Source organism: Ochotona curzoniae, unplaced genomic scaffold (genome assembly GCF_017591425.1).
Source record: "Ochotona curzoniae isolate NIBS_2020 unplaced genomic scaffold, NIBS_Ocur_1.0 contig_2699, whole genome shotgun sequence".
NCBI lineage: Eukaryota > Metazoa > Chordata > Mammalia > Lagomorpha > Ochotonidae > Ochotona > Ochotona curzoniae.
Window position 1 is genome coordinate 4,269,626 of NW_024465561.1, and position 1,135,875 is coordinate 5,405,500.

Genomic DNA, 1,135,875 nt, shown 5'->3' on the forward strand with positions numbered 1-1,135,875 from the left:
ATATTTCTTCCTTTAATCTGTAATTATAGCACACTTTATACATATCTATTTATTGTTTTACTGCCTTCTTTAATCATGCTGTAATTTACACAGAATTTGGAAAAGGAGAGAGAATCCTCTGAAATAACTGAACTACTGCTTAGAAATTAGGCTAACAAGAAGGCCTGACGTCTGGCAAATGAACAGTTCATTCTATTTTTCTATTTTCATTTCCCTTCAAATGAGCACCGTAGCATTAACCCAATCTCTCTCTCCTGTATTTTTACTCTTCTGTATAGCGAGTGACATCTTCCTCCTGACATTTAAACACGCTTAATTGTCTTAGTCAAAAAAAAATCCTTCTTTACTGAAGCCTATCAGTTGGCCTTCCCATGCCACAAAATTGAAGTGAGGTGGTGACTCTTGCTAGATGGGAGAGAGGTGTTTGGAATTGATCAGACAGTTAGGAATCCCACAGGAGGTCCTCCCTAGCACACTGGCGCCAGCCAGAGTCTCCAACAAGGTAAGCACAGAAGTTCAGACTAGGTACTAAGGAATGTGGATGGGTGCTGCAGCTTCAGCCCTGCTCCATCCCCAGCTGCTACCGGCACTGCAGAGTGAACCAGCAGATGGGAGCTTTCTGTCTCCTATGTAAGTGAATGAAACTTTAAAAAAATAAGTCTGAGAAGAACTAATTATGAGAAATCACAACACAGAAAATACACATTAAGTATACACTTGGATATTTATCATCACAATAAAAATTAGAGTTAAATGAGTTATGCACTCAGTTTTAATGTTTAAAAAATTAGCAAAGGGAGAATCAAGACAGTCAAATAGGGTAAGAACACGTTTAAACAGACATAGAAATACTAGCCACTGTGAAGCAGAGAGGGCACATTCCAGGAAATAGGAGAGGACAAAACAACAGCAGAGGAGTAACCAGAGACAGACACAGGAAAGCAGTGGACACAATAGTGTGATGTTGCAGTGGCTGACACCCCAGCGGCATTCGGTGAGTGGCGATCTGAACTCCACCAGCAGCAGCTGGAACTCCACCAGCAACAAGGTGGGAAGGGACGTTCACTGGGAGCTCGGGAAGTGAACACAAAGAAGTGCCTGTCTTGCTGGTCTGTTTGATTTGACCAGAAGCAGAGATACAACAACATGTCGCAGTTAGCAGTGCAGGAACAGGGTGAGTTTCTCACCCAGTCTGCTCCCTAGAGCTATAACCAGTACCATTTTGCTTATGGAGGCAAGGGCTATGGGGCAGGACTGCGCTTGCAGGGAGCTGGGAGTGAATTAATTTCTGGCTCAGTAACCTGCAACAATGTGGCATCCTACAGGTTCCACACAAATAGGTCCTGGTAACCCTCAGACCTTACAGCCAGCACATCAACAACTCTAGAAGTGGCACATCAAGCACCACTTTGTACAGTGTGACAAATAATTTTTATTTTAAAGATTTATTTTTATTGGAAAGGAAGATATACAGAGGAAGAGAGACAGAGAGGAAGATCTTCTGTCCGATAATTCACTCCCCAAGTGGTTGCAATGGCCAGAGCTGAGCCAATCCGAAACCAGGAGCCAGGAGCCTCCTCCAGGTCTCCCACACAGGTGCAGGGTCCCAAAGCCTTGGGCTGTCCTTGACTGCTTTCCCAGGCCACAGCAGCAGCGGGATAGGAAGTGGCACCATATGGGATCCTGGCGCGTTCAAGGTGAGGATTTTAACTAGTACGCTATAATGCCAGGCCTTGGCAAAGAATTTAAGACTGCAGGGACAACAGTGACCTGTGCATGTGCTGAGCTTAGTGAGAACTCACTGTGCTCAGTACATTGCACTGGTCCCACAGGAAAATAATACTGACTATGGCATTGTACAGGTCAAAATAGGCTTGTGTGGTCTTCAGACCTAATGGTCAACAGGTTCCAGCAAGATCAGCACCAGCAGCAACCTAGCTTTATAGGAAACCTGGTGTCTCCCTAATCCTGGGACCTATTCCAACTGAAAGTGGGAGAAAAGTTGTACAGACAATGGTGCAGCCTCAGCATGGTATCACAGGAGGTGGAGATTGGTGAGCCAGGAGCTGGGGCTACAAGAGACCATGGTGGAAATCTAACATAAGAGCCCAGACCTAGAACTTGTTGGAGGGAGTGGCACAAGTGACTGCAAGCAAAAAGTTGTGTACCAACTGCAATAAGTAAAATCGAGCTGTAGACCTGTGGGTGACACAGCTTAGAAACCTGCCCCAAGGAGAAGAATCTGATAACCAGAAGTACAATGACCAAGAGCAAAAGAAGAGACAGAGGCACAATGAATGTTATGAAGACTCCCCTGCAAAAAAGCAAAACCCTTCGCCAACTTCAGAGCAAACTTAGGAAGACATGGAGAAAATGGAGGATACAGAATTCAAAACACTTGTTATAAAACTTCTTATCAAGAACGAGAAGCATGTAAAGCAGCCATTTAAGCAATTCAAGGAATATATCATACTGAAAATGAATCATATGAAAGCTGATATATTAGAAATGAAGAATACAGAGGAGCAAATTAAAAGTACAGAGGAGAGTCTCCAAAATAGAATGAAGGAGGCAGAAGAAAGAATCTCAGAATTGGAAGAAATTTCCTGTCACCAGGGGAAGACAAACAAAATGCTGGAAGAAGAAGAAAAAAAAAAAAGAGCTATATCAGGCTAAAAAAAAGTATTCAGGAATTGAAAGATACTATTAAAAGGCCAAATATTAGAGTTATGGGAGCACCAGAAGGTGTTGAAAGAGAAGCTGGGTTTAAAAATGGATTTAATTAAATAATAAGGGAAAATTTCCCTAATTTAGAGAAAGAATTGGGAAACAACATCCAGGAGGGGCATAGAACTCCCAACATGTTAGACCAAAAGCTATCTTCACCAAGATACATGATAATCAAATTCTCTTCAATCGAACATAAGGAAAAGATCCTCAAATGTGCCTGTTAAAAAAAAAAAAAAAATCAGGGCCCGGCGCGGTGGCGCAAGTGGTTAAGGTCCTTGCCTTGCACACACGGGATCCCATATGGGTGCCGGTTCTATCCCGGCAGCCCCACTTCCCTTCCAGCTCCCTGCCTGTGGCCCAGGAAAGTAGTCGAGGATGGCCCAAGGCTTTGCGACCCTGCACCCGCATGGGAGACCCAGAAGAGGCTCCTGGCTTTGGATCGGCATAGCATCGGCCGTTGCGCTCACTTGGGGAGTGAATCATCGGACAAAGGATCTTCCTCTCTGTCTCTCCTCTCTGTATATCCGCCTTTCCAGTAAGAAAATAATAAAAATAAATCTTAAAAAAAATTCAACTGATATATAAAGGAACGCCAATTAAACTCACAGGAGACGTCTCACAGGAAACTGACGTCTCACAGGCCAGAAGAGAATGGAGCGACATATTCCAGATTCTAAAAGCAAAAATCTGTCAGCCCAGAATAACGTACCCAGCAAAGCTTTCCTTGTCTTTGAAAATGACACTATCTGGGGCTAGACCAAGCCAAAGCCAGGAGCCTGGAGCTTTACCCACATCGCCCATGGAGGTGGTAGGAGCCCAAGTACTTGGGTTGTTTTACACAGCTTTCCCTGGCGCATGAGCAGGGAGCTGGATCGGAAGCAGAGCAGCTGGGGTTTGAACTGGTACTCAGACAGATGTATGCATTGCACATAGTTATTTGTCTTGTCACACCACAATGCCAACCCCAATGATGATTACTTTTTTTATGATTATATGGTTGATCAGGGTGGGAAGGACAGAGATTTAGGGAAAGCTGGGTGAACTAACTGGTTCAAAATTTGCTATTTCTTCTTATTTCTGGAGGAAGGAGAGAAATAAAGGGGGAAGCCATACCAACTTTTACAGTACGCAGGGATGGGGAACTGCCACCTGATATCAACCCAGGGTTCCAATGTGTACATATTCTGAGGCTGCTGCCCAAGTGGTTTGGATAGTTCTGAAATGCTGTCAATTTCACTGATCCAAGGATGATGCAGCCCTTCCAATGTCCATTGACTGACATAATTAACCTCAAGTCTCCATTCACTGAGATTTTTGTCATAATTTTGCTGGGGTAGTTGTCCAAATTGTTCTGTTCCTCTGCTGCAGTACCAAATGAGCTGCCATATACTCCATTTGCATCAGGGTCTGTGTCCACTGCCATTTTTACTGAGGAGGACATGTTCTTATTTTTTTCTTTTTTTTTTTAAGATTTATTTATTTATTTATTTATTTATTTTGGAAAGGCGGATATACAGAGAGGAGAGAGAGGAAGATCTTCCGTCCGATGATTCACTCCCCAGGTGAGCACACGGCTGATGCTATGCCAATCCGAAGCCAGGAGCCTCTTCTGGGTCTCCCACACAGGTGCAGGGTCCCAAAGCCTTGGGCCGTCCTCGACTGCTTTCCCGGGCCACAGGCAGGGAGCTGGATGGGAAGCGGGGCCACCGGGATTAGAACCGGCGCCCATATGAGATCCCGGGCGTGCAAGGCGAGGACCTTAACCACTGCGCCATCGTGCCAGGCCCAAGGAGGACATGTTCTTACAGGCGAGCCCAAGGCCCTGGGTCAGGCAACGCAAGCCCCACCAGATCCCTTATCCCTGGGGTTCATGAACCCAGCACCCACCTCACAGGTGGGCACAGGGACCCAGGCCAGGCAACCTGAGACCCAATGGATCCCCTGCCACAGGGGGTCATGAACACAGCACCCACCACACAGGTAGGCCGGATCAGGCAACCCAAGCCCCACCGGATCTCCCACCTCCAGGGTTCACGAACCTGGCACCCAATGACCCCAGGCTGGCATGCAGCCCCAGCATCCCATATGGGCATCAGTTTGGGTCCTGGCTGCTCCACTGTCTATTCAACTCCCTGTTAATGACATGGGAAAGTGTCAGAGGATGACCCAATTCCTTGAGCCCCTACACTTATGTGAGAGACCTGGAGAAGGCTCCTGGCTCCTGACTTCAGATTAGCTCAGCTGTGGCTTTTGCAGTCATTCGTGAAGTAAACCACTAGATGGAAGATCTGTCTTTCTCTTTGTAAATCTGTCTTTCCAATAAAAATAAATAAATCTTTAAGATACACAACATTATCAACACTACAAAAAGTTCTCCTTTTGCTGCTTCCCAGGAAACCCTCCAAAATCTTGGTCCCAGGTATCCACTGATCCTCTGTCCCTGTAGCTTAGATTACACTTCTGAACTGAATATAAATGGAATCATACAATATATGCTCCTTTCTGCCTTCTTTCTTACACTTGCCGTGACTGAGAGGTTCATCCATGCTGTTGGGAATATCAGTAATCTATTCTCACCTTTATTTGTTTCTAGTTTTGAGAGGTAGATAGACAGGTAGTGCTTCCCAATACCTCTAACAGCTGCTATTGGGCTAGGCTGAGGCTAGGAGCCAGGAACTAAATCTGGGTTTATCTCATAGGTAGCAAGAACCCTGTTATTAGATCCATCACTGCTGCTTCCCAGAGTCTACATTTGGAGGAAGTTGGACTCTTGAACCAGAGCCAGGACTAGAACCTAGGCACTGCACTATGGGATGCAGCCATCTTTTATGCTGATCATTTTTATATATTTGAAAGGCAGGGTGACTATAAAAGACAGAGTGATTCCATGTATAGGTTCACTCCTCCAGTGCCCACAACAGCTAGCACTGGGCGAGGCTGAAGCCATGAGCTCCATCTGAATGTCCCGCATGACTGGTAGGGACCCAGATATTTGAGTCATCATCTTCTGCTTCCTAGAGTGTACTTTAGCAGAAATCTGAGTCAGAAATGGAGTTGGGACACAATCCCAGGCACTCGGAGGTAGGCATCTTAACCAGTATCTTAACCATTGAACATCCACTCATCACCGTTACTTTTTAAAAAGGAACGTTTACATCTAGGGGTATGCTTCACTACTACCTCTTTCTCAGTTCCATTAATACCTTATCTTAAAAAAAAATCCAGTCTACGGGCTGGCACATTGACTCAACTGGCTAATCCTTTTCTTTCAAGTGCCAGGATCCTATATGGGTGTCAATTTGTGTTTCAGCTTCTCCACTTCCCATCCAACTCCCTGCTTATGGTCTGGGAAAGCAGTACAGGACAGCCCAAGACCTTGGGAGCCTGCACCCATGTGGCAGAGCCAGAAGAAGCTTCTGAATCTAGCTTCAGATTGGTTCAGTTCTAGCTGTTGCAGCACTTGGGAAATGAACCAGTGAATGGAAGACCTTTTTCTTTCTGTCTCTCCTTCTCTCTGTAAATCTACTTTTCCAATAAAAGAAAATAAATGCTTTTTTAAAAATACAGTCTAATATCAGATGTTGTAATTAAGTTGTTCTTTCCTTCCCCAGGCTCTGTGAATCAAGATGTGTTCAAACAGATGGAATAGCATTAAGAAATCATCTTCACCTAGACTTATTCCCGAATGGAAGAACTTGAAACTCCTCATAAGTAATATCTTGAAGGATACAGAGGTGATGTTATCAGAGCTATGTATGTGGTTATTGTTTCTGTTATAGCAGGCTATTGCATGGCAAAATGTGACCAGCTTTGGAAGGGCCCTCCAATATCCTTGGACAATCTCCCCCTTCCAGATTATGGTGATAACACTAGGTACAATTAGATTAATTTGTGCTGCCACTAACAGAAGATGGACTTAAATGGGTTTAAACAGGTAGGAGGTATCATTGTCTTATGTGCCATCAAGGGTTCAATTTCTTTCTTTCCCACCATGTCAGCCTATTGCTTTAAGGTTATAAGATAACCACAGGACCTCCAGGTATCAGCTTCAAGTTACAGGTAGACAGACAAGGGAAGATAAAGTCATGAAACTGTGCCAGCCTAAGAGGACTGCAGTAGTTCTCTATGTTGCAAGAAGTTCTGGATCTGTGATCACTCTAATTAATACTAGGGTTTTATGAGAAGAATTGACACCAAGTTGACAACGGCAATGTTAGATGTAGATGCATGGCTTGCTGCTTAGTTTTTTGAAGTGCTCTGTAGAACAACCTGGATATTACTGAATGAGTGAATGAATGGTGTGTACATGAACACAGCGTGTTAGAAGTAAAGCACACTTAATCCATATTGTGAATAATATATTCCACTTGGTTACACAGAGTAGTAAAGGAAGCACATGCCACAAGGTCAAGATGTTCTCTGTGGTGGGCATTCCATTCCATGTCTGTGAAATAGGACTTTCCAAAGTTAGTATATCATTCATATTGATTGTAACAGGTCTGTTGGGTGTAGGCAAGAACTTTAAAAAGTTGTTGCAACTGTGGCAGGTATAGTTATTTGCCCAGGTTTGGGTTCTTTGGTCAGATTCATATATTACTTTATTTCTGCATAATAATCTGATTTAGATATATACTCGTTATTTGTTTAACGTCTGTTTTCAATAAGTTATTGAAAATAACTAATATTGAAAATAACTAAGGCTGTCTGTTTTATCTCAATGTCTTATGAAGAACTCATCAGCTTTTCTCACTGTAGTTTCTGATTTTAAACATGAAAAACAGAAAGTTACCTGAGGAGCTATTTTCTTAATTTTCTAAAAGCTTAACTTTCTAATTGTGGTATTCTAGGTGACTGGAAGAGAAATTAATTTATTATGTAGAATGGTTACTTTAGAATATTAGGCTTACTTTTCCTATGGAATATTGATTGACAAAGTCTGAGGAACTTTCAACTAATAAGAATATTTTCTGTTGCCCTCCCACACCCCCTGCTAATAATACTCCCCAACAGTATTGTAAATGAGTGCTGATTAGTTAAAAAAAAAAAAAAAAAGCAAATGTTCGGGTTAGCAGTGTAGCGCAAGCTGTCACCACCCACAACACCAGCATCCCATACAGGCACCAGTTCATGTCCCAGCTGCCCCACTTCCACTCCAGCTCCCTGTTAATATGCCAGAGAAAGCAGCAGAAGATGTCCCATGCGCTTGGGCCCTGGTACCACTCTGCCTGAGTTACCGAGAGATAAAGAGAGAGAGAGAGAGAGATGGAGAGATGGAGATAGTGAGATAGAGAACTTTCATCTGGTGTTTCACTTCCTAAATGGCCATAAAGGCTGGAACTGGGCCAGTCTGAAGCCAGGTGCTAGGAGCTTCCTCCAGCTCTCTCACATATGTTCGAGGGCCATCCTTTGCTACATTTCCAGGCTCATTAGCAGGAGCAGGAATTCAAATCAATACCCGCATGGGATGTTGGTGGTGCGGGGTGGGGAGGGGGCGGTTACCCGCTACACCACAGCACCAACTCCATAAAATGAATCTTAAAAACAAACAAAACAAAAATAAAACCTACAACAAATATTCACCAATCCCTCAATAAGTGTTTATTAAATGAATAAGTGACGAGGGATTTGGGCGTCTTCACTCAGGTCATTTCTCTCTCTCAGACTGATGAAGAATCAAAGAATAATGCTGTTGTGCTGAGTGACTGGCCTGAGATTCTCTACCAGGAGTCTCAACATCCCAAGAACAAAGCTTTTATCTGTTTCTACTCCATTAATGACAATTATTTTGTTTCCTTGGACTGGGTGGAGCCATGTGAAAATCAAATGCAGGTAAAGCTTCTTCATTCCCCTCTCCTCCTTAATTTAGTTGCATCACACCTAATTTGCCCTCATTTCAGAATGGCCCTGAATTAGCTCATTTTACTACTCAACCCCACATCCTAATGGACTTAGACACAGTGATCCTGTACCTCTAGTTATCAGACCCTACATTATTCATATTCCAGAAACAGTAGACTGATGGCCAAGAAAAGCTCCTCAAGCATATTTCTATCACATACTCAACTCCTAATAGTAGGATTTTTCAAATTCAAACTGCACACTTTTTCCTTAGTTCCACGAGAGTGAACGGAAATCTAAATATTCAGTCCTTTCCTACCCTATACCCTTGGTATATGATCTGCTTTCCTTTCTCATCCACTTCTAGGCAGTACTTTGGATACTGAAAAAAGACACAGAAGATAAAGAAGTTTTAGAAAAGCTAAAGTTTCATGTGATGGTTCAAGTGCCACCCATCAAAGCAATGGTCCACACTGGTTCCTACCACACATTAATTGCTTACTGCGGTGACATGCATCTGTGGCTCTTTAGGGATCACCAGCAAGCCTTCACATTTCTAGGAACAGTTCCCTGTCGTTTCTCCATCAGCTGCCTCTGCTATAACTCGGAAATCAAGATGCTTCTGTGTGGCACCGCTGGTGCTGTCATAACCTGGTTTATCCTGCCAAATGGCAGGGAACTCCAGTTGGCTCAAACAGTGCCTCTCACTGGTCCTGAGCTGGTACAAAGCTTTTCCCTGAATGGCCCCCAGGGCTCCATGCTTGCTCTGTGTGAGAATACAGTAAGAGTCTTCACACACCAAGGGCAGGGCCAGCTGAAAGAAGTAAAGAAGTTCACCCTCGTAACCAGTGGCTCCTCCATCACTTGCTCCTTTACCTGTGTCTCTCAGGGCACTTTCTATGCTGGGACCAGGGCTGGAGAAGTCCATGCTTGGGCTTTAGAACGGGGTAACTTCCTCCACAGTTTCCAGGCCCATTTGTTATCAGTGATATGTGTCCACAGCCGGCCAGAGACTCACACATTACTAACGGCAGGTGGTGAAGGGGTCATGAGGGAATGGAATCTTGCATCTGGGAGCTTGCTGCGACAGCTGACTATTGACCAGGATCTGCAGCAACTGCAGTTTATTGATGAAATCACTGTTTTCTGCCAGAGTACCTCTGCTTTCTCATTGCATCGTCTACCCTACTTTTATAACCTCTTCCATGTATGTGGCTCTGCTCCCCAGCAGGTGCAGCGTGTCTGCTGTGGCCATAATTGGAATAGGATCTTCTGTGCCACTGAAGACGGTTTATTACGCTTCCTGTCTCCAGTAACAGGAGATCTTCTGGTTATCTCCTGGCCTCTCCTTGTCATGGATAAGGCTGTGGCTTGGGCCTATGACTCCGAAAGACAGGAACTCTTTGTGGCCACAGGTGGTTCAGAGGTGCTCGTATTTGATGCAACACGCTCTCCCTGCACAGCCAAGTATCTTGTGTGCCCCTCAGGAAACTCCACAGATAGAGTAAGATGCCTGGCCTATGGCAAGTCGCCTTTGGGTAAGAGGCTAGATGGACTAATGTTCTGTGGGCATGACAGTGGTATTGTGAGAATCCTCTCCCACCACAAGTTTGCCCGAACAGAGAAGACTGTTCACTCTGGGGCAGTGTTGACATTGTGTACCTTGGAAAACCCCCAGGAAAAGTCCTTACTCTGCTCCTATGGTAAGGATAACATTATACACCTGACAGAGGCTGTGTTTCAGGAGAACAAAGTAATCCTACAGCCTTTCAGCAAAATGATCTGTGTTTGCCCACTGAAACATGTGAAACTCTTGCCAGATTCTGTAGGTGCCATCACTGAGACCTGCTGCTGGCAACTCTGGCACTACCAAGACTTCCTGACATCACCAGAATCAAAACAAAGCTCTCTGTTTACACAGACAAAATGTCTCCATGAGTGTGCTGTCACATCATTTGATGCCTGTTATTCTCTGAAACTATTTGCTACTGGCGGTATTGATGGCTCAGTTCGGATATGGGACTTCCATGGTAGACTTGTAACTGAGTTGGACTCAGCATTTCATTTTGGTCCACTCTGCTTTGCCAATAACAGAGGTGACCTTCTTTTGACTTTCAACCAGAGTATTTACATTGTATCCTGCTTAAAATTGCTTCCCCCAACTCAACTGATTGACCTGGGTAACTTGAACATTGAAGATGAAGTACAAGAGGTCCCTAAACCTTTTCTGCCTAGCTTCTTCTTTTTGTTTGAGAAGGTACTTGTACCCAAATTTTGCTACCTTGGACAGGGGCTCCAGGAAATTCAGGGGCTGGAGATCCTTATCAACAAACGAGCTATCGCCTTTGACCATACTGTGCCGCACGTTGTAGAGGAAGAGCCACAAACGTCCCTTGTGAGTCAAGAGAGATCAAAATGGTCTTTCATGGAGGAGAAGGATATTGATATATGCACTCCAGATCGTCTCCCTTTTGTGGCCCCTGCTCAGTTACAGCTGGCTGGCTGGGAAGGATTCAATGCCTACCACATAGTTCGGCGCTTCTTTGGCAAAGGGCAGGCGTGGCCCTTTACTCCTGATGGCTACATCCCTAACTCAGTGATCCGTGCATGTCTTTGGCCTCAGGGTACTCTGGTTTTCCTAAGGTGTGATCTGTACTCACTCTACAAAGATAAGGACATGGACATGACAGAGCTCTTAAGGTTCCAGGCACTGCCACCTGAAACTCTGGAAGATGAGAAAGTGTCACTGAGTAAACAAAAGGCTAAATTCAAGGAGTGGCGAGGGTCTTCCTTTGAGCTTGAAAGTATGGCAAAACAAACTTGGATGGGAAGAAAATTCAGTGAAGGGATTATAGAAACTTTAATAGAGAAAATCCTCAACCTCACAATTTATTGTTCTGTAGAGGAATACAAAAAATATTTCAGTGTCCTGGCGCAAATATTTGCCACTTACCAAATACCTTCAAGGTTGTGTACTGACACAGCCTGTCAACTCCTGAAGGATACAATTCATTCCAATCCACATATCCGTGAGCTAGCCTGGGAGATGTTAGAGAGGCTAGGCATCATGAACCGTTGTTTTGTTATTCCACTCACTATGGGATTAATGGATGCTGATAAAAATGTGCGGACTAAGGTCTTACATCTTCTGAGAAGAGTCACAGGTATCCAAACCAAGACCATGCTGATACGTGTGCTGAAAAAATCAGAAACTCTCCAAGAAATGCAGTAAGTTAAGGGTGACTTCTCCACTTTTGGTTTCTTCTAGATCTTAGGTTCTACAGTTTGATTTTTGTTTTTGCTCTTTATCACAGTCATTTTTATTTATATCCCCCCACACCTTTTCTTTGTTTCCCTTTGTTCTTTTCCTAAGCATCCACCCTTTTTCTTTGACTCTTGAATAGCCTGTTTTCTATCATTTCTTTATTTCCTTAAGGTTCCTCAAAACTCTAACCCATAAATGCCCCAACCAAAGAATCCTGTGTCACCTTGACTACTTTATTTCTTGGTATCTTTTATTCATTATTCTTTATCCAGCCTCTACTTCAGTCACTTCTATTTTAAAGGGTTACCTTATGTTTGCCTCTTCCACTGCGATTTCTTTTTGCTTCCTTAAAATTGTTTCATACTAATGCAGTGTTGTCTTCCCTGCTTTAATTTTTGTAGGATGGAAATTATTGGGGATTCCTCTCTGGGCCAGCTGATAGACATTCAAGATAGTGATATACAACGCCTACATACTCAAGTGGAGCAACAGCTAAATGAAAACCTGACCATGTCACATAAAGACAGATCATTTTCTTTTTCTTTACACTTATCAACAGAGGACCAACTTGAGAGTTTTGATGAAGAAACAATCATACCTTTATCAGAAACTCTAAAGATCTCTAAATGGAGAGAAATGAAGAAACGTGTACAAGCAAAGAACAAAACACTTAGTATGCATGGGGTGATGTATGGGGTACCTTTGGGGTCAATCTTAGGCAACTTATGAAACATTCATTAAGGCCAAGCTGTATACAAGTATATTGGTGGGAAATGTTAAGTGGGAGGACCTTATTCACAAAATGTAAGTTTTCCAAGAAATACCTGCCTCAGAACAAATACCAAAGACTTATTTCTTTAGGATATGGAAGCTGAGACAAATAGTTCACATTTCTAAATCAAATTTTAGTCTGCTTGTCTTTATAACTGTTATTACAATTCACTGAACTAGACATCACAAAAGATCTCATTCAGGGTTTCTATGTTGTCCTTAACTATTATTCTCCCAATACCTTTGCAGTTAAAAAGGACTTGAGAGTTGCCAAGAAACCCAGAAAAAAAGAATTGAGAAAGATTGCTTCTGTGTTGGTGATTTCAGAGGATGTGGCTGAACAAAGAGAAGAAGCAGCTGAACAAAGAGAGGCCAAGAGATCAGAACAATTTGACACCCAGGATGTTGCCCTAGAGCCAAAGCTACCACTAAGTACTTTTATCCCAGTCAAACCCAAGATTGATGCTAAAGAAAAGGAGATGGTATTGGAAGTTATGGAAAGTACAGAATCCCTTGCGGTCATAGAGGATGTGGAGCCCACAGATCAACCTAGAATGGAAGATGAGACACAAGTTATCTCTAAAATAAAAAAACAAGACCGTGTGAAAGAGCTTTGGAAAAGGGCAATTAAGAAAGGCCATGCAATAGCAATTATGCTACGGAAAGAGAAAGAAGATACAAAGGATATTTCAGAGGCAATCACAAAAGAACCCATGGAAGAACTCATACAGGATTCTGAGCAACAAAAAGATAAAAGGAAGAAACCTGGAAAGAAGATCCATGGTGTAGCTGGGCCCCCTGGACGTATAGGTAAATTAGATACTAGTTCTTGGCGAAATGACATTAGCTATCTTGTCACTTCCAGGATAGCAAGTTCCAATCCAGACATGTTAAAAGATCTGAGTGAAGAATTGGTGGATCTGGCTCGGGTGATGCTTGCTGGCCGGCAGCCTAGCTGGGATCTCTTCCAAGAAATCTGTCCCCTTTTAGAGGCCTCAAAGTCACTGTCATCAAAGTTGGATGACAGAGTAGTGGAAGAAACAGAAACAGCAGTTATAGAAGACATCAAGGAAGAAGAGAAAGTCATGCCAAGAGGAAAAGGGGATAAACCATCAAAGACTCAAAAAGTTAAGAAAGTCTCTTTCTTGGAAGATCACCTTGTTTTAGAGAAAAGGAAGTTTAAAGCTGCAGTAAGGAAGCCAGCTAAGCAAGAAGGAGAACTAGTTAAGGAAGAAAGCGAACCGACAAAGTCAAAGAAAAAATTAATACAAGGAAAAGAGAAATTGACCAAAGATGAGAAGAACCTGATCCATCCAGAAGAGAAAATGGCTCCAGAAGAAGAAATACTTGCTTTTCCACAAAAGGAATTGACTACAGAAGAGCAGATGCTAGTTTTAGAAGAAAGGAGACTGACTGGAAAAGAGAGGGAGCCACTAGGAAAAGAAACAAAAGGGATCCAGGAAGAGGGGAAGCCCTTCTTGGAATGGGAAGAGACTATACAGGCTCAGGAGGAAAGTATACAAACCAAGGAAGAAAGGCAATTGTCCCAGAAAAAGAAGGAGCTGGGTAAGAAGGAGGAACTGATCAGCAAAGAAGACAAACTGTCCTGGGAAAAGGAAGAATTAGCAGAAGAACTGTCCTGGGAAAAGGAAGATCTAGCAGGAGAAGAACTGACCTGGGAAGAGGAAGAACTGTCTGGAGAAGAGGAGGAACTGACTTGGGAAGAGGAGGAAGTAACCCCGGGCATAGAGAAACAGGCTGGAGAAAAGAAGACACATGTCCCGAAAAAGGAGCAACCTGTTAAGGAACAGACCTGGAAACTGGAGAAATTAGCCCAAGAAGGACTGCTTGCAGATGAGAGAAAAAAGGTATTAGAAATGGGAAGTCTAGCAGGGCAAGATAGTAAAGTGATCCAAGAAGAGAAGAAACTGTTTGGAAAAGAGGCCCATAAAAAGAAACATATCCGAGAAAAGCATGTTGAGGAAGAGGATGAACAGGAGAGACAGACACAAAAAGAAAAGAAAGAAGCCAAGAAAACTAGACAGTTAGCTTTGAAGAGAGAGAAACTGGACTTAGAAGGGTATGGAAAGTTAGAACAAATGGAGGGATTGTCACAGCAAGATAAAGTGCCCTGGAAAAAAGCAAGAGAAACTAAGAAAAAGGAGAGGAGGACCCAGAAGAAAGAGAAAATAGGACCAGCAGCTTCAGGGAAGGAGAATGTGGGTCTAGAAAAGGAGAAACCAGCTGAGGAAATGGAGGAATGGTTAAAAGAAAAAGAGAAACCGGCCAGGAAAAGGAAAACACAGACCACGGAGGAAAAGAGACAGGTATGGGAGGAGGAGGAACTGGCTGAAGAAGTGGAGAAAGAGGCTGAGAAAATCAAAAAAAGAACAAAACCCAGAGAGAAAACAAAACAGTTCCCAGAAAGGGAGAAAATGATGGAAGAAATCGACACCCAGTATCAAAAAGAAGTGCAACAGGACATGAAAAAAGAGAGAGAAGCTAAGAAAGAAAAGAAATGGGCTAGGCAAGATGAGGACACCGCTGAGAAAAAAGCACAATGGATTCAAGAAGCAGAGAAGCTAACTGTACAAGAGGAAAGACTGCCCAAGAAAAAAAGAACATGGAGTCAGAAAAAGAAGGAACGGTTCCAGGAAGAGGAGAAAGAGGATGAACAAAAAAAGCAATGGGCCCATGAGAAAGAGAAATTATTGTTAGATAAGTCTAGGGAAATGGAGAAACAGTTCCAGGAAAAAGATAGTGAGGCTAAGGAAAAAGAGAAAATGATACTAGATGAGAGATTGATCATAAAACACAGTGAACTGGCCAAGAAGAAGAGACATGATACTAAGAAAGAAAGGCCAGTAGCCAAGGAAATAACTGTTTTAAGTAAGGGAAGGGGAACAATAACCCAAGAAGAGAAAGAAATCGTGAAAAAAGAAGATAGTTCGTTCCAGGAAAAGAGGAAGTCGATCTATGACATTAAGACCAAGGAGAGAGAGACTGACAAGGAAAGAAAGAAACTAACCAAACAGGAGAGAATACAGGCAACGAGGAAACTGGATACAGAAAGTATTAGTTTCAAAGAGAAAGAGAAGGAAAATCTAAAGATGAAAGAGAAGCTATTATTGAAGGTCTTGACTGGGGCAATTAGAAATGTGAGTACAGTGCCTTTGAGAGAGATGAAAACAATCGAGGAAGAGAGATCACCCATTACCAGGAGAAGTGAAACTGATGGCCACAGGTGGGGATATTTTAAAGGACAGAAAGAAAAAACTGAAGAAGAGGAGGAGCAGTTTCAGAAAGAGAGAAAGCTGGATGATGACAGAATGGCCACCAGAGAGGGAACATGGACTGAAAAAGAGAGCTTGGAGGAGGATAAAAGATTATTAGAGGAGGCTCAGGAAAACATAGTATGCAATAACATCCAGTTACAGACTATCTTAAAGGAGGTTGAGGAACACAACCTATTAGACAAACGTCAGCTAGAGGAGCTTGTGAAGAGAATTGAGGAGAATGAGCCAGAAAAGACCCAGGCCAAATGGTTACTAGAGAACATCAGAGACATACTCTTGGAGGACCTCCATGAGGACTTCACTGAAGAAACAGAGGAAGGTCCTGTTAAAGGGGGAAGAGAGGAGAAGAGCCCAATAGAGGAAGGGACAGAAAAAAAGGTTAAAGAGGAAAGGGAGATGCTGATTAAGAAGAAGAAGAAGGAGGTAGGCTTGAGTGAAGAGGAACTGGAGGAAATTTTGGCTAAGAAGCATGAGGAAAAGAATTTTGCTCGAAAAAGGAGACAGGAAAAGAGGTTGGCTAGGAAGAAAAGAAGGCTAAGTAGGAAGAAAAAAGAGAGTCCAACTGAGGAAGAGCAATACCTTAGCAAGGAGGATGGAGAGCACCCAAGTGAAGAGGAAAAGGAGGGCCCAATGGAGGAAGGGGAAGATGGGAAGATTCTGCCCAGGAAAGAGAAAAGGAAACATCTGATTAAACAGAAGGAAAAAAAGGTAAGCCTGAGTGAAGAGGAACCGGAGGAAGATTTGACTAAGAAGCATGAGAAAAAGAGTTTTGTTCAAGAAAGGAAAAGGGGAATGAGACTGACTGGAAAGGAAGAGAAGCTGAGAAAGAAGAAAAAAGAAGGACCAGTAACTGAGGAAAAGGAGCATCTTAGGATGAAGGAGGAAGAGCAGACAAGTGAGGAAGAGGAGCATTTTAGGATAGAGGAAGAGGAGTACCCAAGTGAGGAAGAGGAAAAGAAACTGATGGAGAAAAAGGAAGATACAAAGATTCTGCCCAAGAAAGAGAAAAGGAAATACCTATTTACAAAGAAGAAAAGGATAAGCCTGAGTGAAGAGGAACTGGAGGAAGACTTAACTAAGAAGCATGAGAAGAAGAGTTTTGTTCAAGAAAGGAAAAAGGAAATGAGACTGACTGGAAAGGAAGAGAAGCCGAGAGAGAAGAAAAGAGCAGGAACAATTAAGGAAGAGGAGTACCTTCGCAAAGAGCAAGAGGAACCCCCAAGTAAGGAAGAAGACAAAAGCCTGAGTGAGGAGGAGGGAAGTCCGCTGGAGAAAGGGGAAGATGCAAAGATTCTGCCCAAGAAAGAGAAAAGGAAGTACCTGATCAAAATAAAGGAAAAAAGGGGAAGCCCTAGTGGAGCGGAACTGGAGGAAGACTTAGCTAAGAAGCACAAGAGAAAGAGTTTGGCTCAGAAAAGGAAAAAGGAAAAGAGGTTGGTGGGGAAGGAAGAGAAGCTAAGTAGGAAGGAAAAAGCAGGTCCAACTGAAAAAGAGAAGCACTTCAGCATGGAGGAGGAAGAGTTTCTGAGTAAGGGGGAGGAAGAGAGCCTTAGTAAGAAAGAGGAGGAGGGTCTTAGCAAGGAAGAGGAGAGTCTTAGTGAGGAAGAGGAGAGTCTTAGCGAGGAAGAGGAGGAGAGCCTTAGCGAGAAAGAGGAAGAGAGCCTTAGCAAGGAAGAGGAGGAGAGCCTTAGCAAGGAAGAGGAGGAGAGCCTTAGTGAGAAGGAGGAGCAAAGTCTTAGCGAGGAAGAGGAGGAGAGTCTTAGCGAGGAAGAGGAGGAGAGTCTTAGTGAGGAAGAGGAGGAGAGCCTTAGTGAGGAAGAGGAGAGCCTTAGCGAGGAAGAGGAGGAGAGCCTTAGCGAGGAAGAGGAGGAGAGCTTTAGTGAGGAAGAGGAGGAGAGCCTTACTGAGGAAGAAGAGAGCCTTACTGAGGAAGAGGAAGAGAGCCTTACTGAGGAAGAAGAGAGCCTTACTGAGGAGGAAGAGGGTAGCCCTATCAAGGAGGAGCAAGAAAGGGAACAGATGGAGAGAAAGGAGAAGGCAAGAAGGCAGAAGCATGTAGATACCCTGAGTAAAGAGAAGCAAACGGAGCACCGCATTAGGGATGTGATGCACAGAGAAGAGGGAGCCCTGAAAACCAAAATCTCAAAGAAAAGAGTGGATTTACCTGAGCCAACCATAGAAGAGGAGGATCTTGGTGAGAAAGGAGAGGGTACACGTATAGGGGAAAAGCTTTTTAAGAAAGAGAGTTTATTTCATGGAAAGAGAAAACCTAGTCTTCTGGACAAAAGCTCTTTCAAAATACCAGTCCAAGTAGCCCTGGAGAAAAAAGAAAGAATACCCCTAAAGGCATTAAGGGATCATATGGATTTGGAAAAAATACAAGGGGGTCAGCTATTTGAAGAGTATCCTTTGACATATTCATTGAGAAGACAAAAGGATGTGCTCTTGGAGAAAGCCAAGCATCTATCTTTACAAACAACAGAAACAGGCTTAGAGACTCAGATCCCAGAGGCTCCCCACAAGCCAGAGTTCCAATTATCTGATATGATTCTGAAACCACGCAAAGCTGAACGTACACACAAAGCTGATAGATGCAAGTGGTTCCTACGGTATCATGACAAAACTGAGGGACAGGCCCAAGCCCCAGCCCCAGCCCCAACACCAACACCAATTCCAATCCTTGCCTCCTCACCGGAAAAGTCAGTCTATTCAGAAGTAAGCATGTCAGATGAGGACTGGATTCCCAATGCTTTATTAAGACTGGAAGCAGGAGAGCAACTCTCCAGGGACAGTTTCCATCGACTAAGCCAGTTCCTCAGAGACTTTCCAGCAAAGGAATACTTGAACTGGATGCACCTGTTGAACCTTAAGACCATTAGTAAACACTTCGGAAAAAAGCTAGAGTTAAGTCACCCTGATAAATTCCAACCCTACAAAGATGTTTTGAGTTCAATGCACTTAAAAGTGATCCCTCCAATTAGAAGAAAAGAAAAAGAAAGCATGCTGGAGCCATTGTCTGTCTCTGAACCAGTGGTACTAGCAGTAACCAAGAGGACTCAAACCCAACCAACTCCTGATTGGCATTTTATAGCTCAGCCCTACAGACAGAAGCAGGCTGTCAAGGAGATAAAACATCCTTCTCCAATCAGAAGGTATGTTCCTACAGCTGTTCATCCCCTTGAGGATAAAAAATTTTTACCTTTGAAATCCCAGAAAGGCTTCCCAGGTTTGAAGAACAGAGGTGAGCCCCTCCAATTCTCCAAGGCAAGGAATAAAGCGCTGCCCACTCCTGGGCAAGTATTACCACCAACCATCAAAAGAATTCAAGTTCCAAAGACTATGAATTGGCATATTCTAGGAGAGCCTTACAGGAGTGCTCGTGTACAACAGCTATCCGATGCTCTCAAACAGATGGAGACACAACATTTTTATCCGGCCACAAGAGACATTTTCACAGGTGCCCATACCTCTGTGGACAAACAAACACTAGCACTGATGTTTCAGAAGGACCTCAAGATGTTTAAGAGTAAGTGCAGGCCACATAAATTGTCCAAGTTGGAGAAGAAGCCACAGCCCATCTTACATAAAAAGGAAGAGCTGCCTCTCTGGGAGACATTTGTGGCACTGTACTACGTGTTGCGGATGCTGCAGCAGCGATATGCCCAGGACACTGCTGCCTGGATGGAACAGTTCAATCAACTCATGGACCTGTACCAACTCAAGTCTCCCCGAATCCGGAAGCTGTTACAGGACCTGCTACTGACAGAGGAACCTCAGACCCAAGAGATCACCTATAAAGAGGCACTAAACACCACGGATCTAGTTCCTGGGGAGCGGTTATTTTATCACCTTTTTTGTAGCAGCTCTCGTGTCCCTAGAAACCCTCCAGAGTTCCAGGATGTGATACCCCTCCCTGGACAAAACAAAGTACATACTGTCCAACCTGTGGGCATTGCCCAATATGGGTTCCTAGAACTTGCCTGGAAAAGCCTACCACAAGTCAATCCTTACTGTATTGAGAGGCCCCCCAGTGACCCCACCCCTAGTTTCTGAATTGTCTTAGCCTGAGCACTTTCAAATCCAACTGGTAAGTGATCCTGATTCACAAATTTTGAGCCTCCTAATTTGTTCTCCACTCCAAAGTGGGGTTGGAGGAGAACCTATCTTCAATCATTTCCAGAAATTTCCTATTGTATTTTAATAAAATTACATTTTTCAAATAAAAAATATTCTGGCTTCCTTAACCAAGCATAGAATTCCTTGGAAAGTGATTACTTAATCAGATTCCCCTTGTCCTAAGGAAGACACTAATTACATATATATATGCATATTATATATCATAAATGACATTATATGCAACATATTATATTATATTACATAGAAAATATATCTCATATATAATAAATGAAATATACAATATTATGTCATATTATATATTATAGTATATTACTTACATGTCAATGATTATATATTATAACATGATACATAATATATATGATAATTATATATCACACTATATACAATATACATATATTATACACTATATGTATATCATATATGTGTAATATATTATAGGCAATATTTAATATTATATGTTGCATATTACATAGATGTGTATATTATATTATATTATATTATATTATATTATATTATATATAATTACATGTATATAAACAGTCTCTGCGTATATTTGAAATTTATTTACTGAGGTGATTCTGGTAGAAGATTACAATTTTAAGTGTTGAGTGGGAGTTAAGTTTGGGTAGTTGTATACATCCATGTTACAATGATGCAAATCAAGATAAAACATTTGCATCATCCTATAAACTTATTTTGTACCCCTTTCCAGTCACCTCTCTACCCACTTCCCCCAAGGCAACCATTTTCTTTGTTTCCTGATACTAGTTTTATCTGTTCTTGGATTTCATATGAATGGAATCATGAAATACACAAAGCTTTATTTCTGGCTTGTTTAACATTTTTTGAGATTCATGCATATGTGCATATCAATAGTTTGTTTTTATCATGTTTATAATTTTAAAGATTATTTATTTGAAAAGCAAAGATATTGAGAAAGGGAGAGACAGATTTTCCATGCACTGCTATTGTAATTATAAAAACACAAAAGTAGTATTTTAACTGCTCTTGGGATGGGCAAAAATGAAAATGGGAAACAATTATTTGCTCAAAACAAGGATTACTGCCAAAATCCAAGGGAAAGGAATATGAGGTAAGGGCTGCTGCAATAGAACTGGGGAGAAGCAGTCAGATTCAGTTGTCATGTGATCATTCCCACAATGCAATAGTCTAATGACACATTTCTCAGAACACAGTCCTGAGGGGCCAGAGTTGTGGCTTAGCAAATTACAATTACCCCTGGGATGCTTGAGTTCCTGTCCTGGCTGCTCTACTTCAGATCCAGCTCCCTGACAATGTTTCTGGGAAAGCAGCAGAAGTGCCTGGATCCATGCTACCAACATGGAAGAGCTAGATGGAATTTTAAGCTCCTGCCTTCAGGCTGGCCCAGCCCTGGCCATTTTGGCTATTAGGGAAGAGTGAATCAGCAGATGGCAAGTTTGTGTTTCTCCCTCTCTGTAACTCTGCCTTTCAAATTAAAAAAAAAAAATCTTTTTTTTCTGGATTAAAGCTCAACCCATGACATATGAAGTGAGATTTTCTACTTATAGTGTCATGTTGGTGCTCAAAGTTTCAGATTTTAGATTTTTCAGATTAGAAAAGTTCAATCTGTACTGAGAAAATCCATGTGTCTTTCAATTTATATAACACTTAATAAATCAAGCCTCTGTGCAACTCAGATTTACTGAAACTGTTAGGAATAGAAAAGGCAAATGATCCATAAGAAATATTAAGGGGTAAAAAAACCCCAGAATATGGGGGTGGGTATATGATCTAGTGATTTAGATGTCAATTAGAATCCCCACATCCTACACGGGAGCACCTGGGTTTGGTCCTTGACTGCGGCTCCTGGCTCTTGCTTTCTGCTTAGTTGGAGCCTGGGAAGAAGTGATTCAACTCCCCCCAAATGAAACAGCTAGAGTTCAGTTGGGTTGAGATCAGCAGTTAGGAACTTAGGGCGGGTGGCAGGAATGCAGCTACCTAAGCCATCACTGTTGCCAGGGTTTGCATCATCAACAAACTGAGCTCAGGAGCTGGAGCTGGGAATGGAACCTCTGCACTGTGGGATGTCAGCATCATCACTACTAGGCTAGGCGCCTGGCCCTAAATCCTCTCCTTTCATGTGCATTCTACTATATTTGAATCAGAAGGAGTTCTTTAAAACTCGGAATCTCATGCGAGGCTTCCTTAAATTTATTATGCCTAACTGGGCTTTATTTCATAATAATTCACTAATAATAATATAAATAATAAAATAACATCTAAAATGTATTCAACATACTATGGATGAGACAGGTTTCCGTATTTTCTGTATTCCAATAACAGCATCATGATGTAGGAGCATTCACCATCTTTTGCAGACTTCCATGATAAATGTTTTATCCCAAATCATCCAGGTTGTCAGGGACAGAATGTAGCCTATAGATTTTTCACACTTGTGAGATGAACAGGCATTTTTTGTGGTGTGAGTTTTCTCAAATTTAACAAAAAGTAATTAAGACTGAAGGCTGTTAAAAGCATAAAAACAAGGTCATTTTTATAGTCTCTCAATTTCCCTCTAGGGTGAAAATATTAACAATCCATAAATAAGCATCAATAAAGGCTTTCTGTTGTAATATGAAAATGCACAAGACTCTCAGTATGAGCATTTAGATCCTAGGAAATCTTAACTATTTTTATATCCATATGAATTGAAGTCTTATAAAAACTGGAAAAAAAAAAAAACTGAACCATATCGAAAAGCCTTCCCACATTCTTTTCATTCAAATTGCTTCTCAAAGATGGCAGGTGAAGCTCCTGCTTGCAGTGCCAACATCCCATCTGAGCACCGATTCGAGCCTCTGCTGCTTCATTTCCCACTTAGTTCCAACTAATGCGCCTGGCAAAAGCATTAGAAGATAGCCCAAATGCTCAGACCCTGACACCCTCGAGGGTGACCTGACGGGAGCTCCTGACTCCTGGCCTCATCTGAGTGGCTGTTTAAGCAGTGAGTCACCAGATTCAAGATTTCTGTTTAGCCCTCACCGTCACTACCTTTCAAACAAATATTAAAAAACAAAACAAAAAACAAACTTCCTTAGTGTTATGAGCACTGATATAATATACACCGTCTACTGTATAACATGTCCTTTCACAGCCCTTATATTCAGAAGTTTCTCTCAGTATTTATTCTCTAATATACTTTAGTGCTTGAACTAAAGTGAACTTCTTGCCACTGCGAATTCTTTAATGCTGAGTAGTAGTCTATTCACACTAAAGGCTTTCTCACATTTCTTATATTCAAAGGTTTTCTCACCAGTATGAAATCTATAATGAATAAAAACTGAAGGCCGCTACTTCAAAGTCTTTCACGCTCTTTACATTTATAGTTTCTCACCAGTCTGAAGTCTGGTACATTCTAAGGCTTTCAATCTGAGGAAAGGCCCTCCAACATTACTTACGTTCAATTTCCCTCCGTTGTAAATTCTATCATTCCTGGTGACGTCTGAGGTCCAAGCTATTTCCACAACCTGTGGAAAACGTAGCTGAAGGCAGACAACTCAGTGAGAAATGCAGTCCAGGGTCCAAAATAAAACCATGCTGCCCGGGACGTCCAGGACAACTGGCGTGGAGCCCATTGCTCCCGTTCCGGACTCTTCCTGGAGCTGCCCCGGGCATCGGGAGTGCGCAAGCGCAGACCGCCCAAGCACCGGCGCCCTGAGGAGAATTCGCAGCCGTTCCAGAGCCTTCGCTCGGCGGAGAGGGGTCGCGTCTCAGGGGAACCGTGCCCTGGTCGTCTGACAGGGGAACCCTGGCGCTCTTCTGTTCCGAGGTTTCGGCCCTGAATGTGAAGGTCACCGTGTGGAACCGCTCTGGTAACCCCAGGGCACTGGCGGGCTTGTCGAGGCGGTAGGATGCGGCGACTGTCTTGGCTCCTGAGGTAGAGCCTGCATCTGGGATAACTGGTGTGTGATGGTGTTGGGGGTGAGGGGGGGTAAAGTATTCGAGTGATATTTATTCCAAGTTCTTATGTCCATGTGATAATTTTAAAGCAGAGACATACAGTCCAAGAATGAGCGAAGGATCTGTTGGAAGACTTTGAAGGGAAAGCAGTTGTACGTGAATGTGGGGGCCGCCTCTTACGCAGAATCGTGGCCGCTCCATCTCGTAGGCTGTTTTTTATTAGGTAGAGAATACTGTGCTAATTGAACATACAAATGCAGGGGGCAGGGGTGTGCATTTGGGTGGGGTTCAGTGTCCCTGCTTGTCAGGGGCAAAGTTTCTGATGAAAGTCTTCTAAGTGGAACTCAGAACGCAACGTGTTCAACGTAACATCTTCAAGGTAGGGGAGGCGTGGGTGCCTCCAGAACTCCCTGCCTAGCCCGTATCAGTGGTAATTTTTGATACTGTCAGGAATTTCGAGCTTGGCCCGTAAAGATGAGGCAAATTATACTGTATATCAGTGAACAAATTAAAACATACGATGAGAAACAAATGAAACATGCAATAAGGTCTTTGGGCACCTAAACAAAACAACAAAAAACAAACAAACAAAAAAACAGGGGCTGTTGTGGTAACGTAACAAGCTAAGCTTCTGCCTGCACCACCAGCATCCCACATGGATGCCTGTTTCTGTCCTGGCGGCTCCACTAAAGATGCAGCTCCCTGGTTATGGTCTAGGAAAGCAGCAGAAGATGGCTCAAGGGCCTGAGACCCTGCACCTACATGGGAAATCCAGAAGAAGCTCCTGGCTCCTGGCTTCAGATTGGCCCAACTCCAACTGTTGCAGTCATTTGGGGAGTAAACCAGCCAATGGATCTCTCTCTCTCTTTTCTGTCTCTCCTGCTTTCTCTTTCTGTTAAATGATTTTCAAGTGAAACAGATAAATGTTTACAAAAAAAGAAAAGAAAAAAAGCCAAAGCATGAAAAAGTGGAGTTATTACCCGAGGAAAAAGAATAATTTTTTAAAATCCAAATATAATTAACCTAGAGTTGATCCTAATTAGAAAATAATTATTTTTAGAAAATCCCATTGGGTGAATATTTGAGTACATTCGAGAAATTCTTAAAATTTTCCAATGTGATTTCTGTTATCTCAGTTATCCAGAAAATTTGTATGTATTTAAGGGTGAAGTTCCATATCTATGTTGCTCTCAAATAACATGAAATTAACTCATAAATAAACATGAAGCATTGCAATGAAAGAAAGCAAATATGAATGTAAGCATAAAAGAGTGGACTGCTAAATAGTTCTTTCAAATTATTTTGCATGTTAAATGAAAATGTACAAGCTTAGGAAAGTTTCCAAAAGAACAATTTACTTTTTTAAAAAATAATTTAAATTTTATTTGGATCAAACTGTATTTTCAGGCTATATACAGTGGTATTATATATTTTCAGTCATAGAACTTTGGCAGATCTGGATTTAATCCTAAACCCAGAAATTAATATATTTTTTAAAAATAGCATTCGATAAATGAAATTTAAAATAAAAATATTAATATCCATGAGATGTAGCAAAAACAGTATTGAAAGGGACATTTAAAACATCAGGTACTTACAAAAAATTGAAATTTCTCAAATAAATGAATTAATAGTGCATGTGCTTTTTAAATAATTTTTAAAATTTAAATAATTTAATTTAAATAATTTAATTTAATTTAAATAATTAAAAAAATTTTTAAGTATTTATTTATTTGAAACTCAGTTTTAGAGGAAGAGGGAGAGAGATCTGCCATCTGCTGGTTTACCTCCCAGATAACATCCCTGGCTGGAACAGGGCCAGGCTGAAGCCAGGAGCCAGGATCTTCATCCAAGTCTCCCAGGTGGGTGGTAGGGCCCCAAACACTTGAGTTACCTTCTGCTGCTTTTTCCAAGCCATTAGTAGGGAACTGGATAGGAAGTGAAACATCTGGAACGCAGATGGTGGCTTAACCCTCTATATCCAACGCTGTTTCTGTGCATGTGCTACTTTAATCTCTGTAACAGGACTATCCGTATAATGGTTTCTTCATTAGCATTTTACAAATGATGCCCATAGATGAGAAATATCTTGGCCAATGCCATACATGACAGAAAGACTATCGGGGGTCCTCCCGTCCCGCGGAAGAAATCACCCGACACTTGAGAGAGTCTCCAAGGCGCTTTTATTCTGCTCCTCCGTCCCGTCGTGACCCTTGTCCGTTGACCGTTATCACCGTTATATCCGTTACGCTCCAGCCCCTCCCCCGCCAAGCCCCCCGCTTAACTGTCAAACTTGACCAATCAACTTAAAGAGAACCAAGGCACACCAATCAGGGCAAAGGGCCAATCACAGGGCAGGAAATGGTCAGTGCCCCCAACAGCTCCCCCTTCTTGTTTTATTAAGCAAGGGACCGTGCCTGTCTTAGGTGTTCCGAGTTCAGGCTCCCCTTACCCATCATGGGCTAACCACGTGGCTAGGAACGTGGCACCTGTCTTAGGTTGGTGAAGCCATATCGGATACTTACCCGTCTCTGGCTACCGGTCCAGCATGCCTAGCCAGACTTTTAGGGATTATCTGCTGTGAAGGGCAAGCACAGCTTGCACTAGCAGCTGCTGTTACTGCTGCTGACGCTGTGCTCAAGGATGAAGCATCCACAGACCCCAAAGAATGATATAAGGCCCATGGCTACTATACCAGCCCATTGGTGTGCAAAGGAAAGATCCTTTAGTATGCAATTTGTCCATTGCTTTACTGTGGCAATCTCTACTTTTGTCGTATGGACCAGCTTCCACTAGGGGATAGCGTAGCGGATAATTCTCTGGACAAATTCAGTGCTCGGGAACCATTGGTGACAATAGAGGGAGTGACACACATTCCAGGTAGACTAAGCACACAAGAGATCCCCATATGATGGAAATAAGTTGTGGAATGCATACCAGCACCACAGTGCCAGAACCATTCCAACACTGGTTAAGGGCTCACTTAACTACAGAGCAATTCAAAAGGGTAACATTAGCACTCATGGAAACATTAAACATAAATGGAGCTTGTACACATACATAAATAGCATTATAGATAACATAACAACTGCAATTAACTTTAACATTTTCTTCCCATATTCTAGAACTATTACTACTATAATTACAATTTCTTATCACTACCTTATCAATAAATGCAAAAGCTGATATATCTGAACACCCACCCCTATTAGTGCAAAGTACCCAGACATTCCAAGACTGAGCAGAAACAGATTGAACAGGGTTACCATATGTTTAGTTATACCCCACAAAGGCACAATTTGATCAGGTAGGAAATAAATTGGTCACAGCAAGATCAGGTGCTACTCTTCTAGGAGTCACAGTACTTTGACAGCAGTCCATTCTGGGGGCCATTTCCAAGGCCCTAGACAGCGAGTCAATATTTGCTGCACCCCTTTTATGGTGCAGTTTTAGCTGGAGATTCTGGCTGTCTCGTCTCGGTATCTGAATGAACATCAGGCTGGTCAGCATCCACCACGTCCACAGGTTCATCTTGCTCCGGCTTTCTTATCACTCGCGTCAAACGTTCTGGCACCCACACCGGTCCATCAGAATCCTGTGGAAAAACACAAACCGCTCCTCGCGTCCGTCGTAAGACAGGATGCGGGCCCATCCATTGTTTTGTTAAAACATCCTTCCACATCACCCAATCTTTGCAGGGGCCTGCGCCAACAGTGTGGCGTTCGGCAGCAGAATGGCCATCCAAATCCAGAATCAAAAAGTTAAAAATATAAGTAACTAAAGCCAATTGATGTTTAGGACTTTTGGGATATAGGGTGGCTCCTACTCCCCCTTTTTGTTTTATTAATAATGCTTTGAGAGTTGCATGGGCACGCTCTACCACAGCCTGGCCTGTGGGATTATATGGGATGCCAGTAGAGTGTTTAATTGCAAATTCAGAACAAAACTTATCAAATGCTTTGGCTGCATAGGCAGGTCCATTATCAGTCTTATAACACTGGGGGACTCCCCAGGCTGCAAAAGCCTGAAGGCAGTGAGATATAACATCTTGAACCTTTTCCTCTGTATGAGCTGAGGCATAAAGAACCCCAGAGCAGGTATCGATAGAGACATGAACAAAAGAAAGGCGACCAAAACTGGGAACATGGGTAACATCCATCTGCCATATATGATTAGGCATAAGACCACGGGGATTAACCCCAAAGCAAGGCTGGGATAAAAATGGGACACAATTTTGGCATTGTCTAATAATACAAAAATATGGTTGGATCCAATTAGTATACCCCAATACCTGCTGGAAATCATTAAGGATCTTCAAACCATCCATTCTGATTTTTTTTTTTTTTTTTGCGTTTCCATAAGACTTTCTCACCTTCCTGTATACGTCCTCTGAATTTATCAGTGCCATCAGTCAGGCAAGACTTAATCAATGTCCAGAACCTGACCATTCCTGGAGGGATGGGCTCCTGCTGTTCTGCCCTAGCTAAGTCTCTGCCTAAGTGTTCCCATTGTGGCAGGATCAAAAGGCCCTCCTCCAGAAACCATACGGTCATCCTTTGCACCGTTTGCAAAAACAACAGTACCATCAGCAGTTTCTGTAATAAAGGCTGTATGTGCGCTGAAAAAGTTAAATTGGCCATATTTTTAACATCTCTGATTGCCACTAACCTGCAAACTTGACCGATTGTCAAATGGCGAAATTGATCGTTAACTGTGAACTTGAATGGGCGCTAGATCACAAACCTGAATGGCGGTAACCACGACTGAATGGCGGTAAACCCACGTGAATGGCGGTAAACCGCGATCGTGAATGGCGGTAAACTGCGACCGTGAATGGCGGTAAACCGCGATCGTGAATGGCGGTAAACCGACGATCGTGAATGGCGTAAACGCAATCGTGAATGGCGGTTAAACCACGATCGTGAATGGCGGTAAACCGCGATCGTGAATGGCGGCAAACCCAGCTTAATGGCGCAACCGCGATCTGAATGAATCGAATGTCGCTACCCGCGAACTTGACTAACTCGACTCGTCGCTACCCTGCGAACTTGGCTCGTCGCTAATCCGCGAACTTGACGTGCACGTCCCCGCTGCTATCAGCGTCTCCCTGAGGTAACCTGAAACCTCAGCTTAAATGGGCCCCCCGCTGCTGCGGCTTCCTGAGCAAAAAGCTCAGTTGTAACTAATTCCCCGCTCTAAGCGGCTCCCTGAGCGATCTGCTCAGCTTACCTTCCTGGTGTTCCCCAGCTGACTTCTATCGATTCACAGCGCCAGTTATCTTCTGTCCGAGTCACAGCACCAGTTATATTCTATCCGAGTCACGGTACCAAATATCGGGGGTCCTCCCGTCCCGCGGAAGAAATCACCCGACACTTGAGAGAGTCTCCAAGGCGCTTTTATTCTGCTCCTCCGTCCCGTCGTGACCCTTGTCCGTTGACCGTTATCACCGTTATATCCGTTACGCTCCAGCCCCTCCCCCGCCAAGCCCCCCGCTTAACTGTCAAACTTGACCAATCAACTTAAAGAGAACCAAGGCACACCAATCAGGGCAAAGGGCCAATCACAGGGCAGGAAATGGTCAGTGCCCCCAACAAAAGACATAAGAAAGACAATAGTGACAGTTAATGTATGTACTATGGCTACATGCATCACTCCATTTATGACACTAACAAGTTCATTTATTAGCATTAATTGTTAAGAACTTATCAATGACTGAATGGTGTTGAAAGGTGTGGCAATTTAAAATATTTCTGTGAAGTTTTTTAAAATTTAATTTTATATTAAGATTTAATTTTTTATATGCAGATTTTATTTTTTAATTTACAGAGTGAAGGAGAGGCAGAGACAGATTCCATCTGCTAAGTTCATTCCCCTAATGGCCACAATGGCTAGAGCTGAGCAGATCCAAGGACAGGAGTCAGGAACTTTTTCTGGGTCTCCCATGTGTGATGCAGGGGTCCAAGGACTTGAGGCAGCCTCCACTGCTTTCCCAGGCCATAAACAGAGAGCTAGATTGGAAGTGGAGTAGTCAGGACATGAACCAGCACCCATATGGAATCTCAGTGCCACAGGTGGAGGGCTCGCCTACCACACCAGGGGCGGGCCTCTCTGTAAATGTTTTGGTTCTTCTCTTCCAAAGGTGAAGCTGAATCCCTCTCCTACTGAACATGGTCTAGACTTGTGATGTGAGGCTAACGAATGGAATGTGGTCTAAATGATTTCCAAAGTGAGATTAAAAAAAGGCTCACGTCTGAGCAAAGCCAACTGTCACTTCGCAAGTATAGTCATGTAGCATATGGAAAGGCCCCCGTGGATCCTGCCAGTGAAAACTAGCCAAAGTTAACTAAGTCATCTTTGCAAGCAGATTCTCCAGCTCCAGGCAAACATTTAGGTAACTGTGATCTGGGACACCCAGAGTCACAACTGCCCAGCTTGACTGCTTTCAGATTCCTAACTTATAGGAATTACCAGAAAAGATGCACCTTTATTGGAGTTTTTGAATTGAAATTTTAAGCTACTGAATTTTCAGGAACTTTGGAAGGCAGCAGGAGGCCTTGAGACCACCAAGTAGGTAGAAACTAGAAGGGCCTTGGAAATATTTTTAAGCAGAAAACTGAGAGATTTTAAGGATGCTACAGGTAAGGATTTAAAAGCAAAAAGACAAAATATTACTGGAAAGTAGGGGAAACGGATTAGGGAGCAGTAGAAAGCTTAACAACGTATTTGGGTGTGAGAGCATGAAGAGCAGAAAATAATACCTTACAAACTGAGTGATTCAGCTGAGGAGCCTTGTAAACAGAATGCTGTTGAAGGTGTCACCTTCTTGCTGCTTAAAATGTAGGAAATGAGATAGCTGAAGACAGTTAAACAGAAATGAACCAGACCTTGGTTTTGGAAATTACCCGTCTCTCCAAAAGGCAAATAATGCTAATCTGCAGAGTTGGTCTCAGGACAAAGCTGATCCATGTACTGATAAACAACAACAAATGTAAAGCACAGTATATCAGGAAGCTAAACAAATGTTTTACTTTCGTCTTCTGAAAACAACGAGGCAGATCAGATGCGTAGAGAGTATAACGTAGGGCCAGTATGGTGGTATAGCAAGCTAACCTCTGTCTACGGTACCAACATCCCATGTGGGTAACGGTTCTAGTCCCAGCTGCTCCACTTCTCATCCAGCTCTCTGCTTATGTAGTGGGAAAGTAGCATAGGATGACCAAAGCCTGATGGCCCTGCACCAGCATGGGAAACTTGGAGGAAGCTCCTAGACCCTGGCTCAGTTCTAGTCACTATGGCCATTTGGGTAATGAGCCAGCAGATATTAGATCTCTCTGTCTCTCCTTCTTTTTGTAACTCTGCCTTTCCAATAAAAATAAATACGTTTTTAAGAGTACACCTGAAGTCCTTGCCTTGCACACACCAGGATCCCACATGGACATGGTTCATGTCCTGGTGGCCTGCTTCCCATCCAGCTCCCTGCTTGTGGCTTGGGAAAACAGTGGAAGATGTCCAAAGCCTTGGGACCCCACACCCATGTGGGAGACCCGGAAGAGGCTCCTGGCTTCAGATCGGATTGCAGCAGCTTGGGGCATGAATCATCAGACGGAAGATCTTCCTCTCTCTGTCTTTCCTCCTCTCTGTATATCTCACTTGCCAATTTAAAAAAAAATCTAAAAAATAAAAAAAGAGTGTAACACTGAAGAAAAAGAAGGACATAAGGTTAGGTAGTGAAAGTCTCCAGGTTTTTTAAGATGTATTTATTTTTATTGGAAAGGATGCTTAGATTTATGGAGAGAAGGAGAGACAGAAAAATCTTCCATCTGTTAGTCAACTCTCCAAATGGCCTCAATGGTTGGATCTCTGCTGATCTGAGAAACCAGGAACCAGGAGCTTCTTCCAGGTTTGCCACAGGGGTACTGGGTCCCAAGGCTTTGTGCCAGGTAACATGCAGGGAGTTCGAAGGAAAATGGAGCAAACGAGGACATGAACTGCCATCCATATGGAATGCTGGTGCTTGCAATGTGAGGGTTTAGCCACTGAGTCATCTCACTGGGCCCAGGTTTCCAGTTCTGAAGGAGCAAGGATGAAAGGAGACTTTACAAGAGCACCATTAAAACACAGGGCAATTTGAAGACACTTTAAGCTGATTAAAAGTTGCCAAGTTGAGAAATCCTGGCTTCGTAAGGACTGACCTGAAGCAGATGTTTATCCCAGGTGTTTACCACTTGGTGTGGTAACCTAGTGACTGAAGTCCACACCTTACATGCACCAAGGATCCCATACGGGCACCCGTTCAGATCCCAACTGCTCTACTTCCCTTCCAGATCTCTACTTGTGACCTGGAAAAGCAGTCAAGGACCTTGCCCCCACATGGGAGACCCAGAAGAAGTTCCTAACTTCAGATTGGCTCAGCTTGGGCAAGTGCAGCCACTTGGGTCCTTTTGTTTCCTCTGAGTGGACCAGTGGATGGAAGATCTTTCTCTGTCTCTCCTTCTGTCTGTAAACCTGACTTTCCAATAAAAAAAAAAATGGACACAAAAGGTCAAAATGAGGTAAACCAGAAGGTCTACACCTAGTGATTTTCCCCCAAATGTTTACATAATTGTCTTTGATGAGAGGAATGAACAGACCATTGTTAGGGGTGGACTCTGGTGATATTTCCCTGTGCTTTTTTTTTTTTTTTTTTCTGCTAAAGCCTTTGTTATCTTTGTCAAAACACTGATAAGCAGGTGTTATTGTCTTTGGCCCTACAGAATGTCAATAAGCAAAATGCTTTAGGAATTCCCCCAATAAAGTGTTGCTATGGCCCCTGCTGTTGACTTGTCCACTTCTACTTTTTTATTTTTTAAGATACACAGTGACAGAGGGTGAAATAGACTAAAAGAGATCCATGATTTGCTGGTTCATTCCCCAAATGCTGCAACAACAAGGACTGCACCAGCCTGAATCCAGGGTCAGAGGAACTCTGTGTTGCTCATACAGTGACTGTGTTCCAGGCATTTGGGCCATTTTTCACTGCTTTTTCAGGTGCATTTGCAGGGAAGCTGAATGGGAAGTAGGGTATCCAGGACTCAAACTAGCACTTCAGTATGGGATGCTGGCCTGTGAGGCAGCAATTTACTGGCCTGTGAGGCAGCAATTTAATCAAACTGTGCCACCATGCTGATTCCTGATCTGCTTTTAGTTTGACTATATTACTCCAACTTCTTGGTACCCATTGTCTTTCAGGGTTGCCCAGTTATGGCCACATCTCGTATCCCATTTCAATTCCTTAAAGACTTGCTTTGGGGCTGCCTGGCCTGCATTGGCACCCAAGGTGAGCCTGAGCCCCGCCCAGACACCCGTTTTGTTGGCTTGTCTTCGGGCTGTCACTACGGCAGCATGTGGTAATCTCTCACTAACCAGCATGTGGCCATCTCTCACTAACCTGATTACTGGAATCCCCAGTGCTAAAGTGAAGTACTTGCTATTCTCCAGCACAGATGATGGCTACATCAATCGTGCTGTTCCTGATTGGCGCCTTCCTCATCATCATTGGCTCACTCCTGCTGGTGCACTTCATCAGCAAGGGCGGGAACGCAGACTGAGCCGTTCCCATGCTGATCATTGGCATCCTGGTGCTCCTGCCAGGATTTTACCACCAGCGCATTGCTTATTATGCATCCAAAGACTACCGTGGCTAGTCCTGCGATGATATTCCAGACTTTGATGACTAGCACCCACCAGAGCCCTGAGGGGGAGTCACCAGTGGGACTGTACCACCAAGCCCTGAGACGCTGAGCTGAAATGATAGCAGACAGAGAAGGTGTTCTGAAACTTGCAGATGTTTAACAGCCAGTGTCCAGGTTCCACCAGTCTGTTCTATAAATGCCAGCGGGGCTCACAAGTAGCTAATTAGGACATGCTGTCTTTTATTTAATCTGGCCCTGAGAGAAGCTCTGACAAGTTTTTCCATGTGGATACATGTCATGGAAGAAGAGTGGTGTTAACCGGCAGTGAGGAGGCTGTTGTAGAGTGCAGAGGGCCGTCACCCCACTATTTCCTGAGCTTTATTTACAGTAGTCTTCACTGCCAGTTTGTCCTTGTAGCAAATAAAAGAATGAAGTAGGTCTTATTTCTTTTTTTTTTTTTTTCAGATTTATTTTTATTGGAAAGGCAGATATACAAATAGGAGGAGAGAGACAGGAAGATCTTCCATCCGATGATACACTCCCCAGGTGGCCGCAACAGCTGGAGCTGAGCCGATCCAAAGCCGATCCAAAGCCTCCTCTGGGTCTCCCACTAGGGTGCAGGGTCCCAAGGCTTTGGTCTGTCCTCGACTGCTTTGCCAGAGCACAAGCAGGGAGCTGGATGGGAAGTGGCGTTGCCGGGATTAGAACCAGCACACATATGGGATTCCAGTGCATAAGGCGAGGACTTAAACTGCTAGGCTGCTGTGCCAAGCCCTAGGTCTGATTTCTTATTACTACCTAATTTATTTTTTAAATATCTGAAGATCTTATCTCCTGTATTTATTTCTACTTTCAGTGTGGTTCCATTTGTAATAACTTCTGCTTGCTTTCTTAGAGACAGCAGTTAGCAGTGTTTTTAGATCACAGCAAGTTTTTAGAATGTAAGCATTTTATCTGTTTATCTGTTTACCCATTTTGACGAGCTCTGGTTTGGTTCCCCAGCATATAGTTTGGGTCATTATGTCCTTTACACATACATGTTTGTATAGCATGCCTTTTTTGGAGTGTGCTTTTGGTTATTAACTTAGGAGAACTAGGAATCAGTGGTTTTGGTTTAGGGCTGCTCCCTCTCACTCCTGCATGATGCCATTCTATGAACGCTGGCCAGGCTCAGTTAGCTTGAACAGTAGCTGAATTTCCTTGGCTTGATTCTGTTTTTAGCTTTCAAAATGTGATTTCAAAACAACAAATTAAAATGTAAGAATCTTAAAAACAAAACAAAATTAAAAAAAGAATCGCTTTGGAATCTTGTTAACACTTGTATAACATTTTCATTGAAAGCTCTGCTGTTGTCTACAGCTCCTCTGGCCACATAGTTTTGGTTCCCATTGTTCCGCTTTAGTTTTTTACTCAGAATCATGTAAGCTGAACTGAATTGATTGATATTGTCTGTGGTGCTGCCTGCTATTTCTGCTTTTAATCATTGTCCCTCTTCAACAAGGGCATGGCCAGGGTCACTTTTCCCTTGTAACTTTATCTGGATGGCGTAGTGCTGTGGACTGCATTATCTTTTCCTGTCTTCAAGGGAATTACCCATTTGTAAACTACTGATTTCTTTGAGGCATTCTTCTAGTAATCTTTGTAAAACATGATTGATTTTACTTTCTTTATTGTACCACACAACCTTCAGCATCAGCTTGATGATTTCTTTTTGATTCAGTTTTAACAGAATTCTGATTGTCCTGATGGGGGCTCTTTTCCAAGTGATGTGTTATTCTTAGTTCTTCAACCTTGGTGTTGCTCAGATATGCTTAACAAGTTGGTGTGAGTTCACTTTGGTGCAGAAAGCTTTTGGCAATCATGCAGACTCTTCATAATATGCATTTTCCATGAGTTTTTTTGGAAGGCCTGTCACATGGGACCAGTTATTTATTTCAAGATTCTCTTTTGTTTGACTTTCAAGTTTGATTCCCCTGTGTGTTTTCCTTTTGAGCACCCAAGACGTTAATTCTTGGCTTCTAAGGGGAGGAAAAGAAAAAAATTAAGGGAGAGAGAGGAAATTGATCTGTTCAGTTCCCTTAAAATTGTGATACCCAAAGAGGAATGCAACAACTGCTGCCTGTGTGTCTTCACTGTGGAGACTGCTAACAGTCTGCAGAAACCAGATGCTGTGTTTTGAAGAATAGAGTCTTTATTGTACACAATGGCTGTCATAAATTGCCTGCAGAAACGTATGCATAGCTCCCTGCCTGTGACTGCAGGATGAGTAACTGCTTTGAGGCCAAAAGTAGCCACTGCTTATCATCCATTCCTTCCCAAAGAGTTACAAGCCTTCAAACAGACTGCAGAATACCACAATGGTTACAAGAGATGGATTCTGACAGAGCAGCTGTTGTCTGTCTGGGTAGAGGGACGGATTCCTCTGCTTTCTCTTTTTGCTAGAATCCTGACACCCTTAGAGTTGTTCTTTGTAACATCTGTAATGGGTGAGATTTTCAACATTTTCTTTAATTACAGCATAGAGCTCTAGGGGTGGGGGAGGGATCAAAGAAATATTTTTTTTTCCCTTTGTTCTAGATTTGGGCTCAAGGTATGAAATAATAAGCTATGGAGAAATGCATGTTCAAAGAAAAGATTCATCTCTTCTCCTATCTCAGAGAATTCAGTATGAAGAGAAACTCTCTGAATATAAGGAATGTGCAAAGACCTTTGGTCATCTTACAGACCTTAAAATCCATAGACAGGGCCCAGCACAATGGCTCAATGGCTAAATCCTCACCTAGCAAGCTCCGGGATCCCATGTAGGCACTGGTTCATGTCCTGGCTGCTCCAGTTCCCATCCAGCTCCCTACTTGTGAGCTGAGAAAACAGCAGAGTATAGCCCAAAGCCTTGGGACCATGCACCCACATGGGAGTCCAGGAAGAACTTTCTGGCTCCTGGCTCCAGATCTGCTTTGCTCCAGCTGTTGCAGCCATTTGGGGAGTGAACCAACAGATGGAAGATCTTTCTCTTTGTTTCTCCTTCTGTCTGTAAATTTGCCTTTCCAATAAAAATAAATCTTTTTCAGAATTCCATAAACAGATCCATTCTGGTGAGAAGCACTATCAATGTGAAAAATGTGGGAATATCTTTAGTCATCTTACAGACCTAGGTACGTGAGAGAATCTTACGGACATAAGGCATGTAAGAAAGCCTTCAGTCAAGCCTCAAACCTTGTACCACATGACTGAATCTGTTCTGGTGAAAATCCTATGAATGCAGAGACTGTGGGCAGACCTTTAATCATGACTGATGTCTTGTTCGACATGGGAAAATTCATATTGATGAGAAACCCCATGAATATAAAGAAGAGCCATTACTATTTTCATATTGTTGAGTAACCCTGTAAGGAATGGGGAAGCCGTTAGTGTTTATGAACGACCCAATTGGCATCAGTTCTCACAGTGGTAGGAGACCCTTTTAGTGTAGGAAATGTGGGAAGTCCTTTAGGCTCAGTTCAAGCCTCTAAATTACATCAGAGAATTCCTACCAATGAGAGGTTTTAGGCATCTATGTATAAAATAGACAATGTATAGTATATCAATGCATTTACACTGCAGAATCAGTTTTAATGAAGAGACTATAAAGTCTTACACCTCAGTTTTGTTACAAGGTTGTTCAGAGACCACACGAGGCACAGAGATGTTAAAATTGAGAGCCTCTATTCGCCAGGCCTGGTGATGGCGGCCTCCAGTGGAACCTGGGAAAACTGTCACACCAGTGGGTAACATCCAAGTGTTTTAAAATCACATCCTCCTGGTTTACCATCATTCTGGTGTTGGTAGTCCTGCTGTTTTGGTGTGATTTTTTATCTAACAAAGAGAATGTGTAACATCACTTCCTTCTTTATGCCTTTGTGTGTGTGTGTGTTAAAATCTTCCCAGCAAAAAGCAATGACATAATTGAATAGATTTATGTTAGAGAAAACCTCAGTTAATTAAAAAATTGTGGGAGTGATTAGCATTTTTATCTATCTTCACTGTCATGATTGTCTTTCAATTTTTATGATTTGTTTATATATGGTGCTAATAGAAAACATCAGACTGTTCAGAATTAAGTGAGATCATTTACGTGAAAACATTGGGCAAATAGCTGGCATAGAGATCATGCTCTATAAAAATCAACTACAGTTTCTAATATTATTATTTGGTGTTAGTGGACTCTTATGAGATAGAAATGCTGTGGATTTAATGAATTTAGGAATGTTTCAGGAAGCCTCCTTAGAATTTGAATTATTTCTGAATAACTTTGGTAGAATAAGAAAAACATGAGTGAGTCCAATGCAGTGGCCTAGTGGCTGTAGTCCTCACCTTGCAACTGCCAGGATCCCATATGGACCCCAGTTCATGTCCTGGCTGCTCCACTTCCCACCCAGCTCCTGGCTTGTAGCCTGGGAAAGCAGTAGAGGATGGCCCAAAGCCTTATGACTCTGCACCTGTGTGCAAGACCCTGAGGAGGCTTCTGGCTCCTGGCTTGGGACCAGCCCAGCTGCAACCATTGTGGTTATTTGGGGACTGAACCAGAAAATGGAAGGTCTTTCCATTAAGGTCCCTACTCCAGTCCCAGTGGTCTGACTCTAACTCTGGGGATGCCTAGCGCTAACAGACATCTCACCATTTTAAGTAGAAAGAGCACTGAAAATTCTTATCTGTCGTCTAAGAAGAACTCTTTATCTGTCTCCTGATTTTTGACTCACCGGCCCTCCCCACCACCTTCTCCCCTGGCTTGCTTTCTGCATGTGAAACGTGCACTTAAAACCACCCAAGGATTCATTTCTTGGGTGTCTCCTCCACAATCTTATGACCCTATATTCAGGGATAGAAATTAGGGCAAAAGCACTCACATTGTGTGATTCATTTTGGTCATAATATCAAGTAGGTAATAAATGTCATTGGCTCAGAAAGCAGGGCCTTTGTCTCCCAGCTTCTCTGTTGGTAGACAACCTCATCATTCACGGGGGAACACAGTCTGAGGTTCCCCATGTACAGGCATTTCTCTTCCTCCACAATCCCCCTTCATTCTCCTCTAACCCATAAGCCTCTGGTGGGCGAGCCTGGCTGCTCCTGCACCCCACTCCACCTCTCCTCTGCACTTGGCACAAACCACACCCTCCTCCTTTGCCCTCGGCAAGAATTTCTTACCTTCCTAACCCACTTAGCCTCCTTTTCCTAAGTACTAGTTCATATTCCCACCAGACTTTCTGAAAAAAAAAAAAATCTTCCCTCCTTCCAAACCTTTGATATTGCTCTCGGCACTTAGCTGTGTCCTGAGATGCCTACTTAGCCTGTCTGCATGAAGCTATGCAAACTCAGTTGCCCCAGTCTAAATGACTGGGCTCTGCCTCTCTTCCTCTGACTCCAAATGGAAAAGATGCCTGTCAGCTCTGATGGGTGCCCAGTCACATTAAATCTTACTGCTTTGCTCATTGCTACTACTTGTGTGTGAAGTCTTTGTTGCATGAAGGCAAAAGCCCCCGTTTGGGCCATCTCCGATAATGTATTTGACAAGGTCAGTCCAGAGAGAACGAGAGCAGCGGTGGGTCCTGAGCAGCTGCTCCATGTCAAGCCTTCTGAGCTCCCCCGCCTTGTGTGGCAACAACCAGGCTCTGCTAATATGTCAGTGAGACTCAGGCTTATCCACTCTGCTTTAAACTAGCCACCCTAGTCTTTCTCTGTTGTGTCTTTCAGCTGGAGTCCCTTTGTTCCATCCCTACAGAGACACTCTCTCTTTTTCCTGGTTGGGGAGGAATCCCATCTCTATTGAACAGACCTGACATCTGGTCTCAGCCCCAAGGTTTTACTTATTCCCTGCTACACAATGTCAGGTGTCTCATTTTCCCAACCTGGCTCTCAATATCTGCCTTGTCCCACTGGAGAGCTCCCTGATGGCCGTAGGCTTAAGAGAATAAAGGTTCAAATAAACCATAGCATGCCGCATAAACTGCTGAGTGGTTATTGTGATCAAGGATGTTCTTAAGTCTTTTGTTATTCACAGCACCTGCATATTCACAATGTAGATCTTTAGAAATTAAATTCATGGAACTGTGTCTTGTCTTATAGGCTAAAGATTTTTCTGAGATTTCTAGGATTTTGCAGCGTCTTCATAAAGTAACTTATCTCCTTCAGTGTTCAGAAACTGTGGGTTCTTTAAAAGATATTTTTTCTTCTTAGAGGTGCCAGAGAACTGAAAAGTTATCTTAAAAGTCTAAACAAGCAAAATTACAAATTCTGTAACTTTGTTCCATATTGTATTTGTAAATCATATATTTATGTCACATGGTGTTCCTTGTTAGTCAAGGTTTTTCTGTGTTTTTATAACTGACCTAGGTAACAGAAATTTTATGCATCTTGTGAAAGTTTTATGTTTCCAAGTTGGCATTTGGGGGCTTGATTGCTTAAAAAAAGAAAAAAAAAAAGAGCCTTAAATGAGTTAACAACATGGAGCCACATGTCTCCTTTTCAGTAGCAGTAAGAAATTCACAAGGAACAGTCATCTGCCCCCCAAAAGCAGTAGGGCTACAGGAGACAAGCACCTTTGTGCCCTTGGTAGTGGTCAGACATACATTGTCACATCTGTGAGCAGCTGCTTCTAGCCTCGTCCCCATGGGCTTATACAGGCTCACAGACAATAGTGGCCCAGAGCCAAAGTGTTACATAGCAGACTTGTGGGCAGCCAGCTAAGCAGGTGCACCTGTCAGTTACCATGACACCAGTTACCATAGAGAGAGATAGGGACAAGAGTGCAAGCCTCAGGTCCCAATTCTACACATGCAAGGAGTATACATAGGGTGTGGAATATCACATCCAGTACAAGATACAGTAGCAAGCTGTAAGATGTAACAGAATACTACAACCCTGATTGGGCTTTATTGCATTGCTCATAGACTGAAGTCTCTACAAGGGTCCAAGTGTAGTTTAATAACCATGTCCAGTGTGGTCAGTGGCCATGATTACCTCCCAGGGCTGCCCAACTGCAAAGCTGACATACAACTGCACATTCGATAGGCTGACCAGTTGGTCCCTGTTGCACAGGTGTCCAGGCCCCCAAGGTGGTTGTATTTGCCATGCTGTTTCCATTTTGATTAGGGCGAAAGTCCAATAAAATCTATTTGCCAGCTCTCAAGGGCTCATCAAAATAAACATGGCTTTAAATCTGTAAGAGTTCATACCAAGTCATGTTAAATCATGATGTAAGGTGGTGCTAGGATGCAGCTGCGAGGCTGACTGCACGAAAACATTGATTGTCCAGGGTTTAGCCCCAAAAGCAGAACCCTGCCTACCCCTGTACATAATAAGTGGGTAAATTCAGAATCCCTCAATAACCCTGAAAGTTTATCATTGTCCTCTCCACCAGGGGAACCTTCCATTATAGTTGCCAGGTGGTGTCCTGTGTTAGATGTAGCCTAAGGGGTGGCAACATCTCCTTCCAGGGCCTGTGTGGTGGGTTTTTTTTCTTTCTTTTTTTCCTCTGTCTCCATCTCCTATCAGCTATGGCATCTGCTCTCTGCCTCTCACAGGCTGTTCTTGGGCTCCAGCAGTTGCAACATCACCACTAGGTTTTAGATCTCGTCTTTCGGGGGATCACGGTCCACTGCCCTATGAAGAACTGAAAGCCTGGGCACGCTTCACCATAGGTGTTGTGGTTGTGTGCCCAGTAGCTTTCCCCAGGAGAGTGCTTAGCCTTGCTGTACCCCTCAGCATTTGCCTGGGTCTGTCCATGTTATTGCCATTGCAGCTGCAGTCCACTCCCCACCATGGAAAGGCAGTGGTGTGGTGCTGGCTGAAGCTCACCTTTTCTGCAATCCTAGGTTTCCATCTGAAGCCATTGTTACAGCCTCCTGCAGATATGGCCATCACTGTGTTCATTGTCAAGGAGAGGCCAGCCAACAGCACCTGCATAGCTGACTGGCCTGGCCCTACTGGATAGAGATGATGCTGCAAGCCTGGGTGCTTGATTCCTGGAATCTAAAAGGGGCTATTGCCATGTGTCTCATGGCAGGGATGGGGTCATTTGGGATAGGATAGGATAGGACTTCCCTTCCTTCTGCCCACAAATGATCCCAAAGGCCTGCGGCTTCTAACTTAAAGGTGGCGGAACCAATCCCAGCAGGTGTCCTGACCCCAGGCTTTACATACCCTCACAAACTCCCAGCAGCTGTTTTGGTAGCAGGGTAATTTTCAGTGCTTTTGGTCTTTGGCTGCTTCCCCAGGAGCTGGAGTCCCTCTACCTACCACTCGATTTGGGCAGCCTCAGTCTAGGTCTCATTTCTGTGCCTGCACCACTGTGGCGGTCTCTCCAATCCTCCAGCCCTTCCTCAGATGGCCCAGGAGAGTGCATGGCCTTGCATTGGAGCTCTTCATGGCTGCTCTCAAGGTTGCCTTTTTCCATTTTCTTCCATGAGGTGTGAGATTTGCTTTTCAGGTATCTGCTTACAGCTCAGTAGTATCCTTGGGCCACAAAGCAGTGAGAAGGTCCCAACCCACATATGAGCCATCGTCTGGGTGTTCCTACTTTGCCTCCTCTTCAGCATTCAGCAGGCCCCGTTGGGTCTCAGCCTGTGCTGCAGCATTGCCTCCTGCCCATGAGGCACTTAGGAGAATGCACTTGAGACCCCTGCTGCTATCTGGGCGTTATCTTGCTTAGATGTCTTCCCAAGCCCACCCAGTGCTGTCTAGACAACTGGAGGAGTCGTCTTCTCCAGCCCACTCTTGTAGGGAGGGGGTTCCTTAGCCCTCAAGGTCAAAGCCACTGAGCTCCATGTAGTTGTGGCTGTCCACTTCCAAGTTCTACCCACTGACTCCATACTGCACTTGAAAGAATCTTAATGACTATGACAAGCTGTATGCTCAGGATATACAACTTAGTTGTAGATTTGTATCTTTTACTCATAGTGGTGGTGAGAAATATGCAACAACCACTTGCCCCCAACTGTAATGGAGTTATAGGAGCTCTCAGCCTTTGTGTCTGTGGCAGTGGTTGAACACATACACAGAGATAACTACATATATATGCAGCCACACATCCACAAGCAGCTGCATCTAGCATGCAACCCCCCTCCTGCCAGTTGCTTATATGAGCCCATAGACAACAGTTGCCCAGGGCCAAACTATTATATAACAGACTTGTGGGCAGCATGCCAAGTAGGTGGATATGTCGATTACCATGACACCAGTTACCAGAGAGAGAGAGAGAGAGAGATGGGAGCATAGATTGAAGGTGTGAAAACTTGATAACTTTGTTTTCCTAAGTTCATCTCAACATTCCCCATCAACTGGATGGAAATGTGAGCTATTATATTTCTGGCTCCCAATAGCAGTGGCTAGTTATGAAAACTACTTTGTTTCCTAGATCTTAGGCAATGAAATGATGACCAGAGTCTCAAAATTTGGGCAGATGCAGGTGTTATTGGAAAGGCGTGTCTATGTGAAGACTTCATGCAAATAGGAAATTCATGATTTCAAGTTTGAGATGTGTAATGCATACATACGGTAACCATTCAAAATGCGTAAAAAGGTTTTAGGCAAAAGATAAGCAACCTTTGCTTTGATGTTTACGTCACACAGTAGCTCACCTAGCTGTGTATCCTTCCAGAGAAGATACTGGTCATATGCAGATATGCATTTGGCACATACGCACCCATTCCCGGCACATTTGAACGCCCCAACTAGCTAATCACCAGATTTAGGCTCGTGGGTCAAAGCATAGACTTTTCAAGGTTGACGCTCACACACGGGACTTGGAGTAGAAGAACTCGACAGTTCTCCCCTGAGACCACGTGGTGCGGCTTCCCAATCCCCGTCTCTCCCCTAGTGGAGACTGTCCTGCAACCACTCTCAACCACGCGTCAAGACCGCCACCTTTGGGACAATTTGCGCGCCAACTGCGACTCCCAGAAGGCTCTGGGGCATGGGCGGGGCGTGCGGCAAAGAGCAGGGCTTTTCCTGGGCGTTTTACGACCCAGGACTACATTTCCCATAGGGTACTGCGATCCTAGCTCTTTTAGCTCGGGCTACACTGCCTAGAGGAAACTGTGAAAACCTCGCAGGGTCGGTTCCGTTTCCGTTCCCTCTAGTTGATCTTTTGGCTTGAATGAGTCTCCCTGGAGGCCGATTCGACGTCGCGGGTGGCGGAGAGAACTGAGGTGGCCCGGGACTGCAGCCCACGAGGGACCGTGCGTGGCGGTCAGAGGGGACATTGCGGGGACGCCGGGGTCCGAGCGCAGTCACGGCGTGTCTGCTCGCCCCCTACACCCCACGCACGGTGGGGCTGCCGAGGACGGTGTGTCTGAGGTGAGAGGCTGTGCTGAGGTGACAGCGTGACTGACATGAAGAGGTGCAGGCTAGTCCGATGTCACCGGGACGTGGTAACGCGTCCCTGGCGTGAGCGCGCGTGGCCGTGGCTCTGCCCAGCGTGCAAGGCTCGCTGCTGCTACTCTCGCCCTCCTTTCAGCCACCAAAGAAAATGTCGTTAACTGGGAAAAGTAGTTTAAGTATGATCGCTGTGTAGTGTTCTTGAGAGTCTGTTTCTGCACATTAGGAAAGTTGTTTTAAAACTCGGTGACCTGGAGACAAGCTTTCAGAAATGCGCATTTCGAGTTCTAAGGTTGCTCTCCGAGAAATGACAACCGTGTCTGATGCCCAGGTGTGTGGTGTATTTCTACCCACTTAGGTCCTCTTAGACCAAGATCCTCCATCTTACCACATTTTGTTCTTTGATCTATCATGCTAGCGAAGTTTTTCCTGGCTTTTGGCATTGCTGATGACTGAGGGAGGGGAGATTTATTCGTGCTGTGTTTCTCATCTTCTCCCAGATATACACTGGTGTTACCAGGAAGAAAAAAAAATCCAGGAAACTCAGATTTTATATTAAAGAAAAAAGAAAGCAGAATTAACTTCACTGTATGGTAGAGGATAAAGGAACATGGAATGATTTTCACCATTAATAATGATAATTGACAGTAATCAGCACATCACACTGCTCATATGGATGATTTTACTTGTGGAAACCACCATATGCTGTAGGTAATATTCTCCCGCCATTTAATTTGGATCATAGTTGTTATTAGTCCTGGCATTGTACATTATGATACAGCATGCTATAATGTTTAATATGTTGCTGTTGTAAGAGATTTATGTTTTTGATGATCAAAATTAAAAATAATGCTCATTCTAAAAGTATTGTACATACATCTTAAATTTTTTTTAAAGATTTACCTTTTTTTGCAAGAACCTCAGAGCATACCCTACATCTGGGACCTGGGGAGGGTGGGAAATTGGGTGGGCCTTCTCCCTTAATACTCCCCTTTAAACATGAAGGAAACAATATGGAAAAAATAATAGTTTTACCCACTTTCCTGTAGCCCTTGAACCTTTTTACCCTAATTAATTATATAAAGATTGTCAAAATATAATAAAAAATGTAAAAAAAAAAGTTTACAGAGAGAAGGAAAGGCAAAGATCTTCTGTCTGGTTCACTTCCTGGTCTGCAGGATCCCAAGGCTTTGAGCCATTCTCCACTGCTTTCTCAGGCCACAGGCAGGGAGCTGGATGGAAAGTGAAGCAGTCGAGGTTTGAACCGGCGTACATGTGGGATCCTGGTGCATGCAAGGTAAGGACTTCAGCCATTAAGCTACTGTACCAGGCCCTCTTTTTCCTTTTCTTTTTTTTTTTTTTTTCTTTTTAAAGATTTATTATTTTTTTATTGGAAAGGTGGATATACAGAGAGGAGAGACAGACAGGAAGATCTTCCATCTGATGATTCACTCCCCAAGTGAGCACAACGGCCAATGCTATGCCGATCCGAAGCCAGGAGCCTCTTCCGGGTCTCCCACGCGGGTGCAGGGTCCCAAAGCTTTGGGCCATCCTCGACTGCTCTCCCGGGCCACAGGCAGGGAGCTGGAAGGGAAGCAGGGCTGCCGGGATAGAACCGGCACCCATATGGGATCCCGGGCGTGCAAGGTGAGGACCTTAACCACTTGCGCCACCGTGCCGGGCCCTCTTTTTTTTTTTTTTAAGATCTGTTTACATTTAGTCGAAAGGTAGGTTTTACAGAGAGAGAGAAGGAGAAACTGAGAGAAGTCATACATCTGCTGCTTCACTCCCAAATGGCCACAATGGCTGGAGCTGAGCTGATCAGGAGCCAGGAACTTCTTTCTGGGTCTCCCAGGTGAGTGAAGGAGCCCAAGAACCTGGGCCATTCTTCATGGCTTTCCCAGGTCATTAGCAGGAAATGAGACCAGAAATGGAGCAGCCACGACTTAAAACTGTGCCCCTATGGAAGCTGGATCTGCAGTGGAGGGTTTGCCACTGGGATGGCTCCATATAGTTCTGAAAAATTCCTGGATATGGAATGTCGGTGCCAAGGCTAAGCCTCCTATATATCAAGGTAAAATATGAATAGGATTAAGTCTCAGACTGTATGATGAAGGCTACTGCAGAGGCTTGGGTAACTACCTTGTGAGTTTACTAGAAAGGTATATTAATTTTGCTCATAGCAATAGTGAGGTTATGAACAAATTATATCAATTCTGAGGAAATTATGGCAGTAAATGGATTCTGTACGATAACTTGTGCTTCAAGATTTGCCTTCTGGGCCTGAAGTGGTAGCCTAGTGGCTAAAGTGGTAGCCTTGTCTGTGCCAGGATCCCATATGGGCATCAGTTCATATCCTGACTGCTCCATTTCCCATCCAGCTCTCTGCCTGTGGCTTGGGAATGCAGTAAAGGACGGTCCATAGCTTTGGGACCCTGCATGCACATGGGAGACCTGGAAGAAGCTCCTGGCTTCAGATGGGTTCAGCTCTGGCCATTGAGGCCGCTTTGGGAGTGAACCAGCGGATGGAAGATGTTTCTGTCACTCCTTCTCTCTGTATGTCTGATTTTCCAATAGAAATAAATAAATTTAAAAAAGAAAAGATTTGCCTTCGATTGTCATGTAGCAAAATGAGCCTAATAGGATAATGTAATTCAGAATCTGAGGGAGGCTTAGCTGACTTGTTTAGAAACAAATCTTTCTGCCGAAAAAAAATCTTGGAATAAAATTGTATGGGATATCATCATGCATTTATGGAAGAGATGACTCAGATATGACCATGTTTTCTATTTTCTAGACAGAACTCTTTCCTACTGATAAGAAATCATTTAGTTCAGAAATAATAGCCAAAGAACAAATGATTCTCGGGAAGCACCCTTCTTTTTGGAGAACATCTTGTTAAAAACAACATATATTTCAATTTAATCTGTGGTCGTTATCATAACTCTTAAGAAAAAAAGAGTTTTTTTTCCCCAAACATTGACAGACTTTATTATGGGAGGTGGCCCACCTGGGACCCCACCCTCTTAAATAAAGAAGTGCATAGAAAAGAAGGGCTTTAGAAACCTTTGTACAATATGATGAAGGAAGGACTGAGAGAGAGAAAATTCTTATTTGCTGCTTTACTCCCCAAATGCCTACAATAGCTTGAATTGGGTCAGGCCAAAGGCAAAAGCCAGGAGCTTCATGTGTGTATTTGGGAACTCAAGTATTGGGGTAGTTATCTCCTGCCTCCCTGGCACATTAGCAGGAAGCTGGATTGGAAACTCAGTGTAATCCCGGCATGGTAACCTAGTGGCTAAAGTCCTAACCTTGCATGTACTGGGATCCCATATGGGCACCGGTTTGTATCCCAGCTGCTCCACTTCCATTCCAACTCTCTGCTTTTGGCTTGGGAAAGCAGTTGAGGTTGGCCCAAAGCCTTAGAACCCTTCGCTCGTGTGGGAGACCCAGAAGAAGTTCCTGGCTCCTGGCTTCAGATCTGCTCAGCTCTGGCCGTTGCAGCTACTTGGGGAGTCAATCAGCAGATGGAAGATCTTCCTCTCTGTCTCTCCTCCTCTCCATGTATCTGACTCTTCAATAACAAAACAAAACAAATCAAACAAAAAACCTCAGGGTGGCCAGCACTTGAACCAGGCACTGCACTATGGGATGTGAGCATCTCAAGTCATAACTTCATCTGTGGTTCCCTCCTATCACCTGTTTGGCTAGCAGGCTTAGCTAGACCAAAGCGATAAGCATTGCTTTTTCAGTGTCTTAACCAACTTCATGATTCCAGAATCATGTGATTCCAGAATCACAGCAAGCATTCTGATGAAATGCTGGAGCCTCTTTTCACGTCAGGTTAAAAGACCTGCTCAGGATAAGAGTCTAGTGCCCAATTTCAGGTGTCCACCAAAGTGACTCAGGGACCAGAGAACTTCCTGCCAGCAGATCTGTCTTTAATGCAGAAATGCCTCAGTCTAATGTAGGAATCCCTGCAAATTAGAGAAGCAGGTAGATTATTCTCGATCCTTAATCTATCCAAAGAGTGTATGTGATAAGAAGTATTTGGGAACCTGGAATGGAAGATTGTCACACCAATAGGTATAACTTAGTTTCTGTCCAGAACACTAAAGCAAAACTGGTCCTAAGGTCTTTTTCTTCTCCCAGCTCTGGCAGTCTGGATCTGTGCTTATCTGGAGAGGAACCCTGAGAACAGACTCTTCCATGTCTAAAACCATGGCTCTTGTAAGTTGATGTTTCTCTTCTTGTTGAAATATGTGCATGTGTTTAAGTCATGTAAGTATTCCTGTTAGGTTTCCTACCAAAAAGTATCCGTCCAATGAGCAGTTTCTACTGCTGCTGCTCCCAGTGAACTATAATGGCAAATGATCCAGCATCCTTCTGTGACCCTTTTGAAACATAGCAGTGTTCACACACTGATCAAATACTTCATGTGTTGCACGCTCATTCTATCAAGCACTGTGGTTAAGTTCTTTGAAATCAAGGTTGATGCCTTTAGTTTGGTGAGATTGAGGCACTGATTTTATTTGACCCTCTGTGATGAAACTTAAGTTTTCACACAGACTTGACATTTCCAGGTAAAGAAGATAAAAATTTAGTATTGGTTGAATGACCAAATCTCGTCATAGATTGGCATCTTGTGATTTGTATGAATTGGTGGGTGATTGGGACTTGCAAACTGAGAGGCTGTAAATCTTGGCAAGAAATCCCTGGGAGAGAAGTGACATGATAATTGTTGGTAAAAAGGGATATTTATGTAACTTGTCTTCCTTCCTCAGAATTCTTGTACGCAGTACATTTTTATCTTTTTATTGCATAATAAACTGCTTTAAAACCTAGTGATTTAAAACAGAAAATATTTGTCTCACATTTTTTTTCATTTTTTAATTATTATCATTTTATGATGTAGTTACATAGGCCCTGGGATTTTTCTTACCTCCTCCCCAATTAACCCCACCACCACTGAGTTCCCCTATATTATTACAGTGGTATCATTCTTCATAAACAGTCATAAGTCCATCATTGTGGGCATAGACAATGGCAGAGAGTCCAGCATCCCATTGTCAAGACAGAGCAAATAGTTTCATTGGGAGTCCATCTTTGATCTGGAAGTAGAGATGCATATAGCATTCTATCCTCACATCGGGATATGGTGTTCTCCATTACTGAGATATAGTTACTATACATCTTAAATGTAAAGCCAAAAAGCAAAATAAGCAACAGGAAGAAAAAAGGAATTTACAATGTCGTGAAATTAAATAATATGCTACTGAATTACTAATGTGTCACAGAAGAAATGAAAATCTGGCCTGGTGCAGTAGCACAGCAGCTAAAGTCGTGGCCTTGAACACGCTAGCATCCCATATGGGCGCTGGTTTTAATTCCGGCAGCCCTGCTTCCTATCCAACTCCCTGCCTGTGGCCTGGGAAAGCAGTAAAGGATGGCCCAAAGCCTTGGGACCCTGCACCTGCGTGGGATCCTTGAAGAAGTTCCTGGCTCCTGTCTTCGGATTGGCTCAGCTCCAGCTGTTGCGGCTGCTTGGGGAGTGAATCATTGGAAAGAAGATCTTCCTCTCTGTCTCTCCTCCTCTGGATATCTGCCTTTCCAATAAAAATAAATAGATCCTTAAAAAAAGAAAGAGAGAAGGAAAATCAAGAACATTCTTAAGAAAATGATGCCACTGTGTGACTATGAATCCGTGAAGAACTTGATATGAGAAAAAAAAACTTTTGAAGAAATTAAACTAAAAACAAAAATATCAAAATCCATAATGTAGTTTCTGCTGATCTTTGTTCGTGAGATGTGTCTCCCGTAGGCAACAAGTACATGAGTTTTCTTTTGTAAATCCAGTTTACTAACCTATGATATTTTATTGATGAGTTTAATCCATTTACATTCAAGGTAAATATAAATGGCTGATAATTTGGTCCTGTCATTTTAGCAATGGGTTCTTCATTGATTTAGTCTTCTGCTGTTATTTTGCTGGGATGTTCTTCACATTTGCCTTTGGTTTTGGTGGGCACTATTCCTTTTCTCTGTCAAGAGAACATCTTTAAGTATCATTTGTAGGACAAGTTTGGAAGAGGTATATTCTTTTAACTTTACTATGAAAGAATTTTATTTCATTTTCAAAGACAAGGAAAGCTTTGCTGGGTACTTTATTCTGGGCTGACAATTTTTTGCTAGAATCTGGAATATGTCGCTGCATTTCCTTCTGGTCTGTAGAATTTCCTGTGAGACGTCTCCTGTGAATTTAATTGGCATTCCTTTATATGTCAGTTGATTTTTTTTTTTTAAGATTTATTTTTTTATTGGAAAGGCGGATATACAGAGAAGAGAGACAGAGACAAAGATCTTCCATCCGATGATTCACTCCCCAAGTGAGCGCAACAGCCAATGCTATGCCAATCCGAAGCCAGGAGCCTCTTCCAGGTCTCCCACATGGGTGCAGGGTCCCAAGGCCTTGGGCTGTCCTCGACTGTTTTCCTGGGCCACAGGCAGGGAGCTGGATGGGAAGCGGGGCTGCCAGGATTAGAACCGGCGCCCATATGGGATCCCAGGCGTGCAAGGCGAGGACCTTAACCACTGTGCCATCACGCCGGGCCCTTGATTTTTTTTAACGGGCACATTTGAGGATCTTTCTTTATGTTTGATTGAAGAGAATTTGATTATCATGTATCTTGGCGAAGATTGCTTTTGGTCAACCCTTTTGGGAGGTTTGTGTTCCTCCTGGATGTTTTTTCCCAATTCTTTCTCTAGAATAGAGAAATTTACCTTTATTATTTCATTAAATACATTAAGTACATTTTGAAACCCAGCTTTTGTTTTGGCACCTTCTGGAGCTCCCATAGCTCTTATATTTGGCCTTTTAATAGTGTCTCTTAATTCTTGAATACTTTTTTTTAGCTTGACCCAGCTCTGCTTCCAGCTTTTTGATTGTTTCCCCATTGTCACAAGAAATATATTCGAATTCTGAGATTCTTTCTTCTGTGTCATTCATTCTATTATAAAGATTTTCCACTGTACTTTAAATTTGCTTTGTTGCATCCCTTATTCCCAAAAATTTGGCTTGATTTTGTTTCAATGTTACTCTTTCCTGTGTGACATATTCCTTAAATTCCTTGAATTCCTGTATGTGCTTCTCATTGTTGATAAGAAAACGTATAATGAGTTTTCTGAATTGTGTATACCCCATTTTCTCGATGTCTTCCTCAGTTAACTCTGAGGTTGGCAAAGGCTTTTGAACCTATGCAGGGGAGTCTTCAGAAATATTCATTGTGCCTCTGTCTCTTCTTTTGCTCTTGGTCATTGTACTTGTGGTTAGCAGATTCTTCTCCTTAGGGTAGATTTCTAAGCTATGGCCCACAGACATACAGTTCGATTCTACTGATTGCAGTTGGTCCCCAGTTCTTTGTTTGCAATCACTTGTGCCACTCCCTGCAGCGAGTTTCAGGTTTGGGCTCTCGTGTTAGACTTCCACCATAGTCTCCGTAGCCCCAGCTCTTGATTCACTGTTTTTCCCTCCTGTGATTTGTGCTGAAGCTGTACCATTGTATTGTTACTACAACCTTCTACCACTTCTGGTTCAAGCAGTTCCCAGGATTAGGGCGATGCCTGGTGTCCTAAATAACTAGGTTGTTGGTGGTACTGATCTTGCTGGAACCTGCTGGCCATTAGGTCTGAGTGCCTTCCAAACCTATTTTGACCAGTAGGATGCCAAAGTCAGTATTATTTTCCTTGTGGGACGAATACAATGCACTGAGCTGGAAGTTAGTGGGCTTCCAGCTCAGCACATGCGTAGCTCATTATTGTCCCTCCAGTCTCATTGCCTTTGCCAACTGTATAAAATAGCACCTGATGTGCCACTTGTTGAGTTCTTGATCTGCTGGCCGTTAAGTCTGGGGGCTACCTGGCCCTTTTAGGTGGAACCTGTAGGATGCCACATTGCCAGTGCAATGCATTCAGCCAGAAATGAGTTCTGTCCCAGCTTAGTACATACACAGTCCTGTCTCATGGCCTTTCCCTCGCTACGCAAAATGGCATCCATTGCGGCTCTTGTGGGAATCTGGTTGTGAAATCCATCCTGTTCCTGCACCACCTGCTTGGGATCTGCTCTCTCGCTGCTCCTGGTCAAATCAAACAAATCAGGACTAGCAGTTCTTTGCCTATGTTCACCTACTGAGCTTCTCATGAACTCCCCTTCCTACTTGGTTACTGGTGGAGCTCTGGCTGCTGGTGCAGATTGCTGCTGGCAGAATGATGCTGGGATATGTGGTCACTGCAACAGCACACCATTGTTTCCACTGCTTCCCTGTGTCTCAGTCTCCAGGTGCCTCTCCTGTTTCCTGGAATGTGCCCTCTCTGCTTCACCCTGGCTAATGTTTCGCTGTCTAAATGTGTCCTTACCCTATTCTGCCATCTTGATTCCTTATCTCACAATTTTTGTGGGTCAGAAATGCAGACACGGCCTCTCTTGTTTCTCTGGCTGTCGGTGTCCTGCACAGTGTTTGCTAAGGTCATTAATCATCGTAAGGCCTAGCTTTGAGTGGATCTGCTTTCAAGCTCACTCCCTGTAGTTAATAGAGTTCTTTTCCTCTCTGGCTTATTGGACAGAGAGTTCCTTGTTAGCTACTGATTGTAGAGCACTCTTGGCTTATGTTTATGTGGATCTGTCAGTAAAATAGCTTAAAACACAGTACCTACTGTCCTAAGACCCCAAGAGGGAAAGAAATATGGAAATAAGGAATTTCTAGACCTTTACATCCTTATATTGCAGGTAATATTTGCACACTTTAGCTGTTCTGCTTGTTGAAAGGAAAGAGTTCAACCTGAATGTAAGTGAAGGAGATCTCAGAAATGTATAATAAAAGAAGAGAAGAGGATCTTTGGTAATCTACCTTGAAGTTGCCTGTAACACTCAATTTATGCCTGTGTTCAGTGGAGATGGTGAATGTATATATATGTGTATATATATATATATATGTCATTTGTTGCAGTAGTTCGGGGTGGGGAATGTTTTTCTGCCACAGGCAATTTGGATATTTATGACATGATTCCTAGGTAATAGATAATCACCTACTTAACTAGACTGCCACAGAGTTTTTGAATTTTGAGTCTTGCCTGCTGTTGCCTTACTAGGATTTTGCCAGCCTTCTATGGCCACATGCCAGACACTCCTCACCTCTGCAGTAGATGGACATAGGATGCTGGGCTTGCAGGAGAACTTAGAAACATGCATCCTAACTGCATAAGTTATTCAATCTGGCACATCCATAAAATAGAATTTCATGTGCCAACAAATACATAAATTTGTAAAACACACAAAAAAAGCTGCTTATAGTGAAACAGTTAATGCTTGAGACAGTTATTTTATGCCAACAAAATAGTTTTAAAAATTGAGTTTATACCACATTGTGAAAAACATGTGATATATTTTTTTCTGTTCTAAAAACAAAAATTTTCAGCAGCAGTTCATATTCAGTGAAATTAATTTCCACAGTTTATTTGAGGTGTAGAAATAAAGAGCGACAGCGACAGAGCTTAACATCTCCCACCCAGTGACTCAGTGCCCAAATGCTGGCAAGGTAGAACAGGGTCGGGAGGAGCCAGGCCTAACCCTGCCTTTCCCAAGTGGGTGGCAGGGATCCCAACTACTTGAGGAGTCCCCTGCTGCTTCCCAGGGTGTGCATTAGCAGGAGGCTGAAATCAGGAGAGGACCTGGGACTGTCACCCAGGTACTCTGGCATGCGGTGTAGCCATCCCAAGCAGCATTTTAACTGTCAGGCTAGACACCCACCCCAGTAAAAAGAAAAAATCGTATGGTACGTACCAATTAGGCAGGATGCTTGCATTAACTGTTTAACATGTAAACATTGTCCTTTCTATCCCCAGATGGTTCAGACATTGAAGGATGTGCCATTCATTCCCCTTGCTCTCCCTCTGTGGCCTGTGCTGCCTTCCTGTGCACCCGTCTTGTAAACAGCCTTCTATTTCTCTAATCATTCCTGATTTTTTTTTTTTTAATTTCAGGGATCAGTGACGTTTAGGGATCTTGCCATAGACTTTTGTCAGCAAGAATGGGAATGTCTCGACCTTACTCAGAAAACCTTGTACCGGGATGTGATGATGGAGAACTATGCTAACTTGCTCTCCCTAGGTATGTTTTCTATCTCAAATAGTTTATGATACTTCAGAATCTTTTCTCTAAGGATTTGCATTTCATTCTGCTCTTTTTCAAGGCTGCCTTCTAGGAAGATAGATTTCTTTTCCATATTTTAATTAGTTGTCATTTACTTGGAGAACAAGGAGAAGATATTGTGTGCACTGCTTCGCTCCTCAGTGCACACAATAGCCAGGGCTGAGGCAGGCTGAGGGTTGGAGCCCAGAACCTGCTGGCTCCCCCATGTGAGTAGTAAGAGCCCAAGCACTTGCACCGTCATCTGCTGCCTCTTGGGATGCATTAACGGGAATTTGGATAAAAAGCAGTGTGTCTGGAACTTGATCTGGCACTCTGATAAATGGGATGCAGGTGCCCCAGGTGGCAGTTTAACATGCTGTACCACAATTTCCTCTTCCCTTTGTGCCAAAGTAATTTGAGTTTTATTACGTTAGAAATGCCAGCACCATTGAAGACATTCACCTCCCCTTTCAGTGTTGTTCATACCTAATCTGTTTCTCCTTGGAGTTGCCTGTCACATTTATGAAAAAGAGCTACATTAGGATACTGTGGTATTTACAAGGGTACTTAAAAGTTCATGATAGGAGTCGGCATTCTAGCACAATGGGATAAGCCATGTGAGTGCCAGTTCAAGTTCCTGCTGCCGAGCTTCTGGTCTCACTTCTTGCCAGCAAGCCTGGGAAAAGACCAGAATATCTGGGTTCTTGCCACACACATGAGAGAGCAGGAGGGACTTCCAGGAGCCTGGCTTCAGCTCGCTCCAGCGCCAGCTTGGGGAATGAACCAGTCGATGCAAGATCTCTCACGCTCGTTCTCCTTCCTCTCTCTCTCTTTCAGTAAATAAATAGTAAATCTTGTTAGAAACTAGATCATGAAAAATGTGTATTATGTGTGGATTTCAAGCCTCATTTTTTTTTAACCAAAACAAATTTCTAAGAGTTTGGTTTTCACATACTCTTCTTGAAGTACCATTATATTGTACAACTATTATCAAAGCATTCATGTTTCCTGTTTGTTGATAGTCAGAATTAGTGTGGCTGTTCTATTATATAATCTTATCCATTTGCAGGGAGAGCACCTTGACAGAGGAATTGCTGCAATTCCTGAATTACTCCAATTATGGCAAGAAGCTGCATTATTTATATGTTATGGTGGATTGGATTAAAGAAATTCATTTAAACACAAGACTAATTTATAAACATTACATTTAAAATGGACTGAATATTCTGTAGGGATTTTCCTTGTGTGCTGTTAGTCAAACAACAATATTAGTAATAGTGTTAATAATTAGCATTGTGTTACTATAGGTAAAGTTATATAGGTATGGTTTATTTCTTTTTTTAAAAAGATGTGTTTCTTTTTATTGGAAAGGCAGATTTGCAGAGAGGAGAGACAGAGAAAGATCTTCCATCCGCTGATTCAGTCCCCAGGTGGCTGCAGCAGTCAGAGCTGAGCTGATTACCCCACAACCTTATTGTTATCCCCATTTTCCAAGTGAGAACTGTGGAGCACAGTGAGCAGAAGTGGTGAAGGTGAAAACTGGTACCAGAAACTGCAGTCTGAAGTCCAGCATCATGGGGGCCAACAAGGAAAAGATGGAGACATAAACGCTTGCTTAAACAGTAATAATATCATAATAAAAACTTTACCATGCTTAACTGATTTCCTTTTCTTTAACTTCCTTTCTCCAAAATCTTAATTTATTGTCATTGTAACTAAAAGTGTCTTTCTGTGTCACGTTGCATAGCTTGTTTCTTTATAAACAGGATATCCCATTTCTAAGCCTGATGTAATCACATTGTTGGAGGAAGGAAAAGAGCCCTGGAAGATTGTGAAGGAAGAAACGAGAAGATGGTGTATTGGTAAGTAAGAGTAAATCCGACTGTGGTTAACCGTCTGTGAGGGTAAGAGCCCAGGTGGTGCAGGAAGGAGCACATCCTGGGAATATTATTGCCTGGGAATCTGCATTTGGAATACAGAAAATGCTTGTGATCCAGAGGAGATAAAGACACGAGCTACCCAGTCAGCTTCCTGCTCTTCTGAATGAATCACGCGAGTTTTCAGTCCCTGATTTCTCTTGCAGTTCAGTGGTGATCACTGTTCCTCGCAGCACCACGTTTTACCTGTATCTTAGACCCAGCTGATTTCCAGACTCTCTTCCTCACGTGCTTTCATATGTGTCTCTACATTGTCTAAAACTAAACTCATCCTTACATATGACAAAGTCGAAGGAACAGTATATTAGGGGAGACACTAAAGAAATATATGAATAAACACAGAAATGATATCAGGTAATGAAATATACTATGAAGCAAACTATAATCGGACAAGGCAGATACAGGTGAGGTGAGCTGATTGTGAGCCGTTTTCGAAGGCTATTTCAGCAGAAAGGTGAGGGCTGTTTCAATATACGAGGATGATAACGCCAACAAAGTGAAAACAAATAGAAGGGCCCTAATGAACTAATTAGCATATTTTTTAGGTTTTGAAAGTATATATATTTATTTGAAATGGTGAGTGAGAGAGTGAGACAGATAGGGAATAGAGAAATCTTCTACCTGCTGATCCACTCCTTAAATGACCACAGGAGCTGGGACTTGCCCAGGTGGAAGCCAAGAGCCAGGAACTTCATCTGGATCTCCCACATAAGTGGCAAGAACCCCAAATACTTAGGCCTTCGTCTGCTGTCTCTCAGGTGCTTCTAATACACGAGCTTTCCAGTAAAACTTCACTTGAATTAATTGCTCATATTTTCAATCTCATATTTCCATTCCAATTTCTTTCAGTCTTTTCTTTTTCTTCTTCTTTTTCTTTTTTTAATTAGAAAGCAGATCAGATTTATGGAGAGAGAGAGAAAGAGAAAGGTCTTCCATCTGCTGGTTTACTCCCCAAATAGCTGCAATGGTCAGAACTGAGCCAATGCAAAGCTAGGAGTCTGGAGCTTCTTATGAGTCTTCCATGTAGGAGCAGGGGCCCGAGGCTTTGTGCCATCCCCAACCGCTTTCTCAGGCCACAAAGCAGGGAGCTGGATGGGAAGTAGAGTAGCCAGGACACGAACCAGCACCCATATGGGATCCCAATGCTTGCAAGGTGAAGATTTAGCTATTGAGCCCTTCCAATTTCATTGACATGCATTATTGTTTGTAGTGCAACATCTTACTGATAATCCTGGACACAGCTCATTTCCAGATTCTGTTCTTCATGAGCACCAAGGAAGCTCATGTATTAGAAAGAAGTCAGGGGCCCGGCACGGTGGCGCAAGTGGTTAAGGTCCTCGCCTTGCACGCCCGGGATCCCATATGGGTGCCGGTTCTAATCCCGGTGGCCCTGCTTCCCTTCCAGCTCCCCACCTGTGGCCCAGGAAAGCAGTTGACGGCCCAAAGCTTTGGGACCCTGCACCCAAGTGGGAGACCCGGAAGAGGCTCCTGGCTTCGGATTGGCATAGTATCGACCCGTTGCGCTCACTTGGGGAGTGAATCATCGGACGGAAGATCTTCCTCTCAGTCTCTCCTCTCTGTATATCTGCCTTTCCAATAAAAATAATAAAATGAATATTAAAAAAATAAAAAAGAAAGAAGTCAGATTGAAAATAGAGACTCCATCCCAGGCACTTGGGTATAGGATGTGCGTGTCCCAAGCAGTTGCTTAACATGCTCATATACAGCAACTGCTCCAGGCAAGAATGTTGCATGTTTGAAGAAAGGAGGTAGGTTAGGGTTATTGAAGGATGAGTAACAGTATAGGAAATCAGTAAATTATGAGGGATCAGATCAAACAAAGTGTTGTCATTGATTAATAACTATGACTCTTCCGTGAGCTGATGTAATTTTTTATAGCCATTATCTTAAAAAATTAAGACTTTATTATAAGATATTAAATTCTATAATAGAGACTGATAAGCTATTTCACTTCATTATAGACATTAAGTATTTGCTTTTAAAAAAATTTTTTTGTCGAAATATTAATCTTTTGGATTTATCTTCTTTCTAGGCTAGCATTCTTAATTTTTTTTCTTATACCTATTGTAGTTCTGAGCTCTGTTACTTCCTTTATGAGTTTTATAATTATGATGTTTTTGTGGGTGTTCTTTTAAAAAATTAATTAATTTGAAAGCAGGAGTGACAGAGACCATGGGAGGAAGAGAGAGCAAGATCTTGCATCTACTACTTCACTTCCCAAATAGCAGTAGTCGCATCTGAGGCACAGTGAAGCAAGGAAGCCAGAATTCCATCTGGGTCTCCCATGTGGGAGGCAGGAGCTCAAGTGCTTGGATTATGTTCCACTGCTTTCCCAGGCACATTATCAGAGTTATGGACTGGAAGTAGCGCAGCTGGAACTTAACCAGGCCCTCATATGGGATGCTGGCATCACAGGTGGCAGCTCAACATACTTCATAACTATGTCAACCCCTGTTGTCTCATTTTTCATGGCACTTCTTAAAAATCTTTTTGTGTTGGTTTTATAGAGTATTATAATTTTGCTCTAGTTTGGAAACTGGAAGACTTTTTTCATTATCTGCTATTTTATTCTTATAAGGTCTATTTTATCAGTTGATGTTGGCCCTTTTGTTAGACCTTATAAATCAAATTATTTTACATTCTTTATAATGGAGTCATGGAGTAATATGCTAAATTCATGATTTTGTAGCTCATGTTAATTGTGTTTAAAAATGCTAAAAAGTACATGATATGGGAGAAGACATGGAACTAATAGTAGAAAATTTTGATATACTAGGCAGTTAAATTAGTCTAATCTGGATTATAAAAAATTTAAATGTTGAGTCTGGTGTGGTGGCCTAGCAGCTGAAGTCCTTGCATGTGCTGGAATCCATATGGGCACTGATTCTTTTTTTTTTTTTTTTTTAAGATTTATTTTATTTTTATTGTAAAGTCAGATATACAGAGAGGAGGGGAGACAGAGAGCAGGATATTCCATCTGATGATTCACTCCCCAAGTGACCATACTGGTTGAAGCTGAGCCAGTCCAAAGCCAGGAGCCAGGAGCTTCTTCTAGGTCTCCCACACAGGTGCAGGGTCCCAAGGCTTTGGGCCATCCTTGACTGCTTTCCCAGGATACAGGCAAGGAGCTGGATGGGAAGCAGGGCTGCCCGGATTAAAACCAGCGCCCATATGGGATGCTAGCATGTTCAAGGCCAGGACTTTGGCCGCTAGACCACCATGTCCGGCCCTGGGTTCCGGTTCTAATCCCGGCGGCCCTGGGTTCCGGTTCTAATCCCGGCAGCCCCGCTTCCCATACAGTTCCCTGCTTGTATCCTGGGAAAGCAGTCAAGGATGGCCCAAAGCCTTGGGACCTATATTGTCTATAAAGTCCAACTTGAATACTACCTCTGTGTCCATCAAGTACACTGCTCCCTCTGTGATTTCCCTCCTACTATAAACAATTACAGAAAATACAGTTTTTAGTTTCCGCTTTGTTCTTACGTGGCTTCCTTTTTCTTTAGTAATATTTTCTATTATTTCAGTCATTAAGAATACATGAATGCACACACCCTTCCCTCCATCCTTATTTGGTTCTTTGTAGATTGAATGATTTGGGTTTTGTCAGACATATTGTGTGTGTGTGTGTGTGTGTGTGTGTGTGTGTGTGTGTGTGTGTGTGTGTGATTTCTGCATTATATTCACTCCTCTTGAAAATATTGCTAGCTAGCTTTTACGTTAATACTTTTTGTTTTAAGAAGCAAAGCAGTCGGATTTTAAGATATATATTTCTTTGCAGGCAGTGGTTTAATTCTATGTTTGATTTTTGGTTAAGATTTATTTATTTTAATTGAAAAGGCAGCTTTACAGAGACAGGAGAGACAGAAAGATCTTCCATCCACTGGTTCACTCCTCAAGTGGCCGCAATGGCGGGAGATGAGCCGATCTGAAACCAGGAGCCAGGAGCTGTTTCTGGGTCTCCCATATGGGTGTAGGGTCCCAAGGCTTTGGTCCAGCCTTCACTGCTTTCCCGGGCCATCAGGCCACAAACAGGGATCTGGATAGGAAGTAAAGCAGCTGGGTCACAAATTGGCACCCATATGGAATCCCAGCACTTGCAAGGTGAGAATTTAGTGGTTGAACCATCGTGCTGTCCTCTCTCCTTCCCCTCAGTTTGTTTTTTTTCAATGCTTTGCTACTTTGGATTGTGTCTTTCCCATGCACATTAAATTTAGCATTAAACTAAGGCTTGTTTTTCATATTTCTTTTACAAGGTATGAGATGATTATATCTAAAACTAGGAAATCTTGAATGTTTTTCTCCATAATGCCACCTCACTTTCCAGTTGGATGGTGCTTCTTACCTTCATGTTTGTAGCAAGAAATGCATTGGAGCTTTTGCTGCCCGTTCTTCCTGCACAGCATTGCCCTTGGAACAAAGCCCTGAGTGTTATAAAAAACAGTAAGAGGCTAAGGCCAGATCACTTTTTAGGGTTTTGGCTTCTCTCTGTAGACCTCCTGTTTTGTTTACTCTTAATTGCTAATATCAGGTAGTTGATTTATCTCATCAAGCCTTTTTAGTTTATGTTATTCAGAGATGGATTTTAAAAAAAAAATTATTTTTACTTCTTTGAAAGGCAGGGTTGCAAAGAGAGGGAGAGACAGAGACCTTCAGCTGTTTCACTCCTTAAATAACCATAATAATTGGGTGTATGCCAGGCTAAAGCCTGGATCCTGGAACTCCATCGTGGTCTCCCGTATGGATGGCAGTCCCAGGAACTTGAGTCATCCTCAGTTGCTTTCCCAGATGCATTATCACAGTTGGATCAGTAATAGAGCAACAGGATTTAAACCTGGGCTCCCATGGAGTGTGGCAAGCAGCCTAACCTCTAGAAGATGGACTTTTAGAGGGCTAATGCTACCATGATGGAACTGTAACTTCCTCAGTTACGGAGTCATTTTTTTCTTTTTTATAAATATCATAATTGACTCATTGTTTATTTTATTTCTACCATAGTCATTTTTATGTTACTGTTTTCAGGTTTTGCCAAGCTTTTTTTTTTCACATTTTTGAAGTTTCCATCTCTTTACGACACGAGATTTCTAGGCTGGCCTAGCTTGCCACCATCTGAAATTGTCCCTTTGTCTAACTGTTTTGCATCTGCTTATTACAGATTGACATTTACAAGTTACAGTTCAGGAGTGAAAGGGTGCTCAGGGCGTGAATGCTTCCTGACAGCTTTTTCTATACCTGGACCTGTTTGGGCTTACTATTCTGTGGCTAATTTTGAAGATTTTTTCTTGAAGAGTACCCATTTCATTTTTCTGCCTTGAAAGTTATTAAAGAATTCATGATGTGTTTTAAAAGTGCATAGTACAAAATCCCTTTGATCTCATATTTTCCATTTGTCGTTTCCTTCTTGGTTGTTTTGTTCGCTTTCCACGGTTTTACCTATTGTACTGACTTTTTTCAGGCACCAGCTCTTTGACTTGTTTGTTAATACTGATTTGCAACCTGTTATATTTTTATCTTGTCACTTTCAGTTGTTTATTTCATAAATTTTTGATCAGATGCATACCTTACTTACTTTGTTCATTTTTATTGAGATGATTTGTCAAATTCTTGAGTTCTCTAACTGTTGAATGCTTCAGGTTCTGCCATATAATTTTCTGTTGTCCTTTGTAGTTAGTTTTTTTCTCATGTTTTTATTTAGAATGACTTAGCAGGTTTTTTTTTTTTTTTTTTTTGGAGATTGCATTTCCGTTTTCACATGGAAGTTTTTTAGTTTTATGTTATGAATTTCTGCAGATACTATAATTTGGAGAGTGTTCCTACAGTCACATTGAATTATTTATTGGTCCTAAGTCAGCCCACTCATTGAGCATTTTCAAATTTTCTCTAGCTATTTCTTGCAGTTTATTACCCTTCACAATAAATCCTTGCATTCTTTTTCATCTACTACCTGGAATTCTTCTACATTGCTTCACCATTTAGTTGAGTTCCCCAAGACAGCCAAAGATTTAAAATTCTTTCTCTCAGTACATGCAAGCTCAGTATATTTGTGAAAACTCATTGATATGTGCTTCTGGACATTATCAGCATAATCAACTTTGAGTAAAAAGTAAAATGAACAGGGACTTGAAAAAAGACACAAAGGAATAAAGCAGAGGGCACAGTTAGCAAAGAAATGAAAATCATTATTTTTGTTGGAGAATGACAAGAACTTCTTATTGATGCACATGAGAGGGAATGAAAAACAGTAATTGGATTTTGAAAGAGGATATAGTTTCTTTGAGACCATTTGTTTCCATTTTATGTGGGAACTCATACAAAGAATACATCTAAGCAATGTAGCACAGAGTGATACATTAGGGTTAAAAAGATATTATCAATAACTTTTACAAATTATGTAGGGGGCTTTCAAGTATTCTTTTGAAATTGGTGACCTTTTCAATCAAAAAAAGATATCTATAGAACATTTACTTTGGTCCAGAAAAATATGTTTTTCTTATTCCTTTTAGATTTGAAGCCAAAATGTGAAATAGTTAACCATGGAAAAGTACGTATCTATACAAAACATCCATCTGTTACTCTTTATGAAGAAATCCTTAATAGAGAGAAACTCTACCAATGTGAGAAATGTGGGAAGGGCTTTGCTCATCATACAGACCTTACAGAACATCACAAAGTTCACATTGGTGAGAAACTCTATGAATGTCAGCAGTGTGGAAAACTCTTCAATCGGGCCTCCAATCTTCTGCAGCATCAGAGAATTCATACTGGTGAAAAGCCGTACAAATGTGAAGAATGTGGAATGACCTTCAGTCGTAGCATAGACCTTAGAGTGCATCAAAGAATTCATACTGGTGAGAAGCCCTATGAATGTGAAGAGTGTGGGAAGGCCTTTAGTCGTGCCTCCTACCTGACTCAGCACCGTAGAGTTCACACTGGTGAAAAATCCTATGTGTGTCATGAATGTGGGAAGGCCTTTAGTCAACGTGGAGGACTTAAAATACATCAGAGAATTCATACTGGTGAGAAACCCTATGAATGTAAGGAATGTGGGAAAACCTTCAGTCAAGCCTCTTACCTTATGCAGCATGACAGAATTCATACTGGAGAACGACCCTATGAGTGCCATGAGTGTGGGATGACCTTCAGTCGGGTTATAGATCTTAGAGTGCATCATCGGATCCATACTGGTGAGAAACCCTACAGATGTAAAGAGTGCGGGAAAGCCTTCAGTCGTGCTTCAAATCTTGTTCAACATGAGAGAATTCATACTGGGGAGAAGCCTTATAAGTGTAAAGACTGTGGGATGACCTTTACTCACGTGTACCAACTTACCCCGCATCAGAGAACACACACAGGTGTGAAACCCTATGAGTGTAACAAGTGTGGGAAGGCCTTCAGTCATGCCTCTGTACTTATTCGCCATGAGAGAATTCATACTGGTGAGAAACCCTATAAATGTAAAGAATGTGGGAAGGCCTTTATTCATGATGGAAGTCTTAAGATGCACCAGAGAATTCATACGGGTGAGAAACCCTACGAATGTAAAGAATGTGGAAAGGCCTTGAGTTGTATCTCAAGCCTTGTTAAGCATCAACGCATCCATACCGGTGAGAAACCCTATGAGTGTAAGGTGTGTTGGAGGGCCTTCACTCATGTCGAAAGCCTTAAAGTACATCATAGACTCCATACAGGTGAGAAACCCTATGAATGTAAAGAGTGTGGGAAGACTTTCAGGAGTGGCCATCAACTTGTCATCCACCATAGACTTCATACAGGAGAGAAACCCTATGAGTGTAAGGAGTGTGGGAAGGCCTATAGTGTGTGTGGAAGACTTACTCGACATCAGAGCATTCACAGAGGTGAGAAGCCATTTGAATGTAAGAAATGTGGGAAGTCTTTCAGCTATAAATCAAGTCTTAAAGTACACCAGAGGATTCATACTCGAGAGATCCCTTAAGGATATAAAGGCCTTATGAAGGCACATATTCATGTATATGTACATATATGATGTGTGGTAAATTTATAATGGAGGAAATAGTTGAATGAATGTGGGAATGCTTTAGATGTCTTTTGGTGTATAAGACATTAAATAATTTGTACTGTGGGAACTCTTGGAAATATAAAAAAGTATGTCAATATTTTTACTTAGGACCTAAAATATTGTTCACATTCTAAGAGTTATGGTGTTTTTCATAACATGAAAAACCTTTATTGACATTTTCTATTTGTGGATTTTCGGTATATTCACATTAAAGGAATATTCAGAGAATGTAGAAATGCTGTGTGTTTTTATGCTTTATTTATAAAAGCTTTCCTAGTCCTAATGAGGAATTCATGTCAACTGACCAAATGCACAGAATCTTAGAGTGAAGGACATTTTAAAAGATTTCTGTGAAACTTATTTTTGGAAAGGGTGGCTGGCTCAAAGAGAGCATCCAGTTTAGTGGAATTTATATCAACATTTCACATTAATGAGTCTAATGTTTGCTTTTGGTTGTGAGCAAAAACTGTATTGTGTTTAAATACATTCCTATGTTAGAGGTTTATCACTTTTTCCAAATGCCACTCCATTTTATGCTGTTATTGTTGTCTTCTTTTCTGTCTCTCCCTTTTTAAAAAAGTATATTTATTTATTTGAAAAGCAGAGTTACAGAGAGTGCTGGTTCACTCCCCCAGTGGTCATAATGGCTGAGCTGAGCTGGTTTGAAGTCAAGAGCCAGGAGCTTCTCCTGGGTCCTGGATGTAGGTGCTCAAGCACTTATACCGTCCTCTGCTGTTTTCTCAGGTGTGTTAGCAGGGAGCTGGATCAGAAATGGAGCAGTGTGATGTGAAATGCCAGTGCTACAGACAGCAGCTTTACACACTAAGCCCTAGCACCAGCCCCTACTTTTCTCTTTGACTTATCACTATGTTAAGGTATACTTACAGTATGCTTACAGTTAATCTTAAGTATCCTTGGGGTAATAATCTTTTCTTTTGATGCCTATTGACTTTCATTACTTAATCTTTATTTTACCTGTAAAGTTATGTTCTGATTTCACTTTACATTCCAGTTTAATACTTCAGCAATCAATGTAAGAATGAGTTTAGACTTTGTTTTTGAAAACTTACGGTACATTTTTTTATCTGTTGAATTATTTTTTAATGTCTTATTTTTAAAATCTCCTTAAGAGAAGCATTTTTTTTAATCTGGTAAAATATACATACAATGTAACATTTTAACATTTTTGGGCACAGGGCGATAGCTTAATGGCTAAATCCTCACCTTACTGGTGCTGGGATTCATGTCCTGGCTGCTTCACCTTCCTTTCAGCTCCCTGCTTGTGGCCTGGGAAAGCAGTGGAGGACAGCAGTAGAAGAAAGCTTTGAGACCCTGTGCCTATGTGGGAGACCCGGAAGAAGCTTCTGGCTCCTGGCTTTGGATTGGTTCAGCTCTGGCTGTTGCTACCATTTGGGGAGTGAACCAGCAGATGGAAGATCTTTGTCTCTCCTTCTCTCCATAAATCTGATCTGCCTTTCTGATATAAATAAATAAATAAACAAATCTTTAGAAAAAACTTTTTAAACATTTTTGAATGTACTTAACATGAAGTATTAAGTGTACATGAAGGTACTCTTAAATTGGTCAGGAAAAATCAAAAGCTGTTTACTTTCTAGAAAAAAATAAGATTGAAATCCATGTGTAGTTTTTTGCACATATATTTTCCCTGAACTTTAAAAACTAAATACATTTTTAAAAATTTGTTTTTGTGGAACAGCTGCAGCAAACTAGGGAAAAGCAGAAAAGCGATAAATCTTCCAACTGCTGGTTCATTCCTCAAATGGCCACAAAAGTCAGATTTAGATCAAGCTAAAACCAGAAGCCAGGAACTCCATTCTGTATTTATTTTTATTGCAAAGTCAGATATACAGAGAAGAGGAGAGACAAAGAGGAAGATCTTCCATTTGATGATTCATTAGCCAAATGACCACAACGGCCGGTGCTGTGCCAAACCAAAGCCAGGAGCCAGGAACTTCCCCCAGGTCTCCCATACAGGTGCAGGGTCCCAAAGCTTTGGGTCGTCCTCGACTGCTTTCCCAGGACACAAGCAGGGAGCTGGATGAGAAGCACGGCTGCCGGGATTAGAACCAGCACCCATATGGGATCCTGGCGTGTTCAAGGTCAGGACTTTGGCCACTAGGCCACAGTGCCGGGCCCCATGTAATCATTGTTTAAAAAATAATAAAATATAAATTTTTTTAAAAAGCTGGAGTCCAGTTCCAGAGCTGGGCCATCTAGTGTGAGTCACACACATCTTAACTGTTAGGCTAAATGTCTGCCTGAGCAAGATACTTTTTAATGAAAAGGAATGTATTCAGCATTCTGGAGATTGAAAGATGTGTTGCTGCCATAGCTTAGCTCTTGGAAAGGCATGGTGGCAGATGGCATCACAATGGTGGAAGTGTATGCAAGATGGACATGGCAAGACAGGAATCTGAAGAGTAATCCAGCCACCTGGCTTCTCTTGAGAACCAACTAGGGACCAGGAGAAGTGCGTTAGCTGCTGCTGAGGGAAGGCCCTCAGTGACATACAAACCTCCCACTAGACCTTGAGGAACAGGCACATATGTAAAACCTAGCCTTAAGCTCATGATCCATGTTTGTCTCACAGGGTAAATTGCATTGATACCAGCCCAATAGTCCCGAACCTCTATTATCATCCAGAAGTCCACATTCAAGTACGTCCCAATGTTTGCAAAGGGGGATATTCATGTTTTGTTTTGCTGTCATAATGTGTTTGGATTTTGTGCCAGTATGGCTTTTTCCATAGACTAGGTGTGCAAGTATTTCTTCCTCTTCAGTTTCTGGTAAGACATTGGAAGAATTGGTGTTAGTTATTTTTAAAATATTTATTTGCTAACTTAGTTGAAAGTTTGAAAAAAACAGGAACACAGAGAGGACAGAAGGGAGAGAAGGAGGCAGAGAGAGAGACAAAAACTCCTCCATCTACTTCAGTTCACAAACGATTTGGCCAAGTCAAATCCAAGAGCCAGGAACTCCATCCAGGTTTCCCAGTGGTTTGCAGGGGATGAAGTCTTTGGGTTATGCTCAGCTGCCTTCCTAGACCTGTTAGCAGGAAATGGAGTCAGAAGTGGAACAGACAGGGCTGAACCGGCCCTCTGATCCTGGGGTGCTGGCACTGTCACTGGTTGGTTCAGCCCATTGTATCACACGCTGGCCCTGGCGTTAGTGCTTCAAAGGTAGGATTTTTTTTTCTTTTTTCAAGGAAGTCTTCCAGTCCTGGGCTTGTTGTTCTATTTCTTCATGATTCAGTCCTGGAAAGGCATTTCTGTCTAACACTTCATCCATTTCATCTGGGTTTCTAGTCTAGTTGTTGATTCAGTTTCTTTTCTAGGTTTGGGCCTATTCATACTATCGACCTCCTTCTTTGAGTTTCAGTAAATTGTGTCTTTAAAGGGGAGGGTCCAGTTCTTACATGTTCCTGTGTTCTTAAGCAGAATGTTGTTCATAGTACTAGTGATGCCAGCGACAATCCCCGCTTCCAGTTCTGACACCAACTTGTATCTTCTCTTTTCGACTCCTCTGATAGAGGTTTGTCTTTTTTTTTTTTTAAGAACTACCTTTTTTTATCCCTGTCTTTATTCTCTATATTTTTGTTCGGATTTTATCAGTTCTTCTGCTTGCTTTAGATTTATATTACTCTTATTTCTTTAGTTCTGATATGGAAACTAGATTACTGACTTTCCATATCCTGTTTTTTTTTCCTATATACACATATTCAAATATTTAAAAAAACACCTTAACTGAAAGGCAGTTACAGAGAGAGGGAGAGAGAGATCTTCCATTTGCTGAATCATTCCCCAAATGGCCACAGTGCCCAGGCTAGCCAGCCCAAAGCCAGGTGTCTGGAAATCCATTCAACTCTTCCTTGTGGGAGGCAGGGGTCCAAACACTTGGACCCCCTTCCCACTGCCTTCTCAGGGGTATTAGCAGGGAACTGGATCAGAAACAGAGCAACTGAGACACAAAATCAGATGTTTAGATTCCCCTGTTGCCAATTGCAAAAGGTCAATTCGAAATCACCATGGGCTTGAGGAGGAGAATAAAGATTTACTGCTTATTGCTTCATTGGCACAGTTTGTGAATGATGAAAAGTTATGTAGTAGTGATGACTGCACAAAATTGTGAAGACAATTAGCTACTGAATTGCACACTTATGGTTTACAAGGCAGATTTTGCTGTCTATATTTTACTGCAGCAATAAATGGAAAACAAGCATTCGCCTAGTATGCAGAAACAGGAAAATACATTCAGAACAGTTGGACCTTACCACATACCATATGTAAAAACTAATTCAATATGAACATAAGACCCAGAGTGTGGGGCCTGTATTGTGGCATATATATGTGTGTGTGTATATCTCTATATGTATGTATGTATGTATCTATCTATCTATCTATAATAAGCTGGGGGCTGGCATGATAGCCCAGTTGGCTAATACTCCACCTTTGAGTCCTGGGATCCCATATGGGTGCTGGTTTGTGTTGTGGCTGCTCTGCTCCCCATTCAGATCCCTGCTTGTGGACTGGGAAAGCAGTGCAAGATGGTCAAGTCCTTGGGATTGTGCACTCGCATTGGAGAACCAGAAGCTCCTGGCTCTTGGCTTTAGATCAGCGTAGCTCCTGCCGTTGTGGCCATGCGGGGAGTGAACCAGTGAATGCATGATCTCTCTCTCCCTCTTTCTTTCTCTTTCCCTCTAAATCTGCCTTTCAAGTAAAAAGTAAAGCAAATTTTTATTTTTTAAAAAGTATCCACTTTCTGTTACTAAAGCAAAAAAGCAGAGGCAAGCCATTTTCATAAATAGGAAGGATATTATTCTGGCTTAGAATTACAGTGGTTTAAGTTCAAGATTGGGCTGCCTCATTGGTTTGATGAATGCAGTAAATTAGAGGCCTGATGCTGTGGCCTAGTGGCTGAAGTCCTCGCCTTGCATGTGCCAGGATCCCATAGGGCCACTGATTCTAATCCCAACAGCCCTGCTCCCCATCCAGCTCCCTGCTTGTGGCTTGGGAAAGCAGTCGAGAACGGCTCAAAGCCTTGGGACCCTGCATGTACGTGGGAGACTTGGAAGAAGCTCCTGGCTCCTGGCGGCTTCGGATTGGCTCAGCTCCAGCCATTGTGGTCACTTGGGGAATGAATCATCTGATGGAAGATCTTCCTCTCTGTCTCTCCTCTCTGTATATCTGACTTTATAATTTTTTAAAAATGTAAATTAGTTCAGACATAAGAAATAGTGTGGATGTTCCTGAAAAAGTCAGAAATGGAACTATCAGGTGTACAATCCGGTGGAAACTGGATCAGTGTCAAAGAGATATTTGCACATTTACTGAAGGAGTTCTTGCACTAACCAACATATAGAATCAGCTCAGTTATCCACTGATACATTAACCAATAAAGATGTGATGTGTGACTATACAGAGATCCATTAAAATAATGAAATATGAAATGATGGGGCAGATATTTGGCACAGCAGCTTCCTTTGCCACCTCGAATGCCTGCATCCCCCGTTGGCGTCTGTGGCTATTCCACTTCTCATCCAGCTTTCTGCTGGCATGGGAGGCACCAGTGAACGGCTCAAGCACATGGGTTGAGTTCTGGCTTCTGACTTTGGCCTGGCGATTGTGTGGACATTTGTGGAGTGAACCAGCAGATAGAAGATACCTCTCTATGTTTGTTGACTCTTTCTCTCTCAAATTAAACAATAAAGTAAGCTTTTTTTTTTTAAATAGAATGAAATTCTGTCACTTAGAATTACTTGGGCAGAACTGGAGGACATTTGTTAACTGAAATAAGTCGGACACAGAAAGTCATACTGTATACTGCATACTGACATGTGAAAGTCACAAAATTGATCTCCCAGAAGTAGAGATCAGAGCACTTGGTTATGCTGGGGGTAGGGGAAGGCAGGGGAGCTAAGATAGAGAGAGGCTGATTAATAGGTACATAATACAGCTGGGTGGGGGGGATAGCCGCCAATGCTCAACACATAATAGAATTACTATGGCTGGAAACAACTGAATATTTCAAAATAGCTACTAGAGAGGATTTTAAATTTCTGAACACAATATGCTAATTGGATGACTATACATTGTATACATCTACTGAAATGTCACAACATACCCTATGATGAAACATGCATTATAACTAGAAATACACTTATTTTAAAAGTCATACCTTTGCATCTGAAGGCAGACCCCAGAGTGTCACACAGAACAGAAAAAAAGTCATAACTGGTGAAGAGACCAGGGATTGTCCTTCCTCTCATCATCCCTCCCTTCCTTTCTGGGGTTCCTCCACATCCTACCCCAAATGGAGATCATGTCTGGCTTAGTGATGGAAAGCTCTTTTTATGAGGCAGGAAATGATCATGGTTAAAATACTCTAGAATTCAAATCCAGGCCGTCACCAGGGAAGCCATTATGGGGAAGACAAATGCCGGAATGTTCTGAAGAACAGGGAAGATAACAAGAAGTAGAAATGAAACAACAGAAGCATATATGGGAGAAGGCAACGGTTTCAGAAGGGAAGATGCTACATGATTTGCAGGTTAAGATCAAGTTGCTGATCTTTCATCACCTCTGTCTAAATAGTTCTGTTTGTATAAAAGTCCTGTTTATTACAGAGTAACAGATTCTCAATGAGTAATTATACCCCATTCTAGGGAGCTGTGGAAATGTGTGGTATCAAGTTGTAGGTTGTTACAGTGACAGAAGCTTGCCAGTAGGCTTTCTTGTCTAAGAGCCAGCCATGCTGGCTTGTAACCTTGTAATGCCAAGACAATGTCACATAACAAAGAATACCTTGTTGAAAACTGTTGCTCTCTAAAATAGATCAGTGAATGTCACGGATACTTTCCCTTACCAGGAGCAATGCCTTAGCTAATTAATATAAAGATCAAAACAACTGCAATAACTCTTGGCCCAAATGACACTATCCAAAGCATGCAAGAAGAGCCTAAAGCTGGAGCGGGTGTCCTGGCACAGGGGTAAAAGCCATAGGCCACAATGCCCGAAGGACACGGGTTTGAGGCCAGCTCTGAGCTAATGGCCTGGGAAAGCAGAGAAATTAGACTCAAGTACTCAGGTGATCCCTGCCACCCACATGAAGTCCCAAAGAAGCAGGGTCAGTGTGGCCATCTGGGGAGTGATTCAGCATACGGAAGATCTCTTTGTGTTACTTTTTAAAATAAATTAATAAACGTTTGAGAGAGAGACTTGACCAAACTGTAACAAGACTTCTTAAGGCTTTGTCCCTGGGCTGGCCCTAACCCCCTTTGAAACCTGTGAAAAATGCGTATTTGCCATGAGAACATACTTTTGTCAGAACCTGAAGATGAGCTGTCTTCGAACACTTATTTCAGGAGGTTTACAACTTTTAAGCCTGCCTTTGCCCCTAAGATGTAAAAATCGACTACCCAGAACTCTTAAGGACCCGGAATCCACCTGTTTAAATACCGAAGCGCAGTCACCCCCTCCAGCGTCCAGGTAGCGCAGCCCCCTGCATCCTGAGGGTGCGATCTGGGTTCCTGTCATCACGTGGGAGAACTGGTTTGAGTTCCCAGTCCGACTAACACCTGCCCACGTAAATGCTTTTGCGTGATGAGCGGTTGGGTAGTAGTTAAAAGCCACAAGCGCACTCCATCTTCTCCGCGCCCCATGGAGTCGCTCCCCGCCGCACAGGCCGCAGCCTGGAGCGCTCGAATCCTCCAACCCTCGGGGCCCACGAGAACTGGGAACGGCGCCCGGAGAAGCTGCAGGAGCTCCAGGAGCCCGATCTCCGGGCCGGAGACCAGCCACCGAAGGCCTGCGCGCAGCACGCAGGCCGCGAAGGCCTCTGGGACATGTAGTCCAGCACGGGACACGGGCAGGAAGGACGGCAGCTGGGTCACCGAGCACCTCTCGGTCCACATCTAAGCCAGAAGGAAGGTCCTCCACCCGGTCCCGAACTGAAAACGCTCCAGAAAGGGCCCAGGTAGGTGTTCTTAGAGATCTCCAACCGGGAGAGCGCATCCTAATCCTCTCTAGGATGACCGTGCTCCCAAAGGGCCTACTCGTGCTCACAAAAGCCACCGCGTCTGGCCATGGCAAATCTCGCGGGGTGTCGATGAGAGCAGCGCAGCCTTCTGGGACATGTAGTCCAGGCTAGCGCCCACAAACATGGCGGAACGGCCTGGAGGGAGGTTGTTCTGAATCATCTCCGCACCCTACCTGACTTTAACCAGTGCTTGCCCAGGCGGTGCCCGAGACCTGGGAGCGCTCCTTCGTGCTCCGAGTACGCAGACACACCGGGCCGCACTTGGTGCTGTTGTGCAGAGGTGGGTTTGGCCGCCGGTTCCGAAGCAGTTTGGGGGTGGGGGAGACGGGGCCTGCGTCCTGGGCGCTGGCCTGCCTGGTGGCCGCGGGTGGAGTCCAGGGATCCCGGGCCCGGGCTGGAGGTGCGGACCGACGCCCTCCGAGGGGATTCCGGCCCGGTGGCCGAGTGCGGGCTTTGCCGCATGGGCGATGGGGTTTGTGTGAGCGAGCCGAAGCGCGCGGTCATCCTCTGAGAGGGGGCGGCCTGGGTTCCAACGACGATCCAATATTGAAAATGGGGGTGCTTGTGCCCGGACCCCAAAATACTCGACGATGGGGGTGGGGAATTTTCAAAAATCGCTGTGATAAAGACTGAAAAAGAGGTTTTCTGTGCAAAACGTGCATTGACTATTGTATAGGATTCCAGACCAGTGGGACTTTTAAGTATGTACACAAAGGAATAGTTTAAAGCAACTTGTTTTCGTGGGACTGCGGGCCCCCTCCTTATTTTTTTTTTTTTCCGGTCAGACCTTTAGACACAAATAGGAGACTTGAGAAGCCAAGGATTAAGGAATAATTTATGAGGCAATGCTGCCTACCGTACAGCGAGATCAGGATTCGGGGTTCAGGATTGTGGGTGAGGCTCTGTAACTGCGGATTTTGAAGAGCCTGTTGTTGGCCCAGGAAAGTCCTGGCGGCTCTTCCGATCTGGCTGCACCTGGGGACCCACAGGCTGCCGGTTTATTGCCATTTTCTCAGGGAGCCACGATGTCTTTGTGATACAATAAAAGCTTTTGGCTTTTTCTCAAAGATCCTTCCTCTGTTATTTCACAAAATTGACTTTGCACATCTAGGTAAGTGATGAAATTGTGAAGCAGCTGACTATAAAATTAAGATTCATATTCTTTGGTGTGAAAAACCAGCCACGAAAAGATATAATGAAAAAAAAAATGTAGGTATTTACCATAGCAACAAGAGCTGGAACACTGGCTTAAAGTAGAGTTAAGAAAATGTGCAAAAACCTGTTATTTATGAACTAGAACTCTAAACTGTTTTAAATAACTAACAAAACCTTCATGAGAATATTGCTAGTACAGGAAGGAACAGAAAACTTCAACAAATGGAAACAATGCTATAATCTTAGAAATGAAAGGGAAGTCAGCAACTGTAATAACGAGATTTTGATAAAAACAGCAACATCTTGTTTTTTAATTGTGTAAGATGACTTTAAAATTCATATTTAAAAATATTGCACTCTGAAAAAATAATTTCAGTGAGGGTGTACTAACCCCAATTCAAAGAATAGGAATCTGTCACATGAACACATCGGTGGATCAAAATGAATGACAGGGTATGAAATAGGGCCAAAACTGTAAGGAAACGTGCTGCATTTTGAATCTGGCCTCAACTGGATTAACAGTCTCATTGATGACTATGGAACATCTAGGTAACCATTGTTGTTTCAGAGAAGGGCTCCTTCCCTCCCCCCCCCAAAAAATGAATAGAAAATATGTATTATGAAGAGCTATGTGTGGGTTTCCAACTTTTCTGGCATCAAAATAAACTTACCTTTTAATTCCATTTTCCATGAACTGTTTGAGGTGGACCTATTTCTGGCCTCCGGTTTGTCCTGTTGATCTGATTTTCAGGGGTTGGAGGACCTGGAATAAACTGGGAGATCAAGGTCTTTGTTACTCCAATGAAATGGCAAATTTACGGAGAAGTGGCTGAAAGGTGTTGGGTGAGGGTAGTGCTGGGCTTGGATTGATTGGAGATGGGCTGATAGGGTGGGGTAGGGGATCCTTGGCCCACCTGATGGAGAAAAAAAGCTGTAACACTGCTTAAACCCTGAGCTGCAGCCTGGTCCTGGTTCTTGGCCACAGCCCAGAAAGAATCCCCAGGATCAGGCATTTCCTTGCAGTGGAGCCTTCTGTGTGCTCCCAGGCAGAAGTACATCCCGCCAAGCCCCGTGAGCCTGGACTGGCTCACACAGGAGGAATTCTCAGAAAGTTCATGTACATGAACCTGAAGGATACCATCCATGGGTTGCTAGACAGTTTCACGCTGTCATAAATTTAGCTTGTAACTCCGTCTTTTGAAATCCCCCGGGGAAGGTACTCCGGCGCTGTGAGAAGTTGCAGCCCCAGAAGCTTCGACCTTGAGATTTCCCTCTGGGTTGTGGATGGTGGGAGCTGCTCTGCTCCGTCTGACTTTGAGGTGTGCACCTGCACCGAGGAGTGGTGGGGCAGGTCTTGGTGTGTGCTGAGACAGAGCTGCTTTCTCCTAATTCCATTCTCCTTCTCCAGTTCTATGATTTTCCAGAATTGACCGGAGGAGCAGAAAGCATGGATATTGTGGAGCTAAAAACCCCGTTTGAGGTGAGGTGAAATTTTCTTCTGCGAATTACTTTCTGGTTTATTTTCCCCTGAATTGGTGCTTTCTACTTTGTATTGGTAACCAAGTCTGGTTTGAGATTTACCGGCGTGAACTGTTAAACTCTCCTTTTACAATCAGGCATCCCATCCCATGGGCTCTGGGTGGGTTTTAGTATCTGCGTATTTGTGAAATTTATTTAAAATTTCTGCATCTTAATTTCTTCATTTATAAAATGGAGAGCCTGATAGCACTCACTGAGAGGTTTGTAAAAATGACTAAATTAATGCATGGAACACTCTTAGAATACTGGCACTTAACAATATATTCCATTTACATAAGATGTTACAATCATGTGTACAAAGTTGGCTGTGGATTAAGAAAAATGAAAATATAAAATTGTGTTGGATATTTGCAAATAAGAAGTAACACTAGACATTCAAATAATACAGGAGTTTTTAAACCTGCAGGTCATTTATTTGTTTGGTTACAAATCCTGTGAAAGAACTATAATTTATTGTGACTTAAGGTGAACGTGTATGACTTAAAAGAATTCAGTTCTACAATTCTAGAATCAGAGTATAAAAAGGATGTGACAGCCATAGAGGCAACCTTAGATAAAATTAGTGTCCCTAAAGAATTAAGGAAATTCTTTTCCATCCATCTGGTGGAATATTTAACCAAAAAAAAAAAAAAAAAAAAAACCCAACCCAGCATCAAGCTGGTGCGCAGCGGATCTGGAACGCCAGCCCAGGCAGCGTGCCCTCATTGTTCCTGCTCTTCCCATCTGCTTTCCCTGTCTCCATCTTGTACAAATTTCACAGTACATGAGAAGAGCCACATCACGAGCCTCTAAGCACGGAGCTGCCTTTCTCATTATTTCCCCAAACCCTCTCCTAAAAGTAATAGGTCCTTAAAAAAAAAACCTGCTCCCTTATGTAATAATTCATCTTGCCTTCATTATGCATCCTTTCTCTCTCTTTGCTAATTAAAACACTTGCTTATAATTATTAATGGTAGAGGAGTCATCTGTCGCATAACTTCCCAATTGTAGATGCCTGTGGTGGCTGCTCTGCCCTTTCACAGGTCTCTCCTATGGATAACTTTTCCAGCGTGGAATTTTTAGGTCAAACACAGTTCAGTAATGCCAGGAATATCGCGGATACCAGGGAGAAATGCAATGATAAGAATAATTCAGTGGCCATCCTGAAATTCTCTCTAGAAAAGCCAGGCAGGTAGAGATAACCTTGCTTGCATTATTGGGGGGCCTGGGTTCAGGACCCGAGTCTGGCTTCCCTCCTGGGGGGACTTTGAAGGTTCCTGTAATGGGATTTCTGCCACACACCGTGGGAAGACTTAATTGACTGCCCCGCCTGGGCCTTCACAGGGGACGGGATGGATGGACCAGGGAACAGGGCTGGCTGTTTCTCAGGTTGGAAAAAAAAAAGAAGAAAACAATTTCCTGTTGAATCAAGTAAGGGAGACATGAAGCTATTTCAAAAAGGTTGTGGGAAATGGAGTTAAAAGCTTATATTTTATGGTATAAAAATTTTTGAAATCCAGTCATATGAAGATTTCTTTAAAAAAAAAAAACTCATGGAAAAATCTATGTTGTGAAAAAAGCTATGCATGGATTTCAAAATTTCCTACACCAAAAATAAATTTCTCTTTTAAAGTGTACTTTTCTATGGACTTTCTAAAAATACCCTCGTGCAGCATAAACAGAAATCAGTTGAGATGTGGGCTGCTACTCCTTGGGAGTTCAAAGGAATGAGGCCTCTGCCAGCCATGGTCATGGCGACTGTTTTGCGACACCACCTTGGGTACAGAGACTCTGGAAGCCAAGGAGCTCTCCGTGATCAGCTTTGCACCTGGTGCCTTGCAGGAATGATTTTCTGCCGAATGAGATTGACACAAGATGAGTCAGTAACTTTGTGGAGGGCATCACAGCAGTGTACGAAGCTCGTTGGGAAGTGGAAATAAAATGTTAGTGTAATTTTACAGAAAATGCATATTATGAAAACAAAGGCATGGTTTAAATTTTGTGTTTAAATATTCATTTATTGGAAAGGCAGAGTGACAGGGAGGGAGAGACAGAGAGATCTTTTATCTGCTGCTGGTTCAATCCCCAAATGGCTGCAACAGCTGGAGTTGTGCCAGGCCAAAGCCCCGAGCCAGGAATTCCGTCTGGGTCTGCCACGCGGGTGACAGGGGCCCGAGTACTTGAGCCATCTCCTGCTGCCTTCCCAGGCACATTAGAACAGAGCCCAGCAGGAAGCAGAACAGCCAGGACTTGAACCATCACACCTGTGTGGGAGGCAGGCGTCATAAGCCACTGCTTAACTCAATGCATGCAGCATGACAGAGTATACTTAATTTTTTAATTCGTTTTCCACAAACTTTCTTTAAGCTTTGTTTTTTTTTCTCCCCACATACTTTTTGAAGTTCTGTCATACTGAAAAGTATTGGCTAAAAAAAGATTCATCCATCCTGATAAAAATTAAAAAACATACTTAGAACTGTCTTCAATGCGTACAAGACATATAGCTCTTATATCTGTTAAGACTGCTACACATTTTGATAAAACTTCTTTATGTCAGTTACATAGGAAAATTAAGAATATAATAGTGTACCTCAAACTGTTTCCCCAGCTATTAACATCTTGCATTAGCATGATACATTTGTCATAGTCAATATTGATACATTACTATTAAGTGAAGTTCAGATTTTATCCAGATTTCTCCATTTTTTTTTTTAAGTCTATTTCATTTATTTGAAGGGCAGAGTGCCAGAAAGAAAGAGATCCTCTATCTTGGTTCACTCTGCCAAATGGCCACAGCTGCAAATGCTGAGCCTGGCCGAAGCCGGGAGTCTGGGAACTCTGTCCTCATCTCCCAAGTGGGTGGCAGAGGCCCAAGCACTTAAATATATTAGGAAACTGGATCGGGGGCAGAGCAGCCGGGACATGAATCAGCACTCCCATATGAGATGGCGGCATTGCAAGCTGTGTCTTAATGTGCTGTGCTACAACTTCAGCACAATAATTCCTCTTTTTTTTTCCCCAAATATTAGCCCATGACAACTACAGTATTATCATTTCAGTCTATACTCCCTATAAACGTTGAGATATCTTGCATTCCTCCTTTTCATGTCAAATCTTGGAAAGCTGAGAAGATTTCTTCATTTTTAACCAAAAGCCAATTCCAGGATAGCCTGCTTTCCCAGTTTCCTTCTTTTTGATGACTTTGTAGAATGTCCCTTACTCAGAATTTGTTTGGTGTTTTCCTCATCATCGGAGGGATGTTGGATTTGGGACTGAAGACAGCGGTCCTGGGTTGCCAGTCTCAGCACAACTGCAGGACTCGGAACATTTCTTCACTGTTCATCTTACCTTGGCTTTCTGGCAGAGGACGTGCGTGGCAGTTTTCTCCACTGCTCAATTGCGTGCCCGCCCCAACTTTTCAACTATACTTTAAAAAAAAAGTGATGATTTTATTTGTGTGAGTCTCCCACATGGGTGCAGGGTCCAGCATCTGCTACTTTCCCAGGCACGTGAGCAAGATGTTGGAAAAAGTGGAGCAGCGAGGACTCAAACCTGTACTCATAACGGAAGAGCAGCTTAACCCACTGCGTCACAGCACCAGCCCCTCTACTATTTGTAAGAAATCATATGTACAGGCCACACTTAGGAATGTAGAGTTATGTTGTAATGAGCTCTTGACACAAATTTTTTGGAATTCTATATAAGTTGGCTATTCCTCCCTACCTTTTTTTAAACATTTATTTATTTTTATTGGATAGACAGATATACAGAGAGGAGGAGAGACAGAGAGGAAGATCTTCCATCTGATGGTTCACTCCCCAGGTGACCGCAATGGCTGGAGCCAACCCAGCCAGGAGCCAGGAGCTTCTTCCAGGTCTCCCACGCGGGTGCAGGGTCCCAAGGCTTTGGGCCGTCTTCCACTGCTTTCCCAGGCCATAAGCAGGGAGCTGGATGGGAAGCAGGGCTGACTGGGATTAGAACTGGTGCGTTCAAGGTGATGGTTTTAGCCACTAGGCTATTGTGCCAGACCTTCCTCCACACTTTTGAAGTATGTTCACGTCCCTGTAGATTCATGGCTACTATATGCTTTTGATTATAGCATAAGCATTACTGCATTTTGAGCCTTTTCATATGATTTGACATTTGTTTTTAAGATTTATTTATTTTTATTACAAAGCCAGATGTACAGAGAGAGGGAGAGACAGAGAGGAAGATCTTCCATCCAGGTATTCACTCCCCAAGCGAATGCAGCGGCCAGTGCCGAGCCAATCCAAAGCTAGGAGCCAGGAACCCCCTTCAGGTCTCCCATGTGGGTGCAGGGTCCCAAGTCTCTGGGCCATCCCCAACTGCCCACCCAGGCCACAAGCAGGGAGCCGGATAGGAAATGGGGCTGCCGGGACCAGAACCAGTGCCCATATGGGATTCCGGTGCGTTCAAGGCGAGGACCCCAGCCGCTAGGCCACTGCGACAGGCCCAGTTTGACATATTTTTAAAATTTCCTGCAAGTCATGTTCTGAAATATTTTGAAGTTTCCCACAAACTCTTTTATATTCTCCCACCACGCGCATGTGCACACACAGAGCCATTCTTCCTCCTTCCTCCTCCCATAGGACTAGGACTGATTTCTGGATGGGTTTAGGATGTCTGCAGCTCCTTCCTCCCCTTAGAGGCAGATCTCACCATTTGGATGCAAAGTGTAGGAGGATAGTGCTGGGTAATGAAGTGGTGCGTGGGGACCTGGAAGGAAGCAGGCAGTGCTTTCAAACCATAGGCAGTTAGTGAAGACTCTGGTAGCCCTGTTCTGTACTGCAGCCTTGGAGTGGCTTCGGGCCCTTCAGAGGGACCTCCTGGCGCCGTCGCAATACATACAGCTGCACCATTCACGTCCAACATCAGGGATGCTAAAAGATAGTAATAAAAGAATGGTGAAAATTACCTGTGGTTCTGTAACAGTGACAGTGTTTTCTGCAAATCCTTCTACTTTTCCCTAACATAGAGTCATGTAGATGTGGATTTTCTCTCAAAAATAGATTAATCTTTGCTTTAAAAAAATGAATACTCTTTGCTAATCCTCCTTACTTGGCACAAGACATCACACATAGGGAGAAAAGTCATTGCTACGGCTCTCTGGTGTTCCATTATTGGAGTGTAATAGAAGTTGCCAGTGTTGTCTCCTTGTCCGTGTTCCGGTCTGTTCGGAAGCTCTGGGACATGCCTGTATCTGCGAAGGAGCTGCACCTGCATGCGTATGCTTCAGAATTGGATCTGTGTGCGGGGTGTACTGAGATTATGCCCCAACACCACTGGTGGATTTAACCAGCTTTCTTGTTTTGGCAATTTCAACTGAAAAATGGAATTATTTACTTTGCCATGTAAAGACTTGATTATAAGTAGTATGGTTCCTCTCCATTGAAATTTCCTCAGTAATCTGTTACTAGAGTTCTTTAAATGTACTTGTATTCTCTGCAAGGAAGTTTTCAAATTTATTCATATTCTCTTCAAAAAGATTGGGGTCTCTCCTCCCCTCATATTTACTGAGATGTAGTTTATTACAAAATCTTTGTGCAGGGCCTGGCATGGTAGCCTAGTGGCTAAAGTCCTTGCCTTGAACGTGCCAGAATCCCATATGGGCGCCAGTTCTAATCCCGGCATCCCTGCTTCCCATCCTGCTCCCTGCTTGTGGCCCGGGAAAGCAGTCGACAGACCAAAGCCTTGGGATCCTGCACCCATGTGGGAGACCTGGAGGGGGTTCCTGGCTCCTAGCTTCGGATCAGCTCGGCACTGGCCACTGCGGCCACTTGGGGAGTGAATCATTGGACGGAAGATCTTTCTCTCCTCTCTGTATATCTGGCTTTGCAATAAAAATAAATAAATCTTTTAAAAAATTTAATTTGAGAAGCAGAGAGACCAAAAGAGCTCACGCTGTATTGGTTCACTCATGAAATACTTTCCTGGCCAGGAACTGAAGCCAGATGTCCCCTGGGCGTGGCAGCAGCTCAGCTGCGTGAGCCATCCCCACTGCCTCCCAACCTGGCCGTTAGCAAGAAACAAACTAGGAGTTGGGGTTGAGCCTGAACTCCAGTCTGGGGTGTGGCCTCCCTGCTGCTTTCTAAACCTCGAGGCCAAATGCTGCTTTTTTTTTTTTTTTTTTGAGAGAAGTTGACAGTACACTTCATCCTTTTGATGTTGGATATTGTGGGTGTAAAGTGTGTCCATTGGTATGAGAAAATGGAACACACCTGTGTAGGATGTCCATTCGCTTCCGTTCCAAGTCCTTTTATAGTATTTGAGCATTATAGCGTCCATCGAGTGTGCCCCAGACCAGGGTCAGTGTCAGCTCCTGTCAGGATCCAGTTACAGCATCCAGAAGCCCCAACAGCTGTGTGTGTGAGGACTTCCCCAGGGAATCGGGCCCGACTTGGTCTTGAGTTTCTGACGTTGTGTCATCAGTATTGTTACACCCACAGCCTGCATGAAATCCAGTCTATCCTGGCCAGATTATAACAGTACACTGAAGAGTTCGAATTATACTGTGGCAATATGGAAAAGTTAAATTGGAAACTTCCATTCACATGAAGGCAATCTATGGTTGGTTCCTTCCTAAGATCAAGGAAAAAACATTTGTAATATCAGTCACTGAGGGCCTGGCGCAGTAGCCTTGCTTTGCATGTGCCAGGATCCCATAAGGGCACCGGTTCGTATCCCGATAGCCCCACTTCCCATCCAACTTCCTGCTTGTGGCCTGGGAAGGCAGTGAAGGATGGCCTAAAGCCTTGGGACCCTGCACTCGTGTGGGAGACCTGGAAGAGCTCCTGGCTCCTGGCTTCGGATCAGCACAGCACCAGTCATTGCGGTCACTTGCGGAGTGAATCATTGAATGAAAGATTTTCCTCTCTGTATATATCTGACTTTGCAATAAAAGTAAACAAATCTTTTAAAAAAAGAAGAAAGATCAGTCACTGAGTGCTGGTGTCCTTTAGCTTCCCGTGGCATTTGTTCTGTTGAAACCCTATCAGTGTCTGCTCGTGCTGCAGGTGGTGCTACTGCATTCAAGCTTTAGTATTTCCATGAGTATTTTCATTTGCAGAAAATTAGTTGGCAACACCATTACAGTACGTACTAGGTATTCTGTAGTGTTTCAGATTAGCCAACTAAATGGGTTGAGCAATTCTATGGGCTTGTGTTTATCATTTCTGTTTAACTTTGATTTAGGGGCAAATTCTCATGCCTTCAGTTATGCAGTCCTAGGTAGAGGCAGGCAGCATCCCTAATCAGACTCAGCATCCTTCACAGTTGTACGTTCAGATAAGTAAATGTAACCAGTTCACCGGAAGTCCAGCCAAACATTTCCTTCATCCCAGCCCCCACCTGAATCCCGATGTGCCGCCCTTGTTAGGATGTCACCGACATATTTTGGAGTCTCATGGCGAGGAATCCAGAAAAGTTTGTTCTCCGCTCTTGGCCTTTCCCCATGTGTGTGCAAGTAGCTTTAGTGTCTCAGCCAGGTTCCTCCTCCTGATTAATTTATCAAAGGTTTGCCCCCAAGGTTGGGAGATCAGGTATCTCACTCACTGTCACTTTTGCCTTTCAGCCATTTAAGTTTTCAAACTAGAATAGATTTTGCTTACGGCCCTTGAAGGTCAGATCACCAAGGGTACCTCCTGGCCAGCCAGAATCTGATAGTGTTGCTAGAATCTTTCTTTTGACCTTGTCAGTGTTCACTGTTTTCATTCCATTTAGACACACAGTCACACACCATATCAACTTGTACAATAAAGAGTAAACATGGTATTTGTCTGAGTCTGACTTATTCACTTAGCATAATGATTTTCATTTTTGTCCATTTTATTGCAACTGTTAGGTTTTCATTCTTTTTGATGGCCGGATAATATCAAGTGTGTGTGTATGTGTATACATCCTGTTTTCTTTTTCCAGACCTAAGCTGATGGACATCTAGGTTGTTTCCATATCTTCGCTGTATGAATTGAGCTGCTGTCAGCATGGGAACACAACTGCCTCTTTTGTATGCTGATTTCACTTCCTTTAGATAGATTCCCAGGAGTGCAGTAGCTGGACTAGGTGGTAGAGCCAGTTTTCAGTTTCTCAGGCATCTGTATTGAGTTGCGTGTTGGCTGTAGCAGTTGGTATTCCCAACATTGGGGTGCTCTTTCCTCCCCCTCCTCACCAGCAGGTGTGATTTTTTATTTGGGTATCATAGCCACTTTAATTGTGAGTTGATAGCTAACTGTAGATTTTATTTGCATTTTTCTGATGGCCAGTTTTACTGAGACTCTTTCATGTGTCTGTTGTCTATTTGAATTTCTGCCTTTGAAAATGTCTCTACAAATCCTTTGGACATTTCTTCACTGGACATTTCTGTTGTTGAGTTCCTTGAATTCCTTGTATATTCTGGGTATTAATCTTTCATCAGAGGTATTGTTTTTTAAATATTTTGTACTTTTCTGTTTCTCCTTACTTTTTTCTCTGCTGTGCAGAAGCTTCTTAGCTTGAGGTAAGCCCACTTGTTTACTTTTGCTTTTGGGGTCTTATCCAAAATCTTTGCCAAGAGCAGTGAATGTTTCCTCCATGTTTCCCTAAGTAATTTCAGGTCTTAAGTTTAGACTCTTGGTCCCCTCTGAGTTGATGTTTATAGGGTACGAGGTAGGGGGTCTGTGCATGTGGAAATCCAGTTTCCCAGCACCATTTGTTGAAGCTGCTGTCCTTTGTCCAGGGAAAGACTCTGAATAGCTCTTAAAATATTAGTTGGTTGTAGACATTTATTTATTTCCAGGAATTCTGTTCCATCAATCTATATGTCTTTTTACACTTCTGTCATGCTGTTTTGATGTAGTTGCTCTGTAGTATTTCTTCAAATCTAGCACGGTTATCTCCTTGTTTTATATTACCTGGCTATTTGAGTATTGATTTTAAGATTTTTTGTTTCTGATTCTATGAAGGATTTTGATGGGATTGTACTGAATCTGTAAATTGTCTGGGGCACTTTGGATGTTTTGAAACATTAATTCTAGTCCATGAACATGGAGGATTTTTCGATTTCCTGCGTGTGTCTGTGTTGGGTCAGAAGTCAGCAGCTGTGACAGGGTGCTCAGGACCAGGGCTGGGAGAACACTCAAGGAGCCGTAGGTACATGAGACATACTTTCCTCGGCCAGCCCCCGGACAGCCAAAAGACAATGTCCGGGCCTTTGGAGGAGTAAGAGTCCTTCCTTCTCGCAGCAGTGGATGAGAACAGACAGGACACATACAAGCTTGCTTGTGACAGAGGAGCTAAGGTAAACGGGTTCACTGACTAGCAGGAAAAGGTCTCGGCTCCCCCATCTGCCCAGTTGCCATCACACCGTTGCCACAGAAGCAGATGGGAGCGTAACAGCATGGAAACCTGCTAACTTGCACGTCACTGCAGAAAGAGGCAAGTGCTTGGCTGTGACAGCATTTCCTTGCTGGCTCCACAGCCTCCTGTTTCATTCATTGGCGTTTTACAATTTTTATTGTAGAGGTCTTATTTCATCCTGGGTTAATTTTATCCTGGTAAAATTGTTTGGTAGTTATTAGGATTGAGAGTGTTCTTAGAAGTTGTTTCTCAAACAGGTCATTGGTGGCAGATAAAAATGCTATTGACTTTTGTGGGTTGATTTTGTATCCTGCAACTTTGCTGAATTCTGTCAGTTCTAGTAAGACTCCTAGTGGAGTCTTTTGTTTCCCCTAAATAATCCATCTTGTCATCTGCAAGCAGGAATGTTTTCTTGCCTTCCTGTTTGTCTCCCTTTGATTTATTTTAATCACCTCATGTGGTCAGAGGGGACATCTTTGCTTCCAGATCTTAGCAGAAACACTTCTGGCATTTACCCGTTCAGTATGACGCAGGTTGTGAGGCTGTCATATGTTGCCTTTATTGGGTCGAAGTAGCACCTTTCATATCTAATTTTTAAACTTTTTTTTGAAAGGATATGGATATTTATCGAATGCTTTGTCAGCATCTATTGGAACAGTCATCTTTGTGTTGAAACGCCCTTGCATCCCTGGAGTAAATCCCACGTGGTCAGGGTGGATGATCTTTGCGATGTGCTGTTGAACTCGGTGTGCTTATTTTTGCATGTACACTCATCAGGAATGTGCAGACTTGTTTTTTGTTACATATTTGTCCAGTTATAGAATTAAGGTAATGCTGACCTCATAAAAGGAGTTTTAAAGAGTTCCTTTCCGTTTCAATTGTTTCAACTAGTTTGAGAAAAATTAGTGTGTGTTCTTTAAAAGTTTGGTAGAGGCCTGGCAGGATGGCTCAATGACGAAATTTTCACCTTTCAAACACTGGGATCCCATATGAGCGCCAGTTCTAATTCCGGCAGCTCCACTTCCCATCCTGCTCCCTGCTTGTGGCCTGGAAAAGCAGTCGAGGACAGCCCAAAGCCTTAGGACCCTGCACCCATGTGGGAGACCCAGAAGCCTTGGATTGCCTCAGCTCTGGCCATGGCAGCCACTTGGGGAGTGGATGGAAGATCTTTCTTTCTCTCTGTCTCTCCTCTCTGTAAATCTGACTTTCCAATAAAATTAAATCTTTTTTTTAAAAAAAAGTTTAGTAGCAGTGAATCCATTCTGTTCTAGGCTTGCTTTTTTTTTTTTTTGGTATGGGAGGCTCTTCATTACTGATTAAATCTTAGTTTTTGTTATTGATTTATTTAGTTTTTTCCTATCTTCATGCCCCAAATTATGTGTGTCCAGAAATTATGCACTTCTTAACAGATTTTTCAGTTTCCTGGCATATCGTTGTCTATAATAGTTTCTGATAATTATTTATATTTCTGTTAGTTTTAGTATCTTCTTTCTCATCTCTAATTTTATTAATTTGAGCCTTTTTTCCCTTGGTTAGTTGGACCAGTCGTTTATTTACTTATTCATTTTTTTTAAAGCAGTTCTTCATTTCACTGTTTTTTAAATTTAATTTATTTCAAAGGCAGAGCTATTACATCCACTGGTCCACCCTGAAGTGGCTGCACTGAAGCCAGGAACTTGGAATGCTGTCCAGATCTCCCATGTGGCCATCTGTCGCTGCTGCTTTCCTGTTCTCATTTGCAGGAACCGGACTGGAAGTAGAGTAGCCAGGACTTGAACCAGTGCCCCAATGGGATGTTGGTGTCACAATGTCTTAACACAGTATTTCACAAAGCCAGCCCACATCTTTTGTGGGAGTTTTCATTTAAAAATATCTATTTTATTTCCTTTATTTATTTTTAAATTTCTATTTTATTTTTAATTTTCAATTTTATATTCTTTTATTTTATTACTTCTTTTCTTTTACTAATATTGGGTTCAGTTTGGTTTTTGTTTTTCTAGGTCCTTAGTATACACTGTTAGATTGTTTGAACTATTTCCAAAGTTTTAATGTAGGCACTTAAAAACTGCTACATAGTTTCCTCTTAACATTGTTTTGACTTTGTCGCATACATTTTGATATGTTGTATTTTCATTTTTAACATTTTTTTTTAATAAGAATTTGAGAAATCCTTTTTGATTTCTTCCATGACCCACATTTCATTCAGGAGGATGTTTTTCAGTCCCCGTGCGTTGTGTAATTTCTAGAATTTCAATCTGTTGAGACTTGTCTTATGGCCTAATGTGTTGTCTGTCCTAGAGAATGTTCCATGCACTGATGTATCCTGAAGCTGTGGAGCGGGATGGTTTCAGTCATTTGGTCCATTGTATAGATTAGCTCGGATTTGTCTGGTTGATTCGTGCCTTGATGGAAGTGAGACATTAATGTCCCCATTATCATGAAATTGGCATTTTTCCCCTAATTTAAATGTGTCACTGTATTCTCTTGTATTTTTTGAGTGATTTTTTTTTTTCACAGTCATTCTTTTTAATTCTTTCTTGGGCATTTTCTCAAGTTTCCTTTTGTCACAATCCAGTATTTATGCCTTGTAATGTTCCTTTGAGAGAGTTAGACTGCCTTGTTCATATGGCTTGTGTCCCTGTGCTTTTTGTGCGTCTGGGCCTCCAGCCATTACCCGAGGGAGGGATAGGTGTGATGGGTTTCTCAGGTGTAGGAAGCAGGCCTTGCTGGTCTTACAGGTGTGCCCAGCACACACAGCCAAGTCAGGAACTGGGGTTGTGACATCAGTGCTGGATCTGGGGCTGGGTGGACTCAGAGACTCCTGGCTGCTACCCAACTGCAGAGCCCCACAGGTGCACTAATGCTGGGTGTAGAACGTGGCCCCCTCAGATGCCATCTGAGGGTGACTGGATCTGTGAGTGACCTAGGCAGCCTGACATGCTGTCTGGGATCACTGTCCATGGGCTGCTTGCTGGGTTGGATTGGGAGTAGCTACCTTGGGTTCAAGCAGCAAGTGGGCAACTTCTGTCTGGAGCCTGGGGTGCCATGCTGGGCCTGGGGAGAGTGTAGGACCTCCAGGCCATGGATCGTAGCAAGCTGTACTGTACCACATTAGGCATAGCACACACAGCCGAGCTCCAAGTCCCACCAAGTCGGATGGTATTAGGCTAGGAAGAACACATGGGCACACATACCAAAACCCAAAACTCTAGAGGCACTGTGTTGGGCCAAGGAGCCCTGGTCGCTGCTGGCACAAGAGGTAAGAGTCCAACAAGACACCCAAGATGGACGTAGTACAGCTGGGACTCAAATACACCTTTGTAGAATGGCAACATCGCAGGCTGTGGCTAAACCTAGTGCACCACAATGCCAGCTCATCCATTTCTTTTCTTTTCTTTTTTATGTGAAAGGCACTGAGACAGGAGGGACAGAAAGATTTTCCATCGCTGGTTCACTCCCCATATGGCCATATCAGCCATAGTTGAGCCAATCCAAAGCCAGAAGCTAGGAGCTTCTGGGTCTCTCATAAGGGTGCAAGGTTCAAAGGACTTTAGGCTGCTTTTCTAAACCATAAGCAGGAAGCTGGGTCAGAAGTGGGGCAGCTGGGCCTGGAACCAGCACCCAGAAGGGCCCTGGTGCCACAGATAGAGGCTTAGCCTACAATGCTGTGGCACCGGTCCCACTTCCATGTCTTAGTCATTTGAAGAATTACTATGAGAATGAACCTGTTGACTTTCCTTTATCTTTCCTCATTCTGTTGTAAGTCATTCTAACATTCTTGGCCTCTGTATGCGACATAAGGAGCACCTTTGCGACATGTCATGCAGCTTCTTGAACCACTGCTTGATTTTACAGTTAGTGAGGTTATGAAGGTGTCCATTCCAAAAGACGTTCCTCAGCCGTAGTGTTTGGCATGAGCTGGGCAAGCACTTGCACATCTGGGCATCAGAAAGCCAACTCAGGGTGTGCAGCCGGCATGTCCACACTTCATCTGGGAGGTTCCACTTGGCGTTTAAAGGAGGTGACAGACAGATTTCCATCTCAGAGTAAATTTATCTCATGGCGGCTTATTTGCAGCCACCAGCCTGTCACATCAGGAATGCTTTGCATTGAATAAGAATCTGCTGGGAAGCACACGATCTAAGACTGAGGAATTCTAAGACCACTCGTCCCCGCCCACCACACCCCTGGGTCTCCTCAGTTTCTTGGTTTGGGACTCTCCTTTTTCCCCCTTGGACTGGGTTTTGGTGCTCATAGGTTGTGGCGGTGCCATTGTTCCCTGTGGTGGCAGCTCTGAGCTGCTAGTCGGGCCACACTTCAGGCCAGACACATCTAACCTTGGTGCAGGGCAGGACTTTTCCCCACAATCCCCTTGGATTTTAGCCACTGTAGGTAACAACCAAGGGATTGTGTTTTTTGGCTTCTCATTATTTCACATTATTTTCTTCATGTATCTGTCTAATGAAACACTACCTTGGATCTACCATTTCTGATAGATCATGGCTAACTACACAGATTTATTTGACAAACAATGCTAGAAAAAGGGTGGAGAGGAAACCCCTCCCCAGTGATTCACTCTGCAGATATCTGCAGGAGCTCCAGCCAGGTCTCCCATGAGGGTAGCAGGGCCCTGAGTCCTTGCACTATCTTCCGTTCCTTCCTCAGACTTAACAGTAGGAAGCTGGACTGGAAGTAGCCAGGACCCAAACTGGACTTCCAGTGTGGAATGCTGGCACAAGTGACAGCTCCATCCACTGCACAGTGCTGCTGTCTCATGCCGTCCTTGAGTTAGGATTCACCCAGTACAAAAGTTCGTGAACCTCCACTCACATTCCTGTTTTCCCAGCAGTGCTTTTGCTTTGTTCCAATAAGTCGTGATTATTCTAGCAAGTCCCACTGGTGATGCCAGTCATGTCCCCGAGACCACCCACTGCTCCTCTGGCTGCTTTTGCTGGGCTCAGAATTTGGTGATATTCACACTTGTGGTTTATTGCATTGGAAGGATACAGATTAAAATCAGGAAAGGGTTAAGAGGCTTGGGTCAAAGTCCAAGAGAAATCATTGTAAACTGGAGAGTTGCAGGAGCATGTGTTTAATTGTGTGACACCCAGGGAAAGATCCCAGCCTGGAGAGCCAGCGTGAGGGTACATGCAGTGTCCACATGGCTGGCCTCAGCTACTTAGTCTCAGGTTGCTTCTGAGGTCAAGCCGATAGTGCCCAAAGGCTCAGGCATCTAAAAACACTTAAATCAGCAAGATATTGAAGGGCTCAGAAATGATTTCCCAGCAGCCAGAGGCCCGTTCTTTGGCATGTATAGGGTCTGAACTCCAAGCTACCAGCCTTCCCTGCAGTCACAGCATGTTTATAGAAATGCTCGGTTTGTGTGCGCATTGTTTGCATTCTTTGCCTTCTATCGCCCCTATCATGTTTGGATTACTCCGAGTTTCCCACACTAGCAGGAGGTTGTTTCCGTTCCCCAGCCCAGGACTGTTCACCAGCATGTGAATATTAATTTCTTCTCTCATCTCCCATCCCCCACGGTCCAAGGTCCCAGTTCTAATCTATTGCTTTTCTAGAATGTCTTCCAGAAAAATCTTTTTAAAATTCTTACTCATGTGGAATATATACAGCTTATTACATTTGTTACATGGAGTTCTCCTTTCAGGAGTTGGTGTTGTTCAGCGATGTCGCTATAGACTTCTCGGAGGAGGAGTGGGAGTACCTGGGCCCCGCTCAGAGGGACTTATACAGAGATGTGATGTTGGAGAACTACGGCAACTTGGCATCACTGGGTAAGTGCACCTGCTCCCTGCAATTCAGGAAATGCTCTCTCCACTGGAATTCTAGGGCCGCATTAAATATGTGAGTGTCTGTTCCCTCTTCTAAAACCCTGGTTTGAACTTTGTTTTGTTGGAGTAGTGTGCCTCTCTCAGGCACTTTCATATTTCCTGTTCTTCACCAACCTTGACAGCTTCCCCTGGCTCTTTATGCAATGGACTTTTCTTCTTGGTGTTTAAGGAGATGGATTATGATGGAGAGATGTTTGTGGAACAAGCTATAGAATTTAGGAGTAGAACTTCATTGAAAATGTAGGATGATTCATCTCCTGGCATTTTTTTTTGAAAGCTACAATCTACGAATTTTAAGATTAAAGGACTTTGAAAAGAAGAATCACTGATTATGTCTCGAAGTGGCTTGTTTTTCTTACCAAACTAACTAGAGATAGATCCCTCGTATAAATTTAGATAAAACTTACCCTGCTCGTTTGTCGTCTGATTCCTTCGGTCAGCCTAATGTGAACGTTTTCCACCTCTTCATTCTTCTGCCCAGAAGTTTTTCTGAGGCCTGTTTTTAAAGCATTTTTAAAACGAGTTTTAAGAATTAGACTGAACAATACGTGCCCACATACTCTTCAGCCAGTTCCCCCAGCATTAACAATTTATGTGCGCATCATACAATGAGTAAGCCAGAAAATGAACAAACAATACAATATTGGCAAAATATCGACATATTCAAGTCATTAACCGTCCTGGTAGTGGTTTTTGTACTGATCCAGGATCACACGTTGCATTTAGTCGTCACATCTGCATAGTCCCCTCTGGTCTTGGAAGTTTTTTCTTTCACGAACCATACTGGCCTGTTATTGCATAGAATATCCCTGGATTGGTGTGTCTGGTACTTTATGATTGGATTGAGCATATGTGTTTTTGGCAAGAATACCACAGAAATGATGTTATCCCTTTTTCAGTGCATCATATCAGGAGATAAATGATGTCCACATGTCTTGTTACTGGTGATGCTAACTTTGATCTGTTTGTTAAAGTGGCGTCCTCTAGGTTCCGCATTGTAAAGCCACTACTTTTACTTTTGCAAACAGTAAGTAGCTTGTTGTGAAGTACTTTGAAACTCTACAAATATTCTCTTTCTTGTGATACTTTTCCTCACTTATTTTAGTTTTCATTGATGATTCCTGCATGCAATAATCATTTACGCTGGTGTTTGCCAAATGGTGATTTTCTGTTTCCATCATTCTTCTGAGGAAACTGAATTTGCTTTAGGTTCAACCAGCTCTAAGTCACAGTAGGTTTTGGTCTACATATTTTTAATATCCTGTTTCTTTGAGCAGGACTTGCCATTTCTAAGCCAGCAGTGATTTCCCTGTTGGAGCAAGGGAAAGAGCCCTGGGTGGAGAAGGCCGAGTGGTATCCAGGTGAGTGCGGCTTAGGGGCACGGGGTGCACTTTGGGAAGCCCGCACGGGGCAGAGCGGTGATGTACTTGTCCTAAAGTGCTGTAGGATAGGTTCTCTCAGAGGCTTAAGAAAAACTGAAAAATGGGGACAAATAGCAGTTTGGCTTCCCTCCCCGCCCCCCCACACAGAACTGAATGTATTAAAGTATACAAGCTGATAGACTTGAGTGTATGACTGTACTTGTACAATCATCACCAAATTAGGATAATAGCCACTATTGATCACACATATTGTCTCTGATCTAACAGGAAAAATTTCAGTATTTCATTATTGAAGATGTTTCAAAGTATGTTGAGTTACATTCATTGGTACTTGCGTTTTAAGCCCACATGTATTCGTGAAGCAAACGCTACTGAGTCTTGTTTATTGTATATATGGGAATGTATTTGCTAGTAAAAACTTTTTGCACTAGTATTGATGCTGAAAATGTGTTCTAACTGCTTTAGGAGTAAAAACTTGCCCTTCTGCCATGAGTTGATAGTGACTTCTTTATTCTGAAAGACTTTGAGTAGAATTAGTATTTTTCCTTGACAACTTGGTAGAATTCACCAGTTCAAGCCCTGTCTGCCAGGAGAGTGATATCTTTACTATGAATAAAGCTTCTGTAATTGGTATACAATTTGTTTATTATTTGTTTCTTGTGTGATCTATAGTTTGTATATAGTTAGGAATTTTACATATTTTTATAGATATAAGATGGCTCATCTTTCATTTTTACTACTTATGTAGGATTAATGACACTTTTGTCCCTGACATTTGTGTTCTCTTATGCTCCTGATCAGGTTGGCCAAGGGATTTATCAAGCTTGAAGATCTCAGCAACCTAGCTTTTGATTATGTTTGTGGGTTCTAGTAGTCAGTTCTTCAAGTGATTTCTATGTTACGTGGTTTTTTTTTCAAGATTTATTTATTTTTATTGGAAAGTCAGATTTACAGAGAGAAGGAGAGACAGAAAGATCTTCCATCTGCTGGTTCACTCCTCAAGTAGCTCCAACAGTTGGTGCTGAGCCAATCCAAAGCCAGGAGCCAGGAACTTCTTCTGGGTCTCCCATGTGGGTGCATGGAGAGCCATCTTTGAGCCATCTTTGACTGCTTTCTCAGGCCACAAGCAGGGAGCTAGATGGGAAGTGGAGCAGCCGGGATATGAACTGGTGCTCATATGGGATCCCAGTGTGTGCAAGGCAAGCACTTTAGCCACTAGGCTACTGGGCCGAGCCCACACTTATACATTTCCAATTGCTATACCTTCCTTATAAGATGCCCCTTTATGGTTATATCATCTTTGGCAATATAAGTAAGTTTGAAGTCTGTCTTCATCTGATTAAGGATTCCAATTATGCATGCTGTGTCTAGGCTGTTTCATTTCGTCTAAAAGAGGAAAATGTGAGTTTATTTATTTATTTTGTTTTTAGAATTGCCCTCTAGGTATGAGACTGAGGAGGTATCGCTAAACAATGACGCTTTTGAAAAAACACCATTAAAGTGGAAAGTAATGGAAAGTTCTTGCCTTGAGGAATCTTGCTTTGAAAATGTTTGGGAATACGACGAAAACGCTGAGACACAACCGGAAATTAAGGAAGAAATTTTGGAGCACGTGATTGAACCATTTGAAGATACATCAGCTGAGGAGACATCATCTGACTTTATCCCACCTGCACCATACGGTCTAAGTCAGATCCTTCAGAGTGGAGAGAAGCTCTATGAATGTAAACTCTGTGAAAACCTGACTCAGTATGTAAGAATCTATAACAATGACAAACTTAACCCAAGGTGTGAGAATAACTTTATGTTTTACACAGATCACATGAAACATGAGCAAAGTGTTCCTGGAGTAAAATATGAGGAGTTTCAGGATAACAATGACTTTGCTTATGACTTTCCACTTAGTCAATATCAACTCCTATCAAATTATAATAATGAGTATCAGTTATGTGGAGATACCTTTAGAGGTCATAGCTACCTTGCCCAACATAATGGAATTCATATTGGTGAGAAACCCTATGAATGTGAAGAATGTGGGAAATCGTTTATCTGCTTCTCAACCTTGATTCAGCACAAGAGAATCCATACTAATGAGAGACCCTATGAATGTATGGAATGTAGGAAGACTTTCAGGCAGAGTGCAAATTTAACCAGACATCAAAGAGTTCACAGTGGTGAGAAACCCTATGAGTGTAATGAATGTGGGAAGGCCTTTACTTGGCTTTCAAACTTGAACAAACATCAGAGAATTCACAAAGGTGAGAAACCCTTTGAGTGCAAAGATTGTGAAAAGGCTTTTCTCTGTTACTCAACCTATATTCAACACCAGAGAACTCATACTGATGAGAAACCCTATGAATGTCAGGAGTGTAGGAAAGCCTTTAGGCAGAGAGGACACCTTACCCAACATCAGAGAATCCACACTGGCGAGAAGCCATATGAATGCAAGGAGTGTGGGAAGGCTTTTGCTTGTGTTTCCTACGTTAATAGACATCAGAGAATTCACACTGGGGAGAAACCATACGAGTGTAAAGAATGTAAGAAGTCCTTTATTGATTGCTCAACTCTTATTCAACATCAGAGAATTCACACTGGGGAGAAGCCCTTTGAGTGCCAGGCATGTAGGAAGGCCTTTAGGCAGAGGGCCCATCTCACTCAGCATCAAAGAATTCATACTGGTGAGAGACCCTATAAGTGTAAGGATTGTGGGAAGGCCTTTACTTCTGTTTCACAAGTGAAAAAGCATCAGAGAATACACATTCTGAGGTAGGCATCCTAGCGTGCTCACATTTGAGTGAATCCTTACTCAGCACCACCAAATTCGTATTGGAAAGAAACCTTAGAAATTAAGAAATGATCGAAACACTTTCATCGGTCTTTCAGCTATCCTTTTAAATAATGAATTTGTGCTGATAAGCCTTACAAAAGTGAGGTATGTATAAAGACCTACCCTTATACCACAGTGAATATATAGAATTTATGATACGCTTAACGTAGGAAACCCTTGAATTTAACTAGCTATTATAGAACAGCAGACTTATAAAAGAAAATCCAGTGACTATAAATTTCTTCTGCTTTATAACTTATAATTCATTATCAGAAATTCTACAGGAAAGAAATAAAACACTAAATATTCTGTTACCACTAAAACAATAATGATGATTAATATCATAACTAGAGAATAACCATGCTGACTTTCTGAATGTAGAAAAACTTACCTGTAACACGAGTCTTTTGCAACACCTTTGTAGCTTTGCCATTTGCCACCTGTATTTTATTGCCAAGTACTTAAAAAAAAAAACTGTCAGGTTACTGATTTCAACTTAGTGGCAAGAAGAAACTATAGTATCATCTCTTTGTTACTGCTTTTGGAACATTCATGTAAGATTTAAGCCTGTGAATAATACAGGGAACTCTACTACCATCCCAGCTTATCCAATATCAAAGCTAGGATGTTTTATTCTGGAACAAAATTAGCATGTAGCAAGTATGAGGCAATACTTATTTAAGCTTATGTAAGTTGAAGTCATAAGATTCATTCTGAAAAGACTGAATTTTTTTAATAGCGCTGATACAAAAAAGTAACGTCTATAGATTTCAAAAAGCAATGTACATTTTCTTACAATAATGCAAGACAGTTAGACACAATTGAAAGTTTTAAAGAAACTTTGTACTTTAAAAACACTACTCTCGCTATGTAACTCCTGGACCACGTGACAAATGCAGCCTAAAATGAAAGGCTGTTTATTTATGAAAGATGATGAGCAGTCTACAAAATGAAACCCAAGCTCTCTAGATGTTTTGGATAAGCTTTCAAGCAGAAAAGCAATAAACCCAGAATGAACACTGGAACTGTAGCATGTAAATCAGTTTATTCAGTGGGTTGAAATGAGTGCTTAGAGGAAATTAAATGAGTAAACAGTGGACTTAATATAAAAGCTGTTTCGGACGAGCTGATTTATAGACTAGGTCTTGCCTACCATGAATAGGAAAAATGAGACAAATGCAACAATGCAAATGGAAAGGTAGACTATTCAGGCAGTCCATTTTTTAATATCGTGAAGTGTTTTGTAATATTTCAATTTAGTTTGAAATATCTAAACTTTATTTTATGAGAATATATGTTTGTGATTCATGAACCTGTAGAAAGTTGAATAAACTTTCTTCAAGGGAATGACCTTTAGAAAATAGGAGATTGCATTTTTCAAGGAAATTTTGAAGGAAAAGTTACAAAAAGCTTGTTAGTTCCTTCGACAAGGTTAAGTGACCTTTGCAAAAAAGTGAAAAAGGGGATAGGACAATGATAGCATTGCAAGAAGGAAGGGAAATGAGAATACAAGTAAAGGCAGAAAAAATAGAGAATAGGCATGTTGGAAGGATCATATAGTGAGGTAACTTTGTTAGTAATTAAAAAAACTCGTAACCTATATGGACTGGTTATTATAGTTGATTTTTTTTTACTTAAAATAATATGCTATTTACAAGTCACTTAGAACATAATTTCACAAAAGGATTGAGATTAAAAGGATAAAAAAAGTTACACTGATGAGATGCTAGACAAGGAAATATACCCTCAAGAAAAGATTTTAAGGACAAACAATAGTTGCCATGTTTGCAAATATGCTTTTAGATAACACCTCTGAGTAACCATTGCTAGATGAAAATATCTCCGTGGAAGTGCATGCGCACGATTGGTAACTTCTGGAATGCAGTTGTAGTGTCTGGTAGGAAGTGTTCCCAGGAAGCTGAAATCAATCACCTATCCTCAGACGATAGCAGAGGAATTTTACAGAATCAAAGGGAGAATCGATTAGCAAAAACCAAGTTGCAAGTGGAATTTTAATATAGCCTTTTAAAGTAACAGTTGACAGATAGTGGGGTAATTTTTTGGTGAATAAATGCTACACATTCTTAAAAAAAAAAAAAATGTGATTCCCAAGAGGGCATGACAGGATAGAAAGCGAGGTGTGTAAAGAATGTACAGCTTCCGCATTTGTATTCTGCCTGCATAGTGTTATCTTGGAGTCCTGTACCACAGTTAACGGAATCGGACCCTTACTGAGGTACCTGTTTTTTTATCCTTTGAAATAAACACGAGATGACTATCCTTGTATATATTACCTAGTGTCTGTATGCAAATAACGTATCAAAGGTGTATCTGCCGTGAGTTTGCTGGGTCAGTGCCTCTGTGCATTTTTAGTAAGGCCAAATTGCCTTTGTTTAGTTCTACTAATTTACATTCCTTCCTACAATGTAGTAGTAGAATGCCCATCTCTCTATATAAGGGGTTTTCAGAAAGTTTGTGGAAAATGTGTATTATGAAAAGAAACTATGCAAGGATTTCAAAAATAACTTTTTTTTGCACCAAAATAAACTTTAATTCCATTTTTCCACAAACTTTTTGAATTACCCTTATACTTAACGCTGAAACGGTTTTGTAAACTCTAAATTCTTGCTGGTCTGTTAGTGGGAAGTGTTACTATACTTTTAATTTGCATTTTTATAACATGTAGTTTGCATTTTCCCTACTATGCATTTTCTTATTTGTAAATACTATTTAAATTTTCTGTGAAATGTGTTTTAATGCCATTTTTTGTTGAGTGGTATTTTTCTAATTGCCTTTTCAGACCTCCACATATGAGATACTAACTTTTCCTTCCCAAGAGTTCGTTATTTTTTTCCACTTAGAAGTTTCAGTTGGTAAATTTACCCATCTGGATTTGTTTGGCTTCTGTTTTTGGTGTTATGTTTATGAATCTTCTTTTTCCACTCCACTATATTTTTTAAAATCCCTAACGTTTGTTTTTTTATGGTTATGTTTTATTTAAGTATTGGGCTTACTCAGAGTTTGGGGGTCTCACACTGAGTTAGGCAGGGACACGGTGTTATTCACAGATGGTCACACACTTGTCTTGTACCAGATACGTAATAACCTACCTTTGTCGTATCACTTTTAAATGTAAACTTTACAATAAGCTAAGTTCCAGTAGGTATTTGGATTTGTTTTTGCCTCTTTATCCTGTTAATCTGCCAGTCTCTTCTTGTATCATAATCCAATTTATTTTGATGTCATGCTTTCTAAAATGTTTTGATAGCTGGGGAGCCTTGAGTCGAGTCCGCTCCCCTCATTACCCTTACTTTTTGCTTGTCTATACTGTTCCACCGTAACTTCTAAGATGCCTTTGTGACTTGTAAATTCCTGCTGGAATCTTTTTTACTTTCAAATTAAAACCTGAAATGACTAAAATTAGAAATGAGTAAACATCATTCTGTCTAGAAACTTGCTTATGCGGGTACAGTATAAATACATGTACTTGAAAACATTGTATGTCCCTGTGTTGTATCCTTTTTATATACATACATCTGCTAATTAGAGCATTTCTGTAGATTGTTCTGATTTCCCCTTAGCATCTCTGATTTCATATGCGAGTCTTTTTCTGTGTATTTTGTGCCCAGTTCACTGAAGTGTGTCTACTTATTATTTTTAAGGGAATCTTTTGGGTTATTATTATATGCAGTTACATCGCATGCAGAAAATAACTTCCTTTTCCTAGTGTGTCACACCTTTGCCTTTAGTAGAAATTATGCAAAATAAAGAGTAGCTAAGAGAAAAATCAAAGCAGTCAAGACATGAAGTTTTCTGAAACCCCGAATGCTCATTCTCATCAACACTAATATTAACAAGTGAATACCTTTAGGCCAAGACACCTCAAAATTGTTACAGTAGAACAAGGTAAGGTTATCAAAATCTGACAAGTGTAGTCATTCCCAAATAAATCTGATACATGTATAGATGCAGAAAATTCAGTGTTAGCATCAGGCGACAGATATGGTTATCAGCAGAGAAAAATTTGATCAGTATGTTTTCATTGGGTTATATAAAGCAAAAATAAGGAAAGTCAGTAATTCACATCTACAGAAATGCACTTTATACATGTCTACACTCATTACATTTAAAAAAAATAATTGCAAATTTACACAGTTGGCAATAAACTAGTCATTTCTCAGAAGTCCACACAGGAGATGAAGGGGACCAAGCCCGATCACAGTAACCAGTGCAATTAGCAGTCACCTCACTGTCATCCTGAAGCCACCTAGATACCACAGGCGGGGGCCCCAATGCAGATTGGGGTGCTTTCCTGTGAAGGAAAGAAAAGATAGAAAGGGATAGAACAAGGGAATTCAAAACTAAATACCTGAAAGGGGCAATATGGGTAGGTGGTTCCAGGAGTGCTGAGGCCAGGAATCGCCACAGAATGAATGTAATTTGGAAGACTTCCCCAGGAGCAGAGATCCAACAGCACCGGTGGGATCTAGCTACTTACTGAGCCAAATGTTCTTTGGGGGGCTTGATATTTACATAGTTTTGGGGGGGTTGATGTTTACATAGTTGTTCAGGGTGGAAAGGATCTAGGATCAGAAGCTGGGTGAGTCAATTGTTTACACATTTTCTTTTCCTGTATCTGGGGGAAGGGGTGGGAGATACAAGGGTAGAATCCACGCCAAGTCTCCCAAGCACCTTAGTACCTAGGGATGGGGAACAGCCACCCGATGTCATCCCAGGGTCCCCATTGTGGAACATGTTCTGAGGGTTCTGGTCAAGTGGTTTTCATAGTTCTGAGATGCTGTTGATTATAGCCACTCTGAGGAAATCCTTCCAAGGTCAGTCAGCTGACAGTCTGCCTCAGTCTCGATTGGCCCAGAAATTCACTGTCAAGCTTTGCTGAGGTAGTTGGTCAATTTGTTCTGCCCTCCTTCCCCTGCAAACCAGTGAGTGCTACAGCCCAGCCCAACCCTGCCCAGCACACACTCAGCCCTCATGTTCACCACTGGGCCAGACCACAGCTCTCGTTCCTATTCCTGCCAGCTTGTGCAGTGGAGTGGTCCTGTCTGTCTCACATCCATTCAGATCTTATATACATCATTGGGCATTAAAACCTAACAACCCAACCAATTCCACCCTCCAGCCCACACATATGCACACATACACACAGACCCAGCCCACACAGATAAACACACACAGAGACCCAGGCTCCACCCACAGACACTGTGGTCAGGGCCGCTCCTCCAGGGGGCAGGCTTGGTACCAGATGCTGGAGACTGTCAGAGCAAAAGCCCCTCTCTGAGACGTCAAGCACCAGGCAGAAAGATGGCCTTCTGTGTCCTGTCCACTTGCTACACAAGGAATGGACCACCCTCACCCCTTGAGAACACACAGGAGGGGCAGGTGGTACTCTCCATGGCACAGGGCAAATGCCTTCGCTGACATTCACAGGTGCCTCCTCCATCGAGGCCTGTGCCTGGGAGACTGAGGCTGTGTGGAGATGCTGCCTCCAGATTTCCTTCAGCCCCAGCTTGGACCATGTTCTATATGGACTTGTGGGAGCTGCCATCTTTTCCTGCTGCCCCAGTAGCTCACAGTCATATCTGGCAGTAAGGAAACAAAGGCCGTGGCATGTGGAGGGAGGGCTTGTTGCCCTCCAATCTTAGGGAACATGTTGCTTAGCAACTGTGGTGGTCATTGTGACATGAGCTCAGGCCAGTTGCACTTAACATGGGGTGGGCTTGAACTCCAGGGACATGAGCTAGGGAATCAGGACAGGCTGGTCTCATCCTGCCATGAGTCACCAGACCTCAGGATCACCGTGCTTCCCACGCTGCGACAACAGAAGGTGAAGAGGCAGCCAAGTCAGCTGAACGGAAAGAAGCTTCCCAGACCTCAGCCCCAGGAACACAGAACAAATCAAGACCACACACCTAGGGAACTAGCAGAAGAGAAAGTTCCATTCAGAAATGATGGAAACAGCAAACCAGATTCTGAAAGGCAGTAGAGAGAGAGAGCGACAAAGCATACCCCAGCTTCTGTCTACATCAGATCCCAACCAGGGTGGGAGGATGCCAGCTTGTTGGGCAAAGGTAAGCAGAAAGCACCATGGCCTCTGGCCAGCAGCACAAACTGGCAGCCCTAACTGTAGGAAAATTCCACAGGACTCACTGACTTTAAATCTAGCCTAGAAAGTTGGTTGGGGTCCAAGTGAATACTTCATTCCAAAAAAATAGAAAAGATCCCATATCGCCTCTGCTGCTCCAGGGCTGGGCCTTGCTGCTGCACTATGCTTTATTCTGATCTACAGGATGGCAAGCAGCCCAGTGGCTACCAGAAGCCACCAGAGCCAGAAAGAGGACCCCAACTGGGGCAAGTACCCCAAACCCTGTGGCTGTGGGGATGGTGGGCACATGCCCAGGGCCATGTTCGCTTATTCTTTGTAACCCAGGGACATTTGCTGCCAACTTCGTGGGGCTCCACACCAGTAGCTACCCCTAGGAAGGCTGAGAGGATCAGCTCTAAGGCAGGTGGCTCTACATGTCACACCACAGCGTCCTGAAGCCAGAGATCCAGCCCTACGGTGGTCTTCCATGCCAGAACTGGGGGCTGTCTCCTCGGCTCTGTGGGCCTGAGCCTGTCCGGTCGCTGCTCTGCTCCCTGGTATAACTAGCCTTCACCTCGGCAGAGCCCTCTCTGTGGCCCCTACCTCACTCCCACCAGACCACACTCCCCCAGCACGAGAGCCAGGTAATAACAGCCTGCATTCTCCAGTTCCTGGCTTGTGACTGTCAGGACAGGACACCCAGAGCCACCCAAATCCACGCGGAGCTGGATGGGAAGTGGAGCTGCTGAGATTAGAACCTGTGTCCATATGGGATCCTGGCACATTCAAGACTTTAACTGCTACGCTATCATGCCAGGCCCAGGAAGATCTTTTTCTCTGTCTCTCCTTCTATCTGTAAATCTGCTTTTCAATCAAAACAAATAAATTTTAAATAACAGTATAAAGAAGGAACTATGGCATCAAATTTGCAGACACCAGGATAGGGACACAGGAAACATGAAAGGAGCCTGACAGCTCCTGAAAGACACGGTAACTCTCCGGAAGTGGATCCTGAAGGGAATCCAGGAAACGCCCGAGAAAGTTCAACATAATCACCCTAACGAACGAACGCAATGCAAAAGAACAGACAGTTTCATGAATGAGAAACATAACGGATACAAAAGATAAATTCAATAAAGGTTAGAAATCATTATAAAGAACCAACCATTTTAGAGCTGAAGTTTCAATCAGTGAAAAAAAAAAATACAACGAAGGGCTTCAACAACAGAATAGACCAAAGAATTTCTGATCTGGAAGACAAGCCTTCTGAAATAACCCAATAAAACAAAAATAAAGAGCAAAAATATTTAAAAGATTGAGGAGATACTATATAACATGGGGTATCATATGGACTCCTATAGGAGAAGGGAAGGGACTCCATTAAGAATCTACTAAACGGGACCAGTGTGATGACTCAGCTGGCTAATCCTCCATATCCAAGTGCCAGCATCCATCCCATATAGGCACCAGTTTGTGCGCCGGCTGTTTTCATTTCCCATTCAGCTCCTTGCTTGTGGCCTGGGAAAGCAGTAAAGGGCACTGGGTTGTGTGAAGGATGGCCCAAAGCCTCGGGACCCTGCACCCATGTGGAAGACCCAAAAGAGGCTCCTAGCTCCTGGGAGACACAAGAGTTCGTGTCCTTTTACATTATGAGGGTTCATTTTCACATGTACTCATAAGACCCAGAATAACCACAGTGATCCTGTAGGGAAAAAATTGGCAAAGATAAAGACATCACAACATCTTATTTCAAAGCACCCTACAAAGCCACAGTTACCATGTTAATATGGTATTGGCATTAAAAACTGACATAGAGATCAATTCAATAGAATATAAATCCCAGAAATTAATCCAGGTACATGGATTAAAAGTTAGTTAACTAACTTTTATTTCTCATTTTATTTTTATTGGAAAGGTAGAGTTACAGGGAAGGAGAGACAAAAAGACCTTTTATCTGTTGGTTCACTGCCCAAATGGCTGCAATGCCTGGACCTGAGTCAATCTGAAGCCAGAAGCCAGAAGCTTCTTCTGGGTGCAGGGTTCCATGCTTTGAGCCATCCTCTGCTGCTTTCCCAAGCCACAGACAGAGAGCTGAATGTAAAGTGAAGCAGCCAGGACACAAACTGGTGCCATGTAGGATCCTGGCTCTTGCAAGAGGAGAGTTTAATGAACTGAGCCATTGCACTGGGCCCATCCAATTGATTTTTGAGACAAGTTTCCAGAACATTCATTGGAGAAAAGATAGTTTTCAGTAAGTGGTGCTGATAAAGTTGGACATTAAATGTAGAAGAGTGAAATTGGACCCCTACCTCTCAGCCATACACAGAAATCAAGATGAATCGAAGGCCTGAATATATACAAGATCTTAAAATTTCTAGGTGATGGAAAGGATACACCTCAAGACCTTGGTATATTTGATGACTTCTTGGATAAGATCCCTACTGTGCAGGCAACCAAAGCTAGACACATGGGATCATATCAAACTCACAACCTTCTGCACAGCGAAGTGATCAATACGATGAAGAGATATCCAACAGAATGGGAGATAATATATGCAAGTCCTTCATCCATCAAAGGATAAATATTCATAATGTTGAAGCAGTCACTCAACCTCAAAACAAAAAGTCACCAAGACCATTTAGTTCTGTCAAGGCACAGGGCCTGGAATGGATAATTCCAAAAGAAATACAAACGGCCAACAAACGTGAGAAGGTGCTCAATCCACCTAGCCATCAAGGAAATGAAAATGTCAACCCTTTCAGAATGGCTGCTACCCAAAAGAGAATGAATGCTGGTGAGGATGTGGAGAAAGGGGAACATGCATACACTGTTGGAGGGAATATAAATTAGTTCATAAAAAGATTAACTCATGTACGTGGTGTATTGCTTTTGTAAGATAAACTCAGACACATGATGTATTGCTTTTGTAAGCAGACAAAAGATACTATCATTGGGAAATAAAATCCGTAAAATCACACTGAAGCCATATCAAGTAGTTTAAGAAAAAAACAAGCATAGCCAGGCATAGCTGGCCAGTCCTGCACGCTGGCATCCCATATGGGCACTGGCTCATGTCCTGGCTGTTCCCGTCCCAATCCAGCTCCCTGCCTATGGCCTGGGAAAGCCATGAGGAGGGTCCAAATCCTTGGGCCCTTTCACCCATGTGGGAGACCTGGAAGAAATTCTTTCAAATCAAAATAGATAATTTTTTAAAAAGTAAACAGGAAAAAATACTTTAATTGCATATTTAATAAGTTTGATTGAATATAGACACTGAACCTTCACCTCCTGCCCCAAAGAACACACTTCTTCATAACCACCTGTCAGCAGAAAGAGAAAATGTGGGTGTCCGGGATAGCAGGTAGGCAGCTCAAATGACACCTCCACTCCTCCGCTGTGTTTGTCTAAAAGAAACTTGAAACAAGTTTTACAAAATATTTAAGCACAACATTGCTTCCTTAATATATTTCATAAGTCCAAAATATTTTTTAAAAATATTTGTACGTATTTTACAATGCTAATGAAACATTATTAAATCAACAAGGTCTCAAACCTCATTTCTAAAATATGAACATAAGAAAAAAATGAAAATAAGATATGTTCTATACAGATCTATATTAAAAAAAGAAAATTCACATTTAAGAAAAACAAAACATTTTCTAAGATCTGTGCTGAGTCATAGTATGATTAGTGTCCACCTGCAGCTCTGGCATCCCATATGGGCACTGGTTTCTGTGCCAGCTGCTCCACTTCCCATCCAGGTCCTTGCTAGTGGCCTGGGAAAACAGTAGAAGATGGTTTAAGACCTTGGGCCCCTGCACCCATGTGGGAGACCCCAAAAAAGCTCCTGCCTCTGGCTTTGGATCCACCCAGCTGTGGCTGAGGCAACCATTTGTGGAATGAACCAGTGGATGGAAGTGCTTGCTCTCGCTTACTATTTCTCTCTGTAATTTTGCCTTTCAAATATATCTTTTTTAAAAAGTATTTTCTAAGTACAATACAGGGGCCTGCACTGTAGCATAGCAGGCTAAGCTGCCGCTTGTGAAGACAGCATCCCATATGAGAGTCCCAACTTGAGTCCCAGGTATTCTGCTTCTAATCCATTTTCTTGCTAATGTCCCTGGAAAGGTGGACTGCCATCCACTCAGGAGACCAGCCTGGACTTTCAGTCAACTGATTTTTAACAAAATGTGCCAAGAACATACGATGGAGAGGGGGAAAAAAAAACTTTTCCATAGATGGTGCTGGCAAAAATTGGACATACATATACAGAAGAATGAAATTATATCCCCACCTTTCACCAAATGCATGAATCAACCCAAGATGAATCAAAAAGGTGAAGACTTGAAATCACTAGAAGAAAACAGGGAATATCCTTCCGGACACCAGAATAGGCGATGATGTTTTGAATGAAAATCCAAGAGCACAGACAACAGAAGCCAAACTGGACATATGGCATTCCATCAAACTCAGAAGCCATCGTCCAGCAAAGGGAACAATCAATGGAGTGAAAGCCAACCAGGAACTGGTTCTCTTGAGGTTATTTATCTGACAAAGGATTAATATTCAGAATAAAAAAACTCAAACTGTACAAAGAAAAACACCAGTGTCCAGCAAATACATGAAAAACGTTCAACACCATTAGTCATCACCTCACCCCTGGTAGCATGGCTGTTCAAACAAGAAAGTAGCATGTTGGGGTGAAGAAAGGAGGACCCTTTGATACGCTCCATAGGAATGCAAATTAGCACAACCATTACAGAGAGCAGCATGAAGAGTTTTCTAGAAATGAGAAATAAAACTGCCATACTAGCCAACATTCCCATGGAACACGAAATCATTGCTTCTAGGAGTCGTCCCACTGTGTGTACTGCCACCATTCGCAGTAGCCAAGATGCAGCACTGACTAAGGTACACATCAGCAAATGCATGGATAAAGAAAATGTGGTGTACACACACAAAATCGGGCAATATTTAACCACAAACAGAATGAAATCCTCCCATTTGAAGTAAAATTATGGAGCTAGAAGAGAAGTCAAGTGCAATGAACGTAGACACAAAAACACCCATTTCATATTCTCCCTCATACATTGGAGTTAAAAATAAAGAACCTCAACATAAAGAAGACTGGGCCTGGCACAGTAGCCTACTAGCTAAAGTCCTCGCCTTGCATGCACCAGGATCCCATATGGGTGAGGTTCTAGTCCCAGCGGTCCTGCTTCCCATCCAGCTCCCTGCTTGTAGCCTGAGAAAGCAGTCAAGGACGGCCCAAAGCCTTGGGACCTGTACATGTGTGGGAGACCTGTAAAGAAGCTCTAGGCTCCTGTTGTGGCCAGTCGAGGAGTGAACCAGCAGATGGAAGATCTTCCTCTCAGTCTTTCCTCCTCTCTGTAGATCTGAAGATAAACTCTTTGAAAAAAAGAAGAAGACTGCTTACTATAGGAGGGTGAAGGATAGAGAAGTTCATATAACATATATGTTAATAATAGGGAAAGCTGGGTGTTGGGCATAGGAGAACTCTGTACCACATTATAATTTTTGCTTTGTAAAATTAAAACTTCTGAAATAAAGCTTTGAAATAGAAGATAAGGTGTCATGCTGTTCCTGGAAACACAGAAAGGCCCCAATCCCCTCTGTCCGTTAGCCTCGCCCTGAACATACTGGCGCTTGACTGCAAGCCTGGCTCTCAGCAGCCTTGTTGGGTAAGGGCTCTGCCCTCATCACCCCGCTCCATCCAGGCTGTAAGGTTCCCAAGGGGTTGGGACAACCAGCCTCCCTTGTACAGCGGCAGGATGCATGCAGATTCTCTGCCTGTGTTCTGCCCTTGTGGCTTCAGGGTGAAGGCCCCAGGGTGGTTTGGTGCAGACCCTCCATGGTTACAGCCTCTGATGCAGGGCCTGTCTCCTCCACTCTCCTTGCATTTCGCCTCACCTTTTGTTTGGGACAGCCTGGAATCCACCCAACTGGGTTCCAGAATAAGCACTGGTAAATTTCTTCCTGTCTCGAGGTGGTGATGCAGGTGCTTTCCGAAGTCACCAGCATGTTTTCCACGGTAAGAGGTGTTTCCTTCCCACACACTCACTCTGCTCCTTGGAGTCTATAGCATGGGGTTGATGACCAAAGACATTGCCCCGTGTGCAGCTGAGGAGGCATCACTGTCTCATGGCAGGACGCAGTGACCATGTGGTAAATCTGAACATAAAGTCTGCAGTCGGGTCCAGAAGGCACATTCCTGCTTCCTTCCCACTGCTTTGAGGGATGCGGTGAACCTCTGCGGGATGCGGCATGCCCAGTGGGGCACCTCCCCTGCTCTGACACTTCTACTGTAAAGTTTTAAATGTTTGTTTTCATCTACTTGAAAGTCAGAGGAAGAGAGGGAGGATGAAAAAAGAGAGAGGAAGAAATCCATCATCCATCTCTTCCATTTGCTAGTTTACTCCCCAAATGACAACAACAGACAGGGAATTCAAACATAGGACTCCCATGTGACTGGCAAGGGCCCAAGCAGTTTAACTAAATCTGCTGCCACCAAGGATGCATTTGTAGGAAAGTAGATAAGGCGTGTTTGGGACTTGACCCAGTGCTCCAGCTTAGAATGTGGGCAATCCCACTGATGACTTAACTGGCCGAACCACCGTGCTTGCCCCTGCCCCTCCTATAACTTTAAAATGAATTTGTGAACTAATTTCTTTGCTTTCTGGTGTTTGGAAAGGTGTCTCAGGATACAGGACAGCTCCCGACACTGACAACCACACTATTCTCATGCATTTTTACAGAACACAAGGAAAGACGAGGAACTAACCACACTCAGTACTAGAGCCCAACACTGGCAACAGGAGGTCCAACAGATCCAGAGGAGGACTGTACGGGAAGGCTGAGAGCACGGTCCCACCTCCGTCCAGCCCTGAACACACTTGGATATGTGCTCAAATGCATCTCACAGGTGCTTGCCCTGGGAGTATCACATCCATGGAGAAGCAGGGGATGAAGAGTTCGGAGCCAGGAAAAGTGGTGACGGCGGTGGAAGATTCGTTAACGACCCAACACATGACTGGCACTGAGAGCGGAAAAAGAAGGCAGGCTCCTGGGAAGGCTGAGGCATAACCCAGCATAGGGCAGGGAATAGGAGAGGGGGATTCTATGCCTCTTCTTATGTCTTCCTGGAGATACAGAAATGCCCCATTCCTCTTGTCCCTCAGCCTGACACTGGTCAGACTGACCCTTGATGGGTTTCCTTAGCAAAATGACCCAGTCCTGGGCACAAGGATGTGTCCTGGGGAGGTGACAGGGTGCTTTCGCCTATTCCTGCCAAAGCCACCTAAGAGGATGCTTAGCTGGCCCCAATATCCACAAGAGCCACAAAGAACAAACTGGAATCTGTGCCCTGAGAGTCATGATAGGCAGGTAGACACTGGCCTACGTGTTAAGAGGAGACAGAGAAAGAAATGGGAAGTTCACATGGAAAGGAACTCAGCAGAGCTAGTAGTAGTCTGTTTTTTACACATCAAAAATCCCACCCAGGGCCCACTGCAATAACCTAATGGCTAAATCCTCACCTTGCATTCCCCTGCACTTCATATGGGTCCCAGTTGCTCCACTTCCATCTAGTTCCCTGCTTGTGGCCTGGGAGGGCAGCAAAGAATGGTCCAGAGCATTGGGACCCTGCATGTGTGTGTGAAGCTCCTGGCTTCAAATTGGCTCAGCTCTGGCCATTGTGGTCACTTGGAGAGTGAACCAGTGGATGGGAAGATCTTTCTACCTCTCCTTCTCTATGTAAAATCTGCCTTTCCAATAAAAATACATAAATCCTAGAAAAAGGAAAAGTCCTTCCCAACCTTCATGTAAAATACAATATCAATAGATATATAGTTAACGTGTGTGAGTACATGGGGGGGAAAGAGAGAAACTATATAATGGAGCCAAGTATACTGTGAAGTTAAGATACATTGCAGTATGCGTCTCTACTCCCAAATAAAAGATAGACTCCTAATGAAACTGTTAAATATATCTTGACAATTGGATGCTGGACTTTCCATCATTGTCTGTACCTACAATGTCAAGACACACATATATAGAAGAATGATGGACTTGAGACTGTTGTGGAAGGACTATTCTGTTATAACATGGGAGGCGGGGAACAGTCAGGGAAGAGGGCATGGAACCAGGGGGAAGGGAAAATCCCTGAGCCTGAGGAGCTGTATCATAAAAAAATGAAAAAGTCCTTCCCCAGTTTAATCACCATGGATACACGCACAGGATGGGGGAAGTTCGGGCTTCCTGATATAACCCCAGGGAAATTCTTCTGGCTCGTTGTTCTGACTGCACTGAGAGAATGCCCTGCAAGAAACTGCACACCCAGAAGTTTCTCTGCCCGGCAAAAATCCAGAAGAAAATGGAAGAGGAGGAGACAGGGTGGGAAGAAGGTCCACTCCAAATTCCACAGCCTTTGAATGCTCAGGTCCTGTCCTAGGTGCCAGTGCCGACCGACAAAAGGAAGACCTCAAATCTTGTAGGTTATACTTATCTTTTCTCACAATTGCCCACTCACCTTGGACTTTCAAGGAGTCTTACATTCCTGCTTCCTGTTGTCTATAACTCTTTTAAATTCTTCCGTGTGTGGAGGCAAAAAGCCTGGAACAAGCCCAGCAGCGGAGTCTCTCAAATTCGTAGCCATGAAGGCGCTGCATCACAGGTGTTAGCCATCTTCAGCGCCTGTTTGGTAATTCCTTCTTTCCTAAATCATTTCCCTCTCAGCGATTTTGTTCCTTAATCTTTGTGGGCAGTTGAAAGGGGAAGATCTGTCTTCTGCAACATTCTTACACTATGTCAGGGTGTCATCTCTGCTTAGCCAGAGAACAAAAGTCCCTTGTCATCTGATCTGGAGATTCACCACTGTGCAGGGTGGCCCTAGGGGAGAGCAAGCTCCAAGTGTGGCCCTGGGACCATCAGGGCAGTCCCAGGGCTGTGGGGCTGGACCCCTCCCCTAGTCCTGAGACCAAAGCCTGGAGGAAGAGATGTGATTGCTTGCTCTCTCACTCACACACCCACTACACCTTTAGCACATCCTACAATTTCAGTGAGTGCCTGGAAGGGGGTTCCCTCCAACTCCTGCACCTGTTCTGCTTTCCTCTTTGGGAGCTGGTTGGAATCTCTTCTATCCACAGCTGTTTCCAAAAGCCCAGGAGCACCAATTTAGGTTGTTTCTCTGCCTGCCTTTGAACACGCACGCACACCTGCAATCACCAACCCAGCTCCCCTCACAGTCTGTGTTATTCTCTCCTTTTGCACCAAGGGCTGTCCACCCAGGAGATCCATTTCTCCTAAATCAGACGCAGCTTGGGCAACCCCTTCAACTGTACCCGACTAGCACCATGGAACCCAAAGCAGGTACCAACGTCCCATATCATTAGTAGGGGCAGACTGGAATTCTTTGTCCTTCCTGCCAGCCACGCCATGTCCTACCACATCAGCTCTAAAAACCGTATGCCTTGGGGCCAGCATTGGGTCTTAGTGGGTTAAGCTGTACCCCCTGGGGCACCAGCATGCCATAGGAACATCAGCAATCCATTATGATATGCTTAGTTTCAAGTCCTGGCTGCTCCAATTGCAATCCAGCTCCCTGCTAATGCACCTGGGAGAGCAGCAGGGGGCGCCCCAAGTGCCTGGGTCCCTGCACCCATGTGGACAACCAGAGTTCCTGATTTTATTAAGATCATTTGGGGTGTGAACCAGCAGATAGAAGGCCTTGCCATTCCATTCTAATTCCTTTCAAATAAATCCTTATTTTAAAACCCGCAGGCCTGCTTTTCTGTTACTCCAACTTCATCCCTCTCCAATGTCCTCAGGACCTGTAGGATTTCCAGCAAGCCCATTCCACGTCCTGGAGCCCAGCGGGTTTAGGGGTGTCTCACTCATACCCTCGCAGCTGCTACTCACTTTCAGGGTCCAGGTAGCAACAGTTCCTAGTGCAGGGCCAGCCTCGGATAGCTCATGCGCTGTCCCCGAAGCGTGACTCGGGGGCATTTCCCTTTACCTCCTGGGTCTGTGGGTCTGGGTCGCGCCCCACGTGTAGCTGCATAGTCAGGAGAAGCCCGGAAGGAAGCATCATGTAGGGTCCAGGCTGGCCAAGGCGCCTTTGGGCCAGGTGGCCTGTCCCCTCCACCAGTTCTGCTTCCTGGGTTTCCCCAGGGGAGGGTGGGGGCAGAGCCCCGCGCCCAGGCCCTGCTTCTTCCTGGGGGGGTGGGAAAGGAGCACCATGAACCTTCCCACGTGGGGTCCCCTCCTCTAGCGCTGTGAGTTCAAGAAAGGAGGCTGCGTGTGGGTTCCCCAAGAGGTGTCTCAGGCCTTTGAGGGGCAGGAGGTGGCCCTAGTTCAGTCAGTCTGGCCCCAGCCTACCTCCACGCTGGGTCGCAGGAAGGGTGGGGTCAGCCCCTCCCACGGACCCTGTTCTTGCTCACACCGACACTGCTGCCCTCCCACGCGGGTCCTGCTCAGCAGAGGAGCAGAACGGCCAGGCCTTGGTGGCCAGGTGAACCACAATGGATTGTGGGTGGAGCTGGTTCTCTAACCCCATGGCCACCTGCCTGCTGTGCTGCCCTGGTCTCAGCAGTCCGGACCAGCCCTGATGGTCCTCCCCTGCGGCATAAAATGAAGTCTTGTTTTTCTGGCGGGAACAAGCACTGGCTGGTGGAATCTGAGGCACCTACTTGCTGCATAGTCATTAGCTTCCCGCCTGAGAGAAGCATGAAACGGCCGGGGCAGAGGGTAAGATGAAGTGCCACAGTAGGAGGGCCATGTGAGGAAATACAACAGGGAACAGAAACCGTGAGAATTTAAAAACAGAACCAAGCGTATTTCACAGTTTTCAATGCCGGAAGCAAAGGACTGGGATGGAGTCGGTTGTACCAGGCGTCCTCTGCACACTCCAATGTACTGCCATGTCCTCTATGTGCACCAGAATATTCTGTCCACTGCTCCGTCTAAGCCACTGAGGAGGCCCAGCTCTGATACATGCACTCCACTGGAACCTGCAATTCTCTCCATGGTTGGGGTTCTGAGTTCATTGAATCAGTTGGAGGGAATCCCCAAGGAAACTTCATCTGAGGTGATCCCAGATCTGATTATTGTGTGTCCTTGCTAATACAGGGTCTGGCACAGTCTGTCACCCCAGTTAGCTTGAAGACTCTCAGAATCAAAATCCCAACCATTTGTTCATTGCTCATTGCTAACTGCAGTATATTCAGCTTTTGTAACTCTTGGTTTGCTTGCTTAGCTAAGAAACTGTGCGAACTTACAGGCCTGATGCCTACATGACATATGTCCAGTCACGCTGACAGAGCATTCCTCTAGACAAGGACCCGTGGTGAGTCTTTTAGATAAGACTTGCCTGTTCAAAGTATGTCCCTATACCAACTCCGGCTCAAAGTGGAAGAGAGACTGTAAGAATAGGACCCAATAGGATTCAGTAGTTGACCAATACAGTGTGTCTTAAGAGGTTGGTTAACCAATAGTGTGTGCCTTAAGTTAGCCAATAGCATGTCCCTTGTTATAAGGAACAAATTTACCCTTCAGACAAATTTACCTTTAAATTGACCAGTAGTGTGTCTTAGAGATAAGATCCTCTGTAAACAATAGATTGTAAAACTATGATTCAGATTGGTTGTTTGACTACTGTCTCATGGCATAAAACCCCTGAAATTTGGAAGCTCTGGGGCTTCGTCTTCACTCTGAAGACCCGAGCATGCTCAAATAAAATGCTCTTATGTGTTTGTTTCTACGTTTGACTCCTGGTGATGCATCTGGGGGAGCCCAGAGCAGCGATGGTGAGGATGGTGGCAGAGACGATGACAGTGTTGCTGGCTGCAGAGCTGTACAGCTGTGTGCTGGTGCTGGCTGCAGAGCTGTACAGCTGTGTGCTGGTGCTGGCTGCAGAGCTGTACAGCTGTGTGCTGGTGCTGCCTGCAGAGCTGTACAGCTGTGTGCTGGTGCTGCCTGCAGAGCTGCAACACTGGCCTGGCACAGCAGTCCGCCATTGCCTGCTGCAGAGCTGTAACGCTGCCTGCCATTGCTGCCTGCAGAGCTGCAGCATGGACTTGGCACAGCGGCTGACGTGGCCCACTCGCTGAGTGCACAGCGGCCCTCAGCGTGCCTGAAGCCCTGCCTTACTGTCCTAGTGCCGGTCCAGGTACAACAAGCTTATGCACAGGCTGGTGGTTGCTTCACTTTCTCTCTGCTTCACCTTCTCACTGTAAATATTTCCAATAAAAATAAATATTTCTTTTTTTTTTTAAAGATTTATTTTTATTATTTTTTCATTGGAAAGGCGGATATACAGAGAGGAGAGACAGAGAGGAAGATCTTCCGTCCGATGATTCACTCCCCAAGTGAGCACAACGGGCCGATACTATGCCGATCCGAAGCCAGGAGCCTTTTCCGGGTCTCCCACGCGGGTACAGGCTCCCAAAGCCTTGGGCCGTCCTTGACTGCTTTCCCAGGCCACAGGCAGGGAGCTGGAAGGGAAGCGGGGCTGCCGGGATTAGAACCGGCGCCCATATGGGATCCCGGGCGTGCAAGGCGAGGACCTTTAACCACTTGCGCCACCGCGCCGGGCCCAAAATAAATATTTCTTAAAAAAAAGAAAGAGGGGCCAGAAATAGAATGATATCCTTGCGGTCCTAAAAGAAAATAACTGTCTGCATTAAAATCCTACCCAACAAAATATCCTTAAGGAATGAAAATGTAGAAGAGGAAAAGACTAACAGAATTCATTACAAGCCAACCTAGTCTTAAGATGGGAAAGTGGCCAGTGTTGTGGCACAGGGAGTTAAGCCTGCAGTGCCAGCATTCCATATGGGCACAGAGATCTGTCCCCAAAGGTTTAGAGATACATTGCTTGGCAACCAGGAGAGACAGAACCTTGGCATCAGACTCAGGAATTAACAAAAGGAGCGGGGGAGGGGTAACCAACCGCTGCACTTCCCATCCAGCTCCCTGCTCCTGGCCTAAGGAAATCCCCGGACCATGGCCCAAGTCCTGACAACACCCCTCCTCCCTGGGAAACCGGGAAGAAAGTCCAGGCTCCTGACTTCAGCCTGGCCCAGCTCTGGTCAACGTGGCCATTTGGAAAGTGAACCAGCAGAAGAAGATACTCTCTTTCTTTCTCTGCCTCTGCTTCTCTCTGTACTCTGCCTTTCAAATAAATAAAAACAAACCCCCAATGGGAGACTTGAGGTTCAACATGAAAAGCACGGGATAACAATGTAAAAAGTGAAAGGGACAAGGACCTGTATGGACTCAGGTGTCTGTACTTTACTGGAAACGATAACTGAAATATTAGTTGTAATGAGACTTGGGTGATGTCCCTAAAGCTTTATTGAAAGAACACGCAGACACGCGCCTATGTTCACTCAAGCAAAAACGCCTGAAGAGTCATTGAAGAGACACAAACGGAGCAGCCAAGACCGTCCATGTGCAGGTGTCAGCTGACCACAGCTTGCTGTTTCCCTTGCCTAAACAGCTCTTCAGGAGCTGCTGGGTCACATGGACAGCAGGGCTCACAGCAGCCCCCTCTGCCACCTGGCCCAACACGGCAGGAGGCCAGCAGCCCCTTTGTCTGCTCTGAGCAGCTTTCTCCTTCAGCCTGGGGGAAAGAGGGGTGGGACAAGGCAGCTGTTCACACACTGGCTGGCCTCACTCACAGCTGCCACCTGTGGCTTCTGCAAAGGAGTGCCTGGGGATCCCAGAGCCAAGCAGAGCAGAAGCCATGCACCTCCCCGTGAGCCCCCTTCTCTGCCCCTGCACCACTAGCAGCAGCAGCAGCAGGTGCAGGTCCTGAGCCAGGGGGGCAGAGGTAACAGAGTGCCTTGGGTGCCTGAGGTGACCCTGCCCATTTGCACCTGTGCACTTTGCCAACATGCACTCGGATCCCCTCCCGTCTTTGTTCACAGCATCCACGTGGGCTTCTTTAGCTGAAGCCCTGGGCATGCCTTTGTCATAGAAGTGAACTCTCCTTCGCCTGTGCTCTCCATCTCGCCCTGTCCTACCTTTACAGAGCTATCTGCCAGCTGACGCTTCTGGGCCGCCCCCTCTCACCCCTGCATGTTCTGTTGGGTGGGCACACCTGCCTGCCCCTGCAGCACTGCTGGGATCTAATAATTACACCCCACAGACCCAGTGTTCCTTTCGGGGTTCTTCACCTGCAGGCCCTGGCCTTAAAGAAATTCAGTGCAGTTTGCCCAAAGCGCTAGCTAGCACTTCCTGTGGTTCCAACCTCCAGCACCAGAGCCAGCAGTACCCTTGGTGCTGCCTGGGATGCCTGGTTGTCCCCAAGACTCTGGAGCAAGGGGGACTGGAGAGAGAGAATGCCCAAAGGAAGATCAGCCACCACTAGGAGCAGCATGACGATCAATGGACAGTGTGGGGGGACAGTCCACATTGTCATACGGTCATTTCACAGCCTCGTACCCCAACTCCATCCCAACCCCACACACCGAGTCCAATTTGTGCTGCACTTGTCATCCACCCAACCGGGGAGACAGGGCTGAACACTTGACCTATGAACCGCTTCCTTAATGGACTTCCTGCTTGGGGGGCCCGAAAGGGTGTGCTGACCTGTCCCCCATGTTAAATATTCGTTTTATTTTTATTGGAAAGTCAGTTTTACAGAGAAGAGACAAAGAACAAAGATCTTCCACCTGCTGGTTCACTCCTCATGTAGCTGCATCTGCTGGAGCTGAGTTAATCCTAAGCCAAGAGCCAAGAGCCTCCTCCTGGTCTCCCATGCGGGTGCAGGGTCCCAAGGCTTTGGGCCATTTTCTACTGCTTTCCCAGGTCTCAAGCATGGAGCTGGCAGGGAAATGGAACAGCCGGGACAAGAACCGGCACCAATATGGGATCCTGGCAGTTGCAAGACAAGGATTTTGATACTAGACTTTTACACCGGGCCCTAGATGTTTTCGTGCTAGCTTTATTCATGGCCCCCAAGGAAGGCCTCTCTAGAACCGGTTGTAGCCAGACATAACTGGCTTCTTCAAGAATATGGAGGTCAGTGTAGGCCTCTCTTGCTCTAAGCCCAAGTTCAGGGTCTCTAAAGACTATATTCCTAGCACATAGATGGCAGTTGTGCCAACAAACTGCTGATCTCTTTCTGGAGCTCCTGCATCTATGAAAGTCGAGTACAGGCTCACACAGTACCACCCCAGGATTCCCACAATGGCAGGAGACGGATGCCTCTCCCTCTACCATGCCCTGGCAGTCTGACAGTGTTACCAAGAAAGTGAACAAGGACAGGCCTCGTCCATCTCTCTAGCTCTGGGAGCCCTGTAGAAGCAGAACCCAAGTTCTCCCTCAGGACAGAGTGAAATTGCAGGGACTGCTCCCACACGGCAGTTCTGTGTTATCAGAGGTGGCAGCATCCTGTACCCCAAGCTCGACTTCTGAGTTACTCCTGGGCACCCAGACTTCAAAAAAGCATGGCAGCCAGGGCAGCACCCAGGACTCAGTGCCTCCTGGCCTTCTCACACTCCCCTGCCTGCCACTGGGCTCCTCCTCCAGCCCTTCCCTTCCAGCCCCCTCAGCAGAAGAAATGCAGGAAGCGACCAGACTTTGAAGACCTTGTGGCACCTGTGGAGCTGCCTGACTGGCCCCCTCCAGGAGCATCACCTCAGAGCTCAACTCACTAGGCCCTGCCTCTTCTCACCCTCTCTGGACCTGAAGCTCCCCACAACCAGCCCATATTCAGAGCTTTTGCCGGCTTGGAAATCTGGCAGCTCCAGCCCCAGCTTTTACACTAGGGCCATCCAGTTGGGGCAGAACCACGAAGCCATCTTGAGGGCTTCTTTTCCACAGCTTCTCCCTAGGGCACCCATGTGACCTCATGGCCACTGTGTGGTGACACCCAAACTGTCTTCCCCTCTGGCACAGCCACTGCTCCTGGTTTTGAGTCTGGCATTGTGCCCAAATGCTGACCCAACATTTGCCAGCATAGTTTCAGACACCTGTGTTTGAAGGGCTCAGCCACACCTGTCTACGGGCCTTGCAAGTGGAATTGTTTCTGAGTACTCAGCTTCAGCGTGGTGAGGAGCAAGGCCTCCTGCAGCACAACAATTAAGGGGGAAGCAGTGGAGACACGCACAGCTACCTACGGTTGCTTCTTCCCTTTTCCCACTTTCTTCCTGAAATTCTAGTCTGATGTCCACATGTTTTAGGACTCAAGTCTTGTCATTGTTTCTTTAGGACACTGTCACATGTCATTACCTATACAGCAAGTGTGGAGAAACCACTGATTTCTGTGAACGAGACCAGATGAAGAAACATTTACCTGTTTACGCCTGTTACTGTGCCTCAGTTGATGGCATGTGGAGGAAATTGGTCCAACTGGATGGCAACAGGGAATTTTCAAAATATACTCACAGCTTGAGGAAGGAGTGGCCCTGCAGTGCCAACAGCCCCTGAAAAGGGACTCATCTTACACCTTGCAATTGCTGCTTCTTACCCACATCTGTGACCTCAGATTTGGTCACATGCAATAGGAATCCATACGCTAAGGTTTAGTTAGTTTATGTTTTAATTACATTATTATTGTGGTTTAAGTTAGACCCAAACAACTCACTTGGTCGTACTCTCATCTCAGTAGGGAATCTGGCCTGCCATTGAGTGAGCTAGGGTGGCAGGGGCACGCAGGGAAGAAAGCAGAGTTCTATACATAAACTAGTAACAATCATAAGTGGAGGATGTGATGGAATTCAGTACAATTCTTGTCATTTTGGTTTAGAAAAAGCAGGACTGCTTAGTACATGCTTTTCTTTTTTGAGGAATAAGGACAGAGGGGGTACTATTTGAGTAGTAAAAGTCAAAATAGTTCATTATAAAAAAAAATTTTGACAACCACCATATAATTTGTATTTGCGATTAAGGACTAGGTACAAGGATCTCAACTAATTTGCATGAAGTCATGATACGAGGCACTGCCATGTCTCAGATATATTTAAGCCTTTCTCTACATTAAGTCACTGCAAATATCAAACCAGAAGACTTAGGTTCCCACCCATGTTGAGCTGGCCTGTGGATACTGCGCCCCTTCCACCCCCAAGCGACTGAAAATGCAGTCCTCTTGGAGCCTTTCATCAGTCAGAAGCGTCACTGTACCAGCGGAGGAATGAAAAACATTTAGTTCCGCAATGGCCCCATATCAGACTCCTTGCCAGGCATTTGGCATGTAGAGGCAAAAGACACCTCTTTCTTTTTTTTCTTTCTGAAAAAGCCCCTTATAGTACAGCAAGGGAGACAGATGCAGAAGCATCAACGATCAGTGAAGCAGAAAGTGTCAGGATGACACAGACGGCAAGAGGGGACATCTAAGTAAAGCTGCGGAGATGAGACGGGAGCCGAGCCTTAAAGCAGAAGGAGGCGGCAGCCAGGTGGCAAAGGGCTATTTTTAGGGCAAGAACATAGCGTGTGGCAGGCAGGTTAAGGGCAGATCTGCAGTCAGGAAATACTTCCAAGGGAATCAGGTGTGGTGAGGTTGAGGTATAACATCTATACGGAAGATAACGTTTGCATATTATCTTGAAAAGAATGCAGCGCGGTGGTATTAGAAGGACTGTTATGGCTGCTGCAGGAAGCAAGTAAGCAAAGCCCAGGACCATGAGGCACGAGGAAGCTGAGAGCCATTGGGAGGAACTGCAACTAAAGTAAGCTCCTCCTTACCTTCTGCCATAGAGGGAGGAATTTTTTTTTTTAATCCCTGGCGGGTAATGGGGTTAGGGGAAATGTTAAGTCCAAACAAGAACAGTGTAAGATGCCTGTGTAAGAGGAAGTTACCTCAGAATTATTCACCTAACATATTTAATGGTGCACCTGTCATATGCCAAAAACTGTTACATGTACAGAAACAAGAGGAAAAGTCAGACAATAAACAGATCATCAGACAAATTTCCAATCCTCATGGAGCATATATTCTTCGGGTGAGGCAGGGGGAAAGAAAAATCAATAATAAATACAATAAGTGAGCTTCCTAGTATGTTTGAAAAAAAAAAGCAGTATATGGAGGCTTGAGACTGAGGACGGAAAGCAAGCTCAGGGTGAGAGGAGTAGAAAGTGGTGTGTGAGTGAAAGCATGAAGGAGGCACTAAGGAAAGCCGAGTGGGAACCTGAGACAGGAGCATCCGGACAGGGGGAGTGGTGCTGGGATGCTGGAGTGCTTGAAAACACTTCTCACGCTAATGCCTTGTGGGAACTGCATCAGCACACGGGGCCAGAGTTTGGAAAGTAGATGCCCAAGGTGTGGAGACATCAAAGGTTGCTATGAAGAGCTTTTGGATTTTGCTGTGTGGGAGGAATAAATGGATTGGGAGGGGGTGGATTTTGAATATAGAAGAAAGTGAGAAATGCTCTGATTGGAGTCTGAGGATCGCTGTGACTGTTAGATGAGAATGGTCAGCAGCGGAGTGGGGAGACGAGTGAGTGAGCAGGTTATTGCAACGGTCCAGGCAAGGGTCTGGTGGCTGTGGCTGGCGGAGGTGAAATAAAGGCTTGGTTGTGCATGCAGAGCTGAATGAATGGCACACAGGTCGGAAAGAGGGGCAAGACTCAGTGGAGTTGTCAGTCAGGGCTATGGAAAAATTTGGCATCATCATTCAGACATATTTGAGTTTTGAAATCATGGAGACAGTGATAACCAACATAGGACAAAATTCCTAAAAATATTAATAAATTAAATTTCATCACAATTAAAATGTTTGATCTGTAAAAAAAAAAAAACATGAAAGGGATGGAAGGAGACTGAAGAAAGGACCTATCTGTAAACCTGTAATATAACTTAAAGCTTATGCTCTGAAAACAAACAAACAAACAAACAACACCGCCAAGAGAACAAAAAATCACAGAATGAGAGCAAATGTTTGCAAAATATATATCAGGTATAGGACTCCTCTGCAAAATATAAAAATAAAACTTAACACTCCAACAATAAGAAAACAGCTCAATTTTAAAAAGATGTGAACAGACATTTCAGCAAGGAACAAAGATGGTAAATAAGCCTATGCAATGATACTGAATACTATCTTTGCTTGAGAACTGCCCAAAATACAACCACGTCACACCTATTCAAACGGTAGCCTCAAAAACTCACTACACTGACAATTCCAATTATTGGTGAGGATGAAAAATAACACGAACTGTCATTTACTCTGTCAGGGATGGAAAATGGAACTAACATTTTGGAAGACAGTTGGGCAGTTTCACACAAAGCTAAACATAGTCTTACCATATGACCTAGCAGTTACACTCATATATTCAAGTAATTTAAAAACAGACCCCACAAAAGCCTGCAAACAAATGTCTGTAGCAGCTTTATTCATAATTCCAAACACGTGAACGTGTCCTTCAGCGGGTGAATGGGTAGGAAAACCACAGGACGTTCACATACTGGAACACTCATCAGCAATTGGCAGATAAAGTGATTAAGCCATGAATAGGCACGGATCACTATTAAATGCATGTTGTTGAATAAAACAGACTGTTCTGAAAAGGCTAACTATTATATAATTGCAATTATATGACAGTTTGGAAAGGCGAAAATGAAAAGAGAAAGAGTAAAAGAACAGTGGTTTCCCAGAGCTGGAACAGGAGAAGCATAGGAGAGACAACAGATTAGAGAAACATTTGGAGATGTGATCCTGTATATTTTTCAAAACCTACTGAACCGTACTGCACAAAGTGCAAACTTTTTTTAAACGTCATTTCTTTCTCTTTTTAAAGATTTATTTCTTTTTATTGGAAAGTCAGATATACAGAGAGGAGAAGAGACAGAGAGGAAGATCTTCCATCTGCTGATTCATTCCCCAGGCAGCCGCAAAGGCTGGAGTTGAGCCAATCCAAAGCCAGGAGCTTCTTCCGGGTCTCCCACGCAGGTGCAGGGTCCCAAGGCTTTGGACCGTCCTTGACTGCTTTCCCAGGCCTCAAGCAGGGAGCTGGATGGGAAGTGGAGCAGCCAGGATTAGAACAGGTGCCTATATGGGATCCTGGTGCATGCAAGGTGAGGACTTTAGGCACCAGGCTATTGCGTCGGTCCCAATGGGTCAGATTTGACCTCACTGTTGCTTCCTCATGACAGTATCAACTGCAAGCTCCTAGCTTTCAGGATGAGAGGGATAGCACCCAGAATTCCAAACATGGTCTGAGATTCCCCTTGGCCAGATCGGTTGCTTATAGGCCCAATCCTACATGGAGAACATCAGTCACAGACAGCTCTCCTTACACAGGAATGCACAATCCCATCGCCTTTTGAGCACCAGAGACTGGAGTTCTGAGTGTGGTTCACACCTTCCCTCTCGTCTCTCCAAGGGCCATTGCCTTGGACTCAGGTGACTTCAAGGCCTGGGCAGAGACTGGTAACTTATTAAGGCTGGCCTGCAGTTGGGTTGGAGGTTCTAGCTAGGGCTACTGTGTCCACATACAGCCTAAAGCCTAACTCCAGTCATACCGACTGCACTTGAATTCAATAGTCCTGATCAAATTAATTTTGGAAATGTGTGAAGTCCATACAACTGAAAGACACTGTACTCTAGTTGTACTCTCGTTGATAAGGCTGTTTCACAAGAGGTATGAGTTAACCACACTGATACTATAAACAGGTATCTCCCAGGATTACAAAGGAAGACGAATGGTGAATGGCATGAACCAAAGTTTTACTGCCGGAGAAATAGTTTACAGATAAGCAAAGGCGCTACTTCCATAGCACCTACAAGTCCTTGTACAGAAAGCACCTCCCACGGAGGAGTCTCCACCATCTAGTGTTGCAGTTCTTCCCCTCACCTTGAACATGACGGCTCCAGTCCATCAACTGCAAAATAGGCAGGGCCATCTAAGACCAGTTCTGGAGCCACTTGTAGGATCTAGTTTAAGAATTTGCCCACACACATGCAGGTCATACATAATGGCATTAAAAGACAAGTTGATAGTGGTACAAGTTTTTATTTATTTTTTTAATTCACAGAGGTTTTTCCATGATTGATATTTTCCATGAACTTTTTAAAGTACCCTCCTACTGACCTTACATGAAGTAAAGTTTCACCTCTTTGGGTTATCCAAAGTATGATAAGATCAGAGTGGTTCCCAGACTTATGTAAGCAGAAGAAGGATGGAATAGGATCACAAGGCACCCAGCAACAGCAGCTGGGTCCTACTCCACGGGCGTGACTATTTCTACAGTCCCAGGAATTCAGTCCAGTCTGCTCCTCAGAAAGACAATGTCTCACCAGCCCAGAATTTCACATCCTGCCCATCAGCTCTGACTCTGGTTCGAAGGCTGGACAATAAGTCACCATCCAGCCACCACCTGCAGACTGGCAACAGTCCAGTGACCAAGGAGCTGCTGGGAGGCAAAAGTCAAAGAGGAGGATATTACTCCCAATTCCTGTTAACACCTCTTTCCCTGGGCCCAGAGCGATAGCGTAGTGCCTAAACTTGCATGTCACCGGGTCTAATCCCGGCGGCCCTGCTTCCCACCCAGCTTCCTGCCTGTGGCCTGGGGAAGCAGTCAAGGACGGCCCAAAGCTTTGGGACCCTGCACCCATGTGGGAGACCTGGAAGAAGCTCCTGGCTCCTGGCTTCAGATTGGCTCAGCTCTGGCCTTTGCGGCTGCTTGGGGAATGAATCATCGGACGAAAGATCTTGTGAAAAGGTAACACATATTCATAGCTTTTTAAAAAAATCAAGCTAGTGAAGAGTATCAAAGCAAAGACAATGTTCCCTCCCATCCTAACTAGTCTCTCAGATCTACCCATTTCCAGAAATACTTTTTTATTTTCTTCCATCTGCTTCCACTGATGTCCCACTGTCACACGAGCGTGTGTATATCTATATCTTATTAGACTTTGTTTTTTTATGTACACTTTGTTTTTTACTTAAGCAAAAGGTTATTTGATTCTAACCCTAACCTTAACCCTAATGCTAACCCTAGCCCTAACTCCTCAGTGATGCCAGGCTACCCATGATCCTGTCTCTCTTTCCCGCCTCTGTGTTTACACACATCACTGTGATCTTTTCAAAGCATACCCCCTCCCCTGTTTAAAATCCAGCATTCATGATCCACAGAATGAAGTTTACGTTCCTGTGCTTGGCATTCATGGTCCTTGATGGTTTAGCCTTTTCCTCTCCTTCCTGTCTCCATTCTTTGTCCTCCAAACACACTCTGTACTCCATCCATACCCAAACACTTGTAGTTCTCCAGACACTGACTGCTGTGTCATGGTTCTATGAAACATTTTTTTTTCTTTCTGTGTTTTCATTTTTCAACACTTGTTGTGGGCTAAGGAGTTGGTTAGCACTCATTAAGCTGAGCAGTAACAGGAAATGGGCTTGTGGCTAAAAGCACCTGGTCTAATGGTACTCATTGGCATCCTATTGTTTGTTTAAAAGGCTAGGGGGAAAGAGTATAGAAGGAGTAATAAAGGGAGGTTTCGGAGAGACTTCCAACATCACTGGTCTCCTGTCAGTGCCTCATCCCCAGACCCTCGTTGTGTCCACATTACTGGCTCTGCTGGCTGGAGCAAACACTCAAAACTCAAATTAAATCACAGATTAAATTACAAGGTATGGCCTGTTGGGCCAGGAGAATCACATCAATTGTAAACATTTAAATATTTATTTTTATTACAAAGTCAGATATACAGAGAGGAGGAGAGACAGAGAGGAAGACAATTGCAAACATTTAGAAAAGAAATTTCTGGGGGCCCGGTGTGGTAGCCTAGTGCCTAAAGTCCTTGCCTTGTGCACGCTGGGATCCCATATGGGTGCTGGTTTTACTATTGGCAGCCCCACTTCCCATCCAGCTCCCTGCCTGTGGCCTGGGAAATCAGTTGAGGATGGCCCAAAGTCTTGGGACTCTGCACCTGTGTGGGAGACCTGAAAGAAGCTCCTGGTTCCTGGCTCTTGGCTTCGAATCAGTTCAGCTCCAGCTGTTGTGATCACTTGGGGAGTGAATCATCGGATGGAATATCTTCCTCTCTGTCTCTCCTCTCTGTATATCTGACTTTGCAATAAAAACAAATAAATCTTAAAAAAAAAATTCTAACTTTTATAGCAGATCTATTCCATCAAAGTCATTCCTAGGCCAGGCAATTTGTATTTGAGAATCTTCCAAATAACCATGGCTGGTTTCCTTTGTTGGATCACCTGTCTCTCTGGCTTAATGGTATCTTCTTCATTGTGTCTCCATGACCTGGAATCATGCCTGCCCAGAGGAAATACTTGGCATGTGCTTGTGAAATAAATCACCAAAGAATGGCTTTGAAACCTTGTCTATTGCCCCCTTGAAAGTCTCAGAAGAGGTCTTAGCATAATATCATTTTGGTATTCATGTGTCTCTCCCAGCTTATGTCTAATTCCTTTTCATTATCCATGCTCACTTGCCACACTACAGTGGGAGACCTGCTGGGCAACATTCCTACCCAATAAGTTCATCACTCCGTCCACAGGTGACCACAAGGCACAGGGTATTATCTGTTGGCAGGACTCAGGCGAGTAGATTCTAAGTGTTGAGTAGTGGGAATGAGAACAAGCACTCCTCACACAATTAAATGAGAGTCAACACTGAGACAGAAGGCAGGTGGGACAAAAAATTACGAATCACTAAGTTTTCAAGCCTTTGTTGTTATGCCAGGTGAAACTCATTTTTCTCCTAGTCATACTTGTCCAAGCATTCTTGCTAAGCAGGATGCAGTTTTCTCGGCCAGGTTACAGTCTAACAGGTTGGCGGGCAGTACCTCACCTAAGAGACAGCCCAGCTCAACATGGTGTCCCTCTTGACAAGCTCAACAGAAGCATCCTCCTAACCATGACTTGCTCCTTCCCATAGCTCTTCCTGGGCTAAGATGCAAACCATGTCACATTTCCCTCTTTGTGTAATTATTTTATATTGATAATCTTTACATGGTTGATCAGGGCACAAAGGGTCAAGGGCTGCAAGAAATTGGGTAAGACTATTGTTTCCACATAATTATTTTTTTTTCACGTCTCCTCTTTGAACTCCCAGGTAGGTGAAACAGACACAAGTTCCTAACAAATCGCATTACAAATAAAGTCTGATTCCCAACCTCTATTGACCATGCCACTCTACACTACACTGGAAAGGAACTGTCAAGGATGAATAAAAACAATCATTTAAAATGGGACCTTTTCTGACCAGTATTGTGGCACATCAGGTTAAGACACTACTGTGATGGTAGGTCTTATATCAAACTGTTAGTTCAACTCCTGGCTACTCAACTTTCAATACAGCTCCCTGTTAACGTGCCATTGAACTATGGTCCAGATACTTGAACTCCTGCCACCCATGTGGGAGACTCAGATGAAGTTCTTGGTTTTTGTCTTCAACCTGTATGAACATCTGGGGAATGGACCAGTAGATCGAATAGCTCTCTCTTTAGATCTCTCTGTATGTCATCTGCCATTCAAATACACAAATACTTTAAAAATTGGTTTGTTTTCTTTGTACCTTTACTTGATTGCAGTAGCCCTTTGACCTTTTCCCAGGATTTCAATAAAGCTATTTTAAGCCACTTGCTAGGTTGTTTTCCATGTTTTGTTGTGGTTCTAGGCAGCTAGTTCGGGGTCACAAGCTTGGAAGTCAATCCCCTGCCTCCCCCACCCCACCTATGTGGTCCCTTCTGCTTAGCTGTGATGCTCACGTATCATTATCTGGAATCTGAGAGAGGGCAGTATTGCATTGTTATGGGACCACTCCCCTCGCAAGCCCCCATAAAGGCTCATGATACCAAATAACAAAGTATTAAGTTATATATTGGTTGGGGGAAGAGTGTGGACAGTGGCCGTAGTGGTGAAGTTGTTTGCTTGGGATGTCTGTATCCTATACTGGAGTGCTTAAGCTCAAGTCTGGGTGCCATTCTTCATTGCAGCAACCTGCTAATGTGCACCCTTAGGAGGCAACCAGTGAAGGCTCAAGTAGCTGGGTCCCTGGCTCCCATGGAGAAAACCTAGTCTGGGTTCTGAGTGCTGAGTTCAGCGTTGGGCTGGCCCAGCACTAACCACTGTGGGCTTGAGGGGAGTGAACCAGTGGATAGAAGAATTCTCTCTCTCGCATTTGCTCTCACCCTTTCTTTCTTGCTACCATTTTCCTTTCAAATAAAAAAAAAATATGAACATTTTAAAAGGTCAGTTAGCTCTATAAGGCACACGTGTGGGTTTCTGGACAGCCTGGAAAGTGTTTCTATTATCCAGTACTCACGGATGCCCAGTGTAGGTAGTAATTAGTCAAGAAATGGCATCTTGGGGTAGGAGTTTGGCACAGCAGTTAAAGAGGCTGTTTGAGAAACCCACATGCCATATGTCTCTCTGATTTTGAAATAAAATGAAAGATAAATTTAAAAATGAAAAAAAAAGACATGGCATCTTAGGAAGGAAAAAGGCATGAGGCCTGACGCTTCAGGGCTTGCACAGCTGGTCTTCCCGGGGGCGCCTTGGGCACAGACCTGTCTGGAATGGTCAATGATCATTTTTTTCTTGGGCCCAGTAAAGATTCTTCATTTCCATTTATTATTAATCTTGTAAATCTTATGCTGAAATGTATTATTTCCCAGAGTTGATCAAAAGTTTGTATTTTTGGGGGGAGATTTTTCTTGGGTTCTTATACTATTTACTTCTCAGTAAATTTCAGTCCCCCTGTTGTCACAAAAAATAGGACATTACACTACAAATTTCTGTGAATTTTATAACATATAATTTAAACTGCATCACAAAAGAAAGACTTGTGTGAGATAAGCTGACTAACTCAATCATCAAATTCATTTGATTGCCAAAACTCATAGCATCACTATAAGAATCTTCTCAATTCACAGATGGCAGAGCCAGAAGAGAGTGCAGCATTTTATTAGGTTACTCTGTACTAAGAGAAAAACTTGTGTGCTGAATAAAGCATGCAAAACTCAACCTCAGTGAAATCCGAATCTAATGGCCCCAGCAAGCAAAAAAAAAATCTTCCATGAAAGACTCAGATGGAAAGTCAACATATTATAGAAAAATCGGTAGAGCCAGCAGGATGTCTCGTGGCACAGAGTTATTAACTACCTTGTGAAAAAAGTTAGTTTTTCAATGATTAAGTCCAAGAAATGTGAGGTTGACAAATCCAAATCACAGGAGAAATACAGGTATTATCCTAACACTGGGCCGTATTCACGGCTTGCCCACATGCATGCTGGAATTTGCTGCCTTAGGCCATCTGCCTCATCATATCTGCAGAAGAAAAGCCAGAATTATGCTAGAAATATTGCTGCTGAAGGCTTTATTTTCACACATGTATAAAGCTTCAGTATGCTGACCTTAAAAGCAGCTCATCTGCAAATCCTGTGTATTACTAGTAGAAAAAAATCTGCAAATATACATTGAAAAAAATTACAGCAAAACTTAAATTGCCTAATTCAGGATCCAAAAATAATACATCCGTTTTAATTTCAAGAGACAGATCAAAGAGAAGAATGAGGGCGTGGATGGGACTGTCGCGTTGGTAGGTGGGCGGGGATTATGGGGAGGGGCCACGAGGGATTTGTCGGCAACCAGAATGGCAGGAAATTTACAAGTTTTGGCAAATTGGGAGCAGATACCTAAAATAGTAGAGTCCAAATGACAAGGGCCTTCAGGGTCAATATTTGAGTCACTCCTCACAACCATTTGTCTAGTAAGTAAGGAGGTTTGGGGAGTGAGAGGCACCGGTTGGTCCTCTGGTGTCACTCAAGTTTCATCGGGTTGTCCAACATGCGTGTGCATCCAAGAGCTTAGCGCTGCTGGAAGATCGCAAGTCCCCACTGGATTAGCTTCCTAGACTCCTCATGGATTCATTCCCTCTCCGGTTTCCTGAGCTGAGATGCACTGTTTCAGACCCATCAGAAAGTGAGAAGCTGGGACCAGGACCAGCCTCCTTCCTGGGAGCTGCCTGACTTCAAACGCCTTGGTTGGTCTTTGCATCTTGCTATACTGACTGAATGGAAAAATTCAGAGGAAAAACTGTTTATCAATAAGAAACACTGTTTTTAAAAAAAATGTTAACAGTGTACTCCACAGGGCTACAATTAGACAGGAGGAAGAACTTCCATACACGTAGGATGACGATAAACGACAATTAACTGCATGTCTCAAAAACAACATAGAAAGATTCTTGAAATTCCCAACACAGAAACTTGATAAAGATTTGACATGATGGATAGCCGAATTACCCCATTGTGATCATTACAGATCCTACACATGTACTGAAATGTCTATCCCATAAATATAAGCAATAACTATGAGTCAACTAAAAACAAAAATATATTTTAAAAATGCTGTACCTCCAATATTGCTAAGGAGCGTGACTCAAACAACATGAAATTCTAGCACTCACTAACAGAGTTAGCCTAACATATATGCTGGTTAGCGACAACTTTCTTTATCCATTAACACATGAAGGGGAATTTTTAAAAATTTATTTATTGGAAAGGCAGATATAAAGAGAGGAGGAGCGACAGAGAGGAAGATCTTCTGTCTGTTGGTTTAATCCCCAAGCAGCTGCAGCTGAGTCGATCTGAAGCCAGGAGCCTGGAGCTTCTTCTGGGTCTCCCACGTGGGTGCAGGGTCCCAAGGCTCTGGGCCGTACTCCACTACTTTCCCAGAGCACAAGCAAGGAGCTGGATGGGAAGTGGAACTGCTGGGATTAGAACCAGCACCAATATGGGATCCCAGCACATGCAAGACAAGGATTTTAGCTGCTAGGCTACAGCACCGGGCCCTGGAGGGGAATTAATTTCAACCATTTGTTTTGCAATTAAATTGTAAAGGAAATAAAATCAACAATAGGATTGGAAGATGAAAAGACAACGAACCTGAAGCTCTTGAGTGGCCCAGAAGCCACTCTGATAGGAGTTCCCTGCACTCCAGTCTTCAGACAGGCACATACAGGGACGGAGGGGCGGGTACGGACAGCATGTCTCCCATTCCATGTGATCCCACTTACCAACAGCCAGAATTAGGCTGCCATCATTACCAGTCTAACAAACTCTGCTGTGACTTAAACAGCTCTGAGCAGACAAGGCGAAGAATTTACCTACCATTTATAATAAGCAAACCGAGCTCCAAATAACCAAGTTAAACTTTGGAACACAACCTGGTACTGAGTAGGGAACTGAATGTACCAACTGCCTCCAAAATAGAAATTGTGCTTCAATTTTCAAACATTCACATTTCCTAGGGAACCACATGGTTCAAAATTATCCTTTGCATGAAAGATGCATCGTTTCATTCTGCCTGAATAATAATCCAGCCTAGTGTTCTTTTTTTTTTTAAATGATTTTTAAACAGATTTATTATTTATTCTTATTGGAAAGTCAGATATACAGAGAGGAGGAGAAACAGATGGTTCACTCCCCAAGTGGCCACAACAGCCAGAGCTGAGCTCATCTGAAGCCAGGAGCCAGGAGCCTCTTCAGGGTCTCCCGTGCTGATGTAGGGACCCAAGGCTTTGGGCCATCATCTATATGGGATCCTGAATTTGCCCACAGCTTGGCAGCAGTGGCTGGAGCTAGGGATACAAGCATTGAGCCCAACCTGGCGCAGATGCGCCCAGCAACCACCACGTTGCCAGGAGGTCTATGCATCCAGGCCCCAAGGATGAACTCATCTGGCTCCCCAGCATAGTGTCCTTTCTTTATCTAAACATGTATTTTTTTTTTAAGATTTATTTTCTTTTTATTGGAAAGTCAGATACACAGAGAAGGAGGAGAGACAGAGAGGAAGAACTTCTGTCTGATGAGTCACTTCCCAAGTGGCCACAAAGACAGGAGCTGCGCTGACCTGAAACCGGGAGCCTCTTCCGGGTCTCCCACGAGGGTGCAGGGTCCCAAGGCTTTGGCCCACCCTCAACTGTTTTTCCCAGGTCACCAGCAGAGAGCTGGATGGGAAATGAGGATGCAGGAATCAGAACCAAGCCTATATGGGATCCCAGCACGTGCAAGGCAATGACTACAACTGCTAGGCCACCACACCAGGCCCAGCCTAATGTTCTTAAGACATCCCTATATAGTATAATAGCAAACTGGCTATCCTGGGAGATACAGGAGTGGGGGATGTTTGGGAGACATGATCAGTAGCTCAACAGGCTAACCCTCCACCTATAAGTGCCAACACCCTCTATGGGCACCAGTTTCTGTCCCAGTTGCTCCACATACCGTCCAGCTCCCTGCTTATGACCTGGGAAGGCAGCAGAGCATAGCCCAAAGCATTAGGACCATACACCTCTGTAGGATACCTGGAGGAAGCTCCTGGCTCCTGGCTTCAGATCAGCTCAGCTCGAGCCATTGCCGCCACTTGGGGAATAATGAGATGAAAGATCCCTGTCTCTCTTTTTCTCTGTAAATATGTCTGCCTTTCTGATTTAAAATGTATATATATTTAAATAGTGTTTTAGGGCCTGGCGTGATAGCCTAGCATCTAAAGTCCTCACCTTGAACGCATCGGGATCCCATATAGATGCTGGTTCTAATCTCAGTGGCCTCACTTCCCATCTACCTCCCTGCTTGTGGCCTGGGAAAGCAGTTGAGGACAGCCCAAAGCCTTGGGACCTGCACCCACGTGGGAGAATCAGAAGAAGCTCCTGGCTCCTGGCTTCAGATTGGCTCAGCTGCAGCCGTTGCGGCCGCTTGGGGAATGAACCATTGCACGGAAGATCTTCCTCCCTATCTCTCCTCCTCTATATATCTGACTTTGCAATAAAAATAACATAAATCTTTTTTTAAAAAGTATTTTAAAGCAAAATGCTCATGTGAAGAAGAGCCTGTGGAACAGCTTCTCTATTTCTAAAACAGCAAACATCTTATTAAATGTTACCACCAAAGAACAGTAGCCAGCACTGCTTGGGGCCTCTCACTTGCGTGCCAAGAAAAACTAGGCAGACTACATTAGGCTAGAAATACTACTGAAACTGAACCCCAATAAAGTAAAAACAAGACCCAGCCTCTTGTCTGTGCCCCTTAGATGTTCCTCTTTGTCCTTTATCAAAAGGGATTTACTGACTGAGACAATGATACAGCTGGCCCTCCAAGCACTGATTTGAGAAGTCATCTGCTTCTCCCATAGGTCAAGAGCCCTGGTGGCCAGTCCTGCCTTGGGTGTGGCCGGGGAGGCCGTTGCTTATGGGAATTCTAATCCAAGCAGAATGCAACCTGAACCCCACCCGAGCTGGAGCCCACCTGGCCATCACAAATTCCCTAAAATCATGGCATCGCTTTGACCAATCACAGGAAGGTCATGCGCACCGTGGACCAACATGAGCTGACTGCTGTTCTCAGCCCCAACTTCCATCTAAAAGAACCTTTCACCCATCTTCTCTGGGAGCCCAAGAATAAAGCAGTACCTGCCCAGCTCCTTCCTCTGTGCTTTGCAATAAATCCCTGGTTTCCTGCACCTTTGGCAAGTGGACCAGGTTTGGGGGTTCTTCAACAACACAACTAGTTTGGGGCATTGTTTAGCAAGACTACTAACTACAAAATGAATTTGTCACCCAGTGTGCAAAGTGAATTTTTCAAAAACTGCCTGACATCAACAGTGGAAAACACACCCAAAAGCTTCATTCTAGTGATGTTGGTCTAGCATGCTCTCTCCATGGACTTTTGTGAAACTTTTATTCACTTAGCATAAAAACTTCACCATTTTTTGGAACATGAGACCCATATCCAATTCCACAATGGAGCAAGAAAAGCTTGTGTCCAGGCACACATTTTGTTTGTTCCTCAGCAACAGAACAAATGACCGTACTGTGAAGCAATGCGTGATTCCTGCTAATCCTACGGGCTTTAATTATGCCATCCAGTTCCAGTACTGGATTTATGTGGTCCCTATCTGAACCAAGACTTTTATAGGCAGATGACCTAATTGTTCCAATGATCCTGGCAAGACACAGGATTGCTGTGTTATCTCATCTTTCAAATAACTGAAACCTTTCCAACCACTTGTTACTAGCGGTCATGTTCCAAGACTAAGGAAGTAAAATAGCAACAACTGAAATATTGGCAAGGAACTTTTCACAGAAATGAGAAAATCAAGTCTGTGAAAGGCTTATCTAAAGATTCTACTAAAAGTCTACTTCAAAGACTACACCTATTTCCTTCAAGAGCTGTCACTCTTTGAAATAAATCTTCAAAGTAATTAAAAATAAAAGCAGAAAAAAATTGCAACAACATCAACTACATGAAATAGTTTAGTTTGAAAAGATGTGCAATAATTGTATACAGAAAACTACAAAAAATGACTGACAAATTAAAGAAAACCTAAATATAAATTTATACCTCATACTTATGGCTCAGAGGATACAATGTTGTGAAGAAATCAGAGTCATTCCCCTTCAGTGATGATCTACCGCACATACAATCTCACTCATCTCGTCTCTCCTTCATCACACACACAACTAGAATGCTCCTGGTCCCCTATGAGCTCCAGGCAGGCCAACGTCCAAAACGGCCAGGTTGTATCTCCCTGCTCACACGTCTTGGAACCAAAGGTATGAGCCACACCCCACTAAAAACACATCTGCCCCCTCATACTTCCGAGCTCTCTGAGCTGTGGGTAGAACTCCAGGCAGCGCCTGGTAAGCGCTGGGCCTAAGTCAAGGAGAGTGATCAGATGACTCGAGACAAATTCCATCCAGATCGGCCTCTGTGGCCGCTAAACTACATTTCCCAGAAGGCTCTGCGACTGTAGTTAACCACCCACGTGAGTGCCAGGGTGCTTTCTCTTTTTTTAAGGATGAGGCCAGTAAAGACGAAGACAGGCTTACTAAGATGAGCTGTCGTAACATGGCTCTCTCAGCGCCGGACTACATTTCCCAGGGTGCTTCACGCCCGCGAGCTTCGCGAGAACAAAGCGGGTATCGGCCGGTGCAGGCTGATGGGGTTCCTGGCGCCCCCTTGCAGAGTTCTGGGCGGCCCCGGGCTATGGCCATGAAACAATGCGAATTGTGTATGTATGTGAGCAGAAAGGTTTAAATTGGTCGCACTAGTAATTTCATGTGTATTTTACCACAATAATATCTATGTATATATTTTATTTTTAACTAGTTTATATTTTGAGATAATTATGATCACTTTTTTCTTTTGTTTTGAAACTGAACCCCATAAATATGAAAGCAGAACCCGGCCTTCTGTCTCCCTTTGCGCAAGGTGTCCCTGTCTAACTTTTATCAAAAGGAATTGACTGACTTAAGGCAGTGAGTCAGCTGACTTTGCAGGCTTCTAATGAGGTGAGAACCTTGATGGCCAGTGTTGTCCGGGGGTGATTTGGGTAGGGAAACTCCAGCACCAGGCAGAGTGTAACTGCCACATTCACATAACCTCCAGACCAACTGGAGCCCACCTGGCCATCATAAATCCCCTAAAGAGCATGGCATCACCGACCAATCAAAGGAAGGTCACACACTCCAATGACCAACCAGGAACTTGGACATGAGCCAATCATGCACCTCTCAGCGCCAATTTCTGGCTATAAGAACCTTCACCCCTAACTCCTCAGGGAGCCCAGGAATGAAGCAACAGCTGCCTGGCTCCTTGTTCTCCATTTCACAATAAACACCTACTCTCTTCCTCCCTGCCTATGTCAGTGATTGGCTTCCTGTGCATTGGGCTGGTGGACCCAGTTTGGGGTTTTACAATAACTCCTCCTGTCAGTTTGGAATGTTTGTGCAGCAACAGTTTTGAAGATGTATTTACTTATTTAAAAGGCAAAGTAACAGAGAGAGGGAGTGACCGAGATCTTCCACCCACTGGATCACTCTCCCCTAATGCATGCGATGGCTGAGGCTGGGCGGATCTGAGTCCAGAAGCCAGAAGCTTCTTCCAGGTCTCCCATGTGGGGGTGCAGGGGCCCAAATGCTTGGGCCATCCTCTACTGCCTGCCAAGAGCATCACCTGGAAACTGGATCAGAAGTGGGGCAGCAAGGATGCAAACCAGCACCCATATAAGATGCGGGCACTGCAGGTGGCAGCTTTACTAGCTATGCCACAATGCCAGACCCAATCTTTAATTTTCATTTGTTGAACTCTAGTTAGTACAGCCATTAAGTATTTGATTATAACATAAATTAGAAATATAACAAGTGTATTCTTAAAATAAAAAAATTCTTGAGTTCACATTGGTAATGACCATCCACAGTAATCTGAACAAGAAATTGCTTGTTCACAAGCTCTTGTCACCTTATATATAAGAAAGAAAACTTAAAGCTACAAACTACAAAATTTGATCCATATGGTAAAAAATAAAACTGGAAGGAGTTAGAACAAACGTTTAAAAAGGATAGAGAAAAAAGGATTAAGCTATTAGAATATATGGAAAAGCTGACTAGTCACTGTTCAGTGTTTTATAAACAATTTAATCTTTTGTGAATGTTGTCTCTACTTCTATAGATTTTAAATGAGTTAAATTTTTATTTTACTTGAAAGGCACAGTGACAGAAATTAAGAAATAGAGAGACAGAGGCAGCTTTCACCAGCTGGTTTACTTCCTAAATGCCCACGTGCACCGTGCTGGTACTGTCAGACTGCATCACCTTGTTTTCTCACAGCTGTCTTGTGTAATCACACTATATGATCACACGATGATAAAATTGCTCAGGAACACATTTCTCACGAATATCCTTAAAGCTGAGAAACACACATCTTGTTTTTGTTTTTAAAGATCTTTTAAAATTTGAAATGTAGATTTACAAAGAGAGAAAGAGCAAAAGGGAGATTTTCCATCTACTGGTTCAAACACCAAATGGCTGCAATGGCTAGAACTGGGCCAGTCTGAAACCAGGAGCCAGGACCTTCTTCTGGGTCTCCCACAAGGCTGTAGGAGCGCAAGGACCTGGGTGATCATCCACTACTTTCCCAGGCATATCAGCAGTAAGCTGGATTGGAAGTGGCCAGCTGGGATTCAAACCAGCGCACATATGGAATGGTAGCACTTGAGGAGGAGGCTTGAGTGACCATGGCACCAGCCCCTTACACATCTGGATTTTCATTTCTCTAAATTTTGGTTTTCACATGAGGTCATGTGTGGCATCATGTGACACTCAGAAAGCCTCATCTTTTGGAGCTTTCCAGATTTTGGAATTTCAGATTACAAACATTCAACCAACCCTGGGAAAACGCAACATGCTAATTTTTTAAAAAAAAATTCCACAACAAATAACTGTCCAACTAAGAACTAGAACTAATAGAAGAAAACAGTGAATGATTTACTGGGGTCAGCACAGTGGTACAGAAGGAGGTCACCTGTGGCACTGGTCCCAAATGGACACCAGTTTGAGTCAAGGCTGCTCAACTTCGAGTCTAGCTCCCTGCTAATGGCCTGGGAAAAGCAAAGGATGACCCAAGTCCTTGGACCACTGTATCCATCTGAGAAACCCAGAAGAAGCTCCCAGCTCATGGCTTTGGATCAAGGTGTGGGATGGGCTGGGCTGCACAGTTCATGCAAAGGCCAGAATGGATGGAGCAGGCCATGCCAGATGAGGGCCAGCACCTGCTGGCATGCATGAGATCTAAGCCTAGCTCTGCCTGCTGTGTCCATTTGGGGAGTGAAACAGTAAACAGAAGATCTCTGCTTGTCTCTCTCCAAAATCCTACCTTTCAAGTAAATGCATCTTTAAAAATATTTCCAAATTATGGGCCCTGCACGGTGGCATAGCAGCTAAAATCTTCGTCTTGGACATGCCGGGATCCCACAAGGGTGCCGGTTCTGGTCCCGGCAGCTCCACTTCCCGTCAGACTCCCTGCTTAAGGCCTGGGAGGGCATCATAAAAAGTTGTGGAGATGTTCTTCTAAATCATAAATTGGCAATGTTTTAGACAATGCAGACTGCTAGGCAGGAGGAGGGTCCTGGGCTTGTAGGTGACCAGAGCACCAACTGGCGCCAGGCTTCACCTGCTGGTCACCCGGCGGCGAGCTCTGGGGTCTTAAGGGGGTGGAATTACTGTCTAGGGACATCCATGGTTAAGGTCACTGTACATGTAGGTAAGGAATGGAATCCTGAGGGACCCAACAAGAGGACCAATGTACTTACAAATAAGTGAGGGGACTAAGACCTGGTAGTTTGGAGGGGAGAGACCTGAAGATCTTTAATGGTCAGATTTGATACACCAGCCCACATGAAAGTCTTGGGTTGGACTTGTTAGCATGGAACATTGCTGATCACCACATGTCAGTCCATGTGAAAGCAGGTCTGGGGGCCTGTCTGGAAGGGTTGCATCTCAGTACCTGACAGTGAATGTCATATCAGGGGATGAGTCACATTAGACTGGGCTATGACAACAACGAGCACACAAGAGAACTCGGTCCGAGGGTGGATTCTGTGGGGGATATGTGAGCCCAACCCTATGCCAAGATGGGTCAGAGCAACCTCTGGCATGCATGAGATCTGTGGTTTGGATCAGGCCTGGTTAGGGAGCTAAGGAGATGCTGTGGCTGGGTTGTGGGTCCCACTGGTGAGCAGGGGGGCCGCTATCTGGTCTGGACATGGCTGCAGTGTCCCTTGGCATGGGTATGGATTGGAGGTAGGGTGTGCCAAACTGGGCTAGACTCCAGCATCCACTGGTGATCGTGAGAATGAGGATGAGTGTAGGAGAGGCTGAACTAGGTCTCTGCCCCTGCTGAGCCATGTATGAGCTGTGTCTTGGTAGGGACCAGGCTTGGCTGGGCAGTAGCACCCAACAGTAAGAACCAGAATGGGTGAAGGCCAATCAGGAAAGGCCACTATTCCTGCTAGGACAGGAGATGGACTAAGTAGGGCTGGCCCATGGACCCACTGGTGTGCGTGAAATCTGGCATTGGGAGAGGCTGTGCTGGAGGAGCTTGGGAAACTCCTGTGTCAGGACACAGTCCCTGCAGGTGAGCCCAAGAGCCAAGAAAGGAAGCAGCCCAGACCAGGCCAGGGAATGGCACCCATGGGCTTATCTTGGCTCAGAGTGGGTGTGGGCTGGTTGGGTTTTGCCACAGCATCAGCTGGCAGATGCTGGCATGGGGGTCAAATTCTGTCAAGGTAAACTGCAGAACCACCTGGAGAGTGCAAGATCCAGGAGTGGGAGTGAGCCTAGTAGGGAAACGGTGAGTACCTCTCTCTTGGGTTGCCACTCTGACTGGTGAGCATGAGAACAAGGACTGGGACAGGCATGGTTGGGCAGAGAGTGGCACCCGCTGGCACAAGTGTGGGCTGGATAGTGGGGCTGGTTGGGTTGAAGTAGGCTTCAATGGCCATTGACATGTAGGAGATTGAATGGGATGTGGGACAGATTGGACCAGTCTGCTGTACATAGTGGCAAGCTCGGGAACTAGGACAAGAGGTGAGCCTGGTGGGGGTTATTGCAGGTCTCTCTGACTAGGCTACAGCTCCCACTGGTTTGCGTGGGGGCCAAGTGTGCGGTAGACAGGATGGGGCTAGACTGCAGTACCGGTTCCTTTACATAGAAAAAAGGGCTGGAGGGCCCAGCTTGGTAGCCTAGAGGCTAAAGTCCTCTCCTTGTACACACCGGAATCCCATATGAATGCCAGTTCTAATCCCAGCATCCCACTTCCCACCCAGCTCCTTGTTTGGGTCCTGGGAAAGCATTCTAGGAGGGCTCAAAGCCTTGGGTTCCTGAACCCATGTGGCACACGCAGAAGAGGTACCATGCTCCTGACTTCAGATTTGCTCAACTCCTGCCTTTGCAGCCTCTTGGGGGAGTAAATCATGAGATGGTAGATCTTCCTCTGTGTCTTTCCTCCTTTCTGTATATCTGACTTTCCAATAAAAATAATATAAATCTAAAATTTTTTTTAAAAAAGGCTAGAGACAACTGGCCCAGCAATTGCAACCACCAGCATATGCAAAAGCTGATTGGGGTAACAGACTGTCTGACCCTGTATTGGCAGGCACACACGAGACTCAGTTCTGACTGTCAAGTGTGTGTGTCAGAGCTGAGTCTCCTTGGTGGCTTGAACGGAGCAGTGGACAGCATATCTAGATGCACACGGAGGACATGGCAGCACACTCGAGCCTGCAGAGGACACAACAGAGGACAGAGGACACAGAAAATTTCTCAATTATGCCAGACAAGAGTTGGCAGTGACTATGTGGGCAAACTGAGACTCTAAGGTGGACTATGTCAGCCAGTGGAGTCTGAGAGATTTCATCATGGAGTGACATGATTGGCAGTAATACAGAACTGTTAAACTATCAAAATGACCTGCACAGGACCTCAGAGCATGCCCCACATCGGGGACCCTGGGATAACGGGGAGGCTGGGTGTGGCTTCTCTCTTTAACTCTACCCTCCCCTCAGATACAGGAAGGAAAAAAAGAGAATGTTAAAACAATGATCTCACCCACTTTCCTCTAGCCCCTTGACTCTTTGTACCCTAATCAAATATGTAAAAATCATCAAAAAGATAATTTATTCAAATTAAAAAAAAAAGAAATTTGTTTTGGTGAAAAACAAGATTCAAAATCTATGCAGCTTTTTGTATTATGCTTTTTTCCATGAACTTCCTGAAGTATCCTTGCAAACATCACTAAATTCCATCTAGGCTGCCTCAAAAATGAAGAAAGGCAACTCTAAGTAACACGAGAGAAGGTTTATAAACATCACTGAGAGGCAAAGATCCATGTGGCAAATGGAGCTGAAATTTCTTTGGGGAAAAGAACAACAACAAAATTTTAGGGCTTCCTAAAACTAGCCCTAAAAATCAGGAAGCAAACATGTTACCTAGAGAGAAGATTCTACAGTATCTGAGATTGCTTGAGTCAGAAAACACACCCAATGAGACCAAGTTACCAGTACATCCCAGTATCCAGTTTTCTGAGAAGGGTTAAGACATTGCCATTTCGGCCAAGCGAAGTCCCTGAATGTCAATGGTGTCTGAAATGTAAAACCTACATAATATGGGGAAATGAAAGAAATGCAAACAGTGATGTCAGCGCTAGAGCACTGGTTCATGTCCCTGGCTACTCTTCTTCAAATCTAACTTCCTGCTATTACGCCTGGCAGTGATAGCAAAAATATTGTGAAACGCATGTAGGAGACCTGGCTGGAGTTTCTGGTTCCTGGCTTTGGCCTGGCCACCCCCCTGCTGTTGCAGTCATTTGGGGAGTAAATTAGCAGATGAAAGATCACTATTTCTCTGTCTCTTCCCTCTGGCTCTCTGCCCTTCAAATGAACAAATCATTAAAATACATACAGGCATACAACATAAAGTCTCGGTTTTAGAAAATGGGGTTAACCTAAGAACGAACTTGGGGCCAGCGTTGTGGTGTAGCGGGTAAAGCTGCCACCAGCATCACTGGCATTTCCTATGGTAATGTGACCCAGATGAAGCGACTAGCTCCCAGCTGTGACAGAGGTCAGCTTTGGATGCTGGAACCCTCTGGGAGATGTTCTGTCTTTCTCTCAATATTACAACCATCTGGGCAATGAAAACAGCAGATGGGAAATTTCTTTCTCTCACTCTCCTTCAAAATAAGTATTTTTTTTTAAAAATGAATAGCTTCAAGTTTTAAGTATCTTATTGTTTCTGTTTTGTTTTGACAGATCCGTTTATTATTGGCCTAAGAGTCTACTTTGCAGGTGTAGCAGACTGGATAATGCAGGCAGTCAAGAAGCACATTTGTCAGGTCTTCCCCAATCCTAGGACCCCGTGTTTATCCACTACGTAGACTAACATTCTTTTTTTTCTGATCCTGTACCCTCTCTCACTGAACACTGGGCTTACACTGCGCACAGGCGACAGCTTCCTTGCTGGTACCAGCGACTACAGTGCTACATCCTTGCGGAATCTCCTCTAAGCCATTTCCTTTTTTTTTTTTTTAAGATTTATTTTTATTATTATTTTTTTTATTGGAAAGGCGGATATACAGAGAGGAGAAGAGACAGAGAGGAAGATCTTCCGTCCGATGATTCACTCCCCAAGTGAGCGCAACGGCCGATGCTATGCCGATCCGAAGCCAGGAGCCTCTTCCGCGTCTCCCACATGGGTGCAGGGTCCCAAAGCCTTGGGCCGTCCTCAACTGTTTTCCCAGGCCACAGGCAGGGAGCTGGAAGGGAAGCGGGGCTGCCGGGATAGAACCGGCGCCCATATGGGATCCCGGGCGTGCAAGGCGAGGACCTTAACCACTTGCGCCACCGCGTCGAGCCCCTTACCAACATCTTTAATCACTGTTTAAAATACCCACCCACAGTCAGGGACATGACCTAAGCCATGCCTGGATTTCTAATCCCTAGAATTCTAAATTCCATACTGTTTTAAATAATTACATTTCAAGGTACTTTTTACTGTAATAACAGATCATCAGTACCCTGAATGAAAGAATGCTGAGGAAGGATGGTGAGTTACATTCATATCACCCACGTTCACTGTGTCCCACTGAACAGTCATCTTGGTGTCTGTCTCTCTTGTAAACTCTCACTTTACAAGTCCCAATCGCCTACTAACCCCAACAAACTGGTCATTTAACCAAAACCAAATTTCTGTCTTCTCCACTGGTTAATCTCAAGTCAGTGAAAGTTCAAGTTGCGCCACATGGTCAAATACAACCATTGTCTCTAGTCCACCAAACTAGGATTTACTCAAAACGTATCCTCCTTTGCTTTAAATGACTTAATTGCATCATTGCTCTTCAGAAACAAACAAACAAAAAAGGGTGGGGGGACATGGAAGACATGCTGAACTTATTGGGTCAGTAACTATGGGATTACTACTAAGTTTAGAAGGAGCCACGTAGGAAAGGTGCTGAGTAATTTGGCAACACAGTTCACTGGAAAACAAGAGCTGAAATAAGGTTATTTGAGAGGCCTTCCTGGGGGGAACCTTCAGATAAACTACCAAAAATACTTACATAATCTAAATAAACTAACATTTTAAAACATCAACTTACATGAACCACAGTTTTAGACCTGTAAAGAGAACAGATCACTTCAGGGTCATTCAGTCCAAAAAGCACAGATCTAGACTGTCCAGGCAGCAGCAGAGAAAAACCCTGACATTTTGTTCAATGTTCTTGACTGAATTTGATTTACCTAATATTGCTGTTACACTCTTCTATATCAGGCTCCAAACTCTTTCCCATTACACATAGTCTGTACATCTAAGGGTCTGGATAAATACATCTTATCTCCCGAACCATAAGTATTGCCACTGGACAAAATTATGGAATACAGGAACTTCTGCATTAAGGACAAACAGGTAAGTGTAGACCTGTGATTAAGCAGCAGAGTTTGACTATGAATGTTTCTTCCTTCTATTCCCACCTCCCAACAAAAGGACCCTCATCATCCAAAACACAGCTTCTTTAGGCTTGGGAACTGAGCAAAGTTGGTTAAGATGCTGGAGATAGAAAGGCAGTGTATGTTCACAGCTTTGAGTCTGGGAAGCTTACTAGTTAAACTTCTAAAAACATTATCATCCGAGAATATAGAGTAGACAACAAATGTGAAGTTGGGAAAAGTATTTACATTGTCAAATCAACCTAATTATAATTGTGAACTACACGAGCACATCAATCAAAAAACAAAGATTAGCAGATAGACTATTGAAATCAGTACGCAGGAAAGTTTGGAAGGTTTTATGAACACTTATGAACAATATTTTTCTTTTTCAATTTTTTTCCTAATTATAACAATGCCTGTAGGTTAGCTTGAAATCAATGTTTCTTTTGGCTTTATTGTTAACAGGGAGATATCCTCCAAAAAGAAAGAAAGACCTCCAGGAAATTCATTATTCTCTCAATATTGAAAACTTATTTGTTACTTTTGGATCCCCCTATCTGAACTTGATCATTTCTTCTTACAGTTGTCACAGAGCTGCATTTCAGGTCTTATCAATGGGCAGGTTTATTCTATTTCCAAATCTATCAGCTATGCTTTGATGCTCGCAGACCAATACTCGATTATATTACCAAATTACCAATTCTATCTGTTTCCTTAGAAGGAAAACTATAAGGTACCAAAGCTACAGCATACAGGGCCAGTGGTGAGGTTAAGCCACCAACTGTGATGCCACCACGCCACAGCAGCACCAGCTTCAGTCCTGGCTGCTCCACTTCGATCCAGCTCCCTGCTAATACACCTGGGAAAGCAATGGAAGATGGCCCAATTACTTGGGCCCTTGCATCCACCTGGGAGAATGGATGAATGAAGTTCACCTGGATGAATGAAGTTCTTGGATTCAGCCTGGCCACTGCAGCAACTTGGGAAGTTAAAAAGAGGATAAAAGATCTCTCTCTGCCTCTCCTCTTTGTAACTCTGTCTTTCAAATAAATATTTCTTAAAGTTACAGTATAAAATCCACATATCACCAAATTACTCAGAATTGGTATAATTATTCATATCCTGGCTACTGCTACAAACAGATTTGAGTTCACTTCCGGTGGATTCACAAGATAGGTCACCTAGAGCTTTCCAGTGGCCTTCATTGGACTTTGTCTTACAGACTTGCTCCTGTTCAGATTTTACCTTAATTGATGCATAACAGGCATTGTCAAGGAAATAGTTCTCCCTAGCGAATATACTGCGTCAAGTACTACAGATGTCAAGTCTACCATACTGAAGACACTTACCATCTCAATAGCAAAATTGCACATCCAGAAATTTTTCGGAAGAAGTTAACTATGGAAGAATACAAAATATATACAAGGATGTTCATGAGAACAATTTTTGATCATCAAAAATGTAATACAAGTATCTTAAAGTAGGAACAAGTTTAAACAAGTAGTGTGGTTTAAAGGAGCACGCAGCAGGGAACCCGGAGTCACGCACCTGTGACATCACAGAGCCACGGCAAGGGACCCTCGCGTAAAGGACACGTCACCCAGGGATAACGACGCACCTCGCGGACTTAACAATCGCACCCATGGTTACAGGGAACCCCGCGCACCCCCTCCCACGGCCACACAGCAACCTTGGTCGGTCCACAGAGTCTCCTCAGCCGACTCGCGTGGACTTCTGCTCAGGTGGCCACGAGTCACGGGCAGCGCGCGAGGAGAGAGACAAGGAAGCCACGTCCACTTACTCGCCTCTGGAAAGTGTCGTCCCGCACCGGACTGGATTCCGGACCGCATCCCTCGGAGGGGGTTGGAAACTGAGCCATGTGAGTGACAGCTCCGAAGGGGCGCCACCAGCGACTAGCTTCTCTCGCGGCGCCCACGGTTCAGGGCCCAGGGTCTTCTGGGGGTTGTAGTCCACAGCTGGGGTGCGCAGGGATAACGGCCCAGGTGCTGGCGACCCTGAGGTGAGGCGGGCGACCCTGAGGTGGCGCAGGTGCCCCCTCTAAAGTGACGCGGGTGCCCGGCTGAGGTGAGGTGAGGTGGGCGCCCGGCTGAGGTGAGGGGGGTGCCCGGCTGAGGTGAGGGGGGTGCCCGGCTGAGGTGAGGGGGGCGCCCGGCTGAGGTGAGGGGGGTGCCCGGCTGAGGTGAGGCGGACGCCCGGCTGAGGTGAGGCGGGCGCCCGGCTGAGGTGAGGCGGGCGCCCGGCTGAGGTGAGGGGGTTGCCTGGCTGAGGTGAGGCGGACGCCCGGCTGAGGTGAGGGGGGTGCCCGGCTGAGGTGAGGGGGGTGCCTGACTGAGGTGAGGGGGGCGCCCGGCTGAGGTGAAGTGAGGCCGGCGCCCGGCTGAGGTGAGGTGGGCGCCCGGCTGAGGTGAGGGGGGCGCCCGGCTGAGGTGAGGGGGGCGCCCGGCTGAGGTGAGGTGGCGGGCGGAGGGAGAAACCTGTTGCGGGGACCCGCACGCCAATGGCAGCTCGGGAGCTTGTGCGTCTCGAGGTCTCACGCCCAAACGCGAGGGTGCGCCGGCCAGGTCCGCGCGGTGCCTCGGTGGCGGTTGGCACACTTGATCGCTTACAAGCCGCCGAAAGTGAGCTCGGGCTTGAACTTGCTGTGTGTTTCTCTGCGTGTCTCTGTGTGCGTATATGCGTGCGTGCCTGTGGAGACCATGTGCCTGCCTGCATATGGAAGTGTATTCTCGGGAAGAAATCAAAATGTTCAGTCAACAAGAGGCTATAAATGACCCTGCTTTTCACAAACTGTTATACTTTTGGATTCTTATCCTATATATTCAGATATTGAATCCCATTTGCTCAACGCCCTCATCGATCTAAATACAGATTGTTGATAGCACCTTGGTCCCAGGTGTTTCCACTGGCTTCTCTTTGTTGCCCAAATGTGAAAAGTAAAGGATTTTTCAAAGGGATCTCTTGACTACACACTTTGATTGATGTTTCTCAATCTGCAAGCTTTTCAATGCAATGAATCTAGCCTAGGTAAAACACATCATAAATGGCTAGGAAATATTGCTGTTACAAGTCAAGTATTATCTGTGATGTGAAAAAATTTCAATTTTATGGTAAAGTTTGGGAAAAAATTGCAAGATGGTTATTCTTTGGTCGACTTTTTTTTGGTAAGATTTTATTTTTCTTCAAAAGGCAGATTTGCAGAGAGGAGGAGAGGCAAAGATCTTCCATCCACTGGTTCACTTCCCAAATGATCCTGGGCATGCAAGGCAAGGACTTGAGCCACTAGGCTACCGTGCCAGGACCCTTTGGTTAACTTATAATCAATTTTGTATTGTATTAATACAAAACGTACGTTATTGTCTACTTCAAATCTTTTTCACTTCGTAAGGCTATAAATCTAAATTCATTCAAGTTTTAAATATGTGATTCACCTTTAAGATGATCTTATAAAAAGATGCTCTTATTTTTTTGTGTTCTGCCGAAGTTATTCTGAAAGAATCGAGTATAGTTTCATGAAACCTTCCTAAATTAATTAAATCTATAGGATTTCTATTTGTATGAATCCATATATCATAACACAAATAATGGAATTAAATATTATAGGTAATGTATATTAAACAAGCATAAATATCAACCAGATACTCAACTTTTCACATTAATGAGCTGATTCAACACTGATAGCAGCAGCATGTATTTATATAAATATTAAATAGGCAACCGTGTGTCACATAAAGTTTTTTTATCAAAATGACAGGCTGTATACACAACAGTGGTTCCATAAGATTGTCTAGGGCTCGATGTGATAGCCTAGTGGCTAAAGTCCCCACTTTGCACATGCCAGGATCCCACTGGGCACTGGTTCATATCCCTGCTGTTCCACTTCCCATCCAGCTCCCTGCTTGTGGCCTGGGCGAGCAGTCAAGGACGGCCCAAAGCCTTGGAACCCTGTGGGAGAGCCAGAAGAAGCTCCTGGCTTTGGATCAGCTCAGCTTCGGCTGTTGCAACTACTTGGAGAGTGAACCAGGGGTTGGAAGATCTTTTGTTCTGTCTCTCCTTCTCTGTAAATCTGACTTTCCAATAAAAAATTTTTTTTTAATTTATTTTACTTCTTTTATTATTGTTATCATTTTAGGATACAGTTCCATATGCTCTGGGATTTCCCTTACCCCTTTCTCAAGTCCCCACCCCACCAAAACAATAAATCTGTGTTTAAAAAAGATTATGTTGTGTAGAGACATCAGGGCCACCTTTGCTCGTGTAAGCACACCCTGTGCGGTCCCAGCGGGGGCGACTTTGCCTACGTCCGCATTTCTCAGAATGTTTTTGTGTTACTAAGCAATACATGATTGGGCATCTGTAGACTTTAATGTGCACTGAGAGTCTTTCAGAAATGTTATCATCTTAAAATGGGTTTTCAGGAATTTCTTTTCAAGGCTAGCAGTCAATAGTATTAACTATTGAATAGTAGTAGTATTTATTATTATTATTATTTTGTTTATTGGAAAGGCAGATATACAGAGAGGAGAGACAGAGAGGAAGATCTTCCGTCCGATGATTCACTCCCCAAGTGAGCGCAACGGCCAATGTTATGCCAATCCGAAGCCAGGAGCCTCTTCCGGGTCTCCCACGCGGGTGCAGGCTCCCAAAAGCTTTGGGCCGTCCTCGACTGCTTTCCCAGGCCACAAGCAGGGAGCTGGAAGGGAAGTTGGGCTGCCGGGATTAGAACAGGCGCCCATATGGGATCCCGGGCGTGCAAGGCGAGGACCTTAACCACTTGCGCCACCGTGCCGGGCCCAAATAGTAGTAGTATTAACTATTGAATAGTATTAACTATTTCAGTGGTATTAACTATTGAAACCTTATAAGGCCTACCTATGGTTAGAATCTATGAGGGTGTGAAGTAAGTCAGACGTTGTTTCTGCCTTGAAGGACAGTAACAGGCACAAAAACATCCAAACAGCCACAGTGAAGAGGCCTGTTCTTGCTCATTTTCTGGGTAGCATAGTCAGGTTGCTAGGATGTGGTGGGTGGACTGTCCGTTTCCCACAGTCATGGGAAGCCTGGAGTGGGGCCACGTGAGCCTGTGCTGGACTTTCACAGGTGCGGGAGTTCCCTAAAAGAGATATGCAGCTTGTTGGCACAACTGCCATCTTGATGCTAGAAATACAGGCTTCTCTCCAGAGGCCCTGAACTTGGGCTCAGAGAAAGAGGGCCCACACTGATCACCACATTCTTTTTTTTTTTTATGATTTATTTATTTATTTATGTGTATTGGAAAGTCAGATTATACAGAAAGGAGGAGAGACAGAGAGGAAGATCGTCCATCCATTGAGTCACTCCCCAAGTAACCACAACGGCCAGAGCTGCACTGATCCAAAGTCAGGAGCCCAGAGCCTCTTCTGGGTCTCCCATGTGGGTGTAGGGTCCCAAGGCTTTGGGCTGTCCCCAATTGCTTTCCCAGGCCACAAGCAGGGAGCTGGATGGGAAGTAGGACCACTAGAATTAGAATTGGAGCCCATATGGGATCCCGGTGCGTTCAAGGCGAGGACTTTAGCCACTAGGCTACCACGCCGGGCCCTGATCAGCACATTCTTGAAGAAAGCAGTCAGTCTAGCTGTAACTGGCTTTAGTTCCTAACACAGGGGACAGGCTTGACCACCAAAGCAGAAAGTCTAATAGGGGAAGTAGGTCAAAGTTTAAGGGTTGGACACTGTCTCTCCGGGTTAATCGATGATGAACATAGCCAGACTAGAGCGCAATATGTGGCAGGAGTGGCAGAGCTGGGGTGTGGTGCATGTGAAGTGACCACATGACCGCTGTTCTTCCCACTGCCCAGGACCCCTTCTTCGTCCTGCCTCTCCTACTCAGCCAGGCACTCTTGCTATCCTGCCATGCTTTTCAGCTCTCTCTGGAGTCCTTCAGAGTCCCTTCTGCTCCACCGTCTGGGGGACAGCCGGATGTCCCATGCAGAATCAGGGTAGTTACAAGGTCCTGTGGCAGAAGCACAGTTTTCTGCCTATAAACTGAGCCACAGGACACCTTCCAATCATGAACAGAAAACACTCGGTTCTTTTGATTTTAAGTCCAAGAGCTTTCAGATAAAGTTGCCCAGGGACTGTGGGATATAATTACTAGCTCCTGTCCGAGAGCATGTTGTGTGGCAGGTGCAGCCAGACAAACTGAACCAGTAGCACTTGCGGCAAAGTAGGGACAGAGCTGAGGTGGCAGGCTTCCAGCAGAAGCTGGTTCAGGAATGCAAGACTGCGCAGGCGAAGGAGAGTTCACTTCTATGACAAAGGCATGCCCAGGGCTTCAGCTAAAGAAGCCCGCGTGGATGCTGTGAACAAAGACGGGAGGGGATCCGAGTGCATGTTGGCAAAGTGCACAGGTGCAAATGGGCAGGGTCACCTCAGGCACCCAAGGTGGCACTCGGTTACCTCTGCCTCCCTGGCTCAGGGCCTGCACCTGCTGCTGCTGCTGCTAGTGGTGCAGGGGCAGAGAAGGGGGCTCACGGGGAGGTGCATGGCTTCTGCTCTGCTTGGCTCTGGGATCCCCAGGCACTCCTTTGTGGAAGCCACAGGTGGCAGCTGTGAGTGAGGCCAGCCAGTGTGTGAACAGCTGCCTTGTCCCACCCACCCCCCCCTTTCCTCAGCCTGAAGGAGAAAGCTGCTCAGAGCAGACAAAGGGGCTGCTGGCCTCCTGCCGTGTTGGGCCAGGTGGCAGAGGGGGCTGCTGTGAGCCCTGCTGTCCATGTGACCCAGCAGCTCCTGAAGAGCTGTTTAGGCAAGGGAAACAGCAAGCTGTGGTCAGCTGACACCTGCACATGGACGGTCTTGGCTGCTCTGTTTGTGTCTCTTCAATGACTCTTCAGGTCTTGGATTTTTTATTTATCTATCTATCTATTTATTTATTTTTGAGTTTGTGCATGCTTATTTTAAAAGTAATGCTTTAGGAATAATATCAAGGTTTGAAAGTCTGGTTATAATAAGTATGTTTTCGCTTCCAGTAAAATGTAGAAGTTTAACTCGCATACAGGTTCCTTTTCCTGGTGTATTTGCTATTGTCCTTGTCTTAGGTTTTTACACTGACCGACACTGACTAAATAATAACTCCCCTCCCCAATAGTGTTGTGAATTTTCACTTTCCAAGTTATCATTTAAAGAATGAGAAAAATAGCTTGTTATGATTATACCAGCATTTAGCATTTCTATTTATTCATCAGCCTGAACTCAGCATCACTCGCCTTTTGAGGCTGACAGTTATGTCCTTTCGGACTGTAATGACGGTGATCCGCGTCGGGTCTCTATGATTTATGGGGAGAAATCTTCAGTTCTTCAAACTGTGATCAGTCTGTTCGTCTGTCTTTGTATGTAAAAAATAGACATCTTTTTCTCTGCTTCCCAGATTCTTTCTTTCATGTCGGGTTTCAGCAGTTTGAATTTAGAATATCAGGATGAGATTTTTCTGGTTTTTTTGAAATTTCCACCAAATGTAAGTTTTCAAACTATATTCTTAAGTTATTTTTTTCTGCACCCAAAAAAATTCTGCCTCCCCTCTTTTTGGAACGCCATTCATATGAATCTTAAAATTCCTGATATTATCCCACAAGTCTTAGAGACTTTTAAAGTTGTGTGTGTGTGTGTGTGTGTGTGTGTGTGTGTGTGTGTGTGATGAATAAACATTCTATTTCATATGTAATGAATTATGAAAATCATCCAAAGTTTCCATATAATTGATACCTCATTTCTCCTATCACTAATCTTATGTTACTTTGATATGTTTTTTCGCAAGTAGCCAATAATTGCATATTAACTAAGACCTGTGCCTTATGCCAGCCTCCTCATTTCCCCTGGTGTCCTTTTCGTGTGTGTAAATTCGCTGCAGACCTTTAGAAGTCTCCCACGCTGAGGCCTGTGTTCTCGGGATGCCTTAGCACACTTGTCCTGGTTTGGGAGGCTAAAAGACTTTAGAAGATGATTAGTCACGTGCTCTGCCATTTTTCCTCCAAAATGCCTATTGTCCGGGTATAGTAATGAGAAGAGCCTCAGGTACATTCCGGTAGAAAGACAAAGTCTCTCCCTCTCCTTCTTTTCTTTCCCTCTCCTTCTTTTCTTTTTTTCTTTTTTCTTTTCTTTTTTTTTTTTTTTGCCTATGTCAAGAAAAATTCTGTGAATATCATTTATCACTTTTTAAAAAAATATTTATTCCGTCTGATGATTCACTCCCCACGTGGCCGCGATGGCCGGAGCTGTGCCGATCCAAAGCAGGATCCCGGAGGGTCCTAAGGTCTTACGCCATCCTCAACTGCTTTCCGAGACCACAAACAGGGAGCTGGATGAGTAACGGGGCTGCCAGGATTAGAACCAGCACCCATATAGTATCCCTGTGCGTGCAAGGCAAAGGCTTTAGCTGCTAGGCTACCGCACAGGGACCTCTGAGCCCATTTTTTTTTTCCCCACTGAAGTTGCTTGAGGCTCCTCTTGTATGTAACCTCCTACCGTGTTGGAATATTCTGTTTCTTCAAGGAGCTCTATTTGCTTTTATTGGAAAATGAATAGAAATTTGTCTTCAACATAGGACTTAAGAAAAAGAAGTATACTAGCGTCTTTACTTTCTGAATCCACAATTAATTTACATGACCTGCTGAAATTTGAATGATAGGTTACTGTTTTCTCAGTGGACACCATACTATTACTAGATGTCAAATTCCATTGTCAGTTCTTAAAAACTCACTTAGCACATAAACTACCATCACATAGTCACAAATGTAGTTTCTAGCATAATCAGTAAGCACCATTTTAGAAGAAAATGCTATGCGTTTTTCACTTTGGAGGTAAAGAGTTTTATATATATGTGTGTGTGTGTGTATTTAAGCTTAATTTATTTTTAATTGAAAGACAACTTTACAGTGAGAGGAGAGACAGAAAGGCCCTTCAACTACTGATTCATTCTCCAAATGGCTGGAACAACCAGAACTGTGCTGGTTCCAAGCCAGGAGCTTCTTCCAGGTCTCCGCTTGGTTACAAGGGCCCCAAGGACCTGGGCCATCTTTCGCTGCCTGCCCAGGTGCTTTGTTACCAGGGGGCTGGATTAGGAGTGGAGCACCCAGGAGGAAACTGACACCTGCATGGGACAGTGGTACCACAGATGGGGGCTTAGCTTGCAATGCCGCTCGGCTAGCCCCAAGAACTCCTTCCTAAGCCCACACAAATCATCAAAAGATCGATGCACATTCCACCAGACTCCTCAGAACTCAGCGAGCTGAGACTGGGATACAAAACAGGTGACGATGATGCGACTGCCCTTCCTCCTACACATTGCAGTAAAAATGGTAAAAATTCTAAATTAGCACCCGGTGCAATAGCTCAATGGCAAAATTCTCACCTTGCAAGGACCAGCATATATATGGGCGCCAGTTTGTGCTCGGCTGCTTCGCTTTCTATCCAGCCTGCCTATGGCCTGGGAGAGCAGTGGAGAATGGCCCAAAGCCTTCAGACCCTGCAGCTGCGTGGATGATCCAGAAGGCGCTTCTGACTCCTGGCTCAGATCAACTCAGTTCTGGCCATTGTGGCCATTTGGGGAGTGAATCATCAGCAGAAGGAAGATTTTTCTTTCTTTCTTTTTGTCTCCCTTTTTCTCTGTAAATCTGCCTCTCCAATAAAAATAAATAAATCTTTTTTAAAAATGCTAAATGATATGTTTTCTAATAAGCAAAAAATACTGTAAGATAACAAAGAAAGATGTGTCCATTCATAGACACATCCATGTGAAGCACTGGCGTATGAAATTAGTGAGGTGGGCTTTTTTGGCGGAGCCAGTGGATGAGGTGTGATGAGGGGGCAGGATAACACAGGCCCTGGCTGCAAAGGATCACCCATGTTGCCGATGGTCTGAAGCCGGCACGATGAGGTCATAATACAACTTGGCAAGTGCTGAGTTCAATAAGAAAGTGCATCTTTTTAGTGAGCAAATAAGCTCTATCAATCTATCAAGAAGCCTGCAAAACAATGTCTCCAAAAATAAACATTACAAAATCCAGAACTTATTTTTAACTGCCTAGTATCAATATAGTATATGTTTCCTGTTTTCTATTTTTATTTTTCCTGCATGCATATTGATCATTCTGACATGATGACAGTTTTGTATTTTCTTATATCTAAAGAGTCAAATAAAGTTTCTACCTTTTCTGCAAATTTAAATTTAGTTTTTAAAGATTGATCTATTTTTATGGGCCCAGTGTGGTAGCCTAGTGGCTAAAATCCTTGCCTTGCAAGCACCAGGATCCCATATAGGCGCCACTTCCCATCCAGCTCCCTGCTTATGACTTGGGAAAGCAGTTGAAGACAGCCCAAAGCCTTGGGACCCTGCACCCACGTGGGAGACCCGGAAGAGGCTCTGGGCTCCTAGCTTTGGTTTGGCATAGCTCTGGCCGTTGCAGCCGCTTGGGCAATGAATCAGCAGATGGAAGATCTTCCTCTCTATATATCTTACTTTCCAGTTAAAATAAAATCAATATTTTAAAAAGTATCTTCTTTTATTTGAAAGGGTTTACAGAGAGTGAAGGAGAGGTAGAAGACCCTCCATCTGCTGGTTCATTCCCCAAATGGCTGTGAGGGGCCGAGCTGAGCTGATCCGAAGCTGGGAGCCAGGAGCTTTTGCTGCGTCTCCTACATGAGTGCAGGGTCCCAAGAATTTGGGTCATGTGTGGAGTGAAACAGCAGATGGAAAATCTCCCTCCCTCTGCCACTCCTTTGCTTTTCAAATCTGCTTTTCAAATAAAATTTTTAAAAAGTGCCATCTGTCATCAAGCCTTGAGCTGTATGTATGTCCTGGGAACAGAATAGTTCATTCTTATCCAGATGGCCAAATAATTTCCAAATTAAAACAGAAATTCCGGGCCCGGCGCGGTGGTGCAGTGGTTAAGGTCCTCGCCTTGCACGCCCGGGATCCCATATGGGCACTGGTTCTAATCCCGGCAGCCCCGCTTCCCTTCCAGCTCCCTGCCTGTGGCCTGGGAAAGCAGTCGAGGACGGCCCAAAGCTTTGGGACCCTGCACCTGCGTGGGAGACGCGGAAGAGGCTCCTGGCTTCGGATTGGCATAGCATCGGCCGTTGCGCTCACTTGGGGAGCGAATCATCGGATGGAAGATCTTCCTCTCTGTCTCTCCTCTCTGTATATCCGCCTTTCCAATAAAAATAAAATAAATCTTTAAAAAAAAAAAAAAAACAGAAATTCCGACACGGCAAGGAAGGGTTACAGACTGGGGCCTTTGATTGGGATCCCCACTATTCTTGCCCTACCCATTCACTTGAAAGCATGCAAAAAGAAGGAGGAAGGCTGGCCACATGTGCCTTGCCTATTTCCAAGAGACACTGACCATGCTTGCCTTCTGGGAGAGAAGTGGTATATTAGGGCAGAGCCTTGGTTCTAGGGAGGCTTCTAGGACTGGCACTGCCCCTGTAGGGAAAACCATCCCCTCCAGGACCAGGAGCATGGACACGAATTCTAAAGTCTCCATGAAGATATTGAAACAGGGACTTCTGATCCCTCATTGTGAAAAATGGCGCCATGGTGTATGTTCATGAAGACTTCACTTAGCTTTAGTGTGGCTGTGATACTAGGCCTCAGCAGCATATAGGAGAGAGAGACTTGCAAAAACCCCTAAGTAAGAAACTTGCTGAGTTTGGTTTGCAGACCTTGCATTACTTGTTACTTTTGTAACCTTAAGCCATTTTGTAGTCTGTAACCACTAAACCTCCTTACCAAATGTTCCTTGGTCCTTGTTCCTGGAATTGTGTAGACATTGCCATTACCACGATATAACTCTTCCCCCTTCCCTGTCCTACTCCACCCGGCAGCATTCATCCCCCTTAGCCTGTTTTAGGTGCCCTTTAGATTGTACCTCCCAAGATGCTCAACCAAGGAGAAATTTGGGGGAGGGACTTCTGCATAACAGGAATAAAAAGAGCTGTATTCTTGAGCGTGGTACCTGCTTCCACCTGGTGGTCATTGTAGGTATCAATAAATGTCTCACTTTCGGCTTTCTTTGTTTTCTTTGGTGGGTAGGTCTCTGGTGGGCTTATTTTCTACAGTAACCCCTCCCCAAATTATGCTTCTGCTGTAGGATATTTTTTCTACGCAAAAAAAAAAAAAAGAAAAAAAGGCAGCAGCCTCATGTCTTGTCTCACACGAAAGAATTTTGCTATGGACAGTTCCAGTTTGCAAAGTAGGATTTATTTGGGGGAGGGGTTGGGGAGAGAAAAAGGGCACCTGCCGTAATGACAGGAGGGAGGAAAAAAAAAAAACAGAGTTGATGGTGAAGATGGTGTCTTTTATGCACCATCTCAGGGGAGTTGCTCAAAGGACAGAGGAAAGAATTTGTTCTCAATAGCATCTGGCGCTAGAACAAAAAGACTCAGAAGGGCGGGATCGTGAACTTCATTCCCCCCCGCCTTTAAAGATTTGTTTAATTTTTATTGGAAAGGCAAATATACAGAGAGGAGGAGAGACAGAGAGGAAGATATTTCATCCGATGATTCACTCCCCAAATGGCTGCAATGGCCAGAGCTGAGCCGATCTTAAGCCAGGAACTAGGATCCTCCCCCGGGGTCTCCCATGTTGGTGTGGGTCCCAAGGCTTTGGGCCATCCTTGAATGCTTTCCCAGGCCACAAGCAGGGAGCTGGATGGGAAGTGGAGCTGCCAGGATTAGAACTGGTGCCCATATGGTGCCCATGTAGGATCGCAGCGTGTGTAACATGAGGACCTTAGCCACCAGGCCACAGCGCCATTCCCCTTCTAATAAGGCAATCACTATCTCCTTGAGAGTGGCCAGGAGATGAAATGAGGTAGGTCACTTCTAGATGGTGAATTGCTATGTTGATTCTGCCCCTCTGTCCTTCCTCAGGAAGAGAGGGTGCTCTTGGAAAGAAAAAATGGGGGAGAAATACGATTTTATATTAAAAAAATAACTTGGGGACCGGAAAAACCCTAGCTGCCTACCATCCCCTCTGACTCCTCACACTCTTCCACCTAGGCAGGGCTTACCTTCTCATCTTTTGTCCTCTAAGGGATGGGGGTCACAGCATCAATGACTTCTCTGTTGGCACTCCCCATGCAGACAATAGCTCTCCGAGGAGCCCAGAGCTCACTCTGAGTCTCCCACGTGGGTGTCAGAGAGCCAGCATCTTGAGGCATCAGCTGTTTCCTACCGGGATGCGGGATGCGCATCAGCAGGAAGCTGGAATGAGGAACAGAGCCAAGGCTCAAATCTAGGTACTTTGTTACAGAACGAAGGAGTATCAACACATATGTTACCATCCACTCCCACTAACCTACAACATTTGATGTCTTTCATTTAAAAATGTGATCAGCAAATTAAAGTTAGTTGAAATACTGATTTTGACACCAAGAGGGAAAAAAAATCATCATGCTACATAATTGTAGTATTTTAAGGTGTCATTTATACTTCACATTATTTTGAAATTCAGAATTTTTTTTTACTATAGTATTTTCTATATGTTGACACACAAGTTGCTGGTATATAAAATTTCTGAAATATTTTATTTTTAAAAATATTTATTTCCTTATTTGAAAGGTAGCATTACAGACAGGAAGAGACAAACAAAAACAGAGAGAATGTCTTCCATCTCCTGGCTTATTTCCCAAATAACCACAACAGCTGGAGCTGGGCTAGTCTAAAGCCAGGAGCCAGGAGCTTCTTCTAGGTCTCCCTGTGGCTGCCAAGGCCCAAGGACTTGGACCATCCTCTGCTGTTTTCCCAGGTACATTCTCAGAGTTGGTTAGGAAGTGAGCCGGCTGGGTCTTGAACCAGCTCCTATATAGGTTGTTGGTGCTGAGGTTGGAGGCTTGACTTGCTATATACCACAGCACTAACCCCCTGAAACATGCTTAAATATATATTGTTTAATATGCTTAATATACATTGTATTTATTGTATATACTTTAAAATACTCATCGAAGATGTTCTGGACTTCACCAGCCTGCCCAAATAGATATGTGCATGAACAAATTCCACAATGAATAAGTTGTACTTTTTACATGTCTTTCCTGAGGAATAGAAAGGCTTACATGAAATGGTAGAAGTTAATAATTTACACAGGTTATTTACAGCTTGTTATGAAAATATATAGTGGCAAAACATGCTATCAACTTGAGTGACATGTCCATGAGCAACTTATTTGTGGTGCCAGACTATGCTGTCCTAAGATTTTTCTTTTTTTAAGGAAATAAATTTAGTAATGTGCACATCATGAATATCACCCATCTCCCATCTGGGTGGCAGGGACCAAGTATGCCATTTGCTGCTCCACAAGGTGTGTATTAGCGGGGGGGGACTCTTTCTACTCTGAGTTGGGGGTTCCAATTGATGGCTTAGTTCACTGGGCCACAATGCCTGCCCCAGAATATTGATTGTCTTACAAGTCACATAGCTCAGGTTTTATGATCAAGACTTCTGCCTTTCCTTTCTAAATAGCCTGTCATTTTAGATCATAATTTTCATCAGTCCAAGAGTTATACATGATAGTGGTTATAAACTCCAACTTTAAGTGTCACAGTTGATTCAACAGACAAGAAGATGTTTAACGGATAAATGATTTCAATAATTTACACCGTGGCCATCATCCACAATTTCAGGATGACACTCTTTAAAAATATACTGTCCCCCCGCAAAGAATCAGGGTATCACACAAAAGCTTTCATTAATCCTTATGTTATGTGAAGCTAGCAGTTCTTAGTTTTTTTTTTTAACACTGAAAAAAAAAAGGAGAAGACATTAACACAGAGTCTTGTTATGCTTTGATCTGTTATTTACAAATGAAGGAAAGTAAAAGATAGTATTGAGGCCAGGGCACTCCCTACTACTTGTTTTTAAGCAGAGGAAGACAGCACCAGGAGTCAGTCTGCTGCTTGGTGTCCTAGCTTAGTCACAAACCTAGATGTTCCTGGCTTGTGAATAGCTCCCTTGTCCACCGATGCGCTCAGCAGCTTCATTTAAGATTTTTAAAATGTTTGTTGGAAAGGCAAATTTATAAGAGATCTTCCATCCATTGGTTCACTCTCCATATGTCTGCGATGACTAGAGCTGAGCAGATGTGAAGCCAGGAGCCAGGAGCTTTTCCCAGGACTCCCTTGTGCAGGGTACAAGGACTTGGGCCATCCTCTGCTGCTTTCCCAGGCCATAAGCAGGAAGCTAGACGGGAATTGGAGTAGCTGGGACACAAACCGGTGCCCATGTTGAATAATCTGCCCTTGTAAGGTGAGGATTTAGTCAGTGAGCCATGGCGCTGGCCCCTAAACTTCAACTTAGAAATTCGATCACATTTCATTAGCATGCAATTGTCATGAGCAAATGCTGCTGTAGGGTTTTTGATCCCGAGTACGGCAGCAACCTCAATGCTTGTCTCGCAGGAAAGAAGAATTTTCATGTGGACACAGTTTAGTTTTAAAGCAAGATTTATTAGAAAAGTTGAGAAAAGAGACTCCCGTCCTAGTGACGGGAGGGGGCTTTGAGATAGAAAGGACCCTTATCCCCTGCCATAGTGGCAGGAGGAAAAGTGAAAAAGACCCTAGTGCTCTGCCATAGTGGCAGGAGGACAAGAACCCGTATTAACGGCGGGGAAAAGCATCTTTTAAAGGTTTCCCTCAAAGATGTTTCTCCATAAACAAAGAAAATTCCTGGTTTCCATGGCACCTGGCCTTGGGACAGAAGGCCACAGAGGTGCCAGACATAGGACATTCCAGGCCTTAGGCAGATGTGTATTACTTCTTCCTGCTCTCAATGATAGAGAGACCAGCCTGAGCCCTCCCAGACAATGGCTGGAGGTGATGGCCAATACTCCAGGTGGGGAACTGATATGCTAATAGCACCCTTGTCCCTTGGAAGCAACGTGCTCTGGTGAATCTAAGACAAGCTGGGGAAAATACTCTTCTATATTTGAGAAAAAAATGACTTGGGGACCCAGCATGCCCTAACTGCCTACTGCCCAGTCTCACTCCTCTCCCAATGCCATTAATCGTGCAGTGCTGCATGAAATCTATTGTAGGGATACTGCTTTTACTCAAATCCTGTGATTCGGGGCTTTCAACTTAAAAAAAAGTTTGAAAGAACATTTCCTCACACTCCTCACGTTCCAATTCATTTTTATTCCAGAGCTCCATGATCACAGAATTGAGTACCAGGCAAGTTGTGAAGGTAGATTTTATTGCTAAACGCCTCCTCCGGGGACCGGTGAATTCCTCCTCAACTCCCCCAGACGTGTGCACAAACCACGCGGTGGTCTAGAAGGCGGCGGGCGCGCGCCGGTCTCCGTGCGCCTGCGCACAGCGGCCGGAAGGCGTCCTTTCTCGGCGCTGGGGGCGGGTCGCGCGCGGGGCCGCGACTCCGAATAAAGGCGGCATCCACGGCTTTGTGGTTCCGCGCCGTGGTGCCCACGGAACAGGCAGCCTCGCTTCTCTTCAACACTGTTACGCACGTGATTGGCGCCCCGGTGGGGAGAACCCGAGACATCCCAAAAGCCCGGCCCTTTCCCGCTCCCCCGTAGCTCGGGGAGCCTCGCGCGCCGAGGGACCCCGCCCCAGGAGCCCCCTCTCGCAGCCCTGAGGAGCGGTGGGATTCGATCCCCCTCCTCACCACTAAGCCCCGACCCCTGCTCCGGGCGCCTGCGCCGTCGCCAGCGAGCCGGGCCCTCGCCGAAATCCTGGCACAGCCGACCCGAGCGCGGGGCGGTCCTGGGAATCAGGTGAGGACTGTCCAGGTCCAACTTCAGGTCCTGGCCCCGCAGGGAAGCAAGCGAGCATGGGGCTGGCCGGACAGTGAGGAAAGGCCAGTGGGAGTGGGGAAGGGGGCGCGTGGAGCCGCCGTGCGTTTTCCGGGGGCGGCGCTGGCGGTGCCCTGGGCTGGGTGGGTGCGGCCGGGCGGGGAGTGTGCGCCAGGAGGGCGCGCCCCGCTCCGCCTCGCCCCTCACCGCCCGGCTGTGGAGAGAAGAGGCTGAGAGAAGGAAAACAGAGGTGGCGCCCCACCGCGGAAGTCCCCTGCAAAAATACAAAAAGCCAAGACTTAGATAGGGGGTGGATCTTTGAGGGCTGGGATAGCCAGAATTTCCTGAAGCCGGCATCTCGGGGAGGGAAAAAAAAAGCGCTTTCTCCCAAATGCATTCCTTCCGCCCAGTAAGTCAGCAGAGGGGTGTTTGCAGGGACAGGGAGAGTTGCGGGGTGAGGTTAGAAATAAAACAATGGGTTTGTTCCATGGACCGTTGCGCCCATGTGATCAGGCTTTGTCCCGCTGTGGATCCGGCCAGCTCATCCGGGGAAGTTCAGGGCGTCAGCCAGGTGGGGACCCCTGGACAGTAGGGCTCAGCCTGGGTTGGGTGGGGGGGCCTTTGTTAGCTGGGTCGGAGTCCACCATTCCAAATGTCTCCCCGGGAGGCTTGCCGTGCACCTGACTAGGTGGCGGTAATTCACGATATAGTAGCTGATACCCTAAAATATGAAGAGCAGGGAAAGGAAAGCAGTCTTTGTCACAGTTACTGGGGGACCCGCTGGATAGTTCCCAGCGTCCTCGCGGGGTGGAGTCCTAATTTACAGCCAAACTAGAATCGTTGTCACGTTGTTTCCGTTCGTGTCTGCCAGTGGGATGAGCTGGGGTCAGGGCAGCATGGCGAGCGTGTATGTGTGTGTGTGTGTGTGTGTGTGTGGTGTGTGTGGCACCCCGGTGGCTCTGACCAACTTCAGAAAAGCCCGAGTGTCCCCACCTGGCTCAGCTTCCCCCGCCCTGACCGTCCCCAGAGAAAGAAAGCGCTGCTGCTCCTTTCAAAAGCTCACTTCTGTGTGCGTTTGTGGTGTTTCTTTGTTTCTGTGGAATGCACTTGATTTTCAGGACACATTCATTTGGGTCCCTTCCCTTGAAAAGTCCCGCTTCAGAATGACTTAGTGATCTGAGCCTTGGCATTGCCCTGCCTAGTTCAATGTCCTGGGACCTCAATGAATAGATTTTTCTTTATAATGCCCACTTCACATAGTCTGGTTAACCATGTGCAGAGCTCAACTGCTCGGTGGGCACTCCCAAAATAAGCTGAAGGTTTAATGATTGTGTTTTGGCTTATTTTTTAGGGGTTAGATATCTTTCGTGATTGGGGGTAGGAGTGGAGTGGGGTTCCTTTGTCTAGGTAAATCATATTCTCATCGTATTATATTGCATAGACTGAGAGCTGTGGTGTAGTAGTGAGGAATGTTTAGCTTGAATTAAGAGTCCTGAGTCCTGGCTACTGCTTAACGCTGAGTGAATTTGGGCAGTCTTGTTGCTAGTTTACTTGTGCGTAAAATCAGGATTTCAGTAGAATATACTTCGCCGATCCTTTCTGAAGAGCTCTCACAGGAGTTGTGCACAGCACAGTGGTTGCTTAATTAATAGTAGGTGTTGCTGTGAAAGGGTAATGTTTATTTACACTCCCATGGGTGGTGGGAATGCCAAGTTGAGGATGGATGTTAGCAAGCAGGAAACAGCCAGATGCTCATGTGGATCACGAGTCAAGCACGGAGTCCTTGGACTCTGCTCCTCCACTTTAAGGGGCAAATATCTCTATTTGCCTAGAAATAAATCGTGCTGGAGTGGTAGAGACTGCCGCTGTGCATAGGCGGAGTGAGCGGGCGGATGAGTGATGGCTGAAACGAGGCTGCAGTAGCAGAAAGCGAACACACGATGATGAAAGCCGAAAATTAGAAAGTAGCAGCATTAGCATATTATTTAAATGTGTGGAGTTTAAATCCCTACCTAAAAGAGATAAAAACCATTGATTCTAGATTTGAAAGATGGGGGCCAGAGGATGATTTGGGGGAGATTTTGTAATATTCTTTGAACAGCTGTTTTTAGTTTATGTCAATGTATGATACAAGGGGAAATTTTTAATCAGAAAATCCAGAATAAAACAAAAGATCAACTAGGATACCATAAAGACAGCACAGAAATACAGTAAAATTTAATTCCAATTCGTAGATTATTTTGAGAACACATATTTCTGCAGGTTCTCTGCCAAAGCATCATCACTTTGTAGAAGCATTTTTAAAAATATTGATTTATTTGAAAAGCAGACCATCAGAGAGAGGTGAAAGGGGAGAGACAGAAATCTTTCATGTCCTGGTTCAGGCTGGTTTCCCACATAGGTGACGGATACCACAGGACCTGGGCCATTGCAGCCCCTTTCCCTGGCGCAGTCACAGGGAGCTGGTTTGGAAGTGGAACAGCCAGGACTCCACCTGATCCTGCAATGGGATGCTGGCACTGCAGGTAGTAAATTAGCTTGCTGCAGTATAACATCAGACCCTACAGTTCTGTTTTCTTTTCTTGTTTTTTATTTTTTTAAGATTTATTTATTTATTTTTTCATTGAAAAGGCTTGCAGATAATACAGAGAGAAGGAGAGACAGAAAAATCTTCTGTCCACTGGTTTACTCCCCAATCTGCCACAAAGCCTGGAGCCAGGAGTTTCTTCTGGTTTTCCCAGGCGGGCGCAGGGTCCAAGGGCTTTGGGCTGTCCTCCTGCTTTCCCAGGCCACAAGCAGGGAGCTGGATGGGAAATGGAGCAGCCAGGATACAAACTGGCATCCATATGGGATCCCGGTGTGTGCAAGATGAGGACTTTAACCAGTAGGCTACCATGCCAGCCCCTACAATTCTAACCTACTGGCTTACCCCATGAGATGTAATAACCATCTTTCCATGACATAAACTTAGAATTTTACTCATGCTTTTAAAATTTTTGTAACTTACTTTTTATTTCTTTTGTCCTCACTTTCTTTCAATGACTGTTTTGTTTTCCCTTGTATGAATACAGAGAATTTATTTAACAATGTTTAGAGCTAGGTAGGTGGTTTTTACATTTTTTTTGGTCCCATTATGAACACCTTCTGTCCTCACACCATTTATTTTTTCTACTTCATACCAGTGCATATCCGTTTCCCCAAAACCTTGTAAATACAAGGCACCAATTTTTCAAATATGGTGATCAGGTTCCTTTAATATGCATTTTATCAAACACATAGACAGGTTTTTTTTTTCCTTCTAGAGAATAATGTGTACTTGGATTTCACAAATTCACATCTTCCCAGTCTAAGTATCAAAGTTTGAGCAATAAATGAGATCGTACAGGCAGTGTTGGTGATCTCAACGAGGAAAAAGTGGACATTGAGCTCTGAGAGCCCTGAGGGTCCTAAGAGTGGAAGGTGAGCCTGGGAGAGGGGCGCCCACCATGCTGCCGCCGCTTTGCTATGGTCAAGGCTACTGGGCAGAGATACCCAGAGAGGTGTCTGACCCAGTTAGCATCGCCATCACCTTGCAGCTTCCTAGAAAGGTGGATTCTGAAGCTGAACCTCAGACCTACTGACACTGAACTCTAGGAGTGGATCCTAGCAATCTGTGGTTTATCAGGCCTTCCAGGGCATTCCGGTGCATACTGCAATTTGACTACCAAACTTTTCTGTCCTTTATAATCATCCGAGGGAGATTTTAATCTAGAAATCCCAGTGCTGAATTACTCTATGATAATTAAATCAGTATTTAGGGTTGGGAAGGCATCTGTGTATTTTTAAAAATCTTCCAATGACTCTGGGTTCTAGCAAAATCCGAGCAGTTCTTCCACATGCCATTTCTGTCCTCAAGTCTGGGTAGATACGAAGATCTGCCTGACTAGGTCTGTGGAACCTATTGTCAGTCCAGCCTCCCCAGGCGGAAGAGGGGGGTTAACTGGAAGTCCACCTGCCCGAGTGTCTGGGCATGTGCTTCGCTGTGGGGCGACTCTGCTGTTATGTCAGTCCTTTTGCATGGCAGACTTCCTTGTGATTACAGGGAGGGTAAATGTTTGTGTAAGTTACTTCTTACCTTTCATAACTTGTCTGTGTGCTGGTGGCAGGGTTTGTGGGTAGAAACAGAGAAGTAAAACAGGTTTTTAAAAATTGGAATCTCTGAGGCCATTCTTTTCTCATAGTTTCATTTTCTTCCACCAGCCCTGGTTTCTGTGGACTCTGCTTCTACAGTAAATGAGCCCTGAGGAAAACTGACCAGTTCCTGCCGTGCTAAAATAATGGCTCATGTAAGTTGGTGTCTGTATTTGGAACTCTCTTTTTTCCAGATTATTCTCACATGTTATTCTGAAATTTCCTTTTTTTAAACAAAGTTTGTGAGCCTGGTACAGTAGCCTACCAGCTAATGTCCTCACCTCGCATGTGCCAGAATCTCATATGGGTGCTGGTTATAATCCCTTATGGGTCTGGCTTCCCATCCAGCTCCTTGCTTGTGGCTTGGGAAAGCAATTGAGGACCCTGTACCTTCATGGGAGACCTGGAAGAAGCTCCTGGCTCCTGGCTCCAGATTGGCTCAGCTCCGACCATTGTGGCTGCTTGGGGAGTGAATCAACAGACAGAAGATCTTCCTCTGTGTCTCTCCTCCTTTTTGTATATCTGACTTTCCAATAAAAAATATAAATCTCTTTTTTTTTAATTTATTTTGTTTTTTATTGGAAAGGCAGATATACAGAGAGGAGAGACAGAGAGGAAGATCTTCCGTCCGATGATTCACTCCCCAAGTGAGCACAACGGCCAGTGCTGTGCTAATCCAGAACCAGGAGCCTCTTCCGGGTCTCCCAAGCGGGTGCAGGGTCCCAAAGCTTTGGGCCGTCCTCGACTGCCTTCCCGGGCCACAGGCAGGGAGCTGAATGGGAAGCAGGGCTGCCGGGATTAGAACTGGGGCCTATATGGGATCCCGGGCGTGCAAGGCGAGGACATTAACCACTGCGCCATCGCGCTGGGCCCAACAAATATAAATCTCTTTTAAAAAGCTTGTTTATTTTTATTGGAAAGATAGAATTATGGAGAGGAAAGATCTTCCATCTGCTGGGTCACTCCCCAGGTGGCCACAGTGGCTAGAGCTGATCCAATCTGAAGCCAGGAGCTCTTGCAGGGCTCCCAAGTGGGTGTGGGGTTCCAATGACTTGGGCCATCTTCTGCTGCTTTCTTGGGCCGTAAGCTGGGAGCTGGATGGAAATTTGCACAACTGGGACATGAACCATATGGGGTGCTGGCACTTGCCATTGTGTTGGCCCCTCCTTTTCAAAGTCTTTACTGTTTGTATTTCAGACAGTATTACAACTGTCTGTATTTTGTATTTACAACACATCTAAATTGAACTACCTACCATGTTTAATGTTTCAATTTTATAAGTTAGGTAATATAGGGCCAGACACAATAGTCTAGAGGCCAAAGTCCTTTCCTTGCCTGTGCCAGGATCCCATATGGGTACTAGTTTGTATCCCAGCTGCTCTACTTCCCTTCCAGCTCCCTTCTTGTGGCCTGGGAAAGCAGCAGAGGACAGCCCAAAAGCTTGGGACTCCGTACCCTCATGGGAGACCGTTAAGAAGCTCCTGGCTCCTGGGTTCAGATCGGCTCAGCTCTGGCCATTGTGGTCGTTTGGGGAGTGAACCAGCAGATCTTTCTGTCTCTCCTCTTAAGAAATCTGATGTGACTTCTCAATAAAAATAAATAAATCTTAGAAAAGAAAAAGAGAGAAGTTTTGGTTGTTGGAGAGGTAGGCAAACTTTAGATACCACGAACTTGGACTGTAAGCCAGATTAAATCCATGGCTTATTTTTGTACATCCTATAAGCCGGCTGCATTGTAAAAGAAGTGTTTGACCAAAAATGGAGAAGAATATCCAACAGGTACCATTTGTGGTATGCAAAGCCTAAGAGATTGCCCTTTACCAAAATAATTTCCCAAACCTTACTGTGCATTAAAGATTTATTATTTTTTTTAATTGTAAAGTCAGATATACAGAGAGATCTTTCATCCGCTGATTGACTCCCCAAGTGTCCACAATGGCCAGAGCTGAACCGATTCAAAAGCAGGAGATAGGAACTTCCTCCAGGTCTTCCACACGTCTGCAGGGTCCCAAGGCTTTGGGCCATCCTTGACAGCCTTTCCAGACCACAAGTAGGGAGCTGGATGGGAAGCAGGGCCACTGGGATTAGAACTGGCGCCCATATGGGATTCCGGCATGTGTAAGGTGAAGACTTTAGCTGATAGGTTACTGCTCCGGGCCCCTTACAGTACATTAATAGAAATATTCAAGAAAAAAGAGATAATAATTGTTTCAGGCACATTTTTTTCCTACTGCTACTTAGCCTCATCGTGGGCTGCTAAGCCTATTCATTGAAAAATCCTTCCACTTTAAAAACAGTTGATTGGGTCTTACCAACAATACATGGGTTTGTCGTTTCAGGATTTGGTGATGTTCAGAGATGTGACTGTGGACTTCTCTCAGGAAGAGTGGGAATGCTTAAACTCAAACCAGAGGAATCTGTACAGAGATGTAATATTAGAGAACTACAGCAACTTGGTCTCCCTGGGTAAGATTATGTGCATTAAGTAATTTAGAGACTTCACTGTACTGAATTCCTGATCTTCTTGTTTAAAACCCAGCTAAAAGGCCCAGTGTGATAGCAGTAGAGCATGTCCCAAAAGCCTTGGGATCCTCCACATGGGAGACACAGAGAAGCTCTTGGAGCAGGGAGCTGGATGGAAGTGCAATAGCCAGGACATGAACCAGCGCCCATATAGCGTCATACAAGCACATACAAGACAAGGATTTAGCCACTAGGCTATTCTGCCAGGCCCTATTTAATTTCTTATTACAAATATCTCTTCACTGCTCTGTGATTGAAAGTTTAAAATATGTGAACTTTGCATTAAACATTGAATGAATATCCTAGCAACAAGCTTATTATTTTCTCCGGAACAAAATATTTGTAAATAGCACCTAAAATACATAGTACTTACTTTGTCCTAAACACTTATATTAAATTAAACCATATAACAATCCTGTATATAATAACATGATACTATTATCCACTCTTTTACAATGAAGAAAATCGAAGCACAGGGAGATTAAATAATTTGCACTAGTGACTCAGTAGCAGGCAGAATTTGAAAGCACTGCCTTCAAATATCACTCTCAAAAGGCAGCCTGTATAAGTTTCAATTAAAATAAAAACCATGTCCCTACCGCCCTGATCTCATTTCTCATTGTGATCTTAAAGTGACTGTAGCGTTTTTCAATCCTGATAGCTATTTTTGTTCTAAACACATGATCAGGTACTTCCGTTTTTATGTTCTGTTATTTCCTTTCAAACAGGATGTTCCGTTTCTAAGCCAGAAGTGATTACTCTACTGGAACAGGGAAAGGAGCCCTGGCTGGTTGTGAGGGGTGAGAAAACAAGATGGCGCCTAGGTGAGTAAGTTGCCACCAAGCAGAGGCCAGCCAGTGGCAGGGCACTGACCTGCTTGTTGAGGAGGAACACACTTCTTAAGAGTTGGTTACGTAGAACAGTCCTGAAACTTGGTAAGAAAACAGAACTTGTCAGTGTGAGCCATCAGGGAGATTCCATCTAGATGAAAACCTAGTCGTGCTTCCATGGACCGCCTGTTTCTTCTCTCGCATGGGTAGCCTCATTCCATTTCCGCAGGGAAGAACTTTCTTCCTCAGTGATAACCGTTGCACCTGTAACTTTAATTTAGATGCTGAACTCCTCCTTTCTGTTTTGACTTTTATGGGTTTTGTCTTTATTGCTTCCCTGAGGTTTACATGGTAGAGAGACATACAGTAAAAACGTAAGCAAATAGATGGATTGCTAAACATCCTGAAGTGATTAAATGTTATGAAAAAAAGCAAATAAGGCAAGGATATGAAGAATGATACTGAGTGAGTGAGTGGGGGTAACTTTAGACAGGATGGTCAAGAAAGAGAGCCATGTGGGCCTCAATTCCTGCAACAGCTATAATGTATTGCCATGCGTAACATAAACTTAATTTTACAAATTTTTTTTTCTTTACCTGGGCCCCTGCAGATTGTTTTTTTATTCAAGGTTTTATTTGTTTTTGTTGGAAAGACAGATGTACAGTCAAAAGGAAGAGAAAGATCTTCTATCCGCTGTTTCACTCCGCCAGTGGCCACAATGGCCAAGGCTGAGTCCAGGAGCCAAGAGCTTCCTCTGGGTCGGCCATGTGGGTGCAGGGTCCCAAGGCTTTTTGTGGCATCCTTGACTGCTTTCCCAAGCCACAGGCAGGGAGCTGGATGGGAAATGTCGCATCCAGGACATGAACATGCCCATCTGGGATCCTAACACATATGAGGCTGATATTGCAGGCTGCAGCATAACTGACTAAACCGTTGTTCTGACTAATTCTATTCTCAAATAGAATTGCTCTTTACCTTGGTTTTGAAATGAGGCCGAGAGCAAAATTTGTGTTATGACAGTGCAAAGTAACAATTGAGCAAGAGGGGAGATACAGCGTGTGTAAATGAAGAAACAGTTGGAAGAATGGTTAACTGTAAATAAATTGCTTTCCATTTATATTCATATATGCCTCATAGCTGAGATGTGCTTGCTTTATATTTCTGTAGGGGGAAAAAAAAAGAATATTTAGTCACTGGAAGAAGATATACTTGGAGTCAGGGGAAAATATCCAATAATTGTTAATTAGTTATAGAAATTTAATTATTATTACTATTATTGATTTGTTACTAAGTGGTAAATGAAAATTTGTTTCTGCATTTGAGGAAGTTTTAGGGAAGTAAATAGAATAATGAGGGTCCAGTGTGATAGCCTAGTGACTAAATCCTCGCCTCGCATCAGCTGGGATTCCATCCAGCTCCCTGCTTGTGGACTGAGAAAGCAGTAGAGGATGGGGCAAAGCCTTGGGACCCTGTACCTCTTTGGGAGACCTGGAAGAAGTTCCTGGCTCCTGACTTCAGATCAGCCCAGTTCCAGCTCAGCTCTGCCTGTTACAGCCAGTTGGGAAGTGAACCAGCAGATGGAAGATCTTTCTCTCTATATTTGCCTTTCTCATAAATAAATAAAATCTTAAAACACAAACATTTAAAGAGAATAATAAATGAGGAAATTAGTGAGTACCAAGATTGGGGAAAGTGTTGGGTAGCCAAACATAAGCTATTGGTGTAGAAAATAAAGGACATAAATTAAAGTTAGCGCGGGCAGTTCTTCTTAATTGTACTATTACATGTGGGGCTGGCACTGTGGCCTAGTGGACTGAGTCACCACCTGCAGCATCATTCTGCATGAGCAGCGTTTGAGGCCCTGCTGCTCTGCTTCCAGTCCTGCTCCCTGATAATTAGCTGAAAAGACAAAAGAAGACGGCCGCAGTAGTTGGGCCTCTTCCATCATGTGGGAAGTTGGAATAGGGTTCCTGGATCCTGGCTTCTGCCTGGCCCGGCCCTAGCTGTTGTGGTCATTCGGAGAATGAACCAATAGATGGAAACTCTTCCTTTCTGTATAACTCTGCCTTTCAAATAAAAATTTTTTTTTATAAGTTGAAAGATGATGCGTAATGTGTGAAAGAAACCTAGCTACCATGTAAACCCAAGATAGAATTACTAGAGAATGTAATAGTGAATGGCTATAACAAGCATATGACGTGTAGTAGGAGCCCAGGGAAGGCAAATAGGAGGCAAATGGGGAACAAAGGAAAGAATGACTGGAGTTAATGGCTTATGGTAAATAGAAAGTGTGCAAAGCCATTTGCACTTTATTATAGTTAAAAACGTGAGTTGGGACTCTCAAACTTTTTTTGCATCCAGTAATTTGATTATCTTTCATCTTTTTTTTATTCCTCTTGTGATATCTATCATAAGTGTTTTAGATTTTTAAACTCACTGTGGCCTTTATTTTATGTTATGCTTTTTTTTTTCTATTAACAGATTTTCATTTGCTTCCTTGTGTTTTTAGAATAATAATATACCATGTGTTTCTTATTTTCTTTTAGATTTGGAATCCAGGTATGACACTAAAAAGTTATTTCAAGAAAAAGATAAATATGAAATGAGTTTATCTCAGTGGGAAATAATAGAAAAAATTAGAAGTCGTGGTCTTGATGACAGATTTCTTGGAAACGATGATGCATATAAAAAGTTTGAAGGACAAGATGGTCCTTACAAGGTACGTTTCAGGCAAGTGACAAAAACCACCCCTGAAAAAGTACCCACTTACAGAAAACTAGCTTCTCTCACTCTGTATCAGAAAAATCATAACAGAGAGAAACCTTATGAATGTGGGGTATGTGGAAAGGCTTTCAGAGTCCGCCAGCAACTTACTTTTCATCAGAGAATTCACACGGGTGAGAAACCTTATCAGTGTACAGAGTGCGGGAAGGCCTTCAGGCAGTGTGCCCACCTCAGCCGGCACAAGAGAATTCACGCTTCTGACAAACTCTATGAATGTAAGAAATGCGGAAAGATTTTTACATGTAGCTCAGACCTTCGAGTACACCAGAGAGTTCATACGGGTGAGAAACCTTATGGATGTAAGGAATGTGGGAAAGCCTTCAGAGTTCGAGGACAACTTAATCTTCATCAGAGGATTCACACTGGTGAGAAACCCTATGAATGCAAGGAATGTGGGAAGACCTTTCGGCAGTATGCACACCTGACCCGACATCAGAGACTCAACACAGCTGAAAGGCGCTATGAGTGTAAGGAATGTGGGCAGGCTTTTCTGTGTAGTACAGGCCTTCGAGTACATCACAAACTTCATACTGGTGAAAAACCGTTTGACTGTAAAGAGTGCGGAAAGGCCTTTAGAGTGCGGCAGCAGCTGACTCTCCATCAGAGAATTCACACTGGTGAGAAGCCCTATGATTGTAAGGAGTGTGGGAAGACCTTCAGTCGTGGCTATCATCTAACTCTCCATCAGAGAATTCACACTGGTGAGAAACCTTACGAATGTAAAGAGTGTCAGAAGTTCTTTCGTCGTTACTCAGAACTCATTTCCCACCAAGGCATTCATATTGGAGAGAAACCTTATAATTGTAAGGAGTGTGGGAAGGCATTTAGACTATTCTCACAACTTACTCAACATCAGAGCATTCATTTTGGTGAGAAACCCTATCAGTGTAAGGATTGCGAGAAGACTTTTAGGTTGCTCTCACAGCTTACTCAACATCAGAGTATTCATACCGGTGAAAAACCTTATGACTGTAAAGAATGTGGAAAGGCTTTCAGACTTCATTCTTCGCTTACTCAGCATCAGAGAATTCATTCTGGTGAGAAACCCTACAAATGTAAGGAATGTAAGAAGGCATTCAGACAACATTCACACCTTACGTATCATCAACGGATTCATAATGTAACTTAATTATAAGAATCTTGCTGTTAATTTTGTGTTAATGAACATTAGAAAATAAATTCCGAAGGGAAAGTTTAGAATGTGGGAATCTCTTACTTCATGCTCAAAACTAAGCGTAAGAGGTTTATTTAAAAGAAGAATATGCTGATGAATATTTGGAAGTCTGTCGCCAATACCATGTTGAACTTTAGGAAGTCATTCTAGAAGGCAAGTTTATTAAAGGAATGAATGTGGAAATTTTTTTTGTCTTACCTATTGTCATCATTATAATCTTCCATCCATTATATTTAATGGAGATTGCCAGGGTAAAACTCATCCTGAAAATTGATGAATAAAAGGAAAGAAAAGACATGTAGGCTGCATTTGCAATATATACTGTATTCCAGAACAACCAGAAGTTGGTGAGGTAAAATTTTTCTTTATTACAGGATTCTAGCTAATGAATGCAGAAGTAGAATTAGAGAATTCTATTAAGATCATTGTGTGTAGTGTAATAATAGATCTACACATGGTTCTCATAATGAATTATTGATCAGAGTCAAATCATCTGAACACTGATCCATCTTAACCTTGCAAAAAGTAGGACAGTAAAACGTTCCTGTGTGTTTCAGGATATACAGATCTTGCCAAAAATGTTGAACCAGAATTTAAGCCTCAGGACCTAATAGCAAGTTCAGAGAAAATTGGGGAATGGAAGAACTAATCATATGGCATAAAAGAAGCAATTACATCTAAACTGTAGATAATTCTACAAGAGGAATGACATGGTTTCTTAACCAATAAAATGACATTGAACAAGGGGAGTGGAACACTTAGCTATTGAAAAAGATTAAGAGACATCAATTGATTATAGTGAAAAGTCCAATTGATTATAGTGAAAAGTCTATTCTTAGATTATAAGTTGAACAAATTGTGAAGTAAGGTGTTTTTACAGTTGGAAAATTAGGAATGTTAATAGGGTTAGACAAAGTTTCTGTTGGGTCTGATAGTAGCATTATGGTATGCTTTTAAAATGTCTTTAGAAGAGATTCTGAATATTATACATGGGAGAGATGATGTCTAAATTATCCTTAAATGCTTATGCAAAAGCAAAGGGAAAGGTAAGTTTGGCAGAATTGTGGTAAACTGAGTATGGGTGCGTAGGTTTTATTTGTTTTACTTTGGCTATTCTCTTACGAGTTTTTTATGTTTAAGCATTTTCTATAATCTTTTAAGGATTAAATTAAACTTAAAAGTACAAGCAAGTTGAAGTGTGGCTTATTTGAAAGTGCCTATATATCAAACCTGTGGATGTTTCCAAAGCTCAACAGTTAGAATATGAAATAAACTGTAATGTATTCAGAAAGTTAAGATTGGGGTCCAGGCACCCTCCTACTTCATGTCTTATTTCTGTATCTAGTACAGCACCTTTCCGATAGTAATCTCTTCGTGTTCAAAGAATGAATAAAGAAAGCTTCCTATAACTAAATGTGGAAATTAATGGACAAGATTTGCAGTGTCAGAGATGGTACTCATGGTGACCACAAAGATTGAAGTAGGAGGGCTCAGCACAGTAGCTTAGCATCTAAAGTCCTCACCTTGAATATGCCGGGATCCCATATAGGCACCTGTTCTCATCCAAGTGGTGCCACTTCCCATCCAGCTCCCTGCTTGTGGCCAGGGAAAGCAGTTGAGGATGGCCCAAAGCCTTGGGACCCTGCACCTGTGTGGGAGACCTGGAAGGAGTTCCAGGCTCCTGATTGGCTCAGCACCGGCTGTTGTGGCCACTTGGGGTGTGAATCATTGGACAAAAGATCTTCCTCCCTGTCTCTCCTCCTATATATCTGCCTTTCCAATAAAAATAAATAGATCTTTTTTTAAAAATTGAGGTGGGAAACACTTCAAATGTGGTCAGTCCAAGTTAAATTAGTTAAATGTAAAACAAAACTCTCTTAGTTTGGCAGCTCAGTTTTTATAAAGGATATCAAGTCCTTTAGTTTCCCAAAGTGCATATTAAAATGTTTTAGAGATATTTATTCAATACATTGTGTTCTGATATATTTTGTATTTAAAATATAGTAAAATTAATTTCATTGTATTTTTGAATATGACTCCTAAAAAATTAAATGTCATCTGTAGCTTATGTATTTATGTTGTTAGCTCTGGTATAAACAACAAAATCGGACTAGTCAAATCAATACCCCCAAGACCAGAAAGCACCCAAGAATACAAGTCAGAAAGGCAATACAAGGGCAGGTGTGTGGTATCACTTGCGAGCCTAGCAGCTAAAGTCCTCACCTTGTAAGAGGACTGCTGGGATTTGAACCCACACCCATATGGAATCCTGGCACATTGCAAGACAAGGACTTTAACCACGAGGCTACTGCACTGGGTCCAGATTTGATTTTTTTTTTTAATGTAAAACACTTCTGTGATTCCAAAGCTAAAAACATAAAAGAGGGGACAATCTCACATCGGTGCGTCCCTTGCAACCTGTTCCATCGTTCCCGCTTTGAAAAGCATTTTCTTTTTAACTTCATGATAGTTCCTTTTAAGAAAAATTTCAGTGCTCTGATTATTACTGGTAATAACTACCTCCAAACAGTTTCTTTTTTTGAAGATTTGTTTTTTTTTTTATTTTTAGAAAGATTGATAGAAAGCGATCTTTTCCATTCACTGATTCTCAAGTGGCTGCAAGGGCTGGAGCTGACTTGATCTGAAGCCAGGAGCTTCTTCTGGGTCTCCCACTCGGGTGCAGGGTCCCAAAGCTTTGGGCCATCCTCGACTGCTTTCCCAGCCCACAAGCAGGGAGCTGGATGGGAAGCGGGGCAAATTTACAGAGATTGGTAGGGCCAGGGTGGAGAGCAGAGAGACAGAAAGAGCAGGAGATCTTCCACCTGCTGCCTTATTTCCCAAATGGCTACAGTGTACAGGGTTGGGCCCACCTAAAGGTACGAGTCAGGAGATTCATCTAGGTCTCCCACGTGAGTGCCCAAGCACTTGAGTGATTTTCTGCCACCTTTCCAGGCGCATTAGTAGGGAGCCAGATTGGCAGTGAAGGGCTGAAAGTCGAATCAGCTTCTATGATGGAATGCTGGAGTTGCAGGCAGCAGCTCAATCTGCTCTGTCGCAACTGCATCCCTGATTTTGCCCTGTTACAAGAATCTACTGTCATTGAAAGTAACTGGGATCCTGTGAGAACTGTTAATCCTTTTTGTGGGTGGCACCTCCAATGACCTAAGTAGTACCTAGCGCAATGTGTCTTCTACGCATTTCACCAGCTCTGGTCATTGTAAGACTGAGAATCATGCTTCCAACACATGAACCCTTGGAAGATATATTCTAACTGGAACCAAAAACCATTGCAAAAAGAGATTAAGAATTTCCATCCTATCAAATACTGCTGTCTGTAGAAGAACCCGAAGTTCTAATGCAGAAAACCAGAAATTGTGGTGAAACACTGAGAATGTCTAATCTGACCTCCTCCTACCCTTGGTTCCTGAACTAATCCATGTATAAGATTTTGGAGATGTAGCATCATGTGCTGATCTTTTGTTCAGAGCAAATATACAGAATAATCACCAATATCACATACTATTCCTCTTAGATAATCCTTATTGTGTCTGTTTCAGAACTTTTCATCTGCATATGATCAGTTGTCTTCTGGGAGTATACCCAAAACATGGTGAATTCATGGATATGATCCTATTGATTCACTTCTGTTATAAAATAAATTCCGTAGTCATAAGTAATGTCATATGGGATAATCTCAAAATAAACAGGACATTTAAAATTTTGGAGTTATGGTTGGATAGGGTAAACTCGTTTCAATAGTAGCTGGCTATTTTTTATCTAGTGTAAAATTGCAGTTTGATATTTTTTTCAGCACCTTGAAGATATTATGAGACTGTTGTAGCTTTAGTTGCACTGTTTCAGCGTCAGCTGTCAGTCTTATTGTTGATTCCTGTCACTTTTGGTAATGTTTGATTTCAGAAAAGTTTTCTTTATTCTTGAGATTTTGAGATCTCTTGTCACTGTGATTTTAGTTAAAGTTTTAGCTAATGTTTCTTTAAATATTCTTCTGTTTCATTCTCTTTGTTCTCCCCCTGGGTCTTCAGTTACGTGTGCTTGGTTGGAACCTATTCATTGATTCTACGCTGACACTTAACCACTTCCCCTCTTCCCCTGTAGAGCTGCTTACTCTTAGAGCCTTACAGCGAGAATGGGGCATGCAGCCTGAACACTTTTGTTTCCAGCTTTCAATTGCATTTTTCACAGGAAGCTTGCTAAATAGCTTAAACCTCAGGGCTTCCTTCCAGTGCCCCCCTGTATATTGAAGTAACTTTGTCCAGTTCACGATCAAAATCAGAGTAGAAGGTGTTGGATTTGTAAACAAGGCCAAAGCAGTCAGGCTCCGAGCTGTGCACCCTGTGCAGCAGTGTGGGGTGACTGTGCACGTGTGGGTTAGAAAGAATGGGAGTGTTTTCTGTATGGGTGTGTTTGGAGGGCTGTTACTGTGATTGTGATTGAGTGCAGGCTTTATGTGTGTGTAAAACCTGCTTTGGCTGTGCAGAATTTGGCACCTGGCTAGAATAGTGCTGATGTAAAGGACATTGAGTGTGTTCCTGTGTTTATAAGGTAGTTTTCTGAACCAAGCTCCTACTAGTTTTCAAGAGGTTATGTTGGATCCCATGCGAAAACCTAGTGGCTAAATCCTCACCTTGCAAAACCGCCAGGATCCCATGGATGCTGGTTCATGCCCCAGCTGCTTCACTTCCTCCGAGCTCCCTGCTTATGTCCTGGAGAAGCAGAAGAGGACGGCCCAAAGCCTTGGGACCCTGCACCTGTGTGGCAGATCTGGAAGAAGGTCCGGCTTTGGATCAGCTCAGTTCTGGCCATTGTGGCTACTTGGGGAATGAGCCAACGGACAGAAGACCTTTTTACCTCTCCTTCTTTTTGTAAATCTGCCTTTCCAATAAAAAAAAATCTTTAAAAAAGAGTTTATGTTAGGGACGAGTGTAGTGGTGTAGTAGGGAAAGCTGCAGCCTGTGATAGGGTACCAGTTCTTACCCCGGCTGCTCCACTACTAATCCAGCTCCCTGCTAATGGCCTGGGAAAAGCACTGGAAAATGGCCCAAGAATTTGGGTCCTACCACCCTTATGGGAAATCCAAATGAAGCTCCTGGCTCCAGGTCTCACCCTGCACTCACCCTTGTGCCATCTGGGAAGGTAACTAGTGGATGGAAGATCTTTTTGTGTCTTCCTTTCTCTCTATGTAACTCTGACTTTCAAAATGAATAAATTGCTTTTAAAAGACCTTATGTTAAATATTAGGAAATATTGGGACCCAATTATTAAGGCACTTGAAATTGGTCAAGAAGTAGTGCAGAGTTGGTCATGGTAGAATCTTTAAACCCCTGAAATCATAAAACACTACAAATCAGAGCTCTTTTCCAAAAAAATTAAGTTCCTTGCACACCACTGCCTGTTGGTAAACTTTCCTCCTCTGTGTCTAGGTTGAATAAAAGTGAGGCATCAATTAATATCAACTAAGACATAATTATCAGGACAGCAAATGATTTTTTAAAATCCATTGTTTCAGAATTGTGGAACTTTTGGCATCCTAAGCCTGTTTTCCCAGGATAAAGCAATAATGTTTGATAAGCTTGTGTCTTACAAACTCTTCATTATGCATGTAACACTCCCAAGAACAAGTTAATAGTTAAGGAGAATAAGGTATTAAAAGTTATAGGTAGTTACTTTAATGTTTGTGATGGACATGTTGAACTCATAATTTTTATAATTACATAGCTTATCACATAGAATTCTTTTATTTGTTTCCATGATTCAGGCAGGTTTTTGTTGCCCTGCAACTATTGGGAGGCAAGAGGTAGGAGCACTGGGAGATTTTTAAGAAATATTCTGGCCTTTGCTAATTCAATGGAGCTGCTTGATCAACATTACTAGGGGGGGGAAAGTTTGAAAAACTCGTTTTACTATATGAAAAAGGAAGAAAGATTTTTCCCTTAAAAATTTTTTTTGCATAAAATAACCATACTCATTTTGGGTTGTAACTCAAGATATGTGTATATAATGATCAAATAGTGCTAATCAGCATTTCTGTCACCTCAAGTACTATCGTTGCTGTATGCTGGGACCGTCACTCTTCCGCAGTTACTTCGCAGTATGTTCATTAGCTCTTGTAGACCGTCTTTACGCTATGGTGCTGTGCCCCATTGGGATTACTCCTCCCTCCAGCTGTGTCCTGGAACCCATTACCTAGCTTTACATTTTCTGCCCCACCTCCTCTGCTGACATCTAGTCTAATCTCAACTTTTGTGTTACCAGTTTTTTTTTTTTCAGTTTCCACAGATGAAAACACGCAGAATTGGTCTTTTCTGTTTCTGGCTTACTTCACTTAATATAGTGTTCTCCAGTGCTATCCATGTTACTAAACCTAACAGGTTTTCATCCTTTTTAGGGTTGAATAATATTCCATTGTACATGTGCCACGTTGAAAAATCCGTTTTTTTGTATATGGACAGCTTGGTTAATTCTGCATTTTGGCACTTAAGAATACCCAGACAGATATTTCTTTGGTATAATTGTTCCTTCATTTTGGAAACCCATCTAGTAGTGGGATTGCTAAATCATCTGATAGCTCCTTATTATATTTATTTTAAAGTCAGAGTGACAGATACAGAGAGAGGGATGGAAGTACCTTGCATCTCAGTGGTGCATTCCCAGGTAGCCAGAACAGCCGCATCTGTGCCATGTCAAAGCCAGAAGCCAGGAATTCCATCCTGGTCTCCCACATGGACTGCAAGGACCCATCTTCCACTGCCTTCCCAAGGTAGCATTAGCAGAAAGCTGGGTTAGAAACAAAGCAACTGAGATTAGAACTGGCACTATAACATTTGAATCAACCATCACCAGTAGCTGCCCAACCTGCTCTCCCATAACACTGACCCCTGTATGACAACTGTATTTTCAGTCTTTCTAAGGAAGCTTCGTACTGTTTTCTGTAATGGCTGTGTGAATTTACATTCCCACCAGTAGTGTATAAGGGTTCTTCTTTGTTTGCGTCCTCACCAGCATTTTCTGTTTTGGCTTTTTGGTAACAGGTAATGTAACTGGAGATACCTCATCTGAGGTGACCCCAGATCTGATTCTTGCATGTGCTTGCCCCGTTCTGGCTCTCACACTCACCAGTGGGAATCATAGCCCAGCTGGGCATTCCCTTAGCTCCTCAATCAGGCCTGTTCATAGCCACAGATCTTGCCACTGACCCAGCTTGGCATAACCCATTCCCTTTACTTGCCTTTGCCATCAGATGCTGCTGCCTGATCTGTCCCAGTCCTCCAAAACCAAGTCTCACTGGTGGGCACTGTAGTCTAGCTCTGGGAAGTCTCCCATCCCTGGCTCCCGTCCCTGGCTCATGCAAACCAGTAGGTGTGATAGCCTAGCCCAGCATGACCCGCATTCCAGCCTGGCTCTTGCACATGTCAGTGAGCTAAGGTTGGCCTGGCTCTGCCCAGTCCACCCCTTCCAGAACCAACCCACACACTTACCATCAGATAGAGCTACCTTGTCCATACTGACCAATACCCAGGCCTGATTCACAAGCTTATCAGCAAGCTTTGACCCACCATGGGAGTGTCCCAAGTACCTCCACCAGACTCATTCCCAGATTCAGCTCTCACAAGTGCCAACGAGTACTAGGCCCTTACCCAGGAGAGTCTGCCCCCTCTAACCTAAGCTTTGTATGAGCCTGGTGGATGTTGCAGGCCAGCCTGCCCCACACTCTCTTCTTGGGTAGCCCTGCCCAACCTGATCTGCACCCCGTCCTGGCTCTCATGCTCATCAGCAGGAGCAGAGGCCCACCAGGGAAGTCCTCACAATGTTATCCCTGGTCTCACGTGTGCTGGTGGGTGCTGCAGCCCAGTCTGGAATGCCCTACCTCACCTCAGCATTTGCCAGAAGATGCTAAGGTCTGGCCTGGCCTGATCTGTCCCCAGTTCCAACTCTTGCTGGTGAGTGCTTCAGCCCAGCCCAGCCCAGCCCAGCCCAGCCAGCCTCCAGTCCTGGCCCTAAGGTGAAATGACTGATATTGCTGTCAAACCTGGCTTCTCCTACCCCTTGTCCTGATTCTCACATCTGCCAGTGGATGCTATAAATTAGCCCAGTCTGGCCTACCCCCAACCTACATGTGTGCTGGCAGGTACTGCAACCTGGCCTGGTCTGGGCTGCTCCCAACCTTTGTTCTTGCACTAACCCTCAGGGACTGCATCGTGACAGAGGAGTTCCCCCAGGCTCCTTTATCAGGTCACCTCCCAATCACAGATCTCGTGCACACCGATGGGTCCTTGGCCCAGCCAGACTTGGCCCATCTCCTGTCCTGGCAGGCAAAATGGCTTTGCATGATCAACCCACATCCATTCTGGCTTAATTTTAGGTGCTACAGCCTAGCCACATCTGGTCCACCTCCAGACCCAGCTCTCATGTGGTTCAGCAGGTACTGAGACCTAGCCCAGCCTATTCTACACCCTGGCTGTTGCAAGCACAAGTGGGGCTTGAGCCTAGCCTCTACTGGCACACCCCAAGCCTAATCCACACCAGGGGATGCTACAGTCATGTTTAACCCAGATAACCAAGCCCCTTACAGATGTCACTCCCACTAGTAGGAGTTGCAGCCCAGTGGGACATCCCTGTAGCTCCCTGACCAGGCTCCTAGCCACAGATCTTGAGCAAGCTGGTGGTTTTTCTGACCCAGCCCAGCATAGCACATCCCCGGTCTTAGCCTTTGCCATCAATGCTGCAGTCTGATCTGGCCTGGCCCATCCCCAAAACCAACTCTTGCTGGTGGTTAATGCAGCTGAACCCTGCTCAGCCTGCCCCCTTCCCTGACTTTCATGCAAACCAGTAGGTGTGATAGCCTAGCCTAGCCCTGCATGGCCCGCATCCCATTCTGTCTCCTGCAGATGCCAGTGTGCTACAGTTTGGCCTAGTCCTGCCCAGTCCACTCCCCCTCTTCCTTCCCCCACCCCTCAATCCCTGAGCCAATCCACACACCCACTGACAAGTGAAGCAGCTCTGCCCAGACTGACCAATACTCAGCCAACTCACACGCTCCCCATTAGGAGCTACAGCCCACCAGGGGAGTTTCCCAAGTTCCCCCACCAGGCTCACTCCCAGACCCAAATCTCATGCGTGCTAGAAGGTGCTGAGCCCTTACCTGGCATGGTTTTCCTCCTAGTGTTGGCCTTTGTGTGTACTGGTAGATGTTACAGCCTGACCTGCCGCACACCCAGTTCTTAGGTGTGCCTGCAAGTGCTGCAACCTGTACTTGCCCTGCCTGTTGCCAGCCTTAGCACCCATGAGTGTTGGTGAGTTCCATGGTCGTGCCTAGCTCAGACCATTACCATACCCAGCCCTCGAGCAAACCAGCTGATAGGGCAGTTCCATAGGGGGTGAGTCCGTAAATTCCCCCTGCAGAATCTACTTCCATACCTGGCTTTCTCACATGCTAGCTACTGTCATGGCCCAGTCTAACATGGTCCACCCCCTGCCCTGATACTCATTGTCAGGTACTGTGATCGAGCCTGCCAGGCAGTCTGCCCAGCCCTAGCTTTTGTGTGCACTGGTAGATGGTAATTGATACTAAAAAGCCCAGTTCAGGACTGGACTCCCACGTGGGCAGGTGTATTGGTCTGGCCCAAAAGGTAGCCTGATTGGTGGAAGTCCCTCAGAAGACACTCCTCACCTGGCACATTTTCTCTCAGTGGTCCTCCCTCACACACATCTCCAGACCTCCTTCCCTGAGCAATCTGCTGCCCCTCTTGCTCACCAGCATACAGATCCCCAAGCCTGGTCTTCTGGCAGTGTGTTGTGCCATCCTGGGGCCCTGCCCACTTGCCAGGGTCCCACGCATGCACGAGTGCGGGTCCTTATACCCCTTTTCCTAGTGTGCTTGCATCTGTAAAAATATATGACTTTAAAAAAAAAAATTGAACTGGCAACTATGCTGACACACTGGTATAGCTAACACATATTTGGCATTAAGCAGGCCCAGAATGCCCACCAGCTATCATCTGCTTTTCTCCCAGCAGTGTAAAACAGTTGGCTAGGTACAATACAACCTAGTCAGCTGCATACAGCTGGGGTGTGGTGTAGTTTTAACTCGGATGTTTTTTTGTTGATTTTTTTAAAAATGTGTTTTTTATTTGAAAAGCAGTGTTACAGAAAAAGGAGAGAGAGAACTTCCATCTGCAGATGGTTACAACAGCTGGAGCTGAGCAGATATGAAGCCAGGAACCAGGACTTCTTCTGGGTTTCCCATGTCAGTGCACATGCTCAAGGACTTGAATCACCCTCTATTGCTTTCCCAGGTGATAAGCAGGGGGCTGAATCAAAAGTGAAGTGGGCAAAACATGAATGGGCACCCGCATGGGATGCTGGCAGTACAATGGAGGCTTGGCCTACTATCCATCCTCCCTCCCTCCCTCTTTTCTCTCTTGCTTCCTTCCTTTCTTGTTACCTTGACAGTGGTGAACAGAAGAAGGAGAACATGGTTGGAAGTACTCTCAGGCCCAGAGCTAGCAGGTATCTGCATCAATCGTGGAAGGAGGTAGAAGCAGGGGCTCACCCAGGATCCCCAAAAAGATCAAGTTAGTTTCTCACCCTGGCATCCCTCTGCATGCATAACTAGTTACTCCCAGTTGTGAAGGGTACTTCATGAGCTTGTGTGTTGGGGTCACCATTGCACTGTAAGACTGTGTGTGTGAGCCGACAGCCCCTCTAGGGTGTCTGTGGGGCCCCCAGGATCGTGACAGGTATAGGTTTCCGTTTGCTGGGGCTTTATGAATCTGACAGTGGCTCTGCTCTCAGGATAACAGAATGATGGAGCAGCCATGGCTCTGGGTGTTACAGGTAGACAGTGTGAGTTCCTTGTGTGAAGCAAAGCGATAGCACAGGCTTCAGGCAGATCCAGAGCGCCCAGCTCGGATTGCTGTCATCCGGTGTGAAGTAATCTTTTGGAACTCTCCTGTTTACCCTGTCCCTTGCAAAGGGGGGGCCTCCTGCCACCAGCTGGGGAGTCAGAGTTGTGGCTGCCAGTTTCTTTTTCTGCCTCTGACATCATTTCAGTTCTGTGTGTCTAACTAGGTTCTTGACTCTCCCTGTTGAGTTCTGGTGGTCTGCCTTGGTTACTCACCTCCAATGCAGTTATTCAATAGTTGCTTGGGTTATTTGTTGTGGAGAAGGAAGTGCTAGGCACCCTTATTCGGCCATCATGGAATTCTTTCATATTTTGGGAAGTGCTTTCTTAAATAATAAATACCAAGAATTTATTTTTCATAACAACAAATAACTTTATTAACTATTTGTTAAATGCTGTCTGATATGATTTGTGTTGATATACCAATTTTACAATAACAAATTATCTCTAATTTAAAGGTATATGATGAAGTTAGTTCTGCAACTGTGATAACTGTGATAGCCGTGACACTTGAAAGCAACATCTATATCAAAAATTATGACCAATATTTTCCATTGCCATGCTTTTTTTTTTCTACATGCTCTCAGTAGTTCTTGGTCATTCAGCAGTACTGAAAAAATATATCAATATTGAGAGAATAAATTTGTAATTCAGCATGAAATGTATAATCTGCATAGTAGTTAATCTGAAGTACTACAAAAAATCCGGATGGTAAATCCCTGAAGATATTGATGGAGGCATTCTGGAAAGCTACAGGATTTTTGAACCCATGGAATTTCTGGAGGTAAATGCATTCCTGAAGTATGCTACACATCTTTTCATTATACTGCCTTTTATCATGTTACATATTTCATTCCACTGGTAATGCAAAATGAGATTACTAGGATGAAATGTATTTTTGAAGAACAATATTTCTACAAGGTATTTCATGTGGACAGTTGACTTATTTCAGGAATATATTCACAAAAGCACTAATGAGATTCATCAAGTATGATATCACTTAATAACTGCTGCTTTTTGTGTAGGCTGTGATGCAACATGCACAGTTAAACATAGCAAGCAGTGTCATTCAGTAAAAACACTCTTTGAAGAGTGTCTGTATCCTCCGTGTCGATTCAAGGGAAGGACATATTATCCTGTGTCCCTCACTCACATTTCTAAGTATATACTCAAGGAAAATGAAATGAATGCATTTGTCCACAAAACGATTTGACCAAGGATGATAACAACAGTTTTGTATACTTTAGTCCAACATATGATACAATATTATTTTTCTAGCTGGATCGAATTTTTAACCTCTTATAACAATTATTATCTCAACCTTTTTTGCCTGATCTTTGTGGAGCCTCTTCAACAAACTATTTGAATTTAATCTCTATAAGAAACAGTATCGAGTTGAATCATTTAAAAATTCCTTTAAAATTCATTCTGTTAATTTCTTCTTTTTATTTAGGGCATTTAATTCACTCTCATGAAATATAATTACTGAGAGGAAAATATATTTTACCATTTGCTGCTTTTTTTTTAGACAGCCTGTCTTTTGCTACTTGTTTTTTATGTCATATTTCTTTTTATTCTCTATTTCTGCTTTGTTATATTTTGTTTAGACATATTTTCTGATGCATACTTTTATTTCCTTTTCACCCACTTTAATATTTAATTTAAATGCGTTTTAGTGGTTGCTGTGGAGAATCACATCTTTACAATTATTTCAGAGACACAAACATCTCATTTTCTTAACTACTCCCCGAATGTCCAGGTCAGTTGAGGCTAAAGTTGGAAGCCAAGAATGCTGTCCAAGGCTTCCACATGCATAGCTGGAATCCAGTTACTCTGGCCATCACTGGTGTCTTCCAGAGTCTGCAGTGAAAGCTGGGAGTGGAGCCCAGGTACTTGGATGAGGAGAATCAATGGTTTGACCACCATCTTGAATGGCAGACTAAATGTCTCTCCAACGCTATGTCTTCATAAATAACAACCTAGTTTGAATTAACACCTACTTGCTTCAGTAGTACACAATGTTGCTTGCATGATTCTGCCATCATGATTTATGTACGCATGTCATAAAACACATCTTTATGCATTGTATGTGCATCAGCATTGATTTACACATATTACTGTATATACTTCTTGAAACAGAAAAAGAGGAGTTGTGGTGCAACTGGGGAAGCCTCCACTTGGGATACTTATATCCCATATTGGAGTGCCTGGTTCAAGTCCCAGCCACTCCACATTGTGTAATATCCCAGGTTTTTAGCTTAGCTACCTATTGGGAGAAACCTACCGCATCTTTAGAGAAAGGAAATTCCCTCAGCTAAAGTTTTTATTGCACAAAGACAACTGAATAATTTGTATATACAAAGGTCTGGCATTATGGCATAATGGGTAAAGCTACCACCTGCAACACTTACATCCCATATGGGCTCCGGTTCAAATCCCAGCTGCTCTGCTTCTGATCCAGCTCCCTGCTAATGTTCCTGGGAAAGAGGTGGAAGGTGGCTCAGGTGCTTGGACCCCTTCACTCATGTGGGAGACTGGAAAAAGCTCCCGGCTTTGGCCTAGCCCCGACCAGGGTAGTTGTGGCCATCTGGTAAATGCACCATCAGATAGAAGATATCTCTTTCTCTGTCTCTCTCTCCTCTATAAAATAGATCTATGCTGTTGGAGATATGCCATCTTCCATCACATATCTTTCAGAATGTCATTCTCACATCTTCTAAATCCTATCTGTATATGGTTGCCTTGACCTCATTTTCTATCAGAATTATTTTTGTTATATGGGAGTCAGCTTTTTCCCCTCAAATGTTGTTAATTGTGATGAATGCTCAAGTTCTGCGGATGAGGCTCCTTCCGTGCAGAATAGGATATTCTGCTCTGATTTTTACTCTGACCTAATTTTCAGGAGAGAGAAGGAAGCAGCAGCTTTGTAATGCTGCGTGACATCTTGCTTGCTTCTCCTAGGGATGCTCCTGCTTAACCAGTGCAGGGACCACTCACTAGTCTCTCATATTCCTCCTGGAAGCCGAGGACAGTAACGACTAGCTGTTTTAAAGAAGAGGAGCACGCTAGTTATTTACTTCCCCCAAATAACCAATCTCATTACTCTCACTGTCTCCATATTATTCCTATGACAAACCCTAGGCAATCACCCTTGCTGTGTAATACTCATCTTTTAAAGTGGTACCTATTACCTTATTTTGGTTTCTGATTTATTTAAATGATCTAATAGCAGTTGCTTTCTGTATTTCAGATATCCTCCAGTATCTCTGATTCCTCAGCAGTTATTTATATTTTAATAAGCCATTTATATGCATGTGTGCCTGCATATATAAGCAATACTCCCAACAGTTTACTAAAATTTAATTGAAAATAATAAAATGTGTGTGGAAAGTTATTTTCAGAAAATCATCTTTATAAGGAATTAAATTTGTATGAATCCTTGCTTAGTTTGTGTTTGTGTATGTACATATATAAATTGTATCAAGTATAAAATACTTTCATATTGGCACAGTATTGACCTTACCACAAAATATAAACAAATCTTCACTGATATTTGGTCCAATGTAATTATAAGATAGTATTGACTGTGAAATGGCATCATTTTGAAAATGCTAAAATGGCAAGGGAAAGTGGTTTTTAGCATTGATGAAATTGAGGTATTGATGAAATAAGACTAAATATATCTAAGAGAATAAAATTAAAATATAACAATTATAAATTATTTTTAAAAGTTATGTGGGAACTGCCCAGATCCAGAAAATTCGAGTGCCTGGACATCATATATATATCATTTTGTTGACATTTTATTTAATATTTTGACTTTTCCTTTAATTAGAAATCATTTAAATTTTACTTTTTTACAGTTGGATGATGTCAACTATGCAGCATGAACTGCGAAAATTCTGGTAAGGATTCTTTCCTTGAACTTTTAAAATATCCATTTAATTGCTTCTTGAGCTTTTGATGTTAAAATCTAATTAAAACGTACTATGCTGGAAAACATATAAGAAATCATTTGAGTTAAGTTTAATTATCCTCTAAATTTACCAGTTTGTTTAGGCTTGGTTATATTTTTTTAATTCCAGTGTACTTTCTCAAAAATACTTCATTATATGTGGACTGTGTAGCAGCATTTTCTCATGATTTAACTAGGTGATATCTGTATCTGTGGTGAAGTCACTTTCTTTGTTCATGATGCTGTCACTGTGTGTGTGCCATTTTTTTTTCTTTTCATCAATATTTGGAAAAAATTAGGTAAGTCCATTTGTTTACTATCTCTCTTATTAATGTCCAAATTTAATTATATCAGCCTCATCTGACTTTAGCATTCACTTTATTTTCCCTAAGTTTTATCAAATGCTTATTAAGTGAAAGGTAATCCAGCAGGTGCTAAGGACAGAGAAAACAAAATATTCCCTACTTCAATTGTGGTTTTCTATGTGCATTAAGCAATATTAATATCCCAGAGACTAGAGCATTGATCACATCCCACATTTCATCGCGCTTAAACAATTGTTTAAATTGTGATTATCAGTTTAATCCATGCCTATCTGATACATGCAAGTATAAATTTCTAAGAGGAGATTCAAATTATCACCAATTACTTAACTTAAAATTAAGAAAGTAATGCACCTTTACAGTGGAAAGGTTTGGAAATTGCCAACTTAATGAGTGATCAGATTTAGTATCAATTATAATGGGAAAACTTGGCATTGTATGCCTTCTCTGTTTAAACTGTATTATACCTATGACTTGGCTTTGCTAAAAATGTTTAACCAATATGAAATCAAGTTTCCACTAAGATCCATCTTGAAGACAGAGGAACAAAATGAACACTATGAGGAAATGAATTAGACACATAAAAAAATTCAAGGCATCTAAAGACAACCATGATGGACTGTTCAAAAAACCAGTATCACAAAATGATGGTATCATTTAAAGTGACAGACCAAATGTAACAATGCACAAACCTGGAAAGTGACCCCTAATAGAGTATCTATGAAATATATTCTTACAGCAATTAGAGAAGTTTCAGTTTGAACCAGGTGTTGTAAGATTCCATTAAATTATTAATTTTAAGGTATGATTGTAGTAGTTCACTTACACGTAATACTTAAGGAGATACAAACTGATTTATTTAAGAATGAAGTGATATATTTTATAATGAGCTCACACATGGTACAGCAAAAATAACATACTTTATTTAAAAACAAAACAAATGTGAAAATTAAATGCTCAAATCAAGGTGGAAAGTAAAATGAGTGTCAGTATAGATTGCATTCTGTTTCTCTGTCAGAAAACTTTCAGAACAAATTTGTTTTTTAAAAAAATCACAAGGTAGATAGCTTTGTGTTGAATCCTTTTAATTTCTATAGTATTATACATACATTCCTCATACCTCTATCTGGTAGTTCAGATGGTATAATATTTTTTTTTTAATTCAGTGTTTGTTTATTTGAAAGGCAGGGAGACAAAGATTTCTTATCTACTAGTTCACTCCCCAAATGCTTGGAATAGCCAGGCCTGAGCCAGGCAACAGCCAGGAGCTGAGAGTTCAATCTGGGCCTACCCTGTAGACGCCTGCAGGGATCCAAGGGCTGCTCCTGGGGGTGTATCAGCAGGAAGCTGGAATTAACAGCAGAGTCAGCATTCATACGCAGGCTCTCTGGGATAAAGAAATCCCAGGCCATGTTCTCACTGCTGCACCAACTGCTGTGCCAGCAGCTTTATTATTTATTCTTAACATCTTCCTATTTGCTACATTCTTAAAGTTTCTTCGCAGTTTTAGATCTCTGATTGAACTGAAGCAATAAGGTCTGAATTCAGATCTCTGTATGTTCTGTATTGAAATGGGCCATCTTAGTTTGGACCGATATGCAAATCGTCAGGAATTCAGTGATGTATCAACAACAGAAATGTGCTTCTCCCTGTTCTGGAACCAAGATTAGGGTGCTGGTCTACTTGGGTTCCGGTGAGGACTTTCCTCTTTTTACACTGTTGCTTTCCCACTGTGTCCTCACATAGCTCAAAGAGAACTAGAGACAGAGCTGGAGCTCTGGAGAGCTTTTTTTGGGTTGCTCGTATAAGGGAATTGATCTCATTCGTGAGGGTTCCACCCTCATGACTCAGTTGTTTCCCAAAGGCTCCCACCTCCAAATAGCAGGATTAGGACTTCACCACAAAATTTCTGAACATTCAACTCCCAACATTCATTTTATCAAAGACAAATTTCGTGAACTATAATGCAGCTTTTTTCAGTGCATTTAAAAGATTCACTAACAGTAATATTGATGATAAAAGTAAAACTATCTAATGTTAATTCAAAATATTTGCAATAAAAGACACTTTTTACAGAAAAATGCATGTGATAAACCATTAACCACACTTTTAGTAGGATATCATTTCACAGTTTAGGCATCAAGAGGTAAATATTTTTACTCACATCACACAGGAAATAAGAGAAGCGCAAAGGCAGTGATAAGTACATGTTGCTGCTAAAAGTTTCCCATAACTTTACATTAATTTTTGTTTTTAGTATGAATTTCCTAAAATTTATCAAGAACCAGGAGGTATTGAAAACCTCTTACCCATTTATTGTCAATTTGTCTTAAAGAAAGGTTGACACATTGGCAGAATTATTATCTAGCATGATTATTCCATATTGTATTTTTATATTCTATAAATGTTAAGTCTTTAACCATCCGTGGAAAATTCGTATAATGAAGACCATGCATGGATTTCAACTTTTGCACAAAAATTAATTTATCTCTAATGTCATTTCCCGTGAACTTTTGGATGTAGAATAATAAGCATGGTTTCTTAGGTTACATTATGAATTTTCTGATGTTGATAAAGGTGTGAATGTTGTCTAAAGGCTTTATCACATACTTTACACTTATATGGTCTCTCACCAGTGTGAATTCTCTGATGTTCATTGAGGTGTGAATTAAGCCTAAAGGCCTTTCCACACTCTTTACACTTATAGGGCTTTTCACCCGTGTGAATTCTTTGATGTATTCTAAGGTCTCCACTACGACTAAAGGCCTTCCCACATTCCTTACATTTGTACGGCTTTACACCTGTATGAATTTTCTGATGTTGTGTAAACTGTCCACGCCAACTAAAGGTCTTCCCACATTCTTTACACTCATAGGGTTTTAGACCTGAATGAGTTTTTAGGTGCTCCTTAAGATTACCTCTACGAATAAAAGCCTTCCCACATTCCCTACATTCATAGGGCTTTTCGCCTGTGTGAATTCTCTGGTGCTCACTAAGGTAAAACCCAAATCTAAAGGTCTTCCTGCATCCTGTACATTTGTAGGGTTTTACATCAGTGTGAAATTTCTTGTGCAGACTCACTTGAGAGCGCCCCCTAAAGGTCTTCCCACATTCCTTACATTCATAGGGCTTTACTCCAGTATGAATTCTCTCGTGTTCAATAAGGGCTGAACGAAGTATAAAGGCTTTCCCACATTCTTCACATTCATACGGTTTCTCACCAGTATGAATTCTCTGATGTACTCTCAGGTCACCACTAAAATTAAAAGCTTTCCCACACACTTCACATTCAAAGTGTTTTACACCACTGTGAATCGTTTTATGCCGATTAAGCTGCCCATGCACATTAAAGGTTTTCCCACAGTCCTTACATTCGTAAGATTTCTTACCTGTATGTGTCCTTCTGTGTTCAGCAAGGTAAAAACCAAGTCTAAAGACCTTCCCACATTCTTACATTCATATAGTTTTGCACCAGTATGAATTTTCTGATGTCGGATAAGCTTTGCACAGGCACCAAAGGTTCTCCCACAGTCCTTACATTTATAGGGTTTCTCAACTGTGTGAATTTTCTCATGTACTGTGAGGTAGAAATTAAGTCGAAAAGCTTTCCCACATTCTTTACATTTATAAGGTTTCTCACCAGTGTGGATCCTCTCGTGCTGAGTAAGCTCTAAATGACTGAAAAAGCCCTTATCACATACCTTACACTTACAAGGTTTTTTGCCAGTATGAATTCTCTTATGTCTAGTAAGTTGTGAGTTGATGGTAAAGGCCTTCCCACATTCTTGACATTTATAGGGTTTCTCCCCAGTGTGACATCTCTGATGCAGAGTAAGTTGATAGCTTTGCCTAAAGCCCTTCCCACATTCCTTACATTTATAGGGCCTTTCACCAGTATGAATTTTCTGATGTAGAGTAAGTTGATAGCCACTACTAAAAGTATTCCCACATTCTTTACAAACATGTTTCTCATTAGAATGAATTTTCTCGTGTCGAACTAAATTGGAGTCACAACTAACGGGCTTCCCACTTTCCCTGTATTCAGGATTCTCGCTATCATGGATTTTCTGCTGGGGAGGATGAGATGTATGGTTTTGAGTTGATGGCCTTCTTTGATTCATAATTTTCTTTTGACTGAAATGTCCTTCTTGAGGTTCCTGTTGACCTTCAGTCTCACTTTTGCTTTCCTGATCATTTCTGACAATGGATCCTTCAAGGTCGGAAGTTGTATTTCTTTTTACCTTCTCCAAATTAGATGAACTGATTTCATGACTATGCTTTTCTGGAGATAACGTCTTGTTCTTACTCTTGGAGAACAAACCTGAAAGAAAAACAAGTACACAAAAATCATTTCCCCACAGCCATTCAAACCTAAAACATTCATCTTCAAAATAAGGGACAAGAACAATTTTTATTAGAAGTAAAAGGTTTGAGGAACTTCACAATATAGTCTTAAAATTTGAACTCAGGCAGTATGAGCTTAGAGAGTACAAGATAAGATTAGGATGGTGTGGGAAATAGTTTACATCTAGTGGTTCAGAAATGTTGGTGTGGATAAGAATCCTGTGGGGAATTCATTAGAAATACTGCTATTTTGGGCCCCGGCGAGGTGGCGCAAGTGGTTAAAGGTCCTCGCCTTGCATGCCCGGGATCCCATATGGGCGCCGGTTCTAATCCCGGCAGCCCTGCTTCCCTTCCAGCTCCCTTCCTGTGGCCCAGGAAAGCAGTCGAGGACAGCCCAAAGCTTTGGGAACCTGCACCCGCGTGGGAGACCCGGAAGAGGCTCCTGGCTTCGGATCGGTATCGGCCCGTTGCACTCACTTGGGGAGTGAATCATTGGACGGAAGATCTTCCTCTCTGTCTCTCCTCTCTGTACATCCGCCTTTCCAATAAAAAAATAATAAAAATAAATCTTTAAAAAAAATTAAAAAATAAAAAAAAAGAAATACTGCTATTTTGATAACATTCCAGATCAAACGAGAAGGAACTGAGTATCTTGACTTTTTAATTCCATTAGATTCTTCTGAAAAGCTTGAGACTCTCCAATTGATAATTTCAGTAGTTTTTCTTTATTCTTAGACTAAAATACAAACATGTCACCATAGATTGTAATATGGTCTTTGGTTTCTTAACCTCTTTCATAGGCACTGAGCATCTGATTTCCCACAACAGGGGTTTCTATTTAGATCCGGCTTGTGCTATGACCTTTCCGATACCACACAGATCTAAATATGCTGTTAAGTCTCTTAAAAATGACTCTGTGAAAAGCTGACTCCTTTTCATCCTTCAATCTCAGGTTATAAATTTCTTTCACAGAATGGGCTGCCCTACTGACTGTCAGTCAGTCTTACAGCCTTTATTTCTATTCCAGTGTCAGTTTCTTTCATTTTACAATTTTCAAATGCATGGCCATTGATTTTCTGCCCTTCTGCATATTTTCTTCTTTTTTAAAGATTTATTTATTTTTACTGGAAAGCTAGGTTTACAGAGAGGAGGACAGAGAGAAAGATTGCTCATCTGCTGGTTCATTCTGTAAGTGGTTGCAACAGCCAGAGCTGAGCTGATCCGAAGCCAGGAGCCAGAAGCTTCTTCTGGGTCTCCCACGCGGGGGCAGGGTCCCAAGGCTTTGGGCTGTCCTTGACTGCTTTCCCAGGCCACCAGCAGGGAGCTGGGCAGAAGTGGAGCTGCTGGGATTAGAACTGGCACCCACATGGGATCCCAGCGCATTCAAGGCAAAGACTTTAGCCCCTAGGCTGCCATGCCAGGCCCGAAAATCTCCTATCTTGAAACACACTGTTTTATCCTGTATCACTTCATAGCTATTAACCTCATCACTAGTTCTCTTCCTAACAAAATCCCCATAAAGACATGCTCTACTTCAGAACATCAGCGCTGCTTTGCCTCCAACTCTCTTTTGAGACATACCTAGTAAGCTTCCACCCCCAGAGTCCATGGACGCCTTGATCTCTTACACAAAGTCATAGCCAACTTCCTTCTGCTGTCCTGTGGACAATTCTCAGTGGACACTTCCTCCTGGCTGAAACCTTTCTTCATTTGTCTTGTTCCCCCTGGATTACTTGTTCTCAATCTACTTGCTGCCACCTCTTCCTTCTCTGTTTAGAAACAGAGTAACTCTTTTTCCACTCTTGAGATAGAGTGCCCCAGGCTCAGTTACTGTCGCCTTATCTGGCCCTCTTCGTTCTAACAGCATGTATTTATTCATTCCCTAGGGGAGGACTCTCTGTAAAGGGCCAGAGAGTCAAGATCAGAGGCTTGGTGGGTCCTGTTTTTTGTTTGTTTGTTTTTTCTGTTTCAGTTGAGCTATTCTACCAAACAAAATATGTATAAATAAACACAGGTGGCTATGTTCCAGCAAAACTTTACTTACCAAAACAGGCAGAGGCTTGGATCAGCACTGACAGATTTATCCAGTTGCTTTGAATTTCTTGCTGTCCCTCAAGTACACGAGGCCCTTCCTGCCTTCACACAGCACAGCCTTTCCCCCGGATGCTCATGTGGACTAAGTTCCTATTTCATGTCTCTGCATTGGCAGCACCTCCTTAGAAAAGCTTTCCTTGAGTACCCCACCCAAATTAATGCTACCCGACCTCTCTCCCCTTTGCCTGTCCTGCCTTCATAGCAAGCATCATTATTTAATGTTATATTATCTGCTCCCTTATTTACACTTCCCTGCATCTCTCACAGAACTGCAAAGCCAGCCTCAGGTTTGGGCTTCATCATCCAAGTATCGATAATATTTAAAACTGTGCCTGGCCTGGCTCAGAGTGGGCCCTCAATAAATATATGCTGAATAGGTGAAAGAATGAACTTTTAAGCATTGGAAACGAGTACATGAAAACATGAAAGTAAAGTGGAAGGCAAATGATTGCATTGAGAAAGAGAAGATAGTCTATTGAGATAAGAAATGAAGAGGAGGGGAAGGGGAGAGAAGAACAAGGACAGAGGTAGCTGGGACCTGAGCTGACATCCTTTTGGTAACTTACATCAGGAAAGCTTGTTTCCTTCCCAGCTTTGGCCTGTGGGCCTGAAGCCCCTGAAGGGGACCTTGCAGGGCTTCCTTGCAGACCAGCCGGGTTTTAGTGACAGTGATAACTTCCAGCTGCCTGAGGAGGCTTCACTCACCTGGGTACTTTCCTCCTGTCACATCCCTTCCCACCATACGAGGCTCTTTCCCTTGCTCCAACAAGGTAATCACATCTGGCTTCGAGACAGCATACCCTGCTTTCAGGAAGGAAATAAAAGATGTAGAAGTAAAACACGCAAATTCCAAAACACTCGGAGGCTTGGTTAAATTTAGTAATAACATCTGAATTAACATGATGTTGATACATACTTCCGAGAAAATGGATATCATGAAGGTAATATTTGACTTAGGGTGATCTAAGAATCCCAGAAATCATAAAACTTGATGAGCCAGAGAGATCTTTTTAGAATTAAAACACATATAGGCGCACTCTAGTAAGAGGTGGCAGTGATGAAGAGTATAAACTCTGGAGCCAGAAATCTGGGGGTTCAAATCCTGCTTGAGCCACCTACTCATTATAGCAAATTCACTGGGCCTCAGTTTCCTCATCTGTGAAATGAGAATGAAAGTCTCATAACTAATGCTGAGAATACTACCTCACAATCGTAAGGTTTTAATGAACTGTTTTCTTTTTTCTGATATTGAAAAAATAATACAAAAAGCTTTCTGAGTCATGGGTTCCTGCTATATTCTCTTAGAGCTAAATGCTAAGCTAATGAATTTTAACTTTTAATCAAAAGCAAGTTAAAAAATGTTGTAGGAAACAGAATATTTTTATCTAAAATATATTTTGTTCATCTACTAGGGATGGGGAGGGGGCCTTTTTTTCTGCCAGGAGTTATTTGGATATTTAGAACATCATTCTCAGGACATGCAATGTTACCAACTTAAAGATTAGCCTGCTGTAGATTGATTGACTTTCGAGTCTTGCCTGTGGTTGCTGTGACAGGGGTAATTTTGTAAGCTTTGTGTAACCTGTGGGCCAGACATTCTGCACCCCTGAATGACACAAAAACTATAGATCCAGCGTGGGCCAATAGCAGAGGTGGGGGGGGGGGAGGTGGGGAGGAGGAGGGCTGTTCTCCTGTATCCAAGACAGCAAGAACAGAACATCCGTAACAGTTCTCAACTCAGATATGATGTGAAACCTGGTTTGCTTGACCTTGGCTCTGCAATCAGTATCTCAGCATTCAAACCCAGTCTTGAAGTCACTAAGGAAGGGGCAATTTTAGGAGCAAATAGAGAAATGTTTCATGAGGATCGCTGAAGTATGATGAAAACAAAAAATATTTAGTCTGAGTGTCATTTACAAACCAACAAAGTTAACTCATCCCATAAGAAACAGAGAAAGAGTTCAGCTTGTTTTGTAGGAAAATATCCTGAATTCAAAGACATGAAATCTGTCATTGCAGAGAGGAGCTCGCATATTTGACGTGGAAGACCTCACCCACGGAGACAAGGTTTCTATAGTTCTCCAACATCACGTCTCTGTACAGGCTCCACAGGCTCCTCTGAGCAGGGTCCAGGCACTCCCATTCCTTCTGAGAGAATTCAATAGCCACATCTTGGAACATCACCACTGCCTGAAGATGTAGAATAACACGTCATGGGTGAAACCACAAAACAACAATTTAAGAAGGGCAGAGAGTAAGATTTATTTGTTTATTTGAAAGAACGAGTTGTAGAAAAGAGAGACGAGAGGGAGAGAATCTTTCATCCACCGGGTCACTCCCCAGATAGCTGCAGTGATCAGGCTTGAGATAGGTCAAAGTCAGACATGGGTCTCCCATGTGGCGGAAGGGGCCCAAGGGTGTGGGCCATCTTCTGATGCTCTCCCGGGTGCATTAGGGAGCTGCATCGGAAGAACAGCCAGTGTTCAGACTGGAACCTACATGCAATACGACACATTGCAGGTGGTGGCTGAATGTGCTACACCAAACTTGCAGCCCCATTACCTTATTTTCTTGAAGAATCAAGTTGGTGCATGCAAGATTCCCTAAAAATGGGAATACGTGATTAGCCAAAATTTTTAGGAACAAACAATTACGTTTTACAATTAATTGAAGTAGTGGGTATAAGCAAATAAGCTGATTCGCTCCTGCTTCAAAATTTTAAAGAAATAATTAATAATAAACAAATTTATAGATGAAATAATAAAAATTAATAAGATATTAACTAAAGGAAAAAGAGGAGCCCTGTATCTTTCATTTTCCTTAGGTAACTTTTCGAAAGGAGTTATTCATTTGGAAGGCAGAGTGACAGAGAACTGGAGAGGCAGAAATCTTCTCTCTTCTATCTGTTCACGCCTCCAGGTGACTGCCACAGCAGACACCGGTCAGGCCTAAGCCAGGAACTCCATTATGGTCCCCTATACGGGTCACAGGGAACTATTTACTTGGGCTATCTTCCACTGATTTCCCCATACACATGAGCAGGAAGTGAAATTCCAAACTTCATGTAACATTCTGATACATTACCAAGTGTCTCAAGCAGCAGCTTAAACTACTGCATCACAATGCAATGATTTTTAAAGTATGTTTAAAACATAAATCATGGGGGCTGGTGCTGTGGCTTAGTGGATTAATCTGTTAGCTGCAATACTCGTGTTCCATGTGGGCACAGGTTTGAGTCCCAGCTGTTCTACTTCCCATCTAGCTCTCTGCTAATGTGCCTGGGGAAACAGTGGAAGCCCCAGGTGCTGGCTGTCGCAGCCATTTGAGGAGTGAACCAGCAAGTAGAAGATCTCTTTCTCTGGTTATCTCTCTGTGTAACTCTGACTTTCCAAATAAAATAAATTTTAAAAAAATCATGGAGGCCACCTTGCATGCGCCAGGATCCCATAAGGGCGCTGGTTCATATCCCAGCTGTTCCACATCCCACCCAGCTCCTTGCTTGTGGCCTGGGAAAGCAGTTGAGAATGGACGAAAGCCTTAGAACTCTGCACCCATACAGGACCCTGCACCTTTGGGCTGTCCTCGACTGCTTTCCCAGGCCATAAGCAGGGAGCTGGATGGGAAGCAGAGCTGCTGGGATTAGAACCAGTGCCCATCTGGGATCCCAGCTCATGCAAGACAAGGACTTTAGCAGCTAGGCTACTGCGCTAGACCCCTCCTTGTCTGTTAAAAGCAAGCTCCAACCACACACTGAGACCATACTCAGTTAACTGGGCTGCAGCTTATCCGCAGGCACAGGTCTGTGGGAAAGCCCAGGTTTTTCCCATCTGAAGTCAAGTCCATCCATACTTTGTTCCATCCACACATCATATCTGACAGGGGATATTCAGAGACCTCCCTTCCTGTAGGGACCTGATTTCTCTTCTGTTTCTGCTAAGTACACAGGAAATGCTGAATGATTTGGTGGGTGTTTGGTGGGTACTGGTTAGGCGAAAGAGGAGAACAGAAGTAGAGCCTGGCAGGGGTGGAGATTAAGTTAAAAAAATTTTGGAAATTTTATGATAAAGAATGAAAAATCATGATTTTAAAAAATGTCCAGAAGGAACAAGCAATAGCAACTTACAAGGGCCATGACTTTAGAATCACAGGAATTGGTTGGTCTTCCTCAAGACTTCTCCCAGAGGAACACAGTTCTAGCAAGCCTGGATTGGGGGGAAAAAAAAAAAGAAACAATGATAGCAAAACATAGCTGAGTACTTTTTTCTTGTTAATTCTTGCTTGCTAATACCTCCTCCAAAAGGCTTACTTCTCTGTCACACACAGCCTCGCCACACCAAGGAAATGTGGCTATACAAGGATACAGAACAGTTTTTCTGAATTAGAACACCTGCCCAGCACTCTGGGTAGGCCTGTGAGCGGGGTTCAGAACTGCCTGGAATAGATTTTTCCTCCTTTGATTCTCACCATCCACAAAGGAGCCTTTGGTCCCAAGCAGGCCATCTCCATGGCCTCAGGCCTTTCTGACCTCCCCAGACTTAAAGACAGGAGACCAAGAGTCTGAAAACCAGGGTTCATGGGCCAAATTTGACCCACTTACATTGTTTTGTAAATAGAATTAAAATGAAACACAATCATACCCATTTATTTACTCTTGTCTGTGTCTACATTCAGAAAGTTATATAGCCAAGTTGAATAACTATTATGAGGGAGATTATATAGCCTTAAAGCCTAGAATATCTGCTGGTTGACCCTTTGTTTAAAACAAAATTTGGGGTCAGCATTGTGGCCTAGTGAGTAAAGCTGCCGTCTGCGATGCTGCCAAACCACACGATGCCAGTTTGTGTCCTGGTTGCTCCAACTCTGATCCGCTCTGTGATAATGACCTACGATAAACAGCAGAAGGTAATCTATGTACAGTGCGTGATTTGAGGACACCCAACAAGATGAACTCCTGAAAGCATTTCCCAGAAAACTACAAAAATGCCCCTTCCCATACTCTGTGCCCGGCTGATAGATTCTGTAACTACTTAGAGAACGAATGTGAATGTAGACATATGGCCGTCACTGCTTGCACATGTTGGTAGGAAGCATTGTGGCGCCATCTAACCTTGATAGCATTATAAGGCTACAAGGAGAGACAGCGTAAGCCTGAAATTGTGATTGTCTCCTTCCCAGCATCTAGCCACTTGCAATGGGTACCTTCCCCACTTTTACTTACCTGCCAATCAATGAACCCTCCTCAATTCTACATGACAGCTTAGGTCCACACATCATGATCTTGGCTAGAGTCACCAAGAAAGGCCCAATTCTATGCCAGGCTGGATCAGAACACCCACTGCGTATGCATAAAACCTGTGGCTTGGAGCTGACCTGGTCTGGGAGCTAAGGGGATGCCCCAGCTGGGTAGTGGTTCCCACTGGTGAGCGTGAGAGCCAGAATGGGGCTGGTGCCCTAGGCTGGGCATAACTGCAGTATCCCTCAGCATGGGTATGCACTGGGTCCAGGGTGTGTTGTGCCAGGCTGAACTTGACTCTAGCACCAGCTGGTGCTTGCGAGAGCCAGGAGTAGAACAGGTCTCAGCACCTGCTAAACCATGCAAGAGCTGGGTCTGGGGTGGACCAGGCTTGACTGGGCTATAGCACCCAAGAGTAAGAACCAGAATGGGTGTGGGCTGGTCAGGCAAAACTTGTTCCTGCCAGGACAGAACATGATCCAAGTCCAGCTGGGCCAAGGACCCAGAGGATGCGCAAGGTCTGTCACTGAGAGGTGACCTAATTATAGGAATTTGGAGAACTCTGTCAGGTTGCTATCCCTGGGGATGAGAACAAAAACCAAGTCTGGGAGCAACCCAGATCAGGCTAGTTACAGTACCAGCTGGCACACGTGCAAGTCAGGTCCTGGGGTGGGCCAGGTTGGGCCTATTTAAAACATTCACTGGCAGATCTGAGAACCAGGATGAGGGTAGGACAGGCCAGGTTGGACTGTAACACCAGCCAGTTCACATTAGGGCCAGTACTGGGGGCTGGCTGGGCAGGGCTGGGCTCAAGCACCCACTAGCAAGATCTGGAACTGGGGACAGATCAGACCAGGCCAGACTACAGTGCCTGCTGGCAAATGCTGAGGTGAGGTGGGCCATGGCAGACTGGGCTGCAGCAAGGGAGGCTGCGGGGACTCTTCTGCTGGACTACTGCTCTCACTAGCAAGTGTGAGAACTGGGACCAAGGGCAGACCTGGCTGGGTGGGGCTACAACACCTGTTGGCCTGCATCTGAGCTGTTTTAGGGGGAGAGCCAGGCTGAGCTAAGCAATTGTATCCACTGTTACATGCATGTCCAGAGTAAGTGCAGGCTGGTCAGGATTTGACAAGGGGCAGGAACATTGAGGGAAGAATTTGTCAGAGCTGAGCCTCACTCCTGAGCTTCCTGGCTACAGTTCCTGAGAGGCTAAGTGGGGGCAGAAAACCTTGAATATGCCATTGCTCGGCCAAAGGGAATCAGAGACAGGAAACGGGGCTCCAAGCAAATAAGAATGGAGCACTAGACCCCTGGGCCCACAGTGGACTTCTTCCAGGTTCAACAAATCATTACTGTTTCAACATCTGTCCATCATACCCTTACTCCCTCACCTTACTTGCCTTTTCCCCACTGCAGTTTGCAGTAGGAGGCCAACTGGTGGAGAAGGGGGATGGGGGTGAGAGATGATACTGCTGAGGTATGAAAATGACCTTCCCTCTAGCCCTATCACGTGTATTGTTCCCCACTTTAGAGCTTAAACAGGCAGGACCTGGGTCTTGCATACCCTTCCTTCCCTCTTGAAAATGTCTTGCTCATGGCTCAGCACAATGACTCAATTAACTAATCCTGCATCTTCAAGTGCCAGCATGTCCTGGCTGCTCCACTTCCCATCCAGATTCCTGTCCGTGGCCTAGGAAAGCAGTGGAGGATAACCCAAAGTCTTGCACCTGTGTCGGAGATCCAGAGGACACTCCTGGCTCCTGGATGTGGATCAGCTCAGCTCTGGCCATTTGTGGAGTGAACCAGAGGAGGGAAGTTTTTTTTTCTCCCTCTCTCACTAAATCTGCCTTTCCAATAAAAATAAAATCTTAAAATAAATAAAAATAAAGGGTGCAGGATGGTAGTCTGGTGGAAATTGTCCTTTCCTTGTACGTTTGGGGCTGTCATGTGGCCACCAGTTCTAATCCTGGCAGCCCCACTTCACATCTAGCTCCCTGCTTGTGGCCTGGGAAAGCAATCTAGGACAGCCCAAGGCCTCGGGACCCTGCACCTGCATGGGAGACCCAAAAGAGGATCCTGGCTTTGACTCCTAGATTCAGATCAGCTCAGCTCTTGCCATTGCGGCCACTTGGAGAGTGAATCATTGGACAGAAGATCTTCCTCCCTGTCTCTTCTCTCGGTATATCTGACTTTCCAATAAAAAGAAATAAAATCTAAAATCTTAAATAATGAAATGTCTAGATCAGTGCCAAGCACACAGAAGTTGCTGCTTAACAGGAGTGAACTCCAATAGCTGAGAGCCCCCAACTCAAGATACTTGTTTGACATTCAGCCAAGTGACAGGGAAAAGACCTAAGCAGGTACAAAGTTCCTCAGGGGCAGTTCTAATCATGTGTGTTCCCATCCACAAATACACCAGCCAAGCTCAAGACAGACACCTTGCCACTGCTGAGTTATGGCTAAGCTGGACAACAGGGGCTCTGCCCTGAGGACATGGCGCAAATAATTGGTAGTTTAGCTATGGGGAGTGCAGCTAAGGCACGTAACTGGCTGCTATCTTTAGATTCAGATGTGGGCCCCAGGAGGCCAGGGGTCGAGAAACTATAGGATACCCCAGAAAAAAGGGAAGGACACCCAAATTGGGATGGGGAACCCGCACCATTTCACACGCTTTTGGAGCTATGTCTTTTTGTACTCATGCGTCAGGAGCCCCTGGTGCAGAGAGCTCAGACTGTGTTCTGGTCAAGGTGGACTCATCTAGGGAAGGAAACTGGCCCATGTTCAGGGACACCTCAGCACCACCTGGGGCCTCTCCACCACCACCAGGTTGCCGTGTGAGAACATCTCCGTGTCCGAAAGGCCAGCCTCCTTGTCACACATTCTGGAGGATGAGCAACATGGTAGTCTGGGTGGTGGGTTAACACTTGAGAAGCATCTTCTTGGGCCTGTGCTCATCTCGTTTTCCAGGGGCCTCAACACAATCCTTCGCTCTTTAGTGTGATACCTCCCCCATGGACTAGACCACCAGGGGTCCTGGGGAAGTGGGGGGGGGCAACTGTCTTAAAGGGCCAGCCCAGATCTTGGTCCCACAATCCCCTCCCCACTCCTGCTCATCTTCATTGCCTTTTTCCCTGTCTGCCGTATATGTTGTTGTAGGTCTCCTCCATTTCAGACAGAAGGCTGAAGATAGGAACATCCTTGGCCTTGTGCTGCTGCTTTTTAATGGCTTTGTGGATTTCCACAAACATAACTTACCTTAAAGTTGACCAAGAGGGGTGGCAAATCCAGCCCCAAGTAGATAACAGAGCTCTACGCAGTAATAGCAGTAATATAACTGGTGCCAAGGTTCATATCAGCCACAAAGTCCCACAAGCTGATGTTGGAGATGGTGATGAAGGCGTGGTAGAGGCTGATGAGTAGGGACTGTCATATTTAGACACATGAACATGAAGGGCAGCATCAGCAAATGAACTAGGAACTGCACTAGGAAGATGGCTGTATACATACCTTTCACAGACTCACGTCTGCCTCAGTGAGGAACTGACCAGGCACATTCCTGGAAGAACTTGCCCTAGGCATTGCTGCACACGGGACAGAACAGTCCAAAAGACCACATTAAATGGAGACACACCCAGCAGTGGTCCTTGGTGCTATGAAAAAAAAAAATGACTCCTTAAATTTCCTTCTGATGGTATTAAAACTTAGTTTTTTGGGGGGGTGGGGTGGATAGCATTGTGGCATAACTAGTTAAGCCATTACCTGCACCTGTCAGCATCCTATATGGGTGCTATCTTGTGTCCTGTCTCTTACATTTCTGATTCAGCTCCCTGCTACTGTGCTTGGGAAAACAGCCAATTATGGCCCAAGTGCTTGGGCTGCTGCATCCATGTGAGGAACCCAGATAAGCATTCCATGCGGGTTTCGCCTCCTTCTTCACTCTGTAACTCTGCCTTTCAAATATGTAATCTTTTTGAAAAATAAAATGTGGCTTTCACATTTGCAACTGTGATTTGAGAAAACATTTGCGTATAGTGTGAGGTTAAAGAGCTCAAATATATTATTTACATTTATAAATGACATGCAAATGTATGTCTTGGCATGATTTGTTGAAGACTAGCTTTTCCTCATCAGATTTCCTGGTACCTTTGTCAAAAAAAGTTGATTGTAAATGAAAATATTTTTGAGCTTTCAATTCTGTTCTAGTAAATTATATCTTTATGCCAATTTAAGTTTTAAAATCAAGAGATATGTAACTTCCAACATTGTCCCTCTGAAGATTGTTTTGATTACCCACTGTATATTCGTATGAATTTTAGGGTCAGCTTGTCTCTTTCTTTTTTTAAGTTTTACTTAAGTTTACTTTTATTGGAAAGGCAGATTTACAGAGAGGAAGATCTTCCATCTGCTGGCTCTCTGCCCAAAGCCAGGAGCCAGGAGCTTCTTCTGGGGTCCCAAGGTCCCATTTTCTACTGCTTTCCCAGGCCACAAGCAGGGAGCTGGGTGGGAAGTGGAGCAGCCGGGATATGAACCACCACCCATATGGTATCCTAGCCTATGCAATGCAAGGACTTTAGCCACAAGGCTACTATGCCGGGCTCATTTGTCTGTTTCTGAAAAAAAAAAATATTCCATCAACGTTTGGATTGGAATGTCACTGAAACTACAGATCACTTTGCACAACCTTTATATTCTTAACTATGCTGGGTTTTAAAATTCAGAATATAGGATATCTACATTTATTTAGACCTCCCAGTTATTCCAGCAGTCTTTTGTAGTCTTTTATTCCTAGATATTTTATTCTTTTTGGCATTTAATTTCCAGATTATTAACTATAAATGTGTAAGAAACAGTTGGTGTTTATCTCTTAACCGCGACCTTAATGGACCTCTTTATCATTTCTAGTAGATGTTTCTCAGTTTTTCTACATACAGGATTATGAATACCTTTTTTTTTTCTTAGAACTTCCAGTAAAATATTGAACAAAAGTGATGAGAACAAACATTCTGATCTTGGTCTTCATCTTAAGGGGAAAGTATTCAGTCTTGCACCATTAGTGTGTTAGCTTTAGTTTTAATAAATGTGCTATCAAGTATTTTCTAAAGTCTCAAGCACCACAAAGGCAGACATTTTATCCCATTGTGGTGTTTAGAGGTGATTGGATTGGGATATTAGGGTGGAACTTCCCTGGTGGCTTTAAAGAGACCACCTCCAGACACATGTGTGCCCTCTGGTCATGTGGTATCTGCACTGACTCAGGGCTCTGCCAGCAAGAATGGCATGATCATAGGCTGAACCCAAGCTTGTACTGTGAACCTCCAACGGTTACCATCATCTAAAATAAATCTCTTTTTTAAAAGATGTATTTATTTTTATTGGAAAGTCAGATTTATAGACAGAGGGAGAGACAGAAAGATCCTCTCTCAGCTGACTCACCCCCTAAGTGGCCAGAGTGGAGCTGAGCTGATCCAAACCAACCCTCTTCCAGATCTCCCAGGCAAGTGCAGGGTCCAGGCTCCTTTTCTTTATGAAATTATTTTCCTCAGCTGCCTCACTATAGTAACAGCCAGCTAGTACAATGTTTTTAATGTTGGAGAGGCTCTCTTTGATTCATAGTTTGTTGAGCATTTTTTCCCCTCAGTGTGTTTTGGCACCTATTAATATGATAATGGTATTATTTATTGTATGAGTTTATGTGCTGAAAGAATTGACTTTTTGAGTGCTAAACTACGTTAGCCACAGGAGTAATTACCAAGACACATAATTCTTTTCCTGTGTTGCTACAATATTTTGAGGATTTTTGTGACTATATTCAAGTAGCTATTGGTCTGTTGTGCTCTCTTCCAATGTCTTTAAGTCTGTCATATCTGTATAAAATTGGATTCATAAGCTAATTGAGATATATTCTCTCCCATATTTTCTGGAAAAGTCTGCGAAGGATCAGTATAATTTCCTATTTAACAACACAAGTCTGAGGTTATCTCAGTGCACAAGATTTAAATTAAAAATTCTTATAATCAGTCTGTTCAAATTTTATATGAGAATTTCAAAAAGTTCATGTAAAATGCAAAAAAAAAAAAAGAGGCAGGTTTATTTTGGTACAAAAATGTTAAAAATCCATCCATGTACTTTTCATGAAACTTTTGAAGAGCTAATATATTTGTTATTTTAGTTATCTTGGTAATATCTGTACTCCTAAGAAGCTTATCTATTTCAGCTAGTACTTATATGATCTACTTGCATAAGTTGTCTGTAATAATTTCTTCCTGCATATGCAAGTTTCCTCTATATATTACTCTTCATCACTGCAATATAGCGTCACCTTTTTTTTTTGCCATTTTCATATCTATTTATATTGCATCTTTACATGAGAATCACAAAAATACAATTTTATTGTCTTATGCAATAATTTAAAAGAAATCAATCAGAAGAATGGTGAAAAAGATGTATTTTTCTTTCTTACCTACATAATTACTTTATAGGTACTCCCTGTTTGTGTTCATTGGAATTGCTATTTTCAATAGGTTTTCTATTGCTACTGTAATCAATTATTACATATGTAACATAAATACAATCGGAAGTGTCTGTAAAGTCCCAGGCATCAAATGTCTCACAGGAAAGCATCTGTTTGTTACAGTGCTAGTTCCTGCTAGAGGCAAACATTGCCTCATCTTTGCCAGGTTCCACCTCATTCACTGGCTCACTACTCAGTGGCCAGTTGTTCCCTCTTTCCTTCTTCATATGGCTTTTTTGCTTTCTTCTCAAAAGGCCTTATGATTACATGGAGAAACCCCCTACTCAACCAAGTAATTGTGCATAACCTCCCATCTCAAGAACCCTAATTTGTATCAACAAAACCTTTGGGGGTGGGGAGGAAGGGACACTTTAACAAACAGTAACATGTTCTCATAAGCAGAAGGTGGGTATTTGTGTGTGTGTGTTTTCGTCTACTACATTGTCTTAATTTCCTTTTACTGAAGAACTACTTTCAGTATTATTTGTTAGGAAGATATGCTAATAATTCATCCAGCTTTTTGTTTATCAGGAAAGGCATTTGTTGGATATAAGTCTCCCAGTTGAGTACTCTGTTGCTTGTTTTTATTCTTATATATTGGTCATGTCTTAAATGTTCTTGAAAACAGCGCATTTTAGATAATATATTGTAGTATTTCTAGAGTCCAATCTTGCTTGTCTTCCTCTGGGAATTTTTCAATTTTGCTTTTTCTTTTTTTTTCCCCATGAAAAACTAAATAGATGCTAGATAATCTGGTCCTACTAGTCTCATTGTATCTGCTGTTTTTCTGACAAAAAGCATGAATAATACTGTTCAAAATCTATTATATGTAATATACGTACATTGATGGCCAGAATGAAAATGTACAAACACTTAATAAAGAATACTTTGGTTGTTTCTTAAAAAGCTAAGCATATAATATAACCATATAACTTAGCAAACTACTCATACTATTCAGATGAATTGAAATTATTCACACAGAAATCTATAGTATGTATAGCAGCTTTATTCATAATCACAAAAAACTTGAAATATTCCGATGTCCTTCAACAGAGAAATGAATAAACAAACTATGAACAGAAAATGACTTAGTACCTAAAGGAATGAACTTTTGATTCATGCAAAAATAAGAATAAATTTGAATGCATTTTGCTAAGCAAAAAAGCCAGATCCTCAAATCTACATTTCACATAATTCCATTTACATGACACTGGGATAAAGAAAACTCCAGGAATAAAATGCAGATCAGTAATAGCCAGGGGTTAAGAACAATGGATTTGACTATGAAGAGCAGTATAAGTGAATTTTAGCAGTAATTAAAGTGTTCTGCTTTAGGTTGTGGTACTAAATATATAACTATGAATTTATCAAAAGCCACAAGCCTTTGCAATAGAAAGAATAAATTTTATTCTATATAATGATTTTTTTTACTTTATGTAAATTTTTAAAAATTAATGTCAGAGGCTCCAAAGCTGGCATGCAGATGGCAATGAACCAGACATACAGAATGACAATCACAGTGAAGGAGATGGGCAAGCAAAGACTTAACCTAGTAACTTTGGAAAACAATGTTTGTTTGGATACCTTAAGACTAAAGAGTAAATATATAATGTATCTATCTGATATTATTTGTTTCTTACAGAGTTAGTAGTTGTAAAACCAAATATATACTAGGATTGAAGCATTGCTCAATGAAGTGTGCTCACTGGGAAAAGAAATTACAAATAAGCTAAGAAGGAATACTAGAATGAACCCCACTGTGTTGGACTGAAGCAAGGGATATGAGAATAATTCACACTCTTTTACATAGCTGTAAAGATAGGTATGGATACAGAAATAAACATAATTATGCATCTACATGCAGTTTAATATACATATATATATTTCCTAGTTTACCTGCTGAGAGAGGCTGGAAACAGTGAGTGTATCTACAGCCCAGACCTTAGTTCTCAAATGCCATTCCCCCATAAAAGCAAAACAAGTTTCTTGGAGAAGTGGCTGATTCCACAAAATGCTGCTGATGATGATTAATGATGATGATGATGATGATGGCAGAGCATGTCAAAAGGACACTGGAGTGAATAAAAAAAAAAAAAAAAAAAAAACTCCCAAAGTAGCAAAAGCTTGAACAGTTTGACTAACAAATAAATGTTACCATAATATTGGGATAGCTAATATTTATTTGTAAGTCAGATATTATCATATCAGGAATAATAAATAGTTATATGCCCATACAGACATTAATTGTTGAGTAACAAATAAAGGACAACATTTCTTTACAAAAGAACTTCAATTAACAAGTCTACACTCAAATGTAGATGGAAAATAACCATTGTAATCACATTTAAATACTACTAATAACACTAATTTATAATGTTCAGAGCTGAGACTAGAGAATGTGATTGTTTTTAAGTAGCAATATTCTCAGGAGGAAAAAAAAAGGTCATAATGATTGGCCAATCTCAGCAGGTGCAATGAAAGAGGTCTCATTCTACATCATAAAACCAGTTCAAAAATTCTGCTGTGATAAAATGAGAAATAGAAAATGTTAACAAAGGCTCAGTCTTATTACCATACCCAATAAAAAACTTGTAAATGTTTATAGCTAATATCTTGGTTTTTTATTAGAAATCTATCCCTCACATTATTTTTTAATCTAGGGAGAAACCTTAACTTCCTATTTTACTGCCAACATCTGTATATTAATCTTAAACCTCCAAAAAAGTAATTCAAATGACTGCTTTACTTGCTGATGTGCTAGCTTGGTCCTTGTTATATTAGATACTATATGTACTTGAATAGTTTGCCGAGTCTAGTTAGAATTATGGGTACTTTAGTCTTATTTGCAGGAGTAAAATAAAGCCCATGATCATGTTTGAATCCTTTGGTTCCCTTAAATTATTTAAGATAATTCCTTCTGTATGTTGTCAGTTACGAGAACTAAGCACATTTGTAAATCCAGGAACTGAAATATATAATAATATCATTATATAATATTCATAATACACAATGCTCTTGAATATCCGTTTGCTGTATTATATCAGTTGCATGAGGCGTTTTTTGGTGAAAAAAATGCAGTGCAGGTATACAGCATTTCAACTCAGAGTTAGGGTATGCAAAAGAAAGAGCAATGTGGTACAAAACTGATGTTCAACAAATATGGCTCTACCCTTTTCCCTACCATCCAGCCAGTTTAGATAAAATCCTTTTTTACTTCCTTCAGATTAAAATATGAACGTGACATAATTTAACACTTCCAGAATTCTTGTTTGTCAGTATTAATACTGTCCTAATCATTTTCCGTTATGACTAACTTTTTCACTGAATATTATCCTATCACATCGTTTACTGGCTTACATGGTACTGAATGTAAATTTTGTACAGCTGAATACACAGTACATACATTCACCAATTCTGTAAACAAGTTAAATGGCCTGTTGCCTCTGGAAGCCTGTAAAATAAAGGGAAATGATCAAGGATTAAGAAATCCTTTTTCATATAACCTTAGCATTTGGCTTTCTTTCTTTGCTGCAAATGCAAACAAAATTAATTTCACATTGTCATTGTTCTGGATCTACAGGAAACGAGACAGAATGATCCAGAATTGCCACCTACCAGCAGGTAAGGTTTACTGGGCAGGCATTGTGATTTTACACTATTAATTCATCTAACCTTCCTAATAATGCTACAAGTATTACTAATCCTACTTTTTTTTTAAAAAAAAAAAAGATTTATTTTTATTATTCTTTTATTGGAAAGGCGGATATGCAGAGAGGAGAGACAGAGAGGAAGATCTTCCGTCTGATGATTCACTCCCCAAGTGAGCGCAATGGCCGATACTATGCCGATCTGAAGCCAGGAGCCTCTTCCGGGTCTCCCACGCGGGTGCAGGGTCCCAAAGCTTTGGGCCGTCCTCGACTGCCTTCACGGGCCACAAGCAGGGAGCTGGATGGGAAGCGGGGCTGCCGGGATTAGAACCGGCGCCCATATGGGATCCCGGGCGTGCAAGGCAAGGACCTTAACCACTGCGCCACCGCGCCGGGCCCACTAATCCTACTTTTTAAAGATTATTTATTTGAGAGACAGGGAATCAAACCAGTGACCGTGTCAGATGCCGGCACTGCAGCCAGTCACTTAACCTGCTATGCAACATCACTGGCCCCAATTCCCATTTCATGCTATGGCAAAAGGAGGTTCAACAAATTACCCAAGCTCACACACATAGCAAGTGTCAAGGCTAAGATTTTAAAACAAGATTTCAGTTTAGATTCTTAGCCATTATATCATATTGCTTCTCACATTCCAGAACAATGTAGCCTGAGAAAAAGTCATGCTAGAATTGAGGATGGATAGGTGGGCTAAGAGACACTCTGTCCTTGTTAGAAACAGAGTTCTCTGCTGGACTACTTCCCTACTCGTAAGACCCCCAAAAAGCAAATTCCTAGTGTCAGCATTGTGGTGAGTGGATAAAGTTGTTACCTGTGACTCTGGCATCCCAGATGGGTGCAGTCTGGAGTCCCAGCTGCTCCACTACTGATCCATTCCCTGCCAGTGTGCCCAGGAAAGCAGTGGAATGGCCCAACTGCTTGGGCCTCAGCATCCACGTGGGAGAACTAGAAGAAGCTCCTGGCTTTGGTCTGGCCCAGCCATGGCCATTGCATAACTGCCTTTCAAATAAAATTAAAAAATTTTTTTGTTTCTTTTTATTGCAAAGTCAGATATATAGAAGAGAGATAGAGAGGAATATCTTCCGTCCAATGATTCATTCCCCAAGCACCTGCAGTGGCCATAGTTGCATTGAACCAAAGCCAGAAGCCGGGAGCTTCTTCCGGGTCTCCCACGCAGGTGCAAGGTCCCAAGGTTTTGGGCCATCCTCGACTGCCTTCTCAGGCCACAGGCAGGGAGCTGGATGGATAGCAGGGCTGCTGGGACACGAACCGGCGCCCACATGGGATCCTGGCACATGCAAGGTATGTGCTAGACTACAGCACCGGGCTCAATTAAAACAATTTTTTAACTAAAGTTCTTTTTACGTATCTCCTGCTTTACCTTGCTTATTAACTCAAATCTGTGCAGAAGAGTAAAAAATATGTAGTGATTCCAAGTGGGTATATCAGTTTTTTTTTTTAATCACTGTCTAAAATCATGGGATAACACTATCCTGCAGATTTTTACAATATGAATGATTAGTAAAAAGAATTAACAGGAATAACTGAATGATTTCCAAAAATGCATACTTAATTAACTGGACAGCCATGGGGAGTTGGAGGAATGCCCTGGATTTGTACCATTCACATTGGGAGGGAAAAACGCGGGAATGCCTTCTTCTTGGGCATGGCAATCCAGAAAGTCATCGCACTTCTCCACCGTTCCACATCAGAAAGAGGAAGCACAAATTCACCTTTCATTGCATTTTCCTATGTGCAGCAATGAGCCTCTCCCTCCACAACAGCCTTCTTTGGAGAAAGGACGGACTGGTGGGGTGCGGGGAATGGATGCGTGAGACCCCCGGCCTTGTCTGAAAGCTGGTCAGAACTCGGCTGTCCCTGCTTCCCACACCCAAACGCAGAGAAAATGGAGGAAAGGACCAGAAACGTCTAGGTTGCAGCTCTTCCAATATTTCAGGGGCCGACCCTGACACGGTCCTCTAGGCTTCCATCCCTGACTTCCTTCCTGGGATTTTTCTTAGGGTACCACCCGAGAAGAAGACCGGAGATCGCGTGGGTTCAGGGTCTCTCAGAAACAAGCCCGGCCAAAAAACCAAGCCCCGCATCAAACCACACGACCTCCACCTTGCACCCATCTCTCCGACTAGGGGAAACGTAGAGGGCAGGACTCAGGCGGCCGCGTCTTCAGCGCTCCCGTTCCCATCACTATTCCTGTCACCCCACCACAGCCCGTTTCTCCCAGAAAAGCCGCGACCGCATGGATTCACGGCTCACCATCCTCAGGCAGCGCCGAACTTCAAGCATCATTATTCCCCAACGACAGCGGCACCCAGGACGCAAAGACGACGCCCTGCAGGGGCCGAGGGAGCCCTTAGCAGAGCCGAGGACGAGCCTAGACGAGCCCTTAGCAGAGCCAAGGGTGCGGGGGTGGGTGACGCGGTGTAGCCCAGTCCCTCGGGCCTGGTGGCCTCTGGGAAATGTAGCACAAGACCGGAAACGTAGAGAATTCGGGCTGTTGCTACTATCGGTGATAGGCGCCGCCTTGAGCGCGAAGGCTGCTGGGAGATGTAGTCTCCGCTAGGCGCTGACTGGTGACAGGGGATGCATGCCTTGCAGCTCTCAGGCGGCTGAGACGCTAAGTGGGTGTGGGTCCGGGTCCTGAGACTGACACACAAGAGAGGCGACTTAGGATTGTCTAGGATTGTCGCGGGTCTAAGTGTGCCTGATCCAGGCCGGGACCATGGACGCCTTTGTTGCATGGGACTGGATTTGCGTGTCATGATTCTAGAACCCTGCAGGTCTAAGTGTGCCTGACTCAGGCTTGGACCATGGACGCCTTTGTTGCATGGGACTGGATTTGCGTGTCATGATTCTAGAACCCTGCAGGTCTAAGTGTGTCTGACCCTGGCCGGGATCATGGACGCCTTTGGTTCGTGCGTGGGGGCTGGACCTGCGTGTCATTCTTGGGATGGTGTGTCGCACAGAGACCCCGGGGGAAGGTTAGGCTTAGTATACTAGCCCAACTCTGATACCTGATGGCGGTGACTGGGGAAGAGCCTGAGATATTTCTCCAAGGATGTGTCTGTTTTTCCGCAGGGCGTTGGGTGTATTTTTGAAGAACTACTGGTGGGTTAGGATTGTGACTGTGGCACAATTGGGCAAGGGAAAAGTAAATTTGCCATTACTTAGAGAAACTGAAATTATGTTTACCTAGAACCATTCCAACATTCCGTTTGCCGCTAATTCTTCAGTGTGTATCGTAAGAATAACACCTGAGTACACTTATGTGGTCATTTACATAGACACAGTTTAAGTATTAAATCAGCTTATTTAATATTGTTACAATTATATAATTACACCTTTTTTTTTAATATTTTTGCAATTTGTTTAATAATGCCTTAATAGTACTTTTTCCCCCTGGACCAACTTACATGTAGCATCTTTTTTGTCTATTAAGACTCCTTTAGATTTTTTTTAATGAAACTGACATTTTGAAGAGGACAGGCATTTATTTTCTACAGTATCTTTGATTTTGCTTGTTTCCTAATGACTAGGTTCAGATAATGCAGCTCTGAAAGTAAAGTACTTAAGCAATGCTGTGCCTTTTCAGTATGTTGCTTATGCAATGGACTGACGTTAGCATGCCCCATTAGTGGTGATGTTAACTTCGATTTCTTGGTTAACATATTTTACAGGTTTGGAATTAACACTTTTTAAGCTGATAAGATTCTTACAGAATATGTGAGTCTATATTATAATAAGGTTTTTTTTTTAAAATTATTTTCTGTGTGGCATTCATTGATGATTTCTGCTTGAATCACTTATTACTTGATAGTTAACAAAATAGTGATTTTTCTAGCCTTTAATCTTTTAAAATTTGTTAACATTTTCCTTGGAGAAAATTTTATGTTCATTTGTCAGTTATTAAATGAATGTCCATTACATTTACTTTATTTATTTATTTACATTACCCCAGATTTGGGTCATAGAAGCCTCTTCCAGTTAGCTATGATATCTTTAAAATAGTTTTATAAATGTTAAGTATTTCCTTATTTTTGGAATAAAAAGATGGTACAGATTCATTCTTTACTTATATTCTCTGGCCTTGGAATCAGCCATTCAATCTTTTGGTTCTATTTAATAGTTTGGCCTGGGTGGGCTGCTCCCTGACTTAGTTCTTGTGCCCACCTGCAGGAAGTGTGTCCCGACACAGGAGTTCCCCAAGCTCCTCCATCAAGATCTTTCTCAATGCCAGATCTCGTGCACACTGGTGGGTCCCTGGACCAGCCATAGTTAGTATACCTGCTGTCCCACAGGAACAGTGGCCTTTCCTGACCAGCCCTTACCCATTCCGGTTCTTAATGTTGGGTGCTACAGCCCAGCCAAGCCTGGTCCACACCCAGACACAATTCATGCATGGCTCAGTAGGGGCAGAGCTTCAGCTTAGCCAGTCCTACACCCACCCTGGTTCTCACAAATACCATTGGGTGCTGGAGTCTAGCCCAGTCTGGCGCATCCCAGACTCAGCCCATACACATGCCAAGGTACCCTGCAATCATATCCACACCAGACCACAAACCCCATTCTGGCCGTTGCGCTCTCCAATGGGAATCACACCCCAGCTAGGCACAGATTTTATGCGTGCCAGTGGTTGCTCTGACCCAGCCTGGCATAGCCCCTCATCTGTCTTAGCCTTTGCATTTGGATGCTGTGGCCTGGCCTGACCTAACCAGCTCCCAGTCTGAACTCTCACTGGTGGGTGCTGAAACCTGGCCCTGCCCAGTCTGCTCCCATCCCTGGCTCATGTAAACCAGTAGGTGTGATACCTTAGCCCAGCACGACCTGCACTCCAGCCTGGTTTCTGCACTTACCAGTGGGCTAAGATGTGCTCAGCCCTGCCTGGTCCTCCCCATTCCAAAACCAACCCACACACTTGCCAATGGATGTGGCTACCTTGCATAGCTTGCCCGACCCCTAAGTCTGGACCACATGTTCACCAGTGGTAGCTATGACCCAGTGGGGGGTTTCCCAGGTTCCCCCACTTGGCCCACTCTCAGACCCAGATCTTACATGCTCCAGCAGGTGCTAGGCGCTTGCCCAGCATAACCTGCCCCTTCACCTTGGTCTTTGTATGAGCTGATGGCCTGCCTCACACCCTATTTTAGAATGCACATGCAGGTGCTGCAGCATGGATCTGCCTACCCTATTTTCAGCCCTAGTACTCGTGAGTGTTGGCAGGGTCCATGTTCACACCTAGTTCAACCCATCACCCTCCCAACTCTCAAGCTAACCATATTGTTGGGCCCACTTATCCCCCTGCAAAATCTGCCCCTGGACGTGGTTCTATTGTGTGCTGGTTAGTGTCATGGCCCTGCCTGATGTGACCCATCTCCTGTTCCAACACTATCAGGTACTGGGATCTAGCTCTGCTAAACAGGTCCCTAGCCATAGTTTTTGTGTGAGGTGACGTGTAGCGGTCAGCAATGGTCTATACTTATAAGGCCATCTCAGGACTCCCGTGTGGGCTTTTGAATCAGTTCTACTCATACAGATTTTCCAGGCTCTCCACTCCAAACCACCAGGTCTCAGTTCCCTTGCCTACCTGCAAGTACAGCGGCTCTGTCGCTGGGTGTCCCTAAGGATTCATTCCTCACCTACGCACGTGGTGGCCTTATCCAAGGATGTCCCTAGGCGGCAATTCGTCACCCCCAAGTCCCCAAAGCCCATTGGTTGGCAGCCAGCGGGCAGAGTCCAGCGCCTGGTGAGCACTCTGGCTGCTCCCCCACAACCCCTGCTCCCACTCATCAGCCAAAAGTGGCCAATGAAGTGGAGGTTCCGCTTCGCATGACTGGCCCGCCCAACACTGTGCTTCGTAAAACACCAAGAAGGAAGCAGGAGCTATGTAGTTTCTTTTAGTGTTAAAGATTTATGGGACAGCTATCTGTGAAACATTCTGTATATAGTTGTTTGCATTGAAGTGAAAAGGTTAGAAACCTGTGCTTGTATAATGATAATCTTCACTGCCTGCTTTCTGCTTTGTGTCACATAGATGCTCACCGTCAGGTAGATACAGTCATGTTCACTGTCACGCGGACACCCATTGTCACGTAGATATTTACTATAAAAATCCCCACTTCCTGTCTTTCTTCTTTTCTGTATATCTGCTTTCTAATAAAAATAATCTTTTTAAAAAAATAAAACCACTTATTTTGTTTGCGGCGCTTCTTTGTTCATGGCAAGAAGTGGCTGCCTCACTGAAGAACAAAGACATTTCACTTGCCATGGAGTCTCACTCTTTCTTTGAACCCCAACAGCTGGTGCCCAATGTGTGGGACTCAGTGAAGGCAATGAAACTGAAAGGACTTGGGGACGCTCACAGTAAGTGAACTTTCGGCATTTCATTTAATATGGGAAATTCTGGTTCAGTCCGGGAACATTATGTGATCTTCTGCAGGGTTTATTACAGGGAACTGGAGTTAAGGTAAAAAAAAAAAAAAAAAAAAAAGTCAATGTGATGCTTTGTTTTCTTTTATTGCTAAGCATTGTTATTGGTTTCATCCTTCTGGAAGATGTGTGTTATAAAGTATGGAAAAAGGTATTAAAGCTCTCAGGAGAGCACAGCAGGAAGGAGAAATAATCCTTGTAAAATAACGACTCTGTGCTTCTCACTTCCTGAGCTTTACAGCCACTGCCGCCAGACACAGAGGATCCTGAGTTCTGTCAGAGATGGAGCTTGCTTCTCTTACGGAAGAGGGAACATTAAGGCCTTATTGATCAGCCGATCAGCTGGCTTCTTGACCTCTTGTGCCTTCACCCATCAATGTAGATTCAGCTGAAATCGATGAGGACAGAGGAGAGCCAAGCGCTCCTCACAGACGAGGGCTCCATCTACAGCCCCTCCTCACTCATCCTCCTCTTCCAACAAGGCAAAGGATTCTGAAAGTTCTGAGACTGATTCCAGTGCTTTTAAATGGATACTAACCAAAACCCAACATGGCCTCCTTCTAAAGGAGATTAGAAAAGGGGTTTCTGAACTTCAGACTATGGAGGTTGCACCTAAGAACAAAAGTTTACAAATATTCCTCCAACTTAAACCTACTCTGCTTCATCCCAGAGCAAGCATCATCCCCTCCTGCTTCAGGTTTGCAATCTGCGCCCTAGCCTTTTCCCTCGTAACGGCAGGGCATGTCCGGTTAATACTGATTTTATCCCACTTGAAGAGGCAGGATCTGAGAATCCTAGGGGACTTGATGTATTTGAGCATCAACATTTCAATATTAGATACCTTCAAAGAATTCAAAAAGGCCACAGCTTCATATGCAATGCATTCCACTTTTACCAGATTTTTGCTTCATGATTCCATATACAATTTCGCTAAAGTCGTTTTAGAAGGAAATTTGCTTTTACAATTCAGAAGTTGGTGGCAGGATGAGGCTCCACAACAAAAAAGGAGAAATCATAATACCGATGCGTGCACTGGTGTCTCCAGCGCCAGCTTGTAGGCCGGGGAGACCTCTTGGGAATCCAGGCTCGACTCCGAGAGAGTGATGAAGCAACCACTCAGGTTCGGAGACGCGCCTTGGGGGGGGGGGGGGGACGACAGGGTAGAGGACTCAGGGAAACGGCAGTCGTGAAACTTACACAGATTTTATAGCTCAACTAACTGAAGCTGTCTCATGCCATTTGACAGACATGCGAGAACTGCTTTTACAAACTCGGACTTATGAAAATGCTAACACAGACTGCCAAAAGGCTGTAAGCCTTAGCTGAGTGAAGGCAGCAGCCTTAATGATTATATTAAAACGATTGGGTCTGACACAGTAGCCTAGCAGCTAAAGTCCTTGCCTTGAACGTGCTGGGATCCCATATGGGTGCCGGTTCTAATCCTGGCAGCCCCTGCTTCTCAATCCTGGCAGTCCTGCTTTCCATCCAGCTCCCTGGGACGGCAGTCGAGGATGGCCCAAAGCAGTCGAGGATGTCCCAAAGCCTTGGGAGCCTGCACCCTGTGAGAGATCCAGAGGAGGCTCCTGGCTCCTGGCTTTGGACCAGCTCAGCTCTAGCTGTTGTGGACGCTTGGGGAGTGAGTCAACGGACAGAAGATCTATCTTTCTGTCTCTTCTCTCTGTATATCTGACTTTGCAATAAAAATACATCTTTTTAAAAAAGATTTAAAAATAACTCCTCTGCATGGTCCTTGCGCAAAAAGGAACTTCAAGTGGCTTCTTGGCACAATCTGTTCAGGGTTGCCAAACGCCTAGAGAATGTGGCTGCTGGCGGCCAGGCCCGCCCAGTACCTGCTGGGATCTTGAACTGTGCTTCCCAGTGGGACGCTGGAGAGCCACACTCTGGGGGCTGGGCTGTGAGAGAGACCACACTAGTGGGCTGTGAGAATGTTGTTACAAGTTCTTGTGACAGCGCAATAGTGGCTGCGTACTTAGAGCTAACGGGCAGAGTGAGGAAGAGAAAGGACTGCAAGTTACCATGGAGAATTCAAGTATCAAAGGTGTGGGGGTGGCTTGCTAAACTGGCTTGGCCGGATTCTGGCTGAAGGGGGTTCCTGGGGTCAAGGAGGAGTCCCGACTCTAGGTTCTCACCTCAGGAAAAGAAAAAAAAAAAAAAGTTTGGTCCAGGCAATCCTGGTCAGATGAGACAACCCCGACCCTCATCCCGAAGCCTCGGATAACGGCCCCCTACGGAGGAAGTTTTGTCTGGTTTCAGGGTTCCGGTCACCGGCTTTTGGTCGCCCGTCGCCTTGTGAACTACACTTCCCAGAAGCCTCTCGGTCCGGCGCTCCGTCCCGCGAGAACGAGACCCTCTTCTGTGGAAGGGGAGGGATCTTCAGGCTTGTTGGACGAATGGCCTTGGTGAGGGCCGAGTCGGGCTTGTGCCCGCCGGAGCTGAGGGAGCAGACCCGGCCGCGGGAGGCGCAGGTGAGGCGGCTGCGAGCCGGACGCCGCGGGAACCTGCGGTCTCGGGGTTGGAGGAGCGGGCCGAGGGGCGCGGGCTGAGTCCCTCGGGTGGGCGCGAGGACGACTTGGCTTGCGCGCCTGATGGGAGTTGGGCACCATGGGACCGGGTTTGGCGTTGCGCTTGCCAAGGTGAGACTCCGTAAGTGTGCGTGTTCACGGCTCTGCTACCCCGCGGGTGTAGGACGCCTGAACTGTGAGCCCGGTGGCTGTTGTCCCCGCGTGTTTGTGGTATTGTTGATGAAGGGCGCTTGTGAATTTATTCTCTGTGGCCCCGAAGTGCGTGTCCCCCGCAGTGTGAGAGGTGCCTTTGGGTCCCCAGTTGTCTGTCTCCATGGGGTGTGTAACTCTGGGCAGCCCCTTGGGTTTGGGTTTGGGATGCTTGTGACAGCCGTGTGGCTGAAGTCATGCGTGTAACTGGTTTTTTGTTTTTTGTTTTTTGTTTTTTTTGGCCAGTGTAGGTTTTTGGCATCTTTGTGTCTTTGGGACTTGGGGCGCAGGAGACCCTGGGGAGCCCAGGCGCAGAGTCTGCGCACAGCTGCAGGGGACGCTGCCTGGTTGGGGACGTGGGATCCAGGATAGACTTCTCTGGCCTCCTTCCGTAGGTGGCAGGCGGGCAAGCCTCAGACCCCGCAAGAGCCTGGTGTTTGCTATTTTCTGGGTTCCCAGCGCTGCGCCCCGCTTGCGTAGAAGTCTCCAGAAAGGTGTAAAGAATGGCTTTGGAAACCCCACAAGGCTCTTGCAAGGTAGTTGCTGTTTCCTCAAATTCGTTGTTGTCAAGACGTGACTTGCTTGCTTCTTGTGTCAATGCTTGCTCATCTGGTGACCCCGAGGTAACTTTCTCTTTGAGAAAATGTGATGGCTCCACACCCCAGCTTTCCCTCCTCCCACACACCTGATTTCCCCTTATTGTCAGGTGAGTTTAATTTTTAAATTTATGGTGTCTTTTACAAAAATACTGTTTCTAATTATAAAGCATGATTATTTTGAACTCAAATGTACTGAAATCTCCAATGAAGAAATTCCGATTTCCTGTTGAAACCAGTGCCAACTTTTGATGTTTCCTTTCTAGCAGTATGTTTTATGTGTCCGTGTAAGGTGGGAATTTTACAAATTAAATTCATATGTTTATACAGCATCTCTTTGGTGCATAATTATTTAGCTTATTTCTTTAAGATCATAGACAGAAATGGTATACAACGCCGTTTTGTGCAGTTTAACAAGTTGTATAAACCCGTGGAAGGAGGACACAGATGAAGAAATAGAACACAACCCTCATCACCGAGGGAGACCGGGGCCTCCCCCTCCACCGCGGCACACAGCACTCTAGTCCTTTGGTGCTAATCGCTGCAATCATTTCCTAGCCTCTCATCTAGATATTACTCCTCAGACCAAATAGGTTTAATTTTTGTCGTTTTCTAGCTCTGCTAATGAATAGCATTCGTACACTTTCAGTTTTTCTAGAAAATGCCAAACTGTTCTCAAGAGGCACCATGCAAATTTTGACTTGTAGTAACAGTTGACAGACATGGCCCCTGTCTTGTGTCTGAGCCAGGCTTCAGCATCTTCCTCCTTTTTAATTTTTGCTGATTTGCTAAACGTTGCCATGTTTAATTTACATTTCTTTTTTTTATTCATGAAATTGGTCAGCAACTCATGATCATTGTAAGATACTTATTTAAATACTTTTCCAATTTTGATTGGGTTTTCTCTGATACAAATATAGAGTATATATTAACTTATGTATCAGAGGAATCTAATGTGCCATAAATAAGATATATATACATGTATAAATATCTTTTGTATAAAATCTTTTCAGTTATGTGTATGACAAAAATATTTTCTCCTGGCTTGGATTTTCACTTTTTATGATAGCTTTTTGTTAGTGAGAGCTTCTAGCTTTCAGTGTAAGGAAATCTTTTCCTATGATTATTGTTTGCTCAATAATTTTCTGCTCTAAGAGAGAATGTTTTCTTCTCTGCTCTCTTCTAAAAGCTTTCTAGTTTTCAGTTATAACAGAGCTTATCACTAGGAATTAATTTCTGTAGCATAAGGATTTTTTTGCTAATGTGAGATCCAGTTATATCATTGGCATTTATTGAAAAGTTGGTGTATAGTCTCTTTTTGGTAAAAACCAAGGGACTATGTATAATGACTGTTTCTGGAGTCTATGTTCTGACCATTGGTTTGCTTGTCACTCCTTAAAGGAATGCCTCACCATCTTATTTATTGTAAGTTTACATGTGGAGGATGGCCTCCTGCCTTCCCACAATCCATGAATGCCTTGGCTGTGTTCCTTCACGTTTGCATGTAAATATATAAATCAACTTGGATTTTTGATTGAACTGTATTGTATTTATCTGAGTAGAAATTGGAGTTCTTTTCTGATAGACATGATATAGTTGTTCTTTATGTTTCCCAGTAAGGTCTTATTTATTTTTTGTAAGTAGTTCTTGACAGGAATTATACAGTATACAATATGTGATGTATATTTTCTTTCTTCATTGACTATCAGAAATCTGAATACTTCATATAATGAGCAATTGTAATCAAATTATTTAGCCTGGACTTTTCATGTTAAATACCTATAACGTTTACTCCTTTTCTTCTTTCTATTATACTTCCTCCGTTTATTATTTTAATAAAAAAAATCAGCTTGATTAGAATAAAGTGATTGCTCTATGCTAACTTGAATAGATATGTTGTGCCAGGAAGGATTTGTGTGGGCATTTGACGTAGCAGTTGAGATGCTTCTTGGGGTGCCAGTGTCCCAAGTCAGAGTGCCTGCATCTTCTTGCTGATGCACTCTTGGGGGGCTGCACGTGATGGCTCAAGTACTTAGATCATTCCCGTCCTTTTGGGAGACCTGGGTTGTGTTCCTGACTCCTGGCTTCAGCGTGGTGCAACCCTGGCTATGCAGGCGAAGGGGGGATGAAGCAGCAGAGGGAGGAGATCTCTGTCTTTCTCTCCGTCTCTATGTCTCTCAAAAGAGTTTGAAATGGGAGTGGGAGAGAATAGATTTGAAAATTCCCTCTAATGTCCTCTAAGCTTTGGACTCCTCCATTTAAATACACTTCTTCCTTCCTGTGGACCTCTAACTTCAGCTGGGAGTGGAACGGAAACATGGCTTACAATTTCTCCTTCAAATATTTCTTGGGATTTGGACAAGGTATTGACTTTCTGTGTTAACAGGTTACTGCTAACTACCTGGGGAAAGATAGAACTGGGCTAATGATTATTTTGTGTGGTATCCTTCCATTTTACTTTCTTCAGTTCCTTACTAATGTTGCTAAATTTTTTAAGTTCTTAGCCTCCTGAAATACTTCCTTAGATATGGACGGTAGGAAAATTGCATATTGATTTAGATATTTACTGTCTAATTTTTAAAAAAGATTTTTAACATTTATTGGAAAGTCAGATATACAGAGAAAAGGAGAGATAGGATAGATAGATAGAAGGAGAGAAGGATAGATCTTCCATCTGTTGATTTATTCCCCAAGCATCCTCAACGGCCAGAGCTGCACCAATCCAAAATCAGGAACCCGGAGCCTCTTCCAGGTCTCCCACGCGACTGCAGGGTCCCAAGGCTTTGTGCTGTCCTGTAATGCCTTCTCAGGCCACAGGCAGGGAGCTAGATGGGAAGTGGGGCCGCCTGGTTAGAACCGGCGACCATATGTTATCTGGCGCTTTCGAGGTGAGGACTTTAGCCGCTAAGCCACCACGCTGGGCCCAACTATCTAATATTTTTTGTAACATCTGCTCCAGTCAAGTCTGTTTCATTTTGTATCTTAGATTTTTCTCCCTGCCGCATTTAATTTTTAGCTCTGTCCTCTCCCTGCACCTGTTGGCCCCACAATGCTGTCTATCTCTACCATCCCTTCTCATCAATGCTTCAGTTCAAATCTTGGTTTTGTTGGAAAAGAAATTGTATTATCAGTTGTTTTACCTACTTTAATCCCTCTGTAATATGCTGTAAACTGTGTTCTCAGCTGCTTGACATTTGAATGAGCGATAATACCTCTCTGCCATTGGTACTATATGTGTGGAACACCTGATCTCATTATCTCTTAGATAAGTATTTGCTCTCTCTCTTTCTTTCCATTCTCAGGCCCTTGATGGGAATTGTTGTATAAACTGTTTACAGAAAGGTATAGGGTTTTTTCCTAAAGAATTCTGTATGTAAGTTTTGCTGCATAGCTACATTGTAAGCTCTCTAGAAACGGGATTTAATTCTCTTAAATACATAACTCTGCAATCCATTTTAAATTTGTTTTGCTATGAAATAAGGATCTAAATGCAGTTTTTAAAAAATTTCCCCAGTATCATCCCTGCAACCTATTTGATAAATTCTTTTCCCTGGACTTTGTATTGCCTTCTTCAGGCTGATGTATTATTTAAATTATATAATTAAATATTAATAGTATTAATGGATTGTATTAATATAATAAATAGTGTTTGCTACATATTTAAAATTTTCACATTATTGATATATGTCTTTATGCATCTACCTGTACAATCTTTAGATTTGGGGACCCGGCACAATAGCGTAGCGGCTAAAATTCTCGCCTTGAACGCGCCAGCATCCCATATGGGCACCGGTTCTAATCCCAGTAGCCCCACTTCCCATTCAGCTCCCTGCTTGTGGCTTGGGAAAGCAATCTAGGGTGGGCCAAAGCTTTGAGACCCTGCACTCATGTGGGAGACCCAGAAGAGGCTTCTGGCTTTGGATCGGCTCAACTCCAGCTGTTGCAGCTGCTTGGGGAGTGAACCATCGGAAGGAAGATCTTCCTCTCTGTCTCTACTCCTCTCTGTATATCTGACTTTGCAATAAAAATAAATAAATCTTTTTTAAAAAAAACTTTAGATTTTGAAAGAAAAATCTTTGAATACTTGATTAGATATAACCCTTCTTTTCTAGATTTTACTCAGTCTTTATTCTTTTCATTATGAAGAGAATTCCTTTTTATCGTATATTAAGGGTCATAGAGAAGTGTGGATCCCTTTGGATCTTACAACTTAGGACGCAGGAGCTCTGTCACATGAAAAAGACACATGGGACCAAGGATCAGGAGTCCAGAGGAAAAAGTTTAGTGTAAGCTTTCCTTCTACTCACGCTACCTGGCTCTCTGGACAGCCTTGAGAGCAGACAGTCCTAGGACTATTTTGACTACAAGGACACCTGGTCTTCTAGTTAGTGAGACACAGTTTACGCAATATGGTAGTTACAAACCTCCAAGGCATTACTGCTAAAGCACTGCCTAGTTCCCATGAACTTGGATTCTTTCTCTAGGTCATTAGGCTACAATTGTTTTCCGAATAGAAAAGCACACCTAGCAGGGAGTGGGCCGGGGAGTGCGGTGGCAGAGCCGGCACCTAGCCATGTCCCCAGGGAGCCATTCAGTGTAGCCACCTAAACATGCTTGTCTCAGGACCTTCCAGAAGACCGAAGGCACTCCAGGGTTCAGGGCCTGCTTCTCGGTCTCAGCAGGCACTCCTCCAAGCCCCTGGCAGTTACAGAAAACTTAAGGAAAAAATAAAAGTTACTGTAATTTTGTGATTTAAAGATAACTGCTGTCAAGTCATTAGCATAAATACAATTCTTTTTAATGAGATCATTCTGTGGCTACTATCCTATTACTAGGCTTTATCTTGCCAAAATATGATTCAACAACTGCCTTTGTCATTAACATGTATCTTTGTTTTGAGTTGTCATGGCTTTTTGGTATTACCATTTTATCAAACCCCTTATGTTGACTGTAGTTTAGTATAAATTATTGACATAAATAATATACATTCCTAGTGTGTTTTTATTTTTTTACCCAAATTATAATTAGATAGGTAATTCATGTTTTTTTTGTGTGTGAAAATGATTCATTTCTTCTACATAGGCTGAAGTCCATGTGACTACAGTCCCTCAGTCTTTTCAAGTTTAGCTGAAAATCAGTGCTTTTTCAGCTTTTGTTGTATGCATTTAAATATGTACACATGTAAGTGTGTGTTAGATCTTGTTTTATTGCTTAAAATATATCTATATAAAGAGGGTCACAACTGACAACCAAAAGATGGGATATATGATAGAAAGTGCTCATATAATAGGGTTGGTCCCAAGAGGGAGTTGGTTCATGTAAAATCCCTAGAACAAGAATTGATATGTTGAAATTATGTTTCAATGTAGTATTATTTTGTTACAATAATACAAAAAGTACAGCTACAGCAGTGACATTTTGTTCCTTGTTTGGTTAGTGTCAGGGTCTAAATTGTGTACTTTGAAATTTGTGTGTTGAAGAACATCAACCTCAGCACTTTAGAATGTGACTGTCTTTGGAAATAAGGCCTTTGAAGGGATGGTTAATGTAAAGTGAGCATATTTAAATGAGCTCTGACCCAATCTGACTAATATTCTTACAAGAAAAAAAAAAAATTAGGGTGCTGGCGCAGTGGTTCAACAAGTTAGTCCTCCACCTGCAACACCAGCTATCCATGTTAGCACCGGTTCAAGTGCCGGCTGCTGTACTTAATCTATCTCCTTGTGTGTGGCCTGGGAAAGCAATAGAGTATGGCTCAAGTCCTAGGGTCTTTAAAAGAAAAAGAAAAATTTGGACACATGAAAAAATATCAAGGTTGCTCACATGCAGGCAACAACAGGTGACCATCTGCCAACCAAGGAAGGAGGCCCCAGAAGAAACCAGATCTGTGGATATTTAGGATCTTGAGCGGACAAATGTCCATTGTATAAGCCTGTATAAGCCTACCTGTATATATGTTATTACAGAGCTAACAAATTAATACAGTAAGGAAGTTTTATCTTCATGGGTCACACAGTATGCGTGCCCCCTGTATCATGCTGAGATTGGATCTGCATAAATCTAGTGGCTACAGAAGGATTCTAATGGGTTGGGGGGGATGATCACCCCCTTTGAAGATGCTAGTCCTGGTGATGTTAGGGTTTTCACTCAGAAATTAGTCTGTTAAATACCACACTGCCAGTTATTCCTGGTAAGAGAATTCCAAGTGTCTTCTTTGTCAGTTTCATCTGGATCCCAACCAGATGTCCTAATTCATATTTCTTTTTTTTTTAAAGATTTATTTATTTATTGGAAAATCAGATATACAGAGAGGAGGAGAGACAGAGAGGAAGGTCTTTCGTCCGATTATTCACTCCCCAAGTGAGCACAACGGCTGATGTTATGCCGATTCGAAGCCAAAATCCAGGATCTTCTCCTGGGTCTCCCACACAGGTGCAGGGTCCAAAAGCTTTGGGCCGTCCTTGACTGTTTTCCCAGGCCACAAGCAGGGAGCTGGATGGGAAGTGGATCTGCCGGGATTAGAACCGGTGCCCATATGGGATACTGGCGCATTCAAGGTGAGGACTTTAGCCGCTAGGCAACACCTCCAGGCCCATATGAATATATTTATGGCTTTTTGTTATGTGCCATATTTTATTTTTCTATTGCTGTGCCAGTGCTTTAGTCAATTAATTATTTGTTTTATAATAAGTCATATCTGATCAAGCAAATCTCTTCAGTTTATTTTTAAGGAGTGTCTTGATCATTTAGTGTTGCATATTGAGTTGTAGAATCATCTTGTTGGAGTTCATGAAAAGCAGCCAGAGCTGAGCCAATCTGAATCCAAGAGCCAGAGCTTTTCCAGGTCTCCCACGCGGGTGCAGGGTCCCAAGGTTTTTTTTTTTAGTTGGATAAATTTTCTTTTTCATAATTTTTACATATTTGAGTAAGGTACAAATGGTCAAGGGCTAGAAGAAAGTGGGTGAAACCATTGTTTTGACATTCTCTTTTTTCCTTCCTGTATCTGGGGGGAAATTGGGAGACAAAAGGAGATACTACACCCAGCCTCCCGGCCACCCCAGGGTCCTTGATGTGTGGCATGCTCCGAGGGTACTGCTGAAGTGATTTTGAGTTCTGTATTGCTGCAAATCTTGCCACTCCAATCATGATGAAATCTCTCCAGATTCCACTGGCTGACGTAGTCCACCTTAGAGTCTCCGTTTGCCTAGGTGTTCACTGCCAGACAGGCCCACAGCCATAGCTTGCATGTGCACTGGCGTGTGGTAGTCAGCCATGCTCCATGCTAACAGGCCCAACCCAGGACTCGAATGTGAGCTGCTGCATCAGTCTGACCCAGAGAGATCTTCAGGCCTCTCCCTTCCAAACTACCAGGTCTCAGTCCCCTCATTTACCTGCAAGTACAGTGGCTCTGTCGTTGGGTGTCCCTCAGGATTCATTCCTCACCTACACATACAATGGCCTTATCCATGGAGATCTCTAGGCAGTAATTCTGTACCCCCACGACCCCCAGGCTTGCCACTGGGCAGCCAGCAGATGAAGCCTGACGCCAGTTGGCGCTCTGCCCCCCCATGAGCCCAGGACACTCCCTGTGCCTAGCAGCAGTGGATGGGAAGTTAGGATCCCATGCAGGAAGCCTGGGCCAACACGGGTACCCCCATGGCTTGGGGATCCAGACACCCGTGCCACTGCTCAGACTTACCCTGACTCCGCCCTAGTTCTATTTCATTGATGTATATTTCTGTTGTTAAAACAGTATCTCACTATTTTGATTACCTTAGATTTGTGTTAATAAGTTTGAGGTGGGAAAAGTGAGCTTACCTGGTTTTTCTTTTTCAATATTATTTTGGCTTTTGAGGACTCATTCCAGTCCCATATGAATTTGACAGTTGGCTTTGTCATTTCTCTGAAGGCCACTAAAGTCTTGATGCAAATTGGGGAACACTGCTGTTTTATTAATGTTGTTTTCCAGTCTGTGAAGATTGCATGCTATCTTAATCCCATCTGATGCATTCAAATCCCAGTCCAGCACCAAACTAGTGTCAGACCTCAGTTAGGAGCCCGCTGGTCCTCGGTAAACGTCCTGCTGCTTCAGACCAACTGGCTGTAAAACGAGGGCGTTCCGTGTTCACTTCCTTTTAGGATTAGTTACCTGCTACGATGCCCACAGACCTTGAAAATGCACTACCTTAAGATTACAATCCAGGGCCCGTCGGCGTGGCCTCATGACTAAAGTCGTCACCTTCAACGTGCCGGGATCCCATATGGGGTCCAAGGTTATCTTATATGAGATTTCAGAATCACTCTTTGATTACCAGAGCTGAAATTCGGTGTCTTCATTTGTTTTCATTCTTGCAATCTTTGATAATATTGAAGTAACCCCTTTATTCTCGTCACTTCTCTAGGATTTAAAGGTACATTGTTAATTATTCTACTACCCTTTTTTCTTTCCTGTGAGGTTAATTCAGATTTTATAAGAAAATCTAGCTTTTATTCAAATGATATAAACAAATTTTGTTTTTAATGCAGAATATTCCTTTCCCCATTATTCATTCTATACTCAACACATTAGTTTCTCATATGAAACCTGCTACATACCTTTCTGCCTCATGGAGGTTATATGCAAATTCTGTTATTTGACCATCTTTCCTGGCTTTTTTCCTCTAGAGTATATTTGTTTATTTTTCCAGTGAAACTTATGAAATTGTGATCCTGATAACACATAAGTGTATGTGAAACTGCATTCATCCTCTAAAAAAAAAATCAGGTGGGAAAAAGACATCTGTATATCTATGAAGCTCTCTAAATCTTCAGACGGGCGATGGCACAGTGGTTGAGGTCCTCGCCTTGCACGCCCGGGATCCCATATGGGCGCCGGTTCTAATCCCAGCAGCCCCGCTTCCCTTCCAGCTCCATGCTTGTGGCCTGGGAAAGCAGTCGAGGACGGCCCAAAGCTTTGGGACCCTGCACCTGTGTGGGAGACCCGGAGGAGGCTCCTGGCTTCGAATCGGCATAACATCAGCCGTTGTGCTCACTTGGGGAGTGAATCATGGGACGGAAGATCTTCCTCTCTGTCTCTCCTCTCTGTATATCTGCCTTTCCAATAAAAAAATAAAAAAATCTACAGACATTTTATCTAAATCATTGTTTAGGAATAATTGGCCTAATCTGTTTTCCTAAATATCTCCTTTTACAATGGGACATTTTCTTGTTCTGTTATCCTTATCGGCTTCTCAAATTGCCCAATCAAATTTGAGTCCTGTATAAGTCACTCACTTTTTATGAGAGTTAATTTCAATCACATCTTTCATATCTACGATAAAAGTTTCATTTCTTTCAGAACACAAAAAAAGTGAATGTTTGCTGTTATATTTTCTTTCAGACTATGAGTCAAGGTTGAGAACAAGAAATTATTTCTGAAAAGAAAGGATATTTATGGAATCATCCTGGAGGGAGATAATGGAAAGACTTACAAAACACAACATTGAGTGTTCAAGTTTCAGAGGCGATTGGGAATGTAAAAGCCAGTTTGAGAGAAAAGAGATACCTCAGGAAGGACATTTCAGTCAAATGATACTTACTGAAGACATGTCCACTTTCAGGACCCAGCATCAGACCGATCATAGTGAAGAGAAACTCCTTGAATGTAAAGAATGTGGGAAGGATTTTAGTTTTGTGTCAGTCCTTATTCGACATCAGCGAATTCATACTGGTGAGAAACCTTATAAGTGTAAAGAATGTGGCAAGGCTTTTGGTAGTGGTGCAAACCTTGCTTACCATCAGCGAATTCACACTGGTGAGAAGCCTTATGCATGTAAGGAGTGTGGCAAAGCCTTTGGTAGTGGCTCCAACCTTACCCATCATCAAAGAATTCATACTGGTGAGAAACCCTATGAATGTAAGGATTGTGGGAAAGCCTTTAGTTTTGGATCAGGCCTTATTCGACATCAGATCATTCACAGTGGTGAAAAGCCGTATGAATGTAAGGAGTGTGGGAAGTCATTCAATTTTGAATCAGCCCTCACCCGGCATCAAAGGATTCACACAGGTGAGAAACCTTATGAATGCAAAGATTGTGGGAAAGCTTTTGGCAGTGGTTCCAACCTTACTCAGCATCGGAGGATTCATACTGGTGAGAAACCTTATGTATGTAAATCATGCGGCATGGCATTTAGTAGTGGTTCAGCTCTCACTCGGCATCAGAGAATTCATACCGGAGAAAAACCATATATATGTAATGAATGTGGGAAGACCTTTAGTTTTGGATCAGCCCTGACTCGTCATCAAAGAATTCACACTGGTGAGAAACCTTACATGTGTAAGGAATGTGGGAAGGCTTTTAATAGTGGCTCAGACCTCACTCAGCATCAGAGAATTCACACTGGTGAGAAACCCTATGAGTGTAAGGAGTGTGAGAAAGCCTTTAGAAGTGGTTCAAAACTCATTCAGCACCAAAGAATGCACACTGGGGAAAAGCCTTATGAATGCAAGGAATGTGGCAAGACCTTTGGTGGTAGTTCAGATCTTATACAACATCAGAGAATTCATACTGGAGTGAAACCCTATGAATGTAAGGAATGTGGGAAGACTTTTGGTAGTGGCTCAAAACTTATCCAACATCAGCTAACTCATACAGGTGAAAAACCCTATGAATGTAAACAATGTGGAAAGTCTTTTAATAGTGGCTCAGCTCTTAACAGGCACCAGAGAATACATACTAGTGAGAAATCTTATGAATGTAAGGAATGTGGGAAGGCTTTTCATGGTATCTGGAGCCTTACTCAACACCGGACAGTTCACACTGGTGAGGAACTTTATGAATGCAAGGAATATGGAAAGACTTTTCAGAGATGTTCAGAAATTTCAGCAACATAAGAAAGCTCATTGTTCCGTGAATTTGAAACTTATGAACTGAAATTAGGTGATTAAGAAAGGACTTTCAACACATGACAGAAGAATCACACCAATGACAGTCTCTTCAAATGTAGTTCAGGGGCAAATGCTGTACTTATTTTTCATGTGTTAATCAGGCTAAGAAAGTTGTACAGGAAAAGAATCACTCCAACTAAAGTCTTTGAAGATCATTATCTACACTCCTTTGTTATTATTTTCAAAATAGTCTTACTTATAAACACTAAACATTCTTAAAAACATGTTAACTGTATTTTTCCTTTAAGCATTGAAAGCTAATTTTGTTAGTTTTTCTACTTTTATTTTTAAATTTTTTGTGTATGTATTATACAAAATTACTGATCCATTTTGAAATAAATTTAACTATTGAAAATCTGTTATTTCCTATCCCCAGTCCTCATCCGAACACCATTCACTGTTCAATAACTATCTACTTTCATGTTTTCTTTGGCTATTTGATGGTAAGTTATATTTTTGTTCATGACGCTTGAGTAGCAGTTCAATAGTTTTGAAATTGCACCCATTTGGTTACTGTGTTGCCCTGTTTATGGTAGATAGCTGTTGCTTTGAAGTATCTTTCATTATCTGATGGGTCTATACCTTTTGTTTTGAAAGATTGTTTTATTTTTCTTTTATAAATATATTCTTCATTTTACAAAACAACTTCCCATCCATAAAATGTAGATTAAAAACATAAAAATAGATATGCTTACATTAGTCTTGGCAATCATGGATAGTCACTGTCAAACTTGGAGCAAACCCTTTATGACTTATCTCATGTTGGAAAGAAAGTGTAATTATGATATTACTATAACCAGGCTTTAATATCTTTTTCTGTACAATACACTGTCAATATTTTATTGGCTTTAGATTATACACCTGTCTTTTTCAAACCTTTGTTTTGTCAAATGCTAGACATTTTGCCATTATAAATAGTCCTACTGATACCTTTTGTATGTGTGCACCTTGTTTATCCTTCAATTCAGAGATAATGTGGGGTTCTGTTACTTGCAGGTTTATACATTGTAGATTCAGCTGTGCTTCTTTTTGACCAACATGCTGACCTCAGTTTCTCTACTATGTGAACAAGTTGACTCTTCCCAGATCATTTATACACATATATGATACACATATGGTAATATGAGCACAATTAGGGTACTTGTATGGATTCTGTAACTTTCCTCATTAATATTAGCCATCAGAATTATTATTTTCTTCAGGTTCTTATTTATGGAAAAACTTAACCATGATAAGTACCTGCTTATCAGCAAATGGAGAAAGACAGTCTTATAAAGAATGTAGGAAATTTTGAATAAGATTGTCCATCCTAAACAAAAATACAAGACTATAAATTGTGAGAATTTAAATACACCATAATAGTACCAGGATAGAAGTGAAAAATGAAACCATGATAGCCCTTCCATGATTTGGATCACTACAGATCTGCATCAAATAAAATAAAAACTACTTTTAAATTTTTTGTTTCAGACTAGTTTTCTGAAGTAATAGTTTCCAAAGAGCCCACATTCAGCTTCCCCTAATGTAAACATCTTGTATTACTATGATAGATCTCCCATAATGTACAAACCACACCCAGCTTCCTTTATTAACACTACATTAATGTATGTATGTCACAATTATTGAACCAAAGCAGTTTCCCTTTTTAAAATTTATTTTTACTTTTTCTTTTGAAGATGTATTTTTTAATTGAAAACTCAGACTTACAGAGAGAAGGAGAGACAGAAAGATCATTCATCTACTGGTTCATTCCCCAAATAGCTGCAATGACTGAAGCTGAGCCCATTCAAAGCCAGAAGCTAAGAGCTTCTTCCGGGTCTCCCACCCAGTGCAGAGTCCCAAGGCTTTGGGCCTTCCTCTACTACTTTCTCAAGCCACAATCAGGGAGCTGGAAAGGGTAGTGGAGCAGCCAGGATATGTACCAGTGCCCATATGGGATCCTGGTGCATGAAAGGCGACGGCTTTAACCACTAGACTACCACGCTGGGTCCTATTTTATTTGTAATAATAGATGTTTAAATGATGTTTAGAGTTGAGAGGTACACATGCCCATGTGGACCACCAATTAGGATGAGGAGGGTCAAGGAATGGGAGAATGGATGAGATAGCTGCCTCAAATAATTTTCTTGTGGTATCTGAGGGAAATATAGAGAAAAGAGGAGAGGGCTGCTCCCAGCAACCCAACGACATTAGTACCCAGGAATGGGGGACAGCCACCCAATGTCATCCTAGGGTTCCTGATGTGGACTATGTTCTGAGGATACCGCTTAAGTGGTTTTGATAGTTCTGAGATGTTGTTGATTTAGTTGCTCCAAGGTTAGGAAATCTTTCCAAGGTCCATTGGCTGACATAATTCACCTTGAGTCTCAATTCACTTAGATACTTAGCCAGGAGAGTTGTCCAATTTGTTCTGCCCTCTGTGGTACTAAACATACTCTGCAGGCTTCAGACCCCAACCTGATTCCTGTGTGTGTCAGCCAGTTTGGGGTCTGGCTCAGTCCATCATACATCAGCCTACACATATACTGGTTGTTGCAGTCACCTGGTCAATTCTGTCACCAGCCCCGCCTCATACGCAAGCCAATAGATGTGGCACAGCACAACCCAGCCCACCAAATTCTCTGCCCTCACATTCACCAGAAGGAACTGCAGGCTAGTTGGAGTAACTCCTAATAGCCCCCACTAGGCCTGCCCCCAGTCCTGGTTCCTATGCATGCCAGTAAGTGCAGCAGACTGGTGCACTCTGTCCTACATCCTATTCAAATCTTGTTCACATCAATGAGCACTGGAGCCTAGCTCAGCCAAACTGATCCCTCTATCAGGCCGCGCTCATGCTGATGGGTCCCCTGCCTGTCTAGCCAAGCCCGCCCCCAGCCCTGGTTGTCATGCTCACTAGTGAGAGTTGCAGGCAATCAGAAAAGTGCCCCCTAAATTTTTAAAAGATTTATTTTATTTTTATTGGAAAGGCAGATTTACAGAAAGATCTTCCATCTGCTGGGTCACTCCCCAAGTGGCCACAATAGCCAAAGCTGACCTGATTAGGAGCCAGGACCTTCTGGGTCTCCCACATGGGTGTATGGTCCCAAGGCCCCAGAATATCCTCCCAGGCCACAAGCAGGGAGCTAGATGGGAAGAGGAGCTGCCGGGATTAGAACCGATGCTCATCAGTGCATGCAAGGCAAGGATTATGGCACTGGGCCACTGCGCCAGGCCCCAACTGAATGACTTTTTAGAAATTTAGAAAAATGACTCAGTTCTCAAATTATAAAATATAATAGCACTTTCTATTTTTACTTTTTGTTCTCCTTTCCTGTGAAAAATTGTTTTGAATACCAGAAAAGGCTCTCAAGGGATCTGACTGGGGAAGAGGTGCAGTCTTTCTCAATATGGCAGTTTTTGTCTTATTTTCCTTACGTATTAACATTGTATGTCCCTTTTGACTCAATTCTGAAGATCTGATTCCTTCTAAAGCTAAATATGTGTTTTACCTATGATGCAGCACTTGCTGTCTTGAGTATATATGCAAGCAAGATATGTACATGTAGAGTAAAAGACAGACGCAGGAACTTTCATGTAGCACTATTCTGAATAGACTGAGGCTGAAACAAACGTCCGTTAACAACACTGATACATAAGCTGCAAGTATGACATTGATTAATTTCAAAAAAGAAATTTTTGCCAAAAGAGGTCATACCAAGGTTACATACTATATGATTTATATTTATATAGAGTTCAAAACCAGGCCAAACTAAGTGACTTGGTGGCTATCTTTATATGACAGGGCAGTGTGGGGTCTTATGACTACATTAACAATTTATGAATGTATTACAAAGGTTTTCTCTAATAAGTTGTCTACTTGGTTTTTTTTTTTTTAAATTTCAACATTTATTTTAGAAAATCATAAAAATTATGAAGGGAATGTTAAAGTTGTTAGCATAAAAACCAGTCTGTGCCTACCTTACCATATATTTTGGCTCTGGATTGGCACAGCACCAGCCGTTGCGCTCACTTGGGGAGTGAATCATCAGATGGAAGATGTTTCTCACGGTCTCTCCTCTCTGTATATATCTGACTTTGTAATAAAAATAAATAAATCTCTTCAATTGTATTTTTAAAAGTCAGGAAGTTATGCAGAAAAGGTTCTTCTACTTAACTGCCTGATAGCAGATGTCAAGAGACCACCATAATCACATGACCAGATTGAAAAAACAACCTTCCAAAAAGTACTTCTGCAACAACTAACTGCCCAGGAACTGCCTGGGCCACCTTTGACTAATGTCACCATGGTCACTCACCATGGTTATTAATTAACGTGGCTAGACTTTAAACATATTTTATGTAATTCTCATTTCTACCTTCAGAATCCTTCCTTTGCCTCATCTCTTCAGTACTCGGTACAGCAAGCAACGCACTGCTCTTCTCAAGTCAGTCTTGGGCTTCATGAGTCTGTTTGGATTAGATTGACAGAGAAGCACAACCACACAGTGCTTGAACAGAAGCAAACACGCTCTTAGCAGCACTCAAGGGGAGGAGTAATGGGCCTCTTCCCCAGGCCCTCGTCCTCCTCCCCTTCAGCCTCCTAAACTCTGCTTTCTCACCCCCCCTCAGGCCCCCACTTTGGGCTGTGGACCCTCCCTACACATCCGGGCTCCAGGGCCACCCCAGAAATCCCCATGATGGAACCAGCCCTCCCTTAACCACCTGCACACCCCACTGCCACCCGCTTGGGACCTTTTCCACCAGGAGTGCCCCACACAGCAGGAACTCCCAAGAGGCTTCCTGTGGCCAAGGAGATTCGCCAGGCTCTGAGGGAAGCCTCAGGCCCTGGATGACGTTTCACAGAGGCCTGCGGTTGTGACGTCATTGCCTTCTGTGCAGTCATTGGCTAGTGGGCGTTTCCAGAAGGCTGAGGCTAGGCAGACTGAGCCCCACTCATTGTCATCACCGCTGGGAGCTTTCTGGAAGCCACACTGTATGATGTAAAAAGATAGGTGAGTCCCACTCAGAAGCTTCCAAGCGACGGACTTGCTCACAGAGTAAGACGGTTTGAGGCAGAAACCGGCTTAAACATTGGACTTGAGAAGGGGGTGGACTGCGGTATGTCCAGGCGGCCCATCAGGTGGGCAGCCGGCTCCACTGCTCCAGCCGCTCACCTGCCCACGGTGTGAATGCAGGACATTTGTTTCTGACAGGTCAGTTGGAGCCGAAGAAAGGTCTGCTGTCTCAAAACTTTGTCCCTTTCTAAGTTAATGGCCTGTTTTTACACTGGAGTCCCTAGAAAAAGAAGACTGTTTCATCTGAGAGTTTGTGGTTCCTGACATGTTTGATGGTTTTCTGAGATATGAAAACAAGTGCTTTCTTCCTCTTGAAACTCCGTGTCAAAAATTTTTTGACTGCTTTCCTGGACCACAAGCAGGGAGCTGGATGGGAAGTGGAGCAGCCAGGATATGAACTGGCACCCATATGGTATCACGCAAGGTGAGGACTTGAGCCATTAGGCTATGATATTGGGTCCTGTAATGTTTTTTCTAATAGAAAATAAAGGATGTTCACTTTTGTGATACTGTGGCAGAGAAAAAAAAAAGGCTGGTCTTTGAAATCATCTTTCTAAAAAGGAAACACCTCCCTCCCCCTCCAACACACACAGAGCTTGGTTTTGCACTGGTCCCCCTAAGATAGACATTAAAAAAAAAAAAAAGATTCCACGGCACTTGTCAGGTATACTGATTACCTTTTCCAAATCATCAACTAAACAAAGAAGAAATCGCTTGAGCATCACTTTTCCACTGATAGCCACGGTTACGTACAAGCTCACTTGGTGACTTAGGACTGTTGTTGAAGGACTGTGCTGTTGCAGAGTGCCAGAGAGATCGCACTGGACCCAAGTGTGGGATGTTAGGAGGAGTCCACTGCACTGAGAGGGAAAGTCAGGGGCTTTTAAGCTCTCATCCTCCAATCAGATTGAGAGCCTTGCAGTAGAAAGTTTGAGGCAGGCAGGGAGTTACCAGAGCCCAACATTTTGCTATAGTTACCCTAATCTAGCACACTAGGAAGCAGGAGGGGCCAGATGTGCAGAGCCTCCAGTGTCATTTTTGTGCTGTCAATTGTTCTGAATGGTGCAGAAGGCAGCCGGGGCAGAGTGTGCTTTTTGCACGTTTAGTTAACTTGAATGGCGGGAGGTAGGAAGGGCGGGGTGCGGAGGGAAACTCCGTTTCTGTGCTTTGTCCACTGCCAATCTGACACGCGGGTGTGAGCCATCAATGGCTGCATCCTGTTATAATACTATTGTAAAAATGTAGGGGAAATCGATCGGGGCAAGGGGCAACAGGAAAGGTCGAAGCGGAAATTCCTGGGCCTATGAAACTATCATGACATATAAAATTAAAAATATAAAGAAATGCCAGTTTATACAACACAAAAGCATCACTAGCTATTCCGCTATGGACACAAAACCAGAAATCCACAGATCCCTTGTAAATAAACCACAAAGCGGAGGTCTTTCACTTTCAATTTCACAACATTACAAAATCCCAAGACCGCTCAGCTTCGAGTGCAGCACCTGGAAGCTCACATGCAGGCAGAAACAGATCCATACACCAGAGGAAACCCACAGTCCGCCATCCGCCGGCGTCTGCCCCCACAAGGGCCCAGCCAGGCGGACACAGTGCCCAAGCTGCTCTGGCCTCGGCTCCTCGCCGGCCTGGCCGACTGGGAACCACGGACCGATGCCTTGTGGGCTGCTCACAGGGAGCGCCTGGCGTCTGAGTACAGAGCGCCGGCGGGCACTGCCCGAAACTCCCGCGGCGCGGTGGTTGAGCGACGAGCCGGGAATTGCCACCTAGTGCTGCCAAGCGACTTCTAGAGTACAATCCCGCCCACACGCCGCGGACTACATTTCCCACAACCGCCTGGTACGGAGCGCGGCTTCGTTTCCGGTTTTGCGTGTGGACGCCCTGGCGTCGTGAGAGGGCTTTGCGTCTGTGGAGGAGATTGGCACTGGTGGGGCGGGCGAACTCGAACCGGGCTTGGATTCTGGGCGTCGGATCCTGGGTCCTGAACTGCACTTCTGGGGAGGTGAGACTGTCCGGCGTTGGCGAGTCGGGGGGCGTCGCGGGCGTCACGCGGCGGGTGCGTGTGGTACCGCCTGCCTGGGATGGGTGCCCCTGTGGAGGACCGGGCATGTGCCACGGCCGTTTGTGGGAACGTGGGCTCTGCGAGTGTGAGGGCGTCGGAGGCTGCGGGCGCTCTGACAGCGTGGTTGTGTGTGTGTGGAGGTGCAGTGTGCGACACCGCAGCCGTGACAGGGTTTGGTTGTGTCACTTCGAGGTTAGGTGTGTGCGTGGTGTCTTATGTGTGACTGGGGTTTGCCTGTGAATGGGATGTGTGTGACAGTGTTTCCTTGACGTATTTCTCTCTCGGGGTGATGGATGGCGTGTGTGCTCTGCGTGTCACTGTGGGGTTTTATGTGCTGTTTTCGTGTTTGTATGAGACTGCTGTACTTTTTTTTTTTTACTAAGGGTGTTTTTACTAGCACGTGTCCCTGACAAAGTACTTGGATGTGTTTGCATGTATGATGGATTTTAGGGTTAGATGGTCTTGATAACACAATATTGCTGATTAGTGTGGTTTTGCCCGTGTGGCTGTGGAAATGTGATTGTGTGTAATGTCATGTGGTTTTCTTGTTTCATACTCTGATCCTCTGCTAAGTGTAGTGGCATACCAGGGTAAAATTTTATTTCAGTATTTCTGCCGATTCCCATGTGGCATTATGCTCCTCTGATCGGACTTCTCTTTGACCAAAGTGGCTGCGCATTCATGAAGGGGCTATATTTCCTCGTCGATGTGTCCTCCTTCAGGTCTTTGAAATTGTAGTTGTAAGTTTGCCGCAGCTTCCTGTTGATCTCTCACCCTATCGCCCTAAGGGAATTGGATATGGAAAAGTGGCAAAAGAAGACATAACATTTGAACCTCTGGGTGAAGAATAGGAGTGAATTCCAAGCCATAAGCTTGGTCCTTGAGATGTTTTAGGTAGTACTTTCAAGATAAGGCCACTTGAGAATATAATGGGGTTTCCCTGGAGGAAGTACTTCCCCCGGGAGTCCTGAAGGTGCCAGCCACACTCTAGAACTTGTAGGGAGGCTCCTCTTGATGGAGAGCTTTGAATCCAGAAATACATTCAATCCAAGGTAGCTGGAGTCTGGCTTTTGTGACGCAAAGGGTGACCTGTGTTAGTCTGTGTCTAACTCCCTTTGTGTTAAATTGGGGTAGATACTGGAGAGAAGAGTGTGTGTTCTTAGTGTGGCCCCAGATTGTTCTGGTAGCTCATCCCTGTTTTCTGAGAACAGATTCCAGAGAATGGCCCGTGTGCATACAAGCACAGAATTCCCCATAAGTAATTGTTTCCCAGCAGGGCTTTGTGTTTTCTTAGAGTAAAGGAATCTTTGTTTTCTCTTTTAAAATGTGTTACCCAAGCATTCTCAAATGATGGAGGCAAAAGAATTTGTGTATTTTTTTTTGGGGGGGGGGCTTGATTTTGTTTTTGTAGATTGAAAGCATGGAAAATGTAGTTGTCACTGATACTTCCCAATATTGTTTGAATTTAGGGAAACTAAAGGACTTAAAAATGAGAGCTTTCAACTACTTTGTTGTATTTTTGGCTTTTGATTGAGATTTCCAAATGTACACAAAAGGAAAATGAGCTGTCCTGCTTCCACTGTCGTCGCTTGCCGGTCTCGCTGCATTTGTTCTGCCTTCTTTAAAAATCCTTTCTGTATGTCATTCAGATTTTTCCCATTAGTTCGTCAGTTATTTTGTAGTAGATTATTTCATTTTCAAATATTTTGGGTATCTCTCAAGGATCTTTTACTTATTTCTAATTTAATTCCATTGTGTTAAAAAAAAAAAAACAACACTTTTTGTTTCTTGAATTCTTTTGCGATCTAGAATTTGTTGCATCTTAGTGTCCTGTGGGCAGGCGAGGGTCCTGGGTCCTGCTGTTGCTGGGTGGAGCACTCTGTAAGCACCTGCAAGGTTCCTAGATTGGTAGTGTCGTTAACATCTTTACTGATTTTTGGATTTATCTCATTTTCCTTATAGTTTCTCTCAGTTTCTGCTTCATGTGTTCTGCAGCCCTGTAATTAGGTATATTTATGTTTTAGATTTTATGTCATAATAGTGAACTTATCCCTTTATGGCCTTTATTCTTGTTGCTCTTTGTGCTGAACATTGGCTTTCTCTGATATTTAATGTGACCATTCTGATTTTCTTGTAACCAGCATTAGCAAAGTCTATATTTTCTATTCTATTAACCTGTTTGTATTTTCAAATTTCAAGCACATGTTTTTCTTGAGTTTTTTGTTTTTACTCAATTTGACAATGTGTTTTTATTTGTAATATTAGAAAATTTATTTTGTGTGTGATAGTGGGTTGGTTCAACTCATCATCTTGCTGTTTATTTTTATCCTAGTCTTTATTCCTTCTCCTCTTTCTCCCCCACCCCTTTTTTTGTTGTTTTTGTTGTTGTTGTTTTGGGTGGAGAAGGATCAAGAATTTGAAAATAACAGTATAGGTATTTTTTATTAACCATATGAATACACAATTATCATTAGTACCTCTTAGAGAATAGAATATGACCCATCAGGATGATTAATGAAAGCACAGTATTTTGTCTGTTTACTTTCATTTTAAAGAGAATGACACAGAGAGATCTTTCATTGGGTTCACTCCCCAAATACCTGCAACATACAAGGCTGGCAAGACTGAAGCCAGGAACACCTTTTGGGCCTCCCAAGTGCATAGCAGGAATTCAGATACTCGGGCCATTATTTGCTGCCTCCTAATTTCACTAGCAAGAAGCTAGGTCAGGAAGATCTTCCTCTCTGTCTCTCTTCCTCTCTGTAAATCTGACTTTGTAATAAAAATAAATAAATCTTTTTTAAAAAAATAAGCTAGATCAGAAGTGAGTAGTTGGGATTTGAACTGGCAGTTCAATATGGGATGCTGGTGTCCAGTGTGATGGTTTAACCTGTTATGCCCACTCCTCCATTTTAATTAAAAGAGCATTCGGTATATATATTCAATTCTATGCCTTCTTTTCTTCTGTTACACATTTGCTATATCCTGGAGGTCTCTAGCAGTCTGTAGAGATTTTCCTAATTTTTAAAAATAACTATACATTTTATTATATGTGTGTAATAAAATATTCAACCACTTTCCTGTAGGTAGGCATTTAATTTTTGCAGTGTTTTTCATTATATAACGTAGCAGTAAATAAGTGTAGGTTTGTATGTGGAGGTTTATCTTTAGAATAAATTTCTTAAAGTGGCCTGCTTTTGACTTAGTACTTTGGGCAGTAAGTTCTATCTGAACTGCAACTCTAAGCGCTGATGAAATTGGTACATTTCTTTTTTTTTTAAAGATTTATTTTATTTTTATTGGAAAGGTGGATATACAGAGAGGAGAGACAGAGAGGAAGATCTTCCGTCTAATGATTTACTCCCCAAGTGAGCACAATGGCCGATGCTATGCCGATCCGAAGCCAGGAGCCTCTTCCGGGTCTCCCACGCGGGTGCAGTATCCCAAGGCTTTGGGCTGTCCTCTGCTGCTTTCCCGGGCCACAGGCAGGGAGCTGGAAGGGAAGTGGAGCTGCCGGGATTAGAACCGGCGCCCATATGGGATCCTAGGGCGTTCAAGGCGAGGACTTAAGCCACTAGGCCACGCCGCCGGGCCCAGTAAATGCTATAGATTTTATGTTTTGTTGACTTTGCAGTGTAACTGTTTCACTGTCATCTTTCCTGGTGATTTAGCTGGGTATAAATTTCTATCCTGACATTTTTTTCTCGGCACCCTGAGGATATTCCACAGTCTTCTGGCTTCTATTTAGCTCTTGGGAAGTCTGCCATCTGGTTATTGTTGGTCCTTCTGTAAGTAATCTGTATTTTCTCTCTAGTGCTTTTTAAGGTTTTTGTCTTTATGACTTTAATATAATTTTGGACATTTCTTCATTTCTAGATACTTGATATTCACCCCTCTTCCCAGATATTTTAAACCTTGTTCCTTTCTTATGGTTTTTATTTGATATTGTGTATATTTTAAGCATTTATATTCAGCAGTTTCAGTTTCTAGGGAACTATGAGTAGGAATATTTTATATTATATTAATATTATATTTGTGTGTACAATTTATATATATATTTTTCTATTTATTTTTTATAAAACTATATTCGGTAGGCCATTTAGCAGAATTTGAAAATAAATTGTTTTTTAAATTTTTATTCATTTATTTGAATGAGTGACAGAAATATCTTTCACCCGCTAGTTTATCACCAGTTGGTGAAGGGCAGGCCCAGGCTGAAGCCGGGAAGCAGCCTTTGGGTCATCTGCGTCCCCTGCATGGCCGGCAGGAACTGAGTACTTGAGCAGCACTCGCTGTTTCCCAGGCACATTAGCCAGAAGCTGGGAAAGCACACTGGCTGGGACCTCTCTGTATATCCACCTTTCCAATAAAAACATAATAAAAATAAATCTTTAAAAAGCGGGAAGCTAGAGTCAGAAACCAGAACCAGGAACTGAATTCTAGGAATCTGATACGGGATGCAAGTGTTCAAACCTGCAGCTTGACCATCAGCCATATATACATCTGAAATCTTAGTTTTCAGCAATTGGTCTTAAAAGAATTAAAATATTTTTTTCTGGGGTAATGTTGTGGCATGGCAGTTGATGCAGGTATCCCATCTGGGTGCCAGTTTGTGCCCATCTGTTCTATGTCCGATCCATCTCCTTGGGGATGGCCCAAGTGGGTCATATCCTGCCACCCATAATGGGAGATGGGTGAAGTCCGTGGTTCCTGGTTTTGATCTGGCCCTGCTCTGGCCATTGCTGCCATCTGGGCGATAAGCAGGCAGATGCAGGATCTCGGTCTCCCTCTCTGAACTTTGGCTTTTGAAATGAATGAAAAAAAAAAAAGATTTTTCTTTTGCACTTCTTGAAATAATCCTCTGTATGTTATTCTTCAGATTATTCACATAGGAAAAACATATTTCATTATGTAAAACTATTCTTGCATTTGCAGAGTAAACTTCATTTGATCATGATAATCCTTAAATACACAGATAATTTCTTTATTGCTATAATTTTATTTAGAATTTAAGGGACCAATATTGTGGTCAAGAGGCTAAGCTTGTTTGAGTCATGGCTGCTTTACTACAGATCCAGCTCCCGGCTGACGTGCCTGGGAATACTACAGGGGGAGCAGGAGAAGGCTCCAGTGCCTGAGCCTGTCACCCGACAGTGTGGGAGACCCAGAAAGAGTACCAGGCTCCTGGCTTCAGCCTAGCTCAACCATGGCCACTGTAGTCATTTGGAGAGAGATTGTCATATACATCTTTCAAATAACTAAAAGTAAATACTAAAATTTTACCTGTGTTTGTTCCTGAGATTGACTTAGCTTTCCTGAGCTCCATGTCTAACTTTTAATATATGTGTGAATCTAATGTCAGAAAATACTTTGGCAAATTTCCAGAGTTTTTTGTATTCAACAACATTTGTGTAAGGTCTGAATTGTGCTCACAAGGTCTTTGAGGGTTTGGATGGTTTTGCCAGTAGTACCATCAGGCATCAAGTCTCAGGATGCAGTGACCATTAAATACAGTTGACCAGTGTATACAAATGATTATTATTCTTTAGAAATATTGATTTTTAAGAATATAGCTACTAAACTAAAATTTAAGATTCTTTTTGCTTATTTTTTAAAAATTCTAGGTTGATGGGTTGATGATTATAACTGTATTGTGTAGGGGACTGTTTGCTTCATGAACATAATATGGATTATTTAAATCAAGCTAAGTAGGAATGAGGACATTTGGCATTTAATTCTCAGATATTTTTGTCAGGTTCGTGACACTATTGTGCTGTGCAGCAAATGTCAAAAGGAAAAACCCGAGTGCTCCTGAGATTTTGTCCCTTTGGGTCGTAACCCCCCCACACACATTCACCTTTTATTTTCTGCTTCCACGACTTCTATCCTCTTAGAGTCCACATAATCAGACACGTGGTATTTGCCCTTCTGTGCCTGATTTATTTCAAAATGATGTTCTCCAACTCCACACGTGACAGAATTTCCTTCTCATCTTGCTCCACCTGTTCATGGGACCTTACGTTGATGCCACTCTCTTGGCACATGTGACTGTTGCTTCAGGGAAATGCAGACATCTCTTCAGCAAACATATTTCAAAATCTTTCAAGTAAATACCAAGAAGTGTGATTGGCAAATCATAGGGTAATTCTATTTTTAGTGTTTTGAAGTGCTTCTGCAGTTTTCCTCAATGGCTGTACAAATTTACACCTACAATGAACAAAGGTTCCCTCCTTTACATATCCTTGTTGACATGTACTCTTTTTCATCTTTTTTTAAGAAATTGATTTTATTTATTTATTTATTTTTTATAAAGTCAGATATATATAGAGAGGAGGAAAGACAGAGAGGAAAATCTTCCATCCAGTGATTCATTCCCCAAGTGACCGCAACGGCCAGAGCTGCACCGATCTGAAGCCAGGAGCCTGGAGCCTCTTCGGGTCTTCTTCGTGGGTGCAGGGTCCCAAGGCTTTGGGGCATCCTCAGCTGCTTGCCCAGGCCACAAGCAGGGAGCTGGATGGGAAGTGGAGCTGCCGGGATTAGAACCGGCGCCCATATGGGATCCTAGGGCGTTCAAGGCGAGGACTTTAGGTGTTTGGCCACAGCATCAAGCCCACTCTTTTTCATCTTTTTGAGAAAGCTATTCTGACAGATCAGAAGTGATATGTGATATGTGGTATTTCCCTAATGGTGGGCAGTATTAAACATTTTTTCACCTATTTGTTGGCTATTTGTATTACAGTCTTGTGAGAAATCTTCATGATATATTTCATTTGTAGACTTGTGTACATTGAACTGCACTTATACTCAGGTATAAATCATATTAATTCATAATCCTTTTCCTATGTTGGTGAATTTGCTTTGCTAGTGTTTTTGTTGATGATTTGTGCAACATCAAGGATGTTTTATATTGTCTTTGCCTGACCTTGGTACCAGGGTAATGCTGGCCTTGTAAGTTTGAAGTATCTGTAGTGCCTTCTCTTTGATTATTGGAAGAATTTGAGGATTGATATTGTAATTCGGTCTTGAAATTTTAGTGGAATTCAGGAGTAAGAGCCCAGTGAGATGGCTCAGTTGGCTAGTCCTTCCCCTTCCAAATGCTGGGTTGTTCATCTCCCGGCTGCTGTACTTCCCATCCAGTTCCCTGCTTGTGGCCAGGGACAGCCCAAAGCCTTGGGACCCCGCACCTGCATGGGAGACCTGGAGGAAGCTCCTGGCTTTGGATCAGCTTAGCTCCAGCCATTGTGGCCACTTGAGGGGTGAACCAAAAGATCTTTCTCTCTGTATCTCCTCTCTGTATATCTGCCTTTCCAATAAAAATAGATAATTTGTTTGTTTAAGAATTCAGTATTGAAACTATAAAATCCTGTTTTTTTTTTCCCTGATTTTTTTGTTATTTTTTATGATTCATTTGGTACTGCTTTCTTTTTTCCTTCATTATCCTACATATGTAGGAATTCATTTCTTCTGTTTATCCAGTTCATTAGGGTGTAGTTGGTCATAGTAGTTTCTTAGGATTGTATTTATGCAGTATAAGTTGTAACGTTTCGTTCTGAGTTTACTTACTTGAATCTTTTTCTTAATCTACCCAAAGGCCTGTCAATTTTATCTTTGAAACGAACCAGCTGTTTTGTCAAATTTTTTTTTTTGTATTATTTTTCTAATCTTTTTTTTCTTAGGTCCTTATCTTCCTTCTTTCTGCTGACTTTGTGTTTAGATTCTTCTTTTCCTAGTTCCTTAAGGAGAAGTGATTTAGGCATATACTGCTATAATCTTGGTGACTAGTATTTTATTTCAAGCTATTTTTAAATTTCCCTATTTCTTCGCTGGTCAGTTGGTTTTTTGAAAGTATATTGTTTTAAATTTTCATGTGCAAGTTTATGGGTTTCATGATATTCTGTTTCTAGTTTCATACTAGATATGATTGGAACTGTTGTCATGGTTTCCATCTTAAATTTATTAATACTTGTTTTTGGTGGCCTAACATGTGATCTCTCCAGAGAATGTCCTGTGTGTACACTTTGTTGCTTGTATATTTTGTTGCTGATGAGTGGGATTGGTATGCCTGTTAGATCCAGGGGTCTAAAGTGTTGTACAAATCCAGTGTTTGCTTATTAATCTTCTGCTGAATCACTGTCCACTTCTGACTGCATTATTTCAGAAGTCTTCTCTTCCATTTTGTCTTCCAGAATAAACATTCTCCTCAGGTGCTCTCTCCTGCTGTTGACACTCTCAACATCCTTTTGGCTCATCTCATCTGCTCTTTTTCCTCATCTCTTTAAACCATCTGTGTTATTTTGTTGCAGTGTGTTTCCTTCCTAGGTTCCTAGGCCTGATTTGCCAGGCCCTTCCTCTCCATGGAGTAGATTTTGTTAGAAGATTGTTTAGATGGAGTGCAGAGTAGCACTTGGACCATTCTTTGACTTGACTTCTCTATGAGCAAAACCCCGTACCCTCAGGGGTTTCCTTAGCTTTCATCAGGGCCTGCAAGTGTCACAGTCGCCTAATCTGCAGCTTTTGGTGGTGGTGGTGGGGGTGGGTAGAAAAATGAGTTTGAAGTGGATGCAGGCTTTGTAGGGAATGTGTCTTCAGTTCCCGGGGAACTGGGTGGCAGTCTTACTAGTGTTCCTGGTGGCTGCAACCTTGTTCTTCCTGAGGAACACAGGAGGGCCTGTCCCTTTGTCCCATTGGCAACAGTAACTGCAGCTTTAGAACTGTGTAACACTGATGGGATCTTGTCCACTTCCTGCTGACAGAGTGTGACTGGTGCTGGTGCTTGTAAAAACACCAATACCCTAATCCTGGAACTCGGGGAATGGAAGGGGATCCTGCTCCAGTTTTACAGGGTGATTGCAAGATACAGTGGACGTTTTGCACTGGCAGATATAGACACAGAGAAGTGGAATGCAGGCACGTTCTTCCCTGGGTCCTCTGAGGAACAGTACCAACAGTCACAGTGCTGGCGCTTTGGAATGCTGTCAGATCGCAACCCCATTCACAGTGGCCAGCCAGTTAGGCTGGCAATCATCAGAAGGTAGCTATCACCTGGACCACAGGCAAGATGCCACAGTGGAGTACTAGTTACTCTAGAGATTGTAACTTGACAGCCGCAGTCTGCCTTCAGGGCCCCCAGCATCCTGAGCTTGAAGGTGCAAAAAGGCCTTCCTCCTCAGGTCTGGTATTCTCAGATTTGTATGGGCTGCCGCTGGTGGTAGCTCCAGGAGGCCAAGGGTAACCCCACTGCTGTGTCACACAGAGTAAGCACAGCGATAAGAGCTTAAGCCCAGAACTTCACAGCTGCAGAGTACAAGGGTTCCACCACCTATTCTAGAAAAGTGAGCTGGTTCTGGCAGCTTCTCGTAGCAGTGCAGTTGCTAAATCAGAACAGAGTGAAGCAGTGGCTCTACCACAGTAAACTGGAGTCTGGCACTTTGAGACGGACAATATGAGTTACCTTTTTGGAGCAGAGTAGTTGCTCAGACCCCCAAGTCAGCTCTCTAGGCTGGACTTGACGTCACCGAGGACTGGGATTCTCTGCTGGGCCGTGCTACCAGCAAGGACTTCAGTGCGTTCTTACCTCTTCTGGCAGTGACGCAGTAGCCGCATGTCTCTCCTCTGCCCTGGTGTCAGAGTCTTTGTGATGTTGCATCACTCTTCACTAAAAATTTTCCTAAGTCTGGCTCCTGAAACAGCATTCTCCCTTTGTTGTTCTGGCAGTTCCCCGTGGCTGAGGCGAGTGTGTCTTCTCTGTATTCAGTTCTTATATTCTGCCTCTTATTTTCTAGTAAGTGCATTTGAGATTGTTTCCTCCAGGTACAACACATAGTTTCTTTTGGTGTAGTAATCATGACATCTTCTGGAAAATGCATCAGGCAATCTTATTGTTATACATCATAGAGCATATTTACACAAACTAAGGTGCTACATTTGTCACTAGGTCATGGAATACATGCTACAATTATAATATATGCACTCAGGGTTTTTTTTTTTAAGATCTATTTAGTTATCTGTATTGGAAAAGCAGATTTACAGAGAGAGAATGCTCTTCTGTCTGCAGGTTCACGTCCCAAGTGTCTGCAATGGCTGGAGCTGAGTCAATCTTTAGCCAGGAACCAGGAGCCTTTTCTGGGTCTCCCACGCAGGTGCAGGGTCATGAGGCTCTGGGCCATCCTTGAATGCTTCTCCAGGCCACAAGCAGGGAGCTGGATGGGAAGTGGAGCTGCCAGGACATGAACCAGCACCTATGTGGGATCCAAGTGCATGCAAAGCAAGGGATTTTAGCCACTCGGCCATCGCGCTGGGTCTAGTATAATATGAATATTTTTAAAGACCCTTTGGTAGCATTTACTAAAATGCCTACTTGTCTGTATCTGCTACGATAACATGCTAGAGTTTCTTCTAAAAAGGAAAAACTAAATCTTTTTACACGTTTTCCTTTTGAAATAGCCTCATTTCTGTGCTACATTTCACAAACAGCACACAGAATTTTGCATCCTATCTCCATCGCCTCTCCCATACTCATGAATCTGCTTTAATCCAAAATTACTCCACCAAAATTGTACTTGTATTATCATTAATTTACTTATTAGTCAGCCTTTTACCTCATCTCAGCATTTGACACCATTGGCAATTCCTCCTTAAAACACTTTACTTGCTTTCCGAGGTCGCCAGCCTCCAGTAGACGCTCGCTCTCAGCCTTCACGCTGGATTCTTTCTCATTTACCTGACCTCTGAATGTGGATGCGTCCTGGAGCTCAGGGCTCAAACCTCCCTTTTCTACATAAGATATTCTTGTATAATCGTACCAAATCCCCCAGGTTTAAATATTACCAACTCGGTGATGGCTCCTATTTCTACATGTAAATCCAAGTCTCTCCTTAGAACCACATATTTCTGTACACATAAATATGTATGCAATACTTTTATTGGTTTTTTTTTTAAGATTTAGTTTATTTTTTTTATTGCAAAGTCAGATACAAAGAGAGGACGAGAGATAGAGAAGATCTTCCATCTGATAATTCACTCCCCAAGTGGCCACAACGCCCAGAGCTGTGCCAATCCAAAGCCAGGAGCCAGGAGCTTCTTCCAGATACAGATGCAGATACAGGGTCCCAAGTGCTTGGGCCGTCCTCAACTGCTTTCCCAGGCCACAAACAGGGAACTGGATGGGAAGTGGAGCAGCCAAGATTAGAACCAGCACCTATAGGTGACCTGGCATGTGCAAGGCAAGGACTTTAGCTGTTAGGCTACCGAGCCAGGCCCATCTCTCAACTTCTGTACAGCTGGATTCAGTTCCTATTCTCTGCTCTCTGTGGGCCCAACAGCTTATCTCTTGATGTCTTTCAGTATGTTACCATACAGACTCTGGCAAGTAAAAACACTGAATGACCCAGGACTGGCTGTAACTAACTTCAGAGTACATTTCTGTCTCTACTTTCTGTTCTCATTTCAGTGTTCCACTCTCATCTTCTTTCCTAAGCTTGGCCACACTTTTAAAACGGTTTTATAAAATTATATTTTAAACACTTATTGCTATTCCTCAGTTAATCTAATATACAATTTGCACCTCAATTATGTCTATTATGGTCATAATTTGTAAGTTTTATCACCGACCCCCTGATTCCCTACACTTTCTGTATTCGTTTTTCATTATTGCATCAGAATACCTGAGGTATCTTAACTTTATATGGGGAAAAGGTTTATTCAGCTCACACTTTTGGAGTTGCGAGTCCAAGATTGGATGGCTCCATGTCAGTGGAGCACCTGGCAAAGCCGTGGATGGCAGTGGGCAGAAGGATTATTTGGTGAACTAGGATCAGAGCAAGTGGTAAGGCCCAAACACGGGCTTCTGTAATAACCCTCTCACTAGAAATGCCTTCTTTTTTTTTTTTTTTAAGATTTATTGGAAAGTCAGATATACAGAGAGGAGGAGAGACAGAGAGGGAGATCTTCCGTCCAATGATTCACTCCCCAAGTGAGCACAACGGGCCGATGCTATGCCGATCCGAAGCCAGGAGCCAGGAACTTCTGGGTCTCCCACACGGGTGCAGGGTTCCAAGACTTTGGGCCGTCCTCGGCTGCTTTCCCGGGCCACAGGCAGGGAGCTGGATGGGAAGTGGAGCTGCCAGGATAGAACCGGCGCCCATATGGGATCCTGGCATGTTCAAGGCGAGGACTTTAGCCGCTAGGCCACGCTGCCGGGCCCTAGAAATGCCTTCTGACAGTATGCCCCAGGAATCTCCCACTAGGCCTTCTTTGCAAACAACAAAATAAATTTTCACCTTCTTAGTACCACTAAGGCTTAAATGTCCTGCATCATGAGTTTAAGGACTAAGTCATATTCAAACTTCAGCTCTTTCCTTTTGTTTTAATGCCTGTCCTTTTCCCCCAAGCTATGAAAACTACTCATCTGTTTTCCATCCCGAGAGTTCTACCTTTACAAGAATGTCATTTGGAGTGGAGCGGGATTTTGATGGTTTAGATGCCTGCATCTCATATTAGAAAGCTAGTTTGAGTTCCAGCTTCTTGACTTCCAAACTTACTTCGTGCTAATGCATCCTCAGAAGCAGTACATCGTGGCCCAAGTACGTAGGTCCCTGCCACCCATGTGGGAAATCGAAGTGGAGTTGTGGCTCCTGGCTTTGGTCTAGCCCAGCCCTTCACTGCTGGGAGCATTTGAACAGCAAACAATGAATGTAAGAGAGGTTGCTTTTGGCACTGTTTCTTTCTACTTTTCCAATAAAATTTTAAAAATAAACATTTTTTAAAACAGAATGTCAGGCCTAGCCCAATAGCCTAGTGGCTAAATCCTGGCCTTACATTCCATATTGGTACCAGTTCATGTTCCAGTTGCTCCACTTCCCATCCAGCTCACTGTTTGTGGCCTGGGAAAGCAGCAGAAGATTGCCCAAGGCCTTGAGACCCTGCACCCATATGGGGCCCAGCAGAGGCTCCTGGCTTCAGGTCGGCTCAGCTTCAGCTGTTGTGGCCGCTTAGGGAGTAAACCAGCAGAAGGAAGATTCTTCTCTCTGAATCTGTTTATCTGCCTTTCCAATAAAAAGAAAAAAGTTATACAAATGGAATCAGAGTATATGCCTTTGGGGTCTGACTTGGTTCAACTAGCATATATTTAATGTTTCTACCAATCAATATTTCATTTTTGTTTCCTGCTGTATAAATTCCCATTGTAGGGAAGTACCAATATTTTTTTGCAGTGACTGGGTTGGTTCCAATTTGGAAAAATACGAATAAAGTTGCTGTAATATTTAGTATATAATCCTTTGTCTTTACATAAGTATAAATACCTACAAAGATGCTTCCACATCATATGCTAAGTATATTTGCATAAGAATCTACTCCCATTTTCCTGTGGATGTTCGATTTTGTATTCTCCGCAAGTATTCTAGTTTTTGATCTGTATGTCCATCTACAAGAAATCTGTCCTTTTATAGAATTTCTAGAACTGACTCTTTAGATAACTGCATTATTCCTTTCCAGGATTCTGTTACAACAACAAGATGCAAACCTTTTATTTTTTTATATTAATTTATTTTTTGATGATTTTTACGTAGTTATTTAGGGTGCTAAGGGTCAAAGGCTACAGGAAGGTGGGTGAGATCACCATTTCCACATTCTCTTTTTTTTCCTTCCTGTATCTGGGGATGGGGGGAAGTAGGGGAAGAAGCTATACCCAGCTTCCCAAATGCCTCCGCACCCTGGGATAGAGGACAGCCACCCACCGCACCCCAGGGTCCTCACTATGGGGCATGCGCCGAGAGTCCTGCTGAAGAGGTCTTGATAGTTCCAGAGTTCTGAATTACTGCTGATCTTGCCACTCTAAGCACAATGAAATCTTCCAGAATCTACTAGTTGATAAAGTCCACCTTAGAGTTTCTGACCAGATATTCACTCCCTGCACTTGGCTGGGGTAGCTGACTAATTTGTTCTGTCCTCCGTCTTCTAGTCTGGTACCAGGTGTCCTCTGCAGACTCCAATGTACTGTTATATCCTCCATGTGCACCTGGATGTGCTGTCCACTGCTCCGTCTAAGCCATTGAGGAGGCTCAGCTTTGACACATGCACTCCATGGTCAGACCATGGAACCTGCAATTCTCTCCATGGTTGGGGTTCTGTGTCCAGCAGTTCAGTTGAGGGGAATCCCCAAAGAAACGTCATCTGAGGTGATCCAGACCCGATTCTTGCATGTGCTTGCCAATACAGGGTCCGGCACAGTCTGTTGCCCCAGTCAGCTTATGTATATGCTGGTGGGGTAGCAATTGCTGTGTCAGTTCAGTCTCCAACCCTGTCTTCTACACAATCCAGTGGTTGTTGCAGCCCAGCCCACTCCTGCCCACCACACACTCAGCCCTCATGCAAATCAGTGGGAGCTGTAGCCTTGTCAAAGTGACCCACAATAACCCCCACCAGGCCAGTCCCCTGCACTGGTTGCCAGTATGTACAGCAGACTGGTCCAACCTGTCCCACATCCCATTCAGCTCTCATACATGTCATTGAGGCTTAAAGCCTAGTTCAACCCAACCAGCCCCACTATCCAGCCCCTACACATGCTGGTGGGTGCCACTCTCTGTCTAGCCTTGCCTGCCCCAGTCCTGGTTCTCATGCTTGTCAGCTGGGGTGGCAACCCAAGAGGGAGGTGCTCAGTCTTTCCCTACTGAGTCCACTCCCACTCCTGGATCCTGCACTCTCCAGATGGTTCTGCAGTTAAACAGAATTTGCGCCTCCTGCCAGCAGCTGATGCTGCAGCAAAGCCCAGCCAACCCACCCTCACTCTGACTTATGCATGAACCAGTAGGGACAGTCATCCCAGCCTGACTTTCTCCTGTCCCAACTCATATGAGTCCAACAGGTGTTGTAACCTTGCCTAGTCTGGTCTGTCCCCGTCCAAACTCACACTCTCAAGTGGGAGTTGTGGTCCAGCAGGGGAGCCTCATGCAGCGCCCCCTCTGGGTTCGCCCCTTCCCCACTGTGTCTCATGTGGTGATTGGATGAGCCTGACTGGGCCCATCCCAACCCCAGTTCCAGCTCATGCTGCTTGGGGCTACAGCCTAGCCAGCCCAGCTGGCCCCCAGTCCTGGCCCTCATATGAACTGGCTTGTGTTGTCACCCAACACTCCATTCTGGCATTTGGATTCACTAGTGGGTGATATGAACTGGCCCAGTCTAATTCATCCCTGATAGGCTCCAAATGTTTGCCAGTGGGCACCATTCCCTGGCTTGGTCTGGGCTGCTCCCTATCATGGTTCTTGCACTAACCTGCAGTGACTGTGTCCCGACACGGAAGTTCCCCAAAGCTAATCCATCACAACCTCTTCCAATGCCAGATCTCGCGCACACCACTGGGTCCATGGGCCAGCCCTACTTGGCCCACCTTCTGTCCTAGCAGGAACAGTGACCTTTCCTGACTGGACTTCACCCATTCCGGATCTTACTGTTGGGTGTTACAGTCCCTCCTGTCACAGTCCCTCCTGTCTTTGCCTTGGGACGCTCTAGCCTGGCCTGACCAGGCCAGCCCCCAGTCCCATCTCTTGCTGGTGGCTACTACAGCCTGGCCCTGCTCAGTCTGCTTATATCCCTGGCTCATGCAAACCATTAGATGTAACAGCGTAGTTTAGTATTACCTACATGCACTGCAGCCTGGTTTCTGCACTTGCTGGTGAGCTAAGGTTTAGTCAGCCCTACTTGGCCCACCCCTTCCAAAACCAACCCACACACTTGCCATCAGTTGGAGCTACCTTGCCCAGCTTGCCCGACCCCAGTCCTGGACCACATGCTCACCAGCAGGAGCTATGAACCACAAGAGGAATTTGCCAAGTTACCCTTACTCTGCCCCACTGCCAGATCCAGATCTTACACGTTGCAGCAGGTGCTAGGTCCTTGCCTAGCATAGCCAGGCCCTCCATCTTGGCCTTTGTATGGGCTGGTGAATGTTGCAGCCTGGCCTGCCTCACACCCTGTTTAGGATGCATGTAGGTGCTGCAGCCTGAACATGCCCAGACTATTCTTGGTCCCTGAACCCTTAAGTATTGGCAGGTTTCAAGGTTAGAGCTAGCTCAGCCCATCACCACCCCCAAACACTTGAGCTCACCAGCAGGACTTGTATTTCCATAGGGTTGGGCCTACATATTCCCCACAGAATCTCCCCCCAGACATGGTGCTCACATGTACTAGTTAGTGTCATGGCCCTGCTTAATGTGACCCGTTTCCTGTCCTGTTGCAACATTCAGTCAGGTACTAGGATCTAGTGCTGCTAGACAGGCACCACCCATGCTCTAGCTTTTGCGTAGCCTGGTGTGTGGTTGTCAGCCATGTTCCATGCTCAGGACTCTAATGTGGGTTGGTGCATGAGTCTGACCCTTACAGATCTTCTGGTCTCTCCCCTCTAAACCACCAGGTCTCAGTCACCTTGCTTAACTGCAAGAACAGTGGCCCTGTCATTGGGTGTCCCTCAGGATTCATTCCTCACCTACATGTACCATGGCCATATTCATGGATGTCCCTGGGCAGTAAGTCCACACCCCAAGACCCCAGAGCTTGTAGCTGTGCGATGAGTGGGGAGAGCCCAGTGCCAGTTTGCGCTCTGATGGGCCGCAAGCCCAGGATTTGCCCACCACTTGGTAGCGTTGCACAGAGAGCTAGGATTTCTAGCAGGGAGTCTGACCGGACATGGGTTCTCCCAGCCTCAAAGCCTGGGAGAATAAGGTACCCACACCTCTGAGCCGACTTACCTGGACTCCACCCACCAACGTGGCGGCAGTGGGCAGAGCCATGAGCCTGGGCACTCCCAGAGACCCGACAGGAAATTCTCAGACCTAGGGCCTGAACAAGCCCAGGATTTGCCTGTGGTGGACAGGGAGCTAGGAAGATATAGACCTTTTATTATGTTTTAGTGCCTTAGAAATGATAAAGATATTTTTCTATGATGATCATCTGTGGTTCAGTTTGGATATATTAGAGTGATGATGGGAGCTGAGAACTGAAGGATGAAGTAAAAAAAAAAAAAAGCAAACAACAGCAACTAGGTATTTTGTTTGAAAAAAATAAGGAGAATTAAAAATAATCTGGCTTCTACTGGGGAAGTAGTATTCATGTCAACAGGAGCGAGTTATATGACCCTAAATTTAGTGTGGATATGCCTTTGTTTCCATCTGTGAATAAATAATGGGGAAGGCACAAACAGGTGCTTTCTGCCCTCTGGTGGGAGGAAGAGCTGCTTGCAAAGGGACAGGACAGTGGAACTTAGTGATGCAGATTTGGTGGCTGGTACAGGACTTGCTGTTCAAGACTTAGGCTTTCGTCTGTTTGTTCTCCTGTTTTTCAGGAGAAATAAAATAATTCTAAGTCTTACATATTATATATTTCTAATAAGCATTTAAATGTACTTTAGCAAACAATCTTGAATTACCACACTCCATATTCTGAGTTTCAAATAATTCAAAGATGATTCAGGTATCAGACCTTACCCAGACTGACCTGCTTTTTCTGCTGTATTACTATAGGCCCCGGAGATCCCAACTTAATTATGGAGAAATTTCAACAGGCCTCATTTCTAGCTAGTCACTGAGACATTTGCAGGATTCCAAAGCACTGTTTTGATTCTATACCTCTTATTTGCCTTTTCCTGAAGCAGAAAAGTGGACTTCACTTAAACTTTAGCCCATAAGTTCGTTCTTTCAGTGTTGTCTCCTGTGCCTTCATTTGGGTGGCTTTTATATGTTGTCTAGTTTATGTAATTAATTGTAATTATCTAAAGTAACAGAAATGAATCCTTCAGATGGAAGAATTAGTAATTAAAGCAAACCCAGTTTCTATAGGCTTAGAACATCTCAAGAGATGGGACATGTTTTGGCCTTGTGAATTTTTCTAAGTTGAAAGGGAGCTTGTGTGTTTTGCTGAGAGTTATCAACGATGAGAATGCCAAGGGGGAAAAAGCAGATACAAAGGTACAGACCACACCATGAAGCAATTTCTCAGACTTATGAAAGAGTTTGGATGCCTTTTCAAATTTGACCATTAAAAAGTTTTAGGCAGTGATAGCAAATCACCAAGTATATCAAAATATGAATCAGTTAATAAAAATGGTAAAACGGGAGACCTCCAGGCTCATTTACAGATTCACTAGATTCAAATTCAGTTAGTCTCAGGTACTATCTGGACATCTTTAGTTTCATCAAACTCTACATGACTTTGATTCCCGCCAATGTTAGAGAACCATTGATGGTAGTTTCCTAGTTTCTTCTTCTAGTCTCCTGAGTGTTCGTTATTCCCTGACTTCTCAGCTGCCCTTTTAACATTCAAACTTTATTTTTTCAAGTTCTAGGTAGCAACATTACCATGAAATAAATTTACCTGATTTTGATGGTGTGAGAGAAATAGGAGTAAAATATTACAGAAAATAGGGAATTTCACATAGAAACTGTGTCTACATAGTTTTAATGTGAAATGTGGGCTTAACAATGGGTAGTAAACAATGTTTTAAAAACACATAAGCCTGTTATTTCAAACCAATACTGTTTTCTATGATTTGGCTTTTACTGAAGTCACATTTCTTCTAAATTATTTAATGTTTTATGTTTCTGACTTGCCTTCAAGGTATGTATATAAGGACCTACCTCCAAAAAGATACTTATGCAACAGCATTATATCTCAATGGGAAATAAGTGACAAGCTTGGCAATTGTGATCTTCAGGAATCTAATTCTATAGAGTATCTAAAAATCCAAGACAAGTTGGAAAAGCAACGAGAACATCAAGGAATTTATCAGGGAAGGAATGATTACATTTGAAAAAATGTCCATTTTCAATCAGCACACTTACTTATCTCAATATCCACGATGTCATTCTACTGAGAAGCCCTATAAATGTAAGGAATGTGGGAAAGCCTTTAGACGAGCTTCACACCTAACTCAACATCAGAGTATTCATACTGGGGAAAAGCCCTATGAATGCAAGCAATGTGGAAAGGCCTTTAGTCGTGACTCACAGCTCAGTCTTCATCAAAGACTTCATACTGGTGAGAAACCCTATGCATGCAAAGAATGTGGGAAGGCCTTTACTCAAAGCTCGCAACTTATTTTACACCACAGAATTCATACTGGTGAAAAACCATATAAATGTGAAGAATGTGGGAAAGCCTTTATTCGCAGTTCACAACTCACTCGACATCAGAAAGTCCATACTGGTGAGAAACCTTACGAATGTAAAGAATGTGGAAAGGCCTTTACTCAGAACTCACAACTAACTTTGCACCAGAGACTTCATACTGGTGAGAAGCTGTATGAATGTAAAGAATGTAGAAAGGTCTTCACTCAGCTCTCGCAACTTATTCTGCATAAGAGGATTCATACTGGTGAGAAACCCTATGAATGCAAGGAATGTGGGAAAGCTTTTATTTGTGGCTCACAGCTCTCTCAACATCAGAAAATTCATAATGGGGAAAAGCCATATGAATGTAAGGAATGTGGAAAGGCCTTTATCCGGGGCTCACTCCTTATGCAACATCAAAGGATTCACACTGGAGAAAAACCCTACAAATGTGAAGAATGTGGGAAAGCCTTTATCCGTGGCTCACAACTTACTCAACACCAGAGAATTCATACCAATGAAAAGCCATATGAGTGTAAGGAATGTGGGAAGACCTTCAGTCATGGCTCACAGCTTACTCAACATCAGAGAATTCACACTGGTGAGAAACCCTACAAATGTGAAGAATGTGGGAAAGCTTTTAACCGTGGCTCACTCCTTACTCGACATCAAAGGATTCATACTGGTGAGAAACCCTATGAGTGTAAAGAATGTGGAAAAAACTTTAGTCGTGGGTCAGAACTTACTCAACATGAGAGAATTCACACTGGTGAGAAACCCTATGAATGTAAGGAATGTGGGAAGTCTTTTATTCGTGGCTCACAGCTTACTCAGCATCAAAGAATTCATACTGGTGAAAAACCATACGAGTGTAAAGAATGTAGAATGGCCTTTACTCAAAGTTCACACCTTTCCCAACATCAAAGACTTCATACTGGTGAGAAACCGTATGTATGCAGTGAATGTGGAAAGGCATTTGCTCGTGGTTTACTACTTATACAACATCAAAGAATTCATACTGGTGAGAAACCATATCAGTGTAAGGAATGCGGGAAGGCCTTTATTCGTGGTTCTCAGCTTACTCAACATCAGCGAATTCATACTGGAGAAAAACCATATGAGTGCAAGGAATGTGGGAAGGCCTTCAGTCATGGCTCTCAACTTACTTTACATCAGAGAATCCATACTGGTGAGAAACCCTATGAATGCAAAGAATGTAGAAAGGCTTTTACCCAGAGTTCACATCTTTCCCGACATCAGAGGATACATACTGGTGAAAAACCATACCAATGTAAGGAGTGTGGGAAGTCCTTTACTCGTGGCTCACAATTAACTCAACACCAGAGAATTCACATCAGTGAAAAATCCTTTGAATATAAGGAATGTGGAATAGAATTTAATCATGGTGCACAAGTCTACATATGAATTATCTGATTCTTTGTTCACATTTTGTTCTTGTCATCCACTGAAAGCAAAGACTTCCTACAGATGTGAATATGGGCATGGGGCACATGTGAGAATTTTGATGGTATAATGAAAATATTAACTTAATTCAGATAGAAAAGCCTGTTGTTACTGGAAACCTACTACACTTTAGCAGATTTATAAAATAGAGAATTGCTAATGTAGTAAACACAGGAAGGCCTCTGGCCACAGCACAGGTCTTTTCCAAGACTATCTTGGCTCTGAGAATTCTGCTTTGATTTAACCGACTGTAAGCAGACCTAAGAATAAACAGCATCTTTCTCACTGTTCGTGGAAGTATTGTGTCTTATTATTTATAAGAACTCTTAGAATAGTGCATTGAAAGACTATCACAATCATGTATCAAAGCTATCATTTCTGTATTAGGAGGGTACACACTCAGAAAATATTTCATTAAATGTTTATCCCAGATTTGATTGTAGTGTACTGTGTGTTGTCATGAATATGAGAAAGCTTTAGTCAAATCTGATCCCTTATGTTGTCAGGAAATTCATACAGAACAAAAGCCCTATGTGTAAGTGGATTATTAAGCAGAACTGCTAAGGAAAAAATATATATATAAATGATATGTAACCTGTCAGAAAACCCCCAAATTTGTATTTTCCAACATCATTAACCACAATTCAATATTGTTTTGAATTGAAATTTTTAGCAAACATAGATATAGGAAGGACAGCATTATAGTACCAAAGCATGCACTGATACTTTAAATGCTGGCCTCCCCTAATGAAAAGCCAGTTCCACTTGTGATCCAGCTTCCTGCTTATGTCCTGGAAAGAAAGACAGTAAAAGATGGCCCACATTCTTGGGCCCCTGACATCCATGTAGGAAATCAGCATGGAGCTTCTCTGACTTAGGCTTGCTCCAGAACTGGCTGTGTGGCCACTTAGTGAATGAGTGGATGCAGGATTTTTTTTCTCTGAGTGAGAGGAAGAGAGAGTGTGTGTGTGTGTGTGTGTTTGTTGCCAATAAAGGAATAAATAAATGTACTTTTAAACTAGCCCTGGAAAGTATTTTTTTAAATGAGAATTGTTTCTATGAAAAAAAATTAACAGGTGCAGATTTTGAATTACACAGAAAATCTAACATTACAGACTATTTTGTAATGAAAAATTATGAGTATTAAATTGTGAGTTTTTGTCAGAGACTACTCTTTCTCTACCCAATATTCAAATTTCCTTTTTTAGTAACAAATCCTAGAAGGAAAAACCATCAATTCATCCTAAAGGGCAACAAACTTTAGTGGCATTTCTTTGCATTAAGAGGACAGTGAAGATTCCCTTGCATCCAAAGCGTGGACATGTATGCCAGAGTTTCAACAGTGTCAGGCAGACATTGAAAATGGCATCTGGGAGTATAGATGGTGGAGAAGAACAGAATGGTTTTCTGGCTCTGAGGGCTTTTGAAAAAATGATACCAACTCTGATCAGTCTGCCCCCCTATATTTTGCTGATATAGTTTTAGTTCTCTTATTAACAACAAAATTTCTAAAGAACAACAGAAATGTGCCTAGGCCTGGAGTGTGTGGCCATAAGAATTCAAACATAATATTGATGTAAGGCCATACACAAGATGATCTATCCCTTTCAGCCTGAAAAAGGAAACATCCCTATTTCTACTGGCAAGGCATTTGGTGAGGCTGCATCCACTACCTTACATAATAAATGCGTGCCAACTGAGGCTGTAAGGTTGGAGGAAATGGTAGGAGGGTTTCAGGATCTACTTAGTGGTTTTTGCTGCTTTCTGTAATTTCCAAAATACATGACAGTAGAGCTAGCCAGGTCACTAATAAAAGGGAAAATGTAACTGCTTTGTTAAGAGGTGCTACCTTTGTTGCAGGTAATTAATCCTCTATCCCATGAACTGAGACCATTAAAATTTAAATGGCCGGCCTGCAGAAGAAATGATCCATTGCCTATCAAAGGAAGCTAATATGACAGAGTTCATGCTTTTCCCACCCATGTCTAGCCTACATTTAGGGAGGGCTCACTATAATCCAGCCATTCTGTTTGTTGTTTGGAATATATAAATTAACAATTATATTATTTAAGAGAAAATAATTAATGTGAAATACTAGGACAATAATACAGGGTAAAAGAGTAATTAAAGGAAAGTTGGTGGTGATGGGAATATGACTGTCCAGGTTGACACATGAAATGCAATGACTCAGAACATTAAGGAAGACATATCAAAGTCAAGATTTGTTCAAGTAAAGGAAAAAAATATATGGAGGCACAACCCTAAAACAAAAATTTCATGGTGTGTTTAAGGAGGATCAGGGGGCTGGCTCTATGATGTATCGGCTAAGGTAGTGTAGTGTAGTCATCACATATTGGCAGTTTTGACTTCAGCTTCTCTTATGAACCAGCTCCTGTTAATGGCCTGGGAATGCAGTGGAGGATGGCACAAGTGCTTGGGCCCCTGCACGGACACAGGAGACCCAGGGTGGCTCCTGTCTCAACTGGTCCTGACTTACCTGTTGCAGCCACATGGAGAGTGAGCCAGTGGGTGGAAAATCCACTCTAACTCTGCCTATCAAACATATATTTTTTAATTATTAAGAAAGCTATGAACAAGGAGGAGTTGCTAGTACAGGAAGTTAGATGCAAGAGAGGGCCATATCTTGAAAGGCCTAGTAAGCATTTTGGCTGTTCTTTTGAGGGAAATGGAAAGCCACTGGTGAGTTCTGAGCAGAAGACATGGTGTGCCAAGTAGCATCTGTGCTCTGCTCAGGCCCTGCGTGGGGCTCAGGGCTTCTGAGCAGCCCCTCCCACCGAAGCTGCGAGCATTTGGTTGCTGCTGCTCACTTGATGCTGCAGCTTGAGGTAGCTGCACCCAACCCAGTAAGCAACACAGAATGGCCCAAAACAGGAAGCCCAAGTCCTGCTCAAAGATCCAACTACTACATCACACAGCATCTATGGGTCCTGCCTCCTCCACCCACCGTTAGTGCACCCACCATTAGTGGAGCTCTGAATCTGAGTGGTGACTCGGAGTCTCAAAGTCCACTCAGCAGTTATTTTGCTCATCCAGATTCCGAGTCCCATTTCTTCCATGAACAATCTGGAAGCTGAGACATTCACTGGAAGCAGAGAGAGAATCTTAGAGCAAAGCTAGATGCCACCCTGATTCAAGGGAAATAGTTGGGGACAGGTGCAGGCTGTTCAGGCCTGAGTATTCGGAACAAGAGCTAGCTGGTGAGCAGGAAGCAAGGACAGACATCCAGAACTCTGGTAAGATCCTACCTGCAGTCTCTAGAAAATGTGTACGAAATAGGAAAGCCTTGTGGACTGTATTCCCCAAGTGTTTGTTCTTGAAAACTGAGAAACCCACCTTGTTTACTCTGGAGGGGTGAAACTCCAATCCACAGAGCACCTGAGCCACGTGAGAGGCAGCCCAGGAGACGTCACAGCAGCCAGGTGAATGACATTAGCGGCCCACCACTGAACTGGCTACCGTGCTCCGCTCAGCTGGTCATCCTTTCAACCATGTTTCTCGCCGTGATTACCAAGCTACAGTGAGGATACTTGTTAAATTGAGAAGGAAAGGAGTGGTGGATTTGATTTCTCTAGGTCTAAACCAAATTCCCTGGTGATTGATGTGATTCTCCAGCCAGGTGGACTCTAAAGTCAGAGAAAACCATTCAATTAAAAACCACTAACAAAGCCAACAGACAAAATCCACATCTGGTCACAAAAGAAGAACACCGATGGGCGGCATCTCCAGGACTAACTAGGATCACTGGGCTGGTTCCTCACCCATTTCACAAGCTCCATTTACGGGAGCTTCATCAAAGCCACTTTCCAAGCTACAGGCTCCCCTGCTCCAGCACACCACCTCCACCCCACGGAGGACGCAGCCCACGAGCGCCTGCAGTACCTTTCCCGGATGAACGGCGGATTTCCCATGCTGGAGGGTTACACACTGGGATCCCACAATGGTCCACTTATGTGTGCCCTCCTGAATCCCTAGGAACACTGCACCTTCACCTTGCATCACACCAGGACCTCAGCCTAAAGTGCTGTTGGGACACACAGGCAAGTAAGGAATCCACCCTGAATGACACAGGCAACCAGCCACAGGTAAAGCTTGTCCCTGTGACGTCAGCACTAAGCCTGAAGCAACACATGCACCTGGAGGGCCTGCTGTGGTTGCCAGGCAGCAACGAGTGCTCCATCTACCACGGTGAGATGAGCCGGCCCCGGCCTCGTCCTTGCAGCCTGGGTCACCTAGTGTCTCGGGATGTGAACTGACCACAGTGATTCCTCTGTGGAAACGGGATGGGGAGTTGGGGGAGCAGGTTGAGTGGCTGCTCTAAGGAAATCCCAAAAGAGGGCATATAGCCCACCCAGGAAGCAGAAACTGTTGAGTCTACAAGTGAAGGGGTCAAGTCACTGACCTTGGACCCAGGAGGTCTGAGAGGCACATTCAATCCCCAGGGACCCTGCCAGGTGGGCGAGACTGATTTGGGATCCCAGGAGAGCAGCCAGAGCCAGACTGGAACTCAGGGCCAAGATACAGTAATTCCCAGCCAGCCAGTGACGCTGGGTAGCAGAGCCAAGCAATCACGCTGTGGGAAGTGCGAACCATTCCTGGGACCAGCAGAGCTCTGCCGGAGGCCAGGTCCAGTTCTTGGGAACAATACAGAGAAGACAGAGAGGCCTCTCAGAGGAGCCCAAGCCCCCTCAGCTCGCATGGCTACCCGCCCCGTCCATTCACCCAGCCTTACAGTCCTGTTCCTCACGAAACTCGACAGGTGAGAAAACTCAGTGTGGGTTGAAGTCATGAATAGTGAAGCAGGACACTGGATATCAGTCCCACATAAAGGAAGGAGAGAAAGTGAAAGCACTGCACGCACGGTGAAGGTTGGTCAGGGGCGCGGAGGCTGAGCCCCAGAGCCACAACACGTGCAAAAGGCAGAAATGGAACCTGGGAAGTCCCGGGCATCACCCCAGGCCAAGTCGTCAGGGAGGACCTGCTCGTGGACCCTCCCCACGCCAGGTGTTCCCAACAGCGAGGCAAAGCAAAACGGTGGCCAAATGAGCAGTGCAGGCTCGGGGTCACACGGGCAGTCACTATACCAGCTCTGAAGAAGAGGCAGAAAGCTAGAGAGGAGCAGAGCCTGGATGCCCCAGCAGCTCTCAGAAACTACACACTGACAAATGTCCCAGAAAAGGCATCCTACCATCGGCCACTGCATTACCCTAATTAGCCCTGGGTTCATTACATAAGCGCTGTACTTCCAGCAGTCCCTGCCTCCCAACTGCCCCAACGGCTCCAAAGGCAGCCCCTGGTGAGAGCGGGTGGCACTCGCATCAAGGGAAAGTTCCACTTCTCAGAACTCTCCCTCTCCTCCCAAGAACATTCGTCCTCTATCATGAGACGAAGGGAAACCTGCTCCATCTTCCAGCAGATGCTCTTCCCCAGCCTGCCCAGCCCCCTACTTGATGCGAGTGTACTTTCCAACGCCATAAACTCTCCTTGCTTGCTCAGTTAACTACTGATCCCCAGTGCATCCTAGAATTTTCAACCACAGCGTCAAGAAACCGAACCCACAATTTCTGTTACAGCTGCCAGGAGGATCTGTACCAACAGTGGAAAACTACAGGGAGTGGCCACAGCAGCACCCCCACTTCAGCTCACCAGCGTACCCGCCCAGTTCCTCTGGCCTCGTTCATCGCAGAGCTGCAGTCTGCCTTCCCGTTGCCTTCTGAAGAAAGGATAGGAACGGTGTCACCAGCACCTTGTTTTTTGGGTCTAAAACGCGGCTTCCTGAAAGATTAGTCTGGGCATCAGTACGGAGTTCCCTCTGTGATCTGTCTCTACTGTCGGGAACAACCACCACAACCCGCACCCAGTCACGCAAGAAACTCACACACCTGCAGCAGACCACGCACGGCCTACACCGCTCGTTCCAACTGAGCTGCTCTCCTAAGCTCCTGGGATTCCCACACCATTCCCCAGAACCCGCTAGGAGACCAGCTGGAAAGCTCAGCAGCGGCAAACAGACAGCAAGGGCGCAGACTCCGTCCCGTCACCAGGCAACAGCCAGTGGCCAGCGCAGAGCTCACTGTGACGTCACAGTGGGCTTGAGCACGCATGCGCAGCTACAGGCCGGCCAGTTCCTTTGCATGCAGGGCTGTTAACCTGAGTGAGGGCCGCCACATTCAAAGTTCATTGGAACTGCTGGCCCTGGACAATCCCTCACGGCCCAATCCACCAAGCACCTGCGTTGCTCCGCCTCGGGGGATGAGATGCCACAGTACAACTCCGGGTTTTGATCCAGACAAGACGAGGTAAGTGCAAGTGGGTACAATGATGGCTGCTGTGAAATCGTCTAAGGCGGGAATGGGCCTGCTCAACCCTCCAGATCCAATACACAGTGAAGATTCACTCACTGTGGGTCTGGGACCTCCTTTGACGTGGGCCTAGCCGGCGCCGGGTGTAATTCCAGAAGCCAGTCGCTCAGTGAAGCGCTCTGGGAGAATGCTGAGGCCAGTGCCATCAGAGTATAAAGCACTGTCATTGTCAGACAGGCCACATACAGAACTAAATTGGGGTGAGCAAACGGAGCAGGGGTGGGATCCAGTGACACTCAGTGGGACTTCCCAGGACCAGTGAGGATGACCCTTCCCACTGAAAGCCCAACACAACCCTGGAGCCACCCCTGGACATGTGCTGGGGGCCACACCAAGTCATTAGGATTCTGCTTGGGAGGGAGGCCAGGGAAAGGACAGCTGCACCTTCATGTGACATGGCCACCGCCCCACTTCCACTCACCCAGCCTCGCAGTGAAAACACTGGAAACCAGGACATTCAGCACAGGGATGCAGTCACACAGACTAGCAGGAAGTAGGAAATGAAAGACACCATTTCTGACCAGATGAAGGTTACAACATACTCCCAAACACTCCATCCTGCACCTAGTCCTAAGGGGCCTCGCTGTGATGGGGCACTGAGACCAAGAGCTGCCAGGGACCACAGCGTACACAAGGAGATCCAGCACCCCCAGGGCTCCCCTGCACAGCCATCAAGATGTATGAAGAAGACACAGGGACTGGAACTACCAAGCCGTTGGGTTCTTGAGCATTTGAGAAAGCCATCTTGTTCAAGAGTTACTAGTTCCACTGAGAAAAAACAATCTAATTTCAAATGGAAGAATGATGGAGCAGTCAGGAAATGCTGGTACTGGTAGTAAGAAGCCGCCCAGCCTAGCAGGGTGACCTGAGGGTCCATCTTCTCCCTCATCTCCTCTTGCTCATGCTGTTATGGTTACCTTGACAGAGGGGATGGAAATAGTATGCCGAGCACCTTCTTTGATCTGTATGTTCATCCTCTGTAGGTCTAAATGCAATCTCGACAAGGTTGTGTGGTTGGAGTTGGGATGCTGGTGCTGTGTTCTTTCAGCAACTTGACCCTGGGCCTCAGGCCCAACTCATAACCCCCAGCAGATACACAGAGACCCCAGACTTTATGAACATTCCACACCCTGGCACAGCATGCCCAGGAGTGAGGCAGACTAGGCACTGGGCTCACTCACCCTCACCCAAGCCACTCATGCTTGGGGCACAGTGCCAGCCTGAGCCCCTAGAACAAGGCTGAGTCCAAGCACATGGTGGAGGGATTCCCCTGCTGCCAATGACAAGGGCTCACTCTTCAGAGAAGGTCACAAGCCTTTTCATAAAGTAATTCTGACTCTAAGATCACAGTCGGCCGGACTCCACCAATGCTGCTGCCTCCCCACCTCCAGTAACCTCCTGTGCTCTCAGAAGACTATCACCGTCCCAGGTGAGGACACACACATACGCTCCACATTAGGACACAGTGGTCCCCAGGTCATGCAATCTGAGGATCACCGAGATGAAGCCAGGTAAGACCAGGATGTGGCCAGTGTACAACCTGGAGACCACTGCATCCGGCAACTGTGAACTCAGTGACCCTCAGACTCAGGGCCAGCAGGCACCAGGCCAGGACCTAATCCCCTGGTTAGTACAGGCACATTCAGGGCAGTGTTGACAGGAGTGCTATTAAAGTGTATACACATTAGTGTTCACAAGGATCCCACCTACACTGAGATTCCAGGAGGTGAGGTGGCAAAAAAGCAATTAAGGTCTAGAATATGAGGGTGAACACTATGGGAGAGTGAGTAAAGCCACCACCTGTCACACTGGCATCCTATATGGGTGCCCATCCAAATCCCAGCTGTTCCACTTCCAATCCAGCTCCATGCTAATACCATGGGAAAAGTAGTGAAGGATGGCCCAGGACCCTGCCGCCCAAGTGGGAGACTGGAGAAGCTTCTGGCTCCCGGCTTGAGCATGACCAAGCCCAAGTAAGCCAGCAGATGGAAGACCTTTTTCTCCTCTATTAACTCCTTCATATAAATAAATCTTTAACAAAAATAATTCCAGGCCCAGTGCAGTAGCCTAGTGGCTGAAGTCCTTGCCTTGCGTCCACTGGGATCCCATGTGGGCATGTTCATTTTCCAGCTGCCCTGCTTCCCATCCAGCTCTCTGCTTGTGGCCTGGGAAAGCAGTCAAGGAAGGCCCAAAGCCTTGGGACCCTGCACCCATGTGGGAGACCTGGAAAAGCTCCTGGCTCCAGATGGGTTCAGCTCTGGTCACTGTGGCGACTTGGGAAGTGAATCAGTGGACAGAGGATCTTCCTCTCTGTCTCTTCTCCTCTCTGAATCCAACTTTCCAATAAAAATAAACAAATCTTACTTAAAAAAAAAAAAAAGAAAATCCAGCATCAGTCAATTTCAAGACTGTCATGCCAGAGGGTGCTTCCAGGGGTCCTAAGTGTTGAGGTTTATTAATTGTGGAGATCCACTCCCTGACCCAGACCACCAAATACCCGAGGACACCGAGTTTCAGACACTCTCAGCAACCTGAGAATTATGCAGGAAGCAAACTTCCCGCTGAGACTGTGGACCACCGTGTCTGCACAGCGTGCCTGGGAAGGTGGGAGGCGTCTTCACTATCATTTCTTTCTTTAGCAATTATAGCCTGAATGTATCTCAACACAGAGAAAGCTCTGTTAGATTCTTTCCCTAGTTAGACCTGTTTGTTTACCGGTAACTCATGGTTACTTATCCTGTTGCCTGAGACCTGGTGATTATTCCCTTGAGCGCTTATGATCTGTCATTGGAGCAGCTTGGATGCTACTGTTTAGTTAACTAGTAACTTTTATCTAACTGCTTGCCCTGCAAAAAACTGGTATAAGTTGTTCCAAAAAAATTCAATAAAGTGTGCACTGGTTCATCTCACCTTTGCATCCTATGGCCCAAAGTTCTACTTGGTGTGGATGTCACACCTTGAGTCCCCCGGTCTCCACAAGAGGGACCCCCAAGACCTGAGGATCCCAAGTAGGTTCAAGAAAGCAGAAACTGCACCAGAGATCACTAAGGAGCTATGACAGAGGCCAAGCTTTTATTTACAGTGTTGTGCAGAAGGCAAGAGAGGCCTCTCAACGCAGCCTGGCCCCACACCTTGGGCAGCCACTACACTATCTCCACTCATCAAGCTCCTGGTCCTGTGGTGACACCCAGGACACCACATCATTAAACACCAGACAGTTCACATTAGAACTGGGACAGCAATTAGATTGGGCTGGGATAGGCTGCAGCTCCCACCAGAAGGAGCTGCAACAGGGGCAGACTGGACCAGGCCAGGCTGCGCAATAAGATTGCAGACACTGGGCCTGGCGTGGTGGCGCAAGTGGTTAAGGTCCTCGCTTTGCACGCCCGAGATCCCAAATGGGCACCGGTTCTATCCCGGCAGCCCCGCTTCCCTTCCAGCTCCCTGACTGTGGCCCGGGGAAAGCATTCAAGGATGGCCCAAAGCTTTGGGACCCTGCACCCGCGTGGGAGACCCGGAAGAGGCTCCTGGCTTCGGATTGGCATAGCATTGGCCGTTGCGCTCACTTGGGGAGTGAAGCATCAGATGGAAGATCTTCCTCTCTGTACATCCGCCTTTCCAATAAAAAAATAATAAAAATAAATCCTTTAAAAAAAAAAAAAGATTGCGGACACTGAGGTTAGGTGAGCCATGCCAGCCTGGGCCCAGTGGGGGCCGGGTTTGTGAGTCCCAGAAATGGGGGATCTGATAGGGTTCAGGTAGAAAGTTGTAATTTCCCCTCTTTTCTCTCCCTTTTCCCCAGAAACAAGAAGAAATCGCAAATTTGGAAGCAATGAGTTCACCCAATTTTCCCTAAACCTCAATCCTTCCCACCCTGATACACCATGTAATCATTATAAAAAATAAAATTTATAAAAAGAAAACAAAATAAATCTTTAAAAAATATGCATGGGAAACAAAATACTCTCAGGCAGGATTCCCCAAGCATTTGTCTAGGAGCCAATGATAAATGTGTCTTGTTCTTAAGAGTGACCGAGGAAAAAAGCAATTTCTATCTAGGCTGGACCAAACTCCCAGCTGCCAGGTCATCTGCTAAAGCTAATGAGAAATTGCTGAACTGGCCATAAGGGGCCACCATCTGAACACACCATCCTGTCCCCAAGTCCCTCTCCTCTTTGATCATGGAGCTAAGGCCAGGTTTGTTGTTCTCTTTCTATGGGATGCCCATGGAATCACCAGGACCTTCTTGAATCTGCATCCCTTTTTTTTGTCAGTCTAAACAGAGTTCCTAGGAGGTTTATGCAGTTAATGTTGGGACAGGACATGGGTACTCTGTTCTTTCAGTGAGCTATACCATAGGATATAAGGTCACCAGCCCTAAGAAACTCATACAGGAACTGCAAGAAACTACCCTTGGTTAATTATGCAAAACAGAAACACAGAACAAGCTCCATTCTCTCCCCCTTACACACACACAGGCATATACCCAGGCCATGAGGCTCAGCTCTGATGCCTCAACCCATGTGAGAATGCAGCAGCCCAGGAATAAGCACATCAACATTCCCATCCACAAGCTCACAGGGGACAGTTCCCTGAGAGTCCCATGCCCACCCACATGCAGGTACCCAGGCTCAAAGTGGTAAAGAATACTATGAAAATGATCTACTGTTAGAATACACAAACAAATGTACACATTATCCTTATGCTTACAGGTATGGAACATTATAGAAGAGGAAGGCAGAACAGCTATAATTTTGAAGCAGCCTGTTAGGGTCAGGTAGCAAAGTATTCCGAGGGTTTATCATTAGACACGAGGTAGAAAGCACACAGGTAGAATTATGACCTGTGCTCTTCCTGCGGGCATTACGGATGCAAAGACACTCACAGACACTAAACTCATGTGCTTCAGGCACTTGGCAAAACCGGTCCTGTAGAACGTTTGGCATGAAAATGGACCTCGCGCAGATAATCACAGTATGTTTGAGTCTGTTTTAATATTAGTTCTTATGAGACTCAAAGATACTCCCAGGGAGTAATAAAGGAAATTTTAAGTTTAACACATTCTCAGCTCCACATCTATATAAACAGGTTTTCCTTAAAAAAAAAAAAAGACACGTATTTCCTAAAAAGAATTATTCAATTATAGACTGAATATGTACAAATCTGTTAACAATGAAAAACAGTGACAACTGTAAAACAATGTGTTTTGAATCAACTCGCAGAACTTTGAATTTACCATAATATATATATGAGTTATTATTTTTTTAACTACTTCATTGGCACTATCCCTATTCCACAGAAAACAGGATTAAACAATTTAACGTAATCTTCCCTAAAAATTCTTCTAATAGCATTGCATTATATTTTGAACTGATAAGAAGAAACTTCATTTGATCTTAGCCAAAAGGCTGAGAAGCAATTTTCCATCACATTTTAGATAGCATTTCTCATTAAGGCATCAAACTGATTCAGCTCCTACTCAGTATGAAAGTCCCAAGGTTTAGTGAGCCTGGCGGCAGTGGGCTAGGAGTTCCATCTCTGCATCTTCCCAGTCGCCCTCCTCTTCAGTGTGACACTGATATAGATGTGTCTACTTAATAACATACAGTGGTCTGATGACTAGATTCACATTATACACACGTCCTCATTAACATTTTTCCCACTTTGTCTCAAATATGAATACTCTGATGCACACTGAGCACTGATTTCTGAACAAAGCCTTTTCCACACACTTCACACTTGTAAGGTTTGTCACCAGTGTGTGTTGTCTGGTGTTTATTCAAATTGGATCTGTCAGTAAATGCTTTCCCACACTCAGCACACACATAAGGTTTCTCTCCAGTGTGTATTCGCTGATGTACTTGGAGCTGTGATTTCTTAGTGAAAGATTTTGCACAATCAGTGCACTCATAAGGTTTCTCTCCAGTATGAATTCTATGATGTGTAATCAACTCTGATTTTTGTCTGAAGGTCTTCCCACATTCAGAACAGAAATAAGGCTTTTCTCCAGTGTGAGTTTTCTGATGTTTACTGAGATTTGACCTTCCACTAAAGGCCTTCCCACACTCGGCACACACATAGGGTTTCTCTCCTGTGTGAATTGGCTGATGTACCAGGAGCTGAGACTTGGACGTGAAGGATTTCCCACAATCACTACACTCATAAGGTTTCTCTCCAGTATGGATTCTCTGATGAGTGACAAAGTTGGACTTGCGAATGAAGGCCCTTCCACACTCGGTGCACACGTAGGGCTTCTCTCCCGTGTGAATCTTCTGATGCACAATGAGGATTGACTTCTGGTTGAAAGCTTTCCCACACTCATGGCATTCATACTGTCTCTCTCCAGTATGAATTTTCTGGTGAATGTTAAGGTGTGATTTCTGGGTGAAGGCTTTTCCACAGGTAACACATTCATAAGGCTTCTCTCCAGTGTGGATTCTGTGATGAGTTATCAAATCTGACCTCTGGGTGAAGGCCTTCCCACACTTAGGACATACATAGGATTTCTCTCCTGTATGAGTCTTCTGATGTGTCACGAGATTTGATCTGTTTGTGAAGGCCTTCCCACACTTACTGCACACATACGGCTTTTCTCCTGTATGGATTCGCTTATGCACATGAAGCTGTGACTTGGAAGTAAAGAATTTCCCACAGTAAGCACATTTATAAGGTTTTTCACCTGTATGAATTATTTTATGTGCCATCAGGTGTGTCCTCCGGATGAAGGCCAGGCCACACTGCATGCACACGTATGACTTTTCTCCCGTGTGAATTCTGTGATGCACTGTGAGTGCTGACTTCTGGGTAAAGGCTTTCCCACAGTCACTGCACGCATAAGGTTTCTCTCCAGTGTGAATTCTCTGATGTATAATTAGCTCTGACCTGTAGGCAAATGCCTTCCCACATTCAGTACATATTGAAGATTTCTCTTTACTTTGTACTTTCTTTGGTATAGTGAGGTTTGAACTATTGCTGAAGACTTTTCCATATTCAGTGCATATGTAAGACTTCCCTCTTGCGTGAATTCGTTGATGTGCCTGGAGTTGCGACTTGGAAATGAAAGCTTTTCCACAGTTGCACTCATATGGTTTTTCTCCCGTATGAATTCTCCTGTGTGCAACCAAGTGTGTTTTCTGGATGAAGGCCTGACCACATTCAATGCATATATAGGATCTCTCACCTGTGTGAATTTTCTGATGCATCTTGAGTGTGGACTTCTGTGTGAATGCTTTGCCACAGTCAGTGCATTCATGGTGTCTCTCTCCAGTGTGAATTTTCTGATGTATAATGAGATCTGAGTTGTAAGAAAAGCCTTTCCCACATTCACTGCATTCATAGAGTTTTTCCCCGGTATGAATTCTCTGATGCCTGAACAGAGAAGATACTTGGAAAAAAGATTTTGCACATTCATTACACTTGTAAGGTTTTTCTCTAGTGTGGTTTTTTTGATGGGTAATAAACTCTGGCTTCTGTACAAAAGCCTTCCCACATTCAATACACACATAGAGTTTTTTTCCTGTATGAGCTTTCAGATGTACTTTGAACAATGATTTCTCAGCGAAGACCTTTCCAAATTCGGCACAGTCATAGGGCTTCTCCCCTGTATGACTTTCCTGACATTGGGAGGATGCTGCTTTACAACTGAGACGTGTTGCATGTTTCTTATGGTTCCATAATTTCTCTCCTGTTGGAGTACACTCATGGTCAGTATAGGAAGAAATCTTGTTATATCTGGTTTTCTTTTTAATATTCTTTGATGCATTATTTCTATATTAACTGTATAACTCATTTCCAAGGGAGATGCACTGATGGGGTCTTTGAGGAAAAGGATAATGGCTGGGACTACATGGATTATTTTTCTATTATTATAGTCATAAGGAATTTTCATAGTATTTTTTTATGAAATCTCATCATGTAACTATTTGCTCTTTGCTAATAGCCCTCTTATGTGCTGACCAATCTACAACACTACTTCTAGAATGAAATATATGAAATACCACTTGTACATCACCTTTCCTGTCAATATAGAAAATTTTTATTGAAATTTCCTGCCTAAGGTTTGATACCCAAACTCTCCTTCTGGAGGAAAAACACATGATCTGACTTCAAGTAACAGCTAATAGAGGCTGGAGAGAAGGGTACATACAATTCACCTAGTTTCCTTTTCACAGAGAAAAGGAAAAAGAAGAGTAATTTATGAGATTGATAACAGTGTTGAGACATCCTGGGGTACAATTCAATAGTTTGAAGAAATAAACTAGATTAACAGACTGCTCTATGGTCAAATATAGGGAAAGTAAGGTAAAGAACAAGATATACCGCACTAGGCCATTTTTATAACCTAATGACACATATGCCTAATTCACTTTAAAATATGTATGAATTTAAGAAAAGTTTCCATCATACAAAACAATGACCTATAGTGGGAAAGGCAGATATGGGGGTAAGAAACTAAAGATAATAAATCCAATGATAAAAAAGAATCTATGTATACTCATGGTGATGAGTCCTAAACTAAGAATTATGATTAAACTTACACCTCATCAGATGAAGAAGATAAAGCAAAACAAAATGTACTAACCAGGCCTAGTCATAAACGCACTCAAACAACATTAGCAAAAAATTTCTGGAAACATGGCTGATATTGTCAAACACAGCAGAAAGATACCCAAAAAGGTTACATGCCAAGGATCAAGTCATCAGTTGGATGAAAGCATGCAGGAAACTGAGCTTTTAGGAATCTTATTCCTCTGGTGAAAACTGGAAGGCAGCCTGGTTAGACACAGAGTTGTGGGGCATCGCACAGAAAAGCAGGGAAATAAAAAGCGAGTCGCAGGAATTGGAGTGTGTGTCATGTAATAATTTTCTAAGAAAGCAGATTCGTGAACACCTGAATATAAACAGAAATGACTAGAATTATGAGGAAGATAGGGAAAAATAATATTTTGAAAAAAATATATATCGAAGAAGGATCTTTAATGAAACAAATTAGCATATGATCCAACATCTAAAGAGGACAGAAATGACCGAAGTCAAAAAAATATTTCTCTCTAACTCTGCTTTTTAAATAAATCTGTAAAAAAAAAAAAAAAAAAAAAAGGGAGGACAGCCTAGCGATGTAGCCAATAAAGCCACTACCTGTGATGAAGGGAGCCCATGTGGACACAGGTTCAAGTCCCAGCTGCTTTACTTCAGATCCAGCTCCCACTAGCATGCCTGGGCAAAGCGGCAGATGATGGGCCAGGCACTTGGTTTGGACCCCTGCACTCATCCACGTGGGATACCCAGAGAACGATCCTGCCTCCTGCACTCAGAGCAGCCCAGCTCCAGCAGATGCAGCTATTTTAGGGAGAGAACAGTAGCCAGAAGACTCCTTTCTCTGTCTCTGGTTGAAAACTCTGCCTTTCAAATTAAAAAAAAAAATTTTTTTAAAGACATTCAGTTGCCCAATAAATCATCAAGGTTTCCAAGCAGTAAGGTGCCAGTCATTGCAATGACAGCTGAGATTTACAGCCCTGCCTCCCTCGCTCACCTGAACAGAACTGACGTGTGCTCTGACTCTGCAATTCCTGTGGTTCCTTTCCTTGCTCCAACATGAAAACCCCTGGCTCGGGAACTTGAAACCCTGTTCATGGGAAATAATAAAAATATTGAGTCCAGCTAATCAGTTGAAGTCTAATTGTTCTTCAGAAAAGCAATTATTTCTGTCTGAATAGAATATTACTAAAAAATTCTCAAAGGACAAGAATCCTGCCAAATCAAGGACAGTTATCCCTCAGCGCGTTCATCAGATAAATACACCAGCAGTCAGTGAAGCCTCCTTCAGACGGATCCCCGGCTATCTTGCTTACCTACTGAGAGCAGGTGGCTGAAGGTTTCTTGCATCACATCCCAGTAGAGAGTCCTCTGAGCAGGTTCCAGGTGCTGCCATTCCTCCCTGCTGAAATCTATAGCCACATCCCTGAAGGTCACTGAACCCTGCAAGGGCAAATTCCTGGTCAACGTGAACAGCTAGCTTTGGAGCATACAGGAGCGATATTTAGGAGTATAGAACATGAATTCTGCTCTATTCTTGTAACTTTTTAAAAAATGATTTATTTATTTTCATTGGAAAAGCAGATTAATAGAGAGAGGGAGAGACAGAAAGATCTTCCATCCACTGGTTTGTTATCCAAGTGGCCACAATGGCCAGAGCTGAGCCGATCCAAAACCAGGAGCCAGGGACTTCTTTCTGGTCTCCCATGTGGGTGCAGCATTCCGAGGCTTGGGGCCATCCTCGACTGCTTTCCCAGGCCACAAGCAGGGAGCTGGATGGGAAGTGGAACATCCAGGATTAGAACCAGTGCTCACATGGGATTCTGGCATATGCAAGGCAAGGGCTTTAGCCACTAGGCTATCTCACCAGTCCTAGTTTGTTCAATGTTAAGTGGTAATTGTGGTTGCCTCAGTAGCATAGGCTATAGGAGTTTGTAGAAGTGGTGTTAGCAGTGTAAATTGTTGAGGTTCTAGCACTCCCGCTGGAGAGCATGAAAACCAGGACAGGGGCAGGGATGGCTAGACAGAAAGGCACCTGCCAGTATGTGTGTGGACTGGATAGTCGGGTTGGTTGAGTTGAACTAGGCTTCAGTGCCCATTGACATGCACAAGAGCTAAATGGGACGTGGGACAGACTGAGCAAGTCTGTGGTACATAGTGGCATGCATGAGAACTAGGGTAGGGGGCAGGCCTGGTGAGTGTTATGGGGAGTTGCCCTAACTAGGCTACAGCTCCCACTGGTTTGTGTGAGGACCGAGTATAAAGTGGACAGGATCGGGCTGGACTAAAACAACCATTGGTTTGTGTGGAAGACAGGGCTGGAGACAGAACTGATCCAGCAATTGCAACCACCAGCATGTGCATAAGCTGACTGGGGCGATGGACGGTGTCAGACCCTATACTGGCAAACACACACAAGAATCAGGTCTGGGATCACCTCAGACGAAGTTTCTCTGGGGATCCCTCCAACTGAACTGGTGATCTCAGAACCCCAACCATGAAGAAACTATGTCAGCCAGTGGATTCTGAAGAGAGTTTATCGTACTTGGAACGGCAAGACTGGCAGCAATTCAGAACTGTTGAACAATCAAAGCTGCTTGAGCAGGACCCTCAGAGCATGCCTCACATCAGGGATCTGTGATCGGTGGGAGGCTGGGTGGGGCTTTTCCCTTTGTTTCACCCCTTACCCCAGATACAGGAGAAAAAAAGTTATTGGTGTGGGAAAAAAAATTGTTGATGTTCTTCTCTCCGTTTTCTCATAATAGGGAGTTGTTGCTAAGGAAACCTATCATTTTCTTGTGACTGTCATAACTCACAAACAGCTAGGGCGGCACTGGGTTCCAGGGCCTGTGTGCTCACAGTGGCCGTGAAGCTGATGTCCTAGGCTTAGGTCCACTAAATTCACTGTGGCATGCAGGCTCACTTTCTCGGGCAGAACTGGATGCAGATCGCCCACACGACCAGATTCTCTGGCTCTGGTCCCCAGACCGGAAGCTGTCTCAGGACTGGGGTGTGTTTGTGATTTCTAACCTTGTGGAACAATGCAGCTCAGGTCCTGCTTTAGGGCTTAGGGTGCAATAAAAATAAAAATAAAATAAAATATAAAGAATAAAAACAATAAAATAAAGAGAGTCTACAGAACTTATGGGGGATACCAGTAAGCAAACTAACTTTCACATCATGGGAGTTCCAGAAGAAGAACAAAACAGGTGCAGACAGCCTGTTCATTGAGCTAACTGCTGAAAAGTTCCTAAGTCACAGAATGCTCATGAACATGTTCATGACCTTCCAGATTCAAGGCATACTTCAGCTGAATCAACAAAAGTCAAACAGAACTTCAAAAGCAGCAAAGAGAAGTATCAAACCACATGAAAAGGAATCTGTACTAGACTATCAGTAAATTTCTCATCTTTATCATCTGGGATGATGAAGCCAAGATAGTAACTGCCAACCAAGACTGCTGTACTCAGCAAAGCCACCCTTCAGAAATGAAGAATAAAGTCTTCTCCACACAAGAACTCACCGTCACTAATCGTGCATTACAGGAAATGCTCACAGGCATTCCTGACATATAAAGAAAGGATGTGAAAATTGGTGCAATAACCTTAAATAAAATATCAGCATGCCAAATCCAATGACACAAAAAACTATACACATGATCAACTGGACTGCATCTTGGCTATGCACATCTGACTTAAAATAGGCAAATCCACGTGATGCACCACAATGGTCTGAAAGGCAAAAACAACATGATAGATATCAAATGCAGAAAAAAAAGATGGTAAAGTTCAACAGAGAGAGACAGAGCAGCAGATACCCAGCTTGAGACAGGGTTCTAAATCAGGTTCCGCAAAAACCTGCAATGGCCAGGATCGAGACCTCGCATCTCAAGCCAGTCTGCCATGCGGGTGGGTAGGGACTCAGCTACCTGAGCCATCACCTGCCACCTCTCAGAATGTGCACTGGCCAGAAGCTAGAATCAGGAGCCAAAGGTGAGTATTAAAAACAGCTATTCTGGGCCATTTGGGTACCACATCGTATTCCAGCGGCTCTACTTCCTATTTAGCTCCATAATTGTGGACTAGGAAGAAGCTCCTGGCTCCTGATAAGCTCAGCTCCAGCTGTGGCGGCCAACTGGGAAGTAAACCAGCATATGGAAGATCTTATCTGTCTTTCCTTCTCTCTGTAAATCTGCCTTTCCAATAAAAATAAATAAATCTTAAAAGAAAAAAAAAGTTTCAGGACAAAGTTGCTTGGAGACACTCAGATGGTCCAGCATTTGATCCACTGCTGTAGGGTTTTCTGCAATACGGCCTCCAACAACACCAGAGTGTCCTGAACTCCCAGGAGTAGTATTGTCTCCCTTGACATCAAGAAGGCTGGGAAGGCACTGAAATCTGCATGTGGCGTGTGTCCAGGCTAACTGGAAGGGGTTCGTGCTGTGAGGCCTAAAGTCCTGATGAGGTTGTCTAACATGAAAAAACATGTCAGCGGGGCCTACAGTGGCTCCATGTGTGCTAAAAGTGTCCGTGACAGGATGAAGCAGGCTTTCCTTATTGAGGAGCAGACAGTCGTCATCAAAGTGCTGAAAGCACAGCACAGAGTCAGAAAGAGAAGGCATGACACTGTTTGAGTAATTCAAAATTTAAAAAAAAAAAAACAAAAAAACAATTCAGGTGTTTCAAAATGAGATGCTTCTTAATTGTCATCTTAACTTCTAAATCAAATGCCCACACCAGCAACCTCTTTTGATAAAAAATTTAAATACAGAGAGTAAGTTCCTTGACATTACAAAGCCTTTTACCTCTAGCAAAACTGATAGCTAAATCATAATCCTGCAAAGAAACTGAAAGCTCTTCCTCTAGGATCTCACACGAAGTGCTGATGTGTCCATTCATTCAACATATCCGCAAGCCATGAACCAGATAACTGACTAACATTCAAGGCTTACAGAGAACTCATACAAATGAACAGTGAGGAAACACATAAACCTACACACATCAAAGACTTGAATAGGCACTTCTCCAAAGAAAACATAATAGCCAAGAGTACATACATGAAAAGATGTTTTACCAATTATCAGAGAAATGAGATAAAAACTACAATGAGCCAAATGAGCCTATCTGGGCACTGGTTCCTGTCCCAGCTGCTCCACTTCCCTTCCAGCTCCCTGCTTGTGGCCTGGGAAAGCAGTCGAGGACAGCCCAAAGCCTTGGGAACCTGCACCCGCCTTGGAGACGGAAGAAGCTCCAGGCTCTTGGCTTCACATTGCCTTAGCTCCAGCAGTTGCAGCCACTTGGGGAGTAAACCAGCAGATAAAGGATGTTTCTGTCTCTCCTCTCCATAAATCTGACCTTTGAAGAAAAATAAATAAATCTTTAAAAAAAATTGCAAAACGATATTAGAGAATATATTTCCATTTGGAGAGACAGTTTAGAAAAAAAAGTAGAAATAACTTCAAAATCCTAAACAAAACAAATCTCTAGCTGGAGCGGTCAGCCCGCTTCCTACGCCCCGGGTGCCTTGAGGCTAGTGACGCAGCAGTTCTTTGTGATGAACCCCCAGCCCCTGGGACACCTGCTCACCTCACGTGAGCTTCCAGGATCCTCCAGAGCCACAGCTGAGGACTGCCGAGTTGAGATCCAATTCGCTGGCATGGCCACACCAGGCCTTAATCCTTGTACTCTCAGGAGATGCAAGCTTAGTGTTCATCTGCAAACTCAGGCAGAGCCACCGGGAAGAGGTCGGCTGGAGTTGGAAGAAGATACGGGGCTCACTAGAGATATCAAGAAATCTGAAAGGACAACAGTCATATAGTCAGTCAACAGGAACTACAAAAACACTAGCAAGTATATACAAGCCCCTGAGCTGGAAACCAGAGCAGTGGTTCTCATGCCCGACTATGCATTAAGTCCCGATAGGCTTGTTAAAATGACTAAAAATTCTGAGCCTCATCCCTTCAATTGCCCATTCACTAGGTCTAGGAAAAGACCCAACAATTCGCCTTTCTAAGGCCAAGGCGATACTGAAGCTGTTGGCTTGGTGATCATGTTTTGTAAAAGAGAACTGGGAGAATACAGATTATAGGAAAATCTGTGATAGTTATTATTCATGAGAAAATATACGAAAATAATGAAATGTCAAGTAACACTATATATAAATACAATTTTGCTACTTTTAAGCTAAGAAAATAGAAGCTATTTCACTTAGTTTTAGTTTCAAAAACGAGGTTGAAAAGACTTATGTAAAATTAAATGAGACTGGCCCAGCGCAGTAGCCTAGTGACTAAAGTCCTCATTCTCGGGGAATGGGAACACTGCCTCTTTCAATCATTTTGAAAATGAAGTAAATCAATAAATACGCAATATCTATATATGTGACCAAAGTGGCATTCAACTGAGTGTGCGCAATACACTCAATCTATAAATGGCAATAGGTAACTGGCATCCATCTGCAACAAGGCAAATTACACCTGTACCACAAACTTCAGTCAGAAGACAAATTCCAGCAGCACCAAACATTTAAATTTATGTACCTTTTGTATTAACATTAAAATCAATTTTAGGGTAGACATTTGTTTGACATTGTGGTGGACTGAAAGAGGTAAAGGAAAACACCATTCTAAATAAATAATTCATAATTATGTTAAAATACATCAAATTAATAAATTGTTGCAAGTCGACCAAATCTATCCCAGAAATGAGTCAGAGGCAGACTCTAAGCTCAGGAATCTTTATTCACCAGCCAGCGCCGACTGAGCAACTGTCCCGTCCCACCACGCGTGGAAGAGGCGAGCAGCCTGATCAGCCATGTTCAGCAGTTTTTAAGCACCGAACATCCAGTCAGCTAAGAGCACTGGCAAATGATGTGACTCATTCAATCAACCAAGCAGTCAGTGCAAAATACAAATGATCCCATCAACTGTAGTGGCATGGAACAGATACCCAGTGTAAGCATCACGCACTTCCCAACCATCCAGTCAGTAAGAGCTGCATCCCAGCCAGTAGCAGAACCATGCAAGCAGGACCTTCCCATTCCATTTACAGAAAACAATTTGGGGCAGTCAGCTTACTGCCCGAGCTGTAAAAGCAAAGCTAGGTTACCTCCTAGAATGAGACACCCTCTTGTGACAAGAACTCTCACTTCTCTTTCAGGACTTTCCAAGAACCCAAGGTTATGGCAAAGGTCAGGTTATGGGTGTGTCCCAGAAATGTTTCAGAAGACATTGCCTACTGTGACCATGTTCTATTGTCTGGACTGTCACAATTGAAAAGTTTTTCATGATGCTGTAACAGACTGCTTCTAGTGCTATATTTAATCCAATTGCTGATGCAAAGAAAAAGTCCAAGAAAAAAGCAAAGACAAAGAAACAAATGATATGAATATTCAAAAGAAAAGGAAACTTACAAGGCAAACTTACAAAAGAAACTTAAAAAGACTGGACTACTGCTACACATACTGGCAAACCAGGGTAGGGGGCAAGCCTAGTGCAGGTTATTGTGGGTCGCTCTGGCTAGGCTGCAGCTCCCACTGGTTTATGTGAGGGCCAAGTATGTGCTGGGCAGAACCAGGCTGGACTGCAACACCCATTGGTTCCAGTGGAAGGCAGGGCTAAAAACAGAACCCACCCAGCCATTGCAACCAACAGCTGATCGGGGTGATGGACTGTGCCAGGCCCTGTGCTTGCTAGAACACACAAGAATCTGGTCTGGGAACACCTCAGACAAAGTTTCTTTGGGGATCTCCCCAATCGAAATGCTGGACTCAGAGCCCTAACCAAGAAAAGACAGAAGACAGAACAAGTCAATCAACCACCTCAGCTATTTGTGGGCAGCGAAATACTGGGCAAATGGAGACTCTATAATGGGCTGTGTCAATCAGGGGATTCTTCAACGACCTCATCGTGCTTGGAGTGGTGAGACTGGCAGCGATTCATAAATGGTGAACTATCAAAATCACTTGAGCAAGAACCTCAGAGCATGCCCCACATCCGGGACCTGGGGAAGGTGGGAAACTGGGTGGGGCTTCTCCCTCAACATCCCTCTTTACTTCAGACACATGAAGGAAACAATATGGAAATAATAGTCTTACCCACTTCCCTATAGCCCTTGAACCTTTTTACCCTAATTAACTATGTGAAGATTGTCAAAAATATTATTAAAAAAATTATAAAAATTTCAACTTTGCTACAGGAAAATGAATTAAAATATTACATATAACTTTCCTCAGAATGATAGAATCATTAAAAAAAAAAAGGCAACAATATCCACTGTTCTTCAGCGTCTGGAAAAATGTTTTAAAAACTACTGGTGAGAGCTTAAAACGCTATAATATCTATTAACCTATCCAATCAGGACTATTATTTTCAAACACACAACACTGTTTATAACAATATACTTTCAGATGTACAAAAGGACGAGAACTAGCCAAATCACCCCATCACTGTTTCCTTTCTATAATTAAGCCGACAGAACAATTTTTAAGGAGTTACAAGTAGATGTGTATTAAACATATGCTCAAGATGTATAAAAACACAATCAGAAAACGTACAATTTTAGTAACGGACACATGTACGGAAATTAACCATGACATAGGCCATAAGGCAATGTTTCAGCTGTAGCATAACTCAACCTTATCTCAAGCAGAAAATGTACTTCTAACGAAATCAAGTTTAAAAAAAAAGTGAGAAAAACTGTTAGTAATCACATTCGAACAATAAAACCAAACGCTGCGTATCAAATCTGGTCAATCTTCACAATAAAGACTGGTGACTATTAACGAGCTCATCTTTCAATTCGGGTTAGGAAAGTGGTCACTGAAGCCCAGACTCCCGAAAGCCGACCCCACAGGACCCGGGTTCCTGGCCACTGACCCCCGAAGCCCAGGCACTCTCCACAACTCGCCCGCCGCCCACCAACCGCCGGCCACGCGCCTCCCAGCTCGGAAACCACCCACGCCAACTCCGCCTCGCCCCCACCACCCCCGTCACCAGCCACAAAATCCGTCACCCTAGCCACCTCTCGGCATTATCACAAGGAAACACGTACTTCTGTCAGCCGCGGCAGTCAACAATCCCTCGAAGGCCACTTCCGCTTGCGCTCCATTTCTAAGCCCGCCCCTACGTGTCGTGGGCACTGCGCATGCTCGGAGTTGCCCAAGAAGCTACAGTTCGCGCAACTGCGTCCTTGGAGACCTTGGCCGGGATTGTGAGGCAGACAAGATGGCCGCGGCCGCGGGGCAACGGCGCTCTCCAGGAAGAGTTTCCGAGGAGATCCTGTCGTGGAGAATGGGAGCGTGATACGGAGTTGCTGTTTACTGGGCTGCGGGAAGGAGCAGGGTGCTGGAGACTTAGAAAAGCCAGCTGCCTAGGGATCTAGGGAGCCGGGAAAGGGCAGCGGGCCGGAGGGAAAGGCCAGAAGGGAGTGTGCCCCTCCGCGACGGCGGGACGCAGCAGGAAGTGCGGTGCCACCGTTTCTGGAAGAAACTTCCCTGGGAAACAGGGTGGAAGTCAGGGTGGTACGTTCTGGCCAGCCTTCTGGGAAATTTAAATCGGAGTTAGGGGGAAAGAGTCAAGGTGTCCCTTACTGAAAGGCTGGTTGAGCGAATGGATGCTGGCGTCCCGGTTCATCTCCAGGAGCCTCTTCCCTAAGAAAAACTATAGCAGGTAATAGTAACAATAATAAAATAACAGCAGTCAATATGTAACTAGAAGCACCTAAAGAAAACGTTGCTCTTTTTATTTAATTGCGAATTACAATTATCATGAATACCATTGCCCTTACTGTGAAAATGTAAACCGTAAATCCACTGTTTCTTTAGCTTTTCCTAAGTGGAACTTCTGAAGCAGCCATCGCACACCTGTTTATGAGGGCGGGCGTGTGGAGTTGTAGACACAGTTCTTTTCATACTTACAATGCCTACATATTCTTGAAACCCTATCACATACTGTTTCTAGCAGGAAGTCCCACAGCGGCAGGAGGGTTCTGTGCAGTTCCCTTCAGTCACTACAGGTGGGGAAAACTTTGAGGAGGATTGGTCCTATGTTCTCATCAGGCATCCTGGGCACCCTCTCTAGGATGCACCTTAAAAAGAGATTCAGGTGGTTGGCACTGCAGTGAACAGGCCAAAGCCTTAGTTTGGGACACCCACATTCCCAAACCCAAGGGATTGTTGAGTCCCTGCTACTTTGCTTCAGGTCCAGTGTCCTGCTAATGTGCCTGGGAATGCAACCGATGATGGGGGCTTGGGTCCATGCCACCCCTGTGGGGAGACAGAGTTCCTGGTTACTGGCTTCTACTTGGCCCAGCTCCAGGTGTTGTGGATATTTGGGAAGTGAATCAAATCTGTGCCTCTCCCTCTCTTTCGCTAAATGCCTTCAAATAAATAACATTTACAGATAGTTTCAATAACAGTTATGTTTTCTTCTTGCTGCCTAATGATAAGACTGCCAAGTCCAGAGGACCAAGAATTAGTTCATATTATGGGTGCTATGGTTCTGTTAAAAAAATTATTTTCAGGAATGCACGTGCAAATATTTATGAACAGACTGTCATTAGCCTTTTAAAAATTACTTGAAGAGGGCCCAGCACAGTAACCTAGTGACTAAAGTCCTCACCTTTCACATACCAGGATCCCATGGGTGCCGGTTTGTATCCTAGCTACTCCTCTTCCCTTCCTGCTCCCTGCTTTTGATCTGGGAAAGGAATACAGGATGAACCAGAGCCGTGGAACCCTGAGTCCTCATGGGAGATCCAAAAAACTTCCTGACTCCTGGCCTCGGACTGGTTCAGCTCCGGCTGTTGCAGCCACTTGGGGAGTGAACAGTGGATGGAAGATCTTTCTGTCTCTCCTTCTGGCAGCGTATCTATCTGCCTTTCCAAAAAAAAAAAATCTTCTTTTGAAAAAAATCACTTGAAGGGCACTATATGTCAGTAAAACAAGAATAACAGACTTTTAATGAATGTGGAAGTAGAGTTATGGGTACATGGAGTTCCTTATGTTTATTATTGTGTGAAAATTTCATACAAAAGCAAAAATTAAAGAATTCTTAAAACATCCAAAAAGAAATATGAAGACAGCAGGTGTGGTGCAAGGACAGAATTTAAAGCAAAAAATATTTGCAGAGATAGTTAATTTTTTTAAATACTGCAGTTGCTGAAGCATACACTATTTCTAATGTATCATCCATCTATCAATATAGTCATGAAATAAATATACCAAAACTTGGGAATACAGGGGATATTTTGGAAATTGATCATCCAACTAACACATTTCTCAGATCAAGTAGAATAAAGGTAGATGTAAGGCTATATTGGAATAGCACAAATAATTTATGTATCAGATATCTATAGTTTTAAACCAGAAAATGAAATTTTTTATTGATAAATTCTTAACAAAGTCGTTTATAAAAGAATTATAAATCCCTCAAATCAACATCACAGAAATACTATTACCAGACTAACTTAAAATGCAATCAACAATAGGAAAACAACAAAATATTCCAAATACCTAGAAATTAAAATACACAAACAGAATAACCTGTGGGCTAAGGAGAGCATAACAAAAGACATTACAAGTTTGAAGAAGAAAATAATGATATCACAAATCAAAAAGCTAAGGGATAGGAAATTAATACCCAAAAGGAAATTTAAACCTAAAATGTATTTATTAGGAAACTAGGAAAGGCAAGATCAATCAAGTTTTAACACAATCACATTTTTACAAATCCATTTTGAGAACATCAAAAAACTAGAGAAGAATTAAACATGTATTAAAGAGGTATGTAGAGAAACAGTAATAAAACAATGAGCTGGTTCTCTTTAAGGAATGAAAATTTCAATATGAAAACCAAAACCTAGAGAAGACACAAGGAACAACACTATTAATTCTAGAACAGAATATTGCTCCCAAAAGAAAAATTTAAGATACAAGGTAATTCTGTGGCTATTTTGAATAAGCAATTTCAAAATTGAATGCAACATGAACTTTTCTAGGAAAACACAAATGAAAATTGTCACTTGAAGGATGGAAATCAGGTCAAAGATTATTTTAAAAGCAGAATTAGAGAAGGAGGAGGGGAGAGACAAGTTCTTTAATCTAGTGCTTCACTCCTCAAATGGCTGCAACAGCCAGGGCTGCTGCTTTTGGGTCTCCCACATGGGTGCAGGAGGCCAAGCCCTTGGGCCACCTTCAACTGCTTCCAAGACAGCTGGACTGGAAGTGGAACAGCTGGGATTCAAACCGGTGTCCTTATGGGAAGCTGCAGCATTGGCTCCAAAGTTTGATAAATTCGACCATATTAAACTACAGATATTTTGTTCATCAAATGACAGTAATGACAATAAAAACACACAGTATAAACTGGGCATATATACATAGGGCAAAAGCCTACCAGAAATTAGTAGCAGGAATAGCCTTTAAAAACAACAAACAAGAATTAACTCCAAATCAGTAAGTAAAGCCTAACAAATCCCATATAAATATATTAAGGACACCAAAAGGCATTTCATAAGAGTTAGTACAAGTACTCAGTTAACATTCGAAGAGAATTTTCAACATTGTTAATGAACCAGAAAAAATATAAAGCAGGCTTCTAATATTATAAGTTTACATTTGCATTAAAAATTTGTAAACTGATAATTCTGGGGACCATGTTTAAACTAGCAGTTGAAATGCCCTCATTCCATATCAGGCACCTGAATCCAATAATGGATTCTGTTACTACAAGCCCTGAGAGGCAGCAGAGCTGGCTCAACTACATGGGATTGAATTTCTGGTCCCTGACCAAGACAGGCCATGCCACTTTGGGAGAGAACCAGCAGATGGGAGCACTCTCTTCGCATTTATCCTGTCTCTCTGCCTCTTGAATCATTTTTCAGAAAAGTGATTTTGCTACATTTCAAATTTTAATATTGTTGTGTTCCATTTTCATTTGTCATGAGAGTTTTAAAATTCTTCCTCTCTCTGACCAAAAAAAAAAAAAAAAAAAAATCTTCCTAGCAAAGGAAATAGTATGGGAAGAAGCCCCTGGCTCCTTGACTTCAGATTGGCTCAGCTCTAGCCATTACAGCCATTTGGGGACGTTGGCCACCCTACGCTGCTTTCTCAGGCTGTAAGCAGATAGCCTGATTGGAAGTGAAGCAGCCAGGACCAAAGTGGTGTCCATATGGCTGATCCCAACGGGGATCAGCCTGTTTAGCCATGGCACTAGCTCTGTGATTGAGTGAACCAATGAAGTTTTCAGGTCTGTCGGCTCATATTGATATGAGTAAATACAGAATCAATGTCATCTAAGAATCTGCCGAAAAGAAGCAGATTCTCCTTTAAGATTTATTTATTTGAATATCAGAGTGAGAACGGGGTTAGGAGATGTGACAGAAAAGAGTTCTTCCATCCACTGGTTCATCCCCAGAAGGCTCCAACATCAGGGGTTAGGCCAATCTGAAACTAGGAGCCAGGAACTTCCTCCAGGTCACCCACATGGGTGCAGGGTCCCAAGGCTTTGGGGCATCTTCAACTGCTTTCCCAGGCCACAAGCAGGGAGCTGGATGGAAAGCGTGGCTGCCAGGATTAGAACCGGGGCTCATATGGGATCCTGGCACACACAAGGTAAAGGATTTTATCCACGAGGCTACCAAGCCGGGCCCACACAGACATCTTATAGTCTGTGGCCTATTTCCTTCTGATTTATTCATGAAAACAGAGGCCTTTTAACCTAAATAGCTCCTACAGAGCAGCCCCCCTTTCTAATGTTATCCCATTAGGGATTAGAATACAACATATGGTTTGGGGAGGATATAAACACTTATGTTGAAGCAGTAGTCAACACTAAACTAAGGAAGGAGCTGGATGGGAAGTGGGGCCGCCAGGATTAGAACCAGTGCCCATATGGGATCCCGGAGCATGCAAGGCAAAGACTAGCCAGTAGGCTATCATGCTTGGCCCTGGGTGCCGGTTCTAGCCATGGTTGGTCCACTTCCCATCCAGCTCCCAGCATATGGCCTGAGAAAGCAGTCAAGGATGGGCCAAAGCCTTGGGACCCTGCACCTGCATGGGAGACTGGGAAGAAGCTTCTGGCTTAGGCTCAGCTCCAGCCGTCATGGCCACTTGGAGAATGAACCAGCAGATGGAAGACATTTCTCTCTATAAATCTGACTTTCAAATAAAAATAAATCTTTAAAAAGAAACATTTAAACAAACCAACAAAAAAGAAAGACAAGGTGCTAAAGTGAATGCCACTGAAATAGGCTTGTCCATGAGTCCCCACTGACATGCCTCCCAACTTCTACAGGGCTGTGTCCAGGAAGAGGCTGGGTAAGGAGGTTTGGATAATACCAGGGAAGAATGTGGGTTGGATCCACTAGGGTAAGGAGTGGTTGGAGAGGGAAAAATTAGGGAGGGCTCTGCGTGCTGCAGCACGGGCAGGGGAACTCACTCTACTGAATTAGAGTAATTATAACCACCCTCCGCCCCGACTCCTTGCATTTCACTCCTTTTGTGTGGAGCATTTGGAAAACTAAGCTTGATTTACTTAGCAAGCTTGTACTGTCTGTTGTGCTGTTGCTCTCTTCAGTGCCTTAGACACAGCACAAAAAAAGGCGAAGTTTATGTCCTGTGAGGTTGACAGTCTAATGAAGAAATGGAAAAACAATAACAGCAACAACAACAAATTAATATCTGGTCAGATAATACTCTACTTGCAAAAGAAATAAGGTACAAAATCAGGTAGGAAAAAGTGACCCCAAGAATACATTATTCCAGATACAGTGGTAGGGTGGGGGCTCTAAAAAGAGAGCTGCATGGATACGAGGGAGGCAGAATATTCTCAGCACAGCTGATTAAAAGGCTCAGAGCCAGGGCAACAGAAACTGCTGACAAATAAGAGTGACCATCTAAAACTAGCAACACTCCGAATACTATGACCCTTTTCATTACAACTTTACAACCTTTACACATTACAATTTTTATTACAACTTTACAATGTTTAAACATTAACACAAATAACTGAAAACAGAAATAACAATACTATGTGAACTATGTTTGAAATAAAAATTATATAATCCATAGAACGTAAACACAATTTGGGGTTTGTTATACCATGAATACTGATTTGCCATGGTGAAAACTATGTCACTAAGAGAAATCAGTTGAAGGGACTGTGAGGGCAGGAGGGACAATTAACTAACACAGGTAACCTGGACAGTTAACTCAAAAGCTTTCCTGAGGATAATGGAGGCTCAAAGACATGACGTCTGTGGGTCAGAAGACAATATGCTGATGTTTTATGACGCTTAATGATGCTGCTGGTAGCTAACAAGAGAGATTAAAGTCACAGTGTCAAATGAAAATACACACTTGAAAGTGTCTTCTCTATATTAAAGGATTTTTTGTGATATCATTGACAGAAACATTCAGTGGACTTGATATGCACAAATGTGTTACATTCAAAAAAGAAGGAAAAATACAGATAACTATTAAACAGTGTTAAATGAAAAGTTTAAAAATGTTAAACAACTTGCAGATATTAAAATTAATCACTATGGTATAAGTGAGTATTGTGTTCTTCCATTATTCAATTCACTGCCATCGTATTTATTCCAGAGAGGACAGGATTATCATTGACATAATATCATCTTCCCCATAAAGAAATCAGAAACAGCATTCCATTGTATTTCATGAGAAGACTCCTTCTAAGGCAACAACACAACTCAAATTGTTAGTATGAAAGCCCCAAGGTTCAATGAGGCTGGTGAAAATGTAGGAGTGGATGTCCCCTCAAGTGCTACCCTAGAACTCTTTTTCTAAACTAAATGTGACATTCTGATGTGGGCAGTCCTACTCACAATACGTGAAGTATCCTGTTACAAGGATTCAGTAAGGTGCAAATCACAGAGGACCTCAATGAGATTTCTCAAGTTTCTGTTCAGTGTGAATATTCTGATGCACAATGAGCACCGACTTCTGAATGAATCCTTTCCCACAAAATGTACACTTGTAAGGTTTAATTCCAGTGTGCGTTGTCTGGTGTTTATTCAAATTGGATCTGCCAGTGAAGGCCTTTCCACACTCAGCACACACATAAGGTTTCTCTCCAGTGTGTATTCGCTGATGTACTTGGAGCTGTGATTTCTTAATGAAAGATTTTGCACATATATTACACTGGTAAGGTTTCTCTCCGGTATGAATTCTATGATGTGTAATCAACTCTGACTTCTCTCTGAAGGTCTTCCCACAATCAGAACAGAGATAAGGCTTTTCTCCAGTGTGAGTTTTCTGATGTTTACTGAGATTTGACCTTCCACTAAAGGCCTTCCCACACTCAGCACACACATAGGGTTTCTCTCCTGTGTGAATTGGCTGATGTACCAGGAGCTGAGACTTGGACGTGAAGGATTTCCCACAATCACTACACTCATAAGGTTTCTCTCCAGTATGGATTCTCTGGTGAGTGACAAAGTTGGACTTGCGAATGAAGGCCCTTCCACACTCGGTGCACACGTAGGGCTTCTCTCCCGTGTGAATCTTCTGATGCACAATGAGGATTGACTTCTGGTTGAAAGCTTTCCCACATTCATGGCATTCATACTGTCTCTCTCCAGTATGAATTTTCTGGTGAATGTTAAGGTGTGATTTCTGGGTGAAGGCTTTTCCACAGGTAACACATTCATAAGGCTTCTCTCCAGTGTGGATTCTGTGATGAGTAATCAAATCTGATCTCTGGGTGAAGGCCTTCCCACACTGAGAACATACATAGGATTTCTCTCCTGTATGAGTTTTCTGATGTGTCACGAGATTTGATCTGTTTGTGAAGGCCTTCCCACACTTACTGCACACATACGGCTTTTCTCCTGTATGGATTCGCTTATGCACATGAAGCTGTGACTTGGAAGTAAAAGATTTCCCACAGTAAGCACACTTATAAGGTTTTTCACCTGTATGAATTATTTGATGTGTAATCAGGTGTGTCTTCCGGATGAAGGCCAGGCCACACTGCATGCACACGTATGACTTTTCTCCCGTGTGAATTCTGTGATGCACTGTGAGTGCTGACTTCTGGGTAAAGGCTTTCCCACAGTCACTGCACGCATAAGGTTTCTCTCCAGTGTGAATTCTCTGATGTATAATTAGCTCTGACCTGTAAGCAAATGCTTTCCCACATTCAGTACATATTGAAGATTTCTCTTTACTTTGTACTTTCTTTTGTGTAGTGAGTTTGGAATTACTTAGGACTTTCCCATATTCAGCACTTACGTTATGCCTCACTGCTGTGTGCGTTTCTTGATGCGCCTGCAGCTGTGACTTGGAAATGAAGCATTTTCCACAGTTACTACATTCATATCGCTTTTCTCCAGTATGACTTCTTTGGTGTGCAATTAATTGTGCCTTCTGGGCAAAGGCCTGTCCACATTCAATACATAAATGGGATCCCTCTCCCATATGAATTTTCTGATGTGCCTCAAGTGTGGACACTTGTAAAAATATCTTACCACAAACACCACATTCATGATGTGTCTCTCCAGTATCACTTTCCTGATAAACACTGAGATTTGAGTTTGAGAAGTCTTTCTGACATTTACAGCATTCATGGAGTTTTTCTCGAGAATGAATTTTCTGAAGTCTAAAAAGAGAAGATACTTTGAAAAAAGTCTTTCCACATTGATTGCATTTACAGGGCTTCTCTTTGATATGGGATTTTTGATGCGTAATGAATTCTGGCTTCTGTAAAAACGTTTTCCCACATTCAATACACTCATAGAATTCTTCTCCTGTACGATCTTTGAGCTGTGGCTTCTGGGTAAAGATCTTCTCAAATTCAGCAAACTCATAGAATTTTCCACTAATATGAATTTTCTCTTTTACAGAAGATGCATGTTTATAACTGCTGAGTTTTCCATACTGATGATGTTCCCAAAATTTCTCTTCTGTTGGAGTATACTCATGGTCAGTATAGGAAAAAAAATCACTTGTTCATTTTTTACATTTTTTGATGGGTTGTATCTATGTATATGTTATAGCTATCTGTCTTTATATTTACAATGACTCTTTGTAGGCATTATTTTCTTGAAACAGCAGTATGAATTACTTTTTTTTCTCTCTTTACCAGTAGCTATCCATCTGATCACAAATTTGCTGTAATACTTGTAGAATGAGATATAAGAGGTGTTTAAAAATTTATAGAAAATATCTAATATGAAAAAAATTAACCAGGGATTGCAAAAATCTTTGTACCAAAATAATTTTTCCACAACATTTTTGAAATGCCCTTGTGTAACAACAGCATCAAATTTCTAATTACTTTTCCTGTCAATCTAAGAAAGAACTTTATGAGAAATGAACTACGGGAAGATCTGAAACCCAACTTTCTCTTCTGAAAGAAGAAACAGCTGATTGGAGCTCAAAGAACATCTAACACAGGCTGGGATGGAGGCTATGCATGCTTACAACAGGTTGAGCAGAGAAAACCTAAGGTAAGGAGTAAGGCAGTTATGGATAAGAATCATTCAGAGGAAGAATTTAACAATTAGAGGAAATAATGTAGATGAACAAATGATACTCTATGGGAAAAGTAAGGCAGAGAACACATATCGCATAGTAATTTTATATAAACTAAGGATACAGATATCTCTTCTTTGAATTTTATACCATGCATGAACTGGAAAATGGCTTATGATGGGGAAGGAGACAGATATGGACAAAAGAAAAAGAGGAATTAAATTAGAAAAAAAAAAACCAAGAGAGACTTCTCATCCAGATTCATACTGAAGGGTACTAAACTTCTGATTATTATTAAACTCAAATACACGACAAAAGCAAAATAAATGAATAAAGCAGTAACAAAAGACATCAAGCATCCAGGTAACATGATCCTAATCAATGTAGCACTCCCTAAGCAACAGTAAAAAGAAATATCAATAAGAGTGATTAGTAACGTAAAGCACAGCACAGTACTGGCGAAGGTTAAGAGACAGTGATTGTAAAGCCACCAGTTGGATGAAAGGCATGGAGAATTCGGAATAGAGAAAAGCCCCATAACAGTGCCAATGAAGAAAATAAGAAAAAAGCCTGGCTAGGAATAAAGTTTTGAGGCATTCCACTGTGGGGGGGAAAAAAAAAAGTAAATAAACTATAAAGAGTGCAAATGTGCCACATGGTCATTTTCCAGTAAAGCAGATCCTCTGAAGGTATACTCCAGAATGACTGAAAGGTAGAAAAACAAAACAAAAAAATGTACAAACTTGTAGAGAATCATATTAATACTATTTTAAAGTTGCCTGTTTCTATCATGTCTGCTGACATTCATTTCTTTATCTCCCATCTACCTGGTCGCACTCACCGGAGAGACTCTGATGTGCACGCTCCCTCCACACTGCCCAGAGCTCCTGCTCTTCCTCTAACATGAAAACCTCCGGCTCTGGAACTTGATAGCCTGTTCATGAAATGATAAAGGATTACGTCCAGTTAATTTTTTCAGAGCACAATTGACAGTCTCTATCATTAATAAGGATTTCATTTTCAAAAAAGTGACCATATCTCTGGAAATACAGTAGCATAACCAAAGGAACAGAGAACCCTGAACAAATGAATGACAAAAATTCACTTTTTGAAAATGTCTCAGGGCATTCATCAACTGAAAACAGTAACACTCTTAGAGAAGCCTCCGGATAAGCAGGTCACTTTGCTTACCCACTGAGAGCAGGTGGCTGAAGGTTTCTTGCATCACATCCCAGTAGAGATTCCTCTGAGCAGGTTCCAGGTGCTGCCATTCCTCCCTGCTGAAATCTATAGCCACATCCCTGAAGGTCACTGAACCCTGCAAGGGCAAATTCCTGGTCAACGTGAACAGCTAGCTTTGGAGCATACAGGAGCACAAACATGTCCTATTAACAGTAATTATGCATTTTTAAAGATTTATTTTATGTTTATTGGAAAGTCAGATGGACAGAGAGGAGGAGAGACAGAGAGGAAAATCTTCCACCTGATGATTCACTCCCCAAGTGACCACGATGGCCAGTGCTGCGCCAATCCAAAGCCAGGAGCCAGGAACTTCCTCCAGAAACCTTTGTTAAGAGACCGTGTTAGGTACAAGGTCCCAATAAAAATAAATCTTAAATTTTTTTTTTAATTTTGGCAAATGTGAATTACAAAATTTACTATTATAATTTTTAAGCATATAGTTGAGTAGTAGTAGTAGTCCCACTGTCATACAAAAGTCTGCTCTTCATTTTCTTTTTATTTTTTTTAAAAGAGTTATTTATTTTTATTACAAAGTCAGATATACAGAGAGGAGGAGAGACAGAGAGGAAGATCTTCTGTCCAATGATTCACTTCCTAAGATCCCTTGACAGCTGGAGCTAGGCCAATCCAAAGCCAGGAGGATTTTAGAGGTCTCCCATGTGGGTGCAGGGTCCCAAGGCTTTGGGCCATCCTCGACTGCTTTCCCAGGCCACAAACAGGGAGCTGGATGGAAGTAGAGCTGCCGGGATTAGAACCTGTGCCCATATGGGATCCCGGTGTGTTCAATGCGAGGACTTTAGCCGCTACTTTATCACACCAGGCCCTGCTCTTCATTTTTAATTTAATGCCTTTAATCAGGGAATAGAATCAGCATTATAATAATGTTATATGGAATACATTTTGTATGTTTCATATTATATAAATTATCAATAACGGGAATAACATGACTTAAGCCAATATCCATAAATAAATAAAAAAATAAAGGAATGGGAAAAGATCAATTCAGAAATTAAATACAAAACTTAGGGTTACAAATTTGGAACCAACTAAAAGAAATATAAGATGATAAATAAATCTTTTAAAGATAAAAGAATTTAAGGTGCAAAACAAAGGGATGAAGGACAGCCCATATTTAGAAAAGGAATAATAAACTGATAAAAACTGTCATTACTTAACTAATACTTTTTCTGAACTCCATTGAGCAAGTGTGAACACAAATGATTAACTATTCCATTGCAAAGTGATTATTTAGCCACTGAGCTAAATAGGGCGAAGGGCCCTATTTCCTTATTCTAACACAACTGCAGCTTTATTATTGTAGACACAAGCCCAAGTCCATTCTTCATCTTCTGCATAAAAAGTATGAAGATACCCAGTCATAAAACCACAAAACAGCAACTGAGGTGGAGGCGCACCAAGATTCAGCTGGGACCCCCACTACATTGACTAAAACGTTGAAATCAAATTCGACTACTTCTTACTCATTCAATAGAAAAGGAAGACGATAAGAATGTTCACTCTATTACTGTGCGTAAGATGCTTTGTATTTTACCACACGAATAGTGTAAAAAAAAAAAAAGCACAAAGAAGTATAAAGTGTGTCCAATACCTAAGTTTTTGTGAAATTAAAAGAAAAACAATTCAGTCATAATTTATCCATGAATACAGAACTTCACACTTAGAGAAAACAAAAAATTTCCATCTATACTGGGAGACATGGGTATACAGGTGGGTGAATCAGTTTCATTTTTACCCTGGATTTCTTTTTCCTTTTTTTAATAGATTTTTATTTTTTTATTTATTCTATTTTTATTGGAAAGGCAGATATACAAAGAAGAGGAGAGACAGAGAGATTCACTCCCCAAGTAGCTGTAATGGCTGCAGCTGTGCTGATCTGAAGCCAAGAGCCTGGAGCCTCTTCCAGGTCTCCCATGTGGGTGCAGGGTCCCAAGGCTTTGGGTTGTCCCCGACTGCCTTCCCCAGTCTGTGCCACCCCCAGTTCAGAAATTCCACAAATGTAAAAAGAAACTTGCAAGAATTATAGTGATAGAAATCCAGGGTTTGGGCACAGCATGATAGCCTAAGGGTTCCAGTCCTCGTCTTGCACATGCCAAGATCCCAAATGGGCACCAGTTATAAACCCTTAGGCTACCATGCTGTGCCCAAACCCTGGATTTCTATCACTATAATTCTTGCAAGTTTCTTTTTACATTTGTGGAATTTCTGAACTGGGGGTGGCATAGACTGGGGAAGGCAATCGGGGACAACTCAAGGCCCCATCCAGCTCCCTGCTTGTGGCCTGAGAAACCAGGAGAGGATGACCCAAAGCCTTGGGACTCTGAAGTCACGTGGGAGACATAAAGGGGGTTCCTGGCTTCAGACTGGTTCATCTCCGGCCTTGTGGTCATTTGGGGAATGAACCAGTAGATTGAGGATCTTTCTGTCTCTCCTCTCTGTAAGTCTGCCTTTCCAATAAAAATAAATTTTTTAAATTATTTTTAATAAATCATTATATCATCAGAAGAAAAAAGCCATGTATAGTAGCCATAACATAAGATCAGGACACTTACAAAAAAATACTTACGAGCTGTCATTGTGCCATAATGGGGTAAGTCTCTGCAAGGGACTCCCTTGGCAATCCCATGTCTGTGATTGGACTCTGCATCCACCTCAGATTCCGTATCACCCTAGTGTCCACCCTGGGAGGCAGGAAATGACAGCTCAACACTTACATTCCTGCCATTCCTCCGGGCAGGAGACTCGGTCAAAATTTCTGGCTCTTGGCTTTAATTTGGCCCAGCTTGAGCAGTTTTAGGCAGTTGGGAAGTGAACCAGCAGATGAAAATTCTCTCCCTCTATGTTGCTCTGCTTTTCAAATAAATGAATTAAACTTTAAAATTTTTAGATCACCAGATTTTTTAAAATAAAACACAGGGATTAAAATGTTGATAGCAGGGCCTGGCAGCATGGCCTAGCAGCTAAAGTCCTTGCCTTGAGCATGCCAGGATCCCATATGGGCACCAGCTCTAATCCTGGTGGCTCTGCTTCCCATCCAACTCCCTGCTTGTGGCCCGGGAAAGCAGTCGAGGACGGCCCAAGGCTTTGGGATCCTGCACCCACATGGGAGACCCAGAGGAAATTCCTCGCTCCTGGCTCCAGATCGGAACGGCACCAGCCATTGCGTTCCCTTGGGGAGTGAATCATCAGACAGAAGATCTTCCTCTTCTGTATATCTGACTCCTCTCTGTATATCTGACTTTGTAACAAAAATAAATAAATCTTTAAAAAAAAATTAAAAAATAAAACTTCAAAAAAAATGTTGATAGCAGCAATGAGAGGCTCAATATAAGAACTCAAAGAGAACACTAAGAAAGTTTCCCAGAGAAAGAGTAGCAAATAGAAAACAGCAGGGAAACATGGAGAACAACTATCTGATAAAAAAAAATTTTCAGGGCCCGGTGGCGTGGCCTAGCAGCTAAAGTCCTCGCCTTGAACGCGCCAAGATCCCATATGGTCGCCAGTTCTAATCCTGGCAGCTCCAATTCCCATCCAGCTCCCTGCTTGTGGCCTGGGAAAGCAGTCCTGGATGGCCTAAAGCCTTGGGACCCTGCACCCGAGTGGGAGACCTGGAAGAGATTCCTGGTTCCCGGCTTCGGATCGGCACAACACCATCCATTGCGCTCACTTGGGGAGTGAATCATCGGATGGAAGATTTTCCTCTCTGTCTCTTCTCCTCTCTGTTTATCTGACTTTGTAATAAAAACAAATAAATCTTTAAAAAATATTTTTGTTCAAAAAGAATGGAAACAGAAAATATTTTATTTTGAGGAGGAGGTTAGGAGAAAAATCAAGAAGTATTTTAAAATCCTATTAAAAGGTGATTTATGACCAGGAATCTTACCTTTAGCCAAAATATCAAGATAGTGTAACGAAAAATTTTCATTCACAGTCCACTGTTATATATCTGGTATCACAACTTCTCACCCCTGCATTGCACATTTTGACAAGATTAAATTTGTTTCAGGAACAGCAAGCCTCTGGTCCAGCTACTTCCTGGTCCATCTGGCGCTGCTCTGAGGTTCCACAGAGACATCTGATCCAGGATCAATTCCCACTCCCTGCGATTGCTCACCTCCTGCAAGCTGCCACCCTCCTTAGCCAGGCCTGAGGGTAGCTGAGACGAAGTCCAACTAGCTGGCATGGCCACACTGGGTCTTAATCTTTGTTCTCTCAGGAGCTGCAAGCTCAGCGGTCATCTAGAAATTCAAGCAAAACAGCTGGGAAGAGATAAGCTGGACTTGGAAGGACGATCTGCTTCAGGCCTCTCCAGAGACACCGAGACACCTGGAAAGATGAAGGCCACATGGTCAGTCACTCGACGTTACCAGCTAATCCCTGCCTGGGCACAGGAAGCTTCAAGAAAATGACAAAACAGTAGCTCTTAAATTTGATTATGCATTCAAATCACATGAAAGGAAAGTCAGTGTCATGGAGATCAGAGTTCGACAAAATCTGCCATAGCCACTGATCATGAAAACAACATGAGGTTTGGAGGCACATCGTGGCAGATCTGAATTGTAGCTCTGTCAATTTGCAGCTGTGAAAATATAAACAACCTTCTTCAGTATCAGTTTCAAAAATGAGGATAAAATATGTATCACATAGGTTAAAAGACGTATCAGCCTTTAACATGCATTTGAATTAAAGGTTATAAAAATTTTAAGTCATCACTCAAAACAAGAAAAATATGCCAAATAACAGTTATTGCCACATGTGGCAAATACGGTATTTGTACACAGAACATTGATACACAAACGGTGCCACGTACGTTTTTAAAAAGCCTCATCTCTGTCACTACTCAGTCAGCAGACACACACCTCCGCAGGACTGAACATTTAAATATATGTACACTACAAAGAATATGGAATTGCAGGAAGATATATTTGGTATGCCACTGTGGTGAGCTTGGAGGATTGTTACAATAAGAGAAAATTCAGCAACTATAAAAATAAAGAGCAGCTGTATGATAACACCTCCTAATAATATTACAACACACCAACAATCAACATGAAAGTAGAGATACAATTTTTTTTTTTTACCATGTAATAACAGGTTAGCTTTAATTTAAAAATTTAATCTAGCGGTGGGTGTTGATGCTGCCATAAGCTGCCAGCTGGGACACCTGCATCTCTTACGGTGTCTGAGCTGGAGTTGCGGCCCTGATGCCAGTTCCAGATTCAACCAGCGGGCACCCAGGGAAGTAGCAGCTGATGGCTCAAGGACTGCCACCCACCTCAGAGCTCTGGACTTCCAAGCTTCCAGCTGCAGGCATTTGGCTGGGGAGCAAGCAGATGGGAATTCTCTGCCTTCTCCTGTTATGCCTCTCAAAATTTATGAGCTAGAATTTAAAAATATATATATATATATAGCAATCACTAGGAAAAAGTAAAAAGAATAGGGAAAATAAGTAGGACAAGTATATAAAAATTCAGACTAGGAAGCAATTGATAAGGAACCTAAAATATGCCAACTTCGCTAACAGAAAAAATACATTAAAACAATTAAATCCTGATGCCAGCGCGGTGGTACAGCAAGCTAATCCTCCGCCTTGCAAGTGCTGGGATCCTATATAGGCATTGGTTCATGTCCTGGCTGTTCCACTTCCGATCCAGTTCCCTGCTTATGGCCTGGGAAAGCAGCAGAGGATGGCCCAAAACCCTGGCACCCTGCTCCCACATGGGAGACCTGGAAGAAGCTCTGGACTTCCAAGTACCTCAGCTCTGGCCCTTGCAGTCACGTGGGGAGTAACCCAGGGAAAAAAAGAACTCTCTGTTTCTCATCTCTCTGTATCTGTAAACAATCTGCCTTTCTTTTTTTTTTTTTTTTAAAGATTTATTTTTATTATTTTTTCATTGGAAAGGCGGATATACAGAGAGGAGATACAGAGAGGAAGATCTTCCATCCGATGATTCACTCCCCAAGTGAGCCGCAACGGGTCGATACTATGCCGATCCGAAGCCAGGAGCCTCTTCCGGGTCTCCCACGCGGGTGCAGGGTCCCAAAGCTTTGGGCCGTCCTCAACTGCCTTCCCAGGCCACAGGCAGGGAGCTGGAAGGGAAGCGGGGCTGCCGGGATTAGAACCGGCGCCCATATGGGATCCCGGGCGTGCAAGGCGAGGACTTAACCACTTGCGCCACCGCGCCGGGCCCAACAATCTGCCTTTCAAATAAAGTTTTTTAAAGATAAATCTTAACAAAGTAAACCTAAGGGGCCAGGTGCAATAGCCTAGTGGCTAAATTCCTTGCTTTGAACACACAAAATCCCATATGGGCGCCGATTCCAATCCCAGCAGCTCCTTTCTCATCCAGCTCCTTGCTTGTGGTCTGGGAGGGCAGTGGAGGACGGCCCAAAGCCTTGGGACCCTGCACCCGTGTGGGAGACCCTGAAGAAGCTCCTGGCTTTGATTCAGCACAGCTCTGGCCTTTTTAGCCACTTGGGGAATGAACCCAAGATCTTCTCTCTGTCTCTCCTCCTCCCTATAGATCTGACCTTTCAATACAAATAAATAAATCTTTTTTTTTTTTTTTAAAGTAAACCAAAGTGTCCTAAGAATTGTAAAAACTAAGAAGCGACTGGGAGCCAGGAACTCAAATATCCCAAAGCATTTGAGAAAATGAGTTGTTTTTTAATTTGTTGAAGGCAGCTTGAATTGTTATAATATCCTTTGAGCTATTTAGCCAGATCTTGATTGGACCTAATAAAATACTTTTAAAATTATAAAGCAGAAACTGATGGAACAATCGCTCACATTACTTTGCCAGTATCTGCAGCCTTGCCTTCAACAGACAAAATCACCCGCAAGAATCTAGATGTCCATTAAATAAGTGCTTGCCGTTAACAGTTACATTTACAACGGATAGTAATTTTAAATGTATTAATATATGCCTAATACATGACATAAAATAAGAACACATTGTTTCTTTGTAGCATGAAAGATTAACGAAAGCATAACATGACACAGGCTATAAGGTCATTTTTCGACCTGAGTATTAGCCAGACATTAGCCAAAACAGAAAACGCACTTTTAAGTAAAGCGTCAAAAAGAACCAAAAAACTACAATTTTTATAGAATTTCGATTTAGACAATAAAAAAAAATGCCACACACCAAAGCTTTTGAATCTTTATATTTAAAAAGAGCGAAAAACGAAAGAGCTTAACTTTCAGCTCAGAAAGCTGACTGATGACAAACCCCACCGACGCCCCACGGCTGAGCATCATCTAACCCCGGCCACCATCACCAACTTCACGAACCCATGACGGACTCCACAGAATCCCCGCTCACGACCAACCAAAATCACCTCGGAAACCGCTTGACACTAAAACATGCAAATACGTACTCCGCCGCAACGAGAACCACTTGCGGACCACTTCCGCTCAGGGTCCGCTTTCCAATATCGCCCCTTCCGGACAGTAACGTTCGGAACCGTTACAAACCTCGCCCCGTTTCCCGAGGGGGCGGTGTCGCGTAGAGAACGCGGCGGTGCCCCCACGCAGCTGCTACACGCGGGGGCCGCCATCTTGGCGTTGTACCGGTCCGCAGGACGGAAATATTGAATTCCTGTTTTCCCACGGAATGCATGCGTATGGCCCTCGTGTAAGTGGAATTCCCGGGCGTGCAAGGGACTCCGTTTTCTCCCTAGGAAGGTTAATAATCGCTTTGCATCCAGCCCTCTGTGGGACACGGTTACTTGCTGGGAGATACCACAGGGGAGCGGGCCGGGGGGGAAGGGGGTTGGAAGAAACCACCAGGAGACAAAGGGAGAAACCAGATCGGTGCAGAAACCGCTGGGGAAGCTACAAGGAGCCAGTGCACAAAACACCAGCAAAGACCAAGAGTCGCTGGATCGGGCTGTGCGCTGCAGAGTGAGAGCACCTCTATAGGGAGAATCTACCCTGGAAAACAGGGGAAACAGCCGGCTAACGCTTACTGTGCAGCCCCCTCCTGGGAGACACCTCAGGGTATCCCTGACTGAAGGCTTAGTGAAGGGAATGCCCATTTTTCTTCACACACGCCTCCTCCTCACCCAAGTAAAACTACATGGACCCCAATACGAAAACAAACAGGTTTATTGTAGGCAATGTGTGATTAAAAGCACCTAAAGTAAACTTGACTATTTTTATTCACTTTTAATTAAATTATAATGAACAAAAGTGTCCGTATGTAAATGGTTACCTCAGTCCATTCTTGTCTGTTCCTTAAGTTTCTCCAGTGTGGAAATTCTGAAGCAGCTAACGTTCCCATCCCCATAGTGGTGAAAAGCTCACCTTTCCTCAGCGTTCTTCCAAATCCAGCTTACAGACTGCTGGTGTCAGCCTCTCACCTGACTGTGCTGAGGGACCCCACGCTCTATGAAAATGTTCAGTTCCCAACAGGCTGGTTAAATCCCTCTATGGGACTCACCTCAAGACCTGGGCCAGTTGGGCGTGTTGTGGATTGGAGGGTGCTTATGATGCCAGTATATCCCATGTTCAGGACAGTTCCAGATCCACTTCTTGAACAATGCCAAACCATCCCACTCACAGCTCTGTGATCCTCCAAAGGATGCAGCTGAATGTTGTTTCAGTGTAAATCCAATGACTGGATTCACATCAAGCTGTACCAGATATTCACAGCTTGCATCTTGCAAAAACAAGCTTAATGTCTATTGATATGACATCAATTGAATAGGAATAGAATAGGAAGTCTCATATTCATGCCTGAGCAATTGAATAAATTCTTTTTTTAAAATTTTATTAGTGATGATGATTACATAGTTGATCAGAGTGCGAAGGGTGAAGGTTCATGGGTAGTGGGTGAGACCCTTGTCCACATTTTCTTCTTCCCATATACGGGGGACAAGTGGATACAAGAGGAGAAGCCACGCCCAGCTTCCCAACTGCCACATTATCTCAGGGACTGGGGAACTGCCACATGATGCCATCCCAAATTCCCCATTGTGGAGCATTCTTTGAGGCTTCTGTTCATGTATTTTTGATAGTTCTGAGATGCTGCTGATATTACTGCTCCATGGATGAGGAAATCTGAGTTCGGTTGGCTATCGTAGTCTGCCTCTGAGTCCCCTTTGGCCCAGTAATTAGCTATTAAGTTTCATTGAAGTAGTTGACCAATTTGTTCTGCCCTCCATCCTCAGCAAATCAATGGGTGCTGTGACCCAGCCCAGCCCTGTCCAACATTCACTTGGCCTGTATGTACTGTAGGGAGAGCTGATACCCAATCAGAGCGATCCACAATAACCCCCATTGGACTGGCCCCCCAGCTCTGGCTCCTGTGCCTGCCGATATGTACAGTGAGCTGGTCCAATCTGGCCCACATCCCATTGGGATCTCATTAACACCACTGGACATTGAAGCCTAACTCAACCCAACTGACTGTACCTTCCAGCACACACTCATGCCAGTGGGTGCCACCATCTGTCCAGTCAAGCTTGCCTCCATTTCTGGTTCTCATGCTGACCAGTTGTGGCCCATTAGAGAGGAGCCCACAACCCCTCCACTGGACCCACTCTCTGCCCCATATCTTGCACTCTCCAGATAGTTTAGAAGTCTAGCTTGACAGAACTTGCCCCAGTCCTAGCACTTGCCAGCTGATGCTGTGGCAAAGCCCAACCTACCTGCATGAGTGATAGCCCAGCATTGGGGCCCCTACTACTCCCCTACCAGGCTCAACACCCTTTCCTGCTCTCACTTGTGTGGGTGGGTGGCTGCGACCTAGTCTGGCATAACTCATGTCAATTTGGCATTTGCTAGCAGGTGCTGTAGTCTGGCCTAGCCCTGTCTCCTCCCATTTCAGCTCACGCTGGTTGCAGCTGCCACCAACCAGGCTTAGTCAGCCCCCTGTCCCGGTACTAATGTGAACTGGCTGGTGATGTAGCCAGACCCAGACCATCCTGGATCCCATCCCAGTTCTCAGATCTCCCAGTGGGTGCTATGAACTGGCCAGGCCTGTCTCACCCCAATACCAGAGCCACACATATGCTGGCAGGTACTGTAAGCTGGTCTGCTCTGGGATGCTTCTTGCTTTGGTTCCCATGTTCATCTGCAGGGACTGCGCCCCCAACACAAGAGTTCCCCAAGCTAGCCTGTTGGGTCTCCTCTCAGTGGCATATCTTGTACACATTGGTGGATCTCTGGTCTGAACTGAGTTAGTCTACCTCCTGAACTTGCAAGGAATAGTAGCCTCGCCCAACTGGCCCATACCCAATCCAGTTCTTATTGTTGGGTGTTACAGCCCAGCCACACCTTGTCCATGCCCTGACACAACTCTAATGTGGTCACAGTGGGAGCAAAAACCTAGCCCAACATGTCCCACACACACTCTGGCTCTCACGCACACCAAAGGATGCTGGAGTACAGCCGCTCTGGCATGCCCCAGAGCCTGTCCATGCCCATGCCGAGGGACACTGCAGCCATGTCCAGCCCAGAACACCCCCATCCTGGCTCTCACACTCACCAGTGGGAACCACAACCTAGCTTGGGTGTCCCCTAAGCTCCCTAACCAGGCGTGTTACCAATCCCAGATCTTGCACACACCAGTGGTTGCTCTGATCCAGCTCTGTATAGCTCAATCCCATTGAATAAATTATTGAATTAATCTTCTTTTAGATGCAGCATCCAGAATCAATTAACTCATTGGGGAGGTGATAAGTCGTGTCACTCAAAGCAGGAACTTCATCACATGTTGAGATTTCTTGACTTGCAATACACATTTTTTCTATTATTGCTTTTTTTTTAGGATTTTTTTTTTTTTACTACAAAGTCAGATATAGAGAAGAGGAGAGACAGAGACAAATATATTCTGTCCGATGATTCACTCCACAAGTGACCACAACAGCCGGTGATGCACTGATCTGCGCCAGGAGCCCAAATCCTCTTCCAGGTCTCCCACACAGGTGCAGGGTCCCAAGGCTTTAGGCCATCCTCAACTGCTTTCCCAGGCCACAAGTAGAGAGCCTCTATTTCCCAATATATATGAAGGCACATGCTTATAAAGAATTGTACACAAAGGCTTTTTATCAGCTTTATTCTTATCAGTCAATCTGGAAATAAGCCAAATATGCAAAATGACATGAATGGATGTGTTAAAACTTTAGATACATTTGTTAAAAAGTTATGCTAATCAGAGTCCGGGGGTGTGGCCTAGTGGCCAAAGTCCTCACCTTAACTGCCCCAGGATCACATATGGGCGCCGGTTCTGATCCCGGCGGCCCCGCTTCCCATCCAGCTCCCTGCTTGTGGCCTGGGAAAGCAGTCAAAGATGGCCAAAAGCCTTGGGACCCTGCACCCGCGTGGCAGCTTTCTGGTTCCTGGCTTTGGATCAGCACAGCATCAGCCGTTGCGCTCACTTGGGGAGTGAATCATCGGACGGAAGATCCTCTTCTCTGTCTCTTCTCCTCTCTTTATATCTGACTTGCCAATAAAAATGAATAAATCTCAAAAAAAATAGCTATGCTAATTGGCAATAAAAAGCAACAGTGAATCATAAGATAGCATAGATGAATCTGAAGAACATGCTGACAGAGCCCGAGGACTGACTACTTTGTGACTCCATTTATATGGGACTTCCACACACGTGTGCTTCATCCTCCGTGACAGCAAAGTGTGGGCACCCTCCCTTATCCCCTTTAGGACACCTGAGGGGAAAAAAAACAAACTGAAAGATTTGTCCCACCGCCCTTCCTCCATACCTCGGTCCTCCCCGCCCTATTCAGAGATCCACATGTGAACAATATTAAACAACAACAAAACTTTAGGGATAGGAGGTAAGTCAGTGAATGCGTTGGCTAGGTGTAGAATTGAAATCAAAATGGAGTAAACATGACTCATTGCAACTGTAATACTTCTCCCTTTTGTAACTCCTGCGTTGCTTGCTCAGCTATGAAATTGTATGAGACCATCTGTGCAAGTTCGCATGCCGAGTCTCCTGCGTGACCTTCAGCCCACCGGTTCCCAGTTGCCAGGAATTCAGGTTCAAGCCCGGTTATCTCACAGATGTTGCCAAGGCCTGAGCTTGGTTATCTGGACTGCCCGACTGGAAGGGAGACAGGCACAGGATGCCCAGCTAAGATAGGCAGGGAACGCACATCGCCTCCTCTCTGCTACACTGTGCAAGCCATTGTAAAGTGCTGCTATAAAACCTCTAAATGTGCTCACCTGGGTCATACTCTGGTAAGGGGTTTTGGTCCCGGTGGGTCGGTCGGTTGCCTTTCCTCTCACTGTAATAATAGCCTTGTTGTGACCGTCACTGGTGTAATATTGTTTTAGCTTGCCTATTTAGGTTGAGTAGATGCAACAGGTGGACAGATGGAGACCGACCAACAAGGTCACAAGACAATCGGCAGAGCAAAGGGTGATAGTCTGAAACCGCACACTTCCCAGTGAAGACCACTTCCCAAGAATTCCTCCAGCTCCCACCCACTTCCAGTGCAAGCCGACGACTCTTGCCCTTTTTCTCAGGGAACGCACACAGAGTGCAACATGGAGAAAGCTATTCCCCAGGGCGTGAAGGCGGCGTCACGTGGGAGTTTCAGTGAGAGCGTGCAGTGGGGAGCTCGAGTGCAACAGGACGTGCGGCGTGGCGAGGCGGGTGCGGTGCAGTGGGGGGCAGCTGTGCAGTCGGGGGCAGCCGCACCCTCGGCGGCCATTTTCTCCCTGCAGCCTCGCTCTGGACTACATTTCCCAGAGTTCCCGCGGGAGTGGGCCAGCCCTTTGGTTTGCCTGCGGGACTTTGGGCCTCCCGGGAGGGAAAAGTACTCGCCGAGAATGGCCTAGGTCTTGACGGGTTCCCCGAGGCTAGGCGAGTAAATCCCTCGTGGGCTCAGAAGGGGGGTGGGTCACACAGGTCCGGAGTGTCAGCCAGGTGCTGAGTGGTCGGGCTCGGGGAGCGGACGTGAGGGCGGCTTGTGTGTGCGAGTGAGTGTGACTTGATGTGATTGTGGGACACCGCGTGTGGGGGAAATGTGTCATTGTCCCCATGACCGCGCGTGGGGCTGGATGTGCGAGTTAACCGTGTATCTTCCTTGTCGATGTGTAGTTGTACCAACGTGCGGCCCTGTGTGTGTGTGTGTGTGTGTGTGTGTGTGTGCGTGTGTGTGTAGGTAGGACTGTGCAACTTTGTGGGATGTGCCGGGATGTGCCAGGGCGTGGGGGTAGGAGCTGAGGAGAATCTGGCTGTGTGGTGTGTGGCTGTGAGGTACGTGTGTGGGTCGTTGGTTTTTTGGGGGACGTTAGGACTAAGTTTGCCGCATGGCCATTACCGAGCGGACGTGGGAGAGTGATCACGTTACTTGATGTATGGCTGGAAGGCACGTCTCACAGTGCCTGGGTGACAGTCGTGTGCCCTGTGGCCACTGTGGCATTTTGAGTGTGCGATTATGTGGGGGTGTTCATGAAGGGTTTGAGGAGAACTGCAATTCTACGTGGCTCTGTACTGCCTGTGCTATTTGTAGCTGTCTACAGTGTTATATTGCTGTGGTGCTGTGTTTGAGGGGTCAGCGTATGCCTCACGGGGGACGTGGAACTGGAACTCTGAGCTTATTTAGTGTGATGGTTTGGGTGAGGTGTGTCTGCATGGTGAGTAGCTGTAACATTGAGTAACTGTAACTTGGAGTATACAGGTGGGTGTTAAATGTAACTGCCCATCCTGGACCGCTTTGGCCATAGTTCATCCTCTGTGTGGGCAGTAAAAGAGTCCAGAGATCCCTGTGCACGAAACAGCCTGGAATCTCACAATTCCTTTCTTTTTTTCTCACCCCATCTCTTCCAGAGGTACCCAGAGAAAGAGGAATGGCCATTGACCAGACCAAATTCCAGGTAACTCTGGGGTTCTATTTGCTTTTCTTTCCCAGGCTGATCATCTGTTTTTTAACGATTTATCTATTTTTATTGGAAAGTCAGATATACAGAGAGGAGGAGAAACAGAGAGGAAGCTCTTCCGTCCCATGATTCACTCCCCAAGTGACCGCAGCAGCCGGCCGGAACTGCGCTGATCTGAAGCCAGGAGCCAGGAGCTCTTCCGGGTCTCCCACGCAGGATCCTGAGACCTCGGGCAGTCCTCAGCTGCTTTCCCAGGCCACACAAGCAGGGAGCTGGATGGGAAGCCGGTTCACTGGGATTAGAACCAGTGACCATATGGGATCCCGGCACGTGCAAGGTGAGGACCTTAACCACTACGCTATCGTGCCGGACCCAGGATGATCATCCCATATGAGTGCTGGTTTGTGTCCCAGCTGCTCTACTTCCCATTCAGTGCCCCACTTGTGGCCTGGGAAAGCAGTTGAAGATGGCCCAAAACTTTGGGACCCTGCAACCCTGTGGGAAACGCAAAAGAGGCTTCTGGCTCCTGGCTTCAGATTGGCATAGCTCCAGCTCTGGAGCTTTTTTTTTAAGATTTATTTTATTATTTTTTTTATTGGAAAGGCGGATATACAGAGAGGAGAGACAGAGAGGAAGATCTTCCGTCTGATGATTCACTCCCCAAGTGAGCGCAAAGGCCAATGCTATGCCGATCCAAAGCCAGGAGCCTCTTCTGGGTCTCCCACGTGGGTACAGGGTCCCAAAGCTTTGGGCCGTCCTCGACTGCTTTCCCGGGCCACAGGCAGGGAACTGGAAAGGAAGCGGGGCTGCCGGGATAGAACCGGCGCCCATATGGGATCCCGGGCGTGCAAGGCGAGGACCTTAACCACTGTGCCACCGCACTGGGCCCAGCTCTGGAGCTTTTAAAAGCTCTGCCTGTTTTAAAAGATAGTTTTTTAAGAGATTTATTTTTTATTGGAAAGGCAGATTTATAGAGAGAGGAAGAAGCAGAAATCTTCCATTCACTGGCTCACTTCCCAAGTGGCCAAAATGGCCGAAACTGAGCTGATCCAAAGCCAGGAACCAGCAGCTTGTTCCATTCAGAGTGCCTGGGTAGGGGTCCCTGTTCCCTGCTGATGTTTTCTCTAGAAGGAAGCAGGTAATGGGGGCCCTGCCACTCATGTGTGAGACTCAGCTTGGGTTCCTGGCTCCCACTGCACCTGCCCAGCTCTGACCATTACAGGTGCTTCAGGGAGTGAAGCAGGAGATGTAAGCTCTGTGTAGACAGATAGATCTGTATTTTTCAAGGTGAAACAAGTAATAAATAAGGGTTAAAAAATAAAAGCCACAGGGCCTGATACAGTGGCTCAGTTGACTAATCCTCCCCCATTCAAGCATTGGGGCCCCATGCTGGTGCCAGTTTGTGTACCAGCTGCTCTTTTTTTTCATCCAGTTCCATGCCTGTGGCCTGGGAAGTCAGTAGAGGACCCTGAATCTGCACAGAAGACCGGAAGAAGCTCTTACCTTCTGCTTTTGCATCAGCTTGACTATAGCACTGCAGCCATTGGGGAGTGAACCAGCGGATGGAAGAGCAATAAATCTTAGAGAAAAACAAAACAAACAAACAAACAAAAACAAAGGCAAGCTTGGTGCAGTAGCCTAGTGGCTAAAGTCCTCAGCTTGCACATGCTGGGATCCCATATAGATGCCGCTTCTAATCCCTGCAGCCCTGCTTCCCATCCAGCTCCCTGCTTGTGGCCTGGGAAAGCAGTCGAGGAGGGCCCAAAGCCTTGGGACCCTGCACCCGTGTTGGAGACCCAGAAGAGGCTCTGGGATCCTGGATTTGGATTGGCGCAGCTCTTCGCCTGGGGAGTGAATCATCGGATGGAAGATCTTCCTTTCTGTCTCTCCTCCTCTCTGTGTATCTTTCTAACAAAAACAAATAAATCTTAAATAAAAAGTCATAAGGTTGAAACAGCTTTTAACCGAGAAGTATGAAAGGAAAGGTAGTAATCTGTTTTGCATGGCAGAAACATAAAAGAAGTTGAAGCAAAAACTAGAACATGGATTGAGGAGTCATGTATGTACATGCACAGCCCTGTGTCCTTGTCCACACATACCTGCATGCGGAGTAGTGAAAGGTGTCTGACTTGGGACTGGGAAGCAGCAAGTCTTCCTGAGGGCAGTCTGTCATTCTGGTCTGAGTGTACTAGGTTGCTAGCCAAAATCACCATTTGAATGCGCCCAGCTTGGATCCTTGTGGGCCGCAGAGAAGGGATCTGCACCGGCAGACAGTAGCAGCTCATCCTTCTATGCAGCATCGCTAAGATGGAGCAAGGTCTAGCCTGGGTCCTTTAGTTGAGACAGAAACCTGGATGGTTGCAGTGAGACTTGAGTCAATCTCGGGCTGCCTTTTCCCTGGGATTCAGCTACCAGCTTTCCTCTGGCTGCAGCTAAAGCCTGGGCTTTGTGTGGGCGAAGAAATCCAACCCATCCTCCACTAGTTAGACTTGTATCATAAGAGCAAGGGAAGTGAAGATAGCTCTGGCCGTTCTGAGAGATCTAAAGCCAATCTGTTTTCTAGATTTCTTTCTTTCCCCTTCTTATCAGAACAACTGTCTTTTTTTCAGAGTCCCCCTGAGCAGAAGTGACCATCTTCACCACTCACAGCCATGGCTGGGGTGAGTTATCTTATCCTGATAATCTCTCAGGTGTTCCCTATAGCATCCTGGCCGCTATTTCTGGCTAGATGTCCTAGACCATCCTTAGAGGCCCTCTTTTTCGTCTTGTTTTCTCATTCAGCTCTCAGGGACTATGTTCAAAAGGAAATGTATTCTCTTTAAGGACACAAGAAGAGATTTGTAGAATCAACCTGTTCTGTGTAGAATATGATTTGATGTCATGCTAAGCTGACAACAAACATGAAAAAGTCAATATTATCTGTGCAGACCAGCATTCTCTAGTAAAACTGGAAAGTGATGTTGGTAGTTTCCAATCAGAGAGTGTTACAAGAGCTCATGGTTTATGAAGATTTTAGAAATGGGCTCAGTTACCGACAGAGAACTTGATGACTTTTTTTCCCCCAAGTTTCTCATATTTACTAATCAATGTAATAAACTCCATTAAATCAACTTGATTGCATGCATTTAGAGAAGTACTTCCTGGTTAAGTGGAAAACTGTGCAGATGGTTGCTGCAAGACCTTCATTCTAAGCACCTGTGGAGTGACACATTTTCAGTTAGAAGTCTAGACATTTGTTCTTTATTTTGCTCTAATTCACATTCACCGATTAGAACTTGTGGGCCTGGTGGTGTGGCCTAGCGGCTAAAGTCCTCGCCTTGAACCCGCCCCGGGATCCCATATGGGCGCCGGTTCTAATCCCAGCCAACCTGCTTCCCATCAGGCTCCCTGCTTGTGGCCTGGGAAAGCAGTCGAGGACGACCCAAAGCTTTGGGACCCTGCACCCGTGTGGGAAACCTGGAAGAGGTTCCAGGTTCCTGGCTTCGGATTGGCACAGAACTGGCTGTTGCGCTCACTTGGGGAGTGAACCATTCGGACAGAAGATCTTCCTCTCTGTCTCTCCTTCTCTCTGTATATGTGACTTTGTAATAAAAAAAAAAATAAATCTTAAAAAAAAAAAAAGAACTTGTATTGATCATTGCGACCCAGTTCGTTCCAGGGTTCTGGGATATTCTTTCTGTCCCAACTGAGAACATCTGAATGCTAGGTACATGGCTTCTAGTTCAGCCCTAGTACCTCCCGCTCCAATAAATATGAAGAGGAATCCAGTGAAGGTGTTGCTGCCCTGGCCAAGAATCTGGTGGAGCATCGTGGCAGCAGAAGCCTTGGGTCAAAGCTGGAAGGCCCGGGACTACACAGTTTCCAACACCAAAGATAGTCCTCTTTTTATTTCATTAAGATTTATTCTTATTGGAAAGGAAGATCAAATTTACAGAAACATCTTCCATCTGCTTGTTTATTCTCCCAGTAACCACAATGCTGGAAATGAACTGAGCTGAAGCCAGAAACCAGGAACCTCTTCTGGGTCTCCCACACGGGTACAGGGTCCCAAGGCCTTGGGCCATCCTCGACTGCTTTTCCCAGGCCACAAGCAGGGAGCCGGATGGGAAGCAGGTTGGCCGGAATTAGAAGCGGCGCCCATATGTGACCTTGGTGTGTGCAAGGCGAGGACTTTAATTACTACGCCATTGTGCCGGGCCCATATTTATTTTTTTCTGTTCTTTTTTTTTTTTTTTTTGGAAAGTGAGATATACAGAGAGGAGGAGAGACACAGAGGAAGATCTTCTGTCCGATGATTCACTCACCAAGTGACTACAATGGCCAGAGCTGAGCTGATCTGAAGCCAGGAGCCAGAAACTTCTTCCAGGTCTCCCAAGGCTTTGGGCCATCCTCATCTGCTTTCTCAGGCCACAAGCAGGGAGCTGTATGGGAAATGGGGCCGCTGGGATATGAACCTGTGGCCATATGGAACCCTGGCGTGTGCAAGGCGAAGACCTTAGCCACTAGACTAAAGGCTTTCTAGAATCCTCCACAAGTAATGAATTGTTTACTTTTCAGAATTATGAGATCAGGATCCAAAGATTTTAATGTAATCAACCCATTACCTTATTGTCCTTTAAAATAAAAAGACTTATCTATTTTACTTGAAAGTCAGAATTATTGAGAGATAGCAAGAGAGATATAGATCTTCCATCTATTGGTTTACTTCCCAAATGGCCACACAGCCCGAGCTGGGTTAGTTTAAAGCCGACAGCCAGGAACTTCTGGGTCATGGGTGCCAGGACTCATAGATTTGAGGCATCCTTTGCTGCTCTCCCAGATCACAAGCAGGGAGCTGGATGGGAAGTGGAACAGCTGGGATTCAAACCATTCTTCATATTCAAACCAGCCACCACACCTGGCCCTAAATTTATCTTTTTTAAAATGGCAATTTGGGGCGTGGTGTGGTAGCATAGTGGCCGAAGTCCTTGCCTTGAATGCTCCAAGATCCCATATGGGTGCCAGTTCTCATCCAGGTTCCTGCCGTGACCTGGGAAGGCAGTTGAGGATGGCCCAAAGCCTTGGGACCCTGCAGCTGTGTGGCAGACCCAGAACAAGTTCCTGGCTCCTGGCTTCAGATTGGCTCAGCTCCGGCCATTGTGGTCACTTGGGGAGTGAATCATCGGATGGAAGATTTTCCTCTCTGTCTCTTCTCCTCTCTGTATATCTGACTTTGCAATAAAAATAAAATAAATCTTTTTTTAAAATGGCAATTTGAAAGTATAATTCGGGCACTAAGGGTACTTTTTGGCAGTTGGTAAATCATTATACTTAGGTTTTTTATCAATGCACATAGTAAGGACTTTGTTTATATAATTTAAATAAATGTATTGCTCTTGTATTGTTTCTGAGACGGATACAATGGTGTTATGTAAAATAACCTTTTTTTCTTTAAATCTCTAATCACATGCATTCAAGCATTTCTTAAAGTACATAGTTGGTGCTGTATGTTTTGTTTCAGGGATCGGTGACGTTCAGTGACGTGTCTGTAGACTTCTCTCAGGAGGAGTGGGAGTGCCTGGACCCCACTCAGAGGGACCTGTACAGGGATGTGATGCTGGAGAACTACAGCCATCTTGTTGCCATGGGTAAGGGCATCTATATCAAGAAACAGAGGTTACAGATTGAGATTCCACAGTGACTTTGTTACCTCTTTCAGGTTTCCAGCTGAATTTCTACTCCTTATTGCCACATAAATTATTTGAGCTAAAATGAAGAAAGGAGACAGCGATAGCTCCAGTGGGCTCTGGCTGATGCCTTTTCTGCATCTTTCTGTAGGGCTTTCTATAAAGGCATTTTTCCTTGCCCTGGATCTGATTTCCCCACAAGATAATCATATCCCCTCTCTTTTCTCATGAGCAGGACTTTACATTTCTAAGCCTCAAGTGATTTCGTTGTTGGAACAAGGGAAAGAACCGTGGATGATTGGCAAAGAGCTGACCAGAGGCCTGTGTTCAGGTAAGTGAGCAACGATTTCACAAGACTGGCAGTGCAGCTAACATCTCCAGCTGTTCAGTAAGGAAACAATACATTTTAGATATTTCTTGCAAGTTCTCATTAAGAGTCTAGACCCACTAGAGAAAATTTAAGTCCTTTTGGCTTGAGTTAACATCTAACCCTTCCTTCATCATTCCACTTCCACTCTCCTCCAGCCAACAATTTCAGGCAGAAGGTGTCCTTCACTTCTTAAGAAAAAAAACTACACTCAAATAAGTCCACAAAGGCCAGTGTCAAGCCAATCCGAAGCCAGGAGCCAGGAGCCTCTTTTTGGTCTCCCACGCAGGCGCAGGGTTCCAAGTCTTTGGCCCGTTCTCTACTGCTTTCCCAGGCACAGGCAGAGAGCTGGATGGGAAGTGAATCCGCCAGGATTAGAACCAGCACCCATATGGGGTCCTAGCATGTGCAAGCAAGGACTTTAGCCACTAGGCTACTGTGCCAGGCCTGCTTTATTTCCTTTGTACATTAGGCATTTTATGAAAATGTCCACCTTCAAAAGGATATAGCAATGTGTAACACATGCATGTGAATCAGCATCCCAGGTTGCTACCTGCCCAGTACTGGTAGTGTTTCATTATTAGCAACCTGTCAGTGACTTATTTTGTAAGTGTGTCTTGGAACTTTTTATTTCTCCAGCATTTTCTTCATTTGTGTAAAGAGGTCACCTAGGTGCTATAATTTATGTCATGCTTAGGAATTTAAAGACTAAAAGGGGTGCTAAATATGTCCATGAATATCAAGTCCCACAAAGTAAAGTAAAAATGCAGGGAGTTCAGCAGAAAATCTGGGTAACCAGAGAAGTAAATTAGGCCATGCTAACATAGTAATTAGAGCCTTCAAAGTAATTGAGGTCTGGGCCTGGCACTGTAGCCTAGCGGCCAAAGTCCTCATATTAAACATGCTGGGATCTCATATGGGCACCGATTCTAATCCCGGTAGCTCCACTTCCCATCCAGCTCCCTGCTTGTGGCCTGGGAAAGTAGTCAAGGACAGCCCAAAGCCTTGGGACCATGCAGACATGTGGGAAAATCTTCTTCTCTGTCTCTTCTGCTCTACATATCTGACATTCTGATAAAGTGATTGAGGTCACCATGTTTAAGGAGACATTATGGGAGGCATAAATACCTACATTGAAAAGGAAGAGTTGTCAGAGAGGAGAGATTTCGGATGAAGTAAGAGAACGGAAGAGTTCTTACTGAGCACTACCATAGACCAAGAATCGGTCCCAGTGCTAGGTTTATAGTATTAATTGTAACTTGTAATGTTATTTATATTTGCTAGAGAGAGAGGAAGTCCCCATTATCTGGTTCTCTTTACTATATGCCCACAGCAGCCCTGGCTAACCTGGGAGTGAAGGCAGATTGCAATCTAGACCTACCATATTGATACCAAGAGTCGTACCACTATGTCCCAGGGTGTGCTTTAGGAGGAAGGTGGAGTTAGGAGTTTGAGTCTGGAATTGAACCCAGGCACACCAGTGTGTTGAAGGTATCCTGTCCACTCGGCTAAATACCACATACAGCAACCCTGTTAGTAAAGGGCTTAACATTTTTTTATAAAGTTATGTGCAGAGTTTTATCTGCCCCAACAGAAGTATCCCAGACATCCATGTTCAAGTGTTGACTATTTATTTATTTATTTATTTATACCACATATTAAAAATATCTATATTATGTGCTCATATTATTTATCTAATATAATAATATTAACACACATGTATGTATTTTGTAACCACACAGATGCATATACACACCCCTGTACCACTCAGTAAATCTGAAGGTTTGTGCTAGGAACCAGGGATAAAGATCAAATTTATTCTTTATTATACCTCAAATAAGAATACCCCCAAATCATCCTCATTGTACTTATTTCTGTCAAATCCTTTAACAAAGGCTGGCAATTCCATTTTCATTGTAGTATAATACATGCTGTGTGTGCATATACAGACATGTTTATCTAGATATATGTGACTTGTCGCTTTTTAATATGGAAGATGTTTCAAGCATTGTATATTGTATATCCATCAATATTTCCAGATGTCTCTGACCCTCATCAATATTCAGGAATCATGATTGTGACTTACTTGTGTCATCCCTCTCTGTTGCCCATATTATATTTGGTTATTTTCTGTGCGTTTCTTATGCACTTTTCAGATTCAACAGATACCCTTGAAAACTGGATGTTTACCAACTAAATCTTATTTTTGCTTTACTTTTTATATTTCTGTTATAAAAGTCCCGCTTTTCTCAGGGAAGGAAAAGGAATATTTACTATTTAATTCTCTTCCAGATCTGGAGTCAATGTGTGAAAGCAAGTTGTTATCGCTAAAGAAAGAAGTTTATGAAATCGAGTCTTGTCAGAGGGAAATGATAGGCCTAACGAAGCCTGGCCTGGAGTACTCCACCTTTAGAGGTGTTTTAGACTATGGAACCCACTTTGCAAGTCAACTGGGATATCAAAATGGACATTTCAGCCAAGAAATATTCACTCATGAAAATATGCCCACATTTCTTCAGCAGACATTCCTTACTTTGCATCAAATAATTAATAATGGAGGGAAACCCTATGAATGCAAGAAATGTGGAAAGGCTTTTAGTCAGAGCTCACAATTTATTCAACACCAGAGAATTCATATCGGTGAAAAATCTTTTGAATGTAAGGAATGCGGGAAATTCTTTAGTTGTGGATCACATGTCACTCGGCATCTGAAAATTCATACTGGTGAAAAACCATTTGAATGTAAAGAATGTGGGAAGGCCTTCAGTTGTAGTTCATACCTTTCTCAGCATCAAAGAATTCATACTGGTAAGAAACCCTATGAATGCAAGGAATGTGGAAAGGCCTTTAGTTACTGTTCAAATCTTATTGATCATCAGCGAATTCACACTGGAGAAAAACCCTATGAATGTAAAGTATGTGGAAAAGCCTTCACCAAGAGCTCACAGCTTTTTCAACATGTAAGAATCCACACAGGTGAGAAACCGTATGCGTGTAAGCAGTGTGGCAAAGCCTTTACCCAGAGCTCCAAGCTTGTCCAGCATCAGAGAACTCACACCGGTGAGAAACCCTATGAGTGCACGCAGTGTGGCAAAGCTTTCAGTAGTGGGTCAGCACTTACGAATCACCAGAGGATTCACACCGGTGAGAAACCCTATGCGTGCAAGGAGTGTGGGAAGGCTTTTACTCAGAGCTCACAACTTCGTCAACATCAAAGGATTCATGCTGGTGAGAAACCCTTTGAATGTCTTGAATGTGGGAAGGCTTTTACCCAGAATTCACAACTCCTTCAACATCAAAAAATTCATACAGATGAGAAACCATATGAATGTAATGAATGTGGAAAGGCCTTTAATAAATGTTCCAATCTGACTCGACATACAAAGATTCACACTGCTCAGAAGCCCTAAAGCTGTAAGGGATGTGGGAAGGCATTTCATAGTGGCTCAGATCTCCTATGTCATCAGGGAGGTCATGCAAAAGAATAGCTTTAAAAAACTGTGTCACCTTCCTAGAATTTTAAATAGAACTTCATTTTTGCTAGTTATCTTCTTTAACCACTTTTCGTTTATTGATATTTAATTGACACTGATATTTAAGCTTTTACTCCATATGTATATCATTATAAATAACGGATTCACAGTCATTTGACATCCCCCACCATCCCCAACTTGTATTAGTATCAGTTGTTTAATAATTCTTTCTTTTCCCGTTGTGTGGTTCTAACTTGGTTACACATTGTATATTCTTCATATTGGCAAAGCAGTTTTTTCTGTTTTATGTATTTATAATTGCACCAATATCACAGTCTTTAAACTGGGTAGGTTTTAGTACTTCTCGTATATTATTGAATTAATGCTTTGCTTTTTTGAAGTTCATCTTTTTCATTGCAAAACTTTGTATCTTATTGTAAGAGAGAAGATAGGACATCAGAAACTAAAATTTCAAAATGAGTTTCCGTCACTCAACTGTGCTCATAATTGAGTTCTCTCAATTGGTAAATCTCATCCTGCCAGACTTTTCAAAGAATGTTCATTTGAATCTACCTGAAAGGCGAAGCCAGACAGTGGTTTCCATCTGTTGATTCCCTACATATTCAGCAATAGCCAGGAGCTTGGAATTCCATCCGAGTCTCACAGACTGGTGACAGGGGCCCTAAAGTACCCGGGCCATCACTGTCTGCCTCCTGGAGTGCATTAGCTGGATTGGAGTAGAATAGTGGGAACCAAATAGATACTTCAATATGGGATGCAGGCAGCCCAAGTGGTGGCTTCACCTACTACTCAACAGCACCTGCCCCTAGAACTTTTTCTTAAGTTGTAATCATGTACAAGCGGCATGTTCACTTTTATCATCTCAGAAACATCATTTCCATCCCCAACTTTTTATAATGACTAATATTCATATTATGGTTGACTTTGTATTTTTATGGTTATAAAACCGTCATCAGTTTGATGAACCAAAGTTTACCTCTGAGTGCTTAGTGTTAAAATGTTTAATGTTAGGGCCTGGTGCAGTGGCCTAGTGGCTGAAGTCCTCTTCTTGCACGTGCTGGAATCCCATAGGGGTGTTGGTTTTATTCCTGGCAGCCCTACTTCCCGTCCAGCTCCCTGCTTGTGGCCTGGGAAAGCAGTCGAGGACGGCCCAAAGCCTTGGGACCCTGCAGCCGAGTGTGAGACCTGGAGGAGGCTCCTGGCTCCTGGCTTCAGATCAGCTCAGCTCTGGCCATTGCTGCCACTTGGGGAGTGAATCAGTGGATGGAGGATCTTCCTCTGGGTCTCTCCTCCTTTCTGTATATCTGACTTTCCAATAAAAAAACAAAAATCTTAAAATGTTTATGTTAATTGTTGGAATTGTCCCTGTGTTTCCTTGCAAACACTAGGAACGCAATCATTGCTATGAAACTGTTGTTTATCTTTCCAGATATTTCAAGTTCTTATATATGTTACGCTTTCTTATATATAAATATTATAATTCATGCCGTATGTATTCATTTGCTGTGAGGAACCAATGACTTAATAAAGGTAAAGTACTTAGCACTATTCCTATTACAGAGTAATAAAAGGTTTCCACTATTGTGGATATATTCAGTATCATAATTATTTCATTATGACTGGTTGATTTTTTGTTATTGTTTTTATAGGTAATAGGACACGAACCTCAGGGTTCCAGGTGCCAGGTGCTCTTTAAACATTTTACAATTTGGGCCCACCGCGGTAGCCTAACGGCTGAAGTCCTCACCTCACACGTGACAGGATCCCATATGGGCACTAGTTTGTATCCGGGTGGCCCGCTTCCTATCAGCTCCCTGCTTGTGGCTGGGTTTCTCTCAACGATAGCGCTCGCAGGGGTGGAGACTTGGGTGGGTAAGCGTGTCCCCAGAGCCGCTGAAGGTCACCTGCCTCAGAAACACATCAGTTCAGAGTTGAGACTACACATTCTAGAATCCTCTGGCAATCCTATGACGTTCTCACTGGGAGCACATCTCGTTGGCCCTTGGGGCTTCCAAGGCTTTAACAAGGGAATCTTAGCTACCTTGGTTATAACAGCTGGATGGGTGTCACAGACACCCCACGAGAGCGAAGCCCACCCCAACGCCTCCGACTTTCTCCAAAACTACACTCCCCAGAGTCCTCGGCGGTCACTTTTGTTTTGCGTCACAATTGACGCATTAAGGATCAGGAGGTATCCATCAGGTTTGACTTTCTTTCTTTTTTTTTTTTTAACAGAATACTTTTTTTTTTAAAGATTTATTTTTTTATTGGAAAGGCGGATATACAGAGAGGAGAGACAGAGAGGAAGATCTTCCGTCCGATGATTCACTCCCCAAGTGAGCGCAACGGCCAGTGCTATGCCGATCCAAAGCCAGGAGCCTCTTCCGGGTCTCCCACGCGGGTGCAGGGGTCCCAAAGCTTTGGGCCATCCTTGACTGCTTTCCCGGGCCACAGGCAGGGAGCTGGGTGGGAAGCGGGGCTGCCGGGATAGAACCGGCGCCCATATGGGATCCCGGCGTGCAAGGCGAGGATGTTAACCTCTTGCGCCACTGCGCGGGGCCCAGGTTTGGCTTTCACTATTCGTGGTTTGGCCTCAGGATCCACAGTGTGGACACCCCGTGTTCTGTAGTGCCCGAGGGTCACCTTGACTCTAGCTTTGGGCCGTCCTCGACTGCTTTCCCAGGGCACAAGCAGGGAGCTGGATGGGAAGTGGAGCTGCCGGGATTAGAACCAGCGCCCATATGGGATCCTGAGATGTGTGAGGCAAGGTCTTTAGCCACTAGGTTATCACACCGGGCCCTACATTACAACTCGCAAAGTCCACTCAACTCCTGCCCAATACAGCCGCTACTTTGCACATGACTCCAGTGACTTTCCTGGCCCACTGTCTGTACTAGACCAGTGAACTTCACCCTGGAGCGTTCCCAGTAAGACTTGTTTTAAGCTGAACTTTATTCTGTGGATTTCTGGTTCTGAATATGAACTTCAGACTTACAGATTATACCCTGACAAACAGAATACTTCCATTATTTTAGCAGTGCAGTCACTTAACTCAGCGGGAAACAACTGAGGTCAAATTAGTATTGCAGTTGGTAACATAATTGCTGATACAGGAAGACGCAGTCTTTTTTTTTTTTTTTATGTGGGGTTTGAGTGCCCAGGTCTTTATTTTCCTTATATTTTCTTAAAAAAAAAAAAAAAGAAAAAAATTTTGAAAGGCAGAATCAGAGGGGTTGGGGTAGAGAGAGAGAACATGAGAAATCTTCCATCTATGCAGTTTTACATAAAGTTTTTTTTTCAAGAACAAGACTTGCTAGTTCAGAATGGAGTATGTTTAAGACTCTAGCAGCTCACTGTGAAACATCTAAAAATGAGTTCCTAACCTGCTTGCTAATCCAATCCAGGCAAGAAACTTTTTTTAAAGATTTATTTTCTTTTTACTGGAAAGGCAGATATACAGAGAAGAGAGAAAGACCTTCTATCTATTGGTTCACTCCCCAACTGGCTGCAACAGCTGAAGCTGAGCCGATCTGAAGCCGGGAGCCAGGAGCTTCTTCAGGGTCTCCTACACGGGTGCAGGGTCCCAAGATTTTGGGCTATGCTCCACTGCTTTCCCAGTCTACAAGCAGGGAGCTGGATGGGATGTAGATCAGCAGGGACATCATGGACCAGCACCTCTATGGGATCCTGGTGCTTGCAAGGTGAGGATATAGCTGCCAGGAAAGACCTTTTGAAATATAATTGTCAAGTAGTAAGCCATAATGACCATCCAAAGAATGTTTAACTTGTTTCATTAGAGCAACATTAGGGCAACCAAACTTACATGATTGTATAGGCTTAAAAGATACTTTTTTTTTTCTGAAAGTATAAAATACTGGGTTTCACAGAGTAAGCAGTGGTCATGTCAGCCTTAGGAGCTGGCTCCTTTTGCCCAGCAATCTCTGGCCTGAGTTATTAGAGGGTTCGTTGTGGCAGGGGATTCAGAGTCCTGCCAAGATCAGATTCTCACACGACTTCCTCTTACTTCCACAAGCTACACAGACTGGGGTCACACTCTGGTCTTTCATGGGGCAGGAGAGACTTTCACTTCAGCTGGAACTTTCAGTCAGGATATAAAAATAACACTGACTCCACCTATGACGAAGGGTGAGATGTAAGAACAGATCAGGAGACAGACTGACACAAAGACATAGAAAGACTCTGCTCTTAGACTAAAGGCAAGCCCAGAAGCAGCTCCGAAACCTTCCTCGGGTACTCCCCCTGTGACAGAACAGGCAGGTATAGGACAGGCCACCCCAAAGCTGAAAAGTCGCTCTGACAATCACGATGCTCCTCGCGTTCTCGACGTTCCTAAAATCTGTCACACAATGCACGATCACGGGATGAGATTTAAAACATGTAAGCAGCGCCACGCACGTCGCAATCAGTCGTCCCGTGTGCGTGCAAGCACAAAAGTGTATAGCAACACTCACACACAAACCTCCACACCTACGAATGCAGTCAGGCCTGCGTGCTGTTTCGCCGCCTTCTCCTCACTCACACTTGTGAAACCACGCTCACTTCAGTACACTGCTAGGGTCTCATAGGACGGTGTTGGTCAGCTCGCGCTGGTCGCAGACGCCTAGGACGCAGGCGCATGTTGGAGGCGGGTCTTGGAGCCCTCTGGGAAATGTAGTTCAGCAATAAAGGCTGCGGCGCAGAGCATTCTGGGACTCATGGTTCGCGGAGTCGGAGAGAAAGGCTGAGGTACTGGTTCACATCCTGCGGAGCTAAGTCCTGCACGGTATGGTCCTCATCCCGGCTCCGCCTCGCGCAGGATTCTGGGAGGTGACGTCTCTGCTTTCGGTCGCTCGTCCCGTTTTCAGAGCCTGCGGTCCCGGGAGGTGAGTTAGGCCCGACCCTGGGTGAGAGTGGGGGGTCGGGGCCGGCTGGGAATGAAGCAGCACGAAAGGGAATGAGGACTGGGCGGGTACCGCCAGGGACAATGTGAAGGACTGTGTCAGTCTGTTAGCGTGTGTAACGATGTGACTGGCTGCCGATGTGACAGAAGGTGGATATTGTGTGTCATCGTGTGTGGGGGGGTGCATGTATTTCTGCATAGCAGTGGCCATCCTTGGGGGAAGGGGGCTGTGAGCATGTGTGACTGTCTCAGCAGTTGTAACTATGTGTTACTGTGTATGGATCTGGGAGAGCCTGAGGTTTGACTCTGTGTGAATGTGTGTATGACTGTGTGACCACATGTGTGTGCGGATACAACTACCTTTGAATTTGTGTGACAGCAGATGTGATCCAACGACCATCTGTCTCTGCAGGTATAATTTTACATGAGTACTTGTGACAAAATGTGTGTGTGTGTGTGTGTGTGTCTTCCTGTTGCACTAATTGTGTATGACCATCTCTCTCCTAATTTGGCTCCGTATTTGTGTGGGTGTTCATTGTTAGGTTTATGTATATGTATGTAATTGGATGAGAATTCGTCATTGAGTGGTTGATCATGGCTTCATTGTGTGGGACCTAGTGTGTGATTGTGAGGCACAGAGATTAAAATAAATGACCCAAGTTCTTGTTATTAACCACAGAACCAGTGCTCAAACTCAAACAGTTTGGCTTGAGAGTTCTGGCTTTTAGTGACTAAATTTCCTTATTATTCCCACACAATAGGAGTGGAAAATGGAAACTTTGACTTCTGAAGGCGTGGGAGAGGTTTATCTCTGGTCTTGGATTCGGATGCTTTTGATTGTGGGAAGTTAGTCTGGTCTCTTCCTTCACTCCCCTCGTGATTCACAGGCCGCGCTGAAGGCATACTGTGTGACCGAAATGAGGGAGGAAGGCCCAAACTGAAAGTCCCATTTTTTTCCCTTAAGCCAGTAAATTTGAGGTTTTAGCTTTGTCCCTGCTCAGACTGTTCCATTTTGGTACTCAGAGAGGCTGGGTCCATGGCTTTTATTATTACTATTATTATTATTATTATTATTATTTTATTGGAAAGTCAGATTTATAGAGGAGAGACAGAAAAATCTTGTCTGCTGGCTCACCCCCAGTTAGCCACAACAGACGGAGCAGAGCCGATCCAAAGCCAGAAGCTTCTTCCAGGTCTCCCACACAGGTTCAGGGTCCCAAGGCTTTGGGCCATCCTCCACTGCTTTCCCAAGCCACAGGCAGGGAGCTGGAAGGGAAGTGGAGCAGCCAGGACACGAACTGGTGCCCATGTGAGATCCTGGCACATGGAAAGTGAGGATTTTAGTTGCTAGGCTACCATACTGGGCCCCATGGCTCATTTTCTGATGTATCACATGAGTTAAGGATTCAATTTTTACTTTCTCAGCTAATTAACTGTTTCTTTTCATTTCCGAAAAATGTTTCTCTGCTATCTTGGTTCATGCAGCCTTGACACTGGGAAAGAGAAGCCTCTTAACAGAGGTGTTGACTTGCCCAAAGTTACATAGTGAACGAGAGAAGGAACGAAGAGTCAGTTTATCTCTGAGACCTATATAAAATCAAATTTTTTTTCCATCACACTATTTTTTTTTTTCAAGTCAAGCTTAGCAACATTCTATCCAAGGATGTGCAGATACTGAATAAAACAAAGCAAACCCCAGCTGTAGGCAGCTGCCTAATTTACCTTGGACTAGGCAAATGTTACATTCCAGGGAGAAAATCACCCAGGAGCCAAGGCATTCTGTTCCTAGTTAATGCCAAATTTTGTTAACTCTACCACTATGCCAGCATAGTTGTTAATTCTGTTTAGTTATTTAGTTATTAAAGTGGGGAAGGCAGGGAACACCAGGCTGGGACATGCCACCCCAGTCCCAGGCAGGAGGATTGCAGATTGCCTAAGGAAAGGATCTGGGGGTATATCGGAGTGGGAGCAGCTGAGGGCATATTTGACAGGAAAGGAATGGTTTCTAGGGAATTCCATGGACTGGGCCACTGTACTCACAGGTGGGCAAGGGAGATGAGTTAGACCACAGTACTCACCCATGAGTGTTGGAGCAGAGGGTGGGTCACATCAGGCTGAGTCACAGCACCCACCAGAATGCAACAGAACCGGTTCTGGGAGAAGAATCTGTAGAGGAATCATGGGCTCGCCTGTGTGGGACTGTAGCTGGTTTATGCAGAGGGCAGGGGCTGGTGATGGGTGGAATCAGGCTGGACCAACCTGACAGAAACCACCTGATCCACCTGAGGGCGCTGGGGCGGGGAGGAGCTTGACCAGGGCCATGCTGCAGCACCCTGCTGGCACATGCAAGGGCCAAACATGAGGGCAGACCATGCCAAGCAGGACTACTACACCCAATGGCACATGTGCAACCCAGGGCAGGGTTGTGAGCAGACCTGGAAGGAGAATTTAGGGAACTCCTCTGGTAGACCTCAAATCCCATTGGGGAGCACAACATCCAGAGTTGGGGATGGGCTAGGCAAGGCAAGGCTGCAGGACTCTTCAGCATTTCTGTGGACTGGGTCTGGGGTCAGGCCAGGCTGGGCCATGCTATCGCACCTGCTGGTGTGCACAAGACCCAGGGCAAGGTGGTGTGGGCTGTGCCTGAATGGGCTAGGCTGCAATCCTGCCAGTGAGAGCTGAGATTGCAGAGAGGTCATAACAGGCTGAGTCAAAGCACCCACCAGCATGCACAAGACCTAGGGCTGCTTCAGACCAGGTTGGGAAACTCTGGGGACTCATCTGCTAAGCTGCAAGTCCCACTGGTGAGTGTGAGAGCCAAAGCTGTGGGCAGACCAATCTGGGCTAGGCTACAGCACCAGCAGCATGTGTATGGGCTGGAGCTCCAGCACATGCTGGTGCTCATGAGAGCGAGAATGGGCGTGGAATAGGGCAGGTTTGGATTGCAGCACCTGCTGAGTAACATGCAAGCCAGATCTGGGGCTAGGCTAGATTGGGATAGGTTACGGCATCCATTGGTGAGAACCAGAATGAGTATGGACCAGTTGGGCCAGGCTGCAGTAGCTGCCAGTTAGTGCTAGGACTAGGGGCCAGGCATGTCATTTTGGACAGCAGCACCCACTGGCACATGCAGGGTCTGTTACTGGGAGCGGGCCTCAGGGGAATTTGGGGAACTCCCATACAAGGTCAAAGCTCCCCATGGTGAATGCGAGAACCAGGGCTAGGGGCCAGCCAGATCAGGCTAGGCTACTATCTCCATCAGCATACTTGTGGGCTGGAGCTGGGTCTGGCCACTCAGGATTGATCCACAGCACGCACCAGCATGAGTGAGATCCAGGAGAAAGTGCAAGTAGGGCAGGGTTGGATTCACAATATTTGCCAGTTTATATGAGGGCTGGGGGTGGACCAGGCTGGGCTAGGCTGCTGCATCTGCTGGCAAGAGCTAGACTTGGGTCAGGCTGAGCTGAGCCAGACTGCAGCATCTGTTGCTGAATGCTGAGACTGGGTATGAGCCAATTCAGACTGGGCTGCAGAACCTGCTGTCACAGGCAAGACACAGCGCTAGGAAAGGCTTAGTAGGAGAACCTCCGAGGCTCCCCTGCTGGACTGCTGTTTCCACAGGTGAGTGTGAGAACTGGGACTGGGGGCAGGCCAACCTGGGCTAAGCTGCCATACCTGCTGGTTCACACAAGAGCCAGAATGGTTGGAGGCCAGCTGGCGAGTGCCTGAGCTGGGTGCAAGTCATGTAAGGCTTGACTGCAATATGCCTTGGCAGGCATAAGATCCATGACTGGGAGCATGCCTGGTAGGAGAACTATGGGCACTCCCCTGCCAGGCTGTACCTGGTGAGCCCAAGAACCAGGTATGGGGATGGGCCAGGCTAGATAACATGATGGCAGAGCAGATTGAGCCAAGCTGTAGCACCTATAGGTGTGCATGAGAACTGGATGGGATATGGCTTGGGATGGCATAGGCTGTAGCAGAAGCTGGCACACAATAAAACCAGGGCTGGGACTCTTGTGTGCTGACTAGGCCACAACACTTACTGGTATGTGTGAGGACCAGGTGTGTGGTGAGCTGGCTGGGCTGTGCTGCAGCATCTGTTGGTTCATGTGACGTATGGGGCTGGAGTGCAATGGATCAGATAACTGCATCCATTGCTATGTTCATTGGCTGAACATAGCAGATGACAGACTGCACTGGCTGGTACACACAAGAGTCAAGTCTAAGGTCACCCCAGGCAAGGATTCCTGGGGGATTCCGCATGTGGTCCTGCTAGACTCAGTCCCTGACCACAGGGAGAAATCACAGGATGTGTGGCCTGACCTTGGAGTGCATGTATTGGTTCTGGGCCTGTACAGTGTTGATGCCTGTACAGTGGACAGCAGGCCTGGATGCACACAGGGACATGACAGCCAGCTCATGCAGGCCAGCAGAGGACATCAGCTACCCTGTCAGAGGATGGAAAGCAGAACAGGTTAGACAATTATCCTGGTCAACCTTGGTAGCACCCAGGTCTGTGGATGTACTAAGGTTGATTTGGCCAACCAAAAGACCTTGGAAAGATTTTCTCAACCCTGGAGCAATGAAACTAACAACTTAGAACTTTCAAAACCACTCAAGGGCCTGGCATGGTAGCCTAGTGGCTAAAGTCCTCACCTTGCATGCTCCAGTATCCCATATAGATGCCAGTTCATATGCCAGCTGCCTCACTTCCCATCCAGCTCCCTGCTTGTGGCTTGGGAAAGCAGTCAAGGACGGGCCAAAGCCTTGGGACCCTGCACCTGCGTGGGAGACCTGGAGGAGGTTCCTGCCTCCTGGCTTCAGATCGGCTCAGCTACAGCTGCTACAGCCATTTGGGGAGTGAATCAGTGGACAGAAGATCTTTGTCTCTCCTTCTCTCTGTAAATCTCCTTTCTAATAAAAATAAATAAATCTTAAAAAACAAAAAATAAAACCACTCTTGGAAAACTCTTCTCCACAGCATGGTCTCTGAGGGGTGAGGAAACGACTGTCCCCTATCCATGGGTGCTAAGGTAGTGTAAGAGCAAGGAGCAGTCCCCTGTGGACACAGGAGAAAAAGAAATAGAAACGTGTCCCACCCACTTTCCTCCATACCTGATCTGCCCCACATGGGCATGCACGCCTCTCAATGATGTAAGCAATATGAAAAAAAAAAATGTAAAAACCAAAGTAGCACAAAACTTAGAGAAAAATTCCTTTTGTGAAGGTATTCCTGAACGCTTCTGCTTCCAGATGCCAGGAATGCATTGATTCCCAGGTTGCAAACACTTTTATGGACAGCTTCAACCTGCACTGAAGTGAGAAAATAACTTTCCTGGGGATTGAGTTGGCCAGGACAGAGTAGGTCAGAATTCGGAGGTTGTGCAGCTTGAATTTTTGATCAAGGACAACTGTTCCCATTTTCAAAATGAAAAAAACACCCCTGTGGTTTTGTTGAGCATTTTCCATTAGGATATCATGGCCTCTTCAAAACATGCTCGTTTTTAGTTCCACTTCTACTGGACCTCTTTGCTTCTACGCTTGGAATTTTGTTATCTACCCTTGGAGTTTTATGAGAATGAAGTTATATAATGGCATACATATCATGCAAGCATTGCTGTTTATATTATAAAAGGCACACTAAATATTTCTCAAGTATTTATCCAATATTTTTTGAGGACCTGCTGTAGTTCTGGCATTGTCTAATCACTATAATATACACGTAAACCAAATAAACCCTAGCTGTCTTTGAACTTAAATTTTAAGAAGGCAAGCAAGAAACAGAGTTTGCAATATGTCCAATGGTAATAAATGCTAAGACAATCAGAATCATGAAAACTGATTATGACGGTTACTGGGTTCTTCTGTGGTGTAGAAGTCCTTCTCACGTAGTGACAGCTGAGCACAGACAGGAATAGAAGGCGTGAACCATGCTGCTATCAAGGAGAGGAAGGTTCCATACTGAAAGAAAAGTTAGGGAGAATAATTACATTGTTGGGTAAACAGCGAAGAGTCCTGTGTGCCTGGAGTGGACAAGCAAGGGGGAGAAGGGTAGGAAATAAGGAAAAAGGAGTCGTCAGGCCAAATCATAAACCTTGCTGGCCATAGTCTAGACCTTAGATTTTGTTGACTTCTGCATTGATCCATTTCTGAGATGCTGAAAACTATGACGTTGGCCCATCTAAGAAGGATGTGGGGACCATATAAGGGCTTTGCTTTACCATTCTGAGCCTCCGGCTGAAAATATAAAGCTGGCGTGTAATTTTTTTCTTCTCATTTTTTCCTACTCAGGACTTTGTTCTTCTCCAAAAGAGAAAACTAAGTAAGGAAGCAGGGATGGCTGTTGGCCTTTGTAAAGCCATGTCCCAGGTAACTTAATGTTTTCACTGTTTCTACATGTTTTACTTCATTTGTTCTTTGGACTCCCTTCCGCTATAGGGGCGTCACTTCAAATCGTCCAATGAGCAACGGCTCTGCTTTTCCTCTGTTCTCTTTTGTTCACTCAGGCTTCTACGAAACAGTATCATTTTTACTCAGTGTTTTGGTCAAATAGGAAGAGCCTGAGAAATATTCTCTCTACATGCAGCTCACAGATCAGTGGTATAGCCTAAATTCAAGTTCTTTCCAAGTTTGTTGCTTAACTTCCTAATGAGAATTGTACATTAATCTCTTTATCTATACTTCATCACTTCCTCATCATATATTCCTGGAAGTTCCACATTACATACAGTTTAAGTTTCAGGTCATGCTTTTTGGTTAAAGGCCAGTTCACAGCCTCGCTGCACTGGTGTGATGGCAGTAACTCAGGTTTGGGGAATATGAGGACATTTTCTTTACAATATTTTCTTGATACTAAGTATATGTAAATACCATTTAGACTTTGCTCATGTATTTCTTCACATTATAAGTTAATTATTTTTGTGTACATATTTCTTTTTCATAATAAAATTTTTAAAAGAGGTGAGCCTGCCTCTAAAATTGCTCTCAAGCTATTTTACAAACCTAGGAATTGGATTGTTCTGCAATAGTTATTTTTACAGAACTTAAGAGTTTTAAACTCTGGCAGGATTCATCTCAGTTGCCGGGACCATATGGAGGTCTGAACACTTGGTGAACATTTTTGTGTGTTTTCGTTGCAGGGACTGATGACATTCAGAGATGTGGCTCTGGGCTTTACCCAGGAGGAGTGGGGGTGGCTGAACAGGTCTCAGAAGGATTTGTATAGAGAGGTCATGCTGGAGAACTACAGGAACTTGGTATGGCTTGGTAAGCATGTCCCTCCCTCATCACTCAAAGTCTTCCCTCCCGAGTATGTTTGTTTATTCTATTAGGAATATACATGGGATCTTGAAAGGGCTTAGTTGAATTTCTACTTCCTGTTTCCAGGAAATGATGCAAAGTAGTTTTATATGGTTGGAAATGAGTAAATTTCCTTTTGTTGTAGAATGATGGTTTTGAAGCAGGAATGTAAGTGTGATGCGGGAAAGTAAAAATTATGGGGTCCCGTTCTAGAACTCCAAAGTCAGAAATCTTCATAGGCCAGTAGTGTGGACGTTAGTAGCCTTTCAAATAATACTAATGTTCATTAAAGCTTTTTAAAAAAGATTTAATTTATTTTTATTGCAAAGTCAGATACACAGATAGGAGGAGAGACAGAGAGGAAGATCCTCCATCTGTTGGTTCACTCCCCAAGCAGTGGCAATGGCCAGAGCTGCGCCAATCTGAAGCCAGGAGCCTGGAGCCTCTTCCAGGTCTCCCATGAGGGTGCAGGGTTCCAAAGCTTTGAGCCACCCTTAACTGGTTTCCCAGGCCACAGCAGGAAGCTGAATGGGAAGCGGAGCTGAAATAGAACCGGCGTCCATATGGGATCCTGGCACGTGCAAGGCAAGGACTTCAACCACTAGGCTACCACACCGGGCCCATATCCATTAAAGTTTGAGAACCATTGTTTTTAATTCAGTTGTTCATGATTGGGGCCTAAGAATTTAGATTTCTGGGCCCAATGAGTTAGCCTACTGGCTAAAGTCCCCGCCATGCATGCACCAGGGTTCCATATGGGCGCCAGTTCATGTCCTGACAACCCCACTTCCCATTCAGTTTCCTGCTGTGGCCTGGGAAAGCAGTAGAGGATGGCCCAAAGCCTTGGGACCCTGCATCTGTGTGGGAGACCCGAAAGAGGTTCCTGGCTCCTGGTTTTGGATCAGCACAACTTTGGCCTTTGTGGCCATTTGGAGAGTGACTCAATGGACGGAAGATCTTCCTCTCTGTCTCTCCTCCTGTCTGCATATCTGACTTTGCAATAAAAATAAATTAAATCTTTTTTTAAAAAAAAGAATTTAGACTTCTTACTTTGTTCTTAAATGAAGATTGCTTTTGCTTTAGCACTTCAAATCATTACTTCTGTGAATTAAACCTCATCTTGCTCATTCTCCAACAAACATAATTCTTTTCTTTGGCCCTTCTTCTAATGACGTTTTCCTGCTCAATGACCAGGAGATTGGATTTGTGTTCTGGATTAGCTGTGGCATGTTGATCTGCCTCTTGTTTTTCTCCAAACAGGGCTCTCCATATCTAAACCCTATGTGATAGCCTTATTGGAGCAAGGCAAGGAACCTTGGGCCCCTGCGAGGAAGACGTCACGTGGGCACCACACAGGTGGGTGTCAGTAACTGGGTGAGGACTGGGCTAAGGGGTCCACCCGGCGCTCAGGAAGCGGCGTCCCTGGGGTCCACCCGGCGCTCAGGAAGCGGCGGCCCTGGATTTCAGTGGGACTGACAGCTCCTTGGCATGTACTTCCCTGAAAGTGTCGTCACCCTTCATGGTGTGTTTCTCCTTATTTCTATCAAAATATTTTCTCTAAACTTTGTACCCTGAGTCTCAGTCCTTCCCAGATCTCCTTCTTTGTAGACAAAATATACATTTTCAAGTTTTTTTTAGAGTTTTAAATTTAAATTTTTTAAAAATATCTATTCAGATTGCTGATAGAGTCAAATTATCTTACAAGGCTCTTTGCCTTAAAAAAGGCACTCTTTCACCCTGCTTCCCAGTCGCCTCCTTGCTAGCAGCCGTTTCTTTAGCAATTTCTTTTGCTATTTCCATCCTATTGCTAAAATATGTTTTCTGTTTATGTTATACTAATTGTCTTTTCATTTTGTTCCTTATCTAATGTCTTTTACTAACAAAGGATGTAGCACTTTCTTATCTTGAATTCAACCCAAATATATGCAACATACAAATATGTATATATTTCCTATCCTTTTTCTTCTTATTGCTGCAATGTTGATGAATCAGTTTTTGGTATTTAAGTTGTTATAGCTATGTAGTGCTGGTCACAGCCATGCTGTCCATATACCAAGGTTGTGTTCTATACAACTTTTTATTTTCTCCCTAAGGGTAATACAAATCTTTTTGGAGGGCATGTATTCTTTTTTGCATAATTTTCTGGAAAATACAGATTTAATTGAATGATCAGTTTCCTGTCAGTTGTCTAAATCTCTTAACTGGTTACACTCAGTTTGAGTTTGCCTGATATTTTCTCATGATGAGTCTGAGGTAACGCAATTTTGAAAAGAATATCACAGATAGAGTATTGTGTCTCTCAGTGCATGACGCTGTAGGATTCAAAATTTTGATAGGCTTTTATTACTGATGTTACTATTTACACTCAGTTGGGAAAGCTGATGTTTCCTTGTTTCTCCAGTAGAAGGTTCCTGCTTCTATTTTTAACTAATAAACATTTTAGAGGAGATACTCATGGACTATTCGTTTTCAGCTGAAACCATGCCCACTAGTTTTAGCATCTTCTGGTGGATCTTGTCTGCAATATTTCTTACTGTGATGTTGACCTAATGTTGATTTGTCCATTTCGCTCATTCCTTTTCATGCATTAAGATGGCTCTTTATAGAGAAAAGCTGTTCTTTCTCTCATATGCTTTTTCATTCAATGATATTTATGTATTTATGAATTGTTATTTTTTTTCTGTGAAATTAATCCAATGAATCATTCTTTTGCTGCTCATACTGTGCCAACTTTTCACAATTGGGAGTTTATTTTTATTGCTTCTTTTGACCTTTCCATATGCACTCTTCCACCTGCTGATTACTTCCTCTTGATAACAGTATGCTCCACATCTACCTTTCTTGTTCCAGTCTTGAATCAACTACTTAACTAATGAACCATAGTATCTTTTTTTTTTAATTCATTTTTATTGCAAAGTCAGATACGTAGACAGGAGGCGAGGGAGAGAAATATCTTCCATCCAATGATTCACTCCCCATGTGACCTCAACGGCCAGTGCTGAGCTTATCTGAAGCCAGGAGCCAGGAGCTTCTTCTGGGTCTCCCATGTGGGTGCAGGGTCCCAAAGCCGTCCTCAGCTGCTTTCTCAGGCCACAAGCAGGGAGCTGGATGGGACGTGGAACAGCTAGGACACAAACCAGTGCCCATATGGCTTGCTGGTGCTTGGAGGTAGAAGGTTCGCCAGTTGAGCCAATATGCCAGCCCTGTATGGGTACATCTAAACACAAATGCAAAGACACACAATTTATTTCTGCCTCTGTCTTTTTATATATTAAAATGTCAGTGTATGCTGTTAAGTTAATTGTAATCTTGCTCCACAGGGTTTATTGTAGCTTTTCTTCTTAATTGTAGTTTCTTTTTTCTAAGAATGAAAAAGCTTATTTCAATATTTGTAACTCTGTAACCTATTCCTCTGTGAGGAACACATTTTCTGACTAGATTCTTTAATCTTAGAATTTTCCCACCAAAGTGCTATTTTCAAAGTTACTTAGCATGGATTTTTTTTTTAGCTTATTTTGTTATTGTTTGTATTTGATTTTGGGCTCTCTCCACCTACAGATTGGTTTTAATTGTTTATATTTTGGATATCTGAAATATTTCTCCATCTCTGTGAGTCATAGTTACACAAAACATGTTAGAAAAATGTTGTTAGCTCCATGCACGAACAGTGCTATTCCTGCTCCCTGCTTATTCCGGCCCCATTCCCATCCACCCTTTGCAGTCTCCAGGTTTACTCTTTTTATGTTTCTTCTGCACTAATAAGCAGATATACATGTAATTTTTCGTGTCTTCTTATATATACGAAAGGTAGCCTAATATAGAAGCTCTGCATTTTTCACTTAATTATGTATATAGGAAATCACTCCATTAGTTCAGCGAGATTGTCCTCATTTTATTCATTCGTTTAAGAGAAAGAGACAGGCAGGCAGCTCCCATCTGCTGCTCACTCCCCAACTGCCAGCGAAGACTCCAGGTTGGCTAGGGCTGAGGCCAGAAGTCAGGAGTCTCCCACAAGGGCGGCGGGAACTTGGTTACTTGAGCTGTCATGTTCACCTCCCAGGATCTGTATGAGCAGGAGACAATCTGCAGGAGTCAGAGCTGACAACCAAGCTGTGAATCAAGCTCTCATGTGGGATACAAGAACCTTAGGCTCTGGACTGAACACTGCCTACACCCTGCTCCAGATTTTTATGTTTTTTTTTTTCCTATGGTTTTAAAAAAAATATTTTCACATTTCTGTTTTCATTACGCCCTATCTGATTTATTTATTTATTTTGTGATTGTTGTTCTTATCATTAAGGATATTTTCCTTGGCGCCCCCCATGGGAGTCGGTTCATGTCCCAGTTACTCCTCCGCATGTTTACCTTGCGGGTTCCTGGGGAGGAGATGCGAGTTAAAGAAATGGTGGGATAGTGTTCTCTTAGAACTGACCAAGTTTATTTCCAGGGTTTTAATTCTTATACATTTTGTAAAGCAATAATTCAGACATAACTCAGAATTCGGTCATGTCTGGGAACAGAGAGTACAAAGAAGCTACCAAGGTGACTTGGTCAAAGCATTATTGAAACAGGGAATAGATAAAGAGTACTGCCTGTCCTTGATTGACTGGACAGATGTTGGAGCAGAGCACGGAAGCACATCCGGGAATCGCTGGGGGCAGGAGCGCACTCTGGCCCTCGCCCTCCTCTGTCCTGGAGCCTCTTCTCAACAGGATCCCACAGGCCTCTGCCGTCCCAGCTATCAGGTGGTTGCATTCCCACATCCTCCTCTGACCCAGCTTCCTGCTTATGGTCTGGGAAAGCAGTGGAGGATGACTCAAGTCTTTGGGACCCTGGACCCACTTGAAAAACTGGGAATAACCTCCTGGCTCTTGGCTCAGCTCCAGCCATTGTAGCCATTTGGGGAGTGAACCAGTGAAAGGGAGACCTCTCTTTCTCTCTCCTCTCTGTAACTCTGCCTTTCATTAAAACCCCTAAAAATAATAAAATAAACCCTTTTAAAAAGAGTACTTTTCTTGTGTTTTAATGGTAGCCTTTATGCCTATAATGCTGTTTCTTTAGGTAGTATTCAGTTCTTCTTTTACTTGATCTGTCACCTTTAAAAGTATCCTTAAATCCTTATATGTCACAGATGGGTCAGTAAGCAGGTTTGTTTTACTCCCAATCCATTCTTTAATGTCTTCCCAAATTTTATTAGTTGTATGCTTTTTACATCATCAAGGCATATTACATTTATGTGTGATCCTGTTAGATCAACCCCAACCATTTATTTAGTCTTAGTTCTGTACTTAAATATACTTAATGCTTTTCACTAGTCATTTTCTGGAATTGCGATATCTTATAATTTGTTCTTTAGGAATCTTCACGATCTCATAAAACCGATCATCTTACCTAGTTCTGTTTTATTCAGGGTTGGCTGTTCTTTCCTTGTGTTTCTTAAGAGTGTAGCTTTGCTGTTTAATATTTCTATAAATAAAACCGTTTCCAGCTTGTTTATTTTTCCTTTAGGTATTAATAGATTTATATGTTGTTTAGTCTGACAGGAATTCTGTACCTTTCAAGCCATTTTCTTAGGACATGTCCCACTGTTGACCACTTTTGGTCTTTTCCTGTTCTCTTTCAGGAGGAGAAGTCGAGTTTTTATCTGAAATACTTCTGTACCTATGTTTTGCTAATGTTAAAATGCAGGAAAATATAGAGAATAATATGAGAAATGTTTTAGTATTGATCAAAAAGGCAGCATTTTAAAATTTTACTTTTTTGGTAAAAAAAGAAATATTTTCAGCACAAATTCTCTCTGTTGCCTATTCTCACTTTCCTTTTTTCTACTTCTTGGCCTCCAAAGCAACAATAGTAATGAATTCAGAATATGTCTTTCCAGTTCATTTAAAAAATAATTTTTGTAAGCATTTATGGAATCATTAAAAAAAAGTGTTTTTGTTTTCATAGGTGATATTCCTTTTTTTTTTTTAAGGTTTATTTATTTTTGGGCCCGGCAGTGTGGCCTAGCGGCTGTCATTCTCACCTTGAAAGCTCCAGGATCACATATGGGCGCTGGTTCTAATCCCAGCAGCTCCGCTTCCCATCCAGCTCCCTGCTTGTGGCCTGGGAAAGCAGTTGAGGACGGCCCAACACCTTGGGACCCTGCACCCGTGTGGGAGACCTGGATGAAGTTCCTGGCTCCTGGCTTTGGATCAGCGTAGCACCAGCCGTTGCGCTCACTTGGGGAGTGAATCATTGGATGGAAGGTCTTCCTCTCTGTCTCTTCTCCTCTCTAGATTTATTTATTCATTATTCTCTCCTCCTTTCTAGATTTATTTATCTTTATTACAAAGTCAGATATACAGAGAGGAGGAAAGACAGAGAGGAAGATCTTCTGTACACTGATTTACCCATCAAGCGGCCACAATGGACGGAGCTGTGCCAATCCAAAGACAGAAGCCAGGAGCCATTTCCGGGTCTCCCACAAGGGTGCAGGATCCTTGACTGCTTTGGGCTGTCCTCAACTGCTTTCCCAGGCCACAAGCAGGGAGTTGGATGGGAAGCAGGGCTGCTGGGATTAGAAATGGTTCCCATATGGCATCCTGGTGCATTCAAGGTGAGGACTGTAGCTGCTAGGCCACTGTGCCAGGCCCCAAGGATGATATTCTTTACATTTTATTCTGCAGTTTGCTCCTGCTAAAATTATTTTTGTGATGTATTCTTCATAAATCTGTATTGAGGTATTATAACACAAAAATATTTTTTAAAGTTCATGGCAGGTAAAATTAAAAGATATTTAATTTGTAGCAAAAAAATATTGTAAATCCATTCACAAGAAAGGTTTTCAAAATACCCATAGTGAAAACAGTATGCCTGAATTTCAAATTGTTTTGGCAGCAAAATTGGTGCATGTTTTGAATCTATTTTTTATGCATTAAAAAAAAATTGAAATCCGTGTTTTAAAAAAAGGTTTATTTACTTAAAAAAAGTTATTTCCTTTCATTGGAAAGGCAGATTTACAGAGACTAGGGGACAGATCTTGCTTCTGCTGGTTCACTTCCCAATGGGTTACAGCAACCAGAGGTGACCCATTTTGAAGCCAGAACTAAGAGTTTTCTGCAGAACTCCCACATAGGTACAACGAGGCTTTGGGCCGTCCTCTACTGCTTTTCCTGGCCATAAGTTGAGAGCTGGATAGGAAATAGAGCAGCCACTTATGGGCCCATGTGGGCATCCAGGACACGAACCGGTGTGCCTGTGGAGTGCCAACATTTGCACTCAGAGCATTACCCAGCTGAGTTATCATGCTAGCCCCAATCCCATTGCTTTTAAATTGTTAGAGAATTCTGTGTTTTGAATTTACTATGTTTTATTTAATGTTTCTGATAGTTAGATTGTTTCCATTTTTGGCTGTCTTTTATAGTGTAGAATACATTTTTACCTAGAATTATTGGAATGTAGACATATCTGCATTAATTTACTAAATACTGAAATTGTCATTGGAAATGATTCTATCAGTGTATACTTCTACCAACAGTGTCTGAAAGTTCTTTTTATGAACTCGTTTGATATTCTTCAGCCGACATTTCTAATGTTGCTGTTTATATCATCAATTCTGCCCATGTGATGGAAGGAAACACTTACGTGGTTGTCTTAGTTCACTAGTGAGATTTATCAACTTTCCAGGAATGAAGTCTCCATGATGTTTTTCTCTTTTGTAATTATTTGTGCATGTTTTCAACCCATTTTGGGACACTAAGATTATTTGCCTCTTTCTTGTTGAACTATCGAACTTATTCCATATTCTAAGACTATATTTAACTTTGTGGTTTCTTCCATATCAAGGTTTTTAATGTTAATATCCGATGCATTCCACTTTCTCCATTATCATTTGTGATTTATTATGGTCTTGATTTACTAAATCTTCCCCTGAATAGGGTCTTAAAAGCAGCCTCCCTTATATTTTAAAATTTCATTTACTTATTTTGAGAAGCAGAGAAACAGATATAAAGAAACACAAAGTTCTCAATTAGGTTCACTGCCAAAATGCCCACAATTTCTGGAGTTAGGCCCAGGCAAAGCCAAGAATCCAGAGCTCAATCCATACGAATTGTAGAAACCTAACAACCCGAACCATCGCCTGCCACCTGCTAGAGTGCATGTTAGCAGGAAGCCCGAATCAGGTGCAAAGCCAGGGCATCTTAACGGGTATCCTAGCTGCCCTGCTAAATTCCAACCCCTCTGTTGTTTTTATTAATTTAAGGTTTTTTTTTTTTTTTTTTTTTTTTTTTTCTTTGCTTAAGCCTGTAATACATGTGGACTTTAACTTTTTTAAGAGACTTTTTTTTTAAGGCTGGTTTTTGGAAAAATGGGTCGACAGAGAGATCTTCCATATACTGCTTCATTCCTAGAACTGAGCCGATTTTTATTAATTTCTTTTGCCTTTTTTGTGTTTCAGTTTTTTTTTTCCCATAATGTTTTGTGTGCCCTAGCAAAGAAAAAAAAAAAAAAAAAAAAAAAAAAAAAAAGATACATTTGCTTTCTTGGTATTTTTCAGACTTGGAGTCTTGGTGTAAAATCAAGCAGTTATCTCCAAAATGCTTCATTGATGAAGAGGAAATATCCCAGGGAATGGTAATGGGAAGACTTAGAAGAAATGGCCTTGAATGCTCCAGCTTCAAAGAACCCTGGAAATATGTGAGTGAATTTGAGCATGAAGGAGATCAGAAGAGACATTTCAAGCAAGTGACAACTCCTAAGGTGATCTCTAATGGGAAGAAAGACAATGAGTATTATAATTCTGATGAGACCATTTCTCTGAAATCACAATTTTTAGCACAACAGAGAGTTCCTGCATTACACCACATACATAAATTTCATATGTATGATAAAATATTTCCCCCAAGTTCACTCATAATTGACTGTAAAAGACTCCATGCTGAGCAGGGATCTTTGATAGGTAGTGAAAGTGACGAATTCATCCAGAGAACGCACTTCTGTAAAGCTACAGGAATTCCTTCTGGTGAGAAGCTATATGAAGGTAATGGTTTCTCAAATTTCTTTGGTTTCCACTCATTACTTTCTCAACATCCAACTTCTCATTTTGGAAGATTAACCCGTGATTATGATGCATGTGGTGGTGCTTTTAGCTGTTACCCATTCTTTACACAACCTCATAGAATTCACAATGGAGAGAAACCATATATATGCAATATCTGCGGAAAAGCCTTTAGCCATGTCTTCTTTCTTAGTAAACATCAGAGAATTCATAATGGAGAAAAACCTTATGAATGTAAGGAATGCCACAAAGCCTTCAGACAGAGTGCACACCTTGCTCAACATCAGAGAATCCACACAGGGGAGAAACCGTTCGTATGCAGTGACTGTGGAAAGGCATTTAGTCGTTATGCCTTCCTGGTTGAACATCAGAGAATTCACACAGGAGAAAAACCATATGAATGTAAGCACTGTAACAAAGCCTTCAGACAAAGTGCACACCTTAATCAACATCAGAGAATTCACACTGGAGAGAAACCTTATAAGTGTAATCATTGTGGAAAAGCCTTCAGCAGACGCATAGCTCTTACTCTGCATGTAAGAATTCATACAGGAGAGAAACCCTTCGAATGCAGTGAATGTGGGAAGACTTTTGGCTATCGCTCACACCTTAATCAACATCAGAGAATTCATACCGGAGAAAAGCCCTATGAATGCATTCAGTGTGGCAAGTGTTTTAGAACTGACTCACAACTTAACCGACACCACAGAATTCATACTGGAGAGAGACCATTTGAGTGCACTAAATGTGGGGAAGCCTTCAGTGATGCTTTAGTTCTAATTCACCATAAGAGAAGTCATGCAGGAGAGAAACCCTATGAATGCAATGAATGCGGGAAGGCCTTCAGCTGTGGCTCATACCTTAATCAGCATCAGAGAATTCATACTGGGGAGAAACCCTATGAGTGTAATGAATGTGGGAAAGCTTTCCATCAAATCTTGTCCCTTAGGCTACACCAGAGAATTCATTCCGGAGAAAAACCCTATGAATGTAATGAATGTGGGGATAATTTTACTTGTGCCTCAGCTCTTAGACGGCATCAGAGAATTCATAATAGAGAAACTCTCTGATTATAATGAGTGTAGGAAGGAAAATACGTAGTCACCCCTGCATCTTTATGTAGTATCAGTGAATTATTTCTAGGTAGTAGTTGTATGAATGTAGTACATATAGAAAAGCCCTCATTTCATAAACATCCCTTATTGGAATAGCCAGAATAGGACACATTTGTTACTTTTTTATCTGTTCTTTACCCATATCTGTGCCATCTTCGATATATATAATCCTAGTGAAACTTAAATAGGGAAAATAGTGGATTGGTCACCCAATGGCCAGTTATCCCATTGATAAATTGATAAGGGATTGGCAAATTGGCCTTATCAAGGCCCATAAAGCCCCTTGGGTGTATTGTTATGCATAGTAAGATATTTCCCTGGAATTGGAGGTTTCAGGGGTTCAACAAGTCCAATAATTTTTGCCACTTGCTGAGGAAAGCCTTCCTAAAGACAAACTGAATTATAAAAAAATGGACTTGAGAGACAGAAATCTGATAACACTAATCTCCTAAATTCTTGTGATCTAATACATTCCCTTTTGTTTTGGCACAAATTCATTTAAATTAGGTTTTGCCTCTTGGAATTGGTAACTTAGGGTAAGTGCCAGCTTCCCCTATGATCACTGTATCTGTGAGAAGGCCTTAATCTTTTATGCAACATATTTGGTTATGCTAAAGATAAAAATTATGATATTAGTAGTGAAAATTTAATATACAACTTTCATCAACTTGGCAAATGATTACATTTTATTTGTTGATGGAAATTGATGTTTATTAGTATGATTCACATCATGTATAAATATTTTAAAATTCACCCAGTAAAATTTCTTTAAAAACTTTTTCTTAAGGAGTTGAGGTTGTTTTTACATGACTTATTTTAGAGGAAATGGAAAGCTAAGAGAATAATGAATTCATCATTTAGTGAATGACTCTATTTTAAACTTTAAGCATTGGTTTAAATATACTACACAGCAGCATATAATATGACAGGATTCTAAATGAGATTTTTTTAAGATTTATTTATTTCTATTGGAAAGACAGATATACAGAGGAGGAGAGGCTGAGAGGAAGATCTTCTGTCTGCTGGTTTACTCCCCAAGCAGCCACAACGGCTGGAGCTGAGCCAACCTGAACCCGGGAGCCAGGAACTTCCTCTTCCTGGTCTCCCACGCAGGTGCAGGGTCCCAAGGCTTTAGGCCATCCTCAATGCTTTCCCAGGCCACAAGCAGGGAGCTGGATGGAAAGCAGGACTGCCAGGATTAGAACCAGCACCCATATGGGATCCCAGTGTGTGCAAGGCAAGGGCTTAACTACTATGCTATCACGCCGGGCCCTAAATGAGATCTTCGGTGGTTGGGTAAAAACATGGTTAAGAATTTTTTTGACAAATTCGTTGGATTAGATACCAGACAGAGATATTGGTATTAGAAAGAATGAGCCCTTCCCAATGAATGATAAAGAGTTGATGACTAAAATTTTTAGGTAATAAATCTTTATCACTATACAGTGTAATCAGAAAGAGGAGGATGTAAAACGAAATATTTCTATGAGTAGTAAATCTAAATGGGTGTTGAGAAGCAAAATCAGTTGATACACAAACAACCATGTTGAACAGAATCTTGGGCATTGTCTGAGACCATTTATGAAACAAATGGATTAAGAAATAGTGAAAGATTCAGTTCTATGCATAAAGCAGAATAATGGCTAATTGTATGATTTATTAGTGAATTTATACTTAGAACTAATAAACTCTAAAATTTTTTTCTTAAATGTTGACAATGTATCTTTAAAGAAATTAAGCTGCAAACTTACTATAAACAGAACTTCAAACCATGAGCAAAAACAAATTATTATAAAACATGGTCAAGCTTATTTAAAGCTAATATATATCTAATATAAAATGTTAACATAATAAGGTTAATTCATGTCATTTTTTAATTATTTTATTGGAAAGACAGATTTATAGAGAGGAGAGACAAAGATCTTCTGTCTGCTGTTTCACTCCCTAAATGGCCGCAACAGCCAGACCTGCGCTGATCTGAAGCCAGGAACCAGGAGCTAGAAGCTTCTGGGTCTGCTACGCAAGTGGATGCAGGGTCCCAAGGCCTTGGGCTGTCCTCTACTGCTTTCCCAGGCCACAAGCAGGGAGCTGGACAGGAAAATAGAGAAGCTGGGACTGGAACTGGGACCCATATGTGATGCTGGCACTTTCAAGGCAAGGATTTAGCCACTGAGCCATTGTACTGGGCCCCAGTTTATGTCATTTCTTTGTCTTTTACTTCTATGAAGTATAGGAATGTTTGTTTAAATAATTTCTCAGTATGGAGTAATAATTTGTTTTGATTATCAAACTTTGCAAGTAATTTGTCAAGAGTACGTTAAGCTTATCAGGCCTAACAGAAGAATAATAAGTTAGACCACTGAAGAGTTTGATTGATTCAACCATTGTTTTTGTTTTTGTTTTTGTTTTTGGTTGAGATGTTGCATCTGATTTTTTTCTCAATGATAGTATAAACCTAAGCTCCGAGTTGATTCTGTGTATTCACAGCTAAACTTCACATGCAATATTAGTCATCTTTTTAAACTAAGTCTTTAGTAGCTTGTGCTATTAGCTTGTTCCCTCCTATCATAGGTTTTCTTTATAGAAGCATTTTCAGATAGCTTTTCCTGAAAAAAAAAAACACAGTGTGAAACTTAATTATTTCCCCACAGGATACTTGGGCTGCACATGCATTTACGGCAGGATTACTGCCGTTTCAGTGGTGCTTTTTTAGATACAGCTGGAGAAAGTCTTCCTTGTAGACATGGGTTTCACATTGATTTCTAGTTTCTGCTTTGTATATTAATTTATCATGCTCGACTAATATTTTACTGGTTTACTTCGTAAAACTCAAGATAGCTATAAGGTCCTGGCATGATAGACTAGTGGATAAGTCCTTGCCTTAGACACTTTGGGATCCCATATGGACGCCAGTTCATATCCAGACTGCTCTACTTCCCTTCCAGCTCCCTGCCTGTGGCCTGCAACCTTGGGACCCCGCACCCATGTGGCAGACCCAGAAGAAACTCCTGGCCCCTGGCTTCTGGATTGGCTCAGCTCTGGCCATTGCAGCACTTTAGGAGTGAACTAGTAGATAGAAGATCTTTCTTTCGGTCTCTCCTCTGTATATCCGCCTTTCCAATAAAAAAAAATTTTCTTAAATCTTAAAAAAAAAAAAGATTTATTTGTTTGAAATTCAGAGTTAAGCAAAGAGGGAAAGAGAGAAAGCGAAAGAAAGATCATCCTCTTGCTCAGTCCCCAGATGGTTGCAGTCCAAGGCTGGGCAAAGCCAAAGCCAGGAGCTTCAGCCAGATGTCCCACGTTGGTGCAAGGTCCCGAGATTATTGAACAATCTTGTACTGCTTTTCGCACTCCTTAGCAGGGAGCTGGTTTGGAGGTGGAGTATGTATGATTCTAATCAGAGCCTGTTGGGTTGCTAACATCAGCTGCTTTATGTACTGTGCACAACCCATTGTCAGCGTAACGTATTCTGCCAGAAAAGGCAGTGGAATTTTTTTTTTTTGATTATTGGAACAAGTATGGATGTTGGAATTAAATCTATATATGGATATCAACTCTTCGGTTAGAAGAGCTTGAAAAGATGATATTAATCTGGAATGATGATTGCTACTTTCAAAGTTTCTCTGACAACTGCATGAAATAATATATGTAAACAGATAATATTATTTTTTTCAAAAGATTTATTTTTATTGGAAAGCCAGATCAGATTTACAGAGAGGAGAGACAGAAAGCTCTTCCATCCGCTGGTTCTGGATCTTCCATCTGCTTCGGGAACCAGAAGCTTTTTCCAGGTCTCCCATGTGGGTGCAGGGTTCCAAGGCTTTGGATTGTCCTCAACTGCTTTCACAGGCCTTAAGCAGGGAATTGGAGAGGAAGTGAGGCAGCTGGGCACAGACCAACACCCATATGGGATACTGGAGCTTGCAAGGTAAGGATTTAGTCTTTTAGCCATCACACCAAGCCTCATATAGCATCATTATTGATTAAATCCAACACAGAAAGTTTAAGTGAATGAGAGCCCGCTGCTCCTGGCAGACAGAACGTGCCCTGTGTCATATTTCCCATGAGTCCGAAATGGTGGCTGTCCTGGCCCTTCTTTGTGATGGTAAAGAGTGAACAAACCTCAGAGTCTCAAAATTCCCTCTTCCAGGATATTTGAAGCACTGTCTTTTATTAATTGGTGCTAGGAAGAGAAAAAGAACAAGGCTTTTTATTTTTTATCCTCTGGGAGACTGGGGGAGAAGCCTTAGTTTATATTACATTTTTTTATCCTTCTTTTATGGATATATGTATACTAGAAGGGCAGAATGACACAGGGAGAGGGAGAGGGAGGGGAGAAAGAGAAAGAAAGAGTTCCTATCTAAACTGCCCAGATGCCATAGTAGCCAGGTTACTGGCCAGGCTGAGTCTGGAAACCCGGAACTCCCTCGTCTCCCACCTGGGGCAGAGGCCCAAGCCCTTAGGTTGTCTTGTGCTGGCTTCCAAGACTCATGTGCACAGGGCAGAATCAGAAGTGGAGCAGCCAGGACTCAAATGCACTGGCCAGGTAGTACATTTTCAGAATAACTTAGGATGACACTCATATTTAAATACGTTCTCTTGCCTCAGATCATTCCTCACTTCTTTTCTTCCCCATCAGGGGTACTCCCAGCACTTTCTGTATCCTTACAACATTTTCTTTCTTTCCTTCTTTTTTTTTTTAATATATTTTGGTAGTCAAGATCTTCCAAAGACTTGGGAATTTAATTTCATTTTTTAAAAAAAGATTTATTTTTATTGGAAAGGCAGATGTACAGAGAGGAGTAGAGACAGAGAGGAAGATCTTCCGTCCGATGATTCACTCCCCAAGTGGCCGCAACGATCAGTGCTGCGTCAATCTGAAGCCAGGAGCCAGAACTTCTTTCCAGATCTCCCACTCGGGTGCAGGGTCCCAAAGCTTTGGGCCGTCCTCGACTGCTTTCCCAGGCCGCAAGCCGGGAGCTGGATGGGAAGTGGAGCTGCCGTGATTAGAAACCAGCGCCCATATGGGATCCTGGCGTGTTCAAGGCGAGGACTTTAACCAATACGCTATCGCGCCGGGCCCACAACATTTTCAATTATCCTTCTTGGATGTTTTACTTCACACTATTATTGACTGTTGGTGGATTGGAAAATATCTGCATATAATTCTCAATCATTTGAATTCTTTCATAGAGTGTTTTTTCTTATGCTGTTTATCCCTTATCAAATAGATCATTAAATCCATGCATAAGTTAGATTATAGTTTATGTGTAAATCCATCTTGGCTTGACATTATTTTTGCTTTCAAGAGGATGTGTCTGTGTATGTTTTCGGTTTGTTAAGTTTATTGAAATGTATTCATTTTGTGTGGGTTATCAAATTTGGTTGCAAATAGTTGCCCATAATAGTCTATTATGGTTATTCTAACTTTATACTTTGTTACTTATTTTTCTTGCATATTTCCTTCTTTTTGATTATCAGCTTTGACAGAAGCCTATGTAATCTACTTTTTTCTATTTCAAATTTCTATAAGGTAAGCGAATGCCATGTGAAATCTAGGTTGAGGAGCATCATAACTCCCGCCCGCCTGCATTCTCTACCCACCATCCTCCTCCTTATTAATATGTTTTGTAAAATTTTTACAGTGGCATGTTTTTATCTTACAATCACAAAGTTAACAGTACATAAGGTAAGAATTCCACATCTTGTCAAAACCTTAATTTTGTTACCCTCTTAAATTTCCTAATTTCCTATTTTATTGATTTCTGCCCTTTACATTCATTTTGTTTCTTTTGCTGTGCTCTGTCCTCTTCTTCTGTTTTTAAAGTATGAATTTGTGCTTTTTGTTTATTTTAATGTTTAAATCTAGAAATTTTCTTCTAAGTGCTACGTAAGTTTTGCCCCAAGATTTGGCATTTATTATTTCCGCTTCCACGCATTTTATGATTTACTCTAGGTGCCTTCTTTTCTTCCCATCTCCCGAGCTCCCTAAAGCAATCTGGTGGGCAGGAGGTTCTCAGAATCTTCCCTTCCCCCTACTCCTGACAGAGCTTGCTCCTCTCCATCTTTGACGTCAGTGCCTTCTGGTCCTTCTCTACCATTAAAGCTCCTTCCTGTACAGACATAGGACTCGGTACGCTTCCGTTAGCTCGCTGGCGGTTGGACAGCACAGCGCTGTGGTTCTGTCTGGCGTTTACGTCACTGCGAGCGCTAGCGTCTCTCGCCAAACTACGATTCCCAGAGGCCTTCGCGTCGAGCCTGGTTCAACCTCATACCGAACTACGTTTCCCAGAGGCCACTGCGGGCCAGTCCTGGTTTCAGAGGTAGCGCAGTTCTCACCTCGGCGGGCTGAGGGAAGGAGCCTGAGGCGGGATGCTTGTATCCGGTGGGCACCAGGTGAGGTGGCCGAACGCTGCCCGTGAGGGCCAGGGATCAGCCGGACGGCTTCGGAGCTACCTGCGTATTCTGACGCGTACGAGTGCCTGCGGGTGTTGGGTTTAGTGGGCGTGTGTGTGTGAGCTGCAGCAGTGCATGAGAGCATGTGGCTGTGTGTGGTGTCGCCGGCCGGGGGCTAGCCTGTGGGTGTGTTAACTTGAGGAGAGTGCTACGTGCACCTTAGTGTAACGAAGGTGCTGTGCTGGGTGACTGTGACGCTGCCACCCGGTTGGTGACCGTGTGTGGCCATGGGCATCTGCCCCTTAACCTTTCGTACCTCAGCGAGTCCGAGGTGTTTGGACATATCTCTGCCTCAGGTAGTGGGCGACTCTGGTAAAAAGGCGAAAATGCAAACCTCGGTATCCCCCGTTCCCCTGCAGTGTGACTTCTGTTTAGGGGGTACAGACAGGGAGAGCCATGCCTTGTGTGGGTGGCACCTCAGGGCCAGCGGTTTCGGTCGTCTGTGGTGTCTGCAACTACCAGTACCTGCTTGTTCTTCCTCTCAGGAAATCACTGGGGACATTACCTGTAGGAGAGAGGACAGGAGGGGTTGGGCACAGACACAGTCTACTGAGTTGCAAACTTGGGCTTCAGATGCAAAATGTGCCAGTGTGACTCCGTGTCACATACGTAGATCAGCCATTATTCTGAAAACTGCATTTTTCTTGTGGAATAAAGGCGAGTTTGGGGGATTAGAGGAATCTGAATTCTACTCTGAGCTTCTTCACTGTGTTGGGGTGCAACCAGGTGATAGCACCCCAGAGAACTGGGCAGGTTTGCTAGGATAATTGAATGTTTGCACTGCTTGGAAACTTTGTGCTCCAGCAGCTCCACGGCCCTGCCCTTCCTGCCACTTCCCACATGAACTGCCATGAGGAGACAGCTAGTCCTGTGGGCATTTGGGCCCAATGGAATGCAAGGGCCAGGCTGGCTGGTGGGAAGGTAGGGCAGTTGGTAAACAGGTCAATTAAACTGCTCTGAGTTCCAGAGAGTTTAAAAACCTATGACTTCAGCCAAGCAGTGTGCAGTGGCTCCTGGAGTGTAGCGGGAGCTGCCGTTGCCAAGCTTGAACAAGACAACCCCTTACACCCCTGCACTTGTGTCCGGCATGAGCTCTCTCGGTGTCTGCAACATTCACCTACAAACTATATAGCAGCCAGCAGACACTGTCTTTATCTGTGTGTATATGTCCTGTTGGTCCTCCTTCTCTGGAGAATCCAGGATAATGAGATCCACTTACTATGTTTACAGATCTGGAAACATATCAGTGGTATGATAGGCCAACCACCTTATGTATGTGTGCCATCATTGGCTGAGTCACTGACAGACATCAAGGTTTTAAGTAACTGGTGATATGTATTATATGTTCATATTTTTCCAGATAATCTGAGGATTTTTAGAGATCATGTGGTGTTGTGATTAAGTGTTGAGCAGAAAGTTTCAGGTACTGATCTTCAGGCGAGGATGCCCGCTGTGTGGGAGGTGCCCAGGAGCACAACAGTGCTAACCACAGAAGTAGGTACCTAGAGGGCTCAGCCCTCTGCGTCATCTATAGGTTGGTAATGGCCAAAGGATGACTAAACCACACAGGGGGCTGCCACTGTTTATCCATAGCAAGAAGACAAGAACCAGCACTGTTAGTACTGTTTGTCTGTGCTGGCCTCCCATGGTTAGCCAGACTCCCTCAATAGCCAGTGCACGGCAATGGACTGTAAGCACCTCTTCTGTGCTGCTGGCATACATCCTGTACTTGTGTGTTCCTGCTCCTGTGCTTGGAGCCAATATACTTACAGGTCTAGCCTGATGCTATAGGCTAACACGCACTTAAGTAATACAAGAAAGGAAATCTACTACTTACCCAGAATGAGAAAGATTTCCCTTAATAAGAAATCTGGTACCAAGTGGCATCTGGCCTTTCTATAAAAGAATGTCTCAAGCTCATGGCACTGAGCAATCATGATATTCTTAAGCTTTTTCTCTAACAGTGCACATCTGCTGACCTGGGGTGAAGAAACGAACGAACAAAGCATAACCAATAGGACCAACAGTTACCCCAAATATGGAAATTAAATTGTGCTCACTGTGGTCCCTGAATGACTGGAATGGACTCCCAAAGCAACCCTGCCCTACTGACATAGCATTAGATCAGAGCGACTAACAGTGTTGGTACCAGGAGGAAGGTCAGGCTTTCCTAGACTATGATTCTGGGCAGGAGCCCAAAGTCCTGAGGTTTAGCCAGGTAAAAAGGTGGAAGGATTAGTTTAATGGGAATGGCAGGTTTACAAAAGAAAACGTGTTGCTTGAATGTAAATTTTTCGCAGCTGGGTCTGAACCTTCCCGGGATTGTTGCATTTACAGGAAAAGATGGTAGGTAGTAACACCATCTTTCACCATCTATCCTTCTATCAGATAGTCAAGAGTTCTGAATGACTTGCCAGTAATATTACCTAAATAAGTAACTTTTTCTCATTGGAGTTCCGTAAGATACAAAACCATATGACAGTGATTTTTCTGCAGGGTGACCATGGTAGTACTGATATCACACATAACGTATGTGGGTGGCATTTCTGTACCAGAGTAAGTGTGAACTGCTATAACCAACAACAGAATCCATGGTTGGTTATTAAAGATCTAGTACAATCCATCTACCAAACCCAAGCTGAGTCAATATTCCCGTTTATGTCCTACTAATTCTATGTGTTGTTTCACTTGGGGCTTCTTGGCAACAATCAAGAGTTCCTCACATCTCTGGCTTCTGTGTCTCCTAGGATTACCCCCTCTCGGTTTAGACCATTCCTGCATTCCAGTCATTCATAGAAGTCCATCTCAAATGCAGCAAAGGTGTGTTATCATTTTCTTGGTAATAGTGATACTAGATTCCATAGGGGTGAAGGGTAGGATGTTGGCATCATTCTACAATAATCTGTAGTCAGACTGAATGCCAGAAGCTTTTTTTTTTTAATTCATTCTATTCATTCAAATATACTTGGGAATATTTGCTCCATCAGTCACTACACCCACACTGAAGATGTATTTCTACTCAAGTTCATAATAACTATCTCATTTTAATATCTGAATTCCATGCCAGGATTTTAGGGATGTAAAAAGTATATCATGGCAAGTGAAGTGGTGATACAGACTTTGCAAATTTAATGGAACAAAGTGTAATGCAGATCATTATTAGGGAACTTCTGATTGAATTTAATGTCAACAGATACATGCAATAGCTTTAGGACAAACTTATGCTTTGAAAAGGTAAGGTCCTGGGCCCGGCGCAGTGGCCTAGCGGCTAAAGTCCTCGCCTTGCACACACCAGGATCCCATATAGGCACCGGCTCTAATTCTGGCAGCCCTGCTTCCCACCCAGCTCCCTGTTTGTGGCCTGGGAAAGCAGTTGAGGATGGCCCAAAGCCTTGGGACCCTGCACCCGTGTGAGAGACCTGGAAGAGCTCCTGGCTCCTGGCTTTAGATCGGCTCAGCACCAGCTATTGCAGCCGCTTGGGGAGTGAGCCATTGGACAGAAGATCTTCCTCTGTCTCTCCTCCTCTCTATATATCTGACTTTCCAATAAAAAATAAATAAATCTTTTAAAAAAAGAAAGAAAAGGTAAGGTCCTGAGTGACTATGTATTTCATAACTTAGAACACTTTTGTCAAACTGCTAAGTATATTGAGATTTACTAGTTATTCCCAATTGTGCTTGAAGAAGCGGAAAAGAAAAACATCAATTCAGGACTTCAAATTCCCACCTCAAGTGTAGCATCAATGAAAAATTCTGTTTACCCTAAAAATACAAAAACAGAATCCTTATCTCATAGCTGTAGAACTGAGATTGATGAACACGAAACCCAGATTTTTATCCTACAGTGTCCAGATTAAACCAAATTAAAGGCCAGCCTGCTGCTAACATTTACAGAAACTTTCTACATGCCCTGGATCTTTACTTAGCACACAGAAAATCATTGAGACATAATAATTTTGGTCATGATCTAATGTATGTATGCTTGGCTTGACTTATTAGTACATTAGGTCACATTTTCTGTAGGCATGAATTGTCTCTCTCCCTCACTCCAAAACCAACCCAGATGTAGGTAGGTTTCTTCTTCCAAAAGGAAGTAATCATTTTCCTTTAGTACTTTCAGCTATGGGACAGACTTTTTAAAATTTAGGCATAGGTGTTGTGGCACAGCAAATTAAGGGTTACTCTGTGAAAAGTCACCACCATTCAGATAATTCAGTGTCTGGTTCGAGTCCTGCCTACCCAATGCATCTGACCCAGCTTCTTGCTCATGTACCTGGGAGGCAGCGGATGATGGCCCAGGAAGTTCAATTCCTTTCACCCATGTGGGAGATCTGGATGAAGTTCCTGGTTCCTGGCTTCAGCCTGATGTAGCTCTGGCTATCATGGGCATTTGGACAGTGAGTCAGCAGATGAAGATGCACCAGATGATGGGCTAAGTAGTGGGTTCTATGCCATTCTTGTGGTGAATGCAAATTGAACACCTTATCCTGGTTTTTGCTTGATCTAGCCTTGCCTGTTGAAAGCATTTAAAGAGTGAACAAATAAAAGCTCCCCATTTCTTTAACTTTCAAATAAACAAATAAATATTTAAAATTAGTGTTTCATCAAGAATAAGAACCCAGTTTAAAATGATTTCTGAAGATCCATGTTTCTTCTACCTGATTCTTGCTTAAAGGCATTAGGAAACTAAGAGCAGGAACTGAAACCCATAATTAATTTTGACAACCAGTTTTGTGACTATATTTCTTATTTTATTGAAGAAATGTTATAGACAAATGTGACAAGTTCTGTGAAAGCTTTCCACAAATGAAAATACAACCAATGTCATATATGGATACAAAATCAATACACAGTCATATTCTTTGTGCTATCTTATTATACAAATGTTATACCAGGTTTCATTGTGCATGTTGCTCTTTTCTCAAACTGTTATTACACCTACCATTTAACTTTGTGACTTTTGTAATCCAAATATTGTATAGCATTCACAGAAACAATCATATTGTGCTTATCTCCCCCATCTATTTATGGCAGCTTATGTTAGATCCAATTTAGACAATACAAACTATGATGTAGTAAACATAATGCAAGATATCTCTGTGCACATATATCGTTGCTTCCAAGCCAGTACTCCAAAATAGAGCTGATTATTCCATATTTTCAAGTAATTAAAGAAATCACATTACTTAAAGGTAGTAAATATATCCTATTATCAGCTTTAGGATTTTTATCTATATGCTCTGCTGTTTAATCTGTTTCAGTTTTATCAGTTTTTATATACTATTGTATAAGATAGAGCATTTTTGCTTATGCCTCCTCTACTTACTAGATAAGCAGTGCTTTTCCCATTGATGTCAACAGCACTGTCACCCACAGAATCCCCGTATTTTCTTGGATTTTTGTATTAATCTTCAGTTGTTGCATTGATCCATTTACCACTCACTCAATAACCCAGTTTAAATGACAATAGCTTTAAGTAAAGTATGTGATAATATGTAGTAAAGTATGCCTTCTGTATTTGCTTTTGCTTTGTCAAGTTTCAACTATTTAAGGGCCATTGTCTTATATAAACATTTTGAAATTCGTTTTGAAATTCTTTACAATATAACTGGCATAAGTACATTAAACTCAAGAAATTGGAAGACTCATTTTTATAATGTCTAATCTTTTCAGATATAACGCCATTTTCCCATTTTTCAAGTCTTCTTTTGTGCCTTTATATGTTTTATAACTGTATATATTGAAATCACATAATTCTGTTTATTATTATTTTTAGCAACACATTTCTATTTAACTATTTCTCTAATAAAAGGTCATTTTATGCTTTTTTCCCCCAGTCTTTTTCTTGCCTAATACATTGGCTAGGTATCTGGTTTCCAACTTTAATGAGAGTGCTGATTGTTTCTTATGTCTGCTGAAGGTTTTTGATCAGCTTTCTCATTGAACACTGTCATTTTGGCAAGATTTAGCTAGTGTGTCATAAATGTGTGACTTTTTCACAAGGCTTTCCCAAACTCCGTTTTCTACTTGAGAACCTGCTGTGTAATGTGCAATGAGATGTTAAATCCTTCTGAAGGCGTGCCCATTTTTACAGTACTCGCCGGGCTTCTAATGAGTATGAATTCTCTGGTGTCTCACAAGGTGTGACTTTTGACTAAAAGCTTTGCCACACTCAATACAATGATAGGGTTTCTCGCCTGTATGTTTTCTCATATGAAGAGTAAGGGATGAAATCTGAGAGAAGGCTTTTCCACATTTACTGCAGTCAAAGGGTTTCTCACCTGTGTGACCCCGTATGTGTATAGTAAGGGAAGAGCTCTGAGAGAAGGCTTTGCCACATTTATTACATTCATAGGGTTTCTCACCTGTATGGCCTCTCATATGCACAATGAGGGAAGTTCGTTGCGAGAAGGCTTTCCCACATTCCTTACATACATAAGGCTTCTCCCCTGTGTGACTTCTCATGTGCAAATTAAGCAGTGAGCACTGAGAGAAGGCTTTCCCACATTTATCACATTCATAAGGCTTTTCCCCTGTATGACTTCTCAAATGAAGTGTAAGGGATGCAATTTGGGAGAAGGCTTTACCACACTTATTACAGTCGTAAGGTTTCTCTCCAGTATGAACTTTCTGATGTGTGATAAAGTTTTGCTTTTGGCTGAAGGCTTTACCACATTCGTTACATTCATAGGGTTTCTCTCCAGAATGAATTTTTTCATGAGCAATGAGATTTGATTTCTGGCTAAATGCTTTGTTACATTCCTTACATGCATAGGGTTTTTCTCCAGTATGAATCCTATGGTGTCTAACAAGGTTTGACATCTGAATGAAAGCTTTCCCACATTCATTGCATTCATAAGGTTTCTCTCTAGTGTGAATTTTTTGATGTGTAATGAAGTTCTTCTTGTGGCTGAAAGATTTTTTGCATTCCTTGCATTCATAGGGTTTCTCACCAGTGTGACTTCTCATGTGTACTGTAAGGGCAGAACTTTGAGAGAAGGCTTTTCCGCATTCATTACATTCATAAGGTTTCTCACCTGTATGAATTCTTACATGTATAATAAGCATGGAAAACTGAGAGAAGGATTTCCCACATTTATCACATTTATAAGGTTTTTCTCCTGTGTGACTTCTCATATGGAGAGCAAGGGATGCGATTCGAGGGAAGGCTTTCCCGCAGTCAGGACACGCATACGGCTTCTCCCCAGTATGAACTTTCTGATGTGCAGTGAGGCTTTGCTTCTGGCTGAAAGCTCTTCCACACTCGTGACATTCATAAGGCTTCTCTCCAGTATGAATTTTTTCATGATCAATAAGGTTTGACTTCTGGCCGAAGGATTTTCCACATTCCTTACATCTGTAGGGTTTCTCTCCTGTATGAATTCTTTGATGTCTAATGAGATTTGACATTTTCATGAAAACTTTTCCGCATTCATTGCATTCATAAGAAAGCTCCCCCTTGTGGATTTTATGATGCGCAATGAGTTTTTCCTTGTGGCTGAAGGTTTTCCTACATTTATTACATTCATAAAGTTTCTCTCTATTATGAATTCTTAGGTGTCTGATGAGTTCCAATGTTTGATCGAAACCTTTTCCACAATGATTACATGTAAAGGGGGATATTACAAGATGCGATGAATTATAACCATATGTTTTCACAGCTTCATTATATTCACAATGTTCCTTTCTTAAAGGGCATTTCACATTATCATGACAATAAAAATTATGTTCTAAACACTTTCCAAATAAGTCATATTCGTAGAGTTTGTGTCTGGAAGAAATAAAATCTGAGTTCAGAGGAAATACATCTGCCAATTTCTTATGACATTCATCAGCTTTTTCTTCAGCCAGTGTTTTCTTCAAAACTTGTCTCAGAAGTTTGTCCTGGTTTTTCTGATGCTCACCAATTCCCCATATTTCTCCTAAAATAGATTATAAATCAGTGATACTTACGAACATTTTTCTAAAATGGTAGTATCAAGAAAAATTTTAACTATGCCATTATGCGAGTTTTAGTTTAATTCCTCATCTTCCATTATTAAGCAGATCTCAAAAGGTTATTCCCTAGCTCCTGAGAAGAAAATCACTGAAAAGAAAAGATACAAACAGCTTTGTTTTAACTAGTGTCTGGGGGCCTGGTGTCATAGCCTACTGACTAAAGTCCTAGCCTTGAACGTGCCAGGATCCCATATGGGTACCAGTTCACATCCTGGCAGCATCACTTTCCATCGAGCTCCCTGCTTGTGGCCTCAGAAAGCAGTGGAGGACGGCCCAAAGCCTTGGGACTCTGCACCCAAGTAGGAGACCAAGAAGAACCTCCTGGCTCCTAGTTTGGATTGGCTCATTTCTAGCTGTTGCCGCCACTTGGGGAGTGAATCAGTGGGCAGAAGATCTTTCCTCTCAATCGTTCCTCCTCTCTGTATATCTGACTTTCCAGTGAAAATAAAGAAATATTTATAAAAAAAAATAATGTCTGAAATAAGGCAACATAAAAGGTAAAAAAAAAGGTATAGAATGTAGAAATCTAGTAAGAAAAAAAGTGATACAGTAATAGACAAAAAAAAAACCATGAAACTAAAAACCTTCTTCCTTTCTGTCTCTCCTCCTCTCTGTATATCTGACTTTCCAATAAATAAATAAATCTTTAAAAAAAAAAAAAAGAAAGCAATTATAATTTAGAATAAACCTGCAGATTAGACATCTTCAAAAAGTTAATGAAAAGGGCCCGGCGTGGTGGCGCAAGTGGTTAAGTCCTCACCTTGCACGCCCGGGATCCCATATGGGCGCCGGTTCTATCCCGGCAGCCCCGCTTCCCTTCCAGCTCCCTGCCTGTGGCCCGGAAAAGCAGTCAAGGACGGCCCAAGGCTTTGGGACCCTGCACCCGCATGGGAGACCCAGAAGAGGCTCCTGGCTTAGGATCGGCATAGTATCGGCTGTTGTGCTCACTTGGGGAGTGAATCATCGGATGGAAGATCTTCCTCTCTGTCTCTCCTCTCTGTATATCCTCCTTTCCAATAAAAAAATAATAAAAATAAATCTTTAAAAAAGTTAATGAAAAATACATAAAATAAGTATTTCCAAATTTTTATTCAAGAAACTAAATCTTTTAATTCCACTCTCATGATTTTTTGAAGTATCCTCATAAGTATATATGTGTTTAAGCATATGTATATATATGTGTGTGCATCTGTATAATCATCTGTAATATATAGGCATTACAGACATAGACACATGCTTACACAGACAAAAACAGTACAAATGATGTTAACAAAGTCCACCAAACTTAAAACTTTTAAGTAAAAAAGCAGCACTAAAATATGTGAAGAAAAGCTAAAAATATAGTGGGAAACATAATAGGGAACATACATGATGTTAAGTGGTTTAGAATGGAATAAGATAAAGGACTATACATATCAGCAAGCCTATGAGTACAACTTCAAATCTTCATTTCTGTACACAGGAGAAAAAAATTCTGTATATCAAGGTCAGCAGAGAGACTGAAGATGCTAATAACAGAATGATAAAGTGTTGTTGAAAGTTAATTAGGAAAGGTTGGTACCCAGCACACAGGTAAAGAGACCAAACGGACCTGTACATTTTGAGAAGAATGGTATCTAGAAATCATACTTGAGGTTTATAAAGAATTCAATCAAATAGTCCATAGGATATTTGTAATGTGCTTTTGGAACATTTCATTGATTAACCACTTACTGTGGTCTGACCTGTCCTCACTAACCTGGACAGTGTCTACGTAGTGTTTCCTCCTCCACCACCCATGGCTCTTCTTCTTGCTCCAACTTGAAAATCACATCAGGTTTGATGAATGGACAGCCTGTCACAACAAAGTGACATTGATTTGGGCATATGTACAAAAAAAAAAAAAGAACTACCCAAGAAATGAAGTTGGTCCAGAAACTAGAAAATAGGCTTCTTGAAGGGCAGGAAGATATGGCTTTGGGGGATGCTGCTTTCTGAAATACAATCCAAGAATGGCCTTCTGCTTTGAAAGCCGCAACGTGGAAACTGATGCAAGCAAAGGCTTCAGTAGGACAAACTCACTCTAACAAAAGTTCCATGGGTTCCAGAAACACTGGGAGAGAGAGGAGGTAGTTTATGTACGGAATTTTAATTACATAGCAAGCCACTCTTACCCACTGTGATTAAGTTGTTATAGTTTTCCAGCATCACATTCCGGTACAGATTCCTCTGACTGGGATCCAGGTGCTTCCATTCCTCCTGGGTGAAGTCAATAGCCACATCTTTGAATGTCACTGATCCCTGAAACAACACATTCCTGCTCAGTCTGAAGCCATTCATCTTAGGTGATGTGGAAGCAATATATTGAATCTTGTCCCGATATTGCTTAGAAGAAGATATTAAAAATAACTTTACCTGGATTTATCACTTCCTTTTTTCCCTAAGATTTATTTATTTTATTTTTATTGGAAAAGCAGATATACAGAGAGACAGAGAGGAAGATATTTCATCCAATGATTCACTCTCTAAGTAGACTGCAATGGCCAGAACTGGGCCAATCCGAAATCAGGAGCCAGGAGCTCTTTTGGGTCTCCCACATGGGTACAGGGTCCCAAGGCTTTAGGCCATCCTCTACTGAATTCCCAGGCCACAAGCAGGGAGCTGGATGGGAAGCAGATGGGAAGCAGGGCTGCCAGGATTAGAACCAGTGCCTATATGGGATCCTGATGTGTTCAAGGCGAGGACTTTAGCCACTAGGCCAACGTACTGGGCTTTGGGTTTATGACTTTCTAAAAGAAGCTCACCATATTAGTAAGGTCTTATCATTCATTCACTAATTGATAAAGCACAGGACCTTAATAACTATCATGAATTAAAGAAAAACTGGGTGTCAGTTCATACTGAATGTAAGAGAAATAGAAAAAGAAAACCGGGCCCGCCAGCATGGCCTAGCAGCTAAAGTCCTTGCCTTGAACGCACCGAGATCCCATATGGGTGCCGGTTCTAATCCTGGCAGCTCCACTTCCCATCCAGCTCCCTGCTTGTGGCCTGGGAAAGCAGTCAAGGATGGTCCAAAGCTTTGGGACCCTGTACCCGTGTGGCAGACCTGGAGGAAGTTCCTGGATCCTGGCTTCAGATCAGTGCAGCACCAGCCGTTGCGCTCACTTGGGGAGTGAATCATCAGACTGAAGATCTTCCTCTGTGTCTCTCCTTCTCTCTGTATATCTGACTTTGTAATAAAAATAAATTAATTAAAAAAAACATATTGAAGTTAATTGATTTGGACTCTCTCTAGATATCCAAGGCAGGAAAAACTTGAGGGATTTGAATGGAAGCCAAAGAAGAGAAGATACGTAAGACTAGACGCTCAGTGGGGTGACCAGGTGGAGACAGTAACTGATTTAGCACTGGACACATCGTCCATGAGATCATGAGCAGTCTGCTCAAAATCAAGGTTTGCTGACCAGCTTATGTAATATGCATGTGTAGCCATGAAAATTGGGATCAGATTAGAGAGTTCACGTAGATCTAAAAATGAGAACTACAGACTGAAAAGAGGCCTTGATAAAAGATTTTTAACTGGTCAGAAACAGAATTGTAACTATGAAAAAACAGTATGAAGAAAGCTATAGAATGGGTTTCAGAAAGGCACAGTGTGAACTGAATACAACATAGTATACTCTAATTCAAAATTTGAATGACCCAAAGAATATGAGCACAGAAAAAAAAATTTTCAGCAGAACTGAAAAAGGGAGCCATTCATAATTCCTACACTTTTTGAAATTTCTTAAGATTGAAAGATAGAGGGAAAACTCGAAGAGCTAACAACTAATATTCTTATAAAGTTATTTCTAGGTCCTGAAACAGAAGGAGACCATCTGGCAGACCATATAAGGCCTGCAAAATCATTTGGTCTGACTCTGACAAGACAACCATGGGTGGGACTATAAATTCAGTAAATGTATTGCAGGCTATTGTGTCATAAATAGCCAAATTGCTCTGCTTCTTAAGAAAAAATAAAAGTTACCCCATCCCTGTCCTAAGATCACACATTAAGGATAAAGATAGAGCCATTACACTGATGGGGTCTCAGAATCATTTCCTGATGAAGACGATGGCATCTGAAACAAACATTCCAGAAGATGAAGGCCAACAGTCAGGGCCAGCGTTGTGGTGTAGTGGGTTAAGCCACCACCCATGGTAGCAGCATCCCACATAGTGCCATTCTGTGTTCTGGTTGTTCCACTCTCCAGCTCCCTGCTCATGTCCCTGGGACAGAAGAAACAGAAAGCCCAAGGCCCTTGCCACTCACAAAAGAGCTGATGGCTTCTGACTTTTGATTGTACCAACCATAACCTTATGGCCATTTAGGGGTGAAGCAATGGGCAGAAAATCTTGCTCTACCTCTCTGCTTCTTTGACTTTCAAAAACATAAATAAATCTTGTCTTTTTTTTTTTTAGTTAAAAATGTTGATTTTCTAATGATGTTAATTTACATTCTTTCTAATGTTAGGCCATTTTGATATATACTGCTTTATCTTAACAAATCAGACTGATGGAAAAGCCATGTTTACAATCCAAGGAGTTACACTGTTTTCATTGACACAGATGCCAATAAAAACCTTATTTCTGTTAGGAAATGTTTATTATGTTTTAAAGATTTATTTCTTTTTATTGGAAAGGCAGATTTTACAGAAAGAGAGAAAGATCTTCCATCCACTCATTCACTCCCCAAGTGGCCGCAATGGCTGGAGCTGAGCTGATCTGAAGCCAGGAGTCAGGTTTTTCTTCCGGGTCTCGCATGCAGGTGCAGGGTCCCAAGGCTTTGGGCCATCTTCCACTGCTTTCCCAGGCCACAAGCAGGGAGCTGGATGGGAAGTGGAGCAGCCAGGACATGAACTAATGCCTGTATGGGATCCCAATGTGTGCAAGGCGAGGATTTAGCCATGGAGAATGTTTATTTTAACATGAAGCACAATGAGAAGTATAAATTTCTAGTCTCCATTGTTCTACCTAAAAAAACGAAATGTAGATTTGAAGCCCAACTTTAGTTTCTCCAAATGAATGTATTTCATAAAACAATCAAATTTTAATTCTTCCAACTCTGTTTCCTTTACCTTTGTAATTATTGTATGGGTCACCGCAGTGCCCACCTTAAGGCACATTATAGAATAAAGAATTCCTTTCTCTGTCCAGCTGTTAATGCTGAGATCCATATTTAGTTTTATAAACTCCCCACCCTTTTTTTGGCTCATGAATTTTTCGGTCATGGAAATATAAGAGTGGAATATTAATACATTCCAGTTTAGTTCTGTAATGTCAGGAACTTTTCAAAAAAAAAATTAAAAGATGGACTGGAACTTTTCCTTTGTGAATAGAAACTGGATGCCACAGTGATTCATGTGGGTTTATTCCAGTTGTCCTGCTGTTATTTTTATACCTTTATGTCTTACAAGACCCTGTTCGAGTTCTGAACAGAAGCTTCTATATCCAGTGGGAAAAAAAAAGTAAAGAATTAAAGACAAGAAGACACCATTTCATATTTACCTGGGACTCAGTCATTTCCTCTTCTCTCCAGGAAGTTAGAAAGCCTGGGCAGGCGGAACAGGGGAACGGAATAAGTCATTAACAAGGTGGTTTAATAAACCTGTACACACAGATGATCAAAGACTATTTGTAGCAAAATTATACTTGCAATCAGCTGAAAGGCCAAAAATACTGCGTTCGTGTGAATTTTTGTCCCTTTGAATTCAAGAGTTTAGTCTCCAGAGTCTCGTGTTAATTGCTCGATAGGGAAAATTAGTCCAATTATACTAATCTTTTGTGGTGGGAATCTAACTCAGATTATGTTTAGGAAGTGATTAATTGGAAATAGTCATTAGGAATCCCTGGACTGGTGCAATGGCTAAATCCTTGCCTTGCAAGTGCCAGGTTCCCACATGGGCGCTGGTTCAGGCCCCAGCTTCCCCACTTCCCTTCCAACTCCCTGCTTGTGGCCTGGGAAAGCAGTGAAGAATGGCCCAAAGCACATTCAGCTGCCGCTTGGGGTACCCACATATTCCGTCAGAGGGCTAGGTTGAGTACTGGCTCCTTTCTTTCCAATTCAGCTCCCTGCTAATGTGCTTGGGAAGCGTGGTTGAAGGCTCATGAACTTGAATTCTTGTCAACCACTTGGGAGACCAAGATTAAGTTCAATCTACTAGCTTCGACCTGGCTCAGCCTTGGTTTATGTGGCCATTTTGAGGAATGAACAAATGAAAATCATCTTTCCTTCTCTCTGTCACTCTTTCTAAACAAATAAATAAAATATTTCAAAATTATATATAGTCAGAGACTGTGCTCCCTGTATCTTGCCATGTGTGTGATGCCGTGTGCCACCTAGGGATGCTGCCAGCAAGCATATCATTCCCACAGGCTAAACCAATACAGTCTGCTTCATCTTTGACTTCAGAAGGATGGGCCAAGATAAACCTGTTTGCTTCATAAACTAACTAGCCATCAGTATTTTGTTAAGATAAAAAGATGACTTACAAATATTTACACCACACAGAGGTGCTAATAAGTATAAGGAGGTGATGCAGAGCCTAAGCAATCGGTGGATATATTATATATGTACTTAAGTTGGAGATGCCCCCAAGAGCTTTTCAATACTACTCTATTGGAACACATGCATATTGCTTCATGAAAATGAATACCCAGCGGGCCCAGGGCTGTAGCGTAGCGGTTCAAGTCCTCGCCTTACACGTGCCAGGATCCCATATGGCACCGGTACATATCCCGGCACCTAATTTTCCATCAGGCTCCCTGCTTGTGGCCTGGGAAAGCAGTTGAGGACGGCCCAAAGCCTTGGGACCCTGCACCCACGTGGGAGACCTGGAAGAAGCCCCTGGCTCCTGGCTTCGGATTGGCTCAGCTCCAGCCATTATGGCCACTTGGGAGTGAATCAATAGACAGAAGATCTTCCTCTCTCTGTTCCTCTCTGTATATCTGCCTTTCCAATAAAAATATAATAAATCTTTTTTTTAAATGCATACACTTGTAATAGAGTCAAGTTAAACTACAAAGAGGAAAACAAAGCTGCCTCACCTTCAAGTGCGGCCTATTTCCCAGATTTCATTTCACTTGAGAAAGTCGGACTTTCATGTTAGTTCCTTTCGTTATTCTTGCTATTAGTTTATTTTCATCGATTTTTGTCACTCATTTCAAGTTTTCTCCTCACAGCTTTTTTTAAGAAACTGATCATGCCCAAATACATGTCTTCATCCTAGAATAGATTCCTATTTTTAGTTTCAGACTTGAATATTCAATTCTTGCCTTGATACATCCATCCATCTAAGAGGCATCTCATACTTGCACATTGCATTTCAAAAGTAAAATCTCACTGTCTTCCTAAACCTGAAGTTTTTATTTTTTACATTCTTCCCTTTATCGGTTTAAAGAAACCTCCATGCTTATATCACTGAGATAAACAGGGTGTCATCTTGACACAATGATACAACGCATCAATTTTGTCAGCCAACCATGGCAGCTCTGTCTTTGAATTACATCTGGGACACAAACACTTCTAACCACTTTTGCTACTCTGGCCTTAATCATCAATCTCATTTATACTGGGTTATGGCAAAGTCTCTGATTTGGTCCTTTACTTCCTGTTTACTTGACTTACCTTGTGCATCATCCGGCCCACGACAATGTAAGTACCATCATAGCAGGGGTTTTCGGTCTCTTGTTCACCACTATCTCCCAAGCACCTAGAATTGTGTCTGCTACACAGTGGTCAGTAAATGGTGAGTCTGTGAAGCAAAGAATCCATGATACATGAATACATCTGGAAAGAGATTTGAAAGCAGATAATAGTTTAGAAAACTTGTTTACAAGCACTATTTCATATATGTTTAACTTCTCTACTGAACAACTACAAATTAAACAGAAGATTAACAAAGATTTTGTTTTAAAGATTTATTTATTTTTATTGGAAAGGCAGATGTACAGAGGAAGAGATACAGAGAAGAAGATCCTCTATCCAAAGATTCACTCCCCAAGTGGCTGCAATGGCTGGTGCTGTACGGATCTGAAACCAGGAGCCAGGAACTTCTTTCCAGGTCTCCCAAGCAGGTACAGGGTCCCAATGCTCCGGGACCCTCCTTGCATTTTTTTTAAAAAGATTTATTTATTTATTTTTATTTGAAAGACAAGAGTTACAGAGAGAGAAAGAGAGACACAGAGAGGTCTTATATCCACTGGGTCACTCCATAAATGGCTGCAGTTGCTGAGCTGAGCTGATCAGTGGACTGGAACTGGAGCCATCAGGGACCCATGTGGGATGCTGGTGCCACAGACAGAGGCTAAACAGACCCCAATATCTTGCCTTAATACACTGTGGTTTTCAGCAACTATTTGGTGCATAATACATGTATTTTTAAACTTATTTAAGTGAACTTTAAAAGTTTATCTGACTAGGGTGTAGGGAGGGCAGAGAGAAAGATTTTTCATCTACTAATTCACTTCCCAAATGACTACTACAGTGGCGTAACTTGCTGTACCACACACTGGCCCTTACAATGAATTGAAATTGACAGGACAAAATGTATACCCTTATCAAAGGCAAAATTTTCCCCTGGCAAGTTTTTCCCTGTAAGATTGCAATAATCTGTAATACCATTAACATGATATTAGACTACATTTATCCATATATCATTGACAAAAATATATGCAATAAATCTTGGTAATCTTTTTTAATCTGGGCTTGGTGCAATAGCATAGTGGTTAAAGTCCTCACCTTGAATGCGCTGGGATCCCATATGGGCGCCGGTTCTAATCCCAGCTGCTCCACTTCCCATCTAGCTCTCTGCTTGTGGCCTGGGAAAGCAGTCTAGGACGGCCTTGGAACCTTGAACCCCTGTGGGAAATCCAGAAGAGGATCTGGGCTCCTGGTTTCGGATCAGTGCAGCACCGGCTGTTGTGTCCGCTTGGGGAGTGAATCATTGGACAGAAGATCTTCCTCTCTGTCTCTCCTCCTCTCTGCATATCTGACTTTGCAATAAAAATAAGTAAATTAAAAAAAAATTTTTTTTCTGTAATTTGCACTTTGCGTAATGGATTCTCTTTTGGGGCAAAAAAGCAGCAATTTAGTATGTACACAAAATGACACTGCTAATATAAGAATATAAAATTTAAACTAAGTATTACTGTTGGGCCTGCTGACGTTTCATATAAAAATACATTTCCTATTACTGGGGACTCAAGAAACGCCACAGTGATGTAAACAGTGTCACACATGCAGACGCACAACCAAACCCTACCTTCTGTTCAGGGAGTCTCTCCTTCACTCCCCATCCCCTTGACAGACTGGTCGCACCCACGTTCATATTTAAACACCGAAACGCACGTCCCCGAGACGCATTTGCAGGCACGATCATAAGGCCACACTCAGCCAGCCAAAGGTCCCGTAAATTCAGTCACATCACGCCTCGCGACTCGGTCCTTCCCATGCTACACCTCAGGCAAGCACCGGCACGGGATGCCCCCGCCCGGCGAGCGCCCCCGATGGCACCAGCAGCCGCGGCACAAAGAGCTCCGCGCGGCTCCCCGACAGCTCATCACCCACGCCCCGAATCCACGCCCCAACCCGCACTTTGAGGGGCGGCTGTGACAGAGCAACAAAGCAACACTTCCCAGAGGCCCCCCGGCTCGTCGGACGTGCCTCACCTCGTAGTTAGCGATTCAAAGGTGCCAAGCTCAACCCAAGAGTTTTTGCAAGAGTGGCCTTCCCTTGGAGCCCCGCACTCAGAGCAGGGGAGTGCAGCCCGGTACCTCTCAGAATAATTGGAATGGATCTGCGATTTGGCTGCCCAGAACTACACTTCCCAGAGTCCTTCACGGCCTAAGCCTAGTTTTCTCTCAAGAGGCACTTCCTCGTTAGGATTGGCTGGAGCTTTGGATGCGCAAAGAACGCACCATGGTCTTCAGTTTGATCTGGAATGGGATCCATCGAGTTGAAAACGGGAGATCAGGGGTTCCTGGTGTCAGCGGTCGGCCTCAGCCTTAAGCTCTCCTGGCAAGAGCTAGAAAAGGAAGGAGTGATGTTATGGGTAGTGTGTGTCTGCGTGTGTGAAAATTAAGCCATGGGTTTGGGATCCAGGGTTTATGGGACTGGGAGGTTCTAGGGGTCAGTAATGGTGCGTTGGTAGACTCCTTGAATGAATGACAGACACAATGTCAGTGTGCTGTGCTGGGGTCCATGAGGTAGGTGTGGATGTCACGAAGGTGTGCGGAGAAAGAAGCTTCCAGGTGTATGGCAATGCCCGGCGGATGTCTCTGACCACTTCACTGCAATTTCATCCCTTTTTTGCATGGACACTCAACCACCCCACTAATAATTCTGTAATCTATTCAGGCATTGTTTGCCCCTGTGAGATGGCTTTTTAACCGATGTGACCTTGAGTTAATGTTACTGATAATGTCTTGGTGGGTCGGCCTTTAACTACACACAGGAGTACAATTAAACCCATGCTGTTCCTGGACACCTTACTGTGTGCCTACCCATTGCCCTGGATCTGGCCCAGACATGTAGCATGCCTTCTGGGAAACGGCTTGATAAGAACCTTACAAACTATTGGAAATGATGGGAGTATGAGCTGAAACTGCTATGGCAAAAAATATAGTTTCTGTGACCTTAAAGGTTAGCCTGTCCTTGCAACTCTTTAGCAGCATAGAAAATGTGGCTGTTGTAGCCGCTTTTATAATTTTTAACTAGAGGAATTATAGAGTGATTTGATTAATATCATAGATACGCTTTTGATCATTGTTTGCTTGTGAGGTTGTAGAGCCTGCAGTTGTAAGGGGATTCAATGTTTGACACTTTCTGTCTTGGATCTCTATGTTTTTTCCCTTTTGACGTATTTCTCCCATTAAGTTGTAGATAAGTTGTGAAAATAAAATGTAGCGGGAAGGTATTAGTAATTAGTAGGTAACCACATGTGCCTTGGCCTTGGAGTCCTGGCTGTCACTTAATGGTTACTGCTGAAGCATGAATAACGGCTTGCTTTGAAGAAACTGATTGTAATAACTTACAGAATTATCTTTAAGAGCACCTGGTTGACCATGAAGTAAAAATTAATCGGACATCTGGGCATGTCGGCTTAGTTCTGAAGTTAAAGATAGTAAAATCAAACGTTTGTGCAGAGATTTGTGATGTGTCTGATAAAAAGGACAGCTTCTTGAGCTGTTACAGGAGGGCACCGAGTGGCAGTGTCCCCGTCTTTTCGCTGCTTTCAAGCTCTGCACTCAGCTGGGGCTGGCCTCCAGCAGTGCTAGATGACATGAGACTGCGAGTGCAACTGATGGGGAGTTGTGGGGGCTGTTTATGTGGAATTCTGAACAGATGTGGCCATCAAGTAACTTTGTGACCTCAAATTAACTGACTTCTCAGTGCCTTTGACCGTAACATCCTTAAGAAATAAAGAATGACTACTTCATAGGGGTTAGGTGGAGGTCTCACTTTGTGCTGTTGTGATGGTTTGCTTTCCATATTTTTTTTTATACTTGTTCAGAAGTTGAGATCCAATCAGAAGTTTAAGGTCAAAGGTGTCTCTTGAAAGGTGCTTCTTCTAGCTTATGGCAAGAGGTTGCCTCTTGGACTAGACATGAAAATCATCTCCCTCGCCTTGTAGTCTCGCTGATTCACTGAACCCCAACACAGGTGAACGGGGAGAAGATGGAATGGAAAAGCACCTCCTGAGGAAAAGCCAGGAAGTGGGGTGTCTCTTGAAAGGAGAGAATGGGTGGGCAATGCTTGTGCCACCCACTTGAAGGTGTGGCCAAGACTTCAGCAGGCGTGGACTGTCTCAGACCCCCTCTCTTGGAAAGCCACATCTTACCTCTTTCTTGCAAGGTTTCCTTCAGTCAGCCCACCGACTGCTTTGTGATGTTCACCAGGTCCTTAAGATTGTAATAATGACGCTTCGCAAAGGCTGGAAACAGCATACCAAGAACTTGCTGCTTGCCAGCCCAAGCTCATTTTAAATTGTCTTTTTTCTTTCACATTTAATACTGTATTCATGTTTAGCAACAGGTTGTTACAACTTTACCCAATTGTTGTGACAGCCTTAGAGGTTTGGAAGATTCCATTATCTGCATTCTCTTTAATGGTATGTAGTTGTCACTGGAAGACTCCGGAAAGGCAGAGTCCAGAGTGCTATAAGCAGAATCACTGGCGATTCTGGTAAGGGATTAGAAAACTGAAATGCAGGCAGAAAGGATGTAAAAGGCATGCCGATCATGGAAATGAAGGTTCTGTTGGGAACTGGATTAGAGGTCACCCAGTTGGGCCACGGGGTTGGAGAGCTCAAAGCGAAGCTGAGTGTGGAGCGGCAGAGGACACCCTGTTGAAGTACAAGCGCCAGCAACGTGAGGTACCCACCACGGAATATGGCGGCCATCCCGGGGATAGCTGCAGATGCCAGCGTGAGCCTGAGAGAGGCCTGGAGGGCGGACTCCACAGAGCTATGTCGACTTGGAGGTCTCCTAGAATTCCCACAATGCGTCAGACAGAAGCGGGGTCCAGATGGGCACCCATCACAAGGGCGGAGCCACGACAGAGCGCGCCCGCCCGTCTAGGGAAAAGCCAGGGGGCTTTGTGGAGTGGGAACGGCCACAGACAACGCTCCGGTCGTCCAGGTAACTGTCACTAGGGTGGGAGGGGGCGGGGTGGGGGAGGTGGGGCACGAGACCGGACGGAAGCAGCACGCGCTTGCGCACTCTGCGTTCCTGGCCCAGCTTTTTTTCTAGAACTCGGAACTCCGCTCCCTCTGTGAAGTAACGCACTGCGTGACACCTCCCCTCCTCCAACCTCTCCTCGGGCAGTCGTTGCGGCCTAGCGTTTCCGCCAGGGTTGCTGAGGGTGGTCGGCCGAGCCCATTGCCTGCACCTCAGTCTCAGACCATCCGCCGTGACACTCGGCACTGTGCCCGTGGCCACCTCAAGCTCAGCGCTGAGGGGAAAATGAACTTTCGCACTGGGTTCTGGATGGCCGGGGGACGGAGGGGGCGGTGCTCCCCATCCTGAGCGGGGGCCGAGCCCCAAGAGCCCGGCGCGGCGGTGGGAAGGACTTGCCAGCTGCGGACTGCGTTTCCCAGTGGCCCCCGCGGGAACCGGGCCGTCGGTCCCTTTGTGTCCTCCGGAGGCCCAGGCTGCCTGAGACGCTACTTTCCGGGCCTGCTAGGGTTGGGTTCCCCGTAAGTCTATAGAAGGGGCTTGAGGCCCCAGAGGAGGTTTCCGGAGCTTCCCGGGCAGAAACGGGTTCTTCCCGTAATTGAGTCCTGCAGGTAGGGAGCGGGCTCAGGACTGGCTCTTGGGTCACCGTGACGCCGTTGCCGAACCCGCTCAGTGCCGATCCCCCTCCTCACGGGATGTGCCTGTGGAGTCGTTTCTGTGTGACTGGGGGTGTGGGTCGACCATTGGTGCCACGGTGTGCGGCCGTGAGTGCGGGAAGTGGGGACTCCTTGCCTTCCCTACCCCCAGTTGTACTGGTACCCAGCGGCCTCTTTGTGAGGGGTGTGTGAGTGAGACTGTCGGTTGTGATACTGTAGTGTTTGAGGACCGGAGTATGGGAGGTGTCCATGCTGGTGGTGTCGGTGGCATGCGGTTGGCACTGTGTTGTTTAAGGCTGGATGTGAACGGGGGGCGGGGCTAGGGGGTGAGTGAAACTGGTTAGACACCCAGGATCTCCTGAAGCCACCAAGTGAAGTTGTCGTGCCACCAAGTTTCAGAATCATTGATGTATTGGAGAGTAACCCTGTGAAATCAGATCATCTTTATTCAATGTTTTAAAATGTAATTTGCTATTTTAATTTTATTTGGAAGGGGTGGGGAAGAGATCTGGAGAACTTCTAGCCAAAAGTGCATTTACGCAGATGCCTGAAACAACCAGACTAACTCAGGAGGAAACCAGGAGCTAAGAACTGAGTCTGGGTCTCCCACGTGGGTGCCAGGGACTCAAGTACTTAAGCCGTCACCTGCTGAATTCCATGGGTGTGCATTAGCCGGAAACTGGGATCAGGAAGTTGCAGCTGCCAATGCATTTTGACAAAGATAAATGGCCGGCCATTCCAGCCTATCTATGTCTCAGTCTCTGTGGCACCTGGGCACCTATTATCTTGATACTGTTATTTATTTATTTGGTGTCTTTAAGTAAATGATTAGGTTCCTCAGCATCTTTTATAAAATCTAAAGTACCTTTCACAGAGGTTAAGATTGAATACAAATTCCTATGGTCTCACTTATACTCTTTATTGGAGGAAAGATTACAGTAGGAGTATTGCATCCACTCAACTGCTAAAACAGAATGTCACATTCACCAGTGACTGTCACAACAAAATCTTACTACAATGAGAGGCAAGACTACCTGCTGACCTGCTGCCAGAGTGCAGGGCTCCCCCCCCACCAGCAGCACATTCACAGTGTTTTTATAGGGGCAGTTCACTACAGCCTGAAAGGGGCAATTTACAATAGCTTGTAAGGTTAGGGCAGAAAGGTCACACATTTCCTGCTTACCTTGGCTGGACAGCCCATGCCTGGCTCTTCTCTTGTCCAGTAATTAAGGTAACCAGACTCAGGCCTTGAAGCCATCCATGAGAAAACCAGGCTTGAACCTTAATGCATGGGAATTGATGCCCAGTGGTGCTAAATAGGCTGTTCAGCCTGTGAGCTCATGCAGATTCTTAGCCAAGCAAGCAAAGCAGAAGTTACAAAAGTGAAAAATATTGGGTTTGGTGCAGTAGTGTAGTGATTAAAGTTCTTGCCTTGAACGTGCCTGGATCCCAGATGGTCGCTGGTTCTTGTCCTGGTGGCCCTGCTTCCCATCCAACTCCCTGCTGGTGCCTGGGAAAGCAGTCGAGGATGGCCCAAAGGCTTGGGACCCTGCACCTACATGGGAGACCTTGAAGAAGCTCTTGACTCCTGGCTTTGGATTGGCTCAGCTCCAGCCATTGCCATTTGGGGAGTGAATCATCAGACAAAAGATCTTCCTCTCTGTCTCTGCTTCTCTCTGTATATCCACCTTTCCAATAAAAATAAATAAAATTTTTTAAGTGAAAAATATTGCAGTTAACAATGAGCCATGTTTACAACATTTTGATTTCAATTGTACAGGAGGAAAGAAAAGCACAGAGAATGTGACCCATGATTCTGGATGCTGCAACAGAACCCAGTTGCTCGTATTTTCTTTTTCATCTCAGTCATCTGAAGACACTGCTGTTTTCGCAAGAGAGGAGCCAGAAGAGAGGAAGGATGGCGGTGGGGCTACTTAAGGCCAGGGACCAGGTGAGCTAATGTCTGTCCCCTTTCTTGAAACACTTTCCAGTTTTTCAAATCAAGCAGACATTAACTTTGTGTTTGCTGAAACTCTTTTGAGTTAATCTTATCATTTCTCAAAACCCTCCAGAGGATTCCTAACTCAAATTAGGTAGGTGTGAGTGTCCTTGTCTTGACCTATGGGACGCTACATCATTCAGTCCCTTCCTCTCCCTCCTCACTGCAAAATTTCTCTCACTCTATCGTCAGGATTGATGGGCCAGACAAAGAGAAGATGCAAAATGTGGAGAAATGATTTTATTAAACTACGCTGTGGCCATCATTCCCACTTTTAGGAAGACACACCTTGTCTAAGAATATACAGACCTATATCCCAAAAAGCCAGAGTGTCACAGCTCTTGTCACAAAGGCCAGGACATGCAAGCTTTTTCAAGATTTTTATTTTTATTATTTTTTTCATTGGAAAGGCGGATATACAGAGAGGAGAGACAGAGAGGAAGATCTTCCGTCCGATGATTCACTCCCTAAGTGAGCGCAACGGCCGATGGGGGTCTTCTTCTGTCATTGACAACCCATTTACAACTGAAGGGAGAGATAGCATTGGGACTTGGGTGCTCCCAGATAAACCATCACACCAGGTGTTCTTGGCTGGTGACAAGCCACGGACACTCTCAGCTCCTTCGCCCTGTCTTCTACTTCTGCACTCAGTTCTAGCACTGGCTTCCTTCTGATTAGCTGAGTATGTTCTCATTGCAAGATCTTGCCCTTCCTGTCTTTTGAGGCAGAAGTATCCTTCAAATACAGACATAGATTAACTTCTTGATTTTAGTCTCAGCCCCTGTTAGCATTCCTCGAATAAATATTACTTAAGAACCTATTAACTTGGGGTGTCATAAAACCTAGTCCCTGGGCCTCGTCTCTGCTCACTACTTTAGTGGTCTCGTCTGTTTATGTGCCAAGAATTACTAGATGGCATAGAGCCTACATCTCTCTCCAGAATTCCCTGGTGATGGGACAAATTAGAGAGAGGGCACAGATGGGATAAGTGTGTAGACGCTGCGGTGAGAGTTTGAGGGCGTTCTCTGAGTGGCTTTGCTTTCTCGGGGAAACACAAAGATCATCAACTGAAAGTGACATAAAGGAAGGTAGATTGGAAGGTTTGACGAGAGAGACCAAAAACAACTGATTGTTTACCAGAGAGGGAACAAGTGCATTAGAGAGATGTTGGTAACATTTTGTTTTGGTTTATTTGTTTTTATTTCTTTTTTCTTTTTATTTTTTTATTTAAAAATTTCGTTTTAGATGTTGGTAACGTTTTGGCCCACTCATGGATAATGATCTTGAACTTAAAATGATACTAATTAGCATCATTGGTATGATTTTCTCTAGTAAAGTTCAACTTTGTATGATATAGGTGTAAAATAAACTAAGAAGGCTGAGGTGATTATAGTTAAGTGAGAGTAGACCTAGAGCAAATGGCTGTGCTAGGAAGTAAAACACGTTGTGCAGGAGCAGCAGTGAAATCCTGCAAGAATAAGAAATTGTAGGTTCTTGTCGGGTCCTCATAATAGTACTGATTGAGAATATGAAATATGAGAAGTGTAAATTAAAGTGGAGAAAAAAAGATGCTGGAGGATTCAGCACTTCCTGGTACTGGCAGGGTCTGGGTCCTACCCTTGGAAGTGACTGACAACAGACAAGAGAAGGACAAGATTGTTGGAGGAGAGGGGCATAGTCAGCTGAGAGTCCAGGTTGTTCGCAGTATAATTTGCATGGACATGGAAGTGCCCAGGCGGTGACAGGAATAGCCCTGGAGACAGTGGCTGTAGAATGGTGCTGAATTGTTCCAGAAATGATAGAATGCCTGTTTGTTTGGGTTTTTTTTTTAAGATTTATTTATTTTTATTACAAAGTCAGATACACAGAGAGGAAGAAAGACAGAGAAGAAGATCTTCAGTCCGATGATTCACTCCCCAAGTGGCCGCAACAGCCAATGCTGTGCTGATCTGGAGCCAGGAACCAGGAACTTCCTCCAGGTCTCCCAAACAGGTACAGGGTTCCAAAGCATTGGGCCGTCTGCTTTCCCAGGCCACAAGCAGGGAGTTGGATGAGAAGTGGAGCAGCCAGGAATTAGAAATGGTGTCCATATGGGATCCCAGCGCTTTCAAAGCGAGGACTTTAGCTGCTAGGCCACGCTGCTGGGCCCCAGAATGCCTGTTATTGAGTAATTGTAGATACCTAAACTAAGAACAGGTATAATCTGATATCATGATTTAAATGTGGTTATTTTTCGGTGCAGTTGGGAGAGGAGATGTTCTAGAAACAAATAAGAGGAGCAAAGAGATCAAAGAGATTGTGTGCCTCACTTCTCCACTCCACCTTCTGCCCATGACAGGGCTTCAGGAGAAGTAGTCCACTCAGCCAGAAGCTGTGCTTCTGTCAGGGATAAAAAAGATAAATGGGGGCCCGGCACGATAGCATAGTGCTTAAAGTCCTTGCCTTGAACACACCAGGATCCCATATGGTCGCTGTTTCTAATCCTGGCAGCCCTGCTTCCCATCCAACTGTGGCCTGGGAAAACAGTCAAGGATGACCCAAAACCTTGGGACCCTGCACCCGCATAGGAGACCTGGAAGAGCTGTGGGATCCTGGTTTCAGATTGGTGCAGCACTGGCCTTTGTGGCCGCTTGGGGAGTGAATCATCGGATGGAAGATCTTCCTCTCTGTCTCTCCTCCTCTGTATATCCGCTTTTGCAATAAAAATAAATAAATATTAAAAAAAATAAAGATAAAAGAAGGGCCTGGCACTGTGGCCTAGCGGCTAAAGTCTTCATCTTGCATGCAATGGGATCCCATATGAGTGCCAGTTCTAATCCTAGCAGCCCTACTCTATCTGTTGTGGCCACTTGGGGAATAAATCATCAGATTGAAGATCTTTCTGTCTCTCCTCCTCTATATATATCTGTCTGACTTTACAATAAGGATAAATAAATTTTTGTTTTAAAAGATAAAAGCAACTGTTAGGGGTCAAATATTTTAAGATTTGAATTTAAGCTCCTTGGGCCTGGCGCCATGGCCTAGAGGCTAAAGTCCTTGCCCTGAACGTGCCAGGATCCCATATGGGCACCAGTTCTAATCCCAGCAGCTCCGGTTCCCATCCAGCTCTCTGCTTGTGGCCTGGGAAAGCAGTTGAGGACGGCCCAAAACCTTGGGAACCTGCATCTGTGTGGGAGACCTGGAGGAGGTTCCTGGCTCCTGGCTTCGGATTGGCGTAGCACCGGCTATTGTGGCCCCTCAGGGAGTGAATCATCGGACAGAAGATCTTCCTTTCTGTCTCTCCTCCTCTATGTATATCTGACTTTCCAATAATAAAAATAAGTAAATCTTAAAAAATAAAAGAATTTAAGCTCCTCCGGAGGGAGGACACAAAGCTGGCAAGGGAATGTGGGCTCCTCTGCTGGACAACCACTTCCATTGGAAAGCATGAGTCAGGATTGGGGCAGACCAGACTAGGCAGGGCTGCAGCACCTGTGGGCCTCATGTGAGCTGGATAAGGGAAGGGCCACGGTGGGCTGACTGTTCTGACTGGTGCAAGCAACAATTAGAGTGGATGAGGGATGGTTGGACTTATTCGCAGCATCAGCTGGCAGAGGCTGGCACTAGGAGCTAATTCTGTCAAGTCAAATGCCAGAACCACCTGGAGAGTGCATAATCTGGGAATGGTTGTGGCCTAGAAGGGAGATAGTGGGCACCTCCCTCAGGGTTGCCACTCTCACTGGAGAGCATGAAAACCAGGACAGGGGCAGGGATGGCTAGACAGAAAGGCACCTGCCAGTATGTGTGTGGACTGGATAGTCGGGTTGGTTGAGTTGAACTAGGCTCCAGTGCCCATTGACATGCACAAGAGCTAAATGGGACGTGAGACAGACTGAGCAAGTCTGCGGTACATACTGGCAAGCATGGCAACCAGGGTAGGGTGCAAAACTGGTGAGTGTTATGGGGAGTCACCCCAACTAGGCTGCAGCTCCCACTGTTTGTGTGAGAACCGAGTATGAAGTGGGTAGGATCGAGCTGGACTACAACACCCGTTGGTTCAAGTGGAAGACAGGGCTGGAAACAGAACTGACCCAGCAATAGCAACGACCAGCATGTGCATAAGCTGATTGGGGCGATGGACGGTGTCGGACCCTGTACTGGCAAGCTCACTCAAGAATCAGGTTTGGGATCATCTCAGATGAAGTTTCTTTGGAGATCTCTCCAACTGAACTGCTGATCTCAGACCCCAACCATGAAGAGACTATGTCATCCAGTGGATTCTGAATAGGTTTCATCGCGATTGGAACAGCGAGATTGGCAGCAATCCAGAACTGTTGAACTATCAAAACTGCTTGAGCAGGACCCTCGGGGCGCGCCTCACATTGGGGATCGGGGATGGGTGGAAGGTTGGATGGGGCTTTTCCCTTTGTTTCTCCCCTGACCCTAGATACAGGGAAAAAAATGATATTAATGTGGAAACAATGGTATTACCCAATTTCATCCTGTAACCCTTCACCCTTTGTATCCTAATCAACTAAGTAAGATTATTAAGAAAATAAATAAAAGAAAAAAATTGCACATCCCTACAGATGCAGTGTTATGATTCTTAACAAACAAAAAGATTTAAGATTTTATTTATATATTTGAAAGGCTGAGTTAGATCAATAGACCATCCATCATCTGGTTCATTCTGCAAATAATCACAGTGGCTGGGGCTGGGCTGTTCAATAGCGCAAGTGAGGAGTTTCCTTTGGCTCCCCCTTGTGGCAGCAGGAGCCCAAGTTGCTGGGCCATTCTCTGCTATCCTCCCAGGCACATGAGCAGGGAGCTGACTCAGAGATGGGACAGCCCATTTTCAAACTGACGCTGGTACAGGACACTGACACCACAAGTGGCATATTTACCCACTATGCCATAATACTGGTCCTCTACAAGAAACTTTACGAATTCTGTGTTAAAATTTCTGATTTTTAATGGAGTTGAGGATTTGCTCTGCGTAGTTTAGCACAGTATTCAGATTTAATAACTAATTTCTGGTATTGATGGGGGAAGGGCACTTAGAATTATTAAGGGGTTATTGTTTGTAACATCTGTCAGGGGGCTGATAATCCTGATACACTTCTTTATATTGCTTATTCTTCTAAGAGGGGTGCTGTGTAATATTGATCCCTATATAAATGATTTCTTCGAATTTTCAAATTATTCATGCAATACTTCAATTTAATCAAAGAATATTTAGATACTTGGTCGTGCTAGATACTATTTAATTGGGTAACATAGCAGGGACCAAAGCAAAAAATATAGACTGGACTGCAATCTGCACAGCTTAACTAGGGTTGGAGAGGGAGATGACATGCAATTGAAAAAATAAAAAATGAGACAGACACAAGATGAAGCAGGCAGCCAGAAGCAAGCCTCCTTCTCTGAGGAAGGAGGTCTACCTAGAAAGCTTGCTGGCTGCCCCAATCTTTGATTGAACTGCTAGAGGGGTCAGATTACTAGAATTGATATGGTACAGACTTTAATAGCTACATCTCGTATTGATGTTAACCAATCAATGATTGGCGATCAGGAAACAACACTGTGGTGCAAGTATGGAAGTCAGTACATGACTGAAAGATTTATTTATTTTTATTGCAAAGTCAAATATACAGAGAGGAGGAGAGACAGAGAGGAAGATCTTCCATCCGATGATTCACTCCCCAGGTGACTGCAACAGCCTGTGCTACGCCAATCCGAAGCCAGGAGCCAGGAACTTCCTCCAGGTCTCCCATGCGGGTGCAGGTTCCCAAGGCTTTGGGCCGTCCTCCACTGCTTTCCCAGGGCACAAGCAGGGAACTGGATGGGAAATGGAGCTGCTGGGATTAGAACCGGTGTCCATAGGGGATCCTGGCATATTCAAAGCAAGGACTTTAACTGCTAGGCCATCAGCCACCGGTCCAGGATATCTTAAAGCCTGGATTTCTGTGGCCTTGGGCTGTTTGCTAACTGCAAACTGTCTCCCACAGGCTATGACCTTGGTCTTGGGCTTTTGCATACCAGTAGACTGTTGTCCATGGAGTTGGCCTTGGTCTCCAGCACCAGTATCCTGTGAACTCAAAATCTGGATCACAGTCTGTCCTGCTGTTTCTCATGAAGATATGGTGTTATTTATTTATTTTTTACAGACTAGCTGTAGCATTCTGTCCTTATGAATCCTACGTTTTCACTGGCGGTGGTGGAAACCAGACAATAAATAAGGAAACTAATCAAATGTTGTGGAGGGAAACAAACAAACAAACAAAAAGCATTAGAGGACTAGTGAAATGAGGCAGAGCACTGCTATTTTTATATGTGATCTGAGAAGTCCAAAGACGCTGAACAGGAAAATGATTGACCCATCCACTATTTTAACACTAGGGAGAATCCAGTGTAGTGTTAAGTGAGGAGACTATGGTAAGAAATGAAGTTATTTTGTTTCTTTTTGTTTCAGGAGTTGGTGACCTTCAGAGATGTGGCTGTAGACTTTTCCCAAGAGGAGTGGAATTGTCTAGATTCTTCTCAAAGGCATTTATACAGTAATGTGATGCTGGAGAACTACAGTATCTTGGTATCACTGGGTAAGGATATATTCCCAACACAAAACTGAATTTCTCTCGTAAGCGATTCCTTGTTACACTTCCTATGACTTTCTGGATGGTGTCTATATTGTCTTGGTGTACGTGTGCCGTCTGTAGATGGTTTGTTAATTCTGGCCATGGACAGGGTGATGTTCAACTATGCCTGAAGCTTTAGCTTTCATATCTTTCTAATCCCTTACGTATTTTTCCTTTGACTTTCTGTAAGCTGCCTCTTCTCTGATGTCCAAAAGATTGGATGTGAGTGCTAGGATATCCATAGCATGATCAAATTCTGTTTCTTTTCATATGTGCAGGACTTTGCTTTTCTAAGCCAAGTGTGATATTATTGTTGGAACAAGGAAAAGAGCCCTGGATGGTGAAGAGAGAGCTGACAAAAGGCTCGTGCCCAGGTGAGTGAAGAGGACCTAGGCAGGCAAAAACGTCTGCAGGTGACAGCTCAGCTTGACTCAAAGATATTGCCTCTTCACTCTAATTTATTGGAAATTCTGCTCAAATAGTCCAGGCTTTAAGAATAGTTCTACCTTTTAGGAGTTTTTCCCCCTCTTTTATTTGTTTATTTTTATTTCAAAGGCAAATTTACAGAGGGAAGGAGAGATAGAGGGAGAGAGAAGTTTTACGTCTGCTGGTTTACTCCTCAAATGGCCACAGTGGCCAGAGCTGGGCCCACCAGGAGTCAGGTGCTTTTTTTCAGGCATCCCAAGTGGGTTCAGGAGATCAAGGACTTGGGCCATCCCCCACTGCTTCCCCAGGCACATAAGCAGGGCCCTGGATCAGAAGTGAAGCGGATGGAACTAAAAGCAATGACCATATGGGATGCAGGCACCTTAGGCAGAGGCTTAGCCTACTATGTCTCGGCATGAGCCGCTCCCTGTTAGTTTTAATCATCTCTCTTTTAAATTTTCCCTCTCCATTCTAATATTTCATTTATTCTCTGGGTCGCATTTCTTCTACACTTCATAAGCCTCTTCCAATTGTAAAAATCTTTTTCCTAGTATGATAAACTTTTGAGCACTAGACGCAACTGTAAATGAAGTACCAGGTTCATATCTTGTCTGGTAGTTACATGCCATAAATTTGAGCAGAGTTACTGAACTCTGTACTTCTGTTTTGTCAGTGTAAAATGAGTTTATACTTCCATGTTTTAAGCAATTTAATCCATATCTTAGCTTGTATTTGTCTGTGCAATATACCCTCAATTTTCTGTGTATGAAAATATGGTATGCATTTAATTCTGTGACTTTCTTTCAACTCAGAATTACATTTGTGATTTTTCCTTGATGTTGACTTTTTTGTGGCTCTGGTTCATGGATGTTTGTACTAGTTCATTGGTGAAGTATAATATTTTCCGGGTATAAACTTCAGTATATCCTCTGGTGGCCATTTGAATTAAGTTTTATGCAGTTATAACTATTACTGTTATGAATCTTAACGATTTTCCCCTATGCCGTGGCTTTTCTTTGTTTAATTTTTTTTTTTACAAAGCTTTATTCATTTTTATTGGAATGTCACATTTAGAGAGAGGAAAGACAGAGAGAAAGATCTTTGGTTCATTGATTCACTCCCCTGGTGGCTGCAATGGCCAGAGCTGAGCCAGTCTGAAGCCAGGAGCGAGGTACTTCCTCAGGTCTCCCATGTGGGTGCAGGGTCCCAAGGCTTTGGGCCATTCTCAGCTGCTTTCCCAGGCCACAGGCAGAGCTGGATGGGAAGTGGAACAGCTAGGCTGTGAACTGGTACTGATATGGGATCCTGGTACATGCAAGGCGAAGACTTTAGCCACTAGGCTGCCGTGCTTTATTATTTTTTTTGAAAGAGTAATAAAGTCAAGGAAAGACACCATGTTAAAGACAGAGAGATCTTCTTCAGTTGTTGACTCCCCAGATGCCAGCAATAACCACGCGTGGGCCAGCCTGAAGAAAGATCCCCTGCTTGGGCAGAGTGGCAGGAACCCAAACCCTTGGGCCGTCGACTGTTGCCTCCCAGGTGTGTTAGCGTGAAGCTGGACTGGAAGCATGGAGGTGGGACTCACTCTAGGCACTCTGATATGGGATGCTGGCTTCCCGAGTGGTGGCATAACCTGTTAGACCTCATCCCTTTCCCCTCTGACACTGATTATAGATTAATGTCGGTTCACATATGCCAGGATTCACACAGGAAAATTACCAAGGTATTTACTAGATAAGATTATCTTAGCTTCCAAAGTGTCTGGACTGATTTATATTTCTGACCACTGTATGTGAGGGTCCACATTCCTCCACACATGGAATCAAAAAGTTATCAAGTATTTTTGTCAGCCTGGTGGTAAGAAATATCCTACGCATGTTCCTCATTATCTGAATCTTTTTGATGACTGTAGAGATTGAACACCTTTTCATATTTATAGTGACCATTGGTGGTCTTTCTTTTTGCAAAGACATACTTGCTCAAGTCTTTCTCATTTGAGGGCAAGTTGTCTTATATATGTATTTTTAAATTTATTTATTTAATTTTTTTTAAAGATTTATTTTTTTATTATTTTTTTATTGGAAAGGCAGATATACAGAGAGGAGAGACAGAGAGGAAGATCTTCCATCCGATGATTCACTCCCCAAGTGAGCGCAACGGCCTATGCTATGCCGATCCAAAGCCAGGAGCCTCTTGCGGGTCTCCCACGCGGGTGCAGGGTCCCAAGGCTTTGGGCCGTCCTCGACTGCTTTCCCGGGCCACAGGCAGGGAGCTGGAAGGGAAGCGGGGCTGCTGGGATTAGAACCGGCGCCCATATGGGATCCCGGGCGTGCAAGGCGAGGACCTTAACCACTTGTGCCACCGCGCCGGGTATTTTTTAATTTATATTTTTGATATTTTGAAAAACCTTGAGATCAAAAAGATGTAAAGTCTTCTAAATATTTCCCTTCTGTATTTGGATCCTTAATCCAATTAGAATTGATTTTTGAAGATTATTTTATGTAAGAATTTAGTTTGTGCTTTAGGGAAAGACAAAATGTCAAAGGTATTTCTTGATTAAATTACTTTGTTTCACGTTTTCTTTTTTAAGATTTATTTTAATTTTGTTGGAAAGGCAGATATACAGAGATGAGAGACAAAGATCTTCCATCTGCTGCTTTACTCCCCAAGCAGCTGCAACAGCCAGAGCTGAGCCAATCCGAAGCCAGGAGCCTGGAGCTTTCTCCAGGTCTCCCATGCGGGTGCAGGGTCCCAAGGCGTTGGGCCATCCTCTACTGCTACCCCAGGCTACAGGAAGGGAGTTGGATGGAAAGTAGAGTGGCCAGGACACAAACAAGTGCTCATATAGGATGCCAGAACTTGCAAGGTGAGGACTTTAGCCACTTAGGCTACCGCGCCAGGCCCCTCACCTATTGTTTTTAATATTACTTGTTCATATATCAAATTTTAGTCTGTCTATATGTCTGTTTTTGATCTTTATTTCAATCCATTCCACTGATTTCTATTTCCTTATTCTAGTACCACATTATCTTAATAAAAATAAGGAAATCCCTGCACTTGGTTTATGTCATTAAGACTTTCTTGTGTGCCTTTTGAGTATCTGTATAAACTGTAGGTGGCAAGATGTCAGTTTTCATTGGGAAACAAAAAGCTGTTGACTTTTGATTCAACCTTTTTTATAATACAATTAATTTTGGAATTTTTCTATTTTTAAGCATGATATAATTCTCCAGTTATTTAGATTTTTTTCATTTCTTTGAGTATTTTCAAATTTTTTCCATAAAGGTCATGCATGTTTTCTGTTAAATTAATTCCAAGCCATTTTCATTTTGCTGTTTTGCTGTTTTATTTACTGTTGCTTATGTTTTTTATTTGCTCAGTATATAGAAAGTAAGCAAATTTTATATATTGACCTTATGTCTAGCAGCCTTGTCTATCTCTTTGCAAATAATTTTTACAACTCTCTTAATTTCCTCTATGAGCAGCCTATCCAGGAGTGTACAAGTCCCTTCATTTAAAATTCGTCAATTTCTTTTTTCTATTGTCCTTTCTTGTATCTCAAATATCGTACAAATTAAAGTAATGATAGCAAGTTTTTGTGTCCAATTTTGGTCTCTAGGAGAGCACTTTACCATTTTACTATTAATATTTTTGATGTCTAGAACTTTTTGGTAACCATCCTGCATTCCTGTTTGCTAGAGTTTTGATCATAGGAAGATTTTGAATTTTACTGTTTTCTTGCATTTTGAGAGGAGTAAATGGTCTTTCTTCTGTTGGTGTGTGGAGTATCATGTTTTATATATATACACATACAAGCATACATATTTATTTACTTATTTATCGGAAAGTCAGAGCTACAGAGAGAAGGAAAGACAGAAAGATCTTTCATCCACTTGTTCACTCCCCACGTGACCGCAAAGGATGGAGCTGAGCCGATCTGAACCCACGAGCTACTTCTTCATGGTCTCCCGTGCAGGTGCAGGGTCTCAAGGCTCTGGGCCGTCCTCTGCTGCTTTCCCAGGCAGCAAGCAGGGAGCTGGATGGGAAGTGGAGCAGCCTGGATACGAAATGGCACCCATTTGGGATCACGGCATATTCAAGGCAAGGACTTTAGCTACTAGCCTACTGCGCCAGGCCCACATATTATATTTTTAATACTGAAGATTATTATTATCTCTAGTGTTACACTTCTGAGATCAACCCGTATTTATATATTTTTTCCATTTATTGTAGTTATTATTAGCACATATTTTGTTTAGATGTTTTCTACTTGTATTATTGAGACAAGTCTTCAATTTTCCCTTAAGCTACTTTTTATCAGATGTTGGAATCAAAGTTGTATTATTATATAAGTATTCCTTTTTCTTGTTTAGTAGAATTTGTGGAAAATCAAAATTACTTTTTTTTTTTAAGATTTATTCATTTATTATTTGGAAAGGCAGATATACAGAGAGAAGGAGATAGAGAGAGGAAGATCTTCTGTCTGCTAGTTCACTTTCCAAGCAGTCGCAATGGCCGGAGCTGAGCTGATACAAAGTCAGGAGCCAGGAGCTTCTCCTGAGTCTCCCATACTGGCACAGGGTCCCAAGGCTTTGGGCCATCTCCCAGGACTCAGGCAGGGACCTGGATGGCAAGTGGAGCAGCTGGGATTAGAACCGGCGCCCATGTGCGATCCCAGTGTATTCAAGGCGAGGGCTTAACCCACTGCACCGGCTCCCAAATTACTTGTTCTCACTTTTAGTAGAGCTTTGATTATCTTAGTCTAGTCTTTGTGAAAAAAAAAAAAAAAGCTGTGCTACAAGATCCTGGGTTTTGTATTTCCTCGGTAGTCAGTATGGCATGTTTTCTGAGAATTTATACTTCTTGCGGCAGCTTTTTGCACTGTGGCTATGGGGGTGCCTGCAATGCCTGCATCCCGTATCCGTGTGCCTGGTGTGAATCCTGGCTTTCCCTCTGGTTTCAGGTTCCTCCTGATGCCTACCCTGGCAGTTACTAAGATATGAGTTACGTACTTGAGTCTGCCACCCGCAGAAGAGAAACAGTATGAATTCTAGGCTCCTGGATTTAGGCTGAAGCGATTAAAAAATGGGGAGTAGACCAGCAGATGGAAGATAGCTCTTCTTTTGCTTTTCAAATAATGTGGAAAATAAAGATTTCATTATTTTCATTGAGTATTCAAATTTATTGAATTAAATTTTTCATCATTTTCTCTGGTATAAAGTCGATACGGGCCGAAATTTGGTCTAGAGATTAGGACATGGGGTTACGCTGCCTACATCCCATATTGGAGTGTGTGAGGTCAAGTCGGGACGGATGTGTCTAACTTTGCTATTTCTGTCAGTCATGTCATGTTATCCCTAAGTATTTAATAGTTTTCATGCAAGCATGTAAATATATTGGATGAAACTGGCCCTGTGTGTTTGTGTCTCAAGTTGGTAGGGGCTGGGCATGTTTTGATGAGAAGTTGGGATACCCCATTAAGATGCTTGTGTTCTGAACTGCAATGTCCGAGTTAAGTCTTGACTCTGCTTTCACTTCAAGCTTGCTGTCCCCTGGGAGATAGAAGGCAACGGTTAAAGCAACAGTTTTCCTGGCTCCCACTGAATAGGTCACTGTGCCGAGCCCTCAAATTTCTTAAGCTTTAATGATTTGTTTGTGCGGCTTGAAAAAAAAGTCTTGTTGTATGGCCTAAAAAATATATATGGAAACATCTATTTTTAATACACTTCAGGACTTAAAAAAATAACTTGCAATGAGTTTGGCAAATTGTTGAGTTTGAGAGAACAGTGCTCAACAAATCACTTTCTTGAGACATCGGCCACAGATCTGGTGGCCCACAGGCTGCTCCTCACTTCTCCGAACCTTTAGCTTTGATGATTCCCTAGAATGACAGGCTTCTAGAACTCAAGCAATAGCTGTATTACATTTATCGTATTTTGTATAGCAAAAGGTTACAAATCAAAACCATATAAAAAGAGAGACCAAGGCTAAGTTTGGGAGGATCACAGCCCTGGAGCTTGTTATCCTCAGGGCCTTCCAGTCATCAGAACGCATAAAGAATTATTAGCACCTGAAGAAATATGCATGCAGGGTCTTTCTCCTGAACTTCAGTGCCCAGAGGTTTTGTTGAGGTTCCTCTATGCAGTGATGGTCAGTTCCTTCTTGTACTTCTTCCCTTCTCAGGCACCACTCTGTTAGCATTAAGGCTCAAACACAGAACCCTGTCATCATGTGGTTGGTCCTTCCTAGCTTGTCTCGGTCATGTGGTTGGTCCTTCCTAGCTTGCCTCGGTCATGTGGTTGGTCCTTCCTAGCTTGCCTCGGTCATGTGGTTGGTCCTTCCTAGCTTGCCTCGGTCATGTGGTTGGTCCTTCCTAGCTTGCCTCGGTCATGTGGTTGGTCCTTCCTAGCTTGCCTCGGTCATGTGGTTGGTCCTTCCTAGCTTGCCTCGGTCATGTGGTTGGTCCTTCCTAGCTTGCCTCGGTCATGTGGTTGGTCCTTCCTAGCTTGCCTCGGTCATGTGGTTGGTCCTTCCTAGCTTGCCTCGGTCATGTGGTTGGTCCTTCCTAGCTTGCCTCGGTCATATCATTAGCAAAAACTATTTAGGGACCTATCGTTAGGCACCCCATTCATAAGTTACTGGATATGGTCTGTGTATAAAGGTTCCTTCTTGGGAGCTAGGGCCAACAGCTGCCTAATTCTTACGTAGTTCTTTTAAAAGTTATGAAACATGAACCTGGCACATTAGCCTAGCAGCTAAAAGTCCTCGCTTTACACGTGCCAGGGTCCCATATGGGCACCGGTTCTAATCCCAGTGGCCCCACTTCCCATCCAGCTCATTGTGTGTGGCCTGAGAGAGCAGTTGAGGACAGCCTTGGAACCCTACACCCTTGTGGAAGACATGAAAGAGGCTCTATGCTCCTGGCTTTGGATCATTGTAGCTCTGGTCGTTGTGGCCCTTTGGGGAGTGAATCATCGGATGGAAGATCTTCAGTTGTGTCTCCTCCTCTCTGTATATCTGACTTTCCAATAAAATGAAATAAATCTTTAAAAAAAAAAGTTATGGGCCTGGTACCATGGCCTAGTGGCTAAAGTCCTTACCTTGAATGCTCCCGGGATCGCAGATGGGCACCAGTTCTAATCACAGCAGCTCCACTTCCCATCCAGCTCCCTGCTTGTGGTCTGGGAAAGCAGTCAAGGACGGCCCAACACCTTGGGACCCTGCACCCACGTGGGAGACCTGGAAGAGTTCCTGACTCCTGGCTTCGGATTGATGCAGCACCGGCCATTGTGGTTTCTTGGGGAGTGAATCATCGGATGGAAGATCTTCCTCTCTGTCTCTCCTCCTCTCTGTATATCTGACTTTGCAATAAAAATAAATAAATCTTTAAAAAAGAAAAGTTATGAGGACCCGGCATGATGGTGTAACCACTGAGGTCCTCACCTTGAATGTGCCCAGATCCCATAAGGGCGCTGGTTCTAATCCCGTTGGCCCTGCTTCCCAGCTCTCTGCTAGTAGCTTGAGAAAGCAGTTGAGGAAGGCCCACATTTTGGACCCTGGATCTGTTTGGGAGACCTGGAAGAGGCTCCTGGCTCCTAGCTTCAGATTGGTTCAGCTCCAGCCATTGTGTCTGCTTAGGGAGTGAATCATCAGATGGAAGATCTTCCTCTTGGTCTTTTCTCTCTGTATATCTGCCTTTTCCAATAAAAAGAAATAAATCTTTTTTTAAAAAGTTATGAAACTAAAATTGTGACGGAGTGGCAATTGTAGATGAATTTAATAAAAAATTAGCCTCTTTATATCATTGAATATGTACAAAAATCCGATGTGCAACTTTATGCTTTAATCATATGTTTTTGGGGGAATCTTCATTAGAATTTAAAAGTTTTTGCTCACTTATAAAGTTTGCAAGGTTTTCTAGGGTACTGTCCCCCTTGATGGGGGTTACTGTCAATATAATTTTCTTTATGCTTTTTTTCTGGGGTTTTGTTCTGTTCCATGGTGTTCCCTCTCAACTGTTGATGGGTATTGCTCAGAACATAAACTTTGAAAGCACAGTTGCTTCATCTCTTCTTTAATATTCCATCTGTCTTGGGTCTAAGCTGTAAGTTCCACCTTGGACTAGAGCACTCCTCCGTACCTCCGTCGGTATCTCCCTGATCTAAACCACTGTTATGTCTCAGCTGGATTACTGTCATAACAGGTCTCCCTAGCAGGTCTCCTGCTTGCTTTCACCTTCTATATTTTCACCCAGGTATCTCTTCTCAGAACACTTCAGTAGTTTTCTGTCCTACCCAGAGTAAAAGTGAAATTACTTATAGGACCCACACATAATTTTAACTGCTGTAAACCTCTACTAGCTGTCTTCATCTCCTGCCACTCCGTGCTCTCCAGCCATGCTGTTCTTTATTGTTCCTTGAACACCTGACATGGCTCCTACTTTTAGACCTTTAAACCAACTCTCCTGTTCAGAGAGAGATGCCCTCTCCCCAGAAAGCTACGACACTTTCTTCAAATCTTCAGTTAAATATGAACTCATTAATGATTTTTATCTTGGATGTCACTAACACTCCTGATCTCACTTGCCTTGCTTTTCTTTTTTGTAACACTTAGTAATTGCTAGCATATAATAAAATTTATTTATTATTTGGTCTTTTCTAAGGAAAATAAGTTCCCTGGAGGTAAGAGTCTTTGTTTTAGGATATTGGAAGCAAATAGAGCAGTGACTAATACATGGAAGATATTTGTTCAGGGATTGTTATTGAGTGAAGTAGCTAGAAGAACGCAGGCATTTCAGTATGTATATAGTTAATACAGCCAAAATGTAGCCAAGCCTAATCACATAGATATTTTCTTCTTGACCTGATATTTCCATTACTGATTTTCTCGTAATTATAATCATTTCTCCTCAACTTTTTGTATGACCTACTTTAAATTTTTGTTTTAGCACATTCAGAACTACAAACACCCATTGTTTTTATTAGAGTTTTTTTCTAATAAATTCTCATACTGAAACAAAGTCACATACTTCACTTTACAAATGTGGTTTAATAAATGTGTTATATACAACAGAGGAGACCTTTTCTTATTATTACTTTTCAGGCTGGGAATCTGTGTGTGAGGCTGATGAATTAACCCAAAAGCAGGACCTTTTGGATGAACAGTACTACAAGAAGATAACAGAGAAAATGACAAGCTTTGGCTTTGAGTACTACAGTTTGAGAGAATTGAAACATGAGGACCATTTTGAGAGGCAATCAGGAAATCCAAAGGCACATTTAAAGGAAGAGACAATCACTTATGGAGAAGGTCTTGTTGATCAAAGACAGGAGTATAAAATATCTTGGGAAAGTTTCCGTCAAAAGGCAATACTTCATACACACCAGATAAGCCCCAAAGAAGAAAAAATACATAAGTATAAGATACATAGGAAAAACTTTAAAAAAAATGTAGCGACCATTAAGCCCAAGCCTGTTTATGCTGAGAAGAAACTTTTGAAGTGTAATGACTGTGAAAAAGTCTTCAGCCAGAGCTCATCCCTCACTCTTCATCAAAGAATTCATACTGGAGAAAAACCTTATAAATGTTTAGAATGTGGGAAAGCCTTCAGTCAGAGATCAAATCTTGTTCAGCATCACAGGATTCACACTGGAGAGAAACCCTATGAATGTAAGGAATGTAGGAAAGCCTTCAGTCAGAATGCACACCTAGTTCAACACCTGAGAGTTCATACTGGAGAAAAACCATACGAGTGTAAGGTATGTAGGAAAGCCTTTAGCCAGTTTGCCTACCTAGCTCAGCATCAGAGAGTTCACACCGGAGAGAAACCCTATGAATGTATTGAATGTGGGAAAGCATTTAGCAATAGATCTTCCATTGCTCAACACCAGCGAGTTCATACTGGCGAGAAACCTTATGAATGTAATGTCTGTGGGAAAGCATTTAGTCTTCGCGCATATCTTACTGTCCATCAGAGAATTCATACTGGAGAGAGACCCTATGAATGTAAGGAGTGTGGTAAAACCTTCAGCCAGAATTCACACCTCGCTCAACATCAAAGAATTCATACTGGAGAAAAACCTTACAAATGTCAGGAATGTAGGAAAGCATTCAGCCAGATTGCCTATCTTGCTCAACATCAAAGAGTTCATACTGGCGAGAAACCTTATGAATGTATAAAATGTGGGAAGGCTTTTAGCAATGACTCATCCCTTACTCAACATCAGAGAGTTCATACCGGAGAGAAACCTTATGAATGCAATGTTTGTGGAAAGGCTTTTAGTTACTGTGGATCTCTTGCCCAACATCAGAGAATTCATACTGGAGAGAGACCTTATGAATGTAAAGAGTGCAAGAAGACCTTCAGACAGCATGCACATCTAGCCCATCATCAGAGAATTCACACTGGTGAGTCACATTCACTCTCATCACCCAATCCAGTGAATCACAAAGTTCTGTAGCTCTAGTCCCTAAGCATTTTTTGGAATTTATACTTTTCTCTTTAATGTTGTCAACCTGGTCTAAGAGTCTCCCACCTGGGTAATTTTTATAGTTTCTTAAAAGATCACCGTGTCCATTTTTGCTATCCTTAAATCCATTTCTTATAGCACACCCAGGTTGATCTTTCAAAGTGTAAGAACACGCACATCACTCTTCCCAGTTAATTTTTTTTTTACTTGCTTCTCTTACACTAGTGTTGACAACCTTTAAAATTGTTTGTGAGGCTCTGTGTTATATGGATTTTGCAAAGCATTCAGCCTTATTTTATTCCAGACTGATTTTATGGGCACTAAGAACTTCCCAGGATTAAGGGCATAGATCTGGGGCATCACTACCACAATATGACATTATGTGACCTGTTTGATTTTTAAACCTCAGGGTTTTAATTCTTAAAATAGGAATAAGAAAAGACATATCACAGAAATGTATTAAGTGAAAAAGTGTCTGTTGTAAATTGATACATATTAAATGAAAATTTGCATGTAAACTATTTTATGTAGTATTTCAAATATAGCAGATATTCAATAAAGATGCACTTGACTGCATACTATGAGCCAAGCAATGTTCTGCATAACCAACGTTTGTTAACTCATTTACTCCTCACAAGTAAAACAAGATTCCTTTATGAATAAAGTAAAACAAGATTCCTTTATGAATAAAATGCAGAATCCCTGGGAAGCACAATTGGAAAAACCTAAAAATTTCAGAAATCTTTGCACTGTAGATGAATAATTGATATAGATCTAAATTGTAGAACTCTCAGGCTTAGAACCATTTTTTAGGAAATTTCTGAAGGGGATGAATAGTTAACCCACTTAAAAAGTTAGGGGATGAGCATTGAAGTGCTGGTTCAAGTACTTGATCTAGTACTGGTCTAGCTCCTTGCTAATGTACCTGAAAAGCAGAAGATAATGACTCACAGTTGAGATCCTGCCCACCATATTGGAGACCCCAATGGAGTTCCAGGCCCCTGGCTGAGGCCTCGTCTAGGTTCAGCCACTGTGGTCATTTGGGAAATGAACCAGCAAATGAATGATCTCGTCTCTGTCTCTGCCCCCTCGCTGTCATTTTGCCTTTCAAACAAACCAGCTATATATACACATATAAATATATATGTATGTGTAGATATATATATATAAGAAAATGGTAATCTTTGAGAAGAATGTGAACTTTTTATTTTAGATCAAAGAAAGAATAGCAATAATCACAAGACTAAAGGAAACAATAAACATAGAAATTGAAGAAAACCCATAAAGAGGCAGCAGACACAGGTATTTGTAGAAATGGTCCAAGTAATTTTGAAATCAAAATCATAAAAATGGTCTCATAATATAGAAAAAATATGCAATTTCTAGGATTTTTTTATTCAGTGGTTGCAGATTTGAAATCAAAAGGAGTTTGAGGGAGGAAAAGTTTTATAAGGTATTTTTATTTCTTTTTCCTTTTTTTAAAATTTATTTTATTGGAAAGGCAGATGTACAGAGAGGAGGAGAGACAGAGAGGAAGATCTTCCATCCGATGATTCACTCCCCAAGTGTCCACAACAGTTGGAACTCGTCTGATCTGATGCCAGGAGCCAGGAATTTCTTTCCGGGTCTCCTATGCAGTTGCAGGGTCCTGAGACTTTGGGCCGTCCTCGACTGCCTTCCCAGGCCACAAACAGGGAGCTGGATGGGAAGCAGCGCTTGTATGCGATCCCAGCACATTCAAGGACTTTAACCACTAGGCCACTGTGCTGGGCCCTACTGTTTCTTATCCAGATTTCTACTAAATACAGCTTGGGGGGCAACAGATGATGGTGCAGGTACTTGTGGTTCCTGCCATCCATGAGGGAGACCAGGACTGATCCCCGACTCCCAGCTCTGCTAGCTCTCGAACGGCCTAACCCTGACTTGTGAGCATTTGGGGAGTGAAAGAATGACTAAAGATGCTTGGGTATCTACCTCTCTGTCTCTTTCAAATGAAGCTGATTTTAAAGAGGTTTTATATATGCATATAATACAGAATCACTTATGAAATCGCAAAATATCTGTCACTGTCTATATTTCTAACTGTTAAATACTATGTAGGAACAATATAAACACATTCATAGAAATAATCTTCAAGTTTACAACAGTGTTGACCTCTTGGGGAGAAACAAAATGAGATCAGAGAACAAAAGCAAAGGGAAATACCTTTGTTTCTCTTAAAAATAAGGATATATGGAGCAGGTATTGTAACACAGTGGGATAAGCCACTTCTGGTATGTCTGCTTTTCATATATAAGAACACTTCCAATTCAACTTCCTGAACATGTAAGACATTCCTTCCACCCCTGTGAGAGCCCTGGGCAGAGTTCCTGGAGCCTGGTTTTGCCCTAGTCCAACCGCAAGCATTTGGGAGCAACTCAACAAATGAAATTCTCTCTTCCTTCTAAATATAACCTTTAGTAAATAAATATAACCACTTCCTATGGTTTGATGAGATTGATTGTGCTGATATGCGTTGGTCCTCATGCTTTGTACCTTTGTTTAAGCTATTTCATAATAAAAATGGAGAACATTAAAGTAATTGTTTTAGTGTTTTTTTTTTTTATTAAACCCAGCTTTTATGTTGGTATTTCCATTTTCATTCTATTTTGATTTGTAAAGATACTTGGAATGTTTTTTGAATGTTTTTATATATTGAGACTTTTTTTGTGGCCTGACCTGTAATCCGTGTATGCTGAGAGGAAAATGGGTATTCTCTTGTTTGCAGATAGTGTATTGTATATGCTTCTGTTAGCTTTCACCGGTCATCTATTTTATTATTGCTCTGCCTCATTATTCTGTCCATTATTCATAGTAATGAACTGAGACCTCCAGTTACTCTTTGAAAACTATTTCTCATTTGATCTTGTCATTTTTTGCTTCATATAAAGACTTTGCTGGCTCTGTCTGTTCTCTGTCACTCCCTTCCTTCTTGTCTCTCCCCAGCTCCTTGCTTAACACGAAGAAGGTATAGGAACACCTAGTTAGAAGATGGCCATTTGTAACATAAGCAGGAATCCCGAGTAACCAAGCATAGTGACATCCTGATGTAAGACTTCATTCAGCCTTCCAGAATTGTCAGAAAATAGATTTCAGTTGCTAAGCTACCCAATCTGTTGCATTTAGTCATTGCACCTAAAACTGGCTGTAGCAGTACTTATCCTTATAACTGTTACGTTTACTTCGTGAGTTGAAACCTTAAATATCTTTGTTCTCAGAGATACTGGACCAGAAACTTCAGTGACCACACACAAAACAAGAAATACACGTTTTGTGAACATAATTTGCAAAGTCAGTATGTAGCAAAATTCATTAAGCTTTTAATTCTCAATAAGGAACAATTAGCAATCCCTGATGAAGGGGGATTCTAATTTTTGGAATTACAACATAATATTTATTAAGAAGCCCACGTCATCATGAAAATTACAAAGCATACCAAAAAAAAAAAAAGTCCACAGGAAACCATGACTCATCTATATATAAAAAAATTTCTGAAAAAAAAAGCCCATCTTTGATATAATTCAAAAGGAAATTGTGGCGCTAAAACAATTCATTTAAAGGAGTTAAGTGGTGATTTTAAGCAGACAGAAAACTCAGTGAACCTGAAAATAAAGTTACTGAAATGGTCTAGCATAGAGAACAGAAAGTAAAAAGTTATTGTCGAAACTTCCCAAATTTGGGCCCAGCGTGGTGGTCTAGCAGCCAAAAGTCCTTGCCTTGTACACGCTGGGATCCCAGATGGGTGCTGTTTCTAACCCTGCCAGCTCCACTTCCCATCCAGCTCCCTGCTTGTGGCCTGGGAAAGCAGTCAAGGATGGCCCAAAGCCTTTGGACCCTGAACTTGTGTGGGAGACCTGAAAGAGTTCCTGGCTCCTGGCTTCGGATCAGACCAGTTTCTGCCATTGTGGTCACTTGGGGAGTAAATCACTGGACAGACAATCTTCCTCTTTCTCACCCCTCTCTGTATATCTGATTTTGCAATAAAAATAAATGAAATCTTAAGAAAAAACTTCCCAAATTTGATGAAGACATGAAATAACACATCAGATTGTCTACAAGCATCTATTGAGTGGTAGCTCAACAGGCTAATCTTGCACCTTGCAGAGCCAGCATCTCATATGGGTACCGGTTCATGTCCCAGCTGCTCTACTTCCTATCAAGCTCCTTGCTTATAAACTGGAAAGCAGCAGAGGACAGGTATGCACTCTTGTGGGAGATCCAGAAGAAGCTCCTGGTCTTGGATTGGCTCAGTTTATTTGTTTATTAAATTGTATAAAAAACTGTCTTGCATATATTTTGGTATCAGATACTATAGTAAGAGTTAAGGAATTGGATACAAAAAAAAAAATGTGGTTTAGTTCTAAAAGATATCATAGTTTATTTAGTGAGACCAGACAGATGTAAATTGAAATTTGGAAAATAGAATGTGAAGCAGTTTCTTGAATCCCTAGCAGTCACAGGTTTTCATTTGTTTTTCTGTTTATGTGAGAGAATAAGGCAGTGATATTATGATTTTCCAAAACAAAAGGGGCAGGTATTTCATGCAGTGATTTGGTTGGGATGCCCCACATTCCATATCCAAGTGCCTGGTTTGAGTCCCAGCTCCTTCATCTCCAATCTAGTTTCTTTTTGATTTGCATCCTTAGAGGCGGCAGATGATGGTTCAAAGACTTGGGTCCCTGCCACCCATCTGGAAGAATCAGACTGAGTTTCAGACTCTCGGCTTTGACCTGGCCAAACCATGGCTATTGTGGGCATTTGGAGAGAACGTTTGGATAAAGGAACTCTGTGTGTATGTGTATTTACCTTTCAAATAAAATGAAAGTAAGTTTTAAAAAGCTAAAAACACAGAGATAGAAAATTTTTAAAAAGCTGATGAAGTAATATGGGCCAAGGGTGTCCTATCCAGATTGTCTTGGTATAGAAAAGGTGTTCAGCCTACGTTATATCTATAGTCTTTTTTTTTTTTTTTTTAAGGAATCCGTTAGAGGATAACGTTCTTTCATTCCATGGTGAAACTACCAAAGGGCAGTATTTGACTTATGGAATTATGCAAATCCCTTGCACACTTTACCCAGTTTATCTCAAAAACGACATCATGCAAAATTAAAAATGCAGTATCGCAGCCAGAATATTCACGTTGATACAGCCTCCTGATGTTTAGATTTTTCTCAATTTTGACTTGCCTGTGTGTGTTTAGTGCTGTACAGTCGTGTGCCAACTTAGTCAAAGTGTGAAACAGTTCTGTTGTTACAAGAATCCCTTTTGTTGCCCTTCTATAACTACACGCAGCTCCCTCCTACCCTTCTATCCACTCATTCTTAGGCTCTAGTACCCATTCATGTCTTTTCCATATCTTTGATTTTAGCATTTCAAGTCTGTTATCTAATGAAATTAAGATACTGACTTATTGATCACCTGCTGCCTCCACGTCTGCATTAGCAGGGAGCTGGAATCGGGAACTGGCACCTAGGCCCTGAGCCCAGGAACTACTAGTCATCCCATTATTGGAAAGGCAATTTATAGAGAAAAGGAGAAGCAGAGAGAAAGATCTGTTTTCTGGTTCACTCCCCAAACAGCCGCCACAGCCAGACCTGAGCCAATCCAAAGCCAGGAGCTTCTGCCAGGTCTGCCAAGTGTATGCAGAGTCCCAAGGCTTTGGGCCATCCTCCACTACTTTACCCAGGTTACAGGAGCTGGATGGGAAATGGAGCAGCTGGGACACAAACTGGTGCCCGGGTGGGATCCCAGTGTATACAAGGCAAGGATTTAACCACTGAGCGAGCCATTGTACTAGGCCCATCCCAACTGACATCTTAACCATCAGACCAAACACCTGCCCAGTTTGGCAACAGTTGTTGTGAAGTTGTATCTCAGTATATTTCTGGGTTGCACTTCTGTGCATAATAATGAGGATAAGAAATTTTTCATACTTTTGTTATTACCTTTTTCTTTTATGAAATGCCTGACAGTGCTTTTCAGTTATCTCGCTTGACTTTTTCTGAAGGGAGTTTATACTTTCAAGATATTTACTCATTGTTGTGCCACTTACCAGTTTGCTGTTTCACAGAGCTAAATGCACCACCTGCTGGGCACTTACATTTTCTCCTTTGCAGTGAGTGTAACATTAAACATAAAACAGAAGGCAGTGGTAGGACACTAAGGGAGGAAGGAAGCTTCTCTCTTAAAGGTTCTAGTTTGTAGTGTTTTGCTTTTATTTGCTCTTTCTGCATGTTATATGTCTGTGCATGCACACACATGTGCATACATGTAATGTGGAAATCTAAGAACATTTTGTAGCGCTCTGACCCAGCTGTGTATTAAGACAGAGTCCCCTGGTGACTGTGCAGTTCAACCAAACCCATCTGACTTCTGATCCATGATGTTCTGGAGCCATGTTAACTATCACTCCTGGACCTACGGTTGCTCCTCATACATGTGCCATCCCTGCCCTAGTTGCCTGACTGCCAACCACAGTTCACCACATTGCTTATGGTTTATCCCAAGGGCTTCTCAATGCAGACATTGTGTTTTCCAAGGCTTGGGACCTCACTACTTCAACTCTATCATTGCTAATTTAACTCTATCCAAAAGGGTTATTGCTTGTTTGTTCAGTGACTTCAAAGTCAACTCTGTGCAGCCTAAGATAACCCTCAAATTTCCCAAAGCATCTAATGAAACTATTAGGTAGCCCTGCCTTCTATAATTCCTGAATCCCAGACTTCAAATGGACTTTACATCTCAAATAGACGGATTTTACATCCTTCCTTGAGTATTTTCCCTTAGCTTTGGTCGCTCTTCAGAGTCTCCCTGCATCTTACACTTTTTCATCATAATGGAATGCTTCTTTATCTACTACTTGGTCCAAAAATAGGAGTAAAGCATATTTAAGAGAGACATTGTTATACAAACTATAATTAATGATGCTGCTATTTTTCTACTTTTGTGGAAATTACTTTTTTTTTTAACAATTGAATAGATCACTTCTGATGGTTTATTTAGTCATAGGGCCATAAGTAGCTACAATAGCTTTGTTGTAATTTTGAAAGCAGGAATTGTGATACAACTTTGTTATTAATTCAAGATTTCTTTGGCTATTTGGAGTTTCATTTTATACAAATTTAAGAACTGATCATCTATTTCTGTGAAAAGTAACAATGGAACTTTTAAAGGGATCACATTGAACTTTTAAATTATTTTGGGTAGTATGTACATTTTGACAATATGAATTCTTCCAATTCATGAACAAATATGATGTTTCCACATGTGTTTTCTTCAATGTCATTCACCAATATTTTATGCTTTTCAGTATATAATTTTTTAACTGCCTTGAAAGTTTACCCACAAGTATTTTATTTTTTGAGACTATTGTAAATGGGTTGTTTTCTTAATTTTCTCTTCAGATCATTCACTAATAATATAAATAGTGTTGATAATTCCTATTGATACACAGCCCAATCAACATCTAGAAATTCCTTTGAATGTGGTATCAACCTTACCTCTTCTTTAAGATTTCTTTCTTGGGAGTTCATTATTTTTTAGTAATGATTTAGTAATGGTTGATCAGAGTGGGAAGGACCGAGGTTTAGGGAAAATTGGGTGAACTCATTGCTTCCAAATTTGCTATTTCTTCTTGTTCCTGGGGAAAGGGGAGAGACAAAGAGGGAAACCGTTTATGACTTTCCACACGTCCCAGTACCCAGGGATGGGGAACCACCACCTCATACCAACACAGAGTCTTGGGGGTTGATTTTAAAATTAATTTAATTAATGTGTTTATATCTGAGATGGAGGAAAGGAGAGAAGAGTGAGAGAAAGAGAGAGAATCCTACCTCCTGAGACACCCCCCAAATTCCTGGATGCAGAGTCTGCCAGACTGAAACCAAAGGTGGCAAGGATCCAACTATGTGACCACCACTTGCTGCCTCTCAGAGTCTGCACTAGCAGGAAGTGAAAATCATTCACCCTGAAGCATTCCAATATAGGATGTTGGTGTCCCAACCAGCATCTTAACCACTTCATCACATGGATGCCCCAAAGTCTTTGTTTTCTGACAGTTTGATTACAATGGTTATTGGTGAATCCCTCTTTGGGTGAATTTCACTGGAGATCTTTGAGCCTTCTATACATAGGTGTTGTTTTCTTGTTCCAGATTTAGAATTCTTTCAGCTAATTATTTCTTTAAATGTGCTTTATGGAGTGTTTTCACAATGTTCTCCCTTTTGAACCCCTATTAGGCAAATGTTAGGCCTATACATAGTACCGTATAATTCCCATAAGTCCTCTTCATTTTGTTCCTTGTTGCTTTTGCTTCTCTGTAAGCTCTGGTCACACTGACTCCTGCAATAGCGTAGAACTGTGTCCCTAAGGTTCTGAGGATAAGGATCTTTTGTGGCATTGTCAGATTTGGTCTGCTATTGTCCAGTATAGTGGATTCAAGGGATGGTTGCAATGCTGAGGAGTCCAGCACTGGGGACTAATATACAGAAATGGCTTCATGAGGCTGGAATGTTGCTTCAGGGTTCCCACCTAAGGGCTGTTTTGAGGGCTTTTTAGTGTTTCTCCCCCAAGAATTTGCTTTGTGATGAGGATAGGGCTGCTTGTTTCTTCTGGCTTCTGTGTTTGCTGAGGTTTTTTTATCTGCAGTTAAGAGCCAGAGTTGTTGTCTTTGTGCATGCTAGTAGGGAAGAATGGGGGGGTTTAACTCTAGATTGGGTCTTCCTTAACTCCTTATGCCTTTTGGTGACTGTCAGGAGTTGCCTAAGAAAAGCCAGGATGGGAAACTCTTCCCTAATTCTGAACTTGGCACACTAGAAGACAACACTATGTTTTCTGACAAGAAAAACCTTTGGAGGAACTCACTTGAGACTTAAGGAAGAGATACAAAGAGAAGATAACAAAATGCTCATGGCTCCTTTTGTTATTTCTTGTATCATGGAGAAGAAAGTATTCTGGGGACACTTTGTCAAGTAAAACTGCAGCTTTATAGATTTGCACATGAATTTATGGACCATGTTTGCACAAATGAATGTTCAGGAGCCATAATCCTATGAGGTTTCCGGCCTTTCCTTACCCTTTGCCTCTCCTTGTCTCCCATATCCTTAGAAAACATAGATTTGTAAGTGTGTGTAACTGTTATGAACCAACAAAGATTCCTAAATAATGACAAAATTGGGAGTGGGGAAAATTCTTTTCCCATGGCTGTATGGGAAGATTCTTTATCCAAGCTTGTATGTTTCCTTGTCTGCATATCTTTCCAAATGGCTTGGCAGGTGGGATAACCATCGTATTTGGAGTTCCCGCATCTTCTGTGTACAAAGTAACTTCTGATGTAAATGCCTAACCATGTGTCTAGAAAGTTCACACAGGATTCATTGTATCTACCTGTGGCCATCCTACACCTTCTAATAAACCTTGTCATATCCTTACATTTTCCATTCTTGAGTGAGAGTCTAACATCTAACTGCCTCAGATCTCTTGAGTCTTTGGGCTCCATTTTCACTGAGCAATTTGTCAGCTCTGTGGGAGCAGGTGGAAGAATATGTGGCATCCTTGAGAAGCCAGTGTTTTGTTCTTTGCCAGATTCAGAGTTACTAGCCTGATCTTTATTATAGCTCCTATTGTTTTGTCTTTCCCTCCCTCTATCTTCTCTCTTCTTCCTTCCCTTCCTTGTCTTATTATTTCAGTCAGATCTTCCATTCACTGGTTAGTTCCCCAAGTGCTTTGCAACAGCTGGGGTTATGGAAATTAGGGGCTGGAAATTCAGTCCAGGCTTGCTGTGGGGGGCACAGATGAAACTATGTAGCCATCACCTGCCGTATCCCAGGAGCAAATCTCTGGTTCCAGATACAGGTCTCTTGTTCTTTAGCCTTCTCCCAGGATGCTAACTGCTGCTGGGAAGCATGCTTTGATGTCACTGTCAGGCTTGAAATGTTTTCTCTGAAACGCACACCCTCTGTCTGGTCCTCCGTCTTCCCATCCCACATTATGGCCCTGCAGTTAATGTGTACTCCTTTCTCCTGATACCTTAACAAGGCAAAGGGCTCCTAGACCTAGCACTAAGGGAGGTAGGTGCAGGATTCAGCATCCGTGAGGTTTTTCTTTCTTTTTTTTTTTTTTAAGATTTACTTATTTTTATTGCAAATAAAATATCTATCTATACAGAGAGCTGGAGAGACACAGAGGAAGATCTTCTGTGCGTTGATTCCCTCCCCAAGTGGCCTCAATGGCCGAAGCTGCGCCGATCTGAAGCTAGGAGCCCAGAGCAACCTCTGGGTCTGCCATGCGGGTGCAGGGTCCTAAGGTCTTGGGCCGTCCTCCTCCCACCCCTCCCCAGCCGCATCTCATCCAGATTCATCCGCAACTCTCTCTTACTGCATTACAGTCCATTTCAGCTTCAAGAGCCACGGAAGGGTCTGGTGTACCTTCCTCACTCTGAGAAGTTGGGCCAAATCATAACAGAACTCACCGTGTCTTTAGGTTTCAGGCAGAGTCCAGGATACAATTCAAGTACAAAGGGGCGCAGGTGAGAAGCGGGCAAGTGCTAGATCATGTCTTCAGAGAAAGAAAGAACGCAGGGAGCGGGGGAGGTGGTGCGGCATTGCAGTCTGCTTGCGTCACAGACGCCGCCGTGGTCACCTGAGTGTGTTGCTAAGGTGATGAGGGGACAGGGACACATGGCACTACGTGGGAGTTGGCTTCTGACTTGTCCAGTCTAGCGGGGCTAGCAGAAGCTGGACTGGCGATCCCTGCCCATGGCCCCTGCCTTGAGGGTGTGCCACAGGTACGACCTGCCTCTGCCTTGAGACAAGGAGAGTGGGGCTGCCCGTGTTCGCCTGCGCAGCCCTGTCCGAAGGCTGAGGGGCTGAGCGATGCCCTCCACCCGGGGACTCTGACTTGGCAGATGACAATGATTTTTTTTTCCAGGTGACCGGGTGTGGGTGTGGTATCAAGGCCTGCGTGGTCTGCTGGCAGCCTAGGACAGGTCGGGTAGAGCACCTCTCCGTCATCAGGAGGGAGTCTCTCCAAAAAGAAGAGTAACAGCACCCTGACAAAAACCTCACAAGAGACTAATTTTTAGCACATTGTTCCCTAATGCCTGCCTCTGTTTTTTTACCTGCAGTTTCCGTTTAATGTGTGAGTGTTGTCCCGTTGCTTCTAAGTCACGTGTACTGATTATTATGGTTTCTTTATTTCTGGTAAGAAGTTCTTTATCTTTATGCAAAGTTTTAAGACCTTAATTTCTTTTAAAGATGTATTCTATTTCTATCTGATGTGCAGAACTAAGAGGGAAGAGAGATCCTCCAGTCTACTGGTTCATTCTGCAAACAGCCCAGAGGCCAGACCATAACTGATCCAAAGCCCCTGTCCAGGAGTCTTTTCTGGGTCTCCCATGTGAGTTCAGGGTCATGGGCTTGAGCCATCCTCCATAGCTCTCTCAGGTCCCAAGCAAGGAGCTGGATGGGAAGTGGGCAAAGGGGACATGAATCAGCACCTGTTTGAGATGCCAGCACTGTCAGTCACAGGATTAGCCTGTTAAGCTATCGCACAGTCCCAGGGCCTTAATTTTTAGCGCTCAGATGTTGTCTCACACTGCTAGTTATGGCTTTCCTTTCTTGTAGCCTTTTTATAATTTAAGTACTTCCTAAAATGTGCTCTTCTTAACTAAAATGTAGAAGGAGCAGACACAGTGGCTCAACAGGCTAATCCTCCACCTGGAGGCACTGGCATCCCACATGGGCATCTGTTCTAATCCTGGCTGTTTCATTTCCCACCCAGCTCCCTGCTTCTGTCCTGGAAGAGCAGCAGAGGATGGCCCGGGTCCTTGGGCTCCTGCATAGGCATGGGAGAACAGATGAGACTCCTGGCTCCTAACTTTGGAGCAGCTCAGCTCCAGCCATTGCAGCCATTTGGACAGTAGGCCAGCAGATGGAGGATCTCTCATTCTGTCCCTCCTCCTCTCTGTAAATGTCTTTCAAATAAAAACAAAAAAAAAAATCCATTTTTTAAAGTAAAAGCACAGAAATCTGAAGTGAGAATATTATGAAACATAAAAATGATGACATTCTTATGAAATTAAATCTGAAAATACAAATATATCACTTTTCCTTTGCAAACAAAGTTGTCATCCATTTCTGAATCTTCTGTTTTCTCTATACTTATTGCATCATTTTTTGTTTTGACTACCTCAATTATGTATGTGGTCATTTGTCTTGTGTTTGTACAGCTCTGCACTTTTTCCCTTCATATTACAAAATTTATGTCTCCTTTTCTATGTGGGCAACTCCTTGTCTCTTGTGGGTAATGTGGTCCTCCCATCTGTTGAGTCCTTTCAGTTCTTGGAGAGTAATGAAAACTATCATTTGGACATTTTTTCCCTTTAAAAATAAACGAAAGCTATGAATATCTGAGCTTCAGCGGCCGACAGGTGGCGTGACTTGGACAGTTTATTCGCCATTGTAGTTGAGTTCCCACACGACGAACCCCATTCCCCACTGGGTATTGGTTTCTGTCCCTTCCTTTCTCTCGTCCTCATCTACTATCTGCCAAAAAACCTGCTAGCAAAGACGTTGCTTTCAACATTATCTTTAAATAACTAGTTAATAAAAAATAATAATATATATATGACTCTCTTGCCTCAGGCGTCCCCGCCCTTTGCCATCGCTCCGCCCTCTTCGTAAAGTCACCGCAGGTGGCCCCGAAAGTTGGCGCGCCCCGCTTCCTTGTCTCAGGAAGTTTTACCAAGCCTCCTCGGAGAGGGCCGCACCCGCTCGAGGAACACTCGGGAAAAACGTACGCGGCCTTTCTACTTTACTCCGGGCTGCTGGAAACAAAAACATTCAGCGCGGAGGTGATCGCGCCTCGTGGGTGACAGGAGGCGTGGGCGTCTGAGATGAGCAGTTAGGAGCAGCGATGACGTCTATGCTCGGCGATCCGGGGAATTTGTTTCTCTTTGTCCTAGCTTGACGTCAGCTGTGGTGCTCGCTGTACGGCAAGGCTTGAAACATGGCCGCTCCAGGCCTGAAGTTGTCCAGCGGGCGCGGCCATTATGGAACTCTGAAACCCAGAAACCTGTTCGTCGAAAGGCTGGCAGGTGGCGACCCCCAGGCTCAAAGTCGTGACTGAGCATGCGCAGTGGGCACTCGTAATGGGGAGACCTTGCTCTGCCGTGAGGCGGCGTGACATAGCCATCAGTTTCGGGTGAACAACGTGGATCCACGACAAATGGGAACGGTTAGTGTAAAAAAAAAAAAAAAAAAAAAAAAAACCCGGTCTGAGTATGATGGTGACCAGGCGGCTACAATGGCCCAACGGGGTCAGTTATGGGTACCCGTAAGGGTCAGTCCAGGGGACCCGAAGGGTTAAGTGATTGGGCGTCTGAGTGTCCTGGAGCGATGCTGGTGGTAGGCGGAGGTTTGTTGGGAGTCTGGCAGTGTCTCTGTGAGGATGAGTTGGGAGTGTGTAGGAATTAATAAGTGGGCGTTCCGTGAAGCGTTTTGATGGGCAGGATGGGATCTTTTGATGGGATCTTCGAGATTGTGTGACCAATGGGTTTCTTGAAAGACATTGATTTGGGGAACATTAGGACTCTGGGACCAGAAGCCTGGGAGGATCAGTGGTTGGAAATTCTAAGTTCTGTGGGAAATAAAAGTTTGCGACTGGAATTAGTGGCTATGGAAACTTTGGGGTTCAGCAGTGAAAGGGGGGGGCTGTGGGGAATCGGTGTTTGATGAAACAGTGTGGGCCATGAGTGAATGAGATGATGAGTGAATGGACAATTGGACTTCACAGATGAAAGAATGTCGAATAGAGGGATCAGTGGTGCTCAGTGATGGGGACTGCCCTTGTGGTGAGGGATGCCACTGTGCCAGCTGGCAGCTGACTCCACATCCTTAGATTAACACTGGAAATCAGTATGAGTCTGTGAGCGGGATCTGGTTTGGTCGCTGCTGAGCAGTCTGATAGGATCTTTGAGCTCTGCCCTCACTCCGGAGAAGTCACATTTGGGCATAGGGGGCCTTCAGTGACTGAGAACGTGGGCGTTCGGGTGGGAGGCCTGAGGCTGGGGACATTCGGAGGTCTATGAGCAGCAGGCTTTGTGGGAGTTGGTGTTGGAGCCCTGTGAGATGGAGCGACTTGGGGCGTAACTGTCAAAGGGGGAACATTCCTTTATACAGCTCGCAAGCAGATGTTCAGTTCCGCTTGGTCAAGGCCTACCTCCAGACTTCTCTGAAATATCCATCTTCTTCATTTCTCCCACAACAATGAAAATACTTTCAAAGGCAAGTGATAAATGTATCTAACATTACACATTAAAGATGGTGCCCCGATGGCTCTTGTCAGGATGCTAATCCATGTTGCTCCTAATATTTTTCCTTAAGGTTCTTTTTGGCCAACTTGCTCATCTGTCACAGTTGTTCAGGAGTGAGCCTGGTTTGTGACTCGTTGGTAATTAGGATGGATGTGGCCTTGCCTGTGGTTGGAAAGCAAAGAATCTACTGAGTAAGTATCTACACTGATAATAGAAAAGCTTTTGCTGAAAGAGAATGCTGAGAATGTATGGAAACTATGCCTAGTCAGAGGTTCCAAACTGAAAACTTAAAACTCGTAACTAGGCTAACTCTAGTAACTCTTACTTTACCTTTCTGGGAAAACAATTAGAGTAGTTCTGAGGGCTGTGTGCGGGACTGCTCAAGTCAGCATGAACAGGTAGTTCAGCATTATGCCTAACTTGTGGTTGTCTTTCATGTGTGTTTCTGCCTTGTCAATTTTTCTATGATGTATCATGCTTTTATTGGTTGCCTTTTTCCATGAAAACCTGCTTGTTTTGATTTATCATTATTAGTTTTATTTTTACTGCTATTGCTGTTATTCAAGTAAACATGTAATTGTGAGAATATTAGAAAAGTTAGAAAATGGGCCCGGCACGGTGGCGCAAGTGGTTAAGTCCTCGCCTAGCACGCCCGGGATCCCATATGGGCGCCGGTTCTAATCCCGGCAGCCCCGCTTCCCTTCCAGCTCCCTGCCTGTGGCCTGGGAAAGCAGTGGAGGACGGCCCAAAAGCTTTGGGACCCTGCACCCGCGTGGGAGACCCGGAAGAGGCTCCTGGCTTCGGATCGGCATAGCATCGGCCCGTTGCGCTCACTTGGGGAGTGAATCATCGGACGGAAGATCTTCCTCTCTGTCTCTCCTCTCTGTATATCTGCCTTTCCAATATAAAATAATAAAAGTAAATCTTTAAAAAAAAAAAAAGAAAAGTTAGAAAATGAGAACATCACAAACTGTCTTCTAGATTTCTTTTTGGTTTATTCACTTATCTCTCCAATATTTTTCAAAGGATTATTATTATTTTTTTTTAAAGATTTATTTTTATTATTTTTTATTGGAAAGGCGGATATACAGAGAGGAGAGACAGAGAGGAAGATCTTCCATCCGATGATTCACTCCCCAAGTGAGCCGCAACGGGCCGATACTATGCCGATCCGAAGCCAGGAGCCTCTTCCGGGTCTCCCACGCGGGTGCAGGGTCCCAAAGCTTTGGGCCGTCCTCAACTGCTTTCCCAGGCCACAGGCAGGGAGCTGGAAGGGAAGCGGGGCTGCCGGGATTAGAACCGGCGCCCATATGGGATCCCGGGCGTGCAAGGCGAGGACTTAACCACTTGCGCCACCGCGCCGGGCCCCAAAGGATTATTTTTATTGCAAAGTCAGATATACAGAGAGGAGGAGAGACAGAGAGAAGATCTTCCGTCCAATGATTCGCTCCCCAAGTAGCCACAACAGCCGATCTGAAGCCAGGAGCCAGGAGCTCTTTCAGGTCTCCCATTCAGGTTGCAGGGTCCCAAGGCTTTGGGCCGTCCTCGACTTCTTTCCCAGGCCACAAGCAGAGAGCTGGATGGGCAGTGGGGCTACTGGGATTAGAACCGGCGCCCATATGGGATTCCAGCACTTTCAAGGCAAGGACTTTAGCGCTAGGATCCACTCCAAGCCCTCTCTTTTCACATATTTTAAAACCTACTCTCATTTTCATTTTGTTTGAAAGGAATTGAGAGGGAGAACCCATTCACTCTCCAAATACCTGTAAAAGTTAGTGGTAGGGGCCTGGCAGTGTGGCCTAGCGGCTAAAGTCCTCACCTTGAACACGCCAGGATCCCATATGGGCTCCAGTTCTAATCCCAGCAGTTCCATTTCCCATCCAGCTCCCTGCTTGTGGCCTAGGAAAGCAGTTGAGGACGGCCCAAAGCTTTGGGACCCTGCACCCGCGTGGGAGACCCGGAAGAAGTTCCTGGATCCTGGCTTTGGACTGGCATAGCATCTGCCGTTGTGGTCACTTGGGGAGTGAATCATCGGACAGAAGATCTTCCTCTCTGTCTCTCCTCCTCTCACTATATCTGACTTTCCAATAAATAAACAAATCTTAAAAAAAAAAAAAAGTTAGTGGTAGGTCAGGTAAAGGTCCAGAGCCCGGAACTCAATCTGAATCTCCCACATGCATGACAGGGACTCAAGTCTTTGAGCCATCATCTGCTGCCTCCTGATGTTCAGTAGCAGGGAGCTGGATCAGAAGCAGCACAGCAGGACTTGCATCTGGCACAGTGACACTGGATGCCAGTAGCTGAAGTGGCAGTTTAGCTACTGTGTCAGATAGCTGCCCTTATAAGTTGTAACATGTAATGATGCTCTCAAATTGCCAGAAAGAAAGATTTTTTTTAAAAGAAAGTTTACTTAAATTTTTTTTTTGTTTTTTTTAGAAAGATCTTTCATCCACTGGTCCACTTTTTTTTTTTAAAGATTTATTTTTTATTATTTTTTTATTGGAAAGGCGGATAGACAGAGAGGAGAGACAGAGAGGAAGATCTTCCGTCTGATGATTCACTCCCCAAGTGAGCGCAACAGGCCGATACTATGCCGATCCGAAGCCAGGAGCCTCTTCCGGGTCTCCCACGCGGGTGCAGGTTCCCAAAGCTTTGGGCTGTCCTCGACTGCTTTCCCGGGCCACAGGCAGGGAGCTGGAAGGGAAGCGGGGCTGCCGGGATAGAACCGGCGCCCATATGGGATCCCGGGCGTGCAAGGTGAGGACCTTTAACCACTGTACCACCGCGCCGGGCCCACTTAAATGTTTTGAAAATAAATGCTGCTTAAGGGCAAATGAGAAAGTAGGACAATTGGCAAACTGTGAAAATATATTTTATAACATAAATGATAAAGGGTTGATCACCTTAATGTTAAAGAACAAAAAGACTTTGGGGCTGATCAGGCAAATCCTCCACCCTGCGGTATAGCATCCCATGTGGGCACTGGTTCATTTCCTGGGTGTTCCACTTCCCATCCAGCTCCCTGCTTGCGGCCTGGGAAAGCAGCAGAGGTTGGCCCAAGTCCTTAGGCCCCTGCACCCACCTGGGAAGCCTAAAAGAGGCTCCCGGCTCCTGGCTTCAGACTGAGCCAATGCCTGCTGTCGTGACCATTTGGGGAGTGAACCAGCAGATGAAAAATCCCTCTCCCTCTCTCTTCTCTGTCTCTCCTTAGCTCTCTGTAAATCTACCTTTCAAATGAAACAAATAAAACTTAAAAAAAAACTCTCAATCTTTAAAAAAAAAAAGTTTTTTTTTTTTTAAAGATTTATTTTTATTATTTTTTTATTGGAAAGGCGGATATACAGAGAGGAGAGACAGAGAGGAAGATCTTCCGTCCGATGATTCACTCCCCAAGTGAGCGCAACGGTCGATGCTATGCCGATCCGAAGCCAGGAGCCTCTTCCGGGTCTTCCACGCGGGTGCAGGGTCCCAAAGCTTCGGGCTTTGGGCCGTCCTCGACTGCTTTCCCAGGCCACAGGCAGGGAGCTGGAAGGGAAGCGGGGCTGCCGGGATTAGAACCGGCGCCCATATGGGATCCCGGGCGTGCAAGGCGAGGACTTAACCACTTGCGCCACCGTGCCGGGCCCAGAAGTTTTTTTTTTTAAAAATATGTTATACCATTGATCATTATTAAAAAACATTTATTTATTTCTATTTGAAAGGCAGAGTCACAGAGTAAAAAGGGGAGAAAGAGGGAGAGAGAGAAAGAGATCTTTAATTTGCTAGTTCACTTCCCCAGTGGCTGCAGTGATGAGAGATGGTCCAGTTGAAGCCAGGAGCTTCTTCTGAGTCTCCCTGCAGGTGCAGGAGCCCAAGCACTAGGGCTATTCTTTGCTATCTTCTTGGACTGTTAGCAAGGAGCTGGATTGGAAGTAGAGCAGCCAGGAATCAAACCGCTGGCCACATGGGAAGCCAGTGTCACAGGCTGTAGTTTAGCCTTCTATACCATGCTGCCCCTGGCCCCAATAATATTAACATAATAAAATGTTCAATTTTTCGTAAAGTATCTATACTCTTGGTATATGATTGTCTTTTTCCTTTTAAAATTTGTTAAGCTGTATATAGTTGTTTGTTAAACATCATGAGAAAAGGTAGCATAGTCATTCTCACCTGTTCAAAATTATTTTTTAGTGGCAGCATACAATAATATACTCAATGGATAATAAAATTCAGATCTCAATTTATTATTTGTAACCATATTTTGGTATTTTTTTAATAAATGAAACACCATTATTTTACTTTGGATTGGATTCTTTCTAATGTTTTCATAACAGTTCTAGAATCCCTGTCTTCTTATGTACTTAGTTCTTTGTGCAAGATGCTTGCTTGGTGTAACTAATTCCTTGAGAGCAGTTCTGGCTTCCTAAATGTGTACACATCCATGCCCTGAGTTGACTGAAAGCATGGATTTGCATACAGATTTTACCCTCACAGCCTCTTCTGTTCTCTTTCCCTATCCTTTTCCCAGTATTGACCCTCACAGGTCCCAGCCGTTCTTCCAAGAACAGCAGAAAATGATCGAGAACCAGGTGAGTGGAGCATCAAGTGTTCCATTTTTGCCATGGGAAAATTTGGGGAAGCAGTCCTAGAAAAAGGTATGCAGTGTAAGCATAGATGCTTAGCACAGACTGGGTCCCTGTGGCCACAGATTCAGAATGAAGATTTTCACCCGGAGGTCAATCAGAGAAGGTTCAGTTAGCTGATCCCATAGGAGACGCAGCATCCCTGTGCAGCTGGATGGCTCCTGATGCTGTCCTGAATAGATCAAAGGGGATTTGGCCTCAGCAGTCAGCCAGTCATTGGGCATAGTCTATAATTTATTTATTTTTATTGGAAAGACAGATTTACAGAGAGAGAAGGAGAGACAAAGAATGACCCGCTATCCGCTGGCCCACTCCTCAAATAGCTGCAATGACCAGAGTCAAGTTGATCCGAAGCCAGGAGCTTGGAGCCTCTTCCAGGTCTCCCACACGGGTACAGGGTCCCAAGGCTTTGGGCCATTCTCAACTGTTTTCCCAGACCACAAGCTGGATGGGAAGTGGAGCAGCCGAGATATGAATTGGGACCCATATGGGATCCAGGAACATGCAAGGCAAAGACTTTAGCCATTAGGCTACTGCGCCAGGCCCTCAATATATTTTTTATGTTAATTCTTAATTTTTTTTGAAACCATATCAACAATTCCCTTCTAATCTCTGATAACCCAATCTTACACAAAATTCATCTTTCTTAAAGCTCTTATAACACTGTTTTATTTCCTCAGTTACTTCTTCCTTTTCCTTCTTGCAGAACATAAGGCATTTTACTTTAGGACAAAGATTTTTTTTAATGTAGTATTTTACCTTTATCTAAAAAGTTGCTTTTTAATTTTTAATTTTTAAAATTAAAAAAAATATATTCTTTATGTTTCTTAGCTTTCCCCACCAAGCATGTAATCTCATGCCTTTAGCTTTTCACATTTCTCTCTTTTCTGCCTACTGGTCCCTTTAATTCACATTTTGAAAGCACGCTTCACCACTGTAAATTAAAAATCAAGGCCATAACCTAGATGTCTTCCATTTCAACTCTGAGGAGCTTTTCACCAAGAAGGCTTTATGTGCTTTTTTTTAAAAAAAGGAAAAAAAAAAAAGATTTATTTCTTTTACTAGGCATTATGTGTTATTATCCCTGTGTTAGATAGGTCAAGAACCATCCCTTACCACGTCCCCAGTCACCGACAGTGACCCAGAGAAGGAATTAAATCATTGGCAGCCTTCACATGATTTTCCTGTTCCCCAGCGTGGAAAACACAGTGCGAGGAATGTGAAGTTTCTTGCTGAGTTAGCACAAAAACGCTCCGACTCGTGAACATCATAAAAATCAATCCCTTCCGTGCCTGCCCACGTCATCTGCTCGACTTATCCCCATTTCAGCTTCAACGAAGAGATGTGTCATTCAAAGATGTGGTCGTGGGCTTCACCCGAGAGGAGTGGCACCGGCTGAGTCCCAAGCAGAGGGCCCTGTACCGGGAAGTGATGCTGGAGACCTACAGCAACCTTGTCTCTGTGGGTAAGAACAGGATCGCACGCACTTCCCAGGCTGCCACGGAAGCGCCCGTGCTCTCTGAAGCTTGGATTGGTTTAATAATTATCTGACACTTTCTGTGTACCTAATTTAATTTAGCAGTTACAGCCACTTTTATCTTTATTTATTTATATACTTTGGTGTCAGGTGTTTTATTTATTTATTTATTTATTTTTAGATTTATTTATTTTATTGGAAAGCCAGATGTACAGAAAGATAGAGAGACAGAGAGGAAGATCTTCCGTCCAATGATTCACTCCCCAGGTGGCTGCAGCGGCTGGTGCTGCCTCGATCTAAAGCCAGGAGCCAGGAAATTCTTTCAGGGTCTCCCACACAGGTGCAGGGTCGCAAGGCTTTGGGCTGTCCTTGACTGCTTTCCTGGGCCACAAACAGGGAGCCAGATGAAAGTGGGACTGCCAAGATTAGAACCGGCGCCCTCATGGGATCCCGCACGTTTAAGGAGCTGGTTTCTGAGTTGCAAAAAATATATCAATTTATTAATAATAAGATGGCCAGTTACACTGTGATATGCTTTTCCTTTAAAAAAAAAATTTTATTTTTCATTAGGCAAATTTGCAGAGAGAAGGAGATACAGAGAGAAAAATCTTCCATCTGCTGGTTCATTCCAGAATTGTCTGCAACTTCCAGAGCTGAGCCAACCCTAAGACAGGGGCCGGGAGCCTCTTCCAGGTCTCTCATGTGAATGCAGGATCCCAAGGCTTTGGGCCGTCCTCAGCTGCTTTTCCAGGCCACAAGCAGAGGGTTGAATGGGAATTAAGGGCTCTGGGATGCAAGCCTGTGCCCATATGGGATCCTGGCACATGCAAAGTGAAGAGTTAGCCACTAGGCTACCATACTGGGCCCATTTTTTCTTTCTAAGTATCCATTTTGTTTTGTTTTGTTTTAGTATCCACTTTTTAAAAAAGTTTATTTTATTTTTATTGGAAAGGCGGATAGACAGAGAGGAGAGACAGAGAGGAAGATCTTCCATCCGATGATTCACTCCCTAAGTGAGCCACAACGCCCGATGCTATGCCGATCCGAAGCCAGGAGCCTCTTCCGGGTCTTCCATGTGGGCACAGGGTCCCAAAGCCTTGGGCCATCCTCAACTGCTTTCCTGGGCCACAGGCAGGGAGCTGGAAGGGAAGTGGGGCTGCCGGGGATAGAACCGGTGCCCATGTGGGATCCCGGGAGTGCAAGGCGAGGACCTTAACCACTGTGCCACAACACCGGGCCCGAGTATCCACTTTTAATGTCTGAACCTGTTTAGTTTTCATAAGAACTTTATGAGACACTTCCCATACTACTCTGTGTTAAGTAATTGAGGCACAAAGAGGTGAAGAAACCTGCCTAGAGTCAGCCTACCTGGTATGGCCAGGGTTTATAGCCCAGCACTCTGACTGCTTGGTATAGATTCTTAGCTTTGACCCTAGTTTGGCTGTCTTGAGTCGAGTTGGGTTGGGTCGACTGGGCAAGGAGTGCATCAATCTCCCTGGTACAACAAGCATTGTTCAGAATCTCTGTTGCCAGAGAGGCACTTGGTCCAAGGCCCCCATTGCTCATCCTGAACAGGTTATGGCGGCACCAAGCCAGATGTGATCCTCCTGCTGGAGCAGGAAGAGGCACCATGGATCAGCGAGGTGGCGTGCCCAGGCTGCCACTGTCAGGGTGAGTGTCCCAGATCGAGCCGAGCGGATATGTGGGAAGCTGACCACTTTCAAGTTTTGTTCAGGGTGTCATAAAAGCTTGGGCATTTCTCTGAGAGCTTCAGTCTTCTTGATGATGCTTTAGCCTTCACAGAGCCCTGACTCCACTCTCTGTCTGTACTTACCTCTGCCCAGAGCTGCTGCACCCATCATTCTGTTTTCCGAATCTGTCATGTACCACCTCTTCCACATTCAGGTATTCTTGCCAGACAAGCATCCGCAACCCTTCCATTCTTCCCTGCCTCTTCCTGCCTCCTGTTCCAGCACTGTCCAGGGCAGATGCTTCAGGCCTGTCTACCACTGCCACCGTCTCACTGCCTGTCATTTCCTCATTTCTTTTGCTTAAAGTTAAGTCACACCCATTGACAGAGAACTGGAATCTCAGAGGATGAACGGGTAGAGAGATGACCGGGGCAGCAGCTGAATGGTGAAGCAATGTGTCCGAGCTGGGCCCATTGTAACCACGTCTGGTGAACACTCAACAGAACTGTCAGCTTTGTAAAAATATCCCCACAATACTCCCAGCTTTCTTGAATGTTGGTGGCCTTGCTGCTTCTCCAACGTCATTGTGGGCTTAGTCAGAGCCAGTGCCTGCTATCCCTGCATCTCTTTAATACACTTATATTTTGGTGTTGTGAACACTCAGTTGAATTTGACGTTATGGGTTGAATTCGAGTTTATGGTAGGAAGCACGATGGTGCACTCATTGTGCACCCATTCTCTTGAGTAGTTGAGGTATAGCAGTTGATTTAACCCTTAAAACACCTGTGAGGTAGCCAGCTTTACTACTCCATCTTGAAATGAGGAAACGTCAGAAGAGTGTTGTTTAAGAACATTACAAAAACATAAGGGGAAATTTGAACTCAAATGTGCAGACTCCAGAACCAGTAGCGTTAACCACTGTTCCTTGATGCTGTTTATGGGGCTTTCGTACTTCATATATCTGTCGTCAGCTTTTCCCAAAACCATGGTAACCTTGATATCCATTGTTCTACTCCCTTTTCTGAGAATGTTATACCTGAAAACCCTACTGTGTGTATTTACTCAGCCCTCACTTCTAGGCCAGGCTAAAATCAGGAGCCAGGTACTTCATCTAGGTCTTCCCCACGGGTGGCAGGGGCCCAAGTACTTGAGCCATCTGCTGCTTTTGCAGGTGCGTCAGCAGAGCACTGCATTGCTTGGAGAATGCTGCTGCCGCAGATGGAGGCTTTAACCTGCTGTGCTCCAATGCTGGCCCTTCAGCTCCCCCTCCCCACTTTTCTAAGTTCTCCATATTCTCTGTTTTCCTGACCTAAGTGTGTCCTTTCCCTTCCAAGAAGTCATTGACATTTCTGTTTTCCATAATTTGTTTCTCAAATGCGATCAGTTTCTCAAAGAACTTACCCATTCTGACGCCACGTGATTCTCAACTTGGCCCCTTTGTCATTTTCTGCCCATTTATTCCCTTTGTAGCACCCAGTCCTTCCCCAGCCCTGTTTTACTAATGGATCATTTCTACAAGTGTGTCCTCTTACACTGTTCTTGCATGTCAGAAATCAAGGTGTTCGTTCCTCCTGGCTACCTGTCACCAGACACAAACCTCACCTGCTTCTTGTTACAGAGCTTTACTGCCAGTCATTTTGAACCTTTTACCTGCAGCATTTTCACTAACTGTTCTATGCTTATGTGCTGGTTTTATAGATTTCTTTCTTCTGAGAAACTGCTTTAAATCTTTCTCCTCAGTTTTTCCTTTAACCTAGACTATGTTATATCTGAATCTGTTTCGTCGGAGGGCTTGATTATTTTGTGCTGTGTTCTTAGATATTCTGTTGAAGGTTATGGAGCCCCTCTTTATAAAGTCAAAATAAAATCCATCAGATTATAAAAGAAACAAATGATGCAATACAGTTATCCAAATATTGTCAAAGTGTATCTTATGGTGCTAGATGTGGTTTCTTATTTATACATTAGATAATAACTGATCTCTAGCAGTGGATCTAATAACTATGATGATCTCAGAGTAGAATTATCCATGTCTTGAGTAATCTTCAACAACTGAACCATCACATCACAACTCCATGACCACAGAATAGTCCGTAGTCGTAGGATCTGCTAATATTGCTTGTTGTGCTGCTTATATTTATAATCAAAGGAAATGTTCAGTTATAATTCCAGCTTAGACAAAATAAGGATGCAATTTTTGTCTTAGCCAAATTCATGACTCCCCTGAATTCTACCCATCATGTTAAAAACCCCTATGGTTAATCCTTGTTAGCTCTCGTGGTTCCACTCTTTTGTTTAGGTCACCGAATAGTATTTGGTCATTTATATTGTAACTAAGTGGGCCAGCGTAGCAAACTCTGATAAATTCCATACAGTGTCACACTCTGACACCACCCAAACCTCTTAGGAAATACAGATTCGAATTCAGTAGGTCTGGGGTGACGCCTAAAATTCCGCCTTTTTAACAAGTTGCAGTGGGATTAAAGTTGTCCTCTGAATCGTTGCACGATGAATAGCAAGGTGCTGTGTGCAACATCTTTCTTGCATAACAGGATCAGCAAACTGTGGCCTACATCTTATCTGTTTTTTTAAACGAGGTATTTTTGTAATTAAGCCAAACCTAGTGTTCACATACTGTCTATGTGTTCATGCTGTAGTAGGAGTTAAAAAACAGTGACAGAGGCTGTATGGCCCACAAGACAGCTTCTCAGTGGCTGTTCTACAATATTCCATTTTCTTTGAAATCATTTCTCCCCATACTCTTTCCTATGTTGCATTCCTTTTGTGCCAGGATTCTGAATCTTCTTTATTCACAGAACATTTTTTGCTTACATTGGTATTTTTTGGCTATGACTCATGATCGATCTCAATATGTATATAGCAGATCTCTTCAATGTCATTTCTCAAGTAGTTTTATTCCAGATCATAATAGTAGAAAGTCATGAGGAATGATTCGTTACTTCCTCCAGAAGACATCTGCGAAGTGAAGGTTCCGAGGAAGAGACAGCAAGGCGTGCTTTGGCGGCAAGGTGCACTCACCAGCAAGAAAACATTGCCCAAGGAGAAAAGCCAGGAGTGTAAGAAGTTTGAAAAAGTATCAGTTCTGAATACTGGGCGTTTTCCTTCAACTCAAAGTCCCTGGGACTCCTGTGGGAAGAGTTTGAGCCGTAATTTAGAAGTGAGTGGTTTGAAGAGAAACTACCCCCAAAAGCAAGATGAGTGTTACGGATATGGGAAACTGCTGCAGCATACAAATCATGATAGAAGGCCAAATGGACAAAAACCCTGGGGATGCAGACACTGTGAGAAAGCTGTCAGCCATATCCCAGCACTTGCGTATAAACCAGCACTAACCACTTCTCTTTTGCACAAACGCAAGAGGGTGCCTCCTACAGAGAAACCTCATATATGCACTGAATGTGGGAAAGCCTTCTGCTATAAGTCTGAATTCATTAGGCATCAAAGAAGTCACACAGGGGAGAAGCCTTATGGATGCACTGACTGTGGGAAGGCCTTTTCCCATAAGTCAACCCTTATTAAACACCAGAGAATTCACACTGGGGTTAGACCCTTTGAATGTTTTTTCTGTGGAAAAGCCTTCACCCAGAAGTCACACCGCACAGAGCATCAGAGAACACATACGGGAGAAAGACCCTTTGTGTGCAGTGAATGTGGGAAATCATTTGGTGAGAAGTCATACCTCAATGTCCATAGAAAAATGCATACAGGAGAAAGACCGTATCGTTGCAAGGAATGTGGAAAGTCCTTCAGTCAAAAGTCATGTCTCAACAAACACTGGAGAACTCATACAGGAGAAAAGCCCTATGGATGCAGTGAATGTGGCAAAGCTTTCTACCAGAAACCAAACCTCAGCAGACATCAGAAGATTCATGCAAGAAAGGATGCCTACAGGCCTGAAAATGTAGTAATTGTGGGAACTCCTTGAGCAAGATGGCTTCAACCTATAGAAAGGTATTTATCCTCAGGAGAAATCAATGCATTTTTTTAAAGATTTATTTTATTTTTATTGGAAAGGTGGATATACAGAGAGGAGAGACAGAGAGGAAGATCTTCCATCCTATGATTCACTCCCCAAGTGAGCACAACGGCCAATGCTATGCTGATCCGAAGCCAGGAGCCTCCTCCGGGTCTCCCACTTGGGTGCAGGTTCCCAAAGCTTTGGGCCGTCAACTGCTTTCCGGGGCCACAAGCAGGGAGCTGGGTGGGAAGCGGGGCTGCCGGGATAGAACTGGTGCCCATATGGGATCCCGGGCATGCAAGGCTAGGACCTTAACCACTGTGTCACCGCGCCGGGCCTCGCAATTTTTTTAAAAACAAAAAGTAAAATAACTGTAATATTTAAACTGATAAACTGTACTCTCTACTTTATGAAATCAGCATTAAGTGTAACAGAAAAAGGGCAGGTTGAAAAAAATTTCAGGTCATAAATACCAAAATAATACCAAGCAGAATTGAGTAATATGCTTAAAGAATGATAAATTATAATAATTAATTATAGATTAATTATAAGATTATAGAATCAGTTTAGTAATGGGAAATATGTCAATAAAATTATCTTTAAGGAGAAGACTCATGTTATTAACAGATGCTTCCAACGTTATTTGATGGCACTTAAGCCATATGTATATATATATTTTTAAGATTTATTTATTTTTTATTGGAAAGGCGGATATACAGAGAAGAGAGACAGAGAGGAAGTTCGATGATTCACTCCCCAAGTGAGCGCAACAGCTGGAGCTGAGCGAATCCAAAGCCAGGAGCCTCCTCTGGGTCTCCCACACGGGTGCAGGGTCCCAAAGTCTTGGACTGGCCTTGACTGCTTTCCCAAGCCACAAGCAGGGAGCTGGATGGGAAGTGGGTCTGTCGGGAGTAGAGGGATTAGAACCGGTGCCCATATGGGATCCCAGCACGTTCAAGGCGAGGACCTTAACTGCTATGCTATTGTGCTGAGCCCCCATATATATTTTTAATGAATTCAATATTGCTTTGGAAAGTTCAGTGAAAGCAGTAGAAATTAGCATAAATAATTGGAATAAAAATTGGCATAAATGGGATAAAATGATTCCTTTTTTCTGATGGCATGTCAACTTACCATTAAATGAAGCCACTCAGATAATTTTTGCATTCACAAATTTTTCAGTAAAGATAAGGCGCAGAAATCAAGAGCTGTTAACTATACTAACAATAAAGACCTAATAATTTATTTGGAACTTCTGGAATTACTCTAAATCCTTTGGTTTTGTTTGCTCATGTGAAATGAGTTCAGTTTATATAGACAATTAAATGCCCGAGCATCTAAGAAAAAAAAATGAAAAAAGAAACACAAGAGATATAAGAATATAACATTTTGACATATTAATATGAACTAATACAATTTTGGAAAGGAGCCGATAAATGTGTCAATGAAACGATAGAAAATTCAGAAACAGACCTTGGTAGATATGAGTTTTTCATATATGAAAAGAGTTGAAGTCATAAGCTATAGTGGGAAACAGTGATTTTTATCTTAAAATAATTGTTATAATTGGCTTTTAATTAGAGACAGTGAAGTTGTATCTAAAAGGAAGTTTAAGGCTTAACATTTTAAAGTAACAGCATTCAAAAAATCCAAAGTGACTCTACCCACCATAGAGTAGCAGGAGAAGATGTCCAATATAGGGTACTCAAAAACTATTTAAAACTAAGTTGACTTCATAAAAAGCGTAGTTCTTTGAGCGGCAAAGGATGTCATTAACAAACACAGAGGGTGATAGCAGGGAGTTACACTCACAGGTGATCAGGAATCTTACTCTAAAAAGAAAAAAAGCAGCTAACCTAGTAGCAAAATAGGGCAAAGAACATACATAGAATATGAATAAACAGTTGTGAGGAAAGCAAAACTAACTGATGAACCTATCAAAAAATGCTAAACTTCAATACACGTTAAGGAATGTGAAGTTCAAGTGAGCTGACACTGTGATTCTCATCAACTGAGGGTGGAAACAGATTTTGAAAAAGCAATACCAATTACTCCGCAAAGCAATCCAGTAGAATCTATTAAATTCAATTCTTTATGCCTCTTTGGAGAATCTTCCCCTTAAAAGTAAAACTTTATCCTGGCATCTAAGGAGTAGAGAAATGAAGATAGTAACTGTAAAATTGTTCATAATGGCAAAAAAAAAAAAAAATGCCCTTCAGTACAGAAATTGGGAGAAGGAAAGAACTATAGTATATAAACTATAGTAAATAAATAAGAATGTTTATATAATCATGAATGTGGACAAATTAAAACTCTGCTAGTGGATAGAATGTAATTCCAGTGTTTTCTTGTGTGAAAAAAAGCATGATATGTACTGTGGTAAAATATTACATTTTGAGAAATCATCAACAAAATGTCTAAGTGTTTATGAGTGATAAATATGTATTAATATATGTCTATGTGATTTTGTGTCATGGAGAAAAGTAAAGAAGAGAATGTACTGGGTTGGGGGGAGGTGGGATTGGAGGTATGGGGGGGTCGGAGGGAGAAAGAGATGGAAAGACAAAAAAAAAAGAACATAATGACTGAACTAAGTATGTCTCCAATGAGTAATAAAAGATACTTGGGCAAGATGTGAGGGGAAGGGAGACAGAATTTTAATAAGCTGTGGGATGTTTGTTGCAAATTAATTGAAAAGGAAAATTTGCATATACGATCCTATTTTTTAGAAAATATCAAAGCTATGTGTTTATGCATGTTTCTATAAATGATAAAAATGTGAAAGAACACATACCAAGTTATTCACATTTATTATCTTGGAGGAACAGTGTGTAGGTAGTTATTTAATTTATGTATCTGTATTGTTTTTTTAACAGTGCTTTTGTACTTTGAAACATAAAATAAAGGAGAAGCTATTTCAAAATGCCCGAAGGCTTTAAGCTGTTTTTGATTTTCTGTTAAGATGACACCTTGTCCTGGTTTTCTGCCTTTCCCTCAGCGCACTCCTGGGCTTGTCATGAGACTGAGAGGAAATATGTAGATCTGAAGCACAAAAGGTTTCTCACAGGTACAGAGTTGTGTTTTATTTCGAAATAACTTTAGATATAAAGAAGTTACTTTTTCTTTTTTCAAAGATTTGTTTATTTTTATTGCAAAGTCAGATATACAGAGAAGAGACAGGAAGATCTTCTGTCCAATGATTCACTCCCCAAGTGACTGCAACGGCTGGTGCTATGCTGATCCAAAGCCAGGAACCAGGAACTTCTTCCGGGTCTCCCACAAGGGTGCAGGACCCCAAGGTCTTGGGCCATCCTCGACTGCTTTCCCAGGCCACAAGCAGGGAGCTGGATAGGAAGTGGAGCTGCCGGCGTCCATATGGGATCCTGGCACGTTCAAGGCGAGGACTTGAGCCACTAGGCCACCACGCTGGGCCCTGACATAAAGAAGTTACAACAGAGTTCTTTAGCCTTCTCTCGGCCTCTTCTAATGTTATTGAACCTCAGCACAATTATCAAAAGAGGAAATTAACAGAGATATAATTGTCATGATTAAGCTGCAGTCATTTAAATTTCAGCAGAGGTGGGCTTTGGGCATTGCACACAGGAACAGGGGTTAAATGCCCACCTGGGATTCCCATATTCTCTATCAGGGTACCTGTATTCAAGTACTGTTTGGTTCCCAAGTTCAGATCCCTGCAAAGCACTTCTTGGGAAGCAGCAGGTGTTAGCTCAAGTTGCCGGGACACTGTTACCCGTGTTGGAGACCCAGATGAGGTTCCCAGCTCCTGACTGCCTCCTGGTTTCAACTCTGGGCTTGCAAGCATTAGGGGAGTGAGCCAGTGCATGGGAGCTACTTCCCTCAGTGTCTTTCTCAGACTTTTGAAAATTTCAAGAGCTTTCTCACTAATATTCTTTGTCTGATCCAAGATTCCCATGGTGCACCTGCCATTTCTTTCCTTCAATCCATACTCTCTCTTGCCTTCCATGACTTGGACTCTTGGGGAGACTATTGGTCAGGATTTTTTTTTTTTCCTGTGGAGTATCCCTCAATTTGCATTTGGACTAAAGTTTTCTCTGATTACATAGAGGTTATGCATTCGTGCTTAATACCAAAGAAGTGACATACCCTCCTTGGTCCATCATGTCAGAATACATGTTATTGACAGGCCTTTTAACCTTCAGCTCAATAAATTGTTATGGGGTAGATTCTAGTAATTTACAGCAAATAATTGATGGTTTGATATATGTATACATTGTGAATTGATTAAACCAAGTGAATTACTGTACCTTTCCCTTCATATACTTTTTATATTGAGGTTAATATGCTTGTAATGTTCAAGTACATAGTATGTTGTCAATGATAGTCGCTAGATCTCCTGAGTTCCGTGGAATCATATCATTATACATTTTGTATGTTTCAACGAACATCTTCCCATTTTATCCACCCCCCAGCCCCTGACAATCATTGTTCTGCTCTGCTTCTCTGAGTTCAGCTTTGAATTACACCTGCAAGTGTAAGAGAGACAATGCGGTGATTGTTCTGTTGGTGTGACTTACTTCATGTGGATGTCCTCGGGGTGATCCATGTGGCCAGGAATAGCAGGATTTACTTTGTTTAAAGCCTGAATGCCGCTCCACTTTATCCCTCCCGTTTATCCTCTCATCCACTGATGGACACTTATGTTAATTCTACATCTTGGCAAGTCTGGAAAAAGCTGCAAAATGAACATAGGAGTCTAAATATCTCTCAATGCACTGATTTAATTTGGGTATACAAAAGAAGTGAGACTGCTGGATCTCGTGGCTATTCTATTTTGAGATTCTTGAGAAATTGCTACACTATTTTCCTTAATGGTTGTACTAATTTACATTCCCTCTAACAACGAAGCTATCTAGAAGGCCATTTGGCACACTCATTGAAGCCAAGACACTCTGTAATTGGCTATGCATAACATATGAATTCCCAGTAATTAAAAAGTTCAGGGAGGAATGCTGAACTTGTTAGGTAAAAAGCCCTAAGAAAAAATTATCCTAAGAAAAAATTGTCCTTGTTCAAAGTAAGGGAAAGAAACCCGGAAAAGACTAGCAAAGAACTTTTCCATCATTTCCAGAATAGCAGATTATGTTAGATTTCTGCTGGTTCTTTCCAACACATTTTTTCAGAGTGGATGGAAGCAGTTGCCACCCATTCTAAAATAACTCCCCAGGTCTCTAGGATATTGGTGGAGGATCAGTCTCTGATTTGAACTAGCTAAAGCCATACAGATCGACAATGGCCCAGATTTCACGTCGTTCATTATCAAGCATACTTCTAAGGACTTGAGGAGGCCCCTCCACTCAACTTGGAGACCACAACCATCTCAACAGGTGGAGGGAACAAATAAGACCCTACTGAAAACCCTGGCCAAACTAAGCCAGGAACTCCACTTCCCTTGGATATCATTGTTGCTGATTGATGACTTTGTTAAGAATTAGGATTGCTCCAAAAGAAAAACAGATTAAATCCTTTTAAACTAATATGTGGAAAACCTATTCCTCCATACCTGGTCGGGGCCAGAAAGAGAAGCAGACCCCAAACAAACAGAACAACTTCTATGGGATACTCAAATAGGCAAAACTGTGAAAGCCCTCATGGCCTATGGAAACCATGAGTCATCTGCCTCTCAGACTTACCTTTATATTGGCTCCAACCAGAAGATTGGATCTACTTAACTACTTAAAAGGGAAGTATGTATACATGAGTGTAAATGTAAAAGAATAAGTTGCAATTGTTTATACCACACTCAAAGTACACCAAAGCCTTATATGTTAACAGCCAGAAATCCAACAGTTTGATCCTGTCGTGCGGTAAGGGAGTATTCCATCAGTACACTTACCCATGTAGGGGAGGTAGTTCATGGGTTCAGTCTCAGAGGATCAACTCACTAATGTCCCTGCTGCTGTCTGGCTGCTGCTGTCATGGTCTGGCCTCCAGCCCCGAGGGGTGCACGAGATTCTATTCCAGGACACCAGTGTTTCACTCTTTCATGTTGTGAGGCCAGAATTATCCTGATGCAAGACCCGACAAGACAAAAGAAAAAAAAAGTTACTGGCCAATACCCTTAATGATCAAAAGAGTGGAAATCTTCACCACAACACCAGTAAACCGGACCCAACGGCATATTAGAAACACTTTCCAAAAAAAACTAGAAAGATCTATTTTTATAGAAACATCAGTGTGAACGCTCATTTCAACTAAATAGTGTGCCACCACTGACAGCACTCCTTACATTCGCAGTTTTTCAGCAGGATGAGTGGCTGATCCTGAATAAACTGAGTTCTGATTAAAGGTCTCTCCATGTATTCACAGGGTTTCTGTTCAACACTTTTTTGATGTGAAGTAAGAAATGAGGGTTAAAAGCTAAACATATTTAATTGGGTAAGTATGATTTGGCTGAAATGTCTCTTTATGGAGATAATATCTTGACCTCACACACTGATTATAGAACTGAAACAGTAAAAAGACAAATATTCATTTTTTTCATATCCCAGACAAGTTAAGCTTCTTAAAAGGAAGTAAGAGGACTAAGCTAAAAATACTATCTGGGAAAGGGCAAGTTTATATATTTCACAAATTCAGCTAAGCAAATACTGATAAAAAAGGACATCTATTAAGAAGAAGAAATAATAAGGGCCTGGCGCGGTGGCGCAAGTGGTTAAGGTCCTCACCTTGCACACCCGGGATCCCATATGGGCGCCGGTTCTATCCCAGCAGCCCTGCTTCCTATCCAGCTCCCTGCTTGTGGCCTGGGAAAGCAGTCGAGGACGGCCCAAGGCTTTGGGACCCTGCACCCGCGAGGGAGACCCGGAAGAGGCTCCTGGCTTCGGATCGGCATAGCATCGGCCGTTGCGCTCACTTAGGGAGTGAATCATCGGACGGAAGATCTTCCTCTCTGTCTCTCCTCTCTGTATATCCGCCTTTCCAATAAGAAAATAATAAAAATAAATCTTTAAAAATGCACTTATAAAAAATAAGAAGAAATAATAAAAGAAATAATATATATGTTGAAATGTACACATGGAAGAGTCGTCAGTATTCTGCATAGGGTTATTGTTGACAGATTCACACGGGGGCGGGTGGTACAGCTTGTCGTAGAAGTGGAAGATGAGTGAGTATCTTTTGTGGATAGATGTATGTTGAGGATTCACTGAAATTAATTCTGGAATGTTGGCCTTTGTTGAAGAACTCCTGGAAGTGACTGAGACGGGAGGCAGCTCAAGTTTGAGAGAGGAGGAAGATTGAAATGAGCCTTGTGAGAAGACAGAAACTGTGTCCACATGGAACAATGAGCGCCATTCTACATCCCAAGGTGATTAGTCTGAATTTGTTCCTCAATGTATTCAAATGGGTATAATGCTTAACTCATAAATGATGCTAGGTAACATGAAAAAAGGATCTAATATAAATAGGAACTTACCAATAACAGCAGCTATTATGGGAAATATAGTGAAAATTAGAATACTGGGCTGCCAAAATGACTTGCAGACATCAAAATGAAGCCAGTTATGCGCTCAACTGCCAAATCCTTTATTCTTTCCCTCTACACCCACATGGTCATTGATCTAATATGGTCTAGGCAAGCTGGCAAAAACCTCTTGAAACTGTCCTATTCTAATTTTTATATTCTTTATCAGCACCATCATGTCTTTCCTATACAACCATAACAACCTCCTAAATCTTCTCATTATGTTCTAGCAATTTCTAATCGATGCAGCAAATCAGAGTGATAGTTGTTCTAGGCTTATTCTACTAAAAATCTAAACTCTTTGGTATCAGTAAGACCAACAGAGGGCTCCTAAATATGTCTGCAACCTTGTCTCACATTCTATTTGTACTTCTCAGAAATCCCTAGTCCTTTAAGCATACCAAGTTCTCCCTGCCCTGAAGAACCTTTCTAGAAATGATCTCAATCTGACAGTACACCCCACTGCCTAGCAACAGTCCTGCTGATTGCTGCTCATCACGCCTCTCAAATAGCAACAGATCTTAAAAAGAACATTTAGTTAATACATAATGTTGATTTTAAAAAATAACTATCATACTCGCTTCAGCAGCACATATGCTAAAAATAAGTGCTATCTTTTAAAAATATTTATTTTTGAGAGTCAGATGATTGTGTGTGTGTGTGTGTGTGTGTGTGTGTGTGCGAGAGAGAGAGAGAAAGAGAGAGAGAGAGAGAGAGAGAGAGAGAGAGAGAGAGAGAGAGATAAAATCCAGCTATTGGTTTACTTTCCAAATGCATGCGAGCAAGAACTCCATCTGGGTTCCCTTTGTGGGTGGCAGGAACCATAACACTTGGGCCATCAGCTGCTGCCTCTCAGCCATATTAGAAAGAAGTTGAATTTGAAAGCATTGGGAACTCAGCACTTCAGTCAGCACTCTAATATGGGATACAGGATTCTCACACAGTGGCTTAATCTGCTTTGCCCCAGTGCCTCTCAGTATCCTTTACCCTAAATAGGTTTTTCTTTCACTTTATTAAACTGCCAGTATAATTTTAAGTCAAATGTCCATCATTGTGGGCATGGGCAATGGCAAAGAGTCCAGCATCCTATTGTCAAGATATAGTAAACAGTTTCATTGGGAGTCCATTTGTGATCTAGAAGTAGAGATGCCTATTGCATTGTATCCTCACATCTGGATAAGATAGTCTCCATTACACAGCTACTGTACATCCCCTTAAATGAAAAGACATAAAACAAAATCAACAACAGGAAGAAAAACAGAAATTTACAATGCCATGAAGTTAAATAACATGCTACTGAATAACTAATGTGTCACTGAAGAAATGACTTTAGCCACTAGGCCACGCCGCCGGGCCCCATCCCTGAAGAAATGATAAAGAAAATCAAGTACCTTCTTGAAGAAAATGACGCTACTGCATGATCTATGAATCACTGATGAATTTGATGAGGAAGAAAGTGTTTTGAGGAGATGACACTTAAAAAAAATCAAAATCTGTGATATATGCTTTTCGCTGATCTTTGTTGGTGAGATATGTCTGTTGTAAGTAACAAATAGATGGGTTTTCTTTAAGTCCAGTCTACTAATCTATGATGTTTGATTGATGAATTTAATCCACTTACCTTCTGGGTTAATATGAATGGGTGGTAATTTGGTCCTGTCATTTTAGCAATGGGTTGCTCATTGGCTTAGTCCTCTGCTGTCATTTTACTGGGATGTTCTTCACATTTGCCTTCAGTTTTGGTTTTTACTTTTCCTCTTCTCTGTCAAGAGAACATCTTGAAGTATCCCTTAGAGGGGAGGTTTGGAAGAGGCATATCTTTTAACTTTTCTTTACTGTGGAAGAATTTTATTTCATTTTCAAAGACAAAGGAAAGTTTTGCTGGGAATGTTATCCTGGGCCGACAAGTTTTTGCTTTGAAAATCTGGAATTTGTCACTCCATTCTCTTCTTGCCTGTAGAGTTTCCTGTGAGAGGTCTCCTGTGAGTTTAATTGGTATTCCTTTAAGTGTCAGTTAATTTTTTTTTTCACGTGCACTGTGAGTTCTGTGTCCCTCATGGATGTTATTTCCTAATTCTTTCTCTAGATTAGGAAAATTTTCCCTTATTTTTCATTAAGTCCATTTTTAAAACCAACTTCTATTTCTGCACCTTCTAGGGTCCCATAACTCTTATATTTGGCCTTTTAATAGTGTCAATTCTAGAATATGTTTTTTAGCTTGACCCAGCTCTGCTTCCAACTTTTTGTTTGTTTCCCCCTGGTGACAGGAAATATCTTCCAATTCTGATTCTTTTGCCTCCTTCATTCTATTTCAGAGATTCTCCGCAAAGTCAGATATACAGAGAGGAGGAGAGTCAGAGAGGAAGATCTTATGTCCGATGATTCATCCCCCAGGTGAGTGCAACAGGCGGTGCTGTGCCAATCCAAAGCCAGGAGCCAGGAACTTCCTCAAGGTCTCCCATGCGGGTGCAGGGTTCCAAGGCTTTGGGCTGTCTTCGACTGCTTTCCCGGGCCACAAGCAGGGAGCTGGATGGGAAGCAGGGACGCCAGGATTAGAACCAGTGCCCATATGGGACACTGGAGAGTTCAAGGTGAGGATTTGAGCCACTAGGCCATTGTGCTGGGCCCTACACTTTTGATTTCCTCCACTGTATTCTTCATTTCTGATATATAAGCTTTCATTTGATTCATTTCCTGTGTGACATATCTCTTAAATGCCTTGAATTCCGTATTACGTGCTTCTCATTGTTGATAAGAAGTTTTATAACAAGTGTTTTGAATTCTGTACCCACCATTTTCTCAATGTATTCGTCAGTTAACCCTGAGGTTGGCAAACTCTGTGGTTTACTCCTTTGCAGAGGATTCTTCAGTAATATTTATTGTGTCTTTGTCTTTTGCACTTGGTCATTGTACTTCTGGTTATCAGATTATTCTTCTTTAACTTCCCCTTAACTGGTGGGATCTGACACTGAGCAACAGAATTGAACTGAGATGTAAAGCACCCAGCAGGGACCATGAATACATAATGCTGATGAGACCCAATGTCTCACTCCAGTTTTAGAGATTATTCTCTGAGCAGTATTATGCTAGAAGATCAACAGTTACCGAAAGTGGGTTAAGTTCTCAATAGATTAGTCCCTAACGATCCTTAAGTAAATGAAACCCATTCCTGGCTACACAGGGGTTCCAAACATTTTTTTTTTTTTCCTGTGACACAGTTTGAAAAATATAGATAAAACATAACTGTTTTGGAGACTTGAAAAAATTACCAATAAGCAAAGTTTTATGAGCTATTTGAGGAAATTTCTAACATGAAAAGAAAAAGATCAAAAGACTAAGTTTCCATGTGGAATTAGTCAATGCAAGCAACAGAAGAAAACTGTCAAAGAAATACAATGAATAACTTGTTAGAGGATCTGGTATTCATTAAGAGGTAATAAAATGTGAAAAAAGAAACTGCAAAAATATTCATGTAATGTTCTTAGAAGATGAAAACATCTTTTGTTTTGTTTTGAAAAAAAAAAAGTGAAATTTCCTGTCTAGATCTCAAATGTGCACGAACTTCTGGTTTTCTTTCTTAAGGGACCGGAGAGAAATCACAGAAGAAGTTGGATTTGTGAAATTGACTCATGCTGTGGAAAAAAATTCCAGGAAAACTGGAGACAGTGCAAAAGTCCGTTCATGTTTCTGGGTGGAGGTCTTTAAGCTCTGATTTAGCCTTTCACTGACCTGCGTTGGGGAGCACCAGTGCTTGGGCCTTTACCACAGAAACGGGGAAAGTCCAGGCTGTGAGTCAGTAGGATATAAGGTCAGGGTAAAGAGGACAGAGCGACTGAAGTGGGTCAGCCATCAGGACTATGGCGGATCAGTTGTCTAGCTCTTGAACTTGTTGAGCTGGCAGATTGCAAAAAGGAGAGCTAGACTCGTCCTGCATACATTGCTCTGTTTAAAGGCCAAAAGGTGAAATCCCAGTGACAAGAGTTGCCCAGGGAGCAATAACAAACAACAGCTGTCAGGAGGGAGGCTGTAGGCCCCTGTTTCTTAATCTGTCTTAAAAGAGGCCCAGATGAGGGGCTGGCTCATAGTCCTTTCCCAGGCATGCTGCCAGACAACATGGTTAATACCCTACTAGGAACATGAGCTCACAGGCCAAAATAGCCTCTCCAAATAAGACCACATTCTGTGATGACCAACTTGACAAATACAGAAAAACTGCATAGCGTGGCGAACACCTATTTATAATTCTTAAAAAAAAAAAAGCATTGCAAAGCAACATATGTCGTCCAAAAAAAAAAAAAATAATAACTAGGAACCAGAATGCTACCCTTCATTATAGAAATTCCTCTTCTGAGACAGAAAAAGAAATGGATGTCCTTTAGCAGTGGTTGCTAATTAAGAGAGTTGGGGAGGACCTGGGTATAATTAAAATAAAAATAATAACAAGTAGAAGAATTAGAAGGAAAAAGTCTAAAGATACCCAGATAATAGGCAATCTTCCTAGAAAGATCAAGAAAATATTTAAAAACAAAAAGTTGGAAGCAGAGCAGGGTCAAGCTTGAATAGATATTCAAGTAAGACTGCAATGATAACAATGTAGTATGATTCACTAAAATCAAAAATAACTGGAATGAGGGGTCTGGTGCGGTGTCAGTGGCTATTCGCTCACCTTTCAAGCGCCGGGATCCCATAGGGGCGCAGGTTTGTGTCCCAGCTGCTCCACTTCCATCCAGCTCCCTGCTTGTGATCTGCCTTTGCAATAAAAATAAATAAACCTTTAAAAAAATAACTGGAATGGATCAATATTCCATGCTCCCAAGAAAACCCAATTAGAAACAAATCAGAATTCTCCAGATGTATGAATTTAAAATAATCCCAACAAAAATTCTAGTTGAATTTTTAATAACTCAAATTAGCTTCAAAATTTATATAAAGAAGCTAGATAAACATTATAATGAAAAAAGAATAAAAGAGTATTTTGTTTTTCCATTTTTTTAAAGATGTATTTTATTTTTATTAGAAAGGCAGATATACAGAGAGGAGGAGAGCCAGAATGATTCTCCGTCCAGTGATTCACTCCCCAATGCCAGGCCCGTGGCTCTACTTTAAAAGATGGAAAAGCTGGGCCTGGCGCGATAGCATAATGGTTAAGTCCTCACCTTACACACCCGAGATCCCATATGGGCGCCGGTTCTAATCCCCGCAGCCCCGCTTCCCATCCAGCTCCCTGCTATGGCCTGGGAAAGCAGTCTTGGGATCCTGCACCCACATGGGAGACCCAGAAGAAGCTCCTAGCTCCTGGCTCCTGATTGTCTCAGCTCCAGCTGCTGGGATGCTTGGGGAGTGAATCATTGGACAGAAGATCTTCCTCTCTGTCTCTCCTCCTCTCTGTATATGACTTTCCAATAAAATAAATAAATAAATCTTTAAAAAAAGTAGAGCAACAATAACTAATACACACCAGTATAGGCGTAATAAATACAGAGGAAGAGACCACAGAGTCAGACACATATATATTCTTAAGATTTATTTATTTTTATTACAAAGTCAGATATACAGAGAGGAGGAGAGCCAGGAAGATCCTCCGTCCCATGATTCACTCCCCAAGGTAGCGCAAATGCCGGTGCTGTGCCGATCTGAATCCGGGTACCAGGAACCTTTCCGGGTCTCCCACACGGGTGCAGGGTATACTCTAGTTTCTCTTCAGATGGTATACATCTTTTGCCTTTTACATGTTTTAACATTTGGTAACAAAGTAAGATGGCAGAAAAAAGCACAACATTCTGAATGGATGGTCGAGGAGAAATTATCCAAACTAACTGGTGGAAGGAGAAGCCTGGGTTGCTTGCCTAACATTACCTGATTGCATTATCCAAATGGATTTAATAAATAAATGTCGAAGATAAAACTATAGTTTTGGATAAACAGGAGAAAATCTTTGTGAAAACCAGACCAGAGGGTGGCACTGCTACCGTTTGCTACTCCAGCATCCTATGTGGTTTTTTTCCCACTTCCAATCCAGCTCCCTGCTAGTTGTATGGGAGAAGCAGTGGAAAATGACCCAAGAGTTCCGGCCCTTATCACCTGTGTCACAGGTCACAATCAAACTGCTAGCTCTTGGTCCAGTAATGGCCATTGTGGTTATCAGGAGTGACCTAATAGATGAAAGCGGGTTCGCTCTCTGTAACTATGTCAAGTAAATAAATTTTGAAAGAAGAGAGCTTCACAAGAAAGTTTTTTTTTTTTTTAAGATTTTATTTTTATTGGAAAGGCGGATATACAGAGAGGAGAGACAGAGAGGAAGATCTTTCGTCTGATGATTCACTCCCCAAGTGAGCGCAACGGTCGATGCTATGCCGATCCGAAGCCAGGAGCCTCTTCCGGGTCTCCCACGCGGGTGCAGGGTCCCAAGGCTTTGGGCCGTCCTCGACTGCTTTCCCAGGCCACAAGCAGGGAGCTGGATGGGAAGTGGGGCTGCCAGGATTAGAACCGGCGCCCATATGGGATCCTGGGCGTGCAAGGCGAGGACCCCAACCACTGTGCCACCGTGCCGGGCCCAAGATAGTTTTTTTTTTTTTAAGATTTATTTATTTATTGGAAAGGCAGATATACAGAGAGGAGGAGAAACAGAGAGGAAGATCTTCTGTCCTCGACTGCCTTCCCGGGCCACAAGCAGGGAGTTGGTTGAGAAGTGGAGCTGCCGGGATTAGAACCAGCACCCATATGGGATCCTGGTGGGTTCAAGGCAAGGACCTTAGGTGCTAGGCCATTGCCCAGGGCCCACAAGATAAAGTTTCATGAGGTAAAATAACATCAAATACCTCAACATTATAAGGATTTCTGTAAAACAAAGGACATCGCACGTAAATATAATGTAAGGAAGACTGAACAGAAAAAGATACTTGAAAGTCAACAGGAAGATGTTAGTGACTCCAATAAAAATACTGATTATGTTTATCAAAGACTAAAATAAAATGAATTATATATCTATACTTATTAGTACTTAGAAATGCAAGCTCAGGCAGTAGTGAAATATCACATTTCATCTGTTAGACCTGGAAAAGTAGAAACGTGGATAATGATGACCGTATGTGGAACACAGGGATTGTTACAGGCTGCTGGCGGAAGTATGAACTAGTGCTGTTGCTCTGTAGAGCCACAGTATATTACTGAGTCAAGCACCCTACTTTTGGATATATATGTTCCTGTTAAGCTAAGTTCCCTAAAGTGAAAAATAATGCAGAAGAATGTGCACTGGATGTCTTAGCAATGCCAGAACATTCTATATCATGAGGATTATTTAATTCTCAAAGGAAATGTCTTTATTTCAATTAATATTTATTATTTGATTAGCACCCAGGTTCTATTGAAGTTATTAATGTTAATTTGAAAAAAAGATTATTAATTTACAAAAGATTTGGCTGGTAGAAAAGAGAAACTCAATATTACATTTTTATTAGTCTAGTAGTTTTTATATCTCAGCAATATCATTTCTTTTTTTTCAGAAAGCATGAACTCAGTTTTTCTAAGTGAATTTGAACCAGCCTTGTCATCCTGTTTGTCTTCTTAGTGAGTTAAATAAATCGTTCAAATGTAATTATCATGTATTTATAAATCATATTGATTGTTGGAAATTATATTGTGACAACTTGGAAGGCCTCATAGAGATGCCCAAATGGGCTCATAGTAGGAGTTCATTACACTTTTTAAGTATTACTTGAAAAATATACCTCATGAATTATTTAAGCAACTAAAATACAAGCAAATGAAATTGTATTTTCTCAAAAACCATTTACTTATAAGGCTTGAATAACATGGAAGGAATCTTAACAGCTTGCTTGAGGGGTACCCACATATTGCTGTTGTTCTAGTTATTTTATGGGAAGGATAGCCAGAGTTCACTTTTGCAATGTCCTAGAAAGCCTTCACTAGTTTTAGGGCTAATAAAAAAAATCTATCTGTTATCACTAAAAGAGTATTGTTTTGCACAAGCATCCTATGTCAGCACAAAAAGCCACAGCACCACCAGATAGTCACAACCAGTGCCACAATCGTCCTGCCTTTAGCTCGCTTCCGTGGCACAGGCCTCCGCTATTCCGAGCTCCTTAAAACCTTTACAGACTTCCTAAATTGAAACCAGCAGACCTGAGCCTGGTCCACCTGTAACTACCATCTCATTAACTAATCTAACGGTCCTGCCAGGTGTGATCAAAGGTCCAGATCCAGGGAGCAGAGCGATACGCCCCTTAGGCCTTCTGGGAAATGTAGTCCGCAGCCAGAGCGATGCCGACTGCTCCGAGGGCATCGCCTGGAACCTCCAGAAACGACTAGTTCAGCTTTTTAAGTCGAGCCGGATCTACGCTGAGTGTACCGACGAATAGGCGAGCTGCAGCCGGGCCTCCAGGTGCCAACCTGGCTCGCTCACCCCCTGCTCGACACAGGAAGCACAGCCCGCGCTCCGGCCGGAAGTGGGGCAAACCGCGCGGCATTCTGGGGGCAGTTTGAGCGGTGGGGCGTCGCGGCGGCTGAGGGGGCGTTTTAACGCTAGTGAGGCGTGTCAGCAGCCCGTGGGCCGCTGGTGTTCCCTCCGACGGTCAGAACCTGCTGCGCTGGATGAGCGCGAGGGCCTTGCTGGCCGGCGGTGCCGCCGCGTCCCCTCAGAAGTTGTGGGCGCGGCGGGGGGCGGGGCGGGAGAGTGGAACATTCGAGCTGCACGCGCGGCTGACGGGGCGGAGCCTGCGGAGGCCCTGGGAGCAGCTGGACACGGCGTGCGCCGGGGAGAGCGCATGCTGCCGTGGAGAAGGCGTGCTCCGTGGAGAGCGCGTGCTCCGTGGCCTGCGGAGGCCCTGGCAGCAGCTGGGCACGGCGTGCTCCGTGGAGAGCGCGTGCTGCGGGGCAGGGGCGCTGCTGGTGAGTGGCCGCCCCTCCACGGTGGCGGGGAGCGTGTGCGACGTTTCGCGGGGTGTGATTGTGCCGGAGTGGGCGGCTGTGGGCACGAAGGCGCGGTTATCGGGGGCGGGGGGACTGTAAAACCTGCGTGTCCTGATGGTGGTACTAGGTAAATGTGTGCTGAGCGTGGACCGTGTTAACTGTGCCTGGTTGTGCTAGTTGGAGTTGGTTCTTGCCTTACTTGAGTTCTAGTTTGGTGCACTTAGGAACTGCTTGGGAAGCTTTTTTTTTTTTTTTTTTAGATAGTTCTGCATTTGTTTTGTAGTAGTTTGCCTTCCTCACTGGCCACTCCCCAGATCCCCCTTGCTGCCGCTCCATCTTCTCCCCGTAGTCCTAAGGACCTTTCGCTTGCTTTCCAGTTTTCCTTCGTGATTTTCCATGTTCATTGTCTTCACCTGTGGCTTGCTTCCTCTGCTGCGTCGGCCGGTTGGGTGTTAGCACCCTGCCCAGCGACCCTCTCCCTTGACCGTGGCCTCCCGGCGGAGTTTCACAGCAGGCGTTGTGTCCTTGGGCTTGCAGGCGCAGGGTTTTCATGTAACCCCAGGCTGGCCTTGGCCGAGCGAGGGGGCTGCCGGAAGAGTGCAGATAAGGCTCTGCGTTTGTTCTTTCTGGGCGCGGGGTAAAAGGCCAGTGGTTGCCAGGGGCTGCTCTTCTCGCGGTGGGTCCCTGGGGCACATGATAGCATCTGCAAACATTCCTCAAACCTGTACTCACAAGAAAGCTAATAATAGATGAGCCAAAGCGAATCACCTGGCTAAGCTTTTCCTTTACACCCTCCGATGAAAGACTTGGGAAATGAAGGGTTGGAGGCAAGGTTCCAGTCCACCGCATGAAGAAGCATGACTCTTAATTCTGGTGATTGTCTTTTAGCTCTTACTCTCTTTTTGTCTGACTGTTGCATTTCAGGTTTTGTTATTGCACAGTCGGTATTTCAGTATTCATTTTCCTTTCCTTTTGTTTTTAGGTTTCAAATGTTAATGACTTTGTTTCAGGTTTTTTTTTAAAGACTATATTTCTGGTCTTTTTACGCTTCTGCTAGTTCAATAAACAAATTTGTGTTTATCCCAGTAATAGAAAATTTATTTTCTATTTTGTATTTTACCTTTTTATTGTGCAGATTTGCCTTATTTTTCCCGCCTCTATGTTAGTTTGATTTCTACTGTTTTAAAATTTACAAATATGCTTTATTGGATTTAAATTCTAAAAAGGTTGGTTCATCCAAATTCAAGACATCCATGTTAATTTTAGTTTCTGTCTTATCTTTCCATTTTAATGTGCATAATTTACAAAATCCAAATTTAAATAAGATTTAAGTAAACTCAAACTCCAAACTGCCCACCTGTCTCTTTTTTTTCTTGTCTGATATGTTTTCTTCTGGCTTTGTTCCTTCTGAAATCAGTACTAAAAATTTGTTCTATGTACATTTATATGTATTTTTGAATTGTGTTAAAATACATAACCTCAAGTTTACCTTTTTTTAAAAAGGTTAATTTTACTTGGAAAGTAGATTTTAGAGGAGAGACAGATTTTCCACTCACTGGTTCACTGCCCAAATGGCTGCCAACAGGCAGGGCCAGCGCTGAGCTAATCTGAGCCATGAGCTTCTTTCTGGTTTCCCCAACTGGGTGCAGGCGCCCATGGAGTTGGGCCGTCCTCTGCTGCTTTCCCAGGTTAATATGCGGAGAGCTGGATGGGAAGTGGAGCATCCTGGAGTTGAACTGGCACTCGTATGGGATATTGGCATTAAAGGTGGAAGGTGTTAGTCTGTTGTGCCACCGTGACTGTCCCTGAAATTTAGCATTTAAAACATGCTTACACATGTGGCTCAGTGGCATTAAGTACATTCACGCTGTTTTGCTACAGTCAACACCACCCATCCATCTGCAGAACTCTTTGTATCTTGCAAACGAGAAACTCAGGTACCATTAAACCATTTCTGCTCACTCCCTCACTTCTCCAGTTCTTGGCAACCACTGTCTGCTTTTCATTAATTGGAGTATTTAGATGCATCATATATGTGGTGTTAAAATATTTGTCCCTTTCCGGTTGCTTAGCATAATGTCCTTGGCAGCCACCCTTGTAAGCCTGCATCAATGTCCTGTTTAAGGCTGAGTCATAACGCATAGGTTGTGTGTGGATAAGTGTTTTTTCTGTTCATGTATTACTGGATCCTTGCATTGTTTTCTACCTTTTGACTGGGCAGTAAGCAGTGCTGCTATAAATAAGGGATATGACTTCCCAAATCCTTGCTTTCAGTTCCTCTAGGTATAGACTCAGAGTAGAATTACTTGATCAGATATTAATTGTTTTTAAATTATTTGACTACAATACTATTTTCCATTTTTTTGAGCAAGTGTCAGTGGCAATAACTAAGAGAAATCTTTTTTCATGGAGTTTATGTAGGGGGTAAATGGGTAGAATACATGACAAATGAGGTTTGTAAGATTAAATTGTTATAAAGTAATCTGACTAGGTTATTAAAAATGTACCTCAAACATATCATTTTTTAAAATATATTGTAAAAATGAGTTTTTTATTCTATCACACATGGTATATTGTCATTTCCGTATGTCATTTTTGGTATTTATTTAGTATCATTTCACTTACTCGCTCAGTATCATTGTGGCGTGGGTATGATTCTCATTTAGCATGAAGAATCTTGGATTTCTAAATTGTACTATAGTCTCAACTGCTAAGGTAACTCAGAATAGCTAGAATTTGCTGTTTCATTTTTATTTGAAAGAGAGAGAAGCCGATCTGGTTCAGCTGGTTTACTCCCCACATGGCTGCAATGGCCAGAGTGAGTGCAAGTCCAAGGACTCTGCACGCTGCACCTCCCCCCGCCTTTGCTGCCTTCCTGTGCAGTCAACAGGGAGCTGGTTCAGAAATGAGCCTCGAGGACTTGAACCAGTACCCAGATGGGATGCTGGCACCATACCAGCTGTACCACAGCACTGGCCCGAAGAATAGCTAGACTTTGAATGCAATATTCTTACTCCAAATCTCAACAGGTGCAGATTTGAGTTGGTGGGTCAAATTTATATCTGTTACTGTATCAAGATTCTATCTTTATATACTTAGAGGATATTTGAGGTTATGTGTGGACATTATTTGGTTTCTAGACTCTTAGTATCTCTCGGCGGATTTCATTCAGGCTGAATTGCTGAGTCTAAATTCTCCAGACAGCGTCTCCAATGTAGTGTCCAAGGGGTGTGGGTAAGGAAGAGAAGTACTTGCAGCTTCATCGTATCTCAGATGACCGCGAAAGTTGATGGCTTAAACAGTGATAATTGTTTCTACAGAAGATGACTTCGCTGCCTGTTCTGACAGGTGCCTCATTAAGTTGCAGTCAAGATATTTGCAAGGGTGCAGTCGTTAGAAGACTGGTCCAAAGTTAGAGTCAGCTGTTGAAGCCTCTCAGTAGAGCTCTCTGAGTGTCTTCATGGGTTGGTGACTGAATCCCTTTAAAGTGCATGAGCCCCGCCCCCAAAAGAAATGTAAGACAGAACTCCATGTCTGCTAGGGCCTACCCTTGAAAGTTACACAGTGTCAGCTCTGCAACATCCTGTTGTACAGATCAGCCTTAGTGTGGGAGGGGTCCACAAAGATAAGAAAACGAGAAGACTGATTATTGGGGGACCATTTGGAGGGTGGTTAGCACAGGAATCCAGTGAAAAGGCATCAGGTAAATTGCATTTATGTCGTAAGCCCACAGGTCCAAGCTCTACAAGGATAAGACAGATTTGTGGATGTGAGTCAAAAGCCTGAGAAACAAGTATCTATCATGGAAGATCTGTGACGTCAAACGTGTCCCAGAGCCTGGAAGTTATCAGGAAAGAGCAGGCCCTGGAATTACTGGAGCTGGATTTTCTCTCAAGAATGAGCCAAGTCTGAATTACATTTCAGCCATCTGCAGTCAGAAGTAGCTGTGTGACAATGGAACAGTTGATCCAGATGATGGAGAAGCAAGGTAAGGCTCCTCAAATGGGCAAAATTTCAGAGAGCGAGAAGTCGTACATTCAGGGACAGTGTTAGTGTTGAAGAGTTAGAATTTGATTTCTTTGTAATAATTTTTAGGATATATTTTCATGGGTACGCTTAAATGTTAACATTAAGCACAGATTTCTATTCCATCTCTTCTAATCCACTCTTCCCATTCCTTACTTCAACTACTTTAAATATTTTTGGTTGGATATTCTGCCATGTATCTCATTTTCTTGAATTACATTTCTGTATTGCTATGCTTATTTTTTTTTCAGCTTTTGGTATTTTTATTGACTTTTTGAAACATTTATTTGAAGCACAAAATTCTTCCATCTGCTGGTTCATATCTTAAATGGCCCAAACAGCAAGAGTTTAGATACGCTGAAGCCAGGAGCCAGGAATTCAGATTTGGTCCCCTGCATTAGTGGCAGCCGGGGCCAAGCATTTGGGCCATATCTGCTGCTTTCCTGGGCTGAATATTAAGCAGAGCAGCCACAACTTGAACTGGGACCTCCAGTGTGGGATGCCATCATCTCAAGTGGCTGCCTAATTTGCAATACCACAACACTGGTCCTTCCTGTTGACTGACTTATTTAATTTATTTAGTGGCCCGCCATGATAGCCTAGTGGCTAAAGTTTTCGCCTTGCATGTACCAGGACCCCGTATTGGCACCAGGTTATTTGCTGAGCTGCTCCACTTCTCATCCAGCTCCCTGCTATGCCTTGGGAAAGCAGTGGAGGACGGCCCAAAGCCTTGGACCTTGCATCTGCAAGTGTGGGAGAGCTGATTCACTCCAGTGGCCACAATGGGCTCTCTTACTTTTTTTTTTTAAGATTTATTTTTATTGCAAAGTCAGATATACAGAGAAGAGGAGAGAGAGAAAAATCTTTCATCTGATGATTCACTCCCCAAGTGACTGCAGCAGCCAGTGCTGTGCCGATCTGAAGCCAGTAGCCAGGAGCTCTTCCAAGCCTCCCTCCCATGCAGGTGCAGGATCCCAGCCTCGACTGCTTTCCCAGGCCACAAAGAATAATCGAGATTATTTTTTTTAAGGATTTGTTTCATGGGCAAAGTTACAAAGAGAGAGAGATCTTCCATCTGTTGCTTCACTTCCCAAATGTTTGTAATAGCTGAGGCTTGGAGGCTGACGCCAGGAGTCCAGAAAGTCCTCCAGGTCTTTTGTGTGGAGTCCAGAGAATTGGCCCCTATTCTGCTACTTTCCCAGACACGTCAGCAGGGGGCGGGATCAGAAATAATGCAGCAGGACTGGAACCAGTACCCATGTGAAATACTGGCACTGCATCACTGTGCTGGCGCCCGCAAATTCTTGTAATAAAGTCAATCACCTTAAAAGCATCTTACTCATTAAATCTTTCTGGTACTTATTATATAAGACAAATAAAATTTCCTCTAAGGAATAAGATAATCAAATCCTATGGAAATACTATGTTAGATTTATTTTGCGTCATACGGTTTGCCCTCCAGAAATTCCCATCAGACCTATATAATCAGTCATCACTATACCTTTTAACGTGTATAACTTAATGGTGTTTAACATTTCTCATAAATCTTAGGGCCATTCTTTTAAATGACACCTTCTAGAGGAATTTCTGTTTCTTTGGGTAGAACTCTGAAGCAGATGTGTTTTTTCTTCCATCAGGTTGGTGTTCTCGGGACCCTGCCCTTCGTGCGAGAGGAGAGGACGCATCCAGATCTCTGGTAGGTTTTCAGCAATTGTTTGTTGTATTATTTTAGCGGTGTAGTTGCAGTGAATTGGTATAAACTACCGTAAATTTTTAAAAAATGGTGAAAAGATGAGGAAAAAGGTAAACAAAATCAGAACCCAGACCAATTTGAGACATGACTGCATTGAGTAAACACATACAAGATTAATAAAGCTGAGTTTAAATTTGAGTAAGATCTTGCAGTGTTTGTGAAGAAAAAACTTCAAATTTTCTAAAAAAAAAAAAAAAAACCTTTTCATTGGATATTACATAAAAAATATAGTTCTACAGATATTCCAGAATTCTTATAATTTGAAATTCAGTTTTTGAAGATTAATCATGGTCAAACATCAAAAGCCAAAATTATCTGAAGAATAAATGGAACATATGTCTTTCATATGATCCTGCATATGTTTTCTTGAGTTGAGCTTTTGATACAAGTTGCTGAATTATACTAATTTTATTCAGCGAAGTGTTATATAGTTTTCCACATTATATTATAGTCTTAGAAGATGTAGTATTCTGGAGCACGTTATAGAATGCAGAATAACTGATTTTTGGAATAGTAAAGAAAATTAAGACTTTAAGAAAATAAAATGTGTTCTTCATCAGCCTTACTACAGGATTCCCTTCTGCTCTTATTCTTTGTGTTTGTACCAGTAAGGTTATGCACATTCCTACAGTTTGAACTGAATCATATACCTTAGCTTACATTTTCCTTATCAGGAACATGGACACCCTTTTTCTGACCATATAGTCATATAGCTCATTCAGTTATTTTTCCTGCTAGCATGGTGGTTTTTTGGTCCTTGTCACACTTAGAACCAAATCTTACGTAGGTTCATGTTAATAGGCGCATGGCTTTTGTTATCTTATAAAGTATATGACACAGGTAAGTTTATTTCATGCCTTTGTTGCAACATTGGTAAAAGGGGATGATAATGGCACTTATCATATAGGAATATTAAAAGTTAAATGCATATAGCATGTGCCCCATAACTTTATTTTGCTTTGTGTTACTTTATTAATTTTTATTGGAAAGTCAATTGTACATAGAGGAGAGACAGAGAAAGATCTTCCATACAATGGTTCACTCCCCAAGTGACTGCAGTAGCCAGTGCTGCGCCGGTCTGAAGCCAGGAGCCAGGAGCTCTTCCAGGTCTCCTGTGTGGGTGCAGGGTCCCAAGGCTTTGAGCCGCCCTCCACTGCTTTCCCAGGCCGCAAGCAGAGAGCTGGATGGGAAGCAGGGCTGCCGGGATTAGAACCGGTGCCCATATGGGATCCTGGTGGGTGCAAGGTGAGGACTTTAACTGCTAGGCCACTGTGCTGGGCCCGTAACTCAGCATTGTATGATTTTCAGAATATGAACATTTGTCGTTCTTCCGTGCCTCAATATTTTGTTTTTATGCTGTTGTGAGTGGTACTGCTTCCTTAATTTCATTTATGAATTTGCTGTGTCTCACAATACAGTTGACTTTTCTTACTGATTTTAATATACCTCTCTGAATTTGTTTATTCAAGTAGAATTAGTGTTTTTTTTTCTGTATACAAAATTATATAAGAAAAGACAGTATTATTTTCTCGCAGCCTAGATGCTTGTTATTTTATCTTGCTTAATTTTCTGTAAGGTTTCTTTTACAGTGTTGAATAGAAAGGATGAGAGTAGGCCTCTGAACTTAGGGAAAAAACATATTTCACGATTTAAATTATTCCTTAATTAAAATATTCCTTTGAGGTTGCAGAAGATATCATATATCATGTTGAAGAAAGCACTTTGTTTAGACTGTTGTATATTGTTTTTAAATCATGAGAGGGTGCTGAAGATAATAGTTTGGCTTTGTCTTTTATAGTATTGCTGTTCTATATTCTATATTAGTGTTTTGGATGTTAATCCAGCATTTTAGTGGTATACATCTTCCTGTTGGGTCCATTTTTTTTTTTCTTGATCATTTTTATTGGAAAAGTAGAATTAGAAAAAGAGGATGGAGGGAGAGAATCTTTGATGTACTGGTTCACTCCCCCAGTGGCGACAGCAGCCACAGCTGAGCTGATCAGAAGCCAGGAGTTTGTTCCAGTTCTTCCAGTTGAGTGCTGGAGCCTAAGAACTTGCGCGAGCCTCTGCTCTTTCACAGGCCATAGCAGAGAGCTGGATGGGGAGGTGGAGCAGCCAGGACTGGAACTTCTGAGATGCCAGCAGTACATATAGAGACTTACCTGCTAAGCCCATGGACATGGCCCATGTCCATAATTCTTTCTTGTATTGGGTTCATTAGCATTGAGCATGTCTGTGTCTTATTAATAGTGATCTGTAGTGTTTGTGCATTTAATGTCTGATTTTAGTATTGGGGTAGGATTGGATTCAGAGTTAAGTTTTCTGTAATTTTTTCCTATATTTTGAAAGTACAGAAGTTAGTGTTAACCATTATTTCTTTATTATAATTTACCAGTGAAGTCATCTGGGTCTGGGCCTGAGGTTTTTTACATGTTTTTGTGGTGGGTAGATTTTGATACTGGTAGTTTAGTCACTCTTATACATTTTTTTCTTTTTGCTCATTTCATTAGTTTGTCTTTCTAGAATGCTTGGATTTCATTTATGTCATCTAATTCATCAGTGTATGATTGCTCATATTTTCTAATACCTCCTTATATGAGCTTAGTAGTCATTTTTTTTCATTCCTGATTTTACTATGTTTTTATAGACTCTCCACCCTCCTTCATCAGTTAAAAGTTTGTATATTTTTCTTTTTGAAGAATGAATTGCTGGTCTCAATGACTTGCTCTCTGGACTCCATTGAGTTTTCAGTACAATGTTTGTTATTTATTTCCATCGAGTTATATTGGGTTTATTTTCCTCCTTCCAGTATCTTAGGATGTGTGCAGTTAGCTATTGATTTCAAATCTTTTTTTACTGTGACTTTTCATTGTTGCTTTAAACTTAACTTTACTGGCATTGTATTTCAGTATGGCATGTCTTGATTTTTATCCATCTCAAAATGTTTTGTAATTCCCACTGCAATTTTTTGATCCTTTGAGTACTTATGAGTATTACTTCATTTTATAAAATTTTCTTTGCTGCTAATTTCTAATTTTTATCAGTTGTGAACAGAGAACATATGTTGTATAATTTTAGTCCTTTTAAATTTATTGAGACTTCTTTAAAGCACATATATATATATGTTATTGATCTGGGAGAATATTTTATATACATTTGTAATTGAAAAATTTTTCTCACACATTTAGAGTTTGTCCCTGAATCTGTATACTAAAGCATACTAACAGAAAAAGTGAGATCGTTAAGTATTAACAGGAAATTGTTCTGATGGATGCAGTAAAAAGGGAATTCAGAGAGCATTATCTCAAATCACTTCACCACAAGGATATGCCCAAATCTAAAGTCAACACATACTAATGGCTTCCTTATATAACACTGTCCTTTGCTTTATATTTGTTCCAGCTGGAGTTGGTGTTTTGAGTATACATGCCAAAAAATAGTACCAAATACAGGTTGGGGTCATTATAGTTGCTCACAGCTTATTAGAAACCAGGGAGAGACTGAATGTTCTATTCAACCCATGAATAAGAATGAATGATGAAGATGGAGTAACCCTTTGTGTCCCATTGTCCTATATAGGATACTCATTAAAATTAAACAGTAAATATACCATTTGTACAAAATTTGAAATACTGTGTTCTTAGTGTTATCTCTTGAAAAAATAATAGGTAAATGATTAAAATGTTTGAAAATATTTTCAGCTTCATTGTGAAATGGCATAAACTTAAATGTTTGGTAAAAGTAATTTTTACATTTAAGCACATAATGGATTTTAAAAAAATGAATTCATGAAAGTGTTTCCTAGAACTAGGTTGTCATTTTATTACAAATGCACTTATTCAAGAAATGAAGTTATCATTCAGGAAATGATAAATTATTTCAAGTTATCTAGTGTTTGAAAGTATCTGTCCACTAGACACTGGGACAATGGATTACATAGTATTATGGAATATTCCACTTATGTTAGAGATTATGGAAAATCATGTGGGCCTCTGTTCACTCAAATAAATGATATGTGTGTTGTAAATGTATGTTATTCACAAATTACTGAACAAAGAGAAGCATTTCTTGGGAGACTTGTGAACCTGGAGCATACATTGCAGGATTGGGCACAATGGAGAGCATACCCTGATGCAAGGAAAGCCAAAATACCCAGCTCATCTAAGTCAGCAGGAAACTTCTAGTACCTCCTCAAAAGAGGGGGGAAGCAGGACAGGTTGAATAACATTCCAAACCAGTTTCTACAATAGGCACCGAGGTCTGTGGGTACACTGAAGTACACAGGGTGAGCCAACAGAGTTTAGAGAGAATTTCTCATGGCTAGCGCAGTGGCTCTGTAGGCTACTCCCCTGCTTATAAGTGCCAGCATCCCATATTGGCAGCAGTTCATGGACCTGTTTCTCTACTTCCAGTCCGGCTCTCTGCTTCTGGCCTGGGAAAGCAGAGGGTGGCCCAAGCCTTTGGGAGCCTACCTTTATGTGAGAGATGGGAAGAAGCTTCCAGCTCCTGGCTTCAGATCAGCAACTGTGGCCATCTGGGGAGTGAACCAGTAGATGGAAGATCTTTCTGTGTTTCTGCTCTCTCTAAATATGCCTTTACAATAAAAATAAATGAGTCTTTAAACAATTAGGATCATTTAAGTCGTACTCTTAGGACATTCTTCTCCATATTGGGGTTTCTAAAGTGACAACAAATGACCATATCCATTCCTGATGCTGATGTATAAGTATCACTCTCTCCCCAGCCCCAACCTTGACACCCAACCTTCTCACCCTAATTGAAGGCCTACATGGGTATACAATCCACTTACTTATGTAATCGATATTACATAAGTGATATCAGTGAATGGAAGATCATTCCTCTATAAATCTGTCTCACAGATTAAAAAAAAGTTAAAAAAATGCAGGCCTGGTGTGATAGTCTAGTGGCTAAAGTCCTTGCCTTGAATGCGCTGGGATCCGATATGGGCGCCGAGTCTAGTCCCCGCAGCCCTGTTTCCCATCCAGCTCCCTGCTTGTGGCCTGGGAAAGCAGTTGAGGACGGCCCAAAGCCTTGGGACCCTGCACTCATGTGGGAGACCTGGCAGAGGCTCAGCTTTGGGGAGTGAATCAGCAGATGAAAGATCTGTCTCTCTTCCTCTCTATATATCTGACTTTCCAATAAAAATAAATCTTAAAATCTGCTTAGCATATGTAAACTAATGCAATGAGCAACAGTCGAGAAAATAGCTATAATACTTCCAAAGGTACTACTGTCTAAGATGGCAGATTTACATGAGAATCCATAGTGTGCAAAACAGCCAAGAACAGTTAATTCAAAACAAACTATGTTGCATAAAGCCAACAGAACAGTTAAAATGGTTTTTTTTGTTCTACCAAAGATGAGTTTGAGCAGATTATTAAAGTCACTTCTTTGAATATCTGTAATACATGCAAGGATATCATTTTCCCATGTTACACTATATTGTTCCAGCTTCCTATTAAGGCAGTGTGTATTTTTTTATGTTAATAAAGTATGTATATATATGTGTGTGTATATACACACACGTATAAACACACATATATGTTATGATTTCTCCCATATTTTAATGCACTTGTATCAATTCCAAACTCAGAGTTGGAAAGTTGTAAAATATGTACAGAATGGTCATGAACACTTATCCAATAACCAATAGCTAAGTTGTGAATAGTGCCTTCTTTCACCAGAAATTTGACAAACATGACAGACACAAATTGCTCAATTTAAGAACGCGGCTAAAGAATTTGGTCCATAGAGTCGAATTTATCATGATCCCCTTCTGTGAAGTATGTGTATTCTTTTTCCAAAAGACATTCTATAGATATTAGGTTGAGTTGAATAATGTTGCTTAGGTCTTCTGTTTTCTGGCTGATAATTTGCTTAATGGTTTTGTTTGTAGCACCCCAACTATTATTGTTGAATTGCCCAAGTCCCCTTTCCGTTCTATTAATTTATGCTTTATGTTGTAAAAGTTTAAGTGAATACATATACATATAATTGTTATACCTTTCAGATTTTTTCTTATCTCCTTATATTTTATTATTTATTTGAAGATTTATTTATTTTTATTGGAAGGTAGATATACAGTGAGAAGGAAATACAAAGATCTGTTTGCTGGTCCACTCCCGAAGCAGCCACAATGGCCAGAGCTGAGCTGATCTGAAGCCAGGAGCTTCTTCCAGGTCTCCAATGTGGGTGCAGGGTCCCAAGGCTTTGCTCTTCCAGGCCACAGGTAGGGAGCTACATGAGAAGCAGGGCAGTTGGTATACAAACCAGTGCCCATGTTGGATCCCAGTGCTAGCAAGGCAAGGACTTTAGCCACTAGGCTACCTTGCCTGGGTCATATTTATGTATTTATTTTTAAAGATTTATTTTTATTGAAAAGTCAATTATACAGAGAGGATGAGAGACAAAGAAAGATCTTCTGTTCACTGGTTCATTTCCCAGGTGACCACAACAGCCTGAGCTGTGCCAATCTGAAGCCAGGAGCCAAGGACCTCTTCTAGGTCTGCCATATGGGTGCAGGGTCCCAAGGTTTTGGGCCATCCTCAACAGCTTTCCCAGGCCACAAGCAGTAAAATGGATGGGAAGAAAGACCACCGGGATTAGAACCGGCGACCATATGGGATCCCGGATGCATTGAAGGAGAGGACTTTAACTGCTACACTATCGTGCTGGGCCCATATTTATTTATTTTTAAAATTTATTTTTCATTGGAAAGTCAATTATACAGAGAGGAGGAAAGACTTAGAGGAAGATCTTCCATCCGATGATTCACTCCACAAATGGCCACAATGGCCAAGGCTGCCCTGCCTCTTCTCCTCTCTGCATAATTGACTTTCCAATAAAAATGAATAAATCTTAAGAAAAAAGATTTTTTTTGATGACTGTAGAGCAATTCCTCTTTGGTAGTTTTCAGAAACATCACAATAAGTTTTCCCATTTAACCTGTAGTCTTCTGTAATGATTAGAAGTTACTTATATGAGACTGCAGTCAGACAAGTAAGACTGCATTTATATATGCATCATTTTCGGAATTGTTGGTAACATGGGCATATTTCCCCATAAAACCTTGCCTCCTTGTCACAAGGCCCAGCTCATTCACATTTCCCTCAGTGATAAAGCCTGTGGTAATTACACCCAAAGTTGTACATAATGGGGTTGATGGATTCTTTTTTATACCAAGTATTCGTGGACAAGGTCCTTTTAGTTCTGGATGTGTTATGTGGAGCCTCTTGAAATGTAAGGCCACTGGTCTAGTGAATCTTTAATATTTGGGTGGTTTTCTTGTAAAGCCATCTCCAGCAAGGCACACTTTAGTAACCATCCATGCCTTCGTTTTCCTTTTTCCTGTTTGAATAACCTTTAATACTTCTGTTTCTCCTAGGGCATGACCTTTAGGCAGAGGGACTTTCCATTTTCCCACTAATCTTTTCATTTTTTGTAATCCTATTAGACAGAACTTTAGCTCAGGCCTGACTGTCCCTCTCTGTCCAGCAGATGGGTCAGTACTGCTCCCTGGGGAGTCTCTTCATTGTTCTGTTCTTTTCTTTGGTATTTCTCTTTTAATGCATCTTGGCTCCAGACTGGCTCAGCTGGCCATTGCAGCCACTTGGGGAGTGAATCAGTAGATGAAAGATCTCCCTCTCTGTGTCTCCTTCTCCTTGTCACTCTACCTTGCCAATGAAAATAATTAATTTTTTAAGAATAAAAATATATCCTTCAGTTGATCTCAGTTTTAAGTGCTAACAAATCTCAGTGCTAACAAATTCTCACCTTCTGTCATACATCCAACTGCATGGTAGACATTTCTATCCAGAAGACCTGTATGTGTTTCAAGCATTGCATATTTAAATTTTGATGCCTCTCCTTGTTATTTTCTCTTACCTTTCTAGTTTCTACTAGATTGTCTTTCTCCCTAGATTACACAACCACCCAGTCAGCTTCTGAACTAGTTATTATCAGTCATTTCCGACTTGTGCATCTCTGCCACAGCTAAGTAAAAAGAAAATCAGCACTTTCTCCAGCTTCTTGCATAATAATGACAAATATGTTTGCTAACTTAATAATCAGGATGTTATTATGGGTCATCTCTGCTGTAGATTTTTATAATTCAAAATCAGGTAATAAGACCTAGTGTAAAATACTTAGAGCTGTTGATTCCTGGATTCTAGTGAGGCGAGTTTTTCCTTGTGTCGACTAATGAACATGGTGTTTCTTCAGGAAATGGTGACATTTAAGGATGTGGCTGTGGACGTCACTCAGGAGGAGTGGCAGCACATGAAACCTGCTCAGAGGACCCTGTACAGAGACGTGACGCTGGAGAACTACAGCAACCTAGTCATAGTGGGTAAGGACAGCTTTCCAACTTGAAACAGAAGTGCTTTCCATTTGGGGAATATGTAAAATGTCTAATCCTCCCTTTTTTACATGGTTTTACCCCATTTTTCCAAGTGAAGGGTAGTTATTTTGTGTCTTAGTGAATTGTCCTCCATCAGCAACTTTCACAAGCAATCAAGACCCTAAAACGCAGCCCAAGAATTACAATGGCCATATCCACTGTTAACCTCAAGCTCCTTTGCTCTTTCAAGGCTGTCAGCTTACCAAACCAGATGTGATCTTCAAGTTGGAGCGAGAAGAGGAGCCGTGGGTCACAGAGGAAGAAGTATTTGAGATGCAAAGTCCAGGTGAATAAGTGACATATCTTTAAATGAGAAGCCAGTTGGCATTTTTTCAGCGAAAGGTTGCTACCATATTACTTTTTCCAAGTTTTTTTTTTTTTTTTTTTGTGTAAAAGTCCTACTCTTGTAGAGTGGCAGGAATACTTTGAGATACAATGGCCAGGAATACTGTGAAATACTTTCTTTTTAAAGGACAGCAGCCTTGTCAAGTCTTAGGGTGCCAACCTACCATAATACACGTGTAACTTAACTTTCAGGATTGTTGTGCTAAGATCCTGGGGCTACCATTATGTTCATTTTATTTTCTTATGTGTTCAATCTTTTGTGGATGTGTAGTTTTTAAAAACACTTGTTTCACAGGTTAATTCATCTTAGTGTATTTCCTTCTTTCTATTTTGATTAGTTGAGATTTGTATTTTGTAACAATAGTTACACTTCTCATTATGCTTTAAAACCCACCGCACCCTGGATCAGAAATGTTTAAATTTCTGACTTAGAAATCCCGTGGTCTCTCCCCTATTTATTCCCATTTTCCCTTCATTTTGAAAATACATGATAAGTATACCTGGTTAAAAGTATAAATATTTCCAAAGATAACTACAAACAAATCCCCCTTCCTGTCCTTGGCATGCAGACCTCCCCTTTCTTTTGTTGCACAACTTTTTTTTCCCCCAAAGTTCCCGAATTCCTGACTGCTTATTTCACCATATAAGTTTTGGACTTAACTGTTTCCTTGGAATTTTAATTGATATTGTGCTAAGTATATAAAATATCTTTTCAGAGATTTGACATCCTTATAGTGCAAAAGCTTCTAGCTAACAGTGTCTCTGTTCACACTTGTTTTTTTAAAGATTCTGTTTTATTTGAAAGGCAGATTTTATACAAAGAGAAGAGAGAGGTCTTCCATCTGCTGGTTCATTCCCCAAATGTTTACAGATGGCCAGTTCTGAACTGGTCCAGAGTAAGCAGCCAGGAGTCTCCTGGATCTCCCAAGTGGGTGCAGGTTCCCAAGGCCATATTCCCAGACTGTAAGCAGGGAGTTGGATCAGAAGTGGAAAAAAAAACCAGGATACAAACTGGTGTTTGGTTCGTGCATGCTGATGGTAGCAGGTAGAGGATTAGCCTGTTGAACCATCAGCACCAGTCCTCACCTCTTTGCTTTTGTGTCCTGGACAAATGGAATTTTGTAAGGTTTTTTTGGTAGCTTCTATACGTTTATTGTTAAGTGTATACTGTGGACAAGAGGGAAAGTCAGTGGTATATCAGCATAAATTCAGTTTACTGATGATTGGATTATACCACTTGGAAAATGAGAGCTGCAAATGAAAAAGTAGGATATCAGATGAACAACGGACAATAAGTTTCATACATCAGCAACTAAGTAGAAGATATGCAATAAAGGGAAATTGCATCTATAGTCTTAATAGTAAACACAAAATTCTAGGGCCCAGCACAGTGGCTCAATTAGCTAATCCTCTGCCTTGCAAGTGCATGATCCTGTGGGATCCCATGCAAGTGCTGGTTCATGTCCTGGTTGCTCCACTTCTCATCCAGCTCCCTGCTTATGGCCTGGGAAAGCAGTCGGGAACGGCCCAGAGCTTGGGACCCTAAACATATGTGGGAGACCAGGAAGAAGCTCCTGGCTCCTGGCTTTGTTGGTCAGCTCCAGCTATTGCAGCCACTTAGGGAGCAAACTAGCGGGCAACATATCTATCTTTCTCTACTTCAAAAGTCTGCCTTTCTAAAAAAATAAATAAAATTCTATTATGGGTATAAATATGGATATGATACAAAACAGTGCTCTCTTCCATGTGCTTAAGAGATATGTTTTTGCTCATGAGAAAGCAGTCTTTATTTTAAGGGTTTACATAAAATTTTTGAGACAGGTTTCTCACCCATCCCCCCGCCACCCATGGTTTTTCAAAAAAATTCTGAGTGGTTAAAACAATTCTCTGTTTCTGAGCTGTATATGTTGCTTAAAGATGTCTTGGAACCTGCTGTTTTCTCCCATAGGTGACTTCATTTATTTGCCACTTTCACATAGATTGCTTTTGGTTTACAGACGGAATTTTATGAAACCAACCTGTAATTTAATTTAATTTGCTTCTTGGCAGTACTGTTGCATAGGTTTGAATGCCAATCCCCTTTATACTTATCTTTGAGTGGTGGAATTTCTTATTTTCCGAAGGATCAGATTAAAAACTATCCAGACACCTGCTCTGAGCTAGTAACGAGCCTCTGTAGTTCATATTGACCTCCCATATAAGGCAAGGTTTTGTGTTATAAGTTGTTTCATTGTTTATTTCTCAATTCAAAGATTATCAAAACACTCAGTATCTTATCCACCCTGCAATACCAATAGATTGTGTATGCAAATATCACAGCTGCCTGCATTTCCCACTGTTAGGGCTAGATTAAGTCCATGATGTTCCTTCCACCATCTCAGCACATCTGGATTGCACTGCTGGAAAAGCTGATTCCAACTTCCTGCCCACAAAGGTGGGCCTGTGTTCCCAAGAACTCTGTTCTCTCTAAGAAGCAGCAGCCACTCTCTATAGGGGTCTACCTTACCTCATATTCTTCCTCATGTTCTAGAATTGGAGTAGAGTTGCTTTTATTTTTATTGAAGGTATATGTTATGTTCATACAGTAGAGAGGAAACAGATGTTTCATTCTATCAGTATTAAAACTTTTTTTATCCTAGTATGAATCACCCTTAGCAATGTCTTCGTCCTTTGCTCTTCTCTAAAGGATTCCAATCTCCTTGCTTCTAAGACATTATTTTTTCTTCCTTGATGAAATTCTTTCACATTTCTTTCCTCAGCGGTCACCCCCAAAACTTCTGAATTACATACAAGATCCCTTTTCCTCCGTCTGTCTTCATGATTTATACATGTTCCTGGCATTTACTCCGTAGTTGACTCCAGAAATTATATTGTATGAATACATATTGTTAGTGTTTTCAGAAATTGTGAAATTCTTTACATCTTTCCCTTTGATTGAATATCCTAATTTATCGTTAGCAGTGATTGGCCATAATTCCCAAGAAACTGTCCTCCATATTTCCAGCTTATATATCAATCTCAGCCATTTCACAATTAACTTCTACTTCATCCTACTACAATGACTGCAATCTAAAACATACATATTATGTTTTCACACATCTGTGTCTGGAGTTTAAGCTACTAATCCACCAAGAGAAAGGCTTATGCTTTATTCTTCCTGTAAGTGAATCATATACAGCCTCTTTTGAAAAGTCTGTTGTTTTTGTTATGAAAATATCCACCTGTATTCTTTCAAAACAAATATTGAGGAATTCAGGACAGAGTTAGAAAGAGCATAATTTCATGAAGTATGGCTAGAATCATAAATTGAATGTTATTTTGGTAAAAGATGAGTTAATCAGAATACTTGAAAGTTTTAAGAGGAAAGATGTAGGTGAAGTTGCAAGATAAATTTTCTTTTTTAAAGCTGATTTTTTAAAATCAATATTTAATAATTTGTTTTACTTCTGATGATGTTTACATAGTTAAGAAGGATGCATGCCGTTGTGAGCCACCGGTTAAGGTGAGAAGGTTTGAGGAATGGGAGAACGTGGATGAGACCACTGTTTCAATCTCTTTTTTCCTCCTGTATCTTGGGCAGATTGGGAGAGAAGGGGTGAGGGTTCAGTACTGCTTCAGTATCTGGGGATAAGGGATTGCCATTGTATTCATTGTGAAATTCTGAATTAGAGAGTGGGGGAAAGAGTCTTCCATTCTTTTGGTTCAAGATGGTGGCAATGGCCAACACAGAGCCAAGCCTAAGTCAGGACCTTCAGCAGATCTCTCAAAGGGCTGGCAAAGGCCCAAGTGCTTGGGTCATTGATGCTTTTCCCAATTGTCAGTAAGGAGCTGGATCTCAATTGGAAAAGCCAGGATAGGAACAGGCACCCATGTGGATGCCGGCATCACAGCTGGCAGCTTTGCCCGCTATACCACCACACTGCAACATTTATTTATTTATTTATTTATTTATTTATTTATTTATTACTCGAGAGCTTGTATTCAAGTTCTCTTGAATCATCTTTGGCTCCTTAAGGTTTGTAAGAGTAAGAAAACAGAACAAAACACTTCCTTGTAGACTATAGGAGGGTGGATTTTAAGAGCTTAGTAAAATAGGATGAGATATCCAGTATTGGTTAAGAACTGGGGCCTGTGTGGTGGCATAGAATGCTAAGCCTCAGCTAGAGGCAGACATGTTCCATATAAGCACAGGTTCAAGTCCTCACTGCTCCACTTCTGATCCAGTTCCCCACTTATGGCCTGAGAAAAAAGACAAGGATGGCCCAAGTTCTTGGGCTCCTGTACCCACCTGGGAGATCCAGAAGAAGCCCTGGCTCCTGGCTTCAGACTGAGTCAGCTCTGGCTGTTGCAGCCATTTTGGAGAGAGAACCAGTAGTTGGAAAAGCTCTTGCTATCTCTCTCTGTAACTGTGATTTTCAAGTAAAAATAAATCTTTACCAAAAACCCAAAGTCCTAAATTATGTCGTCTTTGCCTTCGTTTTAAAATGTTGTCAGTCATGGGTTTTGTGTGTGTGTGTGTGTGTGTGATTTTTAATTGTGGAGGTTAGTTTTATCCTATATGTAGAAGATTACCAATAATCAACAACAAACAGACACACGAGATTACTGAGTAATGTAAAAAAAAAATACCTGCTCTGAGTTGTAATGGCCCACAGTTGATTAGTGCCCAAAGGAATGAAAAGCTAGTGCAGAATTAAATCATATAGGAAAGAATTGTAATTTGGGGTGATACTATAAACTAAAGCAAGACGTAGTGAGATTTGATGTTAAGGTCCGTCTAGAAATGAACACAGCGTAAGAAGCTGGGCCTGCTGCGGAACACTGCAGTGAACCACACACCACCTGCCTCCTGATCTCTTAAGATTCTCATTGGAAAAAAATTAATTTTCACATTTCTAAGTATGTCTTATGTTTAAGGTCAAATAAAAATGAATTATAGTGAGATGGAAAGTTGACATTTTTTCCATATTTGTTACTGGATTTTTTATTATTTTTTTAAGATTTATTTATTGGAAAGTCAGATATACAGAGAGGAGGGGAGAGAGAGGGGATCATTTTCTGTCTATGATTCACTCCCCAAGTGACAGCAATGGCCAGTGCTGCCCCAATCCGGAGCCAGGAGCCAGGAACTTTCCTCCAGTTCTCCCTGTGGGTGCAGGGTCCCAAGGCTTTGGGCCGTCCTCGACTGCTTTCTCAGGCCACAAGCAGAGAGCTGGATGGGAAGCAGGGTTGCCGGGATTAAACTGGCACTCATATGGCATGCTGGCGGATTCAAGGCGAGGACTTTAGCCACTGATGGTCTCAGCTCCAGCCGTTGGGACGCTTGGAGAGTGAATCACGGGACGGAAGATATTTCTGTCTCTCCTCTATATCTAACTTTACAATAAAAATAATACAAATCTAAAAAAAAACAGTTAAACTTCTGTCCTCTTACAGTGTCACAATGGGGATTAATGTCCAACAATAGTTTTGGAGGAGTCAGGCTGTATTCACATCTTTCTCACGTGTTATGTTAAGGTAATTACTTTAAAAAAATGTAATTCTCAGCCTTGGCACCATCAGTATTTTGGGCCGGGTAATTCTTTGCTGTGGCAGACTGTCTGTTGTATGTTGCAGGATGTTTAGGCTTGCTAGCCTCTGCTTGTTACTCAGGTTTTTCCATCCCTTTTATTCCTCCTTCCTGTCCCCATCATGAAACCCTGAATCGTCTGCAGACCTTCCACACATTACCGGATGACTCCAAGGGTGAAACTGATTCCTCTTTACTTGTCTACATTCCTCTTATTTATGTTAGTTTTGAATTAGTTGTAACACCCATATTATTAATAATGATTTCTTTATGCTCATTTTTTCCCACCAACGGTTCACATTCTACTAGAATATACAGTAAAATTGTTATGTTTAAAGTTGTCGAAAGTAATTCTTTTTTGTGTGAAAATGGTCCCAAGTTGATAAGTACATTTATATTTTTCCACTTTTTTTTTTTACTTTTAAGAGCTTGTATTTGCATTTTCTCCCACCATTTTCAATGTGGTATTCAATTTTTCATTGTACAGCATCTATATAATTCACTCAAAACTGTAAAAGAAGTTATACTCAGAGAAATCCTGCACCATACAATATATAGCAGCTCTTCCCACCCCTGAAAAGGGACATATATGTTCTAAAAACCTAATTACTGGAACTCATGGATAGTTCTGAAATATATACTTTGGGGTTTTTTTCCTATACATGTCAACCTATGTAGAGAGATTAAGAAACTAATAAAAGAAATAGAACAATATATATGTATTCTGTAACAAAAGAGCCATCATCACTACTCTTGAACCGTTAAGAGAATCCAGGCACTCAGGATGCCATTATAGAAGAGCTAGTAAACAGGTGACTGAATGACGAACTAGCAGGTAGCGTATGCAGTGTGGATGCCCTGAGAGGAGAATCGTTTATGTCCTGGGCAGGACAGGAGAGTTCAAGATTTCATCATGCTACTCAGCCATCTATATTAAAACATGAGCTGTTTATTTCTAGAACAAGTGTTTCAGACCACAGTTGACTGCTGGTGACTGAAACTGGGAAGGAAAACCACAGATGAGGACTATAGTATATGTGTGGGAAACATCAGCGTGCAGAGGTGTTTTCTCTCTCTTATGAAAAAGGGGTGGCAGATGCCTGTGTCTGAGTCTGCATAGGTATAAATAATGCTCGCATACACAAAAGCGAATATATATGTTATGCCCAAGGTTGGAATAATTAAAACTCCAAAGTTTTGTAAGTACAAATCAATGTTTTAGATACAGGGTGCAAGTTGGACTTGTGTGAATGTTTCTGTTCAGTACTTTTCTACTTGCTACAAAACCAATGTAAATAAAAGATGCAGTTCAGTATTACTACCACCACGATTCCATTTTCTGTAAATAGACACTCCTACAGTCAGTACTGCAGACATTTTCTCTTTGCTTTGTTTTCCATGTATTTTTTAGTTTAAAGAAGACAGTGTCATGAGTTCACTTGGTTTTGAGGTAAAATAAAGGGAGTTACAAAGATGTTACATACAGCAAACACTTTTAGATATGTGTGTGTATGTATAATTATTTATTTTTTTACTAAAACTCTGGAAAGTTGAATGGCTGGGTGAGAAGCTATGCCTTTTCTGTAGCCATTGTCTGTATGTCTTTTGTCCATGCTCTGCTCTGAGGCGCTCGTTAGTATTGATGAAGGCAGGCAGCACCAGGTAGCAGAGGTCTTTGTATTCAGCACATAAATATTCATGACTTCTACATTTTAGTGATTTAGTCAGGATGAGGCTCTTTCTCCTTGTTCCTTAAGTCTGTGAGGTTCATTTTCTCTACAAAAGCTGGTTTGTTTCATCATGAATAGTAGTGACATGGCTGCTTCCTCTTTGAATCAAGACGGTAAGACTGTGTTCATTCATTTACAAACAGAATGTATTCGCTTTTAATTAAGGAATTTTTATGTTACTATTAAATGATTTGCACAATCTTTGGGAGGATAGAGAACAGACAAAAATCAGCTTCTGAAAATAAGTCTTGGAAATATACAGAAATGAGTAGTGAAGACAGGATTTTCTTTCATTGTGGTCAGAAAGTTGCTTCTGGGGCCTGGTGTGGTAGCCTAGTGGCTAAAGTCCTTGCCTTGCAACCACCAGGATCCCGTATGTGCATCAGTTCTAATCCTGGTGGCTCTGCTTCCTATTCAGCTCCCTGCCTGTGGCCTGGGAAAGCAGTCAAGGGCGGCCCAATGCTTTGGGACCTTGCACTCGTGTGGAAGACCAGGAAGAGGCTCCTGGCTCCTGGTTTCAGATCCGCTCAGCTCCAGCTGTTGTGGCCACTTGGGGAGTTAATCTCTTCCTCTCTTTCGTCTCTGTATATTTGACTTTCCAATAAATAAAAAAGTTGCTTCTGGTTGAGCCAGGAAAACACACCTATGTCTGTGGCCTCCAGGGCCTTGCTTTATTTGTTATAATGTCAAGCAGAATACCCAGTCTTTCCTAAGTTAGTCAGTTTTGAATATAATGATATTTGACTATATGGTAAAACAAAATGTTGTGAGAACCCCACCTGCAGTTATGGGTAGGATATTAGTTTCAACTGTCTCAGACTTTGCAGATGAAAAATGCAATAGAAGCAAACACAAATTGAGAACACCAGCCCTAGCGAAACTACCTGCTCTTGTTTCGGTCCCATTTTCATCCTGACCCCTTTTTGTTTAGTAAATTTTGCATCTTGGGTTTTTAAACTCAGAGCAAAACTAAGCAGAAAGCTCAGTTCCCATTTACCCCCATTCTCCCACAGGTCTTTTCCACCATCAACATTTCATACCACAGTGGTGTACTTGTTACGGTGGATGAAGTTACATTGACACATCTTTAGCATGCAAAGTTCATTGCCTTAGGGGTTCACTCTTGCTGGAGCACATTCTGTGAGTTTTGATAAGTTTATAATAAAGACTATCATTTCACTCATCTAAAACACACTGTGTTTCTCCTTCTTCCCTTTGATTACTGCCATTTTTATGGCCTTTATGATATTGTGTCTTCTAGAATGTCATGTATTTGGAATCATATAATAAATGAGTAATTTTCAGGTTGGCTTTTCACATACAGTATGTGTTTAGGACCCCTCCATTCTTTTGATGACCTGCTAGCTCATTTCTCAGAATTGACTTCCATTGCATTGTCTGGAGGTAGTTTTTCTGTGGCAAAGAACATCTTCCAGCTGTGGCAGGGCAGCTGAATGAAGCTATTAATAACATCTGTGTACAGGTTTTTGTATGAAAAAGTTTTCAACTCATGATAAAATCCAAGGCTAGTGTTTGTTGAATCATATTGCAAGGGTATCTGTAATTGTTCAAAATGTTTCCAGACTGTCTTCCTAAGTAGCTGTACTGCTTCACAGTCCCAATGTACAGTAGCTGTCTGTTCCATATTTGTATTGAACCGTTAGTTTTGGCACTTGTTTGGGATTTGGGATTTTAAAGATGAGCAGTGGTATCACATTATTCTCAACTGTCTGATGGCAAATGACAATACATACGTTTTCATTTGCTTTCCTGCCAGCTCTATATCGTGTTTGATGAATGTCTAGTTATTTTGACTATTTTGTATCCAGGTGATCTGCCTTCTTCAGTTTGAATTTTCTGTATATGTTGGGCAGCAGTCCTTTCTCAGCTTTGTCTTTTACTTTCTCCCAGTATTTGGCTTGTCTTTTCATTCTCTTAAAAAGTGTCCTTTGCAGAATAGAAGCTTTTTAAATCTTAATGTCCAGCTTATAAGCTATTTTTCATGCAACATACTGTTAAATGTGTGTTGAACAAATTATCACTATATGCAAGATTACTTTGGTTTTCTTCTGTTATCATATAAAAGTTTTTTTAATTTTGTGCCTTACAATTAAGTCTATGGTTCATTTTCAATTTTTATGAAGGGAGTGAATTCTTTGTCTAGATTAATTTCTGTACATGCAGATGTCCTGTTATTCCAGCATTACTGAAAGACTATCCTGCTTCATTATATTTTTGCTGCCTTGTCAAAGATCAGTTGACTATATTTATAAGGTATATTTCTATTCCATTTATTTGTTTAACTAATAGCACACTATCTTGGTTATTGTAGATTTATCCTGAATTTGGAAAGTTTCGGTCATCCACTTTCATTGTTTCTAATATTATCTATTTTCGAGCTTTTGTATCTTCCTATAAACTTCAGAATCTATCTGTGTGTATCCACAAAATAAGCTGTAAGGTGGAATTGCACTAACAGTGATCAAATTGAGATGAATTGGTATATTGATGCTATTAATTTTCTAATCCAGGAGTATGCCAAATCTGTTTAGTACTTGTTAACTTCTCTCGTAAGAGTTTGATCATCTGCCTCATATTTATACCTAAGTATTTCAGTTTGGGGGTGCAAATATGTGATAGGTTTTACTTCAGATTAATAGCAGATTCTACCTCCACATTGCTGATACACAGACCTTTCATTTTTATAGAAACTTTGTATCCTGACAACCCTAATATAATTAATTATTCTAGTGGGTTTATTATTTTTTCTTTCTGATTTTTTAAAAAGAGATGATCATGTACTCTCCAAGAAAAGCCACTTTAGATTTTTCTTTCTAATTTGTGCTTTTTATTTGCTTAGTTTGTCATATGCCATTAAGTAAGACTAGTTGTGTAATGTTGAAAAACAGTAGTGAAAAGGAGCATCTCTCTCTGTCCCTGTTTGTCTCTACATTTTGAGTCCGTGAATTCTCCAGTTCTTGACATTTCCAGTATGTTCTTGATTATTGGAGTGAGCACCTTCTTGATACTTTTGATTGAACTTCTTAGATCCGCTCTTCAGTTCCATGTGCGTTTTGTGGCATAGTCTGTTGAAGTATCTTGTTTGCTTTACTTTATACATCTATGGACTGTATCTTATAGGTTTTTTGATGCTTTATTCTCCAACTGAAATTTTCATGGAGTTTCTTCCAAGAAGGAAAAATAAACATAGGCATTCAATCCAGCATGTTTAACCAGAAGTATTAACTATTCTCTTGCCATTTGATTCCCTATTTAAATATTTGTATGTTTATCTTTTCATTTTAATTATTTATTTTGCTGATTTCTGTAGTGTACATAACAGTTGCAAATCAGTTGGGTGTTTCAGCTGACAAATGCCTGTCTTCTTTCCACAAAGTCATTGATAGTAGTTCTCAAATTTTAGGAATGAGCAACATCTGCACCTTAGATTTATTTGTTGACAAAAGGCCAACCTCGAAAATGAAAACCCGCATTAAAAAAATTTCTAAAATGCTGATACTAGTGTAGTAGAGAAATTCACAAGTAATAATTTTTGATCCTCCATTTTAGAAGTTTGGGAAGTTGATGAACAGATCAAGAAACAACAGGAAACACTTTCGAGGAAAGTCACTTCAGTCTCCGAGAAAGCTCTGATTAAGGAAAAAGTCACTGAATATAAAAGAGTTGCAAAGATACTGCCTCAGAGTTCAGACATTGTTACTTCGAGACAAAACTTCTCTGGATATAACTCACTTGATAAGGGTTTGGAACATAATCTAGACTTACTTACTAATGAGAAAGGCTCTGTAAGAGAGAACAATTATGAATGTAATGAGTATGGGAAACCATTTCTCCACTGTTCCTCTTACGTTGTGATCCCCTTTAAGTGTAATCAGTGTGGAAAAGAATTCAGCCATAAATTTGACCTCATCAGACATGAGAGAATCCATGCTGGAGAGAAACCCTACGAATGTAAGCAGTGTGGAAAATCCTTCAGCAGGAAGGAGAATCTTACCACACATCAGAAAATTCACACTGGGGAAAAGCCATATAAGTGTAATGAATGTGGAAAAGCTTTCATTCAGATGTCAAACCTCATTAGACACCAGAGAATACATACTGGGGAAAAGCCTTACGCATGTAAGGATTGTTGGAAAGCCTTCAGTCAGAAATCAAATCTGATTGAACATAACCGAATTCACACTGGAGAAAAACCCTATGAATGTAAGGAATGTGGGAAATCTTTTAGCCAAAAGCAAAATCTGATTGAGCATGAGAAAATTCATACTGGGGAGAAACCTTACACATGTAACCAATGTGGTAGGGCTTTTTCTCGAATGTCATCTGTTACTCTGCATATGAGAAGTCACACGGGGGAGAAACCCTATAAGTGTAATAACTGTGGAAAAGCTTTTTCTCAGTGCTCAGTATTTATTATACATATGAGAAGCCATACAGGTGAGAAACCATATGTATGTACTGAGTGTGGGAAAGCTTTCTCTCAAAGTTCATCTCTTACTGTACATATGAGAAATCATACAGCTGAGAAACCCTACGAATGCCGTGAATGTGGAAAATCCTTCAGCCGGAAAGAAAATCTCATTACACATCAGAAAATTCATACTGGAGAGAAACCTCATGAATGCAATGAATGTGGAAAAGCTTTTATTCAGATGTCAAACCTCATTAGACACCAGAGGATTCATACTGGTGAGAAACCCTATGCATGTACAGTATGCGAGAAAGCCTTTAGTCAGAAATCAAATCTCACTGAACATGAGAAAATTCACACTGGAGAGAAACCCTATCATTGTAATCAATGTGGAAAAGCCTTCAGTCAGAGACAGAATCTCCTCGAGCATGAAAAAATCCATACTGGAGAGAAACCATTTAAATGTACTGACTGCGGTAAAGCCTTCTCTCGAATTTCATCCCTTACTCTTCACGTGAGAAGTCATACAGGGGAAAAACCTTATGAATGTAATAAGTGTGGAAAGGCTTTCTCTCAGTGTTCATTACTTATTGTACACATGAGGAGTCATACTGGTGAGAAACCCTTTGAGTGTAATGAATGTGGGAAAGCATTCTCTCAAAGAGCATCCCTTTCCATACATAAGAGAGGTCACACAGGTGAGAAACGCCAAGGGTACCAGATGAAGGAAGACCTGCTCATGAACTCAGCTCCACTAAAATCTGCTGTGTAAGCCTAAGAAAAGTGAACAAGATCTCGATGGGGGTGGGGGTAGAAGTTTTTTGACAAGTGTAAGACTTAAACAAACAATAGAAAAATACTATACACATAGATGGGAAAAAATGGTATCGTAAAGGTGTCAGTCCTGAACAGCTAGATTGACTACAGTTCCAAACAAAATAACAAGGATTATCTAAGATCTGTCCAAAATAATTTTTAAATTTATGTCACATAAAAGATTCATATTGCTGAGACAATTTTTATAAAAAGACAAGAGACCTTCACTATTTATTATATATAGTTATAACAATTGAAAAGATTTTGGCATTTGTGCATTAATAGGTAAATAAGCGAATTTTAAATAACACAGTGCCTAGAAACAGGCACAGTAACATACATGAGCTTTATTTATTTTAGAAATGACATTAAGAGTTATTAGTAAAAGGATAGTCTAGTTCAGAAAAATTATTGGAATATTTGATTCCCCTACTGTAGAAAGTAAAACTACATACAACCTTACAACATACAAAGAAACAGTATTCCAAAGGACCTGAGCATCATGTGGAAAAGCCAAACTCCAAGACCACGGAACATAAGACACTGTCTGTGGATTGGAGGAAAAGTAGCTTGCTTTAAACAAGACAGAAGAACACTGTAGTTTCACTCTTGGATCTAAGTTCTATAGGAATTAAAGGTACAACCATGTACAAATTAAAAACAGCCTAAATACTTGTGAGTAGGATAGTAGTAGTAGCTGAATACAATTTGATATATTCAATGATACAGCAGAATCCAGCAGATAGAAGGATGAACTAGGTCCATATTGTATAACATAGTTATTTAAAGCAATGTTGAATAAAAGAAGATACAGATAAAGTATGTTGTATCCTGATAATCATAAATTGTAATGAAATGATTTACAAAGAACAAAAAGTTAATATTGATGTATTTATGTATGTAAAGCATTTTTAAATGAACTGTTCATGATAGCATTTGGAAGAAAATGTGTATGTGGAGAACTTTAATGTCACTTGAAATTTTTATACTTAAGATCAGTTGCATATAAAATAAAATCTTAGTGAAATACAATGGTAATATGAACGACTTGTCATAATAGCTTTCTTTAAAAGACTTTCTTAGAATTAATAGGGACAGGAAAATTTGTCCCCATAGAAAGTAGTGTTATGATGCATTCATGTTCTCTATCTGATGCTAAAGTACTTCATCAAAAATTATCTCAGAAAATTCATAACTGAAGTCATCTTGTTTATAATATGAAATTAGCATGTTAACTTTGCCATTTTTATCACTTCTGAAATTGAGACTCATCTTTTAAATGATATTAGACTCAAAAGATTTAACTACTAAACAGAAATGTGTTTTTCTTAGTTTAGGGTATCACAATCTGTGGATGGTTCCTATCCTCTGAATTTGGCTAGCATTACTTGCAAACATTTGTTAGATTCATGGCTAACTAGGTGATATATGCTTAGACTCTGGAGAGAGAGTTTCCCGAGCAGTATGACTCTGCAATGTGGACCTTATAAGTTCTCATTCAACCAGCATGTTTTTGCATCATTGTCAGTTGTTATGTTTGGAAATGAACCTTTCTACTTAAGTTGGCTGTATGCAACTGTGTAAAACTGCTTCAGTTTCAACCTACAGATCATTTCATTCCTTTCACAGTAGTTGACTTATACAACCCAGCAAGTTCTAGTTGGAAGCAGTGGTGGTCCCATACCCTGGGCAGCGATAATAAGGGTGCTTTAACAATACTTAGGTAATCCTTATCTAAAGTGACTTTTTATTATGACTTTTCATCAATATTACTTGATATATGGAAAGACAGTCAATGTCTTATTTTAAAAGGAAGCAATGGAGTTGGTGTTGTGGTGCAATGGGTTAAGTTGCAATTTATGCCATCGGCATGCCATACAGGAGTGCTGGTTCGAGACCTGCCTACTCAGTTTCCCATCTAGTTTCCGGCTAATAATGTTCCTGGGAAGGCTGAGGAAGCGCTTGGTCCCCTGCTACTCGGTTAGGAGACTAGAAGAGTTCTGGGCTCCTGGCTTCCACCCGTGCACACCTGGCTGATGTGGCCATTTGGAGAACAGACCAGTGGAAGGAAGGTCTTTATTTTTCTGTCTCTATCCTTCTCTACCTTGCAACTGATTAAGCCTTTTAAAAAGAGGAAAAAAATGGAGGATTGGCAAAAAGGCTTATTGTGCTTGGCCATCTACTGCACGTATTTGAAGTTAATTTCAGAAAGTAAATCTTAAACCAAAGTTGTAAAGTATGAATATGACTATAAAATTTATTATTTGGTGTTTTTGAGTCTTTAAGTTATAACTAGCAGGTTTTATTTTAAAGCAATTATTTAAACTTAAATGTCAAAGTAAATATTGCTGTTTTAGTAACATGTTTAAAGGTTTTATATTAAATCCAGTTTTGGCAGTATATCCTTACAAGCCTTTTTATTAAAAGTAGTTTTCAAAGCTCAGGGTTAATCTATAGAGGAAACTTATATTCCTTTTGGGAAGATGATTTTATCCAAACATCATTTTTCTGATTTTCTTCCTTTATTTACTTGTCCCATACCTCATATGCCTTAAATCTGCTTCTCTTTTTTTGTGTGTGACTTGGTTTTTTTTTTTCAATATTTTATTTATTTTTATTGTAAAGTCAGATATACAGAGAGGAGGAGAGACAGAGAGGAAGATGTTTCTTCCGATGATTCACTCCCCAAGTGACAGTAATGGCCGGTGCTATGCTGATCTAAAGCCAGGAGCCAGGAGCTTCTTCTGGATCTCCCACATGGGTGCAGGGTCCCTAGGCTTTGGGCCGTCCTTGACTGCTTTCCCAGGCCACAAGCAGGGAGCTGGATGGGAAGTGGAGCTGCCGGGATTAGAACTGGCACCCATAAGGGGTCCTGGGGCCTTCAAGGGAAGGACTTTAGCTGCTAGACCATTGTGCCGGGCCAGTGACTGATTTTTTTGTTGTTGTTGGCAAGTCAGAGGAGAGACAGGAAGATATTCCATCTATTGATTGACTCCTCAAGTGGCCACAATGGCCGGAGTTGAGATGATCCAAAGCCAGGAGCCAGGAGCTTCTTCCAGGTTCCCAGATGGGTGTAGGATTCTAAGGCTTTGGGCCGTCCTTCACTGCTTTCCCAGGCCTCAGGCAGGGAGCTGGATGGGAATCGAAGCTGCCAGGATATGAACCTGTACCCATTTGGGATCCCATTGCATGCAGGGTGAGGACTTTAGCCACTAGGCTACTACTCTGGGCCCCTCTTCCCTTCCTTAACATAACTTTGGAGGGCCCGGCGCGGTGGCGCAAGTGGTTAAAAGGTCCTCGCCTTGCACCCCCGGGATCCCATATGGGCGCCGGTTCTAATCCCGGTAGCCCCGCTTCCCTTCCAGCTCCCTGCTTGTGGCCTGGGAAAGCAGTCGAGGACGGCCCAAAGCTTTGGGAACCTGCACCCGTGTGGGAGACCCGGAAGAGGCTCCTGGCTTCGGATCGGCATAGTATCGGCCCGTTGCGCTCACTTGGGGAGTGAATCATCGGACGGAAGATCTTCCTCTCTGTCTCTCCTCTCTGTATATCCGCCTTTCCAATGAAAAAATAATAAAAATAAATCTTTAAAAAAAAAAACATAACTTTGGAGACAGTGCTGTATTTTCAATTTAGATTCTCCAGTAAGATCCATAAGGCTCATGCTAGGTTCCTCTGTAATATTTACCTCTACCTCTATAATAGTGAATTTTTCAAGTATAATCAAGTCTGTGAGAGTAAACAGAAGTTGAGATCTAAGAAGGCTGTTTTAGCTATAGTATGTCAGCAGGTGGTCTGATTTCTGTAAATTCATTTTCTCACCCTAACAGAAACAAGATAGTACCTTAAAAATCAGAGCAAACCCCTGTTTGCCTGAACCCACATGAACCATCACCTGGAGAGTTGGCACTCTAGATGTCAGACTTTATGAGGACCAATTCCTGTAGAGTCCACAGAATAAAACATCAGTAGTGCCTCAGACTAGAGATGTGGCAGTAGAAATTGGTAGATGTGAAATATACTTCTGAGATAGTTCAGTGGAAACTGCTCATATGAAAAAACGAGGAAGGGAAAAGTCATGGTTGGCTGGCTGCTGGGCCATTCGCTGAACGCGCAGCAGGCTTGGGAGAAATGCTTCAGGGTGAAGGTGCGAGGCTGGCTTTGCTTCTGCGTTTCCTTGAAGCTGCCCTTCAGCCGAGAACTCTGCAAGTGATTATTCTTATTAAGAAAATGATCCTAGTAAGAATGGTCAGGGCTCGGAGGACACATGTCTGGGGAGAGAAGTCAGGTCCCTGGTCTGACCTCACTGCAGGCAGTCAAGGCTGATCTCGAGGGTGATCCAGGATTCCCTGTTGGAGATGCAGCCCAATACGGGAAGACAGCTAAGTCTAAATCGCCCGTCCCTGTGTCTCTCTTGACCTGGAGGAAAGGACTCTGGGGTTTTACTGTGTTGCTAGGTCCACGGCGAGCCTTTCTGCGGACATGCTGGGACTGTGTACAGTCCTGTGGTCTACCTGGAAATGCATGTAGATGACATTTCACGGGCTATACCCTGTTGCTCTGACTCGATGTTCATATCAAATTTTTTAAAGAGCTGAGTGAGTGATAGAGCTAGCCTGTATCTGTCAGTTTTGAATTTATATTGTTTCATCCAGTGTACAAAACTCTTTTTTTTCCTTACAAGTACTTTTTCTTTTATTTTGCTGTTTTGGGCTTGCAAGGGAAAAAATGTTCTTGCATGATTTTTGCTTCAGTATTAAAAGTCCTAAAGTCTGAAAAACAAAAGGCAGCCCTTGCGCTGCGAGCTGCCGAGGGCCTGGCCCTGCCAGCGGCGCTCAGCTGCATTCCTGCGCGGCCACTGCTCTGCATGAAGAAGGCTCCCTTATGTCGGGGCTCATTGTCTTCAATTGTTACACAATTTTGGCAAGTCTCTCCAGTGACTTGACAGCTGGGTTCTCATCTCTGCTTCTGTATTAAGGCTAGCGATGTCAATTCATGCGGGTGGGAAACCAGTCTGCACTCAGTCTAGAATGAGAGCTTATCAGTTTTAGCCTCCCCCGCCCAGGGGTCCTTAGGGAGTCACAGACCACACTTCCACACTTTAAGAACCGAAGTGTCCCGTAAAAGGGACTCGGAGGTATAGGCATGCCATTCATAATATGAAATCCCAGATGTATGACTTGGGGAAAAAACCCAGGAAATGCCAATTGTATGATTAGACAGAAACATTAATAGTGTAAAAAGCAAAATTGACTTAGAGGTTTAAAAAGAAACCAGTGCCGAATGATTTAGGTCACTTAAGTAGATTTGATTTAAATTACTTCAAATTCCTTTATTTTCATAGATAAGGCTAATGTTTCAAGCTATGAAAGAAACAAAATCACTGTCTTAAGGTAAAAACTAGTTTTTCTGTGCTATCATTACTGCAAGTAGTCAGGCCAGGACTGGCATAGAGCCTCCTTGTCTTCTAGCACCCCCAGTGCAGCTAATGTGAGCTGAGCTAGATAAATTTGAATGTGAGAGTCTAGGTTAATTGGTTGGTAGCTGGGCTGTTCAGCGTTCCAGCTGTGGTTACCAGAGGTTTGTTACCGCTTCCTCTAATACCCTTGGCATCACCCTCACCCAGACTCCATTGCTGTAATCCAGATGAACAAAAGTGACCTGCTGGACCTATCTGAAATGTACACGTGAAAAGTTCAAAATTGCATTTTCGCAGCAGAGATGAGACGCTTAGAGAAAGAGATGGTACAGAAGTCATCAGTATCGTAGGCTTGATATCACAAACCACACATGTATGTATCACAGCACAGCTGAACCACGTACCATTGGTGAGAGCCTGGCAGCTTTCTACGTCAGAAATCAAGAATGTAGACAAAGACTGCTGGGACAATTCTAAAGGACATGGGAGACAACTTGAAGGTTCTCTCATTGGCCAAAGATGATTTTTAAGAAGAAGGTTAATGACTATAGATTAATGTAAAATTAATGTGCATAAGTCTATATAATATGTAAAGATCCACATGGTCAAATGATGCAGGAAAAATAGAAAGATGATCTGTACTATTTTCACCTCTGGTGAGTGTATCAAGTCCTTGTTCTGAAAATGTGATTATTAGAAAGCGTTTACATATGTCCTGCCTTCTCTGCATGAACACTGTCTTATAGCACTCCATGTTAAAGGTTTCAAATAACCAAACTGTTTATAAATGAAAGTGCTGTACAAAATAATTCGTTATTAAATGTAAAAACAATGCTAAAATTAGAAAAACCTACATTTAATGATATGCTAAAATACTAAAATGAAAGACTGCTTATTTTGAAATGCCAAAGTGCAGCCTGACCCAAAATGAAACTTTTTTTGTTTGTTTGTTTTTAATTTTTTTTTATTGTTATTAACATTGTATTATGTGATACAGTTTTATAGGCACTGGGATTCCCTCCCACCCCTCCCACAACCCTCCCCCCATAGTGGATTCCTCCACCTTGCTGCATAGCCACAGTTCAAGTTCAGTTGAGATTCCTTCATTGCAAGCATATACCTAGCATAAAGTCCAGCATCTTATTGTCCAGATAAGTTCAGTGGCTTCTTGGGGAGACCTTTTCTGGTCTGAAGGTAGAGCTAACAGAGTAAAGTTCCGGTCAGTTAAAAGCCCCAACAAAACATCAGCATCAATATACAGTGTCATGGAATTAACTGACATAGTATTGAGTAAACAATATGTTAAAAATAATGCAAGTTCAATTCTTCAAAACACCTGGGTTGAGACAGTGTCAATGACAGGTTCAAAAAGTAACAAACAACCAAACAAAAATTACAGGTTAAATCAAGGCAAACATGTGGTATCTCACCTTTTGGGATTTGCTCATTTCCCTTAGCATCATAGTTTCCAGTTGGGCCCATTTAGCCACAAAGAACTGCATTTTGTTTTTTTAAATAGCTGAGTAGTATTCCATGGAGTAGATGAACCAAAGCTTTCTTATCCAATCTTCTGCTGATGGGCATTTCGGTTGCTTCCATGTTTTTGCAATTACTGATTGTGCTGCTATGAACATAGGGGTGCATGGTTTGTCATGAAACAGGTGTTTTGGATATATTCCTAGGAGTGCTATTGCTGGGTCATATGGTTTGCAGATTTTGAGTTGTTTGAGTGTTCTCCAGACTGATTTCCATAAAGGCTGTACCAACCTGCATTCCCACCAGCAGTGGAGTAGGGTTCCCTTTTCCCCACATCCTCGCCAACAAGCGTCGTTGGTGTTCTTGTTTATGTGGGCCAATTTTACTGGTATTAGGTGGTACCTCATCGATGTCTTAATTTGGATTTCCCTTATTGCCAGGGAACTGGAGCATTTTTTCATATGTTTGTTTGCCATTTGGGCTTGTTCCTTTGTGAAATGTTTGCCCATTTCCCGTGCCCATTTCTTGAGTAGTTTGTTTGTTTTGGTTTTTTGGTTGTCCAAAATGAAACTCTTAAAATTGAAAAAGAAGTATACCTAAAAGTAGTATGATTAAATTTATGTTTAAATTTTATACAATAGAGACAGAGCCAAAATTGTACACACAATTTCTCATTAACCAAAAGGGAAAAGAAGTTTAGAGATGCCAGTAAGGCACAGCCAGAGGAGCACTTAGCATAGCATTTCTGATGTCTCTGTGTCACATTGGAGTACCCGGCTTCAGTACCTACCTCTGACTCCTGACTAGCTTCCCACCAGTGTCGCCCTGGGAGGCAGTGGTCATGGTTCGAATCATTAGATTCCTGCCACCGACCTGGAAGCCTCAGGCTGTATTCCTACCTCGGGGATCAACCCCGCTCAGTAGGGGCAAGCAACTAGATGCCTAACGGTGTCCTGCCATACCTCACACCACTGCCCATTGTGAGCTAGAGCGCTGTGACGGTGGAAAGGGCTCTTGCTGCATGGAGCTTTTCCTCAGCATTTTTCTGCTGAAGTTTTGTCTCATTTTCTAAAAAAAAAAAAAAACTCTCCTAAAAGCAGGTGTTCTTTTCACCTTCTAGAAAGTCAACATGCAAAATGTCTGGAGCATCCTCCATCCGCTCCACCCAAAACCCCAAAACAAATTTTTTTCCGTGGAATTTGCTCTTAAGCAATCTACTTTTGCCACCTCTACATTTTGTGGCCCTGTCAAGGTTGTACTTTGTCTTCAGAATTACACTAGTAAAGCCATGTTTCATCTCCTGTTACAGTTCCTCAAGAAATGTTTCGGGATCTTGGTTCTACTATTAACATTTCCACTGAGAGCTCTGATCTGTCTCTAGCTGATCTGGGTCCAACAGTTTTTGAAGCAGCAAGTATGCTCCATGTTAATTTTCTGGACAGGATTGTGTAAGCTGAACAGACTGAGATGTTTCTGGTATTAGCTGTTCTATCTGCTGTTCATCATCAGTCCTCAATTATTGGAAGAGCAAGATAAAAATTTTGATTACAGTTTTATGCCAATAATTACCATGAGAGGCTTCCTCTTCAACCTTGTTTATACATTCTGAAAATGAACTATCCATTTGTAAACTTCAGATTTCTTTTGGGTATTGTCCTAAAGTTCTTAACTAAGTATCAGTCATTTTACCATTCTTCCAAGTTTCACAACCAATATGCTTTTTAATCTTCAATTTTTAAAAAATTTCATGTTGCTCTGATTAGAGCTCCATTCAAACTGTTGCTTTTATTCCTCTTAGCACCTCAAAGTCATCTACTTTGGTTATGTTAACATAAGTTGGTACAAGTTTCTTCTAGTGAAAAAAATTTTGAAATATATACTTTTTAAAATAGTATACATATTCCATAAACTTTTGAACACCCTTCATGGTTGTGTGTTCTTTAGACAGTGGGACAGGGAAATATGTTTGGCCACTTGAAGTGACTGTCAAAGACACCCCAGGCATATCTTTAGTCCAGCACCCAAGCTGAAGCAGCAGCACTTTATACAGAACACAGCACTCTGTGACAGAAGCAAACAGGTGTTTTAAAAAAAAAAACACGCAGCTGTTAAGTTTTTGTCCTGTATGAATACGTGCTGCTTTTGTATTTTACTGATAGGAACGAGTCAAATGAAGTGTGATCTTAATATGCAGAAGCACAATCTTCCCTAGAGTGGCCCTGAAGGGAAGGGTAAAAAGAGTGTTAGTGTCACAGTGCACACAACAAGCAATGGAATAACCCATGGGCCAGTGATGAGCATGTGCGTAACCCAAGGACTGAGTAGTGTGCACCTGAAGCAAAATTATAAAGCAAAGCCAAGGACAAAACTGGGAGGTCCTTTTCTACGTGTCTTCCCAGTACAATGTACAAACAATGTACAAACTCACGCCTTAAAAGTTGGATGTCTTCAAAAATTAGTTTTGAAAAACAAATCTATTTCCCAAACCATGATAGATATTTTTGGAAAAATGTCAAAAGTTTTGTGAAGAATTTCTGAAGTATACAGTATCTCAGTCTTTTTAAAGAGTAGCTGGAGGTCTCCATTCCCATACAAACTTTACCAAGGATTACTAGGAAAGGTGTGTGATGGTGTCACACTATAGGAAGGAGGAGTCCATGGCTTATTTAATCTTGCTGCATTCTTGTAGGATTTATTGTAGAAATTCTCAGTTTTTGCCTTAAATTCAGCCTGCATTTTTGTTACTTCTGTTTGTGTGAAAATATGATCATTATCATGTGAGAGTAATTTAGAGTTTTTAGAGATTGAGTCAAAATTATGAGTTTATTTGGGTACAGAAACTTCATACTTCATGAAAATGCGTTAGTGGCAAGCTGGGATTAAGTTTGTGTCTCAGTACTGACTGACACTCTTGAAAGTTTCTTCCCTGGTAAGTTGTGATTCTCATATCTGCCTGTCTGACTGTGGGTGTCACACACTGCCCTGTGACCTCGCTTTTCTGAGAGCTGTAAGATTCGTTGCTCTTTTAATTTGTTCAGCATTTTATTTGTTAGGACAGTGTGATGGCTTCCACGCTCTTAAGCTGGCTGGACTGGAAACTAGAATTCTTACTTTGGTCTAAAATGTAGTTGTGTTTCTGTGACTAGCCCAGAGGCTTCGTGGTGCTCTCTCCTCATTATTTCTTTCCTTTTCTACTCACATCTCTAAAACCTCCCAGTCACTTTATTATAAAAAATTATTTTGTTTGGGAGGCAGAGAGAGAGACCTTGCATCTGCTAGTTTACTTCCCAAATGCTGCAAGGCTGAGGCTGGGCCAGGCTGAAGCCAGGAGCTTCTTCCTGGTCTCCCCCATAGGCGCAGGGGCCCCAAGACCTTGATCGGCTTCTGCTGCTTTCTCGGGAACATTAGCAGGGAACTGGATCAGAAATAGAATAGCTGGGGCTCCAAGTGGCCCCCATTATGGGATACAAGCATTGCAGGCAGTAGTTTAATCCACAACACCAGCCCTTCTCTTTTCTTTCTCCGCGCCCCCCCAAACATTTATTTATTTATTTATTTACTTGAAAGAGTTACAGAGAGCAAGAATGAGAGTGCGATCCTCCGTCTGTTAGTTCTCTCCCCAAATGGCTGCAATGCCTTGAACTTGGCCCAGCCAAAGCCAGGGTCCTGAATTCTGTCTGGGTCTCCCTTGTGGGTAACAAGGCCCAAGAACTTGGGCCATTTTCACTGCTTTTCCAGACATAATAGGGAGGTGATCAGAAGTGAAGTAGCCAACACTCAAACTGTTGCTCATATGGGATGCTAGCATTACTGGTGATGGCTTAACCAGGCGTCCCATACTGCCAGTCCCCTTTTGTTTTTTAAGATGTACTTTGTTATTAAAAGCAAAAATAATTTTCATGAAGTATGCATTTTGCCTCCTAGAACAAAAAAAAATTTTTGTTTCCATTCCTTTGGCTCATTCCCAGATAGTATCTACATCACCATTTATACTTTTCTGCTTCTTATAGATTAGTTCTGCCTGTTCTAGAACTTCATAGTAACTGGAATTAGACAACCTCCTTGCTACCTGGCTTCATTTTCTGCTTGTCTTAGCCATGTTGTGTCCCTCAGTGGCTTAGGTCGTCTTAGTGTGCCGTGATTATTTCTTTACCCAGTCACCTGTTAATGAATAGTTGTGTGAATAGTTGTGTTGGTTGCATTTTGGAGGCTATTACAGATACAGCCATCATAATTGTGTTCAATTCTTGCACAGATATGTATTTTTCCATTTATCTTGGATCACTTAATTTATCCTATCCTAGGGTAGCTAAGACCAGTTAGGTAATAAGAGGTATGTCAATGAAAGCTCATGATTGTTAGTACAGTTAATGCAGCTTGTTTCGTTTTTCCTTAGCTTGGCAAACTATGGGAATGTCAGCTATGGGGGCAGTGTCAGCTGGCAACTTTGTGTACCAGTAAACAGACATGAATTTCAGCTGCTCCAGGCTTTAGGCAGAATGCCAGTGCAAAGCTGAGACAAACCCTCAGCAGCTGCTTCCAGGGCACACTTAATGACTAAAGTTTGAGCGTGCCTGCCCATATGACCAGCTGCTGTTTGTCTTTCAAATTCAGCGTCTGAGTGACAAATAAGTTATTTTATAAGATGATCCTGATGTAGTCTGTTAAGTGAACTTGACAGAGGACTATAATATTGTGCCTTGTTTCAAAACGGTTGTTTTCCATGAAATTTTACTTTCCTTTTGCATGCTGTACAATAACTTGCTAAGCTTTACTGTTCAGAGTGCAGCGATGTCTGCTGTGCCTGAGTGTTCCTTACAGGAACAGGTTCTGGAAGCAGAGAAGTGTTTCCTGCAGCGTGAGGCACCTGAGCCTCTGTAAATGTTTTGTAGTAGCATCACCATACACCCATCTACCTGCTACTCTCACCTCTGTGCACAGGTCCCATGCTCTTTCCTCCTCTGCCACTTCTAACCCTTACCCCACAGTTTCTTCTTGGAAGTGACTGCTGTTCATGAAGTTGTTCTTTCCAGGGAATCTGACTTGCAGTAAACTCCAAATCAACAGTCTGATTTTTTCCTATGTCTTAAGCTAAAAATATATTCTTTGTTTCTCTAAAGTCTCCACTCTGGGATTCAGATTCTTGTTTTTACTTTAAGAAGATAATTTTCTGGTGGTGCGGGCTTGTGTCAGACGCTGGTGTTTAAAAGATGCAACCGATGGCCCCAGATCCCCTTTGTTGATTTTTTTAATCACAGATGTGGGAAGCATTCTGTATTTCATTGCCTAGTCTGTCTTCACTAAGGGTAGCCACCGAAATGAGATATAAGCAATATTTTGGGATGAGGGGCGTTTGGAAGAATTTTCTTCCTTAATAAAAGGACCATAATCAAGTAGCCGTAGTCCTTCCCTTTAATTTCTGCAATAGCAGCCAACAGCAGTAAGTCCCTAACACAGCCCTGCTCCTGTGAGGACCACCTGACTACCAGCTCAAATGTCAGTTTTCCTGGAACTCCTCCATCATGGATGGGACAGCGATTCCTCCTCCTGAACACAGTCAGCCTTCTGTATATACAAGTTCCACATCCACAGATCAAAAATGTTTTTTAGGTGATACTACACTGAACATGTACACACTTTTTTTTCTTGTCGTTAATTACCTAAACAACACCCTTTAAACAAAATTTGCATATTTTCATTTCATTACATATTTAGGTACTGTAGAGAGTATTTAAAGTATGGGAGGAGGAAACAGCAGCCTAGCATTTCCTATAATGGCAGATGGAAAAATGGCAGTGATAAACAGAAGTTGTTTCAGGATTCAATGAATGGGTTATCCTAACAAGAACCCAGAGCATCTGAGGTTGTCAGCAAAGATGATGGAAGCATGGAATGTTCTGTTGAGAAAGGAGTGCATAAATATCAAGCATAACCTACCATCTAATTACAGACAAGAACTGTGGTAGCATTGTGCATTTTATCCTTTCTTGATTTGTATGTGTGCTTATTTTTATACCCAGCAATGTTTTCAAATACAGACTTTTAGAGGTTAACTTTCCAATGTATTCATTAAGTATCAAAATACGCAGTGAAAATGTGATTGAAGTTGCCAAGCAATTAATATAATGAGTGGTTATCCAGTTATTAACTAGTGTGGCCACTGTTGGGATTGTGCTGCTTTTCATCTGGATAGTTTCCTTGCTAGGTAGAAATATAGAGTTGTGTTGTTACTCCGGATAAGTTTAAATTTATGCCAAAGGGCATGGAAACTGAATTGCCAAAGGGTTAGGGATAGTTTGCCAGTTACCGATTTACTGCCTCTCAGCTTCCGACCCTTAAAACTTCCTCTGAAGATGGACTGCATCTTAATCATGTCCTTTACAGTGAGTGTTAGCATTAAGCCTTGTCAGCAAACATTTCTGCAGAGGTGTTGAAGGCTCTGGATGCTGATATAGTTACTCTCATCCTATTGCTCAGTGGGAAGGTATGCATGAGAACAGTCAGTGATGCCTGGCAACAGCTGTGCTCCAGAGCATGCAGAGCTGGCCAGGGCCCAGCCACCCTCTGCTGAGCAGTCCTTCGGGATGGGGTCTCCAGCTCCTCTGCAGACTGCCCATCAATCCTGGCTTGTGTGTCCTGCCACCCCGTTATTGGGAAATCACGTACCCCAGGTCTCATGCTTGCAGTGCCAACCACACTCTGATTAACCATACGCTGTAACCCAGGAAACTTCTCCACTGTCCTGAGGGCTTAAGCCATGTTTTCTCTAGCAGTGTCTGAAACGGGACCTCCTGCCAAGTTTGTCTTTCCTTGGGCACTCTGCCTTAGCTCTAAGGAGCTCTTGAGAACTCTCTAAGTCATACTCCTTTATATTAAACCTCCAGTGACATCACTGTGGTGTTGCCCCCTTCCCCGCGCATGCTGCAGCTTCCCTACCCAGCCTTGTCCTTTTTCCTGGCTTGCTCCCTGACCCTTCCCCGCAGCCCTTCCTGCCACCACAGCAGGAGATCTCCCTCTTTGCTCTCTTCTCCACCCTCACTCCAGTTCCTGTCTTTCTGGAATAAACAACAAACAAACAAACAAACAAAAAACACATTATTTTGGTGTTTCTGCTTTCTAACTGAAACCAAACCAATGCCAGTTGAACAGAAGAGTTGGCTACTGGTACAACATACCTTTCAGCTATTCTTGACAGACAGAAGCCCACCACTCTTCACTAAGACTTTTACACTAAGCTCTCCATGACACCCGATCCCTCCTCATAAGGCAGGAAGATTTGCCATCAACCAAAAGCATTCATGAGCTATTTCATCTCAGTGCCCCTGCCTTCTTGGCAGATTATAATCTCTACAATACAGACTCCTGTCTTTGTCTCCAAAATGTTTCCATGTACTCTGCATGATGGAGAATCTCAGCAACTTGCAAATTAATTTCTTTACAATGATACTGCATTTCCCTGAGGGTTAAATTCAGTAGGAACAAAACCAAAATTGTTTCTTATTTTAAAAAGCTGTGTCTTGCAACATTCCATTTAACATGGATCAATTATCCAACATTAAGGACAACTACAGGGGCTGGCTCTGTGGCTCACCAGGTTTCTGTGTTTATTTTTAAAATTACAAAAACAGTATTACACAGAAAATAGCGGTTTGCACAGTAAAGACAACGTAGTACATTTTTCTACTAAAAGTATTTCTCCACTCTATTTCTGTCTTTAAATCTACTACTTCTTAATATTACAATAGCGCTCACTACGGCCCGCATCCCCGGCCCTCGAGGCGGGACTGCGTTTCCCCAACCCCGCCAGGCTGGTCGCCCTGCCCGCCATCCCACCTGAGCCGACCGCGCCGCGTGGTCTCCATGTTCACACCCCTGCACCCCCATCCCGGAGGACCAGCGCCTCTAGGGATCGGTCCTGGACCTCCCAGATGAGAGGACGCCTTTCCCTGGCGTGATCATGATCGAGGAAACTTAACTCCCCTTGCGGCTAGAACTCCAGTTACACCTTTCTTTAAACTAAGGCGAGGACTTGAAAGAGTCCGGGCATCCAAGAAGTCCAAGAAGCCGCTTTGCTACTGCCCCCGCCTCATTTACCAGCAGCCGACACTGTCCCACGACTTTTTCTTACCTCTGGGCTGTGTCCGGTCGATTTGTCCAGGTCCTATGCGGTGCTTCCATGCAGCTGCAAGGTCCGGATGGCGCTTTGCCCAGCTTTGGACAGGAAGGACGGGGCGTAGCCAGTGCGCCTGCTCGGACGCTTCGGACATTTCCCGAAGGGCGCCGCGGCCTGCGCCACTTCCGGTGTCGTTGGCCGACGCTGATTGGATTTGTGGGAGACCAAACGAAAAGGCTCGGGGTCTCCTGAACACCTTAGCTTGCTGACGTGAGACGGACTCCGTCCACTCCGAGAACCGGGGTGCTTGAGGAGTGAAGCGGAGGAACCCCGGAGCGTGCTTGGGGCGGGAGGGGAGTGTGTCGTCTTCATCGTGAGCAGCTGCTGGCGATGTCCGGATTTCCAAAATGAAGGACATTGCCACGTGACGTGAGTGAAGGTGCAGGGCTGAACACGTGTAAAGAAGGCGCTCCCAGCCCTTGAAGGGAAGAGGGCACGCGGCGCCATTGCGGAGGGCTGTTGGCATGGGAGTGCTGTGAGCTGGAAGCCCAGAGTGCTGCGGGTGTTTTGCCGTGCCTAGACCGTGATCCATGGCATTTGTGTCCTGCTGCCTGAGAGGGAATCTGTGCCACACAGACGCAACAAGCTGTCCCAACTTCTTCCTGGGGCCGGATCGTTTTGGTTCTGCCTTTGGGAAGGGTCGGAGAGGTGGGCCCCCTTTGTGTGCTCTTGAGCTGCACTGGGAGAGGTTGGCCCACGCACGGTTCCTGGCGTGTGTCTGAAATCCCTGACTGCGTGCAAGCCCGTGTGGCCCGGTACTTGCAAAGGTAGCAGGCAGTGACAGTCCGTGCCGCTCAGTCCGCAGAGTCAGTTTGGGATTAGGGAGAGGGGCTGTAGACATTCCTGTCCTGCGTCACTTGCAGCCAGGGACCCAGGCCCTGGTTCCAGCCCTGGACAGGCGTGTGTCGTGGAGCTGCAAGTGTGGACTGCGTCAGATGGCGGGCTTGTGCTGCTCCCGGGGAGGAAGGCTGCGCCGAGGAGCGCCCGGCCGCCCTGTGGGCTGTGCGCCCCCAGCCGCTTTCCTTAGGAGTAGGGAGGGCCGTGAGAGTTTGGGCTTTGACTGCCTTGGTGAGGGACAGGGATTTTTCCCCGACGTCTTCCTCAGGGTTTGCATGAAGAACTGTTGTCTTAGTTTCTTAAGCCCCCTTTCCTCCTTTTTCTTTCAGTGCCCAGAAGAAGCGGGAACGGCTGTCCACCTGAAGTCACAGTGGGGGTAAGTTATGCTTGCCACTTTGTTTCTTGGTTGTCAAGATTAATTAAGACCTGTTAATTCCTTCCATCTAAAAACTTAAAATAATGGTTTAAAGAAAGGGGAGGAGAAGAGGAAACGGTGCTTGTATAAAGTTTTCCTAAGCCAGTCCCGAGGCAGTCTGCTCGACGTTCATGGACTCACCTGATCTAGAATTTACATTTCTCTGAGTTTTGTTCATTTTCAGAACAGTAAACATGCTTTTCTAAGACAATAGGGAAACTGAAGAACAGACTGAAATATTTACTTCAGTCTTACGCACTTCTGCTGTGTCTTCCCCAGGGTCTGATGCAGTAGCATTTTTATTTATAAATTCTTACAAATTCCTGATAACATGGAATCTGCTGTCTGTCCATCTCAGCTCTAAAGAAGTTTTCCCAAGGTAGAATGACCTAATAATCAGAGTAATAAAAGATTCTTGCAAAAATTTGAAAACTTTAGAAAGTTATATGAGTCACCCATGGTCCCATTCAGTTTGTTAATATTTTCAGCTTCTGCTGTGCTGTACATATATATGAATATGTGATATTTTTTTCAGAGTAGGGTCACACTTCCAGTGGAGGCAACTAATTGAACACTTCTTCTAGCTGCTTCTAGTTCAAAGACTTTTCCACTGTGCTCTTGTGTCATCTAAACCACCACCGTAGGAGGTGTGATTATAATTCATTAGTTCTGTCATGTACTTTGTGTTCGCATTTCAAACTCTTTATAATTCCTGGACCTCGGTTTCATTGGTGACCTTTTTCCTTATGTGTAAAGTTAGGATGTGTCATATCAGCTCATCTTAATAAGATATGAAGTTGACATTTGAGGATACAGATTCTGTCATTTGCCCCAAAATTACAGTTAATAAATGATAAAAATCAGAATTTCTAAATTACCTATTGATTTTCCTGACCCACTTGTAAGCGATTGCTTTTGGTTTATTTTAAACAATAGTTTTTGTATTAAACATTTTCCCTTTGTCTTAAATTATTTAACGAATGTTTTTCCATACTTAACTCTGAGTCTATAAACACATGCAAAATAGATTTTCAAAAACATATTCAGGTAATTCTCTACTTACCTGTTCTTCCCTTCCTTATATGTCATACCAGAAGATTCTCTACCACACAAGCACAGAAGTCACACAATCTTCTACAGTACTTTATCTAATCTGGACCATAACGTATCTGCTATCATATATGACCAGAAAGTACTGACTGTAAAATTCTTAATGCTGAGTACTTATTGAAACCTTTTTCTGTAACTTTGAAGTACCAATTTTGAAGCTTGCATGTTGTCTTTAGAATATAAAACTTGGAGTTTCCTTGATGTGTCTGGCCATGGCACTTGGCTAGCAGGGCAACTGTCAAAGACTCCTTTTCTCTAATGAATTAAGAAACATTATTTCTTTTCCTCTTTTCAACTGTTTCTTTCCCTTTGACTTCTCTTTATAATTCTGCGAGGCCTGGTTGGGCTTGTCCAGGTTAATGGAAGGCTCTCTACTGTAATGAAAGCTGTAGATGCTGTTTACTGCCTCTGCTTCCTCATAATTCCTCTGAATAATATGGTGTACAAAGTTGGGAAATATGGAAATTCACCAATCTGCAGGTTATGCTGGCAGGATGGGGATCAGCCAAATCTTTTTAAATGATGTTTACATAGTTGAGAAGGATGAATGATGAGGGTGGGAAGGGTCAAGGGATGAGAGGGCCATGGATGAGATTTTTTTAACCATTTATTGATTTATTGGAAAGTCAGATATACAGAGAGGAGAGACAGAGAGGAAGATCTTCCGTCCGATGTTTCACTCCCCAAGTGAGCGCAATGGCTGATGCTATGCCGATCCGAAGCCAGGATCCAGGAACTTCTTTGGGTCTCCCACACGGGTGCAGGGTCCCAAAGCTTTGGGCCTTCCTCGACTGCTTTCCCAGGCCACAGCAGGGAGCTGGAGGGGAAGTAGAGCTGCCGGGATTAGAACCGGCGCCCATATGGGATCCTGCTGTGTTCAAGGCGAGGACTTTAGCCACTAGGCCACTGTGCCGGGCCCGTGCCCCCGCGTATCTTAAAAAAAAAAAAAAAGAGGAGTTAACTTCTAAACAGAAGCACTGGCACTGGTCTAGTTAGTACAAATTGGACATCAAAGACCCAGAATGCCCTCCAGCTATTAGCTGCTTTTCTCCCAGTACTGTTAACAATGTGCTCGGTACAAGGCAACCTAGACATTTACCTACAGCTGGGGTTCACTCCTGATTTTTTTTTTATCATGAATGAATATTACATTTTGAAATGCTTTTTCTCTATCTTTAGGTGATTATAAATGTTTTGTTTTTGTTAATGTACATAATGACTTTAACTGATCTCTAATATCAAATGTAGCTTTCTTTTACATATTACCAGATCAATTATTAATTTTAATGTTACTCTTGTGGAGTGTATAAGATTGGCCCAGAATTTAACTTCTTCATAACATCTTAGTGTAAATTGCAGCTACCATATGTGGATTCCCTGAGACTGGGAATGCTGTGAAGCTAGCATTGTACTGAGTGCGTTGAAGCAGCGCCTAGAGCCCTGGTGACGCGGATGGAGTTCCAGGTTCACGGCCTCGAGCCTGACCATCCCCGGTTATTGTGGCCATTTGCAGGACAAACATGCATGGAAGATCTCTTTGTCACTTCTTCTCTCCCTCCCTCCCTCCCTGTCACTTTGCTTTCCAGATAAATATTTTTAAAAATAATTGGAATGTTCTACTTCCAGTTTTTCCAGTTCTCGAGGTCTTAGGTCTTTGCACAGCTGATTAGCCTCTCATCCTGGCTGCAGACTCGGCCTGCCTTTGCCTCTGCTTCTCAAGGGCAGGAATGGGGAATCATGGACTCTGGGCTCGGCGCATATTCCCTGGGCAGTACAAGCCTCAGTGACTCTGTATGCCTCTTTCAGTTCCCATTTGACTTAGTTCAACCTTTGAAAATTATTTTGATCTTGTTAATTTCACATTCAGCCCATTAATTTATTTTCATTAAAAAATATGTTTAAGGCCTAATGCGGTAGCCTGGGGGCTAAAGTTCTCACCTTGCATGCACCAGGATCCCAGTGGCTCTGCATGGAATGAGGCTTCAGTGGCTGTGGTGAGGACCCCTATTTTGGGAATGAAACCAAAGGATGGGCTTATGAGGTTAGCCCTCTTAGTTGTAGAACCCTTCATCCAGAGCTGGGCCTGTCTGCTGGTTGTGCTCCTGGGCCTCAAAGCTGTTCATCTTTGAGTTACCCCATTCGTGGGAGTAAACAAAGCATGTGCCCAGGGCGGGTCTCAGCAGCCTGAGGACTGGGACCAGCTGTGACAGTGTAGAGGCTGTTCCTTCTGAATTCATAATGGGAAAGAAATCGTGTGTGTGTGTGTGTGTGTGTGTGTGTGTGTGTCTCTCTCTCTCTCTCTCTCTCTCTCTCCAGTAGCAGCAAGGGCGGCAGAGGAAGGGAGGAGGACTCTCAGCCGGTGGCTCGCGCTTACTCTCTCTCGCCTTTCTCAGACTCCCTGTTTTTCCATTAAAAAAAAAAAAAACAAGGATATAATTTCAACAATCCTAAAAAGCCTCATATGAGTAAATATTTCTCTCAGCTGTCACTGAATGTATATTTAAGAAGGTTTTGAGTGTATTTCTTTGTCCGGAAGCGACCTGCTTCCCACACCCCCGCTGGAACTGGTCCCCAGTTTGTTCATTCCCCCAGCGGCGTTACAAAAAGCTGCTGCCCGCTGCATCTCTCTCCATCCGGCACGTGTCTCGGTGTTCATCTGCAAAACACATTTCTTAGTTGTTCACTCTTCCATCTAGACCATCGAAGGCAGGGCACCAAGGACTTGAGCCATCCTCTGCTGCTTTCCCAAGGCGTATGCAAGGAGCTGGATCAGAGGTGGAGCAGCTGGGTCTCGAACCAGTGCCCACATGGGATGCCAGCATGCAGGCGAGGATTAGCGTATTAAGCCCACATCAGCCCCAAAGCCTAGGTTTTTAATAAAACACTGTTACATAAATTATATGCAAAGGTTTTACTAAATCGTTGTTATATAATTTATATGCAACTCCTGTTCAGAGATTTTAGAATTTTTTTTTCCAAATGGGAGCATGGAAAGAGGCATTGAGAAGTGTTTACTATACAGTGTGCTGTATCCTTCATGTACAGTTTCTGTGTGGACTGTTTATTTCCAGAACTGGCTGGGTAATGTGAGTTCTGCGGGGTTAAATCTCCCGCAATGGCTGTGGTCAACAATCTTGTGGGCACTTGACTTTCATTTTTCTTTTGCACTGTCACATTCATGTTGAGTCAGCACAGCTTGTTTTCCCAGTGGAGGAACCCTACCGGATTGCTTTCTGTGTTGTTTTTTTTTTTAAAGATTTATTGGAAAGTTTTTTTTTTTAAAGATTTATTGGAAAGTCAGATATACAGAGAGGAGGAGAGACAGAGAGGAAGATCTTCCATCCGATGATTCACTCCCCAAGTGACCACAGCAACCACAGCTGAGCCGATCCAAAGCCAGGATCTCCTTCCAGGTATCCCACACGGCTGCAGGGTTCCAAGGCTTTGGGCCGTCCTCCACTGCTTTCCCAGGCCACAAGCAGGGAGCTGGATGGGAAGCAGGGCAGCTGGGATTAGAACCGGTGCCCATATGGGATCCCGGGCGTGCAAGGCGAGGACTTTAGCCGCTAGGCCACTGTGCCGGGTCCTCTCTGGTTTGTTTTGTACTTCTTGTTTTATATATCTTAATATGTTTGTCTATGGATAAATACAAGTTAATGTACTTATTTGTAGTTTCAGGGCTTGAAATTCAAAGATGTGGCCATTTACTTCTCTGAAAAAGAGTGGGAATGCTTGTATTCTGCTCAGAGGGATTTGTACCGCGATGTGATGTTGGAGAATTACAGCAACCTGATTTTAGTGGGTAAGTTTATCCCTGCCCCACCCCCAATACAGAATCGGCATTTTGGAATTTATTTTCTTTTTTGTTTCAAGTTTTTGATAAATGCTTTCCAAGTCTCCAGTCAGGGCTGGGGGAAGTTCAGCCCGTGCTCCATTCTAAGATCCCCCAGGTCCTTTGGTCCGGCCTTACCGAGGCCAGCAGGCCGACTTGGCATGTATAAATGTGTAGCAGGCTGATTTTTAAGCTGATGATTTTGTATGGCCTGTGAGTGATATTACACACATCCAAGTGGACCCTGGCAAGATAAAAGCATCTCCACCCCTAACTGAACTAATGGTTCTTGCTCACCAAAAACAAGTCTGTCCCTGAGGAACTGAGTGTTGATTGTTCCCTTTGGGCCCCCGGGGCCCCAGCCTTAATTTTTCTGTGCCTTTGTTGTCTGGCTTCTCCTTCTTGGTCATCATGCACTGACACCTACATTATGACGTGGTTTCTGTTTTCCTTGACCAGGACTTCACAACACTAAACCAAGTGTGATCTCCTTGTTGGAGAGGGGAAAAGAGCCCTGGATGAGTCAGAGGAAAGACCCGGAAGAGCCGTGTCCAGGTGAGTGCTTAAAGCCTTGCTTTGGGAAGGCGTGGCAGGTGGACGCTATTCTGAGGTCGGTAGGAGCACTCCGTCGGACATCATAGACGCATACCTGGGTTGCGCTTTTTGACTGTTCTGCCAACCTCAGCCACTTGTTTGTAGTGTTTATTATGTTTACCTGTAAGCTAATTCCTAGAGTACTATTTCAGTTACTTTATTGTTTTTTACTTTAGTTTTAGGACCTTTCTCTTAGTGGGTTTCCTAACATTTTACTTAAAGCACTTTGGTTTGGTTTGATAATGAACTTTAATCTTACATGAAAAGTCTGTTCTAAACCTCTTTTCTTCGTTGCTACCTGCTTTTTTTATACAGTTGTCGCATAAACTACATTTCTGAACACTAAAAGCCAATCTTAGGCAGAATGACTCCTTCTAATCCTAATCTCTGAAACCTCCTCATGTGTTAGTATAAAAGAACAAAAGGGGGGTAATCTTAGAAAAAGCTGTCACTAAATTAGTTTTATTCAGGTGGGCCCAGCGTGATCATGAGCATCTTTAAAGTGTCAGAGAAGAAATTCAGAGATGAATTCAGAGCTGCAGTGCTGCAGCTGTGAAAGACGGGCAGGCTCTAGGAGCTGACGCTCTAGGAGCTGACGGGGAAGCAGCAGGGTCTCCTTTGGCCTGTCAGGAGGGCAGGCAGTTTACAGGACACCTGCGTTTATCTAGTTTATACAGAGCCTCAGAGTTAGGCAATCAGGAAACCTGCGACCTGTGCTTCCCAAGGTCTCCCTTGGGCTAACAGCAGCACTTGACATCCACCGCCTTTTCTAGTCCCGCAAGCGTATTAGAGTTTTTCCTGGTTGTCTGTATCCGGTTTCCTTGTGGTGGCCCGTTTGCTATCCCAGCTGAGGTCAGTGTAATGCAGCCACAGTGTTGTCAGTGGTTGGCTGCCGTTTTCAGTGCTCCTCTACGATGTGCGTTCTCTGCCTCTTTGTTGCTGCTGCCTTTCCACCAGCTGACGTGAGCCCTGAGTCAATCAAACAGAACAGGTACTCCATGAAGAAATTTTCCGGGAGGCTAAAAGTCTGGGCACAATGCTGGGTTACAGTGGCCCTTTTGCCAAAGCTGCAAAAGAGATCAGAAAACTCTGTTGGTTGTAGCTCAGCTGACCGATGTAGGGCAGCTGAATGGAATGGGAACTAGTTAGGGGTGGATCCTGTATGTCTCACCAAAATTCAGTACTTTCTCTGGATAGGTGGTTTTCAGTTGACAGAGGAGGGAATGAGTGTACCAAGTTTCCCATTCTAAAGAAAAATTTTTTTTTTTTAACAAATTGGCCATGAATCAGCATTTAGGGTGTTTTGTTTTGTTTTGTTTTTGATTTATGAGAGCGAGCGCTTGTGTTTGCTGCTTCACTCCCCATGCCCACAGCAGCTCAGGCCTGGCCAGGCAGGATCCTGGCACTCAGTGTGGGTTTCCCTTGTGGGTGGCTGAGATGCAAGTACTTGATCCAGCTTGTGCACCTCCAGAATGGACATTAAGAGGAAGCTGGAATTTTAAACAGAGCCAAGACTCAAACCCAAGCACTCTTGTATGGGATGCAGCAGTCCCCAAGCAGCATCCTGTCTGCTGTGTCAAGTTCCATCCCTCACTTTGTAATCATTTTACATTTTGATTTGAAAGAAAAGCAGATCAACCCTTGTTTATTGTAGGTTCAGTAGTGAGCAAGTAGAAGACTGTCTCATGGTTTACTGCACATTATAAGGGGAGAGCTGGGCCCAAAATGGTGGCAGGCATAGTTAGGTACCAATAAAAAGTCACAAACCGGAACATTATGAAGTGTATTCTATAGACTTGTGTTGGGATGTTCCTCTGAGGAGGTGACATTAGAGTAAGGACAGCTGAAAGGAGGAGGAGGGGAATTTGATACAAAATACACAGCAGGGGAGGGGAGTGTCAACATAGAAAGAACAGCATGTGCAAAAGGGTCCAGGCAGGAAATGGGTGCAATGAACCGAATGTCAGCAAGCAAGTGGTACAGCAGTTAGCTGTAAGTTTACTTCTGTTACAATGAATACATAGATACCTGTATCTAATTTTATTTTCATGGCAGCAGTGGAGGAATCTAACCCAGGTGGCTCAGTTCTACCCAGTGCAGGCTGCACACCCTGGGATGGTGGGTGGTACATGAAGATCCCCAGTCACCTTTCAAGCAGCAGGAACAGTGAAGAGGAAAAGCAGCATACTCTTATTCCCATTCTAATCCTATTGGCTGGAATTAGTCTAATAATCCTAATTATAAGACTGGAAAACTGCTCACTATTCCTGGGTAATAAGCTTAAAGGCAGTCAGCACCTAGGGTAAGAACGAAGCTGGAGGGGAAGACTGTTAGAGGACTCAGCCCTTGGAGCACAGTATTGTTTAGTTGGGAAAAGGAGGACCCAGCAAAAGAAAACAAGAGCTGGGCAGCAATAAGGACCAAATCAGGAGAGAGAATAAACTATTAGAATTGACTGATCACACGTAGGTTTAGACCTTAAAGCAGAGAGGAGTGAAAGGACCCAAAATTGGACTGCAGAGATTCATAACTGGCAGAGTTCCCATGTACCATTTGCCCAGCTTTCCCTAATCTTAGTAGAGCATCCCAGCAAATGCATTGCTGTTAGCATAATAGTAGCAACTAAACCATAGACCTTTTATTTAGATTTTACGTAGATGTTACTCTAAGGGTAGTTAGAAAACACTGGAAGGAGGTTATAAAAGGAGTAAAAGGAGGCGTTTCATAACCTGAGCAGTAGCTAGAATCCAAAGGGGTGGTAGGACTGAAGTTAACTGATCCCGTAGATGACGAGGAATGTCTTTGTCAGAGAATCCTCCTGACGCTGGGCTGGAAGGGAACACAGATCTGGTGGTCATGCTTTCAGGGTGGGAGCTCTTTCCAGGCCCTGTCCTGAATTTTAATGGACAGCAAGACTTACCCGCCACCTGCAGAGGCCTTTGGGCCTGTTTAAGTTCCTAGTCAATGAGACCTCTGTAGGAACCATTTGATATCTGACCTGTGGTATGGCCAGAAGAGGACCATGGTCACTGTGAGGCAGAGGTATGAAAGAAATAGTATGAGACTGGGAAGATTCTTCAAAATATCTAATAAGGAGAGGCCAGACGGATGCACAGTAGGAAACAAGCAGGAAAATCCATATATTAAAGGAATTGGGGGACCTTAAAGACATAACAAAGGTCTCGATCACAGAGCTTTCTCACGAAATCTAAGAATTTGATATTTTGATATTTTCTTGAGAACACTACAGTCATTGAAAGATTTTTAGGCAAGGTAGGGGTGTGGTTGCATTGAATTTTTAAACCATTCCTCTGGTTGTCCTGTAATCAGAGACTTGAAAATTATATATAGTGTGTGTGTGTAGGAAAACAATAATGAAAGCTGGGGGGTTTAGAAATCTGTGTTGATCCTGAGGAGAGATGGACACAACGGTGGGAATACAGGGAAAGAGACGTCAAAATATGCTGGCTGTGTATTTAAGCTGAAGTTGAGGGTTTGATATTGGAATCATTTCTTGGGCTCATGTTTTGAACGTGTCTCCCCCAGTTCCCGCGTGCTGCGCCTTCCCCTCCCTTTTCTCACTCTCCTCATTTTCTCTATTCTTACTTCGCATCATCCCCTTTTTGGTCAAATTGCAGCTGTTAAAAATTGTTTAGGTTATTATTTCTATTATTCCTTCTGTAAGACTTTCCTTTCTCTTACAATGCGAAAATATCTCATGTTTTCTTTATCGTTTTACAGGTTTGGCATCCAAAAGGGCAATTAATTTCAATTCACATGTGAAAGAGAATGGTTATGAAATTAAGTTGTTGCATCTCAAGACAAAGAGATCCACACAGCCTAACCCTGAACGCGCCAAAGTCGGCGATAACAGAGGAACGAGAAGCCAGCCGGAGCAGCAGGGCCCCGCCAGGGCAGCCGCCACGGGCGCTGCGGCGCCATCCAGTTCTGCTCCACGCACAGCTGGGACAGCGCTTCCACCCACTCACACTGGAGAGAAAGACTGCAGATGTACAAAATGTAAGAAAGCTGCCAGGTCACATCCCGTTCAACAGGAGATGAGTCATAATAAGGAAAAAGATGTTAAATGTGGAGAATGTGGGAAAACCTTCACCAGTAGGTCAGACTTGATCAAGCATGAGAAACTGCATGAAAAAAATAATGAAAATAAGAAACGTGCCGATGCTCAGCCTCAGAGCAGTAATGGTGCTGAGAAACCTCACAAATGCAAGGAATGCGGGAAGGGCTTTCATTCCAGCTCCCAACTTAGTCAGCACCAAAAGATCCATGTAGGTGAGAAACCCTATAAATGCAAGGAGTGTGCAAAGGCCTTTCCATCTAACGCACAACTTAATCTCCATCGAAGAGTTCATACGGATGACGTATACTACGAGTGCAAGGAATGTGGGAAGGCCTTTACACGCCCCTCACACCTTTTTCGACATCAGAGAATCCATACTGGTGAGAAGCCCCACTTATGTCAGGAGTGTGGGAAGGCTTTTCGGTATGACACCCAGCTTAGGCTTCACCAGCTGACTCACACGGGCGAGAGGCAGTATGAATGTAAGGATTGTGGGAAAGTATACACTTGTGCCTCACAACTCAGTCTACATCAGAGGGTTCATACTGGTGAGAAACCCCATAAGTGTAAGGAATGCGGGAAAGCCTTCATCTCTGATTCACATCTTACTCGGCATCAGAGTGTTCACACTGGTGAGAAACCCTATAAGTGTAAGGAATGTGGGAAGGGCTTTCGTCGTGGCTCCGAACTTGTTCGGCATCAGAGAGCTCACGCTGGTGAGAAGCCCTATAAATGTAGTGAGTGTGGAAAGGGCTTTACTTGCAGCACAGAACTTGTTCGACACCAAAAGGTGCACACTGGTGACAGACCCCATAAGTGTAAGGAATGCGGAAAAGCTTTTATCCGAAGGTCGGAACTGACTCACCACGAGAGGAGCCACACTGGCGAGAAGCCCTATCAGTGTAAGCAGTGTGGGAAGGCCTTCGGCCGCGGCTCAGAACTTAGTAGACACCAGAAAATCCACACTGGCGAGAAGCCCTATGAGTGTAAGGAATGTGGGAAGGCCTTTATTCGTGGCTCACACCTTAGTCAACACCAAAGAATCCATTCAGGACAGAGGGGTGAATGAGGAAAGGTAGGAAGGCTCAGAATTTGACATCAAAAAAACTGATAGTTGTTTCAAGAAAACTTGTCATTGTAAGAATTATAAGAAATCACTGAGGTTAACTAATTAAATATCAGAATTCATATTGTAGATTTAAGACCTGCCAGACCATTAAGGACAAGAATTGATTTAACTCTTATTCATAAAATGAGAAATCTTAACGACAGAAACTGGAAGGAATTTAGCCTGTCACCGGTTCTGTGCATCTGTAGAGTCCAGCAACTGTGGATTGAAAATATTCAAGGAAAACAACTGTATGTATACCAAATAATCAGGCTTTTGTCATTGTTCCCTGGACAGTAATTTACATAGCTCTTCTATTAAGCTACTTGTTACAGTAGGTTGAAGTAAATGGGAGGATGCAGAATGCTTAGATGCAGACACTAGTGTATACAGGGCCTCGAACACCCACGAATTACCTGAGTGGGTCATTGTCCCTGCGTCGCAGCAGCCGTAGAGGGATGTCTGTGAGGATACGTAAGAAGAGTCCTGGAAAATGGAATTAAGAGAAAATGCTCATTTGCCACAAGCTTTAAGATTCCCCATATTTATGTTCTAAGTTCAATTCTCCCTATATTAGATGTCCAAGTTCAATTTGTAAAACATTAGAGAACTACATGAATGTAAAAGTGGGAAAGCCTTTTTGGTTCAGAAACAAGTCTACCTCAAGGAATTGACAATAGAAAGCTTAGGAAGACAGTGTGCGTGAGAGAGAAATCAGCCATTCAGACCTTTCAAGAGCGGAGCCAGCAGCCCCTCGGCACAAGTTTCAAAGTGGTTTGTAGGAAACCTTTGCTTTCACTATCAAGTCACCTAATAATCCATACATTACGGTGGCTACCTTAGTATAAAAAAATATCAAAAATTCTTCCATCCCATTCAGATTTTATTAACTATTTCATACTGAGTCTTTAAAATTAATAGACTGAACAAAATGGGGGAAAAAGTGAAACAAATGGTCCGTTTTTATGTACCCTCACAACTACAACTCATTTCTACAGGGGCAAATGATTTTGCTGCATCTACAATTCCTTATTTACACACTAGTATTACCAGCCCGTTTTTAGTTGCACTGTAGGTAGTAAATTTATGTTTTTAGGACAGTGTCTAGTAGCTTTAAAAATTGCTATTTTTGTTATATTCAGTAACTGTAGGAACATCATGCACTGTTTTTCTTTATTGAATGTCTAAATCCTTCCAGGGAAAAGCTCTCACTTACAGCCTTCCCTGTGGCTCAAGCAGGCACTTCCTGATGTAAAGGGGAGTTGCAAAGGGGGCGGGGGGGGAGGATTTACTGAAGCCCCCCCCCAAGCCAGGCATCTTTGATGTCTGTTCTAGAGTATTAGAAAATAAAATAGGCTCAGTCAAAATTTCTCCAGCAGGAACTTTTGGCTCATTTTAAAAAATAATTTTTACAAAAATTTCTATATTAATAAGAAAAGGAAGGAAAATGCCATTTGTAATGAATGACAGAACAGAACGTGTTCATCTTAAACGAGGATGCATGTGTAATATTTGGAATTGTGCCCATTTTGCAGAGTCTTAAGTTGGCACAGGAGGTTAGTTGAATTATGTGAACCTTTAATGTTATTGATGAAACAGTTCAGAAACGTCTTTGGACGTAAGTGAAATAAGGAAATCCATGTGTATGTTGTAAGTTTATATTCAACTTTGTACAACATCTGAGTTCTAGGAAATTATAGTTTCTAAATATTTTCATATATACACATTAATCATTACTAAGATGAGAAAATGCTTATACTCACCTTTTAATAGTATACCTGAAATAATAGAAGAGCATTATTAAACATATAGGAGAAATATATATATATACTCAATTTTGACTTAGTAAGATGTAGGAAATACATTTACTTTTAGTATCTTTTGTGTGTGTCTATATTCAGCTTCTATGTTATGTCTGAAGCCCTAAAATATGCTATTTTTCTGAGTAAAGTAAAAAGCCAAAAGAAATGATTGAAAGAGCCACACTATGTAATTCCCCAAGTACCAGGTTATTTTTAAATAAAAATCTTTGAGGGGCAGGCACCTGGTATAGGGGTTAAAACATCCACATCAATTCAAGTGCCTTGAGTCCTAGCTCCCCGCCAACGCACACACTAAGAGACAGCAGTCATGTCTCAAATGTGGGGTCCCTGACGCCCACACTGAGGGGCCTGGACTAGTTCCTGGCTCCCAACTTTGCCCAGCAGATGGTAGCTCCTTTGCTGTGTATCTACCTCATAGAAACTTATTTGCAGCTGTGAGTCTAGTATAACATTTTTACCAAATTTGGAAAATGACAGCATCCTAAATCAATGTTTAATAAACCTCTATTGTTACAGAAATATGAAAACAAATCTAACATTTTTTTTCAAGAACGTACCGATGCAGAATGGTACCTGACATGTTACATTAGTGAAGTGTGTGTTGTGTACTTACACATTAGAACCTAAACACTAAAAAAACAATGACAGAAGTCCTTCTGCATATTCTATTTAACTTCTGCGAAGCTGGTGCAGGCGAAGCTGGTGCAGGCGAAGCTGGTGCAGGCGAAGCTGGTGCAGGCGAAGCTGGTGCAGGCGAAGCTGGTGCAGGCCCGCCGGAGGGGCGGCTTCCTGGGCGCCAGCATTCCTCACATGTAGCAAACCAGTGGATTGCACTTTTGAGCTAAACAAAAATAACACATTTTGAATAAGTTAAAATGTAAATGTGTTACATGGTAATCAGTTCTAGATAAACATTAGCAGTACTGAAGGAAATCTTCTAAATGTGAGCTTTTTTAAAAGGGGAAATGATCTAATAGTGAGTTCTATATATCCTGGCAATATTTACCGGATAAGTCTTTAATTTTTTTTTTTAAAGAAAGTTTATACCTGCCCGAAGAATTGAATTAAGATTTTTAAAGGTGCTATCATACTGATCTTGTTCACACTTGCTAATATATTTTACCAAAAATCAGGAGAATACAGGGATTAAAACAACAAAAGCCTTACAGACGCCGCTTCTCCGAGGTGATATCCAACGCGGGCGTCTGCGCCAGCCCCGCCTCGGTGGGACGGGGCAGCGGGAACGGAGGGGCGGCGGGAACGGAGGGGCGGCGGGAACGGAGGGGCAGCGGGAACGGAGGGGCGGCAGGAACGGAGGGGCAGCGGGAACGGAGGGGCGGCGGGAACGGAGGGGCGGCAGGAACGGAGGGGCAGCGGGAACGGAGGGGCAGCGGGAACGGAGGGGCAGCGGGAACGGAGGGGCAGCGGGAACGGAAGGGCAGCGGGAACAGAAGCACGCGCTTCCGAGCGTTCTCTACGACACCTGCGACCTCCGTAACGTGGACGGGCCACAATATAGCCAGTTCTTTCATTAATTTGTTGTTTTTACCAATTATTATATAATTTTGCTATTCATATTATTGCATGTTGGTGCTTTTATTTCTATCGAATGAGTTGATTCCTATAATTTGATTCCTTGCCTTAACAACACAGTATGTTTAAAATATAGTTGATTGTGCCTTATTGTCTTGAACTTGCCATTAAACAGGAATGTGTGTATTTCCTGACCTTTTTAAGCAGGACTGGACTTTAAGGGGGGATGTTATGCCTCCTTTTTGCCCATGTTTTATTATACCTCAGTGTTTAAGGGTCAACTGAGCTTTTGTGAATTACTTGCCTATATTTGTTCCCGTTCTTTAGAGACTTTTAAGGAAATTGTTATATGCTTTGTGGCTTATTTTCTTAATATAGTATATATCTTTTGCCTTTGTTTATAACAAAAGGAGACCAGCATTTACCATAAAAAGCTAGATAGTAACTATTTTAGGCTTTTGAGCCACAGCCCGTGTTCCCCGACAGTGATGCTTCAGAGGCCTTTCCGGCCGACAGCACGGCAGGGGCCGCCGCTGCTTCATAGTGGACGAGCTCCCGAGCGCTGCGCAGTGCAGCCCCGAGGCAGGACCACCGGCCCTTGTCCGTAGGTCTCAGGAAACTCATCTGTAAGTCACTGGACGGTGACTGCTCCAAACACCTATCCGCTAGCTGGCCTACAGCTGCAGTAGCACATGTTTTAAATATCCTTTTGCTATATTGATAGTTTTTCTGATTTTGATCTTGAATTGCCTCAAATATCTTTCCATATTTTCTTGTCTTTGACGCCTTTAAGTCTTGAATAAGTAAAATAATAAGCAATGACAACTGTATCACTACCTCCTAGAAATTAAGCATGCTGTTGTTTTGAAACAAAGATTTGCAAAGGAAATAAATCATTTCAGAAAAAGGGACTTTCTCCCCCTTCTTGGATTATTTTAATTTGTATAAAGCCAATACTTGGGGCTTTTGGTGCCACTGATGCCACAGAGCATCACACAGGCTTGCCGAGGGACGCGGGGACCGCGCCTCCTGCCGGCCTCACAGCATCAGAAACGCAGTCACTGCCATGAATGCGTCTGACGGACACCCAACTCGGGAACTGCAGACGACTGCTGATCCTAACTGTTCCCTGGAGAAATTAGATTACATTTCTGGGCTCACCTAAAACCAAAGCACCAACTCAAGTGACAGCCAAATTTCAACTATCGAAAAGTCTTTTCCAACTAAACTTACTCCATAAAAAGAAGGTGCACAATCAAATAGGGACATAGGAAGCATGAAGAAGCACGGAAACCCGACACCTCCAAGTTAACACAATAGTTTACAAGAAATAGATCCTAAAGGAAATGTATGATAAGCTTGGAATGAATTCAAAATAATGGGGCCCAGCGCAGTAGCCTAGCAGCTAGAGTCCTCACCTGCATGCTCCAGGATCCTATATGCACACCACTTCTAATCCCTTCGGCTCCGCTTCCAATCCAGCTTCAAGGTTCAGCCTTTTGCTGCAGAGCCCATGGGCTTTTGAAGACAGAGCCCCAAAATACTCTAGGGCACAGCCCATCGCACCCGGCCACGGCACCTGGAGTACTGACTTCCTCACTGCCTGCTCGGGCCTTACTCACCAGGGCAGCAGTTTCTTCTCCCGTCCCTAACAGCCATTCCAGGTTCCTTTCCTTCGTCCAACAAAGTAATCAAATTTGGATTAGAAGCGAAAGGTCCGGCTGAAAAACCCGACATGAAATTATAAATTTAGATGAACTGAATCCTGATTTTACAATTCATACGTCAAGGGCCTGGCCCAGTGGCCTAGCAGCTAAAGTCCTCACCTTGAACATGCCAGGATCCCATATGGGCGCCGGTTCTAATCCCGGCAGCTCTACTTCCCATCCAGCTCCCTGTTTGTGGCCTGGGAAAGCAGTTGAGGACGGCCCAAAGCCTGGGGACCCTGCACCCGTGTGGGAGACCCAGAGGAGGTTCCTGGCTCCTGGCTTCGGATCGGCTCAGCTCTGGCCATTGCAGCCACTTAGGGAGTGAATCTGTGTATCTGCCTTTCCAATAAAACAAAAAATGTTTTTTTAAATGGGCTTAGAAACAGATGGGATATCTCTCCATTGTAAAAGGAACTGCCAGCTGAGAATGCTGTATCCAAAGCTCCCATTTGTTGAAGATGAAATAAAGTCCTTCCAAAACAGAAATGGAAGGAATCTGCCACCACCCGTCCAGTCTTAAATATGATGCCTGAGAACGCGCTGCACACAGAAATAGCGATGGTCACTGTAGTGAAAGAATGTGAAGGGAGAAAATACAAAGGCAGTTCAACCCAAACAGTGGGCTGTTCATGAACGAGCAGGATCAGCAGTAACCCTGCACGTGAGCGCCTCAGTGTCCGATCAAAAGACGCGCTCTTGCAAGTTGGATCTAAATGGACCCGAAAACAAAAACCATTTATTTGAGGCTTACAAGATAGACCACACTAACACAACACATGAAATGAAAGTGGAATTACAGGAAAGATATCCCAGAGCAACAGAATAAGGTCATTACCTAATGATTAAGGGATCAATTCAACAAAAGATGTGATTATAATAAATGTGTGTGCACCCAATGCCAGGTACACAAGGGAACCTTACTATTTAAAACAATTATTAATGGCGCTAAAGGGACACCCAGATGCCGATATAATGAGGCTTCAACACCTCACTTTTATCAGTGGACAGATCCACTAGATGGAAACAAACAACACAGCTCATCTATACTATGACCAAATAAACCTAACATCCCTACAGAACATTTCATCTTACAGTTGGACGATACATTATTTTCATTAATGCATGGAACTTACTCTAACACCCTATGCCAGACCATAAAGCAAGCAAGCCTCAGCAAATCGAAAAGAAAACTAAATTTGTACCATGTATCATTCCTGACCACTATGGAATGAACATGGAAATCAACAACAATCCCAACTGCAGCTCCCACTGGTGAGCATGAGAACCCGGGCAGGGCACGGGACGGCTGGGTAGGCAGTGGGACCGCAAAATGGAGCGTGGCCTGGATGGGGCTTGGGAAGTTGAGCTAGGTTCCAACACCAATTGATGTGCACTAAAGCCAAATGGGTCGCGGGACAAACTGGACCAGTCGGCTGCACACACTGGCAATGCATAGGAACTGGGGCTGGGGGCAAGCCTGGGGGGTTTGCTGGGGTTTCTCTGGGCTGCAGTTCCCGCAGGTGTGTGTCAGGCCAAGTGTGTGGTGGTGGCCAGGGGGGAGTTGGGTCTCAGCATCCACTGGTTTGCATGCGATGGAGCTGGAGACAGAGCTGATCCAACACAGGTGTGTAGGCTGCTACGGGTGACGGAGTGTGCCGGACCCCACTCTGGCTGGCACACAGGAGTCAGCTTAACGAGCTTTTCAGGGGACTCCCCTACTGATCACTATATTCAGAACTCCATCCACTTTGAAAATCACAGGATCGGGCCCAGCATAGTAACCTAGTGACTAATTCCTCACCTTGCATACACCGGGATCCCATACGGGTGCCAGTTCACATCCTGCTGCGGCCATCTCCTTGTCTCTCCGCCCTTTCCGCAGATACAGGAAGACAAAAGGAGATGGAAGAAAATTGTAGGAAGTAGGAAATAGCTAGAGAAGAAATAAAATTTCACCAAAAAGACGCAGTGAGCCGAAGAGCTGCTCTTCAGAAAGTATAACATGAATATACCACGAGTCCAACTAAGCCACCCCGAGAAGAGGAAGACCTGATCAGTAAGTCAGAGTTGAAAAAGGAGATCTATAACAACAGACAACCTAGATAAACAAAGACTCATGAGGACTTGGTATAAACAGGGATATGCCAAAAACCTGGGACACAGAGCACAGATTTTCAGACACAATCTACCAAAAGTGCATCATGGTGAAAAACAAAACCTCACTAGACCAAATATCTAAGATGGAGACTAAATCACTGTCAGCAGAAACGCCCGAGCCTGGTGGCTGCAGTGGTGAGTTACACCAAGCTTTTCAAGAACCAATTCCAAGGCCCAGCACAGAAGCCTAGTGGTTAAAGTCCTTGTCTTGCACGTGCTGGGATCCAGTATGAGCACCAGTTCTAATCCCAGCAGCCTCTTCCCCATCCAGCTCCCTGCTTTGGCCTGGGAAAGCAGTCGAGGACGGCCCAAAGCCCTGGGACTCTGCACTGGTACTGGAGACCCAGAAGAAGCTCCTGGCTCCTGACTTCAAATTGGCACAGCTCTAGCCATTGTGACCACTTGGGGAGTGAATCATAGAACGGAAGATCTTCCTCTCTGTGTCTCCTCCTCTCTGTATATTTGCCTTTCCAATAAAAATAAATAAATCTTTGGGAAAAAGAGGTGTCTCCCTGACTGGGCTGTAGAACCTGTCCGTCGCCATGGGAGCTGGGCCCGGTGGTGGGCTGAACCTGGGTGCAGCACGAGCACAGGCTTTGGCCCCCAATCAGGGGGCTGGACAAGCAGGGGCTCTGGGGAGTTTTCCTGAGCAGACCAGGGGAGTCCCCAATCCCTGGTGGGTACAGGAGGACCTGAGAGCTGCCTGGGTTGTGTGCAACAATTGGTGCTTGGGAATAGCCTAGTAAGGGCTCAAGGATCACCCCAGCGGAGCCTCTGTACCTGCTGGTTTGTGTGAGAACCAGAGCTGGGGATGGGCGAGGTCAGACTTCCATACCTGCCAGAGGTGTGGTAACGGGCGGGGGGCTATCTTGGTAGGGGTCAAGGAGGAGGGCCCCAACCATGCAGACACACCCGCAGATACACATGGAGACAGGGCAGTCAGCAGTCCTGACCAGGCTGCAGTACCCAGCAAGGAATGCGAGAACAGGGGCTGGAGGTGGGCCAAGTAGGCTGACCAGATCAGGAATGGGTCCCCTGAATTGCATAAATACTTTGGACAATGGAATACTTTCCTGATCTCTGAGAACATCGCAGGGACGTGTGGTCCAACTGCAGAGCGCGTGTTGTGGATCTGGCCACGCCATGGCTGACTCCACAGAGATGAAGAGCACACCGAGACACACGCAAGGAGAACACACCAGCTGCCCTAACCCGACGGAAGACCACAGCACCTCTGCACAGGGAGGAAAGAAGAGCAAGTGGCACAGCATTTGAGACCAAGTTCTCGGGAAGGAGTCTGGGCCTGCGGGCACTCTGAGAAACACGTGGCCCACCAGCAAGCCTCAGATCCTACACAGAACGAGAGCGCTGCTGTGAGAACTGATGGATCACTTCTCTCTTACACAATGACCACTCAAACACCCAGGGCACTTGCTCCCACCCAAAGCTCCCGAGGTGGCATTCCGAAACCTACAACACGCTCTGACCAGGGGGGCCACGCCCTCTTCCCCACTTCGTTTCAAACACTTCTCCCTCACAACTGCCCCCTCCCTGGCCCTTTCCATCTGTCCCTCCCAGAGGCCCACGTGGACCTGCAAACCCCCTCCCTCTTCCTTTGTAAGCATCATTAAAACATTACTCATTGGAAATAAGTTAAATTAAAATAAAACCATCATTATACTGACATTAAAAACTAAAACATAGACCAAAGGAACAACAAAACAACCCAGAAATTCAAACCACATACATACAGCCAGTTGAGTTTTAACAAACGTACCAAAAAAAAAAAAATACACTGGGGAAAGAATCATTATTTCAATAAATGATACTGGTAAAACTGGACAAACATACATGAGAATTAAAACTTAGTCCCTACTTATCACCATATCCAAAAAACTTACTCAAAATGGTTCAAAGCTTTAACTGTAAGATCAAAATTGAAACTGCTAGAAGAAAACGGAAGTACTAAAGACATTCGTCTTCTTTCCCAGGCCACAAGCAGGGAGCTGGATGGGAAGTGGAGCTGCCAGGATTAGAACCGGTGCCCACATGGGATCCCGGGGTGTTCAAGGTGAGGACTTTAGCCGCTAGGCCACAGTGCTGGGCCCACTAAAGACATTCGTGCCAGCAATGAGTTTTTGGACAAGACCCCAAAAAAGGCAGATAACAAGGCAGCATGAATAGACAGGTAGATCAGTGTGGTGGCATCAAACACATAAGCTTCAGCACAGCAAAAACAATCAACAGAACAAAAACCTAATGGAAGAAAATATCTGCAAGCAATCTACCTACAAAGGAATAACAGAATATACCAGGAACTGGAAACACTCAAAAACAGAAATAACCAATCCGCTTAAAAACCAGTCAAAGGGCACGGACAGGCAAAAGAGGAAATACAAATGGCAGAATCAAGATGGCAGCACAGGGCGCAGACACATTAGGGATGACGGAGTGTCGTGAGGGTGAAGCACAGGGAGATTACAGGAAAGGATAGGGGTCAGGTAGTCAACAGGGGGTACCTGGAGACCCCTGGACACAGGGAACAGGCGGTGATGGTGGAACAGTGTTACAGGGAACAGAAAACCCACCAGCCACTGGTGAGCAGTGATCCAGACCAGAGCGACAACCAGAGCTCCAGCGTTGGCCACAGATTGGCTCTTGCGGCAGCCAGGTGGGAGCTTGGGTTCACACGGGGAGCTCGGGGGGCGAAGGCAGGCTGGGGCCAGCCAATCCTGCCCAATAGTTGGTCCAGCAACGAACAGAGAGGGAGTGGCTGACTCCACAGGGCAGACCAGCGGCAGGACGGAGCTCACAGCACAGGGATCTATGCCGGGGTGGGCACATTTCTGGCTGGTCAGGCTGGGTTGATCCCACGGGGATGACAGCGCCAGCTTTGTGTCCTGCAGGATCTGTGTGGTCCCCGGATCTGAAGGCCAAAAGCCCGGCTCTCCAGCAGCGCCACACCAGGCATCAGCTTGTGTGTCAGATCAGCGCCACTGACAAACCAGTTATTTGGGACAGCTGGCGTCTTCCTAATCCGGGACACTGATTGAACATAAAAATCAACTTGCAGATCCTTAGGTAATACATCTTAGGAACATGTACTAATGAGAAGAATAATCCAAACAGGATTGAAACGTCAAAAGTTAAGAGACAGAGGCACAACGAATGTTACCAAAGATTTTCTGGTCATGGAAAAAAAGCATCTCCCACCCTCAGAGTTAACTGAGGAAGACCTCACCAAAAGTAATATACAGATTCACTGCAATCCCAATCAAAATCCCAACATTCTTCTCAAAAATAGAAAAGATGATACAAAAGTTCATCTGGAAACACAAAAGACCATGAATACATGAAGCTATCCTGAAGAATGAAAATCAAGCTAGAGGAATCACAATTCCAGACCTCAAACATACTACAGAGCAGTGGTCATCAAAACAGTGTGGTACTGGTACAGAAACAAAGATGATCAATGGAACAGAATAGAAACCCCAGAAGCGAGCGTACACATGTATGGTCAACCAATCCTTGACAAGAAAACTGAAAACAATCCAGGAGAAAGCCTGCTCTATTCAACTAATGCTGTTGGAACAACTGGATTTCAGCCTGTAGAATAAAGAAGCAAGATCCACGAGTCACAGTATACAGTAATCAGCTCTAAATGAATCAAGAACCTGAATTTGCACCCAGAAACCATCCAACTATTAAAGCAAAGCATAGGAAACACACTCCAAGGAAAGTCTTCATGGAAAAGACACCAAAAACACAGGCAGGCAAAGACAAAATAAGCAAACGGCACTACATCAAACTAGAAAGCTTCTGTACAGCCAACGTTTAACAAATTGAAGAAGCAATCAAGAGAATGGGAGAAAATTTTTACACACTACGCAACCGACAGGGGACTAATACCCAGGATTTACAAAGAGCTTCAGAAGCTGGAGGCCAGCTCCAGCCGCGTTTTGAGCTAGAAAAGGGTGTGTTAGGAGCCACGGACACTGTCAATTGGGGCCCCGAATTTCAGCTGGTTTTGGCAGCATGAGAATGCTGAAGGAAGCAAACTTCCCTCTGAGATTGGGGCCGCGTGTTGGCTTAGTGACTAAAGTCCTTGCCTTGTATGTGCCAGGTTCCCATATGGGCACCGGTTCTAATCCTGGCGGCCCCACTTCCCATCCAGCTCCCTGCTTGTGGCCTGGGAAAGCAGTCGAGGACGGCCCAAAGCCTTGGGACCCTGCACCCGTGTGGGAGACCTGGAGAAAGTTCCTGGCTCCTGGCTTCAGACAGGCACAGCACCAGCCATTGCGGTCACTTGGGGAGTGAATCATCGGACAGAAGATCTTCCTCTCTGTCTCTCCTCTTTGTATATCTGACTTTGCAATAAAAATAAATCAATCTTTTAATTTATTCCTATTCTTACATTTAAAAATTTTTTCTTGGAAAAGCAGATTTACAGAGGAGAGACAGAAAGTTCTTCCATCCTCTGGTTCATTTGCCCAAGTGTCCACAACAGCTGAGCCAGTCTGAAGCCAGGAGTTTCTTGGCCAGACCAGAATACTCTACCCAGCAAAGATCTCAAATTTATATGAATGCAAAATAAACACCCTCAAAAACAAACAGAAATCAAACGAATTTGTTGCCACCTGAAGCACCCTACCAATGATGTTTCAATATGTTAAAAATGGAGAATGAAAATCAAAATACTCAAAGAGGGCAAAGGCGGAGAATATTCTAATAAAGCAACAAAGAAATCTAAAGCAAATAATGAGAAAATCTATGTTAATAACAACTGTGCATGCCAGTGCATGAACTCCCCAGTCACAAAACACGGGCCAGGCACTCGCAGAGTGGAACAGCAGGCTAACTTTCCATCTGTGGTTCCAGCATCTCATTTGGGCACTGTTCAAGAGCTAGCTGCTCCCCTTCTGATCCAGTTTCCTGATACGGCCTGGAAACATGGTGTCCACAATGGCTAGCGCTGAGCTGATCCAAAGCCAGGAGCTTCTTCCAGGTGTCCCACAAGGCTGCAGTCTCAAGGCTTTGGGCCATTCCCTGTTGCTTTCTTGTCTCACAATAAGGGAGCTAGGGCCTGGCACAGTAGCCTAGTGGCTAAAGTCCTCACTTTGCCTGTGCCGGGTTCCGATATGGGCACAGGTTCATGTCCTGGCAGCTCTGCTTCGCATCCAGCTCCCTGCTTGTGGCCTGAGAAAGCAGTGGAGGACGGCCCAAAGCCTTGACCCTGCACCTGCGTGGGAGACCCAGAAGAAGCTCCATGTTCCTGGTTTCGGATTGGCTCAGCTCCAGCCGTCACAGCAGCCTGGGGAGCGAATCAGTGCACAGAAGATCTTCCTCTCTGTGTCTTCTACTCTCTCTATATCTGACTTTCTAATAAAAATAAATAAATTTGGGGGGGGGGGGAGCTGGATGGGATATGGAGCATCCAGGACACAATCTGTGGTCCATATGGAATTCCAGGGCTTTAAAGAGAAGGATTAGCCAATTCTGCCATTGCACCAGACCTTAAAGCCATCTTTAACAAACAAAAACAAGCAAAAACAAAGCTGGAGGTACCAGAATCCCAGACTGTAGTCAAGATAACGTACTAGTGGCACTGAAGCAGACACGAGTTCAACGGGAAGAATAGAAATCCCAGAACCAAACTCACAAATCTATGTCAAACTGGTTTAACAAGCAAACAAATTAATCCAGAGAGAACAGTCACTTCAGCAGATGGTATTGGGAAAATTGGATTTCCACACGCAAAAAACTATGAAAAATGACCCCTACATCACACCTTATGTAAAACTAAACTCTAAATGAATCAAGGATCGAATCCTGGACCTGACACCATTAAATTACCAGAGGAAAACACCAGAAACTGCGTACAAGACAGTCACAGGTGAAGACTGTGGGTAAGTCAGTGTGCGAGGCCACTGCTCCCGCCACGACAGGAGGTGCACTAGATCAGCCAGGAGCAAGGCCCTCAGGAGTGAGCAAGGTCAGCCGTGGGGAGATCTGCCAGGGAGCTCGGGGAACTCCTTTGTCAACACACAGGACCTGAAGGTGAGGGCAGGAACGAGGCAAAGAGCAGCTCCGGCAAGGCCAGGTTACAGACCACCAGCACACATGAAGCTCGGGTCTGGGGGCAGGCCAGGCTGGACCAGTTCGTAACAGCCACTGGCAGATCAGAAAACCAGGATGGGTCAGACTGCAGCACCAGCCAGTCCACATTAGGGCCAGGATGGAGGGTTGGCGGGGCCAGGTTGGGTGACAGCACTCACCAGTGTGGGCTGAAACTGTGGCACACCAGGCCAGGCTATAGTACCCGCTGGCAACTGCTGAGGTGAGATGGGCATGCCAGGCTGGGCTGTAGCATCCACCAGCACATGCGAACCCAGAAGAAGAGCCGTGGGGACACTCCTGCTGGGCCACTGCTCCTGCTGGTAAGTGAGAGAGCTAAGTCAGGGGACAGATCAGGCTGAGCAGGGATGTAACACCTGTTGGCCTGCATGTGAACTGGGTTAGGGGATGAGCCAGGCTGGGCTAAACGACTATCTACTGATGCAGACACGAGCCATAGTAAGGGCAGGCCGGTTAGGCTTTGCCACAGCATCAGCTGGTAAGGACTGGGACTGGGGACAAGTCCTGTCAAATTAGACTGCAGAACCACCTGGTGAGCGCAAGGTCTGGGACTGGGAGTGGGCCCAGTCAGGAAACTGGGCATCCCTCATCCCTCAGATGGACTGCAGCTCCCACTGTGAGCATGAGAACCAGGACTAGGGCAGGCCTGGCTAGACAGGCAGTGGTACCTGCTTGCATGAGTGCGGGCTGGATGTTGGAGTTGCTTGGAATGAGTTAGGTTTTAAGGCCCAATTATGTGTACAAGAACTGAGTGGGAGGTGGGACTGGACCAGTTCATTGCACATGCTGGCAGGAACAGAAACCAGGGCTGGGATCTGGTCACGTGGGGTTATTGGGGATTGTTCTGATGGGGCTGCAGCTCCCAACGTTGTATGTTAGGGCCAATTGTGTGGAGGGCAGGGTTGGGCTGGGCTGCAGCACCCATTGGGGTAAGAAATGGGACTAGAATTACATCTGACCCAACAACTGCAACTGCCAGTGTGGGCATAGGCTGATATGGGTGGCAGAATGACCTGGACCACATACAGGCAGGTGCACACAAAAGATACAGGTCACCTCAAACTAGATTTCTTTGAGGGGCCCCCCAACTGAACTGCAGGACTCATAACTCCAGCCATGGGGAGAGTGGTGGGACCTGTGGTCTGACCATGGAGTGCATGTGTCAAACCTGGGCCTGCTCAACGGCTCAGATGCAGTGGGTGGAATACCCAGACGCACAAGGTGGATATGCAAGACCACTGGAAACTGCAGAAGACATCTTGCACCACAGCAGAGGAAGGAGGGCAGAACCAATCCGTGAACTTCTCCCGAGAAGCGTCACAGCAAATTTCAGGGTAAATGGAGACACAGAGGTGGACTGTGTCGGCCCAAGGGCCTTGGAAAGCTGTCCTCATCCTTGCATCCGAGATCCACAGCATTTCAGAATGATCTAAATCGCTCAAGCAGAGCCCTTGGCGCATGCTCCACACTGCGGGCCTTGGGATGACTGGCTGCTCCCCATCGGTGGGAACTGAGGTGGCTGGGAGGCCGGGTGTGGCTTCTCCCCTTATCTCCTCCCTTCCCCTAGACACAGGAAGAAGAAAATGTGGAAACAAGAGTCTCACCCACTTTCCCCTGATCCCGGACCCTGCCCACCCTAATCAACTATGCAAACGTCTCTATGGTTGGGTTTCAATTTATTAGGCCTCCAACTACCCTGCTCTCCCGCTTTCCTCAGCCTTCGTATGGACTGTGTATTCCTAGGGATTAAAACTTATCTTTATTATTTTCTTTCTGCCTGAAAAATTTTCTTAAACATTTTTTGATCTGTTACTAATGCATTATTTGCATTTTCCTATGCTTTAAACAGTATTTGAGGTTCTATTTTGAAATGTATTTACTGGTATAAGAATCCTAGGCAACAAGTCAAGCACTTTTTTTCATCTCAGGAATTATGTAGTTCTAATGTTCATACATTGCCCTAAATAATTATTTTCATAATTTTATACATAATAAATTTATTTACTTATTTGCATTACAAAGTCAGATATACAGAGAAGAGGAGAGACAGAGAGGAAAATCTTCTTTCTGAAAATTCACTCCCCAAGTGACCACAACGGCCGATGCTGTGCCGATCTGGAGCTAGGAGCCAGGAACTTCTTCCAGGTCTCCCACACAGGTGCAGGGTCCCAAGGCTTTGGGCCATCCTCGACTGCTTTCTCAGGTCACAAACAGGGAGCTGAATGGAAAATGGAGCTGCCAGGATTAGAACCGGCGCCCATATGGGATCCTGGCATGTTTAAGGCGAGGACTTTAGCCGTTAGGCCACAGTGCCGGACCCTCTCCCTTACTTTCAATACTTTCTTTTACTAAGAATTTTAATATGCCCTACCTTGGTGTAGTGTTCTATTATTTTTTTTTTTTTAAAGATTTCTTTATTTTTGGGCCCAGGGCATGGTGGCATAGCAGCTAAAAAGTCCTTGCCTAAAATACACCAGGATCCCTTCTGGGCGCCGGTTCTAATCCCAGCAGCTCCACTTCCCATCCAGCTCCATTTATACGCTGGGAAAGCAGTCAAGGACCACCCAAAGTCTTGGGACCCTGCACCCGTGTGGGAGACTTAGAAGGGGCTCCAGCTCCTGGCTTCCGATAGGCACAGCTCTGGCAGTTGTGCCTCTTGGGGAGTGAATCAATGGGCAGAGGATCTTCCTATGTCTTTCCTCCGCTCTGACTTTCCAATTAAAAATAAGTAAAACTTTAAAACGAACAAAAGACAGTAGGAGAGTGAAGGGAGATCTCTCCTCCGCAGGCTCACTCCTGAAACGTCCACAGGAGCCGTGGATGAGCCAGACTGAGGGCAGGCCTACACTGTGGCCTCCCACCCGCGGGGACAGGCTTCAAGCACTTGCATCCTCTTCCTCGCCTCCCGTGTGTATCAGCAAGCAGCTGCATCGGAAGCGGAGCATTTGGGACTTGAACATCCCAGGCAGCGCCACCCCAGCAACTTATTTCCCAATTCCTGAAAATCACTGTCCTCAATGCTTTCTTTTCAACCTCTTGGGAATTAACCCAATTATTCTGTACAAAATCTTAATTGTTTCAAGTGAGAGGGGAAGTATGCTGTTACTGGGTATTGGTAGGGAAAAGGGTCCTATTTTTTAAAATTAGTTTTTATTGTATAAAATGCATTTTGATAATTTTCAGATTTTATAAAATTATTAATCTATAACCAACTTATAAAAATGTAAAAAAATTTCTTCCACATGAGCCATGCCAATACACAGTCCAGAGTCATATTCTGGAAAATCAAGGGATTCAATGATATCACCTGAATTTTCCTTGGGCTCACTGACTGATATATTATAAATGCAAACTTACCACTGACACGCACACATTTCAAATCTTGTCAGCATACTTCCTGAGTCACATGCCTGGAGTGCTAAGAGAGGAGTATAGTATCTTGAGAGAGAGAAATAAAAGACCCTTCATTTTCTCAAAAAGATTCTCACAATTTTAACAGCCATCTCTTGGAGTGGATTTCAAAATTTTCTCACATTTCTTACCATGTCAGGTGTCGTATGACTTGCTGTATATAGAGATGAAAATTTTTCTGTATCGATCTTATAAATTCCCTGCATAGTTTTCTACTATAGCTTTCAATCTTCGCAATTGTGTTGAAAAAGTACAACTAAAGGGGGACAACATCCAGCGTTCATTTTTAAAGAGTGATGGGGAGTCACCCCAAGACAGGACTCACCCTGCAAACGTTACACATCACCCTCAGGACCCGACACGAAGGAATGGTACGTGACTAAGGCTCCAGTTAACCTATCATTATCTAAGCACACAATTAAACTCACCAGGCCCGGCACAACGACTCAGTGGCTGAAATCCTCACCTTGTGTGCGCTGGGATCCCATGTGGGCACCAGTTTGTGTCCCAGCTGTTCCACTTCCCATCCAGCTCCCTGCTTGTGGCCTGGGAAAGCAGTGAAGGACGGCCCAAAGCCTTGAGATCCTGCATCCGCGTGGGAGACCCAGAAGCAGCTCCTGGCTCCTGGCTTCAGATGAGCTCAGCTCTTGCTGTTGTGATCCTTCGGGAATGAACCAGTGGACGGAAGATCTGTAAACTTGACTTTCCGATAAAAATAAATAAGTGTTTAAAAAAATTAGCAAAACTCACCAAGATGAATGTGGTATTTCAAATGAATGGAGGAAGAATAACTGTGAATGGATGTTCCCCTGGGAAGCGTGCCTGGACACCTGATCGCAGGCAGCAGTAGCCAGCCCCATCCTGGGCAGTCATCCGCATCTGCAGGGAGGCAGCTGTGCAACACAGCCCCAGCCTACACTGCCTCGGACTCACACACCAACACCGAGAGCAGCCAGAGAATCAGCATCAGTCGCTCTGGGCACCACTGGCATGGAGATGGCAGGAGGTGAGACAGGGCTGGTGCTGCAGAACTCATGCACTTTTTCAATAAGGTACTGATCTGAAGACTGATGGCTTTGGTACTGACACATTTCACAACCCGGTGGCAAGCTGGGCTTCAAGTTCAAAAATCTGCAGAACATCAAAAAGGGGCAAGCCAAGTACAGAGTTTGACATTGACCAATAGGTGGCAGCAAACCGAAGGGACCTGGGACGCAGCAAGGACCTACCTAAACAAGCATTTCTACAAGGTCATCATTTGACTATTCAGATGCAGGAGGAAACACCGATTTTAACAACTTTACCAGCTGTTTGGTCAGGATGGAAGCCATGGTCCCTTGCAACCTCTTGACAAAAACAGACAAATCCAGGTACTCCCAAACCTGCTCCCTTACCGCCTCACCGTATGGGCCATCCTGGACTCTTGGTCTCTCCCATTGGTTGATCCAGGCTGCAGTCACATCTTCAGGGGGCTTACCAACCCACAGGCATTTTTTTCTTAGTCAAGACCCAACACGCCCCTGTGTACCACAACCCTACAACACCCCTTGCTCTAAGACATTCTAGAACACTTGGCCAAGGGTCACCCCACTAATCCCACACCTGTTGTACCTTCTCCATGACCTCCGTCCTGTACTTGTGCAAGCCCAACACCTGTGTGACTTCCACGCACACAGCCCTAGAAGGATCATTCCAACCATCCGACACATCCTGACACGCACACTGAGTCATCCAGGCAGCCACGTGGGCCTGCACACCCCCGGGCCTTTGTCCTGCCCCCCAGCCTGCCAGGCCTAGTAGGAAATAAATGTACCCCCGTTAATGCTGTCAAAAGAAAAAAAAGCTTAAATACTTGAATTCTCTCAACACTTAAAATGCACATGAATAACTCAGGTTTTCCATTTGGCTTCTAAAATTTTATAGTTTGAAACTAAGAAGCAAACCAATAAATCTGACTAGACTGTTCAAATGCATGACTCAACCATAATGAATCCTATATAATTAACTTTATATACATGACACTGCACTGACTGCTCAAGAAACTCGTACAGCACCACCTGGAGCTGCAGCCCGGGGGACTGGACAGTGGGCAACAAAACTTCAGAAGTTCAGTTCAACAATGCTATTTATAAATTTGGCTTCCAACTAGAACACAGCAACAGATAATGATAGCTGAGTTGGAATACAATTGATTTCTCCCTTACCATTTTTTTAAAAAGTTTTATAGGGGCAAAACAAATTAGAAAAGACAAACTAAATTCCTCGAGAACAGAGATAAAATGGGTCCTCTCATTTTGCTTACTATGCAACAGCTGTATACGCAAGCATGTACACAAGACAAAAGGCTTCAGCAACCCAACAATGCTTTAAATTTAAAAAAATACCTGGGGCTTACCAAAGATGAATAAACCTATCATTTAGGAATGATTCATAAAAGAAGTCTGTATAATTCATCACAAAATCAAAGGAAAACATGTTCACAAACAGATGACTACACTTTTTGTAAAATCTACCGGTCATTAAGTAAGACTGAACGTAAAAGAACATTCAGATAAAAAAAACATTACACTGGGCGATTATGACTTACAATTAAAAGGAAAAAAAATCTGCTATTCCCATTATATTAGATGATAAACAGGAAATATAATTACAAAATAAATATTTCCCATTTGTGTATTCTTGACTGCATGACAGAAAACAAACTAAGAAAAAAGCTGGAATAAGGCTGAAAAATAAAGATGCTAGTAAAAACAGCTGTTAACACACTTAAGACACCTTAATAGTACCCAGAATATTTTAACAACCCTAAAAATCAAAAGTGAAACAAAATAAAAGCAAATGAGTGAGGGCCTGACATGGTAGCCTAGTGGCTAAATCCTTGCCTTGCATGTGCCGGGGTCCCATACGGGGCCACAAGCATTATGAAGAAATAAGTGTATGAATACTTGATGCTTTTGTTTCTTGGCATCAGTGCTTACTCATGCCTTCATCATATTCTGCATGATATGCTGGTTTCTGTGTACCAGTGAAGATGAATACTGGGCTTACAAACAAAACTTCTTTAATACATTACAGGACAATATTTTCCCAAAGAACACAGCTTAGGCAATGCTCCACAAGTTCAAGGTACACAGGCGTTTCATTATCATTCATGTCTAAACAGTTTGTAATTTGTTTTGATTTTAAATATTTTATTAAAATTTTATTCCACATATACAAAAGTGGAGATTTCAGAACAGCAACCCCCACGAGTACCTCTGTAGCAACAGCAACATTCTGCCAATGGAGTTCAGCTCTCTTTGCATTTTTTTCTTTTGCTAGAATGTGTTAATGGACATTGATCTTACAAACATCTCTACAACATTTTTAAATGACCACAGCCACTCGCTAGTTTTAAAAAAGAATTTTTACATCCACATTTGCCTCATCTCAAAAATATCTTTTGACATTTTGTTGCCATCAACTCTATGGCAACAAAATGCCACATATTTCAGTTGCTTTTAGTCTATTAATGGTAGCCTTTTCTTTTATTTCATGCCACTCATTTAAAAAATCAGAAAGCTTTCCACATTCTGGCTCTTCTGTTTCCACGTTAAGCCACTTGCGTTGTTCACCTAGGTCTCATTCTTGGTTTTAAACCACTTGGTTTAAAGGCAAGATGTCTTCAGTTGTTTATCTGGGTAGTAAGATTTCATAGGCAGTGGTTCATTATATTGCGTTATATCAGCAGATACTGTCTCAAAGGATTCAGATGGCCAACCTGATAAATCCACTATGCAATTTTTAATATAAAATCTCCATGTTCCTGTGCACTGAGTTGTTTTCTGGGCCCTTGGTTTCATTCTTTCTGCACTTGCTGGTTAGACTTCTTTTTTGAAAGAACTGAATTTGAATTAGATGAATTGGGAGTGACCCTCACGTTATGGTTCACACAGAAAAAGGAAAGTAAGTGTTCATTTTCTCCCGTGTTGACTGTAAGAACGAGGAGTTGCTGCCCCTTTACCTTCTAACCAAATTACGCTGCCGTAAAGAAGTGAATGAGCAAGCAACTAGTGGGGTCCTGTCAAAAGACCCAACTCAAGCAACCCCAACAGGTTAAAGGTCAGGCATTTAGTTCCACAAAGTACACTGATGGTAACGGAATGACTTATAGTCTTGAAACACACAAGTACACACATATGCACATGCTTGTATGCATACAAAGAAATTAATTTTCCAAATGCTTAGTTTATGTCATCATTTTGAAGTATGTTGTTTTAAATTAATCTTGAAATAAACAGGGATTGTAGTCATTTGCTTTTTATAAATTATGAAAATATTATTCCATACTTCTGAATCTTTAATATTTACAGTCAAGAACCTCATACTCATGAAACTTCATTTCTTCAGCATGAAATTTCTGATGCAAATAAAGAAATTCTTGTATTCACTATAATCTCTCATATCTTCTTACTTGGAATAAATTTGTTTAATAAGTGCTGAGGTAATAGGAGATATTTTTACATTTATTACTCCTATCTTTTATTTGAATACGGATTACATTAATTATGAATAATATTTACAGAATATATGCTTTGTGATTGTTATTCAATGGTGCTCCACGCTGACGCCACACTGACCCTCACGGTTCCTGTCTCCTGCTATTCACACTCTCGTGTAATGGGCTTGTTTAGGAATTTACTTCTAACCAGCAGAAACCAGCAAGGGTGACGTGACGATATTTCTATGAGAACCCAAGATCGCCGGCTTGTCTTGCTTGTTTTTTACGAAGCAAGCAGCCGTGTTGAACACGTCGTTGTGGCTAGAAACTAGTCAGTATTTAGCCAACAGCCAGACAGGAATGGGATCTCAGTGCAACAATTCTTAACGACACGGATTCAGGCTACGGGCGCATGGATCCTTCGCCAGCACGGCCATCAGGGCACATCCCTGAGCCAGTTAATTCTGGCACAGATTGGAATCCACAGTAACTCTGAGATAATGTGCATTATCCTAAACTACTAAGTTTGTGATGTTAATATAAATAAGTACTGTAATCACCATTTTACCAGTGAGCAAAATGAGGCATAAAAGTTTAATATCTTGTCCAAAACCTGGTAATGAAGCAGTAAAACGAAGATAATGACAGGTAAGGCTAACCATTTTCCCACATTCATTCTTCTCTTAAAAGGAATTTGCTGAAGATTAAAAAAAAAAAAAAAAAAACAAAGTAAAAGGTGACAGAAGTTTCCAAAGCAACAGATTCCAATATAAAACGACACTTGGTTGTGAGCACGGAATGTTTTCAAGAATGACTTTCCTGATGTTCCAGAACATAATGCGTGTCTGAAGGTTTTTTGTCTGCTAACTTCCGCTATGAATCTTCTGATGCTGAGTCAGGTGTGAGTGTTGTCTAAAGGCTTTCTTACACTCCTTACATTTGTAGGGCTTCTCACCAGTGTGAATCCTCTGATGCTGAGTAAGAAATGAGTAAAGCCTAAAGGCCTTCCCACACTCCTTACACGCGTAAGGTTTCTCACCAGTGTGGATACTCTGGTGCTGAGTGAGCTGAGAGAGCAATCTGAAGGGTTTTCTACAGTCCTTACATTCGTAAGGTTTCTCACCAGTGTGGATACTCTGATGCTGGGTCAGCTGGGACAGCAGTCTAAAAGCCTTCCCACATTCTTCGCACTCGTAAGGTCGCTCACCAATATGAATGCTCTGATGTGAAATAAGTTGGGAGTAACTACTAAATGTCTTCCAGCACTCCACACATTCGTAGGGTTTCTCACGAGTGTGTATTCTCTGATGCCGAACAAGTTGCTGTCTTAATCTGAAAGTCTTCCCACATTCCTTACACTCATAGGGTTTCTCTCCGGTGTGGATGCTCTGGTGGACACTGAGCTGCTGACATATTCTAAAAGCCTTCCCACATTCCTTACATGTGTAAGGTTTCTCGCCAAAATGAATTTTCTGATGCACTCTAAGGTCTGGACCACACACAAAGGCTTTCCCACACTCCTTACATTCGTAGAGCTTCTCGGCGGTGTGAAGCCTCTGGTGTCGAGTGAGGTGGGTGCACTGTCTGAAGGTCTTCCCACAGTCCTTGCACTCGTAGGGTTTCTCACCAGTGTGAATCCTCTGGTGTCGAGCCAGCTGCTGATGTACCCTGAATGCCTTCCCACACTCCTTGCATTCGTAAGGTTTTTCACCAGTATGAAGTCTCTGATGCTGAGTGAGTTCTTGGAGGACTGTGAAGGCCTTGCCACACTCCTTACACTCATAGGGTTTCTCCCCAGTGTGAAGTTTATGATGGCGAATGAGGTGTGCACGTTGCCTAAAGGCCTGCCCGCACTCCTTACACGCGTAAGGCTTCTCACCAGTGTGAATTCTCAAGTGCTGACTCAGAGTTGAACGACGAATAAAGGTTTTCCTACATTCCTTACATTCATATATTTTTTCTCCATTATGAATTACCTGGTAGTCAGCAAGAATATTTGGCTTTTTGTAAGAGGCCATTTGTTCAGAGAGAGCGTTTCCTTGCTCAAAACAAGTGTTCTTTGGCTCCTTTTCCTCTTCAATCTTGCTTTTGCATTTCCAATCATCTCTAAAAACCAAGCCCTGGAGGCCACAGCTTTTGATTTTTTCAATTACCTCCCACTGGAATGAATAAATTTCATAAATACCCCTTTCTGGTGATAAAGTGCTGGTCCCACATCTGGACTCCACATCTGAAACAAACAAACAAAAAACACAATGTTTTCCTACTCCAAAGAAAATTTCCAAGAAAAGACACTTGAAATAATGCCTATCAAGAGAACCATGGGCCTAGAGCTAACAGCTAAAGTTCTTGCTTTGCTTATGGCCAGGATCTCACATGGACACTCGTTCTAATCCCAGGGGCCTCGCTTTGCATCCAGTTCCCTGCTTGCTGTCTGGGAAAGCAGTCAAGGACAGCCCAAAGCCTTGGGATCCTGCACCCACATGGAGATCCGGAAGAGGCTCCAGGCTCCTGGCTTCGGACCAGTATAGCTCTGGCCATCACAGCCTCTTAGGGAATGAATAAGTGGATGGAAGATCTTCCTATCTGTTTCTCCTCTCTATATTTGACTTTCCAATAAAAATAAATCTTTAAAAAAAAAAAAACACAAGTGAATTATTAGCCCTCTGCAACACAGGCATCTCTGGTGAAACAATAATCTACAAAATTACAAGGCAGAAACAACAGAGCTCAAGGGAGAAACAGGGACGGGGCAAGCACACAACGTGGACAAGCTGACTTTCAGTGTGCTAATCAATGTAGTCGCTGCTAACCCAAGGGATAAACTGACAGGCAGCTCACTTCAATGAAGGCTGCTTTGCGGATATTTAAATGCACATAAATAAAGCAGAAACTATGGATCTCAGTGTAAACCCATTATAAATAAAAACAAGCCCCCAACAGGGAAAGGCGTGACGGCTCCACTGGCCAATCCTCTGCTGCTGGTGCCAGCATCCCATATGGGCACTGGTTCATATCCCACCTGCTCCACTTTCATCCAGATCACTGCTTACGGCCTGGGAAAGCAGCGGAAGATGGCCCATGTCCTTGAGCCCCTGCACCCATGCAGGAGACCAAGCAGCTGCTTAGGATTGCGATTGCACTGTACAGAATTTATAAAATTGGTATCTTTATACCACTAAGTCTTCCCCTCCTAAAAATCATCTCTCCATTTAGATTCTTCTTAGCAATATTTCATCACCTTCAGCATAATTTTATGTTTTTTTCAAACTTAGTCCTTAAAACTTCGTGTTAGAGGATCTTTTTTTTTTTTTCCCAAAGATTTATTTATTTCTACTGGAAAGTCAGATATACAGAGATACACGATGGATACGAATAAGTGTGTGTATACCTTCTTAGCCAATGTTGTAAGACCTACAGTTGAGAAGTGTTCCTTCCTTGTCTGAAAGAATATTGCACAATATTGTAGCTATCCTCTTAAATGTTTAACAGAACACATGAAACAAACTATACTTGACATTTTCTTTAGGAAGAGTTTTCTGATAAGGAGTACAGTTACTACATAATTCCTTTTCTTTTTTATATGGTGTTACCTGGTACACTGATGTTTTCAAGAAAATTTTCCATCTAATTTGTCAAATATACTGGCACAAAGTTATTTTTAGCACTCTTGTTCTTTTTTTTTTTTCCGTTTTATTTGAAAGGCAAATTCTTACAACCTCTGGTTTACTCCCCAAATGCCTGTAGCAAACAGATGTGAGCCACACCAAAACCAAGCTCCTGCCTCCTGGCTTTGGATCAGCTCAGCTCTGGCCAGTGCAGCCGCTTGGGGAGTGAACCAGCAGGTGGAGAATCTGTGTCTCTCCTCTCTGTATTTCTGACTTTCCAATAAAAATGAATGAATCCTTAAACACGCACACACACAACTTTTAGCTTTATCACCTTTTCCTATTGGTTTTTTTTTTTTTTGGTCTTCTACAGAAAACCATTCCTTTGGGCCCAGTGTGGTGGCCTAACGACTAAAGTCCTCGTCTTGAACGCGCCAGGATCCCATATAGTCACTGGTTCTAATCCAGGCGGCTCCACTTCCCATCCGGCTCCCTGCTTGTGGCCTGAGAAAGCAGTCGAGGATGGCCCAAAGCCTTGGAACCCTGCACCTGTGTGGGAGACCTGGAGAAAGTTCCTGGCTCCTGGCTTCAGATAGGCACAGCACCAGCCATTGCAGTTCACTTGGGGAGTGAATCATCAAACGGAAGATCTTTCTTTCTGTCTCTCCTCCTCTCTGTATATCTGACTTTGTAATAAAAATAAATAAATTTTTTTTAAAAAAATTCCTTTGTGTGAATCAGGAAACAGGATAAGAGAGTATGTAATAATAAAGTAATAATAAAAGTTAATAGGAAGCTTCCCTGCTAGTCCAAGCTTAAAAGTGTTTACTAAGCTTCAAGTTTCAGCCTTTTTGCTGCAGAGCCCATGGGCTTTTGAAGACAGAGCCCCAAAATACTCTAGGGCACAGCCCATCGCACCCGGCCACAGCACCTGGAGTACTGACTTCCTCACTGCCTGCTCGGGCCTTACTCACCAGGGCAGCAGTTTCTTCTCCCGTCCCTAACAGCCATTCCAGGTTCCTTTCCTTCGTCCAACAAAGTAATCAAATTTGGATTAGAAGCGAAAGGTCCAGCTGAAAAACACGACATGAAATTATAAATTTAGATGAACTGAATCCTGATTTTACAATTTATAGGTCAAGGGCCTGGCCCAGTGGCCTAGCAGCTAAAGTCCTCACCTTGAACATGCCAGGATCCCATATGGGCGCCGGTTCTAATCCCGGAGGCTCCACTTCCCATCCAGCTCCCTGCTTGTGTCCTGAGAAAGCAGTCGAGGACGGCCCAAAGCCTGGGGACCCTGCACCCGTGTGGGAGAATTTGAGGAGGTTCCTGGCTCCTGGCTTCGGATCGGCGCAGCACCAGCCGTTGCGCTCACTTGGAAAGTGAGTCATCGGATGGAAGATCTTCCCCTCTGTCTCTCCTCTCTGTATGTCTGACTTTGTAATAAAAAATAAATCTTTAAAAAAAAAATTTATAGGTCAAAACTGTCTACTGTAGAGCCTAAGGAAAAAACCTGAAGGGAAGTGAGGAACACGTGTATGAGGGCCAGGCCGCCAGGCATTCAGAACAGGCCTTCACTTACTCTAAACTCAGTGTTTCTGTTGAGAGGCAACACTAAAGAAGCTGAGCACACACTCTCTGACTGTCTGCCTTCCAATTACGCCTCTGTGGCTGCGCTCCCTAAGCACCTTCATGTAAGGGATTCTCCTGAAATCAGGAGAAGATAACTCTGTCAGAGTTGCTGTGAGAATTATATAACGTACAATGCTTAAAATAGTATTTCAATACAAACGACAGATCTATATACACAAAATAAGAGTGTTATCTTTTTCTTTTAGAGATTTGTTTTTATTACAAAGTCAGATATACAGAAAGGAGGAGAGACAGAGAGGAAGATCTTCCGTCCGATGATTCACTCCCCAAGTGACCACAACAGCCGGTGCTGAGCCAATCCGAAGCCAGGAGCCAGGAACCTCCTCAAATTCTCCCACGTGGGTGCAGGGTCCCAATGCTCTGGGCCATCCTCGACTGCTTTCCCAGGCCACAAGCAGGGAGCTGGATGGGAAGTCGAGCTGCCAAGATTAGAACCGGCGCCCATATGGGATCCTGGTGTGTTCAAGGTGAGAGCTTTAGCTGCTAGGCCGCCGTACCGGGCCCAAAAGAGTGATATCTTTAATAATGTTTTATTTTAATGTCCTTTTTGGGGGGGGAAGGTGAATAGTACGTTGTCTAATACAGCTCATATCCTTGCTAGGATATTCACTCAACGTCCAACGTAAGGTCCTTAGATTTTACCTGTCACAGACAGAAATGAATCTGTTTCTTACCACAGAGTGTTGTTGATTCAAGTTTTGATTTCAATGTTGCTGAATCAACAAACATTACACATGTTCTACAGGTCCCCTTGGTTGTTTTGTTTTATTGTTATTTTATTTTACAGAGAGAGCTCACCCATCCATTGGTCTACTGCTGATACGGTTAGAATAGTTAGGGCTGGGCTGGAGCCAGGAACTCCATCTATGCAGTCTACGTGGGTCGCAGGAACCAGCTGCTGGGGCCATCAGTGCTATCTCCGAAGGGCTGCATTGGTGGGAAGCGGGATGTCCCACATCTAAGCCCTCGATGTGCTGTGCCAAATGCCTTCTTTTCCCTAAGACCGGCTTTAAAGCAGCTCACAACCCGTCTCGGTTCAGGAAGACTCAGAAGGAGCATGAAGCAGCCCTGTCAGCTCTAAGCTCAAACATGATATGAAATCTAGTTCCTTGGACAATGCTTCTGCCATCTTCAAACACAGCAATTAAAACAGCGGGGAGGGCCGGCGCGGTGGCGCAAGTGGTTAGGTCCTCGCCTTGCACGCCCGGGATCCCATATGGGCGCCGGTTCTAATCCCGGCAGCCCCACTTCCCTTCCAGCTCCCTGCCTGTGGCCTGGGAAAGCAGCTGATGACGGCCCAAAGCTTTGGGACCCTGCACCCGCGTGGGAGACCCAGAAGAGGCTCCTGGCTTCGGATCGGCATAGTATCGGCCCGTTGCGGCTCACTTGGGGAGTGAATCATCGGACGGAAGATCTTCCTCTCTGTCTCTCCTCTCTGTATATCCGCCTTTCCAATAAAAAATAATAAAAATAAATCTTAAAAAAAAAAAAAAAAAACAGCGGGGAAATTGGCAGTTAAAGAGCCTGAAAGGGGCCCAGCGCAATATCACAGTGGTTAAACTCCTTGCCTTGCACACACCCGGGATCCCATATGGGTGCCGGTTCTAATCCCAGCTGCCTCACTTCCCATCCAGCTCCTACCTGTGGCCTGGGAAAGCAGTCGAGGACAGCCCAAAGCCTTGGGACCCTGTACCCATGTGGGAGACCCAGAAGAGCTCCAGTCTCCTGGCTTTGGATTGGCTCAGTTCCTGCCATTGCAGCCACTTGGGGAGTGAATCATCAGACAGAAGATCTACCTCTCTGTCTCTACTCATCTCTGTATATCTACTTTTCCAATAAGGTTTATCTCAAACCTAAGAAAGTTTAAACTATTCCTCAGGAAACACAGAGTAAAAGTTAACCTAGTTTTCAAAAAATATAGTCCTGAAACTGACAGAAATTTCGTCACCACTTAAGGCAAACCTTACCCAGTGAGAGGCAGTTGCTGTAGTTCTCCCACATCACATCCCTGTACAGGTCCCTCTGGGCCGAGTCCAGGAACTCCCATTCTTCTTGTGAGAAGTTTATGGCCACGTCCCTGAACGTCACTGGCCCCTAAAAAACAAACTCTGCATTAACGGGGAAGATGGAGAGACTGAGGATCGCAGAGCAGACACTGGGTCACAAAGCATGCCAATATTTCATAGCAGGGGACAGTAAGAAAATGAGTAACACTGCAGCAGACTGCCCAGGGGTACTGAAGAGTTGTATGTTGCAGAAAAGAGCAAACTTTTCTTCAAACATATCTGGAAACGAATAAAATTACCAAAAGCGGGGCTGGCACTGTGGCATAGTGGGTTAAGCCATCTTTGACTCAAGCAATCCACATGAGTATCATTTCAAGCCACAGCTGCTCCAATTCCAATGTAATTCCCTCTTGGTTCGCCTGGAAGAGCAGCGGAGGATTGCTGGCTACATGGGTCCCTGCTTCCCGTGTGGGAGACCCGAGGAAGCTCCAGGCGTCTGTCCTGTGCCTGGCACCCCCTCAGCCGTCATCACAGTCATCTGGGGAGGTGAAGCAGCAGATGCAAGATACATTTCTGTCTCTCCTCTCTGCAACTCTGCCTTTCAAATAAATAAAAAACAAATCTTTAAAACTTTTTTGAACGAAACACTGCACATAAGATATCTTCATATTAAGTGATCACATGATAAATTCTTTCACTCATCTTGTATTTGCTGGTTCATCCTCTCAACTGGCTGTGACAGCCAGGGCTGGGCGGGGCCCGAGGCAGGAGCCAGGAACTCATGTCAGGGACCCTGCCACTTTAGTCACCATCTGCAAAAAGCTCGAATCAGAAGTGGGACCAGGACACAGACCCAAGAACTCCAATATGAGAAGTGGCCCCCCAGGTGGCATCTTAATTATGCCAAATATGCCTAATAATACTAAACGCTTGCCCAATCCATCATAAAGTCTTAAGAAATTTGAGATCTCCTATCTCTTTTCCCTTTAATGATCATAACTAAAGGACTAATAAAAATTTCTCTAATGAAATAAAAATTTCATGTTATACAAGGCTACTCAGAATCACAGGGAACAAGCAGAGGCAAATTGTGTATTAATAAGACAGTGAGGCATTTCCTGTTTCTTTTTAGAATAATGTGGTTGCTTGAATAACTTCAAAGGTAAGAAAGGAGACAAATATCACTTCCTCCTGGGAGAGGCCAGGATGGAGCACACGGTTCAGCCGAGGGAGGGACGAGACAGGCAGACGCCTTTCCCTGGGGCGGAGAGGTGCGGGGTGTCTGCTGAGAACCGGGACCCAGGGCATACCAGACAAGGCCCAAGAACATCCCGATCTAATCCTTAAGTCCACTCACACAGACCAATTAATACTAAATGACATCTTACATATTTGAAAAAACTCCATCTGTCAAGAGCTTCAAGTTTTCCCTATAAACAAACAGGACCAAACTCTGTTTTGTCAAATCATAAATCCTCAAAGCTCAAAACAAGAGTTCAAAACTGACATCAATAACCCATTTCTGAAAATCATTTATCCTAACTGCATTATTTTCCCATTTTATCAAAGCTTTAGTTGTTTTTATTGGAAAGTCAAATATACACAGAGGAGGAGAGATAGGAAGATCTTTCATCCGATGATTCACTCCCCTAGTGGCCGCAATGGCCAGAGCTGCGCAGATCCAAAGCCAGGAGCCAGGAACTTCCTCCAGGTCTCCCACACGGGTGCAGGGTCCCAAGGCTTCAAGCCATCCTTGACTGCTTCCTAGGACACAAGCAGGGAGCTGGATGGGAAGTGGAGCTGCCAGGATTAGAACTGGTAACCCATATGGGATCCCAGTTGCATTCAAGGCGAAAACACTTCAGCTACTAGGCCGCTGTGCCGGGCCCTATTTTCCCATTATTTAAAAATCACAATGCTATGGGCTCGGCACGAGAGCATGATGGATAAGGTCCTCACCTTGAACGTGCCAGGATCCCATATGAGCCCCGGTTCTGATCCCGGCAGCCCCGCTTCCCTTCCAACTCCCTACCTGTGGCCTGGGAAAGCAGTCAAGGACGGCCCAAAGCCTTGGGACCCTAAACCCATGTGGGAGACCCGGACACAAGTTCCTGTCTTCTGGCTTCGGATTGGCACAGCACCGGCCGTTTCGGTTCACTTGGGAAGTGAATCATCAGATGGAAGATCTTCCTCTCCGTACATTTGCCTTTTCAATAAAATAAATAAATCTTTTTTTAAAAAAATCACAATGCTATAATGTAATATGTGTTCATTCTAAACCTCCAACTGGTTTAGAATGTTATAGGGCACAGTGGGTCTGTACACACATGACTTCAGCTGCATTTTTTTTTTTCCTTTTTCTAAATTCACTTTTCTTGCTTATTTGCTTCCTTCTCCACGCACAACTTTACTCAGGATTCCCACTTGAAGAAACTCATCTTTTCCACCTCTTAAAGGAAATTTTATTGGGCCTGGCACAGTAGCTTAGTAGCTAAAGTGTTTGCCTTGCATTCACCAGGATCCCATTATGGACACTGGTTCCTGTCCTGACTGCTCCACTTCCCATCCAGCTTCCTCCTGCCTGTGGCCCGGGAAAGCAGTCGAGGACGGCCCAAGGCTTGGGGACCCTGCACCGGTGTGGGAGACCTGGAGGTGGTTCCTGGCTCCTGGCTCTGGATCGGCTCAGCACAGGCTGTTGCGTTCAGTTGGGGAGTGAATCATCAGATGGAAGATATTTCCGTCTCTCCTTCTCTCTATACGTATCTCTGACTTTGGTTAAAAAAAAAAAAAAAAAGATATCCACTACAGAAGAGCCTTTCCAGCAGGAATGTAAGAGCAGGGGGCTCCCGTTCGGGGTGATGCTCTGGCACCCCCCTGAGCAGCAGGAGCAGGAGCAGAGACTGGCCCAACCCATGCAGACCTTTCTGACATTCTAACAGTCACATCTGAATTACACTGAGGCTCCCCCAGGAGGAAGGGTACTGAGCAGCATCAGTCCAAGAAAACAGATGTTCTAACAATACAAAAAATTGATTTAGGGTATGTAAAGTTTGAGCTGGGAAGCGACGAAAGGGGGAGGCAGGAGATGCTAGTAGCATTCCTTTTTCTTTTTTTCTTTTTTTTTTTTTTTAATTTATTTTTATTGCAAAGTCAGATACACAAAGAGGAGGAGAGAGAGAGAGGAAGATCTTCCATCTGATTCACTCTCCAAGTGAGCGCAATGGCTGGTGCTGTGCCGAACCAAAGCCAGGAACCAGGAACCTCTTCTGGGTATCCCACATGGGTGCAGGGTCCCAAGACTTTGGGCCATCCTTGACCGATTTCCCAGGCTACAAGCAGGTAGCTGGATGGGAAGCAGGGCCATCAGGATTAGAACAGGGGACCAGATGGGATCCCAGGTGTGTGCAAGGCAAGGACTTTAACCACTACGCTATTGCACCAGGCCCAGCATTCCTTTTTCTGAGCTAGAAGCAAAGATGTACTCAATTTTGAAAATGCATGTACATGTTCTACATGTATGGTTTTCAACATATAACACATCTTAGTAAATTATCCAAAACCTTTGCAAAACTATGATCCATATAATGAGAACATAAACATTTCCTATATAGACCAGAGGCTAGCAAAGTAGCCTAGTGGCTAAAAGTCCTCGCCTTGCACAAATCAGGATCCCATATGGGCGCCAGTTCTAATCCCAGCAGCCCCACTTTCCATTCAACTCTTTGCTGTGTCCTGGGAAAGCAGTCGAGAACGGTCCAAACCTGGGACCCTGCACCCGCGAAGGAAACCTGGAAGAAGCTCCTGGCTTCGGACGGACTCAGTGCCGGCCACCGCAGTCACTTGGGGAATGAATCAGCAGATGGAAGATCTTCCTGTCTCTCCTCCTCTCTGCATATCTGACTTTCCAATAGAAACAAATAAATATTTTTTAAAAGCAAAAAAAAAAATCACTGTATTGAAGGGAATATGCTTTGTTTGTTTGTTTAAAGATTTATTTATTTTTACTGCAAAGTCAGATATATGTATAGAGAGGAGGAGAGACAGGAAGATCTGTCTGATGGTTCACTCCCCAAGCAAGCAAAATGGCTGGACCTGAGCTGATCCAAAGCCAGGAACCTGGAGCTCTTCTGGGTCTCCCACGCCAGTGCAGGGTCCCAAGGCTTTGGGCCGTCCTCGACTGCTTTTCCAGGCCACAAGCAGGAAGCAGAGCTGCCAGGATTAGAACTGGCACATACATGGGATTCTGGCACATTCAAGGCGATGAGTTTAGCTGCTAGGCCACAGCACTGGGCCCATTTGTTTTTGTTTAAGGTTGTGCTTGCTTAATTTGAAAGGCAAAGAGACATAGGAAAAAAGAAGGAAATAGATGTTGCACATGCTGCTTCATTCTCCAAACGCCCGCAGCCGTCGGGGCTGAGCAAGGCGGGCGCCAGCAGCCTGAAGTGTCATCTCAGTCTCCCATTTAGGAAGCAGATACCCAACCACAGGAGCCATCTCCTCTGACTCCTAGGGCACACACACAGGAGGCTGGAATCAGGCCGGCAGGCTGCACTTGAACCCAGGCCCTTCCGTATGGGACACGAGCAACCCACATGCCACCCTAGCAGCTGAGCCAAACGCCCGCCCCAAGAGTAAGTATTATAATCAAAAGTTATCCCAACAGAAGACAGTTTCCATGGGGACACGACAAAATGTGAAGATTTCACAAGGCATTTCAATTCTGCCCAAAATAGAAGATTTGATCATGATGTTCCACATTATTGGAAGCATCAAAGCGCAGAGAGGGGGAACACGAGTCTGAGTCCCCACGTCTCCCCAGGAGAGAAATCACAGCAGGTTCCTGAACGGAGGCCCCCACGGAGCTCCAGGGCGCACACGTGCTTCTGCAGCCTGAGTCACAGGGACTTCACAACCAGAGACACACATTAACTTACATGCGCCATGGTTTCAGAGCAGCAACCACCAGTCGGTCCCTTTCAAGGTTTCTCTTCGCAATCTGCAGGGTCCAGACAAGCCAGACCTGGAAAAGGAACAGGAACCCATGAGCGCAGCTGTCCATCGGACCCACACCAACGGACGTCTGCAGTCACACTTTGTTCTTTTCCATTCCCGCTTCCCACCACTCCTCGCTACAACAGACATATTTTAACTTATTTAACCAACTGTAGGCATACATAGCACAGAAACCCAAACCCTGATGAAATCCACTTGAGCAACTACAACTTGGGAACAAAAGCCCAGATCCGCCTGCAGGATGATTTCTGACCAGATCTCCATCTGACCATGCCAATACCGGATTACTCCGATTCGTCTGGATATTTAATTAAACAGCACTGTCAACCTTCTCTTCCTTCTGACACAACTTCAAAGGGCTGAAGAAGGGCCAAAACCATCCTAACAGGGCCTCCTCTGCAGTGCTGGGATCCTGCTTGAACTTCTAAAACACAAAATCACAGGCCCGGTGCGGTGGCCTAGTGGCTAAAGTCCTTGCCTTGAACGCACTGGGATCCTACTGAAGCACCGGTTCTAACCCTGGTGGCTCCACTTCCCATCCAGCTCCCTGCTTGTGGCCTGGGAAAGCAGTCGAGGACGGCCCAAAGCCTTAGGACTCTGCACCCACATGGGGGACACCTAGAGAAGGTTCCTGGTTCCTGGCTTCAGATCGCCACAGCACCAGCCATTGCCGTCACTTGGGGAGTGAACCATCGGATTGAAGATCTTCCTGTCTCTCCTCCTCTCTGTATATCTGACTTTGCAATAAAATAAATCGGGCCTGGCGCAGTGGCACAGTGGTTAAGGTCCTCGCCTTGCACACCCGGGATCCCATATGGGCACCATTTCTAATCCCGGCAGCCCCACTTTCCTTCCAGCTCCCTGCCTGTGGCCTGGGAAAGCAGTCGAGGATGGCCCAAGGCTTTGGGACCCTGCACCCGCAGGGGAGACCAGGAAGAGGCTCCTGGCTTCGGATCGGCATAGCATCGGCCATTGCTTTCACTTGGGGAGTGAATCATCGGACGGAAGATCTTCCTCTCTGTATATCCGCCTTTCCAATAAAAATTTAAAAATAAATCTTTAAAAAAAAAAGAAAATCATTTATCCAACTCAAAAGTTAATCCCCTTTTATATTGGTTTTTGCTTTGAAATTTCAGATTTCTGCCTCACTTGAGGGAAACAAGAATGGAAGAATCACTAGAAAAGAAATAACCGGGCCCGGCGCTGCGGGCGCAGCATGTGACGCTACAGCCTGCAGCGCCAGCAACCTCGCAGACAGCAACCTGAGCGGCAGCTGCTCCACTCCTGATCCAGCTCCCTGCTTAAGCCCACAAAGTAAGGAAATGACGTAGGTGCCAGGCTCCCTGGAACCAGGTGGGAGACTTGGAAGAATCTCTGCGTTTTGGCCTGGCCCAGTCTAGGCATTTACAGCCAACTGGGGAATGGACCAGCAGTTGAAAAAGCTCTGTCTCTCCTAATTCTGAATTCTCTTCTTCAAATAAGTAAATAAATATTTTTTAAAAAGAAATAACCAATAACTTATCAAAAATAGCTCTCAGAGGGCAGAGAACTGAAGATGTTCTATCACACTGCAGGAATAATTTTAACATCTGTCTACAACTAAAAATGCCTTCAAAGAACTAAGGAAACGAGTGAGAGATCAACCATACCCAGCTGTAGCAAAACAAGACGCATGCAAGACGGTGAAAAATGTTTTGCATTACTTGCCTCACTGCTCCCCAAATCCCAAGGGAAGGGATCCCACAGTGTAAGGGCTATCATTCACGTGGGGAGAGAAACAAAGGACTTAGCCTTGGAACCCAAGCCAGCACTACCACAGGAAAATCCAGCACAAGGTTTATCTGAGACCAAAGTACATGCCCGTAACCACTTCCACCCCATCCTGCCCCAGAGCGTCACCACGCAGCTTCGAGTGACCGACACAGCAACCTGGACCCCTTCCCCTACACCACCTCAATGCTAATGTCAGCAGCCCCAGGCGAGTGGCTCAATCCCTGCTCTGCGTCCACTGGGATGCCATGTGGGTGCCAGTTTTCACCCTGACTGTTCCATTTCCCTTCCAGCTCCCTGCTTGTGGCCTGGGAAAGCAGTCGAGGACGGCCCAAAGCCTTGGGACCCTGCACCCACATAGGAGACCCAGAAGCAGCTCCTGGAGCCTGGTTTCAGATTGACTCAGCTCTGGCCAAGTGAACCAGCAAATGGAAGATCTTGCTGTCTCTCCTTCTCCGTGTATCTCTGCCTTTCCAATAAAAATAAGTCTAGGTGCCCGGCGGCATGGCCTACCGGCTAAAGTCCTTGCCTTGAACGTGCCAGGATCCCATATGGGCGCTGGTTCTAATCCCGACAGCTACACTTCCCATCCAGCTCCCTGCTTGTGGCCTGGGAAAGCAGTCGAGGACGGCCCAAAGCCTTGGGACTCTGCACCTGTGTGGGAGACCTGGAGGAAGTTCCTGGATCCTGGCTTCAGATCAGCATAGCATCAGCCGTCGCGCTCACTTGGGGAGTGAATCATCGGAAGGAAGATCTTCCTCTGTCTCTCCTCCTCTCTGTATATCTGACTTTGTAATAAAAAATAAATAAATCTTAAAAAAAAAAGTTTAAAAAGAAAGAGTAAACAAGCCCAAGGAGTGCGTGGTCATAAACACCACAGCGCTACACCACATGCAGGCTCTAGGACACGTCCTGCCCCACACCAGCCCCGGAGGCCCTGGAGCCCAGAGGGCACAGAGCCGCTCGCAGCAGGGAGCTTCCGCCTTCCAGTGTGCTCCCTCTTTTTTTAATTTTATTTTTGCTGATGTTTACTTAGTTGAGAAGGATGCATACCCATGTGGACCACTGATTAGGGTGGGAAGGGTGGAGTAATAGGGGAAAGTGGAAAAGACCATTTTTTTGATATTTTCTTCTTCTTGTATCTGGGAGAAGGGAAAAGAGAATGGGAGAAGCCACACATAGCATCTCAACCTAACTCAACCACCCCAGTACCCAGAGATGGGGAATGGCCACCCAGTGTCATCCCAGGGTCCCCAATATGGAGCATGCTCCAAGGGTTCTGCTTAAGTGCTTTCAATAGTTCTGAAATGCTGTCAATCTTGTTGATCCAAGGATGAGAAAATCCTTCCAAGGTCCATTGGCTGACAGTCCACCTTAGAGTCTCCATTCACCCAGAAATTTACTGTCCATGCTTGGCTGGAGTAATTGTTCAACTGGTTCTGCCCTCCTTCCTCTGTTATGGTATCAGACGAGCTCTGCAGGTCCCAACGGACTGTCATATTCTCCATGTGCATTTGGGCATGCTGTACACCGCTCTGTTTTTCCACTGAGGAGGTCCAGTTTTGACACATGCACTCTACAGTCAGTCCACCAATCCTATAATTCCCCCATGGTTGGAGTTCTCAGTCCAACAGTTCATTTGGAGAAATCCCCAAAAAAACCCCATCTGAGGTGATTGAAAACCCAATTCTAATGTATCCCCAAAGAAATTCCGTCTAAGATGATTCTAGACCCAACTCTTGCATGTGCTTGCTAATACAGGGTCCAGCTCAATCTGTCACTGACACCATCCCATACACACACCGGTGGCTGCAGTCACTGAGCCAGTGCTGTCTCCAGCCCCATCTCTTAGGCAAACCAATGGATGCTGCAGTCCAGCCAAACCCTGCCCACCAAACATTTGGCCTTCACGTATATCAGCAGGAGCCGTAGCCTAATGGGCGACTCTCAGTAACCCCCACAAGGCCCACCCCCAGCCCTGGTTCCTGCGCATGCCGGTATATGCCCCAGACTGTTCCACTTCCCATTCAGTTCCTATACACATCAATGGGCCTTGGAGCATATCTCAGCCCAACCAACCCCACTATCCAGCCCACTCATGTCAGCAGGTGCAACTGCCTGTCCAGCCAGATCCACTTCCAGCCCTGGTTCCCATCGCAGGCCATCAGAGAGGTGCCCACAGTTTCCTTGCTGGGCCCACCCAGCAGTCCCAGATCTTGCAATCTCCAGGTGGTTCTGCAGTCTAACTTGACAGTACTTGCTCACAGTTCCAGGCCTTGCCAGTTGATGCTGTGGCAAAGCCTAACTAGCCTGCCCTTACTATGGCTCATGCCTACACCAGTGAACATTTAGCCCAGCCTAGCTCAACCCTTAACCCAGTTCATGTGTAGGCCAACCTGTGTTATAACCATGCCCGACCTGGTCTGCCCCTGGTCCCAGTTCTCTCGCTCACCAGCAGCAGTAGCAGCCTAGCAGGGGAGCCCCCTGCATCCCCCTACCAAGCTCACACTCCGCCCTCCCCCCGCCTGCCCAGTCCAGGGTATCACATGTGCTGCTGGGTGCTGTGCCCAGTCTACCATGGTCCACCTCAACTCAGCAATTGCTGGCAGGTGCTGTAGCCTGGACAGACCCAGTCTATTCCCAGTTCCAGCTCCTGCTGGTGGGTGCCAAGCAGCCAATCCAAGCTCAGCAAGCCCCCAGTCCCAGCCTAATGTGAACTGGTTGGTATTGTGGCCCAATCTGTCCTGTTTTGTACCCTGTCCTGGTTCTCACATCTGCTGGTGGGTATAATGAACTGGCCTAGCCTGGCCCTCCCCTAGACCTGACCCACACATATGCTGGCACGTACTGTACCCTGGGCTGGTCTGGGCTGCTCCGTATCTTGATTCTTACACTCACCTGCAGGGACTGTCCTGAGAGGAGTTTCCCAAGCTGCTCTCTCAGCTCTCCTCCCAGTGGCAGATCTTGAACACAGAGAGCACAGAGCCACTGGCATAGCATGTGAGCACCAGTTCGAGTTTCAGCTGCTCCAGTTTTGATCCAGCTCCCTGTTAACGGCCTGGAAAACCAGCAGAAAACAGAGCAAAGACCTGAGTGCCTGTCACCACGAGAGAACCACATGAAATCCCTAGCTTAGCCTAGCCATTGTGACCAATGAGGAGTGAACCAACAGGTGCAGAATCTGTCACTCCCTAATTCTTTCAAATAAATAAGTCTTTAAAATATGATAATATTCTTGGGAGAATCAAGATGGCAGAGTAGGGTAAGGATGGAGAAACATCAGGCAGTGTGAGGCAGAGAGGGCACGTTCCAGGAAATAGGACAGAACGCGTGCAGAGGGGCACCAGGAGACTGACAGACACAGGAAAATGGTGAACACAACTGTGTGGTGCTGCAGTGACCGATACACCAATCGCATTCTGCAAGTAGCGATCTGACCCACACTGGCAGCCAGAACTTCACCAGCAATAAAGTGAGAAGGGACTTTTACCGGAGGAGCTCAGGAGGTTAACCCAAAGAACTGACCATCCTGGTGGGCAGCTTGATTTGACCAGGAACAGAGACAGAGCAGGTCCCAGATAGGCGTTGTGAGAACAGATGAATTACACAGCCCACTCTGCTCCCCAGAGCCAAATCAAGTGCCATCTTGTACAGGGAGGCAAAGGCTGTGGACAGTACTGTACATGCACTGGGCTCGGAGTGAACTCAGTTCTGGCTCAGAACTTAGCATCCTACAGGATCCACCCAAGACAGGTCCAGGGAGCCCTCAGACCTGACGGCCAGCAGATCAAGAATTCTAGTAGGGCCCGGCGCAGTGGCACAATGGTTAAGGTCCTCGCTTTGCACGCCCGGGATCCCATATGGGCGCCGGTTCTAACCCGGCAGCCCCGCTTCCCTTCCAGCTCCCTGCCTGTGGCCCGGGAAAGCAGTCGAGGACGGCCCAAAGTCTTGGGACCCTGCACCCGTGTGGGAGACCCGGAAGAGGCTCCTGGCTTCGGATCGGCATAGCATCGGCCGTTGCGCTCACTTGGGGAGTGAATCATCTGGTGGAAGATCTTCCTCTCTGTCTCTCCTCTCTGTATATATCCGCCTTTCCAATAAAAAAATAAAATAAATCTTTTAAAAAAAAAAAAGAATTCTAGTAGTGGTACAACATATTAACCCTGAATGTAAACGGATTACCTCAATCAAAAGTCATAGGTTGGATTAAAAAAAAAAAAAAACATCTATTTGTTGCCTACAGAAGATATATCTCACCAACAAAGATCAGAGGAAACTGTATCACATGGATTTTGATTTTTTACATTGAGTTTCATCTCTTCAAAACACTTCTGATTAAAATCTTCAATGATTCATAGATCATACAGCAGCATCGTTTTCTTCAAGAAGGCTCTTGATTTTCCTTTTCATCTCTTCACTGACACATTAATCATTCAGTAGCATGTTATTTAACTTCATGATACTTTTAATTTCTTATTTTACTCCTGTTGTTGATTCTGTTTTGTGGCTTTTCATTTAAGGGGATGTATGGCAACTGTGTAATGGAGACTATCATATCCAGATGTGAGGACACAATGCAGTAGACATCTGTACTTCCAGATCAAAGACGGACTCACAAAGAAACTGTTAACTGTATCTTGACATGAGGATGCTGGACTCTGCCACTGTTCATGCCAGCAAAGGTATAAAGATGACTATGTATGAAGAACTATACTATAGTAATAATATAGGAGGAATTACATAGGGAAATCTCAGGGCCTATGGAACTGTATCATAAAATGATAATAATAAACTAAAAGATAATAATATTAAATACAGATTATATTCTCCAATCAAAGGCAGACAGACTGAATGGATTTTAAAAAAAGGCTCATCTATATATTACCTAGTGGAGATTCATTCCGCTTATAAGGTTACACACAGACTGAAAAATGATAGAAATATTTCAATCAAATGAAGGCCAAATGAGAACAAGGATTGTTATACTTGTATCAGCCACAATAAACTTTAAATTAAAAAAATAAAAGGAAACAAAAGATTATATAACAAAATTACATGTTAATGGGATCAATTGAAGGTCATCACATCATGCACCCAACACTGTAGTACCTAAATCTACAAAGCAAATTTTAACTGCTCTAAAGAGACTAACTGTACCATAACAGTAAGAGACTTCAATATTCCACTTTCAGAAACAGATAATCAGTAATCAGGCCTGGCGCCGTGGCCTAGCAGCTACAGTCCTGGCCTTGAATGCCATAGGGGCGCCAGTTCTAATTCTGGTAGCTCCACTTCCCATCCAGCTCCCTGCTTGTGGCCTGAGAAAGCAGTCGAGGACGGCCCAAAGCCTTGGGATCCTGCACCCATGTGGGAGACCTGGAGGAGGTTCCTGGCTCCTGGCTTCAGATCGGCAAAGCACCGGCCATTGCAGTCACTTGGGGAGTGAATCATCGGACGGAAGATCTTCCTCTCTGGCTCTCCTCCTCTCTGTATATCTGACTTTGCAATAAAAATAAATCTTTAAAAAAAATAGATAATCCATACAGAAAATCAATTTAAAAGTAAGAGCTACACTATACTCTGGACAAATGACTAACAGGCTCCCATAGAACATACAGAGAAAACAAATATATAGAGAAAATTGTACATGAAACATTCTCTAAGTCAAGCCTTAACACATTAAGAAGACTGAAATCTTATCAAGCTTCTTGTTTCATAGCTTCTTCAGTAACAGAAGAAATTTTGCTTCTGAATAATAGAAGAATTGATGAAGAAATTAAACAATAAACTTAAAAACTTCATGATACAAAAAAGAATGAAAACACAACATACCAGAATCTGAAATATAAAAAAATCAGTTCTATATGACAATCTAAATCAATAAATACCTAAATGAAAATGACTTAAATTTAATAAACTAACATTACACCCCAAGGAAATAAAACAAGAACGAAACAATGAGAAAGAAGGAAATATAGTACAGAAAACAGAATACAGGCACATAAAAAGATGAATGGAATCAAATTCAGGTTCTTTGAAAACAAAATCACACACTTTTAGCTAGAATATGAGGAAAAAAGCAGCATAAGCAAAATTAGAAATGAAAATGGAGGTGTCAGCACTGTGGCTCAACAGGCTAATCCTCTACCTGCTACCACTGGTTCACGTCCCAGCTGCTCCACTTCCCATCCAGCTCCATGCTTATGGCCTGGGAAAGCAGGGGAGGACAGCTCAAGTCCTTAGGCCCCCACATCCATGTGCGGACAGAGAAGTAGCTCCTGGCTCCAGGCTTTGGCTCAGCTCAGCTCTGGCCATTGTGGCATTTGCAGAGTGAACAACAGATGGAAGATCTCTGTCTCTCGTCTATATACATCTGCCTTTCAAATAAAAATGATTATATTTTAAAAAATGAAAATGGAGACAAAACTGATACACAGAAATACAAAGGACGAGAAACTGATACACAACTATGTGCAAACATACTGGATAATCGAAAAGAAATGAATCACTGAATACAGAAAATAAAGAGGAAAAAAAAAACAGAAAACTTAAACAGATCAATAACAAATGATGAGAATCAGCAAATTAAAAGTTTCTAAGGGGGACCCGGCATGGTAGCCAACTGGCTAAAGTCCTCGCCTTGCACAAACCAGAATCACATATGGCTGCTTGCTCACATCCCAACGGCCCCGCTTCCCACCCAGCTCCCTGCTTGTGGCCTGGGAAAGGAGCCAAGGGTGACCCAAAGCCTTGGGACCCTGACCCAAGTAGGGGACCAGGAAGAAGCTCCTGGCTTCAGATCAGCTCAGCTCTGGCCGTTGCAGCCACTTGGTAAGTGAATCAGTGCATGGGGGATCTTCCTCTCTGTGTATCTGATTTTCCCATAAAAAAAGGGTCTTTTTTTAAGACCCTAAGGAAAACAAAGAAAAAAAATAAATCTATAGGCCAAAATCCCTGATAAACAAGTATATGAAAATCTTCAACAAAAGATTAGCATGTTGAATTCAACAGCACAGGAAGCAGATCACTCACAAGGGCAGGTAAGATCCATCTCAGGAAGGCATCAGGACACTTCCATCCTTGTTCCACACACGGGAGTTACTAAATGTGACACACCACAACATCAGACCGAAGCACAAAAAACCCATAAGATCACATCAACAGACACAGGCAGGGCTTGGGAAACAATTCATGCTTTCACGATAAACGTGTGATGTATTAGAGACCGAAGACATGTATCAACACACACACACAGTTAAATTTGACAAAAGCCATAGTTATACCATAACAGATACAAGCTTTTCCTTTAAGATCTGAAACAAGGGGGCAGCTGGTGGGTCTCAGGACAGGGTGTCTCACGCCTGGATCCCGGACGGCCGCCACGTGCACATGGTGAGCTGTTTTCCCCGGGCCTGCTGGGTTTCGGGGGCCGCTTCCTTTGGGGTGAGTAGACCGAGGGGGGGAGGCCTCCGGGACTGGGCAGGTCTGGGACCCACCCGCTGCCTTCATGGGGCGGTGAATGGGATTTGGGAGGGACGCGACCTTGGGCCTGGGTTATTTAAACCTCCAGCAGCCTCCTGGCAGCTGGTGGGTCTCAGGACGGGGCGTCTCATGCCTGGATCCAGGACAGCCGCCATGTGCACATGGTGAGCCGTTCCCTGGCGGCCAGTGCGCCATTGGTGCCAGGCTCCGCCTGCTGGCCACCCGGCCAGGGAGCTCTGGGGATTTGGTTCTTTGAGTTGCTGCTTAATTAGCTCCAGGTTGAACCCATTGTGCTTCTTGGACCTGAAACAGGCAGTAACTCTTCCTTAGCAAAATTTGTAATCACTAATAATGCTGAGCACCAAATACCAGTCATGCAGAAGCCATGGCTTGGGGCTTGTCCTGCAAAAGTAGCTCCAACAGCTGGCCAATGTGTCAACTGGTAATGGAACAGAGTAGATTAGGCACGACTGAGCAAACCTTAGCCCACAAGTAAAACTAGAAACCAGGAGGGAGCAGAGGTCATGCCGAGCTAGGCTCTTGTACCTGCTGGTCTGTGGGAGCCAGGGACGCTAAGCCACAGTGTCTAAGGCAGCGTTCGGGACAGGGGAGGGGCTGTGCCAAGCGGAGTCAGAGCATCCACTGGCAGGCATGTGATCTATGGCTGGGAACAGACCCGGTTGGGGAGCAAAGGGGACAACCCTAGCTGGGCTGAGGTTCCCACCAAGGGGCACGTGGCCTGGAAGGGGGGCTGCGTTCTGATTTGGAAACAGTTGTAGTCTCCCTTGGCACAAGTGTGGACTGGGATTGGATGCACCGAATTGGGCCGGACCCCGACTCCCCCTGGTGTTCTGGAGGACCAGGGCAGATGTGGGATGGACTAGGCAGGATCTCAAACCCCTACTGAGCCATGTGTGTGCCATACATGGGTATGGACAAACCATTGCTGGGCTGGAACATCCAACAGCAAGAACCAGATTGGGTGGAAGGCCAGTCAGGAAAAGCCACAGTTCCTGCTATGACAGGAGGTGGACTGAGTAGGGTTGGCTCATGGACCCACTGGTAAGCGTGAAACCTGGCATTGGGAGAGGTTCTGATGGAGGAGCCTGGGCAACTCCTCTGGCAGGACACAGACCCAGCAGGTAAACGCAAGAAACATGATAGGAAACAGCCCAGAAAAGGCCATGGAAAGCTACACACTGGCATACAATTGGCAGACGTGGGGGCAAGACCAGGCTGAATCTGTCCACATCATCCACTGGCAAATCCAGGCACCAGTGTGGGTCGATCCAGGTTCGGTCGCAAGAAAGACCAGTGCACATTATGGAATGCCGAGGTGAAGTTGCCTGTACCGGAAGGGACCGCAGCGCCCAACCAGCCTGAGAACAAGAAAGGAAGTGGGCAGAGCCGGCAGGGGAATAAGGGAGGGTTCCTTTGCTGGACAGCTACTTCCGCAGGAGAGCATGGGCTGGGATGGGGGCAGACCAGACTAGGCGAGCTACCACACCTGTGCGCCTCATGTGGACTAGATCAGGGAAAAGCCGGGCTTGGCGGATTATTCCTACTGGTGCAAACAAAATTAAAGTGGGAGAGGGTTGTTTGGGCAGCATCAACTGGAATCTGGGAGTGGGAGAGGCCTGGGAGGGAAATAGTGGGCTCATCCCTCTTGGGTTACCACTCCCACAGGAGGACATAAAACTAAGACAGCTGCTGGGGTGGAATGGGGTGTGGGACAGTCTGGATTACTGCTACACTTACTGGCAAACCAGGGTAGGGAGTGGGCCTGGTGGGGGTTATTGTGGGTCGCTCCAACCTAGGCTGCAGCTCCCACTGGTTTATGTGAGGGCCAAGTATGTGCTGGGCAGAACCAGGCTGGACTGCAACACCCATTGGTTCCAATGGAGGTTGGGAGTGAAAACAGAACCAACCCAGCAATTGCAACCACCAGCTGATTGGAGCGATGGACGGTGCCAGGCCCTGTACTTGTTAGCACATACAAGAAGTTTCTTTGGAGATCTTCCTAATCTAAATGCTGGACTCAGAACCCTAACAAAGAAAAGAGAGAAGACAGAACAGGTCAACCAACCATCTAAGCTATGATGGACTATGTCAATCAGTGGATTTTTCAAAGATCTCATAGTGCTTGGAGTGGCAAGATTGACAGCGATTCATAACTGTGGCAATATCAAAACCACTTGAGCAAGAACCTCAGAGCATGCCCTACATCCGGGACCTGGGGAGGGTGGGAAATTGGGTGGGCTTCTCCCTTAAATACCCCCCTTTAAATATGAAGCTAACAATATGGAAAACATACTAGTATTATCCACTTTCCTGTAGCCCTTGAACCTTCTTACCCTAATTAACTATGTAAAGAATGTCAAAATAAAATTTATTAATAAAAAAAAAAAAAAAGATCTGAAACAAGGCCCAGCATAAGGGTCTAGTGGCTAAAGTCCTCGCCTTGAACACACCGAGATCCCATATGGGCGCAGGTTCTAATCCCAGCGGCCCCGCATGCCACCCAGCTCCCTGCTTGCAGCCTGGGAAAGCAGTAGAGCATGGCCCAAAGCCTTGGGTTCCTGCTCCATGTGCGAGACCCGGAAGAAGCTACTAGCTCCAGGCTTTGAATCGGCTTGGAAATAGTATGTGTGTGGTGACAAGTTGAAGGGGAGGAGTGTTAACTAAGTAGGATGTTAAGAAATTAAAAACTGCTTGTGCTGAGGTAGTTAGGTTAATAAATATGCTTTTTGTTTTGTTTTATTTTATGGTATTGTCCTGGGCTCAAAATTTGAGAAAGGGCCCGGAGCAGTAGCATAGCAGCTAAAGTCCTTGCCTTGTAACTACCAGGATCCCATATGGGTGCCAGTTCTAATCCTAGCTGACCTGCTTCCCATCCAGCTCCCTGCCTGTGGCCTGGGAAAGCAGTCGAGGACGGCCCAAAGCCTTGGAATCCTGTACCCAGGTTGGGAACCCAGAAGAAGTTCCTGGCTCCTGGCTTCAGATTGGCTCAGCTCTAGCCACTGCAACTGCTTGGGGAGTTAATCGGATGGAAAATCTTCTTCTCTGTCTCTCCTCCTCTCTGTATATCTGACTTCACAATAACTACATAAATAAATCTTTAAAAAGAAAGAATTTGAAGAACTCCCCTGTTGAAAGGCTTAGTGTGTCTAACTCTGTCCCACTTTCCAACAATAATAGTACTGGAATCCCAAGCCAAAGCGATTAGCCCTAGCTACGGTGGGGTTTTGGGCAGCGAAGAAGCATTTGTAAAGACAAGCCCCACCCCTCTAAAATCAAACTGTTTAAGTGACAATAAAATTTTAAAACTCCATAGTAATGAAAATGGTATGATATTTACCAAAACAAGACAGGTTAACCAACATCACAGAACAGAAAGCCCAAGAATAAACTAGTGACTCTCTTCAATAAAAAATACTGTAAGGGGCCCAGTGCGATACAGTAAGTTAAAATCCTGGCCTTGAACCCACGGGGATCCCATGTGGGCACGGGTTCTAATCCCAGCAGCTCCACTTCCCATCCAGCTCCCTGCTTGCGGCCTGGGAAAGCAGTCGAGGACGGCCCAAAGCTTTGGGATCCTGCACCCGTGTGGGACACCTGCAGAGGACACTCCTGGCTCCCAGCTTCTGGCTTCAGACTGGCTTAGCTCCAGCTGTTGCAGCCTCTTGGGGAGTGGATCATTGGACAGAAGAGCTTTCTGTCTTTTCTCTTCTCTACAAATGTTTTTCCAATAAAAATTTAAAATTCTTAAAAAAAAAAGAATACTGTATGAATCGGATATCTAAATGCAGAAAAATGAAACTGGACCCTAATCTTGCACTAGATCAAAAAAATCAACTACAGCTCTATGAAGACAATCAAGAGAGAAGACAACCTACAAAACACGAGAAAGGATTTACAAACTATACATCTCGTATTAATCATGAAGGTATTAATGGCTTAAGTATATAAGGAATGAATTTTTTCCAAAAGACACACAGGGTAAATAGGTTTATGAAAAAATGCTCAGGGCTCGACAATAGCATAGTGGTTAAAGTCCTTGCCTTCCAAGTGCCGGGATCCATATGGGCGCCAGTTCTAATCCCGCAACCCCACTTCCCCTCCAGCTCCCTGCTTGTGGCCTGGGAAAGCAGTCGAGGATGGCCCAAAGCCTTGGGACCCTGCACCTGTTGTTGCATAGCAAGTAAAGCCACTGACTCCCCGAGCTCACACAACTCCTAGAGGCAAACTTGGGATGCAACCATGATAATTTAGCTCCAAAACCTATAGCCATTGGCTCCACGCAGCCTTCCCTAAGTGTGGTCTGAAATAAACTCCTGCTTTCAAACACTTCCAACCACCTGTCAAATTTCTACTAACCTGCTTCCCTTCTAGTAACCCATTTCCCTGTTCCCTCTGCACAGAAACCCTCATCACATTAGGGTGACTCAGGAGACCCTGGGCAGCAGAAGACCCTGTCTGTCACCCCTCGAACCGTTTCCTAAAGATCCCTGCGGCCGAACTCTGAGCACTGCAGAAAGGACCCCTCATGTACCACTCCATGCAAACTGCAAAACCGTCTACACTGCAACTCTACCATCAGCCGCTTCAGGAGGTCCGCAGGACTACAAAGAGGCAGTTCGCAGGAGTTAGTGTCGACTATTTCCATAACGACTAGGGAGGGTGGGTAGAATCTACCCTCATCATCCCAGGATTCACTGCGCGGCGGCGAGGAAAACGATGGTTACAGGGTCATTTCAGGTGTAAACCCTAATTGAACCAGCCTGTTCAGGGGAGAAAATGTCCTTTTAGAGGAATGGGCTCCAGGTGAAGGATCTGAACTCCCTGGAGCAGCAGGGATCTGCAATGGACCGTGATGAGCCCGAGGGCGGCTCAGTAACTGGTATCCTCAGTAATGACATGAAAACAGCAACGCGAAACCACTCGCAGCCCTGGTTAGGAAACCCTAACGCGCAAAGAGGCGCTCGAGGCATTTCACGACGGCTTGCGGAGCTCGCGCACGGACGCACTAATTACACTTAATGCTGCAGCTGGCTTTTCCTGTCTCTTCACTCCCGGTTTCTGATTTTTATCTCTTAACTCTCAAAAGTCCCCAGGCCAAGAAAAAAAAAAAAAAAATTGTATCTCATGGCACAAAGAGGAACCACAGGTTAAAGCTGACCTCCGGAACAGCAACCACGTCCCCGACTCCCCACGCCGGGAGCAGCACCGGGGAAAAGGAGCCCGACACGCGTGACTCGGGCACACCTCCACCACCACGCGGGCTCCCAACCAGCGGCCACCCACAGACCTCCATGGGAACAAGAAGGACGCCGGAGCAAGCTGGACCCTGCCCGGGGTCACGGAAGCCAGCGTCCACGAAGGCCGCGCGACACTCGGCTCCCACTTCACGCCGCTGCCCCGGGAAGGAGCTCTGTTAACGGGCGCCGCGGTTCTGGGTCGAGCGGCTGTTCTAGGGGCTGCGTCTTTTTGTTCAGAGGGTCCTGCGTCCTAGGACTCCTCCATCTAACCCGGAGCCGAGCCGTGCGGCTGCGGCCCCGTGACCGACACGCCAGGGCGCTCAAGGCCTGGATGGCGTCGCAAACCCCACAGTCATGGTAACCCGACTCACACAGAACACCGTTCCTTCAGTGCTCGTCGCCAACTCACCTCCCGGAGCCGACAGCCACAAGCGAGCCGGAAGGGAGTGCCGCGCGGAGGCTTCTGGAAAATGTAGTCCGCGGCCGGAAGGGGCCGGTTCCGTCCGGCCACCGGCTGCGCAGACTGTGCCGGAGCGCGCCTGAGTGCGCAGGCGCGTGAGCGTGGGTTTGCTCGGGAAGGGCTTGCAGCTGCAAATCCTCCACGGAGGCATTTTCCTCTCAAACTCTGGGGAAAAAGTCCTACCAAATTGAAAGTGAAGTCGTGCAGCCGGCGCGCTGTGGCAGGTGTTTAGCACACGTGGCCCGCGAGGTGTGAGTGTACACTCAAATCCCCCCAGAGCTCCAGCCGAGCCTGGAGCGGTACTTAGTCTCACAGAAAAGTTGCACGTTCCCCCTTTGTCGCTCTCTGCTGTCCCCTTTTCCTGCTTTAAGCCCTTTGTCCTGCAGTTGTGAATGCAGTTTTCTGTATACATATCTATGAGGTTAAGGTGGTTGACGTTCCCACTGGGCGTCCTCTATCTTTCCTCACTTAAAATTCTTTTTTTCTTTAACGAACTGAGAGGTGTCTGGCTCTCCTCAGCCTATACTGTCCGTGGCTGTGAAGTCTTCGTGGTGAAGAATGTTGAGAGGTGACCACTGGGATATCTTGAGGGGCCCTTCGCTCATGAGTTGCTGCTGAGTTTGTCTTCTTCCGGACTTCTGGAAAGAATCAGAAGCCAGCTGCAGGATGCACACTCCCCATTATCTAATATCTATTGGTTAATAGATTTTCATTTTTCCTTAAACGTCAATAGATATTGCAAGATGTGTAGCTGAATTGTAAGACTCATTTTGTAAATAAGGGATTATATATGAAGTTGGAAATAAAGAAACAGACTTGCAGCTTAGTCAAAATATTTTTTTAAATTGAAAGTCCTATTTACATAATTTCTGATTACATTTACTGAAGAAAGGCAAGCATTTGGCGTAGGCATTGGCTGCAATCCTTCTTTCAGCTTCCGGCTAATACACGCACTAAGAGACAATGGTGTTAGCTGGAGTGGTTAGGTCCTTTGCCACCTACAAGGATACCTGAAATGAGTTCCTGGGACCTGACTGCAACATGGCCCAGCCCCAGCTGTGGTGCACATTTGGAAAGGGAACCAGCAGTTGGAAAAACTGTCTTCCTCTCTCTGCCTTTTGCTCAAATAAATAAGTTTTTTAAAAATATTCAGCACATTTGGTTTTCCAAACAACTTATCATTCAATACTTGACTTTGATTTTTTAAGATTTATTTTATTGTTATTGCAAAGTCAGATATACAGAGAGGAGGAGGGACAGAGAGGAAGATCTTCCATCCAGTAATTCACTCCCCAAGTAACCACAACGGCCGGTGCTGCGCCTATCCTGAAGTCAAGAATTTGACTTTAGGACTTGGGTGAATAGAGCTCCTGGCAGCATGGTGGCTGCTGGTGGTACATGAGGCGAAGTTAATGCGTAGGACTCTAGCCCCAGCAACCACTACTAAGCCAGCCAGAGTGCCAACCAATGCCCACTGGCTCCCTGGCAGCAGGTTCTGGGGTCTTGGTGGTACAGAATTACTGCCTGGGGACATCTGTGGATAAGGTCACTGTGCATGTCAGTGAGGAATAAATCCTGAGGGACACAGGGACCGAGAATAGTCTGGGCAGGTCCAGGCTGCAGCGCCCATATGTGCATCCAGATCTCCCACACGGGTGCAGGGTCCCAAGGCTTTGGACTGTCCTCAACTGCTTCCCAAGGCCACAAGCAGGGAGCTGGATGGGAAGCAGGGAGTTGGATGGGATTAGATCTGGCACTCATGGAATTCTGGTGCGTTCAAGGTGAGGACTTTAGCTGCTAGGCCATTGTGCCGGGTCCAGTAGTCATTAATTCTTTAGGAAAAGGATACTTCATGGGAGGTGTCCAGAATATCCATTGCAACAGTACATGGTGGGGCAGGTGTAGTGTAATGGGTTAAGATGCTGTCTTCAATGATGGCATCCCATATGGGCAACAGTTCAAGTTCCAGCCGCTGCACTTCTGATCCAGCTCCCTGCTAATGCTCCCTGAAAACCAATAGATGACAAACTACTTAGGTCCCTTCATCCATGTTGGAGATGCTGAAGATGCTCCTGGCTTCTAGCTTTGGTCTGGTCCAGCTCCAATCTCTATGAACATTTGGGAATGAACCACTTGATAGAAGATTCTTGTCTCTTATTCTTTCTCCCCACCCCTGCCTGTAGGTCTTTTTTGCATGTGCAGTTTGGCTAATTTAGTCATTCAGAGTAGTTCTGCCCCACCCATGATGATTTCCTATCAATCTTCCACTTATGGTTTTGATATACATTCATATCACCATCAAAGTATATTTCACATTTAAAAAATAAACACAAACTTCAAATTCTGTCAGCCCTTAAACTTTTATGGGCAAATTCTCTAATTGATAATACTTTCTTCCATTTTTCATTGTTTTCAAAGATTTTTATTTGAAAGGCAGATTTACAGATAGAAGACACAAAGGGCCATCTTTCCTCTGCTTTCCTGGACCAAAAGTGGAGAGCTGGATTACAAGTGTAGCAGAACATGAACTGATGCCCATATGGGAATCTTCCAGCAGGTGGAAGATTAGCCTATTGAGCAACAGTGCTTACCCCTCCCCTCCCATTTTTCATTGTTTCAAAAAGAAAACCAAGATGTTACATCTTTCTTTGCATTTGTCAAGGAAACACTAGTATATTCCACATCTGATTAATATACTTGCTCAGAGAAAAAGGCTTATAAAAATTATAATGGTAATATATGACACAGCAATTAGATAGGATTTCTTAGTCAAAGATAATTTTGATTTCAAAGCCACAATGATCAATAAGGGAGTGGTATATTGTGGCATAATGGGTAAAGACCCCCCATTGGGATGCCCATATTCCATACTAGACTCCTACGATTTGAGTCCTGCCACCAGTTCTGTTTTCCCCAAAGAACCTGGGAGGCAGCAGGAAATGGTGTAAAATCTTGAGTTTCTGTCATTCATACGGGAATTCTGGATGCTGGAACTCTTGGCCTCCTAGCCATGGTTTGTTGCAGACATTTGGGAAATTAATCAGCATGTAAGTGTTCTCTCAACCTTTCTTTTTTATTCTGCCTTTCAAATAAAAAAACTTAGACAGCAGAGTATTTGTTTTTATGAGCTGAAGATATTTCTCACCACTAAATTTTAACAATAAGTAATCTGAAGTTCAGTAAGATAAATCTTGGTGGGAAGCATTTCTATTGCCACCATGAATAATACTGGAGTGGGTGTTGTGGTACAGCAGCTTCAACTTGGGATGCCTCCATCTCATACCACAGTGACAGAGTCTTTATCACTCTGCTTCTGATGTGCCTGAGAAGCAGCAGATTCTCAAAGTACTCGAGGCCCTGCCACCCACATACGAGATCTGCAGAGTTCCTCTGCGCTCCGGGCTTCAGTGTGGCCCAATCATGGCTACTGTGCACATTTGAAGGGTGAACCAACAAATGGAAGATATATCTCTCCCTGTCACTCTGCCTTCCAAATAATCAATTTTTAAAAACAGTAATATCAAAGATAATCATACAAACAATACTTAGTGGCTTAAAACAATAATCATTTTATTTTCTCATTTTGTGGGTCAAGAACTTGATCAAATCTACTGCTGTAAATGGTCACTTAGTGGTCAGTAAGTGACCTTCAGCTGGTGCCTGATGTGGAGGACCCAAACTTATTTCAGCTAACAGTCCATTGTTTGAGTGGGTATGTCTGAAGACTGGGTTCAACAGGATGCCTCTTGCTATGTAGTCTCAGCTCTTCATGATATATCTTCAGCAAAGTAGCCAGACTTTCTAACATGAAAATTCAGGGCTTGAGATGAAGTAACCTTACTGGTAAAGCATGGGTCCAGAAACCAGCACAGCAGTACTTCTATTATAATCTGCTGCACAAAGCAGTTGCAGAGTGTTCCTATATTCAAGGGTAAGAATGTAGATTTCACATCTTGATGAAAAGAGTCTAATAGTAGTTGCAGCATATTTACCACAGTTTTATAATATCACTTTCTAAGTGAAGAAATTATAGCACACAATTAAGTGACTTATTCAATATAACACAGTGGAAAAGTACTGGCATAGAGATTATGGTGTATTTTCCACATTTATTTTTATTGGAAAGGCAGATGTATAGACAGGAGGAAAGACAGAGAGGAAGATCTGTTCACTGGTCATTTTTCAAATGGCCTCAACAATTGGAACTGAGCCAATCTGAAGCCAGGAGCCAGCAATTTCTTCTGGGACTCCCATGTGGGTGCAGGGTCCCAAAGCTTTGGACCATCCTCTACTGCTTTCCAAGGTCACAAGCAGGAAGTTGGATGGGAAGTGAAGCAGCCGGGACACAAACCGGTGCCAAGATAGAATCTCAGTGCATGCAAGGGAAGGGCTTCTAAAACCAATATAGTAAAGTTTCAGGTTTGAGTTAAGTAGAATGCATTAAAGTTAGACGTTCCTTTTGTAGTACAAAATCTCTTATGCTGAGTCAGTTGTATAATGCAAAACAGGTTACTATACCCACAGGATATTCTATAACATAGGTCTGAAAAGAATTACATTTTTAGATTATGAATCCTCAGGTGATTGGTGAGGTGTGAATGTTGTCTAAAGGCCTTTTTACATTCCTTACATTCATAGGGTTTCTCACCTGAATGAATTCTCAAATGCTGAGTTAGGGAAGAATTAAGTCTAAAGGTCTTCCTACATTCCTTACACTCAAAAGGTTTCTCCCCAGTATGAATACTCTGGTGCAGAGTAAGTTTTTGGCGCAATCTAAAGGCCTTCCCGCATTCCTTACATTTGTAAGGTTTCTCACCAATATGAATGCTCTGATGTTGGGAAAGCTGTGACAGCAGCCTAAAGGCCTTCCCACATTCCTTACAGTCATAAGGTTTAATACCAATATGAATGCTCTGATGTGATATAAGTTGTGAGTAACGACTAAAGGCCTTCCAGCATTCCTTACATTCATAAGGTTTCTCCCCAGTATGAATTCTATGATGAAGAATAAGATGATAGCCACGGCTGAAGGTCTTCCCACACTCCTTGCACTCATAGGGTTTCTCACCCGTGTGGATCCTCTGATGCAGTGTTAGTTGTTGTCTCACTCTAAAAGCCTTCCCACAATATGTACATTCATAGGGTTTCTCACCAGTATGTAGTTTGTAATGCACTCGAAGACCAGGGCCACACAGAAAGTCCTTCCCACATTCTTTGCATTCATAGAGTCTGTCAGCAATATTAAGCTTTTGGTGTCGAGTAAGATGTGCATATTGTCTGAAGGCCTTCCCACATTCTTTACATATATAGGGTTTCTCACCAGTATGAATCCTCTGATGGAGAGTGAGTTGTCCTCGTACTCTAAAAGCCTTCCCACATTCATCACACTCATAGCGCTTCTCACTAAGATGAATTTTCTGATGAACTCTCAGGTCTGTACCACATACGAAAGCCTCTCCACATTCCTTACATTCAAAGAGCTTGTCACTAGAATGCAGTCTCCGATGGCGAGTTAAGTGCGCAGTCTGTCTAAAGGACATCCCACACTCCTTACATTTAAAGGGTTTCTCACCAGTATGAATTCTTTCATGAAAAGTAAGTTGTTGGCGTACTCTAAAACCCTTCCCACATTCTATACATTCATAGGGTTTTTCCACAAAGTGAACTCTCTCAGGCGCAGCAGCAGATGTACGATCTGGGGGAGATGATATGTTTTCAGATGTGGTGTTCATTTGATATCCCACTTGAGATCCCTCGTGTCCTTCAAACTTTCTTTTTGACTCCCAGTCATTTTCTGAAACAATGCTCTCAATGCCGTGGTTTGTAATTCTGTCCATTATCTTCCACTGGGTTAAGTTTATTTCATAAACACCACTTTCTGATGATAATTTCTTGGTCTCATACTTGGTCTCCAACTCTAAAATAAAACAAGAAAGCAAACACATGCTGTTTTCTGTAACTACAAGGAGAATGTCTACAGTGAAAACAAAACATCAAGTAAAATACTAAAATATGGAGCCTGGCATGGTAGCCTAGCTGCTAAAGTCCTCGCCTTATAGACACCAGGATCCCATATGGGCGCCAGTTCTAATCCAGGCGGCCCTGCTTATTGCCTGGGAAAGCAGTTGAGGATGGCCCAAAACCTTGGGACCCTGCACCTGCCTGGGAAATAAACAAATTTAAAAATATATAATAAAAATCAAATAAAATATTAAAATATACTTATTCAATTTGAGGGGAGAAAAGCTAAAGGGAATACTAGAAAATGAGAGTTTATATTAGAAAGTGAGATTAGTTTTTTTTAAAGATATATTTATTTTTATTGCAAAGTCAGATATACAAAAAGGAGGAGATACAGAAATGAAGATCATCCATCTGATAATCCACTCCCCAAGTGACTGCAACGATCGGTGCTGAGACGATCCAAAGCCAGGAGATAGGGAATTCCTCCAGGTCTCCCACACGGGTGCAGGGTCCCAAGGCTTTGGGCTGTCCTCAACTCTTTTCCCAGGCCACAAGCAGGCAGCTGGATGGAAAGTGAAGCTGCTGGGATTAGAACTGGTGCCCACATGGGATCCCGGCGCATTCAGGTGAGGACTTCAGCTGCTAGACCACAGTGCTGGGCCCAAGATTAGTGTTAAGAATATATTTTTAAGTCAGTGGTTCTCAAATTGATAACCAGAATCACTGAGACGATGATTAATAAACACCACCCAAACCACATTATTTCTGTCTCTCCAAACTTTTCACAGAGGTAGCATGGTGCAGCAGCTTAAACTAAACCCCCAATCCTGGCAAATTACATCGAAGCGCCAATTCAAATCCTGGCTGCTCTAATTCTTATCTGGCTTTCCGAGAATGCACCTGGGAAAGCCGTGGATGATGGCTCAAGCTCTTGGGTCTCTGCCGTGCACATGGAAGACCTGATGGGTGCTGGGCTGGGCTTGGCCCAGACTAGCCCAGATCACTGCAGCCATTTAGGGAGGGAATTAATAGATAGAAGATCTCCCTCTCTATCTCTCTCCCTGTAACCCTCGTGACCAAATAAATAAAATACATCCTATAAAAAAGAAGACTTTTCATAGAAAATAAAACTTGCACAAGTTCCCTGATTAATCTCTTATTCTGAGGTATAATAGCAAATATGCAAAATAATGGATTTCATTTGAGACTGACTCAACTGACAGTATGTGAATTTACGTTGTTATTCTTTATAATTTTCAAATTTTTTTAAAGAATTATTTTTATTGGAAAGGCAGATTTACAGAAAGGAGAGACAGAGAGAAAGATTTTCCATCTGTTCGTTCACTCCCCAAATGGCCGCAATGGCCGGAGCTGAGCTGATCTGAAGCCAGGAGACAGGAGATCTTCAGTGGGCACAAGGCTCCAAGGTTTTGGGACCTCCTTGACTGTTTGCCCAGTCTGTAAACAGAGAGCTGCATGGGAAGTAGAGCAGCACGGATATGAACAGGCACCCATATGGGATCCCAGCATATCCAACACGAGGACTGTAGCCACTAGGCTACTGTACCAGGCCCTCATTATTTGAAGTATTAACAATTTACTTACCTGAAGTCATCTGAGAAATGAACCAGTAGCTGGGAGATCTCTTTCTTTCTCACCCCAACTCCCTCTAACTCAAATAGTTACAATACATGAGAAAAGCAGTCTCTCTGATCATAATTGAATCCCAAATCAGTTTCATATCCATTTTCTCTGCTTTTCTTCACAGCAATGTCCTATTGCCTGAATCATAATTTTATTTATTTACAGCTACCATGTTCCTCTTAATACAAAGCAACTTCTCTGGGAATTGGGGACTTGGCAGTCTTTGCTTACCACTGTAATGATTTTATCCATAACAGTGCATGACATATAGATATTTATCTACGCAAAAGAGGAGCACAATGAAATGAAAATGTACAATGATTTCTGTGTGTCATCCTTGTGCAGGGGACATGCTAATCTTCTTTGTAGCGTTCCAATTTTAGTATATGTGCTGCCGAAGCGAGCATGAAAATGTACAATGATTTTTAACAATGAACAAAGATAGTTGCTCCCACCCTTAGTCCTTTCAAAGAAGAGAAAAATTGGAGAGAATAAAAAATGAGTTAATGGACTAGCACTTTGTGTTTTAAAAGGGTAATAGGGGATGAGCTGGCTGAGTGGTTAAGGCAATGGACTGCTACAGGGTATACATGGGCTAGTTTTTTCTATTACCTAGTAAATAAGATATTAATTTGCCCTCCAAAACTCAGATTTTTTTTACCCATCAGTAATGGATGTTTAAAGAGTTTTTAAACAACACCCCAAGGGTATGCCTCTTTTCCCACTGTTTGTATTCTGTGTTGTAGTGATGGCCTCTCCTGCCTGGTTGGCCCTCACTCACCTGCACAGCGCCTCCTGCCTCTCCTCGCAGCCTTCCAGGGCTCTTTTCCTTGCTCCAATAAGGAAATCACATCTGGTTTAGAAACAAAGCATCCTGTGTAGAAGAAAAGAAATTTAACATATTACAAAAATAAAAAAACATTTTCTAAATTACTTTCAGTATTGGTTAAACTTATAACAAACAGGTCAAGTTGGTAATTGATAAAGTGTTTAAAACCAAAGGAAAAATAGCTTTAAAACTATGGACCTTGAGGTTACATAATGAATAAGGACTAGAGAGGGAGGAAAATCAGTATTCGTGTAAGTGTTCCTTCTTCAAAGGCAGCAATGACTGAAAACTGTGTGGTTCAAATACTTCCTGTATTGTGTCTGGCACGGTGGCTTAGCAAGCTGAGCCATATGCTGGCATCCCATATGGGCACTAGTTTTGAATTCTGACTTCTCCATTTCCAATTTAGCTCCCTGCCTAAAGCCTGGGAAAGCAACAAAAGGTGGCTTCAAGTCCTTGGGCCCCTCAACTACATGGCAGATCTAGAAGAAGCTCCTGGCTTCAGATCGATGCGTATTAGCCATTGTGGCCTTTGGGGGAGTGAAATAGCAGATGGAAGATCTCTCTCTGATTCTCCTCCTCTCTGTAAATCTGACTCTCAAAATAAATAAACAAACAAATCTAAGAAGAAAAGATCCTGGGACCAGCACGGTAGCCTAATGGCTAGAGTCCTATCCTTGCACACTCCAGGATCCCGGCAGCTCCACTTCCCATCCAGCTCCATACTTGTGGCATGGGAAAGCAGTTGAGGATGGTCCAAAGCTTTGGGACCCTGCACCTGCGTGGGAGACCCAGAAGAGGCTCCAGGCTCCTGGCTTTGGATCGGCACAGCCCCAGCTATTGTGGCCATTTGGGAAGTGAATCAATGGACAGAAGATCTTCCTCTCTGTCTTTCCTCCTCTCTCTATATATGACTGCAATAAAAATAAATAAATCTTTTAAAAAAAGAGAGAAAATGGAATATACTTAGCAACCACAAGAATGAGTACTCTATTTATTTATTAAAATTTAGTTTATTTTTATTGGAAAGGCAAATTTACAGAGAGAAGAAAATACAGAGAAAAGGATCCTCCATCCACAGGTTTACTCCCCAAGTGACTGCAATGGCCGCCCAGAGCTGAGGCAATCCAAAGTCAGGAGCCAGGAGCTTCTTCCAGGTCTCCCATGAGGGCACAGGGACCCAAGGCTTTGGGATATCCTCCACTGCCTTCCCAGGCCACAAGCAGGGTAGTAGATGGGAAGTTGAGCACCCAGAATACGAACTAGCACTCATATGGAATTTGGACATGTAAGGGAAGGATTTAGCTACTGAGCCACTACACCAGGTCCCTGTTTATTTACTTTAGATTTATTTATTTACTTTAGATTTATTTTTCTGAAAGGTAGAGTTACAGGGAAACAAAGAGGGAGGGAGAGAGAGACCTTCCACCTTCTGGTTCATTACCCACATGGTTGTAACAGCCAGGACAGGGTCATACTGAAGCCAGGAGCTTCATCAGGTTTGTCCATGTGAGTGCACGGGCCCAAGTGACTGGGCCACCTCCTGCTGCTGTCCCAGGTACACCAGCATGAAGCTGGATGAGAGGCAGAGCATCCGAGGCTTGAATTCGTGTCCACATGAGATTCTGTCATTGTAGGGAGCAGCTTAACATACTATGCCACAGGGGGGAGGGCATGGGGAGGAGTTGGGGGAATCCCAGAGCCTATGAAACTGTGTCTTAAAACAAAACAAAACAAAAAATACTATGCCACAATGCCAGCCCAGGAAGCAAGTACTCTTAATTATAACTAATTATAAGTAGAGCCTACTGACCCAATTTAATGCTCTATAAACTATGTGGTTTTTTTTTTTTCAACAGAAAAACCAAGAAACAGAATCTGTTTTCCTTACTACTCTCAACACCTAAATCAACTGTGAGTACAAACAAAAAGAGAAATCCATTTATTTGGAACCTGTAAGGCTATAAAATCAACCTGATTTCCAATCGACTCCTCCAGAAAACCTCAGGGCTATTTAAGGGTGGGGAGGATGGATATATTTAGTGGAGATACTTCCAACAAAATACAACTCAATCCATTCCTTTAGAACATGGAACTGGAGTGGGTCTTTGGTGCAGAGTTTAAGTAGCTGCTTGGCATACCCACATCCCATCGTTAGAGTGTAGGATTTGGGTTCTGCATACTCCTATTCCAATCCAGCTTCCTGCTAATGCACAGCCTAGAGGCAGCAGGCGGTGGCTCAACCTTTGGGTCATTGATAGCCATGTGGGAAGCACAGATGGAGCTCCTGGCTCTTGGCTTCAGCCTGGCCCAGTGCTGGCTGTTGCAGGCATCGCAGGGAACGAAACAACAGAACATCTGTTTCTGACTTTCAAATGCAAATGAAAATATACATGAAAAACAAAACATGAGACAGAAATTGAGTTTTTAAAGAAAAAGACGATGTGGAACAGTCTAAATTACCAGAGGCAGAAACCTTACCCAGGGAGACCAGGTTGCTGTAGTTCTCTAACATCACATCTCTGTACAAATCCTTCTGCTCCAAGTCCAGGAATTCCCACTCTTCCTGAGAGAAGACTATGGATACATCACTGAACATCACCGATTTCTGAAATGATAAAACGTAATTACAACCGAAATGAAGGAAAATTTGCTTCAAAACAGAAAGAAAAGGTAAGAAGGGATATTATAGGCATTGGATTATACGGCACACAGATCCAGGCTGGATGACTCTAATACATCGATGTAAGAGGCCCGGCATGATAGCGTAATGGTTAAAGTCCTCGCCTTGAACGCGCCAGGATCCCATTTGGGCGCCGGTTCTAATCCTGACAGCACCACTTCCTATCCAGCTCCTGCTTCTGTCCTGGGAAAGCAGTGGAAGACAGCCCAAAGCTTTGGGACCCTGCACACCCGTGGGAGACCTGGAAGAGCTCCTGTCTCCTGGCTTTAGATTGGCTCAGCTCCAGCCATTGTGACCGCTTGGGGAGTGAACCATCGGATGGAAGATCTTTCTGGTCTTTCCTCCTCTCTGTACGTCCAACTTTCCAATAAAAATAAATAAATCTTAAAAAAAAATACATTGATGTAAGAAAGCAAAGTGCCTTTGTATGCATGAGGATCCTGCTGTCTCTTAAATGTGGGGTTCACAAAAGCTTGTATTATAAGAAAAAAATGGGTTTCAAAAATTTTTGTACCAAACTACACTTATCTTTAGAATTTCTCTCATATACTATGGGATACCTCAATAATCCAAATCAATCTGGAAAGGAGAAGAAACAGCATTAAAAAAAAAATGTATTTATGTGAAAGGTAGAGCATAGCATAAGAGAAATAGAAAGATCTTTCAGCTGTGAGTTCATTCCCCAAACTGCTGCAAACCCAGAGCTGGGCCAAGCTGAGGGCAGGAGCCTGGAGCTTTATGCAGGTCTCTCATATTGGTGCGGAAGCCCAGGCACCTGAGCCATCTTCTTTTGCTTTCCTGGGCCCTTCAGCATGGAGTCAGATAGGAAGCAGAATAGCCAGGGCTAAAACTAGCATCCATATGGAATGTGGCCATCACAGGTTATGGTAGTTTAACCCACAACTGTGCTGTACTGCTGGGTCCCAGCAGAATTTTATGATTAAATGAAACAGCACACATTAGCTTTCTGCCTACTAAATGTCTCATTCATAAACTCATAAAAATATGAGTCATTCTACCTATGCTTTAGAAAAACAGATTTTTAAGAATCTATTTATTTATTTATTAATTTATTTTTATTGGAAAACCAGATATACAGAGAGGAGAAACAGAGAGGAAGATCTGTCTGTTGACTCACTCCCCAAGTGGCAACAACGGCTAGAGCTGAGCCAATCCGAAGCCAGGAGCCAGGAATCTCTTCCAGGTCTCCCATGCGGGTGCAGCGTCCCAAGGCTTTGGGCCGTCCTTAACCACTTTCCCAGGCCACAGGCAGGGAGCTGGATAGGAAGTGGGACTGCCGGGATTAGAACTGGTGCCCATATGGGATCCTAGCAGTCAAAAACGAGGACTTTTGCCACTAGACCACCACACCCTGAGCCCTAAAAAAAATTTCTTAAAAAGGCTCCCTATAGTGTGCAGTGTGCATGGCACCACCAGAAGACCAGGACAGGCCCAGAACCCAGCACTTACTTCAGAAGTGGTGGCTGTGAATTGTCCTGAGAGGGATTTGAGGATGTGTGGGTGGGTGGGTGAGGACCATTGAGGAAGTACACTACAGATGAAGAATGACAACTTCTGGGGGACTTTGACAGAGTGGGCCACTATAACTGCAGTTAAATGAGGTAGCTGAGAGCAGGTGCTTTGGAGAGGGGGGAAGCTGGCTAGGGCTGGGGGACTTGCCTTGCAGGACAAACCACAGTATCTGCCAGCAAGGGTTGGGGCTGGGGGTGGTCCAAGTTAGGGAGGGCCATGTCACTATTCTGAGGGGAATTCATGGGCTCATCCCTGTGGGATAGTAATACCCGCTAGTTCGCTGAGCTGGGGGTGGTGATGGGAGAAGCTGGCATGCCCAAACCTCATCAACACTCATTGAGAACTGGAATTCAGAGTAGCCTGGGTTGGCCCAAGCTGTGGCACCCACAGGCGTACTCAAGAATTGGGCGTGGGCTGGAATGCAGCAAGCATCAGCGCTCACAAAGGCCAAGACTAGGGGTTGGACCATGCTGGGAAGGGCTCTAGCACCCACTGACACATGTGAGATCTGAGTCTGGGAGCGAGCCTGGTGTGGGAACTTGGGGAACCAGTGGGGCTGTAGCTCCCACTGGTGAGCATGAAGAGTTGGGGCTGGATGTAGGCTAGACCAGGCAGGGCTGTTCCACTTGCTGGCATGTGTATGGGCTGGATAGGGGAGGAAGAGCAAACAAGGTCAGGCCAAATTGTAGCATACACATATGTGGCAGCCAGGATGGGATGTGGGCCATGCTTGGCTTGGCTTCTTCATTTCAGCCTGTTTGCCTGAGAGCTGGGGATGGAGGCAGAATGGGCAGGACTAGGCTGCAGCACCCCACTTGAGAGTTGGGACTGGCAGCGGGCTAGGTTAGGCCAGGCTGCAGCATCTGATGGCAAAGGTCAAGATGGAAGATGGGCTATGTCGGGGTAGGTAAGAACAATCACCAGCATTCCCAAGATTTGTGACTGGGAGTAGCTGAGTCAGGAAGCTAAAAGGACACCCCTGCTGGGCTGCAGTCCCCTCTAGTGAGCACAAGAGTCAGAATGACGACAACAAGCTGGGCTGGACATGGTTGCAGTATACTTCAGCATGGGTGTGGGCTGTTTTTAGGGCTGTGCCAGACTAGATGAGAGTCAAGCACCCACTAGCACTTGCAAGAACCAGGGTGAGTGTAGGAGAAGCTTGGTTAGGTCTCACCTGCTGAGCCACATAAGAGCTGGGAATGAAGGTAGGACAAGCGTGGCTATACTGTAACACCCTCCAATAAGAGCCCAAATTGGTATGGTCCAATCAGGTAATGCTTGTGAATGCCAGAACAGGAGGTGGGTCAAGTCAGGCTGGACCAAATACCCACCAGAGTGCATGAAATATGCAACTGGAAGGTGACCTGATGGAGGAGCTTAGGGAACTCCTCTTTCAGGACATAGTCCCCGAGGGTGAACACAAGAACCGAGGTTAGGAGCAGAGACCAAACCGGGTTGTACAATCTGCCAATATGTGTGGGTCAGGTTGGCATACAAGCTGGGCAGGGTCAGTTCATGGCCCCAATTGGCAGTTGTGAGGGTGGGGATGGGGGGTGAGCCCAGCAGGAGGGCTGCGGAGGCCAATGCTCCCAATGATGAATTTGAGAGCTCAGACTTGGGGCAGAACAGGCTGAGCAGGCCTACAAAACCAGTTGATCTGCACGTGAGCTGGGTTAGGGGGAGAGCCAGGCTGGCTAGGTTACCATATCTGCTGCCACATGAGCCAGAGTAGGTACAGGCTAGTTGAGCTTTGCTGCAGCATCAACTGGCAAGTACCAGCAATGGGGGAAAAGTTCTGTCAGGCTAGACCACACTATCACCTGGAAAGTACAAGATCTGAGGTGGGGAGTGGGCCTGGTAGGTAAATTGTGGGCACCCCTCCAATGAGCTGCAGCTTCTACAGATGAGCATGAGGTTTGGAGCAGGACTGGCTGGACAGGTGGTAGCACCTGTCAGCATAAGTATGGGCTGGATAGTGGGGTCAGTGGGGCTGAGCTAGATGTAGCACACATTGGTGTGTACAAGAGCCAAATGCTATGTGGGATGGACTGGATCAGTCTGCTGAACATACCAGCATGCACAGGAGCCAGGACTGGGTGCAGGCCTGGAGGAAGTTATTAGGGGTCACCCCAACTGGGCTGCAGTTCCTGCTGGTATACCTGAGGCGAGTGTGTGGTGGGCAAGGTGGAGTTGGCTCATAGCATCTGTTATTTGCATATGAGATGAGACTAGAGACAGAACTGAGTGACTGCAACCACCAGTGTGTGTGGAGGATAATGTGGGTGACAGACTGAGCCAGAACCTGCACAGGTCTGGGATCACCTCTGGTGAGGCTCCTTTGGAGACCCCCTCCCCACCACCAACTAGACCACTGGACTCAGAATTGCAACCGTAGGGAAAACTACAGGATTTGTTATCTGACCATGGAATGCATCTATTAGAACTGGGTCTCCTCAGTTGCTGAACCCTGTGCAGTGGATGGCATGCCCAGATGCACATGTGGGACATAACAGTTCATTCAAGCCTGCATAGGACATCTAGTACCATAGCAGATGGACAGTGGAACAGATTGGACAACTGTCCTGACTAAGCTTTGACAGCAAGTAGCTGGGTAAGTGCAAACTAGAGGTGGACTATGTCACCCAATGGACCCTCGAGGGATTTCCTCACCCTAAATCAACAGGAGCTCAGAACTATCGAAACCACTTAGAAGCATATTCTTAAAAGCATGTTCTTGGAACACGCTCCACAATGGGGATCCTAGCATGACACTGAGTGGTTATCTCCCATCCCTGGTTACTGATGCTGTTAGGCTGCTGGGAGTAGCACTCTCCCCTTCTTTCTTTCCTCTCCTGGAAGGAAGAAAAAAAACTGGAAGCAACTGTCTCATTCACTTTCCTCCACACCACCTTGATTCTTTCCACCCTAATCACTGGTTCACATGAGCATACATCCTTCTCAACTATGTAAACATCAAAAATAAAATAAATTCATTTTTTGCACAAAGGCTCCCTACAATATCTTTTCAGGTTTTTTATTTTCACTTTTTTCTCCTAGTATTTCTATCATAAAGGATCTGAATATAATTAAAGAATTTCCTCCAAGTTAATCATGGAAAGTATGTCATATTACAAGCATTTGTTTTGTTATACAGCTGTTTTTAATGCGCTTTTTATTTTATTATTTTTTAAAGTACCCTTTTTAAAAAAAGATTTATTAATTTTTATTACAGTCAGATATACAGAGAGGAGGAGAGACAGAGAGGAAGATTGATTCTGTCCAATGATTCACTCCCCAAGTGAGCCACAACAGCCAGTGCTGCGCCGATTTGAAGCTGGGAACCAGGAACCTCTTCTGGGTCTCCCACACGGGTGCAGGGTCCCAGAACTTTGGGCTGTCCTTGACTGCTTTCCCAGGCCACAAGCAGGGAGCAGGATGGGCAGCAGGGCCGCCAGGATTAGAACCGGCACCCATATGGATCCCAGGATGTTCAAGGTGAGGACTTTAGCCGCTAGGCCACTGGGCCGGGCCCTTTAATGCACTTCTTAAAACATGACTGTTCATGGGCAGTTGGTAAGTCTAGTAGTTGAGATGTCAGGTAGAGAGAGACCTGTGCCCTGAGTGGTTAACTCTTACAAATGCCCAATAAAGACCCATGACCTTTTTTCCTGTATGCACTCAGCCACATTCCTATCCAATTCTGAAAGTCTTACAAAAGCATGAGAGCCTCAATTTAAAGAGGCTAAGGCCAAATGAAAGTGAAACTTATATACTGGGAAAGCTCAAGTCTGAAAAAAAGTTCAGAGTTTCCTTTGAGTACTTAAACAAGCCTAACATCTCAAAATTTTTAAAGGGATAATCAAATGCCTCTTCCAAGAGATTTCACTTCCGCAGCATTGCAATTTTTTAATATAAGACTGATCACATATGGGAGGTACTGATGACTATTTAAAATATACGCCAGAAAAAAAGGCCAGAAAGAAAAGATAACAGGATAACAATTATTCCATCAAGCCTCATCCTTCACTGAGTTTAGAAGAACTAACAGAAGTTTCTGGGATATAACTTTGTTTGCTGACATTTCAGATGAGGAAATGTACATAGGAATATAGCAATGATAATTCTAAGAGAAAAAAAAAATCCAGCAACTTACATGAGCCATGGTTTAGAAATGCAAAATCTTCCTCTGGAGTTTACTTGCCAGGAGAGAAGAATCCAGAGGCGAGAGCTAGGGGAGGAAAACAAGACCAGGAGTACAGATATGCCCCAGATTCCCAAAACAATCGAGCTGACATAATTTCCCACTATAGCCTTTCTCCACCAAGTGTGGACAGATGCTCACACAAATCACACACAAACACATCATACATGGAGAAATCTAAAGGAGTCCGCAAAGTCCAAACCTTTGTACATTCTGCATCTTCTAAGCCAGAATCAAGTCTCACAAGCCTGCCTGAAATCGCAGGACATGAGAAATTTAGAAACAACATGTATTAAAACTGCTGCACTAACAGCCCTGACTACAACAGGATAACTTAAAACTGAGTTCATTTCTGTGTTGACAACTAGGACAATCCACTGCTTCTCTGCTTCACTTTGCCGTTCTCTTTTCTACAACCTAGGCTCTAGAAAAGGTGTGACAAATTCTCTTGGCAGCTAAACTATCATACATTTCCTTATTTTAAAAAATGAATTGGAAAGGCAGATTTTCAGAGAGGAGAGACAGTGAAAAACATCTTCCATCCACTGGTTAACTCCCAAAGTAGCTGCAACGGCTGAAGCTGAGCCAATCCAAACCCATGAGCCAGGAGCTTCCTGTCCCAGTTGTTCCAGTTCCTGTCCAGCTCCCTGCTTGTAGGACGGCCCAAAGCTTTGGGACCCTGCACCCCTGTGAGAGACATGGAGGAACTTCCTGGCTCCTGATTCCGGATCGGCACTGCACTGGCCATTGCAGCCAATTGGGGAGTGAATCATCGGATGAAGATCTTCCTCTCTGTATATCTGACTTTGCAATAAAAATAAATAAATCTTTTAAAAAAAATGTTCCCTCATATTTTTTTTAATAAAGCTACATTAATTTTAACACTAGAAAATAAAATGAAACTATTTTCAAACAAAAATAAAGCAGATTTATGGAGAATTCTGGGGTTTTTTTTTTAGATTTATTTATTTTTATTGGAAGAGCAGATATACAGAGAGGAGCAGAGACAGAGAGGAAGATCTTCCCTACGATGATTCACTCCCCAAGTGACCACAATGGCTGCAGGTGAGCCAATCCAAAGCCAGGATCCAGGAGCTCTTCTGAGTTTCCCATGTGGGTGCAGGGTCCCAAGGCTTTGGGCCATCCTCGACTGCTTTCCCAGGCCACAGGCAGGGAGCTGGATGGGAAGTGGGGCTGCCAGGATTAGAACCGGCACCCACAAGGGATCCAGGTGTGTTCAAGGCGAGAACTTTAACCACTATGCCATCGTGCCGGGCCTGAGAACTCTGATCTTAATTATTCAGTGGAAAACTACAGGGATAAAATGAAGTTTGGGTACCAACACTTCATGGAAGCATTCTTCAATGAGTTCAGCAATGACACTTTTTCCTTGATTATGTTCATTCATACAAGAAGATAAGATAGTAGCCAATAATTATGATAAAGAATAGCAAAAATTAAATGCCCAACCCTCAAAAATGATATTTACTTCTGCAATGTTGTTTTATTCTGTGGCTAAACTGACTTAAACACACATATATCTAGAATTATTTACAATACAGCTAGTACATCTTATCCACACCTCTGCTGTACATTTTATTACGAAAGCAAGAACAATTTTATGTACACTGTCTGGCCCGCTAAGCCCCAAATACATTCAAGCATCTCTAATTTCTTAACTCTTGTAAACTATTAGGACATTAGATTCTTAAAACAAACAAACAAAAATTTTTTTTTAGTTTTAGTGTTGCCTGTTTTTCTTCCTTCTCATCCAGAAAGAGCTGCCGGTGAACATCTCAAAATCTCTTATATGACACTCTTGGGTCTGGCGTTGTAGCCTAGTCCTCCCCTTGAATGCGCTAGGATCCCTTATGGGCGCCAGTTCTAATCCCGGAGGCTCCACTTCCCATCCAGCTCCCTGCCTGTGGCCTAGGAAAGCAGTCAAGGACAACCCAAAGCTTTGGGACCCTGCACCCGCGTGGGAGACTCGGAAAACGTGCCTGGCTCCTGGCTTTGGAGCGGCACAGCACCAGCCGTTGTGGTCACTTGGGGAGAGAGTCATCCGATGGAAGATATTTCCGGTCCTGCCCACAAGCTCCTGTAAGATTTCCCCTGTCTGTCCTCCTCTCTGTTACCTCTGCCTTTCAAATGAAATCAATAAGTGGAAGAAACAACACAAAACTCACTTTTTTAAAACCAAAAAATAGCTAAAGTTCATTAAGAACGTGTGAAATAGCAGGAACTGTCTAAAGGCTTTACACACAAGTTTTAAGTCCACAGAAGTGATGGGAAGAACCCAACAACGCAGAGGTGCACACAGGTCCTAGGGCGGGGGTTCCCTATCAGAACGCAAGTACCTCCCCTCCCCCCTTGTCCTACAAAATCAAAACGCATTTCACAGAACCAACAGGAAACACCAATTCACGTTGACGTGACCAGTCCACAACAGCTCGCTTTCCTCAAAGCCCATTTCTCTGAACGGACTTAACAGGGCGGCCCTGCGGCTGCCCCGATGAAGGCCCCACGCCGCGCTCCAGCCTAAGGCGAGCGGGCCCGGCAGGGAAGCTGGGGTCCCGGCTCCCCAGAGCCTCCTGCGGGGGTCTCGGGGTCCGCACCTCGAATCCGGCCCCCTCCCAGCCCACGTGCACGGGGACGTGGCGGGGGCGGCCGGCCGGTAGGTCCCTTTGCCATCTAGTCTAATGTTTGGGCGGCGGGACTGGGGACAGACGGCCCTCGGGTGCCAGCTGGCACGGAGTCGCACATCGGAACGCCACAAGCACCTCCGCTCACACAGGGGCTGCCGGCGGACACACACACACACACACACACACACACACACGGGCGGCCCTCTCTCTCTCACACACACACACACACGCACACACGGGCGGCCCTCTCTCTCACACACACACACACACACACACACACACACACACACACACACACACACGAGCGGCCCGGGGTCTCTCTCTCACACACTCGCACACGGGCGGCCCGGTCTCTCTCTCACACACACGGGCGGCTCTCCCTCTCTCTCTCTCACACACACACACACACACACACGGGCGGCCCTCTCTCTCTCACACACACACACACACACACACACACACACGCACGCCCGCCTCACACTCGCGGGCCTGAGGCGGGGGCGAGCCGCGCTCCTTCCCCTTTCCTCTCCTTACCTCGGCCCCACAGCGCCCGGCCTCCGATGGCCAGGACCACAGGCCGGGCCAGCACCGCTCCCTCGTGGCGCTGGACGTGCGCGCCGCGGGCCTCTGGGGCGGCGGGAACCAGCGCCAGCCGCCTGCAGGCCGCAGACCCCGGGGCCTAACGGGGCCGACGCCGGGGATGCCGGGAAGGCCGGGCGGCCGCCGCGAGTGCGCAGGCGCGCCCGGCCCAGGGGCGGAGCGTGGCTCCCTCTGCCCGCCGGCTCCTGCCCCGGGACGGCATAGCTGCCCGCGCCCTACCTCAGGCCACGGGCTCATCCCCGGCAAGGGCCAGGCACGATCGCGAACCTGAGCGTTCACGGAGCCCCCGTCCACCCACCCTGAAAATCTCCGTGCCCAACACCGCGCTATGTCTCAGACGTTGTGCGTCAGATTATTTGATCACTTTGGATTTCTATTTAATATTGTTTCCCTAGTTGAAGGAGGGTGTGACAGATGTTTGTTTTCATTTTCATCCTACGTCTTCCTACAGAGGAAGGAGAAGGGCTGCTCATTGCTGTCAGAATACACCAGCACCCAGGCCACGGGGACTTTGGGGACGCCTTAACCCCGCTGTGGGTTGGAGTGCTCCGACGGTGTTACTTGATGGTTGGATGGCCCTGAGACTTGGCTGGCTTCGTTGCCCGCGGGTCTGAGGGCACAGGGACCTGTGGAGGTGGGCAGAAGGGGAGGCTGCAGAGCTCTGGGAACCACGCGTGCTAGCGTCTGCTTGTGTCTGGGATACAGTCCTTGTATGAGATCAGGTGGCAGCGTCCTTGCGGTGTGTGACTCCCGACCCAGCCCGTATCTCGGGATCCTCTGCCCCTTCAGTCTGGCAACAATAATTGTACGTACACTGCCTGGCCTCTCGAAAGCCTCAATACATGGAAGCATCTCTAGTTTCTTAACTCTTGTAAACTGTTAGGGCATTAGAGTCTTCATCATCCCATACGGGCACCACATTCACATGTCAGCGGCTCCACTTCCGGTCCTGCCCACAACCGCATGTAACATCTCTCACTGTCTCTCCTTCTCTCTTGTACCTCGGCCTTTCAAATGAAACCATTAATGGGGAGAAAACCCTTTTTTTAAAAACAAAAAAAAAATTTAAAAGCTCAGGTTCATTAAGAACCTATGAAACAGGGCTCCACACGGGAGCCCAGCAGGTAAAGCCTCTGCCTTGCACATACTGGGATCCTATATGGTCGCCGGTTCTAATTCCAGCAACCCTGCTTTCCCATCCAGCTTGTGGCCTAGGAAGGCAGTCGAGGATGGCCCAAAGCCTTGGGACCCTGAACCTGCATGGGAGACCTGGAAGAAGCTTCTGGCTCCTGGCTTTGGACTGGCGCAGCTCTGGCTGTTGTGGCCGCATGTAACATCTCTCTCTGTCTCTCCTTCTCTCTGTATATCTGCCTTTCCAATAAAAAGAAAATAAATCTTAAAGGAAAAACCTGTACAAAATAGCAGGAACTGTCTAAAGGCTTTACACACAAGTTTTAAGTCCACAGAAGTGATGGGAAGAACCCAACAACGCAGAGGTGCACACAGGTCCTAGTGTGGGGGTTCCCTATCAGTTCAATAGCCAAGATGTTGAAGGTGAACGCAAGCGCCTCCCCTCCCCCCTTGTCCTACAAAATCAAAACGCATTTCACAGAACCAACAGGAAAAACCAATTCATGTTCATGCTTACATCTAAGTAGGCCACACCATCTTGTCTCTCCAGCACCCTTTTCCTAGAGAGGACGTTGAAGGACAAGAACTTCTTCTGGGTCTCCCATGTGGGTGCAGGGTCCCAAGGCTATGGACCATCCTCTGCTGCCTTCCCAGGTCACAAGCAGGGAGCTGGAAGGGAAGTGGTGCCGTTGGGATACTACCGGTGCCCAAAAGGGGTCCCAGCAGTTGTGAGGATTTAGTCACTAGGTCATAGCGGGTGGCTTGAAGTGTTGTCCTAAAAATCATTTTGTTTAAGTTTTCAAATGTATCACAGACTTTATTCAGTATAACCTTTTTAATTTGTGTGGTATCTATGATTCCAATTATCAAACAATGCTGTTTGTCTTTTCCAACATTTTTGTTCAGTGTCACCAACGTTTATACTAAATCCAGGATTTCTGTTATCATAAATTACATGATGTTGCAAAATAATGCCAATCTTAATAAAAATCCTTTCTGCTTGGCTATTACACATGTAATAATTATAGATAACTTGCAGAGAAAAAGAAAATTATCATCACATGATTAAATTTCCACAATCCGAGATCAAGAGAAAAAGGAGCTTTTGGCTTCAAAATCCATTTTATTCATAGGGTGTTTCTTTAACATGATTCTTCCTGGGCTGAGCAAACTGTAGTTAGCAAAGAAGACAAACCATTTTGAGCCACATGAGAGGGCTTCCCACAGATTTCATGTTCCTTGGCTTTTCACCAGTACAAATTCTGATGCCGAATAAGTTGTGAGCCGTAGTTAAAGTTCGTCCCGCAAGCCCTATATTCGTAAGGCTTCTCATCAGTATGAATTCTATGATGACTAATAAGCTGTGAACTCTGAGAATAGGCTTTTCCACATATCTTACATTCATAGGGTTTTTCACCAGTATGAATTCTCTGATGTCTAGTAAGGTCTGAGCCAGAACGAAAAGCCTTTTCACACTCCTTGCACTCATACGGTTTCTCGCCCGTGTGGATTCTCTGATGTTTAATGAGCTGTGAGCTCTGACTAAAGGCATTCCCACATTCCTTACATTCATAAGGTTTCTCCCCAGTATGAATTCTTTGATGCTGAGTGAAGTTGGAACCGCTACTGAAGGCCTTCCCACATTCTTTACACGCGTAAGGCTTCTCACCAGTGTGAATCCGCTGATGACGCGTGAAGTTTGAGCCACTGCTAAAGGCTTTCCCACATTCCTTACATTCATAGGGTTTCTCACCTGTGTGGATTCTGTGATGTCGGGTAAGGTCAGAACCACAAATAAACGTTTTTCCGCATTCCTTACACTCAAATGGTTTCTTGCCAGTATGGATTTTCTGATGATGCGTGAGTCTTGAAGGATGTCTAAAGGCCTTCCCACAATCCTTACATTCATAGGGTTTCTCAACGGTATGAATTATCTGATGTTTGGTAAATTGGGAGCCAGGTCTAAAAGTTTTTCTATAGTCTCCTGTTTCACAGTATTTCTCTTTCTGATTAATGATTTGTTGTAAAGTAAAGGATGAATGCTGATCGAAAGTGGGCACTTCTTCCTGAGGGATTATCAGGTGACGGAAGCCCCGAGAGCCACGCTGTTTCTCAGGCTGGCCGTTGCATCCCCAGCCTTCTCTCAGACCGGAACACTGACGGTCATGTCCTGTAAGCCTTTCCATGATCTTCCACTGGGCTGACTCTAAATCATCAATTTCCTTCTTCAGAAATTTTTGGGCCTCACCTCTTGATTCTAGGGGGGAAAAAAATCACGCATTTTTCTTGCTGAGAAAAATGAAGGTTCTATTAAAATAGGAGAATGAAGCTTCATTTTTGAAAAATGGAGGAGAAAAAAGTGAGATAAAAGTGAAGACATACAGTGTGATGAAGATAGTGATTGAACAACAAAACCATTGATTTTTGAAACATTTCTCTAAATCAGGATTTCTTATGGGAATTTGCAAACCACTCATATTCCTTTTTAGCATTATCCCCACTGTTACAGGATGACTTGACTCATGGAACAGGATCTGTGCTACTTACCAGGGCAGTGGGCAGAACGGAATGTACAAGCCTAAGGGAAAATTTCTAGGGGTTAGTGCGCTATGATCCTGATTTGTTATTACATATTATATTTTAGTGGAACAGAGGGGAAATCACTGCGGGGGGAGAGGTGACCTTGGGGAAGGACACGGGCAACCCCAAAACCTATGAAACTATATCATAAAACCAAATAAAATGTATCGTAAAATAATCTCACACAAAACTGCGCCCTCTATCCCCTTGCTGGATTGTTTCTGGTTTTATTTTAGCACTTACCATTTCATGATAAATAATACATACTTGGTCAACATATTTTGGACAAATGTGCTAATGGGTTTTCCTCCTTAATACTAATTTTCTCCATATTTTCCAGCTTTAACTTTTCCATAGACACAGCTCTTCATTTCTAGCATTGGTAAAACACACCCAAACCTCTCCCAGTAACTTGTACATGCATCTACTCTGTTTTTACATCTTGAGCCTTTACTTTCGGTTAAATTCTCTTTTAATTTTTTTTTCTTAAAAAGATTTATTTATTTTTATGGAGCAGTTAGACATACAGAGAGGAAGATCGACCATCTGCTGATTCACTCCCCAAATGACCGCAACGGCCGGTGCTGAGCCAATCAGGAGCCAGGAGCTTCTTCTAGGTCTCGCACACGGGTGCAGGCCATCCTCAACTGCTTTCCCAGGTCACAGGCAGGGAGCCGGATGGGAAGTGAGGCCTCTGGGATTAGAACCAGTGCTCATATGGGATGCTAGGGTATGCAAGGCGAAGACAGTAGCTATTAGGCTATCGCAACAGGCCCCAAATGAGAAAATTTTTATTAAAAGTATGAATAAATTAAAAGTTTAGGACTTCTATATCCAAAAAAACCTAGCCAAAGAAAATAAATCTGAGCCTGAAACAATGGCTGACTGGCAAATATTTGCCTTGCATGCTCCGGGATCCCACGTGGTCACTTGCTTTTGTCCTGGCTGCTCTACGTCCTACCTAACTGCATTCTTGTTGCCTGGGAAAGCAACAGAGGATAGCCTGAAGCTTTGGACTCTGCACCCACAAGGGAGGCTCAGAAAAAGCTCCTGTCTCCTGGCTTCAGATCAGCTGAGTTCTGGCTATTATGGCCACTTGGGAAGTGAATCAGCAGATGGGAAGATCTTTCTGCTTCTCCTTCTCTCTGTACGTCTGCATTTCCAATTTTAAAATCTTTTTAAAGTAGCCCTTGGCAATTTTAGAAAAATAAAAAAAGTATTTCAGAATATGATAATGCTTTTTACAAGAGTAAAAACAAAAAAGAATGAAAAGCTTGGAAAGAATTAAATAAGGACAGAAAGGAATATTATTAGAGAGGAAAGAGAAGGGCACCAGGTATTTAGAATTGGAAGAGAAGCCTAAGAGGAGAAAAGCAGGCAGCACTCAGGTAAGGAAGAGAGGTGAGGCTCACGCTAAATGAAGCCTTTGCTTATACAATACGCCAGCGTCTCTTTAGGGGCGCTTCGGAGAAAGAAGCCAAGGTGAGTTACTCCCCTGGTAGACTGTCATTACCCACCATGCCTACGTACCTGGCCACCGGCTTCCTGTCAGCCCTCTGGTAAGCAGCCAGGGCGCCTTCCTTTGCTCCAAGCAGGAGATCACATTTGGTTTAGAAATGGAATATCCTGCTCAAAAAGAAGTAATGAGACAAATTATGCCCGGACTATTCTAGAATTCAAACCTAATATGATATTAAAGGAAGAGCCAGAGGAAGATGTAGTTATCTTATGAAATGTGACAGAAGATCTGAAACTCCTCCTAGAGCTCGATGTAACTTCCCTTTTCTGTCTCTACAATATTGAGGACATTTCGGCAAAGACAGGTTATAGAAATGCAGGCTTTGAAAGGCAGGTGAGTATTTCATACTGGAAGGGACATCTTGCAAAGGCAGAAGATGAATAATTATGGACAGACTTCCTTACCCACAGAGAGCAGGTTGCTGTAATTCTCCAACATCACGTATCTGTATAAAGCTCTCTGGTCATCATTCAGGCACTCCCACTCCTCTCGAGAGAATTCTACAGAAACATCACTGAACATCACTGACTCCTGCCAAAATAAGCATGCACATGAATCAGTTAACAAAAAAATAGAAGTGTTTTGGTGATGAAAAAAGAAAAAGAGTAAGGCAGACAAAGCAAAAGACAATCAGTGGGTCCCCATGTCATTACCTAGTGACTAAAGTCCTCGCCTTGCATGAGCCGGGATCCCATATGGGTGCTGGTTCTAATGCTGGCTACTCCACTCCCCATCCAGCTCCCTACTTGGGGCCTGGAAAAGCAGCAGAGGATGGCCACGACCTTGAGATCCTGCACCCATGTGGGAGATCCAGAAGCTCCTGGCTTTTGATTGGAGCTCAGTTCTGGCCGTTGTGGCTACTTGGGGAATGAAACAGCAGGTGGAAGATCTTTGTGTTTCTCCTTTCTACAAATCTGACTTTCCAGTAGAAAAATAAAAATAAATCTTGGGCCCAGCATGCTAGCCTAGCAGCTAAAGTACGTCCCTTGTACGTGCCGGGATCCCATATGGCCACAGGTTCAAATCACAGGGGCCCCGCTTCCCATCCAGCTCCCTGCTTATGACCCGGGAAAGCAGTCGAGGACGGCCCAAAGCCTTGGGACCCTGCACCCATGTGGGACACCCAGAGGATGCTCCTGGCTCCTGGCTTCAGATTTCATCAGCTCCAGTCATTGTAGCCACTTGGGAGGTAAATCAATAGATGGAAGATCTTCCTCTCTGTCTCTCCTCCTCTCTGTATATCTGACTTTGCAATAGAAATAAATAAATCTTAAAAAAAAAAAAAAGAAAGAAAAGTTAGCATGTGAATGCCCGAGATGAGAGTGGTGACTGCAAACAGCTAAGCGCGAGTGAATCACTGCGCTTCCTGCGGTTCTTCCTCCGAAATCGCCTCCTACAGTGAGACATTCCCATTTATCAATCCAGGCTGCAGAGGCACAAAATCCAGGCCAGAGTTTTACCCAAACCAGTGGTCCTGCACACACCAGTTCCAGCATAGCTACCACATGGTACACCATGGCTGTAGGGGCTGCTTCTCGCCTCCCCTTTCCCAAACAGCTAAGATAAAATCTTCAAACAAGGGATAAAGACAGGACACTAAAAATGTCTAAGGAGCAGAGTAAATCAGATAAAAGGTATCAGAGATCAGAGAGGGAATGGAATTGTGAGGAAAAAAAATTGTAAGAAAAATGTTTCAATATGTTGATAGAAAACAAAACTGATGAAAGAAAATCCAGGGCAAACAAACAACTAAAGGGAAACTGCAGCAGGTGCGGGGGCAGTCAGGCAAGACAGAAGCAAGAGACCGAGAAAATGGACGAGGAAGGTGTTTTTTTGGTTTTTTTTGTTGTTGTTGTTGTTTTTTTTGAGAGGGGGAGAGACAGAAGAAAAGATTTTCTGTCTGCAGGTTCACTCCCCAAGTGGCTACAACAGTCAGAGCTGAGTGAATCCGAAGCCAGGAGCTTTTTCTTACTTTATTATTGGAAAACCCAGGTCTGGGCCTGGCGCAAAAGCCTAGCAACTAAAGTCCTCACCTGTATATTTGCAATAAAAATGAATCTTAAAAAAAAAAAAAGAAAAGAAAAAAAAAAACCAGGTCTGTGGAGACAATCAGGCTTTTCCCTATGAAGTACAGCTAATCACTCATCTCTATCCCATGAAATCACTGCCAAACTGAATCAATGAACAAAGGCAACTACCACACATTTCTGTCCTATCAGGATGTCTGGCAGAAGTCTGAGAGAGCAGACTTAGGAAAGATAGGAAAGACTTAGTACAAGAGTATGCAGCACTGTTTGTTGAAAAGAAAAAAGGACTAGAGAAGGGAACGTGTTATTTAACAACAGCAAAAACAACAACAAAATAGAGAAGCCCGGTTCTTAGGGGACAAACCAGCGGCAGGTCAGCTAGTTTCAGTAAACAATATACAATCTGGGCCCTGCATCATAGTCTAGTGGCAGAAGTCTTCGCCTTAAATGTGCCAGGATCCCATTTGGGAGCTGGTTCTCATCCTGGCAGTCCTGCTTCCCACCCAGCTCCCTGCTTGTGGCCTGGGAAAGCAGTCGAGGACGGCCCAAAGCCTTGGGACCCTGCACCTGTGGGGGAGACCCTGAAGAAGCTCCTGGCTCCTGGTTTCAGATTGGCGGGGTTCTGGCCGTTGCAGCCACTTGGGGAGTGAATCTTCCTCTCTGTCTCTCCTCCTAGCTGTATATCTGACTTTCCAATTAAAAAAAAAAATACATATATATATATACACAATCCGTTTATAGGAAGAAATAAGAATTCTTGATAAAAAATTACCAAGCAATTTTCTTATGGATTTTAATATGATTAAAACATATTCAAAGAAACTTGCTATTGATCACTTGGCTGGCTAATACTTCACTGTAAATTAAGGGCATTAAATTTCAACAAAGTCTAGCAACTTCTTGTTTATATAATTATTTATACTAAGAGAAATTTTTTAAATTGGCATCTTAGCTACACTCTCGTTTATAATAAAGGGAATGAAATTTTGATACTGCTTATTAACCAAACTGAAAGATTTTTAAAATTTTATTCTTTATAATGATTACATGGTTGATCACAATGGGAAGAATGAAGGTTTAGGGAAAATCAGGTGAACTTACTGTTTTCAAATTTGCTACCTCTTGTTATATCTGGAGGAAGGAGAGAGACAAAAGAGAAAGCCCCACACGACTCTCCACACCTCCAGGACCCAGAGATGAGGAACCACCACCTCATACCAACCCAGTGTCTCCACGGGTGCATATTCTGAGGGTTCTGCCCAAGTGGCTTGGATAGGTTTAAGTGTTACTTTTGGGCCCGGCAGCGTGGCCTAGTGGCTAAGTCCTCACCTTGAATGCACTGGGATCCCATATAGGAGCCGGTTCTAATCCTGCCAGCTCCATTTCCCATCCAGCTCCCTGCTTGTGGCCTGAGAAAGCAGTTGAGGACAGCCCAAAGTTCTGGGACCCTGCACCCGTGTGGGAGACCTGGAAGAGGTTCTTGGCTCCTGGCTCTGGATCAGCACAGCACCGGCTGTTTCGGCTCACTTCGGGAGTGAATCATCGGATGTAAGATCTTCCTCTCTATCTCTCCTCCTTCTGTATATCTGACTTTGTAATAAAAATAAATAAATCTTGGGCCTTGTGGCATGGCCTAGTGGCTAAAGTCCTCGCCTTGAATGCACCAGGATCCCATGTGGGCTCCGGTTCTAATCCCAGCAGCTCCACTTTCCACCCAGCTCCCTGCTTGTGGCCTGGGAAAGCAGTCGAGGACGGCCCAAAGCTTTGGGACCCTGCACCCACGTGGGAGACCCAGAAGAGGTTCCTGGCTCCTAGCTTCGGATCGGCATAGCATTGGCCGTTGCGCTCACCTGGGGAGTGAATCATGGGACGAAAGATCTTCCTCTCTGTCTCTCCTCCTCTCTGTATAACTGACTTTCCAATAAGTAAATAAATCTTTACAAATAAATAAATAAATCTTTAAAAAATAATAATTAAATGTCACTTTTACCGATGCAAAGATAAAGCCACCCTCCTAATGTCCACAGGCTGACACAGTAATCCTCAAGTTCCCATTCACTGGGATTTTTTGCTGTCATCGTTTGACTGGGGTAGTTGTCTAGTTTGCTCTGTTCCTCTTCTGCTACAGCACCAAAGGATGTGCCATATTCTCCTTTTACAGCTGGGCCTGTGTCCACTTTTCACTATGTAGGAAATGCTCTTTCAGGTGAGCCCAAGGACCTGGGCCAATCATCCCAAGCCTCGACAGATCTCCCACCCCTGGGACTCACGAACCTGGCACCTACCTCACAAGGTGACCCCAGGACCCAGGCCAGATGATCCGAGCCCCACTGGATCCCCTACCCCTGAGGCTCACTAACCCGGCGCCCCCTCACAGATGTGCCCAAGGACCCGAGCCAGGTGACCCAAGCCCAGCTGGATCCCCCTAAGTCCCGCCACTGGGTACCCCACCCTAGGGCTCATGAATCTAGAACCCACCTAATAGGCTGACCCCAGAATCCAGGCTAAGTGACCTGAGGCCCTCTGGGTCTTCCACCCCTCGGGGTCCACAAACCCACCACTCTCCTTGTAGGTGGGCCCAAGGATCTGAGCCAAACCCGAATCCCACCAGATCGCCCACCCCTGGGGCTCACAAACTCAACACCCACCTCACAGGCAGGTCCCAGGACCTGGACTAGGCGAATGGAACCATGCCCAATGGGGCCTCCTCCCTGGGCTCACGAACCCAGTCCCCACCACACAGGTGGGTCCCAGGACCTGAGCCAAGCTACGTAGGCCCTGTCAGATCCCCCATTTCTGGGACCTGGCCCCTGCTGGCCCCAGACTGGCATGATTGCCTCACCTCAGCATCCACAATCTTACTGCACAACCTGGCCTGGTCCAGCCTGACCCCTGTTCCTGTTCCTGCTGGTGGGTGTTGCAACCTATCCCAGCCCAGCTTGATTATTGTCCCGACCCTAATGTGAACTGGCTGGTGTTGTGGCCCCCTCTGGTTCCTCCTGCCCCTGTCCTGGTTCTCTGATCTGCCAGTAGGTGTTATTAACTGGCCCGGACTGGTCTGTCCCCAGATCTGATCCACGTATATGCAGGCAGGTACTGTAACCTAGCATGGTCTGGGCTGTTCCTTGCCTTGATTCTTGTGCCTCTGCAGGCACCTGCAGGGGTTGCATCCTGATGAAGGAGTTTCCCAAGCTCCTCCATCAGGTCTCCTCCCAGTGACAGTTTCCCTGCCTATCAGTGGGTCCCTGGCTCAGAATGACTTCGTCCATCTCCTGTCCTGGCAAGAACACTGGCCTTGCTCAACTGGCCACACCCTTTTTGGTTCTTGCTGTTGGTTATTTCAGCCCAGCATACCTGGTCCATGCCCAGACACAGCGGGAGTCAAGACCTAGCCTGGCCCATTCTACATCCAACCTGGCTCTCATGAGTACCAGTAGGGGTCGGAGTCTAGCCCAATCTGTTGCTGCCTAAACCAGTGCACTCTCACCCCAGTGGAGGCTGTAGCAACGTCCAGCCCAGCTTGCTGCCACAAATCCTACTGTCATCCTCACCACTGGGGATGAGACATCTGGGATGTCCCCTTAGCTCCCCAGCCAGGCCTGTTCCCATCCGCAGTTCTTGGGCGAGCCAGCAGAGCCTGCAGTTCCACAGGGGTGAGCCCGCATTGCCCCGACAGATTCTGCTATCAGCCCCTCTTCTATGACTCTTACTTCCCCTCCAAACCAACTCAGTGTCAGCCTCCTACTCACACACCCATGTTGTGGACGTACCGATGGAGGGCTTTCAGCTGCAATTCCTAATCTGGACATAAATCCACAGGTCATCCCAAGCTACCACCTATGTGATCCCGCCATTCCCCTGTAAATCCAGAACCATCAAACTGCCAGGGCACACCTCAAACTCCCCTCCCCTAGGGAAAACACGTGACCAAGCTACAAGCACCTGTGCCGGGGAAAAAAAAAAAACCTTCCAGGTGGGGTGGTCCCAGGAAGCCCACTGAGCATCCCTTCCCCCAGGCAGCCGGTGTGCTCGGATGAGTGTAGCTGTGCCGTTAGAAAGGCCTTGGAGCTGGGAATCCTGCAGGCCCACCACGAACTTCCCTCCCATAACGCAACCACGCAGCCCCGCCACACACACCCATTCAGGTAAAAAAAAAAAAAACTTTTTTTAATCTTTTTGTTTGTTTGTTTGTTTTCTTTTTAATACTAATGGGTAACACTGTAAGGAATGAAAAGATTCAAATGTTCCATAAGTAAAAATGATTCCATGTAAGCAAAAGCAAACAGACTCTCACCTGAGCCATGGCTTGGATGCTTGCGGAAAGGGACCTCCACTGGGCTCCTCCTCCGGCTAATGACACAGCTGGGAGAAACAAAAGACGGATGAGATCCACCTGTTCACAGGGTCCTTACACAAACACCTGAGTGGTATTCATGGGAAAAATAAACAAACGTTTCATCATCTTCAGTTTCAAAGACAACCAACTGCGAGCAGAGCAGGATGAATTTGGGCAATACAACAGGACTTGGAGAGTACATTCTGAAACATAAATAAAAGCAAAAAAAAAAAAGTTTTTACTTGAATGATAGTATGACTACACATCATTATATACCAAATATTGGATTTAAGATACACCACACAATAAATCCCAACTAATACCTATTGTGCTATGTAATTAACTTAATAGCTACACTGAGATAGCCATCTCATTAAATGGATATGCCTATTGAAACCAATTATTTTACCTATCAAAACCAATAATAGGTTGTTTTTGTTTTTTACTACAATAAATAATTCTATAATCAATATCCTTGTGCATGTATCATTTTATGTGCAGGTGATCTAAATGATTAATTCCAAAAAATAAAACTACTCAAGATTAAATACATTCTGGGCCTGGCGCAGTGGCATAGCGGCTAAAGTCCTCACCTTGAACGTGCAAGGATCCCATATGGATGCCGGTTCTAATCCCACCAGCTCCACTGCCCATCCAGCTCCCTGCTTGTGGCCTGGGAAAGCAGTCGAGGACGGCCCAAAGCTTTGGGACCCTGCACCCACGTGGGAGACCCAGAAGAGGCTCCTGGCTTCGGATCGGCATAGCATTGGCCGTTGCGCTCTTTTGGGGAGTGAATCATGGGACAGAAGATCTTCCTCTCTGTCTCTCCTCTCTGTATATCCGCCTTTCCAATAAAAATAAAATTTAAAAAAAAAAGGAAAATCAGACTAATCTAAAAATGCCTCTAAAGAGCCCTTTCATATTACCATTAAATTACACTAAGCTTCTTAGGAGTCTTTGATAAAACTTATTATATGTCTTATTATATGCCAGGCATTGTGCTAAATACTGCAGAAAAATCAACAATGCCGAAACACTTGGTAACGGTTAATTTGCCCAAATGCCCCACTCTTCTGGTCTCTACTTTTAGGTTTTTTCCCTGGTTAAATGGAGCTTCTAAGTGCATTACCTTTCAAGCCAAATGGCAAGAAACAAGAATTCCCATTTCAGCCTACATTGGTCACATTTCAAACGTTCCCGGGCTGAATCCTTACTTCTGGGAGATGACTCTCTATGGTGAAGGAAATTAGCTATAGATCATGCTTGGTCTTAACTGTAGACCAAACAGAAACAAAGACTTTTTATTCATTAATGGCTAATTTTCTAAGACTTCAGAAACCTGAAAACATCCCATGTGTAAGGCTAACCAGGGAATTTGAAATGTGAAAGACACAGGCAGGTCGAGTACAGCAGTCTCAGGACCAAATGATGAGGTGTCTTGGAGATGGGATTATCTATGGTCTGGGGAACTGACCACAGACAATTAGCGGGCACAGCATGGTCAGTGGCACATGGCACTGTCCTCCAACCCTCGTGGCCCTTAAAGGTCTCTGGGCGGTGGGAGGCTGGAAGACAGCGCACAACCCAAGGGCCAGAGATCCAGCTCAAGGGAGGCAAGAGGCAGATGCCATTGTGTCTTTATTAAACTCAGCTTTCTGTGAAGTAATATTATCTTACCAAATTAGAAAGAAAATTTCCTCAAACACATAGACATCCATACACAGGAGAATGGTCAAGTATGGTAAGCCCACATACTACAGTACTATGAGGCTGCTAAAAAGTACAAATATTTCATTATTTGTTTGAATTTACATAAATGGCATCTCTGAAATACCTACTTTTGGGAGACACAGTCCACCAGGGGCCTCACAATCTTCTTCCTCTTGCTGGATGCGCTATCAATGCCAGGCTCAGGCTACTTTACTTGGGCCATTTCCAGGGCTGTGAATACAGTTGATAACCTGGAAGGATAAAAGAGAGCATCTCTCAGGAACAAACGGCTTGTTGTTCACCGCTTGCTATAACAGCAATGGCTTCTCCAGCTTCACTGTCCGTCACTGGGCTGTGCAAATGCACTGTAGGAACAGCAACCACGCGAGCCTCTCTCACGCTCGCCACGGGAGTCAAGGGGAAGAGCAACTGACAACAACGGAAACTCATGCTACCTGCTGTAGGAAGTCCTTGCCTTTGATCCGGGAATCTCACGGGGTTTGTTTTCGTTTGCTTTCATGAACAAAGCCAATTTTTTAGCTTTTAAGTAGGAAGAAAATCAAACTGCACAGCTAACATACTTAGGATTGAAATACTGAATGCTTGCTTCATACACTCAAGAAAAAAATATTATTATGTGTTATCAGAATTTATTTTAGTAATGTACTAGAGGGTGGGGAGGCAGCCTGCCACCAGGCTCCCCATGTCAGCATGCGCCGGCCGGGGAAGGTAGCAGGGAGCCAGTGGACTCAGAACCCCAAACATGGAGAGAATTGCAGGTTCCAGGGTCTGACCGTGGAGTGTATGTGTCAGAGCTGGGCCACCCAAGAGGCTCAGATGGAGCAGTGGACAGCACATCCAGATGTACATGGAGGATATGGTAGTCCATTGCAGAGGACACTGGTACCACAACAGAGGATGGAAGACAGAACAAATCGATCAACTACCCCAGGCACGCCTTGGCAGTGAATACCTGGGCCAAAGGAGACTCTAAGGTGGACACTGTCAGCCAGTGGATTCTGGAGACTTCATTGTGCTTGGAGTAGTGAGACTGGCAGCAATACAGAACTGCTGAACTATTGAAACCACCTGAGCAAGACCCTCAGAACATATCCCACATCGGGGACCCTGGGATGGCTGTGAAGCTGGGTATGGCTTTTCCTCCTTTGCCCAGACACAGAAAGGAAAAAAGAGAATGTGAAAAGTGACAAAAAGAATAATGTAATGGAACTCAACTGACAGGAACTCACCTGACACTCACAGGAGCTGGGGTTGGGAGCAGGCTGGCTGGGCCCAGGCTGCAGCACTTGCCAACACATGCAAGGACTGGGACTGAGGGCAGACAGTGCCAAGCAGGGTTGCTGTCCTCACTGGCAAATGTGAGATTTGGGGCTAGAAGCAGGTCTGGAGGGGGGAAATGGGGAACTCCCCTGCTAAGCTACAGCTCAGGCTGGGGAGCACAAGAGCCAGGGCTAGGAGTGGACCAGACCAGGCTGGGCCAGGCCTCAGCACCTACTGGCATGCATGAGAGCCAGGACAGAGTGTGGCCATGCCTGGCTGACCAGGTAGCTGAATCCACCAGTATACGTGTTGCCTGGTACAGGTGAGAGAATATTCTGGAGCCTGTACTGGCTGGAGCACACAAGAGTCAAGTAGGTCACCTCAGGTGAGGCTTCTCAGGAGACTCCCCAACTAGACCACAGGACTCCAAGCCCAGTCTCAGGGAAAATCACAAGGTATGTGTCTGACCTTGGAGTGCATGTATCGGGAGTGGGCCTCCCCAGTGCTGATCCCTGTGCAGTGGACAGCACGCCCAGGTGCACACAGGGAACACGACAGCCAACTCATCCAGGCCAGCAGAGGACGTCGACTGCCTCATCAGAGGATGGAAAGCAGAACAGGTAGGACAACTCTCCTGGTCAAGCTTTGCAGCAAGTTCTTGGATCTATGAATGCACACTGAGGTGGGCTTGGTCAGCCAATAGAGCTTGGAAAGATTTTCTCAAGCTTAGTAACAAAACTAACCACTTCTCAGAACTATTAAAGCTACTCAAGTAACACCCTCAGAACACTCTTCCCCAAATTGGGCTCTCTAAGGCGTCATCAAATGACTGTCTCCCATCCCAGGGTGCTGATGTGGTTTGACAGCAAGGAGCAGCCCCCTCTCCCTCCTCCCCTGTGGACACAGGAAGAAACCACAAAGGGGAAAAAAAAAAGAACTAAGACATGTGCTCCACCGATCTCCCTCTGTAACTGAAACCGTCCTCTGTAACTGAAACCGTCTCACCTTAATCAGAGGCCTCATTGGGAATGCATCCCTGTCAACTATACAAACAATATTAAAAAGAAAATTTAAAAAAATCTTTTAAATATGCTATTTCCTCCCTATTATTCTGGTAAAAAAAAAAGCATAACAACATATCATGTTGTCTAGGCTTTGGGGAAAAACAGGCATATTCCTAAATCATGAAACTGGTAGAAAGAAAGAAAGAAAGAAAGAAAGACAGACAGACAGGAAAAAACAGTTTCAGAGGAAAATCTGGCAATAACAAAACAATACAGATCCAACAATGCCAGCTGTAAAAATCACCCTCAATGCCACTCCTACAAGTACAAAAACATCCATAGATGTAGGGTTAACTTCCCATAGCTCTGTAGAGGAACACTATAAACTACCCTACTATCCATATACAGAGGAAACCATAGAGGATTATATATTAATTTTTTGAAGCTATTTTTAAAAACTATGACTATCTCTTTGAACTTGTGTGACAGCAAAACAAAAAACAAACTCTAAAGCGGCATCTAACGTACGCTCGCTAACACAGAAGGGGCAGGTCATTCAAAAATACACGTAACTCTTCCTTTGTGCAAAAAAAAAAAATACGGGAAGGATATGAAGTTGATTTTTTTAAAAAAGATTTATTTATTTTTATTGCAAAATCAGATATACAGAGAGAAGGAGAGACAGAGAGGATGTGGGCAGGAACCAGGTTCATGTTTTTATACCCAAAATATTGTGGCAGGTACCAACAACCAGGATGTGGGGGATGTGGAACCCAAAATACATCACATGGATGGAAGGAAGTATGGGAATCAGTGACAGCACCACGCTGAGCAGAGAGATATGGGAATCAGTGACAGCACCACGCTGAGCAGAGTGGCGAAGAAAAGCGCTAAGTAAAATAAGTTTGGAAAATGTCTTCGTATACTCTAAGGTTAAGGAAAATAAATTACACACAAATATTCTGTTTCTATGCAGCTGTGGGTAAGCAATCTGAAGCCACTTCATGCGTACGGTAGCACAGGACAAACTGTTGATACTGAAAAACAAGTTCCTCACGGCTAAAGAAAGAAGCACCGAGGAAACATCTGAGGTTGACAGAAGATGCCCCTGTGTGGGTCTTGCTTGTTTCAGCACATTTTGCAAGCAGAGCTGCATTCATCAGGACTATTCTTTCAAGATTTTATGTGGTGAACAGTCTTGGAAGACAATGAGGTCTTTGATCCTCCTTTAGCGCAAAGGGCAGGCATGCCGGCTGTCCACTGTCAATGCAGGTTGCCGATGGCCAGGAGGCGCACGAGCGCCATCTTGTGGGCAGAAATGCCAAGAACCTGTCCGCACCCTATTGCTCTGAGTCCTTTATCGCTGACCCAGAAATTTAGCGTCTTCTATCAGCATCTGTACCAAGCTAACTGTCAGCTTGTACGCAGGGTAACTCTCAAGTAGCTCTTCACAGAGGTGTGGGCGTTTGCATTGAAACTGAAATTATTATGAGGATGAAACACTAAGATTTTTGCATAATTTCAAAGTATCTCTCTAAAATGTACACATTAAGGAATAAAACCAAAGCCAATAATGACGGAGAACAAACCTGACAGAGAGCTTAGCCAAGAGATCAGAGTTAGCACAAGTGGCAATATTTAGTGACACAACTCCTCAGGTGACACACTGAACATGGCATCATTTCTACAATCTTACAGCCAAAAATGCATAATGCAAATTTAACCAATCAGAACGTGTCATACAAGCACCGATCGAAGGACATTCCACCAAACAACTAACCAATACTTTTCAAAAGTGTAAAGGTCATAAAAGATTAAAAGCAATAAAGAACTATCTCAGATAGTTCTGTCCCTCTTACTAGAAAGACTAATGAGGCAAACAAAGAAATCAACATAAAACCTGGGAATGGATCACAGAATAGAAAAAAACATTAAAAATATTTAAGGGCCTGGTGCGATAGCCTAGCAGCTAAAGTCCTCGCCTTGAATGCACCAGGATCCCATACAGGTGCCGGTTCCAATTCCAGCTGCTCCACTTCCCATCTAGCTCCTTGCTTGTGGTCTGGGAAAATAGTAGAGGACAGCCCGGCGCGGTGGCGCAGTGGGTAAGATCCTCGCCTTGCACACCCGGGATCCCACATGGGCGCCGGTTCTATCCCCGGCAGCCCCGCTTCCCTTCCAGCTCCCTGCCTGTGGCCTGGGAAAGCAGTCGAGGACGGCCCAAAGCTTTGGGACCCTGCACCCGCGTGGGAGACCCGGAAGAGGCTCCTGGCTTCGGATTGGCATAGCATTGGCCGTTGTGCTCACTTAGGGAGTGAATCATCGGATGGAAGATCTTCCTCTCTGTCTCTCCTCTCTGTATATCCGCCTTTCCAATAAAAAAATAATTTAAAAAAAAAATCTTTAAAAAAAAAAAAGAAGTCCTCCAGTTGACATGGGTGAGGCCTTTAAGAAAAAAAAAATAGTAGAGGACAGCCCAAAGCCTTAGGACCCTGCACCTGAATGGGAAACCAGGAAAAAGCACCTGGCTTCAGATTGGCTCAGCTTCGGCTGTTACAGCTACTTGGGGAGTGAACCAGTGGATCTTTCTGTCTCTCCTTCTCTCTGTGTATCTGCATTTCCGACAAAAAAAATTAATTTAAAAACAAAACTTGTAAAAATTTCAGAAGCGTCTTCCAATTAGTTAAAAGTCCTTCCCACTAACCAGGTCTCGCAAGTGCAGCAGGAGCCCAAGAGCTTGGGAAGCCATCACCTGCTCCCTCGGAAGGAGTTACAGATCAGAGAAATTAGAATCAGACGTTGCAACTGGGAATCCAACCATGACACTACCAAATGGGACACTGACACTATGATAGGCAGCATACTCATCTTAACCAGTGACCTAACCACGAGGCCAAAGCTCACTCCAGAAATTCTATATACTATGTCACAGTACCAAAATAATTTCTTTGAGGGCCCGGTGCAGTAGCCTAGTGGCTAATAGTCCTCACCTTGCACAAACCAGGATCCCATATGGGTACTGGTTCTAATCCCGGCAGCCCCACTTCCCATCCAACTCTCTGCTTATGGCCTGGGAAAGCTGAAAGCCCTGGGACCTTCCACCCACGTCGGAGACCCGGAAAAGGTTCCTGGCTTTGCAATCAACGTGAGCTTGAGAGTTAATGTTATTGATAATGTCTTAGTGGGTCGGCCTTTAACTACACACAGGAGTACAATTAAGCCCATGCCATTTCTGGACACCTTACCGTGTGCCTACCCATCGCCCTGGAATCTGGTCCAGATATGTACCATGCCTTCTGGGAAACGGCTTGATAAGAACCTTACAAACTAATGAATGGGATGAGAGTATGAGCTGAAACTGCTATGGCAAAAAATATAGTTACTGCAACCTTAAAGGTTAGCCTGTCTTTGCAATTTCTTTGGAGCATAGGAAATATGTCTGTTTTGGCCTCTTGTATAATTTTGACTAGAAGAATTAAAGGATGATTTTATTAACATTATAGAGATATGCTTCTAATAATTGTGATTGTTTATGGGGTTACAGAGCCTGTAGTTGTAGGGACATTTTATACTTGAAACTTTTGCCTTGGATTTTTATGTTTTCGTTCCCTTGTAACATATTTCTCCCATTAAGCGATGGGCAAGTGGTGGAAGCAGAAATGTGGTAGGAATGCGTTACTGACGAACAGGAATGGCACGCGCCTTTGGCCTGGAGTCCTGGCCGTCACCCGACGGCTGCTGAAGCATGAATAATGCCTTGCTTGGACAAAAATGATTACGGTAACTTACAGAATTATCTCGAAGAGCACCTGGTTGACCATAAAATAAGTAAAAAAATAAAATAATGAAGCATCTGTGCATATCTACTTAGTCAGGGAGTAAAAACAGAACAAGCAAACGCTTGTGCAGAGGCTTGTGACGTGTGTGAGTAAATGAAACAGCTTCTTCTGGAGCTGCAGCAAGAGGGCGCCAAGCGCCAGTGTCCGTGTCTCATCACCCACTCCACACAGCGGGAGCCCTGGCGCCACCGGGAGCAGCACTGTCATCCCTTTTCCTCTCGCTGCAAATCTTCCTTTCAAATAATAAATCTTTACCAATCAACAGACACATGGAAAGGTACTGAATATCATCACACATCAAGAAAAATGGAAATTAAAGCTATTACGAAACAAAAAAATCCTACCACGACCAACCAGATAACGGAGAGAACGTGGAGCAACTGGGAATGTCACGCCGCTTGTTGAACTGCTCTCCGGAACAAGCAGCCAAGGAACTGAATCTGCTCTTTGCTCTCTGACGTGTATTTAGAAAATATCACATAGAAAAAAAGTTAAGAAATGTTAGTAATATTTAGTAATGTTTCAGATACTTAATTCAATGTGAAAAATACATAACAAAAATGTAATTCCAAAAATTATTTAAGAAATCAGATCATCAAGTTGTGACCAATCTGTGGAGTTAAGACTGAAATACAGGATCTGGCACAGTAGCCTAGAGGCTACAGTCCTCGCCTTGCACATTACCAGGATCCTATATCGGTGCTGGTTCGCATCCCAGCTGCCCCACTTCCCTTCCAGCTCCCTGCTTGTGGCCTGGGAAAGCAGTAGAGGACAGCCCAAAGCCTTGGGACCCTGCACTTGCATGGGAGAGCCAGAAGAAGCTCCTGGCTCCCGGCTTTGGATCAGCTCAGCTCTGGCCACTCCGGCAGCTGTGGCTATTTGTGGAGCGAACGAGTGGAGGAAGATACTTCTCTCTGTCTCTACTTCCATGCAGCTCCCTGCTTGTTGCTTGCGGCTGTTGCAGCCACTTAGGGAGTCACAATCTCTCTCTCTGCAACTCTGCTTTCAAATAAAAATAACTCTTAAAAAAAAAACTGTAAATATTCTTAACTCAAGGGGTCTATTAATTGTGGCATATTTCAAAGAAACAGAATATAGCAAACAAATGAAGCACCTGCCACAGATGCCTAAGTCGAGTAATTCTCGTATTCAGAGTTGTAAGAATAAACATAATAGCAAAAGACGGCTTTCACATGAAGTTTTAAGAAGGGGAAAGGGGCACCAATGAACTAATCCTGAAAGAGGTATACAGAAGTGACAAAGTTTCGCCCACCCATAATCAAGCACCACGGAGGAACTTCATCCAGCTGCAGGATCCCGACAGCCAACCCGACACGACCATAAATCCCGCGACTCAAACGCTCCACGACATGGTTACAGATTTCCAACTGAAGAGTGACACAACCGCACGGCAAGAAACCAGGCAGCCCCGGCGACACCTGCCTTCACCCGGCCACGGTCACGACCACACACTCGCCACACACAGACAGCTCGCCAGTGTTCTGGAGTGTTCCCACCAGACCCCCGCGGCACACTGTCACGCAATCACACCGCACGCTGGAGAAAAACTTTCCTCATCCGAACACACACAACGCCGCGCGCACGCGGGGACATCTCGGCGCGTGTTCTGCTGAGAAACTCAGCACTTCTCCCAGAATCGCACGTCACTCACCCAATACCACCCCGCACACCCACGAAACCGCGCCGTCCCAGTCTCACCGCTCGGCCACGCAGCGCCGAGGCTCGCGCTCCGGCCCCGCCCTCCCCGCAGGTCTTCACCTCAGGCCTGCCCGATCCGGCAGCCCGCATCCCTCTCCGCCCCGACTCGGCTCCAGCGAAGCCCCGCGGCTCCCGCCAGCGCGTGACTTGGAGACTCCCTTCCCGCGAGAGTCACGCCACGCTGAGGGGGCCTCTGGGAAATGTAGTCAAGGACCGGGCCCTCGGCTGTCTGCCGCCCGATCTAGATGATGGCGCCCGTCGGGGATCCGCGCCACCAGCCCGGGCTCCCCCACGCAAGTCGCCTCAACGCGGGTGAGATATGGTTGTTTTGTGGGACCCGCACTGCTGTGTCCAGCAGTTGGACGCCCTAAGGAAGAGGAGGACAAATGGAAAGGAAAGCTGACGCGCGCCGCTGGGCCTTCTGGGAAATGTAGTTGGAAGCAGGAGAACATGCTAGTGAGGAGCAATGGAGCGTTCGAAGTTCTGAGAACCCCGGCGCTAGGCCATTCAAGAAGTGCTCAGCCGCTGACTCCTCCGGTCGCCGTCTTGTCACTTGTTCAGGGATAAGTGTGGCTTAGTGTTCCTCCTGGCAGAAACACTGTCAAAGGTTCGAGATCAGGACCCTGATGGGTTTCCTAAATTGCAGATGCGCTGGTGTTACTCTGGGCTGGGAACCCCTGAGTGAGTGTTGGGGGCCCTGGGGCGGGTGTGTTTGTGGCTTAGCTTGTTGAAGGGTCATAGAAACTACTTCATGATTTAGTGTGTATGTAAGAAATACATAAAACCTATAGGGAAAAAAATTGTAAACTCTGCTCAAAGACATACACACACACACACACACACACACACACACAAAAAAAACTAAATGAAAAATTAGGCTATATTCTAAGCTAAAATACACCATACACATACCATTTTATCTTATGAATTTAACAATTTCAGTGGAAATAATGTATTTTTCAAACTAGAAATGGAAAAACGCAAGGACAACACATGTGGAAGGGGAAGAACGATACAGGGCAGCTGGAGCTAGTTTTTTATTATTATTATTGTTATTAACATTGTATTATGTGATACAGTTTTATAGGCACTGGGGATTCCCCCCACCCCTCCCACAACCCTCCCCCCATAGTGGATTCCTCCACCTTGCTGCATAACCACAGTTCAAGTTCAGTTGAGATTCCTTCATTGCAAGCATATACCTAGCATAAAGTCCAGCATCTTATTGTCCAGATAAGTTCAGTGGCCTCTTGGGGAGACCTTCTCTGGTCTGAAGGTAGCGCTAACAGGGTAAAGTTCCGGTCAGTTAAGAAAGCTTTGGTTCATCTACTCCATGGAATACTACTTAGCTATTAAAAAAAAACAAAATGCAGTTTTTTGTGGCTAAATGGGCCCAACTGGAAACTATAATGCTAAGGGAAATGAGTGAATCCCAAAAGGTGAGATACCACATGTTTGCCTTGATTTAACCTGTAATTTTTGTTTGGTTGTTATTTTTTGAACCTGTCTCAACCCAGATGTTTTGGAGAATTGAACTTGCATTATTTTTAACATATTGTTTACTCAATACTATGTCAATTAATTCCATAACGTTGTATATTGATGCTGACGTTTTGTTGGGGCTTTTAACTGACTGGAGCTAGTTTTATCATAACAAAACATACTCTAGAGCCCCACGGCGTGGCCTACCGGCTAAAGTCCTCGCCTTGAATGCACCAGGATCCCATATGGGTGCCGGTTCTCATCCCATCCACTTCCCATCCAGCTCCTGCTTGTGGCCTGGGAAAGCAGTTGAGGACGGCCCAAAGCTTTGGGACCTTGCACCCGTGTGGGAGACCCGGAAGAGGTTCCTGGTTCCCGGCTCCGGAACAGCGCAGTACCAGCCGTTGTGGTCACTTGGGGAGTGAATCATCGGATGGAAGATCTTCCTCTCTGTCTCTCCTCCTCTCTGTATATCTGGCTTTGTAATGAGGATATATAAATCTTAAAAAGAAAAAGAAAAGACACAGGGGTCCGAGGATCAGGAGTCCAAGGCAAAGATTTTATGGTAAGCTTTCGTTATATCCATCCTACCCAGGTCTCCAAACAACCTTTAGGAAAGGACAATCCTGGGACTAGTTTGGTACAAGGAGACCTGATCTAGTTAGTGAGACATTTCCACAATACTGTAGTTACAAACATACAAGGCACTAGTTAAAACTGCACTGCCTAGTTCTCATGGACTTGCATTCTTTCTCTAGGTCATTAGGCTACAGTTGTTTTCTGAATAGAAAAGCACACCTAGGAGGGAGTGGACCAGGGAACACTAGGGCAGAGCCGTCACCTAGGCAACATCCTAAGGGAAACCATTTGAGGGCCAGCCAGCCGGTCCATGTGTCCAAGGCTCCCCAAAGATCAAAGGCATTCCTCAGGTTCATGGCAGGTTACCTCTCAGGTCTCAGTTATCTAAAGTCAGCACAACAGAGGATGCAGCAATGAGACCAAAATGAAGAATTTTGTTGTGCGGTGAATGGGACATCTCAAATCAGGTAGGAAAAGGTAGACTTTTCAATCCAGGTCATAGGTACAATTCGATAACCTTTCCGGAGAAAAAGAAAATATATTAGATCCTTTACTAAGCACAGGGTCAGTTGCAAATGACTTGAAACTTAACATCTTGAGCAAAATTTTAAATTATGATTGGGTGGATGATGCTCTAAAGTGGGAAGAGCAAGACGAAAGAGACCTCCAACACAAAGCCTGAACAGGTTCATGCAGAGAAACCAGAGAGGGGCCTCCTACCACCACCACGCCAACTGCACAGAGAGCCGTCTCCTGCGGCGGGTGTTTATTTAGTCCAGGCAGCCGAGGTTTGCGAGTGTGCTGCCATTAGGAGTGGCTGAGCTAGCCAAGAAAGAATGCAGGGCGTTAGGATACGCTGTCAGCAGGCCAGAGAGTAAAATAGATCTGAGTTTTTTCTTCTTGCTGCATTGGTGACCATGCAAGGGAAAAGGTCTGAGTTTAACATCCAAAGCTGAAACATACGGGGTTGAGCAGTCCTGCTAAAGCATGGAATGGAAAAGGAACATGGTAAACTATACAAGCACTGGAAAGGGACTGGACTTGTGGCACTGCACGTTAAACCACCCCTTGGGATGCCTGCATTTTATATCATACTTGAGGGTTCCGCTTCTGATCCAGTTGAGGGTAATGTGTCTGAGAAGCAGTGAATGACGGCTCAAGGATTTGGTTTCTGCCACCCATGTGGGAGACTGCTACCCAGCTAGACCTCCTAGATGGAGCTCTAGGCTCCCGGCTTTGTTAGCCTTTTTAAAATATTTATTTATTTTTGGGTGCCGGGACCCATACGGGATCCCGGTGCATGCAAGGCAAGGACTTTACCCACTAGATTACTGTGCCGGGCTCACTATGTCAACATTTTTAAGCACATTGTGAGGAGTTTTGGCCATAGACCACACACTCAAGTGATGTGGTGCAGTGATGACACTCTTTTTTTTTTTTTAAGATTTATTTCTTTTTATTGCAAAGTCAGATATACAGAGAGAAGGAGGAAAGACGGAGAGGAAGATCTTCCGTCCGATGATTCACTCCCCAAGTGACTGCAATAGCTGGTGCTGTGCCGATCCAGAGCCAGAAGCCAGGAACTTCCTTCAGGTCTCCCACACGGGTGCAGGAACCCAAGGCTTTGGCCGTCCTCGACTGCTTTCCCAGGTCACAAACAGGGAGCTGGGTGGGAAGTAGGACTGACCGGGATTAGAACTGGCATTCATATGGGATCCCGGCGTGTTCAAGGCAAGGATTTTAGACATTAGGACACAGCGCCAGGCCCAGTGATGACATTCTTAATAGAGAGGTAACAGAGGCAGTTCTGGCGAATTTGTCTGTTTATTAGCAACCAAGCACAAGCTTATATAGAGCGGGTCCAGAGAAACAAGAATCAGGGTAGTAACAATATCCCACTGGATATAAAAAATCTATTACATTTTATAAGCCTGGGCAGTCAGTACAACCGTCATGTACTTTGCCAGATGGCACTGTGTGGCCCACCACAACTAATGTAACTCACCCACATCCTGAAGTTGTTTATTACGAAACTGTCACAAGATTACCACAAGATGGAGATGGGCTGGGGTATGCAGAGCGAGGGGGCGACCAGGTTATTGGAAGGTGCCCAATTACCAGAAGAGGTTGAGGGGGAGGGAAATACCCAGAGGGTCTTCTACCAACTGCGTGTGTCTGCAGGGACCTCAGGACAGGAGACAGAAGGGTCTCAAGGCTTATGACAAAAGCAACAGGGGGTCTCGAGCCTCTAGACATGCAATGAAAACACGTTCCGGCTGCCCCCCGCAGAGGTAAGACGAGACCCATTCTGGCACTTGCTCCCCACAGGACATAGTTTAAGTCTGAGTGTATTCACATTACTGCGCAGCCAATCTCCAGCCCCTTTTCTTCCTGCAAGATTCAGACTCCGTACTACTGACCAAATCCTTGTTTCCTGAGTTCCTATTAATGACCATCCTCCTTTCTGTTTTGATTAATCTGACTAGATACTTGGTGGAATCATTCAATATTTCTTTTTGACAGGCTTAGTTCATGTTGCATGTTACAAGCTTCATCCATGTCAAAGAAATCTGTTGGGATTTGTTTCTTTATAACGCCGAATCACATCGTACACTGCGTGCTGTTTTATCTGTCAGTGAATAACTACATTGCTTCCCCTGATGGAATACAAAGTTAATGAGTACAAACATCTCTCTTTGTCAAGCCATCTTATTCTGCTAGGCCTTTTGTTGAGGATGTTCATCCACGTAGCTGCCCATGAGGCAAAGATTGATAAGACTGGATGCAATAGTGAAAAAAGGAGCAAAGCTCGATGAGTTAGACAGCAGGAAACTCTCTCCCCTTCTGTCTCTGCCCTTCACATAAAAATAAAGCATTAAAAAAAGTAGGGCCCGGCGCAGTAGCCTTGCAGTTAAAGTCCTCACCTTGCATGCTCCGGGATCCCATATAGGTGCTGGTTCTAATCCGCAGCAGCCCTGCTTCCCATCCAGCTCCCTGTGTCTGCCTTGGGAAAGCAGTGGAGGACGGCCCCGGGCCTTGGGAGCTCTACCCACATGGGAGACCCAGAAAAGGCTCTGGGCTTCTGGCTTCAGATCGGCACATTTCAGGCCATCGCAGTCACTTGGGGAATGAATAATTGGATGGAAAATCTTCCTCTCTGTCTCTCCTCCTCTCTGTATATCTTTCCAATAAAAATATAAAACAAATCTTCAAAAAAATTTGATCAAGGGTCAAGTTTTTAAAATGAAGTCTATTTCTGGGGTCTCAGGATCCTTTTCACTTTTAGCAAAATTGCTAACCTGGAGGTCCATGTCACACTTTCCCTATATCTTCTTACTGTGGCTCCTTGTATTTAATTATTTTGCAAGTAAGTAAGATAGACAGTATGTGGGGACTGGCCTTGTGTTTGATCTGGTTAAGCCGCCACCTGCAATCTGATATGCCATGTGCGCACTGGTTAAGCAGCGGTTCCGCACCACCTGCTCCTCACAGTGATTTATAATGAAAGATGAACTCAGATTTTCAAGTTTGAAAAAAATCACCAAGGCAAACTTCATTTATTATGAAATGTCAAAACACAATAAGCCTAGTAATGTTTGCTAACATGGCAATAGCATAGGAATAGCAGCAGTGAAACAATGAGGACATGAACGTTTAATGTCAGAGTTTCAGCTGATTGTCAAGCAATCAAGTGGGTAAGAAATTATATGGCATACTTGCCGTCTGAATAGCAAAGGAATGGTGTCAGTAAGAGAGTAACAGTACTAGAACACAAAAGCCTAAATTCAAAACATCTGTAAAAGCTGGAAGATAGGTTGGCAGCCTCCAAACATAAAGAAAAGCTGGTGTGGCTGGTTGCCTGGTTGGGTCAGACGAAGCTATTCAGATGTGTTAAGAAGCTGCATGCGCTGTGACTCTTAGCAATGTGTAAATACTACACATCAACATAAAAGCGTTGCCTTGGGAGACATGCTAGCTCCTCTGGGCTTTAAACTGTCATCACCCACATCTCTCACAACTGTGCCCTGAAGTGACAGTGGCCTTAGGAGACAGACTATTTTAAGATGTTCCAGATAAGAATAGTTACTATTTCCCAGTGCAGAACTGCACCACACTCTCCCAAGCATGGTGCTAGGGAGAACTATGGACCTGGGAACTATGCTTGCTTCAGTGTTGGCAGGACTGACAGCAATGCTGTCAAGGTGTTTTCTTACCCCGATAAATCAACCCGATGTTGCGGTAACACCTTTTCTGTTGTATTTGCTTGCACTCCACATCTGTGGCTGTTGTTGATGGGCATACAGAGCTGATCTGATCTGAAGCCAGGAGCCAGGAGACTTCTCCAGGCCTCCCACGCAGGTGCAGCGTCCCAAGGCTCTGGGCCATACTCGACTGCTTTCCCAGGCCACAAGCAGGGAGCTGGATGGGAAGTGGAGCTGCCGGGATTAGAACCGGCACCCTTATGGGATCCAGGTGTATGCAAGGTGAGGACTTTAGTCACTAGACTACAGCACGCCCAAAAGTCAAAAGATATTTGAAACCAACATGAAAACTTAGGAAAACTTACCACATTTTGGTTGCATAGAGATTTGACCTTTTCAGTGGAACTCTCATTGACAAAAGTAGATCAGTTCCTAATGTCTACTAAATGAAGAGGTCATCAAACTTGACAAAAAGATACTTTCATAGGAAATGTAATATAAAATTCACAAAATAAAGTGAGGCTTATACTTACTGAAGCATAAATTCACATCATTTAATCAAATATATATAGCAAGACTGCAGGAAGTAATCCCTTGGAAATGACAACATCTTAAAATTTATGACACTGTAATCTCTTCCCTGTCATCTCTCCCACAGAAACAAAAACATGCGTAACTTTAAGGGCCAATTACAAGTATTCTAATGTATATTTATGGTAGCAAGTGAGCAACAGATGAATCAAATAAATTTACAATATACAGTATCATAGAACACTATATAGTAATTCCTTACTTGACTCCATTTGATCATCACAAACACTGCTCTGTTTCCGAGTGCAGGACCCTGGTCAGTGCAAGGCACCAAAATATATTTGGTCTCAAGTTCCAAGCTGTACTGGTGACTGCTTCATGAGCAGAAAACGCTGGAATTACGAAGTCTCTAATTACAGCAATGTGAGCAAAGTAAAACAACACAGGATACTTGAGCAGACGCCTGGAGGTGCACATGCTATGTAACTTACTGTGTTACCTCAGAAAATTACCCTCTTCCATTTTCATTCAGCTCTGAACAGCCACATTCAAAGATGCTAGTGTTAGGCAGTGCAGTAGTATTAATATTATCTTATAATCGGGATTAAAAGAACTAATACACTTATAATTAATTAGTAATCAGGGTCAGTGATAAGAATGAATATGTTATCACTATTCAAAAGCAGTATTGATAGCACTTTATTAAAAAAAGAAGTAAGGAAAATTGCTCATTAAGATTTGTTGCACTTAAACAGTGTGCAAGTCAAGAGCGCCCTTTCTTCCCAGCACCATTTCCCTTAAACAAACCAGAGAAGAGAGGGAATTATTTAGTGTATCTGGCAGAATAGAGAAGAAAATTAATTTGCAGGTTACAATTGAAACTAAAATCCAAAAGTTGATGTTTCACTCAGCAGCTTACAAAACACTTTTGAGGAACAGTTGTATCACTTAAAGCTAATAATACCAATGCTGGTTATGTGGAATATTATTTCTGACTTCGGCAAAACTCTTCAGTTTAGCAAATATCTTCTGTGATCCAAACTGCTGCAAAATGATGCACCCTAAAGGAACATACAGGAGGAAATCGAAGCAACTGAAATTGTCTTTTCAACTTAAAACTAATATTTCATATTTTATTGGTAAAGATATGATTTGTGGAATAGTCATCACCTGGTAACTATGGAAACACATACTAAATCCTATATTCAAAATCCTTCATATAATATGGCATAGTATTTGCCTATAATCTAGGCAATATTCTCCCATATACTTTATTTTTTTTTAAGATTTATTTTATTTTTATTGGAAAGGTGGATATACAGAGAGGAGAGACAGAGAGGAAGATCTTCCGTCCGATGATTCACTCCCCAAGTGAGCGCAACGGCCGATGCTATGCTGATCCGAAACCAGGAGCCTCTTCCTTGTCTCCCACACGGGTGCAGGTTCCCAAAGCTTTGGGCCGTCCTCGACTGCCTTCCCAGGCCACAGGCAGGGAGCTGGATGGGAAGAGGGGCCACCGGGACTAGAACCGGCGCCCATATGGGATCCCAGGCGTGCAAGGTGAGGACCTTAGCCACTGCGCCACTGCGCTGGGCCCTCTCCCATATACTTTAAAATGTTTGTTAATGGGTCCGGCATCGTAACCTAGTGTCTAAAGTCCTTGCCTTGAATGCGCCAGGATTCCATATGGGCGCCTGTTTTAATTCTGGCAGCCCCGCATCCCATCCAGCTCCCTGCTTGTAACCTGGGAAAGCAGTGGAGGATGGCCCAGGACCCTGGGACCCTGCACCCATGTGGGAGACCTGAAGGAAGAAGCTCCTGGCTCCTGGCTTCAGAACAGCTCGGCTCTGGCTGCAGCGGTCACTTGGGGACTGAATCAACAGACCGAAGATCTTCCTATCTGTCTCCTCTCTGTATATCTGACTTTGCAATACAACTAAATAATTCTTTAAAAATGTTTGTTAATACCTGATTCAATTTAAATGGCATGTAAGTAGTTGTTATACTGTACCATTGAGGGAATAACAACAGGAGAAAAAGGTCTGTGCATGTTCATTATTGATGGCTAAGTATTTTTAGTCATGACTGTCTGAATTTACAGATGCATGAATGAAGGGCTGTTTTCTGTAAAATATTAACATCTGACTGAGTTTATATAAACTGTCATTTTGAGCAGCATGATGAGATCACATAATATCCCACTCCATCCCAGACATGACATGATCCAACAATCCACACCATATGCGCTACCTGCCTGTCACCTGCCAGCTGCCTCAGATACCTTGACAATCACCACAGTACCACCCATTTGCTCTGTAGCCTTTATTTTACTTCATAACAGCCCCGAAGCACAAGGGCAGTAACATTAGCAATTTGGGTCAAAGAACATCTGTAAAGTGCTTCCTTTAAGTGAAAAGATAAAAGCTCCCAACTTAAGGAAAGGAAAAAAGAAATCATGCTAAGGTTGTTAAGATTTATGGTAAGCTATTGTTGTTTTTTTTTTTTTTTTTTTTTTTTTTTTTTAAAGATTTATTTTTTTATTATTTTTTCATTGGAAAGGCGGATATACAGAGAGGAGAGACAGAGAGGAAGATCTTCCGTCCGATGGTTCACTCCCCAAGTGAGCGCAACGGGCGATACTATGCCGATCCGAAGCCAGGAGCCTCTTCCGGGTCTCCCACGCGGGTGCAGGTTCCCAAAGCTTTGGGCCGTCCTCGACTGCTTTCCCAGGCCACAAGCAGGGAGCTGGAGGGGAAGCGGGGCTGCCGGGATTAGAACCGGCGCCCATATGGGATCCCGGGGGTGCAAGGCGAGGACCTTTAACCACTTGCGCCACCGCGCCGGGCCCAAGCTATTGTTGTTAATAAGTAGGCAGGGGAATACACCATAGAAAAACATAGAGCATACGTGTTTCTATGTATAGGGGTCAGCACTACCTGCAGTTTCAGATTATCTACTGGTGGTCTTGAAACCTATCCCCAGTAAATAAGAGGCACCACTGTAATACATACTTGAGGTACAACCTCCTCCAATAGCTAGCTAACATTTATATCTACTTACATGTAAGAAACAGCACTGAGAAGAGTAAATAAATATTTAACCACATCCCAGAAACTAATATTTTGTGTTGTGACACTGACTTGAAACCTTCCTTTAAAAAAAAAAATTATTGGAAAGTCAGAGAGGAGGAGAAAGATTTTCCATCTGATGATTGGCTTCCCAAGCAGCTGCAACAGCTGGAGCTGAGCCGATCCGAAGCCAGGAGCCTCCCCTGGGTCTCCCATGCAGGTGCAGGGTCCCAAGGCTTTGGGCCATCCTCCACTGCTTTCCCAGGCCACAAGCAGGGAGCTGGATGGGAAGCAGGGCTGCTGGGATTTGAACTGGTGTCCATATGGGATCCCGGCTTGTGCAAGACAAGAACTTTAACCATTAGGCTATGACGCTGAGCCCCAAACCTTCCTTTTTAATGAAAATATATTTAGAGATAAAGCTGAAGCATGCTTTAATTGCCATGCTTGATCATATTGACCATCTGTCCACCTTTTATCTATAGGCAATCACTTTAGGAACTGAGAGTGTGTCCCTCCAATTCGTTCTTTGTAGGATCCCATATGGGCACCAGTGTGCCACAGCTGCTCCACCTCCCTTCCAGTTCCCTGCTTGTGGCCCAAGAAAGCAATAGAACATGGCCCAAAGCCTTGGACTCCTGCACTCGCATGGGAGACCCAGAAGAGGCTTCTGACTCCTTGTTTTGGATTACTCAGTTCCAGCCACTTTGCCCATTTGGGAAATGGATGGAAGATTGTTCTGTTACTCCTCTCTGTAAAATCTACCTTTCCAATAATAATAAATATTTTTAAAATGCTTATCCATAATCAATGCTTAGTACTAGGATTCTTTAGTGTTGATTTTGTTCAAATCCACACAGGTATCATTACAGCATATCTACCACTTCATGATTTTTCTCAACTCTATTTTTCATAATTTTTGCGGCTAATACAGATATTTGTTGTACCTAACTGATGGAGAAATATATAGGATTTTATTAATCTATTTCACAAAGAGATAGCCATCTGTTGCCACATGTGGACTATGATATTTCATGCTGCAATAAACAGACTGTTACATGACTCCCTGCACAAGTGTCAGTTTCTTGGGTAAATGCATAAACATCAGTGATATTAATATGGTATTCTGGAATCAATTTTCAAAATATTTTACTATACCAAGTTTTTTTATGCTTAAATTCTACTAGCTTTAGGTCTGCATTCTAGCCTTCAGCATTCGTTATATTCTTAACAATCATTATCTCAGTGTACACTCACAGCAGAGTCTACTATCTACCCAGATGAAGAAAACTACGCTGAGACTTTTAAATAATTATCCTTGATTTCCCTCACTGGGAGGCCTCCACTATCACTCCCATTCGTGCATAGTTCAGATTCAACATTCTAACTCAACCTCAATTTTCCAGGACTGCCTCAATTTTGATATATTTTTCAACAAGTTATACATGTAGCAAAACATATAACAGAAATAACCATTTCCAATTCTTTTTTTTTTTTTCTTAGATTTGTCTTAAAGAATCTGACGATCTTCCAGAACGTGATGATTAATGTCCATGACTGGATGCTAACTTCATTGAGAATGTTCCTCCAAGTATACCATTTATATTTCTTGTCGCAGTTTTGATGACACACTTTGATTATACTGTAACACTTCTTATGAAACTTTACATTTTTAAAGTTTTCACCTGGCTGCTGAACAATGTTCCAAATTCATGAAGTATATTCTGAAGGTCTTCGTAAATCCATGGCACTTCCAGACCTTTAATGGGTGTGAATTCTCTGGTGTCTAATGTGGTGTGACTTCTGGCTGAAAGCTTTGCCACATTCACTACATTGATAAGGCTTTTCACCAGTGTGGATTCTCATATGCAGGGCAAGTGTTGAGAACTGAGAAAATGCTTTTCCACATTCATTGCAACCATAGGGTTTCTCACCTGTATGGCTTCTCATATGTACAGTAAGAGATGAGCTCTGACAGAAGGCTTTCCCACATATCTTACACTCGTAGGGCTTATCACCTGTATGTATTCTCACATGTACAATAAGCGATGTGATTCGAGAGAAGGCTTTTCCGCATTTATTGCATTCATAGGGTTTCTCTCCTGTATGGATATTGTGATGCTTAATGAGATATTGCTTCTGTCTAAAGATTGTCCCACATTCGTTACACTTATAGGGTTTCTCTCCAATATGAATTTTTTCATGTTCAGTGAGATTTGATTTGCCGCTGAAGGCTTTCCCACATTCTTTACACGTATAGGGTTTCTCTCCAGTATGACTTCTCTGGTGTCTAATGAGGCTGGACTTCTGGATGAAAGCTTTCCCACATCCTTTGCATTCATAGGGCTTCTCTCCAGTATGGATTCTCTGATGGATAATGAGGTTTTCCTTCTGGCTAAACGCTTTTCCACACTCATTACATTTAAAGGGTTTCTTTCCACTATGAATGTTCTGATGTTTTATGAGGTATTGCTTCTGGCTGAAGGCTCTTCCGCACTGACTGCATTCAAACGGCTTCTCTCCAGTATGAATTTTCTCGTGCTCAGAGAGATATGATTTGCCACTAAAGCTTTTGCCACATTCCTTACATGCATAGGGTTTGTTTCCCGAGTGGTGTCTTGGATGCCTGAGGAGGGTTGGCCCCTGAACTGAAGCTTTCCCACATTCATAAGGTTTCTCACCAGTGTGATGTTTCTGATGAGAAAGGAGGTTTCCTTTCTGGCTGAAGGCTTTTTCACACTTACCACACTTGTAGGACTTCTCTCCTGTATGACTTCTCAAATGCACAGTAAGGGATGAAAGCCGAGAGAGCTCTTTGCCACACTCAGTACATTCATGTGATGTCTCTCCACTATGCATGTTCATGTGCTCTCTGAGATTCTCCTTCAGGCTAAAGACTTCTCTGCACTGATCACATTCAAAGCGTTTCTCTGCACTGTGAATCTCATTATGCGGAAGGAGATCTGATTCATGCTGAAGGCTCTCCAACATTCCGATCACGTGCATGGATTTCCCTTCAAAGAGAGTTCCTTCTTATTATACGAGGATGTTGTAGCGATGCTGGCTTTTCCACATTCATTTAATCCATGTATACTTCCTAATGTTAACGTTCAGGTACCTAATGATCTTGTATGATGTGAGACATTTCCTACATGGATTATCCTGAGACGAGGTCATTTGGAAAACATGAAACATACCGTCTTCTTCATGTTCCTGGTGCCTTTATTACACGGCCTCTCTTACATTTCAGTCTAAATTATGTACAAATGTTTCCAACTCTTTTAAACTTATCATGCAGAAGTACAGTCTTGAAGAATCAATGTCTGCTTAGAGGAAAAGCTTTCCTATTCCCTAGGTATTCACAGTTTTTTCCCAGTCTGTATTTTCAGTGAGAAAGATGGTATTTACTTCACAAGTGTTTCATGTTTCATCTTTTTCTGTTTATAAACTTCTCAGGCTTCTTCTAAAGGGAATAAAAAAAAAGTCATCATTGAAAAACTCATTGACATGTAACAAGCCTCCAGTGAAATAACTTACCGTGAATTTTCCTACGCCTAGTAATCAGATTTCAGAAATGTAAAGACTCCCCAAGTGTAGTGTCTTGGTATAAAATAAACCTCAAATGCAAATAACATTGAAAGGCATATTTAACTGCTTTTAAATATGACTGCACAGAAATTTCCTAAACCAGCAAAATCAGAAAAAAATGAAAGAGGCAACAAACTGGATGAAGGAAACACGAGAAGCTCCAAATTAGTGACGACAAAGTAGATGAGAATCCAAAATGCTTTCGTCATAAGCGATGAAGGGGATGAGTAAATGTTTCCATACAGGGTAAGGGACAATCCCTTTCTACTGTTGGATTCCAAGAGTGCTGATGGTTTCTGAGTACTAGGCAATAAGCTTCTTTTATAGAAAAACTCATGAGCATGACACTATTCGTAAATAAGTAAATTAAGTCATACAAAAGAAACAACTATTGCTACGTTGAAGGCCAGTATTATAAACCCCAACCATGCACACTGGGGTTAGAACACTCCTTGTTATACTTCAACAGTAATTAATTGTGTCCGATCATCCTGGTTATAGCATAACTATAAACATTTCCATTGAGCAATAAATATGTCTCTTACCAAAACTTGGAAATACATTTTAAAAAAATATTTATTTATTCGTATTGGAAAGACAGAAGGAAAAGATACAGAGAGAAAGATCTTCCATCACTGGTTCACTCCCCAGGTGCCAGCAACAGTCAGAGCTGAGCTGATCCATAGCCAAGAGGCAGGAGCTTCTTCCAAGTCTCCCACACAGGTGCAGGGTCCCAAGGCTTTGGGCTGTCCTCCACTGCTTTCCCAGGTCACAAGCAGGGAGCTGGATGGGAAGTGGAGCAGTTGAGACACAAACCGGCACCCATATGGGATCCCAGCACAGGCAAGATGAGGATTTAGCCACTAGGTTATCACACCAGGCCTAGAAATACATTTTTTAAGAGTTCTATTCTTTTGAGAATAGTAATAGGTGAATGATTTAATGAAAATATTTTTAAATGATAAAAGCAGCACACACACACACATACACACAAAAGGCATACCCATTACTGGAAAAGTAACTTTTGGGGGCTGGTGTTGTGGCTTTGTAGGATAAGCCACCTCCTGAAATGTTGCCATTCCAAATGAGCTTGGACTGGCTGCTCCACTGCTGATGCAGCTCCCTGCTAACGGCCTCAGACAGCAGCAGAAGAGCTCCAGCTACCAGAAACCCTGCCGCCTACATGGAAGACATGGATGAAGCTCCTGGCTCCTGGCCTGGCACAGCACTAGCTGTTGTGGCCATCTAGGAAGTGAGTCAGCATATGGAAGATCTCTCTCTCTGTTGCTCTTCCTTTCAAGTAAATACAACAAATTATTTTAAGGTTTGAAAATATCTGTTATATAAATAGGACATTGGGACAATGAATATGGAATACTAATGTGTAGTATAGTACAGTAGTGCTTCCCAAACTTAGGCATTGCTGCTTATCGCTAGTTGTAGTAAGGGAGTTGTTGCTGTTTATTTGTTTGAAAGACAGAGTGAGCCTGGGAAAGACAAATCCGTCACTAGTTTACTTGTCAAATGCTGAGCCAGGCTTATGCCAGTAGCGATGAACTCCATCTGAGTCTCCCTAGGTAGGTGGCGAGCCCAAATCGCTGGGCTATCTTTTATGATTTGCCAGGTATGTTAGGCATAGAATCAAAAGCTGAGTAGCCAGCACTTGGGAACTCTCGTATGGAATGTTGTCATCACAAATGCTAGCATAATCTTCTGTGCTCCAACGCTGCCCCTTGCGGGACGGTTGTTCCATGAGGGCTTCGAGTGAATATAAAATCCTCATTCACACCAGCTTCACTTTGCACTTACTGCTCACTTTTATCAGGACTGTTACACTGGGACCCAAGCTCTTCTCTTCTGCAGAGCCTTTTGTTTTTTGTTGTTGTTCTAAATCGTTTTTCTTCTACCCACTAGCTGGATACTGCCAGTATTGATCTTGAAAAACTCTTCTTAATATTTTACCCTAATTTCCTTATAAGTCATCACAAGATAAGACTCTAGTAATATAGTTAATTTTATCAATGCCATAATTTCTATAATTAGAAAAAATGCTTCAGCTCGTCAGAATATTGTAAGCAAAACTTCACCAAAATGACTAGAATGCTAATACTATTAACATAGAAGGAAAAAACTAGTAGACTTCCTGAGGGCAAGTGTCTGGCCTTACAGTTGAGCCAACATATAAGCACAAACATTTGGCCCAGCAGTTCAACTGCAGCTGCGCAGGCCCACATCCAGTACTGGAATGCTTGCTTTGATCCCGGCTCTGCTCTCAGTTTCCTGGAACTGTCCCCCAGGAGGCCAGCAGGTGACAATTTGAATAGTTTGGTTCATGCTACCAGGTGGGAAATACAGCCTGGGTCAGTGGCTCCAAGCTCACAATACTGAACTAGCCCCAAAGTAGCTGTTGACAATACATGGAAAGAAAACCAGTGGAGGAGAGCTTTCTCTATGCTCTAAAGTTACAACAAAATGAAACAAAAACTGCATCCCATACTAGAGTTCTTGGGTTCAGTGTCCGCCTCCAGCTCCTGCCTACAGTTTCCGGCCAATCAATGCAGAGCGGAGCCTGTGCAGCCTGGATGCAGTTTCCTTTTGGAGAGAAAAAGACTAAACAAGCAGATTCGGGGACATTTTCTTATCTAACAAAAATCAAAAAACAAATAAAAGCTCCACCACAGGCAAGCCACAGACAGAAAAACTGATAAAAATGATGTATGTACACAGAATTCTTGAAACTCAATAATGAAAATTAAAATTACAACTTTTCTAAAATGGGCAAAAAAATGTGCAAATATTTTACTAAATATGTAACAACAGCCATGAACTGTATTAAAAAGAAATTCATCTAAATAAATAATCATGAAAATGTATATAAAACTCCCATAGAGATGCAACATTAAAGTTAAAAGAATTGTCAAACTGGGCCTGGCATGGTAGCCTAGTGGCCAAGTCCTTGCCTTGCAACTGTGAGAAGATATATGGACGCCGGTTCTAATTCCGGCTGCTCCGCTTCCCATCCCGCTCCCTGCCTGTCATCTGGGAAGACAGTGGAGGAAGGTCCAAAGTCTTGGGACCCTGCACCCGCGTGGGAGATCTAGGAGTTGCTCCTGGCTCTTGGTTTCAGATTGGCTCAGCTCTGGCTGTTGCGGCCACTTGGGGAGTGAACCAGCAGACAGAACATATTTTTCTCTCTCCTCCTCTCTAAATTTGCCTTTCCAATAAAAATAAATAAATCTTTATAAATAAATAGATAAAACAGAATATACATATTAAAAAAAAGGACTACGATAGAATCATACTGACGGTTTTCAGACCACACCTCCTGAACCAACAGATCTGAGGGTAATACCCAAAGAATGTGTATTTAATATGATTTTGATGGAAACCTATGTCTATCAGCAAATAGCACAGCAAAACCCAACTAAACAAATATATATATGTATATATGTATGTATCTAAAACAGTATGCACCAGAAATGCTAAAAACGACACAGAATAAAAGCAAAATAAAAGAATAATGGCCATCCATGAGTCAAAATGTTAATAATTGAGAAGACAACCCCTGAACCAAAGAAATCAAATCCTTAATATATAAGAATTTAAAATGTTAATATGCTAATTTATAGTGTACAGCCAATCATTTCATTTTTTCTTTAAATGGCTAATACTTCACCTTTTTAAATGCAAAAGAACATTCTCTTAAATAGCTCATGGAGCAGATGTGTACTACAATGTAGACAGGAATACATAAAATACTTTCTAACCCCACCACATGCACACCAAAAAATAGAAATGACAAAATAAAACTCTTCAACTTACGACTCTGAAACTGCTAATTCCCAGCCTAAGAAAAGAGCACAATTGAGAGTAATCAAAAAACTATTTGTAAAAAGACTACAGCATAAAAAAAAAACTATTATCAGGACCTGTGCTACAGATCTCAACTTCTGACATAAATATTTACATCATCTGAAAAAGAAATACTGGACCTAGCACGACAGCCACGTGGTTGAAGTCCTTGCCTTACATGTGCCAAAATCCCAGATGGGCACCAGTTCGTGTCCCGGCTGCCCTGCTTTCCATCCACCTCCCTGCTTGTGGCCTGGGACAGCAGTCGAGGATGGCCCAAAGTCTTGGCACCCTGCACCTGCGTGGGAGATCCAGAAGAAGCGCCTGGCTCTTGGCTATGGATCAGCTCAGGTCTGGCTGTTGTGGCCACTTGGCGATGAATCAGTGGATGGAAAATCTTTGTGTGTCTCCTTCTCTCTGTAAATCTGACATTCCAATAAAAACAAATCTTAAAAAAAAGTGTCTTCTAAAAAAAGAAAGAAAAGAAAATACTAAGTGTAGCACTGCAATGAAGTACTTAAATAAGAAAGGTTAGGGCGGGTGTCTGCCTCCTGGAGGGATGGCCAGGCCCTCCACCTCTCTGGTTGGGAGTTCCTGGCCTTGACACCAGTTCTGGATATTGACTCCACGCAGCCAGTGCAGGTCCTTGGGGGCAGCACTGATGATTCAAGGAAGACAGCGTTCCTCTCACCCACACAGAGCTGGGTTCAGTTCCTGGCTCCTGATCTCTGCCACCTGGGGACAGTTGCAAGAATTTTGGGAGTGAAAAGTGAATAGTCCCTAACTATCTGCATTTCCAACAAATAAACTTTAGAATCCAGTTTTTAAGTAAAAAAAAAAAAAAAGTAAACAAAACAAAAATTGATAATAAGAAGAAATGAAATAAGGGGCTGGTACTCAATTTCACCCACATATCAGTATCCTGGCTACTTCTCTTCCAGTCCAGCTCCCTGCTTGTGGCATAGGACAGCAGTAGTGAATGGTCCAAAGCTTTGAGACCCAGCACCCATGTGGGAGGCCTAGAGGAGGCTCCTGGCTCCTGATTTCGGACGAGCTCTGCTCTGGCCATTGTGGCCATTTAGAGAGTGAACCAGTGGAAGGAAGATGCCTTTCTCCATCTTTCCTTCTCTCTGCAAATCTGCCTCCCCACCCCTCCCCACAGAAAGAAAACTCTTTAAAAAAAGAAAAAAAAGATCAATGTAAAAAAAAATAAATCAACTAATTAATTTCATTTTTAGGGAAAGAAAAGGAACTAAAGGACAAACAATATTCCAAAAGATTATCTTTAAACGGCCATAAATAGTAAGAGCTGTGGAGAATATGTTCAACCCATACAAATAAATTAGAAAATACAGCATATAAGGCAACTTACTTGAAAATGAAAACTAGAAAAAGGAGAAAATCCTACACAGAAAAAAACCTGAAAACTGTTATATCCCACCTACGTTTAACATGTGAATGTTACTGAACTTTTTACAAAAGATTTAAAAAATTTATCTGAAAAACTTACAGAGAGAAAGGAAAAGAAAGTTTTGGGGAAAGGCCACCCCAAAGACAGGAAACTAGAACTCCACTCAGGTCTCCTGTATGACTGCCTGGCCTTCAAGTACTTGTCGCACCATCCAGTGCTTTTCCAGGCACACGAGCAGGGAGTCGGGTGGGATTATAGAAGCCAAGGCTTGAACTGGTTTTGTCTGTTGGTTCATTCCCCAAGTGGCTGCAATGACCAGGTCTTGGCCAGGCTGAAGCCAGGAGCTTAGAGTTTCTTTTGGGTCTCCCATGTGGGTACAGAAACCCAAACCTTTGGGCTACCTTCTCTGTTGCTTTCCCAGGTCCTAGCAGGGAGCTGGATTGGAAGTGAAATAGCCAGGACTCCAACAGGCACGCACATAGGATGCCGAGGTCTTAGGCAGCAGCTTTATTTGCTATACCAGAAATACCACATCTACTACCGAACTTTTATTTTTATTTTTATTTATTTCATTTTTATTAGAAAGTTAGAGACAGAGAGGAAGATTTTCCATCTGCTGGTTCACTTCGCAAGTAGCCACAATGGCCGGAGCTGAGCCGATCCAAAGCAGGAGTCTGGAGCTTCCTCCGTGTTCCCAAACGGGTGCAGGGTCCCAAGGCTTTGGGCCATCCTCAACTGCTTTCCCAGGTCACAAGCAGGGAGCTGGGTGGGAAGCTGGGCTGCCAGGATTAGAACCGGCACCTTTACCTGCTAGGCTACTGCACCAGGCTCACTACTGAACTTTTTATATACCACAGTACTACTATTTATTTTTAAATTTCCTTTTTTTTTTTCATTTTAAATCAGATATTTTTCTATCACTGGCTAACTGTCCAAATGCCTGTGAAAGCTAGAGTTGAGCCAGACTCGAGTCAGAAGCCAGGAACTAGATTTACAGTGAGCCCAAGTACTTAACCCATCAGTTGCTGCCACTCAGGTGCCCGCCAGTGGTACACTGGGATCAGGAGCAGCACCAGCACTCAAGCCCAGCTACTCTAACATGGGATGTAGGTGTTCTAGGTGGCAAATTAGCTGCTTGTGCCAAACGTCTGTCCTCGGTTACTTTCTAAATTCACTAAATCTGGGGAAGTGTGGTGAATAACAAACAGAGCAGGACTTAAATGACGATGCCCCGAAAGAGGAGAAAGGAAGATTACATCTCTTTGTCAAAGCCCCTCAACTAGGACAGGATCCTTTACACAGACTCAAAAGCTCTGAATTTTTCAGATGGCAAGTGAGTTACACAACATCAACTGAATATCAGGCAAAACGGTCCTTTGAACATTTATCTTCCAGTTTACAGAAATATTTCAAAGTATAGATCAGAACGCTCTATAGGCAACAAAAGTGAATCCCGAATGGGTTACAAACTACACCTGGCGCCTGTATTGTAGCGCATGAGTGGGACAAGACCAGGTTCATTCATTTTCTCATGGCTTATAACTACTGTTTTGGGACAGTGCCTTAGTTGAGTAGTCGCAACAGAGACCCTGGGGCCTCCAAAGTCTAAAATGTGAACCTTCCCAGGAAAGTTGCTCACCTTTTGTTCTACAGAAACAATTCCCCCCTCATCATCTGGTTGGAATTCCGGATGGATGGTTGATCCAGCTCTAACCACAACTAGATAATAAAGGCATTTTGGAAGGAAACTTGCATCCTTCAACCACAAAGATCAGGGGCCAGCACTGTGGCACAGCAGCTTAAGCAGCTGCCTGCAACACTGGCATCCCAGAGAGCAGGCATTCAAGTCCCAGGAGCTCCACTTAGGATCCAGCCCCCTGCTAATAAAATGGCAGAAAGCAGAAAATGGTCAATTATTTGGGCCCCTGCACCTACCTAGGAGACCATATGAAGCTCCTGGCCCCTGGCTTCAAATTGGCCCAGTTCTGGCCATTGTGAAGTTCACTGCAGTTTTATCTGGTTTGTACTTGTCTGTTCCATCTCCGTTTTACATGTATCACATATTTGAGACACCTACCAGATGCTGATCACTAGCCTGGACTTCTCAACTATTCATTCACACATCCCGCTGGCTCCTCGGCATCTCTACATGTCATACAGCAGAGGTCTAACTTATTCTTGCCAAAACCAGACTCCTATATCTCCTCCCAAATTTTCCCCTTTTAAAATAACACTTTCTTGGTTGCTCAAGTAACATTTCTGTTCTCAGATCATGTACACACATTTCTGTTACCTTTATTTAACAAATGCCCCAAATCTGGCTATCTCTCACAGCCCTATGAGGATCACCAAGGTCAAAGCCGCATCATATCCTACCTGGACTATTTATTAAACCTCACTGGTCTCTCCTTTTTTTTTTTTTTCGCCTTTTTAAAACAATTTTTAGCAGCAATGGTAATCTTGTCACAGTCAAATCATGTAACTACTCTAGCTGAAAGCCCTCTTGTTTACCGATTAAAAAAAACTAGAAGCGTACAAAAGATAGTTTTAACATCAGCACCCGCTCCTAAGAAACAAATAGCAAAGTGAGTGCCAAAAATAATCATTGTTAGCTTTCTACTAAATAAAACATTAAGATTTAATAGTGTCAATTCCTTTTTAAAGTAACATAGAGGGCAACTAGTAGGAAGTCAATACTAACTTCCAGGCTTGCAATATTGTTAAAAAGGAGGAAGTGGCGAAATGAACTCTGATGGCTAGAGTTAAGATAAAACAAGACAAAAGGGATAATATTCAACTCTGAGGAAAAGAGCAAGGAAGTGAGGGAATGTTGATAGAAAGCTAAATTAAAAATGTGCTTTGGGGGCAGGTGTATGGCCTGGTTGTTGACACGTGCATCCCACACCAGAACAAAGTCTGATTCCAAGCTCTGGCTCCTGATTTCGGCTTCTTGCCAGCGCAGAGCACGGGAGGCAGCGGGGATGGCCCAAGCATCTGCGTCTCTCCCAGCCCAGACTGAGTTTCCAGTTTTAAGCTGGCCTGGACTAGCCTGACCCCCACACTGCAAACAAATGAAAAGTGAGCCAGCACAGGGTCTGCTCCCTTTCTTAAATAAGTGAACCAATAAACAGAAACTGTATATTTGATTTTGAGCAATTATACCTTAAATTCTCATTTATTTATTCTTTTTTTTTTAAAGATTTATTTTTACTATTTTTTTATTGGAAAGGTAGATATACAGAGAGGAAGATCTTCCATCCGATGAGTCACTCCCCAAGTGAGCGCAACGGTCGATGCTATGCCGATCCGAAGCCAGGAGCTGCTCCATCCCATCCAGCTCCCTGATTGTGGCCTCGGAAAACAGTAGAGCATGTCCAAAGCCTTAGGACCCTAAAGCCAGGTGGGAGACCAGAAAGAAGCTTCTGGCTCCTGGCTTTAGATCAGCTCAGTTCAAGTGGTTATGGTTATTTGTGCAATATACCAGTGGATAGAAAATTTTTCTGTCTCTCATTGTTTCTGTGTATCTTCTTATCTGCCTTTCTAATAAAAATGAGTATGTCCTTTTAAAAAATAAGTGTGACAAAACACTGTCATTCTACATCTAAATAAAAATCGTTTCACTACTTTACAAAACACATTTCAGGGCCCGGCGTGGTGGTGCAGTGGTTAAGGTCCTCGCCTTGCACGCCCGGGATCCCATATGGGCGCCAGTTCTATCCCGGCAGCCCCGCTTCCCTTCCAGCTCCCTGCCTGTGGCCTGGGAAAGCAGTCGAGGACGGCCCAAAGTCTTGGAACCCTGCACCCACGTGGGAGACCCGGAAGAGTCTCCTGGCTTCGGATCGGCATAGCATCGGCCGTTGCGCTCACTTGGGGAGTGAATCATCTGGTGGAAGATCTTCCTCTCTGTCTCTCCTCTCTGTATATCCGCCTTTCCAATAAAAAAATAATAATAAATCTTAAAAAAAAAAAAAAAACATTTCGTTAAGAGAAAATCCAGACAAATTAGGAATCTGATTGTCATGGTCAACAACAAGGGTTTTTTGACTTCTACCGAAGCTAGGCCAATCAGCTGCCCAATTTTGCCTGCCCTACTGGAAACTAACTCTTACAGCTGCTCAAGACTTCTCAAAGCAGCTCAACCAGTTTCTCTAAAGTATTAGGAAAAATCAATAGCTATGGTGGATCTAGGCAACCAATAAAAGTTTTGTCCGAAATAATTTCTGTTAAATAAAAAAGAGGAGAAGCCAGGATTATTTTCTCCTGTCATGGGTCTGCTTTTACATAAAAGTCATTGTTGCAATCACTTGTCCACTCACTTCCTCAGCTTTTTGTATTTTCCAGAAAAGCACATCCTTCCTACGCTTAGGTTCAAAGTGAGAAAAATGAAGTAATGAGGTTATGACTTCATGGGGCCACAGCCTATCCTCTCAAACTTGCCACCAGTTTCTCACCCAATGTACACCCCTAAGACCCCCGAACCCGTCGGCCACCCACCCACGACCCCACTCGGCTCCTCTAGCATCCCTTCACCCCTCCACACGAGCCCCGAACACTATACGTCATAGGGGCGATTCCTCTACGTCAGCCTCCCCAGCCCAGACGTCGGCGCCACAAGTTCTCCCCCACAGACTCGAGGGCCGTGTTCAGGGGCCCAGAACTCCAGCCTCGCAGAGGCAAAGGAAAACTCACCATCAGACAAAGACGACCATGGCGAGACGGACCATCTGCGCCTGCGCAGTCCTCTGGAGGTCGGTCGTTCCCAGAGGTCTCCTGGGCGCCGCCACGTTTTGGCTCCGAACCGGGCGGAACTCGGCCGATCAAAGCCAGACTTCCAAATTATTTTTCTTTTGGTGGTGACTATGGACTACATTTCCCAGAAGGTTTAGTGGTTCTTGTCAGGCTTTCGCGTTTTTCTCTTCTAGAAGTTGCGGGAGTGTGCGTAGGGAACTTGGAACCCTCCGTCTTTACCTTAGGGAGAGGGGTTGTATGTGCCAGAAGGTGTGATAAGGTGGGATGGATGCTGGGCCACTTTCCCCAGGTGACTCCCTGGGGCACTGAGGAAAGCGAAGCGAGGCCGGAGGGGCGGGACACTCCCTCAGAGCGGCTGCACCGGGACACCGTCTCATCCGCTGTGGCTGCGGCACTGAACTACATTTCCCAGAAGGTACCGGGTGCTCGGCGTCACCCTCTAGGAAAGCGATTCTGGAGAGAGCTGTCCTGGGCTGGAGTGCTGGACGCGGAGCCTTATGGTCCAGTGACTGCAGATTGACACAGTCCAGGGAGGATGGAGGTAGAGAGTTCAGAGCCAGGGGCGAGGACTGAGGCTTCAGAGTTAAATCTCTTTGGACAAAGCAGGCTGAGAAAGCACGGTTTTGAAATTGTGATCGTGTGGTTGTTAAGTCCCAGCGTTGGGTGTGTGACACCTGGCGTGTGGATGTGGGGAGCGTCACGTTGTGTGCTGCAAACCCCCGTGTGATTGTTAACGTGTGGCCAGGTGTGACACCGTGTGGGTTAGCTGTTACTGTGTATGCCTTAGAAGGATGTGTGATTGATTGATCGTTCGACCGTGCTTCTGCTGTGCTGGCGAAGGGAGCTTGTCCACGGTGTGACTGTGATCTGGGTCCCTGAAGGAACTGCGACTGTACAGAACCATATGGAGACTGGAAGGAGGGTGCTTGGCACTTTGTGTTCAGTGGTTGCTGTATACCGACAGCAGCGCTGTGTGGCTGTGCACTGGAAGAGACTGGGATGTGTTATCTGTAACTATATATATTTGTATCCACTTCTAGAGGTTTGAACTTATATCAGCCCTGGTCCAGCCTCACCCTATGAGCATTTGGGGAGTAAACTAGTATCTCTATGCCCACTGTGTCCTTTCTCCCCTGCTCCCCCTCCATCCTGCTTCTGCCTCTCCATCTGAAATAGTGAGTACAATTGTGATATACAAGAAAAGCAACGGTGGCCTAAATGTGCTTATTGGTAGTGGACATGTAGAGAAATAGCTAAACTGTAAATACAGTTATAGGAAAAATATTAGAAATTGCTAGAGTTAGATGAAATAAGAGAACGGAAAATGACACAAGTTTCTGAGTTTAATACTTCAGATAAAGAGAGCTGACTTACAGGCAAAGCCGACCTCCCTCGCAGCAGAGGACTGGTGGCATGGCAGACACCTCCGGTTTCTGTACTAAAGTGACTAGACAAAATAACTTCCTACTGTCATCCAGTTTTGAGCTTGAATCCTTCTAATGATAATCATATGAACTATTAGTTCATTTTTAAAAAAGATTTGTTTTTATTGGAAAGCCAGATATAGAGAGAAGAGAGGAGACAGAGAAGATGGTCTAATGATTCATTCCCCAAATGACTGGAACAGCCAGGGCTAAGCCAGGAGCCAGGAGTCTCTTCAAGGTCTCCCATGCAGGTGCAGGGTCCCAAGGCTTTGGCCATCCTCGACTGCTTTCCCAGGCCACAAGCAGGGAGCTGGATGGGAAGTGGATCAGCTGAGATTAGAACCGGCGCCCATATGGGATCCCAGCACATGGGAGGCAAAGATTTTAGCCACTAGGCTATCTGTGCTGGACCCCTATTAGTTCATCTTACACTCTTATGAAAACATTAAAGGATCTTGGGGCATAACAGACTCATGTCTCTTGTCAGGATTAATTGGACAGACAGCGAGAAGTTGCTTAACAGAGATATGATTTTATTAATCTACACCATGGTCATCATCCACACATTCAGGAATACACACTTTATTTAAGAATACACAGACTTGGGCCTAGCGGTGTGGTCTAGTGGCTAAAGTCCTTGCCTTGAGTGCTCCAGGATCCCATATGGACGCTGGTTCTAATCCCGGCAGCTCCACTTCCCATCCAGCTCCCTCCTTGTGGCCTGGGAAAGCAGTTGAGGATGGCTCAAAGCCTTGGGACCCTGCACCCTTGTGGGAGACCCAGAGGAAGTTCCTGGATCCTGGCTTTGGATCAGCTCAGCACTGGCCCGTAGTGGTCACTTGGTGAGTGAATCATTGGACGGAAGATCTTCCTTTCCATCTCTCCTCCTCTCTGTATATCTGACTTTGTAATAAAAATAAATCTTTGAATTAATTAGTTAAACAAAAGTATTACCTTTAACATCCATATTGCTAATGCTTAAAATTCTAGATTTTCTGCTCATTATCAGTTCTAAAATTCAAACTTCCATATTTTTAGGTATTTGTCACAGTACCATCATACTCCACAGTACCCACATCTGTCTTATTCTGCCTAGGAGGCTGTAAAGCCAGGTTTCAATGGCTTAAATGAAACCACAGTTCTTCCATAGTACTGGAGGCTGTGGAGACTATCATCAAGATGCTGGCAGATTGAATTTCTGTCTAGTTGACATCTGTCTCCTTGTATCCTCGACATGGTAAGTGACCAAGAGACAGAGAAAATCTGCTTTTCTTCCTCTAAGATCAGCATTCCTACCAGATTACGACCAAAGCCTTGCATCATCATTCTTTTTATAAAGATATTTATTTATTTGCTAAAAATGAAGTTACAGAAAAGCAGAGAGATCTTTCATCTACTGGTTCACTCCTGAAATGTCCACAACAATCAGGGCTGGACCAGGCAAAAGCCATGGACAAAAGGACTTCTTCTGGGTCTCCCGCATGGATGCGGGGCCCTAAGCACTCAGCCATCTTCTGCTGCTTTCCCAGGCACTTAGCAGAGAGCTGGATGGCAAATGGAGCTGCTGGGACTCCAATCAATGCTTATATAGAATGGTGGTGCTTCAGCTGGCTGCTTAATCCACTGTGCCACAATCTGGTCTCCTTATATCATTTAAATTTGGTTACTACTTAAAAGTTCTATCTCCAAATACAATCACATCAAAGGCTATAACATTAATTTTAGTAAGGCCAATCAATCACAACTACAGATTTGCTGCATATTCCTGATACACATTTCTTAGACTGTAATAGTAATTACCATTAAATATATTCTTTTATTGGGAGAAACTGATGCAGCACAGTGATAAGCAGGGTAGCACTGGAATCCTTAATAGGGAAAAGAAAAAGTTTCCAAGTAAACTAGGGGAAACTCAGGAAGGATAAAAGGGTAAGTGAAGTGGGGAAAAAAGGTTACATTAAAATAATAGTAAATATGTAAGAACAAATAAAAATTATGTTGTGACTTGTTGGGGTAATGGTTTGTGAAAACGTTATGAGTTCATAACAATATTTGAAGGAAAATGTCCATGTAAGACAAAAAGGTAGCTGTAATCAAAGGAAAATTTAATAATGAAATGCTTAACTTATCACTTATTAACAATTTCAACAACTAAGTAAGTGCCAAAACACTTAGGGTTATTTGTTTCTGTCATTCATTTTGTCATTTGTACATATGCTTTAGGTAGCACATTGTTTTAATTTCTTTAAACTACAAAGACAAAAAAATAACACAAAGATATAGCACAAAGTAGCCATGGAGGACTAACTGCAAAAGAAAAAGCCGCAGCACCAATAGTAACTCAGAATAAGAAGGCAGAAATAAAAGGGGTTGTCACTTGGTGCAACAGTTCAGGCTGCAACCTTGATGCCAGCATCCAATACCAGAGAGCCAGTTTGAGGATGCTGTTTCCCATCCAACTTCTTGCTACCACACAAGTCCAAGATGAACTAAGCATGTGCACTTTGATTCTATTCAGCCCTGGTCATTGTGGCCGTTAGAGGAGTAAATCAGAGGATAGAAGATCTCTTACTCTGTTTTTCCCTCTCTCTCTCTGCCTTTCAAATAAATATCATGTTTAGTGGTTGGTGCTATGATATACTGGGTTAAACCTCTGCCTGTGGTGCTGCCATCCCACATGAGCACTAGTTTGGGTCCCGGATGCTCCACTTCCCATCCAGTTCCCTGATGGTGTATTTGGGAAAGCAAGAATTGCCCAAATGCTTGGGTGCCTGCACCCACATCAGTGACCCAAAGGAAACTGTTGGCTTTGGAATGGCGCAGCTCTGGCCACTGTGGCCATTTAGGAAGTGACTAACCACTTCAAGATCCTTCTTTGTTTCCTCTATAACTCTTTCAAATAAAAAGGAATAAATCTTTTTAAAATGTATAAAAATAGGACCCCACACAAACACCTAGTGGCTAATCATTGGTTTGTATCCATTACATCCCATATCCCAGCTGCTCCACTTCCCTTCCACTCCCTGCCTGTGGCTTGGGAAAGCAGTTGAGGACAGCCCAAAGCCTTGGGACCCTGCACCCACGTGGGAGAACCAGAAGAGGCTCCTGGCTTCTGGATTTGGATCAGCTCAGCTCTGACTGTTGCAGCCACTTGGAGAGTTAACCAGCAGATAGAACATCTTTCTGTCTCCTTTCCACTCTGTAAATCTGATTTGCCTTATCAATAAAAATAAGTAAATCTTTTTAAAAATATGATCAATATCAACAGTTTGGTTATGTTTTTCTTTTTCTTGCTATAATAAAAGCCAAATAATTTGCTATGGACAAAGTACTATTTCTAAGACCTCATCTAATCTTTTTTCCTCTTCTAATTTTTTTCACCTTGTAGATATAAATACATTTCTCATCCTTTAGAGATAACCATACATCATTTCATCCTTCATAAATAGGTTTTTTGAGGACTGGTATTGTGGAATAGCAGGTTGAACTTCAGCCTGCAAAGTCAGTACCTCATTTGAACACCAGTTTGAGTCTCAGCTGATTTCCATCTGATCCAATTCTATGCCAAACCACTTGGAAAAGCAGCAGATGATGTCCCCAGTGCTGGGGTCTTGCCACCTTCATCAGAACCAAGATGCACCTACTGGCTCCTGGCCTCAATCTGGCCCAGCCCCAGGAGGTGCAACCGCTTCGAGGGTGATCGAGCGCCACTCATATCCTAGCTGATCCACTTCCCTTCCAGCTCCCTGCTTGTGACCTGGGAAAGCAGTCAAGGATGGCCCAAAAGCCTTGGGACCCTGCACCCACATGGGAGAGCTGGAGGAAAGTTCCTGGCTCCTGGCTTCGGACTGTCTCAGCTCTGGCTGTTCCAGTCACTTGGGGAGTGAATCATTGGATGAAAGATCTTCCCCTGTACATCTGACTTTCCAATAAAAACAAATAAATCTTTAAAAAAAAAAAAAGATCTTGTAAACTTCTGTGGAGTAAACCAGGATTATCTGAAATCTCTGTTTTTCAAATACAAATTGAATAAATAAATAAGAGGTAACATTAACACTATGCCAAGTAGCAAGACACAAAGGGCAGAGTTTAGGAAAGTTTCAAAAGCAAAACTTTCAGCCGTCCTCTCTCAGTGGCGTACAGATGCTGCGTGCCATCATAATGTGGCACAGTATGGTACGCATGGATCCTGCCACTCAGGCAGGTTTAGCTCAATCTCAGTGGCCACAGTTTCTCCCAGGACTCATTCACATGACCATGGCTGATCATTCACAGGAATGACCTTAGCTTTTAACCTTCTAAATATCAATCAGTTATCCCAAGACCCAAATCCTTACCCCTCCCCCACAAAAAAGTCATTTTGTTAGACTACCCAGTATTTACCTGAAGTACACAAAGGCACTTATCAGGCAGGACATTTTAAAAGGTTAAAGATCAGCTCCCAGAAACCCAGGGCAAAGGCCGGACCTTTCTCTGGGTGTAGTTAATTCTCTACTACACAAGAATAAATATTGAGAAAATTCTACAATAAGTAAAAGAATTAACATATACAGGTATCAGAAAAGCTCAGAACCAAGTGAGTAAATTAGAAATAAGTTGTCAAAAGTAAAGACAAAAAGCAAGTAAGAAGAACAATCAATGAAACAACTTCTACTCAAAAGAAAGGAAATTTGAAAAGATAAACAACCTTCAAAATAGTAAAGATTTGAGCGGGGCAGTAAGATGGCTCAACTGGCTACTCCTCCACCTCCAAGTGCTGGCACCCCATATAGGCATCAGTTTGTGTCCCAGCTGCTCCATTTCCTATCCAGATCCCTGCTTGTGACCTGGGAAAGTAATGGAGGATGACCCAGACTCTTGGCATGCTGTAATCACGTGGAAGACCCGGAAGAAGATCCTGGCTCCTTTCTTCGGACTGCCTTGGCTCCAGCCATTGCAGCCATTTGGGGAATGAACCAAAGGTCGTAAGATCTCCCTCTGCCTCTCAAATGATTTACAAAAAAAGAGAGAGAAAGATGAGCAATGGAGAGGATTATGTGTCTTCCACTAGAATGCAGAGTTCTAAAATAAAGAGGATGAATGACTGTACTGCATATGCCTACCATGAAAAAAAAAAAAAAAGGAGAGACAAGAGAGAAAGACTTTCCATCTGAAGGTCACCAACTGGCAACAATGGCTGGAGATGAGCTGGTCCAGAGGAGGAGCAAGGAGCTTCCTTCAGGCCTCCAAGGCAGATACAGGGCTGAAGGCCTCGAGCTGTCCTCTGCTGCTTCCCAGGCAACAATCAAGGAGCTGGATGGGAAGCAGGGCTGCCGGGATTAGAACCGGTGGCCATATGGGATCCTGGTGGATGCAAGACAAGGATTTAGCCACTAGGCTACTGTGCTGGGCCCACTGAATGACTAATTAATACATCAGCTTAGAGATAACCCTTGAAAATCTATTAATAGGGCCTGGCACGATAGCATAGTGGTTAAAGTCCTCGCCTTGCATGCACTGAGATCCCATATGGGCACCAGTTCTACCCCGGCAGCCCTGCTTCCCATCCAGCTCCCTGCTTGTGGCCTGGGAAAGCAGTCGAGGACGGCCCAAAGCCTTGGGACCCTGCACCCATGTGGGAGACCTGGAAGAGATCCTGGCTCCTGGCTTCGGTTCAGCTCAGCCCTGGCTGTTCCAGTTACTTGGGGAGTGAATCATCGGATGGAAGATCTTCCTTTCTGTCTCTCCTCCTCTCTGTATATCTGCCTTTCCAATGAAAATAAGCAAATCTTTAAAAAATAAAGAAAATCTATTAATAGAGTCTATCATAGTGAAATTTACTTAGAATTTTGTAATGTCTTATTTTTGTTCACAAATATTCCTTTTTTTTATTTTAAAGGTAGATTTAGAGAGAGAAGAGGAAATACACACACACCCCAAAAAGAGAGACAGAGAAAGGTCTTTCACCTGCTGAGTTCCCAAATGGCCTCAGTGACCACAGTCGGGTTGATCAGAAGCCAGGACCCAAGAGCCTGATCTGCGCCTCCCAGGTGGGAGCAGGGACACAAGGATTTGAGTGATCCTCCACTACTTTCCCAGGTCAGAAGCTGGATTGGAAGTTGAGCAAGCAGGACACAAACCAGTGCCCGTACAGAATGCCAACACCACAAGCAGAAGATTAGCATGGCATGCCACACACCATCCCTTTTACCAAAATTCTAAGGCTAAATATACGAAGGATATTGGCAGCAGGGCCCACTTATGTGGGAAGCTGGAAAGAAGCTCCTGAGTCCCAGCTTCAGATCAGCTCAGCTCTAGCCATTGTGGTCACTTGGGGCGTGAGCCAACACATGGAAAACCTCTCTCTCTCCTCTCTATATAAAAAATCTGCCTTTCAAAGAAAAGAAAATTAAAAAAAAAAAACCCTAACACTGCTAAACCTCACAGAAGAACAGTTTGACATCACATAAAAGTCCTAAGGGATCTTTGGGGAAAAAAATAAAAACTGCCCTTTTTGACAGATCTCTCACACCATTCCCAATAACCTTCTTCCTAATGGCCTCCAATGAAGAAAAACTGCTAGCTCCTCAAGGCAAGTCAGGCCATCTCCTACTCTGCTATTGTTTCACCATGTCTCTGAACACGTAAAGCTTTTAAGATGTGTAACTCCACGTAAGCACGCCTCTTCCCTCACAATCACCCTGTAAAAGGTAAGGCAGGGGCCTCCATGTATTACTTTTAGGTTGTATAAGTGAACCCAAGGTAACTGAAAGAACAGCCAAGTGGTCTATCTGAAAGTGATTTTCAGGAAGGGTCTTTGATGCAGTTCCAGGAGAGGTGATCCATCCTCCTGGCATTGCGCCATTAGCAGGGAAGCAAACCCTTGGAGACTAGGAAAATGCGTCAGACCCACATGGCAGGACATTGCAGATGAAGTTGGCCTACATCTTGAAAAAATCTTAACGCGTTTCATAAAGCAAAGAAAACAACGCCAAGTGACCTCTAGCTTGGTTTAAGTTGTGCAACTGCAATGCTTTCACTGCCCAGGGCCCTTCTCTTGGAACACCACAAAACATGGAGGAAGGAGGGCGGAATCACTTCCAGGCCTTTCTACCCAGGCAGCTAAGTAAGGACCCGTTCCTCACCTCCAGCCATCCCCTATCACCATGTTAGATACCCCCAGAAGGAAGGATGAGAAATACCGGAATACTGCCACCCTTCCTGTTACCATAGTTTAAAAAACAGTGAGTTACTAATGCCTGGGACCCACAGCTGCGTTTCAGTCCACAGCAGCATTCTGTGCGCAGAGCTATGACGATGCTGTGGCTCAGCCCCAAGATTTTAAAGAGGGATCTCTGAGTGAGATTTTCAACCCTGTAATATCCTGTCTTCCCAGGATTCCCTCCTTGGCAACAATTTCAGCTCTAATTTCCAAGGCTGTGTTTTTTTAAAAATGCAGTTGGAAACTTAATTCCAGGTCTAAAATACCCGACGTGTTTGACAGCCATTTGACTGTACTCTCTGCAGTGTGGCTAGAGGTAAAACAAAACAAAACAAAATCCCCAGGGGCCGGCATGGAGGCTCAACAGATCAATCCTCCACCTGCAAGTGATCTGAACTGCTCTATTTCCCGTCCAGCTCCCTGCTTGTAGCTTAGGAAAAGAGTAGAGGATGGCCCAAAGCCTTGGGAACCTGCACTTGCGTGAGAGACCCAGAAGAAGCTCCTGGCTTCAGATCAGCTCAGCTCTCGCTGCTGTGGCCACTTGGTCAGTGCAGTGAGGCAGCAGACGGAAAATCTTTCTCTCTGTCTCTCCTTCTCTCTGCACATGTGCCTTTCCAATAAAAAGATATAAATTTTTAAAAATTCCAATGTAGCATGTTGCAAGAAACCTAATAAAAATATTGGTCTGGGGACAGGCTACCCTGTACCCCACTGTAAAGTATTAAGCACTAATGAGGGGACACTAGACACAAAGTATATTCACAAAAGCAACAGGCCAAGCTCCACAAGGGAGGCCTCAGGGTCTCCCACAGTGAGATGGAGCCACACACATCCCTCAGGACTCAAACTGCAAAAACCAAACCAGGAGGTAGAACAGCAGCAGCTGCAAAAGGCACTGGGCAACTCGGATCCCTGCATGGTGGTTGACACACAGGTCGCTGTGTCACAGCACAGCTCACCTCACACTCCTGCGACCCACGGTCGGTAAGCAGGGCCACGCCCCCACCCGTAGCCCGATCAGCCGCGGGGGGCACACTCACACCCCCACGTGGGCACCCACGGACACTCACACCCCCACGCGGGCACCCAAGGACACACTCACCCCCACACTGGCACCCACGGACACAGTTACACCCCGACACGCCGGCACCGAGGCACCCACGGACACACTCACACCCCCACGCGGGCACCCACACGCCGGCACCCACGGCCACTGTCATCCTCCTCAAGAGGTCACTCAGCGGGCCCAGCCCCATCCGCGTCCCAGGAACTCAGGGTCTCTGGCCGCGGGCTGCTTCTAGCACCCTGACCCACGTCATCTCAACACCGGAAACGATGTTGGTCGCAGAGCCGGCAGCGAACGGTCCAGAGGCCGAAGTTCGGCGGCGGCCGAGCGCCCTGAGGGAGATGAAATCGGAGCCCCACGCAGCCGGGGGAACAGCCGGCCGACGACCCCGCCGCGCCTAACGGGCCGCCGCGCAGACTCCTGGGAACTCGGGGCCGCTAGCCAGCGCGCAGGCGCACACGGCTAAACCTGGCCCGGGGGTGAGCCTGGTGGGTTTTAGGGTCTCGGAGGGGGCGGTGGAGGAAGTGGTCAGCTCCGGCCTGGGACAGCAGATTAAGATAAAGGAAGCGGACTGGAAGACCGGGCAAAAAAAAATCCGGAATCCGAACTGAGCTTGGTGATATCGGTGGCGGGAAGCGGGACCGCCGGGCACTGAAGCTCACACAGCTCGGTGACGAGCGGGGCCTCCTCGGGCGTGGTCCGTGGGCATGACCCTGAGGATGACCGCGAGTGTGACCAGCAGCGAGCTCCGCCGAGGGAGCCTGGGCCTCTTTTGACCGGCCGGACGCGCCATCGCAGGGAGCAGGGCTGCGGGAGCTGCAGGGTGTGCGGACCCCGTGGTCACCTGCCGCGTCGTGGGTGCGTGCCGCTCGTGGGGTGCTTCGTGTCGTGTGGCCGCGGGAAGGTGCCTCTGCGTGTATCTCTGTGTAGGTGAAGTGTGAGTCTTTTGGGGGGCCTGTTTTGGAAAATTCCAAGTTGGGCGCTGTTTATGAATGCGAAGGGACTTTGCCTGGGGTTGTGCAATGTGCCTGCAGCCTGTCCAGCGTTGTATGCAACCTGCGTGCTGTGAGTTGGGGGTTTGCTAGAGTGTTTGATTCGATCTGAACGTGCATGAGTTGTCCCCTCTGTTATTCCTGATGGTTTTGTCATCCTGCTAACGGGAATACCGGAATGACTTAGGAATTAGGTATGACCATGTCTGGTTGGTTATGTAAAATTTGCTCTTCTGAATGGGGGGTATTAAACCTGCCTCCATGAACTTGTAATTAAATAGCAAATTTGCAAGTACGATATAGATGTAAGTGTTGGAAAGGAAAAGCCAGGGTTTTTCGGGAACACCATATTACCTGGAACTAGTGTGTTGGACTCACTGGGGTTCCGTGGTAAACATGAAGGAATAAAGTTTGTAGGTGTAGCTGCCATTTTCAGTACTTTCAGCGATGAGACTAGCTGCTTCCAGATAAAATCAGAGGCCGCTCGTAGCTTCTACTGGCATGCTAGTAAAAGTGCTTGGTACACTTTTAAGGATAAAGCAGTCTCATTTCGGTGGGTAAAACGTTTTTTTTCCCCATAACTGAAATTCTCACCATAGCAAACACTATTTAACATTTACCAGAATATCTTCTCTCAATCCTACCGAGTGCAGAGGACCCGGTCAGTTTGCATTCATACCTAGATTCCTGAAAACTTCTATTCCATACTTCATCTTAAATTAGTTATCAGTAATTTAATCATAAATAATGCTTAATTTCAGTAACTGTGCTACTTAATTATTGTGACAGGTAAGTAAGAAAAATAAGAACTCCAGACATTCTGCAACATATACAGAAATGTAATACAGGATAAGGATGGCATTTCCTGTCAAATCAGGATATACAGATTATATAATATGTGTTGCTGATAAACAATTTATAGGGGAGAAATCTTGACAAGGCCATATCACTTTAACAGTCATATCAGAAATGGAAGAAAAAAAATCTGCAAATTGAAATAGACAAATGATTACTTTCCTAAGTTGAAAAACAAGATAATGTCAACTACTTAAGAAAACAGATATGGTACAAAGTCTGTTCAGTGTTAGTGAAAAGCAATAAGTAACATCTCCAAAGTTATTAAGGGCCTGTTCTTTCTTAAAATAAGAAATGTGTATATTAAGATTACAGTGCAGATCTAATAGGTAGAGGTTGTATTCATCAGGACATGGGAATGTATTCACATGACTGTAAATTGCCAGGAAGTCCACAAAGAACAATTTGGAAATACAGAAGCTGTGCTCTGTGGGAGATGGTACAACTGCAGAGAAGGAGACACACTGCTTCGTCTCTGCACACCACAGCAGGGTCCCCCAATCCATCCTACCTTACCTAGAGACGTTCCCTGCACTGGGGAGTGAGCAGGATTTGTTCATGTTCCCGTTAACTTGGATTTCTGAAGATTAGGCAGGATTGGTGAGTGCTGAACAGTGAACATTATTCTGGGAGATCTAAGTAGAGTTGGCTTCTTTTTTAAAAAATATTTATTGGAAAGGCAGATATACAGAAAAAAGAAGAGACAGAGAGGAAGATCTTCCATCCAATGGTTCACTCCCCAAGTGGCCACAGCTGGAGCTGAGCCAATCCGAAGCCAGGAGCAAGGGGCTTCTTCTTGGTCTCCCACGCGGGTACAGGGTCCCAAGGCTCTGGATGGTCATTGACTGCTTTCCCAGGCCACAGGCAAGGAGCTGGATGGGAAGTGGGGCCGCAAGGACACGAACTGGCACCTGTATGGGATTCTGGTGCATCAAGGCGAGGACTTTAGCCGCTACGCTGTTGTGCCGGGCCCTAGAGTTAGCTTCTTACATTCTTCCTTCTTTGCTTCTTTAGGACTCTTCCTTTCTCTCAAAGAAGAACTCAGAAGAGAAGGGACTTCCCTTACTGGTCTCCAAGCCATGCCTCAGGTGAGAAGAAGTTTCCTCTCTTTTTATCCTTTCTTTCAAGGTATGTGAGCATTTGTATTCCTGTCCTTCAGTCTCTTTATAACAGGATTTGCTTCCCTGAAGCTGGTCTCCTTTGAGGGCCCAGCATAGGGTTGGGTGAGCACAGGGTGTGGGGTGCAACATCTGCGGAATACTCTTAGGGTTGTTCCGCAGTAAATGTTGTACCCTGGGTCCCTCACTGTTCCTAACTTTGTTCTCAGTTTGTTCATCTGGAAGCATTTCGGGAGTGTACCTCGTAGTTGGGGCATCATTCATCTTCCTCAGTCTTCTCATGAAAAGGCAGCTGGAACAAAATGGTAATATCTTGATTTAAATGGGAATAGGGTGTTTGAGTGAATGCACCTTGTTCAGCACACATTTGGGATTAACTGACCAGTCAAGGAGCAGTCATGGAAAAGCTTCAACTCCACTAACCTAGGCTTTGCGATAATACAACAGGAAGTAGAATTAGTAGATCATATTATTTATTAGAAGATGTCCTGTTTTGTTTTCAGCATAAAGATTTGGCTGCAAACTCATAAAGAAGACTGACATTTAAAACAAATTTTTTAAGAAGACTGACATTTCTAATTTTCCTGTTTTATCCATGCTTGCCAGCAATTCCTGCAAATCGTGGCTTACCAGTAAAAACTTTCCCAGTACGGCAGTACTATAATAGATGTGTCCTTTTTGGTTTAATTTTATATGCTAGTGCAGGATATTCTGATCTTGAAATAGTCGTCCTTATGTTAAAGGTGGTCCTATTTTCATATCTTTCTTTCAGAAAATTCCTCTTGAACTACCAAACTTGAAACTACTGGTTTTTCCTGAATACTAACTCAGTTTCTTCATGGTCTTCTTCTCTGTGTACAATGTTTATTCTGAAGGCTACATGTATCTGATTCTAGTGACCTTCAAATATTTCTGTCCTTTCTCGACTTCTGTCCAATGTCTTAGAACCATATATGGAAACTGTGATAGCTGTCTCTACCTGTGTGTTCTATACATTTCCAAGGTTGACCTCATTACCAGTTTTGGTCCAACCTGATCTTTCTTCTGTTTCCCATTTCCCTTTTGTAGTTTCACTGACCATGCAGTTGCTTAGATACATAACCCAAACGCCAGGGTGAGAATTCGACCTAGCAATGAAAATGCCCACATGCCATATTGGATCATCTAAATCCCAACTCCTCTCCTGATGCTAATTCCCTGCTAATGAGCCCTGGGAGGCAGTGGGCGATGGCTCAAGTGGCACACAGCACTGGGATTCAGCCACCCTTGAGGGAAGTCCTGGTCCAACCTTTGCTGTTGCAGACATTTAGAATGTGGACTGGCAGCTGGGAGCTCTGTCTCTCTGCACTTCTCAAATAAATGAATATTTTAGAAAACAGTGACTCCCTACAACCATGCCTCTCCTTTTTGTCCGCACAACCAGTTTATACCTAATTCTGTTGCAGAACTTTAAATACAAACTAGTTGTCCACTGTCAGCTCCCTAATACTAACTTCATCTAGAAGGCAACTCCAAGAGTGATTACACAGTTGTCTTTCCCATTGAACAAACTTTAAGCTTCCCCTAGTTTTCTTGATTTTTTTAAGCTTTTTTTTTTTTTATTGCAAAGTCAGATATACAGAGAGGAGGAGAGACAGAGAGAAAAATCTTCCGTCTGATGATTCACTCCCCAAGCGGCCACAACAGCTGGAGCTGAGCCAAGGAACTTCCTCTTCTGGGTCTCCCAAGAGGGTGCAGGGTCCCAAAACTTTGGTCTGTCCTTGACTGTTTTCCCAGGCCACAAGCAGGGAGCTGGGTGGGTAGTGGTAATTATTTTTAATGGAAAGGCAAATCAGATTTAAAGAGAGAAGGAAAGACAGAAAGATCTTTCATCTGCTAGTTCACTCCAGATGGCCATTTGGCCAGAGGTTAGCCAATCCAAAAACAGAAACTAGGAGCTTTTTCTGGGACTCCCATGTAAGTGCAGGGTCCCAAGGCTTTGGTCCCACCTTTACTGCTTTCACAGGCAGTAAGCAAAGAGCTGGATGGGAAGTGGAGCAACCAGACACAAACCAGTGGTCATATGGGATACTCATGTTTTCACATGGAGGATCAGCCTGTTGAGCCACTGCACTGGCCTCTACTTTTCCTTCTTTAAGCCCAAAGACTGTTTCCTAACTTACTGTATTTTTGCAAGTTCTCGATTTATTAACTGTGTGGCTTTTTTAAAAGTTGAAGCCTTTGGGGCCCGGTGCTATGGCGCAAGTGGTTAAGGTCCTTGCCTTGCACGCCCAGGATCCCATATGGGCGCCGGTTCTAATCCTGGCAGCCCCGCTTCCCTTCCAGCTCCCTGCCTGTGGCCTAGGAAAGCAGTCAAGGACGGCCCAAAGCTTTGGGTCCCTGCACCCGCGTGGGAGACCTGGAAGAGGCTCCTGGCTTCAGATTGGCTCAGCTCCAGCCGTTGTGGCCACTTGGGGAGTGAATCATCAGACAGAAGATCTTCCTCTCTGTATATCTGCCTTTCCAATAAAAATAAAATAAATCTTTAAAAAAAAAGTTGAAGACTTCTATTCCTACTAAAGTAAAATTTCATTTGTGAATATAAAACTGTTATGTCTTCGGGCCCGGCGCGGTGGCGCAAGTGGTTAAGGTCCTTGCTTTGCACGCCCGGGATCCCATATGGGTGCCGGTTCTAATCCCGGCAGCCCCGCTTCCCTTCCAGCTCCCTGCCTGTGGCCCGGGAAGGCAGTCGAGGACGGCCCAAAGCTTTGGGACCCTGCACCCATGCTTTGGGACCTTGCACCCATGTGGGAGACCCAGAAGAGGCTCCTGGCTTCAGATCGGCATAGTATTGGCCGTTGCGCTCACTTGGGGAGTGAATCATCGGACGGAAGATCTTCCTCTCTGTCTCTCCTCTCTGTATATCCGCCTTTCCAATAAAAAAAAAAATAATAAAAATAAATCTTTAAAAAAAACTGTTATGTCTTCAGTGAAGCTCAGAGTACAAAATCAAATTCTTCTTTGCTTTGTGACACTTTCCCATGTACATATTTCTGTAACACCTATTCAGTGCATGTAGTAACATATATGCCTCTTAGCCCATGACTTTTCATAAGCAAAGCTTTATAATTTTGATTTACCAGGGAACTAGAAACAGTGAGGACACAGTGTGATCTTGGTATTTATTTTCAGCATGAGATAGTAAGTAAATAGTGAAGGATGCATTCTGAGAGAAAATCTTCCAGAGCATGAAACACAGACTACGAAAACCAGTCTGACTACTGAAGATGGACAGAACTAGACCTCCGTTATCGAGTTCTCACCCATTTCCGATCACTTTAGGATGAACTAGAGTATGCCCTTACAGGGGTCGGTGTCATTCAAGGACGTCAGTGTGGACTTCAGCCAGGAGGAGTGGCAACAGCTGGACCCCACTCAGAAGGCCCTCTACAGGGATGTGATGTTGGAAAACTACTGGCATTTCATCTCTGTGGGTAAGAAATACTCCTTGAACATGTCTGTATCATGCTTCTCCCTTGGAGGATTCCTCAAACATGCAGCACTTTGAGTTGCTGGAGTTAGAGAGGATGAATCCCCCATGGCCAGGAACCATCTGTTGCTGCTTTCCCAGAAGCCTTAGCAGGGAGCCGAGAGGAAATGGAGCAGCAGCTGGGAATTGAATGGGCACCCATCAGGGATGCCTGCATCACAAGTAGTCATTTAATTTGCTACACCACCAATGTTGGCCCCAGCGGTGTGTTCATTTCAATAGTTTTGAAGCTCAGACCAAGTGTAATTTTCTTGTTATCAGGGTTTTACATGACTGAGCCTGATCTGATCGGCAAGTTGGGACAAGGAGAAAAGCTGTGGAATGAGAGAATTTTCCCAAGCCAGAGCCATCTAGGTGAGTCTGCACAGATGACGTCCAGTGACTTTTCAGTCTGGGGATCTTGGGCAGCTGATTCTTGAATGTTTCCAGGGATCAATTTGTTCATAAGTTGTGGTAAAGCATATATATGTTACTATTGCGAATATTTTTAAAAATAGGGTTCAGTGGCATTAATCAATTCACGTTGTAGTACTACTGTCATCTATTTTGCAACTTTGAAAGCATTTCACAGTAACTTCCATTACTCACACACTTTAGTCCCTACCAACCATTATTCTACTTTTGACTACTGTTAAGTATTCCTTGCATGTGGGGGACTATCTTTTTTTTTTTTTCAAAGTTTTAGTTATTTTCATGGAAAGATTTTCAGAAAGAAGGAGAGACAGAAAGGAATATCTTCTATCTGCTGGTTCACTCCCCAAATAGCTACAATATCCACAACTGAGCCAATCTGGAGCCAGGAGTCAGGAACTTCTGAGTCTCCCATGTGGGTGCAGGGTTCCAAAGCTTTGGATCATCCTTTGCTGCTTTTGGGAGACTATCTTATTTCCAAAAATATAATGTCCTTCCTTTTTTTAAGATACACAAACACACACACACAGTTCTCTGTATGTGTGTATTTATATACATACAAGTATCATAGGTTAGGTAAGTATCATATAGAAGCATATATGGAAATTATACTTTGCTTATCTTTTCATCCATTGGTGGACACATAACATGGGCTACTCTAATCATTTGCCTACTAGAAAGAATATTACTATGAGCAGGAGTGTACAACTATCAGTTTGAAGCCCTGCTTTCAGCTCTTTTTGGTATACACCAAGAAGTAGAACTGCTGGGTCATATAGTAATTGTATATTTAGTTTATGAGGATTCATCATAGTGCTTTACTTAGCAGTTGTACCATTTTCCCATAATAGTGTAGGATTCTAACTGCTGCACATTTTCACCAACACCTGTCATCATCACATCATCATTAGTAGTAGTAGTAGTAGCAGCAGCCAGGCTAGCCATGCTGGAAACATCCTTTTCAGATCCTGAAATCTGCGTATATCACTGGTTGCCATTTATGCCTGTGAAGTCTAAATGACAGCTTTGTATTTCAATTCCTATGTTAACTTCTTCTGTATTTGCCTTGTGCTTACAAAGATACAGGCTGCTATCACCTTGCCAAGAATCTCTTACACACTTTGTCGGTATCACTCACAGAGATTCTAAGTGTAAAGTCCCTAGAGTAGAAGTATAAACTCAGGTATCCTTACACACAAATCAAACCCAAGAATGCTTCCTCTAACCCATTTAGTTGCTTCACACCTCTCCCAAGTCAGTCTCCAACTCTCATCATCGTAGCTGTGGTTTCCGCCACTGTAGGTTAATTTCTTCTATTCTAGACCTTCCACATGTCTGCTTTCTTTCCCTGAACTTAATGTCTAGAGATTTACGCATGTGCTTGCATGTATAAGTAGTTATTTTAATTGTGGAATAATATCCAGTTGGTTGAATTCACCATTGTCTTTTTGTACCTTTGTTTGGTAGACATGTGATATGTTTCCAGTTTGGGGCTTATAATGAATTAAGGTCTATAAACATTCTCATAAGGATCTTCTTGGAGATATGTTTATTTCTCCTCCATAAATACCTGGTGGTGATATTGCTAACTTGTAAGGCAGGTTTGGGGGATCACTCTAGCAGGGACGTAGACTCGAGGTGTGATGACCACACCAAGAAGAATCAGGACACAGGGGATGCAAAGGCGAGCTGAACCGGTGCACACTTTATTGAGTTTTTCTGGGCATCTTTATACTAAGATTTTTACAGGGCAAGCAGACAGGTAAAAGTTACTAGTTAACTAAATAGCATACAAGTCACTCTAAAGACAGATCAGAAGGAATCTGGGGAACAATCATCAGGCTTCAGGCAACAGTACAGCAAACATAAGTTACAGAAACCAATACAGGTAAACAAACAGACCTAATAAGAAAAGGAACCTAACAAACTTGTACTCAGATACATTTAGGCCACAAGCACTAAAAGAAGACGAGAGACAGTGAGGTGCCTCCCACATCCCCAGTCACCTTCGCCAGGAAGGCCGCGCACAGTCCCAGGAGGAAGCGTGTTCTCTTGCAGCATTCTGTCTGCTGCGAATGTCTGAGACCTCGGGTTCCTCCAGTGCTTTGCGGGCAAAAATCCCCATAGGCACGTGTACATTTCAAGGTGTTATTTATTTTTTTTTTTTTAGAACCTTCCAGTTTTAAAACATGATTGTATCATTTCGGACTTTCACGAGTAGTATGTAAGAATTTGCCTCACATTCTCTTTTCCATTTATTGTTATTTTCTTTCACAGCATTTTGATAGTGTATCTTTACAATTTTAATATATATTTCTTTAAGTCAAATGCTTGCTATATCAAAATTGTTCAACTGTTTTATCAATCTTGAACTGGGTATTACAATTTTTCTTTGAGTAGTCAGAAATTTTAATATATTAAAATAAAAATATTTGGTTCCATCTGTGTGTATTTCAAATATGTCCCCTAGACTGTGGTTTATTCATTTAAGTGTTATCTTTGGATGAGCAGAAGATTTTTACCTTGACGAAGTCCGCATTTTATAATTTTTTTCTTGTTCAATTAGCTTGATGTCTCAAGGTTGGGATGATAGCTCCCTGTATTTTAACAATGCTATATGTATACATTTTGCTCTTATTATTACTTCTGTGTTTTACCTCTTGTTAAATTTTGTTTATGCTATGAAGTAGGATTTCAGCATTTATTTTCTTCCAAATGAAATTTGTTCCATCACCATCTGTTGAATTGCTTTAGTGATCATATATAGAAATTGCTTGAGGGCCATTTTTATCTTAATCTATTTTTGGAATCTCCATTCTTTCCATTGATGCATTTTAAACCACACTGCTAATACCATGTGGTCTTTGATTTTTGTAATCTAATAATAAGTTCTGAAGTCCAAATCAGTCTTTGAGTTTATTTTAAAAATTTGATTTGGCTATTCTAGATCATTTTATTTTCAAGTACATTTTATAATCAACTTCTTGAATTTTTTTCAAAGAATATAATGAAAGTTCTGTTGGTAAAAGCTGATATTTTAGCAATTTTGAATCCATAACCACATTATAGCTTTTCATTTCAATCCACTTCTGTTATATTTGGCATCAGTATTTTATTATTTTCAGTGTACAATTTCACAAATTGTTCATTATCTCTAAGCTTTTAATATTTGATACTATTGTATATGTTGACTTTTTTGAATTTTTTTGAGTTTGTTATATATAACAATTATTGATATGTATATACTAACTGAATACTTTTGATTGTGCTAGGTTTTATTTTTAGGTATATTTCTTTAGATTATCTACATAAAAATATGTCCTCTGGGGGAAATTTTTCACTATACCTTTCCAAACTTTATTGCTTTTACTTATTTCCTTAGTATATTGCATAGGATCTACTTTAAAGTGTTAAATAGAAGTGGCAAGAGTCAATAGTCTTAGCTGTTCTCTACATTTTGGAATAAACAAATCCAAAATTTTCTCCGTACTAACTTGATTTTTCATCAATTCACTTTTTCAGATTCTGGATAGTCTTCCTTATATAGTTACAGTTTTAATTGAGAATGCTATGGATTTAAAAAATATATATTTATTTTTATTGGAAAGGCAGATTTACAGAAATAAGAGACAGAAAGATCTCCATCCTCTGGTTAACTCCCCAAGTGGCTGCAATGGCCTGAGCTGAGCTGATCCAATCTGAAGCCAGGAGCCAGGAACAACTTCTGGGTTTCCCATGTGGGTGCACGGTCCCGAGACTTTGGGCCATCCCCTACTGGTTTTCCAGGACACAAAAAGGAAATTGGATGAGAAATAGAACAACTAGAATACGAACCGGCACCCATATGGGATCCCAGCACATGCAAGGTGAGGACTTTAGCCATTAGGCAATGGTGCTGGGCCCGGGCATGGATTTTATATATATATATATTTATTTATTTATTATAAAACATACATTGTAATTTATATATATAAAGGTAGATATACAGAGAGAAGGCAAGAAAGACGTAAAAATCTTCTCCCACTGGTTCACTCCTTAAGTGGCCGCCAACTACAGGAATTTGAAGCCAGGAGCCTCTTTTGGGTCTCCTATGCAGGCACAGGGTCCCAAGACTTTGGGCCGTCCTTGGATGCTTTCCCAGGCCACAAGCAGGGAGCTGGATGGGAAGTGGAACTTCCAGGATTAGAACCAGTGCCCATATGGGATCCTGGCGTGTGCAAGGTGAGGACTTTAGACACTAGGCCACTGTGCCAGGCCCAATTTCTTTTGTTTATATCTGAAAGGCAGAGTTACAAAAAGTAGGAGAAACAGAGAGAGAATTTTCATCCACTGGTTCACTCCCCAAATTGCCACAGTACCCAAAGCTGAAATGATCAAGAGTCAGGAGCCAGGAGCCAGGAGCATCTTCCAGGTCTCCCACATAGGTGTAGGGACCAGAACCAGTACCCATAAGGGATGCCAGCACTGCAGGCAGAGGATTAGCCTGATGAGCGACCATGCTAGCCGAATAAATAAATCTTTAAAAGCAAAGATGCCACTAAAGATATTTACATCCCATAGCAGAATACCTTGGCCCATACCCTGGCCATGCCTTCTATTCAGCCTCCTGCTCACGTGTACACAGGGAGGCAGAAGTGATGGTTCCAGTAACTCGGTCCTTGCCACCCACATGGGAGACCTGGATCGAGTTCCTGGGTCGTTACGTTGGCCTGGCCTGCCCCTTGCTGTTGTGGTCATTTGAATAGTACGCCAGCAGATGAGCTATCTATAAGTGTTTATGTATGTCTTCTTACGTCATAATCATTAACATAAAGCACAGGACATTGTTCTGACAGATTCTTTATTTTTTTTAGGCAGGTTACTTGTAAAAAACATTAACAGATATTTGAATAAGATCAGGTCAGTATTTCAAAAAATGATCATTTTGACCAAATTCTAGCGTTCACGCTGGTCCATTGTTGATATCTTCATTTTCAAACCTCATAACAAATTTAGGTATTAGCCAAATAGGCTATTCAGGATAATAAATTAACATACACTGTTTCTTGCTGTATTTTCCCTTGTAGAAGCAGTTTTCTATATCCATCCAGGCACTGCTGTCATATAGAACCGCTCTTAGTAAAAATCCATCCTTTATATTTTGAGTTATTTTGTATAACAAAAACACATACCACTTTCCTGCATACTTTACAGGTTCGTTCTTACTTCTTATAGTTTTAACTACATATACTGACAAAAATTTTTGACCATTTTTTAACAGTGAAAACTAAGAAGTGGTTAACTACAAACATCGTGGTGTGTAGCAGCATGCTGGAGTAGACCAGTACTTGTTATGGATTATCTTCTTGTAACTTTGTTTATTCATAATACACATTTTCAGTGTTTAACAGACCCAGATATATTTAACCTGCCTTATTTTTATAAGCCAGAAGTATGTAAACTTAAATTTCAAAAACCAAAGTTTCAGTAGTTTACCTTCTATATAAATTATAAACAAATGTTTATCGCTTTGCATGACTCTAAGGTTTCAGGTTATGAAGAACATTTGGGGAACTATTTTTAGGCAGATAATTATGAAACAATTATTGTTGCAAATAAATTCATAAAGCTTTTTTCCCCCACTTATATCAACTCAACACAGATAGTCTTAATTATTTTATGATTACTCATGAAAATTTCATAAGATACTGCATAAGCCTTGCCATGATCTTAACTATTAAATGTCTACTTCTAAAACATTCATGTTAGACAATCAATGCCAAAGAAAATGAATACTTGGAGCTTTTTGTTTTATTGTATTGCTTATAATAATGGCTATCAAAAATTCATTTTCTTAAGATATTTACAATCTTTTTTTCCCTGCATTTCTTTCTTTTTTGTTTAAATATGGTCGACTGAACTGTTATTCTTTTTTTTTTTCCAAGATTTATTTATTTTTATTGAAGAGTCAAATTTACATAGGTATGGAGAGATGGAAAGATCTCTGCCCACTTTTTCATGTTGCAAATGGCTGTAAGGGTCAGTGCTGAGCCAATTCAAAGCCAGGAGCTTCTTCCAGGTCTCCCAAACAGGTACGGGGTCCCAAGACTTTAGGCCATTCTCTGTTGCTTTCCCAGGCCACAAGCAGGGAACTGGATGGGAAATGGAGCAGCTGGAATACAAACTGGCTCCTACAAGGGATCCCGGTTCATGGAAGGGAAGGACTTTGGCCACTAGGCTACTGAGCCAGGCCTTCCTGCATTTCTGTTCTATTTAATAGCTGTAACATAATGACTAATTCATCATTGTATTGAGGCTTTTTCCCTCCATTCAGTTAACAATTCCACCAAAATAACACCCCATTTTAAAATTTTTCCTGATGCAGTTTGCCAAAGAGACTAATAGACTATTTACTAGTTATTTAGTAATAACTATTTAATAATTATTTTATTAATTATCTGTGACACCATGCAGGGCAAATGTTTTGCTCAACTATTTAAAAATCACTTACTGATAACTTCATATCTGGTTCATGTTCCTTCACCTACAATGACCATGCATTAACATTTACTCAGAAGATTTTATATAAGATGATCAGTAAACATTGACTTCCAAAAACATACGCTTTAGTTGGGAAAGCAGCAATATTATCTGAAGCATTTTATATAAAATAGGAATGTTAAAGTTTCAGGTTGCTAGATTTCTTTAAAAAAAAAATGGCTATTGGGCCTGTGCAGTGGCACAGCAAAATAATTCCTACCCCTGTCATGCTAGCATCCAATGAGCACTGGATTGTGTCCTGTCTTTGTGTCCTGTCTGCGCCACTTTGGTTCCAGTTTGCCCAGCTCATCATCTGGGAAAGCAGCAGAGGATGGCTCAAGTCAGTGCACCCACAAGGAAGACCCAGAAGAGACTTCCGTCTCCCTGCTTCAGATGAGCTCATCTCTGGCCATTGCAGCCATTTGCAGAGTAAACCAGTGCATGGAAGGTCATCTCTCTGTGTCTCTCCTTAAAATCTGCTTTTCAAAAAAGTCTATAAGGCAGAGAGACAGAGAGAGAAGTATCTTCCATCCAGTGATTCACTCTCCAAATGGGCCATCCAGGTCTCCAACATGGATGGCAGGGCCCCAACTACAGGAGCTGTCATCGGCTGCCTTCTCAGGTGCAACAGTGGGGAGCTGAGTGGGAGCAGAGCAGCTCCGGCCCAGGACTGGGAGTCAGCTGTGGGATGCTAGTGTCAAAGCAACAGTTTAACCCTCTGCTCTATAATGCCAGCTGACAAGATTTCTGGAAATGAGGGCTTGGCATGATAGCCTAGTGACAAATGTCCTTAACTTACATGGGCCAGTATCCTATATGGGTGCCAGTTCATGTCCTGGCTCCACTTTGCATCTAACTCCCTGTTAATGGCCTGGGAAAAAAACTAAAGGATGGCCCAAGGCCTTGGGACCCTGCACCTGTGTGGGAGATCTGGAAAAGGCTCCTGACTCCTGGCTTCAGATCAGCTCAGCACAGGCCATTGCAGCCACTTGGGAAGATCTGTCTCTCCTCTCTGTAAATCTTACTTTCCAGTGGAAATAAATAAATCTCTCAAACAAAAACAAAGATTTCCTGAAGTGGATAATTATGACCATAATCATATACCCACTTATAACAAACCAGATAATAAAGGGTAATATGTAAGGGCTCTATGGAAAAATGGACAGTAACATGTTCTTGGAAGCATTGGAGGTTCTTAGGAAAGTACTGTAACATTATCAATACAGATCAGTTATCTGTTTTCTAGAACTGCACATAAGTGGAATTTTGCAATATGTGTTCTTTTGCATAAAGGTTACATTCAGATTGTATGTAGTTTCTCCCTGTGATCACTGTGTGTCAGTGGTATTCTTCTTTTTATAACCAAGGAGTTGTTCCATTGCATAAATATATGTGCCTCAGTATTACCCGTCTACTTTTGATAGACACGCTGTCTCCAGCCAGTACTGCTCTATTAGAAATAAAGAGGCAAATAATTGCGAAGACGAATGTATCTTTAAAACTGTCACACCAAATATGGGTGGCAGTAAGGTAACAATAATAAAAAATGGAGAAGCATTTATAATAAAATAGTATTTAAGGTCAATCTGTACCCTACATAAAGTAAACAATAGCAGAGTTAACATATGTTACTATATTTGGAAAAAAACTTGAATTCATCTTTTTTTTTCAAGATTTATTTATTTTTATTGGAAAGTTAGATATACAGAGAGGAGGAGAAACAGTGAGGAAGATCTTCTGTCCGATGATTCACTCCCCAAGTGAGCGCAATGGCTGGTGCTGTGCCAATCCGAAGCCAGGAACTTCTTCCAGGTCTCCCACGAGGGTGCAGGATCCCAAGGCTTTTTTGGGCCATCCTCGACTGCTTTCCCAGGCCACAAGCAGGGAGCTGGATGGGAAGTAGAGCTGCCAGGATTAGAACCGGCACACGTATGGGATCCCGGTGCGTTCAAGGTGAGGACTTTAGCCACTAGGCCACAGCGCCAGACCCAAATTCATCTTTTGTAAACAAAAAATAATTCAGGCCCGTTATGGTGGTTCAGTAGCTAAATCCTCCCCCTTCAACTGCCAGGATACTACCAGTTTGTGTCCTGATTACTCTATTTCACTTTTAGCTCTCACTTTGTAGTCTGGGAAAGTAGTTGATAGCCCAAAACCTTGGGAACCTGCACCCAAATAGGAGACCCGGAAGAGCTCCTGGCTCCTGGCTTCAGATTGGCTCAGCTTCAGCCATTGGGGCCGGTTGAGAAGTGAATCAATGGACAGAAGATCCTCTTCTCTGTCCCTCCTCCTCTCTGTATATCTGACTTTCCAATAAAAATAAATAAATCTTTAAAAAAAAAAGAGCTAGAGTATATATTAGTGTTTCTGTAAATACTATACAATTAGCTTTTTAAAATTCATTTGTGATAGTTGAGCCAAATAGGAATAAGAAAAAAATGAAAGAATCTTAAACATGGACCTGGTGCAATGGCTCAATTGGCTAATCATCTCCTTGAAGGCACCAGCATCCAATTTGGGTGCTGGTCTTATTCCAGGCTGTTCTACTGTTGATCCAGTTCCCTGCTAATGGCCTGGGAAAGCAGTGGAGGATGGCCCATAGCCTTGGGACCCTGCACCTGTCGGGGGGGCGGGTACACAGAGGAATTTGCTGGCTTCCATTCAGGTCAGATGTAGTTGTAGCAGCCATTTGGGGACTGAACCAGTGGATGGAAATCTCTCTCTGCTTCTTCTTTTCTCTGTAAATTGCTTTCCAGTAAAAATAAATGTTTAAAAAAAACCCTTACAACATTAGGAGATAAATATACAGATTTTAATCTGCCTAAATTTTCTTAGGCTTTTGCTTACTGTTTACACTGTTGAAATCGGCTTGTCTTTTTATCTCTACCTTCTTACTTCTACAAATGATCCCCTGATTCATTATTCTCTGTCTTCATTTATCCTTGTGATTATTATCATTTTTTGTTGTTGTTTATTAAATGCAACAGGTCAAAAATTTGAGTGTTCTTTGCACAACAGCAGGACAGATTGTTCCACCGTGGGTTGTTGGTGTAAACATCCAATTTAGAGCATGTATATGGAAATTTACAGTGCTGTTAATTTTATTTTTTCTAGAAAAAGATGGGAAAGCTGAAGATGTTTTAGTGAAGTTCAGAGAATACCGAGACAAACTGTCTAGATCGGTGATACTCATCAACCACAAAAGAATTAAGGAGAAAAATATTTGTGAGAAAATACTTACTGCAGGCAAAACCCATATTATTTCCAAAACACTTTGTGAATGTCTATCTGATAGAAAAGTTCTTAAAAATAATTCAGGATTAACTATTCGAAACATAAACCCAATCAGAGAGAAATCTGATGAGAGTAATGGATGGGAGAAATCACTCCTGAGTGGTAAACATGAGAACATGACAGCTGTGGTGAGTCAGCACAGACAGACAGGAAGGGACCACAGTGGTCAGCCAGAGCCTGTTCCCCAGCAGAAGGTTCCAACTCTAGAGCCACAGTTTAAACATAATGAGTGCGAAAAACCCTTCCTCGTGAAAGAAATGCTACTTACACATACTAGAGTTCACAGAGGAGAAAGAACCTTTGAATACAATAAAGATGGAATTGCCTTCCTAGAAAAGCCAAATCTCGGCATCCATCCACATAACATTATGGAAAAGAAACCTTCTGCATATAACAAATATGGGAAATTCTTCTGCAGAAAACCTATTTGTATTATGCATCAAAGATCTCAAACAGAAGAGAAGCCTTTTCAATGTCCTTACTGTGGGAATAGCTTTAGAAGGAAATCATACCTCATAGAACATCAGCGAATTCACACAGGTGAGAAACCTTATGTTTGCAATCAGTGCGGAAAGGCCTTCCGTCAGAAGACTGCTCTCACTCTTCATGAAAAAACACATATAGAGGGGAAACCATATGTCTGTATTGACTGTGGAAAGTCCTTCAGACAGAAGGCAACCCTCACTAGACATCACAAAACACACACAGGGGAGAAGGCCTATGAATGTACTCAGTGTGGAAGTGCCTTTAGAAAGAAGTCATACCTCATTGACCATCAGAGAACTCACACAGGGGAGAAACCCTATCAGTGTAACGAGTGTGGGAAGGCATTTATCCAGAAGACAACCCTCACTGTGCATCAGAGAACTCACACAGGAGAGAAACCCTATATTTGTAATGTATGTGGGAAGTCCTTCTGCCAAAAGACAACACTCACTCTCCATCAAAGAATTCACACAGGGGAAAAACCTTACATATGTAACGAATGTGGGAAGTCCTTCCGCCAGAAGGCAATTCTCACTGTTCATCACAGAATACACACAGGAGAGAAATCCAATGGATGTCCACAATGTGGGAAAGCCTTTAGTAGGAAATCAAACCTTATCCGCCATCAGAAGACTCACACAGGAGAGAAACCATATGAATGTAAAGAATGTGGAAAGTTCTTCAGCTGTAAGTCAAACCTCATTGTCCACCAGAAAACACACAAAGTAGAAGCCATGGGAATTCAGTAAGTGATGTGATTTTGGGGGGAGAAAATGTTTTTAAGAATTAACCTTGTACCAGATGTTGTGTGCAAGTGTAATAGTATTCAACAGTTTAAGGTGTTACCTATTGTTTGCTACCCAATAAATACAGACACACACCACAGAAAAAGGACAAAGTCATGAACATGAAACCCCTAACTTTAATATTAAATTCAGCAAATTTCCTGGGTCAAATTGCTAGACTTAAAAATTGCTTTCCACTTCAATATGTATGTGTGCCAGTAATTGGCCAACTGGCACTTGGTCCTGCATCACACTGTGACTAGAAGTGCTTTCAAGGAATATGTTAACTGTATTTCTTATTGCAAATATGGAAAAAATTTGGTTGTCAACTCCTCAGAATTAACCAATTCTGACTTCTAACATTAACTTTTAAATATGATAAATCTTAAGATGAATTATGTGTCATGTATTCATTGATATGACTTATTTCATTTCTCATTATTTCCCTAATCATCAGTGCATGTGGTCAGTGTTCATTTATTTTCAATCTGTCTAGAATGCCATTATTTGAATGTGTCTCAATCTATCCACTCAGCTGCTACTGGACTTCTTGCATTGTTTACGGCTTAGGATCATGATAAACACTGGTTCTGAGAACATATTTGTCTTTGGGTGTACATGTAGCTACTTCTCTTGTTTATGGCTAGGGAGTGGAGCTGCTGTATCTAAATGCAGATGTGTGTTCAGTCAGCTTTGGTGGAGGTGGCAGAAAACCCAGAGCTTTCACCAGCATGAGATAATTTAGTCTATAGAGGAACAACTATGAATATTATCAGTATTTGCTCAAACCAGCAAACTCATGCAAGAGGAGAGCTCTATCATTGGTACTCTGAAAACTGGAGTTATGAATACAATACACTTATGAAGAGCTTCTAACTATAGCCCAAGCATTTTTGTAAAGTTCTGAAATTTGATCCTGATGATCATGCAAATATTTTTTTAAGATTTTTTTTTATTAGAAAGATTTAGAGAGAAGGAGAGACAAAGATCTCCCATCTCCTGGTTCACTTCCCAAGTGGCCACACAACAATCGGAGCTGAGCTGATCTGAAGCCAGAAACAGGTCCATCATGCGGGTGAAGGGTCCCAAGGCTTTGGGCCGTCCTTGACTGCTCTCCAAGGCCACAAGCAGGGAGCTGGATGGGAAGTGCAGCAGCTGGGATATGAACTGGCGTCGATATGGGATCCTGGCATGTGCAAAGCAAGGACTTTAGCCACAAGGCTGCCACACCAGGCCCAACCCCAATATTTTTTAAGATTTATTTTTCTCACAGCAAATCTTCATATATTATCACAAATATAATAAATATGTGGTTGCCTTTTCCCACAGTTAATATCTTTTTTAAAATCAGAAAGTGACACAAAGAGGCAGCCATTTGGCCTAGTGATTAAGAAAAAAGCACTAATAGATCAGGGTTTATATATGACATGTAATCACCCAAACCTGTATATGACCCAGATGTTCTTCAGCGCTTAAATGGATATGTTGTGAAACATCCAAACAATGGGAAACTAGTAAACAAGAATGAAATTATGAACTTATACATGCAACAACATGGATAAACTTTAAATGAGTTATGCTAAAGCAACCCAATAAAAAAATTACATGTTAAATGATGCAGATAGGACATCCTCAAAAGGGCAAAAAATTCAAGAACATATCAGTTGTTGCCTAGTGTGTGGAAGGGTGGGGAGCTTTGATTACACAGTGCATGAGGAAATTCTTTGAGGTATTGAAATCATTTTGTATCCTGCGTGTGGTCACAGATACAAGAATCTATGCATGTGTAAAACTAGAAGTATATATACAAAGTAAACTGTAATGCTTGTAAACTTTTAAAAGATAAATAAAAACTCTAGGTTTGTTTTGATCACCATTATCAGCAAGACCTCCTGATTTATGCCCTTTGAAAATGTCTTTGGATTCACTTCCGAATTATATGTGCAGTAGCTCCTCCCCTCCTGCCCCCAATGAGCCCTATTAGCCATGATCACATGGAGTAATTACTTGTTCCTCAATTCGCCTCAACCTCAACACCAGTAACACATTACACTTCACTCAGATTTGTATCTTCCAAATGATGAGCACCCACTGCAGCATGGGCCTTCACAACTGGCTTGGAGAGCACATTCATGCCAGACACTGGCGTTAACTTGCTTTTTTAAAAGTTTTTTTTATTCAAAAGGAAGAGTTACAGAGAGGGAGAGAGGGGCAGAAAGATCTTCCATTTGCTGATTCACTCCACAGATGGGCCAGGCCTGGAATTTCCATGTAGGCTTCCCACATGTGTGGCAGCCATCGTCTGCTGATTTCCGGGATGCCTTAGCAGGGAGATGAATTGGAAGTGAAGCAGCTGGGACTTGAACCAGTGCTCGTGTCAGACGCTGTCTTTGCAGATGACAGCAAAACTTGCACCGTGACATTCGCCTTGTTAATTTGCCTTTATCTCTCGATTCTCAAACAGCATTCTTAATGCAACACAGTGGTATAAGAAGACCTCTAAGTGTGTGCATATTGCATTCTAGAGGATAGCACTCCTTCCTCCTAAATATGTTCTTTGAGGGTTCATGCTGGCTGTACTTTCAGAAGGCTATTCCAGTCCTTTACATAGGAAATCTCATGTGCTAACATCCATTCATCTCATTGTCACTGGCCAATTTCTGCACTTGTATTTTTGTTTTTATTTTCTGGCTGCCAAGTAAAATGCTATGTCCTGTAAGATATCATATACTTGTTATTGGCATCCTGTAAGTAACCAGACATATGGTGCTTGCTGAGAACTTGTGAGCAGAAAAGGCAAACCCATTCACAGAATAGCTGTCCCCTCCTAAAGAAAACACTTAAAAAACAGAACAGGTCCAATCTGTTCAACTCAACTGACAATATGTGACTAACTAGTATTCTCAAAAATCAGTGTCCACGGAAGCTCTGGTTACTCCTGCTGGAAGGTGGCACATTCAGAACCACTGGGAGCGACACCACCTTGGTGAGTCTGTGATAGTAACACCATTCATACTCTTCATCTTTGCAGCTGTAATCAATTTATGTGCCTGTGATGCCTGCACAAGAAGACAGATGATGAAGGCTTGTTAATAACCTAAGTATTTACATACTTATATTCTGAATAATCCTCATGGTTGGTACTGTTTAAGACATTAGGGCCCTAGGCAGTAACTCAGTGGCTAAAGTCCTCGCCTTGCATGCACTAGGAACTCATATGGGTGCCATGTTGGAATCCCAGGCTGCTCCACTTTCCATCCAGCTCCCTGCTGGTGGCCTGGGAAAGCATCAGAGGACGGCCCAAAGCTCTGGGACCCTTCACCTGAGTAGGAGACCTGGAAGAGGCTCTAGGCTCCTGGTTTTGGATCGGCCCTTTTCCAGCCACTGCAATTGCTTGAGGAATGAATCATCAGATGGAAGACCTTCCTTTCTATCTCTCCTCCTCTTTGTATGTCTGACTTTGCAATAAAAATAAATCTTAAAAAAAGATATTAGTGAGATAGGGTTCAGACAGTGTCTCAGTGGCTAAATCCTCACCTTGAATGCAGAAAGATCTTGTATGGCACCAATTTGTATCCTGGCTGCCCCACTTCCCGTCTAGCTCCCTACTTATGGCCCCTAACCTTGGAAACCTGCACTCGCATGGGAGGCCTGGAGGGGGTTCCTGGCTCCCGGCTTTGGATCAGCTCAGATTCAGTCGTTGCAGTTACTTGGGACTGAACCAGTGGATGGAAAATCTCTCTCTTTTTCCTCTGTAAATCTGCCTTTCCAATAAAAATAAATCCTTTAAAAAATTAATGAGACAGAAAGGTAAGACATGCTTATTTCTCACACATCCATCCATGTGCTCTTACTGTATAAGTTATCTGTCATTCTAACAGTTTTATTCTTTCAGTTTGACTACGCTGTGGTTCCTAGGTATGTAAAATCTGGTATTCTGGGTTCCGGTGTAGTAGCTTAGTGGCAAGTCCTTGCCTTGCATGCACCAGATCCCATATGGGCACCAGTTCTAATCCTGGTGGCCCCACTTCCCATTCAGCTTCCTGCTTATAGCCTGGGAAAGCAGTAGAGAATGGTCCAAAGACTTGGGACCCTGCACCTGTGCAGGAGACCTGGGAGAGGATCCTGGTTTTGGATGAGCTCAGCTCTGACTGTTGCAGCGGTTTGGGAAATGACTCGATGGAAGAGCTTCCTGTCTGTCTCTCCTCCTTTATATATATCTGACTTTACAATAAAATTTATCTTAAAAAAAAACAATGGTATTCTGCAGATAAGAATGAAACCCATAAAAATCATTTTCTGGTCCCACTGTGGTAGTATAGTGGCTAAATCCCTACCTTGCATCTACCAGGATCCCATGTGGGTGCCAGTTGGTATCCTGACAGCTCCACTTCCTATTCAGCACCCCTGCTTGTGGCCTGGGAAAACAGTAGAGGATGGTCCAAAGCCTTGGGACCCTGCACCCACGTGGGAGACCCAAAAGAAGCTCCTGGATCCTGGCCAGTTCCAGCTGTTGTGGCCATTTGGGTAGTGAACCAACAGATGGAAGATCTTTCTGTCTCTCCATAATCTTCCCTTCCAATAAAAGGGAATCAATCTTAAAAAAAAAAAAAAGAAGGGAGAAAGAGAGAAAGAGTAGCCCAGTATTCCTTGAAATTAGGAAACAGTTGCTACAAGAGGTCAGGCCTGTGAGCGCGGAGCCAAGATAGTCAGTGAACTTCCTCCAGAGAGAAATCAGTCTGGATGCACCTGAATATCAAGATAATCTCATATCAATAATCTGGATACACCCATATATCAATAATCTCCTTTATTCATAGTCCATTGATTTACATATTATTCAAAAATATTTTCAGAAAACATTTAGAATAGCACTTGACGAAACATGCCCATTGTGGTTTACACAAACTGACACGTCAAAGTACAAGCCATAACGCCGGATCAGTTCTCCAGGCCCATCGCATGTCAGCCGCAGGGACTCTGACCCCGCTTCCCCTTTGACGAAAGAGCATGCGCCGTTATACCTCATACTACGCTGACTGGACCTGGGGAACGGCAGGTCATACTGGCGAGAAATTCTGAGACTGGGAAATAAGCCTGGCACAAATTCAGGGACTTTTAGTGAAATGTCAATGAGTCAGTGCTGCAGCGCACGTTGAAACACTCTTTCCACAGTGAAGGATAAGTTGCATCCAGCCGCTTCCACAATCAAAACAGAACCACAAACCCTGGTAGGTCACTTTGGATGTTTGATATAGACTTCATTTGCGTGTGCTGTTTCTGGCCCACTTAATTAGTAATCTGAAGGCTGGTCATTCTGAGTGATGCTCTGAATAAACCTCTTCAACAGAGCCGGTTTGCTGTAAGAGCTGCTTTCCCACTTGGCCCATATGACTCAGTGGAGCTCATGGTGCTAGACGTAATTAGTGGCAGATTTTAATGCTGTTTGGAGTCTGTGGGAGACTTCTGTAAGTCAACTGGCACATATTTTTCGGGTTTTGGAGCCCAGTCATTCTATCCACTGAGGATTACTCTCCTTTTGAGAATTAGCATTTGGCTTGCTACTGTTTTTAGCAGAGTTTCAACACTTAAGCACAGGCCACAAGAAAAGCGACTTCCACTGTGCAAGGAGCTAGCTATTGTCTCAAGGACATCAAGTTCAATAGCAGGACTCCAGCTTTAAATAGAGGCATGTAGAAGATGCGGCTCAGAGCTGTCACTGTGGCATAATAGGTTAAGCCTGTGATGCCAACATCCCTTATAGACACAAGTTACTGTTCCAGCTGCTCCACTTGCGATCCAGCTCCCTGTTAATGTGCCTGAAAGAACAGAAGAAAAGGACCCAAGTCCTTGGGACCCTGCACCCATAGGGAGACCCAGATGAAGCTCCTGGCTCCTGGCTTTGGCCTGGCCCAGCCCCAGCCATTGTGGCCATTTGGGGAGTGAGTCAGCAGACAGATTTCTCTATGTCTCCCTCTCTGTAACTCTGCCTTTCAAGGAAGTAAGACTAAATCTTAAAAAAAAAAAAAATACAGCTCAGATAAATCTAAAGACACAAGTTTCTTATAGAAGTGAATCAAATAATGCATATTATATCTTCTCTCAGTTTACACCAATGGCTTCATGGGGAGGTGAGTTGCCTGAGAAAGTGAAAATAATGGCCTGGTTTCCAGAAGGTTCTGCACAATATTTAGGTATCACCCAAAAGGAACAGCTAGGAGACCCAGATGGAAATCTGGATTCCTAGCTTTGGTCTGACTCAATTCTGACTTTTGTGGGTATTTGGAGTGAACCAGCAAATGGACTATCTCCCCCTGCCACATCCTATATCACTCTGCATTCTTTAAATGCCAACTATATTTTGGAAATGTATACATACAAAGGCTCTTCAAAAAGTGTATGGCAAGTATTATGAAAAAAAAAAAAACAGATTTCAATTTTTTCTGCACTGAAAAAAAAACTTGCCACTAAAGAGACATTTTAAAATTGCATCTCCCAAGAACTTTTGTAAAATACCCTGTAAAGGCTTGGCCTTCACAGAACATTGGAATGATTTTCTGAAACCTCAGTTGGTGGATCCAGGCTTCTAAATCTGCTCTCTATCAGCATACAATATATAGTACTATTGCTCCTGGAGCCAGGAAGCAAGGAGTGTAAATTGGAGTGATTAAAAAAAAAAAAAAAAAAGCTATGCCACTGATGAATACTGAAAAGAGTAGGGAAAGTGAAAGGCAAACACAAAATGCCAAATTTATTCAAAATATCTAGACTAGGCAATTTCATATATACAAAATTGTATCAATAGTTTCAAGGGGATAAAGTGGGAAAATAATTATCTAATGATATAAAAATAAGTAATTAAAATGTTTTAGAAATATATAATGAAGATAGTTGCATATTACATGTAATAAATGCCATGAGTTTACATGCTAAAACATACAAAAATAAACACAATTTTAATACAACCACTAAAAACAGCTATTGTACATAGACACTAGAAAAACCTAGAACAACTGTGGCACAAGTTAAAAAATACAAAGTAAACATGTTACAATAAGAGTATGATTACAAAAGTTAAAGTGTTTAATTGAAAGAAATATTATGTAATACTATAAAGGAGGAACAAGATTCAAATGCCCAAATTTCTAGAACTATTGATTGAAACAAGATTTTGGATTGTATGAAATAAGCATTATGTAACATTTTAAAAATATTTTTTAAAATCCACTTTTACAGAAAAAAAAAAAAAAGAGAGACACCGAGATAAAGAGATTGTTCATCCACCAGTTCACTCCCCAGATGGCGCCTGTGGCCAGAGCTGAGCTGATCTGAAGTCAGAGAAAGGAGCTTCTTCTAGGGCTCTCACAGGTGTGTGGGGCCCAGGACCTGAACCATCCTCCCCTGCCTTCCCTTCACAAGCAGGGAGCTGGATCAGAAATGGCACAGCCAGGATACAAATCGGTGCCCATACACGATGCCAATGCTGCAGGTAGAGGATTAGCCTGTTACAACACAGTGCCAGCCCCCAAACTAGTTAAAGTTATAAAATCTACACATAAAATTTTGTCTCTGGCAATATAGTTGGATAAAATAACTCAAAGGCTTTTTGTATTAGAATAAGATTGAACATATACTCAAGAATGAGGGCGTGGGAAAAGTGAGCAGATCATGAAGGAGACACATTAAATAGTCCACAGCTGAGAATTTTCTGTAACTAATGATTAAACTCTATTCAGGAAGTAAAAAATCTATAGTATAAATACAGATGGATCTGCCCTATAACACAGTATTAATGAAGCTAGTGGATGCTCTTTGGTCCAAAGCATTTAACACATTTACCTGTAACACTCCCGGAACACTAAGGAACCTGCTAACAGTGGTTGGCTCTGGGAAGACAAAGTATGGACGAAAGCACAAAACACAAATAACCTCTTCTGCCACAGGGCCAAGGTCCAAGATTTAGTGCAAAGAGCACAGTTTTGGCTCAGTGAATAACACAGAAGTGGGACCTGCCTAAAATGAACACTGTGGATAGATGGGCCAGGCTTCTTCACAGAGATAGCAGCACATGGCAGAGCTTGCTACAAGGCCATCCTACTGCATGGAGGTTGGTGCTGCTGGCTGCTGCACATCATTCCACCGTCAGGATGCTGATGAAAACGAAAGTTCTACAGGAAGCTGACAGGAATGAAACACTCTACTGACAAGCTCAATGTTATGCAGGCCAGCAAGGAGGAACGTCTACAGAAGCAGCTTCAGTAGTGCTTATCGGCACACAGAAAGGAGTCAAGGCAAAGGGAGGCAGTACAGGGAAATCATACAAAGTTCGAAAAGTCCTGTAATATTTAAAGCATAGGTGGGGCCCGGCAGCGTGGCCTAGCAGCTAAAGTCCTCACCTTGAAGGTGCCGGATTCCATATGGGCACCGGTTCTAATCCCGGCAGTTCCACTTCCCATCCAGCTCCCTGCTTGTGGCCAGGAAAGGCAGCTGAGGACGGCCCAATGCCTTGGGACCCTGCACCCATGTGGGAGACCTGGAGGAAGTTCCTGGCTCTTGGCTTCGGATCGGCACAGCACTGGCTGTTGCGCACACTTGGGGAGTAAATTGTCGGACAGAGGATCTTCCTCTCTGTCTCTCCTCCTCTCTATATATCTGACTTTGTAATAAATATAAATAATATCTTAAAAAAAACAAAAAATAAAGTATAGGTGAAAGGCCCAATATGGGCCAATAACGAGACAGTGTCGTAAATTGAGGAGTGTTATTGCACTTTTGTCCAAGAATTTTACATGGAATATTCTTGGAAGAATACAAAGAAACTGGTGTCTCCACAGGAAAAGTAGCAATGGGAATAAATATTAGGGAAGATTTAAATTTTTACTTTTTCCCAGTAATTTATGTCTTACTATAAGTGCTTTTGTGTACTGTTATCCTTATAACAAAATAACAGAGGCAGACTAGTTTTTATAAAAGAGATTCATTCAGTCTTCAGTTTTGGAAGATCAAAGGCGCAGTACTGACACTGGCTAAAGTCTGGTGGGAGCTTTCTTGACATCATCACCTCACGCCAAATGGTAACGTGAGAGTGTGTGAAAACACAACACTACATCTTGATACAGGAAATGAGAGAAAGACTGGGTGGGCTCAAGTCAGGCTTTTAATATTGCTGTTGTAAGAACTAACCAGGGTCCCATAAGAAAGAGTTTAGGGCCCGGCAGCGTGGCCTAGCAGCTAAAGTCCTCGCCTTGAACACCCTGGGATCCCATATGTGCGCCGGTTCTAATCCCGGCAGCTCCACTTCCCATCCAGCTCCCTGCTTGTGACCCAGGAAAGCAGTTGATGCTATGCATAGCATCGGCCATTGCGCTCACTTGGGGAGTGAATCATCGGACAGAAGATCTTCCTCTCTGTCTTTCCTCCTCTCTGTATATCTGACTTTGTAATAAAAATAAATCTTAAAAAAAAAAAAAAAGAAAGAGCTTAATCCTTTTAAGGGCTAGCCCTCAATCAATTTAGGATCTCCCACCTGGTCCTATACTAAATATTGTATCACCTTCAAGTACCACCACTATAGGGACGAAGCTCCCAACACATGGAAATTGAGGAAGGCTGAACAACTTAGAAACCCATAGTATTACTTAGATAAGTATTTTGTAAAAGATTAGGGTAACATCAAAGCATACACAAATACTCCAGAAACTCTTTAATCCTATATTGGGAATGACTAAATATAAATAAAAAGTAGCGTGTGATATAGTTTCAGATAAAAGAGCAGTAGAAAAAACTTGAATGTCTACATTAAGAAATGGCTCAAAATACTGATACATAGCACAAGCATTAAGTATTCTGAAACTTTAAAAACCAGTTAGATCTTTAGGGCCTGGCGCGTTGCCTTGCACATGCCAGGATCTCATATGGGCACCAGTTCATGTGCTGATGGCCCCACTTCCCTTCCAGCTCCCTGCTTGTGGCCTGGGAAAGCAATACAGGATGGCCCAAAGCTTTGGGGCCCTGCACCCACATGGGAGACCAGGAAGAAGTTCCTGCTCCTGGCTTCAGATTGGATCAGCTCCAGCTGTTGTGGCCACTTGGGGAGTGAATCATTGGATGGAAGATCTTCCTCTCTGTCTCTCCTCCTCTCTGTATATCTGACTTTCCAATAAAAATAAAATCTTAAAAAAAAAAAAAGAATGAGTTAGATCTTTATGTGCTGGCCTGGAATATCTCATGACTTCTCGTAACTGAAATGGACAAAATGCTATGAAATGTCATAATAGGGAGTAAAACCTCCTTCACACACATACTTCAAATACTTTGTTTGCATGCTGTTTGACCACAACATACACTGCTTACCTTAGGGGACTTGTGGGAGAGAACTGTTTTCATTTCTGCTGTACTTCACAGGTTTCTGTGCAAACATTATGTAATGTTAGCAAATTCATTCACAATGGTGATTAATATAATCACTCAAACATTAAAATTGAAATTATTTTTACCCAGTAATTAATTTTTCATTTTCTCATGTCAAAAAGAGCATTTGGTTTTCAAGAATTAATGAAACACAGAAATGAAATAATGTTTTATCAACTCTTAAAGAAATGAAATCTATCGTTTCAGGAATAATTTCATGATACTAGGCTAAGATGCAGAGAGGAGGAAACCTTACTGACTTCACACCAATATTAAGTGTCTGCCACAGATTAAAATATAAGCCATGATTAAATATCTTCCATATTCATAAGGCTACTTTCTAGAATGGATTATCTGATGAGGTGAATAACAGCTAAAGACTTTCCCACATTCCTTACATTTGTAAAGCTTCTCACCTATATGCATACTCTAAGATGGAATAAAATATGAATGGAATCTAAAGGCCTTACCACATATCACATTAGGTTTCTCACCTGTGTGAGTTCTCTGATGTCTTCTGAGGTGTGAGCATTGTCTGAAAGTCTTCCCACATTCCTTACACTCATATGGCTTCTCTCCGGTATGAATCCTCCGATGTAGGGTAAGTTGTAAGCCATCACAAAAGGCCTTTCCACATTCATTACATTCATAAGGTTTCTTGCCAGAATGAATTTTTTGATGGTGAGAAAAGCTTGAGTGATAACTAAAGGTCTTTCCACATTCCCTACATTCATAGGGTTTCTCGCCAGTATGAATTCTCTGATGAATGGTGAGGTATGAGCGATGCCTGAAAGTCTTTCCACATTCTTTACATTCAAAGGGTTTCTCACCAGAATGGAGTCGCAAATGTTCAGTAAGTTGAAAACCACGAATAAAAGCTTTCCCGCAGTGCTTACATTCATAGGGTTTTTCACCAGTATGGAGTCTCTGATGTTGAGTAAGTTGTGATCTTTGTCGAAAAGCTTTCCCACATTCCTTACACTCATAGGGTTTCTCACCAGTGTGAATTCTCTGGTGTAGAATAAGTTCTGAGCTGTAATTAAAGGCCTTTCCACATTCTTTACATTCATAGCGTTTTTCACCATTATGAACTTTCAGATGTTGTTTAAGTTGTGAACACTGAATAAAGGCCTTCCAACATTCTCTACAGTCATTGCTTTTGTCACCATTTTGAATCCTTTGTTGACCTGTAAGGAATGATTTATTAATGATTCCCATGCATTCCGGGCATGTAGAAAGTTCTTCTTTACAATGATTTCCTTTGTCGTCACCAAAGAACAAATGGCAACTGAAGTTTTTCGTATGCTTTTTACACTCAGAGATTTCTTCTTTATTGTAAAATTCTTGAGTGAGTAAACTATGTTGTCTAAAAATGGGTATGTTTTCATGGTTGTCCGGAAAGTGGCTGAAAAAACCTGGTTGTCCCTGTTGTTGTACAAGATGACATCTGCATTCCCAAATATCTTTAAGAATAGATATCTCAGGGTTGTGGCTTTTAATTTGTTCCATGATAACCCACTTGGATGGCTCTGTTTCATAAACATTCTTTTCTGGCAATAATTTCATGGGCTCCTTGTTGAATGCCAAATCTGAAATATGAGAAATATATTTAAATTTATAGTTTGTAAGAGTCTAGTTTCTAAAATACGATAAAAATGAAACACAATGAAAAAAATTTACACAAGAAATTAAATAATAATCTTCAGTTCTTAAATTTATCATTGTTTTGTTTATTCCTATATTTACTGGAATGATTTAATATATAGACATAGTTGGGCCTGATGGCATCGCCTAGCAGCTAAAGTCCTCACCTTGAACGTGCCAGGATCCCATATGGGCACCAGTTCTAACCCTGGTAGCTTGACTTCCCATCCAGCCCCCTGCTTGTGCCCTGGGAAAGCAGTCGAGGACGGCCCAAAGCCTTGGAACCCTGCACCCGCGTGGGAGACCTGGAGGAATTTCCTGGCTCCTAGCTCTTGGCTTTGGATTGGCGCAGCACTGGCCATTGCGGTCACCTGACAAGTGATTCTTTGGATGGGAGATCTTCCTTTCTGTCTCTCCTGCTCTCTGTATATCTGACTTTCCAATAAAAATAAATAAATCTTAAATATACATACATATATATATATATATATATAGAGAGAGAGAGAGAGAGAGAGAGAGTGAGAGAGCCGGAGTCCAGCTCCAGCGGAGTTCGGAGCTCGGGAAGGGCGTGTGGAGTCGGCGATAAAGACACAGACACAGACACTTGGTGCGTTCTCACCACAGCTCCAGAAAAATTTGTCCTTTTTATTTTCTCAAAATCCCTCTCAAGCTTCTACACAAGCAACTAATTGTTCTATTTTTTACTTCAAGACTAGGAGGGCATGTACAGACATTTGGTCACTCCATCTGCACTTCACGGCTAAGCAGGTGCCCCTAAAGATAATTCTGCAAAATAATGTATTCATATTCTTCAAAGCAAGCTATTATTTATTTCTTCAACAGTAGCCATGGAGCAACGGCCAGGACTCCAAGGCCAAGGCACATGCGATTACCTGCTAATCAGTAGTACTTTCCCACCACATTTCTACTTCTACAATTTACCCATCATTTAATGGGAAAATAAGTTACAAGGGAAAAAACCTAAAATCCAAAACAGAAATTTCAAATATAAAATCCTCCTACAACTACAGACTCCATAACCCCATAAACAATGAGACAATAATCAAAAGCATTTTTCTTTAATAAAAGCATCCTTAATTCAATTCCTCTAGCTAAAAATTATAAAAGCAGCTAAAACAATTACATTTCCTACACTCCTAAAAATTGCAAAGACAAGCTAGCCTTTGAGAAAACAATAACTCTATTTATTGCCATAGCAGTTTCAGCTCTCACTCACATCACTTCCATTACTTTGTAAAATTCTTATTAAGCCATTTCCCAGAAGGCATGCTATATGTCTGGGCCCGATTTCAGGGCAATGGGTAGGTACAGAATAAGATGTCCAGAAATGGCATGGGTTTAATTGTACTCCTGTGCGCAGTTAAAGGCCCACTCACCAAGATATTATCAATAACATTAACTCTCAAGCTCACGTTGGTGATAAAAGCCATCCCACAGGGTCAAACAATGCCTCAATAGATTACAGAATTCTTAGTGGGGTGCTTGAGTGTCCATGCAAAAAGGTGGTGAAACTGTGTCAAGGTGGTCAGAGAGAAATCCGCTGGGCCTTGCCACACAGGGGAGCTGTTCTCTTCACACCTTCATGCCATCCACACCCACTGCACGGACCCCAGCAAGAGAGTTTTTTCTGAATATGCATTTTAATGAATTTTTAAAGACCTTCTATGCATAGTCCTGTCACCACACAGTAGTAGCTAAAGTCCTCACCCTGCATGTGCTGGGATACCATATAGGTACCAGTTTGTGACCCAGCTGCTTTATTTCCATCCCAGCTCCCTGCTTGTGGCCTGGGAAACCAGTAGAGAATAGCCCAAAGTCTTAGGACTCTGTACCCATGTGGGAAACCTGGAAGAAGGTCCAGGCTCTCGGTTTCAGGTTGGCTCAGCTCCAGCCATATAGCCACTTGGAGAGTGAACCAGCGAATAGAAGATCTTTCTATCTTTCCTTCTCTCTGTAAATCTGCCTTTCTAATAAAAAATAAATCTTAAAAAAACAGACCTTCACTACAAGATTTAAAAAATCTTAGCACCAAATGCGCTTATCATTTTTTTTAAGATTTATTTTTATTTTTATTGGAAAAGGAGATATACAGAGAGGAGGAAAGACAAAAAAGATCTTCCATTCATTCATTCACTCCCCAAGTATCCGCAATAACCAGAGTTGAGGTGATCCCAGCCAGGAGCCAGGTCTCCCACACAGGTACAGTATCCCAAGGTTTTGGGCTTTCCTCGACTGCTTTCCCAGGATACAAGCAGGAAGTTGGATGAGAAGTAGAACTGCCGGGATTAGAACCGGCCCCCATCCCAGCTTGTGCAATGTAAGGACTTCAGCTGCTACGACACTGTGCCTGGTCCAAGCTTATCTTTTAATTGCATTTCTATAAACTTTTTTTAAGATTTATTTTTATTATTATTATTTTTTTTATTGGAAAGGCAGATATACAGAGAGGAGAGACAGAGAGGAAGATCTTCCGTCCGATGATTCACTCCCCAAGTGAGTGCAACGGCCGATGCTATGCCGATCCGAAGCCAGGAGCCTCTTCCGGGTCTCCCACGCGGGCGCAGGGTCCCAAAGCCTTGGGCCGTCCTCGACTGCTTTCCCAGGCCACAGGCAGGGAGCTGGAAGGGAAGCGGGGCTGCCGGGATAGAACCGGTGCCCATATGGGATCCTGGGCGTGCAAGGTGAGGACCTTAACCACTTGTGCCACCGCGCCAGGCCCTCTATAAACTTTTAAAAGTATTCTCATGCATACATAAATTAGACACTTAGTGATAAAACAACACTCCAACTCAGTGTTTTAAAATAGCAACAATCAGGGCCCGGTATTGTAGCTTAGTGGCTAAAGTCCTCGCCTTGAATGCGCTGGAATCCCACATGGGCGCTGGTTTGTGTCCAGGCTGCTCCGCTTCCCATCCAGCTCCCTGCTTGTGGCCTGGGAAAGCAGTCAAGGACAGCCCAAAGTCTTGGGACCCTGCACCCACGGGGAAGACACAAAAGAGTCTCTGGGCTACTGGTTTCGGGTCGCTGCAGTTACGGCCATTGCAGCTGGTTGGGGAGTGAATCATCAGACGGAAGATCTTCTTCTCTGTCTCTCCTCCTCTCTGTATGTCTGACTTTCCAATAAAAATAAATAAATCTTTAAAAAATAGTAAAAATCAGCTATTTCTCAGATGGGACAATTAACTGGGTTCAAGCAGGCATGTCTTACTTGGAGTCTCCAATGGTAGTCACTATTTAATTCAAAGTCATTTCAGTATTTACTTCACTCACACGTCTGGTAACTTGAATGAGAAAATTTGAAAAACTGGGACTGGAACAGCCATGACTCACGAGACTCGTAAAGCCTGTCCACCAGATAGATACATGCCTTCGGAAACGCAGCAGAAGGCTCCAAAAGCACAAGAGGAAATGCGGGACAGGAGCATGTGTGAGCACTTCTATGCAGAAGCAGTGCACTTTTATGACCGAGCTTTGGAAACCATGCAGTATCACAGCGCTGCGTGTTACTTATGAGAAGCAAGTCACTATGAGCTGATCAATTTTCAAAAGAGAAAAGCTAAGCTCCCTGCTTTGGTGAGACAACAGCAATACAACATATTAAAAAATATATATCACTTCTGCACATATGTAAGTGTATGCAGACAACTATGCTACTGTGCATTATATATTATCTGTCCTATCCAACCACACTTCCATATCACTTAAATAGCCTTTCTTTCCTGTCTCCCCAAAATTATCCCCAAACCCACAATGATTCCCAAGCTCTGGAAATTACTTACTATTTCATTTTATACTTTGATCTAAACAAATTTTAGCATCACATGGAAGTTTTTTTTTAGCATCACATGTGGTTTTTCACTGTCTGTACCTGACTTACTGCATTAAAATAACGACACCCAGTTCCATCCACATTGCTGTAAATGATGACTATTAGACTAATGCATAATATTGTGCTATGTACTTATATCATGTTTTTCTTGTCAATTCATTTGTTGATAGACACATAGGTTGATTTCCAAGCTTGGCTATCATGAATGGTGCTATAATAAACACGCCAATGTAGATGTCTCTTTGACATAATGACTTCATCTCATTCGGATATAAATCTGGTACTGGGATTGCTGGGTCATGTTAACAGTTTCGAGGTTTTTCTATAATGATTTCCATTATGGATGTATTAATTCATTTTTTTAATGATTTATTTATTTTTAATGGAAAGGCAGATATACAGAGGAGGAGAGACAGAGAGGAAGAGCTTCTGTCCAATGATTCACTCCTCAAGTGGCCACAACAGCTGGAGCTGAACCAATCCAAAGCCAGGAGCCAGGAGCTCTACTTTTGTGTCTCCCACGCGGGTGCAGGGTCCCAAGGCTTTGGGCCGTCCTCCGCTGCTTTCCCAGGCCACAGGCAGGGAGCTGGATGGGAAGCGGGGCTGCCGGGATTAGAACCAGTGACTACATGGGATCTCGGCGTGTTCAAGGCGAGGACTTTAACCACCACACTATCGCGCTGGGCCCGATGCACTAATTTATACTCCTACTAACAGCATGTGAGAATTCCCTGTTCTCCCGTGATTCGCTCCCTAATTCTGAGTTGAGTTTATAACACACTGTGGTTTTCTTCTGCATTTATCTGATTAGTGATGTTGAATATATTTTTTTAAAGATTTATTTATTTTTATTGCAAAGTCAGATATATAGAGAGGAGGAGAGACAGAGAGGAAGATCTTCCGTCCGATGATTCACTCCCCAAGTGAGCACAATGGCCAATGCTATGCCGATCCAAAGCCAGGAACCAGGAACTTCCTCCAGGTCTCCCACACGGGTGCAGGGTCCCAAAGCTTTGGCCTGTCCTTGACTGCTTTCCCGGGCCACAAACAGAGAGCTGGATGGGAAGTGGAGCTGCCAGGATTAGAACCGGCGCCCATATGGGATCCTGGTGCATTTAAGGCGAGGATTTTAGCCACTAGGCCACACCACTGGGCCCTGAATATTTTTAAGTATATTTTTTAATATAGGAAACCAGGAGACAGGCTGGTGCCTATATGGGATGCTGGAGTTAACAGGGTGGAGGACTGGTCTGCACTGCCCACCTGAGATGTCTACATATACTTTTTCCATCCTTTGTCTTTCTTCTGTCAGAAAATGTTTAGTCGAAGTCATTTGTCCATTTTTTCACAGAGCTATTTGTGGGCTTTTTTCCACCACGCTACTTATACAGTCTGGCTGTTAATACAGTTTCTGCTATTCTGTATGTTATCTTTTCAACTTACTCTTTTGTTTTGTGTATGGAATCTTTTCAGTTTGATGTGGTTCATTTGGGGAGTGAGCTAGCAGATATGATCTCCCACTCTCTTCCTCTCCTTTTTTTCTGGAACTAGCCCTTTTCATTAAAAATAAATAAATAAATAACACTGAAGAAAACTCCTGAGGATCTAAGACTAGCAACTACTTTTAGACTTAACATCAAACACATATACATATCAAAACCACAATTTAGGGCCCAGCACCATAGCCTAGAGGCTAAAGACCTCACCTCGTACATGCTGGGATCCCATATCACCACCAGTTGTTATCCTGGCAGCCCTGCTTCCCATCTAGCTCCCTGCTTGCGGACTGGGAAAGCAGCCGAGGACAGCCCAAATCTTAAGGACCCTGCTCCTGCATGGGAGAACTGGAAGAAGCTCATGGCTCCTGGCTTCAGATAGGCTCAGTTCCAGCCACTGTGGTTATTTGGGGAGTGTATCATCAAATGGAAAATCTTCCTCTGTCTCTCCTTCTCTCTGTATATTTGCCTTTCCAATAAAAATAAATAAATTATTCAAAAGCAACAATAAAAACAAACAAAACACTACTAGACCCCAACCTGCTGGCCTAGTGGCTAAAGTCCTTGCCTTGCATATGCTGGGATCCCATATGGGCACTGGTTCTAATCCTGGCTATTCCACTTCCCATCCAGCTCCCTGCCTGTGGCCTGAGAAAGCAGTCGAGGATGGCCAAAGCCTCGGGACCCTGCATCCAAGCAGCAGACCTGGAATAAGCTCCTGGCTCCTGGCTTCAGATTAGCTCAGCTCCAGCCATTGTGGCTGCTTGGGGAGTGAATTATTAGATGAAGAATCTTCCTCTCTGTCTCTCCTCCTCTCTGTATATCTGACTTTCCAATAAAAATAAATAAATCTTTAAAAAACAAAATTAAAAATTATTAAATTAGACTTCATAAAATGTGAAGCTTTTGCTAGACAGACTATGTTTAAAAGGCATAATGACAAATTACAGACTTGGAAAACATATTTGCAATCACATATCCAACAACGGCTTTATATCCAAAATAGACAATGAAATTGGATAAAACTGAAAACACACACATGCACATAAGTAAATACATATATAACTAATGAAATAGCTCACAGTAGGTTCTATGGATTAGAGCAACATCAATTTTTTTGCTCTGACATTGTACTACAGAGCTGAATAGGGTATTAACATTGGGGGCACTTCACAAAAATATAATGGGCCTCCCTATGTATTTCTTTGCAACGTCCTGTGAATCAATAATTACTTCAAATAAAGTTTAAAAAATTAATTACATTCATGTTAAAGCAAAAGAGCTGGCCACATATATGAACTTTTTTAAAAGATTAACAAACACCCTATTAAATGTGTTCTCTAATAGAACAGGTTCCTGCTTCTGGATTATGGCTCACTCACCTGGGCACTGTCTTTCTGGCCCAGCCCTCACATCAATCCAGGGCTCCTTTCCTTGTTCCAATGAGGAGATCACGGGTGGCTTAGAAATAGAAAGTCCTAATTACAAGAAAAGAAACGGAGATGAGTCGTAAATGAAAGTGCTCAAAACAGTGGTTCAAAATTAATTTAAAAAATCACAGATCACATGTCAAAATGGCATTTGATAAAATCTACAGAGGAACTAAAGAAGGTATACAATTTTTACATTGAGATGATTTCAGCATCACAAGAAATAAACAGATGATGAAATGCTACTTACATTTATATGTTTTCTCTCTTTGATATGATACAAGAGTTTTCTGAGTTATAACCAGATGTTTTTAATACTAAATGTAAAGTTCTTAGAATTCAACTACCAAAGGCAAAACATTTGAAAAGAAGCACATTTGTTTTGTGAAATGGGATGGCATTCATTTGAGCCATAAATAATAAATGATATTTCTTGATCCTTTTAACCATATATATTAATTAAGAAAGCAAAAACATCTGGAACCCATGTGTTTAACTTCATCTATTCTAATGCTCTGGCAGGTTCAGCACACAGAAGTGAAACAAAAGACAAAGCCAGGTTTCTTTGACAATGTTACCCGTTAATGCTGCAGAATTCCAGGAAGGAAGTATGGTAAGAAAGGACCAGACTTCATGCATGCACCAGTGGCTATGGTTGCTTAGCTCAGCCTGCCTCCCCCTAACCCAGCTCATATACAGACCAATGGTTTCTGTAGCCCTGCCCAGCCTAGTGTACCAGTTCTCACACCGCCAGTGGGAGCTGTGGCCCAGCAGGGGAGCCCCCACAGTCCTCTACCAGGCTTGCATTCCCCGATTCCCAGGTCTCACCTGTGCTGGTGGGTGTTGTGGCTAAGTCTGGCATGGCCTGCCTCACCTCAGCATCAACCAGAAGGTGCTGCTACCTGGCTTGGCCCAGTCTGCCCCCCGTTCCAACTCATGCTGGCGGGTGCTGCAGCCTAGCAAAGCCCAGCCAGCTCCAGGCGCAGCTCTAATAAGAACTGGCTGGCATTGTGGTCCAACCCAGTCTATCCACTTGTGCATGAATGAGCCAGAGGAAGTATAGGCTGGTTGGGTTTTGCTGAAGCATAAACTGGCAGGTGCTGGGACTGAAAGCAGGTCCTGTCAGATCAGACCATAGAACTTCCTGGAAAATGCAAAATCCAGGGCTGGGAGCGGGCCCAGGAGGGAAACTGTGGATACCGCTCTAATAGGGTGCAGCTCCCACTGGCAAGCATGAGAACAAGCACTGGGGGCAGGCATGGCTCGACATGCAGCTGCACCTGCTAGCATGAGTGTGGGCTGGACAGTGGGGTCAGCTGGGTTCAGCTAAGCTCCAATGCCCATTGTGGTGTATGATAACTGAATGAGATTTAGGACAGACTAGCACACCAGCATGCACAGGAACCAGGGCTGGGGGTGGGCCTAGTGGGAGTTTCTAGGTGCCACTCTGACTAGGCTGCAGTTCCCACTGGTGTATGTCAGGGAAGAGTGTGTGGTGGGTAGGGTTAGGCTGAGCTGCAGCATCCACTGAGTTGCATGTGACTTGGGGCTAGGGACAGAACTGATCAAGTGATGCAAACACCAGTGTGTGTAGGCTGATATGGATGATGGACTGAGTTGGACCTCACACTGGTTGACACACACAGGAGTCACTTCTGGGGTCACCTCTGGCAAGGTTTCTTTGGGAACTCCAAAAACTGGGTCACTGGACTCAGACTTCCAACCACGTGAAAATCACACAATATGTGGTCTGACTGGGAAGGGCATGTGTCAGAACTGGGTCTCCACGGTTGCCTGTGTAGTGGACAGCATGCCCAAATGTTTATGGGGAACATGACAACCAGTTTACCGAGGCCTGAAGATGATGTCTAGCACTATAGAGGGCAGAACAAATTAGACAGTTCTCCCAGACAACAATCTGGGAGAATCTAGACTCTAAGGTAAACTACATCAGCCAATGGACCTTTGAAACCACTTAAACAGTGTCCTTGGAACATGCTCCATATCGGGGACCCTGGCATGACACCGGGCAGCCTTTCCCCATTCCTGATGCAGTTGGATTGCTGGGAGCGGCTCTCTACCCTTCTCTCTCTACTTTCCCAGGATATCGGAAGAAAAAAAGAAGATGGAAAGCAGTTGTCTCACCCACTTCCCCCATTCCTCCGCTTTCCCAGCCTAACTTGTGGTTCACATGGCCATGCATCCCTCTCGACTATGTAAACATCATCAAAAACAAAATAAAATGAATTTATTTTTTAAAAAATAATTAGTTAAAAAAAAAAAGGACCAGAACTTTCATCCAGCTATGCTTATTTCTGCACATAGAAAAAAATCAATGGAAGAGAAAATACAAATCCTGAGAAGTAGATTCTCAGTTGTGAGAAGCATCTGCATTCTTAGATAACTTTACCAAGTGAAACCAAGTTGCTATAGTTTTCCAACATCACATCTTTGTACAAATTCCTCTGCGAAGGATTCAGGCATTCCCACTCTTCCTGAGAGACATCTATGGCCACATCTCGGAACTTCACCAATCCCTAAAATAAGAAATCACAGCACTGTCTTAGAAATTAAAAAGAAGCATCAAGAAAGAGAGAAAAGATTAAAAAAGTGGCAAAAAGAGAGAAAAGATTAAAAAAGTGGCAAAAAGAGAGATGCTAAAGGGTGGCACTGTAGGACTCTAACCCAGGCACTCTGGCATGGTACGCTGGCACTCTAACCAGCTGCTTAACTGTCAGACCAAATGCTCACCCTTCTGCCACACTGTATCCAGCTTAAATTTCATGCTCAACTAGTTACTAAATGTTATATTCACTCTCCTTGAGTGTATAGATTAAACCTATGACAGAGATCTAAAAGAATCAGTATTACTGGGGCTGGAGTAGTAGCCTAGTGCCTAAACTCCTTGCCTTGAATGTACTAAGATCCCATATAGATGCTAGTTCTAATCCCGGCAGCCCCACTTCCCATCCTGCCTGTGGCCTGGGAAAGCAGCTGAGGATGGTCCAAAGCCTTGGAACTCTGCACTCATGTGGGAGACCCAGAAGAAGCTCCTGGCTTCAGATCGGCTCAGCTCCAGCTGCTAGGAGAGTGAATCATCGGACGGAAGATTTTCCTCTCTGTTTTTCCTCCTCTTTGAATATCTGACTTTGCAATAAAAATGGATACATCTTTAAAAAAAAAAATCAGTATGATTGAAGTAGGAGACCTTCTTTTTTTTCCACTCCTCTCCCCCCGGATTTACTTCTTTATTTGAAAGTGAGAATTGCAGAGATATGGAGAAAAACACACACAGAAACAAGAACAGAAAGAGAGAGAATATCTTTCATCTGCTTGTTCACTCTCCAGATGGCTGCTACAACTGGGGCCAAAGCCAGAAGCCTGAGCTTCATTTGGGTGGAAGGGGCCCAAGCAGGGCCATCCTCCTGTGCTTTCTTGGGCACTTCAACAGGGAAATAGCAACCAAGACACAAACTGGCATGCATATGGAATGCAAGAGTCAAAGGCAAAGGCTTAATTTGCTAGGCATAATGTCACACAAATGTGACCTAAGTCTAACATATTCTGTTCAGTCTAACACTGGAGTTTGGAACTGGTGATCATCTATGCTTCTGGAACGATTTCTATGCCAACACACATCATATCTCCATCTCATCTTCATGCCTCATAAAGCAGAAAGTTGTTCTGCGTAGTGAGATGACACAACATCATCTCCTACACCTAACAGGGAGACTCAAAATTGTGAAAGCATGGATTTCCCACGCGTGATCTAACCAACAACCCTGAGGACATCACTTCTCAAGAGGACACCTCAAGTGGCAGAGTGGTGGCTTGCTATTTTCCCCATGATCTTCATGCCACCGTCCTCCTCCTCACACTCTCCTTCTTCCCTAACATATAATGGTATAACCTCATCAGACTACACCACATATTATCTCCCCCTCTTGTAACATCCGGCTTCTTGTGTCTTAGAAATTTATGCTCCCGATCCGTGTCACTATCTCCAATACTATTAACCTGTACTTTCAGTAACTGTAAATATCTCTATGCACGTCCTGCTAATGGCATGGCCTCCACATTTTCTAGCCTCCTCTATGTCTATGACCTTGTGAAGACAAGCCGCACTCTAGTTCACGCATTCCTTTTACTGTACTAGTCGTTAGTTCTGTTTTTTTTAAGATTCATTTGCTTAAAAGGCAGAGTTACAAAAAGAAGGAGAAAGAGAGATAGAAACATTGATCTTCTGTCCACTGATTCAGTCCACAAATGCAGGGCTGGGTCAGGCCTAGGCCAGGAGGCAGGAACTCCACCCGGGTCTTCCACATGGGTAGCAGGTACCCAAACACTTGGGCCATTCTCTGCTGCTTTTCCAGGTGCTTTTACAGGTTGTTAATTTGAAAGTGGGGCAGCTGGGACTCCAACTGGCGCCTGTATGGAAAGCTGGTGCTGACAGGTGGCAGTTTAACCACTAGACCACAATGCCAGCTCCTCTAGTGAAGATCCTATCATTAGCACAAGCTGCAACATCTCCAAAATTTCAAATGGAACTCTCCCTGGATATCTTCACATGACTGTCACTCCCTCAGACCTCTTTTTTTTTTTCACTTCTTTTTAAATCAAGGTTTGTTTCTTTGGAAGACAGAGGGACAGCACTCACACCTGCTGGTTCACTCTCCAAATTCTGACAACTACTGGGGTTGAGCCAAACACTGCAGCAAGGACGCTGGAACCCAATCCAAGTCCCTTCTATAGGTGGCAGGACCTCAGTTCAGCTAGCAACTGCTGCCTGCCAGGAGTCACGTTAGCAGGGAACTGGAAGCAGGAACAGGGCCAGAACTCGAACTCAGCCACTTATATATGGCAATGTGGCAGCATCGCAACTACCAACTATCAACTGCCCGGCCCTCATACCCAACTTAACTTTCATGTTCAACTAACCAATTTTATAGTTACTCAACAATTTTACTCAAAAGAAAACTATTTTCTGCTCTCTCTTCTTCCCGGTAGAATATTGAGCAAGTGGGAGGTGTCATGATCTGCTCAGTAGGTATATAAACATTGGTTGTACAGCAGCAGAACGAAAAAAGAAGACCCTGAACCTCTGCTACCATCATTTATTCACCCACTAGTAAGTTATGTACAATTCTCAGTAAAGCAACAATGTCAGGATAAAGAATGCAAGTAGTGGGTCCGGCACAGTAGCCTAGTGGCTAAAGTCCTCTCCTTAAATGCGCCGGGATCCCATATGAGCTCTGGTTCATTTTCTGGCTGTTCTACTTCCCATCCAGCTCCCTGCCTGTGGCCTGGGAAAGCAGTAGAGGACGGCCCAAAGTCTTGCAGACCCTGCACCCGCATGGGAGACCCAGAAGAGGTTCCCGGCTCCAGGCTTCGGAATGGCTGTTGCGGCCACTTGGGGAGTAAACCAGTGAATGGAAGAGCATATTCTCTGACTCCTCTCTGTAAATCTGCCTCTCCAATAAAAACAAAAATGCAAGCATTCATATGTTGAATTAGAAAGAAGAAAACATCAACTTACATGGTCCATGGCTTGGCTTATTTTAAAATCAAATGTATTGTTTAATCCTCTTGTTTCCATGTCAGAAGAAACTCCATCCACAAAAGGTGCTGCTGGGTGACAAAAGGTTCAGGGAGACATGAATTTGAGCTCCCAAATGCTAGGTTAGCAAGACACTTTCTTCTTTCAGATGCTCTACTTCCAACCCCCGAACACACAAACATAAGAGCAAGAATTTGTACAGATCCTCGTTCTCCGCAAAACCACAAGAGAACTCGGCTATTGCAGAATGAAGAAAAACGGGACCATGCCCTTCACTAGCCGGGACTTAGTTAACCAGACTACTGCTACATTGATGAAGCAGACAGGAGCAAACTGCTCATAAACATCTCGGACAGACTCTCACCGCATTTAGAGAAACATGGAAACGAAATGAACACAATGAGAAGCAAAAAAAATCAGGTAAACAGAAAGACCCCCACACCCGATGCAGTGGCATTTTCAAACTTCCAAGGCTAAAACAACACAGATGAAAGAACGGAAATAAACTTTTCCAAAGCCAATTCAAAATACCTGAGGCTTTAAAGTACTCCCAAGAAGTAAAGAATCAAAAGTCTTTTAGTAACAAATCACAGGTCGGCGCCAGGGCAGATCTAGCTTAGCCCCCACCTGCTTTCTCCCACAGGGATGCAGTTTTGAATCACGGCTGCCCCACTTCTGACCCAGCTCCTTGCTAATGCGCCAGGAAAGATGAGGACGGTCCAAGCGCTTGGGCTCCCACACCAGCATGGGGGACCTGGAGGAGTCTCCTGGCTTCTGGCTTCCAGCAACTCAGCTACAGCCTATATGGCCACTTGGGTGATGAACCAGAGGATGGAATTCTCTCTCTTCCTCTCTCTTTTTCTCTCCTCCTCTGCTCTATAACTCTGCCTTTCAAATAATACCAATATTGATACTAAATATAACTCTTTTCTAAAGAGCAAGTCTCAAAACCTTGTTTACTATAGCCTAATCTTTGAAAAAGAATATTAAAAAGTACACATTACATGTGGCTTTTCTACATGTAATAAAAAGAGAATAGAGAATGAGTAATAGAGAGAGAATGAGTCAGAGAGAGAGAATGAGTCTCCAGCTGCCTAGATGCCTGGCTGTGCACGCCTCAGCAGAACCATTTGGGCTGTGACTTTCTTTCATTTAAGCAAACGGGGTTCACCAAACAGGCACCCACCACGGTCAGGACCCCAAACTCCATTCCCACAAACGGTCCCACACACAATCACAGCGTCGCAAAGCTCAACAATCGTGCTCCCAGCAGAGGCCACAACAGCCGGCCACCTCGGCTCAGCCGAGACCCCCTCACAACAGCACCCCACGGCTGAGGGCAGCTGTCGGCGCTCGGAGGCCTAAAGCCACAGCACTCCTACTCCAACACCCGGGTAACGCAGCCCTCCTCACCCTCAGCATCCTCAGGACCGCATCCCGCTCAAGCTCTGCCTCGGACTGCAGGCGAGGACACCGAGCTCCGAACCGGCCTCCTCCGCCGGTCCCGTCACGCCCTCAACCCGCCTCTGCTGCCCACGGAGCAACTACCGGAAGTGGCTTTGGGCACCAGTGCCCTCTGGGAAATGTAGTCCGAGTGGCACCTGGAAAGTCCTCTTCCCAGCATCCGTCAGCAGCAAGGGGGTTATCTCAGGGTCGGCGATGCCACCTAGGGGATCGTCTGTGGAATCAGCAACTTCAATTCCTAAGGACGGATTTCAAAGCCGACGCAGTGGTGGCTCCTAGGCCCTCAAAGCGAACCGCCATGTACCCTGGAGGGGATGGTGGTTGCCTGATGCGTAGGGATCTGAACTCCGTCTCTGAGCTTGTGACACCCACAGTGAGGGCTCTGGCTGTGGAGAAGTGTGAAATCACACTGTTTGGAGAGCATCGGAGGGAGTTACGGAGCCGTCCACCTGCGTGAGCTGAGCTTCTGCTCGGCCACGTGAGGGGTTAGACATGACGCGGCTTAATACCCTCTGAAACTGGGATCATACGCTTTTGCAGGAGCTTAGCGGGCGTAAGCGAGCCTGTGTGAGGATGGGTTTGACTGAGGCATATGAGTGCGAGCTGAGTTCAGATCTTAGGAACCAATAAGTGAATCGGAGCCAGGAGTACTGAGATGGATGCACTGAGATGGTGTATCTATACAGAGCAGTGGTGTGAAATCATTTTGTGTGTTTCACTGCCAATGAGACCAGAATAGACTTAGGTATAAATGGAACAATAATAGCTTCTGGTAAAGATCTTCTTGGTCAGGTGTTGTGAGGTGCCTTGTGCTTCAAACTGCCATTAGGGGTGCTCGCTTCGACAGCACATATACTAATATTAGAACAAAACTGTCACTGTGGGTGAATACTGAGTGAAAACATGAAAATGATAGGGCTGGGCCCAGCACCATAGCCTAGCAGTTAAAGGCCTTGCTTTGAATGCCCAGGATCCCACAGGGTGCCAGTTCTAATCCCGGCAGCCCCACTTCCCATCCAGCTGCCTGCCTGAGGCCTGGGAAAGCAGTTGAGAATGACTCAAAGCCTTGGGACCCTGTACCCACATGGGAGACCCAGAAGAGGCTCCGGGCTCCTGGCTTTGGATTGGCTCAGCTCCGGCTGTTGTGTGGCCACTTGAGGAGTGAATCATTGAACAGAAGATCTTCCTCTGTCTCTCCTCCTCTCTGTATATCTGACTTTTCAATAAAAATAAATAATAAGAAAAAAATTAGAAGGCTACAATATCATTGGTCACCACAAAAAATTTGAAAAATAGAAAAATGTCTGGAAAGTTAAAAATCTTATTAGCATTACCCTCTACTATGTAACACAAGTTTGTGGCTTAAAAAAAGTAGCTAATTATGCTGGTGTTCGGGATTTGGGTGTTTGGCTGGCCTGAATGGTTCTCCTGATCTCATTCTTGCATTAGCTGTCAGCTGTTGCATTGGTACCACCCGACTATGTGGCAGCTGTTGCTGTCAGTTGGTCCCCTCCCCCTCCAGGCTTCTGTCTTCAAGCAAGCCGGCCTCAGCTTTCCGGAACGCAAGTGACCTCATGCAGAAAGAAGACAGGAGTAAAAGCTGCAAGACCATATTCTATTCTTTTTTTTTTAATGTTTTATTTCTTTTTTAAAAGATTTATCATTTATTTTTATTGGAAAGGCAGATAGATATACAGAGAGGAGGAGAGACAGAGAGGAAGATCTTCCATCCGATGATTCACTCCCCAAGTGACCGTAATGGCTGGAGCTGAGCCAATCTGAAGCCAAGAGCCTCTTCCGGGTCTCCCTGGTGTCTGCAGGGTCCCAAGGCTTTGGGCCATCCCCCACTGCTTTCCCAGGTCACAAGCAGGGAGTCGGATGGGAAGCAGGGCTGCCAGGATAAGAATGGGAATCCATGTGGGATCCTGGCACATTCAAGGCGAGGACTTTAGCCGCTAGGCTATCGCGCCAGACCCTGTATCCTATTCTTTAGGGCACATCACAAGGCCCTATCTAACCAGCCACTGCCTAGCATCTGAGGATAACAAACTTTCCCTTTTCTGAGAAACATAACATAAAAGCTGACCCTGACCTCAGTTTTGTGATATATTCAGTGCTTCCATCTTCCCAGGGCTCTTAGAGAAGAAACTTAGGGAAGGGGGAAAGGAAACAGGGAGTGTAGGAATCACTCGGAGCGGAGATTGGGTAAACTCTAAGAAACTCAACTCACAAATTATCATAATCTACCACACACATAGAGGTAAAAGGGAGCTGGGTGTACTGTTAACCCTGCTTAGGAACAGGGGAAAAGGACAGGTCACTGAGAGAAGGGACTAGAAACTTTCTTACATTGACAGCAGTTGCCTTGAGGTGACAGCTCTGGAGCACATCACAGGATTCCCAAGGGAGATCCTGAGGCCAGAGCACTTCCTACGGCTCCGGTCTTCCCAGGACACTGGCTCAGGACCAGGGCCAACTCGGAAAGCCTCATTCCAAAGGCAGTTTTGGGCTTTTCCGCTTGTAACGCTGACTCTACCACTTCAAATGCCTGAATCCCCTTCTGATTCTCACTGCCCGGCGTGTGAGGTTCACATGGCAATAAAGCACGAGGAAGAGAAAGAAGAGGGAAGAGGAGGCAGAATCCAAGAGATACAGCCTACTGTTGGTACGGATGCTCACCCCAAGGGCGGACCTGAAACCCCAGGGCAGAGGTGCCACGCCAGGCTTCGCTGTGTAACACGGACTTCTAGGGGTGTCATCTCAGGCAGGCGGACCCTCCGAGAGACCCCCAGAAGAGCTCTCAGACCCAATCCTAAGCCCAGGGTTGCAGAAAGGAAGCTCTATCCTGTTCCACAATGTCACTGAATTACGATTCTCTTGCATCCAGCAAAGCAGCGCTGCTGCCTTAACTCCACAGTGTCACACACCTCCCAGTGAGGACCAGCCGCCCCAGTGGCTCTGCCTCTAAACCGGTACACACCCCGACCCGCTCTGTCATCGCGCACACACTCCTGCCTCGTCACAGCCACCCAAGACTTCACACCTGACACCATACACGCGCCTACAGATGTAGGGCTTTGGGCTACACACGCGAGTCTCTTGTCCTGACAGCTGGGTACTTGCTCACCTGGAGCGCCTCCCGCGCCCAGACTCCAGTCAGGGAGTCAGTTAAGTCTCAGCCGCGAGAAAGCGAAGGAAGAAATGCCAAAGCGGCGCGGGGCTTTGTGGGAAGTGTAGTCCAAACGTCGGAAAGGCCCGGATGTCGAGGAGCCCGAAGCGTCGCTGAGGCTCCGGGGGCTCGCAGCGCACGGAGTCCTGGGAGGGACCGTCCGCTCCCGAGTGCGCAGGCGCAGGCTGCCGGTGGCCGCCGGTGAGGCGTTGGGACCCTCCTGCGGGGCTGATGGGGGGACCCGCGGCGACGGGCGAGGACAGAGGCGGGATCCCGGGCCACAGAGAGAGGAAGGAAAAGGGAAGCCAGGGCAGGGAAGGCAGCGAGAGTCCGGGCCCCAGAAAGGGCGGAGAGGGAGCGCAGCAGCTGGCGGCTGGGAGCGCGGGCCGCGGAGGGAGGACGGGGCCGGGAGGCCGGGGCAGTGGCCAGCGCAGCACCGGCAGGAAGGTTGTCTGTTCCCCGAGCGAGAGCCCAGCGCTGGGAGCCGGACCTGGCACCCCACAGGCGATCCGTTCTGGGGCCTTTTTTTGTGCCTGTCCTGGCTTGGAGGGGGCGGCGGTGGCGTTTTGTTACTCTTTATAGCAAACAATAGCAAACTGATTGCTTTAGAAGTGATAGGACTCCTCTCTGTATATCTGACTTTCCAATAAAAATTAATCTTTTTTTTTTTTTAAAGTGATAGGGTCTTCGTGTATGTCAGTTTTAAGTTAGGTGCAAGTGATTTGTGTTGGGGACTGTAATGAGCTTTAAGAGAAGGGGGTTGTAAATAGAATTTTGTTACTTTGTGTAAAGTATGTTATGGGCTTTGGAGATTCTGCGTGCTAGCAGGCCTGCATGATGAGTGACAGCTGAATAGGTTTTACTTTTGGAAGCTGTCTGCGCAATCCATAATGACTATGAACGTGACCCATCCGTGATTCACACACAGTGCTGGAGATACTACGTGCTAAGTAATTAGCATATACTCTCCGTGGCTTTTTTTTTTCCTAAGATTTATTTATTTTTATTGGAAAGGCAAATGTACAGAGAGGAGGAGAGACAGAGAGGGAGATCTCCCGTCCTATGGTTCACTCCCCAAGCAAAGGTTGGAGCTGAGCCAGTCTGAAGCCAGGAGCCAGGAACTTTCCTCCTGGGCTCCCACATGGGTGCAGGGTCCCCAAGCTTTGGGCCATTCTCAGCTGCTTTCCCAGGCCACACGCTAGGAGCTGGGTGGGAAGCAGGGCTGCCAGGATTAGAAATGGCACCCATATGAGATTCCGGTGCCTTCAAGGCAAGGACTTGAACCGCTACCTCACTGGGCCCTACTCTCCGTTTTTTATGCTAAATAGTTTGAGTATGACAGCTAAACAAGTAAAAACAAAGTACAAGTTTTAAAGTGGAAGAGGTAAAATAATTTTCATGTGGGGAATCCATACTGACTGAGAAGTAACAGGTTGGAAAGGATGGAACGCCATTGAAAATACAACAAAAACTTCCTGTAACTGCCACTACAGATTTTCTATTTGGGTGGGTCATCCAACTGCTGTTGGATGAATTCCTGGGAGCCTTAATCATTTCACTACAGTAGGAAAAACTTTTAAATCCATTGAACATTTAAAGATCACTCTCATAATAGCCATTTAGATAAATGCAGTATAAATCAAGCCTGTTTTAAAAGCAAAAAATGTCTCTCTGGTGAAGGGGCACATGATTCGTTCCCTCTCTAATTCCCCAACCTCTGTTTTGTCTTCTCTTTCTTCTCTGTAGGTGGATTATCTCCAGCTCAGATGGATTGGGAGCTGAGAAAGGGAAGGCATGTCAAAATGCAGGGACAGGTGGAGGCTGACATGACTGCTATCGTTATCAGGTAGTGTGCCTCCTCTGAGGCGGCCTGCCTGCTGTCGGAAAGCTCCGGCTGCCTCCTCACTTCTTCAAGGCATGTCATGGCACACGCGCTCTGGTGGGTATAATTTATCTGCTTGGCTAGGATCCAAGAAAACTGAGGCAGCCTTCATCCATGGACTCCGAATCTAGTGCTCAGGTGAGAATTAGCTGTCAGTTTATCCTCCCAGATCCTACAAATACGTACATTTTAGCCAAGAATTCATTCCAGCTTTTGATGACTAGTGGTATTCCTAGTGGTATTAAGGTAGAAGGGGATCCCCACCCCCTTTTAACATTTTTTTTTCTTGGAAAGGTAGAGATACAGAGAGAGAGAGAGAGAGAGAGATCTTGCATCTACTGGTTCACTCCCCAAATTGCTGCAATGATTGGAGATGGGCCAACCTGAAAACCAGGAGCCTGGTCTCCCAATAGATGCAAGGGCCTAAGACTTTGAGCCATCCTCTGCTAATTTCCCAAGTCATATACAGGAAGCTGGATTGGAAGTGGAGCAGCCGGGACATGGATCAGTGTCAATATAGGATGGCACTGTTGCAGAGGAAAAGTATGCTATGCTACCGTACGGGCCTCCTTTTATTTTTTATTTTTTAAGATTTATTTGTTTCAAAGGCAGTTACACAAAGCAAGAAATAGTGAGGTCTTGCATCTGCTGTTTCACTCCCTGAATGGCTACGACAGATGGAGCAGGGCCAGTGTGAAACCAGGAGCCAGGAGTTTCTTCCTGGTATTCCATGTCAATACAGAGGCCCAAGGACTTGGCCCAATCTTTGCTGCTTTGCCAATCCCATCAGCAAGGATCCAGATTGGAAAGTGGAGCATTCCTCCATCTGGACCCCATATGGGTTGCCAACATTGCAGACGTTAACCCAGTCCATCCCTGTGCCAGCCCAAGAAGACCCTTCTTTAGGAGGAAAAGAGAAGGACCCATGCTCCTTTGTCCTGGACAGTGCAGTTCCAAAACTAATTTACTTCCCAAAGAGACATTGTTCTCCCTCCAGGTCTTCAGCTTCTTGAGGACAGGGTTGATTTAATGCTAGCAAAGCTGTGGCCAACGGCTTTACAAGATCCTATATTAGGGCCTGACGTGGTAACCTAGTGAATAAGTTCTCGCCTCGCACGTGCTAGGATCCCGTTATGGGCGCCAGTTCTAAACTTGGCGGCCCCACTTTCATCCAGCTCCCTGTTTGTGGCCTGGGAAAGCAGTTGAGGACGGCCTAAAGCCCTGGGACCCTGCACCCGTGTGGGAGACCTGGAAGAAACTCCTGACTCCTGGCTTTGGATCAGCTCAGCTCTGGCTTTATGGCCATTTGGAGAGTAAACCAACATGTAGATCTCTCTATCTCTCCTCCCTTTTAAATCTGCCTTTCCAATAAAAATAAATAAACCTTAAGACCTATTTTAGAATGAGGGATTATAAGAATTTTATTTATTCAGGGCCCAGTGCTCAGTGCTAAATCCTCACCTTACACGCATCAGGACTCCATATGGGCACCAGTTTGTGTCCGGCTGCTCCACTTCTCTTTGAGCTCCCTGCCTGTGGCCTAGGAAAGCAATGGAGGATGGTCCAGAGCTTTGGGACCCTGCATTCGTGTGGGAGATCCAGAAGAAGCTCCTGGCCCCTGGCTTCAGATCATATGAACTCTGGCCATTGCAGCAAGTTGGGGAGTAAACCAGCGGATGGAAGATCTTTCTCTGTCTCTTGCACTCTGTAAACCTGCCTTTCCAATAAAAATATATAAATCTTCAAAAAATTTTATTTCATTCAGCTAAGATCTTTAGTATGATAATAGAGGTTGAGGCAAAATTGTAAATTTCTATCCCATTAAAAATGAGTTATGATAGTAAAAACCCAGAAGTTTGCAGGGAAAATATTAATAAATCACAAATAATTCACATTGTGTGTGTATGTGTGTGTGTGTTTACTCAGAACTTTGGGGGCTGGCACTGTGGTGTGGTGGGTAAAGCATCAGGATCCCACATGGGTGCTGGTGCCAGCCACCTCGAATCAAGCTCCCTACTAATGGGCTTGGGAAGTGGTGGAGGAGGGCACAAGTCCTTGTGTCCCTGCACCCATAGTGGAGACCCAGAGAAAGCCCCTGGTTCCTGGCTTCAGACCAGCCCTGTTCCCTCCAGGCCACTGTAGCCATTTGAGGAATGAGCCAATGGAAGGAAGATCTCTATCTGCTTTCTCTGTGTAACTCTGCCATTCAATTCAAAAAATATTGAACCAGCGCGTACATGGGTTGCTGGCACCTTAGGTGATACTAGTCCCCAAATAAATCTTAAAAAAAAAAAAAGTTTGCACAAAAAAACTTCACTTTCTATCAAAAAAATATAAAAAATGAGGGCAGTGATGATAAATTGCATGATACATTAGCAAGGACACATTAAAAAACAAACAAAAAAAACCACCAAGGGCCTGGCATGGTATCGTAGTGGCTAAAGTCCTTGCCTTGCACATGCCATGATCCCATATGGCGCTGGTTCTAATCCCGGCTGGTTCACTTCTCATCCAGCTCCCTGCCTGTGGCCTGGGAAAGCAGTCGAGGACGGCCCAAAGCCTTGGGACCCTGCACCCATGTGGGAGACCTGGAGGAGGTTCCTGGCTCCTGGCTTCAGATCAGCTTATCCCTGGCCATTCTAGCCACATGGGGAGTGAATCAACAGACAGAAGATCTTTCCTTTCTGTTTTTCCTCTATGTAAATCTGACTTTGCAATAAAAATGTTAAAACAAACAAACAAACAAACTGTAGCAAAACTCCTTAACATTTTATGCAGTTCCATTCAATTTCAGTAATACATTTGAACTTAAAGTTCTTACAAGAAAAATTGGGGGGGAATAACCCTTGTAAATGCTTAAATCTGTAATAACTACAAGGTGACTGTGACAATTTACATCATGAAATGATCTATGAAGTCCAAGTTTACTCAAATGTATGAAGAAGGGGCTGGCACAGTGGCATAGCAGGCTAATCCTGTTTGATTGTCAATTTATTTTCTCACTGTACCACCTCCTATCTAGCTCTCTGCTTGTGGCCTGGGAAAGCAGTCGAGGACGGGCCGAAGCCTTGGGACCCTGCACCCATGTGGGAGACCTGGAGGAAGTTCCTGGATCCTGGGTTCGGATTGGCTCAGCTCTGGCCGTTGTAGTCACTTGGGGAGTGAATTAATGGATGGAAGATCTTCCTCTCTGTCTCTCCTCCTCTATGTATATCTGACTTTGCAATAAAAATAAAATAAATCTTTAAAAAAAAAACTAGAGCCAAATTGTATACCATTTAAATAGGGCAAATATGAAGAGATTAGAATTAATGGTATTTCTTGGGATGACAGGTATTCTTACCTGTGAATAATAATAGTAAAAATAATATACCATTAACAATAATATTATTATAGCGTTAGAGGAGGCAGCTTAGAAGTAATTAACAGTAGGATACTTCACAAAGCAAAGATCGTTTTTGGGCCCAGCACGATGACTCAACTGGTTAATTCTCCACCTCCAAGTGCTAGCATCCCTTATGGATGCTGGTTCCTGGGTTTTTGAAAGATTTATTTTTATTGCAAAGGTACACTTACAGAAAGAAGGGGAGATGTAAGGAATATCTTACACCCACTGGTTTACTCCCCAAATGGCTACAACAGCCACAGCTGAGTTGATCCAAAGCCAGGAACTAGGAGCTTTTTCTAAGTCTCATGCGGGTGGAGCAGTTCAGATAAGAACCAGTACCCACATGGATCCGGCACTTGGAGGTGCAGGCTTAGCCATCTGAGCCAACACACTGGCCCTGTGGGCACTGGTTCATGTCCCAGCTGCTCTATTTCCCATCAATCTCCCTGGTTATGACCTGGGAAAGTAGCAGAGTGGCCCAATGCCTTGGGACTCTGCACCCATGGGACCCTGGATCCAGAAGCTCCTGGCTTCAGACTGGCCCACCTCCAGCCATTGTGGCCTTTTAGGGATTGAAGCCGCAGGTGGAAGATGTTTCTGTCTTTCCGTCTCTCTATATCTGCCTTTCCAATAAAATCAAATCTTTAAGAAACAAGATGGTGCTTGAGGGGAGAGGAACTGGTCCCAGATCCAGCCTGCTGCTCCAGAAGCCTGTATCTCTGGCTTTGGGAAAAAAAATGGGATTTGTCCTGGTCATTCTCCCTAACCCCTCACATTTATGTAAGGATATCCCAAGTACAGAAGAGCCCCAAAGTAGACCATTTTAATTGAGTTGTGTGTCATAAGATGTGTGTTCTCATGTGGATTTTTTCTTATCTTGCTTTTACATTCTTAGGAATCACCCCTTTTCTAAAGAAGACAATAGGAAGACTGGTAACTCTGGAAAAATCTTAAAACCATGGATCAGGTGAGGTAACTGTTCCTCTTTCCTTTCGGAAAGTCTAGTTTTGTAAAAGGATATCTGGGGCCTTTGCCTTTCCTATCCTCAGTCCTCTCACCAATCTCCAGGCTAAAACCCTCCTCCGCCCAGATGGGACCAGACTGGTTTCTGTTTCCATTTTTTCGTGTTTTTTCCAAACATTATGTTAAGACAAAAATATACTTCCTTGAATTAAGTGGGAGTGTATTACGGCGTAACCCTGTCTTGTATAGTTACAAATGGCATAAGGCTCTATGACAGCCACATTGCTGCGTAATGATGGAGGTGAATTGATAGGTTGATTTTAGATTGAGACTTTGAAGATGTAACTGGCAGCTTATACAAAGATGTAAGAATCCAGTTTCTCTTATCAGAAATTATTCCTAAAAATCTCAAGCCTTTCAAACCTATTTTTTTTCTGGGATACTAATATAGATTTATATTTTTAATTTTTTTCTAGTTTTATATTTAGATATAAAAATCAATGTACATACATAGACCACCATATGGAACTATCACTCTGGGAATAATCCTGTTTTGGTTTCAAAGACATTACTGATTCCTTTTCCTTCAGAAAATCAGTCTCTATCTGAACCCATTAAATTCCGGTGGTCGCCAGATACTGTGGTGGTTCTTTTCTCTTTGTAGACTCTGTCCCCTGTTCATCCCATCATTACTTTAATGATGTACAAATACTTTAAAGCCTAAACTTCAGAGAATCAGAACCATATATCCAGCCTCCATAGCGCATAGATACTTCGCGTACGTATGTGAGATTTACCTCATGATCTCTTTCTCGTCATCCTGTGTTTGGGGGAGCCCCAGCCCTCACTCCTGCTCCCTCAGGAGTTAATGCAGTGATGAGTCTTGCTCCTCACACCACAGTGCCTCCACCCCAACGATGCCGTCTGTATGAAGCACTTCCCATGGAGACCGAAAGCTTCATTTCATTTCCAGTTCTTCAAGTGCTCCCCCTTGCTGCTTGTTTATCTTGGTGTTTCTTGTGCTTTATGGTTTTACCTTTCTTTGTTGCAAATATATAAGTTTATATAAAATTTACTATCCTGGACCTGATGCCATGGTCTAATGTCCTTGCCTTGTATGTGCTGGGATCCCATATGGATGACTGTATCCCAGCTGCTCCACTTCCCCTCACCTTGGGACCTGGCACCTACGTGAGAGACCAGGAAGAAGCTCTTGGCTCCTGGCTTCAGACTGGCTCAGCAACTGTGGTTGTGGTCACTTGGGGATCATTGGACAGAAGATCTTCCTCTCTGTCTCTCCTCCTCTCTGTATATCTGCCTTTCCAATAAAAATAAATAAATCTTTTTTAAAAATCTTATTTCAAAAATGAAAAACAAATAATCAACTAAAAAAAAGTAAAAAAAAAAGTAAAACAAAAAAGAAAACCCTGTCATACTCTTTCAAATAAATCTATATTTTAAATGTATGTACTTTTTTTTTTTTTACTTATTTGAGACAGAGAAGAGAGACAGCTCCTATCTGTCCGCTCTCCCAGATGGCCGGCAATCTAGGCAATAAGGAACTCGATGTAAGGGATTTTTTTCTCATGTAAGCGTATGCTGCATTGAACAATGTGATGCACTAGTTAAGTAGCCTCTAACAAATTCTCATATATTAAAATCCACTTTTTTGCATTTTTCTTCTTTCAGAATTTTTTAGTGTGCCTTTTGGATTTTTTTAACCAGTAATTTCAAAGTCTGTTTAATTTCTAAATATTTGACAGTTTCTTCAGATAGATTCCTGTTACTGATCTCTAGTTTAAGTGTTCTGAGCATACTGTATGTGACTTTAACCTTAAACCTATGGAGACTTCTTGTATAGCATGTAGTGTGTTTGAGCTTAGTGGCTAGCCTGTGTGCCTCTGTAATGAATTATATTCTGGGAACAAGTGTTTAGATTAGGGGGTAAGAAACCTGAATCCCACATTACAATATCTGGGGTCCATTCCAGCTTCCTGCTGATAGAGGCACTGGGCAGCAGTGTGGCTGGCTACGTAACTGTGTTCCTGCCAGCCCTGGGGGACTTCATCCGTTCCTGCCCCCTCTGGCCCTTACCCATTCCTGGCAGCTGTGGGTATCTGAGGAATGAACCAGTTGATGAGCTCTTGCTCTTTCTATTTCTCTGCCTCTCACATAGTAAATTTTAAAAGTTATATTTGCAGTTTTCTTAAAAAGTATATTCTGGTGTTCTTGGGTATATTCTCAGCGAAATCAGCTCGCTTGGTTGTATTGGTTACATTTTCTGGATCCTTACCAAGTTTCAATCTATATCTTATAGCAATTATTAAAAGAATATAGTTGTAATCTTCATTATTTTCATTATAAGTGCCATCTTTTCTATTTTTTATTTTAGTTCTGTCCAGTTTTAATTGACAGATTTTAAAATTATTTTACATAATCATATTTGGGATTTTTGGTCCTGCCATAAAATGATCTCATCATGAAATGCTAACTTTAATCTCTGATAATAGTCTTTATTCTGATCATATCCAGTTCTTCCAGCCTTTTGGCTGGATCAAATTTTCAGAAATTTGTTTTAATAATTCTTTTTTTTTTTTTTTGCTTTTTTTTTTGTTGTTGTTAATTTATTTTTATTGGAACGTCAGATATACAAACAGGAGGAAAGATAGAAAGGAAGATTTTCCATCCAGTGATTCACTCCCCAAGTGGCCATAAAAGCCATAGCTGAGCCCATCCAAAGCCAGGAACCTCTTCTGGGTCTCCCACATAGATACAGTGGCCCAACGCTTTGAACCATCCTCTGCTGCTTTCTCAGGCCTCAAGCAGGGAACTGGATGGGAACTGGAGCAGTCAGGGCACGGATCAGCATGCATATGGGATACCAGCATGTTTAAGGCAAGGATTTAGGGACTGGGCCATTACATCAGGCCCTTTAATATTTCAATTTGAAACCCTCCCCTGTGGGTGATTGCAGAGACCAAACACCTGCTTTACTGTCTTGACTTCATCCAGGCTTCTGGGCTCTAGCTCTTGCCTAACTAGTTGTGGGTGTCATCCAAAGATAATGCCCAAAGTGTATTCAAAGTCCTTGGACTGTCCACCTGGCTTTCATCTTGATATTTTCCTGCTTCTCTTCCAGGTATCGTTGCCCTGCACTCTGTCTTTTGCTTCTTCAAACTAGTAAAACTCTCCAGTTTTCTCCTGAGTTTCATTTGCCACACATGGTGCCTGCCTGGGACCTGCACACAGACTAAGAATGTATACATTGGTAATTCTCTGTTCTGTTCTTCCAAGTGTAGACCCTCCCCTCTAGTACATGTCTGTTTAGGACACTTTGCAGCACCTTCAGAAAGTTGGTTTTTTTTTTTTTTTAACATTTATTTCTATTTTTTTTTTACAAAGTCAGATAAATAGAGAGGAGAGGAGACAGAGAGGAAGATCTGCCGTCCAATGGTTCACTCCCCAAGCGAGTGCAACGGCCAGTGCTGCACCGATCCAAAGCCAGGAGCCACCACGCTGGGCCCCAGAAAGTTGTTTTTGATGTTTTGTTGGAGTTAGTTTTTGTTATTTACATGGACAACAGTCTGGTAAGACCTGTTTAGCCATTTTGAAGTATTCTCTTATTTTTTTTTAATATTTATTATATTTTTATTGGAAAGTCAGATATACAAAGAGGAAGATCTTCCATCTGTTGATTCACTCTCCAAGCAGTTGCAATGGCCATAGCTGCATGGATCCAAAGCCAGAAGGCAGGAGCCTCTTCTGGGTTTCCCACAAGATTGCAGGGTCCCAAGGCATTGGGCCGTTGCTTTTCTAGACTACAAGCAGGGAGCTGGATGGGAAGCAGGGTTGCCAGAATACAGTCCAGCATCCATATGGGATCCCAGTCCATGCAAGGCAAGAACTGTAGCCACTAGGCTACTGTGCCAGAGAAGCATTCTTTGTTTTTTTCTGTTCTTATTTATTTTTTTTAAAGATTTATTTTATTTGTATTGCAAAGTCAGATATACAGAGAGGAAGATCTTCTGTCTGATGATTCACCCCACAAGTGACCGCAACGCCCAGAGCTGAGCCAATCTGAAGCCAGGAACTTCCTCCACGTCTCCCACGTGGGTGCAGGGTTCCAAGGCTTTGGGCCGTCCTCCACTGCTTTCCCAGGCCACAAGCAGGGAGCTGGATGGGAAGTGGAGCTGCCAGGATTAGAACCGGCAAATGTATGGGATCCTGGCACGTTCAAGGCAAGGACTTTAGGCGACAGGCCACTGTGCTGGGCCCTTTTTGTTTTTAGAGGGAAGGGGAAAGCACCTCCTGAGAGCAAACTGGGAAGTGAGGTGCTACTTGAAAGGAGAGAGGGAGAGACACTCTCTTGGAACATTCTTAAACCCTCTCCCCAGTAAAACAAAAGCTTCCTTTCTATGTGATATTGACAGATAGAAAGACTCTCACTCCGTAGGTTACTTTCCAGATGCCTGCAATGTTCAGAGCTGGGCCATGCCAAAACTGGGAATTCAACTGCAGTCCTCTGTGTGGGTGCCAGAGACCCAGTCACCCAGGCCATCACTCGCTGCCTCCCAGGATGTACTTGTCTGGAATGCAGCCAGAGCTCCAACCCAGCACTTGGAGATGGGATACAAGCACCAGCTTAGCCATTAGGCCAAACACTTGCCCCTCTTCATATTCTGGTCAACTTTACTGTATATAGGTTATGTTACAATAAGGTAACTATTTTAAATGTTCAGTTCATTAGCTTTAAGAGGCATTTCATTCTGTGTAATCATAATATCCAAGAGTATAAATTTTCAGTACTCCAAAATTTTCCCAATGTTCCCAATGCTTCACTCTTAATTCCCAGACTTGAGTAATCCTGTGTCGGCTTCTGTGACTAGAGCTTAGTTTTCTGGTTTCTAGACTTTCATACAGCTAGAAGCATTAAATACAGTCTTACTTTATCCACAGGTTATGTGTTCTAAGACCCCCACTGGATGCCCAAAACTAGATAGTTCTGAACCCTATATTAATTGCTATTTTATTTGTATACACACACACACACATATACACACACACAAACATATACAAACACAATGTTGTTTCTGTCAGAAGCACAACCTAGCATGACTTTCTCTTTCCTTTAAAGCAATTTCATAGATTGAAAGATGCATTTGTAGTGTAGACCTTAGCAACCTTAGATTTTTTTTTTTTTTTAAGATTTGGTTATTTATTTGAAAGAGTTACAGCAAAAAAGAGGGAGAGACAAAGATCTACCATCTGGTGCTGGTTCACTCCCCAGATGATCACAATAGCAAGGGCTAGAATGGATCACACTGAAGCGAGGAGCTGCTTGCAGGCCTCTCATGTGGGTAGCAGGGGCCCAGGCATCTGGGCCATCTTCTGAGGACATTAGCAGGGAGCTGGATTAGAACTGGCCCGGCATAGTAGCTTAGTGGCTAAATTTTCACCTTGCAACCGCTGGGATCGCTGTGATTCCGTATGGGTGCTGGTTCGTGTCCCGGCTGTTCCACTTCCCTTCCAGCTCCCTGCTTGTGGCCTGAGAAAGCAGTAGAGGATGGTCCAAAGCCTTGGGACTCTGCATGTGGGAGATCTGGAAGAAGCTCCTGCTGCAGATCAGCTCAGCCCCAGCTGTTGTAGCCGCTTGGAGAATGAACCAGCAGATGGAAGATCTTTCTTTCTGTCTCTCCTTATCTCTGTAAATTTGCCTTTCCAACAGAAATTTTAAAAAAACGTGGGGTAACCAAGACATGAACCAGGGCACATATGGGATGCCAGTATTACAAGTGGCACCTTCACTTGCTATACCACAATTCCAGCCCCTTTTTTCTTTAAGTAGGTAGTTTTCATCTTTTCTAAACAGTATATTTCACGAATTTTCTTTGTCATTCATGAGTTGCCACTATTAAGTAAAATGAAGGTCCCTTGAACACAAGTAGTACAACATCAATAGAAGTAATCTGACAACCAAGGCAGCTCCTAAGTAACTTAACAAGGAGATGGCATTCGCCCCATGGGCATGCGATACAGAGGAGTGACTGACATCCCACTGGAACAGGACTAATGAATTATTTCACCATAGTACTCACAAATTTCCATAATTTAAAACTCAAGAAATTTGGGGAGCAGAAGTTAGGTATAATAGTTAAAAACATAGTGGAGTGCTTAGGCTCCACTTCTGATTCTAGCTTCCTAGTAATGTGTGTCTTGAGAGAGAGCAGATGACGCCATGAAAAATTAGACCCACGCTGTCCGTGTGGGAGATGTGGTTGTAGTTCCTGCTTCCTGGCTGGGCCTGTTCTAGCCTCAGCTGTTGTAGGCATAAGCAAGTGGATGAATAGATAAAAGCTGTTTCTCCACTGTTTGTTTTTTCTCTATTGCTTTAAAGTTTTATCTATCTTTATTGGAAAGGCTGATCATATTTACAGAGAGGAAAGACAGAAAGATCTTTCATACACTGATGCACTGCCCAAATGGTCACAACAGCTGGAGCTGAGCTGATCTGAAGCCAGGAGCCCGGAGCTTCCTCCAGGTCTCCCACGCAGGTGCAGGATCCCAAGGCTTTGGGCAGTCCTCCACTGCTTTCCCAGGCCACAAGCAGGGAGCTGCAAGGGAAATGGAGCATCTGGGACACAAACCTAGCACATATTGGATTCCTCTGCTTGCAGTATGAGATTAGCCAGTTGAGCTTTGTACTGCCAACCCCAAGAATTATTATTTTTTTAAATCATTTTCTTTGGATTTCTTATACATTCAAGAGGCAGAGATAAAAGGAGCTCTATCTTGGTTCATTCCCCAAAAGCACACAATAGCTGAGGGAAGGCCATGGCCCACTGACACCAGGAGCCAGGAACATAATCCACATCTCCTGTGTGGGTAACAGAAAGCCAGTCATTTGAATTGTGACTGCTGCCCCGTACAGGAAGCCAGGCAGGAAATGAATCCTGGCATCTGGTATTAGCAGGAAGCTGGACAGGAACTGGATATAGGATGTGGCTAACATAATTGGAAGGTTAAAATGAAATTCTTTGTTGCTATAATTTTGATATGAATCACTTTTTCATGTTCTCTTATTCTTGTTCTCTTTGGATTTCTTTTTTTTTTTTTTCTTTTAAGGTTCATCTATTGAGTTTTTCCATGCAGTACAAATCATTAAACAGGAAAAATGATAATCTTTCATTTACAATTTGATATTACGGCCATAAATGAGCAGAGTTGAAAGTGTTCCCTCAACTCATTGATCTGATGACATTAACAATCAGTTACAGGGATCCGTGTCATTTCAAGATGTGACTGTGGACTTTACTCAGGAGGAGTGGCAGCACCTAGATCCTGCTCAGAAGACCCTCTACACGGATGTGATGTTGGAAAATTACGGCCACCTCATCTCTGTGGGTAAGAAGAGCCCCTAAAACTGTCAGTACCACACTCATTTCCTCTCACAGTACCTAAGAATGCGTAATCTTGAATTAGAGGGATACAGGACATGAATTCTCCTCTTCCCACACTGGGGTCTGTTAAACACCATCAGATTACCGTCCCCACATCCCGGGTCCTGCTGTAATCTGACAACAAGGAACAGCCCCTCCCGTTCCCTTACAGTGGACACAGGAAAAAAAAGATCCTGGAACATTTGTCCCACCCAACTTCCTCCATACCGAGACCCTTTCCCTGCTGGAGACTCACATGGCCATACACCCCTCTCACTATGTAAAAAATACTGGAAAAAAAAGAAAGACTGTGTCTTAACTTCCCTTATGCAAGTTGTTATCTTTATGTTACCAAAAAATCAGATCAGTGTTGGGGCCCGATGCAGTAGCCTAGTGCCTAAATCCTTACCTGGCAACCACCAGGATCCCATATGGTCTCTGGTTCGTGTCCTGGCTCCTCCACTCCCCCCCTTCCAGCACCCTGCTTGTGGCCTGGGAAAGCAATACAGGATGGTCCAAAGTGTTGGGACCCTGCAACCATGTGGGAGACCTGGAAGATGCTCCTGGCTCCTGGCTTTGGATCAGCTAAGCTCCAACTGTTGCGGCCACTTGTGGAGTGAGCCAGTACATGGAATATCTTTCCTTCCATCTGTAAATATGCCTTTCCAATTAAATTAAAAAATCTTTTACAAAAATTAGCATAGTAGTTTGCAGTAACTAAACAGAACACCTTAGTCATTTTGTGAAGATGCGAAGCAAACTAACTTCAGTCAAGTCTTCTTTCCCCTGTCAGGGTGTCACATGAGCAAGCCTGACGTGATCCTCAAATTGGAACGAGGAGAAGAACCGTGGGCGTCTTCTGCAGGTCACTCCTGCTTAGGTGAGTTTCTGGTTGCCCAGCAGATCATATCTAATGAATGCCTTAAAGAGGCTGAGGTTGGTACCTTTGAAATGTTTTAGGAGGGTCTATTTAAATCACCTTTATAACCACAAAACTTAAAACTAGATTCATTCTCCCCATATACATTCTTTTCTAGTTTGCATGGTGTTGCCACAGTCTAAAAGTAGGCTTCAGGAGCCACGATTTCTGATGCTGGCATGCCATGTGGGTGCCAGTTTGGCTCACAGCTGCTCCATTTCTGATTCAGTTCCTACAAATGACCTGGAAAAACTACCTCCTCACACACATATACACCCCCCTCTCGAATAAGACTAATTTTGGGGCCCAGAGCATTAGCCTAGTGATTTAAGTCCTCCTCTTGCATGCCCAAGATCCCATATGGGTACCAGTTTGTATCCCTGCTGCTCTATTTTACATCCAGCTTCCTGCTTGTTGCTTGGAAAAGCAGTAAAGGATGGCCCAAAGCCTTGGGACCCTGCACCTGTGTGGGAGACCCAGAAGAGGCTACTGGCTCCTGGCTCCAGGTCCACTCAGCGCCAGCTATTGTGGCCACATAGCATCTACTGATGGAAGATCTTTCTGTCTTCCTCTCTGTATATCTGACTTTCAAATAAAAATAAATAAATCATAAAAAAAATAATAAATCAAGACTAATTTGGGACTAGTGCTGTAACGTCACCATCATGCCATATAGGTGCCAGTTCTTGTCCTGGCTGTTCTACCTCCGATCAGCTCAGCTGCAGCCAGGGTGGCCATCTGGGGAGTAAACCAGCAAGTGGAAGCTCGCTCTTTGTAAATCAGCCTTTCAAATCAAAATAAAGTTAAAAAAAAAAAAAAACATGTAATTTGATGCCATCTAACATATATATTATGCTTAAGGATTTGTTCCTCCAAAGATATTTTGTTTCAATTTTATTATGTTCAGTAGTTACTTCATTGTGGCACTATGTAGGAAAGATATATTTTTCATCCATTCAGAAAGCATATGATGATTAAGATCCTTTTAGATAAACCTGACTCGTGTTACGATCCTAAATATGCTGTTATAAATGGTTCGAATCGGGATCCCATACGGGTGCCGGTTCTAATCCTGACAGCCCCACTTCCCATCCAGCTCCCTGCTGAGGTTCCTGACTTCAGATTGGCACAGCTCTGGCTATTGTGGCCAGACTTATTTATTTTTATTATTGTGGTCGATTTATTTATTTGTATTGCAAAGATACACACAGAGGAGGTAAGACAGAGAGGAAGATCCCCAAGTGACCACAATGGCCGGTGCTGTGCCGATCCAAAGCCAGGAGCCAGGAACTTCCTCCAGGTCTCCCACACGGGTGCAGGGTCCCAAGGCTTTGGGCCATCCTCGACTGCTTTCCCAGGCCACAAACAGGGAGCTGGATGGGAAGTGGAGCCGCCAGGATTAGAACTGGCACCCATAATGGGATCCTGAGCATTCAAGGAGAAGACTTTAGCCACTAGGCCATCACTCCAAACTCAAAAATAAATAAATCTTTAAAACAAAAAAAGGTTGGATTCTCTAACTCCTATCTATGATACAAACAATAATATAAACTCAGAAATATTCAAAGAAGAACTGTTATTTTCTCTGAGAAAGAACTGCTGCCAAGTTTGTGTTTTTCATGAAATATCTGGCAATAGACAAGACTGTTAAAATTATTCTCTAGACCATTAAGATATTCACAGTTTGGGGCCTGGCACAGTAGGCTAGCGGCTAACGTCCTTGCTTTGCATGCACTGGGATCCCATATGGGCACGGTATCCCAGCAGCCCTGCTTCCCATCCAGCTCTCTGCTTGTGGTCTGGGAAAGCAGTCGAGGACGGCCTAAAGCCTTGGGGCCCTGCACCCGCGTGGGAAACCCAGAGGAAGCTCCTGGCTCCTGGCTTCGGATAGGCACAGCACCGGCCATTGCAGCCGCTTGGGAAGTGAATCAGTGGATGGAAGATCTTCCTCTGTGTCTTCTCTCTGTATATCTGACTTTACAATAAAAATAAATTTTAAATGTTTTAAAAATAAGTAATTAAAAAATCTCAGGAAGTAAGTCAGCAGGTAAAAAGAAATAATTGAATAATTATAGTTGATGATCATCACAGTTTTGTTACTGAAGGATTCTAAAATAACTAATGTAGCACCAATCTGAAATAGCAATTGAATATGTTCTAGTCTGCTTAAAGATTCCTTCTAGAAGTATTTTCATAAGGATTTTCCACCTCATAAAGATTTCTAGCTATTTCTAAATATTAGGAACGTAATTTATACCAAAATAGATTAAGTTGGCAATAATAGCAACATGAAAATTGAAGGTGTGTGGAATGACGAAAACATTTTATCTTGGTAACCTAGGTGTTCTATTTTTATTTATTTATTTATTTATTTTTATTACAAAGTCAGATATACAGAGAGGAGGATCTTCTGTCCCATGATTCACTCCCCAAGTGACCACAAAGGTCAGGGCTGCGCCAATCCGAAGCTGGGAACTAGGAACCTCCTCCAGGTCTCCCACATGGATGCAGGATCCCAAGGTTTTGGGCCGTCCTCAACTGCTTTCCCAGGCCACAAGCAGGGAGCTGGATGGGAAGTGGAGCCGCTGGGATTAGAACCGGCGCCCATATGGGATCCTGGCACGTTCAAGGTGAGGACTTTAGCCGCTAGGCCACAGCGCCGGGCCCAACCTCGGTGTTCTATATGAAAATATAGGCATTCTGTATACTTCAAAAGTAATCCTTCCTTTAATATTTTTCTGGAAAAAAAACACTTCTACAATCTTTTTCTCTATTGTAAAATTTTATGTCTTTTTCCAAATCCACATGTAGAGCATCAATCTGTTTTCCACCTTCCTCTGCTTTACTTTCTACATGAAGTTCTGTTGCAAGATGGAAAAAAGTTTTCAAGGTTCATTATTTTTCACTTGTTTTCCACTGAAGCAACAGTGTGTGGTGTAAGTATAGTGTTTATTTTCCAGGTAGGGAATAATTTGTTCTCAAGATTTGTATGATAATTCTCAACTTGTTATCAATTATTTCCTAGAAGAAAACTGGAAAACTGAAGACTTTTTAGAGGAATTCAAGGAACACAAACATTGTAGATCAATTGTATGCATCAATCGTAAGAAACTAATGAAAGAAAATAATAATGCATATGAAAAACCAAAGTCAATTACTCTAGGCAAAAGCCCTGTTGATTTGAAATGCCTGCCTCCTGAATGTGATCCTCATGGAAAGGTTCTGGAAAGTGTTTCAGAACTGATCAGGAGTCATCTAAGTCCTGCGAGAAGGAGACTTAGTGTGCATAACGGAAATGGGAAATTACTCCTCAGTACCAAACAAGAAAAAACTCATCCTCAAGTCAAATCCCATCATCAGAGTAACAGGACGTTCTGTCCTAATGAAGTTCTTCCGCAGTATCAGAAGACAGGAACTTCAGCTCAGCCCTTTGGATATGGTAGTGAGAAACCGTTCCTTAAAAGGGGAGGCTTAATTACACATAAAGCATACAGAGGGGAAAAATCACCTGCACGCAGTAAAAAGAGAAGAACAGTCAGTATTGATAAAAAACACACATGCTCTGAGTGTGGGAAATCCTTCTGCAGGAAGTCAGTGTTGATTCTGCACCAGGGGATTCACACAGAGGAGAAACCCTACCAGTGCCATCAGTGTGGAAATGCTTTTAGAAGGAAGTCCTATCTCATCGACCATCTGCGGACTCACACAGGAGAGAAACCCTTTGTGTGCAATGAATGTGGCAAGTCTTTCCGCTTAAAGACAGCCCTCACCGACCATCAGAGAACACACACAGGGGAGAAATCCTACGAGTGTCCCCAGTGCAGGAACACCTTCAGACTGAAGTCACACCTCATTCGTCATCAGAGAACTCACACAGGAGAGAAACCATACGAATGTCATGACTGTGGGAAGTCCTTCCGTCAGAAGACAACACTGTCTCTACATCAGAGGATTCACACCGGAGAGAAACCCTATGTGTGTAATGAATGTGGCAAGTCTTTTCACCAAAAGGCAAACCTTACTGTCCACCAGAGAACTCACACAGGGGAGAAGCCATATATTTGTAATGAATGTGGGAAGTCCTTCTCCCAAAAGACAACCCTAGCTCTTCATGAGAAAACCCATAACGAGGAGAAGCCTTATGTTTGTAATGAATGTGGGAAATCTTTCCGCCAGAAAACAACCCTTGTAGCACATCAGAGAACACACACAGGAGAGAAATCTTACGAATGTCCTCACTGTGGGAAGGCCTTCAGAATGAAGTCATACCTCATTGATCACCACAGAACTCACACAGGAGAAAAGCCCTATGAGTGCAACGAATGTGGAAAGTCATTCAGTCAGAAAACAAATCTCAACCTACATCAGAGAATTCACACCGGGGAGAAACCTTACATCTGTAATGAATGTGGGAAGTCCTTTCGCCAGAAAGCAACCCTCTCTGTTCATCAGAAAATACATACAGGGCAGAAGTCCTATGCATGTCTTCAGTGTGGGAAAGCGTTCAGTAGGAAGTCATATCTCATTCATCACCAAAGAACTCACACGGGAGAGAAACCATATAAATGCAATGAATGTGGAAAGTGCTTCCGCCAAAAGACAAATCTCATTGTACATCAGAGAACTCACACAGGTGAGAAGCCCTATGTTTGTAACGAGTGTGGAAAGTCTTTCAGTTATAAGAGAAATCTCATTGTCCACCAGAGAACTCACAAGACAGAAAACACTGAATTGCAATAAATGATGTCATTTATTTGTTATGTCTTCCCAAGTTATTGTTAACCTTTAGGTGTTCTTTTTTTTTTTTTTAAGGAAGCATGGTTTACGTGTATATGTAATGTAATCATGATTACTGAAGTAACATACCACATGACTGTTCTTTACCAGCATATGAAATGGAGGGAATCATTGTTACAACATGAACTCTGTCAGCTATGGAGCTATGTTTTTTAAAGTTTTTATAAAAGACATATAGAGGACAATTAAAAAATGGTTACAAGTATCCGTCTCCATAAGAGAAAGAAAGTTTCTCTGAGTTCTATTTCTCATTGTACTCTGTGTAACAAAGAGTAATTAGTTTACAACTTCCCTGGCTTATGATGTCCTACCTTTTGCATGTTTTATACATAGACATACATCATGAACTGTGTCTTCAGTCAACATTTTAAAGACAGGTACATTATTGCATGTGGCAGTAGTGTATTCATTTTAATTTTGTATGCTATTCCATTTTAAGAATATATTTCTATTTATCCTATTGCTGGATACTTGTATTTTTATAATTTGCTGTTATAATAAAACTAATGCTATAAATATTTTTTATATTTTAGTTTTTGTGTACTTATTTTTAATGTGCACCTAGCTCTGGATTTGTTCAGTCAAGGGCATACTTTAGTCATTTCAGCTATAGTAGTTACTGTCAAACATAAGTTTCTCAACATGAAACTGCTCCAAATATAATCAATAAAGACAAGTCATTTGTAGTAATTAAAATTGGAAAATTGTAACTTTTTAAAAAAAGAAACCTGGTAATATTAATAATGCAGAAGACTATCCTGGATATATGGACCCAATAAATATAAAAGCCTTTAGGTGTCACTTTATATAGTCACACCTACGTAAAACAAGGTAATTCAGATTGAGAGAAAACCCTATAGTTCTTATGATAGTATAAATACATTTAGCCATAGCCTGTATCTTACTCAATATCAAAAAGAAAAGGATTGGGACCTGGCACAGTGGCCTAGCAGTTAAAGTCCTTGCCTTAAATGTGCCAGCATCCCATTTGGGTGCCAGTTCTAATCCCAGCATCCCCCTTCTGATCTAGCTCCCTGCCTGTGGCCTGGGAAGGCAGTCAGGGACAGCCCAAAGCCTTGGGACTCTGCATCTGCGTGGAACACCTGAAGAAACTCTGGCTCCTGGCTTCAGATTGGCTCAACTCCAGCCAATGCTATCACTTAGGCAATAAATCATCAGATGAAAGATTTTCCTGTCACTCTTGCTCTCTGTATATCTGAATTTGTAATAAAAATAAATCTTTCTTTTTTTTAAAAGATAGATGATTTCCACTTAAAAAAAAATCACTTGGTTCCCTAGAAGGTAGGGAAACTGTGGGAGAGCATTTAAAGAGAGCTTTATAGAAAATGGGCAAGCAGGCCCGGTGCATTGGCCTAGCGGCTAAAGTCCTCACCTTAAACGTGCCAAGATCCCATATGGGCGCCAGTTCTAATCCCGGTGGCTCCACTTCCCATCCAGCTCCCTACTTGTGGCCCGAGAAAGCAGTCGAGGAGAGCCCAAAGCCTTAGGACCCTGCACCTGCGTGGGAGACCCAGAGGAAGCTCCTGGCTCCTGGCTTTGGATTGGCGCAGCTTATGATCTTCCTCTCTGCCTCTCCTCTCTGTATATCTAACTGGCAATAAAAATAAATAAATCTTAAAAAAAAAAAAAAACAAGAAAGAAGAAAGAAAATGGGCAGGCCAGAGTAAGCAGGTAAGTAAGTTTTGAATCAGTCAATTTAAAAAAAAAAATCCCAGTAGGCTGCAGTATGGATGCTGCCCTTAGATGTTTCATAACTGGCCAAGGGAAAGGTGGCCAAGGCTGCTGGGAGGAAGGAAGGGTTCTGGCACATGAAAAGTACATTCTTTTTATTTTTTCAGATTTATTTTGTATTGGAAATATAAAGAGAGGAGGAAAAAAGAAAGATCTTCCGCTCAATGGTTCACTCCCCAAGTGGCCTCAATGGCCAGAGCTGCACCAGTCCAAAGCCAGGAGCTTCTTCCGGGTCTCCCACACAGCTGCAGGGTCCCAAGCTCTTGGGCCGTCCTCGACTGCTTTCCCAGGCACTACGTGTGGAACTGATCATCAAGTTTGGTTTCCTGCACTAAGTGTTCTTTTTACACTTGCTTAAATTCTAGCATTAACATTAATTTTCCCACCTAGTCTATACATGTTTTAAGAACCCATGTAGGTATTTGGCTGCCAGTGCAATTGTCCAATTTTCTGTTTGGGCAGAAAACTCAGATATCATCCTCCTTCGCAAGATTCTTTGTGAAGAGGAGGTTTAAGAGATATATAGCACTATTAATGACTACTATCCTTGGCATTATCGTCATTACTACAACTGCAGCACTTGCAGCGGCTGCATTCCATCAGCCGTCCAGCAATGGCATCAACATTGAGAGGCTGGAACTCACGACGAAAAATTGGTGGACAATTGTATACTGAACTCATGAATCTGGAATTGACCGTGGTGCTCTTGGGAGATCAATTACAATCAAAGACTTTCATTAAAGTGTGACTGGAATTGTACCTCCTTTTGTGTTACCCCCACTCCTTGGAATCAAACTTTGTTCCCTTGGGAGAGTGTAAAACATCATTTGTTGCGCCATGGAAATCTTTCTGGTCAACTATTTGAATTAGAATGAGAAATTAGACCTATATATTCAGAAAAGTTACATGAGGGTTCAGAGTTAAGTCTTTTACCTGACTTTACTGGACATATGTCGTCTATTAGTTTTTACTAACGGCTATTTCATGGGAAAATAGGAAATATTCTGAGTATACTAATATTATGTCTTTTTGCATTATGGCTCTGTTTATGGTAAAAACGGATCCAACAATACCAAGTAATAATGCAATGTTGTTATAGCATCAATATGTTCATGCTTCATAATTCACAAAATGGGGAAATGAAAAGGTTAATTGTAAAGGTGACTGTATTCCAGAAAATCTGGACTTTCCAGAGACTTGCCTGCACCATGTTACAAGAAAACTCTGCTTCTTGAAACACCAGGAAGCAAACAGGAGCGAGGTTTTAAGATCCTGGAGTTTTAAGATTTACGGGAAAGACAGCTACCTTCGAGGCATGCTGTTTTACAACTGTCCGCATTGAAGGGATATGATCGGAATCCCAAGGCTATGCATTGAACATTTTTATTGCCTGCTTTCTGTGCTGTGTTGTGAAAAAGCCCCTCAATTACCTATTTGTCCACTGTCATATGACTATTCAGTCTCACATAGATACTTACTATAAAAACCCTCATTTATTTTGTTTGAGGCACTTCTTGCTCATGGCAAGAGCTGACTGCCCAGCTGGACATTAAAATCATTTCACTTGCCTTGGAATCTTACAAGATTTCTTTCAACCCCACCAATCTTTTAAGTTTTTATTTATTTATTTTGTTGGAAAGTCCACTCTAATTGGTGCTAAAGCCTAGTTCAACCCAACTGACTCCACATATCCAGCCCACACTCATGCTGCCAGGTGCCACTGCCTGTCTATCCAGGCCTGCACCAGCCCAGGTTCTCAGGCTCACCAGTAGGAGTTGCAGGCCATCAGAAAAAGCTGCCCACATTTTCCCTCTCAGGCCCACTCCCAGCCCCAGATCTTGCACTTTCCAAGTGGTACTGTGGTCTAGTCTGACAGAACTTTCCCCCACTCCCAGCACTTGCCAGTTGATGCTGCAGCAAAGCCAAACCAGCCTGCACTTACTCTGGTTCATGCATGCAAAAGTGAATATGGTTGCTTAGCTCAGCCTGGCTCACCCCAAATCCAGTTCACATGCAAGCCAACAGGTGTTGCAGCCCTGCCTGGCCTGGTCTGCCCCAAGTCCCAGCTCTCCTGCTCACCAGCAGGAGCAGTGGTTGGCTTGCCCACTGACCAGGGTCTTATGTGTGCTGGTGGGAGCTACAAGCCAGATTGGCATAGCTCATCTCACCTTGGCATGACCACTGAGTCCAGCAACCTGGCTCAGTCCCTCCTGTCCCCAGTTCCATTATGCCTGGACTGCCCCCACTTCCGGCCCTAATGTAAACTGGCTGGTGTTGTGGCCCAACCTCCACCCCATCCTGATTCTCACATCTGCCAGTGGGTGTTGTGAATTGGCCGAACTTAGTTCGTCCCCAGACCTGACCCACATATATGGCAACTGGTACTGTAACCTGGTTTGGTCTGCGCTGCTCCCAGCCTTGGTTCTTGTACTTGCCTGCAGTAATTGCATTCTGACAGAGAGGAGTTACCTAGGCTCCTCTATCAGGTCACCTCACAGTCACAGATCTCATGTACACCACTGAGTCCTTGGCCCAGCCTGACTTGGCCCACCTCCTGTTCTGGAAGGTACCGTGGTCTTTTCCAACTGGCCCACACTCATTCTGGCTCTTACTGTTGGGTGTTACAGCCCAGTTTGGTCCACCCACAGACTCAGCTCTTGCATGGTTCAGTGAGTATGGAAACGTAGCCTACCTAGCTTGATCTACATCTACCCTGGCTCTTGTGAGCACCAGTAGGTGCTAGAGCCTTGCCCAGTCTGACACACCCCTGACCCAGTCTACACTCATGCCAAGGGATGCTGCAGCTGTGTCCAGCCCAGTTCACTGTCCCTATTCCAGCCTTTGAGCTCACTAGCAGAAACCGAAGCCCAGCTGGGGCATACCCTTTACTCCACACCCAGGCCTGCTCCAAACCAAAGCTCTTGCGAATGCCAGTGGTTGCTCTGACCCACTGAGGTGTATGAGAGCTAAATGGAATATGGGACAGTCTGCAGCACACGATGGCAAGCACAAGAATCATAGCTAGTGGGGTCGGCCTGGTGGGGGTTACTGATGGTTGCTCTGACTAGGCTGCAGTTCCCACGGGTGAACATGAGGACCAAGAGTGTAGTGGAATGGGTTGGTCTAGATCACAGCATCGATTGGTTTGCATAAGGGAAGGATCTGGAGACAGAACTGACATATCAATTGCAATTACTAGTGTATGCATACCTGATGTGGGTGACAGTCTGAGAAGACCCCATACTGACAAGCACACACAAGAATCAGCTCTGGGATCACCCTTTGGGAATCACTCCAACAGAATCGCTGCATTCATGACTCCAAACATGGGGAGGAATGTAGGATCAGTGGCCTGTGTAGTCATGTGTCAGAACTGGGCCTCCTCAGTGGTTCAGGTGGAGCAGTGGTCAGCATGCCCATTCGCACATGAGGACATGGCAGTCCACTGGGGCCAGCAAAGGACATCTGGTACCATAGCAGAGAAAGGAAAGCAAACAAACTGGATGAATATTCCAGCCAAGCGTTAACAGTAAATATATAGGCAAATGGAGACTGTATAGTGGGGTGCGTTAGTGAATGGACCTTGACAGCAATTCAGAACTATTGAAACTACTTAGGCAGAATCCTTGAAACATGCTTCACATTGGCAACCGTGGAAGCTTGCGATGACACTGGGTGTCGAAACCCGATCCTAGCGTAATGAGGCCACTCGGAGGAGGGTGTGGTGTCTCCAGTTATCTCCCCCACCCCCACATACAGCAAGAAGAAAAAAAATTTGGAAACAGTGGTTTAACCCACTTTCCCCTATCCCTCATCCCTTCCAACCTAATCAATTAAGTAAAAATCAAGAGGTTAACAAGAACCAACACAGTTTCTAGCAGGGTGCCAGGACAGATCCCAACCAGAACCTGTCCTGGACCTGCTCCCTTCAGGGTGTGGAAGCACTGTGGTGAAAACAGAGGGTAAGGCTGAAAAGCCCTGGGCAGGCCACCTCTATCCACCCACACACCCCCCAAAACAACACTCCGTACCCTCCCCTTTCCTGCTGCTCCCACACTCAGCACAACTTCCCTCACAGACTCACGCTAAACCTCCACAGAAACACCCTGCCACACGCGACAGCGATCCTAGAGACGCGGAAACGAACCTGAAACCCTCCCACAGCCACCCGCCTCGCAGCCACACTCCTACCTGGCTCCCCACAGCCACCACACAGCCACCGCCACGAGCCGCGCACGCACTGCCACGTCAGAATCATGCCCAGTGTGACGCAATCAGAAGACGCGCACACGCATGCGCATGCGCGCATACGCATGCAGCTCGGGCTCAGCCACTCGGCGCTCCACACTTGGAGGTCCTGACTGGGTCCTGAGCCTGGGCCAGGCAACCATGACGCCCTGCAGGCCGAGCTGCGTGGGCAGAGCATGCAGCCAGGTGCTCCTGGGCAAAGGCTTGCCTCAGCACAAGAGGCCTCTGGGAAAGAAACCCGGGGTCCCCACAATTGTGGGGAATCACAAATACAAACTTCGTCACTCAAGGCGCCCTCGATTGTGTGTGCTTAATGGACCCTGGGAACACTCAACCCCGCCACCACCAGAGTTCCCACCAAAGCATGAGGCCGGACGATCCTGGGAGACTGGGCTGGCCAGGATATGTCCATGTGCAACTTTCGGGGACCTGGGGTCTCACATTCAGGTCAGGATTGGTGGTCTGACTATGGAGTACATTTGTCAGAACTGGGTCTCCTTCCGTGAAAAAGACAGAGCAGTGGACAATATGCCCAGATGCACATGAAGGATAGCCCATCAGCACCTGGAGAGAACATCTGGTATCATAGCAGAGGAAGGAGGACAGAACAAATTGGACAAGTACCCCAGCCAAATGATGATAGCAAATACCTGAGTGCAAGGAGATTCTAAGGTCAACTATGTCGCCAATGGACCATGGAATGGTTTCCTCATGCTTGGATCACAAAATTGATAGTGTTTCAAAACTGCTGAAACCACTTGAGCAGAACCCTCAGAACATGCCCCATCTCGGGGACACTGGATTGATTGATTGATTGATTGATTGATTGATTGATTGGTTGGTTGATCTGGGGTGGTTGGGAGGCTGGGTGTGACTTCTCCCCTTATCTCGATTCCCCCAGATACAGGAATAAGAAATAGAAAATTTGTCAACAATGGTCTCACTCACTTTTCCCTAACCTGATAAAATATGTAAACATCATCAAAAATAAAAATTTTTTTAGGCAGAGCCGGCAGGAGAATAACAGGTGGGTGGTTCCTTTGCTGGACAGCTACTCCCACTGGAGAGTGTGAGCTGGGATGGAGGCAGACCAGACTAAGCAGGGCTACAACACCTGTACGTCTCATGTGGACTAGATCAGGGAAAAGTCAGGCTGGGCTGATTATTCCTACTGGTGCAAACAAAATTAGAGTGGGTGAGGGTTGTTTGAGCTTAGCCACATCATCAGCTGGCAGAAGCTGGCATTGGGGGCTAGTTCTGTCAAGTCAAACCACAGAACTACCTGGAGAGTGCATAATCCAGGAGAGGGAGAGGCCTGGGAGGGAAATAGTGGGCTCCTTCCTCTTGGGTTACCACTTCCATGGGAGGCCACGAAAACCAGGACAGAGGCTGGGGTGGAATCGGGTGTGGGACAGACTGGACTACTGCTACACACACTGGCAAACCAGGGTAGGGGGCAGGCCTGGTGGGGGTTATTGTGGGTCGCTCCAACTAGGCTGCAGCTCCCACTTGTTTATGCGAGGGCCAAGTGTGTGCTGGGCAGAACCAGGCTGGACTGTAACACCCCATTGGTTCCAGTGGAAGTTGGGACTGGAAACAGAACCAACCCAGTGATCGCAACCACCAGCTGATCAGGGCCAGGGACTGTGCCAGGCCCTGTACCTGCTAGCACATATAAGAATCTGGTCTGAGAACACCTCAGATAAAGTTTCTTTGGAGATTTCCCCAACCGAAATGCTGGACTCAGAACCCTAACCAAGAAAAGAGAGAAGACAGAACAGGTCAATCAACCATCTCAGCCATATGTTGGTACTGAAATACGGGGCAAACAGAGACTCTATGATGGACTGTGTCAATCAGTGGATTCTTCAAAGACCTCATAGTGCTTGGAGTGGCAAGATTGGCAGCGATTCATAACTGGTGATCAAAACCACTTGAGCAAGAACCTCAGAGCATAACCTACATGTGGGACCTGGGGAGGGTGGGAAACTGGGTGGGCCTTCTCTCTTAATACCCCTCTTTAAACATGAAGAAAACAATATGGAAATAATAGTTTTACCCACTTTCCTATAGCCCTTGAACTTTTTTCCCTAATTAACTATGTAAAGATTATAAAAAATATAAAAAACAAACAAAGAATTGGGTATTTAAGTTACATTGAATGTGCTAAAAACTAAATTAAAATTTAAAAAATTTAAAAAAATTTAAATGCATGAAAGTGAGAGGTTAAAGTAGATGAAGGTGGGTCCAGCACAATAGCCTAGCGGCTAAATCCTTGCCTTGCAAGAGACAGGATCCTAATGGGCGCCAGTTCTAATCCTGGCAGCCCCATTTCCCATCCAGCTCCCTGTTCATGGCCTGTGAAAGCAGTTGAAGACGGAGACAGATGAAGGTCCAGGCTCCTGGCTTCAGATTGGCACAGCTCTAGCCATTGCAGCCACTTGGGGAATCAACAGACGGAGGATCTTCCTCTTTCTCTCCTCCTCTCTATATCTGACTTTGCAATAAAACTAAATAAAACTAAATCTTTTTTTTTTAAAGATTTATTTTTATTATTTTTTTATGGGAAAGGCAGATATACAGAGAGGAGAGACAGAGAGGAAGATCTTCCATCCGATGATCCACTCCCCAAGTGAGCGCAACGGGCCGATACTATGCTGATCCGAAGCCAGGAGCCTCTTCCGGGTCTCCCACGCGGGTGCAGGGTCCCAAAGCTTTGGGCCGTCCTCGACTGCCTTCCTGGGCCACAGGCAGGGAGCTGGAAGGGAAGCGGGGCTGCCAGGATAGAACCGGCACCCATATGGGATCCCGGGCGTGCAAGGCGAGGACCTTAACCACTGTGCCAGGCCCATAAAACTAAATCTTAAATAGTTTCTATAGACACTAGGAAGCTCAAGTTCCTGCCACCCACACACAAGACCTGGGTGAAATCCTTGGCTTCTGGGGCTGTTGCTGTGGCATAGCAGGTCACACTGCTTGGGGAGCCGACATCCTCTGAATACAAGTATAAAGTGCTCCATTTTTATCCTGCTAATGCACCTAGAAAAACCAGCAAAAGATGACCCAAGCGTGTGGGACGCTGCCACCCATGCCAGAGCCTAGGAGCACCTGGCTCGGCCCTGGCCAGTCCAGCCATTTGCAGTGAACCAACACGTGGAAAATGTTTCTTTCCTTCTGTAACCCTTTGCTTCTGCTTACAGAACCAGCCTATTAACCTGACCCTCTATAAAATTTAATACCCAGGACAAAATTCAATATTTACTATACAAAGAACTAAAAAAAAAAAAAGTGAAATATATATGAATGTGAATATATAATATATATATAAATATATATAAATGTGAATATATCCATTATCAACATATGCCAAAGATTACAGATTGTTTATCAACAGAAAAATTTTTAAGGTGTTTATCATCATGATGCCATGTTAGGCAAGTACGGACATGCCAGATTCTATGGAAATATGGACTCTCCTGAAATACATTATAAAAAGATGAGAATCTCGGGCCGGTGCAATGGCTCCATTGGCTAATACATTTCCAACAGCCTGCATCCCATATGGTGCCAGTTTCTGCCCTGGCTGCTCCACTTCCCATTCAGCTTGTGGCCTGGGAAAGCACTGTAGGATGGCCCAGGCCCTTAGCTCCCTGCACCCATGTGGGAGATTAGGAAGAAGCTCCTGGCTCCTGATCAGCTCAGCTCAGGCCACTGCTACCATTTGGGAAGTGAACCAGCAGATGCAAGATCTCTCTGTAAATTTCCCTTTCCAATAAACAAAATTTTTAGATTTATTTTTATTGGAAAGGCAGACATACAAAGAGGAGGAGAGACAGAGGAAGATCTTCCATCCGATGATTCACTCCCTAAGCGGCCACAATAGCTGAGCCAATCTGAAGCCAAGAGCCAGGAGCTTCTGGGTCTCCCAAGCGGGTGCAGGGTCACAAGGCTTCAGGCCATCCTTGATGCTTTCCCAGGACACAGGCAGGGAGCTGGATGGGAAGCGGGGCCGCAGGGATTAGAACCGCAGTTCATGTGGGATCCCGCTGAGTTCAAGGTAAGGACTTCAGCCACTAGGCCACTGCACAGGGCCCCTCCCAAAAAAAACTTAAAAAAAAAAAGATTATGACAATCTTAAAAATGAAAAATATAAGATTTACATTAAAAAAATTTAACATGGGTTCAATAGTACAACTGACATAACGGAGGAGTTACTCGAGGTGAGCATTTCGGATGCTGAATCACACAGACACTGTACATCCAGCCCAGCTTCCTGCTAACACACCGAGGAAGGCAGAAGATAGCTTAAGTACTTGGACCTCTGCCATGTTCCTGGCTCCTGGTTTTCACCTGACCTAGAACTGGCAATTTGGTGAGTACACCAGGGCATAGAAGATCTCTCTCTGCTTATTAACCATTCAAATCTCAAGTTCACAACTTTTAAGCCAAAATGATGTGTTGCAAATATTAGAAACATGAAGCTAAAGTACCTTTAGAATACCCCATGTTGAAATAAAAAAGAAAACAGATTTGGAGTACGCTGTCATTTTTAATTTTAATAAAATAGACAATTTCATATTACATAGAGCAAGTCAATTCACACATTATTGATAAAACTTTAGAAATATATTCTATAAAAAGTTTAGTATTTGAGAATGAACCCATCGTAACATGACTTCTACAGGTACAGTGTTCCCATCTTTACCCTCATTCTTTTTGAGAAATCTTAAAAATACAGAAAGGTACAAAAAATAAGACAAGATATCCATATACCACACTCCAGAATTAGCCAGGATTTTCACTTACTTGCAGATCTTTAACAGAAATGGTTATTTAAAAAGTCAAAGTCCCCTTTAACCACCCACCTCCCATACTCATTCCCTCCCCCTTTCCGCTCCTCATAGGTCACTGCTGTGAGGTCTGTATCCTCCAATTTACTTCAGAAACAATTACACCCCTTATGTGTGTGTGTATGCATTACCAATGTAAATTACTGTTTTACCAGGATAGTTTTAATCCAAATTTACAAAGGCATTGTATTATATGTAACCCACCCCAACTTTTCTCCCTCAGTAACTTTTGAAATGCTCATGTTTATGTATGTTAATATTGCGTTGCATTTTACAAATATATATGTACACAGCATTCCCTTCCAAGAATTTCCTGCTCTGTCCCCAAAAGGCATTTAAGTTATTTCTAATTTTTGGCGATGATAAATCAAGCCACAGTAAATAATTTGGTATATATTTTCTCAGCACACATACAAGCAGAATTGTGAAGTCTTTTTGGATTTATTTTAAGCAATGTTTCCCTACTTGTAAGGTCACTATTATAGTTTTAGTACTTCAGTCAGTCCTCGTAGATTTTACTTCTGTGTATAGTTCTGTTCTTTTTTCCCATTAGAGAACAAATTACCTACAAATACTTTCCAAAATCATTTATTTCCTCATCCAACAATTTCAGTTCTAGAAGATTCCTTCTATTCTGCTGAATCAGTTCCACAAGGGTTTTCTTTTATTTGTAGGTAATCATCTTTGTCTCTTCATTTCTCATGCTGGTGAAGAGCTCCAAATTGATGCTGATAACAAAGTGACAAGGCAGCTGGTTCCGCTGCAACTTTAGTAGAAATGTGTCTGATGTTTCAGTATTACCTTTGCTATTTGCTGTAGCTTCTGTTGCTGGATACAGAATTTTTACTATACAAATGTTCTTTGCTTCAGCACTAATTCTGCTATTATCCTCCAAGTTTTCCACATTGGTTAATTTTATCTCATTTGGAATGCAAATTCATGATCAAAGTATTTTCAATTTCAGCATATTTTACAGGATTTTTAATGTGTATGGATTTTCTGGTGCCTAATGTGGTGTGACTTTTGACTGAAGGCTTTCCCACACTCACTGCACTGATAAGGCTTCTTACCTGTGTGGATTCTCAAATGCAGAGCGAGGGTTGAGAACTGAGAGAAAGCTTTCCCACATTCATTGCAACCATAGGGTTTCTCACCTGTATGGCTTCTCACATGTACAGTAAGAGATGAGCTCTGAGAGAAGGCTTTCCCACACACATTGCATTCATAAGGTTTATCACCTGAATGAATTCTCACGTGTACAATAAGCGATGTTCGTTGAGAGAAGGCTTTTCCACATTCATTACATTCGTAGGGTTTTTCTCCAGTGTGAATGTTTTGATGTTTTATGAGGTACTTCTTCTGGCCAAAGGCTGTTCCGCATTCGTTGCATTTAAAGGGCTTCTCTCCAATATGAATTTTCTCATGCTCGGTAAGGTTGGATTTGCCACTAAAGGTTTTCCCACACTCCTTACACACAAAGGGCTTTTCTCCTGTGTGAGTTCTCTGGTGTCTGATGAGGTTGGACTTCTGAATAAATGCTTTCCCACAGTCTTTACATTCAAACGGTTTCTCTCCAGTATGAATTTTCTGATGGGTAAGGAGGTTTTCCTTCTGGCTAAAGGACTTCCCACAATCATTACATTCGAAAAGCTTCTCTCCTGTATGGGTGTTCTGATGCTTAATGACATACTGCTTCTGGCTAAAGGCTTTCCCACATTCATTACACTCAAAAGGCTTCTCTCTGCTATGAAAATGCTCATGCTCAGTCAGAGTTGATTTGTGGCTGAAGACTTTCCCACATACCTTACAAGAGAAGGGGCTTGCCCCGCTACAACCTCTCTGCTGACTGCTGTGTGACATCTGAATGGAAGCTTTCCCACATTCACAAGGTTTCTCTTCAATAATATTTCTTTGTTGAATCAAGGTTTACTTTTGGCTGAAGGTATTTCCACATTTCTTATATTTATAAATCTTCTCCATGGATATGACCTAAAGGAAATGCACACAAAAAATGTCTGAAAAAATTTTATCACATTCAGTACGTCTGAATTTGCCAATATGAAATGAAATTTTGCTACATTCACTGGTTATTCCTTGTTCCATGGGATTTTATCTAACTTAACACTTTTCTTCAATATTCCTTAGAAGCACAGAATTTATTTTCATGTTTTTTAAAGTTCAATGAGATATAACATGTAAGGAATAATTTCTGAACATTCAGTATATCCATACAATTTCTCACCAGTACAAATGCTCTGGGATTACATGAGGCAAAATGCTTTCAACTAAAGGCATTTCCGCAGATTTACACTTAAAGAGGGTTTAACTATAAAAAAGTAAATGATGCTGGAGAATTTCTAAACACAACGATTGAAATCTCAAAGGTAAGGACGTCTCAAAACTACCAAAACCACTTAAGTAACACCCTCAGAACACCCTTCCACACACTGAGTCTCTAAGGTGTTATCAGATGCCCATCCCCCATGCTCAGGTGCTGATGTAACTGATAGCAAGGAGGAAAAAAAAAGAATTGAAACATCTGTCCCACCCATTTTACTTCCACACTTCAATCGCACCCACCCTAATCATGACCAACATGGTAAATAATTCTAAAATTAAAATTAAAAAGGTGGCACAATGACTGAGTGGCTAAATCCTTGCCTTGCACTTGCCCAAAACCCACATGGGCACTCCTTCGTGTCCCAGCTGCTCCACTTCCCATCTAGCTTCCTGCTTGTGGCCTGCAAAGGCAGTGGACAATGGCCCAATGCCTTCAGATCCTGCACCTGAGAAGGAGACCTAGAAGCAGCTCTTGGCTCCTGGCTTTGGATTGGCTCAGCTCCCGCCATTATACCAACTGGGGAATGAACCAGTGGATAAAGATCTTTGTCTCTCCTTCTCTCTGTAAATCTGCCTTTCCAATAAAAAACAAACCTTTGGAGATGGATGCATACATTCTAAGTCTTGTTGCCTCTTTATCTGCTCATCATTTTCTAAGGCTTCATCTAAAATGGAATTTACACAATCATCATTTAAAGATATTAAAGCACAAAAGTGCTCAGAACCATGGCTGATACTTGGTAAAGACTCAATATAAATATGCAGATTGTCTCCATTACTAGAAACAGAATTCCACGGTGCTTTTAGCAGATTACTTACAGCAGTCTATCAGTATGGGAAAATACATGTGACTAAGGTCCCCAACTACACTTTGGGGAAGGAGAACATTTAACTAGCGGCTGACAAGGTATCCTATCAGAGCCTTGACACCTGCTTCTTTAGCTTCCTACTAACTCAGTCCTTGAAAATAGATGACAACGATGGCCCAAGCAGGTGGGTTCTGCCACCTACATGGGAGACCTAGATTGCGTTTCACAGCCACAGCAGGGAATCAAATCCTGCCAGGCTTCATGCAGCTCCTGCTAGTGAGTGCCAAGAGCTGGGTGCAAGCCAAGCTAAGCCAGGTCCAGGGCTGGCTGGCACACACACGAGGCAGGACAGGGTATCGGAGAGCACAGCTGTGACACCAGCAGCACATGTTGGTTTGCGTAAGAGACAGGACTGGGGGTGAGACTGACCAGGGGGCTGCATCCACTGGTATGAAAAGTCAAGTCTGAGGACTTCCTAAGTGAGGCTTCTTGGGACACTCCCCAACTAGACCACTTAACCCAAACAACCATGTATCCCAAATCCTATCCTTAGGGAGACCAGAAGGAATGTGGACTGACCTAGGAGTGCATGTATCAGGAGTGGGCCTCATCAGCTGCTGATGCCTGGGCAGCAGGCTAAGATTTCCTCGGGGGACATCTGGGCTAGCAGAAGACACTGAGTGCCTCACAAGAGCATGGACACAGAACAGGTTGCACAATTCTCCTGGCCAAGGTAGCACCCTCTTCCTGGGTCTGTGCATGCACTGAGGTGGACCCAGTCAGCCAACAGTCTCAGAACTACCAAAACCACTCAATAACACTCTTTCCTACACCGGGGTCTCTGAGGAGTCATCAAATGAGCACTGCCCATTCCCCCTCAACGTATGCAAGACACCAAACTTCCTCTAACAGAGGCCCACATGGATACGCATCCCTCTCAACTATGTAATCATTATTAAAAGTAAATTTCAAAATAAATAGGGCCCGGCACGATAGCCTAGTGGTTAAAGTCCTCACCTTGAACGCACCAGGATCCCACATGAGTACTGGTTCTAATCCCAGCAGCCCCACTTCTTATCCAGCTCCCTGCTTATGGCCTGGGAAAGTAGTCAAGGACGGCCCTAAGCCTTGGGACCCTGTACCCGCATGGGAAACCCAGAAGAGGCTCTGGGCTCCTGGTTTCAGACTGGCTCAGCTGCAGCTGTTGAGGCTGCTTGGGGAGTGAACCATCAAATGGAAGATTTTCCTCTCTGTCTCTCCTTCTCTCTGTATATCTGCCTTTCCAATAAAAATAAGTAAATTTTTATATATAAACAAACAAATTAATAAAATAACAAAAACAAAAGCAGTGGACAGGAGTAATCTCTGTGTCTCTGAAACCAATATGTAACTTCAGATAGATTTGGGAAAGAAAATCCTTAGAAAGGCTCTCTAGGTCTGAAAATTTTCTGGGCCAGGTGCGGTGGCCTAGCAGCTAAATCCTCACCTTGAATGTGCTGGAATACCATATGGACATCGGTTTGTATCCTGGCTGCTTCACTTCCCATCCATCTCCCTGCTTCTGAACTGGGAAAGTATTAGAGGACGGCCCAAAGTCTTGGGACCCAACACCTGCGTGGGAGACCTGGAAGGAACTCCTGGCTTCGGATTGGCTCAGCTCTGGCCGTTGTGGCCACTTGGGGAGTGAATCAGTGAATGGAATATCTTTCTCTCTGACTCTCCTTCTCTCTGAAAACCTGATTTTCCAATAAAAATGAATAAATGTTAAAAAAAAAATTCCCAATAGGATAAAACAGATTACTATGTAAAAATGAGAAAGCTCACTTGGAAAGAAAAAAGATCAACCAACACTGCTTCCTCCCAAATTTTTAAAATAAGAAAAAAGAGAAATGGCATAAATTAAAAGAAAATTATCTGGGGACCATGATATGCAGAAAATACTAATACAATTTTCAATAATGAAAAATATAGAGAAGCTTTTCAATACCCAGCAGAATGTTAAGAATGTTCACTTGAGGACATTACGGAAAGGCATGCAAACAGCAAGCAAATCCATATTCTGACCTAAAACGACACTTGGAAATGGAAGGAATCACATATGGCTAATCTTGCAGGTATCACATCATATATGGGCACGAGTTTGAGTCCTGGCTGCTCCACTTCCCATCCAGCTCCAGGCTGTGGCCTGGGAAAGCAGCAGAGGACAGCCCAAAGCTTGGGGACTCTGCACCCACGTGGTGATAATCGCCTGGATAAACAGGTGAGGATCCTATGGGATATCGGAGGGTTTTCCTGGGGTCTTGGCAGCAGCCTGCCCGTTCCTAGAAATGCGACCATCAGGCAGTGACCAGAGGATAGAAGATCAATCTTTGACTCTCCCCCTCTGTGTTCCACCTTTCAGATACATAAATTGTTAAATAGACTTATTTCTTTAGAAAACAATGTACCTAACTTCAAATTTATTAGCACAACTGACAGCATTTCCAGTTAAATTGTAGCTGCATACTTCTGAATATATGTACTTGTGATTAAACAGCAAAAGCCTAGAAACAGTCTTAATATTCACTAATGGGAGACAAGTGAAGCTGATTGTTTCCTGGCAGGGAATTTTCCAAGAAAAAAATTACATATTCCCTTTATAAAGGAAAATGGAACATAACACACACATACCGGTTTGTTCATAGAGCACCTCAAAAAGAATATATGTGAAACTTTAAAGTGAGCACATGTTTAGGGTCTTAAACTAGAGATTCTTCTTTTTGCTTAGCATGATGTCTAAAACGTTCACAGGTTCATGAATTTTACCAAAAATACATGTGCGCACAAACAAGAAGTCTAACGGCAGCACTAATGTCAAACCAAATCATGAAAGAAATACAAAGAGACAGGAGGGAGGGAGTGAAGGAGTGTGCCGATCTGCGACGGGCGAGGCAGGCACGAGGGCAATCCAAGTATGTGCACTGGCAGAATGATAGTGCTAAATAGGAACCTGGATATGTGGCTAAAAAGAACCATCAAAGCAAACGTGTTATGAAAATGAAGTGAAAAATCTTACATCAGCAAACCACAGGTAAGAATGGCATCTAATCCTCTAGAATTGAATTCAAGGAGTGTAATATCAGGGTGGGCGGGGTTCATGTTCCTGAGCTGCAAGGGTGGGGGATTCAGCCGGGCTCAGGTTGCCTGGCCTGGGTCTGGTGCTGGGTTTTTGAGCCCCAGGAGTGAGGGATATGATGGGGCGTGGGTCACCTGGCTCAGGTCTCCGGCCCACCTAGTAGGTGGGTGCTGGGTTCATGAACCCCAGGAGAGGGGGATCCAGCGATTCTGGAATGCCTGGCTTGGGTACTTGGACTAGCCTGAGTAACATGTCCTTCAGCAGAGCAGTGGATACAGGCCCTGTTGTAAAAGGAGAATATGGCAGCACATTTGGTGCTGTAGCAGAACAGAACAAACTGGACAACTACCCCAAATGATGACAGCAAAAAAATCCTGGATGGGGTCCGGTGCAATAGTGTAGTGGTTAAAGTCCTTGCCTTGAATACACCAGGATCCCATATGGGAACCAATTCCAACCTCGGAGGCTCCGCTTCGCATCTAACTCCCTATTTGTGCCCTGAGAAAGCAGTCAAGGACGGCCCAAAGCCTTGGGACCCTGCATCTGTGTGCGAGGGAGACTTAGAAGAAGCTCCTGGCTTCAAACTGGCTCAGCTGCAGTCATTGCGGCCAATAGGGGAGTAAACCATCAGATGGAAGATCTTCCTCTCTGTCTCTCCTTCTGTCTATCTGCCTTTCCAATAAAAATAATCTTAAAAAAAAAAAAAAAAACATCTGGGCCCAGCAGCGTGGCCTAGCCACTAAAGTCCTCAACTTGAACACACTGGGATCCCATATGGGTGCCGGTTCTAATCCTGGCAGCTCCACTTCCCACCCAGCTCCCTGCTTGTGGCCTGAGAAAACAGTCGAGGATGGCCCAATGCTCTGGGATCCTGCACCCACGTGGGAGACCTGGAGGAAGTTCCTGGCTCCTGGCTTTGGATTGGCGCAGCCCAGCCATTGTGGTCACTTGGGGAGTGAATCATCGGACAGAAGATCTTCCTCTATATTTCCTCCTCTCTATATGTCTGACTTTCCAATAAAAATAAATAAATCTTAAAAAAAAAATAAACCCAACACAAAAAAAGAAACATCTTTCAAAGTAACTTAAGGTATTGATGTTAACTGCACAACTGTGTACTGCCTGGTTGTAATTCACATACTTGGACACAACTGCTTTCCACTTTTTCCTATACAATCTAGTTTTCTTGCACTAACAGAGGATCAGGTACAATTAAGTCACTTTACAGCCTACTCCGAGGGAAATTACCCAGCACTGCAACGTTGATGCCGGTCCTACCTTGGAACCGAGGCTGCGCCCAAGGACCTCCAGGGCTTCTGGATGAGCAAGGTGCCGTTTCCAGGGATGCACAAGGAAGCCGCCCTGTGAACAGAACAAAGCAATCACCATTGGCTTTGGTGACTAGAGCACCCACAACCACCTGGGCTGAGACTAGCACTACCGAATCCTCAATTCCAAAATCTACCCATGAAACTGTTCAAAGGGGTTGGCATCTGGCCGAGCAGGTAAATGCTACTCAAGATGCCTGGCTGGGTCCCTGTCACCCTGTGGGAGCGCCTGGTGCTCGGGCTCAGCCCTGCCCAGCACCAGCTGCTGCAGGAATCTGAGTAGGCCAGTGGATGAAAACTGTGTGTCTGCTTTATATATTTAAAGTCTCTACATAAGCAGAAATGGAGGAGGAGAGCAGGAACAAACCTCAGAGCTTCACTCACACAGGAAACCTTTCTCTGCTACTTTTCTTTGGCACACATCCGTAACAGGTTTCTAAACGGGTTTTAAGCACATCCCTCGTTCTTGGATGCATTCAATGCATGTGTCTGACTAAGCCATGTGGCTACAGTGTCCAGGAGGCTGTTCTGACTGTGAGGAGCCGATGATATTCCAAATGTCTGGGTTCCTGCCACCCCTGAGGGAGGCCTGCGTGGGACCCCATGCTTCAGTGGGCTCGTTTTGGCTACTGCAGGCATTTTGCAGAGTGAGCCAGCAGATAGAACATCTCTCTTTCTGTCACTTGCCTTTTCAAATAAATTAATACATAAAACTTAGTTAAACCTGCCAACGGCAGGAGGAGGGACTAGCCAATGCATTCACTGTAGCTTTAATGAAACTGGTAGACAGAAAATGTTAGCTCTAAATTACAAGCAAGAGTGGCCCAGAACACCCACAACGGCAGAAGTGGTGCAGGAGCCACAATCCCACGGAAGGAAGAGAGAAGTCCACCAGGCAACAGATCTCAGGAACAATTAGCAAATATCCATTCTCTAATTGCTGGGATCTGGTGCAATGGCTTAGTGGCTAAATCTTTGCCTTGCATCTGCGGGGATCCCATATATGGTTTGTATTCCAACTGTTCCACTTCCCATCCAGCTCCTTGCCTGTAGCCTGGAAAACCAATAGAACATGGTCCAAGCCTTGCAACCCTGCACCTGTGTGCGTGGGAGATCTGGAAGAAGCTCCTGGCTTTGGATTGGCTCAGCTCTGGCCATTGCGGCCATTTTAGGAGTGAACCAGCAGACAGAAGATCTTTCTGTCTCTTTTTCTCTCTGTAAATCTGACTTTCCAATAAAAATAAATAAATGTTACAAAAAAAAAAAAGAGAATAGTTATAACTGAGTTTAATAAATATACTAAAACCAGGGACAGAAACAAATAAACAAAAAAAATCCCACAACTCCACACTGCATTCTCTAATACAGAATTCTAAACAGGAATCCTTAACCGCAAGCTGCAAAGCCTCAAAAGAACTGGGAACACTGGGAAAGAATGGCTTTAAGAACTTGAAGAGATCAGAAACCTAAACAGGAACAAATGAAAAGCAGAACCTAGACTAAAGAGACAAGGACTCCAGGAGGAAGCAGAAAACAGAAGTTTGAAAAATGTTCTGGGCCTGGCGACATGGCCTAGCGGATAAAGTCCTCTCCTTGAATGCGCCAGGATCTCATATGGGCACTAGTTCTAATCCCAGCAGCTCCACTTCCCATCTAGCTCTCGGCTTGTGGCCTGGGAAAGCAGTCGAAGAAGGCCCAAAGCCTTGGGACTCTGCACCTGTATGGGAGACCTAGAAGATCCTGGCTTTGGATCGGCATAGCACTGGCCGTTGCTCTCACTTGGGGAGTCAATCATCAGACGGAAGATCTTTCTCTGTCTCTCCTCCTCTCTGTATGTCTGACTTTCCAATAAAAATAAAATAAATCTTTAAAAAGCCAAAAAAAAAAAAGAAAGAAAGAAAAGTTTTGTCATGTGACTCGGAGATGCCAAGTGCAGCCCAACCCTGGGGAGCAGAGGGCTGTGGGAAAAGTCAGCTTCACCCAGGGCAGGCTCCGGGAACCCGGGGGGCAGAAGCCTGCCACGAGAGCACCAACCAGGAGACTCCTGTAAGGCTTCATGCACAAAACACTATCTTTGTCTACGGCCATACCACCCTGAACACACCCCATCTCGTCTGATCTCGGAAGCTAAGCAGGGTCGGCCTGGTTAGTACTTGCATGGGAGACAAAACGCTATCCTTTTCCCTCTTGCTTGTCTAGGGAAATCTCTCACACAAACATGAGTAACACAAAATAACCTGCTTGTTCATACACAGATAGTTTCGTAAAAATGATGATGAGTAGTATAATTTGCTAACAAATGTGCACCTCAGAACCTTCTAGTGCTACAGCAGCAAAGGACTTCCGCTCCTTCACTGTCTCAGTGACCCCAGATGGGTTCAGGCAGACCTCTGTCAGCAGCCTGGGCTCCTGGACCTCACTTTTACAAGTTGCTAAACTTGGCATTTCTGACTCCCATTCTCAAATCCTTTTCAAGCCTGTTTCCTGCTTGTCCCTGCAGATTTTTGCTGATAAATCTAAAATCAATTCAAACTGATCTAAAATATAGTCAATGCAGACTAAAACTGAACTACCATGTAACTAAATGAACTTAAAAACTCTTAAGGAAAGCTATTTTAAAAAAGACAAAAAAAGTCAAGAAATGGCTGCCAAAAAGGAGAGAATGAGCAGAAAACAGAAACATGTGTTACTGGGCATCTTGGTTTTATTCCAGTGAATTTTTTCTTGTCTTTAAAGAATTGTTTATTTCTACTGAAGAGACAGATCTTCCCTTCACTGGTTTCTCCCCAAGCGGCCACGACCGTGGAGCTGAGACGATCTGAAGCCAAGAGCTAGGAGCTTCTTCTGAGTCTCCCACGCCGGAGGCTTTGGGCTGTCCTCTACCGCTTTCCCAGGCCACAAGAGGGGAGCGGGATGGGAAGTCGAGCAGCGGAGACAGCAATTGGCACCCACACAGATCAGGGCACGTACAAGGTGAGAATTTAGCCACTGAGCCCTCGCAACATATCCCCACCCTGCCAGTGGATTTTTTCAAAAACTTTAGCTGTTAATCAAACTGCTTGTGACTAACCATGTTCTTTCCTGGCTGTTACATGTTGGGTACAGCACTGGCCTCAGTTTTAAAACTTTATACTTGTAGGACATGCGCTGTGGAATATAAGGCTTAGCTTCGACCTGTGGCACCTGGATCTCATAAGGGTGCTGGTTCGAATTCAGGATGCTCCACTTCCAACCCAGTTCTCTGTTAACACCCTGGGGAAGTAGCAGAGGATGGTCCAAGCGTTTGGGCCCCTACACCCACATGAGACCCCAAAAAAGCTCCTGGCTCTGTACAGGCCCAAATCCAGCTGCCATGCCTATTTAAGAAACGAACTAATGACTCTCTCCCTTCTCTATTACTTTTTCAAATAAAAATAAAGCTTAAAACAAACAAACAAAAAACCCAAAAACCCCTTTACACTTTCAAGGACCCAGTCAGTGGGCAAGCTCTTCTAAGAATCTGGATAGTCGTAATCTATACCTGATCACAAAATCCAGCACCTTAACTAATATAAAAACAGGGGAGGCATTTATGTTAAATTCTAAAATGTCAGTGATGCCACCTGCCTCAATTACTATTTAATATAGTTACAAATATCACCTCTTATTCCCCCATTCCCGTTGCCTTCTCACCACCCTGTCCTGTTCCTGCCCTGCTATAACTTCAAAATATATAATATCACAGCAAGTATGGAATTAAAATTAACAAAGAAATCAGTAGGCTTTACATATTCTTATACCAAAAATGTTAAAAACATCTGGAAATAAACTCAGTATGAACTTATTAAAACAAACTATGAGGGCCCAGCACGACAGCATAATGGTTAAGTTCCTCTCCTTGAACATGCTGGGATCCCATATGGGCGCCGGTTCTAATCCCAGCAGCTCTACTTCCCATCCAGCTCCCTGCTTGTGGCCTGGGAAAGCAGTTGAGGACAGCCCAAAGCCTTGGGACTCTGCACCCATGTGGGAGACCTGGAAGAAGTTCCTGGATCCTGGCTTTGGATCGGCATAGCATCGGCCGTTGCTCTCACTTGGGGAGTCAATCATCAGATGGAAGACCTTCCTCTCTGTCTCTCCTCCTCTCTGTATATCTGTCTTTCCAATAAAATAAATGAATCTTAAAAAAAAAAAAAACTATAAAAAAAAACTATGAAATTTTAAATACTCCAAAAAACCTAAAAGGAAATTAAAATTTATAGAATACTTATTACATATAGGGATAAGAATATTTAACCTCATAAAGCTATTCCTTTTTCCCATATTTTTTTAAGTTTAATGCAAAAACACAATCTCTCCCTGGGGGCCAACATTGTAGAGAAGCACATGACACCGTCTTCTGCAACACTGGCACCCACATGGACGCACACACAGAGTCCCAGCTGCTGGGCCCAGCACGATGGCTAGTAGCTGACTCCTCGCCTTGCACCCACCGGAATGCCATATAGGCACTGGTTCGTGTCCCAGCTGCTTCACTTCCCATCCAGTTCCTTGCTTGTCGCCTGGGAGGGCAGTGGAGGATGGTCCTGGGTCTTGAAACCCTGTACCTGCATGGGAGACCCATGTGGAGGCTCCTGGTTCCAGAGCTGCTGTGGCCACATGGGGAGTGAACCAGTGGACAGATTCCTTTCTGTAACTATGACTTTCAAATACATTAAGTAAAAAAAGTCATTAGAGGAAAAGAAAACTTATATGAAACTAGGGAAAAGGATATAAACAGTTCTCAGATTGCTCATAAAAGCATAAAAAGATACTCAACAGACCCATGGCTAAAGTCCTCACCTTGAATGCCAATTTTAATCCCAGCGGCCCCACTTCCCATCCAGCAACTTGCCTGGGGCCTGGGAAAGCAGTCAAGGATGGCCCTAAGCCTTGAGACCCTGTACCCACTTAGGAGATCCAGAAGCTCCTGGCTTTGGATTGACTCAGCTCCAGCTACTGCAGTCACTTGGGGAGTGAACCATCAGATGAAAGATCTTCCTCTCTGTCCCTCCTCTTCTCTATATATCTGCCTTTCCAATAAAAAGAAATAAATCTTAAAAGGATACTCAACACTTTGATCATAGTAAAGTAATGTAAATTAAACCTACAATGAAACGCCAATTCTCATTTATGCCATGGACGCAACAAAACCAAGACAATCCGAACTGTTCTATCTATGCAAAAAGGTCTCTTTGCACACTGTTGTAGCAGTGCAAGCACCTGTCCATTGGGCAATTTCACAAGGAGCAAATCTACTTATGGAGACAATGCTAAGCACAAAATGACATAGATAAACGATGCTTTACCTGCCCTAATGGCAAAAGATCAGAACTAACCCAAACGTCCAAAAGAGGACCACCTGAACAAACTATGGTACAACCACCCAATAGCATTTTATTTATACAACATTTGAGAAAAACTTTTCTTTAATTAAAAAAGAAAGCTCATCCTTTTCACTAAGATCAAGTGTTACAAAAAAACACACAAGAGGTGTTAATAAGCTGCTTTATACATAAGGAACAGAACCGAAGAATAAATACTTACTAGTGGCTAAACAAAAAGTCCACTTAGAAGATAAGCAGCAAATTAAAGACAGAGGACAGAACAAGTCAGTCAACCACCTCAGCCATATGTCTGCAGTGATAAACTGGGCCAATGGAGACTCTAAGATGGACTATGTCAATCAGTAGATTCTTCAGCGACCTCACCATGCTTGGAGTAGCGAGATTGGCAGCGATTCATAAATGGTGAACTATCAAAACCACTTGAGCAAGTAGCTCAGAGCATGCCCCACATCTGGGACCTGGGGTGGGTGGGAGACTGGGTGGGGCTTCTCCCTTTATCTCCCCCTTAACCCCAGAAACATGACAAAAACAATGTGGAAATAACAGTCTTACCCACTTTCCTGTAGCCCTTGAACCTTTCTGCCCTAATTAAATATGTAAAGAATGTCAAAAATAAAGAAAAAAAAAAAGCTAAGTGGTGAATTAGAGCTGGCTCTAGAGTGTCCACAGGCTAAAACCATGCAAAAGTACTCAAAAAAAAAAAAAAAACCTAATGTGTTTGATTAAGACATAATTTTTCTGTACAACTTTAAAAACTAACTAAAAAAAGAGAAAAGATAAAAGTGATAATGTCTGAATTATCAACTCAGTGTGAAAGGAATGGAAACACCAGGATCCCTTCTTTCCAGATGGGCACCCATTAGGCGTTCAGGTGTTCAGTCTCCAACTCAGCTTCTTGTCAATGACCCAGGAAAAGCAGTAGAGGATGGGCAGGTGTTTGGGACCCTGCACCCACATGGGAGACTCAAAAACTTGGTCTTTGGAGGGAGCTCACTGTGTTGGAAATAAATAAATAAGTAATTTAATAGAGGTTAGCGTGGTTGCCTAGCACACCAACCCTCTGCCTGTGAAGGCTTGACAACTCAAGTCCCATCTGCTCTACTTCCAACCCAGCTCCCAGCTAGTGCACCGGGCAAGCAGCTCAGATGGCCCAGGTGCCCGGACGCCTGCACCCACGCGGCAGATCTGGACAAAGTTCCTGAATCATGGCTTTGGTCTGGCGCATGCAACCACGTAGGGAGTAAAGCACTGGATGGAAGGTTCTCTATCTCTCCTCATAATAAACCTTAAATAAATAGGACTCTCTCCCTTTGTGTGCAGCACACATACTATAAATCCTCACCTCTCACATTTCCCTTCTTAGCACACCTTCTGCCCTTGAGCACACAATCCAACTTACATCTGTGAATTCTTTACCTGGTAAGCTTTAAGAAAACATGAATATGAAAAAGATCTTAAAGTAAACAAACCATGCATTAAAAAGCTGATGGGGGGGCCTTGTGTGGTAGCCTAGTGGCTAAAGTCCTCACACTGGGATCCCACAGGGTGCCACTTCTAATCCTGGCAGCTCCACTTCCCATCCAGCTCCCTGCCTGTGACCTGGGAAAGCAGTCGAGGACGGCCCAGAGCATTGGGACCCTGCACCCGCGTGGGAGACCTGGAAGAGGCTCCAGGCTTTGGATTGGCTCAGCTCAGGCTCTTGCAGCCACTTTGGGAGTGAAATCAGCAGAGGGAAGATCTTCTATCTCCTCCTCTGTATGTATCTGCCTTTCCAATAAAAATGTAAAAATCTTAAAAATGGATGGGCAATGGAGGAAATGAGAACATAGTATTTTGCTCAGAAGGAAAAACACGGTAATCCTGACAGAGCAGCCACACACTATCTCTTCACGTGATCTAAACAACGTGGTCCCCAGGTCTCCTCACATCTCAACTTCCCGCCACTCCTGGTAGTTGAACCGTTACAAAGTTTCAAAAGTTTTGCACCTTTGTCTATCTGCAGCTGTTTCCGGATGTTAATTAGCCACCTTGTTACTTTACTTAACTCCTTCTTTACTTCAAGCTCCCCGAGAAGGCTCAAGTTCTCAGAAAAACCCACTGAGGAAATAGACATAGTTTTCTCCATTACTTCAGAAAATTCATGCAAATTGAGAACACCTCCACTTCTTAAGGCATTGCGTCACCCAGAATGTCGTCTAGACTCACGGATGAATGTTCCAACAACAAATTTTCTCCAAAAATATGAGGGTAACTGTCAACGTGGAACCCTGGACTCTCCCCCTCCTTAATCCTGGGCCTCCAGGGTTGTACAACAATGTTTTAAAATATACTGCAAAGAAACCTATTTGCAAAAAAAAAAAAAAAAAAGACACTAATCTAGGCCTTGGCCTAGCAAACCTTATCAAAATAACTCAAAAAAGGAGTAAGAAGCTAGGGGGACATTAAGAAGCAACGTCCTCCATAACAACAAAAAAATTTTTTTCTGATACTCTTCTTCAAAAGAATTAAAGAAATTACAGGCAACTTGCATGCCACTCAAACTAAAAATGCGTCTCTGGGCCAAAAAAAAAAAAAAAGCCTTTTAAAAAATGATTCTCTCCCAATTTTCAAGTCAAACACGGGCTGCGGGAAGATGGCACCGTTATATCTGTCGCCACTACAGGCGAGGGAAGACGCTGCGCATCACAATGCTAGACCGCACTCTCACGCACACACACTCCAGCACCCTCCGTCTCACACGCTCCAACCATCCCGAACAGCAGGTCAAACTTTGCGGTCAAACACACTCGACCCCTCCTCAGAGGCCTCGGCGTCCGCCCCACCAACAGGCCCCGGGCGCTGAACCCCACTCCCCAACCTCGTGCCGCGCCCGCAGAGATGGAGAAGCCTCCCCTTCCACCGCCCCCGGCCCGACCGACCCCAGAGGCCCAGAGCCCACCTCCTACTTTGGCGCCACGTGGACCCCGGGGCCGTACTGACCCGCGGACAAAGACCAAAATGTCCACTCGGTGCGCTGCGCCTGCGCACTCGGAGGGCGAGAAGGCCCTCCCAGAAGTCCCCGCGACGCGGCCCGACTCAGGGACCGAGCCCAGGCCGAGGCTAGGACGTAGTTACCGCTATTTCCAACTTGAACTACATTTACCGACAGCCTTTGCTGCCCGATTCGCAGTCCAATCCCCCCCGCCCCCCGCCGACCGCCCCGCACACTTGGCTGCCTCCTCGTATAATGACGGGATTCTTAACAGTATGTGTCCCTTCGTTGGACTCAGACGGGCTTAAGCCTACCGGGACTTTAGGAAGGCGGATCGCCTGTTTAATGGCTCTGGGCCTAACCCAGCCTCAGAGGTTAAGAAAAAAAAAAAACCCACGCCATCTTGGCCGCGGTGGGCTGGCATGTGGACTACGTTTCCCAGAGACCACCGCGGCCGGCGCTGCTTCTCCGTTGACGTTGTGGCGAGCTTGTCAGCGCAGAAGGACCCGGACGCGACCACGGGAGGCTGAAGGTGAGGGGTCTGGGAGTTCGGGGCGGAGACGGGGCGTGTCCGGAGGCTCCGGTTTGTGCGCGCAGGCGGCAGCCGGCTGAGGATGCGCGGTTCTGCCTGCGGCTGTGAGCGTGCGCTCCTGCCTGTCTCCGGGGTATATACATGTGGTTGTGGTTGTGGGAGAGTGTGTAGTGCTTTGTGTCGGGATGTAAGGGTTCCTTTGACGGGGGGCGAGGGGTGATGTGGCGTGTGTGTGCGCACCCGCGCCTTTCTGCACCCCGCTTCCTGAGGAGTGCGAGCACAGTTGGGACGGACTGGAGCTGGCATCTGTGTGGTTATGATCGCGACGCTCCAACGTGGAGGCCTGCTTTGTGGGGTGTGACACTGGCCTGTGGGGTCTGACTGGTGATGCTGCGTGTGTCCCCCGGTGTGTAAATTTATGAGTGTGTGCGTGGGAGAGATGGTGACGGACAGTATGTGGTGCTGTGTTTGGAGGTGCGCGACCTGAGCTGTGGAGACACTGTCTTCCTTGGTTTTTGATTGTTTACCGGTGTGGAAGTAATACCAAATAGATAGCTAGCTTTAGGGTCGTGACTTGGAAGCCACCTTCCCACACCCTGTATCCTCCTGTCTGCCCACGTGTCAGTCAGAGGACTCCTTCTCAGGGGGTCTTACGGAGGCGGGGCATTTAGACACTCCCCTTTAGGACCCCAGAAGAGCCAGAACCATAACTCTGTCTCTTCCCCAGGGGCACAGAGGACTAGACGTAGAATCTTCTCTCACCTTTCCCTTCCTGGCCCACTCTATCCCTGCGCAATGTCTTTTTTTTTTTTTTTTTTTTTGACAGGTACAAAAGTCTGCCTTTCTTTCCTTTCTTTCTTCCTTCCTTTCTTTCTTTCTTTGTTCCTTCTTTCCTTCTTTCTTACAAAAATATTTCTTAAAAACTTTCACCCTGCAACCTGCCACAATGGCCCAATGGATAAATCCTCACCTTGCATGCACTAGGATCCCATATGGGTGCTGGTTCGTATCCCAGCTGCTCCACTTCCCATCCAGCTCCCTGCTGGTCACCTGGGAAAGTAGTCGAGGACGGCCCAAAGCCTTGGGACCCTTCACCCATGTGGGAGACCCAGAAGTTCCTGACTCCTGGCTTTGGATCATCTCAGCTCCAGCTGTTGTGGCCAGCGAATGGAAGATCTTTCTGTCTTTCCTCTGTAAATCTGCCTTTCTAAGAAAAATGAATTAGTCTTTGAAAAAAAAAATAACCATTTCATTCAGAGGTGGTGACATTTAAAACTTAAAACCCAGCCCACTACAAAAAGGGAGACAGGAAGAATAAAAACTGCAGCTTTTAAAAAGATTTATTTTATTTTTATTGGAAAGGCACAATTACAGAGACAAGGAGAGACAGAGAGAAAGATCTTCTGTCTGCTGGTTCATGGCCATTGCTGAGCCAATCTAAAGCCAGGAGCTTCTTCTGGGTCTCCCCTGTGGGTGCAGGGTCCCAAGGCTTTGGGCCGTCCTCGACTGCTTTCCCAGGCCACAGGCAGGGAGCTGGATGGGAAGTGGAGCAGCTGGGACACTAATCAATGACCATAGGGGATCTCACATGATGCAAGGCAACAATTTAGCCACTAGGCTACAGCGCTGGTCCTGGAGGTGCAGGGTTTTTTTGTTTTTGTTTTCTAAAGATTTATTTATTGGAAAGTCAGATATACAGAGAGGAGGAGAGACAGAGAGGAAGATCTTCCATCTGATGATTCACTCCTCAAGTGAGCGCAACGGCCGACGCTATGCCAATCCGAAGCCAGGATCCAGAAACCTCTTCCCCAGGTCTCCCACACGGGTGCAGAGTCCCACGGCTTTGGGCCATTCTTGACTGCTTTCCCAGGCCACAAACAGGGAGCTGGATGGGAAATGGAGCTGCTGGGATTAGAACCGGCGCCCATATGGGATCCCGGCGGGTTCAAGGCAAGGACTTTAGGTGCTATGCTATTGCACCAGCTTGGGAAATGTTACCTCGCTGACCATCCGGTGAGGAAGAAAGAGCAAAGGCCTCTCCCCGGGTTGCTGAAGCTTCCAAGGATGTAGACAGTAGCCCAGATGTGCTGACAGAAAACAGGAGGTGGCTGGGGCATCCGATGGCCTCAAGGGCCTAACGCCTGGACTTTTATAGGGCTTGAACGGTCTCAGTGATGGCTCAACTAATTAATTGACTTTACATCATCTGTGTGGAAGACCTGGCTTGAATACAGGCTCCCTGTCTCAGCCAAACTCGGTGCCAGCTGTTGCAGGCATTTCAGGAGGGAACCAACCGCTGTCCCTCTCTTTTGACTCTCAAAAATTGTTTTGAAAACACAAGTTTGAGTTGCTCCCACGTTTTGATTTACTTTACCTATTTTCCTGTGTGGAAAACTATAGCATAGATCGAAAAGTCAGAATTGAACTCCAAGAGCTGTGGAGTCACGCCCCCATGGTTCTCTCCCAGTCATATTTGTTCTCTGTTCACATTCCTCCATTGCAGTAACCAGTCTTACATTATGGTTAAGCACACATGACAAAATTTATCATCATAACCATTCTTTCATGTGCAGCATTAAGTGTTCACATCACTACTATCCATTTCCAGAAAATTTTTTTTAATATGAATTTTGGATTTCTCTTCCCCCTTTGTTTTAAACATTATTTGTTTTACTTAAAAGGCAGAGTTACAGCGAGAAAGGAAGACAGCTGTTTCAAAGACCAATTCACTCCCAGGATGACCACAGTGGCTAGAGCTGGGCCAGTTGGGAGCCGGGAGCCAGGAGCAGCTTCTGGTTCTCCTACATGGATGTGACCCAGGTGCATTCGTGGGTTGGAAGTAGCAGCCACGACTCGAACTGGCATCCTATTGGATGTTGGCACTGCAGACAGCAGCTTTACTTGCTGTGCCACAGCACTGGGTCCAGACCCTTTTTTATTTTTTTCATCTTTCAACTCCATTTCTTTTCTTTATCACTTACAGACAGAGAAAGTTTCTATCTACTAGTTCACTCCCCAGATATCTGCAAAGACCCCAGGTCAGGGCCGACATCAGGAGTCTCAGTTCAAGTCTCCTGTGTGGTCGTAGGGGCCCACTTGAACCATCACGGTGTCTCCCAAGGTGTGCATTACAAGGGAGCTGGAATGAGGAGTGAAGTCTAGCATTGAACCAACACTCTGATACAGTACACTGGTGTCTCAGCTGGCATCCGAACCACCAGGCCAAATGCCACCCCTCAAATATCTTAACTTTTTGAGGAATCATCTAACTTTTCCCTAACAGTTAAAGGGCCCTTTTTACTTCCCCGTCATCAGTGCACAACAGTTCAGGTTTCTCTGCAATCTATGCCAACACTTGCTCTGGTTTTTTGATAGTAGTCATCACAAAGGGTATCAAGATAGTGACACTTTCAGATTAGATATTGTGATTTTTTTTAATTATCTCTTTTTAAAAAACATTTATCTTTATCGCAAAGGCAGATATACAGAGAGGAGGAGAGACAGAGAGAAAGATCTTCCATTCATTGATTCACTCCCCAGGTGGCCGCAAAACCGAAGCTGAACCAATATGAAGCCAGGAGCCTCTTCCGGGTCTCCCACATGAGTACAGGGTCCCAAGGCATTGGGCTGTTCTTGACTGCTTTCCCAGGTCACAAGCAGGGAGCTGGATGGGAAGTGGGACCACCTGGATTACAACCAGCACCCATAATGGGATCCCAGCACATTCAAGGCGAGGACTTTAGCTGCTACACTATCGCACCAGGCCCAGATATTGTGAATTTTTTTTTAATAAACCTATTCATATTCTCCACATTACAGAAAATTTCCCTTGACATCCCTCTTATTGGTTAAATTGATCTTCCTCCTGATCACCCTCCTGCCAACACAGCCGTAGGAAACTTCTGACCTCTCTAGTGAGAATCAACCTTAAAATCCTGAGTTTCCATTGCCTTGAGAAATAGGCCATTCACAGGACTCGTAACACTGCCAGCCCGCACGGTCACGGAGAAGTGATATTCTACAGAACCGCAGTAGGGTGAGCTTAGATGGGAAATCAAGAGTGCTGGGCTAAGAACCTTCTAGAAATTGGGTTTCCACTGAAGTCAGTACTCTGGATGTGTGGGTGTGCAAATAAGATGACAGTGTTGCTGTGACTTTGTTGCTCCTGTCTGGTGTCCACCACTGGCGCTGAAGGCTGTTGATAGAACTTTCCATAGAGCCCCAATTTAAACAAGGAAGGAGGAAGGGGAGCCATGAGGTGCCCAGGACCTTTGACTCAAAGGACCTAGAAGTTTCAGAGATGTCTTTTACTCAAGTTGTGGCCTGCATAGATGTTCTGTGCTCCTAGCCTGGTGGTGGTGTCCTTGTCCTTAAGGAGTGAAGCGGATGGGAAGGACTGTCCTTGCTGCCGTTTGCAGTGGGCAGATGTCATACAGGCCCCATCTGGGATTTGGATTAGCATCAGTAAGGTGGTGTGCTGTGTTGGCCGGAGGTACTTGTCGGTGTTGATGCACGTCTGTCTTGAGAACTGGTGTTCAGAAGGATGCTGGGATGTGTTAGTTCTGTAGTTCTCAATGTTAGAGTTCACATAGGACAGAGGGAGGGCAAGGGGGGTGCGCCTGCCTTATGCTCATACGCATGGGGGTTTCCCATTTATCTAAGATTTACCCCCTCTCTCCATTCTGCTTTTTCAGGGTTCTGCGTTTGGCTAAGAGAAGAAGCTAGAGAAACAGAACAGGCCAGGTCGACCCGGAAGCCATGGCTCAGGTAGGCTGAAATGCGCTGTTTCCTTGGACCAGTCAGACTTCCCTCCCACTGCACCGAATCTCTGCGACCTGCTCCCAGTCTCCCCATTCTAGCAGCTAAGTGGTAGTGCCCGCCCCCCATTTAGTGACCCCGCTCTGCTCTCACGCTGCTCACATCTGGGTGCAGTGCTTCGAGCAGAGCACCGATACTGCAGAAATGTATTCCTTGAGGAAAACACAGAACCCGCCTCAGCAGCGTGGTTAAATGGGGCCAGTGAGAGCTTGAACTTCACTGAGCGGAGTGGTTTGCTGTCTTTCTTATGTTCTTAAGTGTCCCCTCCTAGAAATCAGAAAACATCTCATACTATCAAAGAATATGCAGAAAAACTTACCTAAATCATGTACAAGTCCTGCTCACCTGATAAAACCATGGCATCTGTGTTTCATTCTCATTGTAAAGAAACAAAACAAAACATGTTCACGGGGATTTTACAAAGTTCATGCAAATGTATATTATGATAAACTGCATGGATTTGGAAGTTTTTGTGCACCAAAAGGCATCCCTTTGAATCCTATTTTCCGTTAACTTCTTGAAGTAACCTCATGTGTCATAAAGAATAATATGTATGAAGGTATTCATCTGGGCCTTGCACAGTAGCCTGGTGGCTAAAGTCCTCGCCTTGAACGTGCCAGAATCCCATATGGGCATTGGTTCTAATCCCAACAGCCCTGCTTCCCATCCAGCTCCCTGTTTGTGGCCTGGGAAAGCAGTCACGGACAGTCCAAAGCCTTGGGCCCCTGTGCCGATGTGGGAGACCCGAGGTTCCTGGATCCTGGCTCCGGATCGACAAAGCATCGGCCGTTGCTCTCACTTGGGGAGTGAATCATCAGACAGAAGATCTTCTTCTCTGTCTCTCCTCCTCTCTGTGTATCTGACTTTCCAATGAATAAATAAATCTTACAAAAAAATATGCAAACCTTGTGGTGTTGGAGCTGAGTGATATATTCATGGAGGTCACTGTGCTATTTGTATTTTTGTATCTTTTAAAATATTTCATAATAAAAGCCAAAAATCATAGAATTCCTTTAACTCGCCAGTCACGCATAAACATATTGTTTCAGGGATTGCTGACATTTAGGGACGTGGCTATAGAGTTCTCTCAGGAAGAGTGGAAGTGTCTGGAACCTGCCCAGAGGGACTTGTACAGAGAGGTGACTTTGGAGAACTTTGGCAACTTGGTCTCACTAGGTAAGGATACCGTGCAGTAAATAAGGAAGCAGGGACCGCACCAGTGCGGGACTTTCTACCTGTAGCCTGAGGGGCAAAACAGGGTGCACGTGCGGGCCCCTAGAGAAGTGCCCAGCCCCAGCAGTCAAACTTCCCTCCAAAACTCCTGTGTCAAAGGATGGGGAAAAAGGGGTCAGAAATGGCCCGCGCGCGCTCTTCTCCTGCTCATGTTTTCTGATTACCAAACGCAGTGAGAAATCCCAGGGAACAGACGGTGCTGTTGTTGCAGGTTAGCTGAGGCACAGAGCAGGGCCCGGAGCACTGAAGGATGAAGGCAAAGGAGAGGGTGAGGGAGCATCACCGTCCTAGTTGTCTGTTCCACATGATTCAGGAATAGCTTTCTGGAATTTCTGATTCCTTCTCTGAATTTCTAGAGCAACTGAGAACTTTATGACTGAGTTCCTGCTTCCTCTTCCCGAGAGAAAGTGTTCTGTGCTTCATGGAATTGGAAACCGGTGGTGCTGTTGAACACCTATAGCTTCCCATTCCTTGGACACCCTTCTTCCTTGCAATTTCTTCCCTCCCTTTGTGATGAGGACTGGGTTTGAGTTTTGCAACAGGGTGAACATGCCCGTGTTTCTCTTCCTACACACAGGGATTTCCGTTTCTAAGCCTGTTGTCATCTCCTTATTGGAACAAGGCAAAGAACCCTGGATGGTTGCAAATGATATTCCAGGACCATGGTGCCCAGGTAAGTGAGGAGAGTCTGATGGAGGTGACTGTGGGGGAAGTCAAGTGGAAGAGATGCCTGGAGTCACCTCCTCTCCAGGGCATGCTGTGGAGGAAAGCCCTGAGACCTTTATTAAGATGGAACATGGGAAGGACAAAGATCTGATCCACATTAACGTCCAAGCACCCCGTCCCCTACGCCCATTGATTCCTCTCGGCTCTCATTTCCCTCCCTTTTAGAACAAGGTCATGCCCTTTCTCCCACAGTGTCCACCAGCTCTCCTGTGCTTTCAATGCTTTCTTCTGCAAATATCTTCATCCCTTAGAAAAGCTTGTTACCTTAAAACCACCACTCATCTTACCTAGTTAAACAATTTCTTGACTTGCGTAGAGGCAGGGTTGTGTCGTTGAGGACATAGGCCCCGAGACTGCCTGAATTTCTATCCTGGGGCTGCCACTCACCGTGTCAGTTTGAGAGAAGTAGGTAAGGTCTCTGTGCTTCAGTTTTCCTCTCTGCAAATGGGATAAAGGATAGTGTCTTTCTCATCTACTCCTCACAGTTGTTATGAGTCAGTTATGTGGAAGTGCCCAGAACAGTGCCAAGTCAGTAAATAAATGTTAGCAAGTGTAAGTGGCCAGGATTTGCTGGGCAATACAGGAGCCTCTGGGTACATTACTGTCCGTTATTCCTCCGCTTACCTCTCTACTATTGTCATATCTATTTCCATTTGGTATCATTTTTGTTTTTTACTATTTGAAGAACACCCTTAAAATTTTGTCAAAAAGATTTCCTTTCCAGAAAGACCATCCCTGACACAGGGGAGTAGGTATATACTGCGAAGCACAGAGCAAGGAGCTGGGTAGCTTTTGCTTAATTGCCGGGCTCCCCAAGGAGTTAGGGGTGAAGGTTCTTAGGGACAGAAATTGGGGCTGAGAGGTGCGTGATCAGCTTGTGTCCAGGTTCCCGGTTTGTCAGTGGAGCTTGTGACCTTCCTTTGCTTGATCAGGGATGCCTTGATATCTGGGGAAATCGCAATGCTCAGGTGGGCTCCAGCCCGTCTGGGGGATGCATGAAGGTAGTGGGGTTTTCTCCAGGACTTCCCCCAGGTGAAACACTCCGGACAGTACTGGCCATGAAGCTTCTTGTCTGCCAAGGGGCAGGTGCCCGTGACTAGAACCTTGGAGGATCAGCTTACCCCTCCCTCAGTTTGATGAATTCCTTTTGTCAGAGAATAGACAAGGACACCTGGGACATGGGTTTGAACCATGCTTTTACATTGTGGTGGTTCAGAGCCAGCTTTGGTTTCAATATTTCTGCTGTCATGGCCTTTTTAGGAATTATATGATTTTTGAGACTTACACAAGCTAGTCACTTTTTATAGTCTACTATTTTCATTTCATTTCCCTATCTTACAAAGTAAAAATAAATTTAATTTCTCATAGAAGAGCAGAACAGCTTGTATTTACTTTTTTTCTCCCTTTTCAGATTTGGCATCCAGGTGTGAGACATTCCCACAAAGAGATATTTTTGAAATAGAGCCATTCAGCTGGGAGATAATGGAAAGCCTTCGGCGCTGTGATCTCAACGTCACCAGTTTCAGAAATGACTGGAAATGCAAGAGTCAGTTTGAGAGACAACACATTAATCAAGAATGCCATTTCCAGCACGGGAAAAGCGCCTGTGAAAACCTGCCCACTTTTGAACACCATCCATCTCTCCCTCTGTGGCAGAACCCTAAGGCTGGAGGGAGACGGCTTGGGTGTAACGAATGCGGGAAAACATTTAGCCGAGGCTCACACCTGATCCAACATCAAAAAACTCATACTGGTGAAAAGCCCTTCAAATGTCTAGAGTGTGGGAAGGCCTTCAGTCGTGCCTCACACCTAATTCAGCATCAGAGGATTCATACAGGTGAGAAACCTGACGGGTGTAAGGAGTGCGGGAAGGCCTTCGGACGGGCTTCGGAACTTCTTCCGCATCAGCGACTGCACACTGGTGTCAGACCCCATGCGTGCAGGGAGTGTGGAAAGACCTTTAGACAGCATTCACAACTGATTCTGCATCAAAGAACTCACACAGGCGAGAAGCCCTACGAATGTAAAGACTGTGGGAAGGCTTTCATCCGTGGCTCCCAGCTGACGGTGCACCGGAGGATTCACACAGGTGCCAGGCCCTATCCGTGCAAGGAGTGTGGGAAAGCCTTTAGACAGCATTCACAACTCACTGTCCATCAGCGCATCCACACTGGGGAGAAGCCCTATGAGTGTAAGGAATGTGGAAAGGGTTTTATTCATAGCTCAGAAGTGACTCGACACCAGAGAATTCATTCAGGGGAGAAGCCTTACGAATGTAAGGAATGCGGGAAGGCCTTTCGTCAGCATGCGCAGCTGACCAGACACACGAGAGTGCACACTGGTGACAGACCCTACGCGTGTGAGCACTGCGGGAAGGCGTTCAGTCGGAGTTCATACCTCATTCAGCATCAACGAATTCATACAGGTGACAAACCCTACGAATGTAAGGAATGCGGGAAAGCCTTTATCCGCATTTCACAACTGACCCACCATCAGCGGAGTCACACTTGGGAGAAGCCCTATGAGTGTAGGGAGTGTGGAATGGCCTTTATCCGCAGTTCCCAACTCACCGAACATCAGAGAATTCATCCAGGTATCAAGCCTTATGAATGTAGAGAATGCGGGCAGGCCTTCATTCTTGGCTCACAGCTCATTGAACACTATAGAATTCATACTGATTAGAAAACCTCAATTGTTGGGGATATAGAAAAGCCTTTATGTGCAGTTTAAACCTGGCTCAATATTATATCATTTTTAATGTAATTAAAGTCAGAAAGCGTCCCTTGATCATGTCTGTTATGGAACATTGGAGACCTCATCCCAGAAGAGTAAAGAATTCAATAAATTAAGCATTCCTATTGCCTCACTTACTGTTTTTTTTTTTTAAAGATTATAAAATTGATTTATTGTAAAAGCAATTCAAGAATACCCAGTTAAAATCTTATTACAGTGCTACCCAATACAACCAAGAAGCAGTTAAACACTTTTACATCAGGAACAAGGACATAAAACGAGAAAGATCACTTCAAGGCTGTGATTCAAACTAAGAAACCAAGGGCGCTTAGGTCTCCTTAAGGTCAGTACATAAGATACGATAAGATCAAGGCACTGGTCAGTCAGGTACCACAGTGTTGCTATAACGTTGAGGTATAAGTGAGCAATTAAATTCAAGGGCAAATAAAGATCTGCATATTCTTGTTTGTGGGTATACTTAAGTGACTAAAGAAACTGCTTTCAATGACAGCAAGATACAAGACAAGTCTTTATTGAAAATAGTTATAAAATTCTCTAGTAAGCTCCCACTAAATCTTCACAACCCGCTCCCACCCGCCCACTATATATGATATGATCTTAATTTGTGGCTTACTGGCAAATTGTAGGCATTCCTCCTAAGGAGCTTTGATCTTCTGCACATTAAAAACAACAACATGCTGTAAAGTTCGTATATTCAATTTTGCTTTCTAGGTAGAATTTCATTACTGCTTTAAAACTCAGTGCATCTGTACAGCGGGTATTCCCCCCACCTCCCTCCCTGACTTATCCGAGATATAATCTTTCTGCTGTTTTCTTAATAAAAGCCTTCGAGTCAATTTTTATGAGTGATTAGACCTATGAATCATTATATACAACACAATGATTGCATTATTTGAGCACTGAAAGTACTTAAAAAGAAACTTCCATTTTTGCACTCCTCCAAGTTGAAGGGCCAAAATACTTACATTTAATAATTGAAAAAAATTCCATCTTCCCATGGCAAGGCTTTTCATAGCAGCCCTTATTACTAGTGTAGACACTCTAATTATATCTCCTCCTGTAAAAATAAAGGTACAATTATGATTATTTCTTTGCTAATTTCAACTACCAATATACATTTCATCAATCTGATCACCTTACCAACTAACTCATAACTTCAATATTCTAAGTACTACTGGGGGTCAATTTTCAGTGTAACTATAAGCAAGTCTTACAACAACAACTTTGCAGGTAAAACTTAAATCTAGTCTTTAAAATGTTCATTACAAATGAAAACCAAAGTACTAGAATTTACTTCTAAGGCAAAGATATATATTTATTTTTATTGGAAAGTCAGATATACAGAGAGGAGGAGAGACAGAGAGGAAGATCTTCTAACCAATTACTCACTCCCCAAGTGAGTGAGTGGTGCTGTGTTGATCCGGAACCAGGAGCAAAGAACCTCCTCCAGGTCTCCCACACGGGTGCAGGGTCCCAAGGCTTTGGGCCGTCCTCACTGCTTTCCCAGGTCACAAGTAGGGAAAGCTGGATGGGAAGTGGAGCTGCCAGGATTAGAACAGGTGCCCATTTGGGATCCTGGTGCATTCAAGGCAAGGACTTTAGCCACTAGGCCATGGCACCAGGCCCAGTGTTTTCACTTTCAATCCAGCTTTTTGCAGATGTACACCTTGGAAGATAGTATGTGTTAGCTCACGTGTTTGGGTCCCTGAATCCCACGTGGGAGACCCTGATGGAGTTCTGGATTCCTGTCTTTGACCTGTCCCGGCAAGCATCTAGGGAGTGAACCAACAGATGAGCCCTCTCCTGTACTCTCTCCCCCTCTCCCTCCCTCCCTCATCTCCTCTTCTCTTGGCTGGCTCTCTCTGTTGTTCTCCCAAAGAACTAACAAATTAAGGTTTAAGGGGAAGTGGTTTTTTTTTTTTTTGCTTTCTGTTTTTGGGAAGTGGTTCTGTGTCTGCCACAAGGTGGCAGCAGGGTGACACCAAAGTCAGGTTCTGGCAGGAACAAAGCTTCCAGAAGTCAGTCCCACATGCCCTCCACCACTGTCACCAGGCCAGGTCCTGCTGGGTTCTGGCCCAGTACTGTCTTGAGTCATATGACAATGACAACACTAAACCACCCCTAGATACCAGATCTACAAAAAGTGTGAGGTATTTATTTTTTTAAAAGATTTATTGGGCCCGGCGCGGTGGCACAAGTGGTTAAAGATCCTCGCCTTGCACGCCCGGGATCCCATATGGGCGCCGGTTCTAATCCCAGCAGCCCCACTTCCCTTCCAGCTCCCTGCCCGTGGCCCGGGAAAGCAGTCGAGGATGGCCCAAAGCTTTGGGACCCTGCACCCACGTGGGAGACCCGGAAGAGGCTCCTGGCTTCGGATCGGCATAGCATCGGCCCGTTGCGGCTCACTTGGGGAGTGAATCATCGGACGAAAGATCTTCCTCTCTGTCTCTCCTCTCTGTATGTCCACCTTTCCAATAAAAAAATAATAAAAATAAATCTTTAAAAAAAAAAGATTTATTTATTTTTTTTGCAGTCAGATATACAGAGAGGAGGAGAGACAGAGGAAGATCTTCTGTCCAACGATTCACTCCACAAGTGGCTGCAACAGCCAGAGCTAAGCCAATCCGAAGCCAGGAGCCTGGAGCCTCTTCTGAGTCTTCCACACAGGTTCAGGGTCCCAAGGCTTTGGGCCATCCTCGACTGCCTCCCCAAGCCACAAGCAGGGAGCTGGATGGAAAACAGGGCTGCCAGAATTAGAACTGGTGCCCAGATGGGATCCTGGTGCATTCAAGGCGAGGGCTTTAGCCAGTGGGCTACTGCGCTGGGCCCAAAGATTTATTTATTTTTGTTGGAAAGGCAGATCAGATTCACAGAGCAAAAGATCTTCCATCCGTTGACTCACTCCCCAGGTGGCCACAACGGCCAGAGCTGAGCCAATCCGAAGCCAGGAGTCAGGAATCTCTTCCAGGTCTTCCACATGGGTGCATCATCCCAAGGCTTTGGGTCATCCTCTGTTGCTTTCCCAGGCCACAAGCAGGGAGCTAGATGGAAAATGAAGCAGCTGGGACATGAACTGGCACCCATATGGGATCCTGGTGCCTTCAAGGTAAGGACTTTAGTAACTACTGTACCAGGTCCATTTAAATTGTTTTATGAAGGATTTATTGATTTTTATTGGAAAGTGAGAGTTACAGAGACAAGGAGACACAGAGAGAAGTATCTTCCAGTTGGTTCATCCTCCTGTGGCCACAATGACCAGAGCTGAGTAGTTGGGACATTAACTTGTACCCATATGGGATCCCGGCACTTGCAATATGAGGATCTTGCCAACTGAGCCATCGTGCCAGGCCCATGGGTGCTGGTTTGAAATCCTAGCTGCTCTACTTATGATCTAGCTCCTGGCCCATCTATTCAGGAGAAGCACTGGAAGATGGCGCAGGTATTGAGGCCCCTGCCACATACCTGAACCCAGGCTCCTGGATTCAGCCCCTGGCTTAACCCCAACCATTGCAGCCATTTGGGGGAGTGAATCCACCAGCCAGGTAGGTAACTGCTGTCTTCTCTAAAGAAAGATTCCTTGTCCTTTTTGTGTATCTTGGTAATTTTTCATCATGTGATGTTGAGGGAAAAGTCAGACACAATTCAAATTTCCAATTATTTTATAATTTCTTTTATTCAACTGGCAGATTATATCAGCAATCAAATATGACTCACACAGTCGGTCGGTTGTGTGAAACCACAGCAGTTGTCACGGCAACAAAATCTTCACGGGAAGCAGTATTGGCAGTAGAGTGCTGGGCTGGGGCACTAGACCTAATCCCATTTGTCTCGTAAGTTGGCAGAACCACACCTAAGGGGGAGCTTGAGCGATTGTGATAGCTGCCACTGGACTGGGCCTTCCGGGTTTAAGACCACAGGGTCATGGTCTGCACTCCGTCCCTGCAGGCGCAACTGAAGGGGCAACACCTTGCTTCCCATGTAGGACTTTGTTCATCAGCCAGGTGGGTGTCCAGTGCTCGCCAAGAGCGCCCCCACGCGGCAGGGCCCTACCTCGGCTGGAAAAGCCATCTGCAGTTGCCCTGCAGGCGCCGTCAGCCATGCTGTGAGGAATTCGTGCCCTGCAATGAGATCCAACGGAACAGGGCGGGGCACACACTGGCCACTTCGTACGGGCTCTCTGGCAGTGCTCTGCCATCTTGAAACACATTCCTGGCTGTTCTTCCTGTGAGTTTGTGTGTGCACAGGGAGGACTCAAATCTAGCACACACACTCCACAGACACTCAAGTAGGTACCTGCTGCCTTCCAAGGCTGGCCCTCCATGGTAAGCGGTCCTGGGCTGAGGCCCTTGCCTGCTTTTTGGCACAATTTCCCACCTCTGCTTGGCACAGAGATTGCATTACCCAGGGCAGCAAGTCCACAGCAGGAGAGAGGTGTCTGGTTCAGTTTCTCTAACCCTGGCCGGGGCTTGAGTGAGCACGACTTGAATATTTGTCTTCACCCCAAGAGTATCACCTGTGGTCTTAGGGAACACAATATTAAATAATTAAATAGCAAACTGAAAATGCCCTGGGCCCAGCACAATGGCTCAATGGCTGAATTCTCACCTTGCAAATGCTGGTATCCCATATGGGCACCATTTCACATCCTGGCTGCCCCACTTTTGACAGAAGTTCTTTCTCTGTGTCTCTCCTCTCCATAATCTGCCTTTTCAACAACAACAAAATCTTTCTTTTAAAAAAACGTATATTAAAAGAAATAAACCCAGAGTCTGGTTGCAGTTTGCAGAGTCTGACAAATTGTGTACGTAGTCCTGGGAGTGCACAGTCTTCCCCTCTTCCCAGCTGCTGCAGCTTGAGAGAGGTTTGTTCCTTCTAAAGCCACTGTGACGGTGCTGAACCGGGTAGGAGGAGTAGGTTATCCGGAGCCCTTGATGCCTTTATCAAGGGAGCAAATTACAAAGGGAATTGCTTCCTGAGCCCGCCCTCTCCCGCAGGCTCACTTCCCCTGGGGTCCCTCCACCGAGCTGAGTTGCAGCTCCACACCCTGAGCAGATGTCAGCACCACGCCCGGGATTTCCTGGCCCCCAGAACCACAAGCCAACTCTTCCTCTCTGAATGACCGAGTCTCAAGTACTTTGCTAAAGCAACAGACTAAGACATCAAACCTGCAGCTGCCCACTGCCTAGATTTTTTTATCTTTTTCCTCCCGGAACAAAGATGGCACAACCGTAGCTCCTAAGGGGACAGGCGAGGGCTCACACACACCCACAGCCACTCACTGAGATGCCTGGAAATTTGCCCGAGCCCGGCATAAGCTAGAAGCATGAAGGTTCTGCTTCCTCAAGAGGCAGGCGTGACCAAGTCAGAAGACATCCAGCTTGTTTTTCTTTTTTTTTTTTTTTTTTTTTTTAGCAAATATTGATCATGTCCAGCTCTATGCCAGGTGCTGGGGTTGCAGCAGAGTAAAAACAACAACAGCTGGAGAAGTAAAGCAGCTACTTTAGTTTCTACGGAGGGGAAGGGGGAGTGGGTCAAACCTGAGGAAGGCGAGACAGATGGTGTGCATGCGGTGCAGTCACTGTGTATGCAGACTAAACTTGTAAACAGTCAACTTCACGCATTCCCCACGAGCCAAAAATGAAAGTTGAAACATGCATTTTGTGAAAACAAAGTCCCTCCCTTGCAAGACTGGCATGGTGGCTCAACAGCTCATCTTCCATGGACAAGCATTAGCATCCCATTCAGACACCGGTTCCTGTTTCTATTATTCCAGTTCTGATCCAACTCCCTGTTTATGGCCTGGAAAGGCAACTGGGGATGGCTAATGGCCCTAGGACCCTCTATCCATTTGGGAGCCCTGGAAGAAGCTGCTAGCTCCTGGCTTTGGATCTGCTCAGCTCTAGCCACTGTGTTGGCCATTTGGGGAGCGAACCGGCAGATGGAAGATCTCCCTTTGTCTGTCGCTCCTTCTTTCCGCAAATCCGCCTTTCAATTTAAAATAAATTTTTAATAGTCCTTCCTTCACCCTCAGTGAGTAGCATATGGCCAGGTGAGCACACGAGCTCTGGGATGTGAACCACTGTGTCCTGTATGGGAGGTATGTTTCCCTTGCCCACCAGGAGGGTCAGGGCTGTTGTTCCTACAGAAAACAAGGAGGGGCAAGGAGAAACCGACACGTTTATTGAAGTGGAAGTTCACAAGGATGAAGGTGTGTGAAGTGGAGAGCCAGTGCCCCAGGGGAAGCTGGCTCCAGGAAGAACAGACACAAGGGGGCTGATGTGGTGGCAGGAAAGGGCATCCATCTTTGGGAATAAGGCAGGATCCCTCGGGAATGAGGGGTCTCATCACCACCTTTCAGGCAAGGCAGGTCACAAAGGCAAGGTGAAGGTTAGAGTGCAACCTCCCTGCTCCTGTGTCTCTCAGTTGCCCAAGTGCCACATCTGGGTGCCTCAGTACTTGGTTCTCATCTCTCACCTGGAGAGATCCTCCATCTGCTGGCTCACTACCTAAATGGTTGCAATGGCCAGAACTGATCCGAAGCCAGGAGCTTCTTCAGGGTCTCCCACGCGGGTGCAGGGTCCAATTCCCATATAAAAATAATGGCTCCTATTCGTCCTGAGCCCTTAAGTTAGGCTCTCCCGCTACAGACGTGGAAAGTGAGGGTCGATCTTCGCGAAGATAAGACATGGAGCTCGAATCCTGGCTTCCCTGGGCCCTCGCTCCCTTGAGCCAGGAGCGAGAACCCCGGAAAGGACTCGCACTCGCCCCAGGATCTCCTCGCCTGTCTTTGTCCAGCAATCCCGAGGAGACAGGTGTGTCCCGGAGGGCGCGGCGGCCAGGCGCCCGCACGTCCTTGGGCGCGCGGCGAGCGGGACGCGCCCCACGGGCGGGGCCTTCTCTGCGCCCCACCCCGCGTCACGCCCCTGCAGCTGTCCACCCGCGGCGGGCGTGGCCCGGGATTCCCGGGAAGGGAGGGCAGGGCGCCGGGTGTCCTTGGGCTGGGAGGGGAGGTGACTCGGGTGGCGGCGGCCGAAGAGGACGACGCAGGATGAGGGCCCTGCGGGTGAGGGCTCTCAGCGCTGGGCCCGGGGGGAGCCCCCACCTCGGAAGCCCTCGCCTTAACACGCGACTCCCTAAACACCCGGGACCAGGATCTGCCACCCCTGTCCCCAGTCCAAGCTTCTGTCCGCTAACACGGGGTAGCTGGGACCCTTAACACGGCCGGAACCCAGGGTTTAAACCTCTAGCCTTTCCCTAAGGCGATTAGTGCTGGGAGCTTAATACCCCTAACCCAACTGGAGGCTTCATGGGCAGCCTGGAAACCCTGGGGTTGGGACCTCCAGTCCAGCCCCCACATTTCAGGGAGGTGATCTCTCATTATTAGTCCAGGGAGCCCCTCTGCCCAGAAATATCAAGGTTTGAACTCTTAGAGCGTGGGACTTGCTGCTGGGTCCACTCCTCTTCGGGGCAGCCTGGTAACCTCCCCAAGGACCTTCTTTCCAAAAGGCCTCCTCCCCACCTTCCCTAGCAAGTGGAATCTTGTCTCTGTGAGGACCCATGTTCAGGCCGCAGAGACCCAAGCTTCCCTGTCCATCCCCACTTCAAGACACCCCTCCAGGTGCCTTAATACCCAGTGCTCTCCACCCTCCCAGATGTCCCAGGCGCTGATCCGCTCCTTCGGCTCAACATCCCGGAACCACTTTGAGAACCGAGTTGCAGAGAAGCAGAAAATCTTCCAGGTAGGGGGTGGTGAGGGGAAAGACCTTGGCTAGAGGGTGGCGGTGTGTGGCAGAGGCAGCACCCCCCGTCTCATTGGCCACCCCCACCCCCAGGCCAACAATGACCTCCCGGTGCACTTGAAGGGCGGTGGGATTGACAACCTTCTCTACCGGCTGACTATGGCCCTGACTCTGGGAGGTGAGTGCAAATGCTGCCTGGGCTGGGCTGCAAGGGGAGGGGATGGCCTCTGGTTCGATTGGAGTTTCAGGAGGAGACCTGATGGCATAGGGGTTACAGAGGGGTATTAAGGGAAGGAGGTTGAGTCCTGAGCTAGCTAGACTTGACCATGACTGGCAATCAGAGAGGAGAGAGCCACTCAGGTCATGGGCTACTGTTCCCCAGAGGGAAGCCGGGCTGGTGATGGGTCTAGGGTCCGAATGGAGAAAGCACCCAGCCCAGTCTACATCCATGCCACGGGATCCCCACCTGGAGTCTAGCATTGTTTGTTTGTAAAGATTTTTATTGGAAAGGTGGATTTACAGAGAGGAGACAACGATCTTTGCTGGTTCACTCCTCAAGAGGCCCCAATGGCTGGAGCTAAGAGCCAGGAGCCTCTTCTGGGTCTCCCACTCGGATGCAGGCTCCCAAGGCCTTGGGGCCAGCCTCTGCTGCTTTCCCAGACCACAAGCAGGGTTGTACGGAAGTGGAGCAGCTGGGACATAAACCAGCACCCATATGGGATACCTGTGCTTGAAGGGGGAAGATTAGCCACTGATTAGTGCACTGGGCCCTGGAGTCCAGTTTGGAAAGGAATTTGGACATGGGGTTCAGGGAGGAGTTTAGGGTCTCAGTTTGTACCCCCCTCATTCCAGGTACTGTCTACAGCTTGTACTGCCTCGGCTGGGCCTCCTTCCCCCACAAGAAGTGAGACCAGGAAGTGTGGAACACCTGGGAGATTTAACCATTAATAAATGTGCTGGCTTCCTGGGGAATACAGCCCAGCTCTGGCTTCTCCATGTGTGAATGTGTGTGTGTGTGTGTGTGTGTTCCAGGCCATGTTACCATCAGCCAGGGACCTCTGCCCTGTGGATGGCCCATTACCCCAGCCCTGGCCCCTGTGTGCCAGACCAGGTCTCCCCCCAGGATTTTGCTGTCACTCCCCTGAGGTCTCCAAATACCCTTGGGCTGTCCCACAAGGCTCAGGGACCTGCAGTGGTGGCCTTGAGTGGGACATGGTTCTGTGTCCTGCTGTGTACTGCAAACACTGGGAGAGGTGAGGGCAAGAAGGGAGACCATGACACACTAGAGGCAGAGGCAAGCCACCCAAGGTCTGAGACTGAAGGAGTGGCCAGCAAGGCCTCAGCAGACTGAGCCAGAGCCCACCCTGAGCCCTCTTGACAGCCTGGACGGTGGAGCAGAAACCACCCAGGCTCAGCCACCACGGGATCAGGGAGGGACTGAGCAAGAAGCAGGCCATAGATCACCTGAACCCGGGAGGAGAAAAAGGATGCAGAGAAAGGATGTGGAAACGTGCAGATCAGGTCCTGAGGACAGACAGGGGACCAAGGGAAGCCAGCCTGGCCCGGACCACCTTTTCCCTAAGCCTGAGTCACACAAGAGACCCCTTCGACAATAGCAACAGGGGTTACATTTATTTCCTGCTAGGCCTGGCAGGCTGGGGGAGCAGACAGATGAAGGCACCGGGGTGTGCAGGCCCGCAGTGGCTGCCTGGGGGAGTGACTGAATCTGTCAGAGTATGTCAGGCCTTGAGTGATCCTTCCAGGGCTGAGAGAGAGCCCATGGGTGTGGAAGTCACACAAGTGTTGGGTTTGGCACAGGTATAGGACAGAGGTTACGGAGAAGGTATAAGACGGGTGTGGCGGGAGTGGGTGACCCTTGGGCAGCATGTGCTAAAATGTCCTGGAGCCGGGGGTAATAGAGGGTGTGGCACGTTGGGGCATGTTGCCTGTTGCCTGAGAAGCTGGATGCTGAGGGCTGGGAGAACAAAAGGCCTGCGGGTTGATAGGGCCCCCTGCAGACGTGACTGTAGCCAGGGTCAGCTGTTGGAGAGACCAGGGGTCCAAGGTGACAGCGAGGCGGTAAGGGGACAGGAGTGCGGCTTCTGTTCAGGAGTACATGGTCAGCTGCAGCCACTGGGGAGAAGGCAGAGTATGAGGAGCAGGGAACCCAGACACCAGAGCCCTTCTTGGCCCTTGGCCAGGAGCTGGGTGGAAGTTGGGGTCCCCCTGAGGCACCCATGCCCCAGCAGGAACGGCTCGCTCACCTCCTGGATGTTCACCTGGATTTGTCCAGTGCCGTCTTTGTCAAGAGATTTGAAGGCGCCTGCAGGGGAGGGGAGGAGGGGGAGAGGCTGCTTCTTGGATACCAATTGCCCCAATACGTGGGAAGCTGGTGATAGCCATGGCTGGCATGGCCTTAAGTTTCTACTTTGTGCCAAGGGCTCTCCACATAAACCTGCATGGCCTAGCTGTGTGCCAGTGTCTTTCTTATAAATGGGGCTGGCAGGGAGTGATGGCAAGTGGTGTCCCCAGGTCACAGAGCGAGAAAGGGAGCAGGTGGGATTGAAACCAGGCTGTTACTCGGCTCAGTGGTAGTCTCTGCCTGCTGGCCTGCATGTCTTCTGTCCCAGCACGCCCCTCTGGCCTGTGCCCTGTCGTCTCAGGGCCTAACCCAAGCAGGCTGCTGCCTAGAGGAAGCTCGGAGGACTCCATTTCCTGCCCCTGGAGTCTGGGTGATCCCCAACTTGCCCTGAAACTTGACTCCATGTTCCCAGCCACAGCCAGCCTCCCTAGGTGCTGCTGGCACTGCCCCTGCCTCCTCAGATACACACACACTCGCCCAGCTCTGGGCACTGCCCTGGCTGTGGCACTAAGGGCTGCTTCTAAGACCTTCTCACTGGCTACTCTTAGCATCACCTGCTCTGCTGTCCACCCCACCTTCCCCATGTGGCCTGACGTCTCACATGGCTGCCTCCTTTCCTGACACACACGTTGCACTGACTCCATTGTCCTCGCAGAGGATCTTTCTACAGTCAACCTTAGTCAACCTTTTTCTTTCTTTAATCCTTTTTTTCCCTAAGATTTATTTATTTGACAGAAGGGGAAAAGAGAAATCATTCACTCTCCCAATGGCCACAACGGCTGGGGCTGGTCCAGGCTAAAACCCGGAGCCTGAAGCTCCGCTTGGATCTCTCCACAGGTGGCAGAGGCCCACGTATTAGCTGCCTCCCAGGTGCATTAGCAGGGCAGCTGGGACTCCAACTGGCATTCCACTGTGGGATGCTGGCATTGCAGGTATCAGTTCAGCTTGCTGCACCACCATACCAGCCCTTCTGGAGCCAAACTAGATCTGATTCCTCCCCTGCCTAGTATCCATGGCTCTCCAGTTCCCCAGTCCAGTCTGAGTACCTGTGAACTCGGAGCTCACAACTCTGTCCAGTGCCCACCTCCTGGCACTCCCAGGCCTGCATGGCACCTGTCTCCTGGTGCTCACAGCCCTGCATGGCACCTGCCTCATGACACTCCCAGCCCTGCATGGCGCCTGCCTCCCAGTGCACACAGCCCTGCATGGCGCCTGCCTCCCAGCGCACACAGCCCTGCGTGGCACCTGCCTCCTGGCACTCACAGCCCTGCGTGGAACCTGTCCCCTGGCACTCCCAGCCCTGCATGGCGCCTGCCTCCCAGCGCACACAGCCCTGCGTAGCACCTGCCTCCTGGCACTCACAGCCCTGCATGGAACCTACCTCCTGGCACTCCCAGCCCTGCGTGGCACCTACCTCCCAGCGCACACAGCCCTGCGTGGAACCTGCCTCCTGGCACTCACAGCCCTGTGTAGCACAGCACCTACCTCCTGGCACTCCCAGCCCTGCATGGCGCCTGCCTCCCAGCGCACACAGCCCTGCGTGGAACCTACCTCCTGGCACTCCCAGACCTGCATGGCACCTACCTCCTGGCACTCCCAGCCCTGCATGGCACCTGCCTCTCACTGCACTCAGCCCAGTCCCAGAGACCCAAGTTCAAATTCCTTCCCAAGTTCCTGGCTGGATGACTGTGAGTATAACATTTTGTCTTCTTAAATCCTGAGTTCCACCTCCATAAAGTACGGACAGAAACTCCTACCTCTCAGGAATGCCTTGAGAGTCCAGCACATTGGCATGGTAGCTAAGAAACCGCTGGGGATGCCTGCAGGTCATATAGGCTCACCTGAGTTCCAGTTGTGGCTCTACTTCCTACTGTGACACTGGGAGACAGTGGTGATGGCTCAACTAACAGGATCCCAGAAGCCCTCACGGGAGCCTCAGTTCAACTTCCCAGCTCCCTGCTTAGGCCTGGCCCAGCTGTAACTGCTGTGGGCATTTGGGGACTGAACCAGCAGTTCAGCAGCAGTTAACCAGTTCAGCAGTGAGATCTTTGTCTCATTCTCCCCTCTCCCCTTTATCTATCAAATAAAATTAATACTTAAGAAAAAAACCCAGCACATTAACAGGTACGAATGCCCTCATGGCTTAGTCCCTACCAGCCCATCCCCAGCTTAGGCTTCCTCGCCCCTACTCTCCTCGCACTCTGAGCAGAGTCCAACAGAAAACACGAGAAGCACTGCCTTCTCTTCGTAGGCCTCTGCCTCCTTGGCCCCAACACTCGTCCCTTCCCTCTCACTGAGCTTATTCTGCCTCGGGTCTCAATCTGCATGTACTCTCCTCCAGGAAGTGCCCCTGGATCCATCAAATGCTCTCTGGGCTCCCCTAGACACAGCCTCAACACCCTCTGCCTCTACCTCATGTGTCCCCATTGCTATGTCCAGGTTTCCCCTAGCCCAGACAGAGCCAGCTGGCACTGTCACCCAGGGCGACGGATATCTGTCATGTTTAGAGATTTTTCCCACCAGGGAAGAAAGTCAGAGAGTCACTCACGGAACATGGCGTCCAGCCTGACCAAGCAGCTGATGAAGTTGTCAAAATCCATGTTGCCGCTCTTGTCGGAATAGCGCCGGATGATCATGTTGTAGAGATGTGTGTTCAGGCGGAACCCTGGGAATGGGTCAGCATTCAGGGGTGCACTTAAGGGAGAAGCACACACCTCCACTCGTTCCCATGTCCCCCCGTTCTCCCCGAGGTCCCTGCCGGGCACACCTGCTGCCTCAAAGGCACCCGGCAGCTCACTGCTGCAGATGGTTCCTGATCGATCCATGTCAAACTGTTTGTATATGGCCTGTGGGGACACAGAGGTCAGGGTTCAACTGGGGGTCTGGAAGCAAGGGATTGCCAAGGATGTGGGTGGGGGTCTGGCTGCCACACACCTGCCACTTTTTGATGTTGTTCCATAGGTACTTGAACTCCTCGAAGCCCAACTTGCCCGTGGTGTCACTCTGGTGGCAGGTTGTCAAGAACAATGTGACTTTGTACATGATGATGAGGCTGCGAGTGAGGGGAGGGACCCAGGCTGCAACTCCTGCCCCACCCACCTCATGCCACCCAGGCTGTGGCCTTACTATCTGTTTCAGCCATGTGCCTTCGCAATTATGTTTCCAAACAAGAATTCTCCTTAACGCCATCAAATTACGTCGGACTCTAAACTCCAAATGCCTCACCTAAAAAATTAGCCTCACTGCTATGCTAGTTCCTCGTTTATAACATTCTTGATATTGACTCATTGAATGTTAAGACACAGGGAAAAAAAAAAAAGGAGTGTTAAAATTCTAAGGAAGGAAGTCAGCAAAGTTAGCAAGAACCTGCTGGGTTTGTGGTGAAACTGAATGAGACTGGCAGAAAGCACTGGAGCCACGGTCTGGCCTTTAGTAAGTGCTCAAGCACTGTGGGCCATGACCAAGCCTCATCAAGTTACTGAGTGTGGGCCAGACATCTCAGAAACACCCCCTTTCTCTCAGCTCTCAGGAAACAGACCCAAAGCTCAAGTCCTCCCCAAGTGAGATCCTGGCCACAGTTGATGTGCATGCCCACTTGTGATGTGCTGGCCTCAGCCTTCTGCGGGTGGCGAGTTTGGTGTCACTGGGATTGCGGACTCCAGTGCACGGACAGGGAAAGCACACAAAGTGGCTTGGTCACCTAGGTCCAGGCTAGAAGCAGGCCTCTTTCACCCAGAGCGGGATTCGAGTGACCACACACCATGTATGTGTGTATGTGTGTATGTGCTAGCATCAGAGGCCTTCTGCATACATACGTGTTTCCCATGACCCTCCTTCCATGCCCCTTCCTGTGTGGGGGTGCCGTGGAAGGGCACAAGAGTATTACAAACTTCACTCCTCAGTCCAAATGCCCGTTCTGGTGCTGACTCTTCAGTTCTAACCTCCGACAAATGGCTGCTTCTCCACAAGCCTCCATGCCAAACACTGGAGCCTCCCAAATCTGCCTCTCCAGCAGTACGGCTGCTGAGGACCCGCTGGTCAACACAAGCAGAGGGCTAGCTGACGCATCACCAACTGCCATGTGTCTGTAGGTGGGGACGGGGTCTGTTGTACGCAGGCTCACGTCTGAGGCTGTGACAGCTAGGTCTCACATACACCCTCTGAAAACCCTCTGTTCACCCAGGGCCTCCCCCAGGCGGTCCCCAAGGATACATCCATCACGGCCACCATGCTGCGACACGTGTCAATGCCGAAGCCATCGGTCTTGAGATCAGGGTCTGTGGGCAACAGTTGGAAGATAAGAGGACAAAGGTCATGGTCACTGCAGCCCCAGGCCTCTAGGCCCGCCCCTCACGTGGACCCCAGGTACTCACGTCGGGTCACAACCTTGTTGAGAATGTTCATGAGTTCTGTGGCGCTCACCTCCATGTCCTGTGGGTAAAGCAAAGATAGGTCAAGGGCGGCAAAGAGGGATCTGGGCGGGTAGGGAAGGAGAACGGGACCTCAGGGCCTGGCTTGACCAGACACGCGTGCAAGGGCTGTCTGGAAGGGCGTGGAAGGCTCCGCGCAGGCCAGGGTCGTGGAGTGGGTTGACTCACATCTCCGGCCAGCTGGGCAAACAGTTTCCGGAACTGCCGGACCTCTTCACTCTCGTTGGCCTCAATGTTGGAATAATGGCTCCGTGGGGGCTGCAGGGGGAGGGAACTCTCAGCGCAGGTTAGGGGAGAGGGACCCTGTCCCACCCCCCAACACCTTTGGTAACAAAGTCCGAGAGGCCGGGGCAGCGTGTGATTAAAGGAGGCTGAGCAAGGAGCAGAGCAGTGTGGGTGAGATCCGGGGTAAACTTAAGAATAAGGCAGGGAAGGCCCTTAATGGCCGAAGAATGGTCACAAACACGGTCGAGAGGTCAGGCAGGGACGGGACCAGGAAGGTCTCGGCGCCAGAGGGGGATCTGGCTGCAGAGAGCAGCTTACCGGGGGCTCCGGGTTGTACTGCGCAGCTGCCTCACTGCGAAAAGACAAGGGGGAGTTAGCACCAGGGGGCGTGGCCACCAACGGGCAGCGCGCGGAGCTGGAACTGCCCGCTCGGGACAGCCCTCCCTGGGACACCCCTCCCTGGCCCCGTCATACAGTCTGCACCGGCTTCCCAAGGCTTCATCCCCCGTGAGTCCCACCTGCTGGGGGCTCTACGCCATCACCCCTTGGCGGAGGGGCTGGCTCCCCAGCATCCCGGCCTGAGGTCCACTAGCACTCGCCCACTTTAAGGGGATGGAGTGATGACTGCTGACCAATTAGATCCTAAAACCTGCTCTACCCCTGCGAGGGTATTTTTCTCCATTCATACAGCTAATTCCTGCCTAGATATGGGTCCTTCTGGGCCTTTTCCGCTATCCCATGAAACATTAGCGTTTCCGGGACCCACCTAGCTCAAACTGCAGACTCCTTAACTCTACCCGCTAACGTTCCTCTCCAGCTTGGCAGGGCCGACAGCATCCCCATTCCCATAAATCCCACCTCCCAAAATGGACTCGGGGACCATCCTCCCGAGGCCCGCAGAGCAAACCCACAGCAATCCCAGGCCCCATGAAGTGACATCCCTCTAGCAGGAGGAAAGCCCCGCCCACGCGCCCCGGCCCCGCCCACGCGCCCCCGGCCCCTCCCAAGGCCCCTCCCACCCACAGGCCCCGCCTCACCTGATGGCGCTGATGACCCCGCCCAGGATGCGCATGGCTGTTCCACCGCCGGCCGCGCCGCCTCCGCCGCCGCCGCCCCCGGCCCCGCTGATCAGACCTCCGAGCACATTCCCTAGGCCCCCGCCCAGGCCCCCGCCTCCCCCGCCGCCGCCACCGCCCTTCAGGAACGAGTTAACCAGGAACATGGCTGCGCCTCAGGCTCCTGAAGGGGAAAAGGGGGTCAGCTGTCCAGCCCGAGCCTTGCCGCTCCCCCCGCCCTCACCGCCCGGTCCTGCAAAAACGTGCATTTCCGGGTGTTGGAAGACGGCGCGGCCCCGTGGGTGGGGGCGGCTCCTGACACGGTGCGATGGTGGGACCCTGCAGTCAGAGCAGGGGTGCGGGCTAGTGGGGCTCTGTAGGTGGGGAGACCCCCAGAGTGGCATGAGCAATGCCTGGCGTGTGTGGGAGCTCCGCTCGTGGAGTTAGGGGTCCAGCGCCGGGGAGAGGTGGTCCCGGCCTGACGGCTTTGGGCGGGGTTAGGAAATCTGAAATGTGGGTTTGGGCAGCTAGAGGAGGCCCGTGGTAACAGGGGGTCTCCACTGGAATCCGGGGCGCCCCTCTGGCCTCCCCAGGCAACAATCTACCGGGTCCTGCCTCGGCGTCTCTGGGCGGAGAGGGTGTCCCGGGGACGGGCCCGCCGAGTGGGGCAGGTCCTGCGGGAGGACGCCCGCGAGGCCGCCGGGGTCGCGGGGTGCCGGGCAGTCGGGGCAGGGCGCTCACCGCCTCGTCGCTCGCGCGTCCGGCGCTGCTCCGGGTCCGGCAGGGCGCTCGCGGCCTCCTCGCTCGCGCGTCCGGCGCTGGCCGCGGTCTGCGCCTCCCGGGCCTCCGGCGGCGTCCGGCTGCCGAGGGCGGGGCCGCGACTCAGGCGGACACTTTGGGGTTAAACGCCCCGGGCGGCGGGGCCACCGTCCGTCCGCGCGGTCCTAGAGCCGGCCACCGAGCGGGACCCCGGGCTCCGCCCCGCGCGCTTCCGCCGCCGCTGGCGCTCCTCGGTCGTCGCCTCAGGGAGCGGCCTCTGTGGGCGTCGTCGCCACACACGCTCCCGAGGGGCGCCCGGTGATGGGGGGCGCCCAGGGATGAGGGGCGCCCGGTGATGGGGGGCGCCCAGTGATGAGGGGCACCCAGGGATGAGGGGCGCCCAGTGATGGGGGACACCCAGGGATGAGGGGCACCCGGTGATGGGCGGCGCCCAGGGATGAGGGGCGCCCAGTGATGAGGGGCACCCAGGGATGAGGGGCGCCCAGTGATGAGGGGCACCCAGGGATGAGGGGCGCCCAGTGATGAGGGGCACCCGGTGATGGAGGGCGCCCAGGGATGAGGGGTGCCCAGTGATGGGGGGCACCCAGCGATGGGGGACACCCGGTGATGGGTGGCGCCCAGGCTGTGGCGAGGACTGAGGCTTCCGTCCCCCGTCCCACTCCGCTCAGCAGCCCCAGTGTCACTAGAAGCATGGGGCCCCAGGGTGCCTAAAGAGGGCCCTGGCACGGAAGAGTTCTCTGGCCAAGGCCTGGCTCCTCAGACCGGATGTTCCGAGCTCCCTGAGGCGGGGAGGGAGACAGAATGGAGCAGGGGCATGGCGGCCTCTGGTCAGGCTTCCACCCTGGGCATGCCCCCTTGCCCTTCTGGGGCCTGCCTATCTGACCTTCAGCCCCTCTCGGGGATTCTGGCCCATCTCCCGAGCATCTCCCGTCTTCTCCTGACATTGCGAGCAAGATGCTCCCCCCATCTTAGGCACCTGTCAGGACTAAAGGGAGTGGCAGCTGTCAGTCTTTGCCACTTGAGCTCACTCGAAACCTTCCTAATGCCAGAGAATCCAAGCGCTTCCTACGTCACAGCCTTCTGGGGCAGATGCTGTTTTTTATCTCCATTTTGACAGTTAAGTAAACGGAGTGTTTAGGCCGGGCGGGCGGCAGGGTTCTGTAACCACTATGATGCAATAAGGTCAATAGTGTAATTAATAAGATCATCATGAGACCACACCCTGCAAGTCTGCAGCAGCAAGCCAGGCTTTCCGCAGGGCTCGCTGGGGCCAGGCCAAGGCAGCTGGCTGCCTCACGGGCTTGTCTATGAGGCAGGGGCCCAGGAAAGGGGAAAGGCAGGCTGTGGCTGCCAGGGTCACAGAGGGTAGCAGGCCCAGGTCTGCACCTGGGCTTGGCTGGTGACACATCTCTGGGAGATGACTCATCTGAAATCCCTCCCTGGCACTCTGAGCCACTTCAGTTCTCTGTCCTCCCCGCCAAGACTCTTGCTTAGGCTGTGCCCTCAGCCAGGAACACTCCTACCTTTGTTGCTGATTTCCCTCGTGACTCTCTGGCTTGGGCTGTCAGCTCAGGAGCCTCCTCTTTCAGGAAGCCTTTCCTGCCTTCACCCCCACCTGAAACCTGAAAGATAAGGCTTCCTTTTATATGCTATCCAAATAACTTGCGCTCTGTCTCATAGCGTTTGCTGCCCGTGACAGCTGGCTCTGCCTCATTCACCTCTTAGCCCTGTGCTGCCAAGGCTTCGGTTTCTCTTGGTTTTCTGTCCCACACCTGCCAGGGATCCCAGCCCTACCCAGGGCTTAAATACCATTTTGCTTTTAACGTTTTTCCTTTTAAAAAAATTATTTAAAAAGCAGATTTACAGAGAGAAGGGGACCCAGCATGATCTATCCACTCTCCCCAAATGGCCCAGTGGCCAGAATTGAGCTGATCCAGAGCCAGGCGCTCCTGCGTCTCCCACACCGGGGTAGGGTCTCAAGGCTTTGGGCCATCCTCCACTGTTCTAGGGAAGTGGAGAAGGTGGGACTTGAACCAGAACCCATATGGTATGCCGGCAGAGCCTTAACCTACTATGCCATGGTGCCAGTCCCTTCAATGCCATCTATCAAACATCCAAAGTCCTAACCTTAGAGGCATGCCACCTTACTCCCTCGCCACCTTGCAGAGACCCAGATGCATAGCACCTTTGTCTCACACACATGGTTCCATCATTTTTTTTTTTTAGATTTTATTTTTCTATTGGAAAGGCAGATACAGAAAGAGAAGGAGAGACAGAGAGAAAGATCCTCCATCTACTGGTTCAGTCCCCAAGTGGCCACAGCAGCCGGATTCAATCCAATGTGAAGCCAGGAGGAGCCAAGAACTTCCTTTGTGTCTCCCACATGGACACAGTGTCCCAAGGCTTTGGCCCACCCTCCACTGCCCTCCCAGGCCACAAGCAAGGAGCCGGATGGGGAAGTGGAGCAAGCAGGACAAACTGGCGCTCATATGGGATCCTGGCAGATGCAAGGTGAGGATTCAGCCATTAGGCTACCGAGCTGGGTCCCAAGGTTCTATCATTTTTAAAAGATTTATTCATTTTTTATTGCAAAGTCAGATATACAAAGAGGAGAGACAGAGAGGAAGATCTTCTGTCCTATGATTCACTCACCAAGTGACCACAATGGCTGGTGCTGTGCCGATCCGAAGCCAGGAGCCAGAAACTTCCTCCAGGTCTCCCACACGGGTGCAAGGTCCCAAGGCTTTGGGCCGTCCTCAACTGCTTTCCCAGGCCACAAGCAGGGAGCTGGATGGGAAGTGGAGCTGCCGGAACTAGAACCAGTGCCCATATGGGATCCTGGTGCGTTCGAGGCGAGGACTTTAGCCACTAGACCACGCCGCCGGGCCCCAAGGTCCCATCTTGACCCCCCACCTCCATGCCATCTCCAGCTAGTCCCTGCAGACCCCATCTCCAGAAGCCAATGTCTCTTCCCACCTGCTGTCCCCCACTGCCCTCACCCTCGTCCTGCCTCAGTCCCTTCCATGACGGGGATATGGAAGAGTGCGTGGATACCAAGCTCCCCGAGCCCCCACACCACACTAAAACTCTTCATTGAATTTTCCATGAACTTGAATTGCACACACGCAGCAGCAGAAAGTGGGCTCCCAGAGGCGGCAGGATTTCCATCCAGCAGGTGCACTGCTGTGTTTGCAGTCCCTCTCACCAGGCCTGCCACATCCTAGCTGCTCAGTAAACCCTTGTTGACTATAGAAAGGAAATCTTTTTTCCACCTGTCATTGGAGTTTCAGCGCCACCAATGAAAGGGTACAGCGGTAATGGCCATAATGCCCTCCTCTGTTTCCCGTTCAGCCATGGTGACACCAAATGTTCTGGCTGTTACGTGGGTGTGGAGGCGTTGAATGTGGCCTGAGAAGCTCAGGGAACAGCATCCCACGCCATGTTGTCCATGTCTGGACACCAGAGGGCACTGTACAAGCACAGAGGTGTAGCAAGAAGGAAGTGGGCCGGGCGGCTGTGCCATGGCACGGAGAACATCTGCCCTGGACAGTTATCCAGAGCCACCGCCCACTTTGTCTGAGCAAGAAATGACTTTCAGGGCCTTGCCATGTGGCACAGTGGGTTAGGCCACTGCTTGCAGTGCCTGTCTCCCTGCAATTCAGCAGTTCCAGTCCTGGTGACTCCATTTCCGATCCAGTTTCCTGCTAAGTGCACCTGGAAGGCAGCAGAGGATGAGCCAAGTGCTTGAATCCTGCTACCCGTGTGGGAGTTCCAGGCGCCTGGATTTGGCCTGTCCTAGTCCCTTGCTATGTGCTGCATGTAAGCAGTGAATCAGCAAATGGAATATCTACCTCCACCACTGGACGGAAGATGGCTCTCTCTCCTGTCTGTAAATCTGCCTTTCCAATAAAAATAAATAAATAAATCTTACAAAAATCAAAAGTTGGGAACTTTGTAGTTCATTAACCATTACAATTTCCTGCCTCAATGACGTGTGTATTCCAGGAGCACCAACTAACAGACGCCTGGCCGTCATCACTCCCCTGGCTAGTGCACTGGGGGCCCCACACAGCCTGGCTGGTGTGACTGCTTTACTGGCACAGCTTGCCAAGGCCTGTAGCATCCCTCTGCGAAAGGAGGTAGAAACTCAGGGAGGTGGAGTCCAGAGTCGGAGCCCACGCAGCAGGAGGCAAATCCAGATTAGAGGCCTGCATGGTTAATGCCGGATGGTTATGTGATGACTAATCCAGATGCCTGTCCCTTCCCTGCTGCTCAGGTCAGGGAGGAGAGAGAGCGCTCCTCCTATCGTTGATTCACCTCCCAGATGGCCACAATGGCCCGGGCTGGGCCAGGCCAAAGCCAGGAGACTAGAACTACACCTGGGTTTCAGACTAGGCAGGCAGAAGCCCAATGGACGTAAGCCACAGGTTCCAGGCACGCTAGCAGGACACTGGATTGGAAGGAAGCTTGGAGCAACTGGTAATCAAATTAGGATTTCTTTTTTCTTTTTTTGGAAAACTTTATTGGAAATGCAGATTTACAGAGAGAAGGGGTGAAACAGAGTAAAAGATCTTCCATCTGAGTCTGGCATGCTAGCCTGGTGGCTAAAGTCCTCCTCTTGAACATGCCAGGATCCCATATGGCTGCTGGTTCTCATCCCGGCTGCTCCACTTCCCATCCAGCTCCCTGCTTGTGGCCTGGAAAAGCAGTCGAGGATGGCCCAAAGCCTTGGGACCCTGCACCCGCGTGGGAGACCTGGAGGAAGTTTCTGGCTCCTGGCTTCGGATTGGCACAGCATTGGCCGTTGCATTCACTTGGGGAGTGAATCATCAGACGGAAGATCTTCCTCTCTGTCTCTCCTCTCTGTATATCTGACTTTGCATAAAATAAATAAATATATATATACATATATATATATATGAGCTTCTTCCAGGTTTTCCATGCAGGTACAGGGTCTGAGGCTTTAGGTCATTCTTTACTGCTTCCCTAGACCATAAGCAGGGAGCTGGATGGGAAGTGGAGCACCCTGGACATGAACTGGCATCCATATGGGGTCCCAGTGCTTGCAAGGTGAGGATTTAACCACTGAGCCATCACGCCAGCCCTGTAAACTATCATTACAATATAGGTTTTCAATATCACAAACAGTAGTTTAACTTACTGACATTTAACATGGCTTGCCTTCCTGTACACTTCTATTGAAGTTTAGTAAAATACATAGGACAAGTTCAATTAATTCAACATGAATTTAGAAAATGCAACAAGTGCTGGGAGTGGCCCTCTCCCCTTCTCTCTACATTCCCCCAAAAAGAAGATCCTCCATCTGAAAAATTCACTCCCCCAAGTGGCTGGAGCTGTGCCAATCCAAAGCTAGGAGACCGGAGCCTCTTCCGGGTCTCCCATGCGGGTGCAGGGTCCCAAGGCTCTGGGCCGTCCTTGGCTGTCTTCCCAGGCCACAAACAGGGAGCCAGATGGGAAGCAGGGCCTCTAGGACACGGTCCGGCAGCCATAAGGGATCCTGGCACATGCAATGCGAGGACTTTAACCGCTAGGCTATGGAGTCAGGCCCTCACGTATTCTTGGACTAGCCTGTACTTGCCAATGTGTGTCCTGCTTTTATTTCCGCCTGGAATTCGAATGATTCAGCAGTGAGTAGTTAGACACCCTCATCTGTGACCTGATGTGACACATCTGAGTGACACATCCACTCTCTGCCCTGGAAAGTCATCAAAAGACAACCCCCATCTTTAGTAGAAAGTGATTAGATGGGAAGGCCAGGGGTTCCTTTCTGGGCTCAGCAGGTGCAACGGACTGAGCCTCCACCCATGCCCCTTTTCCTCTTGCTGCGGGGAGGGTGGCCATCTTGGGTCTCACAGCCCACGGTGCCCTGTCCACGCTCTGCACAGGCAGGTGGAAGCAGGGTGTGTATTTGATGCCAAGAAACCTTGCTCTTAGCTCTGGCTTGCTCATGCTCAGGCTGCTTAACAACAAAGAAACAGATCCTATTTCTGGAATCTGCTGATGTCTTGAATTGTGTTGTGCTATTTTATAGTAAATTCTATGGAGCCTACGGAGCCCCTTTTATACATCCTGAGTGATTTTCCTTAAGAATATTTTTAGGGTGCTCATAACTTCTGTCATTTGAAAGCTACATTTCATGCCTGGGGAGATAGGAGCCACGTGCACATGTCTTGGCTGCCCTGGGGAGTGTGGAGCACTGTGAGGAAGGCAGCAGAGGTGACTTCTGAGGATGGGTCAGAAGAGGCCACGCAGGTTTTGCCTGCACCTTTTGCAGAGCGCTCCCTGGAGAAGCTGGGTAAGAAGTCCAGCCACTCTGAGACTGGCCTGCTCCGGTTACAGCCCTAGCGCCTGGCAGGCAGGCAGCCAGCCCCACCACCAGCCAAACACATGAGTCACTTGGGTACCCAGCCCAGTGGGGCCTACACTCAAGGGGGACGGCTCTTAAAGGGAAAAAGGACTGTAGAATTTGTGGATGTATTGTAAAACCATCACAGCCGGGGCTGGGATGTTGAGCAGCTGCTAATAACGCAGGCATCCCATGTCGGAGCGCTGGTGTGGGTCAAGGCTGCTGCATTTCGGATCCAGCTCCCTGCTAACACCCCTAAGGCAGCAGAGGAGGATGGCCCAAGTGCCTGGGTCCCTGCCTCCCATGTGGGACACCTGGGCGGAGTTCCTGGCCTCTGCCTTCTGCTGCCCCATGCATTGTGGGTATTTGGGGAGTGAGTGGGGTTGGAAGATCTCTCTCTGTCCTTCTTTCTTTATATATCTGTCACCCTGACTTTCAAAATAAATATTTAAATAAGTAAATAAATCAATCCACCACAACTGAGGTTATAAATGCAGCCCCCCCATCTCTAACCCTACAATGGCCAAGTAATGTAGGCTAGCAGGTGTGGGGACCCATGGCCCACGCTGTTCTGGGTCCATCTGTTCCTCACCCGCCTCTTTCTGTTGGCAACTGGAGCTGCAGTTCCTAGGGTTCCCCTTTCATCTGGGTTCAGTGGGGGTTCAGCCAGTGGGGAGCACAGGCAAGGGACTGGGGGTGGAGGGACAGGTACAAGAGGCCTGGGTAATTTTCCTCCTTCCTGGGTAATTTTCCCCTTTCTCCCTGTAGTTGTGCCTCATCCACAGCTCCAGCCCTGCCAAGCAGACAATTCCTCTGTGTTTCCAGTTTCTAGAGAATGACTAATCTCTGGGGACTCTGCTGACATCATCCCCCCCTTGGTTTCTGCAGCCCAGTGTCCCCTGTGTCCCTCTCAGGCTAAGTGCCAGTTGCTTCACTGGTTTTTGTTTAACCCCTCGGCTCCTCCAGCCCCTGGAAACCAATTCTGCATGGTAATGTCCCTCCTTTGAAAAAAACCTTTTTAAAGTTTAATTTTTAGTGGAAACGAGAGAAGGAGACACAGCAAGATCTTTCATCCACTGTGTTCACTCTCCAAGTGGCTGCAACAGCCAGAGCTGAGCTGATCCGAAGCCAGGAGCTTCTTCCAGATGTCCCACACAGATGCAGCGTCCCAAAGCTTTGGGGCCATCCTCCACTGCTTTCTCAAACCACAAGCAGGTTGTTCGATGGGATGTGGAACAGCTGGGACACAAACAGATGCCCATATGGGATGTCAGCACTTGTAGGTGGAGGACTGGCCAACTGAGCCAGTGCGCAAACCCTAAAGTCCCTCTGTTTGAAATATGCAGGTGATTCTGTGTCCCTGCTAAACTCCGATAGCACACTGGCTGCAGGCCACTGGCCCCAAGGAGAAAAGCAGGAAGAAATAAAAACAAATGAGGAATGGAATGGGAAATATTTGGACATCTGGAAACACCTAGATGTTCCTGAGGACTTTCAGGGACTCTGTGAAGTTAGAAATATTTTCATAATGCCACTAAGATGTCTGACCTGGCTGCACTCTGGTAAGGGGTGTTGGTCCCAGCATGGGTGTGGACTGGGTCTGGGGTGTGCCAGACTGGGTTAGACTCCAGCACCAACTGATGCATATGAGAACCAAGGTAGGTGTAGGATGAGCTAAGCTAGGTCTCTGCCCGTGCTGAGCCATGTGTGAGCTGTGTCTGGGTGTGGACCAGCTTGGCTGGGCTGTAACTCCCCACAGTAAAGAGCAGAATGGGTAAAGGCCAATCAGGAAAGGCCACTGTTTCTGCTAGGACAGGAGGTGGACTAAGTAGGGCTGGCCCATGGACCCACCGCTGTGTGCGAGCTCTGGCATTGAGAGAGATTCAGATGGAGGCGCTTGAGCAACTCCTCTGTTGGGACACAGTCCCTGCAGGTGAGCGCAAGAACCATGATAGGGAGCAGCCCAGACCAAGCCATTTGGTGCAGCTCAGGGGCGAACCAGGCTGGGCCAGTTCATATCACCCACTGGCAAATCTGAGTACCAGAGTGGAGTGTGGGTTTGATCACAACACAAGCCAGGGCTAAGACTGGGTGCTAGTTGGGCTGGGCTAGGCTGTAGCCCCGACCAGCGTGAGCTGAAATTGGGGGTGGGCCAGGCCACAGCACCCACTGGCAAATGCTGAGGAGAAGTGAGCCATGACTTGGCCACAGCAACCAACCAGCACACGTGAGACCTGGGGAGGGAGGAGGCAAAAACGCTAGGGGATTGTGGAGGGTTCTCCTGCTAGACCACCACTGTCACTGGAGAGTGTGAGTTGGGATGGGGGCAAACCAGGCGAGCCATGGCTGCAACACCCGTTGACCTCATGTGGGCTGGAGCAGGGGAAAGCCAGGCTGGGTTGACTGTTCCTACTGGTACACGCATAAGTCAGAGTAAGTGTGGGTTGGATGGGTTTTGTCACAGCAACAGCTGGCAGATGCACACCCAAGGGGCAAATTCTGTCAAGTTAAATTACAGAACCACCTGGAGAGTGCAAGATCCGGGAGTGGGCACAGTAGAGAAACAGTGGGCACCTCCCTTTTAGGTTGCCACTCCCATTGGTGAGCATGAGAAGCAGGACTGGGACAGGCATGACAGAGAGTGGCAGTCACCACCACGTTTGTGGGCTCGGTAGTGGGGCTAGTTGGATTGAACTAGGCTTCAATGCCTGTTGACATGTACGAGAGCTGAATGGTAATGTGGGGCAGACTGGATCAGTTTGCTGTACATATTGGCAAGCGTGGGAACCAGGGCAGGGGGCAGGTCTGGTGGAGGTTATGGGGAGTTGCCCAACTAGGCTGCAGCTGCCATCAGTTTGAGTGAGGGTTGAGTGTGTGGTGGGCAGAATCAGACTGGGCTGCAACACCCATTGGTTCATGTGAAGACAGGACTGGAGACAGAGCTGACCCAGCAATTGCAACCACCAGCATGTGAATAAGCTGATTGGGGCGACAGACTGTGCTGGATCCTGTATTGGCAAGCACACACAAGAATCAGGTGTGGGATTGCCTCAGATGAAGTTTCTATGGGGATTCCCACAACTGAATCATTGAACTCAGAACCCCAACCATAGAGAGAATTGCAGGTTCCACGGTCTGACAGTGGAGTGCATGTGTCAGAGCTGGGCCACCTCAGAGGCTCAGATGGAGCAGTGGACAGCATATCCAACTGCACATGGAGGATATGGCAGTCCACTGGAGCCTGCAGAGGACACCAGGTATCATAACCGAGTATGGAGAACAGAAAAAAATGGATCAATTACCCCAGGCAATTGTTGGCAGGGAATAACTGGTCAAACAGAGACTTTAAGGTGGACTATGTCAACCAGTCAATTCTGAAAAGATTTCATCAGCTTGGAGTGGAAAGACTGTCAGTAATTCAGAACTGTTGAACTATCGAGACCTCCTGAGCAGGACCTTCAGAGCATGCCCCACATAGGGGACCCTAGGATGGCATCGGGTGGTTGTCCTTCCTCCCAGGGTGCAGAGGATATGGAGAGGCTGGGTGTGGCTTCTCTCCTGTCTTCCCACTTCCCCCAGATACAGGAAGGAAAAAAAAAGAGAATGTGGAAATGGTAGCCCCCACTCTGGCCTTCATACTCACCAGTGAGGATCGCAACCTAGCCAGGGTGTCCCCTTTGCTCCCCAACCAGGCCTGTTCCCAGCCATTAATACTGCACGTGACTGTGGTTGCTCTGACCGAGCTTGGCATAGACCCTCCCATTTGGTCATTGTCTTTGGATGCTGTAGCACACCTGATCCGGCTTGTCCCCAGTCCCAGTGGGCGCTGGAACCTGGCCCTATTCAGTCTGCTCCCATTCCTAGCTCATGCAAATTAGCAGGTGTAACAGCCTAGCCTTGTATGACCTGTATTCTAGCCTGGTTTCTGCTCTTGTTGATGAACTAAGGTTTGCTCAGTCCTGCCCTGCCCACACTGCTCCCTTCCAAAACCAACCCACATATTTGCCAACGGTTAGAGCTACCTTGCCCAGCTTGCCTGACCCCTACCTAGACCACATGCTCACCAGCAGGAGCTATGACCCACTAGGTGAGTTTCCCAAGTTCCCCCACTCAGGCCACTCTCAGACCCCAGATCCCACTCCCAGATATCATGCATGCCGGTGGGTGCTAGGCCCTTGCCCGGCTTAGCCTGCCCCTCCATCTTGGCCTTGTATGAGTTGGTGAATGCTGCGAATTGGTGGGCCCAGCGCCATGGCCTAGCGGCTAAAGTCCTCACCTTGAACACGCCAGGATCCCATATGGGCGTCAGCTCTAATCCCGGCTTCTCCGCTTCCCATCCAGCTCCCTGCTTGTGGCATAGGAAAACAATCAAGGACAGCTGAAAGCCTTGGGACCCTGCAGCCACATATGAGACCTGGAGGAAGTTCCTGGTTTTGGATCAGCGCAGCACTGGCCATTGTGGTCACTTGGGGAGTGAATCACTGGACAGAAGATCTTTCTCTCTATTTCTCCTCCTCTCTGTATATCTGACTTTCCAATTAAAAAAAAAAATGTGGTGACCTGGCCTGCTCCACACCCTGTTTTTGGATGAACATGCAGGTGCTGCAGCCTGGACCTGCCCAGATTATTCTCTGTACCCATGAGTGTTGGCAGGTTTCATGATCACACCTAGCTCAGCCCATCACCACCTCAACTCGTGAGCTAACCAGTGGGACGTGCATTTCCACAAATCCCCCGTAGAATCGACCCCTGGTCCTAGTTCTCTGTGTGCTGGTTAGTGTCGTGGCCCAGCCTAATGTGACCCATCCCCTGTTCCGACATTCAGTCAGGTACTGGGATCTAGATTTTGCATGGACTAGCCTGTGGTGATCAGCAAGGTTCCATGCTACTAAGCCCAACTCCGGATTCCCATGCAGGCTGGTGCATGAGTCTGACCCATACAGATCTATTCTCCCCCCTCCAAACCAGGTCTCAGTCCCCTCGCTTACCTGCAAGTATAGTGGCCCTGTCGTTGAGTGTCCCTCAAGATTCATTCCTCACGGGCCCGGCGCCGTGGCGCAAGTGGTTAAGGTCCTCGCCTTGCACGCCCGGGATCCCATGTGGGTGCCAGTTCTAGTCCCGGCAGCCCCGCTTCCCATCCAGCTCCCTGCCTGTGGCCCGGGAAAGCAGTCGAGGACGGCCCAAAGCTTTGGGAACCTGCACCCGCGTGGGAGACCCAGAAGAGGCTCCTGGCTTCGGATCGGCATAGCATCGGCCGTTGCGGCTCACTTGGGGAGTGAATCATCGGACGGAAGATCTTCCTCTCTGTCTCTCCTCTCTGTATATCTGCCTTTCCAATAAAAAAAATAATAAAAATAAATCTTTAAAAAAAAAAAAGATTCATTCCTCACTAAATTCTTCCAATGAAAGAACCTCAACTGAATTTGAACTGTGGTAATGCAGCAAGGTGGAGAAATCCACCATGGGGAGAGGGTTCGGGGAGGGGTGGGAGGAATCCCAGTGCCCATAACACTGTGTCACATAATGCAATGCAATTAATATAAAAAAAAAAGAGGGAAAAAAAAAAAGATTCATTCCTCACCTACATGTGCTGCGGCATTAGGCATGGATGTCCCGGCAGTAATTCAACACCCCCAAAATTTCAGAGCTTGCCACCATGCGGCCAGCAGCCAAAGCCCTGTGCCATTGATGCTCTGACCTGCCACAAGTCCAGGATGTGCCCACTGCTTAGCAGTGGTGGATGGGGAACTAGGATCCCCAACAGGAAGCCTGGCCCAGCAAAGGTCACTCAGACAACCACGTATCTGAGCAGACTTAACTGGACTCTGCCCACCAACATGGCAGTGTGGGGGCAGCCATGATCCTGAGCATGCCTGGAGTTACCCCGAGATCTACCCACAGCGTGATTGCTGTGGATAGAAGAAATTCTCGAACCTCAGACTTGGCCCACTGCTTGGCAGCGGTGGGTGGGGAGTTAGGATTGCTAGCAGGAAGCCTGGCCTGGAGCTGCTTTAAGGAAGATTTACAGAGAGAAGGACAGACAAAGGCCTTCCATCCATAGATTCACTCCCTAAGTGGCCACAATGGCTGGAGCTGAGCCAATCCAAAGCCAGGAGCCCAGAACTTATCTTGGGTTTCCCATGCAGGTGCCAAGGTCCCCAGGCTTTTGGCCATCCTCAACTGCTTTCCCACGCAATAAGCAGGGAATTGGAAGGGAAGTGGAGCAGCTGGGGCACAAACCGACGCCCATATGGGATCCTGATGCATACAAGTCAGGTCTCAAAATAAATCCTTTTTAAAAAGGAATAATAACGGGAGAAAAGGACATACTTTTTACTTGGTGGTAAACCTATACCCTGTTTGATTCCTGTTTGTGTCCTAGCTGCTCCATTTCCCATTCAGCTCTCTTTAGTCCCTGTTTAAGCAGCGGAGAATAGCCCAGGTGCTTGGGGCCCTGCACCCAAGTGGGAGCTTAGAGGAAGCTCTGAAGTCAAGTTAGTTCTACAGAGAGGCTGGTTTGCAATCATTACAGCCAGGCAAGGTGACCTCAGTGAAGGGAATGACTAAGACTATACAAGGGCATCCTCAAGGGCGAAAAGAGCTTCCCCAGGTTCTTCACTAAGGTTCCCGTTCCCTCTTGAAGCTCAGAATAGAAACCACCTATGCCTGTGCAGCAACGGCACCAGCCTGTGGCCAGGTCAGCTCTGTCCACCCCACAATTCCCAGCGGCTGGGAGGGAGCCACGGGCGGCTGAGGAGGGGACGTGGCTTTCTGGGAAATACAGCCAAGGATGCTGGTCAAGCTACCTGTGCGAGCACACGCCCTACAATGCACGGCGAGCACGGCTGCTGAGCGGCGCGCTGATGCCCCCTTGTGGCAATGATCAGTTATGCCGAAGCTCGGGACTGGAAACTTGGAATCTTCTCCGCTACGGGCTGGAAGAAGGTGGGAAAGGGAGAAACTGTGAAGAAACTGGGGGCAAGGCTCGCTCTGAGGACTAACTGGGACCGGCACAGTAACTTGTGCCTACCTGAGATTGCTGCCTGTGGCCAACACTGACCTGAACACTTGATATGAATGAGCTCACTTACCCCTGATACAATAACTCTTGGAGCAGGTGTGGGGTACTCTCACAGGCCCCACCTTTACTGGAACGAGGCTGAAGCCGGGGCAGGGAGTGTGTGTTGAGGCTACTTGGTGACAGAGCTGGGGCGCTGACCTGAACTGTCTGTGCCTCCTCACTAAAGCCACCCTTTACCAACTGAAGTATTTGTCAACTGTAGCTGGCTCCAGCCCAACTCAGCCACTAGCAAGTGCACGTTTAGGGATTAGCCTGCTGTGATCTTAAGTTCCTGTCAAGGGGCCGTCTCCACTGACAGCACCTCCACCAGCACACCTGGGGATTCTGTTGTTCCTTGCCAACAGCCAGCAGCAACCTTAGAGTGTCACTGACAAGCACTGAGGATCAGTGTTCAGCCTGATGCTTAGGGCACCTGTGTTGGGGATGGCATTTGATACAGCAGTTAGGATGGTCCCTACTGGAGCGGGGCATTGTAGTGTAATGAGTTAAACTGCTACTTGGAATGCCAGGATCCCATGTGAGCTCCACCTCTGATCCCTGGGAAAGCGGTGGATGGCTCAAGTGCGTCCTTGGACCTCTGTACCCACGTGGGAAACCCAGATGAAGCTCCTGGCTGCCCCCGGACCATTCCCAGTTGCTGTGCGGTCATTGGGGAGAACCACAGATGAAAGACTGCTCTTGGGGAAAAAAAAAAAAAAGAGCTCGCTCTCTTCCCTCTCTCTGTAACTCTGCTTTTCAAATAAATAAGTCTTAAAAAAAAAGAAAAAGAAAAGGCTGGCGTGGTGGCCTAGCGGCTAAAGTCCTCACTGTGAACACGCCAGGATCCCATATGGGCTCTGGTTCTAATCCTGGCAACTCCACTTCCCATCCAGCTCCCTGCTTGTGGCCTGGGAAAGCAGTCAAGGACGGCCCAGTGCTTTGGGGCCCTGCACCTGTGTGGGAGACCTGGAGGAAGTTCCTGGCTCCTGGCTCCTGGCTTCGGATTGGCACAGCACTGGCCATTGCGGTCACCTGGGGAGTGAATCATTGAACGGAAGATCTTCCTCTCTCTCTCTCCTCCTCTCTGTATATCTGGCTTTGTAATAAAAATAAATAAATCTGAGCCTGGCGCGATGGCCTAGCGGCTAAAGTCCTTGCCTTGAACACGCCAAGATCCCATATAGGCGCCAGTTCTAATCCCGGCTGCTCCACTTCCCATCCAGCTCCCTGCTTGTGGCCTGGGAAAGCAGTCGAGGACGGCCCAAAGCCTTAGGACCCTGCACTCACGTGGGAGACCTGGAAGAGGCTCCTGGCTCTTGGCTTTGGATCTGCATAGCATCGGCCGTTGCGGCTCACTTGGGGATCGGCCGTTGCGGTCAGTTGGGGAGTGAATCATCAGACGGAAGATCTTCCTCTCTGTCTCTCCTCTCTGTATATCTGACTTTCCAATAAATAAATAAATCTTTAAAAAAAAATCTTAAAAAGAAAAGAAAAAAGGAAGAAGACGTTTGCATCCTATGTTTGAGCTCTGGGCTTGGAGTCCCAGCTCCACCTCTGACTCCAGCTTCCTGCTAACACGCACTCTGTGCCACCTACGGGGGGCGCCTGGATTGAGCTTTGACCCGACTATGGCCCAGTCATGGTAGTTGTGGGCCTTGAAGGGGTCAACCAAACCAGCGGATGGAATGGAAAATCTTTCTGCCTCTTAAAATTCAACTATAGGGCCGAGTGCAATGGCTTAACACCTAAATCCTGGCAAGTGCTAGGATCCTATACGGGTGCCAGTTAATATCCCTGCTGCTCCCATTCCCATCCAGCTCCCTGCTTGTGGCCTGGGAAAGCAGTTGAGGACGCCCAAAGCCTTGGGACCCTGCAACCATGTGGGAGACCCTAAAGAAGCTCCTGGCTCCTGGCTTTGGATTGGCTTAGCAATGGCCATTGTGGCCACTTGGGGAGTAAACCAACAGATGGAAGATTTTTCTGTCTCTCCTCTCTGTAAATCTGTCTTTCCAATAAGAATAAATTTTATAAAAAACTCAACTATAATAATGTTTGAGACCAAAGCCTCATGAATGCCGCAAATAGATGAGACATTGGCCTCCTGTCTGTCTCCCTCAGCCTCAGGTGTCCTTGCCTGTTCTTTAGGATTAACCACTTGTCAAAAAGAGACCACTGAATTCAAGCAGGGTATAGCTGGCTCTACAAGATTTTAAAAGATTTATTATTTATTTTTATTGGAAAGGCAGATATCCAGAGTGGGGGAGAGACAGATCTTCCATCTGCATTCAAGGCGAGAACCTTAGCGCTATCATGCCGAGCCCATCCTACAAGATTCTAATCAGTGGATTCTATAAACACTTTGGCCACTCTCTAATGAGTTCCCAGGTATATTAGCAGCATTGGAAGTGGACTGGAAGTGGAGCAGCTAAGACACAAACTAGAGCCCCTATAGGATGCTGGCTGCACCCATTATGCCATAGGCCACACCCAGAATAAATTAAAAGATGAACTGATAATTGGTTGAGACACTATACTTTGCAGACATCATTTCAGCCAATTCCTTGTCAGTGCACTGGGAAGACGTTTCTGAAGTGTACATCTTTAAGGCAAAGGATGTCCCTTCCCATTTTTCTGTGTCTGTGACAAGGGGGAAATCATGAGGAGACAGGAGTGCAGCACAGTGTAGAGAGATGGAGAATGGCCCCTGACACGGAGGGGAGGGTTGGTCCCCTGTGTTCAGGTGACAGAGCTTGACCTAAGACAGAAACTTTCATATTACTTGGGGTCTGCTGAAGTAGCCCAACCTGGCATTTAATAGTAAAGGACAAAGGGCAACCCCAGGGATCCCAGCCTCACTCTGCCTCACCTCAACTTTGCCCCAGTTCCAGGATGTCGCCCTCACTTACCTGGCTGCTTCCAGCCCCTCCCCGAATCACTGAGTCGGCCACCCCTCCCACGTTCTGGTGGATTTAAGGGATGAGTCTCAACAGTCCATGGTGTTTAATTGTGACTAGGTAAGAATGAGGCAGGGAAAGGCGTTGGGCACACACACGGGGCAGTGAGTGGCGAGCTGGGAGCCGGAGCAGGCGCTGGCCTTTCTGGGGGCATCACATCTCGTCCAATCCGTAGTCCTCCTCTGGGAAGTCCCCCACTGTCACAACTGATGGCTTGACAAAGGCACCATACTTGTCCTGGCACTCGAAGTAGCGTTTCCCATTCACACTGCAGGGCGTGAAGGGAGAGGCAGTGGTTAGAAGAGTCCCAGCCTGGCTCCTGTGCTAGACGCCAGGGAGGGCAGGTTGGCCCAACACCCACAGACACGCACGCACACGCAGACACGCACAGCCCTCTGTGGGAACACGGGTTACCTGCCATCGTGTTTCCCTAGCGGCTCGTCGTAACGGACGCCAACCCAGTAGCCAGGCTTGAAATCTGTGAGGCCTGCCAGAGGAGAAATGCTGGTGAAACTTCTGGATGCAGCTCAGCCAGTGTGAGCAGCATGCCCTGCTGCCACTCAGGCCCACTGCCAGCTCCTGCCTGCACTCAAAACGGCAGCCCCTCCGCCTGTCCCCTGCTCCAGCTCCCTCAGTTCCATTAGTGCCCCGGCCAGAGATGTGACCGTTAAGACCCGAGAGGTATGGCACTGCCACTCTGCCAAACAGACGGGCCTCAGAAGAGAGCAAGAGTGCAGACAGCCCACCCTTGGTCTTGCAGAGTCCACAACCGTGAGAAAAGAGATCCTGGTGGGGAAGTGACCTGGAGTGCGCATGTGTTAAGGAATTCCCAGCAACCAAGACACAGCCAGTGATAAAAATACAAACAAAAAACTATCCAATGACAGGCCAAAGATTTGGAAACAGTTGTTTCTCTAAAGCAACTCAAATGGTCAATAAACCTGCAAAAGATTAATCAACGTCATCAGGCACCAAAGAAAAAATCAAAAGCATAATGCTATTCTACTTCACAATCAATAGAATGACCGCTGGGGGGACAGCACTGCGGTGCAGCACGTTAAGCTGCCTCCTGCATCAGAGTGCTGGTTCGAGTCCTGGCTTTCCCACTTCCATTCCAGCTCCCTGCTCACGTGCCTGGGGAACCAGCAGAGGATGGCTTGAGTCTATAAACAAGGATGGGGCTTTTCAGCCCATTGTGACTATTTGAGGCCTCAACTAGTGAATGGAAGTAAGGTTACTTCATCATTCTACTTTCAAATAAGTAAATAAATCTTAAAAAACAAACAACGAAGTTAAAAGGACAAATGTTATAGCACAGCAGGTCAAGGTGTGGCTCAGAAAGCCTGCCGCCCACTCTGGGGTGCCTGGTTCAAGTCCCGGATACTCTGCTGCTGCTTCTTTTTAGATTTATTGATTTTTTAATTTATATGGGACACAGAGTTAAGAGAAGATGGGAAACAGAATCTTCCATCCACGACATAATGGCAGAGGCTGGGCCAGGCTGAGGCCAGGAGCCAGGAGCTCCTTTTGTGTCTCCCAAGTGGCTCTAGGTGCCAGGCACTTGGCCATGTTCTGGCTTTCCAGGCACATTAGCAGGGAGCTGTATGGGAAGTGGAGCCCACTTAGAATGCTGTATCACAGGTGGAGGCTTAACCAGCTATGCCACAGTGCTGGTTCCAGCTTCCTGTTGGTGTAGCACCCAGGGAGGGAGCAGGTGATGCCCCAAGCACTTGGGTTCCTAACACCCACCCAGGGGCCCGAGATGGAGAAGGAACCAGTGGGAGGAAGATCTCTTCCCCTTTCTCTCCGTCTGTCTTTCAAACAAACAAAAGTAACAGCAAGCGTCGGTGAGGATGCGGGGGACCAGGAACCTGTGTGCATCGCTGCTGGGAAGGCGAGATGCTGCTTGCTGCTCCTGGTCCTCCTCTCTTACGCCTCCCCCCAGCTGACCTCCAGGCTTTTCTCCCTGCCTGGCCTCAGCATTCACAACTCCGCTTCTTTCTGCTTCCCAAGCTCCCCAGCCCGGGCCTCCCGTGTCACGTGTCCAGGTCGAGGCTGGGTCGTCACTGCCACGTGGCTGGTGGAATGGGTCCCCGTATCAAGGTCTCAGTGAGGTGGCTGAGAATGAAATGTGTCCCTCCCGGCGATGGGCCCAGGCTCCGGGGGCCACGTACCTACATACATGACGGTGCCGCGGCGCGGGGCCTGTCCAGTGGCGCGCACCTCGCAGCGGCTGCCCACGGTAATGGCGTCCACCTGCTCCTTCTGCTGGGCGAGCTGCTGGGCGGCGTCAGCCTTCTGCTGCGCGAGCTCCTCGTTGTAGCGGCCCAGCTTGCTGCGCTTCATGAAGGAGCGTACGGAGTCTGCGGACGGGCAGGTGTGACATGGGTGTGGGCTGTTCTTGTGCTAGATGGGCGGCTACCCCATGTACAAGTTTCCCACATCGCTGCACTCCGCATCCCCAGCTTCTGCCTGACCTTTCCCCCAGCCCGCCGCCCCTCGCACCTCTCCTTCACGGCTTTCTCTGCCTCCACCACCCCTACTTCCCCATCTGTGCCCCCTCCTCCTCCCCCTGGCAGGCATGGCAGTGCCTCTTGCGGGGGTGCTCCCGTGGCTCCCGTTCGCTGCGGGGGCTCTGTACTTTGCCTCTGGTCGTAAGCTTCCTGCGACATCTGGTATTTCTCCACCTTGGACACGTCTTCATATTCCCCAAGCCTGGCACCACTGTGGTCAATGACCTGTGGGGAGGGGTGGAAGTGAGCTGGGATGGCACTGTGGCCAGGGAGGCCTGGCGTGCTGGATGGGGCAGCATGCTGGAACATTCTGCAGGCGCTGGTCTGGGAAGACACATTCATCTCTCCCCCCCCCCCTCCCCCCGAGCCTGGCTGAAGGGATGGCAGTAGGTACGGGCACTGTTCCTCTCCCCTGCCTCACCTGCTTCCAGCCCCATGTACCCCCACAGGTCCCTCACGCTGCTGGCAGCCCTAAGGGCCATCTTGTCCATGGCCCTCTGGGCGCTGCTTCTGCTGGCCCTGGGCTGCAGACTCCAGTCCCCTCTTCCACTTTACCACCACCTCCAACTCCTACACTCGGTGCCCAGTGAGCTTCTCTGTGCCCCTGGGGCCCTGCGCTGGGCACCAGGGACCCAGTGCAAGGACACAGATACACCTACTCTCTGTCGGCGGGGAGACCAACCACAGACAAACAGGTCTTCATCTTAAACATCCGAGGATGACAAATGCTACGGACATACACCATGGCGGTTGATGGAGCCAGGTAAGGTGGTGGAGACACCCTTCTGGAAGGAATGGCTGTCTGGGCCATTGCCTGCAGAGGGTCAGGGGTGGGTGTGCCATGGCCTTGCCCAGTGCGGTGGCCCAGGAGTGGGAGACTCAGCCGATCATGTAGACTGCGTGCTCTTGATGGAGCTGGCTCTGAGAGGACTTGGGGTTCACAAGCTCCCACTGGCTACCTCCAGGAGCAGGGGCTTGGGAGGGGGCTGCCAGAATGTCCAGGAGGGAAGGGTTGGAGGCTGGGCCAGGGTGGGGCAGAAGCGGGCGAGAAGAGCTTCGATTCTGCACATTCTACAGATGGAATCAGCTGGGGTGCTGACAGACCCCATGGGGTCTGAGGAAAAAGAGGCGGTCAAGCACAGCCCCAGGGTGCTTGGCCTGAAGCACTGTGGTAACAGGCAAAATAAAAACAGCCTCTGAGCCAAAGATCCTGAAGAAGCTCTGCTTTCTGGGACAGGTGTGAGGATGCAAAGGGACAAGACATCACGGGATGCCAGTAACCCATGTCTGGGCGTGCTTGTCCCAATTCCAGCTGCTCCACTTCCCATGCAGCTCCCTGCTTGCGGCCTGGGAAAGCTGTGGAGGACGGCCCGAATGGTTGGGATCCAGTGCCCATGCGGGAGACCTGAATTATGGTCTCACAACTCACTTGATTGGGACCTTACACGTAAGAATATAAAAATGCTTCGCTTCGTGTTTTATTTATTGTATTATTCATTATTTTGTTTAGTGCCCTTAAACACTTTGCTAAAACTACCTACGCAGGACAATGCACCACACATAATTGCAGCCTGCACACACATTGTGACCCAGGCCGTGTGTTGTCCTCAGGGCAGCTGTAAGAACAACTGAAAACGCTGGTCCTTGGCCCTGCAATGGGCACACTGCCCAAGAGGCTGCCTGGGACCCCAGTGCAGTAGCCTAGTGGCTAAAGTCCTCGCTTTGCAGGGGTTGGGATCCCATTTGGACGCAGGTTTCCATCCAACTCCCAGCTTGTGGTCTGGGAAAGCAGTTGAGGACAGCCCAAGGCTTTGGATTTGCTCAGCTCAGCTCAGCTCAGGCTGTTGTGGCTACTTGGGGAGTGAACCAGCGGACAGAAGATCTTTCTGTGTCTCCTTCTCTCTGTAAATCTTACTTTCTAAATAAATAAATAAATATTTTTATATAAAAGATAATTTTTTTTTTTAAAAAAAAGACAATACATCCACTATCAAAAAACAAAACAAAAAAGGAAACAAAACACAGGGAGCGGCAGCCCCCAGCAGACGGCCTGGGTTGAGTCTCAGCCTCTTCTGATCCAGCTTCCTGCCGCTGAGCACCCCAGGAGACAGCAGCCTCGGGCTGGGGTGCTTGCCAGCCCCAAGGAAGACCTGCATAGGGACAGCAGGGTTAGGCCTAGCTCAACCCTGGCTGCTGTGCGTATTTGGACAATGAACTGGCAGCTGGAAAGCCTCTCTTTCAAATAAAATGAGAATAAACACTTAAGAAGCAAATCTGCAAGTATTTTGTTTGTTTCTGCTATTGTTAAAATTCCCCCGAGTAATTCTGATCCACCTTCAAAGTTGAGGACTGGTGCTAGTGTTTTGGTATGGTGGACTGAGCCAGCTTCCCATAACAGAGCACTGGCTTGAATCCTGGCTGCTCCACTTCCAATCCGTTCCCTCCAATGTGCCTGGGAAAGCTGCAGAGACTGGCTGCGGTGCCTGGGCCTCTGCCATGATGTGGTGGATCTGGACGGAGCTCAGCTTTGACTCTTGCAGGCATCTGGAGAGGTAACCAGCAGATGGAAGAGTTCTGTGTCTCTCATTTGCTTTCTGTTAATACACAATAACACTCACCATTTTAAGGACAACTATAATCAGAAGTACTATTTCCTTTTGTAAAGATGTGTTTATTTAGTAAAAAAGCAGACTTATAGAGAGAGGGAGAGACAGAGATCTTCTGTCTGTTGGCTCATTCCCCAAATGGTCACAATGGCCAGGCCGAAACCATTTTTTTCCTGGATCTCCCACATGGGTGCTGAGGCCTAAGGACTTGGGCCATTCTCTGCTGCTTCCCTAGGCATATTAGCAGGGAGCTGGACTGGGAAGTAGAGCAGCTGGGACTTGAACCCATGCCCATACGGAATGTTGGTGTCACAGGTGGCAACCTCACTTACCACACCACAATGCTGGCCCCAGTTTGGGGCAGGGGCTGGCTGTAGCAGTTAAGACGCTCCTGGGGACCCCCACATCCTATGCAGGAGCCCTGTGTTTGAGTCCCACCTGTGCTTCCCACTCATTTCCTGACAATCTGAACCCCGGGAAGCAGCAAGCAATGGCTCAAGGACTCGAGCCCGGGCACTAATGTGGAAACCCAGATTTTCAGATGAATTCAGGGCTCCTGGCTTCAGCATGACTGTCTTGGGTATAAACAAGCAAAGAGAAGATTTTTCTATGTCTTTCAAATAAAACAGAAATAATTTAATTTAAAAAATCTAAAACTGGCTGTATTTCAGTAACACAGAAATATACCTTACTGAACTTGAATGAAACATAAGTAGTCGTACAGTATTTTTGCACAAAATAGTGGATTGGTAGCTGAGAGACTTGTTACTTGGTTAAAACAATTGGTTTTGGGTGTAGCTAAATCCTTGCTTTGCACACACTGGGATCCCATATGGGTCCCGATTTGTGTCCCAGCTGCCCCACATCCCATCCAGCTCCCTGCTTGTGGCCTTGAGAAAGCAGTGGAAGATGGCCCCAAAGCCTCGGGACCCTGCCTGGATTGGCTCAGCTCTAGCCATTGCAGCCACTAGGGGAGAGGACCAGCGGACAGAAGATCTTTCTGTCTCTTTGTAGATCTGCCTTTCCAATCTTTTTTAAAAACTGCTTCTGTTTTGAAGCTACTGAGCTAGAATTATGGAGGCTGATTTTTTTTTTTTTTTTGCATTAAGCATCAAGTAATTATATAGGCGCCGAATGTCACATAAGTTTAAATTGTATTCACAGTTGAGTTTTTAGGTGAATATGGTTTATAAACACATCAATCACAAACTTTTATATATTTATCTTTTCTGTTGTTGTTTTTAATGTTAATTTTCATTTACCTGAAAGGGTGAGTGACACAGACACAGAGGGAGACCTTTCATTTTTTGGTTGATTCCCCAAATATCCACAATAGCCAAAGCTGAGTCAGGTGAAAGCCAGGTTCCTGGATGCCGCTGGGGTCCCCAAGTATTCGAGGCACCAGGCCCATCTGTAGGAGGCTGGACTGGAAGCAGAGGAGCCAGGGCTACACCAGCACCCCAGACACCATGCAGGCGTCCCAGACACAGGCTGAGCACTCAACCCACTGCAGCATGACACACAATACCATTCCCTGAGTGACCACAAGGACTGTCTGCTACACGTTTCACAGATGGCCCCTGAATGAAAGCCATCAACATTCCCCAGGAACACCATCCCCAACTCCCGCCGGCCATTGTCCTAGAACCGCCCACCTACAGCTGAGTGCCCAGGGGTGGGCTAGTCCTGGCCGCGGACCCCACTGCCTACCTACCCTGATCCACTCACTTCCTCAGGTTGGGACTGCCCAGCTTGGTCCTGGTGACCCAGCACATAGTCCCGGCCTGCCCTGACCCCAGTCCAGGCCTCATCTCCTCACTGGACGCACAGCAGCTCCTTCCCCAGCTCCAGCCCCAGGCAGCCTGTGAACACCCGGCTGGGCTGGCCCTCCCAGCATCCATGACCTTCCATGCAAGTGTCGAGCAACCACTGTGTTTCTCCCAGCCTCAGCGTGCTCGCACCTGCTCAGTCTTCCCTCTGAAGCCCCCTGCCTTTCCCTCTCTTTAGCTGTTACTCAGGAAGCACCTCCCAGACATTCCTGTACAGGGAATCCCAGCTCCTTGGCCTTTACCTCCATGGCTCCTTCACCTGTGGCCTTGTGGTCATTTAGCTGACATCTAACTCACATGGTGGACAGGTCTACGGCAGAGACCTCCTCGGATATGGCTCAACACAGGGGTCTAATGGACCAGCTCTCTGGGGCTTCTGACTTCCAAGGATACACAGCTGGGGTCAGAATCCCAGCCATGAAAGCCAGTGCCAGCCGGCCGCTGCACTGCAACGTCAGGAGGATGACATGGTCTTCCCAGCCCTGTCTGCGGCCTTTGCAACTCAGTCAACAGTGAGGTTGGGGGGTGGGCTAAACACCTAACGGAAGCAGACAAGGGGAGGGGAGAGCTTAAAGACTTTTATGAGCAGGCACAGACCCTGAGGTACAGCTCACCTGGGACAGTGCAGACTGAGGTGTGTGTGTGTTGTGTGTCATAGCTCACCTGGGACTGGTGCAGGCTGAGGTGTGTGTGTGTTGTGTGTCATAGCTCACCTGGGACTAGTGCAGACTGAGGCGTGTGTGTTGTGCTAATAGGTCACCTGGGACTGGTGTAGACTGAGGGGTGTGTGTGTGTGTGTGTGTGTGTGCCCGCGTGCCCTTCCCCGGGGCATGGTGGGGGGTGGAGCAGGGGACAAGGACAGAGAGGACCCAGCTGATGCACACTGAGGCGCTCTGCCTTCTGCCTTGTCCCATCTTGTCCATCCTCTCGTGACTAATCTCACAGGTTCTGAACAGGTGTGTCTCTCACCACGAGGCCTTTGGGGAGAGTGGGGCCTATCCTGGCTCTCACCCCTGGGCAGGGCACGGCAAGTATGTGCTGTGGCTGAGTGAGGGCAGGGCTCACGGGTGGGGTGGCCTCACGTGGATGCGGCAGCCATCGTCCACGGGGTAGGAGCCCAGCAGTGCGTCCTCTCGATCCAACTTGCCGTATAACTTGTCATCGCCTCCATACAGCTCCAGCTCCATGCAGGAAGCAGGGCTGCCCACCACCAGCTGCAGTTTACACTGCGGGCAAAAGGCCGGGTGAGGGGAACGCGCGCCAGGGGCTGCATCCTCTGCCCTGAGGCTGCACCCCCGGCTCCGGACAACCAGGGGCGCAGCTCTGAGGACCCGCCCGCTCAGCCTCGCCCCGGTTCCGCCGGCTCGCCCCGGCCGAGGCCAAGTTCCACCGCCGTTCCAGGACCCCTCGGGGTCCGCACCCCGTGCCCAGCCCCGGGCAAAGCGCGCATCCTCTCCGGCCCCGCCCCCACGCCGGGAAGCCCCTCCACCACCTCGCCCTGACCCGCCCCCAGGGCCACACCTTTAACTCCGCGATGGTGAGGCTGCGACTGTACCGCCTCTCTGTGCAGAAGGTGTTGAGGGAGCTGCTGACGAAAACGGTCACCACGGGCGCCGAGACCCCGGACACCTCCATCTCGCTGCGCCGCACAGCGGCCCGCACCCCGGTTCGCCGCCTCACGCCGGCTCCGCCAGACACCACCTCTGCTTTGGGGCTATTAGCCCCGCCCTCTGCTCCCGGTTTCGACCAATCCACGACCTCCCTTCAAGAGAGTCAGCGAATCACCGCCGTGCCTGCTCCCCCACCTCCAGGAAAAGGGCGAAGTCTCATAGAGGCTCCAGCCAATCTGGAGAGGTCTTTTATGATGGTTCACCAATCCTCCCAATAGCGGCCCGGGAAGCGGCCCGGGCCGAAGCCGAAGGGCGGGACTGGCAAGAGTGCACCATTTCCGCCAAGGGTAAAAGGCTTCCACAGCCGGGCAAAGAGCAAGTTCTCCTTCCGCTGATTCCCTCTGCGGTTGTCGTACTAGAGCAGTATCATTGTGGGGAGGCGAGGTCTGGACATCGGGAGCGGTTGTTTAGGATGAATTAAGATTGAGGACAGTAGTCACTCCTCGAGGCGCGCCCGGTTCCGTGCTGGCGAAGCGGCAGGACTTGGCCCTTCCCGCGGCCTGTAGCGCGCGCCGCGCATGCGCCGTTCGCCTGAGCGGGGCAGACGTCGTCATGGACGCGGACGGGACCTACGAACCTGGCTTCGTGGGTATCCGGTTCTGCCAGGAATGGTGAGGTCGGGGAAGCAGGTGTGTGTGTGAGGGGGACGGAGCACCAGCTCCAGCACTGACCCCTGGCCGCCCCTGTCCCGCAGTAACAACATGCTGTACCCCAAGGAAGACAAGGAGAACCGCATCCTGCTGTACGCGGTGAGCGCGAGGCTGCGGGGCGCCCCCACCCCGCGCGTCCCGGGCGCGTCTCGGGTCGCTGTGACGAGCCCCGGCTCTCCCGCCGTGTCCATGCCCTTCCCGGTACCCCCCGCCTGCCCTGCCGGCCCCTTCGGGGCTGCCGCGGTCTCGCCTTGACCCCGTCCCCGCCGCACCCCTCCTCCGCAGTGCCGGAACTGTGACTACCAGCAGGAAGCCGACAACAGCTGTATCTACGTTAACAAGATCACGCACGAAGTGGAGTGAGTGGCAGCGCGGGCGCGCGGGGCCGGGTCCCGCAGGGGTGGGGCTCGCGAGGCCGAATGACTGACCCCACACCCCGTCCTGCCCGCAGCGAGCTGACCCAGATCATCGCCGACGTGTCCCAGGACCCCACGTTGCCGCGGACCGAGGACCACCCGTGCCAGAAGTGAGAGGCGGGCCGGCCTGTGGGAGGGGGCGTGCCCGCCGGCCGGACCTGTGGCCGGCTCCCAGTGACCGCACCGTCCCCTCCCTTGCCAGGTGCGGCCACAAGGAGGCGGTGTTCTTCCAGTCCCACAGTGCCCGGGCCGAGGTGAGGGGTGCACCTGCCTCTGGGGAACCGGGCTGGGGCCTTCCTGATTTGGAGAGCAATTGTGGGAGTGAGGCCCTGTGTGAGGGGAGGGTTCCGCGCCGGTGCCTGACCCCTTGCTAACTGTGCCCGGTTTCTGCCAGGACGCCATGCGCCTCTACTATGTGTGCACGGCCCCGCACTGTGGCCACCGCTGGACCGAGTGACCACCCCACCGGGCGCCGCGGATAATAAATGACAGGTTCTGCACCCCGGTTTGGTTCATGTATTTGCCTCGTGGTGGGATGTCCATCGAGTGAGTGCATCAGACAGGGCGGTGCAGGGCGCGGTGCTGCGCGTAGGCCTCCGGCCTGGAGCTGGTGAAGCCGCAGTCCTCGCACACGTGCAGCTTCTCCCGGCGCTCGCGGTAGGCGTAGCTGGCTGGCTGGCCATGCACCTTGGCCAGGTGCGCTTCCAGGGAGCAGCGCTGGGTGAACGCCTTCCCGCAAGCGCCGCAGCGGAAGGGCCGGATCCCTGCGCAGACCAGGGAGAGGAACAACAGCCTCCAGACTGATCCCGCACCCCATCTCACCCTCCCACATTGACCACTTCCAGTCCATATTCCAAGCCCTTCAGACAGCAGTGCCCATGAGCCATGGTCTTCCCTCCGGCCTCACAGACGTGGGCCAGGCACTGCTTTCCTCATGTTCTCACTCCCCCACCAGAATGTGCCTTCCCCTGCGTGGCCCTTACACCTCTTAATTCTCTAAGCACCCACCTTCCCTGCAGGACTCTAGGCAGGTGCCACCTTAAACCCACGCTGCGGGGCGTGGGGGAGTGGAATGGACAAAGTGCATGGAGTCTCTGACCTGCTGCATCCCCGCCCCATGTGTACATATCCCAGGAACTCCATCTGCCTGGCACCTCCTCCCATGTCACCCGATCTCTGCCCAGGGACCGCCAGCCCCTCTGCCCTGCCATCACTCACCAGTGTGAGTCCTCATGTGACGCTTGAGATCAAAGGCATCATGAAAGCCTTTGCCACAACAGCGGCATACATGGCGCCGGGCCGGGCTGTGGCATTTGAGGTGGCGTGTCAGCATGCGCTGCAGCGGGAAGGCCTTGGGGCAGAGTGGACAGCCGAGTGTCCCAGGGCCTCTGGGAGCAGAGGCCAAGGTGCCCTGTGTGGGCTTCCAGAGGGACACAAGAGTTAGGTCCTCCCCACCTTTGTTCCTGTACGAACAAGTATTTACAGAGCACCGAGAGCCGAGGAGGATGGAAAGGCCAGGAGTGTGTGCGTGCACCTGCCACCTGCTCTTGTAGCTGCCCTGGCTTTTACCACAACTCCGTTTCTCCATAGCAAGTGCCATAAACCCCCAATCCTTCTGTCCCCTGCTGGAATATAAGCTCAGGACAGCAGAGGGCTTTGGCCTTACGCCTGCTAAGTTCATGGTACCTGGAACAGTGCCTCGTTCTCACTAAATACTCAGATAACCAGGAACACATCTTCATTCTGACAAATGCTTTTCTTCTCACAAGGCACACACGGCTCAACCAGCCCTTCTGAGAGACTTCACTTCCCTCCTTGTCCTGTAGCCTTGGCCAGAAAGCAAGTCGCCCGTTCTGCCCTTCTGCACCGAGAGATCCCTATGGAATGGGGAAATGGGGCTTGGGCTGGGCCTGCTTCTGTAAAAGGAGGAGCAGGAAGGACCATGGCTAGGAAAGCCCTGAGGCTGGCAGGCACATGCAGGTGGCTCGCGAGTGAGGGGCAATGAGGCTGAGAGTGGACAGGGAGGAAACTGAGTCAGACAGAGGCCAGCTGCAGACTCACCGCTGCCCAGGAGTCCACGAGGCCGGAGGGCTGGCGTGGCGGCAGCACCCCCAGGCTGCTGCAGTCTGAGGAGAGAGGCTAGATGGTGATGCTTTGTGTGCCTTCCCCACCCCACCCCCACCCTTCAGGCCCAGACAGGGGCCCACCTGGCACATAGGCATCGCCCCGGAGCTGGTCAGGCAGGTGGCCCCAGTTGGGTGGCTGCACACGCCTGCTCCTGACCAAGAAGGCTCGGGGCATCACCTCAGGAATGGGGAGACAGACACAGATCCACGTTTGCAGGGCTACTGCCGTCTCCACCTGCTGCAGAACCTCAACCAGAGGACTGTCCCAGGTGGGAAGGGGGGCCAGTGTGGAGGAGCCTCCTCATGCAAATTTCCTGACGAAGCCAGGAAGCTGACCCAGCTGCCCGCAGTTACCTCCGCCTAGGTCCAGTTCCTGAGGGGCCTCTCCAGCCTGCAGGTACAGGCAGCACTGGGACCCCCAGAGAGGGTCAAGCAAGGGTAGATGGGCCTGGAGAGGCTCATTGGCGTGGGGAAAGGAAATGTGGCTGGGGTAGTGTTCCCCCATGGTATGGACAAGCGAGGGGGCTTGAGGAGTTGTTTGCCAGGCAAATCAGTCACTCCTGGCCATTGAGCGGTCAGCTTGGTTATTCAAATCCTAGCAGCTGTCTAGGGAGGGAGGAGTGGAGGGGGCAGCTGTGATTGCACTGCTCCAGAGCATGGCAAGGGCAGCAGGGCTACCTCTTCAGACGCCCAGAGCCCAGTTCAAGTGGAGCAGGGTTAAAATCTGATGCCTAGTCTGACTCGCAGCGACTGCCTGGGACACCACTCCTCCCATTCCTCAGTCGGGGGTGGGGATACACAGGAAGCTGGTCCTGATGGCCAGCGTCTGGCCAGGCTGTTGTAAGTGGCTCAGGGTGTCTTGATTTTCTAATCAGAGGTTGCAGGTCTTGAGTTCCCATGTAGCTGTTTCATTTATTTACCCAGCAATATTTTGAGTTCCGACTTCAGGCCAGGTCTAGGTCAGCACTGAGAATCAATACCTAAGTCCATGGGGAAGACACACCAGTGGCAGTCCAGAATGATCAAGGGAGAAGGGGATAGAGTCAGTGTTGTGACACAGCAAGTAAATCCATCACCTGTGATGCTGGCATCCCATAAGAGAGCCAGTTCTAGTCCTGGCTGCTCCACTTGGTTCCAGTTCTCTGCTAATGTCCCTGGGAAAGCAGAAAATGGCTCAAATGCTTGGGCCCCTGAACCTACATGGCAGACCTGGATGGAGTTCCTGGCTCCTGGTTTCAGTCTGGCCCAAGTTTGGCCATTGCAACCATCTGAGGAGTGACCTAGTGGATAGAAGATCGTTTTTGGACAAGTGCCATGGCTCAACAGGATAATCCACCTGTGGCAACAGTATTCCATATGGGTTCCAGTTCATGCCCAAGCTGCTCTACTTCCAGTCCAGCTCTCTGCTTAGGGCTTGAGAAGGCAGAAGAGGATGGCTCAAAGGTTTGGGCCCTTACTCTCATGGGAGACCCAGAAGTTCCTGGCTACTGTCTCCCAATTGGCTAGGCTCTGGCTGTTGTGGCCATTTGGGGAGTGAATCAGCTGATGGAAGATCTCTCAAAATAATAAACCTTTTTCAGCCCAAATAGAACAATTGGAGAGTTGTGAGGCCAGAAAGAGTTTCTGATCTAGGGAAGGGATTCAGGGATAACTTCCTGTGAGCCTGAAAGGTTTTTAGGGGGCTGGCATCCCATATTAGAGGCTAGTTCCTGTCCTCTTCCTCCACTTCTGATCCAGCTCCCTGCTAATGTCCAGGAAAGCAGCTGCTTGGGTCCCTGCTATCCACATGGTAGACCCAGTTGGAGTTACTGGCTAAAGTCCTTGCCTTGCACATGCTGGGGGTCTCTTATGGCTGCTGGTTCTAATCCCAGCGACCCTGCTTCCCTTCTAGCTTCATGCTTGTGGCCTGGGAAAGCAGTTGAAAATGACCCAAAGCCTTAGAACCCTGCACCTGTTTGGGAGACCCAGAAGCTGCTGGCTTTGGATTGGCTCTGCTCCACCCATTGCAGCCACTTGGGGAGTGAATCAGCAGATAGAAGACCTTCCCATCTGTCTCTCCTCTCTGTATCTATCTGGAAACTTTACAGAAGAGAAAGATCTTCCTTCCAATGGCTCACTCTCTAAATGCCTGTAATGGCTAGAGCTAAGCTGATGAGGAACGAGGAGCCAGAAGTCTTTTACAAGTCTCCCATGCGGGTGCAGGGCCCCAGGGACCTGAACCATCCTCTACTGCTTTCCCACGGTATAAGCAGGGAACTGGATAGGAAGTGGAGCAGCTGGCACATGAATTGGCACCCATATGGGGTGCTGGGCTTACAAGGGGGAAAGACTAGCTAATTGAGCCATTGTGCTGAGCCACAGGGAATATTTCTTTACATTCTCCTAATGATAGTTTCAGTGAAGGAAGGAGGCAGTGTGAATTGCATAACCTGGGCAAGTTGTCCCGTTCCTGCCCCAACTAGTCTGTTTCTTCTGGGACAGTGTGAGAAGACTGGCAGCTGTTCAGCCAAGGGGTGGTTAGGTGAACACCCCGGCCACAGTAAGGCCATCTGTAATTAAGGATCTCATAACTTGTATTGCATGTAGCTGCAGGTGCAGGGCCTTGCACAGGCCTGGCATCACGGCACCTCAAAGCTGTTTTGGCAGTCAATGCTGCCAGTAGGCCAAGGGGAGATGGTGCTGTGAAGGAAGCTTCTGCAAAACAGGCTGGGAGCTTCCCTTCCTCTGGCACAGCCCCATGCCCATCACATTATTTCTCCCAAGGCCACTGGTCCCTGTGTTTACTGTTGCAAACACTGGGGTGTGTGTGTGTGTACTGTTTTGTATCCTCCTTGTCCCTCCCCTCTCGGCCTGTGCCTGATCATCTCCCATTCCACCCTCATGTTTTGGAAGGCTGGCTGCCAGCTACCAGGCGCTGGGCTGTTTGTAAGCTACTGCATGTTCCTGATGCATGGTGCACATTAGGGCAGCAGATGGCACACCCTCACGACCAAAGGCCCAGCTCTGGCACCAGGCCCACAGGGCTGAGCATCAGCTTTGGTTCTGGGTCAGCCAGTTGCTGGTAGGGAAGTGTTCCTGGTCCCAGCAAATTGGAGAGGGGTAGGGTACAGAGACTCTGCCCCTGCTGGCTTCCCAGCAGACACATGTGGCAAGATGCCTACTGCACAGGAGAGCTGGCACCAGTGCTGGGGCTCTGTGTGATGTTGAAACAAGAGGGAGTGGTTCCAGTTGCAGGGTGGCCTGGAGGTGCAGCTAGTGACTGTCCAGTGGCTGGGACCACAGCCTGGCCCAGGGGTCATGAGCCGGTATGTGGAATATGCATCCTAGAGGGCAAGGTCAGGTGGCAGGTGCCCATAGTGGCCCCAGCGAGTTCCAAGGCATCAGGAGGGTGCAGGAAGGGCTGGCCCTTCCTTGGGCAGATCACCCACCGCCTCTGGCCACAGCAAACAGGCTAGGGACAGGCAATATGGGAGGCCAGCAGTGGGGACTGCTGCTTGTCCCATGCTGCCCGTCCTAGGTATGGAACATGTGTGGGTCCTGGGGCTGGTGGTCCTAAGTTCTGTCCTCCACCCTGCCCCCTATTTGTGAACAGCCTGGGATAGGTTCCAGGGACCACTGCTCCAAGCCTGTCACTTTATTTCTTAAAACATCTATTTGTTTGAAACAGCAGGACTGTAGCGGGGGGGTGGAGGGGGAGGAGGGACTGCTGGTCTTAGTCCCCCCGCACCTTCCTGCGCACAGCTTGCACTAGTAGGTCCGAGTAGTGTTCCAGCATGGCGTGCAAGTCCGGGCTGGCCAGCGGGCACAGCAAAGATGGGTTGGTGGTGCCTGGACTGGGCAGGACCTGGGCAGGGTTAACCTCCGACCCAGCCAGCCAGTTGGTGGCTTCCAACTGACTGTGGATCCAGAAGAAGGTGGATGCCAGCTCACTCTGTGCCTGCCGCTGCTCGGCCCCCATCTGATTGCTGGAGACCAACTGCAAGGGACATCATCTGGTCAGCACCCACCCTGGCTGGGCTGTCCCAAGGGAACCGCTCAGCCCTCTCCCTGCTTCGGGCCTGGCTTACCGTGTGATAAAGGCTGAGGGCTTCCTGAAAGGCGGTCCGTAGCCTGTGCACAACCCTCCCTGTGCGGCTAGTCTCTGGGGGTGGGACTTCGGCCAGAGGCCCTGGTGGTCCCCAGTGGCCAGGACTGCCCTGGATGAGAGTGAGTGCATCTGGGGATAGAAACAGAGCAGTAAGCGAGACGCTGGGCTGCCCAGCTGGTCTCAGAGAGGCCAGGGCTGAGCCCAGTCCACAGCAGACCCTCTGTCACTAGCGTTGCCACCTTATGCCCCGAGGCCCCCTGACCTCCCCACCTAAAAGCAGGCCTCTGTTCCTCTCTCCACTCCATGGGGCCCCCACTGTCCCCGAACATAGTGCTCTGCAATGCTTGTAGTTTCCCTATGGGTTTTGTCTGGGCACTGCCCTCAGTTATGATGTCAGCTCTCTCTAGGTTGTTCACCACTGTGTCCCCAAAGCCCAACATTAGTGAGGTGCTACTGAATACTTCAGTTGGTGAGCAACGCATGAGGGGCCCAAACCTCAAGGAGCCCACTTTGGAGCTGAGCCAGGCAACAGAAGCTGAGGGTCAGTCCCTTGTCGCCAGGAGGGTACTTACCAGGGGTGGGGTCCAGGAGGGGAGCAGTGCTACCAGAGATTCCAGGCCTGGCCTCTGGACACTGGGGGTTGCTGGAGTGGGCAGAAGAGTGGAGGGGCTCAGGGGCTGGGAGTCTCGTGAAGAAAGCAGAGACGTGGGGCCTTAGGACATTAACATCCATGGAGCTGGGGGCTGGGAAACGGGCTGCTGGGACCGTGACACAGGGCTGGGTGTCCATGGGCTCCTGGGACCAGATGCACATGGTGGGTGAGTCCAGCGTGGGCGGGGCTGGCAGGAGCCTATCACAGACGCTCGTCAGGGTCAGTCTCAGATTGGCCCGGGCCTCATGGTTGCCCCAGGACGGGAGGGCAGGCCCTTGGCCCTCTCTGCCAGCATTGGGTGTCACTGTAGTGGTGATGGGGTACAGCTTCTGGCCCAGTGAGGCCAACTCCCCCATAGATGAGGGCCTCCTGAGGGGCCTGGCCAGCTCAGCCTTGAGAGAGCCTTCACTGTCCTCGAGGGAGACGCTGCGTGAGATCTTGGCATGGGAGCTGGCAGTGGCCTCCATGTAGGCACAGGTGGCAGGGGTGTGGATCCCCTGAGGCAGTCCTGGGATAGGGACAGATGTGGGTGTTGCAAGCTTCCTGTCTGTGGGTGGCACTGGAGAGGTGGGGACACGGGGCACTGGGCCAGTGAGGCGGGGGGCTGCAAAGGAAGCAGATGGCACAAAGTGAGTGGATGGCTTGCATCCCACCTAGTGTGGCAATGGGGCCTGGCCACCTAGGGCCATTCTCACATGGCTGGGGGCACTCACCCAGTGGGCACCAGGCATCTGAGGTCTCCTCAACCTTCTCCCCCGAGAGGACCTGCAAGTATAGCTCAGTGGTGAGGGGCAGGCCTCCTGGCTCCTGACCCCGAGCCGTGGAGGGAGGCAGCTCCGGTACTCACATGGGTCCCATCTGGGGAGGCGTGGCCAGTACCTGCTCGCAGGGCCTCGGCTCTGGGTGGGCTTGCCCCTTGTTCAGGAGACTTCAGGAGGTGATGGGACAGCCGGGGCGGAAAGGGGTGGGCGAGCCTGTAAAGTGGAAACCAGGTGGCAGGAGATGCACAGACACTGGCCTGGAGAGGAGCAGGGACTGCGGGGGTCTCCAGCTCCTACCTGGATGTCGTCTGGAGGCGTGAGAGGAATTGGGCCGAGATGCTCAGCCGGCGATTGAAGATGTCCTCAGCCTCGGAGACCTTCACATCCCTCAGGGAGCCGCCGAAGAGCTCTGGGGCAGGTGCAAGGGAGCTGAGAAGCGCTGCAGGGCTGCAAGCCGAGAGTCCACCCCGCCAACCATGGAGGCCCAGTCGGAGCCACAGGAGCAGCTGCCTGATCAGCAGAGGTGACATCTGTCTGCCTGTCCCGCAGGAAAGGCTGGTCTCTGACACTGACCCAGGTAGGGGTCAGGGCTGGCTGGGCCCTACCTTCAGGGTGGGCATCAGTGAGGGTCTCAAAGTGATGCCGGAGGAACTTCTCCTGCTCAGGCGTCTGGGGCAGGGAGCTGTTGGCTATGCTGGGCCCCTCAGGCTGGGCAAGCTCTTCTTCCGAGGGGCCTGGGCAGCCTGTATAGGGCGATGGAGGAGGAAGGGGCAGGTAGGAGAAGCTGTCAACATGAGTCATGGCAGACGCCATCTGCCTGTGGAGAGTGGGGCTTGCCCAGCATACTCTGTTGCTGGGCCCCTGTGGTTCAGTGAGCACAGGGTTGGGGCTGTGTGGGGCCAGCGGCTGCTGCCTGTGCCCACCCTCGGCTAGGCCTGGGTGCTGCCCTTCCCCTTGCTTCCTGGTTTACCTTGTAGGGGGAGCAGCGTCAGGGCAAACCGGGGGGTTGGGTCAGGTCGTGGAGGGGAGGAAAGAGTGACGGCACAGGTGCACTCCAAGTCGGCCTCTGACTCGCCCGAGTCTGCAGGAGCAGGGAGTGGGTCAGGAGCCGCCATCAGGCCCACACTGGGGAAGCCAGGGCTCAGGGTATGCCTCCCTGGGCATTAATTTTCTTCTGGAGAAAGGGGACATGAGAGCAGCCACCCCTATTTTTCTGAAATGGGGAAGTTGCAGGGCAAGCATAGGGCTTGGGCAATGTCAGAGAGCAAATCTGTCTTCTGCCGCTGACTCTGACCTTCAGCCCAGCTGGGTCAAGGTCACCATTGGTGTTCAGAAAGGAACCTAGGCTGAGCAGACTGAGAGGGGTCCTTGGCCACCCCACACTTACCCTCAGGTGGGCTCTGCTCCTTGGAGCTGGTGAAGGACACCCTGAGGTAGGAGTCCCCGAGCTGGTCTCCAGACCCCACCTTGGCCTCCTCACAGGACTCGCTGCAATGCCATATTGAGGAGAGCAGTGAGAACCTACACTTGCCCAGGACACTGCTGGTCCCACCCAGAACCTTGGCCCTGCTGCCTGCTCCACTGTGGGTGCTGCCATGGCCCCTGTGGCCTCCTCCCCCTGCCAGGAGCTGGGAAACCAGTTGTGGCCTCAGCCCTCTCCACCATCTGGCTCCACGCCACAGGCACTGGGGAGAGTGAGGCATTCCTTACCATGGGCTCCCCTTGGCAGTGGCTTCCTCTCTCCTGTAGTGTATGGGCCACTCACCTGTCTGCTCCCGGGACTGTCAATTCTGTCTCCAGGGAGTAGAGGATGAGTTCGCTGGCCTCCGCTGACTCCCTCTGCAGGGGCAGGTAAGAGTGCTGCTCACGGCCATCCTCTTGGGGACTCTCGGACTGTGGGATGAGAGGAACTTAGCAGGCCCCCGCAGGCCACCTGGTGTCATGCCAGTTAAGGCTGGGAGGAAGGCTGCCTACAATCCTGGATGTGAAGCCAGGACCTATGCCAGGTGCTCTGCTGCCCCTGTGTCCCCTACCCCTGCACCGTCAGTCCCTTATGGCTCCAAAGTGAGAAGAGGCTGCTCTCTGAGTCCATTTACATGAAGTTCAAGAACAAGCAGACCAGTCCATGCTGAGGTCAGAATACTGGTCACCTTGGCCAGGGGGCACTGACTGGGAGGGCCCTAAAAGGTCTTCCAGAAGGCAGGAAATACTCTTTTGACCTGGACTGTAGACACACAGGAATTACCCAGGGAATTCATCGTGCTCCGCGTCTAGTCTGTGCACACTGTTTACGTACAAGAGGTCTTGAAAACATGCACCCAGAAATGCACAGTACAAAAACAAACAGAAATACACAAAATGGCATGGACTTCAGGATTTTTTCTTTTTTGCCAAAATCAACTTATGCTTTGATTCCATTTTCAACAAGTTTTTGGAAGTATCCTTGGCTTATACCATAATAAAGAAGGAAAAAAATGAAAAAGCAGAATACAAAAGCGGTTGATTTGGAAAACAAGAGTCTGTGCTAAAGCTGCCAAGCCCTGCTGTGGACCTGGCCTATTCTTGGCATTGGCTGCCTGCAGAAACCCTTGGAGGTAGAGAGAGGCAAGCTGCTTGCTCCAGGTGGCACAGTCAGGACGGGTGGGGTCAGGGCGCAATCTGCTCCAATGCCCCTCACTCAGATACAGACTGGCTGCTCTAAGACTCAAGCTCTTAAACCCCAAGGCACCTGCTTCCTGAAGGGACACTTGGCTGTGCAGCAGACCTGGGCTCCCACTCCTGGCCTCCTCATCTACCTTCTCCATGTCACCAGAACAGGCCAGTCAGTCCCACTGCACAGCAAGAGTGCTGGGGCCACCATCCTGGGTGGGCAGCTGTTGCACAGGGGCTGCAGACCAGGCTGGATGGGACCTACCTCGCTGAGCAGGCCTGCCAGGTTCTGCGGCTCCACTGTGTCCAGAATGGAGTCCTCCAGGCTGTCGGGCTTCATGGGGGTGAAGTAGCAATCCAGCTCACGGGCATCCAGGATGGTCTTGAGGGGTTGCTGGTCAGCCCGCTCAGCCCAGCGCCCATGGGGCTGGTAGCTGCGCTTGGTGTGGAAAGCCCAGCCCTCGGCCACATCATCATCTCCTAGCTTGAGGCAAACAGGTCTGTTAGATCTGCCACCCAGATATGAGTGGAAAGCAGATGTGCCCACTTGACCCTGCTCACCACTGCTCCTACAAACACTGTGGGTGGAGAGATAGTGGGTCAGGGGCCTAGAGCCAGCCTGCCTCGAGGCAGTGTCACCCACCCAGTCATTGCTGTGGAACTCTGAGCCTTAGCTTCCCCAGTGTTTCATGCGGGTACAAGTGAGGAGTGAGCGGGGTGCCCTCACTGAGGTTCAGCACAGCGGCACTGCTGCACTTGTTCCCATGGCAACACGTGATGCTCAGGGAAGTGTAGGGCCTGAGTGGGCATAACTAAGTGTCCCAAGGAGCTGGCACTGAGGCCCTGACCTGAAATACAACATTGTTCCAGAAACAAGCCTCGAGTCTCATAACCCCCTGCCAGCTTCTAATGCCACAGCTCCTAGCTACCTCCTCACTGGGGCAGCACTCATCCCTTCAATCTTAAAGCTGCCCTGGGATCTCTCTCCCTCACAATCAACTGGCTTCACTCACCTTTGAAATCCATCTAGAGTCCCACTCCTCCTTCATGCCAGTGCAGAGTCCAACCCCTCCAGCTTGGCTTATATCCAGGCCTCCTCCCTGCCCAGCTCTCGGGATGCCTGCCACCTGCAGCCCCAGGGACTGGTCTATCTGGTTAGATGAAGCCTTCTGTGGCTCCCAGGCCCACAGCCCTAGGGCTGCAGGACAGCCGCAAATGTCAAAGGACCCATCACACGCATGGCCTCTGGGTCCTCCCCGAGCTTTTCTACTCTACGCCACCCACATGCCCCATATGCACCTCAGCCTCTGTGCGCCTCCTGGTTCACACTAAGTTCAGGCCCTGGCACTGCCCAGACGTCATCCTCCCTCAAGCCCTCTCTTGCTTCCCCTTAACTGCCCGTCCCACTCTGCTCACTCTCCTCTTCAGTGTGTTTGTTTAGAGCATTTACAGGCTCTTCATGTGCCACAGAACTCCCTGTTCACTATGGACACTGACCCTCATCTCCAGGCACAAGGACACAGTCAGCCACCCCGCTCATAGCCAGGTCTCCGACAGCCAGAACAGCACCCGGCACATAACACGGGTGTCCCAGAGCGCGAAGCTGTCTGGGCTGGCACTGGAGGGATGACAGGGCTCTCCAGGGCAGAGAGAGATGGGGAAGCAGAAAACATTCCAGGAAGGACATAGTGTAGCCACGCGCCTCCTTCACCAACCCCTTGGCATCCCCAGCCCCAGAAGACTCACCAGCCGCTTCGCCCAGAGTGGCAGCTTGCCGTTTGTCAGCAGGCAGCGAGGATCTGGCAAGACACAAGAAATCCATGCGGTAGAACCAACAGGCCGGTAAAAGGACCACACGCGTGGAACGACCACTTTCCGAGGAGGCAACACAAATCAAAGAGGGCCTGTCCCACTGATGGCAAGGGAAATGCAAATTGAATCAGCAGAACCGAACTCATAAGCTTCAACAACACAGACTCAGTAGGGATAAAAACTTAGGGGGGTGGAGGGCTCCACCCAGTGACAGGTGGAACAGGGACTGGATTTGGACAGCACTTGAGGGTCTCAGCTGAGTGATCTCATGGCCAATCAGAATGAATGGCTTGGAAATAGGAACATGATTTACACTGGAAACGTGGGATTTTGCGTCTGAATTAACGTTACATTCTGCAATCAGCTTTTTAGAAACTGGTAGCTGTTGGGGGCATCTCATCGTTCCCCTAGTAAAGATGGATGCTGTTTGCAAGCAAAGCCAACATGAAAAGCAGGATAAACAATGGAGATAATGCATTTTCCTACATCCCTACATCACCTGCCTACTTAGATCACATCTAATGCCACTTCTCTCGAATTTTCAGTCAAATGAACCAAAAATTCTCTTTCCTGCTTAAGCCAGAGTCTGGTTGGTCACTACTACACTGGGAGTCTCGACCAACAGGATAATCATCGGGCCTCGAGAACCAAGCAGTGGGCAAACCCAGCAGTGGTTCTAGTCAAGGTCCCTCAGTGGGCTGCTTTCCCACCTGGATCCAAGCTCTCTTTGGACGGCGTCTTCAGCAGCTCTTCTGCTTCACACTCTTCCTCCAGCTCACCCTCCGTCTGCTCTCCAGGGCTTGGTGAACGAGTGTCCCCAGTTGTGGATGCAAATGTCTCCTGTCTGAGCCGGGAAGGACCACAGTGAGGAGGGAAGTACTGGCATGTGAGGCTGGGGGACTTGCCCAGAGCTGGGCCTTGTGCTGGGCTCCACATGAACATATTCCTGGCTGCTGGTCATCTGACATAACACCTCCACCAAAAAGATCTCACCTCCATAAATAAGGCTCAGAAACAAGACTGTGTCAGCAGCACTGGGGGTAGATCCTGCTCACAGCCCTTGGGTGAGAGCCTCAAAACCAGAAAAGCAAAACCCACCTGAAGCCTAGATTTGTAGCATCTCTGCCATGACCTAGACTGAGGGGTGGGGTATGTGCTAGGCCGGCTTCCCACAGAGCCCTGAGGGGCCACATGGGAGCAAGGGCAAAGCCTCAGGACAGGGAGAGCATGATGGACAGCTCAGAGATGGAAGGGAAAACACGGAAGGCTCAGCTTCCTCAGCTTAGGGCAGGAGGATGCTCAGCTGCCAGCTGGCTGGGCTCAGGCTCCCGCACGCCCATGAGGACATGCTAGCCAAGCACTTTGCTTTTCAACTTGAAACCCCCTCTCATGTGCATTCCCAGAATTTCCAATGCCAAGTCAAGTTTCTATGTCAACTTCCTGCCCATTGGCCTGTGATGGCACGAAGGCAGGGCCCAGGGCTGCCTTGGCTATGGCCACGTGCCCAACATCCCTCACTCCTCACGCGGCCCAGATGAGGTGGAGAGAGGCCACCAGGACCTGGAGTTGCTGCGCCACTTTCGGTCCTTGGTGTGCTGCTGTTGTTCCTGGTGGTCAATCTCCAGCAAGTGCTGCTTCATGCAGTTGGTGATCTCGGGGCCCAGGTGCCAGATGAACACGCAGCTGCAGAGACCAAAGGGAGAGTTGGATGGGGAACATGCCATTGCCACACATCACACCTGCAGGTTCCAGAGCCACCTTGAAAACCACAGCAAAGACCCTGCCCCCAGACCATGCTGGAAAGCACCACTCATCAGCTTCATGTAGGAGTGCCAGATATGTCAGATCTATGCCCTGGCCTGGGTCCAGGGGCTCCCAGCAGACAAGGGCCTGAGGAAGGGGGCCACAGGGGTGGGGTATAAATGGAAAGGAGTAACAAGACAGACTTCCTCAGGAACAAACTTATCATCTTGTTCAGTTCTCATCAATTTAGATGGTGTCATCTTCATAAAAACATTATTTACTTTAAAAGCAAAATTAGAGTGGAGGGGAGGGATGACACAGAGGGAGGTCTTCTATGTATTGGTTCACTCCCAGAATGGCCACAATGACTGTGTTCCTGGTGTCTGAGAACCAACCTGCTTGCCCCTGCAGTGTAAGGATACTTTAAAAAGTTAGTGGAAAACGAAATTAAAAAGTAAGTTTATTTGATGCAAAAAAATCTTGAAATCCATGAATACAAGGGGCCTTTGAAAATTTCAGATAGATACAGTGCGATAGCTTAGCAGTGGCCAAAGTCCTTGCTTTGAATATGCTGGGATCCCATTTGGGCACTGATTCTAATCCTGGCAGCTCCAGTTCCCATCCTGCTCCCTGCCTGTGGCTTGGGAAAGCAGTCGAGGATGGCCCAAGGCTTTGGAACCCTGCATCCACGTGGGAGACCGGAAGAAGCTCCTGGCTTCAGATTGGCTCAGCTCCAACCATTGTGGCTGCTTGGGGAGTGAGCCAACAGATGGAAGATCATCCTCTCTGTCTCTCCTCCTCTCTGTATATCTGCCTTTCCAATAAAAATAAATAAACCTTAAAACAATTCACAGCTGCAGCTGACATTGTGCAACAAAGTATATGCCTGTTTTGAGTCCCAGTGGCTCCACTTCAGATCCAGCTCCCTGCTAACATGGTTGGAAAGGCAGCAGAAGATGAGCCATGTACTTGAACCCGTGCCACCCATGGGGGTGACCCAGGTGGAGTTCTAGGCTCCTGGCTTAGACTGGTCCAGCCCTGGCCACTGTAGTCATTTGGGGGAATGAAGAAGCGGATGGAAGATTTCTCACTTTATTTCATTCTCTCTGTAACTCTGACTTTAAAAATAAATCTAAATAAATAAATAAGAAGGAAAGAAAGACAGACAGACCCAGCACGGCAGCCTAGTGGCTAAAGTCCTTGCCTTGCATGTACCAGGATCCCATATGGGTACTTGTTTGTGTCCTGGCAGCCCCACTTCCCATCTAACTCCCTGTTTGTGGCCTGAAAAAGCAGTTGAGGACGGCCCAAAGCCTTACAACCCTACACCCACGAGCGAGATCCAGAAGAATCTCCTGGCTCCTGGCTTTGGATCAGCTCAGCTTTGGCCTTTGTGGTCATTTGGGGAGTGAATCAGGATGGAAGATCTTCCTCTGTCTCTCCTCTTCTCTGTATATTTGACTTTGTAACAGACAGGCAGACAGACAGATAGATAGATAAATTAAATGCCCATTATGAGAAATCATTGTGGTCCAGTTGATTTAGCCAATCCTTGAGATGCCATCCCATATTAGAGTGGTGGTTCAAATCCCAGCTGCTCCACTTGCAGTCCTGCTCTCTATAATGTGCCTGGGAAGTAGCAGATGATGACTTTAAAGCAATGCATATATATATATATATTTTAAAGATTTATTTATTTATTTAATACAAAGTCAGATATACAGAGAGAAGGAGAGACAGAGAGGAAGATCTTCCGTCCAATGATTCACTCTCCAAGTGAGTGCAACGGCCAACGCTATGCCGATCCGAAGCCAGGATCCAGAACTTCTTCCGGGTATCCCACATGGGTGCAGGGTCCCAAGGCTTTGGGCCATCCTCAATTGCTTTCCCAGGCCACAAGCAGGGAGCTGGATGGGAAGTGGAGCTGCCGGGATTAGAACCAGTGCCCATATGGGATCCCGGGGCGTTCAAGGTGAGGACTTTAGCCTTTGAAGATTTACTTACTTCTTGAACTATACAGAGAGCCAGAGATCTTCCATCTGCTGGTTCACGCCCCAGACAGCTGCAATGGCCACATTTGGGCCAAAATGAAGCCAAGAACCTGAAAGCCTTCTGTTTCTCATATGGGTGGCACTGCCCTAGCTCTCGGGCCATCCTCTGCTGTTTTTCCAAGCCCATTAGCAGAGAGCTGGACTGGAAGTAGAGCAGCCAGTACTCAAACTGGCACCTATATAGGAGGCTGGCATTGTAGCAGCAGTTTTACCCGCAAAGCCATAACCCTGGCCCCTTTCACTAACTTTCTGAGGTCTTTTCATATATGTTCCATCTGTTCCCAGGGAGGCCCCGCTCACCTGTCTCCAGACACTGTGATGAGGTGACGACAATCATAGGTGAACTTCATGCCGGTGACGATTTCTGCAAGCAAAGTAGAAAAGCTGCACTTGCCTTTGGAGTCCAAGACCGTGTGGGCAGGGGCAGGCCTGGGAGAGGGTGCCGTGCAGCCAGGTACACCAACCTGAATGACCAAACATCTTGGCAACACATTCGCCTGAGTAGAAGTCGATCAGCGAGATGCTTTTGTCAGAGCAGCTCGTGGCCAAGAAGGTGCCTGAGGGGTCCACGTGGACCTGCAGGGAAGAGGATGCAGGTGCCCCTCAGCCTACCTGCTTCTTCCCTTCGAAGTCCAGCCCTGTGCAGGACCCCACAATGGGGACTCATGCCCTACAGCCTTCACCATTCAGCCAGGCAGGAGAGAGACTCCTGCTCCTGCCTTACCGGGGAAGGAAGTGGCCAAAGCCGCTGAAGTCTTCTCCTTGGCCTTGGCAGCATGTACCCAGCCAGGGCAAGCCCAGAGAGTAGTCTAGGCCCCTTGGATTCTCCCCCAACACCCAAATGCCCTCCTTATACCCCTTACCGCGTGTGGGGGCTGCCAGCCTGTGACCCTTTACGCATCAAGGACACAGGGCTCAGGTGGTCCCTCTGGGCAGCGGGCAACTCCCTCCTCACCTTCAGGAGGGATCCCTCGTCCCCCTGGGAGCCCTTGTAGCACTTCTTCTGCTTCCCATTCATGGTGTTATAGACCCTGGGGAAGGGAGAGGGCAGAATGTAGCCAACAGGGCCTACCCGTGCACGCCCGTTTACCAACTGGTTCCTATTGCCCTTCTCTCCCCCAAAGCTTCTATTACTTCTTGTCCCCACCCATCTGGTGCCTGGACAGAAACCAGGCTTAGGGGACAGAGACCCCATTTACTGAAGGAAATGCTGAGTTAATGTCTCCCCTCCTGCCTTGGGGGAGGCAGAGATCCTGTGTGCACTCTGTTCCCTGCTTCCCCCGATCGCTCCTCCACCTCCCTCCTGGGCTTAGGTAGTCTCCCTCCAGAAGTCTGGGAGCACCTCCAGGCTCCCCTGTCTGGGCCTGACCACTCTGTGCTGTCACTGTCTGGTAAAGGAGCCGTGTCCCTTCCACTAGGTCAGAAGCTCCATGCAGGCAGGCCCAGGGCTGTCCTGACCACAGCTGTGACCCCGACACTACGCAGCTCTGAGAGGGACTCAGGGAAGGCATGGGAATGACTCACCCACAGACTGTCAGGGGACTGGGAGAAGCCCTCTGTAGACCTGGTGGCCATGCCTGGGAGGGCCCAGCTGCTAAGAAACATTCCCTGGGTCCCTCTACCCCTCCAACTTCCCAGAAGCCAGATGAGCAAGGGGAGGAGAGCAGATGGCCCAGGAGAGGCTCAGCTAAGGCCCAGCTACATTCCTCACCTCACGTTGCGGTCCTGGCAGGCCACAGCCACATACTTCTGGGTGATGTCAATGTCCATATCATACAAGGTGGTTTTCTCCGCCACGTGGTGGGTACGGACAAAGTGTAGCCCGTCTGAGGCCTGGCAGGAGAGGCAGGACCTTTAGCGGACACCCCTGACCAGCGTCCACCCCCGGCCCTCCAGGAGGACAGCGCCCCACCTGCTGGGCACTGCGGAAGTAGATGCTCTTGTCGGCCCCACAGCTGATCATCTGGATGTCTCTGTGGCCTGGGGAAGAGCGGGCAGTGTGTGGGAGCTGGCCAGCTGCACAGTCGGGGGGCTCCGGCCAGAGAACTCTATGGCAAGGGAAATCAACCTGCAAGGCAGGCCTGTGCAATTGGCAACAAGGCTGGATAGGGAAACCAAGGCCAGGGACACCATTGCTGATGTGGGACAGAGACAGGTGATGCCAGCAACAGAGGGGAGGTAGCACTGTGGCTGGAACAAGTGGGGACAAGCTGGACAGCTCACACCATTGACAACGTCCAGTGAGCCTGACACCAGGCCCTGTACATGGACCTGACATTCCTGACTGCCTTTTGCCACTCCCTGTACAAGGTCAACATGGACTCAGCGATAGAGGCCTCGTCCTGGGGCACACAGAGCCAGCCTGGGGTCAGGCATTCTTTGGTGCCCCAGCCACATCTGCAAACGCTCTGCTCCAAGTCTAGGCTTCTCCTGAGCCACAGCTGCCTGCCTATTATGATTCTCATCACAGTCCTGCCCTAGTGAAGCCCTGGACTTGGGGGCTGCCATGTGGCAAACACAGCCCACTACTGCTCCTTCAGTGTGCACGTCTTTATACAGTAAGGGAAGAATGCACATCAGCAGTCCTGGTACAGCAGTCCTTTACGACAGCACACGGGCCAGCTGGTCCAGTACCAGACATTACTCAAGCAGGAGCTGGGGTGCTCAGAAGGGAATGGGTCCTGTAGAGGGGAGGAGGCATGATTTGGGAGTGTCCCAGGAGGGCCCGCCCACTACAGGTAAATTTTGCCTAGCCTATGGCCCTTGCGACCAATATTTAACACTATTCAAACCACAGGTAAACTGACCCATCTCTGGCCATAAACAGTGGGTGCATTGTCCCAGGCCACAGCCACTATCAGTGAACTTTGGCATGGATGCTCACCGTGCTCCTTTGTAACTGTACACAGACATAGGGTTCTTCCTCTCCTGTTTCTATGGAGCGGGTGGAGAGACTAAATTCTTCTTTAGCAGGGCAGCTGAGGCCAAGCTGTGGCTGGCAGCACCTCCTTTCCACCACTGCTCAGTTTCCACATCACCACTGGGTAAGCCAGTTCAGCCACAGCAGAGCACCCCACAGGCGGGCTTAGCTCGGCATCCTTTCAGACCAGCCAGAGGGCTCCACGTTGCTTCAGAAGGTAGCTTGGAGGTCTCACTCCTGGGGCCATCCCTTTGCCCAGCCATTACTTCTGGGCGAAAGCTCTTGACAGTCTAGATCTTGGAATTAACTGAGGTGTTCTCTCCAGGAATACAATCTCCCTAACTACAGTTTGGACAGTTCCTGGGGTTTGATCAGTTAAATCCTCACAGATCCTGACTCCTTTAGAATCCAGTGAGGCCAGGAATCTCCATACCAGATCTTTTTAGTCTTGTAAGAATTCCTTCCATTTCCTGTTTGGGCACAGGCTTTGGTGAAAGACAACCTTAGGCAAGATACTTGGGTCTGCATGTGCTGGCAGTGGGGCCGTGGCTGGGGAGCATGGGACAGAGCAGATAGGTGCTGTCACCGTTTGTCCTGCCAGGGTTACCAGTGCTTGTTCCATATCAGAGAGCTAGCACCCTGATTTTCCTTTTAGGGACACCCTCTTCAGGCTAGTTCCCCTGAATCAGGGGACACCTGGGTCAGATATGGTACTGATAGCTGTTTCTGGGAAGGGCAGGTTCCTCAAGTCAGGGCAAGGAAAGTCAGCCTCTGCTGCAATCTGTGGGGAGAGCTGAATTATCTTTCAGGAGTATAAGACCCCGCTCATGAAAGGTTCAGTTCAGATGGAAACCTGAGAGTTAAGCACACACACCCCAAAAAACACTTCATCCCTTGGGTTCAACTGTGCCTAAAACCAGAGCTTCAGCTTGTCTGCCCCTTCAGTTCCACCTGGTTCTGGAGGAAATTTCTGCTGTTCCCTGCACCAGAGGGACTCAGGTAACCAGATGCCAGAGGCAGGAAGGAAGGGGCTCACCAGCAAACTTGATGGCCGTGATAGAGGAGGAGTGGTCATCCAGGGTCTGTTCCAGGTTGTAGTTCTTCTCCACATTCAGCACATGGATCAGTCGGTCCCGACTGGCCGAGGCCAGCAAGGTCAGTCCTGTGTGTGCAAGAGATGGACCCAGGGTTCCTGGAAGCTGTGTGGATGTGTCAGCCTCCCAGAAGGAAGGGGACTCACATACACACACACACGAAGGTCAGACAACCACGTCAGCCAGGCTGTCAGACCCTAGGGGTCTTGAAAAGGTCTGCAGGTATTTGTTCACTACAATATCCTGGCAGTTTTCCGTAGGTTCCAAACTTGTTCCTGACAATTGATCTGTCTTCTTCAGCGGAGGACAAGCTCATGCACGCATTCAGCTCCCTAGCTTGGGCCCTTTGGGGGATACTGGGATCAGCAGTAAACTGCTCAGCTGAGTCTTGCCTGCACGTGTCCCAGTCACCCTAGTTGCACTGTGCAGCAACAGGCTCCTTTACTAAACACAGAAGACTTGTCCTCCATACTCCCAACAGTCACAGGTTCTTTCCGTGGCTCCATCTGATCACCCAACACCCACTGTGGGCTCACCTGTCTCAGGTTTGGAGTACTCCAGGCATAACACCTCAGCATCATGGGCCTCCACCTTGACCAGCTCGTCCATGAAGTGTAGCTCGTGGATTCTAGGAGACACATATTGCCCGCTCTTCCCAGCCTGGAGTCCTGGCTGCCCAACCCTCCCAACCGTCCCAACCCCACCGACCCCAGGTGCTGTGCCACCACCAAACAAGCTTATGATAGCCAGGGAGGCAACATGGAGCCCCTTTCCCAGCCACATGGTCCACAGCTGCCCAACCACCTCTGCTCACCTAGAAACCTGCCCTCACTAAAGGAAGTGTCGAGCCAGAGAGACCTGAGAGGGCACCTGCTCCTGTGATCCATGGGCCAGAACAGAACCACAGGACCTGGAACGGTCCAACACAGCCTAGCTGTGCTGCAGCGGGGCGGGGGTGCGTGGGAGGGGTCTATGGGAGCAGCATAGAGGCCAAGGGTCAGAGGTCACAGTCAAGGCTACAACCTTTAGACAATATCTGGTTCCAATCTGCCATTCTTAAAGAGCCTCAAATCTAGACCTTCTCCCTTCTTCCCAAATGACATTAGTAAACAGGCCAGCCAGCTCCCCACTCTCTATTCAGGTTATTAGCTATTTGTTTCACTAGACCTGGTTCATTCATCTGAAAAAAAAAAACAAACAAACAGAGCTGACAACAGCACTTCCTTCAGAGGGCTGGCAAGATGACTCAGCCAGCTGAGACCTGTGCCTGGCCCAGGGAGAGCGCTGGACCCTCGCGGGCTCCTGCTACCCGCTGACCACATGGCTGAGCTCCAAAGCAGGAGCAGCCCACAGACAGACACACTGGGTTTACCTCGGGCAACAATTCCTGTTTAAAGATCACAGAATTTCACAGAAAAGTCTGTAACTTAGGCTTCTTTTGGTGCCACCTGATGGCTGTCCTCTTAAGGGGTACAGGCTCTCTGGTTTCCCCACAGGCTCAGCCCCCGTCACTGTCCCTGTGACAGGGCTCCTGTTCTGCCTGTACCTGTTAAGTGAGCTCTGTGGCCCTCAGATGTCCCACCTGGCCCCTCTCTCAGGTCCTCCTCACCCGGCACCTCCACTGTCAGCTCCACACGGGCACCACAAGGTGGGTGGAGCCCTGTCTCTTCACACCAAAGGCAAAGCTACTGTCTAGCCCTCAGAGAGCCCCTTTCCAGCTTGCCTCGCCAGGGTGGCTGGTCACCAGCCTACTTCAGTCCCTCCTTCCCAGTGGGCAACTGGAAGGGCCAAGCCCGGGCTCCTCCCTGCTGCCCTGAGAAGCCAAGCTGTTGCTGGGAGGCACACCTAGATGCCACCAGGGCCCACTTGCCTCAGATTTCCACTGCGGTCGCCTGAAGCCAAGTGCTGGCCATCAGGACTGACCTGCATGACGCGCACCCCAGCTTTCACATCCACGGGGGTCCCGTTCTCGATCCCCCGGTCGGGGAAGCGTGACATGTCCTGCAGGTGCTGGGTATCATTTTCCACATACAAAACCTTCAGAAGGGTCTGTAGGAAGGAAGGGGGAAGGTAGACTCAGGTCAGGGCTATGACTCCAAGCCTCGCTGGAGCCAGAGCCCCAGTCTTCGTCAGTACTAGAACTGCGCATCTGGAGCCAACAGCATTGAACAGTGTTTCCCAGTGTCTCTTGCAGCTGCATGGAGCTGCACAAACCTGTTCTGGGCTGTGAGATATGGCTCCAGCTCCAGGAGCGATAGTGGAGCATGAGAACAGGGCCACCTCCAAAATGACTTGATGGGGAGCAGGAAGGGCGCTGCGGCTCGAAGGACTTCCTATAGCTGCCATGGTTACCTTTCAACTCGTGAGGGAGAAGTCCAATGCTTATATATATTTATTTATTTATTTTTATTTTTATTGGAAAGAAGGATATACAGAGAGGAGAAGAGAGAGAGGAAGATTCCCCATCCAATGACTCACTCCCCAAGCTGCCGCAATGGCTGGACCTGAGCCAATCCAAAGCCAGGAGCCAGGAGCTTCCTCCAGGTCTCCCATGCGGGTGCAGGATCCCAAAGCCTTGGGCCATCCTCGACTGCATTCCTATGCCAGAAGCAGGGAGCTGGATGGGAAGGGGCCTGCTGGGACCAGAACCAGTGCCCATATGGGATCTGGTGCATGTCCAAGGCAAGGACCCTAACCGCTATGCTATCACGCCAGGCCCTTTACCTCTTGTTTTGAGCCAAACACAAACTGCCTTTCCCAGATGCAGAAGACTGTGTCCTTGGGCAGGGAGTGGGGCTGGTGGGAAGGCAGGGCCTGCCACACACACCACTTCCAGGGTCTGCTTCGTTCCAGTAACACTGACCACTTCCAGCTTTCTGGCCCGCCCAGCTCTTCCCCACCACAGGGCCCTAGGTGTGGAACTTGACCTTCCCCTCTTTACTCCCTCAAACCTCTGTGTCCCTCATCTCCATGAGCTCTTCCTCAGAAAGCTGCTCCTCATTTCCCAGACAAGATGCCATGATACGGTGAGAGGTCCCATTAGCCCTGGGTGACAGCTATGGCGTTTCGTTCCATCTGTGATTTCACATCAGCTGTGCCACTGTCAGTTCACTATCTGCCTCCCCTACTTGACCACGGGGCAAGGGCAGAAGAGCCTCTTAGTCACTGCTGTGTCCCCAGTGTGCGGCAAAGCAGCTGACAGGGATCTTAACGGCATCTGCCAAAGACTTACATGCAAGATTCAAGCCTCAACTCCCCAGACAAGCTCCCTAACTCATCTAGGAATGGTGACTGAATTTCTTCAGCAAACTCTCTTCTCCCTGGTTGATGTTCCTAGGACCCTGCCAGTGCCCCCCTGGTGCCCCAGTAAGCAGATGTTAGTTAGGGAACGTTTCTGGCTGGCTTGGCCTATCAGGTACTCTTCTAGGGAATTTTTGATACAACACTTGGGTGACAACTGCATCACTGTTGAGTGTTAGGCTGCCTGGGGTGGTTGTACCCACACACACCTAGTAAACATGAGCTGGCTGGCAGGGGGAATCAGAGAAGCCAGGCCGTGCCACCTCAGACAGAGCAGAGAGATGAGAGATGAGAGGAGAGTGACTTGCTATAGTTCCTGCCCCCTGTGCCCTATGCAGCCTAGCACGTATGTTCCAGAAGGTTCCCTCCTGACCCAATATCCTGGCTTAATGTAGATCTTTGTTTCCCTGCAAAGATGCTTCCCAAGAAGCCACTTACATTGCTGAAGATGTTCTTCTGCCAGTGAGAGTCACGGCTACCATCCATGTTCCAGAAGCGGATGGTGTTGTCTGAGGAACAAGTCAGGAAAGATCCTGACGGCAAACAAGCTCTCTGGTCTTCAAACTCAGGATACACCTACAGTTCCCAGAGAACAAGGCAAAGGCGATTTATTACAATTGGCTCAACACAGCACCACGATACACTGCTGCAGCTGTAAGCTGTTGAGAGTAACAGAACAGTACACTACATTCTGTGACAGAACTAACCAAGAAACAAATACACAAGATGCTATCATCCTCATCCCACCTTGAGTTCTTCAAACATTTCCACAAATTTCCAGGGAAAAACAGCTCAGCCAAAGATCACTAAGCACAGAAGGGAAACGTGGCAGTAACAAGAAGCAAGAGATTCAGAACTTAGCAGACTTTGAATACTGGAATTCTCAGAATATAAAATAACCATACTTACACATACAAAAAATAACTGTGACAAGACTAAAAGGATGCAATGTCAACCAAAGATTAAGCAGAGCTGAAAGAGAACCAAATAAAATTGCTCCTGGAAATTAGAAAGACGCCCTTGCTCCTGGTTTGGCCTGGTCCAGTTTTGGCTGTTACGGTGTAAACTAGCACATGGGGGTTCTCTATAACTACTCTGACTTTTGAGTAAATAAATAACTCTTTTGTAAAATAATATTTTCAATATATTTCAATGTGAACTAGTAACAATATTAAATAAAATATCTAACTACCTTTAGAGGATAGGTAACCGTTTTATTATCTTGAAAACCAGTAAATAAAGGGAAAGAACCAAGTTTTTCCTATACTAAGTATACCACTGGATGAACAAATGGGGACCATGGGGCGGTGCACCTTCATATAAGTAGTTCAGCTAATAAAAAGAAATGGTGGGTTAAAATATCACCCTATCCTCATGATGCAGCTAGTCACTGAGCAGAGATAGCTGCTAACACTAACGGATAAACTCGCTTAAGTCTTGTGTGGCCTTCTCTGTTTCCCTTTCAGAAATAGGACATTAGAATCATAGAGGAGAGAGGGCACAAACAACTCTTAAATTGGCCTAGAACTTTCCAGAACTGATGAAAAGATTTACCTATAGAAAAAAAATTTTTTTTGACTAAGAGAAAAAGTGCAACAAAAACGTTAGTCCTATGAAGGCAGACGGATTCAGGAAAGCCCAAAGGCTGAAAAGGCACTCACTCAAAAGGCCCAAGTTCTTTCTATCTTGAGTTGGAGCAGAGCAAACATAGTTTCTGTAGGACAAGCAGTTCCAATAGTAAGAATTTTTCAGCAAAAGTAAACATGAATTGAGTAAAATACAGCTCTTTCCCCACTACTTGTCTTATATGCAAAGTTCGAACAATCAAAAAGAACGAAAGAAAAGAAAAAAAACCCCACAAACTCATATTTGGAAAACAAAATGCACAGTAAGAGACACAAACGAGCCTCCAGGAAAGCCCCCATGAGCTTCGGTCACTTCTGGCAAGTGTGTTGGAAGGCCCTGTCCTCACAGGCCTCCCTGGCTGCTTTTTCTAGAACAGCACTTCATTGCCCCTCCCCCCACCCCTTCCTTGTTCCTTCAGGGAGGCAAAGCTACTTGGTGTGTTACAGCCTGGTGACGTGCCACGTCTGTCCTCCCTCCCGGAGCGCCACTGAGAGAAGGCATTTCCCTCCCGGCGGTCTCTCTCAGGCCCTGTAAGGGCCTGGCAGGGTTAGGGTAAATGAACATGATTTTTCGTCATTCATGTTCTGATTCTTCCTAAAATATTTTTAAAAGATTTACTTACTTGAAAGGCAGAGTTACATAGGAAGTGATTTTCCAGCCATGGGTTAACTGGCTGGAGCTAGGCCAAGCTAAACTCAGGAGCCCAGAACTGCAGCCTGGTCTCAGGTTGAAAGTGTAGCAGCCAGGGCTTGAACTGCCAGCACCATGAGTGGCAACTTAACCAGCTGCACCACCACACAGGCCCCGATGAATACCTTCAGAAAGAACAGCTGACAGGCTGCGCAAGCTCTGTGGCAGCTTTCTCTGGGTCCCCACATGGGAGCTGAGCAGAGCAGCGGCAGAAGAAGCGAGAGGGGCTCACCTCCACATTCCAGACGTAGGAGCTGTGGAAGAGCTCGGACCACAACTTGCTCACTTTGTTGATATCCTTAACATCCCACACGTAGACACTGTGGTCTTTATAAACGCAGGACAGCCACTGGTGCACAGGATCAAAGGTCAGGGCCACTGTGTCTGGGTAGACTGCTTCTGCCTTCCTGTGGAAGAGGAAGCTAACAAGGCCACACAAATCGTCAGCTACCATCAATGTCACCACAACCAGTGACAGCCACCTCTGGTGTCTCCAGAGCTGCCTCCTGCCTTAATGTCATCCCCTGTGGTCTCTACAACCATCCATCCCTTCCACTCCAATCCCGCTTCCTCGTCCCTTTGCTTTCCTTCTAACAGAGACGGCCACACTGGACATTTCTGCCTGGTCCCTCCAACCACGTAACATTCACTAACGTCTCTCCCTGACTGCACCTAGCCCTCGTTTCTGTCCTCCCTGAGCACAGAACGGGTATGTACCCTCAAGCCTCTGCTCTCCCTGGCCTCCCCAACACACGATCAAAACCTCTAAAGCAGCAGGGGAGCTGTGCCTTGGCCTGGGCCTCTCTATCAGGCTGCGTCACTGAGCACTGGCTGTGCGCCTGCCTAAGAGCTTTAGCGGCGCTGAATTGTCACAACCACCCCAAGAGGCGGGTCACGGATTTACAGGTGAGAACACGAAGTACAGGGAGGCATCCGACTACGGAATACACTGTCTGAGGGTGCTCTCTCCTGCCAGCACCCACTAGCCCAGCCCACACTGTCTCTTAGCAAAGGCACCCTTGAGCTAGATTCTGACAATCTGCAAAGAGGCAGGCACCCATTACCCATGGTTAGGTAGTCCCCTTCCATAAAACAGGCTTATGACAAAGGGGAAATTGAGCCACAGCCTAGCCCTTCCATCTCATCTCAGCATGGCCTCAGAAAGGAGGCCTAGTTCCTCCTACCTAGTCTGCACCTCGTCTCCTACCATCCTCCCTTTGAACAGTGGGCCCAACTGGTTCTGGATGGTTGTCCCTGCTCCCTCTCCCTTCCTTGCTGGGCAGTACCTGGGCTCCAGGCCCTGGGCCACGTCTACCCCAAGATAGTGTGGCTTCGGCAGGTTGGCGAGGTAATGCAGGCTGTGGGCCTGGAAGATACGGACTATCCCGTCTGTGCAGCCGCAGAAGATGAGCTCCTGGCTGACACAGAGACAGGAAGACAGGGACACCTGTGGGAACAAAGGGAACTCAGTGAACTTGATGCTTTCTATGGCCCGGCCCAGGACTAGAGAGACTGGCGGAGCAGCCTGGGGCTCCAGAAAAGTTTTAGTCTCTTGAATCTAAGAAGCTCAACTTGGCACACTGTAACATTTTAGAAGTCAGGATACTGCAGGGTCACTTGGGAGCAAAGCTGCCAGCCAGGCAGAGGCACCAGCTGGAACAGAGAAGCTTAGCGGTACAGGGAAGACATCTCTTCAGACAGGCCATGTCCACTGACAGGGCTCAACTCCAGGCTGACATTTTGTTTCCTATCACCTAAAAATAGCTCCATAACACGACAGCACAGAAAACATAAATAGTACACGGGAGGATTGTCTGTTCTACCAGGATACGCAGACAGAAGAGGCAAGAAGTGCCAGGCCTCTCAGTGCATACGAGTGTCTTCCAAATTTAGAGCAAAGGATTCCTTTGTCTGGTGGTAGGACACTAACCATCTATTAAAAGCTTCTGACTTGCTTAAAAAGATGTGGTAAATATTGGCAAGAGGATTAAAATGAGAAAAATGGAGGGTCTGTAGGAACCGCAGATAAAACTTCTGTATGCCATTAACCCTGCAGGTAACCTCTAGAGGTGTGGCCCGAGAGCAAGCTGGCGACGGGAACCAAGGCTGCAGTGCTCCTGGCGGCAGCCAAGTGGGCAACTGACGCCAGGACGGGAAGCCAGCTGGCCTCTGCGAACTTCCAGCGCTGCAGGCTACCGACATATTATCTTTTAGTCTAATTTTCAGGCATTTTGGACTGAAAAAGTATTAACTCAATGGTTCCTTAGATGTGAAAAAAAGAAAATGCAGTCCAGTCAACAGTCAAGCTCATGAATGAGCAGTTGCAAAGCGAGCCCTGTGCTAGTTGCCTCACTGACATCACTGCATGAGACTTCCTGATCAATTCTGTGAGGAGGGCAGAATTCCCATTTTACGGATGAGGAAACCTAGGCTGAGGGACGGGGCGACACTCACCCCGAGTCACACAAGCAGAACCCGTGTGGTCAACACCGACTGGAACAATACGGATTCCCCCTGAAGACCCATACAGACAAAGTGTATGTCCCCCACTGATGAGGGAGGGACTGGGCATACCTTCAGGTTGATCCACTTCTCCAGCACCCTCTTCTCGTTGAACTGGCAGAGGAGACCCGAGCAGGACACGCAGAAGGTGTAGCCTGCCATCCGGCCCCGGCCACACGCCACACCACAGAAGATGTTGTTGTGGAGCTCCCCCAGGATGCCTGAGCGCCCTACGAGGGGCACTGTGCCTGTCACCTGGAAGCATGGCAGGACAGAGGAAGAGACTGGCCACACAGCTTGGCACCCAACACGACCACGATGGGTCCCTCAGGGCCAGAAGGTGCAGAGCAGCTAAACAGGAGGACTCTAGGAACGTCCTCCAGGGGAGGGGAGAGAAACACACACACACACACACACACACACACACACACACACAGGGCAGGAGGGTTGGGAGGCAGCGACCCAAGATTCAGATTAATCCCAGAGCCAGGCATCAGAGCAGGGCCTGCCAGTCGGAGGCCCAGTAAGAAAAGCTGCCAGGTCTCAGGTGGAGACAGGTGCCTGCCCACAGCTGTTGGCCACCTCCCCAGGGCCTGACTGAGGGGATGCGGACCAAGACTCACCTTAGCCTCAGTAGAGACTTCCAAGAACCAGAACCTCACATGCCGGTTCCCCACGGTGACAAAGTAGCTGCTGTCTTCAGAGAAAGAAAGAGCGATGACCCTGCATGACACCTTGTTGGAAGCCACCACGATGTCTTTCTGGAAGAATCGGTGCAGAGAAGCTCATGGCAGCACCCATCCTGTGCTGCTGTTTATGCCTTGGCCCTTGGCCCTGGCTCGTCTCAAACCTGTCTCTGTTCTCCTTGGACCCCACAGTGAGCTCTTTACAGGAAAACCTATAAGGGATTTTTCCCATTCCCAATCTGCAGAAGGAAAGCTGAGGTTATGGGCAAATCAGGATTTAATATCTGCTATTGCTGATTCAGGTCCCTTGCCCCTACCCTGCCTATTCCCAAGCCCTGCCTCTCACTGCATTTTAATTTATTGAAGTCTAAACTCAACCAAGCAGATACTGTTGGATCCACTCTACAGATGAGAAAACACATTCAGGAAGGCTGAGACTTCTGCTGAGGGTCACAGCATGGAAGGCTAAGAATCATTCGAGAATTCCTCCGGCTCAAGCACATGTCCCATGTGATGAAATCAGCATGTAATAGCTACTTACTGAACACTTACTGGTTGACTGAGCACTTCACTAAGTTATCTGAGTTTTTCCTGAGACTCAATGTGCACTGGCAACTGGCTGCCTACTCATATGCCCGCCAGCTGGCACTCACCTTCCAGTCCCAGACGTTGAGCACCATGTCGTGCTGGTATCCCATGGACACGATGTGCTTCATATTGGGTGAGAAGGCCACGCAGGCCACGCCGTACTTGTGGCCCAGCATCTCCGCCACCTGACTTTTCTCCTCCACATCCCAGATGCGTACGGCTGGTCTGTGCCCATTCTGGGGAAGGTGAGGCAGTTACTGCTGAACACGAACCAGGAAGGGCTCCAGGGGCTGGCTGCCAGGGCTGAAATTGGCACTGCCATAGGGTGTGCCCAAAGCTACCTCTCCCATGTGTCAAAGGGCTTTCCTGGCCCAGCAAGGGCTAAATCAGTGACCACCAGCCCAGCTGGGAGAAGAAGAAATGGCCTGGAACCTTACCCATTGCTTGGTCATGAGTGTGACTCACCTCTCCTGTCACTATGTACTTCCCATCAGGAGAGAAAGCCAGGGCGCTCAGAGACTTCCTGCGGACAAGGGAGGGAGTTGCTGCTGGGTTCAGCCGAGGCTGGGCAGCCAGGTGCCAGTCTGGCTCTGCATTCCTGACTCCTTAGCCTTGAAGGGGCCAGGAGGGGTGAAATGGAAGCAGGTCCCACAGAGCCAATGGTGCCTGTGTGTCCAGCACAGCAACAGGTGGGGGAGGGAGAGATTGGGAGCAAAAACAAAGGCCCCTTCCTCCTAACACACCAAACCCAAATGGAGTTAACGTGGCAACAGAAAGTGCTATCATGCCCCTCCAAGAGGGTGGATGCCATAACACTCCATCCTTCCAGGAGCCCTGAGAAATTCAAGTGCAAGGGATTTAGCTAGGTCATGGCCCAATGAAGGGGTGGTAATGACGCAGAACCCTGACAGACACCAGTCGTCCTGCAGCATGTGCTCCACTGTAAAACTGTTTAAATGTTTAGAAAGCTCAAAAACAACCAGAAACTCTCCCTCCCTGACTCGGATCTAGCCTGAGCAAGGACTCGATGACCGGACAGACCAGCATGTATGGCAACAGGATTCACTGTTCTTAGTGAAGAGTGTTTTCTTTCCCTCCCCTTTCAGTTTCCTTTGTTACTTAACAGTGTTGATTCAGTTCAATTTCTTTTCTTACTTAACAGTTTATTAATTCAGTCAATTTCCCTCATATGAGTTAGCACACTGGCGGGCAAGTGACTAAGCAAGTGTCTCCAGGGTCAGCACTGTGGTTCAGCAGGTTACACGGCTGCTTGTAACACTGGTGTCCCCTGTGAGCATCGTGGTTCGAAGCCCGGTTGCTCCACTGCTTGGCCACCCCCTACCCGCGTGTCTGGGAAAGCCTGAGAAGATGTCCAAGCACTTGGATCTCTGCCGCCCACACGGGAGACACGGATGGAGTTCCTGGTTCCTGGCTTCAGCCTGGCCCAGCTCCAGTCAGTCATTTGGGGAGTGAAACAGGTGGAAGGCCTCTACTGTCTGCTTCTTCCTCTCTGTGTCATTGTGCCATTCAAACAACAAAATAAGCCTTAAAGGACACAGTGAATGCCTTTGAGTCTGACAACTTTGCAGAACATTTGCAGCCATCAAATCAACCCTCCTGTGGTTGTCCCTCATCCCTTACAGCAGTAGGAAGCTGAGCAGCCTGCCCGACAGTTCTCATCAACACACCCCCACTGCACTGGTGATGGCCGTGTGCGCAGCTGGAATACACCCCCCACTTTTCCTGCACCTGCACAGGTACAACCACATGCTCAGTCTGGCTGATGACAGGGAAGCCATCAAGCCACATGGCACTTCCAGAATAGCACTTCCTGAAACAAGTACACAACAATCACAACTCCATCTTGGGCCACGGTGTGATCTCAAAAACAGAAGCCACGGCCCGGTGGTGGCTAAAGTCCTCGCCTTGAATACCCCGGGATCCCATATGGACGCCGGTTCTAATCCTGGCAGCTCCACTTCCCATCCAGCTCCCTGCTTGTGGCCTGGGAAAGCAGTCGAGGACAGCCCAAAGCCTTGGGACCCTGCACCCGTGTGGGAGACCCGGAAGAGGTTCCTGGTTCCCGGCTTTGAATCAGCACAGCAACGGCCTTTGCAGTCACTTGGGGAGTGAATCATTGGATGGAAAATCTTCCTCTCTGTCTCTCCTCCTCTGTATATCTGACTTTGCAATAAAAAACAACAATAACAACAACAACAAAACAAACAAACAAAAAAAACCCAGAAGCTACGTGGTAAGCATGGCAGAACAAAGAGAAAAGACCAGGCCCCTGATACCTGCCAAGACAAGGGGAGTCTGTGGCCTCTGGTTTTAATATGTTGCTCTAGGATCATGTTTCTAACAGGAAGCAGCAACTTTATTTCCAGAGGAGGCCATGGCTCAGAAAGTGTCTCATTTAAGCTCACACAGTGAAAAAAAAAGAGTCAGCACTGGTCCCAGCCCAGCTCCACCTTCATGGCCAATGACAGATCCACAGCCAGAATCCAAGGACGCAGCAAGCCACTTCCTGAGTGGGCATCTGTGTGTGCCACATAAGAGGACTTAGCACAGCTGAAGGGCCGTATTTCTAAGGATCCTAAGGGAAGGGGAAAATCTACCTTATCTAGGACCTGGAAATGTCATCTATGAAGAAATGCAATCAGAAAGGAGTAACTTGTGTAAAGATTAGTAAAGCATGGAAGGTGGAAAGAGCGTGGCAGAAGTTGGGGATGTGGCCTGTTCAGCTCTGACCTGTAATTGCTCAGGTGTACTCGGCATGGTCTCCAGCCCCTCCAAGCCCACAGGGCCCAAGTGATGTGGCTTCTGACTGCTTCCCTCACTCCCTGAATGTTCATCTCCTCCTCACCTAACCCCTATTCCAGCACTAACAGCTCAGGCAACTCCTCCAACTACCAGATTTTAAATGTATATATATATAATTAAATATATTTATGCATTTTTATTTGTTTATATACTTATATTTATATAGTATTTATTTGAAAGGCAGTGTGAGTGGAATGGGTGGAGTGTAGGAATAAAGATCTTTTATCTGCTGGTTTACTCCCTCAAATGGCTACAAGGGCCAGGTCTTAGCCAGGAACTCCCACCCTGGTCCCCCACGCACTTGGGTCATCTTCTACAGCATTCCCAGGTACCTTTACAGGAAGCTGGATCAGAAATGGAATAACCGAGACTCAAACCAGTGCTCTGACATGGGATGTAATGACCCAAGGAGCAGCCCAATGCACTGTGCCACAGAGCTGGTCCCTAACCAGAGGGGCCTGACAGTAACCACGTGGGACCTTTGTTCTCTTGGCCCCTGTGCCTGGACTACTCTCCCTTCACATTTATGTGGGTTATCCTCATCTGCTTCAGGTCACAGGCTTGAGGTCTTCCCGGAGCTCTCTGCAGACTGGCCCTACCCTCTACCCCACATGGCTGCCATAGCACCGAGCAGGTGCAATCTGTAATTTGCAGACTGCTTCAGTCTGTCTTTCTCCTGGGCTTTTAGCTCTGGAAAGCAGAATTCCATCTCTTCTGTTTACTGCTCTGCCCCAGCACTGGTGACTGCTGCGGAGCCAGAGTGAATGCAGGAGTCCCGCACACAGGAGCACGCATAGGCTCTGCAAGGTTCAGGGTCCTGCTCCTGCCCCTCCCCCAGACTCAGGCCCAGCCTACCTGGCAGTGTTCAAGATGTGCCGCTGCTTGTCCTCCTTGGGGTTCAAAATCACCACCACACAGCTGGAAAAAAAGAGGAAAAGGTGCCCAGATCGGGGACAGCATTGGGACCCACCAGGGGTGATTTTGTTACCACACATAAACAAGGCTGCCTCTGAAAACAAGGACTGTCTTTCTGGCCTCCTTCTCCTCCCTGTGTTTGTGACAAGAATTCTAGGCCCCTTCAAATTATCAATATACACATATAAGGGCAGGTGCTGTGGCATAAAGCATTAATCTGCCTATAGGGCTGGCATTCCATGTGGGTGCTGGTTCAAGTCCTGGCTTCTCCACTTCTAATCCAGCTCCCTGCTAATGTGCTGGGAAAAGCAGTGGAAGATGGCCCAGTTCCTTGGGCTCCTGCACTCATGTGGGAGACCTAGAAGAAGCTGCAGCCCACCTTCAGCCATTGCAGCCACCTACAGAGTGAACTAACTGATGGAAGATCTCTGACTCCACTTGTCGCTCTGCAGCTCTGCCTTCCAACTTAAACAAGCAATCAAGAACCCTACTATTTGAAAGGCAGAGAAAGAGATATTCAATCCATTAGTTCACTCTCCAAATGCCTGCAACTGCCAGGATTGGGCCAAGCCAAAGCCAGGAGCCTGGAACTCTGTTCAGGTCTTCTATGTGAGTGCAGGACCCCAGGGACTAGACTGGAAGCAGAGGTAGAAGGCCTTGAATCAGACACACAGGTTATCTGCTGCTAATCACCATCCCTAACCTTACTGTCATTCCTGCCAGGGAACAGGGTGTCCCTTTGATGCTTAGAGCAGAGCCAGGTTAACTCAACACTGTGGGATCTCCTCCAGCCCTGCCAGCTACCCACACAGGGTCCCACTACTTCCACAGCTGAGGTAGATGCAGTGGCCCAGAGGGACATGCACAGTAGAGTTGAGTCACCAACCCAGGTAACCCAACACCACGAGGCAGGTTTTAACTACCTGACTTTCCTAGAATGGCTGCCACCTCCCACAGACATGTTCTAGATGCTGATGGGTCTATGGCGTGTTCGCCACAGCAGGGCTGTGTGACTCACATTCTATAGATAAGAAGGCTGAGGCCCACAGAGATTTGCTGATGGCTTCAGGCTCCAAATTCCCTTGTGGTAATTAAATGCTGAAGCCTATCCATTTGCTTACCCTGCCAAGTAGGCCACGTGACCTGTGGCCGGGTCACAGGTTAGACCACTGCTGTTCTGGGCTGTAATGCCAAGGACCTTCTCAAGGGACACCTGCAAAGAAAAGGCCCGAGTGAGAAGCACCTGTTTCATCGGGCCCCACTTGGTACAGCGGCCTCGGCCACCCATTCTGTTCTTGCTATACACAGTATGCACAGAGCTGTGGTCACAGCTCACCTGCCAGCAGCCAGCACTTGTTTTCACCATTGCCTTGTGCTGGATTAAAGGCACAGAGTGGTGAGGAAGACACAGACTCCTGTTCCCGTGCAGGTGGCAATGATGGGGATGAACAGAATCAATACGTCAAATAGGTGTCAGGTGACATAATAGGAGTGGCAGAGAGAAACAGAGCAGAGGAGGGGACTGGGAATGCAGAAGGGGGACAATCTCAAGCTAAGAAGGCAACTGCTGAATAGGTTTCTAAGAACTTTAACATGGATCACAGAGTTGACACTGTTACCATGTCTGTTTCATTGAAAAAGACACAGATTCTATTCCAGGAGTGAGAGGTGGAAGTACAAACCTAAGCAGCCTGGCTCCAAAGCCAGCACTGGACCCGAAGGGAAGACTGGCAGAGAGCTAAATGAGTCTCTAGAGGTTCTAGAAGCTTTAATTAGCAACAGTGAATAATCCCATTTACAATCTGAGGTCCTTTTATGGTCCATAAGCCTGATGACTGGGTTTACACACTGCTTCAAAGCTTATAACAGGGGCCAGTGCAATGCCCTAGAGGCTAAACCTCACCTTGCAATGGCCAGGATCCCATATGGACACTGGTTCATGTCCCAGCTACTCCACTTCCCATCCAACGCCTTCCTTGTGGCCTGGGAAAGCAGTAGAGGACGGCCCAAAGCCTTGGGACCCTGCACCCACATGGGAGATCCAGAAGAAGCTCCGGGCTCCTGGCTTTGGATCAGCTCAGCTCCTACCATTACTGCCATTTGGGAAGTGAATCAGTGGATGGAAGATCTTTCTTTCTGAACCTCCCTTCCTCTGTAAATCTGCCTTTCCAATAAAAATAAGTAAATCTTAAAAAAAAAAAAAAAGGAAAAAAGCTTATTATAACATTTGCAGAGTTAAAAATTGTTTTAACTCTGCAGGTAAGCTAACTGTTACAATTTATTCAATTTATTTATTTAATATTTTTAAGAATACTTTTTCATTTTGTCTGAAAGGCAAAGAGACACAGAGAGAAATATTCCATCTACTGGGTTACTCTCTGAGTACTTACAATAGCAGGGCTTGCACCAGGAGCCCAGCACTCAATCTGGATCTCTCCCATGGGTGAGGGACCGAAGTGCTGTAGCCACCACCTGCTGCCTGCCTGCGTGTGCAGTGCAGGAAGCTGGATCAGGTGCACCGAGATGGCATGTGGGCGCCCCAAGAGAGACTTCTGCGCTGCACCAAAGGCCTGCCCCAAAACAACTGCTACAAGTGTGAACTAATACAATTGTGGCATTTTCATATTTTGAATAGTTATTCTCCACAAAGTTCTGGGCCTCAGAATTTAAGAGCAAACACAACACTAGCTAGTGTTTACTGAGCCTTTTCCAGGATCTAAGCATTCTTCAAATTCCTCTATCCGTAGAAACTTCTTCACTGTTCACAATGACCCTGTGCTTTGGCCTCTGTCATCATGAAGCCTTTCCTCCAGACGAGGAAGTGGGGGTCCAGGAAGGGGACTCATCAGGACTCTAAGACAGAAAACCAGGCTCCCTCGGGGCTTCATCTGTCAATTAGCCTCACCGAGCGCTAGTGGAATGGTCATTTGCAGACCAGGGCTTTCGCCAGCCAGGCCTGTGTGCTGGGCAGCCACACCAGAAAAGCGTACAGACATGCCATCACGCACAGGCTCAGCATCAGCTAACGCCCAAAGCACGCTCAGGGAGTGCCAGATGAGCTGATGTCCTCCTTATGTTCAACTCACAGGAGGCTTCCACACGACTATTCTCACTTTACAGATGACAGTGTCAAGGCCGGGAACAGTCCACTGCCTGCTCGGAGGAACCGCACTGAAGTTCAAACTCAGGCAAGTCCAGGCCCCGGGGAGGCTGTGCTCCTCACCACCCTGCTATACTCCTTTCTGAATTGGTTCCTGCCATTCTCCAACACACAGTCTACCAGCTCTTGGGAACACACGAGGTAAGGGCTCTGAAGCACACGTTTCTGGGTGAGCAATTACAATGGGGTTCAGCTTTAGACTGGGGCATGTGGGCCTCTCAGGGCAGAGATATTCAGGTTGAGACCCAAGGGATGACAAAGAGGCAGGCCAGGAGGCTAGCACACAGACAGACTTGCTGCCGCAACGAACTCCTACCTACATCAAAATCACTGGCCGCAAAACTGACATTTTACACATAACTACCTCCTCCCCACAGTTCGGGGTGGGAATATTCAATGGGGACCCGTTATCGGAGCAGAGAAAGACAAAGAGTAGGAGAAAGCAGAACAGAATCCCAGGAAAAGATTGGAACTTGGGTAAGGGCTTCAAAAGACCCAAGGGATTTGAGATCCACAAAAGTGTTAGTTAGTGCCCAGAGAGACAGAGGCTCAAGGTATACCCGGGAAATCTAGGCTGGGCTGGGATCTGCTACGGCAAATTGCATTCTGACGGGTAGGAACCCGGCAGGAAGCCCGGGAACGCTGCAACGCTGAAGACGGATGAAGCCATGAAAGATGGGACAGCCGGTAGCTAAGCAAGGAACAGGAACGTGGGAGGAGTCTTGGCGGGAGGGGCGGAGCCTGAGGGAGAGAGAGGCGGAGCCTGGGGCGACCCGAGGGCTGCGGGGCTGGAGGGCGGGGCGGAGCCGAGGGCTGGGGGCGGAGCCGAGGACCAGGAGGGCGGAGCCGACGGCTGGGGGCGGGGCCCGAGGGCGGCCCGGGGAAGCCTGGACCTGGGGTAGCCTCACCCGGTTTTGTACCATGTCCTCGGGCGCCGCTGACAGTCGCGTCCGCCGCCGCAGGCAGAGCGGTGGGGCTGGGGGCGGAGAGGACTGGCCTTTCCGCGCCGGAACTCCCGCCATGACAGTTGGCAGCTTCTCGACCGCGTCATTCCGCCCGTAGCCGCCGGGCCCTGAGGCCGCCATCGCGGCGCCGCACACCTACGACCGTTACACTCCCTAACCGTCCCGGCTGCCACGACCCGCTCAAATAGCGAACGGCCGCGGGAAAACCGGCGCGGCCGCCCATTGGCCGCGCGTCTGGCCAATCTCAGGGCTGCCGGGCGGCGCTTCTAACCAATAGGGGCTGAGGGGCGGGCGGAGCCGGTCAGGGCTGGAGCGAGCGTCTGGGTGTTTCTCCTTCACTCTGGGGTTTCATCATTCACAGAAACGACCAGGTTTCACTTTTTACAAGGCTAAGGCCCCCGCCTTCCTCGGCCACTCAGGGCGACTATCGCGACGGAGCTGTCGCCCGGATGTGCGCATTGGGCGAAGCGGAAATAAGACTGACCGGCCACTGGATTAGTGTAGCGCACGCGCAGACGCGCCGTGACGCCACTTCTCCCTAATCACGTGACGAAAGTTGGGGACAAGGCTTTGCGCCGAAGGCTTGGCTGAGCCCTATTCGCCACGTGACAAGGGCGTTAGCTGTAGTCACGCGGAGGGGACATCTAGAACGCAGGCGTCTTCCGCTCCTGCCCCGCTCCCGTCACGTGACGAGGCACTAGCGCCGTCACGTGAGGCGGGAGAGATCCTGCCGCCGCTGCCCAGGCTGGACTCAACGGAGCTGAGTAGCCATGCCCAAGTACTGCAAGGGCTCCGAACTGCTCCAACACTGCCGACCGACTGGGCGCGGACAACCGCCCCGTGAGCTTTTTTTTTTTTTTAAAGCAATAAACATTTATTGAGAATTCCTGGGATGGTGGTGATTTCCTCCCACTACTGTAGGAAATCACTGAGAAATCACACGGTTCCAGTATCCCTGGCCATCATTTCCCCAACTCCTCAGACTTAATCTCAGCGCGCTGGGGGTGAGTGCAGAGGGGACCGTCACGAGGTAGTGGGGGTGGGGGGTGGGCTGGGTTGGCCGCCTTCGCTTCTTGAGAACTGGAGGAACAGACATCCACTTTAGAGTCCGGGCCAGAGCTCCCCCCGGACATTAGGGTGCAAGCTAGTCAACTCCCAGAAAACGACAAAGAGTCTCGCTGGTAATGCAAAAAGCAAACAGAGTTTATTGTGCCAGCATGCTGGGGTCAGATCGTACTTAGGGCACACATGCCAGCCAAGTGGATCGGACCCCGACTTAACATAAGGCTGGAGATTATACACCCCGTTTTGGCTGTAACATATCAAAGTCAACTCAAAAGTAACAAATTTAGGTGCAAGCAGTCTGTTCTGTTTTCACACTCATTGTTTACATTCCCACACTTATTGTTTACGCTCCCACACTTATTTACAGCTCATCCCATCCTGGCACCCTTATCTTTATGGTTCCTCCAGTCCCTGGGACCAGGGAACTGTGCCCCTGCCTTCCTGCACCCGGGTTAGATGGTAGATAAGTTCACAAAGAAACAAGGGAGACAGATTTATCACTAAAGTGGAGCTTTCCCACAGTGCAGGAGCCTTCTGACCTACCAAAGTAGTGGCTTCTCACCCCAAAGGGCCTAATATCACCTAACACTAATATTCTTAACATTCTAACATACTAACATTACACCAACACTCTAACACCACTTCCTCTCTGGGGACAGTTCTTGGTTACCAGGCTCATTTCTTACCCTTGCTGAGGCTGTCACTTCCCCGAGAAACTCTCATCGTGTAGGTTCAGCATGAGGTTGTCTGCTGTGAGATATATTTGGTTCTGTGACGCAGCGACCGTCTTGGAGATGTTTTGAGCAGCCGGATCTTGTACCGTTTGATGTAGCCGGGGTTCTTGCTCAGTCCCTCTCCAAGTATCTTGGTGGCCTCAGCCTCGCCCTCGGCCTGCACAATCTTCTGTCTCTGTTCCTCTTTGGCCTTTTCCACCAAGAACTGGGCCCGCTGGGCCTCTTGCTGGGCCATTTGCTTGGCTTCCACAGTGGCCATGTACTCTCGGCTGAAGCTCAGCTCTGTGATGGCCACATCGTCCAGGATGAGGCTGAAGTCCTTGGCCCGTTCTGTCAGCTCGCGCCGGATCAGCAGAGAGACCTGGGCTCTCTGGGTGATGAGCTGTGAGGCATTGAACTTGGTCGTCACCCTGTTGAGCACCTCATTGACGATGGATGGCAGCACTTGCTCCTTGAAGTCCAGCCCGAGGCACTGGTATATGCTGGGGAGCTCCTGGGCATTGGGTGAGACAGCACTCACAGGGAGATGTTCACCACCTGCAGGTCTTTGGAGCCTGTGGGGGACGAGATTTTTCGGGGCCTGGCCCTAATGCCATGGATTATAGGGTACTGGAACTGCACCGGCCCCCAGCAGCAGCTTCAGCGCCCTGCCTACGTCCCGGGTCCGGTGGGCAGCCATTCCGCCAAGTCCTTCAAGTTTTGGGCCATGTCTGGTCCCGAGGCCTGCGGTACCAGAAGTCAGAGCCGGGGTGCCGGCCTGTCACCACCCCACTCCAGTTTAGAGATCACACCTCACACACAGTAGGGTCTCAGGCTGTGGTGGGACACAGGAAGGACACCGGAAGTGAATGCTATCGTGGGGCGGAGCTTGAGGGAGGCGGAGGGGGCCCTGGGACAGTTGGAGTGGTCAAGAGAAGGTGTCCCCAGCGTTAAGTGCAGGTGTGTGAGCCAGCAGGGGCAAGCAATGAACCACAGGTAGTGCAGGGCGCGATTGAAGCGGAAGTCGGAAGCACGTGTCCAGGCCGTGGAAGGGTCTACACCTGCCCACCAGCCTTCTCCGTGGATTCAAAAAGTTCTCAACTAATCTAGTCTGTCACTCCACTTCCCTCTCCCCTCAAAGCTTTCACAGCCTTTTCCACCTCTTCGGTGATGGCTCTACTCATCCTTCCCTCTTTCTTGAGATTTGAAAAAGTCAAAATTAGCCTGGCCTGTAAGAAACCTGGTGTCCCTCACAGGCACCAGAAAAGCTAGCTGAAGGATTAACAGGGAAAAAAATACTTTCTCTTGGGGATCTGGTGCAGGTGCAAACAGGCAGAGCTCCCCTGCTGATTGACTCCTGCCCTGTGACCAGGAATCAGAGCCAATATCATGTCAGTAAGAAGGAAGCGTCTGTTTGGCCTGGAGTTGCTCTGACATGGACAAGCAGCCCAAGTGGAGTTTCAGGGAAGGGGGTTGAGACCCCAGTATTCCACATCCATCTAAACTCTACTACTTCCAAAGGGGTCAGGATCCTAGGGTCCACGTCGCACTCGAAGCCTGGTTTTGATCTGTCATGCACAATTCTTTTTTTTTTTTTTAAGATTGATTTTATTTTCATTTCAAAGTCAGATATACAGAGAGGAGGGATGTTCCCATAGGCATAAAAGATGGCATGTGAATTTACAGAGACTGCAATGTGGTCACAAGCCAAGAAATGCCTGCAGCCGCCAGCAGCTGAAACATGCAAGGGACAGCTTCTCCCCTGCTCTCCCCAGGAGCACAGTCCCATCAACACCTTTGACTTTGGCCCAAGAAACAGACTCCTAGCTTCCAGAACTGTTAAAGAATGATTTCTCTTGTTTCAAAAGCCAACACATATGTTTATTGTTAATCATGGGAAACAAATACCAAAATAACAGAACACTAAGAACGTATCACCAGAGTTGCTTGTTTCTGTATAAAGCGACCATTGGAAGGGCACATGGGAGCCTGAAGAGGTTCCCAACTGGGAAGGAAGTGCATGGGAATGGGTCGAGTTGGAAAGAGCAAGAGCCCTCAGATCATAGGCTTGTGGTAGAGGCTGACGAGTGAGGGCAGTGGGCCTCTAAATTCACATGCCATCTTTTATGCCTATGGGAACATCTCCCTTCAGAGGGATTCTTGTATTTCCATTTGGGGCCAGTTGGGATGAGCTAGGAGGAATTTCCCATCCCAGAGATCTAACTTAATCATATCTTTTGTCACCTGAGGTGGTATTCACAGATTTTAGGAACAGGGGCATGAGCGTCTCTAAGGGCCTTGATTCAGCTTACCCTACCATAGTTGCTGGAATCACCAAAGCCCTTTATTTGCTTTTTGCTGTAATATATGCCCCGGAGTGCCTTCACGTTCTGTGTGACAGCTGCACTCACCCCATCTTCTGTACATGGTATTGTCTCCATTCTCCAACATTGATCTTTTTTTTTTTTTCTTGTTTCAATAAGGAGAGAGGGGGCCTGCCTTGTGGCACACTGGGCTAAGCAATCTCTTACAATGCCGTCATGCCATGTGAGTGCCTAGAGAAGCAGCATTCAATGGCCCAAGTGCTTGGGCCTCTGCCAGCCACATGGGAGACCTAAATATGATATTTCAGGTTCCATTGCTTCTCGGCCTTTCGGCAAAGATCAAGTGATATTTCAGGTTCCTGGCTTTGGCCTGACCCAGCCCTGGGCCATCATGATGAACTGGGAAATGAACCCAAACCAGCAGATGGAAGCTTGCTCTCTTTCTTGCTCTCTGCTCTCTGCAACTGTGCCTTTCAAATGCATACACACATAAATACACACATACATACATACTTTACTCAAAAAAAAAGAGGCATGCAATCTTCATCAGATAAGGGCATGTGTTTTATGTTTTAGAATTTTTTTAAGATTTATTTTTATTGGAAAGGTGGATATACAGAGAGGTGGAGAGACAGAGAGGAAGATCTTCCATCAGATGATTCACTCCCCAAGTGGCCGCAATGGCTGATGCCACCAGTAAGCCAATCTGAAACCAGGAGCCAGGAGCTCTTCTAGGTCTCCCACACGGGTGCAGGGTCCCAAGGCTTAGGCCGTCCTTGACTGCTTTCCCAGGCCACAAGCAGGGAGCAGGATGGGAGGCAGGGCCGTTGGGGTTAGAACCGGCGCCCATACGGGATCCTGGAATGTTCAAGGCAAGGACTTTAGGCGCTAGGCCACCACGCCAGGCCCACTTTCAGGTTTCTTTAAGATAAACAGGAAGTACTGTCACCAGTTTGGAAGGTGGTCTTGTGAAGGTGGGCTGTATTTGATTGCCTATTTTGGTTATGTAGCGCTGCATAACAAACTGTCCCCAAGTCGAGCAGTTGTAACTATACACATTTCACATCATACTGCTGCCAGGGGACAGATTTTCCTGATCTTCATGTGGCTGTACCTGGCTGCAATCGAGGCTGGACATGACCTTTTACCATGGCCACCTGTGGCCCAACTGCCCAAAGAAAGAGTGCAGGATGGCTGCTAGGGCCAAGTGACACCTAGATACACTAGGGAACACTGGTGTGCCTGTATAGGATGCCTTGCCAGAGAGTCCCCACCCTCTCCTTCTCCCATTAAGAAAGCTTTTTTTTTTTTCAGTTATTGACACTTTTACATTTATTATTTGTAATTATAAAATACACATCACACAAAACTACCATCTTCATTGTTTTTTTATGATTAACTAATTAATTAATTAATTGGAAAGTGAGACATACAAAGAGGAGGAGAGACAAGGAAGATCTTCCATCTGCTGATTCATTCCCCAAGTAGCTACAACAGCCAGAGCTGTGCCAATCCAAAGCCAGGAGCCCAGAGCCTCTTCTGGGTCTCCCACGTGGGTGCAGGGTCCCAAGGCTTTGGCCATTCTCAATTGCTTTCCCAGGCCACAAGCAGGGAGCTGGATGGGAAGCAGGGCCACCAGGATTAGAACTGGCGCCCATATGAGATTCCAGCAGATGCAAGGAAAGGACTTTAGATGCTAGGCTACTGCGCCAGGCCCCATCTTCATCATTTTAAGATTGATGTGTTTATTTGATGGAGAAAGAGAGAGCAGTCTTCCATCCACTGGTTCATTCCCCAAATGCTCCAGCAGCCACAGCCGGGCCAGACTGGCACCAGAACTCCACATCTCCCATGTTGATGGCCGAGGTCCAGGTAGCCAGGCCTTCCCACACATATTATCAGGAAAACAAATCAGAAGTGGAACAGTTGGGATTTGAACAAGTACTCCTATGTGGGATGTGGGCATAGCAAGTGCTGGCTTAACCCTCTGTGCCACAATATCAGCTGCATCTTAACCATTTTTAAATTTTATTTTTTATTTGGAAGGCAGAATTAGGCGGATAGAGAGAGAGTTTCCATCTGCTGTTTCACTTCCCAAATGGCTGCAATGGCCAAAGCTGAGCCAGTCTGAAGCCAGGAACCTCCTCCAGGTCTCCCATCTGGATGCTTTGGGCCATTCTCTGCTGCTTTCTCAGGACACAAGCAGAGAGCTGGGTCAGAAGTGGGACATCTGGGTCACAAACCGTCACCCACATGGGATGCTGGCACCACAGGTGGAGACTTAGCCTGCCACAGCACAGTGTCAGTCCCCATACTAGCCGTTTATAAGTATACGGTCCAATAGTGTTAAGTATATTTACATTGTCAGCCAGCCACCGTGCAGAATACTCTCCTTTGTGAAACTAGAACTCTGTCTCCATTAAACAGTTCTGTATTCTGTTACCAGAACCTGGCAAGCACCATTCTACTCTGTGTTTATAATTTGACTACTCCAAGCACCTCATTAACTGGGATCAACAGCATTTGTCTCTCTCTGGGCAGCTCCTTTCACTTAACATCATCTCTCACATTCTAGATTTATACACTCCCTGAAGTTCATGTGCAGGAAAAAATGGTGTGTGTGTGGGATGAGAATGGACTGGACACCTAATGGCACTGACCTGCTGACCCCACCCCACCCCACCCCCTTCCGTCACAGGTTCCCACTGAAGGATAGGCCGCGGCAGCAGCCCTGGCTGCGGCGCATGGGCCGTGAGCACTGGGTGCCCGGCTGCCACCAGCACCTGTGCAGCGAGCGCTTCACTCCCTCCTGTTTTCCAGTAGCGCTGGGGTGTGCACTACCTGCGGCCAGACGCAGTGCCCTCCATCTTCTCCCAGGCGCCACCTGCCCAGGTGAGCGCTGGGCGGTTACTGCTGCTGGAGTGTGACACCCCTCGGCTTTCCCCACCCTTCCCTGAACGCAATGCTACGGTCTGGTCTCCAGCTTGCCAAGACCAAGAGAATTCCCTCTCAGAGTCTGACCCTCAGCCCTCCCCTTTCGAGGAAATCCTGTTCCTTTCCTGAAGACCGACCTTACCTTGGAGAAGCACTCTTGCAGACTGACCCCTGAACCCTTACCTCCTTAGGTCAGCCTCCTTGGAGCTCAGCCCCATCACTTCTCGTTCCCTACCCTGACTTCTAGACCCAGCAGAAGGGACCCAAAAAGCCAGCTGCAACGCCTCCGCAAGAGACCTCCCGGCTGCCCTGAGGTCCCTCAATCCCGTGTGCCTGGTGGTGCTGGAACCTTCCTCCAGGGGCCCGGTGGCCACCACTGCGCTCCTGACCCCCTTGGCCCTTCCTCCCACTCCCTTGGAGCCGTATCCGGCCCAGGTCGCCTGGGCTGGGCTGGGCTGGGCACGGCGCCAAGAGTGCTACAGCCGCAGGTGCGAAGGCTGCAGTGGTGCCATGCATGGCACCGGGCACAGCTGCGGATTCTGCAGCAGCTGGCCCAGCAGCTGCGCGGGCAGAGCTTGCAGGCGCGGGCGCACAGAGGCCTGGTGGGCGCGGTGAGTGCTGCCTACCTGCCCCGGCACAACCACAGCAGCTCTGCCAGCCCAGCCAGTATGCTTTTGCTAACCTGAACCCCCATGTGTAAAACCCAGAACCTGGCACGCGTTTCCAAGTTGCCAGCTTTAATTTGGAGAGTGGTGGGAGGAAGCTGATGATGCTAAGTACTTACTGATTGGAGCCGAGTACCTGCTGCTCTGTTGGCTAATAATCCTTTAGGAGCTCTTGCTGGGAGCCTGCCACTGAGTTAAGTAATTGGCAAAATCTTACATGAGCAGGATGGTGTGGTTGTGCCCATTTTACAGATGAAAAAAGGAGGCATGGCAGTCCCTTAACTCGTCCAGAGTCAGGCAGCCAGGAAGCAGCAGATTCGGGGTCCAGTCCCAGGAGTCTGATCCAGAGGCAGCCAGTGCACTGAGCGCTGCTCCCCGCTTGTTTGCAGCATGCCGCCCCTGCCCCAAGGCCTCATTGAATGCCCTTGGCTTCTGTAGTTTGATTGGTTGAGGTGGAGGGGTTCTGGAGGAGTGGCAGAGGAATGGGGAGATGTGGCATGTCCTAGAAGATCTGTGTTTGCCCAAGCCTTCCCCCTGTTCAAAGCCCCAGGGCCAAGCTTGAGGTCCCACACCCAGCAGCCAAGGTCCTCCCAGCCCCACCTGGATGGGAGACTATCCAGACTGAGCTAGAGCATGATTTGAGGGAGGGAGGGAGGGTTCAGAAAAGAGCCGCCAGGAATCTCCATACCCAAGGTGTCTCACTCGGACAGCCAGAGTTTGCGATGACCCACAGGTAGTGCAGGATTCAGCCTCAGCGCTTCCTAGTGGTCACAGAACTGGCTTAACTGGGTTCCAGTTCCAGGTAACAGTGATCAGTGCAGCTTTAGCCGGGGCTGTCCCTGGATTTGAGACTGGGGCGGGGCAGGGGGGACTTGTGTTACACAGAGACAGGGTCTGGGGGCAGACTTCTTCGGAGGCCTGGAGCTGTTTGTGTTACTTGCCAGGAGCTCTGAGCTCGCTCTCTCTCCCTCTTCCCCAACTCACTTGCTTCCCCCTTTCAATCACTGTCTTCTACTCTCTTACTCGATCACCAATTTCCTCCTCTCACATGCCCCATATTTCTGATCCCCTGCCCACCTTGGCTGTTCATCTGCCTCCCTCTGTACCCCTGTATCTGTGCCCTTCCTCATTCCATCTTCCCTTGTACCTCACCTGTCTCTCACATGTGTCCCTTGTCCGTCCCCCACATCACTCTCCTCGCTTCCCCACCCTTCTTTTCTCTCCCATGACTTGCATCTACTTCCCTCTGTTTGCTGACACCCTGCCTCCTGCGGCCTCCTGGTCTGTCTCCCTCTCGCTCCACCATGTCCCTCACTTTTATCTCTCTGCTTGGGATGGTGCAGTTCCCAGGATCCGTGAAATCCCAAACGGTCACTGTCATCTGTGGGCGGCCCGGCCTAACTGTGGTCCTCAGTCAGGGCCCCACACTTCCCACATGGATGCCAAGCCTGACCTCCTGGTCACACGGACCTACACTGCCTGAGGACCAGCATGTGCACCACTGAGAGACAAAAGATGGAAGACACTTCTCACACCTGGGCTTGACTCTCTGCTGCCCATGTCTGCTGAGTAGCAGAGCCTCCCTCAAACATTTGCCTCCTATCAACCCTCTCCTGGAAACCCCATGAGCTGGGCCCAAGTCTCTCCTGGTCCTGGGTCCCCTGCCACCACCCGCTCACATCTCTCCAGTGTATAATGACTTCTGAGCAGAACCAGGGTTGTTTGGGAAAGGAGAACTGAACCCTGATCAGCTGGGCCCCTTGTGCCCATGGCCACCTGTGCACCTAACTGGGGACCCAGCAGTGCACATGGCTGGAAAACATCACTGCCCTCAGGGTGCTTGCATTTTGCTTGAGGAGATGGCTTGGCAAACAAATAAGCCCGGTCAGGTTCAGATCATGAAAAGCACTATCAAGTCTGAGTGAGGGCCCAGCGTGGTGGCCTAGTGGCTAAAATCCTCACCTCCAACATGCCAGGATCCCATATGGGCGCCGGTTCTAATCCCAGCAGCTCCACTTCCCATCCAGCTCCCTGCTTGTTGTCTGTTGTTAGACGACGGCCCAAAGCCTTGGGACCCTGCAGCCACGTGGGAGACCTGGAGGAAGCTGCTGTCATGGTGCAAGTGGGCAATGATACAGGATAGATAGGCCAGGATGAGGACCTGGGGTTGGGTGGGGGTGTGGCTTCTGGAAATATCTTCGTAATGGAGCTACTGGGCTGTGTTAGAAGGACAAGGTGAGAAAGCAAAGCCACCCAGCTTGTTCAGGCTGGGGTGATCTGAGGCAGAGCAGCAACAACAGCCAGGTCCTATATGCAGCCAAGCCAGAACAAGGGAGCCAGTAGCCCCCTTGTCCCCCGTGGGGGGAGGAGACACAGGTTCTGAGTGGGTTTGAAGGGTCTGTCAGCAAGTTTGTCCCTGAAGAAGCTACAGCCAAGTGGCACGGTGGTTAACTTTAATTTCCGCTTCATGATCGCCTTGCTGGGTACCCTCAGGCAAGTGACTTAACCTCTCTGGACCTGCTTAAATGCTGAGGGCAAACTGAATGATAATGAGGAGGGTGCAATGGCGATAGGAGTCCAGACAGAAGCACGGTTCTGAGATGCCCGTTACAAAGGTCGGGCCCGGGGCCATGGGTTGGGTCTGGCGTTCCAGAGCTAGAGAGCCAGTGAGCGGGCATCCATCAACAACCCACCCCGAAGTCACTGGTTTTGAGTGGCCTGGTTTGCAGGGAAGATAGCTAAAGGCCTTGTGCTCGCTTTCACACTCTGCGCCGTGGCTCGCTCTTGCTCTCAGGATCCTCCGTGTCTGGCGCCTTTCCATCGCTGCTCCATCCCCTGATGGACACGGTGCCAGCGGCCTCTTAGGCTCTCCCTGGCGTTTAGTGGTGGCAGCACTGCGCATGCGCCGCCGGCGCCCCTCCCTCTCCACCCCCATCCCCCCTCATCGGTGTCTGGGCCTCGTCCCCTTCTCTGTCTCCCTCTTCTTCCCCATCACGTCCCCCAGACACCGACACCCCGTTCCTGCCGCGATCTGCTCCAGCAGATCTCGCTCTGCTCCCTGGCCCCAGCCAGCCAGAGGTGAGATGGGAAGGGAGGGGAGGCCCGCGCAGAAGGGGAGGGGCGAAGCATCCTGCATCCCGAGATAAACAAACCCGGGGAGGGGGCGGCCTTCGCCGACACGAAGGGGCTAGACGCGGGAGAAGAATGGAGGCTGGGCCCCTGGCAGGTGGCAGGCACTGGGCGCCCAAGCCAGGGCTCTGGGATGGAGAGCAGGGATCCAGGGGCGGATGCGCGGTGGGGGCGGGGGGACGCACTCGGGGGTGCTTGGACCCTGGAACCTCTGGGCACCCACTCCAGCTGACCTCCAGGCCGCCCCTAAGTCTGCCTCCGCCCCTGCCGAGGGCCACCGAGGACCATGACTAAGACGGATCCCGCTCCAATGGCCCCACCACCCCGAGGGGAGGAGGAGGAAGAAGAGGAAGAGGATGAGCCAGTCCAGGAGGTCCCCAGCCCCACCCAGGAGCGCCGGCAGAAGCCTGTGGTGCACCCCTCGGCACCCGCCCCCCTCCCCAAAGATTACGGTAATCACTCCCCTGACCTGGACCCTCCAATGGTGGAGGAGGGTGGGCTGAGCTCTGTCAGTGGTGGTGATGATGGTGGGGATTCTAGGGAGTTTGAAGGTGGTCCTGAGGAGCTTGGCTGCAGAACTCCCTCCACCCCCACCCCATTAATCAGTTCATTCATTCAAGGGAGAAATGGAATTGAATTAAACTGAATCCTTAATTCATGACACATCACTCATTTAGTCATTCAACAAACATACGCTGAAAGTCGCTGTGGACCTGGCCCTGGGTTAGGAGCTGGGAGACCCAGTCTTTGCAAAGAAGGTGGGAACAAACAGGCCTTAAAGCCAGCCACACAGTGTAAGAGTGATAAGAATGCAATATAAAATGCAAGACTTGAGAACTGTAGTGCTTCCCAGGCAGAGGATGTTGCAAGGGCCTTTTCCTTTTTTTTTTTTTTCAAAACCCAAGATTTATTTATTTGAAAGGCAGAAAGAGAGAGAAGCAGGGAGAGAAAGAGAGGGAGAAATTGTCTGTCTATTTGCTCCCCAAATGGCTGCAAAGACCTGGAGCCTGCAGCTCCATCCAGGTCTCCTTCCCAGGCACATCAGCAGAGAGCCGGATTGGAAGTGGAGTAGCAGAGATTTGAACCAGTAATCTTGTTTGATGTAAGGGCCCCTTAAAACTGTTTCCATTTCTGAAACTGGTGTTGTGGCGCAGTGGGTTAAGTGGCTGCTTCAGAGTCATGGCCGTTCCATGTCCAGTTTAGCTCCCTGCACCTGGGAAGGCAGCAGATGACTGACCAAGTACTTGGGCCCCTGCCACACATGTAGGAAGACCCGGATGAAGTTAGTTCCAGGCTCCTGGCTACAGTCATTGTGGTCATTTTGAGCGTGAACCAGCAGCTGAAAAATCTGTCGCTTGCTATAACCTCTGCTTTTTCTTTCAAATGAATACAACAAATCTTTGAGTGTGGAGGAAGAAGACTGATTGTCCTAAGGAAGTACCATTTGAGAGACTCAAGTGGGGAATGGTCAGGGAAAGTGGCTTTCAGAGGAGGTGACGGCAGGAAGGGCCCTGAGGCTGCAGGGTGTGGAGATGGGAGCCTTCTCTCTGAACTGATGGAAGCATTTGGTTATTTACAAAGCAGGCGGGACTAGGACTGGTGCCTATATGTGATACCAATGCTTGCAGGTGAAGGACTGGCCTGTTGAGCTACCGCATGGGCCCCTGATTTGTGGTTTTAACAGCTCCCTGTGTTAAACAGCTACGGGGGAGACAGGAATGGAGTACAGCCAGAGATGGCTTCAGGAGGGAGTTTTAGGAGACACTGGTTGGGAATCCCCAACAGCTGTGAGGCTTGGAAACTAGCAAACAGGTTCAGAAAGTTGGCATCTCCAGGGAAGATGCCATCTGTGGCTAGGGCAACCCATCCATAGTGGATCCAAGAGACTGACTACATGTTCACTTCAATGGGACAGAAAAATGAGACAATTATCTGACTGTGCAGGGCAGGGAGGGGCTTCACGCAGGGGACTGGGAAAGTCCCCTTTGCAGTTCTGCCAGCAGGTGGCTGAGGTCTGTGGGTTGGGACAGATCGGAGAGTCTGCTGGCAGAGCCGGGAGGGGTTCTTATAACATGAAATGATTTGGCGGTGTGGCACAGGACAGGGAGAAGGCTGGGGTAGACTCTGAAACGGTCAGCAAGGACTGACGGAACATCAGCTGCATGTGAGCTTCTGGACCTGACATGGGAGCACAGGGGACAGGAAGGGAAAGGAAATGCAGGCAAGACCAGGGGATGAGAGGAGGGAGAGATGAGAGAGGGAAAGGAGTAAACAGGTTACACAAAGGTATTGCTGGTCAAATCAAGTTAGAGAGGGAGATGGAGAAGGGGAGGGATGCCGGTGGAGACAGGATGGTCTGGGGAGGCGTCCTGGAGGAGGTGACATTTGCACAGAGCCATGTGTATACCTGAGGGAAGCCTGTCTTGGCTGGGAAAAGCAGCCAGTCCCAAAACCCGAGACAACAGCTGACCTGGGAGGACAAAAGGACCGCTGTAACTCCAGGGAACAGAGTAATGAGGAAGACAGACTGTGTAGGACCTCGTGGCTGTGTGGTCTGCACTGAGCAAGACAGGAGCCCGGGGTGGGGGCGGGTCCTGAGCCACGACTGAGGCTGTTAAAGGTGCCCACAAGCCCGTTTCTGGATTTCTGGTCCCCTTCTATGCGGTACTTTCCCTGGGCTGTGTAGGATCTGGTCATTGGCTTAGTCTCTCAACCTGCACTGGGTCCTTGCCACCTGCCAGGTCCAGTGATGGGTGGTAATGTTGCCATGGAGAGCAGAGCTCCTAGTAGGGAGGAGGTGGGGGTGTCTTCGTGCCTCCTTGGCCAGCCACAGGTTGGATCCTGGTCACTCCTGGGTGCATTGTCTGTGAGCTGTGCAGTATTTGAAATGTGGAGAGTGTTTTTTTTAAGCCAGAACTTCTGGCTTTTTCACCTATATATTTTCTTTTACTCTGGCTTTTTGGCCAAGCCCTGGTTGTATGTTATCGGGGCAACCGTGGGCTGAAGCACCTGCACCCTTCGTTGGTGTGCAGACTTGAAGGGTGCTCCTGCTGGCCTTAGAGGAAGTGCCTATGGGTTGAATGGCAGCTTGGAGGTGCTTAAAGGCCTGTTAAAGAGGGTGCCAGCTTGTCCTGACCTCAGACTTATTGCCATCCCAGCCTTCACATTCTTCGACCCCAATGACCCTGCGTGCCAGGAGATTCTGTTTGACCCCCAGACCACTATCCCGGAGCTGTTCGCGATCGTGCGCCAGTGGGTACCCCAGGTCCAGCACAAGATAGACGTCATTGGCAATGAGGTAGGAAAGCTGGGGAAGCTGGACAGGCAAGGGGGCTGTCATCCCCCTACCTTTCAGTAACCCTCACCGGTGCTCTGCAATGCCCAGATTCTACGTCGTGGCTGCCATGTAAACGATCGTGATGGACTCACCGACATGACACTGCTCCATTATGCTTGCAAGGCTGGAGCTCACGGAGTCGGTGAGACGCCCAAACCCAGGCCCCCACACCCCAACACCGTGATAACAGGCAGTGCTCAGGCCCCGAGGCGCTCTGGGCCTGCGCCCTGCCGAGAAGGTCTGGGCTGAGCCAGGCTTTCCTCTCACGCAGGGGATCCCGCTGCTGCTGTGCGTCTCTCGCAGCAGCTGCTGGCCCTGGGCGCCGACGTGACGCTGCGCAGCCGCTGGACCAACATGAACGCGCTTCACTACGCCGCCTATTTTGACGTGCCGGACCTGGTGCGCGTGCTACTTAAAGGTGCAAGGCCTCGAGGTGAGGAGGAGGCGAAGGAGGTGCCTGGCTGGGGGGATTTGGTGGGGTGATAGTCACCAGAGAAAGGAATCCTGGAAAGATGGGAGGAACGCGGCCAGGGCATGGGGAGCCAGGGCCTGGACCAGAGAGGGCCAGGACCCAATAAGGCATCGCGCGGGATGGAGCTGGATGGGAGGGCATTGGCTTCTGCTCCCGGCAAGCTGAGAGGAAGCTGAAGAAATGAAAGAGGGCCAGGGACCCACACCCACTCGGAACCCTTCTCTCCCTCTGCTTCCTAGTGGTGAACTCCACGTGCAGTGACTTCAACCATGGCTCCGCCCTGCACATCGCTGCCTCCAACCTGTGCCTGGGCGCTGCCAAGTGTCTGCTGGAGCATGGCGCCAACCCAGCACTGAGGGTATGTATTGCCAGCCCCCCACAGGGCTTCCCACCTCTCCCCAAAGGGGACCCCATTTCCCTCCCGTAGGTCTGGGCGGAGGAGTCTCTCCAGAAAGTAGAAACCCACCCAAACCTTCAACAAGTGGAATGACAGCTGACATTCAGTCAGTGTTCATTATCAAGGTGAAGACTATTAGGAACCTTTTTACAAGAGGGAAATTGAGGCAGAGAGCAGTTGGTCCCTGGTTATTCAGCCAGGATTATCTTTTCCTCCAATCCTGCCTAACCCAGTGGCTGTGTGTAGACAGGATTTAAAGATCATTGAGAGAGTGGTTAGACCCTCTGTGAACCAGTAGATTAGGCCCCTCAGTAGGCTCTGTGGTCCCTTAACTCTTCCATTAGCAGATTCCATCCCAATAGCAATGACTCTGCATTCAGCAGGGGACATGGCCAGGGTTTCTGGGATCCTGTATCTCCTGTTCTCCCACTGGAACCTGGTCCTGTACACCAGACCCCATTCCCACTGTCTATCCCCCACCCTCATCCCATGGCTCCACTGCAGCCTGGGCCTAGGCTCTCTGAGGACATACCTCCAACACTTGGGGTGGTCCTCATTTCCTGTTGGCTCTACCCCAGCTCCAACTTCAATTCCCTGACACACATCCCCAGCCCAGAGCCTATGGGGTGCACTTCCCTGGAGATGTAGTAAGCATCTCAATGTCCCGTCATGTTCCCCTATTGGCACCATTGCTTCACCCAGACTCAAGCCTGACCTACACAGAACTGTGGCCTGTGCTGCTGAATCTCTACCCCCCTTTTCCCGGTATCCTCCAGAATCGAAAGGGACAAGTGCCAGCGGAAGTGGTCCCGGATCCTATGGACATGTCTCTGGACAAGGCAGAAGCCGCACTGGTGGCCAAGGAGCTCCGGACGCTGCTGGAGGAGGCTGTGCCACTCTCTTGCGCCCTCCCCAAGGTCACACTCCCCAACTATGACAACGTTCCAGGCAATCTCATGCTCAGTGCCCTCGGCCTGCGCCTGGGAGACCGTGTGCTGCTGGATGGCCAGAAGGTCAGGGTCTTGGGTGTGTGTGTGTGCATGCACAAGGGGAAGGGGGTGAGACCCAGACTCCTCCTCCCTCCAGAGTTTTTAAAGACTTATTTATTTTTTCATTGGAAAGATAGATTAAGAAAAGAGAGAGAAAGATCTCTCTTCTGCATGTTCATTCCCCCTTGCAATGGCTGGAGCTGAGCCAATCCAAAACCAGAAGCCAGGAGTTTCTTCTGGGTCTCCCACACAGGTGCAGGCCTCCAGGGACTTGGGCTACCCTCCACTGCTTTCTCAAGCCACAAGCAGGGAGCTGAATAGGAAGAGGAGCAGACAGGACACAAACTGGTGCCTTATCTGGGATGCTGGCTCAAATAGTCAGAGGATTAATCAGTTGAGCAATCATACTGGCTCCTCACCAGGACTTTGGTTCAATGCCTCCTTTGTGCCTCATCTTGTACTGTGTGGGGCCTGACAACCTGAAGCAGCTGCAGCTGTGATTGGGAAACCTGGGATAAGGTGGGAAGGTCAGAGCAGACCTGCAGGGCAGCTGGAGGAAGGGAGATCTTGTTTCTTACACAGTGGGAAATCACCGAAGTCATAATCGGAGAGTCAAGTGTGGGCCAGCCCCCCACATAGGGTTTTTTTTTTTTTTCTGCGTAATGTGATCTAATCCGATCCACAGGGGACTGACCCTTTCCCAGCTACCAACCCAAAAGCCACAGGAGACTCTGAGAGCTGGAGAACACTTTGTGTGCAGACATGTAATGCAGAGCAGCTACTCAGGGACTTGCTCTGGTCAATCTCAGCTTTGCCACTTGCCAGCTGTGGGGCCTGAGGCCGGTGATGCCAGCTCTCTGGATGTGGTTGCTTCCTCTTGGGGCGGGGGGCAGGGAGCGGGTTGTGTGAGGCTTAAGGGAAATGCATAAGTGTCTGCTGAGTGCTGGAGAGCCAGTTACTGTGATTGAAGGAATGGATTTGTAAGCTCACCGTAAATGGTCACATGTGCTGACTCTTTACTGCATAGGGCAGCTCTATTACAATATTATGAAGTGGGTGCAGTTCCCATTTTGCAGATGTGGAAACTGAGGCAGAGAGAGATGCAGCCATAGAGCCAGTAAGACTGTGATGTCTGAGTTGAGATCCGAGTCCCTTTCCCTTCCCACTCCATAGCTGCCTTTGTGCCAGAGTCCACCATAGCCCGTGGAGACCCCATCCCAAGCCATACCTCTCTTGTCTTCCCCCTAGACGGGCACGTTGCGCTTCTGTGGCACCACAGAGTTCGCCAGTGGCCAGTGGGTGGGCGTGGAGCTGGACGAACCTGAGGGCAAAAATGACGGCAGCGTTGGGGGTGTCCGGTACTTCATCTGCCCTCCCAAGCAGGGTCAGTTCCACCTGGGGCTCAAGAAGACTGGGGTGTGTGTGTGCTGGGGAGGGGGAAGTTTACTCAGATGTTGCTGCCTGGGAAGTGGGGGTTGGAGCTTGAGGATAGGGGCTTGGGCAGCTTCAAGCTCCAGCTCTGTACCCCCAGGCCTCTTCGCCTCTGTGTCCAAGATCTCCAAAGCCGTGGATGCACCCCCTTCATCTGTCACCTCCACACCCCGGACTCCTCGGATGGACTTTTCTCGTGTCACTGGCAAAGGTCGCAAGGAGCACAAAGGTCAGAGTACATGATGTCGGGCGGGTGGGAGAGCTGGTGCTGGCGACATTCTGGCTTTGTGCGTGCCTCGGTTTCTGTGAGTGCATGTCTTCCCATGTCCAGACTGAAGGACAAGCTGTGAACCCCTGGCTTCTGTGACCCAGTTTCTCTTTTGACTTCATATTGGCCCCCCTCAGTTCTTGGAAGGACCCATGGCTTCCTCTCAAGGCCCTAAGGTCTCCAGCTTTAGGGGAGAATCTGTAGAGTTCCTTTCTTGTCTTATTTATTTAAAGATTTCATTTGAATGGTGGAGAAAACTCTTACATTCACTGTTTCACTCTCAGATGCCTGCAATAGCCAGAGCTCAGCCAGGCTGAGGCCAGGAATTAAATACTCCATCCTAGTCTCTCACATGAGTAGCAGGAACTGAAGTTTTTGAGCCATCACCTGCTTCCTCCCAGGCACATTAGCAGGAAGCTGGGCTAGAAGCAGAGGCAGGAAGTGATCCCAAACACTCTGATATGGGGTGTGGGTATCCTAAGAAATGGCTGACTGCATTATACCACACTACCCCGACTTTTTTTTTTTTTTAATATTAATGTATTTGTTTGACAATGGGACAATCAGAGAATGGAGTTCCTGGCTTTTGTGACTTGATTTACCTTATATTCTCTGCCTCTGCTTTTCTATTTGAAAGTCTGAGAAATAGAGTTCTCTGCTGGTTCACTGACCAGCTGCCTGCAGTGGCTGGGACTGGGTTAGGCTGAAGCCAGGAGCTGGAAACTCAGTCTAGGTCTCCTGCACAGGTGGCAGGACCCCATCACCGCTGCTTTCAGGGCTCCCCATGTGTGGGAAGCCAGAGTCAGGAGCCAGAGCCGGGCTCAGATCTGGATCCAGGCAATCCCGTGTGAGACATGTCCATCTCACTGGCCTCTTAACTGCTAGGCCGAACTCCTGCTGCCCACTTCGTTGGAATCATTTCTGGGTTCCTGACTTCTCAGTTCTTTTTCCTTTGACCCACACAGCCTCAGCTTTTTCCACTTTCTTTCTCATGGTGCTTCAGACTGTAGCCTTAAGTTTGAAACAGGATTTTGGGGTTCTCCAGGTTCTGTGACTCAGTTTCCCCTGGCTCACTGCTAACTTCCTGTCTGATCCCAGGGATTCAGTTTCCCTTCCAGTCTAGTCCTCTCTCCCCGTTCTGAGGAATATTCTAGAGTTGCTTACTGGAGTCTATATTGGGGTCTTCCAGGTGGGCATCTTGGGTCTCACTTCCTTTACCCTCTTCCCCACAGGCAAGAAGAAGTCTCCATCATCCCCGTCACTGGGTAGCTTGCAGCAGCGTGAGGGAGCCAAGGCTGAGGTGGGAGACCAAGTCCTTGTTGCAGGCCAGAAGCAGGGGATTGTGCGCTTCTATGGGAAAACAGACTTTGCTCCAGGTGAGGATGGGGACTGTGGGCTCAGGGGGGCAGGAGAGGCCTTTTCATGATGACGCCCTCCTGCTGCAGGTTACTGGTATGGCATTGAGCTGGACCAGCCCACTGGCAAGCATGATGGCTCTGTCTTTGGTGTCCGATACTTTACCTGCCCCCCGAAGCATGGGGTCTTTGCACCAGCATCCCGCATCCAGAGGTCAGTCCAAATGCCAAACCCCAATCCAAGGGGCCACCCAGAGCCCTGGCATCCTTCCCTGCGCCCACTCCTACCCCCCACCCAGATGGTCTCCTTCTTTTGGACAAGCAGGACAATGTGAACATCACAATCATGCTAGCGCTTTCTTCATGGGTCCCCTGGGGCTTGGCTTCCAGATCTTGGCCTCTTGCGGCTCTAGCTTCTTTCACTCCATGTCTCCTCAGGATTGGTGGTGGATCTACTGACACCCCCAGGGACAGTGTTGGAGCCAAAAAAGTGCATCAAGTGACAAGTGCGTTGGGAGCTGGGATTGGGGGAATAGTGTGGGGATGGGGATAGGAGGACGGGTCATGCGTTTTCAGGTGTACACTTGGGACTCAGGGTCCAGGAAAATGAGACAGGGGCCCCGAGAGGATAGTGGCCATGAAGTATGGGGATGTTAATGACAAGGCCCTGCACAGGCACTGGGGGCAGAGGGCTAGATGGGTAATGGGGACACGGGTGGGTATTGTGGGACATGATGGATATTATGTACAAGAGGTCCAGGTGGATATTGGGAATGTGGGAGCCAAGTGGGTGCTGGGGACATGAACAGATATGAGTGACAAGGAGTCTGAAGACAGATCCTGCCTTGCTCTGCAGTGACGCAGCCCAAACGCACCTTCACGACAGTCCGGACCCCAAAGGACATTGCATCAGAGAATTCCATCTCCAGGTGCGTGGCTAACACCTCCCCCACACCCCTGTTCCTGTGGGATGTGTAGGGGGAGGTACCAGGGATCTGGAATCAGGAATACCTGTGACTAGTATACACATCTAAGAAACTGCAGGGTGTGGGACTTTACACCGAGTCCTAGTGATGTGAACTTGTAGAGGGCAGATGGAGAAAGCATGTTACCCTCTGCTCCACACACGCCTCAGAAAGCAGCACAGAGAGGGAGAGGGTGGAACCCAGAAAACCCAAGGCCCCAACCGGGGGAGTCCAGGGGGCATTGGCCCAGAGATTCCTGCCCCACACTCCATCACTGACAATGTGGTACTCCTGTTTTCCAGGTTGCTCTTCTGCTGCTGGTTTCCCTGGGTGCTGAGGGCGGAGATGCAATCCTAGAGGCCCCAGACACTCTGACAGAGTGCCCCCCTTTAGCATCTCCTGACACAGGAACCCCCAAAGTTCCCTGAGATAGACTCCCCAGTAATACATCCTGAATAGAAATCCCCATTAGCCAGCCCTCAATCACTGAGGTCCCATGATTAACAGACTCCCCTGTAAAGCCCCCAGTACAGACCCCAAGCCACCCAGATGGAGATTCCCTGAGTAGCACCTTCAGGCTAGTCCCTCCCTGTACCCCTCCCTTGGCGCAGACCCTCCCTTCCCCCAAGGAACAGATTTCCACATCCCAAATGATGGCGACCCTCTCCATACAATGCTCCACAATCCTTGAATCACCCATGACTGGATCGGAACTGCTCATTAACAAAGATCCCCCTGCCCAAGTTCCCTGGAACTAAACATAGCTTACACCTCCAGAGTAACCCAACTTCATGTCACTATACCCTGTTACATCAAGCCCTTGATACTTGACCTGTGGTCACCCTAAAGCCCTTATAAACCCCCCAATCGGAGACTCTCTCCATTAATAAAGACCTGTGTGCTTACCCCCTCAAGAAGAGATCCACCTTAACTAGCCCACGGTCACCCCCAGTTTACAGACACCAAAACAGTCCTGGAAGTGCTAATCCCAGGACTCCCAAGTCTTCCTGCCCTCTGCACCCGCAAGAAAGCCCCAGTGCCTTGTATGAAGCCCACCCCCACATGGCCCACAGCCCCCGTGCTGGCCAGGATCCCCGAAAATTCTCTATTTTTAAAGGAATGATTTCCCCCCTTGGGGGACCCTAAAATTTGGAGGTTCCATTCTGGGACTCTGGGGGAATTCCAAACCTCAGAGTCCACATGCCCCCAAACTCCTCTGTGCCCTTGAGCCCCACAGCCCCGAATGCCCAGGACCCTCAAATAACAGCATCCCCAAATCCCTGGGGAATCCCAAATTTACAAAATGCAGTCCCCAAGCCCCCCAGGAAAACACAATCATGAGGTCCTTGTGCCTGGCAGTGGATATATACATGCCAGGCTCCAGGGTGCCTCAACCTCTGTCACAGCAAAGGAGACCCCAAACAGGAATTTCCATCCCTGGGAATCGGAGGACTTTGATGCCAAGTCCACGGACCTCAATTCACCCACATTCCAAGAGCCCCAGTCCCAAGGGGACTCCTACATCCTAAAGCCCCCTACCTGTTAACACATTGGAGGACCCTAATATCCTACGGGGAATCCCATTTCTGGAAGCCCCATTTCAATCTGCATTCTGGTCACAGGTCCAAGACCCCAAGTCTGAGTCACTGGCCCTACAGGATCTCTCAGAGCACCTGGGCCGGACCAACAACCTGAGGACCACCCTGAAGGTCCAAGGGGTCCAGGGTGGGCCTGAGGCCCTGACCACCAAGGACAGCTCACGACTGCCCCTTCACTGCATGTCCCCAAACTCAGCATGACCCCTGTCTTCTTCAATAAAGACGTTTCTATGGCCTCTCGGTGTCCCTGGGTCATTGGGGTTACGGCCCTGCCTCTGTACTCCTTGCTGGGAGCGCACGGGCACAGGAGAGCTGGGCCTGCCTGGACCAAGTCCTTCTTCCAGCCTCTCTTGCGTCCTTCCTGTGGCCACCACGGCCCACCCCACCTGGCCGCGTTTCTGGAGTCCTGAGTGGCCGCCGCGCGAGGAAGACGAGTTCCCCCAGCTTATCCTGGTGACTGGGAGGAAGGCCGGAGGCGCAGCCTATCCCAGAGCGAGGGTGAAGGGGCGGACCAATACTGAAAGGGCGCACAGATTGGGTGGTAGGCGGGGCCTTAAGGGCTCCGAGAGTTCCCATTGGTCCGAGCACGCTCGCGTCAGAAATGTGGGTCGGAAGTGGTTGAGGAGGGATTGGGGGTGTTGAAATTGGAAATTGGAGGGGACACTGGTGGACGGTCAGTTTGGGGAGCTACCAGAGGCAGAGATAATTATAAGAGTCGAGGGTGGGTGGGTCCAGGGAAGCTAAGTGAGGAGTCCTCAGCCGGGAGATTGGGAGTTCAAGAAGAGAAGGTTTGAGAGGAATCAGGCTGGGGCTAAATGTCCAAGGAGGATGGAGTGAAGGGGCACTCGGGAAAGGAAAATCTGAGGGAATTCAGCGTTGTGTGTGTGTGGGGGGGGAGGGGTCTGAAAGGACCTGGCTGCTAGAGGAAGGGTCGTTGGGTCCTCCGAGTGATGTTAGCTGAGCTCATGATGGCAGGATTAAGGTGGGTGACTCAGGGTGCTCCCAGGGATCTGGTATGCAGCCCTGGGAACGGCATATGGAGCTTCTTCGCGTGGCATCGGAGGACGTTGTCTGTGGGGGGCTCGAGTGGGCAGGTGTGCAGGTTGATGCACCCTGTGCGGAGGGCGTTTAGAGGCAAGTTCTGAATATTCTTTGTGTAGAGCCTTGTGTTGTGTGGCTTCCAGGAGCCTGAGGACTCCCGTCTTAGAGACAAGTGAGTTGCTCAAGAGGGCTGAGGTTCATAATGGGGCAGAAGACTGGCTGGATCCTGGCCCAAGGGCGGGAGGGAGACGTAGTAACTTTGTGTCCTCCTCTCCTCACAGGATTGGGTGCAAGAGGTGAGAGTCCATGGAGGAGCCAGACGCTAGCGTGCCAGCCCTAGAACCATTCCGAGTGGAGCAGGTTGTCGGGTCTGGGGATGGCGAGGGTGAAGGTGGGGACTGGATGGTGGCTCCTAGGTTCCTGGTTTGAGACTGCCCCCTCCCTCACTCCTTTAACCTCCTCCCCACCCTCAGCCCTCAATGGACATTGGTCTCCTGCCTTTAGATCTTGGCCTATCTGAGAGCCTTAGGAGCCTCTTTCCAGAGGAGGAGCTTGCTCCATAATGCTGGGGTCCCTGGTAGGTTGAAGGGCCAAACCTTAAAAGGTATCTCTCCATCCTAGGCACCACCTACAATCTACTATGTCCCTGACTTCATCTCCAAGGAAGAAGAGGAATATTTGTTGCGACAGGTGACCTCAATGTCCTTCTGGTCTGTCCCCACACACCACCTCTTCCCATACCTCTGCCGACCCTGCTGCCCCACACAGTATGAGAACCCCTGGCTCCAGGGTTTCAGTGAGGACTTTGGCAGAAAGGAGAGTGACACACAGTACCCCAATTCCCACCCTCCCTGTTCCTTTCTCAAGGATTCCTAGTACCTGTCCACTGTCTAATAGATGCTAAATAGGAGGTTTAGTGAAAACCAGACTGCTTCTTTGAAAGGCAGTGGCTGTCATCTGGTGTGCAGTGTTGACTTCAAACTCCCTGTAGTGAGATGTCCCGTCCTGTTTCAGGCTCCAAAATGAGGATGTCCTGGAGATTGGAGTCCTGGAGTAGAAGTAACCCAGGGCAACATTCATGTTTCCTGTGCTGAGACAGTTCAGTCCTTGGTAGATGAAAGGAAGTTGTTCAGATGAGGTACGATAGACCAAGAATCAGGATGTTACAGACTAACTCCCCCTTGTTCTGTGATAGGTCAGCACTGGCCCAGAGTCTGAGGAATAAGGTTACCAAACAGAGACCATCCATGCTTAGCTAGCCTGGTCATACTTTATTCTTAAGACCAGCACGATGGCTCAATTGGCTAATCTTCCATGTGTAAGCACTGGGATCCCTTTTGGGCACCAGTTCATGTTCTGGCCAATCCAAATTCCTGTCCAGCTCCCTGCTTGTGACCTGGGAAAGCAGTCAAGGACGGCCCAAAGCCTTGGGACCCTGTACCTGTGTGGGACAGCCAGGAGAAGCTCCTGGCTTCAAGATCAGCTCAGCTCTGGCTGTTAATGGCCATTTAGGTAGTGAACCAGAGGATGGAAAAATTTTCCCTCTGTCTTCTGTAGGTCTGTCTTTCCAATAAAAATAAAAATGAATTAATTAATCTAAAAAAAAAAAGGATTGGGAGAAGGAATGATATTCCATCCACTGGTTCACTCCCTAAATGGCTGCAATGGCTGGAGCCAAGCTGTTCTGAAGCCAGGAGCCAGGAACCTCTTTTGGGTCCCAAGGTTTTGGGTCGTCCTTGACTGCTTTCCGAGGCCATAATCAGGGAGCTGGATGGGAAGTAGGGCTGCCAAGACATGAACTGGCACCCATTGAGATGCCAGCACTTGCAGGGGGAGGATTCGCCAATTGAACCATCATGCCAGACCCTTCTCTCTCCCACCCCCCCCCTTTTTTAAAAAAAATAATAATATTTCTTTATTTGGAAGGCAGAGTTACAGAGAGAAAGAGTAAGCTAGAGATTTTCCAGGAGTTTCTTCTGGGTTTCCCACGTGGGTGCAGGGGCCCAAGCATTTGGCCCATTTTTTGCTGCTTTCCTATTAGAGGTCTGAATTGGAGATGGAGCAGCCAGGACTTGAACCAGCATTTTTGGAAGCAGCCCAACCCACTGCAACATAGAGCTGGCCCCAGAACGTGTACTCTTGTGCTGGGATATGAAGTAGCCCATTCCATGTCTTTGGATTCTGGATATTAAAAAACTCATGTATTTTAAAAAAACTTGGGCTGAAATAGCCAAGGCTGTGTGCATGACTGGTGAAGGGTGAGGAGATTATCAACTGAAGTGTTGGCTTCTTGAACTGAGATGGCCTAGTCTAGAGTCTTGGGATCTTGCTAATGAAAGATCTTCAAAGTCCTTCCTTTGCTGTGTAGAGGGAGTCTGCTTACCACACTTCCTCCCTCTGGACAATAGGAACAAGGAAGTTCCCAAACTCTGACTTTTTTCACATAACCCAGGAATTGGGCAGTGAGTGTACAGGCTGTGTCCTGGGCTGAGAGAGCCTGGCCACAGCCGTAAGCAGATGAAGGTAATACAGGGGTGCAGCCCTGGTCCATTTCCTTCATCCCAGTAGATGCAGGTGGGCCAAGGCCTCCCCAGGAATGATGAGAAATAAAGTCCTGGGAATGAGCCCACAGGCACCAAGAAGGCCCATTTCTACCGGCAGGTAAAGGACTCTGCATTGGTCTGGGTGGGAGACTCCTGGGAGGGATGGTCCTGGAACAGAGTGGCTCCTTCTCTCACCCCCTAGGTTTTCAATGCCCCCAAGCCAAAGTGGACCCAGCTCTCCGGGAGGAAGCTACAGAACTGGGGTAAGTGTCCCTGGCTGGGAGCATGGCTGATTCTGGATTGTGGGTGGGGTGCTAGAGGAGCCAGCTCTGGTCTTGTTAGCTTGAGGTATTAGGGGTGGGGGTATCATGTCTGGTGTTCATGGGATTCCAAGGGCCAAGAGGGTCCTGAAGGCTCAGTAGGGGTCCACCAGAGATGAAGAATTTCCTGCTGAGTTGGGAGAGAAGTCAGGAAATCTCAGAAGGGTCTGGTGGTGATCTGAAAAGGGTCAGGGGTCCTTCAAGGGGCTATGGTGCCTCTAGCCACTGTGGAGGCCCTCCCAAGGGCTCCAGGTGCCAGGTTCTCTCAGGACCCCATTGCACTCCCTAGGTGGGCTCCCCCACCCCCGGGGGATGGTCCCTGAGCGGCTGCCCCCATGGCTCCAGCGCTACGTGGATAAGGTGTCAGACCTCAGCCTTTTTGGGGGTCTCCCGGCGAACCATGTCCTCGTGAACCAGTATCTGCCTGGGGAGGGCATTATGGTAACCACATGCCCTCCTCCTCTCCTCTACAGCGATGGCCTCCTCCCATCCCTGGTCCCTGAACTGTCTTGGAGCAGGGCACCCTGTTGATTCACCCTCATGTTCATCCAGCAGCCATTCCCCAGCCACACGTTCACTACCCTCCCCCGCCCCGTCTCCCCCAGAGGGTGAGGGGTAGAAGCACCAGCCCTGCTCAACCCTGGTTCCTACTCCCCAGCCCCATGAGGATGGACCACTCTACTACCCGACCGTCAGCACCATCAGTCTGGGCTCCCACACCGTGCTGGAATTCTATGAGCCACGGCACCCGGAGGATGATGCCCCTACAGAACAGGTGGGCTTTGAGGGACTGTCCCGAGCATTCAGGGGTGCTGTGGACTCCCATACAGCCTCCTGGTGACCCAGACCTACCTGCTCCTAACACCCCCTGCCCAAGCCATTATCCCTCTGCTATTTCATGGGGGAGACACCCTTCTGTTTGCAGGGTGCCCACATCCCTGCTTGCTGGACAAACACCTCTGACATCCTGAATACCCAGGGTGTTCCAGCTGACACTCGTGTCCTGCATCCCTGGGGTCATTCACTCATGGGGCCCCCAGGCTTCTTCCAAATGTCCTGACTGCTCACTGCACCCAACACACAGTCCTGACATCTTGCTACTCAGTGCACAGTCATGGTACAGGACACCTCCAGATTCTCCTTGCTCCCCGATATATCGTGACTCTCTGCTCAGAGGACCACTCTCTTCCCCCACTCTGATATCCCAGCAGCGTCTTCTCTGATCTCTGCGTGATGATGCCTTTCTGACACTCCCATGCTCACAGAACCTCCTGGAAACGCTGCTGTGGCTGCCCCCTGGGGCTTCCTCTTTGGCCCTCTATGCACTTGGACACTGTGACCCCAATTCCACTCTGCCAGTGTCCTTTGCCATCCCCGTGCCGCCTCTGCACTCACTCGTTTTGTCCTCTGCTGTGTTCCATGCCCAATTCTAAGTGTTGGCTATGTCCTTCCCCTGGGTTGCCTGGGGACTGCTGGTCCCCCATACCAGCCTGTACCCTCTGGAATATCCCAGCAACTGATGCTTGAACACACCTGCTGACCCTTTGGTGCCCCCAGCAGCAGGCTAGTTGCTGTCCCCTCCAAGGGACTGACCTCTGCCCTCTCTGGATTCTCATCCCTGAGCTATCAAAATTTACCCCACCCCATACCCCAGGAAGTATCTTTGTTCCTCAGCCTTGCTAACCTTGTTCCTCAGCCTCGCTAACCCCTGAAGCCCACTGACCTCTCTCTTGTGCCCCGACCACTGACCCCTAGTCCTCCCTGCAGCCCCGGCCCCTACCCAGGCCCATTGCTTCACTGCTGTTGGAACCACGCAGCCTGCTGGTGCTCCGTGGCAGAGCTTACACACGTCTCCTCCACGGCATTGCGGCCACCCGCGTGGATGTGCTTGAGGCCACCTCGCTGCCATGTAATGCTGCCGCCTGCCCGTCAGCACTGCCTGGAGCCCGCCTGGACCGTAGCACCCGTGTCTCATTGACCATCCGTCGTGTCCCCCGCGTGCTGCGTACCAGCCTCCTGCTCAGCAAGTGACTGTCACATGTTCCGGGCAGCTTAACCGGTAGCATGGACACGAGGGTCAGGGAATCAGACACCGACAGGAGACCAGTAGTGGTGGAAGAGGTCTCTCTCGGCCTCCCTTTATTCAGCCATATATATACCTTTCCCCCAAGCCTCTAGCAGAACAATAGGACACTAATGAGTCTGACAGACAAGGTGCCACTAGCCTCCAAGCCCATTTCCTGCAGGAGCCAAGCTTAACAAATGCTAATCAACTCAGCTCACAACAGTCACACTCCAGGACCTACTGAGATTCATGGGTTCTGTTCCCTGTGGTCTGGCTGTACCCCTGGGACCTTGGAAGTCTGGGACAGAGGTGGATCCCTACTGGGTTATTTTTTCAATAACTTTTGGGGGAGCTACAGAAGATTTCATTCCCAATAAACCAAGCGTACCTTTCTTTGGTGTTAGATTGTATTGGGGGCGCTGTATCCAGGAACTTGAGTGAATGGTGTAGACCCTTGAGGTCAGGCAAGTAGATCAGTGAGTGGGGCAGAGCCTATGGCTTGTGAGGGACTAGGTGGGTGGGGGATTGTATCTGGAACCCCTCAGAAGGGGGCGGCATGACTTGGGAAGGCACAACCATTGGTGCCTCTAGGAAGGAAGGAGTTAAGTGACTGTGCTGTCACCTGAGCCCAGCATCGAATTACTTGAGTCCAGGTTCCCCATGGAAGGGGTGGAGCCAGGCCTGCCCTTGGGCTTCCTGGGGCCCTTCCTGCCCAGGTGTGTCCAGCTGAGGAGGAGGTCTGGGTAACACCCTGGCCAGGGAAAAGGATCTGAAACAGTGGCCTCATGGACTCTCGGTCCCTAGACCCCCAAGCTATGGCACTGTTCCCACCTCTGGGCCTCAGCCACCCCCCAGAGCTCCTCACCCACCCGTGTGGAGAACTGGACAGCGCTGGAAGCACGGACTACCCTGCGTCAGGAGCAGAGACCATCAGGTTGGGGTTGGTTTGTTTGAACTTGGTCCCAAGAGGGTGGGGGCAATTGTAGGGGCTGTTTAGGGGAAGGAGGTACCATGGCTATGATCACTTGAGGACAGGGGGAGTGGGGCTGGGGCTGGGGTGAAGTTGGGATGGAAAATGAGGCACCAGAGCTCACTCAGGGGCCTCCCAATGCCTCCCAATTTCCAGGTCAGAGCAGGCCCTGAAACTGGGCCAGGACTCGTTGGATGCTCCTGAGCTCACCCAGGCTGAGCAGAGGGGTGCTGAGCCCACTGCTAGCCCTATGAGCTCGTTCACGCCCTCTTCCCGCGAGGATTCAGCCGGAAACAAACACCATGAGGTGAGCCGAGATAGCCCTGACTCCTGGGACCAGCCCCCATCCCTTCTTGGTCCTCTAGAGTCTGGCTTCCATTCTGTGGGTGAAGCAATGATTCTGGGAAAGTGATTGGGCACCTGTCGGGGAAGGGATGCCTTGGAAACTGTCTCTCCCAATCCAGATAGAAGTGCTGCAATAATATTACTGACTGGGAGAGAAGCATTTCATAACTGGTTCTATGCCAAGCCCATTCCTCCCGGGGGTACCCCAGCTGCCTTACCTCCTCTCTGTCCAGGCCCCAGGCCCCCTCATCAACATGTTTCTAAGAGCCCTGGAAACCTGGAGATCTTGGACTAGATGTCTCCAGGCCTACATCCACTAGGAAGGCCTCCAAGTAGGAATAGCTAAGAGAGGGATTCTGCTGCAAAAAGCATCTAGAAGGCAAGGGCCTGCAGGAAGGGGATACCATGTGAATGAGGATAATGTATTTGCTGGCTGCTGGCCTGACTGGGGCTCCATTGTTTCCCAGTACCCCATATCTGGCCTGGAGGTATTGGAAGCTGAGCAGGACAGCCTGTACCTTTGCCTGCTGGGACTGGGCCTCCGGCTGCAGGACCTAGAGCGAGGCCTGAGACCCTGGACACTGGCCCAGAGCATGACCGTCCGGCTGCAGGTGGGTAGTGGGAAGTTGGGGAAGGTGTGCGTGGCCTCAGGAGAGGGTGGCTGTTCCTGCTACTCACTTGTGTGGGAAGTGAGTTTCTTACATGTCCTAGGTCTCAGGATAGGAAATAGGGAAGGTGGTAGATTCAGGGTCTGGGTCTTTGATGTTTCTGGTGTGTGTAGGGGGTTGATGTCCATGAATATATCCTCAGGCACTACAGGCAGACCTGCATGGAGCAGCTGAACGTGTGGATGCACTGCTAGCATTTGGTGAGGGGCTGGCACAGCGGAGTGAACCCAGATCCTGGGCATCCCTTGAGCACATCCTGAGGGCCCTTGGAGCCCACCGAGATACTATCTTCCGACGGCTCTGGCAGCTGCAGGCCCAGCTGGTCAGCTACAGCCTGGTATGGCCCAGCTTTGTGGTTTCTAGCCCTGACCCCAATCTCCCAATTCCTATGACCTCTGTTCTCTGACCCAGGTGTTCGAGGAGGCCAACATGCTAGACCAGGACTTGGAGGCCAAGGGGGACTCAGATGGGCCGGGAACTACTGGGGTCTGGGGACCCTGGACATCCAGTAGCCTCCTCACTCCTGCAGAGTTGGAGTGGGACCCGGCAGGGGACGTTGGGGGCCTGGGGCCCTTACGGCAAAAGAAGGCGTGGACTCCAGGGGCACCCTGTGAGCTGTGTGGCCACCGGGGACAAGCCTTTGAGGTAAGAACAATCCCTGGGTCTAACATTGTGATGTAGCAGGAAAGGTTTATGCATGCAATGTGGGTATCTCATACAGGTGCCAGTTCAAGTCCTGGCTGTTCCACTTCCAATCCAGCTCCCTGCTCATGCGCCTGGGAATATAAATTCCATGGAGGCCAGGAGTTTACCTATTTTGACATGCCCACTGTGTCCGCTGTTCCTAAAAGGGTGCCTGGCATGTAACAGACACTCATTAAATATTTGTTGACTGAATAAATAAATGATGCCTCTTCTCTCTGGCTCTGCCCCTCTGTCTTTCCCAAGTGATCTCCTCTGTTCTCCCAGAATTTCACCTTTTGACAGCCCCCCATCATGATCTTTCTTCAACCAGGATTTCTGTTTGTGGTTGGTTCTCTCAAGAACCATTTACCCCCCTCTCTTCCTATAGGACATGTTCATGTCGGGTCTCGGCCACCGGAAACACTTAGCAGGTCACCGAAGACGTCCCTTGCTTCGGAAGCCTCAGGTGAGCTGGTTCTCTGCCAGGTGCAGCATTTGGGATTCCTGGTGACAAGTGACAGAAACCCAATCCGCTTTAGAAAAGTGCAGGCCGGATCTCTGCTGCCAGCAGAGCAGCTGCCCCTGTCATGCTCTTTGGCCCAAAATGGTTGCCCTAGTTGCTACACACTGACTTCCCTCTGGCAGCAGCCCAAGTTCTGCAGCTGACTCCCAGCTGCCTGGCTTGGGCCCACAGCCACACCTGAACCAGCCTGAATGCTTTAATTGGCCGTGTCTGGCCCATGTGCCCAGTCTTGGATGTTGGAGAGGGGGGGTAAGTCTGAGTTCCTCAGATTAACCACTGTTAACAGGAAAAGAGGGATTTGGTGGGATGGGGGACAGGCCCGAACACAATTCTGCTATACATAGAGATGTAGGGTTCTGGGGTACCAGGAAAAGAGGAAGAAAAGAAGAAACATGTGGATCTGTAGTAAGGGCAAGCCCATACGAAGTGTTGTTTCCTTTCACTCTGCTGTTGGCTCTGTGTACCCTCAGGACAAGAAGAGGCAAGCTGCTCCCAGTCTCCAGGGTGTCATGCTGGAAGTGGATTCTGGGTGAGGTCCTTGGAAGATGAGTCCCCAGGTTCATAGTGGCAGCTCACCCATATAGTTAACACCGCCTTTCCTTCCCTAGGGTCCCCACTCCTACATCCAGGCGGCCTCTGCTCTTCCTCCTCATTCTTCTCGTTCTCTTCCTTCTCCTGCTGGGGGCCACCTTGTTCCTGCCCATATCCGGAGGCCCTTGCTGCTCTCACACCCGACTGGCCAGGACGCCCTACCTGGTGCTTAGCTATGTCAATGGTCCCCCTCCAATCTGAGTACATGTTCTACACATGTGTAATAAATGGTCACTGCCAGAGGAATGTGGAGATGTGGGGACTTGAGTACCCAAAATTTAGCAGTACCCCCCAAACCAGTACTGAATCGACCCATCTTGAGTTAGGTTCCCCTAAATTCTGACACAAGTTTTAGGGGGTGATCCTGGGAACAATAGCAGGGGATGAGAGAAGTAAGCTACGGAAGGAAGAACGCCAGTACTGGGTATCTGGGATGCCATCCCACTGGGGCCCACTGGGAAGCTGTGTGGAACACCCCAAAGTTGTTCCATGAAGAAACTGTGGCACTGATGGGTCACGTCCATCTCTTTTTTTTTTAAAAAAAAATTATTTTTATTATTTTTTATTGGAAAGGTGGATATACAGAGAGGAGAGACAGAGAGGAAGATCCTCCGTCCGATGATTCACTCCCCAAGTGAGCGCAACGGCCGATGCTATGCCAATCCGAAGCCAGGAGCCTCTTCTGGGTCTCCCACACGGGTGCAGGGTCCCAAAGCTTTGGGCTGTCCTCGACTGCTTTCCCGGGCCACAGGCAGGGAGCTGGAAGGGAAGCAGGGCCGCTGGGATTAGAACTGGCGCCCATATGGGATCCCGGGCGTGCAAGGCGAGGACCTTAACCACTTGCGCCACCGTGCCGGGCCCACGTCCATCTCTTATTGTTGTGGACATCCCACCTGTACTCCCACCTGTCCTGGCTGTGAAGGTCCCCTAACCCTCAGGCAAATCAGCACACGTTTGTCTCAGCAAGCTGCAGGCCATATAGGAAGGGCACAGGTATCATGGGTGACCTGCCCCAGGCCGACTTGTGTCCACACAGGATCTGTGGCTAAACATTCTCCAAGTGGGCAGGATGGTTCCTGGGCATGGGGGCTGGCATCATCTGCTGCCACAACTCTGCATTTAATTCTCAGTGTCATCTTAACAGTCCCCAGGGAAGCAGTATTACCATACCTCCTTAACTGATCAGATCAGGGTGTCAAGGCAGCACAAAGTTAAACCACAACAGAATCAGTAAAGATCCCAACCTAAGAACATGTTGGTTCTAGAGCCCTCTCTTAACCACTGTGCGCTGGCACGCCTCCTCCCTCAGGTTAGGCATGCTGCTACTGCACCCCTGCTACCCAGCAAACCCCATTCACCTGCTACACCTGGGTGCCTGTCTCCTCTCCTCCTGCCCCAGTGGGAAGTGCCCATCCAGGGGCATGTCAAGGCTCAAGATCTGGAAGCCAGGGACCGTGTTTGGAGACACAACAGGAAGCTGAGTGGGTAGGAAGCCATGAGATACTTTCCAGACTCTCCATGGTTCTCTGCTGCCCACCCTCCCTTCAGTCCAAGGTTCCCTCCCCAAGGGTCTCCCTCGAGGCATCCAACTGCAGGATTCACCTGCTTCCACTTGCTTAGCTGATACGGACACAAATACAGCTCAGGGTTGCAAAATGTAGTAGCCCAGGGAGATGTGCAGGGCGGGTCCCTCTACAAACCTGGGGAGGGGCACTCCCAAGGTCTATGGGCTCATCTCCCCCTCCTCACTCTGCCCCACAGCCCTGCTGACCAAACTCCCAACTTGCAGCTGAGGCTGGGCTCCTCAGCCAGGTTTGAAGGTGGAAGTTTCCAGTTTTTATGAAACACTCCAAAGGACTGGCGATCCTCAGTAACGCGCCTCAGGGCTGACCAGTCAGGTCTCCTTAGCACACTTTTCCTCTCCTACCTTACTACACTCCCTTGGGGAGTCACCTGGGTGTCCTTATGGGTGAAGCCAGGACAGGTCTCCTCCAGAGGTCACGCAGAGTCACGTGTGTCAACCAGATGGGGAGCACAGAGCTCCTCACATGCATCCACTGCCAGAGGGGCAATTCCTGGTGCTTGGGGGCGTGCGGGGGAAAGGGGGCATTCCGAAAATCGTCAACCTGGGGCCAGTGCGATGGCCCAACAAGCCAATCCTCCACCTCCAAGCACCAGGATTCCATATGGGCACCTGTGTGTGTCCTGGCTGCTCTACTTCCCATCCAGCTCCCAGCTTATGGCCCAGGAAAGCAGCAGAGGCTGGCCCAAGTCTTTGGCCCCCTGCACCTGTCTGGGAGACCCAGAATAGGCTCCTGGCTTTGGATTGGCTCAGCTCCAGTATTTACAGCCATTTGGGGAATAAACTAACAGATGAAAGCTATTTTTCTGTCTCTTCTCTCTGTAAATCTGCCTTCCCAATAAAAAACAAATCTTTTTTTTAAAAAAAAAACCCTTTATTGTTTTTCCATTATTTTCCTAAAGTCTGATTTTTTTTTAGATTTGTTATTTTGATTGGAAAGTCAGATATACAGAGAGGAAGATCTTCCATCTGTTCCATCCCCAAGCGGCCACAACAGCCAAAGCTGTACTGATCCAAAGCCAGAAGTTAGGAGCCCCTTCTGGGTCTCCCACGTGGGTTCAGGGTTCCAAGGCTTTGGGACATCCTCCATTGCTTTCCCAGGCCACAAGCAGGGAGCTGGATGGGAGGCAGGTCCGTCGGGATTAGAACCTGCTCCCAAATGGGATCCCGGTGCGTTCAAGGCGAGGACTTCAGCTACTAGGCTACTGCACTGGGCCCCAAGAAAGAAATCTTAAAAAAAAAAATCCTTAACTATACATACTCTGAGACCGTCAACAGGAAAGTATGCACCCCCCATTTTATTCCCTTCATTCAAACAGTGGAATAAGCAGAGGCTGGGGGGCTGCCCCTCAGGGTTATCAAGTAGGGGTTATTGAGGGGGTCTTCAGTTGGCCAATTTGGGTGGCAGGACTCCCGGCCCCTTCCGCTCGAGTGTCACAATCCAATGAGACAGTTTTTCCACGGGTGCGGGTTGGAGCTGCCACCTTCTCACCACTCGTCAGGGCACCTTGCCAAGTCGGCAAAAAGTTTCTTCCACACAGGATGGCATAGTCCCCCTTGTCGTGCCGGGAGTGGGGACGTCCCCACGAGCAGTGCATGTCAGTCTGTCTTCGACCCTGGGCGGTGGGCGGGTGCTTGGTAGACCTCCGCTGAGCACCCTGCAGTTCCAGGAGGGTTCTCCATCTTCCCTCTGTCAGCAGCTGCTTCCCCGACCCCCACGTGGTCCCCTGGGCTCTTCCGCCCGTCACCGTCCCACAGGCCGGGTCTCCCGCGCCTCCGTAGCGTCCCCGTCGCCGGGCCCCGCACTACCGGGTTCCTCCGTCAGGCCCCGCGGGCGCACGAAGGCCCCCATGGCCTTGGCGTGGCCGGAGCGCAGCAGCTGCAGCTGGCGCTGCCCGCGCCGGTACAGGTACTCGATGCGCAGGACGTCGGAGCGCGGCAGGCCGGCGTGCAGCCGGAACTCGGCACGCACCCGCGCCTCGGCGCCCGGTTTCCCGCGTCCGGCGCGCAGCAGCTCGCGGTACAGGCTCAGAATCTGCCTCTGCAGCCTGCTGGGCCGGCTCATGGCAGCCGCGCCGCCGTCTCACGCGCAGAGGCCCAGGTCCAAAACAACCGGCGCTTCCGCCCCGCAAGGCCTAGGACCCGCCTCTCGTCGCTGACGCCGGCGCGCCCGATTGGCTGTTGTGGCGGTTACGTCACGGCGGGCGTAGCGTGCGGGGGCGGAGCTGCCGGGTCGCGGGCTCGCCGCATAAGGGGGTGCGTCCTTGAGGGGACAGTGGTTTGGGGGACTCTGGCTTCTGCGTATTTTGGAGGAGAAGGAGGATGGGCACTGAGCCTCTTTAGGTCTCGAGTCGAAGCAGGAAAAGGGAATGGCCCTGGAAGAAGGAAGTATTAGGGGTCTCTCGTGTCCGTGCATTTGGAACCGTGTCCGGGACACTTGGAAGGGAAGACGGCCACAGCTTTTGTCATCAGATATTCTAGATGCCACCGGAGGCTTTGTGCCTTCCCTCCCCCACGGGAGGATCCTGGCCTTAGGTACGCGGAGAGAGACGAGCGTATGACACGTTGGGTCACGGCCACCTGGACCAAAGTCTCTGTGGGGCGGGAAGAGAGGGCGTGGATGCCGCGCCTCCAAAGGCGGCAGCAGCAGCGTGTGGCTCGGGTTGTTGGTCCACTCTCGCCTTCTGCGGGTGGGAGTCTGGTTCCCATGCAGCCATGGAGGGCTTTGCCAGCTGCTACAGCCGCTAGTCCCCCATGCTGCCTTGAACACGTGGGCTGGGCGGGCACTTCAGAACCCTCCCAGGGTCATCAGGTCGCAAATCCCGCTGTTGTCCTTGCTGGAAGGATCGCTGGGACACAGCTCCCTTAGGCTCCACAGACACCAGCCCGAATCCTGGGTTCAAGTTTGGGTGTACCCTAGCCACGCTGGACCTCAGGTCACCTGCCTAGGAGACCTGAGGACATCAGAAATACTATCAAGGTTTTTGTTAAAAGGATAGAGGCTGGAATTTGTTTTAAAATCCTCCAGCCGTGGTAAAAAGGAAGAGGAGAGAGAGTGAATGAAGAACAGCAAAATATTAAGTTGTATTAGGTTCATGGCCATAATAAGCTTTCCGAGAGGGATGGTGACGGCCCACCTGCCACCCCTGTGGGAGACCCGATGGAGTTTAGGTTCCTGGCTTTGGTCTGGCAGTTGCAGGCATCTAGGAGAGTAACTCACTGGATGGCAGACCTCTGTCTCTCTGCCTTTCAAATAAATACACACTTAAAAACTAATATAAGTGCCACAATGAAGAGGGAAGGGCAGCTCATGCAGGCAGGCAGGTAGGGCAGCATTCTCGTTTTCATATACACATGTAATATATATCTAGTATACATTTCTTATTTGCTTCCTAAAGGAGAGCTCTAGAGGGAGGGCGAACTCTCCCAGAACTGGCCACATCTCTGGCTTGTGTCTTCATACTCTAATTGTTTCTAGAGCACTTTCTATGCTGTGGGAAATGAGCCCACCTGAGCCCACGTGCCCACCAAAGCACAGTCTCAGGTGCATGAAGCAAGCAGAAAGGCATTTATTGCTGCCCAGTCTCCTGCAGTGGCCAGCAGGTGGAAGCACAGTCTCTCAGACCCAGCTCCTTTTTATCCCTGCCCTTTCTCATTGGTGGAGAAACTTGGGTGGTGCACTCTAAGCCCCACCCTGAGCCTAGAGCAGGATGAGGGAGGGGCAGCCGGTTCAGGTGCTACTGGGCACCATGGGATCATTTCTCATGTATGCTAGGCACAGATCCATGCATTTATTTTATAAGAATGTGTGACATAGTATATTAATGAAGTACAATATAATGGGATGCAATTAATATTTTAATTGCCATCTAATGTGTGTCCTTTTCTGGAATACATTTTATTGCTCTATTTTTCCCTCAGCTTTTAATAGTGTGATTGCTAAGGCTTGTACATCTTCAAGGTGGACAAAGAATTGTTTTTGATATGTGAATACGTTATGAGGTGATTGCCACAAGTTAGTTAACACTCAGCACTCTGTTGTCTGTCACCAGCGGGATTTCCTTCAGTACGGCTGAGTAGCATTCACTGCTGTATAATATAAGCAGTACATCTTCTTGATGCATCTGTTGGGGCACAGTTAGGTTCATTCTACATCGTGTCAACTGCTGCCGTTCACGGAGGAGTGCAGTAGCTCAGCGGCCATACTGATTTCATCTCCTCTGGATGTATACCTGGACGTGAGATGAGTGGATAAACAAAAGAAAAGGCAACCTACAGAATAGGAGAAGATACTTGCAAACCATGCATATGATAAGGGCTTAACATCCAAAATATTTTTAATCAAAAACACACCTCAGTAGCAAGCAAACAAGCCAATTTTAAAAATAGGCAATAGAATAAAATATGTATTTTTAAAAGATTTATTTTTTTTATTGCAAAGTCAGATATACAAGGGGAAGGAGAGACAGGAAGATCTTCCATCCAATGATTCACTCCCTAAGCGGCCACAACGGCTGGAGCTGAGCTGATCTGAAGCCAGGAGCCTAGAGCCTCTTCTGGGTCTTAAGTGCAGTGCAAGATCCCAAGGCCTTGGGCCATCCTTGACTGCTTTCCCAGGCCACAAGCAGGGAGCTGGATGGGTAGCAGGGCTGTTGGGATTAGAACCAGCACCCACATGAGATTCTGGCATGTGTAAGGCAAGGGCTTTAGCCACTAGGCTACTGTGCTGGGCCCCAGCTTCCTGGGAAAGCAATAAAGGATGGCCCAGAGTCTTGGGACCTGTCATTGGCATGGAAGACCTGGAAGAAGCCTTTGGCTCCTGGTTTTAGATCAGCTCAGCTCCAGCTGTTGTAGTCAGTTTGGGAATGAACCAGCAGTTGGGAGATCCTTATCTCTCCTTCTCTCTGTAAATCTGCCTTTCCAACAAAAATAAATAAATGTTAAAGAAAAATAAGTGTTATCATGAATCTGGAGTAAATGGAAGCTTTGCCCACTGTTAGTGGGAATATTAATTAGTATAGCCATTATGGAGACAGTATAGAAGTCTCTGGAAAGGAGAAAGCTCTGGTGGGCAGTTGGCCTACCCATTAACATGCTTGAATTCTGTATCAGACTGCCTGGGTTTGCTTTTCAGCTCTTGGTCCTGACTCATGGGCATTGGGGTCCATCAGTGCTAAAGGTCATGTATGCTATTTAGCCTGCTCAAAGCATTGTAGTTGGCAATGAGCCCTGTTTATTACATTTTGGTTTTTTAAAAAAAGATTTATTTATTTTTATTGAAAAGTCAGATATATACAGAGGAGGAGAGACAGAGAGAAAGATCTTCTGTGTGATGATTCACTCCCCAAGTGACCGCAATGGCTGGTGTTGTGCTGATCCGAAGCCAGGAGCCAGGAACCAGGAGCTTTTTTCTGGTCTCCCACGCGGGTGCAGGGTCCCAAGGCTGTGGGCCGTCCTCTACTGCTTTCCCAGGCCACAGGCTGGATGGGAAGTGGGGCCACCAGGATTAGAACCGGTGCCCATATGGGATCCCGGCGCGTGCAAGGTAAGGACCCTAACCACCACACTGTCATGCCAGGCCCTACCTTTCGTTTTTAACTCTGCACTGGTGGGCCACATCCTGCTCACCCTCAGTCCTCCTAGGACATGCCTCTGAGCGGCTTTAACGACACAGTCCTGCATCATTTACATCCTCGCAGCCTCCCTTGCATCTCCTCATCCTTTCTAGGAAACAGGTGGCTCCGCATGTGGTGGCAGGCTCTGATCACAGCCTGCACTGTGCAGCCACGGGCCCCTCGTGCCCTTGCTGGGAAATCCTCTTGTTTCCTGTCCTTCCTCTCCCACCAGAGTAAGCTGCAGAGAGGTGCACTGTGGTCTGACTTGTTCACATCGAGTGCTCAGAGCTATGCCTGATGCATTAAAAGAAAACCAAAGGATTCCTTCTTCCTTTAAGTCAGTGGAAACAGCGAAGAAATGAGATTGCACTGCAAGCAGGTCTGTGTGCTAACAAGCAGGCAGTGAGCGGCCATGTGTTCTCTATCGCTGCTATCCCAACCTGGTAAGTGCCCAAGGCTCCATGGAGTTCTTTCCCACCAAGGTCAGACCAGCAGATTCTGGGTTTGGTGGAAGTTCAAAAGGAAAATAAATCAGGGGCCCGATGACCATGTGAATGACAAGGACCAGGCAACCTCCCTCCCATAAGTATCTTGCATCCCCAGCTCTGAGATGCAAAGGGCTGTGGCAAAAACAAAACAAAACAAAAACAAAAACAAAAACAAGAACAAAACAAAAAAAGGCCAGGTCAGGCTGACCTGAGGCCACCTAGAGAGAAGGCTTGCTAAGAAGGAAAAAGGTGTAGTTTTGTTGTCACTAGGAGCCCAGTGGGCTTTTTCTGGCCCCTCCCTCAGGAGTAGCACTGGCACTTGTGCCGAGGTACCCTGGTATGGGATGTGAGCATCACAAACAGTGTCTGAACTGCTGTGCCAGTGCCCACCTTGTGGGTCTTGCTCTTGTCACCATTTACTGTGGATGAGCCCATGGATACAGTGAGAGGCTGTCAGCTGGCGAGGTTACACTGTAGGGGGAAGAAACACAAAAGCTCTGACTAGTTCACTAAAGCTCTTGCTTAGTGCACCTGCCAGCTCGTGCCAGGCACCCAGCTGTTCTCTCACTGGCTCATCCTCCTACCCCTACAATTATTTTAGAACTACGCAGCTGGACTGTTTCATGGTCCAGGGTTTCAGATTTTTTTCCTTCACTTTTTGCCTGCCCAGATTCCAGTGTTCTTACTGCTCTCTGACTTCCCTGTCTTGCGGGTGGAGGGAAGGCTAATGTCCTCCACTCCAGCATCTCTGCTGAATTTGCAGTCTCTCCCTATTTGGCCTCTTCCTGTCAACAGCCCTGGACCTCTCCCATCTTAAAATTGCGACAGTAATCCCTCCGTCTCTTCACGGCTGATCTTCCCTCCCACATGGCAGGAGAGGTAGCCATGTCCCTGCTCCCCACTTGTTCAAGCCTCATCCCTCAACCCTCAGTGCAGGTGCTTCCTCTTTGCTTTCTGGACCTTGCAATTTCTTTTTCTTCTAGGTTTATTATTTTTATTTGAAAAGCAGTTACAGAGAGAAGGACAGAGAGATCTTCCATCTACTAATTTACTCCCCAAATACTGCAATGGTTGCAGTGGCTGGAGTTGAGCTGATCTGAAGCCAGGAGCTTCCTCCAGATCTCCCACAGGAGTAGGAGCCCAAGCACACGATCCCTACTCTACTGCTTTCCCAGGCCATAAACAGGGAGCTGGATTGGAAGTGGAGCAGCCTCAGGACTTGAACCAGTGTCCATATGGAACACTGGCATTACAGGCAGAGGCTAAGCTTGCTGTGCTATGGTGATGGCTCTGAACTTTGCAGTTTCTTAAATCTGCAGTAGCTCTCCTACCCTAAGACTTAAGCCACTCCATGGCTGTTATTTTATACACATTAGTTGGTTTTTAGGGTAGTTTTCTTTTCCTTGGCCTTGAACTAAATGTTTCCCTTTATTCTATTCCCCTGTCTCAGCTCTTCTGTCCCGTCCTGCAAGAAGCCTTCACAGATTCCCTAACCTGGGGGTGCCTCTTCTGGGCTCCCATGTGTCTTGGCTTCCCCTATAAGACAGTAGATCTTGGGTGAGGTCAGTGGGTCCTGAGACTTCAAGGATCAGATTTGTCTGGGGTTGGGGTGCTGTGGGAGAGTAGGGCAGGGACACACAGCTGGTGGAGTCTGTTGTGACATCAGAGAGAACTGTTCTATGTTCTCTACCCCAGAAATGGGCCTGGGGTGGTGAGCAGCATTGTGGAGCAGTGGGTTAAACTGCGACCTGTCTGCGGCTGCCCCTCCCCCGCCCAGCCATGCTGGGCTGGGGGAGGTGGCTGGGATATACCTAGGCTAACCTAATAAACCACCTTTATGCCTTAAAAAAAAAAAATTGTGACCTGTGATGTCAGCGTTTCATACTTGGGGCTCTGATTAGAGTCCCGGCTACTCCACTTCCTTCCAATCCAGCACCCTGAGAAGGCAACAGCTGATGCCCCAAGTACTTGGGCCTCTGCCCCACAAGGGAGACCTGGATGGCTCTATGACCATCTGGGGAGTGGACCACCAAATAAATACCAATCTCTTTTTCTCTTTGTCTCTCTCTCTGTCACTCTGCCTTTCAAATAAATAAAATATTTTAAAATACCTATTTTTATTGGAAAGGCAGATTGACAGAGAGAAGGAAAGACAGAAACAAAGATCTTCCATCCACTGGTTCGTTCCCTAAGCAGTTGCAACGGCCAGAGCTGAGCTGATCCAAAGCCAGGAACCCAGAGCTGCTTCTGTGCCTCCCTCGCAGGTGCAGAGTCCCAAGGCTTTGGTCCATCCTCTACTGCTTTCCCAGGCCACAAGCAGAGGGCTGGATGGGAAGTGGAGCCGCCAGGACAGAAACTGGTGCCCATAGGGAATGCCTGCTCTTGAAGGTAGAGAATTAACCAATTGTGTCATTACACCAGCCCGTTCTCCCTCTCTGTAGCTCTGCCTTTCAAATAATCACAAGACAACAGCAACAATAAACAAAAACAAACCCAAAAAATCCACTGAGCTATTTTTTCACCTAAGAGAAGGGCAAGAATAAGTTTGACAAGTCTTTCCAATTCTCCCCCAAATGTCTTTTAAATTAATCCATTTTTTGCATTACTATAATGAAGTAATTGAGATTGGGTAGCTTTATAAAGAAAAGGGATTTATGTAGGTCACGATTCTGGAGGCTTAAGGACTCATATCTGGTGATGACTTTCATGTTGGCAGAGACCCAAGGAGCTGAGAGGCAGCACATGGCAGCAAGCAGCAGGGAGTGCTGGCGTGTGTCTCTTACGAAGCCACAGAAGCCACTGGGATTAGCTAATCCTAATCACTTCCCAAAGCCCCTGCCTGTACACACCATCGTCGGATTAAACTTCCACCCTCTTAATACTGTACAGTGGGGATTAAGTTCCAATGCGGGAAGCCTTGGGGGAACACACCCACGTCATATCCAAACCATAGCTTCTTCTGTAATTGTTGTACTCGAAATAGGATACAATCAGGCTCTGTGCAGCTGCATGTGGTGTTTAAGTCTCTTTTAATCCACCGTGGTTGCTCTGCTTTTTATAGGTGTTGGGAAAATGGAGAGCTCCCCGAAGATTTTGTGTGGCCAGTGATGTGAACACGCACGTGGAGTGGACACGGGAGGGCAGGTGTCTCTGCTCTCGCCTTGCTCCTCCAACCCAAAGTCACTGTGTAGTTTGTGTTGGAGTTCCCTGCGCCTGGTTTTGACCTGATCCAGCACTGGCTATTGCTGGCATTTGGGGAAGCAAATTAATAGATGGAATTTTTCTCTCCCTCTCAAATTAAACAAACAAACGAATAAGTGATTTATTTTTAAAAATTAATAAAGAAATCCATCCGGAGTGGTGACAGGCCACCTCTGCCTCACAGAGAGATAGTTGGAAGATCAGGTTATGCTTGTCTTCAAATATCCATCCTCTCTTTCTTCCCTAGACTAGAATTTTTAGCTGCACATATGGCCACCCAGCTAAAGATACATCTTCCAGCCCCTCTCGCAGCCAGACGGGGTCTGTCCATGAAATTTTGGCCAATGGGGAGTGAACAGAAGTGATGTGCACCATTTCTGGGTTGTACCCTGCAGGTAAGAGGAAAGACCCCCTTGTTCCCCTCCCCATGCACACCCCTTTTTTCCTTCCCAACTTACTTGAATTTAGTTGTGGTGAGCAACAGATGAGGGCAGTACTGCAGGGGAGGGTGGGCGACATGGGAGCGGGAGTCTGTGTTGGAACAACCAGGCTGGTTCTACGTGGATTGTTCCTGAGACTGAAATAAACTTCTATCATGTATCAGCCACTGTCATTTTGAGCCATAGTTACGGCATTTGGACCAAGTGCCTACTTAATGTAGAAGCCTACACAGAAAAAAGACAACACAAGGATGAAAGATAGAAAGAAATCCCGGGTACTCTGGCTACTGGCACCCCCTACCCCCCACTTCCTACAGTTCCCAGGCCATTCCCTCTGCTGGTTTTCTCCCCTCAGATGTCCTTCCTTCCTTTAGGTCCTGGCTCAGGAGTCATTTTCTCGGTGGAATTTTCCTCAGTTACCTTGTTTAAAATTGTACACCTTCCTTGTGCTTTTTCTCTTTCTTATTCTATTTTTTGCAGGCCTTATACCACCATCTGATTTTCCACCTATTTTTATTTTTTTAAACATTTAGGGCCCAGCGCGATAGCCTAGTGGCTGGGGTCCTTGCCTTGTACGTGCCGGTATTCCACCTGAGTGCTGATTCTAATCCCATTGGCCCCACTTACCATCCAGCTCCCTGCCTGTGGCCTGGGAATGCAGTCAAGGACAGCCCAAAGCCTTGGGACCCTGTACCCATGTGGGAGACCCAGAAGAAGTTCTGAGCTCCTGGCTTCAGTTCGGCTCAGCTCTGGTCATTGTGGCCACTTGGAGAGTGAATCATTGGATGGAAGATCTTCCTTTCTGTCTCTCTTTTCTGTATATCTGACTTTGCAGTAAATATATATATATATATATATATATATATATAATTGAAAAGGCAGAGTTACAGAGAGAGAGATGGAGAGACAGAGAAAGATGTTCCATCCTCTGGTTCACTTTCCAAATGACTGCAACAGCCAGAGCTGGGCAAAACCAGGAGCCAGGAGTTTCTTCTGGGTCTCCCTTATGGGTGCCAGGGCCCAAGGACTTGGCCCATCCTCTACTGTTTTACCAGGCAGTAGGGGGAGCTAGATGGGAAGTGAAGCAACCAGGACTTAAACAAGTGCTCATATGGATGCTGCAGACGGATGCTAGCCTACTACACTACAGCGTCAGTCCTTCATTTACCATCCATTTTATTTATTTACTTTCTCTTTCCCCAGAAGGATGTGAGCTCCTCTATTGCTCAGAGAGCAATCCAGGAGCACATTATTGGCCGGCTAATGGGATAGTCATTAAGGATGGCAAGATGATTGTGCGGGCAGTCACTCAATGAAGGGTCAATGAGATTCTATGAGAGATCGATGGTGGAGTGACAGGATGGTCAGAGTTAATAAGCGGGCAGAGGCAGTTCAATGAGTGGTGATAAGAGAATGGGTCAGGTGGAGCAGGGTCAGTGACAGCAGACCGAGGACTAACCAGAGGGCACATGGAGGCAGTGGTGGACAGTTCTGTGGCTCACTGATGATTGAGGCATTAGGCATACCAGAGGGTAAATGAGGTACAGTCATTTGGTGAACTGATGAATTAGGGGAACACTCTAGGAAAATCAGTTACTGAGAACACATCAAATAGAGGCTCTCTGATGGGGTTAATAGACCTGCCTTGGGAATTCAGCGAAAGAGTGAGTACCAATAGGAAGATCCACAGGACAGCAAATTAATGTATCAGTTTGTGGATGGCTGGAAGGTCAGTAGACTGACTGCTCCCAGCAGATCGATTAGGGCCAGGGGTGGGCATCAGCACAGTCAGTGGGCTAATGGGAAGTCAGCAGCATGGTGGTGGTTGCTTTATATGTCCAAGAGAAAGACTGACATGGCTTTCCTCCCCCTGTTTTTGGGGCAGTCTTGCTCCCTCATCCATAGCTTCTGTTGGAGAAGCTAGCAATCACTTGTACCCAGTGATCCACCTCCCAGCTTGGCCTATGGGGAAGCTGTTACTGCACACATAGCCCTGCCCCTTCAATCGTACCGCACTTCCTTTGTGTGGACCAAGTGAGTGTATAACCAGCCTCCAGGCCCAGGGCTGGCTCATCAGCAATCATCTAGGACTATGGGCATCTATTCTGGGATGTTGGCTGGGGCCAAGAAAGAAAGGATGTTAAAATGCCAAAACCAAATTATTTATTTAAAAAAAATATATAGAAAGGGGTCTTCTATTTCTTGATTTACTCCCCAAATACCCACAGCAGTCAAGGTTAGGCCACCCTGAAACCAAGTGTCTAGAACTCTATCCTTGCCTCCTACCTGGGGTGTCAGGGACCCTACTGCTTAAACCATCATCTGCTGCCTCCCAGGGTACGACATTAGCAGGAAGTTGGAATCAGCTGCAGAGTTAGGATTCAAATCCAGGCACTCCCGTTATAGGATATGAGTATCCCAAATGGCACTTAAATGTCACACCTACTCCACCCCATGATGTTAGAACGTGTTCAGGCTTAGAAGCAGGTAGAATGGTCAGTCTGAAGTTGTTAGACCTGTCCTGTCACTCCAAGGGAAAGATGGAAGGGGGGAGAGCCCATGACAGAGAGGAGAGAGAAATTTCCTTGAACCACATTTGAGAATTCCTAACTGAGCTAAACTTGAAGATGGAAATATCCTTTTCGGATTTTGCAGCTCTGTAAATCCTTCCTTCCCTCCCCTTTTCTTCAGCTTCAGTTGGAATGTTGACGCTGCTCTGCTCGACGTGTGGCCATACTTCATGCCCCCACCTCTGTCATAGCTGGTTGGGTCAGGGCTGGACAAAAAGTGTGTGTGTGAGAGGCTGTCAACCTGCAGGCAAGGAAAGACAAACAGGAGTCCCTCTGGGGTGTTTGGCCCTAGAAAGGGAGGACAGCAGGAAGGGGCGAGGACAGGTGTGTGACACAGCAGGTGAGATGACACTTGGGATCCCCAACGTCCCATATATGAGTCCCCAGATTTGAGGTGCAACTTCCCTTCTGATTCCAGCTTTCTGTTAATGTGTACCCTGGGAGGCAACAGGAGATGGACAACTCAGTGCCTGGGTCCCTGTCATCCATGTGGGAAACTCAGACTGAGTTCTGGGTTTTTAAGTTGAGCTTGGCCCCTGGCTGGTGTGGGCATTAGGAGAGAGAACCAACAGATGAGAAATCTCTCTTTTTCCCTTTTAAAGTAAACTGGGAATATAGAAAATGAAAAAATTAAAGATGTTATTTAGGGAGATGAAGACTACATGAGGTGCATAGGAGAGACATATAACTGCAGAGGCTCAAAACTGGTCAGAATTTGCTAAATAAATGAACAAATGTTTCATACTTCAGGGATGTGACATTGGGCAGCTTCCCTAGCCTTCTGTGCCACGGTTTCCTTTAGATACCTTTAGGCATCTATGTGGAGAAGTAATTGAGGCAAAGCTGGGTTTAGCACAGAGCAAACATTCTGTAGAGAAGTTGTTCATTTCTATTATTATCAGGACTATTTTTACTTCCTCATAGAGATGCAGTAGCACAGAGAACGCGACCCAGGATTTGGAAGACAGGTAGAAAAGCCAGTGCTGCTGCTTACTGCCTGTGGGCTCTGGAGTACGGCCTCATCGCTGTGTGCCTCAGTTTCCCCAGTTGCAAAAGGCAGACAAAACCATTCCTACCTCATGGAACAGTTTGAAGATGGAGGCAGTTCATGGCAAGCAGGTAGAAAGGGGTTCTTAGGTATTGCCTTGCCCCTCCCGGAACCTCCTCAGTGCCACTACATTCAGTGGCTACATTGCCACCGAAGTTATCACAGAGGACAAACATGAGGCTGCAGCAGGCCACTCTGCTGCCCACTCAGTAGTTGCTAACCTTGATGCCCTGTGGGCACCACTGGAGATGTGCCAGGCCCTGAATGCCAGGCCCCAGTCAGGTGAGGAGCAAACAACACCAAATGTCACACCCATGGCAGGAAGTGCAGGAGTCTAGGTTGAGGAAGGATGACATGGTCTGGGGAGAGGGGAGGGGAATCAGATGAGTGAGAGGAGGGGCCTGGAAGTGAGGTGGGACATGGCGGGGAGAAAGGAGCTATCGGTTGTCCAGGGGAAGAATGGGAAGAAGGCCAGGGCAAAAATGGAGGAGGGTGTGCAGATTAAGGATGAGAGGAGGAGAGTGGTGGGTTAACCTTGGATTGGAAGCCCTGATGGGGCTCTGGTATAGGTAAGGGCTTGGGGGATGGATCATAGTCAGGGTTCAGAGTAGAAGAGAAGAGTTGGGGATTGCATTTTCATCAGAGAAGGGCTGACATTTTAAAACATGTTGAGGGAGTGACCATGATTTGGTGGGGTAAGGGCAGGGGTTCAGGCTAGCACCATCAAAAGCACAGTATCTCCAGCCTAAATTGTGCAAGCAGGTGCCCTGGGATAGGTCATGGCCACAGCTCAACCTAATCAAGAGTGGAATCAGGTTCTCCAGATGAGAAAGACCAAGAGACTGTGCTAAGATCCTGGGCATTTGCTACATTGGCTGAGCTTCTGTTAGGGAATGATTTGAGCACTTGGCAGCTGACAGATGTCACATCAGAGGCTGAGTGTAGAGTAGGGTCTGGCATATACCCATCATGCCATCTAAGAAATAGAGGCCTGGTACCAGCAAGTAACTGATGGTTCAGCCAGAGGGCTCCAAGGGCCCCAAGAGGATGTCACAGGTGAGGCACAGGATGGTGGTTGCGGTGTACCTTGGCAGCAATATCCAAATACCTAGTTAGGGAAGCAGTCAAGCAGCTAAGATCCCAGAGCCAGTGCATCTTCAGACTTTGGGTTCTTGCCACATTCCAGGTACCTGCAGGTCTCCATTGCAATCAGCACATAGCCTCACTATGGGGCCCTTATATGCTGCCTAAGGAGCCAGCACTGTGAAGATCCCCATGCACAGGTCATGTGCAAGCCAAAGGGGCAGCTGACCACATGGTACCAGTTATAGCAGATGTGTGTGCAACATTGCCCAGTTCCTAAAATGATACCCTCTACCAGTCACCCATCATCCACCTATGGGAAGAAAATGGGTCAAGCTGGAACCCTTGGGACCCAGCATCAGTACTAAGGATGTTTGGGGCCCTAGGTAAGAACAAGGACTCCAGGCCCAGCATGCTAGCCTAGCAGCTGAAGTCCTAACCTTACATGCATTGGGATCTCATATGGGTGCCAGTTCGTGTCACAGCTACTCCACTTCGCTTCCAGTTCCCTGTTTGTTACCTGGGAGGGCAGTGAAAGGTGACCCAAAGCCTTGGGACCCTGCATCCATGTGGGAGACCCAGAAGAAGCTTCTGGTTCCTGGCTTCAGATCAGCTTGGCTCGGCCGTTGCAGCCACTTGGGGAATGAACCAGCAGACAGAAGATCTTCCTCTTCATTTCTGCTTCTCTCTGCAAATATGAGTTTCCAATAAAAATAACTAAATCTTAAAAAGAAAAGAAAGGAAGGAACAGAAACTTCAGTTATTTCAGTGAGGGTTAATCCACAATATCCACAAAGGCTTGGGCTACTGTCCATGGTCCTGATCACTGTTTCTGCTAAGCCTTTAGGAGGTGATAACTCAGAGTTGAGGCTGTCAAAGTCCTTGGTTGGATTGTGGGAATTGATGGCTGGATTTCTGGAATTGACAGAATGGACAAAGAACTTAGAACAGTATCTGACATGCAGCTGGTATGCAATAAATATTTATCAAATTAACGCTTAAATGAAGGGGTAAATGAAGTTCATAGATCTGGTTGAGCTTTGGGACTCCCAGAGGTGCTGGGATTCCTGGGTAATGCCAGGAACTTTACGGTGGTGTGATGAGTAGCATGAGGCAGGGGTGGGGTCAGGTGTGTGTTGATGGCATCTACAAATGCCAGTGCTGCTGTCCATGGTTCTGACCACATCTGCCACAGCAGTAGGGTGTGGAAATCTACAATTCCATTTCAGAGGCCACTTCTAACCCAGCTTCCTGCCAGTGCACACCCTGGGAGGCAGCAGATGATGATACAAGCCCTTGGGTCCCTGCCACCCAGGTGGGAGACTTGGGATCAGTTCCAGGTCCTGGCTTCCATATGGCTCAGCACTACCTATTGCAGCCATTTGGAAAGTGACCTAGTAAATGGAAGATGAAAAATCTCTCTCCCAAATAATAAATCTAAAAAATTTAAAAAGAAGCACATAATGCCTAGGAAACAGAATAAATTTTTGTTGAATGTGTAATGGAATTCTTGAGTCAGAACTGGAATTCTAGGATTCCAGAATGAGAGGTGAAAGTTCTAACTTACCAGACTATCAAAGTTCCAAAACATTGAATGGAGCTGATAGACTGTCTCAGGGTATGAATTAAACATCAGTTGATTTATATGCAGTGGCCACATTTTGGGACAACTTCCTATGGTCCAACTTTAACAAATACGTGTGTCAGCATCATGTAGTGTGGAGTTAAACACCCTTTAACGCTGATAACAAGTCTAGGTTCAATTTTTTAAAAAAGATTTATCTATTTTTATTGGAAGGGCAGATTTACAGAGTGAAGGAGAGAAAGTGATGGTTACCGCAGTTACAGGAAGTGGGTGGACACCACAGTGACCTCAGCCAGAGATCTAGCACACCCCTAAGGCGGCCAAGGCCAATGGAGGACAAGGACCAACATTCCTTGTCCTATCAGGGCCCAAACGGGGCCAAGGCCAGCACCCACGTCAGAAGGGGTGTAAAACCTTTGTCTCTGTTACCCAGCTTGTCTTTCCCACCTGTGGTCCCCTCTTCTCCTGCTGGTTGTTTCGCTGCTCCAGAAAAGGCCCAGGACTTCTCTTTGCTTAATAAAGGCCTGTTTGTACTTGGCTGGTATTTTCTTTCTTGGGTGGTCAGCAGATCTAACAGAAAGATCTTCTATCTGCTCGTCCACTCCCCAAGTAGCCACAATGGCTGGAGCTGAGCCAATCCAAAGCCAGAAGCCAGGAGCTTCTTCCGAGTCTCCCACATGAGTGCAGGGTTCCAAGTACTTGGGCCATCCTCTGCTGCCCTACCAGGTCACAAGTTGGGAGCTAGAATATGAATTTGGGCCAGGATATGAATTTGGGCATGCAAGGCAAGGACTTAAGCCACTAGGCTACTGCACCAGGCCCTCAATATTTTAAAACAATTTTTTTTAACCTAAGGGTATTCTTTATTTTTAAAGATATTTATTTTTATTGTAAAGGGAGATAAGATTTACAGAGAAGCAGAGAGAAAGAACTTCTGTCTGCTGGTTCACTCCCTAAGTAACCGCAATGGCTGGAGCTGAGCCAATCTCAAATCAGGATCCAGGAGCCTCCTCTAGGTCTCTCACATGGGTGTAGGGTCCCAAGGCTTTGGGCTGTCCTCGACTGCTTTCCCAGGCCACAAGCAGGGAGCTGGATGGGAAATGGAGCTGTAAGATGAAGTGGGATGCGTATGAGATCCTGGCACTTGCAAAGTGAGGAGTTACTGTGAGCCATTGTACCAGGCCCACAAGTCTGGGTTTGAATTTTGGCTCCGGGTTTTATTAGTCATTTACCTTGGCAGTTTATTTATTAAAGTTTCTATAAAGTAAGAAAAAAAAAGTTGTAAGGATGCTTGGCCCTTCTTGGGTTAGGAGAAGGCTCTCAATCAATGGGAGTAAGGTCCAGAAGGATTCAGTGTGCCCCTCAGAGCTGAAGACAGTTCTGGACTCCTGGTCCAGGGAGGCTCCCGTGCCTCTAGGGGACCTTGAAAGCCACTGCATGAGAAAAGGGAAAGTGGCAACAGCAGGACATGATGGGACTGTGGCAAACAGGAGAGACCATGCTCTCCTGGCTGAAGAAGCTGCTTGGTTTTTAAACTTTTAATTTATTTATTTAAAGATTTCTTTTATTTTCATTGGAAAGTCAGATGTGCAGATAGGAAGAGAGACAAAGAGGAAGATCTTCCATCTGATAATTTATTCCCCAAGCAGCTGCAGTGGTGGCCAGAGCTATGCTGATCTGAAGCCAGGAGTCCCGAGCCTCTTTTGGGTCTCTCACGCCAGTGCAGGGTCCCAAGGACTTGGGCTATCCTCAACTGCTTTCCCAGGAAACAAGCAGGGAGCTGGATGGGAAGCAGGGTTGCCAGGATTAGTACCGGCACCCATATGGGATCCCAGTGTGTGCAATGCAAGGACTTTAGCCGCTAGGCTACAGTGCAGGGCCCTAAACTTTTATTTATTTATTTTTATTGACTTTCATTTTATTTGCAAAACAGACAAATGGAGAAAGGTCTTCCATCTGCTGGTTCACTTTCTAAATTCCTTAAACAGTCTAAAGCTGTGCCAGGCTGCAAGTCAGAAGTCTAGTACTCCTCTGGGGTCTCCCATGTGGGTGGCAGGGACTCAAGGACTTGAGCCATTCTCAACTCCTCCCTGGGGAGCATTAGCAGGAAACTGGATAAGAAGTGGAGCAAACCTGTGTTCCAGGTACTCTGTTAAGGGATGCGGTAAGCTACAAGGGTAAAGTTTGGAGGGTCTTGATCAGACTGGGAATCCTGGGGTGAGGACTTGGAGTCAGAGGGTCAAAGGTGGGCTCCCTGGCTGAATGTTGGGTGTGGTTGAAAGAGTCTTTCTGGCACATGTGGTTGGCAGCGGTGCCAGACACTTTCTGAGCCAGTAGTGCCCAGTAACCTACGGAAGTCAGCAGGTGCATATGGCGCTGGTGAGCTGAGGCTGTTCAGCCAGTGACTGCCAGGCTCTGGGAAACGGATGTGACACACATCACTGGCAGCTCACTGCTGAAGGTGACACTGTGGCCACACCAGCCAGAAGGCATGTGTCCAGGTTGATTGATGGACAGAGCGCTTGTCTCGCTGCCACTCAATCTCTGTAGCTCACACTTCCTCCTGTGGCCAGGCAGAGGCAGCAGCACTCGGCCAGCAGTCCTCATTGAGTGCCTGCTCATCAAGGCTGTAGTGCAGAGAATGGGGCAGCATTCACCAAGGTGTTGGCATAGGCGCTAGGTTCCCTGCAGGGCAGCAGTCACAATGTCCCCACGGGACTTGCACTTATCTCTGGACAGGATAAAACACATAAACACACAGTCGCTGTTTTGGGGAGACCCTCCAGGGTTGTAGGTTGCGCGATGGTGTTGGGGTGGGAGGGTCGTTGGGTCTCACAACCTGGCATCCTGCCCCTAGAGGTCGTGCGTCTCCACCCCAGTAGCCTGGCTTCGGCGGGGCCTGGAAGCCTCCCTCACACTCCCAGGTTCAGCAATGGCACCCTCTGGATACAGAGTCGGTTCTTCCCCAGGGGTCCAGATCCTGGTCCCAGGAAGAAGGTTCCCTGACTTCGGGACTCCCAGGCTCTCCTTACCCCAGCTTTTCCTTTCACAGGCTCACTCAGAGCAGCGTAGCCTGGAACCTCCTCAGCACTACGAAGCTGACGGGTGCAAAACCCTGCAGGGAGGTGCAGAGCGGGAGACCCGAGAAGGCAGCCAAGGGCGTAGGTGGCAGCACTTGGAGGTAGCAGTTTCGGGTCCCTTTCGGGGCTGTAGGGACGACGCAGCCATTCATCCCCAGCCCCACCCAAGGGTCTGCTGCAAAGACGCACGCTAGGTGCAGAGGACAGAGCATACAGTCTTGGGGCAGGGCACACTAAGGCAACAGTGCAGGCACGAATCTCCCCGCAGGGCGCCAAGGCTCGCGGCGTGTATGTGAGGGTCCTCCAGTCTCCGTGGAGGTGGCCGCACTGGCCCCTGCGAGCGGTGGCCTCATCCCCTAGCAGCCCTGTGCGCGCCGCGCCGCCAGTTGTAGGCGGGCTGCAGATAAATGTGGGTGGTTCCTGCTTCTGACAGCCTCTGCCGCCCGGGTTTCCGAGCTGCGGAGGTATCACCGCAGCTGCCAGACGCCGACACTTGCCCAGAGCCGCAGCTGCCACAGTCTGCCGGGTGACTGACGGTGGGGGTCACAAGGACTCAGCTTGCCTGATTGAACTGGAGGTTGGCATCCCTGGGACAGGAGGTGGCTCGGAGTTCCAGGAGGGCACCTTAGCTGCAGTCTCGTGAGCTATGCCAGGGGTTGGTCCTTAGAAATTCAGGCACATTCTCTCACCAAGGATCCGGAGCGCATCCTCCAACAATGAACACAAGTGCCTTCAGCCAACTCCAGAGCTGCCCTCCACCCTCTGCCCATTGCCAAGTTCCCCATCCTCCCAGTTCCCCCTTTCTGCACACTTCCCACCAGGTTCCAGGCCCACAGTTTACCTGCTTTCACCACTTTCACCTTGACTTTTGCCTAGGCCCCAAAATATCCTTCATAGCCACCCTTTCCTTACTTAACAGCCGTGGGGTCTTGTGCTTGCCCACGTCACATTCCATCTCTCATGTGCACACAATCTCCCTTTTCTCCCACGTCACAAGGGCTAAACCTCAAGATGGTTGCAGTAGCATGCCCAGTCCCAAGGGAGTCTATTGTCTCACCTTCCACCCTGTGCCATGGTTGCTTGAACTTCCTGCTGTCCTTATAAGGTGCCTGGCAGATCCCTACTCATGGTACTTGCCCTTACTCTATCTGGAATGCGCTCTTACTCCATAGATGCTTGCTTTCCCCCTTTCTCTTACTTCCTTTTAAGATCTGGCTCAAGTTTCACCTCCTCAAAGATCCCACTTGTGCGTTCTCTGCTGGGTTGCTTTCCTCCATAGCATCTACTCCTTTCTAGCAGATGATATAGGCGATGAACCTGAGCCTACTGCTTGTCTCCTACTGCCAAAGCATACGCCCCAGCAGAAGCAGGATGTTTGACTGACTTGGCCCCAGAAGGGCCTGGAATAAAACCTGCCACAAAATAACAAAGCATTTCCTGTTGAGGAGAGAACCTTGGGAAACCAAAGCCTCTGGGGTGGAATTGTACATCTGGAGCCCTGGAGGTAGGAGTGTGCATCTGGAGCCCAGAAGACTTGAAAGTTCTGGAGAGCTAGGATGGAGGATTCTGGATGTTGGGGAACCTTCAGAACCCTGGAGGCCACTCCTGACTCTTGAAGGGCAAGGCCATCTCCCAGGAGATGTGGATGGGAAAGCCCGGTTTGCCAGGCTCACGTATCACATCCTAGCATCGGGCACTTTCTCCACTGTCTTTCTGTTAATTCACACAGCTCCACACATTAGTCCTTTCCATCATTAGTGTCACCGGGGGCGAAACTCAAACTCGGAGGGATTAAATCCTTTGCCTGAGGTCTCATGGCCAATATGAGGCCGACCTGGGATTTGAACTCACCTCATCTGCTCTGGAATCACTCATTCTCTAGAAAGACTGAAAGGTGTCTTGACACTTCTGTAACCACCCTCAGATCCTTCACCTCTAGCAACCCAGATTACATGCAGCGTGGTCCCCACAAGTTTCCAACAAGAGCAAGGTCCCTAAACCTTCTCTGGGGAGAAATGAGGGGCATGCTGGTGCTTGCATGTATCCATAAAATATGTCCAAAGCTCAGAGAATTTGATAGTTACAGCGGTTAATATTAAGGAACAATTAGTGTAGCAAATGGCACTCCTAGAACACTTAACCATGAGCTGGGCTCTGTCCCAAGCACTTTTCATTGGACAACTGGCTCTCACTTCACAGGAATTTGATGAGCTGGGAATTAGAGGTCTGCAGTCCCTTGTCTCCAATCCCAAATGCAAACAAACAAAAACTGCCCTAGAAATTAAGATGTTTTTGTGCATTGGACGGTAAACTCCATTGGCAGCAAGCGCTGATCTCAACTCAAGTGTGGCTGTTTATAGTTTTCATTTACCCCACTTAGTGTGAATGTTCAAACATTTCGCTGCAGTGATATTAATGTTTGTGGTTATGCAAAATGCTCACTGGGAGTGTTACATAACACACGGCATTCACAGAGTATAACCGTTTGGAATCCCAACACGAGGTGCACTTGGCCTTAAGCATTTTAGTTAAGAGTGTTGGACCTGAACAGATGCTTCCACTTTAGAGATGGTGACAGTGGCAGCCAAGAAGCATGGAGCTTGCAGGATTCCAAATGCTGTGATGCTGACTCGGAAGAAAGCTGACCGCAGGCTTGACAACAGTGATGGTGACACTAAAGGTATACCCTGAGACAGAGTGCACAGGCTGCCTCCCTCCAGAGCAGGTCACCACAGCAGGAATGCAAGGAAGCGCTTTTTGGAGAGTTAGGGGATACTGGCTGCTCCTCCATGCAGGAGGTGGACGTATGGTAACCGTGAGGCCCAGGAGGCATGCCCTGTGGTGGCTCCTGTGTCTGACCTGGCCACAGACATCAATCTGAATGCAGAAAAAATGTCAAGTTCTGGTTTTTGTCAAGCTGGCACCTCTAAGCCTAGTCCAGTCACTGCCCGGCTTGACCATGAGATGGTTTCTGCCTGGGCTTTGTGCATGCCAGAGGTACAGAAGAAGGTAAAGACTTGGCAGAGATCCAAGTGCAGCTGCTGTTTTAGTCGCCACCAAGGCAACAGGGGCTGAGTCCACAGTCTTCAGTGCAGGTGGCAGTTCAGCCACAATGGCACGTTCAGACTGGGGTTCCTTCACAGCCACTTGTGTGAGCCCTGGATAAACCACTGCCACAAGTTAACATGCAGGTCCAATCAAGACCACACATGCAAGCCATGATTCATCTTAAAATGTGTCTGAGATAAGATGGAGCATGGGGAGAGGAGAGAGAGCTCTCATTTGCAACAGTTAATTCCCCAAATTCCTGAAGACCCAGGTGGAATTTCCCTAGCTTTGGCCTGGCTTGTCCTTGGTTGTTATGGACAAGTAGGGAAAGAATTGGCAGGTAGAAGGTTTCTTCTTTGTCTTTCTCTGGGTGTTGCTCTGCTTTTCAGATGAACCAAAAATAAACAGAATACTACAATGATGCAGCTACCTGTATGTGTCAGCTGGGAGGGAAAGATGCAGCTGAGGGACCACACAGAGACAATGCAGTAGTGGCAGCTCACTACATCGGCTTCCTGCCATCCATAGGACGCATGTGTCAAGTTTTTGGATCCTGACTAGGGGCCGTTGCAGGGATTCAAGAAGTGAACCAGTAGGTGGGAGTCTTCCCTGTGCAGGTACTTCTGTCTTTCTCTCGTATAATAATCAAAAACTAAAAACAGGGGCTGGCGTTGTGGTATACTGGGCAAAGGCTCTGCCTATGATGTTGCCATCCCATATGGGCACCAGTTCCAGTCCTGGCTGTTTCATTTCTGTTCCAATTCTCTGCTGGTGTGCCTGGGAAAGCAGTGGAGGGTGACTCTGCTTGGATCCTGCCATCTACATGGAAGCTCTGGATGAGATTTCTGGCTCCTGGCTTTGGCCTGGCCTATTTTTGGACATTGTGGCCATTTGGGGAGTGAAGTAGTAGATAGAAGCGTGCTCTCTCTCTACCACTCTGCCTTTCAAATAAATAAGAAAGGAAAAGAAAAACATCCAGAGTCAAACACTGACAATCTCTGTGGCAACCAACACAGACACATCGGGGGTTGATTATGGTCAGTAGGGAACCTCAAGCTACCATGTTAAACAGTCTAGCAAGTGGTGGTGGTGTGTGTGTGTGTGTGGGGGGGTGCTCTGCAGGGAAGTGGGGACACCTAGTTCTTTCTAGGGAGGGTGGCATTTATTCAAAGCTGTTGGCCTATGGAGTGGGACATCCATTCCATGATCTTTTAAGTGATCATCTTGTTTGTTCTGCAGCATTCTGCATATTATTATTATTACTATTATTATTATTATTTTACCAAAATGGAATGCAGAGTTTTGCCACAATTAGAATTTCAGCCAGAGTGTCAGCTCCCAGAGGTAGGGAGGCTGTGGCTATTGTTCTGTGCTGTATCTTCAGAGTTTGAAACAAGCCTGGCCCAAAGCAAATGGAAAAAAAAATGGACAAAGCAATGGTTGAAAAAAGTGATCTCCAAGCAATGGGCAGAACTAACTTGATCCAAATCCAGGAGCTTATTTCAGGTCTCCCATGTGGGTGTAGGGTCCCAAGACTTTGGGTCATCCTCTACTCCTTTCCCTGGTCACAAGCAGAGAACTGGATGGGAATTGGAGCAACCAGGATTAGAACCGGCACCCATATAGGGTCCTGGACATGTAAGGTGATTAGGCACACACATGCATTTTTAAAAAAATATTTATTTGAAAGGGAATGGGGGAAGACAGAAAGAGAATTGTTTATCTACTGGTTCACTCCCCAAACGGTTGCAACTGCCAAGCTGAACTGATCTGAAACCAGGAGCAAGGAGCCTTCTCTGGGTCTCCCACTTGGGTACAGGGTTCACGCACTTGGGCCATCTTCCAGTGCTCCAGCCAGCAGAGCCAGTAACATGGACATGGAGAGGGTCTGGGGATGAAGCACTGACAGGAGACCAGTGATGGTGGAAGTCTCTCCGAAACCTCCCTTTATTACTCCTTATATACTCTTTCTCCCAAGCCCTTTAACCAAACAACAGGATGCCAATGAGTCCCATTAGACCAGGTGCTTTTAGCCGCAAGCCCATTTCCTGTTACTGCTCAGCTTAATGAGTGCTAACCAACTCCTTAGCCCACAACATTCCAGTGCTTTCCCAGACACAATAGCAGGGAGCTGGATCAGAAGTGGAGCATGTGGCACCCATATGGGATACTGGTATTGTAAGCAGTGGTTTTACCTGCTACATCGTAGTACTACCCACCTCTCCATCCCCAGTTGACTCATTTTGTAAAAATACCACAACCTTATGATATCAATATTATCGTTCACTTCCATAGAGGAGGAAATACAGAATCAGAGAAATGAAGTGTCTGGTTACAACTTGGAGCAGGATTAGAATCTTCTTTATTCCTTAGTTCAGCTGTGAACCAACATGAGTCCTGGCTTGGTGTGTTCAGTACCATGGTCAGCACCCATGTGCAGGCAATACCAGGTGCTGGGCCCAGGAGCCCCTTTCCCCTCAGAGAAGCTGGGGTACAAGGCTGCCACCTGCCCCATGTGTGGCACCTTCACCCTTCAAACTGTCTTCCCTGTAAAATGGGATAATAGAAAGTCCTGCCTCCAGGGTCTCTTTGAATGTACAACACACATTCATCATACAAAAAAAGCACTTCCCACTCAGCCCATCAATCTGGCCTATTTGTACAGCTTTGTGAGGAAGTACAAGCACACACAAGCACACATGCACACAACACCACACAAGTGATAAAAAGCTTGAGCTCATTTAAAAAAAATGTAGACATTTATCTGGAGGCCAGTAATAGAGATAGGAATGGAGAGACATTCATTCACTGGTTCACTCCCCAGATGATCACAAAAGGAGTGTCTGCTTCAGGCTGAAGCTCTATCTGTCTGCTATGTGGGTGCAGGGGCCCAAGCACCTGGACACATTTTCTGCTATTTTTCCAGACATGCTAGTATGGAGATGGATCAGGAGTGGATTCCAACCAGTGTTCATATGAAAGGCAGGCATTGCAGGTGGTGGATGAACCCGCTATGCCACAGCACCTGCCAGGCTCAGTTCCTAACTGTGTTACTTTCTAGCTGTGTAGACTTGGTGAGACTTGAACGTGGCTTCTGCACCTCAGCTCTGGGACAAGGGATTTGTTGCCGTATTATCACAGTCTACCCACCCCCCCAGGCTAAGGGCAAGGTAAAGAGAGATCACGTAGAGTCAAGCACGCCGTCTCAGATATTATTGTTTTATCTCTCCCTGCATCCCATCGCTTAGATTTTTCACTGGCATAAAAACAAAATGTGACCTTGAGTAACAATTTCCTCTTTGAGCCCAGCACTTGGCAAAAGGAGGTGGTGCACATTGAACATATAATAGCTCTTACCATTCATTCTGTAGGTACTTATTATTGAGTGCTGAGTACGGTCATTGGCCCTGGGAATTCAACAGTAAACAGAGTATTGTTGTAGCCGTCTGACCTCCTCCAGCTCTGGGGGCGAAGAAAAGGTCTTACAGTTTCACCTAAGTAATGGTTACATTTGAGTGATGTGCCTGTAGCTGAACATGCATCCAGGCTGAAGACGGCACTTAAACAGTGAACAAATCATTGTTCTCCAGGAACTGATGCACAGCTCAGAAGGATAATAGTAGAACTTGCATATAGAATCACCAGATAGAAAGCGATAGTTGCTGTAAAAATTTAAGGAAAGGACGAGAGAATGTGTGGGATTGAGGGCATGGCTGATTGCAACTGGGTGGTTGGGCCCATTGTGACAGCTCAGTGGTTAAATCCTCATTTTCCATGCACCAGGATCCCATATGGGTGTCAGTTTATGTCCCAGCTGCTCCACTTCCCATCCAACAGCCTGCTTGTGACCTGGGAAAGCAATAGAGGATGGCCCAAAGCCTCAGGATCCTGTGCCTGCATGGGAGGCCTGGAGGAGGCCCCTGGCTCCCGGCTTTGGATTGGCTCAGCTCTGGCCATTGCAGTCACTTGGGGAGTGAACCAATGGACAGAGGATCGTTCTCTCTGTCTCTCCTTCTCTGTATAAATCTGCCTTTCCTATATATATATATACATATATACATATGAATATATACATATATATTCACATATATACATATATGAATATATATACACATATATATTCATATATATTCATATATATGAAGAAACTGGGTAGTCAGGTTGGACTCAATAAGGAGATGAAATTTGGGACTGGCACTAGGGTTCTGCAAGTTCAAGTGTCACCTGCAGTGCCAGCCTCATATACCCATGCCAGCTCAAGCCCTTGTCACTCCACTTCCTACCCAGCTCCCTGCTAATAAACTTAGGAAAGCAGTGAAAGATGGCCCAAGTCTGTGGGCTCCTGCCGTCCACAGGGGAGACCAGGATGGAATCCCTGAATTTAGCTCGGCCAAGCCCTGACTGTTGCAGTCAACTGGGGAGTGAACAGCAAACAGAAGCTCTCTCCTCTCTGTGTCTCCCAACTCTTCCTGCCTTAAAATGAAAACAAAGGTGATATTTGGGACCAGCATATGCTGGCATTCCATATGAGTATGAGTTTGAGTTCCAGCTGCTCCGCTTCCAACCCAGCTTCCTGCTATCGTGCCCCCTGGAAGGCAGCGGAGGATGGCCACTCACGTGGCAGATTCGGATGGAGTTCCAGGCTCCTGGCTTCATGTGAGACCATCTGGGGAGTGAACCAGCAAATGGAAAATTCTTCTGTGTCTTCCTATCCCTTGCTATCTGCCTTTCAAATAAATGCATGACTACATCTTTAACTTTAAAAGAAGATGATGACATTTAAGTCAAGACTTGAAAGAAGTGATGGAATGACTCATAAGGGCACCATGGGGATCACCAACACACAGACCTGGGGCAGGAAGAGGAAAGTAAAGTGGCCAGAGCGGCTGGGTGCCTTGTGGAGGCAGGGAGGGTCGCAGCGGCAACAGGCTGGTTGAAAGAGGCAGGGAGCGAGTGTGCTGGGCCCCCTGTGGCACTGGGAGGCCTTGCTTTCCCTGGGAGGTCTTAGAGGAGACAGGAGGTGACTCGTGTTGTCGGGTTGCTGCATGAGTCACTGAGCCGGATGGTTTCCCAGGAAATCCTTACCTCCTGCTCATCTCCCAGGGCTAAATCCGCTGCCCCGGGTCCAGAAGTCCCCACCTTGGAGGGTACAGAGGCTGAGCATGCCCATGGGCATCCCCCACCCCACCCCGTCTCCAGGTGGTGTCCAGCAGGCAAGCACCACAGCAGGTCTGCTTGTCACCGCGCGACGCAGGCACCACACAGAGGCGGCCCCGGAGTCCCTGCTGCGGTGACAGCTGGTGGGACACGTGGCCATGGCGCTTTATGTCCTTCCTACAAACAGCAGTGGCCAGCCAGGAGCGTGACAGGTCGAGCGGCCACGGCACCTGCGCGTCTGGAGCGGGTCAAGGTGGAGGCGGCAAGGCGGCGTGTGCGCGGCTCAGGTGGGTGGGCGCACTGCCGGTCCCGCAGCCAGCCTCCTGTGCGGGTCCCCTGGTGGTCGCAGCCGGCGCCCAGTAAGGCGGCGCGGCAGTGGCTGCGGCAGGTGCGGCAAGGCGCCCACCCGCGTTCCTCACCGTCACTCCCACTCATGGCGCGCCTGACCAGCCACGGGTCCCAGGGGGCGCTGTCACTAGCCCTACCCGGGCGGCGGCGACACAAGCTCACACACAGCCGGAAGTTGGGCTTCTCAAGCGCCCACGACTTCTAAGAAAGCTGTGATCAAGTGGCTGCCCTAGAAACCCACAAACGCAGCTGCACCCGGAGGAGCCGCTGAGAGCGGGAGTGCGGCTCATGGGTGAATTCCCAGGAGTGCCTTGGATTCTTAGGCAGACGCTGTCACTTGCTGGCTCAGGCAAGGCACCTTAGCCCTGACATCACACCTGTCTCACCTATCCAAAGGGGTGGGGGGCAGCCAGCACCCTCTTCCCAGGGCCCTGGGGAGATGGAGGGAAGGCCAGCAGAACCCAGCACTGGCAGGTGGCCTGGAGCTGGGGAGAGGTGGGAAGAGAGGCAGGGCTCCCCTCTCTCATGGCAGGACCGAAGAGGAGGGGGCTCTTCAGGGGAAAGTTCAGGCCTCAGGCTGTCTCTGCCCCTCCCTGGCGCTGGCCTGTGGCCCTCAGCATCTTCTCTGGGTCTATCCTTGCCCCAGTCTGATTGGGACCACTGAGGACCAATTGTGGGGGATGGGGAGAAACCGCAGAAGGAGAAGCAGGCCAGAGGGACTGATTGGGGAGGAGACAGAGATGCGACTGAACAAAGAGAGGAAAAGGATGCCGCAGGGATGGGGAAAGAGGTGTGTGCGTTGGGAGGTGAAACAGACAGGGTAAGGAGGGGATTCCGTCAGAGGGAGCCCTTTGAGTGGGAGGGAGGTGAGGCGCTGAGGGGTGTACATGTCTGTGACAGAACAGGAGGTTGCTGAGCCAGGGTCTCCTACAGAGCACCCCAGGTGAGGGGGCAGGTGCCTGAGCCTTTGGGGGCCTGAGCATCTGCATTCTGAGCCAGGGTGTCCTACAGAGCACCCCAGGTGAGGGGGCAGGTGCCTGAGTCTTTGGGGGCCTGAGCATCTGCATGAGGAAGGGCTTGGGGGCTTGGGCTTGTGTGTTGGGAGGAAGAGGAGAGAAGGGACATGAACTTCCAGGCTTGGGAGTCAGCTGGGAGAGAGCGGCTATGCGCCTGGAAGCTGAGGCCGATAGAGATTGTGCAGAAAATTCTCCCAAGGGAGACACCTGCCCCCACCAACCCCGTCCTCCCCTCCTGTCCCACCTGGAGAACAAAGGTACTCCCACCCTATGTGGAGGACAAGGCTGAAGCTCCCAAAAGCAGGAAAGGTCCCAGGATCAGGCTGCTTGGCAGTCCAGCCTCGGGTGCAGAGGACAAGGGGAGAATTCCAGAAGGAACCAGCTTTCTGGCAACAGCTCCCTGTGCCACCTGTGTACGATTCTCATCAGAAAGGAAGTAAGGAGAGGCCCAGAAGCAGGAAGCGGGGGCCTCTGGGTGTGGGGGTGACTGGTACTTCCCGGCAGCCTTTGGGGCAAAGGTGGACACAGGTGTGTGTGTGGGGGGGAGCGGAACAGGGAAGTTCAAGGGGCTGCTGCTTCAGGTGGAGGCTGGAGCGGCGTAGTGTGCCCTGTGGTTCCAAAATGTTCCCAGAATCCAGTTCTTGGTAGTCTCATATTTTATACTGAAAATGTGTTAGTCGTGCATCTGCCTCCACCAGTGTGTCTCCCGGTGTGGTCCGGTGACAAGGAAACCCTTGGGGACTCCCCTGTGTGACCTCCCTGGGCCTCTCGGGTCCAAGCTTCAGCTGGCGTCCTGGTGTGTGGAGTGTCCTCTCTCACAGGCTTCCAAGCCCCCACCTGGTGTCTGGCCATGGCCCCACGTCCCTTCTCCCACATGTTTTTGGGCTCCCCAGCTCTTGTTGCACATGACACCGAGCTCCTGTTGCACACGACACCAAGCTCTTGCACCCAACACTGTGCTCCTCTTGCTCCCACTGTTACTGCACACAACTCAGTCTCGGTGCACATGACCCTCTGCCCCAGAACAAACCCCTGCCCCTGGCTCTCGCCCTGTGGGGTTTCTGTGTTGCTGGAGAGCCCAGCTGCCTCATTGTCAGTCCCCAGAGGGAAATGCAAATGTGAGCCCTCCCAACCCGCTCCAAACTCATGGAGGTTGGGGGGCTGCTGCTTGCAGCCTGGACGCGCTGTGACTGGGCAGGCCTTTCGGAAACCCCACTGGGCCTCTCCCAGCGCCCCATCCCCGGCTGCTCTGAGCCCTGGGCCCCTAGCTGCCTCCCTTACCACTCTGGGATACCATCGCTGGGTGTCAATCTTCATTTACCACACTGGCAGTCAAAGAGGGGTGGGCTGGGGGCCCCAGCTTTGTTATGCCCAAGTCTCTGATGCACCTCCATGCTCACGCGAGGTCCGAGGAGGCCCACAGCCTCTCTGGGCTTCACCTGATCCCCCACACACATGAGTGCATGCATATACATACCTACTCGCCCACAGGAACAGCTGCAGTAGCTGAGGCCTCGCAGGGCACCATGGGCATTGCCAGGCTTCCATGGCCACACCCAGCCACACAGGTTGGCCCTGGCCAGGTACAGACGGGGTAGGGTCCAGGCTGCAGGAACCTTGAGCTCGGCACCCTCCCAGAGGGCAGAAGAGCCATGCCAAGCAAGCTCCAGTTTAACTTTAAATCCCAGACACAGGTGTTCCTGCATGTGCCTGAGGTTGGGGTGTGAGTGGGGAACACGGGGTGTCATGCTAGAGGGGTCAGCCTGCCCCTGTCCCTCCTTCTAACCAGCTGTGTGTCCCCCTCCCGGCCCTGCCCTTCCTCACACACATTCCCCACAGCCTGTGCTGTCACACTCTTCCCAGCAGCCTTAGGATCCTACACCATTAGCCTCCACCCTCCCCCGACCCCCGACCCCTCAGCAATGCTGTTCCACATGCATCAAACCCCCTTTCTACTCCCTCAGCTACTTAATTCTAACCTCACAGCTGAGGCCTCACCTCCTCTGGGAAGTTTTCCTGGGTTAGAGCCTCCTGCCTAGAGTGAGTGGCATAGGTCCGGGGCCTGCACTTGTCTCCAGCCTGTGGAACACAGTAGGTGTCCAGTACAAAGGGTTGCATTTTAGGAACAGTGAGCTCTGGCTCCCCCTCATGGCAGCAACTGGTAATTTGCAGTTGGCACAGCCTTCCCCCCACCCCCCCATCCTGCTTTGGGCCTCTTGTCCCCTCTCATAGCCTCACTCTCCCTGGTAACCTCACTTGACCTTGGCCACCCAAGGGTAACAGAGAACAGGAAGGACTTCATTATGCTGCTGGGGACCTGAGCAGGTGGGCAGGGCCTCCAGTGCCTCCCACAGTTGGTGGACTATCATTTCTAAGGCCTGGTACCCCTCCAAAAGATGAGGCCCTGCCTAAGCTTGGTCACTTCCTGAGGACAGGGTTGTGTGTATTAGACTGTGAGGACAAACGCTCCAGTCCTGGGCCCTCTCCACGTGGCTGGCACCTGCATCGCTCCAGAAGGTGTACAGGACCCAAGAGCTTTCCATGTTCCTCCCTTTAGAATCCCCCTTCCCAGAGGGGCAGGATTGGGGTGGAGGCATGATTTTACATCCCACCCATGCCACTCCCTGTAAGGTCTGGCGCTCCACAGGTCCAAGATGCGCTCCTGCAAGCCTCAAGCCTCATGTCTGAGAAACACCTAGGCTGTAGACAAAGGACCAGCCTGGGTAGAAAGTTCTAAATGGATCCGTACCAGGCTTCAAGCCCACAGGATAGTAAGGTCTCTCTGTCTCTACTTTCTCAGCTCTGCCATTCTCAGCAGCTGAATCTGGCACCTGCCCCCACGGGCCCCGCTTGCTGGGGTCCTCCTGGCCAACACTGGCTGTGCTCCTCCCTGGCCCTGCAGCCTGCTCCTCGCTGTGGTCTGCCTTGCCTTCAAATACAGAAAGACCCAGTGGCTGGAAACTGATGCCCCTTGCAGAACCACCTGGGACCTCAGGTCTCCGCCTCTGCTGACCATGTCCCCCTTTTCTGTCCTCGTGCTGGTCTTAGACCAGGATGGCATTCTCTGAGCCCTGCACTGGCTATGGCATCCTTCCCAGACCTGCCCCCTCCCTGTCCCTGGCTTGGCGCAGCCCTGCCAGCTGCCTCCCCTGCTCAGGGGCCTGGGCCTTGCTCTGAGCCCCACCTCCCCCACACTGTGGACCTTCAGCTCTACCACCTGCCCTTGAAGCTTCTCCATCACTCTCTCTATTCTTTCTCCGCCCAACCTCAACGTCACACCTCCCCTCCACTCCCTGCTCCCTGCGCCTGGCCAACTTCTTCCCCTGCCCTCAGTTCTCCCGCCTTGGCTGCCCTGAGCTCCCAGCATCCATCTCCCTCCCCCTCTCTATCCGTCCTCCTCACTAAAGCTCCAACCTGGTGCAGAACCTCCTGGGCATAGAATCCTCCGTGGCTCCCTGGTACTCTGAGTCCGGAGTGAGTGTGAGCTCCTCTCCTCCTAAACTCTACCTCCTGTTTCCTGCAGCACCCCAGGACCTGGGACACACTAAGTCCTGGCTTTCCTTCTGCTCTCTGCTCAGTTGTGCCTTTTAGAGCACACATCTCCTCCTTCTGGAAGCCCTCCTTGATTACTCCTTGTGATGAGTCGGACACCTCTTCTGGGCTCTCAGTCCCCCAGATTTCCCTCACTGTCACCTTCCCAGTCACTCTGAGTATTCATTGTCTACCATAAGGCAGCCCAGTACAGAGCATGGCCAGCATGGATGCTCAAAAACCATCTTCACGCATGGCCACCCCCAACAGGGAACCCAGACTGTCTGGCACAGCAGCCCATCCAGGGACATCCTTCTGCAAAGGCAGCCCTCCCCAGTCCCCCTGTACAGCCACAGACAGAGACAACTGCAAGGGCCCAGGCCCAAACTTAGAAAAATAGGACTTTCTTGTTGTGTCTCTGTGCCCCCATACCCTCCCCTTCAGAGTTTTAAAAACCATGATCAATTTGGTGAGTCTGAGGCAAAGTGTGTCCGCGGGGTGTCCACATCTGGCCATCCCTGGGGACCAGGGGAGTTGCAGAGGTGAGCGCCTAGGCTAGGGCCCCGCAGGTTCGTGGCTGGGCCCCCACGGCTCGCAGTCCAGCTGGACCACGGTGTGGGCTCTGGGCGCGGCAGGCTCAGGGGCGGGTGCGGACGGCGCAGGGCTCAGGGCGCCATTGGTCTGGGAGCAGACACTGCTGACGGGCGCGGCCGCCTTGGTCTTGCCTGGGGGCTGACCACCGTGCACCTTGTAGCGCATAAGCAGCACGAAGATGAAGACCAGCACCGACGCCACGATGACGCCGCCCAGCGCGATGATCATGGTACCACCCAGGAAGGGCGCGTGGGGGGCGCCACACGGCCGCAGCGCTGGCTCGGTAGAGAAGCGGGCGCAGCCCACGGGCCGCGTGGCCGTCAGCCCTGTAGCGCTGTCCTCGTACACGGCCAGCACGCACAGGTCGTAGGTGCGGCCCGATGCCAGGTCAGTCAACAGGAAGGAGTGGCTGTCCGCCGGGATCATCCTACAGGGACGAGCAAGGGCAGGTCAGGACTCTGGCTGTTCCCCTACCTCTGCCGGAGCCCACCCCCCAATACACAGTGTCCCCCCCCCCCCAGCTGGGTTCTCTTCCAGCTGGCTGCCTCATTTCCTTCCAGCCTGCCAAATGCTGGAAGCAGCACCCCAACTCTTTCTGGTCTGGTACTTCAGCCAATTTCACTCCAGCTCATCCTCCCACTTCTTCCCCAAAATGTTCCAGTCTGACTCCCCTTTAAACCTGAACCCCACTTCTAGCCCATTACCCCAATACCCCAGAGGAGGGCCACTGCCCAGTCCCCACACTAACCAGTCTTTCTGGTGCCCACAACCCACCTGTCTGCCCCATTCCCCAGCACCTTGTAGCCAGCCATGCCCCTCTCTAGTTCCCTACCCATTTGGTCTAATTTTCCCCCTTTTATTTCTACCCCCCTTGCCCCATCCTTAGCCACTTTCCCTCCAATCCCACCTCCCAGCCTCCTTCCCTCAATTCCCGCCCCTGTCTGGCCCTCTGCCAGCCCCTGCCCAACATCCTGTCCTCCGCTGTACAGCCACAATCCTCTCGCATCCCACCCACCGATTCCCCCGTCTTGTTGCTTAATTTCTCCAAACCTGCCAACACATTTCCCCTTAGCCCCATAGCCATACCGCGATGACTGCCTCTCATCTGTTTGTCAGGGAGCCCCGTCATCTGACTCCCTTTTCATTAAACGAATGGGCTTCGCTCTCCACTGCTGAGTTCTTCTTCTCCCCGTTGCCCTATTTCACGCCAGCTCTGCCGCCTGCTCCCGTTCATCCCTTTGGCCTGGTTCCCGTCTCCCCCTGCCCTTCTGTTCCCCCTCGATCCTTGCCACAGTTCTTTCTTGCTGGAGTAGAGCATCCTGTGGAAGATTGATTGTGTTTGATAATCTGGTGGATTCCGAAACTGTCTAAATGAGGGAGGCTCGGGGAACTCCACGACTGCCTGTCGGAGGGGGGCAGCGGGGTGGGGGGGCAGCGGGGTGGGGGGGCGGGCGTCAAATCACCCACAGCTGTGTGGGCTAAGCTGCAATTTGTTGAGCTGAAGCCACAGCAGCAGAAGCAGCGGCCACTACTCCTGACCAGTGACCACATTGGAGGGGCCCAGTGTCCTCGGCTGTGGGGGCAGAAGCTGTCCCACTCCCTGTAGGGATGTGGCAGCAATGCAAAAGATGAAGAGAATCCTATCTCAAGAATGGTGAACTTGATAGATCTCAGCTAGCAGACAATTGGAACTCGATTAATTTGATTCACAAAATTAAAAAACTGAGGGAGCAACATTGTGGCATAGCAGTTAAGCCTCCCTGAGAAGCTGGCATCCCACATGGACACTGGTTCGAGTGCCACTTGCTCTACTTCCCAGCCAACTCCTTGTGAATGAGCCCAGGAAGGCAGTGCAGGAAGGCCTAAGTGCCCTTGGCTCCTGCACCCACATGGGAGACCCAGAAGCAGCTCCTGGCTCCTAGCACAGCTCCTAGCACAGCAGCTCCTGGCTCCTAGCAGCATCTGCCTGCCCCCAGCCCTGGTCATTGAGACCATTTAGGGAGTAAACCAGCAGATGGGACAATTTATCTCTCTGTATGTGTCTTTCCCTCTCTCTCTCTGTAACTCTTTCAAATAAATACAAACAAAATCTTGTAAGAAAACTTGAAAGCATTCCAATGTCACCACATGAGAACTCCAAAGACAGGAAGCAGCTCACATGGCACAAACCCAGGCCCCGTCTCCACTTGCCCTCCTCTGGGTAGTCTTCCTCATGGCACAGCTACCTCCTTCACTTCCCAGTGGTCCTGCTGTCCTCCTGTGTGCCCTGCGGCCTGCCCTGGCTGGCGCCTCCTCATGGGCAGAAGCTGGCTTTCCTCTCCTGGCATTTATTCACTCCTCACTCTGCCTGACTTGCTTTTCACGCCTGTGGCCATTTACTCCCGCAGCCTTATTCTTCATGCCTACTGACTTCTCTCACCACTTCTGCTTGCTACCTCTTCGCTTTGCAGCATTTCTTTGCTCCCTCCTGCCTGATTTCTTCTCTTCTTCTCCTCTCTGATTCCCTTTGGAGCCTCATGCCATTTTTCAGCTGGACTTCAGCCTGGGGACTTGGCAGGTGGACTCCTGCCCACCACCCTCCCCTGTACCTCCCCCCACCCCAAGCCCAGCCCCTGCACCTGTAGACTAAGATGTCATCCGCTGAGCTGTTGTACTGGATCTGGTACATTCGGATGCCGGGGATGGGCTGCTGATCGGGCCATTGGACGAGGGCAGCCGTGGCCCCGTGCTCAGTCACCTGGACGCCGCGGTCAGTAGGGGACACGGTATCTGCTACCTTAGCGGAGGCCGAGGCGGCGGAGGGCGGGGTGAGGGCATCGGGCTCCCCGTCCCGCGGGGGGTCACAGCTGGTGCTGTTGGCTAGCTGAGGGGGTGGGGGAGGCCCCACGGTCAGCTCCACGGCAGCCGTGGCCTCACCGGCTGCATTGGCCGCGATGCAGGTGAAGATGCCGCCATCGCTCGGCTCGGTGACCAGCAGCTCCAGGGTCCCGTTAGGGAAGGCACGAGCACGGCTCGAGTTACCCAGCAGCCGGCCCTGGGGTGACACCCAACGCACTCGGGGCTCCGGGTCCCCCACTGCCCGGCAGCGCAGGGCAGCAGGTCGACCCGCAGGCACGGCCAAGGGCGGTGAGCGATGGGTCACCACGGGCGGCTCACACACAAACTCCTCCTCGCCCACGGCCCAGAAGTAGCGGCCTCCCAGGGCAGGGGGTGAGGCGCAGGCCTCGAGGTCGTCCTCCCGTGCCAGGCGCCGCAGCCACACCAGCTCGCAATTACAGTGCAGGGGGTTCCCGCCGAAGGCCAGCACCAAGGCAGAGGCCGGTGAGCCCCGGGGCCTGGCGAGCAGCGGCAGGCGAGAGAAGAGAGGGTCCGGCGGGATGGTGGTCAGGCGGTTGGAGGTCATGTCCAGCCGTGCCAGCTTGTGTAGGCGAGAGAAGGCACCGGCGGGCACGGAAGCCAGCAAGTTGTGGTCGAGGCCCAGCGTGTTGACGTTGCCCAGGCGGCCCAGGGCTTCCCAGGGCAGCTGCTCCAGGTTGTTGTAGGATAGGTCCAGGTCCTCGAGCGTCTCGGCGCAGTCATCCAGGGCCCCGGCCGCCAGTGCTGCCAGCTGGTTATTGCTGAGGATGAGGTGGCGCAAGTTGACCAAGCCGCGCAACTGGCCCTCGCCCAGCGAGGTCAGCCGGTTGCCGTCGAGGTGCAGGGCGCGGAGGGCGCGGAGGTCGGCAAAGGCGCCGGCGGCCACGTGGCGGATGGTGTTCCGGGACAGGCTCAAGTGCAGCAGGCCCGTCATGTTGGCCAGGTCGCGGCGGCGCACAGCGGCAATGAAGTTGTCAGCCAGGCGCAGTTCAGCTGCCCGGCGGTCCAGCGAAGGGGGCACGAACAAGAGGCCCGCCCCTGGACACAGCACACTCAGGGGCAGCGACTGTGTCTGGCAGCGGCAACGACGGGGACACGGGCTGGGGGTGGCCGGCTGGGGTGGAGATGAGGCAGGGGCCAGCGGCAGCAGGCAGAGGAGCAGCGGGAGGACGGCCATCGCGGGCGGGGGAGGCCTGCAGGCAAGGTGGGGGGCGTTAGGGCAGGTTAACGCTGGAGGAAGGGTCCCCCCCTTAGGGCTCAGCCGAGAGCAGCAGAGTTGGCCCAAGATGCTCGGAGGGATAGAGCAGAGCGGCCAATCCTGGGCAAAGCCTCAGAAGAAAGCTGAGTACTTTAGAGGTGTGGAGTGCGAGGGGCCAGGGCCGGAGGGGCAATGGGAAGAGGTTGGGCAGGACCAGAGGGAGGCGGATGAGAGGTGGTCAGCCGGAGCAGTGGACAGATGTGACCAAAAGCTGGCCAAGTAGTCAGAAAGAGGGAGAAAGGTATACATAAGCCAGGCCACTAGAGAGCAGGACAACGGGTCAGGATGGGGCACTGGGGGGACAAGTCATCACAGGAAACAAAACAGACAAGGAACAGGAGAGGGAGAGAGAAGGAAAGGCCAGAAGCGGACAAGTGGCTGTGGATTGGGATGGTGGAAGACGCTGGAAAGGCCAGCTGGGCAGGATGAGGCAGAGGAGTCGGGCAGGGTGGCTGGGGGAAGTGTGGTGCTCGGAGATGTCTGAGAAGCGTGGGGCTGGGTACAGACGCAGCTCCGGGCCGGTGGGCAGAGGCAGGGAGCTGGGGCGGGCGCTTAGAAAGAAGCACCCTGGACAGAGACACACGCTGGCCAGAGAGGAGCTGCTGACAGGGTGTTGGAGCAGCGAGATGTACACAGAGGTGGCCCTGAGCGACCACGGGACGAGGATGGTCAGAGGCAGAGTGCTGGGGCTGGCCAGGCAGACCTAGGGTGGCCGGCTGGAAGAGGGAGTGAGGGAAGCCAGGGACCCAGAGAGGCCACCCGCTGTAGACAATAGGGCCAGAGAGGGGGCAGGGCTGCTCTGGGGCAGACCCTCAGGGAATGTCTGTCCCCCCTACACCCCTCAGCACCACCAACACCCACAAGGGCCCAAGGGACTCGGGTCCTCCTCCTCCGCCTCCAGCCTCAAAGCTCCCCCCAAGTCGCTCCCAGACCACAGCAGACTCCCAGTGGTCTTACCTGAGCTGGAGGGAACCCCTCGGAGCAGAGTCCTCAGGCTCCTAGGGGTGCGGGCCAGAGGTCAGGGCACGGGAGGGGCTGTCCATTCATGCCTTCCCTGCTTCCCCAGCCTCTGTGGAGGGACAGCTGGTTGGCTCTCAGTTCCAATTTGAGGCTGTGAAATACCTGAGCCTTGAAGGTTGTGGGGGGTTCCAGGCGTACCCCAAACACCACTGGGAGCCAGAATTAGAGAGCCAGGCTCCCCTCTGGCTTGTGAGGGGTCAGGGTCTCCCAAGTATCGGTGCTGGAAATTCAGTGTCTGAGTCCGAAGAATCCAGTCCAGGGGTTCTGTGTTGGGAGATCAGGGTTAAGAGCGGGCAGTCTGCAGCCCCACATTTCAGCATCCGACCCGAAGCAAGCACCTCAGAGCCTCGTTCAGATTCAGGTCCCCCTGGAAGCTCAGGGTTCTAAATTCCAGGGGTTCAGGTCACCCAAAGAGTGGGTTCCTGGGTGGAGACTTACAAATCCAGACCGGGATTTCAAGGCCCCGGGCACAGATTTCCGAGTTCAGTTCCAGATCTTGAGATGCCACATCTTGAGGTCTGGGTTCCAAACCTTGGGGTCCTAGGGATGGGCGTTGAGATGGCAGCCCCAGATACTGGGGGGGTCCAGGCTCCAGATCCTGGGGTTCCACTGCTGATCTCAGCAATCTATCTCCAGATGAGGGTGCCAGGCTCCGATTTCTAGATAAGCTTGTTTCAGTCTAGGGGTGCAGGCCCCTCAATGTCGGGGTGCAGGTCCTTGGTCTGCGACGGCAGCGTTGGGGCTGGCTGCAGATGTTCCGGGAAAGAGGCGGTGTGGCGGGGTGCCTGTCGGCTGCAGTGGGTAGGGGGCGGCCGGGCAGCCCCAGGGCCAGGGTGGGGCCAGGCCTGGTCGCAGACGGACAGACAGACGGGGGAGCGCAGGGCTGGAGGTTCGCGGCGCCGGCTGGGCTGCAGGGGGGAGGGGCCGCGCTGCGAGACCCCTCCCCCGCCGGGGCCGGGGCTGGGGCCGGGCGGGGGCCGGGCAGGCGGGCCGGGGCCGGGGGCCGGGCGCTGCCGCGGCCTCCTCGCCGGGAACCCAGGGCCGCGCGCGCATCCGCGCTTAAAGGCGCAGGCCCCGCGCGCGCCCGCGCTTAAAGGCGTAGGCAGCCCCCGCCCCTGGGAAGGCGCGCCCCTGGCCCCACCTCCCGAGCAGTCGCCCTGGAAGACAGCAGACAGAGGGAGAGAAGACAGGCTGAAAGACCGGCTGACTCAGGTGGACAGGAAGCAGAGAGAGAATGGCACATGGCCCTGCAAACTAGAGACGCTGAGAGAGTCGAGGGGCAGGGGCCAGAGAGGCGGAAGCAGTCAGAGGCACAGACAGGTGCACCGACAGGCAGGTGTGGTTCCCAATGCAGCAGGAGGGGAGGGGATGCACTGGGGCGGGGGTGTGCTTGTGGGTCCAGCGCCCACTCAGCCCGAGTATAGCCTCCACCTCCTAGAGCCCCCCAGACCCAGCTCCCTCTACCCCCGTCCTCCACCCACATCTAGCACCTCCCTGGGGACGGGAGCTTCCTCCATGCCGCTTCCCAGCTCCACCCAGTAGCAGGCCTCATCTTTCCAATGGCTGCCAGGGAGAAACGTGGCTCCGTGACCCTGTGCCCTCTGAGTGTTTTAGGGCTAGCCCTAAAGATACCCTGGCCAGCCCTCCTGGGAGGAGGGAAAGACAGCAAATGGGCAGAGGCAGGGGTTAGCTGTGTTGCAGAGATGTGTCTGCTGTTCTCTCCTGCGTGCTCAGCTCCACGTCCACATAGGAGACCCTACTGGGAACTGGGGCCGACCGGTGACAGGAGTGTCTGCCTAGCCCCAAGCTTGGGAGAGGGTGGCAGATGGTGTCCCAGGCAGGGGTGTGTGGGTGGTAGTCTATGCAGGCGCATGGGAACTCGGTAATGTCACCTGACCTCCTGAGAGCCCAGGGCCAAAGGAGGTCCCTCATGAGCATGGGGGAGACTGGGTGGCCCTGGGGGGAGCCCCCTTGTGAGTGCAGTCAGGTGACCTGGCAGTGGACTTGGGCTCCCCGCACTGCTTAGGAAGACTAAGGAATCATGGCTAAAATTAGTTCAGCCCTCGGGCCAGGCTTTCCTGTCATTGAGGAGTTGAGTTCCTGGCTCTAGGGAGACCAGCCACTCTGCACTAGGCTGTGGAGCTGGGTGAGGGCTTCCTGGGTGCTGGAGCTGGGTGAGGGCTTCCTGGGTGCTGGAGCTGGGTGAGGGCTTCCTCTCCCAGGAGAGGGAGGAGTGGGACCAATGAGAGAGGAAGCTCACGGAGGGGAGCCCTGGGCGGCGGCTCAGTTCTGCTGTAGGACTTGAGGGAACTTGGGGAACACAGCCAGGTTCACAGACGTGTTGCCCACCAAGTCTCCCCCACCCAGCCTCAGATGATAACTTTGTCCGGAGAGCCAGATCACGTCAGAGTTGGAGAGGCCAAGGGGTTCATGGCGTGGCTTTGCGGACCTGAGCCCAGGGTTCCTGACTCAGGAGGTCTAAGGTGGGGCCCAGACATTTGTGTATTTAAAAATAATTATATATTTATTTGAAAAACAAGAGACAGTGTGTTCACCTCCACCTGCTGGTTCACTCCCCAGATGGCAAGAGCCTGCAATTTTATTCCCATATTCTCTGCCAGGAGCTAGATGGGAAGTGGAGCAGCTGGGACTGGAACTGGTGCCCATAGGGGATGTTGGCGTTTCAGGTAACAGCTTAATCTTTAGTGCCACAGTGTCAGCCCCAAACATTTGCATTTTTAACAGATTCACAGAGACAGGTCTTTTTAAGGCGCTCAGATTACCTGATTGAAGTACTGGTTCCTTGGCTGCCGATCCAGCTCCTGCCAGTGGCAAGTGCTGATGCGCCTGAGAGACCCAGGTGGCACTGCTGGCTCCTGCCCGGTCCAGTGAAAGCATCTGGGGAGTGAGTCAGTGGATGGACGATCTCTCTCTCTATCTCTCTCAATATATCTCCCTTACGGGATCCTGGCATGTACAAGGCGAGGATTTAGGCACTGGGCCATTGTATCCAGCCCAAGATACAATGGTGCTGCTGCTGGCATGGGGTCCATACTCAGAATGATGAGGCTAAACTAAGAATGTCTACAATGCACAGGGACCTGACTGCCACAGCCAGGCTGGCAGGTTGAAGGGCCTATGTGCTCCAGGTAGTGCAGAGGCACAAGCGTGGATTCAGAAACACAGAGCGGGTCAGTCTCTCTTGCTTGTGCCCAGCCCGGGAGGCTTCCTGGAGTAGTTGGCTGTTATGCTGAGATCTGAATGACCAAGCTGGGCAAAGGGATGTCTCGTCCCGTTGGTGAGCAAGTCAGCTGGGCTTGCTCGCCCCAGCACGTGCAGCCCATGGGTTCCTGGGGGTGCCTGTACCATACTGTATGTGTCTGCAGCTGCAGGAACCCCTCATTAGCTCCTGGAAGGGGAGTCTGGTAGGCTAACTGTTTGGGGGACTCTTGCTTAATTACTGTATTTGCTTAATTGCTACATCTGGAGAAGGGGCCGGAAGCGGCAGAAACAGCCTCGGCAGAACTCATTCTGCTGAGGAGGCCTTAGAGGGAGGGGGACTGCTCAGCTCTACACAGAGTGCCGTGCATAAAGAATATGCCTGGATACACACAGACATGCATGGGTTGTGCCCACTCTCACGCATGCACACTGGGGTTCTGAGGCTCACTGGTACATACACCTGCAGGCACCTGGTACACACACACACCTGGACCCATGTTCAAATACAGCCATAGGCTCACAGCAGTGCAGGGCACACACACAGCCTCACACCAGGCATGTGGGACGTCCCTTGAAGAAAAAGACTCTATACATAGATCTGGCACATACGTGCATGCCACACCCACATATACACAAGAAACACATGCAGAGATTTAGAAGGAACACCCACAGGGATGGGCTTACACACAAACATGCACCTGCATGTGTGTGCATGCATGCATGCTCAAGTCAGGCTGTCTGCCTGTAAAAGGTGATTTATTGGGCCCAGCGTGGTGGTGGCCTAGCAGCTAAAGTCCTCGCCTTGCACGCCCGAGATCCCATATGGGCGCCAGTTCTATCCCGGCAGCCCCGTTTCCGTTCCAGCTCCCTGCCTGTGGCCTGGGAAAGCAGTCAAAGACGGCCCAAAGCCTGGGGACCCTACACCCGCATGGGAGACCTGGAGGAGGTTCCTGGCTCCAGGCTTCAGATCGGCGCAGCACTGGCCATTGCGGTCACTTGGGGAGTAAATCATCGGATGGAAGATCTTCCTCTCTGTCTCTCCTCCTCTCTGTATATCTGACTTTGCAATAAAAATAAACAAATCTTTTTTTAAAAAAGTGAGTTGTTGGGCAGGCGTCAGGCAGTGGTTAGGACACACTGGGGGCGCTGGTACCCCACAGCAAAGCTCCTGGGTCCAATCCCAACTCCACTGTGGATTCAAGCTTCTTGTGAATATTCACAATGGGAAGGGCGATGGGTGGTGTCCTAAGTGGTTCAGTTCCTGCTGCTCATCCTGATGTGGGCCTGGCCCACCGTGGCTGTGGCAAGTGTCTGGGGAATGAATCAGGGCATGGAAGAGGTCTTTGTGTCCCCTTTCCTCTTTGTCCCTCTTCCTTGTAAATAAGTTAGGTACAGAGAGGAGAGAGAACTGGACCTTCCGTCCACTGGTGAGCTCCAGATGGGAGTACCTTTAATTGCTATGCCACAACATTAGCTCCAATAAATAAACCTTTAAAAAAGGAAAGAAAAAATAGTGGAGGTGGACTCTTTTGCAAGTGCTGCACTACAGGATACAACACCAAGGTGGCAGCTTAACCTGCAGCCACACCCATTCACTGGCGGCTCTTTTTTTTTTTCTTTTAATTATTGCATTTATTTGAAAGGCAGAGTTACAGCATGTGCATGGGAGAGACAGAGAGAGATGTTTTTCTATTCACTGGTTTGCTTCCCAGAAGGCCACACTAGCCAGGGGTAGGGGGTCCTGGCTGGCCGGCTGCTCTCTCCTGTCAGACAGTTCCCACGCCAGACCTGGTGCTCCACTCTTTACTGGGTCTCAGTGTGATGTTGTTTCCATGCTGCCAGGGGGACAAGGCAGGAGGCAGCAGCTTCTTCAAAAACTTCCATAAAACCCAATGTGACCCATCAACGTCCCTTGGGATTACATGGTACTGAGGGGAGCCAGTCCCACGGTCAGCCTGGAGGATGGGTCAGGGACCCGTGCTCTGGCTGGGCTGCTCCCCGCCAGCCAGGGCTTGGAGGGAGGATGGTGAACGGTAACCCCAGCACGCATTATCCCAGCTCTGTGACCTCCCTGCAGGAGGCAGCAGCCAGGGGCTTTGGGCGCCCCTCCCATCCACTACACCTGATTCTTCACGGAGTTCTCAGAATCCCCTCCTCCCTCCAACCATTGACCTTGAGCTCCTGTCCTTGGAGTGGCAGATGGCAGATGACAGTCTTGGCCCAACTGAGAGCAAAATGACCCTGCGTTGATCCGGCACGTGTGGAAGCATGGTGGCGAGGGTCCCATCCTCTTCACCCAGAGGTGTCCTAAGCCCGTCCCATGCTGGGAACCCCCTCCCTGTCCTGGATCCCACAAGGAGAGCAGGTGAGTAGGGTATTTGTGAACCCGGGTGCCAGCTGCGATATTCCACCAGAAACAAGCTGAAGGAGATGGGCAGGTGGATAGAGGGTGGCCGTGGCAGGTTCTAGGCAATGGATGGGGGGCAAACATGGAGGAGGAGGTCACCCAGGCTAAGAGGGAATGATGGGCTTCACTGTGTGTGGACCACAGCAGCCACTGGTTCAGGAGCTTATCAAAAGTGCTTGCTGGAAGCGGAAACCCGCACTGATTCATGTGCTAATTATAAATGTCATTCATTGTAAGCTTGATCTTGGATCTGGGTGAGATCACAAATTTGCAGAGGAACAAGTGCTGCGAATCACCAACTCAAAACAGATTCACCTGCTGCTGGCCACCTAGCATGGGTTCATGTGCTCATCAGCACCCCAGGAGAACTGAATGGGTCATAGTGGAGAAGTAGACAGTCTGGCTTCAAATCCCTGCCTGGCCACTGAGGTGTTGAATGAAGTTGGCAAACTGTCCCTTTCTCTGAGCCTTAACTTCGTTGCTGCAGAAGAGGCTCATAGCACAAGTAGCTTTGGGGAGGATTAAGCAGTACTTAGCAAATACTCAGTACTTACTCTGTGAAGCACTCCTGATCTCATTGGCCCCTCATTGCACGTCTCACTTCCAGCTTTTTCATTATGATCAACTTTTGCCGTCCAGGACTGCGAATCCTACCTTCTGGAATGGCTTTTTAGAATTTCTGAGAAAGATCCATCGGCAGGGACATCTCCACTCCCTGCTGCCTCTCGGCCCCGGGTCTCAGACCCGGGCAGAACCCTTCAGCCGCCACTTGGGGGCAGCAACACACCGCTCAGCCGCCCTGTGCGCGCTGCATTGTGGAGAAAGTAGTTTCGCGGGTCAGCTAGGCGGTGGCTCCTTCCTATAAGGGGAACTACATTTCCCAGAAGCCACGCGACACCCTCTGCCTCACCTTGCTCTAGCCTGAAGGCGGAGGCCTCGCCTGATCGGAGCTCGCCCCCAGAGCGGCGCGGGAGGTTTTGTGGGGTCGGGGCTGGGCTAGGAGCATGATGAGCAGGAGCGAAGGGCCGGCCTTGTCCTGTTGGTTCAGGAGCGGCTGTTGGGAGGGCTGTCGGTAAGGCAGCCAGGAGGAACGACTCCTAATCCAAGCAAGAAGCGGAGCTGCGACCCCCGCCCGCCTGCGTCCGCTCTTGCATCTCAGGGAGCCCTGGCAGCTCCCGGATCTGCTGGGGAGAAAGGAAAGCAAAGTCCGACTTTGTTCACAGCCATCCATTCTTTTTAACCTTTTCCTGATACTGCTCAGCCTTTGGCAAAGACAGGGTACCGAGCCCCCCTTCTCGCAGCCCTAAGCATTAACAGACGGTCCGCCTTGTGGTATGTACGCCGCCTCCCCTCCAATAATTTAAGAACAAATGTCAGGCATCGTGATTTCACCCATAGATATGTGTTTCCAGTATACCAGACTCTAAACATTGCACACTTAGAGAATGAACTATTCCGCAATAGAAGCTCATATCCAGTTGTCTCCACGTTTCCTCGATTGTCCCACAGGCCTTTTCTAACTTCTGGCCTTTTAATTTTTTTTTTTAAATTGTTTTCCATAATACAGTTTAAAAAGGTACTTGTTTTTATCGGAAGGGCAGATTTACAGAAGAGAGGCAGAAAGCTCTTCCATCTGCTGGTTCACTCCCCGGGTGGCTGCACTGCCACAGCTAAGTTGATCTGAAGCCAGGGGCTTCTTCTGGTCTTCCACGTGGGTGCTGGGTCGCCAGTGGCTCATCCTCTACTGCTTTCCCAGGCTACAAATAGGGAGCTAGATGGTAGGTGGAGCTGCGGGACAGTAACAGGTGTCCATATGGCATTCTGTTGCTTGCAGGTGGAGGATTAGCCAATTGAGCTGTCACCGTGGCCCCCAAAAATATGTTTCGGGGTATAGGGATTCATCCTTCCCCTTCCCACCACATTATGCCCTGGCTTTGTTTTCAGCGCCCTAAGCCTTTCATTCCCTTGGTCCCTGTCTCATTCATCTCACGGTCTGATGGGCTTGTTCACTCCTCTTGGGGTCCTTTCACAGGATCTTCGGCCCCGGACATTTTGCCAATGTGGGGCTGGGCTAGGAGGCTGGTTTCAGAGTCAGGCTCGGATGTAGGCATGCTGTCGCGCCCACGTGTCTTACCGCCCAGCAATAAGACGCAGACGTGAGTGAAGCCTCCTGCGGTAAAATTTATTGTGCACACCAACATGAAGAGGAGGGACGCGCCGAACCCCGGCAGGCTTTCTGCTCTTATGTGCTGTCTGGCCCCGCCTCCGCCGATGATAGGTCGGCGTCATGATTACGCAGGGTTCTGGGCGACTGGATTCGTCAGTCCCAGTGTTTACGTGCCTGTCGCGCCGCAGCTCACTGCGCATGCGCTAGGCGCCTGCGCAGTACAGTGAATGCTACGTGACTCTGCACCAAACACCAAGATGTGGCTTTTCTGGCCGGCGCCATTTTGGGTACGGCATGTAGCCAGTACATACAGATATGGCTGGCAACAGCATGCTCTGTGGGTGAGGTCAGATTCTTTCACTAACACGGAATGATGGCTTTCATTGCTGTGTTATGTTAACATAGCCAGCATTGGTTTTGGGTTTTGTCAACTGATCCCTCCCTTGGCAAGCCACGGCCAAACTTCAGGAAGGAAGCACCTACGTATCCAGTCCCCTCCCCCGCTCCAGCCCTCTCCCCAGACTTCACAAAAAAATAAAACAATTTCTTGCTAATGCACCTCTGTGTTGCCACACACTAGAGGGAAATTTCCATCCTGGGCCCACTGCTCTTGCACTGACAGCTGACAGTCTGTAGGCCCTGGCTTTTGCTTGGTAATCGCTCGCCACAGAGGTGGCTATTGAAGGCCTGACTGGTCCCCTAACTGGATTATGGGTAACTATAAGGTACACATGATGGGGGCAGGGAGCCTACACCTGGCTCAGTTGTTCTCATGCGGCCTGGGACGCCCACTTCCTGTGTGGGCTCATTAGGGTTCAAGTCCTAGTCTTGCTCCCCATGCCAGCTTCCTGTTGTTGTGTAGCCCGGAAGGCAGCACACACTGGTGCTACTGTGCAGGTCCCAGCCTCTGCCTGGAGCTTCCGGCTGCTGGCTTGGTGGCCATTTGAGGAGTGAAACAGCATGATGGGAGCTCTCGCACTCTCTCGTTCGCCCTGGGATTTCAAAGACTTAATATGACAAATGGAATGTAAAATATCTCATTACTTATTTAGCCATACTGATAACATGTTACAATGATAGTCCTGAATGTGGTCATAAAATATGAATGTTTGTTAAATATTCATAAAAGATCTGCAAGTGAACTATTTTATTAAAATTATGAGCGTCTGTTTTTTGCTTTTTTCAGGGTTACCACGAGAAGATTTCGGATCCCGGGTGTGACTCTTGCTCTGCTTGCATCAGAGTGTCGTTCTAGACCAGTGGTTTTCACAGCGTGGTCGCTGAACAGACCGCCTTAGCATCACATGATGACTGGTTAGAAATGCAAATTCTGTCCCTGCACCATCCCACACCTCTGAGCTGGGAGCCCCACAGCCTGCATCTTAACAAGCCCATCAGACCCCGCTGGGTTCCCGTGACACAGACCTACACCCAAGCCCCTTCACGGTAAACACCTTGGTCCCAAGACCGCTGGTTCCCCGCTGGACCTCCAGCTGAGCTTGCCAACTCCTGGGCAACTGCAGCTAGAGAGATGGTTCCAAAAATGACCCAGGGCAGGTCCTGTGGCACTGTTTGGGAGGCCCACCAGCATCCCATCTCGGAGTGCTGCTGGAGTTCTGGCTGTCCCATTTCCAATCCTGCTTCCTGCTAAGGTGCTCGGGAGGCAGTGAACTGTGGCTCTGCCACTCACATGAGTGACCTGGAACAGGTTCTTGGCTCCTGGTTTTGAATTGGCCAAACCCTGTTTTTTTTTTTTTTGAGAGACTTGGGGAATGAATCAATGAATGGCAGACTGCTCTCTTTCTCACACACACACCCACTCACTCACCTATTACTCTGCTTTTCAAATAAATAAGTAAATACTAAAACAAACAAACAAACAAACAAACAAAAAACCTTTCTATGGGCCAGCATCATGATTCAGTAGATTAAGCCTCTACCTGTGGTGCTGGCATTGCATAGGGATGCCAGTTTGAGTCTTAGCTGTTCCACTTCCAATTCAGTTCCCTGCTTATGCCCTAGGAAAACAGTAGAGGATGGCTCAAATGCTTGGGCCCTGCATCCATATGGAAGACCCAGAGAAAGCTCCTGGCTACTGGCTTCAGACCGACACAGCTCCAACCATTGTGGCAATCTGGGGACTGAATCAGTGGATAGAAGATCTCTTTTGGGCCTGGTATGATAGCCTAATGGCTAGATCCTTACCTTGTATCCAGCAGGATCCCATATGGGTGCCAGTTAGTGCCCTGGCTACTGTACTTCCCATCTAGCTCCCTGCTTGTGACCTGGGAAAGCAGCAGAGGATGGCCCAAAGCCTTGTGACCCTGCACCTACATGGGAGACCCAGATGAAGCTTCTGGCTCCTAGCTTCAGATTGGCTCAACTTTAGCTTTTGTGGGCACTTGGGAAGTGAACCAGCAAAAGGAAGATCTTTCTGTCCTTTTCTCTGTAAAATGGAGTTTCCAATAAAAGTTAAATAAATCTGTAAAGACTCAGCCTTTCAAGTAAAAGCAATGGAATCTTTTTTAAAAATGCCTACAATTCTTAACAAGCCATAAGTTACATCACATCACTTCCTTGCGTAAGAGCTTCAGTGGTTTCTCATTTTACTTAGCATAAAATCCAAACAACTCCTCATGGTGCCTGTGGTCCCTGTGGCCCCTCCGTCCGCATGTTGCCCCGCCCCTTCCCTGTTGCAGTTCTCTTGGTTGCAGCTGGGCCAACCTTCTCGTGGTTCTTCATTCCTTTCCTGCACATTCTTGCTTTCTGGCTCTTGTGTCAAGCCCTCTCCCCCGCTGGGAACATGGGGCCCCCACACCTGTGCAGAGTGGGCTTGCTCTCCTCTCTGCTGTGTCAGCTCAGGGCTCTGGGTCTCAGAGCCGCCATTGTGCTGCCCACCGAAAGCATGACTCCCCATAAGCACGTGGTGGTGTTCATGCGTCAGCCACCTGTCACGCTCTGCGTGGCTCCTCCCATGCCTGTTTCCTGTCCATCTGCCCATCGCCCCCATGGCTGCAGTGTAAGCAGGACTTCTCTGCTTTCCTCCCTGGGCCCGATGGGTGGACAGGTCTTGTAGCTGTGAGCAGCTGTCAAGGGTACTGAGTGCCTGCCAGGGTGAGATGGTTGGGCATGGAGCCTGGTGTTGTGGGGTAGCGGGGTTAATCCTCGGCTTGCCACATCCTGTATCAGGGTGCTAGGTTGAGTCCCGGCTGCTTCACTGTCCAGCCAGCTTTCTGCTACTGCACCAGGGAAGGCAGCATATGAGGATTGAAATGCCTGGGGCTACCCGTGTGGGAGTTCCTGGCTCTGACCTGGCTGTTGTGGCCTTTGGGGGAGTGAAGATGGATTATCTCTGTCTGTGTCACTTTACCTTTCAAAAATAAATCTTGCAAACAAACAAACAAACAACAAAACCACAACAGAGGGATGTAAATCCTTGGAGTTGGTCACACAGAATGGAGGGGTCAGGGAACAAGCCGGAGCCAGTGAAGTAATCGGAAATTAACAAGAGCAGGAAGTGGCTGGCACCGTAGGCTGGAGGAACAAAGAGAGGAAGTGGTGTCATCAGACACAGAGACAAGTCACCTCGCAGAACTAGAAATAGAATGGGATTGTCTGGCTGCCAGGGACCGGAGCTGTGGAGGAGGTGCAGCAAGGAGAGGGGGAGGGTGACATTGGCCTTTCCTGCCCCCCACTCTCCCAGTTAGGCCCCCTGAGAATCCAAGTATGAGTGGTGGGGGGAGCCCACTGTGCTGGCAGAAAGTGGGAGAGGAAGAGATTTGAGGACACAGAGCCCAGGGCTGCAGAGCATGAGCCCCCAGGGCCTCACTCACACCTGTTGTCCTAAACCAGGCCCGGCCCACTGATTTGCATTTCATGTCTGACTGCATTAGCGTCAGGGTCAGGGTCAGGGTTGAGTTTGTGACCTCAATGTTTCAGTCACCTATGACTGTAATGATTGCCAAGTTCAGCAGCTGAAAGCAGCCATTGTGTTTCTCCTGCAATGTTGTGAGTCAGGAATCCAGGGAGGGTTCTGGAGGGCTTGTCCCACAGGTGTCTCCTGCGGTTGACGTCAGGCCATGGCTGGGGCTGGCTGGAGGGACAGGGAGGCTCAGCTGGCCAGGCACGTGATTGGTGGCTGGTGAGAGCTCGGCTGAACTCTCTACTGGAGCAATTATGCCTGACCGCTCCAACACTCTAGTTTCTCCCATAGAAACCTGCCCTCAAAGTCCATGGCCCTTGTGACATGGTCTCAGAGGTCACAGGGAATCATTGTGGTGCTGTCTGTTGGTTGAAGGAGTCACAAACCCACCCAGGTTCAAAGCGAGGCTATGTAATTGTAGGAGAGAGAGAGAGAGAGAGAGAGAGAGAGGGAGAGTTCTCAACTGCTGCTCACACTCCCTTTGCCTGCCAAAGCAAGGGCTGGTCCAAGCCGAAACTAGGAGTCAGGAAGTCCTGGTCTCCCAGCTGGACAACAGGGATCCAAGTATTTGAACCATTACCTGCTGCCACCCGGGGTGAGCATCCATTGGAAACTGGAACTGGGGACAGAGCCACATCCCGGACCCAGGCGCTCTTCTCGGGTATCCCAAGTGTTAGCTTTGGTTGCTACACACCCAAAAATCCAGATGCAGTGTCCTTTAGTCACACAGGTCTTTATTCCAGCTGAGAAAGGTGGCTGCAGGGAAGAGAGAAAGCAGAGAATCTGACGGTCTGCTCCCTGGCGGGAGATGGCCTGGGGCTTCCACACGGCAGGTACTCAGCACTGGGCTTTTTATACATGTTAGGTGTGTGGGGCATGGGGCAGGTGACCGCTCCTCAGTTTGCGCATGCTTGTGATATGTCATCATGGCGGGTGTGGTCTTCTGCGCAGACTCAGTGTTTCACACATCTCTGGGTTAGAGTGTCTGCTTGACCTTGGTGAAGCTTTCTTCTGTGGTCGGTGGGCAGAGAGACGCAGGAAGGAGAGAAAGCACCAGGGTGTCTGCTGTCTGCTGGTCCCAGGTGACCAGCTGTTTCTGGTTTGTGATAAGGTCTCTTGTCCTCTGACGCACTCAGCTCCTTCAGGAGTCGTTTCTGCTCGGCCCAACACCAAGTGTCAAATACCTGTGCCAAGCGCCATGTCTGCCTGTGAGGAATGGATGTCTACATCTTGCTCTAAAAACAAGTTCAACTGGCATGTCCTGAGTCCAGACATTGTCTTTTAGAGGACCTTCTCCCCAAAGGCTATTGTTCCCAGTCCGAGTCCCAGCTCATTCTCTGTCCTCATGCTTGTTGGACCTCCACAGCCCCCGAACCAGAATAATGTCACGGGCACTGTGATGACTCTGCTGCCCATTGGCAGCTGGGAACCCTCAGGATGAATTCAGATGTTTGTTTTTTAGTTGAAAGGCGGAGAGAAACACAGGTAGATGCAGGCAGAAAGACAAATCTTGCCTCTCTTTGCCCGAAGGCCTGCAACAGCCCGTTTGGGACTGGCTTGGGCAGAGGCAGGAGCCCCAAACTTTAATTTTCTCCTGTGGGTGGAAGGAATCCAACCATTAGAGCCATTCCCTGCTGCCACCTGCCTCTGAGTGCCCGTGAGCAGGGAGCTGTGTGGGAAGTAGAGTTAAATGATAAGATGTTTTTGTTTATTTGAAAGTCAGAATTCTATAGAGGGAAGAGGCCCAGCGTGTTGGTTCACTCACTAAGCCTCACCTGGCACATGCCAGCTTTCCATATGGATGCCTGTTCATGTTCTAGCTGCTCCACTTCCTTTCTAAGTGGCTACAACAGCTGGAGCTGAGACAAACTGAAGCCAGGAGCCAGGAGCTTCTTCCAGGACCTCCATGCAGGTGCAGGGTCCCAAGGCATTGGGCCATCCTTGACTGCTTTCCCAGGCCACAAGCAAGGAGCTGGAAAGGAAGCAGGGCAGCTGGGATATGAATTGGTGCCCATATGAGATCCCCGTAGGTGCAAGGTGAGGACTTGAGCCACTACGCTACTGCGTCAGGCCCTACCAAGATTCTTGAGATAGGGGATAGGGAGTGAAACCAGCTGCTGCTTTGACTGGTGTGTGGATGTTTTGTTATGTGGCAATAGGTACCTGTGATATGCTTTTTAGTTATCTGTTCCCCTGCTTGCTTTAGGCCTCACCGAAGGGAGGAGGCTGTTGCAAACATAAATGTGTTTACCCTCCAGATCAGGACTGGCAGATGGTTTCATAGTTCATTCTTTTCTTTCTTCTTTCTTCTTCCTTCCTTTCCTTCTTTCCTTCTTTTCTTCTTCTTCTTCTTGGCCACAATGCCTCAGTGGCCGGAGCTGATCCGAACCTAGAAGTCAGGAACTTCTTCAGGTCTCCCACATGCTTGCAGGATCCCAAGGCTTTGGGCCGTCTTCCTCTGCTCTCCCAGGCCACAAGCAGGGAGCTGGGTGGCAAGTGGGGCAGCCGGGACGTGAACTGGTGCCCATACAGGATCCTGGCGCTTGCAAGAGGATTTGGCCATTGAGACATTCATTCACTTCATTTATTCACCAGGTATTTATTGAGATCGTACCACATGCCAAGCCCCAGGTGCTGTGCTCACACTTGGCGATTCAACAGAAAATTCATGGTGGTTTCCTAATTGAAAGCATAGATTCCATGTAAGAAAAATCACCCCGGGGAATGTAGCAGAGTGGCTGGCCAAAGACAGAGAAAACATGAATGTCTTCTAACAGAAGCATAATGTCACACCAGTTGAGTTAATATCTCAGCTCTGGGGGGGGGGCGGAGAATATTAATTTGATGCTTCATCTTACATGGGAAATCAAGCTGAATTCCAGACGGATTAGAGTGAAATGTGGGAAGAATATAATACAATGAAAGTTCTAAAGATGAAATAAATATTTAATAACTGCTGAGTCGGAAAAGACTTTCTAAAGTTCAAAGTGGGAGAACAAATCACTAAAGAGACGATCAATGGCTTTGACTATATAAAGAGTTGGTTAATTCCATGTGTCCAGAAAGGACATTATCAAAATTAAAGAAGCAATAGAGGGGCTGGCATTGGGACACATTAGGTTAAGCTGTCACCCACAAGAGCAGCATCCCTGTTTGATCACCAGTTCAAGTCCCAGCTGTTCCACTTCTGATCCAGATCTCTGCTGAGGCTGCTGGGAAAGCAATGGAGGATGTCCCAAGTACTCAAGTGCCTGACACCCATGTGGAAGATCTGGATAGCATTGTAGGCTCCTGGCTTTAGCCTGGTCCATTCCCATTTGGGGAGCGAACCAGATGACAGAATATCTCCCCTCTCTCTTTCTGTCTCTCTAACTCTGCCTTCAAATAAATATTTTAAAGATTTATTTATTTTTTGTTGGAAAGTCAAATATACAGAGAGGAGCAGAGACAGAGAGGAAGATGTTCCATTCGTTGATTCGCTCCCCAAGCGGCTGCAAAGGCCCAAACTGAGCCAACCAAAAGCCAGGAGCCTGGAGCCTCTTCAGGTCTCCCACAAGGGTGCAGGGTCCCAAGGCTTTGGGCCGTCCTTGACTGCTTTCCCAGGGCACAAACAGAAAGCTGGATGGGAAGTAGAACTGCCAGGACATGAACTGGCACTTGTATGTGATCCAAGTGTGCAAGATGAATAATTTAGCCACTAGGCTACCATGCTTGGTCCTCAAATAAGTATTTAAAAAAAACCACAAATAATAGAGAAAAGTATTTTCAACAAGTGTGATGGGAAAAATCATTAACAGCTTGTAGGGAAAATGATGGTGTTAATATATTAATATGAAAAGCCATTAACCCTCCAAGGAAAGTAGGCCAATATTAAACAAAGATAACTTACAAAAGAAATAAAAATTCCCCTTTCCCCAAAAAAGATCAAAGCCAAATTTTCTCTTGGGAATGTTCAAGTAATTTGTTACGTGAAGTTTTGAGATGCCTGTCAAATTGGCCAAGACATTTTCCTGAAATGCGGTTCCCTGAAGCTGAGAGAGTTCAGGGACAAGTGGTCCTTCTGTTTTCGCAGGCCGTGAACGTGGAAGGCCGTGAATGATCTCCCTGGACAAGCAGGGGCCTGCCTGCATGCTGAGACGGAGCCCTGCGCGGTGCCGATCCACCATTCACACATTCCCACACCTGGGAATTCAGTTCCTGGAAACAAGCCAGCAAGTGGATTTCACTGCAATCCTGTTCATGATGCTATTTTTGAATGCTAGCAAAAAAAAAAAAAAAAAGCCACCAGAAAGCTTAAATAGAAACCAAAATGAAGTGAGAAATTATCCCGAGTGCCTGCCAGCATCTGCCAAGTTCATGGAATGCTAACAGGTACCGGAAAATGTAGGAGCTCCTGGGTGAATGGAGTGTGGAGCGGGCTGGCTGGTGGTGGAGAGATGGGCTGTTTGTTACAGCAACTTCGCAGCAGCGTGAGAGCTCGCGATACAAGTGCGGGCATCCCACACCCAGGCACTCGTTTCACAGCTGGTGTCAGTGTGCTCTCCCCAGCAGCTCTCCCACCATCCCTTCTGCCTGGTTCTTTTGCTGCATTGTTTCAGTCAATGGGGAAGCAGATCCCACTGCCAGTGGGAGTTGCTGTGAAGGCCAATGGCAAAAAAGGCAAGGAAACTGGGTGCCCGCCCCTCTGTTACCAGTCATCACCTCAAGTGGGCCAGGGCCACATGGGAAGCTGTCACCGGTTCACCAGTACCACTGCCTCCTACTTCATTCTCCAGAAACTCAGTAGTGTTCATGCCCAACTGTGTGGGAGGGTGGGAAAGGTAGTCCTCCCACGAAGGCAGACACAGAAGGGAGGAGCACTGCTGAGCGATCAGCTAGTCTTGGTCACGCATTTGGAGACACGCGAGTTTTGAGCATAGAGATAGGCTATGCTGAACAGAGTCCCTGCTGCTTCACTTCCCATCTGGCTCTCCATGAACACCCTGGAGAGGCAGTGGAGGACGGCCCACGTGCTGGGCCCCTGTTACCCATGTGGAAGTCCTGGATGGAGTTTCTGGCTCCCGGCAGGCTGTTGCAATCACGTAGGGAGTGCACTGGTGGTTGGAAGGTCTCTCCCTCTGTCAGTCTGCCCGTTTAATAAATTTAAAACGATTTGTTTTTGTTTTGAAGGCAGAATGACAGAGAAGGAGAGACAGAGAAGTCTTCCATCTACAGGTTCATTCTCCCAATGGCCCTTCAGCTGGAGCTGAGCTGGTCTGAAGCCAGAAGTCAGGAGCTTCTTCCAGGTCTCCCATATGGGTACAGGGTTCCAAGGCTTTGGTTCATCCTCTACTGCTTTCCCAGGCTGTAAGCAGGCAGCTGGATGGTAAATGGAGCAGTTAGGACACGAATCAGCACCTATATGGGATGCTGAGGCTGCAGGTGGAGACTGGACCTGTTCCATACACCACAGTGCTGCCCCGCCCCTCCAAAATAAAACCTCTAGGCTGCTTCTACCTTTGCCTGTACCGCCTTGAAGGGAGTGCCCTGGCTCCTAGCACATCCGCATGTCTGGCCCTAGGAGAGGGAAGAGGACCCAGATTCCTTCCCATGCAACTGAACTGAACTTTAGTGTTTATTCTGCTCTAAAGACTACGAGGGCCCCTGCCAATCCCTTTCTAGGGCAAAGAGCCAGTGCATAACATGGAGGTCAGGTCGCAGGCGAGCCATCGTAGGGGCTGGGGCTGCTCAGTCCAGGTTATTACAAGTTATTGGCAAAAATGAACAGACTGCAAAAATTGCATACGGGGCATGTCAGAGCATATAAAAATGCATTCAGGAGAAATGGGGGGATCTAATGAAATGTTAACAAACATCTCTGCATGGCAGGTATTTTTTAAGCTTTGATAACAAGCGGGTGTTAGATCTTTTAAACTTAATTTACTGTGACAAATAGAATGTCTTCTGAAGGTGCAGAGAATATAAATTGTCAAGTAAACACAGGAGAGCCCTCTGATCTGTAGTTAACACATTTCCAAGACCCCCAGGAGATGCCAGGAGTTACAGATAATATAGGTTCCTGTATATACTGTGCTTTCCCCTGAATGCCCTGTAGTGTTGCCACCTAGTGCCAGAGTTAACCTGTGCCTCCCTATTTTATGCCCTCATCATCCTTATACTAAGGGTTTCTTGAAGACAAACATCACAGTACTGTGACTGTTAACTTGAGGACCAAGCTGGCTAGAAAGTGACTAACGGGAGGGTAACATACACCGCGTGGAGACACTGGACAAAGAGATGAATGGTGTCCCAGGTGAGATGAAGCTGGGACAAGGTGTATGGCAGAAAGGAAAGTCCTTGTCTCCCATAAGAAAGGGGTTGCAGAGAGGATGGGAGACTAGTGTGATAAGCAAGTTAGTGAAGTTTAACAGTGCCCCCACACTGACCAGGCAGGTGGGCAGCTGGGCAGCTGGGCAGAACTCCTCGTGCTCAGCCTGCTTGTGGACTGGGTTTCTACGAGTAGAATGTGTACTTCCTGCTGTTTCCCATCCCCCACCCTTCTACTGGGATATTATCAGGTGGAAGCCTTCCCAAGCATTCAGTTGCGCCAGGGAGATTCCCCTGGGATGCCCACTGGAGTGGAAAAGGCCAGAGTCACCCCCCACTGGAGGATTATTAGTAAGATTCCCTGCTACTCACAAAGTTATAGGGTGTGGATGGAAAGATTCCAGGACCCTGCTATTGTAGTAGGGCAGGATTTTTGATGTGCAAATGTTGGGCTGCTTTTGAGGCCTGCTTCTAAAGACTTGTGGTCTTTACCCTCATTTAACCACCCAAATTTCTGGATCCCCACCCCCATCCTTCCCTGCAGCCATCCGTCTTCCCCCCACCACGTTGCACTTTTTCTTTCTTTTCTTTTTGTCTTAAGCACATGTAGGCTCATGCCTGCCTTCCTGTCTGGTAATCTCATCATAGTAGTCAGACTGGCACATAGTTTATAACTTAACAATTGTGTATTTCTGGAATTTACCATTAATATGTTGGAGCCCTGTCAACTGCAGGTACCTGAGACCACAGAGAGTAGACAGAAAGTCATGAGGGACACAGGAGCTGAGAGGTCTCCAGCAGGATTCAGGCTTTGGCCCTGCACCCCAACTCCACCCGCTCTCTGCCAGTTTAGCACACCCACCTCGCATGATGCGCCTGAGCCTTCTCCATTGTCTGGATGTGAAAGCACGTCGTGCTGAGCTCCTTGTGGAACCCCATCGACCTTCCTGAGACAGCGCCATGCACATGTAGCCTGCTCAAACTCACCTTGTGCGTACTTTCAGTGAAGACACCACCAGAGTGACCTAGGCAGGAACATGAGTTTCCCATGCGCAGGTCTCGCGTGGGAAACCAGGGGAACCACCTCTTGAAGCTAAGCTCTTCAAACAGCTCCTGCTCCCAACCTTGTCCTTGATGTCTCTGCTTTGAATTCTTCTGTTACACAGAGTCGGTAACTCAGAAGAAAATCAGCCAGAGACCCCTTTTTCACAAAACTGTAGAAAGGGGGGGACTATTGTTCTCAGGCATCTACATCCACATAAAGACAGCGGTCTGTGATGTTTTAAAATATTCCTGTTTTGTCCCTTATTATTCGCAATGCCTGCTTGCCTGATAGGTCACCTCCACTTTGATTCTAATGGCATCCCTCCCTGCTTTTCTGAAACCTTCTGCCACCTATGTCTGCGCTCTAAACACGGTAGCCTAATTTGGGCTTTTTGAACTTTCTGTAAGTCAGAACCCTACAGCGAATACTCTTCAGTATACAGCTTCTTTCTTCTTTCTTTCTTTCTTTTTTTTTTTTTTTAAGATTTATTTATTTTCACTGCAAAGTCAGATATACAGAGAGGAGGAGAGACAGAGAGGAAGATCTTCCGACCGATGATTCCCTCCCCAAGTGACCACAACAGCCGGTGCTGTGCCGATCCAGAGCTAGAAGCCAGGAACTTCCTCCAGGTCTCCCACATGGGTGCAGGGTCCCAAGGTGTTGGGCTGTCCTTGACTGCTTTCCCAGGCCACAAGCAGGGAGCTGAATGGGAAGTACACAGCTGCCGGGATTAGAACAGGAGCCCATATGGGATCCTGGCGTGTTCAAGGCAAGGACTTTAGCCTCTAGGCCACCACCACGCTGGGCCTTTCTTTCTTCTTTCATTCAACATTCTCTTTGTGGCACACAGGTCTAGGCTCCTGGGATAGCACTGATCTTGGGTACTTCACTGAGGGGCCTTGATCCTCCAGGAGTCCAACAGGGGCCAAAGGTCTGGGTCACAGGGAAAGACAACGCTTCCAGAAAGAAGCCACTTCCTCTCCATCACCAGGAGAGGACTCTCCTTCCCTCCCTTCCTCTCACTATCCCTTCCTCTTTCCTCCCTCCCTCTCTCCCTCCCTTCTGTAGTTCCAGAATTATTATTTTTGTTTGTTTGAAAGGAAGCGTTAGAGAGGAGAGACGTTCCATCTCTTGGTTCACTGCCCAAATGGCCACAATGACCAGAGCTGAGCCAATCTGAAGCCAGAAGCCCGGAGCTTCCTCCAGGTTTCCCACTCGGGTGTAAGGTGCCAAGGGCTTGGGTCATCTTCCACTGCTTTCAATGACAAAAAATGAACAAGCAGGGAGCTGGATGGTAAGTGGAGCAACCGGGATACAAACTGGCGGCCATATAGAATGTTGGCACTACAAGGCAGAGGAGTACAAGGCAGTACTGTTGAGACACCAACACCAGAGACACCAACACCAGAGCTGCTTCTCTTCTCTTTTCTCTTTTTCTCCCCTTCTCTCTTTTTCTTTTTCACTTTGATTTATTTAATTACAGAAAGAGAGGGAGGAAGCAAGAGACAGAGAGGGAAATCTTTCATCTACTGTTTCTCTCCAAACGCCTGCAACAGCTTGGGCCTGGGCCAGGCTGAATCTAGGAGGCAGGAGCTCCATCTGGGTCCCCCACACCAAAGTACCTCCAGCACCTGCCGCCTCTTGGGGTCCCATCAACAGGAAGCTGGATGAAAAGCAGAGCTGCCAGACTCCCCTCTACCAGGGATTCCAGTACGGGATGCAGGCACCTTCCACAGCAGCCTTTGTGTACTTGTTGGATTTATGACTAGTTATATGTCCATTTATGGTATATAAATGGTTACTTGTCTCTGCTTCTTTATTTGTGGCTGATCTGTAGCAATAAAATTGACTTTTGTATCCAACAAGATAGCTAAATTCTGTTATGGATTCTAACCAACAGGTCTATAGAGTCTTATCAATTGATGATGCTCTTATTTTCCAGGACACAATCAACCACTGAGGTGACGGCCAACACCTAGCTTACGTCAGATCTTGGAAGGAAAGCTTCTAGTTTTTAACTCCTGATTGTTTTAATATTTAACCCTGCATGATGCCAGCCATAGACTTTACAATGCTGTTCACCCAGTGAAAAGTTTTCTCCTGGAGCTGGCATTGTGACCCCATGGATTTGTGTTTCAAAGATTTGGTTTATTTATTTGAAAGACGCAGAGACAGAGAAGGAGAGATAGAAACAGAGTCGGAGTAATCTTCCATCTTAAAATGGCTGCAATGACCATTGAGAAAATCCCGTCTAGTCTGCTCATCGTAGCCATCTTTAGCTGGATTTTTCAGTTTCAGGCTTGATTTTTATTTTGTATTCTAATATGCTCTTTCATGTTTCATCGTTTCCTGTTCCTTGATAAGGTTTTCAAATGCACACACGTGTGTGTGTACATGTGTATGTGTAAAATTTATTCATTTATTTGAATATTTACTTATATTTTATAGGGAAATCAGATATATAGAGAGGAGGAGAGAGAGAGAGGAAGATCTTCCATCTGCTCATTCACTCCCTAAGTGGCCGAAATGGCCTGAACTGAGCTGATCCTAAGCTAGGAGCCAGGAGCTTCTTCTGGGTCTCCCATGCGGATATAGGGTCCCAAGGCTTTGGGCCTTCCTCAACTGCTTTCCCAGGCCACAAGCAGGGAGCTGGATGGGAAGTGGGGCTGCCAGGACATGAACCGGTACCCATATAGGATCCTGGCACATGCAAGGAGAGGACTTTAGCCACTATGCTATCGTGCCGGCCCCTATTCATTTATTTAAAAGGCAGAGTAAAAGAGAAGGAGACAGAGATCCCATCTGCCAGTTCACTCCCCAAAAGGCCACAGTGTCTGGAACTGGGCCAGGCCGAAGCCAGGAGCCCAGAACTCCATCCAAGTCTTCCCTGGACTCCATCCAGGGGGTCCAAGGATGTGGGCTCCCCTCCACTGCTTTCTCAGACACATTAACAGGGAGCTAGATCCAAAGCAGAGCAGCTAGGACTCGAACCCTGCCTCCCATACAGGATGTAGTGTTGTAGGCGGCAGCTTAGCTCACTGCAATCCAAAAGGACCTTGACTCCGGCCCCTTGTGCTTTGTTTCCTTGAAAATACTCGTAGTCATAGCCTGTGTCTCACCGTCCCGGTATCTCTGTGCCTGTGGCAAGGCTCTCCCCTCTGTTGATTCTTCCAGTTCTTGGATTTCTAGCAAGAATTAGAAGGCCTGATGTGCCACACCAGTGGGGTATTTGTTTGCTTCCTCCAGTGCCTGTGGGGACGTTACTAATCAGGACCAGATCTGAGCTTCCTCTGCTTCTCTGGCAGAGCAGCGCAAAGGTAATCTGGGAGTTCATGGGTGGGCTCAAGGGCCGATTCCTGCTTAGTCTTTTCCTACTTTGAGGGTGACACTTTTCAGGCCAGTCTCAGGAGGTCTGGATTTAAAATATATATATATTTCTTTAATATTGATGACATAGCTGAGTGGTTGAACACTCATGTGGGCCTCTGATTGGGTACATTAGGATGGAGGGGAAAGTGGGTAAAATAAATGTTTTTTTTTTTTTCTCCTGTGTCCACGGCAGGGTGGAGGAGGGAGTGTACCATCCTTGCAGTCCAACTACACTAGCACACGTGGACAAGCACAGGTCCTTTGATGTCACCTTGGAGACCCAGATGTGGGAAAGAATGTTCCAAAATGTTGCTTGAGTGGTCTTGATTGTTCTGTTAACACCAGAGGTGAGAAATTATTTCTAAGGTCTGTTGACTGATCTAAGTCAGCAACCTCATCGGAAGATGAAAAGCAGAACAGGTTGAACAACACTCCTAGCCAGGCTTTGCAGCAAGCACCCAGGTGTGTGCACACACTGACTGGGGATTTTACCTTTGTCCCACTCAGTCCCAAACTGTCTTCTGAGTTAGAAAATGGCTTCTGAATAAAGCAGGACATTTGCGTTTCAGACTCTCATCTTGCTTATCTAATTTTGGACCTTTCTGTATTTCCAGTACTTCTCACACTTTAATAATTATTTTTTCTCATGTTTTTCACTCTCTGGTTTTTGGTTTCTTTCTCTGCTTACTTAGAATACCATTACTGGCAACAGAAGTTGGATATTTTTTCTCTCCCACTTAATTGGTCTCATTTAATTTCTTATCTTTTCAGAAATGAAAATAACTTTTTTTCCTCCTGATATCATAGAAAATTTCAAATAAAAAACAGATATAAGTCATCCAAACCTATTGCCAGAGTTACCCCCACCCACGCCCGTTGACAGCACATTGCTATTTTCCTATAGACTTTATGCAGTTTTTAATATTATTATTATTTTACTGGGAAGGCAGATTTATAGAGAGATGGAGAGACACAGAGAAAAAAATTTTCATCCACTGGTTCACTCCCCAAGTGGCCACAACAGCATGAGCTGAGCTAATCTGAAGCCAGGAGCCAAGAGCTTCTTGCAGGTCTCTCATGCGGTTGCAGGGTCCCAAGGCTTTGGGCCATCCTCGACTGCTTTCCCATGCTACAAGCAGGGAGCTGGATGGAAAGTGGAGCTGCCGGAATTGGAACTGGCACCCGCATGGAATCCCGGGGGATGCAAAGTGAAGATTTAGCCACTAAGCTATTGTGCTGGGCCCTGTACACATATTTTGTACAAACTTCATACCAATGCTATCCTTTGTCTGTCCACTCTGTTGGGACCATATAGGTCATATGTCCCATCCTGGCACAGGCCACTGATTTTATTGGTCAGCAGCCTGAGATGCACCCTTACATGGTTTTGCCTACTGTCATTTCAATATAAACACAACAGGTATGTGCATTTATAAGGAATTCTTTGGGGCTATTGTTTCGATTCACACTACACTCTCATCCTTACTCCTGGGGAATTGGCCTGTGGATACCAAAATCCACAAAGGCTCAAGTCCTTATGTAACATGGTGTCATACTTGTGCAGAATCTACACAACCCTCCCAAAACACTTTGGATCTCTGGATTATTTATAGTGCCTCACTGTTACAGAAATAGTAGTTCTACCATATTGTTAAGCGAATAAAGACAAGGAAAAATGTCTTTGTTCTGTATGGATGCCATTTTACATATTTATTTATTGAACATTTTCAGTCCATAGTGACTTTACTCACATCATTGCACCTGCCTTTTTTCAATTGAAATTCCTCTAAATCATCTTACAAAGTGCTCTTTTTTTATCGGCAATGCTGCATTCTTTGTATGGATGAACAGCAATGGACAGAAATGTCAATTGTATAGATTAAAATTGTATTAAATATAAAACACCTGGGCCCGGTGCCTTTTATGCGCCGGGATAGCATATGGGCGCCGATTGTAATCCAGGCAGCCCCACTTCCCATCCTGCTCCCTGCTTTTGACCTGGGAAAGCAGTTGAGGACGGCCCAATGCCTTGGGACCCTGCACCCACGTGAGAGACCTGGAAGAAGCTCTGGGCTCCTGGCTTCAGATTGGCTCAGTTCCAGCCATCATCTGCTGCCCCCAGGTGCATTAGCAAGAAGTTAGCTTTTGTAGTCAGTTTCCTGCTGTGTCAGTTTCAGGGCCACTTTCCTTTTAGCCAAGAGGAAGGACGTAAGAAGGAAGGGTCCCTCGTTGACCTTTAGCATTGCCATGGGCAACGGCCACATCGTTTCTACCACATTCCATTGGCTGGAAGATGATCTGTCTCCTATGATGCTGAGTCTCGGATCATGCACTCAATTATAGATAATTTTTTTTAAGTTTGTTTATTTCAAAGGTAGAGTGACACTCCAAGATAGGACGAGAGAAAGGAAGAGAAATAATTTTTCATCTACTGATACCCTCTGCAAATGACCACAGTGGCTTGGGCTAAGCCAGACCAAAATCAGGAGCCAGCAACTCTATTCGGGTCTGGCCTGGAAGACAGGGGTCTGAGTATGTCTGATATCAGCTACTTTCCCAGGCTCATTAACCAGAAGTTGAACCAGAAGTGGAGCAGCCAGGACTCGAACCAATTTTCTGATAATGGATGACAGCAGCAAAAGCGGTGGCTTAACTAATGCAGGCCCCTGTCCTCCTGCAAGTTTTGGCAAACCACACAGCCATTGATCAGCACCACAGTCACGCAGAGGAACCCAGTCTCTCTCTCTCTCTCTCTCTCTCTCTCTCTCTCTCTCTCTCTCTCTCTCACACACACACACACACACACACACACACACAAAGCCTCCCTCATTTTCCTCTATGGTCAGTCCACCGCTTCTACCCCGTCACTGCCAAGCACAGATCTGATTTGTGCCCCTGCCAGCACTGCCTTTTCTGTAGTGTCATGCCAATGGAATAATATGGAGCCTGCAGCTGAAGCCTGGTGTTCTTCAGCTGGCACGTGTCATTTTGCAGACTGGCCTAGGCTGTTGCACATATCAATAGCTCATACCGTGCCGCTGTTGCATACTACTCTTTTGTTTGGACTGACTGCCTGTCCATTCATCCACCGAAGGATACTTGGGTTTTTTCCAGTTTCGGGGGCTTATGAATAAGGCCACTATTCACATAATGTTCTGGTTTTTGTGTGAACTTGACTTTTCACTTCTCTTTGGTAAATACCCGTTAGTGGGATTGTTGTTCTGACAGTAAGTGTGTGTTGAACTATGAGAAATGGCCAAACTGTTTTCCCAAGTGTCCGATGCAAATGACAGGAGTCTTAGCAGAAAACCCTGGATGACGCTGGCCGTGGAGATGTGGCGTCTGTCCGCCATGATGGCAGTGGGGTCTCCGTGGCCCCAGGAATGTTTTGCTGGCCTTTATCAGAACTCAGTGGCTTCCACAAGATCCTGGAGCACGCCCTTCTTTTTGTTCAAAAACATCTCAGTGGCTTCCACTGTGTGCAGCCCCAAGCCCTGATTACTGCTGGGTTTGGGTCATTCCAGAACCCTGGGTTAGTCTGCTAGGGTCAGGGGTGCGCACAGGTAAACCCTACTTTCCAGATGCGGATTCTGAGAGAAAAAATTGGAGAAGGGACGACATAGGAACATATCTTGGACCTCTGTTGTACCAATGGGAATTGCATACCCTTTGTCTTTAATAAAGAGGGTTTAAATGCATGTCAGTTCCTTGGGAGGTTCAGAAAAGACTGGTAAGACAGCGAGCACATAGCACAGTGCTGTGCAATGGCACATTAAACTGCCTACACAACTTGCAATCCAGCTCCCTTCTGGCAGCCTGGGATAGCAGTGGAGGGTGGCTCAAGTTCCTGGGACCCTGCATCCACATGGGAAGTCCAGAAGAAACTCCTGGCTTCTGGCTTCAGATTGACTCAGCTCCAGCCATTGCAACCACTTGGGGAGTAAACCAGCAGACAGATCTTTCTCTCTGTCTCTCCCTCCCTCTCTAACTTTGCCTTTCAAATAATAATAATAATAAACAGCTTATGAAATGCTGGTGGGGAGTAAGGAAGGGAAACAGGGAAGGGCACATCAATGCAGGCTGTGTTCTCCAGGACAGTCGGTGCTTAATCATGCTGGGGATTTCTGGAAGATGGCGAGGACAGCACAGCCTGCAGTTGTCTTTTTTGCGGGGGTGGGGGTGGGGTGGGGCAGGAAAGCCTGGGATCCCAGAACTACAGGTTGAGGGCTGCCTTCAGCGTTATCCACTCCTTGACCTTCCCGGCATGCTCCATCCATGGGCGGAGCGCAGACCAGCAGTAAGAGAGTGCCTGGAGCAGAGCCACTGTATGTGCAGGTAGACACCAGACGGCATGCTGGAAGTGGAGGAGCTCTGAGGAAACAGGGGTGCGGTCCCTGTAGGCTTCTTCTAGGGACTGTTCCCCCATCTCTTCCCTCTTGGTGTTCTTGTGGTGCTGGCCATTTTCTTGCAAAGCTCACCCCCGCTTTCCTGTGATTGAATCATGGGCGGGCAGGTGATTTGTTCCGAGCCAATCGCATCCCTCCCCCAGGCGCATGATCTTTTTTAAAAGTCTTACTTCTGGTATTGTAGTGTGGCAGCACCAACATCCCACATAGGCACTGGTTCCTGTCCTGCCTGCTCCATTTCCAATTCAGATCCTCACTCATGAGCCGAGGAAAGTAGCAGAAGATGGTCCAAGTGCTTTTGCCTCTGCCACCCATGGGAAAGACCAAGACGAATCTATCTTCAGCCTGACCCGGCCTGGCCTTCGTAGCTAACTGAGCTAACTGGGGAGTAAGCCAACAGATGGAAGATTTCTCTCTCTCTTCTCTGTAACTCTAAGTCAATATGTCTTTACCAAATAAACAAATAAAATCATAATTCCTGCAAGAGTACCCCAAGATGGCTGAAGTTGCAACTTGGGCAGGAGCTGAAGGGCGGAAAAGTGAGGCTGGCATAGACAGAGCAGCCAAGCATGGGAAGAGAAGCTTGGAGGCTCTGGATCTGTTCTCTTGGCTCTGCTGCTGAAACGCCCAGCCCGCCCTTAGAACATGTCTCTCAGGCTGGGGGTAAGACACGGAAGGCTAAGTCAGCAGCTGCCATGACTAATTGAGGAGAGAACCAATGGATGGAGGGCCTCTCCTCCCTCTGTTAGTGTCCTTCCAATAGACAAGCAAATAAATAACATATTTTTAAAATGCATCTTAATCTCAAGCCTTCATATATGTCATCTTCTTGATTCAGCATGGTCCAGTGCCCTACCCAAGCCCTTGGTGGCCTGTCGGATGCAAGGTTGGCTGCACCAACAGAGTCTCCAAACACAGTGCTGTTTCCAGTGCCCATGACTTTATAACAGGACTCCTTGCCTGCCACAATGGGAAGGCTTAAAACAGCTATGTGTAGGGCCTCATGAGATGGTTCAGTACCTAAATCTTTGCTTTGCATGTGCTGGGATTCCTTATGAGCCCCGGTTCATGTCCTGCCTGCTCCACTTCCCATCCAGCTCCCTGACTGTGGCCTGGGAAAACAGTCGAGGACGGCCCAAAACTTTGAAACCCTGCACTCACGTGGGCTTTGAATTGGTTTAGCTCTGGCCATCGTGGCTACGTGGGGAGGGAATCAACAGATGGATGATCTTTCTCTGTGTATCTCCTCCTCTCTGTAAATCTGCCTTTCCAATGGAAGTAAATAAATAAAGTAAATTAAGATTTGTTTATTTTTTAATTGGAAAGGCAGATATACAGAGAGAGGAGAAGAGGGCTACATAGGGCTCCTACAGGGGCTCATGCACCTGGGCTTGCCTTCCCAGGAGCATCAGCAAGGAGCTAAACTGGAAGTGGAGCAGTTGGGACTCGGATTGGATCTGTATGTGATGCCAGATTTGCATATGGCAGTGTAATATGCTGTGCCACGGTGTTGGCCCTCCATTACGTTCTTGGTCAAACCCACTCACAAGGCCAGCTCAGATGAAGGGAAGGGAAAGTAGGCTTCCCCCTTTGATGCCAGGGAAAGGTATGCTTGCTGGGAGGCAGGTATTCTTGGTGACTATCTTGAGAGATACCTGTCTTGATTGCCTTAAAAAGGCAGCAGCTCCTGGCTCTTGGCTTTGGATCAGCACAGCTCTGGCCATTGCGCCACTCGGGGAGTGAATCAGTGGATGGACGATCTTCCTTTCTGTCTCTCCTCTCTGAATATCTGACTTTCCAATTTAAAAAAGAAAAGAAGGTAAAATAAAATAAATCTTAAAAAGAAAAAAAAAAAAGGTAGCAGCTTCCAGCTAGGTCTGGACTCTAGACTCTGGAATCAGAGACAAGAGGATTCCTCTCACTGTGCTTAACAGGACACTTCCTGTGGTTGCCCATAGTCATCCTTTGCCAACCTGTCCCATAGTAACTTGAGTCCTACAAGAGTTGTTTTTGCTGAAAAGTCCACTGCAACGTGTTCCCGAAGTCCCTGCGAACACTGAACAGAACTGGCTGCAGTCAACCTTCAAGTGAAGCTTAAGGACCAGTGCAGACTCTCTGGGGAGTCGCTGTATGGTTTGTTTCAGAGCCAAGTGTTACACATCCTTTGAGGCCTGAGCAGCCATCTTTGAACACGTGAGGGGCGTGAGGCACCCTTTGTCAGAGGGATGGGGAGGAAGTAGGCAGGCAGTTAGGGAGGAGTGGATGAGTTGGGAGTTTTTCCCATGACTTTTGCCTTACAGCCCTGAGGTGGGATTCCACCGGCTTCCATGCCGATCCTGCCCATCCACTTTCCCAGGATGCACCTGGGTCTCATCAGAGACTGGGGAAGAGGCGGCGCCATGATGGCCTTGTGGAGACACCACCGAGTTCCTAGAAAACCCCATGCACCCTAACCCCCACCCAACTCCACCCTGTTTGCTTAGTCAGTCAGCGGAGCTCCCTGACCCCATACAGGGGCTGCTGGTCATGGGAACTTTGGGCTTCCTGTCCTTTGTTTTACCCATCCCCTGGCCATCTCCCACATTCTCCACACAGACAAGCCCTCTGGCTCTCTTGGCAAGTGTTTCTGTTGGTGGGGTTGTCCACACTCACCCGTGAAATGGAGTCTGCCTCTCTCACTTTAAACAAATCCTGTTCTCAGTTCTGCTCAGCATTTAGTTTCCATTTTGAATCCTGTCTTCTTCAGGGCAAGCTCTTGGAATCAAAACCAGGAAACGCATCATTCCCCGTAACCAGTGGGCTTTCCCCCACGCCTTCCCTCTGCCCCTGTGATGTTCCGTCACTTGCTTTTGCCCAGTTCTGCCCCAAGTACTATGCCCCCGCCGATTCCCGATCTCCTTTCAACGTAGGCTTCAGAATGATCCATTCCTGTCTCTTACAGGCTTATAGTGGATGACATGTGTCCTCTTGCTTGGAAGGTGAGACCAGTGGCTTTATAACAGGGACAGAGGTGCGAGGAGGAGCTGTATAGAACCTTCTCTGAGTCTATGGGCCTGAGTACTTTCTGTCTTGTTGCGTTTTCATCCTTTCTGTGTCATCCCTACTTCCTTGCTCCAACACGACCCCCCACACCTTCACGTGACAGTTGGTGAGAGTGAGTGCTCAGCCCAGCAGTTCAAGCTGTTACTTGGGACACCTGTACTCCACTTCACATCCTGCCCCTCTGCTTCCGCTCTGGGTTTCTGCTAATACAGACCACCCTGGTGGGCATATGATGATGACTCAAGTGCTTGGGTCCTGCCACACGTGTGGGAGACCAGCCCAGTGCTCAGTGCTACGGGCATTTAGAGAGTGAACCGATGGATGGGTGACTTCTCTGCCCCTTCCCTGTTTATCTACCTTTCAAATAAAATGAACACAACTGAAGTGCGCATATCATTTAATTTCCAGCCAGCGGGAAAATTGAAGGTTGTGATCCAAAAACCGCCTGCCTCACTCCCCACATTACCTCTCAGGTGGAATGAAATCACACGTCCACTCCAAACGCAAATGAAGTTGGAAAATATGGCCTTTAGTCTAGTGTCCCTGGGCCCTGCTCCAAACGCTGTGGCAGAAGGGACTAGAGCATATTAAGAAGTGCCAGCAGTGTTTATTTTTCCATTTTGAGAATTGTGGGGAAATATACATAACAGCATGTAACAGCTTCAACGCTTTTTTTTTTTAGATTTATTTATTTTTCTTAGAAAGTCAGATACACAGAAAGAAGGAGGCACAGATAAGATCTGTCTGCTGATTCACTCTCCAAGTGACCGCGGTGGCCAGAGCCGAGCCAATCTGGAGCCAGAATCCAGGAGCTTCTTCCAGGTCTCCCACGTGGGTGCAGGGTTCCAAAGCTTTGGGCCGTCCTCAACTGCTTTCCCAGGCCACAAGCAGGGAGCTGGATGGGAAGTGGAGCTTCCGGGATTAGAACTGGTGCCCATATGGGATCCTCACGGATGCAAGGCAAGAACTTCAGCCACTAGGTTACTACACCGGACCCAACCTTCATTACTTTTAAGAGTACAGTGTGGTGACATTAAATGTATGCATAGTATTGTACAACCATCACTTCCATCCAGCTCCAGAACTGAAAACTTCACACCTGTTCATCACTCACCTCCATCCTCCACTCCCTACACACCCTGGCAACTAGAGCAGTTGTATCGTCTGTCTACAAACTTGGCCATGAGTCTCACATATGTGAAGTCACACAGAATGAGGTTTAGCCTTTTTGTTTGCCGCAGGTTTCATCAAGAAGACAGAGTGAATGTATCTGGGACATTCCTCGGCCTCCTTGGAGCCAGGGAGCCAGCTTTCATTTAGTCCAGTACCCACAGAGTATCGGTGAGCACGTCCTGTGTGTGCTGGGCATGGGGCAGTAATCAAGGTGGAAAAGTCCCTGCGCTCACAGAGTTTCCGTTCCAGAGGAAATGGTGGACAGTAGAAATGGAAATGCCTAAGAATTTCAGGCGTGACCCAACCAGGGCAGAAAACGAAACTGGGGTGTGGTCAAGTGACCTCAGCAGTGGTGGTTATGGGAGGCCTCTGCAAGAGTGAACTTGGCACCGAGATCCAGGGGGGAGGGGTGCAGAGGGATCAGGGACACCAAGATTTGGAAAGGGGGGGACGCTAAAGAAGGGGCCACTGTGACTGGCTTCCTGCTGCCAGGATAGTGGCTGCTCTCCAGACCCCAGGGTCCTGGAGGCAGAGCTGAGGGTCCAAGAGCTTGGCATGGTCTAATATCTCGTGCTGTGTCGTAACACGACAGAGGGAAGCGCAGGGCAGGACGCAGAGACGGACATCAGGCTGAACTTGAGCCATGGCAGTCAACTGCTCCTGGGAGGTAGAGCCTGCTGACCGAATCGTCTCTTTTCTTTCTTCTTCTTGCTCCTCCCCTACTTCTTCAGATTTTTTTTTAATTGGACTGGTAGATTAATAGAGAGAAGGAGAGACAGAGAGAAAGAACTTCCATTTGCTGGTTTCACTCTCCAATTAGCCACAACAGCCAGAGCTGAGCTGATCAGAGCCAGAAGCCAGGAGCTTCTTCTTCCCACACAGGTGCAAGGTGCCAAGGATTTGAACCATCCTTCACTGCTTTCTGAGGCCACAGGCAGAGAAACGGATGGGAAGTGAGGTAGCTGTGACACGAACCCATGCCCATAGGGGATCCTGATGGTGCTCACAGGTGGAGGACTCAGCCAATTGAGCCATTGTGCTGGGCCATGAATCACTTGTTTTCTAATAAAAGTGATTCTTAAAGAGAGAGAAAGAAAAAAAGAGAGAGAGAGAGCATGTGCTCCCATTGCTGATTGATTCTCCAAACACCCATGTAAGAAACCAAAAAGCCAAGAGACAGACACTGAAGCCACATCTCCCATGTGAGGGACAGGAGCCCGGTCATGGGAGCCGTCATCACTGCCTCCTTGGCTTGTGTGTTAGCAGGAAGCTGGTTTTCAGGAGCCTGTAGCCCCGCCACATATGGGTGTCCTTGCTACAGTCGGCCTTCTCCTGTCACTTCTCCTAGTGTGAAGATTGGGGGAGGCCCTGAGGTGAGGGTCATCCACAAGGATTACACACACGCACCCGGGCACCTGTGGGGGAAGTGACCGAGAGCTGCAGTGAGGGCGGTGCCAAGAGGTGGGCATAGTCACATGTTCACGTGAACATGTGCATTTTTATTTTGGGGGAGTAAACAGCTAGTAGTGGAAATCCTGGATTGCAAGTGGAGGAATGTTTAGGTTGATGATAAAGCATCCCATTGTTTCCAAAACTGTGTTTTGGGGTCGCATGATGCAGTGTAGGAAGTCTCCAGGGACTTCCTGGCCAGCCGTGGGGTGAGACTGTTTATCACAGGAGCTGGGCAAGCAGGTGTGTGCTAACATTTCACTGTGGCTTCTGCTTGTGTTTCCCAAAACACCAGTGAGTGATGCTCAGCCCTGTTCCACACACTGATTGGCCATCATGTCTTTTCTTCTGTGAAGTGTTTGTTCAAACGTTAGCACCATGGCTGGAATCAAGATGGCGGAATAGGGTAAGGACACGTTTAAACAGATGGAAAAACATTTAATGAGGATGAAGCAGAGAGGACATATTTCAGAAAATAGGAAAGGACAGAACAAAGCAGAAGGGTACCTGGAGACTGACAGACACAGGAAAGCAGCGGGCACAGCAGTGTAGTGTTGCAGTGACTGATAGTCCAGCACGGTCATCTGAACTCCACCAGCAACCAGGTGGGAAGAGACTTTCACTGGGAGCTTGGGAGGTGAACTCAGACAAAAAACGGTCCGTCCTGCTGGTCCAATTGATTTGACCAGGAGCAGAGACAGAGCAGCAGATCTCAGACGGGCAATGCGAGAACAGAGTGGATTCCACAGCCCACTCAGCCACCTAGAGCTGAATTGGGCACCATTTTGCGTAAGGAGGAAAGGGCAAGGGAAAGGACGGAGCATGTGCTGAGCTGGGAGTGAGCTCATTTCTGACTCAGTGAACTGCAATGATGTGGCATCCTACGGGTTCCACCCCGGGGTGAGTCTGGGTAGCCCTCGGATCTGACGGTCAGCAGATCAAGAACTGTAGTGGTGGTACGTCAGGTGCCATTTTGCACACTCTGGCAATAGCTTTGGGACTGCAGGGACAACAGTGAACTGCGCATGTGCTGAGCTCGTGAGAACTCGCTGAGGTCCGTGGTTTGCACTGGTCCCGCAAACGTTAGCACCATGGCATAGTAGGCTAAACCTTTGCTTACAGTGCTGGCATCTCTTATGAGACACCAGTTTGAGTCCCTGCTGCTCCACTTCTGATCCAGCTCTCTACCAATGTGCCTGGAAAAGCAGTGGAGCATGACCCAAACGCTTAGGTTCCGGTACCCATGTGGGAGACAGGGAAAACGCTCTTGCTCTTGCCTTCGGATTGGTCCAGCTCCATTTGGGGAGTGAACCAGTGAACAGAAAATTCACCCCCCACCCCATTGTAACTCTGCCTTTCAAATAAAAAATAAATTATTAAAAATTAGCCCATTTGTAAAGTTATGTTGTTTGATTAAAAAAAAAATTGATTTCTGGGCTCAGCATGGTAGCCTCAGCTTGGATCCCATATGGGGGCCAGTTCATAGCCTGGCAGCCCCACTTCCCATCCAGCTCCCTGCTTGTGGCCTGGGAAACAGTGGAGGACGGCCCAAAGCCTTGGGACCCTGTACTCATGTGGGAGACCTAGAAAAAGCTCCTAGGTCCTGGCTTCGGATCGGCTCAGCTCCAGCTGTTGCAGCCACTCTAGTTGGAGTGAAAGCAGCAAAAGGAAGCTGTTTCTCTCTGTCTCTCCTTCTCTCTGTAAATCTGACTTTCCAATAAAAACAAATAAATCTTTAAACAAACAAAACCGTTGATTTATTCATTTTGTTTCTATGTGAGAGGCAAAGAGACTAAGAGATTTCCTATCTGCTGGTTCACTCCCCAAATGCCTGTGATAGCTGGGACTGGGCCAGACCCAAGCCAGGAACATGAAGCACAATCTCCCACCTGAATGTTGTGATCCCAGGACTCCTCCCAGGGTCGGCATTAGCAGGAAGACATGGCTGGGAGGGGGAGGGGAGCTTCCCAAACAATGTCTTCACCTCTGTGCCAAATGCCTGCCCTGTATAATTATCCTACAAAACAAATTTAAAACCTTTGGCAGGCCCAGCCTTTGGCAATAACCTTGTGGTTAAACCCTTGCCTTGCATGTGCTGGGATCCCATATGGGTGCCAGTTGGAGTCCCAGCTGCTTTACCTCCCTTCCAGCTTTCTGCTTGTAGCCTGGGAAAGCAGCCAGAGGATGGCCTAAAGCCATGGGACCCTGCACCTATGCTGGAGACCCAGAAGAAGCTTCTGGCTCCTGGCTTCAGATCAGCTCAGCTCTGGCCACTCCAGCCATTGTGGCCATTTGAGGAGTGAACCAGTGGATGGAAGATCCTACGCTTTTTCTATAAATCTGACTTTCCAATGCAAATAAATGAATCTTTTTTTTTTTTTTTTTTAAAGGCCTTGGGAAACTGGGGCGGATGGCCTTCCCCAACTTGAGGCCAGCTGCCAGCCAACCTTGCAGCCCTGCGGATTCTGCAGGAAGGCCCTCTGCCTGGTGGCTGGCAATTTCGTGGTGTTCTCCAAGCTGTTCTCTTCTTCCCCAGCTGGCTCTGACAGCTGGCTCTGCCTGTGCACCACACAGACAGGGTTGTACTGATTGCGAGAGGATTGCAACACTCCACTTGTGGAGCACACACCATATGCCTGTTGTTAGACTTCTCCACACCCTCACTATAACCTGGACCTGTACAGGTTAACCGAGGGATCCCGTGGACCCATGTGGAAGCCTGGACTAGTCACTGGTTGGCTGGCCCTGGAAAGCCTAGCCTCGCTGGGGCTGACCCTCTTCCAGACTCCCACCTCCCTCACCTCCTGCTCTGGCTGTCTGTCTCATGACCACCCAATTTCCCCTTTCCTGAGCACTGGGGCATGGGCCCGTGGGGAGGGGTGGGTGTAACATGTGGTGTGGGGGAGGGGCCCCTACACTGTAGCCTCAGGTTCCTCCTTCCCCAGCTCTTAGCTTGGGTTGCTACTAGAATCCTGAGACCCTGCCTCCTCCTAGGCAGCCTGGTACAGGCCTGCCTTTCTGCCACTTCCTCTTTGGGCAAGGCAGCCCAGCCCCCTCCAGCCATCCTCCAGCCTCGTCTAGGGGCTGTGTGCTCCTGTGCCATTGCCTGACTCTCAGCTTCTACCTCCGCCCTGCTGCACGCTGCTCCACTCCTTCCTCATGTTCGTCTTTTTTCTCCCGAAGAACCAGCTCTCTAAGTTGATTTATTTTTTTTAAGACTTACTTTACTTTTGTTGGACAGGCAGATTTACAGAGAGACAAAGAGAAAGATCTTCTATCTGCTGATTTACTCCCCAAGTGGCTGCAATGGCAGGAGATGAGCCAATCCAAAGCCAGAGGCCAGGGTTTTCTTCCGGGTCTCCCACATTACAGGGTCCCAAGGTGTGAGGCCGTCCTCAACTGTTTTCCCAGGCCACAAACAGGGAGATGGATGGGAAGTGGAGCAGCTGGGATGTGAATTGGTGCTCATATGGGATCCTGATGCATGCAAGACAAAGATTTAGCCCTTGAGCCATTGCGCCAGGCCCACAGCTTTGATTTTGGATTCCATTCTCACCCTCACTCGCTGAGTGACTTCTGGCAAGGGCAGCTGGGCGTGATAAGAATGGGAAGGGCCTTATGGGCGCCAATGATGTAACACTTGGGACAGGGGGCCTGTGTTAGTGCCCATAGGCCAATGTCTTCTTATTTTTTTGTTTTTTAAGATTTATTTGAAAGGCAGAGTTGGTGGTGGGGGGGGGGGGGAAGGGAAGAAGAAAAAGAGAGAGAAATCTTTCATCTGTTGGTTCATTCCCCAAATGACTGCAACAGCTAGGGCTGGGCCAGGTGAATGCCAGGGGCCATCACTGCAGCCAGGTCTCTCCACATGGGTGGCAGGGACCCTGCATTTGGGCCATCTTCTGCCGTTTTCCTAGGGATAACGCCTGCTGCATTAGCAGGGAGCTGAAAACTGGCTTTTATATGGGATGTTCTCACTGCAGGTGGCAGCTCAACTTGCTGCGCCACAACTCAAACCCCAATGGCTTCCTTTCGGTATCCTATGAACATCACAGGATCCTGATGATTAAATATTAAGTAGCTGTAGCTGATGCCTTAAGAAAAACTTCCCAGTTCCAGGCTTTGCTTGAAGAATGTGACTCTGAGCAACCCCCCAGCCACATGATAAAACAGGTTCTATATCACTCTCAATTTCGCAGACGACAAAACTGAGACCCAGAAAGGTGCAGCGAGCAGCTCAAGTTGGTTCAGCTTCAATAAGGCGGAGACGGCTGCAGTCCCCGCTGGTAGCCTCAGCGGCGTCTGACCCCTGACTGTGGATGGTGGTCAAGAGTCGACACATGCATCCTTCATTCTTTCTGTTCGGCCCCTAGAGCTGCGCCGCAGCCCCTGGGGTGGCTGGCCCCGCTCTTTTCTGATGTTATCTCTCTCTGTCCCTCCTCCTTCCCCACACTGTCCCCTCCTCCCTCTGCCGCCACCCACCTCTGACTTCCTCCTTCACTGGCTTGGACGCTGCGCTCCAGCCCACTGGCCCTTGGTCTGGGGTGTCCGGTCGCGTGCTGGCACCATGGAGGGCCTTGTAGCCCGCAATAGGCTCCTGTTTTTGCCTCTCCTTCTGACTATGGGTGGTGAGTTAGGGGGGCTTCTGAAGCGGGCTCCTGAGTTTTGGGGAAGGGGTGGGGAGACGCAGGGAGGAGCAGGAACACTCAAGGAGAGGGATGGACTGGAGCAGGTTCTCAACCGCCCCGAAACTGGAGGGTCTTTCCTGAGCTAGGCCCCCCAACAGTTGGCTTCCTATAGAAACCAGAGGAGGGGGCTCGTGGGTGGCTGCTACAAGACAAGGTGCTGTAGAAGTAAGATGCTTCCAGGGACTTGAGGCCAACATGCCAGGCCCCACAGGACGCGGCAGCCCACCCTCTCCAGCATGCAGACCTGCACCCCATCACACTTTGGTGCCTCAATTTCCCTTCCTTTTCTCTCCTCAGGTCTCAGTCCTGTCCAGGCCCAGAGCGGTAGGCCCAGCTCTTATAATCCCTCTCCCTTGCTCCCTGAGGTTTCCTCGTGTCTGTCTCTTCCCCAGTCTTCCCAAAGCTCCCCCATGCTAACCCCCAACCCACACTGATGGCCCCTCCCCCCACCTTGTACCAATTCTTAGAATGCACCTGCCCTTCTGTGAGTGGGGGAGTGCTGGCGGGGATCGTGTTGGGAGATCTGGTGCTGACCCTGCTCATTGCCCTGGCTGTGTACTCGCTGGGCCGGCTGGTCCCCCGAGGCCGAGGGACTGTGGACGGTAAGTGGGGCGGGCAGGACTGGCCTGCGACACCTTAAGGTCCTGGTGGAGCAGAGTGAGGGCTGGGTAACCAATGTGTCGAAAGGGAGGTGATGAAGTCCCCGATTTCAACACAACAATCCTCTGCCTTGCCCATCTTTGCACCTTGCCTCCACATGCCCCCAGCAGTGACCCGGAAGTCACGCATCGCCGAGACCGAGTCACCGTACCAGGTAAGGAGACTGGATCTCCTCCCACATCTTATTCCTGCCCAGTGGGAAGTCCCCTACATGCCCTCTGGGGGACTCCTTGAGCATCCCAAACCTGGAAAGGTCCACGGAACATGTGTCTCAAACCACATGACCTGGTCTGCCCGTGACCTTGTGCTCAGGTTGAAAGGAAATAGCAGAATGGTTTTACCTTGTTGGCAGGCAGGCCTCAAACCCTTCTGGAACAGAACATACTTATTGCTGAAAGAGGCTGCAAGGAGGGCACCAGGAGATATAATGCATCCCATGTTTGGGAACTCGAAAGAGGGGAGCCCTATAGTTGCAAGAACTGTTGGGGGGCCGCTGAGAGAATTGGGGGATGAGAATACTATGGCCCTTTAAAAAGCTGACAGAAGCTAGAGACTTTGGAAAAAACTACACTGAAAACACATAGGTGCATACAAGTTAGTGTCCTTGAGGTGTCAAACCCAGGACAGGGCCAAAAGCAGGGCCCGACCTGCTTGCTCTCTCTCTCTCTCTCTCTGCTCCTTAACCCTTTTTACCCTTCCTTGGTCAGACGCACATGCAGACTTGTCGTTCCTCTCTGACTTCAGGTTTTGGGGAATCTAGGTCTGCCTCTTCCACCGTATGCTCCCCCATCATGAGCCCCCAGGCTCTGCAGGGTCAGGTTCACCACCCGCCTCTGGTTTGCTTGACGTGCAGGCATCTCAGGCCTGCTTCTGCGGCAGATGGAGGGGCTTGGCGGTTCCTAGGAGCAGAAAGGGGAGGGCGCGGCATTGGCCAATGTAGTGATTGGTCCAGGAGGGCTCGATGAACACTGGCGAGTGTGCTAGAAGCGGACCACAGCAGCAGGACTTACAGCCTCGCTGGGGAGACAGCTCTGCACACAGTCAATATAAAATGATTCAGGGACAGATCGCGAGGGAGACAAAGCCTGCTGAAGTGACTGTGACTGGGGTGGATGTAAGGGGAAGAAACTCGGAGATGGGGAAATTGAGAAATGCTTCTTGGAGGATGTGACGTGAGCTGAGACCTGAGAGGGGAGAAGGAGACGGAGGGACTCGCAAGGGCAAAGGCCCCAGGGCTTGGGATGAGGGGAAGGGGAACATGGGCTGGACTGGAATGAAAGATCTTGTCCATGAAGACGCTGCTCAGGAGGTGCAGGTCAGCAGAAGAGGAAGGCTGGATGGTGTTTTGAGTTTGTTAAGTGTGCCCTTTCTACTGATGGCCCCTTTCTCTGTAGGAGCTCCAGGGTCAAAGGTCAGATGTATACAGCGACCTCAACACACAAAGGCAGTATTACAAATGAGCCCACACCATGACAGTCACCGATATGACGCCCGGATGCAGCCATTCCTGTTGTCCACCCAGTGACCTAGTGTGTCTTCTCCCTTCGGATGATGCCAAATAAACATGGAGCACAAACATGCTGTGTGTGGTGGCAGGTTCCCGGGGGTGGGAGTCGGGGTGCTGGGAGTGGGACCATGCACGCAGGGACCTCATGTGGACCTGGAATCTAGAAACAGCTCAATGAAAGGGACGGCTTGGGACTCCTGAAGAGGAAAAATAAAACTAGAGAGAATGCAAGGGCTTTATTTCATTCCCAAGCAGGGCAAAGAGGAGTGTCCACTTCCCCCTCCCCTTTGCTCCCCCACCCTCCCCTCCAGCTGGCCATGACACCAGGCACAGTCCAGCATAAGAGGGTCAGATGTCAAACGTGGAAGTCGCAGGAGGGTCAGCCCCTACCAGGCATGTTGATGTAGATTTTGCCATCTTCTGGGGGTGGGGAGAGAAAGCAGCAGGCCTGACTACCCACCACCACCCCCCAGCTCCCCCTCCCTGGGGACCTGTTGCACCAGGGGTTCCCCCAGGCACCGCCCCCAGGGTTTCCCCAGCACCACCTCCAGGGCTTCCCCTGGAGTCCCAGCCCTGGGACCACCCCCTCCCTAGGGACCCCACTCATACCCTAAGCACCACCCCTTCCCCCTCCCCCCACCTGCACCTTGGGTAGACCCTTGGCGTGGGCGGGCACACGCAAACACTACCCCCACGATCAGGAGTGACATGACCGCATCAGCAGCCACAAGGCCCGCCAGGAGTGGTAGAGACAGGGGCCCACATCCGGAACAGGAACCTGCAGAGATGGGCCAAGACAGGGTGGCTAAGGGGGCTTGTGGACCCACTGTCAGAGGTGAGAGGAGGGGGTGTGTTTTGGTTATAGGGAGAAGGGGAAGTCCTGTGTTGAGGGACGTGGGTCTCAGGTCCCCTGGGTCACTCTTGGGGAACCAGAGGGCAGGTGAAGGCTCAGAGAGGGCAGGGGAACCCAGGATCCCGGGGCTGCGGTCAGGCAGGTGGGGTACTCCCAAAGAGAGGCGGGGGGCTGGGGTATGGGTGAGTCAGAAAGCAGTGAGGGGTGAGGACAGCCCACGCCCAAGGCCCTGTGCACTGCCCAAATCCCACTACCCTACCCCTGATTCAACACGGCCTCCCACTGCTGACACACAGCTAAGTCTCACTTTCCACCCCTCTCCAGACACCAGCCAGGACGCTTTCCTGGAAACCAGCAGGAGTGACCCCACCCCAGCCCCACCTCCTTTGCATCTTTGATCAGGCCCCAGACCTGGCATCACTCCCACCACACACACACACCCACCCCCCAGCACGTCTGGGAGGGGAGAAATAGCCCTTAAGCTTACCTACAGGTCGGAGTGGCCGCTTAGATTCTCAAGAATTCCTGCTTTTCCCTTCACCCCTGTCTACATCTCCCCATTATAGTCTTAGACGCAGGAAGACAAAAACCCAAGCCTAGCTAGGATTCTTAATTCCCACAACAATGAGGGGCCCTGCCTCCTCCCTGGGGTCTTAGGTACCCAGCATGGCCCGGGGGTCCTCTGAAGTGGGTAGGATTAGTGACGAGGGGAAGAGGAACTAGCGCCATGAAGAGCAACTGTGGTGTGCTGGGGACTCTGGCCAAGCCTTAGGAACCCAAGCTTAGGGACCAAAAGGGTCAAGGGCCGCAGAGAGGCAGGGACTCTCACCTGGGGATGTCTGAGCTGCAGTCGCTGTGGAAAGAAAGAGAGGTGCATGAGTGGGGAGCCCCAAGGCAGGGTTCAGGGAGGGTGATGCCCTGATGGGCACCCTCTACCACCTGCCTAGAGGTCAGGTGGGCTAGGGGTGCCCGGTAAGGAGAAAAATGCCCAGTGGCTCACAGAGGCCGCTGCAGAACTTCCCCCAGCCTCCAAACCCACAAGGACCCAGGCCCAGGGATGGAATAGGTCTTCAGGAAAGTGAGGAGCCCCCAGAAAAGGATCTGCCCTCAGCACCTGTCCCTTTGACGTCACTTAAGCCACCTTCTCACCAGTTACCCTGCCTATCATCCCCACGCCCACCCTTCCCTCCTTCCCCCACAAGCTTCACCTGGGAGTAAAAGCAGGAGTAAGAGCTGGCCTGCAGGGCCCATGGTGTGCTGGGAGCCGAGGGACCTGGCAAAGGCCTGGGGTCCAGAGAAGGCTGGAGGAAGCGTGGGGGAAGCAGGCAGCGGATGTCACCCTGTTGTCAGCAGGGCCACCTACTTCCTGTGTGTGTGGGGTGGCCTTGTGACTGCCTTAGGGGAACAAGCTGGGTGGCTGGGGATGAGAGCGGCAGGTGGCTGCCAGGTGAGGGTGCAGGTGGGCCAGGGGTAAGATTCTGGAAATCTGTGGAAGGTGGAACCAACCAAATTTGCCCATGGGATGGGATGGATGTGGCTGGGTTGAGAGAAGGATCTGGCATGACAGAGGCTTCTGACCAGAGCAACTGACGAGATGGGTGTCCACCAACACAGGGAGGGACCAAAGTGCCACTGCTGGCACGCCTCGTCACAGAGATGCGAGACACCCACGGCTGTACTTAGGACAAGTGGGTCTGGGGATGTCACGGGGCAGGAGTGGGTGGGTGGGGTGGCTGATGGCTTAGGGATGGCATTTAAAAGCCTTGGCACTGAGTGGATCACAAGGAAGTGAGCACAAAGACTCCCTGCCCCACCCCAGCACACACACACACACACACACACACACACACACACACACACACACTGGGGAAAAAGGAGGAGCCAACGAGGACAGCAGACCCAGGAGAGCATGGGAGAAAGACATCACGGCCATGGTCGCTGCTCTGCACTGCCACCAAGTGGGAATCGAGAAAGCCTCTGGCCCCAAAGTCAGCTCCAGGACTTGGGAATACCAGTCTGCTCCGAGCCGGCTCTGTCCCAGAGTGCAGTCCAGGGGCTCCCCTGCTGTAGCCCATAACTCTCGTGCTGAAGGAATGCCTGAACCCTGACACAGCAGAAGGACATGCAAGCAAGAGGGAGAGATTCGAGACACCTGTTGGCTCTCCAATTTTCTAAAAGATAATTGGAGTTTTTGTAAATTTTATTTTTATTTATTCGAAAGGCAGAGACAGAGAGCCGTTTTCCATCCCCTGGTTCTCTCCCTGAATGCCCCCCACAGCTGGTGCTGCTGGGCCAGATGCAAGCCAGAAGCTGGAAGCGCCATCCAGGTGTGCCACGTGGGTGCAGGGCAAGGACCCCCAGAGGCTGAGCCGGCTGCCTCCCGGGGTGCGCATTAACAGGAAGCTGGGATCCCGAGCCCAGCCAGCGACCCAAACCAGGCGCCCCACGCGGCTCCAAGACCCAAGACCTCCCTCCACCACCACCACCCCAGACTAGGTTGTCAGGACTCCCAGCCCCCTCCCTGACCAGGATTCGGGAGTCAACACCGGCTGCCCCACCTCCAGCAGAGGCCGAGAAGTCGGGGACCCTCGGCTCCGCCCCTCCGGGAGACCCAGTGTCAGCCGCTCCCACTTTCTGGGTTCACCCGAGCCGGACGCGGGGACTCCCGGGCCTGTGGGCGGGGCCTGACCACGTCGGGGCGGAGCCCAAACCCCAATTTAAAAACTTCGCGGGGGTGATCTGGCTTAAGATCGGGGACCCCGGCGGCGGCTCCGCGGGGAAACAGCGAGACTGGCGCAGCGCCGAGGCCGCGGCCCTGGGGGGCCGCAATCCGCGCCTCGCAACCCCCGAGGTAATGGGATGGAGCGTGGGGGAGGCACGGGCAGCTGCAGAGGTGGGGGACTGAGAAACCGAGCTGGAGCGTTAGGTCCCGGGTGCTGAGATTGGGGGTACCCGGGGTTGGAGGGGCGAGGGTTCCAGGGCTCCTGGATCCCGACCGAGACGGGGCTGCGTTTCTGCGCTCCGCAGCCCTTGGGGACGCAGGGGACTGGGAATCCAGAATGTTGCGTTCCAGGGGTGAGAGGCCTGGGAGTGGGAAAGGAAGGGGGTCCGGGCCTGCGGATCCTTTCGGAGAGGGTGCTGAAATCCGGGCTCGCCCCAGTGGACGCGCTGGTCTGGGGGGGCGTGGCTTAAAACCTGCCCCTGGCCTCGCCACGGGTGTCCACGCTGGCCGTGCCCCTGGCCGGGCCCCGGGTTTCCCGCGTCGCCACCGGTCCGGGGTCTCCGGGTTTCCCGCGTCGCCACCGCTCCGGGGTCTCCGGGCTGGGCAGGAATTCCCCACGTGCGGGGATTCCACCAGCGCCACGCTCGGCCGCGCGCCCCGCCCCGCGCAGCCGGACACCTGCCGCAGCGCGCACCCGCCAGGGGCCCGGGAGGGACGGAAGATTCCCTTGCGTGTGTGCAACGCCATTACGTGAGCGCGTTGTCGCGGCTGGGCTGTTTCCGAGCTTAACTCTTCCTTGGCCGGAACCCCAGGCTCGGAAGGGGTGAGGCTGGAGGGACCCGGAGGCCTGTAGGGTGCCTGGGACTCTGGGCTCCCCTCTGTGTCTGCAGGATGGGAGGCGGAGGGAGGAGCCGGGCATAGGGACTCCTGCCTGGGGTACGCGGGGAGAAGGTGGGGGATCGAGCCTGGGGCCCCTCGACTTCCAGGGGAGTGTATGGGGTGGGGGTGGGGAGGTTTGCTTAAGCACAGCCATTGCAGGCAGCCCAGATAGAATGGTTCCCCGGGGCCTCTAGCCTAGGAGACCTAGGGAGTGGATTTTTTTTTTTTTTTAAAAAAGAAAGTGAGGGGAGCTTCTGTCGGGAGGGGTGGGTGGAGGGATGGGAGCGCTCCTCCCCCATCCCCAGTTTCCACTACGCTGGTGGAAAGTTGGGTCAGAGGGAAAGCGCGGAGTAAAGGGAAGGAAAAGGCGGGGGCGGGCGCCGCACCCCAGATCTGTTGGCTTTGGACTTCCTTCTCAAGGCGGCGCCACCGTGTGCCAGGTTTTCCGCGCGGGAGGGCGAGGAGGGTTGCGCCCACACTTGCTTCCCTCGCGTGATTGGGTGACTTCGGGACCCCGGTGACTTCCTCCACTCCTCTGCTCCCTCCTCCCCTTCAGTGAGCCGGAATGAGCGCAGCCACTGCCCCACGCAGACAGTGAAGAAGCTCCTGGAAGAACAGAGGCGCCGCCAGCAGCAGCCTGATGCCGGTGGGGTCGCGGTGAGGCCCAGGAACCCAGTGCGTGGGAAAGGCGCATGAGGCCACCATGAGCTGCTCAGCGCCAGGGGATCCAGAGCCCTGCCCCGTGGAGACTGGTGCTAAGACCTGTGCCCCATGAGTTGACCCTTGTCCCTTTGTGCTTGCACAGTTACAGGGACAGCTCCCTCCTCCGCAGCCGCAGCAGCAGCCCCTAAGCATGCCCCCGCCTATGAATGAGGTGGAGGCTGGTAAGTCTGGGGAAAAAAAAAATCTTCAGGGTCCCTCAGTTCCCAGCTCCAGCTTGCCCTTGGAATTGACTGTCCCAGCTTAGAATTTGGAGGGCTCCAAGGGTTGGGCCCTCTGATCCTGATTCCTCAGAGCCCATACTGTAGGCTGCTAGGGGCCCAGGCTGCCCGTGTTCTGGTACCCCAGGAGATTGGAGGCTGGAACACTCGGTTTCCGAGCGGTCCGGGTGTTAGCTGATTGGCTGATGTGCTAGGTTCTAGGCCCCAGCCCTGGCACTGACCTCTCTGACCCTGGTAATCAAGCCTGCCCCTGCCCCTCTTACACACAGGCCATGCTCACTTCCCAGGACACCAGGAGACCGGTGGGCCTGGAAGCCAGGCACCTGCCACAGGCTTTCCAGACTGGGACTCCAACATACATGCAGCCTACTCAGACAGTACCTACGCTCACCCTGTGCCCGCTGCCCAAGGTTTCCCCACTCCTGACTTCTACCCGCCCTGGGACCCCGGGCGGTCATGCCAGTTTCCCCTGGAGGTGAGTGGGAACAGGATGCTGAGGGGCCCCGAACAGTTTTCAGTTCAGGTGTCTGCAGCTGGATCGAGATCCCCCTCCCTAGATGAGTTACCCTGAGGTCTGACAGTTCAAGGTCATTTGGCACAGATGGGACACCTGGCCACTTGGCCAAGGCATTTGTGTATGTGGGGGAGGGGGTGCATTGCGGTTAAGGATGGAGAATTTTCTACTGACTGGCTCTCCACATCACCTGTACCCTTTAGGACCCCTTGGATGCACGGCTGTATGCAGAACCTCCCCTAGCCCAGGCAGGATCCTGGAGGGCTTCTGGACTCCCCCCGGGACCCCCACAGCTGCCCTCTTCTGCTGGCCCATCCTTGGACACAGCCCGAGCTCATATGTTGGCTTTAGGGCCTCAACAGCTGCTGGCCCAGGATGAAGAGGGGGACACGTGAGTATGGGGAAGGTGGGATGCCTGCAGACCCCAAGCTCAGTAGAAGGACTGTCTTCACCACTGGCCTTTGCCTGCTGCTAGGCTCCTGCACCTGTTGGCAGCCCGGGGGCTGCGCTGGGCGGCGTACGCAGCAGCCGAGGTGCTTCAGGCTTACAGACAACTGGACGTGCGTGAGCATAAGGGCAAGGTGAGAGGCCTGATACCTGGACTCACGTCCCGGAGAAGGCTGTAGGGCTGTCAGTTCTGGGGGCCGAGATTAACTCCTCTTGTGACTGACAGACGCCTCTGCTGGTGGCCGCCGCTGCCAACCAGCCTCTGATTGTGGAGGATCTGCTGAACCTTGGAGCAGAGCCCAATGCCACTGACCATCGGGGACGTTCCATCCTGCATGTAGCTGCGACCTACGGGCTGCCAGGCGTCCTCTCGGTATGTACCACCAATAAGTGGGGCATCTGGGGTAAACCAGTTGCCCAGCTGCTGGCTTCTAGAATGAAGAGACCTATGGAAAAGACTTGTTTGTAACTGTACCTTGCCTTTCCCCCAACCAGGCCGTGTTTAACTCAGGGGTTCAGGTTGACCTGGAAGCCAGAGACTTTGAAGGTAGGTTGGATGTGGGTAGGACTCGGGTGGGAGGTTGGCCGAGTGCTCCCATATGGGTCCCTTACTCTCTCCCTTCTGCAGGACTCACTGCCCTCCACACAGCCATCCTGGCCTTCAATGTTGCCATGTGTCCACCCAACCTCTGTCCCCAGGGGCTGAGTACCCAAGCCCGAGACAGGCTGGCTTGCGTTCAGATGTTACTGCACATGGGTGCTGATCACACCAGCCAGGTGAGCTGGGCTGTGGGTGGCCTGCCTGGAAGTCAAGGCCACCGACCTTGCCTCCTCTTCACTGTGTGACCGCAGTCTTGTTACTTCCCTTCCCTAATGTCAAACTGGCAATGAACTTGGTGATCATAGCTCCTATTTAGGCAACACAGAGTCAAGCATTACCTCACCAAGCTCTCACGAACACTCCTCCAAGCAGGGGTTGTTACCACTCTATGCATTTTATAGATGAACAGGTACAGGGAATCGGAAACATATATAGTAAGATTTCTTTATTTAGTTGGAAGGCAGAATTATACAGCAAAAAAAGAACGAGAGATCTTCTATGCAATGGCTTACTCCCCCAAAACATACAGTCCTGGGCCAGGCTGAGGCCAGGAGCCTGGGACTCCGCTGGGACTTCCACGCGGGTGGCAGGGACTGAAACGCCGGTACCATCTTCCACTGCCTTCCCAGCTGCGTTAACAAGGGACTGGTTCAGAAGTGGAGCAGCTGGGCCTTGAACCAGTGCTCCCACAGGAGATGCCAACATCACTTAATGTGCTGTGCCACAGCGACAGCCCCCACCCCCCAAAATCTTACACAAATTGTGAGTGTCAGAGGGGACTGGAACCAAGGCAGTCCGAGCCTCGCGATGAAGTCACTCTCGCTGTGACAGCAGCCTCTTCAGGGGCCGCCCCAGAGAGCGAAACATGCATTTCGCTGTGGGGGAAGGAAGGTCTGGAGCCAGTTTCTGTGGTGTTGTGTTTCGCTTTCCATTTTTCTAAGAATGTTCTGATTCTCCTCTTTCTCCATTACCTACACCCGAACACAAAAGACCAAAGCCCATCTCTTTCATGAAACATCTATCTGCACCTTACAAAGATGCTTCTTCTAACCCCAGCAGCTCTGTAACACTGCAGACTTGAAAGGGCTACTTTTTTTTTCCCCATTAAAAACAAAATCAGGATCTAAGTGATGCTTTTTCCCATCTCTGTTTTCGCACCGTAATGTATTGGGGGAGCGAGGTGGGTGGTTCTGCTCACCCCAAGGACCTAAAAATCTTCATGTTCATGATCGTTCCAGTCTACAAAGGCACATTGTCATAAAGTGTCATTTCTGGAAATATCTTTCATTTCCCCGAAAAGATAGAGGGAAAGCAGCTCACCAGTACTGGCTGTGGGCTTAGTCCAAAGACTGGTGCCATCAGACACCTGTCTTTGCACAGTATGGTCCATGTGGGACAGCGTGCCTTCAGTGTGTTAAAAATAGGATGTGGGGTCATCAGCGGGTGCGCTAGCCTGAAATGCTAAGGAGACCATCCCAGCTAGAGCACAGTTGTGTGAACGGCACCTCCTCCTCACCCTCTTGGCAGGAGATCAAGAGCAACAAGACGGTCCTGCACTTGGCCGTGCAGGCCGCCAATCCCACCCTGGTTCAGCTGCTGCTGGAGCTACCGAGGGGAGACCTGCGGACTTTTGTCAACATGAAGGTGAGGACCTGGGCTGGGAGGTGCAGGTTGTAGGAGACATGTCGGGGGAGGAATGCTGGGATATTTGGGGGGCTGAGCACTGTGTAGGATGGACACAGAGATACACGATGCTGGGAGCAGCTTGCAGGGCCATGGCTGGCACAGTCTGCACCCTCATCACCTTCCCCTCGCTGTTCAGGCCCATGGGAACACAGCTCTTCACATGGCGGCTGCCCTGCCCCCTGGGCCACCCCAGGAGGCCATCGTGCGGCACCTGTTGGCGGCGGGGGCAGACCCAACACTTCGCAACCTGGAGAATGAGCAGCCTGTCCATCTGCTGCGGCCCGGGCCGGGCCCTGAGGGGGTGAGTGCTGAGCCAGACGGTACAGGGGACACCCTCACTCCAGCCAATCCCTTGAATCTCCACCTCCAATTTTATCCAAGCTTCGAAAAGGTACCTCTGACCTCAAAGGGGTGCCCCTTGACTTTGAGCCCAACCCTGACCTCAGAGTAGGACCTGCACTCCCAACCCTGAGTCTCATTTGCCAACAGTGACTTCTGATCCCCTTGATCCCCCGCTCCGACCCCGTGGATAGCAGCTCCCTCCCCTTCACTACCCCCCTGCCGCCCCCCATCTCCGCCCCCCATCTCCGCCCCCCCCTTCCACTCCTGACCTTTTCTGTGTGTAATGGCTGCCCTCCACCTCCAAGTCCTGACTCTCGACCTCTGACCTCCCAAGCCAACAGACCCCACTCAGCCTCCCTCTGACTCCTGCCTCCATGTGGGGTCCTTCCCCTCTCCCCACACCGCCTTCCCATCTTCTTACTCTGCTTTGCCTTGTCCACAGCTCCGGCAGCTGTTGAAGAGGAGCCGTGTGGCACCCCCAGGCCTGTCCTCTTAGGACTCAAACCCAGAACCTGGACTGATTTTCCAGTCCCCACCGTCCTGTGGGACAGCCAGCGTATGCGAATGTTGCAAATCTGTGATAATGTATGTGGAATGCCCTGCCATTGGGGTCTTACATTAAAACCCGCAGTGGCTGCTGGGGGGCAGGGGTTGACCAGTCCCCAATATTTGGGGCAGTGTGATACCCCTCCCCTACCCACAAGGAGCCTTCATACTGATTTCTGTGAAATCGAGGCCCCTTGTTTGTTTCTATGAAACACCCCCTGGCCCCTGTTGTTTTACCCACTGGGGTTTTTTGGGATCTTCTCCCTCTCATTGAGTCTTTATACCTGGAAATTTAGGTGAACCCCCCCCCCCCACAGTACTTGGCAGTGTCCCAATACCTTACCAAGGAGGACTCCCAAGATGGTCCCCTGACTCTCCCTGGGACCAATAGCTGTTGGGTCTCAGCCCCTGAGATGCACGGAGTACCTCCTGGAATTTGAATTCCCCAATTCCTGTCGCCTCCTAACTCAGCACTCGCAGGGGGCCCTAGCCTAGGCCTCAGCATGCCCTTGGAACTCTGAATTAAACTCAATTTGGACTAGAACTGCTGTGGTCTGCTCTCTGGGGGCACGGGAGTGCAGGGGAATAGCTGTGATGGCACTGAAGGGATCAGGTGTGGCTGAGCAAGCCTGCGTAGAGCATTGTACAGACAGCATGGATGTCAAGTCCACATCCCATCTCCCTCACCCTGCTCACATACAGGGGCCTGACTGCCAGGCCCACCTGACTGCCTCCTCAGCTGTGCGTCTGAGCATGGCAAGCTTTGAACCCCGGGAGCTCAGGCCTGCTTCTGTGCCAGCAGCCTCCAGCTGGTGACTGATCGGGGGCCCCTGCCCTGCCCACTGCAGTCACTCACAAGTGTGTTTCCCTCAGGCCACCACAGCAAAATGAAGCTGCAGGTCACCGTGGTTCTGACTTGATCAAATTTCCTTAACCGTCTTTCTGTCTCTGCTCACCTCCCCTCACGGATGCAATTGATCCCTTCCAAAGAAACTTGCTCTCAAACCATTAGTACTGGCTTCTGGAATGATCCAAGTGAAAATCAGCGGAGCCTCCACCATGTACCCTTCTTTAGCTAGCTCCCACCCTGACAGCCTGGTGACCTACCATGGCCCTCTGCCAGGAGCCTCTTGAGACAGCGAATTAAGTGAATGTGAGGAATTTGGACATGATTATGGGGAATTCCAACTGAAAAGAGAAATTTGTTTGGATGCAAGAACAATATCCAATCTGTGCATTCTTTGTCACGAAACCCAATGTCTTAAAGACCTATTTGTTTATTTGAAAGGAGGACTTAGAGATCTTTCACCTGTTGGCTCACTCTTTATAATGGCTTCAACAGCCAAGGCAAGGCCAGGCATTCCATCCAGGTCTCCCACTTGGATGCCTTGGGCCATTTTCTACTGTTTTCCCAAGTGCTAAAGTGAAGAGTTGAACCCAGAAGGGTGTGGCAAGGACTCAAACTGGCAACCACATGGGATGCTGGTATTGCAAACAGTAGCCCAATGCACCATGCCACAACTTGGCCTTGCCTAATACTTGTTTTCTGTACATGCTGGAAAGACCTCTTATATATATTAGCACACTTTAGATGTTTGCCAGGATCTCCACCTCAAAACCTAGGAGTCGAACAGTCACATTGGGGAGCATGCATATAGCCTAGTGGTTAAGATGCCTGTGTCCCACAGTGGAATACCAGGTTTGATTCCTGCCTCCAGCTCCTGACTCTAGTTTCCCATTGGTGCGGGCTCTGGGAGAAGTTGTAATGGGTGCACACTGCTTCCCACCACCCTCATGAGAGACATACATTGTATTCCCAGTTCTTAGCTGTGGCCTCAGGCCAATCCAGCCCTGCCTAATGTGGGCATTTGGGGAACGAACCAACAAATGGGAGTGTTTCTCTCCCTCTCTTCCCCTCCCTGGCTTCCCCTACTTCTTCCCTCTGTCTTGAGAGACAGAGATTTAAATTTAAACTTTTTAAAGCCATTTATTTTTACTAGAAAGACAGATTTACAGAGAGAAGGAAAAAAAAAAAGATCTTCCATCCTCTGGTTCACTCTCCAAATGACCACAGTGGCTGGTACCGGGAGCTTCTTCTAGGTCTCCAACACAAGTGCAGGATTCAAGGCACTGGACCATCCTCCAGTGCTTTCCCAGGCCAGAAGTTGGATGGAAAGTGTAGCAGCTGGGACATGGACCGGCACCCAGATCAGATCCTGGCACCTGGAGGTGGAGGATTAACCAGTTGAGCCAATGCACTGGGCCCAAATACATTGAACATTTTAAAAACCTTCTTTTTCCATGCTTATGCGCTCTGTGCTGAGCTCAGCTGGCAGAGTTGCAGCTTGCAGTCAGGAATTCCAAGGCAACTTCATCTACATGGGTGACAGCTTGGCTGAGGCGGCTAGAACTGCTGGGAAGGAGTTGCACATCTCTCCGTGTGGCGCAGGAGGGCAGGCGCATTTCTTCACATGGTGGCTCAAGCACGCCAACAAAGCCAAGCGCTGTTTACCTCACACTCACAGACCTTCTTTGGCCCTAGAACTCATGTAGAGTATAACATCTCAAAGTCATAAATTCAAGGTGCTGTGGGCAAAACTTTATCTGACGATGGTGCTTAAGAGGTGGGCTTGGTGGGAGGTCCTTGAAGCCCTGAAATTTGCCCCCAGGAGCTGGTTGTGGCAAGAGAGTTGGTTGAACAAGCCCAGCTGCGCTCTGCTTCCTGGCTGTGTGATGCTTGGTGTACCCTCAGGACTCCACCAACAAGAGCTCCTTCAGCAATGCCAAACCCACAGGGCCTCCTGGCCTTGGACTGTGACTACTGCTCCTGAGTCAGAGTCAGTCATGTGACCAAGGCCAGGGTCTATCCCAGGGCATGAACAGCGGGTAGCAGAGTTATCAGGGGGAGCTAGTGCAAAGCTTCCAATAGCTACCATGCGCTAGCACATGTGTCCCTGTAAGTACTGATATGGTGGCAGCTGGCTCATGGAGGACCCATGGGAATATATATACTGAATGTTGCTGATTCTAAAAAGAATTGGAATTCATGAAGACCTGGAATGATGGCATAGTAGCTAAATTCTCACCTTGCAATCACCGGGATCCCATATGGAAGTTCATGTCCCAGCTGCTCCACATCTCATCCTGCTCCTTGCTTGTGGCTTGGGAAAGCAGCAGAGGATGGCCCAAGGACTCGCATGGGAGACTGCAAGAAACTCCTGCCTTCAGATCAACTCATCTCTGACTGCTGTGGCCACTTGAGGAGCGAACTAGGGGATGGGACAGAACATCTTTCTCTTTGTCTCTCCTCTCTGTAAATCTGCTTTTCCAATAAAAATAAATAAGTCTATTTTAATAAAGAAATTTATAAAAACAATTGCATGGTGCAAATTGATGCTTGCTTTGTTATTATCTAATTCTCATTGATGACATCTGAAATTTCACTGTTGTAAGACGTCTATCCGGATGGCTAGTGTTATGGATTGCATGGGGTTTTCTATTTATATTTTTTAAATTTATTTGGAGAAGAGAAAGAAATCTTACTTCCATTGAGTCACTTCCCAAATGGTCTAAGAACAGCTAGGGCTGGGCCAGACTAAAGCCAGGAGCCCAGAACTCCATCTGGGTCTCCCAGGTGGGTTGAAGAGGGTTCAAGGACTTGGACCATGATCTGCTGCTTTCTCAGGCACCTTAGGAGGGAGTTTGATGAAAAGCAGAACAGTGAAGACACGGACCTCCCTCCAACATGGGTTACCAGCATCATAGGCAGTGACTTAGCCAGCTGTGTCACAACGCTGGGCCTGGACCACATGTTTGTGTCCCTACCTCCAAGTCCATTTGCTGAAACTGAAAGCCTCAGTGGGATAGCATTTGTGTGTTGGAACTTTGGGAGGTAATTATGTCATGAGGCTACGGCCTGCATCATGGGATTAGTGACCTTATTAGAAGGGATGTGAGACGGTTTGCTTCCCCATTCTGTGCCATGTGAGGTCACAGTGAGATGACAGCCATTGGGAGCCCTCACCAGGCAGTGTGTAGTTGGACTCCCCACCTTCTAGAACTGTTAGGAATCATTGTGTTCTGGCTAATCCATTCAGTCTATGCTATTCTATGGCAGCAGCCTGCAATAACACACAAACACACACCTATACACACATACACCACTGACACAATCCTACAATCCTCATTTTAAAAAAAGATTTATTTGTTTTTATTGGAAAGAAAGATATGTGAAGAGAAGGAGAGACAGAGAGAAAGATCCTCTGTCTGTTGGTGCACTTCCCAAGTGGCTGCAACAGCCAGAACTGGGCCAATCCAAGGTCAGGAGCCAGGAACTGTCCTCTCCTCTATTGCTTTCCCAGGACATAAGCAGGGAGCCAGACGGAAAGTGGAGCAGCTGGGACATGAACCAGCATCCAAATGGGATCCCGGCAATGCAAGGCGAGGATTTTGGCTACTAGGCCATTACGCCAGACCTGACACAATTCTTTTCAATGGGACATCAGGTCATCAAGTGAGTAATAGAAAAAATATTTTTCCTGCCTGCCAAAATTTCAAAAGCAGTGTTTTAAGATAAGTACTCAAAGTATTTTGAGTAATTGGCAAACTTTGTGAGAGCACCAACCAATGAACTCCTCAACATGGCCTTTCCTGTCCTGTTTCCTGGGAACTCCTCACCAACTGTTAATCTGTTGGTCACTCTTGTTTGAAAAAACACAAAGGCCTCTTCCCCTCTTGCATGTGATGTTGACAACAGATGTCTGCCAGGCAACTCTGAATAAAAGAGAAGGTGTAACCAGAATCAGAATGACGGAGCAAAGTGAATTTGTTCATGAAACTGGGGCGTTGTACCCCACTTGGCAACCTGAAAGGATCTTTCTTCTAACATCTAGTAAGCACATATTTAATACAAATGATCTGTATCTATGTGTATATGTTGTGAAGAGTCAATGCCAGCTCAAAGGCCTGTGGGAGAATTAGAAATAAGTAGTTCCTCCCCAAACCATCTGGCTGAAAATCCAGTGCGATATTGCTGCCAGGGCATGTCACATTACTGCCACCTGCTGGTGAACCTACACGGGTGGGACCTGGGGTTTTGCATTGCAGAATTTGAACACCGAATTCAGGAGCCTTGGAATTATCGCCCTCAGAGCAGCACCTGGCACAGACTGGGTGTCATGGGGATGTTTGCTATTCCAAGGTTCCGAAATTTAACAAATACGAGAGGTGTCAAAGTTTGTGAAAATATACAATTAAAAGAAGTTTGCAGTCCGGCACTGTGGCTGAGATTCCACCTGTAGCACTGGCATCCCTTACGGGCACCACTTGTAAGTCCCAGCTGCTCCAGCTCTCAGTTTACGGCCTGGGAAGGCAGTGGAGGACAGCTCAAGTCCTTGGGCTCCTGCTCCTAGTGGGAGACCCAGAGGTTTCAGCATCTCTCCTCTCTATAGCTTTGCCTTTCAAATTTAAAAGGTCTTTAAAAAAAAAAAAAAAAGCTATATTGCTATGGATTGAGTTAATTGAGAAAAAGGCTTGTTTGGTTGCAATTTGAAATCCTTGCATTCAAAAGACCTCTCCCTACTTGCTAAGTGGCAGTCACAGTTCTCTTTATATATATATATATATATTTATTTTATTTTTTCCTTTTTTCTTATTTATTTATTTATTGTTTAGCAGTCACAGTTCTAATAGCTTCACAAATGCTAATCCTTTTCAATTTCCTGTGACAATCTTATTGAAATAAGTGTCGTCTGCAGAGGGCTAACTCCGACATGCCACACAATAGAACACATGATGGCATGCACTTCAGTTTCTTATAGACATCACATATTCCTCTCTGGGCATATTATGGAAATTTCCACACCCCATGGAGATCCTTAGAGAGGTGAAGATTTGGAAAGTCAAGAAAGAATGCTGGGCCTGAAGCAATAGTGTAGCGGTTAAAGTCCTTGCCTTGAACATGCCCAGGATCCCATATGGGTGCCGATTCTAATCCCGGCAGCTCCACTTCCCATCCAGCTCCCTGCTTGTGGCCTGGGAAAGCAACAAGGATGACCCAAAGTCTTGGGACCCTGCACCCACGTGGGAGACCTGGAAGAGGCTCCTGGCTTCAGATTGACTCAGCTCCAACCTTTGCAGCTGCTTGGGGAGTGAACCATTGGACCTTCCTCTCTGTCCTCTCCTCCTCTCTGTATATCTGCCTTTCCAATAAAAATAAATAAAATCTTAAGAAAAGAAAGAAAGAAAGAAAGAAAGAAAGAAAGAAAGAAAGAAAGAAAGAAAGAAAGAAAGCTAAGACTCCCAGGCCCTCACAGGGCTTGCAGATTCGGGTGGATGCTGTGTGCAATTGTATGCAGGCAAGTCACAACAGGAAACTTGGTGGGTTTTGAGGGGAGTATATATCACAGATTCTTTTTTTCTTTTTGTGAGCATATTGTCAAAATTACTCCAGAGCAAGAGTTCTGTTCCAATTCTTTCTCTCCGGCTCTTGTTCCGTTGGCACCCAGCTATGGTGTTCGAAGATTCCAGTTGGTTTGACAGCTTGAGCTGCTTATTGGGCCTGCCCTGTCTTAGCCAATCCGCAGGGCAGCAGTCCACCAGGTGTGCAGCAGCTGGTACTGGAGGAACCATCGTGCTTTGATGACGTGCACACAGGCCTCTTCCGGGTTCCCGTGTGCATGGCCTGCTCTGGGCACTTATAAGGCCACGCGGATGCAGTGGTGCTTCAGCTTTCATGGCAGCACCTCCTTGTTGAGCTGGTAGAAGTCGACCAGCTGGATCAGATCAGAGAACTTGGTGTTGCCGTCATCCAGGCTGAGGAAGGGCTGGCCTTCCTCCTAGCGAGACAGGATCTGAAAGTTCTTAATCTTGTGGTGATGGCACAGTGTCAATACAAAGGCCTTTGGATTACTCTGCCTGTCACGAAGGAGGAAAAGTCCATCCACCAGCCCTTGCTGCTTGATGATGCAGTGCTACTGCTCCCGGGAGATGCGGCCATGGAACCACAGCTGGGTGCGGTGGATCACTGAGGATGGAGAACAGGGCAGAGCAAGACCAGGCATGGTGACTGTGGTGAGCAGCACAACCTCTTCCCACAGATTCTTTATTAAATCTTTAAAAATTATTTTAATTTTTTATTATTTTTACATAGTTGATTAGGGTTCAAAATGTCAAAGGCTAAAGGAAGGTACGTAAGACCATTATTTCTACATTCTCTTTTTTTCCTTCCTGTATTGAGGGAAGGGGAGAGATAAGGGGAGCAGGCACACCCAGCCTCCCAACTACCTCCATACCCTAGAATGGACAGCCACCTGACACCACTCCACGGGCACTGCTCAAGAGTTTTTTTTATAGTTCAACAGTTCTGAATTACTGCCAGTCTCACCGTTCCTTGCACGATGAAATCTCTCCAGAATCCACTGGTTGACATCGTCCACCTTAAAGTCTCCATTTGACCAGGTTTTCACTGCCAACAGTTGGCTGGGGTAGGTAATCAATTTGTTCTGTCTGCTGTCTTCTGTTATGGTACCAGCTGTCCTCTGCAGGCTGCAATGTACTGCCATATCCTCCTTGTGCAGTTGGATATGCTATCTACTGCTCTAAGCCACTGAGGAGGCCCAGCTCTGACACATGCACTCCACAGTCAAACCACGGAATCTGCAATTCTTTCCATAGTTGGGGTTCTGAGTCCAAAAATTCAGTTGGGGGGATCCCCAAAGAAACTTTATCTTATGTGACCCCAGACCTTATTCTTGTATGTGCTTGCCAATACTGGATCTGGCACAGTCTGTCTCCCCAATCAGTTTATGTACATGCTGGTGGTTGCAATTGCTGGGTCAATTCTGCCTTCAGCCCTGTCTTTTACATGAACCAATGGGTGTTGCAGCCCAGCCCCAATCCTACCCACCAAACACTCAGCCCCCACACTAACTAGAGGGAGCTGCAGCCTTGTTGGAGCAACCCACAATAACCCCCACCAAGCCCACCCCCTGCCCTGGTTCCCATGCTTGTCAGTATGTACAGCAGACTGGTCTAATCTTCCCACATCCCATTCAGCTTTCATACATGTCGATGGCACTGAAGCCTATTTCAACCAGCCCCACCATCCAGCCCACAAACGTTGCTGGCAGGTGCCACTCTCTGTCTAGCCATGCCTGTCCCAGTCCGGATTTTTATGCTCACTAGTGGGAGTGACAACCTAGAGGGAAGTGCCCACTGTTTCCCTACTGAGCCCACTCCCTGATCTTGCACTATCCAGGTGGTTCTGTAATTTAACTTGATAGGATTTGCCCTGCAATCTGCATTTACATCTGTCAGCTGAAGCTGCAGCAAAGCCCATCCAACCCACGCTCACTCTGACTTACATGTATATCAGTAGGAACAGTCAACCCAGCCTGGCTTTCCCTTTCCAGCCCATTTGAGGCCAACAGAAGTTGTAGTCCTGCAGGGCCTAGTCTGCCCCCCATCCCAGCTTTCACATTCTCCCATGGGAGTGATGGTCCAGCAGGGGAGTCCCCCATAGCTTCCCCTACTAGGTACACTCCTGGGTCTTATGGGTGCTGGTTGGGCATTGTGGCCCAGTCTGGCATGGCCTGACTTACCTCAGCATTTGCCAGTGGGTGCTGTAGCATGGCCGGGTCTGGTCCACCCCCAATTCCAGCTTGAGGGTTACAGCCTAGCCCAGCCCAGCTGGCCCCCAGTCCTGGCCCTATCATGAACTGGCTTGTGCTACAGCCTGACCCAGCCTGACTCATGCTCTATTCTGGTGCTCGAATTCACCAGTGGGTGATATGAACTGGCCCAGCCTGGTTCACCCCAGACCTGAGCCAAACGAATGCTGGTGGGTACCATTACCTGGCCTGGTCTGGGCTGTTCCCTACCATGTTTCTTGCACTCACCTGCAGGGGCTATGTGCCGATAGAGGAGTTGCCCAAGCTCCTCCATCAGAACCTCAAGAGGAGGGCCTGGCAGTGTGGCCTAGTGGCTAAAGCCCTCGCCCTGAACATGCTGGGATCCCATATGGGCGCTGGTTCTAATCCCGGCAGCTCCACTTCCCATCCAGCTCCCTGCTTGTGGCCTGGGAAAGCAGCTGAGGACGGCCCAACGCCTTGGGACCCTGCACCCATGTGGGAGACCTAGGGCTCAAAGCCTTGGGACCCTGCACCCAAGTGGGAAACCTGAAAGAGGTTCCTGGCTCCTGGCTTCAGATCAGCACAGCACTGGCCATTGCGGTCACTTAAGGAGTGAATCATCGGATGGAAGATCTTCCTCTTCCTCTCTGTCTCTCCTCCTCTATGTATATATGACTCTCCAATAAAAATAAATAAATTAATTAAAAAAAAAAAAAACTAAAGAGGAAACTTGTTAGAACCGACTGAGTCCACACCCCAACCTTCTGACACAGGCCTGGAAGTCGCTGCCAGTTCAGCACCACGGAAAGCTCCCGGGAGCTATTCCCAAGCCTCTGGGTTCTGCCCTCTTGCTTGCCAGCCCTCCACCATCAGACTCCGCCCAGATTTAAAGCTCTCTGATCCCTGTTTAACAAAATGCAGGGGGTGTGGGACCGATGGACACCAGTGTGGCCTGGAAAGCATGAACACAGGACAGCCTGGTGGAGAAGAGGACTTTATTGGGATGTTAGTGGGGGAGACGTGGGAGGGTGAATTCCAGGGAACAACAGATACTGGGACCAAGGTGGTGGTTACTTTAAGGTGCAATAAATTAACTTACAAAATAAATTAAGGTGAGGGGGCTCCCCGTGGGAAGGCAGCTGGGAATATCTGGGGATTTCTTAGGGACAAAGATGGAATTGGAAAGGGGAAAGAATATCCAGCCCCCGTCACACAGGGAATGAAATGAGCTTTTCAAGACCCCACCCCACCCCCATTCTGGGCTGGGAGTCGGGTTCCCGGGGGGCTCCTGGGGAAGAGGGAAGGTATGGGCTCAGCTGAAGGCATGAAGGGGCCGGGCTCAGGGGCGTTCCTCTAGGAAGCGGTAGGTGGGGTTCTCGTAGCCATGCCGCTGCAGTTCCCGGAGCTGCTGCTCCTCCAGGGTCAGCATGGGGTCCACCTGCAAGATGGGTAGGGCCGAGGTCACAGAGCAGACCCCCACAGCCTGTGCATGCCCACCTGGCATCCTGGGCCTCACCTCTACCACTCCATGGCTGATGGCCCCATAGGGCTTTTTCTTGCGTAGCAGGAGTAGAGAGAGGATGATCAAGGAGCCTCCGCCTGCTCCCATGATCAGCAGCCCGGACACAGCCTCCCGGGACACACCTGTGCCTGCTGGTGCCTGCAGGGAGAGGCAGTGAGGCAGAGGACGACTGGGACACTCTTTGGTGTGGCTTCCGGAGTTACCCCTAGCTGCTGACCTCTGACCTCTCCCTGCAGGTGCCCAGGAGCTTCCTCCTCTTACCAGCTCGTCTCTCTGAATCTCCGATGAGTGGGAAGGAAAACCCCTCGCAATAGACACATTCACCTGTGGGGGTGGGGGAGGAAGAGGAGGAAGGATCATGGATCCAGGAGTCTAGTCCTGGCCCTACCCTACCCCAGATGCTCAAGAGGGCACCCCTAGTCCTCTTCCCTAGGAGCCCCAGTCCACATCCTCAGCGCATTCCCTCCCTCAGACTGGGGAGTCCAGCCCTGTGTCTCCTCCCACAGGAGCCCATGGCTCTGCCCCACTCACCTTTTGTTCATACTGCTCCAGGGGGCTCAGCTTCTCTTTCCCAGGGGATACAGTCTCTTGCTCTGCAGACCCTACCCCCCAGCCCCAAGTTCTTTCTCATCCTCAAGGATCCAGAGGGATGACACCCCCTGCTCAAGGAAGGAGTCAGAAACAGTGCCAGTGCCCCCTCCCCTGCAGGTCTGGAGTTGCCCGTATGTAAACCCCTTCCCAGGGTGAGTTCAGGAACTCAGCGGGCTCAGTGGCTGGGGTCTGCCCTGTGAGACACTCACCTTTTGGGAGAGTCACAAGGGTATCTGCTGGAAGCCGGCAGAGGTGAGGCGAGGAGAGGGTAAGGGGTGGGGAGGAGAGGAGGTGGTCTTCAGCGAGGAGTGGAGGAATGCCCTCGCAGGGTTGGGCAGAGAGGAGCAGGGGTCATGCAGAGTCCCCCTCCCGTGCCCCCACCCTGCATGACCTCGGTCACTCCTCCCTGTCCATTCACGGTGATGGCTCAGATGCTCACAGACATCAAGAGGTCACAAGTGACCCTCCCCGCCGTCTGGGCTCATCCCTGTACAGGTTCACTCACCATCCTTGGGATCTGGGGGCGTCAGTCCACCCTGGTCCTCACTGCTGCTCCCGGGGGCGGCAGCTTCCAATTCAGTGGGACCCAGGCGTTCCGAGTGGAGGAGTTCCTCTAAGAGAAACAGAGCAGAAAGTTAGTCAAGGTGCTAAGTACGGGAATGTCACAGAACAAAAAACGCCATCCCAGGAGGGACTGGGAGACCCGGCTGAGGCAGAGTCAGGATGGAGTGTGGACTAGCACCATGTGTGATCTAGGAAAGCAGCAAGTGGATAGCAGCATGGGGTGGGATGGGCGGGCAGAGCGGCAGTGACAGTCCATGAACGCAGCTTACTTAAACGCCAGGGGAATTATGTTTTGGCAAGGGCCACCCAGCAGGAAGTACCAAGAGATCTGAGAGTTGTGAGAGGTCACGGTTTCTGTGCTCTGGTCTGAGATGCAGACCCTTCCCCTCAAAGTTGGACTGATTTCTAACCAATGGGAAAACAGGCAGGACTGGTGGTGTGGCACAGCAGGTACAGCCGTCACCTGAAGTGCAGCATCCAATAGGGATACCGATTTGTGTCCCAGCTGTTCCACTTCCAGTCCAGCTCTCTGCTAATGTGTCTGGGAAAGCAGCAGAAGATTGTCCAAGTGTTTGGACCCCTGCCACCCACGTGGAAGACCCAGATGAAGGGCTTAGCTCCTGGCTATTGCAGGCATCTGGGGAGCGAACCAGTGAATGGAAGATTACTCGCTCTCTCTCTCTCTCCGTAACTCTATTTTTCAAATAAATAAGTAAATCTTTAAAAAAAAAAAAAGAAAAGAAAAGAAAAGGAAGAGGAGGGAGAGAAAAAGATGGACCCAAGTCTTAAGAATACCCGAGTGTATCTGCTTTCGTGCTAGAAGAAACCTGAACCACCACGTGTGACATCCAGCTCTGCTGCATGGAGAAGCCACACTGCATGGAGAAGCGAGGCACTGAGCTGACTTGGAGAGGGAGAGAGAAGCCATCTCGCAGAGCCTCCAGCCCCCAGAGGATCTGCTAGCTGACTTTACACACTTCTCTACCAGAAGAACCACCCGGCTGAACCCAGGCCAGCGGACAGGATGGTGAACAAACACATTGATCACCGGTTTCGATCTGTAAGTTCTGGGGGAGTTTGCTACACAGGAATACATAACTGAGATGGGTGGGAGGCGTTGGAAGGCATGGGTCAAGGTCTTCCCTGAGCAATCTGGAGTGAGGGGTTGGAGGTCATGGTCTTCCCTGAGTGATCTGGGAGCCGAGGGTAACAGACACTCACGGATCTGGGGCCGTAGCTCCTGGGCCAGGTGAGGGTTCTGGTCAAGCAGGCCCAGGCTCTGGTTCATCCTTTCCTCAATCACCTGAAGGTGAGTCTGCACCTGTGCAGGAGTGGACAACAAAGGTGACCAGAGCCATGCAGGCTGGAGAAGCGGACAGGGAGGTGGGATGAAGGGTCAGGGATCAGGCCAGGGAGGAAAGGAAAATGCCAAAGGAGAAACAGGACACAATGAGGAGGCTTGGGAAAGGAAATGAGGCGCAAGGCAACAGGGTGAAGTGGGGCAGAGGAGACAAGGTGGGACACAAGGAACGAGGCACTGGGGAACGGAAGGGCAGACAACAGGGTCTGAAGGACAGTCGGAGGAGAGCTCAGGGACAGGAAGTGAGACTGAGGGGGCTACAGGAAGGCAAGGCTTGGGAGTTCTGGAAGCACAGGACGGAGTATTGCACAAGCAGGAAGAGGAAAGAGGAGTCAGAATTGAGAGCATGGAACAGAGGAAGATAAGCGTGGATAGGGAGAAAGAGGGGCTATGGGTCAAGACAGAGGCGATGTGGGGATAGACAACTAGAAACCCAAGGGATAGAAAATGAACTTAAGGGATGGGAAGGGGTCTTGAGCTGCTTCTAAAGACAGAAAGAGGGTAAAAAGGACAGGGAAGGACTGAGGACTGGGATCTGAGAGTGGCAGAGCCTGGGGCGGGCACAGGAAAGTCCTAGAGCACCTGGAAGCGCATCTGCTGGGCCTTCTCAGGGTCCACGGCAGCTACGTGCTGGTAGTGCCGCAACGTGTGCCTCTGCTCCTTCTGCTCAGCACGCAGGTAGCGCCGTAGGGCCAACAGGACTCGCTCTGCCTGTGGGAGGCAGGGACACAGGTTGCCCAGGTCCACCCCAGCCCTTCTCACCCTCCGCTCTTTGTCCCTCATTCCCCCACACCCACTGCCACTATCCCCCTACCTGAGGCGGATCCCCCTGCAGCGCTGCCAGGAAACCTTCCAGGGCAGCCCGGCGCTGGTCATTGATGAGGGCAATGACGCGGGTGGCATGGGTCTCCACCAGGCGCTGTCGCTCCCCAGATACCTGCTCCTCCAAAGTCTGCAGAATGGACTGGAAGTGCTGGTATGGGGAGAGGATAGAGGGGGCAGAGGGCCAGAAGAGATGAAGATGGGTAAAAGTCTAGGCCAGAGAGAGTCTGGAAAGGCAGGGCTACAGGGACAAGCAGGTGGGGTGCTGCGGGTATCAGACCAGGGCAGAGGCCACTTGGAGTTGGATTAGGTCAAAGCAGATGGGCTGGACGGGTAGAAACAGGACCAGGTAGATTGGGGTGGGATTGGGTCCATGGGAACCCATTTAAGGGTACACATTATAAGACCAAGAAGGAACAATTTGGGAATGGATTTGGCCCCTGGTAAGAAGCCAAGTTTTGGAAGGAGGCTGGGCTCTAGCTCTGGAGCCGGTCACCCTGCAGACAGATTGGGCCTAGGTGAGACTCAGAGGAAGCTCAGGGTAACCTGAGTGGGGTCTCAGATCTCCACAGGGGGGGCACTGCTGATAAAGGGGTGTTAGGAGAGACCCAGAGCTGTGAGGCTGGGCTTAAGAAAGAGTGGCCAAGTAAGATGAGAGGGGCAGGCCCAGAGTTAGAGAGCAGGGCCTAACAAGACAGGCTCAGAGGGATCCAGCTCCCCAAGGGAGGGCAAGTTAAGACATGGGGTGAAGCTGCCCAAGAGGAGGAGGACAGTGTCAGGCAAAGGACAGGGCCATCTGTGGGGCAGGGCCAGGAGATGCTCCGGTAAGCAGGAAGGGGCCCAGGACACAGCCCCGCCAGCTCTCTGGGTAGAGTGTCCAGGCTTCCTACCTCGTTCAGTGCCTGCCTGTCGGCTTTAGGCAGATTCTTGGACTGGTTGTCAGCCATGGCCCACTCACGCATCACCTGGGGGTGGGGGAGGGATTTCAGCATTGCAGACTTCCCCCCTGCTGCCCCCAACACACACCTATCTGGTGAGTCCCTCCATCCTTCCTTAAGCCTCTGGAGGCTCCAGATCCCTTCAATCCCACTAGCTCTTGGGTTCCCAAAGAGAAATGCCCAGGGAAGTTTGAAGCAAGAATGTCACAGATCACAATTTCCATAGACTGGGACATCTCCGTGGGATTCTAGATGTGTCAGAAGTCCCTGGTCCTCTATAGGGGGCAGAGCTAGTGCTGAAGGCTCAAGGTCAAAGGTGGCTCAGGGAACCTCTGGAGGGAGTCTCAGCGGCGTTGAGGGGGCTGTGCAACGGAGGAGGGTCCCAGGTCCCCAGTGCCACTACCTCATTAATCTGACGCATCCTTCGCTCCTCCAGGTCCATCTTGGCTCTCAGGAAGCCTTCGTGCTCGCTGATTTCCCCAGGCATGCCAAAGTAAACATCCACTCCATCCGTGGGCCTTGGGGTGGGTGTGACTGCAAGAACCAGGAGCAAGTGGGCTGCAGGCCAACCTCCCCAGCACCCTTGCTGCCTGGAGAACTACATTTCCCAGGGGGCACACTGGAGACCAGCCTGCATTTGGTTTAATCCTAGCTGCTGCATGGCATCATAGGAGATGCAGTTCTGGACTGTATTTGCAAAGCTTAACACTTGTTTTCCAAATAGCCACTCCCCTTGCAAATGCCCCCAGATCATCCCATCCTTTTGAAATCCTCACCGGTTGGTTGGCCCGATCTTCCCTACTTTATGCAAAACCCTTTCCATGGCTTCCATTCCTCCCAACTGGGCCTCTCCCACTCAACAGGTCTCCCCTAAAGATGTCCTATCTCAAGGCTTTCCCCAAACCACCCTTGCTCTTGAGTGGGAAGGACTGGGGATCCAGAGACGGCCTCACCTTTGCTGACCACTGCAGGGGCGTGGGAGCTTGGCAGTGAGACCACGTCCTCGTCCCCTTCTTCCGCCTGTGGTGGCTCCACGAAGTAATCATCTACCAGCTGCGGGAAGGAGTCCTCCTCTTCCTCCTCCTCCTCGCCTCCCTCAGTTCTGCCCCCTGGGGGCCAGGAGCGGGTGGAGGGGTCACTGTGGGAGCAGAAGACCTTGGCAGTAAGAACCTGGCCAGGCCTGCAGGGTTGGGGGACTGGAGGGTTCCCACCCACTCACCCATCTGCCATCCCAGCTGGGTCAGGGGTCACTGGAGGCGGACAGCACACATACTCCACACCTCGGAACCGATCCGCGCCACAGGGCAGAAGCATGCCCGAGCCATGCAGGATGAGGCCTTGGGAGCTGCAAGCCTGCGGGAAGAGTGGGCCCAGATGCCAGGATTGTGGGGTCAGCTGCGGGGAGATGGGGAGTCTAGGGGCCTGGGGTTTGGGGGCCTGGAATCTGGGTTCTGGTGGAAGAGGCTGGGGGATGGAGTTCCTGGATCCCAGGGAGGGCAGGTGTCCTGAGGTCCAGACACCAGTAGAGATGGGGAGGAAGGGCCCTAACTCCTGGTTTCTGGGGGAGTCGGAGGAAGTGGGGTTCAAAAGGCTGTGCTCCTAACCTCCTGCGCCTCCTGATGCCTCCGGGCGGAACTCTCACACTGGTCCATGCGTTCCTGGTGCAAGAACCGGCAGCCTTCGGGCACCAGCAGGGCCTCGCTCACAAACTCACCCGCTGGGAGAGGGAGGGAGACCCCAGTGAGCCCCTCCCACAGCCACCAGCCTTGTAATCTAGAGAATTTCGTCACCAGAGGCTTCCTTCTCCACTCTATTTGGGTCCCAGGCACCCAGTGTCCAAAATCTCACCTCCCACCTCTGGGACCCCCATCAGCCACCACCCCGCCGCCCCCCAGGACTCACGCAGGCAGCGGAAAGGCACGACTTGGTGGTGGGGATGGACGCAGCGGCCACTCCGCACACCCCCGCACCAGCGCTCCATGGGGATGGCCTGGGTAGCCTGCTCGACACGTGCAATCTGCAGTTCCGGATACATCTGGCGGCAGCAGGTGGGAGGTCATGAGCCCACTGTCCCACCCGCCACCAAGTCACACCATGGTTCCTGTCCCTTTATTAGTCATGGGTGTTGGTAAGGACATCTTCCTGGGTTTTCCGGCTTCTCAGTAGAACCATCCTTAGACGTCAGTGCCGGAGGGCCCACTAGCCATGCCTCCAGGAGCTCCCTGCTGTCCTCATTCTCTCTCCCACCTGCCCTGCTAAGCATTCTAAGGCCACGTCCCTGCCATCCCTCCTACCCAGACAGGATCTTCCTTTATAAAGTCCTCCCTGCCTCTTTGTGCCTTTCCATAGGTACAGCCCTCAGCCCTCCACGCCCCCATTGGGCTCCACCCCCTGCTCCACCCTGGCTCCTCTGGCCACTCCCAGCTGTGCCCCTTACTCTTTACAAAGCCCACTGCAGATGGCCAAACACTGGCTTTTTCTCTGGCCATCTTCCTTACCAAGCATCCCCTTTGCTTGACTTAGGTTCTACGCCAACCTTGCCACGTCTATGTCGGTCACGCCCCCTTCGAGTTCCTAGCCCGCATCTCCCCAGACCACACCTTCTGGAAGGTGGCTTCCCAAGGCTCCTCCGCCCGCACCTCCGTTCCCCTCCCCAAACCTCCCCGCACCCTCCTTCTGGCCACGCCCCTCATGCGGGGCCTGCCCACCTGTCTGCAGTACTCGAGCGCGCGCTGCGGGTCCCGGAGGCAACGCCGAGAGAGCTGTGGGTCCGGCTCCCAGCGGCCTGTGCGCAGGTCCCGGTGAAGGGTTAGGCGCCCACATAGTCCTGCCACCTGGGCTGACCCCGGGGCCTGGCGGTGGAGACGGAGGAGACAGTAAGGACCCGGAGGACGTTTGCAATTTGGATCCCTTTTGCTCCCTTGGACACAAATATGCAGCTACCCCCCCCACTCCGTGCCAACCCCCTCCTCCAAGCACCACTCTCCAGCCTGCGTGGAGGCAACGTTCCCTGGGAAACAGCTCCCATGGGGCGGGGGCGCCCCAGCTCTCCCGTTACTATGGCGATCCGGGTCCCTGTCTCTCTTCACCCCGCCCCCCCCCCAGGGATTCTCTTAGCCTTGTTGCTTTGGAGACAGGCTCCACCCCCACCCCAGCGCAGCCGCACTGGAGCCCGAAGGGGTTAAACCTAATCGCGAGGGAGGAGGCGAGAACCCAGGCGTCCTGGCCCCTCCTCCCTCCAACCCCATCTCCGACTCCCGTTGCAAAGATGCCGAGCCCTGGCTTCAGGGCCCTGCATAGCTGGACACCAGGTCCTTGAGGACTGGAGAGCTCCATCCTGATTGCGGGGGGAGCAGGGGGAGGGGCGGTGTCGGCCGGAGGCTTGGAAGGCAGCCGGGGCTCTCTTGCGCATCCCTAGGATGCAAGGGGCCTGGATCGTTGGATTCCAGGGCCTCGCTGCCTGGTGGGTGTTGAGCTCGGGTGGGAAGATGGGCTGAGTCGCCTTGGGTGAGCGAGTCCAGACGGGGTGGCCTGACTTCTGGGACCAGGGGGTCTGGGAAAGCCGGTTCCAATGTTAGGGGTGGGAGGGGGCTGGGGCGTCAGGTGGAATGTTAAATTCATGAACACCTGGTTCTGTTAGGGACGCCTCGGGGCCAGCTGCCCTGATGGAAAGAGACTGCGCTTTCTGCCCTGGACATGTCCGCGGTCGGGGTCCAGAGGCCCCCATCCCCGTCCCCACCCCTTCCCCCCTCCACGACCCGGCCCGGCCTCACCTCGGCCGCGCCGGGACTCCCACCGGCCAGGCTCCCGACGGCGAGCTGCGCGCGCAGAAGCAGCAGCAAGACTGGCAGCGACGGCAGGCCCCGGCGGCGGCCCAGACCGCGAGCGGCGGGGCTGGCGGGCCCCATGTCCCGGCCCTTGCTCCCTCACGTCCCCTGCACTCCCCGCCTGGCCCGGCCCGGCCCCAGCGGTGACAGGAGCTCCCAGCGCCGCCGCCGCCGCCTCCTCCCGCCGCCCCCGGGCTGCGCCGGCGCCGCCAGCCCCGCCCCGCGCCGGCCCCGCCTTCGCGGCCAGGACAATAGCGCGGCGGCTGTGCGCAGAGTGGGGCGGCTCGGGAGCCCCGCGTGGGAGCTGCGCGAGCCCCCGCCCCTCGGGAGCCCTGGAGGCCCTCCCCTTGCAAAGGCCCAGCCTGGAGTCCGGGTGAACTCTTGGCCCCTAGGGATTGGGGAGATTAGACTCTCCCCACTCCCACCCACAGTCAGCTGGGTCCTTCTCAAGGGGTGCCACAACAGCGGTTCAGGCCCATTGGTCTCCCTGATCTGGGCCCACCTCCCTCAGGAGATCGGGCCTGAGGCTAGATCGCTGGACCTTCAGTTGCTGACACAAGGACCCTAAACCAAGTAAAACCCCAGGTCTCCCTTTGTTTTCATCCACTTGAAAGCTGGAGCAACAGATACTGAGAGAGGTCTTCCACCTGCTGGTTCACTCCTCAGATGATGACGCTAACATCCAATGCTGGGACAGGCAGAGATCAGATCCTCAGAAGTCCATCCAGGTTTCCCACATAGGTCGCAGGGACCCCAACATTTGCCCCACGGAAGCCGAATAGCCGAGACTGCAGCCCTCACTCCAACATGCGGCTGGGAGGTGGTCGTTTCAAGAGGCAGCTTAACCTGATCCACCACCGTGCCTGCACCTCACGTTGCTTCTTTCAGGGTGACCTGAGTCAGGCATTCAGCGTCACACCCATCAAGGGATGCAGCACCTCAGGACAAGGGTCTGGATCCCCAGCTTTGTTTTAAGGCCCCCCGAGAAGTTCCATCTTTCCACTTTTTCAAGTTCCCCAGCAGGGCTTGCTGCTTTGTCTCCTCAGATGAAAATTCTGTCCCCCACCTGGGCAGACCTGGGATAGCTCCACATGGCAGGGTTGTGTGCATGTTTCTGTTGGTGGGTGCAGGTGTGTGTGTGTGACCCTGGATGTTCATGACTGTGAAATAAAAGAGCCTAGCATGCCGACCACACAGCAAGGGTCTGAGAGGCAGCTCACAGGTTAGCTTCTACAGCCACCTCCTAGCTAAGAGATTTCCTCTTCCTCCGCGGAGTCATCCCTAAGACACAGTGCCTCTTTTACTCTTTTTATTATTAAACATAAATATTCTTCTTCTCAGACATCCACTCACCCCCCCCCACACACACACACAAGGATAGTACTCATCCTATTCCCACTCCCTGGGTCCAGTTCTTTCAGGGTCTTTAAGGAAGGCAGAAGGAACCTACATGATGGCCATGTTGGCTTCCCCAGGCGGAAGGGGCCATCTTGGCAAAGCCAGGTACCCCTCAGAATGAGGCAATCCGGAGAAGGGGCAGGAGTGGGGCAAGGGCTAGGCCTTTTCATCCGTCTCCTGCCACCTTTCTTCTCAAGGCAGGTGGTCATCTTGAAATATCTTCCCTCTGTGCCGGAAGTGACTTCTGTCCTGCCCCCTTTGTCCACCACCCTGTCCCTCTCCAAAGGTCCTATCTACCTTGTTGAATCTCATTTCTCCTGAGAAGAAGGTGGCCATCCGACTCTCACTGTTAGGCTAAAATGATCCAGCACGCCACAGTGTCCAATTCTGGGAGAGGAAGGTAGCCCACTTGTCCTGGTTCTTGAAACATCAGGACAACTTGTTATGGCAAGAAGATTCTAGCACTCTCCTGTTGGAAAGTTGTCACACATGAGTCTGAAGTCGTGGGTGGCTGGGGGTGGGGAAGGCAGCATACGGGAAGGGGGTCGTCCCAGAGGTCAGATCTGGAGTTCCAAAGGATGTGGGTTTAACGTAACTGGTGAAGGCGCGAGGATGGGGCGTGGTGAGATAGCCCGCCCGGGCTCGATACAGTCTGCATGGAGGCATCACATCCAGGTGTGGGTTGAAGTCATAGTAGGTAGGGGTCCCTGGAGGTCCCAGCGGGGAGGTGGGTGGCAAGAAGAGGCCTCCTCCAGGAGCTTCACCCAGGCTCAGGCTCACACTGACTCCCCGGACCTTGTAGTAGCCGTTGGTTGGGTCCTGAGGGGTTGGTGAGGGATGTCAGGTTATACGCCACTGAAAATCACAGATGGACACCTCCAAAGAGATGGAGCTGGTCTCAACAGAGATAAAAGCAACAGGAGCAGGCAGAGACCCTGAAGCAAAGAGACACCCAGAATGGCTGAGGGACAAACAAGGAACAGCAACTCGAACCAAAGGGGCAGAAGAGGGTCACCAGAGAAAGGCAGAGACAGAAGGCTATGGGGCTGCTGAAGGGTAGCTTTACGGGAGAGAGACTCACATACCAGCCAAACAGCCCAGACTTGGATGCAACCATTGTGGTTGCCAGGACAGACCTGGATCCTGTCCTCATTCAAATCCCAGGCGAAGGGAGCCTGGGGGTTCAGCACTGTGACTGGGGACAGCGACTGTGGTTGCTAAAGGTGACAGCTTCAGCATGGGATGGGGCTGGTGCCAGAAATCAGAGGCCTGAATGGTGGGGTAAAGGGGTCAGACTGTCCATGGGGCAAGTGTGAGAAGGAGAAATGTTTGAACTGAGATCAAGGAGGAAAGGAGGGGATGGTGGTAAGGAAGGTGGGAGAGTTTCAGGCACATAGAACAGCTCTGGTGAGGCTCAGACAAGGGAGGGCTTGGAACTGGGAGCTGTCCTGAGACGAGACTGCAAAGGCTCAACAGTGTGGGGAGACAGAGGAAGGCCAGCAGGTGGAAGGGGCCTATGGGATGGGCGTGGCGGTGAGCCAGGGTGATCAGCAGGCCTGAAAACTGACTGGTGGGGAAGGTACGGGCCGAGTGAACCCCAGTTGAGGACTCGAGACAAGAGACCAAGGCTGGAGCAGGTGATTAGGCACAGTCAGCTGTGGCTGATCAACTGGGGCTGCAGAGTGGAGCGAGATGGCCCAGGAGGCAGCAGGAGGAAGCTGGGAGGGGCTGGATGCCACTCTAGGGAAGCCAGAAGGGAAAACGCAAAGACCGGAGCAGAGAGCTGCTCTTTGCTACCTGCTCACCTTGGTCTCCAGCGCCCCTTCCTCACCCAGAGCCAGGTCACTGCGGTCATTGTGCATCAGGGAGCCCTGGAATGGGGGACTGACTCAGTGAGAGGCAGTGACTCCAACCCCACAGCCAGAGCCCCTTCCAAGGACTTCACCTTCCGGCAGGAGAGCCCCAGGAAAGTTGGGAGCTAGGAGTTTGAACTCAGGACAATAGTCAGGGGGACAAACCTGGTCTGGGGAGTAAACAGAGCAAGGGCAAATGTGGCCCCAGGAATATGACTGAGGTCCCTGTTAGGAGGGGGTGGGGGAGGTTCCATTTGAGGTTGGAGGATGGGGCCAGATTGGGATTGAGTTACTATTTGGGTCTGGGGTCAAAGTCAGGTCCAGGAGACCTGGCATCCTACCGGCTCCTCGCTGCTGCCTGTCTCCTCCTCTGGGCACCTGGAACTGGAGTTGTCACTGCTGCCCAGGACACGTACCAGCTGCTTTTGCTTGGAGAAAGAGGCTGAGGTAGGGGCAGGGAGGGGCCAAGGTAAGCCAAAGCAGGAGGGACAGAGTACTTGGGGTTCAGTAAGTGGGAGGGATGAGCAGGGGAGCTGGGGGGACACTGAAAACCTTGGAAGGGAGTGTGATGCTGAGATGGAGTGGGGACACAATGTAGAGGGGAGGAGAAGCCCCACACGGAGGCTAGACAGAGAGGGTCTGGGGCCAGGCCCCCTGATCCGGCCAAGTCAGTGAGGGCAGTGCAGGGGTGGGAATGGGGGCCTGGGCGGGCTCCAGCCTGGACACTTGCCATGGCGCCAGCAGCACAGGGCCACTCCAGTGATGATCATCAGGAGAGTGACAGCTGCAGAGGCCACTCCGGCTACAAGCCGCAGAGTGGGCAGCAAATCTGTGGGATGGAGGGGATGTCCTGAGATGGGCAGGCAGAAGACCTGCAGGACAGGGACTCGGGTTTGAGGTCCCTGGGTTCAAATGATAGCCAGGGCAGGTGACCCCCAGGGCTCCTGGTCCCCCCAGTATGGGATTCAAGGGCCCATAGACTTGTTATTCCCCACCTTTGAAAGTATGTGATAGGCTCCCTAGGTTAGAGAGTCTTAGGGCTCCCAGAGTCTTCTTGGCAGTTCCCTGTATCTGAAAAGTCTCTTTGGAAGACCTAAGTGTGAGGCAGAGGCTCTGGGGTTTCCAACTTTTTTGTGTGTGAGAGGATTTATTGGGGGTGGGCTTGGGGAGTTTGAACTCTCAAGGTTTGGAGTCTCTGTATTTGAGGGTTCTAGGTTTGGGGATCCTCATGTTAGATCGGGGGTCTGTGGACCCGGTCCCACCTCTGCGGCCCAGGGTGACCCGAGCGCGGGCCTCGCCCAGCCGGTTCCGTGCACTGCAATTGAAGCCTTTGTTGAAGTCGGAGTCCTCCGTCCCGGAAATGTGTAGCACAGAGACCCAGCCAGGACCCTCCGGGGCTGGGAAAGTCTCCACCAGGAACCGGCCCCGCGACCCTGCCTCCAGGAAGCCCTCATCCCAAGACCAGACCTAGGGACACAAACCGCGGAGCGCTTGAGGAGACCAAGGAGCCGGGAAGAGGTGGGCGGCCGCAATGGTCACAGTCGTTTCGGGGATCTGCGTGGGGACGGGGCTGTGTCAGGGGTCTTGGTCGGGAGGCCTTTGCCTTACCACAGCCTCCGGTGCGGGAGAGGCGAAAATCAGACACTGCAGGCGGGCGGGTCCCCTCAGGAAGGCGGGCGCGGAGCGCAGGGCGGTCACCACAGGGGGAGCTGCGAGGAGACCCCAGTCACTGACAGGAAGGGTCTCGCCCTCCGGGACTCTCGGCTAACCCAGGCCACACCCCTCAACCAAAGGGCAGTCCCTCTAAGCCACGCCTTCAGCGGGTCCGACTCCAATCACAAGGCCCCGTTGCCTATAAATCTTCCAGGGCCACGCCCACTGGCGTTAGATCCCACCCACGCCCCGACCCGGGCCACGCCCCCTGGGGCTTCTATAAAAGCCCGTGTGCGTTGCCGCACCATTCACCGTCAGCCTGGCGTCCGCAGCTCCTCCTCCGCGCCCCGAAGGGCCGGGCTCTGCTCTGCACTGGTAATCGCCAGCGTCCTCCGGCCCCACCGACGGGAGACGCAGCATGGGGCCGAAGGCAAGCACCTGGGACAGGGGAGAGGTGTCAGGGTCAGGGTTTGCGAGGGAGCCAGGTCCAACGCCAGCCACCACGATAGGACCCAGAGGGGCCTTCACCTGTGTGCCTCCTCGGCGGGTCCAGGTTATCCGCGGGAGCGGGTTCCCCCGCCAGGCACAGCTGAAGGAGGCGTCTTCCCCCACATCCACGGACATGGGCACCGGCCTTGCCTCCAGAATGGGCCCAACTAGGGGAAGGGGAAGAAGGGGTCACAAAGAAGGCTGAAGTAGACTCCCTGACCCAGGCTCAGAAGCATCTTCGCATGCCCCCGTCCACAACACCCTGCCCACTTGGGCACAAACCTTGCAGAGACCAACTCTGCCTGAAGTCTACCTGGATCCCACTCTCCATTACCACCCGGGTCTCCAGCGCATTGCACCCAGCCCACCTTGGCCACACCCCGGCCCTGCCCTGGCTCACACATCACGTCCAGGGCTGTGCTGCGGTTGGCGCTCCCCACGGCGTTGCTGACCTCGCAGGACACGGGCTCGGTCAGAAACGAGGCATCTGCCACAATCTCCAACCTTGGCCCGCGGGCGCCCAGCACCGGAGAGCCCCCTTTGGCCCACCTGCCAAGATACGAGGACAGCTGCTGTCAGTGTTGCCCCAGCCCTGCCCAGGCCTGTGCCGGGGGAGAAGTGAGTGGTTTCTCACCTGTAGCCGGTGACCGGGGGCTGGGCCGTGGCCTGGCACACGAAAGTGACCTTCTGTCCCTCCTGCACCGAATGCGGCTCCACCGACAGAGTCACCACAGGCGGGTCTGGGATGCGGGGAGGGAGGGGACGGTGGTCAGCCTGGACAAGGAATGGGACTTCTCCATCTCCACCGCTGGCCAGTCAGTCCCTCCACCCCAGGAAGCTGCCTCCCTTGCTCCCACCTCCCTCTGCATCTGGATTTTCACTTCCTAATTCCCTCAGGTCATTCTTCCATCGTCTTCCACTCTCTCACACCCAGGAGTCCAGCTCCCACCCCTGCCACCTCTTCCCCAGGGTCACTGACACTCACACTGCAGACTTAATGTGACAACTGTGTCCCTCCCTGTGGGCAGGGCCTGGCTCCAGGCCCGGCAGACCAAAGTAGCTCCATCATCATGGCTGGAAGGGGTCAGAAACAAGGTGCTCTCCACCGACCCTGTGGCTCTGTCCTTCTGCAGAATCTGGAAGTGACAATATGATGTGGGGCTGATGCTACGGTGTAGCTGATAAAGCCGTCGCCTGCAGTGCTGGCATCCTATATGAGCTCCAGTTCAAGTCCCAGCTGCTCATCTACAGATCCAGCTCCCAGCTAACGTGCCTGAGAGCGCATCGGAGGAGAACGGCCCACGTGCTTGGGAACCTGCACCCACACAAGAGACCAGGAGAAAGCTTCTGGCTTTCAGTTTTGAACTGGCCCAGCTCTGGCCATTGTGGCCATTTGGGGAGTGAACAAGTAGGTGGACTCTCTAACTCTGCCTTTCAATAAATTGTTTTGTTTTAGAAAGGAAACTAACAAACTTAGTCTACCCTATGGGCTAGTCACTCTTTCAGTTACTTAGCATCAGTCAATGAGCCACTGGCTTGACCAAGATTGGAACCCAGTGGCCTGGCTCTAAACTCCTTCCCCAGAACCACACCCTAAGTATGACAATCCCTGGACCCCGTCCTTCGTGCCCCCTTCTCTAGATAAGCCTCTGGTCAGAGTGGACTCAAGTTTTCACGGACAGGGCTTGACCTGGTGGAAGGTGGTCCCATCCAGCCGGACCCCGTCTCGGAACCACAGTAGCTCAGGACTGGGGCGGGCTTCCCCTCGGCTCCGACACGTCAGGTTCGCAGGAGCTCCAGCCACCAGAGACACAAGGGGGCCGCCCAGCACCTGGGGGGGCTCAGGGGGCACTGCGGGAGGGTATCGGAGGTTAGGGACCCTGATCTTTTCCCTTGGCTCCCCCCTCCCCACCCCACCCCAGGGGCAGGGTACCAGAGGACTGGGTCCTCACCTAGCACGTGCAATTGGGCAGGGCGTGATCGGAGACCGGCTTGGGTGGCCTGGCACTCGTACAGTGCTTCATCCTCAAGCTCCACGGGCCTGATATGGAGATCATGCTGGCCGCTGGCCACGTTCCCCGATATCCAGTACCGGGACCATCCTGGGGCAGGGAGGAGGCCGGCAGTCCAGGCTTGTGAGTGGCTTGCCTCTGGTCTCCAGGTCCAAACCCATCCCACACAGACATTACTACAAATGTGCACTGCCCCCTGCCGGTAAGTCTTGAGCTCCCAGAAAAGGAGGGAAATGATTGCCTTAATGGACACGGGGTGAGAAGGCAGAAGGCAGAGAAGCATTCTGTCCACAGAGCTGGTGATCTGGGCGCCTCCTTCAGGGTTAGTTGTCAACTTTTCCATTTAGGCTCCCTGCACTTTTCCTGCATTTATGCAATATTTTACAATGTAAAAACCCTCAACACCGCTGGTCATTCCCAATCATTGGGCCTCACCAATGTTACACGGAATTCTTTCTTTTCTCAAATCTGAAAATAGCACAAGCTTCTGGAACAGCTCAAGGCCAGATGCTCCCAGCCCAGCCCCTTTCAGGAATCAGGAGAACAGCCTTACCTGGCAGGTCCCGTTCACCCCCTAGAGCCAGACCATCCTTTGTCCACTGAACTAGTCCCCGGTAGGCTCCCAGGGCACAGGGCAAGCGGGCTTCGCCTCCCAACAGCACCACCAGGTCCTCTGGCTGTTGCAGGAAGTGGGGTGAAGGGCCTAGGAGAATGGGGAGGGGGTGGGCACCAGAGATAAACTTTGCACTGTCAGTGCCCAACGCCCCATTGCCTCTTCCCTTAGCCCACGAGCATTCAGAGTTGCTTGCTCAGACCCTCGAGTCCAACCCTCTACTCTACTCCCAGTTGGCTTCTCCCAGTAAGGTGACAGAGAGTGCAAACAAGTGTCCCCCGCGCCCCCAATCGGCCCTGCTTTCCCCTTGCGGTACCTGCGCGCACTCTGAAGCCGAGGAAGAGCGCGAGGAGGGCGGGGACCAGCATCCTGAGCGCTGAGTGCGTGTTCGCCCAGCTCCGCGGGACCTGCCGTGGCCGCTGGCTTCCCTGCTAAGTTCTTCCTCCGCAGGAAGCCCCCGCACACACCTCCAAACCTTGGTCTGGAACCCGCTTAGTACCGGACGCTTTGGCCCAGGCTAGAACCCCCTATCCACAGCCCGCAGTCTCCTCAGGTCGGCTCATCTACAGCCTCCGACTCTCTCTAACGCCTGCCTGCTGGGTGCGAGAGCTCTCGGGCGCCTAGGGACCCCGGGGAGGAGCCGGGCCCCGCTCGCTCCGCCCCGTCTCGCCCTGGGAGACTTGCCCTCTTCCCATTGAGAAACTCCGCGTCCGAGACGCCGATTAATGGAGGTTGGCGGGGCGGGGCTCAGCAGGCGGGCACCCCTACCCAAGTCGGGTCCAAGAAGGTGGTCTCGCCGGAATTTGACACCTGCGCCCTGCAGAGGTCTGGAGTGAGGAAGTCGGAAGGGAGGGAGTGGAAGAAACTTGCTCAACCCAGGGCCTGCAGGGACTGTGGCGAGTGGAAACGGAGCTATAAATGGGAGCCCCTGGGGTCTCTCCAGCTTCCGCGCCCTGGGGAGGCGGGCACTGTTCTCCTCTGGGTCTGCAGGTCGGGAAGAGGGCACCAGGGTGCCTGGGGCACAGCTGCGACGCCTGAGAAGGGGGTGGAGGGCTGCTGATCCCTCCTGGCCTCAAAACTCCCTCCTCAAAAACACCGCTTTGTTACCCTGTGTTAACGCGCAAAGCCTCGCGCCTCTTTAGACCGGGACACTCAGACCCGCAGCCTCTGCTCTCCCAGCACCCTGCCGTTGGCGGCGCAGCCCCCCTCCCCATCCCTTCCTCCTGGTTGCCGGGAGACGGAGGGGAGGCGGCGGAGGCCGGGGCTGGGGCAGGCGAGGAGGCTGAGAACTGCGCAGCTTGTCCTGACTGCTCCAAGCAGCCCAGCTGGGGCGTTCCCACGCCGCCGCAGCTGGCCTAGCAGGTGGGCGGGATCCTGAGCTGAGAGAAGGGCTGGGGGCTGGGTCCCGCCATCCGCCAGGCACGCCCTGTAGAGCCTGGGATTTATAGTCAGGTTCTCAGCTGTTGCTGGAGTCAGACCCTTGCGTTCCAGATTGTCACCTGTTGGGATTTGCAGAATTGTGAATACAGGGGTGGCTCAGACCTCTGCTAGCTCACAAATGGACGGGGTGGGGGGTGGCGGTGCCATCCCTCAGTTCCCAGCCCCTCCCGCCCTACCACCACTACATCTGCTGCATGGTGAGGGCGGGAGAGGGCGACAGGGATCAGGTTATCTGGTTTTAAATCTCAGACTCAGTGGATTTAATCAGCAATCTCCCAGGAGGATTTGAAAATCGAATGTGAACATCTGTCCTAAGTCCTAAGACGCAGGTGCTTCTGGGGTTAATCAAAAGGGGTTGGGAGGCTGGTCTGGAGCCCCAGACCTTAGTGCTGGGGCTTAAACTCCTCCTGGCTTCTGTGTTTACGGAGTTGGTACTTGGTGTTTGGAATTGGCCGGCCTTGGAGCCGGGCCTTCTGAGCTCGTGAGGCTGTTTTTCCAGGCACCTGATGCTACTTTCCCTTCCCAGGTCCCTGGGGCCATGGGCATGGAAAAAGGACGAACCTGGGGTCCCAGGAGCATGCAGAGCTGGCCCAGCTGGGGCCGAGGTAGAAAGGGTGTGCTGAGAGCTCCCCATGCTGTTCCCCAGGGTCACCATCTGGTGAGGGCCCCATGACGGTGTCTCCTTTCTCAGGAAGGGTGGGGGTGCAGACAGGAGAGCAAGTGTGAAAAAGACAGCAAGGACTCCATATAGAGGTGGGGGCGGACAGGAGTGGGCTCAGGCCGGATGTCTTGTCCTGGAGGAGGACCAGGGGAACCCTGAAGGGGGGCTGGGGGAGGATGAGCAGGTCAATTCCTGCGGGAGATAAGCAGACAGAAGCGGCTTATCCCGCAGCAGCAGCGTGCTTTTGCAACACTGGATGGGGAGGCAGGCAAAGCAGCATATGGTTCTAACATCCCGGGAGGCAAAAACCGGGGAGTCCCAGAGCCTGAGAAACAAGTAAGAGGGGGAGAGGCACAAGCAGAGGCTGGCGGAGGACAAATATTTCTTAGACTTGGGATGTGTGTGTGTGCAGGAATTGGGGTTGGGGGAGTAACAGGGATGAGAAGAAAGAGAGAAAAAACAGAGGCAAGTAGAGGCAGAGGGGCAGGGGAATGGTTCACGGCTGACCGAGGTTGAACCACTCAACACAGTGAGAGATGAAAACATACAGAAAGGTAAATCAAGACGGATAGAGGAAAGCAGGGAGAGACACAGAGGAAGAGAGAGAAGATGGGGAGGCAGCCAGACATGGTGACAGAGGACACTCAGCTGGCCCTTGCCAGAGGGCACCTGTGGTAGACTAGCAGCCATACCCACCATGAGGCTGGTACACTCAGCCCCTCCCACCTGCTCCGCCCGCCCACACCTGTGCACTTCCACGCTCTGCATGTGCCTTCGTGGGGCACGACCCTCTCTCTCCTCCCCTACACACATACTCACACACACCTGTCTCGTACTCACAGGTACACACACAACTTCACTCACTTCTATACTCTCTAGCTTTCTAGCACATTCCCCAGCAGAGATCCCTGATGTCACGGAGAGGATGTCTGCAGGTGGGGGGTGGGGGGACAGGACTTGCCAAGGTCACGTGTAAGAGCAGGAAAAAGCTGGGGCACACCTCCCCATGCCAGCCCGGCTTTCTGCTTGCCACGCCTACCTCTTCTCCCATACTCCCCTGCCCAAGCCAGGCCCACGGAGCCAGGGGGCTGGGGAGGTGCCGAGGAATGTGCTTGGCATGTGCTGACGGGGGGATTTCACACTCCAGCTGGACCGGGAGGAGCCTGCCCAGCACAAGCAGGAACTAGAGGGTCCCAAGGATTTTCCTGGACAGAACCCGGTTCTGCCGCTGGTAGACTGCATCAGGCTCCTGGGCTGTGAGCAGTGTTGGGGGTGGCAGAACATGGCTGGGGGGCTGGCAAGAAAGAAGAGAAAGTGACTGTCAAGGCAGGGAAAGAGAGAGAGAGAGAGATCAAGGGTGGGTGGGGGACTCAGCCTTCAGGAGATAAAGAAACAGGGAAGGAAACTCAGGGAGAGGAAGACTGGGGAGTGAGGCAGAGGGAGGAGACAGATAGACAATTCTCAGGCGAGAGGAAACCAGAGAGAGTGAGAGAGATGGCAAAAAGAGAAACAAAAAAGAAGGCAGCAGACAGGTCAGGGGAGAGGGCCCCAGCGGAAGTCGGCAGCAGACGCCAGTGGCAGCCCATGGGCACCCGACACGCTGTGGTCAGCCGAGCTGGGATGGCCCTGGGGACTGCCATCAGGGGCACACGGCTGCTCCTGAAGCTGCTGACTGCAGGTGAGTGTGGCCCTGGCCTGGCAGCTGGGGCTGCCATTTAATCCCCATGCTCCCCAGGCAGCCCTTGTGTCCCTTCCTACTGACCCTCTGTGTCCCCAGGTCTGGTGCTGCCGAGCCCAGCTTCAGCCTCCCGGGGCTTCTGGGCCCTGCCTATGAACGTGACAGCTGTGGAGGGGACCGAAGTGGAGCTGCGGTGCGGTGTCAGTGCCCCTGGCAGTGCGGTCCAGTGGGCCAAAGACGGGCTCCTGCTGGGCCCTGACCCCAGGATCCCAGGCTTCCCCAGGTATCGCCTGGAAGGGGATCCTGCTAAAGGTGAGGAAGTGGACCCTGAGCTCCCACCCTCTGGGACCACCCTGAGCAGAGACTGGTGGCCCTGACCCCGGGCCCCACCCACAGGGGAATTCCACCTGCACATCGAAGCCTGCGACCTCAGTGATGACGCCGAGTACGAGTGTCAGGTGGGCCGATCTGAGACAGGCCCTGAGCTCGTGTCTCCTAGGGTGATCCTCTCCATCCTGGGTAAGGGTGAGGGACCCCCAAGATCCAGGAGCTCCCCCCCCCTCACTCCCACCCCACGGCACAGGACTCCAACTCAAAGCCTGGATCTGCCTCACTCATGTGGCAGAGGCTTACCCCACACCCGCTCCACAGTTCCACCCAAGGTGCTTCAGCTGACCCCTGAGGCAGGCAGCACGGTCACCTGGGTAGCTGGACAGGAGTACGTGGTCACCTGTGTGGCTGAAGACGCAAAGCCAGCACCTGATATTACCTTCCTCCAGAGTGAGTGTGTGGGAACAGGCAGGGGTGCTATGTGGAATGGAGAGGGGGTGTGTCCAGTTGCTCTCCTGGGAACCCCAGAACATATGTCAATCCCCAAGATGGGAGGGGTCCCAGGAGCACATTGATGGGGATAGCAAGGCCAGCATGGCGCTTGGAGGATGGGAGGGGATATCTAGAAAACTGCAGTAGGTCGAAGTGGGCAGCTTGGGTGATGATGAGGGTGCATGCACACCCACCAAGATGGCAAGGGGCAGAGGAAGAGCCAGGGATCCTCTCGTGGGCTCCAGGGTCCACGGAGACCTAACGTGATGAAGGCCTACTCTGCAAGACCAAGAGGGAGGGGACATTGTATCTTTCCAGAGTGTCTGGTGTGTGTGTTGTGCTGTTGTGTTACGGGGGGAGGGGGGGGACCTTGCACCCCTTCAGCCCTCTTGTCACCTCAAGGTGGACAGGTGGTATCAGACGTCTCTGCCAATGTGAATGACGGATCCCAGGAGAAGCTCTTCAGCACGGAAGCCACAGTCAAGTGCGTGAGTGGGGATGTCTCCCCTGCCAAAGCCCCCACATTTCCCCAGAAAAACAAACCTATACTTCAGGGGTCCAGGCATGAAAACCTGGACTAGATGTGCCCATCCAGTGCCTCACCTGGACCCTCCAAACTTCTTGGGAGCTCTGGTTCCAGTCTGTCAGACCTCAAGATTTTGGCTAGATGCAGGTCCAAACTCTCACTGCTGACTCACCGAGACAATCTCTCTCCCAAGGAGCACTGGATCCCAGAAAAACCACCATCCCCCAAATTTAAACCAAGCATGGGAATCTGAGGTCTACACTGCTCCGCCCAAATTCCCCAAACTTCTCTGACCCTGAGCCACTACCTTCCCATCGCAGAGTGATCCCCCAGCACTCGGATAACGGGCAGTTACTGGTCTGTGAAAGTTCCAGCCCGGCTCTGGACACCCCGCTCAGGGCTTCAATCACCATGAACATCTTGTGTGAGTAAAGGATTCAACCTGTCGCAGGCACTGAGGGTTGGGCAGGTGCGTAGGAAGTGGGAATCCTGAAGGAAAATCCAGGCAAACAAAGGAGAGGCAGGGTTAGGGGGCCCGGGTATGTTCCCAGGCCCACTGAGTTGTTCCCCAGTCCCTCCAGGAGCCCCTGTCATCGAGTGGCCCGGCATGAACAAGGGACATGTGAGGGCAGGGCAGAGCTTAGAGCTGCCCTGCGTGGCCCGAGGTGGCAATCCACCTGCTACACTGCAATGGCTGAAGGTGAGGACAGAGGCAAGCATTGGACTTCAGGGAAGGTGGGGGGGAGGGCAGAGGCTGGCACCGAGGTCTGTCTCCCTGCAGAATGGCCAGCCCGTGTCCACAGCATGGGGCACAGAGCACCTCCAGGCGGTGGCACGCAGCGTGCTGCTGATGACGGTACGGCCCGAAGACCAGGGAGCGCAGCTCAGCTGTGAGGCCTTCAACAGTGTGTCTGAGGGGATCCAGCAGCAAAGCGTCACGCTGCAAGTCACCTGTGAGTCAGCACCTGCTCCTGCCACAGGGATTACACTGGACCCATCTGACACCAAAGACTGCATTGCTGGTCCCCATTTCCCTGTCTGTCTGGGTTGGGCCAGCACCCCCTCCCCACCGTGGGGTCTCACCTATGTCCCTCTGTCCCGCAGTCCCCCCTAGTGCCATCACTATCCTGGGCTCTGCTTCCCAGTCTGAGAACAAGAACGTGACACTGTGTTGTGTCACCAAGTCCAGCCGGCCGCAGGTCCAACTGCAGTGGTGGCTGGGCGGGCGGCAGCTACTTGCCACGGATGAGACCGTCATGGATGTGAGGGGGGCAGGGCATGGTGGGGGAGGTATCTGGGAGAGGAGGGTTCTGGAAGCCTGGGGGTGGAGCAAGGACTGGGTCTGACAGAGGAGGGGTGCAGGTGCATGTTCCCGATGGGGCTGTTGGATGGCAGGGGAGCCAGGCCCCAAGCAAAGGGCTGTTTCAGTCCCTGCATCTGAAGCCAGCTCCCCGCCAGGGCCTGCACGGTGGCCACATCTCCATGTCTAACCTCACCTATCGAGTGCGGCGGGAAGATAATGGCCTGACCCTCACCTGTGAGGCCTTCAGCGACGCCTTCACCAAGGAGACCTTCAAGAAGTCGCTCACGCTGAATGTGAAATGTGAGGTCCTTCTCTGGGCTGACGCGGCCTTGGCACCCTCACCCTGCCCCGCCCCATCTGAGAACCCAGTCATGAGCATCATCAACCTCCAGACCCTGCCCAGAAGCTGTGGATCGAGGGGCCCCCGGAGGGGCAGCTCCTGCGCTCGGGGACCCGGCTGAGGCTGATGTGCTTGGCTGTAGGAGGCAACCCAGACCCCTCTCTCACCTGGCTCAAGGTTGGTCCCAGGCAAGAAGAGGAGAATGGGAGTGGCCAGGAACATGGGTGGGCACCACAGAGCCTCTTGTCACCTTCAGAATCCTGGGAAAATCCTGGAAAAGACAGACATTTTTGGAAAAACACTGGATCTAGAATTTGAGTTTGGACAGGGCATTGGAAAAGACCCAAATGCCCTCAGCATTAAGCAGACTCCAGGGACGGTTCTTGGAATTCTGAAAAACCTGAAAATCCCAAGAAGAAAGAAGGAATCTGGGATCTAGAGCAGAAATTCTAGGGAAAAAGGAAATTCCATAAAACCAAAGGGATTTCTAAGTGAATATCCCGTGAGTTCAGGTGAGATGGTAGGAATTTTAGGGAGAGATTAAGGACAGGAAAAAAGTGATGGGCTGGGAAGACTAAAACATTTGGACAAAGAGTAGTAGTTCCTCAAACGTTTACAATTCATTAAGTTGGATTCTTGGAATGTGGAGGTAAGAGGAAGAAATTCCATTCAAATGAAAGGAAATTCTGAAAAGTTAGGGAGCCAGTGAAAACCCCAGGGAAGGACAACAGAATTCTGAGTGATTGCCAAGAACTGGGGCAGCACAAAGGACTCTCAAAAACAAAAATTGGATATCAAGATGATAATAGGATAATGGGTAATCATCGTAACTTACTATTATTTGGAAATTGTGGAAAAGACACTAAAATAACAGAAAGGATAAGGAAACATTTGGGGGGCTTTTTTTAAAAAGCGACAGAACCACAGTAGATAGGAAAAGAAGGAATTCTGGCCACAGCTTGGGAATGTCAGGGAGTTTCCCAGCATGTGGTGTTTGTTAAATGGCGCTGGAATGGCATTATTGGGGTGGGGGTGGGGGTGGGCCAGCGTGTGGAGGTGGGATCAGTGTGCTATGGGCTTGCAGATCCAGCCCCCTGGCCCGGGTGACCCTTAGTTGCGGAGTGGGCAAGGCTGGGGACAGAGGAGGTGTACTTTTTTCCATCTCACAGAAGTCTTCCTGCTGGGCGGCATCTGAGGCTTGGGTGGGCAGGGTCCCGGCTGCTTGCAATCCCCAGCCCATCCGATCCCCAGGATTCGCGCACGGTGACAGAGTCACGGCTGCCCCAGGAGTCTCGGCTGCCCCAGGAGCCACGGCGCGTGCAGCTAGGGAGCCTGGAGAAGTCCGGCAGCACCTTTTCCCGCGAGCTGGTGCTGATCATTGGGCCCTCGGACAACAAGGCCACGTTCACGTGCAAAGCGGGGCAGCTTAGCGCCTCCACAAAGCTTGTGGTGCAATGTGAGGACACGCGCAAGGGTGGGCTCGCGCCGGGTAGGGGTGTGCGTGTCCCAGCCCCGCAGAAACACAAGGCGACCCTCTCACCTGGAGATTGGCTCTTCCTCCCGCTCCCCAAGTTCCCCCGACAAACCTGACGATCCTGGCCAACGCGTCAGCGCTGCGCCCGGGGGACGCCTTAAACCTGACGTGCATTAGCGTCAGCAGCAATCCACCGGTCAACCTGTCCTGGGACAAGGAGGGGGAAAGGTGAGCGCCAGAGGCCATGCCCCACGCGAGTTGTGGCCATGCTGCACCTGCTCCCTCCCCTGCGTTTTTCCTACCTGCGCGCCCCTGGCTGCAGTCCCAAGCCTGTGCCTGCCCTGGTCTGACCCCGCCAGGCTCGAAGGAGTAGCCGCGCTACCCCAGAAAGCGCCTTTCAGAGGTTCCGCGGCGGCCAGGAGCGTCCTGCTCAGAGTGTCATCCCGTGACCACGGCCACCGTGTGACCTGCCGTGCCCACAGCGCGGAGCTCCAGGAAACCGTGAGCTCATTCCACCGCCTCAATGTGCTGTGTACGTGCGCCAGCCTGGAGCCTCCTTTGCACACACACCCCACTCTGACCCGCAGTCCTGATCCCGACTCAGAACCCTATACTGAGCCTTAACTTCTATCCCGACATACATGACTGAGCTCAGCTTTTTTTTTTTTTTAAGATTTATTTATTTATTTATTGGAAAGTCAGATATACAGAGAGGATGAGAGACAGACAGAGATATTCTGTCCACTGACTCACTCTCCAAGTGACCATAATGACTGGAGTTGAGCCAATCTGAAGCCAGGAGCCTCTTCCAGGTCTCCCACATGGGTGCAGGGTCGCAAGGCTTTGGGCCTTCCTTGACTGCTTTTCCAGGCTACAGGCAGGGAGCTGGATGGGAAGTGGAGCTGCTGGGATTAGAACTGGCGTCTGTACGGATTCCTGGCACGTGCAAGGCAAGGACTTTAGCCGCTAGGCTATTGCTCCTTTTTTAACATTTTGTTTTGTTTTGTTTTGTTTTAATTGGAAAGTCAAATATACAGAGAGGAGGAGAGACAGAGAGGAATATACTGAGCTCAGTCCTGACCTCCCCAATCCTAGTCTAACCACGACTTTAACCATTAAACCTGCGCATGACCCCGAACGAATTCCCAGCCCCAACCTTACCTACTCCCTTGGGCGCCCTCTCTCCAAAGACCCTCCAGAGTTCCTAGGGGAGCAGGTGCTGGTGGTGACGGCGGTGGAGCAGGGTGAGGCTCTGCTGCCCGTGTCTGTGTCCGCTAATCCGGTCCCTGAGACCTTCAACTGGACTTTCCGTGGCTATCGGCTCAGTCCAGGTGCGGTTGGGCTTGGGCATGGAGGGGAGGGAGGGCAGATACTCCAGGTCCGTCACCCAGCCGGCCTTCCGCAGCGGGCGGCCCTCGCCATCGCATCCTGTCCGGTGGGGCTCTGCAGCTGTGGAACGTGACCCGGGCCGACCGCGGGGTCTACCAGCTGCACTGCCAGAACTCGGAGGGCACCGCTGAAGCGCTGGTGCGGCTGGACGTCCACTGTGAGCCCCGCCCTGGGACACGGGGGGAGCACGCTGGGAGACCTGCCCGCCACCCTTCCCTAGGAAGGGAACTCTGCCCAACCCAGGGATCTCCTGGGGACCCTCCTCCACTGAAAAGACCCAGTGTGCAGTCTACTCAGAGGCTACCCAGAAGCCCCTCCCAACAGGAAGCCAAGCCCACCATGGAAGGTCCCAGACCTTCCCACCCCTATTCTGGAAGTCGGCCTCACCAACTCAAATCACAAGATGCTACAGGGGTGGGACAACCTCACTAAACCCCTCCAAGCATTCCACAAAAAAGGCAGATTGTATAGGCACCTGAACCTCCCTGGAGCCCTAGTCGCTGTCTCTCCTTCTCATCTGGGGCCTGCTCCTGCCTTGGCTTGTCCATGCCCAAGCCCTGTGCCTCCCACCAGATGCTCCGGTCATCCGCGCCCTCCAGGACCCCACAGAAGTAGATGTCGGGGGCTCTGTGGACATAGTCTGCACTGTGGATGCCAATCCCATCCTCCCAGATATGTTCAGCTGGGAGAGGCTGGTGAGGACCCCTGCCTTTGACCTTCGTTTTGGTGAATGAAGTTGGGGTCAGAGGCATAGAATTTCTTGACTGAGCTCTGTGGGTGTGGGGGCCACATCTGTGTGATGGTACTTAACTATACACTTGTCAGAACATGCCCCAGGAACACATATAGCTGCTTTTGAGTGGCCGATGAACGAGTCGATGGACAGGTGACAGGCTGGGTAAATGGATACGTGGATGAAAGGACAGTTGATAGGAATGAGCAGGTAGAAGGACAGATGGACAGGTGAAGGACAGATGAGGAATGGAGGGATGAATGGTCAGACCGAGTAAGAGAGAGATAGACGAAATGAGCTCCACTAATGAGTGTGTGGGTGAAATCAGTGGATAGATGGATGGACTGGATGGGTACACCATCACTGGAAAGACATCTGTGGATCAGTCAATGGGCAGATTGATGGAGAGGTAGATAAATAGGTAGGTGGACGAGTGGATTAATAAATGCATGTATTTATGGCTAAATGTTAATGAATGGAAGAACAGGTGGAGAAACACAAGCCTGAATCTATAGATGGGTGAGTGGGTGAATGAATGAGAAGATGAATGGATGACTGGGTGGGTAGATGGCTCCAGTGTGATTGGATACATGGACAGATGGCTTGGGTCAGTGTATGACAGACATTGTTTCTTTGGTAGCTCTATGGAAGGTGATTTTGGCTGGGAGAAGGGAAACACATTTTGGGGGATGCTGGATCTGGGGTCAGACCAGAGAATCAACTTTTGAGTCTTGGGCCTTCAGGGAGAAGAGGAGGAGGAGCAGAGTCTAGAAGACATGGAGCAGATATCCAAGGGAGCCACAGGACGCCTGAGGATTCGCCATGCCAAGCTGGCCCAGGCTGGTGCTTACCAGTGCACGGTGGACAACGGCGTGGCACCTCTGGCCAGAGGGCTGGTCCGTCTTGTTGTCAGATGTGGGTAACATCCAGATCTTGGCTCTGAGGTTTGCCACTGAACCCACAGATTCTGGACTTCCCCTCTGCTCACACTGAAATCCCCCCCGAACACCCTAGTTGCCCCTCAGGTGGAGCATCCCACACCTCTCACTAAAGTGGCTGCAGCTGGAGACAGCACCAGTTCGGCCACCCTCCACTGCCGTGCCCGGGGCATTCCTAACATTGTCTTCACCTGGACAAAAAATGGAGTCCCTTTGGATCTCCAGGATCCTAGGTGAGCCAAGGGCCTGCTAAGTAGCAGTCCAGCCTCAGCCCTGGTCTCCAGCCCCGGGGTCTCCTCCTGAGCACCCCCTCCCTCCTCAGGTACACAGAGCACACCTACCACCAGGGCGGGGTCCACAGCAGCCTCCTGACCATCGCCAATGTGTCTGCTGCCCACGATTACGCCCTCTTCACTTGTACAGCCACCAACCCCCTGGGCTCGGACCAGACCAACATCCAACTTGTCAGCATCAGTATGACCGGGGGTTAGGGGAGGGCTCTGTGGGTCAGCTCCCAAGCTCCCTGGTTGACCCCAGATTAGCAGCGTCCCTGAAGTCTGGGAAGTGTTTATGAGTGGGGATTGAGTTTGTTGTTGTTGTTGTCGTTTTAAAGATTTATTTACTTTTACGGGAAAGTTAGATTTACACAGGGAAGGAGAGACAGAGAGGAAGATTGTCCTTCCACTGATTCACTCCCCAAGTGGCTGCAACAGCTGGAGCTGCACCAATCCAAAGCCAGTAGCCTGGAGGCTCTTTAGGGTCTCCCATGCAGGTGCAGGGTCCCAAGGCTTTTGGGCCATCCTCAACTGCTTTCCCATGCCACAAATAGGGAGCTGGATAGGAAGCAGGGCTGCTGAGATTAGAACCGACTCCCATATGGAATCCCAGTGCGTGCAATGCAAAGACTTTATTCTCTAGGCCACCGTGCCAGGTCCTGCCCTGGGAATCTTAAAGACGATTGGAACTTCAGGGAAACCCACAGCCAATGGAAAACAAAGTGTGTGTGGGGGGGGGCGGTGTGGAAATCAGGGTGGTATCCTCCATGGCCCAAGTATTTGAAAAGTGGATTTTCAGGAATTGTTTGGTCTGGGTTCAGCTGCAACCAAGAACTGATATTTTTCCTTAAGTCACTTTCTTCTATGTGGGCGTTAGCCTAAGATCCCTCCCCCGACCCCCAAGTCGGATCAAAATATCGCGATGAAATTTCCTTATCTGCACTTGGCTTTCAGCCCATCTCTGCACCAGTTGTGGTGAGGCGAAAGCAGTACTAACAAGCCACTCTTGGTCCCAAGTCTATCCTACCAAGAGTGGAGTCGCCTCTGTCAGCAGCTTTTAGCCTGAGACCAGGGCATGGTAAGGTGACACTCAGCCTTCTGGTTTCAGCGATGTCCTTTTTGCAGCTTATTGAGTGGCATGGTTTTGTGCTTTTGGACTTTTGGTTAACAATGCTTCTGTTTGGGAGGGCCTCTGAGCCCAGCAGGAAAGCTGTGGTGCGTCTTAGAGAGAATTCTGGTGTTGGATAAGCTCTGCTTAGACGCAGGCGAGGGTGCAGTTCATCATGAGTTCAATGTTGGTGCATTTACAGTCTGTACTAAATAAGGTGCCTCTAAGTGGAAACATGCTTAAAGCAAGAGCATGTGCCGATGGGTTGGCAAAAACGCTGCAGACGCTTAAAAGAAGGCATCTTAGCTCCCATTTCCCCAAGACACAATGGTTGGGAGTTACTAATTCAATATTTCTAGAAAAAGTTACAAAGCATCTTCAGACGAGATTGGGTGCGTTCAGGGTAGTATGGCTGTAGACACAAAGCATCTTCAAAAAGTTCATGGAGGTAAGTTATGAAAAGACTGCATAGATTTTTTCTTAAATGCCCCAGAATCAACTTAAGGGCTAATTCCATTTTCCCATGAACTTTCTGGAGTATCCCCCTTATAAAACCCAAATTCCTTTGAAGAATGAGACTTGATTGTGTATTTAAAACCATTCTAAATCCTACTCTGGAAGGAACCTCCTAGAATCCATTTGTATGTGACTGCTCTCTCCATCCTTCTCTTCCAAGGCCGCCCTGACCCCCCCTCGGGGTTAAAGGTCGTGAGCCTGACCCCACACTCCGTGGGGCTGGAGTGGAAGCCCGGCTTTGATGGGGGCCTGCCACAGAAGTTCCACATCAGGTAGGTTCCTGACCTGGCAGGAAGGGGCACCTGCCAGCGGATCTGGGTGTTTTTCTGGACTGACCATCTTTCTGTGATGCAGGTACGAGGCCCTGGACACTCCAGGGTTCCTCTACGTGGATGTTTTACCACCGCAGGCCACTGCCTTCACCCTGACTGGCCTGCAGCCTTCCACACGGTACAGGATCTGGTTGCTGGCCAGCAATGCCCTGGGAGACAGTGGACTAACTGTCAAGGGCACCCAGCTCTCTGTCACCACCGCAGGTGGGAAGGGACAGTCTCGGGGCAAGTTGGGGGGTTTCTTAGAGGACCTATGGGACGGTGTCATGATGTGGGTGCTATACAGATCAAACATTGAGGTGCAGAGAAGTTAAGCAAATTGCTCAAGGTCACACAGCTCAAAGAGGCAGAGATGGGGAGGAGGCTGATGGACTGTAGACAGTAGCTCTTATCCCCCAATCTGTGTGAGGATAATTTTAGAACTTAGTGGAAAAAAATGAAATTATAATACAAATTTATTTTGTGCAAAACATGAAGACTGCATAAGTTTTCACATGCACATTTTTCATGAGCTTTTGAGGAGCCTTTGCATGCATGGGCTTCTGGATTTTTTGCAGCAACATAAGCTTCTCATTTCCTCATAAACTTTTTTCTTTCTTTTAAAGATTATTTTTTTATTTATTTGAAATGTGGAGTTCCAGAGAGGAAAAAGACAGAGATCACCCATCCACTGTTTTCACTTCCCAAATGGCCTCACTGAAGCCAGGCACCCAGAACTTCCTCCAGCTCTCCCACGTGGGTGCAGCGGCCCAAGCACTTGAGGCATCCTCCGATACTTAGCAGGTGCATTAGCAGAAAGCTGGATTGAAAGTGGAGCAGCCACGTCTGGAATCAGCACCCATATATCTCGGGCAGCATTTTAATCCACTATGCTACAATGCTGCATGCTGGTTCAAGTCCCGGCTGCTCCACTTCTGATCCAGCTCTCTATACAAGCACCTCGGAAGGCAGCAGGGGCTGGCCCAAGTGCTTGGCTACCTGTACCCATGTGGGAGACTCAGAAGAAAGTACTGGTTTTTATACTTTGAACTGATCAGCTTTGGCTGTTGTGACCACTTGGGGAGGGAACCAGTGGATGGAAAATCTCTGTCTCTTTGCCTCTCCTTCTTTCTTTCTGTAAATCTGCTTTTAAAAAAGGATGATTTTTTTTTTTAAAAGACATGCCTCTTGCCCACTTTCTGTTTACTTTGCCCTGTGAAAGCTCACCCAAGCCTCTTCTTTCCGTGCCCCTCTTCCAGACTAGGCCTCACAACCCTCCCTGTTCTTCCCCTCCCCCATTCTAATCTTCTCTCTAAGCATGAACACATGAAATACTATACTCACTTCCCTCGCTGTAGAACTCAGAACTTACACATCCATTAAGGGATCCCGAGAGCCCAAACATTTTTGATTAATTCAACAAGTTCATCGTGCACAGTAAAAGGGCCTTGCACATCATAAAGCACTCATCGATCATTCATTATTCTTATTGTTAATTTGAGAGGGAGAGAATTTACACTCACTGGTTCACTCTTTCAGTGTTCAAGATTGGGTGGGGGCTTTGTTTGCAGGGTCAGGGGGAGCTCCTGCTTGACCCTTCACTGCTGCCTCCTAGGGTTTGCGGTAACAGGAGACTGGAGCCAAGAGCTAAAGCAGAGCATCAAATCCAGGCATCCCAATCGACAGCACAAGTGTATTAATCTATGTCTTATACACTAGACTAAATGCCTGCCCCTGTCGTTATTAATGACATTTACATTGCTATTCTTCGTGTTTCTCTTAGTATTAATGTCCAGCTCCCTTTGAAATATTCTTAAGTGAGGTCTTAAGTATTCATCAGTGAGGTCTGTGAGCCCAAAAAGCGTGATGAGAGTCTGAGAAGTGGGTACAGCTGATCTCAGGGCTTTGGTCTTGGTACATCATCTTCATGTCCACCTCCCACTCCCACCTGCAGGGTTGGACCACCCTTCTGGAGGACCCGATCACCAGCCACCCACAGAGCAGCCCACAGGCAAGTCCCCCATGCCCTTACAATCCCACACCTGCACTGGAGAAGGGACCCTGCTGGCCTCTAGCCCTGCCTCCAGCCCTTTAAGGCTCGGCTCTGTCAACCAGCTGCACATTCTCAGCTCTTTCTCTTTCTCAGAGTGATAAATGTCCTCTCTTGCCAGTTAAACTCATTTCTGAATGACCTGATTCTGTGCTCTGGGAAGAGCCTCCACCAGCAATGAGCCACCCAGACACTGGCTGCGGCCTTCTGGTCCAGGCTGGCTTGGGTCACGCCTGCAGCGAGCTGGCAGCTGAATTGGCCCTGGTTGGTCTACCATGGAGTGCTCCTTACACATCTGGCAAACCACTGGCTCTTGGCTGGGACTGTGGAGATAACTGGGCCACATGTCTTTCTTGTTCTACTCATTCAGAGGTGGCCACAGGGGACTCAAGGGCAGTGAGATGGGACAAATTTTCATTTGCTCACACTTTCCTTGTTTCTGATCAGGTTGTGCTTGCTGTTGCTTTTTTTTTTTTTTCTTTTTTGGCCAAAGAAAATCATGTGGCTCAACACAGAGTCAGCATAGCCACTAGAAAGGGATCTGCGACTATGTAGCAAACAGTTGGTTCAGAGCTAGAGAAGAAAGTTGTAAGTGACAGCAATTCAACTGTTGTCCACCCTAAAAAAAATAAATGTTTAGTTCACAAAGTGGAAAATTCCAAGCATGGCCCAAAGTACTCGTTTACAATTTGCTTCTCACCCCTCAACTTCTCCTTCCTTGATGATTGCTTCTCTCTGGTTCTTCCATTTTCATTCCCTCTTCTTAGCAGGTGTATCCTGCGGGTTCCACCACAGATGCTTATGTCTGAACTAGCCACTGTGGGGATGGGAATGGGTGGCCTTATTGGCCAGGCTGAACTGTCTGCCCACCATGGTGTCCTGCCTGAGCCGTTCAGGTTGAGAATGGGGGGAGTGACTATTTCCCTAGAGGAAAACAGGTGCTATTAGTAGAAGGTGGTGGAGAGGGTGCCAGATGTTTCCTGGGAGGGACTCAATCTTGTCTCCAGGGATGTAGCAGAAGGGTTGGTCTGGTATTGGTTGTGGAGAGGGATTTCCATTTCAGATGGACTTGAAAAGGTGAATAGAAATCTCAGGAGAGAAGGATGCTTAAGGACAGATTCTTGATTTTCCGAGGTTCAAAATTCTAAGTTTGCATCAGAGGTTCTGGGAACAGCAGGGACTGGTTTGTGTGATTGGAAGACCCGGTCCCTGTGCCTGTCTGTGCCTGTGACATTGGGCGTGGCTGGAGATAGGAAGGGGCTAGCCCATGGAAGGTCCTGGATGCCCAGCTGAGAAGCTGATGCTCTCTGCTGAGCCCACAGACAGGGTTCAAATACAGAGGGGACCTGCTGCCAATGGCTGGGATTGAGAAAGGAGCCCCTTGTCCCTGACTGGCCGGAGGAGTGGGCATGCAACCCCTCGCCCATCTGCTTCTCTAATCTTGGAAGGAGGACCAGTTCGGTCACTGACAGCTACCTTCTGCTCCTAGGCCCCCCGAGGCTGCACCTGCTGCCTGTGCTGTTTGCCGTCGGGGGGCTCCTGCTGCTTTCCAATGCCTCCTGTGTTGGGGGCTTTCTCTGGCACCGGCGACTGAGGCATCTGGCTGACGGTGAGGACAGACCATTCTCCCGTCAGGGTGGAGGCCGCGGGTGAAAGGGAACCCCAAGACAGAGTGGGTTCCAGTGAAGGGTCTCTGAATCTTGCCCCACCCCCATTTCTCTCAGGCTTTTCAGAGAAGACAGAGGCAGGGTAAGTAGGGAGATCTTTGTGTGGGAACATGGTTCTGTGGGAGAAGGTTTGGGGGTGACAAATAGCCAAAGGTCAACACCCAAACCTTCACCTTCACCCTGGAAGGTCAGAGGACCGAATCAGGAATGAATATGAGGAGAGCCAGCGGACTGGAGACCGGGACACTCAGAGCTCCACGGTGAGTGGGGACAACTAGGACCACCCTGCTGAGGCATCTGCCACCATCATTCCAGGTTAATCACTGCCACTTCATAAACTGTAGAGTCAGAGGATGGAAAGAACTTTATCTGGTATGTGTGTGTGTGTGTGTTCATGTGGCAGGTTAGCACCATGGAAGCAGAACCCTATTACCACTCCATGAGGGACTTCAGCCCCCAACTGCCCCCCACACTGGAGGAGTATCCCCAAGGTGAGTCATGAGCCCATGAGGACCCTCCCTATCCAGAGATGCTCCTCCGGCATCTGCATGGGTGCTCATCGCCACTCCAAATCCCAGGCTCCATGGATCCTACAGAGGAGCGTGCGACCTTTCCCGAGCACCTGTACGATGAAGTGGAAAGAATGTACATCCCATCTGGGAGCTGGGGACCAGTCTACGACCAAGTTCAGATGGTGAGGAAATTTGTAATAGCATAAGTCTTTTCTAACTAGTGCTGAAAATCACCTGCTACTGATATTATCAACAAAGAGTTTTGGCCCATAACCCGGTGACCTACAGCACCTGGTCTGTTTCTCTGTCACAGCAGCCAGAGGTGAGTAGCCCTGCTGATGTCAGTTCTTCCAGAACCCATGCGCTATGCCATGTGGTCTTCTTCCAACTTCTAGAACCTCATGCTACTTAGAAGGGCTTCTTCACTGGGGTTTTCAGGTGGCAGTAGGAAAAAGAGGAAGAAAGTACAAGCCTGCCTTAGGACTGCTATTTTCACGCCACTAACAATCACATGATCCCACGGCTGTACCTGGTGTAGAGGAGGCTGTGAAACAATCTAGAATTGGTCAGGCTACAGTTGTGTAGGAAGGCGTACATCCTCTTGGGTTGTTAGCTATCTCCACTGCTCTCAGTAGAAAAGTAAAGAGAATGAATTGTCTTCAAGGTTCAGCTGGACCCATAATTTTCTCCATAAAAATGTCCTTGGAAAATCTAGAAGGGGTTTGTGTCACATTACATTAAGAATATTTAAAGAAAGAGAAAGCCTCTTTTCCAGTATTTTCAAGTCCCTCAGTCTAGCTTGGGTCACATGCTTATTGCTGAACCAATCCCTGAAATGAGGGGTATGTGGATTTGATGGGCCTGGATCCACACCCCTTAGGTCAGGGAGTAGACGTTTAGCTCACTGTATTGAGAGTGGAAGAGGGACTGAGGGCTCAGAGGGAAGGTGCTGGCAGGCACACAAAAACGACAGGTACTCCAGTCACCAATTCCCCCCACACTGCTCTACAACGGAGGGAGTAAGAAAGAGTCTGTGTGCTTTGATGTGCTGTAGTACTTCTGGGTCAGGGAGCACCTGGTAACCTGATCTCACACCACAGCTCCCACCGGGAGAGAAACAGCAGGTTCAGGGATGCTGTCCACGGTGCTGGACCATATGTGCCCTGGAAAGCGCAGATGGAGTCTGCAGGCTTTTCTGTACAGGGCCAGAGAGTGAGTCATTTGGGCTTTGTGGGACATACGGTTTCCCTCTAAACTGCTTAGCTATTCTATTGTAGGACAAAAGCACAGTCATAGGTGATATGAGTGACTGTGGCTATGTTCCCATAAAATCTTATTTTTGGACAATGAAATTTGAATTCATTTAATTTCCACATCACAGACATTCTTATTTTGATTTCTTTCCCCCAAATGTAAAAAAAAAATCTAAAACCATTTTTAGTTCCTGGGCAGTAGAAACACAGTCAACAGGCCACACTTGGCTTGTGGACCAAACTGCCATGAGGTGCTCTGAGCTACAAGGACCATTTTCCTCCCAGCTCTCAGACAGAGAATACCCCAGTCTGGTATTTTTCCTATTCCCTTTTGATGGGGTAAATGTCTTGGAGATTCATAAAACTCACATAATTGTGACTCGTGGTTCATAATTGACATGACTGTTATCATGGGCTTTCAAAGATTTCACATTTCTGGCACTTAAGTTATGTTCCTGACATGAAATTATGTGATGTCGTGAACTTGACTTGATGGGATTGTGGATGAGTAGACAGAGTGTAGATGCATCAGTACTGGCCAAGGGTTGATGTTTTTGAAGTTGGGCGATGGCCACATGAAGTTCTTCTTTTTTTTTTTTAATTTATTTATTTTTATCACAAAGTCAGATATACAGAGAAGGAGAGACAGAAAGGAAGATCTTCTGTCCAATAATTCACTCCCCAAGTGAGCGCAATGGCCAGTGATTTTGCCAATCCAGAGCCAGGAACTTCCTCCAGGTCTCCCACATGGGTGCAGGGTCCCAAGGCTTTAGGCCATCCTCAGTTGCTTTCCCAGGCCACAAGCAGGGAGCTGGATGGGAAGTGGAGCTGCTGGGATTGGAACCGGCACTCATATGGGATCCTGGCGCATTCAAGGTGAGGATTTTAGCCGCTAGGCCACTGTGCCGGGCCCCACCTGGAGTTCTTGATGAGGGTTAATTTATGTTCAGTCTCCACTTTGTATGTAGGGCTTTGGGGTTGTTTTTGTTCCTATTTTTGAAAGGTTTGTTTTTATTGAAGAGGCAAATCAGATTTACAGAGGAGAGACAGAAAGATCTTCCATCTACTGGTTCACTTCCCAAGTGGCAGCAACAGCCAGAGCTGAGCCAATACGAAGCCAGGAGCCAGGACCCTCTTCTGCGGTCTCCCATGTGATTGCAGGGTCCCAAGTCATTGGGCCATTCTGCATTACTTTCCCAGGCCACAAGCAGGGAACTGGAAGGGAAGTGGGATAGCCAGGACATGAACCAGTACCTATATGGGTTCCCAGCACCTGCAAGGTGTGGATTTAACCATTGAGCCATTGTGCTGGGCCCATTTGTTGGGCTTTTTCCAAAATTAAAAGCTGACATCTTTCCCTGAGAAGTCGAACAGCAGTATATATCCCTCCGACTTACTCGACGACCCACAAGGCATCCCTCCATTGTTCTAACTCCACCTTTCGTTTCTCAGGACCCCTACGACTCCCACTGGCTTGAGGACAAGTACGAGCATCCAAGAAGAATCTACGATCAGGTGGCAGGAGACTTGGACACGATGGGACCTGACTCTCTCCCCTTTCACCTCAGGGGAGAGCTGGTGTGAGAGCTTCCTCCATACCGTTCTCCCAGTGTCCTTCACCTTCAAGCGTGGACTGAGCTTGTTATGTGAGCCCCATTAGGCACAAAGGAGGGACACGTGGACGGACTGTGTCAGTGGCAAAGACGGCTCCAGTGGCAGCAAGGTATCAACAGGCTTCCTTCTGCAGCTGCCTTCTGTTGTTTTTATTCACTGCTCCCGATGCACACTGAATCGTGAATGACAAAAGCTCTTCTGTTGTGAGGGTCTTTTTCCTTTTCAAAGTAAAATGTTCACAGATAGAGAAAAGACCCGCTAAAACCCCATTTCATGTTGAGTTCAACCACATCCGAAATCGCTAACAGTAAATGAAATATATAAGCCATTGTACACTGTACTTAATATCATTATTTCTCACAGTTACCTAAAATGTGATCTATAACTATGACACGCATGTACGCATGATTATTTCTATATAAAAGGATATTTACAAAAGAATACATCCTAAATTGTGTGATTTATAGATATTAAAGACCCAAAGGAAAAAACTAACTTATGGGTCAGAGAGCACATCATAGTTACCTAAGACTGTGAAAATAATCAACTACGAAACGCACAAAGGAGTTTTGGGGTAATAGAAATATTTTATACCATGATATGCTGATAGTGGCCAGGATACACAAGTTTGCCAAAATTTATTGTACACTTAAAATGGGTGCATTTTACTGCATATAAGTCATACCATGATAAAGATGATTCTTAAAACAGGCTCCATAATAAAGCAGTCAGCCCAGCATGGTGGCTTAGTAGCCAAAGTCCTCACCTTGCACACGCTGGGATCCCATATGGCACCGGTTCTAATACCAGCAGTCCCACTTCCCATCCAGCTCCCGATTTGTGGCCTGGGAAAGCAGTCGAGGACAGCTCAAAGCCTTGGAACTCTGCATCTGCATGAAAGACCCAGAAGAGGCTCCAGGCTCCTGGCTTCGGTTTGGCGCAGTTCTGGCCATTGCAGCCTCTTGCGGAGTGAATCATAGGACAGAAGATCTTCCTCTCTCTCTCTCCTCTCTGTATATCTGACTTTCTAATAAAAATAAATCTTTAAAAAAATAAATCAGGGCCCGGCGCAGTGGCGCAGTGGTTAAGGTCCTCGCCTTGCATGCCCGGGATCCCATATGGGCGCCGGTTCTATCCCGGCAGTCCCGCTTCCCTTCCAGCTCCCTGCCTGTGGCCTGGGAAAGCAGTCGAGGACGGCCCAAAGCTTTGGGAACCTGCACCCGCGTGGGAGACCCGGAAGAGTCTCCTGGCTTCGGATCGGCATAGCATCAACCCTTGCGCTCACTTGGGGATGGAAGATCTTCCTCTCTGTCTCTCCTCTCTGTATATCCGCCTTTCCAATAAAAAATAAAATAAAATAAATCTTTAAAAAAAAAAATCAGTCAGCAAAAGAATCCTTACTTATATTGACTATCAGGATAGCTAAGAAACCTACCTGTTTCCATAAATAATGGAAAATAGTTCAATGTGACCTTCCTTTTTATTTCTGATGCTGTTTGATTAATTGCATTATTAAAACTTTTGGTTCAATTATTTTTTATAATTTTTAAAAATTTATTTATTTTTATTGGAAAGGCAGATGTACAGAGAGAGAAAGACAAAGATTTTCCATCTGCTGTGTCACTCCCCAAATGACCGCAACTGTCAGAGTTGAGCCGATCTGAAGCCAGGAGCCAGAAGCTTCATCTGGGTCTCTCGTGTTGGTGTAGGGTGCCAAAGCTTCCAGCTGTCCTCTGTTGCTTTCCCAGGCCACAAGCAGGGAGCTGGATGGGAAGTGGAGCTGCTGAGATTAGAACCGGTGCCCATATGGGATCCTGGTGAAGACTTTAACTGCTACGCTGTCATACCAGGCCCCCGCCCCCGTTCAAGTATTTTTAATGTTACTCTTTTATCAGTATAGGTGAAAGTAAGTTTTTACACCACAGTGCTTGTATTTGCAAATCTATTAAGGCTCAAATAATTTCACTTGAAATCAAGCACTGAGGTTATGGTGCAGTGTTCTTTTTTAAAATATTTATTTATTTTTATTGCAAAGTCAGATATACAGAGAGGAGGTGAGACAGAGAGGAAGATCTTCTGTCCTATGATTCATTCCCCAAGTGGTCACAACAGCCAGAGCTGAGCCGATCCCAAGCCAGGAGCCTGACGCTTCTTCCAGATCTCTCATGCAGGTGCACGGTCCCAAGACTTTGGGCCATCCTTAACTGCTTTCTCAGGCCACAGCTGGATTAGAACTGGTGATACAGAGGTTTAAGCCCCTGTTTCTGATGTTGGTATCTCATATCAGAATGCTGGTTGATGAGTCCGGGCTACTCCATTTATGATCTAGCTTCCTGCTAACGCACCTACGCAGAGATGCTACTCTGAGTTCTTGGGCCCCTTCTACCCACGTGGGAGACCAGAAAGGGGTTTCTGGTTCCTGGCTTCAGCATGGCCCAGTCCTGGCTGTCGCAGCCATTTGGGGAGTGAACCAGTGGATGGGACATCTCTCCTGGTCTCTATCTGACTTTCAAACAAACAGTAAATTTTTTAAAATTAGACATGGAATGCTACCTAACCCAGCAATTCTGCTTCCATGTTTAGACTGAAAAGAATCGGAAGCAAGCTCTCAAAGAGCTGCCTGTACATCCAGTGCAAGGTCTACAGGGTAAGCAAATCTGCCTCAGCGTGCATCCGTAGACGCTTGCTGCCAAACTTGACCAAGAGAGTTGTCCAAGCTGTTCTGCTTTCCATTTTCTGATGAGGCAGTTGATGTCCCCTGCTGGCCTGGATGAGCTGGCCATCATGTCTCCTGTGTGCATATGGACATGCTGTCCACTGCACAGGCATCAGCAACTGAGGAGGCCCAGTCCCAATACTATACTCCAAGGTTGGACAACGCATCCTGTGGCTTTCCCTGTGGCCAGGGTCTGAGTCCAGCGTTCTAGTTCCCAAAGAAACCTTGCCTTGGGTGACCCCAGACTTGACTCTTCTGTGTGCCAGCTAGTGTAGGGTCAGGTTTGGTCTGTCACCTGCGCTAGCCATTGCACATCCTGGTAGACACAAGCTGCCTGGTGAGTTCTTCTCCAGCCCCATGTCTCATGCAAACTAATAGATGCTACAGCATAGCCTAGCCAACCCACCACACACCTCGTTCTCACACATACTAGCTCCCCAAGTGAGCACAACGGCCGATGCTATGCCGATCCGAAGCCCGGAGACTCTTCTGGGTCTCCCACACGGGTGCAGGGTCCCTAAGCCTTGGGCCGTCCTCGACTGCTTTCCCGGGCCACAGGCAGGGAGCTGGAAGGGAAGCGGAGCTGCCGGGACTAGAACCGGCGCCCATATGGGATCCCAGGCATGCAAGGCGAGGACCTTAACCACTTGCGCCACCGCGCCGGGCCCCACATTATGTCTTATAGACAGCACTATACTTAGAAGTGTGAATTTCCAGTATGATAAAGAAACCTTTGGTAACATTCCAAACAACATCCAAGACACACTCTTCACCATTTTTACCTCGTGCTTTCACGTCAGAAAACGTCGGTACGTTTTAAACATGTGTAAGCTTTCTCTCGAAACACACAAATGCTCGTGAAGACGCGTTCCAAGGACGCGCACACACAACCCAGGCTTCTAAAAAAGGCTTTAACCTGCAGAGATCACGGCGGCAACCGAAGACGTTGGTGCAAATTTCCAGGTCCGCCACCAGGGGGCAGTACTGCCACGTTCGAGAAGCATCCAGCTAGCTGGGGACGGTGCACCCGCTCTGAGCATCCTGCTGCTCCTGCAGGCGCGCACGGGTCGTCCCTGTGTGTCTGCTGCCCCGAGGTGATCAACAGACCGATTGTTAAAGGCTCAGTCGCTGCGCCAGCGCCGAGCCAGAGAGGCCTGCAGGAGGGCCCTGTGAGAAGGGTTTTCCCTCACCCTTTGGCTGCTGAATAGCAGTCAGCAGTGCGGGGGCTGGAGTAACTGGGTTACTTTTGCTGCTTTCCCTGGCAGGGAGCTAGATCAGAAGTGGAACAGTGCCGGTAATGGGATACTGGTGCTGCAAGCTGCGGCTGTACTGACTGCATCACAGCATTAGCCTGGACAAGAATTTTTCAAAAAGATTTATTTCTTTGGAAAGAAGAGTGCTCAAGAAAGCGAAAGGCACAAACGACTTACTCCCCAAATGGCCTCATCAGGTGGGACTGGGCCAAGCCAGAAGAAGCCGGGAATCTAGAACTCCATCTGGTCTCCCACACGGATGTAGGGGCCCAAATATCTGGGCCGTCCTCTGCCGGTTTCCCAAGCACATTAGCAGGAAAATGGATCAATGGGACTTGAACTGGATCTATATGGGGTGCCTGCTGTGCCACAATGCTGGCCCCAGAGATGGGCTACATGGATTTACACGCGTCTTTCTGTCCACACTAGGAGCGCCTGTGTAGTTGGAAGAGCAGGTGCGCACAGACAGCAGGCAGGAACTGCCGGTCCACGGGTACTACCATCTGGAACGTCTCTGGCAACAGAATCTTCCAAGCCCAGTGCCCAGGGGGCTGCTCTAGGGAGGCTCTATGCCCCGGTGACCCTCTCTGCTGGACACTCCCAGAATAGGCGTGCCCCGCCCCAGGCCAAGCCACAGCAACAGGTGATGGCTGAATGTCCCGAGGTCATCTGCCCACTCAGCCAAAGCCCCTGAAGGAGAACTCGGATCCTGGGCCTGACCTCCCATGTAGGCCCTGGCCTCTGTGCTCACACCCAAGCCCTTTTCCCTCTGACCACAGTGAGGAAGGCACCCACTTAGGAGCTTCATCAAGAACCTTCCATGGCTACCAGTAGCAAGCCCACCATTCTGCCAGGTACTCGCAGTTCCCTACCTGGTGTCCCACCTCCCTCACCCTCACATTGAGTCTCACTCTGCCCCAGCCCCAGGTTTGTGCTTCAGGTAGGGAAAAGAAGGGTTTTCTGGGGGCAGTATTGTGGCACCGTGGGTTAAGCCACTCCTTGTAATACTGACAAACTCTCATGGGAGCACACCATGCAGCACCTGGGGAAGCAGCAGGTGGCAGCACATGTGCTTGGGTCCTTGTCACCCACCTGGAGACCCCAATGGAGTTCCTGGTCCCTCCTGGCTGCAGCCTGACCCAACCTCAGCCATGGCGGCCATTTGGGGGAGTAAGCCTGCGCATGGAAAATCTCCTTCACCTATCTATTGCTCTTTCAAGTAAATGAATAATCTTTTAAAAAAATACTTATTTTTATTATTTATTTTACTTCTTTTTATTATTACCATTCCATAGGCCCTGGGATTTCCCTTATCCCCTCCCCAATTCCCTCCTCCCTCACTGAGTTCCCCTATATCGTTACTATAGTATAGTTCTTCATACGCAGTCATTATTGCAGGCATGGACAATGGCAGAGTCCAGCATCCTATTGTCAAGATATAGTAAGCAGTTTTACTGAGAGTCCATCTTTGTCATGAAGTAGAGATGCATATTGCACTGTATCCTCGCATCTGGATATGATAATCTCCATTACACAGTTACTATACATCCCCTTAAATGAAAAGCCACAATACAAAATCAACAACAGGAAGAAAGATAGAAATTTACGATGCCATAGAGTTAAATATCATGCTACTGAATGACTAATGTGTCGCTGAAGAAATGAAAAAGAAAAATCAAGAACCTTCTTGAAGAAAATGATGTTACTGTGTGGTCTATGAGTCATTGAAGAATTTAATCAGAAAAAAAGTGTTTTGAAGAGATGAAACTAACAAAAACCATCAAAAACCATGAGCTATAGTTTCTTCTGATCTTTGTTGGTGACATGTGTCTCCTGTAGGATGGGCTGTTAGCCTCCGCCTTCTCTCCTCTGATGTGTGTAGTCTCCCCTGGGGACTGCCATCCTGGCCCCATCATGCCACCCGCTGGAGGAGGCAGCGGTCAGCGGCACCTCACCGGTGCCGGCGTCCTACCATTCAGCACGGGTTCCTCCGTATTCAGCTGGTTTCAGAGATGTTTTCTGCCTGGGCTGTGGATTCATGCTTTTCATCAGTTCTAGAAGATTCTCAGCCATGATTTATTCCTTCAGAGATTGCCTCTCCGCCCTTCTCTCTGATCCTGCTGGTGAGACTCGCCCCAGGTGCTCGCTGTGCCCCGGCTCTGTCACATGTATTTATCTCTCGGTTTGATGCATTTGGCATGTTGCAGCGTTGACATCTTCCAGCTTGGCTGTTCTGCCTCCTGCGACGTCTAACCGTCTTTTTGGCAATTACATTTTTACCTCTTGCCTCTTCGCAAGTTTCATCTATCATTGTAATTTCCAGATTCACTTTTTTGTTTTGTTTTGTTCATGGAGGGCACTGCCGGCTCATGTATGTAATTGTGTTGTCTCTTCGGGCATTTCGTAAAAGCCTGCTTTATAATCTGGGTCTGACAATTCCAATAGCTGAAATTGTGCAGGTCCGCACCTTTGGTTGGTGGCGGCAGCAGACTGTATTCCCCAAAATTGATTACAACAAGACTTGTTTAAAAAAAAAAAGTTTAGATTTTATTGATGTATTTGTATTTGAAAGGCAGGGTTGCAGAGTGAGAGAGGGGAGAGACAGAGAGAGTGAGCGAGACCTTCTCCTGGCTGGTACACTTGCCAGATAACCAACATGGGGACTGACACTGGGACACAGCAAGTCGAGCCATCACCTGCACACCACGTGGGCTCTGGTTCCAGTCCCAGCTACTGAGCTTCCAATCCAGTTTCCTGCTTCCTGCTAATAGCCTGGGAAAGCAGCAGAAGATGGCCCAAGTACTTGGGCCCTTGAACCCACGTGGCAGCCCTAGAAGAAGCTCTTGGCTCCTGGCTCCTTATTGGCTCAGCTCGGGCCATCGCAGCCCTTTGGGAGGATGAACCAGCGGATGGAAGATCTCTCTGGTCCTCCCTCTCTCTCCTTCTCTCTGTAACTCTGCCTTTCAATAAAAATAAATAAATCTCTTTATTTTAAGGAGGGGGAGGGTGGCACAGTGGTGGAGCACGCTGATCTCCTGTGGTACCAACATTCCATATGGGTGCCAGTTCATGTGCCGGCTGCTCCACTTCCCATCCAGCTCCCTGCCTGTGTCTGGGAAAGCAGTAGGGAATGGCCCAAGGCCTTGGGCCCTGCACAGCAGGTGGGACTGGAAAGAAACTCCTGGCTCTCTCTCTCAGCTTCAAACCAGCCCGACCCTATTGGAGTCATCTGGGGAGTGAACCAGCGGCTAGAAGGGAGATTCTCTCTGTCTCTCCCTCTCACTCTCTCTGTAACTCTATTAAAATAAATAATGAAAAGAAAAAAGAAAGCAAATGACAGTGAAGAAGATCCCCAAATGACCTCAGGCTCCTGCAAGGCGGAGCTTTCTCAGCACCGCTGGCGTCCCCTGGTAAGCCTGTTTCTGATGTGCTCATCCGGCTTGCTCCCATGGGGGCAGATTGGGGCCTGCGATAAACAGCGCTTCCCTGCTCACGCTCAGAGTCTGCAGGGGACACATCTGGCCTGGAGTGCTTGGGTTATAGGTTCTGTGTGTTTTCGCTCAGTGCCATCATACCATTTCCCATTTCAAGACAAAGCAATTGCAGGGAGAGAGGGTAGACAGCTTGCTCAAGGCCACAAAGCCACACTGCCTGCCCCGTGCCCTCCTGGCACCTGGTGGGCACCTAGTGAGTGTGTGGGGTCAGACTGAGGCTCGGTTGGGGACTGGCACTTGGGGACTTGGGGGGTACTGCTCCTGTTCCCGTTACTCTGAACTCTGTCCCCACGAGTTAATGATTGACTGCCCCTCTCCCCCAGCAAGCAGCCCATGAGCCTAAAGCTCAATCCAGTTCATTAGTCATTGCCCGTCGGCTGGGTAAGGGGCAGCAGGCGCCCCTGCAAATCTACAGAGTGGCCAGAGAGTCCTGATGCTCCGGGCTTACCAAGCGCTCCGTGCCCCAGCCAGCCCCTCCGCGGGCAGCTGGCGGCCCCTGCGCTTCGATGGCGGGGCCTTCCATCTCAAGGGCACAGGGGAGCTGGCACGGGCTCTGCTGGTGCTGCGGCTGTGTGCCTGGCCCCCTCTGGTCACCCACGGGCTTGCAGTGAGTAGGGACCCCAGGGAGCTGGCCTGGAGGCTGCCCCCAGCCCACTCTAAGCCCTCGCTGCCTGTCTCCCAGCTGCAGGCCTGGTCTCAGCGCCTCCTGGGTTCCTGGCTCTCAGGCAGGCTTCTCCGAGCATCCTTCTATGGGCAGTTCGTGGCCGGGGAGACGGCAGACGAGGTGAGGGACTGTGTCCGGCAGCTCCGGGTTCTGGGCCTCCAGCCCCTGCTCGCAGTCCCTACTGAGGAGGAGCCAGACTCAGTTGCAAAGACTGGGTGAGCAGGAGGCCAGCCCCCATCTCCAGGGGAGGCGGGAGGAGGGCAGGGAGCAGCCCACCCCCTGCTGGGTTCCAGCCCTGACACTTGCTGACCGACTGGGCAGTGAGGACTGGTACGAGGGGAACCTCAGTGCCATGCTGCGCTGCGTGGAGCTGCAGCGGAGCCTCGCTGAGCCCCCAGGCCTGGCTGGAAACAACCTCATGCAGCTGAAGGTGACGGCGCTGGCCAGCACCCGGCTCTGTGTAAGGCACAGACTGGGGGGGGGGGGCGGGGAGCTATGGGGGAGGGTGTGGCTGCCCAGTGGGCCCCTCCCTCACCTCTGTGTCCACCGTCCTATTGCAGAAGGAGCTGACCTCACAGCTGGCGAGGCCAGGGGCCTCCTCGGAGCTGAGTCCCGAGAGGTTGGCGGATGTCATGGACTCTGGGCAGGTAAGGACCTCAGGTACCGAGTTCCCTGCACTCGGACAAGTTCCAATTGTGCTGAATTTACTTATGTGTTTATTTATTAGGGGAGGCAGAGAAAGCCCTATGTTTATATTAATGAGGATCTACGCCCATCTATCTTTGTATTTGGAGAGAGTGGCTCCCATCAGCTGGTTCACTCTTCCAGATGTCCACAAAGGTCCAAAGTCTATCCAGGTTTCCCTCGCGGGTGACCGCAACCCCCAATTCCTTGAGGCATTACCCCTGCCTGCCAGGGTCTGCCCTAGCGGGAGCCTGGAATCAGGAGCTCGCGCAGAGTGGGAAAGCCCAGCCCTTTGGGACACGCATGGCCCGTGCACTGCTCTGTTGCTGCCCCAGCTCCCACCCCCAGGCAGCACTGTATTTCACCACCATTGTTTCCTGGTTTAGCACAGGCCGAGCCAGTGTGGCTGCAGCGTGAGTGTGCTGGTGCAACAGGTGGACAGCTAGAGTCCCAGGGGAGGGGCTCTGGGGGCGGGTGCTCCCAGAGGAGGGACTGGGGCAGCAGCTCTTTGCGGGCCCAAAGACAGTGTGTCACACGCATCCCACACCGTGCGTGCTGGCAGGAGCTGAGTGATTGGAACAGGGATTGGAGTCTGTTCATTCATTCCCTTTTATCTCCATATCCCATTGCTTCTCTCCCTGCCACCAGCAATGACTCCATCCCATATATTATATATTTTTCTGTTGCTGTGATTTTATTTTGGCATGTGGACATTAGAAGCTTCAGGAAGTTCAGGAAAATAATGGAGTTAGAGATTGTGTGTCTTCCATGAATTTTTTGAAGCCTTCTTTGTACTGTTTGGGATAGGGTGCATATCCCCCCAAATTTTACTATAAAAAATTTCAAATACACAAATAGAGCAAGCACTCATATACCCATCCCCTTTAAAGTTTAACTGTGTTTGCTTTAAATCCTCTCTACTCTTTCACTTATTCCTCTCTCCATCCATCAACCCACTTTATTATCTTTTTTTTTTAATTCAAGAGACAGAAAGAATGAGAGCATGCAAGTGAGAGGACTCCTGGTTCAGCTGAAATGTCCCCAGTGGCTTAGGCTGGGACAGGCTGGGGCGAGGAGTTCGGGGTGCAATGCAGGAGTTCAGGGTGCAATGCAGGAACTCGGGGTGCGATGCAGGAACTCAGGGTGCAATGCAACGGTCAGGTAAAAGCAAGGAACTCGGGGTGCAGTGTGGTCGCCATGTCGCAGGTGGGAACCAAGGTCCTCGAGCCGTCACGTGCTGCTGCTGCTGAGTTAGGAACCAGAATTGGGAATTGAACCCAGACCCTCTGAAACAGGACCTGGCTGTCTCACCTCTTTCGCCGAACATCCAGCACCATCTTACTTTCGGATGCATTTCTAAGTAATTTTTAGATTCAATGTACTTCTCCCCCTAATTGTACCAGGATGCAAATCACTGGAGTTCAACAATAGCTACAGTTGCTTTTTTCCTTTTGAGGCAGAATGTTCTTGTAATGAAATCTACACGGCCTAAATGTACCCGTGATGAACTTGAATGAATGCTCATGCCTGAATAACCCAAATTCTTACCAAGACATAAAATAGCTCCATCATCGCAGAGAGCTTCTTCATACCCTTCCTGATCAATCTAGGAGGCAAAATGAATTTTATTTAATTTATTTTTAATTTATTTAAGAGACAGAGTTCCTATCCCTTGGTTTCCTCCTTAAAAGCTGACGGGGGGCACAGGGCAGTGTGGTTAGGTCCCAAAGCTTTGGGCCATCCTCCCGTATTTTTCCAGGCACATGAGCAAGGAGCTGGATCAGAAGTGGAGCAGCCAGGAATCAAACCAGTGCCCAGAGGGGATACCAATATTGTGGGCGGCTTTACACGCTAGGCCACAATGCCAACCCTGTTGTCTTCGTTTTACAGAGAAAAATAAATAAATAAATAAATAAAAACAGGCCCAGAGAGGTTACAGGATCTGCTTGGGGGCACACAGCATGTGGGAGAGCCAGGGTTCCAAGCCAGACTGTGACCCATGGGTTACAGCTCAGTCAACAGCGTCTATTGATAGTCACTCTTATGAAGATTCTGACTTTGCCCATTCCCGGAGGTGGCGGAAGAGGGGGACCAGGCCCCCCACGGTCCTGAGCCCTTCTTGCCTTCCCTTGCTCTGTTCTAGAACCCTCAGATCTCTTGCCTCAACGCCGAGCAGAACCGGCACCTGCAGGCCTCACTGAGCCGCTTGCACCGGGTGGCGGAGGTAACTGCTGTTGCAGCCTCATGCACCCAATCCTGACCATCCCCTCGCCCACGCAGTGTGCCCGGGGGGGCCCCTGACCACCCTCTCCGCCCTGACCACCCTCTCGGCCCTGACCACCCTCTCGGCCCTGACCACCCTCTCGGCCCTGACCACCCTCTCGGCCCTGACCACCCCTCCGCCCTGACCACCCCTCCGCCCTGACCACCCTCTCGGCCCTGACCACCCTCTCCGCCCTGACCACCCCTCCGCCCTGACCACCCTCTCGGCCCTGACCACCCCTCCGCCCTGACCACCCTCTCGGCCCTGACCACCCTCTCCGCCCTGACCACCCTCTTGGCCCACCCAGCGTGCCCGGGCGCAGCGCGTGCGCCTCCTGGTGGACGCCGAGTACAGCTCCATCAACCCCGCGCTCTCTCTGCTGGTGACCGCGCTGGCCGTGCGCTGGAACCGGCCCGGGGAAGGCGGCCCCTGGGTGTGGAACACGTACCAGGCCTATCTGAAGGTGGGCGCTGTACTCTGCGGGACTTCTATGGGATCCCTGTGCCCGGCGCCACCCCATCCTGCCTGCATGTCCTCCCTGTCCCGCTCCCAGGACACACATGAGCGACTGGGGCGGGACGCTGAGGCTGCACACAAGGCCGGCCTGGCCTTCGGAGTGAAGTTGGTCCGAGGGGCCTACCTGGACAAGGAGAGAGCGCTGGCCCGGCTCCAGGGGACAGAAGATCCCACACAGCCCGACTACGAGGCCACCAGCAGGAGGTAGGCCTGGGCACTGCGGAGCTCACCGCCTGCCCACCAGGCTCTGAGCCCAGCAAGCCAGGTGTCGGTCTCCAGCCCCGTCTCCTGGGACCAGAATACCGTCACCTTTTGGGTCACCACCCAGTCTGTCCCCCATCGGCAGCCAGAAGGAGCCAGGTCAGGTTCTGCCCCTTCTTTTCCGTAGCCCCCCAGTTCCTTCAGCCCCAAGAGTTAGTCCTTGTCCCCTCTGCTCTCCACCTCCCACCTCTTCCTATTGAGCCACTGTGCTGGAAGATTTATTTCTTTTTCTTGAAAAGGCAGATTTACAGAGAAGGAGATTCAGACAGAAAGATCTTTCATCTGTTGGCTCAGTCCCCGAGCAGCTGCAACAGCCAGAGCTGACCTGTTCCCAAATCAGGATCCTACTTCCTGATCTCACACTTGGGTGCAAGGTCTCAAAGACTTGGGCCATCTTCTACTGCTTTCCCAGACCAGAAATAGGAAGCTGGATGGGAAGTGGAGCAGCCAGAACTTGAACTGGCACCTATATGGGATCCCAGCATGTGCAGGGCAAGGATTTAGCCACTGGGCCACCACACCAGGCCTGACTCATTCCTTTTTATGATACTATTCTATTGCATGGCTGGACCACTTTTTTTTTTACCCATTTATCAGCTGAGGGAGAGGAACTGGCCAGGGGAGCCATGAGCACCCCAAGAACACAGCAGAGTGATCCCCAAGCTCTTGGCAGGACACCCAAGCTCACTCCGCTCCTACCTTTTGACTTCTGCCTGTGAGCCATGGCTGACAGAACATGAAAAACTGTTCTCCCACTCTCCTGGGGAAGAGGGAGATCTGGAAACACTTCAGGCATGCAGCAGTAGCGGATGAAGTGGGTTGAGCAGCGTGCAACCCACCACACACCAGCCAGGCTTGCTTTGTGCCTTGTTCCAGGCCACAACCTTGCTCTCTCTCCATGGCTTCCCGCTCCTGCGCCTGCCCAGGTGCTCTGAGCTAGGTTCCCTCTTAAGGGCACTTGCACTGAAGGAGCTGGAACGTGGGATAGGATCCTTTTCTGTGCCAAGAATTTACACACACACACACACACACACACACACACACACACACACACACACACACTGCTCCACACTCCCAGCAGCTTGCCTTGCTACAAGAGAGGAAAATGGCCCCAAGACAAGAGGTCCCTGGCGGCTGGTGCAGGTGGTAGGGGAGGAGTTTTCTGGCCCCAGAAACCTTCCTTTGAGAGCATCTCAATCCGGGGGGCCAGACCCCCTGATCACTGTTGGGGGTGGCCTGTGGAGTTAAACGGACTGTGTCCCTTCAGTTACAGCCGCTGCCTGGAGCTGATGCTGACCCATGTGACCCACCGGGGCCCACTATGCCAACTCATGGTGGCTTCCCACAATGAGGAATCTGTTGGCCAGGCAACCAAGCGGTAGGCGGTCAGGGGGTGGGCAAGTGGGCACCCACCCAAAGGGCCTCCTCCCTCCCGCTTCCTGCGCATGTCACCAGGGAAGTGCCGAGGGTGGTGGCTCTGGAACGAAGAGGCGAACAGCATTCCCAGGGTTTGCAGCCTTGCCATGCTGCAGGTGCCCTGGCTGGACAAGACCTTGAGCCTTGCATGTTGGGGTCCAGTGTGGCCTGAGGGCTCACCAGGTGGGTGGCAGAGGGCTCCTTGCTTTGTTATCCAGCTGGGAAACTCTTTTGCGAGTTCTGCAACTGCCACAGGGTTCATCTGCAGCCAGATGTGGCTTGATGCTGAGGTCTCTTCTGCAGCATGTGGGAGCTGGGCATTCCTCAGGACGGGCCTGTCTGCTTTGGACAACTTCTGGGCATGTGTGACCATGTCTCCCTGGCGCTGGGTAAGTGAACGGCCCCATCCACTGTGTCCCCACACCCTGTCTCCCCACCCCAGCCAGATGCCTCTGCTCTTCCCAAACAATGCCTGGCCAGAGCCTGCAGCAGGCCGAGCGTCCAGCTCTCTCTACATCTCAGGGTCCTGAGGATGACCCTGGAGAGCTGGGATGGATGTGTGCTTTCAGGATCCAAGGGTCCTGGGGGGCTGGGTCTCCGTGCCGGCTGCCCCTTGCATTTGCTAGCCTTGTATCATAGTCCCTTTCCCATTGACTTCCTGTGTGTTCTTGCCCTCTCGGGATGAGTCCATTCATCCTTCTCTTAGAAGCATTCTAATAACTTTTGAAGATGTTTAGCAAGGTTTGCGGCAGGTGTCTTGGGCTTGTAAATCAGCCGCCTTCTCAAAACAGCAGCCTCCAAGCCAACACTTACACCCCTGCCAACACTCCCTCACCCTGCCCCTCTCTGTGCAGGACAGGCCGGCTATGCCATATACAAGTCCATCCCCTACGGCTCCCTGGAGGAAGTGATCCCCTACCTGATCCGGAGAGCCCAGGAGAATCGCAGTGTGCTTCAGGGCGCTCGCAGGGAGCAAGCACTGCTCCGCCAGGAGCTGTGGCGGAGGCTGCTGGGAGGAGGCCCGAGGGTCACCCAGTAGTACCCCTGGGAGTCATATGGTAAATAAAGGTCCCCAAACTACCACCCAAGCAGCCAGCCTGCACTGAAACCACATTCATGGGCCAGGGACAGTCTCAAGCTCAGCCACTCTAAGCTTGGGGACTCTGCAGTTTGAGAGAAACCCTTCTTCAAAACAAAACACAGCATGTTTATTATCATTGTATTTGAAAAGGAGAGCTAGCTCGTCTGGGTCTCTCGTGTGGGTGGCATGGGCCTAAACAACTGGACCATCCTTTGCTGCCTCCCAGACTATAGAGTCACAAGAATGTTGATTGTATAAGTATTAACAATATATTTTTAAGTGCAAGTTGGAAGTGGAGGAGCCAGGACTTGAACCAGCCACTCCAACAGGGCACACTGACTTCCGCACCTAATCCCTGCCCAGAGAGAGATCTTAGAGTACCCTCAGGGCTTGACCCTGAGGCCAGAGGTGGCCTCCCCTGACACTGAGGCAGCCCATGCTCCTGGGGTGAGCCTGGGCAGACACCCCTGGGAACTTCCCCACCCCAGTGGATGCACAGAGAAAGAGCAGTGCCTGCAAAAGGCCGTGCCAGGCCACGGTTCTGGGCAGGGGCCGAGGGACAGTCCCAGCAGGCTGTCAGGCAGTAAGCATCAAGTGAGGCCCCTGCCGAGCTAGGCTCTGAGCGCAGCAGTGCTGGGGACACAACAGGAACACCCCAGGCCCTGCACCCAGGGAACTCAGTCCTGTAGGAACAGTATTCCCAGGGTCACCTGGTGATCGCCCCCTAGTGGCCAGGGTTAGGAGGGGTGGCCCAGGGCTGAGTGGGAACAGAGGGAGCACCTGACCTGGACTGGGGGTGATCCAGACTGGGTCCCAGGAAATACATGTGAGCAACCAGTCAAGACTGACAAGGGTATGTGTGTAAACAGAAGTGTGATACAGTTGGAGGAGAAGGGACACAAGGACGCTGGGGCAGGTAGGACCAGACTCCTGGCACCGGTTCAGACCCAGGAATATTGGAGGAGTTGGCAGGGTTTTGGGGCAGGGGAGGAACAGGCTCAGTCTTGCCTTAAAACCTCCTGGGGAGGGGCCTGCATGGTGGCTCAACAAGCTGATTCTCCACCTCCAAGTGCTGGGATCCCATGTGGGCGCTGGTTCTAGTCCCTGCTGTTCCACTTCCCATCCAGCTCCCTGCTTGTGGCCTGGGAAAGCAGTAGAGGATGACCCAGAGCCTTGGGACCCTGCACTCGCATAGGAGACCAGGAGGAGGCGCCTGGCTTTGGACTGGCACAGCTCCAGCTGTTACAACCATTTGGGATGTGAACCAGCAGGTGGAAGATCCTTCTTCCTGTTTCTTCTCTCTGTAACTCTACCTTTCCAAAAAAAAAGTCTTAAAAACATTTCCCTGGGGTTGCTGTTGTGGTACTGCGAGTTAAACTTCCATCTGTAACACCAGCATGCCTTATGATCACCGGTTCAAATCTCAGCTGCTCCACTTGTGATCCAGTTTCCTGCTAATGTGCCAGGGAAAGCACCAGAGGATGGCCAAGTGCTTAGTTGCTCCCTTCCCTGGAATGTGGAGACAGGCCGAGGCGGGTGGCGAGAGGGCAGGGCTGCCAGGAGGCTTGGAGGGGGCTGGCTGAAAGGGCTGTGGGGAGACTGAGGGTGGTCCACACACTGATGGTGCTTAAGAGGGCGGAGGCCACGGCGAGATCAGGGCTTAGCGTTGGAAGCGGGGGGTAGGCCACCCTGAGACAGGGACCCCGTGACTCCTGGGGGAACATCTTCAGGGGCTCGGGGAAGAGGCTGGAGCAGCCCCACTGTGGGGGAAATAGCCTGTAGGGATGTGCTGTGTGGGGGGCAGAGGGGGTGCCTGGCCAGAAGACAGCCAATTGTATAAAGCTCCCTATCCCCTCCAAACAAGTCCAGGTGAGGCAGGAGTCATCAGGGTGCACCCCAACGCTCCAGGGCAGACAGTGGCAGACATTGTGAGCTCTTTTCGGCTTTGTGGGATGGTCCCTGCTAGGGGAGGGCGCTGGGAGGGCCTGACAGGAAGCCTCCAGTACGCACGCGTGTGTCGAGGATTCCCGCCCAGAATCCCTCCCGCCAGCACGCACGGGTCACGTGGCAGTCACGTGGCGACCACCGAGCCCAACGGTAGGTGCCCAGCCAACCAGAGCGGGGTCTGGGGTCCCCGGGCTCTGAGGGTCTCAGATCTCCACCACCCTCCGTCCTCTGCCCCCTCCCCACCCTCCGCCCTTGCTGCCCTCCCACCTCCCTCAGACCCTCCCCGCAACCTGGAAGCCACCCCACTCGCAGACTCTGTGTTCCGCCGACCCTTCCCCAGCCCAGGGTGGGGTCCCTAGACCCCTCCTATGCCCCCGACCCACCACCTGTAGACCCTGCTCCCCACCACGTGGAGCTAACCTGGGCCTAAGCCCCCGTTTCCACCAGCAGACCCTCTCCTGGGCGTCCTCTGCCCCCTCCAGACCCTCGTACCCCATTCACCCCTCTGCCGGCCCCTGTCCCCCTGCACCCATTTCCCAGACCCCTTGAGACCTCTGACTCAGGTGTGGTGCCCACTGCCTTTCTCATCGGACCCCCACCCCGCGCCCTTCGCCTGAGCACCAGCCCGCTTTATCCTTGTGCCTGTACTGCGCCCAGGGACCCTGCCGGCCCTCTGCCTCGTCCTGCCCTCATGAGACCGCGCAGCTGACCCCGGCCAGGCGCTGAGAGAGGCTGCAGCCCACACATGCCCTCGCGACCCCGTAGCTTCCCGGTGGAGCTGGGCTCCGTGCCGGCCTCGGACGCCCTAGTGGGCCGGCTGCATCGCCTGGCTATGGCTGGGGGGCCGGGCTGGGGCCTGGCCAAGCTCCTGCGGAGAGGTGAGGGCATGGGTGCCCCAGGGGGGCGGCGTGCGGGGACAGCGGGGAGGGCAAACCATGCGTGTCCTGGCCACCTCCCTGGCCTCTGTGTGTCAGGCCTTGTGATCCGGGATGGGGGTCTAAGGGTGAACATGACCTCTGGCTCTGACTTGGGGGATCCCTCTGCGAATGATATGGCCATTTTAAGTCCATCCCATAAGCACAGCCAATTAATTGTAGGAAACGTGATGGGTAAATAGGAAACGTTTGTAGTTTTTATTGAGTGAGAGATTCCCCCCTAACTGTAAGAGGGTGTTTGTTTCTCAGCTGCTTTCTCTGTATCTAATTGGTTGAATGTGATTTTTGGCTGTTAGTCCGGGAATATACTTTCTAATGTTGCTAGATTTTTCTCGTGTTTGACTCATTGGTGCTTTGGGAAATAGATCCATTTTACTTTATTTGGTGTTTTTATATATATGATCATAAATGAAATTTGATATGTAGTTTTATTTTCTAACCCTGGAAACTCATCTGGGTTTAAAATCAAGGTCACCTAACCTCATAAAAACTAAGCCCAGCCCCCTGTTCTATTCCTCTCTGTTCTGGAACATCTTGCCTACAATGATGCGGTCCTTGAAATGATTTGTGTTGTCAGAAGGTGGCCTGGTGAGGCGAGACGAGCGCAGAAAACCTGTTGGGATGCATAGCAGAGGGTGCAACCTGTGGTCTGTGTGGATTTCAGAGGCTCCTGAAGGAACCCATTTGAGGGGATGTGGTGGGGGGCAGAGAACAAGCTGGGTTGGGTTACATGGGAGATCAGTTAGCTATGTCTGCCAGGGGCATAGGAGGGCAAGGACAAGGACACCTGGTGTTTGCCTCCCCTGGGTGGGGCCTGGAGGAAAAGTAGCTGGGGAACAATGGGGCTTGGAACTATAGGCTTGGGGCTGAGCTGGGTTGTTGGAGGGGGATCTGAGCAGGGTGACGGGAGAGCAGACTGGCAGAGGGACCGAAGCAAGGGTTCAAAGGCGGCTACCTGAATCTAACACTTCCCTGAGGCAGTGCTTGAAAATAAATTTGAGAAGCTTCCCGATCAAATCCCTATGTTCATTCTTCTTGGATTTGAATGGTGGCCACCTAGGACCCTGTGTGTTCAATGCTGCATTAGAAATAGGTGGGACCTGCCTGCCTGGGCCCTGTGAGGTCCACTGCACCTGGCCCCTGGGGTCTTGATGTGATTACCTCTCTCTGGGAGGAGGGACGTTTTCATGGCAGGTCATCTTGTTCCAACTGTGGAGTCCATGGTGAATTCTGAGGCAGAGTGCTTGCTGGGCCCGGAGGGATTATAGAGGCCCAGGAGTGGGCTGGGGTGCTTGCCTAGTAGCTGCCAAGGCCCCCGCCCGGGGAACAGGCGATGGAGACAGTGCTAAGCCCCTGTGCCCCTCAGCTGTCCAGGTGGATGGTGAGAACTCCGCTGGGCAGACGGGGCTCTTCCTGTCGGCGCTGCTGGGCCACAGCTCTGCCGTGCAGCTTCTGCTTGCCTTTGGTGCCAACCCCAACCAGTGAGTATGCACCAGTGAGGAGGCCACACCCCGAAACCAGGGTCCTGAGCCCCAGCCCTGGACAGCAGGAGATCCAGGGCTGTCTTCCTCAGAGGCCACTCTCTTGCCCCCGGCCATCATTCTGTGCTCCTAGAGACCCCCATTATCCTCTGAGCCTCTTCTCGCCCTCCAGTGACTATCCCCATTCCCCTGGGGCCCTCCTATGCTTCAAGTAATCCTCCCATCCCTTCCAACCCCTGACTGTGACCTCCCTGAGGGAGCCCTCCAGGTCACCTTCCCTGTTCCCCAGCAGCCCCATCCCTTTCCTAATCCATCGCCACTCTTGTTTCACCATAGCCGCTGCCTCGACGGCAGCACGCCTGTGCACGCAGGTGCCTTTTCAGGCCGTAGTCTGGTTCTGCTGCACCTGCTGCAGGCAGGGGGTGACCTGCGGCTGCATGACCAGCAGGGCCGCACCCCACGTGATTGGGCCGAGCGGGGCGGTGCCAGGCAGTGCCAAGAGGTGAGCAAGGGCTTGGCTGGGGATGGGGGCATCAGATCAGCACCTCGTACGCAGCCTCACCACACATGCACGCATCCAGGTGCTGGAGCTGATGCAGCTCTGCCGTGCCTACATATCAACGTTGGTGAATGGCAGTGAATTAGCACACCCAGTGACCCTGGGCGCATTGCAGGCCAGCTCTGGGCACAGCCTGTGTGGCTCCCTGTCCTCACTGTGGCAGGTGCAGGCAGACAGGTAACTATGCCCCCCACTCTGTTACCCTCCCGCCATACCCAGCTGCCCCAGCGTTACCCATAGCCTGCTCTTTACTCCAGAACGCTGAGGCCTGAGCACATGAGGCGATCCCCCCAAGTCCCAGCCTTGGGGTTTGGCCAGGTAAGTGGGAGAGGTTAGGGGTGGGGGCAGGAGCCAGCCCTGTCCTCTTCATATCTTATGGCCGCCCGCCCCCTCTGCAGCTGAGCCACCTGCAGCCCCTGGGGCTGGTAACAGGCATTCCCCTGGTGGACCCCAAGGAGCTGCTGCCAGCACAGGGCGAACCTGACCGCATCTACGAGAGCAGCTCCCAAACCATCATGGCCAAGTGAGAGCCCCTCCCCTTCCCGGTCGTCCAGTTTTGTTGCTACCTTCACAAGTCCCCTGGTCTCAGACCTGCCCCTTCTCCCCCTTCCCACTTCCAGCCTCCTGTGGAGGGGCCACCCCGTCACTGTGCGACAACTGAAGGCCTCTGCAACCCAGCCAGATGTGCTATTGGCCGACCTTCAGCAATGCAGGTGCCTGCTCCTGGCCTCTCCCAGCCTGTCTGTCCTACCTGCCTGACTTCAACATTACAAATTCAGAGAACCAGGGACTAGGACAGCAGCCCCAGTGGGTGTTCTCCACACTGGACATCACTTGGGCACCTAGTTCCATGTGTTCTGCCTTGTAGGCCCCAGAAAGGAGAGAGGGATACCGTGAATGGGGTATGAGCCGGGAGCTGGCTCGAGCCCTGCTGGGCAGTGCGAGCTGACACTCAGGTGTTCTGCTGGTGGCTGGTGTGGATGATCTGCCCCCAGTACTTGGTGGGTGGTCTGTGCCTAGAAGGTCAAGGCCTACTGGTGAGTGAGCCACCTGCCTCCTCCCCAGCTCGCTGCACCACTCCAACCTGCTGCTGCTGATGGCGCTGTGCCCTTCCGCGGACCTCTCTCAGCTGGGCCTTGTCTTTGAGCCTGTGTGGTTGGGTTCCCTGCATGGGGTGCTGCACCCACAGGGACAAAGCAAGGAGGGGCCCCAGACTGTGCCAGGCCTGCTGCCTGGACACTTGCTGCTGCAGGTGCTGGAGGCCCTGCTGTTCCTGCAGGCCCGCGGGCGGGTCCACGGTGGCCTCAGCTCCCACGCTGTGCAGCTAGTGCGGCCAGGCCTAGTCAAAGTGAGCGGCCTGGAGCATGGACGTGACCTGCCACAACACTGGCTGCGGCCCAGGTGAGTGCTGCCCCACCTACCTGCCGCATGCGTGTGCCGGTCTGTCCTATAGTCCCCCTGGCTCACCAGGCCCACTGGACTCCACAGGTCGCAGCAAGGCTACCCTTTGGGAGGTCCAGGCCCAGGGCTGCCGCCACCCCCTGAGCTATATCCGTGGCTGCCACTAGAACTGATCCATAGCGACATGCCCACCATCACCTCAGACCTCTACAGCTTCTGCATCCTGGCCCAGGAAGTCTTCACTGGTCCGTGAGTGGCACTGCCCCCTGTCCCCACTGAAGCATCCAGCCCATATGGGTCCCCTGATTGTGTGTCCTTGCAGGAGAGTTGCCCTGGGCTGGCAGGGCAGGGCCCGAGGTAAAGGCTAAGCTGGAGGCAGGGGAGGGCCCAGCCCTGGACCCCCTGGTGCCAGTCCCCTACCAGGCTCTCATTCAGGCTGGGCTGGGCCTAAGCCCTGCTGAGCGTGGCGGCAGCCTGCAAAGCACTCGGTACCTGCTGCGGGAGGCTGTGGCCCAGGTACAGGACCAGGCAGCAGGTTGCATTTCTGGCTGCAGGAGCCCAGGCAGGGCCCATCCCACCCTCATTCTCATTCCCACAGGTCTCAGCTCCTAAGGTGACTTCCCCAGTGAAGCAGACCATCCTGTCCCCTGCGCCCCTGGATTTGTCTCCAGGTTAGATGGCAAGGATGGGCTGATGGAAGATGCTGGGCACAGTTTGACTGGGCTGCTCTGTTCCAACCGGCAGCTCCATCCCCACCAGATAAACTGTACTACGAGGTAGCTTGCAGAACCAAGGCCACAACCAGGCATGAGCTGCCAGTGACGCCCCCAGGCCCCATCCTAAGCCAGGTAGGAGTCAGGGAGGGAGGTGGGAGAATGTGGGAGCCATGGCACCTGGGGCAACCCGTGCCAGCTCTCTGCCATTGCCTTCTGCAGGCCCTGGAGACTCTTGTGGGTCACAGCAGGTCCTGGAGGGGTGAAGCGTGGGGCTCAGGCAGCAGCTTGGCTCTCTGCAGCAGCCCCAGTCCCAGCCTACCAGCCAAGGCTGGCCTGCACTGCTGCCTGGAGCTTGACTCAACAGTATGGACATCCCAGGGCCCCGTAAGGCTATCCTTCACCCTCAACTCTGACCCTCCATCCCTCTCTGGTCACCAGCCCCATGTTCCCTGGCTGCCTTTCCTCTGCCAAGAAAACCCCCAGCTCTCCCCTCCCTAACCTGTGAGCCCTGACTGACCCTGCCTCCCCAGGGTGCTGCCCTGCGTGAGTACCTTCCCCTGAGCCAGTCTGTGCCTGGTGCCACACTCCCAGCCACCTCTCCTGCCCACCCACACTCTGTGGCCAGTAGGTGGCAGCTTAGCTGTTTGTTCCATCAGGCACTGAGCACTGAACGGAGCAGAGAGACCGAGTTCGGCAGCCTGCAGAGGTGAGGAACAGGGAGGGGGCCCTCAGTCCTTGCCTGCATCCCTGCGCTACCCCTAGGTCTGCCCTTGTCCCTCTACTCGCCAGCATGGATCTGCTGCAGGAAATCATGGTGGAGCTGCAAAGTGGAAGCCAAAAAGTAGATGTCAACTCAGGGACAAGCCCAGCCTTGGCTCCCCAATGCAGAATTCTGGGGTGCCCACAGCCCCTCTTCTCTGCAGACCCCACCCCTGCTGGAGCCTCCCAGGAGTGACTCCCACTGTCTGCCCCACACGAAGTAAACCTATAAAGTGTCCCTTCCGTTTCTTCATTCACTTAGTGTGGCCCCAGCATGACAGCAGCAGCCACGTTGTCACCATTTTTATTAATTTTGTCAGATGATTTAGTGGGATGTGGGGGGTACATGGGCAGGAGCCCTCCCCCTCAGCCCCTGCACAGGTCAGGATGTGCTGGGGGCTCCTTAGAGAGATTGGGCGGGGTGCCAGCCTGGCCTCTCTCCCATTTGTGCGAGGGACCCCAGGATGGAGAAGGGTGGGAGGATGGGCATGCCCTTGAGCTCAGGGGAGATATGCTATGATTACAGGTTAGGGACACACATCAGAAGCCTGTTACAAAGTTAGAAACTTGGGGTATGGATCAGCTGCTCAAGAAAAATACAAAACAAGGGATTGGTCGGGCGCCATCCAGCGAGGGGAGGGACAGGCAGGCAGGTTTCTCTCCTGGCTCTAGCTCAGCAGTAGCTCCGGGTCTGGCCCTCAGAGTGGAGGGACCAGCTGGGAGTGGGGTAGGGAGGCGGGGGGCCAGCCCCCTCTCCTCTTTGCCCCCCATTTCTATACAAAGACCCTCGGGGGTGCTCACCCCCCCTCCCATAGGCTGGCGGGCCTGGCCTATAGAGCAAGAGTGGTTCAGGAGGGCCCCAGGGCCCAGGTACCCTGTGAGGGGTGCGAGGACCCCAGGGTGCCCGCTGCTTTTGAGGGAGGCGGGGAGCTGGTGGGCCGGGATCAGAGCGGCTTCGGGGATGGGCAGGAGGGGAAGAAGAGCTGGAAGAGGTGGGTGAAGGACCCCTGGGTCCCCGGGCGAGGTTCACATAGAGGGGCTCAGGCCGGGTGGGGCGCCGTGCAGGGTGTTGCGCAGCTGAGTAGCCAAGGTGATCAGGGGGAAAGCAGGAGGAGGCGGGTGGGTAGCTGAGCAAGAAATCGGGGGACCTGTGCAACGGGGGGGACTGGCCAAGCATGCCATAGGAGGCATTGAGCCTATCAGGGGGCATGGAGCGAAAGGGACTCCAGGATCGGGTAGGGCCAGAGTAGGAGGACCCCTCACCTGCCCCAATCTCATAGTACAGGTTCTCCCCCCGGTCCAGTGATGCTGGGGGGCCCAAAGAGCTCCTCCAGACTGGGGCTGGTGAGCTGGGCGGGAAGGATGGGGGACTCAGGGGGTACAAGCCTGGTTTGGGGACCCCAAGGAAGGGTGGCAGGCACTCCCGGGGGGCTGGGGAGAAGAAGCCTGGGGTAGGAACCTGTGAGGGGACAGAACACAAGGGTTGGGTTGTCACCTCTGGCACATCCATGCACCCCCCACTCACCCTGAGCCGGGCACTGACCTGGGCAGGGCCTCTGAGTCCCCTGCGTGAGGTGCTCATAGGCCGTGGGTTCCTCACCAAGCTCCCATCACTTTGCTGCCTCGGTAGGTAGGATGGGGGTGCAGCGGCCCAGGCTCCAGGGTGGGCTAGGGAGTGGGGGGTTGGCCCACTCCCTGTGGCCCCTGGGGGCTCCCCACCCACCTCCAGGGACAGTGAGCGGCGGAAAGGGGAACGAGGAGCTGGTGGGGTGCCCTCATGCTCCTGTTGGCTCTGTCGCTCAGCCACCTGCTGAGCCCGCTCAGCCAGGGCCAGGGCCATGAGACGTGCTGGATTCTTGGGGGGTGGGGGTGGAGCCCCCCCGGGGCGCAGGAGGGACAGGGGTGGGGGCAGCAGTGGTGAGTCCATTCCAGAACCTACACAGAAAGGAATGGGAAGGGGCTAATCAGGGTCCTAGGGTGGCCTTAGGGACCAGGCCAGAGGCCAGGGCCCGTTAGGCGGCACTCACCGTGCTGGTCTTGGGCTCCCCGGGCACTCGGCAGCAACAGCTTGCTGCTGATCTCCTGTTGGCAGGTTTCGCTCAGCTGGGCCTCAGCTCCACGCAGCAGCAGGGGGATGAGGTGGGGACGTGGGCTCGGGGCAGGGCTGAGGGCCGGCGTCGGGGTGACTGAGACAGGTGTCCCTCCAGCCCCTAGCAGTTCCAGCACAGCAGGTGGCACGGATACAGCCAGGGGCTCCGAGATGTCCAGGGCAGTGGGTGAAGCAGGGCTGGTGGGTACACGGGGTGAGAGTGCCTGTGGGGTCGCCCTGGGTGGGAAGGCAGAGGCAGGGGCTGGGGGGGCTGGGCTGGCAGGAGGCGCGGGATCCCCCGGGGTGGGGCTGCTGCAGCGAAATGTGAGGGGGTCGAAGTCCAGCCCCCGGAGCCCCTCCAGGCAGCGGGGTGGGCTGAAGTCCAGCTCATCCCCATCATCCAGCCAGGCCGACGTGCGGTGTGAGGGGGAACCAGAGAGTACCCCCAGTGCGGCCGCTGAGGACGCGGAGGAGGACGAGGAGGAGGAAGAAGAGGATGAGGAGGACGAGGAGGAGGACAGGCTCTCGCAGGAGCCAGCGGGCGCCGGGCCCACTGGGAAAGCGTCACTGCTAGAGTGTGGTCGCCGCAGCCTGTGCAGCCTCTGCAGGCCTACGAGGGAGGACAGGGACAGGTCAGGGCCCGAACCTCAGGGAGGAGCAGGGCCTGCAGCTCAACAGAATCCTGCGGCAGTGACAAGAGGAGCGTCCCGGGATGCCTGGGGTTACCTAGGGAGAGCTGTCCAGGCTCAGGGAGACAAGGCATGGGGACAACCCTGCCAGGCTCAGAGCAAGCATGGCCACCCTGCAGGTTATAAGCCTGAGGCCACCAGGATCCCCCACATTGGCCTGCACGTTGTGACACCCACTCAAAACACTTGCAGCTGGTCCCCAGCACTTGAAGAATGTGTGCGTGTGTCCCAGTAATGCAAGTGTTTAGAATGGCAAGTAAAAAAATCAAGTTCCACGTCGGCACGGTCCCCCTTTCTGAGCAAACCTTTCAAATCTGATTAGAAAAACAGCACTGAGCATCTTTGGGGGAGGCAGCAGGTGGGCGAAGGCTGAGCATACAGGTAAGGTTTTGGGCTCTCCCTAGTTCTGGCTACTGGGCTCCTGAGGGCTCCTTATAGGATTTACTTTTTTGTAAAAGTTACAGACAAAAAGATTATTTGAAGGGTCCTTGCATGCATCAAGGCATACTATGCATGAGGAACTGCAGGTGAAACCCAAATTCGAAGAATGTAAAACCAAATGTTGGAAGTTTATTTAAAGGCCCGGCTCCTCCCTGGGGCACCTGGCCCTGGCCAGCCAGCCTGTGCTCACCAGCCCCGCTGGCCTGTGATGACAGAGACTCCTCGCTCTTGGCGGATCTCAGTGTGACCGTGTCAGGTCTGCTGCCTGCAAGGAGAAGGGACGTGGCAGGTAGGTCGGCACTCCACGCCGGCCCCTCCACCCTGCCATCTACGCAGCCACTGACCTGAAGGCTGCCGAGGGGCACGGGTGCCCCCCAGCCAAGGTAGGGGCTTCTTTCGGTGGGCGTTGGGGCCCCTGCCCAGGGCAAAGAATGTCTTCCAGCTGCTACCGCCTGCCTTCCGCTGCTTCTCTCCTCTCTCACCTTTCCTCCTGGAGTTGGCATAAGAGACAGGAGGCAGTGTGCAGACACACCTAGGGACCAGGGATGCTAGGCTGCCCCGCCCCACCCCCAGCATGCCACTCACCGCTCCACAGGTGAGGCTGGGGCTTTGGGAGTCACAGGGTCAGTGGGCGTGCCCAGCCTACCCTGGGTGCGAGCCTGGGCTTCCTCCAGCGTCAGCAAACGAGTGGAGGGGCCACTGCCAGCAAGCGACTTGGGCCTGGGGAGGAGGCAGCGGCCTGGGGAGTCAGGAAAGGGGCCACCTGTCAGCTCTGGGGCCACTGAAGGCCACAGGCAAAGCCAAGCGCCACAGCTCAAAGCCCCGGCCCCGCAGCGTGCCCACCCGGGCTGGCAAGGCAGGGGCCAGAGTGGATCAGGCGGGAATTGGGGGGTGGGCAGCAGGCAGGTGAGAAGGAGGGGTGAGGCAGAACGAGCTGATGAGGAGGCAGCTCCCAGCAGCCAGTGAGGGCAGCGGCTCTGACTTCAGTTACCTCGGGCCAGAAGGCCCTCCGACGAGCTGAATCCTGACTGGGCGGGGGTCCGGGGCAGGGCGGGGAGTCTGGGCAGGGCCAGGGCGGGGTCAGATCTGGGGACCTCCCACCTCCTCCCAGGTGGACCCACAGCCCCTAGCGCCCCCAGGAGCTACAAGGGGGTGAAGGAAGAACGGTTGTCCGGGCGGGCGGAGAAGTGGGGATCCCGAGGAGCTGAAATGAGAAGGAGGGGGGCCGCGGGGAGGGAGACCCCGGGGCGGGCTCCGCAAGGAGCTGGGAGGGAGTCCAGCGTCCGTGGGGGTCGGGATGGGGGCCGGGAACCCACCTGCCCTCCCAATGCAGCCCTGATAAGGAGGGGTTCTAGCCAGGTGTCAGCGGGCGGGGTGGGCATACCTGCAGGGTCCAGACCAGCAGAGGTAAAGGTGTCACTGAACAGGACGTCCACATGTGTGAGCAGGAATTCCACCACGATCGACTGCACGCGCACCTCCCGGAAGGCAGCCGCCCCACCCAGCCCCACCGACTCCAGCTCCATGGACCTTGAGCGGGAGAAGGGAAGGTCACGTGCTTGGGCACTGGGAGGCGCCCGTGAGAGCAGTGACTGTTCGAGCTCTGACCATCACAGACCATCCGGTTTAGGACTGGCCTCATACTCTCCTCACATCTGCTCCCCCATGACCTTCGCCGTCTCAGTGCCTGCCCTGGCTGCACCTCGTGCCAATACCAGCCAAATCCTCCCATGACCCATCAATCACCCGCCTACGTGGTCCCTAACATCTCTGACCTCATCACTTTGCCTCGATTTCACTCATTCTCCCTCAGCTCTAGTGACCCTAGACTCAAGGTGGCAGCCCAGCGCCCTGACCTCTGTATGTGGCTGTCCCCCGGCCAAGTTCACTCCTCCCTCCCCTCTCGCAGGTCTTGACTCAGATGTAACCTTCTCAGTGGACTCTTCCTGCCCACTTACTTCCAGTTGTGCACGTCCTTCTCGGTACTGCACGTCTTTCTTTTCACCAGGCTGCTTCCAGGACCCACACCTGACACCCAACCTAGCCTACTTAGTTGCACATCTGTCTCCCAGGAGAACGTGAACTCTTTCAGGACACAGACTGCACCTGTCTCGGTCACCATCAACTCCTTTGGGCTTACCCTTCTGGCCATAGAAAGACTGACTGATGCCTTTGCTGCTATTCCATTTGAAAACTTCAAACAGAAGCCAGAACTACGGCACAGCAGATTAACTTAAGATGCCAGCATCCCATATTGAAGTGTTGGCTCGAGTCCCGACTGCACCACTTCCCATCCAACTACCTGCCAGTGTGCCTGGGAGGCAGTAGAAGATGGTCCAAGTGCTTTCTGCACTCACGTGGGAGAACTAGAAGCTTCTGGCTTCAGACTGGCCCAGCTCCAGCTTTGGAGGTTATTTGGAGAGTGAACCAGAGGATGTAAGATCTCTTTCTCTCTCTTTCCCTCTTTCCATATCTCTGCCTTTCAAATAAATAAGTCTAAAACAAATCTTAACCAAAAAAAAAAAAAAAAAAACAAAAACCACTTCCAACTGCCAGGACCTCCCTTTCCTGTACAGTACATTGCTGTCTGTCCTCCACCAGATTTCCCCCATCAGAATATGTGCCCCAGTAGGACTGGGTCCACTCCATGGCATCTCCTTGACCAATCTGTATTGCATAAATGAATGAGAGAACAAACACTTGGTGGGTTCCTGGGGTACTTGAGGGAGACTTGAGGTCGACCCCATGGGAAGAAGGTACAGGGGCAGCCTGGTGAGTTGCCAGCTTACCGTAGCAGGTTGGGGGCCCAGACAATGGCCAGGTTGCGGGCGTGCATGCTGGTATTGGCACTGTGTTTTGCCATGCGGGCCAAGTGCCTCAGCAGGTACTCCAGGGTCCTGAGGGTAGGGACGGAAGGAGATGCCTGAACCTCAAGTCCCTTGCAGCTGCACCACAGCCCTGCCCTACCTTCCCTGGCTTACCTGTAGTGTGGCGGGGGCAGCTGCTGGATGACATCATGGACTCGCACCAGGCGCTCCTCTTCACCAGGCACTGACATGGCCTCCTGAGGGTGTGGATGGGCATGAGGCAGGGGGAGTGGGACACAGCTCAGGATCCTCCCAGCTGGCCAGCTCCCCTACTCACGCTGAACTTCCCATAGAGCTGGTAGGTGAGCAAGGGGTTTGGCAGCTCTCGAAAGTAGAGCTTGCAGAGGGAGGACACGCTGTGGATGTCCTGCAGGAAGGCTGGGCCAGACAGTTCCGGTATTCTCTCACTGTCAAACTCGTGCCTGAGACCAGCGGAGTGGGGAAGGGGAAGGATTCAGATCAGAGCCACTTGACCTGGACATGTCCCTCCATCCCTTTTCTTGAGCTGTATACAAATGGATGCCAGGCTCTTCCCCAGACCCCGTGCTTGGCTTCTGTGGGGAGGCTGAACCCCACTGAGGCTCAGGCCAGAAATGCCTGTGCCGTGGTGTCACTGCGCTTCTGCTGTAAAGCTGTCACTCCCCTGGCTCCCACAGCTTGCTGGAAAGTGGGGCTAGAGGCCAGCCCCCTCCTCCGGCTCACAGCTGCCTCACAGAGCCCCCATTCATGGGTTGGAAGCTCCTGACCTCTGCAACCTTCCACCTCGCTGCTCCCCCAAGCTTGGTACCCTTGTCGCATGGGCTCTCATAAGGCCCTGGCACTGTCCTCACTCCTTCCACCTGTAAACTCTGAAGCTGAGAATCCTCCTGTGGTTTCCCCTCCGAGTAAAACCCATATGCCTAACACTTTCCTAACGGCTCTGCACACGCTGTCCTGGTGGCCTCCCAGCCTCATCTCCTGCCATCTCTTCACACTGGCTGCTTCCTCCATGGGGCATACTTCCCCAGGGATTTTGCACAGCCCGCTCCCTTGTCTCCTCCAGAGCTCTTCTCCATGGGGCCTCTCTGCCCACACTATGGAAAGCCACAAAACCTCTCTCGTGGTTTATAATGACCCTTCTTACTCCAACCCAGTACTCTCTCTAGCATTGGTCACTTCTACTCTCTGTCTGCCTCTCCCCGTGGCAAGAGAGCCCCCCAAAGATGAGGAGTTTCTTAGGTTGCCTCATTCATTGCTGGGATCCCAGTGCCTGGGGCAGTACTTGGCATCCCTCTGCTTCAAGGCCACCTCGGGGGACACCTGTGAGGGCCAAGCTGGAGTGTCATTGGTACATGACCCCAGCCTTGGTCCACCCGGTCTTGTCCCCCTAACTGCTGCTCAGCATCTCTCCAGCACAGAGCACGAGGCTGGGGCTCCACCGAGGCCCGGGAAGACCCTCACCGCAGTCTCTGGATGTTGGAGGACACGCCCGACAGCCGGTAGATTCCATCCACCACCCCGTGGGCCTCGATAAACTCTGAGCAGCAGCGCAGCACCTGGGGCACTGGGTGGAACAGCAAGGTTAGGGCCGGGCAGAGCTGGAGGGAGAGGCTGGGGGGCAGGGCCAGGCCTCCCTCACCATCCTGGCCCGAGTTGCTGAGGTGCTCTCCAAGGTCACAGCCAAATACCCTCTGCCGCAGGATTCCCCTTTGCCTCAGCCGCTGCCGAGAAGGGCGGGAGCGCATGAAGGTGCGGAGCAGGCCAGCCAGCTTCCCCCGCGGTCGGGGCACAGCTGCGGGGCGAAGGTGGGCCACACAGGAAGGGCATTAGCCACAGGGCTGAGGCCAGAGGAACTAGGAGCACAGGGCCAGGACCCCTTGTTTCAATTACCTGAAGTCAGAGAGGAGAGGCCCTGGGGAGCTGGGATGCCACACAGGGAGCCATCGGCATCTAAGGTGAACAACAGGTGGCAAGGATGGCCAGTGGGCAACAGGTGCAGGTGGGCCTCTCCACCTGGCCCCTGGCACTAACCTGCCTTCAAGCCTGGCCCCGGCCGCTCTGTAAAGAGCTCCACACATTCACTGGGGAAGAAGCCGACCTGAGGGAGTGTCAGGGTCAGTGGCTGCACCGCCATGGCCACCACATGCCCCAGCCGCACCTGCCTGTCCCAAGCCAGGCTCACCTGGAAGCCCCGCTTGCCGCGCCACCAGCTGCGATCCTCCGTGGGCGGCATGTCGATCACAGACACGATGTCTCCCACCTACAGCCGCAGGTGAGAGGAGGAGGGTGAGCAGAGGCAGGCGGCACAGCGAGTCCAGTGGCAGGCGGCCTGCTCCCCCACAGCCTCACCTCAAAGGACAGCTCATCAGGCGCCTGGGCCGTGTACCGTTTAACCACGTGTGCAGCAGCCACAGCAGGAATGTTGAGGGAGGCCTCCTCGCTGAGCAGCAGTCGGCGGCCATGATTGTCCAGCTGAGAGGGAAGCCGGATGTGGCAGACCACCAGGTTCCTCCACACCCAGTGAGACCAGCACCCGTCCTTGTCCCCTGCCGCCTGTCCCCCTCTGTCATCACTGAGATATTGGTCAAACACCTAACTTCTCACCCATCTGAAACAAACCTCTTTGTGCTCCTCTTGTATCTTGGGGCTCTCCTGCCAAGACTTCCCCAAACACCCTGCCCCTTTTTCCTCCCCAATGGGCTCTGCACCCGTGCTGTCTGGCAAGCGTCCACTGTGAGTCATTCACAGCCAGGTACACTGCGAGCTAGAGCCAGTCCTATTTCTAGTGGATAAGCCTTTAAAGCCTCAGCTCCCAAAGCCTGACACCTACTAACACACACACACACACACACACACACACACACACACACACACACACACAGAGTCACGCGCACTTTCTCTCCCAGGCGCACGCCCACACAGACACTAAAATACCAATGCCTCCCCTTCCTTTTTGTGCCCACACATACTTGCTGGCTGGTTCTCCCCCCCCTCTGACACCCCTTGCTCACTCCTAACTCCACGCTCCCTGCTCAGGCGCACCTCCATCCAAGTGAGCACAGGCCCACAGTTGAGGTTGCTGTCCACCAGTCCTGACAGTGTCTCCAGGTACTGCAGCAGCAGGGGCACCAGCATCTGGGGGCCGGAGGTGAGGGCGACTGCCGTGAGCAAAGCTGAGCACACCCAGTGCCCTTGCATACCGCCCTAACATGCCTCTGGGAAGGGCTGCCATTCAGCCTGAACGCATGGGTGCTGCGCACGCACCTGCACAGGGCTGGAGCATGGCCACCTCAGGGAGTAACAAGGAGGTAACGGGTTCCTGAGGGCCCCGCTGACCCTCCCATGGTCCCCCTCGGACTGCCTCATGATCCCAGCACTAAAGGAACCCCCGGAATTCTGCTCCATCTTGAAGGCTTCTCTGTTCTTATTGGTCATAAATAGGGCCAGGCCGTGTTTTGGTATTTACCCAGACCTCTGTCTTGGTGGTTTTCACACAGACTGTTGAAAACATACTTTGGCAGGGGCCTAGACAAGGGGCAGGTTACCTGGGCAGCCCTGGCACCCTCTGGAGGTGGGGGGAGCTCTGGCAGACAGGAAAACCTCCGGTCAAATATGCAGCGATGGAGGTGGGCATCCAGGGAGCGGAAGTCATCATAACTGCGGAGAACCGGCCAGGAGCGGCCCTGTGGTGCAGCAGGCGGCGACAGAAGAGGACAGAGGCCTCACTGCACTGAGCTGAGGACTATGGAGGCCAAACCAGCAAGCTACCTGAGAACAGAGGTGGCCTTACCTGACAGGTCACCTGTACCCCGAACACCAGCTCGTTCTCCCCAGAGAGGGCGGGGCCTTCACGCTCTGGAGACAGCAGCAGCTGTGGAGAGACACAAAGGCCCCACAGAGGGCCTCATTTCTGGCCCAGCCTTGTTCTCTCCTGCTGAAACTGTCCAGGGATGGCTCTGGTGGTGGCACCTCCCCTCCTGGCTTCCCCTAGAATAGGACCCTGAGACAGCTGGGCCAGAGAACAGCCGCTCAGCACAGACAGCAGGAACCTACAGCTGAGTGAACGAGCAGCTCTTGGCACCTGCACCAGACCTGCAGTCCTGCTGCTGACCGCCACAGCAACAGCCTACACCTCGCCTTCCCCTTCCCCCAGGGGCAAAGCCCGCCTACCTGGATGTGGCCAAAGTCAACATTCTCATAGTGGAAGTGGGCGCAGTCCGCAAGCCGGGGAAAGGGGCCTCGAGGGGCGGAGAGCCTGGAAGATAGAGGATGCATGTTGCCAGCGGCTCCCTGAACACCTGCACCTCCCTCACCCGCAGCCTGCCATCCCTCCCTCACTGCTCACCTCTTCCCTGGCTTCCCCTTTCCACTGGGCCCCCCAGGCGCTGGCAGGGGCTGCACAGAGCCCTCGCCTGGACCATCCAGGCTGTCAGTGCTGCGAGCCTGTAGAGAAGAAAGACAAGACTCAGGGGTTTCCAGCGATGGGACCAAAGGGACAACAGGAGCACTGTCATGGCCAGCTGGGGTCTAGAGGCTGGGCTGTCCCTCAATGCTGTCCTGGGCAGGGCAAGGTCGGAGAGGCGAGGGCTGAGCCTGGGACAAGCCTGGTCTTCGTGTGTGGTTGGCAGTGGAGCCTGAAGCCACAGGGACTGTAAGCAAGCCTGACAACAGGACAGAGCATGCCATCCTATGGCTCCTGTTTAAAACCTGTCCGAGGCCCGCTGAATTGAGTCACCTACTGCCACGGCCACATTGTCATGGCTCAGAGCTCATCCCTCTTGCTTCTTCACAGGTACCTGGCGGTCATTTTCACAACACACAGACTTGGCCCCGTCTCTGCAGTTTCTGGACCTGCGCTGGTTCCTTGTTGCCCTGGAGCTAAGTCTGCCTTCTCTGGTCCAATATTCAAATCCTCCCTCAGCTGGCTTCTGTCCACCTGCCTGTCCCATCCCATCTCTTCCCACCACCCCTCTGAGCCCAACCACAGTACCAATTCCCCAATTCCATGCAGACCTACACGAAGGCTGTGCTCTGAGCTCTCCTCAGCCTCTCCCGAGGTTCCCACCACCTCATCCCTTGACTGTCAGTCATGTGCCCACCCGATGGAAGTCCTCCCTGACTCTCTAGGCTGCGTTAGGCATCCCTTCTGGCCCCTTGCCATCCCCCCTAAGGTACCTCCCTCCCAAACTACGGGGACTGCCCCAGCTTGTCCCATCACAGCAGTGAGCATTCTGAGATGCCATGTCTGGCCAGTACCCCCGCCACCCACGGGACTTTGCCTTTCCCAGAAGCAGGACTCCAGCCCACCCAGCACAGAGTTGGGCACAGAGCTGGTGCTCATCTCTGGGCTCCTCTTTGTGCCCCCCACCCCATGCCTGGTGCTAGCTGAGTCACACAGCAGGGGCTGGGTGGGATCTGATGAATCCATTAACCAGCTGCCAGATGGGGATTCACCAACGTGGGTTCCAGCTTCTCCCTCCTTCACGGCCCTGCCCCCACCCCGGGAGGTCTTTCTTGGGTCTCACCCTCAGGGTGTGTCCCCCTCCAGCCCAGGAAGCTCCCCAAGGCAGGATGGGAGCTGACTCTCTCTGTGCCTGGAGCATGGGGCCTGCACAGAGGAGGATTCAGTGAGTGTCTGTGAAGCGAGGCAATGAATGGATGAATGCGCCGGGAGCAAGCAGAATGGTGGGCGGCGGAGACGATGGCAGGGAGGGGGAAGGAGGACAAGATGGAGAGGACCCACGGATCGGTGGAGTAACCCGTGCTGTTGTTGGGGTGGAGCAGGGAGAGGGGAGTGGGTAGAGGCGTTGAGGTGGGGGGCAATGGGGGTGAAGGGACCGAACGGGGCAAGGATGGCTGAGAAGAAAAGGGTCAGGTTGAGGCTGGCGCCCGTGGGGGCGGGGCTCGGGAACGAGAACGGGCTGTTGGGAGGAGGAGGAGCTGGCCCAGGGAAGGGTGAAGGTGGGGATGGGGATGCCGAGGGGACGCTGGGACCCGGACTGGTGGGGAGCCCCAGGGAGCCGCAGCAGATCCCTGCGGGGCCCCTCGGGCGGAGGCGAGCCCGTCCCGGACCAGCCCTCCCTCCCCAAGCCCCGGTCCTCGGCCGCTGTCAGCCCCATTCAGGCAGTGGCAGGGGATGCGCGCCGAGGGGGCGGGGTCGAGGTAACGGCTCGGACCCACGGCTGTGCCGGAGGACCGGGAGGCGACCGCGCGACCCAGGGCGAGGGGCGGCGCAGGCCGCGGACTCGGGCGGGGCCGGGGGCGGGGCGCGCGGGGCGGGGCGGCGCCCGGACAGACAGCCACGCGGACCGACAGACCAACGGCCGCTCGGGCCCCTCACCACCATGGTCGCGCAGCTCCCTCAGGCCCCAGCCGCTCTCGACCCCTCGTTCGTCGTCCTCCTCGCCGCCGCCGCCGCCGCCATGGCGACACAAAGGGGAGGGCGCGAGCCTCGCGCGGGTGGCTGCAGGCCCCGCCCCTAACGGCTGCCCGTGGCTCCGGCGCGCGCCCTGCACGGGCGGGGGAGCGCGGGGGTGGGGGCAGACGCGGCGCCGCTCCTCATTGGTTCCGACCTTGGCCTTAGACGAAACCCCGCCCACTTGGCGGCTCTTCATTGGCTTTGTCCTGGGACCGATCCCTGGCTCGGTCTTCCTCGGCCCCGCCCCCTGAAGTTTGACAGCGCCACGCCCATGGCTGCTTTTCATTGGCTGTCGTCTCCTCCTGGGACACACCCCCAGCTTCTTTATGCTTTGCTTCTGACACTGCCAACCCTGGAGCAATGGCCCTTCTGCTTAGTCCCTTCTCAACGACCGCTCTTCGGACCTTCCTAAATGGACTCCTGATGGACTTCCCTCCATCTCTCAGGCAGCTTTTCGACGACCTGGTCCTTCGCCCTCTAGGGTCACTCCTAACCTGAGGGCTCTCCACCTCCATCGTGATGGACCCTAGGCGCCTTGCGACTTGGTGCCACCCTACCCACCGGACATTTTCCTGTCCTTTTCCCCAAGAAAGGGTTTAACCTAACAGGGCAGGGTCAGCCCTTGATCATGCTGGAAAACCAATTTCAAATATTCCGGACCCTCACCAGAAAGGGTTCAACCTTCGTTCATTCATTCACTCTTTCATTCTGGTCATTTCATGAGCAGATCTATCGTAAGCAAAATAGGCTTTGGGCTAGCGCGGTGGCTCAATAGACTAATCTTCCATCTGCAAGTGCCAGCATCTCGTATGAGTGCCAGTTTGTGTCCCAGCTACTCCACTTTCCAAACAGCTCCCTGCTTCTGTCATAGAAAAGCAAAAAAAAAAAGGGGGGGGGATGGTTCAAGTCCTTGGGCTACTGCACCCAGGTGGGACACCTGGATGGAGTTCCAGCCCTCCTGGCTTCAGCCTATGCCAAACCTGGAGGATTTGGGGCCATTTGGGGAGTGAAACAGCACATAGAAGACTCTCTCTCTCTCTCTCTTCCTGTCCGCCTTTCCAGTCAATAAATCTTAGGCCTGGCACAATGGCCTACCTAAAGTCCTTGCGTTGCACACACCAGGATCCCATATGGATGCCAGTTCTAAACTCAGTGGCCCTGCTTCCCATTCAGCTCCCTACTTGTGGCCTGGGAAAGCAGCCAAGGATGACCCAAAACTTTAGGACCCTGCACCCACATGGGAAACCTGGAAGAAGCTCTTGGCTCCTGGCTGTCAGCAGGAAGCAAGTAAGACTTGAACAGGTGCCCAAATAAGATGCTGATGTCACAGGAAATGGCTTTACCCACTGTGCCACAATGCCAGCCCCCGACCACCAGTTTTTTTTTTAATGTGCCTATTGCTAAGAGGAAGCCACAAAGACCGTATCATATCTTGTTATTTTTATTTTGTTTGAAAGGTAGAGAGACAGAGACAGACAGAAAAAAAGCCTTCCATCTGCTGATTTACTCTCTTAAATGTCCACAACAGTTAGGGTTCGGCCAGCCCAAGGCCAGGAGCCCCGATTTCCCTCCATGTCTCCCACATGAGTGACAGGGACTAAAGCTCTTAAGCATTCGCGGCTACCTGCCAGGGCGCACACTAGCAGGAAGCTGGATTGGAAATGGAGCACCTGGATTCCAATCAGGCACTGCAATATGGGATGCAGCCATCTCAGTGGCAGTTTAGCCACTGTGCCCACACCCCTGCCCCTGGGTGGCATCTTTTCTAATAGAACTCTGGATGTAGAGCTGCCCACCTCCTCTCCATTGTGCTTGTCAAGTGGCTGGGTTTCAAGGTGATGGAATCTAGACTCTACTTCCCAACAACAAGTGTCTCCAAGAAGGTGCAGAGGTGCGGTTAGAATAGAGTTGTCCACAGTCCAGGTAGGAGGTAGCAGTAGTGCAGAAGTTGGGAGAAGGTACTGAATTCAGACGAGTCTGAAGGCAGAGGTGGCAGGACCAGTGAGCTGACTGAGTGGGAGAGAAAGGCAAGTGCTAAGGACAACCATAAGGATTTGTGGTCTCAGCAGCTAGCAGGGAGGTAAGTGGAGGTAAGTGGAGAGTGGTAGGGATCTTAGCTTAGGGCCTATGGGATTTTGAACTACCTGTTAAGACTTTTGCATGGAGACAGTGGGCAGCCCATATTACACAGGAGCCTAAGGCGAGGGGGCAGGTGGAGGGGGTCAGGTGAGGCTGGAGAACACAGCCCTGGACTTGCAGAATAGATGGGTTTTAGCGCCTAGGTGAAGGTGCCTGGGAGTGAATCGTGGAGAGGGACTTCAAAGTCAGGCTCCCGGGACAAGGCCAAGTTGACCCAGTGTAAAAACGAGAGGAAAGAGTACTTCCAACAAGGAGGGGTCAGCTGCAGTGTGCATGGCTGCTGGAACAAGCAGCAGGTGGACTGAGGACTGATGGGTGCTCAGCACCCTGACAGCTCAGTAGCTCCAAGCCCAGAGGACAGGGCCTTGAATTCCATGCGCTCCTGAGCAGATAACTGGACAAGCTTGCCTTGGGAACATCTTTTCTACAGCCCAAGGAAGAGAAAAAACCAGAAAAGATTCTGTTTCAGCTGGTCTGGAAAGAATTGAGGGCAGTACCACCTGAGGTGGTTCCCTTCAGCTAGCAAGGGTTTCGCCTTTCCAGAATCGTCCCCTTTTTCCCAGACGACCAGCAACCTGCAGACAGTGTCTCATGGGCAAGACGGAATGTATTCAACTCAGAGTCGTCGGGCCTCCAAGGAAGTCCCTTCCCTCCTCAGCCGCCTCCTTGGGGACCTGGACGGGGAGCCAGCTGGAGGGGACCAGTCTCCAGGCTCTTCCATGCAGTCCAGCAAGAGGGCCAATTGCGCATCCACTTTCCTGGAGAAAGGCCAGGGAGTAAATGCTGGGGCACATGCTGAAGACAGGAACCTGGGGCTGTGGACAGAGTTTGGGAAACGGGACTCTGCTGGAGGGGGTGACCACCCAGCGGTGGGGGAGGAGGTGTCACCTTTTCTGCTGCCGCAGCAGTGCCCTCTGAGCTCTCAGCACCTGCAGCACGGGGTCATCCTGGAACTCACTGCCATCGGAGTCTGGGGGATGAGGGGACAGAAACAGAACAAGCTCCAGGGGGTGGGCTCAGTGAGCAGAACCCTTGTGGGAGCTCCCACCGAGGAGGATGAGACAGACGCTCACCGTCAGCGGCCTCCAGGAGGCGGGTGGCCTGGGAGAGCACATCTTCTGAGGGACCACGGTCAGCAGCAGGCGAGGGCGTGGCTGTAGCTTCAAGGGTGGCAGCGCCTAAGAAGTCGGCTGGTGGCTCCTGGACAAGTGTGCGGGCCTCCTCAGCTGCAGGACATGGGACCTCAGGCTGCCGGTACCCATCTTCAGCAGGCTGCGCGGCCTTAACTTTCCCAGGCTCTGCTGTAGATCTACCTCGAGGCTTGGAGCGAGGGGGCGTGGCCTCTGCGTTAGGGGGCGTGGCCCTGGCCTGAAGGGGCCTGGCCTTGATTTTCGGAGATCTGGCCTTTGGAGGAGGCGGGCCCGCGAGGCCAGGGGACAGGTCCTCCAGGCTGTCAGGGAACAGGCGATCTGTCACCACCTGGCCTAGGGCACCCCTGAGGGGTGAGTCAGGCACCTCGCCAGTTGCTGAGACTTGGCCAGCAGCCTCCCAGCGCGGTGTTCTGCCCCTCTGAGGCTGGGGACCCGGCTCTTCAAGCAGGATGGAGCTGCCTGGCTCATCGATGGGTTGGCCCTGGGGAGCAGCTGAGGGTGTAGGAAAGGAGGTCAGGGATGCTGGGGTGGAGCCTGAAGGTGCTGGGGTGAAGGCCGAGGGCGATGGGGTGGAAGCCAGGGGAACTGGGATGGGGACTGGGGTAGCAGATGTGAGTGGTAAGGGAGGAACAAGAGACATCCAGGGACCAGACTGTGGGGCCCAGAAAAATCCTTGAGGACTGGGGGCCCAATAGACATTTGGAGAGACCCCCAGGGGAGCAGCAGGCCTCTCCAGATAGGCCTCCTGGACACCAGGCCGAGCCACACCACCACACACAGGAACATGGCTAGGCTGGGTCCTCAAGGAGCCAGGGCTCACAGCCGGGACAGAAGAAGTCTGTGAAGAGATGGGACAGAGCAGGCCCCTGAGCAGGACAGGAAGAGGGTGGGGGGTCCTCAGCCATCCCCCCACCCCCAGCTCTCCCCTCCCGTCCACTCACAGGGGTAGTGAGGGCAGGGGTCTGGGGCAGCACCCAGGGGCCATCTCCATTGCCCCCTCTCGCTTGTTCGAGCTTTCTCCGCTGCCGCCACTGGTACAAAATGTCATCCTCTGGGCGCAGGGGGGCCTGGGAGGAGGGGGCAGCGGGGGCGGGGGTGGGAGGGGCTGCTGGGGAGACAGAAGGGAGAGCGTGAGGCAGTGACACAAGGACAGCAGGGCACCAAAGCCTCCCCTGAGCCGGAACTGCTCCCCCAGGCCATCTCCATCATGTCCCAGCTCCTCTGCAGGGGTGGGGGAGGGAAGGGGCACGGTGACCCCTGCACTACCCGGTCACACACTCCTCAACCCCCGCTGTTCTTCAAGAAGGGAGCTGTGACCACGGCCCAGGCACTGTCCTGGGCATCAAGGGCACCCAGTGAACCCAGGTCTGTAGGACCTGCCAATTCTTTCCCCCTCCCTAACCATCCCACTCACCCCCCGCCCCACCCCACGCAGTCTCCTCTCTGCTCACCCTGCTCTGCACCTCTACACAACAGCCAGCAAAGCCTGGGAGGGCCCTTCTGGGTACAAACCCTCCCGTCCCGTCCCCGGCCATGTGACACGGGGTGCGAGGCTCCAGCTCCTCTCTGCTTGATACTTCTCCCTCATGCATTGTGGGGGGCCCCACCCCTCGGGGTCCTTCAGATCTCAGCCCCAAAGGCAACAGCAGCACCCCTAGCCTTCCCATCCTCCTCCACCCTTTCCGTACCTCCCAAGATGCACCCCTCCCTATATCCTGAATGTGTGCTCCGTGTCATGCCTGCTATCTGCCTCCCAACCACAAGACCAGTCAGGCAAACAGTGCCTTCTCTCTCTTCTCCAGGACCACAGAGAACGGTGCCCCATGCAGGCTGCGTCTGTAGTCCAGCCCTGGGAGCAAGGCACTGACCCGGTGAGGCGCACCCAGAGGTGACATCCAATCTCATAGCACCCTCCTGTCAGCCACGATGGGTGCTGCACAGACAAGGGGGTCATCACCCCACGATCTCTCCCTTCCCACCCCCTCCTGCAGCCTGCGGCTCTACTTCCGGGCCTGCCTGCTTCTTCCCTCTACTTGGCCCGAACCTCGCATCTCTCGCTGTCCCCTCCTCGCTCAGAACTCTGCCAAGTCTCCTGCTGACAAGAACTTAACCACCAGATGCCTTGCAACACCTGCACAACCCAGTGTCATCTGGGTGTCATCAGTGTCTGCCATGCTGCTCCAATTCCTGGTCCATTGCAGGTGCCATGCTTCCTGCCTCTGCCCCCAACCCTTGGGGTCCACTGCAATTGCTGCGAGGCTCTCATCACACCCATGCATCCTTCAGCTCTCTGTTTCAACAGTGCCTCCTCCAGCAAGACCCATGGCTTCTCTTTCTTTTTTGTTAAGATTTATTTTTATTGAACAGTCAGATATACAGAAAGGAGGAGAGACAGAGAGGAAGATCCTCTGTCCGATGGTTCACTCCCCAAGCAGTCACAAAGGCTGGAGCTGAGCCAATCTGAAGCCAGGAGCCTGGAGCCTGCTCCAGGTATCCCACATGGGTGCAGGGTCCCAAAGCTTTGGGTTATCCTCCACTGTTTCCTCAGGCCACAAGCAGGGCTACTGGGATTAGAACTAGCGCTTATATGGGCTCCTGGGAATGCGAGGTGAGGACTTTAGCCACTAGGCTATTGCACCAGGTCCGACCCCTGGCTTCTAAGCTCCACAATCCTCTCTTACATGTTCATTATGTCACACTGGCCCACGGGGTGAGGTGACATTCTCTGCCCCACGACCACTATGCTGCGGGGACCCTAAAGATGGGATCCTGTGTTTGGTATGCTGTAGACTTGTCAGTCCTACTCACTGGGCTTCACACACAGCAGGATTCACTGTCGGTTAAATGGATGAATGAACTAAATAGCAAAGACAACCTAGAACGTCAGTACTGACTTGAGCCCCTAGGAATCTTGGACCTACAAGGGACAAAGATAAACTGTGAAGATAGTGACAACTGCAACGCATGGGTGCTTGGGCAGGCTCGCTCAGCACACACAGCAGGCTCCTCGTGAACTTGTGCTTGCCGAGCCCTGCCCGTGGGAGCCCGTGGACAGCGTCTGACTGTACCCAAGGCTGCCCAGAGAGTGCTGGTCCTACAGTGGCAGCAGTAACAGTCACCCAGGATCTTCATCCTGCCCCTGAAGTCTCCAGAATTGCAAGGCTTGTGTGATTTTGCCAAGTCGCATGGTATGTTCAGCCTGGGGTCAAACGCCACATTCAAACATGCTAATGTCTAGCTAAAACATGAGACTGCTGACATCCTACCATTCTTCTACATAAAAAAAGAAGAAAAATGGGGCCAGCATGATAGTTCCGTAGGCTAAATCTCCTCTTGCAAGTGCTGGCACCCCACCTGGGTACCAATTTGTATCCTAGTTGCTCCACTTCCTATCCAGCTCCCTGTTGTAGCCTGGGAAAGCAGAAGAAGATAGCCCAAGTTCTTGGGGTCCTACACCCATGTGGGAGATCGAGGAAAAACACTAGAGGATGTCCCAATGCCTTGGGACCCTGCACCTACGTGGGAGACCCAGGAGAAGCTCCTGGCTCCTGGTTTCAAATCAGCTTAACTCCAGCTTTTGTGGACGTTTGGGGAGTGAACCAGAGGACAAATGATCTTTCTGTCACTCCTTTCTGTAAAACTGCCTTTCCAATAAATAAATAAATAAATAAATCTTTTAAAATTTTTTTTTCTCTAGGTGATTCAAGTAATATATACATAGCAAAAGCTACGACTGTTCACCTTAAGAGAGAACAACAGATTAGAAATAGACTTGTTCTTTAGGTCAGATTTAACTGGCAAAAAGTCCCTCTGATTTGAAAGTCCCTTTGATTTGACTGCTACTGTTAACCAAGTTGTGCTGAGTGGGAAGCCACTCGGTTCATCTTTTTGCTTTTTTTTTAATTTGAAAAGCAGATTTACTGCTGGTTCACTCCCCAGGTGGTTTAACGGCAGTGCTGAGCCAATCCAAACCCGAGAAATAGGAGCTTTTCCGGGTCTCCCATGCAGGTGCAGGGTCTCAAGGCTTCGGGCCATCCTCGACTGCTTTCCCAGGACACAAGCAGGGAGCTGGATGGGAAATGGAACAGTCGGGTCATGAACCGGTGCCCATGTGGGATCCCAACCCTTGATGGGAGAGGATTAATTATATTGGCTTAACTGGCTTAATGCATCTTGCCGGGCTCTTGGTTCATCCTCACAGCACCACAGGAGAAGAGGAGGATTACCATCTCTACTTCAGAGGTGGGGTGGAGCCAGGGCCCAGAGAGGTCCGAAGTCGCCAGCAGCTAAGTGGCAGAGCCGAGATCCACTCCCAGGCTGCCCTCAGTCCCAGCCTCCTACAACTTACCATCTTTTACGGGGGCGCAGCCCTCGCTGGACTCAGGGCTCAAGATCACAGAGCAGGGAGAGAGGCCATCAGAGCTGACGGGGAAGGAGGAGCTGCCGGCATCGCTGGGGCTGAAGGAGGAGGAGGTGGCGGCCTTGCTGCGGAGAGAGACAGAGGTAAGGCCGTGAGCGTCTCCATGCAGCAGCTGCCAGCCCAGAGCTGCAGCAGCGGGAGGAACGAGGGCGGGCTCAGGGCACCTGCGCTTGAGCAGCTTGGCAGCTCGAGTCTGGAGGCTCAGCGTCTCCAGGTCCAACAGGGATGAGTTCCACGTGTTCAGGCTCTGTGGGGTGAGAGGGGTCAGACGTCAGGCCCCATGCCAAAGGCTTCTGGGAAAGGTTGTCAAGTGCAGATCTGTCCCTGCTGCCCCATAGTACTCTCCCATTCTGCTTTGCAATCAGCTGTGACTCCTTCTCGTCCTCAGGGAAGAGAGACCCAGGTTGGCTCTTCATGTGCATCCAAGGATGGACTCCGACTAGACCTGGCTAATCAAACATCTCGTCCTTTGGTTCATGGTGATTGGGTCCAGGGTGGGTGGGTGGGGGTAATTCTAGGACTGTTAGGAAAGCCCCTGTGTTTCCCTCAGCGCAGTTCAGGTCAACAGGGAGGATGTGGACGGGAAGACGACCTGCTTCATTTCCTGAAGTGGAGCCATGGCCAGGGATGCGCTGTTCACCTTGACGGGAGTTGGGACAGCTGGGTCCTGTCTTCCTTTGGGCTTGTCAGTTCCTGCTGAGAAACCCAATTGCATTATGGGAGCAAGAGGGAGTGGTTCCTGGGGGGAAGGGGCAGGAAAGGTTTCAGGCCCGTGGCAGGTGACAGCATGAGAAAGAACAGAAGGAGGAACCTGCCTGCTACAACTCGACCACTGGAGACTGCAGACTCGGGCTGCAGCCACCAGAAGTCAGCTTGGGTTGGGCCAGCTGGCTGGCGCTCCTCCCTGCTTGTAGGCTGAGCTTGGCGGAATCTGTTGATGTACCTGTGAACATCCGAGGTGACAGGGGGGTCACTGACGAGTGCCAACTTGTCATCATAGTAGCCATTGTTAACAAGTACCACGTTGGTCTAGGGCATTGTCCTTCAGTATCTGTTCTCCTTTTTTATGTACTAATGCAATCTTTTTGCTGGGTACATAGCCACTTTTCTGTTGACTACATTCACAGGGTGCCCTGTAGTCTTGTGGCCATGCTGTTACGTTCTTGAGCAAAGGTATATGAAGAAGTGATTTTGATGGGTGGGGCAGATCAACTGGCTAATCCTCCACCTGCAAGTGCTAGCATTCCCTATTGATGCTGGTTCCTGTCCTGGCTGCTCTATTTCCCTTCCAGTTCCCTACCTGTTGCCTGGAAAAAAACAGCATAGGATGGCCCAAAGCCTTGGGACCCTGCACCTGTGCGGGAGACTCAGAAGAAGCTCCCAGCTCCTGGCTTTGGATTGGCTCAGCTCCAGCCATTGCAGCTACTTGGGGAGTGAACCAGCAGATGGAAAATCTTTCTATTGCTCTTTCTGTAAATCTGCCTTTCCAAAACAAATAAATGAAAATCTTAAAAATAATAATAAATAAAAAGTGATTCTGGAAAGTCAAATGGGAGCAGGAGCTATCACGCTCCGTGAAGGAAAGTGACCGCCACAAGACCAAGGAAACTACGTCCCTGGGAGCTCAACGTGGGGCTGCCCCATCAGCCCTGGCTGCTGCTACGTGCAGGGAAGGGAGCGATCCAGGCCATCCTAAAGCCACAATTCACTGAGGACTCTGCTTCAGCAAGTGAACCTGAACCCCACACCTCCAAGCGCTCGCCGGGTGAGGGGAGCTGTCATACACCATGGCACGCAGCACCCCAGGACATATGTGTGCCCGACAGCCTCCATTCACAGATAAGGCAGCAGAGGCTATGGTCACAGAGAGTCACGGGACCAGATTGAAACCCAGGCAGTCTGGCTCCAGGCTTCTCAACAACACACAGGAAGTGTTGGGTGCCAAGACGGTGATGCATACACTACTCTGTCGGTGCTCATTATCACGGGGGACCGCTACCTTCCCTCTAACCCAAACACCCCTGTCCCACCAGGGTAGGTGTTGGTACTCACTTGGCCACCACGGAGTCCCCGCTGTCAATCGGAGTGGGTGATGGGGAGGCCCCCGTCGGGCCCTCAGTGGTGGGAGGTGGGGAAGGTGTCCCTGAGGTGGACGGCCAGGACTCTTGGGATGGCTCAGGGGACCCAGGCCCTGTAGCTCTGTGCCTGAGAGCCTGCGGGAGCCTGGCTGCCTGGGACCTGGATGGGCTCCGGGCCTGAGGTTGGGAGAGAGAGCACAGGAAGAAGTGAGGCCTGACAGGGAGGGCCAGCCCTATCAGGCAATGGGGAGACACAGGAAGACAGCTGCAGAGGTGACAGGGCTGACAGCCTACGTGGCTGGGGTCAGCATGGGGTGTCCAGGTAGGCAGCAGAAGAGCGTCTGTCTATCCATGCCCATCAGTCCTGGCAGTCACTATGGGCTACTGTGCTCATGTCCTTACCTTAGGGCACCAGCTCTCGCTTCCAGACGACCAGTAGTGGCTGCCACTCAGAGAAGCATCCCCAAGGGAGCTGGCTTGAGTGGGTAAAGCCGGCTGGCTGCAAGGGGGAAGACCGCAATCGGCTGGCTGAGCCAGTCTTAGGGATTGTTTGGGGGCAGGGAGGGCGGAGGGCATGAGACCCACACAACTGCCATGGATTCCTGGAGAGGGGGATGCTCAGGAAATTTCTCTGACTACTAAAGTCCCTGGAGTCCTGGAAGAGTCTTGGCCTTGGTAGCCAGTCCTTCTCAACCCGGAATCCAGCATAAATGAGGCCTTTAAAATTAGACACTCTGCCCCCAACATGACCAATGGAACTGGACATCCATATCTTTTTTGCAGTATCTCATGTGATTTTGAAATGGAGTTACAGCTAAGTAGCCTGTGGAGACCCTGGGGCATCCACTGTACCTTCATCCCACTCCACCCCTAACTCAACTCCGCCTAAGGGACAAAATTCAAAGAGTAGCACTCAAGGGTGTATCCGAGGCCATTTCAAAACAGCGAAACTCAAACTCAACTCCCGAGATGCTCTCCAAGACCCTTAGGGAGAAAGAACCCCTCGGGGCTACCCATAGACGGTGTGCGGGAGGGCTGTTCAAGTCTAGGGCAGGAGCGGCCAAAGCCGGTGGCGGCCTCGGAAGTTATGTGCCCGAGGGACTGTGGACCCTACCCGGCTTGTGCTGCCCTCCTCCGGGGTCGTCCCGGGTGTCCTGTGGCCTCACCTGCGGTCCATTCCGCAGCTCGGCGCTTCCGCTGTTTGCTTCACCGCACGGACCCCGCGCGCATCTTGGTCGCTTAGCAATGTCCCATTAAGTCCTGCCCCTTTCTGGGAGGAAAAGAGTGGCTTTCCAAAGCGATCAATGATAGAGAGGAAAACATAAGTCTCTGGAAAGCGATTGGCTACGACGTTGGCCTGCTAGAGAGAGCGTATTTGATTGGAGAATTTGCGGCGAGTAGCCGTAATTGGCAAGCTCCTGCACCAATGAAGAAAAGGCCTGTAAGTCGGTCGCCCGGCTCACCTGCAGCCCTTGGGGTTGCTCCTTAGGGCTTGTTCCTGCTCGCGTTCTAACTACTGCGCTACCGGGCAGGGACAGTCAGGGGTTCTGCCCCTCGCCGATCACAGTCGTCCCATCAGTGGGCCAGCCGGCCAGCCCTGAGGGTCGTCTGAACGTTCACCTCTTATGCAGGCGCAGCTGGTTGTATCAGCTGCCAGGCTGGGCTTCTGGCCCAGGTAGTGGGATCAAAGTGAGCTATTTCAGGCCCGGCGCGCGGCCTCTGGATTGGGAAGGCTTAGTGAGGGAGGCGGGGGACGCGCAGCCTGGAGCGTCGGTCTCACGCCCCCTGGCCGCCGCGCACCCGAGGCTGAGTCAGAGGCCCAGAATTAGTCCCAGGACGGGGGAGGGTGGCTCTGTTCCGTGTCCACCTGGCTCCTAAGACCCGTATCTGCGTCATGTCCAGAGTTACCAGCCGGGCGCGCGGGGGGTGGATCTCGTGGGTCCCGGGTCCCAAACACCACGCTGTGTCCCCCCATTTCCCCAAGAGGTTCAGCCTCAATGCCCCCTTTTCTGAAACTGCATGTGTGTTGGGGGGTGGAGAGGGCGTCAGTGACAGCTCCCCTGCTGCCTTCACCGGGCACCCAGCGGGCCCTGAGGAAATGGCCAAGTCATTGTTGGGGTTTCTAAATAAGGCTGTCTTAGTAGCCAGGTCTGGCTACGGTCCCAGTGTCCTGGGAGGCCCGCCGAGGGGCCGCACCCGGAGCGCTATAAAGGCGCGTGGCTGCACAGGGAAGGGACTGCGGCGGAGCAGGATGGAGATCCCGGTGCCCGTGCAGCCGACCTGGCTGCGCCGCGCCTCGGCTCCCTTGCCTGGATTTTCCGCACCGGGACGCCTCTTTGATCAGCGCTTCGGCGAGGGGCTGCTTGAAGCCGAGCTGGCCTCGCTCTGCCCTGCCGCCTTCGCCCCCTATTATCTGCGCGCGCCCAGCGTGGCGCTGCCCACCTCTCAGGTGCCAGGCCTGGGGGAGGGAGGGCGGCAACGACCACTTCCCAAGGCCAGGTCACCCTGAGGGAGCAGCGGGAACGTTGTTGACTTGGGAGTGCGGCTCAGAGGAAGCGGGTGGGACGTCTCGGTGGCCGCGGGGAGGGGGGGATAGAGATGGGGGTGTCAACCAGCCTTGACGGGGCGTGGGGCGTGGGAGGGCTAGGAAGTCCCTTTGAGGAGTGTCCGTGGTGGCTCTGAAGGAAGCTTGGAACCCTAAGAATGTGGAGGAAGGGCATGCCACTGCGGAGCACGCAGCTGAGGAGGGCTGGGGAGCCTGGGGCACCGCAGCCTGGCAGAGGTGGGGAACAGGGCTCCCAGCGACCCTAGAACAGGAGGGACAGGGGAGGGAGTCGGTATCCCGTGTGAGGGGACCCGGGAATCCCAGGCAAAGAGGTTCTCGGAGGTGGAACTCCGGCGTCCGGAGCCGCCCTTTGCACCCCACTGACGGCTCCGTCCCCCGCACTGGCTGTGCGCAGGCGCCATCGGACCCCGGGCATTTCTCGGTGTTGCTGGACGTGAAGCACTTCTCGCCGGAGGAGATTGCTGTCAAGGTGGTTGGTGACCACGTGGAGGTGCACGCCCGCCACGAGGAGCGCCCGGTGAGCCCGCCGGTGGGGACGGGGCGGAGGCGGGCTGCTGAGCCGGGCCGGGGCCCGCTCACGCCTGTGTGTGCGCTCCAGGACGAGCACGGATTCATCGCGCGCGAGTTCCACCGCCGCTACCGGTTGCCACCGGGCGTGGACCCTAACGCCGTGACATCTGCGTTATCACCCGAGGGCGTACTGTCCATCCAGGCCGCACCAGCGTCTGCGCAGGCCCCGCTGCCGCCAGCACCTGCTGCCAAGTAGGGGTTTCAGGCATGCCTGAACCCGGGGAGCCTCTTGGGGCTCCTGCTCTTCAAGCCTATTTAATCTGACTCCGCCCAGCCAGAAGTCCCAAGCACGCCGACCATTCCCGACAAAATCAAGAAGCCTGCCTTGCCCCTCAGCCTAGATGACACCCACACCCTCATTATCCGACCCCAGCCCCTCACTCCCTACACTCTTGCATCTGCACTGACCCCACTAACTTGGCACTTGCCCCACTCAAGACTCCCCACTCTCCTCCTCCTAACCACTCCATAAAGACACCCCACATCCCATCCCCAGTCTTTCCAGTGTAGATGGCCCTGCCCAGACCCTAGGCCAGCCCAGCGTAATCCCTCAGCCAGGGTGTTCCCAGGCATCAGGACCCTCCCACACACCCCACTAGATGGCCCACCCTACTGCAGCCCATTTCTGACTTAAACCCCAGGCTCTTGAATGAATCCCTGACTGCCCACCTGGGAAGACCTATCCTAATCCAACCAGCACCCCAAGCCTCAAACTGTACAGACACCCCTCAAGCTCCCCAGGCTGCATAAGTGCCCTGGGGCTCCTCCCCATGCCCACCAGCAGCTCCGTTCTGACTCCCAGGTCTCCAACAAGATATCCTGGGCAGCCCCTTCCCCACACTACCCACCACACTGTCCCAGACCCCATCAAACAACCACTCTGGTATCCTGCGACCTTTTGTCCTTTTTGCAGTACCCACCTGCCGCCTGATCCCGACTGCTCTCCAAGGCCTGCCCCCCCTTCAATAAACAGGCTAGAGCTGTGCCAACTGTCTATATCTGGCTTGGGCAGGGTGCGTGGGAGGAGTGAAGGCCAGTGTGCAGTCAAGGAATGTTTACTGGGGGGGGAGGGAGCAGAAGGGACCTGGGGACATTACTGCCGCTCGTACATCTCCCGAAGGATCTGCATGCTTTCCGAGTAACGAAGCTGGTTGCGATGAGAGGCCTCCTTCCACCTGGTCAGTCAGAGGGAGGACTTAGCACAGGCCACGAAGGCCAAGGCAGGGGCAGGCCAAGCAGGCTGGAGGCTGCTCACCTCTGGCGGATGCGTTTCCAGCGCTGCATGTTGCGGTAAATGAGTGTGGAGCGTGACGGCTCCGGCTCTGAAGTCTGTGTACAGAGAAGCTGGGCTGTGTGGCTGAGCCTTCCCACTCCTCAGAAAGGTCCCCTCAGCCTGGGTCGGCCTACCTCATGGTCTGGGGAGCCCTGGGTCTCAGGCTGCAGTGGGGATGGAACGCGGGAGGAGCAGGCATCTCCAGGCGGCCCAGGGGCCATGGGCGGAGGCAGCTTGTACACGTCCCGGCTCTTGCTGTTGGCGGCCTCTGAACCCTGGGAAACGGGCACCCCAGGCCAGGCCGCAGGAGGGAGGGAGGGGAGAGGGTTAGGAGGCTGGCACCTCACCAGCCTGGGATCAGAACTCTTGACCATTTCCTCCCTGGCCACCCAGGCCTGCCCTCGTACTGCAATTTATACCTGCCAGCATAGGGGACCATGTCTGCCTCTCAGGGACTCCTAAGGGGTCACACAGGTGTCACGAGGGGACCCCTTTCTATGACTCCCCAGGGCAAGAGGCCATGTCTGCTTTGGGGATTCCTGTCCTTTGCCCCCTTTGATAGAAAGGTCACCCCTGTGCATCCTAGGGATCCTGGTCTACCATCCCCAGCCAGATGCCACACAGACCCTCATCCTTCCTCCTCTCTCCTCCAGGCCAGATGGCCATACCACCTCTACCGACAGCCCACTCAGCTGCTCAGCTCTAAGGGACCCTTCATCTTGGCAATCACACTCTTTGCCAGGAAGCCCCGCTCCCTCTGCCAGGTGTCTGCTTGCCCTTGGGGCCCTTCTCCACATCTGCAGCCTAAGGATGCACATCTGTATGCCTGACTTGGCCCAGCATATGGTCGGGACATCAGGACCTGTGCCTGACCACCCCACTAACTTAGGTGGTGTGGGAGAGATCACGTCTACCCCCGGCCTTCCCAGCTGCCAGACTGGGGCCGACTAGCCATCCCACCTCTTCATCCTCTGGCAGAGGGGGCAGGGGCGAACTGGGCGAGCGTTCACGCTCGCGCACAGAGGGACTGTTGCGCATCCAGGCACGGCAGATTGGATACAGTGGCGTGTTCTCGCTGAACTGGGCCAGGTCCACGCTCCGGTCAAACAGCTTGATCACGTAGGTGTCTGTGGCAGGGAGCAGGGGATGGAATATGAGCAGCCTCGTGGATTCCCCTGCAGCCCCTTCCCTGCCACTCTCTGCCCCACCCTCCAGGCACACTGCCTACTCACTGGAGCGCTGTGGGCCCCCCTCAGCCAGCCCATCATCCATCTCCCTCCTCTTCTTCCTCCGTTGGTGCGGGAAGCGGGCAGATGGCCTGTGTGGGGAGGGGAGGTGTCAGGGCCTGGGGAGGGGCCAGGATCCTGTCTCAAGCTGGCTGGGGTCCCTACTGCTTTACCTTTTGCCAGTGGCTGCAATGGAGCAATCCCTGTGGGGGGAGAGAGAGAGAGAGAGAGAGAGAGAGAGGGCTCCAGTAGGCTGACCTCCAAACAAATGCTTGCTCACTGTCCCCTCTCCATAACGCACCAGGGTTAGGCTGCCGACCAGGGCCTTGTACCCCTGCCCATATCCCCATGCAGCATTGCTGTATGTAGGGACAGGGACAGATGCACAGGGCAGAGTGGCGTGGGAATAAGTTACCCATCACAACCCTCAGATCCAGATTCCATCTCCCCTAAAAGACAAAACAGCATACTTGTTGTGGGTGTCCGAGGGGGTCTTCCCAGCTTCCTCATCCAGCCGCTCTCTGGCAACAGAGGAGAACTGTTGGCTTGGGATTCCAGAGGGCCAGCATGGGGGGACCCCAAGTTACCTGGCCACTGGCTGCCTTCCCCTGAGACCCACCCAGCAAGACAGGGTTCAAATCCACCCCACCCTGGACCCAGTCCCAACCTGTCCATATGACTCTTCTCCAGCAGACCCTGCAGAACGGCATCCAGCTGGTTCCGGGCTTTGGCCATCTCCAACTCTGGGGGCAGAGAGAGAGGCGGCCCAGTGGGCATCAGGCCGCAGGTCCCAAGGACGTAATGGCTGGCTGGCTGGCCCGCCGGGCATCTCCTCCGCCCAGGCCAATCCTCCGGCCGTGCATAGATGTGTGGAAAGGGCACAGTGGGCAGGAACTCAAGTAAAGGGCGAGAACTCTGAGCTTGGAGCTGGCGCAGGTGTCCCCAGTGTTACCCGAGGTAAAGCGTGTCACCTGCCCACACTGGCCCATTTCCTCTTGAAACACATGCCATCTACCTGCTAAAACTGCTGCAAAGCTCAAAAAGCCTGAATCAAGGACAGGGAAATAAAAAGTAACACCTTCAGAATGCTTATTACGTGCTCGCTTCAGCAGCACATATACTAAAATTGGAACGATACGGAACGCTTATTATGTGCCAGGAACCGTTCCACATATAGTAGTCACCCCCTGAATTCTCACAAGTCAAGCAGGTCAATGGGATTGTTATCCTCCTCTCCCCTTTTCGGATGAAGAAACTGAGGTTCAGGGATGCCCCAAGTTACACTGACAACAAATCCTATGGCGAGAGCTCCAAACCCAGCCTGTCTGCTTCCAAAGCTGAGACATAAGGCAGAAGCTCCAACTGGACAGAGCATCAGGGCGCAGACCTGCTCTGCATGGCTGAGTGGTATTTGAAATCTGAGGGAGCCCATAACTGACAAGTGGGGAAGTTGTATCCAAAATGTCCTTTTGTTGACTGCCTCCCGGCCCCTGCACGCCCTGGGCCCCGACTGCCAGGCACCTTGTGCATCACAAGGAAACAACTGAACCAAGAGAAGACGTTATAAATATTCTTTCTTGTCCCAGGAGGCGTTTGCTTTCCCTTTTCGCAAGGAGTTCAGCCTGAAGCTAGAAGGCCCCTAGGATATATACCTGGCCAGCCCTGGGGACTTCCTGAAGGGGCCAAGGACAAGCCTCAGGGTGAGCATGTTGAGGGTGGAGGACACCAATGCCCCCGCCCCTTCTTTTGAACCCTGGCAATCTCGTGATCCCCAACGCACCTCGCCCTGGACTCCTCCTGCCCATTGGCTGCTCCTCTGTAAACCTATCCCTCCTCAGAGACACGCTTCCAAAAAGGGTGCTCCCTTCCACCACCCCAGCCTGTCCACTTGGTCTTAAGAACACCCCTTCCAAAACAAAACAAAACAAAACAGAATGCCCCTTCCACCTGTCCCCACCTGAGCCCTGTGCATTCCTCCCATGAACCCTGAGCCTCCATCTCCTCCCCACAAGGCAGCCACGAGCACAGCTGAACCTGCCCCCTCCGCAGCTCCACAGCCAAACCCTTTCCCCACCACCTCGTCTGTCTTTGGCACCGAGAGTCCAGTTCTCTTCTGTGGACTCTTTGGACTCTTTCCTCACACAGCCTTCTCCTTTCCCTACTTTGGCTTTGTCTCATGCCACATAACCTAAAATCCCTACTTCATTCTACTCCTGTCCTTTGGTTTGGTTTCTGTGCCTCTTCCTCCTGCCCCAGCCGCAGCCCCAAACACTTTTCTTGGTTTGAGCTTAAGTTTGCCCACTTACGGCACCTGCTAGGGCTTTGGAATGTCATGATTATGAGAATTCAGAGTTCCTGTTCACGACACAATGCTTGACTCATGGCCAGGACTGGAAATGGGGGAAAGAAAAGGGACCTGCCCAGAATTAGCGGCTCAGGAATCCTCTGTTCTTAGCTGGACCACCACGACTCATCCTCCAAGCTGCTTGCAGCGCAGGGAGGAGAGGAAGGTGGCGGCAAAGACCGAGGCTCCGGACAGCGACAGGCAGAGGCGCTGCCGGGAGAAGTCACGCAGTCCGCCTTTTCGCGATCATCCAACACCCACACCAGCCCGGTGCTCCCCAAACAAGTCCCCGAACTCGGGGTCCTCACCTGATTTCTCCACCTTCACCTTCACTGGGAACATGGCTTTGGTCCGGGATCTGGCTAAGCGGATCAGAAAGGCACAACAGAGCGTAGGGCATCCGATCACGCCCCGGGACAGGCGGGAAGACGCAGAGGGCAAGTTGCGGACCAACAACCGCCGGGGCCGGAGAAGTGTCCAGCTGCAACTGCTACGGCCACCGCGGCCACTCCACCTTCCCCTTCTGTGGGCGGACCCGTTGGGCAATTGCTCTTCTCTATTAATCAACGCAGCTGTCAATCTAGTGCCTTGACAAATAAAGAGCTGCCGCCGTCTACTCCCAGCCTGAAGCCCCACCTTCCTGGAGGGTGTCATTTCCGGAAACAAACCGACATCAACCATGAAAGCTCCCTACGAGGTGTAGGAAACGGTCTTGCGCCGCGCGGTGCACTTCGGGATACACTGGATGGGACGTCGCGAAGCCTTCTGGGACTTGTAGTGTTAGGCTTAATACCGGATTACCTGTTTACAGGATTTAACTAAAATTAGCTGGTTTCCCTCTGAGCACAAATCCCAGTCATTTAGCAAACTTTTGTAAAGGTGCTAGGCCTTAGGGACAAAGCAGTCAACAAAACAGATAAAAAAATTATTGTCCTAATGAACTTGTTTTAGAGGATAAACATATTGGGGTTCACTCTAGGAGGCAGAGGACTTGGACCTCTGCCACTCACTTGAAGACTTGAATTCCTGGCTCCAAGCTTCTACCTGCACCAACTTCAGCTGTAGAGGGCACTGGTGAACCTGTGGCTGGAATAACTCCCTCAGTTCCTCTTTCTGCCTTTCAGGTAACAAGAAAAATGTAAGCATCTAAGCAGGTAAAACATTTTAAGTGAAATGTGATAGGATGAAGACTGCAGGCAGAGGGGGCAGGGGTTTGGTCTAGTGGTTGAAGAAGCCCATCCCACGCCCCTTATCGGAGTGCGTGGGCTCCATTCGTAGCTCCTGATGCCAGCTCCTGGCTTCTGCAAAGCCCCGGAGAGGAGGCACAGGCTGTTTCACTCACTGGGGTCCTGCCAACCCACATGGCAGACCTGGGTTGCAGTCAGCTCTCAGGTTCAGTGATTGCAGAGAAAAATCAAACAGTTCCTTAAAAACCCACAGGGAGCATGAAAGTTGAGATTTTTGTTTAAAGTTTGTTTTTATTGGTAAAATGTTGGAAGCATATTGGCAGAAGAGAGTCAAAGATCAGAAGCTGGTTCACTCCCCAAACGGCCACAACAGAGCTGAGCCACTCTGAAGCCAGGAGCCAGGAGTCCTTCTGGGAGACTGACATTTTTTTTAAACCATTTATCCTTTAATTCCCCCCTCCTTTTTTAAAAGAACATTTATTTTTATTGGAAAGGCAGATATACATAGAGGAGAGACAGAGAAGAGAAAGATCTTCTGTCCACTGGTTCACTCCCCAAGTGACCGCAATGCCAGAGCTGGGATCCTGGTGGCACGTAGGGTGAGGAATTCAGCCACTAGGCTCCTGCGCCGGTACCTGGACGGACATTTTTAAATAGGCTAATCAAGAAAGGCTTCTCAGGTCAGCAGGGGCTCAACTGGCTGATCTGAGATGCCTTCAAGCACGGTGCCAGTTCATGTCCCGGCTGCTGTGCTTCCTGCTTGTGGCCTGGGAAAGCTACGCAGAGTATGGCCCAAAACCTTGGGACCCTACACCCATGTGGGAGGCCCAGAAGCTCCTGGCTTCGGATTGGCTCAGCACTGGCCATTGTGGCCACTTGGGGAGTGAATCAGAGGATCTAAAATCTTTCTCTGATTCTCCTTCTCTCTGTAAATCTGCCTTTCCAATAAAAATAAGTAGATATTGGGTGACGGGGAAGAAAGGCTTCTCAGATGCTCTTGAGTACTTCTGCTGCTGGGACGAACACCTTTAGACAACCGGAAACTTCAGGATCCAGCATCGTGATCCGGGTACTCTGAGGGGCAAGCTCATGGCCAGTAGCACAAGACCGCAGCCTCTGACAATGGAGGTGACAGTGCTTCCTGGCTCCTTCTCTGTACAGCAGTCTTGCTGAGCAGGCAGGTTGGGATTTCTGAAAGTTTCTATGAGTGGTATCAACCAAACAACAGAATACATATAATGTATGAAGCACTGACCCTGGTAAAAAGTAAGCACTCTGTATGTGTTTTAAATATCGTTACAATTTTATTTTCATTGCATAGTCACACCTATAGAAAGGAAAAACTGGAAGATCTTCCATCCGCTGATTCACTCCCCAAGTGGCCACAATGACCAGAGCAGAGCCGAATTGAAGCCAGGAGCCAGGAGTTTCTTCCGGGTCTCCCAAGCGGGTGCCGGGTCCCAAGGCTTTGGGCTGTCCTCAACTGTTTTCCCAGGCCAAAGGCAGAGAGCTGGATGGGAACTGCGGCAGCTGGGACATGAATGGGCGCCCATATGGGATGTCAGTGTGTGAAGGTATAGGGTCAGCCTGTTGAGCCACAGCATTCGCCCCATATTTTAATCTATTAGTAACCATTTTATGCTTCACCCTCCAAAAGATCGCAGGGAGTCAACAGGGAAGACTGGTGTATTTTATTGGGGGATGAGGGAAGGGTGTCAAAAGAGAACAAAGTAGAGGGAAGCAAGTGTGGGGGCTGGAGCTGCGCTGAGAGCAGAGCACCTCATCGTGCAAGACTAAGCAAGTGCCCAGCAGGTGTCCAGCCTGCACGGGAGCCGTCAGGGAGTGCCCAGGGGGATGGTGAAGGAGAGGTAGTCTCCAAGGGCACCCCAGCGGGGCCGGTAGATTTGAAAGATGGTGATCCAGGTGGTGAGCGCGATTACCCAGAAGAGGAAGCCCACGGCCGAACGCCAGACATCTGCAAGGGGGTAGAGAGAGAACAGGAGGGAGCCTGGACCAGCCCTCCCCTCCTGCCTCTCTCCCAGGCCCCAGGGAGCCTCCATCACCCGCCCGCAGGCCTCCCTCCACTCACAGCCTTTGATCTGGCTCTGCTCGGTGTAGGCCGGGGCAAGGAAGGCCTCTCGGAAGAACCAGAAAATGTTGACCAGCCAGAGAAAAGGCAGGAAAGCGAACCCTCCTGAGAAAACAAAGGAGCGCACCGGGTTACGTGGCGATGCGGACCCTCCGGCGAACCCCTAGAAGCTCCCCAGGAGTCCGCGCCGGGGCCTTGGTCTTCCCTCGGGCTCCGTCCACTCTTCGCCGAGGACCCCGCGGGCTCGGCCCTTACCCAGGTAGTACTTCCGGCATAGGTTCAGCTTCTCCTCATTGGATACCCGCTCCAGGTTCATCCTTGCGTTAGGGGCCGGGTCTTCGCGAATGTCAGGACAGGGTAAGGGTGGGAGGGCACAACTCAAGCCCGAACCCTAAAGTAGCAGACGCCAGGAGCAGACGCCACGAAGAACAGAGTGGACGTTTGCGGGAGACGCCGCGCGTTCCTCTGTTTGTTGTCCCTCCTGGCTGTGCGCATGCGCTTCCTTCGGGAGGTCGCCGAGTTGTGGGAACCGGGCGCGCGCCTGCAGTGCGCAGGCGCACTAGGTGGGAGGAGGTGTGTCCGGGCGCGCGCCGAGCCACAGAAGGCAGCTCGAACTACATTTCCCAACGTTCCAGAGACACGGAAGTGACGTCAGAGCAGCCCATTTGGAGTAAAAAAAAATATGGCTTAATATTTGGCTTCGATATTCGGGACTAAGGACCAGTGAGAACGGCCCAGGGATGGCCAGGGGACCCGGGTGCGCGTCTGAGTGCGCGGTGGCCATGCGGCTCGGAGTGCTGTGCCTGGGGTGTTGGGTGTCCCCAGCGCTCTGTTCACCCGAGTCTTTGCACTTCTTCTAGGTCTTTCTTTTTGATTTAAGATCGGGTTCTGCTGGCACGGGGACACGTGCTCCCTGCTTCACAGTAAACTTTCAGCCAGGTGAGATCCGGCTCAGAGCCCCAGGAGTTAACGCTTTCGTGCCGTCCATCACTCCCGAGGCTCCGCCCTTTCCGGACGTTGAAGCCCCGCCCCCGCCGTCCTCCGATCCGTCTCCTAGCAACCTGGCCACGCCCTGCACGTGCCTACTGCCGCCCTGCTCTGTCCATCAATCCCTGGGCGCACTCCTTTCCTAGAGAGGAGCATCTCTGCTGGGTTGGTGACGTGCTGGCTCCTTCTGTGGTGCAGGGTCTCCCCCTGGTGCAGTCTCCCAACGCCGGCCTTCATACCCCACTCTGCATGCAGCCCAGCCCTCTGAGGCCCTGTTCCTTTTAAATTCTGTCCAGACCATAGTGCTGCTCAACTTGTACCGGCACCCACAGGACACGACAGACTGCATTCGGATCCCACTGTAAAGGATCGTGGTCAGGGGCAGGGCGAGGGCCTCCTGTTAGCCACTCCGTGATTCCCACCCCTCTCAGCTGTCCTCCAGGTCACATGAGCATCGTGGAGGTGCAGGAGCACCATGACAGCTTCTTCCAGGTGATGATGAAGTCCCACCCTGGCTCGCACAGGTGGGCTGGGTGTCCCTGGAAGCTGAAGCTGAGCTGAATACCTGCCCATCTTCCACAGGAGGTGTTCACAGAACTGCAGGAAAAGTACAGGAAGATTGAAGAGATGAATGCTTGCAACAACCTGGGAGATCACTGGTCAGCAACGTTTATATCAGGGTGGTTGCTGTTTCCACCTTAGGCCCCAAGGTGGGGATATCCCATCCATTCCCCAAGGCCACCAATGAGACCCAGCCCAGCTGTCCTGGACAGTCCAAGTACAACTGCTGGCTGTCACCAACTTTTCCCCATCCCCAGTTCCAGAGGGAATATACAGAGTGCTCTGTTGCTGAACTCAACAACTACTGGTTCAATGGGCAAACCGTGCATGCTGAACTGTCCCCTGTCACCAACTTCCAGGGGTCATGCTGTCAGCAGTGAGGTGGGGTATGGTGGCAGGAGGATGGGACGGCCACTTGGAGCCCCAGACTTAGGTGGTGAGGGGCTGTCAATGACAGTGGTCTCTTTCTCTACACAGGAAGTGTACCCATGAGCGCTTCTGCAACTTCATGCTCTTGTGACCCATTTCCCGGACTCTCCAGCGGCAGTTCTGTGGGTGGGGCCCTAGGCACAGGGACCTCAGGACCAGCCCACAAGATCCCATATATACCCTACACTCTAAAATGAGCTTCACGCTAAGTTCCAAGACATTGTCACAAGACTTCTGCTTTCTTTGAATACAGAGAGGAGAGTTGAGATCTTTTCAAGCACTTCCAAATGGCTGCCACAGCTGGGAGCCAGGAACTCCATCCAGGTCTCCCACACAGGTGCATGGACCGAAGGACTCTGCGACTTTTCCAGGCACATTAGCAGGGGCTCGATTGGAAGTGGAGCAGCCAGGATTCAGGTGCTAACCCCACGATTGCTGAGTCCTAACAACAGGCTTGAGTTCCATCTAAAAACCAACACTTCAGTTTCTTTTTTTTTTTTTTAACTTTTTTTTAAAAAAGATTTATTTTTATTATTTTGTTTATTGGAAAGGCAGATATACAGAGAGGAGAGACAGAGAGGAAGATCCTCCGTCCGATGATTCACTCCCCAAGTGAGCGCAACGGCCGATACTATGCCGATCCGAAGCCAGGAGCCTCTTCCGGGTCTCCCAGACGGGTTCAGGGTCCCAAAGCCTTGGGCTGTCCTCGACTGCTTTCCCAGGCCACAGGCAGGGAGCTGGAAGGGAAGCGGGGCTGCCGGGATTAGAACTGGCGCCCACATGGGATCCCGGGTGTGCAAGGTAAGGACCTTAACCATTTGTGCCACCGCGTTGGGCCCCAACACTTCAGTTTCAACCCCCACACCAGCCTGAAACTCAAATCCAGGATCAGCTCGGATCTGCAATTTTTTTTTAAAGATTGATTTATTTTTATTGGAAAGTCAGATTTACAGAGAGGAGAGACAGACAGATCTTCTATCTGTTGGTTCATTCCCCAATTAGCCACAACTGAGCTAAGCCAATCTGAAGCCAGGAACCAGGAACTTGTTCCAAGTCTCCTTTGCGGTTGCAGGGTTCCACAGCTTTGGTCAACTGCCTTCCCAGGTCACAAGCAGGGAGCAGGATGGGAAGCGGGACCACCAGGGTTAGAACCAGCACCCATATGGGATCCTGATGCATGTAAGGTGAGAACTTTAGCCAATAGGCTACCATGCCGGGCCCCGATTCTTTGTAGCTCGGCTTGAAAGCACCTACTGGAAATCTCAACCTGGTACCACTTTGCCCTCTCCATTTCAGAGGGGCAAGCCTCAGCATTCCTTGCCCCACTGCCAATAGCCTTAGCCCAGTTCACTTTCTGTTGGCAGATCGCTGGCATGGTCCCATGCTGCCCATTGACAGTGAGAAAAAGTATAGGTGGCATTCTCCAGACCACCTGCATGGCTGCTTCTGAGACTCCAGCCTTCTTTCCCCTTCACCCTCCCAAGACCCCTCTTCGACCATCTTGTCCAGATCTGGGGTTGAATGTATTGGTCCTTATCCCCAAATAATGGCTTTCTGGGTCTTTAAGAAAAAAAATAAAAGCTCTCTCCTCTTCCCTCCCCTGCTCCACACACCTACATCATTTGACAAAAGAGGAAGCAGGGCTGACCACAACTTCTGCGGAGGAGCTGCCAGCTGGTGGACTGAGGACTCACTTGTCACTGGTGGGCCAGGGATACCTTTGAATGGCACCTGCATTCAAGGCTTTTTTTTTTTTTTTTTTTTTAAGAGGCAGATGCTTGGTTGCTTGTGGTGATTATTATGCTTTGGCTAACAGCTTGGGTGTTCCTTAAAGGCTCGCGTATAGGGATCACTTCCCAAAGCCTCGGGCATACTGGTTAATGGACTAGAGGGCCCACCTGGCGGGAGGTCGCTGCTGCTGATGGCGCTCTGCAAAGGCAGTTTGACAGGTTGGCTGAGCTTCGCTGCTTCCTGGCTTATGGTGTCAGAGCCACGATTTGCTGCCCTCACTGATACGGAGCTCGGATTGTAAACCCCAAAACTGAGCCAAAACAAACTCCCTTCCTCCCCAAGGAGGGTGTTACAGCAAGCAAAAGCTGGCTATCACAGAGGGCAGGAGAGGTAGCTGGAGGATAAGGAGTCTGTGAAAATTAGGGCTGGGTTCTTCATGCTCCCAACCCTGAGACGGGAGGGGTAGCACCTAATGCTTGACTTTTCATAGTGCTTCTGATTTTCACATTAGGGAAAATGGAGAAAATGGAGCGTGGGTACAACAGAGGCTCAGAAACTGGCTCATCTAGGTCCAGGGTTTTGAGAGGAACTTGGATACCTGAGGCATTTCTCTGATAAGGGGCCAGGAGCTGAATGGGTGATAGTGGGTGGGATAGATTTCCAGCTCCTAAAGGGGCTTCAGTATTCTTTGCACCCACATCTGCTTACTTCTCCCACCAGGGTTTCCTGCAGAGTGAGGAGAGGAGAGGTGCTAAGATCTGATCGGAAGTGCTGTGGTCTTGTCCCCCAGGCTGCAGGCTCTACCGGATGGTGCCCACACGCCTCTTCCTAGCAGCCGTGCTGCTTCTGGCCCAGACAGCGCCACCGGAAGCTTCCCAGTACTGCTGTAGCCTTGAGTACTGGAACCCAGACAACAAGTGCTGCAGCAGGTGCCTGTGGCGTTTTGGGCCGCCCTGCCCTGGTGAGGAGATGATGCTAAGAAAGTGGCAAATGGGTAGAGTCAGTGGGGAGTATGGGACTGTGGGCTTACGGAATGTCATTCTGGGTGCTGGGGATGCTGGGTCTGGCGCTAAAGGAGATGGGACCCAGGTGGAAAGAGGGGATGAGGGCCAAAGTGGGTAGGGGGAGGGCTGGGAGGCTCTACCGCCACTAGAGTCCATGTGTCTCACTAGATAAGGAGTTTGTAGAAAACTGTGGGCACAATGACTTCGGAGATATCGAAACACACCCATTCAAGAACTGTTCTCCTGGCTGGTGCAACCCAGACCGCGAGGAGCTCTGCAGGCCCTGTGGCACTGGGACCCCAGCCCTCACATTGGCCAGGAACTGTAACAGAATCCAGCAGCGCTGCAAAGAGGTGCATGTCAGACTCTGGGAACAGGGGAAGGCCCAGGCGGAGCCCTACCCTGCTAGAGGTGGGGCAGGCCCTCATCTAGAAGTGGGTGTAGCCACCATGAAGAGGACAGGATGGGGCCTGAATCAGGGATTGAGGAAGAGCTGGGCTAGTAAGGTGGATTGGGGGTGGGCACATTTAGGGCAGGATATGGGAAGAGACTTGGCCCCTCTGAATCATCTGCAGGTTAGGGTGAGAAGAGTTGGGAGCGGCCTCCCACTCTACTCCCATTCTTTTGTTCCCAGAGGCCCATCGGTACAGATCAGTGCTCAACAACTAGAATAGTGCTGAACCACCTGAACCAAAGTGGCTCCTATGAGCCCAGCTTACCAGCAACTGATAGTCTCTCGTGGCCCAGTAACAGCATCATCTCCCCACCAAACTTTGTCTTGCCCTTGGTGCTGGTTCCACTCCTGCTTGTGACCGTCTCAGTGATTCTGCTTGCCCTGTGGAGGCATTGCCTACCCAAGGGAGAAGCCACTGCCAACACTGGCTCAGTTCATGGAAGACCCAACACCTTCAGCCTCTCCTGGCCCCTCTCCACAGGCACTCTGGTGCTCTCTGGGGTAGGGAGCACAGGGGTGGCGCACTCTTTGCAGAGACACGTCAGCAGAGGTTAGTGGAGAGGCACCAGAGATGGGAGGGGATCAGGCGATCTGCTTTTCCCTCACCCTCCCTCCTTCTGTCTCCCAGAGCTGCCGAACCTGGCTTCCCAGCCCCTGTCCTGCCTTTTGGAAGAGCTGGAGGTGCTGGAGGAGCTGATTTTGCTGTTGGACCCTGAGCCCGGACCAGGTGGGAGCGGAGCCTGTGGTACCACTAGACACCTAGCTGCAAGATACGGGCTGCCTGCCACCTGGTCTACCTTTGCCTACTCACTGCGGCCCAGCCAGTCACCACTGCGGGCCCTGATAGAGGTGGTGGTGGCCAGGGAGCCAAGCGCCTCTCTGGGCCAGTTTGGTTCATACCTGGCCCAGATTGGGCGGGCAGATGCACTGCAGGTACTCTCCAGGCTTACTGGACCTACTCTATTCAATAAAAACGAAGCTTTGTTTGAAATATACACTTGCTGTCCCTGGCTCTCTGTTCTTGCTGAAGTAAAACCTAAACTGGACAAGATCCACCATCTTCATCCCCTACCTTCAAGAGCCTCTGAGCAACCAGGACCCCCTTCTAAGAAGCAGCTTCAGCTCTGGGACCCAGCTGTGCCTCAGCTGGGAGATGCAGAACCCTGGGGCTCTTGGAACAGAGCTCAGGGTTTACTTCCAGTTCTGGACGGCTTCTCACCTTGCTGTGGTTGTGGTGGCTGACGGGACTTCCTTGGTTCAGGATGGGTATAGGGCAGGGAGACATGGGTTTCCTACCTGCCCCAACAGTGTACACGTGGGAACACCATCTTTCCAAACATTGACAGACTTTATTGTGGGGGGTTCCCACCTGGGACCCCACCCTCTTAAATAAAAAAGTGCATAGAAAAGAAGGGATTTAGAAACCTTTGTACAATATCTACATCCTGGGCCCCCAGGACAGAAAGGGGACCACTGCTGGGAGGGCTGGAGGGTGGAGGCAGGCTCCTTGCCACCTGCACGCCCACATCCACCCTGAAGAGTAGGATGGGAGTGAGATGCTTGGGGAGGGGTCAGGAAGCGCCCAGGCCAGGGGCAAGATGTGGGGTGATGGTGGCATGAGGGGTCGTGGTGGGCAGCCACGGCCTCAGTTAAGGAACCGACGACAGCGCTTGGCGCCACAGTTGCAGGGCAGCTTGTTACTGGCATCCTCGATGGGGAACTTGTAGTCATAGGTGAGCTCCTCACCACGAAGGATGCGGCGCAGTGCAAAGATTACGATGTGTTTTTGGCCCTCCACATGGATGACGCGAGAGAAGCAGTTGGGCTCGCAGGAATGGTTGATGAAGCGGGCAGCATTGCCGTGCATGGTGGCATCCACCACATCAAAGTCATCCATGCGGAACATGTAGCACCCGATGCCCTATAGAGATGGGGTGCGGAATCAGGTGTTCCATCCCTACTAGCTGGCCCAACTCACCCATCCCATCCTCCTGTGGCCTCAGGGAGCCCACCTTCCCATCGTAGAACTTTTCCCGCTTATCAGTCAGCACAGAGCGAATAACAATACCAGAGTACTCAATGACCATCTCGCCGGCATCGATGTTGCGCTTACAGAATAAGCCTCGCCCATGGATGGCTGATCTGCACAGCAGAATGCACAGGGAAAACACTCAGAGGGTAGGGAGACAGAAGCTTGTCTGGAAGTACAAGTGGTACCGCCTCCAACCCCACTAACCTGTAGACACCCACGGCCTCTTTGGACGTCTTCTTGAGATGGCGAAAGCGCATGGCCATGGGCAGCTCCAGGCTGGTGGCACGTCTGGTGAGGTACAGCAGCATCACACAAGCTGGTACTCAGGAGGGACTGTCCTCTCCCACCCCACGTCACCCTTGTTAGGACCCTTCTAAATCACCCCTAGCACCCGGGCTTGTCTTCCATACCTGGTGGACCTGAGCTGTACTTCATCCTCTTCCTCATCACAGGTGGCCCCTTCAGGAAGCACCCGGTGCTGGGAGGCCAGGAAGTTGAACATGTCAAAGGTGCACTTCCTGCCCATGGGAAGAAGAAGAGGTTCATGGCCATCCCCCCTTCAAGGAGACATGACCTACCCATTTTCAGAGCAGAGCAAACACACGGCAGAGTGGACGCAGCTCATTCTTCTGCTAAGAACTTACACATCACTCTCACATTGGCCTCAGACTCAATTCCCACCCCTGAGAGCTGCCACAGGGTTCTCACCGGAGATAGACCTCGGCTCGGGCAGCCCCATGGGGATTCAGGGGCGGTTCCTCCTGACCCTCTCCTTGCTGGTGGTAGCGGAACTTATAGTGCTGGCAGCGCTGGGCCCCTGGTAGCTGCTCTGCCAGGAAAATGACAGCATCGTGGTGGATACCCAGGAGCCTAGCCCCACTCATTCCTGAGGAGAGAAGGACACAACAGTCACATGGAGGATCCACCATGCCCTTGGGTCACCCAAGCCCACAGCAGCCCTGAAGCCCGCAACTTACCACTGAAAGACAGATGTCTGAGCCGGGCATGCCCTCGGGCCTCCTGCACCTTCTCAATCAGAGCTCTCCAGGCCCCTAGAGGGGAGAGGACCAAGTCAGCACGGTGTCTCATGCGATACTTTCTCCCTCCTGCCACTGCCACCCCCAACAAACCTTCTAAGCTCTCTGCTTCTACGCTGAACCCATCTTCACTGCTGATCTCAAATCGCAGATGTGGGCCCGCCCGTTTGGGGGCTTGGTTCTCCTTGTCCTCTGGGAACTGGGGTTCTTCCTCAGAGCTCGAAGCCTCACCTGGTCCCAGGGAGCAAGTCAGAGGAGGAGGTGAGAACAGTCCTTCCTGGGCTCACAAAGGTCCTGAGGTCCCCACTGCCCGCCCAGCAGAAGGGCAAACACTGGAGTCTCCTGCCCTTCTTTCTGCTCCAACTGCCCCTGAGCCCTGCAGCACAGCTCCTATTCTTCCTAAGGGGCCTGGGGTTCCATTCTGTGGCCTCCCAGTCAAGACTCCCTCTGACAGCCTGCTACATGCCTGTCTATCTATTTTCATCAAAGACATACTGGAGAATTACATTATAAACCTGTGCTTTTTTGTCTGCAGCAAATCCCTATAAACATTACAATTACATAGGTTCACATACACAGAACCAAGTACCCTATACATTATGAGCTACTTAAGGGATTAACAGACATTAAAGACAGGGCAGACAAGCCTTGCTGAGGTGGCTGTGAGAAACAAAAATGATCAAAGGACAACTCTAAGGTTCTAAGGTTCAGGACCTCAACAACTGGAAGACTCCAACTGCTGCTGGCCGAGATGGTGAGAACACGAGTCACACGTCAACAGTCAGACTGACTCTGAAACACCTCTAAGGAAACCCGCCCCTGGTGATTTGGTGACTTAGTGGTGGCAGGACAGAACAGGAGCCTGGAGTTCAGGGACCAGGTCTGGGCCCAAGGGAGCCATCAGAATAGAGGTGGATTCAGAACCCTAAAGCTAAGTGAGAGCATGTGAGAGGGAATCCAGGTGGAGGCCAAGGGCAGGGCACTGCGATACACTACAGCTGGCAGGTCAGGGCAACCAGAGGCAGAAGAGCAAAGTGTGGGACCTGGCAGCCAGGAAGTGAGGACTCCAGGAGAGGGGCCGCACCCCCATGCTACCTCTGGTGCAGGCAGGGTGTCTGTGACCACTGTGCTGGAAGCAGGGCACCACAGTGCAAGTGGAACATGCATCAGGGGAGGCAGGACTCACATGGCCACTCTCCCCATTGCTAAATGAGATTCTGAAACACTCTTGCCAGGCGACTCACCGTCATTCCCAGATCTCAGTGCCCAGAGGCCACCTTTCCCCTTCATCCTGCTCCCTGAACACACAGGTCTAACTACTGGGGCTTATCCGAACACACTGATTGCTTTCTCTCCTGGTGCTCACTGGAACCTGCAGTAAACTTGCTGATGTACATGTCTGTTTCCACTATCAGCCCATGGCATGATCCCTAAGAGCAGGGGACCTCTGTCACGTTCACTGTCACATTCTCATGCTCTCTTGATTCCTTATTCAGTCCACACTACACTTTACACTACGCTCAGCAGTTAAGCTCTTTGTAATAAGATAACACAGGCATTTGTCCACAGCCAATTCTGAGCCTCCAGGTGCTTCACTGCCAGCTTACCTGTTGTCCCCGAATCACCGCCACTCACTTCTCCCCACCTTCAGTGACCAGCAGAGAACTGTACTCTACCTTTACCAAACCCCTCAGCCAACCCGACTCCCAGCGCCCTCCCCTTGTGGACTAATGTCTCTGCATATACAGCAACCTCACTCCCTCCATCACAGGGTCACCTTCTCTCTTCCTCCCCCATTTCTGATCAGCCTGACACCTCAGCCTTCACACAAAACACTTTTAACCTGGAGCTTAGCTCCTTAAGGCTGAATATTTTAGCTTCCTCATCAACTACTGCCTTCAATTCTGACACAACATCTTTGCTGCCCTCCTCCAATGCCCCCCACGAGGGGTCCACCCACTCACACCAAACATGGATCCAAGCCCCAAGGGATTGTGGTACTCGCCCTGGCAGCTGTACTGCTGCCTACTCCCTTCCCTTAGCCTTTGAACACCTCTCTCTTCTAATCTCTTCCTATGGTTCCTGCCCCTCATCCGGGTCCTGTGGATAGTCCCTAACTATCACTGGCTTTAGGAGTGATCGGACTGATTCTGGCAGACTAAGCTCTGAGGCTCTCACCTGGGGTTTTGGGCGTGCTCGACTAAACATTTTCAAAGGACCTCTCACATGGAGCTGAAACGTCATGTCTGTGTCTCTTTCTGCAACGAGGTCATACGCTTCTCAAGGGCATCTCTGTAACTCAAGTGCCTAGCCTCAGGCTCAAACCTGATGGGTATGCATTGCTTTTTGAAGGACACCAACTCTGTGTGTGTCAGTCACCCAGCTGAGCCAGGCAGGGAAGGAGGCTGTGACAAGGACAGGCTGGTCCCTACCTGAGTAGTGGTGCCACTGGGACTCAAGCAGCAGGTCTGGGGGACCGTCAGGGGCCCGTGGAGGGCCACCGTCAGGAAGTGGCAGCAAAGGGGACCGTTCCTGGAGGGACCTGTGACGAGATGCCTGTCAGGACAGGGCAGGGACAAGGGACCCAGAACCTCCAGGGAAAGAGGTTCCCTCGCTCACCCAGGGCTTTCCTCCCCAGAATTATCCAGGTCGAGAACTTCCCGCACTGTGGGTGTTTTCATCCTCACTCGGCTAAACCTGGGATGGAGAAATGAGAAGGTGGAGCCGTCTTCTGCTCACCGCACTTTGCCTGCTTCCCCAGCTCAGCACGCTCACTTACCCACTGCTACCAAGTCCTGGAACATGAGGGCTGTCCTCGGAGGATTCTCCATCTTCATCCAGCCGGAGGGTTTTGCTCGGGGGAGGTGCTGGCAGGGAACGGCCAGAGAAGGTGGATACCCTCTTGACGCGGATGGCCTGGCGGGGTGGGCTGGGAGGCCCACTGCTAAACACCAGTGTCAGAGGAGGGGGAGGAGGGGGAGGGGCAGGGCGGACCACTCCTACCCCTACCACTGGCACCAGCAGGGGTCCTGGGGGCAGAGTCCAGGAGGCAGGAGCTGTGGGGGGAATGGCAGGGGGCAGAGGCTGCTGCTTCACTGGAGGAGAGGCAGGTTCGCCCTCCCCTGCCATCTTCACAAACACTTGCCCCAGCTTGTTAACAAGGATGATCTTGGATGTGGCAGGTTTGGGGGGCTCAGGAGCAGGGCCCAGGCTCAACACCCGGACCCCTGGGGTTCCAGGAAGCCAGGCAAATGTCCTGGAGGGGTCAGCTGGGCTAGAAGGCAGGCCTTGAGGGGGCTGACTGCCATTGGCCAGGGGAGGTGTTGGGGGGAGGGACTCCTCTTTGGGACCAGCACCCCCCTCTCCAGAGCCCCCTAGGTTCTTCAACACAAAATCCACAATTTCTGATGGCAGATCTTCAGGAGGTCGCGACCTGTCCCCTACCCCTCCGAGGACCCCAGCTCGGCCCACTCCTGGCCCTGTGGGTGGAGTCTCCTGCCCCCGAGGCTGCTGGGCGGCCTCAGCCTCACTGTCTGTGCCATCATCCACTCCATCCAGCTGTTCAATGCGGGGAGTGCCAAGTGGGGAGTTGGGAGTCAGGGCAGGGCCGGAAACCACAGTCACAGGAAAGTGGACATAGTGGGTAGTGGGGCTGGCCTCCTCCTCTGAGCTGTCCCCTGGGATCCCATGGCTGCTCCCCACGGTCCCCGCAGCCACAATCTCTTCTTGGAAGGGCTCAGTCCCCAGCAGGCTGGCCGCAAAGTCCAAGTCAGCAGCACTCAGTCCTGACACCACCTCCATGTCCTCAAAGTCTGGGCCCAGGTCTTCCGGGGGTGGTGAAGGGGCGAGGCCAGGGGGAGCCAGCTCCCCTGAGGTAGGTGTGAGGGCTGTTACGACTGAGGTAGGAGGGGGCACCCTGAGCGGAGGGGAGGTTCTGAGGGGCGGGGAGGCCAGCCGTGATGACGGCAGCCTGGGAGCCAGGGGACTGGGCCGACGGGAGCGTCTTGGGGGAGCTGGAAAGTCCGGGTCTCCCACTGTAGGGATGTGGTGGGTCAGAGAAGACGGACTTCCTGCGGGAGAAAGGATCTTGTCAGTGGACAGCTCCAGGCACCCCACCTCCCCTCACCCCTTGACACTCCCAGGACTCACCAGGGGAGGGGAGGGGGCCAAAGGAGACGCCGCCCAGGGGTCTCCGGGACGGCGAGTAGTTGGGCACTTTGATTCGAGCTCCTGAAAAGGAGCGGGGGGCTGGAGGAGGGGCGCTGCCTGAATCAGGCCGCAGCACTGGGTCCAGGTTCTGTACAGGTGAATGGTGCTCAGGCGCTCCAGGGGCAAGGGCATCTGTGTCTGGGGGGCATTCCTCAGGATCTAGGGGCTCTAAAGAAACAAGAAGACACAGATTACAACAGGGACTCTTTGTTCAAGCTTCTCTCACATGCCCTTCCAGGGCCCTGCAGAGGCTTAACTGCCTTGTCACCAGGGACCATACAGGCTCCCACTCCACCGGGGACATCTGCAGTCTCCCACACTCCTGCTTCAGGTCCCTCATGACGTCCCGTCCACCTTTCCCAGCCCCCACTTCCAGGCTGCCTGATTCAGGCCCCACCTGCTATTGAGGACAAGGTCCTCCCTTCAGCACAGCCAGTCCTGCCACTCTCCCCTGGCCCGAGCATCCTTGCCACATCAAAGGCATCCGCCCTACCTTAGTGCTGGAGGTTAGCCATTGCCACGCCCCACCCAGCCATTGCCACGCCCCACCCAGCCTTTGTACACTCATTTCTGCCTCCTCCCACTCTTCTTCCCAGCCAGGGAGCACTCCTCAGCTCTCCACAGCATGCTCTGATGTGAGCACAGACAACCACACTACCTGAGCAGCTTCTGCCCCTGGCTTAGCCCATGTCAACCTTGCCCTTCCCTGTCTCTCCACCCCCATTCTCTGTTCTGTGCCCCCCAGCTCTTGGCTATACCCCAAACTGCCAGCACAGTTTTAAGGATGACAGTTTGGGAACCGAGCAGACCCAGATTTCACGATCTCACTACTGAAGAGAGCAACTACCCCCACTCCTCATTCCTGAGGCCATTACACAGAGCTTGTGCCTTCCTCAGAGGCTTGGGGAGTACTAACGTGAGCAGGTAGCCCAGGCCACAAGCCACGGCTCCCCTTAGGCGCACAGTACTCTGGCCTCCTCACTCCCTGGGAAATGCTGAGCACAGTCCACAGCCGGACACGCACAGGCAGCGAGTTATCTGTGATTGTCATGACAAGAATAGCACTCAGGAAGAAGAGGCGGTCATACCAGAGGAAGGGGTGGGGCTGTGCACAATGGTCTGGTTCTCCTCAGCTGCCTCCAGGTGAGCTGGCTCTTCCCGTGGCCCCCAGGGCCGATACTCCAGAATCCGGCACCGATACCAGCAGCGCCTCCGAGCATCCACCGTGCTCCAATACAGGCGGGAGCACCTGTTCGGGGAACACGCAGAACAAGGGCATTAGGATTTACCTAGGAGACGAGCTCTGGGCCTGGGATCCCTCCACTCCAGCAACCCTCTTGGACTGCTCACTGGTAGCCAATGGGAAAGAGTCGTCCCTCGCAGTCCGAGAGATCAGACAGAGTGCCCAGGGAGTCAATGCGGATGGAGCCTGCAGAACCAAAGACAGGTCAGGAGACACAGGCGAGGCCAGTCAGGAAGACCAGGGTCAGGAGGGAGCAGCTTACCAATGAGCACATTGATGGCATCAGGTTCAAGCCCTGTCAAAAACTTCCTTTTGAAGTTGATGCCCTCAAAGTCCACATAGACTCGGCGGAGAACATCAAAACCATCGGGGGTCACGATTTCCTGGGAGTTAGATGGCAAATAGGATTGCTAGATCCGTGGTGGTGGGAGAGGAGTGCAAGGGAGAGGCTCTACAGGAAAGGACTGATCAGGCAGGGTTCGGCCATAGGGCTCTGGGAAAACATGTAGTAGAGCCAGCAAGGGGCAATAGGGACAGGTCTGAGGACAAGGGGGACCCTCGAGTGGCAGGGAAGACTGTACTCAGGAGTTGCTTTTGCTGTGCTGACCCACCTTGCCATCTAGCAGGTCTGTGTGTTTCTGGCAGAAAACTTTCTTGTCATCCTGAAAGATGCAGTAGCTGGCCCGGGCGCACATGAAATGGAAGTTGCTGAGGCAGGAGGAAAGGCAGCAGCCCACCGTGGCTCCAGGCTTCAAGCAGAGTTCACAACGCTGCAGGCAGCAAGAAGTACTTAGGGGAGAAGCCTGTGATGGGCTCCGTACCACTTAAAATGTTTTGTTCCGTCTAGCCCGGCAAGTAGCACAGCCACAGACTGCACCAGTCACAAGCATTTCCCTCACAGTAGCCGGGGCCAGGAGCAGCAGGATTATAGCAAACACAGAGCAACAGCTAAGCCTGAGTGGCACCACATTGTTCCACACAGTCCTCAACAACCCTGCAGAAGCTATCCTATCCTGTATTGTTTCCCAGCCACCCGGCGGAGGGTACAGGACACTCTTCAACACTGGGCCCAGGGGAATTCTAACCCAACTAAAAACCTCCCCTTATAGGATCCAGTATGAACATGCCCACTGTCAAAATGCCACATTGTCAGGAGGGCAAACAGCATGGGTTCAATCACCAGGTCCCCCAGGCTTTAGGCCCAGATACGGCCAGAGAGTATAAAAGGGAAGAAAATCTGAGGCTGGGCACGACCACAATTGCACCTAGGACCATGACGAGGGCACACATCCGAGTGGAGCAGGGAAGCGGGAGCCCAAGCCTCACCATCTGCCGTCCTCGAGCCACAGCAGCATGCACGTTCTTGAGGGAGCCATCATTCTCCTCGAACACCTCAGCTGACCAAATGGCACAATTGACGTGTGTCCATTCATTCTGCCCAATGTACAGGAGCCGCCCTGCTTCCTGCAGGAAGGAGTGGGTGGGTGGGGTGTGTGTGTGTAAGAACACTCAGAACCACCACCCACCTCTGAGGCTTCACACACACAGTAGCCCTCACCTTGGAGTCTGCATCCCCATACTTGAGGCAGAGCGCACACTGACGGGGGTCATCCATGTGTGAGAAAGTGGTTGGATCCTTGCCCTGAAAAGCTGGGAGGCAGATCTGAGCATCAGGACCTAGAGCCTGGCACCCCACTTCAGGAGCCCTGGCCTGCAGCCCCCCTTCCCAGTACCTGCCGAAGGGTCCCCTGGAGGCTGGCCTGACTCTGGGGTCTCCAGTTCCTGCTGCCTCCACTGAGCGTACACATGGTCCAGGGATGGGGGCAACACCGCATTGGGAAGGACTCCGCTGTGGACAGACGATTAGCATCTGACACTAACAAGGATGGCTGGACTGTGCCCACCACCACACTGGCCTAAGCATGCCATGTCACCCTATATCCTCATCTCTCCCAAATAACTCAGACCTCTTTGACACTAGAAATACTGTTTCTTACAGCTAACTTGATCCACAGTCACATTTCAAGGTCACCTTTTTCAGGAAACCTTCTCAGACCTTGAAGGACCCATAGGTGCTCTCTCTAGGCTTTCCCAAAACCACCCTAACCATCTGGGTCAGTAGTGCTTCCTAGTCCACCTAGGTAGTAGCTCTCCAGGCAGGAACAGAGTCCAGTCTTAGCTGTTCTGTGCTCTTTACCCAATTCGGCCTTGTGCAGAATACTAACAAAGTGAGAGCTAGGGACACAATCCCAGTCTCTGGAACCCATGGGGATTCCCACCTGGGTTCTCTCTGCCTCTACTCCAGTCCATCACTCTGTTCTTCATGCACTCTCAGTCTAGCCTGTCCCCTGGACTCCCAAGAGCCCTTGCTTAGCCTTTGCTCCCCTCCTGCTACCAGCCTTGCTCACTTGGGCAGTCGGGTACTCCGTCGCCAGTACTTGGGGTCATGGGCGTCGAACCACGCGAACGCAGACTCTAGCAGCTGGGAAGAAGGTTAACAGGATAAGAACTGGCTTCCCGAGAAGTACTGATGGGGACGGGTATAGAGGGACTCAGCCTCTTCCTGCCCTACCCCTCCATAGACCTCCCCCAAAGAGTTCACCTTCAATAGGAGTCCCTTCATTTGGCCTCCAGCCCGGCGCTCGGGGGTCTCTCCCTCTTCTGAGTGTCGCATCAGGATGCTCACCATGTCCTCCATGAAGCTGTGCTGTAAGCGGGGTTGTCAAGTTTTGAGTCTGCAGCCCCCTCCTCACCCCCACCTCCAGTCCAGCCCTCTCCTCCTGGCACCCACCTGCTCCTCCCCGTGTCCCACTCACCACGGACTTATAGTGGCCTTCCTCAAAGCGCTGACTCACAGCTTGCAGACTACAGGGTCCCGAGTGTAGCTGTTTGCCATCCTGCCCACACTGCACAGAGGACAGATGTTAGAAGGGGCCATGTGGGACCTGGGCCCACCCAACTCGCCTCTTGGCCCCTCCAGACCTGGGAACACAGCAGCAGCGGGACCGCAACCTTGGAGCTCAGCAGTCCCTGGAGCACCTGACGCAGGCCCCCCTGCAGGGCTCCACTCAGGGCCTCTCTCCAACGGGGCTGTGTGGCCCCTGCACAAGGTCCACAGGTGTACAGCACCGAGTCTGGCAGCCCTGACAGGATCTCATAGTCTTCATCTAGAATGGTATGGCAGAAAGGAGAAAACAGTTTGGGAGTCTGGGAGGGTTCCCATCTGAGGAATTCCCCCGGGGATGATGCCACACCCAAGGGACTCTGTCTACCCACCTGAGAGCCCCTCGCACTTGGCGTGCACCCAGTGGTCACACTGTGCACACTGCATCATCTTGCTTTCATAGTCATTGTCTTCATAGCAGCGTGTGCAAATCGGACAGTAGTTCCCTGAAGGAAAGAGGAAGAGAAGGGCATCAGAGGGGCTGGAGTCACTCTTCACCCATCCAGAATCATAACACCTTGACTGTTGCACGGTCTGCTCCAACAGGCCCCATCAGTGTCCTGCCACTCCCAAAAAGCTGGTTGAGGATGAAGCAACTTGTCCAAAATCTGCAGCCCCAATGCCTCATTTAAAAATAGGACCTTGCTGAACACACTGCCTGAGTAAACGAGGAAAGCATGGGGTTTACAATTGCTCCATGGAGACCAGCAGTGTGGGCTCCTAGGTCCTCTACTCCCATGGCCCTCGGAGAGGTTCTGCATCCCTGCTTTACAGACTGCAGAAACAGTTCTACAGCCGAGAAAAGGAAAGCCACTAGGAGAACACACCTGCTCTACCTGCCTGTCTAGATGCCTGGTCCACGCCCCTGGGGCCCCCCAGGGTGGCATTCCCCTGCTAGGTCCCCACCTTTCTCATAGAGCTGGGTGCACCTGGGGCAGAGGCTGTAATCTCCAGACCACTCGACATCCCAGTTCTTGCCTGGAGTTGCCCCACAGCTCTTACAGCGTACGCAGGCTGAGCAGATCTGGGGGAGCAGGGCAATGTTAGGGAGAAGCCAGACACCTGGCTGGAGCAATATGAAGGGGAAGGTGGGCAAGGAAGAGTGGAGAGCAAGCAAAAAACAGATGCAGGCAAGAAAGAGGAGGAAAACTAGGCAGGAGACGAAAACCAAAGGAAGAACAGCGGGGCAGGAGCCGATATCAGGTGAGAGCAGGGGTCTGAGCCTGGAAACACAGAATCCACTGGTTCCCGAACCCACGACATAGAAATTCTGCATGTAAGTCTTGCCTACATCAAAGTTTTGAAAACGAAATGTTTATCACACTCTCAAAAGGGGTCCCCACCGCTACCCTCCTCCTCCTGAAAGCTGGGTCAAGAGCAAGTCTGTGGTGGTGGCAGCAAAATCACAACACTAAAGCAAAGCTTATGGGCCTCGTCTCTCACCCAGTGGCGCCGTTTGCGCGCAGCCCGAGTTGGGTAGCTGGGTCCTAGGCAAGTTGGGTGATAGGCATGGCGGCAGCGCTCACACTCCAGGAGGTGCTATTAGGTGTTAGAAAAAGGCAGCAATGGCAACATTTGCTGGGAGAGGGATGCTCCCTTCTCCCTACTTTTATTTACCCACTGAGTCCAAACCTTGGATGGCCGGCCTTTGCGTCCACAGACGTGGCAGAATTTACAGCGGCGGCAGCACCAGGAGTCGTGATGCTGGGGCAGGGGCCGTTCGGCTTCCTCCAGGCAGAAGGGGTGGAAAGGGTCACAGCAAACTTGGCAGAACACCAGCTGGGGATGGAGCGGGAGAAGGCACAATGGGTACCAGTGGGCACCAAGCAAGGTCTGAGGCTCAGGCAATGAGGAACGTCGCAAGCCATCAGGCAGGAAGGGCAGGGAGCCTGTCCACTGCTCCCACCTCGTGTAGGCCTTTGCTGGCACACAATAAGCACACCATCGGCGGCCCCCCTGGCACGGAAGTGAGCACACTTAGGCCACCCATCAGCCACACGTTCTCCAGGTCACAGTCTTCCTGCAGAAGGGGGAAGCACAGGCTCAGAGAACAGTCTGAGCACCCACATACATACTCTGACGCAGCAGGTTTTTTTGTAGCCCTGAGGCCCATGGTGCCCACCCTCCCGTGCTGTACCTTGAAATCCACACGGACCCGGTGTACGCCATCAGGGGACTTCTGTTTTCCAGTCCAACCATTAGGAAAAGCAGCAAAGGGGCCAGAGGCCAAACCATCCTAGAGAAGGTCAGTGCGGAAGTCAGAGGCAGGCACTGCTGCCGTCCACTTCCCTATTCACTGCTGTCCCCATGCTGTCAGATTCTGCCTTTGGCTAGTTCCCACCCTGCTTTCTAGACAAGCAGAACTGTCCCATCCCTAGGGCCTGTCCCCTGGTGGGAACAAACCACGACACACAGGTGTGCCTATCACCCTGACTTGCCAGGTAGCTCCTGGAGGGCAGGAGCCACGCCTCACACAAGGTCGGGGTTCTTGGAGCGGGCCGTGCTGACCTTGTCCAGGCGCCTTCGGGCCTTGAGCTGCAATACAGGCTGTAGCGTGGGTTTGCGGGGCCGGCTCTGTTCCTCAGGTTCTGGGACCGGCAGCTCTAGGCAGGACATGGCAGCAGTGAGGCCCCAATCCCCTTCCACGCTCTGTCCCCCAACTCCTTTCATTCTTCAAGTCCCAAGTATCACCTTCCTACTTGCTCTTAGCCAGTGGCATTGGCAGACTGCTAGAGCCCTGCCTCCTCCACACCAGTTTCAGAACTGACTGCCTGACAGAGGCACCAGGGGGTACGCACCATTTTCACGGGGAGTCCGACGCCGGGGAGCAGGAGGACCCCCAGGGTCCGAGTCATCCGAATCCTCGAAGATATCATAGGAAGGCCGCTGTTTGACGCAACGCCGGGCTGACTTGCGCTGCAGGAGGGAGTCCTGCTCCTCGGGCCCTGGGGGGGCCACCACCTCCTCCCGGGGCCCCCCAGCTCCCGCCCCCCGGCGTGGGCCTGGAGGACCAGGGGAGGCCTCAGGAGATTCATCGGAATCCCAGGGCAACAGCGTCTTCACTATCGTCCGGCCTGTGGGAACAGGGGACTTAATAGGATTTGAGCTTAGTCAGACATGGGACACTTGGGCAGAGAAGAGCCAGGAGGAAATGGGGGAAGAGACAAAAGCACATAGTGGAACAGACAGAGGTGAACAACTGCAAAGATAAGGGGGAGAACCAAGAAAACACCATTTCCTCCATCCACACACCTACAGAAAGCTTTAGGAAGATTGCACCTCAAACTTCATTACCTTTTTTAGCCAGCCGCTCCATCTTCCGAGCCTCTATCTTGTCACACTTCCGGTATCTGGGGAGGGGAGCAGCACGTCACCAGGGTAAGGGACTGGTGGTCTGGGGGAAGAGAGGAAGCTCTCTACAAGGATGCCAACCCCGAGCTCTGACTGGGCAGCAGAGGGCCAGGGCAGGAGGCCTGCACAGAGGACCACGGGTGTAAACAGAGGCTATCAGAGGCTGTTACTCACACACAGCACTGCTTCTTGGTGTTGGGGCCCCCGAACTTGGGCTTGTCCAGGCAATTGACGCAGGACCCACAGTCCTGCACACGCAGGCAGCCCCGACAGTGACCACAGCGAGCCATCCGCATCTTCTTGCCATGGTGGGAGGGCAGAGTGCGCCGGGGTGTAGGGGTCAGCGGCCCTCCAGACCCGGTGGGTTCCAGCTCTCCTCCAGGCTCCACTGGTTCCACTTTTTCCTGCTGAGACCGTGATGGCACACTCTCTGTCTCAGATGCTGATGACGTATCTGGCAGCAGAGAGAAGAGGATGGAACTGCAGAATTGCAAGGATTTTACCTCGTTCCTCTACTCTCCCTTAGACCTCATCCAACTGACCCACTGGCCCGTTTTCCCAGATGGGTAAGTTCCAGGTATTCCTAAACCAACTGTTCTGGCTAAGACTTTGCACTCCAGCCCACCTGCCCCGAACCTACGCAGTCAACTAGGCTCCCTCTCCCCTAGGCTATCGACTCACCCCCAAACCCGACATTGCTATGTAATCTCCCCACAAGAGCATCCCCTACCCTCTGTGGTAAGGTCCTGCCGATCCCGGAGAGGGAGGGCACTGAGGCGGGGGACATCCTCAGGCACCATGGCCCGGGCCTGACCCAGGGCCACCGCGGCATGACGGCAGACGTGTTTGATGCGAGGGCCTTGCACAGGGGACTCTGGGCCCTGGGAGAGGAGAAAGCAGGGGGACATTATGGGGCTGCTCCTTGGGCTCCTGAAGCCAGGCCCCTCCTTCAGAGGGCCTTCCGCCCACAGCCTACCGAGGGTCTCTCTCTCTTAGTTTCCACCGATTCGTCTTCAGACCGCACAGAGCCTCTGTCTGCGATCTGCTTGACTGTCCCCATGAGTTCCTCCATCTGCCCCCCAGGGCTCGGCTGGAAGAAGAAACAGGCTCAGGGGCTAGAAGGTGAGGGAAGACAGGGAAAGATGGGCGCAGGGAGGAAGCACTGGCACCAAGGGGTGTTCCCTGCAAGGCCAAAGTATATCTAGGGAAACAAAAAGCTCAAGGGTAGCAGAGAATTAAGGCTGGGTGGCTGCGTGGTAGCCGCATGGCCAAGCCCCATGCTCACCGGCGTTGAGGTTGCCACCTTCTGCTGCTGTTGCTGTTGGTCAATCTTGAACAGCTGCACCTTGGCCCTCTTCAGGAGACTAAACATTTTCTCCTCTACTCCAGACAGCGGCAACGGGGCCAGGCTCCCCATGCGGGCTTTCTCCAGTGGTGGGGTCTGCTGTGGTGAAGGTGGTGGCTGCAGCTGTATTTGTGGCTGCAGTTGTGGCTGCTGTGGTGGTAGTGCCTGGGGCACTAGCTGGGTTTGCAAAGCCAGAAGGGGCTGCTGCAGCTGAGCCTGTGGCTGTGGCTGCAGCTGTGGCCCACTGCTCAGAGCCAAAGTCCCTTGAAGGGGCACCTCGCCCTTTACAGGAGTGCTGGCCACAGGGGCAAAGCGGGGCAGGCTGAGGTGGTTGGTGCGGCCCACTGCCCGGGGCTCAGGCTCAGCTGGAGAGTCGTCGGCAGGAGGCGGCTCTGGCTCAGGGGCTTCGGGTGCCCCAGGAGGAGTAGTAAGCACCGACTCATAAATTTTCAGGTGGGCTTCACTTGGGGTAAACTGAGGTGCCCGAAGGAGCAGGGGCCTCCGGGAGGGGGTGAGGGTGGGAGTGGAAGTAGGTAGGGGTAGGGGTGGGCTTGGGACTAGGGCTGGGGTTGGGGCTGGGGCTGGAGCAGGGGCTGGGGCCAGGGCTGGGGCTGAGGCGGGGGCGGGAGCTGGGGCTAGGGTGGGAGCGGGGGTGGGGGCAGGGGTTAGGGTGGGGATGGGGGCTGGTGTGGGGGCAGGGGTTGGGGCTGGTGTGGGGGTGGGGGTTGGGGTGGGGTTGGGGGTGGGGGCAGGGGCTGGGGTTAGGGTGGGGGCAGGGGCTGGGGCTAGGGTGGGGGCAAGGGTTGGGGTTGGTGGAGGGGCAGGGGGAGGTGGGGGAAGCTCTCGCGTCAGGGAGATCCAACGAAATGTGGGTTCTCTTAGGATGGACCGTCTCTTTTCGGGGAGTGGGATAGGGGTAGATGGGGGAGTTGGAGCACGTGGCGGAGAGGGGGCTGGGGCTGGTTCCGGGGGAACAAGAGGGGAAGTGGCAATGGGAGGCCGCAAAACAGGGGAGTTATCCACTTTCGGGGGCTTGGGTGGGTCTTCATCCATAAATCGCCGAGGTGTCTTGATGACCCGGGAGGAGCGGGCACTCACCACAGGCATAATAAACTGCCGGATATTCTTCAGGAAGGTGGTACTTTTGGGGGCCACAGTAGGACTATCTTCTGGAGGGCTTCCTGCGATGGCGCTGGGGGTTGGAGCAGGAGATGTGCCCTCTGGTCCTGCCCGGGCAGCCTCCCGCTCTGCCCGCTGGCTGGGAGTCAGGGGAGGCCGGCCCCTCTTCCTGGAGCATGCAGCAGGGACCACGGGAGCAGGGGGTTCTTCCTGCTCTTCTGGGGCAGGGGCTGGCAGAGGGGATGGCAGGAGTGGGGGTGACACCGGGGGTGGTGGGGCACAAAGGGGGGCTGGAGATGCTGCAGGGGGTGGAAAGGGTGGAGAAGGAGGAGGAGCTGGCGGAGTCAGGGGTGGCAACGGCAGCTCGCCCTCTTCCTTAGCTAGCATCACCTCTTCCTCTGCTACAGCTCTCTCTTCCTTCTCTTCTCCCTCCTCCTTGACGTTTTCTTCTTTCACCTCTTCTCCCTCCTCCAGCTTCTGCTCCTGATTCTTGCAGCAAGAGCCCCTTTTCTGTCCAGATCCAACTCCTCGGGGGGCATCCTGCCAGCTTCCCCCATGTTGACCTTGACCCTGACCTGATTCAACTCCCAAAGACAGCTGTCCCATCTTCACTCTTTTGGCCTTTGAAACAAACTTGATCACCAGGGGGAGCCCGCCTCGGCCTCGCCCCCTGCCTCCGCGGCCTCCTCGCCCAGACTGTCCTCCACGCTTGGGGGTCCCAGGTCCTGGGCCAGGCCCCTCCTTGCACTTCCAAGTGCCAGTTCGATGTTTTATTGGAACCACAGGAGGTGCGGGTTCAGACTTGGGGATTGTCACAGCCGCTTCTGCCACCACTACGGCTTGGTGCTTCTTCCTGCAGGGACCAGCAGGCCGTCCTGGGGGCCGTCCCCGAGACCGACGGGGCGTGGCGGGCTCACAGGCCTGGCTCCGGGGGGGTGGGGGTGCCTGGGCCCGCCGGAGAAGTTCAGTCAGTGCCTGCACCATCCGTTCTGTGCCCTCCTCACCCCGTTTTCGGGCAGGAGTCTTAGGGGGGTTAGGAGTCACATCCGCTAGGCGAAGAGCAGGAAGGGGAGCTGTCTTATGCTTGCGGCCCCGACCTCGAGGGGCTCGACCTAAAAGAACAGGTGTGGGGAGAGAAGGGTCAAGCTGGTCAGGCGCATGGGGGCAGGGACGGAGCCTGTCTGCTCTCCACAGCCCAGCCTAGCCTCTGAACTCAGAAAACGCTCTGGAACTGAGGGAGGCTGGGCGGCCAGGGAAGAGCGCCCGCCCAGGCAGGGATGAACATTTCTGCACAGCTCCAGAGCAAGAGTTCCCAGCACTCACCTCGCTGCGATCGGAGCGCAGAGCGCAGCGAACCTGGGGCCACATCTTCATCTGAATGAAAACCCTCAAACTCCTAATTCGGGGGGGGGGGGCAGGGGGGAAGGGGAGAAACAGCCATCAGCGCCCAAACACTTGTTCCACCTGGGTGGTCAGGGAGCATCCCCAGCTATCCCAGCCTATTTACAAAAGAATGAAGACGCCTGGAAAAATCACCAGAGGGTGGAACGCACAGATTCACCGTAGACGGAGGGCCAGGGCATTTGCTACAGCACCCCCTCCTCCCTGCCCCCACGCCCCCACACCAAAGCACCCCGGCACAGTCACTGCTGATTCTCCCAGACAATACATCGGGGTGTCCTCAGGCCAGGCAGCAGGCCGCCAACCCTGGGCCGGCTCCCAGTCAGAGTGGGACCTCCATTTACACCCTCGTAGGCCATGACTTCTTTCTGAATGAAGACTGGGATAAGGGCACCCGAGTGTGTGTGGAGGGGCAGGCGGCTACCAGCTGCTCTCTCATGGGGACTCATGTCTTCCAGCCTCGACTAGAAGCTGGGGGAGGGGGTGATAAACCCACAGGTGACCCGGTAGGACCCGCTCCAGAACGCCTGGCCCCAACCTTCCCCTCCCTCCCTCTCCCTCTCTCTCTCTTTCTCTCTCCAACCAGAGCCACAAGAGGAAATCTTCCAGCAGTCCACCTCACTGCACGAGAAGTGAGGACATGCCGGCACCGGGGCCACGAGCAGAGGCATCTGCAGCTCCGAGCCGGGGACCCAGCTCAAGCCCGGGTGCCTCTAAAGGCACGCCACTGCTGTCAAGCGCCATGCGCCGGGCGTGCACTCTGCACTGCCTCAACCTCCACTGCCCCAGTTTTCCAGGCAACCGTGCAAGATCAGCCCCGGACACTCCCGCAGCACCGGCCTCGGGCCCAAGTGCCAGCCGCAGTTATTCTCAGTCCACGTCCAGGCCCATGCCGCCGAAAAGCTCCATGCAACCTAGCTGTTTCCACGACCCCGTCTCTGCAGGGCCCCTGAGGACCCCACTGGGCCACGCCACCCGCTAGGGCCACCCGCGACCCCCTGCAAACCACTGGCCTCCGCCCCGCCGGGCGCCGGGGACGCCTCCGACCGCCTCACCTCATCGTCGGATTCCCCGTCACTGCTCTCCTCCTCCGGCACGCAGCCCCGGCTCTGGCCCCAGCCCCGGCCCCGGCCCCGGCCCCGGCCTCGCTGAAGGCGCGGGCCGGCCCACAGGCGGCGGAGCCGGCGCAGGCCCCGGCGGAGCCCCAGCAAACGGAGCAGGGCCGTGTCCTCCCCGGGCTCGGCTCCGCCCGGCCCCGCCGCGCCGCCGCCGCGCCGCAGAGGTACCCGCACTCTTTCGGCCCCGCTGCCCCGTCCGCCGCGCCCCCCTCCCCCGCCGCAGCCCCGCGGCCGGCCGGGGAAGCGGCCCCGCGCGGAGCCAGGCCCGGGGCAACTGCCGCCGCCCGCCGCCGCCGCCATCTTGGCACCGTGAGAGGGGCCGGGGAGGCGGGGGGAGGGGCGGCCCGTGCGCAGGGCCGGGGGGAGGGGCGGGAGAGAGGAGGGCCGGGGCGGGGCGGCCGCGGTCACGACAACAGCCCGCGCCGCCGCAGCCGCGGGGTCGGCGGGAACCGGGGGCCGGGCCGCCACGCGCGGGGCACCACGGGAGCGGGAGTCCGAGCCCCGTCGGCCGCCACCCTCAGACCCGCGCCTCCAGAGCAACAGACCTGGCGCAGCGGCCGGAGGCGGGGGAGGCGCAGAGGCCTCCGGGAAGTGTAGTTCGGCCGCCTCGCTCCTTCCGCGGGGAGCTAGGGCCCCGGAGAGCTGGGATTAGGGAGATTCTCGGCCACGGACCCGGAAAGACCGGTCCCTCGTCCTCCGGGAGGTGTGGTTCTCGCCCCAGACTCCTCCCATTGTTCTCGTCGCGGCCGGCGGCACGCCTGGACTACCTTTCCCTGGGTGCAGCGGGCTCCGGACCCTGGGAACCCGGAAGACCCTGGGAAATGCAGTCCGCCGCCGAGGCGTGGACGGACGAATGGGGGAGGGGGCGTGTGGATGCTTCGCCCCTGTTCTTGGTTGCACACGGCGGCTCTTCCGCACGGCGCGGAGAAGATGCCAGCGTTGTGTTGGGACCGACCCTTGTGCGCAGGGAGAGGAGCGGGACTTTGCCGTTATCAGGGCCGGAGCAGTGCGTTCCTCTCCGGCTCCAGGACGAGTGTGGTGGATTGGCATGGAATGGGCCAATGACTTGGGGGTCTCACAACCCCCACGCTCAGTCCCAGGGCTTGCACCGAAATTCAACGGGACACTAAGTCCCCGGGGGCTGATTGCCTCTGAGGGAAGGTGGCGAGCCCCGGGAGATGGAGGAAGTGTCTGCTCCACTGGAAGGCACTCGCGTGGCCACCAGGGGCCGCTACAGGACCAGACGCACACACTGAAAAAGTCGGGACTTGGCTTACTCGCCCAGAGCGGAAAAGCACAGGAAATTCTTTTATTATGGTGATGCAATCGACAACCCCCCTCCCCTTGCGGTTCGTCTGCGCGCTTGCACACTGGAATCACCGCCACTCCACAGGGGTTCGCTGGCGCGGTGGTAGGCGGGCCGAGGGCCCCAGGGCAGCAGAATCGCCTGGAAGCAGAGGTTGTGGTTTCCGGATCACTAGCGGAGCCTTCCCATCTCTCATTCTTTAGTTGCATTCCTGGCCAAGGCTAAAGGAAACTTGAAAGACAAGTACACACCCCATCAGAGACAGGTGGAAGACGGACTCCCGGGAGAGGTCGAGGCCCGGGGCGGTCTCGGGGAGGAAGAGTAGAGGAAAGTGGAGCGGATGGTCCATCCGGGCGGCAGCTGGCTGGGCGAGTGGCTGCGCATGTGCGCCTGCATGGAGGCCAGGCTGGAGCAGCCGACTCCGCACAGAGGGCAGCGGTAGGGCGCAGCCCCGTGCGTCCGCAGGTGCTTGGCCATGGCCGAGAAGTCTCTGGAGCGCTGAGGACAGAGGCCACAGGAGAAGGGCTTCTCTCCTAAGGGCAGGCGCAGAAGGAAACGGGTGATGGGAGGAAGTCGGACCGGAGCCGGTGCAAACCCAGGGTGGAGGATGAGTCGGCAGGGTAATTGCGGGAGGCGGGCAGTTCCCACCGGGCAGGGCGCCCCTACCTGTGTGGACTCTGTGGTGCGTCTCCATCTGGTGCTTGAGTGAAAACCTCTTGCCACAGACAGGACAAGAATAGGGCCGAGACCTCGCGGGAGGGGGCCGGGGAGGGTGTTGGCCAAGTGGATGACCTGTAGTGCCCTCCCGATCCAGACAGGTTGTGGGCGAACCTGAGAGGACAGACAGTCAAAACCGGGCTGGGCCAGGACTCCCACAGCCAGGAGCCCCGCCGAAAGGCGGACGAGGCTACAGCTCAGCTTACTCACCTGGGTGACCCTGCTGGGACTCTGGCGTCTCCCCTGGACGCAGCTGTGCTGGACCCTGGGGCAGGGAACCTGAAAGGAGGGAGGGAGGCATGGGGGAGGGGGTTGCTGCTCTGGCCGGGCTCCTGGAGCCCCAGCTCCAGCCCCGCGGGGGGGACCTGCAGGACCACCAGGAAGGGCTTACCCGGGGTAGGGCTGGAAGAGGCCAACTGGTTCTGACTCCAGAGCCCTTTGGGGGCGTTCAGGGACAGTGGACACCTAGGAGGGACAGGGAAGAGGTCGCAGCCTGGATGTAAGCCCTGACCTTCTCCCCAGTCCTCCTCATGGGCTGGGTTTTGGCTTTTCCCTGCAGATGGGAGCTTCTGGTCCCCCAACCTCAGCTCTGTAGAGGGCTATCCCGGCTTCCTCTCCTGGGACCCTGCCTCCCTCTCTGGAAGTCCTTCCCTTTGGCCTACCACTCACCTCTGGTGCAGAGGCCAGACCTTCTGCCAGGTTCCCGTGCTTGGGGTGCTATGGGAAAAAGGAGTGCCATATCTGGGCGGCCACAACAGCATGTTCCATAGGGCGGGCTGGCCCTCCCTCAGCCATGGGGCCTCAGCCCAGCGGGGCCCGGGGAGGTCAAAGGCCCAGAGAGAACCTGGCGGGGGAAGGGGGCCGGGGAACTCCCGCAGACTTTCTTCAGAGCCCTTAGAGCTCTCCTTCACCTGCAGCACTGCTGCTTGCTTCCCATCTGCTCCCCCATGGCCAAGAAGGGATCGGCTGCGGCTCTCCTCCTTTGCTCCCGTGGGCTGCCACTGACCTTGACCTTCATGCTTTGCCTCTGGCATCTCAGGGCTGTCTCTTGGTAACTTGTGCTGGTGCGGCATCTCCGGTTCTCGCCCAACACTTGTACAAGTCCCGGCTCTCTGAGCCTCTTTTCCTCTCTTGGGGTCCCCTGTGGGCTGCTCTGGTTCCTCCTCATGGTTCTTTAGCCCGTGATCCAGCTCTTCAGCTCTCTCCCTTTGCGCCTGCTGGCATGCCTCTTCCAGGGCCTGTACCCCCAGCAGCTTGGCTGCCTCCTCTAGAGGCCCCAGCTCCCTGCACTGGAGCTCCACATTCTCCCCATACACGAAGCTTAGAAGCTGGGCAAAGGTGGAAGAGCTGATGCCTTCTGCCAGGGTCCACTGGCCCCTCCGGCCCAGCTGCTGGCTCACCCCTGCCAGCACCAGGCTGTGGGCAGGGAATTCCTGGTCGCCTACTGTGATCAGGGTGTCACAGAGTGCTGGCCGTAGCCTGGCTGCAAGCCGTACCAGTCGGTCAGAACCATAGGGGCTAACCAGTTTGGACGGTGGCAGGGACATTGTACCTTGCCTGGGTACCAGTGTCAGAGGCTCTGAGAGTTAGGCCAGAGCGAGGAGTCCACAAGAGGGTGGGAAAGGAGGAACAGCATGTTCTCGGGCCTGTGAAGATGAGGGAGGAAAGAATGAGTCGCTAGCTCCTGGTCGTGTATCACAGCTCTGTCCTGAATGGAGCAAAATAAAAGACGATGTGAGTTTATCAAAAATCAACAGGAACCAGGGGTGGAGATAGAATGGCGGAAAAGTGGAGATCACATCAAATTCAGGACTTAAAAAAAAAGAACAAGAGCCAGGCCATTAATACAAAGATGAAACAATGTGTTTAAAACAAGCATGAAGTGGAGCCTGCCAGTTGGCAAGCTCTGATTTAAAGGATAGCAGGTAATACCATTCAAACTTCTACTTCCTCCGGGAGTTCCAGGGCGGGGCAAGATTCCCAAGCCAGACAACCAAGCTATCCTTCCAAAAGGGATTACCGCAAAAGTCAGTCAACAAGGAGGGAGCGAGACATTGCTTCATAGGGGAGCTTAGCAAGCCAGTCCTTCCACCTGCCCAGCATGCCTGATGGGCCAGCACGGCTCACAGCTGCAGGAAAGCAGGCTCACTCCAAGGCCTTGATCCGTCTCCCTGACACTGAAGCCCCTAAAACACACCTCACAGAAGGAACCAGAAGAGACCAGACTCCCGTCCACTGGGTGAAGAGAATGGGCACAGCTGGCATCTGAGAGAAGACTGCTGACTTAGTTGAGGATGACAAGAAGCTTTAGAGAAAGCATTGACACACACACCCAAGGAATTAGGAGAAAAGGAAATGGAAACTAGAGTGGGACAGGCAGTTTCAGCTCAAGCTTAGAATAAGCAGATGGCTTAATTTTGTTTTTTTCATTAGCCAGAAACTAAAGACAACCCAACCAGACAGGAGCTCATCACACATCAAAATGACCACAGTGGCTTTTAACAAGAGAACTGGAAACTCAAATACAAAAAGTAACAGTGTCTTAGCTCCCAGCAGGCCCAGATGCTGCGGAAGGGACACCTCGGGGAGGGGGCTGCAGGTGGGCAGGGAGCAGAAAGAAAGGGGAGGAATGGGAGGGAAGCCTTGGGGGGGGGGCGCACAGCAGCCACTCACCGGGTATAGGAACCTCCTGGACACCGCATGCTCTGAAGTGCTGGGGCTCCTGCAGGGTCCCCCTCCCACCTCGGAGCTAGTCCCGCCCCCCCTGAGCTCACAGTCCTCCATTGGATGTTCCAAATATCAGTCTGCCACAGTCCCCCCACACACACACCCGCCCCATGGGGTGTGGTTTTATACTCCTGGTTCTAGGCCTGCAGAAGAAAAGGCAGCCCCTCTCCTTCCAGGCCCCAGCCATTCTGCCTGCTAACCTGCTGTCCCCTGACTTCAACTGTGAATTCTTTGGTGTTACAGAAATGTATGTGTGGCCCGAAGAACTTGGGCATAATCCCAACTGCATATGCCTGTCATGACGCACTTGACTCCTTGAGTTACCTTGGGCAAGTCATCCCACTGGGCCTCAGTCACCTCGTGTAGAGGGAGTGGGGGAGATGAAAGGGCCATGATGAAATGAATTTCAAGGTGCTTCATAAGTACACAGCCACATTTGAAGGGCAGTTCTGTTGCCTCAAGGTGACAGCGTCACCTTAATGGAGGGGCACGGAGGAAGCTAGTACCATCACCTCAAAAGGAGAAGAGATCGGAACATTGAGAATCCAAGGAGGGGACGAACGGGAAAGCCAAAAGCACGTGTGTCTTCCTTCTCCCTAGCTTGATGCTGACAAGTGTCACTCGTTCTGTAGGGTGACCCTGTCATCTGGGCCACCGCTGGGGACAGCATGTGCGAAGTGACTCAGATCCTTCCGTCAAACTCCAGGGGGCAACCCCAGGAAGGGCTTGCGGTGGTCTTCAGAGAGAAAGCTTCATTTTTCCTGGGCCTGTGACAAATGACTTTTCTCTGAAATTAAGAGTCAGGAGTTCCTTTCATTTCCTGACAAAGGGGTCAAGGTCCCCAGAGATTTCCCCCACTTTTCACACTTTAGCACTCTGTCACCTGAGGAAGGAATGAGACCTGAGAGATTCAAATTTGTCTTGTCTCCTGTGATCCCACCATCCCCTGAACCTGCAGAAGAGTTTTCCTTCACTGGACAAACACTGTTAAAGTATGCCATGACATCATGCCTCGCAGTAGGCAGTTGGAGGCATCAAGAGGCGGCCTCTGGTGACAACGACAGTTTGGTTTCTCACAGTTCTTCCCTAGTTCTTGCTCCTCTCCTGCATCTGTACCATCTGTAAGCCTCCATTTTTCCCTCTGGCCGCAGGAGCCTGAGGTCTTCAGACTAGCCTCCTCTCTCCTTTCAGACCCGAGGTGCTTTTCCCCTCATCTAACTTGGGCACAAGCAGGTGCTAATCCTTCCTAGATCGGTCAGAGTGTGCTGGTGGGTGAGGCTGGTAGGGGGCAACAGAGTGGGGAGAGGGGAAGGTGAGTCAGAGTGAAAGGGAAAATGCAAATGGGCAAGCTGTATTCATTTGCTACTCTGAATGTTAAATTTTTCCATTTCTGAGCATTGTAACTCCTCACAGCGCCACACCCAGTGATAGAGCAGACACCTGTATGAACTATGTAAGCCATCAATCCCGCTAACATGGAGATGCACAAAGGAAAACGTCTTTGCTCCAATGTAGATGGACACAAACCCCGAAGATGAGTAGTGAGTCGGAGAAAGCCAGGGAGGAGAAGCAGCGAGGAAAGGAAAGGTACAGGGATCTGAAGATTACATCACCCGGCGGCGTGCAGCCACTGTCACCTCCCGGCCCTGCACATCATGTGTGTGTGACTCAGCTTCCCCACTGCTGTGTGGTTTGTCTATTGATGATCAAGAGAGTGGGAGACTTGTTCAAAGTGCAGGATCCTCTCACAGCAAAACGTAGTGGGTGGAGTGCCCGTGGGCTTTCGGGGAACCCTAAAAGGGAGGGGAGAAAGGGCAAGGGAACTCCCCATTCAGTGAGCGAAAGCCCCCACGGATGGGAAACCCCAGCTTGCCTCCCACTTGGTGTCTACCCGACCAGAGGCTATCCCCTTAGAAACCGCCTCCTTAGAGGGCCCCCTGTGCTTCAGCCTGCCTGCTGGTGACACACCATAGTCCCCTTCTGTAGCCTCCCCCTGCATGTTTGGCAGTGCAGCCCAAGGCAGCCTGCGCAGAGGAAGCAGACACTCGGCTGTGGAAGGGGAGGGACCCTGCTGACGGCGGCTGTTCTTGAAAGGTCACCCCGCCCTGGTCTCAGACACCTGGACCACTTTCTGCTTCCTGGGCTTTCTTGGTGGAAGAATCATTTTCAAGAGCTGTCCACCGGGGATAGAAAGCACAGGTTAGAACACACTCCTGTCTCTAACACAGCCATAGAGTGGGCAGGGGACACCAAGCAGCACGTGACTACAGGAGGCGTGTCCTTGTGGGGAAAGGAGGCTGTGACTGCTACCTGTCACTGCTCTAACGCTCACATTCCTGAGGAAGATGTTTGAAATCCTGTATCTCTTTTTTTTTTAAGGTTTTTTTTTTTTTGTGGGGGGGGGGCGAGCAGTCAGATATACAGAGAGGAGGAGAGACAGAGAGGAAGATCTTGCATCCATTGATGCACTCCCCAGGTGACTGCAATGGCCGGAGCAAAGCCAGTCCAGAGCCTCTTCCAGATCTCCCACGCGGGTGCAGGGTCCCAAGGCTTTGGGCTGTCCTCCACTGCTTTCCCAGGCCACAGGCAGGGAGCTGGATGGGAAGTGGAGCTGCCGGGATTAGAACCGGCGCCCATGTGGGAACCTGGCGCATTCAAGGCAATGACTTTAGCCACTAGGCCTCCGCGCTGGGCCCAAAGATGTATTCATTTTTATTGGAAGGTAGATTTTACGAAGAGATGAGAAGTCTTCCAGTTATTGGTTCACTCTCCAAATGGCTGCGCCATCCCAAGCTGAAGCAATTCAAAGCCAGGCACTTCTGGGCTTCCCATGTGGGTGCAGGTGCCCAACGACGTGAGCCATCCTGTGTTGTTTTCCTAGGCCATAAGCAGGGGGTTGGATCAGAAGTGGTGCAGCCAAGACATGAACCAGAACCCACATGGGATGCCAGTGCTGCCCAGCCCCGCACTCCAACCTTCAATTCTAGCTCTCTGCTAATGCAAACCCTGGGAGTAAGGAGGTGATGGGTCAAGTTACTTGGGTCTCTGTCACTTAAATGGGACTCTCAGATGGAGTCCCCCAGCTCCTGAATTTGCCTAACCTAGCTCTTGACTTGCAGGCTTTGGGGGAGGGGAGGAATCAGTAAACGGAAAACCTGTCTGCCTTCGAAATATTAAATGGTTGTGAGTAAAGACATCCTAGGGGATTTTCTAAACAGTAGAATATCTCAAACACTTCTTACAGTGTCCCAGTAAGCTGTTCATCTTCCAGTGCACCTGTCCCACGCTTAGAGCCTGACAGCTGCTGGGAACGACCTCCTAGATTAGAACTGGCGCCCAGGACCCAGTGTGGTGGCCTAGTGGCTAAAGTCCTCGCCTTGAACATTCCAAAATCCTATATGGGCACCAGTTTTAATCCCAGCAGCCCTGCTTCCCATCAAGCTTCCTGCTTGTGGCCTAAGAAAGCATTTGAGGACGGCCCAAAGCCTTGGGACCCTGCCCTGCATGGGAGATCTGGAAAGAAGTTCCTGGCTCCTGGCTTTAGATCGGCGCTGCACTGGCTGTTGTGGCTATTTTAGAAGTGAATCATCGGATGGAAGATCTTCCTTTCTGTCTCTCCTCCTCTCTGTATATCTGACTTTCCAATAAATAAATAAATCTTAAAAAAAAAAAGAGTTATTTTATTTTTTATTGCAAAGTGAGATATACAGAGAGAAGGAGAGACAGAGAGGAAGATCTTCCATCCGATGATTCACTCTCCAAGTGAGCGCAACGGCCGATGCTATGCCAGTCCGAAGCCAGGAGGCAGGAACTTCTTCTGGGTCTCCCACGCGGGTGCAGGGTCCCAAAGCTTTGCGCCGTCCTCGACTGCTTTCCTAGGCCACAAGCAGGAAGCTGGAGGGGAAGTGGAGCTGCCAGGATTAGAACTGGCACCCATATGGAATTCTGGTGCATCCAAGGCGAGGACTTTAGCCACTAGGCCACAGCACCGGGCCCAAAAATAAAATAAATCTTAAAAAAAACAAACCAAAAAAACCCCAAGCTGGCACCCATATGGGATTCTGGTGCACACAAGGCGAGAATTTTAGCTGCTAGGCTACTGTACTGGGCCCTCTAGGACTTCTTGAAGATTGCTGGCCTAATTTCCTACTGAAAGGCTGCTGGCTGTGAGCACCACAAGCTGAAGTCCAGAAAACCCCCCAAAAAACCTTCCAACCACATCTTTCCAGAGCTGCCTGGATGCAGTGACCTTTAACTTCCCAGTGGGACTTCAAGTGGCCAACATCAATACTCCTAGCCCAGGCAAGACCCAACCACCCCAGAACACATCCTCAGTGCGCAGTAGGCAGCAGGGTGACTCCCTGTAACCTCCAGCAAGCCTCTGGCCTCTCTGCTCAGTCCGCAAGTCCAGACTCAATCCCAAGACCGTAGCTCATGGCCAATGACTCTGGGTATAAATAGGGACCTCTCACTTTCCCAGAACACGCTTCCAATTTAACCCCGGGGACCGTGGACCAACAAGAGCAGCTGGTTTGGCTTCTGTCCTGCCCTGGGCATCCAAAGGTGCCCAGCAGCCCCCCATCTCCAGCCTCTCCAGGACAGAGAAAGGCTTTGGTGCCCACAGACTTCAACCCTCACATCCTGTTCTTGAATTGCAGACAACTGAGCCCCCAGACTCCAGTGGGCCAAGCTCAAACCGTAGCCGGAAGGAAAACAAGTAAGAAATAGCCACGATACTCACACAGTGAGACCCATGCCACATCCCATACAGTCAGGGCAGCAGAAGCCACAGTGGATATTAAGAAAGGGGGTCGGTGGCACACAGCTTCTGCACACCTGGTTCCCCTGGGCGGGTGCTGATTGGCTGTGCTCTGTGGAGCTTGTGTCTGATCGACCCGTGGACTAAGGCTGCCTGGTGGACCAAGGCTGCAGGGCCTCAATCCGGATTTTCAGTCCACCCCAAAGCAGACTGGCTGCAGAGTTGCCCTTTGCCACTCTCTCTGTCAAGACCCTCCTTGGCTGGAATAGCCCAGAAAGCCCCCGTGGGAAGAGCCACTGTCTTCAGCGCTGCTCCCCTGACTAGGGCCATCGTTTTAAACCCTTTCACTCGGGGCAGCGTTGTGGTATCCGGGCAACACCAGCCTCCCATATTCTCGCCCGTAGTTGTCGTCGGGGCTGCTCCATTTGCCATTCACAGCTTCCTTGCTGCTGATGGCCTGGACAGCAGCGGAGACTACATATTTCATGCACTAGCCTCTCATGACCACCCTGCAGCGGAGAGAACAGCCCGTGCCGCTGCCCCGGCGGGGTAAGAGCCCAGCCCGCAAGCTTCCCGCTTGGGAAGCTCCTTGCTGCTCACACACAGCCAGGAGACAGTCGGTCCATCTCCTGCCCACAGCCTCCCTGGTTTCGCTCGCCGCTGGAAGCGGTTGCACCGCTGATTGGCTGGCCGTGGACGTGCGCTCAGATGCAACCAATGAGGTACCAGGGTGCTTTCAGGAGGTGGGCATTGCCCATCACTATCGCTTCTGATTGGTCCCAAAGATGCGGCTTCATCTCGGATCGCTGAGGCGGCCGAAACAACATGGATCTCTGAGGAAAGGCTTCAGGTTGGGATTTGAGATTCATTCCTTGACTTAGGCTCAGCTTCCTCGGCTCTGCGGTGTGTGATCGATTCCTCCTTCTCTAGGACGAGCTGGATAGGAGTGGGCAAGAAGGCCGTCTTGAAGAGGGTCAAGGGCCTGGGACAGTAGCTGGAGCCGTCAGTCACGGCAGACACGCCTAGAACCAGGGGAGCCCTTCACCGTGCTTCGTGCCTCACCCCCACGGAATACTTCCTAACCCCGCGAGGGCAACGACGATCGCTCGGCCAGGTTAACCTCGGAGGGTCAGAAAGATGAAGGTGTGAGATTGTGGGCATGGCTGGGACTCGAACCTTGTTTGGTGAAGAATCCAGCGTTCCAGCCGCACTATAATTACGTGGGGGTTGATTTTGAACATAATAAAGAGGTTTTTCTCTAAGACTGCTTTCTCAGGCCTTAAACAGGGAACTGACTGAGAAGTGGAACAGCGGGAACACAGACCTGTGTCTGTATGGCATGCCAGCACTTGGAGGTGGAGGATTAGTCAATTGAGCCCTGTGCTGGACCCAAGTATAGTCTTTTTAAAAAGTTCCAGATTTCTTCAGAAATGGCCATTTGGCTTAGTAAGTAAGATGCCTGTGGCCTAGGGCAAGCATTATGGCCTAGCAAGGGAAGCCTCGTCTGTGAGGCCAGGATGAGATATTGCACCAGTTTGAGTCCCAGCTCTACTTCTTAGTTCCCCAATAGTGACCTGGGACAGCAATGGAGGACGGCCTAGGTGTGAGATGCAGAAGAAGTTCTTGGTGCCTGGCTTCAGTCTGACCCAATCCCAGCAGTTGCAAAACAGATATGCGGAGAGGAGGAGAGACAGAGAGGAAGATCTTCTGTTGGTGATGGTTCACTCCCCAAGTGGCGGCAACGGCTAGAGCTGAGTTGATCCGAAGTCGGGAGCCTCCTCCAGGTCTCCCACGCGGGTGCAGGGTTCCAAGGCTTTGGGCCGTCCTCAACTGCTTTCCCAGGTCTCAAGTAGGGAGCTGGATGGGAAGTAGGACTGACCAGGATTAGAACCGGAGCCCATATGGGATTCTGGCACATTCAAGGTGAGAATTTAACTGCTACGGGAGATATAACTTTGCTTTTAAGCGAAAAAATAAACCTTAAACAAACAAAAAAGAAACGCCTGTCTCCCACATCCAAGCATCTGAGTTTGGCGCCTCCAGCTTGGTACCAAGACGGACTCTGGGAAGCAGTGGCCAGTTCCTGTTATCTACTTGGAGAGATCTGGGTGGAGTTTCTGGCTCCCAAGCCACTGGTTCTTGTTCTCTCTCTTTCTCAAATAAATAAATAAAGATTAAAAAGTTTCTTCAGCTTCCTCAAAATTTGCCATGAACTATTGTTAGCTGGGGCAGAGCAGAAGTGACTCCAGCACCCTGCTGAGGTCAAACAGACACTCCCTTTTGGGAATGTTTGGAATGCTGAATCACCCTGACCTTGTCTCTGGGCAGAAGGTCGGCACCCACCAGGAGGAGCAAGCGCGCTACACCTCACACACATGCGCAACCCAAGAAGCTACTGCCGTTCCCCATCCCCCACACCGACGATTCTAAGACCCCACTGCTGTATACCCTGGGTGGTCATTGCCCTCACTGCGACAGCCCGCCGTGTGGAATTGTCCCGGGCCGTCTCCCACCAGGGAGCAGTCCCTCAGACTCTCCCCTAATAAAACTCGTTGCCTGAACAAAAGCCTCTCTCCACTCTCTGAACCTAACAATTATCAAATAGGCCTTAGTGGCAGGCTTTTTCTTTTGACCTCCCCCCCCCCCCCCCCCCGCAGCAAAGCTGGCAACAGCTCTTTAGAAAGATTATTTTCTTGGGGTGGGCATTGTGGCACAGTGGCTTAAGCTGTTGCTGCTTGGAATGCCCATAACCCATATTCCTGTACCTGTACTTCCAACCCAGCTCCCTGCTCAGGCTATAGGGTATGTGGGAAAGCAGCGTGTGATGACCCAAGTACGTAATTGGGAAGCTGCCACCCACGTGGGAGACCTGGATGAAGTCTCCTGGCTTTGGCCTGGCCCAGCCTTGGTTGATGCAGGCTTTTGGAGAGTGAACCAGTAGGTAGCAACTCTCTCCCTCTTAAAGCATTCTCCATCAGTCTACCTTTTAAATAAAGAATAGATTTCTGTCCTTCTACTAGCTCTGATTTGTCTGCAGCCAACTCAATGACAAATAATGATTCTAACTTCACGTTTTTAATAGATTCTCCTGTCTCCTTCTTGGATTAAGTGGCCCCTGGCAAGGCCCAAAAGGCCTGGCAAGTCTGGATTACAGGACAGAGGAGAGCCAACACTGCAGGCCACCGGGAACAGGCTCCCTCCCCAGCAGCGTCCCTCCAGCGCCCTCTATTGACAAGGCCTAGCCCAGGGCCTGCTGACAAATGGCCCCTTGAGGATGGGATCCCCTGAAGCGAAGGAGGACAAGGGTGATAGTCATGATCACGTGGAAGTCTCAGTGCTTCCTGGGTCACCAATCACCTGCTGTCAGGAGGAAGGCTCGTCCTTCTGCCCCCAGAGGCTGGTCCCCTACTCCAGCCACATCCAAGTCACCAGCCCTGCCCAGCTCCTAGGCTGCTTTGTCCAAAGACCAGGTGTGCCCTGGAGTGGTCCGCCAAGTCTGTTTCCCAGTTCAGCACAGCAAGGGCCGGGACCGCAGGGAACCATGCAGAAGCGCCTCAAGGCACTTCTGGAAGCGCCACATCCACCCAGGGTGACAGTGTGCTGTCCAAAGTCTCCTCCTCCTTTCCCACTTAGGGTTCAGCTTACTTTTGCACGTGCGTGTGTGTGTGTGTGTGTGTGTGTGTGTGTGTGTGTTAAAGATTTGTTTTGGGTCTGGCATAGTGGCCTAGTGGCTAAAGTCCTCAATTTGAACACGCCGGGTGCCCATATGGTGCCCATATGAGAATATGGGTATGGGCACCAGTTCTAATCCCGGCAGCCCCACTTCCTATTCAGCTCCCTGCTTGTGGTCTGAGAAAGCAGTCGAGGACGGCCCAAAGCCTTGGGACCCTGCACCCATATGGGAGACTCACAAGAAGCTCCTGGTTCTCAGCTTCGGATTGGCGCAGCACCAGCCGTTGCGCTCACTTAGGGAGTGAATCATTGGGTGGAAGATCTTCCTCTCTGTCTCTTCTCCTCTCTGTATATCTGATTTTGCAATAAAAATGGATATATCTTTAATTGAAAAAAAAAAAAGATTTGTTTTTATTTGAAAGGCAGTTACAGAGACAGGAAGAGAGGGAGAGGTACCGGCATCCCATATAGACACCGGTTCAAGTCCCAGCTTTCCACTTCTGATCTAGCTCCCTGTTAACGCACCTGGGAAAGCCACAGGGGGTTTCCCAAATCCTTGGCACCTACACGGGAGGCCCAGAACAAGTTCCAGGTTCCAGCTGTTGTAGCCATTTGGGAAGTGAATCAGCAAATAGAAGATCTTTCTGTAAAATCTGCTTTTTCAAATAAAAACAAACCTTTTTAAAAAAAAAAAAAAAGAAATTGCGTTTGTCTTTCTGCTGATGTTTTTTCTCTTCTTCAAGGATCCTGACTTGAACCATGTATCTTGAAGGAGATGGCTTCATAGCAGCAAATACAACTCGGATTCTGTTTAAACTTTACCTCCTCATATTGACAGAACTAAATTGCTTAATGAGTTCCCTTTGATGTGACTTAAGCTTTCTCTGCATTATGTTCTTTTTTTTTTTTAAAGATTTATTTTTATTATTTTTTATTGGAAAGGCAGATATACAGAGAGGAGATACAGAGAAGAAGATCTTCAGTCCAATGATTCACTCCCCAAGTGAGCCGCAACGGCCGATACTATGCCGATCCGAAACCAGGAGCCTCTTCCGGGTCTCCCACGCGGGTGCAGGGTCCCAAAGCTTTGGGCCGTCCTCGACTGCTTTCCCAGGCCACAGGCAGGGAGCTGGAAGGGAAGTGGGGCTGCCGGGATTAGAACTGGCGCCCATATGGGATCCCGGGGGTGCAAGGCGAGGACCTTAACCACTTGCGCCACCGCGCCGGGCCCTGCATTATGTTCTTAAGGATTTTGATATTTATGTATTTGAAAGGAAAAAGAGAGCAAGAGAGAGAGGAGTTCCTCCAGTGGTTCATTCCCCAAAAGGCCACAGTGGTTGTAACTGGGCCAGGTGGGAGCCATGAGCCTGCAGCTCCATCTGGGTCTCCCACATGGTGTCAGCGGCCATCCTCTGTTGCTTTCCAAGGATTATTAGTAGAGACTAGAGCAACTGAAACTCAGGTGCTTTCCATATCGGATGCTGGTACCATAGGTGGTGGCTTGGCCCTCTGTGCTGTAACACCAACCCTAGTTATTGCTTTTCCATTACTTGAATCTTCACACACTCGCCTGAATGCACAAGCAAGAAAGATTCCTAGAGGAGCTAGCAGTGTGGGTGTTAAACATTTTACTGAAAAAAAAAAAAAAGATCTATTTGCCTTCATGGAAGAAGCAATAGTAGATATAGTCAGAGGGAGAGTGACTGAGTCCTACATTGCATTACAGTTTCTTTTCATTCTAGCTCTCAGGTGGGGAGGGAGAGATGGAAAGGGGCTGGCTTCCCAGGCCCCAGTGGGGCAAGAACTGAATGTTGTGTTGAAGGTCCTGGGAGGTGAGAAGCCAAGGAGGGCTGTGGTCACGTGGCCGAGCAATGGCAACCAGCCACCAAGGGGCTGACCTGACCCTCATCTCCTGGCTCCCCTCTCACCTATAGGAGCTGGCCCTCTGAGTAAGGAAGCCGGGAGCAGATAAACTTGTCCTGCCAGCCTTGGTCAAGCCACATTCTCCCAGTTTGGTTGAGTCACATTCTGCAGATGTCTGGCCACAGGGAGGGGACTGTGGCCGATGTGGGTTCCACCCGGAGCCGGGTCCTGGCAAGGCCTGGTTCGCCCTAACTGCTCAGATAAGGCCTGAAGACATCCGCCAGCACATTGCTTTCCCACCTCCAGCAGTGGCGTTGTAACGAACACTGATTTCTTGACTTATTGCTGTTGTAGGAGGAAACAAGCGCCATCATAGAATATTTGGAAAAATGTCCAAACACACAGTGAACGAAACATCAGTTCCCTGCAAGGCATTGGGCCGTCCTCAACTGCTTTCCCAGGCCACAAGCGGGGAGCTGGATGGGAAGCTGGGCTGCCGAGATTAGAACCGGTGCCCGTATAGGATCCCGGGGCATGCAAGGAGAGGACTTTAGCTATTGCACTCTGCCCTCATTTCTTGTTTCACATGAAAGAATTTTCATGCAATTTCAGAGTGCAAAGCAAGACTTATTTAAGAGTGTATGGGCCCGGTGGCGGCATGGCCTAGTGGCTAAAGTCCTCGCCTTGAGCGCGACAGGATTCCATATGGACGCCGGTTCTAATCCAGCTCTCTGCTTGTGGCTTGGGAAAACAGTTGAGGATGGCCCAAAGCCTGGAACCCTGCACCTGCATGGGAGACCTGAAGGAGGTTCCTGGCTCCTGGCTCTGGATCAGCAGTGCACCGGCTGGTGCACTCACTTGGGGAGTGAATCATCGACGGAAGATATTTCTCTCTATCTTTCCTCCTCTCTGTATATCTGACTTTGTAATAAAAATAAATAAATCTTAAAAAAAAAAAAAAAGAGCGTGTGAGGGTTCAGTGCGGTAGCCTGCTACACCAGCACCATTTCAGGGAGGGGGACAAAGGGTATAAAAAGAGGGGAACTCCTTCACAACGGGCAACATGTTTCTACTTGTTCTTCCTCCCGTTCTGAGATTAAGCTGAAATCCCAAGCACCATCTACTTGATAGTAGCTCGGATATGGGGATTGGTATAAGCTTTTGCTTTTGTTGTGATAACAACCCTAAGTGATGGAAATTGATATTGTAATTTTGTTCCTTTGCTCTCCTTCAAGGGGACTAAGGACAAAGCTATGGAGAGCTTTCTTGAAAGGGAAAAAAAAATGGGAAGAAACAAGATTTTATATTTTAAAAGATAATTTCATGGACCCAGTGTTGTTCCCTAGCGGCTGAAGTCCTCCCCTCGTATGCTCCAGGATCCCTATGGGCGCCGGTTCTAATCCATGCGGCCCCACTTCCCATCCAGCTCCCTGCCTGTGGCCCGGGAAAGCAGTCGAGGACGGCCCAAAGACTTGGGACCCTGCACCCGCGTGGGAGACCCGGAAGAGGCTCCTGGCTTCGGATCGGCATAGTATCAGCCGTTGCGCTCACTTGGGGAGTGAATCATTGGACAGAAGATCTTCCTCTTTGTCTCTCCTCTCTGTATATCTGCCTTTCCAATAAAAAAAAATAATAAAAATAAATCTTTAAAAATAAATAAATAAATCTTAGAAGAAAAAAAAGGTAACTCCACCAGGGACCAGAGGCTCTAACTATCTATTAGCCCTTCTGATTCCTCACACTAGAACCTAAAGAAATATTAAACAAAGAAACACACACAAAAAAAGTGAGCACGAGAGAGTTGCAACTCTGATATCACCTAAGAAATCCTGTCTGGGATTCCTGCACGTGTACATTGAATCCCTGGGTGGAGATGTGCCTCAAGTTGGCCTATTGACTCAGTCATAGAAGCCACCAAGTTGCATGGCTGGATTTTCATAGTGCCAGCTGGGTTTGGGTCACTTCCCTGTAGGAGTCACTTTACAGCCACTTTTACCCAGAGAAAACAAACCCGTGCACTCATTCAGCTGGTCAGCTGGCATTTATTGAATTTCTGGTCCACGCTCAGTTCAGAGCAGAGGGGGCTGGGGCCCATCTCTTCTTTCACAGCAAGGCCAGGCTACCACAGCTTCAACAATCACAGGTTGTTTAGCAATGACACCTGTCACCACGGGGACTGCTCGGCAGGCACCTGGGAAAGGCTTGTTGGGGTCAAGGGAAGGGTTCCCAAAGGACAGAGACTGGAGTCAGGCAGGGAATGTGAGGTCAAGGGCAAAGGGTCCATCCCACAGACCCATAAGATTTGGGGCACATCTCAGGCCTAGCAGGGCACAGAAAACTTCAGTGGGGGAAGGGAAGAGAAGGGGCGACACCGGGAGCAGGGAGGTGGCCATCCGTGTGCGTGGCCTCCTCTTCCGGTTGCTCAGAGCGTGGTGTAGAAATACATGGCAATCAACATCACTGGGAGCTGTGTGAGGCAGCAGTGAGCAGGGGTCCCCCAACCTCACACCCAGCCCTGCCCAGCCCACAGGCACCCCACTTCTCACCGTCCACATCAGGATGGCAAAGCCAAACCATGAGATGCCCCATGTGTAGCTGTCAATGGCATGGCCGATGTGGTGAAAGCAGCCCTGGGCAGGGGACCAAGGGGGGTTGGAATGATGCCTGAGGTGGGCAGTGAGACAGTATGGACCCTATTTTCTCACACCGGGGAAGGGGGATCTACCGACCAGGGGAGTCAGGGACCCTGGGGAGCAGGTAGGAGGGCCCTGACGGGGCGCACCTTGCTGAACATGTAATCCAGGTGTCCGAGGCGGCAGCCCTCTTCGTTGACAGGGATGAAGTTGGCAGTCCGGCGGCAGCACAGTGGGGGCCAGGGGAACACCACCTCTGGTGTGACCGCCCGGAAGGCCGATGTGTAGTTCACCCAGTCCATGGGACCGGAAGTGCCACAGCATTCTTGCTGGAGAGAATGAGTCGGGGTGGGGAGTCAGGCAGGTAAAGGTTCAGAGGTCAGAGGTCACAAAGCAGGGAGAGATTGGGTTGGCCTTCTTCCACCTGCAGCCACATCATGGGTGGGCAGTTAGGAGAGCCAAGATGGGACACACCTTTTGCCCCACAAACAGGAGGCAGGTAGGAAATCTGGATGAAACCCCTGCCATGATTTATTTCAGAATTCTTGTCTCAGAAAATCTGTTGATAAGATCACACAGAAAGGCCCATTTCAGGCTCTCTGTGGTACCAGGAGGTTGTGTCCTTGTGGCCAGAAAATCCATCCAAGACGAGCTCAAATCCTGGCCAGTTGTACACCCTGGGCTGTGTAGGGACCTCAATATACCTGGCTCCTCTATTTCTCTTCTGATGCAACATCCTATTGGATTTAGGACTGTTCTCTGGGAGCCAGTGTTGCAGTGCAGCACGCTAAGCCACCATCACTTGGGATGTCGCCAGGCCATACAGGAACACCATTTCATATCCCAGCTGTTCCACTCCCAATCCAGCTCCTTGCTAACGTGTCTGGAAAGGCAGCAGTGGATGGCCCAAGTGCTTGAGCCCTTGCACCCACATGGGGACTCGTGCAGGTCCTGGCTTCAGCCTGGCTCACGATTGGCTGTTCCTGGCCATCTGTGCAGTTGGCCTAGCTCAGATTATAGTGGAGTAAACCAACGGATGGGAGAGTGTCTCTCTCTCTCTCTCGGTCTCTCCTTGTCACTCTTTCAACTAAATAACATAAGCTGTTAAAAATAAATTAACTAACTAATATCCTTTTTAAAAAAAGTGTCACTCTGGAATCTGGCAACCTAGCTTTGGGCCAACACCAGCATGCGACATCTCTTTTCACATCTTCAGAAAGCTGACCTTCCCTATGGGGTGGTTGTAAGAATTACCTGGGTTTATTTTTTATTTATTTCACTGTGCATGCATTTGAAAAGCAAAGCAGAGTGAATAGAGAGAGATCTGCCATCTGCTGATTTATTCCCCAGAAGTCTGCAACAGCTAGGACTGGGCCAGGGCAAAGCCAGGTGCCTGGGGGATCCATCTAGGTCTCCTAGGGGCTCAAGTATTTGGGCTCTCTTAGGCTACTTTCCCTGTATTTGGGAGCTTCTGAAGCAGACTTGAAGTGGAAATCACACGGGTTACTGGCACTGCAGGAAGCAGCCTAATCCCCAGTGCTACAATGGCAGCCCTAAGGATTATTTAAGGGTTTTGGTTTTTTTTTTGTAATTTTTTAAAATTTGAAACTCAGAGTTACAGAAAAAGAAGGAGAGATGAATCTTCCCTCCACTGGTTCACTTCCCAAAGCTGATCCTATCTGAAATTGGGAGCCAGAATCTTCTTCCTGGTCTCCCATGCAGGTACAGAAGCCCAAGGACTTGGCTCATTCTCTGCTGCCGTCCCAGACCATAACCAGGGAGCTGGATGGGAAGTGGAGCAGCCAGGGCTTCAACTGGTGTCCATCATGGGATGCTGGCCTTACAGCTGGAGGGTTAGCTGGATACACCATCTCACTGGCCTCAATTACATAAATTTTAGAAGTGCTTTGAACAATGCTAAACCAAAATTAGCACTCAAGAAACAGTTGCTATGGTTACTGTTGCTATTCTCATTGCTGAGCCGCCTTTGGATTGGTTAAGAGCAGAGGCTTTGATTCCAGGCTGCCCGAATCCAATGCCAGCTCTACCACCCTCCCCTGGCAAGGGACTGCTCCTCCTGGTCCTACTTATTCACCTGCGAACTGGTGGTGCCCAAAACCCTGCCCTGGGGTAGGAGGCAGCAGCTGCCTCCTGCCAGCCACAGGGATCACCCTGCTGAGTTCCAATGGCCTTGCTTCAGCCTGGCCAGGCTCAGCCGCCAGCTGTTCTGAGTAACAGAGGAGTGAATCAGGGGATGGAAGATCTCTCTCTCTCTCCCCCTCCCTTCTTTCCTCCCTTCGCCCACAGTTTTCAACTGAGCGCATCGGGGGTGCGGATCATCCCAACGCCTTGCTCTTCCTCTCCCACCTCGATCATGATGCGGTCCCAGAGGCGAGTCAGCTCCCGGCCCTGGTCGCTGTCAGCACTGTAGAAAGTCAACATCTGCTTGGTGATCAGGGACGGGGTGGACACCATCTGCAGAAACCAGGAGGGGAGAGTGGTCGCCTTCGCCCGAGCCCGCCCCGCCCTGGCCCCTCCCGGCCTCTGCGCTGGCTCACGTAATCCCGGTGTGTGTAGGCGGTGATGCACGAGGCACACTCGAAGATATAGACGATGAGCATGAGGACCAGGTACTGCGGAGACACAGGGGAAAGAAGGTCACCCTCACAGAGGGCCGGGTGAAGCCTGGGACGCCACAGCTGCTAGAGACTGGACAGGAGCCGGCACTGTGATGGGGACCGAGTTAGAATACTGCTGGTCCAGGTCCAGGATGGTTCACTTCTGATTCAGCTTCCTGCCAGTGAGCCTAGGCAAGCAGTGGAGAATAGCCCAAGTCCTTGGACCTCTATCACACACGTCGGAGACCGGATAAAGTGATAGATTCCTAACTTTGGTCCAACCCAGCCCCAGACATTGCAGCCATTTGGACAACGAATCAGCAGATAGATCTGTCTCTCCCTGGTTCTCTGTAACTCTGTTTTTCAAATAGGTAAAATCAAATCTAAAACAAAAACACAAGAATGTGTGAAGGGCAGCGTGGTGGACACACAGATATTACTCAGCAGGTAGATATGTTACTGTTCACTGTGCCCGTTTCTCAAATTTGCTGAACATTTGAAATATTTTTATAATAAAATGAAAATGGAAATACAATTAAAAAATCTAAGAAATTTCCCAAAGTGAATGGGTGACTTAGAATCTATTCAAACAAGGACCAGCACAATGGCTGAACTGGCTAATTCTCTGCCTTTGAGTGCTGGCATCCCATATGGGTGCCAGTTCGTGTCCTGGCTGCTCCACTTCCCACCTATCTCCTTGCTTATGACCTGGGAAAGCAGCAGAGGATGACCCAAAGCCTTGGGACCAGACAGAAGCTCCTACCTCCTGGCTCTGAACAAGTTCAACGGCGGCCACTGCAGCCATTTAGGAAGTGACCCAGTGGATCGCTCTGCCTCTCCTTCTCCCTATAAGTCTGCCTTTCTAATTTAAAAGAAAAATCTTTTCCTTTTAAGATTTACTTATTTTTTTTTTTATTGGAAAGGCAGATTTACAGAGAGAAGGACAGAAAGAAAGAAAGATCTTCCGTCTGCTGGTTCATGCCCCAAGTGACTGCAATGGTCAGAGCTGAGCCAATCTGAAACCAGGAACCAGGAACTTTTCCTAAGTTTCCCATGTGAGTGCCGGGTCCCAAGGCTCTGGCCCATCTTCAACTGCTTTCCCAGGCCATAAGCAGGGAGCTGGATGGGAAGTGGAGCAGCCGGGACACTAACTGGTGTCCATATGGGATCCCAGGCATGCGAGGTGAGAATTTCACCACTGAGTGATATAGTGCTGGACCCATAAAATAAATCTTTAAAAAAAAAAAGACTTAATATTTCCCATACTTAAAAAATGTCCATACTATTGTCAAAGGGGAGGGGCAACAATGAGAGCTCAGATGGGCGCAGGCAAACAGGAAGGAGGGCGACATTTGTGAGGTGTGCCAGGGTTGGAGGTGGAATGCGCAGTAGTAATAGGGGGTTGTTGGTGAAAATACTTCTCCTGTGCTCATCCGTGATCCTTAAAGTCCCAGGTCTGGCGAGGACCCAACGCTAAGTCCATGGCCAGGAGACAGTCACTCAGAGAACCTGAGCATTCTGGGTAAATAAATGCTTTAAGGTGCCCCATAGGAAGAAGTGCAGGCGGGAAGAGACCAGGCCTCCAGGTGAGACCAGGTGATAGTTGCACAGGGCTTGAAAGGCCACTTGGTCAAGCCTTCCTCTAATACATTCCTTAAAAAAGCCTGGCTCTGAGTGAATAGCAAACGGATAGTACACACATGTTTCTTTAAACTAGCTGCGTGAATAGCTAAAGCTTTTGGTTAAGCTGGTATGCCAGAGATTTAAATACAGAATGAGGAAAGACCCCTACCAAAAATAATAATAATAATAATGACAGAAAAGAGAGGGAAGGGAGAAAAGGGAAGCCTTATCCTTGCGGGTTGAGAACCAAGGTTGTCTGCTTGGCACACTGCCTGCCAGGCTCCCCCCCCCCCGCTCTCCCCCCACAGCTGCTCTCACTCCTCCCCTCAGCTTGCTCCTCCTCCTCCTCACTCAGCCTTGCTCAGAGCCTTTGCCCCTGCTCCCCCACGCCCACCCAGGACTGTCCCAGAGACCGGCTGCTCCCTCCCTCTCTGCCTCCTTCTCTCTGCTTTCTCTTGCCCGTCCCTAACTCCCCACCTGCTTTTCCTGCAGACACCCAAGGTCCAAGGCCCTTGAGTTTTGCTCACAGCCATCGCCATCCACCCTCTGCTTGCTTCCTGCTTGATCAACATGAGCAGCTTGGAGAACCACAAGTACCCCGACCTGAAGGGTCCCGTACCATAGCAGAGGCCCCAGTGGGGCTGCCTCACTGAAGGGGGCTGGGGCTCAGATGGGACTCTGTTCTTCCACAGTCACTGGACAGAGACCGCTGTCAGGCCTTTTCAACCCCAGCTTCCTCATCTGGCAGATAGGTTGAAAAGCATCCCTTTCTGGAAAGACCAAGGTAGCTCATTTTCACAGCTGCAGTGCCTGGTGCCAGATGCCAAGTGCGTGCGAAGTGCGAGTGGCTGCTGGCAGAAAGCAGGAGCACAGGCTCAAACCTGTGGGTTCTGCCTCTCACCTGGTGTGTGACTTTGGATAAGAGAATTCACACGTTTGAACCTTTCCCATTTCTGTCAAGTAGGGAGAGGATGATGGCATTTTTCAGTAGACAGGGAACTCATGAACCAATCTTTGGGACTCTCTGGGCTGCTGGCAGGAAGTGGGGACTCACTATAGCTAGTACTCCTATTATCTGATGGTGCTGCTATTGTTGCCATCGCTGTTGCTGGCTGAGCTACCGGCACATACTCCAGAGGCAGAGAGCTGGGGTTCGAACCCCAAGGCAGCTACTCAAAGCCATCCATCCCTGTGGCAGAAGGGGAGCGGGGCTCACCGTGAGGATCATGGGGCGGCTGCGGCAGAGTGCTGCGCCCACCCCGAAGCTGGCCACCACGAAGAAGGAGAAGCCGCAGAAGATGGCGATCCAGGCGCCCGCGAAGACGTCGTCTTTGCCTGAGACGCCCATCAGTGGATACACGCGGTACTGGTCGGCTGTCACCCACACTGTCTCCGCGAACAGGGCCAGGCCAGACAGCTACAGCAGACCCTGTGGGTTAGGGAGGGGGCTCCCTGCCAGCGGCCCTGGCTCTGTGAGCCTCCGTGGGCAGCTCCTTTCTCCATTCTGAGCCTCTGTTGCCCTCTCTGCAAAGTGGGCATAGAGCAGGGGCAGAAGCTGGAGCCATCCAGGGATGGGTTGCCTAGGGAATGGCAGGAGAGACTGCCAGCAACGCCTGGCTGGGCCCAGAGCAGGGGCAGGCTAGGGGAGGTTTGCAGGAAAACAGAAGATAAGTTTAGAGGCAGGTGCTTGGCACAGCAGTTAATACATGGCTGGGGCACCATGGGGAGTGTCTGGATGCCAGTCCCACTGCATGTGCCATTCTAGCTTTTTCCTAATGTGTACCCCAGGAGGTAATGGCTCAAACACCTACCCACCTGGGAGACCAAGATGTAGTTCCAGGCTCCTGCCTGGTTTGGCCTGACCCAGCCCTGGCTATCTAGGGAGTGAACCTAGCAGTGAGAGCTGTCTTTTTCTCCATGCGGAAAATACACACACATTTAGAAGATGGGATTGTTGTGATGGCTGAGTTGGCTCATTTTCTACCTACAAGTGCCAGCACCCACATGGGCTCGGATTCATGTCCTGGCTGCTCCATTTTCTATCCAGCTCCCTGCTTGTGGCCTGGGAAAGAAAAGAATGGCCCAAAGCCTTGGGACCCTGCACTTATGTGGGAGACCTAGAGGAAGCTCCAGGCTCTGGATCAGCTCAGCTCTGACTGTTTGGCCTTTTGGGTAGTGAACCAGTGATGGAAAATCTCTCTGTCTCCCCTTCTCTCTGTGAAATCTGCCTTGCCAATAAAAATAAGTAAATCTTGAAAAGAAAGAAAAAATGGAGGCTAAGCTGCTCTTGGGGCAGAAGAATGGAAAGCCACGTATAGTATTTTTTTTCCATGCACGTTTTTCTAGAGCTCTGGTAGTGCTGTTATTCCAGGAAAGGAATGGGTGGCCCTGACCCTGGCAATGACAAAGGTCCTCTGGCCCAGCACTTTCCCTCAATAGTGATCCTGCAGGCAACAGTGATCCAGCAAGGGACGGTCCTTGTTGCTCCAGGATAAGTTCCTCCCCCTTAAGAAGTCCCCCACCCCACACCTGCCAGGGAGTCCCTAGTGGTGCAGAGTCAGGAGATTCTCCAAGGATACCCGCACAGGTGCACGGGCTGGGGGCAGGAGCCTGGGGGAGGTGACGCCCGCACAGCGGAGCACGGGCTGGGGGCAGGAGCGCGGGAGAGGTGACACCCGTGCAGCGGTGCACGGGCTGGGAGCAGGAGCCCAGGGGAGGTGCAGAGCCCCATATGGCAGATGCCATGTTTGGGGCAAGAACGGGAAGAGATTGGGCATGTCCCAATTTGCTTGCGTTTTATTGGAGACACAAACAAAAGAGGTTACCCATGGGAGTGGGAGAAAGGAAATAAGAAGGGGTGAAGACTTTTCTGTGAACCCATTGGCAACAATGGTTCAGCTGCTGCCTGTGACACGTGGGGGCCTCAGTTTAAGTTCAGCAACCCTGCTTCCAATCCAACTGCTTGCTAATGTAGCTGGGAAAGCAGCTGAAGATGCCTCAAGTGCTTGAACCCCTGCACCCAGGTGCGAGACCCTGGAGGGGGTTCCTGGCTTCTGCCTGGCCCATTGTCAAATCTTGCAGCCATTTGAGGAGCAGACAGAAAATCTCTTTTTCTGTCACTTCTCCCTTTCAGATAAATAAATCGTGAAAAAACCATGAAGAGTAAAAGCTCATGAGTGTTTTCACTATGTGCTAGGCACTGGTCCTAGAAACTGCTTTATGTGGGATTTATTTGTGTTGCCAGCCACAGGGTACCGCTGCTCTGGCCAATCCAGACAGGAACCACAAACGCCAGACTCGACCTGAAGCCTACGGACCCAGTAACTCCCTCCTCACAGCACCTCTGACTCATTCCTACTTTACCAAAAGGGGTCACTGGCCCCAGGCCCCACACTTGGATCTAAACCCAGGCAGCCCAAAGCCATGGGCACGCATTACAAAGGTTGTTCACGGACGTTCTCACTGCTATGACAATGGACATCCAGGGCATCAAGCACTTCCTCGATGCCCACGGTAATGATGATGATGCTGGCTGGCATGAGCCTGGCACCTTTTCTGGGCCCCAGGCCATGTGTGGGTGGGGACATGCAATCTATCCCAAACTAGTGGGCAGAGAAATTGAGTGGCTCAGTAGAGTCCTTTCACTAGCGAGAGGCATAACTGGGATTGGAACCCAGGCCGTCTTGAATGGGCAGTGCTGGCAAGATGGGGGAGTCCTGGGCCCCAGCCTCCCTGCTGCCCATCCCTGCATGGCAGGCTGGGTTACACAGGTTCATCTCACCAGAATAATGATGTTGCCCACGACCAGCAACCCCACCACCGCTGGAGATCCTTTCTCCGCCTCTTCTGCGGGAGCCATGGTCCTGTATGGGACACGTGGACAGAGAGCAGGTTGGGGGAGGAAGAGAGACCCACCCACTCCGTCTCTACCCCACATCCCAACTGCAAGGGGCTGCTTCCTGCAGAGGATGTGCCCAGCCTCCTGCAGGCCTGGTGGACAGCGTGGAGGACACCAAGGCGAGGGGGCGGTCAGTGTCTCCCCGAGACTCAGCCCCTGGCAGCTCCCCACCACTGCAGCCCTAGACTCTGCTCCTCACCTCAGCTCCAAGCTTCCGCAGCCAACCCCACCCACAGTGCCTCTCTAGTTATATATGTCCAGGCCCCTCCTTGCACCAGAATGTCGGGAGGAGGGGTGGGTAGAAGGGCAGGCTGCTGGAGGAGCCTGATTTATGGACTGATTTATAGACTTGCCATTCCTGATTGTGTGAATGTCTGCCCCCCACCAACACACACACACACACACACACACACACACACACACCCCTCATCCCACTCCCAGGGAAGGGTGATGCACCTGTGGCCTTTGGTTCCCAGGCTGCCCTGGGAGGGAAGGGGGTGGAAGTGCCTCCACCAATGCCTCTCCCTCCAGGTGGGCCTTCCCAGGGAGGCAGGTGGGACCTGCTTCTGCCCCAGAGCTGCCTCCCCTCCTGTGTGCCTTTGGTTCTGCAAGGTCCTCTTCTGGAGCAAAGGGAGGGAGGCCCAGTTAGGGATCCCAGCAAGTGATCACGGTGCTGGACTGAAGAACCACAGCAAAAGGCATGAGAAGGGGGGTGACCACATGGACGGGCTTGGTGGAAGGAAAGTCTCCACTCCCCCAAAACAGACACACACATATGTGTACACACTAGCTGTGTGTCTTCAGATCCCTAAATTAGAGATCTAGGTTCAAATTTCATTTCTGCCTATTTTATGCAATGTGGCTGGGTGTGCACTTTTGTCCATTAGTGACCTGGATAATATCCTCAGCCCACTTTCCCAGGAAGTGGTGGCCAGAGGAGGGAGGGCAGCCATGTCTACAAGCAGCCAGGGGTAGGACCTCATGGCTGCCCAGGGCTTGCCTGATGGCGCCCTCGTGTGGTGCAGGATGATGCTCGGGTGGCCTCAGGGGATTCCAGCATGAGACCTGGCCTGCTGGCATCTGACCCTCCAGAACAAGCTGGGTCAACAAATGGTGCTCCAACTGTCATCCTATTCTCTTGATTTACGTTGGTCCTTTAGGAATAAGAGTAAACTTATTTTTAAAATTTTACTTATAAAATTTGTATAGGAAAATCAGATATACAGAGAGGAGGAGAGACAGAGAGGAAGATTTTCTGTCTGATGATTCATTCCTCAGGTGTCTACAACGGCTGGAGCTGAGCCAATCTGAAGCCAGGAGCCAGGATCCTCTTCCAGGTCTGCCATGTGGATGCAGGGTCCCAAGGCATTGGCCATCCTCCACTGCTTTCCCAGGCCACAAGCAGGGAGCTGGATGGGAAGTGGAACTACGGGATTAGAACCGGCGCCCATATGGGATCCTGGTGCGTCCAAGGTGAGGACTTTAGCTGCTAGGCAACCGTGCAGGGATCCAAGAGTAAATTTCAATAAGAGTGATGGTCAGTTGCATTTGATGAGCTTAGCTTACATCCTTGCAAATATGACCTGCAATAATTCCATTCTGAAATGCTTGTTAGCTGGGTTTGCAAGCTACTTGAAGACACCCAATGAGAGTGAAGGCTTGTCATCAGTGGGATGTCACAGTGCCACCTGTTGCCTTTCTGTTCAGAAATGGATAGCCAGGCATTTTTAATACTGGTTTTTTTTTTTTTTTTATTCTTATTGGAAAGTCAGATATACAGCAAGGAGGAGAGGCAGAGAGGAAGATCTTGCATCCGATGATTCACTCCCCAAGTGACTGCAACGGCCGGTGCTGTGCCGATCCAAAGCCAGGAGCCAGGAGCTCTTCCAGGTCTCTCAGGCGGGAGCAGGGTCCCAAAGCTTTGGGCCGTCTTCGACTGCTTTCCCGGGCCACAAGCAGGGAGCTGGATAGGAAGCAAGGCTGCCGGGATTAGAACCGATGCCAATATGGGATCCTGGTGTGTTCAAGGCGAGGACTTTAGCTGCTAGGCCACTGCACTGGGCCCATTTTCACTATTGTTTCTTACCTTTATGCAAGTCAATCTTCAAAACAACAAAGGTAGCCCAGTGCAGTAGCCTGGTGGCTAAAGTCCTCGCCTTACATGGATCCCATATGAGCTCCGCTTTTTATCCCAGCTGCTCCACTTCCCATCTAGCTCCCTGCTTGTGGCCTGGGAAAGCAGTGGAGGACGGCCAACGCCTTGGGACCCTGTACCCATGTGGGAGATCCAGAAGAAGTTCCTGGCCCCTGGCTTCAGATCAGCTGAAATCTGGCCGTTGCAGCCACTTGGGGAGTGACCCAGCAAATGGAAGATCTTTCTGTCTTTTCCCTATAAATGTGATCTGCCTTTCCAATGGAAACAAATACTTCTTCAAAATAAATAAATAAATAAATAAATAAATAAATAAATAAAATAATAGCTTCAAATACATGTAGGAGGTTTGCTCCTGAAGTTGGAATCCCAGACTCTCCACATCCCTTCTCATTTGTCTTTCTCAGGCCTCAGGTGTTCACCGCAAATGCTTACTTTCTGGCTCGGTTACTTCCCACCACGCACCTCCTGTTTCACATTGATTTGCAAAATCACATCCCAGTCTCTCTCAGTGCCACCTACTGGCTAACACTGGAATAGGTTCAGTATAAAAAGGTATTTCTTTTTGTTGTTGTTTAAAGATTTATTATTTTTTTATTGGAAAGGCAGATGGTAGATGTACAGAGAGGAGGAGAGACAGAGAGGAAGATCTTCCGTCCAATGATTCACTCCCCAAATGGCCAAATGGCCGCAATGGCCGGTGCTGTGCCGATCCAAAGCCAGGAGCCGGGAATCTCTTCCAGGTCTCCCACGCAGGTGCAGGGTCCCAAGACTTTGGGCCGTCCTCGACTGCTTTCCCAGGCCACAAGCAGGGAGCTGGATGGGAAGTGGAGCTGCTGGGATTAGAACCGGCGCCCATATGGGATTCTGGCACGTTCAAGGCGAGGACCTTAACCATTACGCTTTCGTGCCGGGCCCAAAGGTATTTCAAAATATGTTGTGGAAATGGAATTTTAAATTTTTTGGTGGAAGACATTTTACAGGTGGAGGTTTAAACTGTTGGACCATAATGTTGGCCCCTGAAAAAAGTTTTAATATTCATGTTTAGTTTCTTCATAATATACATTTTGAATAACCTTTTTAATTAAAAGAAAAAAAAATTATGGGTCTGGTTCTAAGTCTTCCAGTTTGTGTCCCAGCTGCTCTACTTCCCATTTAGCTCCCTGCTTGTGGCCTAGGCTAGTAGAGGATGCTCCTAAGCCTTAGGACCCTCCACCCGCATGGGAGACCCAGAAAAAGCTCCTCGCTCCTGGCATTGGAATTTTTTCAGCTCTGGCTGGTGACCAGTTGGGAATGGAAGATCTTTCTTTTCTTCTTTCTTTCTTTCTTTTTTTTTTTTTTTAAAGAGATTTTTATTTTACTGGAAAGTCAGATGTACAGAGAGGAAGATCTTCGTCCAATGATTCACTCCCAAGCAGCCTCAACAGCCAAAGCTGAGCTGATACGAAGCCAGGAGTTTTTTCCAAGTCCCTCACGCGGGTGCAGGGTCCCAAGGCTTTGGCCCATCCACAACTGTTTTCCAAGGCCACAAGCAGGGAGCTGGATGGGAAGTGAAGCTGCCGGGATTAGAACTGGTGCACATATGGAACCCTGGCACATGCAAGGTGAGGACTTCAGCCACTAAGCCAGCATGCCGGGCTGGAAGATCTTCCTTCCTTCCTCCCTTCCTCCCTCCATCCCTCCCTTTCTTTCCTTTATTTTTTCAAGGGGAGCAGGAGCACCGCCAGGAAGGTGGTGCTGCCTCTGGCCGACGCTACTTGGGACGCAAAGCCGTGATCGTGGAGAACATCAACAGTGGCACCCCGGACCACCCGTACAGCCATGTGCAGGTGGCCAGCACTGACCACTCTCCTCACACAGTGACGGCTGCCATGCGCAAGATCGCCAAACTCTCCAAGATCGAGTCGTTCCTGAGGGATTATAACTACAACCACCCCATGCCCACCAGGTACTTGGTGGATATTCTCTTGGACAAAACTGTGGTGGACAAGGATGTCTTCAGAGACCCTGATCTGAAACCCAAGGCCCGGCGAGAGGCCAAGATCAAGTTTGAGGAGGGGTACAAGACTGGCAAAGACAAGTGGTTCTTCCAGAAGCTGTGGTTTCAGATATTTTTTTTTTTCACTTTGTTTCACTCATTAAAGACTTAAAAAGAAAGATTTATTTATTTTTATTCGAAGTCAGATATACAGAAATGAGGAGAGACAGGGAAGAAGCTTCCATCCGATAATTCACTCCCCAAGTGACCGCAATGGCCGGTGCTGTGCCGATCTGAAGCCAGGAGCCAGGAGCTCTTCTGGGTATCTCACGCGGTTGCAGGGTCCCAAGGCTTTGGGTCATCCTTAATTGTTTTCCCATGCCACAAGCAGGGAGCTGGATGGGAAGCAGGGCTGCTGGGACATGAACCGGCTCCCATATGGGATCCTGACACACACAAGGCAAGGACTTTAACCACTAGGCTACTGTGCTGGGGCCAAAGCAAATAAATCATATATATATACACACACACACACACACACACACAACAAGGACCTGGACTTAGTGAGTTGTGGGATCCATTCCAGGGGGAGCCAAGAGCAAGGCCTAAGGACGAGGGGGTGTGCTCGGTCTCCTGTGCTGAAAATTCTCACTGCAGAGGCCAGCCAGGCAGGAAGCGGGTGCCAAGCAACAAGCAGTGGTAGATGAGAGCGGAAATGTGTTACATCAGCTCTTCAGCAAGACATGCCTCCCCAGACCTGCGGCTCATGGCGGCAGGTGTCGGCAGCGGGGGTCAGTGGGCTCCTGTGTCTTGACCTGTCACCAGCTCTGCTTTCTGGGTCCTGTCCAAAGCCTGCCCCAAACTTCAGGATCCCTTTGCGAGCATAAAGGTCCTGTTCACAGCTCACCCTCCCCAGGGGCAGCCAAGCAGCCAAGCAGCCCATCACCCGATACACACCGGCACAAGACTCATCTCCACTCACTTGTGCCACACACAAGCTTGCAGCACAGCCCTCTGAAAGGTCTCGAGGACTCGGGCACTGGCCCTGTGGGTCCCGAGTCGCAGCTCCCTGATGGCTGTGGTGATGGTCTTCAGGCTGCACTGTGGCAATCCACTATGGAAGCCACGTGAACGGAGCAGCCTTTGCTTGTCCTTCACGACTTCCAGTCACAACCCCGACTGATACGAGACCCAGTGCTTAGGGAGAAAGGATAGCTTAGGCAGAAAATCGCCTATGCTCACAGACCAAGAGGTCACAGGCCAGCATGGTGGTCCAGTGGGTTAAGGCTCTGCCTGCAGCACTGGTGTCTCAGGTGGGAGTGCAGTTCCTGTTGGTGTGCCTGAGTTCAGTGAGGTTGGCCAAGGGCTAGGGGTCCCTGTCACCCAGGTGGGAGAACCAGGTCAGAGTTCCTGGCTCCGACCTTCAGTTTGGTCCAGCCGTGGCCGTTACAGGGGTTTAGGGAGAACACCAGTGGGTACATCTGTGTCCCTGACCATCCCTTTACATTTCAAACACATGAGTAAATCTCCAAAATGTATAAGGAGGGCCTGGCATGATAGCTTAGTGGTTAAGTCATTGCCTTGCACACCAGGGATCTCATAGGGACACTGCTTCATATCCTGGCTGCTCCATTTCCCATCCAGTTCCCTGCTTGTGGCCTTAGAAGACTACACCGGCGTGGGAGACCCAGAAGCTCCTGGCTCCTGGCCTCGGATTGGCTCAGCTCCAGCTATTGCAGCAGCTCGAGGAGTGAACTGCCAGATCTTCCTGTCTCTCCTTCTCTGTGAATCTAACTTAAAAAAAAAAAAAACAAAAAAACAAACAAACAAAAAAACAACCAGGGCGGGGCAGCATGGTAGCCTATTGGCTGAAGTCCTCACCTCGCGTGTGCTGGGATCCCATGTGGGCACCAGTTTGTGTTCCAGCTGTTCTACTTCCCATCCAGCTCCCGGCTTGTGGCCTGGGAAAGTGGTAGAGGATGGCCCAAAGCCTTGGGATCCCACACCCAAGTGGGAGACCCGGAAGTGGCTCCTGGCTCCAGATCAACTCAGCTCTGGCTGTTGGGGCCACTTGGGGGGTGAACCACTCGACGGAGGATTTTTCTGTCTCTCCTCCTCTCTGTGAATCTTTCAAATAATAAAGAAAGGATAAAGAATTCATAATTAATTCCTTAGGTATATTAACGATAGTTCGGCCATGCTTAGACAATTTACTTGGGGTAAATGTTTTGGTGCAGTGAGCTGAACTGCAGCCTGCGGTAGCAGACTGGCATATGGCAGTGCTGTTGCCAGTGCTGGCCCAAAGCTGCCCCACTTCCCATGGGCTCCCTGCCACGGAACAGGCCGGGGAAAGCAGCCCAGGATGGCCCAGGGCCTTGAGTCCCCATCACCCATATGCGAGAACTGAAAGGAACACCAGGTTCCTGGCTCTGCCTGGACCAACCCTGGCTGTTGTGGCCACTTGGAGAGTGGACGAGTGAAGATCTCTCTCTCTGTTGCTCTGCCTTCCAAATAAGCAAATTATTTCTAAAAAATTTTTAATGCACCTGGCATGATAGCATAGTGGATAAATCCTCACCCTGCACTTTTGGGATCCCATATAGGCATTGGTTCGTATTCCAGCTGCTCCACTTCCTTTCCAGCTCCCTGCTTGTGGCCCGGGAAAGTAGTTGAGAATGGTTCAAAGCTTTGAGCCTCCTGCACTTGTGTGGGAGACGCGGAAGAAGTTCTGGGCTCTTGACTTCAGCCTGGTCCAGGCCCAGTTGTTGCAGCCATTTGGTGAATGAAGCAGGGATGGAAGATCTTTCCCTGTTTTTTTTTTTTTCTCTCCCCCTGTAACTCTGAAATAATATGTAAATAATCGGAGTAGGCATGCAGATCAATTTTAGCCCCAATGAGGGCCTTAACTGTGGTGACTGGCACACAAGAGGTGCTTGAAGGGAAAACACAGTGAAAAAGCACAGAAGACCAAGACAGACCACCTGGGGGCCTGCTTCCAGTCACACCCTCACTCAGCAGAGCCTCCTGCCCAACTCCCAGCTCCTAAAGCATGTGTGCAGACAGACACACACAAACATACACACACGTTTTTAACGAGTTTTTGTTTATTACGGTTCAGTCATGATTCAGGGTCCCAGGGCAGGGGTCAGTGTCCGCAGGTCGCCGTTGACCACCCAGGGAAGAGGGACGGAGCAGCTGAAGTGGGTGGAGCCAGTTCAGATCTTGCCAGGAAAGGTGCCTTCTGCACGGCGATCGTCCCAGGTGGAGATCTGTGTGAAGATAGCCAGGGTTATTCCCTCATAGGGGGAGCCCAGAGGGTCGGCTTCTATGCCTTCCTCAGGCTGCCCACCACCCTGTACCCACAGGCTCCTGCTGTGGGCCAGCCACTGCCCAAGGAGACAAAACCAGTTTCTTGGACATGATGCAGTAGCCTAGTGGCTAGGGTCCTCCTCTTGCATGTGCTGGTATCCCATATGGACACTGGTTCTAATCCAGGCGGCCCCACTTCCCATCCAGCTCCCTGCCTGTGGCCTGGGAAAGCTGTCGAGAACGGCCCAAAGCCTTGGGACCCTGCACCTGCATGGGAGATCCAGAAGAAGCTCCTGGCTCCTGGTTTTGGATCAGCTCACCTCCAGCTTTTGCGCTCACTTGGGGAGTGAACCATCGGATGGAAGGGTGGAAGATCTTCCTCTCTGTCTCTCCTCCTCTCTGTATATCTGACTTTGCAATAAAAATAAATTCCAAACAAACACAAAACCCAGTTTCGTAAGTGAGCTGATACACTGCAGGTAAAGGCAGAATCATTCCCCTACCCCTGGCAGACCCAGCGAGAGAGAAAGAGCGTGTGTCTGCTAACAAACACGTCTATGGCAATCCTTCAATGAACAAAGTCCACTGGTACCATTCTGCAACAGCTCACACGATATATCAGCACAGCATCTTTCTCTTTTAGTTTTTTTCAGTAGAGAGAACAGAGACGGAAAGAGACACAGAGGGCTCCCATGTGCTGCCTCACTTGGTGAAATGCATGTGAAGGGCTGGGCCTGGGCAGAGTGGAGAGCAGCAGCCCACTCCCGAGGGTGGCGGGGATGCAACCACCCGGCCCGCAGTGCTGCCTCTTGGGGCCGCAGCGGCAGCAAACCAGAGTAGGCGCTGAGCTGGGCACCGAACCTAGCACTCGCAAACGGAACAGGGATCTCCCACCTGTCTAACCAGTTGGCCTAACACCCACCCAACAAAAAACATTTTAAAGGATGTGGGACCCTGAGCCCACATGGGAGATCCGGAAGAAGCTCCTGGCTCCTGACTTCAGATTGGCTTAGCTCTGGCCATTGCGGCCATTTGGGGAGTGAGCCAGTGGAAGGAAGATCTTTTTTTCAGTCTTGGCTCTCTGTGGATCTGATTTTCCAATAAACCAATAAAATAAGTTTAAGGTGAGAGCAGAGAAGAGCTGTGTTCCCTTCACTGACTCACTCTCCAGATGGCCACAACGGACTGCTCTGGGTCAGTCTAGTTCAGAGCCAGGAGCCTCTCCCAGGCCTCACCTGTGGGTGGCCAGGGTCCAAGCACGTGGGTCATCTTCTGCTGCTTCTCCCAGGGTTTTGGCAGGCAGCTGGACTGGGAACAGTGAGCAGCTGGGACACTGTGCAGGCAGCAGCTTTACCTGCCATACTGCAATGCTGGCCCTAACACTTCTTTTTAAAGATTTCTTTATTTTTATTGGAAAGTCAGATATACAGAGAGGAAGATCTTCCATTCACTGACTCACTCCCCATATGGGTATAATGGCCAGAGTTGAGATAATCTGATCCGATCCAGTCCGAAGCCAGGAGCCTCTTCTGGGCTTTCATGTGGGTGCAGGGTCCCAAGCCTTTAGGCTGTCTTCTGCTTTCCCAGGTCACAAGCAGGGAGCTGGATGGGAAGTGGGCTGCCGGGATTAGAACCAGCGACCATATGTGATCCCGGCACATCCAAGGCGAGGACCCCAGCCACTAGGCCACGCCGCAGCGCCTGAGTCAGGTGTGTTCTATAACAGTAGGTGTGAAGCCAAAGGACTGAGCTTTGCTTCAGAACAGTCCACAAAAGAAGAAAAAGAAATGGGGCACATGAAGGAAACATGGAAGAATCTTGGGGATGTGTCTGGGGTTGCTGAACTGCTCACTTTCCTACGACGTGAGAATGTTCAGAATCCAGAAGGCCAGGCCTGCCTGAGACTGTGAGATGCACGGGGACAGGAAGCTGGCACTGTGCAGCCACATCGTGGTGACACAGGAGCCCAGGTTCTAGAGTGGAACCATGGCGGTCGGGAGGCCCATGCTTCCCTGTGCTCCCAGTGCACGCTGAAGGACTGTTCATTCTCTAGGGCAATCTGGTGAGTGTGCAGTCATTTTATCTAAAAAACTACAGATCTTAATAACAAACACTGCTTAAAGCAAAAAAAAACAAACAGCAACTGCTACCAATCATCTGATTCGTTGGAAAATCAACGCGGGACGACTCAGCACAGACCTGCGAACAGATCACGTGAGGCCTTGTCGCTCTGTGCCCCTCAGAGTGGAGCCCCCACCGTGTCAGCACGCTGCCCACCCTGCACTGCCCCCGGCCCCCGAAGGAGGGACATACCCAGGAGATGGGGCAGAGGGACTTGTACACGCGCCGGTACCACTCGCATACAGAGACGTCACCCCCTTTCGCTGTCATCGCCTTCTCGCAGCGGTGGAAGTCTGGGGAGAAAGAGATTGGGGATCAGTCTGGACTGGAAGTAGTTTCTGATCAAAATTCCATGAGAAATACTATTTTGTTTTTATTTTTTCAGATTTCATAATCATTTGTAATTCACAGAGGAAAGCAAGCTTACACGTGCACTATGAAGCCACCGTCTCGTTTGGATCCTCAGCCCCTCGAGCTGAGGAAGCTTTTCTCTGCAAGGGCCACTTAGGTATTTATGACATCATCCACGGGCCCAACAAAATCATCAACTGAAAATCAGCTTGTCTACAGATTCACTGAATTTTGTTTTTCCTTTTTTAAAGAATTATTTTGTCATTTTATTTAAAAGGTAGAATGAGAGAAAGAGGAAGAGGGAGAGAGAGCTTCTCCAGCTACTGGTTCACTCCCCAGAGAGCAGCGATGGCTGCGCCTGGGCCACATTGAAGCCAGGAACCACAGGCTTTACTCTGGGTCTCCCCATCGGTTCCAAGGGTCCAAAGACTTGGGCCATCTTACACTGCCCTCCCAGGTGCGTTAGCAGGGAGCTGGATCGGAAGTGGAGCAGCCAGGGCTTGAAACAGAGCCCATATTAGATGCCGGCTCTGAAGGCAGAAGCTTAACTTACTACATCACACTGCCGACTCCAGATTTATTAACTTTTGAGTCCTGCCTGTAGCTGCTTTGACAGAGCTGGTCTGACATGGGCTGCTGCAGGCCAGACATTCTTGGCCTCAGGTAATGGGTGTTCCATGAGAAAACCATGGGGCCAGGAAGTATGGGGAACAACAAGCTGTGTGGGTGGGGGTTATGGGCATCCAAAACCAGGGTAAGTTAAGGGGAAGATTTTGATGCCAATTTGTAGAGAGGAAAGTGAGAATTAATCTGGTTTTTCAAAGTAAACAATTAAAGAAAAAATACAACCCCCAAACAAACAAACAAACCACACACCTGCTGTATTCTACTCCTGGGTAAATTTCCCCCGAGGACAGAACACACAGACATAAACTCACAAGAATGTTTATGGCTGCAGAACTCCTAACGGCTCCCATATGGAAACCACACATGTGTCTAGGACCAGAATACACTGTCCACAGTGCATGGAAATGAAAACAAGCAAACTACATGCCAAGGCTTAGATACACCTGAACAACCAGGGGAGAAATCCAAGCACCAAAGAACACACACAATGCCTAAAGAACACAAAGAGGCAACTTGGAGGTAAAACAAATGGCAAATAAAACACAGGGAAGCTCAAGAGGGGAGAATAGGGAGGCCTGGTGCAATAGCATAGCAGCTAAAGTCCTGGCTTTGAATGCGCCAGGACCCCATACGGGCACTGGTTCTAATCCTGGCAGCCCCACTTCCCATCCAGCTCCCTGCTTGTGGCCTGGGAAAGCAGCTGAGGACGGCCCAACGCCTTGGGACCCTGCACCCATGTGGGAGACCTGGCAGAAGCTCCTGGTTCCTGGCTTCACATCGGCTCAGCTCTGGCTGTTATGGCCATTTGGGAAACGAACCAGCGGACAGAAGATCTTTCTCTCCGTCTCTCCTCCTCTCTGTAAACCTGACCTTCCAATAAAAATAAATAAATCATAAAAAAAGAGGGGAAGATAAGGTCTATGTTCAAGGTTAGGCAAGGAGAGGGCAGTGAGACACCTGCAGGCAGTACCTGCTCTTCCCTCTGCGTTAGGGTGTGTGGGGAGTTCACGTCACCATGCAGCTGGGCGTGTTCCCTTTACTGTACGTATGGTACCGTATATACACACAGGCAAGCACATCCCCTTCCGTTAAAGAAATATTGTGGGACTGGTACTGCACATCAGTAGGTTAGGCTGCTGTCTGCAATGCTGACAGTCCTGAACACTAGTGCAAGTCCTTGGCTGCTCCACTTATTTATTTTTAAAGATTTGTTTTATTTTAATTTTTTAAAAGATTTATTTATATTTTTATTGGAAAGGCATATACACAAAGAGGAAGATCTTCCGTTCATTGATTCACTCCTTAAGTGACAGTAATGGCCGGTGCTGAGCCGATCCAAAGCCGGGAGCCAAGAACTTCCTCCAGGTCTCCCACGTGGGTGCAGGGTCCCAAGGCTTTGGGTCGTCCTCGACTGCTTTCCTAGGACACAAGCAGGGAGCTGGATGGGAAGCGGGGCTGGGGCTGCCGGGATTAGAACCGGCGCCCATATGGGATCCTGGTGTGTTGAAGGCGAGGACTTTAGTCACTAGGCCACTGTGCCAGGACCTATTTTATTTTTATCAGAAAGTCCGATATACAGAGAGGAGGAGAGACAGAGAGAAAGATCTTCTATCTGATGATTTATTCTCCAATCGACTGCAACGGTCGGTGCTACGCCGATCCAAAGCCAGGATCCAGGAACTTCCTCCAGGTCTCCCACACAGGTGCAGGGTCCCAAGGCTTTGGGCTGTCCTTGACTGCTTTCCCAGCTACAAGTAGGGAGCTGGATGGGAAGTGGGGCCACCGGGACCAGAACTGGAGCCCACATGGGATCCTGGTGTGTTCAAGGTGAGGACCTCAGCCGCTAGGCTACGGCGCTGGGTCTGCTGCTCCCGCTGCTCCACTTCTAACAAGCTCCCTGGTAACATGCTTGGGAGAGCAGTGGTGGACAGTCTAGGTTCTTGGGTCCTGGTTACCCATGCAGGATTTCCACATGGAATTCTGGATTCCTGGTTTTGGCCCGACCCTGTCCTAGCAGTCGCAGCCATTTAGGAAATAAAGCAGCAGGTGAAAAATTTTCTTTCCTTTTCTGTAACTGTTTTTCAAACAAATAAATCAATCTGTAAGAAGCAAAGTTGGATCCCCCACTCTGCCCACAAGGCGGGGCAAGGGCTGTCGGATCCCCTGGGATGAGTGGGGGTGCAGGGAAGCCCTGCATCCGCCACCCTCCACTCTGTGCACTTCTTACCCAGGTAGTTCTGCCAGCAGTTCTTGGTCTGGTTCTGGTTGGGGAAGCGGCTGTCAAAAGGAGCGGTCTTGTAGTTCTTGATTTTGGTCTTGATGTCTTCGGCCATGATGCTGAGCCTGCGGGCCCAAGGAGTGGGTGTTGGCCTTGGTTGTGCGCGTGGGGACGTCACATCCCTGGGGCTGGTAGGGACACATGACCACCTCTACACAGACACCCACTCATCCACACACAGACTGGAGTGGGTGTTGGCCAGGGTTCTGTGCATGGGACATCACACTCCTGGGGCAGGTGGGGACACACTACCACCTCTCCACTCCCCCCTAGTCCCTGCCACCACACACACAAGCGCGCACACTGAAGGAAAGTCCTTGGCCAAATTAGGCCTGATCGCGCCCAAGACCTGCCATCCCTGGCTGTATGCCTGGCGCTGCTGCACAAACCTCATGTCCATCTCCCATCATCCCTGTTGCTCAGACAAGGCACAGCGTGTCCAGGGGCCTCCCCAAGGTCACACAGCATGCACATGGTCAACTGTCTCCATGCCCAGTATATGCTAGGCTACAAAAATCCCTAATCTTTCTTTCTTTTTTTAAATTTTGATGCCACAAATTCTAATGAATTTTTTGTCTTAACTCTTTCAGAATGTTTCAATGCATTTAAAAACAAAACTGCCCAGGGTCACAAAGGGACAGTCCTCCTTAGCTGAGGATGCGCGACATGGCACAATCTGTGAGGTCCTCCTTGGGGAAAGCGCTGCCAAGTGACAGGTGGAGGTTATCACAGTGACATGAGAACAGCTGCCACTTCAAGAGGCTGCACATCCCACCGAGGCCACGGGGGTCCCCGTTCCCACCCGAATGGGGTCCCCTGCAGCCAGAGGTCAGTACACCAGGGTTGGAGTGCCCCCTCCATGCACACGCCTGCACTACGGATTCTGCAGCTAGCTGGGAGTCTGAAGGGGCGACACACAGTTCCCCTCAGCCATTTCCTAAGTGCCTATTTACCACGGAATCTGGGGCGACCCAGAGGACCCCCTCCCAGGGGAAGGGTAGCCGGGGGAGGGAGCGGGAGGTTGCGGTGTGCAGAGGGGAGGGAGGTGGCGGTGTCCAGGGTCGCCGGGCCTAGCGGGCAAGAACCACTCGATTGCTGGCTGGCCAGCAGGGTCCAGGCGGCCGCTCGCCCAGCTCCGGGGAGCAGCACGGGTCCGGCTCCTCAGCCCGAGAGGCTGGGTGCCCCGCGGCCCCCGAGCCTGCCACACTCACCTCACGACACCCCCGAAGCGCCTCCAAGCTCAATGTGACCCTCAGCAGAGACGCCAATGTCAGACAGGAAGCGGAATTCAGACGGGCGGAAGCTGGACGACGAGGAGAGACGAAGGGAGGAGTCTTCCAAGCGGCTAGAGCGTCGGAGTGGGGCGGGAGTTCCCGAAGCCTTCTAGGCCACGCCCAGACGGAACTAGGCCTTCCTATTGGGCCAAATACCTGTCCGTCAGGAGCAATCGGGGGTGGACGGTGCTGTATGTGAACTAACTGGGTCTCATCCAGGATGTGTCACCTCTCCAGGAGTTCTAGGTCCCGAGGTTGATTGGAAAGCGGGAGTAGAAAGACTGTTCCAGCCGAAATAATTTTTCTTATGTAACAAAGATGTTTTGAGGGGCTGGTGCGCTAGCTCAATAGGCTAATCCTCCACTTGTAAGCGCTGGCGTCCTATATGGATGTTAGTTTGTGTCCCAGCTGCTGCACTTCCCATCTGGTTTCCATGCTTGTGACCTAGGAAAGCCCAAGTCCCAAAGGAAGCTCCTGGTTCTAAGCTTTTGAATTGGCTTATCTCCTGCCATTTTGGCCAATTTCGGAGAAAACCAGTGGATGGAAGATCGTTCTTTCTGTCTTTCCTTCTGTCTGTAAATCTGTCTTCGCTCTGTAAATCTTAAAAACAAACAAACAACAACAAAAACGAAATGAAAAGAAAGAAAAGATGTCTGGGTAGCTTACCCTGTGCTGAGGACTTTATGAAGATTGAGAATGCGTTGTCGGACATAATGCAAGAATCCCTGTCCCAGGGCCCGGCGCGGTGGCGCAAGTGGTTAAAGGTCCTCGCCTTGCATGCCCGGGATCCCATATGGGCGCCGGTTCTAATCCCGGCAACCCCGCTTCCCTTCCAGCTCCCTGCCTGTGGCCTGGGAAAGCAGTCGAGGACGGCCCAAAGCTTTGGGAACCTGCACCCGCGTGGGAGACCCGGAGGAGGCTCCTGGCTTCGGATCGGCATAGTATCGGCCCGTTGCGCTCACTTGGGGAGTGAATCATCGGACGGAAGATCTTCCTCTCTGTCTCTCCTCTCTGTATATCCGCCTTTCCAATGAAAAAATAATAAAAATAAATCTAAAAAAAAAAAAAAAAAAAAAGAATCCCTGTCCCAGTAATTGTGAAGAGTCTGTTCTCAGGGAATTAAAACCAACCCTCCCCAGTACTACTGGTTTGAGGAAACCCACAGACTTCCTGTTTAAACACTCTCCCTGGGCTTGGTGAGTAGTCAAGTGGCCAGGGTTCTTGCTTTGTGTGCACTGGGATCCCATATGGGTGCTGGTTCATATCCTGGCTGCTCTGCTGCCCTTCCAGCTCCCTGCTTGTGGCCTGGGAAAGCAGTGGGGGATGGCCCAGAGCCTTGGGACCCTGCACCCGTGTGGTGGGAGACTCAGAAAAAACTCCTGGTTCCTGGCTTCAGATCAGCTCAGCTTTAGCCCTTGTGGCCATTTGGGGAGTGAATCAGCAGTTGTAAAATCTTTCTGTTTCTCCTTTTCTCCATAAATCTGATCTGCCTTTTTAATAACAATAATTTTTTTTTTTTAAATAAAACCACTTTCAGGATATTCCTTTGCTACATCCAGTTGAAGTGAAAGCCGACCCATTCTCTGGCTCCAGTCTCCCACTGTCTCCCAGCCTCCTCCCCATCCCCGTTAACTTGATGCAGCCACCACCTCCATGTAGCCCTCAGGCTAACCGGAGCCCACTTGGCCATCCCCCAAGTTCTCTAGAGAACACAGTGCCAACAGCCACCCAGAGGAAGGTCATGAGCACATCAGGCCGACAGCTGGGTGCTTGGACAAGAGCTGAACACGTGTGCACCTCCCACCTGCAGCCTTCGTACCAAGAACCTTACCATGAACCCCTGGGGAACGCGGGAATGAAGCCATACTGCCTAGCTCCTTGCTCAGTGTTTCCCTTGAATACCTACTTTGTTAGCCACCCCAGGGTCAGCTATTGACTTACTGGGCATCGTGGGTAGACTCGGGTTTGGGGGTTATAGAACAATTCATCCAGCCAATTTTGGGGATGTTCTATGGTGTAAGTCACCGTCATCTTCAGCTTGCTCACTCCCTGGCTCGGCCTTCCTGTAGCTGCCTACAGCCTGCCCACTCAGCCAGCGGGATGCTGTTAACGCTGTGGTCGCATTACAACCTTGCTGGAGCCCAGAACTCTCTCCAAGCTTCCAGACTTCATTTTTTTTGAAGATTTATTTTTATGGGAAAATCAGATTTTACAGAGAGCAGGAGAGACAGAGATAAAGATCTTCTGCCCGCTGGCTCACTCCCCAAGTGACCAGTGGAGCTGAGCTGATCTGAAGCCAGGAGTCAGGAGCGGCTGGGATAGGCGTGTGGGATCCCAGCATATACAACATGAGGACTTTAGTCACTAGGCTATTGTGCTGGACTCCATTTTTTAAATTAAGATTTACTTATTTATATTTGAAAGACAGACTTTACAGAGAAGGGGAGACACAAAGGAGCTCTTCTATTTGCTGATTCACTCCCCAAATGGCCACAACCTCCAGAACTGAGCTGATCTGAAGCCAGGAGACTCGTCTGGGTCTCCCATGCGAGTGCAGGGTCCCAAGGCATTGGGCTGTCCTTGACTGCTTCTCCAGGCCACAAGCAGGGAGCTGAATGGGAAGTGGAGCAGCTAGCACACAAACCGATGCCTCAGGTGTAGGCTGAGCTCTACTGTCTTCTGCTTGGAGTGGAAAAACAGAATAGATGTCATATGGGAAGCCAAGCATTAGGTCTAATTCCTTGAGAATCCCTAGTGGGGCTGGATTTTAGTTTTTTTTTTAAAGATTTATTTTATTATTTTTTTTTAGTTGGAAAGTCAGATACACAGAGAGGAAGATGAGAAAGATCTTCCATCAGATGGTTCACTCCCCAAGCAGCCGCAATGGCTGGAGCTGAGCTAACCCAAAGCAGGAGCCTCAGAGTTTTTTCCTGGTCTCCCACATGGGTGCAGGGTCCCAAGGCTTTGGGCCGTCCTCGACTGCTTTCCCAGGCCACAAGCAGGGAGCTGGATGGGAACTGGAGCTGCTGGGATTAAAACCAGTGCCCATATGGGATCCTGGTGTGTTCAAGGCAAGGACTTTAGCCGCTAGGCCATCATGCCAGGCCCAGGGCTGTTTTTTAGAATTCTATTTTTAGGGTGGCCTCGTGGATAAAATTCTCGCTGGGATTCCATGTGGGTGCAGCTTTGTTTCCCAGCTGCTCCACTTCCCTTCCAGCTCCCTGTTGTGGCCTGGGAAGGCAGTGGTGGATGGCTCAGGGCTTTTGGACCCTGCACCCACCTCGCATAGGAGACCTGGAGGAAGCTCCTGGTTCCTGGCTTCAGGTGGGCTCAGCTCTGGCTGTTGCAGCCATTTGGGGAGTGAACCAGCGGGCAGATCTTTCTCTCTATCCTGCTCTGTAAATGTGCCTTTCCAATAAAAAATAAAAGATAAATCCTTAAAAAAATCTGTAACATCAAACATTTTTTCTGTTTTTAGAATCTGTGTCTTCCAGGGGCACACAGCCAAGTGTTGCCATTAGGTTTGATTCCTTTACAAGTTGTGACTCCGGGCAGGCACACGGTAGGCCCTGTGTGCCTTCCTCATCTCAGGCGGGGTACCCGGTGAGCGCTAGCGATGTCTTAGGGTCTCCCCACAAACCTGGGGAGACTGCTTCCCCCACTATCTTCCAAACTGCCCGAGGGGGCGGGGCCTTCGAAACTGACAGCAAGGGGATGGAGTTTAGGTATTTGGGCGCGCGGGAGAGGAGGGGTCAGTGGCCTGCTCTCCTGGGTGAGCCCCGCGTGGACTTCCAGGCAGCCAAAGGACAAAGACTCGTGTTTCCGGGTGATGGGAAAGAGAGGAGGGTGCACGCGCTTGGGTGGTCGTGTAGCTCCCAAGTGGAAGGGTGCACGCTTGGGCGTGCTGGCGGCGCCCATATGAACAGAAGCAGACAAGCGCGCACGACGAGGTTGGGTTAGGGTCATTTTATTGAGTCTCTGCCCCCAGTTCGTCGCCTGCAAAGTCCAGAGAGGTGAGACCCGGCACACAACCCCCGAAGCGGTACGTGTATTTGCGTCCCCCGCTCTTGTGCACGATGTTCCGGCGGTAGTAGTAGCGCAGGCCTCGGCTCAGCTTCTCGTAATTCATTCCTGGTTTCCTCTTGCGCTCGCCCCACAGCCGCGCCACCTAGGGCGGAGGCAGGGCTCAGTGGGTGCGGAGCCAGGGGCCAGTGAGGGCTGGGGTCGCGTAAGGCTGGGGTGGGGTGCTGGCGGGGCCCCAAGGGCTGGGACGGGGCTGGAGAGGGGGTCAGGAGCACCGCGGGGCAGGGGAGTGGCCCCACCTCCTTGGGATCGCACAGCTGGAACTCGCGGCTGTTGCCTGTCCAGCGGATGCAGCTGCGACGCGCCCTGTCGTGAAGTAACTCCAGGAGGAACTGCCACAGCTGAATGGGACCTGCAGGGTGGACACCGGTGAACACCCTGCTTGCGGACCCCGCACCGCGCTGCTTCCAGTACCCAGATCCTCCTAGCTGGGGACCCAAGGGCCCAGATCCCTCAAGCAAACTCGAGAGGAAGCCTCGGGCTCTCAGCCGTCTGGACACCCATCTCTTTTCCTTCCGCAGTACCTGGGAGCCGGAGTCCACTTGTCCTTGGTCCCTGAATGGCTCCCTATCCACCCTCCCACCTCCCCCAGGACACAGGGGTGCTGGCCACTCCTTGGCTCCTTCCCCTCCAGCGCTGAGGTCCTAAGTCCCGTCCCAATGATACCCGACTCTGGAGTCCTGCACCCTCAGGGACCAGGGGCTGCCAACCTGTCCCAGCTGAATTCTGGGCCCAGATTTCAAGAACCCTCACCTCGGTGGTTGGTTTTGGGGGCACGAGCCAGACTGGGAGGGTCCGAAGGCTGGCTCAGATTGGAGGAAGAGGTGAGAGCTGAACTCTGGCACCCCGAAAACGTGGCGCTTTCGGCCTGCGGCTCCGGGTACCAGGAGCTGGTGCAGTCGGAGCCCGCAGGCCTGCCCGAGGACCCGGTGTAGTCCACAAGCGGCTCTCCGCCCAGGCCGTCGCCCCAGCAGGTGGCGCCGTTGGGGTTCACAGCACAGTCCCAGCTGGTGGTGCTCCTGGAGGTCTGGGCACACGACCACGAGGTGGCCCCTGCGGCCGAGGGAGCAGTTGCCACTTCAGCCCCAGCACAGGTGTGGGAGAAGCGGTTCCAGGGGTCCGAGGTGGGGCACGCTGGGTCGGCTGGGCACACCGAGTCCGTCCAGTCGACTGACCACGCGTGGGCCTGAAAAGCGGGCTCTGGGAGGAGAAATAGCCAGCACGTGAGGGGAGTCCAAGTGTCCAGGGGCCAGCCCCTCAACATCCTCTTGAAGGGTTGGGGTGCCCTAAGCACGCAGTCTTGGGGCATTGGGCACGGATCTAGGCCAGGTCACCTTAAAGATTCAGGTATCCCAGGCCTAGCTCCTTCTCTCCATGAAGATTAGGGGTTTACATGTGCAGCCTCGCTGTCCCCAGAGCTCAGGGCACCCCTACCCCATAGCCTCTTGTCACACACTCACCAGCCCCCCAGGGAGCTGCAGGCTGCGGGCTGCTACCATCTGTGGGCGGTAATGCCGGGCTCCAGGCCAGCTCTGGAAGGGAAAGGAGCGCAGCTAACACTAGGGGAAGAACTGCGCTCGGGGATGCCAATCCCGCGCCTCCCTCCCCGCATCCCCCACTCAGCCCAAGAGTTCAGGCGCCCTGCGAACCCCGCCTCCCTGTTTCCCTAGCACCCCGGGATCTCAGCCAGCAGCCACTACCTTTCCAGCTAGTCTCCGCGGTGGGCGTGTCCCCTGGGAGCGCCAGTTCAGGAAAATAAAAACCGAAGTCGGCTCCTTCTGCAGGCACTACAGGATGAAAATGGGGCCGGGTCAGGGGCCAGTCAGACTCCCCACCTGGGCACCAGCTCCCCCCTCAGGGCAGTGGTCTTGGCCCCCTCAGCAGCCTACCCAGCGCGGACAGCTTGTCCCCATGGGGCACTTCCTGCGGCGCCGTTTCTTCCCAGCTCCACAAGTCCATGGGTGCTCCGGAGCGTTCTGGGGGACAAATCAAGAGGACAGTGGATGAGCCCGCAGTCTCGCCCCATCCATCCTTCTCCCTCCCTTTGACCCAGCAGTCCTGGCACCCTGGTCCTTCCCAACCCCAACATTCATGGCTCACCTCTGGCGACTTCTTCTGCCTCCAACTGGGGGTTTCAGCCCCATTTCATACCACGCACCCCCTCCCATGGGGGACTTGGGCAGGGGGGAAATTTTCCAAGACGTCAGAGCCGGTGGTCGCAGCCTGGGTCAAGTTGCAGGGCTTGGGGGCGGGGCCCACTGCGCCCCCTGCCTCAGGGCGTGGGCACTGGCCTCTGAGCCTCCAGGGTGGCTTGGGCTGGGTTGGGTCAAGGAGAGCAGAGGGTGGGGCGAGACACAGGGGCTGGGGGCGGTGCACAAGGTGATGGGGGTGGAGCAGGGCGGTGGAGGAGGGTCTGGGGTCAGTTGGGCTGGCCCGGCTTATCAGCAACAGGAAGAGGGATTTCCGGCCAGATACTACCCCCTTGCTGACGTCACAATCGGTAGGGTGCCTGTCAGGCAGTGGGGGTCAACTCAGAATCCATCACCCCCCACTCCCTGGCCAAGTTGGCGATGGCATCCTGGGGTTGCCTCTGCAAAGTGTCAGTGATAACATCAGCCATATAAACAGTAACCATAACAACAGCTAATGGTAAAGGCAGGCTCCTGCCCTAGCTGAGCCCTGGGTCCTCACTGAGGCCTTTTAAGAGGCACAATTCTTAATCCCATTTTATGAAGGAGGAAGTTAAGGTGAACTTCCTATCTGAAGCTGGAGCCCCTTCCACAATATCAGAGTTCAGGACAACTGGGGACATTTTGAATGTAAATGGAGAGGTATGAGAGGAATTATTGATATTCTTAGATGTGATAATATGATGCTATGATGTCTCTATCATAAGGAAATGAACACATACTGAGGTGAAGTGATGCAATGTCTTATAAGTTGTTTCAAAGAATTCAGCAAAAACTAGAAAACATTCAGTGTGTAGCTTAGCTTGATACACTATTTGGGACACATTTTAGAAAAAAATCTGGAATTCAGTAACTTAGGTCTCATGCTTTATTTGCTCACTCTAGCAGCCCCCCAGCAGGTAACCTGGCTTTAGGGACTGACTGCTTGTGCCCTGCTGTTAGGGAATGGGTTCTCTATGATCCTAAGTCTTGTTAACACCGGCATCTTCCAACTCACAGCTTCCTCATCAGCACCTGTCTGCCATTCTGGAAAGGAGCTTGGAGATGCTGAGGGACACCAGGCCTCAAGCAGTAGTCTCTCGGGGACCCCACGCTGCTGGAGGAAGGGCTGGAATTAGATCCAGTGTGGGAGCTACAGAGCCCTGGGTGCTAGGGTCCCCCAATTCATGCAGCACAGGTGACTGCCCTGGCCCCATGCTGCCTGACTGCACCCTAGCTTTGACTGTTGCAACACACCTGGCTCTAGTGGCCACGTCATCCGTGTTCTGAGACACTCAGATTCCAGACCCCAGGTCTTTCTTCTCACAGGTTTTCTCCCCATCTCCCTTCCCACCTCCTGTCTCTGCCTCCTGCAGTCTTCTCGGTCCCCAGGGAGGCTTCATGGGGAATCAGTGGTTGCAGTGAGAAGGTGGTCGGAGGGTTGGAAGGGCCAGTGCTGGGGAAGACAGGCATCTTGAGCTCCTGGGGCTGGGTGGTCCAGGCCAGGTGGCAGGGGGCTGCAGGGGACTTCCTGTGCGGGAGGAAGGCCATCACCCCTCTGGCCAGACTGGAAAATGTGACGTCAGAGACAGGGCCATGAAGACCGGAAAGGAGGAAATTTGACACCCCTCCTTCCCACCAGGCCCCTTGAATCCTTTCCAAATGGCTCCCTCCCCAACCTATAGCTCCAAGGGTGTGACCCCAGGAGACACTCATTCCCTCCTCACACTCCAGCCTCCTTCCAGAGGCAGCCTCTAAGGACTACCATGCCAGCACCCTGCTTGCTGCTGTCTTTACAGAAACATCCAGGATCCCAGCTGGGCATGCACGGTCCTGCATGGACACCTCTTCAGACAGGGGAGCCCAGCCTGGAGCTGGGAAGAGAGGAGGAAGAGCAGACTCACACATAAGAAAAGGATACAGAAAACTCAGATTCACATGACTACAGCCAGGGTTTGACTGGCAAGAGAAACGTAGAGACCCAGCAGGTGAGGATGGCAGGAAGGGCAGAGATTCTCGGCAGAGGGCAGCTCCTTCAGGAAATCCCTCCTGGCCCACAGGCTGGTACCTTGGGCTGCCCCACCCCTACCCTGACCACTCTAGGAGCTCAGCCGGGAACTGCTTCGGTCACCCTTCTGTTCCCAGCTTGGTGCGGATCCTCAGCGAGAGCCTGCCGAGGAGAGACAAGCCAGGAACGCCAGGAGCACAGGCTGCAGCTAGCCTGGCCCTGCCCTTGCCAGGAGCCCGACTCCCTCCTTTAGGCTGATCCTAACTCAACAGGGACTCCAGAGGCTTTAGGACATGAAGCCCACACAGGAGGGGCTAATATGACCACCTGCTGTTTGCATGAGTGAACTGGGCTCCCCATGATGTAGTTGCAGCTTAGGCAGGAATGGAAAGGAACATAAATTTATTGAAACTTGTTTTGGGGTAGGCAAGCGGATAGCTGGGGGTTTTCCAAAGAGAACTGCGGGGAGAAGCCAGGGCCCAGCTGGGTGGGAGCAGGTGCCCAGCCACAGGCCCTATCTCAGGCCCAGCTTCTTCTTCTCCTTCTGCTTCTTGCGGACCACGTCCAGGTTCCGGTCCTTCCACATGCTCTTGCGAAGCTTGATAGGGCGTGAGCCCACATACTTTCCTTTGGGAATGGAGAATTCAACGTTAGGATAAGGTCAGGCTTAGGCCAGAGGCCTGCCATACCCACATGTCTAGGGGAAGCCTCACTCACCATTCATTTCGCGCATGGCACGCACATAGTCACTGGGGTCCTTGAAGCTGACGAAGCCATAGCCCTTGGTCTTGCCTGTGCGCTTGTCACGGATCACCTTGGCCTTAAGGAAGGATGGGAAGCGGCTGAAGGCGCGTGCCAAGATGTCATCATTGACTTCATTGCCCAGATCCCCACAGAAGATCCGGAAGTCATCTGGAGTTGGGAGAGAACAGGTCAGAGAATGCAGATGCCTGGCCTGGGGCTTCTGTGAACAGTCCTCCCTTCACTGGAGGGGATCCCCTAGTCTTCGTCTCTGTCCCCTATACCTCACCCTAGGACTTCTCAGTAAGAACAGACCATATCTGTAAGCACCCAGAGAGATTTTGACACACTGGGTATTTCCAACCCCTTTATAAACTCTGAAGAGAAAGGTCACACCATGGCCCAGTTACCCAACCTAGAAGTGCAGAGTGGGAGCAGGGCTCAGAACGCAGCTTGAGTCCTCCCAGTCAGCCTGTAGCTGTGCTGTCCTTCCAGCGTCCTCCAAGTTGGCCTCTAGCTGTGCTGTTCTCCCAGGGCCGTGTCACCCATCCCTAGTGTCCCCTGGTCTCCTGCGCATCTCGGAGAGGTGCAGGCCTGCCACCATAAGCTTCATCCTTCCTCAGCTCCGCCCCTTCTGTGAAGTCCACTCTGACTGACCAGCAAAACCTGGACATTGCCTGACTGCAGCTGCTATTCTTCTGCCCGTCTTTGGCGTGGGCCTGTGCCTCTTCTGAACAAGCTGGATTCTAATGCTTCCCTAGCTTTCCCAACGATTACTCCCAGGAGGAAAATGAAGTTTCAAAGAGAAGTAACTTGTCCAAAATCACAGAACTAAGTTCTCAGATCTGCATTGAGCCAAGATCAGGACAGGAGCAGAATTCCAAGTCGAGGTCTGAGTGGAGGGCGAGGTCTCTTGTAAGCTGTTGCTGCAGTTGCCAGGGCACTGAGAACCAGCCAGGCCACCCCGAGACCTTAGAAGGCCTAGGCATGTCACAAATATTACGTACAAATCAAAGGGGGGAGGAGGGAGACCATTCTGAGAGAGACAACCTAGAGGGGCTGGCATTGTGGCATGGTGGAAGAAGCCACTGCTTGTGAGACAACAGCAGACTAAATTAGGGTGTGGGTTTGAGTCCTGGCTCACCCGCTTTTGATCCAGTTCCTTGCTAGTAAGGTACCAGGGCGGGCAGTGCAAGGCGGCCCACGTGCTTGGGCTCTGGCCGCCCAACGGAGACCTGGATGGAGTTCCTGGATCCTGGTTTCCACTGGCTCAGCCCTGGCCATTGAGGTCATTTGGAGAGTAACCCGTAGATGGAAGATTCTCTCTCTCTCTTTTAGACTGCCTTTCATGTGAACAGAAACAAATCTTTAAAAAAGTAAAGAACCTTCATCCTTAGATCAGCAATATCAACATTTCAGAACTAGTGAAACCACCCAGCGCGATAGCTTAGTGGTTAAATTCCGTGCCTTGCACGTGCCAGGATCCCATATGGGCACCAGTTCTAATCCTTTAAATCTTTTAAACATTTCTTTATTTTTATTGGAAAGCCAGATATACAGATAGGAGAAGAGACAGAGAGGAAGATCTTCCATCCAATGGTTCACTCCCCAAGCGGCTGCAAAAGCTGGAGCTGAGCCAATCCAAAGCCAGGAGCCGGGACCCTCTTCCGGGTCTCCCACGTGGGTGCAGGGTCCCAAGGCTTTGGGCTGTCCTCGACTGCTTTCCCGGGCCACAAACAGGGAGCTGGATGGGAAATGGGGCCACCAGGATTAGAACTGGCGCCCATATGGGATCCTGGCGTATGCAAATCAAGGTCTTTAACCACTAGGCTATCATGCCGGGCCCAATAGATAAATCTTAACAAAAAAAAAAAAAAAAAAAAAAAAGAAACCACCTGGGTGGAATCCTTGGAGTATGCTCTACACTGGGGACCCTGGGCTGACATCTGGTGGCCATTTCCCATTCAGGGTACTGGGGTGGTTGGGAGGCTGTGTATAAGCTTCTCCCCTTATCTCCTCCCTTCCCACAGAAACAGGAAGAGAAAATGGAAAATTTGGGAACAATGATTACACCCACTTGTCCCTGATCCTTCCCACCCTGATCAACAATGTAAACATCATCTTAAAAAAAAAGCAGGGTATGGGCAACTAGAGACATACACTTGCATACATCTTGCTTTGAAGGAAAAACAGCTCCAGCAGTGTCTGGGACAACTAGAGAAATGTGCATGAAGTTACTGAATTCTGAAACAATTAGTAGGATTACTAGTAACCTTTTTTTAGATGTGATAATGGTGTTGTGATATGAAAGGAAATATCTTCTTGTTTGGAAATGACTACTGAGGTGTTTAGGACTGAAGTAAGAACTTCATTTATAACTTGCTTCAAATAAAAAGCTCCCACACGGAAAAAGAGAAATAATATGAATACAGCAAATGTGAACTGCTGAATCTGCGTGGCGGATAGATGGGCCTTCACTGCGTCATTCTGTTCAAACTTTCTCAGAAGCTGGGAGGTAGATGCCTTCCCCTCTGCCCAAGATTTGTTTTATTTTTTAATCAGAAAGGCAGATTTACAGAGAAGGAGAAACAGAGAGAAAAAGTTATCTTCTGTCTACTAGTTCACTCCCTAAGTAGCTACAATGGCCAGAGTTGAGCCGACCCAAGGCTAGGAGCCAGGAGCCTCTTCTGGGTCTCCCATGCGAGTGCAGGGTCTCAAGGCTTTGGGCTGTCCTCGACTGCTTTCCCAGGCTACAAGCCGGGAGCTGGATGGGAAGCAGAGCAGCCAGGACAAGAACCAGTGCCCATTTGGGATGGCAGCACTTGTAAGGTGGAGCCATTGCACTGGGCCCAGGAACGAGGTGTTTGGCCTCGCAGTTAGGATGTCTGTATCCCACACCTGACTGTGGCACCAGCTCTGGGAGGCAGCAGCAGCAGCGATGACTCAGGCCACGGCGTTCCTGCTACCCTCAGGAGACGTGAATTGAGCTTCTGGCTCCTGGCTCTGTCCTGGCCCACTGCCAGCTGTTGCGTGCATTTGGGGGAGTGAAACCAGTGCATAGGAGCTCTGTTTCTCAAGTAACGAAGAAACAAAAAGTTGAGAGAACCAAAAATAACATAACAAGTTTTCTGATTACTGGCAGGTTAGGCTCTACATGAGTAAAAAAAAATCTCTCAGTGCCAATCTCGTCCGGCTGGAGGAGGGGCCTGCCCCGCAGGGCCGTGGTCATGATCTCCGTGAGGTGGGCTACGACAGTACGACAGTACATGTCCTACAGAGCAGTGTGGTGCGCCCTGGCTCACTGCCTGCCTACAGCCTGTCCTGTCCTGGGCTGAACAATGTCGGCTCTTGCACCTTAGTCCACTTACCCGCATCCCACTCCAGCAGGCTGGGGTCCTCCCAGCTGCTCCCAGCTGCTGTGCGAATGCAGCGCTTCAATTTTTCTGGCTTCCCTTTCTTCTTGTCATCCCCCAAGGGCTCTGGGACCTGCAGAGGCAAAGGGGACGTGGTGTAAAGGGTCTGGAGTTGCCTCCTGGCCTTCCTTCCACCACCCTGCAGGACTGGAGGGGAGGGTCAGACGTCTACCATCCCCAAGTCCTCCTGCCGTGGGATGCAGCACTGTGTGCTCCTGCACGGAAACGCTTAGAGGTTCCCATCTACCTCCTCGGCCCCTCTGTTCCCTCACTGCTACGTTTTCAGCTTACCTCGAGAGCCATGAGGCCAGGAGGTGGCTCAGGCCGAGGGGGCCGTGGTCTTGGACGCAGGGACAGCAGTTCTGGAATGCGCAGAGGAGGCAGCAGGCCACGCACTACCTCCAGAGGGAGGGGCAACGGCTCTGGCTCTGGCAATGGCATGGCCAGCGCCAGCGGGAGACTGGGTCCGATGACTGCAGGGCCTGCTGGGGCGCCTCCTGCCCCCACAGCCACTGCTGCACTGGCCTCCTCCAGCCCAGCTGCTGCCACCACTGCTTCTTCCTTCTCTTTCAGGCCCAGGCCCAGGCCCAGGCCCAGCTCTCGGGGGGCTGCTGGCTCTTCCTATAGGCAAGAGGAGGACGTGAGTGGGGACCAGTCACAGGCTCTAACTTGACTTCCAACCCCATCCCGTGCAAGCAAGATCTGGGGGGCAGAGAGCAGGCAAACACCAAGACAGAGAAAGGAGTCACTGTCAAAAACACAAAAAGCACAGTGGCATAACAGGTAATGCCGCTGCCCGTAGCACTGGCATCCCATGTGGGCACTGGTTCCTGTCCTGGCTACTCTACTTCCAATCCCACTTCCTGAGAAAGCAGCAGAGCATGTCCCAAGTCTTTGGGCCCCTGTGCCCATGTGGGAGCCCAGGAAGAAGCTCCTGGCTTCAGCCTGGCCCAGCACTCTTTGCTGTGGCCATTTGGAGATTGAATTGGCAGATGGACAATCTCTTTTGCACTTGCTCGCTCTTTCAAAAATCTAAAACAAACACAAACACGAAAACAATCCTTGGGCAGAAATGGAGAGACAGGCTGACACTGGGACAAAAACAAATGTTAAAGAAAGAAAAGCAGAGAGAAACAAAGAAAGGCACAGACATAGGATTACTGTTAATCTTCTCCGGTGTGATTATGAGCAAAACCCAAACAAAAAGCCTCCATATATTCACAGAGAGAAATATCATGAATACAGCAAAATGTATAGCACGGGCATTTTGCTGCTTCATAAAAGAAAAGACAAAGATGTGGCCAAAGAAAGAGAAACACAAAGGCAGAAAGAAACAAAGCCGGCACGTGAGAGAGCAGAGAAAGGCATGCCAGGAGACCGACTCACACAGCCTGGCAGACCTGCACCCAGAGCCTCCTGCCTTCTGCACTTGACTGTCAGCTCCCTGTGTACACTTACCAGAGGAGGCCTCAGAGCAGCCATGGAGCTCAGCGGGGGCCCTGGGGCTCGCGCCATGGGGGGCAGCATCATGGGAGGTCCAGGGGGCCCAGGCAGAGGGGGCCCCACAAGGGCCTGGTGTGGAGGCCGCAGGGCCATAGGGCGGGGACCACCTGCTGCAGGAGAGAGAGACTCTGTCAGGGTGTTAGCAGGGGAGTCCAGGGGCCTCGAGACAGTTACGTGGCAGGGATGATGCTCCTGGCCCCTCACCTGCTCTCTGTAGCACGTGAGGGATGAAGGCTGGACACAGGATAGGGGCCCTCTGAGGGGCCACAGCTGTGGGAGAGAGAGATGGGTGCGGTGTCACGGGCCAGGGACACTAGGGGTAAGGTGTGTGTGTGTGTGTGTGTGTGTGTGTAAAAGCAATCCTGGAGGAGTCTGAGGGCCCTTCTCAAGGTGTGGGGTTCTTTTACTGCTGGGGAGCTGCTCCGGGCCCTTTGGCAGGTGATGCCAGGAACACAGAGAATGCTGCTTCTTAGGGTGCTGGGCTCCAGGCTAGGAAGGCCGGGGAGCTGCTGGGGCCTAGAGGGGCACTCCAACCTCGCCAACAGGTCTCTGTGAGCTGAGATCTAAGGGGTAATGAAGACCTGGGTGAATGAAGTGATGGGTGAGTAGAGATGTTTTGGCAGGAGGGTATTTCTAAGTAGTCTTTCTCCGTGGTGAGTTTAGTGTGACTGTAAGTGGGAGGTTAGAGAGCACTGAGGGGGAGCAGGGCAAGAAAGCGGTAAGCATCAGATCCCAGCCTTCCCGGCCAGAGAACAGCACAGGAAGGACAGCAGCTTTGCGAGCCAGCCCAGGCAACTAGGTCACATGTGCACTTTGATCAGAACCACACTGAGTATTACAACTTCTCGGGTAATACATACGAGTTCTAATAGGACTTAGGTAACAATCAATAAGTGTGATTTAATTTTACAATCAAATGCACAGATTCAGCCCTTTTAAGTATACAAGGAAGTTATATCACATAAAATAGCAATGGGCTTGGGTTTCCTAGCAACACAGGCCAGGATGTGGAGATGGGCTCGAGGAATGGGCAGGCTGAAAGACTACTGTTGGACAAGAAGGAGCCTGGGAGGAGAAAGGACCAACAGGCTCGCTGCTGGCACAACTCAGCACTGTGCAGGGCTCCTGGCCAGGCCATCTTTGCTCCTCCCGCAAACAGACAGCCTGTAATGCCTGCCAGGGAGCCAGTTCTGAGCCTTCTGCCCCTCACAGAGCTTCTATTTCTGAGGAAATGATGACAAACATATTAAGTCAGCCGTGCAACTTGTGGAGTGGAGGAACACAGTCAAGCCAGGGACGAGGGTGAGTTTAAGGGGCTGGTCTGTGATGAGCCAGCCATTCAGGCTAGGTTGACCTAAAGCCACCAAGAAGCACATCAATAGGCTGGTGCTACAGAGAGACATCGGGATGGGGATGCGATGGCAGGTGGAGATGAGCCGCTGAAGCTGCCTCACCAACAGCACCCGGCTAGCTGTGCGTCCCCAGCCCAGCTCACCTGCGCGCCGCAGGAACATGGCCTCGCGGGCCTCCGCGCTGTCCAGCCGGTCACCAGGGCCAAAGCCAACTGTTGGGAGGTGAGAGACACAGATGGTAAGACGGCCCTGGGTATCACTTTTCACACGCCCCTGCCTGCTCCCCAACACCTCTCACCTTGTTACACTTACCTGGGCCCACAAAAGGACCACCCACCATGGGAGGCACTACTGTGGCTGCAGCAGCGGCCCGGGCCTCCAGCGTCTGTTGGACCTGTGTGGAAGGAGGTTGAGGTGAGAGGCTGTTCGCCCTCAGCTCTCTGCTGAAACGTCGCTTCTCGGGGTGGCCTGTGGGATCACGTCAGCTACTCTCAACAACAACTTTTCCCACTACCGTCTTCTCTTCCCTACAACACTCGTGGGTATAATGTTCGGCCTCTCCTCCAGTCACCTGGGATACCACCCTGCGCAAGCCACCTGTATGTGTATCATGGAACCCCAGTCCCTGGTTTCGATGACTGAGTCTTTGCCCTCACAGTCCATTCTCCACATGGCCAACGTAACACTGCCAACATGTCACATCGGGCCATATCACTCATCTCAGAGAAAGAGGCCAGCATGCGCAATCCAGCCTCCATCCCCTTTTCTCTCCTTTGCCCTCCTGCTCTCCTCTTAGCTCCTGATGCCATGGGAACACAACAGGTGTGCACATGTGTCTGGACCCACCACTGGCCAGGGATGCTCCGTCTAGGTTCTCCCCATCGTCTCCTTTGCATCTTGGCTGGTACCACCTGATTATGGTGACAAAGCCCTGCTCCCTTTACCACACTTGTCTCTCCCCAGTAGAATATCTGTGGTTCTTTTCGCTGACCTGAATGCCTGACGCCTCCAAGTGCACAGTGCTTCGGAGGTGTGGTACTGACAGCGGTGAGGTTTAGGAACAGTACACTCACTTAACAGTCTCCTCCTTTCTCAGCTAGCCACACACGCGGTTGGCTACTAAGTATTCGAGATGTGTTCAGTGGTTGGCTACTAGGTATATGAAATGCATTCAGCTGAGGAGGAAGTACATGACTGACTCTACAAACTTTAGACACGTGACATGCCAACCCTGACAGAAAAGTCTGACTGAACAACATGCCCCAAAGGGTCCGAACAGTGGAGGTCTCAGCCCTTACTCCGGGCCAGATGCCCTGCACAGACGCTATCAGTGATGCGCAAGAATCACCAAGGCAGACATCCACAGCTCTCCCACACGAGCACCGCGTTCCCGGACTTGCGCATCTCGGCCCCACATTACCTGTTGGTACGTGTTGGTCGCGATGATTGGGCGGATCACGGGGGCCGCAGGGACCTGCATGGGGTCCACCGTGGGGACCGTCGGCACTGCGGGCACGGCTGCAGGGATCCCGGGCACCGGAGCCCCTAGGACCTCCTGCTCAAACCTGAGATGGGGTGGGGGACACACGGGCCACCATCAGGACCTGCTGGCGGCGCCCCGTTCCCAGCCCCCTTCCCTAGCAAGGAGCTCCGAATCGGGCCTCCCGCGGCCTGGAAGCTCCCGGCATCCCACCCCGACGCGGGCCTTACAGGGCCATCTCCGCCTCCATCTCCTTCAGGCGCTCCTCGCCGCTCTTGCCCGGGAGGCCGGCACCAGGGCCCGGGACGACGGGTCCTCCTGCACCCGGGAGTCCCGGGGCCGGTCCCGCCCCGGCCATTGCTGCTGCCGCCGCCGTCGCCGTCACTACAGTGTCAGAGCAGCCGCCGTCTGTTGTGCTGTCTACTCTTGGCCTTCGTCAGAGTTGGCGCCCGGGAATGACCTGCGGGCAAAGCGACGGGCCCCAATATATGACGTTTACATCCGGGTGCGTTGGCCAGTGAGACGTGGCCACACCCCTAAGGGAGAACACGAACCAATCAGAGACCGGAAAGAAATTGCAGGAAGAACCCGGACTCTCTCAGAACGCCGTGAAAGCGCAGCGGTCACGCCCTAATACAGAGAGGTAGCCCAATGAGAAAGGAAAGGAAGCGCTGGTTCCCGCCCCCTAGGGCGGTGTCTGTGCCTCCGGGAACGACAGGAAGTTCAGCGGCCCCTCCCGGCCGCCGCGAGCTTCGCGCCGGAAATTGACGTCAACGCGGAAGTAGGTGTACGCGCTGGTCTTGGGCATCCTCTGCTACAGCAAATACCAGACACTGACCAGTTTATCTAATATCCTTTCTAGCAGATAAAAAGATTTTTATTTTTAAAAAGATTTAGTGGAAATTCAGATATACAGAGAGGAGAGACAGGAAGATCTTGGGTCCGTTGATTTACTTCCCCACCCGGACGCAAACAGAGCTGAAACCATCCGAAGCCAGGAGCCTGGAGCCTCTTCTGGGTCTCCCACGCAGGTGCAGGGTCCCAAGGCTTTGGGCCGTCCTTGACTGCTTTCCCTGACCACAAGCAGGGAACTGGATGGGAAGCGGGGCTGCTGGAACTGGCGCCCATATGGGACTCCAGCGCATCCCTTTATGTTTTGAGCTGCAAATGTTTTTCTTAGTAAGATTTTAAAAACATTTTATTATTATTATTATCATTTTATGATACAGCTCCATAGGCTCCTGGTATTTCCCTTATCCTCTCCCCAATCCCCCCCCTCACTAATTCGTCTATAGCATTACTAAAGTATAGTTCTTCATACACAGTCATATGTCCATCATTGGGGGCATGGACAATGGCAGAGAGTCCAGCATCCTATTGTCGAGATATAGTAAACAGTTTCATTGTAAGTCTATCTTTGGAAGTAGAAATGCATACTACATTGTATCCTCACATCTGAATATGTTAGTCTATGTTTCACAGCTACTGCACATCCCCTTAGATGAAAAGTCATAATACAAAATCAACAATAGAAAGAAAAATAGAAATTTACAATGTCATGAAGTTAAATGACATGTTACTAGATATAACAGTCTCCATTACACAGCTACTATACCTCCACTTAAATGAAAAGCCACAAAGCAAAATCAGTAACAGGAAAAAAAAAGAAATTAACAACACCATGAAGTTAAATAACATGCTACTAAATGACTAACGTGTAGCTGAGGAAATGAAAATCAAGAAGTTTCTTGCAGAAAATGATGCTACTGTATGATCTATGAGTCATTGACAAATTTAATCAGAAGTGTTTTGAAGAGATGAAATAGAAAACATCAAAACCCATGCGATATAGTTTCCGCTGATTTTTGTTGGTGAAATGTGTCTCTCCTAGACAACAAATAGATGGGTTTTGTTTTTTAATTCAGTCTACTAATCTATGACATTTAATTGAGCTTAAGCCATTTACATTCAGGGTTAATCTGTATGGGTGTAACTTTGGTCCTATCATTTTAGGAATGGGTTGTTCATTGGTTTAGTCTTCTGTTGTCATTTTACTGGGATGTTCTTTACATTTGCCTTTGGTTTTGCTGGGTGCTGTTCCTCTTCTCTGTCAAGAGAACATCTTGAAGTATCATTTGTAGGACAGGTTTGGAAGAGGCAAATTCTTTTAACCTTTCTTTAATGTGGAAGAATTTTATTTCATTTTCAAAGACAAAAGAAAGCTTTACTGGATATATTATTCTAGGCCAACAATCTTTTTCTTTTAGGATCTGGAATACGTCACTCCATTCTCTTCTTGCCTGTAGAGTTTCCTGTGAGATCTCCTCTGAGTTTAATTGGCATTCCTTTATATGTCAATTGATTTTCTTCAGGTGCACATTTCACGATCTTTTCCTTATGCTCTATTAAAGAGAGCTTGATGATCATGTGTCTTGGTGAAGATTGCTTTTGATCAGGCCTGTTGGGAGTTCTGTGCCCCTCCTGGATTTTGTTTCCCAATTCTTTCTCTAGATTAGGGAAATTTTCCTGTATTATTTCATTAAATATATTTGTAAAACCAGTTTCTCTTTCTGCACCTTCTGGGACTCTTATATTAGGCCTCTTAATAGTGTCTTTCAATTCTTGAATACTTTTTTTGGCCTGATCCAGCTCTGCTTCCAGCTTTTTGTTTGCTTCCCCCTGATGACAGGAAATATCTTCCAATTCTGAGATTATTTCTTCGGCTTGCTTCAGTCTATTTTGGAGACTCTCCATTGTACTTTTAATTTGCTCTACTGTGTTCTTAATTTCTGATACATCAGCCTTGATTTGCTTTATTGCTGCTATTGCTTGTGTAAAATATTCCTTAAATTTTTTGAACTCTTATATGTCTTCTTATTGTTAATCAGAAGCTTTAAAACGAGTTTTCTGAATTTTGTGTCCCCCATCTTCTCGATGTCTTCCTCAGTTAACTCTGAGGTTGGCAAAGGGTTTTGTTCCTTTGCAGGGGAGTTTTCAGTAATATTCATTGTGCCTTTGTCTCTTCTTTTGCTCTTGGTCATTGTACTTCTGGTTAGCAGAGTCTTCTCCTTGGGGCAGGTTTCTAAGCTGTGTCACCCACAGGTCCACAGTTTGATTTTACTTACTGCAGTTGGTACACAAGTCTTTGCTTGCAGCCAATTGTGCCACTCTCTCCAGCGAGTTCTAGGTCTGGGTTCTTATGTTAGATTTCCACAAACAACTCTGTAGCCCCAACTCCTGGCTCACCAATATCCAGCTCCTGTGCTACTGTGCTAAAGCTGCACCATTGTACAACCTTTCTCCCACTTCCAGTTGGAGCAGGTCCCAGGATTAGGGAGACACCAGGTATCCTATATAGCTAGGTTGTTGGTGGTGGTGATCTTGCCAGAACCTGTTGGACGTTAGGTCTGGGTGCCACATGGACCTGTTTTGACCTGTATGATGCCACAGTCAGTATTATTTTCCTGCGGGACCAGTGCAATCCATGGAACTCAGTGAATTCTTGCGAGCTCAGCACATGCACAGTTCACTGTTGTCCCCTGCAGTCCTAAAGCTTTTGCCACAGTGTACAAAATGGTGCCTGACATACCACTACTAGAGTTCTTGATCTGACGGCCGTCAGGTCTTAGGGCTACCCAGACCTGTCTTGGGTGGAACCTGTAGAATGCCACATTGATGCAGTTCACTGAGTCAGAAATGAGTTCACTCCCAGCTCAGCATATGCTCAGTCCTTTCCCTTGTTTTTGCCTCCTTACGCAAAATGGTCCCCAATTCGACCCTAGAGGGCTGATTGGCTATGAAATTCACCCTGTTCTCATACTGCCTGTCTGGGATCTGCTGCTCTGTCTCTGTCCCTGGTCAAATCAAACAGACCAGCAGGATGGGCAGTTCTTTTTCTGGGTTTACCTCCCAAGCTCCCAGTGAAAATCCCTTCCCACCTAGTTGCTGGTGGAGTTCAGATCGCCTTGCTGGAGTATCACTCGCTGCAACATCACACTGCTGTGTCCGCTGCTTTCCTGCAACTGTCAGTCTCCAGGTACCCCTCTGCTGTTGTTCTGTCCTCTCCTATTTCCTGGAATATGTCATCTCTGCTTCATCCTGATTAAATGTTTCTTCCTCCATTTAAATGTGTCCTTACCCTATTCTGCCATCTTGATTCTCCTCCTGAGCTGCAAACTTTGTTTTTTTTTTTTTATGATTTTATTTTTATTGGAAAGGCGGATATACAGAGAGGAGAGACAGAGAGGAAGATCTTCCATCTGATGATTCACTCCCCAAGTGAGCGCAATGGCCGATGCTATGCCGATCCGAAGCCAAGAGCCTCTTCCGGGTTTCCCACACGGGTGCAGGGTCCCAAAGCCTTGGGCCGTCTTCGACTGCTTTCCCAGGCCACAGGCAGGGAGCTGGATGGGAAGCGGGGCTGCCGGGATTAGAACTGGCGCCCATAGGGATCCCGGGCGTGCAAGGTGAGGACCCCAACCACTGCGCCACCGCGCCGGGCCCCCAAACTTTGTTTTTAAACTTAATGGAAGGCAGAAAGTCAAGGGGAGAGCCTCCATCCATAGTTTCACTTCCCTCAAATATTTGTATCAGTTAGGGCAGACTGAAGACAACAGCAGAGAATTCAACCTGGGGCTTCCAGATGGAGAGCTGCTGCCTCCCAAGGTGTATATTATTGGGAGGCTGGATTTGAGTGGAGTCAGGACTCAAAAACTAGGTACTCCATGTGGCATGTAGCGGTACCAAGTGGCATGGTACCTACTGCACTAACAGCAACCTGCCTCAGGTATAGAGCCCTGGTAATATGCAGGAGAAAGCAGCAGAGGGTGGCCTCAGGCCCCTGTACTTATGTGAGAGACCCAGAAGAAGCTTCAGGTCTTAGGCCCAGCTTCGCAGTTACAGCCATTTCGGGAGTGAACCAGCAGATGGAAGATCTGTCTCTGGCTTTTTATAACCCTTTCAAGTTGAACAGGTCCTTTAAAAAAAATTTATGTAGTTAAATGCATCAATATTTATTTATCTACTTATTTATTTGAAACACAGAGAAACATCTTCCATCCATTGGTTCATCCTCCAAATGTCTACAACAGTCAGGACTGGGCCAGGGCAAAGCCAGGGGCCTGGAATTGACGTGGCACGTCCAAGTACTTAAGTGGTTATTGTCTCTCCAGGCACTCTGATGTGTGATGAGGGAGTTCCCAGTGCACCCTAACTGTTGGCCCAAATGCCTGCCCTGCAGCTAACCAACAGTCCCCTTGCTGCCTCTAGATTTTGCAGCACAAGCATTGCTAGAGTTCTACTTTATAGAGATTGACCTTTATGATGCTCACATAATATTGAAGGGAGAAAACAAAAGACACTAGTAAACAAAGTGCAACAATTTATGTTAGAAGATGTGTCATGGAAACAAATTCAGCAAGGTGAAGATCTCTTACATTCAGAGACTAGTAGGACCCGCTGCGGAGCAGGGGACACTAGGGTGTGTGAACAGGGTAGCCAATGTGTAAAACTGTGACAAGGCAACCAGGAACAGAAGCAAAGTTGGGAAGTGTGTGTGGGGGAGAGGCGGATCAAGTCTCAGAGGAGCTGGGAGGAGGTGCACAACAAAGGTGTCAAACTATCACCCATTGGCTTTTGTCTGGAGCTGGGAAGGTTAAGTGCGAATTTCTCTTTATTTTAGGGGAAAACTTAGCAAGCAGAGACAAGTAAACTTGAACAACAAGGGTTATCTCACATCCTACAGGATATCACAAAGCTTTTGTAGCCAAAGCACAGTGGCAATGACAGGTGGAGAGTGACACTGGACACAAGAGGCCTTGGCACGTGCCATAGCTGCTGCCCACGAGCCCTTCTCGGACACTCTGCTGGTACGGGGCCTCTGCTTAAACCACACACGCACCTGCTCTATTCTCTACAGCAGCTAACCTATCTACTTGTCAACGATCTGTCTCCACGTCCTAGACTGCACCTCCCTGAAGGCAGGAGCTGCGTGTGTCCTGTCTCCCCCGAGCCCTCCGCTGTATCTCGAGCATCCAGAGGAGATGCTCAATTGCTTTTTGATGAGAGTGAAGGTGACAAGAACTTTCAGGGGTGCTCGGAATGCCCTCTTGGCTGAGGGAGGGGGGATGAAAGGGCAGGGCAAGGGCCTTGTGAGCAGCCACAGCACAGCATGTGAGCAGGGCTGCAGGTGTGGCGACAGGCAAAGTGGTGGGGGCCAAGTCCTGGCAATGTGTCCTTCTGGGCAATGTGAAGTGCTGTGATGGGCAGACAAACATGAACGTGGTGACTTCTGTTTGAGACCCTTCATCTGCACAGCTGCTGTAGGGCCCCCTGGGCCTGCGCCCAGCGCAGCCGCCACTGGCATAGGGACAGGCCTTGGCAGAGCTCCTCGGTGAGGGCACCTTGGCCCGGCTGCTCCCACCTGGGGAAAGGCACAGCATCAGCAGACAGGCCCTGCCTACAGCCCATCACTGACCTCGCAGGGCCCCTGGCCTAAATGCTGACTTGCCCAGGCACCAAGTGCCCCGCTGCCCCCTGGCCCCAGCTTACCAGTCCGTCACAGCCACCTGCAGTTCAGGGATTCGCTCCAGTGCCTGTTTCAGCAGATTCTCAAGCCTCCTTAGGGCTCTGCCGGGATTCTCCTTCTGTTCCTTTTCCTGCGCTGCCAGGATCTGCAGCAGTTCTGGAAGGGAGAGATCGCAGGTGGCTGAGTCCTTGGGCTTGCAAGTGCTTGTCAGCCACCTAAGCTGTCTCCTAAACCTGTTCCTCACATCAAAGTAGCATCTCAGGTTGCTGAGTGTTTCCCCACCAGCTTCCTCATTGGGCCAGTCTCTGTTCTGGTGTACTCTCCATCAGACAGCCAGGGTGATCTTCCTGAAGCCTAAACCTGATCCTCTCTCCCCTGCCTGGAACCCTTTGGGGCTCCCCACTTCTCCCTAGGCAGAGTTCAAGGCTGCAGCCTGATGTCTGAGAGTTTGCCCTTTGTGCTCTTGGCTCAGCACACCTGCAAACAACCTGGCCTCGCCTCTGAGCCCAGGGGAAGACACCACCTTCCCTCCTGAAGCACCTGCCTAGCCTCCCTCTGCCAGGCCTCCCTTGTCCGACTGCTCCAGGCCTTCACTCCAGTGGTGCTTCTCTCCCCGGGCTGAGTCCATGTCCACGTGGCCAGAACTGTGACCAGCTCAGAGCAATTGCGGCTGCGCAGTGCAGTCAGACCTCTTGGGTCTCAATCCTAGTTCTACCTGATCCTTGACCTGTGGCCTTGATAGTGACACTGGCCCTTTCCTGTGCTACATGAGCTGCTGGGTGAGATTATGTGAGCTGTAATCTGGCGGGGCAGGGGCAGATGGGAAGACTCTGGCGATGAAACTGACAGGGCTTACTGAGGAGTGGAAGGTGGGGGGTCAGGGGACTGGGAGGAATTCCTGGTGACTTCTGGGATTCTAACTGGGATGCCATACCTACAGGAGGGTGGGACAACTCGCTGACCTATGTTTAGAACACTCAGCACGTGGTAAATGCTATGTGCGTGAGGGTGTTGCGTGTGTTAAGCTCTGGAGGCCAGCAGCATTGGCAGCGGGCCAGAGTGCCACACAGGGGAGGCAGGGCAGGCTTACCCTGGGGGGATGGTCCCGGCGGCAGGTTGGTCTTCACTCGGAGCAGATCCCAGCCCCGAAGATGCTGCTGGTCCTGGAGCAACAGAAGGTCCTGGCAAAGAGAGGCGGCCCTCGGGAGGAGCAGTTCCGGTGCCTGGAGGAGAGGGCATGACACTGGCTTTGAGTAGGAGGGGTGGCGATGGAGGTGGCTCATGCCCCAGGGGAAAGGCACTCACCTGCCCTCTGGGCAGCCCCAGGATACGGCCCAGTGCTACAAGGCTTGAGCTCTTTGGGCAGGCGGGGTGCAGCTGGTAGATAGATGGCAGGAATGTGGGAAGGGGTTCCAACCTGGGGAAAAAGTTCAGGTAGGGTCAGGCACTGAGACCAAAGCCTGGTTTTACAGGCTGTGGGAACTTGCAAACTCAGAGGTGAGCCCAGTGACAAGGATGATAAACTGGAGCTGGCAGCTAGAGGCGAGTTCTGGCCCCTGGGGGACTCAGGGGTGTGTGGAGGGGATCCTGGTCTCACCCTCTGGGGCTGGGCTGCAGCAGGCTGTTCAGGGGAAGGTGGACCAGATGATGGGCTTCTTCCTGCAGACAGCGAAGCAGTTCCTGGCTCTGTGGGGCTACTGCCTCTGCCAAGGGGACCACCTTCTCCTGAATCAGGGCCAGCACCTGTGGGGAGGCAGAGGCAGGAGACGGGCAGGGCAGCCCTGGGCCCCCCAGCCCCACCCCTCCTCTGATTTGGCCCTAACCCCCAACTGACCTCCCCTGGGATCCGGCCCAGGCGGGTCTTGCTGGCCGAGTTTCCCTTGATGAGCAGGCGGATCTGTTCCTGTGTCTCTTCCTGGGAAGCAGGAGGCCACCAAGGCTAAGCGCTCCTCCTCTGCCCCTCCCAGCCTCGGCCATCCCTCTGCACTCTTGGGCCCACCCAGGCAGGCCCAGCCACTCCATCCCAAGGCTCCGTCTCTCACCACCCGCCTACGCCAGTGTAGGATCCGCTGCTGTTTGGCCTGCAGTTCTCTCAGCAGGAGTTGCTGGTGCCTGGCTGCATCCTCCAGCTCCTGGCTCTGGGCACGCAGGGCCTTGAGTTCTGCCTGCAGGCCACACCTCCGAAGCTCCAGCATTAGTGCCTGCCTGGGGGGGCGCGGGGAAAGAGAGCATAGGAGGGAGGAGCGGAAGCGAAGTGAGGGTCAAACTGCGGGAGGGAGACAGCACAGGGCTGTCAGCAAAAGTGGCCAGGGAGGAAGGCAGGGAGTCACAGAGCAGAAAAAGTCCAAAGCCTGGAGACATGTGGGGGGAGGGAAGGCTCGGAGGCCCCTGCTCAGGGAGGCCCTCACCTTTCGCTGGATCCTAGGGTACGGCTCCCCATCTCCTCCACCAGGCTCTGAAGGCGCTGTCTCAGGACCTGATGCTCCTTGAGGAGGGCACCCCGCTGGGAGAGCAGTGCACCCACAGTCTGCCAACCCTCCTGGTGGGGGAACAGTCACAAAATCAGGGCGGGTGTGGTCCACGGGGCTGAGATGATGCAGTGGATCTTGGGATGGGAGGGTGCCTGGGGTTACCTGGAGGAGATGTTCCATGGATGGCAGAGCCTGGCTGGAGTCCATCTGGTCCAGGGCCTGGGACCTGGGACAAGGACAAAGCTGCTGAGGGAGCAGACCTAGGTCCTTGCCTTGGTGCCTGGGGCAGCCACCTTGGCCCCGCCCCCCACTGCCCTGTCAGAGATGATACTCGGTTCTGACACTGTCCCAGCTCACCTGGGACATGCATGCCGTGCCTGCATGAAACACTTTATTCCCTACCTGGGTGGCTCCACATCTTCCAGGCTGTGCCCACTGCACAGGGACTGAATCTCAGACTCCCGCTCTGCAGCCAGGTGCTCCAGAGCAGCCAGCACATGGCCTGGGGGGTGGTTGGTCAGCAGTGTCTGATGGGAGGCAGATGTGAAGTCAGAGCAAGGGCTGGGAGCTGGAACCCTGAGGTAGGACAAGGGAGCTGGGGGAATATAGCCTCGTCTCAGAGTCCCACCCCTTACCTCCACAGAGCTAAGCCACTGCTGGTAGGAAGCTCCAAAGTGGTCATCGGGGATGGTTCTGTGGGGTTGGGAAAATGGGTGGAGAATGTTGTGAAGTCACATCAGCTGTCCCAATTATCCCACTACCCTGTGGGGGAGGGGATGGCATTGTTCCACCCATGGCTGCTAGCGTGGAATTTCCCCCTCCTCAGCAGAGAGCCCTACCCTCCCTGCCTCCTTAGCTGGGTCAGACACCTCCTGGGTGCCCAGGGCCTCTCAGGCTTCCCCCTTCCAGGCCTGCCAAGTCCTAACTACCAGGCCATGTACCCTCCTCCCAGCCTGGGAGAACTGTCAGCTCAGGGCTTGGGACTGCCATAGTCCAGCAGGTGTCTGGGGAATTCAACAACAAGTAATCTCCTCAAAGCTCAGTTTCTTGGGAGGGGCTCTGGGGTTTGGGAGATACTCACTGGACACTGCCTTCCCTGGTCTGGGGAGTCAGGAGGTTCTGCAGGAACTGGGCCCGGAGGTTGCAGACTGTTCGCACATCACGCTAGAGAGAAGAGGATGGAATCTGAAGGGGACCCAGGCACCTGCCTGATCCTGGGCTCCCCAGCCCTTCTTCCATGGCCCAGTGCTCTTACCAGGACCACAGGCTCCACGCCCAGGGACTCTGGTGTCAGGTGTTCAAAGGTCACTTCTGCTTTGGCCTTCCTGCGGGAGGAATACAACTGAGTCAGGAGGAAGAAGCTGAGGATCCCACTCAGGGCAAGTGAGACCAGTTGAGGGACCACTGAGCCTGGCTGCCAGGGCCCACCTCACTGTTGTCTCCTACGTTAGCCTCCCCCGGTCTCTGCTCTTGTAACCCCTAGTCTGTTCTCAACCCAGAGATCAGTGACTGTCAAAAGCTAACAAAGGGGTGGACACTTGGAAGGATCGCAGTGCTGCCAGGGAGACTTGCACTATTGTGAGCACTAGAAACACAGGTGACCGAGGTGACAAAACCCTGGACTCAAAGGACCTTAAGGGCTCAGGATGAGAGCTCAGCACTCTGCACTCCTAGAAAGGACCAGGGCAAAGCACTGCGATCTCTAAGCACTGGCCAGCCTGGTCGCGGACGGTCTCTGGACGTGTGACGTCCACCTTTCGATATCCTGCAGGTGGCTGAGCTGGTTCTGCAGCCACTGCATGGGATCTCGGAGCCCACGTTGCTGTCTTCTCATGGCTCCTGCTTTGGCCCGGAGGAGAAGAGCACAACGCTGTGTGTCTCGCACATTCTGCAGCGCCTGTTCCATGGCAGTGTCTGTGGGAGGGATGGGGTGTCTGTCAGCACCTTCCCCAGGCTGTGTTCTGCCACCCATCTGCCTGGCCCTATGGGTCACCATGAGTCTCGTTCTCTTGCTCTATCAGCTCCAGGCTCTGTTCCAGCTCTTGGATCTCTGTCCGTAGATGGGCCACACTGGCTTCCAGCTCTGACTTCTGACGAACCTGGTGGGATCCAGTCCAGGGTCAGATGCAAGGGTGTGTGATTGGAGCTTAGGCCCCTCATCTGCCAGGACTGGGGCGGCCCAAGGTTCTTTCAAAGCAGCCTTTGTGCTGGACTGAAGTAGTAAGATGCTATCCTGGCCTCCTTCCTCCTAGGTTGGCCTCACCCACCTGTGTCTTTCCAGTCTGCTTCCCGTTTCTGAACATGGACACCCACACGCCTGACTCAGACCCAGTCTCCTTCCTGAGACACCCATCTGGGAACCGCAGGTCCTCCCGAGGACCTCCCCCTGAGATATCATGGGCACCTCTTGCACCCCACTGGCCTCGGCATCTCTCCCATATCTGCTCCTTTTTCCCATCTACTCTCACCAGCTTGGATGCTACAAATCCATATCCTTCCTTTCCACCACCCCCAACTCTTGTGAGTGCAGGAGTCAGCCATGTCTCAGGACCTGGTGACCCCCAGCATTCTCCAGTACCAGGCTGGACATATAACACATGCTTCTCACCTCTGGGTCGTCCTGGTGGCCATACCTGAGGAAATGAAGCTGGAGTTAGAGTCTGACTGGGGGCAGGGCATGAGATATGAGGCTGTGGGTGGCAGTAGCGGGAGACGCGGCTGGGGAGGATGGGTGGGGGCAGTGTGGACAGCACTTACCAGAGGAGGTTTCCTTGGATCTTCTTGACACTTCTAGAGTGGGGAGGCAGAAAGAAGAGGAATGACTGGGGAGCTCCCCTTTCTCCTCCCTCCAGCACTCCCGCAGCCCAGCTCACCTCTGGCTGTGCACATGCCGCAAGACGTAGGCCCAGATGTCGGCCCCCTGGCCCAGACACAGCCTGTGGGGACAGTGGGGACAAGTGAGTCTGGGGTGTTACTCTCACGGGAGTCTTCCTGAAGGAGTTGTAGCTTTGCTGGGGGTGGGGGGGGGAGGGTTTGGGGGTTACATACTCCTTCCTGGGATGCTGTCTCTGAATGTGGGAGGGTGGGAAGAGAGGGGAGAGCGGATTGGCTCTGGTCTCTCCCATGAACAGATTAAACGCCCATTGAGTGGTCAGTGCCCTCGCTGGCTCCAGGGGTGTCGGGTGGTGCACAGAAGAAAGCCCATTGTCACAGGGGCCGGGGTCTTCCCCCAAGCCGCCTCGCAGAATAGGGGCAGGAGGGCAGGGTCGCCACCAGGGCATCCGCACAGCAATCTAGACCCGCTTCCTGAAAAAGGCGGGCAGCCCTTGGGAACTCTCGGTCTTTCTCTGCGGGCCATGGTTGAGCTCTCATTGAGGGCACGGGGTCTCTCAACTCCGGGAGACTCTCACCTACGCAGCGTCGACTCCGAGGGCCGGGCCGCCGCGGGAACCCCCATCTCCTCGGTCGCCCAGCGGCTCAGTGCCCGCACTTGCTGTGCCAGATCCATGACCAGCAGGGCTAGGAAACGGCCGTCGCCTCCCGCACTCTCTTCAAAGGTGGCGCCCGGTTCTGACGTCACGAGCGCGCCGAGGAGAAGCTGCCAGACTCGCGGATCCCGATTGCAGAGAATTGCTGCTCGGGTCTGGGCAACGGGGCAGCTAGCCAACCCCACTGTGTCCACGGCACGACTTCTTGTTAACTACTTCGTAAAGGTTCATGGAATCCATGACGCTGGGGACATCGTAGGGGGCTAACAGTGGAGTGAGGAGAGCAACGCCTTCTTTTGCAGGGCGGGGTGATAGAAAATAAGCAGGCGGGAGGTGAGGGGGTCAACTTGGGACGCAGGGAGTGTCCGAGGTGCAATCGTCGCCGTCCAGAAAGCGCGAGGTCAGCTGTTCTGGAGCACCCATTAGTTGAGGGCGGAGATACAGGGGTGGCTGTGGGGGCTGTGAGGCCGCACCCCAGTGGAGGAGAAAACCCAGCCTCAGCCAGCGTCCCCCCAAGAAGCCCCAGTACTTAGTGATCTTTGGTCACTAACCCGCCATGCTCCCTCCTAAACGGTTGTTGAATAAACAGAGGGAAAGAGGGGGATGTGGGTCGGAATGAGATGAGATAAAAACCGGGTACCCCCAAGGAGAAGGTTGGACGGACTGCGAAGTGGGGGCAACCAGGGTGTAGTGCCGGGTCCTGGGTATTGTGTGTGAACATGATAGGAAGAACGGTTTAAGAGGAGATGTGGCACCCTGCGAGGGAAGGGAGCCAGGGGCACCTCTGAGAGAAGACTCGGTCTTGAATGGTGATTACTACTGAGATGGTGGCTTTAGGGTGGATACAGCGTAGCCAGCTTCAAACGTTTCCCAAGGACCAGGATGCCGATTGCGGAGGACTGAAGTGGATCAGGTGGGTGTTCTGGAGGCAAGATACCAACTGTGACTCCTTGGTATCTCATTTCTCAGCTGCCATTCCCCCTAAACATCTCCAACTTTCTAACCTGTGTGTTTCAAGATTTATTTAATTAAAAGGCGTAGTGGCAGAGAAAGAGCCAGAAGGTGAGAGATTTTCCACCTGCTGATGAACTCCACAAATGTTTGCAGCAGCCTTGGCTGAACAAGATAGAAATCAGGAGTGTCTTGCTATCAAAAACAAAAAACAACAATCCCCCCCCCCCATCAGACAACATGTCTTCAATGGATGGTGAGCTTTCCTGGAGGACTCTGATATGTTTGAGACCTTTAGAACATATTGCCTGGGGGCTGATGTGTTGGCTCAATTGCTAATCCTTCACACTGACACCAGCATCCCATATGGGCACCAGTGTATGTTCTGGCTGTTCCACTTCCTATCCAGCTCCCTGCTTGTGGCCTGGGAAAGCAGTGCAGGATGGCCCAAAACCTTGGGACCCTGCACGCACGTGGGAAACCTGGAGGATGTTCCTGGCTTCTGGCTTGTAGACTGGATGACATTTGCAAAGAATAAGTAAAGGCTGAAATTGTGACAACAACAAATGTTGGCAGCGATGTGGAGTAGCAACAGTTCTCACTTGTGCTGGTAGAAATGTCAAACAGTACAGCCATACTGGGTGACCACTGGCAATTTCTTTTCTTTCTTTTTTTTTTTAAGATTTATTTATTTTTATTGGAAGGACAGTTTACAGAGAGAAGGAGGGACAAAGTGGTTGCAATGGCCAGAGTTGACCTAATCCGAAGGAATATGTATATATATATATATATATATATATATATATATATATATATATATAATACATGAATATGTATATATATGTATTTTTTTTTTGAGATATTTGTTGAGAGCTGGCACCATGGTAGATTAGGTTGGGCCTCCATCTGGATTGCCCATGTAAATCCTGGCTGTTGAACCTGGGAAGGCAGTGAAAGATGGTCCAAGTCCTTGGGCCCCTGTACCCACGTGGGAGACCCAGAAGAGGCTCCTGGCTTTGGGCTGGCCCAGCTCTAGCTCATGTCCTCTGTCTCTGTAACTCTGCATTTCTAATAAAAATAAATAAATCTTTACAAAAATATTTGTTTATTTGAAAGACAGATTTACAGAGAAAGAGAGTCAAAGAGAGAGAGATTAAGATCTTCCAACTGCTGGTTCACTCCCTAGATGGCTGAAATGTCCAGGCCTGGTCCAGGTTGACGGTGAAGCCAGAAGCTGCTTCTGGGTCTCTTGCATGGGATACAGAGGCCCAAGGACTTGGGACCATCCTCTGCTGCTTTCCTAGGCACATTAGCTGGGAGCTGGATAGGAAGTAGGTTATTTGGGACTTCAACTGTGCCCATGGGGAATACTGGCATTATAGGCGGTAACTTAATTGATCAGAGCTAGCCCTGTTAAATTTTTTTTGAAATCTGTTTTGAACCTACTGGTTCAAACAATATAAATTGTGTTTCATGTCTGATTTGGAAGTGTATTAATATATTTCATAGGTAGGTGGCAAAAGCTATTGTCATGTTTGACTCTCCCTTCATTTCCCAGACAAAACTTCTTTATGCGCTTCCTTTTTTAAGATTTATTTTATTATTATTTTTTGGAAAGTCAGGTTTACAGAGAGGAGGAGAGACAGAGAGGAAAATCTTCTGTTCAATGATTCACTCTCCAAGCAGCTGCAATGGAGCTGTGCTGATCTGAAGCCAGGAGCCAAGAGCCTCTTCCAGGTCTCCCATGTGAGTGCAGAGTCCCAAAGATTTGGGCCATCCTCAACTGCTTTCCTAGGACACAAGCAGGGAGCTGGATGGGAAGTGGAGCTGCCAGGATTAGAACCAGTGCCCATATGGGATCCTGGTGTGTGCAAAGTGAGCCACTAGGCTACCGTGCAGGGCCCTATGTGCTTCTTCTTTTTTTTTTTTTTAAAGATTTATTTATTTATTTACTGGAAAGTCAGATACACAAAGAGGAGGAGAGACAGAGAGGAAGAGCTTCCGTGTGATGATTCACTCCCCAAGTGAGTGCAATGGCTGATGCTATGCTGATCCGAAGCCAGGATCCAGGAACTTCTTCTGGGTATCCCACATGGGTGCAGGGTCCCAAAGCCTTGGGCCGTCCTCGATTGCTTTCCCAGGCCATAAACAAGGAGCTGGATGGGAAGTGGAGCTGCTAGGATTAGAACGGTGCCCATATGGGATCCCAGCACATTCAAGGTGAGGACTTTCGCCGTTAGGCCACGCTGCTGGGCCCACTATGTGCTTCTTTTAGAAAGATTTATTTGGAAGGCAGAGTTACAGGGAGAGTCACTTCCCAAATGGCCTCACTAACTGAGGCTGGGCCAGTCCAAAGCCAGGAGCTCTTCCAGGTTTCCCACGTGGGTGCAGGGGGCCCAAGGACTTGAACCATCTTCTGCTGCTTTGCCTTACACATTAGCAATGAGCTGGATCTGAAGTAGAGCAGCCAGGACTTGAATTGGTGCTCATATGGGATGCTGGTAGTACAGGTGATGGCACAGTGCTAGGCCCTCCCCTCCTCATATTTTTCTTTTTATAAGATTTACTTATTTTTATTGCAGAGGCAGATTTATAGAGAGAAGGAGAGACACAGATAGATCTTCCATCTGTTGGTTCACTTTTCAGATGGCCACAATGGCTGGAGCTGAGCTGATCTGAAAGTATGAGCTAGGAGCTTTTTCGTGGTTTTCCACGTGGGTCCAGGGTCCTAAGGACTTGGACCATCCTCTGCTGCTTTCTCAGGCTATAAGCAGGGAACTGGATGGGAAGTGGAGCTGCCAGGATGTGAACCGGTGCCTGTAAGGGTTGCTGGCACTGTAATGTGGATGATTAGCCTGTTGAGCCATGGCACTGCCCGCTTTTCCTCCACTTTTTTTTAAAAATTTATTTTTTGATGATAACATAGTTGATCAGGATGGGAAAGATCAAGCGTCAGGGAAAATGGGTGTAATTATTGTTTCCAAATTTTCTATTTCTTTTTCCTGTTTCTGGGGGAAGGGAAGAAATAAGGGGAGTAGCCATACCCAGCCTGCCAACCACCCCAGTAGCCGGGAATGGGGAATGGCTGCTCAATTCAACCCAGGGTCCAGATGTGGTGCATGCTCCTAGAGTTCTGCCCAGGTAGTTTTGGCAATTCTGAAATGCTGTCGATCTCGCTGATCCAAGGATGAGGAAACCCAGTGTCCATTGGCTGACACTGTCGACCTGAGAGTCTCCATTTACCCCTATTTTTGCTGTCATCTTTTGGCTAGGGTAGTTGTCCAGTTTGTTCTGCTCTCCTTCCTCTACTGTAGTGCCAGATGTCCTCTGCAGGCACCAACAGGCTGCCGCATTCTTTTTTTTTTATATTTATTTATTAAAAAAATCTATATATTTATTAATTACATTGCATTATGTGACACAGTTTCATAGGCTCTGGGAATCCCCCAGCCCCTCCCCGTACCCTCCCCCCAGTCAAGATTCTTTCATTGCAAGAGTATACCAAGCTTAGAGTCCAGCATCTTATTGTCCAGGTAAATTTAACAGTTTCTTGGGGAGATCATCTCTGGTCTGAAGGCAGAGCTGGCAGAATATCATCCCGATCAATTTAAAGCCACAACATAACATCAACAACAATTTACAACATTATGGAATTAATTGACATGGTATTGAGTAACAAATATGTTAAAAAAAAAAATTCAAGTTCTTAACCACAACCTGTGACTACTTCATTGACATTTCAATTTTAGTTTGTAAGGCTGCCACATTTTCATGTTCATCATGCCCTCCATCCACTGCTCTGTCTTTCCCATTGAAGAGGACCAGTTCCCGCAGGCTGGCCTAAGGACCCAGATCTGCGACCTAGGCCCTGTCAGACATCTGTTCCTGGGGCTAATCGACCTGGCACCTGTGGAACGCAGGTGGGCCTAAGGACCCAGGCCAAGCGACCTGGACCCCGCCAGACACCCCACCCTCAGGGCTCACTCACCCAGCACTGACTACACAGGTGGGCCCAAAATTCCCCCACTCTTAAGGGAGATGGTAGCCCAGGCCCACCCAAGCCCATTTGTTTTATCCAGGTTATTTCTGTATCTTCTTCAAGCATAGCTTTTTTTTTTTTTAAGATTTATTATTTTTATTGCAAAGTCAGATATACAGAGAGGAGGAGAGACAGGAAGATCTGCTGATGATTCACTCTCCAAGTGACTGCAATGGCCGATGAAGCCAGGAGTCAGGAACTTCCTCCAGTCTCCCATGTGGGTACAGTGTCCCAAGGCTTTAGGCCGTCCTCGACTGCTTTCCCAGGCCACGAGCAGGGAGCTGGACGGGAAGCAGAGCTGTTGGGATCTCGCACACGCTGGTGGGTCCATGGCCCAGCTTGACTTGGCTCATCTTCTGTCTTGGTGGGAATAGCAGTCTTGCCCGACTGGTCTACACTCAAACTGCTTACTGTTGGGTGCTACAGTCCAGCTACACCCAATCTACCCCCAGATCCCCAGACTCACTTATTAAACTGCCTACTGTTGGGTGCTACAGCCCAGCTACACCCAATGATTCACTCCCCAAGTGAACCGCAACGGCCGGTGCTGCGCCAATCCGAAGCCGGGAACCAGGAACTTCATCCAGGTCTCCCACACAGGTGCAGGGTCCCAAGGCTTTGGGCCATGCTAGACTGCTTTCCCAGGTCACAAGCAGGGAGCTGAATAGGAAGTGGAGCTGCTGGGATTAGAATCGGCACCCATATGGGATCCTGGCACATTCAAGGTGAGGACTTTTAGCCTCTAGGCCATGCTGCCGGGCCCACCCTTTTAATCTGATATAAAAATATGCTTCTGTAGAAACTCCCTTTTCTGTAAAAGATTCTAAAAAGTTAAGCCTATAGTCTCTTCTTGCTCGTAATTCACTGGCTCAGAGTAGATCGGTTCTGGGGACATGTGGTCCAGCAGTTCAAACACTGGAAGTTAGTTATTATGAGTCAAGACCCTACAGTTTGATGGCTTGGGTTTGAATGCCAACTATACTGTCACAAGGCTTAATGACCTAATGTGAATCTCTTGGCATCTCTGGCTTCAAGTTCTATTATGAGTGAAGTGGAGACCATAAATGTGAAGTACTTACCTTTTAGTATCCATGTGAAGTTTCCATGAGCTAATATCCACCAAACTCCTTGGGCACTCTTTGGCTGGAACATAGTTTACTGATGACGTGGTTGAGGATTCAGCCTCTTCCTCCTGTAGTTCTTGCTTCCTCCTTTGCTCTGTACCATCCTGGAAACCCCAGGCCACATGGTAACAAAATGCCTTACTCTGTACCCTTTTGGGTTGGAGCGAGGAAGAATGGTGTGGTTGTGAAAGATGTAAGCTGTCTCTCTATTTTTTAAAATTTATTTTGAAGGAGACAGATCTTTCATCTGCTGGTTTATTTCCCAGATGGCCAAAACAGCCAGCACCAGGCTAGACAGAAGCCAAGAGTTTCATTTGGGTATTCCGTGCAGGTGGCAGGGGCCTAAACACTTGGGTTGTCTTCTTGCTTCTTTTCCCAGGTGCATTTGAATGGAGCTGGATTAGAAGTTGAGCAACAGGGACACAAACTGGTGCCCATATGAAATGCCTGTGTCACAGACAGTAGCATTACCCACTGCACCACAACATCAGCTCCAGCCTCTTTCTTGACCAGCAGTTCCAGAAACCAATTAAGCCTCATTGCTGCAGGTAGGCTCAGATTCCCCTTGGTTGAGCTAGAGTGTGGCTCCTCAATCTTCTAATGACCATGACACTGTCCTTTCCAGACTCTTCTCTACCTAGCCCATTTTGGACAATGGTGGTGCAGTATCCTCACTTCCCCACATTCCTTCTACACTATCTCCCAAAATTCCAGGAGGGTGCTATGGCTACAGGTGACCTGGCCAGCTGCAGGGTTTTGCCAACAGACCTCGAACCCAAGCTAGAGCATTGATAAACGTGTCTAGGTTGTTATTCAAAAACCCTTTAAGAAACAGGCACAAGATTGATTATTAGGTGTGTGTGGAACCTCCAGTCCCCAGCTTGTTAGCCTTTGGTATGACAACTGTTGTACTGAGTGGTAGGTTAGGAGGAACAGTTGAGTTTCTTCTTCACCCCCCCCCCCCGAGCTTAATTAGTTTGGGATTCCAAGGGTTGATGAGTCAAGTGTTCCCCTCGCCGCAAATAAGTATTCACAGCCAGGGTAAGTGATACTGTTATATATATTTGACGGTTTGTTCATGAGCTGGAAAGGGGGTTATTTTTGAAGTAAGTACAATGAAAAAAACAACAGGGGGATAGTGAAGATTCCCACAACAATGCCTGAGATAGCCATGTAGTAGGCTCGTCTGGAGGTCTTGGCTGCCCGTTCATACTCATTCGATCGATTGTACTGCATTGTCTGAAGTTCAGTGGGGAGGGAAGACAGGAGAGGAGGAGCTTAACAATGTAACTGATTGTGGGACACTAAGGACCCAGGGTGGGCACTGAACCCACAAGAGGGGCTACCACTAGGGTTCCTAGCACAAGAAGGAGAACAAGGGAGCAGTAAAGTTGGGGTCAGAGTGAGGATGGGAGAGGATTGGGGACTGGGATGGTAGATTCTCACCTTGTGAGATAAGATCAAGGCTGCAGTGCCTAAAGGAAGACACCAAAGGAAGGCAGTAAGGGACAGGCAGAAATGGTCATTAGCTTCGATGTCCACGTGGTCAACCATAAGTTCAAACTCCTAGGAGCAGAGAGCAGTTATGCCTGAGTGGGCCTTTTGGATCCTCCCGTTCCTTGCTACTCCATCCCCACTACCCCGACACATCTCTTCGTGTCTCCTAGAAGATCTTCATTAACGCACCTCCTTAAAATTGACTCACTTTCCACCAGGTCCCCTCTAACTTCTATCCATTTTGACACCTTCCTACCCCTAGATCTTCTAGCTTTCCCTGTGGTCCCTTGCCTCTGTCCTATAACCTGTTCCCCAGCCTCCATTGTACTTCTCACTTGGTCCTCTCTTCCTCTACTGTCCCCCAAAGAATCCCAGACTCTGATGGCACTCAAATGGCCTTCCTAAACCTCAACTGACCTCCCCATAACATTTTGTTCCTATGACACCATCACCGTCCCCAAATCAGCCTTCTCTTTGCTCCCTCAAACACCCTACTAAGATGAACTTTATTAAACATGTGAACATTTTCCCTTTCATCAGCACAACACCCATTATAAATTCATTGTTTTATGATAAAGCCTCACCCTGCAAGGCTCCTAATGTCTACAATAGTTCTCTTGACTGTCCCATCTATAAAACCCCCACTGCCCCATCCTGTGAATCCTTTATAGTCTTGCTATGACCTTAAACTGTTGACCCCATAACTGCCCTGCCCCTAACCTCTCAGGTGGTTCCTCTAAGATTTGCGATTGCTCATCAACTCTGCGCGACCACCCATAGACTCTGCTCTGTCCAATTATAAAGTCTAACTGCCCGGTCTCCCTGCAACATCCCTCTACCGGGAAACCAGCTTATTGATCCTTTGAACAACGCCATGGATGCATAACAGCTTCCCTGTTCCCCACGGTGGCCTAGCGGCTAAAGTCTCCTAAACCCTAAATACTTCTCAGTTCGCTCGAATCACCCCTCTCCCCTCTAGTGGTAACTCTTCTTGACTCCCTCAAACGTTCCCAGTAGGGTACCTGAACCTGGCATTATCAGAGAGCCACGGGCGGGGGCCGGGGGTGGGGGGAAGGGAGGAGCCCTCAGAACCAAGCAAGAATTACCATGGAAATCAGACTAGCGCTTTCCTATTGGCAGAGGGCAGGCTGTGGCTAATTGGATTGCAAAAGCCAATACCTTGCTGTTAATTGGTGTGGTAATGGGGGCGGGTCACTTTGGTCCTCTCAGGTGATTGGTCAACTTGGCTCAGGTTCCGCCTCCAAGCAGGAAAAAGGCGTGGCTTCCTTGACTTCTGTTGACTTCATTGCCCGGTCCCAACCCAGAGCCCTGAGAGAGAATTGACCACACAGTGGAGAGGGGCCAGCTGAAACCAGGAATCGGGAGCCTCTTTCGGGTCTTCCAAGTGGGTGCAGGAGCCCAAACACGTGAGCCAACTTCCGCTGCTTTTCCCAGGCCATTAGCAGGGAGCTGGATCAGAAGTGAAGCTGCTGCGACAGAAACCTGTGACCGTGAGGGATTCAGGTTGCTGCTTGCCACAAAGTCGGCCCCTAAATGGTACTGTTTAAAATTTTATCCGTTGACTGCTCAAGGTTAGCATATGTCTTGTGTACTGATACTGCAACCTGCAGGCTTGCTAACCTCATTAGTACTAGAAGACAAACAAATAATCTGTAATTAAAGGTTGTTGGACTTGTTCCAATCAGTATGCTTTTTTTTTTTTTTTCTTTTTGTGACTTAACTGTGTTGATCTGGACTTGCAGCTGGAGGTTGAGCAGCCCACGACTTGCTGAGCTGTCCAAGCCCAGACAACCTCAAAATTGTACTGCTTGGTATCCCACCAGCCTGGCACCAACTTTTACAAGCGCCTCTCCCCAGGCATACGTAAATCATCAGTGTCAGTAAATACCTGTCCCAGGTCCCTGCTTATACCTGCCTGACCGCAGGGGCTGCGGTCTCAGCACACAAGTAGGACTCCCTCCCTGGCTGGGGATCCTGTGTAGAGATGGCTGCATGCCCCGCGGGGGCCCAGCTGAGTGACAACCTTTCTTCCCCTACCATGTGTCCTGTCACCAAGAAAAGTCTTGGGCCCAGCATGGTGGCCTAGCAGCTAAAGTCCTCGCCTTGTACACGCCAGGAACCCATATGGGCATTGGTTCTAGCCCAAGTGGTCAACCTCACTTACAATCCAGCTCCCTGCTTGTGGCCTAAGAAAGCAATTGAGGAGAGCCCAAGCCTTGGGATCCTGCACCCACATGCAGATTTGGAGGAAGTTCCTGGTTCCTGACTTTGGATCGGTGCAGCACTGGCTGTTGTGGTCACTGGGGAGTGAATCATTAGATGGAAGATCTTCATCTCTGTCTCTCCTCCTCTCTGTATATCTGAATTTGTAATAAAAATAAATAAATCTTAAAAAAAAAGACTAATTTAATTTTATTGTAAAGTCAGATATCCAGAGAGGAAGATCTTCTGTCCAATGATTCCCTCCTCAAGCGGCCACAACGTCCACTGCTGAGCCGATCTGAAGCCAGGAGCCAGGAACTTCTTCTGGGTCTCCCACGTGGGTGCAGGGTCCCAAGGCTTTGGGCCATGTTTGACTGCTTTCCCAGGTCACAAGAAGGGAGCTGGGTGGGAAATGGCCGCCGGGATTAGAGCTGGTGCCCATATAGGATCCCAGTGCATGCAAGGCGAGGACTTTTAGCTGCTAGGCTACTGAACTGGGCCCTGGGTTTTTTTGTTGTTGTTATTTTATTTTTGTATCTTTTATTTTATCCTGTTTTTGTTTTTTAGGATCAGAACATCAACATCCTTTTCCAGTCCTAGTCTGTTGAATTTCTGTTGGGAATTCTTTGTATTAGATGATATGATCAGCTAGGCAGTAGAGATAGTAATTGATTAATGAATATATTCATTGATCTTTTTTCTAATATTGAATGAGCTTGGCATTTTGGGGCTGAACTTCAGTCGGTGCATCCTGTTTTTTTTTTTTTTTTTAAATTACAAAGTCAGATATACAAAGAGGAGAGACAGAGAAGAAAATCTTCCATCTGATGATTCATTCTCCAAGTGACCAGGGCTGTGCTGATCTGAAGCCAGGAGCCAAGAATTCCTCCAAATCTGCCACATAGGTGCAGGGTCCTAAGGCTTTGGGCCATCCTCGACTGCTTTTCCAGGCTATAAGCAGGGAGCTGGATGGGAAGTGGGACTGCTGGGACCAGAACTGACGCCCATATGGGATCCTGGCATGTCCAAGGCGAGGACTTTAGCTGCTAGGCCACCATGCTGGGCCCAGTTGGTGTATTCTGTTTGTATACATCTGGTTTTGATTGGATAATACCGTATTGAATATTGTTCTGTTTATATTCATGTATAGCATTCTGTTGATAATGTTGTTTTTGCTTTAGTGTTAGTATAATACTGGCCTCACGATGAGTTGAGAATAGACTCTCCTTTTTGATTTTAGGAAGGGACTCTAGGGAAATGGAGTTATTTGCTCAGTGTAATTTGCCAATGAAGCCATTGGGTTTTAGAGATTTTCAGAAGGCTTTTAGTTACAAGGTCAATTTTTAAAATTTTATTATTATTTTTTTAAGATTTATTTGTTATTATTATTATTATTTTATTGGAAAGGCAGATATACAGAGAGGAGAGACAGAGAGGAAGATCTTTCATCCGATGATTCACTCCCCAAGTGAGCGCAACGGCCGATACTATGCCGATCCAAAGCCAGGAGCCTCTTCCGGGTCTCCCACGCGGGTGCAGGGTCCCAAAGCCTTGGGCCGTCTTCGACTGCTTTCCCAGGCCACAGGCAGGGAGCTGGAAGGGAAGCGGGGCTGCCGGGATTAGAACCGGCGCCCATATGGGATCCCGGGCGTGCAAGGCGAGGACTTTAACCACTGCACCACTGCGCCGGCCCATATTTTATTATTTTTTTAAAGATTTATTTATTTTTATTACAAAGTCAGATACACAGAGAGGAGGAGAGACAGAGAGGAACATCTTCAGTCCAATGATTCACTCCCCAAGTGAGCGCAACAGCTGGATGCTATGCCGATCCGAAGCCAGGATCCAGGAACCTCTTCTGGGTATCCCACACGGGTGCAGGGTCCCAAAGCTTTGGGCCATCCTCGACTGCTTTCCCAGGCCACAAGTAGGGAGCTGGATGGGAAGTGGAGCTACCGGGATTAGAACCGGCACCCGTATGGGATCCCGGCACGTTCAAGGCGAGGACTTTAGCCGCTAGGCCACCACGCCGGGCCCACAAGGTCAGTTTTTTAAAAAAGCAGTTTATTTGAAAGTGAGTTATAGGCAGAGAGAGAGAGAGAGAGAATCTTCCATCTGCTGGTTTACCCCCTACATGGCTGCAGTGCTGAGCCAGGCTGAGACTAGGATCTAAGAACTTTTTCCAGATCTCAAATGGGCAACAGGGGCCCAGGCATTTGGGCCATCTTCCACTACTTTTCTCAGGTTATTAGAAGGGAGCTGGATTGGAAGTGGGACCACTAGGGCATGAATCATGGGCCATAAGGGATTCTGGTTTTTGCAGGCAACGACTTTACCTACTATACCACAAGGCTGGCCTCAACATCAATAATTATTATGTATTAGGTATTATTCAGGAGTGTGCAGTGTTGTGGCTCAGCAGTTTAAGCTGCTGCATAGAATACTGGCATCCCATGTCAGAGCCTTGATTCCAGTCCCAGCTGTGTTGCTTGTAGTCTGCTATCTGCTTATGCGTTTTCTGGGAAAGCAGCAGAAAGTGGCCCAAGTACTCAAAAACTTGTTACCCATGTGGGAGACCAGATGGAGTTTTGGGCTCCTGGCTTCAGGATGACCCAGCGTTGGCTGTTGCAGGCATTTGTGGAATGAACCAGCAAATAGATCTCTCTCTCACTGCCTTTCAACTAAGTAAATATATCTTTTAAAATTATTAATAAAAACAAATGGTTTGTTTATTTCAGCATTATGACTTTGTGGGTAAATCTGCTGTCTGTAGATCAACATGTTATATGGGCAATGGTTTCAGTCCTAGTTGCTCCATTTATGCTTAAGCTCCCTGCCTATGGCCTGGGAAAGCAGTGGAAGATGGCCTGCATCCTTGAGCCTGTGTACCTATGTGGGAATCCTAGAAGAAGCTCCAAGCTCCTAACTTCAGATTTGCCATTGTGGTCATTTGGGGAGTGACCTAGCAGATGGAAACATCTCTTTGTTTCTCCTTCCTCTGTAATTCTGCCTTTTAAATAAATTAAATATAACAAAAAAAAATTAAATCAAGTTGCTTCACACCTACTTTTTAACAACAACAACAACAACAAATTCTATGTATTTGAAAGATACTATTACAGAGTGAGAGGAGAGCCACAGAGATTTTCTGCTGATTCACTCTCCAAATGGCCATAATGGCCAGGGCTGGGCCAGTCTGAAGCCAGGAGCCAAGAGCTTTTTCTGGGTCTCCCAAGTGGATGCAGGGGCCCAAGCACCTGGACCATCATCCGCTGCTTTCCCAGACACAACAGGGAACCGGATGGGAAATGCAACAGTGGAGGCTGAAACCTGTGGCACTGGTATGGGATGCCAGCATTGCAGGTGGCCACTTAAACCACTAAATCACAACACTGGCCCAACCCACACATTTTATATTGCTGACACTGCCTCTTTGCTCACTAGATAAGAACCACCTCCAAATCAAAATTATACAGTAGATTCATGTCCTAGTAAAGGATCAAAACAAGATGTAAGAGAACAATATCCATCACATATTAAAAGAACAATAGATTATGACCTAGTAAAGTTTTCCCAAGAGTACAAAGGATGACTCATCAGGAAAAATTTGGTTAACTAAATCTGGATAAATTAAAATTCCACATATTATCTTAATAGATATTAGAAAATATCTGATGTACTTCAACACAAATTTCTTTTTTAAAGATTTATTTATTTTTATTACAAAGTCAGATATATAGAGAGGAGGAGAGACAGAGAGGAAGATCTTCTGTTCGATAATTCACTCCCCAAGCGGCTACAATGGCTGGAGCTGAGCCAATCTGAAGTCAGGAGCCAGGAACTTCCTCCAGGTCTCCCACACAGGTGCAGGGTCCCAAGGCTTTGGGCTGTCCTCTACTGCTTTCCCAGGTCACAAGCAGGGAGCTGGATGGGAGGTAGGGCTGCCAGGATTAAAACCAGCACCGATATGGGATCACGGCACATTCAAAGCAAGGACTTTAGCTGCTAGGCCATCACACTAGGCAACAACACAAGCTTCTAATGAAAAGTATCTTTAAGCCAGCCATCGAAAAAAACTTATTAAAGCAGATGGATTTTTTTTTGCCAAATAATCTATATAAATTGTATGCTTTAAGAGTAAAACCTTAGGAATAATGTAAGAATGCCTGCTATTATTAATAATACTTTGTATTTTTAAAAAGATTTGTTTATTTTTATTACAAAATCAGATACACAGAGAGGAGGAGAGACAGAGAGGAACATCTTTCGTCCGATGATTCACTCCTCAAGTGAGTGCAATGGCTGGTGCTGTGCTGATCTGAAGCCAGGAGCCAGGAGTTTGCTCCAGGTCTCCCACACTGGCACGAGTCCCAAGACTTTGGGCCATCCTCGACTGCTTTCCCAGGCCACAAGCAGGGAGCTGGATGGGAAGTGGAGCTGCAGGGATTAGAACCTGCTCCCATATGGGATTCCAGTGCATTCAAGGTGAGCACTTTAGCCACTAGGCCATCGCGCCAGGCCCGATGGTGCTGTTTTAAAAAAATATTTCTTTAATTAAAGAGTATTTGAAAGGCAGAGTTCAAGACTGACAGATATCTTCCATCTGCTGGTTCACTTCTCAAATGGCTGCAACGACTGGAACTGAGTCAGGAACTACATCTGGGTTTCCCATGTGGGTGTAGGGGCTCAAGGACTTGACCCACATTCTGCTGCTTTTCCAGGCCACAAGCAGGGAGCTAGATTGGAAGCTAAGCAGTTGGGAGTTGAACTGGTGCTCAGATGGGATGCCAATGACTTTTGAATCTTAATTACTGAAAGAGGTATTTTTTTTTTGTTTTTTTTTTATTTTTTTTTAATCTCACTAGGAGCCATTACAAGCGTAACATCCTACCTTGAACAGTAAAACCCTTAGAGAAGGAGCAATGATTCAAATTTCTAAATGTCACCCAATGTTAGAAATGGTTGTGTATGCTTTCCAAACAAAGGAGTCAGGCTCTAGAGAAGGATCACATTCAAGGATGTAGTTTTCTTGTTTTTTAAACATCAGAGGTGGTAGGATGTACACCTGTGTCAGCCTGATCTCCATGTCAGAGACCTCACAGTTAACATGTCCTGGTCTTCACATAGCCTACAAAATGCACAGCCCTAGTGAAATACAGGATGAGCTCACACACACACACACCAAAATCAGAATATTCCCTTCAATTTTATTTGCTTAAATAAATATTTGGACGATCAACTCAGTGTCCAGGAAGTAAGGGAATCTAGTACCTTGGTACATGGATCTCTCAGGTGGATGGAGACAACTCTGGAGGTCAGTTGTTCTGAAGTAGGGCAAACAGGTGGTCTGGGTATTCCTGGGCTGATGGATTAGTTGGATGTTGAGTTCCTTGGTTGGTAGATTTCTTGCGTAGGGAATATTTTAGCTGTTGAGTTTCTTGCATGGTGGCTAACTTGTATCTTCGTGGGTGGATCTTGCAGGGACTTGACCCCTGGGTCTGGTGTTCAGGTATATAGGGCTAATCCATAAATTAGGCCCAAACCAATGAGGATGCCAAATACACTCAACCAGCCGGTTCGTCCTGAGTTGGTGTAAGCCTCTTCCCATTTGCTTTCCTTGTTGGCTTCCATGGTCTGTAGGGATGGAAGCACGGTTGTGGGTTTCAAGACCAGATTGCATTGGAAGGTTGGATAACTTCAGTCACTGAAGAAAAACCCTGACCCAAGTCCCAAGATAGAAGGAGATGCAAGGAGCAAGTAGAGAACAAGATAGGACATAACATGGGCATTGTATTACCTTTTTGCAGAAGTAGCAAGCTGCGAGTCCCAAAGGGAAAAAAAGAATTACGGCAAAGACAACCAAGCACGAGTAAGTTGGAGCATAAAATGCCAGTTCTTCTGGTGTCTGTTTTACTTCTTTTACTTGCTTGGCACCAGGGGCACCTGGGGCCCCTGGGGCCCCTGGGGCACCTGGGGCAGCTGGGGCCCCTGGGGCTGCTTTGGCCCCTGGGGCCCCTGGGGCAGCTGGGGCCCCTGGGGCAGCTGGAGGAGGTTGGTCAGCTGGGGCAGCTGGAGCAGCAGCTGGGTCTGCCATGCCTGAGGGTGTGGGGGCCAAGACCCTAGATAGACCCTAGAGCTTGTTAGAAACAGGGCCCCTGCCCTCCACTGCTCCCCTTGTATCTAAAATCCCAAGCCCTAGACTTAAAAGGCTAGTCTTCACAATGGAGAAACCAGCACCTCAATCCTGATTGGCTGCTCTCATAATAGGGTGTGGCTCCAATGTCCCCAGCCTCTCCAGGCCTCAGACCACCCTCTCTCTCCAGGACTGCCCCACCCTCCCATCCCCTTTGCCCACTTTGGTAGGGCTTGGCTGGAAGTTCCAAGCGTTGAAGCCTGACTCTTCTTCCTTGCTGTACACTCTGGTCTGCAGTCAGAGAATGTGGGCAGGACCAGGAGGAGCTCTCCCAAGAGCTGTGGGATGGAGTAAATAGACAAGGTTAGTAGGAGAACTAGGAGATTTCTAGGTGGGAGGAAAATATACAATGTCAGTAGTGGATGATAAAAAGCATTGAGTTAAGAGAGATTCTCTTGCCCAGGCTGACAAAAAGAAGGAAATAAAGGATGACGAAAGAAGGTGAATCGAGGGAAACTTTGTTAAAAAAGGATGCCACCTAACGAACATAGATGGAGTAGTGCAGTAGGAAATTACCAGTGAGGTAGGCAGAATTTTCTGGTGACCCCACGGTTCCTACAACCTGCTGAAAATACACATACCTTCCTTCCTATTAGTGAATCAAACACTGTGAACTGCTGTAAAAGGATTTTGCTGATATGATGAAAATCCCAAAACCCAAGTTTAAGGATTAAGAGTAGCCTCAGGTGAAATCTTATGAACGTGTGAGTCTCTCTGAGCAAAGAGGCTCAAGACAGGAGAGGTGGGGAAACACTGGAGGGGCTCCAGTGCTGGGGCTGGGTGTTTCCGAGTGAGGCAGTAGCCTGTAACCCAGCTAGCAGCCAGCCAGGAAACAGGGAGTTCAGCCAAAGGGGAATAAAGCAGGAGCAGGTAACATAGTTAACAATATGACAGCAAGGATGTGAATCTTGCTGCAGCCACATTCATTGGGAAGAGCACCTTGAGTTCCAAATGAGAACTCAGCCTGGCTGGCCTTAATTTGAGCCGTGTGAGATCCTGAGCCATTCTGACCCGCAGAATTGTTAAGTGAACTGTTAAGTTTATAGGAGTTTGTCATGTGTTTTTCGAACACTGTCATTTGCAAACACCATCGTTAATTATTGAGCCAGGTAAGAAGCATTAGCAGATGTCACCAATACAGTGCCACCAAGTTGTAGATGGTGGTTCCTTTAGCTGTTTTTTTTTTTAATATGTATATTGTATAAATTTTATTTTTGAGACTTTTTACATATTTGATTAGGGTGCGAAGGGTTAAGGGCTGGAGGAAAGTGGGTGTGATCGTTGTTTTGACATTCTCTTTTTTCCTTTCTGTATCTGGGGGCATGGAGAGATAGGGGGAGAATCCACACCCAGACTTCTAACCATCCCATGTGGGGCATGCTCTGGGGTCCTGTTCAGTGGTTTTGATAGTTCCACAGGACTGTATTGCTGCCAATCTTGCCCCTCCAATCACGAAGAAGTCGCTCCGGAATCCATCATGACATAGTCCATCTTAGAGTCTCCATTTGCCCAGATATTCACTGACAACTCTTGGCTGGAGTAGTTGATTGGTTTGCTCTGTGCTCTGTGTGGTACCAGGTGTCCTCTGCAGGCTCCAGGGTCCTCTGCCAAATCTTGCATTTGCATCTGGATGTGCTGTCCAATGATCTGTCTAAGCCAACGAGGAGGCCCAGCTCTGACACGTGAATTCCACAAGCAAACCATGGAACCTGCAATTTCCTCCATGGTTGAAGTTCTGAGTCCAGCAGTTAGATTGGGGGGATTCCCAGAGAAATTTCATCTGAGGTGATCCCAGACTGATTCTTGTGTGTACACGCCAATACAGGGTCCGGCACAGTCCATCACCCAAATTGGCCTACACGCACAGTTAGTTGAAATTACTGGGTCAGTTGTCTCCATCCCTATCTTCTTTTTTAAAAATTATTATTTTATTTTTATAATCTTTACATAGTTGATTAGGGCACAAAAGATCAAGGGCTACAGGAAAGTGGGTAAGACCATTGTTTCCACATTTTCTTTTCTTTTAAAGATTTATTTATGTTGGAGAGGCAGATGTACAGAGAGGTGGAGAGACAGAGGAAGATCTTCCATCCGATGATTCACTCCCCAAGTGGCTTTTCAAGTGTCTGAAGCCAGGAGCCAGGAACTTCTTTTCAGGTCTCCGAAACGGGCGCAGGGTCCCAATGATCTGGGCTGTCCTTGAGTGCTTTCCCAGATCACAAGCAGGGAGCTGGATGGGAAGTGGAGCTTCCGGGATTAGAACCGGCGCCCATATGGGATTCCGGTGCGTTCAATACGAGGACCTTAACCAATAAGCTATTGTGCCGGGCCCACCACATTTTTCCTTTCTGTATCTGGGGGGCCTGGAGAGATAGGGGGAAAATCCACAGCCAGTCTCCCACCCATCCCAGAGGCCCTGATGTGGGGCATACTCCAAGGGTTGTTCTCAAGTGGTTTGGATAGTTCAACAGTTCTGAATTGCTGCCAATCTCACCATTCCAAACATGATGAAATCTCTCCAGAACCCACTGGTTGACATAGTCTACCTTAGAATCTCTGCCTGGATTTTCAGACAACATGTGACTGGGGTAGATGATCCTTTTGTTCTGTCCTCCATCTTCTGTTGTGGTACCAGGTGTCCTCTGCAGGTTCCGATGGACTGTCACATCTTCCATGTGCACCTGGACATACTGTCCACTGCTCCATCTGAGCCTCTGAGGAGTCTCAGCTCTGATGCATGCACTCCATGATCAGACCATGGAACCTGCACTTTTCTTCGTGGTTGGGGTCTGAGATCAGCAGTTCAGTTAGAGGGATCCCCAAAGAAATTTCGTCTGAGGCAATTCCAGACCTGATTCTTGTGTGTGCTTGCCAGCACAGGGTCCAGCACTGTCTGTCGTCCCAATCAGCTTATGCTGGCAGTTGCAAATGCTGGGTCAGTTCAGTTTCCAGCCCTGTCTTCCACACAAACCAATGGGTGTTGCAATCCAACCTGATTCTGCCCACCACCCACTCGGCCCTCACACAAACCAGTGGGAGCTGCTACTTAGTTGGAGCAACCTACAATAACCCCCACCAAGCCTGCCCCGATCTTGTGCTTGCCAGTATGTATGGCAGACAGGTCCAGTTTTGCTCCCTTCACCCCTGGTTCTCATGTGTGCTGGTTGGGTGCTGTGTCCCGTTCTGGCATGACCCGCCTCATCTCAGCATTTGCCAGTGTGTGCTGTAGCCTGGCCAGGCCTGGCTCACCCCCAATTCCAGCTCAGGTTGGTGGAGGTTACAGCTTAGCCTAGCCCAGCTGGCACCCAGTCTCAGCCTTAATGTGTGCTGATATGTATTGTGACCGAGCCTGGCTTGAACCATACTCTATCAAGTGAATTTTTTGACTGAAAGGACCTTTAGCTGGTCTGTTAGTTTGTCTCTTGGCTAAAGCACCACTTACCCAATAAGAGAATGAATTGAGAAACTACTTTTTATGCATAGCATCATAGCAGGTGAATTGAGGAACAGTGTTCAGTGTGAATGTCTCCTTGCGATGAGATGGCTTCATGGATGCCCTTCTTGATCATTGGAGGTGGCTGGATAGAAAGAGTTGTGTGAAGGGTTTGGGCCTTGGTGTTGGAGGCAACTGCAGCTCCCTGCAGTGTGGCGGCTGTGGGGGGGGGGTGCTCCTGCTGGGCCGGACCCAATACTGGGGACTCAAGCGAAAGACACTGCTGGAAGGCAGTGAACGAGTCTTCAGCGTTGGGTGGCCAGTGCACCGAGTGGTACCAGGCTTTGCCTGCTGGCCACCCGGCAGTGAACTCTGGGGTTTTTAAGATATGTAGTTGCTGCCTGGGGACACCCATGGATAAGGCTAGTTTTAGTGTAGGTGAGAGATGAATTCTGGGACATTCCCAGTGACAGGGTCATGAAACTTTCTCTCATGCGTGGGGACTGAGACCTGGTGGTTTGGAGGGAAGTATGCATAAGATAATTTGGGTCAGACTGATTCACCAACCCAATTAGGAATCCAGAGATGGGCTGTTAGCATAGAGCATCACTGACGGCCACACACTAGTTCATACCAAAGCTATGGATGTGGGCCTATTTGGCAGGACTAGGTACCATTACCTGACTGGGTGGTGGAATAGTATAGTGGTTACATTTGGCAGGGTCAAGACACTATCCAGCACGTGAGAGAACTTGGTCTGGAGGTAGACTCTGTGGGGTTGTGTGGGTCCAACCCTGTGGAAATACAAGTCCTGCTGGTTAGCTCTCAAGCTGGGGTTGCGATGGACTAAGCTAGGTGTGACCATGGCACCTGCCATCACTCAGGGTAAAGGAACCCACAATAGTCTGGGCAGGCCAAGGCAGCAGCACCCAAATATGTATCCTAAACCAGGATATGGGGTGGGTCGGGCTGCAACTGGAAGAGGGAGGACTGGGCAGGGCTGAGCAAACCTTAACTCACAAGAAAGAACAGAAATCAGGCTGGAGCATAGGTCATGCTGAGTAGGCCCTTGCACCTACTGATCTGTGTGAGCCGGGGACACTAAGCCACAACATCTAAGGCAGGGGCCAGGACAGGTGAGGGGCTCTGCCAAGCTGAGTCAGAGCAACCACTGGCATGCACGTGATCTAAGGCTGGGAATAGGCCCGGCTGGGGAGCTAAGGGGACACCCTAGCTGGGTTGAAGTTCCCACCAAGGAACACATGGGCTGGAATGAGGGCTGCATTTTGATCAGCATACGGTTGTAGTCTCCCTTGGCACAAGTGTGGACTGGGACTTGATGCACCAAGCCAGGCCAGACTCCAACACCTTCTGGTGTTCTGGAGGACCAGGATAGGTGTTGGACAGACTAGGCTAGGTCTCAACCTCTACTGAGCCATGTGTGAGCTGTATGTCGGTATGGATGAGCTGTGACTGGGCTGAAATATCCAACAGCAAGAACCAGATTGGGTTGAAGGCCAGTCAGGAAAAGCCACTGTTCCTGCTAGGACAGGAGGTGAACTGAGTAGGGCTGGCTCATGGACCAAAATCATGCGCAAAATCTGGCATTGGGAGAGGTTGTAATGGAGGAGCCTGGACAACCCCTCTGGCAGGACACAACCCAGCAGGTAAGTGCAAGAAGCACGATAGGAAACAGCCCAGAATAGGCTATAGAAATGATCCCACTTGCATACATTTGGCATGGGTTGGGGGCAGACCAGGCTGAACCTGTTCACATCAACCGCTGGTGAATTCGAGCACCAGAATAGAGTGTGGGTCAGGCCAGGTTCTTTTGTGACACATACCAGTGCACATTAAGGAATGCTAAGGTGAGATGAGCTGTACCAGATGTGATTGCAGCGCCCAAACAGCACATGTGAAAACCGGGGGGAGGAGGCAAAGCCGGCAGGGGAATGTGGGCTCCCCTGCTGGACAACTACTCCCTTTGGAAAGCGTGAGTCAGGGTTGGGGAAGACCAGACTAAGCAGGGCTACAACACCTATGGGCCTCATGTGAACTAGATAAGGGAAGGGCCAGGGTGGGCTGACTCTTCTGACTGGTGCAAACAAAAATCAGAGTGGGTGAGGGATGGTTGGGCTTAGCCACAGCATCAGCTGGCAGAGGCTGGCACTGGGAGCTAATTCTGTCAGGTTAAACTTCAGAACCACCTGGAGAGTGCATAAGCCGGGAGTGGGAGTCGCCCAGTAGGGAAATAGTGGGCACTTCCCTCTTGGGTTACCACTCTCACTGGAGAGCATGAAAACCAAGACAGGGGCAGGGGTGGCTGGACAGAACAGCAGCCGCCAGCAACTATGTGGGCTGGATAGTGGGGCTGGTTAGGTTGAACTAGGCTTCAATGCCCATTGACATGTATGAGAACTAAATGGTATGTGGGACAGACTGAACAACCCTGCAGTACATACTGGCAAGCATTGGAACCAGGATAGGGTGCAGAACTGATGGGGGTTATGGGGAGTCACCTCAACTAGGCTGCAGCTCCCACTGGTTTGTGTGAGGACCAAGTATGAAGTGGGTAGGATCGAGCTGGACTACAACACCCATTGGTTTGTGTGGAAGATAGGGCTGGAAACAGAATGGACCCAGCAATAGCAACGACCACCATGTGCATAAGCTGATTGGGGCGACAGACAGTGTTGGACCCTGTACTGGCAAGCTCACTCAAGAAACAGATTTGGGATCATCCCAGATGAAGTTTCTTTGGGAATCCCTCCAACTGAACTGCTGATCTCAGACCCCAACCATGAAGAGACTATGTCAGCCAGTGGACTCTGAATAGGTTTCATCACGATTGGAACGGTGAGATTGGCAGCAATCCAGAACTGTTGAACTATCAAAACTGCTTGAACAGGATCCTTGGGGTGCGGCTCCTGTTGGGGATCTGGGGTGGGTGGGAGGCTGGGTGGGGCATTTCCCTTTGTTTCTCTCCTGACCCCAGATATAGGAAAAAATGATAATATTAGTGTGGAAACAATGGTATTACCCACTTTAATCCTGTAACCCTTGACCCTTTGTACCAGAATCAACTAAGTAAGATTATTTAAAAAAAAAAAAGGGTTGTGTGGCTCAATAGTTCATGAAGACAGCAGGGCAGGACATTTTCCTCCTGCTCCTTGCTCAGCTCTGGATGGAAGATTCATAGGTGTGGAAGGGGTTGAATGTGTGGGAGGTTAGACATTAAGCATATATATATATATAATATATTATTATATAATAATATATATATATTCTGAATAATATATATATATTATATATATATATATATATATTTAAGGCTATATCTCATGCTTCTCTGCCTTCACCATCTCCTGATTTGTCTTTTTTATTATTTTCTTCTTCATCTTCCTTTCCCTGTATGGGAGCTTTCTTTGTCTTGGATGGCTTTCAGAAAGTAATGGATTTTCTAGTTATTTTAAAAAAAACTATTAAAAGTTAAAGAAATATTGTTTATGTAGTTGAGAACAATACACTGCCATGTGGGCCTCTGATTAGGGTGGGAAGGGTTGAGATATGGAGAAAGGTGAGTGGGACAAATGTTTCAGATTTTCAAATTTTTCTCCTGTGTCTACAGTTGGGGAAGGGGAGGGAGCTGCTCTTTGTTATCAAACTACATCAGAACCCAGAGTTGGGGGGCAGTCGTTTGATGATACCTTAGAGACCCTGAGTGGGGAAGAATGTTCTGAGGGTGTTATTAAGTGTTTTTTTGTACCCTTTAAAATTTTTCAATTATTATTATTTTAAATTTTAAAAAAATATTATTATAATTTTATGATACAGTTCCATAGGCCTTGGGATTTCCCTTCCCCTTTCTCAAGCCCCCCCCCCCCCAAGATCCCCTATATTATTACTATAGCATAGTCCTTCATAAACAGCCATATGTCCATCATTGTGGGCATGGGCAATGGCAGAGAGTCCAGCATCCTATTGTCAAGATATAGTTAACAACTGCTGGAGGCACCTGGGCTGGGTTGGACTCCATGCTTGGGGCCCTGGCTACAGCTACCACAATCACACGGTCTGCCTGGGTCTGCCTGGGTTCAAGAGGCTTCTCTCTTCCTGGGCCACCTCGCCTGGGTCCTTGGCTCATCTACATGTTGGGTACTGGGACCCTGAGCCTCAGGGGCAGGTGGTCCAGTGGGACCTGGGTCAACTGGCCTGGGTTCTTTTTTTTTTTTTCTTTTTTTTAAAGATTTATTTATTTTTATTACAAAGTCAGATATACAGAGAGGAGGAGAGACAGAGAGGAAGATCTTCTGTTCGATGATTCATTCCCCAAGCGACCGCAATGGGCGGTGCTGCGCCGATCCGAAGCCAGGAACCAGGTACCTCTCTGGGTCTCCCATGCGGGTGCAGGGTCCCAAAGCTTTGTGCCGTCCTCGACTGCTTTCCCAGGCCACAGGCAGGAAGCTGGAAGGGAAGTGGAGCTGCTGGGATTAGAACCGGCGCCCATATGGGATCCTGGGGCGCGTTCAAGGCGAGGACTTTGGCTGCTAGGCCACGGCGCTGGGCCCGGCCTAGGTTCTTAACACACTTGTGTGGTGGGTGCCAGTTCCTTGAGTCCCATGGGTGGGGGGTTTGGCAGGGCCCTCATCGCCCGGCCTGGGTCCTTGGCCCGCCTGCGTGGTATGTGCTGGATCTGTGAACCTTGGGGTTGGGGGTTCCTTATCACCTGACTGGGGTCCTTGGAAGACCCCAGATGGAGTTTCGGGTGCCTGGCTGCAGCCTGGCTCTGGCTGTTGAGGGTATTTGGGGAGTGAATAAGCAGATGGAAGATTCTTTGTTTCTTAACTATCAGACAATTGTAGAACATGTCATTGTGCCCTTACTTGGATGGGCCTCCTCTCTCTGTAACTTTGAACTCTGGGCCCTAGGAGTCAGCCATGTAGCCATGAATGTCAGCAGGAGGAACAGGATTGAGAAGGGTCAGCAGATACCAAGGACTAGGGAATCCATGCACTGGGTCACCAATAGGAGGGTCACAGAAACACTTGCCACATGAATGAACCTGGTTTCTGACACCCCACTCCCGCATGATACCCTGGCTGGCCATGTAACTTCCTCCAAACATCGCACCCAAGCCCAGTCTGTGTCTTCTGTCTCTTACCCCTGCTCTCCCCTCTTCCAATCTGAAAAGCATTCAATGCCTCTCAAGGTCAGACACACAGGGAGGACTCTGTTTTCTTTCTTTCTTTCTTTTTTTTTTTTTTTTTACAATTAAAAAAAATTATTATTATCATTTTATAATACAGTTCCATAGGTCTTGGGATAACCCTTACCCCCATTCTAATTCCCCTCCCCCACCATTGAGTTTCCCTATTTTATTGCTATAATATAGTTCTTCATAAACAGTAATATGTCTATCATTGTGGGCATAGACAATGGCAGAGAGTCCGGCATCGTATTGTTAAGATATAGTTAACAGTTTCATTAGGAGTCCATTTTTGATCTGTAAGTAGAGATGCATACTGTATTGTATCCTCACATCTGGATATGATAAGCTCCATTACACAGTTACTATAAATCCCCTTAAATGAAAAGCCACGATATAAAATCAACAACAGGGCCCTGGCGCAGTAGCCGAGCAGCTGAAGTCCTTGCCTTGAATGCGCCAGGATCCCATATGGGTGCTGGTTCTAATCCCGGCAGCCCCACTTCCCATCCAGCTCCCTGCTTGTGGCCTAGGAAAGCAGTCAAAGACGGCCCAAAGCCTTGGGACCCTGCACCAGTGTGAGAGACTGGAAGAGGCTCCTGGCTCCTGGTTTCGGATTGGCTTAGCACCGGCCATTGTGGCCACTTGGGGAGTGAATCATCGGATAGAAGATCTTCCTGTCTCTCCTCCTTTCTGTATATCTGACCTTGCAATAAAATAAATAAATCGAAAAAAAAATTCAACAACATTCAAGAAAAATAGAAATTTACAATGCCATGAAGTTCTCAGGAGGTTTTGACAGTTCAAACAGTCCTGAATTGCTGTTGATTCCACCACTCCAATCACTATGAAATCTCTCCAGAATCCCCTGGCTGCTTTGGTTCACTTTAGAGTCTCCATCTGCCCAGATACTCACTGCCGACGCTTGGTTGGAGTAGTTGATCAATTTGTTGTCTGCTGTGGTACCAGGTGTCCTCTGGAGGCTCCAATGGACTGCCATATCCTTCATGTGCGTTTGGATATGCCACCCATTACTCCTTCTGAGCCACTGAGAAGGCCCAGCTCTGACATGTGCACTCCATGGTCAGACCATGGAACCTGCAATTCTCTCCATGGTTGGGTTTGTGAGTCCAGCAGTTCAGTTGTTAGGGAATTGCCAAAGAAACCTCAACTGAGGCCTTTCCAGCCTGATTCTTGTGTATGTTTACCAATACAGGGTCCAGCACAGTAGATCACCCAAAACATCCTACGCACACACTGGTAGTTGCAATTACTAGGTCAGTTTTGTCTCCAGCCCCGTGTTTTTATGCGAATCAATGGTATTGGAGTCCAGCCTGATCTTGCCTTCACATAAACCAGTGGGAGCTGCAGTCTAGTTGGAGTGACCCGCAATAACCTCCACCAGGCCTGCCCCTTGGTTCCTGTGTTTGCCAGAATGTAAAGCAGACTGGCCCCATCTGTCCCATATCTGATTTGGCTCTCATACATGTCAATGGGCATTGAAGCCTATTCAACCCAGCCAGCACCCACTCTGGCTTATGCATGTACCAGAAGGTACAGTCAGCCCAGCCTGGCTTTTCCCTGATCCAGCTCACATGTAGGCCATCAGATGTTGTGAACTTGCCCATCCTGGTCTGCCCCCATCCCAGCTTTCATGCTCACCAGTGGGAGTAGTGGGCCATTAAGGGGCCCCTGCAGCCCTCCAGTGGGTCTATCCCCCTCTCCCAGGTCTCACGTGTGCTGGTTGGGTGCTGCAGCTCAGTCTGGAGCAACCTGCTTCACCTTGGCACTTGCCAGTGGGTGCTGTAGCTTGGTGAGGCTCAGCCCATCCCCAATTCCAGCTCATGCTGGTAGAGGCTACACAGTCTAGCCGTGCTCTGCCAGCCCCCAGTCCCGGCCGTAATGTGGACTGGCTGGTATTGCATCCCGACCTGGCCTGACCCACACTCCATTTTGGCGCTCGGATTTGCCAGTTGGTGATATGGACTGACCCAGCCTGGCCTGCCCCTGACTTGCGCCAAATGTATGTCAGTGGGTACTGTATTTTGGCCTGTTCTGGGCTGCTCTGTCTTGGTTCTTGCACTCAGCTGAAGGGACTGTGTCCCGACAGAGGAGTACCCAAGCTCCTCCATCAGGATCTCTCCCAGTGCCAGATCTCGTGCACACCGGTGGGTCCTAGCGGGAACATTAGCCTTTCCTGATCAGCCCTCACCCATTCTAGTTCTTGTTGTTGGGTGTTACAGCCAAGCCAAGCCTGGTCCATACCCAGACACAGTTCATGCATGGCTCAGCAGGGGCAGAGACCAAGCCTAGCCCATCCTACACCCACCCTGGTTCTCATGAGCACCAGTGAGTGCTGGGGTTTAGTCCAGTCTGGTGCATCCCACAACAAGCACACCTGTGCCGAGGGATCCTACAGCCATATCCAGACCAGACTGCAGCCCCCACCTTGGCCCCCACGCTCACCATTGGGAATCACAGCCTGGCCAGGGTGTCCCCTTTACTCCCCAACCAGGCCTTTTCCTAACTACAGATCTTGCATGTGCCAGTGCTTGCTCTGACCCGGCCTGGCATAGCCCCTCATCTGTCTTAGCCATTGCCTTCGGATGCTGCAGCCTGGCCTCACCTAGCCAGCCCTCCAAGTTCCAACTCTTGTTGGCAGGTGCTACAGCCTGGCCTTGCTCAGTCTGCTCCCAGCCTTGGCTCATGAAAACCAGTAGGTGTGATACCCTTGCCCAGCTTGACCTGCACTCCAGCCTGGTTTCTGCATTTTCCTGGGCTAAGGTTTACTTGGCTCTGTCCAGTCTGCCCCCTTCTAAAACCATTCCACATATTAGCCAACAGATGAGGTTACCTTGCCCAGCTTGCCTAGACCCTGGGTCAGGACCACGTGCTCACCAGTGGGAGCTATGCCCCACTAGGGGAGCTTCCCAGGTTTCCCCACCTGGCCATTCCAGACGCAGATCTCATACATGTCAGCAGGTGCTAAGCCCTTGCCTGGCATAGCCTGCACCTCCATCTTGGCCTTTGTATGAACTGGTGCATGTTGGCCCACCCCATACCCTGTTTTAGGATGCACATGCAGGTGCTGCAGCCTCGACCTGCCCAGCCTGTTCTTGGCCTCAGTACCTTTGAGTGTTGGTGGGTTCCACATTCATACCTAGTTCAGTCCATCACCACCCCAGCTCTTGAGCTAACCAGCAGGACTTGTATTTCCACAGGGTTGGGCCCACTTATCCCCCACAGAATCTACCCCGGACCTGATTCTCTTACTGCTGGTTAGTGTCATGGCCCTGCCTGATGTGACCTGTCCCCTGTTCCCACACTCAGTCACGTACTGGGATCTAGCTCTGCTAGCTAGGCCCCCAGCCATAGCTTTCGTGGAGTGCATGTGGCAGTCAGCGATGTTCCACTCTAACGAGCCCATCTCAGGACTCCCCTGTTAACTGATGAATCAGTCTGACCCATAGAAATCATCCACTCTCTCCCCTCCAAACTACCAGGTGTCAGTCCTTTTATTTACCTGCAAGTAGCCTTTTTTTTAGGTGTCCCTCAGGATTCTTTCCTCACCTACAGGTATGGTGACCTTATCCAGGGATGTTCCTAGGCAGTAATTTGTCACCCCAAGTCCCCAGAGCTTGACAGCGGGCGGCTATCAGGTGGAACCTGGCGCTGATTGGTGCTCTGGCCACTTAAGCCAAGATGGCCCAGCCATTCAGAACCAGCCAAGCTAGGTCACACCCTCCTACCCTGACCAGCCAGAAGTGGCTGATGGGGTGAGGGGTCCTGTTTGCGCACTCAGCTTTCCAAGCTCTCCAAGCCAGAGCCAAGATGGCCCCAGGCGTTCTGAAGTAGCCAGGCCAGGCAGCACCCCCCTCTTTTTCTTTTTTAAGATTTTATTATTAATTTTTTTTTTGTTTGAAAGACTGACATAGACATCTGGTGGTTCACTCCCCAAATGATCAAACATCCAGGACTGGGCAGGACCAAAGCCAGGAGCCAGGAGATCCTTTCAGGTCACCCACATGGGTGACAGAGGCCCAAGCATTTGGACCGTCTTCTGTTGCCTTCCCAGGTGCATGACCAGGAAGCTGGATAGGAAGAGAGGTGGTAGCGGCCTTCATCTGGAAGGGGGACATCTCCCTGGGGCAGCTTTACCTGCTGTGCAAGCTCCAAGAATCTGCATTTCTGGCAAGTCCTGAGGAGAAGCCCATGCTGCAAACTCAGAGCTATGGCTCGGGCTTCTCCCTCCTGTGCCTGCTGACATCACAATCACCCCCGTAATCCTTCCCTGAACCCTACATGCCTCACCTATAACTCCGTCTCCCCCACCAAGCAGCCATTAGAGTTGTATGTTTTGCTTTCACTAAGTCCAATCCCTTCGCTCTTAGCAAATCCATCTTCTACTCTCCATGCCCATATTCTGTAAAGGTCCGAGAAAATGATCCTCTGGGCCCAGTGTGGTAGCCTAGTGGCTAGGGTCCTTGCCTTGCCCGCACTGGGATCCCATGTGGGTGCCAGTTCTAACTCCAGTGGACCCGCTTCCCATCCAGCTCCCTGCTTGTGGCCTGGGAAAGCAGTTGAGGATGGCCCAAAGCCTTGGGACCCTGCACCTATGTGGGAGACCGGGAAGAGGCTCCTGGCTTCAGAGCGGCTCAGCGCTGGTCCTTGTGGTTGCCTGGGGAATGAATCAGTGGATGGAAAATCTTCCTCTCTGTCTCTCCTCCTTTCTGTACATCTGACTTTTCAATAAAAATAATATACATATATATATATAAAATGATCCCCTAGTTTCTACTTTAGCAAGTAGGAGTCTTTTTCCGGGCACGTAGTGCCTTTAGGCTGCTTTGCATTCACAGCTATTTGCTGTGTTTATGAAAAATATGAATCGTTAGGGGCTGGCACTATGGGAGAGCAGGCTAAGCTTCCACTTTGGTGCTGACATCCCATATGGACACCAGTTTAGTTCTCAGGTGCTTCATTTCTGATCCAGCTCCCTGCTAAAGGCCTGGGAAAGCAGTGGAAGATGGCCCAAGACCTTGTTTCCCTGCACCCATGTGGGAGACCCTGAAGAGGCTCCTGGTTCCCAGCTTTGAAACAGCTCAGCTCTGGGTGTTGTGGCCATTTGGGAGAGTGAATTAGTGAATGGAAGATCTCTATGTCTGTCTCTCTTTCTTTGTAACTTTATCTTAAGAAAAAAAAAATGGAGTCCGGTGCGATAGCATAATGGTTAAAGTCTTCGCCTTGCATGCGCGGGGATCCCATATGGGCACCAGTTCTAATACTGGCAACCCCACTTCCCATCCAGCTCCCTGCTGTGGCCTGGGAAAACAGTCAAGGACAGCCTAAAGCTTTGGGACCCTGCACCCACGTGGAAGTGCTCCTGGCTCCTGGCTTCGGACTGGCCAGCTCCAGCTGTTGTGGCCACTTGGGGAGTGATTCCATGGGACGGAAGATCTTCCTCTCTGTCTCTCCTCCTCTCCGTATATTTGCCTTTCCAATAAAAATAAATAAATCTTTTAAAAAAATGAATCTTTAGTTTATCTTTTTTTTCCCATTGCCTATTATTGATGGAAATCAATCTTTTTTTTTTTTTTTAACAGAAATTGCAGCCCAAGTTGCCTGTGTTTGACATTTCTGCTGCCTTTCCTTTACACAGCTTTCCTACTGTGACCTTCACAGCTCCCTGTGGCCCGTCTCTCACCACTTCCCTGAGCTAAGTAGCAGCACAGTGCTTGGAAGTGCCAACCCCACTAAATATTCTTTTTTGTCCCCAACAAGTCAGGCGCTTTGATGCCTCAGAGTCTTCATATTTGCTGTTGTTCTTGCAACTGTCTCCTTCCAGAATGTTCTGTGGCTCTCTCTCAGTTCAGATTGGCTATTAATTCTGCAGTGAGAGCTTCCCTGTGCCTTTGCACCTTGCTTCTCTTCTCCTGATCCCTTAACTTCATACCGTAGACCACTTCCAGCATGCTTTGGTTCAATATCACAGCCACTAACAACATGTGACACATTGTATTTAAGTGAATTATAATTAAAATATTGAGGGGCAGGCCCTGGGGTGGTAGTGGTTAGAGATTACTTAGGACCTTCACATCCCTTCTGAGTATCTGGGTTCAAGTCCTAGCTCCACTGCTGCTTCCAGCTCCCGATGCTGCATAGCTTGGCAGGAAGCAGATGACGTAGTTGGGTCCCTGCCACTCATGGGGGAGACCTGGACTGAGCTCCAGCTGTCGGCTTCAGCCTGGTCCGGCCCCAGCTTTTGTGGGCACTTGGGGAGTGAGCAAAGACAAGGAGTTCTTTCTCTCTTTTCCTTGGGGTCCCTCTCTTCCCACCCTGTGTGTGTGTGTGTGTGTGTGCGTCTACTTTTCAAATAAAAACTTTCACAATAAGTAAATGCAAGATTGAATTGCTTGGGTGCACTAGCCACATCTCAATATGTGGCCGACAATAGAATTATAGACTATGGAACATTCTACCACCACTGAAAGTTCTATTGGACAGAACTTTCTGCTACAGTCATCCCATTGCTAGACACTTTACCCCTTTCTCTGTCATCTCCATGCACAGATTGTACTTGAAGGAGTTCCTGGCAAATGGAATTAAAAGATAAATTTATTTTGGTGCAAAAAAAAAGTTTAAAATGCATGCCAGAAGTTTCTGAACATGAATATTACGAGAAAAAATTACAGATGAATTTCAAATTTTTTTTTGTGTGTATACCACAGTCAACTTATCTTTTAACTTTATTTTCTAGAGTCTCTTTGAAATACCCTGTAAAAATTTTCTAGGGGTCAGCACTCTGGTTCATCTGGTTAATCCTCCATCTTCAAGTGCTGGCATCTCATGTGGGCCAGTTCATGTTCGGGCTGCTCCATTTCCCACCCATTTCCCTGTTTGTGACCTGGGAAAGCTATAGAGGATGGCCCAAAGCCTAGGGACCCTGCACCTGTGTGGGAGACCTGGAAGAAACTCCTGGCTTCAGATCATCTTAACTCAAGCCATTGTGGCCATTTGGGGAATGAACCAGTGGATGGAAGATCTGTCTCTCCCACTCTTCATAAACCTGCCTTTCCAAATAAGTCTTGAACAAAAAGTTTTCTAGGGGCAAATAGTTCATTCATTTAAATTGGCACTGAACACTGAAGACTTAAAACCGGGCCACACGTGCTTGGCACGGTTTTCCAAATAAAGCTCACTGTATGAATGAGCCCCCCACGATCCCTAGCCAAAGGGGACTTCCGGAGCCCGCAGAAGGCTCCTCATGGAGTTTATTGCTGTAAGACACGCTGCGGTAGAGAGACTTGCTCCGGCAGTACTGATAGTTGCTGATGTCTGCTGGTGATTGAATCCTCTGTTGGTGAGGCAGGCAGGGCTTTTGGGCTGGGCTCACATTTTCAGTCTCCAGAGTCTGAGTACAACGTAGAGAATTGTCACCACACTGCCCATCAGCATGCTTAAGATGCTGAAGGCTAAGGCCAGCTTGGAGTTTCTCCGTGCCAGTTGCCGATTCTCAAAGAAGTTGGCTTCCCGGGTCTGTGGGGAGGAGCAGGTGGAGGCGAGCTTGTGGGAGTGGCTCCAAGTCACCTCTACCCTCCCCAATAGAAAAGGGTGGGGAAGCGAGTAGGATGTGCAGGGTTGGGGGTAGGGAGAGCACTGGACAGAGGACAGGAGGAGGAGCTGCAGGCCAAGAGGGGACCCCTGGGACAGTGCAGAGGGAAGCAGCTAGGCCCTGGGGAACATGAGGAAGTCGGAGAGGCAGGATGGGGGTCAGAGGGAGCTGGCTGAGCCAGGCAGGCGTTCCTACCTTGAGGGAAAACACCAGGGCCAGGATTGCCAAGGGCAAGAAGAAGAAGATGGCCAGAATGGACAGAAACAAATAATCCTTGGGTGGGGGGGGCAAATACGTCGGGGTGACCATCTGCAATCTGGGGTTTGGCTGTAGTGGGGTGACCGGCTGCAGTGGAATGACCTGGAGTTCGGGCTCCTTGGGTTCAGTCATGGTAGTCATGGCCTGAGGAGGAGAGGCCAGTTAATGGATTCTGCTGGGGGACAGGGCACATCTGAGTTTCCCACAAACAAATCAATCTCTCCGGCTGAAAAGATTGCAAACCCACACTGTCCCAGCTAGGGGAGCCAGGACCCATTGTGGCTGTGTTTTCCTTCATAGTAGCCTTCCTAGCCCTGTAATGTCCCCCGACCCTTCTCCTTCTGGGCCCCACATGCCCTGACTCTTAACTGCTTCGCTGTCCCCTCCCAACCCTCCACTCTTTCCTATCAGCCCGGTGCACACCTCCTCTATGTCCCTGGGACTGGACTTCTCGCCGTCGGAGTCGCACGGAGTTATGAGCACCGCATCCTACTGGCGACCATCGCATTATGATTGGCTACTCCACTATAGGCGTGCCGCCAGGGCATATACCTGGCTTCTGATTGGTCCGGTGTATTGTGAGGGGTGGTACTCGACTACGCACGCACCTGACCCCCCAACTCCTTTGTGATGAGGTCTGCAGGTGAGCCGCAGGGTGACATTACTTGTACTTCTTGCTGTTGCTGTTCCAGTTTGAATTCCTGATGGGTCCACCCCTAGCTAAAAACTAAACAAATAAATACATGCAAAAAAAGTCTATGTTGTGCAATAAAGGAAACACTTAAAACTTTTTTTATTTTTAATATTGTTTACACAGTTGAGAGGGGTGCATGCCTACGCGTGGCCCCGATTAGGGTGGGGAGGGTCAGGTGTGGAGGTGGGTGGGACGCACGTTTCAACGTTTTTTTTCCCCCTGTGTCCACAGGGGAGGAGGAAGAGAGGACCGTTTCTTGCTGAGACAGATAATTTAAAATCTCCCTTTTCAAAAAACACTGGGCTCAGCTGGTTTTACAGCTCAGTGGGTCAGGGGACTAACATTCTCAATATTTGTAAATGTTTGACAGCATCCATAGTGACAGCTGTCTTGCCCGGGTTTGTTTTATTGAATGACTTAAATTCAACATGAAAATTTGGGGAATGGAAATAAAGAACTCGCTGTGGGCCAATTCTATTGATTACTACAGATCCAAGATATATAATTGGCAAGCAAAATTTACTAATATGTAAAAAAAAAAAATACACGACCCAATAATTTTGTTCCAGCAATTCAAAGCTAATTTGTTGCTGGAAAAGTTTGGAAATATTATCAATAAATATCAGAAAGTATAAGACGACATTCCATTTGTAGAATCTGTGATTGTCATCATAGAAATAATTTTTAAAATGTTATTGGGCCTGGCGGCGTGGCCTAACGGCTAAAATCCTCGCCTTGAATGCACCGGGATCCCATATGGGCGCCGATTCTAATCCTGGCAGCTCCACTTCCCATCCAGCTCCCTGCTTGTGGCCTGGGAAGGCAGTTGAGGATGGCGCAAAGCTTTGGGACCCTGCACCTATGTGGGAGACCAGGAAGAAGTTCCTGGATCCTGGCTTTGGATTGGCATAGCGTCAGCCGTTGCGCTTACTTGGGGAGTAAATCATTGGACGGAAGATCTTCCTTTCTGTCGCTCCTCTTCTCTGTATATCTGCCTTTTCAATAAAAATAAATACATTTTAAAGATTTATTTATTTATTGGAAAGGCAGATATACAGAGAGGAGGAGCGACAGAGAGGAAGATCTTCTATCTGCTGATTCACTGCCCAAACGGCCGCAACGGCTGGAGCTGAGCTGGTCTGAAGCCAGGAGCCTGGAGCTTCTTTCAGATCTCTCATGTGGGTGCAGGATCCTTGACTACTTTGGGCCATCCTTGACTGCTTTCCCAGGCCACAAGCAGGGAGCTGGATGGGAAGCAGGGCTGCTGGGATTAGAAATGATGGCCATATGGGATCCTGACAAGTGCAAGGAGAGAATTATCGCTGCTAGGCTATTGCACTGGAACCATCATTCTAGCAATCTAAACACCCCTACTAAAAAGTACTAGGATTATTAAGATACCTAGATATTAGGCCCGGCTGTGTGGCCTAGTGGCTAAAGATACCTAGATATTAAATATAATAGCT

General features: G+C 47.6%; 36 protein-coding genes, 5 long non-coding RNA genes, 1 other non-coding gene and 5 pseudogenes across 74 annotated transcripts; 18 read left to right on the forward strand and 29 right to left on the reverse strand.

The window, feature by feature from the left end:
- The first annotated feature begins 33,385 nt into the window (after positions 1-33,385).
- Positions 33,386-33,695, forward strand: LOC121153878 (annotated as a pseudogene).
- Positions 33,696-45,273: 11,578 nt separating this feature from the next.
- LOC121153685 (zinc finger protein 420) lies at positions 45,274-408,291 on the forward strand. 5 transcript variants are annotated; one of them, XM_040976377.1, is made up of 16 exons: positions 45,274-45,297; positions 48,153-48,230; positions 54,036-54,162; positions 55,950-56,045; positions 62,642-64,048; positions 93,454-94,211; positions 167,847-168,884; positions 225,372-226,560; positions 241,559-241,563; positions 252,683-254,223; positions 268,184-268,199; positions 311,458-312,338; positions 333,793-334,688; positions 337,647-337,650; positions 381,161-382,039; positions 407,619-408,291. In XM_040976377.1, the coding sequence occupies exons 1-16, from the start codon at positions 45,274-45,276 to the stop codon at positions 408,181-408,183; spliced, it is 9,504 nt and encodes a 3,167-aa protein (XP_040832311.1). In that variant the 3' UTR covers positions 408,184-408,291. The 5 variants fall into 5 exon arrangements, with proteins under 5 accessions (XP_040832311.1, XP_040832314.1, XP_040832315.1 ...); XM_040976379.1 differs by lacking the exons at positions 45,274-45,297; positions 48,153-48,230; positions 54,036-54,162; ... (10 more) ...; positions 337,647-337,650; positions 407,619-408,291 and adding exons at positions 362,092-362,544; positions 364,370-364,540; positions 371,040-371,166; positions 371,481-371,576 and having other exon boundaries at positions 380,731-382,269; XM_040976380.1 differs by lacking the exons at positions 45,274-45,297; positions 48,153-48,230; positions 54,036-54,162; ... (10 more) ...; positions 381,161-382,039; positions 407,619-408,291 and adding an exon at positions 163,949-164,093 and having other exon boundaries at positions 167,527-169,602.
- LOC121153691 lies at positions 72,333-75,286 on the forward strand. The gene is made up of 2 exons (XR_005883439.1): positions 72,333-72,511; positions 74,795-75,286. It is a non-coding gene; the product is annotated as an uncharacterized LOC121153691 (long non-coding RNA).
- LOC121153688 (zinc finger protein 729-like) lies at positions 186,679-293,912 on the reverse strand. The gene is made up of 7 exons (XM_040976383.1): positions 293,162-293,912; positions 288,979-289,105; positions 288,629-288,721; positions 285,219-287,216; positions 266,456-268,192; positions 187,610-188,134; positions 186,679-187,526 (listed from the first exon to the last, which is right to left on the reverse strand). Exons 1-7 carry the CDS (start codon positions 293,228-293,230, stop codon positions 186,679-186,681), a joined length of 5,397 nt encoding a protein of 1,798 aa, XP_040832317.1. The 5' UTR covers positions 293,231-293,912.
- On the forward strand, positions 273,563-273,928 carry LOC121153917 (annotated as a pseudogene).
- On the reverse strand, positions 346,848-568,626 carry LOC121153689 (zinc finger protein 566-like). Of its 2 annotated transcripts, XM_040976384.1 has the most exons (12): positions 568,524-568,626; positions 560,809-560,931; positions 558,929-559,173; positions 553,012-553,138; positions 552,619-552,714; positions 549,863-550,765; positions 531,861-532,703; positions 500,897-502,009; positions 435,487-435,506; positions 373,413-373,436; positions 355,687-355,697; positions 346,848-348,893 (listed from the first exon to the last, which is right to left on the reverse strand). In XM_040976384.1, exons 3-12 carry the CDS (start codon positions 558,935-558,937, stop codon positions 347,351-347,353), a joined length of 4,689 nt encoding a protein of 1,562 aa, XP_040832318.1. In that variant the 5' UTR covers positions 558,938-559,173; positions 560,809-560,931; positions 568,524-568,626; the 3' UTR covers positions 346,848-347,350. The 2 variants fall into 2 exon arrangements, with proteins under 2 accessions (XP_040832318.1, XP_040832319.1); XM_040976385.1 differs by lacking the exons at positions 346,848-348,893; positions 355,687-355,697; positions 373,413-373,436; ... (1 more) ...; positions 500,897-502,009; positions 531,861-532,703 and having other exon boundaries at positions 549,617-550,765; positions 552,619-552,717.
- Positions 427,566-705,008, forward strand: LOC121153686 (zinc finger protein 850-like). The gene is made up of 12 exons (XM_040976382.1): positions 427,566-428,636; positions 430,312-430,370; positions 438,669-438,795; positions 439,037-439,132; positions 467,970-468,016; positions 472,844-472,967; positions 473,457-473,552; positions 477,333-478,733; positions 618,854-619,567; positions 645,642-645,646; positions 666,865-667,948; positions 703,876-705,008. Exons 1-12 carry the CDS (start codon positions 428,603-428,605, stop codon positions 704,838-704,840), a joined length of 4,752 nt encoding a protein of 1,583 aa, XP_040832316.1. The 5' UTR covers positions 427,566-428,602; the 3' UTR covers positions 704,841-705,008.
- LOC121153754 lies at positions 437,440-438,231 on the reverse strand (annotated as a pseudogene).
- LOC121153692 lies at positions 474,180-481,261 on the reverse strand. 2 transcript variants are annotated; one of them, XR_005883441.1, is made up of 4 exons: positions 481,217-481,261; positions 480,544-480,558; positions 479,197-479,266; positions 474,180-474,560 (listed from the first exon to the last, which is right to left on the reverse strand). It is a non-coding gene; the product is annotated as an uncharacterized LOC121153692 (long non-coding RNA). The 2 variants fall into 2 exon arrangements; XR_005883440.1 differs by lacking the exon at positions 474,180-474,560 and having other exon boundaries at positions 478,946-479,266.
- Positions 535,185-535,293, reverse strand: LOC121153918. Its single transcript, XR_005883447.1, has one exon. It is a non-coding gene; the product is annotated as a U6 spliceosomal RNA (small nuclear RNA).
- LOC121153693 lies at positions 575,251-576,569 on the reverse strand. The gene is made up of 2 exons (XR_005883442.1): positions 575,805-576,569; positions 575,251-575,726 (listed from the first exon to the last, which is right to left on the reverse strand). It is a non-coding gene; the product is annotated as an uncharacterized LOC121153693 (long non-coding RNA).
- Positions 640,776-645,544, reverse strand: LOC121153690. Its single transcript, XR_005883437.1, has 3 exons — positions 645,466-645,544; positions 644,032-644,123; positions 640,776-641,032 (listed from the first exon to the last, which is right to left on the reverse strand). It is a non-coding gene; the product is annotated as an uncharacterized LOC121153690 (long non-coding RNA).
- A 6,894-nt stretch (positions 705,009-711,902) lies between the features above and the next one.
- Positions 711,903-713,623, forward strand: LOC121153696 (cytochrome c oxidase subunit 7A1, mitochondrial). Its single transcript, XM_040976387.1, has 4 exons — positions 711,903-711,975; positions 712,565-712,651; positions 712,745-712,829; positions 713,504-713,623. Exons 1-4 carry the CDS (start codon positions 711,961-711,963, stop codon positions 713,557-713,559), a joined length of 243 nt encoding a protein of 80 aa, XP_040832321.1. The 5' UTR covers positions 711,903-711,960; the 3' UTR covers positions 713,560-713,623.
- A 636-nt stretch (positions 713,624-714,259) lies between these two features.
- On the reverse strand, positions 714,260-721,570 carry CAPNS1 (calpain small subunit 1). Its single transcript, XM_040976386.1, has 11 exons — positions 721,465-721,570; positions 720,706-720,907; positions 719,987-720,020; positions 719,612-719,701; positions 719,387-719,444; positions 719,226-719,290; positions 717,948-718,016; positions 717,781-717,859; positions 717,562-717,678; positions 714,916-714,974; positions 714,260-714,784 (listed from the first exon to the last, which is right to left on the reverse strand). Exons 2-11 carry the CDS (start codon positions 720,888-720,890, stop codon positions 714,758-714,760), a joined length of 783 nt encoding a protein of 260 aa, XP_040832320.1. The 5' UTR covers positions 720,891-720,907; positions 721,465-721,570; the 3' UTR covers positions 714,260-714,757.
- Positions 721,571-737,915: 16,345 nt separating this feature from the next.
- TBCB (tubulin folding cofactor B) lies at positions 737,916-746,518 on the reverse strand. Its single transcript, XM_040976388.1, has 6 exons — positions 746,354-746,518; positions 745,915-746,058; positions 740,526-740,622; positions 740,059-740,247; positions 738,299-738,371; positions 737,916-738,152 (listed from the first exon to the last, which is right to left on the reverse strand). Exons 1-6 carry the CDS (start codon positions 746,465-746,467, stop codon positions 738,038-738,040), a joined length of 732 nt encoding a protein of 243 aa, XP_040832322.1. The 5' UTR covers positions 746,468-746,518; the 3' UTR covers positions 737,916-738,037.
- A 272-nt stretch (positions 746,519-746,790) lies between these two features.
- POLR2I (RNA polymerase II subunit I) lies at positions 746,791-748,068 on the forward strand. Its single transcript, XM_040976640.1, has 6 exons — positions 746,791-747,113; positions 747,197-747,251; positions 747,438-747,511; positions 747,604-747,678; positions 747,771-747,822; positions 747,963-748,068. Exons 1-6 carry the CDS (start codon positions 747,055-747,057, stop codon positions 748,023-748,025), a joined length of 378 nt encoding a protein of 125 aa, XP_040832574.1. The 5' UTR covers positions 746,791-747,054; the 3' UTR covers positions 748,026-748,068.
- Positions 748,069-748,123: 55 nt separating this feature from the next.
- On the reverse strand, positions 748,124-749,869 carry OVOL3 (ovo like zinc finger 3). Its single transcript, XM_040976542.1, has 4 exons — positions 749,776-749,869; positions 749,630-749,694; positions 748,787-748,988; positions 748,124-748,332 (listed from the first exon to the last, which is right to left on the reverse strand). Exons 1-4 carry the CDS (start codon positions 749,867-749,869, stop codon positions 748,124-748,126), a joined length of 570 nt encoding a protein of 189 aa, XP_040832476.1.
- A 3,329-nt stretch (positions 749,870-753,198) lies between these two features.
- Positions 753,199-785,099, reverse strand: WDR62 (WD repeat domain 62). 2 transcript variants are annotated; one of them, XM_040976390.1, is made up of 32 exons: positions 784,662-785,099; positions 781,715-781,806; positions 780,534-780,596; positions 777,321-777,378; positions 776,921-777,091; positions 776,205-776,342; positions 775,654-775,836; positions 774,366-774,526; positions 773,312-773,501; positions 771,202-771,339; positions 769,334-769,512; positions 768,000-768,091; positions 767,406-767,531; positions 765,362-765,429; positions 765,161-765,282; positions 764,405-764,480; positions 763,914-764,025; positions 763,750-763,813; positions 761,216-761,338; positions 760,366-760,499; positions 759,590-759,642; positions 758,109-758,327; positions 756,960-757,087; positions 756,582-756,682; positions 756,165-756,275; positions 755,813-755,937; positions 755,492-755,601; positions 755,281-755,407; positions 755,147-755,198; positions 754,354-755,037; positions 753,762-753,910; positions 753,199-753,670 (listed from the first exon to the last, which is right to left on the reverse strand). In XM_040976390.1, exons 1-32 carry the CDS (start codon positions 784,836-784,838, stop codon positions 753,407-753,409), a joined length of 4,590 nt encoding a protein of 1,529 aa, XP_040832324.1. In that variant the 5' UTR covers positions 784,839-785,099; the 3' UTR covers positions 753,199-753,406. The 2 variants fall into 2 exon arrangements, with proteins under 2 accessions (XP_040832324.1, XP_040832323.1); XM_040976389.1 differs by having other exon boundaries at positions 755,492-755,603; positions 755,800-755,937.
- Positions 785,100-786,458: 1,359 nt separating this feature from the next.
- On the reverse strand, positions 786,459-787,196 carry LOC121153800 (annotated as a pseudogene). The gene is made up of 2 exons (XR_005883445.1): positions 787,173-787,196; positions 786,459-787,126 (listed from the first exon to the last, which is right to left on the reverse strand). The product of XR_005883445.1 is annotated as a prohibitin-2-like (transcript).
- Positions 787,197-795,780: 8,584 nt separating this feature from the next.
- CLIP3 (CAP-Gly domain containing linker protein 3) lies at positions 795,781-805,541 on the forward strand. Its single transcript, XM_040976641.1, has 13 exons — positions 795,781-796,000; positions 798,707-798,846; positions 798,934-799,027; positions 799,157-799,318; positions 799,597-799,715; positions 800,531-800,767; positions 801,992-802,127; positions 802,275-802,403; positions 803,675-803,818; positions 803,888-804,011; positions 804,236-804,303; positions 804,654-804,726; positions 805,065-805,541. Exons 1-13 carry the CDS (start codon positions 795,835-795,837, stop codon positions 805,117-805,119), a joined length of 1,647 nt encoding a protein of 548 aa, XP_040832575.1. The 5' UTR covers positions 795,781-795,834; the 3' UTR covers positions 805,120-805,541.
- A 1,453-nt stretch (positions 805,542-806,994) lies between these two features.
- ALKBH6 (alkB homolog 6) lies at positions 806,995-812,721 on the forward strand. 6 transcript variants are annotated; one of them, XM_040976394.1, is made up of 8 exons: positions 806,995-807,033; positions 807,683-807,761; positions 808,023-808,091; positions 810,147-810,207; positions 810,554-810,705; positions 810,923-811,039; positions 812,032-812,302; positions 812,557-812,721. In XM_040976394.1, exons 2-7 carry the CDS (start codon positions 807,708-807,710, stop codon positions 812,293-812,295), a joined length of 717 nt encoding a protein of 238 aa, XP_040832328.1. In that variant the 5' UTR covers positions 806,995-807,033; positions 807,683-807,707; the 3' UTR covers positions 812,296-812,302; positions 812,557-812,721. The 6 variants fall into 6 exon arrangements, with proteins under 6 accessions (XP_040832328.1, XP_040832329.1, XP_040832332.1 ...); XM_040976395.1 differs by lacking the exon at positions 806,995-807,033 and adding an exon at positions 807,055-807,342; XM_040976398.1 differs by lacking the exons at positions 806,995-807,033; positions 807,683-807,761 and adding an exon at positions 807,063-807,342 and having other exon boundaries at positions 809,967-810,207.
- A 93-nt stretch (positions 812,722-812,814) lies between these two features.
- Positions 812,815-816,593, forward strand: SYNE4 (spectrin repeat containing nuclear envelope family member 4). The gene is made up of 8 exons (XM_040976393.1): positions 812,815-813,269; positions 813,456-813,606; positions 814,112-814,255; positions 814,455-814,649; positions 814,724-814,957; positions 815,385-815,462; positions 815,990-816,048; positions 816,128-816,593. Exons 1-8 carry the CDS (start codon positions 813,115-813,117, stop codon positions 816,309-816,311), a joined length of 1,200 nt encoding a protein of 399 aa, XP_040832327.1. The 5' UTR covers positions 812,815-813,114; the 3' UTR covers positions 816,312-816,593.
- Positions 816,594-818,972: 2,379 nt separating this feature from the next.
- On the reverse strand, positions 818,973-819,797 carry SDHAF1 (succinate dehydrogenase complex assembly factor 1). The gene has a single exon (XM_040976642.1). The coding sequence runs from the start codon at positions 819,755-819,757 to the stop codon at positions 819,437-819,439; it is 321 nt and encodes a 106-aa protein (XP_040832576.1). The 5' UTR covers positions 819,758-819,797; the 3' UTR covers positions 818,973-819,436.
- A 30,496-nt stretch (positions 819,798-850,293) lies between these two features.
- Positions 850,294-856,499, reverse strand: LRFN3 (leucine rich repeat and fibronectin type III domain containing 3). The gene is made up of 4 exons (XM_040976643.1): positions 856,069-856,499; positions 855,568-855,894; positions 853,115-854,545; positions 850,294-850,923 (listed from the first exon to the last, which is right to left on the reverse strand). Exons 3-4 carry the CDS (start codon positions 854,527-854,529, stop codon positions 850,458-850,460), a joined length of 1,881 nt encoding a protein of 626 aa, XP_040832577.1. The 5' UTR covers positions 854,530-854,545; positions 855,568-855,894; positions 856,069-856,499; the 3' UTR covers positions 850,294-850,457.
- Positions 856,500-892,605: 36,106 nt separating this feature from the next.
- On the forward strand, positions 892,606-895,059 carry LOC121153701 (transmembrane immune signaling adaptor TYROBP). Of its 5 annotated transcripts, XM_040976402.1 has the most exons (6): positions 892,607-892,763; positions 893,121-893,151; positions 893,189-893,196; positions 893,291-893,425; positions 893,594-893,637; positions 894,878-895,059. In XM_040976402.1, the coding sequence occupies exons 1-6, from the start codon at positions 892,703-892,705 to the stop codon at positions 894,941-894,943; spliced, it is 345 nt and encodes a 114-aa protein (XP_040832336.1). In that variant the 5' UTR covers positions 892,607-892,702; the 3' UTR covers positions 894,944-895,059. The 5 variants fall into 5 exon arrangements, with proteins under 5 accessions (XP_040832338.1, XP_040832336.1, XP_040832334.1 ...); XM_040976400.1 differs by lacking the exon at positions 893,189-893,196 and having other exon boundaries at positions 892,609-892,763; positions 893,121-893,147; positions 893,591-893,637; XM_040976401.1 differs by lacking the exon at positions 893,189-893,196 and having other exon boundaries at positions 892,609-892,763; positions 893,121-893,147.
- Positions 895,060-895,211: 152 nt separating this feature from the next.
- HCST (hematopoietic cell signal transducer) lies at positions 895,212-897,211 on the reverse strand. Of its 4 annotated transcripts, none has more exons than XM_040976409.1 (4): positions 897,052-897,211; positions 896,673-896,696; positions 895,637-895,768; positions 895,212-895,407 (listed from the first exon to the last, which is right to left on the reverse strand). In XM_040976409.1, exons 1-4 carry the CDS (start codon positions 897,092-897,094, stop codon positions 895,370-895,372), a joined length of 237 nt encoding a protein of 78 aa, XP_040832343.1. In that variant the 5' UTR covers positions 897,095-897,211; the 3' UTR covers positions 895,212-895,369. The 4 variants fall into 4 exon arrangements, with proteins under 4 accessions (XP_040832343.1, XP_040832342.1, XP_040832341.1 ...); XM_040976408.1 differs by having other exon boundaries at positions 895,212-895,410; XM_040976407.1 differs by having other exon boundaries at positions 895,631-895,768.
- A 1,384-nt stretch (positions 897,212-898,595) lies between these two features.
- Positions 898,596-905,065, forward strand: NFKBID (NFKB inhibitor delta). Of its 4 annotated transcripts, XM_040976413.1 has the most exons (12): positions 898,596-898,694; positions 900,001-900,119; positions 900,256-900,328; positions 900,655-900,860; positions 901,103-901,290; positions 901,375-901,480; positions 901,573-901,719; positions 901,842-901,893; positions 901,975-902,123; positions 903,475-903,591; positions 903,770-903,934; positions 904,418-905,065. In XM_040976413.1, exons 3-12 carry the CDS (start codon positions 900,298-900,300, stop codon positions 904,469-904,471), a joined length of 1,215 nt encoding a protein of 404 aa, XP_040832347.1. In that variant the 5' UTR covers positions 898,596-898,694; positions 900,001-900,119; positions 900,256-900,297; the 3' UTR covers positions 904,472-905,065. The 4 variants fall into 4 exon arrangements, with proteins under 4 accessions (XP_040832347.1, XP_040832346.1, XP_040832344.1 ...); XM_040976412.1 differs by lacking the exon at positions 898,596-898,694 and having other exon boundaries at positions 899,673-900,119; positions 900,673-900,860; XM_040976410.1 differs by lacking the exon at positions 898,596-898,694 and having other exon boundaries at positions 899,673-900,101.
- A 9,071-nt stretch (positions 905,066-914,136) lies between these two features.
- APLP1 (amyloid beta precursor like protein 1) lies at positions 914,137-922,937 on the reverse strand. 2 transcript variants are annotated; one of them, XM_040976645.1, is made up of 17 exons: positions 922,722-922,937; positions 921,657-921,800; positions 920,851-920,983; positions 920,553-920,665; positions 920,168-920,301; positions 919,902-920,086; positions 919,352-919,482; positions 918,901-918,975; positions 918,003-918,161; positions 917,771-917,899; positions 917,050-917,149; positions 915,770-915,877; positions 915,474-915,500; positions 915,205-915,275; positions 914,935-914,997; positions 914,668-914,811; positions 914,137-914,589 (listed from the first exon to the last, which is right to left on the reverse strand). In XM_040976645.1, the coding sequence occupies exons 1-17, from the start codon at positions 922,854-922,856 to the stop codon at positions 914,491-914,493; spliced, it is 1,950 nt and encodes a 649-aa protein (XP_040832579.1). In that variant the 5' UTR covers positions 922,857-922,937; the 3' UTR covers positions 914,137-914,490. The 2 variants fall into 2 exon arrangements, with proteins under 2 accessions (XP_040832579.1, XP_040832580.1); XM_040976646.1 differs by having other exon boundaries at positions 915,474-915,497; positions 922,722-922,931.
- Positions 922,938-924,656: 1,719 nt separating this feature from the next.
- KIRREL2 (kirre like nephrin family adhesion molecule 2) lies at positions 924,657-932,380 on the reverse strand. The gene is made up of 16 exons (XM_040976543.1): positions 932,350-932,380; positions 931,110-931,169; positions 930,734-930,883; positions 930,121-930,270; positions 929,859-930,019; positions 929,154-929,304; positions 928,803-928,908; positions 928,569-928,717; positions 928,208-928,335; positions 927,985-928,117; positions 927,635-927,735; positions 927,289-927,493; positions 926,757-926,855; positions 926,368-926,468; positions 925,979-926,044; positions 924,657-924,992 (listed from the first exon to the last, which is right to left on the reverse strand). The coding sequence occupies exons 1-16, from the start codon at positions 932,378-932,380 to the stop codon at positions 924,657-924,659; spliced, it is 2,127 nt and encodes a 708-aa protein (XP_040832477.1).
- Positions 932,381-934,514: 2,134 nt separating this feature from the next.
- Positions 934,515-951,373, forward strand: NPHS1 (NPHS1 adhesion molecule, nephrin). Its single transcript, XM_040976647.1, has 29 exons — positions 934,515-934,572; positions 934,672-934,884; positions 934,969-935,091; positions 935,224-935,352; positions 935,797-935,878; positions 936,241-936,344; positions 936,493-936,620; positions 936,702-936,873; positions 937,025-937,182; positions 937,379-937,523; positions 937,616-937,740; positions 938,815-939,019; positions 939,136-939,265; positions 939,397-939,569; positions 940,228-940,368; positions 940,443-940,583; positions 941,000-941,121; positions 941,903-942,074; positions 942,174-942,330; positions 942,420-942,571; positions 944,157-944,268; positions 944,351-944,532; positions 946,262-946,318; positions 947,847-947,966; positions 948,082-948,106; positions 948,212-948,284; positions 948,428-948,515; positions 948,603-948,718; positions 951,242-951,373. The coding sequence occupies exons 1-29, from the start codon at positions 934,515-934,517 to the stop codon at positions 951,371-951,373; spliced, it is 3,735 nt and encodes a 1,244-aa protein (XP_040832581.1).
- A 7,926-nt stretch (positions 951,374-959,299) lies between these two features.
- Positions 959,300-965,709, forward strand: PRODH2 (proline dehydrogenase 2). The gene is made up of 10 exons (XM_040976544.1): positions 959,300-959,473; positions 959,549-959,745; positions 959,852-959,990; positions 960,091-960,177; positions 962,358-962,438; positions 962,785-962,940; positions 963,031-963,197; positions 964,522-964,632; positions 964,974-965,059; positions 965,525-965,709. The coding sequence occupies exons 1-10, from the start codon at positions 959,300-959,302 to the stop codon at positions 965,707-965,709; spliced, it is 1,383 nt and encodes a 460-aa protein (XP_040832478.1).
- Positions 965,710-973,837: 8,128 nt separating this feature from the next.
- ARHGAP33 (Rho GTPase activating protein 33) lies at positions 973,838-986,058 on the reverse strand. 3 transcript variants are annotated; one of them, XM_040976650.1, is made up of 21 exons: positions 985,955-986,058; positions 983,785-983,869; positions 983,405-983,485; positions 983,160-983,297; positions 982,657-982,749; positions 981,964-982,086; positions 981,797-981,874; positions 981,646-981,712; positions 981,505-981,564; positions 981,254-981,406; positions 981,076-981,178; positions 979,913-980,057; positions 979,750-979,832; positions 979,558-979,665; positions 978,153-978,298; positions 977,354-977,507; positions 977,113-977,258; positions 976,959-977,033; positions 975,577-976,248; positions 975,093-975,484; positions 973,838-975,008 (listed from the first exon to the last, which is right to left on the reverse strand). In XM_040976650.1, the coding sequence occupies exons 5-21, from the start codon at positions 982,747-982,749 to the stop codon at positions 974,223-974,225; spliced, it is 3,384 nt and encodes a 1,127-aa protein (XP_040832584.1). In that variant the 5' UTR covers positions 983,160-983,297; positions 983,405-983,485; positions 983,785-983,869; positions 985,955-986,058; the 3' UTR covers positions 973,838-974,222. The 3 variants fall into 3 exon arrangements, with proteins under 3 accessions (XP_040832584.1, XP_040832583.1, XP_040832582.1); XM_040976649.1 differs by adding an exon at positions 983,960-984,057 and having other exon boundaries at positions 973,838-975,484; XM_040976648.1 differs by lacking the exon at positions 985,955-986,058 and adding exons at positions 983,960-984,057; positions 985,140-985,217 and having other exon boundaries at positions 973,871-975,484.
- Positions 986,059-987,736: 1,678 nt separating this feature from the next.
- On the reverse strand, positions 987,737-996,467 carry PROSER3 (proline and serine rich 3). The gene is made up of 11 exons (XM_040976546.1): positions 996,223-996,467; positions 995,795-995,997; positions 994,558-994,685; positions 994,335-994,435; positions 993,907-993,989; positions 993,664-993,807; positions 992,589-992,595; positions 990,264-990,416; positions 989,245-990,160; positions 989,060-989,141; positions 987,737-988,929 (listed from the first exon to the last, which is right to left on the reverse strand). Exons 1-11 carry the CDS (start codon positions 996,394-996,396, stop codon positions 988,788-988,790), a joined length of 2,133 nt encoding a protein of 710 aa, XP_040832480.1. The 5' UTR covers positions 996,397-996,467; the 3' UTR covers positions 987,737-988,787.
- A 1,589-nt stretch (positions 996,468-998,056) lies between these two features.
- HSPB6 (heat shock protein family B (small) member 6) lies at positions 998,057-999,209 on the forward strand. Its single transcript, XM_040976415.1, has 3 exons — positions 998,057-998,269; positions 998,781-998,903; positions 998,985-999,209. Exons 1-3 carry the CDS (start codon positions 998,072-998,074, stop codon positions 999,150-999,152), a joined length of 489 nt encoding a protein of 162 aa, XP_040832349.1. The 5' UTR covers positions 998,057-998,071; the 3' UTR covers positions 999,153-999,209.
- A 795-nt stretch (positions 999,210-1,000,004) lies between these two features.
- Positions 1,000,005-1,004,449, reverse strand: LIN37 (lin-37 DREAM MuvB core complex component). The gene is made up of 9 exons (XM_040976414.1): positions 1,004,108-1,004,449; positions 1,002,123-1,002,198; positions 1,001,926-1,001,976; positions 1,001,629-1,001,658; positions 1,001,462-1,001,547; positions 1,001,190-1,001,356; positions 1,000,364-1,000,504; positions 1,000,212-1,000,285; positions 1,000,005-1,000,131 (listed from the first exon to the last, which is right to left on the reverse strand). Exons 1-9 carry the CDS (start codon positions 1,004,139-1,004,141, stop codon positions 1,000,050-1,000,052), a joined length of 741 nt encoding a protein of 246 aa, XP_040832348.1. The 5' UTR covers positions 1,004,142-1,004,449; the 3' UTR covers positions 1,000,005-1,000,049.
- A 2,213-nt stretch (positions 1,004,450-1,006,662) lies between these two features.
- Positions 1,006,663-1,007,660, reverse strand: PSENEN (presenilin enhancer, gamma-secretase subunit). The gene is made up of 3 exons (XM_040976416.1): positions 1,007,331-1,007,660; positions 1,007,076-1,007,180; positions 1,006,663-1,006,961 (listed from the first exon to the last, which is right to left on the reverse strand). Exons 1-3 carry the CDS (start codon positions 1,007,389-1,007,391, stop codon positions 1,006,822-1,006,824), a joined length of 306 nt encoding a protein of 101 aa, XP_040832350.1. The 5' UTR covers positions 1,007,392-1,007,660; the 3' UTR covers positions 1,006,663-1,006,821.
- Positions 1,007,569-1,009,299, forward strand: U2AF1L4 (U2 small nuclear RNA auxiliary factor 1 like 4). Its single transcript, XM_040976547.1, is given in 8 exon segments — positions 1,007,569-1,007,638; positions 1,008,318-1,008,399; positions 1,008,401-1,008,423; positions 1,008,505-1,008,554; positions 1,008,645-1,008,717; positions 1,008,720-1,008,742; positions 1,008,881-1,009,009; positions 1,009,105-1,009,299. Coding segments are annotated over 8 exon segments (645 nt in total).
- Positions 1,009,300-1,010,727: 1,428 nt separating this feature from the next.
- Positions 1,010,728-1,013,329, forward strand: IGFLR1 (IGF like family receptor 1). The gene is made up of 6 exons (XM_040976548.1): positions 1,010,728-1,010,755; positions 1,011,574-1,011,744; positions 1,011,956-1,012,140; positions 1,012,422-1,012,791; positions 1,012,870-1,013,219; positions 1,013,321-1,013,329. Exons 2-6 carry the CDS (start codon positions 1,011,591-1,011,593, stop codon positions 1,013,327-1,013,329), a joined length of 1,068 nt encoding a protein of 355 aa, XP_040832482.1. The 5' UTR covers positions 1,010,728-1,010,755; positions 1,011,574-1,011,590.
- A 241-nt stretch (positions 1,013,330-1,013,570) lies between these two features.
- KMT2B (lysine methyltransferase 2B) lies at positions 1,013,571-1,032,340 on the reverse strand. Of its 3 annotated transcripts, none has more exons than XM_040976420.1 (38): positions 1,031,978-1,032,340; positions 1,030,845-1,030,917; positions 1,029,191-1,030,633; positions 1,028,343-1,028,920; positions 1,028,034-1,028,147; positions 1,027,788-1,027,938; positions 1,027,232-1,027,511; positions 1,027,001-1,027,056; positions 1,026,505-1,026,780; positions 1,026,215-1,026,309; positions 1,025,844-1,025,942; positions 1,025,613-1,025,726; positions 1,025,339-1,025,485; positions 1,025,150-1,025,245; positions 1,024,613-1,024,730; positions 1,024,039-1,024,152; positions 1,023,745-1,023,929; positions 1,023,579-1,023,668; positions 1,023,365-1,023,469; positions 1,023,171-1,023,244; positions 1,022,496-1,022,611; positions 1,022,321-1,022,412; positions 1,022,089-1,022,226; positions 1,021,374-1,021,532; positions 1,021,025-1,021,145; positions 1,020,870-1,020,948; positions 1,020,608-1,020,768; positions 1,019,460-1,019,657; positions 1,018,090-1,019,380; positions 1,017,930-1,018,007; positions 1,017,743-1,017,852; positions 1,015,404-1,015,541; positions 1,015,251-1,015,325; positions 1,014,982-1,015,159; positions 1,014,684-1,014,791; positions 1,014,478-1,014,561; positions 1,014,254-1,014,383; positions 1,013,571-1,014,162 (listed from the first exon to the last, which is right to left on the reverse strand). In XM_040976420.1, exons 1-38 carry the CDS (start codon positions 1,032,338-1,032,340, stop codon positions 1,013,887-1,013,889), a joined length of 8,103 nt encoding a protein of 2,700 aa, XP_040832354.1. In that variant the 3' UTR covers positions 1,013,571-1,013,886. The 3 variants fall into 3 exon arrangements, with proteins under 3 accessions (XP_040832354.1, XP_040832352.1, XP_040832351.1); XM_040976418.1 differs by having other exon boundaries at positions 1,019,460-1,019,687; XM_040976417.1 differs by having other exon boundaries at positions 1,019,460-1,019,687; positions 1,028,343-1,028,916; positions 1,029,175-1,030,633.
- A 979-nt stretch (positions 1,032,341-1,033,319) lies between these two features.
- Positions 1,033,320-1,035,831, reverse strand: ZBTB32 (zinc finger and BTB domain containing 32). Of its 2 annotated transcripts, XM_040976422.1 has the most exons (6): positions 1,034,733-1,035,831; positions 1,034,455-1,034,528; positions 1,034,274-1,034,342; positions 1,034,013-1,034,177; positions 1,033,598-1,033,879; positions 1,033,320-1,033,487 (listed from the first exon to the last, which is right to left on the reverse strand). In XM_040976422.1, exons 1-5 carry the CDS (start codon positions 1,035,608-1,035,610, stop codon positions 1,033,602-1,033,604), a joined length of 1,464 nt encoding a protein of 487 aa, XP_040832356.1. In that variant the 5' UTR covers positions 1,035,611-1,035,831; the 3' UTR covers positions 1,033,320-1,033,487; positions 1,033,598-1,033,601. The 2 variants fall into 2 exon arrangements, with proteins under 2 accessions (XP_040832356.1, XP_040832355.1); XM_040976421.1 differs by having other exon boundaries at positions 1,033,476-1,033,879.
- A 13,601-nt stretch (positions 1,035,832-1,049,432) lies between these two features.
- On the reverse strand, positions 1,049,433-1,057,821 carry UPK1A (uroplakin 1A). Its single transcript, XM_040976651.1, has 7 exons — positions 1,057,740-1,057,821; positions 1,055,175-1,055,375; positions 1,052,276-1,052,350; positions 1,052,085-1,052,192; positions 1,049,867-1,050,046; positions 1,049,631-1,049,714; positions 1,049,433-1,049,551 (listed from the first exon to the last, which is right to left on the reverse strand). The coding sequence occupies exons 1-7, from the start codon at positions 1,057,815-1,057,817 to the stop codon at positions 1,049,507-1,049,509; spliced, it is 771 nt and encodes a 256-aa protein (XP_040832585.1). The 5' UTR covers positions 1,057,818-1,057,821; the 3' UTR covers positions 1,049,433-1,049,506.
- Positions 1,057,822-1,058,135: 314 nt separating this feature from the next.
- LOC121153806 lies at positions 1,058,136-1,062,116 on the forward strand (annotated as a pseudogene).
- Positions 1,062,117-1,065,072: 2,956 nt separating this feature from the next.
- Positions 1,065,073-1,071,996, reverse strand: LOC121153711 (cytochrome c oxidase subunit 6B1). Of its 2 annotated transcripts, none has more exons than XM_040976423.1 (4): positions 1,071,884-1,071,996; positions 1,070,622-1,070,737; positions 1,067,609-1,067,709; positions 1,065,073-1,065,255 (listed from the first exon to the last, which is right to left on the reverse strand). In XM_040976423.1, exons 2-4 carry the CDS (start codon positions 1,070,725-1,070,727, stop codon positions 1,065,202-1,065,204), a joined length of 261 nt encoding a protein of 86 aa, XP_040832357.1. In that variant the 5' UTR covers positions 1,070,728-1,070,737; positions 1,071,884-1,071,996; the 3' UTR covers positions 1,065,073-1,065,201. The 2 variants fall into 2 exon arrangements, with proteins under 2 accessions (XP_040832357.1, XP_040832358.1); XM_040976424.1 differs by having other exon boundaries at positions 1,070,622-1,070,800; positions 1,071,884-1,071,973.
- Positions 1,071,997-1,075,913: 3,917 nt separating this feature from the next.
- On the reverse strand, positions 1,075,914-1,077,988 carry ETV2 (ETS variant transcription factor 2). The gene is made up of 6 exons (XM_040976550.1): positions 1,077,919-1,077,988; positions 1,077,730-1,077,807; positions 1,077,490-1,077,561; positions 1,076,783-1,077,229; positions 1,076,269-1,076,381; positions 1,075,914-1,076,114 (listed from the first exon to the last, which is right to left on the reverse strand). Exons 1-6 carry the CDS (start codon positions 1,077,986-1,077,988, stop codon positions 1,075,914-1,075,916), a joined length of 981 nt encoding a protein of 326 aa, XP_040832484.1.
- Positions 1,077,989-1,080,590: 2,602 nt separating this feature from the next.
- Positions 1,080,591-1,089,167, reverse strand: RBM42 (RNA binding motif protein 42). Of its 3 annotated transcripts, XM_040976425.1 has the most exons (10): positions 1,088,925-1,089,167; positions 1,088,635-1,088,779; positions 1,087,527-1,087,608; positions 1,087,358-1,087,426; positions 1,086,067-1,086,132; positions 1,085,818-1,085,990; positions 1,084,651-1,084,980; positions 1,084,315-1,084,432; positions 1,080,923-1,081,117; positions 1,080,591-1,080,832 (listed from the first exon to the last, which is right to left on the reverse strand). In XM_040976425.1, exons 1-10 carry the CDS (start codon positions 1,089,050-1,089,052, stop codon positions 1,080,720-1,080,722), a joined length of 1,419 nt encoding a protein of 472 aa, XP_040832359.1. In that variant the 5' UTR covers positions 1,089,053-1,089,167; the 3' UTR covers positions 1,080,591-1,080,719. The 3 variants fall into 3 exon arrangements, with proteins under 3 accessions (XP_040832359.1, XP_040832360.1, XP_040832361.1); XM_040976426.1 differs by lacking the exon at positions 1,086,067-1,086,132 and having other exon boundaries at positions 1,085,818-1,085,972; XM_040976427.1 differs by lacking the exon at positions 1,086,067-1,086,132 and having other exon boundaries at positions 1,085,818-1,085,969; positions 1,088,925-1,089,160.
- A 4,902-nt stretch (positions 1,089,168-1,094,069) lies between these two features.
- Positions 1,094,070-1,101,211, reverse strand: HAUS5 (HAUS augmin like complex subunit 5). The gene is made up of 19 exons (XM_040976428.1): positions 1,101,102-1,101,211; positions 1,100,565-1,100,627; positions 1,100,449-1,100,481; positions 1,100,300-1,100,324; positions 1,099,685-1,099,790; positions 1,099,446-1,099,605; positions 1,098,947-1,099,016; positions 1,098,773-1,098,855; positions 1,098,327-1,098,384; positions 1,098,094-1,098,218; positions 1,097,854-1,097,917; positions 1,097,629-1,097,759; positions 1,097,263-1,097,425; positions 1,097,055-1,097,135; positions 1,096,818-1,096,963; positions 1,096,526-1,096,637; positions 1,096,311-1,096,443; positions 1,095,244-1,095,376; positions 1,094,070-1,095,115 (listed from the first exon to the last, which is right to left on the reverse strand). Exons 1-19 carry the CDS (start codon positions 1,101,197-1,101,199, stop codon positions 1,094,998-1,095,000), a joined length of 1,902 nt encoding a protein of 633 aa, XP_040832362.1. The 5' UTR covers positions 1,101,200-1,101,211; the 3' UTR covers positions 1,094,070-1,094,997.
- A 7,124-nt stretch (positions 1,101,212-1,108,335) lies between these two features.
- Positions 1,108,336-1,109,886, reverse strand: LOC121153888. Its single transcript, XR_005883446.1, has 3 exons — positions 1,109,813-1,109,886; positions 1,108,740-1,108,859; positions 1,108,336-1,108,532 (listed from the first exon to the last, which is right to left on the reverse strand). It is a non-coding gene; the product is annotated as an uncharacterized LOC121153888 (long non-coding RNA).
- Positions 1,109,887-1,135,875: the final 25,989 nt, after the last annotated feature.

Coding starts and splice junctions, on each gene's coding strand:
- LOC121153685 (XM_040976377.1), top strand. CDS start 45,274: ATGTGGGATCCTGGTGCATGCAAG. Junction 45,298..48,152: donor GGGATCCTGGTGCATGCAAG/GTAAGGACTTCA, acceptor TTCTTCTCCCAG/CTCTGGCAGTCTGGATCTGT. Junction 94,212..167,846: donor GTGGGAAGGCCTTTACTTCT/GTTTCACAAGTG, acceptor AGAGTCCGCCAG/CAACTTACTTTTCATCAGAG.
- LOC121153688 (XM_040976383.1), bottom strand. CDS start 293,230: ATGCCAGCTAGTTGGACTTCGTCTCAGCTACCCTCAGGCCTGGCTAAG. Junction 188,135..266,455: donor TGTTCAGAAATCAGTGCTCA/GTGTGCATCAGA, acceptor ACTCCAATTTAG/TTCGACACGAGAAAATTCAT. Junction 187,527..187,609: donor ACATCAGAAAATTCATACTG/GTGCAAAACTAT, acceptor GGACACATACAG/GTAAGAAATCTTACGAATGT.
- LOC121153686 (XM_040976382.1), top strand. CDS start 428,603: ATGGAACAGTTGATCCAGATGATGGAGAAGCAAG. Junction 473,553..477,332: donor CCCGGAAGAGCCGTGTCCAG/GTGAGTGCTTAA, acceptor ATCGTTTTACAG/GTTTGGCATCCAAAAGGGCA. Junction 667,949..703,875: donor CGAGTGTGGAAAGTCTTTCA/GTTATAAGAGAA, acceptor CATTTAGCCGAG/GCTCACACCTGATCCAACAT.
- LOC121153689 (XM_040976384.1), bottom strand. Junction 550,766..552,618: donor GACAGGAAGCCGGTGGCCAG/GTACGTAGGCAT, acceptor TTTCCCCCCTAG/AATCAAGAGGTGAGGCCCAA. Junction 532,704..549,862: donor TCAGAGTTCACAGCTTATTA/GTCATCATAGAA, acceptor CAGACCTGAGAG/TTCATCAGAAAATTCATCTT.
- LOC121153696 (XM_040976387.1), top strand. Junction 712,652..712,744: donor AGAAGCAGAAAATCTTCCAG/GTAGGGGGTGGT, acceptor CCCCACCCCCAG/GCCAACAATGACCTCCCGGT. Junction 712,830..713,503: donor TATGGCCCTGACTCTGGGAG/GTGAGTGCAAAT, acceptor CCCTCATTCCAG/GTACTGTCTACAGCTTGTAC.
- CAPNS1 (XM_040976386.1), bottom strand. CDS start 720,890: ATGTTCCTGGTTAACTCGTTCCTGAAGGGCGGTGGCGGCGGCGGGGGA. Junction 714,975..717,561: donor CAGGCTGGACGCCATGTTCC/GTGAGTGACTCT, acceptor CCTCCCCTGCAG/GCGCCTTCAAATCTCTTGAC. Junction 714,785..714,915: donor TCCAGGTGAACATCCAGGAG/GTGAGCGAGCCG, acceptor CCTTCTCCCCAG/TGGCTGCAGCTGACCATGTA.
- TBCB (XM_040976388.1), bottom strand. CDS start 746,467: ATGGAGGTGTCCGGGGTCTCGGCGCCCGTGGTGACCGTTTTCGTCAGC. Junction 740,623..745,914: donor ACGATGGCTGCCGCATCCAC/GTGAGGCCACCC, acceptor CCCTCCCCACAG/GTCATTGACCACAGTGGTGC. Junction 738,153..738,298: donor CTAGGGAAACACGATGGCAG/GTAACCCGTGTT, acceptor CACGCCCTGCAG/TGTGAATGGGAAACGCTACT.
- POLR2I (XM_040976640.1), top strand. CDS start 747,055: ATGGACGCGGACGGGACCTACGAACCTGGCTTCGTGGGTATCCGGTTC. Junction 747,114..747,196: donor ATCCGGTTCTGCCAGGAATG/GTGAGGTCGGGG, acceptor CCTGTCCCGCAG/TAACAACATGCTGTACCCCA. Junction 747,252..747,437: donor ACCGCATCCTGCTGTACGCG/GTGAGCGCGAGG, acceptor CCTCCTCCGCAG/TGCCGGAACTGTGACTACCA.
- OVOL3 (XM_040976542.1), bottom strand. CDS start 749,869: ATGCCCCGAGCCTTCTTGGTCAGGAGCAGGCGTGTGCAGCCACCCAAC. Junction 749,695..749,775: donor GGGCGATGCCTATGTGCCAG/GTGGGCCCCTGT, acceptor CTCTCTCCTCAG/ACTGCAGCAGCCTGGGGGTG. Junction 748,333..748,786: donor TCACATGAGGACTCACACTG/GTGAGTGATGGC, acceptor TGGTCTGCGCAG/GGATCCGGCCCTTCCGCTGC.
- WDR62 (XM_040976389.1), bottom strand. CDS start 784,838: ATGGCGGCCTCAGGGCCCGGCGGCTACGGGCGGAATGACGCGGTCGAG. Junction 777,092..777,320: donor AGTACATAGTGACAGGAGAG/GTGAGTCACACT, acceptor CACCTTCCCCAG/AATGGGCACAGACCAGCCGT. Junction 755,938..756,164: donor GACGCTGCTCCCCCTACAAG/GTAAACCAGGAA, acceptor CGCCCTATACAG/GCTGCCCAGGCCCCTCGGAA.
- CLIP3 (XM_040976641.1), top strand. CDS start 795,835: ATGACTAAGACGGATCCCGCTCCAATGGCCCCACCACCCCGAGGGGAG. Junction 802,128..802,274: donor CATCTGCCCTCCCAAGCAGG/GTCAGTTCCACC, acceptor CTGTACCCCCAG/GCCTCTTCGCCTCTGTGTCC. Junction 803,819..803,887: donor GAAAACAGACTTTGCTCCAG/GTGAGGATGGGG, acceptor CTCCTGCTGCAG/GTTACTGGTATGGCATTGAG.
- ALKBH6 (XM_040976394.1), top strand. CDS start 807,708: ATGGAGGAGCCAGACGCTAGCGTGCCAGCCCTAGAACCATTCCGAGTG. Junction 810,208..810,553: donor GAGGAAGCTACAGAACTGGG/GTAAGTGTCCCT, acceptor TGCACTCCCTAG/GTGGGCTCCCCCACCCCCGG. Junction 810,706..810,922: donor TGCCTGGGGAGGGCATTATG/GTAACCACATGC, acceptor CCTACTCCCCAG/CCCCATGAGGATGGACCACT.
- SYNE4 (XM_040976393.1), top strand. CDS start 813,115: ATGGACTCTCGGTCCCTAGACCCCCAAGCTATGGCACTGTTCCCACCT. Junction 814,650..814,723: donor AGCTGGTCAGCTACAGCCTG/GTATGGCCCAGC, acceptor TCTCTGACCCAG/GTGTTCGAGGAGGCCAACAT. Junction 814,958..815,384: donor ACCGGGGACAAGCCTTTGAG/GTAAGAACAATC, acceptor CTCTTCCTATAG/GACATGTTCATGTCGGGTCT.
- SDHAF1 (XM_040976642.1), bottom strand. CDS start 819,757: ATGAGCCGGCCCAGCAGGCTGCAGAGGCAGATTCTGAGCCTGTACCGC.
- LRFN3 (XM_040976643.1), bottom strand. CDS start 854,529: ATGGCCGTCCTCCCGCTGCTCCTCTGCCTGCTGCCGCTGGCCCCTGCC. Junction 850,924..853,114: donor GATGACATCTTAGTCTACAG/GTGCAGGGGCTG, acceptor TCGTCCCTGTAG/GATGATCCCGGCGGACAGCC.
- LOC121153701 (XM_040976402.1), top strand. CDS start 892,703: ATGGAGGGCCTTGTAGCCCGCAATAGGCTCCTGTTTTTGCCTCTCCTT. Junction 893,426..893,593: donor AGGCCGAGGGACTGTGGACG/GTAAGTGGGGCG, acceptor TGCCCCCAGCAG/TGACCCGGAAGTCACGCATC. Junction 893,638..894,877: donor AGACCGAGTCACCGTACCAG/GTAAGGAGACTG, acceptor CTTTCTCTGTAG/GAGCTCCAGGGTCAAAGGTC.
- HCST (XM_040976405.1), bottom strand. CDS start 897,094: ATGGGCCCTGCAGGCCAGCTCTTACTCCTGCTTTTACTCCCAG. Junction 895,769..896,672: donor TGCAGCTCAGACATCCCCAG/GTGAGAGTCCCT, acceptor CCATCTCTGCAG/GTTCCTGTTCCGGATGTGGG. Junction 895,411..895,630: donor AGGGTCTACCCAAGGTGCAG/GTGGGGGGAGGG, acceptor CCCCACCCCCAG/AAGATGGCAAAATCTACATC.
- NFKBID (XM_040976413.1), top strand. CDS start 900,298: ATGCCCCCGCCTATGAATGAGGTGGAGGCTG. Junction 901,291..901,374: donor CAGGATGAAGAGGGGGACAC/GTGAGTATGGGG, acceptor GCCTGCTGCTAG/GCTCCTGCACCTGTTGGCAG. Junction 902,124..903,474: donor GTGCTGATCACACCAGCCAG/GTGAGCTGGGCT, acceptor CCCTCTTGGCAG/GAGATCAAGAGCAACAAGAC.
- APLP1 (XM_040976645.1), bottom strand. CDS start 922,856: ATGGGGCCCGCCAGCCCCGCCGCTCGCGGTCTGGGCCGCCGCCGGGGC. Junction 915,878..917,049: donor GGAGCTACGGCCCCAGATCC/GTGAGTGTCTGT, acceptor TGTTTCTCTTAG/AGGAACTCCTCCACTCGGAA. Junction 914,998..915,204: donor TGGAGCAGTATGAACAAAAG/GTGAGTGGGGCA, acceptor CCACCCCCACAG/GTGAATGTGTCTATTGCGAG.
- KIRREL2 (XM_040976543.1), bottom strand. CDS start 932,380: ATGGCACCGCCACCCCCCACCCCGTCCATTT. Junction 928,718..928,802: donor CCCCCGGTCACCGGCTACAG/GTGAGAAACCAC, acceptor GTATCTTGGCAG/GTGGGCCAAAGGGGGCTCTC. Junction 924,993..925,978: donor AAGGGGCGCTGGAGACCAAG/GTGAGCAGGTAG, acceptor CCAACCCCTCAG/GACCCAACCAACGGCTACTA.
- NPHS1 (XM_040976647.1), top strand. CDS start 934,515: ATGGCCCTGGGGACTGCCATCAGGGGCACACGGCTGCTCCTGAAGCTG. Junction 944,533..946,261: donor GCTCTCTGTCACCACCGCAG/GTGGGAAGGGAC, acceptor TCCCACCTGCAG/GGTTGGACCACCCTTCTGGA. Junction 948,285..948,427: donor GGGACACTCAGAGCTCCACG/GTGAGTGGGGAC, acceptor TTCATGTGGCAG/GTTAGCACCATGGAAGCAGA.
- PRODH2 (XM_040976544.1), top strand. CDS start 959,300: ATGCTCCGGGCTTACCAAGCGCTCCGTGCCCCAGCCAGCCCCTCCGCG. Junction 962,941..963,030: donor CGTACCAGGCCTATCTGAAG/GTGGGCGCTGTA, acceptor TCCCGCTCCCAG/GACACACATGAGCGACTGGG. Junction 963,198..964,521: donor TACGAGGCCACCAGCAGGAG/GTAGGCCTGGGC, acceptor GTGTCCCTTCAG/TTACAGCCGCTGCCTGGAGC.
- ARHGAP33 (XM_040976648.1), bottom strand. CDS start 985,217: ATGCTCCAGGCACAGAGAGAGTCAGCTCCCATCCTGCCTTGGGGAGCT. Junction 984,058..985,139: donor GAGGGGGACACACCCTGAGG/GTGAGACCCAAG, acceptor TCTTCTCTACAG/GCTCGCAGCACTGACAGCCT. Junction 976,249..976,958: donor ATCACAGGCCAGCGGGGCTG/GTGAGCACAGGC, acceptor CCTCCCTCGTAG/GCCTGCAGAGGCTGCACAGG.
- PROSER3 (XM_040976546.1), bottom strand. CDS start 996,396: ATGCCCTCCGCCCTCCCTGCCCCCAAACAATCCCTAAGACTGGCTCAG. Junction 994,436..994,557: donor CAGTGGTCGAGTTGTAGCAG/GCAGGTTCCTCC, acceptor GTTTCTCAGCAG/GAACTGACAAGCCCAAAGGA. Junction 993,990..994,334: donor CACTTCAGGAAATGAAGCAG/GTCGTCTTCCCG, acceptor CTCACCCCACAG/AGCCTGAACACGTGGAACTC.
- HSPB6 (XM_040976415.1), top strand. CDS start 998,072: ATGGAGATCCCGGTGCCCGTGCAGCCGACCTGGCTGCGCCGCGCCTCG. Junction 998,270..998,780: donor TGGCGCTGCCCACCTCTCAG/GTGCCAGGCCTG, acceptor GGCTGTGCGCAG/GCGCCATCGGACCCCGGGCA. Junction 998,904..998,984: donor CCCGCCACGAGGAGCGCCCG/GTGAGCCCGCCG, acceptor TGTGCGCTCCAG/GACGAGCACGGATTCATCGC.
- LIN37 (XM_040976414.1), bottom strand. CDS start 1,004,141: ATGTTCCCAGTGAAGGTGAAGGTGGAGAAATCAG. Junction 1,001,659..1,001,925: donor CCCTCGGACACCCACAACAA/GTATGCTGTTTT, acceptor CTCCCCCCACAG/GGATTGCTCCATTGCAGCCA. Junction 1,001,548..1,001,628: donor ATTGCAGCCACTGGCAAAAG/GTAAAGCAGTAG, acceptor CTCCCCACACAG/GCCATCTGCCCGCTTCCCGC.
- PSENEN (XM_040976416.1), bottom strand. CDS start 1,007,391: ATGAACCTGGAGCGGGTATCCAATGAGGAGAAGCTGAACCTATGCCGG. Junction 1,007,181..1,007,330: donor ATGCCGGAAGTACTACCTGG/GTAAGGGCCGAG, acceptor TTGTTTTCTCAG/GAGGGTTCGCTTTCCTGCCT. Junction 1,006,962..1,007,075: donor GCAGAGCCAGATCAAAGGCT/GTGAGTGGAGGG, acceptor ACCCCCTTGCAG/ATGTCTGGCGTTCGGCCGTG.
- IGFLR1 (XM_040976548.1), top strand. CDS start 1,011,591: ATGGTGCCCACACGCCTCTTCCTAGCAGCCGTGCTGCTTCTGGCCCAG. Junction 1,012,141..1,012,421: donor TCCAGCAGCGCTGCAAAGAG/GTGCATGTCAGA, acceptor TTTTGTTCCCAG/AGGCCCATCGGTACAGATCA. Junction 1,012,792..1,012,869: donor GCAGAGACACGTCAGCAGAG/GTTAGTGGAGAG, acceptor TCTGTCTCCCAG/AGCTGCCGAACCTGGCTTCC.
- KMT2B (XM_040976417.1), bottom strand. CDS start 1,032,340: ATGGCGGCGGCGGCGGGCGGCGGCAGTTGCCCCGGGCCTGGCTCCGCG. Junction 1,025,486..1,025,612: donor CCAGCAAAGGCCTACACGAG/GTGGGAGCAGTG, acceptor CTCCATCCCCAG/CTGGTGTTCTGCCAAGTTTG. Junction 1,025,246..1,025,338: donor GCAAAGGCCGGCCATCCAAG/GTTTGGACTCAG, acceptor AACACCTAATAG/CACCTCCTGGAGTGTGAGCG.
- ZBTB32 (XM_040976422.1), bottom strand. CDS start 1,035,610: ATGTCCCTGCCACCGTCCAAACTGGTTAGCCCCTATGGTTCTGACCGA. Junction 1,034,529..1,034,732: donor GTCTGGCCTCTGCACCAGAG/GTGAGTGGTAGG, acceptor TGTCCCTCCTAG/GTGTCCACTGTCCCTGAACG. Junction 1,034,343..1,034,454: donor CTCTTCCAGCCCTACCCCGG/GTAAGCCCTTCC, acceptor CCCTCCTTTCAG/GTTCCCTGCCCCAGGGTCCA.
- UPK1A (XM_040976651.1), bottom strand. CDS start 1,057,817: ATGGCTCCCGCAGAAGAGGCGGAGAAAGGATCTCCAGCGGTGGTGGGG. Junction 1,052,351..1,055,174: donor GCCGCCCCATGATCCTCACG/GTGAGCCCCGCT, acceptor GTGTCTCCGCAG/TACCTGGTCCTCATGCTCAT. Junction 1,052,193..1,052,275: donor CCTACACACACCGGGATTAC/GTGAGCCAGCGC, acceptor TGGTTTCTGCAG/ATGGTGTCCACCCCGTCCCT.
- LOC121153711 (XM_040976423.1), bottom strand. CDS start 1,070,727: ATGGCCGAAGACATCAAGACCAAAATCAAGAACTACAAGACCGCTCCT. Junction 1,067,710..1,070,621: donor CTGCTGGCAGAACTACCTGG/GTAAGAAGTGCA, acceptor CTTTCTCCCCAG/ACTTCCACCGCTGCGAGAAG. Junction 1,065,256..1,067,608: donor CCCTCTGCCCCATCTCCTGG/GTATGTCCCTCC, acceptor ATCTTCACACAG/ATCTCCACCTGGGACGATCG.
- ETV2 (XM_040976550.1), bottom strand. CDS start 1,077,988: ATGGACTTGTGGAGCTGGGAAGAAACGGCGCCGCAGGAAGTGCCCCAT. Junction 1,077,230..1,077,489: donor TGCAGCTCCCTGGGGGGCTG/GTGAGTGTGTGA, acceptor TTCTCCTCCCAG/AGCCCGCTTTTCAGGCCCAC. Junction 1,076,115..1,076,268: donor AGCTGTGCGATCCCAAGGAG/GTGGGGCCACTC, acceptor CCTCCGCCCTAG/GTGGCGCGGCTGTGGGGCGA.
- RBM42 (XM_040976425.1), bottom strand. CDS start 1,089,052: ATGGCCGGGGCGGGACCGGCCCCGGGACTCCCGGGTGCAGGAGGACCC. Junction 1,081,118..1,084,314: donor CCTGCTGGAGTGGGATGCGG/GTAAGTGGACTA, acceptor TCCCAACTCCAG/ATGACTTCCGGATCTTCTGT. Junction 1,080,833..1,080,922: donor TGCCATGCGCGAAATGAATG/GTGAGTGAGGCT, acceptor CCATTCCCAAAG/GAAAGTATGTGGGCTCACGC.
- HAUS5 (XM_040976428.1), bottom strand. CDS start 1,101,199: ATGGATCTGGCACAGCAAGTGCGGGCACTGAGCCGCTGGGCGACCGAG. Junction 1,100,628..1,101,101: donor TCGGAGTCGACGCTGCGTAG/GTGAGAGTCTCC, acceptor CTGTCCCCACAG/GCTGTGTCTGGGCCAGGGGG. Junction 1,100,482..1,100,564: donor CGGCATGTGCACAGCCAGAG/GTGAGCTGGGCT, acceptor TCCCCACTCTAG/AAGTGTCAAGAAGATCCAAG.